Consider the following 1,055,596-nt stretch of genomic DNA (forward strand, 5'->3'; position numbering starts at 1 on the left):
GGATTTGGGAGAAAAAGCAGAAAAAAAAAGATTGGCAACAGTTGTTAGCTCAAGTGCCAATCTTAAAAATAAATAAATAAATAAATAAATAAATAAAAGTTTTGAAAAGTTAGAGTTATAAGGGGATCTAATAGAAGATTTGAATAAATGTAAACACCCTATTCTCATATAGGAATGCTCAATAACAATGTTAATTCTTCTTAACTTATCTATGACTATAATATTATCCCAATACAAACACCACAGTTTTTCAGGGCAAGAGGAGAGTCAGTAGATAATACATTTACAAGAAAAATGTAGAATAGAGTAGTTCAGGATATTTAAAAAGTTAATAGTAGTTGAAGAGATAGCTCTTCCCAGATAATAGTGTCAAAAGAAAATTCAGAGAGTTTTACTTAATATGAATGTTTTATTTATTGAGAAGCAAAGTATTGGTGAACAGGGAAACTTCAAAATCCAAAGTGTAGGAAGTTCTGCTCTCAGCAGTGACAGCTCAGTAATGAGTTCGGATGAGGAGGTAGGTTGTTTCCATTGTGGTAGGTTACTAGAAACCTAAATTCCTTTTAGGGCAGTGGTACTGAAGAAGGTTACTTGCTTGTAGCTGATTGGTTAGGAAGCTGCAAGGTCATGCTGACAATGAAGAAAGCTTTTTTGCATAAGGTCAGAGTCAGCATTTCAGGAAAATCGGGACAGTTTGAAGTTTTGGTTACAAGGCTATGGGTGGTTGGCTTAGGGGTATATTCAAATTCTAGCCTCCGTTTTAGTTTTTCTTAATCAGAAGTAAAACATTTAATAACTTAGTAGTAAAACATAAAAGTAAATGTTAAATTTCTAAGTAATCAAGGTGTATTGTAAAATCACAGTAATAAAGACAGTTTGGGACTTGTAAACAAACAGAGAGACTGATAAATTGAAGAGAATTGAGAGTCCAGAAATAGACTCAATTACAGTGGAAATTTGGTGGCATTCTAACTCAGTGGAGGAAAAACTGGATTATTTAATAGAACACAGTGGAACAACTGTACATTTATCTCAGAAAAATGTTACATTCTTGCCCTACTCCTTACAACAAAAATATTTTGTATGAATTAAGGATTTAAATGAAAGTATAATTAAAACACTAAAAAATCCCTGTAAATAATCATAAAAGAAAAAATTATTTTCAGAAGCTGGCCACGTGGCTGAGTGGTTAAGTTCGCGTGCTCCGCTTCAGCTGCCCAGGGTTTCACTGGTTCAGATCCTGGGCACAGACCTCAGACCTAGCACTGCTCATCAGGCCACGCTGAGGCAGTGTCCCACATGCCACAACTAGAAGGACCCACAACTAAAACATACAATTATGTACTGGGGGGCTTTGGGGAGAATAAGGAAAACTAAAAATTTTTTTTAAAGAAACTATTTTCTAAGATGGAAAGACTAGATGTCTTTAATAAATTGGTATCTTGAGTTACACATGCAACATTTCTAAAGCTATGTGGAAAAAAACCCATAAATCGCATAAAAATTAAAAACTGGGGAAAATATTTGCAGCAGATTGCAAAGGACTGTTTTCCTTAGTATAAAAAGAGCTCTTAAAAACCAATAAGGAAAAAAGCATCAAGCTAACAGAAAAATGGACAGAGGACAGGAACAAACAACACAAATAGGGTATATTAAAATACATGAATTTATACTGATTCCTTTTTTTACCATCTTAACCATTTTTAAGTGTACAGTTCAGTAGTTTAAAATATATTCACATTGTTGTGAAACAGATCTTCAGATATGCTGACTCTCAATATATGAAATACAAATCAAAACTGTAAATTTTCACCCAGTAATTTGGCCATGATCGAAAGTTTGGTAATATACAGCATTGACGAGGGGAAACGGGTACTCTCATTTGTAACTAGTACAAGAGCAACTTAGCCTACTATCTCTGAATGACGATTTGGTAATGTCTTCCAAATTTTAAATTCATGGACTTTTTGATACAGTGTTTACACTGTAGATATTTTTTCTGCAGGATGATTTCACTTATGTACACAGACTGATCAAACTCGGCATTGTTTATGAAACATAAATGTCCATAAATAAATGATGTCATATCCCTTCAATGGAATACTAAGTAGCCCCTATAAAGAATAAGGTTGATTTTTGTGTAACAACCTCTGGAACAACCGCCAAGAGATATTAGAAGGTGCAGAATTCAATATGTTACCAATTGTGTTAAAAAATATTGGCAGGAAGGATAAACAATGAGGTGCTCGGAGAGAGAATTTCTCTGGAAGCATTCCCAAGAGAGTGGTTTGAGCGTTGCCTCTCGGGACTGGAACTGGAAGATTAAGAGTCAAGAGTACACAAGACAAAAAGATATTTTTCACTGTAACCTTTTGTCCTATTCGAAATGTGCCACATCCGGGTCTCACTAAAACAATAGCAGCAAAACAAAGAAATCCTAAAACAAAGTATCTATCTGTATGAGTCTTACGGTAATCTGGGCATTTTTCCCTCAAGCAGAGTCGGGATTCTGCCCAGCAGCTAGACCGCCTAGACTTTGCCAGGCAAAGGAGGTGGGGAAAGTGTTGCTGCAGCCCTGGGTTGAATGCCAGGCTATATGATGATTTCAGAACTCGCAGCATGAGAGGGAGCATCACGGCCAGTCTAATATTGTTCAGGCTCTCCTCACCTAGGTAGATTTAAGCACTTAGTCACGCCACAGCTCTGTTTTGTGTTCATCCACCAAACAGGAATTATGGTCATGCTTGCCTACTTGAGGTTTGCGTGATCAAATGAAATGTTCATGAAAATGCTTCATCAACAAATATTGTTATTGTTTATTTTATTCATTTAGGTCCCTGAAATACTGTTTTCAAAAACACTAGCTTACTTGTATAACTAATACGTCATCTGACAGAGGTGTCACAGAAGTGCTTTCCTTGCTTGTGCAAATTAACCAAGACAAATGCCGCTCATTGTTTTCTGATTTTATATTAAATACAACATGAATTTAATGGTCTTAACTTTCAGGATGATCACGTCTCACCCCCACATCCAGGAAGCAATTCCATACCGTCTCTCAGAAAATGAGGGAGATTATTCATCATATTCCTTGTATTCACAATTCGTCTACTTCAGTTTTTCCCAGGTATAGTCATCAACAGTTTTCAGACTGTTTCAGATTTGAAATATGGCATTGCATGAATAGCAAGTGCCCTAGAGAAAGGACTTGCAACATGTTACAACTGAAGAAAATGGAGGTGCAACAGGAACAGGGGACTTGTTTCTCTTCTGGCTCTCCCTCCAGGCAGAGAAATCCTTCTCAAACCTACCCCCTCTTCCATTTCCTTTAACTCATGACAAGAACTATCCTTCTAGGTGCAGTGGTCCCTCCTAGGTTTCTGTGGCTCAACACAGCCCACATATCTGCCTTTGTACCAGGGCAGCAGGCAGGTCACCTAAAGTTAATTCTCCACCACGACTCCTCGGGCATCCTCCTTGCCTCTCCTCTACTGTTGGCTTTAGCCAACTGTTCCTCTTCCCTCCCTTTCTGACTCTAATATTAAGGTGAGAGTTTTTTCCCAAAATTTCCCCTCAGTAAAGAGGGAGTCACTTTATCCACATCTTTCAAAAGTCACGAAAAAAAGGGGGCACCATCTATATAACTTTATTTGGAATAATAAAGTATCTTTTTGGATTAAACACCTTAGCCTGAAATGCCCACAATCAATGTTAGTTTGGATGTTTATAAAGGTCATGTGGAGAATTAGGTTGTGGAAAACAGGGAAAAAAGAAATCTAATAAAAAGAGGTAGTAATTTTTCCTGGGGTACGAGCTCATAATTTGAGTGCCAGATGCCATTGTAAACAAGCCTTTTAAAGATCATTTGAAAAATCAACATATTAATAAGTTATGCCTTGACTGTCAGAAACACACTCACAAAAGAAATGGAAATCAAGTATACTAATGTTTTTTGAATGAATATTTGTGACAAGGGATAATAAATGCCAGTGAAAGCATCATACACAGATTCAAAAGGAACTACGTCTCAAAAAACTTAGATGGAACTGAAGACGGCGTACGCTGGAAAACTGTCAGATGATTCAAAAGTGGCTTTATTGATGGTGATGCTAACACTGAATATTTTATGTGTTTAAATAAAATTGTTTATGAAATCTGAGGGTAGAAAAGTACTATATGAATACTTATTGCTTTATAAAATATGCTATTTTAATATGCCTATAAACTAAGTTAAAAATAAATATATTCTGACATTTAGTTGCATCCTGAAAAGTTTACTCGTTATAATTGAATAAACTCGTTTTGCATGCCTGTGGTACTTTCCGTTGGGAAAATTGGAGACACCTTATTTGGAGTCTCCTCATACTTATGCCTGTATATTAGTCGTTTGAGTCCCTCCCCAACTCATGTACTTAAAAGAACCACGGCCCAAGGAGACGGTGTTAAGGCAAGACTCACGCCAAGTGGTTAATGGCAGAGGTTGGACTAGAACCCAGGTCTCCACTTGGGCCCCACGCTCATTTCAACCAAAAAGGGAAATCCCAGCAACATCACAGTGACAGGAGCAAATGTGGTAGGAGTAGAAAGTAGTGAAGACAGGAAAGAGAGGCTCTATAGGATGACGGGAAGAGACCAGAAAAGTCAGAAGATTTTTCCCTTAAAATAACTATATTCTTTCTTTCTTTCTTTCTTTTTTACTGAAAAAGTAACATATGTCATAGCAAACATGTTGTTTGGTTTCCTTTCTTCTGTGGACTAACTCTTCCTCCACTCCATAAAGTAGTGTCAGGGGTGTCTACCATGGAGTTGTGCCCTCAGCAACAGGAGAGGTACATGACTCAGTTGTGTCTGTGAGAGTGTCCCCCTCTCCTGAAAGCAGTTATGAATTTACCTAGGTCACAACGATCCACGAGAATTCTCTGGAGAAACTCTCTTTCTCCTAGAGTTACAGAGTGGAAATAACCAAGACTGGTGTTGCCATTGTCCATGTTTCCTGGCCATGTGGAGAAAGCTCATCTTCTGTGGGTAGGAAAGAGACTAACACTCAGAGTAAAACAGGTCACAAAATCTAATGAAGGAGAGCACCCTTCTTTGAGCCCCTTGTTCCGCCTGTCGCTGAGATAGTGTCCCTCAGCTTCCCAGTCAAATAAGCTATTAAACTTCCCTTTTTATTCAAATCAACCAACAGTCTTATAAGTAGAGTGAGGAAAATAAAGACAAACGAAAGAAGAAAATAGAAATCAACCATAGTCATTACCCAGGAATGAACATACACACACATACGCTCACTTACATGTAGAAATATACTGTTTAATGAAAGATTTTTGTATATATTGAAATACATTTTTGTAGGAGATTTTACTTCTCTTGTCAACTCTAATATCAACCAGCTGTGTAAGAGTAGGCCATCCCTTAAAATCTCTGGTTATCAGTTTTTGCATCTGTCAAGGGAGGAGTTGGGAACTGGATCACTAAAATCCAGCAAGGTTGGACAGCTAAAGTAGACCAGTGGATAAAAGATTTAAATGCCAGGTGGAGAAATTTGGGTAGCCGTGAACTCTGTGGGTTCCTAAGCTGGAGAGTTCTTCCCAAACTCCATTCTTCTACATTCTTTGATTTTTTTTTCCCTTCTTACAGAATTATTTGAAATATTGATAGTCCCCGAAACACAATTAACTTTATTTTCTTCCTAGTTTCCTGTCCTTTCCTAAAAATACATTTTTGTTTCTTTTATTATATGAAACGAGACCTGTTATATATAAGCCATGGTTGTGGCCTTGGCTTCTGCAGAGTGGAAGTTTTGAAAGCTTATTATTCCCACTGCTCTCACGGACTTAGGTCCATGCTCTTATTTAAGATCCTGTCCTAAATCCAATTATAATTGATAGTACCTCAGCAGCTGATACAACCTCAGCTTGCCTCTCATCTAATAATAGCCTGCATCTGGATTTCCTTTCAGACATTTCTAAATTTGATTCCTCTTCCTTTCAGCCACTGAGCAATCGCAGAGCCAAGGTAAAAGTAGGTTACGGGCTTTCAATGGCCCTGGGAATTCTAGAAACCTGAGAAGGGATTCTCCCAAGAAAGGACTCTTCAGTATAAAAGATCTCCCTATGGGGAGATGAGTAAAGCCATTTATCTGGCAAGTGGCACTTGCTCCTTCTTACAGTAAATTCCTCTAGGGACATGATTTCTAACAGCCCTTCCTGGAATTGGTGGATGCTGTAATGTGCAATATACATCCTGAGAAGAGCAGTTCTGACACAGAAGCAGAGTCTACAAGGAGAGGAGGTCCCCCATCCCTCTGCCACAGTCTCTTCCCTATCTGTGTGGCATGGTTTTACTTTGTCACATGGCACATTTCCTAAAATGAGTGGTTTCATTTGACTTAACCTTTAATGTTCCACCCCCTTCAAAGATATCTGTTCATTATCCTTAGACTAATATGGCTGTTGAACACTATCTCTTAGCACTGGAACCCTCTTTATAAAGGAAATCAGGAATGGGGGACTGTGGGAGGAGGTGGGAAGGGTGAGAGTTCCCATTATCCCTGTATTTTATGCACGTGGTCTCCAGGTCATCCCCAGCACCTGGGTGTGAGTTGCTCCTGAACACTAAGTGATTCCCACTCAGGGAAGGTGGGATGAGAACCTGTATTTTGAGTGCCAAGTGCCCAGGCACTCTGCTTAGTATTTATGTTCGCTATCTGATTTCATCATGATAACCACCCGGTTTATAGATATTATCATCTTTTTTACAAATAATTGTCTCAGAGAAATTACTTTCCTCTTGCATGTAATCATGTAACATGGTAAGTGAGAGGGCCCTCATTTGTGTCTCTTCCACAGATTAGACCAGAACCTTTAATTCAGAGAAATCCCTAGAGGAAAAAAGAGAACGGAGAATAGGATTGTCAGTTCCTCAGAGTGTATCTGTCACAACTGATGATTCACAATTTGTTCTTGAGTACTTGTAGACACTCCTTTGTTCGAGGTCTGTTGTGAAGGATGGGATAAGTTGAGATGGGTGTGGAAGAGTAGCAGGGAATCGGGAGCCATATTTGAGCTTCTAAGTGTCAATCGATTCTTCTGACCTGTAACATACAATTCTGGGGACCACTACTAAAGTTCTTCTCAATTTCTTCTCCTGGTAGATGTAAAATCAAAGCTACTTGTCTGAGCCAAACAGCGCTTGGCAGAGGAAGGACAGCTGCGATTTTGTCAAAATGCCAAATGGATGACAAAGAGGGAAAAGAAGGAAGATGGCAGCACTGGCATCCTTTGGAGATTGTTGATTATTCACAATCCAAATATAGGCTTGACCATATTAGCTCTGTGAGGTGGGTAGGCACATCATGATGCCAGGTAGAGGCATAACCCAGTAAAAGCCATTCTTTATGAATGAATTAAAGCAAAAGGTTGACTTCAAATTCTTGCTATCATACCTCGACTCACACCCCCACTACATACATAAACACACACAAACACAAAAGCTTTGCCTTTAGAATTCTCAGGATGCCATATCAACCCTACCCTGTGTGCTAGTAAATATAGCTCCATAAGTGGAAAAAGGCTCTGGTTTTTAGCCCTTAAGTGATAATTGAGAGGTTTTCCAGCAGAAGATAATATAGTCCCCCTGCCTTCCAGTTCCTTGTATGACACAGGTGATCTTAATTCCCTCCTACCTTCTTGTCCCCTCATGATGCCCAATAAGACTGTGATGCTAGGAGCCAACCCCAGGCTGTCCTTGTTGCCTGAAGTGAAACTTATTGCCCTTCTCATTTGCCTGTGATTAACGGAGAAACTGTGTTATATGCCAATATCAAGAGGAAAGATTGACCAGAAGGGTAATCTATGGTACAAAGGAACAAGAAAGATATCAAATTTAGCTAGCAGAAATTGAGTTAATTAGGAAATTCAGAAGAAACTGCATAGCACGTCTTGAGAAGGGAAGAGAAAAATGGCAGAATTATAAACCAGTTTAACCACAATAGTGAGGATAATCAAGAATGCTGAGTAAATCAAACTGAGGAGGGTTGAGGCCCCGTGAAGGCTTTGCTATGCACACACTCCCCTGGCCATCATGCATTCACTGTATGCTAATTTGATTTAAATAGGAAAAGGTGCATACAAATGAAAAACACAGGAATGAGGGGGCAGAATGGCACACATTCCAATTTGCTCCATTTTGGAGGCAGTTCTGGGGAAGCAGTTCTCAGAGAAGTTTGCAAACCCAGATTATAGAAAGGGGTTAACTTTCTCGCCATAAGAGAGACAGACCCTTAGTACTAGAGGCCTGCTGTTTCTGCTGTTTGTGGTAGAAGTCATGGCAACAATAAGTCATATTTCTCTATCTTGGCTAGCTTCATGCAGCCTAAGACTGCCTCATGGCTAGAAAACAGCACTGAGGGAATGCAGATGCTCACTCTGTGGTGTCCTCCTGTCACTCAAATTCCTATCCTTGCCTTTGTCTTCATCCTGGAGATCTGGGCCTTTCCAGAATAGAGTTTCAAACAAGGAGTCAACAGCTAGAACTGGCTAATGACGGCATGGCCAGGGGCAGCCTCTAGATCTGTAGGTCATTTGAAGATGACCTTCACAAAGAAAGAGGCTGGTTGGAGTTGCAGGGGTTAGTGACACCTCTCAAGCAAAATAGCAGCCCGAGCCTTTGTTTTGACTGGTGCAGGGCTGGGGACAAGAGCTCTTTCAGCATCTGGTGTCTTAGCTTTGGGCTGGTGATCATAACAGTCCTATTGTAAATAAGATAAGGACCAGACTTCAACTGAAATGCAACTGACGACTGCACTAGCTGTGGCCAAGGCTGGCTTTAAATAGACATCACCAAATTAGTATAGAACACCATGTGAGTGATTTTGCATGTACATTTTACTTTTACATTATTTCTCTTAATTATCACAATAACTTCATGAAGTAGATACTGTTTTTCATTTTAAAGATTAGGAATTTCGGGTCAGAGGAGTTAAGTATCTTAAGTTACACGGCTACCAAGTAGCTAAGTTAAGATTCAAACTCTGGATTCCAAAGTCAGATGCTATTCCCCTGCTGTGTCTCCTATTAAAAAACAGCTACACCCTCACTTGCCATGGACGACCCCAAAGGTCAGTAGTATCAGCTCCACCTTACAGGTTGAAAACAAGCTGAGAAAAAGATGGGAGGGAAATGGTGCAGGGAGCAGCAGTAAGGAAGAAATGGCTGCTGGAAGGCATGGGGACAACTATTGGTTGATGTGGATCAAGGCTGCCCCAGGTGGAGAAGCCCAAGGTTACCTGGCCTGTATGATCTATATGACCCGATGGATTTCATGGTGTGGATTAAGGCTGCCCCAGGGAGAGAAGCCCAGGGCATCCTCGCCTACATGCCGATCTATATGACCAGATTCACATCTAAAGTTATACGACCACACAATAACCAGACCCCATCTGCACTGAAACCATTTAATGACTTTTTACATCATCTTTTCTTTGTCTAGTAAAAATAAGTCACGTACCCAGGCCTTATAAATTTAGCCTTAACCCTCAACACATTGGAGCAGCTGTTTACTGCCCATGGGTCGTGTCCCCATGCTATTCTATACTATTCTCTAAATAAAAGAGCACTACTGCCAGACCCCGAGAGTCCAAGAAATCTTTCTTTCGTTTCTTCAGCTCACTGACCCCGCATCATTGGCCTCACAGAGATCTGGGTGTGGGCTCAGGCTGGCTGACTGGCACTGAGAAATGACTGCCTTGTCAACGAAGCTTGGAATTTTGGAAGCAGCAAAATCATGCCCCTCCCAAGTGGGACCATAGCTACTGGAGTAAGATCTAAGACGCTAGAGAAAATGCAATAGCTAAAGCCTACAAAGAGAAAGGCATTGAGGAGGCTTGGCCTATAAAAGAAGAGGCAGTTCATTGTGAGAGCTGACTGTCACTCCGGAGGAGACACAGTGAAATTCAGAGAAATTCCTTGATGAAGAACAGAGACTAGGATTGTTATCTTCTCAGAGTGAGTCTGTCACGGCTCATGATTCACCGTTTTCTCTGGAGCAATTGTTGACACTCTTTTGGTAGGGTGTAAAGTCAATCTCCATGCCAAAGGCTGTCAGAAAGGTAGAAGCCTCAGCAGTAAGGACACATCAGTGAGGTAGCAGATGTCACTCTTCTAGCAACCCACTCTACAACTTGATTAACCCTCCACAGCTTCTCTGGAGTTCCAGAAGCAGGTGGGAAAATTTGCACTCTAAAGAAGCAGCCCTGTTACGCCCACCCATGCCCACACCATATAGCATGTTTTAGTATAAAACTTCAATATCCGTTAAAAATCCCCTGTGGAGTGAGGAGGATGGAACTCATTCAGCTGTTATCAGTCGTTGGTACTTCCATGTGATTGAGTTCTTTACAGAGTTTATGGAGTTTACCATAAGCAAAACTTCCAATTCAACAGATAAATTCTATAATATCTCAGGAGGTAAGATAGGTATTATTATTATTTTGCTTCTACAGATGAAAAACTGATACTCAGAGAGCAAAGTATACACTTCACAGCCTTTGTCCGTAATGTAGTGTTCTCTCTACTCCACTGTACGGCCAATTGTTGGAAGGGGGAATCTGTGCCTGGAGTGGGGCTGATCCAGAAAGGGCCACATCTAAAGTGTGGCAGAAAAAAAGCACAGAAAGGGTCACTAAACCTCCAAAGGTGCATGTTTTGGGGAGCCACTGTCTCTTGTTCTATGAGCTACGTCCACCAAAGGACCACACTCTACTCCCCCGGGCCCTTCTCCTGTCTTGATTCCATGTTTTCCCCCCTAGGCACTTTTAGGGTTGAATTGTGTTCCCCGAAGAAGACATGTTTAAGTCTTAACCCTACTACCTCAGAATGTGACCTTATTTGGAAAGAGTTGTTATAGAGGTAATCAACTTAAAACAGGACATTAGAGGGGACCCTAATCCAATATGACTAATGTTCTTATAAAAAGGGGGAAATTTGGACAGAGACAGACAATGCACAGAGGGAAGACGACATAAAGACATGGGGAGAATGCCATGTGCCAGCAAGGGATTCGAGTCATGCATCTAGAAGCCAAGGAACACCCGAGGCTAGCAGAAGCTAAGAGAGAGCATGGAACAGTTCATTCCCTAGTGCCTTCAGAGGGAACTCGTCCCTGGTGACACCTTGATTTCAGATCTCTAGCCTCCAGAACTGTGGGACGGTAAATTCTGTTGTTTAAGCCCCCCAGCTTGCAGTACATTGTTATGTCAGCCCAGGTGCCTTTTCCCACCATATACCACCTCCTCTTGGGCCTCTCCTCCCGACCTTGGGTAACTGGAGTCAGATGTCAGACTTGCTCTGTTCCATAAGGACTCTGTGGAGATTTCAGTCCTTTGTACTTTATTGCTGTTGAAGCTTTTTCTGCCTCCTCATTTAGATTTCTAACGTCTCCTCCTGGACTCTTATATCTGATGTTTTGCATTTCAAAGGATGTTTGCTGCCAATGGAGCCAGACCTAGCCGTATTCTGGTTTATCCACTATTCTTAGCACAGAGTGTGGTTAATAAGGATCCATATTCCACTTTATTGACTCCTTCCATAGAGACAGTGGTTTGCAAACTTGGGTGTAGATCAGAATCACCTGGAGGACTGATTAAAGCACAGATTTACAACCCCAGCGTTTCTGATTCAGTAGGTCTGGGGCAGAGCCCAAGAATTTTTATTTTTATCAAGTTCCCTGGTGCGGCTGGTCTGAAGACCACACTTTGAGAAGCTCAACACTGAGATAATCATGTTGAGGGGGAGAGAGGAGGGGGTTAGTAATGTCCTGGGGAGGTTGGAGGGAAAGCAAATTCAGGCTGCTGAGCCTCAAGCTGCCTGGGAAATCCAGGGCACATTTTTAATTAATTAATGTTTGCTGTCTACATTGAAATTACCAGGACAGATTTTTGAAACAAGTAGCGTTATATCTGGATACGCACAAAGAAAAATAGTTTTGTATCTTTGCATCCTATGAGTCAGCCTCAGATGAAAGTGGAGTAATTCCCTCACCCATTCACTCAGCTTTTATGGTTCAAGAGTCCTGAGGGCTTGTTTTGTAGCTCCCAATGCGTGTTCCTCTTCAGAACCTTCAGATTCATTCTTTAAGATTAAGGTGTCCTAGGAAGTGCCACTTAAATGCAAATGCTTCGAGAAGGTGGTAAGTCAAAAAGAGGCAGGGAGCATAGGGGCTTAAGAGTGCCAAGTGCCCGCCATGAAGTTAGATGGTCTGAGTGTCAGTTTCTACTCTGCAATGTGCAAGCAGTATGACCAAGGGCAAGTCACTCAACCTCTCTGCGTCTTCCATCTTTCAAATGAGGATAACAATACTACCTCCTTCCAGGATGGTTATGAGATTATAATAAACTAATCCAGTTGCTGACATGTAGTAAACTTTCAATAAAGTTTAGTTATTGCTAGTTTCATCCTAGTATTTTCCAGGAACATCTTAGCATGAATTCCCTTATCAGTTGAACAGTCAGCCAGTGAGTAAAGCAGGAGTTACAAAATTATGGGGATCTGTGTTAGGGGATCATGAGGTTGGAGGACTACTTTAGGACAGCAGGGCATGTAAGGGGACACCAAAAGAAGGTAAATGATGGTGAAGTAGGAGACACAGAGATACTAAAAATTAGATGCTTATGTCACAATATTGCCTATGGCTACAAGAGACGGCTCCTATGTTATGAATTAGACTAAAAGATCCCGGTGTTTATTTGTTTATGCTTCTCCTTTCTGGAATTGAAAAGCAAGCTATATTAACTAAATCTAAAAGAGAGAGTTCTCAGATTTCTTTCTCTCCAAATAACATTTAGATAAGTGTAAATGAATATGAAGCAGATGGATTAAATTGCCACTTAAGTTCACAGGGGGTTGAGAAGCGAATGGAAAAGGCAGTTAGCAAAATACATTCTGAGTTCACTGAACCTGAAACACTCGAAAAGGTATTTGCCAGGTGGAACACACCCAAAACGCAGCTGCAGCGCTCCCGACCCTGAGCCCTCTGTCACTGATTTCCCAGAGTCCTCATCTTTCACTTATCTCCATCTGCTTTCACCGAGAGCCATGCAGACAAGCAGCAAAGTTTCATTGTCACCATGAGAACATATTCCAATTATATTATACGTTTTAACAATGAAACTTCTCTAAAAATTCTCTGCTTTTGAAACTGGGCTTCAGGGCTTCCTTGTATTTGTTGCCCATGAAAAACACAACAGGAGATCAAGGTTAATGTCTGCATGGGTTTGAAATCCATAACTGCTGTATTTATTCATGTAATTGGTAGGCATATTTCAAACAACTGCAGTGGGGAATGAATTAATATGCAAGCATGGTATCCCAACTCAGACAATGGCAGATACCAAAACGAGTGACATGCCCTCAAAGATGTTATACTTTAGAAAGAGAAATAAAACACATACACCAAAACCGGGACAAAAAGAATGAGATAGGGCCACATTTGTGGCCAAACGGCCACAAGAGTTTAGCAAACAGAGTCCCAGAGAGCAGCAAACTAAAGTAGAAATTTTGAAAGAGATCTGACTTCTCATCTTGGCCTTACCACTCACTAGCTGCTCCCCTGGTAAGTCACTCCGGGCCTCAGTCTCAGCATAGATGAGTGATTGGAATAGAATCATTTCCTAGACACAGCACCCTTTTTCCTTTTTGTAAATGAAATCTTAACAATAGAATTCCAGTATATTAAATAAGTAAAAACCGATCATTTCCAGGAAACACTGAGTGGAGCCCCCACTTACCATGTCATCCAAATCACATGAAACAGAGGTGGAAACCTCTGAACTACATGCTTGAAGATATTATCAAGTTTAAAAATCCACAAGCCTGCAAAATCACTCCCAGATGAGATGAATAAAGAAGATGTCTTTAAAGGAGAAGCAGAAAACTGGATACATACAAAGGAATTCAAGGAAGGAGCACTTCATCGTGGCGTGGGGACTCTGAGCGGCCGAACACTGCAGTGGCCAGCTTGTCCACTCTCATGGAGCAAAATGAATAGGAGAGGCCTTGGCTTTGGAATCAGATGGCTGAGTTTAAATCTTTACTGTGCTATGAACATAGCTGGGTGACTTTGGGAAAATCACTTTATTTCTCTGAACCTAATTTCCGCACTTTCAAAGTGGTTTAATAATGTCTATCTTCACAGGGTTGTTGTAAGTTTTAAGTGAATTTTGTACACACTTGTACACTTACGGTTTTTTATTACAGTAAAAAACACCTAATACAAAATTACCATCATAGCCATTTTGAAGTGTACAGTTCAGCAGCATTAAGTATATTCACGTTATTGTGAAACAGATCTCCAGAACTTTTTTATCAACTCCCCCTTCCCCTAGTCCCTGGTAATGAACATTCCACTTTGTTTTTATGAATTTGCCTACTTTAGTTACCTTATGTAAGTCAATTACATAATATTCGACATTTTGTGACATTTATTTCACTTAGTGTAATGTCTTCAAGGTCATCCACATTGTAGCTTGTGATAGGATTTCCTTCCTTTTTAAGGTTGAATAATAACCGTTGTATGTCTAAAACACTTCTGGTTATTCGTTTGTCTGCTGATGGACATTTGGGTTGCTTCCGTCTCCTGGCTCTTGTGAATAGTATATTTTAACAAGCATAATTCTCCATAAGTATTGGCTTGCCTTGTTTTGTTTTGTTTTGTTTTTTGAGGAAGATTAGCCCTGAGCTAACATCCACGGCCAATCCTCCTCTTTTTGCTGAGGAAGATTGACCCTGACCTAACATCTGTGCCCATCTTCCTCTATTTTATACGTGGGACGCCTGCCACAGCATGGCTTGATGAACAGTACTTGGGTTCATGCCTGGCGTCTGATCCAGCGATCCCCAGGCTGCTGAAGCAGAGTGCGTGAACTTAACTGCTACGCCAGCAGACCTGCCCTCTTTCTTTGTTTTCTGATGTTGGTTTTGTTTTTCAGCAAAGGTTAGTATGCCCTGTCATTTATATTTCACAGATTTTGCTGTTCTATCCACACTATATTGCCTATTTTTCTTATAACCAGTACCATTCATTTATGGCCAACAGGCCAGAGTAAATGTGTAACGAACAGCTCATAATAAAGTATAAGAGCTAATTTGTCCAGCTGAGTATTGAACCCATAATAATGACATCATGGTACAATGATTCAGTTGGGCTCAGCAGCCATTGTCTTCTATTACAATATTGCCTTCTCCTGACCCAAAGCAGCAGATAAGAATTAGGAAGATCGTCTCCAATCTTCATGAAAATACTCTTAGGTTTCTTACTTTCTCCACCTTTTTTTCACTTTTCTCCACCAAGGAAAGCCCAAGCTAGCTTGGATACATCTTGGGACTGGACAGATTCCCCCTCTCAATTCTTATCTCCTTTCCTCTTCTCTTAGCTGGATGAGCAATCCAAAAATGAATCTAAAATTAACTTCACTTCTTCGTTGTGAGTTAAAGCATCCCAAACAAAACTCTGCTTCTAAGTGAAAAGTGCTCATCCAAGGATGACATTACTATCAACAGCAATTAAGACATAAGTTGTTTTAGTGGTCACCTGTAAGACTGTCTGCCTGGCGCTCCTGTTTTGCTCTTTTAAACGCAACTGTCCTCAATATTCAGCTGAACAAATTTGCTCTTTATACTTTATTATGAGCTTCTCATTATATCTTTATCCTGGCCTGTTGGTCATAAATGAATGTTATTTACAAGAAAAACAGGTGATGTGGTGTGGCTAGAAGTTACACATGATTTGCATTGATATTTTTCATTATATCTGGAATTTTTCCAGCCATAATTGCTTCAAATAGTTTGCTGTCCCCTGCTTCTAAGACTCCAATTTTAAGTATGTATGACTGCTGGGTATTAGTCCACAGCTCACTGATTCTTTGCTCATGTTCGTAACAGCTCTTTTAAAATCCTCATTTGATAATGCGATCATCTCTGCCATTTCTGGATCTGTTCGTATTGGCTGATTTTTCTCCTGGTTGTGGGTCACATTTTCCTGTTTCTTCGCTCATCTAATAATTTATGATTGGATGCTAGACATAGTGAATGTTACATTGTGAGGGTCTAGATTTTGTTTTCTTCCTTTAAAGAATGCTAGTCTTTGTTCTGGCAGCCAGTTAGTTTACTAGATTATCAAATCCTTTTGAGGATTGTAATAAAACTTTGTTGTAATGCATTTATCATGGACTCTTGGAATTACTCAGCTTAGAGCTCCTTGGTAATTCATTCTTTTCCCTAGGAGTTGTTCTTTGCCTGGCCTCATGGAGTTTCACCTCCGCATGTGTAGATTTGTATTTATCCACAGTCCGGGAACAGAGGGAATCCTTATGCAGATTTCTATGCTTTTTTTCTCTAGATAGCTTCCTTCTCTATAGTATTGTGCACCAAAAATTATAGCCACCTTAGTCCCTCCAAACCCTGACCTCTGAGAGTTCTCAGTTCAGCAAGACCACTTTCCTCTACTTGGGTTCCCTCTCTCTACACACAGTCCAGAAATTGCCTCCAGGCAGTAAGCTCGGCTGACTGCATTGCTCACCTTGTTTGTTTTCCTTTTCTCAAGATCCACAGTCCTCTGCTACCTATTGTTAAATATGTGGGAACAATTGTTTTCAGATTATTTACAGTGGGAAAGCTAGTTAGGTACCAGTCATTCTGTCATGGCTGGAAGATCAAAAGCTGCTATTTTTGAGATCCCACTATGGACCATTGGTTTTACAGTCATTATCTCTATCCCTTATCACCATTGCTGAAAGGTTGGTAGTTTATTTTCACTTTATGGGAAAAGACCAGAGGTTCAGAGAGGTAATGTCATTTGCCCAAGATTGTATGGCCAGTAAATTAGTTCTATCTGATTCCAAAGACAATTGAGGCAATCAGTAGATCATTATTTTTTTTCTGCCTATAGCTACAGTAGTTTTGTAATTCTATTTTTCCTCCTACCAGAATCCTTATCCACTGATATTTTAAGATGATATCTTCTCAAATGGAGAAAATGGTAGCTCTGCAGTTATGGCAAAGGACCAACAGGTACAACCTCCTGAAGCTTACATTTTATTCAGTAGTTAGTGCTTTAAAAAATTATCTTTATTTTAAAACAAATATATGTATTATAGAGTAGAATGCATAATCAACATGAATATTTAAGACAAAATTGAAGACTTGAAAGAAACGGTTTTTTTTCTAGAAAGCTGCTTTGGGTTACTCCCCGAGAAATCCCAGAAGTATAACTTTATTAGGGGCACTCATGAAAAATGTCATGAAGCATATAGCCCTGAGGATATGTGCAGTGCACCAGGGTTGAAAGGAGAATATAATGCAGGTGAGAGAGGTTGAGGATAAAAGGGGTCCCCTCTTCTATCACAGGATGGGGTACAGTTTCACCCCCCTCAGTAATTTCTGGCCTCTAATGGTTTTATACCATAGTGCCTCCTGGCTGCATTTATGAAGGAACATCTTCTCTCCCTCTGCCTTCTTCTTTCTACCACAGTGGCTTTCAAACTTATGGGTCTGTAAGACTCACTGAGGGAACTTTTTGAATCCCAGTCCCTACTTTCTAAGCATTTGCTTCTGTAGTCTGAAGTAGGACTCAGGAATCTGCATTCTCATCAAGCCTTCAAGGTGATGCTGATGGTCCACTGACCCAAAGAGAACTCTATCGTATTACAGATGCAAACCTGGAGAGGATAGAAAATCTACCAATATTTCTTATTAGTGGGCAATTAATGACAGGAAAATAATATCAACCATTGAGTAAAAATTTGCCATATTTTCTAACCTAATTATTTTAGTTGAGCAAGAAAAATCAATTCATTAATGCTACAAAATTTCGCTGAATAGCTCATGAACTGGGATCTTAGACCTCAAAATCAGAGCCAGACATTCCCTAAACTCAAGCAGCTCCCATGCTAGTCGAAAAGACATATGTGTGAGCAGTTAAATTACAGTGTGAATCTGTTAAGTACTATTCCAGAGATAGGAGGTGGGAAAATGGAGTACAAAACAGCTAACTGCTTGGAGGCAGTCAGGAAAAGCCACGTTAAGTCAATGACATTTAGGCCAGGAGCTGAAGGATAAGTGCACATTTTCAGCAAAACAAAGGGTACAGGACACAAGTAAAGTGCCTAATCTGACCCTTCTGTCCTTTCCATGGAATGGCTAGAAATTCAGTGTGGTTGAAGACTGGGTGATAACATGTGGGGAGAAAAGCCCATCGCTTCAAGCCATAGCAGGTGGGTTTGACCAAGAGCTAAAGAGAAGAGCATCTGTGGCAAAGAGTAGAAGGGAGTAAGGATAAAGAGCCAGGGAGTGGTTTAAATCCAGTCAAGATGCAGGCCAGGGCCTACTCTATGCCTCTCCAGAGCCAGAGAGTTGTTTAAATGCCCAGAAAATTATACCCAGATGTTTTGACATGAGGACCTCATTTCCCAGGAAGTCAGTTAGACGCATTTGTTGCTTATGCACAGAGCTCTGGTCTCTGCCAGATTGCTATGCACCCCAGGGGATGTGTTGTTCAACCCCATCATGTCTCCCCAGCGTAATTGTCGTGTATGTGTCTGGAGCTAATTGATGCTTGCTTGCTTTTTAATAATTAGTCAGGTGGTGGTAATAAAAACTGAACAGAAAAAAACCTGGGCTGAGTTTCATTTAATGACTGTTTGGGTAATGAAAATTAATAGCAGAAGAGTCCAAGTGCAACCCACTTTGACCTTGTGTGCTAAAGTGAAGAAGGCTGAGGAAAGTCTACCTGCAGTTCCCTCAGCTGAGTCTCCCACTGAGCGAGGGCTGGGGAGAGGAAAATGATGCTGGGTGCGGTCTGTGACGGTTTCAGTTCCCTGGAGAAACACACTGAGTAGTGATCAGTAGAGCAAATAAAGCCTGAATTTGGAACATTCCCTCTTCATCTTCTTCACCATTTTCCCACTCCTGGCGCTTCTTCCCTCCAAGTACTTTCATGTGGCCCCATTTTGCACAAGGTCTGTCCAACCAGGAGGATCCTCTTGGTACCACTTTGATCTACGATGTCCAATAGGAAATGCTAATGGAGGACTCCAGCAAATGTACTACAGACAGTTACCAAAGTCCCAGAAATCTCTGGAATAAAGGTTTGGATTACCTCATTAGACAAAAAAACTGCGTCAGTTGAAGCTTTGGTTAGAGACAAAAAGAATATAGAATGAGTAATGTCAGAGGAAATTCATTAAGATCAGCTACACTTTTGCAAGTAGCTGGGAAATAATTATTTTAGCTTCCACATGTATTCTTCTTGTTTTATATTTACCACTCAGGCCTGGGCCTCTCTACTTAGCACTAGACTCTTGTATCCAGCTGACCTTGACATCCAGCCTTAGAAGTCTCACAGGCATCTTAAACTTAGCATGTCTAAAAACAGACTCTTTATCTACCCCAATCTTCTCCATCTCAATAAATGGCAACTTACAATTTTCCATTTGCTCTGGTCCAAAACCATGACATCATTCCTGATTTCTCTGTTTTTCACACACTTCTCATCTAATCCATTAGCAAATACAGTTGGCATTCTACCTTCTATAGAACTCCAGAGTTTGATTATTTCTCATCACATCCACCACTATCTCCCCAGCCCAAGCCACCATCATTTCTCCATTACCCGGAGTCTTTCCATTGGCAGCCCCTGAGAATTTTCTGCATTCAGGCTAAGAGATAACTTTTATTGAGCTCTAAGTGCCAGGCACTGTTCTAAGCATTTCACAAGCCTTATAACAACTTCACGAAGGTAGCACTATATTTACCTCCAAGTCTCCAAGTGAGGAAATAGAGGCATGAGGAGGTAATCATCTTGCTTAAGCTCTCAGATCTGCCCTTTTTAAGGCCTGATTGGCTGCCTCTTCCTCTGACGCTGAGCACCACCAGTGTCCATCCAATAAGTTATTATTAATAAAGATAACTTTATTTTTCTTGCATCCAAAGAACCATTGCTGATCTCACCCATCAGAATGCCCTTCCCTGTGTTTCTTTCCCTTAAGGATAGGTATTTGATTAATTAGTGTTCCTAACTGGTAAGTGGGGGGTGTGTGTGCCTGAGACCTCAAAGGAAAAAATTGCATTTTCACAGAAGACTCCTAAGTATACAATCTCTGAAGCCTAGAGAAATAAATAATTGCAAAATTCCTGGCACTGTGATAGCTCATGACATAGCTATTTGGGGGGAAATCTGCTCATAGATGATTCCCCTGAATCATCAGAACTGATCTCTAGCCTTGGAAATAAGCTCTAAACTTCTCTATGGTCAGCCTGAAGTCTCATGGAAAGATTTATCAGTCCCTCCACTGCCTCCAATATCCAAACTTTTCTGAAAACCCATCTACCGGTAAAGTCCCACGATATTTTGAAGGTAGATTTAGAATGTCAGGTTAACATGTTTGGCAAGCTAACAAAAATATAAAGAAAAATATTCTCTTTATCCTTCTACACTTTCTTTTCTATTTCTCTCTTTGCAATACCCCCCATCCGCGTCATTTCGAAGAGGCTAAGAGGAGCTCTATAGATCACACTTGAGAGATTTTTCTGGTTTCTATTCTTTAAAACGCTCCAAAGTTAACACTGGAGATGTACATTAAGTAGAGATGTTGATTTGTTAAATGTGGCCAATAATTTCCTCCCATAAGAAAAATATTAAAATGGCCTTTGGAGCCAATTTCTTTAGAACTGTTTTTACATAGTTGAATATAAGGACAACCTTGCCAATTGCCAATGAAACCAACAATAAAAATGAAACCCTCAGGAAATGATTTAATCTAAACCACATTCAAAATGGATGGACTTATCAAGTATACTTTTCAAAAAGTAACCCTTACTTTGCCAATCACATACAAAGGGAGAGAAGAGGCTTTGCATTACAAATCACTGCGCAGGTTCAAGGGTCCTCCAGATCTGATTATGTCCAAGTTTAGAAAAGTCAGTCCCAGCAGAGGACTTACAAGGAATCAAAATGATCTTGGTTGCTAACAAGAAAACAGACATCACATCTCCAACTCCTGTGTCCACCTCAGCTTATCTCAAATGCTTTAGACTGGCAAAATAAAAACAGAAATTGAAGAGAGAGAAGGAAGAGCAACAAAAGGAATATGCAGTCAACTAAATGGGGTAGGAGGGTGTGAATTACTCATATTGATGAATACTTGTTTTATTCATTCATCTTTTCATTCAGCAAAGATTTTTACTTTATGTGCTGGGGAAATTGTGATGAACAGGAGTCCTAGCTTTCATGCTAGTGTGAAATACAGGCGCTACATACATTTTTAAAGGTGTGAAAAGTACTATGAAATGTGCAGCAGAGAGTGCTCTGGAAGCGTATAATGGGGAAAGTCACCTGGAGGTCAGATTAGGCTTGTCTGAGGAAGGAACAGCTAGTAGCAAACACGAAGAACAAATAGGAGTCAACAAGAGAGAAGAGCGTGGTGAAGAGTGCTGTAGGAAAGAACATGTTTAAAACTCTTGGAGAGCAAGGAACTGAAAGATGCCCAGTAGACAGCCAAGGGGCTAAATGGGAGCAGGATGCAACGAGATTGGAAAGGTGGGCAGAGGCAAAGAAAGGGTTGCTTAGCCAAGATTTGGATCTAATTTTAGGAGCAAATATATGCTATCGAAGGCATTTTAGCTATAACAATAGGGGAATAATATAATCAATCTTGTATTTTCAAAGAATATTTTAGCTGTAGACAAGATTGAATTTGAGAAAAACAAGAACGAATAACTAACTTCATTCACTCGCTAAATATATATTGTACAACTACTGGTGTCAAATACTTCTTTAGGCATGAAGGATGTAGCAGCAAATAAATAAATAAATAAATAAATAAATAAATGGTAGGAAGATTGGAAAGGAGATTAATATAGTCCAGATGAGAAGTAAGGGGGCATGGATTAAGATGCTAGCCATAGGGACAGAAGTGGAGAGATCTTCCCTAAGATTTAGTGATAATGTGGCTGTCAGGTAGGCAGGGAGAAATAGGATTCAAGGATATGTGCCAAGTCTTCATCTTGAGCTATTTATAGAAATGCAATTTTAAAAAAAAACCTAAAGGATAAGCAAGTTTGTGAGAGGTGTTGACAAGTTTAGTCTTGAACACGCTTCCAAAAGATTTTAAGGTGTGTTGAAATATCCCAGTGGAAAAGTCAAATAAGAAATTGTACACAAGTGGCTGGGCTTGACTGGGGGTGGGAATGTATTTAGTTAATCAGTGAAACCATGAAAGTAGATGAGATGCCTAGGAAGAGTATAGAAAGTGAAAAATAGAGCCCTAAGGACTTCCAACATTTACAGGCTACTTAGAGGAAGAGTGGATAAAGGAATCTGACAAGGACTACCCAGAGAAGCCAGAATAAGTGGAGTTTTGAGGAGGAGTGGTCAATGATGACACCTGTTTCCATGAGGGCAAATAAGTTAAGGATTGAAAACTGTCCAATATATTTAACAATATGACAGTCATTGGTTGCCTTGGTGAACACAGCTGTGATGCAGTGGCAGGGATAGAACCACATCATGGTAAGTGGAAAAGTGAATGTGAGATTGGAAATTAGAGATAGTCACTGAGGACTGCTTTATGAAGTAGCTGGAAGGGAACATGAGGTAAAACAGGCAACCAAGATAGGATTTGGTCCAGGTTTAAAAAAATTGGAGGTTCTTACCCCAGTAAGGGAGTTCCAGGTAAAAACTATACTATGAAAGATGCGCCATACGGGATACCCAGGCACCCTTCCAAAGGTCACCACCACCCAAAGATTTGGTAAATTGTACTGGATTCTCACTCTCATCCCTACTCCAGCTACTTGCTTTTATTTTTTTTCAAATGGAAGAAATTTGAGAAGGGTTAAAAGCTGATTGAAATGACTCAGTAGGTTTGGAGACATTAAAGCTCCTGGAATTTGGAGGAATTTAACAAAAGGATAACCTCCTGGGAAATGAGGAAGGTGTGGATTTGAAAACAGAATGTAGGAAGTGGACTTTTACAAGAGGAATTTCTATTGCCGCAGGAGGTAAGGTGGAAGATATCATTTAAATTTGTGAATTTAGTAGCACTGGAATTTCCTGCCTGATCACATCTGTCTTCTGCATGAAAGAAGAGCCAGATCTATCAGCTTAATTGAAGGAGGACATATTTGGTTTGGAAGTTTGGAGACAGCTTGGGGACAGTTTGAAATGAGAGAGTGAACTGAAAGATTGCTGGCTAGTAGTGAACACTCAGATTGGGATTATGACCATGAATTTACAGCAGTGTCAATCTGTATAAAATTGTGATTTTCTCAAGAAATATCCAACAGATCAGATACAAGCACACGGAAAAAGTGAGTGGTTCCATTCATGCAGGGTTTGGAGTTTCTCCAGGTGAGTGTAATGAACACAGGCATGGGAGGTTAGGTTACTAAAAGAGAGTAGTTGAAAGGATAGACTACTGCACATGAGCTGGATAAGATTGAGAGAAGGCAGAAGGTACAGGAGTCAATGAAATGAGAAGTCCTGATGTGGTGGAGTAAGAGGTGTCATGAGAACAACTGAGTCATCAAGCTCGGTGCGACGAGTCTGAATTATGATTTTGGAACAGTTTTGGCTGATGACAGGCTCTAGACTGTTGCTGGGTAAGGGTGACATTAATTGGAGGAAGAAATCCTTGGAGAGAAAGAAACTTAGAGACATAGTGCGTGAAAATCACCCCAGATGATGACTGGACCTTAGAAACAAAGGCAAACCATGATCAGGATTGAACACTCAATGAGGAGGAGGGGCTGGGTGGTCAGTAGATAATAGCAAGAAGGAGAGATTAGAGGGTGATGGAACCAAAACTTATGAACCTCAAAGAAGCAAGGTGGCAGAATCCTGATCTGGAAGGCTTAGGGAATGAAAGTCACCCCCTGCAATCTCGGAGCCTGAGATCAGCTGCAGGATGTAGTGGACTGAGCCACAGGGGAAGGAGCATCCTGAGGTGGGACCCAGGTTTCTGCTACAACCAGGAGGTGTAGGGAGGATTAAATGAATAGCGTCAAGATATAATCATTGAACAAGAGTTCTAAATGGCAAATGGAAGGGGACAAGGAGAGAAACCAGACTGGAGGATTACATCAGGGGAGAGAAAGCACAAAAAAACTAAAGAAAAGGCAAAGTATAAAAGCAGGGACAGACTGAGACATGCTGTTTGGAGAAAGACGATTTGATGCCCTTTTTTTTTTTTCCAAGATTGGCACCTAGGCTAACAACTGTTGCCAATCTTCCTTTTTTTTTTTTTTAAGGACTGGCACCTGGGCTAGTAACTGTTGCTAATTTTTTTTTTTTTTTCTGCTTTATTTCCCAAACGCGCCCCCGCCCCTGCCCCGGTACATAGTTGTACATCTTAGTTGCAGGTCCTTCTAGTTGTGGGATGTGGGACGCTGCCTCAACGTGGCCTGACGAGCGGTGCCATGTCCACGTCCAGGATCCGAACCCTGGGCCGCCTGCAGCGGAGCGCGCGAACTTAACCACTCGGCCACGGAGCCGGCCCCTCAAATGCCCTTTCAAATATTCTTTAAATATTTGTTCAATGTTTATTTAAACAGATTAGGGGAAATATGATTTTCTATTGATGAAAATTACATTTTTAAGTTCAAAATATGGAAAGTTATTACATGCGTTAAGCATGTAGAAGGACAGTTTTTGAGATAGAAAGTTTCTCCCTCTATTTTCTCCTTCTCCTCACCAATTAAGGCAGGTACCAGGTACTGGACAAGAGACTTCTGGCTCCCTGACCTCATGTCCTTTATTGAGGGACCTCTGATAGAACACTTCCGGCATTCCTGGCTCCTTTACTCTCCCCTCCCCAAGGGAGAGTGACATGTCTAATTGGTGAGCTTGGGAGAAGTGACAGAGTGTGCTTGGCTTAGTGGCTTCTAAGTTTCCTCCTGCTTTGGTTCTTTCTGTCCTCAGCACGTGCACTTTATCTGCTCCCTGCCAAGGGGAAAGCTCCCTGGAGTAGGTTCCTGGAGAATGAGTTAGTGGAGTGCTGCCAGTGGCTGGCCGCATAAGACTTTCTAACTCAGGGGTAAAGTATTAGGAAGTCCACAGTGAACACAAATAAAGAGCCGCTTTCTCAAATCACCTTCCTCAGTAGTAAAGCTAACGCTTTTTATCTCCATCCTCTGTCTCCTGTGTCTCATTTCTCAGATGGCTCCAAACGCGGAAAGAAAATATATGGGTTGTTTACTATTTTCCTATTGCTACCGTAACGGATTACCACAAACTTAGTGACAACACAATACAAATTTATCACCTGACAGTTCTGCAGTTCACAGGCTCCAGGGACTAGGATGCGGACATCTTAAGGGAGCCAGGGGTTATAGGCTGTCTGCTACCCTGTTTGTGGGTTCACTGCTTCCTGCCTTAAGACAGACGTGGAATGACAGGAAGTAGTGTTAGCTACACAACCCAATCCTTCCTAGATTTTGTTTCTACAAGGCTAAATCCATTGTAGAGGTTTTGCCAGGTGATGTGGAAGATTGAAAGAGAAAGAGGATTGAAGGGAGACATGAAGATAGGGGGATTTCCTCCAGACTAACAGCTTTTCAGAGCTTGGAGGGTGGAGAGGAAGGTCTGTGGGTCCAAGAGTCCACCAGCAACATTTTACTCACCTGTGAACGTGGATGACGGGATGGCCAGGTGTGCCCTGGGAGAGGACCTCAGCACCAGAGTTTTCAGACCTAGAAACAATCCCATTCCACATGGGCACGTAGGGAAACAGAGAATCGCCAGACTTCACAGAATCACCATGGCTTAGACAATGCCACAGTGACTAGAGTAGACAAGATTGAAGGCCCTTCGTCCATTTCCTGAATCATCATTAGAGACTTGCTCAAAATAAGCAAGTTATTTTCCTTCCTTTATTTATTTATTTTCCTTTATTATTTATTTTCCTTCCTTTCATGTCAGAAAAATTTCCTGTTTGTCTATGGTTGTCCTCCTCTATACTCTTCAGCTTTCCTTCATGATTTTCTAAACCAGATGATTTCTTAGAGAGCATATTAAAATATTTGAATTTTAAATAATAAATCACTCATTTTCAGTACATGGAACACTTCCATGCATTGTTCAGTTTTTCTAGCCAACTAAGACACAAGGTGCCAGCTGGCTGATCTTAAGGCTAATGGATATAATGTGTAGGCACAGAGAAATGAAAAATATACATATATAAATATTTTTAAAATGTTTTCACTGAAGGTTATTATCTGGGGGTCCTAGCTGAAGTGGGGCAAATTTGCATTTCCTTTAAGGAAATCTGAGTTAACTAGCCCCACATTTCCAACATTTCCAAGAATTCTGACATGCCCCTTAATCTAGTTCTGGTGGAAAGCACAGAAGTCCAGAAAGAACTGTCTTTTGGAAGATGCTCAAGATTAATAGTGAGGTGAAGCAAGACAGTGCAATGGTAGGAAGCCAGATCTCACAGGGTTCATCTGTGGCTTGCCACAGAGACCTTGGGACTTTGAAATGGAGCAAGAGGCTCCTTGCCTCTTTGTCCAATCCCAGGGGCAGTGGGGTGGGTCATTCAAAGGGGTGAGCTGAGATCTAGATACCCTGCATGTAGGGGCGGGTAAGGTGCCTCTCCACCTGCCTTGACTGCAGTTTGGGCTCAGCCCTGAGTTGCGCCAGCCCTGAAGGAGGAATCCGTTTACTGGGCTGCTGGCCATAAGACCATCTGTGTGCACAGTTTAGATGTTTTCCTCAAGTACTATTTGCTAGACTTTTGCTCTTGAAGATAATCCTGTCTTTATTCTTAATTGATACAGCAGTGATTTATCAGGTATTTATTAACTTACTTATTGTGACTGTCTCGCATCCCACTATATCCCTTCCAGTCAGCACTAATCTTTCTTTGGGGAGAACACCTCACTCTTTGGAGGCTTGTGGAAGGGTAATTTGTATCACCCATCTGTTCCTACAGGTTCCTCCCGTGGAAGCTTATAGGACCTATGGTCAGTCAATGGGATGCTTACTTCTGGGACTTGAAATCTTGAGCGACTGTTAGCAAGGCAGGAGGAAACTGAGAGGTTAAATGGATCAGAAGTGGTGAAAGAGCAGTGGCACTTAGACCAAAGAGGCTTTATAGTGGGATCCCAGCGGGCTATCTGGCTGTTCCACCTCAGGACTCCCTTGGTTTCCTGTCCCCTTGCCAGTCTTGGATCTTGAGTCTCCCCGACTTGAGGGACTCCCTCCCAGAATTTGCTGGCAAGTGTCCTTTTTGTTGAGACAGTTTGCTTGTAATCAGGAATCTGATTGTTATATTTTCTATAAAGCCTTTATCCCATCAGTCATGATTTTCAAGAAACAGCATTTAATATTCTCCCCTATTCCAGGGAAAAGTTGAGTTGGAATGGGGATGGGGGCATAAGGAAGATGAGTACAGACCACTTAGGACTTGCGCTGGTTCTATGCATTACTTCTGAAAATAGTACAACCTACTCTCAGTGCAGACGAGAGAGAACGGAGGTACTGAGGAGGAATGGTGAGACAGGAGACCCGCGCTGTTTCCTAGCATTCTTCTGTGTTGGTGACATCATTATTTGTGAGGAAATGCTGAGAATTCTCAGAATTTCAGATACAGAAATTCAAATTTAAGCACAAAATTACATTCCAACGCAAAATATATTCTTTCTATAATATTAACCATTTGGATTATCTTATATAATCATATATAACCAACTCTGTTATCAGAATTCACAGGGATTAACAGTGGTGCAGAATAAAATTGAAAAGAAAGGTGCAATAGAAGAAAAAATATCCAAAAATCTGGAAGATATAACCAAAAGGAGCTGATATTTAACTCAAATTCTTTGGGATCCCAAGTCTATCCTAGATAACACAGAGAGATTCCAGTCCATCTTGTTCTTCTTCTTTCACATTGATAAGTGGGGCTGTGCTTACTCATGAAAACTCTAAATTTATTTAATACTTTTTATTTAAAGAAGAGTACACAAAGCTTGAAAAAAAATGTAGACCAAATATGAAGTGACAGGTGTGATAGCCAACAAAAGGTCCACAGAGAACAGGTCAGAAAAGAAATTCAGGTGAAATGTCCTGGAGAAGACACAATTCCTGTCAAAGGTAATAAGAGAGTCATTTGCCAAATTAAATAACATGGTAATTATAGGTTTTCAGTTAGGCCACCGCAACAAGTCACATAGATTAAAAGTGAAACAGCACATCCATCAAGGTAATAACATTAGTTTATTAGTTCCAAAAATACTACGTGAAAACTGAACAGCTATTTACTAAGTACAGAGGGGTGAAATGAATGTGTAAGTGACTGCCAAAACCAAGAAATTTTTGTAAATTAAATAGTAACAGGGACTGCTCAGTTATCACATTCAAAGCCCCATTACTAAAGAACTCTGGGACCTTATAGCTTGAATCACTTAGCTATACAATATTTACTTGTAATTTTGGTTTTTAAAATAAAATTCTTATCTATTAAATATGAATGAAATTATGATGTCAGCTATAAATGAACTCCAAAACATGGGAAGACCCTAAAAAGCAAGGCCTAAGGAATCCAAATTTCTGAAACTTGAATGGTTTGTCACTAGCAATAATTCAAACACGTTTCTTTCATTTGGGGTAGTTTTCCTTCATATTATCTACTTTTTACCCCCAAAATGGGGAAAAATGAAATGAAATACATACCTTGAAGATTTATAAAATTCTTTTTAACTTCCCCCTACCTCCTTCACTCACTCAACCGTATCTGTTTGCATTAGCATTGACTCAGATGTTGAATTAGAAAGAGTCATTTATTTAAGCTGATATCTGTCAACAGGACTCTACAAACATAACATGGCATAGAGATGCAGTCCTGCTGTCAAAGGAAAACGCACTGCCTCATTTGAGCTCTCCATCCCCTCTTCCTGCTGTTTACGTCAGAGATCAACGGGAACAGCCAAGTCAAGGAGAACAGCTTCATGCTTAGAGGTTCTGTGGGTGTGGTGAGACTCTCCTCCCAGAGTCCAACCCCTCCTCTCCCACCCCATGCTCACTATCAATTCTCCCCACCTCCTTGGTCTTGCTGCCAAAGGAGCGAAAAACCTTCAGAAAGAGATGCTGGCCTCTGGCAGTAAAATGCTCAGTGCCCCCAGCTGGAGATAGATGGCCACAGCCTCCAGTCATGGAGCTGCACTTTTTGCAGCCTTTAGCGGCTGTCCTGCTGGAGCTGCCACCTGTGTGCCTCAGTGAATGGAAATGGCTGAGCCCACAGCCTCGGCAGGAGGCAAGGTCTTCATTTTAAGTGAAAGGTAAGGCAGCAGTGGCAGCTTATGGAGTGGAGAGTTGGAAAGATTTGGGACTGGCAGCAGCCCAAAGCAAAACCTTAGCTTCTTCAATATGTAGGAAGGAAAATTGTCAGGCTCTTGATAAGCAGTCACATCTCCTTGATTGCCGCAGAAATGCTCTGTATGGAGATTTATAATTACATATATAGAAGTCACCGCTACTATCCCTTGTTAGCAACACTCATCTTCTCCTAACGTTGCATTAAATATAGACCCTTATGTAATTGTATTATATCATTCATTGGAATAGAAATTACATCAAAACATTTTATGAATGAAAATCTATTTTTATAAACATGACCGTTATCCAAATGCATCTGGGGTACAGTCCCTATGACAATGTGCTTAGTCAGAGCTTTGTAACACTGTTCTTTTGGGTAGAAATCTCCTGGTAAGGTTAGAATAGTAAATATTTTATTTTTTTCAAATCCTGCTAATTTAGAATTGCTTAGGAAAAAATGCTTTTATTTACAACTATCTTACATTGTTCTAAAATGGGTTAGGGCAGCAAGGTAAAATAAATTAGAACTAAGTGGGGCAAAACCACCAAACAAACAAGAAAACAAACAAACAAACACAAAAGGATATAAAATAGAGGCTGATTCAATTGCCTTCTCCTTGAGTAGCCTGTACCAGTTAACATGGTTGAATGCCCTTCCATCCACTCATTTTAATAATTAATTATTTCGTGTCTGCATGCCAGACACTCTCCTTGGAACTTTTCCCTCCTTAGCTTTCAGAGCAATGTCCTCTTACGATGCCCCTCCTCTCTATCCTCTTCATTGGGTCCTATTCTTCCTTTCATCCCTTAAGGTAAGGAATCTTTTTTGTCCTACTCTCTATCCCTTTGCTTTTAACTTTCCTTCTAAAGTAAGTAACTCCTACACACAGAAGCTAACTCTTCCCAAAATTCAAATTTTGCATTTCCAAAAGGCCACAGGATGTCTCCACCTTAATTTTGTGCCAGCACCACAAACTTCTTCACAAATCTGCTCTGTGCTGACCTGCCTGCAATCCCGTTCTCTAGAGCGCACACTCACACACTAGACACAAAACCAGCTCGTGGTCTCCTTCCCTTTGCTAAGGTCACCACCAAACTTCTAGCCTCCTGGGCATTAAAGCCGGGAAGCCCCTTGTCTCACTGCTCAGCACCCTTCTCCCCTCCCCATCACCCTTCTAACAGCACAGGAACAGGTAGGTGGACAGAGCTGGGGAGGGACTGCCTGCCATGCGCGCTCACATGAAGAAGGCACGACCAGCCATCTGTTCATAAAAAGATGAGCTGGTGAAAAAACAAGTCAGACCTAGAGAGAAAAAGGAGCAAAAATATGTTAGCTTAGGAATGATAAAGAGATACAATCATGGTTGCAAAAGATTAAAATATTTATAAAATAGTGCTACAGGTAAGTCTGTGGCAACAAATGTGAGAAACTCAGGCTCACTCATTTGATTACTGCCCTCAGAAAGTAAACATATTGACTCAACAAACAACTTTCCCAAGGCTATTTGCTTAGAGGAGCAATTGTTTCTAAATGTAAACAAAAAACATGGACGTCGAAATTGCTTGGGAATATGTATATGTTTGTGCTAATAATTTTGTTTCAGTTTTAAATCTTCATTGTGCATAATTATTATCAAAAAAGCTATTGCTTTGTGAACATTCATTATGTGTCAGACAATATTTTATAAACATCATGTTGGTTGTCTCCTTGCAACTCTGTAAGGAAGGTACTGTTACAGAGATGAAGAAACTGAGGCTTAATAAGATTAAGTAATTTTTTTAAGGTCCAACAGCTAGAAAGTGGTAGGCCATGGAATGAAACCTGGTAAGCCTGACTCCAGAGTGGGTCATGCTAATCAGACTAAGGCTTAACCATTAATTTAGGATACGCTATAGGTACGAAATAACCCCCAAATCTTAGTGGCCTAAAATAGCAGTTTCTTTCTTTCCCAATTAGACCACAAAGTCCAATTCACTCAGGCGATTCTCCAGGGCAATTGCTTCAGAAGGTGACCAGGTGGTCCAGGTTGCTTCCATTTTTTAGCTGTACCTTCTCAACACAGCTTCCACAGTTGCTGTGGCAGGGGAAGAGAGCTGGAGAGCTGTACACTGGCTTGTAAATACTTCAGCCTGGAAATGACACGTGTCATTTCTGCTCATGGCTTATAGCTCAGACTAATCACATAACCACAGCCTAACTACCAGGGAGGCCAGAGACTATCTCCCTGAGCGCCCAAGAGGAGAAAAATGAAATGGGATTTGGTGTCTCTGCCATAATGCTCTCGATCACGGAACTTGAAAATTCTTGAAGAGGCTGTTTTATATATAACACGTAAGTTTACTTAACAGAATGCCTTTTAGGAAAAGCACTGTCTGTATCTTCAAGAATATTTTCCTTAAGGAAATTGTGGAAGAATATGAGATTCCCAAGGCATGATCAAGCTCCAAAAGGTCATTAGTAACTTGTAATGAAATGGAGAGAAATTTGTTTTGCTTCTTAGAAGGATGATCAAGAGCAGAGAATACATTTAACAAGCAATCAGAACAGACCAAATTGGAATAAACACCAGCCTAAAGAGCAGGTGTAGCCATAGGAGGCCAACTCTTGCTACAAGGGCAGAGGGGAGACACCGGAGGAGGAGACTGATGGATAACGTGATCTCTCCCTGTGACCCCAAGTCTTTAGTAAAGTTGATCAAACGAAACAGAATAAGTGATTTTTATTTTTTGAGGAAAATGATGGAAGAGTTGCATATCTGGGTTAATGTGAATCTATCAGAGACAGTAGATTGGACTCAGGAGCCAGACGCCAAGGAGGCCATGGAGAAGAAAGAAGGAAACAACAGAAATCTAGAATTTAAATCCTTGCTTTGCTTTGTTTATTTCTTAATCAAACTAAAGCCAATTATAAGCCCCATCCACAGAGGCACTGGGATAATTCACATCAGTCACTTCTGGCAGTCCCCCTCCGTAGGGTTCTGGAAAAGTCTCAGAGCATTATGTAGAGCCAAGCATCAGGGATTCCACCTAGGTCATCAGTCATCATTGGTCTGCACTGGTCGTTTACTCTGTCCCCAAATGCCACCACCCTAGCAGCCTCAAGACCTTTGGAAAGGTGGATCTGCTTCTTCTGTGCCTCACGTGGGGTCCTGGCAACAGTGGCCAAGCTGAGAGCCCCTGTGCCTCAGATCTAGTCTTTCTGAAGCATCAAGGAGCTACCCTTCTAAGCTCTGGTCACCTATCCGGGGTACAGCCACAGACTGGAAGGGGCCCTGATACACCCAAGAGTCTCAGGCCTCCAGCCTCCCTTCAACCTTGAGTTTACTCTCTTTCTTCTCTCTTGCTACTGTCAGGGTGCTAAGATTGAACATCTGTGTCCCCCCCCCAAAATTCATATGTTAAATCCTAACCCCCAATGTGATGTATTTAGAGGCAGGGCCTTTGGGAGGTGAATAGGTCATAAGGATAGAGCTCTTATGAATGGCGTTACAAAAAGAGACCCAAGAGAGCTATCTGCTCTCCGCCACATGAGGACACTGAAGGTCAGCAGTTTGCACCCTGAAAGACAGCCTTCACCAGAACTCGACCATGCTGGCATCCTCATCAGACATCCAGCCTCCAGAACTATGAGAAATTTCTGTACTTTATAAGTCATTCAGTGTATGGTATTCTGTTACAGCAGCCCGAACTGACTAAGACACAGGACCTCTCTGATTTCCCCTTTTCCTCTAGAATAATCTCTGCAACATTCTTAGGTATTTACAAAACACAGGAAGATGCACTAACCTCACATACCATCTACTTCCAGTTCTTCGAAACTCCCTGAGGCAGGTAAATACTAAGGATTGAGCTGCTCTGAATGGTGGAGAAACAGCAAGAAAAAGCACAAAGTAAAATTTCAAACAAAACAAAGCAAAACCCCACCAAGATATATGTATAGAATACACATGCGCGTGTGCACACACACACTATGAAAAACCAAGTTTTGGTAGGAAATACACCAGAATAATGACAGTGGTTATCTCTGAGAAGTGAGATTATGAAATTTTATCTTCTCTATTTTCCAAATGTTCTGTAGTGAGCACATGTAACTGTTATAATAAATAAACAACAACCCCGTAGGCTGAGGTGAGTTCACCAGCAACTGGGGTAGATGGTTTCCAGCCTGCTGACAGCTCCCACTTCCCTCTTCTCTGTTAGAAGGCTTTCTCAAGTACCCGGAGAGGCTGCTCAGTGCACCAGGAAGTGCTGTGGAGTTGATGACACCAGGGCCAATCCCCAACTGATGGGGTCTGGGAGTCAGTAAATGTCTCAACTCCCCATCCTCTGGTAGGACAATTCTGGCATAGATAACACGTAGTACCTCCAAGAGTCCCAGTGGGATCCACCCCAACGGCCCAACTGCTCATCAACACACCTTGTATCGGCTCTTCTCCCTTCCCTCTCTCACCTCCTCTGTTCCTCGGTTGTGCTTTCTGGGCTCACTTCCAAAATAAACTACTCCTGGAAGGGTCTGCTTTGAGGGGAATGTGAACTAAGACGGAGGGAAAGTCAACACTTTTACAATCACAACCTTGTTCACATCCATCTGTAATGCAGTGGGCTCTGCTGAGAGCTTTGCTGAACCAGATTAAGAGAATTCCTAATCAGGAACCCTTGGATCACCAACCACCAACCTTCATCCTTTACCTCTGCACCCCTGCACTCCTGCATCACCTAGTGTAGAGCCTTATTGACATTAGACACACTAACATGCCTGTGTGTTAGACATGCTTACAGAATTCAATTAGATTTTAATTCACCATAGCTATAGTGAAAACTTGAATGCTCCCTTAAATGAGCCGGCACCAGCAGAGATTCAGAACCAGACCTTTGAATCACTATTTGCAGCACAAATAGTGTAGTGTGGTGATAGTGGATATTCTTTATAACCAGTCATAGTACCCAGAAGCACAGATGGCTAAAGTCAATGCTGTTAGTTTACAAATCATTTCAAGTGGGCACCATTTCAACGATGGTAGATGGTGTACATTAAAAGAGGATTCACTTCCCCTGCCCATCCTCTCTAGAATAGTCACATCCTTTGCCACCAGAAGTATCTCCACAATGCTTAGTTACCCTCAGAGAGAGTAAATACTGGCTCATTGACATTCTCTCAATATGAGCTCTCCATGAGCCATTGCTTCCACAATTTGCTGGTATGAAGAGAATTTATATTCATAATAATGAGACAGAAGCACTAATTGCATGATCCTCAAGTGCTATCATCAACAAAAAATTGAATTAAGTTTGTTTAATTGTAGTATCCTTCTTCAAAAATTGGCAGTCCATCTGTGGGCAGCTAGTACCTCTCAGTAAACCAGAACATTAATCTGAGCATGCTGAGCAATCTGAAGTACACAGGACTTCATCGTCTACATCTCTGAAGGCATTGACTACCACACCTGGCACTGTTAATAGCCCTGTCCCTCTGCCCCATGACTAGCGTGTAGCTCAAGTCTTTCAGCTTGGCATCCTGAAAGCAAGGAAGGGGGCTGAGTGGAGAGTCCATAACAGCTTGGACTTTGGAGTCAGACACAAGTCCGTAATTTTTGCTTCCACATGTACACTAGCTCATTATTACCTCATAGATATTTGCCAAATAAAGGTGAACATGATTTTCATGGCCTTTTTAAACACCCAGAAAAGAGTCACAAGCACTTGGTGGCATTTGAAACTTCCAGAAAATGCTTCTCATCCCTCACTGCATTTGAAACATGGGATTAATTTAGGACTGATCTTACCGAAGGAAAAGTCAGCCAAGTTTCTCTTCTCTTCTGGTCCCTCAGTTCCTCCAGTCAGCCCTCTTTTCACTCTTCCTCTTGAGTGTGCAGGACCCAATCAACGGGGAAGTACAAACGCGGGACTGTCCTCAGCATCCCCCTCATCTGGAGTGTAGTTTACAATTAAATCTGAGTATTTCTAGGTGAAGACAGGGATTCATGTTTCATTCATGTGTATGTCTAGACTGGAGACAGGAGTTGGGGCGGGCAGTGGGTGAGGAGGGGATGGAAGGTTGGTGGGCTCCCATCCGAAGGAGCCATATGTCTTTGGACATATGTTCTCCTGGTTTCTCTTCTCTTCCTTCCTGCTCCTATCACTAATTCCATCTTCTCCTAGTTTTACCTCCTATTTCTCCTTCCGAGAGATGGGTGTGGAAGAAAAGAAATTTGAGGTGTTTTTTGTTTTGTGTGATATTTACACTTAAGGATGAGCCTACTCATTATGTGCCAGGCACCATTCAAGATATTTTCATATGCAATACCCTAGTGCCTCTGTTTACATTCAAACCCAGTTATCCTTCCTCTAAATTTAGTACTATTTTTTCTACCCAAAATTATTAAGAGGAAGGTAGTCAAAGTTAATTAGCAAAAATGCCCTTATACTTCTTTTGCCCAAATATCTAGTTTGATCTAGTTTTAGGTGAAACCCAAAGGCAACTATGAATTTGAGAGAACAAAAAATATTTGCAAGTACATCATCCTCAATGAGAAACAAGAAATGACTGAGAGGAAAGTACTACTGTAGCTGTGACTGGTACCCAGATAAGTTACCCAGCATAGCAGAGCGGCTAAAATTTGGGGTTTTTAAGTTAGGTTGCCTGGTTTCATTGTCCACTTCTTAAACTCTCTAAGCCTCAGTTTCCTTATCAATTGAAGGGACACCCAATACTCCTGTGCCACAGCACTGGTAAAGGATTACACGAGATAATGCATGTAAAACACTTAGCACAACCCTAACATATAATAAATTACCCATAAAAGGAAGAAGCTGATTCTGACCACAGGGTTCTTTCTTTCTCTTAAGACTCATTTTTCTTCTCTTCATTTTTGTTTAATGTAGTTTATACTTAAAATTAATAGCCTTCTTTCCTTCCCGATTTGCTTGTGTTCTCTGTGTGTTATCAATTAGAATCTCAGCTATTCTGGGAAACAAGGCCTGATTCACCACGGGAGTTGCCACTTTCATTGATGGTAATTACACTAACAGCAGTGGCTTCTCTTGAACCTTAACTAGAGCTGTCTTCTAAGGCACTGACTGACTAGTTTTCACCAGACAGTGGCATCCTCATTATGCACCTTCCTGCCTCCTTCACCATTGCTCGCAACATGATATTTACGAGCCAATACCTTCTAGCTTCTAGCTCAGTCAAACCAGCCTGAAATGCTGCCCAGCTTCAGCTCAATTTGAGAAATTAGAGGGTAATGAGAAAATTGGGAGTGAGTTGGTAAAGCAACCAAGGACAATGGAAAGTCTGACATGATTCAAACACAAAGATCAACAAAGAAGGTGAACGGGTAAAACAGGATGTAGCTGAGACAGAGAAGAGGCAATTTCTGTGTTGCCTTATATTTTGAGAACTATCTTCACTGTCTCAAAAGAAAGAAGTGAAACTTGCCAATGAGCATATGGTCAAGTCAAATTTGTTGTTTATTTGTTAATAATTCATTCAATAAATACTTACTGAGTGCCTACCATATAAAAGGAACTCTTCGAGATGCTGTGATATACTACTGAACAAAACAAAAATCTCTGCCAGTGAGGAGTTGAAGTGGGCTGCCTGCTAGCATTTGACCAACTTAGCTTTTCTCGTCTAGAGCTGTGGATCTGAAAATTTCATGGGTTTAAAAGAAGCCAAAGGATATTCACTCCCTCTTTTGCTGATTTTTTAGTAGAAGGCTCTTGAAGGAGCCTCACTTGTGCATAAAAAGACACTGCAAGTGCTGGGGAAGGAAACAAAGAGGCAGAAAAAAGAGCTCTCATAAACTAGAAGGGACATAAAGGCAAGCCTGTCAACACCAGAAATCATGTTGACAATATTAAGTGAAGGAATCAGAGAGCTAAGCCCTTTGAAACAATTTCCAATGCTAAACATCTTTGCTAGGTTTACTAAAGTGGAAGAAATTAAGGTAATTTTGCACTTTTCCCAAGCTACCTCAGTTAAAGCCAGTGAGCATCATGGAGGAAGTGTAGCTGTTAGAACTTCCCTTAATGAAAGCAGCAGCCCTTGGTCCATACTTTGTTAGAACCTAGAAACAAGAGTAATGCAAGTCTGTCCTCTGATTCCCCACAGAATTGAGGAGAAAGATCTACATTGATAGTGGACTGGTAACTAATTCTTAACATCTAGAGGTTTTACTCAGAAAAGTCTACTTAGGAGTTGACAGAGCAGAGGATGTTACAAGCAGTTGTTAAGAGAATGATGTTTAGTGAACACATGTTACCTTTCCTTCTGCGTATTACCACGCCAAACAGTAACCGATGTCAGACATTCTATTGTACCCAAATAATTTGAAAATATCTGGTAATTTATAACTTCCCTTTCTCTAGATCCCAGCTCCCATCCCCTGACTGTATTAACTTTCATAGCAACACTTATAGCAATTATTATGGTTATATTTTTATATTGACTTTGACGATTATTGGTGCCTTTTCCCTCTACCAGGCTATAAGTGCCAAAAGAGCAGAGCCCAAGTCATATTTTTACTTTTTATTGAGTTGCCAACACCCAGCACATAGTAGAGCCTCAATAAATATTTGTTAATGAAATGAACTTTCAACTTTTAAGACTGTGGAATTGGTTATATTCCAAACATAACATTATGATGGGCAAAGCTAGTGTGAATAAGTCATGGGGAACTTGGGAATGGGAAGTGGAATGAGATTATCTGTGATAAGTAGTCAACTGCGCCTGCGGGGAAAGTCCAATTTAAATTCCAGGAAAGGGCAAGCACAAATCCATGGGAGTCAGATGTGCTGCTGTCAGCTTCTCAGCAGTTTTCATGCTGATAGCAACAATAGTCATCGTCATCCTCATTATTATTTGGGACTATTTCTGTGCTAGGCACTTTACACATATTATTCCTAATCTCTGATAACCCTCTTAGGCATGCATTATTACCCCCACTTTATAGCGGAAGAGATTAAGGCTCCCAGAGTTCTTAAACAGTAGAGCCAAAAATCGAACTCAACCCTCCTGCAAGTCTACTGCGCTTCCGCCCCAAGACTGCCTCAGGAAGCACAATCTTTTCTTCTCGTGGAATGTCTTCTCAAAAATTCACCACCTTAGATTTCACAGCACCACAGTTTTGCCTCTCCATCTGACTTGGTCTGACCCTACCAGTGGCCATTAGATTCATCGTCTTCTTTAAAAAAAAAAGTTTCTTTCTATAATATACTCATTTCCTATAGAGTCCTGTTCTGACAGCTCTGGCTACTCTAGCAGATGTGACAGACAGCCTTGGGAGGAATACCCTATGGTAAAGTGCTGATATCATTCCCCTTTTGACTTCCAGGATAAAGCCAGTTTGAGAATATCATTCTTTCCTCACTGGAGGGACATAGAGTATGAAAGACGGGATCCTTTTGTTAAAGAATCCTTTTACAGGTCTAATTCTTTCCTCCTTTTTTGTTTTTGTGAATGGGAAGTTCAATGGTTCAGTAAAGGAAAGTGACAAATCTTAAAAATGTTTACGTTATGGGGATGGCCCAGTGGCATAGTGGTTAAGTTTGCATGCTCCACTTTGGTGGCCCAGAGTTCATGGGTTCAGATCTCAGGAGTGGACATACACATAGCTCATCAAGCCATGCTGTGGTGGTGTCCCATATACAAAGTAGAGGAAGGTTGGCACAAATGTTAGCTCAGTGACAATCTTCCTCAAGCAGAAAGAGGAAGACTAACAACAGATGTTAGCTCAGGGCCAATCGTCCTCACACACACACACACACACACACAAAACAGGAAGAAAGAAGGAAAGAAAAGAAAAAAAATGTTTATGTTGTACTTTTCCATCTCTAGGCACAATTATTTGCATAATAGAGACCTCATAAATGCTTATTGAATTTAACTGATTTTTAATAGGTCATATAGTTTAGGGAGAAAGGAAGATCCAGTTTGAAGATGATAATGAAGACTTAAGTATACACATAGACAGATTTGATGGCAGGTAAACTAGTAGAATTAAGCGGAATCATACAAAAATCATACAAAATTATGCATGACTCTACCCAGCCCATGCCATGGCATCTTAGCGGGCGCTGACCTACACTGCCAAGGCCTGAAGGACCATCAGAGCAGGCGTGGAGAGAATGAAATTTAATGTGGTTTGTCTTTTCTCTCACAAATAGCTGGCTTTGGGAAAATGGTATTCCTCATTGACCCATGCATACATGAAACTTCAGGTCCCCTGTGGGTGTCTAGGGCAAAAAAGTTGGGCAATTATGCTGAGTTCAATGCAGATAGTGTAAGTCAACTAGTTTACCTTCACTGATTGTCAAGAATAATTTTCTCTTGATTTATTGGATCTCAGTATCTAGCAAATAAAAAGACTAGCTCTACATGCTCCATTTTTATTCAGCTTCCAAATACATGATCCTTTGCCAAAATATCGATAAATGTAAGAAGTAAATGACCTGAAGGAGAGGATCATCTGTTAGGCAACATTTCAAGTTAAAAGTGCTCCCCACTTGGGGCTGGCCCCGTGGCCGAGTGGTTAAGTTCGCGCACTCCGCTGCAGGCGGCCCAGTGTTTCGTCGGTTCGAATCCTGGGCGCGGACATGGCACTGCTCGTCAGACCACACTGAGGCAGCGTCCCACATGCCACAACTAGAGGAACCCACAACGAAGAATACACAACTATGTACCGGGGGGCTTTTGGGGAGAAAAAAAAAAGGAAAAAATAAAAAAAATCTTTAAAAAAAAAAAGTGCTCCCCACTTTAGGGAAATCTAATTTATGAGATTTCAACCCCAAATCTGTATATAAATTATGGGTTGAATGAAGGAGTGGAGGGTTTATTTGAATTACTAAAATAATCTGTTCTATTACACAAGATTCTCTGAAGGTTTCCTTTAAATGGTACATTAGTGCATTAGGGATAGAATTTAGTGGCATGGATGAAATTAACATAGTGTTTCAAGGCTCCTTCTTTCAGACACTTGACCTTTAGATTCAATTCAACAAGCTTACAAGGAGGGCTGGGCTCTGGTAAATACTGGAGGTGTGGGAAGATGGTACAGAGCCAGTGAGTCACCTCACCTCCTAAGAACACAAAAATATGTGATTTCCTTTTGTTCAAAATGGTCTTGGATTCCAAGACCAGCAACTGCAATTTAAAAGAATCCCCAAATGAATTAACCTTATTGTTTTAATAAACTAATGGAGTATTCGCTGACATGAAAGCATAACTTAATTAAAACTGAAGCATAGATGAGCTGGAACTGGAGAGAGGGGAAGCCCTATTAAAACCCAAGCTGCCTTTCCTCTCATGCCCTCTATCCCCAAGCACACAAAACAGGCAGTAGTGTGCAGTGGGAATGTCAATGCCTTATCATGATAAAAATAATTATGCTAATGGTAATACCATGGACAATTATTATAATGATTATAAAGCATTAATGACATCAAACTGTATGGCTGACGAGATCACAGTAATGACTACTAAAGTAAATCTCAAAGGCTACTTTTAATTATTAATAGCAATTATAAGGCAATTGAATTGCTTCCCATATCCTCCAATAACTAGGGGTTTTCTCAATGGCAGGGATTAAGAAGACACATATCTAAAAGTCTGGAGAAAGGCTCCTGAGGAGAAGATCAGGTGACCCCTTATGCACCCCAAGTGGTACTGAATCCGGGTCCACTTCACTCTCATACCTGGCTATTGAGATGATCTATGTTTTCTCACTTCTTCATCTACCCTTCCAATCAACGCCCATCACCAAAAGATGCCCAAGCATTTCACTGTCTGTTGCAACCTCAAAAGGCATAGCCAGCTCCCCTGGCAAATTCCCAGTCTGCCTGACTGCTCAAAGTTCAGTCCACTGCTTTAAGAGATTTCAATAAGGGAGGAGAAAAATCCCTCCTGCTTCTACTTCCATTCTTGCATATTATCCAATGACTTAAGCTGCAGAAAAAATCAAAAACTTGTATCTCATCATGAAAAGATGGGAGATCTTTAATCTATACTTGCTAAAACTCATAATACAGTCTGGGGTACAAATGTCTGATAAATCAGCCAGTGCTTACTCGGTGTGCTCATGTCAGCTTCCAGCTGCAGACCCAGTCCAACAGGTAGAAGAGGCAGCTTTGTATCGCAATTACTTCAGGCGACTGAGTACAGCTTTCTACCCCAAACCCTGCCTTACTGAGCTCCCTAGTGTCTGAAATTCTGTACCCTTATATTTAAGACATGTTTCTCATAAGCATCATATAGTTGGGTTTTGTTTTTTTAAATCCAGTCTGGCAATCTTTATCTTTAAATTGGAATATTTTTAGCGTGTTTACTTTAAGTGTAATTACTTATGTATCTGAGTTTAAACTACCATATTACTGTTTACTTTGTACTAGTCCCATCTGTTCTGTGTTCTCTCTCTCTCTCTCTCCACCCCCACCCCATTTGGCTTCTTTCAGATTTCTTAAATTTATTATTTGTAGTCTATTTTTCTCTCGATTACCTTGTTTTGTTTGTACTAGTCCTGCTTCGGGTGTGTATCTCTGGCTTGAAGGTATTTGTCACTTTTGGAAAATTCCACACCATTATCTGTTCAAATATTGTTTTGTCATATTCTTTTAGTCTGGCCTTTTATTTTCTTGAAAGTATTAGCATAGTTACTTTTAAGTCCAGTTCTAAGAACTCCATTACCTGGGTCCCCTGTGGGTCTGGTTCCTTTGTCTCTTGCTTCTTTTGATTTGTGGTCACAAATTCTTGTTTCCTCATATTATATGAAAAACATGGTGACAATTTGAGGCTCTGCAATGTGGTATCTTCCTCCTAACGCATTTTAAATTTGCTTCTGGATCTAGGGTAGGGGCAGTCACAATTCCAGGTCAACACAATTCAATTGCAGCTGACACAATTCAAAATCTCTCTATTCCCAATTTACCCCTACTCCTGAGGAGTGCACCTTCGGGGTCCCAACCCAAAAACCTGAGGGGTTTGGCAGAGCTCCCTCCTTGGTAAACCCTTAACTCTACTGTTTGTCCCACCAGCCCTGAAAGCTTGTCAAAGCTCAGCTTAAGCTTCTCAGGCTTTGAATTTCCTCTTGCAGAAATGGTAGAAACCCCTAAGAGAAAGCAACCCCAAAGGCCAGCCACACCTCTTTGGGTTTCTCCCAGATCTTTAATCCATAAATTGTCACTGTCTTGCTACTTTCTTAAGCCTTAGAATAGATGTTTTCCATATTTGATCAAGCTCTTCCACTATTTCAAGTGGGAAGTTCTGCCCAAATGACCTAGTTCGCCATGACCGGAAGTAGAACTCCCAGTGCCTGGAATCTCACCATTGGAGAGTTGTCTTTGACTGAAGGCTTTGCTATTACTTAAATCCAAACACCAATGAAGAGAACATTAAGCCTCATCACTCAAGGAAGTAAATGTGTTTACTCTTTCCTGGGTGGTGGGGTTGGGAGAAGAGAACACGGAAGGAAATGTTGGATGTCTTAAGTTACAGTTCAGCTAGTGGGAAGGATTTCCCAGAAAATCTTGGATATACAGATAACAGAGAGAAACCAGTATACACATCAATCTACACACACATATTTTTGATCCTGGAGTTTTGTAGATGCTGCTGTCTAGATAGTTTTTTTTGCTGCTGAGAGTGCCTCACTGAAAAGATCAGCGTAAGGACAACAATCCATCCATCTGTGGCTGCCAATGGCAAGGTCAATCATCATTTGTACTGTCTGCCCTTAGCATGAAAAATCTGCTCAACCTTAGCCTGATAAGTAACTCTGATGCTTTTCCTCAGGGAAGCACTGGCTGCAATTATGAAATGATTCTCTTGGTATTTCATAAAATGTATGCTCCCAGCCAAGGGTGGGGATGGCCATTTTAAAAATATTTATTCTTAAGCATTTTTTAAATGTGCAATGTTCTAAGCTAGGTGATATGGAAGGAAAAAATAAAAAAGAATCTCATTCCCACCCTTTCATAACATGATTCTAGTTATGTTACTATGGTTTTAAGCATTTTATTGTACACATCTTTGTTGTAAGTCATTTCAAGTCCTCTTTGAAAGCAGTCGAGGCATAAATAATTAATAAATTTATGAACAAATCTCTATCCCTGTTCTCAAGGAGTTTATGAACCAGAACTAGCTCAACTTAATCAGGACTGAGTTACCCTTGAATGGACAGTCATTGACCTACTCCGGAGCATACTGGGATGCTCTTGCGAAGCAGACATTGTGAGTTGCCTGCTGGATAGCCAGTGTTCCTTTTTCTTTCTTAACAGAATCCAAATTTTGTTCATATATCTATCCTCTCTACCCACAGGCAGGAGCCTTAGGGGAAGCTGGCCAATCCTCACTCCCCGACAGCTCCAGGGTGTGTGTGATAAATCTAAAGTTATTATCACTGCCAGTAACTAAGGCAGTGAATATGCACGTGACCCAGTTCTGGCCAATGAGAAGTGAGAGCAACTCCCCTAAGAAGCTCCTATGACAAAGGGTCAGAAAAAGTCTTTCTCTCTTCTTCCTCCCGATGTTTCTCTGTTTACGGCACCCAGAACTGCCGCAGCCATCTTGAGACAAGGCTGAGGATGCAGCCAACATGGAGAACAGCAGATTCTAAAGATGGAAAGAACATGGCACTTTCATGACATCGTTGAGCCAGTGCCTGAAAGTATAAGTAATTCATTGTAGCCATGATTTTCAAGGAGAGAATGTAAAGAATAAAAAAGTTCAAAAAATATGAGAGAAAATAAAACTCTTGGTATAACTGGATGGAGCAGTCTTTATAATATCCTTAATATTCCAAGACAAAGGTAATAGGATGAGGAATATGATATCTAACGAAGCATCTGTCAGGCTTAACTATAACATTCCTTGAAGATTTTAAAGGCAATTTCTTCAAACAAGCGTGTCATCGCAATCAGTACATTTTATCAGCTGTTCTTGATCAAATGGCTGAGGTCAGGGTTTCTCAACCTCGGCGCTATTGACGTTTGGGCCGGATAACTCTTTGTTGTGGGGGCCTGTCCTACGTAGGGTGTTTATCAGCATCCCTGGCCCCTACCCACTGCATGCCAATCACATCCTCCTCCCTCTGGTTGTAACAACTAAAAACGCCTCCAGACATTGCCAGATGTCTCCTGGGGGGCAAAACTGCCTCCAGTTGAGAACAATGAGCTAGATAAAATCACATTTTTACCCACTTGAGTCTAGTATGAGGGGAAATATGCATTCCTTTTAAAAATAGCTTATTTTATCTATTTTCTTCTTTAAAAAAGTTAACATTTTGGACACTACAGAAACATGTAATGTAGAAAAAGAAAGTCATTCATAACCCACCCCTCTCAAATATCAACAATTTAGTGTATAAGCCTCAATATTTTTTCTACTCATGTGTTTCCATAGAGACAATTTTGTAAATATATATAGGATTGAAATATATGTCGTTTCAAATATTTTATTTCCTACTTATCAATGTATGTATATGCATCTTTTCACATTTATATTTATATATATTATATATATGCATATTTCCCAACCTTATTCTTTACAATAGCTCAGTGGTATTATATGGCATGGATGTTCCACGATTTATTTACCTAACTATGTAAAGATAAGCATTGGAGCTATTTCCAATTATTTGACATTACAAACAGCAATGCAATGAGCATAGTTGTATGCAAAACTTTATATAAATATGTATTTCTTTAGAATAAATTACTTGAAGTATAATTAAAGGGTCAAAGGTTATAAAACCAGCTCTTTTTGAAAGTATAAGTGTATGTCCAAATCTGGAATAATAGAATATAAGAACCAGGAGAAATCTATTGCATAACTTAAGCTATGCTAATTTATGTATGAGAAAAATTAAACCTAGGGAGTTTGGGGGTAAATTAGCTAAGATCACACAGCTTTTTTTTTATGGCAGAGCCAGAACTAGAATCTGGTACTCTTGACTCAATTCTGGTATAAAAAATAAGGAGAAGTGTGTAGAATGCCAATTTATATTGGTACAAGTTTCTTAGATTTTAAAGAAAGCTGTTCTCCATTTGATCAGCTTACAAAAAATAAGAAAACAAGCATTGGGTTTTACAGGGAGCGGTGCTTCTCAACATGGAGTGAGTTCGCCCCCAGAGGGGACATTGGGCAATGTCTGGAGACATTTTTGGGTATCATCACTGGAGAGATGCTACTGGCATGTAGTAGACAAAGGCCAGAGATGCTGCTAATTTCCTACAATGCACAGGCCACCCTTCATAACAAAGCATTATAGATCCCAAAACGTCAGTGGTGCTGAGGATGAGAAACCCTGATACAGAGAAGAGATTTTTAGATATAGAGAACGTAGACTATTTTCCAATGTTTAGTCCAGGAAAGAACCCAGGATCCTGCCACAGCCCTTCCCTACCTCACACATATTCACACACACAAGAACCACATGGAAGTCATCAGAGTTGGGAATAATCATTAATCACATCTTTCTCCTCATTATGAGTTTGACCTCATTTGATAAGACGTAGGAATTGGACAAATGACAATGAAAATGACAGAATCATTCCTGACAAGGGTAAACTAAAGAGTTTGGCTTGACCTATGGCCAGAGTTAAGCTTCCTAATCTAAGTCGTTCTTTGCCACACCAAAGGAAGCTTTCCCCCACCCCTTGTAGGGACAGGACCTACTTAGAAAGCTCATCACAGTTATGATCAAAGAAGAGCTGTGGAGAACTGGTCCTTCCAAGAGGTACCCGGGCAAGGCTGAACCCTGCATGCCCAATCCATTCATCGTCCACACTCACCGACCATATGTCCCCCAGTCCCCCTGAGGAGTGCAGTGAGGGCTGAGGAGAGACCATGTGCATTCCTCCATTCTTTTCCACGTTAGGGCAGAAGAGTAGCAGTTACTTTCTATGTATGAAAACTTGAGAAGGGGGATGGCTCTTCCACTGTAACAGTGGCAGAAACTTTGCATGACACAATAGCACTTGTGCTTTAGATTCCAATCTTTGTAACATGTAAAATAAGTTGGTTTAGACTTTTAAAAAGATATGATAGAAAGATAGTTGGTTGATAGATATACTCACCTATACACACATATGAACATATATATATTATTGTGTGCTAAGGAAACCAAACTTTTCTCAGTTAATACAAAAATTTCGTTGTTGGAGGTTAATATGTCTATTAAACAAAATTTGATGGAGTCACTTGTAAATTGACATAGATTACCTGTGCCCCACATGACAAGTGTGTGGCCTGTGAAGTTTGCTTCAACACTCCTTACCTTTCTCAGCTCATTTCTTCAAAATTTTCCCTTTGTACATCCAACTACACCATCCACAGATGACAATTTCTCCACTTCTTTAATATTTACTGTAATGCAGACAGTTTCTTCAAGATTTTACTTGTGTCTCAAGACTGAACCTGCTTCTCATAACTAGCAAAAGCCTGGAGAAAATAGGAATGACTCAAATTGTGCTTTTAGGCAAATGGGGAAAGAAAATCAAATTAAAGCCATCAGTTTTAAACAAGTTGGTCAGTCACACATCCACAAGTAATAACACTCAGAAATTGCTCCAAATGAAAAGTCTCACTGGAAAAGATGTCAGCCACACTCTTCAATTTACAGAGCACCAGCTCGGGGCCTTCTCACATTTGATCCACCATCAAAGGGAAGAATTTCCAAGCCTAGGGATGGGTTTAGCAGCTCAAAGTTCTATCAGTAAGAAATGCTTTTGAGCCCCACTGCAGTTTCCCAGCCAAACAAAGTAAATCTCCCTGGGAGGGGCAGGTGCAAAGTCAATACTGAAGAGGGCAGTCAACATGAGCGTACGGAACTGCTGTCCAGAAGTAACACTGGGCTGGCCAACCATCCTTGATTAGAGCCTGACGGGAAGCTAACAGACTCTCCAGAGCTGCCTGCTCTGACTCACATAAACTGGGTTTGGTGTTTTCTCACATGAACCCCTAGTAGAGAGGAAGAAAAATGAAATAACACTGTCTCAAGCAAAGATTTAATATCTGCATTAAAATAGCACATTCTCTCTAATTCTCACTCTTCTTTTTAAAAGAAACTTTTAAAAAATGAATTTTACCCCCCAAATTAGGAGAATAATATAATGAGCCATCTGTGCACTCACCCACTAACTTGAGAAATAAAATATTAGAAACACATATAAAACCTTTCTCATTTGCATTACCCTCCTTCCCCATCCCCATAGCTAAATCTGCTCCTGAATTTGCTGTTTATCATTCTCATACATGACACTTTTTTACCACATATATGTAATTCATAATCATATATAGTATTGTTTTAATGGTTTTTTAAAATATATAAATAGCACCCTACTGTGAATATCACTTCTGCAACTCGCATTTTTTTCCTCTTAACATTATGTTTTCCAGATTTAGCAGGCAATGAGTAGCAATTTCAGACTTCTGTGCAGAGGAATGACGAGATTTTTTCCTTTTGTTTTGATTAGACCATCATAGTCTTGGGAACGATCAGGTAGATGAGTAATAACTGAAGTAATAATCACCCCAAGCGCCCCACCAGAGCTGTTTTACTGGGTCCCCCTCTAACGAGCTAGTATCAATATTCTTCAAATAATTTTAAAAAATATTATTTCTCCCTCTTTATAGATTTTGCACAACATTTCTCCTTTCATAAATATCACCTCTCCATCCTTTCTAACTGCCACCATTCCTCTAAGATGAGAAATATGTAGACACCAAAATATCTTACAGTAGGAAGGAAATAGGTATGATGGATTCATCAAGCTTGATCACAGAAAAATGGGAGTCATCTTTGAAGAATTATGATAAAATGGGTATAAAAGAGACTGAGTCCCCAAGTCATTCAAAAAGCAGTCCCAATATGTTATGGTCACAGTCCACAAGGCCTGTCCCCTCGCAGTATAAAGTCCATGATGGCAGGGGGTATGTTTGTACTTCTCTGTATACTAGTACTTAGCATACACTTTGCAAAAAGCAAGTTCACAATGAGTATTTCTTGATAAATCTGATGATGGTGACGATGACTGAGACCAACAAAATGAAATAGTAACAAAATTTCAGGGTTTAAATGATCAAGATTACTGACCTGTTGCATTGTTATGTAAGTTCTCCTAATTATTTCTAATTTTCCCTTCACAAAAAGCCTTTTTAGTGTTCTTTCAGTCTCATTAGTAAAAAGGGAAAACTTGTCATCTTCGAATACTAATTATCCTGACATTTTCATACCTGAGGCTAAATGTATCATCAATAAGCTTTAACCTTATCAGTTAGAGCCCTGTACCACTGTGCTGACAGGAAGGCCAGCTGCTTCCCAGGGGGTATTCTGTCACAGCTACAAATCAAGATCATCTTCAAGGCATCATCAAATACTGCTTTATCTAGGCCATGGAAGGAAAAATGAAACTTACGCGTCAGAAAGCCAACACATTACTTTACAGTAAGAAATATAACTACCAAGGAGAACAGACTGTGCTTGTTATCAAGCTTGGGCATCCTCTTTCTCACAAAGTACTGGAGATTAGCTGATGACATTTGTTTTCCAGAATGTCCCCTGCGTGTGTGCCTCTTTGCAGACTTCCTAGAGTTCCTGTCATTCTCAGCCAGTGGAAGTGTGCTGCTTGACCAAGCTTCCCTTTCTCAGAGGTCTTTTACACTTAGTGCTGTCTAAGCAGAAGTGTGAATCTCTGCCTTCAGTCCCCTTTGAGTTCCTGTTTGTCTTTCTATTAGTCCTTCTCATTCTTTTTTTTCTTTTTTCTCCCCAAAGCCCCGGTAGATAGTTGTATATCCTAGTTGTAAGTCATTCAGGTTCCTCTACGTGGGACGCTGCCACAGCATGGCTTGATGAGCAGTGTGTAGGTCTGCACCCAGGATCCGAACCAGCAAACTTCAGGCTGCCAAAGAGGAACATGCGAACTTAACCACTTGGCTACGGGGCCGGCCCCTAGTCCTTCTTATTCTTAAAAGCTGATCTCAGCCAGCCCTGATCCCAAAAATGAATCTCACAAGGGTACTGAGTAACGTGTGTGTAAGGGTTGAGTTCGGCACCATAAAACCTAAGGAAACTCTTTCTATATGAAAATAGTCTGTTATCCTACACTGTACACAAAAATTAACTTAAAATGGGTTAAAGATTTGAATGTAAGACCTGAAACCATAAAACTCTTAGAAGAAAATATAGGCTGTACACTCTTTGACATTGGTCTTAGCAGCATCTTTTTGAATACCATGTCTACTCAGGCAAGGGAAACAAAAGAAAAATCAACAAATGAGACTACATCAGATTAAAAAACTTCTGCAAAGGAAAGGAAACCATCAACAAAATGAAAAGACAAGCTACCAACTGGGAGAAAATACTTGCATATCATATATCCGACAAGGGATTAATTTCCAAAGTGTATAAAAACTCATACAACAGCAACAAAAATGAACAACCTGATCAAAAAACGGGCAGAGGATCTGAATAGACATTTTTCCAAAGAAGATATACAGATGGCCAACGAGCACATGAAAGGATGTTCAACATCACTAATTATTAGGAAAATGCAAATCAAAACTACAATGAGATATCACCTCACACTCATCAAAATGGCTATAATCAACAAGACAAGAAATAACAAGTGTTGGAGAGAATGTGGAGATAAGGGAACCCTCATCCACTGCTGGTGGGAATGCAACTGGTGCAGCCACTATGGAAAACAGTATGGAGATTTCTCAAAAAACTAAAAATAGAAATACCATAGATCCAGCTATTACACTACTAGGTGTTTCTTCTTAAGAGGACTATGCCAAGAGCTCAAGAAAAGATGAACTAAATTGTCACTTCCTGTGACTATACACAGCTTTTCTTGTCAGCACAGTGCAGTGGAAGAAGTGTAGGCTCAGGGTTGGGGTGATGGGTTTGAATCTCAAGTCTGCTAAAGAGCACAATGTTACTTAGTGATAGTAGTTAACATCTCTAGGTTTTATCTTCCTCATCTGTAAAATAGGAATCATGATACCTACCTTCTTTTTAAGAGACTTCTTTGCTATGAGTTTTGCAAAGAGGGGAACCGACACATAGTAGGTACTCAGGAAGGGAGCTGGGAATAGTGGTTGTTGCTGTTGCTGCTGTTGTTATTTTTACTATTATCATCCTTATGCTGGTTGATTGATCTGCGGGACTGACCGAATAACAAGGTGAAGGAGGAAGGGAGGCAGGAAATGAAGCTGCCTTGGCAGAAAGACTGGGTAGTGGTGGCATAGAGAGAGGAAGAATAGGTCAAGAAAAATAGAAGAGAAATCTTTAAAAAGCCAGGCTGAGAAGTCCTTTCTGGGAGAAAGCCAATAAGCAAGTGAAAATAGGTTGAAGGAAGCAGAAAAGAACTCATGCGATTGGCAGTGGTGGGGAAGTTCTAGCAACACTGTCAGACAACACAAGAATAAAACGCTTCCCTGGTCAGTAGGACCACAGGTGGGCACACTGATAAGTATAATTTGCAGAGATTCCTTGGAAAAAGCATGCCATCGCTACAGCCAACTGGGAGCTCTGGGAAAAGTGTGTTTGCTGCTGTTATGCAGGCATTTAAGGAGAATCAATTTGATTACACTGAGAGAATATAACAAATACATACAAATTCTATCTGGACGTTCACTCTCCTGCTGTCTCCTAGCTTAAGGGCAGTGAATGAGAGGGTAAGAGGGAAAAGAGCATGTCGATTCCAGTAGATTCCTATGCAGCCATGAACAGCAGAAATACTGCAGAGAAGGGCCGCAAAGTTTCCGTCAGCCTTCAGGACTTTAAATACCGAAACATTAGGCCCTTCTTGTCCAGAGGGCAACACACATGTTTCAGGGGAAATTTCTGAGAAGGAATTTATTGCTGCACAAATCAACCTTGCCAAACCACAGCTAATGAATGGGGTTTACTTGAAGAAATCAGGGCATTTCTTGGTAAATATTACACTAAGATCCCTACTTTCCAGTACACAGTGGAAAGGCCTTCCTAGTTCTGTATCATGAAGGAATGCCTGAAGGGGCTTCTCATCAACCTTTACCCCATCTTCCATAACGCAGATTCTTCACCTCACCTCTTTCCTTACCCACGTATCCAGCTTCTCAGATATAGAAACTCCATCAACCACAGTAGAATGGAGGGAAATGGCGGGGAGCACTGAGTGGAAACAGGCACAGAATTGGCAGGAGAGAATGGAGTGGGTGGGAGAGAGGCTATAAACCTTCTTGTTTCTGCAGTCCCCACCTGTACCTTGTGTGAGGAGCCACAATAAAGCCGTTTGTCTCCGTTACGTGACAATGTGGACTGTTACAGAGAGCTGCTACTTGGCCATATTTTACATAAAACTATGATTTCTGAGGCAAAAATGTTGGTGCAGGGTGAGAAAATATATGCCTAGGATTTGAGTGGCTTCTGTCAGACAAAGGGTAAAAGAGGTAGAATTTATGCCTGCATAGCAGCTTTCGAACTGTCGTCATCGATATATATTCCTCACATGCTACGCAGGACAGAGTTCAATGAGAAAACAATATTCACTTCCTTATTTTCAATTAGGTCTCAACATATTAAATTATGTTAAAAGATGAATCCTTCTCAATCCTCCTGAAAGGAAAATGCTCACAAGAATAAAAAGACGGAAGTGAACGCAAAAGTCCTCTTATATTTCCGAGCTGCTTGGTTACTAACACTTTAAATACTCATCACTGGCCCTTTTGCAGAATTGAGCAGCTGAAAATCTTTCATTGAATTGTCATTCTTTAATAAAACACAAATTCTTCAGGCAGATTTACCCATACCTAAGAAAATGCATTTGGCATCAAAAATTGAATGCAACAAATGTTCACAATGCTATATAATTTAGCGTTCAAGCTGGGAAGAAAGGGGAATTAAAGTGGTCACATTCCTCCAAAATCATGGCTGTGCTGTGTCCATACAAGCCTAAAAGTACCCAACGGGGCTGTTACTCATTCCAATAAACCAGGAGCAAGACCCTCAATTACTATGAGTAAGGAATAGGGTGAAATAGGCACCACAGAGTTCAGGGTTTGTCTCTTTCCTCCTCCTTACTAGCCTTAATTCACAACCCGAGATGGAGATAAATAAGGAGAGCAAAGGAATAGAATGTCAAGATTAATCCTGGGAAAAGAGTGAAAAATGAGATTCATCAATTGGTAAACAAAGTCCTATTTAAACACTTGAGTCCCCTACCCGTTGCCAGGTGTCACTGAAATCAGCCAACAGAATTACTGTAGAACCACTTGGAGAGGCAAAAAAGGCATTCCCACATATGAACTAGAAAGCCGCCTCCACTGCATCTTATTGGCTTCTCTGCTCTTCACTGTGGAAAGATGAGTCACAATGTGTGACACTGGGTGACACTGACAATTTATGACAGTCAGCCCATCCTGGAATGAGGTCCAGGCGATGCCAGTGAAGCAGCCATTGAGTGAATGTTCCCAAGGTCTGATTTTTTGCATGATATTTTAAACAAAACAAAATACAAATTATTATTTTGTTATAAAACAAACAAAACATGGCACATCAAATCAACGAAATGGTTTTGCTCTCCTAATGTGGTCATAACCTTGTTTTAGAACAAAGAGTAGAAAATGCCCATCACAACCAGGTTTCATCAGGGATGAATTTTGCTTTTCTTTGCCTAACTCCCATTTGACAGCTCTTCACTAGTTTTTGAAACCTGCATGGTACAGTAGTCCTCAAAGGGAGGATGTGCAGAATATTTATTAGTTTTAAGCATGACTGGTAATTAATAAAATAACAGTTACTTCAGTTTATTTCACTTAAAGCCCATGTGTCCTCACTACCTCCTTTCTCCTGCTTTCGGTGTTTAGGTCTCCAAGCATGTAACTGCAAAGGCCCACTAATGTCACAATGATATCCAAATGTAGGACTCATATTTAGGGCCAAGCAGACAGTGTCATAGTCCATAGTAAATACTGGTTCTTAAAATCTAGAGATAAAGTCATCCCTGGAGAAGGAAACTATGAAGCTTCAATGCATGATTCAGAAGCGGTTTGCAAACACACTGCTGATAAAAAATTGGGAAACACACAAGATCAGCATAGCCTTCCAGTAATTAGTGGAAGTGATAAAGGAATCCTTGTTCCTGTAACTTGTCTGAAGAAAGATTGTGTTAAAGAAGTTGAGAGGCCTGCATAGAGGTTTCCTGAATGAATCCCTTAGTAAGTACTTTCCAGTCAGTAGCAATGTCTTATCTACTATAGAACAGGTATGGGTCATCATTCATTAAGCTGCTCTAAAATTTGGATATCATCTTTTTCAGGACAATTTGCTTGCCTGTCTTCTGACGCCATGATTTCAAAGCAACTTTATGATCATTAATTTGGTGTGCCAAATACCATGGCATCAAAAAGATATCCTGGATACTGAACACATTACTCCAGTCACTGGAGAGGCATTCGTCCCTCTGTAAATCAATATGTCAACCTCTTGGTTTATCAGGTATTTCTTGGGGGTTTAGTTAAAGTGTATCAGTACCTAAGAGCCTCAGGAACTCTGTGAAAATTAAATCCAGAAAGCTGTCTCTTGCACTTAAACCATAGCATCCCCACCAAGGAATACCTACTGAGGCTTTAGCTGTGCTCTAGCTGACTTCGCTCAACAGCATCTTTCTTTTAAAAAGGAGAGAAGACGAAATGTTCTGCCTCCTAAGTATTCATCAGCCTTCCTCCAACAGCACTGTGTGCTCTCAACAGATCATTCAAAGGCATCCTCCACTGTCACCATTATGTTTTGTTCTGGTGAATAGTAGTTCTGAAGGCAGATGTTAAAACAACAAAAAGTCATTTTTATTGTGAAGTGTTGATAAGTGTACTTCAAACCCATGAGTTCGATAACGTCTCATTTTAGCACCCAAAGGAAATGTGTCTGGTCTACCTCGTTGCAATCAGATGCCCTACAGCACACTGAAAACCCATCTAGAAAGAATAAGATGCTCCAAATACTCGCAGCACTGAGGCAAAAGATCCTTGCTGGGTGAGATTACAGGCCCTTGAAAATGGGAAACCATATAATTTCTTTATGAAAAAAAGCCATTATCCTTTTATTTCCTCCACTGGAATGCTCTAAAATCTAATCAATGCTAGCCACCTTTTTCCTTTTCCTTGGAGCCCTAGGCCCTTCATAAAATACATCATTTCATAGTTATGCACCTAAAATACGTATCTGAATGAAGTATCTAGATGGGTCAAAGCTGCTTTATTTGTCAGTGTGGATGAGGCTTAAAATTTGGCTTGGATTTAGACTTAGATGTCAGTAATTTAGAAAGTAGACATGAAAAGAGTGTTGAACCCAAAAAAAGAATACAAATTATAGCTAGCACTTATCTTGTGCCAGACACTGCCCGGGAGCGTTTGACATATTTCTCCCAACTACTCTGCAAGGCAGTTATTATCCAGCTTTCACTAGCGGAGAAACTGAGGCTTAGGAAGGTTAAGTAACATTGCCAAGGTCACAGAGCCAAACAGTGAGAGAGACATGGCTGTCTGATGTCTGGAGACTTTTTCCTTAATGTAACTCTCAGAACATCTTTGCTCAGTTCTGGATCAATGAATAACTTGCAACAGTCTCTTTTGCCTCAGTTTTTTCTTTATAAAATAAAGGTAGCACACTAAGTAATTTTGAGTTTCCCTCCTGCTTTAAATCTTATGACACCACATGACTTCCACAGCTAAAGAACACACTGCCCCATGTACCACGTATCCTTGGCTCCCTAGATTTGTAGAAGCCTTTGAAATTCTAAAACACAAAATCTTGTTTATAACCTATTGATTAAACATTATGCTAGCAATTACCTTCAATAGGCAATTACAAAAATTGAACCTGGAGGGCAACAAATTGTCATCATCCTTCCTAAGAGTGTGAGTGTAGTCAACAGAAAAGAACAAATGCTCCTCAATGACTCTAATTAGTGTCATGTAGTCACAGGGTACCCTGAGGTCTCGGTCTGCAGACAACTGCAGCTGCCACAATTCTACTAGTGTCTTTCGTATGCTTTGGGATCAGCTTTCCTGTAAATAATACCTCTTCCTTATGTAGATATGAATATCTGAGAGCTGAAATACTATAGCTGACATTCTCTACAAAAATTCCAGGTTCAAATAATCTAGTCCATTGTAAGATCCTTTGTTAGCATTTGGGGTTTTAAATTGGGCAAAACAGCTTTGTTTAAGTGTAAACTGTTTCTGAACTATTTCTGGAATATAGCAAAGTAGTTAAAGTCAGACTCAGGTTCAAGTCCTGTTCTGTTGTGAACAGGCTGTGTGACAAAGGTTAGATAAAGAGCTGACTAACCCTCTCTGAGCCTCAACTCCTCACTGGTAAGTGGGCATAATATTAACCTTAAAGGGTTCTGTGAGAAATAAGTGAGATAAAGTACACACCTTGGCTAAGCCACCATCATTTCATACTGGGATTCCTGAAACAGCCTCCTAACTGGTCTGCTTCTATCCTAGCCCCTGCAGACTTCTCAACACAGCAGCTAAAGGGATCCTGATAGAAATGGAAGTAAAAGAACTTGCCATCTCCCTCACAGTAAAAGCCAAACGTCCTTACGTCTTATAAGACCCTCCATGATCTTCACCCTCTCCCTGCCCTTTTACCTTCTCCGAGCTTTCTTCTGGTCAATACAGTATTGGAAGTCCTAGACAGAGCAATGAGGCAAGAAAAAGAAATAAAAGCCATCCAAATTGGAAAGGGAGAAGTAAAACTGTAACTATTTTCAGATGACATATTATATATAGAAAACCATAAAGACTCCATCAGAAAACTGTAAGAACTAATAAATGAATTCAGTAAAGAGGCAGGATACAAAATCAATATACAAATTCTGTCGCATTTCTATACACTAATAATGAACTAGCAGAAAGAGAAATTAGGAAAACAAACCCACTTACAATCGCATAAAAAAGAATAAAATACCTAGGAGTAAATTTAACCAAGGAGGCAAAAGATCTGTACACTGAAAACTGTAAGACATTAATGAAAGAAGAGATTGAATAAGACACAGAAAAATGGAAAGATATTCCATGCTAATGGATTGGAAGAATTAATATTATTAAAATGTCCATCCTACCCAAAACGATCTACAAATTCAATACAATCCCTATCAAAATTCCAATGGCATTTTTCACAGAAATATAACAAACAACCCTAAAATTTATATGGAACCACAAAAGACCCTAAATAGCCAAAGCAATCTTGAGAAGAAGAACAAAGCTGGAGGCATGATGTTCCCTGATTTCAAACTATAATACAAAGCTATAGTAATCAAAACAGTATGGTATTGGCATTAAAACAGATATATACGGGGCCAGCCCCATGGCCGAGTGGTTAAAGCTCCATGTGCTCCACTTTGGCAACCCAGAGTCCACAGGTTTGGATCCCAGGTGCGGACATACTCCACTCATCAGCCATGCTGTGGAGGCATCCTACATACAAAGCAGAGGAAAACTGACACAGATGTTAGCTCAAGGCTAATCTTCCTCAAGCAAAAAAAGAGGAGGATTAGCAACAGATGTTAGCTCAGGGCGAATCTTCCTCAAAAAAACCCAAAAAACAAAAAAAGAGACACATAGATCAATGGAACAGAATAGAGAGTCAAGAAATAAACCCACACATATGTGCTTAATTCATTTACGACAAAGAAGCCAAGAATATACAATGGGGAAAGGACAGTCTCTTCAATAAATGGTGTTAAGAAAACTGGACAGCCACATGCAAAAGAACGAAACTGGACCACTCTCTTCGACCATAAGCAAAATTTAACTCAAAATGGATTAAAGGCTTGAATGTAAGACTCGAAATCATAAAACTCCTAGAAGAAAATATAAACGGTAAGCTCCTTGACACTGGTCTTGGTGATGATTTTTTGAATCTGACACCAAAAGTAAAGGCAACAAAAACAAAAATAAACAAGTGTGACTACATCAAACTAAAAAGCTTCTGCACGACAAAAGAAACCATCAACAAAATGAAAAGGCAGCCTACTGCATGGGAGAAAATATTTGCAAACCATGTATCTGATAAAGGGTTAATATCCAAAAGATATAGAACTTATACAACTCAATAGCAAAAAACCAAATGATCTGATTTAAAAATGGGCAGAAGATCTGAATAGACATTTTTCCAAAGAAGACATACAGATAGCCCACAGGTACATGAAAAGATGCTCAACATCACTAATCATTAGGCAAATGCAAATCAAAACCACAATGAGATTATCACCTCACACCTGTTAGAATGGCTATTATCAAAAAGATAAGAAATAACCAGTGTTAGCCAGGATGTGGAGAAAGAGAACACTTGTGACTGTTGGTAGCAATGTAAACTGGTGTAGCCACTATGGAAAACAGAATGGAGTTTCCTCAAAAAATTAAAAGTAGAACTACCATGTGATCCAGCAATTTCACTTCTGGGTATTTATCCAAAAAAAATTTAAGACACTAACTAGAAAAGGTATATGCACCCCTATGCTCATTGCAGCATTATTTATAGTAGCCAAGCTATGGAAACAACGTAAGTGTCCATCAATGGACAAATGGACAAAGAAACATGATATATTTATATAATGTATATGAGATATATGTGTATATGTAATATATATAATGGAATGTTATTAGGCCATAAAGAAGAATGAAATCTTGCTATTTACAACAACATGGATGGACCTTGAGGGCATTAAGCTAAGTAAAATAAGAGAGAAACAAATACTATATGATCTCGCTTATATGTGGAAATGAAAAAACAAAAAAAACAAACTCATAGATACCAGGAACAGATTGGTGGTTGCCAGAGGCGGGGGGTTGGGGGAGTGGGCAAAATGGGTGAAAAGGGTCAAAATGTACAAACTTCCAGTTATGAAATAAATAGTCATGGGGATGTAATGTGCAGCATAGTGACAATAGTTAATAATACTGTATTGCATATTTGAGAGTTGCTAAGACAGTAGATCTTAGAAGTTCTCATCCCAAGAAAAAATATTTGTAACCATATATGGTGATGGATGTAACTAGACTTATTGTGGTGATTATTTTGCAGAGTATACAAATATTGAATCATTATGTTGTACACCTAAAACTAAGATAATATTATATGTCAATTATATCTCAAAAAAATACCATATTTAGTAAAAGCATAAAATCATGCATTGGGGATGAATAAGCACCAAAGAATAGACATTACTTTGAAGGAGGGAAGGGATAAAGGAAAGGTATAGAGGGAGCATCAATATACATCTCTAATGTGTAACTTCACTAAAATATATGAAGCAAATAAGGCAAAATGTAACTAGTCACAAAGCTGAGGTGGTAGATACGTAGATATTTATTTTATTATTGTCTACAATTTCTATGTGCCTGAAATACTTCATAATTTTAAAAAATCGGAGTATTATTGAATATATTGCTGAATACCACATTCAGAATGATCACATTCCTACAAAATAAGTAGCATAGATAGGAGGAGTGTGGATCTATGCCTGTCTGTCAACATATTAATGAAGGCCTGGGAGATGTGTACACAATGCTGATGGTGGCTACCTGTGGAGTAGGAAATGAAAATGGGGACGGAGATAGGAGAGGGACTTCCATGTTTTGCTCTGTATACTTCTGTGTTGTTTGAACCTTTTATTTGAGAATACATTCTTTGGGTCATAATAAAGAGAAAACATGACAGGACCAAGCCCAGAGAAACACTCAAAGTCTAAACCCAAAGAACATGGAGTTTAGGCCTCAGTGATGTAGAAAAGCTGGAACCCTTCTTGAGAGAAATGTCTCCCCTCGTCAGTACCTGAGAATTCCTTTAAGAGCACCTCAGAGAGCTAGTCTATGAGGCATTCCTGGGGGAAATCATGACCAGTGTTCTCCTGAAGCCACACTCTCTCAGCAGGAGAAAGTTTTCTGTCCTATTTATTCATGCGGGTCAGTGGTTTCCCAAACCAAGGAGCATTCATGAAATGGAACCATCTTGAGTCCTATAGATTAACGGCAAAGACAGTGCTGGGAGGGAAAGGGCTTTGAGAAGCTGTTCTGATCTCCAAAGATGAGGGAGCATATTCTCATTAATCACCGTGAAATCAGAGCTCAGCGATAAAGCAGCTGGCTTTAGAATGAGCTGTTTTCCAGGAGTCATTTATTTATTTGATGTTATGTCACTGATAAACTGCGCCAACCACGACTCTCCGTGATTAAGCCAAGTTTATTCAGATGCACACCACTGCCTCCTGGAACAGCTAAGGCCAAAGCTTTCAGTCTTTGTCAGGGACTCCAAACTATTTGGGCGACTCAAAAACTGGTCTCTGGTGGTAGCAAGCTGTGTGTAAAACGTAAATCATGCTCATCAAGGTACTGAAAACAAAAGGAAGGTGATACAGGGGAAATGTAGGGAAGATGATAGGAAAGAGGGAGAGACTTTGCAGAACCACGTCAGAGAAACTTACCAAAGTCAGGAGACTTGTCCTTCATTGTTTTCAGAAATTCAAATAATTGGAGCACTATGTAATAGTAATATTCGCCATTTCTTGTGGATCAAGAATATGGCCAGCAGGGTACAGAGGGCTATTTGTATCTTTCTTCCCTTAGACATCATATCCCAATGCAGGCAGCTCTATCACCAGGCCGCGCCCTCTGAGCCCTCTGTCTGCCACAGAGCTGGGTATCACAGGCTGGTGATGGGGTGAGATGGGAGAGAAGTCCAGTTGGCATATCCTTTGGCAAATCACTTCATTTCTCTGAGCTCCAGAGTCCTCTCCTTAATATTGGGTGAGGATAAAATGAAATAATAAATATAGAAAGTTTTTGCAAAATGTTTAGCTATTAATTGCTATAAAACCTAAATAAATAGCAATGAGGAGTATAGTATTCCTCCAACATCCAACACACACCCATGTCTGTATTCAGCTTCACAGCTACCACATCATCTTCCCGTTCTCTCAAGAAAAATGTATTCTCACCTCTTTCCTCAAGGTAATATCATTTCCCTTAAAGTTCAATCTGGAGACATTGAGGAGTTCCCTTTACTGTTATTTAGACTGCCATGTCTACAGAATCCACTAACCTTTGGAGTTTTGCTGTACAGACTCAGGAGGCAGCCACAGCTCTCAGGGGAAGGAGAGTAGGGGAGACCCTCTAATCTGACAGGGTTGAGATGATTTCAGTAACCCCAAGAAGTTGCTCAAGAGTCCCGCCAAGCCCCACATTCCAAAACGACCTACACCAAATCCTCAGAAGACAAGCCAAGAAACAGAACAAAAAAGAGGTTGTCACTCAAGTCCCCAAAACACAACAATATGTACCTGTATCATTTCTCTATATCACACTGCTCATCTTACAACACGCTTCCAACACCCACTCCTGTTCTCACCATGCAAACACCAGCCAGATCTCTTCATGTAGGTAGCTGACTTCTTCTGGCCCATTCTTAGAGACTTAATAATGTAGTTTATATCTAAGGATGGCAAATCATTGTACCATCAACAAAAATTACAGTGTAGTTTTATTGCTTTTAAATATTCAAATAAAAATAACTTCCTCCTGTAAGAAAAAGATGTAAATATTATAGATAAGCCTTAAATCCTCTTTGACCACTATCTCTAATCATTTTTATGCATTTATAGCATAGACACATACACATAGCCACATGCATAAAATTGTTACACATCACACAAATGATGGTACACTGTACATACTCTGTAACTTGCTTTTCTGCAACAATATGTTTAGGACTTCTTACCTCTGGTTCCTGTTTACATAGACTCTGTTCTATGGAACTTGGTGAGATTGAGTCTATCCTATTTATGGTCACTTAGAAAACATGGAGACAGTTTCCATTTCCAATTGAGAACAGAGAGGAACAGAAGCAAACAACTGCTGGACTGGTTTCAGGGACATCAGGTGTTCTGGTCCTCAGCTGAATGATTCAATCCACACTTGATCCCCTGTTTATAAGTGACAAGGTCAGGAATTAGGCAAATCAGCATGAAAGAGACAGTAATAGCTCCCAGGGCTTTAAAATGTAGAATCATAGGTATTCAGCTGTAGGGGTCAAAAAAGATTTCAGATTTAGAATCCTTTATTTTAAAGATAAGAAATCTGAGACTAAGAAATATTATTAATTTATCCAAGGTGACATAGCCCAAGTTTCCCGGCTTTGTCTTTGTACTCGGTTTTCTTTTTCCTATTTCCTCAGATGTGTCTCAAGGACCTAAGAAGTAATCAATAAAGTAGCCCATGTTTTTAAAAACAAACCCTTGCAGCTCACCAGCTATAAAAGATGCTGCATTTGATTTGTTCTCTGAGCTGGGACACTGCAGTAAAAATTAAATTGATATTTAATCAATCAACATTAATGGTGACAGATTGCTTTCAGTCATTTCCAAAGGCCTAAAAGCCAATATTTGCTCAAGTGGGGCAACCACAGGACTTCCACCAGCTACAAATAATATCTGTGGTGAGAATTAAATGTAATTAAATAATGCATGTGATGCATTTACTTAGCAGAGTGCCTGGTACATAAATGCTTCCTAATGGTAGGCATTTTTATTTAAAGATGACCTCTTTGCTGGAAACTTTTTCATTGCTCTGAATTGGCAGAAACTGAGGACCACTGAGTCCAGCTTGCCAGCGCCCCAGCCCAAGTCAGCATTCCAACACTTGTTTTATTTTAATCAGAAAGGGGGTAATGATGGTTTATGGTGAGTACAGAGCCATTTGGGTCAATTCCAGAAGAAAATAAAAATCCTATTTTATTTCATTAGGAAAAGTGTCTTCCCATTGTGGAAGTCAACACTTTTCCTACCTGGCAACCCAGCTCAGTTATGAGTGGAAATGGCTTCTAATCTTTCTCCCAGGCCAGCCCTTCTCTAAGTCTTCAGGCAACTGCAATGTGCCAGCTGGCAATGTGCTCTTGAATTAAGAGACTCTTCTCAGGTTTTTCACATTTGCTGTATTAACAAGTTTATCCATTTGATTTTTTCTAAGACCTTCTTTCTAAATGAAAAGTAAACATGCCATTGTCCTTGGATAAGAGCTTATTTGACCTTCTCTGTTAGCAGCTTATGAGAAGCAGATGCTATGTGGTTATAATTTGGACCCAGGGAAACCCATCACTGTTCTAATCATATATGTGTAAACCAGATGTTGGCCAAGGAATCCTGGCCCCTTGAGATGTAGATAAAATCAGCTCCAATCCCTGTTCCATGCCTGGTAAAAGTCCAAAACATCTGCCCTCCCTCCAAACTTTCCTTCAGATTCCTGGGCAGCCTCATTCTCATGGTCATCTCTGCTCCAGACTTCTATTTCTCATGTGCTTGCTTTCTCTGCTCAGCACAGAATGTCCCCAAATGTCAAACTTAGCCTTATAAGCAATTTTCAATCAATCAAACGTATCCCCAAAGCATGTATGATTGTAATTCAATGAACTGAAGATTTGGGGGGAGACAGAAGAGGGTGTTACATAATTTTTATGCATCCCTGTTCTTAAAACATCTTTTGGTCACCTCATCTTGGGGAATTTTCACTGGCTGCTCCAATGAGACCAGCTTCACCCTATCCTTCTGGCTTCTTTTTTCTTGTCTAACCTCTATGTCATCTCACCCTCTTCTTCAGGAACTCCAAATTCCTCTCCTTCAGTTGTGCAAAGTCATTCAACTCTCCCAAGAGAAGACAGCAAAACTCTGTCTCAGTTTTCCTTCATTTACCAAATCCAACAAACTCTTCAGTAGAACCAAACAGGCTCCTCTCTTCTTAGAGGGCAGTTGTCATAGCTAATGGAAGTTCATTAATTTTCCCCCCATTTTATGGCATATGAATCAAGTTCTCGATTGGGGATGGGACCAGAGGACTGCATTGGTCATATTGAGGTTTCTGTGACTTGCATCCCTGGAGTTGTGCAGTGCTCAGATGTATGGCCCTTTGCTTTGAACAGAACCAAGGAGCAAGAAGCAAATTGGTTGGAGTTGTAGGAATTGACACCTTGGGAAAAAATATGCAAGGTATAGGAGAGAAATGAGCTAAAATTATGGAATGAGAAAGGAATGTAAGAAAGAGTGAAGAAAAAAGTGAGAAAAAAAGCAAAGCAAAAGACATAGCTAGAAGGAGAATAGGGGCTGGTTCTATAACAAACAGAAAAGGGAGGAAAAATGTGAGAGAACGGACAGCTGAAGGAGCCAGTGGAAGAATGGTGGTGGTGGAGGGTAGAGGCCACTCTGCCTACATTTTCTCCTGGCTCCACCATCCTCTTGATGTCACCCAGCCTGTAGGTGTGGTCTACCAAAACAGAGCACTAGGCTTGACCCCTGGTCCAAACTCTGATGAGTGTCTATAAGCAGGTCATTTATTCTTCTGGTCCTTTTGATTCATCTCTAAATCAGAAACAGAAACTCACTGTAAAGTTCCCTGCCAGTAATGAGATTCAGTGTCTCCATGAGATAGGATAGCTACTTCCTCAGTCTCCTACCCCGCTACACACTTAGCCTTTTTCAGCCCTCTACCCTTCCCTCCTTCTTCTTGATCGAGGTGTAGTGGGGCCAGAAGCCAGGAAGCTCACATGGAGTCAAATGTCCATTTAATAGCTAGGTAGCTGTTAGCCACCTAAAAGCATCCTGAAGACCCCAGAGTGGGGTACAATGTTCAACTGCATCTTTTTAACCATGATTCCAGCCACTTCTAAGTATCACATAAAATTAGGTTGTATCAAAATACACTGATTTTCTAATTTTACCATTCAAGTTAACCTAAAAGGCCAAAATGCTGAGTGAGTTTATATGCAGATTTATCTGCCGTGTTCAACACTCATGAAATGCCAGAGTGTGTAGACCCCTCCTACACACTATGGGAGTTTCCAGAATCAAAGCAATATGGACTGAGGGATAAGGAGTACCGTGACCAAGGAAGCGTAGGGTTGACAAGTAAGAGACTGGGCTAGAGGATTCTAGAAGGAGGGTGCAACAGCCTTCAGCAACCCTCATCAAAATTCTCACCCTCTTGGGCCGGCCTGGTGGTGTGGTGGTTAAGTATGCATATTCTGCAGCCCAGGGTTCACGGGTTTGAATCCTGGGCGCGGACCTAGCACCGCTTGTCAAGCCACACTGTGACAGCAGCCCCAGACATAGAGGAAGATTGGCACAGATGTTAGCTCAGCGACAATCTTCCTCAAACAAAAAGAGGAAAATTAGCAACAAATGTTAGCTCAGGGCCAATCTTCCTCACGAAAAAAGAAAAAAGAAAAAATTCCTACCCTCTCAAAGCCCCGTCTCTAAAACCTTTCCAGGGAAACCAATTAGAGAATTAGAAAATCTTATTCACCAGATGCTATCAATGCCTGGCAGATATTTTTCGAAGGCAGTACTAATAAAGTCAAAACTCTACTTATATAATTCAAGTCAAGTAATGGGCTAAGAAGAAACATAGACATTTTTGAGCAGAGGTACCTTTTCTGTGTCTCTGAAATTATATTACCCAGACTATATATTTCTCCACCTCTACACCAATTTACATTTTTAAATTTTTTAGGTTTTTTTTTTTTTGCTGTGTGCTGATGCTAAAAAGGAGGAAAAAATGAGGAGAAAAAAGCTGGGAGATAAAGAAAGGCTAAGAAACTGTTTAAGAGTACCAGGGACAGGGAATCTCACTGTTATGCTTGGAGCAGGCTTTATTTCTGTGGAGCAAGCCTGACTCTAGCAGGTTAAGCACCTAAGAATTAGGGCAGAGATTGGACGGCACTTACAGTTCTGTAAGTTTTAGTGGAAACCCTGAGAGAAGGTTTCTATGGTCAAATATATTTGGAAAATGCTACACACCGTGCTCCTGTCTTTGATATTCACAGTACATATTAAAGACCCTGAGGTTTCTTACAGTAAAAATAATCTAACTCAATAAGCTTGGCCTTGCCCAAACCCATTTGGCCACAGAACCCCTTCTTCACATATTGCCTATTAACATATTTCAGATCTGGTGTTCCAGGAACACACTTTGGGAACGACCACCCAGTGTCATTCTGGTGCTCATGATTAACCTCTCTGTCACAGGAAGATGAAGGCTAAGAGCTAGATAGCATTAAAAATAAATCATCCCTGATGGGTATTCACAGATGGGAAAAGCAAGTGGGAGAAACGAGATTGTGACTTTATCAGGTGTTTACTTGCTGGAATAAAATGCAGATTAACCCAAAGCATGCAGATGTTCATTTCTGTAGGAAGCCTTTCACTTTTTGTCTATTGCTTTAGACGTGTGAAGGACCACAGGATTTTGAGCTACCTTTACATAGCGTGCTGTCTGAACTCCCTCCCACAGTCATTTTCCCTTCTTAATTCTTCAAGGAAGTAATCTTGTTCTGCCAATAAGGCATGAGTGGGCTATCTCGCTTGTAAGTGTCACAAAACCAAAGAGTCTTATGACAAAATGTTAGGAACTAGCACCAGTACGTGGAATACCGGGGCACATGCAGTTCAATGCTGTCTGTGAGGACTGATAAGTACAGGGTCTTGAACAAGTCTCTGCCACCAACTAGCTGCTGTGTGACCTTGCCCAGACCACTAACACTTGGCCGTGACCGCTTCACTTCTAAAATGAGAGTGTCAGACTTGATTCAGCTCAGAGGTCCCAGTCAGCTCTAACAGAACAGGAGACAAGATTTTAAAAAGTGGTTAAATATTCTGCCTTTAGAGTCAGAACAACCTGAACTTGGACCCCAGCTCTACCACTTACAGTCTGCAAGCTTAGACCAATTATAAAACATCTCTTTACTTGGTGGTAATATCAATCTCCTACCATCCATTAATAGTTGACCTAATACGTAAGGATTAAACAAAATTAGTTATATTAAAAATATTTACACCCTGGCACATAAGAAGAGATTTATAAATATTCCTATCATGATTATCATTAATTTCCTATGCCACTGAATTCTGGGTAACTAGGTAATAGGTGAGGTCCCACAAAGGGCCATATTGGGCGATGTGAAGCCAGTAGACACATATAGCGTAATAGCTTGATCCTGCTAGCCTATTCCACGTGCTAGAAATGTCCACTGTTAGATCATTTACTGAGAGCTTGAAATGAATTAATACTACTTAAATCAGATAGTGTCAATGCTCTGCCTGAAACTCACTAGTGGCCCCGGTTGCATCTAGAATAAAATACCAAATGCCGATAAGTCCTGGTATCCTCTGGCTGATGTTTCCATCCTCCTCACTCACTCCTCCAGCCCCTGCTGCTGCCCCTGCCTGGATTGCATTTGCCCTCACTCTTTGATACTCCCATTCTTTCTCTTCTTTCAGATCCCAACTGAAATGCCACACATCAGAGAGGACTTCCCTAACCACACCTTCTAAAGTGGCTTCCAATTTTCTTCACTCCTCCCACCAAATCCCATACTCATTATCTTAGCACCCTATGATTAATTATTTGCCAATTTTTCGGGTCTGGCTACAATATCCCGAGGCCCATCTTAACAATAGCAATTCATGCAGGCAGAAACGAAAGTTAGTCTGAAATTATTCCTGATCTTTTAGCTCCAGAGTGCTCTCCTCCCCAATCATAGCCTCTGTCTCTTAATTAAGAGCCTAAAAAAGGGAGAATTTTACTGGTGCAGCTAAGGTGAGAGATTCATCCTTAGTCCAATCAACTACAGCGAGGAGGTGGAGACATGTCGTACAAATGTGACCTACCACTGTGGGCATGGGCTGGGCAGATACCCCGTAACACATCTGAGCAATGTTCAAGGCCTGGAACACAGGAGGAGAAACAAGCTCTAGACAAAAGCTAGAAAACTTCTGCTCATTCAACAACAAGTCAGCATCTCCTTGTCCTCCTCTCCCAGGAGGCACCCTTGACCCCCATGAAATCTTCTCCTAAGCAGCAATGACCGCTTCGTCTTTCAGAGAGCACCCACTTAATGCGTGTCTCTCACTGCACTGTGATTCTTGGTGAATAAGTCCATCTCCCCCACTGGGCTGGGAGCACCTCGCACAGTGACTAGCTTGTATTAGATGCTCAACAATTCTTTAATAAATGGATGAATAAATTAACACTTGAATAAAACTGATTAACTGAAAATTAACTGGTGACTATGACAGATTCAATAGAAAGAAAGCAAAGAATCATACTGAGCAATATCGGGTCAGATGTTAGAGGTGTTGATCTGCCGTCATGGATGTAGAAAGAGAGATAATCTGCATATCCCAGTGCTGGCACATAGTAGCCCTTCAGTAATTGGTAGTTGTTAATTGTGATGATGATGATGATGATGATGATGATGATGATTCCAGCACTTAGTGATAAGATACAGAAATCGTTTTTTCACTTCTGAGGCAAAGAGGAAAACTGTCCAGTGCTTTCCTTCATCTTCTCTTCTCTCCACACTCTTTTAAAGGTCACACACTTTTTCAAAAGACTATTTCATCCTGGTTCTGTGGGAGGACAATTAAAGTTAAAATATCTGCATTTCAGAGGATGCCTTAAGCTAAACTGAAATTAAAATCAAAGAAATAATTCCATTTTTGTCCCAAACATCTTGAAGCTCTTTTGGTCTTCATCAGGGGAGGGTAATCCAGTTTTTATCATTTACTTTGCTCGCATACAGCTGCTTCCTTTTGCTGAAGCAGCTGGAATTTGTCTCATTTCCAAAGTTTTGCTTCAGAATTTGGCGTTTCCCCTTTTTTCCAGGCCCGGTGTAAATAAGGACGTGGGCTAAGAGAACGAAAACATAAACCAAAAGCAGCCATCTAAAGAGTTTTAAAGTCTGTTTTCGTTATAAGCATTGCTGGAACTCCAATCCATCATTAATTTCCTAGGAATGTTTAGATGTTGGATAGGAGACCAATTACAGATAGTCTGCAGAAAGCAACCTGTGTCAAAAAGGATGGAGCTTTGGAGAAACAGATAGTTCTGTAAAAAACTAATTGTGTGTGTCCTTGGAATGACAACCATAATAATTTGGATAATGTGAATGAAGCCCATTGAAACATCACCCCATGCCCAACAGTCCTGGAAATAAGCTAAGCGTGGCATGTTCAATGACAAATGGATATTGCTATACCGGACCTCCATCATTGATTTTCCAAATTAGGAATGTTTTCAGAGCACTGGGAGATGTTTGATAAGAAAAAATGGTAGCTGCTTTCCATGTATTAACAACAGTATGGTGATTCCACAATAATTGTTAGTAACAAATTATCAATGATATTTTATTTGATAGCTTACAATTTTAGACAAGTGGGTTTGAATCTCAACTCTGCCACTTACCAGTTATGTGAACTATAAGTTATTTAATCTCCCTGTGCCTCATTTCCCTCATCTGTTGTGTGGGGTTAATGATAGTATCTACTTCATAGGATTATGTGAGAATTAAATCAACAGTATATGGTATACAATAAGTGCTATATAAATATCTCAATTATTATTGAGTTTTTAGTATGTATTTCAGGTTAGTTTGACACTGAAGTCTCTGCTCTTAGTCATTGTTCTATCTTGCATCTTGGATGATGGATGGTAGCTGGAGAGAGTAGGGAGGGTGGATGAATGGAAAATGGAGCAAAGAAAAGCATTAACAAATAAACTCAAGTAAACCTTGTAACAGTGCACTTTGTGATTCATATCACAAATTCAGAGACAGAGAGAGATTTATAAACCATGATCTCTCCAGAGAGAAGGCAATCTTGGAACAAATCTCATTGTGTGTTCCATATTTCTTCCACATCGTAATATTTTCAAACTAGGGAAAATCTGATTAAAATTAAAATCTATTTAACAAATATTTGTTGAACTATAAGTCAATGAACCAAGAATAAACCTTGGGTAATGAAAAGGCGAGAAGGTTGCAGAAGGCAATGAAGAAGATGTGTAATGTGCAGATGGCAAACTGGTGGCAGTTGGGGCAGGGGGAGGTGGGTGGATGAGCTTGCAATGGAATGGAGGGTGTCCCAATCATCTCTCTCCTCTTCTGTCCCATTCTTTTGATTCACATGACTGCAGAGCCTGGGTGAGCTCCTGTTAACAGTAGGTTCTCTGGGAAGTCAACTCTGAAACAGAATTTAACACACAGGAAATGTATTGGAAAGTACCCTCAGGATCAACTTGGGTGGAATGTGGGGAAAAGAAGCAGGATTGGGGCAAGAGAAAAGTTGATATGTGAGGCAAGACCTGCAGCCACAGTTGACCCCATGGGGGCCCTCTGGAGCTAAAATGGCCCATCAGATGGACCCACAATGATCTGAGTTGGCTGGGCTTTTGTTACTCCCACCTGGATGGGTCACCAGATGTGGAACATGGGATGTGGCTTTCTGCCTCTTCTCTGAAGGGGCTGAGAGCTGAAGGTTGTCTGCTGACAGCACTCCCAGCAGCTGGGGCCACACTTTCCTAGAAGCGGGATTTGGCTGATGCGCCTGACTGTCCCTCCCAGCCCCCAGGTCAGTGTTTCTCTAGCTGAAGTCAAACAAGCACCTGCATCAGCATCACTCAAAGAGGGCAGAACCTGGGCCCCAACTCCTGCCTACTGAACCAGAGTCCCTAGGGGTAAGGCCTGAGAGTATGCATTTTAGTGAGCTTCATGCATGATTCTGGTTCACAGTGAAGACTGAGAATAGCTAGAAGTATTAGAATAAAGAAAAATTTCTGCCAAACAGCGTAGGACCTCGAAAAAGAGAATTCCCAAATTCTGCTACTAATCCTACAATGTTCAATGTAATTTACAAAATGAATTCCTGCCTAAAATAAATTTCCTCCAGCCCCCTCAGCAGCTCCTGTAAGAGGATTTTCCTCCATGAGGATAGATACACTATCTGCGGCTGGCCATCCATCCTGTACGTCTGCCCACAGACGCCCAAGAGGGACGCAGGGCTTCCAATACATCAGCACGAGTCTGGCAGGCCTGGCGCTGCATGGGCTGATTATCTTGCCAAAAAGGTCTGCGGGCACATTTGTGTCTGTCTTCTGCAGAATCCTTGTTACTTCTGGAGAGTCCATATGTTAAGAGAACAATCCAGCTAAATCACTGCCCGTATAAGGAAGCTTTGGGAGGTCATTAAATAAACTCCCAGCTCCACATCCCTTGAGAAGCCAAATAGTCCGAGGGTGATTTAATCTCTGCCTCAACACTTGCAATTTTCTACACTTCCCTGTTCGTCTGAAACCCATCCTCTGGGCCACCGCCATGTTCAACCCTCTTCCTGCCTTCCTACTAAAGGTCTGGGGCTGGCAATGACACAGCAACCTAAAACCCTTAAGCCTAAACCAGAAATTGAACCAGCCAGGCAAAACTAAACATATGGAAGACAGCAAAGTTTTCTTTCTGAAAAAGTAAATACTTATATTTGTCCAAATGCACAGCGAGACAAAGTTCATATGCTTTGAGCCTATACATTCACCTCTTGGAATTAACCTAGAGAGTAATAATAAATGTGGAAAAAGCACAAAGATGTTCAGTACAAAATTACCTGCAACAGTGAGAAAAATGGAGAAAAGCTAAATATGCTATAAAAAGAGTAATTGAGTATACAGTATTATCCTATGTAGTTATTAAAATGTTTATGAATACTTTTGAATAACAAAGGAAAGTGCTTTCATTTAATATTAAGTGAGAAGCTCAGGATACATATTTGTTTACAGAGAAAGAATTCAAACGTTAAAAATGCTTAGAAAAAAAAGACAAATTTACCAAAATGTTAATAGCAATGTGTCCTGGTGATGGAAATGAATAATTTTCTTCTCCTCTTTGAGAATTTTAAATTTACACTCTCAGTTTATAATTTTTAAGAAACATGAAATTTAAATAAATGCTTGAGTTGTCAACTCTCATTCAACGTATTATCAGAGAAGTCCATTAAAATGCAGATTCCTGAATATGAAGCTAGTATTTGCTTCCTAGAGATAGGCTGTTATATAGAGAAGTGTATGATAGAAGTGATAATCTGTTATTATAGGTATTATCAATCCATAGACTTGGGCAATGTTGTGCTTTTCTCATCTGTGTTTTCAGTAGCGTTTTACTTGTTGATAATCCCCAGAGGAACTAGCCCTTCCCTGGTGATGCAATCACAGCCACAAGCGGTGGCCTCTGGAAAGCAACTTACAGCTGCCTGCCCCTACACATGTGATAGCTACAGACTGATTTGTTTTGTGAATCTGACTGTCTCTGTGGGATCTTCGGGTATTACCTCTGGTCATTCTGTATGGATTATCTTCTCTGCTTGCTCTTTCATGGAGAGGAATAAAAATAAGAATCACGTGCCAGAAATATGATAAAAGGATAGTGGTCTTTTATTAAAGGACAAATCAAAAAGATTTCTTGTACTAAAAAGAAAATTACGCCGTTCATACAAAAGTAAATAGTTACTAGAAATACACTGATACACAAGTTAGGATTCAAAAATGAAAAGTAAGTGATTTTTAATATAATATTCAATGCTGTCAAGCATGTAGTGAAACAGTCTCCTACACTGATGATGGGAGTGGAAATTGACACAACCTTTCCAGAGGTCTGCAAGGCGGTATGTATCAAGAGCCTTCAAAATACTCATTCTTTTACACAGTCTCTCCTTTTCTAGGAATCTATTCTAAGAAGACAATCAGAAATTGTTCTGGTTTTTTACTGCCGTGTAATAAATCTCCAAAACTTAGTTGCTTAAAACAATAGCAACCATATTCAGCTCACAAATGCGTGATTTGGGCAGGGCTCTGCAAGGAAGGCTCATCTCCGCTCCATGCAGCATCAATTGGGGCAAGTGGGGCAGGAAGATTCACTTCCAAGGCTGGTAAACTAGGGCCAGCTGGGAGCTGGGATGGGTGTCCCTCTTGGGCATCTGTGGACAGACATACAGGATGGATGGCCAGCTGCAGATAGTGTATCTACTCTCATGGAGGAAAATCCTCTTACAGGAGCTGCTCAGGGGGCTGAAGGAAATTTATTTTAGGCAGGAATTTACTTTGTAGATTACCTTGAACACTGTAGGATGAGTAGCAGCATTGGGAAATTCTCTTTTTCAAGATCCTACTTTCACATCCTCAGATGTTCTTCTCCATGTGGGTTTCTCCAGATGGGCCCTTCCACAGGCTGCTTGGGCTTCCTCACAGCATGAAGACTGGGTTCCAAGAGACAGGAAGTGAATTCTTCCAGTTTCTTAAGGCTTAGGTCCAGAAACTGGCCTAGTGTCCCTTCTACCCATGATTTAAAGGGAAGGACCTAGAACCCACCCCTAGATAAGAGAATTATCAAAGAATTTAGGGGCCATGTTTTTAAACTACCACAGAAATATAAATACAAATGTACATTTTAAGATATTTATTGACGTCTTATATGTTAACTAGTGAAAATATGAAAATAATATTCAACATTAGGGGAATAGTTAAATAAGTTATGGGACATTTGACCAATGAAATACTATATAATCATTAACAATTTTGCTTATAAAGAGTTTTGAATATCAAGGAAAATGTTTATGTTGGATAAAAAAATAATTATAGACAAAATCTGCATACAATTGTGTAAAAAAAGACATCATAATTGTTTGTGTCTGCAAACTATCATTTTTGCTATCTTTATTTTCTTCTAGTATTTCCTTAATATCCCATAATGGGCATATATTACTTTTATTATTATAAAAGAAAAATGTTTGTTTGAACAAATTGGGAAGGAGCCTATGGATTAAAGTATCAATCTGGGCTCTGGACTGAAGCAGCTTGGAAGCTGCCCCATCCCTGCCTGTAATGGGTACCCTCGTACTGTATCCACTCTTAGCTTTAACCTTGTTTGGATTTCTGCTTCCCATGCTACCTGACTGTATAATTCACTCCTTGGCTTTACTGACCTCAGTGTCTCAAATATGCACCAAAGTGACTACGTTTTGTGACTGTGCCTCCCCTGCCTGGAGCCAGAGCCAGCATCCGTGGTCTGCTGGAATGGCATGTCATGTAACAGCCGTGCACTGCTCTGTCCCCTTTCGCAATTACTGGCCATGCCCTCCAAATGGAGGACTGACTCCTGGTGTACCAGGAAGAGCTAGGCCTATGTGTCCACCACACTTCCTTTTCCCCTTCTGTAGCTCAGCTCACTCTACTCCACCACCTGAAAACACTCTTCCTCCATCATCTTAATCCATTAATAGTCTGAGAAATTTTCAAGTAAAACTACAAAATTATCCAGGAGACCCCACCTGAGCCCTTTTCTCTTTGAATGTTTCTAGTTCCTTTTTTTCACATTATGGCACTTAATACTTTTATCCATATGCCACCCCCCTCTTCTCCTTGACAACTCAAATTAGATGTGGCTTCCCTAATATACTCCAAAACCTAACCCCCACATAGGCTATGCCATGTCCTTTCTGTCTGCTTCTATAGTACTCTATGCTGGCTCTTCTCATTGCACATCATATTTGTAGAGTCATCTCTACAAATGATGTTCATGTCTCCCACCAAATTCTTAGCTCCCTAAAAACAAGAATTATCCTGACCATTATATTTGTAGTAGACACTCGCTTCCCCCAAAGCCCTTTGCAATCCCCTCTCCCTTGCCACATTTCACAATAAAGATTGGGAAGTCAAATTCTCGTGTTGCCAGCCTTGTAGCTAAGGGTATGGCCCACGAGACATGAAAGAAATTCTGCTGTGAGGACATCTATTAAAACACAATATTCTTCAGTGAACAAGCCCTTTTCCTTTCCCTGTTATTTCTACCTTGAGTGCCATCATAATAGCCGGAGGACAAGAGTCATCCTGCACCTATAAGGGAAAAGCCAAGAAAATTTCAGGGACAGTGGAACTAATGTGATTGAGCCTCTAACCCACCAGTAGCTATCTTTGAGTATCTTACTAAATGAAAATAATAAAATCCTATCTGTTCAAACCAGCAAACTGGGCCCAAACCCACTCACTTCCTATTTTTGTAGATAAAAGTTTATTGGAATGTAGTTATGTGCATTCACTACATATTGTCTCTGGCTGCTCTGATATGGCTGAGTCGAGTACTTACAGTAAAGACCTTATGGAAAAGCCCTAAATAGTTACTCTCTGGCTTTTTACAGAAAGCTTACAGACCCCTAGTTTAAGCACCTGTTGGTCAGGTTTCCTGTTGATTACAGAGGAGTGACTTTTTGATTAAGGCACTATCCCCAAAACCTAACACAGGGCCTATCCCACAAAACATGCTCAATAAATGAGTGTCTAATGAATGGATGGGTCAGTGATTTGAGGTCAGTGAGAATTTCTCCATTTAACAAAATCTCCCCCAGTGCTAAGCAGTGCCTTACACAGGGGACGCTTAATAAATATATATTGATTTTTCTCTGGATGTGAATACAAAAAATAATATTCAAAACAATTAGAGAAAAATTAACTACTAAACTGTGTGGACGTAAGTGTAACGGTTCTGAGAATGCTGGGCTGTTGTGTGGGCTGGTGCAGTAAAATAGATGTTCCTGGTGCAGCCGGAAATTTTAACAATTTTCTTCTCTTTTCTTGACGGAATTGCATTCAAATAACTCACACAGCATTTGACCAGTAAAGAAGGGCTTTTAGAGGCATACTAATCCACAATGATTCAGAAGTCCTTCTCATAGGACTTCTGGCTTATCGACAAGGACTCTCTGGCAGCTTAAGAAACTGTTGAAGTGGGTAGAATTTACAGAAGAGGAGCTGGCTAGGTGGGAATTCCAGATGGGAGGTGGAAGGAATTGGCACAAATAGAACCACAAAGGTAGGAAAGACCATGACACACGCAATGTGGAGGGGGTTTAGCTTCTCCATTTATTTTGGAATTTATTTTCCTTCTAAATAAAAACAAACAAATAAATATTGACTTCAGCATACTAAAGGGACCTCTCATCTGACAAATAAAATAATTCACAGTCTCATATATCTAGTGGTCTATTCTTCTGAAGTGATCAATGGTTTTAAACCACAATGAACAAAAGAACTACACTTTTATCTTAGGCTGATCTTATATAGGACAGTGTTTACTAAAATCATCTCTTTATAGTGTATGGCTTTAATCTAAAAATTTAGGTAAGTTCACCAATAATCCAATACTCTTTTGCATTTTAAAGTGATTTCTGTCATAAAGAGAACATAGTCGAAGATTCCACTTTTGATATAGCACTTCTATTTCAAGAACACTGGAAGCCCAATATTAAAGAGATTGTTTAACCACTGTGCCCTCCTTACCAAGTATTGCCTGAAAAACTGCCAGAAATATGAATTAAGAACCTCCTAATTCTCAGTGAAGAAAGTAAATGCAAAGCACATTTCCAGGAATGTGAAAGTGGTCGTATGGCGGATGAGAGGGAAATGGGGGTGAAGGAAACGTTATCTTGAACTGAGCCAAATTCAAAACATCATAAAGACCATAATGGATCTACCAAAAGCTCAGATGAACGAATGAGTCAGGGAACCAAGGTTGGGATAACTGAGTATAAAGAGATGAAATGGAAGGAAGAAGAGCAGGCATATAAAACTCACCTGCTGCTTCTACAACCCCAAGCTTGACTTAAACCCCACCCTTCCTTGGCCAGCTGGAGCCCAGAAGGGAAGACAAGACTCAGGGAGTCTGTTTCACTAATACTCAAAAGCCCAGGAATAGGATTTCTGCCTCCCTCTTAACAACTTTATTATCTTTCCTTGAAAGAATTCCATTTGAACAATGCACACGGCATTAGCCAATAAAGGGCTTCTAGAAGTATATTGACCCATTATGATTCAGAAGAAAATCTCAAAGGATTTCTGATCCTAAGGATTTGATAAAGAATCAATAATCATCTAAAGACTCTGACACCTCGGGGTGTTCAAGAATTCTTTGCCCTATAGAACCTGTTTTTTGCCTTTTCACCCTTTGTTCTAGTTCCTGAGGCTAGTAAAAGAGATGAGAAAAGCACTATACTAAAGTCAAGACCTGAATTCTGGCCGACTTTCTGCCAAGAGTTAGCCTATGGTTTCAGTCAAGTCATTTAACCTTTCTGTCTTCATTATGTCTTTTATAAAATAACAGTTCAGAGCTCTGAAGTCCTTTCCAGCAATATGGGTCCTGATAGCAACCCAAGATTATGTAGTGATTATTATTCTGCACTGTAACGGCTCTAACAACACTCTGAACTGCTGTAGAAATAATTTTAAAGAGAGTGCATTTGGGAAGGTGACAAGATGTAATAATGAGCATTAGTATTTGGAGTCAGATAGGTCTAAGCTGACAGAGCTGAAAGAGCTTTTCTACATAAATACAATCTGTGTGACCCTAATTACTCAACCTTTTTGAGCCTTGTTTCATTATGAGGGTATTGCGAAAATTACGTGAAGCAACATTTATAAAACATGTGGCGTGGCGCCTGATAAATGTCAGGTACTTAATGCTAGTTCCATACCCTCTTTACCTGCACTGATCAAAGATGAGGAGGAGAGTTAAGAGAGAAGCAAGAATTGAAAATTACTGAGTATTTGACCAAGAGCAACTGGGAGTATAGCGAAAAAATAGATATGGAAATTTTAGTAGAATAAAATGGTTTGCAAGTAGAAAGTGGTCAATTTTAGGAATATTGATTTGAGACGAAAGCTACACGATCCAGGAAATGTCCAGTTGACAATTTGAGAATGTAGAAAGTAAGGCTTATGAGAAATGTAAGAGAAGGAGATAAAAGATTTGAGAGTGTATTTCGTCATTGACAGTCTAGAGCAAAGTTTTTAAAATGTTGACTGCAAGCCATTTTAAGAAATACATTTGACATTTCTAACTAGTACTTGTTAAAGTGTGAGTGTGTGTGTGTGTGTGTGTGTCTGTGTATACAGGCACAAAACAAGTTTCTCATTAAAAAGTTTGTACACTAACTACATGAGATACCGTTGGATATTTTTTATTCTATTTTATCTTTTCTGTTTCATAAGGGAAAAAAATCCTAGTTACAACTCTAAATTGATGCCAAGGCCCAATAATGGATTGAAACCTACAATTTGAAAAACACTGTTTTAAAGGATACAGAGTCACAATATACAGCTATCATCTAAACCATCCAAGTTAAGAATTCAGGAACAACTTTCTAGTTTTCTCACAGAATGAGAACAATCCCCGCTTTCCTGTGATGTGGTAAACTCCGTCATATGTCTGTTAACTTATTGGATCATTTAATATTGTGCCCTCAGACAGTAACTGACGTGATTGACAGTCCTAAACAGTTTTAAACTGTGTTCATCTGTATTTGAAACTTTGATCTCCTCACCAAACCTAGTAAGAATTAATGTTGGTCCATTCTATTCATGAAGCAGCTGGTGTTCCCAAGTCACGCAGCTGTGAGTCCAGACTTCCTGATCCTGGAGGTCATGCTCTTCACTCCACAAATACAACCTGCACAACTATTTTGTTCGAAGCAGCATACAAATTGATAAATTACAGACAAAGTAGTCAAATCAACTGATTGATTACTGACATGAATTCCGATATTGCTCAATAGGGCAATCACTTTACAAGCTTAAGCCAAAACAGTGCAACTTAGACTTGTGTCTCCCTCCAATAGCATTTCCAGGTTCATGTTCTGTTTCCATCAAAGTCACATCAAGGTTCTAGGCATCGGTCTCCTGTCTACAGCTAGGCTTCAGTGCTCTGCTATTTCCACATAGCAAGATGCGAGATGATCATAATTGAGATTACTTCCCTTATCTCTCTAATGAGTGGTTTCCCTTAAACCAAGTCCTTAGCTAGTCTCAATAAAAGAAGAGCTAATTTCCTGATATTGGTTCTTTCTATGACTTCTTGTAAATGACTCAGTGGGGAAAAAATGCCTTTTCTCACAACTCTTTGCCCCATAACAATTTTCCGCCTAACAGAAAGATTAAAATGAGGAACATAATATAGCTTACTTAGATCTCTTCGATCTCTGCTCTCCCCCTGTTGTATGCTTTGACTAAGACTAAGTGAAACACCAAATAATTTCTCAAGTGATTTTCCTCCTGAAATTCTTCTTTTTCTTGAAGACTAACTCTAAATGCACCTTCTTTGCAAAGATTTCCCTGGTCATAATTAATGACTCTCTCTTTTCATGCTGCATAGCATAGTCTATGCATCTCTATTCCACCTGTGTAACTCTGCTTTTATTATTTAAAATTTATTTTTTAATTTAAAATTATTTAATTTTTATAATAAAATTTATTATATACTCTTTATTATTATTATTCTTTTATTTTTTATTGGTTTACAACCAGACTCCTTCAAAAGTATAGGTCTCATTCATAATTTTTAGTCTCCATATGTAATACCTTATACATAGGAGTCCTTCAATAGTGAGATTAAGTAATCCATAAGTTGGAAATCAATGAAGTTTTGCAATATTCTTCTCTGGTATTAATCAATATAAGCAGTTCTTATAACTGATATTATTTTCTCTCCAGGAAAGAAAACCATAATTAAAACTGTGGACAGAGAAGATCTCTATGGAAGAAAAAACAAGCAAGAAAGGCAGCGTCAACTGTGGGGAATCCCTGTAATTAAGCAGCTGAGAAGTTGAATGGAAACTGAAACAAGAGAGAAAAAAGTAATACAGAAACGAATGTAAAGATACAAAACTATGGGATAAGAATTGGAGGGAATGACCTAGCACTGACATAGACTTAGAATATGCCAGAGACACAATCTCCAATTCTCACGATAGTTCAACAAAGGGGGTGACCTTCTCCCTGCCTTACAGATAAAGAACCTGAGACTCAGAGAAGTGAAGATGTTTGCAAAGGTTACATCTCAGAAGTACCTGAATCAGGATTTAAATTTGAGCCTGTCTACTGCTAATCCCCTCTTCTTTCCCCGTAAGTGACTGCCTTCTAAAGTGTTATTTTTTTCCTATTCCGACTGATAGGATATATAAACACAGATAAGCTATAATGTACTAGAATTTCCATCTCTCAGCTCTTATTCTTATTTCTGCCTTTGTCTTACTATTTCCCTAGGTAAGACATGGCCCAAATTCTAATAATGAGACTGATTTTATTTGCTTTTCCACAGACCCTTGATCATAATCCACTAGACAGTGGCGATGCTCCTTTCTATCAAGGAGCTGTCAGAGCTGCTAACCTTTAACCATAAGAGTCTCAGAACAAGCTTCCTTAGGCCCTAATATGAAAACGGCAGGATTGAGGGCCCCAAAAGTGACAGGGAGCCTTGTTTATAGGTAACTGAAGCTACATACTGCATTGGCTCCAGGGGGGAAGTCATCAGGGTTTTGCATCAATCTACAATCTCTTTTCCTCATTTGCACTGATTTTAAGAATTGGAAGATCTGTCTATCAAATACTTAACAGACTAACAAATAGAACTATCCCCTCAAAAGGCAGTTGAATGAGTTATTCTAAACCTTACCCTTGAGAACTTAGTATCTGACAGAAAGCTAAACTTATTGGCCAGATACAACAGTTGAAGTCATAGACCCAGAGAATAGAATGGTAGTTCCCAGGGCCTGGGGGGACGGGGAAATGGGGAGTTATTTTTCAACAGTTATAAGGTTCCAGTTATGCAAGACGAATAAGTTCTAGAGATCTGCTCTGCAACATAGTGCCTACAGATAATAATACTGTATAGTGCACTTAAAATTTTGTTAAGAGGGTAGATCTCATGTTAAGTGTTCTTACTTCCGGGGACGGGGGAGAATAGAAATCTTAGCCACGGTTCAGGACATCAGTTTTAAATTGAGCCTGTCATTAGCTTCTGATTTAACCTTCCTGTATTTACACAAATGAACAGATACAAATATTTTTTCCATATTTCTTTCTTACCTACATGAAGGATACTATATTACAGTTGTTTTTCATACTTTGCTTTTTTTACTTAACCAATATATCCTGGAAAATCACTCCAGCTCAGTTTACAGAGACCTTCCTCATTCTTTTGACCACTGCACAGAACTCCACTGATGGAGGGACCGTAGTTAACTCACTCACTCTACTCTGGAGAGGCAGAGTTTTTCCAATATTTCCAATTACAAATAATAAACTTGGCGCATTTGTAGTTCCATACTGTTGATGCATCTTCAGGGTAGATTCCTAGAAGTGAGACGGCTGGGTCAAAAGGGAAGCACATATGTAGCTTTGTTAGGTATTCCCAAATAACGTTTACGAAAGGTTGTGCCAGTTTGCATTTCAAGTGGCTATCACAAGAGTAACTGTTTCCGCCCAGCCTCGCCCACAGAATATGTTGTAAATGGTTTTTAATTTTCAACAATCTTAGAGATGAGAAATGGTATCTCAGTAGTTCTATCAATTTGCATTTCTTTAATTTTTGGATGTAAATATGTTTAAGGGCCATTTTTACATGTTAATTTGTGAATTATCTGATCATGTCTCTTTCCCACTTTTCTGTTGGGTTTTTGGTCCTTTGTTCCTCAATGTTTAAGGTTTCTTTATATATAAGAAATATTTGGCCTTCGTCTGTAATATATGTTGCAAATATTCTCTCCCAATTTTTCAATGATGGTCTTTTTTGACATGCATAAACGTTTTCTTTTATGTAGTCCAAGTTATCATTCTTTTCTTTTACCACCTATAGATTTTGAGGCATGATTAGAAAGCCTTTTCCTACACCAAGATTAAAGAGGAATTCACTCATGTTTTCTTATAGTACTGAAAGATTTTGTTACATTTAGAACTTTGATGCATTTTAATTTTGTGTATAGTGTGAAGTATGAATCTAACTATCTCTTTCCAAGTGGCTACCAGGTTCTCCAAGCTTCCTTTGTTAATAAGTCCATCTTTGCCTTTTATCATACACTGAATTTCCATATGAACTTTGATCTATTACTGAGTTTCTTTTCTATTCCACTGGTCGATTTGTCTATTTAAGCTCCAGTACCTCATTAACTATAGAAGCTGTATGCTATGTTTTAATATCCGACAGGGTTAGTCCACCCTTATAACTTTTCTTTTTCAGTATTTCCCTGGTTATTATTCTATATTTGGTTTTCTATAAGAATTTCAGTATCAATTTGTAAAATCCTATAAAGAAGCTTATTTCCATTTTATTATTGTGCTAAATTTATAAATTAACAAGAAGAACTGACATCATTTTTATAATGATGTGTTTGAGTTATTTGTATTTGTAATTCTCTTGAGTTTGTCAAACGTAGTATGACACGATATGCAAATAGAGATAGTGTTACTTCTTTCTTATCCATTCTTATTCTTCAATTGACTTCTCTCTTCTAATGCATTGGCTAATACCTCTAGCAAAATGTTGAGTTTAGAGAATATAGTGGCATCCATGCCATCCACTCCCGATCTTAGTAGAAATTCACTAGTGTTTCCCCACTACTAAGATATTGTTGTTGGGGCTAACTAATATCTCTTTCATCGTATTAGGAAAGTACCCCTCAATTCATTTTTTCTTGAATGCTTTTATCATGAATTAAAGTTGAATTTCATCAATAGCTTTATCAACATCTATGGAAATAATCACAAGATATCTCCCTTAGAGCTATTAATATGCTATGTAATATTAATGGATTTCCTCATATTAAGCCAACCACAGAATAAATCCCACAAGATTATAGGGTATTACTTTCTTAATGTGGTATTGAATTTTGTTTGCTATTATTTCTGCATCAAGATTCATAAATAATATTTGTCTGTAATTTCCCTCTTTTGTAGTGTATTTACCAGGATTAAATATCAATATTATATTTGCTTCATAAAAGAAGTTAGGAAATTTTCCTTTGTTTTCAAAGTTCTGGAACAATTTACAAATCATTAAGACTGGTTGATCTTTGAAGGTTTACTCCTAATTTTCCCATGAAAACATCTGAGCCTGGTCTTTTTTTTGTGGGATTATTCCTTAATAACTTTCTCTAGTTCTACTGTGGAAATTGATTTGTTTACACTTTCTAACTCTAATTGGATCCATTCTGGTACTCTCTTATTTTCCTAGAAATTATCCATATCATCTAGATTTTCAAATTTGTTTACATAGAAGTCTGTGAAGTAGAGGTCAATTCGTAGTTTGAAAATTTCTTCTGTTTCAGTAGTTATTTGCCCCTTGTAAAATTTTATTTTGTATATATGTGCTTTCCCACTTTGTTCTTGATCAAGTCAGCTAGTTTTGTTAATTTTTTAAAAAACACAATTTTGTATTTATTGACTGTCTGCTTTTTTCCTATTCTTTACCTCATTAACTTCTGCCTTTATCCTTATGATTTCCTTGTTTTTACTTTGCTATTCTCTTACTGATTTTCTGAGCTAAGAATTTACTTTCACAATTTCATTTTTACTGGTAAAAGTGTTTAGTACCATGAATTTTCATTTGACAACAGCTTAAAATGTATCCCATAGATTCTGATAGAGAGATTTTAGTCTTAATTTTTAACTCTATAGTGTCAAGTCATTTTGTATTTCCCCTTTCATACCTGAGTTGTTTAATGAAAGAGTATTTCTATTTTTGTTTTTCATTGGTAATTTCTAGTTTTATTGCTTTGTTCTCATAGAGTATCATTTGTTGATATTTCTCCTTTATGAATCTTAGTGGCGTGCTGGAGCTGACTTGTACTGGCTTATGAAAGCCAATTGTATATATATATCTTCCCAACTCCTTGTTCGGTGACAACACATTGGTAACTTCAAATCAGCCATAGGAGGATTTACATCAGAGAAATCAGCAAATGCTACAAATCAGGGCTTGTTTCCCCCAGAGAACTGCTTGTTATATATTTACCATCATACCACTGAAGTTACTGTGTGTGTGTGTATATGCACATGTGTGTGAAGTTATGTACAATCAAATTGGGTGCATGTTGTATAAGGCCCAAAGAAAATGATGTACTCTCTATTGTCAAGGTATAGAGTTTGATATTTATTCATAAGATCTTCTGTATTGATCATGTTGTTTAGATCTTCCATCTCCTTATTTTTTGTCCACTTTGTCTATCCTGTATTAAGATTGCAGTATCAATGACTCCTAAATTAGTGTGATTCCCTCTATGTTTCCTTGCATCTCCTGTAGTTTGTATTTATAAAGGTCGTTGCTATGTTATTATGCATAAGTATTCATAGCATATATCTACATTGCGAATTGTGACTTTCCCATCAGAAAGCTCCCTTCTCAGGGGTCTTTGTACGCTAAGAGTACCCAAACAGGTATTTGTTCATCCATGTTCATAGCAGCATTATTCACAATAGCTAAAAGGTGGAAGCAGCCCAAATGTCCATCAAAGGAGGAATGGATATGCCAAATGTGGTGTATACACGCAATGGAATATTGACCTTAAAAAGGAAGGAAATCCTGACACACACTACAATACGAACATTGAGGACATTATGCTAAGTGAAATAAGCCCATCACAAAAAGACAAGTACTGTATGATTCCACTTATATGAGGTACCTAGATTGGTCAAATTCATAGAGAAAGAAAGTAAAATGGTGGTTGCCAGGGGCCGAAAGGTGGGGTGGGAATGGGAGTTTTGCTTTAACAGGTACAAAGTTTCAGTTTTGCAAGACGAAAATGTTCTGGAGATGGAAGGTGGTGATGGCTGCACAATATGAATGTACTTAATACCACGGAGCTGTACACTTAACAATTAAGATGCTAAATTTTATGTTATATGTATTTTACTATGGTAAAAAACATTGGAAAACAAAATGTCCTTCTTTTCATGTTTGCTTTTTGCTTGGATTCTATTTTGTCTAATCAGGATTACTACCCCTAGTTTATTTTTCCATTTGCCTGATGTGCTTTGTTCACCCGTTTATTTTTAGCCTTTCAAAATCACTTTGATGCAGGACTATTTCTTGTGTACAGTGTATATACAGTTAGTATTTTATGAGCCAGATTGAATGTCTTTTCTTTCAGTACATGAATTAAATCTAATCACACTTACTGATATGACTGATATCTTAAGTCTCAATTGTGGCAAAATATTTATAATTATATGCATTTTGTTGTATTTGTTATTTTTTTCTCTATGATATACGTATTCTCTGTTCTTTAATTTAGAAATATTTTTGGTGTTTAGAAATGTTTGTATTTTTGTTCTGGTGATTACCATTGAACTTCGACTTTTTTAATGCCTCTGATCCTGGGTTTTTTTGGTTGGTTGGTTTGATTTTGCCTTTGACCATCTGGTTTATCAGTTTCTGTTACTATCCTTTAACTCCTACCCGCTGCTTATACAACAACCAATACGCTTATTCTATTTTCTTCTTTCCTCTCCTTTTCCCTCCCACTTTTCAGCTGCATTATTTCCACTTTGTCACAAGATAAAACATTTGTCCTTTAGACGTCCACCCTCATCCCCACCTTTTTTATTCTTATATCTACATTTACATACTGAAATTCTCACTTGAGTTTTAGGATTTTCAGCAAAATCCTTTGGCTGAAATTTTCCCAGTCATCTCTTGTTTGGGTGAAGCTTATCCTCTATCACTGACAAAATTAATCAGATAAACATATCTTCAACTTATTTTGCTATGTAAATATTATTCTAAAACTATGTGGCTGCTATCTTCTTTTCCTTAAACTAAATTAGTGGCAAAATACCAACTCTGTCTCTCCTTCTCTCCCACCTCCCCCAGGAAAAAGTCTTAAATTCAAGGTAATATCCCTTTCACACTGAGAAACCCATTCGGAAAGAGCATCATTAAAAGTACCAAGAGTTACCACATGTCAAAAAAAAAAAGACTTTCCAGGCTGGCCCCGTGGCCGAGTGGTTAAGTTCGCGCACTCCGCTTCAGGCGGCCCAGTGTTTCGTTGGTTCAAATCCTGGGCGCGGACATGGCACTGCTCATCAGACCACGCTGAGGCAGCGTCCCACATGCCACAACTAGAAGGACCCACAAAGAAGAATATACAACTATGTACTGGGGGGCTTTGGGGAGAAAAAGGAAAAATAAAATCTTTAAAAAAAAAAAAAAAAAGACTTTCCAAAGACCTTTTAATAACATTCCCACTGGGCTATTTAGATATAATCAGCATTTAATCCAGTCTTTGCTAGAACCTATAACCTTAATAATGATACTCAGCGCTGGCATCATCCCCAGTCAATTGCAGTTCCATTTATTCATTTGATGTCTTAACATTTAGTTGAATTATCTAACCAAAACACTCCAAGAAAAGAATGGAGTAATTATATAAACACTTGGAGCAGAACAATTATACAGCAAGAGCAGTTAACATTTAGCTGGGTTACAGACCTAATCTGCATATGCATACATCGTGAGGTGCAGGCACCGGTGGCCTTACTGTCTGTTTTATTATGTTCTTTGATTTCTGCATGTTTGTTTATTAGTTTTATTTAATTAGATGCCATAGAATGTTTCTCTCACATAGGTGTCAACACTCATATACACTAATTTCAATTCAGAGATGTGCCCAGGAGGCTTGGAAAGATAGGTGGGGTGTAATTATAGAACACTTTGGGATGTCAACAGGGAAGAAATGCATGGGGAAGTTTGTCTGGAGTTAGACTGTTTGTGCCATGGTAGACACAAGGTCTTAAATTAAATTCCTAAGTGGACCCTCAACCACAAATGCATTAACTCCTCAGGAAAGTCTCCAGCATTTAACTGTAAGTGAAAATGTCACGTAATTTTACAAGACCTTTTTGCAGTTCCAGGTCCATTTCTTTAGCATGAAAGGAAAGCTTTAAGAAGGAGCAATTTCTCTGACCTTATTTTCTCAGTATCCTTTCATATAATTCCTTTTCCACCTTACCATCCTCTCGCACAGAAACTATAGATATATTTTCCTTGAACTTACTTGCTTAGGTACTTGACAGCTTGACTCAGTTCCCAAGAAAGATGTGGTTTTGATTCACATCTAAATCACTTGCTTTAAAAATATCACGTTTCTCAAGAATATACCACTTGAGTCCAAGTGAAGGCAAGGAATATTTAATGCAGTTTGATAAAGCTAACATTCTCTGTGGGAGAAAGAAAGAAAAAAAAAACCTTGCCATTGCCACTCTCGAACGTTCTTCTGCAATGTAAGGAACTGAATTGTTCCGGGGACAGAAAATGTCAGAAGGTGATGTTCTGTACACAGGCGACAGAATTATCGAGATGAGTATGACCCAAGCAGGTTCTCTGTTAAGCCCATTCACTCAGAGTGCCCTAGAACAAGGAAAAAAAGGGAAGACCTTAAAAGCAGAGACACATTCCCTTGCCTTTTTACCCCAAGAATTTCAAGGACAGATGGGTGTGAACTTAAGTCTTGATGAGGTATTTACTGTACAAAGGGAATGTACATGACTCATTCTCAATGATTCACTCATTCTCGCAAAGAACTTTTAAAACAGCACGTAATTTCAAAGGTTCAAATTATGTGACCGAGTTTTCCAGGACATAAGTTAAGAAACCCCTCAGCAATTAAAAATTTCCCGTTAGGAAGGCTATGATGGTAATCGGCTAGTATCTTTTTGATATTGATGTAGCTCTTCCTAAAATAGCTCAAATCTCTTCATAGGTAATTCTTCTCAAAGTTTTCCAGTAGTCTGATTTTCAGCCTTCTGCAGTGTGGATGAAGACGGGCCAACAAGTGCACTTGGAGTGAAAATAATGTCTGATTCACCAGGTAGGAAGCACAACGTAGCGCAAAAGACTGAATTTAGGATGAAAAAGGCAGGCAGATGATGCACAATGAGACAAAGGTTTTTGCCAAAATCAGGCAGGTTGAAAAGATGTCAAGAGGCCTGAGGCCTACTGGACATTATATATCTCTCATGATGTGGTTCTTATCCACAATCTTACAGACCTAGGTATTAGAGACTCAGAAATTAACAGTTTCTTACTGATAGGCACACAGTAATTAGATTCACATGAGACTCATATATGCACCAGAAGGCCAGTTTATGAGATTTCCAGTGGAGTTGTGGTAGCCATGAAGGTTCAAGACAGAACCTGCCACAAGGGGTGGGGGGGTGGGGGGGGTTAGATCTTTGGGATCTGCTGCAGCATCTGAGCCAAGGCTATTCTCTTACCAGCAGCCCATGCTAACGACTGAGCAGGGATACCAGTCAACACAGAATCTTCTACGGGCCTCGCCATTTCTGCCCAACACAGACTCTTCCATGGGAAATTCACTAGAGTTCCCCTTAGTTTGGCAAATATTTTCTCAGAATTGCAGCACATTCTAAGGCTCTTCCCACCCAATCTTCCTTCTTTCCCCCTCTCCTTTTACAAGTGTGAGACCTGCATTTCACACTGAAGTCTATCCCTGACTTCTCGTATTCTCTCTCTCTTTTGTCTCTTATAGGCATCTCCCCCCAATAAACCTTTTACTTCCCTTTCTTGGCATCTGCTTTCCAGAGGACTTGACTGTCCTGAGGAACCATCCCTTTCCTGTAACTAGAAGGTTTTATCTGTATGACGTTGCCCTAGTCTTCTGAGCAAGATATTAAGAGAGCTTAATCAATAATCAGAAATATGCCAAGTCTAGCAATGAGATGTTGTTGGTTTCTGGAATTCTACCCTCCAATAGTTCTGACCTGCTTGCACTTGTCTCAAATCTACCATGAACTTTCCTCCCTCATCCCTCACCTTTCCCTGGTTTGCTCTATTCACACTTCAGGTTCAGATTAGGTATCTGTTCTTCCAGGAAGCCTTCTCTGACCTGACCTCAGCCACAGCTTTGGTGGCCCTATTTCATTTCAAAAGGATTATATATGTATCGCTCTGTACCAGTTACACTGTATTATCCAAAAACCACACAGCTACTTCCCCCAGTAGACCATTCTCTTGTGAGCAGGGACTGTGTCATATGTCTGTGTATCCCCAGTACTAAAGTCAGTGTCTAGTATTAACTAGTGCTAAATAAACACATGATGAGGAAGAGCTTCTGGTTTTGGAATGATAGCAGAATTAGCCAACTGGAGCCCCTCCCCACTACAAACACCTACAAATGCTAGATAAAACATAAGAAACTTTCTTTTTTGTATTTTTTTTAAAGATTGGCACCTGAGCTAACATCTGTCACCAATCTTCTTTTCTCCTTCTTCTGGCCCCGTGGCTGAGTGGTTAAGTTTGCACACTCTGCTTCAGTAGCCCAGAGTTTCACCGGTTCAGATGCTGGGTGCGGACATGGCACCACTCATCAGGCTGTGCTGAGGCGGTGTCCCACGTAGCACAACTAGAAGGACCCACAACTAAAAATAGACAACTATGTACTGGGGGGCCTTGGGGAGAAGAAGAAGGAAAAAAAAAAGAGTTTAAAACCCAGGCCTGCACCTCCTTTGGATTTGTAATTCAAGTTTATATTGCCTCAGAGTTTCTAAATCAACAAACTAACAGAAATTAGTTTCAGACTCAATATATCCCTACAATGCTTGTCAAGAGTACATGCAAAAACTGCTCTGGAGAGTTCTGGCCTCAAACTGAGTTATGGCTTTCCATCTATAAATCCAGACTGTGATCTAAAATAGCAAAATACACAAGGAAACAATCCACTGTGAGCTAGAGACAATATTTCAAAGTATTCCAAAAGTTTTGGCTGCTAGTACGACAAACTGAAAGAAAATACTAAAAAAAAAAAAAGGTGTATTTAAAAGTATTAATAGAAGAATCAAAGTCCTAGGGAAAGAATAAGATGCCGTAAAAAAGAATGGATAATAAAATTCAAGAGTGGGGCTACAATGAAATTCAGTGGTAGAACTTCAGCTATTATGATGCAATATTAAAGAAAATACAAATGCTATTAAAGAAATAAAAAGGAAAGTCAGAAGCCTAAGCAGAGAACAAGACATTATATTTTTACAAAGGGAAAATTAAACAAATCACTAATTTGTCTCAAAGTGAAAAATATATAGGCATTGAAATTAAAAACCAGACAGATTAATGACAAATTAAGCAGTTTAAGACAGACTTAATGATCTAGAACATAGATCTGAGGGTATCCATAATGAAACAGAAATAAAGAGTTGGAAAATGTAAAAAGAAAGTTAAAAGACATGGAAGAGAAATGACTAACTCTAATTTACATTTAAAAGGAGCGAATAGATGAGAGCCAATTACAAGGAAGTAATGGCTGACCATGGCCTAGAATGGAAAAAAGACATAAATCCTAAGATTCAGGAGTCAAAGTGAGCCCAGGAATAAATACCACTGAACCCACAACTAGACTCTACATAGTGAAATTGCAGAAAACCGAAAACAAATGCAAAAAAACAAAATCTTGAGAGTAACCAAGAAAAAAGGTTAGAATGCCTTAAAAACCAGCAAGAATTAGACTAAAAGCAGACTTCTGTTCAAGAATAGAAGCCGGAATAAAATCTTGGTGGAATGAATCCAAAAAGAAGTGTTTGGTTTAGGCCAAAGCTGACAAAGGTTTTATTTGCATGCCCTCTCCCACCCCCTAGTTGTGTCTCCCTGGCAGGATTTTTAAGTACATTCAGTTGCAGTAGGAAAAAGAAAATCCCTTAATCAATTATTGCTGTCTGTCATTGGCAGAAGAAAGGCAAGTACAGCTCCTGTGTATGTGTTTGTGATTCATGCAAGATCTGGGCCATAGTGAGCCCCAGTGAAATATTACTGCCCCACAGCAGAAAATACCTTTCTATGGCCAGAAAGTCAAAATAAAGGCCCTTAAGTTTATCTAATGAGGTTGTTCTAAGAATCAAGCTAATATATATACAATATGTCTTTGAAAAGATTTGTATTCAATAAATGGAATGGTAATTTTGATGATAATACTCCTGTAAGGATCTTCATCAAAATCCTTTGAGCCCTGGTACTTAGCAGCCCCCTTCAACTCAGCAGAAAGAAGTTTATTCCAATCGTAGGAAGACTAAAGATGAAACTCAAGGGAGGTAATAGCTGACTAGCCCTTATTAATTGTACCTAATGTCCACATGCAAATCCAACTTGAAATGGAAAAGTCAGGCCTGCAAGACCAAAATCCTTCCTCTAGCCACGGGTTTCTCGCTACACCATGTGTCTACCAGCTCTCCTGCCCCTGGACACTGAACCCCACCCAATCCCAAACCCAGAGGAGAATGAGGGGGTCCAATAATACCTGGGTGGGCTAGGGAATTGTTTGCAAGGAAGGTTTCCTTTCCTGGAGAAGATATGGGCATGCTTGCAAGCTAAAAACAAAAAAATAAAATGAAAAAGGATAAGGTGGCAAAGCCAGGATATTTCTCTAAATTTTTTGTCCTCAAGAAATCGGTCTATTAAACTCTAATTTAAATAACGTTTGAGGTTTAGTAAGTGTTTAAATGAATCGGGTGAGGGCTTGTATTAAGCACTTTACATATATTATTTTAATTCTCCTAGCTGCCTATAAGATAGGTAGTATTATTATTTTCCCCATTTTATAGAAGAGGAGACTGAGGCTTAGAAACGTTAAGTCACTAGTTCAGGGTCAAAGAGCTAGCAAGTGATGGAGACAGGATTTGACAAGACAAAGATGCAGCCTGGCTCCAGCTGCACCACCACGCAGTACGGTTTCCTGTCCAATCCGATTAAGCTGTCAGGAAGAGCGATTACACACAGTATTGGCAAATAGGTTTTAACTCATGCCAACTCTAATCTATTTGTGGTTGTTTTGATAAAGATTCCAACCCTCCATAAGGGCTCAGTGAAAAAGAATGCCGTGATCATTTAGCAATATCTGCCATTGGTGAGAAAGTGGTAGAGTGACAATATTCGTTACATATTTGCCATCCCTGGCATAGTGAATTCTCTGCAGAGTTTCTATCTTTAATACTTGAGTTAGGATTATGAGAAGAAAAATAACATTGACAATTGCTGCCACTCCTGATTTATTTTTTAATGGAAAGACACCCATCTGTGATATAAAACTTAAAAATGGAATACAAGCTGCTAAATTGTTTTGAAGTCTGTATTGGTGAAGGTTAACCTCAAATACCATTGCTTCCAACATTTCACAGTTTTTTTAAATGATAAAGAAGTGATAATCCAGCAGCAGAGACAAAGTGAGGTGGTATACTTTAAAAAAAAAAAAAAAAGTCTTCATAACTGTCAACCAACTGCCAGGAGTTTCATGAGTCAAGCACCCTGATTAATAAATTCTAGTTTCCCACCAAACCGGGAAACATGTCTATCTCAATATATCTGACCACTTCTCATCACTAGCCCAGCAACCACCATGGCCCAGGAGACCCTCATCTCTCACCTGGGTGACAAATATCCCCCTATGTGATCTCATGGCTTCTCCCTTCATCCTCTACAGATTTTAGTCAGGTGCTAGAACAATTCTAAAACCGTTCAATGACATCCCATATTACTCAGACTAAAAGCCAAAGTCCATAAAGTGGCCTATGAGGCTATGTCTAAGCTGCCCCCCTTTTCTTCCCATCTTCATCTCACCACTGTCCCCTGCTGCCCCCTCCAATGACATCAACCTTTTTGATCTTCCGTAAACACGCCAGGCTTGCTCATCTCAGGGCTTTTGTATTTGTGGGTCCCTCTGCCTGGAATGTCCCCCCTTCCCCAGATATCCCCACAACTCCCTTTCTTACCTCCTTCTTGTCTTTGCCCCAAAATCCTTTTCTCAATGAGGGCTGTATTTAAAACTGCAGCTCCACACCCTCTACCTTCTCTGCCTTCTCTGCTTTTTTAAAAAATATTTTCCTCTGTATCACTTATAACCATCCTACACATTATTCACTTTTTGTCTGACTAACCCCTTCTCTCCACCCCTACTAAACTATAAACATCACGAGGGCAAGATGTTTTCCATTTTGTTCTCTGCTATATGCCCAGTGTCTAGAATTGTAGTTGCTGCATAGTAGGCACTCTCCATGAATGAATGGATGAATGAGTTAAGCGCCCAGATTCATAAATTCTATTTCCTATGAAACAGGGGAAAAGACGGTAAAATCAAATTTTCCAAACATTTTTTATAGTGGATCCAGAACTCAGAAAGATTTTCCTAAATGTAGCTTTACATGGACTATTTCTTGACAGACAATGAGGCCAATTTCTATAAGTCTTAGTCCCTAAGACTCCACACTAAGGCTCTCAGTCCACAATGACCACAAGAACATGTTCTGCCCTTATTATTGCGTGTGTAGTCCAGGGACACGCGGCACCAGCTGGGAACATGTTAGAAATGCAGATCTTGGTCCTCACGCCAGAACTAATGAATAATAATATGCATTTTAATGCACACCCCTCCCCCCAGGTGATTACTTTGCACACGAAAGTCTGAGAAGCACTATCCTCTATGATGAGTTTCCAACAAAGGGCTCTGAGGTCTTCACAATGGAGACATGAGCCAGTCTTTGGAATCCGGGAGACCCAAGTGTTTCTTGTTCCTAGAAAACAAAACTTTAACAACAAAAAAATAGTTGAGTCTACGTGTCAGCCTTCCATTTCTAAGTCCTGCATCAGCTACATGTGACACTTCCTAAACTAAAGAAAACCTCTTTCCTCACTATCCCATGCCACTTTCAGTTAGCATCTCCTGGCCAGCATGTATCACCGCTTAGCCGGAAACTCATCGCACAAGGAAAGTGATGTCTGAGCTCCTGAGCTATACGCCCCCGAGAGAGATCACGTTTTCCTCTGGGGCCCAGCTGACTCGTCTGTTTAAGTGGGTAGGAATACAGGCCTGCCTCCCTCAAGGATGTTTTGAGTTTCAGATGGGATATTTGTGAAAGTTCTCTGAAAAGATAATAGTGCTGCATAAAATGAGGTATTATTTAAGCATTAGTATTTTACTCGCCACTTCCTAACACATGCCTGGTTCATGCTTAGTGAGATGGACTCACGCCATATCACGATTTGCATTTGAAGACCAACTGTTGTTTGTTCTTATACTAGACACTGTAGCAGCTAAGGTAGGACATCTTCCAACTATATGGTTTCGCTTCTAATTATCTTGCACAGCACCCACACAGCAGTAAGTTTTCCCTTGCAACTAACAGAATGATGAGAAATAACGATCCTTCCTTCTGAATCACCACAACCGTTAGAACTGAGTTCTCACCCTTTTTCTGTGCTTCAACCACCAGTTCTCTAGTGGGTCTTGCCCTCACTTTAAGAAGCAAAATAGCCTTGTCCTCGCCAAGATGGAAACTTCTCACCTAACAGTTGTCATCCTTCGATCAGCAGGCAAGCCGCAGCCTGAGAGTTGCATGCCGTCTATCTATATGTAAGGACGCACTGTCTCTGAGCCCTGATCACCACCTGTTTGGTGGGACATGAACACCTGCCTATGTATAAATCTGTATTCCTATTAATACCCTTTTATTTGCTCTGGCCATTTGGATGTCAGTCCAATTTGCCTGCTCCTTTGCTATTTGCTAATTCTGACCTCACTGTTGCTCTCTGAATTCACAAGATTTACCCACTGTCACTTCCACAGTCCCGTGGACCTCCTGGTTGTGATCTTTGCTTATATGCTGCACCATCAACCAGAGCCAAAGTGCCTGGACCTAGCCTCTTCTGGGTCGCTCGCTCCTATGACCACTCAAGATGTAGTACTGAGTGCCAACATGCTGGCTCTCCTCATGAAACAGCACGCTCTGCTTTTGCTACATCGAGCAGCCATTGTTATCTACAACTCTCCACGGCTGCTCTATGGGAAGCTCTCTATCAGCTCCCAGGCTAGATTCATTTTTTTTTTACAAAACAAACTCATCTACTGAAGTATAATAAAAATACAGAAAAGTACACGAGTCATAAACAGCTCAATAAATATTCAGAGTGAACACCTGTATAATGCACATTTAAACCAAGAAATAGAACATTTCTAGCATCTCAGAAGCCCCTCCATGCCTTCTCCCAATTATTAAAATCCCTAAGATAAACATTCTCTTTTCTCACTCATTACCCACCTCCCCAAAATAATCATTCTCTTGACTTTGAACACCATAGATTAGTTTTGCCTACTTTTGAGCACTATATATGGAATCATGCAGTATATAATCTTTTGTGCCTTCTTTCTCTTACTCAGCATGACGTTGATGAGATTCAACATGTTGTTGCATGCAGCAGTTTATTTTTTTATTACTATATGGTATTCTATTGTATGAATATACCACTATTTATCCACTTTTGATGGAATTTGATTCTTTCCAGTTTTGCTCTATTACAAATAGTAATAATAAACATCCTTGTACCTGTCCTTCGGTGAACATAATGTACGCACTTCCTGTTGAGTATACAACTAGGAGTAAAATAACTGGCTGAGAGGATGTATACACCGTCACCTTTAGCAGATGCGGAAATTTTCTAAAGGCATTGTTCCAATTTACTCTCCCATCAGTGTGTGAGAACTCCAATTACCCTACATCTTTGCAAACATCTGGTATTGTCTGTTTTTTTCATTTAGCCATTCAGGTTATTGTGATTTAATGTAATTTCCCTGAGAAATGATGACTTTGAGTACTTTTTCATATGTTTACTGGCATTTTGGATATTTGTTTCTGTAAGTGCCTATTCAAGTCTTTTGCCCATTTTTCTATTCACACATCTTTTTCTTATGGACATGGGGGAGTTTTCTATGTGTTCTGAATATTTGTGTAAGTAGTGCAAATACCTTCTACCTTCTCCCACTCTGTGATTTGCCTTATCACTCTCTAAATAGTGTCTGTTGATAAAGAGAAGTTCCTAACTTTAACAGAAATCAGGTTTTTCCCTTACAGTTCATTCTGCTTTTGTGTTCTGCAAGCCCACCAGTTAACAGTCTGCCTTTGATGGACGCAAAATTGCCCCATGTTGGCATCTGTTGATATAAAAGTCACTCAAAATAGTTAATTTTTTGCCATTTGTATGACTTTCGCAGCTTTTCCATGAAATTTTTGACTGTTCTCAAAGCTCAGCCTAGTGCTGGCCTAGACCTTAAGGCTATCCACATGCAGAAAACATACTGTATCCCCATACTGCTGATACACTATTCATCTTTATGTCTTCCCTTAAATGCATAAGATTTATTGACATTTGCTTGAGAAATTCAGTCCCAAAAGATCCCCAGTGAATGAAGTAAAGACCTCCTTAAAAAAAAAGAAAAAAAACCTACTTCATAATTATCTAAAAATTTGGCAAATAAAAACAAATAAAAAGTATTGAGTTTAACTGTATTACTTTATAAAGAAAATATTGATTAGTATTAGACTGTTAGGATCATTAAACCCCAGAGACAATTTAGGGCCATTTAATCCTCACAACAAACAAGGTACTATTATATCTTTAACAGTCGAGAAGTTTGAAGCACAACCGTAAGTTAGACAATGCGTGAAAGTCCGTAGAATAGTGACTGTCACATAATAAGCAGTCAAGAAATCTTAGCTATTGTTATTGTTATTACGAGTCCTTTATTTTGCAGTTGTAAAACATGAGGCCCACAGAGATGAAGCACCTTGTCTCCACTCACATGGCTTTCTAGTTGCAGAATTAAAACCAAACCCTATATATCATATTCTCAGTCAAGGGATTCTTTCTATTCAACTACACAGTCTCTCAGAATTGCCTGCCTAAAATAATTCCAGAGGATATTTACCGGGGAAATAGATTCATAAATGCCTAATAACCAGCGGGGATTGTGACTTTATAGTTTCAGTTTTATCACTTTATAAATTATAACACTGGGCTTTTGCCGATGTGATATCTGTCACTGAAATGACATTTTTCCTATTTTTCATTAAATATAAATGTATCTTCTCCACAAAAATAGCATCATAGGTATTTCAGTTAACTTTTGTTGAGTAACCAACTATCCCCAAATGTAGGAACGTAAAGCAAAAATCATTATTTTTCTCATGATCTAAGGGTCAGCAACTTAGACTGTGCTTACCTGAGTGGTTCTTCTGATCTCCACTGGACTCACACCTTTGCGCTCAACTACAAGTCAGCTACCAGACAGCTGCTGGGGGGATGGAGTACCTGGGCCATGTATCTCTCATCATCCAGTAGGCAGCCTGGGCTTATTCACATCGTGGTTCCCAGAGAGCCAATAGAAATGAGCAAAGCCTCTTGGGGCCTAGGTTCAGAAACAGCAAACCATTTTTGCTGCGTTCTATGGTCAAAGCAAATCACAAGTTGCTTTGGAGGTCATTGAAAGGACATGACCACTGGTTGACCTGGGCAATCAGAGGCTTCTCACCCCACTCCCTTGTCCTTGGAATGTAAGTCCTGCCTACTATTCCCATACTAGCAGCCATTTCAAGGATGCAGCCTTGGGAGAGTAAGGTCTTGTTGACACCATCTGGACCAAATGCGTGACTGAGCACTGTTTAAGGCCTCTGTATAAATTTTTAAGATTCTGGCAGCCAGCACAGAGATCTACTCATCTTGCGGCCACTCAAGACCAAGCATCATATGTAAGTTCCCTTGCTTATTTAACCTGCTACCTACCAGTCTGGAGTGGTCTGCCTCTCTCTTCCGTCTCTCTATTCCCTCTGTGTATGGGGGTCAGTTAGCAAAGCAACACAAATCCAGCCCAGATTCAAGGGGTGAGGAAATAGACTCCCCCTCTTGGTGGGGCATACCGCAAAATCACATTGCAAAAGTCGGATATGGGGAGCGGGACAATTGTGGCCATTTTTGAAAAACTTTACCATGATAATATTCATAAGTGTCAGATAAACATGTTAACTCTGTGTTCAGATTAGAATTCCTGGTATCTTTTAGGAAAAGAAAGCTTTCCTTGCAGCCATTTAAATGAGGGTTTATATTTTTCTCCTATCACGTGGGCAAATATTTAAAAATTATAATACCCAGGGTTGACAAGGGAGTGAGGAAATGGGTGCTCTCATATGCTGATATGCATATGCATCAAATTCCATACTTCTTGAATCAGGAATTTCATGATGAAGAAGTTATTATTTTTAAAAAAGCATGAAATATAATGATGTGCACCTGAAATTCATACAATGTTAGAAACCAATGTGACCTTAATAAAATATATCATGGATTTCACAAAATTTATCTCAATGGCTATTTAATGAAGTTGCTTTTAATACTGAAAAACTGGACAAATTAATGTCCAACAATAAAAAATTGGTTAAATACATTATGCTATAACCATATAATGGAATCCTATAAAGTCATTCAAATAAAGATGTAGTAAAATAACAAATGATATGGGAAGATAGTCACAACATATTAAAGTCAAAAAGATTACATACAGTGTTATTTGCTTTGTTTGTATTTTTGGTATAACTATTTTCTAAAGATATTACAATTAGTATTTTTGTTTCTGCAACCAGAAGGATAAATGCTCTTGGACAATAAATTTGTCAGTCCTTTCATGCCTGCTGCAAGGGTAGTATAAAAATGTCACTAAATCTACCTTCTATAATGTGGTATTGTCACAGAAGAACGTACAAAACTCATGTACTATGAAGCATTGTTCAGTCTTGAAGTTCTGCAGTGCACCATGACTCTGTGCTTGCCAGTCATTTGGTGTTTTAATACTCCAATAACTGGTATAGGCAGTACAGTTTACTTGGAATAGAAATCATAAAATGTTGTTAATGGGTCTAGCTTTGCCACGTTCTGGTTGAATGCCTTGGAGAAAATCACCATTTCTTTTCGTTTCATTTTCCCATCTGTCAAATGAGGATATAACTGACTTCAAACTCCTGGAGAGAAAAAACCAACCAGGACTAATTCGCTATATATATGCTCAATAAGTAGCACCTGCCTACTTCACGGAGGTGTTTTGGGGAACCATGGAAGTTGTATGAAATATTTTGGTGAGTATACCATCATTCTGCACTCATGGTTTCCATAAGGAGGGAAAATGGATCAGACACTTCCTACACACCCTGTCATATCCCCTCATATTCACCTTTTCCCAAGGTATTTGTCCACTTGTCCCAACCTTAGTGGCTACAGTGGCTACCAACTCTGGGGGAAATCTGACCAACTTCACAGGGACACAACCCAAGAGCATCTCATTACATACCCATATCACATTCCCTCTTGCCTCCTACCCCAAGGTTTCCCTGTTGATATGGAAAAGCGAGACCCCATAGGATCCTATTGGAACCCACACACATGCAACCCAAAAGTACATAAGAATTAACACTTGAGGTGAAACTCAGACCACTGTACAAAGGCTTCTCCCCTCCTCCCTAAACAGACTGTCCTAAGAAATGGTGGTTTATAGGGCCAATCGTACTTGATACCAGTTCAGTGATGCACCATCATGTTAGATTTCCTGCCTTTCTTGCTTCATTCCCCCTTTCTTGCACTCTTGCTTCCTGGAATTTCAGCCTCCCTCAGGGAGAGCCATCAAGTTTAGGTGGTTAAGAAGGTCTTAGTGAGCACAGTTGTGAGCAGTACATTTTATCATTCACTTTGTATGGAGAGAGAGATGATCTGAGGTATAGACGTACAAGGAATCCTGGGCAATGGTGAATGGATTGGTTGGTTGGTTGGTCAGGGACCTGGAAGGAACAGATTAGAAGATTGGGAGAAAAGAATGTGAAAGAGACAAAGAATGGACATATAAGCATGAGCAAAATCTGTGGAAGTTTTATGTCTCACATTGTCCTCCAGAGAGCATTCAGCACAGAGGAAACTCTCCAAAACCCAAATGGATTGCAATGACTCATCCTGTGGATATCTGCCAGGCTGTCTCCTTGGCCACCTCATGCTAGCCATAGTGATCATGGAGGTGTGAATGGAGGCTATGCAAAGACCCCACAGCGTGGACTCCCTCTCAGCAAGGCTGATCTAGTTCTACTACTACTGAATGTACAACCTGCCAGGAGTAAAAACTAGTGCTACTGAGCCCTCATAATACCATTCTGGAGGGGACCAGCCAACTGTTGGGTGGCGGGTTAATTATATCGGAGTCATTCCACTTTGGAGGACATAATTTATCCCAACCAGAATTCATATCTACTCTGGGTATGGGTTTGTCTTCTCTGCCACAGTGCCTCTGCCAGTGTCACCATCAAATGACATATAGAATGTCTGTTCTATTGACACGACATCCCGTATAACATTGCCTTGGATCAAGGGACCAATTTCTCATCAAGAACACTCAATAATAGGTTCACGACCATATGATCAACTGCTTATCACCCAAAATTAGTCAACATAACAAGACAGTGAATAGCCTATTAAAGGCTCAGCTAAGATATCAAATTGAGGATAACCCTTATGTGGTTAAGGCTCTCTTCTCTAGAATGTGGTATATTTATGTAACCAATGGTGCTGTGTCTCCAGTACATAGAATATGGAGGTTCAGGAACCAAGGAGTAGAAATAGGATTGGCTCCTCTCATCATTGCTCCCAGTGACCCACTGTGAAATCTCTGTTTCTCATCCTATTTTCTAATTTTGGGTGGAAGTGGGAAAGGAGTGAGCAGTGTAAGGAATGAATTTTTCCATTAAGGAGTACAAGGGTTCCATCGAACTCTTTGCTGTAATACCAAAGGTCACAGACTTCCTCATGCTATTGGACAAAGAAGAGTGTTGGTAAAAGTGATCAATCCTGACTGCCATGAAGAGCTAGGGTAGCTGTTACACAATAGATGAAGGGAGGAGTAAGTCAAGAAGCAGGGGATTTCCTGGGGCATTCCTTGATGCTTCTCTGCTCAGTAATAACAGTAAACAGACAACTGAAGCAATCACAGCCTGACATAAACAAGGCATAGAGCCCTCAGGGATGAAGGTTTGGGTCATCTTCCTGGGGAAGCATCCAAGACCCACTAAAGTGTTGGCTACAGGTAGGGGAAAATTTAGACCAGATGACGGGGGAGGGAGATGATAAATATCAACTAGGGACTTGGGACTAGCTGTAACAGTAGCAACTGTGATTTGTTTCATTAACTCTCTTGTCCAAGTCTTTTCAGAGTTTGCACTTGCCCATCACTTTGAAGGAGTCTATGACTGATTGGACCTGTGCCTCCCTCCCAGAGAGAGTACCATTTTGTAATACAGGAGCCAAATATAATGCTTCTCCTCATAACTGCACCAAGTACTTCTTACCTCCTGCTCAGGGTTTCCTGTTGATACTGAGATGGGATACGATGCAAAGCCCACATATGCATAGCCAAGAAGTTCAGGTAAATTAACACCCAAGGGGTTAACTTTTGACCAGGGCAGACAGGAGCCAGTGGATAAATTCTTCTCCCTTCCTCCCTTGGACAGACCTTCTTGCAAATCGGTCATTTACATAATCTGAGAAGATGATCCTGCAAGATTGAGCTCTCAGTTGCTCTTGACACCAAGTAGTGGCAGGCTTACAGCACCTTTGTATTAGCTTTCCCACCTTTACTGACTCATTTCCATTTTCCTTCCCTCCTGTTCCCTGGGATTGTACTCTTTAATAAAGAAGTACCATGTAAGCCTCTGCCTCAGGCTCTGATTTCTAAGGAAACCAGGATAGGATAGAAAACAATTGGCAGGTGCAGCCATAGTATTCATACCAGGACAGAGACACTTGTCAGGTAGGCAGCAAGGCTCCTAGAGAGGGGAAGATACAACCCACTCTTCCCAGAAGCAAGGGAGTCTTCATAAACTTCCCAGGGGCCTGGTCCAGTGCCCAAAATTAAGGCAAGGAATAGCCCTGTGGTAAACAAATGGAGACATACCCTCACAATCTCTTTATTCTTCACCATCCTTAGAACTCATCTTTCCTGTTCTGATAGTTCTGACCCCATCTTCACCCCCAAGGATGGGCATGAGATCAGGCCTGGCCATCAGAAGTTCCCTTTCCCCTAATTATCATGATTATTTCAAAAATTAGTCTTTGATTGGAGACAAGATAGTCAGGATCCTCTCCAGGACCTTTCTATCAGTTCTATAAGAAAGAATACTTCCTTTCTGTTGGAGCACTGAAGCTGGGAGGATGTGAGTCTTGAGTTTCTAGTGGCCTTCATTGATGCCACATGGAATCTGCCCAATAGTAAAGCTAGTAGGAAAAAAAGAAGAGCTTAAGAGCTGAAAACAGAGAATTTTTTTGTTGCCACCACTATCATGGGCCATGTGGGACTATCAAGAGATAAGTGTATATCATCTTCTAGGAAAGGAGTCAGGGGTTTTTATGACAACAGTGCCGGAACAATGTGTTGGGACCTTTATTAGCCAGGATTTGAAGACTAATATCCTTTGAAATGGCTAAATTGTCAAAACAGCAAAATTGTCAAAACTGTCATTAAAGCTGGTATAAGCATAGTGATCTAAAAGGTAGAGCTGACTTCAGAAATGGCTGGATGTGGGGATCCAAACAATATAATCATGACTATCTATATTTTCGACTCTAAGCTCCACCTTTGTCTGTTGGCTTCATTATTGGGCAGATTCCATGTGGAGAGCAGCCATGGTCTTTAGGCTCAGTATAACTACGGTGACTGCAGTAAATGGTAATTGCAGCAGGCAGGAAGCAGGAGAGGGAGCTGTGATGAGGAGCTCTGGAGAAGGGGAGTAGCAAGTCCATGCCCACCTTGAGATGGAGGAACAGTTGACAACTACAGCAAGGAGAAGAGATGCACCGCCCACTCCTAGACTTGGTGGACAATGTAAGGTAGAGGCAGGCAGAAATCAAAGTTGGAGTTCTAAGGATTGCTCTGGAAGCAAGCTAGGGAGAGAAGCTATTCTTTTGACTGGCACTTCTTTTCTCTATAGCTCCACCTTTGTCCTGCTATAAACACGAACCAGATCGAATGTTAAGCAGATGACATTTGACAGTCACTACACAGTATTTCCTCTTCTCGTTACCATAACAGTCCCCCACTACACCATTGGGATTTCTCTCTCTTGCCCAGAATTCTAACAGCTGAGTCATGAGAAGTGACAGACTGAAAAACAATACTTTCTCGATTTTTATGTTTTTAGGTTGAACGTAAGTGTCAAGCCAGAAAGGCTGAGCATATATGAAATTTAGGTTTGCAATTAAAGAAAATTCCCAACAAAGCAGATCTCATGCCTTCTGTGATGTGCATAGGTAGTATTCTTATGATGCCCAGGAACTCAGCGGTAAGAAGAGTGGCTCAAGGACATGACTGTTTGTTGTTGCATTTCTCATGAAGTCAAATCAAACATTTCTAGACCAGTTGTAGAGAAGGCAAAGAAAACAAATGGTTCCTTTTCTCCTTTTCCACCAGAAAAGCAATGCTGGGAACAGATAATCAACCCCAAGGACCCCATCCCTTGCCTGGAATTCAGACTCCTCCCTCCACCCACTCACCCCCCAGCCCCCACCCCTGCCCCTGACAACCAGGCCAAGACAGGGATCAGCTGGTGGCTTCTAGAACAGCTGGAACCTCCATGCAAACACATACAAGAACCTCAGTGGTGGCTTTGCTCCCCCTGTGATTAATCCAAGAAATTCCAGGGCAACTCCCTGTTTCTTTTAGGGAACACATAACTGTCAACAAAGGGATTTTGAAGTCGGCAAGAAGCTTCCAAAATGTGTGATAAAGCAGTGAGTTTTGCCAAAAATAAGAGGTTTCCTGTAGCCAATTCTCTCTGCTTTCTAGAGGATTTTAGTATACTCTGAGCTCAAAGAAGAGAGAAGAATAAGGGCTGAATTGCAGTCCTTCCAGAAAAGGAAAGACAAAGAAACTATAGCAAGACAGATGAAGCTAATACTAATAGTTATTTGGAAGGAAATGTAATGCTTCCCTCTGATTTAAATTAAAAAAAAAAAGCCAAAATAAAAATTGCCTGCAGTTTCTCAAACATGGATCCCCTTCTGTGCCTCTCACCACAGCGTTGCCATGTCTCTGCCTGGAATGGCACTGTGCTAGCTGAGGCATAAAATGGTGGGAAAAGGGAAAGCAGACCCCTGCCCACGTACAATCAGGGAAGCGCAGGGTATGCGGAAGCGGTGAGAAGGGTCCCCTACCCCAGACTCTGGGGGTTAGAAAAGCTTCCTGCAGAGAGTAATATCCAAGCTGAAAACTCAAAGTCAAGTTTAAACCATGGGGAGGATAGTGTTCCAGGCAGAAGAAACGATATATGTTAAACCCAGCAAGGGTAAAGGCATTGAAAGAAGTTCAGGAGAGTTCACTTATTGGGGATGGGCAGGGGGCAGGTAGGGAGTAGAGAACAAGGAAGAGATGAAATGGGGGGAGGGAGGGAGGAGCCAGATCATGAAGGGTTTTCAAGTCAGGCTTAGGTATTTGCATTTTATTCTAAGAAAATGAAAAAATATTGAAGAGATTTAAACTGGGGAGGGATACGAACATACATCTTTGAGAATCTTTGCAATCCCAGTGTCTAACATAGTGACAGACTCTTAAAAGGTGCTTGAAAAATGCAGAGGTGATGGGGTGTGGCGAGTGCAGAAGAGACGACAAACATAACAGTCTCTATAAAAACTGTCTTTTTAATAAGAAATATGTATAAATATGGTAATGTTTGTAAGTGTCGAGTACCATAAAACAGTAAACTATCATCAGACCACAGTCACAGAACAAAAAGCATCACAATGCTTAGGATGCCAACATCACATCCTAAATATTAAAAACAAAACCGTAAGTTATTCATGAGTGCTTCCTCATTACATAAATCAGATAGTTTTCCTAAATGCTAACACTAAGGGAATAGGGGGCTTTCTGAAGGACAGAGAGGAACGCAAGAGTGTTCTGGAAGCTGGGGCAGGGAGAGATGATAGTTTATCTGTGAAGGACATGGATGCTGGCTTTAGCTACGTTCAAATCCTGGATCCTAAGATTCCCAGATGAGGAACCTTGGCTAAGGTTTTAACCTTTCTGTACTTCAGCTTCCTCATTTCTAAAGTGGGAATGATATCAACCACCTCATGAGTCTACTGTAGGAACTGAACTCATAATACCTGTAAAGCAACTACACCATGCCCGGCAGAGAGCGACTGCTCCATCACCACGCCCTCTGCTAGATTAAAGAGGCGGGCTTTGAAGAACCACGTTATGACACTAGCGACAGCACAGAAGTCTTGAGGATGGGAGGCTGCCGAATAAAATTTACAAAGATGGAGAGTGCTAGAGAACGCGGATCTATTCTGAAACTTTTTTCGGCCCACCTTCTTTCTTGAGAATTCAGAATTGGGACTAAGTTCTGGTTCATTTCAGTTTCATTCCTTCATTCATTCCCCAAACATTTGTTGAGCGCCTACTATATGCTGGGCGCTGCTTTAGGAGCAGGAGATTTGAAAATGAGAAACAGATCAAAAGCAATAAGGAAAGCCAGGAGAATTATATGTCAAGAACAATTAGGAAGAAGGTTGATGACCACAGAAAGGGAATGGAGTGATGAGGCTGGGTTTCCTCAGGTGTTTTTGAAAGATGAGCTGCTTTTTGCTCCCCTAAGCATAGAGATGAAGTGCTAGCAGCAAAAGCCCTGAGTAAATGTAAACACTCTGACAAGCAGAGAACAGTAAAGGCACCTGCCCAGAGACGCGGCAGATACATGTGTGCGCACCATGTGAGCACACCACGAAAGTCACAGGGTTACCGGAGCTTGTGGGGACTTCCTGAAGAATCTTTAAAATTTTCAACAAGAATTAGAGAAAAGTAGAGATAGCACATGGAATGTTTTACATGAGGAAATGGGAGTGGGGATGAGAAAGAAGGAGCAGCAGCCTCTTCAAGGGTGCTAGAGAACTTCAAACCATGCGTGGAGGGTTTCAGTTTGGTGACAGAGTACATGAGTGGGAGCAGACTAGACACAAAAGGGAAAAAAACCCATTTGTGAGGATCTCATTGAGAAGAGAAGGGAAAAAGGAAGTCATTAAGAATTGTAATTCACATCTGCGCTTAGTTAGGGTTTAGGAGGACTTTAAAAGAATAAAGCAAATTTTATATAAAAAAAAAAGCTAAAGAGGGGATGAGAACTACAAAGTAATTTGTTTATCAATGTAGCCAGCACAGTCCTTATCTCTTGTGAATCCCCGATCTCCAAATTATCTGAGATCCTTATCCCATTTGACTGGATAAGTTAGGTCTTCATCAAGGTTCCTTTGCCAAGTATTCTGAACTCCCTGGGAAATGCTTGTATGTTCTTCAAATCCATCTAGATTGTCACCTGCCACCTGAGCCAGTCACTTGGCTCCAGGCATCTCTCTGTGGACCATGGCTTTCTCCAGTATATATGACCTCTTGCCACCTCCTTGGAGGTTCTCATCAGGCCATTCCTCTCCCTTAGACCCCTTCATCTGAAGCCTGAGTGCAGATGTTTCTGTAAGTCCCAGTTATAACAGAGATCAAGTCAACAAGATTATATTGCTGTTTGAGGGATAATAGAGGGATCGAAGAAAAGGAAATAAAGCAGTAAAATTGAAACCACTTTTAGATATGGTGTCCCCAAAACCTATAAGCCAAGACCCAAGGCTAAGTTCAAGAGATCCACACCTCTCTCATCCAGCCCACATTTTAGGAACCTATTTATGAATACATATACCCTAGCAGAATGTCCTTGAATGTATCCTGGTTTTCAGTGAAACAAGTTCCTAATGCCAAAGCCTAGAGAAAGAAAGGAGTTGATGCCTCACTTCCCAGGGCTCATTCCATGACTTCACACCTGCCTCTCCTTTTCAAGGGAAAACCCCCAAGGTAGGTCTTGCTCTATGGTCTTCTTTAGAGTGGTCCCATAAATACACAAGAATCCATGCAGGTTAATTCCCAGGTCCAGATATTCACTCTTTAATGTGAGGTTTTGGGACCTCGACAGTCTAGTTTATATTGAGCTACATCAGACTGAGGCCACATGAGGTGAAAATCCTGTCTGCACATGTTTCCAGCCACGGCAGGTCTCAGCTTCTACTCTCCTACTGGCGGCGGCTTAAACAAATACACATGGACTTACCCAGAGCAAAGACAAGACTACATTGCTACAGAGACATCCAAATCTATGCATAGAGAAGAGGCATGTTCTAAAGGAAATAATCCTCTGAGATGCAATTTTGTCTGCTGTAAAGCCATACTTTTAGATTATAAGGTCTAACAGTTTTGCTCTTTGGGACCAGGAAGTCTCAACCCTTTTGAAATCCAGAAAGGAAACTTTACTCTGTGTTCAGCTAAAGGCCCATGGGATGAAGGGATGATGGTCCCAGAATAAATGATGATAAATCTCTGGTTAAGTAGCTGCTCTTCTTAAAGCTCTAAAGTGAGCTTTTTCGACTTCTAGCCACCTCATTGTTAGGGACTGTCACATCAGGCTCATATATAACCAATTTGCTATTTGTGAAAATTTGTATATTGTGACAGTAACAGTAAATGTGTATATTACACATTTATCTTTCATAATTAAAAAAAAAAACAAAACAACCCTGAAAGCCAACTGTATGTGAAGGGGCTTTGAGAAGTATGAAGTATCGATTGCCTCAGCAACTCTAAGGAGGTCAGTCCTTGGAAAGCTGAAGACAAAATAATTTGGAGACAACACAGGTTGAAATAAACCCAAGACCCTGCATACCACAAAGAGGGGCAATGTCCTCAAAGTCTTTCATATCCAAAATTATATCCTTAGTGCATTTTGAAAACTCATCACCACCTAGCCATGGCCAGAGGCCTTCGAAGCCATTCATCTCTCTGAGCCCTAACCCTTTACAACCTTAAATTTCTTTGGTGCCAGAGATGAGTTGCTGATCAAACTGCATATGCTGCTTATGTCTAAAGCCCTTTTACACAAACTATGTTGATTGAATTTTCCATAAATTTGAGTATCAAACTTGGGCTTCCAACTAAACACAACAACTTGAACATGCATATACCTTCACTTCTTCCCAACGCCACTCAAATTACAGTGAACTCATTTCAAAAGGCAGGCCAAATTCCTTAGGCTTAGGAATTCCTTGGAAGTACCAAGTGCCTCTGAGGTCATGGGAATTCAGTGCAAATCCACATGCTGAATGTGAAATCTCTAGTTCTTTTCCCAACTCCCAAGAGGCAAAGCAGCCGGGCACATGCTCCTTAGCTATGGGACTGGAGAATTCTCCCTAGGGAAAATTACAACTCAAGAGAAAGATAAATATATTGATATTTTGCACCCATCCCTCCACAATGAAATATCTAGGTCACACTTGATCACAAAAGTCAGCAAGCCCCACGTTCACAGGAGACTTTCCAAAGACCATTTCAATGCCCCACTCTCAAAATGCACAGCCAAGGATCACGAGATATGTAAGAAATGCCTCTAAAATGAAGGCAAGACCAAAACAAACAGGAAAAGATACAAAAGAGGCAGAGATAGTGCAGAGAAGAGAATATTTGAAAGGAAGTATTAATTATTATGCTCTAAGAGATAAGATTTTTTAAAACATTACAAAAATGAGGTGCTTGGAGGTGATATCAGGATATTGGCATCACGGCAGCATAAGATGTCCCTTGTTTTTGTCCCTACCCCTCCCCCTAAGAAAATCCCCCCAAACATAGTATCCACCCAGAGACAAAAGTGCCTATGAGGAAGCTGTGGGATCCAGTACCATATGCCAAGTGGCCCAGGAGGAGTCTCACTCACCCACAAATCAGATGACAGGCAGACAGAACTCAGTCTCAGCTGTGGACCTTGCAGCAGTCCATGACTGGTTTCAGCCCCTCTCAGCTGTGGTCCAGGAGCCCCTGGAAAATACTGTTTTAGATACTCACTGGTGAATAAGAGAGCCTTTGTGGAAGTCCAGGTTTCCAGAGGAGAAGTTACAGCACATGGAGCAAAACAAATATGAGTTTGGATGCATTAGAGTAGGTCAGAAGAACAGCTTGACCTTACCTACACCACCTCTCCTTCAAGGCCGCACAGCTTAGAGTCAAGAGAGATCTTCCCTTGCCCATGATTTCTCCTTCAAGGAAAAGGGGGAGTGTGTGAGTAACAGGGTTCTGCAGCTATGTAGGATGCTGCCAAAGCAGTTATTTTCTCTCTTGCCCCATCCAGAGTAATGAATTGTGAGTTACATGACTGGGGGAGTAGGGACTGGAAGAGTGGCAGATATGTCTCTCAGAGGCCATGAAGGGGACTAACTGCATCAGGAACTCCATCAAGAAACCTGTCCATGGACACACATAGGCAACTAAGAGCTGACATGAGAGCCAAGAATACTCAATGGCAAAATGATAGTCTCTTCAATAAATGGTATAGGGAAAACTGGAAACCATATGCAGAAGAAATTGGACCCCTACTGTATACCACTCTCAAAAATTAACTTGAAATGAATTAAAGACTTAAACATAAGACCTGAAACCATAAAATTCCTATAAGACAACATAGGGAAACTGCTTTTGACATTTGCAACGATTTTCTGGATATAACACCAAAAGCACAACAAAAGCAAAAATCAATAAGTTGGACTACATCAAACTAAATAACTTTTGCACAGCAAAATAAAGAGTCTACAAAATGAAAAGGCAACCTCCGTAATGGGAGAAAATGCAAATCATGTATCCGATAAAGGGTTAATATCCAAAATGTGTAAAGAATTCATACAACTAAATAGCAAAGACACAAACAATCCAATTAGACAGTGGACAGAGGAACTGAGTAGACATTTTTCCAAAGAAGACATACAAATGGCCAACAGGTATATAAAAAAGTATTTAACATCACTAATCATCAGAGAAATGCAAATCAAAATGACAATGAGAAATTACTTCACACTTATTAGAGTGGCTATCATCCAAAAGTCAAAAGATAAATGTTGGTGAGGATGTGGAGAAAAGGGAACCTTTGTACACTGTTGGCAGGAATGTAAACTGGTACAGCCATTATGGAAAACAGTATGGCAGTTCCTCCAAAAATTAAAAATAGAACTACCATATGATCATCAATCCCACTCCTGGGTATACATCCAAAGGAAATGAAAACAGGATCTTGGAGAGATATCTGACCTCCATGTTCACTGCAGCATTATTAACAATAGCCAAGATGCGGAAACAAACCAAGAGTCTGTCAACAGACGAATGGATAAAGAAAATGTGGTATACACATGCAGTGGAATATTATTCAGCCATGAGAAAGCAGGAAATCCTGTCATTTACAACAACAATGGATGGATCTGGAGCATATTATGCTAGTGAAATAAGCCAGATAATTACAAATATTGTGTGGTCTTATATGTGGAACGTGAAAAAGCCAAACTCACAGAAACAGAGTAGAGTTGTGGTTTCTGGGGCTGGGGAAAACGGAGAGATGTTGGTCAAAGGGTTCAAAGTTCCAGTTATAAGAAGAATAAATTCTGGGGATCTAATAGACAGCATGACGATTATAGTTAATACTGTATCATATACTTGAAAGTTGTTAAGAGAGTAGATCTTAAATGTTTTCACCTCAAAAAAGAAATGATAATTATATGACATGATGGAAGTGTTAGCTAATGCTATGCTGGTAATCATTTTGCAATATATAAGTGTATCAAGTCCACACATTGTACATCTTCAATTTGCACAATGTTATATATCAATTATCTCAAAGGTGGAAAAAATCACAATGGCAAAAGCTATGATCAGTAAAATTTTATATGCATAAAAAAATGCGTGGTGAACCAAATTGTGAATTGATCCCAATGGAATATTTCAAAAAAGTAAAAATATTTTTTTAATGAAAAAAAATGAGATGCTTTAAAAAAGAAAAAAGAACAGTATGGAACAAGGACAGTTTATGATAATGAAAACTACCATATACGTTAAAAATCAGTATGCCTTAGAAGATAACAGTTGACTAAATCTCTCAGGGAAACAAGTTGCAGTGGCTGTTTGGGGGCATAAGCCACTGAAATGCCACATGAGCTGCTCCCACTGGAGGTGTGCCACGTCCGGCTGTGCTCTGGAACTGAGCTTCCAGGGTACCATATGAATTTGGTCCATCCTAAACGGTCTGAAGCAGACAAAGCCTCTGGAGCTTTTGTTCCTTGCTCCTCTCACATGGCACCAAAGCATCCTAATTGGTGTGACAATTGACTTCATCAGATAGTTGGAATGCAGAATGCCGAATATCTCAGCATTCGGTTCAGTCCACATAGACACTGCCCTAAAGCTGGAGGAGGGAGAGACCCTCGCATCCCGCTTACTGTGCAACTTGCACTGCAAAGCCAGGAGGCATTTTCCCTGCATTTCCTGCTTCCACAGTCAGTTCCAAAGAAATGATTAAAACATAGGAAAATGTGAGTCTTTGTCACCCATCACTGTTGAGTAACGATCACTTTAGTCATGAGGAGTCTGCTCCGATAAGGAAACACACTGCCTGGAAAATGTAATGTTTCATATTCATGCATCTGCGCTCTTGCAAATGCTTTCTTGGCACCATCATATTTTGTATGATTAATTTTCCACTAGATTTACAAAGGAATAAAAATCCTTCTTTATAAAAGTTTGACTTGTATTTTCTGAGTAACTCCTGACACCAAATGCTGAAATTATGCCTTAGATTTCAGCAGAAAAAAAAAAAGTTATTTCTTTTAGGTGGATATTTTTAGTTGGACATTATCTTTTCTAACTATATGCTTTATCAGATTTATTTAGCAAAGCACATTTTGGATGTGCAGTATAATAAACTGAGTCTCCAGGCCTACTGTAGTCCTCCTAAACTTCCATATAGAAAGAAGAGAGTGAAATCCAGGAGCCCGGTTCTCCAGCCCGTGACCTACAGAGCAGACTCCTGGAGACTCATCAGAGCACAACTCCAAGACTATAGGCAGGCAAGTCTGCAGGAGAATGACATAGCACTGAGCTGGGCTTGCTGTCCGTTCTAAGAGCACAGAATTATCCCTCTTTTCTGAATTTGAATCAGGGTCATGGAAAAGCGTTGGAAACTTCAGGGTCCTATGTTGAATGAAGAACAAGGAAGTAAGCTCTGTATAATAGGTGCCACGTACTTACAGTAGGAGGCGCTATATTTTGTAGACAGTAAGTCTTGTAGAACAAAAAACAAAAACATAGGGGTCCAGCCTGGTGGCGCAGCGGATAAGTTCACACGTTCTGCTTCGGCGGCCTGGGGTTCGCTGGTTCAGATCCTGGGTGTGGACCCATGCACCGCTTGTCAAGCCATGCTGTGGTTGGCGTCCCTCATAAAATAGAGGAAGATGGGCACAGATGTTATCTCAGGGCCAGTCTTCCTCAGCAAAAAGAGGGGGATTGGCAGCAGATGTTAGCTCAGAGCTAATCTTCCTCCAAAAAAACCCCAAAAAACCAAAAACATAGCTTCTTTTCACATCCCTCTACCTGACGCTGCCCTCAGCAAACAAAGACAAACACACACACAACATCTGCTTCATTACATATAAGATGGGACCTGAGAATTCATATCTTTAAAAAGCTCCCAAAAGATATGGATAATCAGCTAAGGGACCACCTTTCTAAGTGATCTTTTAAATCCCTCCCAGGGATTTGGTAGATAGAAAATATGGTCTGTGCCCTCCAGGAGCTTGAAATATAATTAGAATGTTAAGAAAGAACAGGGCAATGTAAGATAAGTGTTACGTGAGCTATATGAGTATCATAAATAAAAGTTCTAAGAATGTAAAGGTTCAGAAGCTCATCTCCAGAGGAGGAAGACACTGAGACAAGTCTCAAAGAATTTTTAGAATATGCAAAGCAGGTGAGTAAGAGGAGGCCATCCTTGGAGAGAGACGGGAGACGAGTACTGGAGCGACGTGAAGCAGGCCCAGCGATGTGTGCAGGCAAATACTGGCTAGGAGCAGTGCCCACTTGGTCTTCACCTAATAATTCTCCCCCTGGAGAGTTTTCATCCACGTTTGCTTACCTTGTCCTGCAGGGGGAAGAAGAGAACATCAATGAGCAGGCAGCCTACTCATTGATGTAGTTAGCCTAGCATAACTTTCAAGGCCTAACTCAAATCCGGCCTCTTCCATAAATTCTTCTCAGACCAAACTTATCTCTTTTTCCTCTGAACTCAGTTACTCCCTTATATTGCAGAACATCATCCTTAAAGGTTCAGTTGCTTGCCCAACGTCACACGGGTAATAGAAGAGCGAGGAGAAATAGATCCCTGGTCTCTTGTTGACAGCCCAATATTCTCTGTATTACTTCACCTTTCTTTCTTACAAAAGGGACATAGCATCAGTTCTTAACGTCTAAACCCACGTCTTTTAATTTTCATTATCATCCGTAGAGTTTAGTGCAGTGTCAGACATATGGAGTACCCAATAAATACTTGTGAAACAAGTAAATTCTTTCAACTGTTTATTGACTAGAAGACAGACAATATAGAAAAAGCAACCTCCAAACTCACCATGTTCTCTTTTCCTTTGTGACTCTGAACATGTTCCCTAGAATTCTCTCCCCATCCATCTTTCTTCTCCTCTGGATAATTCACATACTTTCAAATAACATGGCTCGTAGCTGACATCGCCTTGGGAAGCCACCCAGGTTTGGTTTCCCTACTCCGTCTTCTCATAGCACCAGATGCTTATCCCAATCAAAGAAGAAATCACACTGAATGTCAATCCTTCCAACTGGACTGTGAGCCAATTACAATCAGAAAGTTATTCATATATTAGATAAATATGACAGACAATACAAAGAAAAATGCATCAGAAGGAGCAAGTTATAGGTAACTATAATTTAATTGGAGCATTTGGTCTTGTTACTAAAACAAAAATTTATACTTTCTCAAGTATAATTTTTTAACATTTGTATTTTTGTTTTGGCAAGTTTTAGTTAAAATACGATTACAGAAAAAATGATTTTTTTAAAGTGGGGTGGTAGTATATCCATACAATAGAATATTATTTGGCAATAAAAAGTGAAATGCTTATACATGCTACATCAGGGATAAACCTTGAAAACATTATATTAAGTGAAAGAAGTCAGTTGCAAAGGACTACGTATTATATGATTCCATCTATAAGAAATGCATGGAACAGGAAAATCTGTAGAAATAAAAGGTAGATTCATGGTTGCCTAGGGTCGGGTTGGGAGAGGCGAAGGGGTAATGGCTAAGGGGTATAGGGTTTCCTTTTGGAGTGAGAAAGAGGTTCTAAAATGCATTTTGGTAATGATTGCATAATTCTGTGAATATACTAAAAGCCATTGAATTGTACACTGTAAATGGTTGAATTATATGACATGTGAATCATATCTCGATAAAGCTGTTAATAAAAAGAGAGTCAGACTTCTACTTCCAGGAAGATGGAGTAGACATACTGTTCCCTATTTCTTCCACTAAATACGACTGAAATCCCTGCACAGTGTATGCAAAACAAGCATTAGAAGACTCTGGAAGGAGAGAAGACAGACACTCAAAAATACTACATATAATTCAAAATTCTGAAAAGTTGTCAAGAAACCCACAGAAAGGAAGGAAAAAGAAAACAAAAACCAAAAACAGAAAGAACAGACAGTAACAAAATAAAATGGCAGATTTAAGCCCTAATACAATATCTAAAAAATTATATTTAATGTAAATGGTCTAAATGCATCCATTAAAAGACAGAGACTGGCAGAGTGGATTTTTAAAAATGATCCAAATATATGCTATCTACAAAAAATTCACTTTGTAACAATATAGGCAGGTTGCAAGTAAAAAGATAAAAATACGCAATTATTAATCAAAAGAAAGCAGGAATAGCTATATAAGTATCAGATAAGTTGACTTCAGAGAGTCAGCACCAGTGGTCCAGTGGTTAAAATTTGGCGCCCTCACTCCTGCAGCCTGAGATCATTTCCTGGTCAGGGAACCATATCACCCATCTGTAGGTTGTCATACTGTGGCAGCTGCATGTTGCTGTAATACTGAAAGCTATGCCGCTGGTATTTCAAATACCAGCAGGGTCACCCATGGTGGATAGGCTTCAGCAGAGCTTCTAGATTAAGAAGAAGGACCTGGCCACCCAATTCCAAAAAAAAACTGACCATGAAAACCCTTGAATCGCAGTGGACCATTGTCTAATATAGCATAAGATGAGAGGATGGCACAAAAAGACCAGGCAGAGTTCTGCCCTGATGAACAGAGTGTTGCCGGGGGTCAGAATTGACTTTACAGCACCAACAAAGACTTCGGAGCAAAGAAAATTACCTGAAACAAAAAGAGCTATATAATGATAAAAGGGAAAATCACAAAAAACACATTGGAATCCTATATATGTATGCATCTAAAAATAGAACTGAAAATATGTGAAGCAAAAACTGATAGACTGGGAGAAAAAAATAGAAAATCCACAATTATTCTTAGAGACTTCAACATCCCTCTCTTAATATTTTAATATTGACAGTACTCAGAAAAACAAAAAGGATATAGAAGAACTCAATAACACCATCAACCAACAGGATCTAATGCACATTTACAGAACACTCCACCCAAAAACAGCAGAATACACATTCTTTTCAAGCACCCACAGAACATCTATCAAGATAGCCATATCCTGGGCCATAAAACAAACCTCAACAAATTTAAAAGAATTGAAATCATATAGTCACTAACCACAATGAAATCAAACTGAAAATCAATAATAAGAAGGTAACAGAAAAATCTCCAAACACTTGAAGATGAGACACACTTCTAAATAATCCATGAGTCAAAGAGGAAGTCTCAAAGGAAACTAAAAAATACATCAACTGAATGAAAATGAAAATACAACATATAAAAATTTGTGGGACAAAGCTAAAACAATGATAAGATGAAAATTTATAGCATTAAATGCATATGTTAGAAAAGAGGAAAAGTCTCAAATCAATAATCTAAGCTGTTGCCTCAAGAACCTAAAAAAGAGCAAAATGAACTGAAAGCAAGCAGCTGGAAGGCAATAAAGAACAAAATCAATGAAATCGAAAGAAAAACAACTGCAAAATCAATGAAACAAAAAGCTGATTCTTTGAAAAGATTGGTAAAATTGTCAGTCTTGTATGAGGTTTAACAAAGAAAGAAGAAAAAAATTACTAACATCAGGAATGAAATAGGTGCTATCACTATGGACCCAGCAGACTCAAAAGAGTTTATGAGGGAATTCCAGGAACACCTCTGCACACATAAATTTAACAACTTGGAAGAAATGGACCAATTCCTCAAAGACACAAATGACCACAACTCAGTTAATATGAAATACAAAACTTGAATAACCCTAAAAGATACTGAGCTTTAATTTTAGAACTCCCAGAATTCACCAGGACAAGATGGTTTCAATGGGCAATTCTACAAAACATTTAAAGAAAAAATAGCATCAATTCTACATAATCTCTTCTAGAAAATAGAATAGGAGAGATTCTCAATTCATTTTATGAAGTTAGGATTGCCCTGATATCAAAACAAGACAAAACAGTATTAAAAAGAAAGAAAGAAAGAAAACTGGAGGCCAATATTCTCATGAATATAGATGCAAAAAGTCCGCAACAAAATAATAGCAAATAGAATTCAGTAATACATAAAAAGAATTATACATTAATTATATCTCAATTTTAAAAAAATTTAGGGGCTGGTCCTGTGGCCGAGTGTTAAGTTCACGTGCTCTGCTTCAGTGGCCCAGGGTTTTGCTGGTTCTGGTCCTGGGTACAGACATGCACCGCTCATCAAGCCATGCTGAGGCAGCATCCCACATAGCAATAGCAGAAGGACCTACAGCTAGAATATATAACTATGTACTGGGGGCTTTGGAGAGAAGAAGAAGAAGAAAAAATGAAGATTGGCTACAGATGTTGGCTCAGGTGACAATCTTTAAAAAAAAAAATTATACACCACAACCAAGTGGGATTTATTCTAGGGATACAAGCCTGGTCCAATATTTGATAGTCAATCAATCAATATAATCCACTATATTAACAGGCTAAAAGGAAAAATACCATAATTCTATCAATTAATGTGGAAAATGCATTCAACAAAATTCAACACTCAATCATGATTTAAAACAAAAACAGGGGCCAGCCTGGTGGTGCAGCGGTTAAGTGTACAAGTTCTGCTTCAGTGGCCCGTGGTTCACCGGTTCAGATCCTGGGTGCGGACATGGCACCACTTGGCAAGTCATGCTGTGGTAGGCATCCTACATATAAAGTAGAGGAAGATAGGCACGGATGTTAGCCCTGCGCCAGTCTTCCTCAGCAAAAAGAGGAGGATTGGCAGATGTTAGCTCAGGGCTAATCTTCCTCGGTAAAACACACACACACACAAAAAACAAAAACAAAACCTCTAAGGAGGGAGAACTTCCTCAAATTGGTCAAGAGCATCTACAAAATCTCCACAGCTAACGTTATACTTAGTGGTGAATGACTGAATGCTGAGTTCAGGAACAAGGCAAGGTTGTGTGCTCTCACCACTCCTATCCATGATTGTAGTGGAAGTTCTAGCCAGTGCAATAAAGCAAGAAAAAGAAATCAAAAGGCATACAGATGGGAAAGGAAGAAATAAATTGTTCCTGACTGCAGATAACACAATTGTTTATGTGGAAAATTCCAAGACATTGACAAAAAAAAAAAAAAAAACGAACAAACTCCTAGAACTAAGTGAGTCTGCAAAGTCACAGAACATGAGATAAACACATAAAAATCTATTACATTCCTATATACTAGCATTGAACACTTGGACACTGAAGGTTAAAATACAATACCATTTACTATTGTTCAACAACAAAAAAACGCAAAGGTGTAAATCTAACAAAACATGACAAGCCATGTATGCTGAAAACTACACAATGGTAATGACAAGAAATCAAAGAAGATGTAAATAGATACAACTACATACTTATCAGAATAACTAAAATGAAAAATAGTGACAATACCAAATGCTCATGAGAATGAAGAGAAACTGATCACTCACCCTTTCCCGGGGGGATTGTCAAATGGTGTAGTCGCTCTAGAAAACAGTTTGGCAGCTTCTTTAAAATCTGAATATGAAATCACCATAAAACCCAGCAATTGCCCTCCTGGACATTTCTCCCATAGAGATACAAACTTATGCACACACAAAAACCTCACACGAATGTTCACAGCAGCTTTATTCATAATAGCCCAAACTGGAAACAACACAGATGCCCTTCAACAAGTAAATGGTTAAACGGTGGTATACCTATACCATGGAACACCACTCGGCAATAAAAAGGAATAAGCTACTGATAGACACAACTTAACTTTCCAGTGGAATCTGCCAAGTGCAAAGAGCCAATCCCCAAAGGTTACATGCTGTATAATTCTATTTAGTTACCATCCTTGAAATGACAAAAATCATAAAAATGTTGAACGGACTAGTAGTTGCCAGGAGATAAGCAGGGAGTGGAAGGGGGAGGGAAGTGGATGTGGCTATAAAAGGGCAACATGAAGAATCCTTGTGATGGAAATGTTCTGTATCTTGACTGTATCAATGTCAATATCTTAGTGGCGATATTGTGCTGTGGTTTTTCAGAATGTTACTATCGGGGTAAAATGGGTAAAGGGTATGTGGATCTCTGAATTATTTCTTACAGCTGCATGAAAACCTACAATCTTGAGACCTACAATCTCAAAATAAAAATTTTAATTAAAAAAATAGGGTGGCCTGTTTCATGAGATAACATGAACAAATATTTTTCATTGTTCAAAATTTTATTTCTTGAATAAAATACTCTTTTAAATATCTTGTCCCGGATGCTCAGCCACTACCGCAGTTCTGTAACATGGTGGACGGAGAGCTAAGTAAGGAAGACCACACACCCAGGAAGACACCGCTAAGCACTGGAAATCACTCAATTAACTTTGAATTGAACAAAATGCACCCCCTTATCCAGCTCCTGCTCCACAGCCAAACAGGAGGGAGACAAGAAAGCTCAAGGACTTCATCTTCCCATCTACGTAAAAGGGCATTAGGACAGCTGTCCCCACATACCTCACAGCAGGCTAACAAGGATAAGCAAGATGACATCTGTGACGAGAGTTGAATTCCTCCAGAGGCTTATTAAGTGAGGAATCAACTTCCGAGGTGATCGTGGTTGCAGTCTGAAGGAAAGAGAAGCTAATTCACACGGGGAACTTCCAGCACGCCTACAATTTGCAAATGGAAAAAGGAAGCAGGGGTTGAGGTAGAAAGGTGAGAGGGACAGATTTTAGTCCCAAAAGGCACACGGTTGACTTGGGGCCTGAAGTCACCACCCCCACCACCCACAGGCACAGGATATTAAGAATCCCCTTCAGGATGTATGTTGCCAATAACACAGCAGAATCCAATCACGATGACGTGGTGTCTCTTGTCATATCAAATTGTTTCATCAAATCATTTTATATACTGTAAATTTAGCAATATCTGCGTTTCACGCACAGCTTTCTCAATTTGAAGAACTGTAAACATCTGAACGTCATTCCAATGCCAATACTGCCCTCTAGTGGCTGGAACAGGTAGCTGGCTTGACAGAGCTGAACCTGCCTGTTCATCAAAAGGAACTTCACAAAAGAATCACTTTTCTTTTTGCTAAAAACTAATCTGCTCTTTGGGATCATGGACAGCACGTTAGAACAGCAGCATTAGCTAGTAGGTTAGCTATTATGACTATACTGAAGCCTCACTTGGAGTAACATCTAAATTATATTTATCAAAAAATTCAAGACAGAATTTCTTTTAAATATCTGTTTAAATATTGACATTCCTTATAAATTTGGCACGTGATTTGATTTACAAAAACAATTTATTTGCCCACAACTCCAGGAACACACCTATGCCATAAGATGAGTCCAGAGGTTTCAATTGCCATATAAGGAAGAAAGGATGATCCTGCCTCCTTGGGGGACGAGGATATTCAGGGAGTCACGTGGCATGGAGGGCACACATTCTGGAGGAGCTTAGACACAGCTTTAGATCCAGCCCTGCCACTGGTTAAGGATCTTGGTCAAGTCACTTGATTTTATGATGCTTTGGATGCCTCTTCTGTAAAAATGGGAATAAAAATAATGCCTACCTCAAAGCGGGAGGGGGAAAATGCATGTACGATTCCTGGCATATAATAAGTGCTCAATAAGTTATATCTATTATTAGGTATAAGTAGGCACCAGTTTACACATGCCGGAGAAACTCAAATTATAGGTGAAATGTTGTTCCGAAGAATATGAAAACTATGAAATGAGTGCAGACCTTTCCTTTGCAATTTAGTTACCAAGATAGGATCATGGACCATATCTATCTTTAAGTAATTCTTTGAAATAATAACCAACATTTACTGTATTCTAATCACTGTTTAATACTTTACATGGGATATATCATTTAATCCTACAAGTACCCTACGAGGAAACAAGAGACAGGTCAAGGTCACAAAGCTCGTAAGTGGCCCTACAAGCACTTGAACCCAGACACCTAAACTCAGCTGTGCCCTTCTACTGTGATGCTATACCACCTCGCTAAGGCAAGCCCACCGTGTGGGGGAGAACATCAATTGGGATGTGTGTTGGCACTGATGGCTTACTCTTAAGAAGACTTAAGGCCAGGTTGACCACGTTTTAGAGGGTAGAGAAGTGAGCCACCACCCAAGAGAAAAAATTTCTAATTAAAACTCCTTTTGCCCACTCACATTTTATTTGCTTGCCATGCATAAGCCAGAAAACTGGATAAGCAAAACGTTCACATTTGTTCAGCACTTTACAGTATGTGGTTTTTTCAAACTACTGAAGACTAGTTTCATCCTCAAAATAATGCTGACACAGGAAAATATCATCCCCCACTTTATACATTTGAGGCTGGAACAGTTAAGTGGATTATCCAAGATCACAAAGCTAGGAAATGGCAGAGCTGTGGCCCTTAAACCCCATTTTTTGCTGCCAATTCGGTTCTTTCCCCTACAAGGTCCTTGTAGATAAGTTCTCTAGAAAATCCTGTTTCTAAGTGGAAGGTCCCAAAGCCTACTTTCAGCAGAGCTGGCAGTTCAATATCCAGCCTTCATCAGGGCAGGAAATAGAAACATGTTTGAGGTTAATGTGGCCAGAGTACTACATTCTTAAGGAGCCATTGTTGCCTTTTTCTGTTCCCAGGTTAGCTATGGCTCTGCCAAGCCACAAAGGAGATTAGAACAGGGGATAGCTACATAGGAGTGAATCCTCATCTCTCTGTAAATCCATCGGCACTAATAGGAATGAATCCTCATCTGCCAGCATTTTGTGCCAGTCACTTCATTGCTGCCTTTGGAGGATGCACATCATGGTTTGCCTTACAATTAGCAGGCAGTGGAATTGGTTTTGCATATTGGTATTTTGAGAACTTCCAATAAAATCTGAAGATGATGGAGAGACTCTTCCCCAAATTGTCACAGCAGACTTCCAGTGGCTCACCTATCCCAGCGTTCCTCAGGCCACGTCTATATTTGCAAGCTATATCACCTCCAGCTACCTCATCTTCAAAGACATTTTAGATGTAAAGTTGAAGGGGCCCCATCCCTTGAAATCGCTATCCTCCACCCCGGAAAGACTATCAACTCCCCGTGTTCATAATCTTCACTCAAAATGAAACCATACTGATTGCTTTTTTTATTGAAGGGGGAAAAAAACTCTCCGAAGATAAAATTGGCTGCTTGGCCCCCCCGCTACCATGGTGTCTTGTGGGGGGCGGGAAGCTTCAGTGGCTTTTTAATTCAAGAGGCAAAGTCAACCCTCAGGTATATGGGGACAACCAAGACAACACTTCCCAAAGTTGTTTGGCAAATTATCTTGTCCCCTACTTAAAGAAAAACAAATCCCTACAGATAGACACAGCTGCAAGCAATTACTCATCGCCATTAAACACTCACTTAAAAGACTAATTCAAACAATCCCGCTGCCTACACCTCTGTGAGGAAAGTAAACAAGTTATGGGGGAAAGGGCAACATCTGCATAAAGAACCTGTCTATTAAAGCATGTAAATGGTCATTTCCAGAACACCAATATCAATGTATCAAGTAACTGTTCTCATTGCTAAGTGGCCTGACTTACTCCCAGGATAAGTAATTTATTGCTTCTGTTGCTAAATATTGTCAATCTCTTACATAAATACAAGTCTCATGCTACCCTTTAAAAATGGCATAAAATTAATTATTTGAAAGAGCCTTTAGGGCCCAATAAGCCTCCTACTTCGATCCAGGGACAGAAGAATGTGTGCTTAAAGATTTCATGAAGCAACCAAAAATCTCTACAGAGCACGAACAAGAGATATGAAGCAGGACCACTACCGGGCGCGACCTGTATTCCAGGCAGTAGGCTGGGAACATTTCATGGGTTATTTCATTTTCACCACAAATATATGATGTTGTGTCATTTTCAAAGTTTAGAGAAATGAGGTAAGCTATCCACAATCACACAACTGGTAAGCCGCCAAACAGGAACTAGAATCGTCTTACTTCTAAGCCAAAGTCTTAATCACCCTGCTAGTTGAACTCAGGGGCTGACCGTTTAGCACACAGAGTCTCAAAGTTGGCTGCATGTTGGAATCACCTGAAAGTTTTTTTTTACTGCTAAGAGCTGGAATTTGATTTAATAGGTTCCAAGTGTGTCCTGGACTGTGGGATTTTTTTTTTTCTAAAACATCCCAGGTAATTCTCATTTGCAGCCAAGTTTGCAAATTACTGGTGTAATATAACCAGAAAGGCTTGTGCATTCCTTGTCTCTTCATATTCGGTGCCAGAAGTGGGAGCAGTTTAGCATAAGGCTTAAAAGAATCAGTTTGAGGGCCGGTTCTGTGGCCGAGTGGTTAAGTTTGCGCGCTCCGCTGTGGTGGCCCAGGGTTCTGATCCTGGGCGCGGACATGGCACCGCTCGTCAGGCCACGTTGAGGCGGCGTCCCACATCCCAGAACTAGAAGGACATGCAACTAAGATATACAACTGTGTACGGGGGGGGGGGGGGGGTTGGGGAGATAAAGCAGAAAAAAAAAAATCGATTTGAGGGTCCTCTGGATCTGGATCCAGAATCTCAGCTCTGTCACTTGCTACTTCTATAATTTGGGCAAAATTAAACTCTCGAAACCTTAGTTTTCTCAGCTGTGAAATGGAAACTCAGAGTGCGCTCATGACAGTTAAGTTAAGCATGATTAAATAAGAGCGTAGCATGGTGCCTGACAGGAAGTATTCTGAAAATGTCACTATTATTATTCCTGTCATCATCTTTGAAATATGACGTATCTTATTAGTTTAGTGATTTCATTAGATCTAGATAAGAAATTATGCATAAAATAACATCATTACTATTGATAAGTATCCTGGGGATTACCCATTAGAGTTTCTGAGATATGGTCACATACCTCCTCATTTAATAATCATCACATCTCTGTGACATATTATTCCATATTTTAAGTGAAAATGAAGTTCAGGAATACCAAGTATCTTTCCTAATGTCACACAGTTCCTAAGTGGCAGAAACAGAATTTGAATCAACTATCAAGATGGTTCAGGTTCAAATCAAGTAAACTTCATACAAACTGTGAGACTGGTATTTTTGCAAAACGTAGCAAACGGCATGCAAGTTTTTCTTCAGCGTGGATTCCTTATTCTAAACAATTTGAGGAGTTACCTTTTGAACTACCTTTGGAGCTGGTTTTAAATACAAGAGAAAACCACTCTCCTGTTGTCCCTTGTTCTATACGCTAGAGAGTATTACCCAGCTGGATCACTCAGTCCACTGTGCTTGCTTTTAATGATATTTCTTTGAGTATGGATTCGATTTCAGGAAATGAACAACAGAGAGCTTTCATCAATGAGCATGTTCAAAGCCATTCACCTCAGATTCTGCAGGGAGCTTCAGAAAAGGAATTTCAAAGATGCTGAAACTATAACAGCATCCTACAGAAATGACTGGAAGAGATTGAAACTCTTTGGATGTACAAAGTCTGGTTTTTTTTTAATTCCAGTTTCCTCATCTTACTGTGGCAACTTGTATATGTCTAGAGCTATTTCTAAGAAGGCATAAGTGAGACTTCAGGAAATGACTTGGTCCAATGACTTGGACTATTATAGGAAATTTTTTTTTTGTTTAGCTTTGGATTTCAGTCAATCCAAACACCCCAAAAACTTTTCCTTCAATTAGGAGTAATTTTTCCCCTGGTGTATACAGATAAAATGACCTGACTTCGTATTTCTTTGATTTTATAGAAACAGCTTCTGTAAGCATATCCTGAAGATTTACTGATTCTCACATTAATTTTTCTTCTTATTTTAATAGCTCTTCCTAAAGTTATAACTATACTCATATCAACCCTATATTCTTCTTGGAATTGACAATGTTCTAAAAAAAATGCCTGAAAAGTAACCTCATAAAAATGGCCCTAAGTAAAATATGTATGAAATACATGGAAAGAAAAATTAAAAACCAATAGAGGCAGCATATGGAAATTAGGCCTAAAGACTTTTAAAACCAGAAGGGACACTAGAGGTCATCCAGTCAACTCACCCACCCTCCCCTGGTTTAAATGAACTGAGGCTGAGAGATGTTAAAAGACTTGTTTACAGTCTCTCAACTAGCAGAAGGGGGACTAGAATTCATAAGACATCTTGTGACTGTTAGGGCAGGCCCCACCACAGTGTTTCATTTGCTCCAAATAATAGTAATAGGAGAGCTCCCTCAGGTATAACAGCCTTTTAAAATGTGATCAAAATGAGCTATTTTAAGGGTGAGAAAAAAAACACTAATGTTGAGTCCAAAAAATGTTAGACTGTTGAAAATGAAATCTATCGAGTCCAGGGCTAGAAAATCAATAGGTTCCTAGGGCTTACAAGGAATTCAGAGCTGCTCATTTACTTCTCAAACAAGGAATCTACATACAGAAGAGGAGACATAACTAAAAAGTCATGGTGATAATAGCAGACACTGACTTTTGCTGTGAGTTGAGCACATTGCTAAGCCCCGGAGGTGCACATTCTCATTATTTTATCCCAACAGCCTAAATAGGTAGGTTCTATTAGTATTCTTGTTTTTAAAATGAGGAGACTGAGCAAAACAGTGTCAGCAAGTTACCAAGGTCACGTGGCTATTGAGGTAGGCAGCCTTCTAAAATGGCCCCCTGTGATCCCTGCCTTCTGGTATTCTTATTTACTAGTGGCTGATTTCCAGCAAATAGAATACAGCAAAAGGGATGGGATGTTACCTCTGAGATTAGGTTACCAAAGACTGTGACCTCTGACCTGCTGGCACTCTACAGTTCTCCTAGCTTGCTCACTCCGTTAAAGCCAGGTGCCGTGATGTGAGCTGCCCCACGGAGAGTCCCATGTCACGTGGGACTGAAGGTGGCTTTTGGCTGAGAGCCAGCAAGAAACTGAGGCCCTCAATCCAACAGCCCACAAGGACTGAATCTTCCCAACAACCACCTGAGTGAGTTTAGAAGTCAAATCTACCCCCAGTTGAATCTTGAGATGACTGCAGCCCAGACTGACACCTTTGTTGCAGTTTATCAGAAACCCTAAGACTGAGGATCCAAAACTGTACCAGGACTCCTGATCCACAGAAACCGTGAAATAATAAATATTGTTTTAAGCCACTAAGATTTGGAAAATTTGTTACGAATCAACTGATAAATAATACACCTAGTATATTGAAATCTCAAGATTTAAGCTCAAAGCTATCTGATGTCAAAGTCTATTTTCTTACCTTATACAATAATGTCACAAGGATAGACTATGGCAGATCATGGTTATCCATGATATTGTAGATTAAGTCCACATCTTCATTCATTAATTCATTTAAAAAATACTACTGAACCTCTCCTAGGTGTTAGGAACTCTCCTAGATTCTATGATATGAAGACGAGTAAGACAAGGTTGCTCTCTTAAGGAAGAAAAATATGCAAACAAGTAAACATTTTAAAGTTACCACTCAAATTCAAATTGCAGATATTTATTTTCATGACTATATGTGCAGTTCTGGCCTTTCCAGATTTTAATATAGGTATCCACTGAGCATCTAATTACTAACCTTATTTTATACATACACACACAATGGTATTTAGTATAAAAACCATTATTCCCTTCTATCTCTTCACTCAGCCTAAGCACACTAATATTTTAAATAATGCTTCCTGAAATTAATAGAAAGTAAATCTGCACCAGTGGGGGTACTACAAAAGGGATCTATAGGGAAAGAGAAGAATATAACGTAATAAGAAGTGAAGCGTAAATTAGAAAAAGGAGATTTTTAGGGGAAAAAAGACAAGGGCGACATTAAAATTGACAGAAAAGAGCTGATAGCATTATGCTTGCTGTAGCTAACCCTTGTACTGAATTTGTTTGTCTTGTTTTCCTCTTTGGTGCAATTGAGGAGAGTTTGCACTAAAATGATCATCCATGGCTTAGTTGAAAATGAATCTGACAATTAGCCGAGGAGGACAGAGAGGATGATGACGGCACCAAATGTTGACTTTGGGCTCCTAATGGTTTTCGGGAGAATTTGTCTCAGTTTAGTTGATGAGACTGACAGGCTATGAAGTGAAAGTAGTGGCAGAATGAAAAATGATGTGTTTTTCCTCAAGCTATTTGATAAAGAGCTGGAGCTGGAGATAGAGATTTTTCAGGAATTTACATTTTAATATCCATAAATAATTTTTTCTGCTTCAGAAAGCTTAAAGTCTTTGTTTCCTCATCTTTTGAAAAATATTAGCTTTGGCTTACTTTTTGGTTTCACGTATTTATTTTCTGTAACTGCACTAACGCTGTACATTCCACCCTACAAATGACTCTTTTCTGGAAATTAACAAAGCAATGATTTTTTTAAAAAATTTTTCTAACACAAAAGAACTTCACATTAAATTAGCCATGCCCTAATCATTCCTGCCAGACCATGTGCCCAGCAGGAAAATGTCTTCTCAAGGGAATTATCCACCCAGAACATGAAGACTCCGTTTGAATTTCTTAGTGCCTGTCTTAACCTGCTCAGGCTGCTTTAACAAAGTACCATAAACTGTGTGGCTTAAACAACAAGACGTTTATTTCCCACAGTTCTGGAGACTGTGAAAACTCACAGTAGAGTGGGATGCTGGCCCAGCCTATGGGGCCATAGTCCTGAGCAGCATGACGCAAGGTGATCAGGCCAAATGGGACTATCTATGAGGCTCAAGTACAACCAGTAGAACAAACCTATATATGAAGGAAACTAATGGAACAGGCATTTCAAACAAGTCTAACAAATATACGGAACTGACAGAATGTAATATAAAATAAGCAAAATCAATGTGGAACACATAAAGCAGGGATGAGATAGATTAAGAAAAACAATTTGACATGACATATTGGATATGAAAGCTATTGCATTGAAATGAAAACTCAATAGAAGAAATTAACAGCAGAGTGGACAAAGTTAAATAGCAAATTAGCGAGCTGAAAGATTGAGTTGAGGAACTCTCCCAGAAAATATCAGGAAGGATATAGGTAGAGAAAAAGAAAAGGATAAAAGATATAAAGAACAGAAGTAGAAGTGTCCACAAAAGCAAAAGTAAGGGAAGGGGGAGAAATTATTTGAAGAAATGACTAATGAGATTTTTCCCAGAGCTAAAGACAGACGTGGAATTGCAGATGAGAAGAGTTTGAAGACAGAAGAGATTGACGGAGAAAGCAGGGGGCAGAAGGAGAAGACAGAAGGAGACAGGGATGACAGACGAAGAGGAGGAGGAGGAGGACAACGAAGAAGAAAATGTATGGTTAACAATCTGGGGAGGGAGGGATCTTAATATACTATCAAAAGAACTGAGGACATGGAGATGGGGCAGGAAGAGACAACAGGGACAGGAGAGTCTACTGCTGTCCTTTCCTTATTTGGGATGGAAGAAGCGGGCGGCAGGCAGAAGTACAGATGCACTTTATAAATTGATGCGAGAAACAGGTGTAAATATGCCTTTCAGTAATTTAGGAGTAACCAGCAGAATAAAGATGAAGGCTCAACTTTCAAGCCTATCCAAAAAGGCATAATTTTTTAAAAGAAGAAAAAGCATAGCAAATAGGAAAGCTCAGATATTTTTGTCTTTATCTGTAAGTATGGTAAACTAATACATTTTCTGATGCTGAATCACTCTTCTCCTGAGATAAACTGTATCTAGTCAGGACACATTAAGAAAAGGTATTTGTGTAATATATTAAGACTTTCATATCTATGTGCATGAAAGAAATGGCCTTGTAATTTTATTTTTGTAGTGTCTTTGTCTGGCTTTATATCAAACTTAATCTGTCCCTGTACAGTGATTCAGGAAGCTTTCCTTCTTTTACTGTGTTCTGGAAAAACTTAGATGCAGCAGGGTCTATTTGTGCTTTGAATATCCTGTAAAATCCTTGTGCCCAGCACATTTTGTGGAGGAGTGGATTCTTCCCATATTAATGTCTTTAATGGTTAACAAGACATCAAGGTTCTTTTCAATCTGCCATTTATATCTCCAAATACATCATTCTCAGCTTCTTACAAGCTATGGTCCAACCAAACTAGCCAACTTACAGTCATATGAATGTTAATTTTTTCCCTCTCACTTCTTGTCCTTTGCACATCTTATTTCTTCTACCTGGAATCACCACCCATCCACCCAACTACATTTATTTGCCAAATTCCCACTTGTCTTTTATGTCTCAATCCAGACATTCTCCTGAATGCTTCCTTGATCTATCTTCTAAAAGACTTACACTGGTCTTGTTCATTGGATTGAGTCAACTCTCACAGATGCTACAGTTTCCACTTACATATCTCCTGTTTTCATACTTGACACATTTTCACAGTTCTCTAAGGTCAGGACCCAAGCATAGAAGAGAAGGACCTGCCGCAGCAGCCCTGGTCTCCTCTGTTGTACAGAGCCAAACTGAACTCAAGGTTTAAGAGCACTTCTCAGCCCTCAGCAACCTGAGGATTCTGAAAAGGGATTTTTAAAAGTGATTAATAGATGCGAAACAAGTAGTATCTTTTGAATTAACAGGACCCATCTCTTACAGGACCATCAGTTTACCAGGATATACATTCAGCCTGACTGGAAGCCTCAGGCTGTTCTTTGGTCAACTATCCTTTATTGGCTCAACCTCTTCACATGCTCCCCCACCACACCTCACAACCCTGTGATTGCCACTATTCAAAATCCTTATCACCTTGTATCAACACTTTTCTGTCTCTGTATGTGCCACTAGACTAGAAGTGGATGAGAGGAAGCTGAGAAGAGGCCATGGGGCTGAAGCTAGACCTGGAACCAGAAGTCAGGTTAAGTACCAGCTACGCTCTTCACTAAATTTGATCCCTTAGGCTAGTGCTCTGCCCTACTGACTCTCTATAAAATAAACATCCTAGTCTGGCTCATAAGATCCCTACCAGGAAGGGGATAAAATGAGATTTCTCATATGAAAGTGTTTTATAAACTGTGAAGAATTATACAGATATATTATTAAGTGAGCAAAGAATTGTTGGCTGGCCTTAAAAAGGGCTGCAATATTTCATGGTTGGCTTGCACCATTTTGTATACTAAGTAGAAGAGATAATTTTCCAAATGACAGTCACCTGGCTTGAAACGTTCATGTAATTCCCCTAATTAAAAATTTTGCTGACTTCTTAGAGAAAGGACCAGATTCTTCCTATCTGCATATACGTATAACAGGGTCAAAAAATATAACTCACACAATTCAGATGTGCAAGGTAGACAAATCATTTAGTCTATGATTGGTGTCATCTTTCTTTCAAGTCTCTAACTTCTCAGTCCACTTTAGATAGAATCTGATTCAATAATTTAAATCATCCCTTAAAACAGTGTTCAGTCTAAGAAAATGCCCAGAGTCCCAGGTTACCTCTGCCTGCCCCTGCGTCTCTCCAGCTTGGTATCCAGGTGTGCAGGGGGTCAGGTATGTGAGTCCTTGGGGACATTGGGAGCCCCCCCTAATCCTGAACTGGGGCTCTGTCTGCATTGGTCGGCCTGAGCTGGCCTCCGGAACAATGGCCCTTGTCTGCCTGGGTGCCGCTGGGCTCTGCTGGCCTTCCCTGCTGAAGTTGGTATGACCCAGGCTCGTTCTTCTGGCTCAGATGGTGCTCCTGTGCTGACTCATCATAGTTTGGCTTCCACGGGCTGCAGGCCCACGAGCCACTGACCACATCCTCAGCTGAGGGTCACTGCACACTGCTGTATCAACCCCCTTAACAGTTCCACTGGCTCTCAATTCAGTGACTCCCTGACAGAGGAATTGGGGCAACTCAGGAAAGCTCCACTGCCAGCTTCTCTGTGCTGACCGCTCAGTATGCTTTCCTACAGCTGTGCTCCAGAGAAGCAAGAAACGGTTAGCTCCTTCTCTCTGGCATCAGCCTCATTTACCCAACACACCTGTTTCTCAAGCCTAACCCAGGAGAAGGAAACATGGGCAGCACAATTCTGGCCATCTCCCTTCTCCCTTCTTATCTCTACTCTGTACATGTTCTTACAAGACCAGCAAACGGAGGAGGGTTCTCTTAATTCTCCTACGTCCTATCCTCTCCCCCTGTCAGAGGGGCCAGGCTGGCAGGAACAGACTGGGCATCTTCCTCACTCCTGCGGGGACTCTGCTTCTTTGTTGATCATCCAGCCTTATTTGTTGATATTCTTAAGGGAAGATGAAGGGAACTGGAACATGCTTTCTCAATACCATATCATGGCTTGCAAGCCCATTACTGTCTTGCTGAATAATCTGATTTTGAATATCAAAATCTGAGTATGTCCGTGCTCTTCCCTCAGCATTTCTGTAATCAATGTTCCCCAGCCCTCCCAACCCCTATAGATGGTTGCCTGGGGGAGGCTGAGCTTGAGAGCTTGTATTCATAAAGGAAAAAGAGGAAAGCAAACTAATATATTTTAAAAGTGTTACTCCTGTGACAGGTGAAAACATTGTGGTGAGATAGAAAATTTTCTTGTTTTATTTTTAGATACCTGATTACTTAGGTTTCCTGCCTGGCACCATGGGCAGTGGAACCTACAATCCCTCTTTTAGAATCCTCTTCCACCCACCCCTTCCCTGCTGGCCCCCAACACCAGGTTGTGTTCAGGATTGCCGCCCCAAGCTCAACACTTTGCCTGTGTACTCAAGGGAGTACCAAAGAGAAAGGGGTAGAGTGTGCATAGTTAGATGCCTACTAGGGAGTGACTGTCTCAGACAGATGATCATGACTCAGCTAAGCCTGACTCCACTACCCGGCCTGAGGCAGATCAGGCTCTGGACTTCGACAACAGCACCGGCCAGCAGCTGGCAAAATTTTTGAAGAGATTCTTCCGTGAATTCCTAAAGTGACTTGTTTCAGTTGTTGCCATATATGAATTTCCTCTATCTGGAAGAAAGCACACGGATCTTAGTAATATTTAATAGCCATAGTTTCTCCATTTTGTCTTTTTCTCAAAAGAGATGAAATAAACATCATTACACTCGATGAGTATTAGGAGGGTGTGAACAAGCTGTGCTTGAGATAAAAACAGAATTTTTCTCCTGTCTTTCTTAACTAAGTTAGTTATTTAGTTTTCTGCCTCCATGTGTGGAGTTATAGAACTTATCAAAATCTTGTAATTAGACCTTCTCAAAAACCTACACTTCTAGCTTCGCTGATGGCAGTGCTTCATCCTGCTCCCAGAAACATCATCTGTGTTCTCCGCGAGCATCCTCCAGCCCCGGACGCCCAGCCTGTGACTCGGTGGAACTCTGCTGTGGACCCTCTGAAGATCCCATAGGCTGATGGCTTCTTTTCTTCCTCCCAAGCAAAAACTAAGCCTAAGAGGGCAAATGAGGTCATTTCTGAAAAAGAATAGGCACCATCTGTTCTGGGAAAGCAAGTCTGGAGTTAGAGGTGGTGGGCATGGAATAGGGACAGAATTATGACCAAATGACATTTGCATTTGTGTGCACAATAGGAATAGTTTTCAAATACCTCCTAGCATATTTGTCCTTCTTGGTAATTGTTTCTTTCCCCGCAACCCTTCAGTTTTGCCCTAGAGGAGGAGGGCAAATACCACCTGGGGCAGAAGGAAGTGTAGGGGCAGTTTCTGTCAGTCAAGAAGGGGAAACCGGAAGTCCTCGAGGTGAGGAGAAAAGTAGCTGCAAGAGATAGAAACAGACCTTGTGAGAAGTCACATCAATTTCAACTGGGGGAGTAGGGAATAAATTAGGAAAGCCAATTAGCTACAGGTCAAGGCTTATTCTGGAACCCACTTCATTTCTTAACTCCTGTATAATTTTTTTCAATAAGTTAAAAATACAAAACAGAAGAGAGGGGTGCTACTTATCAATTCCTTCCTAAACCCCAATAAATATCAATAGGAGATTTTCGTGTTCAGGATATTGGCAATTCTCCTGAAGTGCGGCTTTGATTAAATTCTAACATCTTAAACAATGATAAGGATAAAATGGGCTGTTGAATCTGGTTAAGGCTCATTGTCAGCCTTCCACAGGAAATGGAAAGAAATGAAATAAAACCATACTGTTACATGAAAGGTAAAATTGAAAGGACTATAAGCAGTGAGGCAATGGAAGAAAACCTCTTGGCTACATAACTAAGACTTTCTTGAAAAAATTTAGTGTCATTAAATCAAAATCAAACCTGCTCTTCCTCCCAAAGGCCAAGTTTAAAAGGGTGAAAGAGGTCATTTCTGAAAATAAGCATACATAAGCATCAAAAAAATTATAGCCAAAGAGTTAAAAATCATAAGGCAAAAATCACAGGGGCATTTACAATGCTAACATCAGAATGGAGGGAGTTAAAGGTGAAACATTACCATTCCTATCGAAAAACAGCAGAACAGAGGCTGATATTCTTGAACAATTATTCTATTTGCTGTGACAGAGACTCTGCAAACAAAAAAGGACAAAAATATGAGAGAGCCAAGGTGAAGGCATTGTTAAGGTCAAATATAAAAAGAACATGCAGACACCCCCTGCTCATCCTGTCCCTTCCTGTCCTATAGTAGGATCCACACATGAGGTGATCACCATCTCTCAGCCGTGCATCACACAGTCAATGAACTGCCGGTGACTTCCTTGACCAATCCTCAACATTTAGGTTGAAGAGGAGTTTTTCCCTTCACCAACACCTTAAGGCCTATGGCAGCTTCCCACTGAATTGGAGATGTGGACAAGGTAATGGGTTCCCAAAGCCCTTTACCTCATAACTTGACTCTTTATTTCCTTTCTTTCTTCAGCTCCTCACACCAGCTCCTCTGGCACATCTCGCCCTGGAGTTGCATCCCCATCCTGGTCCCTGTTCCAGCCATCTGTCCCCTGTCCCACTCCACCAATTCACTAGGCTTTTCACTAATGTTTTTCAAAAAGCTATCACAATCTATATTTTCTCACGCTGACCTATTGGAAAAGAAATAACTCTTTTCTAAAATTCACTCTGCCTAAACATGCAAATTTTAGGAGTTTCTATTTATTTACATAATAATATAATTTTTATATCAAATGTAATCAAAAGGGTAAATGCAGTTTATGGAGGTAGTGAGGATATCTAGATCATTCTTTTATTAGATTAGAGGATCCTAGAAGATAGGAAGAGATAGTCTCTCTAATATGTGACATATCTCCCAGGATAGATTATCAATGCTTTTAATAATGAAGATGAAATTTCCCACAACTATAGTTTCATTCTTCTCAAGATAAAAAACAGAGAGATCACTTCACATCTATTAAGATGTCTATTATCAAAAAGACAAGAGATAATAAACGCTGGTGAGAATGTGGAGAAAAGGGAACCCTTGTGCACTGTTAGTGGGAATGTAAATTGGTATAACCACTAGGGAAAGAGTATAGAAAGTCCTCAAGAAGTCAAAAATAGAACTACCATATGATCCAGCAACCCCACTTCTGACAATTTATCCAAAATAATTCAAAGCAGGGTCTTGAAGAGAGATTTGCACTCCCATGTTCACAGCAGCACTATTCAAAGAGCCAAGAAATGAAAGCAACCCAAACATCCATCGATAAATGAATGGATTAACAAATTGCCGAATATACATAGAATGGGATATTATTCAGCCTTGAAAAGGAAGGAAATCTGATTACATGCTACAATATGGATGAAGCTTGAGGACCTAACGGTAAATGAAAGAAGCCAGTCACAAAAAGACTTTATGATTCCACCTATATGAGGTACCTACAGTAGTCAAATTTGCGGCCAGCCCTGTGGCGTGTGGTTAAGTTCAGCATGCTCCACTTTGGCAGCCTGGACTCACAGGGTCAGATGCCAGGCACAGACCTACACCACTCATTAGCCATGCTGTGGTGGTGACCCACATATAAAGTGAAGAAAGATTGGCACAGATATTAGCTCAGGGCTAATCTTCCTCAAGCAAAAAGAAAAATGAGGAAGATTGGCAACAGATGTTAGCTCAGGGCGAATCTTCCTCAGCAAAAAAAAGGAAAAAAAAGAAAAAAGAAAGTAGTCAAATTCATAGAAACAGAAAGCAGGAAGGTGGTTGCCAAGGGCTGGAGGGAGGGGAAAAAGAAGAATCTTTGTTTAATTGGTGAAGAATTTCAGTTTTGCAAGATTAAGAAGTTCTGGAGAACAATGTGAATATACAGAACACTACTGAACTGTAGTTAAAAATGGTTAACATGGTAAATTGTGCATTATGTGTTTTTCACCACAATCAGAAAAAGTGCACTCAGCTTCATGTCTAAATATTACCTGCTGGGTTCTGACGTTCTGTGTACTCACACATGAAACCTGCTGATGCAGTCCATTTGGTAAGATATCTTGTTGAACCAATGTAAAATGAAAGGTCAAGCTGGTTTTTGCACTGAATTCACCAAAAGCTTTATGTAGACAAGACTCAGGCATGTGAAGGTGTTTGTACAGCTAATGCAGTATTTGAGGATAAACAGATTATTAATAATTTTCCTCTGGTTAGGAACTCTGCCAAATAGTGTGATAAAAAGTACTGTGGGAGTGGAGAGAGTCCAGTTTCCCCTTTCCTGAGAAGCTGGGACTGGAACTTTCTTCCCGTGGTGTTTGGGAGTCTGAGCTGGGAGTAGAGATAAGGGCTGTGAGCTTTAATGAATGAAGTAAAATAAGGTAGATGGTTTGAGAGGCACTGTCCAGAAAAAGAGAAACCAAACAGAACATCCACATAGAGAGGAAGGGCAGACTGAGACAAGTGGATGGACACCAACGAAGACAGAGGAGATGATGAGGCGGGAAGTCTCTCTTGACCTCCCTTTCTAGGCCGAATGACCATATTTTATATTCTGCTTTCTAGGAGACAAACTCTTCTTCGTAGCACTTACATCAGTGACAATTATAATACCATAAATGTAACCTGAACCTGAACTCAATATTCAAATTACAGCCTTACCAGAAGGGCTAAGAGGGAGGCCACCTTGTTAACCATATTACAGACTACGAAATTTAAATGCAGAGAAGTTGTCCAAGGTCAGTCATCAAGGTTGCTAACCATAAAACCTGCATGCTCTGCCCAACCATGGCCCCCCAGTTTAGCCATAGGAAAGGAGCCCACCTGAGCCTTTGAGAATCATTTAAGTTTCCATTTGGGAGACTGGAATCCTGAGAGGGGTTAAAGTAGGATATTAAGTAGGAATGGTTGATTTGTTATTTTGTCAGAGTTTCTTTTAACCATCTAACAACCGCCCTGGAAGAAAGGAGGAGAGAACCACCAAAAATTTCTCACATTTGTGGAGACAAGGAATAAGAACAAGCTCTGTTCAGAAGAATTTGGTTTTTGATTTGGTTTCATAATCTTCACAGCTTTCACAAAAATTTGAACACTGCTGAAGATTCGTGGATTGGAGTGTTTTTATGCTGTTTTAAGTTTTCGGAATAGAATGTAGGAAATTATACTTTAGAAAGTAGAGGGGGACTAATTTTTCAAACACCATAGTAGTAAACAATGAAGCCATCCCATTTGACCTCAACAAGCCTCAGTATCTGTTTTCTTCCCTAAGAAGCCACCAGAAGAAGCACATATCCAGGTATAGGGACTTTAATTGAAAATAAAACAATAGTTTGCCTAAATATGAATCCCAGCTTTACTCTTCCTTGCTATGTGATCCTAGGAAGATTTCTTAAACTCTGTGCCTTTATTTTTCTCATCCATGAAATGGGTATAATAACACTATATACCTTGTGGGATAGTTGTGAGGATTATATGAGTGGATATAGGTAAATGCCTAGACCAGTGCTTGGTATACAAGAAGTGCTATATAAATCTTAACCCTTGTTTCCTAATATTCACCAGTTCGGTTAAGACCAGTTTGGTTTGAATCCTAGGACTTAAAAACAGTGTGGCTTAACCTCCATAAAATGAGGTTTACTCATCTAAAAATGTCAAAAACTGTTGTGTCCCCTTCACAAAGCTTGGTAGGGATTAAATGAGATGATCCACATAAAGCATTTTTCCCAGTGCCTGGTACACTGTAACTGCTCAGTTTTTGTTTTAGCTTTCTTTTATTCAGTTAACAGCTTTTGAAGGCATTCTACTTAAGGCATTGGGCAAAAGAGTAAAAGACTCAGCCTTTCATTCTCAGAGGTCTGATTCCTTTTTACTGGATTAAAATCCATTTATAATTATGATGTGGAAGAAGTGCCAAAGAGTGGACAGAAGAGAGAGAGCATGGGCAGATGGCCGAGGACGGAAACTCAGGAAAAGTCTTCCTGGATGGGATGGCAGCAGACCCGAACTTTAAAGAATGGGCAGGACTCAGAGATGGGGATGGGTCCGGGGCTATAGGCTTATTTTACAGGTGAGGAAATTGAGTCTTAGGGAGCAGAAGTCCCTTGCTCCAAGGCCCTCACTTCGCAGGGGGTGGGGCCCATACCTGAATCTGGCAGTTTGGCTCCGAGCCCATGCTCTCCTCCTGTTTCACCCTGACTCCTCCAGGAGTCTTCACGTTTTCCTCTTTTGGAATAAGATTTGGGGAATAGATTTTAACACTAAGTAATTCAGATTAAACTAGAGAAAATTTCCTGGCCCAGTTAACACCCTCTTTCCCTTGGTTATAAGCCCTCTAGTCATTGTTTCATTATCTGATGGAGACATGGACCTCCATCACGCCCCAACCCTGGGATGCCCCCTGGGGTTGACTGAAGAAGCTCAGTGCATTTGGGGGACAAGAGACCTGCTGGCCTGCTGCGTTAATCTCGGCTCCGTCTCTTCGTTCCGGATGTTTATGGGGCTGCTATTTATGGGGAGGGTTGAGCCTCTCAGGAGGGCAGCGAGGATGACAGGCTTTAAGGATGACAAGATGGCACTAAGTGTGAGTGACCTTGGGAGATTTATTTCCTCTTCTTGAGTTCTCCGCCCAGAGTGGGAATGGTGATATTTACTCTGTAGTCCTCGCATACGAACAAGATCCAGGTTTATTAGTGTTTATGTTTATCTCAGGGAGGCACTGAAACCTTTAGGGAAAAACAATCTGGAGCTCTCTGATGTTGACTGACACTCACGATCCAGTGGGGACCCATTGGTCACTGACGGCAGTGACACTTTTCAGAAATTAGCTCACCATAAACCAAGTTAACTACCCAGGGTAACGGCCTGTTTTCTCTTGCCTACTAGGAGTCAGAGTAATGTATTTTCCGTTGATTCTAGTTTGTTTTCAAGTAGTTCCCTTCTCATAGTCTCTTTCAAGTTGCGTGTCATAGAAAACCTCCAATGACACCAGATGCCATTAAATTTGCCAGGAGGTAAGAATTCCTCAGAAATAGTTAGACTATTCCAGAGCTACAACTTACAGAGAAAATGAAAAATCAAGGTGGAGAAAGCTAAAGAGATTGAAGTGCCACTCTGGGGAGGAATGGAGAGCCAGAATGACGAGTCTCTTCTCCCTCCCCAACCTCTAACAGTATCAGTAGCTGTCAGTGACTGGACAATTATTCAATGCCAGGCACTGCGGCCATGTGCTTTACATACCCCAGTTAATCCACATGACAACCCTGGAAGATATATTATTGCTTAGCGTTTACAATTAAAGAAACTAAAGCTGAGAGAAGTTAAGAAACTTGTCCAAAGTCACAGAGCTACTAAGTGACTACAGAGCTGACAGTTGAAAACAGCTGATTCCAAATCTCCCGCTGTCCGTCTCCCACCTGCCCCTGGCCTGTGACTGGCCCATTGGAGATCCCAGCCTATTCTGGAAGCAGCAAAGGAAGGGGATAAAAGGGACTGATATAACCAAGTAGGCATCTCCTAGGCATAAACTCTTATAATATTCACACTATAACTAGGACACACAAAGCTGAAACTGATGACTCAACTCTTACAGGAATGAGAACAGGCTTTAGCATGAGACAGACCCAGGGTCAATTCCAGTCATAAATTATGTGGCTTCTCTGAGTTTTTCTGAGTTCTCTCCTGTAAAATGGAGCTACCACCAGGTTCAGAAAGTTTTCATGAAATCATAAGTTATTTAACCTACATTAAATTATCTAAAACATAATCAATGCTTAACAAATGCTAATTCTCCTAACCCCTTCTCATAGCCCCAGGATTCCTCTCTTGTATCTCCCAGTTTTAGACAAGATGAGCACACAACCCACAGAGTAAGCTCAGTCCAATCAAATATGTGACTTCGTCATGGCTCAGGTTTTTGTTTTGTAATTTTCTGCAATTTTATAACTCACTGAAAAAAATAAATGTTTTGAATAAAAATCTACCCTTAGCCAATCTATTCCTTTTATGGCGCTCCCTTTTCTATACAAACCTCACTTACATGTGGGAGACAAAATGTACTTGATAATATGCTTTCAGATATGATTTCCTTCCTTCCAACTTCCCTATGGGCACAGCTCCCAGAAAAAGTCTTGATACCTCATAAAAATCACTGACTTTATTAAGAGTTTAGTTCAGGCTAGTCTTTCTCTATCCCAAAAGGTCTGGCTGCTATTGGTTTTTTCCCAAAAAAAATATTCTAAAGGAGACTGACAATGGAAAAACAAAACTCCATAGGCAGGCTGTAAATCTTATCACTGTTTGAGGCATTATGTACGTGATTTGCCACACTTGATAAACAAAGATGCAGCTTTAAGAAAAAAATACACGTGACAAAGAAATGGTAATTATATAATGTGCTGCAGGTGTTAGCTGATGCTGTGGTGGTAATCGTCTTGCAGTATAAGTGTATCCAATCAACATGTTGTACTTACACAATGTTACATGTCATTTATATTTCAAAGCTTGGGGAAAAAAGAAATAATACATGGGACTCAATTACAATCAAACGCTTTGAATTACATTATCTAAAACATCAAAATCCATTTGCTAATTTGCATGGAATTATGATTTACTTAATTTTTCTTTCATATTTTCATGTTACTTTGAAATCTGATTTTTTTTTAACCCCCTGCTCACCAAGTCCCTCACATTCAAGCTTCTAGCACATGCTCCCATCCTTCTAACAATATGATTTAATGGTATCCCATTGATGTCTGGAGAGGATTCTAGTCCTTGGAGGGCAGATGTTACATAATTCATTTTGGCTCCTGGCTCAGGGTCTTGCACATAATGGATGCACGATAAGTGTTTAAAATCAATTGAACCACATCTTACGCATCCCTTGTATATCAAATGTAGCCTAAAATATTACAGGTATCTAGGCCATATATTCTCGGTTATTTTATTGAGTTGATGGATTGTTAACTTCTTTAAGGCGAACATGACACTTTACGTAGGAGAACACATTGTGCAATGAAACATTCCCTGCACATGCAATTAAATGGGGATTAAATTGAACATTCCATGAACAATTGCTGGGCTGTAGAAAGCAGCTTGGGGTCCTACTTTACCACCCTTATGGGAAATGGGTAACGGACGTTAATTCTTACAGAGAGATCAAGGAAGGGTTTGCTGAAAGTCTGAGTGTCATTTTCCTCACTTTAATAAGGACAATTTTCATGATACGTAAGGTTCCTCCTAATTGTAAAAGGCTCTAATTATATGAATATTGCACTACATGAGACTAAACAATGTAGGACTTCTCCAGTAGTGTAAAAGACACCTAGATTTAAAGTGGGAAATATTAGATCAGTTGAAACCAAGAAGGAAGAAGTCAAAAAATCTTCCCTCAAGCAAACACTTTGAGATAAGCTTCGCTAACTGCAGTTGTGCATACTAGGCATAGCCAACTGTTGTTTCAAACTAACCAGGTCTTTCTGTCCCTCCTTAGTATATGAGTGAGCTGTCTTTCCCAGGAATTCAAGGTCCAAACATCAAGATTCAGCCTCACAAGGCCAAACACAAGCTGAAGATGGAAACTAACCAGAAAAGTCCAGACAGTCAAGGGAAAAGAAATTCAGTCTTCCAGGCCACAAGCAGACTTGTGGGAAGGGGCCAGCCAGCAAGGCCACACGCTCCCCCTCCCCTACCTAAAACTCCGTATAAAAACTCCTATCTTTTTCCCTTGGGGGAGGGGTATCTGAGTTTTAACCCCCATCTCCTCATCTGGATGCCTTTCGATAATAAAGGCCCCTTTCCTTGCCACAAGCCTGGCGTTTCAGGTTTTTGACCTTTTGGCCCCTATTGTGTGGCAGGCAAATGAACCTGCGTCTGCATTTGGTAACACAGTGATTCCCAACTGGGGGCAATTTTGCCCCCAGAAGACAGGTGGCAACATCTAGAGACATTTTTGGTTGTTACAACTTGGAGCAGAGGGCAGTTTACAACTGGCATCTAGTGGGTGGAAGCCAGGGATGCTGCCAAACATCCGACAATGCACAAGATAGTCCACCACCATGAAGAATTCTCCACCCTAAAATATCAAGAGTGCTAGGAAACCCTCTTTGACATCAAACTCTGCCCCTTACTACTTATGTGACCTTGACCAAGTGACTTTCCTTAGCTGTGACATGGGGCATGGAATTCCTTCCCTATCTAGCTTATAAGTGTTGTGAAGACCCAACATGTTAATAAAAAAGTATCTGTATAAGGCCTGGCCCAGTGGTGCAGTGGTTAAGTGCAGATGTTAGCTCAGGGCCAGTCTTCCTCAGCAAAAAGAGGAGGATTGGCAGCAGATGTTAGCTCAGGGCTAATCTTCCTCAAAAAAAAAAAAATTATCTGTATAGGTACTTGCAGTTTATCGAATACATGTTAGTATTAAAGCATATTTAAGAAAGCATAAAAGTTTGTGAGTTGTAGGTAGCCTTGGCCAGTCAGTGCACCTCAAAATGAGCAGCCCCAAGAGGCCAGGCCAAGGACATAGCTTCAAACACAGCCATCTTGCAAGAAGGCCAGTTTTCGCCAGAATCTCAGGTCCACCTCAGAGTAGCCCTTAACCCCCAAGACTGTCCTAGAAGGAAAGCAGTCCCTCAGAGAACATCTAGGAGATGACTTGAAGAGTCACTAGGAAAGGATGTCTGATTCCCTCCACTGTTGCCCTCCATCAGACACCAAGGCAGTGGCCAACTAGCCAACCCCACAGCAGACTTCCAACTAGAGCCAAGTAGTAAAGCCAAATTTCATTCCATTCCAATGACAGTTCCTTAAATACAGAAACATCATTTGTAGACTGAAAATAATTTGTCAAAGACATTTTACCAAAACATCTTGACCTCAAACCCTGGCATATGAGTGCTTAGAATTTAAGGATTAGTGATAAGTCCAGGCCCAGCCCAAACTCCTGTGGAAAACAGGGGCGAAGTAGTTCAGAAAAACAGTATCAAAACATACAGTCAGTTCTTTTTGCAGGTGATGAGAACTTTAGTAGAAAAGCAGCCCTAAGTATTTCTTTCCTTCTTAAGCAATCCTTGGAGAAAGACAGAAATTCATTTTCTAGAACTATCTTCAAAATCAAACTTACTTGATGGAAAAAAAAGTTCAGATACACCTGAAAGTTCAAACCATATGTCTAATTTATTGCAAATCATTGAAATTTAGGACCTTTAGTGGCATGCCCCAAAGGCCAATAAACTGAACATAAAATTCTAAGATTTTCCTTTGCGGTTTGGCATTCGCATTAGTTCACATTCACCCTGCATTGATAATCTCCTATAATTTAACAAATACACAGAGTAAATCTCTATAGTTAGACTGTAAAGCGGATGTTAAAATGAGGAGAATTAGATGTGTGTGGATTCAGAACTTAACATGGAAATGAACAAAAGAAAGTAACAAACCAGATGTGTGTCACTTTAAGTCAGTCATCTTTGGTGGGAAGCCCAGAGTTAAGTGTTCCTAATGGGTGTGCTCATGAATTTTAAGGCATGAGGATGGCATTACTTTTTAAATCATAAGAAACGAAATGTTAGTGATGGTACTATGTTACTATTGGCCCTAGTTTTTTTTTCCTTTCAGAAAACATTATTAAAAGATCTAAGAAATATTGATTCTTCCTACATTCTGTGTCTGAAAACACACTAAATCCTAACTTTATTGAAATGTGCTTATTTCTTTCTCCCTAAGCACTCCCTGGGTTAGGAGCTTTAAGAAAGGATCAACTGTTGACAGTTTCTTTTCAAGCCCCCGAGTACAGAGCACTTTGTGGAGAGTTCTCAAAAGCACTTCAGATCCCGTGAGGTTTCTGCCCGCCATCTTTTTTATTCGAATGTTTGCATTTTTCAGCTTTATTGGGGAGATAGGAGAGAAAATGGGAAATACAATAATACAAGAGATTAATAAATGTTCAATATACCATCACAAGAGATTTTATAAAGCAGAGTGTGATCCCTTGTTCTGTGCGTGGGGTAAACTAAATGCTATTAGAATACAAAGTCACAGGAATTACTGTAGATCAGAAAGACCTGGGAAGGCTTCACAGAGAGGGATCAAATCATGTTTTCAAAGATGAATAGGACAGTGATTGGCAGAATAAAAAGGGGAAGTATTTCATGGTGCCAATCAAAACACAAAGGTGAGAAAATCCAGGGCACAGAGGGTTAAGCAATTTGACTGGACCAGAGGGTGCAGGTGAGCCTCTGGAGGGAAGACTGAAAACGAACGTGTTGTGAAGGACCTGGAAGGTAAGCTTCAATTTGGACTTTTCCCTGCTAAAAGAAAGAAAGAAGTGGGGGAGAAAGAAATCCCTCTTGATGACCTGATCCTGACAGGCCAAAACAATATTTTTAATAAGATTTAGTAGTAAAACATACAGTGCATCAGAAAAGGGAAAGCCAAGAGTTAGATGGGCCAAGCCCAAACACTGGAAGAACTGCTGGATAGGATACCTCCAAAGTTCCATTTCTTTTTTCTTTCCTTTTCTTTTTTTTTTTTTTTTTGTGAGGAAGATTGGCCCTGAGCTAACCTCTGTTGCCAATCTTCCTCTTTTTTGTGTGGGATGCCTCCACAGTATGGCTTGACTAGCGGTGCTTGGTCTGTGCTGGGGATCCAAACCTGTGAGGGCCACCAGAGCAGAGCATGTGAACATAACCACTACGCCACTGGGCCGGCCCCCAAAGCTCCATTTCTTTGGCTATCCAAAGCTATGTAGAGGGTTTACTAAGAATAACATATTACCAATTTTGACTCACCTGCTAAAAGATAGTTCATATAAACAGTTCATATAAACATAGCTGCCAACTATTTAAGTATGTTTTTTGCATACCAATCAATCTAGTTAAAAATGAATTAAACTTTGGTGAATTCTACCACTCCACAGTTAAAATGTTGCTCAATGATAACCAAGAACCATAGACTATCACATAGCCTTGAAAAGATCTTGTAGTCTTATGTGGCTAAATGACAGGAATATTGTTGAAATGATGAAATTCAACAGTTCTACTGGTTCCCACACATCTGGAACATTGTGCTAAATTCTAGAGACCATGTTTTAGAAGGACATTGATTGATGTGCCAGAATGGTCCAGAGTGGGCAACCAGGTTGGTAACAAATCTGCATATAAAGCTAACCAAACACCAATTGAAAGAATAATCCAGATTCCTTACCAATGAGGTTGCTCCAGTCTAAACTATTATATATATTTTATACATATTATATATTTGTTTTTCCCCCAGTACAAGAGAAATGACAATCATGACAACTTTCACCAAGAGTTGGAGATCCATCCTGAAGAAAAGGCATTAGTCTGTACTACTCTATGTCAGAGCATAAGCAGTGGTAGGAAATACAGGGGAATAACTTTGCGTGAATATACGAAAGTTCAGACAATTAAGATAACCGTTTGACAATAGAATAGACCTCCTCAGGTCATAGTGAGCTTTCCATCACTAGAAGTATCCAATCAGAAGCCAAAGCACTATCTGTCAAGAGGCTATAAGGGCAATTTTTATATTTAAATCTAGGATTTAATACAACTCTTACATCCACATCCCAGGATTCTCTCCTCTCCTGAGACTTTTTTTTTAAAAAAAAACAAGGAACTGAAGCCTACTCAGACTAGCTTAAACAAGAGGGAAATTTTACCCGAAGGACCTAGGGCTGTCTCATAGAGCCCAAAGGGCAAGAAGAGTGGTTGGGCCACAGGAGGGACTAGAAACAGGGACAGAAGGTGATCAGGAACCAAGAAGCAATCTTTCTCCTTCTCAGTCTCTCTCTCTCCACTTCTCTGTCTATAATTACAGTCATGTGTTGCTTAATAACAGGATACATTCTAAGAAATGTGTCATTAGGCAATTTCCTCACTGTGCAAACATCATAGAATGTACTTATATGAACCTAGATGGTATGGCCCACTACACAACTGGACTATATGGCACTAATCTTATGGAACCGCCGTCATATATTCAGTCCATAACCGACGGAAACATCGTTATGCAGGGGATGATTGTATATGAAAACATTCCGATAGCAGCAATACTTCCCACATAGATGGAGGTCTCCTTTTAATCTTCAGAACAGCTAGAAAGGTTGGCAGAGCAAATTATTATCTTCACTTCATAGATCATAAAACTGATTCGAAAATTAAATAAAGTCTACTATTCTTACATTAATGGCCTCACTGGGCCTCCATCCAGGATTTCCTGAGTCCTGTCAATGACTCCTGCCACACAACGTGTTGCCTCCTGTGATCAACTTTATTTTTTAATAAGTTGGTAGGCTCTGGTAAGAATTACCTCACAGCTTGATGAGTAACAATCTACTGCTTCTTACACATCTTTTCACAACATGCTGCTTTCAGTAACTGCATTAAATTGAACTTGGCCTTGAGAATAGTTTCAAAGAATATTATACACAGGGACATTTATAACTGCCATTCCTTCTGCCTGGGACACACTTCTCCTCGAACACATGTCCCTTCACCATCTCCCCCACTGGAATATAAACTCCACGAGGGAAGTTCCTGGAATAGCACCCGGTGCAATGCAGATGCCCGTAAATATTTGGTGGATGAATAAATAAACCCATCTCTCTGTTACAGAGTCTGTGGCCCTCCAGGAACCCTGGATCTCCTTACAATAAAAGAAAGAACTTTCCTGCAGTCACTTTGCTTGGTTTTGCTTTGGAGAAAATTTAACCAGCACACAAAGTTGAATGCAACCTTGAAGAAGAGAAGTAGGTAGGATACATTTCCAAGAACAATTAGGAAATCCTCTTACCTGCCTGACCCAGAAGAAAGATGAAAGAGAGAAAGGAAAGAACACATCCACATTAAGAACAGTGGACAAAGGCCTATTGATACTTTGGCTGAGATACTGAAAGGGGACAAAGTAGTGATGAGTGAAGCTACCCAAAGAAGAAAGAATTGAGAGTGTAGGGTACCAGTATCAGGAGCAAAAGGAGGATTGCAGAGGGACAGTTGGGGACAGATCATCACCAATCTAATTACCTTGGGAATCTGAGTTAGAACACTTTTTGCAAGTGAAGAAAACACAACCCAAGGAAACTGGAAAGTCCAGCATACTGGTTTCAGGTACAGCTTTGAGCAGGGTTTAACTGATGTGACCAGGACCCAATTTCTCTCCTTCCATCTCTCTGCCTTCTTCAGCGTTGGTTCTGTCCTCAGATAGGCTTTCACCCTGGGACTAGAAGAGGCTGCAGCATTTCTAGCCTACATACTTCCAATTTCAAATCTGGCAGGAGAGTGAGTCTGCTTTAATGATGGCACAAACCAGTGTGCCAGGATTGAATCTCATTGCTTCCAATTGGCCTGACCTGGGTCAGATGCCCATCTCTTATCCAACCACTTGGGTTAGGGAGATAGGATGCCTAGGGCGTATGCTTCATCCCTAAAATCAAGTATGGACCCAACTTCCCTTGAAACACATAGACTAAGAGTGGGAGGAAAGATGGTTTCCCCAATGGACTATCAGGGTATAATTTTCATAAGAAGAAGTAGATGCTAGAGGCCAAAACAACCAATGTATACTCCATTCTCCAACTAAGTTTAAGTGTGGCTTCTATCCTATTTGGCCTAGAGTGAGCTTTGATTCTAAATGAGTGAACTTTGATTTCAGAAGCCCTCAAGACATCAGAGGCTGTGTAGATTTGGGAAACAACCATGAATTACAGCCTGGTTCCGGCTTTTATTCACCTTGTGGTCTAAAGCAAGTTACTTAACTTCACTGATCCTCAATTTCTTATTTATAATATAGTAATAATAATCCCTTCCTCATAGAATTAGGAAGACTTAGATAATGTATGTAAATTGCTTAGCTCAGCGACTGACGCGTGAATCCCAAAGATAGCTGCAATGATGATGCTAATCGTGATGGTGATGGTGACACTTAGAGTTGCACTACCGCCAGTAGAACTCGGTTTTGAACTCATTTCTCTATTTCACTACACTTAGCATACTGCCCATGAGGCGTGGTTAGCCTGAAGAAGGGGCAGTGGCCATCCTAAGCCACGTGTTCTATCTTTCTTTAATCTACGACCTCATTTATATGGGGCTCAGATGAATTCCACTTGCCTTACCCTTTCTATAACATATCTTAGTATATGTTACATAAAGCAAAAAGAATATTTCTCCCACAATATTAAAGATTTCAACTAGTTCTACCCTAGAAAGTCATAACTTGATGACTGTAAAAAGAAAACAAATGCCAAATCCCTTTGGGAAGCTGGCCAAACTCTGAAAAGGCCTGTTTATTTAAAACAAACACGTTTCGCCCCTGGGTCATACTCTGCATTTACAATTTTGGCGTTCTCTACAAAAATCTCTTTTCTTGGAAACAGAAACATTCATAGTTTATCCCCTCCTGTTGGTGGGGCCTAATGAAGCTGGTTTATCAATAGAAATGGGCAAATCCTCTCAATGCCTCCCAGGACCTTCCAGGGTATAGGAAAATGGAGCATCCACCTTCAATATACAAAGCTCTCATTTCTGTTCTCCCTTAGAACGTGCTGCCTGAACCTCAGGTTCTCAATGACACTGGGAAGGACTTGCTCAGACCATTAGATGGAGGGCAATATTTCTCTGTACATTTTAATAGATCTGTATTTCTAATGTTTTCTCTATGTCCTTTCTTTGCCTTTCACTATTCCTAGCAAATCCTCAGAAGGCCTCTTGGCACTGTCTGTAATTCAGCTTGTCCTCATCCAATTTTATTCTACCTTAGAGAATAAGTAATAGCTGATTATGGTCATTCTTGTTCGAGCATACTTTACATCAGAGGAGAAACTCAAAGTTTTATCATTTGGGTCATAATCTGAAATATTCTTAGTACATATTTTTAGTATTAATAATGTCATAGAAGAATTTAAAAACAAACAGCACCTTGATTCCATGGGACATTTTTTAAGGTCTAGTTTCCTTATGATGCCAGCCCTGATATCAGTTCTCCTACATCAAACCCGGCGTATATGAGGTTAAAACCAAAGCACTCTTTCCCTGCTTACTGCCTGGCTCCCTGGCTCCAGAATCTACTATCCTATGGAGACAGATCAGCCAAGGACAGCCACCTGGATTCCTTATCATCTCCTCCTCCTTCCCATAAGCAGCATCCCGAGGCTGAACGCAGGCTGGTGGGAAAGCTTCCAGCCTGGCCACTGTCTTCCTCCCTCTCTACAAGCAGCCGTATTCCTCACAAACCTTTAAAACCTCTGGCCTCCCATCTTTTGGGGAGATAAGAGAGGAGACGAATTTGAGGGTTCACTCTCATCTCCTGGCTGATATTATCTAAAATAAAAACCCTTTCCTTGCCCTAAGCCTGGCATTCCAGTATTTATTTGGCCCCTCTCGTGTGGCAGGTAGGCACTAACACTAACATCTTCTACAAGTAGGTAGACCGCTCACCAGGAGACCACTCAAATAACATTAATTACATCCTCTTTTAGATTTGCTTTAGGAAAGGTTAGAGGGCAAAGTGAATTGTGTATTCCAAAGTACACGGACTCAGAAGAAAACTTGAAATTGTATGATTCCTTGACAGCATTCCAGATACTTTTTCTTCATCATTGTGCTCAGCAGGTATAAGGGCGCCACAGGTGAAAGTTCAAATCAAAAACACAAAAACAAACAAAAAGTCAGACTCTAATGGAAGCTCATCACATGGTGTCCTGAGATCGTTAACCCTGGTACACGTTATTCTTTTCTCATAAACTAAAGAATCCTTGCATGTGATATTCACTTTGTTAAACCAATCTGTGCAAAAATTGTAAAAATACAGATCTTTAATATTCTCTTCTCTTTAATGTAGATAAAACAAAATTTCTAGAAGAAAACTTCTCTTCAGACTACACTCTACTGGATTAATGAAGCCAGAAGAACAGAGCATGTTGTTCACTAATCATCATGAAAATGAAATTTCTCAGGTTAAGTCTTGCTAAGCAATCGATCTGACAATACTAACACCCCATCCTTCAACAACAGCTTGTTTCCCTGGAAGACATCTGCTTGGAAGATATTAAGAAATGTTCTGTTTAAAAATCAAATCCTATTTGTGAACCCTGTTTTTATTTATTTCTCCCACTCCAATATTACCTTTCTGCTTTCAAAAGACAAAGATACATTTTTGATTTCTTGTGATTTCATTTCATCTTCCCCCCAGCCTTAGAGTCAGTATCCTTTTATTAGAACTTATGATTAAAATATTTGCTGGAATCTGAAGGAAACTAAAGTCCTGGGAGTTTAAACAAGACTTCCTGTGCATCGGAGAACCTCCGTCGCTTGTCCCAACTCACGGCTGGAGCTGCAGGAGAGGAGAGCGCGTGGTGGTGAGGCCCAGCGACCTCCGTCAGACTCCCTCCCTCTCTACACTCTAGTGCTAGCTTCCTTACTGGCACATCCTTGCTGGTTCCTCCTCATCAACCTTGCAGACGAGAACTGCTGCTATCAAAACACAGTATGTGAAGTGCCACAGTGCGTGCCGTGGCACAGCAGGGGACGTGCCACAGTGAGAGCACATGTGAGGGTCACCTTAGCCACCCTCAGGACAGTCTTTGTGGGTGTGCAACTTGCTGAGTCACAAAGGGCCCCACACCCTGCAGGGTCCCATGCTTGGTTTCATGCTTTGTTGTTGCTGTCTTGAAATGCTTAATTTTTAAAAAGGGGGCCCTGCATTGATATTGCTCTGGGTCCTGGAAGTTATACAGCTAGTCTTGGTCACACTTGTCATCCAAAAATCAAACACAGGCCCTTCTCCCTCTAGGGCCCAGTCTGGCATCTCGAGCTCTCTTTCTCTGAAGCAAGTTCCAATGACTCAGCAGAATTCCGCTTCTTCTTTAGCGCCACCACTGCATTCTTTATTCCTTGGGCTTGCCATCCCCCTCAACTGGCTGCAGAATGAAGCTTAATGCATTAGCTCTCCACTTCTTAGCTGACACCAGTGATATCTTTCTTCACTTGATGGTCACATAGATAATCACTAAAGAGAAACAAAACTAAAACAGGGAGACGTGACAAAGTTACTAACAAAGCAAAAGGCAGGTCTCATACTCCAGCCCACCTGTTTATTACTAGGGGTAGAATGAAAAAACCCACCCCCATCAGGCCTGAACAGTGAAGCAGGGAAGAGCAACAGAACCTCCCTGCTTGGGTACTGGACTTTCTGCAGCCCACCAGACTGGACAACACCTAGCTCTCCAGGCCCCCAACCCCTGAGGAAGGGAACGCTTGAAGCAATTTCCCCAAGGGCAAGACTCAGGAGCAAGCCACACAGATCAGGTCAGAAGATGGGGCCCTCTGCTCTGTGAGGTCCGGGGCACCCCTACAAGACACAGCCTATCATCTGACCAATTTTGACGAGAACTCTGGTGGTTAAGGGCATGAATTTTGCAAAGGTCACACAGCTAATGAATGAAGGACCCAAATCCAACCTGCCTGACTCTGGTACCTCTGCTCTTGATTTCCACGCTGCACTGCCTTCCACAACTCTAGTCTCGAGTGCAGTTCTTTTTTTGCCTCCCCACTATTCTCCCTAAAGAATTCTCAGCTGCTGTGTAAATAAGAGGGTGAAATAGAAACAAGGAGCTCTAATCCTCCAGCCCTACTCACCAGGAACTTCAGGTCCCAAATGTAAATGCGCGCTCTGCGGGCCAGTTCTAACTGCCTGGGGAGCCAGCCTAGTGATGGGGTCGAGGACAGGCCTGCACCATGGGCACAGGTAGAGGCACACGCCTTCTACTTCCTAGGGAGCTGCACTCAAGGAGAGGGTCCTTACAGGGAATAGAGGCTTCAGAGAAGAGGACAGTGATATGAGGTCACAATGCAGGAGAAGCTGAAGGGCAGGACTGGGGACAGCGCTGCAGTGAAAGCTTACCAGAGAGGGGAGCAGTTTTCAGCAGTGACCATGAATTGGAAACCACAGAGAAAGGAAGATTGCTAATTTTTAGGAAGACTTTTCTGTGTCGAATGCTGCATAAAAAACCTATATTACATTTCTAAAGAAACTTATGGTTAAAAAAAAAAAAGACATTATTCTTCAAGTCTTCTGAATTTAGACTGCTATTTCCCTAATGCACTAGCAACATATAGTGGGCCACATGAGACTCTGAGATTTATTTAAGTTACATAGAGAACAAATCAGCATTTTACCTCCATTTCTACTTCTTTGGAAATAACTAGAAGCCTCTCTGATATGATACATGCTACCCATGAATTCTTCAACTAGCCAGAAGTCCAGTAGATACCGGATACTTTTTTCCTAGTCAAAAGAAATCTTTTAAGACAAAAACACAGAAATTAGATGTTAGAGTTTTTAAAAAGAACTTCAAGAGAAAAGGAAAATTCCAGAAAAACATAATCAGCTACCTGGAGAGCAGACAATGAACCATATATACAAAGACTGAATGTGTTCCTTCCAAAGTGTTAAAAATAAGGTTTGATCATGGAGACCAAGCAGGGAGGGGGGTTTTCCTAATAGGCATCTGTATTCCAGATGAAGCTTTTAGACCCCGGAGGACTCTGGGAGCATGTGCGTGTCTTCGGAGATAATTAATTAGTCGTCATTCAGCAGATGGTTATGCCAATTTTTCACCTCAACGGAGTCTCGGGTTGAGAGTCCATTAAATTATGTTTGCTCTTTGGAGACTTGCCTCCTGATCCACAAAGCAGAGTAAAGAAATAGTGATACAGCATATCAGAGATGAAATTAAGGAGGCTATTTTCACCTTAACAGGGAATAATTCACCTAGTAAACAACCCAAGACAAAAAATGCTAAAATGTGAGAAGTAAAGACGCTGATGCCAAGTTAACTCCCAAGCCCCTGAAAGGATGATGAACTTTGTTAACAAAAATGGGTTCCCTAGGCTCTTTAAAGAAAGCCATTCTCTGAAATAGAGACTGGCTCCAGGAGCGCAAGGCAAGGGGAACATTTTTTCCTCAGACTATAACACAGGCCTCTCCGGTGAAACCCGACTCTCCTGTGGACGAGGAACTCCCATAGCCTTTACCCAGCGCTTCCCTCGCTAAGAGCAATGGTAGGTCACATGCTGTCACAGATGTTCAGGATCCTAAAGAACAAACAGTCTCAGTGCCCTTTTTCCTTTTTTTTTAAAGAGGTAAAATTCACACAAAGTAAAATGAATCGACTATTTTAAAGCATACAATTCAGGGCTGTTTAGAACATTCCCAGCGTTGTGCTATTACCACCTCTATCTAATTCCAAAACACTTTCATCACTGTAAAAGGAAACCCTAAACCCATTAAGTAGCCACTCCTCATTCCCCTCTCCCTCTAGCAACCACTAGTCTACTCTCTGTCTCTATGGATTTACCTAATCCGAATGTTTCATATAAACGAAATCAGGTAATCTGTGACCTTTTACCTCTGACTTCTTCTACTTAGCATAGCATTTTACATGCATCCATGTTGTATCAGTACTTCATTCTTTTTCATTGCTGAATAATATTCCATGGTATGGATATATCACATTTTGTCTATCCACTCATTAGTCAATGCACATTTGGGTTGTTTCCACATTTTGGCTGTTATGAATACTGCTGCTATGAGCTGTGGGCCTCATTAGTAATATAAATACTTTTGTTCCTGTAAAGCACTTTATAATCCTCAGCAATTTGCATGCAATACCTCATCTGAACCTGTAATAAGATCCTCCCTACTCATCGCTAAGGATAATATCTTAATGAAGTTAATGAATTTGACCAAGACTTTAAGTTCCTAGAAAGTAGGCACTGTGATTTATTTATCTTTGTAGTCTAGCATCTAATACACTATCTATCTAGCACAGGGCTGGCACCAAAAAAGGATTGGTAGGGAGGGGAAGGAGAGGGAGAAGGAGGAAGAAGGGGACAGAGAAAAGGAGGAAAGAAGGACACATACCAGACGCATTCACACTGTCAAGGTCAGGAAAACATGTGCTCCCATCACTTCCTGAGTGTTGTGCCCCTTTTCCCACAGTCACAGGAGGCTTGGCGAAAGTCTGGACTTCAGGTAAAATCAGTGGTGAAAAGTGCTGTGGTCAGATCCCCAAGCAGCAAAGTTCCTGCCACGACATTAGGTCTTTGTGCTTCCTCTTTATGAAACAATTTCACGATCCAAAAACAAAAACCAATATGAAGACTAAAACCACCATCAAAAAAATATTTCCTAAAGGGCATTAGTTCCATTATCCTACCGCCAAGGTTATAGTACCCAGCCCGTTCTGTGTCCAGGAGAAATTATGGCTCTGAGTACATAGTCCTTCTAACTAGGTAAGCCCTGGATTTACCTATGATCCTACACACAGAAAAAAAGTGTAGAGTTTCTAGGACACTGGAGCAGGTACCTGAAGATTGATTCCACTCTTGTCTCCACCCCAGATCAAAATCTCAGAAGCCTACCCAGTTCCGATTCCCAGTCTTTTCCCTATTGCAGTCCACGTACAAAATGATTTTCCTACAGCAAGTTAAGTGGACAGCTGTTCACAGCTGGAGGCAATGGGTCTGGGCCTACTCGCTGAGAGAGATGGGAAACTTTTTTTTTTTTTCACACAGAAGCAAACAAAAACCTAACCAACAAAAATCAGCAACAGATTGGAGGTTATTATCCTATGGGAAGAACTCAGTGCTTAAAATTTTCTTGCCTTTTTCCTGTTGGAAGCTTCACATGAGCATCATATAATCCTCACAGCGACCACTTGAAGTAGACAGTGGCAGCCTCGTTTCATAGATAAGGAGACTGAAGCTAAGTGGAAGGAAGTGATTTATCGAGCTAGTAAGCCGCAGATCCACTGCTATAAACCAGGTCTTCTGGTTAAATCTATTGTTCATGACACAATTTTTTCCCCAAATTTAGGTATGCATCAGAAGAGAAGCTTGTTAAGTACAGATTCCCAAGGGTGGAATCATGGAATCTGTGTTTCTGATAAGCCTCTGGTACAGCCAGTCTTGGGACCCACGTTCAGAAATGGCTGTGGAGTTACGTTCCACGATGGCTGTCCAGAGAACTTGAAGTTGACCAAGTGCTCACAGCTACCCGTTAGTTACCCACTGACTTCACCCAACCAAACTTTAGGCAGGCTTCTCTCCTCCCACAGGCCCTGAACTTTGACTTGCCTCAAGCCTGAGCAAGCACTAAGATACAGAACGTCCGCCTGACCAGCTCATCCCGGGGACCGGCGACTACAGCGAGAAACATTTCCCATCAAACCCCATCCCGCTGTCGTCCGCCCTACTCACTTGCCCGATTTCCCCTCAAAAGTTTCTGCTAGCCCTGCCTCCCCCTCCCTGAAAAAGAGAAGCCTTTTCCTGTTTGATTTTCAGATGCTTGTAGATCTGAGTGTTCTCCCTATTGCAATAGTTATTTGAATAAAGTTTCTCCTTACCTAAGTCCAGATTTGTTTTTATTTGATAAAGTCCTCAGCCACTGACTGAGCCTCAAGCCTCACAGAGCCTTCTCCACGGAGGAAAGGATTTGGCAACACCATTTGGACTCCTTTTGTGTATGCAGCAAACTGGCTGGGGATGTGACCCCGTCGATGGCCTTGGGGTGCCAGCATGGGCTGAAAGCTGTTTGCTGTAGGTCACTGTGGACCTTTCTGATCTTAGCTTCAGGACTTAATTCCTGGCATTTGAACATCAAGCCTGTGGGGACCCTAAGATGAAAGGCTTTCTATTTCTCCAGTTTTTCTCAAGACTCAAAGAAGGTAAAAGCGTCTGCCGTGAAGCATTTCTCTCCCGAGGCACCCAGCACGCATGCATCCTCCAGACATGTTTTGCAGAGTTGTCAAGGCCCCTCCTGTCAAAGTGATCTTGAAAACTGACTGTTCTCCAAGGAGCTGCCTCCCTCAGCTTTTGCGACTACCCGAGGTTGAGACACGTACTTTTTGTAAACTATGACTCCACAGAATCTGAACGGCCCTGGGCTGCCCCCCATCCCTCCATCTCCAGCTGAACACTTGGCCTTGGTTTTACAGCTCTCCTGCCAGGAAATCATACCAGCTCTTAAGATGCAGATTTTATGGGGAGAGGAGAGTGCCAAGGAATGAAATTAAAAGACCTTTTTTCTAAATGTAAAATCCCTTCTCATCAGAATTAGAAAGCAGTAGGCTGTTTCTAGTCTAATGGTTGAAATGATTTCACTGGATGATTGTTTCTATTAATAATTATATAATTATGCCCTATTCCACAGTTCTATGATGTTGCCAACTTTGTCTTTCAAGCAACAGAATAAAAAGTAGTTATCCCTTTTGTAAAAATTATGACTAGCACAGGAAATGCTGTGTCTGCGGTGCTACCAGCACAGTTGTGAAGAAAGTCTAGGGTCCAGCTTTCTGAGTAGGTAACACTTTGTCCTTCCTACTCCCCTAGGAGACTCAAAACAATAAGAAGTCACCAACAGATTAAGAAGAAGTAGCACGTGTTTGGAGGAAAAACCCCAGACTGGAAACACCTGGGTTGAAATCCCAGCTCGCCTCCTATGGAAGGCAAGCGCGGGCTTACGCGAGTCACTTCACCACTTCAGGTCTCAATTTCTTGATCCATAAAAATAGGCACAAATAACATACGACCAGCCTACCTCATTTGGTTGAGAAAATGAGACAATTTGCAAGCACTTTAAAACAGCAGAGTGTTTTAGAAAAGCAAATCAATAAAGTGCCATCATTAGGGCCTTCAAACCATCCTAACACAATTGCTATGTACCCTTTATTTCATATCTCCAAAGAAAGGAGAACAATTCTCACCTTGGTAATCCATCCTGAAGGCTCCATGAATGCTTTTGTCCAAAAGATGACTATAAGGGTCAGTGTTGGTATGTTGACAAATATCAAAGCGCATAATGTATGCAAATCTTCCTAAGACAAATCTTAGATAAAATATCCCGTAAATTTAAGTACCACAGCACTCCACTTGTCCAAGGCCTCATTTGAACTCTTTTGGAGATTAAACAGTCAATTTACATAACTCAGTAGAAGTGGTTGTATACATAAAGGTAAAAATTTTTTGCCTTTCTAATGCACCAGAAACTTGCAATGCTTTTCCAGACAAACCTTATCAAACTATCTGAAGCATATTCTATTTCTCATGTATGACCTGCAATAAAGAATTATTGTATTACCACCATTTTATAGAGAAAGAAACCAAGGCACAAAAATGAACAAATCAGTCAAAAAGAGCTTTTAGATATCTATTATGTTTCTCTAGTCCTGAGCCTGGAAAAGAAGTTGGAAGTCAAGTCTCCGCCTTGTGTGAATTTACCGTGCAGGGCGAAGGGGTCCCCGTGGCTGGCAGTGGGAAGGGAAGGTCTTATGGAGGGCTGGAGTTCAGAACTGAGGCCTCCAAAACACTGTCACCACAAAAATTCCAAAACAGAGCCGAGACTCATTGTACCTGGGCCCTTTTCCACCAGGTCACACTTCTTTTCAGTGGTCCTCAAAATGCAGCCTTGGGACCAGCAGCCGAAACAGCAGGGCCTTTTCAGAACTGCACAATCTCTAGACCCACCCCAAACCTACTAAATCAGAAACTCTGGGAGTGGGGCCAGCAATCTGTGGTTTAACAAGCCTTCCAGGGGACACTGAAGTTTGAGCACCTCCCTTCCTTCACAGTATGGTGGGAAAAGCGTGATATCTCTGGTTTTATGATGCTGTTCCTAGTGCCTGGGTTCAGGGAAAACTCCCTTCATTTGCCACATTTTATAATTTTTATAAGAAAAAAATAAAATCATGTATCTTGTAAAAAAAATAAAGAAAAGAAAATATAGTAAGCAATACAGGACAAATAGAAGACATTTGTAATCCCACAACCCAAAAATAACCACTTAGAACCACTGCATCGCACAGCTCCAGAGCCATGTTTCTCACAGAATACAACGGGAGTTATGTAACACAGCTGTCTTGACCACTATTGATATTTTTGTGAATACAATTGACACCAGCCCTGGTATCTGTTCCTCTACATTAAACCCATCATATATGGGGTTAAAACCAAAGCACTCATTCCCTGCTTACTCCCTGGCTTCCTGGCTCCAGAATCCACTATCCACCATGGAGACAAACAGCCAAGGTCACCCACCTGCAAATTCCCTTATCATCCTCCTCTCTGTAAGCAGCCTTCCAAGGCCGAACACAGGCTAGTGGCAAAGCTCCGACCAACAAGGCCACTGCCTCTCCACCACCACGCCCCCAATAAGCAGACACATTCCTTGCAACTTTTAAAAACCCCTTGCCCCCCATCTTTCAGGGAGACAAGACGAATTTGAGGGATCACTCTCATCTCCCGGCTGATTATCATCTGAAATAAAAATGCTTTCCTTGCCATAAGCCTGGTGTTCCAGTTTTTATTTGGCCCCTCTTGTGTGGTGGGTAGGGAACATACTTCTGTAACTGGTAACACCTTCCAAATAGATCCTCCAATAGAATCAATGGTACACCGTTTTAGACCTGCTTTTTTCGCTGAAGGATATAGTCGTGAATACTTATGCCCTTAAATATTTCTAATCCACCATGTTGTTTTTAATGACAGTACAGTGGTCCTTTTAGTGGATACACCATAATTTAAGAAATTCTGTATCATTTGATAATTTGGTGTTTATAATTTGGAACCCTTATAAATATTACAACAAACAACTTACAGCCGTTTCTTTGCGTGTGCCTGTAGTTATTCCCTTGAAGTTTAGTCTGAGCAGAGAAGTTAAGAATAAGGTTTGCTCTTTATTTGCAGTGTTAGAATTCTGTTCTTCTTGGTAGCAAGCACTAATCTCTATATTTTCAAATCTTCCTAAGTTCCCTATTTATGCTTGCTCAATTAAATATGTTAGGCTTTTTCTATCTTCATTAATCAAAGAAGCATCTAGCTCAACAAAAAATCAGTAAGAAAACACATAGAACTGTCTGTATGCTGCCGTGTTAAAGAGAATTGAGATCCCATGATAGCTCTATTTTTAATTTTTTTTAGGAGACTCCATTTGTGTTTTCCATAGTGGCTATACCATTTTATATTCCCAACAACAGTGTGCAAGGGTTCCAAATTCTCCACCTCCTCACCCACACTTGTTCTCTAGCAATCACATTTCTGGCTATACATCCAAAAGAATTGAAAGCAGCATCTCCAAGAGATATTTGCACACTCATGTTCATAGCAGCACTATCCACGACAGCCGAGAGGTAGAAGCTACCCAAATGTCCATCGACAGATGAATAAGCAAAATGTGGTATATAAGACTACTCATCCTTTAAAGAGGAGGAAATCCTGTCACATAGATGAAACTTGAGGACATTATGTTAAGTGAAATAAGCCAGTCACAAAAAGACAAATACTATATAATTCCACTTATGAAGTAGTCAAATTCGTAGAAATAGAAAATAGAATGGCAGCTACCAGGGACTAGGGGGAGGAGGAAAAGGGGAGCCGTTTAATGGGTATAAAGTTTCAGTTACGCAAGAGGAATAAGTTCTAGATATTTGCTAGACATGCATAGTACAACATAGTGCCTATTGTTAACAATACTGATTGTGAATTTCAAAATTTGCTAAGTGGGTAGATCATTCTAAGTGTTCTTACATCAAAAAAAATAAAATAAAAATAGAAATTCTCAACCTCATTAACAATCAAAGCAATGCAAATCAATGAAAAGAAAGAGAGAGGCAACTGAGATCGTAATGCCAAGATCATGTCCTCCTCCCAGGGAAGGCCCACCAATTCAGCGCTAATGGCGATTGCCCACATGCTTCCTGGAACCAGGACTGCCCCCCATAGCTATGAAGGAAGCTAATTAGCCAAGTGGAGTGCTGTCAGCTGGATCACAAAGGAGAATTTCCCCCCGCATATCTGATACTCTTTCGTCACTGAAGTTCAGCTACTTTTCCTTATCTGGAATCCTTCAGTGGCCATTTATTCCCTTCCACCTGTGACTAAATGGACCTTTAATCAATTTGCATCGTTTAGAAGCAAAGCTACTCTGGAACGGATGGTGTTCCTGTGCACTTAGCGCTGGTGGAGATATACTGCAGCCTTCCAGGGAGCCGCCAGGTTCATAATGGAAGGCATGACAGGCACTTTATGACCCTGAAGCACTGTGATTACAAGCTCTGAGCCTGTGTGAGGCAGGTAGGGAAGATCCATATGTCAGGACAGCACAGCCAGGCCCCTTGTTGGAGCACTGCTATCATTTGGCTGGAAGCTGCAGAGCAGTGCCAAAGAACCAGCTCGGGGCAGTAAATGACTCCCACAGTCAAACTGAGCATGCTCACCTCTCTGGTTGCCACACATCCATGTGCAGGCTGGTCCCTGTGATGTGGATTAAGGCTGCCCCAGCCAGAGAAGCCCAAGGTGACATGGCCTACATGCCAAACTATATGACCCAGTGGACTTTTTTTATGGTCTGAATTAGGGCTGCCCCAGGGAGAGAAGCCCAGGGCATCCTCACCTACATGCCGATCTATATGGCCAGATTTGTATCTAAAGTTATATGACCGCACAATGACCGGACCCCATCTGCACTGAAATCATTTAATGACTTTTTACATCATCTTTTCTTTTCTCCAGTAAGGATAAGTCACGTACCCATGCCTTATAAAATTGGCCCTAGCCCTCGGCTCGCGGCAGCAGCAGGAGCTCTGACTGCCCATGGGTCCTGTCCCCATGCAGAAGCAGCAGCAGGAGCTCTGACTGCCCGTGGGTCTTGTCCCCACACACCAGCTCTGCCTGCCCATGGGTCCTGTCCCCATGCTATTCCACACTATTCTCTAAATAAAAGAGCACTACTGCCAGATCTTGAGAGTCTAAGAAATCTTTCTTTCGACTCCTCGGCTCACCGACCCCGCATCACCTGGATCCCCAACAGGTCTGACTGGTGCGGTTACCTAGCTTGCATGGGCTGGAGTGAATTTGGATTTCCCACTCTTCCAGGTGATTAACCTGATCTGCTGTGTTCTCCTTTTCTCCAGTTATGGCAGACTGCGATATGCAGAGGGAAGCAACACTTCTGGGGAAGAATGTGGTCCAGACCACGTGGAGGTGGAAATCACCAAGGCCTTGACTCCTCCTTCCCACTCATTCTTCCATGTCCTCACCTGTGAACTGGTGAGACTGGCAGTTGTAATCTCTCTCATGTGTAGGCTATTAGGCTGGGCCAGCAGTTGCCATCATTTAAGAACTTCCCCTGTGCTCCATTACCACCGTTAGGGGCAAGCCCTGAGGTAACAGGGAGTTAATTATATCAGAATTTAGAAACCTAGGTGGGCCTTGTTTTGCCCACTTGAAGTGGTCTCTCCCCACCACCTGCTCCTTCACCATCTACTTGAATACTATTTACCCTTAGTCATGCTTCCAAGTTGTACTAAGCCCCCTTCACTCCCATGATCAAGTTCTGACCACCCAGTCCACAGGGGGTTGATGGACCACTGAAGGATTCCAGACAGTGGAAAGTAGCTGAACTTCAACTTCATACATTTTAACCATATACTTCTGACCACCCCGCCCACAGTAGGTTCTTCCTCCCCTAGTCTCCCATAGCACTTGCTGTCCTTCCAACTCTTTGGGGGCTTATACTTGTTTGTGTTATCATTTAATTTCTTGTGTGTATGTCTCATCGCTACCACTAAGTTGTAAAGTCCTTGAAGTCAGAGATTATGAAGTATATTCCTGTGCATGCCCTACAATGCCTCCCATCATAGAATTTATTCCAAGAAAATTATCACAGGCACTTATGGTTGATTAGTGGCAACCAATATGTCAACAATAACCACTCCAAAAGTTCATTTTCTCCCAGTAGAGCCTGAAAGAGCAGTGACAATCTGTCCTTCCCTCACTTATCACTGTCACCTGTTTCCTAATTCTTTGCATCCCGGGACCCAATGCCCCGAAAAAGGCTGTTCTCTTCTCTAGTCCTCCAGAAACTTTGGAGGCTGCTGGACTGAGCGAGGGCGAGGCAGGGCCGCTGCTGAAACACCCCCTGGGTAGTACTTGTTTGTCAAAATTCCAAACTGCCCCCAATTTCCCCAGAAACAATCACAACATTCCCCAAAATTCTCAAATCAACAAAACACTGCGTTCTAGGGAGAATTCGGAACTGAAGTAAGTAAAGATGGTGGAGTTCTTGAAGACAGCAGAATCACTGGCCAGGAGGAACTCACTTCAGCGATGGAGAGGACACTGATGGAAATGGCACCCGGGCTCAGCGGCAGGCAGGAGATGGCGAGGCAGGTCTGGATGGAGTGGGCTTGACTGCCCACTCCCAGGGGCTCAGTCTCTGTCTCCTCACTGATGTTTGACATTTATTTAAAAATAGACAAAGCCTTCTGTTCTTCAATCAGAGATCAAATTTAAAATGCAAATATCCCCAGTGTTTAAATTAACATTATGATGCGAATGCTTTGTGTCAAGTCCTTTACTTAATGCAGGCTTTGATAGAACAATGAGCGGAAACACTGAATGCAGGAAGAGAACAGAAAAGAAGAAGAAGTCTCCCTTTTAGGCCAACAATGGATTTTTTCCCTTTATAAGCCTTGATTACTTCTGTTTCAGAATAATAATAAATCAACAGAATCAAAAAAGCAATTTACACTTGTAGATTGCGTTGTAGTCTACAAAATAACTTCACCTCCATTGCCTAGTTCATTTCCCAGAACGATGCTGTCAAGTAGACAGTTCCCACTTGACTGGTAAAGAAAACCAGTTTCATGGAGGCAAAGTGAGGACCTCAAGGTATCACAGGTAGTGAATAATGGAATCAGATCTCAAAACTTGGTCAGAGGTCCATTTATTCAGCAAATAATCATAAAGGACTGACTCTAGGCCAGACTTATGCTAGGTGCTGGGGATAAAATGATGGGTAAAACCCACACAGACTGTCCTTATGGACCTTAGATATTATTAAGGAGATAAGTGCTAATCAACTAATGACAGAAAGAAATGTAGCATTACAGCTGTGATGAGAGGAACGGAGGTGATTACAAGAACTGACCTGGACAGAGCAGCCCGAGCGGAAGGGAGAGTTCTCCAGGGAGAGAGGCAGGGTGAAAGCTTCCAGGCAGAGGGAGCTCACACAAGCAAGAGCCAGCACATGCGTTCCAGAAACTCTAAGAAGGCCAGCATGGCAGCAGGCAGAGAGTGAGGGAGCAAATGGTGCAGACAGTTTGGGGAGGTAGGTGGGAGCTAGATCACGCGGGGTCTGGTTTGCAATGACATGGACTTCTGCTAAGCTCATTGTCTTTCTGCCAAGAACAACTGATGCCACTAAAATGTTTTAAGCAGGGGGATGATTCTGAGAAGTATCCATGATTGAAAAGCATTGTCATGGGCAAGGGCGTCATATTCCCACCCCACAAACATGTCAAATCCAAATGGACATCTACAGTGGGGAGCCACAGCCCTGCCGCTTGCCGCAGCTGTCCAAATCTGAGGGCTCTGTACCTGACCCAAGGACACTATCCCTTCCTTTTTCCAGCCAGTCAAACATCTCTAGAAAGCCTGCCATGTAAGGTTCTGTGCTGGGCACCACTACAAACAATGGTGTCTCACACTCAGACTCTGCTCTGGGAGAGGAGCCAAGGAGACAGAGAACTCCAGAAAAAGGTGGAGAAGTAATCACAGAATGCCTGAGCTGGAGTCTTTCCTCAAGATGCTAGATACTTGGCTTCCATTGTTTTCTGACACTTGTTACAGCAGAGACGTCAGAGACCACGCTGATTCATTCTTTTTACGCAATCTCTCTTTTCACTCTTTAGACATATGCGAGCATTATTCCTGTATCCTTGCAATTCAAAAATTTGACTCTGAGTCAGGTTGATGCGGGTTCAGTGAGCTGAGGAGTCAAAGGAAAGATTTCTTGGACTCTCAAGATCTGGAAGTAGTGCTCCTTTATTCAGGGAATAGCATGGAGTAGCATGGAGATAGGACCCACGGGCAGCAAAGAGCTGCAGCATGGGGACAGGACCCATGGGCAGTGAAGAGCTGCAATGGGTTGAGGGTTAGAGCTAAATTTATAAGGCATAGATATGTGAGTTATTTCTTTACAAGACAAAGGAAAGATCATGAAAAAAAATCGTTAAAATGGTATCAGTGCAGGTGGGGTCTGGTTGTCGGGTGGTCCTACGTCTTTGGATACAAATCAGGTCAGATCAGGTCAGGATGTCCTATGCTTCCCGGAGGATGATATAGATCGATATAGGGCAGGACACCTTGGGCTTCTCCCCCTGGGGCAGCCTTGATCCTCATCAAGGTCACTTTTCAATGATTCTGACAATATAGAGGTTTTCAATCAGCCTGTTCAAATCTTTTTTCAACTCTGGAAAATTTAAGTTTAAATATATTGTTACTTATTGCTTCCATTTGGAATGTTCTAGTACCTCCTTGGGAACATGTACAATGATTAAGTTGGTTTCCTACTCTATAAATAAACATGTGTGTCCATATCCATATATCTGTACATATATGCACATACACATATACGGATGTACAGGTATATATCGTCTGATACACATATGTATAGAATATCACTTTATCTTTCATCATTTACTCTCTATCGTTTTCCTCTGGATTCTGAGAGAGCTGCTCTGTTGCCTTCTACATCATCGATTTGGTGTTTAGTAATGTCCTTTCTTCTCATTACTGCTTCTGATGAGAATTTAAGTTCCGCTTCATTTTTAATTTTTTCATCCTTTCCTATTAAACCAGTTGCCCTGATTACATCTCTGGTTTTTCTCCCCTCTTAGTTTTCTGCTTTTGTTTCATAGATACCGTGTCTTCTAGCTTTTTATTGAGGCAGCTAAATTTTCCCTGTGCTCCCTACAGTAAATAATTTTAATGTCTGCTCTTGCTCTGAATTTCAGGATGATGAATCTTCTCACTTATTTTGCAGAAAGTTCTGTCTCATAGGAAACATATTCTTGTTGGGGATTTTTTATTCTATTTTTATTAAAACTCAAATGAGAAGCTATCTATCCAGACCTGCATTTGCCAAGAGACCAGGAGTTTGGAATGTCCTTGACCCAACTCTCTGTTCCATTTCATCCTTATTTAAAATCCCGTCTCAAATTCATAGGTTGCTGTGCACAATTCAGACCAGTTTCCTGTCTTGAATGCACTTTCCTCAAGAGCAGGCCTGCCAGGCTTCTGTGACATCTTCCCCAACTCTGACTGGCTGCTTCTCTGGCGTGTTGAACAGATGGAGTAAATCTCTCCACGCCTGCCTTCAGCCCAGCACTTGTGGGATCAGCCCCAGGGAGGATATCATGTACTCCAGCAAGTTCCCCACCACCATTTCCTGCCCATGGAGGTCCCGATCTCTGAATGGAGGTGTTGCAATGAAAGCAAGAGAGGAGATTGTATTGTGGTAACATTCAATTATTAATACATCAGCCATGCAGTAAAGGAGATGGAAGTATAGTTTTCTGGTTGATACAGATCTTGCATTTCAGGTGCAGGTAGTTCACGTGGAATGGGTACAAAGGGCACTTTCTACCTACCCTTAGGAAGGCTGTCTTAGCCCATTTCGAAGCACAGGTGGGCTGCTCATTGTGTTGTTCAACCCAGTTCTTCAGCCCTGTAGTTTGTGGCGATGGGTTAACTGTCAGTCATATTCCTCATATTTTTTAATGTCTTCTGGGGTACTTTATCCAGAAGCTGAGAGAGGTTAGTTAGGAACCACTTAAACCCCACTCAACACATGTTTTTTGTTTACTTGTTTGTTTGGTCTGAGTTTTTTGGGTTTTTTGTGTGTGTGAAGAAGATTGGCCCTGAGCTAACATCTGTGCCAAAGTTCTTCCACTTTGTATGGGATGCCGCTACAGCACGGCTCGACGAGTGGTGCTAGGTCTGCACCCGGGATCCAAACCTGCAAACCCCAGGCTTCCAAAGCGGAGCACACAAACTTAACCACTAAGCCACTGGGCCAGCCCCAACGCGTGTTTTTTATAGAGGCTTCTTCTCTTTAATGTCAGGATTCAACTGCAGGAATTATCTCCAAAGCTAAGAAGATGGCAGGATAAGGAATCTGAGGGCTAGGAAAATTCAGTCCACTCTTCTTGGTTCTGCACACTCCCATCTCTCTACTGAATAGAGAACCTATAAATACAAGTATAAGGACTTGAGTATTTATACTGCCTGTCCCTGGGAGAATGCTTCTAGGAGCACCAGACTAGAATCCTTGCCTGAAAACTTAGCAGTAATCAAGCTAGAAATAAAAACAAATATAAATGTGCAGCTCAACTGGGAGCTAAGACCTCTAGACTCAGGTCCCGCTCTGCTCCCACCTGGCTGTGTGACGGTGGGAAAATTCCTTTACTCCAAGCCTTGGCGACAGTCATTCATTTAAAAAGTTGCTGCCCTAAATTAGTGATTCTCAACTGGGAGATGTTACTGATAAGACTGTATCACACATATGATGAGTGTGGAGTCAGATAAAAGATTGAGAACACCTAAATCTCTGCCCAAAGTGGCAGCCTCATCTAAAAGCCTATGGTTTTATGAAAACTGAATTTGGCAAATGAGAAGTGGAGTTCTGGGTGATATTTGGTCCTACATCCTGAAGGCCCATAGCTTCCCTGAACTGCCAGGAAATGTTCTTGCCAAGATTTCTGGAATGGCTTAATCCAAGATTACTTTAGGGCTCATGTGTGCTTTCCAAAGTGTTAATGTTCCTTAGATTGCCAAACCAGCTGTGCTGGATTCAAACAATGACAAACAATAAAGGTAAAACCCATTAAACCAAACCAGGCATAAAGTAGTTTAGGCAAATATATATTGCACAAAATATAGTTTTATCTTGTTTTTTTCCTTTCTTTCCAGTAGGGTGGGAAGGAGAGAGAAAACCTAGATCGCTTGCATTTCAACGTAAAAAGGGGGAAATCGCGCCCTCTAGTGGTGCCTTTACTTGGTCTCCCACTTATGCAAGTCACACACACACACACACACGTGGCTGTGCATTCATACAGACCATAATGCAAATGGCCTTCTCGAGGTTATGTACTGCACATCCCAGACAGCCACACACAGCAACTCTTGCACATACACATGTGAACGTATGTCTGGAGATACCTAAGATATACACAAACATCCACACATTCACATATACACACACGTACCCAGGCACATCTACACACAAGTATGTACAACAGACACACCCCTATACAAGCACTAATGCATGCATGCAAACACGAGCACATGCATCATACGGCACACGGCCAATACATGTATATATAACACACACATACCTAAAGTGCATGTGTGCACGTAAATTCAAGTATAATCATGTGTGCGCACACATATGTACCAAGAGCACATATATACAATGTTATGCATATGCACATATACATGCTGACTCCATGATGACAAATTATAATTAATCAATAAGAACAGTAGTCATTTTATTGAGTACTTACCCTGTACCAGGCACCAGTCTAAATGATTCATGTGTATTAACTCATTTAAACTTCAAAAAATCCAATGAGGTAGGTCTTATTTTTATGCCCATTTTACTGATGAACAAACTGCAGCAAAGGAAGGTCCAGAACTTGCCTGTGGTCATAGAGCAAGTAAGGATTGCAACCACGATTTGAATCGAGTCCATACTCACAACTGCATGAAAGCTAATTAATTATGTGTAAGGTATTAGGGAACATTTCTGTGGATGAGAAGTATGTCACCTTAGTAACAAATTGGTCTGTAAGGCAACAAAGTTGGACTGCAATGGCCTCTCACCAGCCCTTTTGAAACGTTTTCATTCCTTTCCTGATGCCTCTGTAAGTATTCATGTGGTCGCTCACCATTCCCACCTCTACCTCCGACACACACACACACACACGCACACTCACTCATTTTGCTGTCTTTCATATCTTCACCTTATATATTCACATACATTATGTGTAGTTATTTATAATTATGTCTAATATCTATTGAGTGCCTGCTACATAGAAGGTGCTTTTCATATATTTCCATATTATTTAATTCTCGTAGCATCCCTGAAAGGTATATAGTTTTGTTCCCATTTTGTAAGAAGAAACTAAAGCACAGAGAGAAAGAAGTTGGCTCAAGGACCCACAACTATTAAGTGGCACAGCGGGTGTGAAAACCAGGCGTTCTGCCTCCAAAGCTCGCATGCCCTTCACCATGTCACCCTGTTTCTCTCTTTCACCCCATAAAAATTCCTACTGCTTTTGTGCACAATCACAGCAATTGTGAAGGATGAAACCTATTGAGCCAAAAGATTACAAGATTTTTGAAGCACAGCTGCTGGATTCGGTTGCGAATAAAATCACTATGGCCATGTTTGGGGAAAAGAAATATTTAATACAGGTGATTGGGTGCTCACAAAATTATTGAAATGCCTAAAGGAGCAGGGTCCAGGCTGGGCCTGACTCCCAAAACACCACTGAAAACTGACCCAAAGTGGAACTCCTACCTCCACCACAGTCAGGAATCTGGAATTAGGAAGATGCTGTCCCAGCTGCTGGCTCCCAGGTCACCTGTGCCAGCTCTGATATGGGGACCAGGAGGCCCCTTTACAGCTGTTGGCCCTGGAGCGATACCACACCTGCTGGACCCTCATGAGCAAAATAGATGCCTCCTGCAACAGCCCCGCTCTCCTTTTCCTTTCCAACTCATTTCTGAATTTGTCTCCTTCAAGTGTGACCAACTGGTGGAACCCGAATCCTATCCAAAGCCCTGCTCCAAGGCAGTCTGGGAAAGAAAGTTCATCGTTTTCCACTTGCCGTACCACAAGGCAGACAAGCCAGATGGAAACAGGGGTTGAGAGACACGGTTCTTACCCCATTATTTTTAACGGAAAGGAAGTGAATCTCTAAAAATGAGATTTTTAAAAATGTATTATATTCAAGTGAAGGATCCTGTTAGTCATCCAGCCAATAGCCCCATAGAGGAAAGCCCCTACTCTGTCCACTGGTAAAGCCAGTCCTTTGTGCTAAAGAACCAGCTTTGTCCTGGGAACGTTGAACTATTTCACTTGTGACAGGAGGGCCTTCAAAGACTGCTATCCATTAAAGCTATCGCTGGAGCAGGGGATTACGGGCCCACCTATTCCCACTTGTAAACTTTGAGTGTGTCTGTCCCAACACAGAGCAAGGACAGGCAGGTGCTAACTTGCCCCTCAGCGGGCTGTGAGAGGTAAAGCACTTCCCAAGAGCTGTCATTTCCTGGCCTCTCCCCACTCGGGTCCAGCCCAACACTTGGCACTTCCATCCAGCACCTGAGGACTTGGCAGGGAGAGAAGCCATCCTGGTCCAAACCAGGCAAAATGAAACACTTCCCTCTCCCAAGTCTGAGGCCAAAAAAAAGTGTGCAATGACTCCCTTCTTCCAAAATCACCTTTATCTTCATCAGTCTGGGTTCACCTGACTTTGGGTCAGATGGGCTGCAAACCAGATGCGACAAGGCAAAGCAACTGAACAGTTATTTGAATGAGAGAATGAATATTTTTCTATCTCTGAACCTCATTTCCTCATCTTGAAAATGATGCGTTTACCACCATCACAGGCTTATGATGAGTCATATGAGACGAAGTATCTGAAAGCCCTACACGTACATAGTAATTATTACATTTACTATATCAGCAGCCCTTAATTAATCACGCATCAGAGAAAACACTGATTTACCTTTTGATAAAAAAATTATTTTTTTTAATTTAAAAAATGGGGGTTATCTATCTGTGTTGTTCCTGAAGGACGAAAAAATATGTAACCCACTTGACCAAGGATGTAATGCTTTTTGATGAAGATCAAAACCTTTCAGTTCCACAGCTTCTTGCCTGAAATATTAAGATGAAGTTCTTATATCTCCTTAGTTTCTTTTTAAAACATTTACTTCTCAGTACTATTCACCCAGCAAAGATATGATTTTCTCGAGCTTCCGTGGAGCCCCATTCAGAGGAGCCGCCGGGAGAGCTGGCTCTCAGCAGCGCCACCTAGTGGGGTGAGAAGCAAGTGCACACCCAATTTCAACAGCCAGCGTGGAAATTACTTCTCCAAGTTTCTGAAGACACTTGCACAATCTTATACTACCTTCTACAATGCACACTCCACATTCAGGTATATTAAAGTGAGGAAGCTGATTTCATTTATCCACTTAGTGTCTACTAAAAATGTAAAAAAGGGGCCAGCCTGGTGGCCCAGTGGTTAAATTCACACGTTGTGCTTCAGTGGCCCAGGATTCTCCGGTTTGGATCCCAGGTGCAGACATAGCATGGCGTGGCAAGCCATGCTGTGGTAGGTGTCCCACATATAAAGTAGAGGAAGATGGGCACGGATGTTAGCTCAGGGCCAGTCTTCCTCAGCAAAAAGAGGAGGATTGGCAGCGGATGTTAGTTAGCTCAGGGCTAATCTTCCTCAAAAAAAAAAAAAAGTAAAAAATACTTGATTGATAACTTTTAAAAATATTTAAACACGTAGTTTTAACAGAACCTGAACTCTTAGAATATGAGAAAAGCATACTTCTAAAAATGTTTAAAATACCCATTCTATACATAAATCTATAAATATTTGTGGGAACATTAATATTAATATTAATCATGAGCAAAACATTTTAGCAAACATTTTCCCCCAAAATGGCAAAAATTATATCCTTAGTCACAGATTCCAAGTACCAAAGAACACAAAATTTTTTTTAGAAAATGACAAAAAATATAAAGAAAATGCAAATAACTTGATAGGGGGATGGATGCTGATGCAAAAATCTGAATAGGCACAAAGTGCCAAGGGTAAAGACACACACAAGGCAACGTCAAGTTGTGCAATGTTCTTTTTCTGGGGCTACCAGTACAATTGAGAGTCACCTTTTTCTGTATTGGGAGGTGGGAGGGCAAAGGAGAATAAGTCCATGATAGCCCTGGATACTCTGCCAATACCTGCCCTGGGCTGATTCTTTTTCTTTAAAAAGATAGTAGATTCATGACTATCCCTGGAAAATTATCATGTCATATCATATCTGTCATGTCACATCATATCATATCTGTTTCATATCATATCATGTCATGTCATATCTGTTTGGGAACAGCCCGCCAAACTCCATTCCACTGCTAACATGGGAATTCAGAGATTTGGTTTTTATTCTCTACTAATAACTTGTACGTCTGAAATATTTCCAACTTACGGGAAAGTATAAAGAACAATGCAGGCACAGGACCCCACAGGAACAAATGTTGACGTTTTTCCCCATGTGCTTCAAATATTGTGCTGTTTCTTTGTTGTGTTTTATTTTGTTTTAAGAAATAAAATATTGCAGAAATTGTTGGAGCCCTCTACTAACTCCACTTCGATCCCATTTGCTTTCTTCCTACCCAGAGGCAATCACAGTCCTGAGATTAATGGGATTCATCCCCATGCGTGTTCTCACACTACTACACTGCTACCTTCTATATGCGCCTGTGCTCACAAATAACATAGTATGGTCATGGGTGTTTCAGCTTTAAATAGATGCTCTCCTACTGTATATAACACTCTGCCACTTGCTTTTTCACTCAATATTATATGTTTAAGTATCCATATTCATAAATGTGGTCCTGGTTCATCCACCTATAGTGTAGTATTCCCATGGATCCTTATTCCATGATTTATTTTTCCATGTCCCATTGATGGACATTTTGGTTGTTTACAACATTTCTTGGTTACAAACAGGGCTTTAATTAAAATGATTATGTGTGTCCCTTTAAATACACATGCAAAATTTCTCTAGGGTGTATATACATAACTCAAAGTGGAATTAGTGAGCTGGCATATCTTAAACTTTATTAACTATCGCCACGTAAGTCATCAAAGTGGTTGATCCGATTTATACTCCCACTAGCAATGTATGGGAGTCCCCATTACTATCTATCCTTGCCAACACTTGGTATTTTCAGAGTTATTAAATGTTTGCCAATCCTATGAAATGGTGTTTCACTTTGCTTTGATTTGCTTATCCTTCACCACTACTGAGATTGAGCACTTTTTACCTAAATGTAACCACTGAACAAACAATTAGAACAGAGACGTATATGATAAACAAGGGGAAAATGAAGAAAACCATCATAGAAAACTACCTTATCAAATTGGTAGTCTGAAATACATGGGACGAGAAACAAAGGAAATGCAGAACTGGAAAATGGGTGATAAGACAGCAGTATTAAACCCTTATATGTCAATAATCGTTCTAGACCTAAATGCATTGAATTCTCCAATCAAAAGACATAGAGTGGCAGGATGGATTAAGGAACAGGACTCAACTATATGCTGCCTCCAGGAAACACATCTCAGCTCCAAAGACAGCCACAGCTTAGAGTGAAGGGATGGAAGACGATACTCCAAGCCAACGGCAAACAAAAGAGATTGAGCGCTTTTTCGTGTGTTTATTGTCCATTCAGGTTTACTTTTTGTGAATTGTGCAGTCATATTCTTTACTTATTTTTATATTGAATTGTTGGTTCTATGCTCATTGATTTCTGTAAGCTATTTACGTATTCTAGATACTAGTCCTTCGTCAATCTGCAACATATTTTCAATTTATTTGTGGTTTTCTGTACAGAAAATGTTTTTGATGAAGTCAAATTTAGCAATATTTTCCTTCATTGCTTTTTGGCATCTTGAGAAGTCTTTTCCTATTCCTAAACTTACGAAGACAGTTTCCTCTGTTTTCTTCTAAAAGTTTTAAAATTCCGTTTTTAACGTACAAATCATTAATCCATGTGGATTATTTTTTATAAGTGGTTAAAACAAGAAATTAGTTTAGGGGCCAGCCTGGTGGTGCAGCAGTTAAGTTCACACGTTCCACTTTGGCGGCCCACGGTTCCGCAGTTCGGATCCCAGGTGTGGACCTACGCACTGTTTGGCAAGCCATGCTGTGGCAGGCACCCCACATATAAAGGAGAGCAAGATGGGCACAGATGTGAGCTCAGGGCTAATCTTCCTCAAAATGACAATAACAACAACCAAAAAAACAAATTGGTTTAACTTTTTTCCATTTGGATAATCAGCACTGTTTACTAAATAACCCATTCTTTCCTCAGTGCCTTAGAATACTACCTCCGTCATAAACCAACTTGTCTTTTTTTTAATATGTTGGCTGTTTTGCGTTTCTCTATTTCATTTAATTGTTCTATTTGCCTTTCCATAGGTAAATACCACATTGTCTAAGTAACTATAACTTTATAAAAAGTTTAGATATCTGATAGGAGAAATGTACTCATCTTACTCTACTTCAAAATTATTGGTTATTCTGGACATTTAATCATCCGTATGAATTTTAAAAATGAATTATCAAGGTTCCCCCAAAAAGGCTCAGTTTTTATTTAATTGGAAATGCATTTAATTCATATGTTAATTGAGAGTGTTGATATAAGATATTGAGTGATCTCCTCTATGTACATTTTGTAACTTTCCATTTAATTGAATATTATTTTATGTCCTTAAAAAACATAAAGGTCTACTAAATAGTTTTAGTTTGTTTTCTAAATTCTAAGTTTATTCAGTAGCTCTATCCTCCTCCTGGACGAGACAAAGACTTTAAAATGCTTGAATCACCCTTTAAACATAGCTCCATCTCATTATTTTTACAAACAGTTTACTTTCTACATTCTTTGTGTGTACAAAGCAAATTTAATTAGTTTTACAGTCAGTAGTTAAAATTTATTGACATTTTATTCTGTTTGTGTTCCCCATCATTTCGTGCATCCTACACCTTCCTTCTGGATTTACTTTTGCCTTTAGTTCTTTTAATATTTTTTTTTTAGCGTAGACCCGTCAGTGGTAAACTCTTAGTACTTGTATTACTAAAATGTTTTTATTTGTATAATAATTTAGGGTATACGATTCTAAATTTACAATTCTTTGCCCTTGGAACTTTGGCGATATTATTTTCTCAGTTTATTTCAGTGTCTTCTGTTACTGACAAGATCTTTGCCATTGGTCTAATTGTCGTTTTTTGTAAGAAAGCTGACTTTGCTCTCTGGGAACTAAATTTTGTTCTTAAGGTTTTCCTTTATTCTTCAGTAAGTAATAATACTTACTTGTTTTAAATTTAATCTGCGAAGCTTTATCTTTCTTAAGTTGTGGAAAAATCCTAGCCATAAGCTTTCAAATATTTCTTTTATTTTCTTTATCCCATTCCTTGGGAACTCCTATAAGATGCAGACTGGAGCCTGTCAATCTATCTTCTATATCTCTTAACTGTTTTTTTCAAATCTTCAAAATGTGCTTTCTGGGTGAATTCTTCTGTATTATAACTTACTAATGTTCTCCTTCATTAGGTCAGTGACCTACAATTTTATTTCCAAGATTAATATTGATTTATTTTTACATCTACCTAATATTGGTTCACATCTCTGTGTTTTATTTAAGAATTTACTGTTTATTTTGTTAAAGAAAAATAAATGTTATTATGCCTCATCCGTCTCCTTGAGGATCCTTGACATACTGCTAAACTGCTAACGAGTTCTTAAAAGATAGCTTTTAAAATAGCTTTATTATTTTTATTTCAACCGGGTTGAATTCCTCTTTTTCATCTTCCCACTATCGATTGTATTGGCTGTCTTTCTCATGTCTCTCTTTGGGATTTTGGTTACAAGCTTATTTTTGTGTTGAAGTCATTTTTCTTTCTCTTCCTCTCCTCCACCCCTTCCTGTCCAGAGGTTTTATGGTTACTTTACTCTCAGATCAGATTAAGTCAGTACTGGTGGATTAGGCCAGCCCTGGTGATCCAGTGGTTAAGGTTGGGCACTCTCACTGCTGCAGTGTGGCAGGGAACCACGCCATCCATCTGTCGGTTGTCCTACTGGGGCTACATGTAGCTAGGAGTCAGAATTGACTCACGGCACTAACAACAAAAACAACAAATTGGTGGATGTGCGTTACAACCCTAGAATGGGATTAGGAATATAGCAGACACCCATCTAGGGAGCCCTTTGCTTCAATTCTCAGTTGACAGTCTGGATCTGGGTCACTTTCCAGGCATTGGTCAGCAGCAGATTTTTCTTCCCAGCTTCCTTTAACAAGAAGTAAAGTCCCACCAGGACCCTGGTTTCAAATGCTCAGCCTGACTCTATTTCCCCGTCTCGTAAGGAGCAATTTTAATACTATCAGCCCAGAGGAACCAAACTTCCAGCCACCAAGCATGCATCCGGTCCCAGATTCCAGCTGGTCTGTGGCTTCAGCCCCATCACCGCTTGGTGTTTCTGATTCAGATCTTGTCCAGGAAACGTTTACTCAGATTTTTAGTACATGATTGATTTAAATTTTTTCTTTTTAAGTATGTTATCCTTCATTGGGGAAAAAAAGAATGGAGTGCCTTGAACACACAGAGCCAATTTTAGCAAAAGTCTTTCTTCATTTCTCAGATTACATCATTGTGGAGTCAGTGTTTAGGATTTAAGTTCCAAAAGTGTTGAATAGAGAAATGTTTCTCTGGGAAGTCGTTTGAACAACCCACACCTGGGAAATACCCCCGATGATTCCATGGGGAAGTTGAGTATCTACTTAATTCAACAAATATTGCATTGTCAGATTACTAAGGATCCACTGGAGATAATTTCTGGGTTTCTAGCTGAGGACTTAAAATTCTAAAAACAGTAAAAACATGGCAGCCACCTCTATCACCATTCCCTTCAAATCCATGTCAAACACCACGAATTAATCACATTCTTCTCTTACCTCCTTAGCTCAGAAATACCCTCAGAATACTTCTCAACATACAGCATAGTCAACTCACTCCAATCAATTGGTGCTGACCCAACAAATGAAACCTGCCCGCCATGTCTGGCTCGAGACAGTAAAAGCAAGAGTGTGGCCAAGAGTCACATGCATAAGAATTCATTACAACAATACATTAGCTCGATTTAATAAGACATGCTTGAATTACTGCTGACAATTATGAAAGAATACAAAGAGTATCTGGTGAGAATAATCAAATGTTGAATGTGTTGCCTTTGATCATTTGTTTGTTTTACTTTACAGCCTAAGTAAAGCTGATTAAAATCTACAAGTTGATTAAAACAGTCTATTTGTTTTAAAACTTGTTTAAATAATCTACTTGTTTTAAAAAATAAAACAAGTCAATCTCTTACAAGGATAGCATGATATTTTTTTCCCAGGCACAGCGTCTTAGCCGAGGGATTCAATACTGCTTAATTTCTTCTGTTCTCACAGCGTTCTTTGCAATATTTCTCCCACTCCTTATGTAATATTCATTATCCAGAATGTTCAGGCTCATATTAGTAGTTTCCATCATCAACCAACAGGATTTCTGAAAATGAGAGCAGCGCTTCCAACCAGCCTCCAGCCCCTTCCTGAGAGCTGGATGCACTGGTAAGTCAAAGTCATTAAACAGTTGGGCTGCAGCTTCCTCGCTTTGGAACTGCACTTCCTGAAGACTCTATCGTTTCAGAGCTATTTTCATCACCCCTATTGTTTTGTTAAATGAATCACAAAATCTCTCTTGATTCATTTCCTTTCTGAGATAACTTTTGAAAGCGCTATCCTAGAATAAACATTTTAAATGTTGTGTTGCCTCTGGTTTCAAATTTTTTCCATCATAAACAGGGAAAGAAGTTTGGAATTAAATCTTCCTTGCTAGAGATGTGAAAGATGTAACACACTCAAACAGAAATATTTGGGGGTGCTGACCATCTGGTTCTGCCTTCACTGGGGGTTCATGTCTGCTATCAAACTTCCCATGTATTTATATAGAGTAATAATACCGAGAGGGAGTATCTTTAACTTCAGGAGTTTATGAAGATAAAAGGAATTGTCAGGATGACCGAATTCACATTTGCCAATAAACATTATAAGCAATTTACTATAGATATTTGTATGTAACAACATATAGGGTTTAGCAAGTGGTAATAACCTTCGACTGCCGTGGCTAAGGGAACACTCGTGGGGGTCTTTGTTCCACCTCCGTGTGGCTCTCCACCATTGTTCTTTCCCTGAATGGTCTTGCTTCAGAATCTTTCTCACTCTCACAGATCATCTGCAGGCTTCTATCATTGACCCTGGGAGACTGCAAAACGCTGCAGCTCTCCCTGTCTGCCTCCACACTCGGAGCCCGGTGTCTGCAAAGCGGCTTCACGGAAATTCCAAGATCTGTCTGAGCTCTGTGACATTGCAGGAGCAATGGAAGCATTGCCTTCTGCAGGAATGTAGCTAAAAGTGCATTCTACATTTGTGTTGTATTGTGACACTTTCTGTGCCACATCTATACATATTCTCCAACTTCCTCATAAAAGTAACTTGGGAGTTTCTGGGGCATTATTATTGAAGTACCCTCATGCTCAGTCACTGGACTGCAGGGGTCCTTTGTCAGTCATTGGGAACCATCAGAAGCGATCGATCTGTTTTCCGACCTTCCTGACCCAAAATATCCTGATTAGGAGAACAGAATCTTGGCCACAAAAATGAGCTGAATATCATCAATAGCAATATAAGAGTATTTTCCTGGTCCTCTCCAGCTACAAGGAATGTGCAGCCACAAGAAATGGAGATTCAGGGACTCGAATAATAGAAAAGGAAACAGATGATATGCTTGAATCCTATCTACCTTTCAATTCTACTTCTTTTACGAACCGTGAATCTCTCAACCTGCTAACGTCTTCTCACTTTGAACTCCTGCTCCATTCCATCTCTACCATACATTATCACGTGGCCGTACACTGACCTGTATACTCTGCCAGTGGTCCATGCCTTAGCCTTGACTCTGCAATCTATTTTTGAGAATGAGTGCTCTCCAACACACATGAGTCCCTCTCAGTATCCTATATCTAGGCACATGTCACATGCTCAATAAACACTATTATCTGATAGCAGAGCACACATGATTCCCTAGGAGGGTGTTTGTATATCAGCCTTCCTAACATAAAAGCTAGCATGCCACAAAACCAAAGTTTCTCAAGCAGAGCATTTGTCAAGCATTTTTTCTTAAAATGGAAGTCTAGAATGGAAATTGGACAGTAACCAGCAGACTGTACCCGCTACTAGTTAAGACCTGATCTGCTGTTGTCACCCCAGGTAGTACTGATATAAGTGCAGAGCGGGTCTGCATGATGCCAGTGTCAGAGTGAATGTCACATCATCACTGCTAGTCTCTGCATGAGGACACCAACATCTTGCGTCACCCTTGCATTCCCTCAAGTCTGCCGATGAGCCCTAATTGGGAGTCTGCATCGTGGTAGAGGGTCAAGGCAGAGATGCAGCGCTCAGCTTAGGGGTGAAGAAAGGCTGACTCCAGCCCATTTTCTCTTTCATAGATTATTTTGCAACTGCTTAAAAAGAAACGAGTTGTGGGGCCAATATCGATAAAGCTGCCATTAGACCTGTGACCCTAATGGAGAGGAAAAGAGACCTGCATGGCCTGCTATGCCAATGAAGCATGAAAGGAAAGTCTATCCACTTTTTCCCTATATAACCCTATAGCAAAAACAAACCAATTACTGGTTCTAACCTCCAAACCAAGTGCCATTATTAGATCCCCTCTTCAATGATTCTACATCTCCTATCTATTACAGTGCCCTTCAACTATCCAAGTAACATCTATTTAAAATTAAACCATGATGCAGACTCAACAATGATTATACTTTGGTCTATTTATTTAGTCTGCAGACAATACTTGGTATACATATAAAGTCATTCAAGAATCCTATATAATTCTGCAGCCGTGAGGCTGTATGGTCCACAGATTGAGAATGACTCTATTCATTTGATGAGTATTGACCAAAAAGGAGACTAGCCTTGACTTGCTATATGATTCACTTAAAAGTCAACTCTGTGAGGAAAAGGATCTCAGTTGTATTGTTCAGTTTTATCCCCAGAGCCTGGAATAGTAAACGTCATACAGTAGGCATTAATTAGATAATTGTTAAATGTTACGTGAATTCATGTAATTTTTTTTTTTTTTGAGGAAGATCAGCCATGAGCTAACATCTGCTACCAATCCTCCTCTTTTTGCTGAGGAAGACTGGCCCTGAGCTAACAGCTGTGTCCATCTTCCTCTACTTTTATATGTGGGATGCCTGCCACAGCATGGCTTGCCAAGCAGCATGTAGGTCCGCACCTGGAATCTGAACCAGCGAACCCTGGGCCCCCAAAGCGGAACATGTGAATTTAATCACTGGGCCACCCCGAATTCATGTAATTTAATTTCATTTTTCATGTAATCATGGTTTCTTTCTCCAATCAGATTGCATGGTATTGGGATAAGGGGCTCTTTTATTCTTTGCAGGCTCCAAGTGTCCAGCATTGTGAAGTCATTGCTCCTGAAATATGTGAGCATTTCCCAACAAGTGCTCCATGACGAACTTTTCTGGGTGATATTACTAGGGTGTAGGGTGAAATAAAGTGTTAAGTGGTCAAAGAAATTTACAATATAAATCTGTCTTAAAGATTCACAGTGCACATTAGTATATTAAAGGCCTTGAGAAGTCCTGTGACGAAAAATCCCAGCTTTCTTTGAGCAACCAATTCTTCTCAAATTTGAGTACAATACTCCCTTTTTTATGGCATATTTATTAATTCCTTGCAGGACAATATTCCGTGATTTACCTACCAGTTTGAAAATGCAGTCTTTCAAATCTGTGTCTCTATGCATAAATACGTTATTTACATAATGATACAGCAGAAAGAGAGTTAGTTTAGGCACTGAAAGAATCAAGTGTTAGTGCTGGTTCTCACATTAACTAATGACATGATTTGGAACAAGTTATTTTTCATGATGATGAGTTTTGGGTGGGGTTCCTGCCAAGAAAAGTTGCTGACAAATGAGAAAACCAGTAGTAAAATTTTTCTTTCTATTTTCTTATGTTAACATTGAAAGCTCTGACCATGGAGCTTTGGAAGCTGAATTCCCAGCTATTTTAACTTCCACTGTAACGTACAATGTCATTGATTCACGGTGGAAATTCACTTTAGAATCATTATACCAGGTATACTATACCAAAACACCACATTGTACACCTTAAATATAGTCATTTTTTTATTTGTCAATCATACCTCAATAAAGCTGGGGGGGGGGAAGTCCCTTTAATATTGCAATAAGAAAGGAGCTGCCATAGAGAGTGTAGAAGCTAGCTGGTGTTGATTGAACAGGCTGCCATGGTAGAGATGCTTTTCAATATGCATCCTTCTCTCGTTGCTCAGCCTCCCTTGCAGCTAGCATACCCATATGATTAAATTCTGGCTAAAAAAATGCAAATGGAAGCATCATGTAACATCCAGGAACTTTAGCTGGTATGCATCCTTTGCCTCTTTCCTTCCTTGTCCCTCCCTCTTTCTAGCTCCTTGGGCTGTGGATGTGATGGCTGGAGCACACAAGGACAAGGACCATGCCCTAGGGACAGTATGTCAGTGAACAGGAAGGAGCCTGGATCCCTGAGGGCTTTGTGGGCTGAGCCACCACAGCAACTCTTGACTGCTAATCCCCAGACTTTCCCACGAGAGAGAAAGAAGTTTCCATCTTGTTTAAATCTCTGGTATTTGGGAGAGTTTTCTATTATTCCCAGCTGAACCTAATCTTAACTGATACACAATTTTATGCCTGGAAGTTGTGGGCTGCCTGGAATCAAACCTAGAATAAATGGCATTGACTTAGTGCCGGCTACTGGGGGAGAGTGACAAGGACACAGATATAATAGGATAGAGAGCTGGTATTCTTGTTTGGAGGTGGCAAAATATATGATTATTCTGTCTCCTACTCTACCACAGGAGACGATGTGCTGCCCAAGGCTGAAGCACTCAGGGAAATGGTAGGAAAAAAATCAGGATGTTGTAATTTGTGCTTCTTGACTATGAAAGAGAGAAACTCAGCCTAGAGCTCACCAGTCTGCAAGCTGAGATGGAAAGTTAGACGCCAAGGACAATGTTCTTTCTGCTGCAATTTGGAGCCTCGCAGGACTGAAAAGCCAACTGCTTTTATATCCCAGACTGAAACAATGATAACCAGGCTTCAAAGCCGCAGCCTGAACAAGAGATCAATGATACTGTGGTATACAAAGGTCACTTAAAGGTCATAAAATTCTGCTGTTAGAGACCACATTAAGAGTCTTGCCTTCCGCCCAAGCCCACTGTTTCATACAGCCTCCAGAGAGGCAACATTAAATTGAAAGAGAACAGCACAGGGTCCAGGAAGGAAAACTCTAGCAACTTCAACCTTAAAATTATGTCTAGACAAGACCTTGGCTATGGATACTTGCACAGGGAATTGCCTAGAAATGTACTGAGCTAGCTTGAGAATTTTATAGCCAAAGAACCGTAAGCCTAGCCTATAAAAGCCTAAGGGGGTAAAGCCAGCTTAGAGCCACTCTGGCCCCCAAATTGGCATCAGCATAAAGCAATCTTTGTAAACTATGGAGCCCCAAGAAATGCATCCCATCTAAAGATCTCAGATTCAATCGGGAAGATTCTAGTCAAGCACAGAGCCAGGGTCACAGAGGACAAATGGTAAGGGAGCTCTTCCCAGAAAGCAGAACCAGGGGCTGGAGGTGAGCTAATCTAGCAGCCTACACTACTGCCATGGAAAGGAATCTTCACTATTCATACCCAGCAAGACTCGGTAATCGCTGTGGACCAGTGCCCGTGACGTGTTTCCCATTCTCCCCTCTTCTAAAGAGGAGTTTACATTGCAGTTACTATGTTTCTACTCCACCATTTTACACTGTACTATTTGGAGGCAGAGAGCTTGTGCTTTAGTTTATGGATTGCTGGATCACGAAGAGCCACATCTGGGACTATGGGAAGGAGTTTGTACCACGCAGAGATCCTGACCTTGAGGTTGAATGGGACTTGCGACTGTCCACCTCGAGGCTGTACTCCGTACACAGGAAGAAGAATGTGCACAGATACTTGGTGATCACACAGGTAGACTATATCAGAACCTTCTGGCTGTCACTCAATCCAATTTTTCTTTTTCTTCCATGGTAATAGTGCCTCCAAATTTTAGCTGGGCACTTGGACACCCAAAATAAAGATTTGGTAGAAATAATGAAAAACCGATACTTTGAAGATACAACCCAAAGGATTTGCTTAAGAAGTAGAAGTGGGATAGAGAGAAGAAATAGAATCAAAGGTGCCTCCAAGTTTTGTGGCCTCAGCAGCAGGAGCGATGGAATAGCCATTTCCTGAGATAGAAAAGACGGAACGGAGAGCATGTCAGGAGAAGGAAAGCCCAAGAGTTCAGTTTTGAATTTATTAAGAAATTTCCGCAGAGATGCAAGCAGGCAGTGTGATACAAACTGGAGTTCAGAAGAGATGCTAAGGCTGGAGACAAAAATTTTGGAATACTTAGTCCACAGAGAACATTTAAGGTCCTGGGGGCAGATGAAGTTACCAAGACAGCAAGTATATATGGAAATGAGAAGCCCAAAACTGAGTCTTGGGGTTCTCCACTGCTTAGATGTTGAAAGAAGAAGAGGATCTAGGAAGGGGACCGAGAAGAAGCAGCCAGTGAAGGGAAGACAGTGTCTCAAGAGGTGAAAATGATCAACTGTATCAAATGCTGCCCAGGGTTTAACTTAGCTGAGTCCCTTGGAGCATCTGTTAGATACAGAAACACAAAGATTACTGTTAACCTTGAAAAGAGTCTTTACTATCACAGGAGGAGGGGCAACAAAAGCTTGATGGAAATGGGAGAAAGAGGAGTGGCAACTTCATGGATGAAGTGTCAGGAGAAAAATGTGAAAAACTTTGAAACAAAGATGACTGAGTGTTCTGTCTAGTGCAGCCTTCCAGTTTTATCTGCCTTCCATTGTATTGAGTTATTTTATAACTCTGTAAGGTACAAAAAGAACCAATTGCAGATCAAATGATTTGTGCCCAAAAAAATGTAAGAGAAATTTATGCAGTGGAGGTGAAATTGATATCCCCTCTATGGAAAAACCTGACATGACACATTTCCAAACCAGACTTTTTATTGTCCAGTGGATTTTGACCAGTTTTGTATCTATTAGCAAATTCATCTCAGCATTCCCAATTACCTATATATGTGTCTGTTCTTTGGATTCTTTTGAATCAGTTTTAATAGATAGTGGTTCTGTCATTAGTTAATGAGTTAAATAAAAATCCGCAGCATGTTTTCATTTTATATTTGTGTACAAATCGTGATTTTGTGTTTTTGAAAATTATCCTTTAACACTCTTCTTCCTCGCCCAGATCTTCTGAAATGACGGAAACCATAATTTTAAAAGAATATCCCATCCCAGCACTAAAAACAAGGAAGTCAACCATCAGAAGAGAGAAAGCAGAGCAATCTTGAGGACGGAAAGCACTTAGAATCAGAATGTCAGGGAAACACGAGGCAGGAGAAAATGTGACCCTGCTACTGCAGACGGAACTGGGGTGCTTCACAACAAAGCCTGAGAAACCCCCAACTCAGATTCAACAAAGACAATACAGAGAGGGGTGCTGACCTTGCAGGAATTCGCCCATCAGGCCTGTCTCCCTTCTCAAGGATGAGAGGTAGCTTGCCACCAATGTGCATTTGCCCTCAGGAGAAAACGCAGAAAATTCTTTTTTAAAATAAGCAAATATGCTTAAGGGAAAGAGGAGTGCTCTTAGCCTGGATATCAGGAGACTGAAAGCACCAGAGTGCCTGAAGGAACTTAGCCCTCCACCCCAGAAAAGGAGGAAAAAGGAAACATTGAACCCAGGAAGAAAACTACTTGAAAGCCATCCACCTCTGGAACAAAGACTTCGAACTTTGGCCAATGAAGTCACCAGCTTGCTCACTACCTGCTCCCCATTCACACAGCTCCCCAAACCTACTATTTTCCACTCTTTGGTCATTAGAGAGAGGTTTGTACATCATCATTATTCTGGCACCTTTCCTCTTCTCAGTGACTGTACAAAAAGCACTGACATATTCTGAGATTGTATGGATAAATTCCTTTTTACCTTGGTCAGTAAACTTGAACTCAGTTTTCAAAACTATATATTATCTATCTCCTTACCTAACATTTATGCTTGATTGTTCTGACTTTCCCAATTTGAAAAGCATTCTCCTCACTGTAAGAAATGAAAATAAAATAGGTGTGGAGTAGTTCTATCTCTGTGATCTGTTCATCCTACCATCCTCCCTAAGAGTGGTGGGATCTCCTTTCTGTTATTGCTATGAGAGGAGGGAGCATGGCAACCACCCATCCCTTTAACACAGCGTGCAATGTTTGTTTGCACAGTGTACAAACTGCACAACCATACATGGCAGCCTGAAACACCTCCAAGTTCTAGTCCTATTGACGAGGATCAAGGCTGCCCCAGGGAGAGAAGTCCAAGGTGTCCTGCCCTACATACCGATCTATATCATCCTCCAGGAAGTATATGACGTCCTGACCTGATTTGACCTGATTCGTATCCAAAGTTACAGAACCACCCAGTAACCAGACTCCACCTGCACTGATACCATTTTAATGACATTTTTACATAATCTTTCCTTTGCCTTGTAAAGAAATAACTCACATACCTATGCCTTATAAGTTTAGCCCTAATTCTCAACCCATTGCAGCTCTTCACTGCCTATGGGTCCTGTCCCCATGCCATTCCATGCTAGTCTCTGAATAAAGGAGCACTACTACCAGTCCTTGAGAATCCAAGAAATCTTTCTTTCGACTCCTCAGCTTGCCAAGCTCGCGTCACTATGTCCTACTATTTTACCATGAAGTAACATATCTAGACATGATAATAACGTTGCACAGAACATCAACCAGAATACTTAATGGATTCACTCATAATCACCTATTAGAGCACTCAGCATGTGCAATGTCATATAACACCTTACTTACCTTTTCCTACATCTGAGTCCTCCCAGGAAGATAGTCATATCTTAGGCGTGCACTTCAAGGCTTTAACTCAGTAATTAACGGAGGGCTTTGGAGCACTGTGCTAGAACCCAGGAGGAGGATATTTGGGAGTATTGATTAAAGGGTTTCTTATGGCCCTCAAAACATACTGTATTGATGTACTCCGTACATTGAAATGACATCACAGTCTTTTCATTCAAAGCTCACTTCAACAGGTGGTCAACAAGTAAGTCCTAGCAAAACAATGGGAACACAGAAGAAAATACTCTATGAGGCTATAACGCCACTTAGCCTGGCTAGTCCCACAGACACATGGAGTAAGGGCTGCGGAAGGGAGGAGCCAGGTGGAAGATGAGGGAAGGGAGGACTTGCCAGCAGTCTTCTATATGCAGCTTCAGACTTAATTGAAATGGAAATTTTAGGATTAAAAACCCCTTGAGCATCTTTGAGACAAGAGAAAGGACACTGAAGAACATTTAAATCATCTTTCCCTTGCAAAACAAATCAAAGAGTTGAGACATTTTTATGCCACATAATGGAAAGTCAGGTTTCAACCTTGCAGAAGAATAGATGATTTTGTATTTGAAAATAGAGTTTGGGAATTAATAGTATCATTAACATTTAAAAATGCTGTTCTGCGCACATGCACCAGGAAATGAGAATAATGGGAAGCGCCTGCATTTAACAGCTCAGTGCTCCTCTATACCCTGCTCTCACTCAGAACACACACGCCAAGTTAAAGGAGGGGCACGTTTGCCCCTGTTCATTACGCTATCCACAAACAAGAGGCTTTTCCGATAGTCCCTGTGCTATCCTAATGCCAGTTGTGGCCCTCCCTCAGTTTTCCCCCTGGACTACTTCCTTCTATGGCTTCTAAAACAGAGACCACAGCGAGACTTAAATATGGAATCTTTCAAAGATATCCACATTTTTGTTTTCTCTTTTAAAAACCTGACAAGACATCACAATCACTTTCCACCTTTTTACATTAATGCATAGCGCAATACCTTTGGTTCTCAGGAGCAATCAAATCCAATCTGTTGGCAAGTTGTTATATTTAGACATAACGGAAATATAAAATTGAAATGTGAACGTAACTCTTAAATCTCACAATGCAAATAAAATTAAAGAGAAAGCATGAATTTGCTATTTTTTTCTGATATTTAGCTTTGCCTTTTCATCAACAGTAGCATCACTGAGGCAGGGGAAGGGGACGATGCATAACTGGTAGGCTCACCTAACTGCATGTGTCTTTTTCCCTTTGTAGCATTAAAGACATGATTAATCAAGAAGCAAAAAAGACCCAATTTAATCTTGGCTCTACCGCCTAATAGCTGTGTGGCTTTGAGCAAGAATTTCTTGGAGCTTTGGTTCCCTCATTTATAACTCTATCCTAGACCTTTTCTAGAGTTCCAGATATGTAAATTCAACTGTCTTTCTGACATCTATACCTCAATCACCCCGGTAATACCTCAGTCCAACAAGAAACTAACTTGTGGTCTTCCACCATGAACTTGGCTCTCTCTTATTGTTCCTCATCCATCCACTGGAGCTGGCCAGAAGTCTAAAACCCATGCCTAACATCACCATCTCCTCTTATGTCCAATCTATTGCCACGTTTTATTAAATGTATACCTTTCATTTCTGCTCACCTCTCTCCATCTCCACCACGCCACCACTACCCAAGCTACCTTCAGTCTCATCAGGACTACTGTGAGAATCCTCCATCGGCTCTTGCTCCTCTAATCACCTGCCCATCTAATCAATATTCTTTTAGCAACGCAAATCTGATCATGTCACCCTTCCTCCTAAAATATTTCAGTGACTCTCTAGCTGCTTGGAAATCCAGCACTGCTCTCTGAACTCTTATCACAAGTCCTTCTTTCAGTTCCTTGAATGTGCCATACTCCCCAACACCACAGGGCTTTGCACATGCTGTTCCCCAGCTCCCACACTGCCTGTCCTCCAGTCAACATCTAGTCTGTCATCAGACCTCCTCTCAAGTTTCACTCACTCAGAGAAGCGTTCTCTCACCTCCCATGTTAATTCTCCATATAACACATACTCATAGTATTATCACAGTGGTAATTTTTCATTTATTTTGTGATTGTTTGAGTATTGCCTGCTTTCCCATTAGACTAAAAGGTCCGTAAGGGCAGAAACCAAATCTCACTTTTCACACGTTATATGCACAATACGTATCTGTTGAACAATTAAATGGATCAATTAACATAAATAAATTAATAAAACTACAAAATTAAATACCCTCTTATCACTGAAATCCTATATGTCTATTATTTAACTTCTCTGTGCAATCGCTAGCTGCATTACAATGAAACAGTTATATAACTATGAGTCAAAAATGGGTGTATTATCAGATTTCATGACTAGCATAAATAAATGGACCCTGAAAAAATTCCCTGATGTATCTTAAATTCTTAGTAAGAATTCAAACCATCTATTAAGACACTATAAGAAAGGTATACAGGAAGAGAACATTTCCATGGAGAGGTTGAAAACAGGCAAGAAAGAGCGGTCCAGAAAATGCTGATGAAGGATGCCTGAGGGGGTAAGGAGCAAGGGGGAACAGCACGGGGTAGACAGACAAGTATAATCCACATGAGGAGAAAAAGAGATAGGCGATTATGAAATGATCGAGCTGAGTCATTTATCACCATGAGCCACCTCCCCTAATGCAGGCTCTCATTGAACAGGTGCCTTGTAAAATAGTTTAGGTCTAAAGTTGAATTTTGTTGCTTGGGACAGCAGTTTTACTGCAGTGCTTTCATTTTTGGCAGCCCCAAAGATGTTAGAGCAATGACTGTCTCCTGCCAGCAGTGTGCTATTTTGTTGGCTGTGCTTGTGGCAAGACCGTTTGATTCTGGCTGTAAACGAGAGTTTCTTGATTACCTGCATTAAAACCTTCACTGCAGGCTCTGTGAACAGATCCTGGGAAAGGCAGCATTAGAGAAGCTTCAGGAACACCCAAAAGAAGCTCACACACACACACACACACACACACACACACACGCGTGTGTGTGGGCCTCTTAAGCACAACACAGAAGTAATGCCTTCAGAGCTTTTTCAAACTCAACTAAAAAGAAGAGAGAAACATATGTGTCACCCTTTTTAGAAATAAGCACCTTTTGTGGAAAATCCTTTCTCCCAATGTTACATTCACACAGCCAAAAATCTAAAGGACACTGTAATTGGCTCAAGTCCCTGCCAAAATTTTTACATCTCAAATCCTCCAAATATTTTAGGAGATAATTGCTATTCTTCCTCCTTGATGACTAGTACAATTCACTCAACAATTTGTGCCCTTCCCACAAGTCTTAGGCGGACAATTGGGACGAAGGCCTTTCTCAAGGAAATCCCCAGTCTGGCAGGTAGACCTAGCAGCAGCTCTCAGAGGCAGCACCTTGTCAGCCCGGAGTCCTCTGACCTTCATGGCTCCTGGCCTCCTGCTGAGGGGTGGGATTCCACAGTATGGGTGTTTCAGAGCCCCCAGAAGGGTTCTCCGGAGCCCTCTCTCAACAGTTGTGTCTTCCAAGACGCAGCTCTTCAACAGAACTTGTTCAGGACCTCTTAGCACTGGATTAGGGACTCTAGTCTCTAAAACACCACCCAGTTCACAGTCCAAATCTTCAGTTCTCTGAGGGAAGACACAGGTGTGCTGACTTCCCTCAGCACCAGGTTATTTCCATATGCAAGGGAGCATCTGCTAGCAGTTCAGAAAAGAACCCGTAATTCTCTGCTGGCGAATTGAAACTCAGGTGTTTGGGGATCTTAGCCCCAAACATCCTCCACTTACCTTTCCAACAAAACAGTGGGGCACATTTGAGAATTAGGATCAGGAAAAACCCTGAGTTTCCTAATATTGACTTTCAAACTAGTCTCCAAAATGTACAGGGGATTCTATTACTTTTTTAAGGAACCATAGATTTCAGATGAAAACCATGCCTCCCCAACCACATACCGTGAAGGTCACATTATCTCAGAAAAATGTGTGAGCAGAGGAAATACAAGAAATATAAATTACTTTTAGTACCCAGATGAAGTTATTGAGCTTAGTCTTCAGTACCTGACTAATTTTCATCCCTTGGAAAAATCAAGAAAACGTGGACGTCAAAGTAGATCTCTGGAGCACAGAATTGCCTCTATCCTCAAATGACCCATCAAACCTTTCCAGTGACTAAGGACAATCTATATGTTAGGCTTAAGACAACTGTAAAGGTTACCTAATAAAAAATCCAATTACAAAATAATGGGAACATTGACCTTACAAAATAAACCAAAGGGACTTGGTACACGTTCAGTAATTTGTAAGCTTGGTTATTAATCCAAATTTTACATCCAGTCCTAGTTGACATGGAGAGGAGAAGAAGCTATTTACATTATCATGAAAGCATGAGCTGGACCACAAGAAGACAACACAAAGAACAGAGGGAAGGGAAAATGTTGCCTTAATCTCAAAGTTCTCAATACAATGCTTAGAAGTAAACCTCATCTCTATGATTTACCTTTTCATGCCCTCCAAAACTATCCTAAAATCTTCTAACTTTTGTGGAAATAAATAGACCGATTGTTTCTCTCAAGATACTACATTTATAACTTTTACTGTATAAAGTGTCTGTATGAACATCGCACCCAGCTTCAAATACAATTCATGCAATTACGGATCCTTAAGCCTACATTCAGATATAACAGGTAAATTACTACTGAGTTTTTTCACTTTTTTCTAATAGCAAACCACCACGCCGAGAAGCATATTAAACAACTGTTCAGCCTAACTAGACTAACTTTGAGTACCTCATCTCCACATTTCTACTCTGAATTTTCCCAAAGCAGATGCCTCAAGAACTCAAAATAGTTAATGTGTACTTAACAGATTCTTAAGTAGCCTCTGCACATGTAAATATAATTCTTTTCTAGTGCTTTCTACAGTAGGAGAATCAAGTTGTTAAGAAGTTAAACAACCCCACCTACCCCGTATATGAAATTATATGTACGAACGATGTATAAAGTACAAAATTCCTCATGAAATGTGAGTCACACCCTGATGGGAGCTCAGCCTGTTGGCTCCATGGCTCCAGATAAAGGACATGAGGCACAGATTCTAGCTAATAGTAATGCCAAATTTTATTTTATTTTTTATTTTATTTTATTTTTTTTTTGAGGAAGATTAGCCCTGAGCTAACTACTGCCAGTCCTCCTCTTTTTTGCTGAGGAAGCCTGGCCCTGAGCTAACATCTGTGCCCATCTTCCTTTGCTTTCTATGTGGGACGCCAGCCACAGCATGGCGTGCCAAGCGGTGCCATGTCCGCACCAGGATCCGAACCGGCGAATCCCGGGCTGCTGAGAAGCGGCACGTGCGAACTTAATCACTGCGCCATGGGGCCGGCCCGAGTAATGCCAAATTTTAAACTTTTCCATTACTGCCATATAGAAGAGGATCCATTCTAAGTCCAAGTATGAGAAGAAAATTATCACACTCAAAACAAAAATTCACATTTACTTCCTCACCAAGTGCCTGCCCCTTGTGACATAGGCGGGTATTCTTGTTGTGTGCCCACAACTCTTCTTGCTCGTTTTGGGAAGTTTACAGGCTGCCTGAAGCCTGCATGTCATCTAATGTCCACTTCTGGCTCCTTTGGGGTCAATTTATTCTCCACCCATGGGATGGTAGTCAGGTATTTTCTCGATGTCTGGGTACCTGCAGCAAGACTGCCTGAAGTGCCCTGTGGTATTGGAGCTTTGACCACAATCTTTTAACATTATGGCCGCCTACAGTCATCCCTGCTTTTTTCTCTGTCTTTCCTCAAAAGTTGTGCACATTCATTTTCCTATGCATACACTATAATGTTTATGTTAACAACAGCCAAGCAAAATCAAACCAACCTGGGTTCATTACGGCATAGGCATGAAAAAGGGATGCAAAGATCTGCCCAGTTGCCCCGCTTGCTCCTGTGGCCAGCCTCAGTGGTGGTCCTCTGTCCTGCTGAGCCGGAAGTGACAAGGTGGTAAGTTTGGCCTTCGTGGGAAAATAAGCAATGAATGCTGCCCTCCCCCCTTTTTATGGAAAAATTAAAGGAAAATATTGCCAAAAGAAGGCAAAGAATTTGAGGATGCTTACTCAAAAGTCTGGTTATATTTCTACCAGATTTACTCAAAAGCCCAAATTCATTTGATATTGTCACTTCATGTGGGTCTAACTACTTGGAGTATGATTCTTTAAGGGACCCACTTTTACAGTTGGGAGAGCCACTACAGATGGCCTCTTCTCATAGTTCTTTTCAGTTTTAAGAAGGTCTAGTCACCGTGCTGTCCATTACCTTGCCAGAACTTATTTATCTTATAATTAGGAATTTGAACCCTTTGATCATCTTCACCCAATTCCCACACCCCTGCAACCACCAATGTATTCTCTGTTTAAAATAGACTTGTTACACCCTTTTAGTTTGAATGTTTCTGTAGCCTCATATTCAAGGTGAATCTCTTGTGAACAACGTATTTTATTTTTTCATTTTGTTTAAAATTTTGTTTTTTGTTTTTTTTCTGTTTTATTATTTATTTCTATTAGATTATATTTGTACACATTTTGTCTAGGATATTTTGTTGATATGTGAGACTAAACAGTATTTTGAAGCACCCTTTTTTTTAATCATCCCATTTGCAACAACATAGATGGACCTTGAGGGTATGATGTTAAGCAAAATAAGCCAGACAGAGAAAGACAAATACTTCATGATTTCATTCATATGTGGAAGATAACAAATACACAGATAAAGAGAACAGATTAGCGGTTACCAGAGGGGAAAGTGATTGAGGGGTGGCTGAAAGGGGTAAAGGACCACATATGTATGGTGATGGACAAAAATTAGACTGCTGGTGGTGAGCATGGTGAAGTCTATTCAGAAAATGATAAATAATAACGTACACCCGAAATTACACAATGTTATAAACCTTTATGATCTCAATAAAATTACCGGAAAAAATAATTTTTGTTTTTTAATTTTGTTTTTAATCCAGTCAGAAACCTTTATCTTCTAGTATATTTAGTGCATTTACATTTGATATAATTACTGTACGTTTGAGTTTAAATCTATCGTTTACTTTTTTTTCTTTTGGTTGCACTTGTTCTATATTTCATTTTTTTCATTTTCTTGCTCTGTTCTTGATTAAGAAGTATTTTATCACTCCATTTTCCCCTCCATTAGCTTCCCAGCTATACAATACATTCTTTTACTATTCTTGTAATCATAACTAAAGAAATTACAAACGCACCCTAGTTTTATTAAAACCTAATTTAAATTCCTTGTTTTCCCAATTGCTGAACAGTGCCAGGATCTTTGAACATATTAATTCCATTTACCCCTTCTGTCTTTTTGTGCTATTGTTGCCATGTATTTTAATTTTCTCTGTATTTTAAACCCCACAAGTCCTTACTGCCTTGGTAGCTCTCTGATGTACACGCATACATAAACACACACACACACACACACACACACACACTCTCAGCTTTTCTAGTTTTTTTCAGTGAAAGAATTGGTCAGTAACAACTTAGTTTACCATTTTGGATATGGAAATCCGAATAACTCTTATTTTAAATAGGATTGGTAATCCCTGATTTGTTCATTAATGTTTCTAAAGATCACATTTGTTATATCTTTATGATATAGTAATAGATTTTTATATTTTCATCAGCAGTTGACTTTAAGCTTCTTTTATTTAACTCAAGAATTAGAAAACTACTGCCTGTGGACCAAGTCAGGCCTGTCACCTGTTTTTATAAATAAAGTTTTATTGGAAAATAATAGCCACATCCATTTACATATTGCCTGTGGCTGCTTGCACACTACAGAGACCATATGGCATGCAAAGCCAAAAATATTCCCTATACGACCCTTTACAGAAAAAGTTTGCTAACTCCCTGATTTAGTTCCCATTTTGAAAATCAAGACTTTTATCCATTCTCTGGTCTCCTTACCTCCACTATCTGTAGTCCAACCCATTCTGGATACTACTGGTAGATTAATATTCCAAAACTCAGTTCTAATCACATTGCTAATCGCATAGTATTCTGCCTTATATGTTATTTGTATGTACTTATTTTATTTTCTTACTTAAATATTTATAGTATTCCTTTCTTGAAAGCAGGATTTGTATTATATATCCTAAAATTTCCTTTTACTATGTTACATATGATAGGCAATCAATATTTTTTCATTTAATCAAATAACAAGTTTATTCATTCTTAGAAGACATAAGCTGTTCTTTTTTACTCCACAGTCCGAACGTTGGTGTCAGCCATCTGAAATATACATATCATTTCCAACTCATTTCACTGCAATTACACATGAAAATAATTCACCGCCACCTTCACTGGGCGGCTTCCTTCTCTGCTGTGCATCATCTCCCATAGAACCCAATTTCATCCTTCCATGCTAGTCTTCTGCTCCCACAGGTCAGTTCAATTTGGAGTCCTCTTAGTCAATTAAACATTCCTCCTCTAACCACATTTTTCTCAACGTTCATGATTTTGTGTGGTTTTCTGTCTTGTTCTTTTGTTCAGAAGTCATGATTTAGTAGATAAAATCCTGCTCTGCTAAATTATATTTACAGCCAGCTCACTTCCCTACTCTTCCTTCTGTTCCAGAGCCATAGGGTTTAACTATATTGGCAGATTAATATAAAACCTGGGCAATCTTTCCCCCTCTTTATTTTCCTGCCCAGAATCTCACATCTCTGAAGAAAATGAGAGATGACTCATCCAAGTGATTCAGCAGATATAGAGAAGTTTTGAGTGGGTAGCACAAGCTACAAGGCTACAATACACATCAAACACTAGTCTGAAAGGGTCTCCAACCAACCCTTTCTGTACTCCCTTTGCTTATATTGAGACATATTAAACTCAGTGTCTTGCATAAATTGTTCTTTAGAACAATTAGTAGAGAACAATACCATGTTATTAGAACATGGTATTCCTTGATATGTTCATCAGGGTTGTGTAACTATGGTTGCCTTAGTTATAAGTTTGGGAAGTTGTAAGTTAAAGAGGTTTTTCTACTGCAAGTTCCTCAGAGCCTTGACTGTTTTAATGGTCATCAAGGATCTTCAAGGGAGGAGAACATAGCAAGTAACTTTCCCGAGCTCATTTCACCTCACTTTTGGAGATCAGCTATTACCAACTTGATGAGCTACCAGTGTTCCCACTGGAAACAATTTGGTAAATGCTAAGAGAACTCCCAGCTACAGTGTGGTTGGGAAGGGAGAGGACCAAGCTTGGGCACTAAAGAAGACAGTTAGCACCTAGAAGGACTTTTGCTGAACTCTATCCTTCCCATTATTGCTCTCTACTGAAATACTGTTGCATCGTGAACTTAAACTCACAGTTCCCTTGAAAGCTTCACTTCTTACAGCACAGTATTCCCAGCAAGGCCTAAGCTATCTGCCTATGAGCTTGCCTGGGGAGCTATAAATAGCAGCATAGCTCCAGACGGTGCCTGAATTCTAACTGGATAAAGCTGAAGTTAACTGGCCAAAGCACCTAGAGAAAACCTAGCTTGGAGTCTTTCTATCTCTATGTATTTTATTTAATTTTATCTTGTTTGCTTGATGTTAAATCACTTTAAATGATATCAGGGTCAAAAAGGAAAGCAAATTAGGGGCTGGCCCCGTGGTTGAGTGGTTAAGTTCACGTGCTCCGCTGCAAGCGGCCCAGTGTTTCGTTGGTTCGAATCCTGGGTGTGGACATGGCACTGCTCGTCAGACCACGCTGAGGCAGCGTCCCACATGCCACAACTAGAAGGACCCACAACGAAGAATATACAACTATGTACTGGGGGGCTTTGGGGAGAAAAAGGAAAAAAAAAAAAAAAAAGGAAAGCAAATTATAATCATACCCTCCTGGGCTCCTCACCTTATATTTGTCTTTCCCCAACTCCTCTCTTGTCTCTTTTTGGCTTAAAAGAAAATACTCCTGCCTGGTTTGTTGTGTGTTTCCTTTTCCTTTCTGGGTAAGATTGTTAAATCAGTTGGGTATGGGTTTATCACTTGGAGCAGCTTGTTGTAGAAGCAGTTTTGTCAAACCTATTTCTGATCTCCAACACATTGAGGGAGACGTGCACGATTAGTTTATGAACAGATGCACACTGCAGCTTGCTCTGATAACGTAGCCACAGAAAACATGTTTAAGAAGCAATCACGTCAGTCCAGGGGCAGTTACGAGGCCGCTCGAGATGATCAGAGAAGCCTGGCGGCATACTGGTAAGAAACAGACGACAGAGCAAAGTTATAGTTTCCTAAACTATTTCATGTTCCACTGAATTTTTACAAAACCACTTCCAAGCCTGTTGTTTTACTACTGGTGTTAAAAACAGAAATGCCTTCCTCTCAGAAACTTGAAATATTCTTGCAAAGGGATGTCCACTTGCAGAACTAGTAAGACATAAAATTCTACCCAGGTGCATTTCTCCTACCTTTCCCAATTTGTACCCTTTTAACATGGGATGCAAAAGGAAACCTGAGCGTGATTATTCAGGCATAATTTAACTGCTCAATCCCTGGGGACCCACTAATCTCACTGCTAGGAATTTATTTTAGAAAAAAACTGTTTAACAAAAAGTGAGTACTATGTGCAAAAAGAAGCTGCTGTAACATTCATGGAAGAAAAAAAGGGATGTAACCTAAGTATTTAACAATAAAGAAATGTTAAATAATTTATCTATAACATAAAATTGTATCATAGTTTAAAATGTAGATACAGGGGCCGGCCTGGTGGTGTAGTGGTTAAGCTTGTGCACTCTGCTTTGGCAGCCCGGGGTTTGCTGGTTCAGATCCCAGGCACAGACCTACACACCACTCATCAAGCCATGGTGTGGTGGCATCCCACATACAAAATAGAGGAAGATTGCCACAGACGTTAGCTCAGGGCCAATCTTCCTCACCAAAAAAAAAAAAAAAGATATAAGAACATTGTATATATTAAATGAAAAGGCAAACTACAAAATCATAAATCTTAAACTCTGAAAGAAATATATACACATATGAATATACTGGGAAATCCAAATCGATGCACTAGGCAATTTTTACTTGATAAAAGATTATATCATTTTAGGGGATGGGGGTTTACTGCTGCTATTCTTTGTGAGGATGTGTGCAGCATGTAAACCATCTCAGTGTCTTCACATTTCCTTTGGGTCCTAGTTAAGGCTGCATTTAGCAAATAAAAATGCAGTACACAACTTAAATTTTGATTTCAGATTTAAAAACAACTAATTTTTAGTGTAAAATATAGTTTAATATAATAGTTTAATTTTTAATATAATATGCATGCAATCTTAGGACATACTTATACAAAAAAAGGTTTATTTTTTATCTGAAATTCAAATGTAACTGGATGTCCTGTATTTTATCTGGCAACCCTACTCCTGTTTCTTCTAAGATAACAGTTCTAATGGAGAACTGGAAGAAAAGGTTAGTGTTTGGAAGGAAAAGATCATTTAAACTCTAATGACCAATCTTCTTCTCATTTATGTCCTGATAGAGAGAAGATATGCGGGGCTTGGCTTGTCACTATCAATGTGGAGTTCCCCATATTGGGTTGAATTTCACACCAGGCTTCTACGACAACCAACTCATCTTAGGATGCCTTTGACTTAAACGTTGATCCTTAGCGTGGCCAGAAACAGTTCACCCTACAAACATGGCACAAACCACAGAAGTTGTATACAGAAATAAACCTTCGAGCTGCTTTTCCCAGATGAGGAGTAACAGGCACTTTGACTTTTCGGATTCCTCTCCATGACAAAAATTCAAATAGAGAAAATAAAATATAAAATATTTTCATGATACAGACCATAAAAATCAGTATATCCTTATGCAAACAAGCTTTTTATAGCAATGCTACTAACGCCTTGCTCCAGGAGACAGAATGGTTTGTGGAAATAGGATCATAGGAATTGGTATCCCTTCAAATTCCCAGTGTTTTCCTTTACCAACCATGCCAGTAGACTGGCTATCTGAATTTTTAATAAGGGAATATCATAAAAATCTCCTCAAAAGTGTAGCAGACAACTTATAGAGCAGCCAGTATGATGTCTCGTTTTACAAATAAAAATGGAGGTGCCAACAGGGTAAGTAAGCTATTCAAGGTCACATCTACTTCAGGACCTCCCTTTAGGAAGAATAATTAAGATTTTTCCCTTTTTCTCATTAATGCAAAAATGTGATTGAAGACTGACCATTGACAGCAGCCTAATGATTTCCTCGGAATAGGAGGTTCATTTTGAGCAAAAGGCAAAAGACTAGGGCAACATACGCAATTCTTAATATTCTGCTTTCAGCACGACTCAAAGATGAATTCAAGGATTATGATAAATACATATGTATTGATTTTAGCTAAGAAGATAAAGAATATTTGATTATGAATCACACAGATTTCCATTTCACAAGCCAGTAATTTTTTGCTATGGCAGCCTTCAACTTTGCATTCAGGCGACCGTGTACTGGTGGATGTGGAGAGGATTGTGGGTTTTCCTAGAAGTAACCCGTCAAACTATCAAAAACAAATCCCCTATCCATTTTTTGGTTCCACAGACAAGAGGTATAAACATCTCTCTTGGAGAAATTGGAAGCTTACAATTGTGGAGAGTGACAATATGTTATTTTGTGGCCTTTTGTAACAGCTCAACTGTACATCAAAAGCCAGGCTAACACCAAGAACTCAAAGTCATAAAGCTTGCCGGCAAAATCTTAATCCATTGTCAGATAAGATGAAAGAGTGATGTTTCTGTAGCAGTTTAAAAGAGTTTTGGAAATTGCTAACAAGGAACTATTTTCTTTGTACCAAAATGTTACAGAACAAAATACAACTGCTTTTCCTTCATCCAAGATGAAGCTCGTTGATATAAACGTAAGAGAGATGGACTCATAGAATGCTTGCATTTTATTTAGTTAGTCTCTTCTTTTCAAGGGAAGGGTGGCATCTTGTGGCACAAATACAACTTGCTTCAATAGTCTTACTTTCCCTGTGAGCAAAAGAGTTTGGAAAACGACATCTGGTTCTGAGCAACTATGGGTATTTTTAAATTTCTTTTCCCTTCGGGACCAGTCCCTCTCCTGCCCTTTTGTGGCTGCAGTTGCTGTCACGAGGGAAAGAACAGTGGGTGGAAGGTGCTTGGTTTATTAAACACAATCTGACAGCCAAACCACCAAAATTAGACGCTTTCCACACAGCTGCGGTCACCTCTCCGCTACCCCAGTGGAAGGGGGTGGGGGAATCCTGATTTTCAGATTCCCTGAGATTTTTCTCTAGTTGCTTACTTAGCCTAAGTGATTACCCTTCCTATAATTACAGTCTCAGACACTTTGCTTCTGAAAGCACTTGGCTTATTTCTGGGATAGAGAACAGTAGCTGTGGGTTTATGGCAATTCAGTGTTAGAGTTTCAATCACAGTGGAGGGAAGGAGGAAAGCCCCACATACTTGGGGCCATGAGGGAAAGAAGCAAAAATGTTCCCCAAATGTTTATTTCATACTGAACAAAGGCATGAACTCTGACACTATGATGACTTTCATGGGAGTTAACTTTAATGGTAAACTTTTGGCTTCACCAAAGATCTGACTTGTGGGGAGGGGTGTTTGTCAGGGACATACATGGCTGAGGTCCCACTGTGTTTTCTCCTTGCACTGAAATCACACCACCAGGTATGGGAGACACGCATGAACAAAGCACAAGGATCCATGCATTCAGCTCTTTTGTAGCTTGTTGTATCATGACCTACCACTTTTGAGGCAGCATCAAAGGCTTGCACAGATGTTTTAAACCCAGTTTACTAATGCTGGTAGTTTCTAATTTCTCCCTACTCTCTTTTATAAAAATATCATTGGTACACAACTTGTTTCACAAGCAGATCATTTCAACATACACGTGTGGACATTTCCCCATGTCATGAAATTTCATGCCACCGCAATGTTCTCTATGTAGTTGTATTTTTTTTTTAATTCCCACAATTATTAAGGTAGTTCTCCTTGTAAATAACACTATGCAAATCTTTGTGCACATTTTGATTGTTTTCTTAGAAAAAAGTTCCTGAAAGTATAATTTCTGGGTAAAACAACATGCATATTTTAAGTTTTTAAATATATTGCCAAATTGACCATCTAAGAGATCGTACCAATTTACATTCCTCTGAGGAATATTTTCACAAAGCAATTTGAGTTTTATCACTTTTTTAACCTTGCCATTTTGGTATGTGAAAAATAGCGTCTCATTGCTAAAAGATACATTTGTATGATTTCTACTGAACAAAATGTTTATATATTTTTATTTCATGTTGAATTTGTTTTTACTTGTTCAAGCTCCTTGCTTATTTTTCTATTAAATTATTTATCTTTTTTATATTAATTGGAATAATCTTTTTGTATATTAAGAAAATTAACCCTTTATCATATAAGTAGAAAATATTGTCCCCAATTTTTCAACGTCACCTTGATTCCATTTATGGTGTTTTTCTTTGGATTCTAGTTCAGTCTGTTTATATCTCTTAAGTCTGCCTGCAGTCTCTTCTTTTCTTTTTCTAGCCTTTCTTTAACTTGCCTAACATTTGTAGCCTTTATTCGTACCAGAAATTGACTTTCTTCCTTCATCAATCTAGTCTTTGTAACAGGTTGTATTCCCTGTCTGAAAAGAACGGATTGATTGTCAATAAACGGTGATCAGGCAATTGGATATCTAAAAGGATTATAAACTTATATTCTTACTGCAGACCTTACGCATACACAGAGGCATGCACGAATTCCAGGTGAGTGCAAGATCTAAAGACAAAATAAATAATAAATGAAAACAAAATGAATAATTAAATAATAAATTGGAAAAAGGCATGAACAGAAATAAAGCCTCCCAGTCTCAGCAAAGAAGACGGTGCCCAAGTCCAGCAGAGAAACAGAAACGACGAGGGCTTGCATAGCGGGCACATGCACGACAGCCACGCGGATCACAGAACCCAAGGGCCTGGCCGAATCCATTGCTCTGCATAGGAGAGCCTTCCCATATCCATGAAGATTCAGGAGGAGAACCCCAGCGACTGACCTCAAGTTTCTCATCCTCAGCAAAGTGATGTGAGAGGCACACCATGGCATTTAAAGAATGAGAGGTAATGTGGCCGTTCTTACTCACCTGCCTGGGGTCACAGCCTCATATCTGAAGTTAGTGCCAATAGCATTTACGATTGGATTGGTTATGGGATTAGGTGACACCAGTATTTCTGGCCTGTGGAAAGAGAAGACTGGAGATAGTGTTTCCTGAGATTGGAAAGATGACTGGAGAAACAGGTTGGGACGTGCAGGAGTCAAGAGTTGATTTTCGGTCACTTTAAATCTAAGAGGTGTAGTTGACATCTATAGCCTCACGTTCTGTGAGGAGTAGGATGATTTCAAAGCATTAATTTTAACTCACTGTCTCATGCCTTGAGGTTAGACCAATACATTTCTTTAAAGGATTCAGTAACTTTGACTGGCTTTAAAAATTTTTTTTCAACATTAAAAAAACATGGAAATGTAATGTGCAGCATGGTGACTATAGTTAGTAATACTATATTGCATGTTTGAAAGTTGCTAAGAGAGTAAATCTTAAAAGTTCTCATCACAAGAAAAAAATTTTTGTAACTTTGTATGGTGACAGATGTTAACTAGACTTATTTTGGTGATCATTTCTCAATATATATAAATATCGAATCATCATGTTGTACATCTGAAACTAATATAATGTTATAGGTCAATTATACCACAATTAAAAAAATAAATAATTAATTAAAAGGTCTAAATGTACCTAGCAGTTAACAACAACAACAAAATGAACACCACATGTAAATACAATCTTTTAGCCAAATTTGCATGTTCATATGGTGGCCTATTATACAATGCTACCACCTGTGTAAAATGAGTCAGTCATAGTTTAATAAGACTTGGATGCAGTGAAACAATTTATAATGTACAATAGAATTATCACATTTGGTGATTATCAAAACTGCGAGCTGAATAAAATGAGAAGTTCCATCTGTTACTGTCTACCTTTCACCCCTACACGAAGGAAATAGAAAAGAGAGGAGTTCTAGGAGCTTCTCCAAGTGGTTGCACAGAATGAAAGTTCCCATTTGGCAGGCACTGTGTGTTACACATTTTTGTATCACCCACAGTGGCTTGTGTGTAGTAGGCATCCAATTAACATTTGCAGAATTTAATCAAAGACTATTGAGCTGTAAAGAAAAATGTCACGGTTGTTATTCAGCACATTTGTACAAGCATTTATTATGCAATGTTAAAAAAAAAAAAGCTTGACTTCTGGCAACTTCAATTATCCACAACACAGATAGTAACCAAGAAAAGAAGTGAAAAAGGGTTAACTACCATAAAAACACTTGTACTTTACTATTTAAGAGAAGCCAGTTGGTCAGAGAAGGGCTTAGAATTATAGGTAAATTAAAATTCTTTCATTTAATAACTTAAGAGAGTAAATTAGAAGCATCAGGTACACGCCGAAACACGCTGGTAAATGGTAACTACAAATGAAGGAAAGCAAGCAGGATACCAATTATAAAGTAAATAGTCTAAATAATATATTAACTGCTGGCAGCATTTTTAGCTTGCAGCAAAGTGTTATAATTGATGTGCATGATGATTTTGAAAGATTCAATTCCATAAATGTCAATAGATAACACATAATTAGATGTTACAGGGATTCAAAAGTGAACAAGACATAAATTCAGCTGCCAAGAACCTAAAATCCAAGGGCAAAGATAAGAAAAGTATATAACTGTAAGCAAAGGCAGACTATGAAGTTTATAGAATAGGGAATGCAAAAAAAGACAAATAAGAGAGATGTGATTCACAGAGGGAGTCCAACATCTTTCCAGGTAAACGAAAGATGAGGGAACCTTATAAGGTTAGCCAAAGCATAGAAATAAGTAGGAGATTGAGAGACATAAATGGAAAGGGGGGTTGGAGCCATACTATGGGGGTATATATACTAAGATGAAGATATTTTTGTTAGTAAGCGTAGGCTTTTGAGAGTCATAGAAGGATTTTGAGCAAGGAATAAGATAAGAATTTTGGTAGCAAGAAGATTAACCTAACAATATTGTGTAGACTTTGCTACTCAAAGTGTGGTTCCCAGACCAGCAGCATCAGCATCTATCATCAGCTTATTAGAAATACAGACTCTCAGGCCCCACTCTAGACCTATGGAATCAGAATCTGCATGTTGACAAGACGCCCAGATAAAGTTTAAGAAGAACTGCTTTAGAATAGCCTGGAGGAGAAAGATTCTGAAAATGGGAAGCCAATTAAGAGTTTGTTGCAATAATACAGTCACTAGATAATGAAAAGTAGAAAACCAGTACTGCCACGCCTCACTTACATATAGATATCCCTGAGGTGAGAATGAGATGCATGTTAAGTCAGTCACCATTCTATGAGCATGACGTTTACTGGACTTCTGGCCCTTTCTTCTTGAAGCCCTAGCCTGAATCTCTAGTTCCACTCAGTTCCAACATCTCGTTTTCCCCACATGCTGAGGTCCCAGCTTTCCCCCAACCAGATTTGTGAAGGTTCTCTGTCTCATATTTTATGACACAACCAAATCCTCTATCTGCAGCTGGGGAAATGGTTCTAAGGCACATTGAAAAGTAGTTTGATAAATCTTCATGAAATCACTACACTCAACCTGAACCCAGATATCTTAGAAGTCAAATTTTCTTCTTAAGGATTTTATTTTGTTCAAAGTACCATGATGCGTTTTGAACTATTTTTCTCATTAAATAGAACACTTTACAGAAGAAACTACTTTCACACCAAGTAAGTGCTCACCGTGCCTATCTTGCACCACATAAACATCCCCAATGTAACGCCTTTCCCATTGTCCTTTCACTTTGCACATGCTGTTCCCTCTGCTAGGTAAGCCCTTCCACTGATCCCACTGTTTCCACCTAACAAACTCCTATCCATCCTTCATTATCTCTTCTGGGTGAGGTCCAAATGCCCTCTCCTCCCCCATCACAGTTAGCTGAGCTTTCTTCTGTGTCCCAGACCTGGTCATGGAGAACCAAGGTCTCCCCCCAGCAGATGGTCCACTACAGGGTTACTCCATAGTTCCTAGAATAAGCTTCACACTGTTGAACGTACTCTATAACACTAAATGTAAGAAGAGGTGCATGTTAGTAGAAAGAAAAAGGAGGAAGAAAGGAAAAAAGAAAAACAAGAATTAGCTTTCAATACATTAGCAATTTTTCAACATTAATATCTGACCATTTTCTCACGTAAAAATGAGGATGTTTGATGAGATATTTAGTATTCTATGATTAACCCATAACATTAATCATAATGGCCGGAATTTACTGTATCTAATGTTTTATAGCTCCACTCCTTTATGCCTTATTAAAAGACAAAAATACTTCATTTTCAAGAGGTTTTGGTCTGACACTAGTTTTGCCATCTGCACTTTTAAAATAATTTCATATTCTATTTCATTTTAGGCAACTGCTTAAATTGCAACATAAATCTCACCAGAGAATGCAAAGTTATCAGCTGAAACAGTTTCATTTTCAAACCAACATCTTACTGGATTGGAGTACTAGGCACAGAACTTTAAAAAACAATGTATGTTTCACAATCAAGCCATTGCCAGAGGTATGAAATAAATAGATTTTCCACTGTGAACTCCCAATTATTTTAACTCCAAGTTGTTATGTTAAAAATAAACTGGCTTTTTGGAACAAATTCCTGAAATATTGATGTACAGCAAAAATATGCCTCTAGAATGGGTGAGATGATCTGTATCGCTGTCATGGGTGAAAGTTTGAAGACAGACAGGATATTTACCTCATCTCAAATTATCTTTCCACAAATGACTTGTTAAATGAAAGGAGAAAATTGCTACTTTATATTTATACCATCTTAACTAAGAAATCAAAGCTAATATCTACAATACTGTAGAAACTGAACAATATCTCCAAAATAAAAGGGCATCATATGCCTCCTTACGGGATACGTTTTAAGTACTTCAGTGGTTTCCTGCCAGAAATATATCAGGAAAATGATATATCAGAAATATATCAGGAAATTTCAGGCAAGTCTAAGTTGAGGTACATTCTACCAAATAATTATCTAGACTCCTCAAAAGTGTCACTATAAAAAATGACGAAGACAATGAAAGTTCAGGACATTTTCTAGATTAACAGAGACTAGAGACACATGACAGGTTGGATCCTGGGCCTGGAGGCGGCAGGGTAAGTGTTGGGAACATAGCTGCAACAAATACTATTGAGGCAATTAATTAAACTTGAAAATGAATAGAAGAAACTAATTTACATATGCCAGTAATAATGGGACAGGACAGCCGCATGCTGAAAGATAGTGTTAGCTGCCAGATTGATCACAACCTGTTGCCACAGCGGGGGCTTCAGGGAGCGATTCAGAAGGAGCATCGCAAAGCCTCACCCTCCCTCAAATGCACTTACTAAGTACAAAGAGCTTGCTCACCAGTCAAATACAACTTCAAGCCCACACCAAAGAAAAGTCCAATCTAAGCAAAAAACATATACACTCACCCAGGGAGAGCTTGCTATATATATTGGAGAATGGGGAAGAAAATATACACACTGTGCAAAATCAATTTCATCTTTCTCTAGACCCCTATTTCCTATGATGGTGGAAGAAATATTTATAATTTTAAACTGAAGCCTAACTGTAGTCTAACTCAGTCTCTTCTGGGCAATGCTCAATGATCCCAGATTTCTAACCCCTCCCCATCCTCCTTTCCAAGATGGAGCCTGGGTGCAGGTCGGACTTGTACACGCTCATGTGATGAGTGGGCCCGTGCTTCACACACAGCCCTCACAGGAAGGCTGGTCTAGCACGATCCCTGGTTGTGGAGGCTGGTGCTGGCTGAGGCATAGCTGGCCCCACTGGTTCTTCTGAAGACCTCACCTCTAGAACCTCGTCCTCTTGAGCCCAGGCCTGTCTGAACTCTTGGTTCTTTCTGCATCTCTGTCCTCTCCTGGCAGGACTGGGAACTCATGGCTACTTTCTCCACACTTCGCAGGGCTCTATGAAACTGCCATTTAGCCCACCCACCTAGACAACTTTCTCAATGAAACTACTGCCTGCAGGTGTCATTCCAGCTGTGCCAAACTAAGGGGCATACAGACCGCCTCAGGCTTCCCACCTATGGTAGGCAGAATAAGCGCCCAGCCCCCTAAAGATGTCCATGTCCTAATCCCCAGAATTAGGACAACCTGTGAATATGTTACTTGGGAAGGGGAAATCAAGGTTGCAGATGGAATTGAGGCTGCTCATCACCTGACCTTGAAATAGGAAGAGTATCCTGGATTATCCAGGTGGGTCCGATTTAATCACAAGTATCTTTAAGAGTGGAGACAGGCGGCAGAAGAGTCAGAGTCAGAGTGATGTGATGTAAGGGGTTGACCGGCCGTTGCTGCCTGTGAAGATGGAGGAAGAGTAGAAGCCAAGGGATGCGGGCGACCTCTAGAAGCTGGAAAAGGCAAAAAGTGGATTCTCCCCTAGAGCTTCCAGAAAGGAATACAGCCATGATTTTAGCCCAGGGAGACCCATTTCGAACTTCTAACCTCCAGAACTGAAAGTAATAAATTAGTGTTGTTTAAGCCACTAAGTTTGCGGTAATTTGTTACATCAGTAATAGGAAAAAATACACCACCCCTCCTCTACTCTGCAGAAAAGCAAGAAGCAATTCTTGCTGCCCTGAGATGTCCCCACACACTACCGCCTACACCACCGACTACAACGTCGGAAGTGAGAACGGTCCAGCCTCTGCCTATTTCTAAACTAACTTGTACGTCTTCTGAATCAGTTATGTCCTCTTCCAGTTAATCAACCTGTTTGAGGAAAGAGAAATAAATATGAGATGGGTATATAGACCAGTCTAACTCGTTTGTGGCTCAAAACTTTAAAAACGGCCACGAAAACTTCCCCAATTATTCCCTAAATCATGACCAGTCACTGGAGGGTTGTAAGAGTCAGTGAGCGGTGAAGTAAGCATAAATTTCGTCTGTCTACCCTGGAACTAAGATAGTCTTTTACCCCACCACTTACCTCTGATTTTACAGGTTAACAGCATCACTTACTTCTTTCTTTGTCTCTCTCTCTCTCTCTCTCAATCACATGTAAACACACACACAAACTTAAAATATGATAAAGATGATACCACAATTCAATGATGATGGAATAAATTGCTTAATAGCGGGTATTAGGAAAAGTGGTTCACAGTGAAGAACAAACAGACTGGATCGTCACCTGACATCACATGCAAATATGGATACCAGATGAATCAAGGACTCAGTGTGAAAGGAAAAAACATACAGTTAATGGAAGGTGGGGGTAGAATATCTTTGTGACCAGGAGGCGACACAGACCATGAGGGAAGAATACCCTCAACCGTTTATAGCAGATGAATGACTGAATGGAAGGAGGTGATTGCAATTTTTAACACCAATAAAAGATTAATAGCTAGAATATGAAAGGAACTACTGCAAATCAATTGGAAAAAACAAAACAGAGTGACTCTCAATAGAAAAATGGGAAAGGACGTGAAAAAGTAATTTAGAGAGGGGAAATAAAAAGATGACAAACATGAAAAAATTCAAATTCAGTAGTATTCAAGAAAATGCAAGTGAGAGAAATAGTAAAACACATTAAATGAAAAAAAGAGAATACTAGGCTATGTTGAATGCTGGCAGAGGCATGACTACATATGAATCCCCCTGCACTGCTGGTGGAAGTAGAAAAGGAGCAGCCACGCTAAAATGCAACCTTGCAGTCCTCAGTCAAATTAGCAAATGCAGAATCTATGGCCCATCAGTTTTGCTCTTTGTTACACATACCAAAAAAAATCTCATGGAAGTCTTTAAGAGGACACATAAGAAGCTATTAATTGAGCATTATTTGATGGTGGGAGGTGTTGGGGGCAACTGGGAGAATATCCTGGAGTCCCATGAAGTACACATGTGCATCCAGAAACATACATCGACTTTGAAAGTAAGGAATTAAGGGAAAGCAAAAAAAACTGAGTGAGATATAGAATACAAAACCATTTTTGTAAATTAAAAATACATACAAAACAAGAAAACACAACTTGCTAGAACGTAGACAAACACTTTAGAATGGTTGTTTGTGGGGTGAAGAGGTGAATGGAGTTGGGATTGGGGATACAAGAGAATGAATGCGTACTTAAACAAGCAAACAAAAGAGAAAGGGGACTTGCAAGGACTTGTGCCCTGAACTGAGGGGTGAGATTCACTCAGCCCCCTGCACCTGGCTCCAAAGTAATAATCATAATAATCAAGGAAGTCCTCAACCTGTCAGTGTGAGTTTCAATTATTCTCCAAACCTTGCATCATCGCTTTCATCCTCAGTTCCATTGCCCTCCTCTCCCATCCTTCCTCTCCCCTTTCACTCTCATCCTCTTCCTTCTCCAGCATTTTCTTTCTAACCTCTATTTCGTCTCCTGCCTCTTCTTTCTTTTCTTTCTATTCTTCATTATTTTCTCTTCCTCCTCCCTCTCCCTTCTTTCCCTTCATTTTAAACTCTTCTTTTCTCTGAGAATGGCTTTTACCATGTATGTAACATAAATTTTACCATAATAATAACAATAATAATAGCTAGTTCTTATTGACTGTTTACTATATGCCAAGCACCATCCCAAGCTGTTCATATATATTGATCCTCACACCAACTCAGGTATGAACTATCCTCAGGCTCATCTGACAAGGAGGAAAGTAAAGCATAGAGAGGTTGAATAACTTGCCCAAGGCCACGTAGTTAACCAGGAGCAAATAATGAATTCAAACTCCAGGCGATCTGGCACCGGAATCCATGGTATTAATCTCCAGGCACACTGCCTGCTCTAATCTACAGATATACTCTCAGAAGTGTTCCAAATCATAGTAAGAATGTTTATTGCAGCATTGTTTAAAATAAAAAAAAGCCCACGACCCTGGTCTTAATCTAAATGTCCACTAATAGCTGTCCATATGCCCATATGTTCAAAGCCCATAAAGAATGAACTAGATCTTTCATATATTCACATGAAGAGAACTAAAGATGTAAGTAAAATATGTAAGGAACAAAATATTGTGTATAATGTGATTTATTTTGTGTCATTTCCTTTATAAAAAGAGGTCAGTGTTTGTATGTATGCATACACATGCAAAATTTTGAGTATGTATATCTGCAAAAATATTTTTGGAGAAATGATACCTAAGAATATGTTCACTGTAGTTTAATTTGGAAAAAGAGTCTAGGAAAAAGAATCTTTCTACTGTAAAAAGAAAGAAAAGTTTTACTTTTCATTTCATTCCTCTTTGGATTGCTTAAATCTTTTAAGCACACACATGTATTACTTTGTTTTTTAAACATTATAATGGTTACCAGAATGGTAAGATTGTAAGCCATTTTTGCTTTATTCTTTATATATTTTGGATTAAAAAAGTCTAATAAACATTATTTGGACAAATACATATGCTACTTTAAATCCATTGATGGCATGAATTACTGATGCTTTCATAATTGAAAATTTCACTTTATGTTTGACATTGTTAATGAAGCACATATTGGTACAGAATACAATTTCATAGCGAAGAAAAGTAGCTTCTCTTTACAAAAAGTTTGCAGACTTCACCTGATAAAGTAGGAGGATAAAGATGGCATATCTCCAATATAATAGCATGTAGCCTTTCAAATGGATTTATATTAGAGCTGGAAAACACCCTTTTCTAATGATAATATGAATGGGAGGGTAGGAGGGGAGGAATCTAGATTAAGAAGTCTTTGCAAATCTTCTTAATGGAATTGAACATTTTACTTGCCAAAGACTCCTCAAGAAGTATTAGATGTAAAGTATGAGTATTAGTTACCAAATGACCTGGATGATACCCAATGTCCAGGTAGTTTGAACATTCAACAGAATAATGGTCCTTGGTTCCCCAGTAGGAGTGTTACAAGCGTTACACTCAGCCACAACATCATTGAACATGAATTCAAGTATAGGAGTAGCACAGACATCCAAATCTGTTCATTGTTCCCTAGGCAGAAAGTGACCCAGATAAATGCGCTATTACCTTACTACAGTTATACATTTTTCATGGTACCAATAAAACGTTTTCCAGGCCAGCGCATGGCCTAGTGGTTAAGTTTGGTGCACTCTGCTTCAGCGGCCTGGGTCTAGTCCCAGGCACAGACGTACATCACTTGTCAGGCGCCACGCTGTGGCAGCAACCCAAATACAAAATAGTGGAAGACAGGCACAGATGTTAGCTGAGGGTTAATATTCCTCAGCAAAAAAATAAAATTAAAATAAAGCACTATTTTCCTCTAAGAAATTTGGAAGATGTCCCTCTGTTATTAACTAAGCTTTTTTTCTCCAAGGGGATTTTATGATCTTGAACAAATTTTAAATTAACGTAATGTATGTTTTGTTCAATGAAGTTTGAAGAAGACAGATTTGAAACATTCAACCAGCTAGAAGTTTTACTAGAAGAAAAGATTCCATTTTCAATAGCAGCAAAAAGATATAAATACATAATATATATCAAGAAAAAGACTACTTGTAAAAGAAGTAAAAGATAAATAGAAAATATGAAAAATCAACATCAGTAATGATGGTAATACTCTGCTCCAAGTTAATCTGTAAATCTGAGACAAGCTCCAAGGAAAAAACATCCAAACACATCTTCAGAAGCTGATTATGAAGATCTATCAAATTTTAAATGCACATAAAAGTCCTACTTCTAGGAATTTATCCTACAAATCTACTAGCCCCATGATCCGTGTTCAAGGTCATTCACTGAAGCATTGTTTGCAAAAAAAAAAAAAAAAAAATTGCAACAATCTAAATGATCATCAATAGACCAGTTAAATAAATTATTGCTTGTTTATCCAGTGAAGTACTATGCAGCTGATTCAAAACAAAATATAACAAAGTTCTCAAACTATGACATGTTTTCTTCTCAGCTATAATTTTCATTTTAAACTGAGAGCTCCTTTTCAGACTCTTTAATAGAATTTTATTATTTATCACCATTATGAATACATACAAAGGAAAAGTGCAATCAATTCATTAAGAGATTCCTAAAACTTCTTCACATTCAGAGTCCAACTACTCTGAATCACGTTTAGACTCTGAGTTACAGAAATTCATATTTCCCCATGGGATGTCATCCTCTGGACTCCACCGCTATCTCAAAGATCATCTTCAAAAATGTTGACACATGCTATGTCAGTTTTGATACTGGAACCTTCTTAATTTTTACTAGAAGAAGGAATTGGAAGGGTTTCAGACATAAACCGGAAATCACTTTTCTTTCAAAGTGGTCTTTCAGTGGTCTGTTAACGAAGCCTCAAGGAGCTGCAGTTGTCTGCTCCATGCATGCACCAACGGTGACGACTGCACCACGGCTACTGCTCACTGATGATGGTTGTAAGACGCCATTGAGTGTAAGCCTCATCATAACTGAGGGTGCTGAAATATGAAAGAGAAAATGTGTCTTGTTATTGTTGAAACACAGTATCAAGTAAAAAGAGCAAGGTGCAATACAATATGTAAAGCAAGCCATCATTTGTGTAAAAATGGGATAAAGAATATATATATATGATTGGGGATGCATAAAATATCTCTGGAAGCACACACACACACACAGCTGTTGTCTGGGGGATGGGTACTGGGCAGCTGGAGATGAGGTGCGAAGGAGAATCATTGTATACACTTTGTCTCTCTTGAATTTTAAACAATGGGAAGGTATTATCAATTCAAAAAATAAATACTTTTAAAATTTTATAGATTTGCTTTACTGTCTTAAAAATAAAATTGGAAATGAGGTGTCATTTTATTCCTACCATAAGTTAAAGCAACAATTTTCAATGCTAGAAAAAACGTGTTTTGTATAAGATGCTAAATTCATTGCTTCACGCATGCAGTTACATCAAGATCAGAGACCCCAAAAGATACATTACCACAAGTGAAATCTAAATGAAAGTACAAACCAGTTGATAAATCACTCCTGGGCTGCCATTTACGTCCCTGATAGTTGGGTCCAAAAAGACATTAAAAAGCTTTAAACCAGGGCCAGCCCCATGGCCAAGTGTTTGAGTTTGCATGCTCTGCTTCAGCAGCCCGGGGTTTTGCTGGTTCAGATCCCGGGCGCCAACATGGCACCAATCATCAGGCCATGCTGAGGTGGTATCCCACATAGCAGAAGTAGAAGCACCTACCACTAGAATATATAACTATGTACTGGGGGGCTTTGGGAAGAAGAAGAAGGAAAAAAAAAAGCTTTGAACCACAGGGAAATTGAAAAAATGTCATTCACGATCCATCCTTTTGAGCTGTGTGTACAAATACAAAAGGGATGTCAGTCATTCACTCAATAAACTACTGAGTGGCTATTATCATGGGACTACAAAGACGAAAGTCCTGACTGCAAGGACCTCAGATTCTGGTGAGGGTAAAGGATATATAAACCTATGATAGGATTCAATGGAGAATGCCCACAGTGCGATGGATACGCAGGAGGCTGTCCAGCTTATCTTCGGAGTATATAAGAAGGCTTACTAACAGCTGACACTCAGACTGAATCCTAAAGGCTCCTAAACCTGAAGCAAACAAACGCAGTGGAAGACGTGTTCAAAATCTGGTCAGAGGATCAATTCACCTCTACTCTTGATCCGATGGGGAGTGGATCATCATCATCTGAAAATTGATTAACTTAATAACACTATCAGTTATCTCTTTTATCCTCAACCTCTCCTTTCCTACTAGCTCTTTGTTCTGAGCATAGAAATATGTTCATCTCTTCCATCTTTATATCATCTTTTGCTCCCATGACCCCTCATAACTATTGTCCTACTTCTCTTCTTTCCTTTATAATCTTTTTATAAAACATGTTACACTGGCTAACTCTGTTCCCTCAGCTCCCATTCATTCTTCGTGCCACCTCACCAGTAATTACTCTTGCCCAGGTAGCAAGTGATCTCTTGCTTGATAAATTCAATAAGTATCTTACCATATCTTACTGGGCCTCTTCTTTTCCTTCCTCGGCTTCTAAAATCTTTAAATGACTCTCTGTCAACTTTATTACAAAAATCCATGCTAACAGCATGGCACGTGAGGACTTACCTAGTCTGAGAAACTTATTTTCATTTCCAAAACAAACACTGAGAGAAAAATAGATTAGGCTGTATCACAGAGAAGTCCCAAATAGTTCATCATTGGGGCCAGCCTGGAGGTGGATGGTTAAGTTCGCACATTCCGCTTTGGCAGCCTGGGGTTCGCCAATTCAGATGCCAGATGTAGACTTGGCACCACTTGGCAAACCATGCTGTAGTAGGCATCCCATGTATAAAGTAGAGGAAGATGGACATAGATGTCAGCTCAGGGCCAGTCTTCCTCTGCAAAAAAGAGGAGGATTGGCAGCAGATGTTAGCTCAGAGCTAATCTTCCTCAAAAAAAAAAAAAGGTTCATCATATTTAATCAGACAATCGATTGACAAATACAATTTAAGAAGCATATGGCAGAAGTGGTGTTGGCTTCACTAGGGTCTTTACTCCTAAGCTAAGGTCATGGTGAAAAGCAGACCAAAGTTCCTGATCTCTGTAGGCAGGGAGTTCTCATAGAAAAGAGAAACAACAGATGAGGTAATTTCAACTAACCCTCTCACTGAGGACAACTAAGAAGGCTGAACAAGAACAATAACGAAAAGTTCACAAAGTAGTGAGGTCTTGCTAGGCCAAGACTAGAAGACAAGACCCAAGAAAGGTAAACCCAGCCACTCAAAGCTACATTTTTTCCAAAGACAGTTCCCTAAGATGGAAAAGAAATTATGAAATGCATCTGCATTGAGGCCAAGAAGACAGAAATCAAAGCCGGACACTGCCAAGAGATGGGACGCTGATAAATTAATTACCACTTTCAACTAGAGTTAGGAAAAGCATGCCCTTAGGGTAGGGGTGAACTGAAAATAAATCAGCCATAGCAGGGATTTGTAGTCTAGCCTCCCACCTTCTGAATGTCCAGGAATCTCAAGCTTTGAACCAAAATTAAGAAGGTCTCAGAATGGTAGCACTCCCAAACACCTAGCAGAACCAAATGAAAGTCCTCTCTGGGAGAGAACACTGTTATCCTAGGCATCAAAAAATTTTCCCAAATATCTTGTTTTGTTTTTATGCTGAGGAAGATATGCCCTAAGCAAATATCTGTTGCTAATCTCCCTCTTTTTGCTTGAGGAAGATTTGCCCTGAGCTAACATCTGTGCCAATCTTCCTCTATTTTGTATGTGAGTCGCCACCACAGCATGGCCGCCAATGAGTAGTCCATGCCCAGGAACCGAACCCAGGCCACTGAAGTGGAACTTAACCATTAGGCCATGGGTCCAGCCCCCCCAAATAACTTCTAAACACAATGTCCAGCACAAATGTAAAGATAACCAAGCACACAAGGAAATAAACACCCTAAGCCAAAAACAATGTAAACAATAAATAAAGAAATGACCCACAAATATATGATGTATTTAAATTATCAGACACAGACTACCAAAAAGAGCAAAACGAAAAAAAAAATATTGTCCTCATTATGTTTAAAGAAATAAAAGCCAAGACTGAAATTTTAGGTAGGAAACTGAAAATAATAAAAAATAACCAAGAAAACTAAAGGAAAAAAGGTAAAATTCTAGAACTGAAAAATACAACTCCTAAAATTAAGAACTCAACAGATGGTTTGAATAATAAATTAGACACAGAGAAAATTAGTCAATTGAAAGACAAGTTAAACTATCCAGAATATAGTACAGAAAATTCAGAAAAGAAGGAAAGATACTATTAAAAAACAAAATCCAATGGAGTAAATTTGAAGATCTAATTGGTTATATTAAACAATTCATGAGTTAGCATCTCATCTGGCAAACAGAGATATTCCAAAGGGTCAAACTACATTTTATAGTAAGGAGAGTGGACAAGGAAAGGAAGATATCAGCAAGGAAAAAACAAAAGTTCATGGAGGAAAGTCAAAGTTCAGGTGATGATGGTTTCTCATTGGCTGAGCTGTGGTGTTTTCCATTGGTTGGACCTGTTGCTGGGCAAGAAGGGAGTGGTTAAGTAGTGGTACCTCCTGTTTGGGAGTACATCTCTTCCTTTGGGTCAGTAATTGATGCTTCTTCCTAATGGCCTGTAATTGACATCTTCCTGTTTGGGTAAGTAATGATGAGTGGTAGAGCATGAGAGCTCCCTCTACAGGCCCTCTCAACTCCAATTTTAGTCAAAGTTTTCTTTATTAATTTTAACAATACTTAGAGGATATGTTTAGAGTGTATAACAAATGTTTTGTTGGAGTCCCAGGAGAAGAAGAGAGAATGTGTCAGAGGTAATATCTGAAAAAGAGAGTAGCTAGAATATTTGAAGACTGATGAAAGGCATTACTACACAAATTCAAGAAGACAAATAAATCCCAAGTAGGATTCATAAAAGAAATCCACACCTTGATACATCATATCAAAAAGGCAGAAAACAAAGACTAAGAAGAAATTTTTTTTAAAGATTTTTAAAGAATTCTTCCTTTTTCTCCTGAAGCCCCCTGGTACATAGTTGTGTATTTTTAGTTATGGGTCCTTCCAGTTGTGGCATGTGGGACGCCGCCTCAGCATGGCCTGATGAGCAGTGCCATGTCTGCGCCCAGGATTCAAACTGGTGAAACCCTGGGCTACCAAAGCAGAGCTCACGAACTTAACCACTCAGCCACAGGGCAGGCCCCAGAAGAAATCTTAAAAGCAGCCAGAGTAAAAAGAACTTCAAAGGATCCAAAGTTAGAATTATAGTTGACTTCACGAGAACAACAATGGAAGCCAGGAAACGTTGGAATAATTTCAATATGTAGGAGGATGTCAGGACAACGAGGGTAGGGTGGGTAATACCAATCTAGAATTCCATATCCAGTGAAAATATCTTTCAAAAATGAAGACAAAATACTAACATTTTCAGATTAGAAAAAATACTAAGTTATCACTGAAGGACCCACGTTAAAGGAAATTCTAAAGAATATACTTCATGCAAAAGAAAAATGATGTGAGGTGGAAAATCCGAAATGCAGCAAAGAATACAGGATGATAAGATGGCAAATAATGAGTAAATATGAAAGAATATCAATATGCTGTATAAAATAAAAATAACGTCTCATGACATTTAAAGTGTTTATAACAAAATTACCTGGAAACAATACCACAGTAGTTAGGAGGGTAATAAATGGAGTTAAACTATTCTAAGGTTCTCGTATTATCTGTGAAAAGGGTAAAAATCTTGGTTACCTTAGACTTTCACAAATTATTAATGAATATTTTTGATGATTATAAATGCATCTTTTAATTTTGAAGATGAACTCTAAAAGAATAAAATAAAATATATAATTTCGAAAATAACAGATTTTTTAAAGATGGTATTATAACTAAATCCCAAAGGAGGGAAGAAAAAGAAATAAAGAATGAGGGGCTGGCCCAGTGGCACAGCGGTTAAGTGCACATGTTCTGCTTCAGTGACCCGGGGTTTGCCGGTTCAGATCCCAGGTGCAGACATGGCACCACTTGGCAAAAGCCATGCTGTGGTAGGCATCCCACGTACAAAGTAGAGGAAGATGGGCAGGGATATTAGCTCAGAGCCAGTCTTCCTCAGCAAAAAGAGGAGAATTGGCAGCAGTTAGCTCAGGGCTAATCTTCCTCAAAAAAAAAAAAAAAGAAAGAATGAGTGGGACAAATAGAAGACACAAAATAAGATGGTAGATTTAAATCTAAACACTCAGTAATTTCAGTAAGTAGACAGAACCTCAGTATTAGAAGCCTTCCTCACCCAGTCACAGAAAGTGCTGGTACAATCACCAGTCTCTCCTGGACACAGATGGAGGCAAGCTGCCCTGTAAATTTTAAAGCACAGAGGAACAGAACAAAATGCGTCCCTCTTTGGGGCAAGCTGGGTCCCATGAGAAAAGAGGAGGGGAAGAGTTTGGGCTCTGCACGTCCCCTTCCTGTTCCCAAGTTTACCAGGCAAATAATTCACTTTTCTCCTAAAAGGAATGTGTGAGGGGGCAGAGAGAGGTCAAGAATATTACAACGATTGGTAAAGCTAAGGAAAATTCAAGCAACTCTCATGGAAATATTTATTGTTCTGGTCTAGACCACTGTCACGTATTTGTTTGAGGGTTCTGAAAAGGAGAGGTTAGGAAGGGAGAAAATGAGTATATCTACAAGGTAAATCTTCAGAAAGTTTTAAAACCTACACCAAGGTTAGGGAGGGGTAAAGAAAATGCCTCAAATATTTCCAGGAGTTATTAGGGCAAAGATAAAGAGCAATAAGAGCCAATATAAATGATTGGGAGAGATAGGGAAGAAGAATTGCTTAATACAAAATTTCAGATGAAATATGATTCCTTCAAAGCTGTGTGTCTGTCTTTCCCTACATCCCCCTGAAAAATGTCAGTTGCACCAAAGCACTTTTTAAAAGCGTACATTTTTCAGCTAAAATTACAGAGCTATTTCACTCAAAGGGCTCAAATAGAGTTAGAAAATATATCATCTCAATCCTTGCACCTTTAAAAATACCCCTAAGCTAGCCACCTCCGAAAGATAAAAATAATCCTATATTCAAAGACCCCCCCCAGAGAAAGATTTTACACGCCTTCTCGGTAATTAATTTCAGGACTTAATACAAACTCTTTTTTATTGACTAAATTAACTATCATTCAGAACCTTACCAGGAATTTCTTGAATTAAAAAACCTAAATTAATTTAACCTGCAGCTTACATCTAATTTTTTTTTTTCCTCTGGGAAGATAAATATTACATGAGCGCCACAGGCTGGTATGATGCTCTGACAAACTTGCAGGCAAAACCTCCCCAAAGAAGGCTTACAGAAGTAGGACGTTGCATGGAAACGGAAAGAACAGAAAGAGCTTTGCTCTTCATCAGCACTGCTGGACGGATCTGGTGTAGGGGCAGGATTTATAACGCTGAAGTGAATTGCTTGACTTTGTAGAGATCAATGAAAGTAAAATTCAATTTAAACTTTTTATTAAAATAACATAAATTTTATGATGTGACTTTCCCGTCTTAATAAATCAAGTCTGGTGAGGATTATTAGAGGTAGAACCAGAGAATCATCATTCAAATACATAAATTATACCCTTGAAAATAGAATATTGGCCCTTTTGGGCCCATGGAGAAAAGAAAAGTGGAGCCACGTCTGCCTGCTACAGACGCATCATTCTCTTCGTGTCAGCAGTCTCCAGAGACAGCGATTGGGACGGCCAAGTCAATTGTATAGTGCTAGGTAGAGATTATTAAAATTACTGAAATTTGGGAAGGAGTGATGGTAGACACCGTCCTTTTCAGACACTGATCCGGTTTGAGAAGTGGCAATGTTATAATGAATGTACGCTGTGGCAGGACACTGAGCTAGCCCAGACTGCTAGCTCCTTCTCCTGAACCCAACTCTAAAGAAGCGAAATCAAAAAGAGAAAAAACAAGCAAAACAAAACAAAAAACAACCAAGAAGGAATCACAAGCATTTCACAGGCTAATATAAAACCCCTAAGAGACCCCTGGAGATCTGAAAGGTGGTTACGACCTTGAGTGGGGAGGAGACAGCAGTCTCCCCAGGAGGTTTACGGACCCTAGGAGGTCTGAGCTTCCGTCTCCTCTCCCTGGATACTCATTAAAAGTCAGGGTAGCAAATACCCCCGGGGAGAATATAAGCTCAGAAGGAAAAATGGCATTTGAAGAATGTAAGTGCTATAAAACAAAAGATAAGAAACATGACATATAGCAAACAAAGCTGAATTAATGGAAGAAGCAGATTAAGAATTTAAAGTAAGCATAAGATCAAATATTCGTTACATGATGCAGAAACAAGAATTTTAAAGAAGAACCAATGAAGAACCACGAAAGACAGTATGGATGGAGTGTAGAACTAATTTAATGAGCTGGACGACCAAGTCAAGGAACCATCCCAGAAAGATTCAGGGATGGATTAACAGATGGAATATATGTGGGATATTATGGATATATATAAGAGATACGGAAATAGAGTGTCACCATCTACATGATAGTATAATGGGAGAGTAAACAAAAGGAAGTAAATATCTGAAGAATTAACAACTGACAGTTTCCCAGAATTAAAGATGAAAGAACTCAGATTAAGAAAGCACGGTGGGGGGCTGGCCCTGTGGCCGAGTGGTTAAGTCTGTGCGCTCCGCTGCAGGCGGCCCAGTGTTTCGTTGGTTCGAATCCTGGGCACGGACATGGCACTGCTCATCAAACCACGCTGAGGCAGCATCCCACATGCTACAACTAGAAGGACCCACAACGAAGAATATACAACTATGTACTGGGGGGCTTTGGGGAGAAAAAGGAAAAAATAAAATCTTTAAAAAAAAAAAAAGAAAGCACGGTGGGTGTCAAGGGCCAAACAGAAGAGAGAAAGAAAAGAAAATCCAAAATCTAGACCTCAATAGGTGGAAACTAAAGGACTTCAAAGTCTAATAGAAAATTCTAAAAGCTTCTAGGAAAAAAGAGTAATCCAGCTACAAAGAATAAAATTCAGATTATTAGTCTTCTCAACAGTTACACTAGAGACAATGGAAAAATGTTTTTAAAGTGTTTCCAAAAAGAACATTAAACTTAAAATTTTATGTCCAGTAAATCTCATTTAAATATAAGAAGGCGAGAAGAATATTCTTGGTATGCCGATCCTCAGAAGGTGCACCACACAGAGACCTGCTGTAAAAACATTCTTAGAAAAAGTATTCTAATAGGAAGAAAAAAATAAAGCCAGTTATAAAGGAATTTAGAGTGAGTGAATAGTTCAGTAAAGTTTACTTTGTCTAAAAAAGCAAGGGCAAAAAAATTAACATACTTAATAATCCAGAAATAAGATGGGATGATAGTAAGTGGCCTTTATTTAGGAAAGAGAGAAGTAGAGGTTGTAGTAAGAGATAAGGGAGACTCCATTTTACAGATGAGGAACTGAGCCACAGACAGGTTAAGAAACCTGTACAAGGATGCACAGCCAGTAGGAGGCAGCACCAACCTGCAAATTCAGGCAGTCTGACTCAGAGTTCAGTCTTCAAGGGGAAGATATAGATAGCGATAAAATCAAGAACTGTGAAAGGGAAATTAACCATAAGAGTAGGTCTTAATAAGTTTTAGGTAACCACCAGATAAATAAAGATAAAAAATATACAACCGTCTAACCAGCATAAGAATATTTGATTTATTCATTGGAAGGAAGGAGAGGAGAAATAAATTAATCAAATGAAAGTATGATAAAGAGATAATATGAATTAGATGGTCTCAACAATTCTAAATATAACAATAATTAAACATAAATGTTTACACTAACCAATAAAAAAAATAGAGTATAAGACTGGCTGTAAAACAAACAAAAAATAAGATACAAAAATAAGTTTTCCAATGGAACAACAAAAGACCCCAAATAGCCAAAGGATTCCTGAGAAAAAAGAACAAAGCTGGAGGTGTCACACTCCTCGATTTCAAATTATACTACAAAGCCATAGTAACCAAAACAGCATGGTACTGGCACAAAAACAGACACACAGATCAATGGAACAAAATTGAGAGCCCAGAAGTAAACCCACACGTTTATGGACAGCTAATATTCGACAAGGGAGCCAAGAGCATACGATGGAGAAAGGAGAGTCTCTTCAATAAACTGTGTTGAAAAAACTGGACAGCCACATGCAAAAGAATGAAAGTAGACCATTCCCTTACACCATGCACAAAAATCAACTCAAAATGGATTAAAGACTTGAATGTAAGACCCGAAACCATGAGACTTCTAGAAGAAAACATAGGCAGTACGCACTATGACATTGGTCTGAGCAGCATATTTTCAAGTTCCATGTCTGACCGGGCAAGGGAAACAAAAGAAAAAAATGAACAAATAGGACTTCATTAAACTAAAAAGTTTCTGCAGAGCAAAGGAAACCATCAACAAAACGAAATGACAACCTAACAATTGGGAGAAGATATTTGCAAACCACATATCAGTTAAGGGGTTAATATCCAAAATATGCAAAGAACCCATACAGCTCAACAACAAAAAAACCAACAATCCAATTAGAAAATGGGCAAAAGATCTGAACAGAGATTTCTTCAAAGAAGAAATACAGATGGCCAACAGGCATATGAAAAGATGCTCAGCGTCATTAGCTATCAGGGAAATGCAAATCAAAACTACAATGAGGTATCAACTCACTGCGGTCAGAATGGCTATAATTAACAAGACAGGAAATGACAAATGTTGGAGAGGGTGTGGAGAGAAGGGAACCCTTGTTCACTGCTGGTGGCAGTGCAAACTGGTGCAGCCACTATGGAAAGCAGTATGGAGTAGCCTCAGAAAATTAAGGATAGATCTACCATATGATCCAGCTATTCCACTGCTGGGTATTTATCCAAAGAACTTGAAAACACAGAGGCATAAAGATACTTGCACCCCTATGTTCATTGCGGCATTATACACAATAGCCAAGACTTGGAAGCAACTTAGGTGCCCATCAAGGGACGAATGGATAAAGAAGATGTGGTATTTATACATGATGGACTGCTACTCAGCCATAAGAAATGACGAAATCCAGCCATTTGTGACAACATGGATGGACCTTGAGGGTATTATGCTGAGTGAAATAAGTCAGAGGGAGAAAGTCAAATACCGTATGATTTCACTCATAAGTAGAAGATAAAAATGACAAAAAAAAAAAAACAACACATAGCATTGGAGATTAGACTGGTGGTTACCATTGGGGAAGGGGGGAGGGGAGAGGGCAAAAGGGGTGATTAGGGTCACATGTGAGGGGATGCACTATAATTAGCGTTCGGGTGGTGAACATGATGTAATGTATCCAGAATTCGAAATATGATGTACATCCGAAAAAAATAAAAATTAAAAAGTAAAAAATAAAAAAATAAGTTGTCCACAGAGACACACTTAAATATAGAAAAACCGAAAATGAAAGGAAGCAAAAAGATGTAATAGGCAAGTATGAACGAAAAGAAAGCCAGAGAAACAATTTTAATGTCAGCTAAAAGTGAATTCAAGGCCAAAAATAGCAGGGAAAAATATGAATATTATATATAGATCAAAAGACTATAAACAAAAACAGTATAATGATTATAGCTCTAAATGTACCTAACAACATGTCAAATAATAATAGTTCACCTTCATTTGGTGCTTATGATATTCCAAGCTCTGTTGTAAGAGCTTTACATGTATAAACTCATTTAATCCTCAACAACCCTATGGGATAAATATAATTCCCTATTTTACAGAGGAGGACGCTGAGGCACAGAGGGTTAAAAGATGTACACAAGGACATGCTCAGACTGTCTCAGAGTTCACATTCTCAACCTCTATTTTCTGCTACTATTCTAAATTATAAAGTAACAACTGAGAGGTTTCTAAGGAGATAAATCAAGAATACATCATGAGTTTATTCGAAAATATTACTACATCCTACAGAAACTGATAGATCAGGTAGATAAATAAACAAGTAATAAAACATGGGTCAGCAAGTCATGGCTTGGAGGCAGGCTGCCGATTTTTGTAAATAAAATTTTATCGGAAGACAGCTACATGCTTTCATTTACATATTGTCTATGGCTGTTTTTGCATTACTACAGCCAAGCTGAGTAGTTATGACAGAGACTGTACGGTTTGTGAAGCCTAAAATATTTACTATTTGTACTTTAAGGAAAGTTTGTCAGGACCTGCTATAGAAGACAACAAAATTCGCCAGCTCAACCACTGATATATAGAGCATTTTATACCCCGAGAAGACGGTCCACACAGCTCCCAAACACGGCATCAAATTCATTACTGGAAAGCTCTAATTCTACCCTCCTTGCACAGTAACACAGCTGTCCAAAATATAACCCCAACCACAATATTAGAGAATGAAACAACATAAGGACCAGGTAAATAAGATGAAAATCAGTGCCTTAAGAAAATGCATTTGAATATGACAGTCAAGTGCACAGATCTTCAGTGCTAATTTAAATGGGCATAGGGGAATAGATTAGTAAAATGTCTCCGTGCAACTGTGAATATTAGTCAACAACTTGTGTGTGTGTGTGTGTGTGTGTGTGTGTGTGTGTGCTGAGGAAGATTAGCCCTGAACTGACATCTGTGCTAATTCTCCTCCACTTAATATCTGGGTCGCTGCTACAGCATGGCTGACAAGTGGTGTAGTTCCACGCCCGGGATCCGAACCCACGAACGGGCTCCCTGAAGCAGAACAGACTGAATTTAACCACTACACCGTGTGGCCGGCCCCTCAACAAATTTTTAATAAGCATTTACTGCACAGTTACTTGGAGCATCCACTGCACATCCCTTGAAAGAGAAGGAGTGAAGTATAGAAGATAGAAGCCTGGGCATTGAGGTCAAACAGTAAGAATTCCAGTCTCAGCTCTGCCCCTTAGCAGTGTGTGTCTTTGGGGAAGTCATTTAACCACTCTGCTGTGATTTTCTAGTCTGTAAGATGAAGCTAATGATAGTACCCACCTAATCATAGAGTTATTGGGAATAATCAGTGAGATGATATAAATGAAAGGCCTTAGCATAGTTCCTAGCACGTAGGAAGTTTTCAACCTACTGGTAAGTGGGATACCACTCAATTGATAATTAGGAAACCACCATGATTCCAGAAACAATGTACTATGAGATTACTTTAAGTTTTTTTAAAAATCTTTTTCCTCTTGTAGCAGCTGAACCAGCCATCTTTTAAGAGGACAGCTTGCTGCTATCCACTATTCTCTCATTCACTAAGAACACCCAAGTTTAGAAGCAAAAGCCTTGTGGGGAGAAGGTGGGAAGAGAGCCTAATGTATGCACTAAAGGGAGAACGGACTCGAAACATAAGGAAATCCAAGTTTAGAAGGCTATCTTTTATTCAGTTCTGTGGATATCTCCTACTAACGACTGTCATAAATGATGGTCAGGGCCGAGATGTTTTTATGATCAATACTGTAGAAAGCAAGATGTTAGCACCAAGGTCCTCTCTGAAAGGAAATCAGTTTTAAGAATAGAAGTGCAAGGGATATTTTCTCTTAACTCTAACTCTAACCATGATGCTGTAGGTCAAAAGGCTATATATCATTCCGATCAGGGCTGAAGAGAGATAGAAGACAGGGTCATCAGACTTCAAGAGAAACAAAGCTTCGCCAAAATTTAGGGGATCCGTTCCTTATCAAACAGGCATCAGAAATAAAGGCAGAGCAAGAACAACTGGCAAAGCTCATGACTCACAGATCTGGTTTAAGAGCAGAACTCGGACCCGGAATATGTAATTAATGATGCTTGGGGGGAAAGTTTAACTTTATATATCTCCAGATAAAAGTTTTAATTTGAATGTTCCTTCAAAGAATAACCATAATCTCTGTAACAAAGGAAGCCTGGGAAGGAAGATTAGAGTACATTCCTCATTTTAGATGAAGTTTCTTACAAGATTATGAATCTCTTATGGGAAATCTCTCACTGGGAATATTATCATTTATACAAATAGGAGCATTTGACTTATGGCTGACATTGTGTATCACGGGTTTCATGTGCTCTGAGATCCTTTCTGCAAAATGTGGGGCTCTCCTAAGTGATCACTGGAATCCTGTAAATTCATTTATTTTTAAGTCTTTTTTTCTCTTGTGCCTGTAAATCCTCATAGAGCAGCTTGCTTGCTCTATCTCTTCAAGCCTTTCAAAAATTTATCACAAATGGTCATTTTCATTCAGACCGTTATTTAAAAATAGCCCCCAAATAAACTCTAAAAAATTAATAGCTTGAGTTGTATCATTGTTCCTGTCAAATGTTGAACTGGTTGAATTAAAACTTACATGTAAATAAATTATACCATCAACTCCAAAGGAATTAGAATGAGTTCATTAACTCTCTATCGACTAATCTGCCTTTTCCTCAGGTATATAGGAGAAAGATTGTCTTTGGTTTCTAAATATTTTTATTGAATTAGGCTTAACTATGCACAAAATACATAGCTGTGTTGATTTTCAAAATCATAGAAGCAACACCAGGCAACTTAGAATTTGATGCAGATTTCTTTCTGACATTGATTTACTGAAATATTTGTTGAACAGTAAAAAAAAAAAGTAACGTCACATCACGAAAATCTCACTTCTGCAGGCAACACTAGTGTTAATGCAATCAAGTGGAATAAACAGGAAAAAGCTTATAAAAAACTGTTTCCAGTGATGATTACTATTTTTTAAATTTGTTCCTCAGGTTGTATCTTATCACGCTCCTGTTTACACTTAATCCAGGATGTAAGATTGGACGATTTGCCTCTGTCAGATGTTGAAGCCTGGGTAAAATAAACAGTTTTCATTTGGTGACATAAAATTTCAGACCAGAAAGCCATCGTAATAACTCAGGGGGGGAAACAGAACACAAAGAAGTCCAAACAAAACATTTTTTCCCCCTCTTATGTCATAAAATTAAACCTGGCTGAAACCACACAGCCATAAAACATCAATCAGCATACACCACTTCAAGCCTAGACTTCAAGAAGTCTCTTGAGGGTCCTGACCTCCAGAGACTTCTGTCTGTTCTGCATAATTTTTTTTAGTGAGCAAAATCTTAAGATTATCAGTTGCCCTAAGGAGAACACGAGGCTTCCTAGACACTGCTGCAGTTTGGCTAACGGTGAAGCTATGCCCCTTTTCATGGATATTTTTACGAAAGAACAGCCTTCTCCTTGGTTTTCAGTGTTTGCTCTATTCCCTAGCCTCCCCACCCCCCTCCCAAGTACATTAAAAAAGACTTTAAAAAAAATAAGCCAAGGGGTAGCTAGTGAAGAATTTTCCACACTGGACTCCAAACAAGATCCTTTATATTTAGTTGGTAATAATTAAACATCAATAATATTCAAGCTCCAGTCTATGGAGATCTTGTATTTCTTTCAATAGCTAGTCTTCTACCATTGTCTCAAAAGTAATTTTTAAAAATCTTTCTAAATGCTTTACATAAAAATTAATAATGTATGTACATGATTTTTATAAATAACAAGCAATTAGTCAAGGTAAAATTGGAGGAAAACTCTTAGGAGAGACTAATTTCTCTATCTGTCTCTTTCCTTCCTCTTTGCATCCATGGTTGGAGGGGTTTCTTTGGGAACTCACAAAACTGCTGGTATCCAAATTGGAAAGGAAGAAGTAAAACTCCCACTGTTTGAGGATGACATGATTCTATATATAGAAAACCCTAAAGAATCCACCAGAAAACTATTAGGAATAATCAACAACTACAGCAAAGTTGCAGGGTACAAAATCAACTTACAAAAATCAGTTGCATGTCTATACACTAGTAAGGAAACAGCAGAAAGAGAAACTAACCCCTGATTATAATCCCCATTAGTTAACCTACCCGGGGTTGCCCCAAGATTGCAATGTCTACACCTGTCAACAATAAGAAATAAGTACTTAAATATTAGACACTTAGTTTATACAAAATCTACTGTTCCAGATGAGGGATAAATTCAGCTGAACCCAGCTGTCAACTGGATTACCTTCTTTTGAAACTGGCCTGCATCCCCCTCCTATGTCAGTGATGACCCAGCACCCCCTCCATGCATTCCCTGGTAAGAGACCCACACACTTAGGTTTCCCTTGCCAACTCTGCTCTGAGTTCCTGCTTCCTCTGAATTTATTCAGATCAAAGACGTCCACAATCCAGGTAGACAGTGCTGCCCCTTTTCCATATTACAGTACCCTGATACTTTGAATCTTAACATACCTGAGGCAAAAAGCTGTGTTTTGTCTATTTGTTTTACTGAAAATTTGGGTCACTGGAGAGGATTTAACATGGCAGCACCAGAAGCAAATTTAAGTTGAGAATGGGACATCCTTCTTAGAGGTTCTTCAGCTACCACACCACAGGCAATCTCTCACTGGCTGCCTATCCCCACTGGCCTCGGTGTCCCACACTGCTGTCCCACACGTCTCCTTTCCTCATCTGATCCTTCCCCCTCACGATATTCCCTACCTCCTGTTGAATTCTTATGCAGAACAGTTTAATTATCTCTGTATTTCTCTGGTCGGTGACTTAGAGATTCACTGAACTCCATCAAGGAATTTTCTTAAACAAATACTAGTTTGTACTTATGATGAATTCTGAGGTCAGCTTTTAAAACCATGTTTTCCCAACCTGGCCACATTTACATTTTGAAATTTATGACTCAGAAGATCTGTATCATTTAAGATGATCAGAGTGACACAGCAATAAAGCAACATGTAAAGATTGAAGATACAAATATTATCATCTGTCTGTGATCTAGAATCTCAAATAGTACCAAATAGTTTCTGGCATTATGTCCTATTCTGAAGGTATTTTATGAAATAACCAAATGATTGCCTAAGCTCATGTGGCAGGTAGCAGGCTTTTATTTTTTATCATTATTGCTTTTCTGCTTAGCCAAGTAATTCATACCACTATAAAAACTTATAGGATTAAATGTAAATAGTATGTCCTTAATTGTTAAATTTCAAACTTTTTAAAAGAAAGTTGTTGGAAGACAAGCCTGATTATGTGTGGCTATATATCAGAAAGAACTTCTCAAGGGTGCTAAAATCTATTTTTCAAAACAGCACAAAATATCCATGGGCAGCAAAGAATTATCACCCTTCAACAAAAAGAAAAATAGAAAGAGCTGAATACATAATAAAGTAAGTTTGCTTGTTCCACAGTCCACTCTCAGCTCTTCATGCCAACAATGGGAGAAAAGTTGAATGAGTTAAGCCAACATTCTAATAATCTCTTGAGGTTCTGTTCTGCCAAATACCATTCACATTAAAACAGGGCACTCTGTCTATGTTCCTGAGAAAATAAAATCTGTTTCTTGGTTGGTTTTGTTTATTTTCAGACTACATCTATTGAGTTTTAAGGTGATTTATTTCAATTCCCACTGATAAAACAGGAAAAATAAGTAACTGTCAATGAATAAGAGGTATAAACTGTAAGAAAATAGAAAACATTTATTTGAGGTCTTAGGAATTGCAATTCAGGAGACACAGATTCAAGTAGAAACTCAAATGTGCTCTGAGGAGAACAAGAGGCAAGGGTTTATAAGGGCAAAAAGAGAGAAATTCCGGCAAAGTTACACAGGTTGTTTTACAAGATTGGTGACTGGTGCTGGCAACAACTGTTACTTCTTGACTACACGTGCAATTCGTCGCTAAGGCCATCTCTCAGGCAGAAAGTTCTTATCTATGGGAGAAACATATTTCCTGGAAGAAGGTCGGGATGATAGCCATGAAACACAGTTCAAAAGTTACGTTCCACCTGGACAGAGTCATGCAGAAGCCCCACTTCCCTAATGGCCTCTGGGCTCCATTTTAGGTGAACTTGACGTTTGGGACTCCATTTTGTAACCACTTTCCACATGACCATCTACTAGAAAGGAGTAAGACTTACAGTAAAATTAAAGGCGGAAATATCAAAATATAGGTCTCCCAGCTAGTTTTAGACATTTCTGGAGCTTTCTTTGGACTAAGAAATGGAAAGATAGGTAATAGCAAAACTCTAAAGGAAAATAATTCATAGTAAATATACACACAAATGCAACAAGAGAAAAGGAATATTAAAACAACAGTCTGAGTGAGGTGAACATAACTGCAAGAAGAAAATGGCTTTATTTTATTTAGGCAATATAGTTCATTCAAGTAAATTGAAGAAAATTGTAGATTCAGTCATTCGTTCAGTCAGCACATATATCGAAGAAATAATTTCCGTACTCTCTTCCAACTGGGATGTTATAAGAGTCAATTAGATATAAATACAGTTTTATGGGCTCAAATATATTTAAACAAATAAAATCACATCAAATACCCTAGTGTTTTGAAATATGCATTAAATATATGGCACATTTCCCGGAAAAGCACTGGATATGCTAGACTCTATTTGTACATCAAAATAATAATTTCATACACTGAATAACTAAAGCCAGATAATACATATAAAAGAATTGTCTGTCTAGATAAAAGCATAGAGATTGCATCTTTTGAATTTTGATGCTACATTAAAAGTACAGCGATATAAACACTAATGAATAAATAATGTTTTAAAGGCAGTATTTACATACACAATGCCATAATTTTCTGCTAAATTTTCTCTCTTTCTGACTGTATATTCAAAGAAGCATCATTCAAGGTGATTACTGTGTGCGTATAAGTGGCTTAAACGATCAGTATGTGACAAATACCTTTTTCCCAAATTGCTTTTGCAGTTGCAGCCATAAAAATATGTTGATTCTTTCTTTCATAATCTGCACTGACTTGGTTGGAATGTGTGTGTCTGACAGACTTCTGTGTCTGCATCTGTGGTTTTACCACAGTGCCACAATTCTATCGAATTCTAAAAAATTTATAAAATCCTACCCATTACAAGTTATTGTACTGGGTTGTGTAAGCAAGAGTTCACCATACTCCACAGTGCTTACAAACTGTGTATCTACCTTGGGGAGGCGGGTCTCAGAAGGCAGAGAATGGCCAACTTGGCAAAGGTGCTCAAAGGAAGATGAGAAACAAAAGCATCACAAACGCCCACTTGACTCCAATTGTTTAATAATAATCTTATTTATTAAGTGCCTACTATATGCCAGCCCCAGTTGCTTTCTTCTCCTTCCCATATGTCACACTGTATTGTCATCCTTTGCATGTCACTCTCACCAATTCAGCACCATCACCATGAACTTCCATTAAATTCAAAGTTTCTCAAAGGCTGGGACCTTGCCATATTAACTAACACACTGCCGTGGACTCGATAAATATTTATGAACAAATAAATGATAAAAGTATAAAATATTACATAAGTAAAAGGGTGCAAGAAAGGCAGGAGACAACATCACGGAAGATGTGGCATTCCAGCTTAGCCTTAAAGAAAAGAAATGGAAGAGAAGAGGGTTCCAGTATGAGCAAAGGCCTGGGAGGAGGGAAGGAGTGGGCACCTTGGCGAGGTCAGCAGTCGAACCAGCTGGTATACAGCAATGGTTCCTAATCTTCCGGGGAGAAGGGGCCATGGCTCCCACTGACCCCACTCGACTGTGCCCGAATACAAGGGAGAGGGGGATGGCAAGCATGACATACTGCAAAGACTCCCCCGGTAATTCTGAGTATTCTGGGTTAAGAAACATTATTTATAAAGCGTGTGGGGAGGACAGAGGGATGGATGAGGAAGCAGGGAGGTGGCAGGCAAAGTTGTGAAGAAGTTTATCTTTGGGGTCCTCCTATCTCCTTAATGTCCTCCTTTGGCCTCACTACTCTACCCTTATCCCCATATCTCACTCACAAAGGCCCCTCCTGATATGGGGGTTATAGTAATCCCTCCTAGCTGACGGGAATTCTTTAGTGAGTGGCCTTCCATTTAGTTACACGACATTCAATGCAGCACACATTTACTGAAAGCCTACCACACCCAAGCCAGTGTGCTCTCTGCAGGTGCCCAGATGGATGAGGTCATTTCATCCTCAAGGATCTCATAATCTAAAGTATTTGCATTTTAATATCTAAGTATATACATCAAGCACTTTTAAGAACTAAAGTAATTCCCACTCGCACCAAAATAGGGAGAGGTCTTAAAGGAAATGATCTTGCCCTAAATTCCTAAAACACCCCACTTAAAAGTGTATCTGTTCAAAATTGCTCCTGCTGACTTCTAACTTCCTACACGTTGAATAAGCAATATTCAAACAGCAAAACTCAGCTGGATATACTAACCATCTTTAAGGATCAATGGTTCTCTTCCAGAGGAGACATTTTTTAAAGAGAAGCAGAAATGATGGGGGAAAAGAGTATTTGAGCAGTGGGGAGAAAATTGCAGGCAACTCTCCTCTCAGAAAACCAATTATTTTCTCCCAAAGGCAGAGCTCCACCTATTTCACCTCATCTCAAGCATTGTGTGAAACCCACTGGTGGAAGTCCTGTGTTGCAGCACGGCCCAAAGGGGAGCACATGCACTTGACCCCCCAACTGGAACAAGAGAAGCCCCTGACCTTGCTGACCAAAGGCTCTTGGAGGGAGAAAGACAACAGAGGAAGGGAATGGGGCGAATTTAAGGGAAGATTGGCTCTGCAGGACTGCAGCTCCAGCTCAGCAGTGGTTCTGTCCAGGAGAGCATGTTGCTGGCCAGCCCTAGGCTCCCCATCTGCCTTGGGGAGCACTGCCATACCTGGGCCCTACCCACTTCTCTACCTTTATCTCTATTGGCTTCTCAACTCATATAATTTATGCCCTAATAACATCCAACTGCTGTTGTGGCCTTCCTGTGAGACACACACACACACACACACACACACACACGCAATTGCATCTACTGCTCCTTCTATCTGAAATGCTGCACCATTACTACACCCGCCCCCCATGCCTCACCCCGAATGAGTCATTTAACTCTTTCACATAGTGGGGGACTGGAATTGGCCACCCCAAGATACGTCTCTTTGGCATGAGGATTATTTTGGGCTGCTTACTTTTTTTTTAATGTTTTTGTTTTTCTTTTTCTCCCCCAACCCCCCCCAGTACATAGTTGTATATTTTAGTTGTGGGTCCTTCTAGCTGTGGCCTGTGGGATACCACCTCAACATGGCCTGATGAGTGGTGCTATATCCACGCCTAGGATGGATTCCAACTGGCAAAACCCAGGGCCACTGAAGTAGAGCATGTGAACTTAACCACTCGGCCATAGACAGGAGAGAAACTCTAAGAAGTAGAAGTGACCCTTTGTTAAGAGATATTTACATTTATAAAGGAAATCTCCATCTATAAAGGTGTCTCCCTCTCGGTACCAGGAAGAAGGAGGGATGACCTTATCTCTAGAAACTCTTATCAAGGCAGACGGCAAGGACTTACATCTGCATAATAATCTTATTCTTGTTTACTGTGCTTTTCTGGTAATCTCCCATAACTGACTCTCCCCACCCCCAACATCCTCCTTTGTCTTTGGCTGAGGGTGGTATTTAAGCTGAGAGCTTCTGCCATTTTGGCAAGGTACTCAGTTTGCCTGAGCCTCTCGCATGTATACATGTTACAAAGCTTTGTTTAATTTTCTTTTGTAATTCTGTCTCATAGGAATTTAATTCATTATCTGGCCAGAAGGACCCAGAGTGAGTAGAGGGGGTTCCTCCCCTACAACATCCTTCAACACTTGGCTCAGGAAGGATTCTCTGCAGGAAGCTCTCCCTGCCACCTCTTTGTGCTGCCACAGCATCTTGGTACATCTCCACTAAATCAATATCACCATCCTCGAAGCCCCTTGAAGTCCAGACCCTTGCTCACTCATCTTTGTATCCTCAAGACTTAGTGTGGTATCTGGCAGAGAGTAGGTGTCCAGTATTTGTTGAACTGAGTGGGACACATTATGTCTGCGTGCTTACCATCTCGGGTACAGAATGCAGGAAGTACTAAGGAGGTCTCATGGGTCTCCCCAGACAGACCTGAGAGTCAGAAACTCCAAGGTATACAGAAGTTGGAGTGACCTACGGCAACTGCCAAGAGAATGACAACATAAGTCTGGAGGCAAAAACAGAAAAGAATTCACCAACATGAAAGAAGTCTTAGGACTGAACCTTTGAAAAGCTCATGTTATCTGCCTCCATAAGAGTTTTCATGATACTGTCCCTCTAGATCATGAGCTGGGGAGGGGGTGGGAAGGAAGGGAAGGGGTATCCTCTTATTCACCTTGGGATCACCTTGTGAAGCACATGGAAGGCACCTGCCAGAGAGTCATTCATTTCCTTGTTTCTATACATCTGTTTCAATATATACAGAGCAATTGAATGCTGATCATTTTGTAACACGGATTCTATTTTTCTCAAGTAATATTTTCATTGCCAATTTAAAATTCAGAGTTAAAAAAAAAAATCCCTTCAAATATGGTTGAGACAATCAAATCAGATGGCCCAAGCTGGATGGGGTGCATTCATTATCTTAATGGTTAACTAAGCAGTGCAAGAACTGTGACCTCTTTCACAAACATAAAAACATTTTGTTGGAGAGTGGGAATTTCTGCTCTTGGTCCTGGGGATTCCCAGTTTGGCCCCAATTCTTGGTGAAGACAGGGCCCCTTACATGAGGAGAGTAGTGGGGAGGAATAGAAGAAAGTTCATTATACTAGATATTAATTAGGAAGTCTAGGCGCCTGCCTCAGCTGTGCCACTAACTCGCTGACCCTTGGCCTCTCCAGGCACCAATTTCCTCAACCTGAAAAATAAGGCAGATGGATTAGATGATATTATAAACCCCTTTTATATATCACAATCATATACTCCAATTATATCCCTTCCACCTGTCATTCTAAGTAATTCCACACGCCTAATCAAGGAGGTTCCCAGCAGTTAACCACAGAGACCCACAAGGGCCCCTCCCAGGGTACCCGACCCTCTCGGTTCTCCCTGCCGGCGCTCGCCTTCGGCCCCGCCCGCCCTCCGGCCCCTGCGCGCCGCCTCCGCGAGCGCGGGAACGCGCCACGCGCGCCCGAGGCCACGTGACCCCGAGCCGCGGGGCCGCGCCCGAGCCGCCATGGCGGCGGTACCGAGAGATGCAGGCTCTGGGCCTGCAGCGGGCGCCCGCTTCTTCTGCACCGCGGGCCGCGGTCTGGAGCCCTTCGTGATGCGGGAGGTGCGGGCGCGGCTGGCGGCCACGCAGGTGAGTCGGCCTCGCCGCGCGCCCGGGCGGGGAGGAGGGCGTCCCGGCCGCGCCCCCGCCTCTGCCCCTGCCCCTGCCCGGCACCGGGAGAGCCCCTAGCCCGAGCGCGCGGCCGCGCCCCCCGCTCGGAGTTCTGCCGGCAGGTGGAAAGCGCTGCTGGAAAGAACCGTCGGTCGTTGTTCCCCACGTATCTATTACTGCACGTGTGTCACGGCTGAAGTGTTTTTAAAAGGGAAGTTGAGGCAAGTTATTTCCTAGATTCTTTGAAAGAAAGTATTTGATAGTGCCTATAATTAGAACTATCGGACTTGGAATCCTCTCTCCATCCTTTAATTGCAGATGGAATCTTAGGGTTCAGTTACTTGACTCTTGTCAGTTTCCTGACAAGGGTTGTATTTACTCCATAGGATTGTTGTGAGGATTAAATGGTATGGGGTGGGTAAGTACACCTAAACACACAGTAAATAGTAGCTAGAAAAATAATATACTCTTGGAGGCCCCGTAGTCCAACTTCCGGAGGAAGTTAACAGTTGCCGGTATTTGTTGTTAATTTCAATGACATGAACACGGTTTTAAACATAAGTTTAGGTTCTAGAACATGCTGAGCTGGTTTCCTGAAAGCAGAGGAAAAACCGTAACAGTAAAAGTGACCAATATCTTGATGGGGTGTATATGGCAGCGTGAATGATGTTTTAGGAAAAGGAGAGCTTGCTAAGTGAAATTGACCACTCCACTCCCACAGTTATTACAGTGTTGGAACCCACAAAAGGAGTTTCTGCAACGACGAGGTGAGGGGAGAGGAGGATGGAGCGGGTAAAGAATGACATCAGTCTTATTAGACTACCTGCCACTTGTGGTTTGGGCCGCAGATTTTAATAGAGTGTTGAATATAGCTAATCTAATAAAACGACATTATTATAACTGCAGACATTGAGCGTTTAATATGTGTCAGGCATATGTTCTCAGGTCCTTACTCTGCGTTCACTTGCTTAATTTCCACGACAGCCCTATAAGGTAGACTCCACGTTTAACAGAAAAGGAAAATGAAGCACAGGTAAGGCCAATAAATTATTCAACTCACCTAACCAGAAAATGGCAGAGCTGAGATTCGAACCCAAGCTGTCTGTGAAATCAGGCATGAGTAGATAATCATGATCAACCTGGGCAGGCCGGCACCTGGCTCCAGTTCTGAGACCACTGTGTGGCCATGACATCACACTGCACTGATTTTTTTTTTAATGTTAACTTAGAGTTCTTGGTATGAAAAATAGAAAGTTTGACCCGGTCTGAGTGTTTTGGATTATTAGAAAGAAGAAAGACCTTCTCTGCTTGTTCTCCATCTTCTCTAAACATGAAATGAGATTGGGGGGGGCGGGGATTTTAATCACAGCAGAAAATTTCGATTAATTATAGGGAAAAACTTCTTGGCAATGGGAGGAATTAAATGCCAAGAGATTTGGGAATTTCCATATTTTGATTGTGTATGTTTTAAGGCTAGATATGCCTGGAAATGGGATCTGAACAAATAACCTCTGAAATTCCATCCCAGTTCCACTTATATAAACTCTCAAAGTTAAGGCAATCCTGAAATAATGATGACAGCATCTAACATTTATTAAGCACTTGAAGTGCATCAGATGCTTTGTGTACATGACATGATTTAATCCTCAAAAGAATCCCATGTGGTACGTCGTTTTTACTTCCATTTTACAAAGAAAGAGAAAGCTGATGGTAAATGGAGCTGGGACTTGGGTCTGAATCTTTCTTGCTTCGAAGCTCGTGTGCTTTACAGCTGCGCTAAATCCCCAGGGAAAACTGCCCTGGAACATTGGATGTAGCTTATTTCTGTAACAGCGTGGTGAAGAGTGTATGTGGGCTTTAGAGTCAAAAGACGTGTGTTCAAACCTTCTATCTTCCTATAACAGATTTTTAAATTTGGACAAATTACTCAAATTTCTGAGCCTCACTTTCCTTGGATATGAAATAGAGATGATAATACCCACTTTAAAGGATTAGTGCAATCCTGAGATGAAGATCGATAGCACGTGTGTCATGGTGTCTGGCAAATAGTAGGTGCTCAATAAATGTCCCCAAAGAAGGAGTTGCACAGGAATACTTAAAATCATTCTTGCGATGACAAGAGAGTTTTTTAGAACCTTTGGTTCACTTCAACAAAATTAATATTGTAAAATCTGAATTTACAAAACAAATTAATTCAGAAGCGATTATTTACTTTTACAAAGTAATCACTGCTCTCATGAGTTGTTTTTCCAATTTTGGTGAACATAAGAATCATCTAGGGAGCTGGTTGAAAATGCATATCCCTGGTTGCCGTCCCCAAAAGCTTTTCTTTCAATAGGGCTGTGGATATTTTGACTTGCAACCTCTCTCCCCCGCACCAGGTGACTGATGTAGGTGCTTCCTCCAACTCACAGCTTGCCGTAGGACATGTCCTGTGTATTCTGTTTAGGTTTTTCCATGGAGAATTTCAAACATACGCAAAAGTAGACAGAACAGTATGATGAATCTCACGTACACAATAACGATCAGCCATGGTGAATTCTGCTCCCTTCGCAGCCCTCCCACTCCCCACCCCATGTTATTTCGAAGCAAATCCCAGATGTCACTTCATCTGTAAATATTTGCCTGTATATCCGTAAGAACTCTTTTATAGCACGATACATGTATTATAGTATAAAAGAGAGAGTACATATAAGGGCTCTTTTTTAAAAAAAGGTAAACCACAATATCATTATCACATCTAAAAATTAATAATTCCTTATTGTCAAATATCTAGTCAGTGTTCAAATTTCACTTGTCTCACAAATTTAACTTTTGTTTTTAAGTTTGTATGTTTGAATCAGGATTGAGGTAAGGTCCACATGTTGTGATTGGCTGATATTCTTATAAGTCAGTTTCACTTTTTTTAAGTCTCTTTCAATCTATACATTTCCCCTCCATCTTTTTTTCCCCTTGCAATTTGTTAAAGAAGCTGGATTGTTGTCCCATGGTGTAGAGCGAGGGTTGGCTAACTTTTTCTGTAAAAGGCCAGATAATAAATATTTCATACTTTGTGGATCACACATGTGGATCATTTTGTGGTTTCTGTCACACGTTCTTTGTGTTATCGTTCGTTTTTACATCCCTTTAAAATGTAAAAACCATTCTTAGCTCACCAGGCCTAGTTTTCTGACCCCTAGTCTAGAGCTGTGCTGTCCAACAGGATCATCAGCCAAAGTGGCTGTTTTAATTAAAATTAAATAAAATTAAAACTTCACTTTCTCCCTCGCATCAGTCACATTTCCACTTCTCAGAAGCCGCGTGTGCTGGCGGTGACTGTGTGGGAGAGCACAGGTTGTGGAAGATTTTCGTCGTCACAGCACGTTGTTGCACGGCACTGCTGGGGCTTCCCCTGGTCTAGGTGTTGCCGGTTGTGCCTCCATGGTGTCGTTTAACAGGTTCCTCTGTCCTCTGTGTTTCCTGTAAGTTGGAATCTTGTAAGTTGTATCTAGAGCTTGGTCTAGATACAGGTTTGGTTTTTTTTTCCTCCTGGTTGTGGGGCAAACTTCTTGATCGTTTCCTGGGTATTGTAAAATATTTAATTTTATTTTGCAAATATATATTTTTTTATATATGTGATATATTTTATATACATACATTATATGTTTTTTACTTAGACTACTTTAATGAAATATATTGGGAAAAATTAAGCTTTACTTTATAACAACGTTTAATGTGTTAAATAGTATGATTTATTATAACAATAATAGTAGGAACAGTTATTTTTAACATAAATTAAATATAGTAGAGGTGTCTTTAATGCCAGCTGGCCAGAAAGGCCCTATGAATTGATTAATCAGTCTTTATAAACTCACATAGCAAAGACTATTAACCCAAGTCCTGATAAGCCAACCAGTTTTTAATTTTTTAATGCGGTCATGATGCTGGAGGCTAAGGGGTAGAGCTAAGCAGATAGTCAAGTTATTTCATAGTAATTTCATTTAATAGGATGATTGTGGCTGATTTTTTTTGAAGGTTCTCTGCATTCCTTGCAGATTGAATGCCTTTTTAAAAATTAAGTTAAATGTTTTTTAGTTCTGTCTTCTAAAGTGAACCAAAAAAGCTCGCACACCACCTCAACTCTTCACTTAGCACTTTAAAATTAATTCTGAAACGAAATGGCATTTGTAGAATTGGAACTTTGGTATCTCCCTGTATTATTATACGTTTGTGCCTACACTTAAACTTTTAATCTTAGTGTTAGACTTGAATCCCTGAATTTTAAATGAAAAGCTAAAATGCTAATTGCTTAGATATGCTAGCTGATGACAGAGCTGTTTTTATTTTAATAAAGGCTGTTACTTCATCTTCAGAAGTGTTAGACCTAAAACCAGCTGGTTTTAGACATTTAGTTATGATTTAGTTCCAAATGGGAAAAAAAACCCAAATTATATATATAAATGAATTTTCAAGTAACAAATACTGGGATGAAATATTCTAAAACGCCACATTTCCCCTAAGTATTGAAATTGAATATGATCTATTATAAGCAATAAACTAAAGAGAAACAGTGACACTAGCTTCAGCTGTTTTTGAGATTATAAGCTTCCAAATTCATTCTCCCTACTGATGTAAGATATAATACCTTATCTTCACAAAGAATAAACTGTTAAAAGTGCTTTCATATATATGAGTATTTGATTTTTTTTATAGTGACTGTTTTACAATTTGGTAAACTTCTGATTACATGCTTATTACTTATAAAAGGAATGTAGGCCTTATGTTAATTTTTATTTATTTGTTTGTTTGTTTATTTTTTGAGGAAGATTAGCCCTGAGCTAACTGCTGCCAATCCTCCTCTTTTTGCTGAGGAAGACTGGCCCTGAGCTCACATCCGTGCCCATCTTCCTCTACTTTATATGTGGCATGCCTACCACAGCTATGGCTTGCCAGGCGGTGCCATGTCTGCACCCGGGATCCGAACCAGCGAACCCCGGGGCTGCCAAAGCAGAACATGTGCACTTAACTGCTGCGCCACCAGGCTGGCCCTAATTTTTAAATAAAGAAAATAATGTTGCTTTTGTTTTGAGAGTGTATTTAGCATTTTAATGCCTCAACACATGTTATTCTTATGATTTGACACCCCAATTAAATTAACCTTTTAAGTCCTCTTAACCGACTTGATTTTCAGTCTTTTTTCTTCTCCTCCCTCCTCCAAAGGAAGATGATATTTTTAGAGGAAGCTCATTGTATAAAATGTTTCCTTTGGTATTCAAATAACTGAGAAAAGATCTTTGCACAGTTAAATAACTATAAATTAATGTTAGATCATTGACTACTTAAATTAAAATCAGTGGTCTGGATGTTTGCATCAGTTTATTTATAGGACTTGAATCTTAAAACCATACAGTTTCAGTGAAACATTTATTTCAGTTCCCCTGGAATCTTGGCAAAGTATTTCATGTCTGTTAACTTGTTTTGTGATGGCTTCAATATCAGCTATATTTTTATTTTAAGTGACATAAAGTCTAAATTTTTAAAAATTTACTTTTTGAAACTTTGTTTTTAAGTTCTAAGCATTTGAGGTATGTATTTAGTTTTGACTTTAGTGGGAAACTGTCACCTTTGTAATGAGAAAGAAATAAATTCTAGAAACCACAAGTTCTTATTTTAGTTACTTCATTATCCCCTTAAATATTGGTTCCTAAACATTCTTTGCATTCCCTACTTCCTCTGTCTCTCTTGGTCAGCTGCATTGCTGGTACCTAAGCTATTTGAGTTTTATTTTTATTTATTTATTTTTCCAGCTTTAATGAGGTGTAATTGACATATATTATGTAAGTTTAAGGTATACAGCACGTTGATTTGATACGTTTATCTATTGCAGAATGATTACCACTATGGCATTAGCTAACACTCCCATTCTTCACGTAATTGCCATTACATTTCTGTGCTGAGAACACTTTAAGATCTACTGTCTTAGCAACTTTCAAGTATGTAATATAGTAGTATTAGTTGTAATCACCATGCTGTACATTAGATCCCCAGAACTTGTACATCTTATAACCGGAAGTGTCAAGATTTTGATTGGTGTCAACCTAAGACTTCCTCGGCAGAGGTTCTTCTTCATCAGGCTAGAGAGGTAACCCCAGAAATAACCATCCCCAAAGCTTAATTGGACCATGCCAGATCAAAAGAACCCAAAACACCTGGAGTTCAAGTTCCCATGGAATGGAAGCTTCCTAAACACATGGGATACCCCAAATTCCCTGTTGCCTCAGTTCTAAGAGATGACTTAGAAACATGTTAGTCAGCCCGTGACCACTGCCGAAAGGAGAATTCTAGGACAATCCATATCCATCCTGAACTTGGGTTGAATCCATGTCCATCCTGAACAGGTGCACGGGGTTGGGTTGACCTGAAAAGGTTGAGCATTCATTGATATTGGGCAACGTTTGCCGTACCTCATTAGACTATGAGTCAGTGCTCTTAGTTCTCCTTTCTTCTCTCACTCTTACCACATGTCCATCCTGTCTCCAAAGCCTCTTTCTGTTGGATGCATATTTCTTGATTCTGTCCGTTTTCCAGCTCCCACAGCCAAGTGTCTCACTATTTCCACCTCAGTAATCTACTTCTCCCTCCAGCATCACATTCTACACTCACTACCTCTTCCTGAGTCATTTTTTTGCCAGCTAATTCAGTGCTGTCACAGGTTTAATCAAAAGTCTGTAATGGCTGACTGTTACCATCTGTGGTACTGCAAATTTCATGACCGTTTATCAAGCTGGCCTGAACTACACCATTTGTCCATCTGACGCGCAGTCAGCATAACACAGCAAATGTTGGCATGCTAACTTACACTGTACTTCAGCCAGGTGGTCACTCTCACCTCTGCGTCTTGCTCTTTGTTCTTTTGTTAGAATCCCTCTTCCCGAATCTTATAGAGACCTTTCTAATGATGGCTTCCATATTCAGTCCTACTTACTGTACTTAGAGATTATCAATGCATTTCTTCTGTTAACTTTTTGGTTTGCTTCTGGGTTTAATTCAAGTTATTGGCTTATAAATTTTACATTTTAATTTGTATGTCAGTGTATGTCTATTACATTATTATTCATATGTCTGCCCCTTGGTAGAACACAAGGAAGGTGTTTAATAAATACCTGCTGAGTATGTTAACCTGGGGCTAGACACCTGATTTGTCCTATCCATTATACCTTTCTTTTGTCCACTTTTAAATAGTGTGTGAAATTTGGTAATTACTATTTTGTGTTCTCTTTTTCTAGTAGTATATGTGTGCATTTGCACGCACACACACACTTTACAAAAGGTGACATAACATAGGAAGAGTATACTCTTGGTCACTGACTGTGTGACTTCATACAAACTATTTAACCCACTGAAGCCTCAGTTTCCTAATTTGTAAAATGGGGAGGATAAAATCTACCTTAGAGAGTTGTTATAAGGATGAAGGGAAAAAATGTATTCTGAGTACCTAGTACAGTGTCTCACAGCTGGTAGATACTTCAGAAATGATCATTTTTATTACTGTTAATCTAGATGCTGTGTTTTAATTGAGGGGGCAAAAGGGAAGTGATTGTTTCTCTGACACTGGACTCCATTAATAGCTATTTTTTCTATCTCTAGGTTGAATATATTTCAGGAAAAGTTTTTTTCACCACCTGTCCTGACTTGAATAGGCTGAAAAAGTTAAAATCTGCAGAAAGATTATTTTTGCTAATTAAAAAGCAGTTTCCATTTGATGTTTCTTCTGTAAGTAAAGGTATGGTGTATACCTATTGCTTTTACCCACATAATATATTGTACTCTGAAGTTTTCTGCTTGGTAATTGTTATGTAGCTATTTCACATTTTTAAGATTCATTCATACCTATGGGATCATTAATTATGTATTTTTCCTGCATATTGTAACCTGATTGTGTCTCTTCTCTTTGCAATCTGCTGCCTGTCTTCTGAGATTTCAGTGTCCTAAGTCACATTTCTTCCCTGAGCATTATGATCACAGACCTTCTCTAGAGACATGCATGGGCAGTTGCATTTCTTTAGTTTTCGGAGCATGTGATAAGTCAATGCGTTGTTTTAATAAATTGGTAAAAATTGCCACCTTGTAAATTTTAACTGATGAATGATATAATTGGAAAAATACTACATAATAAAATTTCCTGTTTGGGGGACTTTAAATATTTGGAATAAATTTATATTCATGCTTTATAAAAAGCATCAGAGTTAAAGGGACCTTAAGAGATTTCCTTTCTACTCCCTAAATTTATAAATATGCTGCTAACATAGTTTAAGGATCTTGATAAAAGCAACAAAAAAGGGTCAGACGCTGCTGGACTAAACATTGCCTTAAACTTCATTTTGATTGCTAAATGTGCACCAGAGATCATGTCATCATATAATCTATAATAAGCTGTGTCAGGAAAGATACAACTGGCAAGAAATCAAGACAGGGCAGAAAAATGGTTTTAAAACAAATCCTAATGTTTTATACTGTGGGGGTCAATACAATGTCATCCCAGTATTCCATACACCCTCATCTTAGAGAGCTACAGTGATTACTCTTGGGTCATCGTGATGACCTTTGTTCATCAAGGAAAGATTACATTCAGGGCCAGCCCAGTGGCGCAGCGGTTAAGTTTACGCGTTCCACTTTGGTGGCCTGGGGTTTGCAGGTTTGGACCCCAGGTGTGGACCTACGCACTGCTTGTCAAGTCATGCTGTGGCAGGCGTCCCACATATAAAATAGAGGAGGATTGGCAGCAGATGTTAGCTCAGGGCTAATCTTCCTCAGCAAAAAAGAGGAGGATTGGCAGCAGATGTTAGCTCAGGGCTAATCTTCCTCAAAAAAAAATAGAAAGAAAAGATTACATTTTATTGAGCATGCTGGCAGTCCGTAAGTTATGAATGGGTTGTGTATCTGAAGTGTTACTTTATGGAAACTCATTTATTATGTATGCTAATATGTTACGGTCTCAAATGGTCCCAAGATTTAGTTGCTCTGTTTCTGAGTTCTGTGTTTTGCAATTTATTCTGTTTTTTTAAACTTTATTTTTATAGGCAAGATCAGCATTATTTCAAGGATCGATACACACTCTAGGTTTATGCATATATTGAAGAGATATATGTATTATCATAGGACGAATGATCTTGCTAAAGTATATGATAATTCTGTGGGAATTTTAAAATAATTTTGATGTTAAATATGGAATCTAAAAATGAACTTTGTTCTGCACAATATTCTTATGTTAAACTATGAATTCCGGATGAAAATGAAGTCACCATTCATGTAGTGAGTTTACAAAACTTATTTTAAAGAAATAAAGTAATGGAATTGGGAGGTGATAAATGTAATAGACTGTCTTTAAAGCTTCTATATAGGATAAACTGAGATTTTATTTTTTTAGGAAGAATGTGTAATGAAATGCAAAGACTGATAAGTGATGATCCTGAGAGTTGGTTGAATGCCATTTCAATATGGAAAAATCTTCTTGAACTTGATGCAAAAAAGGAAAAACTGTCTCAAAGAGATGCTAACCCACTGAAAAGAAACATGGGAGAGAATGACATCATCATTGCTAAGAAATCAAAAACAGAGATACAAGAGAACAGGGAATGCCAACTGGAAAAACAAATGGAAGAAGAAATACTGGAGCAAGGAGATGTTATCACTGAAAGAGAAGAAGTTCAAGAGGAAGAATCTGAGAACGATGTAGCAAAAGCGGTGGTTGCTCATGACCAGGGCGACTTGACTTTCCGAGTTTCTTGCCGCTGTAGTGGGGCTGTTGCAAAGACCTTCACTGCACAGGTACGCGTACCTCCAAAGTGGGGGTTTTCTACAGAATTTTCTAACAGAATTATTTACTCTTTAAATTTAAAATGAGATAAACACCTTTCACAGAAGAGATAACTAGGCCCAGGCGGATAACTAGGCCTAATCTCTTATAATTAAATCTCTTTAAACATGCGTTTTCTGACTTCACCTCAGATCCTTAAGAGGAATAGGATGCCATTCCATGTAGTGACCTCCTTTTTCTTTCTCCCTAAATGTTCCCTTAAACTCACAGATATCCTTTACATCTGGAAATCCTAATATGGTCCTAAGCTTTTTGGATTTCTCTTCAATTCTGTTTACTGAGTGTTTACTCTGTACCAGGCCCTGCAAGATGACTGTCACCAGGACCCAGACTGCAGATAACTCAAATGCAAAGTCCCCACTATCTAGAAACTTCAAAACAGCTTGTCGGTTGACCCTTACAAAGTTCAGTGATACAAAGGGCATAGGTCTGGTCCTTTGGCCAACCTTGAGATGAGACAGACCCTAAAGTTTGAGTCTTATGCTACTGATCTGGTAATTTTTAAACATACAGGATTATGGTAATTAAAAGACTTAATATTTCAGCTTGCCTCTATATCCTAAAACCCAGAATGACCATATTTATCCGGGTCATGATCTGGTTATTTCATGTATCAAAATTACAGGAATAGAGATTACACATGAGTAGATGTTAATGCCATAGAATGTGGTGGGGGGTGGAAGAGGTAAAATGCAACCTTATTGTCTTGAATAGAAAATGCTTTAGTGTAATATTCTGATATTGCAGCCCTAAATTACCATCAGATAGTCTGACTTGATTTTCCTGCAGGCTTTGTTAGTTTTTGCTTACATTTATACTTAAAATTTGTATTTTTAGTATTCTTATCTTTTCTGTAACTTGCTGCTTTTCCAGGAGATAGGAAGAGTAATTGGAATTGCACTTATGAAACAGTTTGGATGGAAAGCAGATTTGAGGAATCCAAATTTGGAGGTACTGAATGTTCGTTTTATTTTACATGCTTATAACCTAATTCTTTAAAGACAATGTCAACTAGTCTTCTTGTACTTTTCCATTTTGCTTTAGAGTTTTAAAAAGTGTGCCTGCATGGATCCATGGTCTGTCTTCTCTAGCAGTAGAGTAGTGCAGATAATTTGCTAGTAGTTTTCACTATGAAAATGTCTTATCCAAATAAGACGTTTTGGAATGGAATTGTTTAGTCCATTTGTTATAAGGTTGCAGAGATGTCCTCGGCAATCACTATGCTACGTAACAAGTCTCTATAATCAGAAATTCTAGCTAATGTTTAAAAAAAAAAGAATAGAAAGCAAAAAGTCCTGCACAAAATTCAGTAGTGTGTTAGTATGACTTTGTTAGGGTTGTGGGATCATGTTTTTCTTTTTCTCTGTTTTCAAAATTAATTTAATGAGGTTGCGCTAGTTTTAATTAGAACAAAGGAAAACACTTAACATGGGGAAACAAATCCTAGCTGTAGAAAATGTTCTCCACTATTTTGTGAAAAACATCTCGTAAATTTGACGGGTAGTCATTTCCCTGATTCGTTAATTCATAAATTTATTGTTATGTAGCTTTAAATGGAGTAATAGCTCGCCAAATCAGAACATTTTGTGTTGTTTTATTTTTTAATTTTTTATATGCTATTTTTCACTTTTCGAAAGTAATGCCTGGTATATTTCCTTTACTGCTGTCATGAAAAACATTTTGACCCCAAAAGTGTTTTGACCTGAGGGTGTCTTCCCTCGTCTCTTCCTGTCCACTTCTCCCATCTTCTCCCCTCCTGGTCTCCTCCTCACCATCGCCCCATGACTGCATCTCACTGTCAGAATTACAGTTTTCTCATAGTTTAGCTCATAAACAAATATAGCTAATTTAATTCCTATTAGCCACTTAATGCAAGTAATAATAGCTATTCTTGGTAGAAATAATCAACACAAAGTTGACAAAACTAAAATCACACATAGTAAAATTTATGACCAAAATTGACAGAAGAATCAAATCTTAACATTTTTGTTCTGCAGAATTATAGAAAAAATTTTATAGGGGGAGAAGCTATTCTTAATAACATTTGATGTATAAAAATATTAGTGTATCATATCTTTTCTAAATTTTAAAAAGAGAATTAATGCCAATAAATAATTTTGCTAAGATGAATAATATAAAAAATTGGAGAGGCCAGCCCTGTGGCATAGCGGTTCAGTTCACGCACTCTGCTTTGGCAGCCTGGGGTTCACTGGTTTGGATCCTGGGCCTACACACAGCTGTCAAGCCATATTGTGGCAGGCATCCCACATATAAAGTAGAGGAAGATGGGGACAGATGTTAGCTCAGGGCCAATCTTCCTCAGCAAAAAGAGGAGGATTGGTGGCAGATGTTAGCTCGGGGCTAATCTTCCTCAAAAAAAAAAAAAAAAAACTTTAGCTGTGTGATGATCAAGGAATTAAATTGACTAAATGGAGTTCATTCCAGATCATTCTTTCTTGATGAAAATTTATCAGTATTGGAATAATTCTGATTAACTACATATATTAAAAATAACCTTAGGTTGAAAGTATCGAGAAGCAGATGTTCCTGAAGTCAAACGGCAGAATTAGAATATTCCATAAACCTTTTCATACTACAATAGTAAGATTTTAACTTTTAAGATTTAGGTGGGCTACTAATTATATCTTGAGACGTTGAAATCCTCCTTATGGCCTAACAGAAGACAGGTGATAGAAAGGAAGAAGCTCACCTGTAGAGAGGAGAGAGAGAAGAGGTCCCCTTGCTACCATATATTTGACCTGAAGAAGGTTTTTTCTGACCTGTGATGGCCTTTTGTGGCCCCAAGGCTCGCTAGAAGTTAGAATTTGGGTAGAATGTAGGAAGCCTTCTCTAACCCAGAATGCTGAAAATCTGATCCAGTGATGATAATTAGAGAATCTCCAGGAAGAAAGTTGCTCTTGAGCTCATAACATGATTCTCCTTATAACTTGTATACCAAATTGACCTCAGAATTTTTCTATGAAATGCACTTAAAATTTACTTCACCTCTGCTCAAGAAAAAAATATTATGGAACATTTTTCCAGATATGACAAATAAGGCCTTAGAATTTCTTATTAAAATATAGGTGATATAGGTTCAAAATGGAAGTTTCCAGGTTGTCGATAATTTGGTCCTGCATTTCCTATTCCATTCTAACTTCCGTATTTTTTCTTTCAGATATTTATACATCTAAATGACGTTTACTCTGTGGTGGGAATTCCAGTGTTCAGGTAGTTATTGTATTCTGAGTTCAGGTTTGTCCCTTAGGAGAGTTTGTAAAATTAAGAACTTTATGCTTTTTATTTATAGTATGAAACACTGATATAACAGGAGGCTAAAGGTAAAGCGTTTGAGTTCTTTGAACCAGGGAAGTGTTGTCATGGAGCTTAGTGGGTCTGATTGAATCTAACCAGTTAGAGCTGTGAAAGATTTGATCACAATAATCTACTGATTACATGATTCATACTGAAAATTATACCTAATCATTTCTATTAAATGATTTTCACAGGCCCATATTTGAACTAAAATTTTTAGTCTATTGGCATCTTGGAGTTTTAATTGAAATAGAAAATACAGCACAGTTCTTTAAAATTTACCTTGAATATTCCCCAAATTTTATTACCATTATTCTGTTACTGTAGGAGAATATTTCCAGTTTTAAAAATTTTCTTCGGGTATCTCCCTAGTTATGCTGGGTACTATAATAATAATAAATGCAAATGATTTATTTCCTTATTCAAAAATACTTATTAATGCATATCGTACACCAGGTACTTTTCTAGATGCATTGGGAAGAAAGAGCTGGTTGGATGAAAATAGTGATTTTCAGTTCCTTGGGATCATATAAAAATTGTTGGCATCTTCAAGACATTTTATATGCATAGCCCTATTTGCATAGTATAAAGTGATTTAGATACCCTTTTGTAGCTGATTCCAGGAAGAGAATGTTTTTAAAATCATAAAAGTCCTATGGGAATACCCCATTTGCCCTAAGATCACATTTATGCATGTGCCAGCCTGACTCAGGATGTAGAAAAGAACATTTAAGGTTATTGTGATAGCTTTTATCAGATGGTGCCGTACGGCAGTTGATTACCACAGTGCTGAGAACATTGTAGCTGTTAAGAAATGTGGATGATTGAGTTCTTGCTGTGTGTTCCATCAGCCTCTAGATTACAAAATTCATGTGCTAAATATTTCTTGTCACTTTCACACCCATGAGGTCATCACGTCGTAATACGCTGTTGCTTTCCCTTGGCCCCTACATCCCCCAATACCTTCCAAGTTCTCGGAGACCAAACCTAACCCACTGTCTTACATCTTCTCTCACAGGGCATCCAGCCTCCCCTACTTGAAGCCCCAGGCCCTGACCACTGCAGAATGTTTGTAAAACTGATTGCCTTTAATTTGAACAATTTTGCCTATTTGGCTTTTTAAAATTCCATAATAGTTGGCAGGAAACGTGGGGGTAACTGAAAGATGGTCACACTTCAACCTAGTATAGTTATTGATGGTCACCAAGAGAAGGGTAAGAAAGACTAGTAAAACGTAAAATATGAAATATCTTTTTAGAAGAATTCTTAAAGTAGTTAAACATTTTTTTTAACACTTTGGCCTCTAAAAGGGTTAGCGTAAGTCTCTAGAATACTGACTTAGGAGAAATGTTGTATCCTGAGCAGGGTTGACTTAGTGTAGCACGAATGTATTTAGCTTCTTAGCACCAAATAAAGGAACTAGTGTTTAACTGTTAATTATATATAAAAATGCCAAATTTCATGCTCTTTGGTTATTAACTTAACAAGTATATATGTATACATTCTTATATAAATATCTTTAAAAGGGGTTAAATTTTATTTAAAATTTTTTGAGTGCTTGCCAGACACACTCAAGAAGTCGTGTTTATGACATCTCAAATAATAACTGGTAATATGTACCTAAAAGTTTACAATTAAAAGGTATCGATATAAAAATTAAGACTCAGACCCTGAATGAGCAGTGGCTGAAAATAAGAAGACTGTATTAGATGCTCCATGACTAGTGGGTTTGACATTCTCAGGAAAGGAAGGAATCAGTCTCAATGATGTGTGTTGGTTAAAGAGAACAGTTCGCTGGTGTGTGAGGAAAGGAGGGCGTATGAAGAATAGCAGATGGCAGCGGAAGGGAAGTGAGAGTGGAGATCAGAAACTGCCACCTGGTGACCCTGACGAGAGAAGAAAGTCAGAAGGGATAAAACAGAGAATAGAGCAGCCATGCAGTTTGAGGGGACATAAAAATTTGTATCTTGGTAGTTCCTAAAGACATCATTTGTAATAGAGCTCTGCTTTCTTTGCAGTCAGGAACCATTTGGATATCAGTAGCTCCATAGGACATTACCTGTGTGCAGCTGTGCACACTGACACATCACCGAGGACAGCATAGCATAGCGGACAAGAACTGTGCACTTCAATTCTGCCTTCACAGATGAACTCCACAAGTGTGGGCAAATTATCACATCCCTCTGCTGTAAAGTCAGGACAACAGTAGTACCTACTTCAGAGATTTGTGGTTGGGATTAAATGAGATAACCCATGTAGAAATGAGAGAGCTGATAAATTTCAATTGTTTTGTTTTTTGGGTTTTTTTGTGAGGAAGATTAGCCCTGAGCTAACATCTCTTGCCAATCCTCCTCTTTTTGCTTGAGGAAGATTGTCGCTGAGCTAACATCTGTGCCAGTCTCCTTTTATTTTATATGGGATGCTGCCACAGCACAGCTTGATGAGCGGTGCTAGGTCTGTGCCCAGGATCTGAACCTGAGAACTCTGGGCCACTGAAGCAGAGTGCTTAAACCTAACTACTACGCCACGGGGCCAGCCCCTCAACTGCTTTGTTTTTTAAACAGATCAGCAGGTAGGGAGAGAAAGACAGAAGCGTTTACTAAGTTTAATCCATTCAGTTAACTTCAGTTGAGACATCTAGTGAGGACTTACTGTATGCTAAGCATTATACCGGAGATCCAAAGTTCAAAAATGGTTATTAAGTTCAAAGAATTCAGTCTGGTGGTAGAACATATCGGTGATAAATGCTTGACTAGAGTTAGAAAAGCGGACCTAACTCTGATGGAGGACAGGTGAGCAAAAGAACATAGAGGAGAATCGCTTAATGTATCACTTAAAAGGAGAATAATAAGCAAGGGTTCTCAAGTGGACAAGAGATGGAAAGGATCTTACTAGCAAGGAATTGCATGTGCACAGGCATGGAGGTGTGAAGAAGCTTGATTTATGTGGTGGATAGCAAGTAGTTTCAGTATAGATGGGACAGGCAATGCATTGGGGGGGTGGTAGAAAATGAGACAGAACGATTAGAAACAAGTCTTGAAGTGTCTTATAAGCCATGGATTGGATTTTATTCTTAAAGCAGTAAGAGCATCAGCCCCAGTGGCCTAGTGGTTAAGTTTGGCTGTGCTCAACTTTCATGGCCCGGATTCAGTTCCTGGGCGCCGACCTACACCACTTGTCTGTCAGTGGCCATGCTCTGATGGCAATTCACATACGAAATAGGGGAGGTTTGGCAACAGATGTTAGCTCAGGGCGAATCTTCCTCAGCAAAAAAATAAAATCAGTAAGGATTTGAAGCAGAAGAGTGATGTGATCAGATTTATGATTTTGAAAAATTAGCAAGGAAATTATATTTTAAAATGAAAGAGAATTAAAAAGAAAAAGGAGGTTTAAATTCATTTATAATAGTTCAGGCAATGAATGATGAGGAGCTGAACTAAGGCAAAATTGGGAGTAACAAAAAAGAAGGCCATCAATTCAAGAAAAAGTAAAGAGCCTAGAATAACTTCCAGATATCTGATTTGGCAACTGGTAGATACTGGTGTCAGTCACTGAGATACGAAATGTAGGGCAAGAAAGTAGTGTATTCAGTGAAAAATGTCCAAGTAGGTATTTAAGTTACAGCTCTGTGTTCAGGTGACAAGTGTAGGCTGGAGATGTAGATTAGGACGCGCAATATATAGATGGTAAGTGGCCCAGGAAGATGAGGAAATGTGTCAAGATGTGAAATGCAGGGAAAGGAGAGTGTGCTCAGTTTACGGCTATTGAATTCGCAGTAGATAGATCACCTCCAGGTCAAAGGTGTCCTATAAATACACTTTTGGAGATAAAGATGTAGGATTTGAGTGACAGGTCTAGGCTAGAGATGTAGATGAGAGTGTCTTCATCTTGGTGATAGATGGTGTGTAAGAGAGTAAAGAAGAAACACATATATATATGGAGGATCAAAACCCACATTTTTGTATTAGGTGAAAACCAAATAAAATCTAAGTAAACACATTAGCCAGATTCTATGGAAGCAGAGAATTATTTTTATTTTCTAGGAGTTTATTTCTGAATACTTTCTTCCCCTGAATAATTTAATTATATTGAGCCCCCGCCCTTTTTTTTGTCGCTGAGCTAACGTCTGTGCCAGTCTTCCCCTATTTTGCATGTGGGACGCCACCACAGCATGGCTTCATGAGTAGTGTGTAGGTCTGAGCCCAGGATCTGAGCCTGTGAACCCTGGGCTGCCGAGTGGAGTGCACGAACTTAACCACTACGCCACCAGGCTGGGCCCCTACTGAAGCCCTTTTGTTGAAGTAATAGCAGATCAGTTTGCCCAGATGTATGCAAAATAAGAACACACTCACTTTTGTCACATCTTAATAGGATTGGCTCTCATAAAATAAAACCTCTATTAGTAAAAATATATACATAATTGTCAGAACTTTCAAAGTTTCTACATAAATCCCTGGTGCTTAGAAAACCACTTTGCAATAGATTTGGACAAAGAGAGTTTTCTATATCAAGTCTCTCTTTTTTGGTATCCAGAGTGAAAAATAATCTCTCAATTCTGGTTTTAACTAATGTGTTTTGTAGCAAGACTATTGCTGAGCCTAGCCTATAGAAGCAAGATTTGTTGATAAAAATATTTTAGTGTTTCCACCCTTGAAGTTTATATCCCAAATTCTAAATCTATGGATATAGTACTATTTACAGTGTGAATTGTTAAACAAATTTGCATGGGTTTACCATGCAGAGCTTCCTCATTATAACAATTAATCTACCTTTATACTGTTTTATTTGGAAGAGATACCTCATCTAATTATAACATTTTAAGAGGCTTACAATAAATACATGCAGAACAGGATAACTTAAGGTCAAAGAAAGATCAGAAACAAAATGATGAAAGAAAGTGTTTGGAGAATCTGTGGCTTTGTGTAACGTTCGTAGAAGAGCCCTCTTAGTGGTTTTGGAACAAGCCTACTCCCAAAACAGCCAAGCACTAATTCTTGAAATCATATCTTCATATCTTACCAACAAATTATTTAAATGAAATAGAAAAGTGCATTGAAATTTCCAGGGAAATGCTTGTTCATTGCATTGGGAACATAGAAGAAATATTTTGGACATTTCTGTCAAATCTGGAAACACTGATAGTAGCAGTGATGAGATGGAGGATAAAGTATGAAGTGATGTGTCACAGAGACCAGCGAACTAATGTGGGAGACCCTGCTTCAGCCCTTCACTCAGTAAATTATTTTAGACAATGCAATGTCATGCTTCATTTCATCTCTTGAGAAAGATGCAAATGAGCAAAAAGCAACTTACAAAAAGGACTTCTTATAGAAAACATGTTTTAAGAGTTAGCATTCATTCAGCCCTACTTGCCATAATACATCTGTGTCACAAAACGATATGTTCTTAATGACTGTGGATCAGCAAGAAAGGTCAATTCCGTATGGGAATTCTGTGTAAACACTTTAGAAAGATTTCTCTCTGGGGTGATTAAATTTTTATAGGTTAAACACATAAGAGTTAAATTTCAGTTACCTAAAAAATTTACCTTTCTGAAATACTGCACTGGCTGATGAACAAGGTGCCAATTAGAGAAGGTGTTTTTGTACTAAGGTTAAATACTCTCTAACTTAGGGAACACTTCCGTGACTGTTGTATGAACATGTTAAAATGATTCACAGATGTGGACAGCTTAATCATTTGTATTTAGGCCATGTTCTCCTTTGACATGCAGTAATAGTGGGTATTTCATCAGGCTCTTTTCTTCACAGGGTTCCTTTAGCCAGCAGAGCTTACATCAGGACAGCAGGACTGAGGTCTACCATAGCGTGGGCAATGGCCTCTCTCGCCGAAATTAAGGTAAGGAAAATGTCTTCAGATAGCAAGGTCCTTTCCATAGGTAACTCACACAGTCTTTTATCGGTGGACAGCTTGCTTGCTTGCTTTCTCTTCCTTTCTTTTCTCTTTTTCTTTCATTGTTTTTTTCCCCCTCTTTTTTGTTGTTTTTATTGTTGCCGTTACACTCGGGAACTGCTGCAGTGATGTGCTTTTATGTATTGTTGAACTTTTAAGAGTGTTTTGGCTATGAAAAAGCTGAGTCAAAAGGTGGCAACATTTTATTATTTCTAATTTTTTGTATCCTAATCATGTGGCCTGTAAAACCTCTACTTCTTAAAATTTAAGGGTTTTTTTTCTGTGACCAAGATCTTGATCAATTTTTGTAGATGTTCCGTGGACAAAAGAAAATAATTTTATTCTCTAGTCAAGAATTGTCCTCTATATCTTTACTTATGTGATCTTTTACTGCTCAATTCTGAAAGAAATATTTTCAAATCTCATTGTTACATATTTTAAAGTTTTTGCATTTTTATTAGTTGTTGCCTTATTTGGTTGCTATGTAGTTTGATATATATGCACATTTATGACTGCTGTTGCTTCATCATGAATTGTGCCTTTTTATTATTACATAAAGTTGTCTTTATCTTGATTAGTGAGTGTAAACTTAAATTTCATTGTCTTATTAATATTTTCACTCTTTTTCTTTGCATTTGCCTAATATTTCTTTGACCCTGCTTTATTTTCAACTTTGTTTTCCGTTTTTTTTACAACCACACAGCTGTTTTTATCCCACTCTGATGGTCTCTGTCTTTTGATGAGAGACTTCAGTATTACGACAGACCCACTTGATTGTATTTCTCCTGTTTAACTTCTTACAGTTAGTCTTTTTCTGCTAGTTTGATCAAGTTACATCATAATCCTCCCTGAGGTTGGAGATTTTACTTTATTGTTCTATGCCATTAATAGTTCCCTTTTCCAACTCTCTTAATTAAATAGCCTCTACTATTACTTTAAAACAAGGTATCAGCTCTTTCCTCTGTCAAAATGAAAGAACACTCTGATCTTCCCCTCTTCCCTATCATGAGGCCCGTAGAATGCTTTTTTCTCTTCTCCTGCCCCACCTTTACTCCTGCCTACAATGAGACCTTTGAAACATTTTTACCCCTTCCCTTCCCAACCTCCAACTACTAGATTGAACTAAAGTATTTATTGTATATCGGAATTCCCCTTAAAATCTGTCCCTTCTGTTTCAGAAGTTCTTATTTAGCACTTACATTACACAGCCTGTCCTTAATCATTAAGATATAATTGTCTAACAAACCCACATTTCTGTATAAACACAGAGAGATTGTAGGGTGTGTCACTGCTGGCCATTGTTCTTCACTTGATCTTTCCCTGTTTTAGGTTTCTGTTCTGGTTCACATTTTGCTTGGTTAAAGTCTTTTCTTAGACATTTTCCTCAAATGTGGTAGTATTTGAATAATATACTATCTGAATTCCAGTATGGCCTTAAATTTCTTCCTTTCATCCTGTGTATACCCGTCTTGGCTGGGTATAAGATTCTTGAGTTGCAGTCCTTTTCTCTCAGAAATCTATGGATGTGATTCCCTTGTCTTGTAGCTTCTGCTGTTATAGGTGAGCAGTCCATGCTGGTATGATTTTTCCCTTCCTTTCTAGCTACCTTGTTCTCTTTCCTTGGAAGCTTATAAGACTTTTCTCTTGAATCTTCTGACGTTCAAGAATATTACCAGGATATACTTATGTATGTGTCTTTTCTCTCCAACCCAGAACTCGGTGAGCCTGGGTTCTAGTTCTGGCTCCAAGGAAACTTTGGGCAAGATACTTAACATCTCCGTGCCACAGTTTCTCATTTGCAAGATGAAAAGAATAATATCTTATAGGGTCATGTAAGGATTACGTGAATTAGCATTTATCAAGTGATTAGAACAGTGACTGGCATATAGAAAATATATAAGTATTAATTGTTGCTATAGAGATAGTAATTATAGTAATTATTGTTTGGAATATATAATAACTATAAAAATTATTATTTCTCTAGCTCAGGGACTCATTCTTTCATTATTTATTTATTATTGCCTCAACTGTTTTGCTTTAGTGACTTTAACCTTAAACTACTTTCTTTTTTCTGATTCTGAAATTCATGTTGTAAACATGTTCAGCTTCCTGGATCTGTCGCCACGTGGCTTCTCCTTTCCCACGTGGTTTCCATCTCTATGTTTTGGCTCTGCATCTTGAGTTATTCTTGAGCATTCTCTTCTAAGCTATAACAAGAGTCATAGAGAGACGCTCTACTTTAACTTTATTAAAATTTTTAACTTAATTGTGGTGTTTTAGCTTTGGACAATGTTGTGTGCTACATTTGAGCATCCGTAGGAGCTGTAAACGTCTTTTATTCAACTGTTTATTTCGCTGGATGTGTGTTCTGATTGCTTTGCCTATTTATTCTTTAGCTCCTGAGGGACCCCCTCCCCTTAGATGTGCCATTATTTTTCTTTGTTGGGTCACTGGGACTCAAGTGTGGTTATTAAAGTATTTTAAATGGCCAGAATCCTATAAATGGTAAAAGGCAAATGATCTCTGGTACCACTGGGCATAGCAGTATAGGAGAAGCTGTCGCCATGCCGGGACACTTGGTGAAAACCTTTCTATTCACTGGTCTTCCTGCAGGCCCATGGATCTCTGAAGACAATTCTTCCCCGGTCCCAAGGATACTCCTCGGCCCTGCGCTCCAGTGCTGTTTTCTAATCACCTACTCAGCCCCTGGCAAGGAGGCCCCATACCAGTTCCTTCTTCCGGGACCCATCAGAGCCCAGGGCTTCTCTCAGCACCAGTTGCCTCTAGGTCTGAGCATCACTCGGCTCAGGGGACGTAAATAGCTGGAAGCTGAGAGAAGAGAAGAGAGCTACCTTCAGATTAACATGCCCCACAGTCCATGATTGGCTTTTTTATTTGATTTAAATCTTCAGTCTAAATTTCTTTTAGTATAAGGAAAGATAGGTATGTTTACAGTTTATTTTTTCCAAACTGCCAGTGATTTCACCACAGTTTATATTTAAATATAAATTTATATAACCACCTACAAATTTGAAATGTTACCTTTATCTTGCTATAAACGTTCATTTTTCAGAAAACTAGGAAGTAAATGATCAAAAATGTCCAAAGATAATGCTTGATAAAATTTTTCCTTACTGTCAGTTTGTCCTGCGAGGACCCGGGGTGAATGTGCCCACCAGCAGGGAGGTTGCTTAACACAGGAAGAAGGAGCCCAGCAGAGTCCTTTTGGAGGAATGGAGTGATGGCCCGCGATGCACGTGATCCCAGTATCCAGCCTTGATTCAGTCCCCTCTTTGGGGCTGGGGACCCATGGCGGTCCTGACAGCTCAACCTTGGGTAGGGCAATGCCTCTAAAAATGAAATTTAAGCCTGCGGATGTTAGATATTTTTCATGTTTGCTATAAACTGTTCTCCTTCCTACATATCTTAACAAGTAGGGAAATTGAGTTCTGTAAATCTTAGTTGTTATTATAAGCATCCAGCAAGACTTCTCTACTTCTGCCTGTGTACACAAATGCCACGGCTAGAAAAGGTCTTATGGTAAAATAAAGACCTTTAAAGATATTTAAGCCAGATTACCTCACTGAACATGGACCATGGGGGAGGGAGAGCACAGGTTTGGCACATTTTAAGATCTTAATAAAAATTCTCATACCACTAATTTTAAATAAAATGCCATTTAAATCATGGTTCTTTTTGTTACTTAACTGCCCCTTCACGGGGGATTCATATGATGCTCTCCTTAGAATTTAGTGCCGGGGACCGTCTCTCTCCTTAAGGGCATTGTGTTTCTTTCTGTTAGGTACCCTCTGGCTCTGACTGAAACCTGCCTGCACACTGAGCGCTCTGCTTCCTCTGTAGACATATCAAGGGACTGCTGGGCCTGAGGTGGGGTAGGTGTCCTGCTTGCTCCTCATTGCTCCTTCTGCCCCAAACCTCCCTGTGCCTTTGAAACAGATGCCATTTGATTATCCCAGTCCAATACAGATCCCTCCCTGTCATTCCCGGAGGAGTCCAGGCCATTATTCCTCTCCTAATTCTTCATGATCTCAGTATCCTCTCTGTAACCCGATCCCTTAGTGTCCTGGCTGCCCTACCTCTAATGAGCTGCCTTGTGACATCTAGACCTTATCATACCCAGAAGGGTATACCATCCAAAAATCTCAGTTTCCAGAATCCTGCTCTTAACCTCCGTGTCTTTCCTACTCACTTCCTCCTGCACCCTAAACCAATTCTTTAACCCCACGAGACCTCCAGTCATTTGACCCTACCACCGTCCGTTACTCACACCCATCCTCATCCCTCCTTCACAGCTTAGATGTTATGTTCTATAGTTATAGTCATTTCCTTGCCCACACTTTTAACTCTCGCTTCTTATTTGACTTAAATATTGGAATCAGAAGAGAACTCAGCATGCTCTCCTCACCAAATCTACCAACATTTTGGAATCTGTGTCCACATACTTTGCCTTATTGTCATTACAGTAAGTGTCCTTATTTCACTCCATTACTTGTGTACTGGATTCCATTCCCTCTTGCCTACTTAAGGACTTTTCTCTCTACTGAGCCATTCCCGTCAGCATGTACACTTGCTGTAATATCTTGCAAAGAATAGCCGTTTTCTGAACCCACGTACTCCTTCAGCTGCCACCCCCTCCCTCTTCTTCCCTATGCAGAAAAACTCTTAAAACTAGTTGTCCATATTTGAGGTCTCTGCTCTTCTCATTCTCTCTTGTGCCCACTTCTGTCAGGCTGTCACCACCAACGATCCACTGAAACTGCTCGTCTTACCTAACCTGTTAGCTCTTTGACACTGTCGCCAGTCTCCTCCTTGAAGTGGCTTTGTCCCCTTTGTTTCCGGAGCATCCCTCTAGGCTCTCCTCCTGCATCAGTGTGCTGCTGTCAGTGTGCATTGCTGAATCTCCATCTACCGAACGTCTCTACTTAGGAGATCACTGGTGTCCAACCTGTAGACTTTCCTTTTGTAACTTCTCTTGTTTCCTAAATGGCGCATCCAGTTTTAACGCTTTAAATACCATTTATAAACTTACTAACTCTCACTGTTCCCAAATTTATATCTGTAGCCTGAACCTCTCCCTTGAACTCCAGACCCATGTGTCCAATGACTCACTTGACATACTTGGCCTGAGAGGTATCTCAAAATTACATGTCCAGAACGATACTCTTGTCTCCATTGAAGCTTCTCCTCCCCAGGGCTTCCCATCTCAATAACAGGCAGCTCTCTTCTTCCAGTTGCTCAGGTCAGAAGCTTTAGTCATTTCAGGGCCAGCCCAGTGGTGTAGTGGTTGGGTTCACAGCCTCTGCTTTGGTGGCCCCAGGTTTGTGAGTTCAGATCCCAGGTGTGGACCTACACACCACTCATCAAGCCATTTTGTGGCACCATCCCACATACAAAATTGAGGAAGATTGGGACAGACTTTAGCTCAGCAACAATCTTCCTCAAGCGGAAAGAGGAAAATTGCCAACAGATGTTAGCTCAGGGCCAATCTTCCTTACCAAAAAAAATAAATAAATAAATTTTAGTCATTTCAGATTGTTGCCATTCTTTAACATTCCACACCCGATCCATCCTGTTGGCTCCACCTTTAAAATACACCCAGAATCCAACCACTTCTCACCACTTGCACTCTTTATTCAAGCACCATCATCTCTGCCTGGATTGCCTAATTAGCCCTCCTGTTAATACTCTTACTCTTCTGTGGCCCATTCTCAGCAGAGCAGCCAGAATGATCTTTGAAATGTAATGTCATGTTACTCCTCTGCTCAAAACCCTCCAATAGTTTCCTATGCTTTGGAATATAACCAGAATGCTTACAGCACCTACCCAATCTGACATGATGTGACCCCCATAATGGGAGTCATTGGTTTTTTTCTCCAAATTTCCTGTTCTCCTCCAAGGTGTACATAGGATTACACTTTCCTGGTCCCTTGAAATTGGGTGTGTCCTGTGACTGACATGCTTTAGTCTCTTAAATGTTGCTGGAAGTGATGCGTGTCACTTCCAGATGGCACCTTTAAGAGCCAGTGCGTAATTCGTCATGCTTTCTTTCCCTCTGCCACAGTAGTGGCGGTGCACCAGATGGTGACTGCTTCATCAGAGTGAGGAGCTGAAGCCCCAGGTGCCCTGCTCTGGGCATGTAGCATGAGCTCTGTGGTATTTTAAACCTCTCAGACTGGGATTGTTATGACATGCAGCATAACCCAGCCCGTCTTGATGGAATCGCCCAGTTACCTCTATGCCGTAATCACCACATTTTCCCCCTCGCTCACTGTGCTTTGACCACACTGGTCTCCTGCCTAACCTCTACACGTGCCAAGCATGCACCTGCCTTAGGGCTTTAACTACCTGAAATTCCTAATAAAGTGTAAAAAGGAATCTTTACTCTTGAAATAGTGATTCTTCAAGTTTTAGGGTTTTTTTTATAGTATGTATTACAATAGACTTAATACCAAATCAATATTTCTACCTATAGGCTGGTGCATTTGTGTTAGATCCAATGTGTGGACTTGGAACAATACTTCTGGAAGCCGCTAAAGAATGGCCAGTAAGTTGTAAAGTTTGGTCAACCAAGCAGTACATTCACTTTAATCAGTATGTATGTGTGTGTGTGTGTATATATTCACTTACCAATTATTTACTTATAGATTGTCTATTTGGGGATTATTATTTTTAATTATATGAATTGCTATTTACTATAGTCAAAGTAGATTATAAAGGGTTAAATTGCTATGTTATTTGTGATACTGTGATAAATTTAGGAAAACATAACAGAATTCCAGTAATTAGTCATGACCTAGATTATAGAAATCCCTTAATTTCTTAGATGTTGTTAATTGTAAAATATTATTGACAGATTTTAAAGTTTTGACAAAATTTTTAAACTTTGCTGTTAAGTATCATTTTAAAGAAATACAGTAAACTTGTTTTAACCCAAATTAACAAATCAATTAATTTCATTTTCATCATTTGAGAAAGTGTAAGTAGGTTTTCCTAACTACATAAAATATCTGATTGTTTTATTTATACTTAAAATATGAACTTCTTTCCTCATAGGATGTGTATTATGTAGGTGCTGATGTCAGCGACTCGCAGTTGCTCGGTTCGCGTGACAATCTGAAAGCTGCCGGCCTTGAGGATAAAGTGGAGTTACTTAAAGTCTCTGTTGTAGGTAAGATATTAAAATGTAAACACTTGGAAAAATGAACATTATGTCACTATATTTAGAATCATAATACAAAACATGACTCGCTTTCTGTGTATAAAGGTTGAATTGTATACCCTGTAATGTATCTGTGAGGCTAATACTAAGTTTACTTCCAATCTTGTAACTTTTTTATTTTTCAAAAGACTCATGATCAAAAACAATATTTATAAAGTTTCCCTAAGCATTTAAGTAAAAGCATGCCTTTTTTTTTTTTTAAGATTGGCACCTGAGCTAACAACCGTTGCCAATCTTCTTCTTTTTTTTTCCCTGCTTTTTCTCCCCAAATCCCCCCAGTACATAGTTGTATTTTTAGTTGTGGGTCCTTCTAGTTGTGGCATGTGGGATGCCACCTCAGCATGGCCTGACGAGTGGCGCCATGTCCGCACCCAGGATCCAAACCAGTGAAACCCTGGGCCACCAAAGTGGAGTGTGCAAACTTAACCACTCAGCCACGGGGCCGGCCCCAAAAGCATGGCTTTTTCAGTTGTGTTTGTAGCATCTGAACCATTTCTCATATCATAACCAGGGATCACTTAATATAAGCAGAAAATAAAGAGAACAGTATAATAATACTGGTAAAGGCTCTTTGGACATCTTTCAGATAAACTGTATGAAATGTTTTGAATTATCTTGCCTTCCCTGCCTCACATTGGGCAGGATTCCTGTGATATGTAGGAGGCAGGTAATTGGCCATCCCAGTTTGCTAAACCAGTACTTTCAATGCCAAAACCAGCCAAGTCTGGGGCACACCAGGACCGTTGGTCACCCTGTGAAGTTGAGGGAAACTGTTCCCCCGTTAACTGATAGGAAATCAGCAGTGACAAACATGGTGAGGAGTCAAGTCTGGAGTCCAATCAAAATAATACTTCCCTAAGGGCCAGGGGACTCAGACTGTTTGAGAGAAGCCCCACATTCCTTCCTTCTTTTCCTTTCCCCTAGTACACTTTTCTCCCTTAAAAATGAGCACATTTAATTCCCAGCTAAGAAAATCGTATTCTCTTGACACAGTGTCACTAGGTAGTAGAGAGGTCCCAGTAGTGAACCTGTAATCTGGAGAAACAAAATATTGTTTAAAAAAACTTTATAGTAGTGGAAAAGTGGTAGAGACGAGTTATGAACAAGAAGAGAGTGTTAGGATAACTTCTGTGTAAGAGCATAATAAAGCGGCCCCAAAGAAGAAATTGATTGTTGATTGAGATCTCACAGTTTGCTGCCAATGACTATTTTGTCAACCTTTCTGTCAAAGTTTTTAATAGGATTCTGTGCATAAAACAGAAGTTTCTGGAGGAAACGGGTGGTTACACTAAAATGAAGCTTTTATTAACCCTAATTTCTTTATGAAAGCTATTTTTGGGGGACCTTCAAGAAAACTTCAATGGGGGCCAGTCCAGTATCGCAGCAGCAAAGTTCCCATGTTCTGCTTTTGGGGCCCGGGGTTCGCCAGTTCGGATCCCAGGTGCGGATGTGGCACCACGTGTCAAGCCATGCTGTGGTAGGAGTCCCACGTATAAAGTAGAGGAAGACGGGCGGGGATGTTAGCTCAGGGCCAGTCTTCCTCAGCAAAAAGAGGAGAACTGGCAGATGTTAGCTCAGGGCTAATATTCCTCAAAAAAAAAAAAAAAAAAAAGAAACAAAACTGGAATGGCTTCATCAGTTGTTCCGGAGCAGTGTTTTTTCAAACCCTTTGCAGTGTCCACAGTGCCTTGGAGGCCTAAGGAAGGAAGTGCTGACCTGGCCTTCACACACCTGCCGCACTGCCAACTCACTTTTATTTGTTTGCATTTGGGGGATATTTTCTGTAAGATTTCACTTTAAAAACAAACAAAAGTGCTCAATTTTTTTTTTTTAAATATTTAAAAGAAAAGAAGGTTCTCCATGGCACCAAATAAATCCTAGTTTTTGAAAGGATCCCTCTGTCATGTTAAGAACAGACAGTAGTAGGGGAAGGATGGAGACAAAGAGACTAGTTAGAAGACTGTTGCAGTAATCCAGGTAAAGATGGTGGTGGTGGTGTGGGCCAAAGTGGTGTTCATGGAGGTGTCGAGAAGAGGTCAGATGTACATCCTCTTGAAGATGGAGTCAGCAGGATTTGCTGTTGGATTGAATGTGGCAAGTGAGAGAAAGAACAAGAATGACTCTAAGCTTTCTGCCTTGAGCAGCTAGAGGGTGGAGTTGCCATGTACTGAGCTGGGGAAAGCTACAGGGGGCACAAGTTAGAGGTTGGGACCTGTGAAGTTTCACATGATTGTCAGACACCACGTGGAGATGACGTCAAGTCAGTAGCTCAATACAGTTTGGGCGTCACCAGTATAGATAACATTTAAATCCATGAGATCACCTAGGGAATGAGTAAAATAGAGAAAGGAAAGAGGCCTGAGGATGAGATGCTTAGAGTTCCGGAAGGTGAGGCTCTAGTAAAGGAACAGGCAATGATATAAGAGAATAAGTGGGAAAGAGCCCAAAAAATAATGATCAGCCATGTCAAATGCTGCCAGTTAGTGAAGTGAAATGAGGCCTGGCAGTTGCAGAAGTCAAGGGCCATTTCCTTGAGCAGCAGGAGCAAAGGCCTGCCTGAGTGGGTTCCGGAGAGAATAGGAAGAGAGAACTTAAAGACACTTGGTTTCGATCATTCTCTTAAATGGTTCGGCTGGTAAGGGGAGTAGAGAAATGGGACAGTATTGAAAGGGAGGAGATTGGGGATCAAGCAGGGATCTTTTGAAGATAGAAAATCGAATTTACTTTTTTTTTAAAAGTGCCACGTATTTGTATGCTCAAGAGAATGATCAGATAAAAATGAGAAACTTGACAATGCAGGAGAGAGAGTATTGCTCATCTGATACACTCACGGCCCCGAGAAGAGGTGAGACCCAGTGCACAGGTGGTGAGGCAGCACTCCTGGTAATGGGAGGCAAAGTGCCTGAGAAAAGAGGTTGTAATAGATGCCCCCGGACCAGCAGTGGCCATGAGTGCAATTTCCCTAAACCTTTGTTGAGATTGATGTTATCATTTTATTACAGTTTTTAAAACTCTTTACAAATTTGGTAAGTTTTTAAAATTTACCTTTAATTACTAGTGAGATAAAACATTTTTCACATTATGTCATTTGTAGATTTTTCTTTTATGAATTAATTATTTTCAGGATAACTTTCCAGAGGAAAGAATACGATGTCTATTTTAAATTGTTTCAGCATCACAACCTTTTAATATTAAAATTCAGTCTAGGGGGATCTATATATCTTGCGTACATAGGGGCCTATATTAACTGTTTAATAATTAGCCCTTCATTGTACATCTCTGCTTTGGAGGTGGACATTGTAGCTAGATACAAGTGTTTATTTTCTTCATTAATTTGATTTTACCTTTAAAAGCTTTCATCATAAATAGAGTTTAGAATGTTGAGAGCCCGGAACCCCTTGTTGAATGTTGGCAGGTGCACACCTTTTCAGTATAGTAAGAGCATGTGTGGACTTCAGAGTCAAACAGGCCGAGTGTAGAGCCAGGCTCCACCATTGTTTCTTCACTGCGTGGTCTTCAGCAAAATACTGGACCTCTCTGTATTTTCTCATTTATAATATGAAGATAATACCTACTTCATAGGGCTATAGTGAGGATTTACATAACCACGTAGAGTACAGTGGCTAATGCAGAGCAGGAATTAAAGACCTCTGTAAGCCTGGAAAGGTCTAGGATGTTAGTAATACTCTCATCATGATTTATCTTTCTGCAAAATTACTATCTTCATTCTCTTTGTATGCCTTAATGACTTTATTCTTTCCTACTTTTTTAGTAACATTCACTTTATTTTATAACCCTCTACTAGCAGAAAAGGAGGTACTCCTTTAACGTGCAAAAAGGGCATGTGTTTATTCCTAAGTTTTAATCATTATGAAAATTTGGAGGGGCCGGCCCCGTGGCCCAGTGGTTAAGTTCGCACGCTCTGCTTCAGCGGCCCCAGGGTTTCGCCGGTTCAAATCCTGGGCAGGGACACGGCAGCACTCATCAAGCCATGCTGAGGTGGCATCCCACATGCCACAACTAGAAGGACCCACAACTCAAAAAAGTAAACAACTATGTACCGGAGGGCTTTGGGAAGAAAAAGGAAAAATAAAATCTTAAAAATAAATAAATAAATAAAAGAAAATTTGGAACCAAATGAATATTATGTTACAGGCTATCTTAAGAAATAATTGGTCATTGGTTAGGCTTTTTGAAAAAATCTGCGGATGTATTTACCTTCTTAGTGTAAGATGGAGAGCTGTAATATATACAGATTTGAGCAAAAGAAACACATGTATGATTAATTAAAATCACAAAATTATAGACAGGTAAAAAAATGGGGAATGTTTTCATTCCTTCCAATTAGACATTGTACAGCCTGTCATATATTACTTCAGTGTAAGAGTTATATGAACATTTTTGGTACAACTCTGCTTTGTTCTCAGGTGTCACTCACTTCTACCCTTGTAGGAGTAGGGCATGCATTTTCCAGTACACCCATAAACTCCCCATAATGTGGTGGTTGCATTTTATTTCATATTAGAGTGAGTTTTCCTCTACTACCCGTTCTGCCCCTGCTGACCTGGCCCAGCCCCTGGTGTACCAGCCAGGTGTCTTGTGGCGCATACCATATTCCACAAGATTCATGAAGCTGCCTGGCTGCCCGTTTGGGGAATCAGAAGGCAATGTGGGAAATGATGGTTGAAGTGTGTGTGAAATGTGTGTGTGGGGTTAAGAAGCCTACCACAGAGAGTTGAGTGTTTTTGCTGCAATGGCTTTATCATTCATTGTGTGGCAGAGATCCTGTTTTGTTGTTTGGTGACACTGCTACTCTGTAATACCGTCACGCGCTGCTTAACAACGGGGATACATTCTGAGAAATGCATTGCTGGGTGACATCGTCCTGAGAACGTCACACCCTGTGCTTACACAAACCTACATGCTATAGCCTACTACACACTAGGCTATATGGTGTCAGTCTTATGGTCCCACAATTGTATACGTGGTCCGTCGTTGACCAAAATGTCGTTATGTGACACATGACTATAAACTCAGCAGCAGTAAGTTTTTAAAAGAGCATATTTAGTGAAAAAGTAAATACAGAATTTCCATTTCTCAAGAAAGCTGATAATGAACACATAACTTGAGTAAGTTTGTTGACATTTACCATCCACTATGAGGGCTGTGGTGATTTCACTGACCAAATGAAAGAGATCTGATTATAGAAGCATCTAGCATTTACTTCAAAACTTAGTAGTTATTTTAGGGAGACTAAGCCTGAAGCCAACTGTTTATCACATGCAGCCGAAGAAAATGCATTTAAATATCACTCTGTGAAGCATGACTTTTCATTTAGATGAAATGACTACTCTTTAAATTAACTTCGTGTATTTTCAATTCCAAGTTTTCTTATGTACATGAACAAAATGAAGCTGTAGCCAGTAATACGTTAGCTCCATTAGCAAAAGACCTTTGCAGAGTTAAGTGTTGCCAGTTTTGTATCAGTGTTGTCAGATGCTTCAAAAAGAAAATCAGTTAACTCAATTCTACTACTGGTTTAGCTTTTCTCCCCACCAGTTCTTGGAAATTTAGGATGTTTTTTCTGTCAAAGATGAAACATCTTTCATTATTGTGAATGCTCCTGTAAATGTGCTCAGCACTGCACATGTGTCTGTTTATGTTTTATTTGGTGGACCACAGCATCATGGTAAAAATTAACATTCTTATAAATAGAGAAACCTATGAAGCAGAAATGTACTTGGAATTTGACAGGGTACCCACATAATTCATAATTACCTCCAAACAAGCGTGATGTTCTGTAATTGAAACAGAAACTTAAATTATCAACATAACAGACTTTGAAACAATTTTAAAAATATACAGAGTAACTGAACTGCAAACTATTTGTGATAAAGATGGTTGAATGCAAAAAATACTCAGCGTGACAGTACACACTTTATTTGCTTGTACGTCATCAGTTGGGTTTAAAAATGTTTAAGCCTTTGAAGAATTACTTGTAAATCAGCCAAAGGTACAATTGTGCTATAAGCTTTTTATAAATAAACTAGTTGCCTAATCGTGGTTGCATCTTTTTCCAAAACCCATTGGAAATCCATAATCAAAGGATTCAACAAATGGAGTGCCAAATAACTTAAGTTTTTAAAATTTTTGATGAATTGCAGCTATTAAAAACAAAACTGGCAATAGGAGGATGTTATAATCTATCCCCAAAAACACTAAGGAAGAAATGAACAAATTAAAACAGTGAGAGCTCAGTAATGCACAAGATTTAATTCTGAAGTTCTGTAAATATACTTAGGATATCTTATGGGAAGAATCTTCTGATGGCTTTCTTTATTGTAATTGGATAAATATACATTCTAGTGTGGAATGGAATGAAGTTGAGAAGGGCTTCAATTTTGCAGCCTCTAAATTTGGTAAAACAAAGAAGAATAGAGATGAACTGTTTGAGTTTTGTGTTGTGAAAATGTTTGTCAGAGACACTGTGAATGGAGAGGCTGTGACCTGGAGGGCTGAAATATTTACTCTTCCCTGTGAAAGAAACAGAATTGAGAGCATCCTCCATTTAGCAGAATTTGCTCTGGGCTCTACTGTTACTTTAGCTCCTGTAGAGAAAGTGTTTTCTCAAATAAAAATATTATAGTCTACAGAGAAGTTCATTAACCATAAAAACAAAACTTTAAAGAATATTGCAGGCAATTTAGGAAAAAATTTAAAAGTCCACATTAAAAAAATACATTCTTCCAAAAAATTCCAGTGATGTCATGGGATTAGAGATGGATACATCCAAGAAACTGATCAGTATATGAATACAAGCTACAAGTAATTATTTCACTTGTTAGTTTTAAGGTTAAAATAATATTTTAAAAGTGGTTTTTTTAAAAGAAAAAAAAACTCCAGTGTGCACAGATATATTAGTTTTAGGTCCACCATAATAATTAATTTGTTAGACAATATTTCAAAAAATATATAATTTTATTTCTGACGCCCTTGTTTTCAAAAATGTTCCTGTTTGGACTATAAATTAAATGGTGACAGGATCCAGATACCAAACGACATTTAGCATATTTGAGATGAATTATGGACTTCTGGACTGAGATGACAGATTGAAACGTCACTGAAGGATTTGCATTCTCCTGCACTTAGTGAAATGAGAATCAGAATAGTAAAAATAAAAGGAAAAAAATTCACCAGCAGCAACCAAACAAGGAAAGGGCATAATCTAATGCAATAAACTTCAAAATCTGGCCCAGTGGAAAGAAGCAGAAAGTTATAGAGCAATAGCCAATAAAACTGTGGCTATTTACAAGGCTGCTGAGGCCAAGTGTGACCCAAAAATACTGTGCCCGACCGAGGTGTCATTTTAGTACAGGGACAATTTCAAATAGAAAATAGTTCAGTACACATTTCACTAATAAGCCCTTTTGGCGGAAAAATTAATAAAATCCAGACATTTAAGAGATGAATCACCTGAGGAATGGAGAAAGCGAAGGCAGAGTGGCTGGTCGTGAGGCCTAAATCAACTTAAATATACAATAATTTTAAACCACTATAGGGATTATTACAGTTACATGGCAGAGTGTGAATGTTATTAACCTGACAATGGAAAGAATGTTCAAACAGCAGAAAATACAAGGAAAGAAAATAGGAAGAAGGGTGTGCCCAATTTTATCAAAGTCCTCGATTTACTTAGTCTTTTGTCTAAATATATGCATAAAGAAGTATCCGGAAGGCCCTTAAAACCTATTGGAAGAAAATATCTTAGGGCCAGTATCCTGAGTTTTAAGCAATTCTCACCCATTTTTCTCCTGGAAGGAGGGAGAAATAGGCCAGCTCTTTTCAGACACACAAGTGTTTTAAAATTTTTCATGTTCTTGAATCATCCTGCAGAGATGTAAAAAAGAGATGATTCTTACTTGTTTGTTTTGAGCTACATTTCTATTTCAGAATTTTATCTCCTTGGTTGCAAGCAAACTCTTTGTTTACAGGCAGCTCAAAGCATTTAATAATTTAGAAGATTTTGCTGTGTAGTGAACTTACGGGTCAGGTGCTCTTGGCTTTAGGAGTTTCTGCGTTAGAAACTCTGGAGATGGGGCCAAGAATCGGTGTTTTACCAAGCCTTTCAGTTATTTCTGATACACACTAAATAGTAGGTTTGGGGGGTCAGGGAGGGCTGAGAATTTGCATTTGTAGTTCCCAGGTGATACTGATGCTGCTGGACTGGGGACCACACTTTGAGAACCGCTGCTAGAGGAAAGGAGGGTAAAGAGGCCCACCTGGAAGTAGTTGCCCTGCCTGGCTTTTGAGGAGCCGTGAGGAAGAAATGCTGTGTTCTCCAGGGCTTGTTTGAAGGATTCTGGCCCACTGGTCACCGCCTGGCCATCCTCTCCCTATACACATCAGAGAGGACAGTGCAAATAATAACCCCAACAATAGCTAGCAGTTAGTCAGTGCTCACTAGGTGCCAGGCACTGTTCTAAATGCTTTCCATAAATTACCTTACTGGTTATCTTCTGAGATAGATCCTCTTAATCTCATTTTACAGATAAGGAAATGAAGCAAGAACTTCTGAAAGTTCCACCGCTAGTAAGTGGCAGAGCCAAATGCAAGCTGTTTGACACAGAGCCTGCTCTCAGCCACATCAACAAAAGCTTAGATTATTCTATTGGAAGATGATGCTGTTCCGTTCTAGAACTCTTCTGAAAATTTATCTGGGTGAAGTCTACTCCTTCAACTTCTAAAATGATTTAAAGCAGTTTAGCAACTACAGCGTAGGAAAGTTGCAAATAAAAATAGACACTGGCCAGAAGAAGAAGAAAAATGTTACCAAACCTGTTGGACAGCTAATTTGTGTGTGTGTGTGTGTGTGTGTGTGTGTGTATGAAGGCAAAAGACAGACTTGAGCTCCAACTCGAGTAAATTACACATAGTTCATCATGTGTGAAACATTTGATAACCAGGATTGCCTTCCTTGTCTGTTCATTATCTTCAGTAGTTTTGCAAAAAGTATAGTTATGGTATTCAAATAGATGTGTCCTATATCAACGCCCTAAAATTAAGTTCGTGAAGTTAAAACGTGACTTGGAAAAAAAGAATTCCTGCCTAGCTCTAAAAGAATATCCTGTTACTTTTTTTTCTAACCTTCTCTTCCTTCTACAAATTTCAAGTGAAGGTTAGCACTAGAAGAGATCTAGCAAGTGTTCATTAGACTTTCCCAGATAACAGGACTTATGTTTTGTTTTTAAATTTCCTGCCAACAAAAATTTATCTAGTATTTAGAATAGTAAAGATTATTTAAATTTTATTGCGTTTCTACAGAATTAGATGCTATTCAAAATCAAAATTGGGACACCTTCTACTTTGTGAATATCCAACTTAATTGAGATGAATGACGGGTGGAAGAAAAATAGGTAGAAAGTGACAGTGTGCTCAGAAAATGTAAAAGTGAAGATGGGAGTATTATCTTATAATCTGATTTCTGAGAATGTAAAGATAAGAAAGAAATTTAGATTTAATAATCGAACACTGTATTTAATTTTTTTTAGTGATAATCATTTTGTTGATGATTGATTGATTAACCTTTTCTCTAGTCCTGGGACTTCAGTAGATATTCTCAACCTTTTGGGCCCCCTTTAAAAATACAGTGAAAACGATGAAACAAATAGATCGACACATGCACCATTCGTGTATAACTCTGAATAGGGAAATGAAAGTTATTCTGATTGGGTTAAAGATTTTTCTAGACAACTTAATATATTTCTTCTTGGATCTGGCAACTATCTGTTCATGTAATATGTTTAGAGGATTGAATTTTCTGGTTACTTTAAAATTCTGCTTAATTTTTGTCATATTTTATCATACCTGAAAAGCTAATTTTCAAAGAACAAAATACGATAACTGTATCATTTATCTTTAGTGATTCCCAGAGCCTTTCAGGATCTTGTAATTCCTTAGAAATTTAATATGCAAAAATAATCCTGTGTACTTCAGTTTTCTCATATTTTGGTTGTAAATATTTGAACTTTCTGTAATAGGATTCTCTGATTTCTCTATTTCAGAATTGCCGTTGCCTTCAGAAAGTGTCGATATTATTATTTCTGACATTCCATTTGGGAAAAAGTTTAAGTTAGGAAAAGACATCAAAAGCATTCTACAAGAAATGGAAAGGTAAGTTGTTGAATTTATTTCCATAATTTTTTTAGCTATTGGGCGTTTAACCAAAATATATCATAGCTTTTCAGTTAAGATTAGATTGCATTTTAGTAATTTCCCGGAATTTTTTTGGCTTAATTTTCTAAGGTTTCAAATCAGAAGTTCATAATTGAAATAGTTAATCCATATCATCTTACACTCTTAAATTTTATTCAGAAAAAATACTAGCTTTTCATTTTGCCTGAAATTTGAATGTATGAAATAGTGACCTATATTTCAGTCGCTGAGCTGGGTAATTTACATATTTACTTCTAATCCTCACAAAACCCTGCCTCCTACATGTCAGTCCCCAACACTTTGCAGATAAGAAACTGGGACCCAGAAAGATTAACTTTTTCAAGATCCTGCAGCTGCCAAACAAGAGCACAGAATTCACATAAGGAACGCTCAGTAACACAGATGGACGTCTTCATTATTGACTGTGAAATGAAAATGCAGAAGTGTTTTCATATTATGACTTTCTTAGGTCGACCTCAGGGAATATAATTCAGTGAAAGTATTTCTTTGAGAGGTTCAGTGAGGCCTGGATCTGTATTTTTGTGATCATTTAAGTTGATAAAGGAGAGAACTTAGAATAACGTAGAGGAATAATGGGGATGAATAAGAGGTCAATTCATATTAAATTGTCTCAGCTGGGCATTTGATAGAGCAGGACAACATAAATGTTCAACAGCCTGGATATAAATAGTGTGCCAGCAAATGAAAAAGTGAGCCATGTGCTTTGGATGGGGAAAATTCAGTGTCACTGCTGACATGCTGTAAGGAAAATTAGAGATTGACATGAAGCCTAAGCTTCACTAGGAGCCGCCTCACCTCCATCTGGCGAGCTCAGTCCTCCAGGCTTCTTTATGGGTTATCTTATTTCTAAGCAGCTGCCCCTGTTACACAGTGACGTAACTCTTGGTGTGTTACCTGGATCTCTCTTTCTGGGCAGCATCTGTAATTCAGATGTTCCCTGAGTTCCTGTACTCCCTCCTGCCTGACAACACATTCCCCTCAAGCAGATTTTACAACCCTGACTTCATATTAAGATCATTGTAGGAGCTTTCAAGAAACACCGATGCCTGTTCTCCACCCCTCCCCTCCGAGGCTCTGATTTAATTGGTCTGGGGTAGAACCTGGGCGTCAGCATCTCTTAACTGCTCCCAAGGTGATTCCGTTGTGCAGCCAGGGTTAATAAGCACAGCCTTTGCACCTAGCGAGGTAATTTGCCAGCTCTACACATGGTGAGATACTAATTGTGTGAGCAGTGACTTACACTTAAGCTGGAACTTGCCAGAGATAATGGCTCACCCTAACTGACGATCTAACGCTGCGTATTTGAGACATCACCACAGTCAGTGGAGGGCAGTATTGTGATTAGACAGCCCTTCCAGCGCTAGCCTGACTTTCTCTAGGCTGGTTTTGCTTTTTGTTCTAGGTAATTGAAAATGAGGCAGTAATAGATATGACTGCCCTTACATTGTGGCAGTAAATTTACATGTTTACCTGAGAATCAGGAAGATAGTCAAGATTTCCTACATAATTCAAAGTGCCTCAGTAGGATCAATTGAAAGTGTACGTATTTGGACATAAGGAGCTTCTCCTGTGACCAAGCTTCTTTGCCACCTGCCCGCAGCCTTTATGGTGTGACTCGTGACTTGTCATGGTTTGGGGTTTTCTGCAGGCGTTGTAGCATAATTCAGCACTGCAGAGTGCAGGCTTCAGAGCCAGAGCACCTGGCTGCTAGTCTGGGTTCTGTTCCCTAGCAGTTCTTCAGTCAGAGGCCAATCGCCTAACCACTCTGTGCCTCCTCTTTAAATAACAGTAGCTACCTCATAGCATTGTTCTGAAGAGTCAGTGGATTTAAAGCTCTGTGAACAGTGCTCGGCCTCTAGAAAGTGCTCAGGAACTGTTAGCTCTTACCTGGTGTTTGAGTGTCAACTTCAGATCCTTTTGGGAAGTGGGTGGGATATATATATATATAAATATATCTATGTACGAATAACTTTTCTGCTGATAGTTTATGAATAAAGACTGTACATAGAAAATGGAAGGAAGGGGAATTGTGTTAATAAAAATAAGAGAAAATACAAGAGGTCAGTCAACCTGTTCTTAACAGGCAATGAAAATAGTTGGTCCTGTATGTCATACAGAACTGGATTCTTCAAGAAAGAATATGCAGTCAGAATTAAAGATTGTCAGACACATGATTGCTCTGGTGGCACGAGCTGGGCACTCTCAGCTCAATTATTGCCTCCTTTAATTTATTTCAGCAATAACCATGTCACATGGACAGAGCATTGTGAGGAATTCAGAGAAGTATAATATTTGAGCTTTGCTCTCAAATATAACCATGTAAAACATGTGAGCAAAATTAGAAATTCAGCCTGCTCAGTTTGAAGGAAGAGTCACTGCGTGCCCAAGAGGCTTGAGATGGATTCATGGAAGAAGCAAGATTTCAGTGAAATTTAGGAATTTGAAAGGAGTAAAAAAGGAGACCACACCCTGTTTTATACAGACATTCAATAAGTTTTTCTTAAGTAAACACTTCAAAAGGCACATTCAAGGAACATGGATACACCAGACTGCTTGGAACAGAGATTGGTCGTAGAAGGTTAAGGCCTGATGTGTTCCAAGGCCGAATGACTTGTAACTCTTTGTATCACCTAGCCCTTGTCTTGCAGGTTTACTTGCAGAAGAGAATCTCTTTTACGTTAATTGATACAGAGCTTCCCCAACTTACTGACCACAGAATTTTTTTTTTTTACAAAAAGTAATATCTCATACTACACTAGTATTCAGAGGAATACAATTTGGGAAATGTTTTTTTTATAATTGCTCAGTAGCTCTCTTAGTAAGAAATTATGTGTATATGAACATGGAAAGATGCCTAGAAAGACATTTATCAAAAATATTCACCTCTGAATAGCAGGATTCCAAGTGATTTTTACTTTCTTATTTTCTCCATCATTTACGATTTGCAATAAGTAAATTGGTAAATGTCCTGCTATGCATCGTTTCGTATACATATATACGAATAGATGTTTTTAATTTTACATAAATAAGATCATCCTTAATTTATTGTACTGTAACCTGCTTTTTTCACTCGGCGATATGTCCTGAATCTCCTTTCTGATAAGTTGTTATGATGTGCATTATAGTTTTCAGTAGTCGCCAGGGTATTACGTTCTGTGTGTATACCATTGTGTAACCAGTACCTATGGAGGAGCATTTAGATAATTCCAAGTTTTTCATTTTAATAAAGAACAATGCTCCGAGCATCAGTTTTCAAACTTACTATATGACCAGGTTACTTAAAACCACCATGCCTCAGTTTCTTCATCTGCAAAATGGTGATGCCAACAGGACATACTTGAAAGGATAATTCTGAGGATTATATGGTATGTAATAGAAAGCATTTAAAACAGTGCCTGGCATATAATAAGTGCTCGAAAAATATTAGTGTCATCACCATTGTTGTCACTATCATTCTACTACTTCTACTGTTATGTCTTCTTAGGGTAATTTCCTGCAAGTGAGATTGCTGGGTCAAAGGTTATGCACATTTCATATTTTCGATATGTTATTGCTAAACTACTGTCTCAAAAAAGTTACATCAATTCCGTCTCAGGAGTGCTCATTTTCTCACAGTCTTGCCATCCTGAGTATGACAGTCTTTTTGTTTTTAATAGGGTAGGTAAAAAGTTATATCTCATTTATTATTTTGTGTATGTTTTCTTTTATATGTTTAGAGATATTTCTTGTTTCTGTCCGATGGTACACAGCCACATCTGTCCTCATCCCAAACCCTCCTTTCTCAGTGGAAGAGGTTTCTCTCCTCTCGCCAGGATTTATGCTCTGAGTTCCTACCTCCTCAAAGATCGTACTCTGCCCCTTCTCCTTCTTATCTTCAAACTATGCATCTCCTGGTTCTTTCCAGATTCAGTCTTCCTTCCCCAGACACTTTTGGAGGTCTTCGTATAACACACACTGTACTAGGCACTGGAGATAGAGTTGTGACTAGGACAAGACCCCTGCCCGTGTGGGGCTTGCATTCCAGCCTGGGAAGACAGATGGTTAATACATAAACAGGATGGTTTCAGATCATGAGTGATACCATGAAAGAAATCCAACAGGATATTTGGCTAGAGAGTGACTGAGAGAGACGCAGTGGCTGCCTTAGATAGTCAGGGAAGGCCTCTCCAAGGAGATGGTGTTTGAACTCTGGGATGTGAGTGAGGAGAAGGCACTCAGAGGATGAGTGTTAAGCGCAGAGTGAACAGCAAGGCCGGCCGTCAAAGACAAGGAGCAGCTTGCTGAGTTCCAGCAGCTGAGGGAGGGTCAGTGTGTTCAGACCATAGTGAGCAAAGGGGAGCAAGCAGGCAGCGCATTGCGAAAGGTGGGTGACTCAGGTCACGGAGGAGTTTATATTTATTTGAAGTCTAACGGAAGAGAGGAATTTACATTTGTCTCCTAGGTGGAAAGTGGGAAGGGAGAGTGGGAGGAGCGACGGAATGGAAAGGAGACCTGTCGGGAGATGTCGAGATGGTGCTGGCAGGATATGAGGATGGAATGAAGTGATGTAGTTTGGAGACAGACTTGTCTAGATTTGCTGCTTGTTTCAATGAGGGGAAGCTACTCAACATCCTGACATCTTCGCTGGGCGTTGGGGAGAACTCTTGGTCCTCTAGGTCTCGTCCTGTTTCCTTACCTGTACAACCGAAATTCTTCAAAGAATAGTCTACACTTGACATCTCTGCTTCCTACCTTCCAGTCCCCCCTCAATTCGAGCAGACCAGCATTTGCTGCTCCCTTAACTAAGATTGCTGTCCCCAGGTTCACTAATGACTTCTTATCATCTTAATCACTTGTTCGTCCTGTAGCATTTGACACTGTTGAGACGATGCGCTTCTTGAAACTATTCCTTTGGCTTCCATGACGTCACTGTTGTCCAGATTTTCTCTCAGGATGTGTTTCATGGGCTCCTCCTCCTCCGTCCTTCCTTAAGTGTTAAGTCTCTGTTCCTTGGCCCTTTTTCTCTTCTCACTCCATGCTGCCACCGCAGATGATCTCATCCACCATTATGGCTCTGTCTACCATTTACTATTGAAAACTCTGAAATCTCTACCTCACGCCTGGTCTTTCTCGTTACCTCCAGGCTGTGTATCCAGCTGTCTGTTGGAATCCACACTGCTGTGTTCCTTAGGCACCTCCGCACGTTCCAAACAGAACTCTTTTCCTCCCACCACCCTCTGATTCACCCTGGTGCTGAAGTACTTTCAGTGCCTCCCCCTCTTCTCGTCTTCCTGTTTGCTGCTTTCTCTGCTCCAGCTCCCTCCCTTGCTCCAGCCCCTAGCTCCCACTTGGCCTGGCTCACTCATGCTTGTCCTTAATGCACACGGTAGGTGATCTCATCCTCCAGGGATTTTCTCCACTGCCTTGTGCCTGGCTTTGGGACCCCCCCTAATGTGTTCCCACGGCGCTTGCCACACTCTTTAACTCTTTACTTTCCTCTCTCTCCCACTGTTCAGTAATCTCTTTAGCACTCGGAGGACAGTATGTCGTTTGTCACCTTTTCCACGTGGGTGCTGTACAGACTTTGGTCAAATGATTAAGTAAATGAATTCAACAAGCTGACATTTCAAGGTTTCCCTTCATTTTCTCATCTTTCCTTCTGCCATTCTTTTGTTCATATCTTCGCTCCTTCCTGGTGACTTTCTTCTGCCATCAGCCTACTGCCGTTAATATATGCTGATCCTTTAGGATTCTTCCGTTTGCCTTTTCCTGTGTACAATCATTAAAATGTGACTACAAATTATTTTGAGGCTTGCCTTTTAAGTAGAGTAAAAATAGATAATTACAGCAGATTTGTACTAGTGATTCCATAATTACTATAATAAATATGCATTATGGAAGATACCACCTAATTATCAAAATCCTTGTATTTAAATAGACAAAATTAAATTTCTAATTAAAAACACCAAATATTTTAAATAAAGTGGGATTGTTTGTTGTCCAAAAAGAAAGAAATACTCATACCAATTATCATTTTTTGTCACAGAGTGCTTCACGTTGGCGGGACCGTTGTGCTCTTGCTCAGCGAAGATCACCACAGGCGCCTTAAAGACTGTGAAGAGAGCAGCAGCCCTTCGAGATCCCAGGGCAGCCACACAGGTGAACCAGGAAGTGAAAAGTGTTTGAATCCTGAAGAAAAACCTGGCATGTCAGAGACAGCGTCATCTTCATTCGAAGCCAGTCACCAGGGATGCTTAGACCAAATGCCACCGTTTGGTTCTTTAGTGCCAGTAGAATGCTACAGCATTAGCCTTGGAAAAACAGGTGCATGCATCTGTAAATATAAGAAGTCACACTCCTCTGGACTAGCGCAAGCTTGCCACCATAGGCCAGGTTCAAGTCCTCGTGCGTCAGCTGGACGGCAATAGAAGCTGGTTGTCTCAAGCATCTTGATCGTGCCACAGAGTTCCAGTAAACAGAGTCCACTGAAGGCTGGAGTTGGGACAAAGGCTCTCAGTCAGAGTTTCTGGTTTAGACTCTAAAGGGCTTCATGTTTCTGACAAAGAACAATGAATCAATACTTAAAGTTCTCTTCAACTTTGTATTCTGTCAAAATGTAAAAAGTTCTGCTCTGCCTGCACTGTTTCTGAGCAGAAGCTTCAATTTCAAAACAGATGTTCTCAGAGGTTCGCATAAAGTGAATTGTAATCATCACAACGTGGGTATCACTATTTTAACTATCAGCTTTTCAAAATGTAGAAACTTTTATATGTTACTTCTTTGGATATTAAACTTGACTTTTTGAACCTGTAATTTTCTCCTCCATTGGAAAGAAATTACTTTTTATTTGCAGTACATTTTGTGCATCCCACATTATGCAAAACAACAATGGGAATAACAACAATATAAATTAAGCCAGTATCCTCCAACATGATGGAAAATAAAGTTTGCTTTTTTCTAAAAGCTTTAATGAATTTTCACTCAGGCTTATTTAAATTAAATGCATTCCTTGTGTTCACTGCTTGAGAAGAAGCAACAGGAAGTTGAAGAAAATACGATTTCATTTTTTTCAGTAGCCTAATGTAGTGGCTTAGCTTTTGGCTACTTTAGTACGATTTGAACAATCTTTCCATGTTTGGGAAATTTCTCACCTTGTGAATCCCACCTCTCTGAAGTAGAAGCAGAAAACTTGTTTTCTAGCTAGGGTGTGGCATGTACCCAAGGCCCAGTATCAAGGTCCACTGGTCAGAGTGGGGCTAGTGGGGCACAGGTGATAAGTGGAATTTTTACCTGAGAGCACCTCACAGTAAGCCCGGTGGGACCTGGGCCTACTACATCGTCAAACAACAAATATTTACTGGGTACCTACTATCTGCCAAGGCACTGTTCTCGGCCCATGAAGCACATCAGCGAACCAAACAAAGATCCCTAACCCTTAGAACTTAAACGCTCTAGTGGAGGAGACAGATAAGAAATAGTAGACATAATAAGTAATTGATGAGTTAGGAGGTGATAAGTGTTGGGGGGTAAGGCAGCATACAATGATGGGGAGTACAGGAGGATGGGGGGCGGGTCTCCCTGAGAATGTGAAATTTGAGCAGATATTTAAAGGACATCGAATAGTGTTCCAGACAGATGGAAGAGCCAGTTGCAAAGGCCCTGAGGCAAGAGAGTGCCTGATGTGTTTGAGAGCAGAGAGGCAGATGTGGCTGGAGTAGAGTGAGCGAGGGGGAGAATGAGAGGTTAAAGAGTGGCAGGTTAGATCATACAGGCCTTGATGACTAATGTGAGGACTTTGACTTTCAAAACCCCTAGAGAGTTTTGAACAGGTGGCAGTTCTAACATTTTACAGAATCACTGTGACTGCTGTATTGTGAATCCATTATAGGGAGGCAAAGGTGGAAGTAGAGAGAGCAGTTGGGAGATTTTGCAGTTATCTAGGCAAGAGAAAATGGTAGCTTGTCCCAGGGCAGTAGCAGTAGAGGAGGTAAGAGGCAGCTGGATTCTGGATATACTTTTAAAGTAGAACCAGCAGGATCTGCTGATGTCTTTGATGAATGGTGTGATAACGGAGAGGAGGCAGGAATGACTACAAAATTTTTGGCCAAGCACTTGGAACAGTGGAGTTTCCGTCAACTGATGGGGAAAGGCTGCAGGAGGGGCAGGTGGGGTGGGAGATAGCAGAAGTTCAGTTTTAGACTTGCTAATTTTGAAATGTGCAGTATACATCCAAGAGCTGTTGAGCAGGCAATTGAATATGAGTCTACAGTTGAAGAAGAAGGCGTGCTCTGGAGATAGAAATTTGGGAATTTTCAGCATGTAGGTGCCATGAAACTGTGATCCTTTGGGATCACCAAAGGACTGAATGTAGGAGAGAAAGAAAGAGGAGCAGGACTGAGCCCTGGCTTCCTCAACACTGAGAGGTCAGGAGAAGAAGAGGAATCCTCAAGGGAGACTGAGAAGGAGCTAACAGGGAGGCAGGAGGAAACCCTCAAGTGGTCTGCCGGAAGGCAGATGAACAAAGGGTATGGAGGAGGGAGGAGTGGGCAACTGTTAAATGCTGCTGACCGGCCAAGTGAGATAAAGACTGGAGATTGAGTTTTGGCCTTGGCCATGAGGTCATCAGTGACCCTGCTAATGGAGTTTTGGTGGGGTGGAGAAGGAGCAAAACCAGACTGGACTAGGCTAAAGAGAAAACAGGAAACGAGCTGGAGGTAGTGAGTATAGACAACTCTTTGAACTAGTTTTGCTGAAAAGGGAGCAAAAAATGGAGGTAGTAGGTTGGTAGGGGATGTGGAATTGAGACAACGAATTTTTTTTAAGATAGGAGAAGTAGCAGCATGTTTTTTATGTTGAAGAGAATGTTCCAGGAAAGGCAAAAAACGGTTGAGGTGTAGGGAAAAGGGGATAAATGCTGGACCAGTGTCCTTGAATGAGGGGATGGAATGCAGTCCACACGTGGAGGACTTAGCTTTAGATAAGAGCATGAAGAATTTCTCCATGGTTACGAGTGGGAAGGCAGCAAACAAGCATTTCTGCAATAACATGATAAATGTGCCCCTGGAAATTGTGTCATTCTCAAATTCATGCACTAAAAATAACACAATTTATGGAAAAATTAGGTTTGGGGCAGATCATTCCAAACCTATCCAACTTTGCAACCCATGCACTAACAAAAACAACATAGTTCAAAAAGTGTATTCCTAATAAATAAATACATCAGTAAGTTAAGGATTTCACCTTTCCAGAAAAAGGGCAAAGACAGCTTGATAGAATTTGGTAGAAGGAAGGGTAGAAGCTACTGAGTTACACAACAAGGACTTGCAAGACAGAACCTGCGGTCAAACTGGACCCAAGGAGAAGGTGCAGTGACTGGACATCCTGTGAAGAGCCTGATTCTCCTGCAGCTTGCTCAGTCCGCTCATTCCATTGGTGTCCTTCACATTCAGCTGCTCTTATCTAGTGGCACAAAATATTAATGTGCTGGAGGGGAAAGAAATCACTTACAAACCGACCTGATTTCCACATTATAGTGACATCATCCCCCTACTTAGCCATATTTGAGTGAATGCCCATTACAGAAACATGCATTGTCGGAGAACAGACTGTAAGTGGGAGCAGATGCTGGAAGGTGGGCGGATGTGGTGATGGTAGACTGTGCAAGTTGTCTTCTGATTGCTTCAGTTTTCTCAGTGAAAAACTATGTGGTAATCTCCCCAGTTCCTGAGTCGATAGTTGGAATAGCTACCCTCAGCAATTGCAGAATCCCCACAATGGCTTTCAGACCCATGGAGTAGGGGTGTTTATGACTGGAGGGCCAAGGTCACATACTCCTTAGGTTCCCCCTTCCTACCAAAATGGCCAAACAAAAGCACTATCATATCTTTGTAAGAACTGCAGCTCTTAGAAGCCCCTGCAGCCACCAAGGAGAAAGAGGCCCAGACGCTTGATGGAATTCTTTGGCATCTGAAGGCAACCCACGTCACCTTTGGGTTTGCTGCTCTGATGGAGCCCTGGGTAAGAGAGGGCTCTCCAACTGGCCCACTGTAAGCAGTAAGCACTGTAAGCAGTTCTGCATTTGTGCCCTTATGACCCAGGAGATCTAATGGGCTCAGAGTGTCTGTGGCCAACCTGGATGCAGCATGCAGCCCACAGAAAGTCCTAATAGGGGGAATACAGCTGCAGCTTCTTAGCTTTTGGAGCAAAACCAAGCTCTCATGCAAGTAATTATTCTCCTTTTAGAGAGAAACTCTTGGGGGCCGGCCCCATGGCCAAGTGGTTAAGTTCAGCACCCCAGGGTTTCACTGGTTCGGATCCTGGGCGTCCCGCATAGCACAACCAGAGAAACTCACAACTAGAATATACAACTACGTACTGGGGGACTTGGGGGAGAAGAAAAAGGGGGGAAGAAACAAAAACTCTTGGCTTGCTATTGAGGGCCTGGCCAGAGAACACTAGGTGACCATGTGACCTAACTGCCCATCTTGAACTGGGAGTGATTTGATCATCCAGGCCAAAAGTTCAGTGGGCCCAACCCAGCAGCACACCCTCATTAGGCGGAGTGGTAGATATTAGCACTGTGCGCCACGTGGCTGGCGATCCTCATGAGCTGCAGGAGCAGTCAGTATCTCATCTTGTCGAGTGACTCCTGCCTGCCACGCTGCTGGCCTCCCTCACGACCATGGTCCCCTGGGGAATTCCCAAAGAGCAGTTGGCCAAGGAAAAAAATCATATCTGGTTTACAGATGGCTCTGCAAGTTTTGCTGGCACCTGCTGGAACTTAACTGCTGGGCTATTTCAGCCCCGCCTGGAGCTGAGGGACAGTGGGGAAAGGAAATCCTCCCAGGGAGCAGAACTTGAAGTGATCCACATTGTACACTTTGCCTGGAGGGAGAGGTGGCCTAAGAGGCAGATGCTCACTGTGTTGTGGGCAGTGGCTACCAGGTTTAAAGGATGATCAGCAACTTGAAAGGAGGCCTGGGGAAGAGCAATGTGGATGGACATCTCAAAACAGGCCCGATGTGGGAGAATGTGTCCCGCTAACATGATCAAGAGTTCCCACTGTGGAGAAGCTTCTAAGTATGCAGGTGGATGATTGCCTGACCTGTGCCCTGTAGATGTCAGTCTCCCCCTTTACCCAGCCACCCTTGCTCAATGGCCTCATGAACAAAGTGGCCATAGTTTGAGGGCTAGAGATAATCCATTGGCCCAACAAGGACTTCTCCTCACCAAGGCTGATGTGCCTATTGCCACTGCTGATTAATTTTCAGCAGCAGTGACCAACCCTGAGACTTGTTATAATACCACATCCAGGAAGAGAATGGTAGAAGAGACCCTTCCCTTGTGGAGAGGGCAATAATTCATATCACTGGAATAACTGCTCATTCTGGATTTGGACTCTCCGGGCCAGCACCGCCTTTCGTGGACTTAGCAAATTGCCTTATTCACTTGCATTTATTTCCATGCAACAGTGCTTTTCAGCAGAGTTCAGTTACAGTGATGTGAGTGAGACAACAGACCTAGGCTCAAAGGATTTCTAGTCTTACCATGTACCCCATCACCTGAAACAGAAGGCGTTATGGCATAGTGGAGCAGCCTATTGACCACTCAATTATTGTGCCAGCAGAGGGAGAATTCCTTGAAAGGGTGAGACGTCTCCCTACGGGATGCTGTGTGTGTTATGAAGCAGCAACCAATACATGGCGCTCTTGCTCCCAAAGTCAGAATAAAGGGACTAATGTGAAAGTGGGAGGGATACCCGTTACCACATCACGTCTAATTAAGCAGGCACCATAATGGAACCCACTTTCTGGAAGGGTGGCAACAGAAGCATCTGGCCTCAGGGGTCAGCAGGGACAGAGGGCAGCATTCACAGTCCAACGTCTATGGTGCAAGCTGCAGTGTGGGTGCCTAGCAGAGGCTGCAATGGGTCATTGTGGCAACAATCCCGTCATGTGGTTTGGATGGTGTTCCTGGCAAATATCCACCCAGGCTAATTTTCTGACCCTCTTGAACACTTTAATATATTTTTTAATAAACTCTTTTTCTGCTAAACAACGTAGCAGTATAATTTAGTTCAAGAAATACTATTCTCATGTGCCACACTCTGTGCCACATTTGGCAAAAGGGAAAATGCAAAACATATGCGACACGCCCCCGAGAATGACATAGGTAGTGTCTGTGTGACAGGAGTGTGCTTTCAGTAACCAGTGTGGTGGGGACACTGTTCCCTGTTGCAATCAACAGAATCCACTCTAAACAACTAACAGGAGCCAGGGAAAAAAGTCCCATAAAATACTTCAGCATGAGCAGGGAGTGGGAGGGCACCGCCAAGAGTCCGTGGTTTTGTGAGGATTGACCTCTGGAGATGGAAAGAGGAAACCACTCTCTGAAAGAGCTTGCCAGAGAGAGAGAGATGAAAGAGTCCAGGAAAACATGTGAGAGTGAAAAGTAATGGATTTCTGAGGAGTTTAAAGACAGCTGAAAACATGCCTAAGTACATGAAGAGCTCAGCTTTGCCTTCTAGTTAAATTCCATGAAGTTATTATGTTCAAGAGAATCAGGAGATTTGAAGTATAATTTGCCATCTGAATGTCACAATCATTTAATATGGTCAGTTTTCATCAAGTCCCTTCAGCAAGTAACTGCCTTTTCAAGGGTGTAACAAATGAGACCACTTACTCTGGGTCCCTCCCTACCTGCCTCCATCTCTCCTACGCATTATTTCTACCACTTCGCAGTCATCCTTCCAGCTGCCCCTTGTAACTCCTGCCCTTGACACTATCTGAGGTTGAGTCCAGCCTGGAAGAGTGGGTATATTAACCATGTATTCTGCCAGGGGGCCCCAAATGCCCAGTACCGGCCTCTGGGTATTAACATGGGAGCCAAGGAAAATTAATTCACTCGGACAAACGTTTTTTGTTTCTGTTTTTATGTGTCAGATTATATCATTCTCCAGCTCAAAACCCTCCAATGACTTTGCATTTTACTCAGAATAAAACCCAAAGTCTTGACCTGGCCACTGGTACCCCTCCAACTTCATCTCTAACACTCTCCCTCTCATTCCACCCCCTTACTGACCCTGGAATGTGCAAAGCTCAGGCCGTTGTACTTGCTGCTGCCTCTCTCTGGACATTTCCCCACATACCTGCGTTACTCAACCTCTCTGCTCAAACGTCCCCTTATTAGCAAGGCTGTCCCTGGCCTCCCTATCTAAAAGACCCATCACCTTACCCTTCACACTGTTCTCCTAGCCATCTCTATTTCGCTTCATAGTACCTACCACCAGCACACATGACATGCTAGCTTATTGTCTGCCTCCTGAGGGGAGTGGCTTTGTTGACGTGCTCACTGATTATCCCCTGCACTTGAGTCAGTCTCTGGCACACACCAGGCACTCCGTATAGATCTGATAAGTGAATGACCACATGCAAGTTACTTTTCCTAGTCATCTGACAACCAAGTAAACAGAGCCAGAAAGACCTAGATGCTAGACCAAATTCCCCCTTGCTTTGACCAAATCCATGCATTCCAATATCACAAGGGAAAAAAGAAAACATTTTCAGCTGTTATTCCCTGAAGAAAGACTTTTTTTTCTTTTGTGACTGTGGAATGTATGGAATCACGCAGCACCAAACAAGCTGCTCAATCGTTACTAGGTAAAAGCTTGACATTTTCTGTGACACCCTTCTTGATTATGTAGGCGTATCACAGACCCACAAGCTGATTGCTTTAAAAAATAATAAAATTGTACTAAATTTCATCTTAACCAGTTGCATTCTTCACTTTTCTGGCTCCCCACAGTAACTGGTATTTTTTTGACAAGCTTGTGAGAAGGAGGCATCCACATGTCCCAGTCCACATGGTTCCACGTGGCTCTCTGCCCCTCAGCCCGCCTCACTCCAGCTCACCCTCATTCTTCCCTCACCTTCACTCCAGTTCTTTTATTCCCTACTCCTGTGAACACTCTTTAAACTGTTACCTTATTTGGAAAATTCTTTGTTTAAGAGCTGGCTCATCCTTTGAATCAATACCACATTAATCACTTGTGTTGTCTCCCCCAGATTACCTTTCACAGTTGGTTTAGTTCCAATTCCCAAGTCCATTTTATTTGAGAAACATGTTGGCATGATAGCGATTTACTGTAGTCACAGCAGAGGCATATAAAGCAGAGGCCAATGGTCCATCGACATATTTGCAGGAATACAGATACTTACTCAGATGTACTGACCTCAAAACCTAGTTAGCTCATTTGTTGGGAAGTTAGACACCCTGCCAGAGTCTGCTGAGAGATCTTGGGCTAATGCTTAGGGTCTCGGTTTCCTTTATTGCCAACAGGAATGACAGAGCCTCCACAGACCTCCCAAGGCTGTCCTGAGGTTTTGTTTTGTTTTGTTTTGAAACCACTGCACGGCGACCAAACTCTTGAAGAAAAAATGTAAAATGAAGTGCTCGCCTTCATGTGTAATAAAAAACTTGGATGATGTCCTTGTATCGACTCAACATCAAATGGCTTTATTTCATTGTGTAATTTACATGCTGTGTTTCTTAAATTTGTTCACTTTCAACTTGGATAAAGAAAATAAAAAGTTTATAGTGGGGCTCAGAGTATTTCATGGGCTTCTTAATGGGTAGTTATTGCCAATGTCCCTGGAAAGCATGTTAGCTCGTAACTGTCTGCAGAGGTTTGGGAGAGATGATTGACTTTCAGGGCCACACATGAAGACAGTCACAACACAAGGACTGAAATTCATGAGTCTGTGAGTTCCTATCCCATCTCTAACCACAAAGCTATATAGCCTTCTTTTTCAAATAATTGCTTTCATTTAATAATTTTTAAAAAGTCATCAGGAATGCTTTCACGGGACAAAGTAAGGTGAACCTAGCCACTTAAATATTAATCTTTGAGCTGCCCTGGTGACACGGGAATTTCTCAAAATGTTCTGGGGTTGGGGAGTGTCAAGAAGGTAATTAAAATTGCTGTCATACCTTTAGGCTACTGCAGAGGACAGGGTCTCCCAAAGGTCACTCATGTAAGGAGAGGTTCTGTGCTTATAAAAATAGATTTGGCATTCTTTACAGAATTACAAAGGGCAACGTATGCTTGGGTTTAGAAATATAGCTTGATTAAAAACTGCAGAGCAGCGCTTCCAAGGAGAACCATGAAAAATGCAGGGGAATGTGAATCTATCTAGATGTATAAAATTTTGAGAAATAAGTTCAGATGTGGTTAAAAATGCACTGTTGATATTTGTGCTCGGTCTCGAGTAGGTGATGTGGATGCTGTATGGGAAAGTGGAAAGAGCAACAACTTGGGAGTGAGCGGGCCAGAATCCAGACCTTGGCTCTACCACTTAGTACCTTAGGGAAGGTTATTCCACCACTATGAGCCTTAGTTTCTCCAACCATAAAGTAGGGGTTATAAAAGCAAGATAAGGTTTGTAAAGAGCATGGCCTGGAACGGTCCCCGAGGAAACCCTGAGTCAGTATCATCAAGGCCAAGAGACAGAACAGGAGAGGACGCGAGAATCAGAGCTTTCTTTTCCACTTCTTATTTATATGCAACACTTACAAGGAGGAAGGAGACCTAGGAATTGACAGGAATGGGACTCCAGCACCATCTTCTTAGAATCAAGTGCTTTGAAAGAGAGAAGTGTTTTTTTGAGCACCCACTAAAGTCCGAAACTAGTAAATGGAAAACCAGGGCTTAGGGAGAAGTAAGAAAACCTCAGCAATTTATGCAAAAGGCATTGGGTTCCTTCTGTGTTTTCATACTTAACAGCTCCAACTGGTATGATGAGATGTGACGTGTTTTATGTGTGGGGAATGAGTTTGAAGCCCACTGAAGCCACAGCTGAGTGAAGTTCAGTTCAGGCATGGCCAAGTTTCTAAAGCAAGTATGCATGTGCTCATCAGTCAACTTGACTGACAGGCAAAGAAGTGAGGGTAAAAACAAAAGGTGTTTTACGATTCAAGAATTAAACGTCCTGAACTTGACATCTGTCTGTGATTGTGAGGGATCTGTTGTGTTCTAGCAGCCTAATCAATGGAGTCCTAGACTCTTCTCGTCAGGAGCTAATGACGCCTCCATGAACCCTGCTCTAGCAAGCCTTCCCTGTACTTTCCAGAATTCCCAGAGTGTGTCACTCCACATCTATGCAGATTTGAGGGAATGTACCTCTAAGGTCCTATGTAGATTTAGAATGTGTCCTAAAGAGTCTGAGGGTAGTTAGTTCATCCATCCTTACAACAACTCACTCAAGGCAGTGACATCATCAGAGTCTTGGCCATCCAAAAGGAGCAGATCATGGGGCAGTGGTCTGTGTACTTCGTGAATGTCAGCAAGGCCAGCCCTAAGATATGATGGGGGCTTAAAAAAAACAGGCCAATAGTCTATTGGGTGTGATTGAAGCTGGGGGTAGCCAGTGTGTGATACCTGCCTTTCCTATTCACTCACAATCACTACATCCTTTCCCCTTGTGGCTGGACAGAAATCTCCCCAGTCATCACAAATTGATCAAGTTCACATTCAAACTAAATCCTATTTGCCAACCCTGGTGTAGGTAGCTTCTGGAGAACAACTAAAAACCAAAGAGGAAGAGGCTGGCAGCAGGATCAATTAAAGAGAAAGTGCACTGGGGTCATTGGACCATATTCTCAACTACAGCTTTTCTTTTTTTTTTTTTAAAGATTGGCACCTGAGCTAACACCTGTTGCCAATCTTCTTTTTCTTCTTCTTCTTCTCCCCGAAGCTCCAGTACATGGTTATTCATTCTAGTTGTGAGTCCTTCTGGTTGTGCTATGTAGGATGCCGCCTCAGCATAGCTCGATGAGCAGTGCTAAGTCCGCGCCCAGGATCCGAACCAGTGAAACCCTGGGCCCCCAAAGAGGAGAGCACAAACTTAACCATTCGGCCATAGGGCCGGCCCCTCAACTACAGCTTTTCAATCTTGGGTTCCACTCAGTTAAAGATAAAGCCGTCCTAAGTGACACTGGATTTACCGTGAAATTTAGTATTTTTTTTCTTTTTCTCTTTTTTTTCAAATTATGCTATCTCTTTTTTGATACAAGGACCATAATTTCCTCAGAAAATAACAACTCTAAAAATTGCTTAGTTGTCATCTTTGATAATGTCCCTTCTTTTTTCCCCCTTCCATCCAATTTACCAGCAAGTCTTTTCAACTCTATCTCTAAAATATGTCTGCCCACTTCTCTCCATCTTCATTGCCACCCTCTTGGTCCAGGCCACCATCACGTCTCCTGGACTCCTGTAACGCCCTCCTCCTCAACCGGCTTCTCCACCTTCAGTCTTGGCTTCTTCTAATCCATTCTCCATCCAGCGGCAACACTGATATTCTTAAAGTGGAAATCAGATCACATCATTGTCCTTCTTTAAACCCTTTCATTGCTTTCCATTGCCACAATAAAACCCAGCCTCCTTACGGCAGCCAACAAGGCTCTGCCTATCTTGGCAATCTTGCCTGCACCACTGCCCCCTTGCTCTCACCACTCAAGCCCCACGGTCTTCTGTCAATTCCCATCTGCAGAGAGGACCTGAGAGAGGCCCATGCACAGCCCAAGGCCTTACACGTAGCAGGCAGTATTTTACAGGACATGCTGATGGGGAGAAAAAATAGGAAATAAAGATAGAAAAGTATCTAATTTTAGAGCCACCTAAATTGTTTTCCTCTTATGGAAGCTACAAGAAGACATATTCTAATAGGTTTTAGAACAATTCAAAATCTTGCTTTGAAGGCTGGCAAAATATAGGTTTTGTATTGGAGAGGAAATATGTTGGATAGCCATGTTCCCAGTATGCAATGGGATGCCCTGAGCATCGTCAAGCAATTGTGCTTGTCCTGCAGCAAGGAGAATTTCCTCTCCTTCTGGTCAAAGGACAAGGCCCCAGAGAAATTCAAATAATGCAATTTAAAAAGGTTTTTGGTCAGTATAGCTATTTGCATTCAAACGAAGTCATTTTTGAAGCATTCTTTTCAGAATTCCAATTAGAGATTTAAAACATACCCGCACATAAATGGGAAAGCTTTAAATTGAGGTGTAGAATCATATTGAGGTTACTGCCTTAATACTGTTTGAGCCATCAAATAAATGTTCCATAGTACTTAGTTCATAACACATTTCAAGTTTTATCTGGGCTAGTTTGGGTTAATAGCCCCTTTAATTATTCTAATGAGGCTTACTTGCTTGCCAAGCTATATTCTCATTCCATTTAGCCTATTATAACACTATATATGTTTTTTATGGGCTCCCTAAAATTGGTGCTAAGGGAGTCAGTTCTGTACAGGGAAGATGAGAGTTTATCTTTGGGACTCGGAATTCATGCATTTATTCCACAAAGATTTGTGAGTACCTACTGTGTTCCAGGCTTAAGCCCTGGAGACAAAACACAAACAAGACACAGCTGACATCTTACAAGAGGCTATGATGCAGTTAGGGGTGATGGGCAAGCACAGTGTAACCAGTCAGGAGAAGGGTAGGGCAGTGTAGCATGCTCAAGGCAGGCTTCCAGGAGCATTGTGTTGAAGCTGAGACACAAGGAAAAGTCTGCACAGGTCTGCACTGGGTAGTTTATTTTGACCTTGTGGCCCCCTGAGTCTCTCAGATCCCAGATTCCTCTTCATCCTTAGCTCAGATAACCTTAGGAACTCAGGAACCCAGTCTCCTTAGCTCAGGTAACTGAAGCTTGCCTGTGCAATACACCTTTATCGTTCTCAGATTTAAGTTTCAAACGAGAAATCTTCGAGAGGCAACCCCGCCCCGCCAAAAAGTTAATAATATACTTTTTATGTTACTGAGGATAGATCCGAATAAGAATGATACGAAGTGAAATGCACAGCCAATGTAAACGTAATTCAAAAGAAACATTTTAATAACTATATTGAGCTACTTTAATTCTGGATTTATGAAATCGTTTCGGGCTTGAAAGGGTAACTGATTTTTTACTTGTACTTTACTGCGTTTTACTAGAATACGCTTCACAAGGGCAAGAACCTTTATATGTTTTGCTTCACTGATGTTCCCCAAGTGCCCAGAATAGTGTCTGTCATATAGTAGGCATTCAAAACATATTTGTAGAATATATAATGACTTTTATGGAGAAATTACTTTCTATGGAAGTTTCCTACATCCTGGACTCCTGACTATCACGGGTCCATGGTTCTCCAAAGGAGGGGTAGAGTTCCCCGGAGTGGGTAGCAATGGTTCTAACACTGCAAATACACCAAGGACAACAATGTCAAAAGGAGGAGCCTGTGGGGTCTGTGGTTATCTCATCAAGGTTTGAATAAAGCCCTATTTCTTTGTAATTGTCATCTATATATGGCAAAGGGACATGATTCTTAGTATACAACCCCGGGTGTTCTGTAAATCCACTTACTTTCTATTCAAAAAGCCTTATCTTACAGGACTGGGGAGAATGTGACTTCAGTCTTTATTGGAGACAGACACACACAGCTATGCCAATGTCCCTGGGCCTTTCAAGGGTTAGAATGCTACCACTGAGAAGCTCATTATTCCAAGGCTAGGTTCCTCCCAGCCATTGGTTCTGCTGCTCTGAAAGCCATTGTACCAATGGCCCCATTATGCCCGGCTGCCCCACGCAGCCACCCTCTCCGAGGTCCTGACACCTTCAGGCTGTGTGGGCCCAGCTAACCACGAGCTCGCCATCCTTTTCTCTTTCCGGTCTCCAGGATGCCCTGAGGCACTTCTAGCCCACAAAGTCAGTCCTCTGACCTGTCCTCCCTTCTGGACTCATTGCATCCTCACTTCCATGAGCTCATGCACCTCTGCTTTCTGCCCTGCAAAAAATCCCCGAGGCAAAGAAATACTGTCTGGCTACAGGCATGCAAGCAGAAGTGGGACAGAGAGAACAAACCAATGGTCTCAATAAGTTATTCTGCCCCATGCAGTACTGCGTGGCCATTTCAATCATTCTTCATTCACCAGCCAATTAAGAACACACCCCTAAGAGAAGCCCAAGGACTAGGGGTCAAATGCCCAACTTTAGCACCACTTGCTCACAGTTTCATGACAGTCAATAGAAAGCAAGGAAGCTTGGGCGCTCGCTCCTCGCTCCTCGCTCTGCGCTCCCTTGGGCTGGAGGGTGGGGAGGCTCTCTTCCCGCCAGCACACGTTTGAATCCCAAAGGAACTCCCCTTGCTTCTGGGCAAATCTTTCTGCTGCCTGAACCCTTCAACCTCCTGTCATTCCTGGGCTTTCTTCCATTCTCACCTCAAACTCCTAGGAAGCTTCTCAGAAACTTCAAAAGTCACTCGCTCAGACACTGCTTTGGTGGTTGGAATATAAATGTTCAAGAGTCTTGACATCTTCCATGAGGATCTTTAAAGAAGACTTCAAAGAAACAGCTCTCCAGCTTTGAGAATTTCCCACATAAGCAATAAATGAAAATAACTGCCCATTTCTATATGTCTCTGATCTCATCCCGAGGGACAGGTTTATTAAAAAAGCCTGAGAGATTGCCAGGGAAAATACACACAGGCTTCGGCAAGGGCTTGTGTGGTCACTGGCATCATCTAAAGTCTTCCAAAAGGCTTCCATGACAATATGTGGAACTGTCACTCGGAAATCAGGCTTTATTTTGAGGGGGTACATTATCATTATCCTTTTATAAGTACCAAATCAGTTTTTATAAAGAAGAAAAAAAGTATCTTTTATGAAATCTGAAATGGTGTCTCACTTCGAGATACGGTATCTTCCTCTATTTTAAAGAGCATCTTTATCACACATTGTGTGTAGAATACAGGATAATGTTGGCGTTAAAAGGAAAAGCTTAGAAGTTAGCCAGTGCCCACCTTTCCATTTAAAGATAAGAAAACACAATGGGAGGATTTTAATTTTTGTCCTAGACCCACACATAGGAAAAGGATTGAGAAAAAAATAAAGCAAACGTTCAGTCTGAGCCTCAGCTTCCTTATCATAAAATGGAATAATAATACCTACCTCATAAGCTTTCAAGAGGATTAAATGAAATTATAGCCAGAAAAGACAAAGCTCAGTTGCTTGCACACAGTGAGTACTAAATAAATGTTAGCTGCTCAGGAGACAACTGCAGCTCTGGCCCAGTTCAGTGGCTCTGAATCCCACCTCCACATCAGAACTATCTGAGATGTTTTATCAAAAATACTCAAGTCTGGGCCAAGACGCAGTTCTGAGTCAATCGTTCTGAGGTGTGGCCCATTCTAGGTACCACTCAAAAATTCACCGGATGATTCAGCCAAGGCTGAAACCTACGGGCCTGGGAGGGCCAAGGACAAGGTATCCTTTTCGCTCCCCAAGTACCAGGCCAATGATAAAGGGAGAGAGAGAGAGAGAGAGAGAGAGAGAGAGAAGAAAATTTAAAATACTATGGTAAGGTCTTAAAAGAAGTTTGAAGATGGCATCTTTTGTCACTATCAAGTGTGTGGTTGCTACAAAAGATAAATAATAATGACCAACCCAGTGGAAATGATGCACTTCGTAAGGCTTAATAAGAGTCTTATGAAAACAACAGCTCTCCCCTGTCCATATGGCTAGGGAGGCCTGTTGCCACAGCTGAAAGCCAGGAAAACAAAGCCAGATTAACAAGGGGGCAGCCGTTTATTGCAGAAATCCAGTTAACATAAAGAGACAGAGGTTGAACAACAGAGAGGACTTCAAACAATACTGCATAGTGTCACAGAGTAGCTCTTACACGGTTCATCTGTTTTCCTTATGATTTTGATTCCCACACAAAGACAGAGAAGAGACTTCAATTAAAAAAAATAAATAAGGCAACAGAAGAAGAATCTTCCTGTGACAAGGAACATCCACAAATAATGCACCAATATTTGGTGCTGACCCAAGAAGACACCATTAGGACAAGTGCTGAAGGTGCTGCATTAAAATTTAACAAGCATGGTCCAATGACAAGAAAATTATACTTGCTTTGTTACGAATCCTTTTGCAAATAGAAACGACTCTCAGGTAATTGTTATATACAAACTTTCCGAAATAAATGGCAATCATACAAATTTTTCCATTGCTGTTTCCTCTTTTTCTAAACCTGGAAATGTCCCATGGCACTGCTCCCTATTTCTCACAGTCAAAGCATAAATAGTCATTAAAGCACTTGAATCCACAGTAGGCTTGTCCTTAGAAAGGTATGGAGGTTTTGCATGATTTCATATCAGTCATCCAGAAAGGGCTGGCAGGCAACAGGCTGGAATGTGAAAGACCATTTTGTGCTTGGGATCCTGACGCAGACTCTGCTCCGTGCCCCTCAGGAGTTGTCCGCACTGTGGACGGGTCACCGAGCAGTGAACTTGAGGGTGGGCAGTCATACCGTGGAGTCCCTGCCAGACTTTAGATGTGCAATCTTGGTCCGGCTAATAAATGGATAGGCGATGCAGAGACCTCCAGCTGCCACAATAAAGCCTAAACTGCACCAGGCGCAAAAGATGGACCAGCTGTAGCCATGTTCCACATCATCAGGCAGGCTATAAATTAGCTTCGGGAGCCGGTTCAAATCATAGGAGATGCTGGCAGCGTAAGTGCAGAGGGAAATGGTGCAAAATATCCCTATAAATAACACAAAGAGAGCAGAATGATCAGTTACTGTTTTGCCTGCTACAAGGCAAATGCCAGACAGGCCTTTGTGAAAATCAGATCAACTGATGAGGCGATCCCTCCAAATTAATAAAGGATCTATAATTGTTTCACTTGAATTACTTCATTCAACAAACATTGGCAAAACCTTTATGTGCCAGACCGTACATTAGTTACTGGACATATGGGAGTGAAAGAGACAGACAGGGGAAAGTGCTGGTAACCTGAATTATTCAGAATTATCTTGCTTGAGTGGTATGTATACTTGAATTTATTTTTGTTTTTTATTCTTAAAAACAGCTTAATAAAAATTCTAATTACTTTAAGGGAAAAAAATCTTCTGTAATCACTCAAATGTAATGCAAAAGAGTTTTCATTTCCCTTTGTTCTATACCTGATTTGACACATTTTTGTAAAGTTGCAATCATCATACAAAGTCTGCTTTCTTTTTCAATTACTACCATCATTAGTGTTTACCATGTTGCCTGTAAATAATATTTTAAATGAATTTTTACAAGTGTTAAATCATTTTTTAAGGCACAGAGCCTGGCACATTCTAGGGCCTCAACAAATCGTTGTGGGGTTTTTTGGGTTTTTTTTTTTTTTAAATGAATGAATAAAAGCTTTTAAATAATATAAATTAAATCTGGAAAGCTGGAATTGATGTAAAACAGCTGAGTAAGCAGATCATACACTTCAACCACTCAGAATGTAGGGAATATTTGGGTGACACAAGGAAAATGAACAGAGCCAAAACTTTACTTTTTTATATCAACGCATGTATGTACAATTGTCCTTCCAGAACACAAATCAAGACTGATAGAAGTGCTTCAAAAGTCCAAAACACAGGATTTTTAGTGTTCAAGTGATGCACCGAGGATGCAGATGCTTCCGTTCCACCACAACGGACCCCCAAGGATGCTTCTTTTGAATGGGCATGGGATCAGAATGAGGCGGCTGCTGAGCTGACGGTGGGTAATGGAAACAGAAACTGGCACCCAGTGAAGTATCAGAATGTCCAGCTCAGTTCCGAGTCCTACACATCTCTTCTTCATATTTCAGTTTACCCCTGTGTACAGTGGAGGTTACATCCACTTGCTGGAAAATTGCTTTGGGAATCTTGGGGAAATATTCAGCATCTCCATGGGAAACAGAGACACAGATTTGGGAAAGATTAGCCCTGAGCTAACATCTGCTGCTAATCCTCCTCTTTTTGCTGAGGAAGACTGGCCCTGAGCTAACATCCGTGCCCATCTTCCTCTACTTTATATGTGGGACGCCTACCACAGCATGGCTTGCCAAGCGGTGCCATGTCCGCACCCGGGATCCAAACCAGCGAACCCTGGGCTACCGAAGCGGAACGTGTGAACTTAACCAATACGCCAGCGGGCCAGACCCCCCAACCCCCTTTTTTAAATAGAGCTTTTGGGGTCAGAAACACTAGCAGAAAAACAAACTCAGAGCAGACAGCTGTTGAGAGGAAATAAAGATCACCTTAATGCCATTTTTAAGCACTAGGAGTCTGCCTGCACTCAAATCACATAAGGGCACATTGCCTGAATCCTTTTCCAAATGAGCATTTAGAAAAGAAATGTTTTAAATTAAAAGGACACTTGATCTGAGATAATTTGGTATTTCCCACTCTGCTTAATTCTGTTTTTAAACTCTAAAGTGATTCTGTTATTCTAAAAAGGATAAAATCTTAGCTTCCGATTCCTTGCTCCAGATTACTACGGGAAACATACCACAATGAGTTCTCCAAAGAAAGAACATGATGGAAATAATTTTTTCATAAAGGAGTGGACCAGTCAAAAAAGAATACTCTGCTGCTTTCAAACCTTGCGAAGAGCAAATTTTCTTATATCTCCATGAATGTTTTCTCTGGCATCAAAGCAAAGACAACGTTTAATATAAAACAAGGTCCTTCTAACGAATGCTGGTGACAGAACAAGAAGGCGGTTAGAAAAAATTGATCTCTGGAGTATCAACAGGTAAAATATAATGGAACAATGACCTGTTCACAGGACAAAAAACTCTACTCTGCATTTAACTGCACACAGCTGAATGCCTAAAAGCAAGGCTTTTTACCAGTAATGTGGTTTTAGCAACCTCTGAAAGCTGGAGTTCAAGCTTGGACTTTTAAGCATTCTTTGATGTCCAAATGCATTGGGCTGGGATGCAGGAAATGTGTATTCTGGTCCCCAGATCTACTACGAATCACTGCGTGACCTTGAAATTACCTAACATCTCTGAACCTTCTTAGTTTATCTAGGAAAAAAAACTGGGGGACCTGGTTACTGAAGTCCCTTATAGCATCAAATTTCTGTGATTCTGTTATTCCAAAGTAAGGCATAGAGCAAGAACATTTCCCCAAACTTCCTAATGAATCTAGTACTCAGTATTATGCAACTAAATAAAATATAGAATGTCATGGATTTTTCTTTCTTTATATACTCCCTTTGATTTTACACTAAACATTGATTTTATTATCACCTCTCCCCTGCCAACTCCATAAAATTATTTTGGGTGAAATGAATTTTAGCATAACACCACCAGTTCACACTGAATACACAAGGATTATAGAAAACAATCTAACCTGAGGACTTAACCAAGAGGATGATTTTCTCTGCCCTTGCTGTCATGAACAGTTGTGCTTTCCCAGGGCACTTGCTTTGTGGGTACCTCATGGACACTGTGAATGATGTCACTAACAGGATTTCTTTCTTTGACTAAGTTGCCAGGGAGCTGAAACGCCCTAACGCTAAATCAGTGGTCCACGGTGAGCAGAAGTTGGGGACTTCACATCATGCTATTTGCTGCTGCTCTCACTCTTGGATCCATCTTGACTTGCAAACCTGATTGCTCCTTTGTCTTATTTTTAGACTTATTTGTATTTATTTTATCATGAAATATTATACGCATCTCTGTGCCACTTAAGTTCTTTTTGGAATAGGGCGCTCATCAAACCTGGATGAAAACCTGCTTTATTTTCTGCAGCCTTTCCTCACGCAGCTGAGAATGGTGGGGAGGGTTCCTAGGAGCCCACAGATATGCCTCTGTCTGCCCCTCCCGCTTCCCACAAAGGCCCCCACAGGCCCTTCGGGACAGTTTTCCTCCTTCCGAGATGCTCCTGAAGTTGTTCTGAAGAAGAGAAGAGCAAAGATTGACAAAAGAGCATATCTCCGAGTTCCTCCTCTTCAGACCCTCGCATCCCTAAGAACGTTTGCAAGCATCCAGCTGCCACAGCTATTATTTGTGGGATGAGCAGGACTGTTTCTGATGATTACAGGGAAATGTCCTGAGAGGAGATAAAGCACTCTTGGCAATGTTTCCAACAAGCTTTTGTAAAAGAGTTCTAACCCATTCAAGATATTTTTAAAAGGAAAAAAGAACCTTCTAACTTTGAAGACACCAAGAAAAAGTGTTGTTTAAATGATGAAAACATCTTTGTTGTGGCTGGATTCTCAGTCTTCGGTCAGCTTTGATGTGGTGGACTTCTATTTTAGTTCCATATACTCGTCTTACAGTACCCATGCGTATTGGTTTGCTCGGGCTGCCACAGCAAAGTACCACAGACTAAGTGGCCGACACAACAGAAATTTATTTTCTCACAATTCTGGAGGCTGGAAGTCTGAGATCAAACTGCTGGTGGGGTGGATTTCTTCCAAGGCCTCTCTCCTTGGCGTGGATGGCTGTCTTCTCCCTGTGCCTTCACACAGTCTTCCCTCTGTAACTGTCTATGTCCAAATTTCCTCCTCTTACCAGGACACCAGTCATAGTATAGGATTACGGCCCATCCTAATGACCTCATTTTAACTGAATTACCACTATAAAGACCCTCTCTCCAAATACAGTCACATTCTGAGGTACTAGGGGTTAGAACGTCAACATAAGAATTTTGGGGACACACAATTGAGCCCATAACATCATGTGTGTGAGTGTGTGTGTGTGTGTGTAGTCAATTACGAAGTATATTTCTATCCCTTTTATAGGTCTAAGCAAGGTTTTACTATTTTAGATGTTATTTAATCAGTTATTCAAGAATTCTTTATCAAGCATCTACTATGTCCCAGATCCAGCTCTGATTATCTTAGAGACAGTTTAGTTTAATGACTCCCTGTTGGTCACAGCCATCAATGGTTTGACGTCAACGTGGTCAAGAACCCCAGGAGTTCTTTCCACTCCACTTTCCAGCACGCATCTCAGGGAAAGGTAGTGGAGACCTTCTACACTTCCCATAAGTTCTTCACAGCGTCTAACAGAGCGGAGCACATGGAGTCAACAAAACCTGCTGGACAAAATCAAGCTCTGCGATGCACTGAGCTCTACCAACCTCAGAACAAGTTCATGCCAAAGTGCCCCATGCAGGACTAACCTACATAGCAAGCTCTTTCAGAGAATGCTGCATTTTTGTCCGTAGCATCTAGTTAATGCAAGGTATGGAACAGGATATGAGAAGATAAATCAGGTAGCAACGCTGCAGTCAAAAAGTTCAAAATCTAATGGTCCTTCCTAAAAACCCACGAGAGAGGTTGCCTCTCCTCCATTCTTCTCTCAGGTTTTCCCTTCCCTTTCGCTTCTCCCCTGTCCAGGCAGAAGTTACCTGTGGTACCACTGACACTCTCCAGCCCAGCTGGTGGCACAAGGGAAGAGCTTGCTGAGTCCCAAGATGGGTCCCGGCTATTGCTGGTAGCATCTTCCAAAGAGTGAATAACTACTGGTTCTGAAAAGCCCTGTATGCCACTACTTTTCTTATAAAATATTAAAAGGTTTTCTGCCAATATTCTTAATTAGAAGATACCAAGATATCACAGAATTACAGGGCTGGAAGGGATACTTGTGGATCAGGACAGAAGTAAATTTATGCTGCCATCCCAGATCATCTAACTAATTTCCTTCCCCAAAGTGTTCCTGGTGCCTATAGCCAGCTGGTGAGATGTAATTAGGGTAACTGGGCCCGCTCTTTTGACCATCCTCCTTTGATGTGCTTAAAAGGCTGAAAGGAGTGGAGGCTGCTTCACCCTGGTTAGCCTGCTTGATAAATAACGTGACTGCAACACCCAAAGGCACAAACATTGATTTTTTTTTTTTCACTCCTTCAAAAAATGGCCTGCCCCTCATTTCGGTCTCTTTGCAATTCCAGAAAAAAAATGCCTCATGCTACCTTTCACACAGATTGCTCAAAAAGCCATTCCTAAGTTGTCAACTAAATGACTGGAGGGGGGACAAATAGAGACAGACAAAACTTAAAAAAAAAAAATAAAGGATCCACAAGCTGCAATGATCAAATCCAGAAAACCTCCAATCTTCTTCTGAAAGATCGCAGCAATCTCATTAATGGCAAAGCTGACCTGATGTGACATGGGTTATTTATAGTCTTTATAGATCCTGCTTAGTATGAATATTCATATGTTTTGCTGCAGAAATGTTAATGTATTTGATTTCAGCCCCGGCTGAGGGTGTTAGATGATAGAACATATATGTACCATACTACCTTTCTAAAATAAAACTTAAAAATCCTGAATTCCAAAACACACCTGACCCCAAGGGTTTAAGTCATAATCAATGGATAACTTAGATAATCTAATACATCTACTATAGTGGAGTCTTTTTTAATTTGAACACAGTGAAGCAAAGGAATGCATAAAAAGCACAGGTGTGAACTGTCCCTGGGCTTTGCTGGGGCTGTCTAGGCTCTATCCCTTCTTTATCTGCTGTCACAAAGCCCGCTGGAAGGCCCTGCCTCATGGGCAGTGGCCGCTCAGGGCACAGCCTGGGAAGGGGAGTGGATCCAGTGAGCAGTGAGGCCACCCTCAGGGGAGGCCCAAGCTTTATCCAATTTTTGAGACTCCCAGTGTATACAAACTCTACAACAAAGACATAGAAATTGTATTTAAAAACGTTTGCATTGAATAAATTAACCCTTTCAAATATTTATAACAAATTATAATCATTATCACTGTATCACTATGGCAATCTAATAGAATGCATCATTTAATGTTGATGGGAATACTCATTCACAGCGCCCTGAAAGTAGTGTGGTCCAGCAATGGGCAGCGGCTCACAGCTGGGAGATGAGTGTCTTATCCCCTCAGTCCTCTGTCTACGCCTCTGTGACCCTCTGTGTGTAACCTCACAGGCCATGAAAACACATGCTACATCTGGGGCCCCTGGGGAATGTGATGCCTGCCCCTGGCCCTTCTGGAGGAGCCCTTGAGAGACCCCAAGGAGGAGGAAGGAGTTGAGAACCTGACTCCCGATGAGAAGTGATGAGAATTGACAGTCGGCAGCACGGCTGTTCCACACGTGGGTAATCAAGAACTATCTGCATGCAATAAGGCAGAAGGAGAAAGACTGTTTCAAAGTTTCCATTTTAACATCTCAAACTGTCACAGCACTGATGTTCTTCATTGAAGGTTTGGCTAATAAGTTCAGGCGGAGAATGAAGATGCCAGCGCATTAGATGGGGCTAAGTTTAGCATCAAAACTCTGTGGGAGTGACGCTGACTAGGGCTGCTGAAGACATTTCTGCTTAATTAAAATCAATTCCTTTAACCCTTGTTTGCTCTCATCTCCTGGTACTACATGTGAAGGTCCAACAGCTAATTTATCTCTTGCGATGGATTAACATAGTTATCTCGGTGTTTACAGAGGAAATGTAAAGGCATTATCTGTAGTAGCAAAAATAAAACAAGCCTCCCTAAACCCCACAGGAAGGGAACAGATGAACACAAAACAGCATATCCACTCCATGGAAAAACATGGAGCGATTGAAAGCAATTAAGGGGCCAGCCTTGTCGCCAAGTGGTTAAGTTCGTGCACTCTGCTTTGGTGGCCCACGGTTCGCTGGTTCAGATCCTGGGGATGGACCTGCGCACTGCTCATCAAACCACACTATGGCAGCATACCACATAGAAGAACTAGAATGACCTGCAACTAGGATATACAACTGTGTACTGGGACTTTGGGGAGGTCAAAAAAAACGAGGGAGATTGGCAACAGATACTAGCTCAGGACCAATATTCCTCACACACACACACACAAAGCTATTGAAAACTAAGCAGAGGGGCCGGCCCAGTGGCACAGCAGTTAAGTTAGCATGTTCCGCTTCAGCAGGGCCCAGGGTTCACTTATTCGGATCCCAGGTACAGACCTACGCACCACTTGTCAAGCCATGCTGTGGCAGGAGTCCCACATATAAAGTAGAGGAGGATGGGCACGGATGTTAGCTCAGGGCCAGTCTTCCTCAGCAAAAAAGAGGAAGATTGGCAGCAGATGTTAGCTCAGGGCTAATCTTCCTCAAAAAAAAAGTGAGTCGAGAACAATGTGGAAACATGGGGAATGTTTATGGTATGATGCTCAGTGGAAGCCCAGAAGACTAAATACTTTCCATGTGATAATGGTCCAATTTTTTTGTTTCTTCCTTCCTTTTTTCCTTTCTCTTCCTTTTTTCCTTTTTTCCCTTCCTTCCTCTCTTTTCTTTCTTTCCATCCTTCCTTCCCTCTTTCCTTCCTTACTTCCAACACATAGGCAAGATTTGGTCCAGAATAAAGAAAATATTTACGCAAACTCATTTTTCAGGTGGCAGGATCTATAAGTGGATTTCCCTTTATTCCAAAAATGTTGTTTGGCCAACCAAAAGCAAAGCAATCTTATGTTGTGTCTGTTAGTTCTTCAGGACTGGTTATCAAACGTCAAGTTTATAAGTTTGGGGTGGTGTTTTGGCTGTTGTGAGTTTTTATTATTACGGCTATTGCTTTACTTGTTTTATCTTTGCTTAACAATTGCACAGGGCTTTTGAGACAAACCCTGAGGACCCCTGAGCCAGTCTGGCCCGGAGGTACGGTCCACGTAAGGATCAGAAACAAGGGCTGAGCAGGAAAAGGGGGAAGTGGCTGAGCAGACTCTTCCTCGCTCTCCTCCAGCCAACCCACAGCTGAACTCCACTCTCCTTTCCTCCACAACCAAACCAGCCCCTCGACCTCCCAAGGAACACTACCAGCTCTGGCTTTTATGGCCCTGTGATTTATTTTAATGCTAACGATTATTTTATATGCTAAGAGCATCCTAAATTATTCATGCCTTACTCATATTAAAACTGTCCTTTAAAAACTATTACTACTGGGGTTTCTATTGGATCCAGAGCTTCTCTCACTTTCCTGACAAGGGGATGTGATGTGGGGCCTTTGCAGGGTTGGGGGGAAGTGAATCTGCACTTCTTTGATGTATATGGGGACAAGAGTCAGCAAAATAGGGGCTCAAGTAATAAAGGGATGGGAGAAAATGGGGGAGATTTTTAATGAGCATTGAGCCCCAGCAGAGGCTTAAAGAAATCCTCTGAGAAGCACAGGCCTCTGATTCTTTGCCACCCTCGCCCACTCATTCTATAATTTGGATTTTAAATAAATCCCTTAGGCAGGCGCTGGATGGCTGGTCTTAAGGGCTCAAATCCTACTCTAAAACCTCAGGAACTAGAATTTTAGCTACAGTCCTGGCAGCCACTGTGTAGTCACCCAAATCTGGAAAACCTAAGTTGGTTTTCAGCTCACAACTCTTCAGAGGCCATGGGACTTCGGAATGGTCCGTCAGGATGCTCACAATGATGATCCACATTCCAGATCATTCCCAGTTACAACACCACCTCATGGAGCAGGAAAGGGGCAGGTGGGAGTTAGAAGGAAGGGCCCCTGCCAGTGAATTGGGTTTCTTAGGCCACGGTTTGGCTGACCTCACCAGAAAGCAAAGCGCCACCTACCTGTCAGACCTGAAAGACAGACAGACAGAAAACGGTGTCAGCCACAGAGTGGTTCTGGGGCCTCCAGTTAACACGGGCCTGAGTAGGAGACCCATTACAGTGATAAGTGCTAGAAAATCCTGTCATGGCCACCTGAGCAAAGAACTCCAGGGAATGGAAATAAGGCTATTTAAAATGGCTACATGTCAGGGCCAGCCCGGTGGTGCAGTGGTTAAGTTCGCACCTTCCACTTCAGTGGCCCGGGGTTCACCAGTTTGGATCCCAGGTGCAGACATGGCACCGTTTGGCAAGCCTTGCTGTAGTAGGCGTCCCACATATAAAATACAGGAAGATGGGCATGGATGTTAGCTTAAGGCCAGTCTTCCTCAGCAAAAAGAGGAGGATTAGCAGCAGATGTTAGCTCAGGGCTAATCTTCCTCAAAATACATAAATAAATAAAAAAATTTTTTTAAATGGCTACATGTCTAGAGTAACAGTAGTTCTGATACTGAGTGTACTTTACGGAACTTTTAATTTGGCATTCATTAATCACTAATACACTAATTTTTTGTGAACGAGCAGAAAGAAGGAAGGATTTCTTTCCTGCAACTACCTTGAGTCAGTGTTAGCTGTCAGCTCAGCTCCTGATTTCTTTTCAGACAAAAATATCCTTCACCTGCTAACCAAAAAGACCACGGTCACGTCTCCACACACCCTCTTCCAATCTCCTGCTTTAAGATCGAGTCACTCTTCTGCTTAAAACCTTCTGGTGGCTTCCATCACCCTCAGATTAAAACCCGAGACACTGCTTGCTTCTCCCACCTCACATGACACTCTCCTTTCCTCCCCTGCCTTCCAGCCACCCTGGTCTTCTTTCTATGGCTCAATATACACTAACCCACGGGCCATCCCGGTGGGGTAGTGGTTAAGTTCCCGCACTCCACTTCGGCGGCCCAGATTTATTTTCCTACAGCTTTTGTCACCATCACAACTTATCGTTTATGCCTCCCCACAACAAAAATGGAGGATTTTTGTCTGCCCTCTTCATTGCGTCTCTAGTCCCTAGAGCAGTGCCTGCTACATAGTAAGTCCTCAAAAAATATCTGTGGAGGGGCCAGCCCTGTGGCTGAGTGGTTAAAGTTCCACACACTCTGCTTCGGCGGCCCAGGTTCACGGGTTTGGATCCCAGGTGAGGACCTACTTCACTTATCAGTCATGCTGTAGAGGCATCCCACATACAAAGTAGAGGAAGACTGGCACGGATGTTAGCTCATGGCTAATCTTCCTCAGGGGGAAAAAAAAAGGGAGGACCATTGGCAATGAATGTTAGCTCAGGGCAAATCTTCCTCACCAAAAAAAAAAAAAAAAACCTGTGGGATGAAATGAATGAATGTTTTGTGTATAAAAATGACACCAGTGACACCATCATTAAGAGATGTACTTTGAGTTGACTTTCAGCCTGAGGGGCTGGGGAGGGCTTGTGCTGACGCATTACCCTCTCTCTCCTCAAGGCCTCCTGATAAGCAGTGGCCCATGTTTGCCAAGAATCCAGGTCAGGATTATGGGCACGGTATGAAAGAATGAGACAGAAAAAACAGAGCTGGCTCATATGGAGATGAAACCCAAGATATTTCCATCTAACCTAAGAGGCCACAATAGAGAAGTAAGGGCTGCATTTTTACCATTGCTGTTTTCTTTAAATTCTGTATTACCCACCAAAGCCAAATGACCTTCTGGCTGCTTTTCTCACAAGTGAAAACAAAATTAACAGAGAGAGAGAACGGAGTGAAGCCAGCTGAACACAGAGCAGCCTCCCCTCCTGCCGGGGGGAGGAGAGTCTGAGGCGTTGGGCCCCCGTACCTGTCATGAGGAAAAGGAGCCCGGCCACGTGCTGGGTCAAACTTTCCTCCCAGAAGAAGCTGACCGTGGCCACAACGCAGCCGCAGAGCAGGACGGCCACAGCCATGCCCAGGAAGCCGGCCGTGAGTCTTCTTAAGTCTGATCTCAGAACACAAACACACATTCAGAAGAAGCTGAAGCAGGAGAGTCATTGAAAATGAGAGAATGAAAGCTTTGTATACACTGTGCAAATTAGTAAGTTTCACGGGCAGGCTTAGGCCTGCAGAGCCCAGGCGGTTCAGGGAATTCTTGGCCACCTGTCCTGTTTCATAAGAGGACAGGTGGGGTGTAACACACGGAGGGGTCAGAGTCTGCCCTCTCTAAGTCCATGGAAGCGTCTACACCAAGCAGAGAATAGAGCAGAGGACCATGCCAGGGTAAACTCAGGTAATGATAGCAAGTTACTTAGTAAACTGAGAGTGAAGTGGGTTTCAGAAATATCCTTATTATCCTTAAATGAGCAATAGAAATGTAAGTTGCCACCACTGTAGTGGCTCTAATTAATCTGGCTTTGGAGAAAAAGACTAAAAAGTGAGCTACAGTGAAACAAGGTTTTACCTGAGCATCACGGATGCCAATTATTTTATTTATTATCCACATCTATGCCTGCCTATTTTCAAAAAGGATTTGAGAAAGTGAAGGCAATTGTGGGGACTGAAACAGGGCCCAAAGTGCACATATGCGACATCCGCTCATAAACGTCCTCTCCCCTTAAACAAAGGCCCCACAGCCCAATCCCCGTTTCCCCAGGTTGAGGAGGGTCTGTTCCCACGGGTCAAGTGTCCACTGTACACACAACTGTCAGGTTTGGTCTATCACAAAAACAGAGTTGTGATCACTGGGCCGGAAACCCAGCCCCTCCCCCACCTTCTAGGCAAAACCAAGAGACGGACCGACTACCTGTACCTGGACATCCTTCCACCCCGGGTGCTACCCTGAAGGAGTACTCCCATTGCCCACTCTCCTTCTATTAGTTCTTCTTTCTCTTTCCTTCCTTCCTTTTTTTTTTTTTTTTGAACAAAGCTGATTTTAAAAATTGTTAGCTAAATTTCTGTGATCCTTCATAAAACAAGAAACCCCCAATATAGGTCTGCTGCCCCTGAGGCCAGTCAATAGGTCTGGGCAAGTGCATGTGGATCAGGCACACCTGTGCACACACAGAGCCAAGACAAGGGGCATGCCCCACTGTTTGAAATGAGGGCGGCCTGCTAAGGTGGAAGTGCCAGTCAGATGTTCGCTTGGCTCCTGGGCATCTTGGGGGTGCTGCCTACAGGGTTAGAGGGTGGATTATAGCAGCTGCCAGTCTTGTTCGTAGTCACACATGGACCATCCCTTTCTTTTAAAAGGATTTCTCATTTCCAGCTCAAGGCATCTAAATTAAAGCAGGGCATCGCTGCCCAGAAGAGGAAGTGTAGACACCACAGAGCGAGGGCTCAGGGGCAGCGACAATTTAAAGGGGCTGAGTTTAATGTTAAGGGTATAAGTCGTTTTGGGACATCCACATCTGAGCAGGAGAAGAAATGTAATAACAGTTCAGCCACTATTAGCTGACAACCTCCTAAATTCCCAGTGGCTTAAGCAATAGTTCTATTTTCTATGACCATTAAAAGGCATAAGGTTCAGATATAATCCACACGGGATTCACATTAGTACCAGACATGTTAAGATTATCTAGTAAACATGGTACAGATCTCCAAGCGTGACTTTCTTAGAAGGAGCCACGCATGAGACTGCTAAAAGTGTCTTTCCATGTGAACCTCAACAAGGATTAAGAGGAGAACGCTCACATACTGTCTTGCTGGGCAGTAACAGGGTACATACTCAGAGCAAGAGATGAGTGGCTTTTCAGGATCGTGGTGATCTTTTCTCACCTGACTAAAACCAGTGATCATGGGGCTTTCTAGACAGATGATTAAGGCAACGAACTCGAAGCATGCTCATAAAGAATTCAGATTCAAGAATACTTAAGACTCTAACTCTGATCTGCGGAGAAACGATCATTAAGATCAGCCAGCAAGAAAGAATTTTCAGGAATTTACACTATTAAGAAATAAACCGCATTTGAGCCAATGACTTTCCAAGTCCTAAATTTGCCAATCATAATATTTATAGTATTATACCACTGCTGTGGCAATATCATAAGAGCTTCCATTTGCGTGTTTGAGATTCAAAACAGAGCCTTTTGACCTGCAGAGACACTCACAAAACAAGACCCTGCTTGGCTTTCTGCAGTGGCGTTGGTCACCAAAAAGATTGCTGAAGTCCTTGCGGCTTATTTCATTGGAAAATGACAATGTCAACCTCTGATTAGGATAAACGCTGAAAAGAATCTGGTCTAGTTTTTTGCTTTCCTGAGTTATCTATCACCAGGCAGCAGGGATCAACAGTTTTCAGGTAAATATCAGCCCTCTTTAGCGTCACGTTGCATGATCCTTTCTAGAGTTTCACATTTTCCTAACAGTGAAAAAGAGTAGTTCCTGACATCGAGATGTGGAGGTAACAAACACGCTCTGAGAAAATTATGATGCACACTCATAAGATGTTTTAGCAGAAATACCAAGGTCTGAGATAGACACAGTAGTTAAAATGAATGTTGTATAAACAAAATAAGACAAGCGGCAGAGCAGATCCTCTTACCAATGACTTGCTAAAGAAAACTCAGGAGGCCACTTGAGTGCAGATGCCACCAGGAGGGGCACACACGCTGCACTCTCACAAAGCCTCATGCCCAATTTTCACACATTGGCTCTGTAAACAAGTCGTGACCCAGCACGGCGAAATGCATCTCTGAGTCTCTGACCACGTTGGATTGGGCCCAGAGGCCCACATATAATCAGCACAGTAACTTTCAGTCCAAACCCGAGAGGGCTGGTGGGGATACTTTTTGTTCAGAAAGACACCATTTCCTCTCTGACCCTTTCCCAGAAATACTCACGAAGCAGATGCCATTCATCTTGCTGTATTGTCTTGGTTAAATTGAAAGGAATGTTTCGTAAGCGGATTGGCTGAGAAAAGTGGTACTTGATAGCCGTGCATCGCTGCGCAATACCTTGAAGGAAACAAGAAATGCGACTTACTAGTCTGTGCATTTGTGACAGAATTCTGGGGACCTAGGGCAGGATAACATATCCTAACATGGGTTGAATGGGGGGAAGGGATAGGAATCTCTTGATTACTCTCATTAATAGAGGCAAGTCAGAGCAGTAAAAACCAAATCATGAAATAATTTTTAAAACCATGTTTCAATTTTGAACGTATTAAATTTGATAAGGATCTAAAGTCCCCTCAATTTTTGAACATTGAGTTTGTATTAACTAAACGCCAAACTCCTCAAGGAGAAATGGCCTAAAAGCATACAGACGATTGGGAGAAATCAGCTTGGAATTTTAAGTTAACACAGATAAATTACACGTCTGAGTTTGACCCAACCCATTTGAACTTTCAAATGGGTTGCACCAAAAAGTTTATTAGGAAGTGTGTTATTTGGAAACCAGAAGACATTTTTCCATAAAGACAACCTTCTACATGGTGGCTTAGGTGGTGACTGGGTCTCCAGACAACCCAGAAGCCTATTTAACCCCAGGGCAGCTGACGTCATTCCTTCATATGAATTTTACTAACCTGAATTCTGGGTCCCAGGAGAAAAGGTAATATAGAAAGTAGAAAGGAGAAAGAAAAACACATCCTCCCTTTTCTGGTTGCATGGCCAGCTCTACGCATAATATTTTGAAATGGGCAAATGTACCCATTGATCTATCTTGTCCCTTCTCCTACCCACCCTCCCAACCCACGCTTTTATTGCATAAATTAATATAGGCCTATTTTTCCTCTAAAGTCTTCTCAATCCCATGAAAGTATCTACCTTTCCTTCAAATTAAAACACAACAAAACCTCCTTCTTTCATTACAAATCATCTTGGTCAGTTGTTCGGATAAATGCAACGTGATCTGATTAATTTTTAAAGAGATATGAGTGAATGTTGATCCTTTAACTCTGGCAGCTATTAAAAAAATACCCTCATAGATGCAAATAAACCTCTAACTGGTGGAATTTAAGTAAGCATAAAAATAAAGTGATTTTTTAAAAAAAATCAGGCATCGAAAGGGGGAGATTACTATTTGAGCATAGTTCGTGTCATGCGTCAGTCACTCCCTGACGTGAAGGCACCCACAGTATCATCTTCCCTAAAGAGTTTCTCAGATGTCATTGTGCATTAAGAATCAATCACCTGGGGAGCTAGTTCAAAATGTAGATTCCTGGACCCCACCCAAGATATTCTGAATCAAAAGATTTTGGATGGATCCAGGAACCTGAATTTTAACAGACATCCCAAATAATTCTGAGGCAGGCAGTCCTTGCATCTCACTTTCACAAACCCTGCCCAAGACTCTCTCTGCTCTTCAGAAGGTTTTTTTTTTTTTCTTATGAAACCACAGATTCCCTAAAAGCTCAAAACTCTTTTATTTTCCTCTTTGTTCTTTCAACCTGTGGCAGTGACTGTGAGGGCTAAGGCATATACGTTAGGTGTTTATGTCTAAGTTAGGTGTTTATAAGTCAGAAAATTCTTGTGCTTAAAAAGAGCAAACAATCTGGGTACGAGAAGAACAATAGAAAACAAACTGCAAATGTATTTTTTTAAGTAGATCTTTACTAGTTATTTTATTTTTATTATTTTTTATTTTTATTTATTTATTTGTTTATTATTTTTAATTTTTTTGTGAGGAAGATTGCCCTGAACTAACATCTGTTGCCAATCATCCTTTTATTTTTTTTCTCCCCAAAGCCCCAGCACATGGTTGTATATCCCAGTCGTAAGTCATCTAGTCCTTCTATGTGGGATGCCACCACAGCATGGCTTGATGAGTGGTGTGTAGGTCCACGCTCAGCATCCAAACTGGCAAACCCAAGATCGCCAAAGCGGAGCGCGTGAACTTAACTGCTCAGCTGGCCCCTGCAAATGTATTAAGAGCTTACATTTGTATTATTCAAAACTATCGTTCCACTAGATATTCAACCTCAGGCTGACCTTGAGGCTCTGTGTAAGCAGGAAGTAAAAACTAAAGCAGAGTTGAAGTTATGTCCAAATACACACACTGAATCGATCAGCAAAGACTGGGGGACTTACTGGTTCCAGGCAGTTAAGGAGACTTTTATCCAATCATTAGCTTCCCACTAAGCTAGCCAAGCAGAGACTTCAGGGGCCACATATGACAAAGAATACAGACTGTACAGAATTAGTTCAGAAAGTCACTAAAGAAACAAACAGCAACAACATTAAAACAATAACAAACTCTAGGGAGGAAGAAGAATCTAATTTCCAGAGTTGCTACATTATATAATTTTAAATGCTCAGTTTTCAACAAGAAAAGTACAAAACATACAAAGAAACAAGAACATATAGCCCATACATGAGGAAAAAAAGCCAGTCAATAGAAACTGTCCCTGAGGAAGCCCAGACACTGGACTCACATGACAAAGCCTTTAAATCAGCTGTTTTAAATATCTTCAAAGAACTGAAGGAAATCATGTCCAAGGAACGAAAGGCAAGTATGAGAATGATGTCTCATCAAATAGAGAATACCAGTAAGGAGATGGAAAGTATGAAAAGAAAAAAATCACTCAAAGAAAAAAACAAATAGAAATTCTGGCATTAAAAAGTAGAATAACTGAAATAAAAACTTCACTAGAGGAGCTCAAGAGGATGTTGAGCAGGCAGAAGAAAGAATCAGCAAACTTGAAGATAGGTCAATTGAGATTATCCAATCTGAGAAAATTAAGGAAAAAGTATGAAGAAAATGAACGGAGCCTCAGAGACCTGTGATATATCATCAATCAGTCCAATAATAGTAATTCTGGGGCATAATGGGAGCCCCAAAAAGTAAAAGAAAGAAAGGGAGGCAAAAAGAATATTTGAAGAAATAATCACCAGAAATTTCCGAAATTTGATGAAAAACATGAATCTACACATCAAAGAAGTTTTATGAACTACAAATAGGAGAAACTCAAAAAATCCACACCCAGACACATAGTAATCAAAGTAGTGAAAGCCAAAGATAGAGAATATTATAAGCAGCAAGAAAAAAGCAATTTATCACATACAAGGAGTTCTCAAAAGATTAGAAGCTGCTTTCTCATCAGAAGGGAGAGGACTGACATATTCAAAGCACTGAATGAAGGATTCTCAAACAAGAATTCTATATGCAGCAAAGTCACCCTTCAGAAATGAAAAAAAATTAAGACATTCCCAGTTAAACAAAAACAGAAAATTTGTCACTAGCAGACCAGCCCTACGAGAAATGCCAAAAAGAAAATGTCTCCCTTTACTAAAGGACAGTAACTGAATCTACATAAAGAAAGAAAAAACATTTGTAAAGGTCATGACATAGGTAAACATAAAAGATAACATAAATGTATTTTATTGTTTGTAACTTTTTTCCTCTTGTCTGATTTAAAGGACTGAAAGCATAAAGCAATAATTATAAGTCTGCATTGATGGGCATACAATTTAATTTGTACGAACAACAATAACAGTTCAAAGGAGAAGACAGGGAATGGAGCTTATAGGAGCAATGTTTTTATATACTAATGAAAGTCAGTTGGTATTAATTCAGATTTAATTGCTATAAATTAAGATGTTTGTTGTAATCCACAGGGCAACCACTAAGAAAATAACAAACAAACAAAGTATATATGTAGGAAATGAAATGAAAAGGGAATTAAAAACCTCATTAGAAAAACATCTATTTAACCCCAAAGAAAAGATAATAAAGGAAGAATGGAGGAACAAAAAAGACATAAGGCATATAGAAAACACCGTGCAAAATGGCAGACATAAATCCTACCTTATCAGGAACTACAATAGATCAAACACACCAATCAAAAGGCAGAGATTGGCATTATAAATAAAACAACAAGATCCAACTGTACGATGTCCACAAGAGACAGACACAAATAGGTTGGAAGGAAGATGGAAAAAGATATACCATGCAAACAGTCACCAAAAGAGAGATGGAATGGCTATACTAGTATCAGACAAAACAGACTTTAAAACAAAACTTGTTACTAGAGGCAAAGAAAGACATTTTATAACGATAAAAGGTCAATCCATTAAGAAGATATAACAACTACAAACATATGTGCACTTACCAACAGAGCCCCAAACTACTCGAAGCAAAAACTAACAGAATTGAAGGGAGAAATAGACAACTCAAAAATAATAGTTGGAAATTTCAATACTCCACTTTCAATAATGGTAGAACAGATGGACGAATCAGCAAGGAAACAGAAGACTTGAACAACGCTATAAACCAACTAGACAACAGAGATATCAACAGAACACTGCACCCAACAGCAGCAGAACACACATCCTTGTTGAGTGCACCTAGAACATTCTTCAGCATAGACCATGTTAGGCAATTTTTTAAATCTCAACAGATTTAAAAGTATTAAAGTCATACAAAGTATGTTCTCTGAACACAATACCATAAAATCAGAAATCAATAACAGAAGGAAATTTGGGAAATTCACAAATTTGTAGAAATTAAGTAATACACTCCTAAACAGTCAAAAGGTCAAAGAAGAAATCACAAGGGAAATTTAAAAACACTTTGAGATTAATGAAAACAAAATCACAATGTACTCAAACTTATGGGATGCAGCTAAAGCAGTGCTTCGAGGGAAATTTATAGCTGCAAGTGCCTACCTTAATAAAGAAGTTCTAAAATCAATGACCTAACTTTCCTCCGCGAGAAACTAGAAAAAGAAGAACAAACTAAACTCAAAACAGAAAGAAAGAAATTATATAATTACAGTGGAAATGAAATAGAGAATAAAAAAATAGAGACAATAAATAAAACTAAAAATTGGTTCTTTGAAAAGATTAATAAAACTGATAAATCTTTAGCTAGATTGTCCAAGATGAAAAGAAAGAAGACTCAAGTTACTAAAATCAGGAATTAAACAGGAGACATTACTAATGATCTTACAGAAATAAAATATAGTATAAGAGAATACTGTGAAAAAGTTATATGCCAACAAATTATTATTATTATTTTTGCCAAGAAAGATTAGCCCTCAGCACATTTGTGCCAATCTTCCTCTATTTTCTATGTGGGTTGCCACCAAAGCATGGCTGACGAGTGCTGTAGGTCCAAACCCAGGATCCGAACCCACAAATCTGGGCCGTCGAAGTGGAGCACACCAAACTTAACCATTATCCCATGGGGCTGACGCCAACAAATTAGATAATACAGATAAAAGGGCAAATTTCTAGAAACACATAAACTATCAAGACTGAGTAAAGAAGAAATAGAATAGATCTATAACAAGTAAAGAGATTGAGTTAGTAATTAACTTAATAAAAAAGTTCCTACAAAGAAAAGTCCAGGACCAGATGGTTTCACTGGTGAATTTTACCAAATGTTAAAAGAAGAATTAACAATCTTTCATAAACTTTCAAAATAAAACAATAGAAGAGGAGGGAACAATTCCCAAATCATTGTATGAGACCAGTATTACCCTGATAGAAAAAACAAAGACATCACAAGAAAAGAATACCACAAAATATTCCTTATGAATATGTATGCAAAAATCTTCAACAAAATACTAGCAAACTGAATTTGGCAATACATAAAAAGTGAGATTTATGCCAGGAACGAAAGATTGGTTCAACATATGAAAATCAATTAATGTAGGATACCTTAGTAATAGAATAAAGCACAGAAACCACATGATCATCTCATAGACACAGAAAAACCATTTGACAAAATCCATTTGACGCTCATCAACAACTCTACGAGCTAGATATAAAATAGGTAATATCAGCACCATTAAGTAGGTAGAAATATCTGAAGCTCAGGGAGGTTAAGCAACTAGCCCAAGGACACAGGGCAAAGTAGTAACCAAGCTTTAACGTATACGCCGTTACATCACTTTTGTGTACTACTCAATCAGGAAAGTTAGAAATCCTTAATCTTTTAGAAATGTATCTTAATTCTGTGAGTGGTTGGAACTGTAGCTATTAAATGGACTGTCAATCTGAAGTGAAAAATAAATTTTTTCAGGTTAGTACCAATATACTCTTGTGGAAACAAAGCATATATCTAATCGAGGCTTCTGTCTGTATATTATCCATACTTTTCAGTACATGTTATTTGGAGATTAGACTAGCTCCACAGCTGAGTCAATGGCCTCATCCTACCTGCATCTCACAGAAGCTAGTTAACGTTGGCACTGGGGTGTGGACTGGGGAGAAACTGTTCTCTCAGACCCAGAGGGGCCAGACCTACAACAACTCCTGTGCTAAGGAAATGTGTGCTTCCTCTCACCTCATTGCAAATATTCTCAGGGCCCATCTCCTCTGCCCCGAGCTGGGAACAGGCATGCTCCCAGTGGGCATGGAGAGTAGCAGAAGGAGGCGGGCAGCTGGCCCAGGGCTCTCCCGCTTCCCCAGGGGAGTCTGGCATGTGCCAGCAATGAGGTAAGCTGTGCACACATCACCAAATTACCTTTCCTTCCCCACTAATCCCCGAGGCTAAATTTAAACTGCCAAGAACTCTGAAATGAGAAGAGAAAGGAGGTTGGGAGAGTGACAAAGTCTGGACCAGACAGTGATAAGCACTACTCAAAGATCCCAGTGACCGGGAGTCTGGTGGTGAGCCCAGAGCATCTGAGCTGAATTTGCAAGAAAATCTTCTCCAGCCCCCATGCTCTGTTCCCTCGGAAGATGATTAGAGGCTTCACGCAGAATCAGAGAGAAAGTGGGAATGAAGGACAGATCAGTCGCAGTGTCAGAGGCCTGCCATTAGCCGTTTTATTTCCCTGTTCTTAAACACTTGTTCCACTGTCATAGCAGAAAATCAAATAGATTCGAAGAGGAAAATATATTGTTAAGGTCTGGCTTCCTGCAGCATACACATAAAACTGACAAAATGAAACCTGACAAAACTCACATAGGAAAAGACCTGTAGTTGCTTGATGGCTTGCAAAGACAAATTATGTCCTTTTGATAAAAAGGCAAGTATATATACTAGCGGGGGTTACAGACAAAAGTTCCATGCACTATTATGTTAAAGAGTGATACTGTGAAAATCCACAAGGAGGCATCAGATTCAAATTTTTTCAAAGCCATGCATGTAAACTGTGAAGTTAACTGGCTTTTCTGGGTTTAGAGAGCAATGAATCTGGCTCTCTGAAAAGGAACACAAAAAGCATGAGCTCATAGCACCAGATGGCATCACACAATGGGGGGAAGAAACACGCAGAGGGCTGGAAAGAACAAGTTGTGGTTTATATTTAGTGATTAATTAGCTTCTTAAAGGGCCAAGTAGAGCCGCTTTAAAGACAATATAAATCATACAATAAGATATATAAATATGCTGCACAGGGGTTAGGAATGAGGCTTATGGTCTGGTGAATTTCTGTTGTTTCTGATGCTTAGAGAGATGAACCAAATTCCAAGCTAAGTCATAGAAACCCATACTCTAGGTTAAACGAGAGAGAAATGTGAGAAACAGCAGAACATGCTGTAAAAAGTCCTAACTCCCAGTCAACAATGAGGGAGTATACCTGATGGCTAAAGGCCTCATAGTCAGACAGACTTGGATTTGAATTCCAGCTGTGTGACTGTGGGCAAATTATTTAACCTCTCTGAGCCTCAGTTCTCTCACCTGTAAAAGAGGGGGAATAACGGCAGACACCCTATGGGGTCACTGTGAAGAATGGAAGAGGTAATTCAAGGACTAAGCATTGGATGTGGCCCACTCCAGTCACTCAATAAATGTCAGCATTTGATTATGAGTTATCTCTCAGCCCTGCTCGCGTTCATTGTATAGAACCATTGCCACTGTGGAGTCTGTGTCCTAAATGGGCATCACAGATTAGCCCGAGTATACGGAGAGAAACAGACATGAAACAGCTGCCTGAACAATGGCCCAACGAACGGCTCTCGGGTTTCCTCTCCATCCTCACCACCTCAGTGCAAGACTCCCAACCCTTCACTCCTGAAGATTGGTAACTGGCCTCCTCGCCTCTGCTCTCTCCACCGTCCAGCGCCCCCTGCCTGCCAGTGGCAGACAAACCTGCCGTGGGGCCTCTGGAGCCTCAGCTGCCCATCTGTAATGTGGAATATGAAAACCTTTAAGACTTTTGCTATATCCACCTGTCTTTTACAGTACCAGGAACTCAATAGATTCTTTAAATTATTACTATAAGTGGGACACAGTTTTCTTTGCCATAATGCAATTAAGCATTTATTTTAGAATTACATACTTATTTTAAAAATACAGTGCCTGGCACATAATAGTGCTACATAATTGTTTATTAAATAGCTTTAACGTTGGCCCCTGGCAGTGTCGTGCCCATTTCTTCCTAAACCTGCAGCCTTCACCTTAAGATAATGAAAACCTCCTTGGCCCCCCAGGCCCACCGACTTCACTCGAAACGCCTTCCCACACACCAGAGCCCACGCGGCCCACTCCCTTCTCTGGCTTTATTTTGAAGTTAGAGGCTGAGCCACACAATTTGGCTCTGGATTACTAGTCATTTCCTAACATACGGGAAACTCTGCCTCCCTCTGAACGTCCCAAGTTCCTTAAGAGCTGAGGCTGTGACTTCTTTCTGGGTCCGTGATGTTTAAGAGATATGTCAGCAACAGTTGCTGACAACGCGGTATAATCGATGCTTCAAGTTCTCCAGCAGATGAAAGGATAGTGAACACTCTGCTTTGTTTCCTAAAACATTTCAAAGGCCACTAGGAATTCCATAACAGGCCCATAGGCAGAAAAATAAAGAACTCTTTCCTACCAGCTCTGCCTGCACACATGCCAGTTTCAAAGGAAAGATCAGTCGTGGGGTCACAGGGCAGGGTGGCTGCCATGTTCTTGTCAGAGAGATTTAATTTCAGAGGGAATCAGGTGCTAAGCAGACAAAAGGAAATGTTTTCCTCGTCACCTCCTTTAATGGGTATGAACAGCCCCCATTTAGATAAATCAAACAAGTACAGTAAGTTTATTGGCTTAATGCTGACTTTGAAGCCTCAAATGGCCAAAACCAGGCCTAAAGATCAAGCCCCTGAGGGCAAACCCAATGGCAAGTCTCCAGAATTTAAAGGAGAGAAGTAGGAAGTTAGTAAAGCCAAGAGTGGTGCTGTCCAGTAGAAACATAATGTAAGTCGCATACAGTCATGTGTCACTTAATGATGGGGACCTGTTCTGAGAAATGCATCATTAGGTGATTTCATAGTTATGTGAACACTGTAGAGCATACTGAAGGGGAACAAAATTTGCCACCCCAAAATACGTCTCCCTAACATGAGGATTAGTTTAGGCTGATTATTTTTAAGAAACAAAAGACACAAAGTTTTTCTTGCTACCTCCCCCTTACCTGCCTAAAAGAATTCAGATTAAAAAAACCCTGTCTCAGGAAGCAAGCTGTCACCTCAGCATGACATGAGCTAGGTGGTAGACAGAGAGGAACCTAGAAGAGCCTGTTTGTTGGGCTCCCCTCTGTGTACTTCTGTTTCTGTGTGGCCAAACACTTGTTTTCCAACCGTTTGCTCCTTTTCACCTACATGTGAATTGCCTTCCTTCTCTTTGAAGCGACTCTCCCCACCTCCAAAACCTTCTTTTGTCTTTAGCTGAGGATGGTATTTACGGTGAGGGCTTCAGCCATTTTGGGGAGATGGTCGGTTTTCCTGGGTTTCTCCCATGTATACACACTATTAAACTGTTGTTTGTTTTTCTCCTATTAATCTGTCCATGTCAATTTAATTCTTAGACCAGCCAGAAGAACCTAGAAGGGTAGAGGAAAATTTCTTCCCCCACCCCCCCCCCGCCCTACAGTACTTACACAAACACAAACCAAGATGGTATAGCTTACTATACACTTAGGCTATAGGTACTAATCTCATGGGACCATCACTGTACATGCCATCTGTCCTTGATGAAAATATCATTATTCAGCACATGACTGTATACAATTTTAAATTTTCTAACAGTCACACTATAAAAATAAACAGTTACTATTAATTTACTATATTACAATTTAACATGCAATCAATATTTTGAAGATTATTAATACTTGATATACTTTTTTCCATATTAAGTCTTCAAAATCTGGTGTGTGCTTTCCACTTACAGCACATCTCCTTTTGGACAAGTCTCATTTCAAGTGCTCAACAGACACAGGTGGCTGGTGGCTATTGTACTGGACAGAGATTTCCAGAAGAAGGTGAATAAGATTCCAATGAAAATAAAAGCAACTGAGAGCACATGTTTGAAACAGGAAGTGCCTGAAAAGTGTGAAAGTTATTCTTTGTTTCAGATACTCTCTCCACAACATACTGTCATGTTCTGCTATAATTGTTTCATATTACCAATGAAGAATCATCTTCTCAGTAGTGTGGAATTATATCTTAGTTCACTCTGTGTTCTCTTTGGAGCAAGACAGCCTGGGTTTGCATTCTAGCTTCACCACTTACCAGCTGTGTGCTCTTGGCCAGTTGCTGAACCTCTCTGGGCACCAGTTTACTCAGCTGTAATATATGTATAGACAGTGACAGCCCACCTATCTCAGAGGAGAACTGAATGAAACGCTTATATATAGTATTATTAGTGTGAGCTCAGGTGAGTTCCTTGAACTGTAAATACATGCTCTCTAGGGGCCAAAAAGGGAGGGTTACAAAGTGACAGATTCAACTTATTGCAGAGATAGGAAACATTGCCACAGGAAGTTTTAAAAAAAAGTGACAGTAGGGGACTGGCTCCATGGCCAAGCGGTTAAATTCTCGCGCTCGGCTGCAGGCGGCCCAGCGTTTCGTTGGTTCGAATCCTGGGCGCGGACATGGCACTGCTCATCAAACCACGCTGAGTCAGATCCCACATGCCACAACTAGAAGGATCCACAACGAAGAATATACAACTATGTACCGGGGGGCTTTGGGGAGAAAAAGGAAAAAATAAAAGCTTTAAAAGAAAAAAATTTTTTAAAAAAAGTGACAGTAGAGCAAACCAGAAATAACTGTTCAGACAGGCATGATCCTGGGCAAAGGTGGAAACTTGTTGTGTTGGGATTTTGGAGGTCACTGGTTTGCAGAATTAAAATTTAAATTTCCTTTAATTTAGTTACTATGTTGCATCTACAATAAAAAGTAATAAAATATTTACAACTTCAAAACTAGGGGTTTTCAGTTTCTCAGAAGCACCCCGGCACAGTCAGTAGCGTAGCTGGTGGGTGGGGGATTCACGATCGGGGGCCAAAGAGCACATGGGATTTTATGTGGCTTATGGGGGATTTCAGCCCAGCTGAGCACTCTCTGCCTCACCTCCCTCCCCTTCTCCTCTTCTCCTTCCATTTACCTTCTCTCTCCAGCAGGAGACGGCAGAACCACAATGTGGACCCGGCTCCTATTCCTTTTTCTCCGTCTCAGAGGTGCCAGTGTGGGAAAGGGTACATGGTCATGCCACTGGAGAGAAGGCAGACACAGGCAAGACCGACACCCCTCCCATACCTCACTCCCTGAGCCCATCTCCTGTGAAACCGAATACATACAGCCATCAACTCAGTGGATGTGCGGCCGCAATGCACTGTGGTATTTTCCTTCCCACAGGGGATACCGTGTTACTGGGACAGGCCTCAGTTGCTGCTCCTTACTCTCGCTCTGGTCAGAACATGCTGACCTCAGAGAGTTCGATAAGTCTGAACAACAGCTGTCTTAACAGTACACAGGTCTGAAGCTGTTGTTAATACACACCTGGTTAGAATCTCCTGGATTCAGGAAGGCATCCAGTCAGGGTGGGAAGCAAACCTAAGCCTTCTTTCCTTTCTGGTCTCCACAGCTTTTTCAACTAGTGTGGACATCAAGGAACAAAATTTTTTTAAATCAGAAGGTTAAGCCTATGTACTCCCAAATACTAGGAGAAACTTGGGAATATGGGTTTTTGTTCTGCATTTAATATGTGTGTATATGAAGCAGCATGCAAGAGTGTAAACTAGAATATTGGCTCTGGAACCAGTTGTGTGACTTACAGCAATAAACTCAACTGCTCTGAGCCTCCATTTCCTCATTTGTAAAATAGAGGTAATACAGTCTCACGGAATTGTCATGAGGATGGAATGAGATCATATATATCAAGTGTCCTAACAGTGCCCAGCTCATAGGTGATGCTTAATAAAGGACAGTGTCTATCTACCCCTCTACCTCCATCCCCTTTATAAGCAGGATGAGAAAAGTGTGAGTCCTGGGGCTGGCCGGGTGGTGTAGTTAAGTTTGCACACTGTGCTTCGGCAGCCCAGGGTTCGCCAGTTTGGATCCTGGGTGTAGACATATGCACCGTTTATCAAGCTATGCTGTGGCAGTGTCCCACATATAAAATAGAGGAAGATGGGCACAGATGTTACTCAGGGCCAATCTTCCTCAGCAAAAAGAGGAGGATTGGCAGTGGATGTTAGCTCAGGGCTAATCTTCCTCACAAAAAAAAAAAAAAAAGAGAAAAGTGTGAGTGCTGACCTGAGGGACCGCAGTGCTTGTAATTTCATTCTCATCTCCAGCATTTGGGAAAAAACTAGTGGTCAAGTATCAATCACTGTCCTTTGCCATCAAAAGTCAATCACTTTATCATTTATTCTTTCTTCGGAAGTGCCTTTTAGATGGAGGGCCTACTTTCTGAATCTAGAATATGGTTCCACAAAAACTAAGAACTAGTAAAGTGTAACTAAACCCTAACTCTGAAATGAGGAGAGGGGAGGGAGAGAGGGGGGGAGGGAAAGAGGGACGGAGGGAGAGAGAGGGGGAGGGAAAGAGAGAGAGAGAGCACTCTCCCACTTGCCACTTGATGACCTACGAATACTGATGGCTTTAGCAACTTCTCAAATACTCAGAAAAGAGCAACTGACTGGAGAAAGCCTGCCCATTCTAGAATGGGTTGGCAGTGTTCCAGCACAAAAATTATCCTTAAAAACAACACACTCTTGGCCTCTTCCAGGTGACTTGATAGAATCCTTCTCGTTGAGCTACACTTTCAAAAGTTGTTTCCTTTCTGAAAATGAGCCCTGGATCAAGCTGAATTGACTAACTGCTACAGTATATGGAGTCAGGAGAGCAACGTTCGGTATGGCTAATTTATGAAAATATAGACAAGGGCAACAGCTCTGCTCAGACTGTGAAAAAATTCAAACATATTTGTTACCATGAACAATGTGCTTGTGTCCCCTTCACCAGATGGGCTGCTGGATTTATGACAGGACGTGTCAAAGATACATATCGAGATAAATGGAAACCAGGAGCCCCTTTAAAGCCAGCCTTCAGGATCTGAAGAGAGAGCCTGTTCTATTGCTGGCTCGAGAACTGATAGAGTTGTACTCCTAGGCTTTGAAAAGTTACTGAAATCAATTTCAAAAAACAACAGAAAGTAATTTTAAACAATATTTTCAACTTTTTCTAAGTAATGATCAGGCCAAGCGATGATGAGGCAAAACAGACAAGTCTGAATTTCACTTCCTTTTAGCCCAGCCTCTCATAGTCAGGTGGCCTGGTAGGTACCAGAGACAGGAAGTGAAGGAGCAATAAAATCTCCAAATTGGATGAATTATCAAGAATTCCCTCCAAGAAGAGCCGAGGATGGCACTTGTCACCTTCCAGGGGCAAGAACTTGATGGCAGGAAGAAGCCAAATCCCAAAGCCATTTGGGGCAGGAAGATGACAGTCAGGGCAGGGCCCTCTGTCTTGGCAGCCTTTACCACTATTTCCCATGTGCTCTAGTTCCTCCAACAGCTCAACGGGCATCTCTAAATCACGACAGAAATCTGCAGCCAGATAAGCACACTTTCGAGACCACCAGAATTGCTTTCGTGTCGTTATAGGCAAATGATAATCATGCTTTTATTTATTATATAGCTGTTACGCCGTACTCAAAGCGCCTTCTCACACATCCCTGTAAGTCACATAAGGCAGACATTCTGTCTCTTTTGCAAATAAGGAGAACAAGGCACACAGAGCTTAAGCAGCATGCCTATGGCCAGATAACTAAATAGTGATGATAATTTACTGAGGGCTTGCTATATGCCAGGCTCTGTGCTGAGAGCTTTACTCACATCGCCCCATGAGATAGGTTCTATATTACCTCTGTTTTACAGAGGGGGAAACTGAGGCTCAGAGAAGTTAAATAATTGCCTGAAGTCCCACGGCTAAAGATTGACAGAGCTGGCACTGAATTGGCATCTACTTCACAAACCAGTTCTTAGCTATCTTAACAGACTTTGCCAGATGAGAATCACTGTGACTACATCTGATCATGCCTAATTAGGCCTCTGACATGGACAAGGACAAAGCAGGCAGGTACGGACTGCTGTGTGGCATTGCTTGTAGCATAATATTAACTTGTGTATTCCCATTCCCTCGGCCCTCACGCTGCCCTTTACCCACAAGGAAGCAGAAACAAAGGCTGGAGGAAACCACTGTCCAAAGCTCTGCATGCAAAGATTTCTCCCCGGGCTTGCCTGGCAGGTTTCCAGGTGCCTACACCCCTGCGTGGGGCTGAGGAAAAACAGGAGAAGGGGCAGTGGAGGGGCTGGGGAGAGGTACAGGAAGGGTGGGAGGGGAAGGAGGGCCGAGAAGGGAGGAGATTCCACCTCTCTGTAACCCCAGAGCTGCAGATACGAAGGACCCCAGGATGAGAGTGGGGGGGGGGGGATTCAACTCCTAAAGTGAAGATGGAGGGAAAAACCTCCCCCTTGACGGAGTGCAGCTGAGGTCCCCAGATGGGAATCTCTCTGTGTGTGGGGGGAAAGAGGGCCCACGCCCACAGCTGCACACTCTACACTGACGTCTCCATTCTTCCTCCTACCAGAACTCAACCACCTACCCGCATAGTTCAAACAGTCAAAATAACCATCAGGTGCTTGAGCCTGAAATACAAATGTACTTCTGGTCCAGTTTCAATGACAGTGTAAAGGAGAGCTGTAATTCTTTCTGTTTACCACCTGTGCATATCACACCTCATCCTAACAGTCCTTGTAGGAGGACAAGGAGAGGACGAGATATCTTGCATGTAGTCCAGAGCTGTACCTTACTACCCTTCTCATGGCATCTTAGAACACACACACACACACACACACACACACACCCCTTGCCACATTTCAGCCCACATCACATCAAAACATGCCCACAAAATGTTTCCAGCCTTAATGAAGCAGCATGAACGACACAGAGGACCAGGCAGGAAAAACTAAAGTTCCAATAGGCAGTTTTGCTAAGCATCACTTAAGTCAGCTATTTGGGGATACAGCGCCAAGATCCGATGGGTAGGCAGAGTTATCAGAATCGCAAAAATCAAAGGTTAACACCGAGCCTCCATTCACCTTGTGGGTCAGCAGCTCTGCCCCAGCCGCCCCTCTCATCTGCTCCCCACCCCGCCCCCAGGCCCGGTTCAGCGAGGCTTCTCCCCTCAGGCGCCAGCTCAGCCCAGAGCTGCAGCTCATTAGCATTCCTCTCACTCCCCTCAACCCAAGGGGAAAAACTTCCAGCTGCCTTGTACTTAAGCATCACCCTCGGCGCCTTAAGCCTGAGCCTGTGCATAATTGACTAGGAATATGTTGATAAGGAATGGGACTGTTCCAAGGTTCTGAAGGATAACTAGGTAATTAAAAGAAAAACCTAATTTAAGAAAATTCTGAAGACACTTTTTTAAACTCTCTGGCAACATCCTTTATGGATTATTCTCTTTTACCAGAGACTCCTGTTTTGCCTTTGTTTGGTTTTCAAAGCCTGGGGCTAGATATCCACTGTTTCAGGGCTTCCCGCAGTCCTCAGCCTCCTCGGGGGTAACTTACAAAGCCCTGGACTAGAAGCACAAAGGCCACCTCCGTTTCCTCGCAGGGCTCAGAAGTACCTCAGGTTTTGGAACTCTGCACACCTGGTGACTTCCTGCTCAGGGCTCAGGACAGTGCACCCTGAGGACCCTGGCACCCTAGGCAGCAGCTGCTGCCACTTGTTAGGGCAATGCACAAGGTCCCGGGAGCGCCACGAATTACCAGATGCACAAATAGGCAGGGACGAGACCAGCCTCTGTGGCGCTCCCTGCTTCTGGCTGCACCACTTCGCTGCCTCGCTGGTTTACGCCAGCCAGCTGCCACATGCATCCTGAGACACGCAAACAAACATGCGGGGCTCTACAACCGCGCACCAGGAGGTCCCTCCCTCCCTAATAGACAGCCTGCACCAGCATGTCCTCACTCCGCATGGCCTCCCTATCCTGGAGGCTGGCCTAACCTTAAATTGTGGCCCTGCAACCTGCTATCTTTATGAAATTCTCTGAGTTTTAGCTAATCCGTAAAATGAGGCTGATAATATTGATTTCATAGGGTAAGCAGGGAGTGTTCGAGCCCAGGCACTCTTTATGCACGATCACCCTTTAATCCACACTTCCTGCTTTGCCCCACTTGGTCACATCTCACAGAGCTGGTCTTATCCAGCCCGATTTGCTGAAGAGCTTGTCTAACTTCAGCTATTGGACTTGTGATTTTCCCTTAATAAACCTATAACCTGAATGAAAATGAACACAGGCCCTACCCTCAGAGAGCTTAAAGTCTAGAGAAGGACACTGGCATTACTGAAATAACAGCACAAACAGATGTCAAATTACGACTGACACAAAGGAGAAGCACACAGTGCTCCGAGCCCCTAGAACAGGGTGCCGGAGCTGCGAGGGGAAGGTGGAGGCAGTCCAAGCTCATGGATTATCCAGCACAAGGATTATCCTCGTGGGGCTGGAGGAAGGCATGTACGTGGATTTGAAGAGAAAGGGGTGGAGTACAGGGGTGCAGAGGGTAATGGGGTGTCAGGGAAGATGTTGCTAGGGAGGAAAGTGAGGGCTAGACCATGGAGGGCCTGAAAGCGGGGTTGAGACTTGGTCTCTATCATGAGCCTCAGTGGAAGTCACTGCAGACTGTAAACTAAGAGAAGACGGGATCAGAATTGGTTTTTTAAAACAAACAAGCATAAAACGCTACTCTTGGGGATGGCCTGGTGGCATAGTGGTTGGGTTTGCACGCTCTGCTTCGGTGGCCCGGGGTTTGGGGGTTTGGATCCCAGGTACCAACCTACACACTGCTCATCAGATCAGGCTGCGGTGATGTCCCACATACAAAAAATAGAGGAAGATTGCCAAAGATTTTAGCTCAGCAACAATCTTCCTCAAGCAAAAAAGAGGGGGATTGGAAACAGATGTTAACTCAGGGCCAGTCTTCCTCACCAAAACAAAAAACAAAAAAAAAAACTTCACTTTTGCCCCAGCATGGAGAACAGATTGGAGGGGCCAGCAGGCATTTAAGCAATGGAGATACAAGCAGGCCAGGCAAAACCACCAGCAGAGACTGGTTCCCAGTGATGGGAGGTCAGAAAAGCCCCACTGGAGTGAATCTGAAAATTGATTCAGAGTCAGCCAGGTCAAGGGGCATGGGGTTGGTGGTGTTAGGGGAAGGAGTGGGCATTCCAGATGGAAGAACAGCAAAAGCTAAGGTGTAGAGGGAAGGAGTGGTTACAGGGACTAAAGGACAGGAGGTTCCGTATTGCTGGAGAAAAAGTGTGAGATGGAGAATGATGAGAAATAAAGTACTGAGGGGGCAGGTTGGAAGAGACCAGGCAGGAAGGGCACCTCCCCCCACTGCAAGGCTCCAGCCAGCAAGTTATCAGGAGCCACAGAAGGGTTTAAGCAAGGAAGCGATAGCATCAAGTTTTATTCTAGATAGATGATTCTGTCAGTTGGACAAAAAAAGGGATATGAGGAGATATGGGAGTCTGAAAGATCAGTTGACTAGAAGGCTATGCATCCACACGTTAAAATACTATGCAGATATTAAAAATGATTAAAATTGAAAAATTCTTGTGGCTTAATCCTGGATACAAAGCAGTATATATGGTATTATCTCAAATATGTGCTTCTGTATATATTTGCATAAAGACTGGATGAAAATAAATCAAATTTTAACAGGTTATATAACTAAGTGGCAGGGTTCTAGATGACTTTTGTCTTCTTTGCAGTTTTCTGCGTTTTCTACAATAAGTATGTGTTTATGAAAGTTCATAATTAGAAAAAAATAAAGATTTAGACTACATGAAGTCAGCATGAATGGCCCTATCAAACTGATAGCAACAATTTACATTTTGCTAGTGCCTGAGATTTAGTGACCCTAAATCTTAAGCCACAAGATAAACATCATCTCCCTGTGTTCACAGAGAGGAAAATGAAAAACAGGGAAGCAAAATGATTCATTTAACATGACACAAAGGGCTCGAGGCAGGAGCAGGTAGGAAGCAGGTAAGTGCATGCACACCTCAGCTGGTTCAATTCTTTTTGCTGAGAAATTATTTGAACAGAACAGATCATGCACAATCCAATAATTAAGATAGCCAAAATAATTAGAAACAGCCCAACAGACTGCATGATTATCAGCCCGAATCAATAAAGAAGTCAATCCGAAGCCTCGGATAAATCAGGCCTCTGGCCACTCTGCCACAGGGACTGTAATTTCAGAATCCTGAGCTCGATGAGGATGGTATTTTTCTAGAAGTGAGGAGGGGCCAGCATGAGGGGGAAGAAAGCAGAAGTTGCTTCCACACTGTGCCCATCCTCACCCATGCTGATGGTGTTAAGAGAGGAAAATGCTAACACAAGTGGTACACAATCGTGGCACACTTCACTCCCATGCTAAACGGGATGGTAGATACAGTGTGTTTCTCTAATTATTGATCATCTCGTGGCTTTTTCCCCACACCTCCCCATCACCCTCAGGAGTGTACCCAGAAAACACAGCAAAGAGCCCCACAGGAGACTGACCTCTATGACGCTTATTTTTACGTATTTTAAAACTTCAGAAAAGCTGAGAGAAACCCAGGGGCATTTTTTAATATGGCTCCTACAGCCTAAAATAACATTCTTGGCTTTGTTGGTCGGGCGAGGTGAGACCTGAGGGAGGGAGCATGCAGGAGGTAGGAGGCTAACCCAAACTGCCAGGCTTGCAGATTAAACAAGCGCAAATTAGTCAGTGTCCAAATTTATGCTGAAATGGACAGATACTGTATTTTGCAAGCTAATAAAGTGCATTTACATGTAAATACACAGAAAATGAATAACCAATTTACACTTTCTTAACCTACTGTGAGTGGTCCTGAGGAGCCACAGAATAACAAGTAACTAGAAGTTCAGCGTCCATGGGTCCTAATTCAATCCTGCCACTGCCAATCTCCTGCATCCGCTTTATTTAAAGGAGGCAGTAATGGGCTGTCACGGCAGAGAATGGCTGGCAAGCAGAGGCAGTGAAGAGGACGACTGTGTGGGATGCTCTACAAATGAGACCTGGCTGTGACTGTCAATCATCTGGACACTCTCACAGACCCGCCCCTCCGCCCTCCCAGTGACCCCTTTCTACTTCTGAGCCCTCTTGTAGTCCCTTGGGCTATGGCATTCCTGCCTGGCTCTCATCTTCATTTTCTCCTCTAGGAAGGATGGTCACAAACTTTACATCATTCCATAAATAGGAAGGACTATACACAGTACTTATCTAAGGCTCACTTATTGCAACACAGAAGAACACCCCAAGGCCTGAGGCAGGGACAATCAAGTCCCAAGGTCTTTACTCACAGAGCACCTCCTGAAACCCCACCTAGAGACTACCTCCCCTAACTTCAGACCTAATTCCAACTTGCTTCATCTATGGCCCTCTGTTCCTAGCCCATTAGAAGCAGCAAAGTAGAATACAAAAAGGGACAGAGTAGCTGTCTGAAGCAGACAACAGACGCAAAAGCAAGTGATGTTTAGAAAAGCAGCAAGCAAGAAAAAAAATCAGAACAAGCACAATCTTTTTCTTAAAGGGTAGTAGACAGTGTCATTAAGTTTTGAGGCACATAGTTTCACACATCTCTATATTCCCTAAGGGTGCCTAGGTATTAGGTCACAGTACACGACGATAACAGAGTCACTAACAAAACTTGAATTTCGTGCTCTCTGTTTCAGAAGGACGAGATGTACATAATGCCCTGAATAAATATATCCCTTCAGTTAGATAAAAAGTTTTGATGCACAGAAAGGTAGGTCATAGCTAACTGGAAAACTCACCCTTTACTTCCCAACACTCTAAGTAAATCATAAAATGGAATAATTTGGAAAATTTCTTAGAAATCATGAAGTCTGACTCTTCACTTTAAAAATAAGAAAGAGAAGTCTAGAGAGGTTTAAATAACTTCCTGAGGTCCCACCGGTAGCAGAGAGAGCCAGGCCCAGGCCTGTAGCTCCTGGTTCCCGAGGTTCCTCATCTCCCCAGACTCCCACACGGGCACACACCCCTCTGTCTACAAACGGTAATTTCCAGCAGTTCCAACCACACAGTCAGGGAACTGTCTCCTTTTTCTCCTGGTAAAAACGACTCTGAGTTGTGTGGCAGGAATTTGCTGTGTACATTTAAGGTGCTTTATCGTATATTCCCTGAGTACCGTACTCCTGGCCATATGGCTACCACAGACTAATTTCAGTTTCCTGGCTCATAATCTCCCACGGATTTTGTAAAACCCTTCCTAGTGTTACTGTTTATAAAGGGAAACAAACAAACGAAATCTCAAAAGAATGAAGAAACTTCCTAAGAAATATATTCCCAAATCAAGAGACCAAAAGACCACAATACCTTAGACCACGTCCAGTCTGTCTTCTGGAAGTCACACTCTGGTCTCTCAGTAAGAATCAGCCTGACAATGATGGGGACGATGAAGATGATTGTCTTGTCTAGCAAATCTCTGCTTTGTGTGGAATGATTTAAGCAAAAGCCACTGATCCCATCAAGCATCAGAAGTTGAGCAGTGGATCTGCCATTGTAATCCTTGCCATGGAGGACTAAAGAAGTTGACCTGAGCATTTCCTTCTCTCTACCTTAAGGAGGAAATCTGAGGTCAAAGCAATTATGTCATGCTCAAATTGTCTGAATAGGGCTTTCAGTGAAATTATTATGCCAATTACAATACGTGGCATAGCCACCTAAAATATGATTTGAGGGGGGGGAAAAAAAGAATCTGAAATGAATAATCAGGATTCATAATATGAAGTATATTAAAATGATCAAATATAACTTCCAGGTATTTAATACAGTGGATTATTAAATTCATAAAGTACATCTCTAAAACTTTTGAACAAAATGAAGCATAACATAATTGAGGACTTCTCTTTGACTTCACGTGGATTGTGAGTATTAAATACTCTCATGAAGCAAAGAAGGAATAAACCTAGAATTTTTTCCTATAGTAACAAAAAAAAAGTATACCATATTTTTCTTTCCTCAAAATCTTTTCAAAACTTCTTCAAAAAAACTTAAAATGAGCAAGTAAGGCAAAATTTAAATTATACTCTGCAATTTTCTAAAGGGTCCTCCTTTTTTGCTCTCTATTATAGACTCTAACTGGTTCCTCAAACCAGATATAATTTATTTCCAACTCCTTATGACGTCATCTAGAGAGAAAAAAATTATACAGTTGAGTCCTTCCAACCAAATGGCAAACATTACTCCCACAGAAGACAATTCCTGGAACAATACAGAAAGTTCTGCTTCTCCTGTGAAACCCTCAGGAAATGAAAACGAAAATTAGACTTGGGGGGAAACAATTGAAAACAGGAAAAGGCTCTCAAACTTGGATTGTCCTAATGCATACCTGCTTCTAGAGAGAACTGACCTTTTTCTGGCCTTAGACTTTGCTGAGTTAATTAAGCTGCTGTTTTCTGGGCATCCTATAATTACAGGCAGTTAATGCTGCCAGAGACCCAACAGGTTACACTGATCCAACCTTTGTATTTACCAATGAGAAAACGACGATCTGGAGAGGTGAGGTGACTTGCCCAAGGTTACACAGCTAGTTAATAGCAGCGTGAAGAGGATGCCCCAAGTCTCCTGACTCCCGTCACCTCAATAAACTGCAAAATAAACTTGCTGAGAGGGAGATCACTTCAGAATGCCAGCAAAGCCAGCATCCTCTTAGAGAGCTCTCTGTGCTTGAAGAGTGCGAAGAGTGCTCCTGTACCCCACGTGAGACTCTGGGCTTTTTCAGCCTGCAAGGGCTCCTCTCGTGACAGGCCTGACACAGACAGCTCAGGTAAGAGCCAGATGCAGGCCACAAGCGAGACTCTTTCAGCAACTCCTTCCAGCAACTCTGCTTTCTGGGAAAAGGAAGTAGGCCACTGGACTTGCAACAGTTTTATTGAAAAAAAAGAATATTCAATAAGCCAAAACTGTACAAGGAAATACTTGGAATGAACTTGGCAAAACACCACCTATGCACTGAGTTCCTGGTGTTTGAAAACCACCCTCTCAGGTCCTGTGAGAGAACAGAGACAAAGGAACAGTTCCTGGAAGGTACAGACTTCCCACGGAGATAAGCAGAAAGACAAGAAAACCTCAATAATAATATAATCCTTTAGTTGAGGATTAGGAACATTTCATGAGGCAAATCCCCCATAAAGAAGCATTTTGTGAATTTTACACTGATTTTTTGAATACTTCCAAAATAAAAGCAACCATAAATGTGGTGGGGTTTTTTTTATATCTACTACTATTACTCCTTTTTTTTAAACGCCAAGTCCTTTGTCTTCTTTGAATTATTAGCATCCTAGTTCTCCAAAACTGAGAATAATTCTCTTTTTCTCCCTGTCCTTGAATTGAAAGAAAAACAGTGGAGTGGGTGAGAAGAGAATGGACCAGATATGACTGTGGTTTGAATCAATCCAGTGCAGTTTATTCGACAGCCATTCTATGGGAAGATCGCCGTGTGCCAGACCCTGAGCTGGGTGGCGTCTGTCTCTGGCCTTAAAGAAGAGGGTAAAATGCACAAGGAAACAAAGCACAATGCAATGTAGAAAGTACTGTGAGAGAGGTACGTATAAAGCACACTGGGGCCACAGCTAATAAAGCAATTAATTCTGCAGGGAATGAGAGGTTCAGGGGAGAGTGAAGGAAATCTAGAGAGGAAATAACAATGGCAGTAAGCTTTCAAGGAAGAGCGCCCAGGTGGACAAGAGGGGACTGTATTTCAGGCCAGAGAAACAGGATAGCAATGGCACAGAGTGAAGCGCGTTAAGTATTGAGGGAATAGCAAACGGTCTGGCATAGCCTGACCCTAGATTTCAGAGAAGTGGCTGAGTATAGAACCAGATGGGTAGTAAGACCCACACAGTGAAGGCTTTTTCGCAACCTGCTAAGAAGCTTCGACTTGTAGCTGTGAGCAGTGGAAAACCATCAGAGATTTTTGTTTTGTTTTGTTTTTTTCTTTTTTACTATGTTCATCATTTTGAAGTGTACAATTCAGTTTCATTTAGTACATGTGCAACCATTCCCACTACCTATTTCCAGAACATTTTCATTAACTCAAGAGTAAACCCTGTACCCTTGGAGCCATCACTCCCCATTCCCTCCTCCTTGATTTCTGTCTCTATGGATTGGCTTATTCTGGACATTTCATACAGATGGAATCACACAATACGTTGCCTGTTATGTCTGGCTTCTTCCACTTAGCATAACGTTTTCACGGTTCATCCGTGTGGTAGCATGTATTGGTACATCATTGCTTTTTATGGCTAAATAATGCTCCATTATGTAGATACAGCACATTTCGTTTATCCATTCATCAGCTGATGGACATTTGGGTTGTATCCACCTTTGGCTAATGTGAAGTGCACTGCTAGGAACATTCATGTACAAGTTTTTGTTTGAGTCCTCATTTTCCATTTTTTGGGGTACATTTCTAGGAGTGGAATTGCTAGATCATTTGGTAATTCTATGTTAAAACTATTGAGGAATCCATCAGACAGTGGTTTTTAATCAAAGGAAAGACATGATAAGATTGTATTTGAGAAAGAGAAATGTACCTAATAGATATTTAAAGAAATAAGATCCCATAGAGATGGTTCCCCAAAGACCACCAAATCGTTGCTCATTTGCTCCTTCCTCCTTTCCCTTCTTTCCTGCCTCCTCGCTTGCTTTTTTTCTTTTTGAGCCTACAAATTGGCATGCAATCTGGTGGTCCAAATATATGTCCTCCCACATACCTTGTGGCTCTACACCATCTTCTGAGGCTTCTGTGCTAAAATCCTGCTAGCTCAGCCCATCTGCAATAGTTCAGATTGTTTTCTTGCCTTGTAATTCCTCCTCCAAAGAGGGATCAAGCTTTAATAAATAGGCCTCTTGGTTTCAAATGAGAGATCCAAGAGGAGCACAGCGATTCCATCAGGAAATGTGAAGTGCCCTGGAGTGGTCTGACTGGAACATTCCTGGCGAGATGATTGAGGTTCATTTTGACACACTCTCATTCCATCTCACTCCTCCAAACACAGAATGACACCCTGACAAGCAACGTCTTCCTCAGGTGGCCTTCCAGCTTTGTAACAACACTCACCTCATCAATCTAGTGTGTATTAAACTTATAGCAACTGCACTATCAGATCCTAGAGCACATCGATATCCCCTAAAATGCACAATTTTTAACATTTTGCACTCCATTTTTCAAAGTACAATTATAAAGAAGCCTCCTTAAAACCAACCATGAAGTCTCTTGGTTACTAGAGATTAAAGAGTCACAAACATCTCTTCAAAAAGCAAATCACAGGCCTTTCAGGCACTTCCATATGCCCACAAAGGGAAGCAGAATATGCTACCCCAAAATATGCCACTTTGGCATAGGGATTATTTTGAGCTGAAAAGCAGTAGATGCAAGAAAAGCTCTCTGCCCTTCTCCTATCTGTCTAAAAGCAGGACAAAAATTTGGAAAGGTGTCCCCCTCCTTCCCAGCTCTACCAGGAAGGACGGAAGTTAATCACTGGAGATAGCTCTAGTCCCTTCTCAGCCCAGAGACGGTACCAGAGAATCTACGTAAAAAACCTTTGCTCAAACTAGCCCTTAGCTACCATGAGTCTCCCCATATAATTGCCTTCCCATAATCTGTCAGATCTAGAAACTCAAAATCCTTTTCCTTTGTCTTGTCACTTCTCTAAGAATTTATGGTTCTTTTGTTAAGATGTTATATAAGCCCAAGTTCTAACCACCACTTTGAGATACACATCTCTGAGGGCTCCCATGTATATGCACGATGATGCACATGTTAATAAACTACTGTTTGGTTTTCTCTTGTTAATCTGTCTTTTGTCAGTCTGATTTACAGGGCCCCAGCCTAAGAACCTAGGAGGAGCGAGGGAAAATGATATTTTTCTTCCCCTGTGCCCATCAGGGCAGGATGTAGAGAGAGAACTTGGTAAATGTGGAAGAGCTGGCAGGAAATCTGGGTTCTCCTCTCAGTTCTGTTCTCCCTATGGGATGACCACAAGCAGGATGGGACTGCCATTTGGATTTCCCTGCTGCAGCAGGCACTGTGATTGTGTAGACAACAGCCACGCCTCCTTAGCTAACAGAAGCCAGATTTTGCTCAGGTGTCAGGCAGCCAAGTGCTTCCTGGGAAGACGGTGCCCTTGCCCAGTACCAGGGCGGAAGCTTGATTGGTCTAAGGGAATCATGATAATCCCACTCCACTTGCCAGGGATTGGTTTAGAAATGGCCATGTGACCTAATTCTGACCAATGAGACCTGTGGGAAGTCTGCCAGGAAACTTCTGAAAAATTACATTTATTCTAAGAGTGGTTTACAAAAAAGGGGCATGGCCTCTCTCCTGCTTCATAGCCTTTGAACTGTGGCTGTGTGAGGAAGTGACTCACAGCACTGGTGTGACCGGCAAGGGACAAGTCTGAAGGCAAAATCATCCATGTTGGAACCACTAAAGCCCAACAGCGTGGCATCTTTAATTGACTGGCCTGGGCACCAACTTCCTCCAGACTTCTTGTTATGGGAGATAATACATCTTCCTTGTAGGTTAAGCCATTTTTATTCGGGTGTTTTCTTATTTGGAACTAAAAGATCCTTAACTGATAAACCAATCTATGCGAGTGGATAAGTGTTTGTCAAGCACTTTATTCATTCCATTTAAAAAAATTAGACCCACAACCCAAATTATCTTGTTTCATACCTAATCAGAAATGCTGCTGTACCTGACCTTTCAGAAATAAAAACAATTCCAGAAAACTACATATATGGGAGAATTCTGGGCCAGGAAAAAAAAAATAGGTCTGCCATTTTAACCTGCAAATAGAACTGGAAGAGTGCTGAAATAAGAACTATGTGACGATTTAGAAATAAAAACATACTCTAGAAAATACCCATGCCACAAATGTCCAAAATGAAAATCTGGGGCCCATTAGTAAGAACCACTCAATTTCTCCCATGGCAAAATCAAGTATTACTGAGAATCCTCTGTACGTGCGGTTTAGAAAATAGGGAACAACTCTGTTTCATGCCTCTCAGGGGCGCTCAGACATATTTATCGCAATAGCTCTGTCACATTTCAAGGGCATACAAAACTGTGACCTTTTATGATTTCTCCTGTCATTTTTTTTTAACTTTCCCAAATCAGGTGTGTTGGGACTGGTTTAGAAGATTAACAGGTAATGAGTTATTTATACGGTTCCCAATTTCCAAATCAATGATGGTGCCTGGGGACGACTTTGGGGGCCTGAAGCACCCACGCTCACAATATCCATCAGCTCCTCATACAACCCCCACCCGGTAAAACACACAATCTGGATAAAGCATCCCTTCCCAGGGCTGACCAGACTGCTGTCTCTAAGCCTTTTCTATATAAGATCGAAGGGCCTCCCCTGTCCAAAGGACAGACTCTGTTTTAGAAATTAAAACTGATTTGAGATTATGCTAACAACATCCCCTCCGTCACAGGCATTCTGATAATATACTTTCAGAGAGAAAAGGAGGGAGTTAGAGCTGGAATGCTAGGAATTGCATGTAACTGACAGGCGTTCCCAGCATAAGGGACGATCATCTATCACTGGCATGGTTCCCCAGCATCGCAGTAAACAAACCGGGTGAGGGTCGCTCTCAAAGTTCCTTTCAACTCAGTGCACCTTTGATTCTGCATGTGCTCACCCGTTTTCCTTCTAGCAATTTGAGTTTCTTTCAGAAAGAAAAGGGAACCCTTGAGAAGAAAGGAAGGAAATATAACACGATTTTGATGCTTCTTCAACAGACATCTTCTGCTGGATTTTATCTTTTACCGCTCAATAGTAAAAGGTCTCCTCGTGTCTTTTGTTTTGTTGTTTCAAACACCTGAACAAAAAGACTGTTTTTCAGAAACGTTCATGTTAGCAGTCACTGTCATTTTCTCTGTCACTCTTTATAGTTCAGCCTCTTTACTTTTCTAGTTCTTGTGAGTTTTAGCTTCCTTCAACCAGTACTTCCATTGTCTCAGCACCAAAGTTTCCGTAAACTATGTTAGATGCTCAGGATTAAATCACCTGGAGTAAGTGACTCAAGTGTCAGTGGCCATAAAACAAATACTGAGCTCCAATTAGCCTACACTCAATTATCCCCATTGGCCACTAGATTTTTGGTTTCCTCCCCCCTACAGGTTATCTTCTGCTACGTCAAATTGTCACTCTGATGATCAGTTTCATAATTTTTCAATCATATGACAAGCGATCAATTCTGCTGCTTTTCAGGATAACTTCTAGTACCATTTAACAGCATGCACATGCTTAAAATTCCACGACAGCTGTAAACACGACTGCAAGCAGTTTTGAAAAGCTTGAGAACTTAAGAAACGGCATTCAAACTCAAATTAACCAATAGCCCCAGTCGCCTACTCTGACCCCCTTCCTCACCACTCCGGGTGTAGTTAGGGAAAGCTACACCCCACAGGACAAGGAGGACACAGGATCCATGTTTTTCACTAAGCAGCCTCTTATTTTCGAAAGCATTTCTTTTCCAACACTCAGTAACATTTATGACTGACTGTTGAGTGAAGCAAATGCTCACATCCCCTACACCAAATAAAAATTCCTTAAAATGTAGACAAAAGAGATCCAAGCCAAATACAGCCTCCCACCCACACTCCCACTCCCTCCACCCTGACTGTTCCACTATTATAGACCCTAAGCCTGCAAGTCAGTGCTTATTGGCATGACACATGGAAGCATCAGTGTTAATTTGCAGTTGGTGATCTGCTGTGTTGGGACAATTACACCTTCTAGAATTTTCTATACATTCCGAATTTCCCTCTTATATTTCTGGAATCTCTCCCCTGTCTGCCTGTAGAGTATCAAACAACTTGGAGAAACCAAAAGTGAACATATTATATCCTTTAGGTCCTTAGAGGAGAAATGAGTTGATTGATTTTTACCCATGAACAAAATATTAAAAAGCCTAAACACTGGGGGACATCCAGCAAGTTATAGAAAATAACTCAGTGTGTCCTCAGTAACTCAAGATAACAGAAACTGAAATATGGTTTGCACTGTTCCCCTTTTTTCACTTGCTAATGCCTTCCCTGATGGGTGTCCCCAGGACATTATTGTTTGGTCTGCAATCAGCTTATCTGGCTGAGTTACAAGAAAGATGGAGTGCAGCATGTAGTTGCCGTTACTCTGAAGCAAACAAAGGCTGTCAGCTTCATGACTGTCGATGCTGGCTCTCTCACGCTCCAAGAAGTTCACTTACATCCTTTTAGTTAAAACTGGCAATAAAACAGATTAATCACCGCAATCGCTTTTAACCATGGGGAAACACTATAAGAAAGCAAAAAAATAAACTCGCATAAATTTTACCAGGTTTTGGAAATAAAGTCCATTTGTTACTTACAAATGCCTTTATTTTGATAGAAATCTTGACAACTAGTGTGCAAAGCTTCAGACAATATCAATGATGTGGTTTTTTAAAAAAAATAGTAAATATAGAAAAAACAAACGTTTTAAAACTAAAGCAAATCTACGTGATTAAAATGATCTTATCTGAATTGTCCCAAACTATTGAGCTAATGTTTTACACCAAAGGAGACACGTTTGCTATTTGTGTTATTTGCCAACCCTCCAGTTTGGTTGTTTTCAACTTTTTCCTTCCATTTCACCAGCTGCTTTTGCAAGGGGGCGGGAAGTGAAGGGGATGACCAAATCTGATTATTTTTATTCTCTTAACCAGCAAATAATACAAGAAAATGGGTCCTAGATGTTTACACAATTGAGTATCAAAGGACAGTGGAATCTTCCTGAAAGATGTGGACACAGAAAGATGGGCTCAGGGAATAAGAGGAGAGCCAATCCGAGGTCATGGTTTGCTTGGCAGAGGTCACAGGTCAACAATCTGGGGTACACTGCACTGCAGGTGTATCACAGATGAAAGGAGAGTTCATTCTTGTTAACTGTTGGGAAAAACCCTGTGATCTGCCTAAATTCCTTCAGTGTTCCCCCTCCTCGAGGGCTCGCACTTAGCATTGACACCGGGAGTCTCAGTTACTCCCTCAACAGAATGTAACGTCCAGATGCTCCCCCAACAAAAGCTTATCTTCTACGGCGATCAAGAACGCTTGCAATTATGAGTAGTCTGCCTGATGGGGTTTGAGGGCTCTTTTTTGAGCTTTGAAGAAGAAAAATCAGTAGATGAGGAAAAAATCACAGTGACTTGGGTATAATTGGATGTGAACTTTCCATGACATAGCAAAAACTCTTCTCTTTTTCCCTTCAAGGCCATTGTTAAATATTATCCATGAGACACGGTGGATACAAATGTCATTGATTCAAGCGATTTTGATCACAAGCCACTGAAAGCACCATCCACTTTTGTGCTTATAAATTACTTTTAAAAGACAATTCCAGTGTGCAGATGGAAAGAACAGAAGCAAGTATCTTTCTCTGATAGCAGAGTGACAAATAAGAATTTAATTTTTGTTCAAGATAACCTTCAGGAGTCTTAGCGAGAGAACGTGTTGAAACACAGTTAGCACACTTGAGTATGTTCAGCCTCAGCACACTGTGGGCCAAAGCCACGAATCTAGTCCTTAAGAGATGTGTTGTGTGAGCTGGCAGTTGTTTAATCAAAAAGGGTTCGTTTAATACTGTGCCTAATGTCAGAAATGATACAGAAATTAAATGCATCTTCTTCTCTCCCCCGTGCAAGATGAATGTGTGCGATACAACAGTGCACTGGGAGACCCACCATAAATTTCAGCCATGATAGGAAAAATCATTCCTTCCTCTGCCCAGATAAGAAACTAGGCTCTGCTAATGAGCAGTGAGAGAAACAATCTTCAAAGTGGAGTATGTACACGCCAGGGGGTACACAAGCAATCCTTTGGAATGTGGGGTAAAAACAGTTGAACTTCTAATTATATCTCTTCATTACCACATCCCTTCTAAATTCGCTTTTGTCTGTGTTTTATGACGTATATGGTAGTACAGTTCATGCACATAATTTAAAAATGAATAAAAATAAATTATCTAGATTGATGCTCAAAACAATTTCAGAGACCACTTGGCTGGAGAAGTACAGAAAGAAAAAGGAAGTCTTAATGATATCCCCAGCACCCCCAAAACTGAGGAATCTCTTTACCAGCAGCATCTTCTGGTCCAAGAGAAGGTCTGAGAACAAGATGTGAACCCTAATGGGTCAGGGAGGAAAAACAGCGCTAGCTTCTCAGCTTGCCTAGATATATCTGCTCTTGGGAGATAATTATTCTAACACAAATGATACTTTGGTCTACAAACGAGCAGAAGAAAATCATCAATCTATTTCTGTGTCAGGTAGAACTTGGTGGGTCCTGTACAGACTATTAATTTCATGGAAAATAAGCAACAGGGGAAACAGATAAATCATTAGCAGAGTGAAGAGCAGTCCCAATGAATTCCTACCAATTTTCTTACTTTCTTTTTCTTGCAGAGAACAAAACGACAAAGTATTTATGTCCCACTGTCTTTGATATCTCTGTTTATCTCATTAGAGGAAAAATGCTTCTGAAACCACAAGGAGATGTTTTATTTCAAGTTTCAAGAATTCAATCCCAAATGATTTATACAAGTTAACATTATGCATACAGAGTTATAATCTTCGCATTTTTGAAATTCTATCATTTCTAATTTCATAAAAATGAAACACTACAACATTAATTTCCCTTTGTTTATTGCAGGCACTATATAATATTAGAATCTGATTTATGTAAACAAGGTACATATATTTGAAAAGTAATGTTAATTGCTTTTAATGAAAAATTTTAATTACAAACATTTTTAAATTAAAGTTAAAGCTAGTAAGAACTGTTGGAACTTTTAATGTGATTTCAATGACTAATTCCTATTCAAAATTAATTTCTCCAAAGTTCTACATAATGTATTCACAAGTCTCATCAATGTTTATTTATTAAAATCAGTGTTTTCAGGAACTGAAAGAAGCATTATATGTTTCCAACTGAGTCTCCCTCCATCCGTCCTCCTCTTTTACTGTTCATCCAGGAGTTTAAACATAAGAATTGCACTTGGAACAGAGTGGCTGGGTGACCCCTAAAGAATACAGCACTCCATCACCGCTCTGTATTTTCTGTCACTTACTAGCAGTGCTACGGCCTTCCCATAACCTACGATGAGTAGGTACTGTATAACCTACTAGAAAATAAGCCCACGACTTGGAATAAACTCTATGAAGGCAGGCATTTTTATCCATTTTGTTCACCCTATATCTTCTACACCCAGAACACTATCTGTCACTCAATATATATTTGTTGAGCAAATAACCGGATGGATGAATGAATGAATGAATGAATGAAGCTCATTTCCTAGGCTCTTTATATAATCCATGCCACACCCACCTGCCTTACTGCCTTTCTGTGATTTTTTACATATAAAGGCTTCTTTCAAACAGTCAAATTTCCAGTGGCACAGGGCGTGGCCTGAGGCCCTACCCTTTAAATCCATTCTCTCAAGTTCCTACCACAAGGCTCCCTCAACTATTCTAGCCCTGTTATTGCTGGGTGGAAGACAACTTCATTTGTATACTTAGCAGAGACAGTCCTTACTTTGACCAGCAAAGCTTCCTTAGTATCAAAAGTTAGCTACAAGGGGCTGGCTCAGTGGTGTAGTGATTAAGTTTGCAAGCTCTGCTTCAGCAGCCTGGGGTTCACGGGTTTGGATCCTGGGTACGGACTTACACACCACTCATCAAGCCATATTATGGTGGCATCCCACACACAACATGGAGGAAGACTGGCATAGATGTTAGCTTGGGGCCAATCTTCCTCATCCAAAAAAAAAAAAACAGAAAGTAAGCTGAAAAAGGGGCATACAATGGAAGAATAATTTAGAGTCAACTGACCAACTCAAACACAAAAGAACCCCTGCAGGTGTAGATGAAATCTTCCTAATGTTACCTTGCACATAACAGGCTTTCAATGGGTATTTGTGGCATTGGATCGTAAACCACGGAAATAGAGTGTGAACCTACTATCTCTAAAGCATTTGTAAGTTCCCATGTTATCCCAGCAGGCAAGCTAGTGAAACGTGGATTGGTCAATATAGCGGTCAAGAGAACTTGCTGCTGGAGAAACAACTGTATTCATACTATATTGGTGAGTGGCCCTTTGTCAGCCTGGTAGAGTAGCATAGAGTTCTAGTCTTGGTTCTTAATCGGTTTATCAACAACTTTACCTCCATCCTTATTGAAGGTCCTGGTTGGAGGTCCAATTTAGACCTTCTAGGGTCACTTTGGGCTAGAAGTGAACTAGAATCATAATGAAACGGTGACAATCAGAACGTGATGATTTTGCCAGATACCTGTCCCCTTGAGACCAATGCTTTTCTGAGTCATGTGACTTCTCTTAAGTAGATTAACAAGACAGCATCTATACATTTCATTTCTAAACCGATCTCTGTCCACATTGTATGTTTCTATTCCCTCGACATCTCACAGAAATACTTGCCTGGCCTCCAGTAACAGGAAATGCAAACAATTCCAACTGGAAAAATGTTTTCCATATTACCAACTCTATATTTTCCTCTCTGCAACTTTCACCCACCACCTAGCTTTGCCCTCCAAGCCCACATGAAGAAAGGCTGACCTCTTTTTCTCTCAAAAGCTCAACGGATATGCCAGGTAGTTCTTGTGGCCCCATCCTACCCCTCCTCACGCTCCCATCTGAATCTACTCTTCTTCATTTCCTATCACTAAAATTCCTAAATGTTAGGACTCAGAAACAAGGTAATTCAGAGAAGAAAGTAAGACTGCCACTTGGGACCCTAGCTATCCAAATTTTTATATAAGATGTGATGTCAATTTCTATGGCTCATTTAAGAAATTCGTGCCACAGCCACTAATGCCAGATGCCAACACAGAGGTAATAATGTTTCCCTAATATGGGTGCCAAAATCATCTGTTTGAGAAAGGAAAATGTTGGTGACATTTTCCTTTCTCAAATTATTCATAGAATCAAAGAATTTTAAAACTGTTCATTTCACAGATGATGAAACTGAGATCCAGAAGGGCTATGTAACTAGTCCAAGGGAAGTTAGTAGCAATGGTGAAAGTGCTTGAGGCATTTTTGGCCATCTCCCAAACAACAAATTATGATCCTATAATGTACAGACGTCTGTCATTTTTTCCACGCTCCACGTCTTAATAATGTCAGCTCATTAACTTCCCAAGAAGCTAAATTTACATTGTTATTATTATAACAATGGCAGATTTTAGAACTAGAAAATTCCCTAAAGAATAGTCAGCCTTCCCAATACTATACACAAGAAAACCGAACACCAAGGAGGCCTGGACACTTGTCTGGGGATACACTGCAATTTGGCGGCAGGGCCAGCAATGGAGCCCACGTCTTCTGATTACTATCTAGAACTCTTTAGTGTTCTGCACAAAGGAATAGCTAAACACCACCCATATTACAAATCTAAGATTATTTTAATCTCAACATGCATTCACAACTAGAAAAATATAATTCTTTTAAGTAGTATACAAGTTCTGTCCCCTGGAAGTACTGGGCTGGACGGCCATTTGTCAGAGAGGTTGCAGGAGGGAGTTTGAACAATGGGTGGGAGGTTGGATTCAATGATGTCCCTTTCCACCTCTAAAATTATTCAATTCCAGACTGCCCAGGAGCTGTGCACCTCAACAAGCCAGGGCCCTTGCAGAGGTGGGGGAATGTGCAGTGTCCTGTGGGGGTCCCTCTCCTGCTGTTGGGTTGGACTATGCCCTGGTGTTGCAGGTATTACTCTCTATCCAATTTACATGCAATCACATACTCTAGGCACAGAAAGAGTGTAAGGAAATGCAGCTCCATCATTTTCAAAGACAGACTACACTGCTTAGCTTTCAAAATTGCCTTGCCTAAATGAGCATTCCGTAACTGAGCCTCCAAATTCAGCTTTTACAGTTTGTTCATGTACTATGCTACTATCAGAATTAATTATGCAGCATCTTCATGAGGAGAAATGAGATTTGGATGCGAGTTAAGAGAGGAAAGAAAAAGGTGTGCTTCCCAAAGGAAGGTTTCCTGTATCTGCTTCCCCCAAAAGCGCTGGAGTCATTCCAGGCACAGACAGACCTCAGATGGCAGTCCCCAGCTGAGCTAGCCACGGGAAGGAGGAAGTTGACACGTTTGAGAAATGAAGAATATGCCAACTAACACGACTCTGAAGGCCAAACCGTTCCTAACCCCCTCCTTTCTATGCAATTCCATTCCAAACTGACACGAGTCTGTTCATGTGCTTTCCTGAATGGCTACTAAATATTAAAATGTACTGATTTTAGACTTTGTCTTTTTTTTGCAATAATGAGTCCAAGGGAAAGAAGATTTATTTTTTCATCTCAGAAAAAAGAATTTATATTAGGGTCAAGCTCTTAAAGTTGGAAAGAATCTTCACCAATAGTATTGTCACACCGAGTATTTTTACATGAATGAGATTACAAAAAAGAAATCCTGAAACTATCTGATTACATGCGTGGAAGCCAGGTGTTGCATAGATTTTAGAAGAGCAAATCGATGCGCTACAACTCAGTGCCAAACAACAAAACAACAAAAACAACCTTAAAGGCATTTCAGACATGAGAGTGATTTTGCAGAGACTCCATGCTCAAATCCAGAAAGCTCCACTTGAAAGGGGTGATGCAGCTTCTCTCCTCCCTCACCCCGGTGTGCCTAGACACTGGAGACGGGGTGCCCACTCATCAGGCAGGGGGAAAGGAAGCAGATGTTTTATCTGCCTCCAGCTGCCTCCACCAAAGACTTAACGGTCTCTGAGGTCTAATCCACAGGAACCCTGCACTTCGGGGGTTTGGAGAAAGGTTCCTCGGGCCTCCTTAGCTCCCGATTAGCCTGCCAGGCTAGGATGACCACATCAGTGTAATGCTACCGACATTAACACAATACAAGAAAAAAATCCTTTCCCCCCTTCTGAGGTTTGCATCACTTTTCTTCCAAAGGTATTTCTAAAAGGAAAGCACAACTTGAGGGAAGGAGCCCGACCGGGAAAGGTCAGCTCTTTTTGACTGTTGCCCTCGTGGGGAGCGTGCACACATGCACTCCAAATCTGGCAGGTGTACAAAGATAGCAAAGGACGAGAGGAGAGTAAAAGACGACGAGAAAAGGAGGAGACAGAGGCGAGGGGGGCTAAAGCACAGACTCGAAGGAAGGGGGAAAGGGAAGAGCAGGATGAGGAGCAAAGAAGAGAGTCATGGAAAGAAAGAAGACAGTCACGGAAAGAAAGAAGAGCGAGAGAGAAGGGAAGGACGGGAAGAAGAAAGGCAGAGGGGTCAGGAACGGAGGCGGCGGGGAAGGATGAAAGCATGTGCGGGGGAGCGGAGCGCGGGGACGCGGCGGGGAGGTGGACGCGGGGACCGGCGCGCCCCGGGGAAGCCGCGGGCTGCGCTCCCCGCGCGGGCTCCCGGGACGCAGGGCGCGCCCGCCGCTCACCTTTCAGGATGAGGGTGTCGATGTCCCGGTCGATGCCCAGGAAGTAGCACTTCCTCCAGAGGCCCGAGTAGGTGGCGAAGAGCGGCCGGCCGCACTCGGCGTCCAGCCCGCCGAGCCCCAGCAGCGAGCGCCAGGACTCGGGGTCTGCGCGCCCGGGGCCGCCCGGGAGCAGGCGGCGCCCCAGCGGGGGCGCGTCCCGCAGCGGCAGGTGCGACAGCGGCATCAGGCGGTTCTTCTGGTCCGGGGGGTCGGCGCCGGCGCGGCTGCGCTCGCAGCTCTCCTTGTGGCGCCGGGGGTCGGTCTCGTACCAGTGGTCGGTGAAGATGGCCGTGACGAGCAGCCCCAGGGAGCAGAGGCTGAGGCCGAGGCTGAGCGCCGTGACGAGCGCCCGCGGCTCCATGGCTCCCGCCCCGCCGCAGCCGCCGGTGGGCTCGCGCGCGCCGCCAGACACAATGCACTTGGCCTCGGCTCTCCGCGCTCCCTCCCGCGCTCGCCCACCTGCCCCCCACCTCCCTCCCGCGGCCTCCCCGCCCTCGGCTCCCGGCCCGCTCGCTCGCTCTCCCCCGCCTGAGCTCTCCTTCCTACTGCCCTCGCCCCCTCCCCGGCCCGCAGCCCCCGCGCCCGCCCCCGCGCCCGCCCCCGCGCCTCCCGCACTTTCTTGCCCTCCTCCTCCTCCTCTCCAGCCCCCTCGCCGCTCTCTGCGCCCCCCGCCCGCTCGCTCCCCTCGCCGCCTCCCCACCTCCCGAGCCAGCCGTCCGCCCTTCTCTCCGGCGATCCCCTTTCCCTTTTTAATCCCTCCTAGCCGCCCTCACTTCTCTCTTATCCTCCTCTCTCCCCTTAACCCTGTCCCTACTTTCCCCTTACTTTTCTTCAACTCTTCCTCTCTCTCTTTCCCCACGCATTTTGTCCTCTGTTTCCCGGCTCCGTGTCCCTTTATATCCCTGGATTTGATGCTTCCCTCCACCTACCCCTGAGCACACCGCCTCCCATCCTCTCCCCTCCAACGACCTTAAAAGACATCCACAATCATCAGACTCAGTCTTGCCACTTGTCCAAGTTGATTTTGATCAGTGTCCCGTTTTGTACCCAGAAGCAAATCCCATCCAGGTCGGGCTGCGCAGTAATATTTAACTCTTCGGAATCTTGATCTGGAGCTGAAGACCCTTTCTCGCGCCGCCTGAAGGATGCAGCCTCTTAGACTCCCTGGCAGCTCTCTGTCGTCGCTTTCCTTCCCGCTCTCTTGCCCATTGCAACCTCTAAGCGTTCTGTCTGCTCTAGCCCCTCTTCTGAAAGAAAAGACGCAGAGTGTCACTGATGGACCCACGGCCAGAGATTTTCTCCTACTTCACTTCAGCCTGCTGGGACATGGACTTCTTTTTCGTTGGCCACCTCCGTCTCCCGCCAGAGTGACGACCTTCTGGAATATCTAGAAGAGCAGAGGATCAATAAACCCTTGCAATGGCACCTGCTCTGTAAGGTGATTATTGCCTTTGAATAAAGGAAACCCCCAGTAATAAATCAGAGTAATGATTTTCTCCTGTGCAAGTTTCCTGCATGGGCTGGGAGAGTCAACGACAAAGCAACGCTCCACGACAAAGTCAACATCTCACCTCCCTCTGTTCTTCCAGGGCACTCAGCACTCGCGGCGGTTAGTTCTGAGAATGGTGGGCAGATTCACATTTTCTAAAATGAGAGAATGTTAGGACCCAAGGTACTGAAAGAGTTAACTGCTTGTGTTGTAGAGTCTTACAACAGAGGTGCAGTACCCTTGTGCCACTTAATGCCCTTGGGGCCATGTCAGAGACAGAAAACCATGCTGCCTGAGCCCAGGGATGCCAATTCTTGTGTTCTTATGCTATGAAATTTTAATGATCAAGAGATTATGAGGCATTCATTAGATACTAGATGTCATTACTCCACGATTTAATGGGACTTATTAATTAGTGCCCCACATCAATTGGTATTAAGGTGATTTATGTATTTCCTCTAAAATGACATCTGTAAGGGTTGGATAAGAATCTTGCTGGGATTTATTTTCGTTGCTGTTTGTGCTCAGCATCCTCAGAGGGTACATTTCCGATGGAGACTGTTCCGATGAGCCGTTCAGGTCACGGATAGATCACTTAAGCAAACCTGTCAGTCATATCAGACCCGGTGCCCATTTCTGCTGACCTGACAAGGTGAATTACTGCTTGGATTTTCTCATAGCTTGAGCAAGATCTATGGCGAGCTCTAGTCTAATTAAGGAAGACAAAGAATTATAATTTTAGCGGTCCTTTCACCTATAAGCCTTCCTTAACAGGAAACACTAAGCTCATCAAAGGAATCTTATCTGGATTTATACAAAAATGATGAGACTTAGAAGCTTTCCTTTATTTATATTCTAAAATACATGTAAAATCCTAGATCTTTGTGGGTACACAGAGAGAATATCTTTAACTGTAAGCCCACAGTTGACATCTGAAATTTACTCAAGTTGTCATGTGTCCTTTTATTTTAAAAAGTGCCTCTTGAGATAAAGTGAGATTACAAACCTCTCAAGTCACAAGGGTGGTCAAACCCTCAGCAAGTCCTCACTCTCTTTTCAAACAGTGACATTCAACAAGAAATAAATATTCCGCCGCATTTCAGAGTCACCTGATTATCTTCACACGAGAACCCCATCCCCAACTGGAGTAGACAGAAGGACACTTCTTTTTTAGGCACTTCTGTTTAACTTAAAAGAACATAATGTTCTGGCTCATTTTCCTAGCCAAGAACTCTTTGATTAGACCCTTCTTAGAAAATAGCATTATCCTTGAAGTTCATTTATGTCTATGTTTAAGACCAGTCTCAGCATATAATCCAAAGGTTACTATATGATGGATTACCCTTGACAGTATTTCATAAAAAATGTCACACATTACAAATATGGGCCAGCAGCATGTAATGACAGTGCTGCCTCTGCTGGTGCAGCGTTAACGGGATCAGCGGGGATGTGACATATGATGTGTATGCAGGCTTTGCCACCGCCACTGCACACTGCTCCATCCATGTTCTGAAAATTTCTCTTTTGGATATTTCCAACAATGAAATATCACCCACTAATCCTCACTCTGTTAGGGGAGTGGGAAATACCAAAAGGAGTAAATGGTTCCCATGTTCAAGATGCTCCCAGTCTAGTGGCAAGAGACAGCCACGTAGACGGTTCTCCATGCTCAAGCAGAAACAAGAATAAAGTGTTGTGAGAAGATGGACAAGAAAAGACTTAACTGCCTGGGGGAGTCAGGCAGGCCACTTAGAGTCAGCAACTTTTGAGTTAGTTCTCAAAGGATGGCTTAAACTTTACCAAGATGATTAGATCAGAGATATTGGCGTTCCAGTCAGAACATAACTCTTTGATTTATATGTCTACTTCACAAATTCGGAGGCTTCAATATTTGGGGCCACCATAAAATAAGAATTTTTTTTCTACATTTTCAAATCCTGAAGTTGACATGTTCTAATGCCTGACTACAAGCTAAATACTTGTGGATGAGTAGAAGCAGGAGTCTAAGCCAGAACACAGTCAATGGATGAAGGCATTGAGCCTGGCAGGCAGTCAACGTGATGCGAGATCAAATATCCAACCAGAAAATGCGGCATGTCCCAGCTGTGGCTGTGCTGTGACCTCAGCGTTTTCAAATTTGGCTCGCTCTACACTTGTCTTAAATTTCTCTTTGCCATCTCCAGATCTGATATTCCCAGTGCATCCCTTGAAGAAAAACAATGGCCTAAAATGACACAGATTAAGCCAGAGAATTTCCACCTGGTTGTCTTTACTGTATTATTTTTCCTCTCTTTTTTGGGGGGGGAGGAGGAAGAAGACTCACCCTGAGCTAACACCCGTTGCTAATCCTCTTCTTTTTTTGCTTGAGGAAGATTGGCCCTGAGCTAACATCTGTGCCAGTCTTCTTCTACTTCGTCTTCCTCTACTTTGTATGTGGGATGCCTCCACAGCATGGCTGATGAGTGGAGTAGGCCTGCACCCGGGACCCAAACCCATGAACCCCGGATGCCGAAGCAGAACGAGTGGAACTTAAACCACTTGGCCACCAAGCCAGCCCCAAGTCTGACTGTATTACTGAACTCAACATGTCCAAAAGTAAACTCTTATATTTCCCTATGGTCCAGCTTCCCCTCCCCACTTCTTTCTCTCTGGTGGTAAGTCATTCAAGTCACTAAAACTCAATATTTTAGAATTATCTATCACACTCACAGAGTCATAGAAATTTTCCCTTTAAACTGTTTTTTACAGCTGATCGTTCCTCTATATTTTACCACTTCCTATCACTATGCCTCTGTCACCTCACCTGGACTATTAATACATCTTTCTCCTTGGCCCCATGATTCCAGGAGCAACCCTGCCTCAGTTATTCAGGATACTGTTGCCAAATGCACCGTCCTCAAATGTTACTTTGATTATGTCATCCTTCAGTTTCCAACTCTCCTTTCTAGGTTGGAGAGAATTATCCGCTATGTTACTCTAGAGTCCTTCTTTGTTACCATCAGTATTCCCACAGCATTTAAACCTCCCAGCTGATGTGTTGGCCATGTTTAAAGATTTAGGAAACAAAATACTTTTGCCTTCTCCAAACACACTTACCACACCATCTAGGTGCTTTATGACATTCATTGTATTTCTCTTTATAGTCAGGAAGTTCTTAAATAAATATTTCCTTATAAAAAAGTCTGTGCACACATACACACACATACACAAAGATCTCTAATTATCACAGAGCTGTGGCAGTGATGTATTGACATACCTATGCTAAGCTAACCATTGCCACCCATGAATATTCTAAAAGGCTTTCACCTTTTTGCGCCAGTGCTGAGACCAAAAGCAATATCCCTCCTCATTTCCAACATTTGGATTCCGCAGACTTTAGACTACGCAATTTAACCAAAACCATGCACTGGCTTTCATAAAGAGAGGGGATTTTTTTTTCTTGGTAATATCAGATCCTTTTTTTAGCATTTAATGTGAAGATGTAGTCAATGATGTTGTTGATCTCCGATATGTCATTTCTGAAAATAATTGAGGTATCTTATGTTAAGGTCATCATTCTAAATTGTTTTCCTGAAACAATTTTATTTTAATTCAACAACATATATTGAGCACCTCCAAAGTAAGTTATTACGCTAGTTCCTACTGGATTATGAAAAGATGGGAAAAAAAAAATGGCCTGTGCTCTCAGAGAGCTCCAGGTTAGTGGAGGAGGGAGATAGAAATGCAAGAGGCTACAAAGAGAGGTGGCCTGGGATGAGGGCTATCACAGAAGCTCAAATAAAATGCAACAGGAAAACCTAGTACAGAGAGATTAGTTTCCACTGGAAAGAATATGAGTAAGCAAAGTAGAAGAGATGCTAATTCAGTTAGGCTTTGGAAGAAAAGGGATATTTTCTGTATGTGTGTCAACTTAGTCCAGGGCAAAGCCAAAAGTAAATTTTAGAAGTAGCGCCTACCACAGTGCTCTTCTCTACCCCACGCATGTGGTAAGTCATCTTGGCAGTGCCATTTTGTCACTAACTAGAAGCCTGGAACCATAAAATACCACAAAACCCCTGAAATAGATGGTGCCTGATAAGTTTCTCATTTCACTGACACACCACAGAATGTCACCATTCTTTTTCACATTCCTGGATTAAGCTGTTTCCTTTTTGGAGCCTTTAAGCACATATGGTGGAAAAAAAAAAACACGTTCAAAGAACCCCATAACCATGTTAAGTCCCACTCAGGGTGTGATGTTTCAGCAGATGGCAGCTCGTTAATTGCCATACCTAACTGTGTCCCCCACCTCGTCTGTGTGCACAGATACTGGGTTTTGAAGTTGGGGTCTCCGTTAGCTCCTTCAGGCCATGTTTGACAACCAAAGCAGAGTCATCCAGTCTCTCCGATTCACAGCAGCCTGCAATGCTGCCCGTGGGAACAAAAGCCAGTGTTTCCAGGTGTGCCCCCTTTTTCTTACCTTTGGACCTCCTCTCTCACTTGTGTCCGCTCCAAGGGTCAGGATCTGGGGACCACACCTGGGTGCTGGGGTCAGACCACTGTGAATTCTAGACCCACTGCTTCCCACCTGCCCACCCTTAGCCAGTTAATTGACCTCTCCAAATGACCTAAGTTCTGAAAAACAGTGATATCATCTACTCCCAGGATTAATGATTCATGATTACCACATGCTGAATATGGTAATTCCACTCTCATCCCCACTCCCTTCTCCTCCCTACTCCATCCACGTAAAAAATATAAACATGCTTCCGAAAACCCATAGCCTAATTCTATTAAGTGCATATAATTTAAATATCATAAATACAAATGGCTGTTATTAATGACATGATTTTTGTTCATATTACTTATTATTTATATTATTCAAGGAGGAGTGGCAATCTACTATTCTTATTTGTTCAATTAACATTTATTGAGCTCCCATGGGCCAGGGAGAGAGCATTCCAGGCAGAGGGAAGAGCCAATGCAAAAGTCCTGTGGCATGAAAGAGCTTTGTATCACTAGAGAAGTGAATGAGGCAGCAAGTGGTACCAGATTCAGTTTCAGAGTTAGTCAATGGCCAGATCATACATGGTCTTGAAGGCTGTCCTACAGAGTTTGGACTTCAGTCACAAGAAAATCTTTGAAGAGTTTTAAGCAGAGGAGGGCCTGGAGTTGATTCATGTTTGAAATATCGCTCAGATGACTATGTGAAAAATGAATTGGGGCTGGAGGTGGTAAGTGTGAAAGCAGGGAAACCAGTCAAGAGGCTATTGCAATAGTCCGGATGAAGGATATTAGTAGTTTAGACAAAAGAGACATCAGTGGAAACAGAAGTGGAGAGACATTGAAGTCACAAAATTACCGTGAGTACAGATGAGGGAAAGGAGAAATCAAGAAGCATGCCTATATTTCTGGTTTGAGTGTTCGATTGGTGGTATCATGTACTGAGATGGAGTACATTCTTGGGGGAGAAGCAAAAACTCTGTTTTGGACTTGTTAAGTTTGAGATGCCATTTAGAAATCCCAGTTGGATGTATGAAACTGAGAGTAAGGGAAGCAGTCTGGAATGAAGATTTGCATTTTAGAGATGTCAGCATGTAGGTGTGACATGTACGTTGATCTTTAAATTCACGAGACTAGATGAGATTGCTTAGGAAAAAGTGTAGCTGGAAAAACTAAGAGGTTCAGGTCAATGCAGGCTGTGAGGCACTCGAGCACGCAAAGCTCCACTGGAGGACCCGGTGCCACAAAGGAGACTATGGAAGGAAAGCAGGAGGGAAATGAAGAAAATGCGTGTCCACAAAGTCAAGACAAGGGAGTCTAATAATATGCTATGATGACATGGTGACAGGACAATATAGAGTCTGAGATGTGGAGTCAGAGAGACTTGAGTTCAAATTCTAGTGTGATTTTTTGTGAGAAAGAGGGATTTACTTAATCTCTCCAAGCCTCTGTTTTCTCATCTGTGAAATGGGGATCAGAGTAATAATATCCTTAGGGTTGCTATGAGAATCGAACACATAGTGAATATGAAGCAGTTAGCAACATGGTGAATGTGAAAGGTGACGTTTAGTAAGCGCTCCATATATACATGGCAGCTGTTGTATTGTTGTTATTTATCATCTCCAACAATGATATTCGGTGACTGTTCACATTTGTAGGCCATGATCCTAGATGTAGTACAGAACGTTGCTCTCCCAAGGATTGTGTCCTAATGAAAAGCACAGAGGCATACCATAGGCTCCTAAAAACGTAAATCATCTCCAGTATGGGTAGACTGATGGGCATTCAAAAGTGCAAGACAACAGTATGCTCTTTCAATAGGCTATTCAGTTATGAGCCCATAAAAGGGGTTAATTGCTGTTTTGTGAATAGCCGAAATAAGCTGCCAGAGTACAATCAGGTATCTCCATTTCTCCAGGTCTTTAAGTGGACTAGATAGAAAGACCTCTGTAGAAGATGAATACCCATAGCTACTGCATTTTATGGGTACAATTCATGTTAGGGGAAGATAGGGAGTGCCTGGACCTTGCTCTCCCCATGCAGGGGGCTGGGAAAGCCCCGAGCGGACAAGCGGATATTGAGCCAGGTGTGGACGGTGTCTGGATGAGAAGAGGAAAAGAGATAGCATCGAATAGCTATTCGAAATAATAAACAAATACATAAAGTTGCAGCATACAAAATCAATGTACAAAAATCAGTTACATTTCTATACACCAATAACGAACTTGCAGAAAGAGAAATCAAGAACAGAATCCCAATTACAGTTGCAACAAAAAGAACAGAATACCTAGGAATAAATTTAACCAAGGAGGTGAAACACCTACACTCTGAAAACTATAGGACATTATTGAAAGACACCAAAGAAGAGACAAGGAAATGGAAGGATATTCCTTGCTCATGGATAGGAAGAATAAACATAGCTAAAATGTCCATATTACCTAAAGCAATCTACAGATTTAATGCAATCCCAATTAGAATCTCAATGATATTCTTCACAGAAATAGAGAAAAGAATCTTAAAATTTATATGGAACAACAAAAGACCCCAAATAGCCAAAGCAATCCCAAGAAAAAAGAACAAAGTTGGAGGTATGACACTCTGTGAATTCAAAATATACTACAAAGCTATAGTAATCAAAACGGCATGGTACTGGCAGATAAACAGACACACAGATCAATGGAACAGAATTGAGAGCCCAGAAATAAAACTATACATCTATGGACAGCTAATCTTCGACACAGGAGCCAAGAACATACAATGGAGAAAGTCTCTTCAATAAATTGCTTTGGGAAACTGGACAGCTATGTGCAAAAGAAGGAAAGTAGACCATTATCTTACACCATACACAAAAATTAACTCAAAATGGATGAAAGACTTGAATGTAAGACCTGAAACCATAAAGCTCCCGGAAGAAAACATAGGTAGTACACTCTTTGACATCGATCTCAGCAGTATCTTTTTGAATACCGTGTCTACTCAGGCAAGGAAAACAAAAGAAAAACTAAACAAATGGGAAAACATCAGACTAAAAAGCTTCTGCACAGCAAAGGAAACCACCAACAAAACAAAAAGACAACTCACCAGCTGGGGAAAAAATTTGCAAATCATATGTCCTACAAGGGGTTAATTTCCAAAATACATAATGAACTCGTATAACTCAACAACAAAAAAATGAACAACCCAATGAAAAAATGGGCAGAGGATATGAACGTACATTTTTCCAAAGAAGATACACAGATGGCCAAAAGGCACGTGAAAAGATATTCAACATCACTAATTATTAGGGAAATTCAAATCAAAACTACAATGAGATATCACCTCACACCCATCAGAATGGCTTTAATTAACTAGACAAGAAATAACAAAGGTTAGAGAGGATGTGAAGAAAAGGGAACCCTCATACACTGCTGGTGGGAATACAAACTGGTGCAGCCACTATGGCAAACAGTATGGAGAGTTCTCAAAAAATTAAAAATAGAAATACCATATGATCTAGCTATTCTACTACTGGAAATTTATCCAAAGCACGTGAAATCAACACTTCAAAAAGATATATGCACCCCTATGTCCACTGCAGCATTATTCACAATAGCCAAGACGTGGAAGCAACCCAAGCGCTCATCAATGGATGAATGGACAAAGAAGATGTGGTACATATATGCAATGGAATGCTACACAGCCATAAAAAAATACAAAATCATGCCATTTGCAACAACATGGATGGACCTTGAGGGTATACTGCTAAGCGAAGTAAGTCAGATAGAGAAAGACAAATACTATATGATTTCATTCATATGTGGAAGTTAAACAAACACATAGATAAGGAGAACAGATTGGTGGTTACCAGAGGGAAAGGGGTTAGGGGGAGAGCAAAAGGAGTAAAGGGGCACATATATATTGTGATGGATAAAAACTAGACTATTAGGTCCGGCCCTGTGGCTGAATGGTTAAGGTTCTGCGCATGCTGCACTTCAGCGGCCCGGGTTTGTGGGTTTGGATCCTGGGCACAGACCTACTCAACTCATCAGCCGTGTTGTGGAGGCATCCTACATGCAAAGTGGAGGAGGAATGGCACAGATGTTGGCTCACAGCTAATCTTCCTCAAGCAAAAAAAGGGGAAGATTGGCAGTGGATGTTAGCTCAGGGCAAATCTTCCTCACCAAAAAAATCCACAAAAAACTAGGCTTATTAGTGATGAACATGATGCAGTCTACACAGAAACTGAAATATAATAATGTATACCTGAAATTTACACAATATTATAAGCCAATATGATCTCAATAAAATAATTTATATATGAAAAAAGAGACAGACTCTTTCTAAGAAAGGCAGGAAGAAAATGGCAAAGACTCAGGAAGGATCTAAGACTTAGCCAAGATGCAGCTGCTAGAAGCCAGAAGGCAGATCTCCACGAATGATGAGAAATCCAAACTTAGCCCACATGAACTAGGTCAACATTCCAGATTCGCATTTCCAAGACCAGGAGACAAATATTGAGTCATATGCTTGAAGATGATGAATTCAACTCAGGTCCATAGGCATTTGCCTCGACTTCAGAGAGTAAGGTCAGCACCCTGGACAACTCTGTTTTTATCTTCAATTCTTGATTTGGATAAAACTCTTGAAAAATTATTTGAGTCCAGGTGATCCTTAGCCAGTACATGAATAGCTCTTATGAATCAGATACTCTGAAGAATATATAACAATGTATTATGTTCTCTACAGCATGCCAGGATTTCATCAGGCACAGTAGAGTGTAATCATCTGATGTGCACAGTGCTTGGAGAAACATCCTGTTCTTTTGGAAAGAGTAACCAGTTTGGCAGGACTTGGCACACACCTCTCCGCAGCCGCACCTGAGCCCCCGTAATGAATGGGTGCCATGTGGCACTGACGGTCACTCAAGTGGAGAAGCAAATGAAAGCTTGAGGACAAATTACCATCTCATCTCCAACTATTGGTATGGAGAGGTAGGACCTTGTCAGGGTCAGATTTATGGGGCTGATTAAAAAAGAGAGAGAGGAAACGCACCAATGGCCAAAAAGGAATCCATGTAGGTGGCTTTGATGTATGAGTTCCATCTGCCTAATTTATTTGGTGTCTACAATCTGTATGTGACCAAGAGCCTTGGACTATGTGAATGGCAAGTCAGGGAGGGGATTGACAGCGGGGGAGATGTCTCTTAGTATTTTCCAGCTGGGTCACCGTGTGCCCTTAAGAATCCCGCTGAAACAAAACCACAACAGGAAGGGATTCTCTCATAAGAATCCTCATATTTAGCTGAAAGGGATCCCTGAAGTTTTAAACATTGAAGTTTAATCCCAACTTTAAAAGGCTATTTTCTGGATATTAAGGGAAATTCTTCAATTTCTCAATTTCCTTTTCCAAAAGCTGTCTGGCTCTTTTGGTCGTGAATTTTGCGGGTGTAGTTTTAATTACTTGCTTTTTCCATTCTCACTCAGCAGTTTACCCTTTTCCATTCTATATCAACCACTTTTGCCAAGAAGCTCAGGTTCTTTGTATCAATAAAATGAGAACTTAAAATGGCTCTCATGGCAGTACTGCTAATTGGGTTTATAGAGCACCCTTTTAAATGTTCTATTTGCTGGCAACAACAGCAAACTAGCTATGGAACCCTGAAAGGGGGAGGTCAACCCAGGACATAGCCATGATCAGGACTAAGGCTCTCTGAGGTTCCAGGGAAGTGAAAAGAGGTTTGGAGAAGAAGAGCTATAGAAATGACTCTCAAGACAAAGGAAAAAGAGGTGACAATAGCAAATAGTACATGATCAAGAAATGTTAGCTGCCCACTGTTATTCTATAAATCTATAGGTAAAAGCTATGCAAAATAAGCAACATACCAAGCAGTAGGCACAGGTCAGAGCGGGTTGGAACAGTAAATCCCCAGCCCTGTTCAGTGTGGGTTTGGGTATTTAAAGATTTGGATGGCTTATGCTTAGAAGAATGACAATTTCTTCTTGCCTACTACTTTCCACTTTTGTCATTGAACTTTTATATATTTATAGAATAACAATATGTAGCTAACATTTGTTGACCACATACTATTTGCCAGGCACTGTTCTAAGTACTCTATATGTTTTTCTTATTTCATCCTTATAACAATTGTTATTATCCCCATTTCATAAATGAGGAAACTGAAGCACAGAGAGGGTAAATAACTTGCCCAGGGTCGTACTCTTAGTCAGTGGCAGAGCCAGGATTGAAGCCTGCATAGTGTGACTCCAGGGCCTGCACTCTTGTTATTTGTATCATTATAGAGAGAAGACAGTGTTTTAGGCTGGAGGATAACAGTAGAATGGCAAGAAGTGGGTGTATTCTGAATAAATATTGAAAGTAGAGCCAACAGGATTTGCTGATGCATGCATCGTGTGGTGAGAGAGAAAGAAAGGGACTGGGTGGAGTTGTCATCAATGGACACAGGGAAGGCTATGGAAAGTGCAGGTTGGAGTAGAGACAATAAGAGGACCTCAGCTTGGAGGGCACTAAGTGTGAGATGCCTGTTAGATTTCTAAGTGGAGGTGCTGAGTGAGCAATTGCTGAGTGAGCTCAGGGGAGGGGTTCAGGCTAAAGATATAAATTTGGGAGCCAACAAGATCCACGTATGGATGGTACTTTAAACCATGAAACTGGATGATGTCACCCAGGGAGTGAGTGTTGATAGAAAATAGAAGAGAGCCAAGGACTGAGAAATGGAAAACTGCTAAAGTTGAGGTCTAGGAGGTGAGTAGGAACCAGCCCGAGGGCGAATGCCAGAGAACTAGGAGAGTGAGGAATCCAGGAGGCCAGGTGAACGAAGTGTTTCAAATAGGAGAGAGTCATCAAGGTCTCAAAGTTTCTGACTGGTCAAGCAACATGAGAAATGAGAATTGAGTATTGGATTTAGCGAAGTGGAGGTCTTTGGTGACCTTAATAAGAGCATTTTCAGCACAGTGTTGGGGATGTAAGCCTCATCGGAATGCATTCAAGAGAGAATGGGAAGAGAGATTTAGAGCAGTGGGTATAGAACACTTTTTCAAAGAGTTTTGCCGTACAGAGAAGGAGAAAAAAATGGATAATAGCTAGAGGCAGAAGTGGGATTAAGAGAGGATTTGTTTGTTTTATTGCAGATGAGAAGATAACAGCATGCTTGTACAGTGATGGAAGCGATCCAGGAGGGATAGAGAAATTGATACAGAAAAGAGCAGCAGACTTGCTGGAGCCAAGTCAGCGAATGGGCAAGAGGGAAGGGATCTGGTAGACCAGTGGAGAGGTTGCCGTAGGTCGGTGCAGGCAGAGTTCATCCATGGTAACAGTGGAAAGAATTGAGGACATGGTGACAGTTGCAGGAAGATGGATGGGTGGATGATTGGACTTTATGGACGTTCTCTGCTGATCTACAATACTCCCAGCAAATGTTAGTGTGTTCAGAGGAAGGAGAAATCTTATAAATACAGATGGCCAAAGAATTATTGAAGAGGAAACTGGGACTCGAGCTTTGAAAGATCTAGGAGAGTAAATTGGTGGAGAGGAAGAGAATGAGGAAATTTCAGGAATGGAAAACGATGTGAACCCAGAGATAGTAAGGAACAAGTTATGTTCACAGGACAGTGGGCATCCTGGTCCTGCTAGAATGGAGGATAAATTTGGAAATATTGATTAGATTCAGACCGTAAAGGGTTCAAACAACACTAGATCTTAGGCAATGAAGAAGAGAAGAATGACATGATGGAGGAAGAGAGATTAGGGAATAATCTAGCAGTGGTGGTGAAGTAAATGCGGAGAAAGACTTCAGATCACCCAGGCCTGGGTGTTAAGGAAGAGATGCCAGAAACATAATGAATAAAAATAGTGAATAGGTCAACCAAAGGGGAAAAAACAGTCAGACACAAATGCTGGAGATTCAAGCCAAGATGACTAGGACAGTGATGAATTTATTGACTAAAATGAATAAACAGTCTTTATATAAGCAATTTTATAAATAAATCAAGAGGGAGAACAGATTTGGAGATTTAAGCTCTGGCCACTTAAGTGTGAGAGGACAGAAGGATATCTGTATAGAAATGTCCATTACACAGTTAGAAAAGTATATTTGGCAGGTATCCACCTAGAGGTAATTATGCTGAGAAGTCTGTGGGAGTCAGTATAAAAGAGAAGAGCTAAGACCATGTCTGGAGGCAAGGGCTAGGTGAACGAAGTGGAGCCAGAGTCTGGCAGCATGTCGAATCAAGAGAGCCACACAAGCTGGGGATGGGGAGTTTCAAGAAGGGCCTAGTTAATGGTATTGAGAATTGCAGCAACATCCAGCAGCTGATAGAAGAGAAAGGGCCTCAGTGACATGATCCCTGGGGCCTTCAGTGAGTCAGTGTCAATAGAGATGTTAAGGCAGGAACCAAACTTCTGGGGTCTGAGAGATGAATAGAAAGTGAGGCGGGGCGGGAAATAACAGATGTTGATTAATTTTTGGAGAACTTTGGCAGTCCACAAGGGAGAGGAATCATTCTACAGCTAGAGAGGTCAGGAACATTAAAGTTCTTTTTAAGGCAGAGAAATCTCATGTATGTTTGAAGTAGAGACATAAAGAAAGAGAGGCCAAAGTTACCCCTAAAACTGAAATTAAAGTGATAATTTGAATAAAGAAAAATTATGATATCATTAACAACATTGTTGCTTGTCCATAAGAAAATTTCATTTGTCATAGAATGATTTAATGTCAAATAGAAGATTTTTTAAAAAAAATCTATGGATATCCCATAAGATCTGAGGGAGACAAAAAAGTTAGGGCTAAAGGTAGAGGCTTTCTTTTTCTATCTCAGTGAGGACATCAACTTTGTGGTTGTGGTAGGACAGAATAATTCTTCTCCTTCCTCCCCAAACCTATCACTATGTTACCTTAGATGGCAAAAGGGACTTTGCAGATGTGGTGAGGATCTTGAAATGGGGAAGAGTATCCTGGATTATCCAGGTGGGTCCAATCTAATTGCATGTATTCTTAAAACCAGAGAACCTTTCCTGGCTGTGGACAGAGAGAGGTGTACAATAGAAAAAGGATTAGAGAGATGCACTGTTGATGGCTTTGAAGATAGAGGAAGTAGCCACAAGCCAAGGAATGCAGGAAGCCTCTGGAAGCTGGAAAAGGCAAGGAAACAGATTCTCCCTCAGAGCTTCTAGAAAGGAATGAAGCCCTGCTGATGCCTCGGCTTTAGCCCAGGGAGACTAATTTTGGACTTCCGACCTACAGAATGGTAAGGTAATGAATTATCTTGTTTGAAGTCCTTAAAGGGATGGTTATAGCAGCACCTGGAAACTAATACAGTGGTTAACTGCTTCCTTTTTCAGACAGGTAGCCCACAGTTGGCTGCTACTTCCCCTCCTCCCTGACTGTGTTCCCTCTTTGATCTCCAAGGATCTACTGAATTCCAAAAGACGTGACAATTAAAATTCCTACCCGCTAGAAAGTGAATGTCTGAGCTAATCCTCCTGAGCTCCAGGCGTTCATTTTCTTCCGGCATTTATTTCAGCTGAGCACTCATTCCCTCACCCAAGGTGCTGCTCTATCTGCCATCCAGGACTAGCAAATGCTTGAGAATGATTGTGGTAGATGCTCCAGAGAGCAACAGAGAAGCCTGAGTGCAAATGATTGTGTCTGTTACAGTCACAGGAAAGATGCATTTGGTGAGTCTTCAGATTTATGCTGAACCATGAGCTGTTTCCTGTATCAAACAGCTGGGAATGTTTTTTTTCCTTTCAACTTCACTTTGAATTCAATCAGAATGGATTTCTACCTAGCATTTAACAGAATGAAGCCCAGGTAGCTATTGTCCTAATCGCCTGAACCAAGTTATCAAAACCCTAGAGGTTGCCTTTGGACTCTGAGTATGGACTCTGAAAAACGACCCACGTTTTTTGAGACTCACTTATCAGGCAGGTGCATACTGAGTGAGCAGTATTGATCCAGAAGAGGAATTTATTGTACAGGAGGAAGGAAAGACATCAAGGTTAACTAGTAGAAATAAAAGGAGCTAAGTTAATAAATCCAGGGGAATGTGGACAGGTCATGAATATTTTATGGAGAAAGAACCAAAAACAAAAAATGAAGAAAAACTTAAAAAGGAAGGAGAAACTGAAGAATGTTTAAATTCTTAGTGCCATAAAAGTGAAAGGTGTTAAGAACACAGTTGGGGTTTAGGCACAGACCACAGAGGGTTCCACTGAAGCTGAACTGGGGCTTATTTCCCTTGTTAATGGTGTTATGATAAGAAAAAAGTATATTAGTTAGCTATTAGAAGTTTGGCTACATGGGCTTAATTAGCACCATTTTGAGTGCTCTGAGTAGGGGCTTGGAGAAAGGGAGGTTGTGCAGCCATGAATGAGGTCATGAAAGAAAGAAATTAGTGGTCTAAAAGGTTAAGTTGGACCCCTCCAGCAGAGAGAGCTTCTGGCCCAGAGACCAGTTGCTTCTCTGGCTGAACCAGCAAATGGGTATACATATTAAAAAATGGTGTTTGTAGGGGCCGGCCCAGTGGCATAGTGGTTAAGTTCACATGCTCTGCTTCGGCGGCCCAGAGTTTGCAGGTTCGGATCCCAGGCACAGACCTAGCACCACTTGCCAAGCCACGTGGTGGCAGCATCCCACACAAAATAGAGGATGATTGGCACAGATGTTAGCTCAGGGCCAGTCTTCCTCAAGGAAAAAAACAATCCTACATGGAAGGAAATCCTCAGCACATAGGCCAAAAAGAAGTTTGACCCCCTGGTGCTCTGTGGAAGCGGCCTGAGAACAAAGCATTAGCGGCAGCCCATGGCTCGCCATGCCTCACTGGTGTTCAGGAGGGCGTGCTCACCCAGATGGGCTCATGTAGAAGAGAACAGAGTCAATGGCACTCATGATTCACTGTAAAAACAAGACCAATGTTCAATAACATACGTGGGCTAATTTTTGATGTCAATTTTCTTAAGGGTACTCAAGTTACAGGAAACAAATCTATTGATCCTGATGATGTGTTTACGTAAGTCATTCCTGAAAAAATGAAAGCTGTGTGCTTATTTGTACTTATTTGTATTTTTCAAGGACCTTTTCTTCCTAACTAGACAAGGGAAGAGGCAGGTGTTGGGGCTTGGAGGGGCAATAATGTGATAAATCTTTTTCAACTTTAAGATGCACTTTTGTTGAAATTCCATGGTACTTATATTAAGGTTCATGTTTTGCCTTCCTGTACCTTGATAAAAGGTAGATAATGCAAGGTGTGTGTATATATCAACTTGCATTCATTCACACACATTTGTAAATATATACTACCTCTCAACTTGACAGATGAGTTGATATATGTGTGCAAATATATGGATGGAGGGAAGGAGTGGGAGGGGCTAAAAATCCACCATAAAGAACCCACTGCCACCTGGTAATTGTATAGCTTAATTGCAGGAAAACTGAAGAAATAAAATATCTCAAATGACAATCTAGTAGTCTTGGAAGGAAAAAACACATATAAGCCTTTCCCATACTTACTAATGCCAAACCAGTGATCTGCATGAAAGTGTAATGTGTTACTACACATAGTGTTATACAGAGTGATGGGTTATATAGCCAATTTTTATTAGCACTCCTGCTTGCCAATGCTTTGCTTCCTTTTAAGGCTAATCTAATTCATATCAGCCTGTATCAAGCATGTCTTTTTATTTTGATGCTTTGACATCCGGGGCCTTGTTGACCCTTGAGAGACTGCCCCTCCCAGGGATGATCAATTCCTAGAGATAGTGAAGGACTCACATGGCAGACTACCTTTTACGTGCAAACCAACCAATCCAAAGCCATGACCAAACCACCTCCTTTACTGGGCTTTCACATGCTGAGCCACTATCCCCTGTCCTAATCACCCTGGGGCCAGGTACCAGACAACTAGAGACAGCCCCTATACCCCAGAACCTGCTGGGATTATTCAGACTAGCCAATCCTAAGCTTGTTTACCCTGCCTCACCTGTTTCTTCCCGTGGAAACTCAATGAGTGCTCTTGCCTATGTTTTCCCCCTGCTCCCTCTGCCTCCTGATTGATGGTGGTGCTTCCCCAAATGCCCCCCAACTCATGGCATAGTGTAGCCCATCCCCTTGGGAACTGTGAGTAACAACCTTTTCAATGGCAATCATCTCTTGAGCTATTGGCCTCACCATACCAGAATAAAAACAAAACCTTCATCTCAAAACACAGCCCTATGGGTTTAGGCTCATGAAAATTGTGTTGATTAGTGAACAGTTAGGATTCACATGTTTGGGAGATGGTACTAACAAGACTGAGCCAACAGTTCAGTCATAATAAAAGCCCATTTCTTTTACTCTGACCCATTGCCAAATATCCATGCTGTAAATTCAGTTATTTAGCAAATATTTATTTAGAGCTACCAGGTACCAACTAGATCTGTATAAAACCATCTCTCTACTCTAATTCAAGTGGAATCCTTATGTAAGCAGCTGAAATCTCCAAGGCCCGGAAAGAAGAACTATAATTCATCCGTGGTGGGCGATGGCCACCTGAGTTAGTACACATCCACGTTGTCCAGGAGCTTCCTGGGTTCTCATCAGTGCCAAGTGGGAAGGAGGCACACGGCAGGCATGATGCGACCATATCGCCTTGGGTCCCTTCCACCAGTCTGCAATAATTCGTCCTTTAAAACTCTGCATAAATATACAGCCTTTACCTTACACCTAAATAAACTAATAGAAAGGATAAGTATCTTTAAACACATCCATGGAATTGTCCCAAAGTTAATTGGGAGGGGGGCGTGTGGGTTAAGGAGTATCTACACAGTTTCATTTAAAAAACTGTATACTATCATACTTAGAAGACTTCCCCATCCCAGTTTTATGGTTGAGGAACCTGAGACCTAGAAAAACGGTGATTTATCTAGAATTAACGGCTAACTGGGGATAGAATCCCTATCTGACTCCTCCTGGAGGTCCGCCCTAACTAGTCGTGTGATTTAGAGCACATCAGCTAACTTCCCTAAACCTCAATTGCTTTTTCTGAAAATGAGGATAATAGTAGATAATAGTAGAGCTTCGGAGCTCTGTTGTGAGTATCATTCCAGACGTGAAAAGTGCTTTGTAAACTGTAAAATAGGAAATGAATAATGTGTGTTAGTAATAGTATCATCAAACTGATAGAACAAAGAGGCCAGAGCAATAAACAGCTCGGACTTACCGTCCTCCCTTCTCTCGGAGGACAGAACACGCCTCCTAGAAATACACTCGGGTGAAATGCTTCGTCCCATACCCTAGAGCTACCGTAGACGCTCTGTTTGTAATTATGGATTTATTCTTTTTGGCTACTGTATAATCCCAAGATTACTCTGGGAATCTTGACTGAAGAGCTTTTAAATTATTTAATCTCCTTTTTAAAATATATTTTTAGTTACAGAAGTAATACATGTTCATTGCCAACTTTCCAATAATACAGAAATGCAGAGAGGCAGAGTGATGATTTCTCCCTCACTTCCTCCAACTCTGGTGCCCAAAGGCAGCACCGTTACATACATGCAGGTTTTTAAAATACAGAAATGGGATATTTTATATATATATATATATATATATATGCCATTTATGTTTTCTCCTCAGCAACCTATGGTGGACATCCTTATCCATATAAAGCTGACTGGCTGTTTTTCACAGCTACATAATATTCCGTTGCATAACTATATCCTGATTTACGGCCATCCTCCCATTTAGGTTGTTTCTAGTTTGTCATTCTAATACTACATGATGCTATAATTAACTTTATTGTGTATATATTAATGGACACTTGTTTGAATATCTCTGTAGGACTGATTCCTGGAAGGCAAAGGGCAGACACATTTGGGAACGCTCAGAGAACCTAGACTTTTGTGTTTTCACTTTCAGTAACTGTACTGACTTTCATCATTCCTTTATCACCAACTACATCTTCAAGCAGACAACTGTGCACAAGCCCAAGGCAGATGCAGTCTGGATGGTGCAGAGTTGGTAATGGCACTAGAATAGAACCGGTTGCATAAGAGGGGTTATCTGGCATGCTCTGCAGAATGACTCAGCCCTCACATCGTTTGCCTCTCACCCTGTCAAACTCCAAGTTCCTGCTGACTTGAAGCATCTGTGTGTACAATGAAACCTTTGAGAACACCAGCCTAGGGTTGCTTTAAATATATCAAGGAGGTCATGTCGCCGTTAGTGAGCACTCATAAATAACTTCCTAATGAATAAAAACAAGAGGAGGCTGAAACTCCCATTCTGCAAAAAGGTCAAAGTCAGCCTCCATTTGGAGACAGGGACTATCAATCCATCATCAGCCAGCAAGGCATTGGCACGCCCAAGGCATGGCGCTACCCAGTGGGCTGCTCACAACTCCAGCCTCCTATGGTCCCAGCCTATGCATCTGAACTCCAACTCCTGGGAAAATGCTGGAACAAATCCCAACTTTCAGAGTTGTCTTTAGCTTCAAGAAAATATTTTCAGGAGTCCAGTTGTATTTACTGAACATTCATGGACCAATTCTTATTGCACCCAATTTTCTAAACCAACCGTAATTCGCCTGTTACATTTGGACTTTTGGCTGTGCTATAGTTTTCCTAAATTGAAATATTTCTTATGCTCAAAGATCTCTCTGGTGTTCAAAAGCAAAACTGGTTTCCTATAAAAACTTGACATCGCTATCATTAATTAACAGAAAGCAGAATGCTTCTGTGTTTACCTTTATAAAGTGTATCCATGCAATGCATTTCTTTCCCAGAGGCACAGTTTATTCCTACAGACCAGAAATTAAGAATGTATTAAAAAAATAAATGCATATCTTGAGGCCAGCCCAGTGGCACAGTGGTTAAGTTCACACACTCTTCTTCAGCAGCCAGGGGTTCGCAGGTTCAGATCCTGGGTATGGACCTATGCACCACCCATCAAGCCATGCTGTGGCAGTGTCCCACACACATAAAATAGAAGAAGATTGCCAAAGATGTTAGCTCTACCACAATCTTCCTCAAGCAAAAAAGAGGTAGATTGACAACAGATGTTAGCTCAGGGCCAGTCTTCCTCACCAAAAAAAAAAAAAAAAAAAAAAAAGCGTATCTTTCACCAGCAGGGAAGTTTTGAGAAGTAGACAACTGTATTTCATGAAAGGACATCAGACAACAAGGGTGTGAAAATTAAATAGAACCTCTCACTATGAGAAAGCAAATTATGTTAAATCGTTCACTTTATCTGAAGCTACTTTTTTGTGGCTTGATCTGATTTGCCAAACAATGTATGGACTGATCACCCAGCTAGTCAGTAGCCATTCATTGGCCACCCTAGCAGCTTTACAGCTGATCCGATTTGTTAGCAATGCAAGGTAGAAGTCTGTGTGCATATGCACACTTGTGTGCGTGTGATTTTATCATTAGTTATAACAATAACCATTCATAGAACTTTAGAGCTTAAAGTTAGAATTCTTTTAAAGACTAGTGCTGGAAAGTAAGATGAAAACAAAGGTTTTCTGTGTGACTTCTTTTCGGTCGTCATAATTTGAGTCATGATACATCTAAATCCACAACCCATATCGCAATATTAGCCACATTTCTATGTGCATTCTATGATTTTAAGTCGTAGTGACTTCTGGGCACGCCCTTGAAGTCTGGAACCACATTTTATATTACTTTTGACTGTGCCTTTTATAACAAGGTTAGGGATGTAAGTAATGCTGATAAATACTAGATATTTGATAAACACTTGCTGACTTTAATTAGACCATCTTTTCCCTTCACTGTTTACGTTCTATGATAGACAACATAAAATATTTTTTTTTTTAAGATTTTATTTTTTCCTTTTTCTCCCCAAAGCCCCCTGGTACATAGTTGTATATTCTTCGTTGTGGCTCCTTCTACTTGTGGCACATGGGACGCTGCCTCAGCATGGTTTGATGAGCTGTGCCATGTCGGCGCCCAGGATTCAAACTAACGAAACACTGGGCCACCTGCAGCGGAGCACGCAAACTTAACCACTCGGCCACGGGGCCAGTCCCCAACATAAAATATTTTAATTCAAAAATTCTACTCAGAATCCTTCAGGCTTGTCACTCATAAGAAGCAGGAGGCACAGTGGGACTTAGAGTTGAAGGAAATGGCCTTATTGGCAGTCCTCTTTTCTTTTCCCCTTCTGTTGAAATCAGGGCCAGAGCCAAACAGAGCAATGCCATGTGTCCTGGGAGCGGTGAGTAACATCAATTCTATTAAACTGAAAATGAAACAGAGCCCAGACTCAGGGAGGCAAGACACTTGCTGGGGCCTTCACAGCAAAGGGCAGGCAGGAACGGGCATCGTGAACCAAAGTACAAGCCAGGCCAGCTGCAAACTTGAAGGTCCTGAGTCCAGTCTGACAGAAGCACACTCTCCGGCATGCAAAGAGGTCCCTGCAAGGTTCCCTCCTCCCACCACCGTCCTCCCTACTGGATCCCTCCCTGCCCGCTGTGCTCGCCAACCGTTCACTTCAGCCCGAGTTTCAACCTGGGCACCTCTGTCCAACTGTTCCTTTGTATAGTAACGCACCCCTTCAGCTCTAGGCTCATGGCATTTCTTCTCCTTCCTCATTTGGTGATGCTTAAACTGCTTTTCTAGAATCATGAGCATCATGGCCACTAGAGCCCTTATTTGGGACTCACTCCTGTGTAACTGCGCCCATGGGCAACAGAGCATTCAGCTCAACATTCCCGCTTACACTTTGCCCTAGGCTCTGGGCATAGAGAGAGTCAGACTCAGTCTCAAGGCACAATTATTAAAGGGCATAGTGAGGTCAGGCGAAGTTCAGAGTTTGTGGATCCGTGGAGCTTCAGCCCAAAGGGACGAACACAGTAGCAAGAGATTCTTAAGGCAGGGTCAGCTGGGATGTCAGGCAGGAGGTTGCAGGTCAGTATCGGGCAGTGGGGAAGGGCTCAGGGCCAACACTGGCGGCCAGCATTTGTGGCCATGTTGCTGGACACCCAGGCTGGGAATGTAAACTAATTCCAAAGGTAAGGCTAATACACTGTCTACCAGGATTGATTTTGGACTGAGGTAGGTATGAGGTTGGAAATGGGACCATTTTAAATCCAGCTTTAAGGGGTTAGGGAGGACAAAGTCAGAAGAAGAAAGATGAGTTCAAGAAGCAAGGGATGTGGAGATGCAGTCTTAAAGGATGACTATGTACAGTATAGTAAGACAGAAAGAAAATGATCTTATATTTCCACAAAAGAATTACGTTTGGGAGAACTTTTAGGAAGGAAAAATGGTGGAGTCATTAGCAATTTTAGATTTTCCAAACGAAACAGAAAATGGTTATGATGGTAGCTATAAATTTACTCACAAACCAAGAGCATTTATTTATGCTGGGCGTGTACTTTGCCAAAGGAAAAAGAATAAATTTCCTTTTCAGAACTCACAAGTTCCAAGTTAAATGACAACTCTTTCAATGGAGCAGGTAGTTCAAAGGAAATACCCAGGCTGGGAGAAGGCCCATGGCAGAACATCTGAACTCGCACACCAAGATCCAAAGGCGTCCGCCCAAAAGTGTGTCAGTAATTTAATTTTCCTCACTGTGTAATCTGATCTGATTTGACTATAAGTCAATACAATAATCACAGCAGCAAATTCTTAAATACATGCTTCAAACCTGGATAATTGCCCAGAAGTAAAATGCATCCAAAGATTCGATATTCTGACATTTAATAAAAGTTTGAATCATATTTGCAATCTGCAGTGATTTAATTTTTTTGAGTTCAATATTTAATAAGACAATAGAAAATTATTATGAGTATCCTGTGCCATCCAGAAGCTACTGGTTACGAGCCTGGTTCTGGGGTCAGACTGCAAGAGATTAAATCTCAATTCAGCCATGTACTAGTTGTCTGACCAGCAAATTACTCAACCTATCTGTCCCTTGGTTTTCTCACCAGCCAAACAGGCATTATTATAGAAGCTGCTTAACAGGGCTGTTATGAGGATTAATGAATTATTACACACACAGAACTTAGAGCACTGCCTGGCATGTAGTGAGGACTCAGGGTAAGTTAACTAAGTTTACTATTTTTTAAAGTGGAACAAAGCTACTCCTTCTTCTTGTTTTGTTTGCTGCTTGCTTGTTTCAAATAACTGTACAAACAGCCACACGTTTTCCCAGTTTGTTTCAAATATTCTTCCTTGGGGCCGGCCCAGTGGCGCAGCGGTTAAGTGCGCACTTTCTACTTCAGCGGCCCAGGGTTCGCCGGTTCGGATCCCGGGTGCGGACATGGCACCACTTGGCACGCCATGCTGTGGTAGGCGTCCCACATATAAAGTAGAGGAAGATGGGTATGGATGTGAGCTCAGGGCCAGGCTTCCTTAGCGAAAAAAGGAGGATTGGCAGCAGTTAGCTCAGGGCTAATCTTCCTCAAAAAAACAAAACAAAACAAATATTCTTCCAAATAAGCTCTTTTTAAGGAAAATCTGAGGTTGTGTGGACTGAGAACAGAAGCAGTGACACATCTGAACCAAAGAAGCTCCCAGAGAAATTCGACTTTAGGGCAACCTTAAAAACTGGCACCAGCCTCTGAGTTCCAAATCTGAAAGGCTTTCCATAAAGCACGAGGAAAGAAAGACCCGTGAACAAGGTAATGTGACAACATTGGTTCAGTCTACTTGCGCCCTCTCTTCTGTAAGCCCCGTAATAGCAAAAAAGATGTCACATTTGCCGTTTCAACCTGGAGGCCAGTAGAATGTCAAGAACCTAGAAGGCATTCAGTGAATGCTGGTCGGTTGTTTAAATGAATGAAATTAGGAATGGAGCACAGACCTGGCCACGAGCTAATAGCATGTCTTTTCTCCCCGTACGCCAGCACTGTATCAGAGCAACATGTTTGTGAAAATAGTGCGAACTGGGAAGAAGGATTTTGCTTCGTGTTTCTGTAAAATTTTGTTGAGGGCTTTGTTTTTCTTCCTGGATCTCTGGTTATTTAGGTAGAATATGGTATAAAGGACAACAAGGACACATAATAATAGCTCCCGTTTATTGAGAGTTTAAATGCACCAGATACTATACTAAACACAGTACATTTAATCTTCTAGGAAGTGTGGGCTGTAGCTGTAACTATTGTACCTGTCTTACGGATGACAAAAATGGAGACCAGAAAGGTTGAGTTTTTCAAGATCACACAGCTAACAAGCCGCTGACATAAGCCTGAAACCCTGAAATCCTTTACCTGATTCCAAAAGACCCTGCTTTTAACCACCACACTGTATCAAACCCTCTTAAATAATCACAAAATGTCAGAGACTAAAAGGATCTTGCATATTTTATAAGCAAGGTAACTGAGACTCAGAGGTGTGCGTGCCTTGCCAAATACCTGGCTCGTCAAAAGCAGAGGCTGGGCCTTGAATCTGAGACTCCGTGTGACAATCCAAAATGCTTTCTCCTGTGCCCCATCACCTCCTCCTTAACAAGAGCAGCCCTATTCTAACTTTGGCAAACTTCAGTAGGTCTCTTTACTGAATGCTAAAAAGGATTTCCCTTCCAGAAATGACTTACTCTTGTTTCATAAGCTCAATCAATCCTTTTGTAATAATTAAAAAAAATGCACCATGAAATAAATTCCATGGGTTAGTAGCCTAAGCACTCAAAATGCTTAGACTTCAAAATCACCACTCAGGGCATGCTGCCTGACACAGACTCCTTTCCTGGGACCACGGCTGACAGAAGAAAAGGGAAAAAAAAAAAAAGACAAAGTCCAAACCTATTTTCACAATCAGATCTATCTTTCACCAGATGATTGCCAAGTAATAGATGCGGGTGACAACAGTTACCTGATGAGGTCCAGCATCTTAACTAAGATGCCCATTGTGTCCAATCGATTTGTTAAAGATGTCCATACTATGCAGACCACATGATGATTAAGGCATTGTTCACCAAAGCGGGCATTATGATTGATGTGAAAAAAAAAAAAGAAAGGAAGGAAGACTTATATGCAAATCTGATTACAGCAATAGTAAGGCTTTCTTTAATTTAAAAAGAGATGCTACTCCAGCATACGTGGGGGCCATTTTACTCTTGGATCACAGACTCCACACTCGCTCCTCTGTTAGAATCAAGGAATGTCTTCACAACGGAAGGAAGGGAGAGGATTCACCCTTTGGACATAGGACAAGGGGAGATGGACGTGGGATCTATTCAGTTTCTTTGGAATCACCAGCAGAGCCTGCTACAGAATCACTTCCATTAAAAGTGTCCTTTCACATAGCTGATGCGGGAAAATGCTGATAATTGTTGAATCTGAGGATAGGCCAAGGGGTCTATTCTAGTCTCTCTATTTTTGTGAATTTGAAAATTTTCACGATAAAACATGTTTGGGGTTTGCTTTTTTTTCTTAAGTAATCCTTTCCTTGGGAAGAAGCTTTCCAGAGCCCTGTCTTGGTGACAATGCCCATCCAGGAAACAGGGATCAGTAGAGGGCACTGGACTTGAACTCAGAAGCCCATGACCTCTAGCAGTTCAGCAACCTCTCTGATCGCACAGTCTGGAGGACTCAGCCTTCCCTGACTCCCAGGGTGTTTTATATTCTCCTCCCTATTTGCTCCCATCATACCCCAGATAGCCCTTGTCATGTTGTATTTCCTTTGTCTTCTTCCCCACCTCCCCAGGAAAACGAGAACTCCTTGAGAGAAGGGATCATGACCTATCAGACCTTGAATCACCAGCACCTAGTACAACGTCTGCATGTAACCAGCACCTAGCCGAGAAAGAAAGCAACTGACACTAAGTATACATTTATTAGCAGTAATCATCTCCTACTGTTATTGTAAAGATTAAGTGAGATCACTTAGCACAGTGGTTGGTGTGTAGTAAGCACTCATTTAATGGTAGCTGCTTTAATAATTGTCATTTTTAGTACTATGATTATTACCCACCTATCATATGCTGTTTAATCCTCACCTGAAAGATAACCCTCAGGGAGCTCCCAATCACACCATTACTGAATGGCAGAATTCAAACCTCAGACCATTTGTCTCCAAAGCTCATGCTCTCAGCTCTGCATCATTCAGATTTATTTCTCATGTCACTGCCAATGCTACCATAAATCAGTCTGTAGATGGGCCTAAAAAGAGCCAAAGGATCTCAGTGTGGATTGTTATCCTCGCCGATAGGGTGTCAGATTCTAGAGGCAGGACACCTGGCAGCTTCCATGGCTGAAAGCAGGAGTCATCAAACTGTTCCGGGCTGCTTAAACTCAATTTAATCCCTGAGTGAACAGAAAGAAACAAGTAGCAACCACTACGGTTCATGTGGTTGAAATAAATGTATATTTCACTTGAGTCGGCAGTTTCCTCCCCAAGTATGCATTAGTTTTAGTGTACTGTACATATACGTTTTCTTTAGAATTAGTTTAATCATGATTATATTAAATCACATGGGTGCTGCTAACCCAACAGCACAGGTTTGGATTAATATTAAGAGGACACTGGACTGAAACAATTTCTTTTTCCTTCATCTGCATTCAAATTTCCCTATTCCTAGGGAGCTGTGAACGGCAGCTGTGATGGAAGACAAGGTGTGAGGGTGGACTGGCTGGGCAAGGGGTGCAGTAAGGGACAATCACTCTCTTAGCTCTACTGATTTCACTAACTTGGTGATCTCGGACAAGTCCTTGCATCTCTTTGTGCCGCTGTTTGCCCAGTCATAAAGGAGAGAAATAATGCACAGATGTAGTGAGAGTTGGGAGTTCATATTTGCAAAGTACCCCAAAACCTACGTGAGTTAATAAAAAGGAATTTATTATACATGCAACTTGCCGCATTATGTTATACCCCACGTTAAGAAGGTACTAAGAAAGCACAGATTTTTTAAGCTTCACTCTCATCTGCCTTCCCAGCCCACAGGTAAAGAACCAGCACCAGGGGGCCACAGCCAGCCATTCTCGGGCAGAATACAGCCTCAGGGGCTTTTTGGCTCCAAGAGATCAGATGTGTCCTCCTTGCAATGTGTTTTTCTGTGAACTCAGCCAGGGATCTAGGATTGGACTTCCAGGACCAGTCCTCAGATACTCTTTTTCCAAATGTATCACCAAGACCATCAGATAAATTTTAATTACATCAAACTGCCTAGAGTAAGTTCACACTTTTGGCTTTCTGGGAACCTTAGAGTGAAATTCCAAGAGGACTAAACATTCAGAAAACAAAAGAGAAACTTCAGGAAGCAAAAGGTGAGCTTTTAACAACTTACTGACTCCATAGGAAAGTCTAGAAATTGAGATCATAATGGAACACGAGACAACTTCCTGAGGGAGTCCATAAGCCTTTTAAATATGAACAAGAGGGAAAAATGGACCAAGAAACTCAGAAGAGATACATGCACCCAGCCTTAAGAGTTAGGGACCCATTGTCAAATCTCTGCTGAGGAAGAATTTGTCTTGCCTGTGTGATGAGCAAGAGGTAAACATAATTAATTGTGCAATGAGTTGACTACAGATGATTCTTGACTTCTGATGGTTCGATTTATAAATTTTCGACTTCACAATGATGCGAAAGCAATATGCATTCAGTAGAAACTGTACTTTGAATTTTGGATTTTGACCTTTTCCTGGGCTAGCAATATACAGTAGGATACTTTCTCATGATGCTGGGCAGCCCAGTGAGCTATATAGCCCCCAGTCAGCCACGAGATCACAAGGGTAAACAACCGATACACTTACAGCTGTTGGTATACCCATATAAGTATTCTGTTTCTCACTTTCAGTACAGTATTCAATACATTCCATGAGACATTCAACACTCTATTATAAAATAGGCTTTGTGTTAGATGATTTTGCCCAACTATAGGCTAACGTTAAGTATTCTGAGCACGTTTAAGGTAGGCTAGGCTAACCTATGTTGTTCGGTAGGTTAGGTGTATTAAATGCATTTTCAACTTATGATATTGTCAGTTTACAATGGGTTTATCAGGATGTAACCCCACCACAAGTTGACGAAGATCTGTAGTCAAATGTAGCTGAGTCAACTCTATTGAAAACATTGAGGTATCTTCAAATAGCCCATTCACGTTTTTAGGCTTCAATTCAAAACTCTTAACCAGCTATTTTTCACAGCAACAAAAACTGAACCTGACAGGTCCTAAATGCCATCTGACATCCACACTGTGTCACAAATGGTGGACGGATCCACCTAAGTTGGAAATACTTGCACTCTCACTATCGCAAAGAGAAAACGTGTAAAAACCAGATAGAAATGACCATGTCCAGTCTTCATGCTCTCCTGTGGGTCTGTAAAACCATTACTGTGACTCTTCGTCTAGTCTGTCCATCCCCACGTCACCTTCTTTGCCCACTCCTCACCCTTTGCCCTACAAATAATACTCCTATTCTCTCACTTTGCAGCAATCCAGTTGAAGTAATTTGTATTAAATTATGAGTGTTTGATAGCCTCACTCTTTTCAGAAGAATTTGCATTTTTAAAATAGAAGATGCATTAACTTCAATTGATCTTCAACATAAAGGTTCCAGTAAAGTGTCGGTGATTTTTTAAATTTGCCAACAGATAATCTGTCTGGTACAACTTGGCTCCCTTCATGGCCAGGGACATGAGGGTGACATAGCTCAAACATGAATGCTAGGGTCCTACCTACAGGTAAGGAGTTGTATTGGTGGGTATCTTATAGGCTGGCTGGATAGCCTAAAAGCTGTCTCCTACAAGAGGCCTTCCCACAGACCTTTTAAAATTGGTGTTTTCCAAACTTCCCTGATAGTACAATCATCAGACCTTGCCTGAAGAGTCCGAATCAGTGGGTCTCAGAAGGAGCCTGGGAATGTCTATTTGTAGCAAATGGATCAAGTGATGTTTATCATGAGGGAAGCTTAAGAAACCCTGTTGAACCAAACCACAGAGGCTACTGCCTATACAGAAGGACATCTCTGAGCTGTGCAGCCAAGCTCCACCATCCTGCATTCCTCAAAATGTCTTGGCCTATGATTCTCAATGAGCTTACTCTCTCCTCAATCTAATATTTCGGGAGTGTTCTATCCTGAATCATATCTAAGTCTCAGGAAGTAATTGTGAGGAGAGTCAATATTACCCTCTCTTCAACTTTAATGGAGATACGAGTCCTTCCTTTCAATGCTAGATATAAAACAAGAAATGAAGACAAAGAGTCAACTTCCCATACAGATTTCTCTTGCCCTCCTTAGAGATCACAGTGGTAAGAAAATCTCTCTTCTTTTAAGAACTGCAACTACTTTAGGAGTAGACGAACTTGACGTCTCTTACATTCTTCCTTCACCCCAGTCCCACCATTCCAACCTAGCTGGGTATTCTGGTCTCAGGCACATCACATAGCTTGGAAGATCAATTCACCTCCCTTAGTACATCCCCATAAAGGGTTGATGGGACAATGATATGTAACAAACTAAAGGCTAGCTTTACATATTGTTTTAAGAGTCAAATAATATTATCCTAAGGGAGAAACATTAATGTCCGTTTATCTTTAGGGGAGGTAATCAAATAAAGGAGGCCACAAGTTGCAACTGGAGTAAGGACCAAGCAGATCAACCAATGACAACTGCTGAAATCTTCTTCCTGTGTAAAGTACAGTTGAGCTTTTAAAAAGAAGTGTGGTGCAAAATAAGAAATACAAAAAACCCATGAATGTATGAAAAATTGTTCTCCCTCAGTAAGAACACAGATTAAAGGAACGATGAGCTCAGTATTTGCCTATCAAATTGGCAAAGACAAAAAAGAATAATCGCCAGTGCTGGTGAGGGTGGAGGAAGGCTCACTTCACTGCTCGTAGGAGTAGGAACTGGTGAAGCTTTTCTGGAAGGTAAGATAGTACGTATTTCTAGAGCTTTAAAATGTTCATACTTCTTAACCTAGCTATTTTGCTTTTTAAGAATTTATCCTAAAAAAATAATTTAAACTGGACACAAAGATTTATGACAAGGTTGCTGTAGCAGCATTGACCATACTGGCAAATACCTGGAGGAAAGAATAGCCAGCAGTAGCAAACAGTTGAGCCAACTGAGGCAGAGCAAACAATGGATATTACACTATCACTCAAAGTAACGAGGGACCGTAATATCTATAGACAGGGAAGTATGTTGGCAAAATACGAAGGGCAAAAAATAGATAAAAGAGGTATGACCTCATATTTATATTAAAAAATTGTAATAGGGGCTAGCCCGGTGGCATAGTGAAGTTTGTGTGCTCTGTTTTGGTAGTTTGGGGTTCGCAGGTTCGGATCCCAGGCAAGGACATATACACCACTTATCAAGCCATGCTGTGGTGGCATCCCATACACAAAATAGAGGGAGTTTGGCATGGAGGTTAGCTCAGGGCCAATCTTCCTCACACACACATGCACAAAATGGTAATAGACACATTTAAGGGTGGTTGCCCAGTCCACAATCCATATTTGGAGTTACCCCCACCCACAATCCCTACCCAAAGGGATGACCTTCTTGGCCCCGTTTTAATAAAAACTTAACTTTGGCTGATTAACCTGAGGAACCAATTAATAGCCTAGAATTCTCTGACTGGAGAATCGAAAATAAGAGACACAAAGACCATACTCACACAATTGTTGATATGTGAACTGAAGACTATTGTTGAATCGGGGCTGGAGTGGCCATTTTCATTCACCTGCAAGTGGAAGAGTACGAGTAAGCAGAGAGAGGCTTGTCTGCAGAAAGGAGAGGAATAGCAAACAAGAAAGAGAGAATATGTGCTTCGTGAGACTTTCATGGGTGGAAGGAGGGGTGTCACTGTTTGCCTCCTCTCCCTACTTTTAAATAAGTCCCCTTTAGTTGAGCTATTTTGAGTCATTTAAGAGTAAACCTCCAAACTTAACACGTATTATGTCTGAAAGATGGGATTTCAGATAAATATGACGGTCTCAGTTTTGCTTTTTGGTATTTTTTTATTATAAAATATAATGTGGAATGTCAGAAAGGCTGCACTGCGCCCAGGATTATGCCATTAACTTTTGGAAGTCATTCCACCACCTAGATTCCGTGGGAATTTCAAGCAGGAAATTCCAGGGTTTCTGGAAAGGATAAAGAAAAAACACAGGGGTAGGACCCACAGAACTCCACATCTGCCCGTCTTGTAGATGACCCAAAGCCTGAGTAAGAAAGACTGAATAGTGTCCTGTACTAAGAAGTGGCAACCAAATGTGAACCCTGGTTCAACAACTTTGTGTGCATGAGTTTGGGCAAATTGCTTAATGGTTTTGTATCTCAGTTTCCTTATCTGTGAATTGGGAGTAATTTTTATACAGCCTCCATAGGACTGTTGAAGGACTAAAGTGAGATAAGTCATGTGAGGTTCTTAGCAGAGTGCCTAGAACATAAAATAAGCATTAGCTGTGGTCCCTGGAGGGCCTGTTCATGGAAAGGGGGTGCCTCCATCTCTAACAGATAGATCAGTCCCCCAGGCCAGGGCTTCTCCACTTCAGTGTGCCTAGGAATCCCCTGGAGATGTGGTTAAAATGCTGATTCCATTCAGGAGGTCTGCCTCAAAGAAAACCTAATACATAACAGCTTTTCATACCCATTCTCAATATGCAAAAGAACCCTCAGTTAACTGGAAAGCTTTAGGAGTGGGGCCTTCTTGTGAATTTTTCTATTAAATTGGGGTTAAACACTGTCATGTTTTCAGTTTCAGCTCCTGGAGCAACTGTTTGTAAAATACATTATTAGTTCCCTTTTCGGCTTTGATAAGTATGGGACATAATTTAATCTTTCTTTGATGATTTGTGAGGCACTTCAGACCTTTGCAGCACCTCAGGTCATTATTTAGAACATTCATTTTCATTGCCCAGTTCCATAGACACAGGAGTTACGGGATAAGAAATAGGACTGAATTTGTTCAGACCCAGAACACAGGCTGAACTCTCTTGAAAGGTTTTACGTGTTTCTACTCACTCTTTGGAATGAGTCTTTTCTTGCCATAAAGTTAAGTGAAGGATGCTATTCCGGTTGCTTGAAGGGCCCAACTGTGCTCTGGATAATTGAGCTATGTACAATGCTACCTAATAAGACCATGCCAGGGAGGTGGCCAGAGACTCCCTCAAACAGGCCACCCTGACCTTCTATAGAGAAGAGGGGAAGCATCCATGGGAAGCATTACAGACCTTGAGGACCCCGGGAGCCATTCTCCCTCATCACTTGTGCAAATGCTCCTTCCTCCCCAGTCTTGTCTTAACAAAGAATTAGGGCAGCCTCAAAGTCATTTCTCAGATAAGTAAACTCAAAAGCCTGCTGCTCCTGAACATTTGGGAAATCTGTGCTTTTCTTTAGCTTGTGGTGATTTTACAGAGGATTTCTGTTCCATAGAGAAATCATTTCTCAAGCTGTTTCAGACTCACAAGATCTATTAGAAACCACGTGAACCATGTCTAGTCTTACCCGGCTATTTTTCTCAATTCAGTTCTGTCTATTTCCTTCCTTCTCCTCCTTTTTCCTCCTTCCTTTCTTCTTTTCCTCTTTCTCCTCCCTCTCAGGCATTCTTACTGCATGACACGTAGTTACACTCACAGAGAAGACTCCGTCCTCTCTCTGATCCTCACTCGAGCATCGCCTTTGTTTCTGATCCTTGCCTGTGAGTTTTCTCTGTGAACATCAGTTCCATTCTTGTAGGAAAACTTGGTCTCCTTTTGATATATTTAAATAAGGCACCATTTCTCCTGGATGTTTCTCGGATTCTGAATCTTTCTAAATGTCTGTAGGTCTCAGCACACACACAGACTTACCTGAGACAACTGACAAAGCTCCTTTTGGAGCCTGACATATATCAAGTCTGGCCCTCCTTTCCATTTTGGCGATCAATAGACATGGATGTGAGTGTTTGCTTGTACAACCCTGCAGTAACACCAACACCCATCCGAAATAAACACAAATCTAACTTCAGAAGCTTTGAAGAATGAGGTAGGTCAGTGCCGTCCAACAGAAATACAATGTGAGCCACATAGATAATTTAAATTTTCTAGTAGCTGCATTTTTTAAAAAGTAAAAACAAACAGGTAAAATTAATCTTAGTGATATACTTTATCTAACCCAATAGATTAAAAATGTTATCAATTTCAATGAGTATTCAATGTAAAAAAATTATCAATGATTTGCATTTTCTTTTTCATCCTAAGTCTTTAGAATCCAGTGTGCATATTACACATACAGCACATCTCAATTCGGACCAGGTAATAGCCACACATGGCTACTGGCTGCCACACTGAAAAGAGCAGAACATAGTTACTTATTGTGATTTTCTTAAAGGAGCCGGATGAGAGGTTCTACACATTCTTACAATCTTCTTTAGACAACTCTTTCCACCAAGGCAACTGCTAGGACTCTCTTACCCACTTTCGCCAGTCCCCTCGCTGCTTGGTTCCACTCTCCCTTTGCCTTCCTCCTTCTCAACTTGCCATGCCTGCCCCCGGCCCCCGACTCTGAAAAGTCTTCTCAGACTGCTTTTTCTCCAAGAATTAGTCCTACTGGAATTGTAGTGAATAAAATTGTCTGTTTTATTTGCTTTTTCTTAAAAGGTTCACAGTTCAGCTGGTACCAGCTTGCCAGACTCCCAGGTTTCTCGTGGGGGCCACGCCCGGGTGAGCACAAGTGATCCTCAGCCGGAAACAGATGAGCCACTCTTCAGATGCGTGTGGACTTCACCAAGGCAACCGAATCTGCCTGCAGTGAAAATGCTCCTGCTAACCAGCCCACTTTTCAGAGCCCTTCTCAGGACCGCTGCCAGCACTACAGCTCTAACGGGAGAGTTAATGGGAAGAGAAAGGATTTCTGCTCCATGGCAAACACCATTTGTTCCCTCCCTACCATGCCTAAGGGTTTTGGGAACGAGAGGATAGAAGAACATGGATGCAAAGCAACATTCCCTGGTCCCCAGTTTTACTATATTCAACTACAGGGGCTACATAATTAATTGTGATCTGTTTGTACAGCTTTTCTGTCAACACCAATTATATCTACTCTTTGCTTCTCTAAGACTCAGATATGCTGTCCCCAAAGACAACAGAGAGTGAGTTACATCTTCCGGTAGTGGGAATGGATTTGCTCATATTTGACTCTACAATCCCTAAGATTGACTATGAAACTCGTAGTGTCAAGTCATTTGGTTGAGATGAAGATGGCAAACTTTATTCACAAGATAGTTCCACTATCTATGGAAAATAGACACACATAACATCTAAATAAACAGCCTTGATTCTTAAGACACTGTTGGAAATAACTGAAGAAACTTCATTATTACTATATCCACACAAAAGATATGATTGGACCATGCAAGATTTCCCCCAAAATGACCCAAATTTTCATGGGAATCAGAATAAACCTAGACTCCCCAGGGTCATTCAGATCAAGACAGGCCTAAAGCTGACCTGTTGAACCCTTGCAGTTTTCTAAGCCAATGCAGTACTGGCAGACGTGGGTTATCCAGGGAGAGCAGAGATTTCAACAGCATTCAGGTCAGCATCTTTCACCTCATATCAGTCACTCAGACAAACCTTCAGCTGCAGACCTGGCTACTCTTGAGACACCCTCCTGTATCTAAACATTAAAAAATATCCAAGAAATACCAATTGTTCTTTTCATCTTTCCCCAGCTGAATCGAGTCATTCTAACGCTGAATGGCTTTTTAATATCTTTGACACACTCCTCCTCCTATGTCTGCCAATATTATAATGTATTATTTGGCTGGTGATTTTTCTCATTTCCTTTCTCAACTCAGCAGCCAGACTGCTTCTCCTGACTTGGCAGAAGTTGAGGATGTCCATTCTTGCTGACTTTTGCGCCTGTGCATTGTCAAAAATCCATAATCTTTAAGGTTCTAAAAAACTGCTCAGCTTTTTTGGGGGCTATTATCTGTGGCCAGAAATTCAATATTTTCCAAGTTTACTCTATGGCTTGAAAAGTACTTAACATAGGTCTCTACCCCTTTGCAACCCTCAAGATATGTTGTCAAGTGGGAAAAGTTTTGCAAGAATTCTATATACAATATGATTAACTGAAAGGTAATTTTTTAATTAAATATAGGAGCATGTCCTCCCATGTGTAGTACACACATTATAGATTCCTCTGAGCTAACTTATTTATGATATTTCTCTCTGCTGATCTGGATGAATAATTTCAGGAAAGTTTAAGACATCTGTGGTACAGTGGAAAAGATGTCAATGACCTGGACTCTGCCACCAGCTAGTTCTGTCCTTGGAAAGTCACTTAATATCCATGAACCACATTTATCTTCATCTGTTAAAACAAGAGATTAGGGGGGCTGGCCCCGTGGCCGAGTGGTTAGGTTCGCGCGCTCCGCTGCAGGCAGCCCAGTGTTTCGTTGGTTCGAATCCTGGGCACGGACATGGCACTGCTCATCAGACCACGCTGAGGCGGTGTCCCACATGCCATAACTAGAAGAACCCACAACGAAGAATATACAACTATGTACCGGGGGGCTTTGGGGAGAAAAAGGAAATAATAAAAATCTTTAAAAAAAACAAAAAAAAAACAAAAAAAAAAAACAAGAGATTAGGTTAGATCAATGGTTCCAAGATGCAGGCTCCTGGGAGACTCCAAATCCATGTGTACATCTAGTAGGCTACAGATTAAATCAATGACAAGTCTCACGCATATAAGTATAGTTATTCATTTCAAATATATGTAACTGCTGTTCTGATTAATAGAGTTTACATTCATGTAAATGATTGTGAATTCATGTTGGCATACACCTTCTCCATCTATGGATGCTGTAAGTTTAAGTTCTACCGAATGGGAATCCAGGAAATGTTGAAGTTGAAAAGGAGTTCCAACTCTTGGCAAGGCTTGGGAACCTCTGTGGTATAATGATTGGTAAGATCCTTACAGCAATAAAATTCTGTGACTAAACATATATCTTTTGATGAGGTCCTTCCATGTTCTAACTCAAAGGCCAATAAGGGAAATAGATGAGCGTGGGGCAGACTTGGAGTTACTGTCAACTTGTACCATGCAGACCAGAGCTCCCTCCGGTCCCACTGCACTCTAATTAACTGCAAAATCTCTTGCAGAAGAGGGGAAGATTCCAGATGGGGGCTACTACTGCCTTCGAAGATTTCTTAAGACTTTTTTTTTCTCATTTCTGTTCCATTTAACTGTTGACTCACTTCTGGCTGTATGTTTCTGGAACAGACAATCTATATCAATTATGGCAGCCAAATGTGAAATAAATAGTCTACTCTCATTTATAGCCATAGTGTTTTTAACTTGAAACAAGAAGTCTTTTCAACATAGACACAGGGAAATATTAAGCAAATTATACCCAAACCACAAACCACTTCTTTTGGGGACCATATAACCTCATTTTTTTCACCTTAATATAGGCCTTAGGATAATCCTATGGTGAGGATTATTCCAAGGATGTAGGACAATATACTCATTTCTGTAAGAAGCCAAGTTTAATGATTATAAAAATAAAAGGATATGAATATCTTTTAAAGAAATAAGGAAGAGACAACTTACCTATCATGAGTTCCTTGAAGGATGGACAATCTTTTATTTATCTTTGTGTCCCTGAATCCTAGCATTTGTTTATGGTTGCTGTTATGAATAAATATTTGTTAAATGGTGAATTTCCTGAGTATAAAAAGAAGTGTCAGAATTGCAAGAGGATCAGCTAAAGGGGATGGGATTGGAAATAATCCATGATAGTCTATGAAGTTAATACGAATAATACAGAATTGAAGAATATTTATACGAATGCATTTTCTAAGATCTTGGGAAAAAATGGGAAATGAGCCAACAGAACTACCAGAACATATCACCGTAAAGTGATAGATACCAATTTTTCCACTGTCTTAACTAAAATTGACGTCTTGGCAACTGGTTTATCAGATTGCATTTGGGATTAGCAAACTACTGTGAGACTATGAAGTGACTAAAAATTTCAGAGGAATGACCCAGAGGGACCATTTGCTCCAATGTAAACATGCCAGAGAGTGTAGGCACTAAACCTCCTAGGAAAAAAATGAAGCAAAATGATTAAAAAGAGAGCTGGATCCAGATGCTCAAGAAATACGGAGTACAGGTAAAAACAAAACAACTGACTTAGAATGTTTCAAAAGAGAGCAGGTGGGGCCAGCCCTGTGGCTGAGTGGTTAAGTTTGCACGCTCCACTTCAGTGGCCCAGGGTTTCACCAGTTCCGATCCTGGCCACGGACATGGCACCCCTCGTCAGGCCATGTTGAGGTGGTGTCCCACATCCCACAACTAGAAGGACCACAACTAAAAAGATATATATGTGCAACTATATACTGGAGGAATTTGGGCAGAAAAAGCAGGAAAAAAAAGAAGATTGGCAACAGTTGTTAGCTCAGGTGCCAATCTTTAAAAAAAAAGAGAGAGAGAAGGCATTGGTGAGTTTATGACATATGACTAAAAGGTTAACATGACAACAAAGATAAACTTCAACCAAAGAAAGAATTATTTACAGGAATAATAAAAATGGAAATCAACTTTTTTGGGGTAAACATATGTATCTGGCACTATTCTAGGCATTTTACTTTCTCATCTAATTCCATCTTCTCAGTTCTGCCAGCTAGAAATGTGCGATGGGATCCTATTTTGCAGATGAAGTTGGAAAAGTTTGCCCCAGATGACCCAACCAGAAAGTGGCAGGGCCAGGATTTGAAGACAGGACTCTGACATGACTGGTGTTCAACGTTACACCACTCCCATCAGGGATCCTAACGGAAACTAAAGGAACAAGGGATTTAGGGAGCAAGAGGAGAAGTGCCTTTGACTGTGAAAAGTTCAGGGTCGACTCCCATCAACTCCGTGAGAAAAGCCTGGATGCACGTGGAAGACAGGTGAAAGGGTCTGCCCCATAAAACAAGGGGCCGGGCGCCAGTTTAAAAGGAAGAGGAGAAAGGCTTTAGTGGCAGAGGCCGCTGATGTTGTAACACAACTGTTTACAAGATCTTTGCAAAAATTCTGCTGCAGTGGCTCACAAGAACAGCCAAAGGCATGATCTATGCAATCTGGCAGTCTGCCATGGGAAGGAGCTGACAGTTTGGTGAACTTAAGAGAAGTCACAAAGAGGGGTGCGAAAGAAATTTAGTAGATTTTGAGCAAGCATAAGGCTTTTTGCTCAGACAACACAAATCACAAAAACACAAACTAGACAATAATACAAAGCAGTGTGACATTGAGAAGGACGGGAAATATTAGTTGTGATACCGATTATAAGAAATACAGGAAACAGACATTGGTGCTAGACATCATTTGTGCATCATAATTTTTTTTAAAAGATAATCCTAGTTTGGAAAGTATTTTTGACTAGAATTCATTTAAACAAACAAAAACAAGTGAGGTTTCATTGGGTAATAAAGAAAGTAGTGGAATGAAAGTCTAGAGACTTAATATAATACTTTTAAACAAATACCTTGACATTTCTAAAATTTAATCTCCTCACTGGTAAACAGGGTATAATAACAAAATGAGGCTCAGCAGATCTTTGTGAACATTAAATGCAAGGATGTTTGTGAAAATTGCCAGAAAATATTCAGTCTTCATCATCGTCATTATTATTCCTGCTCTGGTCCTACTTAGCTGTGTGACCTTAACAACTGGAACATGGGAGTGGAAGTGGGGAGGTTAGACTAGATTATCCCTTTAATCTCTCATGTTCGCTGCCATATAAATCATTACTTTCTCTTCAAAATTACATATATTTTGCAATAGATAAGCAATTAAAATGTATAAGAACACAGCATCCCCATGTGCAGTGAAGAGAAAGAAAGAGACATTAAACTGACAAAGACAGAGGCAAAGCTGCCCATTGAATCCCAACGTTTGTCAGTTGTAAACACTTGTAAAATTTAAAAACGGTGGAGTAAAATTTTGAAAAGAAATATCAATACGCAGGCAGAGCCCTATCACACCCATTAAAATGACACAAGCCATTGATGACAGAACAACACAGCAATGCCACTTTTCCACCAATTTGGTAAGCTCCTATTGATTCTACAAAGCTCCATACAAATGTCTGTCACCTCCCCCATGAAGCCTTCCCCAAATTGTTCCCAGAGCACTGTGTATATCATAGGCTTACAAGCTGGTTGTTGTACACATCTACCTAACCACCAGATTGCTAGTTCTTTAAGAACAGGAATAGTGTCTTATTCAACTTTACAGCCTAGCCAACCATGGGATCTGGCGTGTAAAAGATGCTCAATAATGCTGGTTTGTGAATTGAGTTAAATAAGTGAGTGTTGAAAACACAAAGTACGTGATAGAAGCTGACTCTTAAGTCAGCAAAGACTTCCAACTTCAAATGGCATCTGACACAGTCTCTCTAAGATTTCTCTTAAAATATCCATGAATATGGGGCAGGAGGGTGGACAAAAACACACCACGCTGAAAACTGACATTTTCATTAGCCACCATACTGATGGAACTGTGCTGAGGAGGGCAGTTGGAAAACCCTTGTGTTATGTTGCCTGAATAGAAAGACTGTCCACCTGAAAAAAGGTACAAAGACCTTTCATTTCTCCCAAACCATCTGGCTCCCTGGAATAAGAATGCAAGATCTGACTCAACCCAGAAACCAAAGGGCTGACCTTTATTGGCTAGCTGCTGCTTTTTAAGGCTGTCAGAATACTGTTATTTCCCACCTCCCTCAACTTATAAAGAGCCAACCTATGAATTCTAGGTAAAAGAAACCAAAGAAAGTCGAATGGAAACTATAATCAATGACACAATTACAAAAAATCATAAATTGGAAAAAGTCTCAATTATCCAGATTTAAGGAACCCACAATGTTTCAGTGGAAAAAGGATTTATCCCACAACTAAGTGCATTCTTGGAAGAGGTTTTAATATGATTTTAAAGAAAAAGCTCTTCAAGCCTCCAGACAGGAATAATAAGTTGCATAATAAAGGGGGAAAGTCAGACTGATCTCAGACTTCTCCTTCGTATTATTAGATGTTGGAAAAGAATTAAGCAGAGTGTACAGAATTTTGAGGGGCAAAAGTTGTAATTTGAGATTTTATGTCACCTTTTAGGACTTTTTTAAGTTGCAACTGAGAGCAAACCCACTTCAAACTAGCATAAGAAATAAATGAATATATTGGCTCACAGAACTTCCAAGATAGCTTGAGGCAGTTATCATAACAGCTGGAGCCAGGGGCTCAAATTATGTCATTCTCCCTCTCTCTCTTCCTTCCCACCATCAACCCTATCATCTCTTGCTTCATCTTCTTTCTGCATTTCTTTCAATACTGGCTTCATTCTCTCCCGTTCTAAGTACAAGCTTTCCCTATGCTGGGAAACATGGCCAAGGAAACAATTCCATGCCCATATTGTTTTAGCTCATGATTCATGAGATTTATGCATCCATGAGATTTATGACATCATGAAAATACCTCAGTTGCTTGTACTCAGATCATGTCCAGTCACATGAATGAGGGGTTGGTCCACTATTGGTTAGGCCTGGGTCATTCATGGCTCCTGCAGCCAGGGAATATCCTGTGATTAAGAATCTCACAAGAACCTAAGGAGAGGGGATAGAAGAGAGAAGCAGTTCCTTCACAGAAAAAAGAGTGGACAGACAATAAGAGCAGATATCAATGACGTTTCTCCCATGCCTGCTTAACACATACTCACACACATTTCTGCACATATAATCTCAGAAGAGCCTCCACCTAATGTTTGTCCAACTAAGGTATAACTGAAATCACACTGACTCCAAAGAGAGACAATCCAGAATCACATCCAGTTACCAACCCATCTTTATGTCCAGGATCTCTGGGTGATGCACACATCTCTGACTTCCAGATATGGTTCCTCGTGATCCAACAACCTGCAGTTTAAATGGTCGATGTAATGATCTCCTACACTTCTGTTACACAGTCGAGGAGGGAAAACAGGATATCATCAATTAAAACTCCATTCAGAAAGGGTGAAATGACATACACCACAACATGTACCATACCCTGCAGAATAAAGTAGCAAGGATTGACATCTTGACAGTGGAACCAATCTGACTGCCCCAGGCTTTGCTCTGTACACAAATCACCCAAAGTCATTATTCTTCAAGGCTGTGCCTAAAATGAATGCAGAGCAAAAATCCTTCTGAAGGTCCTGTCCTTTAGCATCCCTCTTATGTTTGGTGTTTTTACAAGCGCCTGGGGATTGCCTTAGAAACCTAGTGATCCCAAGCTCCCCTGGGTTGTCATTTCTCTGGCAATTCAGTACTTTTAAAACCCTAGTCATCTACTGGTTGAGCCTTCTTCCGTCAGTGAAAACCAGAAATCTTGTCTTGACATGTCCTTGGTTATAGACGAGCTGCTTTTGCATACCTGTCCCTTAGCAGCAGGTCTTAACCCTCAGCCAAACAGACTCCTAAATGACTCAGGCCGAGGTGTAGGGCAGAACTAATCAGGGCTGTGCCCAGGCGGAACCCACTGGGTGACTGTTTACTAGGGAAAGAATTGTTCCCTTCACCACCAGCAAGCGCTCAGCAGGACAGTTCGGGGAGAGGTTTAAAGGATGAGGCTCCAGGATTTCTCCGATTCTTCCTGAGTCCCAGTCATATCCCCTACTGTGTCTGCCACCGCCCAACCTCTGCCAACAGGAACTTCAGGTTGAGGCAGGGATACAGGCTTCTGAGTTCCATGAGGGGCGTGACTGTCTGCACCACAGCAGTCTCAGACTACTGCTCGCATCCAAATGGGAGAAGGCATCTCTTAACAAAGTTACACGTTATTTCCTTCCTGCTTTCACAGGGACCAATTTACACTGAAGCTTTTTCTTTTCTTGAAAGACATGCAAAAAGCAGACAACATCCTGAAATTCTGACAACTGCTCTAAAGCTTCAGTCTCAGCAGGCACCTGGTCTGAGTTCAAAGAAACAACACGTGACCCTTTAGCCGTGTGTTTCAGAACAATGTAACACAGATTGTCAACTTGGCTGCCCTTGGGATGGGGGTCCTCTCCATCCTGTGGCACACTTAGACTCCACCAAATCCTCACTGTGGAGTCTGCCTCTAGCAACGGCCTAGTCCTGCTACCAATGCTCTGCTTTTTTTCAGCTGTAAAGCACAGAAAACCAACTCAAACTATCTGAAGAAAAACAGAGAAAATTTATGGGGTTTGTTTGCCTGGAAAGTCCTGGAGTAAGACTTCAAGCACAGCTGGATCAAAGATTTTAAACAATTCACCTGGACCCACTCTCACTTTCTCATTCTCTTCCCTCCAGCACTCGCTAGCTCGCTCGCTCTCTGTCTCCACCTCTCAGATCTGCCTGGTTCTGTTTGTTTGTTTCATTTTACGTTGGCCTCATTCTTTCTTGCCATAGATGGGCTCTATTCACATGACAAGAAAGACGATCACTGGCAGCCCAATCCTACATCCATACAGCTCGTAATCCATACACGTAATTTAACTCAAGGGCCCCTACTCACCCTGTTTGGATTGTAAACCCACTCTTCTTATAAGCATAAGTCGTTACTGACAGGTTATCACAATTAACCAGGTCTAGGTGTGCATCTACTCTGAAGTGATAATTGCACCAAAAATACATGGGTTGGGGGAATAAATGCTCCTTAATAAAAAAAAACAGGACATTGAGCAGAAAGGAACAACAAATGTTCCATCACTCCAACGTACTTGCTTCTATGCTTGAGGACATTCCCAATATTCACGGGATCAGAAAACATACTGTCCATTTATCTTTTTTGAAAAATGTACTTGAAGAAAAATTCCACCAAAATTAAGACACTAAGAGAGGAAACGTCCAGACACTAAAAAATACTGCTGTACTTCCTTTCCCCAGGTTCGACCCTAGATTGGGGAATTAAGTTTTATTTGTGCTTTTAGGTAGAGTTCGCCATCCCCGAGTGAGACTTGGTCCCTCTTTCTTTTCATCTTTTCTTCTGCTTTGGCTCCTTTCCCAATTCCAAGAATTCTGATGGTCAAATCACAGCCTTCATTATATATTTCAGATATTGGATTCAGATATCTTATTGGATTTGACCAGTTAAACTAAACAGTAAGTACATAGCTACTAGGATGACCAAAATCCAAAATACTGACATCAAATGCTGACAAGGACGTGAAGCAACGAGAACTCTCCTTCGCCGCCAGTGGGAACGCCACTTTGGGAGACAGCTTGGTAGTTTCTTACAAAGTTAAATGCCGTCTCACCATATGATCCAGCAATCACACTCCTTAGGTATTTACCCAACTGAGTTGAAAACATGTCCTACAAAAACCTGCACACGAATGTTTATAGCAGCTTTATTCATAATTGCCAAAACTTGGAAGCACCCAAGATATCCTTTGGTAGGTGAATGGATAAACAAACTGTGGTACATCCATATAATGGAATATTACACAGAAATAAAAAGAAATCAGCTATGAAGTCTTGATAAGACATGGAAGAACCTTAAATACCTATGGCTAAGTGAAAAAGCCAGTCTGAAAAGGCTACATGCTGCATGATTCCATACTGCAGAATGTAACTATATTACATTCTGGAAAAGACAAATCTACAGAGACAGTAAAAAAATGAGTGGTTGCCAGAGGTTTGGGGCAGGGAGAAGGAATGAATAGATGGAGCACAGGGAATTTATATTTATTCCACGAGGCAGTGAAACTCTTCTGGATGCTACTGTAATTGTAGATATGTGACATTATGGATTTGTCAAAATCTATAGAACTGTACAACATAAAGAGTGAACCCTAATTTAAACCATGGACTTTAGTTAATAATAATGTAACAAATATCCCATATCAATGCAAGATGTTAATAATAGGGGAAACTGAGGGGGTATCTGGGAACTCCATACTTTTTGCTCACATTTTTTTGTAAACTTAAAATTGCTCTGAAGAATACAGTCTAATAATTAAAAAAGAAACATAGTTGGTGAAGCATCTTTTGGCACCAGAAATAGGGAAGTGCTCAAACACAAAATATGGGTATGTCAGAAGGACCTAAGAGCCAATCTAAAAGAGCTCCCAGTAGCCAAAGCTGGATCAAGTTATGTAACAAAATAAATAATGGTGATGGGGATTATAACCCAAAGAATAAAATAAATATCCACAAGTCCATACTGATAGAAACAAACAAGTAAACAGAAAAGTGACAAGTCTTCTTTAGAGGAGAATTCCAATTAAGAAAGATAGAAGGAATGAGAGAAATAGAAAATCATGGGCCGGCCCCATGGCCAAGTGGTTAAGTTCTCACGCTCTGCTTCAACGGCCCAGGGTTTCCCCAGTTTGGATCCTGGGCACGGACATGGCACCGCTCCTCAAGCTGTGCTGAGGCGGCGTCCCACATAGCAGAACTAGAAGGACCTACAACTAGCATATACAACTACATACTGGGGGGCTTTGGGGAGAAGAAGAAAAAAGGAAAAAGAGAAAGATTGGCAACAGATGGTAGCTCAGGTGCCAATCTTTAAAAACAAAAAAAGAAAATCACCATCAGAACATTACAGTAATCATTGCTGCAGGCGAGATACACTGATGAATGCTCAAATTAGTGGGTGAAAGTTTGAAGAGAAAGAGGATATTTACCTGGTCTCAAAATACAGTCCACAAAATACGTATTAATTGCAATGGGAAAAATAGTAGCTGTCTAGTAGAGAAACCTGGCAGACACCACCCTAAGCAAGTGATCAAGGTTAATATCACTAACAATAACATACATTGACTGATGTATCCACCAATATGATGCACTCAGAAGTGTAGATAACACCTATAGCATCCTCCCAAAATGCTTGATCGCAATCTACTCATGAGAAGACATCAGGCAAACCCAAACTGAGGGACATTCTCCAAAACAGCTGTTCAGACTCTTCAAAAGTGTCAAAACCATGGAAGACGAAGAAAGGCTGAGGAACTGTCCATGCTGGAGAAGACTAACTGCAATGAGATCGTGCCTGGCTCCTGGGCCAGAAAGGGACATTTGTGGGAAAACTGATGAAATCTGAATAAAGTCTGCAGTTTAGTTAATAGCATTGTGTCAATGTCAATTTTTTAGTTATGATCATTGTGTCATGGTCATGTAAGACGTTAGCATTAGGGGAAGTTGGGTGAAAAGTCTATGGAAAATCTCTCAACTATTTTTGTAGCTCTTCTGTAAGTCTATTTCAAAATAAAAAGTTAAAAACAAGAGTTGATGTCGTTCTGTGTTGGTCAGTTTGTTTGTTTATTACCAGTGTCTAAACTGTCCATGGGCTGGGAAAATTACTAACTAAAAGGTTTTTCTTTCCCCAAAGACAGAGTCATATAGAACAATAAAATTACTTTCGTTGATGAGAAATCTGAAGAATTTCTATATTTTAAAACTTAATACCAAGCAACCCTAATACTTTGCATGTCATCTTCCAGCTAGAACTATATTTCAGTGCCAAATATTAGTACAGAAAATTTGGCCCCTTAACTAGGTTTTTAAAGTCCACTATAACAGGATATTGTTGTAAGAAATGGGACAGGGTGTCCAGTTGTCTGGAATCATTGTTCAATCCCTTAGCAGTCATGTGCTTTGGAGAAGAAACTGGTCCTCTCTGAGCCTCAGTGGCTTCATCTGTAACACGGGGACCATGAAAGCATCTGCCTCACAGGGCTGCCATGAGGACGAAATGGGTTATTAAACATAAAGCACCTAGAATAGCGTCTGGCACTTAGTAGGCACTCAGTCAAAGTTAGCTGTTGGGATGGTTGCTATTTGGTAAACCACACAGAGACTATCACTTGGTTTTGGAACTCCAGGTGACTTATATTTTTGTCTTTATACAGTTCTGTGATTTTCAATTTGCTTTAATACATTTATTATAAAAACAATGGGCTTCTAGAAAAATTTGTACCACAGCTTTGTAATTTTTGTAAAAAATTACACATGCAGCCACATAACTTTCCTTCCTCACTGCCCTCAGGAAAAGGTCCCTGTCCTTACCACAGAAAAGGGCCACCAGAGCCTGGCCCTTTTCTCCTCTTCGGCCTCACTTGTTACTCTCACAATCTCACAACCGAGACAAAATTAATTTCTTTGTTACTCAAAATGCTGCTTTCTCTCTATGCCAAGCCATTCTGTTCCTTTTTGGCACACTTTTCTCCACCTTACTGCCCAGGCTAACACCTTCTCGTCCTTCAGATCTCAGATTCCTTGTTTGTGTATCCATTCGTTGATTCCATTCATGCCACAGAAGTTTACTGAGCTTCTCCTTTATGGCAGGACTCTGGGAGAAAATGGTGAACAAGTCAGACTAGCTCCCTGTATCATGAAGCTCCCGGTGGAAAACAGATGGCACACTCACATTGGGTAATTTGAGGGAAGTTTAACACAGGGATAATTTAAGAAGTGGGCAGGGTGTAAGGGGATGACAAGGGATAGTCACAGTGGACACCATTGGGCCTGAAGGGGCAAAGGGAGGGAGTAGAGAACCAAGAGATGGCTTGTGGAGAGGCCATCTGACAGGACCTGTGACTTTAGTCAAGGACATGGCCATCCCGATATGGCCTCTCAGGGAGGGAGCCAGAGGAATACATTCCCCAACTCACTCTCCCGCCTCCCGCCAATCTCCTGCCCATGCTTCACATTAGCAAAACCCAACCTGAAGCCAGAGGCAAGGACTGTTGATGTAGCCCATAATAGTAGCCAGTCGGCCTGGTCAGTGAGCAGCGTGAAGAAGGGAAGAGCGTGGATCTGGAGGAGCAAACGGATAACATTCAGCCAAAACTTGCTCCCACAAAGTGTATATTCTAGTGGAGGAAGATGAACAACATAATAATAGCTAACATTCAGCGAACCCTGACTATATGCCGGGTGTATTCTAAGCACTTTACATGTTATAGTCCACTTAATCCTCACAATAGCCAATGAACTCAATTTAACAGATGAGGAAACTGAGGCACAGTGCAGTTAGAAACCTTATGCAAAGTTAATAGTGGAGGAGTTGGTTTCAAACGCAAGAAATTTGGCTTCCTAGCCCAGGCTCTTACCTGCTATGCTAGACTGCTTTCCAGGCAAGATATTTTTCAATAGTGACATGAGCGCGCAAAGAAGAAAATAAATTGGGATAAGGGCGTAGAGAGTGAAAAGTTTGCAGGGAGGGAGAGCAAGTGGAGGAAAGTACTTCTTTATTTGCTAGATGGTCTTAGAAGGCCTTTCAAGGAAATGACTTTTTAGCTGAGACCTGAATGACCTGACTCACCTGAATGAGCCAGTCATGCAAACAGTGACTCTGGGCTGAGGGGAGAGCAGATACAAAGTCCCTGAGGCAAGCCCGACATCTAGGAGGACACCAAATCAGCCCCTGAGGCTGGAGTCCAGTAGGCACAAGGGAGTGTGCTGTGAAATTAAGCCAGAGAGATAGACAAGAGCCATGGAATCAAAGGTTTTTAACAATTGAAGGGTTTTAAACAGAGGAGGGAATGAAGTGGTAAGATTTACGCTTTTAAAATATTGTTATGGATACTGGGTAGAGAAAATATTGATTAGGGAGAGAGTGGGCAAGACACAGGGGGACCAGTTAGGAAACTACAGTAGTCATTTAGACAGGAGATGATCATGTCTGGAATCAGGCTGGCATGAGAGAATGAGAGAAGTGGGCAGATTTTGGATGTATTATAAGGAAGAACTGATGGGAGCTGGTCATAGATTCAATGGGAGGAACATGAGGAGAATTTCCTGAGAAAATCCTGGGGAAAGTAATAAATGGTATGAAAGGATAGAGAATCAACGTGTTTCAGCCATGCTCATTTTGAGATCTCAATTAGACATCCAGTTGGAAACGTCAAGAAAACAGTTGGATCTACAGTTCGTAGTTAAATAGCAACTTCAAGGCAGAAGATAGAAATTTGAAAGTCATCATATGTATATAATAGTATTAATTTCTTTTAAGAATTCATTGAATTATTGTTGTTGTTAAACATCTTGATTTTTCAGGTAGAGAATATGCCATATCAAAAATATTATATTATGTATATGAAACGTAATTGGCATGCAAACAAAAGATAGGATGGGATTTTCTAGGGAGCAAGTACAACCAGAGAAGACAGCAGAATTCTAAATAGTAACTTCCAACATTTAGAGTTCTGGTGGAGAATGAGGGAGTAGCAAGGGAGACTAAGAAGAAGCACCTGGCAAGATGGGAGGATAACCTGCAGACGCTCATGTCACAGAAGCCAAGCGAAAAAACAGTGTATGTACAAAAGGGAAGACAACTGTGTTGAATGCTGCTTAGAGGCTGAATGACAAGAGGATGAAGAAATGGTCATCGAGCCTGGGAACATGGGTTTGTTGGTTTCCGTACTAGAGCAGCACTCACAGAGGGAAACAAATATATAGGAGGAGGAGTAGACGTGGTGATAGCCGGTTGCAATGCACAGAGATCTAGCAGGACTGGACATCAGATTCCAGGAGATGGACCACAACCATTGGGCTGAAGGGCTCTCACCCTGCATAATCTGGGATACGAAAGTGGTATGCTTTTCAGAACCTTGGCTCTGGTCTTATTCTTCCAGTTCAGCATTTGTTATTTAAGGGAGAAGCAGCCCTTCCCCTGGCACAGTAAGGAAGCTGAAGTCTAACTCTTGTGGTTGACCACTTAGACAGTTGGCTATGGTTGGCTTTAATGGAGGTCAACTCCTTTCCTGGATAACCAGGTTGGACGGGATCAGTACTGGGAAAGTTAACACTTACCCTTTGGTCAGTTATCTTGATAAGAAGAGTTTCAATAGAGTAGTAAAATTAGTTGAAGAGAGAATCAAAGGAGAGGAAATGAAAAAGTAAGTGAAGATGACTCATGCAGTTCACTATGAAGTAGAGCAGAGAAGTGTAGCACTAGCTAGAAGATATGGTGTCATAGGAGGGTTCTTAACTATTCTAGAGTATGCTTGTATGCTGATCTGAATGATCCAGCAGAGAGTGATCACTGCAGAAGTGAAGTCCATCAGCAGCGTGGAGACACTTCTCCCACTGTACCGGGATGGAAGGCGGAGGACAGTGCTGATAGATGTTTAGATTTGCTGATGGGGAGATAAAGGTGTCTCTTATGATGCTTTTGTTTCCTCAAGGAAGGTGAGTCTAATGGTCATTTATTCTAAAAGGCTTTCAAGGAACCTCCAAACTGAGCCCTTCTGTGTGTTCCAAAAGGACTCTATTTTCCACTGATAACATTGTGTTGTAGTTTTCTGCTTACTTGTCTATACCCCTTTCTAGACTATAAGCTGCTTGAGAACAGGTACCTTGTCTTGTTAATAATAACGGCCACAGTTTCCAGCACATTGTAGATGTTCACTAATTATTTCTTGAATGATGGAACTAATTGTCACTGGGTAAAAGGACCATGGGAGACAATTTTTCTTCCTTCTACTTTTTCTGTATTATTCAAATGTCTACAACAAGCGTATGTTACTTCAATAGTAGAAGAAACAAATTTGGTTAAAGTCAATGGAATAAATATAAAGATATTAAACTAAAATCAAAAACACAGTATAATAGTATTAAAGATGAAAAGGTGTAGAAAGACGATAAAACTTTATCTCGTATGCTGTGGAGGGGATAATGGGCAGAAAAAAATGGGAAATAAAGAAAACAAGAAGGAGAGAAAGTAAATTTGGGAAGGATTTGGAAGGTGTCATGGAAAATGGATAAGGTTAATTGTGTAGTTTCTGGTGTTAAAAATATTTTCCATTAATTGCATTAATGTAGAGTGAAGTCCCTCTGGTTTAAGAAAAACTCTGTTAAGCTGTATGGACTGCATTCTTTACGTATTGCTGCGTAACTTAGTGGCTTGAAACAACAATAAACATTTATTATCTCACATAGTTTCTGTGGGTCAAGAACTTGGGAGTAGCTTAATCGGGTAGTTCTGATTCTAGAGGTTTCAGTCAAGATGTCAGCTGAGGCTGCAGTCACCTGAAGGCTTGACGGGACTGGAGACTCTGCTTCTAAGATGGTTCACAGAGATAATGCTGACTATTGGCAGGACGCCTCAGTTCCTCCTGTGGGCCTCTCCATGGATTGCTTCAGTTCTCACCACGTGGTGGCTAGCTTCCCTCAGATCAAGTGATTTTTCAGTAAAGACAAAGAGAGCAAGATGGCACCCATAATGTCTTCTATGATCTAGTATCAGAAGTCACACAGCATCATTCCTGAAATATCCTAGTGGTTACGTGTATCAGCCTTATTTAATGTGGGAGAAGGTACACAAGGGCATGAATACCAGGAGCGGGGATCATTAGGGCCATCTTGGGGGCTGGCTACCACATGGACCATCAGGAAGAAGTTAGAAAATGGCCCCCTAATCTGTAGCAGTACAATAAATCTGAATGAAAGAGGCAAGATAAATAAAGAATTGATTTTAATTTTAATACTTTGGTATTAATAAGGCAGAAAATAACAACAATGGAAAAGCAAATATCAAATTCTCCCAGCGTATATTAAAAGACTGACTAGAAGTGTGAACTCTGATTGAAATTTTTTTGTTGTTTTTTAAGCAAAAAAGGGTATATATAAAAATACTTCTAGAGTTCAAGAGCAGAGTGGAGAATAAAGGCTGGTAATCTCAAATGGAAAAGTCAGCAGAGTATGTATAAAGAAATATTGAGCGAAGTTTGTTTCCATTCAAAACAGAGATTGGTGGTGGATTTCTCACTGAAGACATTTTTAAGCTCTTTAAATGTTTGTAAGAATACGGAATATATCACATAACAAGTTATTAACTAAAATAAGCTTAGATCTGAGACTTCATGTATTCAGCGTATGCACTGTACCTGCCTCCTCCCCCCAATTCCCCAGCCCTCCTCCGCATCCCCTGAACTGATATTTGCTTACTTAATTCTCCATTGTTTACATCCAGGGATCTGTCAGGCTGCTATGGTCAAAAAGCAGTGGCAGAATTTCTAAACGATGGGGCTAAGTGATAGAGAAGATAAAAGAAGAGGTGAGATTAGGAAAAACAAAGGAAGAATTGATGGCAAAACAGCCCCTACATACACCAAGGAGGTAGAGGGTGCTCTTCAATCCCCTAAGGATGCAACCAAGGAAGTGGAGGCAGCAAATCTCTGCCTTCTTGGTCAGCTGCATTTTCTCCTTTTCTTACAGAGGTCACCCCAGGAGTTAGGATTATCAACCATCCCAGTTTTCCCAGGACTGAGAGTTTTCCCAGGATGTGGGGTATTCGGTGCTAAAACCGGGACAGTCTCAGGCAACTGAGACAGTTGGTCACCCTACCCATGGTGTTTTTTAAGTGGATGTGAGATCCAGGTTCATCTCCAGGCTCCTACCCACTTCCTCCAAGTACCTGACAATCCAGTATTCTTGACAGATGGACAGATCAATCCTTATAAAATTCAAGAATAGAAAAGAAATGTACTTAAGAGAACTATTTTGAAAAAAGACAAAGCCACAATTGAATTCTAAATAAACCATGGGAAAATGGTTTTGGAAACTATAAGTTAATATTTGGGAAGTACAGAAAATGAGGGCAAAATGAATATTATGGGTAAAAGACAGGTGGGTTATTTTTTTTTAAGTCGTGAGATAAAGCACTAAAAGTAATGGTCCTGGGGATTAATTGAAATACAGTTGCCAAAGCATGTGTGAGAAAAATGTTAGAAGAGCTGGATCAAAAAGGAAAACACATTTCAGAAGAAGAGAAGGGAGAAATAGAGGAGGGGAAATAATGTTAGCATAGGCTGCTAAACAAAATTAATATGCAGTTGTAAGTATTTAAGTATTCATACTATGTAAATGCCTTTTGCAAATGAGATTATAGATTTGCTTGCAAACAGTAAGCATGCTAAATAAATGTAAGGTGCTATTATTTAAAAAAAAAAACAACAGCAACAACAACCAGTAGATGATATTGGCAGCCATCCCTACAGAAATCTTAAGCTTGCAAGAAGAAACTGTCTATAAAAGAAATGTGCACTGCTCACAGCATCCCCACAGCTAGATGGGGGTTACCATACGAGAAATAAACATTTCTCTCTGAGTTCTCCCATGAATTGAAATTGATTGGCCTACTGGACAGTTACATGGTGAGTTTCAGGATGGATGTTCAGCGGACAGAATCCTCAGGCTTCTGACGCTCCACAAAGTTTCTCTGTGGGACCAGGGCAAACTTAAACAAGACCTTAGCCCAAGTAAATGGCCCTCCAGCTCTGGCACTTGTAACTGTGAACACATCTGTGCTGCCGTGTCCACTCAGGTCCCCTCCTCCCCTTCATCCACAGAGCTGATGAAACACAGGGACTGCAGGGGAAGCTGAAGCCGCTGCGTGTCTAGATCAGTTCTGTAGGACACAGCAAAATCCGAAATGGATTGTGACCTGCTGATAATCTTTCACAGCAAACCAAGTGATCATTGATTAAAAATAGCTTCGAACACGTATCGCACATCTATTTCAGGCCTCGTTTTATTTGGAATGCAAATACTGCTGGAAGCCAGAGCTACATGAGCAGCAGCTGGAAATCTACTCAGACATTCTAGCCAATTCATGTCAAGCCCAGTTGGCAAAATTAATGCCATTCTGTGGTCTCAGTGAAGGAAAGATAGTTAATTATGCCCCACTGCCCAGTGGTTTCTATTATGGACACATCTGGACTGAGAGGCTCATTTGAAATCCCCAATTTCACTGCTTCCCAGAGTCTAAACCAAGTTTAAAAATTGATTTGTGAGGATGAGAGGGTCGGGCACACAAACCGCCTCGCCCACAGAATCCAGGTAGGCTCTAATGAAAGTCTGTCCTAGTTTCAAAGGCTCTTTTATGTCTCTGGTGTTCGTATTTTCATGAGTGTTTTTCACCAGTTCCTAAAACGCAGTATTTGGACAGGTTTCTCAGTAAATAAATAAATAAGCAGCCCACCCCTGCTCCTCGGGGCTAAGGAGTTTAGTTTCCACGGCGCCTTCAACCACCACAGGCTGTGATATTTTCATCTCTGAAAGGAAGGCAGGCTGAGACCTTGTCTCTTTTGAACAGAAATCCTTTCAAGGAATGTCTCCACCCTGCATCAAGAGACACAGCTGATGGTTCTGAGGAAAACTTCCCTCCAAATGATCGCTGACTCCTGTTTTGGCAGCGGGAGCAGGTGAGTAGAGACTTGCCCTGTTGGAGGTGCCATCTTTGAGAAGAGAATTAAAACAGATCATCCATCAAACCCACGGTGGCTGTTCAAATCCTACAGGGCTTTAATTTTAGCCAACTGGCCACTTTCTATTGCACTTAAACCTCAAATAACACAGGTCCCTAACCTCCCTATCTCCATTCCATCTTCCCACGGGACCACCAGTGTTCACACAGCGGAGAGCATCATTAGGCCAGGAAGCAGCCCCCAGGTGAAGACGTGGAGCCAGAGTCACCTTGGTGAGCCAGGTGCCCCCGCGTGAGGTGATAGAATCGCTGGGAAGCTATGTTCCCCTACCCCAAGCCTCCCTCAAGCTGCCTGATGGCTAAGATTCATGTCGAATTTGCTCCTTTACGCCAAACCTTTCAAGGCTTCACCCTTAATAAACTGTAAATGCTCTTAGGAGGGGACAATTATGTTTTATCAGTCACTTACACCTGATAGTGGCTGAGTTTTTCTGACAGTAGGAATTCTGACAGAGGAAGAAAAGTGAGTGGAGGGGGTAAGAGGGCTGTCCCCAAAGGAAGGCAGCACGATTAAGGACACTGAAAATAAACTCCACTGGAGACCATTCCTAATAATTTTGCCTGGAACTCACCTTGCTTTGTCCACCCTAATTTGCATAAACTACTTGGTTGATGGATCAACTTTATAGAAATCAGTCTTTGATAGATTGAGGAAAATCAATCAGCTGAGGAACTTGAAAATTATAGAGAACAACATATAACCTTGATTTTAAAACAGTTTCTGAGCTGCCAGGGCTGCCTAACATGGTGCCAATTAATGGCACCGTGTGGTTCCCTGGGAAGCATTTAAACAGAGTCTGCATTCGTTTCTGACAATGGTGCTAGAGAGGGTGTTTTTGCCTTAGGCAGGCATTGGAACTAAATCAGGTTAGAAGTCCATTCCAACTCTAAGGTTTTCATGGTTTACTCAGTTATCTCATGGAAACTTGTGATTCCGACCAAAGGAGCTGAAATCATTGTGACATCAAAACAGACAAAGCAGGAACACAGGTGCCACCAACTCATAGGATTAGGAAGTCAGGCCACAACTCCTCCGTACCTTTTTGAACTGCGTGAGGATGAAAGGGGAGACTGCAAACTTATGTATCCTAGACATGGAAATTCTTCAGAGGCATGGTCACTGTGTAGACCCCAGGCTCCAGAAACAGCCTCACCCTGAGCTGCCCAAAGCCCACAGGATAGAAGCCGCGGCGTAGCTGCAGGGAGTGACTCTTGCATTTCTCTATCATGAAACCAAACGCTAAGACTATGAATGGAGCTTCCTGCTGGAGCTAGAGAACCAAGACAAGGAAAAAAATGACAGATTAGAGTCAGATTTGGGGGAAAGCTGTAGAATCCAGATGCACTCAACACTAAGGTTAAGGGTGGAGCCTGGGCTCAGAAACCGAATGGAAGAAGCATGCTGCCATGGAAGAGCAAGTGCTTGGGAAGCAAAGAGATTTGCATCACATCCCAGTTCTACTGCAAGATCTTGGGCATTTCCTTACATTTTCTGAGGCTCAGCTTCCTTCACAGGTAAAATGGGGTTAACAATGCTTCTTTTAAGGAATTGTATGAGAATTAAATTAGATAGAATATGGGGAAAAGAGAAAAAGCTAGGCTCAGAGTAGGCATTCTGTAGATGTTAATTATCCTGCTCCCTACCCTCTTGGTGCAGTGGCTCTCACCTCTGGCTAAGGGTTAGAATGCCCTGGGGATATTTTTTTTGCTGAGGAAGATTAGCCCTGAGCTAACATCTGTGCCAATCTTCCTCTCCATTTTATATGTGGGTCGCCACCACAGCATGGCTGGTGAGTGGAGCAGGTCTGCACCAGGGATCCTAACCTGCAAACCCCAGACTGCTGAAGCAGAGTGTGCAGAACTTTAACGACTTGGCTGCGGCCAAGCCACCCTGGGGAATTTTTTAAGCCATTCCTATGCCTGAGCTGCTCCTGCCCAGAGATTCTGATGTAATTGATCTAGCATGAGATATGGTCATCAGTTATTTTCAAATGTTTTTAAAATCTTCCCAGGAGATTCTAACATGCTCCCAGATAGAGAACCACTGCTCAGGTATATCAGGATGAGTATCATCCTTGGATTTGAAATTTTCTACTATAGTTTAAGCAAATATTTTACTTCTCTGAGGCTTCATTTCTTTATTATTTTAAGAAGAGAAGTAATATTCTGATTTTATAGGGTTGTTTTGAATATATAGTGAGATATATTTAATAAAGCTCCTAAAAGAAGTAACTGATGATTAGTAGATACTGAATAAATATTCATCTTTTCTCCCTTTCTTTTCTTGTCGTTAGTTAGGGAACACACATGTGCCAAAATATTATTAAAATAAATAAGGACAATAAACAAGCAATACTACCAATCAGGCAGTTTTGAAATTAATATAATTAGTAACTACCTTAGGCAAAACTGTCTTACCTATCTTCTACAGGAAAATGAGGTTAAATCCTAGGATAGAAATAGCAAATATGGTGTCCATTTGTCCCATTCCCTCATTCCATGCTCATGGCAGACATCACTAGTCAATTACAGCACTGTTCCTTATTGAGCCTTGATGAGTCCTCGAAGTCCTTTACCATACAGCTCTCTCAGGCCTACGGCAACAATTAATTAGATCTGGGATATGTATTGAAACAAACTTGCCAGCCTTGTCTTAGGTCAGGGGCTGCCTTAAGCCTGCAAATGAGGCATATTTCAGAGATGATTAAGTGGATTCCCTGGTGTGTATGGCCAGAGATAAAGGCAGACCCAGAGAGCAGCGAGTTTTACACAATCTGATCCATACTAAGCTAAGAATCTGTGCTTCCTGGTGAGTGCAGGAAATACAGCAGAAGAGTAAGCAAACCCAAAATCAGAAACGAAAGTGCCAGAGCCTGCATGGTGCTCAGTGCACTCAAGGTGTGCCTACCTCCTGCAATTTCCAGAGAGTGCTATCCGATGGTTTTCCAAAAGCCAGATTATTTCTCTGACTTAAGAAACGTGAAACCAACTATTGCAATACTTCTCCCCTAAAGTGAAAGGCAAAGGCTCTGATGAGAAAGCCCCCGTGAAGCTCAAGTCAGGGGTTAAAAGCCTGACATTGGTGCCTGCAGGCTTGTCACAGCTGAGACGGGTGAACACCGAGGCCAGAGGACTGGTACCGCTGGCTGGGATCCTCCCCCGCTGTGCCCACCAAAGGACAGCCAGCAGTTCTGCCAATAGAGGCTTCTGCTAATACTTATTATTGATTAACCCCCGTGCAGGCCAGGAGCGTGTTCACTTGCTACAGAGCAGCACGAGCCCCTGCTGGGCAATATCGTGACGGCTTTGAGCTAATTCCACACCAGGCACAGGTTATAATTCTAATAGCCTGTGAAGAACTCTTTTATTTGGGACCTTAAATAAAACTGTAACTTGCTACACTCAATATTTTGCTTTTTTTTAAGACTGAGTGCTTTTCTTTGTAAAAATTCAGGAACAGGAGCCAGGAAATAGAACCACTGCAAATGGAACAAAGGGTTGGTTTTGTTCATTTTGGTTTCTTACCACTAAAATGTGTTACATGCGCCCTTTACTTCCATTCCCAGCAGGGAAAAGTCAGCACAGCTGCTGAAGTCAAAGGGAGGTCAGGGGGGTTAGAAAGCCATGCGGAGGCACGGTCAGGAAGCCCCCGAGACCAACGATGCAGGGCAAGGAGGGGGTGAGACAGGGCAAAGAGGAGGTGGGATGTGGAGGTGGCGGGAGGAAGAGACAGCTGGTATGATTAGGAGATTGATCAAATAAGTAAATATATTGAGAATAATAGGAGCCAAAATTCTCATTGCCAGAGAAACTATTTATAAACATTGAAATGGTTCTTTCTTCCAGAAAGAACCCTGAGGTATTGGATTGAAATTGAGGTATCAATATATTTACATAGGTATACACACATATAACACAATATATATAATATAATATATATTATATATAATATAATATATAAGTTCATGAACTTATGCTTTTATTATTATGTGTGTGTAAATATACACATACACACAGATAGATACAGAAATAGTTATAGATGTATCTGTTTGTACAAATATATACATATACAGTCATGCACCACATAAGGATGTTTTGGTCAATGATGAACCACACACACCGTAAGATTAGTACCATATAGCCTAGGTGTTTAGTAGGCTATACCATCTAGGTTTGTGTAAGTGCACTCTATGATGTTCACACAATGACAAAATCACCTAACGAGGCATTTCTCAAAATGTGTCTCCATCGCCAAGCGATGCGTAACTGTATACATATATAGATTTCCTGTCTCTCTCCATTGAGTGAGAGGGTATAAAAGCAGTGACAGCCCAGTAGCAATTAAAGTATTTAGTGCCCAAATATTGATTTCTAAATACTATCCTTTCTTAAAAGTAACCAGAGATCCTTGGGAAAATGGCTGATTCCAGGGCTGCAACAGGAAAAGTAGAAGTTGAATCTGAAACACCCCCTTATGTCAGAAAATAAGGAAATGCTCAGTGAACGATGGGGATATGCCAAAAGGACACGGGAGCCAGCTTGAAAGGGTTAAATCTGGGGCAGAAAAGCATGAAAAAATAACAATAGTAATGGACTACAACCCGTTAATTGGAATCCATGTATCCATATTGATATAAATAAGTGAATGAATGATTGAGGGAGAAGAAATGCTTGCTTACAGTAGATTGCCAACCAATAAAAATGGAAGAAATGATGGAAATAGACACTCATCATTTGGCAACCTTCATAAAGGTGGTTGATTCAATCAAAGGATGCTAAGCCCAGTAGTTGGAAGTTTGATGAGAAACAGAATATTGACTAATCCCAGAAAATGTCCCCATAAAACACAAATCAAAAGCCAAAATATTGAATTTAAGTGGAGAGACCTGGCAGCCAACAACATGGTCAAGAATCAAGGTTAGCTTCACCAGTGGTTGGAAGAGCTGAGAACATGGACCTACTGGTGACGCATTGGGAAGAACGAAGCATCATTTCTGTAGAATTACTGCCAAGAATGCATAACCTCAGTATGACCATGAGGAAACAAACATCAGACAGACGCGGGTGGGAGGCCATCCTTCAGAATGAAAGAACTGTGCTCTTCAAAACCGTCAAACACACGAGAGACAGGGGTAGACAGAGGAGCTGCACAAGGTTGAAGGAGTCTGAAGAGACATGACAACTAAATGCAGCACATATTCTTGGATAGTATCCTGGAACACAAAAGAAAAAGAGGGATTTGGGGGATAGTTGGGAAAACCTGAATGGGGTTTGTGGACTGGACAGTATTATACCAATGTCAATAATCTGATACAGAGGGTTATATGCTGGTTCTGTAGGAAACTGTCCTTGTTTTGGGGAAATACATACTGGAGTGTGTGGGGGTGATGTCACATCATATTTTCAGCTTGCACTCAAAAGGTTGAGAAAAAAGACTAGTGATAATGGGTATAAGTACAAACAGAATAGGTAATAGAGCAAAAGGAATAAAATATTAACAACTGGAAAATATGGTGACAGGAATACTGGAGTTCTTGGTATTCTTCTAGAAACTTTGAAATTATTTCAGAATAAATTATTTAAACTCTATTACATATGTGTACACACGCACACACAGTCAAAGAAATTCAAATTAAACCACAATGAGATAACCGCTACGCACCCACCAGAATAGCTAAAATTGAAAAGACTGACAACAACCAAATGTTGGAGAGGGTGTGGAGGAACTGGAACTCTTATACACCATTACTGGAAGTGAGAAATGGTCCAATCACTTGGGAAAGGTTCTGACAGTTTCTTACAAAACTAAACATATGTATCCTTTATGACCAAGTAATTCCACTGCTAGGTATTTTTCCAAGAGAAATAACAATGAATGTCCACAAAAATAGTTGTACAAGAATATTCAGAGAAGGTTCCCTTGTAATCACCAAAAATCAGAAAAATCTTAGGTATCCATTAATAGGAAAATAGACTGTGCTCTATTTATGCAATGTTATACTACTGAATAACAAGAAGGAGTAAACTATTACTACAAGCAATAACATGGATGAATTGCAGAAACGTCATGCTGAGTGAAAGAAGTGTTACACAAAAGACATATTGTGTATCATCATGAATGGAACTTCATATCATTCCATTTATATGAGGTTCTAGAACAGATATCTATGGTGGAAAAAAAAGTCAGAGAAGTAGTTGCCTGAGGGGGATTGGTGTGGAGGTGGGGAAGTGCCCAGGAAAGGGGCATGAGGGGACTCTCAGGTATGGTAAAGTTCTCTCTAGATAGAGGTTTGAGTCAAGCAGATGTAGGTATTAGTTAAAACTCATCAAATGGTACACTTAAGCCTTGTGCATTTCCTTGTGTGTAAATTTTACCTCAAAGAAAAGAAAAAGAACAATAAATAAATATTAAACTATAGCTATTGATATGCATACTGAAGTATTTAGGGGAACGTGTACTGACTGGTGTCAGCAACTTCCTTTGAAACACAGCCCTAAAATGAGGTGGATCGATAGATGCGTAGCAAGATAAATAGATATGCGATAAAGCACGTCCAGTAAAACGTTAGCTGTACAATCTCAATGATGGATATATGAGTATTCCCTGTAAATTTCTTTTATATTTGCTGTATGTTCAAAAATTCCCATAATACAGTGTTGAAAAATATATATTTAGAAACAAGACAAAGCCTTACTGTGGACTAAAAGTGAGAGAGGAATGGAGTCACTAAGGCGAAATAGCATAACGCAAAGAGTTGGACCAATTGAAAAGCCCAGACAAACTGCACTGGAGTATTTCTCCCTAGTGTGTGTCCTAAGAGAAACGAGATATGGGAATATCTATGGGTCAGTTCTTCCCATCATCCCTAGTGCTGAGATCATTCAGAATGACCATCCATTTGACCATTGACTGATAGAATACTCTAAGCCCTCAAATAAACCTAATCATTTTTACTTTGTCTTCTTCTGAAAGTGTGACCAGTTAACCAAATTGCATGAAAACAGCTTGTTTGATGTAACTGAATGTCCTTTCATCTCTAGTCAGTAGTTATCTACTGAGGAGTGCGCATCAGAATCGAATACATTACTTTTTGTTGCTAGTGCATTGTAATGGTAATGCATAATACATTATACAGAACGTTCTGCTACTTGCTTTTTGCCTACTATGTCCCCGGACAGCTTTCCATGTCCATACACATAAATTCCATCATCTGTAAAGTGGAAACATGATAGTTGTGAAGACTAATTTAGTTAATACTTGTAAATAACTTAGCACAATATCCAGCACATTGTCATTGTTTAATTAAGGTTAGCTATTGTTAATCCATTATAAAGATACTCTATACCTTGTATAAGTTATTGAGGGACATGTAGGTTGCTGTCAGCTTTTCCTTGCTACAAATAATATGGAACTGAACAATCTTATACGTGTATCTTGATACATGTAAATATTACCAGCATAAATTCCTGGAAGTGGAAGTGCTGGGTCACAGAGAATGTCCCCTGTGCCAGTCATATATCTATTGTCTCTCAGCCAAAGCCCATCCTCCTTCACTTTGCTTTGTGACCCTGGGGTGGAAATCTGTAAACTGCCTTTCCCAGACTGCCTTGCCAGCTGGCTTCTTTTCTTTTTCTTCCAGGAAGGTATTGCCAAATCTACCTTCAAGTTCGTTGCATCAATTTGAACTCCCATCAACAGCGTATGAAAGGGCCACTTTCCCTACTTATGGAGTTTTTCTTAAAAAAAGGCAACTATAGGGCCCCGTTCCAGACATTCTGAGTAAGAATCCTCAGGGGTGAGGCCTGGGCATCTGTGTTTTCCAAGAACATCACAAGTGATTCCAATGCCTAGCCAGATAAGAACCATTGTTCTAGATCTTTGATTCTCAAAGTAGGGTCCCTGGACCAGCAGTGTAGGCATCAGCTGAGAGGTTGTAAGAAATGCAGAATCTCAGAAGCTGCATTTCAGTAAGGTACCCAGGGGATTCAAATGCACATTAAGTTTTGAGGAAACACTGCTGTATAAAGGATGCAGTCAGATGAGGGGCACAGACCTGGCTTTTGAGGGGCCTAAAGCTTATATAATTTGGAAAGCCCTTTTTACCAAAAGGGAATACAAAATTACAAACAAAAATTGAGTGTGCATTGAATATTTGTATTTACTTCATTGTAATTCTTATAATGAAGTAAGAAACCATAAATATAGCAAATAAATTACAAAATACGAATTTCTAAAAGCTGAAAAATACCACCACCATCACAAAATCCAGGAAAAAACAATGACAAAATGTATTCACTATTGAGCTGCCTAACACAATTCTGTAACATTTTTCTAAATTTTTAGCTGTCTCTTTATATGATAAATAATTTTTTCTATAATCTTTCTACAGAGAGATGAGAAAGATAATTCAGTCTACTAGAAATTTGGTTTTTTATTATTGATAATTTATAAAAGTTTTTTTCAACTTCCAACTTGTGACAATGTCATGTAAAATTTGTAGAGTTTTGTCAGATTTGGGTTAAGCTCTATTCACTTTCCTTCATCCACAAGCTATAAGAGTTACGGCATTTCAGATTTCTTGTGCAGTGGCTAGTTTCAAAAACCCTTTGACACAATGACACCCATTAGCCTTTCTGTGGTCCATGACCTTATGCAGACCATGACTTCCTTCTTCCTTCTGCTCTTCTGTCCTTCTCCAGGAGTGTCCCAATTCACATAAATTTCCTTCTTCTGTTATCGTTTTATCTCTATTTTCTTTGCTATCATTATCCTGTTTCTTATATCTACGATTTTGACCATCAGAGGTTTTAGCTTCTGTTGTGATAAAGGGAGAGTTTTCAACATTTCGACATTGAAGTTTCTGTTAGTCTTCTTCCTTTTAGTTTAGATCTTCAGTTTCTAGTAGGATACACCTTCTTTCATATGTGAATTGTAGTATATCAACCATTCTGAAAATAGACACTAAATTAACCTGAAATTAAGGAAGGCACAAGAGCAAGTCAAATATGTTTTAAAATTGCGCCTACAATATATTGAGCTACATAATAACATAATCAAATGACCCTTATACCACATCTATTGCCTTAGTAATGAAGATAGGAGTTCTGTCAGTAGAACCCTTATTTCTTCAGGCCTTTCTAAAGCATTGTGTTAATATTGCATGCTGTTTCATCTGAAACCAGCAGAATTTATCTAGACAAGACATTCAGATACGCTAAGACTTGTTTTGAGATGCGTAAAACCTGCAACATCGCCGACTTACTGCTTATAGTTCTATTAAAAGGTTTTGTCCCTACAAACACAGGCATTCTGGTAAATTCTATTTTGAGCACTTACAATCAAAAAAAGAGAAAACAGTGTGTTTTTAATTGTATATTGTGTATTACTGAGTATATTCCCGATGGAAGAACATTTCCATTTTGTTTAGGCATCATGAAGAAATGAATCCTCCATTTACAACTTTACATGTCTGATGATTGGGAGAATTTTCCACAGACTAGTTTCTGGCTCTGTACATTTCAAATCTTGTCTCTCCCACTCCCCACATGCTTCCTGTGCCAAGCGTTGTAGGATAAGTTCATTCCATGTCACATATGTGGCCTTGCACCTTCACGCCACAACCGTGAGTGAGCCAGTACAGTGGATAACAGAAATAGTCCTGGAAGTCATACCTCCACTAGAATGGCTAACAGTGTAACTCCGCACAGAGGTAACTATAAACGACATAAAGATATATCCTTAAACTCAAAATCAACATGACCCCAACTCAATTTCCCTTTATCTGAATCCTAAATATGCCTGCAGCCACTTCAAGTTCACCCACACCTGGGGAATTGTAATAAAGGGAGAGAGGGAGTAGAAAGAGATAGCTGTCCTAACTAATCTCAGATAAAATGTCTTACTCTTGAAACTTTACAAAAATATGTGAGCACGGAAAAGAAATTGATGGGGCTCCTCCCAGGGCTTTTGGAAGGATGACCATGAAAGCAAAGACCCCTGAAGCTTAGCACAGTCAGTCTGTCCCTGCAGAGGAGCACACAGGATCCAAATGACAGAGCAGAGAAATATCTTCAGAGGTCACTAGTAGAATCCCCTTGATATAAAGATGGGGAAACTGAGGCCCTTAGAGGTTGTGTGACTTCCCAGGATCACCCATCTAGTTAGTAGTAGAGCTGGGACTGGAATTTGACTCCAAGTTCAATGTTCTTTTTCTAGAGTGCTTCTGGCTTTGTGGGTTTTTTCCCCTTGAGATCTTTAGACTTTGAGAGCTAAATTCAATGCCCAATGTGTATTAAAGGAAATAAAGTGTTAGAAGAGGTGTCACTCTAGATTTCACTTAGGCACCAAACAAATATCCTTTATCCCTGTGATCAGTCTCACTGCCTCTCACAAAGTACTTGCCAACAGAGATATTTTGCTGATCCATTGAATCTTACATGGCAAAGAAAAAAAAAACCCATAAGTCATCAGTCATAAAGTATATGTTGATGAGATGTGGTTTGATACCAAAATAGGCATTCTCTACCCAAAAGAAGGAAAGATTACTGAAAGCTAATACTAATGCTAATGTTAGCCTATTATAAGTGTCTCATGCTGTGGCTGTATTCTGATTTGTGCCTTGAGATAAAGATTTAATATTCTTCACTTAAATCGCAGTATCTATTGGGTTTTTATGGGCTGCAGTATGTTGCTACACTAACATTTCAATGCAGGCATTTCCACCCTGAAGATTTATTTGGTCTGACACTTCATATACATCACAACATTAAAACAATTTAAATATCAGTTATCTGGGCCACATTCTATTGTCCCCACGCATGCAACAATCATTTATTGAATGCACCTGCTACGCCAGTCACTGTAAGAGGGGAAATAGGAGAAGCATGTGACATCAGAGAGGGGCCACAAAGATGAATGACACAAGATGTTTGCCCTCATGGAGCTCCTAGATGAGAGAGAGAAATAGACACCCTGCCCAATGGTTACAGTGCAGTATGGCAGAGGCCAAGGGCACAGAGGAAGGGAGCAGTCACTCAGCTGGGGAGAGGGGAATTCAAGAAGCTTCGGAGAGCTGACGCTTGAGTTAATTCTCAAAACATTCACAAGAGAGAGAAGAGGAAGGGCATTAGAAACAGAAGGACCAACATGTGCAAAGGTTTGGAGATGAGAAGGAGAATGTTTAGGAGACAGCTAACGCTTTATTTGGGCTACAACCTGGAGTGCCTGGGAGCAGAGAAGGTGGTACCAGGAGAAAAGCTGAAATGCAAAGAGTGTAATTTCAGCCTGGGAAGGCTTTGTGTACCATGCTAGGGAGTCTGGACTTGCTTCTGTAAGAAACGGTAAGCTTTTAGGCAGCACAGTGACATAATCAGATCTGTGTTTAGGAAAGCCAAGTATAGGAGGCATGGAGTTACAAGGCTGTGTGTGGCAAAGGTCCAGGCAGGAAATATGAGCCTGAGCTACGAAAATCTGAATGACTATGATGACAGCATCCACTGGCCAAAGATCCCAAGAGGTATCTTCCAATAACTATCTCATTGTAAAAGTCTGTAACTCAAAATTTCAGGGCGGCATAACCTGTAGTACAGCAAGCAGTTATTTACAACATAAAGTTCCCAGATCATCTCTGTAAGTAAATAAGACATGACCCAGGATGACCTCTACCTGATCCTTTCCTCCAGCTGCAGCCTAATGACATCACATGCCATTCACTTCTTTTTTCTGTTTTATAATCAATGAGGCCGATCTAGATGGCCCAACGAGTCTGATCTGTAGAGACAATAGTGATATAAGAGGCTTGGGACCTAAGTCTCAAAGCTCCTTCCTTCCAGGTCAAACAAGAAAACACAAAAATGCACTGGCCCAGTAGGAACGAAAGTATTAGCTTATTCCTAGGCCAGCAAGCATCCAATAATCCCCAAAATGCAGAGCTCACCAATAAAAGCTAGATTGCAGAAATAAGATTAAACTTTAGGACAAATGAGTCCTCTGCTCCCTCCCCAAATCTATACCTTGGGGCCTGAGCACTCAGGCATGCCTACTGAATGGGTCCTCAGAACTGACTGCAAGTTCACTCGCTCAGTTGATGGAATGGATGAGGTCTGCAATGGGCAGCAGGACAAAAGACTTCTTTCCCATGACCAGCCCTGCACAGGGGGCTCTCTCAAGAGAGAGGGAGGGGAAGAGAGCCCTCAGCTCCTGTGTCCAGGCAGTGAAAGCCAAAATGGAAGCTGAAGGCCTTACCTTAGACACAGTTATCCCTGTCAGTCACATGTGGCCCAGGAATGTTGCAGATTCTGACCAATCAGATTAATCTGGAGGCCCCAGTAAGAGGGTGGAGAGACGCAGAAATGCCCTCCACACATGGTGAGAGGGGCAGACATGTTTCATGGAAGGCAGAGGTCGTCAAACAAAATACAGAATTCCCAGTTAAATTTGGATTTCAGATAAACAACAAATAATCTTGTAGTATAATTATGTCCCAAATATTGCATGGTACATTCACTAAAAAATTATTCATTGTTTATCTGAAATTCAAATGAAACTGGGCATCCTATACTTTTATTTGATAAATCTGACAACCCTAGAGGAAGAATTTTCCTCCGTGGCATAGATATTCACATCCCCACATCTGAATTAGAATCTCAGAGTCCTAGAAATGGAGAACTTTAAAATCACCCAGTCCCTCAGCTTAAATTTATTCACGATGACAATGAGGAGACCCAGAGAACTGCAATAACTGGTCCAAAGTCACGCTATTAATTAATGGCAGACTAGAGAATAAAATACATCTGCAGATCCTCTTGCAGTGTTCTTTCCCCTCTGCCACCCTAAGCCCCTTCTGTCCCTTGGCTCTCTAGCTCCTGAATTACATGGAAATTCCCCTAGGGCAAAGAGAATTATTTTTTAATACCTTCTCCCACTGCCTAACACAATGCTTTATGAGCCCTGGCAGTGCAATTGATATTGTGGAGTGGCAGGCCATGTGGCTAAATTACCAGGATAACTGCCACCTCTCTCCACTTCACTCACACCTTCTGTGCTCTGTGCTTGTGAACCCATTTTTGGGGGATTTCTGGGAGGTTGGCACAGCCTCTAGCCGGGTGTGAAAATTGTCCCAGCCCTCCTGAGAGGCTGTGATGTATGGCTTTCTGAATAACATGCAGCCTTCAAGAAGGATCCTCCCTAGTGAGGTAATGGGTTCAAGGAAAATACAGCTAAGACCTGTGAGCTTGTGTGAAAAGCAGTTGTGTTTTCATCGGGAACTTCAGCTTCCTCCACAGCAAACCTTTGACCAGAGCTGCCAGCAAAGACCCAGCTGGACTTTTAGGCGTTCGTTCTCTTCTTTCCCTTGCCTCCCTCTTGTGGTCAAGCAGGTGAGCAGTTAGTACAATGGACGTGAAGAGCGAGGAGTCCTTAAACAGCAGCAAGCTGTTAGATAGATGATAGAGCCACGTCTCTGCCACACGTGGTGCTTGTCGGGCCAGCCCTTGACAAATTTGTGAAGTGGGGTGATCTTCACTGCCCTCCATCACTTCTCACAACTCACTCCACTTTGTCTTCTTGTTCTCAGGACCCTGATCACCTTCCCAGCCCCCAATCTCTCCCAACCTCCATCTGCATGTTCCTGACCTCCTTCCTCTGTAACCCAACCAGGACTTAGGCTTCTTGGGCTCCTAGTGCCCTGGGCAGGCAATTCCTTTACCTCCAAGGAACAAGTTGTATCATTTAAATTAGAAGAGACCACACAGTCTTAAGCAAGATGCTGAGATGCTTAGTAATGGTAATAATAACATTTATTTAGTGCTTAATAAATATAAGTTTCTTCTGCTAAGCGCTTGACACACATTCTTTCATTTACATTCATAATCCTCAGAGCAAATCAATGAGGCAGATATTGTGCTTATGCTCATTTTACAGATGAGGAAACTGAGGTTTGGAAACGTTAAATAATGCACTCAAGCGCTATAATAATACTCTAAGTAATAGAACTGGGATTCAGATTCAGAAAATCTGGCTCCAGACTCTAGAGAGCCCTGTCCAATAGGACTCTCTGTACTAGTGGAAATGTTCTGCACTGTCCCGTATGGTAGCCACCAGCCACAATAGCTACTGAGCATTGGAAATGTGACTATTGCCACTAAATTTTTCATTTTATTTAATTTTAACTTAAATAGCCACAGATGACTAGTGGCTACTCTGTTGAACAGCACAGCTCAGAATATAATCCCGTGTTATTCTAGGTACTTGCTTTTCCCTTCCCCACACACATATTCACATGCATACCCTGAAGGGGTTGGGGAGATATTTTGTTCACATCATCCCCTTGGCTCCTACTCCACATAGATTTAAAGTAGACCCTGACTAGAAAATTGATAGTTGACTTATGTCCTCTTGATGCAATAAGGCAAGGAAATTGAATCGATGATATAAAAGATATGAGCTCTTATCCTCGCTCTGCTGGTGACAAGTCACATAATTTCTCTGGGCCTCAGTTTCTGCCTTTGTACAAGGACAGAGCTGTACTCTATGATCTCAAAGATCACCTCCAGCGTTAACATTCTGCAGTTGGAAAGTGCCCCACAGAACGCCTCTCCGGCTCTCACGGTGACACACCGAAAACAAGAGCCCCAGGTGATGAGTCTGCCACCAGCAGTGATTGCCTGGAGGAACAGTCAGCAAGCATGCTTGATTGTGCGCATCCAACACCCCATAATATATGGGGTTCTTTTTTTAGAACCCTAATCAGAGATTGCATTTGCATAATTAACATCTTTAGGAATAATTGAAAATGACACATCTGTTCACTATCATCCCCTCCTTGGCAAACTATGTGTTATAAACACAGTTTCTTCAGATCTGTAAACACTTGGTGCTTGTCCTTTGCTTTTTACTTTGGTCATTTTCCACCTTGGGGCGGTGATAACCCTATGTGACCTGTCCCTGCATGGTCCCATCCCTTCTGCCAGTGGTGCTCAAACCAGTTAGGACCTGCCCATTTTGACTGGACACAGAGCATGAGTTCTTCATGTCAGCTCTCTAGACCAAGGCTTCAAAGGATTCATGAAATTTTATGAAGTTCTGGGTGAATATACTTGTGCATGGACATTCTAGGGAGAGGGTTCATGGCTTCCATTAGAGTTTCAATGGGTGTCCATGATGCAAAAATAGTTAAGAACCACATACAGTATGATTCCATTTATCTGACAGTCCAGAACAGGTAAGTCTATAGAGATGGAAAGTAGATTAGTGGTTACTTAAGGCAGGGATGGGAGGGTGCAAGATAGAAAGATGGGGGATGATAGTTAAAGGATACAAGGTTTCTTCCTGAGGTGATGAAAATGTTCTAAAATTGACTGTGGTGGTTACACATATCTGTGAATATATTATAAACCTTTGAAATGGGTGAATTGTATGGTATGTGAATTATATCTCAATAAAATTGTTTTAAAAAGTAGTTAAGAACCCCTGCTTAGAGAAAAGGGCCATAGACTGTGGGTGCCCACAGACAGTGAGGCTGAGCCCTCTCTATGTCCAGAAAGTCTAGGGTGGCTCCAAGCATAGTTCTATATTGGAAGTAAGGCCAACATTATGTGGGGCCTCAGATGGGGTATAATTTAACAGTAGCAGGAAGGCTTTCCAGGCTAATGCTTCTTAAACTTTAATAAGCATAAGAGTTACTTGGTGATCTTGCTAAAATGCAGATTCTGATTCAGTAGTTCCTGTGGTGGGCCCAAGATGCTCATGATGATCCAATGAATACACTATGCATAACAAGGCAACATAGACCAAAACTATGAGCATCTTCTTGCCTCCTCTGGATCTTCATACCATCCAGCTACTCATGACGATACTTAATTTTCTGAGATACGTAACCCTGGGTACACATTATTCCTGACTAGGGCTTTCTCCCCAACTAACTTATCTGCTCCCTTACTCTAGTGAACCAAGCTGAACAGCATGGAAACCTCAAGGGCCCCCTTTCTCCTTCTCCCTTAAAGTCTAAGCCAGACACAGGCCAAATCAGCTCATTGGTTTTTCTGCTCAGCCCCACACTGGCTCAATTGAGCCCCTCAGAATGGGGTTGCCTCCTGCAAAAGGCATACCTACCTCAAAAAGAACTTAGAAAGAATGTTACTCCATCTATGTGTCCTAAATGTAAATTTTCTTTTACTCATCCCCCTAAAGATTTCACTTCCCCAGTGCTGAATAAGGAAGCATGGGACCCTGATGTTTACCTTGAACCAAAGGGGTGTTCCACTAAACGGAGAAGGCTGTGGGTGGTCTACAGAAGCAGGTTGCTTCGAGAAAGAATAAGGACCCCTTCATTAGTCTTGTTCCAGCCGAACAATATCACAGATGCTACAGCAAGGATCAAGTGGAGGAGTAGATTGGAAAATGTGGCCACGATATTTTGCAACAACTCCCATCAAGGGGTGGAGTCTGTTTCTCCACCTTGAATCTGGGCTGGCCCTGTGACTTGTTTTTATCAATCAAGTGTGGTACAAGTGCTGTCCTATGAGTTCCAGAACCCAGCCCTCAAGAGGGCTCACAGCTTCCTCCCTCTTAAAAGGCTGCCCTGAGACCTCCATGTAAGGAACTAGTTTGGCCAACTAGGATAAAAGGCTGAATGGAGGAGGATGAGGCTCCCCAGCCAACAGCCAGTACCATCTGCCAGACCCTGAATGAGGTCTTCTTGGACTCCCCCTGAGTTTAATATGGCCACCTATTATTTCCAGGTGAAAAAAGCAGGGTAACCATTCGGCCAACCCACAAAATTGTGAGAAATAATAAATCGCTGAGTTTTAAGTCATTACATTTTGAGGTGGTTTGTTATACAAAAGTACATAACTAAAATAGATAGGATGATGAACTAAACATCTAGAGACTCTTCAAACATTTTTCTGTGTTTTAAGAAGTGTTGGGGGGCAGGGAGTTGATTAAGCCCCATCAAGCTTTTTCTTTTGAATTTGGACAGTTCTGTTCTCCATTCATAACAAGGCTGGTTTCTGCATGTGCTTTCATTGCTGATCTGCCATGAGGAAAACAATGAACGGCCTCCCAAGGGCCTCCCCCCATCTTTGGTGGCTCTGTTGTAACAGGATGTCTTACTTGAACTACAGCAGGTTTTTAAATAAGCTCGAAGGTACTAGAGTTGGGTCACATCTCCCCACTGCCAGGAAGTACAAAGCTGGGGGCTTTTGCATTTAGATTGGACAAACTTGGGCAAATGCTGATGTGGGATGCCTGGGAGGAGAAGAGGAAAAGCAGGATGACAATGGTGAGGGGGGAGTAATATTTTCCCCTCCCTTGACCTCAAACCCATGGCAAAGGACTAATTTTGAATCTCAAAGAAAAGAATTATGCCAGAATCTGAAGGAAGACCGTGAGGAAATCTAGGCACACAGTCACCGCGTTAGAACCCAGGAAACAGCTTGGCTCCAGGATCACTCTCCCCTTCCTCACCCTGCCCCAACCCTGCCGTGCGTACACAGCAGCTTGGGCTTCCTAAGAAGAAAAGACTATGGATGTGCGTAGTGGGGTCCCACTCTCACTGAGAGCCCAGTCACCCCACACACGGATAAGGGCCCCTGACAAAGAAGCCAAAGCCTACCAGGAGCAGACCTGTTTCTGAGCACATGTGATATGCCCACACCTTGCGGGATGCCCTTAAAATAACTAGGGGGCCTCTGGGGGAAGGTGGGGGCGGTCCAGTATGAGCAGATAGAGATCTACCTGGAGCACCAGTGTGAATGTGTCCAAGTGTGTACTCACAGGCTGGTTACACAATGGAACAAAGACCTTTCCAGTTTCTCTTCACGATGGTCAGAGGTGCCCACGGCCCGCACCAGATGTTCTGATATCATCCAGGTGCTTTGTACATTCTTCCTTTTTCAAGAGCTCATCTTCTCCAGGCGTTTTAGGTTATGTGCAAAAAAAAACTAATTTCCCAGCCAGAGTATATATTTCAACTAAGTTTGAAGATAAAGCTACAGAATGAAAGTTTGGAACTCAGAGGAATAACTTGGAACCTTTCATCCAGCTGCTTGTCTTTTGTCTATTTATGTAGAATAATATAGAGATGCTAGTCCAGGCACTATTTTACCTGAAGGAGGATACAGATTGCATTATATTCTTATTTCAAGAAGGGAAATACAACTATAAATATCATGGATCAGGTTACAGGAAATAAACACAATTTGCCTGATTCGACTAGTTTTTTGTTATATCTTGTTGCTCTTGGTTTCCTTCAGCTTATTCCTTTTTACTCTAACCATTAGGGGAATGCTATGTAAACTATTTTTAAGTACATAATTTAACAATTTGGTAATAGTTAGCAAAATTGAAGAAAAGCTTACCTCGAACCTAGCAATTCACTCTTAGGTATATACCCTCAAGAGAAAACTTCATGCATGAGCCTGAGGAGATCTTAACAAGAATACGTATTGCAGCATTGTTTGTGGTAGGGAAAAAGATGTTTATCAACAGAGTAGAGTGAAATAAATTTGGAGCTATTCATACAATGCAATACAATGCATCCGTTACAATAATTGAACTAGATCTGTTGGTATCAACAGAGATAAATCACAACATAAGGTCAAATGTAAAAAAGTTTTAAAAGGACACAGATAGAATATCCCAAAAGGGTTAATATTAAAAAGCCCACCCCCAAAGAGTATTGCATTTTCTTTCTGCATATATACCTAGATTTTAATGAACAAGAATGATAAATTCTAATGCTGTCATAGTGGTTCTCTCTGGAAAGAAAGAGAAAGGAATAAAACCGTGGGTTGGAAATATAAAGATTTAGCTATACTGCAACATTTTACTTCCAAGAAAGAAAGAAAGGAAAGAGGGGAGTGGGGGAAGGAGGGAAACCAATGTTAATACGGCAAAATGGCAACTCTTAAATCTGGGGAGTTGGTACATGAGTATCAATGATATTCTTCTTTGCAATTTTCTTGCATATTTAAACTATTTTCTTTTTTTATATTTAAAAATAACAGACAGCTCACCAGCAAAAAGACTTCACCCCCGTCCCCTCCCCACTCCGTGGTGCCTATTCTATGGGAACTTCCTGGGTTTATTAATGACTGAGGTACAAATAAGCACACCCTCAGATTAAATGCTAATGCTCATCTCTTCTCATCCCCACGCAAGCTCTTTTCCTCACTGTAATGTGCTTGCAGCGTCTTTGGTTTCTGCTGGACCACACCAGCCCCGGGAGACAGGATAAGAGGGAAAGAGGGGGAAACATGAAACCAAACCCTTGTAAGACACGAAGAAACACTTACTCTGAGAGACCCCACTGTGGGATGCTCTGCGTTTCTGTCACCTCAGGCATTCTGATTCATTCTGAGCATCTCCTCCAGATACAAGTCATTTAGCCAGCCGACAGGAGGAACAATTACTGTTGGCTTAAAAGATTGGTTGATTTCTCCGGCGTCTATTTGCCTGCAGTTCTGGCTCTCTGACAAATCAAGTCAGATCAATTTGTACCCTAAAGAGTAAATGGGAGGATGTGATTATTTTCTGGTTCAATAGAAAAGCACTTCATTTCAAAGGGCTGCTGCATAGCATTTCTTTTGAGATTCACTAGGAACGGGTCAGGTCCGTAGAGAGTAAATGATGGGTTCTCAGGAGGACAGCTCGGCTTTGCCTCTCACCTAAGCTTTGGAAGCAGAAGCAGGACATGAGGATGAGAGAAAGCACTTCCCAGTGAGAAGGAAGGCTTTCCATATCCCATTGTCTTAGTCAGTTGAGACTGCTGTAACAAAATACCATAGACTGGACGCCTTACCAACAACCGAAACTTCTCTCTCACAATTTTGGAGGCTGAAAGTCTGAGGTAAGGGTGCCACTCTAGTTGGGTCCTGGTAAGGGCCTCTTCCAGGTTGCAGACTTCTGACTTCTCTTTGTATCCTTGCATGACATAAAAGAGAGCTAGCTAGCTTTTTGGTCTCTTTTTATAAGGGCACTAATCCCATTCCTGAGGGCTCCACCTTCATGACCTAGTCACCTCCCAAAGTCCCCACCTTTGAATACCATCACATTGGGATTAGGGTTTCAACATATGAATTTTGGAGAGACACAAACCGTCCATTGCACCCATGGTTAAGGAAGATTTTCTTTGTCTCATCAGAAGCTGGAGTCTTCTAAGAGTCAGAAAACACGTTAAACATTCAGGAGGATGGAAACCTAATTCTACTTGCAGCCATATCAAGATCTAGAAAATTACCCCTGAAATGGAGCTAAAAAAGCACAAATAAACTTCCGAAGAACAAGAGAGAGACAGAGGTGGGGAAACACTAGAACCCGTTTGGTCCTTGATGCTCTGTTGCCCTTGACTTGCCTGCTAACAGATTTATTGGTTGAGACACAGCTTTGGGAGTTAGTTCCGGGTTCCTGTGACTGAGGGCTTCCCCTGTGAGCTCTGCCCTCTCAGAGGTTACCTAACACTTGAACTCAATCTTCAGGGTCAGGTTCAACCCCTACTCCTGCACATTTTCCATTTCCTCATCCCACAGACATTACAGTTGATGAGTAGGAGTTGGAATAATGTAGCAGAAACATGTGGGCTTTGGAGGAAGGCTGCTTGGGTTCAGTTCTCAGCTCTCTGGTAACACAACACGACATGATACAACAACAACACAAAAACAGTGCCTTCCTCATAGGGTTGTTCTTAAAGGACATGGTGAGTATAAAGCTCTTAACACAGTACTGGAATAGATGAAGCACTCTACAAATATTCATTATGAATTATTGTTGTTATTGTCAACTTCCTTGGCTATGTGATGCTATTTGGTTTCCTATGAAGGACTTGAAGATTTTAAATCCAAATTTTAGTGGGAACACGCCTGTTACAGGAGCATCAGGCATATCAATTTTAGTGGGCTTCCCCCTTAGAGATGAGGTGAAGTCTTCCTCTGAGGCATTTCCATCTATCATGGACCTGTCATCTTCTTTATATTCATCTCCATGGCAATCAGATACTTACTCTTGCTCTCCATCTCTACAACACTACATGAAGTAAATTTATTCATGAACACCACAGTGTAGCAATGGACAAGACATCAGAAGGCAAGAGTTCTGGTTCTTTCCGTGGCAATAACCAGTTCTATGTGAGCAATTTATTTATCATTTCCTCTTTTGGTTTCCTCATCTGTAAAGTGAGATCATTTTTCCTGTTCTATTTACTTCACCAGTTTATAAAAAATTGAAAGAATGAATATGAAGGTATGTTTACCTGTAAAGAGGAAGGAGGAAATGCAAGAGATCATTGTTGGCTGGTTATCTTTATTCTGATATCTGCAAGTCCTTGCCTACATGAACCCAACAGAGACTAATATGGTAACACCTAGAATGCGGGAAGTATGTTTATATAATATTGCTTTAATAGCAACCACATTATGACAACAAGGAACTTCTTAAATATTGTTGATAATGGTGGATCCCTGAGTAAAGTTTAAAGCTTTTCAGTATAAACTATAATTTCTATCTGTAAACTGCTCACTGCTGCCACGTATTACATAAACTTGGCAAATTAAAAGGCTTGCATCCTAAAATTAGAAAGTGACCACACACAGTTTCTGATTGGTTCTTTTATAGAATTTGTATCTGATTTTAAAATTTTTGTTTTTATAAAGGAACGCTAAGGGCAGAATAAATTTTTGATTTATTTCTTTTTATTTTAAAAATACAATTGCAATGTAGGGGCCAGTCCCATGGCCGAGTTAAAGTTCTGCGTGCTCCGCTTTGTCTCCTGGGTTCAGATCCCGGGTGTGGACCAACTCCACTCATCAGCCATGCTATGGAGGCATCCCACATACAAAATAGTGGAAGACTGGCACAGATGTTAGCTCAGGGCTGATCTTCCTCACAAAAAAAGAAAAAAAGAAATAAAAAGAAAAATACAAGTACAGTTGTAGTGTAAAGCACTAGCCAACTTTGTTTTCTGACTATATTTCGAAAGTCTCTACAACTGTAGCCAAGCCCATTAAACCTTTGCTTGCAACAAGAAATGGCTTCCACTTTATGAACATTTTCTTTGTGTTTCCGTTAAGACTGGGCTAACACCTACTATTATTGTTATCTGCTGCCTAGTCCCAACAGAAGTGATGCTCACAAAGTAAATTGTAAATAGTTTATTTGCAACAAGCATTTCCTGCTGCTAAAGACTAATGAGCACCCTGCTTCATATCCTTGAGCAATTTGGAGATGATTAATCACCACTCCTGCTTAGAGGATGCAAATATAGGCAACTAGGGAAAATGCATTTATTCATATTAATGGGATTTATTTCAGATTTTTAAAAAATGTGTAGTCTCCCTAATTAAGGTAAGACCAGAACTCTCAGGCCCTTTTGTTCCAGGGAAATTACTATGTCCTTATCCTCATGCCTCTCTTGATACTGTTTCCTCAGCCTGGATACTCCTCCACTATTGCTGTAACTATCACAATCCTTTCATATGCCACCAATTCTGTGATGACACCTTCCCATCCCCACCCCAACACAACTCCCTCTGCTCGAAGCTCTCATAATCGTGTCCATGTATCTCTGAATATTTGTTTTGCTTTGCTTTTTCGTTCTTTGTCTCACTCAGAATTTTGTGTTTCTTGAAGGACTGTGACCCATATCATTCAGATTTTTATCTCTCTCTCAATATGCGTGCGTATATAGCACCTACATGATATTTTGCACATAGTAAATAGACAACAAATATTAATTGGTAGATCATAACAGCCATAATGTACTCATTCAATAAGCACTTAAGTACTCCCTATGTGATAGGGAGACTCTGTCACCAGACTCTAAAATTGGAAGGGGATAACAAGGATCAATAAGACACAGTCTAAGGAGGGAGACAGCCATGTCAAGAAAAATTACAATGTGTTGTGATAAATGCTCTGATAAAAATGTGAAAAATAATATGGGTGTGCAAGGGAAGGAGAGACTAACTCTACCAGGGGGAGTCCAGACAGGCTTCATGGAAGAGGCAAGCTTTGAGCTTCAACTTAAAGGATGAGAGGAATTCCACACCTTCCAGGATGTGGCAAGCATTAAAAGTAAAAGGAATCATTTTTGAAAACATCACAGAGGTGTGAAAAGAATGATGGCAGGTGGAGGCAGCTTGTGCTTGGAGCATCGGGCATGTAGCGAGGGGCGTGCGGAGACAGGCTGGAGAGAGATGGAGCCAGATTGTGAAATATTTTCATTGCCAGGCTGAGGAGCTTCACCTTGACCCAGCAGGCAGGAGACCTGCCTCAGGTTTTGCAGCAGGAGAGAAAGTGGATCAGACCTGGGTTTTAGAATGATCATGCTGGTGGCTGGCTGCTCAATTGGCCACAGCTTCGGCCCTGTTTCCATTTCCTGCCCCTGGCACTGGTGTTTCACTGCTCACTGGGGAATTAGAGCAAATGATGGTGAGCTCCTAGGAACTGTTAGTTCCCTTTAACACTTCAGTCCAAAGCAGTCACAGGCTCAGAATATAAATCTACTTTTGCATACATTCATGTCGGCAGTTTCCATAAAATAAATGTTGTTAATTAATGTTAATCTTAAAGACTAACAGCATTTCCTTTCTCCCACCATGAAACAGCATTGCCCTTATAAGGAGTCAGAGAGGAGGGGAATGGAGCAAGTGAAATGTATGAATAAAGCAATCACAGTAGTTTAATTAAGTGAAACTCTGCCAGCTGCTGTGAATGTGACCCCATAGCCTTATTTTGTTTGTATTTCACATTATCCCTTCTAAAGAAAGAGAAGAACTTATGCCTGGCAAGAATTTTCCTACATTTCTGCCCCCACAAACACACTTTTAGGCAAGCCAGATCTAAACGGAATTCTTTTTGAGATCAACAGTAAGAGCAGTGGGAGCAGTTGACAGTGACCCTCTGAGCCTTGCTAACAGGGCCTAAAGGGCTTCACAGATCCTGCAGGGAGTGGAAATATCCTAAAGCTTCCAAAAATAGGAAAGGAGGAGTTGGGGGTGGAGGATGCTCTAATTCTCAGTTGGTTCAGCCATCCTTTGGCTAGTCTTAAAGAGCAGGGAGGGGCCTTGCTACAAGCTAAAAACACTAATTTCTCAAATACCGTGCTCTTTTTTTCTTTTTTCTTTTTTTTTTTTTTGGTGATGAAGATTGGCCCTGAGCTATCATCTGTTGACAATCCTCCTCTTTTTGCTTGAGAAAGACTGTCAGTGAGCTAACATCTGTGCCAATCTTCCTCTATTTTGTGTGTGGGATGCCACCACAGCATGGCTTGATGAGCAGTGTGTAGGTTCACACCCAGGATCCGAACTTCCAAATCCCAGGCCACTGAAGTGGAGCATGCAAACTTAACCACTACGCCACGGGGCCGGCCCCACCATGCTTTTTTTTTAAGGGCTATAACCTCTAGCAGCCCAGAATGCAAAGATCGCACTGCAAATAGTCACTGTTTCCTTTTCCCAGTTCTTTGAGGGGAAACAACTAGCCTGTTCATTTTTACAGTTAACATATCTCTAGCCAGTGACAGCGACAGTTCAAGTTTGGACTTGGAAGTGGGACCTTCTGGGTTCCAATCTTTAATCTGTAACTTTCTGCATGATTTGGGGCAAGTTATTTAAACCCTCTCTAGACCTTGAGTTTCTCAACTGTAGATGAAAGTAAAGAAAGCATCTACGTCAAAAATTGTGAGGATGAAGTAAAATAAGGGATGTGTCGGGCACAGAATAAGGACCTTAAAAATGTTAGTATCATCAGCAAGTGTCAACAAAACCTTCTTACCTACTCCCTCTTATCTAGGAATACTAGTTTGTGAGAATTGGTTTATCACATTGCTTTAGAAATAAAATTATAGAATCTGGGTTGTAGAAGAGTCAAAGAACATCAAATCCAACTTCTCCGCTCTTCAGAAGTAGAAACTGGAAGTTCAGTGGACTGCCCCTGAGCCCCTGCCTCTCTAGCAGTCATACTGGGACCAGAGCCCAGGGTCCCCAGGTCTAGCTAAGGGCCCTTTCCACCACATCATGCTTTCTCAGTGAGAAAAGAATCTGAAACCTCTCAGCTTCACTGAGTACCTGAGAAGCTGGTGGTTAGTTACATGCCCAGCCCCGAGACAGTGCTCAGCTTCCCGTTAGGGTGACCAGCGGTCTGAGTTTTCCCAAAACTGAAGGGTTTCCTGAGACACAGCACTTACAGTTCTAAAACCAGGACAGTCCCAGGTAAACTGGGCAGTTTGTCACCTTACTTAAGGCAGACCCTCGCTAAGTATTTACGGAATGTGTGAATGAATGTCTCCTGAGTGCCAATCAAGTTCTCTGCATGAAGGTGGCCAGCTTCTGCTGGGAAGGGAGAACCCTGAGAAAGCGGGAAAGGAAGGCTCTCGTCTCTTTCGTCAACAATGAGAAGACTGATTTGCCAGAGAACTATCTCTTCCTGGTTAAAAGGACCGCCTCTCAAAATGGATCTTTAGTGAGAAAAGAAAAACTGAAAAGTAAAGATGAACCGTGATGGACTTTATCTAGAGGAAAAAAGCAAAAGCTTAGCCAATAAAACATAGCCACGGCCAGGGTGCAGGCTGGCCCCAGTTCATTTTCCCTCAAGGCCCCGTCCTAGCTGAGGGTGGAGAGAAACAACTGAACTGCTCCAGGCAAAAAGGCATGCCAGGGGCCCACAGAATGGGACACCCTAATAGAAAAGAAAGCTTCAAACCAGAGAAGTGACACTGTATGAGAGATAGAAATAGAAAGACAGAAGAAAAAATACAGCTAGCCAGCCGCTTTCAGAATAACTGACGGATTCTTATACTGTGAGTCATAGGCAGCCTAGAAAGACAGTCAGGAAGCACAGAGCGATATTTCAGGGCCCAAGAATTTGCTGCACATGAACAGCCATCACTGTCCCTCTAAAACAAAATGGTATTCCTCCGAAATCTAGTGCTGCAAAAACTGGTAAAATAAGTGCCTTCCTGCCATAATTTACGTAAAATTGCGTATTAGCAATATAATGTTTGCTCAGACACTGGGCTAAACTCTGAAGCATGTGGAAGATATTCGTTCCTTTTTTAATAATAACAGTTTACTGCAAAAACTCCACCTGATGGTGAGAGGTAATAACCATGCCCACTGGTAATTGTTAATTTCTTTTTAGAAAGTTTCCACTTCGACCAAACACTCTTTCGGTTGGTCTTGGGCAGACCATAGTGCCTTTTTGGACATGAGCCTTCTCCTGGACTTGGTGAGTTAAAGAGCTCGTGCCTGTTCTTCCATTCTATTCTATGACAATGAAATAAGGAAAATATTTTGCCTGTACTCTCAACACAGCATTGAGGTTCTGATGAGTCTTAGCTTGTTCTTAGAACTCGTCATCAGTGACAGACCCAGGACAAGATGAATGGGACAGTTGCCTCGAGCCCCTAGAAGCTGGGTTTAGGAGCGCAGCAGACAAACTTGCCAAAATTAACCAGACCAACCCTCCAAACACCAGACATGTATAAAGAGACAGAAAGTTTGCCATCCACTTGGTCCTCATCCAATGGCTTTACTTGTTTCTGTTGCCAGTTCACACACAAGTTACTCTTGCAGCTGGACCAAGATCACCGAACCTGAAAGAATAAGGTCCATATGCCCATGATGAAATTTGGCAGCTAGTCTGGGATCTCCTTCCTCACCAGGGCTGTGGATATGAATACCTCTAGCATAAAATCACTAGGAACACACCTGTTGTTCATTCCCATCCCCGTCAATAGTACACTTTTTCTGATCTGCCACTACTGTTTCTCCTGCTGCTTAACTAAGTATGTTAAGCAGGGCAAAGTGTAGGCAAAATTTAGTAGTAGATAGAGTCTGCCTGAGAAGTTCTCTCCATTTCTCTTTGAGTACCCTGCCGTGATTTTGGCTATCCTACTTACCTCCTGCTGCCCCATGGTTAACAGGACACCACAACCCGGATGCCCTAGCTAAAATTGCCGCTTCCGTGGTGTTATGCTCTAGATCCTTCCAGCACCATGTTTCTTCTTTGGAGTTCTCTCTCTCTGTCTCAATTTTTCAGGGCCTTTATGACCAAGAAACTAATGAATCTTAGTTACTTTAGATTCTAGAAAGGGATTCTGATATATTTGCACTTTAATGCCCTTCACTTTTGTAAAACAAAGAAATTATATAACAGTGGAACCAATGTCTTAGCCAAAATGCTCTTCTAAAAGTAGCAAAGCTGAGATTCAAAGTGGTCTGACTCTATCTAGGTCCAGTTCTCTCACCACTGCCTATGGATGGGGCCACACTCAGAGATTTTTCTTAAAGATACGCTAACTCTTTTTGGTCTGATGTCCTCAGTCTTTCTCTGGTAATACCTTATTTTGATGTGTGCTATTGAGCAAGAAAAATCTAATAACTGTTTGCAACATTCTCTAGTGGAACTCTCAGCTCTCTATGGGAGATCCATGATGTAAAATAGCGCATTGAGGAAAATCATCTTTCGTATCTGCTTGTGTGTATTTCTCTAGATCACATCCCAGGATACAGACAAGCCTAAGGACTTCTGAAGATATTTCCAGCCAATAGAGCAGAACATTTCCCGGACTGTCAAATGAAGTTGAGAGACAGCAGGACAATTTGAATAAATAATCATGGACAAATAATTCCTGGCTCCCTGAGCCGAGATAGTCAACAGGATCATACTGCTCTCTCTCCAACTCCTCAAGGCATTCTGTTAGCCCAGAGTCCCACCAGCTAGATATCAGGCTGCTAATGTTGAGAATGCTGCCCTTTGTTTTAGTTGAGAAGAAGTTTGGCAACTTAGCAAGAGTAGTTGCATGAAAGAGAAAGCAGAATCTGTCTTAAGAGGGTTTGGGGGACATTTATCAGTAAGAAAGACACTAGCTTATTTCTTAGAGAAAATTGTTTTGGTTTTCTTCTCCCCTCTGGTAATTACTTCTTAGGGACAGGAGTAGAAGCCTGGGGTAAGTGATAAGGAAACTATTCTCTAACTGTTACTTTTGTCTTTTTCTATCTCCACTTCAGATTTTCTTCACTTCCATTTCATTAGAGATGGGAAAGTTATTTCATAAATCTAAAAGAATTTTTTTAAAAGATAGAACCAAATATTTCTTAGAAGTTTTCCTTCAATGATTACGCAATATATGAGAATGCTTTGTAAGGAGAAGTCAGGGCAAGAAGAAAATCCAATTGGTATCAGGATTTATTACAAACTACAAGTCTAAGAGCCAAGAGACGAAGAGATTGGGACAAAATGAGGGGTGGGGTGGAGAGTGTCAGTGGGTTGCCATGGTCATGAGCAAGCAAAGGGTATAGGAATCAAAAGGTCAAACATAACTGGAAGGAGTAAGCAAGTCCCATGGGTCAGACCATCCGAGGAATGGCACTAGGAAGTAGAAACTCTTCCAAGTATGCCTCATCCTGGATCCAAGGCTCCATTCCTCTTTATTTACAAATCCTGCCTAGGTAGAAACCAGCCTGGGGGTGAACCCAAAGAGCAAATGGCTATTTCTGATAAAGAAAGAAGAAAAGGAAACAAAAAATTATTGAACTCCAGAAGCACACCAAACATTTGACATGCTCACTCAGTTTTCATGACTCCTTGAGAGATAATGTATGTCATGTTTTCTGGTTGTCTCTCCCCTTTTGTGCATTTTGCTGTGTTTGGGGAGTTCCCTGCCTTCTGAGTTCTGCCTCCCTGAAGTCAGAAAATTCGCTTCCCCAGAAACCTTGGCAGCTAGAACACAACCATGAAGCCTAGGATCTGCCACTCAATTGTACCCAGGCAACAGTTTAATCAGAAATGATGAACCAGAGGAAGGAGGCGATGCCTGGGACCCATTTGCTGACAAGGGTGCTGGCAGATGCATCCAGTTTTCTGGGGTACTAGTTGTTGTAAGATCAGTTCCTGGCCCAGAAGTATGGGTGCTGGCAGAGTTGTAGGAGAGTGAGTTCCTGGCAGCCAATCCATGCTCTGGGAGGGAAAGAAGGGTCAGCAGCTTCCTTATTGGGTCACTTCTGCAGCATAGTTTCAGGCCTTGACCCCAGAAGCTTAGCCTCAAGCCTGCTCCCCTTGCCCTCCCAATTGCTTTGTGAGCTACCCAATATCCTTTCTGCTTAATCAGGTACTGTCAGCTTCTGTGGCTTATGATTAAGAGCCCTGAGTGTTTAGAGATAAGCATTGTTACTATCCCTTTTACTGAATGGAGACCAAAGTGAAAGATGATAAGAAACTAAAACGAAAGAAGAAAAGTTAAGTAACTTGCCCAAGGACGTACAGCTCAGAAGGAGCAGAGGGAGGATTTGAACCCAGGACTGTTTGACTACAAAGCTGGTGTTGCTTCTAATTTATTAACTGGAAAAAGATCAGGGAAGGAGCATCTATGTGGGGTGGGGTGAGGAATGATCCTAGTAACATCTTCCATTTCCACCAACTCTGGATACCTTGGTAGCTGGGACACCTTTTTCTCTTTGCTTGTGCTCAGTCACTTCTCCGGTTTAACTGTGCCAGTAAACATATGGGTGATGCTAAAGATAAACCAGCACCACTGATTTCCATTGCTACCTTCAAATATTGCCGTTCACAGTTTGTGAGGGGTGGGCCACTGTCTGGATTGCTGAGGGGTGGCCAACTGTTTGGGTTTGTTTACCATTGCTTTTGATGAGTCAGAGAGAGTCATGCATTATTCATAAACTTTAGGTTTGAAGAAAGTTCCCTTGTGCAATTTCTGCTCCTTGGCTCCTTTGATCCGGGATTGAAATAAACAGCAGCAGATAATGAAGTATATAGCCCAACCTGTGCTCACAAACTGTATGAACAAACACCCAGAGAACCACAAAGAGAGGTTGGTGGAGTGGGTGTTAATTCAGAGTCCTGCCATGTATATTAAAAAATGAAAACTGAGCATGTTGATAGATACATAACAAATTGGGAATTATGTATCAGGCACCTGAAAATTTCACTATCCCTTAATGTGAAAAAATAAAAAGGAAAAACATCTCAGGCAGGTGCTTGGAGTTAGAGCAGTTCCAACCAAAATGTGAAATAGCAGAAATCTGTCATAGAGCCCTCAAACTCCCATTCTTTCTCCCTTTATTCCTAAGTGGTGCTCTCACCCACTCACCCCCCATCCCTCAAATACCTAGATTAAATTCTCTTTCTCTCCAAACTCCGTTCAACAACCCACTCATTCTCCTTCAAAACAAGATACAAATGACTACTAGCAACTTAAAGAACTACTCCTTCCACAGGCATTTGCACTTAAACTCAATCAAAATCTTAAATAAAGGGATTATATTTTGTAGTAGACATCAGTCATTCATAGTTGCCCCAAAATCTTTTTTTGTATCTCAGATGAAAAAACGTATTACTTGATAGATACATAAAAAGTAGGTAACATACCGTGATGGTTAGTTTGACGTGTCAATTTGACTGGATGAAGAGGTACCCAGATATTAGGTTAAACAATATTTCTGGCTTTGTCCGTGAGGGTGCTTCTGGATGAGATTAGCATTTGAATCAGCAGACAGAATAAAGCAGATTGCCCTCCCCATTATGGACGGGCCTCTTAAAGGCCTGAATAGAATAAAAGCCTTAGTGAAAAAGAATTCTTTCTCTCTGCCTGATAGTCTTTGAGCTGGAACAGCAGTCTTCTGCCTTCAGACTCAGACTAGAACTCTTCCATCGGCTCTCCTGGGTCTCCAGCTTGCCAACTGCAGATCTTGGGATCTGTCAGCCTCCATGATCGCATGAGCCAATTCCTGATAGTAAATGTCTTGTTAGATAGATAGATCCTATTGGTCTGTTTCTCTAGAGAACCCAGACTAATACACATATGTACTCATTATAAAGTATGAGAAAATAATGAATACTTGTGGACCACCCAACTCAAGAAGTAAATTTCTATAGCTTTTCCCCTTTCCAGCCTCTTTATCAGAGGTCCAAAAATATTGTGAAGACCTTCTTAACATTTTGATAGTTCCTTGCTATGTAGATCCTGCCTTCTTAATAACAAATAAAAAATTGTATTTCCCAGTCCTTTCTGCTAGAGTGCCTAGGGTGATTGATATTCCACCGATCAGATGCACCCACAAGAGGCTGATTCAGAACCAAGTCATATAGGGAAGAGGCAGGGCATGAGGCATTCTTATTTCTACAATGGACTAGAACTAGCAGTGTGGTGGCTTCCTGATCACAGCAGATGCTTGTAGCTCCCTTGGAAGGTCATTTTGGAATGTGGAAGTGCACACTGGGGTTATTTCTGAAAGCTTTCCTAGACTATGTTTCTTCAACCTTTGTAAGGATTCCTTAAGCTCTTTTTCCTTTCATAAATTCCTTTCTGCTTAAAGTAACCAGAGTAAATTCACTCCTAAAATAATTTTTTCTCTCTTATAGTCACAGGACTATCATGGCCAAAAAGTAAATGCAGAGTCATATCTGGCCAGTTACTGAATATCAATGTAAGTTGAATTCATGTCCTCACTAGACATCTTACATGAAAGTGGGGGCATTATTTGGTAAGGAGGGGACCACAAGAATTGGAATGAGGGCATTTGAAAGGATCTCGATGACTCTGAGCACCCTCAAACCCCACTGGACCTCCCTTACCAAAGGCAGCTCTCCCTCCTCCCCTGTCTGAAGATGCTCATCTGGTCCCGCTGGAAGACCTTAGAACGACTCTTCTGAGACAGTTATCTCATACGGGAATTCTAGTTCTCCTCATGCCTTACACCCATGACACTTCATTCCCTTCAGATTTATAACTAGTTCCAGATCCATCATGTCCATAAGGCCCAATTTAAAAAGTCAAACATGGAAGGAAAAGATTCACATGCCAAAAGAATTGCAAGGTTTTGCTAAAATTAATATTGGGGCAAACTTGGAGAATATATTGGATATTCTACCAGAAACAAAATTTTGTGGGTCAAATTATCGGCATGGATACGCTAACCAGAGATTCTGGATTTGTTCTACTTATCTTGAGCCAGTCATTAGCTTAGTTGGTTGATTCAAACCTGGATTCTACTGTGGCCTATTGCTGAAGGAAGCTGAGATGCTAAGACTCCAGAGACTTGGAGAGATAAGAATGTTGGGATGGATTTACCACATACAACATCTAACATACACCCAAACTAAGCCTAGAGAACACACAACATCTAACATACACCCAAACTAAGCCTAGAGAACACTCCCTTTTCTAAGGCATTGAGGAAAACATTGATAAAGAGAGAACCAGAAACCTGGAAGAGTACTTTGTTGAATTTCTTCTAGCTCTACAGATGAAGGTGGGAGATACTGCTATTGAAATTAGTTCCCTGATTTCAGCAGGGTAGATGGGTGCCCAGAAGGGCAGACGCTAAATAGTAGAATTTAACTGCCAGAAACAGTGGATGTGGTTATTATAATAGCAGAATGATTTGACTTGTAGGGATCTTTTGGGTGTGGCTAGTTGACCATGGAGCTTCTAAAACTGAACTAGATGGGCAGCCTATGAAGGGTGTACTTGATCCACATAATTGAAAGAATTCTAGGCCTTGTGAACCTGCACTTAAATCATCATACCTGACTTAAATCATCACTGGAGAGGCATGACTTATTTTCCAATATCCAGACTCTCATTCAGGGAATGAAAGGGAGAAACCTTGCAGGAGTATATCCTAAGACCTATGAAAATCTCCCACTCCCCCTTCACCAAAAGTACTTGCATGCATTTTCCAAGTAATTGTGTACCAGAGAAAAGTCAATACCTATACCTCTCACAAATTATTGGACAAGACCTTGAATTTGTGCTAATTCTCAGGGACCCAGAATCTCACCGTTTCCCAAAACACACAGTCAGAGCAGACACTTATCTATGGGGATCCAGTGATAAATGGAGTTTGAGTCCAAGTCCATCTCGTGGGGGGCACAAAGTTTCTGTTAATCCATCCTCTGGTTATTTGCCCCAGTTCCTGAACTACAGTTTGAATGGGAAAATCCAGTAAATAGAAGAATCCTTGAATTGGCTTCCTGACCCAAAGTAAGCACTATTGGGACTCCCCCTTCCTAACAACACAGTAAACAAGAAGCAATGCTATATTTTTAAAAGAATTCTGGAAATTAGTGTCATCATCAAAGAAAAGTGAAGAAGTAGTGATTTCTATTACATCCCCGTTTAACTCATCTGCTTAACACGTGTGGTGAGCAGATGGATCTTAGAGCATGAGAGTGGATTATCAAAATCTTAATCAGTAACTTCTGTTGCGGCTATCCATCCTAAAGCTGTCTGTACTGGAGCAAATTGACACAGCTCTGGACACCTAGTATGCAATTATTATGTCTACAAATGCCTTTTTCTCTATCCTAATAAGCCCAAAATACCGGAAGCAATTTGCTTTCACCTGGCAGAGACAGCACCTTCCTGTCCTGCCTCTGAGCTACATCAGTTCTCTATGCTTCTCGTGTATTTGAGGAAAATGAACTTCTATCATAAGTATTATTACTTCAGGTGTCATGCACTAACAGCTAAACAAAATTCCTAACAGAAATATGGACCACGTCAAAACTCATACCATAGTCAGTGGATGTGGAAAGAAGAATTTGGGGATATTTGGACCTTTCCTGTTTAATAAATGCCCAAGAATGAGAATTTAGAGTCATTATTTTTCTCAAAGGCTATTAGAAAGACTATCTTAATTCTTAACAGTCCACATGCTGCTGGTCCACATGTAGTCAATTTAGCAGATCAATCAAACATTCTAAGTTTTTAAAAAAAATCCATCAAAGTGGTGGTTAGGCTGAATTGACCAGTTGTTACATGGGACTCACAAGTCAATTCTAACCAACAGCCCTGAATAGATTCAGTTTGTGAGACTCAACTACTTTTGATTAACAAAAAGTCCTCATCCCCACCATACAACAGCAATTTTTTAGGTTTTTTTTTTAAAGGTAGAAATAGGCACAGACCTATTCCTTTTCTCTTGGTTCTGGAACCAATACAGAATTTGCTACTTTGACTGAAAGTTTGAGCTCTCTAGACCTCAGTAGTGGAAGAATAATGATGCCACCCTTACTATAAATTCCATCAGTAGAGGACTTATGAAGATGAATGAGGCCATATTGGGCCAATTTCCTGTTTTATGTAAATCTAAGACAAAGTGGGAGTCACATAGGATTAGAACCATAGGCCCTATTTTTTATATTCCCAGAAGAAACTCACTTTATCAACATAAACTTGGCACAATTTTGAAACAAAGCAGCATCCATCTTATCAGCCCACTGACTTCCTGTAGTAAGTTGTGGTATTTTCCTTATTATTTTATGCCTGGAGCCACAGAAAGATTAATGTTACAAGTTAAGCAAACAGTGTGATATTTACAGCTTACTCTGTTGATGAATATTAACGTTCTTTCCGAGGTCCAGCATGCCTGAGGACCACAGGGGAAGGTCACACGTGTGCTGTGGAGGCAGTCAGTGCACTTTCCATAATGTTTAGTCCACAGATTAATGTCCACGTTCAAAAGCAGGAAAGGCAAGGAAAAGCTGCCATCTGTCATCAGAAGCCGGGCTGCAGAGTGATGAATCAATTTAGAGAGTATACTGTTTATGAATAAGAGACAAGATCTGTACCCAGCTCTGGGTCAGAAACAAGCATTGATTTTATAGATGAGAAGCCAGCAGTGAAATATCACTTCCAAAGGGACCTGCTGGTTTCCAGATTTTCAAAATATCACCTCCATCAAGGAGTCTTGTGGAGAATGTCAGCTACATGCTAGAGGCTACAAGAGCAACTGAGGCCCTTGAGAAGCTTTGTTTCTGTGCATCACAGAAGAAGGGAGTGAATCCAAGTGATGCTGTAACCTGAGCATCATGGGACACTTTTTCAGTGCTGGCAGCATAATGAGCGTTTGGACCCTAGGTTATCTGTGAAGATAGCAGAATACAGCACCCCAAAATATACCTCTTTGGCACATCGTTTGTTTTGAACTAAAGACAATTGAGAAGAAGCAGATACAAGAAAAGTTCTCTACCCTTCCACTTTTGCCTAAAAGCAGGATACAAATTTGTCAAGGTGCCCCTCCCCAAGGAAAGATAGAAATTAATCAGTGGAGACAACTCTAGACCCTTATCAGCCTGGAGATAGGACCAGAGGAATCTACACAACAAACGTTACTAACCAGCCCTTATCTTTCATCAGTTCCCCTATATATTTACCTTCCCACAATTTGCCCCCCTAGAAACTCAAAGGCCCTTTCATTTTCTTGTCACTTCTCTAAAATCATATTGTTCTTCTGTTAAAATGTTATACAAGCACAAGTTCTAACCCCTTCTTTGAGTTACTCAGCTCTGAGTGCTCCCATGTATAAGACAATGCACATAAGTTAATAAACTTCTGTTTGTTTTTCTCTTGTTAATCTGTGTTTTGTCAGTCTAATTTGCAGATCCCCAGTCAGAGAACCTAGAAAGGTAGAAGGAAAAAGAATTTTGCTCCTCCCCTATACCTAGATAGGTCAACAAGAAGTCAGCTGTCATGCATATCTCAATACTCACCATGGATCAGAAACTGGACTATGATGGAAGACACATCTAGGGTAAGACAAGGAGTCCTCGACAAATTCACAACCCAGTACAGAGGCAAACATGCAAGCTAGCCATTAATACATAAGAATTCCGCCTAACCTACCCTTCCCTACCCCCGCCCTCCAATATGGAAAATGCCATTTTTCTCTCCCCACCTGCCCCTCCCTAGCCCTCAGAGAAGTATGCAGCTTTCCCAGACAGTTCCAAGACTTTGCAGATGCAGTCCTGGAGAATGAAAAGATAAAGACCTGAGGAGGGGATCTGCTTATGAGGAGAGACCAAGTACACGTACCAATAAGTAGAGGGAGAGAGAAGAGTAGGAGAGAGGAAGGAAAGAGAGATGGAAGAGGAAGGGTATTAGAGGCTCCAGAGCACTGTGAAATTGGAGGGAATTGGAGAGGAAGATGAAAGGGTTTCAAGAAATGCTGCTGGGTGTTCTGGTCTTGATTCCTTTTCATATTGTTGGGCCTTCATAAGGTAAAGATTGGGCTTCCTTTCCATTACTTTGGGCTACTAGGGCTGTTTCTTTTTATTCTGCGTCCTTGTAGAGATTGGATGACATGCGACTTCAGGAGCAGGACTCAGCTTCCCCCCGGATTAAAATCCTCTGTATCTGAGCTCAGAAGGCAATTTTCACCATAGTTGCCAATGAACAACAGTGCAAAGAGCAGAGGTTGAATATGTTCAAACCATAATGGTTATTTGTAGAAAACTGGAAAGCCAAATAAACATTGAGAACACAACACCATAGTCAATGCTACAAAATATAGGAGAACACATAGTGAGGGAGGCAATGAGCCAGCCTGAGAACCAGCCTGGGCAGTAAGGCAGCTTCTCAAATGGTAACCAAACATGATCACCTGCAGATCTGGCTAAAATGCAATTCTGCACCTTACACCCTTTAGGATAGCTACTATCAGAAAACAAAAACAGAAAATAACAAGTGTTGACAAGGATAGAAGTTGAAACCCTTATGTACTGTTGCAGGGAATGTAAAATTGTGCAGCCACTATGGAAAACAGTATAGTGGGTCCTCAAAAATTAAAAATAGAGCTACCATATGATCCAGCAAGTTTACTTCTGGATACACTCAAAAGAATTGAAAGCAGGCTTTCAACAAGATGTTTTGCTACCCCTGTTCATAGTAGCACTATTCACAATAGCCAAGAGGTGGAAGCAACCCAAATGCCTATCAACAAATGAATGGATAAACGAGCCGTAGTATATACATACAACGGACGATTATTCAGCCTTGAAAAGGAAGAAAATTCCTACATATGTTACAACCGTGGATGAACCTTGAGGACTTTATACTAAGAAAAATGAGCCAGTCACAGAAATACAAATACTGTATGATTCCACATATATGAGGAATAGTCAAATTCCTGGAGAAGAAAAGTAGAATGGTGGTTACCAGGGGCTGCGGGGAAAAGGAGAATGGGAAGTCGTTTAATGGGTATAGTTTTAGTTTTGCAAAATGGAAAAAGTTCTGGAGATTAGTTACACAACAGCGTGAATGTACTGAACACTACTGAGCTGTACACTTAAAATGGTTCAGATTGTAAATTTTGTGTTGTGTGCATTTTCTTACCACAATTTAAAACATTTTTTAATGCAAATTCTGATTCTATAGGTCTGGAGTGGGCCTAGAAATTATGCATTTCTCAGGGATCTTTTTAAAATTCCAAAGTCCAGACTACACCCTAGACCTGTTCAGTCACAACTTCTGGGGTGGAACCCAGGCACGGGTGGGCTTTGAAGCTGCCCAGAGGATTCCGACGTGCAGACATGTTTGGGAATTGCTGTTCTCCACTGAATTGGTTTTCATGAGTAGAATCCACCTCACTCTATTCCAATAAAGAACTGAGTAGACAGCCCAGAACAGGGGTTCTCGATCCAGGCTGCACTTCAGGATCATCTGAGAAACATTCAAAAATACCTGCACTTTGGCTCCACCATTTCCCACCTCCCTAGAGATTCTAACTTAATGGGATTTAATTAGTCAACAGAAAGGCTCAGCCATGGGTAGTTTTTTGTTTTGTTTGTTTTGTTTTGTTTTTCTCTCCAAAGCTCCCCCAGTACATAGTTGTATATTCTAGTTGTAGGTCCTTCTGGTTGTGCCATGTGGGACGCTACCTCAGCATGGCTTGATGAGCAGTGCTAGGTTCGTGCCCAGGATCTCAACTGGTGAAACTCTGAGCCACAAAAGCGGAGCGTGCACACTTTACCACTCAGCCATGGGGCCAGCCCCAGAGGGTAGTTTTAAAGGCTTCTCAGGTGATTCCAAATGAAAATTCTAGCTGAGATGTTCCATGTTCACCCCAGCCTGTGCTCAGCCTGCCTCTATGCTCTCTGAGCTAGTCTGCCTGCTTGGACTTCGCGCCTTGCCTGTCCTCTGTGTTAGTCCCAGCACCTCACACTCGGATGAAAGTTTGGTTATCCAAGTATTAAAGGGTGGCTGAAGATTAAGGGAGCACAGTACCAACTAATCAAGTGTATCCGGCAGGCACTGAATGCTGTCAGAAATCACAGATTCACTCTTTCTGTGCCAATCAGCTTTATGCCTCAAAAATTCTGATCTGCAGCCACAAACCACACAGTTTACTTTAGCCTTACAAATATATGTCATTCATTACAAAAGAAATCAGGAAAAGGGTGATTGGTTCATATAACCTGTCCTACAGTAGGGGTGGGGTGGGCAGGGGATTTGGAGAATATGGGTGTAATGGTTAATTTATTTTTTATTTTTATTTTTTGGTGAGGAAGATTGGCCCTGAGCTAACATCTGTTGCCAAACTCCCTCTATTTTGTTTTTATTGTTGTTGTTGTGTTAGGAAGATTAGCCCTGAGCTAACTGCTGTCAATCCTCCTCTTTTTGCTAGGAAGACTGGCCCTGAGCTAACATCCGTGCCCGTCTTCCTCTACTTTATACGTGGGATGCCTACCACAGCATGGCGTGCCAAGTGGGGCCATGTCTGCACCCGGGAGCCGAACCAGCGAACCCTGAGCCGCTGAAGCAGAACGTGCACCTTAACTGCTGTGCTACCGGGCCAGCCCTAATCTTCCTCTATTTTGTATGTGGGATGCCTCCATAGCATGGCTTGATGAACGCTATGCAGGTCCACACACCCAAGATCCAAACCCATGAACCCCAGGCCACCGAAGCAGAGTGCGCAAACTTAACTACCATGCCACCAGGCCAGCCCCTGTAATGGTTAATTTTATGTCTTGATTTAAACGAGCCACAGGGTGCCCAGATATTCAGTTACATGTTATCTCTGGGTGTGTTTATGAGGATGTTTCCAGACGAGACTAACATTTGAATCAGTAGACTGGATAAAGCAGGTTGCCCTCCCCAGTGTGGTGGGCCTCACCCAATCCATTGAAGGCCTGAATAGAATGAAACACTGAGTAAAATCAAATTTTCTCTCTCTCCCTGTCTTTGAGGTGAGACGTTGATCTTCTCCTGCCTTCAGACTCAGCCTTGGACTGGAACTTACACCATCAGTTCTCTAGCTTCCCAGGGCCTCAGACATGGAGCGGAACTATACCATCAGCTCTCTAGAGTCCGGACTTCTTAGCCTCCGTAATTGTGTGAGCCAATTCATATATATACATATACAAATATATGTGTAAATATGTATATATATACACACACACATGCATGTATATATCTATTGTAATGTTTATATATGTATGTGTGTATGTCTATTTACATATGTATATATATATGTATACACACAGGCATTCTATTGGTTGTTTCTCTAGAGAACTCTGACTAAATCAACATGCCCTAGTACTATTTCATTCATTCATTCATCACTTAAAAATATGTATTTACTGAGAACCCACAGTTCAAGTGCTTGAATAAAATCAGCATGCACTCCCCCAGCTGTGGAAGCCACCCTTTCGCAGATTAGTATCTCAATCCAAGACGTGTACCTTCTACCCAATAGAAGAGACAGATTTCATACAGAGCAGTATCAGCGCTTATTAGCAGAGCCTTGGCAATCAAGCATCGCATTCAGTGCCCGCCTGCCATCTCTAATGTTAGACCCAGAGGTCTACGCACCCTCTGGGGCTCAGTGTCAGGCAAGGCTAAGGAGAAAACACACTCTGTAAATGTTGATTGCTTCTTGTTACCCCTTGCTAATGTAATCTGTGTTGCAGATTAGCATTAGCATAATGTTATGGGGAATGCCGGGTAAAAACTGTCTGAGGCGCAGTGCTGTTTGTGGTCCTGTTTTTGTTCTTCAGGAAGTTGCTTTAGGGAGGGCACAGCGAGACCTTGTATTTTCCTGCCAGAGTGGTAAGGAGAATAACTTCTTTGCACTTTCTTTTTTCAAATAATAAATCCTGAGTAATAGGCTCCATCACTGTGTTGTGTATGACTGCTCCTGGCCAGAGAACACTTAACAAAATTCTAAGTCACATGGTTGGTTTTTTTGGGGTTTTTTTTAAGTTCCCTTTGACCTTTCAGATCAAAACTGTGACTAACAGCAATGTTTGGGCTGATTACGTTTATGGTATGCTATTTGTAAAGAACCTAAGCTGTGGCCTTTCTAGAAATATTGCTGGTACACACCTACATCTAAGTACAGCTCTTCCCAGCACTAGTTTTCCACTGATTACGTGTTGGCCTCTCTCATCCGCCATATTTTACTATAAATCTCTGGTGGGCAGAGGCCTTGCCTGTTCCATAGGATATATTTCATGCCTGCTGGGCTGTTGGAGTTCTTGTGGTTCTTTGGTTACTGCTCATTCACCTCCTTTATCATTGAGAAGGACAGCCTAGGGAAGAGACACTGCCACTGATTCTCAAGCCAACTTTGAATGCAGAGGGGTCAACTGAACTTTCTGGGTCCAGGGAGGAATTCCTGTTCAGTGGGTAGGCGAGATGTTGAGTTGCATCTGTGGCCTTCAGCGCGGTCTAAATCTCTGGACTCTGAATGCAGCTCACTCTCTCAGACTCACCAGCCCCTCACCTGCTGAAAGATATCCTACACTCCGATGTCAGCTTCAAGATGCTGGACCTGGTCTCCATATCACTTCTCTGGAACCCTCTTACCCTCGGATCTCTGTTTTGAAAAAATCATTTCCTGGCTAGGATATTAGCTCTCATGTTCAGTCATAAGCAAAATGGGACCCTTCGCCAAAAGACTTAATTAAGTTTATTTTTCTGATGGTAGAACCAAGAAATGAAGCTGTTGTTTTGATTTCTCCCCAATGAAGGAGCCAGAATGTGGAGATCCTTGTGCTACTGACTGACTCTGACCCTTTGGAAAACACTTTTTCCCTATGAGGTAGATTGGCGTTGACCACGAACAACCCTTATTAATCCCATTTTCACTTTTTCTTGATTTTACATAATTCCATCACTGCTATTGTACCTCTCCAGGTTAATTATAGAGAAAGGTGATGAATTTGTTTTAAGTGCTTAACTGAAGGATGGGTCACATTTTAAACTTACAAGTACTTGAGATTAGGATGCATGAATTGCATCCTAATGAAAGTTCAAGGGGACTTTATTTTGTGCAGCTGATATTTTTGTGTTTTCCTAATCAGAATGTCTTCATTCTTTTTCGCTGAATATAAAATAAGGTTTTCTCGTTATAAAATATTCAGGCAGTATAGGAATGTACACATGAAGAAGTGAAAATTATCTACAATCTCACCATCCAATAACTTCTGTGAATTTTTTCAAATTGAGATATAGTTCACACACCATAAAATTCATCCTTTTAAAGTGAACAATTGAGGTTTTTAGTATATACACGAGGTTGTGCAACCATCACCATTATCTAGTTCCAGAACTTTTTCATTATGCCCAAGAAACCCCCGTATCTACTAGCAGTTACTTCCCATCCCCTCGCGCCTCCGTCCTTTGCAACTACTAATCTACTTTCCGTCCCTGTGGACTTCCCTATTCTCGACATTTCATTTAAATGGAATCATACAAGATGTGGTCTTTTGTGACTGGATTCTTTCACTTAGCATAATGTGTTCAGGGTTCATCCACATTGTAGCATGTAACAGTACTTCATTCTTTTTTATGCCTGAACAACATTCCACTGTATGGATATACTACATTTTTTAATCCATTATCTTTCATGGATGAATATTTGGATCGTTTGTACTTTTAGGCTATTATGAATAATGCTGCTACGAACATTCAAGTACAAGATTTTATGTGAACATATGTTTTCAATTCTATTGGCCCAAGAATATTTTAATGAATAACATTTCACACTTTTTTCTGTGCATATCTACATTTACAGATAAAGATATTGTAGTCTTGTTCCCAACTATTTATTCCCATTCCCTGTAGGAGAAATAATTCCTGTAAGCAATTAATCAGTTGCCAAATAACTTGCAGTACCTTCTGTGGGAAGAACATATATACCCAACCCATGATCATGCCCAACATGTTGCTTGCCTTGGCAAATGGCCTGTGAGTGGATGTAACACACACCGTGGCTGAACAGAAATTTTAGAGCCATTGTGTGTTTCTGTGAGCTATCTTGCTTTTTCCCTCTACCACGAGTAGGAGACTGTTTCTTCAGCTTGAGTCCCAGAATAAGAAGACACAAGGAACTGAAATGCAGCTGACTGTAGCCATTAACGTATATATAAAAGAGGAATACAGTATTATTATAAGCCACTGAGATTTGGGGGTCATTGTTTCTGTAGCAAAGCTGACTCATGCATAAATAAATCGTTTATTATCTGCTTTTCCCACTTAATGGTATAGCGTGGACATTTTTACAGATGTAAGCTTGTAACTGGTGTTACCAAAACTGAGGGCCAAACAGATTAAGCAACTTGTTCCAGGTGACCAAATTAGTAAGAGAGACAAAGTCAATTTTATGTGCTTGTTCTGATTTGCAATCCAGTTTTCTAATTAAAGCAAAAAAGAGGGCAATCGTGAACATGTTGGTGAACTTACAGAAGGTTTATAAAGATCCTCATGCAACTGCATGATTGTTGAACTGAAAATTCCAAACTCACTCATGCCGTACTAATGAGTTAATACTAATTGCAAAATTGTAAAAAACTGGAATTCGTGTGTTGTGCTTCTTGTAAAAAGATTTTTTTTTAAAGGAGGGGAGCATATTATAAGAGTTAATCTTTATTCTTTATCATTGCAGCCTTTAGGTCTGGGATGCTACTGACAAATAAGTAGTTCTCTGCTTTCAATCCATTTTGTGTGCCTCACCAAGCTGCCATTCTGTTTTGCATGATTTAACACAATTGCCTGCCTTTGCCCCAGAGGCTGAATGCATAGCCTGCAAGGGGCCACTGATGAAAGGAAATCTTACACTCCGTCTGGTTTAAGGCAGTATTTCCATCTCCTTTTCTACCTTAAACTCATAAATAAATAACAGTTTTGCATAACTAATTTTCAGAGAGAAAGGATTTCAGTAAATCGCCATTACTGTTTCATAATAGCCAACCCCTTATGAATGACCATGGTTGGAGCAAGTGGTTTGCAGACTTGATGTCACTTATAGGTGATAAAATGGCCATTGGTGGTCTTCAGAAACCTAAACCCAGAAGGCCAACACGGGAGGAGTTTTCCTTCCTTATCTTATATTAAGGGGCAAAACCCCATTAAAAATCAATGATTTCTATGCTTTAACAGAGGTGAGAACAGTTAGATAAAAAGTTTCTGTTATCAATTTCTTTTTTTCTCAGACTTATTTGTACTTATACACGTAAATATACAGCATATGACCTGAATGCTACAAGTTGTTAGCCTTTTATGCCAAATCAATTTTATATTTATTATGGTATAGGCCTTTAGAGAGCATCTTAGTGTAATCCCCTCAATTTACAAGCATGAAAAATAATATCCTCAGAATTTAAAGGGCATTTCCCAGGTCATTAAGCAGGTGGTAGAGCTGAGAGTAGAACCCCCCTTTTGATTCCCCATCCTGTGTTCTCTTTTCACGCCACGCCACTTCCTTAGCAAGTGTATAACTGAGAGGGAATTGGTAAGACCAGTTCAAGATGGATTTAAGATGTCACCACTGAATCTTCTATAAAGTTGAACCATCCATGCAAAGTGCCCTGGCAGTGGGCATGAGCCCTGCCGAGGGCTAGGAATAAAGATAACTAAGGTGATGGGTAGGAGCAGACACAGACCTTTATCTAGTGGCAGAATTATGATCAAGTAAGTTTACCCAATCTTCACATTGGCTCCCCCACCAGTAGGACAAGCCAGGACTAGTCAGAGAGAGCATCCTCGAGAGCAATAGAGCAAGGCACAGAGAGGGGGCAGTTGTTAAGACACTGCTGTCAATGAAAATAATCCATAACCAATCTATAAATGACAATTTGGGTGAGTCTATTCTGAGCTGAAATCTGAGGATTATAACCTGGGAGAGTCTTTCCACAAAGGAATAGAGCACTCCAAAGAAGTGGGGGTATACAGGGTGGTTATATACCCTCAAAGAGGATGTTTCACATATGATTGAAATGTCCATTTTACAATAGTCACGAGGCTGCTCTGTCGGCACAGCGATTAATGGAAACGGCAGATAGGTCTGCTGTCTTGAACCCCGCAGGGTGGCAGGTCTATTGCCTCCAGCTGGGCAGTCACAGATGAGCGCTGCAATCAGTTCCCAGCCTAAGGAAAGATGCTTAATCTTTAAAGAGATGCCAACGTTGGGAGGGGGAGGGAAGTTGCACCTTTATCTCAAAATGTCTAAGCAGATATACAATGCATGCTCAATGGCCACAGTCAGGCCCTTTTGGAAAAAGCAAAGTCGGGCCGAATTAGGTTAATTCCAAATGGCTTCCTCATATACTCCAATATATCCTATTGCTTGCCATTTCAATTTGTCACTGCTGATGTGTTAACCCCTGAGCCCAAAGAGATCTGGATTTGGTCTCTGAGAGGTAGGGGTAACTTTGGCCCCTCTGGTTGCCATGAGGTTAGTGATTCTCTTCCTACAGCCAGAAGCTTCAGTACTTGGATCTAAAGGGAGAGCAACATTCTCTGGCCGCATTCTCCAGGGTGGCACATTTTGCCACAACCCAGGTGTTCTTCAGAACTGGGAAAAGGTTAGAGGAAGCAAGATCCTGACAAAAAGGGCCAGAGGGGAAGCTAAACTCAACAGGTGACCCCCAAATAATACTAATGACTCTGATCCAAGCTCAAGCTTCCAAGAGGGAAGTAGAAATGCCCTTTGTGGGAGGTTCACACAGGACTTAGTCTATTTGTTTTTAAAACACCAGGTTATTCTTAGGCACGGTGTTCCATAAGGTCGTCAAGATAAGCCAGTAAACACCCAGGGACACCCAAGACACCCAAGATAAGCCAGAGACACCCAGGCTAGGTAATAGGACTTGTGGAAAAAATTAGGTCATTCATTGTTCTAAGGCCTCAGAGGACCAACAGTTTAAACGGTCTTGCTTTTTGAGCTTTAGACAATCCCTGGGGGAAAGCAGTGGGAGAAGGAAGCTCAAACTCTGAAACAATGTGGAAAACAGACATGGTGTGAACAATCATAATAGAAAGATCTTTTTTATATAAGTAGGAAGATTGTAAATCAGTAGAATTTTGGGGAGAGACCTCTACATAGATTATTCTTGGCATTTCAAATTTCTTTCTCTTTTCTCCTTTCTCTCTACTCCCCCGGATAGCCTCTGCTCGCTAAAAAAAACAAATCCAAGATGCCAGATAAATCTTCACTCTGACTGCAAAACTCTAATGTGCAGGCATTCTGTCATTGCTTGTTATTAAGTAATTTCTCTTTCCAAAATGTAATTTCTTTTCCTTTTGTCTTCCTTTCAAACTTTCCCCACCTTCTCTACTCCCAATCGGCTGTTTTTCAAAACATACCTGTTAGGCAGGTCAAGGAGAGTTTTATCTGCACATTCCACTGGCACATGGAAAGTGAGGTTAAGTGGCAAGATCAAGGACACAGAGCCAGCCAGGGGCAGAGCAAGAGCCTGGAGGCCCTACCACCCACGACTCTGCACGCGTCATTATTACACCGCCTCTTGAAAACCCTTGCTGAGACGGATGTTCCTCCAGCATTTATTGTCACCATTAAAAATATTAATGGTCCAATAATCCAGAAGTCCAACTAGAGTTTTCCTGAAATACCTTACCACAACTTAGGCACACTCAGTGTGAAGCATCATTAAACTGCACTGCCCATGGACCAAGCAAGACAAAAGTGCAACCAATTCCCACTTGTGAAACTAAAGATATACGCAAAGGCACCCTCCTTAGCCTGAGCTTTTCACCCACATTATAGTCACTCCTCTATTAACACAGGGCCCCCATTCCAACAGCGCTCTGGTGTCAGCATCCTCATTTCCAGAGGTAGAAATTATATCTGAGATGTTAAGATGTGGTTAAGTGCTGGGCTTTCTCCCAGGAGGACGCTGGTGTATCACTCCTCTATCTGACCATCCCCCCGCATTCTATGCTTTGCAATTAATCCTTTCGCATTTATGATGGGAGCCCAATGTGAACTACCAAGAGTTGGATTCAGAAGTACCATTCTGCTCCCAGGAAGCCAAGCTATATGGGCTCTAGTGTGATCCCACCTTGGGGAAGCTTGGAACCTAAGAGCACCTCCTATAACCAATCATAAAGAGACATTGTGGGCTGTTGGTCTTTCTGACCATGACCCTGTGCTAAGAGGATCAGAGCTGCTCCCTGAACCTCATTAGCCAGGGAAGAATGGGATGTGTCTCCCCTCCACCGTCTATCAATATAGCAACACAAAACTGCATTTAGAACACAAATCTGGTGCTCAAAATCAACATTTGGACTGTTCACTATGAGAAACTTGGGGCTATAACTTTAAATTCTAATTTTAATCATTCATCCTGAGATGTTTAGTATCAAATCAAAAAGTCCTCAAAAGTTGATCCTGGATGACATTAGTCTGAACGTATCTGACAAAAGCATGCAAAGGAAGGACACCTGTTTTCTAATCCCATTTCCATCCCTAATTAGCCATGTGACCAAGTCATAGGAGCTCCCTCAGCCCTCTCAGTTTCCCTAACTGGGGAAAGGCAATATTCCCACTTTACCTGCAAGTATATCACAACGACATTGAATAACACAGGCAAAGACACACAGTAAAATGTAAAGCACCATGGGGGCCGGCCTGGCGGCATAGTGGTTAAGTCTGCTCACTCCACTTCAGCAGCCTGGGGTTTGGGAGCCCAGGGTTCTCTGTTTTGGATACTGGGCACGGACGGACACGCTGCTCATTAAGCCATGCTGTGGTGGCATCCCACATACAAAATAGAGGAAGAGTGGCACAGATGTTAGCTCAGGGCTAATCTCAATCTTCCCCACTGTGTTCAAGAGAGACAATTGTTATTTGCTTCTTCACTTTGCTAGCATCCTGCCATCTGAAAACTTGAGAACTCTGGTCAGCCAGAGCCAACGTCAGCCAGAAGATTTAAATCATCCCCAGTGTAGCCTGGGGTCCGTTTATATAGATTCTCTGAAGGCTTGGTGTATTTCTTCTGTGTCTAATAGCAATAACATATTTGTATACCTCTTCATCGGGGGGAGAGGAGTGTCTGTGCACGTGCGTTCCTATCTAAACCCTTCAATGACGCAGAAACCAGCTTTCAAAGAATTTTTTTAAATGTATTTCCTGTTAAAGATGTCTTTTTCTCAGACCTTCTCGCCAGCATCTACGTAAAATCAAAGGCTGCCGTGCAGTCTGCAGTGTAACCTAGACTTTTCCTTAACTGTCTTGCGATATTAGGGGATGCAAGTGAGCAGGAATTACTGAGACGGCAACTGCTTGGAAGGCAGCGTGAGCTTGGAGCCGAGGCCCCTGTCACTCAGCCTAAAAAGTGGCCACAGCCTCCATATGCTGAAAATAAGAAACAGCAACAAAACCCCAAACCTAGAGATTCTTCAACAATTCATTTGCAGTGGGAAAAAAAGAGAGGGAGAGAGAGAGATGGATTAAAGAGATTTAAAGCAACTTAGAGTCATATTGATATGCTGCTCCTGATATAAAGCCCATGACAAGGACACTTTACCTCTGTGGTATTCTTTCCCAAAACCCATAACCCTGGTCCGATCATGAGAAAATATCAAACAATTCCAAACTAAGGGACTTTCTACAAAATACCTGATCAATGTCAAAGTCATGAAAAACAAGATTGAGAAACTGTTAGAAATCAGAGGAGTCTAAGGAATCATGACGACTGAAAGTATTGTGGTCTACTGGATTGGATCCTGGAACAGAAAAAGGGCATTTGGGGAAACTCTGGTGAAATCTCCATAAAGCCTGTGGGTTAGTTAGCAGTAATGTAGCAGTGTTATTCTCTTAGTTTTGACAAATACACCGTGGTTACAAAAGAGGTTACCATGAGGGGAAACTGGGTGAAGGGTACGCAGGATAATACTTCTCTGTATTATGTTGAAACTTCTCTGTAAATCTACAGTAATTCCAAAACAAACAGTTTATTTTAAAAAGAGAGAAAGACTTAATAAACATTTCACACAAGACTTATTTGAATCTTGATCAAAGTTTAAAAAATTTATTTATGAGACAACTGGAAATTTAAACACTGGATATTTGATTATATGAAGGAATTAACTATTAATTACTTTTAGGTGTCCTAATGGTATCACGGTTATATTTTTTAAAAGAGTCTTTATTTTTTCGAGATACAACCTAAAATGTTTATAGATGAAATGATATAATGTCTTGAATTTGCTTCAAAAATAATACAGGAAGGGGAATTGGTGGGGGTGTCAGTTAAACGAGGCATGAGTACCTCATGACTGAAAATGGGTGATGGGTCAATGGGAGTTCATTATTCTACTTTACCTTCTGTTGTATATGTTTGAAATGTTCCCAAATTTTAAAAAACCCAAAGAAGAAAAACCATAATCCCCTCCATTTGATCACATAGCATTATCTCTGCTGCTGTATGTGCAACCTCAGCAACTCCCCAATTATTTTCATTCAGCCTCCTATTCCCACCAAACCCACAGGTCAGCTTTGCCGTCAAAGTCCTCTCTGGATCTCTCCGCTCACATGAGCTTCTGGAACCTGCTCAAGGCTCTAGAACATCATCATCCAGCTAGGAAACCAACCCCAGGAATCTGAATAGGTTTTCCCAAACTCTGGTGGCCACAGGGGCCGCCGGAACCCAGCAGTGAGGAGAGAGGGTGTTTATTGTGTGTCCAATGGCAGCCCCTTCCTTCAGCCAACTTAAGGAGCAGAGAGGTCTCTCCTCTCTCTCTTAGCAATGGTTTTGACGTTTTAGTTCCTTTCAACCACAAGCAAACTGTATCTGAAAGCAGATGAGCAGGAAGAAAGTGACGACAAGTCAAGGCTTAATTTTAATGCAGAGCTCTTTTCTTCCCAATGCAGAAGTCTTATTAAAGAAACAGCAGGATGCTGACAGGAAACTGTTTGTAAGTAGAAATAACACTTATTATAACAAGTCAGAACAGCAGGCAGATAGGTTTGTTTGTTTGTTAATTATATCTGGTTTTATTTTCTAATGAGTTCCTTAAGAAAGGGGGGAATCATTCTGATGGCTGTTTGAAACCAACTTTTGAATCCTCTTGGAAAGACGATTTGGAGCAGGAGCAATCAGATTCCATGAAGCAAAAGGAGGTCTCCTCCACTCCCTTAGTCGATCAGATTTGTGAAACTCAGTGATGTATAATCTTGTGAATGGGGATCTAAATTCCTGCTTTAATTGATGTCTGTGTCAATAGACACACGAAGTTTTTTCCTGAACTATAGGGAGGTGCTGATTGAGACATACACAGAATGCATATGTAATTTGCCCACATTTATAAGAAGTAATCTATAACTCTTTTCCACGTAAAATATTTCCAGAGAGAACAAAGTATATTTCCCTTTAGAAGGAAGTGTTACTTTTATCCAGATTAACTAAATGTCTACACAGCCATGAATCAGAAAAGATACAACTTTTTTTGTTTTTGAGGAAGATTAGCCCTGAGCTAACTGCTACCAATCCTCCTCTTTTTGCTGAGGAAGACTGGCCCTGAGCTAACATCCATGCCCATCTTCCTCTACTTTTCATGTGTGGGATGCCTACTACAGCATGGCGTGCCAAGCAGTGCTATGTCCACACCGGGATTGGAACTGGCGAACCCCAGGACGCTGAAGTGGAACATGTGAACTTAACCACTGCACCACCGGGCCGGTCCTGAGAAAGGATACAACTTTTAAAATGAGGACTCAAATGAGAAACCAAAAAACTATTTGGGGACCAGGGTTGGAAGTGAATTAACTGTCAACAGAGTTTTTTAAATTGCCTTAGGGGTAAATTAAGCCTCCTGCTTTTCTGTCAGAAATGAGTACTTACTAAAAGGAGGCAGCATAGTTCACATCTTGGCATTTTTATCCAGAAAATAGGAAAAATAGGATTATACATTGACACTCTATGTTTGTTTGCTTGCATTTTTTTTAAGGCACTTTATAGTGTAACTATGAATACCTGCAAAATCAACTGAGGGGTCAGGTCTATGCAGACAGAGCAGACTGAGTCATTTAGACCAGAGCAAAAATACATGTGATGGATAAAATACAGTAATTAAGGGGGAAAGCAGATTTGTTGACTAGATAAGCATCTCAGCTCCCAGGGGGATTGCCCTCCCTCCGTTTCCCTTGGCACCTCCCTTCCCCCAGACCACCTTCAAAACTCTGCTTTGAACGGTGTCTCCTACAAGAAGCCCTCCCTGGTTAAGTGACCTGAGCCTTTCATTCTGCTTCTCCTTGCCACAAGAAGTGTATCTGTATTTTGCATTTGGTCCTTAGTAGCTTGTTTTATATCTTTATTAAAGTGTTCTTATGCCTCTGTGTCTTTATTTCATCTATCGTCTCATAGAGAGATTCTTTAGGGACCCCACTGTGCTTTCCATTTGCTGGGCATTTCCCAGCTGACAGAGTAGAGTGCTCACTGACAGCAAAGAGGACTCTCAGGAATGCTGCCTGTCGACCGTGTAGAGCCAGAATCAAACTGATGGCTTTGGCTTGGACTTTGAGTCTCTTCTAAAGGTTCAGGGGAGCGGGGCAAAGGAATGTGAAATTATATAAATAATTTTAATTAGATTATTTTAAAATCTCTCTGAACATGCCTATCTGTTATGTAGGGATAATCTGAAATTCCTTTCCCCTCTTTCTCTCCTCTTTTTAAAAACTAGCTATCCTTTTTTTTTTTTTTTTTTTTTTTTTTGAGGATTAGCCTGAGCTAACTACTGCCAATCCTCCTCTTTTTGCTAAGGAAGACTGGCCCTGAGCTAACATCCATGCCCATCTTCCTCTGCTTTATATGTGGGACGCCTACCACAGCATGGTGTGCCAAGTGGCGCCGCTGTGTCCACATCTGGGATCCGAACCAGAGAACCCCGGGCCACCGAGAAGCGGAATGTGTGAACTTAACCACTGAGCCACCAGGCCAGCCCCAAACTAGTTATTCTTCTTTTTATTGAATCAAGAGTTTCTTCAAGCTTGCTTGAATTTCACTAATAAACTCAAAAACCAGGCTGTGGGCTAGACGCAAGCCTGGGTCAGCATAGATGCCCAGCTCAGAGCAGAGGCGCCTCCTTCTGCAAGGGACTGGCTTGGCCACATTCTGAAGTTAATGCAATGTCTCCAGCGTGGGGGAGTTTGGTACAAGAAAGGGATCTGAATTTCCTCCAGTCACTGACTGTGGAGTCCCTATGGGGAGAAAGAAGGAAATAGAATTCTTTATCATATTCTCAATGCCATGGAATTCTAGCAAACATCAGACATAGTTAATTCAAGATGGGGATGAATTAAGGTAGAACAGGAGATTGGAAATTGATTTCCTAGGGATTGAAGTAATGATATTTTCCATTTGAAAAATTCTCAGAATGGAATTTCTTACCCTCTCTTTACTAGTCTCCAGCAGACTCGGGAGCCTATCCTGAAGCTGTCTTAGCAAAGACATTTAGGCTCGCGCTTAGGAGGTAGCAGACGCTGGGACTTGGGACGGGAGGAGAAACAGCGTGACGGAATACATCCTTTCTGTTACTGAGAGCAGAGGAGAGCCAAGCAATCTGCAAAATTGTCCCTGATTTGCTTTCTTTCCACCAGCACCTCACAGATCTCCTGAGTTTTCACGAAAACCAGTGGAAGAGGTCATGCTGACAATGAGGAGAAGATGGATGCAAATAAGCTCAGGTGTAGAGTTAGGAAAGAAAGCAGGCTAAGGGTTGGAACAACTAAAGAGGTCAGAGCAGAGCATTCAGTTCACAGCGCCCATGGTGTGCCCCCGCTGTCCCACTGTGGGGACGCTGGGCAGTGGGAGAAGCCCGGAACAGGAAGCCAAGCGGAGAGAGCAGTTACCAAATGTCCAGTGATCCGGCTGCTAGCTGCTTCTCCAGCACTTACCAGCTGTGGGCTGGTAGCATCTTGCTCTACTGTCCTGGACCTCAGTTCGCCCATTTGTAAAGTAAGCAGGGCCGGCTTCATGGGTGTGCACTTGGTTTAGTGCTCTGCTGTCACCATTTTGAAATTCTCAATAACGAGGAGCCCCACATTTTCACTTTGCCCCATAAATTATGTAGCCGATCCTGAAAGTAAAGGTGGGGTATTAAGTGGTTCTGTTTAAATTAATTGATTCATTTATTTTATTTTGTTTTAAGTTGTCTGTAAAATTATCCTACGAAATCGGGGTGATGAAAAGATAGAAGCTAGAAAGAGAACACACTCTAGAGTAAACACTCTTTGTTGCCAAATGGTGAGGTCTTGATCAGTTGGCTACCCCAATTAACTGATAAGGTTAGCTTAGCTCCTCCATACAGATTAATTGTCATAACAACAAGATACTGAGTTACAAACTAAACACTAAAATTTATACTGAAGGTATTTTAATCTTCTGGCTCTTTTATTGCCAGGGGATGTTCATTCTAAACTGTAATTCTCATTGAAAAATACAATATAGAAAACGTATGGTTGTTTCAGTTTCTGATTATCCTAATTATGTCATGATCATAGTAATATTCATAATAAAAAGAAAAAATTTATTGAAGACTGAATATGAGTAAGGATCTTTGCTAGACTACGGGATTTCAGACTTAGGGGTAGGATCAAGGTCAAGATTAAAGTTAGGGGTTAGGATTAGGATTAGGGGTTGGGATTAGGATTAAGGCACAGTACCTGACCTGGAGACATATTAAACACAGAAACTCAGACAGACTATTCATGTATATAAATTATATATATATATATATATATATATATATATATATATGCATGCATACACAGTAGCAAAGGAAGGAAGTCTTGGTTAAGGGCTAGTGAGCCTCAGAGTCACAGAATGTTGCAGCAGCTCAGGGGAGGGAACTCTCAGGAACCAGGAAGCCAGTCCAAGTCATCGTGGTCCCCTTGGTGGCAATGGTGTGTGCCCCATGGTATCAGCTGCAGTTGGTTCCCATAAATTTGGAAATCACCATTGAATCAATGAATGTGTCGGTAAAGACCTGCATCCTGGGAGGCCCCGGCTAGTCCTCTGGAGACGTAGAGGTGAATAAGCCGACATTCTGGCCTTCACACAGCTCCAACCCAAGCGAGTGAAGAACATAGGTGTGTGACTGAGACCTCACCAGTGAGCCACCCACCGGCCCAGCCCCCTGCCAGCTGAGTGACAGGAGGGCTCTCAGAGAAGATGAATCAATAGAATTCTCTTTGAGTTACTGATGGAGACAGTTGGAAAATGAGAAAAAGATCAATCAGGGGAATCAAAAGAAGCAGGCTTGCATCAGTCAGGGTGCCCCAGAGAACTGCGAGGTGAGAATGTAGCAGAGGGTGCAGGCTCTAGTTTGGCCCGTCAGCTGGCTGCCCGGCAGTGCCAACATCATCCCAATCTTATCTGCTCAGGGGGACAGTCACAAAGAATGATGTTATCCTACTCTTTCTAAAAGTAAAAAATACACAGTATAATTTTGCCTTGCTTTAAGCAACCCTGATTTTTAAAATCCAAACAGATAAATCACTGAAGAATCTTGACTTTATAAAATGTCTCACCACAAGATGGCCTTAAAAAGTAAACTCCCATAGCAGTACATTCTAGATCGAACTTGACTTACAGAAAAAGAATTTCTATGTAGCAGTGCAGCAGCACGTCTGCTACATAAAGTCAGGCAGCCTTGTAGCTGATCCAAAGTCATAAATAAAATAAGAAGCAGTCATCCTTCAGCCACATTATTCAATTGAGAAATCTAGAGGAGCAATCTAAACAACAATCTTCCTGTCAGTGGCTATATTATTAGACTGCAGCTTCCCAGTTTCCTGTATGTTGACAGGAAGCTGATCTCCTGAAGTAGAAACAACAAGACAATATATACCCGTGGGATCACTTCTTCAGCCCCACTAAATATTGGTCAGGGCCAGTTTGTCTACACATAGCTACTTCATCTGCAGTGAAAAGTCTGAAGTCACAGATTGCCATGCAGCGATTTCCAGGAAAGTTCTAGAATAAAGTACTTAGATGATGATTTGTGAGCACTTGGAAATAAGAAGTGATCATTCAGAGACAGCCTAGTTTCACTAAAAAAAAAAAAGATAAATGACATTCTTTTCTTTTTAGGATTACTTCATCAGTAAAGTTAAGAAATGCCATAGATGAAACTTACCTGAATTTTAGCAATGTATTTAAGTCATGAAATTGTCATAGACGAGGTGAAAAACAATGTGGGTTCAATGAAAATGCAATTATATGGATTTGTATTTTCTTCAGCAACCATACTAAATGGTTAATGAATAGACTTATGTGAACCTAGAGGGAAGGCCCTAAGAGTGTATCACAGGTCTCTCTCCTGCCCAGCATTTTATGAACGTCTGGAATAAAGATTTAGAAAGTCCAGTTATCAAAATCACACAGTATATAAAGCTGGAAGGCTACCATATTAGATAGCAAAATCTAGACTCAAAAAGTTTCAGTTGCAGGGCCGGCCAAGTGGCACAGTGGTAGGGTTCGCATTCTCGGCTTTGGTGGCCCAGGGTTCACAGGTTCAGATCCCAGGCACGGACCTAGACATGCTCGTTGCCATGCTGGGGCAGCGTCCCACACACAAAGTGGAGGAAGATTGGCACAGATGTTAGCTCAGGACCAGTCTTCCTCATCAAAAAGAAAAAAGTTTCAGTAGGATGGAGGAGAGAATCAAAACAAACAATATATAGTTTATAAGGGATAAATGTAAAATTTTACATTTAGGATTTTAAAGGTTTTTTTTCTTTTTCTCCCAAAATCCCCCCAGTACATAGTTGTGTATTTTTAGTTGTGGGTCCTTCTAGTCGTGGCATGTGGGATGCCGCATCAGCGTGACCTGATGAGCGGTACCGTGTCCGCTCCCAGGATCTGAACCGGTGAAACCCTAGGCCGCCAAAGCGGAACGTGCAAGCTTAACCACTTGGCCACATGGCCAGCCCCTAGGATTTTACATAAAGGAAAAAATCTGCCTTGATGGAAGGTCGTGTAACAGAGAACTAGGTGTTTTGGTTGGCCACAGGTTTTATATGAGCCCTTAATGAAACAGAGACATTAAAAACAACAACAAAAAGCCAATATATTCTTGGCAGTTAACATTTATTTCCTCCTTACTTATCAAGGATTCTTATTTTCTTTATACTCTTCTGAATTTTCCAAATTTTCTACAATGAGCATATGCTATTTTTATGAACAGAAAAAACTACTCTTAATATTTGAAAATATTTGAATGATTATCTACGGAAGTTGGAGCAGGCTATTCTGTATAGTTTTAGAGGCTAGAACTAGGAAAAATGGCTTGAAGTTGCAGAAGACAACTTTGGGCTCAGTCTCCAGCTCCCAGTGGAGTGAGCACCTATCCCTCGGAATGTCCATGTAGACGTTGGCTAAGTACAGAGGTGGCACAGCACGGCACAGGGGTCAAAGGCTCTGGGTCCGCCAAACTGCCTGGGTTCAAATCTTGACTGTGCCACTTCCTCCTCATATGACCTTAGAGAGCAACTCCATGATGTTTCCATCTATGAAAGGTGCATGGTGGTAACTGCACTTACCCATACATTTGCTAAGTACTAAACGGGTTTATAAACATTCTTAAAACAATAATCGATCTATGCTCAATAAATATGAGCTGTTATTATCTGTCAGGAGTGGTATGGAAAGGGTTTCTGCTTTGCTTGGGAAATTAGCCTAAATAATTAGTAAGGGTTCCCTTCAATTCCATGATCTTATTGTTCCAGGTGAGGACCACAGGTACTTATTACCCAAGCCTGATATCCTGAACAGAATCCTGATAATAACAAAATCACTGCAGGAGAGCTAAATATATTACAAAGGAGGAAGTCCCCAAAGGCTATGTGGAACCTCATGGGTTTCATTACCAATAATAGGAAGTAGGCCCAGCAGTGGCACTAGACATATAAACCAAACCCATGATTGGAAGTCCCAATGACTAGACAAAGGATAGGGCAGGCGTGAAATGGCCAGGAGAAGGCGGAGCCAGAGGAATTACAGAAAACAAAAGTCTGTGTTCATTCATTCATTTATTCATTCGTTCATTCAACAACTGTATTTACTGGGCACCTAGTACGTATGTACAAGCCACTGTGCTGGTTCTAGGCACAGAAAATCAGGTACAGTCCTTACCCTAGTGGACTTTACTGTCAGTGGCAAATTTATTTTAACCAAATAGTCACACCAGTAAATATAAAGTTAGAGCTGTGAAAGAGAAGTACCCAGGGCCATCTGGTAGAGATTTGCCCTGGTCACAGACGTCAGGGAAGACATCCCTGAGCAAGCCATGACAGAGCTGAGATTTGAAGAGAGGGTGGAAGTTACAAGACGAAGAGGGGGAAGAGCATTCTGGGCAAAAAGCAATTGGTGAGAGGCAGCATAGCAAGTAAAAGGAACTGAAAGAAGGACAGAGTGGCTGGATTGCAGGGAGCACGGCGAAGCAAGGTTTGAGATGAAGGTGGATAGGTGCGGGGCCTTGTGGTCATGTTAAGGAATAGTGTATCCCAAAACAATGGGAAGGCATTCAAGTATTTTAAACATTTTTAGGCGGGGTGGGGGAACATGAAGATCAGATGAAGAAATCACTCTGGATACACCGTGGAAGGCAGAGACAAAAATGGCTGCAGATAGGCCAGTGAGGAGGCTTTCACAGCAATCCAGGTAAGAGAAGACGGTAGCCTAGAGTAGGATAGCTGGAATGGAAGTAGGGAGAAGAGCATGGATTCCAGAGAGGATTAGAAGGCAAAACTGAATGTGAATGGTAAAGCAGAGGGAAGGGTGATGGAGACTCCAAGTGCTGGAGCGTTTAACCCTTCAGTGAGATAGAGAGCACTGAAGAGAGTTGAGGCAAAGATCAAGAGCTTGCTTTTGCGTGTGCTATATTCTAGATGCCTGTGAGGCTTCCAAGTGGAGATGATAAGTGTTAAGTTGGATATGTGGGCCTATTGCTCAGAGCAGCGATGTAGGCTGGGGAAACATTTTTGGCATCAATAAAATATAGAATAAGAAGAGAAGAGTGTCCAGGATTGAGCCTTGGGTATTTCAATATTTATTGACCTGGGAAGAATAGATAAGGCTGCAAAAGAGAGAGTAAATTAGCTGTCAGAGGAAACCATGAGAGTCCTGTGTCACTGAAGCCAAGAAAAGACAGTGTTTCCAGGAGGAGGGGTGGTCAACACTGTAGACTACTGCTGAGAGGTCAAGGAAGATGAACGACCTTAGCACAGACTGTTTGATTGGATTGATGGGGAAAGAGTGAACCTGACAGTGACCTGAGGACTGAGTGGGAGGTGAACAAACAGAGTCAAGTATAAACATTCTTCTAGAAGAAGAGAATGTGATAGTTTGAGGAGAATGTAGGGTTCGGTAAGACTCCCAACGGGAGTCTTAAGTATGCTTTAAAGCTGACAGGAAGAATCCAGTTGAGAGGAGGTTGCAAATGAAAGCATAATGAGAGAGCGTGCAGCAACATCTAGGGACAAGGGACTGAAAAGGATACATGGCCAGGAGACTTGCCTTTTGGCCAAGGAGATAAGGCAAGTAGAATTGCCTGGTCATAAGGTGGTCACAAATGGCAGGAACTCTGTTGATGTTATGACAATTCTGGTGGAGAGTGAAGCAGTAGGGGTCAAGGCTTCATGTTGCTCCCTGGTTTAGGGTTACAAGCAAAACATTTGTGAGATTTCGGTAAAGTATTACTGAAGAAATCCTAGCTCAGGTATCTCAGAGATTGAGTCCTTGCCCAAAACAGAAATAGTAGCAGCCCCTTTGGGTGGGAGTTCTCACAGATGGATCTCTCCTGAGCTGAAATCCGGATCAATCATTTTCTGAGGAAATGATATCAGGTATATTTCCTCATTCATGTCACAAGATTATTTCCCAGAAGCATAACACACTGCAAATGAGGAAACTGAGCTGCATACCTAGCCATGGCTCAACTCAACCAGAATGGAAGAATTTGGAGTTTGCATGGGTCCAACTTTTCAGTGTTTTCTAAAGTGTAGAATACCCGCATGGCATGAAGCCATCATCTGAGACACAGTGTCTTCAGAAACCCACTCCGAGGCCTTATGAAGTCACAGCAGAGAAGGAAATCCACTTTGTCTTGAGCATCTGCTTGGCGCCAGGCTCTGTGTCAGTCACCTTTGCAGACGTTATCTCACTTAATCCTCATAACACTCTGTGGCGTCAGGATCTGAGCTTCTACCCAAGACGAGAGAAATCTGCCTTGCTGAGAGCTCCAGCCTGGTTCTTTTACATCCCTGGTGGCCTTCACGTATGGCCCCAGGCGAGCCTGGCCTGCCAGGCCCATGATTGATAGGTGGTTGAATTTATGGCAGCATGTTCTCTGAGCATTTCCATACTTCCCCCAGTCAACCCAACTGCTGGGAAAGGTTTGTATTTTTATCTTGTCAACTTTCCTTTTTTCCATGTTGTGTTCCAGACAAATATTTGTGGTCATAGCTCAGTAAAACCAAAGTACATAAATGTCATTTGCTAATAAAAGAAAAACAAAACAGGAGGGAGGATTTTCTGAGTAGATACCAGATACCTAATAAATTATTTTTTAAGCCAATGACCCCAACCCCCACTGTCAAAACCCTTCTCATCTCTCAATTGACAGAACCAGAGCAAGCCACTGAGCAGAGCTTCTAGGAGGAGGTGAAATCTCCTCCAAGAAATAGGAGGTCAATCTCTTCCCCTCTCCATTTCTTAATGGTATGCTCAGTCTGTCTTTGGCACTAGGGAGCCTTAGGATCAACAGTTTCCTTGTCCCTTGTCACCCTACCATAATTGCAACAACTGCTAAGAGGACATATCATTATTCAGCTTTCATGTTCTGAGTTTCTATAAATTTTTCTCATTACCTTATTTTTCCCAGTTTTTTAATCAGGTGAAATAAATAGAATACCAAAGACTGATCACCAGATACACGAAAGCAGTCACTAAATGATTTGTTCCTAAGAAACAGCAGCTCCAATACCCAAGGATCTACTCCTTCACAGGGCGAATAAACGTGATGTGTCTATAACTCCAGAGCGCCCTGAGGATTGCCAACGTAAGTCAGAGATTCACAAGGCTGTTCCACTCCCATCTGAGAGGAATTCCCACTTCCTCCCCTCTCCAACATTTGTACTCCTGCCCCCTGGCCCCCACTCCCCACACCTCCTCCATGTAAAAGTGGGGGCAGCTCTCTTCCCATAAGTTTGCACCAGTCTAGCTCCAATTGAGTTCAGTGATGAATCAGTCAACAAAAATTTACTGAATACCAGCTACATGTAAGACTAGATTAAACCCCCTTTCACTACCTATCGTCTGCCTCGCTCATCAAGAATGAGAAACACAACACTTTGAAAACACACGCTATAGAAATGCTGAATAGTAATGATAACTCAAAAGAACACAACAGCCTAGGGAGAAAGCAGATTTTACTAAGGTGGATAAAATTACCCAAGGAGCACAACACATCTACTGAAGAAAGTGAGTCAGCATCCAACGCTTGTGCTATTTGTAAAAGTGGCGTTCTTTATTCAGCTTTTAAGTCACACCTGGCATTCGAAGCCTGTTTCTTAAACACAAGGTCCTTGAAAACCTTTCCTTTTTAATATACATGTGGCATTGTCTTATTCATTGGAATAACTTCAAATTATGGGCTCTTTCCCAAACAAGATCAAGTAGGGAAAAAAAAATGTTGATGTGAACATACTGTGTGTTCAATTCATTCATTCATTCCTTCAGCGAGCATGTATTGCATGTCTGCTACGCCTAAGGCATTATGCCAGGCACTGAGATACCAAGATGAATAAGACAGAGCCGTGCCCATGAGTTGTCGCAGTTTAGGAGGCACCCACACAAATTACAGCAATAAAGTGTTACAGGTGCCAAAACCGAAATCTGTCTAGTCACTACAGTAGGGGAACCAAAAGCCATTGCAGTGGGGTCTACCTGTGAAAAGTCATAAAAGACTTCACAAAAGAGATGAGAAAGGGTGACTTGGCGTGACGTTTCAGATTCACATCCAAGCATCACTTTTCTTACATTTTCTCATTAAGTAACTAATCTTTCTAGATACGAAAGAATTTGTTATTCCTGGCAGTAATGATAGACAGGCAGGCTTAGGAGTTGCAGCCTTGGCTTAGTCAATACATGTGAGACGCTTTCAGTTGAGGTTTGTGGTTTGTATATTCTTCTACAGAACAATCCACAATTACGATCCAACTTGTCCAGTTCTGACTGGCTAATCTACAAACAAAATAAAGAAACATTCTCAACCCATTCTGCAAAAATTTTCTGGCCCACTATCTACTACAGTTGTGCATCCTAGAGCTGTGACTTTACTATTTAAAAGATATCTGATGAAATTTCAACAAGCTCTGTAGTTTAGTTAAGAGTTTTGTATCAATGTTGGTGTCTTAGTTTTAAAAATTGTACTATGGTTATATAAATATTAAAATCGAGGAAGGTGGATGAGGGAATATACAGGAAATTTCTGTACTAGTCTCGCAACTTTTCGGTAAATTTAAGATTAGTTCAAAATAAATAAAATTAGTTCAAAATAAAAAGTAAATAACTACATGTGTATATAGATATGTGTGCATTATGTATATATTTACATTTTTTATGAGACCAGTTCTATTCAGTGTGTTCCACAAACTGTTTATTACCAATTAGACAAACTAAACATGGAAACTGAAAGCAAGCATTTAGAGACTTTTATAACAATTTAACATTTCCTCAATATTTAAGCATATGACCTTTTTCCTATTTTTATTGCACTTTTAAAAAGTATCAATCTGTATTCGTCAGAGTTCTCCATAGAAACAGAACCAAGAGGATGGGTGTGTTTGTGTACACATATAGAGAGAGAGATTTATTTCAGGGGAGCATTGCAGTCCAAAGGCAGTCTGCTGGCAGAATTCCTTCTTGCTCATGGGAATTCAGTCTTGTTCTACTAAGACCTTCAACTGACTGAATAAGGCCGGCCCACATTGTAGAGATAATCTGCTTTACTCAAAGTCTACTGATTTAAATGTTAATCTCATCCAAAAAAAACACCTTCACAGAAACATCCACAACAAAGTTTGACCAAATATCTGGGCGCTGTGGCCAAGCCAAATTAATATATAAAATTAACCATCATGTAGTCCATGACGGATTGGAAACGAAAAAAATAAATAAAAATAAAACACCCTTCACTGGAGATAGTTTAAGAAGCATTGTATCGGATAAGTTTTAATAGTCTACCAAATAGTTGCATTGATAAAAAAACATTCAGCCTATGAATGCTCATTTAATGTGGGAAGAGAGGAAAATACTGGGAACAGTGCCCTGGCTGGTATGAGGAAAGGAGGATAGAACCATTTTTTATTCTTACCAATGAGTCTAGGCCATTAAAATTCACCTTTGCCCATTGGATACAGTTGGTACTCCTCTAATCTAGAGGTTCTCAAACTTTCTCAATTCACAGCACCTTTGTGTCTCAGGAATGTTTTCACAGAGCCCATGGGCCAAAAGAAAAACCTAAAAGAAATACCATTTATACAGTAGTTAGGTCCCAGCAACTTAGCTGTTTGAAAAAAATAGTATACATAAATGACAACTGGGCACTGAACATCTTCTCAAGCCTTGGAACCTGTATAGACACCACCACCACCACACTGTTCCACACTGATTTTCACTTGGTACTTGCATTTTATAACAACCACTCAAGACCCAGCTTCTCAAAGATAAGATGCCTTAGGAAGGAATGGAGTGCAACCTAATGTTGAAACTGTGAACTATCTTGACCGAGTAGTTCACCTGGTGTCCAACAGATGTCAAGCCTCACACGTGTTCCTCGACATTGAACATATGCCGCGGTGCCCCTGTGAGTTTGCTGTGGTGCCCTGGGCACCAAGCACACAGTTCGGGACTCATGGGTCTCTTCTTTTCCCATTTTTGATTCTCTTCTCTCATTTGCAAAATAAAATCACCCACTTTAAGTGTCTAGCAACTACCTCTGTGAGGCCTGGGGTTAAGCAGAATGTAACATTTCCTGTCATGTTGTAACTCTGACCTTTCACTGCTGGCACTCGAGAAGCTGTGTGTTCCCTCCTCTGTTCTTTGTCTGCGGTGAAGGCTGTAGCAGACTGGAAGGCCCCCAATGGCCGGGCATCCCAAATATGCACCTCCAGGGAGCATAACAAAATCCTTCGCTCTGTTACATGTTTAAGTAAGAATAAAGTTTTTAACTATGTTGTTTTTCTATACAGACAATTAGATCAAGATTGAAAACAGTATAAAAATAGGAATAATTTGGTAACTTTTTCACTAATTTTTAACCATTCTTAATCACATCTTAATTTAATCCTGATTTTTCTGTTCAATTGTACTTATTTCACTCACCTTAAATTCCCGTCTTTGTAGTCAAAAGTCCCTCGGATCATGTAAGTGGCTCTGACAGCAGGACTTCAGGGCTTAAGCAGAGCTTAAAATCAAAACTTTTTTTCATCTGGGTCAATGCTTTCTCTTCATCATTATCATTGTCATCATTACAATATGAACTATTTATCCTGTTTGGCTGGTGTCAACAGTTGGAGAGAAGGCCTCCATCTATCTCCTGTGTCCAGCTTGTTCCTGGCTCATTTTCCATAAGCAGAGGAAAGAGGGTGGGAGAGAGACGCACATATCTCTTAAATCCCCTGCAAGATTGTCTCTTCCTAACGACGACAAAAAAGACTCTCTTTCTCTCTCTCTAACCTCCCTCCCTTTCTATGAAGATCTCCAAGCTTATTTTATCTACTGTTTCCTACCAGCTACATGCAGTTCACACAAACTGCCTCTGATATTAAGCTACTGTCTTGTAATGGAGATGATATTCCCTCTCCAGGGATAATTCCGAGCTCATCAGAACTTGTTTTTTAAAACCTCTTTTATAATAAATAGCACACAATTTTGGATAGTGGCACAGAGCGGTTTTGCCCTGCAGAACAGGTACCGGCTGCCAGACTGCAGATGAGCGGTGCCCTCCACCGCTGCTCCCATTTTCCCGGGCCTGATGTGGAACTTCCCCCTTCTTTCTTCCTGGAGCTCTTCTATAAGCCAGATGTCAACAAATATATTGGATTCTTTATACTTTAATCCATTTAATATTTTGAAAGTGTTGAAAGAGTTAGGCATATTAGTCATTCAACTACAGCTCCTTTCCGAATACCTTGGGGGGTTAGCAGGATACCTGTTTGGAGCAGGCATCCCAGAAGCCACCTCGCTGTGCTTAGAATCCAACTGGCACACAGCCTTCAGTGGGAAGGCTGATGGATGGCGTTCAGTAAAAATTAAAAGCCTAGGAAAAGTACAGGCCCCCAGGCCGGAACAAAGCAGCTGAATGATGGCTCCTTCTGCGTAGAGAGGTGGGAGTTTTTTCTTGCCCTGCTCCTGGGGATAAAAGTGAAGTCAAAACTTCTTGGCGACAGTGACTAATTCCTCATCTAGGACCTCCTGCTTTTGCAGAGCTAATTTCATGAGTGGTAAATGCAGGGTCTCTCAAAGTGACAGCTGATAGAGGGAGAAACAGACAAGAAGTACGACCGAATCTGTAACCATTACGGGCACCGTGCAACAGGAGGAAATTTTCAGAAGCAATGAGAGAGCAGCCCACGCCTACATCTCCCTCAGACACATTTTCTTCCTTCCTGACTCATCGGGTTTCTTTAGGAAAGCCTGGTGAGAAGGGATTAGGAAGCAGGCAAGGGAGCCAGCCTTTTCTGGCAGCATGGGGCATTTTGATTTCAGATTCTGCAAATCTTCGAGACGAGACTCCGTGTGCTAGCGTTCTAGGCTGGAGGCCAGCAGCAGTCCAGCTACAGATGAAGCGCATCAGATGGTTGGTGCTGTCAGCCAGAGACCCAAGGACTTTCCTGGGGCTGCACCTCTCCGGAAGTTTGAAGATGTGGGGACAGGTTTGCCTCCTGAAATGTGCAAATGTCACCAGCCGGGAGTGGCAGATGCCAAGAGGCGTCTGAAAACAGATCTCCATCTGGTAATGGGTTAGGCTTCCTGGGACATAGATTAGAATAGCTTGAAACAAAGTGACGGAAGCACAGCTTGGCTTTTCCCATATTGTAATGGTCTCTGGGTCATTTCCTGCCTTTGGAATTTGCTTCCTTTCCAGGTTCAACAAAACCCAGTAAATGACAAGAACGTGGTTGGGATTTTTCTTTGCCTCGGACCCAGCGGAGGGGCAGCTCTGCATCCGTGAATTTGCCTCTCTGGTGGTTGCATCCTCCCGTGCTCCAGTCTGCTCACACTGAGCTCGGTAGGGGGGAAGCCTTAAGAATGGAACAATAAATTAGGGAAGGGAGCCACCTCCAGTTGAGTCAGATGAATCCTCTTGTTCCTAGAAAACAAAAAGGGAAAGAATAGATTGGGGAAGGTGAAAATGATGCTTTACAGGGGGCGCTCTTCACTCAACACTCCATTCAGGGCTGTAGCCCCTTTGAAGGAAGAAGGCTGACACCAGCTCCGTATGTCCCCACCTCCGACCTCCTGGAGTCAGCCAGCAGGCGGGTTAGGTGCACAGGACAGTGACGTGTGCCACACAATAATGACCTGCTTTGTTTTATTTCACTAATATTTATTTCCCACAAAAACATTTAAGGCGGCAACAACTGTCTTCCCGGTAGCATTTTTATGCTCATTTTGAGTACTTTGAAGCTGATGTGGATCCTTCTTACAAGATCTCTCTGCAGCCCCCAGTATGCCCTGTACACCTCCTGTAGTTCTGCAGTGCAGAGACACCCCAGAGGCCGAGATGAACTCACTTACTCCAAGGGCTGCAGGAGCCAGTCAAAACTTAATGCAGAGGCTGCTGTCACTGCTGTTTCTCTAAGTCTGAATAAGTTTGTCTCTCTAGAGAGTGACCCATGGTCACAAGTTCCTTTTGTAAAGCCAGCTCATGTAGCCCTTGCTGTCAGGAGGAAGCTTGGGGAGTCTGTTCCCACATCCAGAGCCCATCTCTCTATCAACTGAGAGATCAGAGTCCACAGCTTTAAAGAAGGGATGTTTGTGCCCCAACCCTCAGTCTAAGTACAGCTAGCCTGGCAGCAAGTGCTCTGTCAATGCAAAGGAAGTGACAGCCGGTGATCAGCCTTTATCCTGGTGCCGCCTGATCCCCAGAAACAAAAACCAATACCCTTCCTCCCACTGCCACCGCAGAGCCTTGACAGGAGGCCAGGCTGTTACTGTGGCTCAGGAGTGAAGCAAACTAACCTTTCCGAATCGCACTGTCTCCTCCGGTTCCAACCACATTTAGGAAGTTCCACGGGAAGTAAGTCAGTAACTAGGGACAGAGCTGGCTCCAGAAATAGGCAGAGTCAGAAATACCTGCAGGGTTTGATTTTCAAAGCACTAAGAAGTCTGCCCAAGCACCCCACCTTTCCCTCGCAAGAGTACTCTGGCAGACCGAGGCTGATGTTCCCCTGTACGCATGTTAACTTGGGACTGCTAACTTCGTAAGCTGTTGCTTTTAAGCATCAGAAAGTCTGATTGCACGGGTCTGGCAGGGAGCCAGGAATCTGCATTTTTAACAAGCCCACCTGCAGATGCTGGTACAGGTGGTCTATGGCCCATATTTTGGAAAACTGTGCTGAAAAGAATTTTGAGTCATTGTCACGTTAGCATGAATTAACTGGTAATACAGGAGAAAGCATTGCACCTGGATTCTAGGCCAGACTTTGGCACCCTGTGTGACTGTGGACAAGACAACTTCATTCTCCAAGACTGAAGGCCTCGGGACCAGATGGTGACCTCTAAAAATTTAGCTGGGGGCTGCCTTCTAAATTATGGCCCAAAAGCCTGCAAAGTATAGGGGCTGGTCTGAAGAGTCAGAGCGGCAGGAGTTCTCTAGTATGCCCTGAATGCTCGCTGAAGTTCTGCCTGCAGAAAACTCCAGAAACCAAAGAGGACCCTCCTGGCCCAGGGCTGCAGTGGCAGTATCCAAAGTCTTGGGGTACAAGAACTGCAGCAGTAGATCCATCTCCTTTCTTTGCCCACAGTCACTTCCAAATAGGAAAAAGGGAAAGAGAGAAGAACAGATTTACTTAGTACTTTATATGCATTATCTTTTACATTCTCAACTAACCCTGGCATCATTAGTCTCATTTTGAAGAGGAGAGAATTGGGGATCAAAGAGATTGAATAACTTGCCCAAGTTCCCAAGGTCACATAGCTATTGAATGCTTGAGCTGAAATTTGAACTCCTGCCTGTCAAGGTCCAAGTTCCATGTTCTTTCCACAAAACTATTCATAACTGAAGGTTTTGCTGTGGCCATTCTGAAGCCCTAGATGTTTTGAGACCCTGAGAATACCCGCACCTCTCCCTGAGGTTCATGCACACCTGTTACCCACTCTAATTCGGAATCTCACCTCATTCTTGATCTTTACTGTGTCCCTAATCACCCACCAATTCCTCAGCTGTGCTCATTTCTTATCCCCGCCCCCCACAACTTCTTGACCTCCAGGAGTAAAATATCATGCTGCCACCTCTGCAAGGCCCAGGGGAACTTTTCTGTTCCACAATTACTCCAGTCACTGACTTTAAGACCAGTGGGTCCTAGAGAACCCAGGATATCACCAGAAGTTTCCATGGATTAAGAATCCTCAAATGCTTAAAGAGCATTTGTGTACTTACTGATCTGAGATTCCTCTCCATACCCTCCCCCGTCTTCCCCCCCTCATCTCTTGTCAAATCAAGGCAGAGATGCAGGAAACCTGGGTCATCCAGTGCCCTTAGATTAGGAGATGCCCCCTCAAACCTCAACTTCCTAGTATTTGTGATTATTCTGGGATGCTGGGCACCCCCTAGTGGGAGTAAGGGAGAGAGAAGACAGACTGTTTTGGTGCTGTTCTCAATAAACCATCCACCCCCAGCTTCCTGCCCCTCAGCCGCCTTCGCCTTCCAGTCCATCTCACTGTTCTTGGAATGATTCATTCTTCCCACGATGATTGGGCCTTTTGCCCCATAAAGTGCTCCCTGTCTTCACAGACATAATGAACTAAAATTAAGCAGAAGGCAACTCAGGCAGAACAGCAGGAAAAACTTCCTATGGCGAGAGTGCTTGAAACCCTGAAATCCCTTATAAGGCAAACAGAGTAAGACCTAACTGTACGGAGCAAAACAATAGAGAACATTTGGAAAGATATTGTTGGAAGTGAGGAGGATGAGGGAAAGGCTACTTTCCTCTTTTCAAGATATATGTTAATGCCCCCATCTGACACGCTCAGCCTGAATTCAAGACTTGTATTAATGCCCTGTGCTATCTTACCCCTTCTAAAGTTAAGAGAACACCCAGCATTTACCATTTTGGAATAAACAGATGAAGCCCCATCCAAGCAGAAGGGCAGCCCATCTGTGGACTGGGCGCTACATACCACTGTGGGACATTCTGAACATCTGTCATTATCACCCACTCTTTAAGGACCATGGCCGTTGTCCCCCATGACAGGGGATGAGCCCTATTACATTGTAATCAGTAAACCATTTCCTGAGTACCTACAACATACGAGACTCAGGTAGGCCCGATCTATGAATTTTTAAAATCTGCCCACATCTAGCATAGTCCTTCATCCCAAGAAGGGCTTTAATAAAACATAGAGCTAGCAGGTCTGAGTCCATGCACTAAGAATTCTTCTGGGCATATTCACAGTGCATATTTTAGCTAAATATCTGATCATTTGCTCACTGGGCAGGGGTCAGCCAGTCTCATCCTGTGGCCCAAAGCCTGTTAACAATTGCATAGCATCCCACCTCCATCTGGCTTTGGTTGCTACAGTCTTACTCGTTCCTGGATTTGAGTCATCAACTCATTAGTGCCCATTCAAGTTGGCCTTCTCTGATAAGTTCCCTGAAGCCCTGCTCAGAATGCTAGCAATTCCAGTGCAGGATTTTCTCTGCTATGGCTCTTGCCTCATCCTGAGCTCAGTTATTTAGACAGTATAATCTCACAACTGCTTACACTGTTGATCCCTTTCATCTTTTCTTTCAGTCATTTGATGATGTTCATCTCTCTGACAACCAAGAACTTTGGAAGAATCTCTCTCCTCAGGCACTTCCATTTTTGTGTCCAGATTGGCAGCCTTCCAAACTCGCCAGAGGCCTTGCAGAATGAAACTCTCTGTGGAGCGTTAGAAGACAAATTGGACATAAGTCCATTGGACATCTGGGAGAAAGAAGAAAGGTCAAGGATGCTCCAGCTTGGTCAGCCTCTCAGGCCTGGCAGCAGAAGCTGAGACTCCTTCCTGCATAACTTGGGCTTGAATTAAAGGCATTTTTTAGTCTGGAAACCTTTGGCCTTCATTCTGAATGGAACACTCAAAGGGTGGAGTAAGGTTCTCAGCTGGCAGGAAGGACACACCAGCCTCTGGCCGCAGTGCCTTCACCAACCTAGAAAGACATGGAAGCTGTGGTGAGCTGGCTGAGCCACCCGGAGCGCTTCTGTCAGCGTAGACTGTTCTTAATCATGTAAGCTGGCGTTGACTTTGTAAGAAGCGGTGGTGATGTGTTTATGTGCTCAGAGGCGAGTATATTATGGAGAGAGAATGTGAATTAAAAGGAATAAATCCAACCAGTGTCTGCTTTGGGGGGCTGGCAAAGAAGTAATCCTCAGAGAAGAGGTCCCAGCTCTGACAGGTAGAGATAAAGGAACTTCTGCTACTTCCGTCTCTATTTTAGAAGAAACAAAAATCAAACCATAAATCTAAAAATGAAAGTGCGTTCATCTGGGGAGAGGTTGAAACAAACGATTACATTTCAAGCAGATATTAGGACTGCAAACGTGAACACCTTTAACATGCCAGGAAAAGTGTTTCTTTCCTGAAAGTCATCATTGATTAGATTAGACACTGAAGAGAAAGTTACAAAAAATTATTTTTCATGTAAGTTGTAAGCTGTCTGTAAGCTGGATTCCTAGCACTAGATGTTTTCTAAGAAAAAGCAAAAAAGGTGAGCAACCAGAGCAGTTATGGGAAATTCAAGTGTCTGCTTGGTGAGTAAAGGTTAGGAGAGAGTGGTTCAGCTGGCCTAGAGCTTCACCAAACAGAAATCAACAGTTATGCAGCTTGGGAGGAGCCCAGAGGAAATAGGGTTCCTGGATCATGCCTTAGAGAACCAACACTGAGCCCAAGGCAGTGCTTGTGGGCAGGGGGACAGGTCTAAGCCGCCTGCCAGTGCCTACAGCAAGTTAGATATGCATTATCTGCTAATATCCCCAAGGGAAGGAAGGCGTGTGCCAGCTGGAGACCTGCCAGGAAAGACAGGCATGTAGTTCTTGGATGACGTCCAAGGAAACCAGGTGAGGGCTTGAACTCTGGCCAGAGAAGCAGGGTGTGTAACACCTGAGGAAGCTGGGTAGGAGTCATTAGGACTACACTCAGGCAGGGGAGAATGGGGTGTGTTGTGTTCTTGAAGGGTGGATGTGAGCATTCCAGAGCCTCGATAATGTTTAAGGAAGAAGCTTTAGTAAATATAGAATACAAGTCACTCTGGCTGTCCTAAAACCTTTTCTCCAGTTGAGTTTCTGGTTCTTTTAGAGCTACAACATAAGGATGTTCTCAATAAAGTTGAAGCTAAGACATAGCCATAGGTTGGATGAGGTGGCCAAATCTGCAGCATAGAGCCAAGGAGACAAGGCAAGCCCTTTTGACTTGAAGAAGTAGATAGCTATGTTTCTGAATCATGGTACTAGAAGTTAAAGGAAGTACTCCAGGGCTTCATCAACTTAATTTTCCTTCCCTCACTTCTGGGAAGGCTATAAACCACACTATAGTGTCCTTTCAACTCTTTGTTTTCCTCCTTGCCCTTTCTTCCACTTATTTCCAATGGCTGGAGCCAGTTCGTACCACCTCCCAGCTCCATGTTCAGTACAGCTACATTGGCAGCTCACAATCAGCCACTGCGGGATTACTTATACTACGGATATTGGCAAACACTACAAATCAGAGCTTTATATTTGTCTCTGGAGAGCCAGTTCTTAAACATTTACCAGTACACCATGCCTGTAACTGAGTTTTTACATGAGAGAGGGGGCAGTGAACTGAGGAGGAACAATGTTAGAAGCTTGGGGAGGTAATGGCCAAGCCCAGAGTGCCTCGAGGGAAGTGGTGGATTGCCAAGATTGGTTCTGCCCTCCCCACGAACACACTTCTCCCACCCCTAACACAAGTCTTGGGTTCAATAGTTAACAGTTGTTCAATAAGAACCTGCTCTGTGTCTACAATGACATGGAGACATTGTTTTCTACCGATTTGGAGGGTTGTTTTATCTTCCCACTTGAACATTTTTTGAGGTTTATGGTGCAGGGTATAATGACCTAGGTAAGAGTGTTTTTCCTATTATGGATTTAAAGTGTTTTCACATAGATTCGTCCTACTTTCCTTTTCCAGCCCCCCATATATGTTCTCTCCTTCCCCTGTATGTGCTTCCTGTTGACCTTTGGATTCAACATCTTATCTCTTGTAAAAATATCCCTGAACTGGATAATTATTACTCCCTCAAGAGTAGAGTTTTTAACTTTAATGTACGTGCAAATCACCTAGGTAATCTTGTTAAAAATCAGATTTACCTTCAGTAGATCTGGCTGGGACCTGAGAGTCCCCAGTTCTAACAAGCTCCCAGGTGGTACTGATGCTGCTGGTCAGCAGGTCACTCTCGCAGTAGCAAGGCTCTAGACTGGACATATTAATCAATTTTGCCTCACACAACCATCTCTCCCTTCTACCTCTTCTACTTTAAGAAGTCCCAGCTACATCTCTGGAAGAGAGAGCCCCTCACAGGAGATTGGACAGGATAATAGAGTCATAACCAAGCAACCAAGTCTATCTGCCAGGTGGGATTAGATTGTCTTTCAACAATTTGAACTAGAATGTTGTCCTAGCCTGGGTTTCACCCAAAAGCAGAGCCTGAGACAAAAGTTTGCACACCAAAATTTACTTGGAAATCCCAGAGGACGGGAGTGTGGGATAAGGGGAGTGAAAGAGGAAAGGAAAAAAAAACCAGTACAAGAACATGTTATTCAATTAACCATAGCAAAGGGCAACAGGTGCTCAGTCCTGTGGGACCTGCGAATGGGCCTTCTGATGTACATCTCAGTTCTGTCTCAAGCACTTATCCAGCTTTCCTTTATGAAAGTACTGATTAAATGTCGGATAACCGTTTATTTTCCAGTTTTCAAATAATGACTTGGTTCCCTAGCATCCTCTAAATTTTATTTTAGTATTATTATGAACTCATGATTAAAATATATTTAATGTACTTCAATTCATGACAGTTATAATCCTAATCGGTGCTCGAATTATCCCTCCTTTGGTCAATGGAAACCTATTCATGTTGGCTCCTAAATCTTTTTGGTACAAGTCCAGCAGTCTTAGATAGTTTCCTTCTTTTCTGGTATAAGATATTCTAGAGCAGCTCTATCAATAGAACTTTCTGTGATAATGGCAAGGTTCTGTACCTACACTATATGATACTATAACCACTAACCACATGTGCCTATTAAATAGTTGAAATGTGGCTAATGCAACTGAGGAACTGAATTCTAAATTTTATTTAATTTTGATTAATTTTATTTTAAATAACCACATCTGGCTGATTGCTACCTCATCGGACAACACAGTTCTAGAGTTTACCTATTTGTGTAACAAATGAAGAAACTTAGGTACAGAGAAGCAGAAAGACTTGTCCATGATAGAATTCAATCCTTGTCATGAGAACAGTGCAAGGAGTGACTGCATCTAAATGATCTGGGAAAACTTTGTAAACTGCTGATTTCTGAGCCTCACCCCCAGATATTCTGATTCATTACACATGAGGCGGTGCTCAGGAATCTGTTGTTTCATTGTTGTTATTTTAATATTACCATGTGATTCTGATGAGCAGCTAGATTTGGGAACCACTATAGTAGGTTGCTGGAATGTAATATTTATGTTACAGCTATGGTTCATTGAAATCATTCCAATGAATCAACGGCCCATCTTTAACTCCTTGTGGCCAGTTTTAGAACTTCTCAGAGGACCATAGCACTCTGCTGTTATGTAATCAAGAGCTACAGGTGCATACAGAGGCTTGCCTCTCTCTGGCTTCAGTCCAGGCCTTCTGGCCTGTCTTGGTCCACTCAGGCTGCTATAACACAAATACCATACACTGGGTAGCTTATAAATAATAGAAATTTATTTCTCATAGTTCTGGAGGCTAAGAACTCCAAGATCAGGAGCTGGCAGGTTCAGCGTCTTGTGAGATCCCGCTTCTACAGGGCCATCTTTTCACTGAGGCCTCTTATATAAGAGCACTAATCTCATTCATGAGGGTTCTGCCCTCACGACCTAATCACCTCCCAAAGACCTCACTTGGTAATCTCATCACCTTGGGGGTAAGATTTCAACATACAAATTTGGGGGGGACACAAACATTCAGACCATAGCGTGGCCCACATTCATCAATAATTAAAAAGGGCACAAAGCCAAGCCAAGAGTGGACAGCCTACCACCTCAGACCAGCCATCAAAACCCATTGTGCCTCTTGCGTATGTCAAGAATGGTGAAAGGTTTATATTTTACCCTGCTCACACAATAACAAGTTAGTCTGCCATAGATTCATGGATTCTGGCAGAAGACACAAGACTCCTGGGCCACAGAGAAAGGACTTTAGTAGACTCAGCACAGCAAAACAACACAAGATTCACATTCAAGTCAGTTCCTCTTGCCCCCAAGTCCTAAGGGGTGACATAGGGTAGCCCAGATAGACACTGCACACATTGTGCGTTTTCCATCACAGCTGAAGAACCCCAATCTTTTATAATGGGCTGCAAGCAAACTTGCCTAACTTCACCCCAGAGGAAGGCATTGTCTTTATTATAAAGTACAGCAAACAAACCTTCCCTCTGCTCCAGAGGGAGACACTATCTCTATCTGCTAAGGCTGTTCAATACATAAACATCCTTGTAGAGATAGTCCTGAACAAAAGGTTGTCAACGCTTCTGCTTGAAGATAGGCAGAAACTTTAGAGACCCATGGAAAATGGTCTCCCCACAGTATATACCCCAGGGCACTGTTCTTGGTCCATCTGCAGCATGGTGAGCCCACAGAACCTGAATAGAGACTAGAGTACCTATGCAGAGAGTCTTCTATTCCCGCCCAGCTATGATGACTTTGGACTTGGCTCTGTCTCCTGGCAGGAGGCAGTAATGCATTGTTGTTAGAGGAGCAGGCTCTAAAGCCAGACTATCTCAGTTCACTTCTCGGCTGTGCCATTTACTAGCTCTAGGTCACTGGGAAATTTACTAACCTCTCAATTTCCTCATCTATAAAATGGGAATGTAATAATACCTACCTCAAAGTTATTATGAAGATTACATGAGATTATAAAGATTATACGTAAAGTGTTTAACACAACTTACATTGCAAGTCCTCTGTAAACATTAGCCATTGCTATTACCGCTCTTATTAATGCATTGGCATGACTTTTTCTATCATAGTGGGCCTCTGCTCATATAGAACCCCAACACCCATTGCCTTCTCTGGGGCTAGTTAGAATTCCCGATCCTGGTTTATATCCTTCCACCGCAACCTGAGAGCCAGTTTGACACTCTGTTGGGGGATTTGGTCTATTCCAGGAGTGAGCAATCTATGGCCTGTAAACCCAATCAGTCTGCCACCTGCTTTTTTAAATAAATATTTTTTGGAACACAGGCACATCCATTCATTTACGTGTTATCTGTGTCTGTTTTAGTGCTACAACACCAGAATTGAATAGTAAAGCCTAAAATACATACTATTTGGTCCTTTAAAGGAAAAGTTTGCCCATCCCTGCTCTATTCTATTCACAGACTATTTACCAACCTCAGGCAACAACAGGTGAGGGTGGGAATGAATCATTGGACAAATGACCCCAAAGCACTATTAGTAGAGAAGGCCTCAATTTAACCTTTTAAGAGCAGTGCTTTATATTATCCTTCTCTGAATTGGACTATTTACATAGTCTATCATTTGGCTAATGTCCATTTAACAAGCAAAACATTCATAAACTTTCTTTTTTTTAAAAAAAAAGATTTTATTTTTCCTTCTTCTCCTCAAAGCCCCCCAGTACGTAGTTGTATATATTTTAGTTGTGGGTCCTTCTAGTTGTGGTACGTGGCATGCCGCCTCAGCATGGCCTGATGAGTGGTGCTAGGTCCGTGCCTAGGATACGAACCAGTGAAGCCCTGTGCTGCCCAGGCAGAGCACATGAACTTAACCACTCGGCCACAGGGCCAGCCCCTCATAAATTTTCTTTGTATAAGATTATTAGCTTGAAAACAGTCTATTTCTAAAAGAAGTCTATTTCTAAAAGAAACTTCTCTTTATTAAAGGATTTTTATCAGAGTACTCAAAATAAATTAGCCTTTCAAATAACAGTAAATATAGATAGAATTTATCACTTTCATTTTCTCCACAAATATCTTAAACAGGTTAATAACCACCTAATGAAGACAGATGTTAGATGAATATTTATGACGGCCATGGTTGATGAGTGTGATCCATGAACTATGCATGTAGCACTGGGTTTCAGAATAGTGTCATGAGATATGTTTAGTCATAATCATTGAATACCCATTGACTGTTTAGTCATTATCACTGAATACCCATTGAATGACCGCTTTATATCAGGCCCTCAACAATGAGAATGTGCATACCCACATAGAATTTTCAACTTCTTTCATGAAATACCCTTTCAGAGCAGAGAGACAGAAAGTCATTTGAGAAACCCAGCTCTGACCAAATAACACAGATGCTTTTATCACTTTCAGAGATCAGACATCAACAGCTTTCTGAAAATAGCCTCAAACTCAAAAGTGCAAAAAGGGAAAGACGAGGGAGTGTTTAGTAATTAGTGGTTTTTTTGTTATAAAAATAATATAATATTTTAGAAATTTTAAAGAAAAATTCCCTTTATCCTTGTACCCTAACATAGTTGTGTTCATTTTTGGGTACTGTCATTTAGACTTCATCCAAATGCATCCAAATATTCACACATGGCTGACTCCCCAGGAGAGTTTATCCTAACAGGAAGAAGTTTCTAAATGTGCACAAAGGTTTATCCACAAGGTTGTTCATCACAGAGGTATCAGTATCGTCGTGTATTCAAGCTGCAAGTGGCTCTAAAACCTGGCTGCACAATGGCCTCACTTGGGAAGGTTTTTTAAAAATACTCCAGTTCTGGGTCCGCCTGCCGTAATCCTGATTTAAGCAGTCTGAGAGCGGGGGCTGGGGGCATCTAGGCTTGGGTGTTATTTTTAAACTTCCCTAGGTAATTCTCAAATGCAGCCAGGTTGAAAGCCATCGATCTAGCTGATGTCTTAATTTTACAGGTCAAATCCTGAGGCCTAAGAGTGAACTTCAAGCCTGCAGCCCCTCCCTCAGCAAAAGCTTCCGTGAGCCTCTGAAATCACAGCAAATAAACAGCCCGTTGAAGACTATCCATAAAAAAGGAGAATACTGCAGGAAAAAAAAGGGAAATAACTCAGAGCTTTTGCTGGTAGGGTGTATTCTAGGGTTCTGAGAATAAGGATTTAGCCCTCTCAAAGCATAAAATAAAACTTTCTTTATGAATATTCAAGATCTACTTCTCTATTAATATGGGATGTGGTATCATTCCTTAATTGGAGCTGTACCTTTGGCCTAGTTAGTACATATTGTCCACATGTTTGGGATTGTGTTCTCTCAGCCGTCCAATCCTCGGTTTAATATTCAACAGGATGACCATCGTTATTTAGAATTCTCCTGAGACAGTAGGCTCCAAAACCAAAGATTTGACACGCTCCCTCTTTTCTCTTTTCCATGTGGTTGCAGTTTAAAATGCTTCTATGTTGTCTCTTCCTTTGGGAATTTCCTCTGGAGCTGGAGATTAATCATCATGCAAATATTAAATACTTTGAAAGTTCGAGAAAAGCAGGGAATTTGTTTAAGCCATCCTGTTATTGTAGTTTAAATGAGAGATAACAAACAGCTGTTGCGATTTGACCTGCATTCAAATTCTACTGTGTGGTTTATGTGATATCAAATTATATTTAATTTGTCTTTGAGACTTATCTGTACCTGTGCCAAAACCTCTGGGTTCCCATAAATCTCCAAATATATTGACCATCACCCAGCCCGTTTGCACTCCCTCCCAGACCTAAAGGCCGTTCTGGGAAAAGACAGATTAAAACATTTCTCTCTCGGAATGTTAGTTTGACTGAGACGTTATTTAGATTTTTTAAATAGCCTAAATGCCTGGGGTGATCTGAAAGGAAACGCTGTGGAGTCTAATGTTGCCTAATAAATAGGGCAAGTCATGCTCACTCAGGCACAGCCCAAAGGGAAAAAACAAAGTCCTCGCTCTTATCCTGAAGGTCAAAACTCATTGGCTTCATTTGTCATATTCTCTCCCTCTGTGCCCTCATGGGTTTCTAAACAATAGATTGCTGGCTAATAATTCTTTATGTTAAACTTTCCCTGTTTAAGTCACTATGTGGTTTCTCTCTCCTGATCTGACCCCCATATTGTTACTGGGCCCTGGCTTGACTCTGAGTTCCCCAAGAGCAAAGGACAGGGCTGCAGGACTGGGACTCTGGGGGGAGGCAAGCAAGGCACCGGTTCAGGGAGTCACAGGGTCATTCAAGGGCAGGGTGGCACCTGAGGGTGGGTGCCTCCTTGAATGCTGTGCCCTACATCCCTCATTTGCCTCACCCTAGTCCAGGCCCGCCTGTACTGTTTTCTTTCTTTTTTTTTTCTTTTTAGAGCTTAGTCTAGTACATTCCAGAGAATTCTAGTTAGTATTTGTTATGGGCTGAATGTTTGTGTCCTGCTGCAAAGTCATATATTGAAGCACTAACCTTCAAAGTGATAATATTTGGAGACGGGGCCTTTAGGAAGAGATTAAGTTTAGATGAGGTCAGGAGTGTGGGCCCTTATTTGGGGATTACAGCCCTTATACGAAGAGGAAGGCAGAGAGAGCTCTCTCTCCACATGCCTTCACTGAGGAAAGGCCATGTGAGCACACAGGGAAGCCAGGAAGTGGGTCTTCATCAGGAACCGAATCTGCTGGCACCTTGATCTCAGACTTCCCAGCCTCCAGAAGGGTGAGAAATAAATGTCCGTTGTGTAAGCCACCCAGTGATGGTATTTTGGTACAGCAGCCCAAGCTAAGGCAGAGTTCAATTAGCATTTAGTGAAAGGCTGAATTACCTTCTGTTTCTCAGAATCGTTTCTCTAACTCAGCTTAAGAAAACAGTTCAGTCTAGGTTCTACCCTAGACCTTAGTCTAGTTCAATCCTAGCCCTACCACAACTCTGATCTAGTTACTCTCTGTGCCTCAGTTTCTTTAGCTGTAAAGTAGACCTACTCCATAGAGTTGTGGAAAGGATTAAATAAGATTATGCAGGGGCTGGCCTGGTTAAGTTTGGCATGTCCACTTCAGTAACTCAGGTTTGGTTCAATTGCCATGCTGTGGCAGCAATCCACATACAAAATAGAGGAAGACCGGCAGAGATGTCAGCTCAGTCAAATCTTCCTCAGCAAGAAAAAAAAAAAAAAGCATATAAAGGACTTAGTTCAATGCCCTCAAATATTAGCTTGTAGTGTTGACAGTAGGCTAAAGTTACTTCCCATTAAATTAAACCAAAATTCCCCCCTGTCTGACTCACAAAATTATGAAATAAAAACCAAAATTGAGTACATTAGTAATTAGTCTTTCAGAGGGGGTCTAAAAATCACAAAAGTTGAGCATTGCCTCTCTCCGTCCCAAAGCCGAACAAAAGCCAAAGTAAACAAGGGTTAGGAAGGAATGTGAAAAGCATCCCAATGGCATCGATCTCCTTTCCCATGAGAGAAGACTGGATTAGAATAAATATTCAATCTGTTCTTTTTTGTTTCCATTTCAAAAAGTTGAAACTTTATTAAAGTTCAATTCAGTCAGAGCGGTTGGTGCCCCTTTCATGTTCTAGGAACTATGCCACTTAGTAAAGATTCAGAAATAAGATGTCCTCCTTGCTCTCAAGCAGCTGAAGTTCTTGCAGTATAGACAAAAGCATGTGAACAAAGCAAAGGCTATTTCCAGTGGTGGTGGTTACTCTAAAACATGGAGCTCACAGGCTCTGCAGGAGGGAAAGGTCAGGGACTCGGCATGATCAGAGAATCTTCCCCAGAAAAGAAAAAGGTAATGTCCTTATTGCACTGCAGAAGTGGAAAGCGAAGAATGGAAGGCATTACTTGCATTTTTCATGTGACTGAAACTCACTGTTAGTGTCTTTACTCACTTTGAACTACTCATATTGACAATGACAGCTACCACTAATTGAGTACTTAGTATATACTAGGCATTTTATATGCCTTAATTCATTTTCAATCCTTCCCCAAATCCTGGAAGGTAGAAATTATCACCATGTTACAGAAAAAGAAACTGAGGCTCTGGGAGATGAGGTAATTTTCAGCCAGAGTAGTGCAGCCCAAATCACCTTCCCCAACGCTGCTCTTGATCTGCTCCTGTTGACTTTGTCCGGTTTCTGGGAATCCATTTTCTGCTTGTACACAAAATCTCACAGAGCCTATGGAGCGTTTCTAAACCTAAGCAAACCCGACCTCAATTTCTTCATAAAACAAATGTGGGATACTATGTAGGCCAGATTCGACAAGCTTTTATTCACAACTGAAAATTATATTTTAACGGAGAAATAGATGTGCCACCGAAACCCAATTGACTTATTTTATCACATCTCTAAAGCAGTTCTACCAGATTATTAATTGCAGCTACACAGAATAACACAAGAAAATATTCCTGGATTTTATGCCATCCTTAACCGAATAAGTAAAGCTCCGAGCACAGAGCCTGACACAGGGTGATCAGTCGCCAAATGTTGCTTCCTTCTCCTTGCCTTCCTCTGGTACAAGTTGTAGAAGTGAGACGGTGAGCTGTAGGGGCATATCAGGACAGGACAACTGGAAAGCAGCCTCTCCAAGGACAACAGGATAGAGAATTTCAGGCATATCACCCACGGGATGCTTCATTGCCCTCTCCCAACCACCTCTCGAGAGATGCTATTGCCAGTTATGGTTTCACCCAGGAACCAACCTTGGAGAGCCTTCCATTTGCTGGGCAGGGATGGTACATACCTGAGAGGTCAATCCCAGCCAATAGATATATTTTCCATAGTCCCCTTATTCAAGTCCTGTATTGATGTTGGAGATAAGCTCACTAAGAGTAACGGAGGGACGAGGGTGGAAACTATGGAAGTAGGATAGGAAAAGCAGGCTCCATAAAATGGGATCCCCTGGAGCAGCTTTATGAAGAGCCCCAGAAAATTGCTTTGTGAGGTGGAGGTTGGAGGGAAGCAGGACACATGCAACATGCTATATCTGCTTAGATTCTTGTGCTCCAAAAAGAGAACTTATGACATTTGAGTACACACTTCCTGATTTGTGAATGAATAATAATGAGATGAAGAGATTACCATACGCTGCACACTTTGTCTGGTACATGGAAGTACTCAGTAATGAAGAACTGCCATTATTATTATCATTAAGATTTTGCTCTTTATTGTTAAGACTAGTTTGTTAAGGATGTTATACAAGTGCAATTTATCTGTGTGTATAACAGGCTGCTGAGATGGCGATGTGGTAGGCTGAAACCGCCCAAAAATACCAGGTCCTAATCCCTGGGACCTATAAATATTACTTTATTTGAAGAATTAGTCTTTGTAGGTGAGATTAAGTTAAAGATCTTGAGAGGAGAAGATTATCCTAGATTATCCGGGTGGGCCCTAAGTGCAATCACCAGTGTCCTTACAAGAGAGAGGAAGTTTTCACTCATGTACACAAGACAAAGCGAAGATAGAACAGGGAGAAATTCAAAGTGCTGGCCTTGAACTGGCCTTGAAGATTGGAGTGATGAAGCCACAAACCAAGGAATGCCAGCAGCCACCAGAAGCTGGAAGATGCAAGGAACAAATTCTCTCCTGGAGCCTCTGGAGGGATCACAGTCCTGCCAGCACCTTCAATTCGATCAGTGATTCTGAGCTTGAACTTCTGGCCCCCAGAACTGTGAGAGAATCAATTTCAATTGTTTTAAGCCAGCACGTTTGTTGTACAGCAGCCATAGGGAACTAAGACAGGCATTACCTGGCTTTTCAACCTAGCAAGACTCGTCAGTAAACTGTTGTCCAGCATGAGTCCTGGCTAATGGGTATGAGTTGGATTATGCAGTTTCAAAGGTATAGACAATGGTGTACTGATAAACCAGTTGTCTGGGGGAAAAAAATGCCCTGATTTTTAGCAGATGCCACTTCTGATATAAATATTCCCACTATGGCCCAATTTCAAAGGTTTAACAACTGGCTTGCACAATTCCTTGGTATTTAACAATCGGCTCTCCCAAGCTGGTAGGACCAACTTCAGAACATCCCTATAGGTGTGTTTGAAACCACTAGTAAAATTGCTCTCAGAACTGAATTGAGCATAATTTAATTTCTCCTTGATATTCCTGAAGGGTACTTCACGGTATTCCAGCTCCCGAGAGTCAACATGGGGGACATTAATTACTGTTGCACTGCGTACGTGCGCAGTTGCTAATCAACAGCATTCTGGTAGATAGCTCACAACACCGAAGGGCTGGGAAGGAAAATGCAGAACAGAGGATGTCAGCTGTATGCTTTTATTCCTTAGGGAGCTCTTGAAGGAATCCAGTAGAGGCTATCACTTTCCTTAGGTAAATTTATTATGGTACAAATAGTAATAGTGACAGAAATCATAATCCTTTTTTTTCAATGGAATAAGGCTTTACAATTTTCAAAGTGAATTGGACTTTCACCCTGAAGAAAATAGAAGAGAGGCTTTATCTCCAGAAACAAATGGAGTGTGTAAAATTCAGTCTCTCCCTTTGGCCCATGCTACTGACTTCTGAACAGCGTTCCAGTTGTATATATCTGGGGCTTGGGAAGTTTTCCTAGCTCTTGGGAAGAAAGTTTACTAAAACATATGACATCTCTGGCAAGATCATAATTTCACACAAAAACTTTCTTGCAATAACTTCACATATTGCTTCCCCTAGTGGAATCGCCGTCTCCAGGGAAAGCTTGGGTCTAAAACGACAACTCTGTTTAATGAAAGTGAGAGCTGAACGCTAAAACCAGCCGCCTTTCTTGCTCAAGGAGAAGTCTTCATCCTAAAATCGCTTTTTATGAACGATGTTATGACAGAGATAAATTCTTCCAGATTTTTTTCTTTTTCTTTTTAGAGCATAAAAGCATTTTAAAACTTCTCGAGTGAAAAAAATAATCAAATACAGTTACTACTCCTGCAACTCAGGAGTTTTCTGTAGATAAAATATTACAGAGTGTTTGCTATTTACACGAAATTCGAGGTGAGGGGCGGTCACTGGAGAGAGGGTTGGCAGAGATTGGTGGTTATGTAATTTCTTTCTCATTTAGACTGGTTATGGGAATCAATGCTTTCAAATTTCAAAATGTGCTATACGTGTTATATATGTATACATAAATATATACGTGTATTTATGGAAATAAAAGCAAGACAGTATTAGCCATCCTTGCTACTAGAGGAAAGTAAAGCTATTTTGACATTAAAGGAGAAGTTACCACTTGTGTTTCAATATGGATGTGCTGCATGCCCTTTATGTTACCATATGTACAAGGGCCAGGATCTGAACCATGGGCTGTCGCTGCATTTCACAGTGTACCCTATATATAAAAAGTTCTCAGAACACGCTTGTGGATTGTCACATTGATGAGATCATATTAAAGTATTTAGTAAACACCCACTACAGGCAACATAGTCATTACCTATAGGAAGGGAGGGTCAGAGCTAGGTGGGTGGAGGACTAGATTTATGAAGCTTCAGATCCTTCAGTGGCACTGAGGAGTGACAGGGGTGGCAGTTCAAGTCCTCTGACTGTCCCATAGGCTTTGTGGTATAAAAATGGACAATTTGCTGTGAGCTTCAAATAGCAAAACCAATGACCATTCTTAATTTTGCTACTATGTTGGCTTATTATTTTGCTTGTGAAATTATCTACACCTTGCAGAGAACTTTAAGAAAACCTTTGCAGTGTACATCTTCATGAACCCAAAAGTTACTTCTTTACCTCTATGGAAAGGCTATGAGAACACAAATGTCTGCCTGGAGCAATTTTAACTAATACTTTCCCATAAGTGAATGTGTTTAGGAACCCCTACAAAGATTCTAATAATCAGATATCAAAACATGAGGTAGTAGGAGGTAGAAACACACAGTATGTTGAAATAATTCACAAATAATCCAGTAATGCAATCTCTTAAATTAGAACATTCAATTTCAACTGCTACGCAAGACTTCCCTAGCATGTTCTTGCTCTTAGATAAAATCGGTAACAAAAAACGAGATGGTCAAAAGATAGCAACAGCAACAAAAACAATCAGGAGATATAACGATTTTGTAACATCCCCAAACCAAAGGAATCATCCCTGAACAGTGAGAGGAACATGGGTTTGGATTAAGATGTAGAGAAATGTTTGAATCCTAGTTGTCCATTTACAAACTGAGTAATAATCTTGGGCAATTCACCTAATTCCTCTGAGCCTTAATTTCCTTATTTCTTAAATGGAATAATCACACCTAATTCATAAGACTTTTCGAGAAGACACACCGTAGCAGCTCAGTAATTTTAATTATCATCCAACAGACAGAAAGGTCTGCTGTGTGGTTTTCTCTGAGGCTGTGTGTGAGTGAATACGGATTTCTGTAGCCCATTTGTGCCAGGGGATATGACTGTTCTGAGAGGCAGGAAGGGTTGGAGTTGTGTGAAGGTTCCCCTGCTCCTGTATTTCCTTTGTACACTTTCATCACCACCAAAGGAGTCACCTGGCTGTGGTGAAACCTTCACTGAGGTGGTTTGCATCATTCCCATTCCCATCTGGATGGAGAAAGCCCCGGAGTTCTGGCCCTGCCCCTCAGCAAGGATTCACTCCCCTCAGGAAGTCACCTGGGGGCGTGTGTCACACAGTAGCGGGAGGCCTTGGCCTCGAGCTCACACCGTAGGTTCTTCTGTCCACTCTGTATCTTGTACTGAGAGGTGGAACAGCACAGTGAGAAGGAGCACAGGTTCTGACGTCAACTGGACCTATTTTCAAAGTCTGCCTCTGCCATATGCCACCTCTAAGCCTCAATTTCCTAAACTGTAAATGATGATCATAATAGTATGTACCTCATAAGGTCATTAGGAGAATTAATGGCCAACATATATTGAGTGCTGTCTCCAGGACCAGTACTATTCAAAGGGTATTGTGTAATTTAACTCATTTCTCACTTCAGTGCTGTGAAGTATTATTCTACAGATGTAGAAATTGAAACACAGTTTCCATTGCTTGTCCGAGGACGCAGACTCATAGTAGTTTGGCTCTGTGTGCACGTTGTTAACTACTGTGCAAACTGGCCAAAGAAGAGTAAATGAAATATCACACATTCAGTTCTCAGCCCCGTTTCTGGCGCTTAGACACCAGCCCATTCGTGGTAGCTAGCATAGGATATATAGCTACTGTGCATCTGAGATTACTTTGTGAATTCCTGTTTGGGTGCCACCTGGACCTCTGTTGGATCTGCTCACAGCATTTGTAGTCTGGCTCATCAATAGATAAAGTCACAATGCAGATTTTTGGGGGACCATTCTGGCTGAATTCTCTCAAGTCGTTGGAAATTTCAGTGAACAGCTGGACAGATTGGCAAACAGGACCTGCAGTAACTGCTATTCATTCTCTGAGTAATTTCGCACTTCATCTCACCAAACCATTGAGAAATGTGTTTTATTGGCAAATAACTTCAGAACTGGTGAATCTTGAAAAAATGTGGCCATCACTATGGAAAATAGTATGGAGATTTCTCAAAAAATTAAAAAAATAGAAATACCATACAATTCAGCTATTCCACTGATGGGTATTTATCCAAAGTACATGAAATCAACAATCCAAAGAGACTTATGCACCCCTATGGTTCACTGCAACATTATTCACAATAGCCAAGATGTGGAAGCAACCCAAGTGCCCATCAACTGATGAATAGATAAAGAAGATGTGGTAAATATATACACTGGAATACTACTCAGCCAGAAAAAAAGACAAAATTGTCCCATTTGCAACAACATGGATGGACCTTGACGGTATTATGTTAAGCAAAATAAGCCAGAGAAAGACAAACACCCCATGATTTCACTCATTTGTGGAAGGTAACAAACACATGGATAAAGAGAACAGATTAGTGGTTACCAGAGAGGATGTTGGTGAGGGTGGGCGACAGGGCTAAAGGGGCACATATGTATGGTGACGGATAAAAACTAGACTATTGGTGGTGAGCATGACGCAGTCTACACAGAAACTGATATATAATAATGTACACCTCAAATTACACAGTGTTGTAAACCAATATGACCTCAATAAAATTAAAAAAATAAAAATAAAAGGTGAAAAAAAATGTGGCCATCATTTAAGTTAATAAGTTGTACTATGCGATAATTCTCTATGTGAGTTATAAACTTGGTTACATAATTTGAAAGGAAATTATTTTATGTTAACAATGTGTGGGAACAGGAGGGGAGTGAGAACAGAGGAAAAGTTAGACGGTTAACAGTATAATTCTGCAAATATCCCAAGTGGAGAAAGAAAACCAGATGACAGAAAAAGGAACTATTAAGGAAAGTGCAATTGCATTCTTATTGGATGTATCATTATCACAATTTAATCCACGTTGTAGCTTTTCTGAAAAATCAAGACTATCAAAGGGATCATAAAATGACACCTTTCTGCAGCAACCGTATTTTGTGGAGGAAAGAGGAAGGGTTCTCGGGCGCTACCCCCAGATGGCTGGGATTTTAATACCAGCCTTCATACTTGCCAGCTGTGCAAACTTGGGCATGTTACCTAACCAATCTGAGCAGAAATTTCCTCATATCTAGAATTTGAATAGTGGCAGTCATCCGACAAATTTGCTATAAAGATTAAAGTGTGTTATACAGCTTTGTCACATAGGAGATATTCAAAAAATGATAATGTTGTTATTATTATCTTTGATTGGTTTCTCTTCCAATAAATTTCTGTGACCTAAATGAGGACAGATATATTTAAGGCATATATCCAGATGTTTCTTAGAGGGATTTTTAAAAATCCAAATTATATGCATCAATATTGTTTACTTGAGTGGAAGAAATTCTAGAATGGAGAATTGACTTTCTAATGACTAGACAAAATTAGGTGAGCAAATAAACTGATCAGTTCAGGAAAAAAAAACAACAAACAGGGTTCAAAAGTATTTTTTCCCCTTTGTCTATGGGTTCAGTTTATTGCTGCAACCTTCTAATTTATTTTTAGCTATGGAGACAGGGCCACTCCATTTCCAGTTTTGCCCAGGAACTAGAACTATATTTTGAAATAGAGACAATTGGATTTAGAAAATTACTTTTGTACGAATAGAACTCATTTACAGCTAGTTATTCAAATTTCCAGTGACAGCATAATAAAAATTTAGAAGCTTCATTGAATTAAATGCTCCAGTTTACTATGCCCTGTGCGTGGGTCCACGCATTTGGAAACTGCTCTCTTTCATGTATTTAAAATAGCATCTAACATTAAGACAGTAATTTATTAAGAAGTAACTTGCTGATCTGAAAGTGCTGATGTGATTTCAAAATGTATTTAGGATGAATCCAACAAAATGAGGCTTACGTGTACAGATTTGGGAAATAAGAAGCTTATCATAGGATTTTCATAGCCATCTCAAAATGGCAAACGAAGATAAATTGCAGAAATCAGGACTACATGTTGTAATCAAAAAGAAACCTTCCCACACACTGAAACAAACTTGGAAAACAGATAAATGGAAGATTAAACAATGAAGTCTGAGTAATATTACTTGTTCCCCTATGACTCAAGCCTGACAGGCATCGTGAGTCAAAATGTAAACATATACTACTTATTGTGGACCTCACTGGTTTAGACTTTGGCAAACCACAGCTGCCTCAAACTTACCATTGAAAAGGTGTTTTGGGGAAACGAAACTAGCCACCGCCTTCTTTCATGTATGTGATATATTATTCATAATAAGCAATTCTTGTTATAGGAGAAAGCATTCTTATAATAGTCTAATGACATTTCTACGTTCTGAAAAATATGTTATAATAGATAATCCCCTTATATTTCTTATACCCAATTCACAAAATAGTTAAGAATTTCCCATTATGAGCTCAATTTTAAGGTATTAATATTTAGATGCCTTTCTTTTTCTGAGCAGGCAGCTTTACTAATGCACTACTCCAAATAGAGAGATGGGAGCTCCCTCGAATATACACCAAGAAGCAGGTGATATAAATGAGAGGAATCAGCTAACAATAGTCAAGCTAAAGTTTATTCAGTTCTTACTATTGGCCAAACATTGTGCTAAGCACTTTAGAAGAATTATTTTGTTTAATCAGCCATCCCAACAAGACAAAATCCTCATATCCCAGATTATAAGAATAAAAGGAATTGAAAATCCTAATGGTTGATAAAGAATTAAATCCCTAAATGAGAATAGATATTATTTCACAGGTGATTTCTTGGCGATTTGTAAAATTAAACTTTTTCTAAAATTACGTGTATACTGTTACATACCAATCATACATTGCAAATGTCCACAGTCAAATTCTGAATGATTTCTCTGCTTTATTACATTTTTATCAGCTTTTACATGAAACTTTCTTTTTTTTAGGTCAATTGAAGATAAAAAGATAAAACTTCCTTTTCCATACCTTGAAGCTAACTTTCACTAAAGTCTCTGGTCATTGTAAATCTATTGCTAAGTCTAAAGGATCTTCCATGATTTGGACCTTTCATCCATTCCTCAAACAATGTTAACTACTGACTGTGCACCATGCTGGGGATACAAGACAAGAACTCCGCCCTCAACGTTCAGCCTATTAAGAGAGACATATAAACAAACTATAGCAAATATATTGTGCAATGTATCCTTTAACAGAGGCAGATAGAATGAGGGCCCAAAGGAGGAAGTAGTCCACTTCACAGACAATAAAAGAAAATTCTAGAAGGCCTCATGGAAGCAATGACACAAAGGGTAGTATCTTAAATGTAGATGAAAATCTGTGACTTTCAGTCATTGTTCAATTTACTTGTACGTTCAACCCACATTTTTTAATCAAAAGATGAACTAATTTTAAAAAAAAGGCTTCTATAACTAATTCACCTACTATTCCATACTATTTTACTTCCTATTCCTGACATTCTGTTTCTTCTAGCACTTAAGTTTTTCTCTTAAGTAAGTAATCAGATTGTTTTACTATCAATATGAGAATTCTCTTCAAAATACTTCTGATGCAACCCAGTGATGCCACGCTTAGGTTTCTAACTCTCATAAGGAGACATGAACAAGAATGTTTACTCTCGCATTGTTTGCAAAAAAAAAAATTAATGGAAACAATTTAAAGATCCATCAGTAAGACCATAGATGAGCTGTGTTTTTTTTATGCAATGGAATACCATATAGCAGTGTAAATGAACTAGAAGATGTGTATTAATACCTGTGGAGTAAGAAGTTGAGAAGAAAGCGTAGAATATATCACTTAATAAGATGGAAAACAGGCAAATCCATACTATATATTGTTTATGGATACATAAATAGTATAAGTATAAAAAATGCACACAAATTAAAACTCGAAATTCAGGATAGGTGTTACTTCTGTGGATGAAGAGAGGAAAGGGACTGGCTGTTACAGGGGCTTTAATTACATGTGTAAGATTTTAATTTGGAAGGAGGAAGGGAGAGAAGAGGAAAGAAAGAAGGGAGAGAGGGAAGGGGCGGGAAGAAGAAAGAGAAATCTGGAGCAAATATGGCAAAATTTTATTATATGACTGAGCTGGGTGGTAGATACATGATTTTTGGTTGTATTATTCTCTATACTATTCTCTATATTTGACAGATTCTATAATAAAATGAAAGATGTGCTAATCTTTATAATATTAGTCCCCAGTGTTATTAACCAAATCTAATAGTCAAAAATTTTAAAGTAAAAAATTACTGAACTGCACATGTCATTCTCCAGTTTTACTAGTAAAGAAACTTATTTGTTTCTGGGGAAGAAAACATTTACAGTGTAACTTTCCCACTCCCCTTCTAGAACATCCTTAAAGAAGACGAAGCAAACGTCTTGGTATTATAAAGGAAAGTGCCAGTGCTCACTGACTACTCTGCTGCGAACAGCTTGTCGTAGGAAGAAGGAGCTCCTGAGAGACCAGTGCAGGACTGATGATCTGTTCAAGACTTATTTATGCATTATTGGGTTTTTTCTTCTTTTCACATCCCCTCAGAATTTTTAAGAAAGGGGCTCACAGTGTAGCATGCCTCCAAATGGGAAAGTTTACTGTTAATTCATTTGCTAACGACTAAATTACTAGTTCCAGAAGCAAAATCAAAACTTACTTTTGTAAATTAGTTGAACCCAGGTCAAATCCATATTGGGTCTCTGACACTGAAATAGAATGAAGATCTGAGGAGTGGCCATATTTAGGGCAGAGAAGCCAGGGCTGGGAGGATGGGGACCTAGTTCGAAGGGCTCACTCTGCCGCTAACCAGTAGGTGATTTTAGAGTATTCACTTAACCTTTTTATGAACCTTCACCTCCTTATCTTTAGACTGAAATATTGAATCTGATCATTCTAAAGACCTTTCTAGGTCTAAAAGTCTATAATGTGCGTCCTAAATCATAGCAAGATATGAGCACTTAGAGTAAACCACGGATAATAAAAAAATTCTCATCAGAGATTTTCACAAGTCTGATAAATGAGGTAGAAATATGTCTCTAGACCTAAGCCTAAGCAAATTGTTTCCCCCCACTCCCTAAAGGAGGAGGTAGAGATGGAGAGTACAGATGATGTAGGAATTAACCTCGATCTTTATAATCTGCAAGAAATCATGGAAAACTAGAGTAAAGCCAGAAAGTGGGAAGTGCAAATGAAACCATTCTGTCAGCCTTTCTTGAAGCTATTCTGTGCAGGGCGCTGTTGAGCACTGAAGGATACCATCTCAGCCTTCAAAAGCTCAAGGCTTTGTAGGGAAGGCAGAAAAGGAGTTAAAGACTAACTATTGTAATAGAGCCGTGTATAATATGTTACAGGAGCAGATAAAAGCACTTAATCCTGCTAGGGAAATCAAGGAAGGCATCCTGCAGGAGGTGAGGGTTAAACTAAATTCTAAAGGATTACTAGGAATTAGTTGAGGGAAGAAGCAAGTAGGGACCCCAAATGAAAAGGCAGAGAAGCAATATGAGAACATGGTTATTTCAGTCAAGAGCAAGTAGCTTGGTATGACTGTAACTCAGAATAGGGGGATGTGGCAGGAGATAAGAGTGGCAATTTAGGCAAAGGTGAGATGGTGAAAGGCATCAAATGCCTACAAAAGGAGTTTAGATTGATTAACAGTAATGAGGAACCACTTTAAGCTAAAGATAGAGATAGATGCAATGTGAATTTTAGCTAGATCTCTCTGAAAGCTCTGTGGGTGACAGGCTGGAGGTGGGAGAGACTAGACTCAGAGAAACCAGTTGGAAGGCACCAATACAGTAATCCAGGTGAGAACTGACGAGGGCCTTGGCTAAGGCAAATGTTCTGATTCTCAAAAGGGTGGAAAAGGATAGATTCTGGAAACTATAGATCGCTGAACTACATTTTCCTCTCTAGAAAACTCTACAAAAATCACCTAATGGGTCATTGGGGAGCATTAGAAAATATGCTGATCGATCACTAGGAACCACTAACGGTTCACCAAAACGAGGCATCTAGACCCAGCTCCTTTCCTTTGTGACACGGCTGCCAGACTGAGAGCTTGGAGAAGGATTGGATGGACGGCGTGCCCTGACTTCTCCGCGATGGGGGCTGTTTCCTCTTGGAGCACAGGCCCTACGCCCAGCCTTTGCTCTTGGACTAGCCCTTTGTCACAATAACCTAGACGCAGGTTCTTCATAAGGATCGATAGAACCTCAGAGAGATCTTCACAGCTCAGAGATGGGCCGTTAAATCCAAAAAAGCCCAAACCAAAGGTACCAAGCCCTGCCCAAAATACTTCCCGATTTCAGAGGCGATGGCAGCCAAATTACCCACGAGCCTTGTCCCTCTGACATGTCAAGGATTCAACATAATACTCCAGGTGAGAATTGACTGGCCTGTCAAAGCATTTCATATCAGTCACTCTCAGATTTATTCTTCATGTCTATTTGTACCATTCTCAATGGATGACTGTGGATTCCTGAGATCCTGCCGGGTTCTCTCTTCTACACCAAGTTCTTTCCCACGCTTGGGCTTGTGCGAAGCTGGTTCTTAAATGCCCTCTCCATATGCCTAACTTCTCTGATTTTAGGTCTCAGCTGAAGGTCTTCCCTGACTATGCTACCTAAAGCAGGGTGCCCCTTGGTTTCACCATCTCTGCCCCTTGTTTTCCTTCAGGACATTCATTACAGCCTGCGCTGGTTTATTTGTTTGACTTCTTGTTTGGTTTGGTTTGGTCTTGTCAGTCTCCTCACAAGAATTAGAATTCCCCAAGGGCAGAGACCAGTTCTGTCTTATTTGTCACTGTATCACTAGCATGGTGGCTGGCACATGGTAGGTTGTGAATTAATGTTTATTGAATGAATGAATGACTCTCTGGCTTCCTTGATCCAGACTTGGCTCATTTATAAGATTCCAGTTTGCCTCAGGCTCTCCACTTTGCTTTCTGCCCTGACCAGCCACCAACCTGCTCAGCCACTCAACGTATTTCACCCCTCACCTCGGCCTGGCTCAGCCTGTCCAGCTTTGATCTCTCCCCTCCGGCTACACAATGAGCAAAGTGTTTGTCTTGGAGCTGTTTCTCTTGCTGCCTCAGCGATTAGCTAGAGCTGTCACCCTCAGCTGCCCTTTGCTGCCTCTACTTATCAAAAAAAAAAGAAAAAAAAAAACAACCAAAACCACAGCTGCCTTGGGATCCTACAGCCAATCCTTGAGAACTGGCTCTAATTATCAAATTTACAGAAGGCACAAGTTGACCGTTGGCTAATACAATGGTGAATCAAAATCACAATGATCTTCACAGCTGGTCACTCACATCTCGGGAACATTATTTTCAAACTGGGCTCTACACTTTAAAGGGCAAATATTGAAAACTGAAAGTATGTCTAGAAGAGGGTGATAAGTTTGTAAATTGTTGGAATAGGAATGGGGCTAAACACAGACTCTGGAGCCAGACTGAGCTTGAATCCCAGCTCTACCACTTACTTTGTGATACTTGGTAAAGGAATGAACCTGTGTCTTGGTTTTCCCATCCATAAAGTGGGGCTAATAATAGTGCACATCTCACAGGGCACATTCTGAGCATTAAATGAGTTGATACATGCAAAGCACTTAAAATAGCGTCAGGCACATATTAAGTGCTCTATGAGTGTCAGATATTATTATGTGAGGAATGGTTAAGAAACTGGTACCGTATTTGATTCATTACTCCTCAAGACCCTTGCTACTGACAGTGTGGTTTGAGGACCAATAGCATTGGCATCACCCGGGAGCTTGTTAGAAATGAGAATCGCAGGCCCCACCCCTGACCTACTGAATCAGAGAGGGCAAACGGAAGCCACCTTGGGAGGGAGAGAGACAAAGCAAGGAAGATACCAATTCCGCAGAAAAGCAAAAATTAATTTTTTCACTCTCCTTTCCTCCACTTCCCCCTCTCCCATCTCTATCTCTTTTTTTCTCTCCATCTCTCACTTTCTCTTTCATTTTTTTGCTTTTCTTTTATAATATACTTTAAAAGGGAAAGATGCACCGGCCAGAGGGAAGCAGAAAAAAGCCGGGAGTGTGTCCCCTACCAGGTACAGCACCATCTGGGCTGCTGCCCCAGACTGGCCCTCGCTAAGGAGGCCCCAGACCGAAGCAGCCAACAGAGCTATCTTCCTTCACCCACCAGAGAGCAGATTCAAAGAGTCAAAAGTGAGCCAAGAAGGGGGAAAAAAACAGTGGGCCAGTTTTCTTGCCAGGGAGGAGCAATACTGACTCCTCTTACCTCTCTAGCCCATGAAGGGAAAAACTTCCCAAGGGGCAGAATCCCAATGTGAGCAGCTAACCATGCCTACCGTGCAGCCCAATGGAATGTCCTTACTGCGGGCTGGCCCCATCCAGCCACGAAGAGCTGTAGGAAGCAGCCATGGGAGGAGGAAGGAACCTCAGGCTGCCTGGAGGTCCTCACACTGAAGCGGCCAGAGAACGGGTGTGTTTGAGACCCCACCATGAGACACGCCAGTGGGAATCCAGCCAACCATACAGTCAAGTCTGGCTCAAAAGAGCCCATAATGTCTACCAACAAAAACCTGGTTTCTACCTCCCAAAGGACTGTCACGTGTAAAAGAAACACAAATAAGTTGCTAAGTGGACTGCAAACATATGCCAGGGAAATGTGGGAGAAACGGATTTTTATTCAACTCTATTTTGAGAGCAAAACAGAGCTCATTTTGAAGGGTCATATTAAGAGGGTCTCTGGCTGTAAAGGGAATGCCGTGGAAAAGCATTATGGCGAGACCATTAAAAAGGAAAACAGTTTCATCTTGCTGATGAGATGAAGGAAACATTGCCATATAGAGATTTTTAACATCATTTTCTGTGCGTTTGGTTTCCTAACTAGGGTATAAGATACTATATGTCAGGGGCCATAACTTTTTCTTTCCGTTTCCCCAAACAGAACCTAATACACTGCATTGCATGCAGAAGGTACTTAATAAATGCACTGACTTTCAGGTGATGCTGATCACACCAGGACTTAAATCACTTTGACAGTAATGAGATGATTAATAGCATTAATATGAAGAAAGTGTATGGTACCAAAAAACCAGAATCTGCCACAGTCCTTGTCTTTCTGTGTTAACCATGTATCGACACAGGAAAGCAGCAGGTGGGAATTGTTAGGAAAAAGTATAAACAGATAAGAATGGAGACTCCTTCTTGGGCCTCTAATTTGCTCTGTGAGTCCTGCTCTTAAGCTACTTAACATTTATTAGGGTTTCAATTTCCTCATCTGAAATGAAGGTGAAAGACAGAAGTTATAAAAGCAAATAAGAATTATGGGGATGAACATCAAAGAGATAACAAAAATTCATTTCTGTCAAATTTCCTGGCGGAGGGATCCCTGGTCTCTTCTTGGCAGTGTCACAGGATTCCCAGATTGTCACACATAAGGAATTTATCCTCAATTACCTGCTTCATTTTCTTCCTTTGAAAAAGGAAGAAAATAAAGGTGGTCAGTGAGGCCTGATTGAATATTTGGAAAAGATTCTAAATCCATCAAGGTCCACAGTCAAATCACCCTCCATTACAACTCCTAACCAGCATATTAATATCGGTGGAATTACACAAGCTTGCCGGGGTCGGGGGGAGCCAAATCCTGGCTTTAGGATCTAAAGGGACTGGGGTGGGGATGATCTGGAATCAGCTGGTGCAGCTCCCCATTTGTGTATGGCATCCAAGCAGCCAAGATCCCTCTCTGCCAGGTAGGGGAATGGGATGGGTAGTGGGGAAAAGAAGGGAATCAGAATTGCCCTGATTCACTACACCCCAGAGATGCCCAGACAAGGTCGCCATATGCCTTAGTCCATTTGGGCTGCTATAACAGAATACCACAGATTGGGTGGGTTATAAACAATGGAAATTTATTTCTCACCATTTTGGAGGTTAGGAAGTCCAAGATCAAGGCACCAGCATATTCAGTGTCTGGTGAGAGCCCACTTCCTGGTTCACAGCTGGCAGTCTTCTCCCCTGTTCTCACACAGCGGAAGGGACAAGAGAGCTCTCTGGGGTCTCTTATAAGGGCACTAATTCCAGTCATGATGGTTCGACCCTCAAGACCTAATCACCTCCCAAAGTCCCCATCTCTGAATACTAGCCCGTGGGAATTAGGTTTAACAAATGAATTTGAGGGGAAACAAACATTCAATCTATTGCACCATATTTGAAAGAGTAAAAGAGGTTTATTGTCTTCTAAGACTCCCCATTATTAAACCAAGGGTCAAGAACAATAAGTAAATACAGTGTGTATTGTTTTAAAACTGCATTATGGCTTAATCTTTTTGAATCTTAATTCAAAAAGAATGAGACAGGCTGATGTTCCAATGTCAGAAAGGTAGCAAGAAAATCTGGTGCCAAATATGAAAGCTTATTATATCAGAAGTGGTGTGGGAAGCAAAGAATTCACAGGAACATAAGTAACACATATGCCCCCAAATCTTCAGTTCTCTCACGATGAGTATATTCGCTGGAAGCAGTGGTTTAGGTGGGCTACACTATATTTGGGGGCTAAGTTAAGTAACAGAGTGAAGAGGAAGAGAAAGGAAATAGAGTATTATCAAGGAGGAAATGAGCCAAGCAAAAGGAGAAGAATGTCTAGAATACCTCTGAAGCAAATCTATTAGGACTCTCAGAGCCCCTTAACCCTTTGGGAAAGAGAACCATTCATCTAGGCCCTAGCCTCTTGGTTTATCATTTATAGTTCTGAAACTTGGCCAAGGTCAGTTAGAACCACAGGATTGTATTTTATGTTATTATAGTATTATTGGAATATCAACTTGTCATTGAAAAAAACACCAAATTTCAATGGAAAAAGATAAAGATCATGTAAAATCAAATACAACATTTAGAAATAGATTGATTTCTAATGCAAATGTTTCCAGCCCCAAATGGAGATTATTACCTGCCCCAGGAGTATTATTCAGATAATGAATGTTGAGCCCGAAGACGCAACTCACTTCATTGGTAGGGGTTCTTGACGTGACTTGTGGAAATAAAATCAAACAAATTTTCTACCTACAGCAAGGGTAGTTTACGTATATTGAATTCTGTTTACCAGGCAATTGTTACTCTCCTACTTTACTGCTTGGTTCTTAACTCGTTATTTCAAAAAACAATAGCAGCTTCTCTAGCAAAATTCTACTTATTCTTTCATGATACAACTGTAGAAATTTCCTCACTCTTGACTGCCACTAATTTCCTTTAATTACCATTAAATTAGGAGATTAAACTTTGTTGAGACCTTCTTTCTTGAAATGTTTGTTCATCTAATTCTGCCACCCTCATTAGAGGGCTGGTAACTCAAAAATACTTGTCTTTTGTGTTTGTATTTCTCTCAACTCTTTTCCCCTTTGTTAATCACTGGGGACTTTTTGTTTTTCCAACTTTATAATGAGTACCTGTATCAAATAAGCCTAATAATATGAAAACATATTTCCTCACATATAATGAAAGCAACCTATTTGCACAGACAACAAACTGGTGAAAAAGGTTTTTGTTTGTTTTTACAAATGAGCTATAAAACAATCCAGGAGGTAAAATTCAATCACATTTTTTCACTGAAGATCAATTCTATTGGCACCTTAACATTATTGAAATGAAAGCATTTACTGTTCAGTGACATCAAATTTTCTGATGAATAGGCTTTTGTTGAAGTTTTACATTTTTAAAGTAAGAATAGTGTTTCAGATTTCTTACATATCCGTTTAAATTTGTCATGTGATACTGGAAACTGTATGTAGTACACTATAATGAATCATTGCCATTAGACCAACAGGAAGTAACAAAGAAAGCCAGGAAACAATGTGATTTTTTCAGAGTTAACTGAAATGCTAGATATTTTTAATATAGCATTTTCTATCTAAGAATAGACACGAATTTCAACACATATAGGTGTCTGTGTACTATATATACATAATATATAGCATATAATTATATACGGGCATTTGTGTACTATATATACATAATATATAGCTTATAATTATATATAGGCATCCATATGTAGATGTACACATATAAATATATGCATATGACTTAAATTCCATCACAAATACATTGCTCTTATTTCTCTTAGTTACAATAAAAAAATCTGTATCTTAAAAATTCAAATTTTAAAAATCATTATAAAAATAATATTTATATATTATATCTAATGTGCATCTAGTATATGGTTCTTTGAATGTCCATTTCTGCATCTAGTATGATTTTTCTTAGTAAAGTTAAATTTTCTTTCAATTTTAACACATCACAAAGGTGATCACATATATTTCCCACATAAACCTCTGAGAGAAAGTTTCTCAGAAGAAAAGACAAACTAAGAAACAAGAAACAGGGGCTGGCCCTGTGGCTCAGTGGTTAAGTTCACGTGCTCTGCTTTGGCAGCCCAGGGTTTCACCAGTTCGAATCCTGGGCACGGACAGGGCACTGCTTATCAAGGCACACTGAGGTGGGGTCCCACATGCCACAACTGGAAAGACCCACAACTAAAAATACACAACTATGTACGGGGACGCTTTGGGAGAAAAGGGAAAAATAAAAAATAAAATCTTTAAAAAAAAAAAGAAACAATAAGCAAATTGATTTAAAAACCTACAACCCTTAAAACGAGCTCTTAAAAATGATACTCTTTTTAATGTTAGTAAACTACTGTGTTGTAACTGATCCTTTAGCATAGTGCTTATTACTGTAGAAATGTGTGACCATTTAATCATTTTCAGTTCCGCAAGTTATTTGCAATAAAATTAGAAACTCATCTCTGTTTTGCTCTTATTTTTTTAAATTTTTCAATTAAGAAAATTCCATTATCCTGGGCTGCCTGGTGGTGTAGTGGGTAAGTTTGAATGCTCTGCTTCAGCAGCCTGGGGTTCACAGGTTCCCATCCCGGACACAGACCTAGAACCGCTGGTCAAGCCACACTGTGGCGGCGTCCCACATAAAGTAGAGGAAGATTGGCATAGATGTTAGCTCATCGACAATCTTCCTCCAGCAAAAAGAGGAAGACTGGGGCCGGGCCCATGGACAAGTGGTTAAGTTCGTGCATTCTGCTTCGGCGGCCCAGGGTTTTCACCAGTTCAGATCCTGGGCCTGGACATGGCACCACTCGTCAGGCCATGCTGAGGCGACATCCCACGTGCCACAACTGGAAGGACCCATAACTAAAATATACAACTATGTACTGGGGGGCTTTGGGGAAAAGAAGAAAAAATTTTAAAAAAAGAAAGAAAGTTGGTAACAGATGTTAGCTCAGGGCCAATCTTCCTCACAAAAAAGAAAGAAAGAAAATTCCATTATCCTTACCTCCATCTCCTCTAATTCTGGTAGCATCCATAGACTCCTAACACTCAGCATGTGCTAACTAAGGCAAACATATCCTATATAAAATTCATATAAAGGTAGGGACCTCCCAACCCTCTCTCCCTGTCTTAGATTATTTCAAAAATATGACTCAGGGCTAAGTGATACATATTCATTATAGCCACTAGCATTTTAAAAAAAATTTCAAAGAGATCATCAAATATTTGTGTTGATTATACTTAAACTACAGAATCATGGTGTTTTAGGCAACAGACCCCTCATTTTACCTCAAGGGTTAAGTGACTTGCTCAACATCACACAGTTAAGTAAACAGAAGCCTTGCACCAGCACTCGGGTCCCATCCCAGGTAAGTAATCCTGAGTGTGTGTACTATAAGATAAACACAAATAACGGTGCTGTGTTCTTTATTGGAGAGAAAATGAGAATCAGCACTCTAAAATACGATTCAGCTCCACAGGGTTTCGGGCTATTCCAGTCCTGTTCTAAATGAATAGCAATTTGTAGATTTTATAAACAAAGCCAAATTTTCAAATAAGGAAATAAGACAAATGCAGCAGCATAGGAGGTCTGTGTGCTATAAAAAGAATGTGCCTCTTCTTATCTCAGAAATACTTCATATACATTTTCTTAACTTGAGAAGTCAAGCTAAATTTGATTAAGCGCCTTTCTACATATCACATGAGCCTACCACTAGTATAGAAGAGAGTGGAAACTGAAAGAAATGCCACATATTTCATGGTGTGATTCGGTTTCTTTCCAAATGACACTTTCTTTGAAAAGCCATCTATGTGGAATTTGCCTTTTGGAAAATGCTTCTTTTCAATTTTCAAACATAATTGTGATGTAATTAATCTAATCTACATTTCAAAGCTTCTGGAGCTGAGCTTACCACCAAAACTAAGCACAAGATCTTCTTTTACAGACCAAAATAAAGTACAGTGTATTGAATTATTAGTTAAGCTTTTGTTCTTTTCTTCAAATATTTGCATGAATTATTCAGGCTTTGTATGGATGGAGCTTTGAAATAGTCAAATTCCTTGAAATACTTCATTATTTAAGGTTCATATTTATTAAATCCTTTAGGATGTACTTTTCCTGTGAAAGTGCATATTTAGTTCGATTATTATTTATTCAGTAGAGAGTGTATACAGAACAGAGTCTCAGCTGATGGAGGAGATACAAAGATAAGCAAGACAATCTTTAGAGATTTTACCCATAAGGGGGAATACGGAGCTATAAAATATTTGTAAACCACAAATTATAGAGTTTCTAAAGTGAAAGAGAGACCTTCCAGTCGAAGGCTAAAGGAAAAACTTCAGAGAGAAGCTAGCACTTCAGATGAGTCCCGAAGGACCAACAAGAATTTCACAGGGAGGGGAGCAGGGTAATGAGGAGGCTGAGATCTCAGCTTGACTCATGTTCTCCTGTTCATCTACGAAACCCCTTTTAGATGTGATCACTCTTGCAGTCATCTTTCTGGCTATGATGCTGGCTCCTCTAGTCTAAACTTTGATTCAGCCTCCCCACCTGGCAAACATATTCTGACTACCTCAAGAGCCCCCTTTCTGAGGGCTGCCCTTGCACTCCTTCCACATGGAGACTCCTTGGTTCAGCAGTTCTGGGTATCATAAGCAGTTCGAAAGAAGCAGCACAGGGCGACAGTCACAATCTCATCAGAACCCCAACCCATACCCATCCCTCGGCTCCCTAGAGTCCTGCTTGGTGAAAGATGCCATCCAAAGCTAGAAATCTCGTCCCAAATGTGGTCTTGTGACTCCACTCCGACTTCTAACACTTCCACGATGCCCAAATGATAGTCCTTAACTTGGTTTATAAAGCTTTTCTGTCCAGCCTCATATCTCCCCTCTGTCTGGCTCCCAGTGACTCTTTGTAGATCCCACCACACACACACACTCACAGGCACCATGTTGTATGTTGCTTCTGTTTTGTTCATGCTTCTCCCTCTATACGGAATACAAGCCTCTCTTCCCTGGGTTGCTAAAATAGTTCCTACTCATGCTGTAAGTCTCAGCTCGAATAAATTCTTTTCTTTTGAATAGCTTCTTGCTCTTTCTAATAGAACAATTTAGCCTTTCTGGACCAATTCATTACTCAGATCAGCACGACATGTCAGTCTTGGTGTTTTGCCCGAACAATAAAGGATCCTTCCTCCTTAGCAGCAGAGAGGGTGGAAGAGAGAAGAAAGCTATGAATATTTATGTTAAGATTTTTTTGAAGGGGTCCAAATCACAAATTTTGACACAAACACATCAAAATATTGCCACATTTAACTATCTTGCTTCACTGGGAAAACTCTGAAATGGTCTAAAAGAGGAATGATAAGGGATCACAGCAGGTGTGTGAACAGTGCAATGGCAAGAAAGAGGAACTCAAGGAAAGAGGATGAAGAGCATGTGGAATTAACTGGCTCTGGAGAAAATAGGAGAAATCAGGATGAGTATGATTTTTGAGCCTTCGAAACTAGGAGAAAAATGGTCCAAATGATGGGATTTAGGAGGTTCAAAAAGGGGGGAAATTTGATGGAACAGCAGGATATCAAGTGGAACATACCACAAGCAGATTTATAGCTATAAAACTCAGGGGGAAAAGTCCTGGGATAAAGATAAGATTCATTTTAGAGATTACTGAAGACATGAGAATGTGTAAGATTAGAGGAAAGAGAGGGTAAAACCACAGTGCAAAGGCCTCGGCCTTGTGGGATGTCTATAGTTACAAAATGGGAGAAGGAAGAGAAAGTAGCTAAAAAAAAAAAAGAGGAGTCAGAAGAGGTAGTGAACCAGGACAGTGGAGCATCATTTTAGCCAAAGGGAGAGAGAGGTAAAAGGAAGAATGGACAACATTGTTGGATGTTGCAGAGGAGTGAAAGGAAATGGGGACTGAAGGAAAAAACTGTTTAATTTGGTGATGCGGAAATAACAAGGGTGACCTCGGAGAGAGCAGTTTCCAAGAGGAAGGTGGGAGAGGAAGCTAGATTATAAACAGTAGAGAGCAAATGGAAGTGGATTTATAACCAAGAGGATGCTTTGAGAACCACTCTAATCCAAAATGATAGTGATAGATGAAATACAAAATGGGAGAAATGTCAGACATGTTTACACTCAAAAACACCTCTGTAGCCCAGAAGTGGAACAGAAACAATATGGTAAGTGGCCTGAAGCTGTAGACCTCCTGGATTCTGCCAAAAGCAAACAGAGACATTCAAGAGCTAGACTCAAGCATGGTATTAGAGGCTAAACATCCCCCATGTGAGGCAGAAAACTCGCTTGAAATCAAGCACTGAGATAGGGCTATCCCCTGGACAGGAGCTGCCTAGGGCTACAGCCTTATATAAATCTACATACCTAGGGAGGGTGGAAGAATCAGACACAGTCTTATAGCCAGAATTTGACCCTGGAAAAGGGATTGGATCTACAATACTAGAGAGTAAGACCAAGGTCTGGCCTGGAAGTCCCAGAAACTAGATGGATAGCCACAAAACGACCAGACAGGGCAGACCGAGTCTGAAGGGACATAGGAAAGAAGGGAGGGAAGGACGGAGGGTGGAAAGGAGGGAGGAAAGTAATGCTAAAAAGAGTGCCAAAAATAGAAGCAACGACTTGAAAAAGAATTCACACCAGACAAAAAATGGAGAGGAAGGTTATAAGACCAAATAAAAGAAATCAGAGGTTTAAATATTGAAATTTTGAAAGAGGTTTAAATATGGTGGAGTAGACAGCTCTTGTATCTTGTCTATCCAGAATCCATTTCCCCTTCTGACAACAGCTCTCCAATTTTCCTTAGGGAACCAGTCTCACTCTCTGTCTGTATGCATGTTCTAAACCCCTGACTAAAACTATTGGTTCAGAGATGAGCATGTGACCAAATCAGTGAATCAAAACCAATCCTGGGACTTTTTCAGATAGCAACACTAAAAAAGAAGTTCTCTTCCTGTGGGTATTGCTGAGAGAATAGGATGTAAGCCTGGAGTTTCTGGCAGCCATCTTGTCATGACACAAGGAAATCCTGCCTGGAAATGGAGCCAAGAGAGAAGTACACTGGAGAGACAGAGAAAGCAAGACCAAGATCTAATGATATTGTTCGATACCCTGGATCCAGCCATATGGGCTTCTAATCAGTTAAGTGAGCCTATAAGTTTCCTTTTTTGGCTAGGTTAGTTTGAATTAGGTTTCTGTTATTCATACCTGAAAAAGTCATGACGAAACAGAAATGAAGAGACATGGCTGTTTATATTTCAGGATAACACCATCAGCTACCTAGAAACTCCAAGAAAATCAACTGAAAAACGATTAGAACCAATGATGCAAGGTCAACACGCAAAAAAAGTCAATACACCAATCATTTTAAAAATAGAAAGTGTGATAAGAAGAAAAAAACAGATTCCATTCACAATAGCAATAAAAATTAGAAACTAGCCACTCCAGAAAACGAATAAGATATGAGCAAAAATTACAAGAAAAAGCCATAAAACCTAGACAATGATCTAGGAATAGGAGGACTTAATGTTTTCAAGATAACAATTGTCCCTTGGGCTGGCCCGGTGGCATAGTGGTTAAGTTCTCACACTCTGCTTCAGCAGCCCGGGGTTCGCTGGTTTGGATCCTGGGCACCAACCTATGCACTACTCAGCAAGCCATACCGTGGCAGCATCCCACATAGAAGAACTAGAAGGACTTACAACCAGGATATACAACTATGAACTGGGGCTTTGGGGAGAAAAAAAAAGATGAAGACAGTCAACAACTGTTAGCTCAGGGTCAATCTTCCTCTCCAAAAAAAAGTATTCCTGGCGCCAGCCCCATGGCTGAGTGGTTAAGTTCACGTGCTCCGCTTTGGCAGCCCAGGGTTTCGCAGGTTTGAATCCCGGGTGCAGACATAGCATTGCTCTTCAAGCCACGCTGAGGTGGCATTCCACATAGCACAATCAGAAGGACCTACAACTAGAATATACAACTATGTACTGAGGGGATTTGTGGAGAAGAAGAAGAAGAAAAAAAGAAGATTGGCAACAGATGATAGCTCAGGTACCAATCTTAAAAAAATATATATATCCTTAAAAAAAAATTGTTCCCAAATTGTCCATAAATGCAATACATTTCCAATAGAACAAGAATTGATAGCTAGATGGAAAAGAATATAGAGAGCCCAGAAATGAGCCCATGTATATAGGAATTTAGTATATTATAAAGATAGTATTTCAAAACAACAGGGAAAGAATGGCCTCTTCAATAAATAGTGTTGAGACAATTGGCTATTAGTAGAAAAAAAATTGTTAGTTTTTTTACCTCACATGATTTATTAAAGTAAATTCCAGATGAATTTAGGTGAAAAAACAAAATATCATCAAACTATTAAGAGAAAATATATAGGAGACAACGTATATGACCTTGAGGATAGGAAAGCTCTGAAACAATACACAAAATGCAAAAGCCATAAAGAAAAGGATTGAAAAATATTAATAAATTTTACTTTATCAAAACTTTAAATCTGTTCAACAAAGGAAACTATAAATGAGATTAAAATTCCAGTAATAAACTGGGTGAGAACACTGTAACATATATGGCAAAGGAGTTGCTCTTAAATGTCCTCAAGAAAAAGACAAACAAAATAGAAAAATGGATGAAGAATCTGAACAGGCAATTCACAAAAGAGGAAACGTGAATGACAAATAAACATTTGGAAAGATGCTCAGTCTCACCAGTTTCAGGGGAAATGCAAATAAAAACAACTTTTCACACATTTGATTGGCTGACAATAAATAAGAAAGATTGATATCAAGTGTTGGCAAGAGTGTTGGAAAAGAGATGCTTTCTTATACCATTGCTGGGAATATAAACTGGTCAAGTCTTTTTGGAGAACAAATTGGGCAGTAATCCTTCCAACTTAAGATGCATCTCTCTTTTGACTCAGCAATCTCACACCTTGGTATTCATCCTAGAGAAATATTTGCATATGTGCAAAAAAGGAAGTAGGTACAGGGTAGTTCACTGAAGTACTATGTGTGTAGCAAAAACTTAGAGCAACCTAAATGATCAAAAGAGGGGCAGTTAAACGGTAATGTATGTGAGTTATGTAAGAGCACACAGCAGTTAAAAAGAATTAGATAGAACACACTGACAGAGAAAAATCTCCAGTGTCCAGAGACATGGCTAAATATTTTTTTAAAAGAGCAAGTTGGTGAACAATCCACATTATATGATACCATTTAGGTCAAAGCAAAATTCCCTTTCTCTCTCTCTAAATCTGTATGTGCGTGTGTGTGTATAGAAATACATAATATCTGTATAATGTATAATATATGGATAAATAATATAGACATTTAAAGATCTGAAAAAATGAAAAGATACATTCCAAATTGAAATTAGTGTTTGCCCTAAGTAGAAATCTGAAACGGAGGTGGGAGGAGGGGTAGAAAGAAAAATTCATTTACCTGTCACATGTGGATTTTTTTTTTAAAGATCCCTTGTTGCTTTACGAATGTAGGTCTTCCCTGTGTTTAGGAAAAGATCTTCCCCTTTCTAAAGTCCTGCTCCGTGTCAGGCATCTGGGCCCCTGCACTACATTCCAAACTAGCTGCATTCCTGGGAAGCCATGACTCAGGCCAGCATGCCCCAGGCCAGCCCGGGCCACAGCAGTTCTGTGCTTCAGTCCTGGGTCAACCTTCACCCAGACAGACCATGGGCAAATCAGTTTCACTTCCTTTCTCACATGGAGCTCAGTTTTGGAGCAGTTACCTCACAATGGGGTGAGAACGAGGGTGCAAGCAAATCTTCACACTATAGGCTCCCTCCTCCCATCCTCTCAGTGCCTCTGGTAACCAGCCAAGCCAGTTTGGCAGTTGGGGAGGTGGAGATTTCAGGGGAAATGCTTGTTGACTTTGTGCAGTGCTCGAAGCAAATGGGCAAGCTGGGGATACCATTGCTGGAAATTTTTTAGTGCAGTCAAATGTTCCTTGTCCATCTGGCAGACTATATGCAGTTTTTTTTGCATCTTTCTTGGGTAATTGTAGGGCAGACAAAATGGCCCTTTGCCTCATTGATGAAGCCCTGGAGAGATGATCCATAGACCTCAAAGATAGATTGAATCCGGAAGGGGGACCCAAATGCTGCGAACAACATCCTAAAAAAATGCCGTGAATAAAAACCTAACTTACCAGGCAGGGGCATCCTAAAAGGAGAGGAAGTCAGCATGTATAACACAGCTGTGCAAATTATAAAGCTTACAAGGTACAACTAACCACATCATGCTACTTGCTAAACACTGGATTCCCTCCTCCTTCTCCTCTCCCATCCCAAAATGATCTAAAACAATCCCATAACAATTACTAAAGTAGGGGAAAGGCAAACCATTCTGGGAAGGAAAAAATAGCGGCTGCTCTAGATATGTTTTTCAAAGTTTGGCTAGGATTGTTTAAGTTATTTTTCATTTTCTTTTCTTCTTGGCTGCCTTGACAGCCCTTCAGGATTTCAGCTGGTTCCAAGCACAGCTCAATAAAGATCATTCCAGAGAAGTTTCATATTCCTAAGATTCCTTACATTTCTCCTTCTTTAATTTAGGAAATGAGGTTGAAAAGGATGAAAAACAGCCCAGATTGCACCATTTCCTATGCAAGTTTCTTGCAAAGCAAGCTGTGCCTCCCTTTCCAACAAGAACAGAGAGAGGCAGTTCTGATTGGAAGGTGGGCGGTGGGTCCTTGGAGCAGCAGTAGGACTATTTGTCTTTTGAAAATGCCCCAGCAGGCTCAAAGCTGTTTGAAAACTTTTTGTAAAGGAGAGGAAAAAAAAAAAGGAGACTTCTATGTGCTTAGCCAATTGAAAGCCGGTGACTGCACTACAGGACTTCATTCACTCACCAAATGTTTCCCTGGCTCCTGTGCTGTGCCAGGCTCTTGTTCTAGATGCTGAGGGTAGAGCAGTGAAGACACCCAAGGGTCTGATCTCATCGGGGAGTTTCTGTGACAGACGGGTGATCCGTGAAGTGAGCTCCAGGAAGCCCTTTCCCCCGACTGTTTCCTCCAGGCTGGGTGCGTGCTGTTCCTTCCCTCCTTTAGGCTCTTGACCCTCTTCCTCCTGCCTTTCCTTCTCCCACATCCTTGGTTCATTGTACCCTCCACCTCTCCCCTTTATCACCACATGTCCCTTTGTAAACATCAAAGGAAAAGAAGCAAGACCAGGGAGCTGATGAAAAGGAGGCCTATGACTCATAGGAGGATGTTTTTCTATTTTTCATCTATACAACTCTCTTCTCAGAAGAACCTAGGTGCCTTTTCATTATGAGACTAGCTGACCTCCTCTTTTTTTGGGGCTTCCTCATTTCGGCTCCAATTGTCAAAATCTACTCTTAGCCATCCACTGGTGTTGGCCTATAACTCACCTGCGCCCTCAGAGGACGCTGGGAATCATTTCTTGTTTCCCTATGCAGCTTTTTTGTTTTTCACCCTATTTCAAAAAAAAAATCGCCATACTCCTCAGAGTTCCCTACCCACATAACGCCTCTACCTCGGCACTCACCCAGTAAGCCGCAACAGATGACAGTGCCCATACTCCATAGAGAAAACAGAAACCGTCAGAAAAAAACTCCATTTCCAATCACCTCACCTGCTATAGACTAAATGTTTGTGTCTCCCCAAAATTCATAAGCTGAAACCTAATCCCCAATGTGATGGTATTTGGAGATGCGGCCTTTGGGAGGTGGAGCCATCATGACTGGGATTAGTGCCCTTACAAAAGAGGCCCCAGAGAGTTCCCTCCCTCCTTCCCCCATGTGAGGACACAGCAAGAAGATGGCCAGGAAGCAGGCCCTCACCAGACCCTGAATGTGTCAGCACCTTGATCTTGGATTTCCCAGCCTACAGAACTATGAGAAATAAATTTCTGTTGTTTATCATCCACCTAGTCTAGGGTATTCTGCTATAGCAACCCAAATGGACTAAGACAGCAACCATGACATTATCTGTACCTGCACACATGTTCTCTACTCTGCATGAAGAAGAGGTGTCTTCTCTTCACAAAGAAAGGCAAGCCCCTGCACCAGAGCTTTGAATCCCCCCAGTATGGCTTAGTCCTCTCAGGGAGAGTGCTCCATCAGTTATCTCCTTCTTCACCTCCCCCTCCCTCTCTTCTCCTCTGCTGGATCTTTTCCTCCAGTCTAACACAAAACCCCTGGTCTTTGCTTATATGAACTTCATGCTAAAGCTGGTTTAGAAACTCATCCAAGGATGAATACTAATAAAAAAAGGAACCAGGACAGGATCTACATAAAGATACTGTTGGATCTTTTGGAATTATCCTTTATGTCTCTCACTTTTTCTCTCACATTCTACTTTCTGGGATATTTTATCATCTCTATCTTCTAATTCTTCCAGTGAATTTTTTTATTTCGCCAATCATACTTTCATATCCAAGACTTCTCATATTCTGGCTCATTGTTTTTATAGTATCCTTGCTCTTGTTTTAAGTAGGTAATATCTTCTCAAATCCCTGAAAATACTAATGAGAGGTTGTTGGGTTTTTAAAAAAATAAATTTACTTCTATTCCCTAAATTATTTCTCTGTCAGCCTGGTGGGATCCTCATCATTACTAGGTATATGCTGATGAGTACACACATTTATATCTCTACTCCAGGTCATGCTCCTCAACTCCAGATTTATATCTTTAATTACCTAATGAACAACTCTGCTTTGACATCCTAAGGCACCTCAGACTGAACTCACATTTTCCTCCAAACTTGTTTTTGATTTTATCTCAGTAAATGGTACTACCATCCACTCAGCTTCCCAAGTAAGAAAGCTAGAAGTAATTCTTGACTGACCCTATTTTTCCTCACCTACCTTCAATACATTAATTCCTCCTGATTCTATCTCCTTGACATCACTCAATGTTGTCCCAGTGTTTCCTACGTTGTTGAAGAAATATAGCTAGTGTAACTGCTGGCATCTGTCCATGCATTTAACTACTCTATCTCAGGGAAGGTGGAGTACCTCATGAATTGTACATTTGGAAAGGACAAACTAGGCATGTTAGTTCTGAGGCACCCTTCATCCTCTTGGCTGCTAGCTACAGGGGGGCACACATTCTAATCTTCCAGGTGTAGCATCACCCAGAGGGTGTCACAGGTTGGGTTCCCTGGGAAGCAGATTCTGAGAACCATGTTAGTGTGCAGGAGGTTTCCTAGGGAGTACTCTTAGCATCAACAGCTGTGAAAGGGAGAGGAGAGGAAAGGAAAGGAAGAAAAAGAGGAGGAAGGGAAGGGAAAAGAGTCTGGGAAGGGTAGGAACAGGAAGGGAAGAGAAGGGAGGAAAATTTGGAGAAGTTGAGCTGAGATTCAGTCTCCATCAGGTCCTCAGCTGACCTTGGGGAGCTCCAAAGCTGGGATGACCTTTCAAAGTTATCTCACATTGGGGCTTGGGGACCAAGCCTTTACTTCCCACTCTGATCAGTCACTGGATGCCTGCCACCCCAGGAAGAGGACATGATTTTGGGCTAGTGGTTCTCTTTAGCCAAGGCCATGCTTAAAGAGGGCTGCTAGCTGAGGGTACTAGCAGCATTCCCAGCAGCCAAGGGAGTAAGTCCTTTATTTCTGAAGAGGGATCCAGGTGGCACATGACAACATTCACCTCAGAGGGCTTTTTCTAATCTAGGGATTTACTAGCATCTCATTTGGCTCTCACACTAAGCTAAGACCTCCACCTTAGCTTTTTTCCAGCAATAAACAGCATGTTTTAGAGTTCGTATGCTAATCCTTTGTTATTACTTAATTTTCTCAGAGATCTAGGCTGGGAAAAGGGATGCTGTTTAAACCTAAGACACTTCTCAGTCTCCTTCCTGCCACTCCCTGTGATCAGGCCAGCCTCATCTCTTTCCTGGACCACAGCTGTTTTCTACCTGGCCATCCACCTCCATTATTACCCCTCTCCATCTTTTTCTCCACACTTTAGCCAAAGGGAGTTTCCAAAAACACAGATCTGATCATCTCATTCCCATGTTTAAAACTCTTCTCTGTTTTCCTCTTGCCCTCAGTAATAAGGTCTAACCTTCTTAACAGGGCTGAGAAGGCCAACAAAATTTGATCTGAGCTCCCTTGTCTGGTCTGATTCTCTTAACATTTCCTTATCCCCCACCTCTGTACTTGATGCTCCAGCAAGAGAAAAGGATTTGCCGTCTCCATTAGCAACCCATTGGTTTCTTGACTGTGCTTTTGAAATACGTCTTCGGATTAGAATGTATTGAACTTCCTTGTCCAACACACACACTTGAATGTGAGCATCTTGGGAGCAGGGACACTTCCCTGTTCTTAAAGTAGGCACTCAATAAACATTAAATGAATGCATGACTATAGCTGGAAAGGATTTATGGCCTGTTACATGCTTATTTGTTAGCAATGGCCACTAAACATGGGAAAATGTTCAACCTTACTATTAAAAAGGGCTCTGAAACAAAGAAGTACAATTTTTCACCTAGAAATTTACAGTTACCAACAATAATATTTGAAGTGAGCAAGGGTAAGGTGAACGGGCACTCTAGTACACTGCAAGTATCAGAAAAGCATTTGGGGAATATTAACAAGTCTTAAGATGCTGAAACCACGTGCCCTAATAATTGCACACCTAGAAATTTATCCTGTCTAATCAGAGATAGAAGTAAAATTTATGTACAAAGGTATTCATCATAACATGTTTTTCTATTATACTGTACTCTTAAATTGTTCATATGTTCCACAACGGGTACATTTTAATTTAAAAATCAGCAAAACGTTAGTAAAATGCTGATAGCGTTAGAGGTGGGATTATAGTTTGTGGGGGCCAGCCTCCAGGATAGTCCAGTGATTCTTGCTTCCTGGTATTCACATCCTTGTGTAGTTCCCTCTCACATCGTTCCAGAGTTATCTGTATGACCAGTAGAATATGGCAGAAGTGATGATGTGCAACTTTCAAGATTAGGTTATAAAAGACTCTACAGCATCCATGTTAGTCTTTCTCTCAGATCACAGGCTCTTGGGGAAAGCCAGCTGCCATGTCAGGAGTGTACTCCATAGAGACCCACATGGCAAGGCATTGAGACCTCCTGCTAAAACCACGAGTAAGCTTGGAAGAAAATCCTGCAGCCTGAAGCAAGCCTTCAGACGACTGTAGCCCCAGCTGACATCCTGACTGCAACCTATGAGAGACCCTGAGCTGGAGCCACTCAGTGAAGCTCCTCCTGGATTCTTGATCTAGAGAAGCTGTGAGATAACAAACGTTTATTGTTTTAAGCTGCTAAATTTTGAGTAGGATGATCAACTGTCCAGATTTCACCAGAACTGAAGGGTTTTCTGGAATATGAGACTTTCAATGCTAAAACAAGGTAAGTCCTGGGCAAACTGGGATAGTTGGTTACCCTAATATTTTTTAATATAGCTTTACTCAGATATAATTCACATACAATAACATTCACCCATTCAAGTTTCACTGGTTTTAGTACATTCAGAGTTGTGCAACCATCACCACAATCCAATTTTAGAACCTTAAAAAGAAATCCTGTGCTCTTTAGCTATCATCACTCAGTCCCTCCATCCCGCCCCCCCTCACCCCCCCAGCCCTAGGCAACCACTAATCTACTTTCTGTCTCTAGTCACTCTAGTTTCAAGAGTAATTTATTATGCAGCAATAGATAATTAATACAGGGTAATGGATAATGGGATGAAGGATGCTTACTTTTTCATTACTCTTACTTTACTCTTTTCTGAATTTTGCAAATTTTCTACAATAAAGCATATTTTCATTTAATATAAGAAAAAAGTAGTAATATTCTAATTTATTGAAAAGACGATGTAAGATTTCATGGAACTGTTGTTTTGGTCCACCCAGCACCCTTCTCCCTGTTCTTCTGGTAACACTACCCGCTCCCTTAGGGAAGTACCTTTCCCTGGCTCCAGGTTGTTCTGATGTGGTTGCCAATCAAAGGACAAAGTGGATACCTGACTCAGGCTAGAATGATCAGATTTTCTCTTCCACTATATATTTTTTTAATTAAGGTCACATTGGTTTATAACATTATGTAAATTTTCAGGTATACATCATTATATTTTGGCTTCTGTATAGACTGCATCGTGTTCATCACCAAAAGTCTAGTTTCCATTGGTCACCATACATACATGCCCCTTTACCCCTTTCACCCTCTCCCCACTCTCCTTCCCTCTGGTAACCACTAATGTGTTCTCCCTACCTATATGTTTGTTTGTTTATCTTCCACATATGAGTGAAACCATATAATATTTGTCTCTCTCTGTCTGACTGATTTCACTTAGCATAATACCCTCAAGGTCCATCCATGTTGTCACAAATGGCATGATTTCATCTTTTTTATGGCTGAGTAGTATTCCAGTGTATATATATATATACCACATCTTCTTTATCGATTCATCCACTGATAGGCACTTGTGTTGCTTCCCAGTCTTGGCTATTGTGGATAATGTTGCAATGAACATAAGGGTGCATATATCTTTTCAAATGATTGTTTTCATGTTCTTTGGATAAATAAATACTCTCTTCCAATAATTTGAATCTTGAGTAGAGGCACATAAGGATGGATGGAAGGTATTTAAAAACAGCCATCAGGAGGCAGGATCCTAGAGAGTTGGTTAGGGAACTTTTGTTTCTAAGATCTCTGTAACCTTCCTGGTTTCTCTTCTGTCCTCTTGGGTATTCAGTAATTCCTTTGATTCTGTAAGTTACTCCTATATGGCTCCATAAATCTTTTTTATTTAAATTAGTTTCTGTTGCTTGCAACAAAAGAACCCTGATCCAAATAATAATAAAGAATATTCATGAGGGAGGGGAAGAGTTGACCCTCTCAAAAAAAAAAAAAGTCCATAAATGTATCACTCCCACACAACAGGTGTTTTTTTCATATTACCTATTGGTTTACTTTTACATGAATTGTTTACTTTTTACAGAATCATGGTATACATATCACCTTACGTTTCGATTTTTCTACCTAACGTTATACCTGCAAAAACTTTTAGTGTTTTTACAAAGTCTATTCATTTTTAATGTATGTTATTATCTTTACTGGTGTATCCACAATTTATTAAATCTTGATCCAATGGTTGGCTATTTGAGTTGATTTTAGTGTTTTGCTAGCAGACATAATGTTTAAAACGAACATTTTCACAGCAAGTTTTGTGCTTCTGTTGAGTTCTTTCTTTCCTTAGGATAAATTTACAAAATTGAAAAATGGATCTGCCATGGTGTTATCTTTGTTTCTTTCATGCATTTGATATGTTGCTTTGTAAAGTGAAAGGTGCTTTTGTGCTACAAGTAATTTTCTGTTTTGTCTGTTTGGATTTCCATTTGTAAGATATTCTCAGGCTGGGAAAATTCAGATGAATACAGTTTACTTAGTTATAAATTGTGCTGTGTTACGACTGTTCTACAAGTATTCATGTGATTATAAATTTTTAAATAAATCTTTTATTGAATATAACATGCATAAATAAAACGGCACAAATCATAAGGGTAGAATCTCAATGAATTTTCACAAAGTGAACACACCCACGTAATCAGTATGAAGATTAAGGAGGACTATTGGCATTCTAAAAGCCCTCTTATGCTCCCACCCAATTATAACCTTCTGTCAGATAACTACAATCTGAATTTCTAGCACCATAACTTAATCTCTTCTGTTTTTGAACTTTAAATAAACATGCCCTTTTCTGTACGGTTTCTTTCACTCAATATTATGTTTATAAGTTTCATCCATGTGTAGCAGTAGTTCATTCATTCTCATTCTGTGTAGTATTGCATTGTACAGATATACATAATTTATCTCTTCTACTATCAACGGACATTGGGTTGTTTCCAAATTTTGGCTACTACAAATAGGACTGAAATTGCTGGGTCATAGGTTATTAACATATTCAGCTTTCTTAGAAATTGCCAAGCAGTTTTCCAAAGTGGTGTGCCAATTTATATTCTCACCAGCAGCATAGAAGTGTTCCAGTTGTTTCACATCTTCCGATGTTAATTTGTGCTTTTTCATGTGTTTATTGGACATTTGGATATTCTCTTTTTTGTACCTGTTCCAGTCTTTGAAAAACTTTTGGGGGTCAGCTTTATTGAGATACAATTTTCATATAATGAAACTCACCAATTTTAAGAGTACAATTCTATGAATTTTACAAATGTATTCTATAATGTAACCATCATCATAATCATGATATAGAATCTTTCCCATACCCCAAAAAGTTCCTCTTTGTCCTTTGAAATCAATTTCCTTCTCCCACTTCTTGACCACTGGCAATACTGATATGTGTTCTGTCATGATACCTTTGTCTTTTCTATAATTTCATATAATGGAACCATTCAGGAAATAGTCTTTTGTGTCTGGCTTTTTGTGTCTGGCTTCTTTCACTGAGCATAAAGCTTTTGAAATTCCATCCATGTCATTTCCTGTATCAGTAATTCATTGGGTTTTTTATTGCTGTATAGTATTCCATTGTGTAAATATACCACAATTTGTTTATCCATTCACCTGTTGATGGACATTTTGTTGTTTCCAGTTTTTGGCCATTATGAATAAAGCTGTAATGAACATTCAAGTACATGTGTTTGCATATACATGTTTTCATTTCTCTTAGGTAGGTATCTAGGAGTGTGATTGCTGGGCCCTATGGTAAGTGTATGTTTAACTTTGTATGAAATTGTCAAAGTTTTCCAAAGTGACTATATCATTTGCATTCCTACCAGAAATATATGAGCATTTCAGTTGCTCCACATCTTTACCAACACTTGGTACTGTCAGGGTTGTTAATGTTAACCCTTCTAGTGGGTGTGTAATGGTATCTCATTATGGTTTTAATTTCCATTTCCTTGATGACGAGTGATGTTGAGGATCATTTTACGTGCTTATTGTCATTCATGAAATATCTATTCAAATCTTTTTTGCCCATTTTATAAATTGAGTTTTTATTTTGAGTCTCTGTTGCATTGTGAGAATTCTTAATGTATTCTTGATACAAGTCCTTTATCAGGCATATGTTATACAAATATTTTCTTCCAGTCTGTGGTTTGAGTTCTCATTTTCATAACAGTGACTTATGAAGAGCAAATTTTTTTTATTTACAGGAAGTCTAATTTATCAATTTTTTCTTTTATATTTCATGATTTTGGGTCCTATTTAAGAAATATTTGCCATATATAGATCACAAATATTTTATTCCATGTCTTATTTTAATAATTTGTCCACAGATGCATGCTGTGTCATATAATAAGTTTTAATTCTTAACATTGTTACTATTTTTTCTTGTCTTATTTTACTGGATAGGATCTCTAGTATAATGTTGAATAGAAATAATAACAATAGGCACTCATATCTCATGCCTAATCTCAGGAGAAAAGCTATTATTATTCACCATGAGAGATAATACTTGCTAGAGGTGTTTTTAGAGATTAAGATAGGACCCAGGTCTCTCACTGCCAGAAAAGGGAGTTTCAAAATATGGGAATGTGGAAAACTAGGATGAACACTGTGATATTGTATTGGAATGGGAGATATCATATAGAAGTATGGTTTTATATATAGATATGAATATAAATATAAATATGTCTGTGTATATAAATGTCTATGTATTTATATACATATGTATTTCCTAACTCTGTCCATTGACATCACAAGAGTAATGAGCACACCCATCACCTAAATCTTGGTTTCTAAATATTATTTAATATCATTCTCCAACAAAAAGAATCAGAGCTCCTTGGGAAAAAGGCTGATTATACACTTGGGGCAGGGAAAGTATGAGATCCTGGAATATCTTCTTGTCCCAGAGAGTGAGGAAATACTCCAAAAAATGATCAAAAGGACTCAGGAACCAGCTTGAAGGGACTTCAACTCATCAAACCTGGGACAATTTGAACATCAAAAGATGTACTAATAGTAACAAGTGACAACGCATTGAATAAAATAAAAATCCATGAGTTAACATGAATATGAATTTTAAAAGATTAAATAAACTTGTAGATAGACAAATAGATGGGTAGATAGAAAGAGGGAAAGAAAAGCTCTCCTTTATACTAGAATTCTAACAAATATATAAGGAAGAATGGATTAGGAAATCATCATTTTTCTATCATCATAGTAATTATTAATTCAGGAAAGAATCATCAAAAGGTGTTAAAAATTAGTGGGTGAAAATTTAGTGAAAAACAGGATATTCACATAGTCTCAAAATATCTCCACACAAAATACTTTTAATTATATAGGGAAAACAGTAATTTTACAATAGAGGAACCTGACAGACATCACTTTGACTAGGTGATTAAAGTCAACATTACCAGTAATGGGACAAATCAACACCATGGGGATCCTGATGTAATACACTGATGCAGATACACTATCATTTCTGTGATATTCCTGCCAAAAATGCATTATCTGAATCTATTCATGAGGAAACATTAATTAAACCCAATAGTGGTATATTCTACATAATAACAAGCTTGTACTCTTCAAGTGTCATGGTCATAAAATAAAAAGTAAAGATAATGAACTATTTTGGACTTTAAAAGACTAAAGTGACATAATAACTAACACAATGTGTGATCCTGGACCAGAAAAAATCCTTTTTTTCTGTGAGGAAGATTGGCCCTGAGCTAACTAACATCTGTGCCAATCTTCTTCCACTTTATATGGGATGCTGCCACAGCATGGCTTGATGAGAGGTGCTAGGCCTGCGCCTGGGATCCGAACCTGCAAACCCCAGGCAATTGAAGCGGATCATGTGAACTTAACCACTACACCACCGGGCTGGCCCCTACTTTTTCTTTTTTTAATTATAAAAGATAGTATTAGGACAATTGGTGAGATTTAATAAGGTCTGTATATTATATTACAACTTACTCTTAAATGGTTCAGAAAAATAATATAGATAGAATGAAATTGATAAATGTGACAAAATGGAAACAATCATAGAATCTTGGTGAAGGACATACAGGAGTTCTTTCCTGTTTTGCAACTCTTCTGTAAGTCTAAAACTATTTCAAAACAAAAGACTACCAAAAAAAAGAAGAAATTCCTAGCTTGCTAAGAGCTTTAAATCATGAATGGATGTTGAATTTTATCAAACTCCTTTTCTGTATCTATAAGGATGATCATATACATTGTCTTTTATTCTGTTAACCTATTATATTAATATTAATGTTAAACCAATCTTCAATGCTCGAAACAAACACACATTTTATATATTACTGAATTTGTTTTGCTGATATTTAATTTAGATTTTTTTTCATCTCTGATAAGAGAGAGACTGGTCTGTAATTTTCCTTTCCTGTAATGACCTCAGATTTGGTGATCAACATTCTATCGGCCTCATAAAACGAGTTGGTATTTTCTTTTTCTATTCTCTGAGTTTGTACAAGACTGGTGTTATTTTCTCCTTAATTGTGTGGAGGAATTTACTGGCATCCTCAGAATCTGGAGATTTATTGTATGATGATTTTTGGTCACTATTCAGTTTCTTTAGTACATATAGGACTATTTTGTTTTCTGTTTCTTTGGTGTCACTTTTTGCAAGTTGGTTTGTTCTAGAAATCTCCCATTCCATCTAAATTTTCATACTTATTGACATTAAGTTGTCTAAAACATTTTCAACTTTGTAATGTCTGTAAGGATCCATAGTGATGTTTCTTTTTTCAAGCCTGATAGAGATAATAGGTACTCTTTTTGTTTGTTTTTGTTTCTATTTTGCATGTGTGATCAGTCCTGCTAGAGATTTATCAGTTTTATTATTCTTTTCAGTGACTCTTCTGTACTGTACATTTTTTTCACTAATATTTTTATCTTCAGTTTACCATTACCTTTTTTATACTTTCCTCCAGTTTGATTTTTCTAAGTGCTTGAGATGGATATTTATGTAATTATTATTTAGAGCTATAAATTTCAGCCCTTAAGATTATAAATTTCCCATTAAACATAATTTTACCTGTATCTGATTATTTTTTTTATTTTTTTAATTTTTTTTGCTGAGGAAGATTAGCCCTGAGCAAACATCTGTTCCTATCTTCCTCCACTTTATATGTGGGTCACTGCCACAGCATGGCTGACTAGTGGTGTAGGTCTGTGCCCAGGATTCAAACCTGCAAACCCAGGCCGCTGAAGTGGAGTGGGCTGAAGTTAACCACTACACAATGGGGCTGACCCTACCTCCATCTGAAAAATTTTGATGTGTCTTATTTTTATGTGATTCAGTTCTAAATATTTTCTAATTTCCATTGTGATTTTTTTCTTTGACTGATAGATTATTTAGATATGCATTGCTTAACGTCTATGTGTTTGGGAATTTTGTAGTTTTCAAAAAATTGTTGAATATTAGCTTAATTACCCTCTACTCAAAGAACATACTCTATACGATTTAAATTTTTAAAAATATGGTGAAGTTTGCTTTATGGCCCAAGTTACCATCACTTTTAGTAAATGGTTCATGTTCACATGAAATGAAAATGAATTCTGCAATTGTTGAGCGAAATATTCCATATGTATAATTAAGTCAATTTTGTTAGTTATGTTGTTTAAATGTTGCGTCCTTACTAATGTTTGTCTCCTTGTTCTAGCCGTTACTGAGAGATGTGTTAAAGACGCTTATTTCCCTGCAGTTTCAGCAATTGTTTTTGCGTTATGTATTTTGTAGCATATTGTTAGTTGTGTACAAAATTAGAATTGTTATAGCTTCCCTTGGGTTAATATTTTTATTATTGTGAAATATCACACTTTATTTCTAATAATGCTTCTTTCCTTAAAGTCTACTTTATATGTCATTGTTTAGCTATACCAGCTTTCTGTGGGTTAGTGTTTGCATAAAATGTCTTTCTATTCTTTTACTTTTAACTTTCCGTGTTGTAATTTTAGATTATAACTCTCATATCTTTTGTAAAAGCACATAAACTTTTCAAACCAGTATGACAATCCTTGCTTTTTAGTAAAATATCATTCCATTTATATTTATGGTAATTAATGACATATTTGGGTATATAGCTAACATCTTACTATTCTGTTTTCTATTTATCTCACTTATTGCTTGTTCCTTTTTATCTTCTTTCCTGCCTTCCTTTGGCTGAATTGAGTGTTTTCTTTTTTTTTTTTAAAGATTGGCACCTGGGCTAACACCTGTTGCCAATCTTTTTTTTTTTCCTGCTTTATCTCCCCAAACCCCCCAGTACAGAGTTGTATATCTTAGTTGCCGGTCCTTCTAGTTGTGGGATGTGGGACGCAGCCTCAACATGGTCCCATGAGCGGTGCCATGTCCGCGCCCAGGATCCGAACCCTAGGCTGCCGCAGCGGAGCGCGCAAACTTAACCACTCGGCCACGGAGCCGGACCCTGAGTGTTTTATTTATTATTATTATGTTGTCTCTCTTTTACTATTCATACATTATATGGTTTATACATATTTTTACTCTTCTCTTAATAGCAACCCTAGAGTTTACAACATGCACCCTTGACTTGTTTCACCTTAGTATAAATTAACACTTTTACTACTTCTTAGACAAGATATCCTTGCTGGCATCCCTGTGAGAGGTCTATACCACTCTGATCTGTTATTTGGGAGTGGACACAGGTTCTTCATCATTTATGGAAACTGACACTTGTCTGGTTCTCTCTTCCTTCTGGGTTCAAGAGATCCAAATTCTTATGAAGTCATTTTCTCAGAGCCCTTCCCCTTCCAGGTAATTGAGTTTTCTGCTTTCCTGAGGCTTTAGAAAATCACCACATCTTAACTTTCCCTCTAGAGAGGAGAAGGGAAAAATACTTCTCATATTTCCATAATAAGCTCATAGATCACAGAACAAAACATTATTTCTTAATCAACTTATTCTGCCACTCCTACTAATATTATTTGGGTTTTGTGGCCTTGACTTAGAATCTTACGATAATTAATCATACTATTTCCATGGAAAATTAATTCCAAGTTACAAACACTTATCCTTTAGGGAACTTTGAGAACCCAATATATTCGTTATATATTTTTTCTGTATAACAGCATTTTTCTTGCTTCTCCTTATTTAGAGAAAGGAAAAATTACAGAGATCAATCATAATGCTTATCATTACTATAGGAATACTTTGGTTACTTTGCTTTAGGGCTTTGTTTCAACACTAACACCACAAATGAGGTGAAAATGAGAGAATATATGATCTCTTACCAAACGGCAAGATATTTTTGTGTCTTTGGTTTTCTTTGCCAGGACACAAATGACATAGAGACAGAGAGGGGGGTAATAATTTCAGAGATATAACCTCCTGAGGTAAACTGTGGAGTTAAAAATGCAATCATAAGGGCTGGACCCGTGGCTGAGTAGTTAAGTTCACATGCTCCGCTTCGGCGGCTCACGGTTTCGCTGGTTCGGATCCTGGGCACGGACATGGCACTGCTTGTCAGGCCATGCTGAGGCAGCGTCCCACATGCCACAACTAGAAGGACCCACAACTAAAAAAATACACAACTATGTACTGGGGGAATTTGGGGAGAAAAAGCAAGAAAAAAAATGCAGCCATAAATACAGATGTAGGTAAGGTTTAATTTAGGGAACTGTATTTTGAGTGTTGTAGCACTTAGGCCAAAGAACCATAAGGTAGTGGCCTGGTTTAATAAGACATTATAAAGGTCCATTAGGAAACTCTCCAGGGACAAAATGGTGCTACTTTTGAAATAGACCATAGTAGTAACTGCTTTTACAAAAAGTAACCATACTGATTCCTAAATTTATCTCATTCCATGACACCCAACTTTCCATTCTGAGGAGAGACAACGGAGTCCAGACCTGTGCTCTTTAGCTTTCATCCTGGACTGGTATAGACCAACCTTTCACTCTGAGGTTTCAGGTAAGGTGGTTGCCTCAAGCACTAAGCACTTTTTACAAGATGAACTAAGGGTAAACTGAAGTCAAAATAATTTGTTTTCCTCCAAAACCCTCTCCTGATTTCACAGGTGGAATATCTTTTGTTCCTTAGTTTCCCTGGACCACTATTCCCATGTTTAGTCCACTAAATACTGAATGCAGAACAATAACAAGGTATATCTGTGTGTGCTTATGTAATACATCATAAGAGGAAACATTTTTCCAAAATAATTTATAAGTCTGGCCTAGGACCATCTGAAAACTGGAAATGATGTATAAAACAATTCCATAGTCATAAAATGAATTTTTTAAATCTGCTTTTTCCCATAAGAGATCTTCCACATTTAATCATTCAAGAGCTGATTATCCAGAATGTGTAATATACAAACCCGTTATTTCTTCTTTTCCCTTCTGCTGCCTGATTTTTGGTCATTTCACAGCTCATTAGTATTCTCTCCCTGGGAAAATAAAAGCAAATGTAGCTCAAACTAGTATTTTCAAGTTTCTATGTAAAGATTTTGTAGGAAGAATTATAATTATTGGTTTATATATCACTTTTCTTTAATAAGTATCTGGTTAGGCTCCACTGGGCACTGGGGAAGAATTAAAGAAGTTTAAGACATTGTCCCTGCTCTTAAGGCTCTTACAACATAATTGGAGAAACAAGGCTTGTGTAAAGTCAAATATTAATGCAAGGCAATACATATTTAAACAACAATAGGAAAGAAGTCTGGTCATACAAACATAGTGTACACAAAAACTTTATAGACATATCATGGTTTGGAAAAGGGAGAGCCTAGAATGGACTGACAAGATTGTTAAAGAAATTCTCAATAAGATAGTGAGACTTGAGCTAGATATCAAAGAATGGATGGACCTTCAACATTGGAAAAGGAAAAAAAAAGGCAATTCTGTATAAAGAAAAAAACACAAGAAAATCCCAGAATTCCAGGGTCCAAAGCCCATATATACTTTTAAATGAAATATTTCAGGTATACAGAGTATAGAGAATAATATAACAAACTCTTTCGTCTTCCTCACCCAGCTTTGTCAAATATTTACTCTTTGTCATATTTGCTTCAGATCCTTTCCCTATTTTTTTTTGCGGGGACGGGGGGAACAATACAGATTTGGCTAAAGTCTTCTGCATACTCTATCATTATCCTTCTTTAGCAGAAGTAACAACTATCCTGAAACTGGAGTTTATCATTACCAGGAATATTTTTAAATGTTCATCACACATGGAAATACGTAGTATTATTTCATATGTTTAAACTTAATGTAAACAGTAGCATACTTTATGTATTTTTTGCCGCTTTTTTCACTCGATATTCTATTATTTGAGATTTATGCATATTCTTAGTTCTAGTTCTAATTCATTTATTTTAACTATGATATAGTATTCAATTGTGTGATCATACAACAATTTACTTATCCATTCTCAGGTTGATGAACACTTAAGCTGCCTCCAATTCCTATCGTGTTACAGACAATGCTTCAATGAACATTCATTTACATGTCTCCTTATGCATTTAAGGGAGTTTCTCAGGTATATATGGAGAAGTGGACTTGTTAGATTGTAAGGACATTTTTAGCTTTAATAGATATTTCAAAATTGCCTTCCAATGTGGTTGTACCAATTTATTCTCCTGCCAGTAGTGCACAAGAGCTCCCACATCTTCCTTAACTTTGCAACTCTAATGACTACATCATAGTCATGGAACTGCCAGAGTACCCTGGAGTCAATTCTTCCTGTAAACTATCTGTCTGTGTAGGTGATGCTCAGTGTTGGATCTCACTACGAACCAGCCTAGCCCAAGCTAAGGGGGAATATCAAACTTCTAGGAGAGAACTGAGGAAGAGCAAAGAACCAACTGGTGTAGTGGTTGATGACTGGGTGCACGTTTTATTCATTTTTGCAGCGCCAGTATCTAGTACAACCTGAAACTCAGTAATCAAGGCTCAGTAGACGTTAAATTGACTGAAACTAATTATAAACCCTGATCTGTTTCTGGCTTTCACTCCTCTAAGCTTCAATTTCCCCATCTGTAAATTATGGATGATAATAATTCAAGGAGTCATTCCAACGATAAAATGAAATATAAATGTGAAAACATTTATCAACTCTAAAAAGCAATGCAAATTAAGTTATAAAAGGTTTGAAAGTGCTTCTGTGTCGTGACTTCTCAGCTATGACCAGATAACATTTAAGTGGTTCAAAAGCATTACCAAATTTCTCACTGGCATTTTCCTTGTAACCCTAATAAATCCTGGGGTCCCACATACCTCAGACTCTGCTCAGGATCACATGTAAAGATACAGAGTAATTTTAAAATGGTATTCCAATCTTCACTTGCAGCTCTCAAGAAGCATCAAAGAGGAATCTGATTTACGGTTACAGAGTCACCCTTGAATTCCATTCTGTTCTTTCTAGCCCTCAAACATAAAGCCCCAAACTCTTTCTCCAGGACCCAGTTTTTTGAGCTTTTGGTTATTTTCTCCCTTCTCCCTTTCTTCCAACACCTTAAAGTTTGACTTAGCTCTCTGACTAGATTATTCCCCTTCTCTTCTCACTTCTCAACTCATGTCTCCACTATCCTTTCCTTAAATTCCACATCACAAATAGATCAAGCAACAACGGGCTGGAAAACACTGCTGGGGGAAGAATGGATATTCATATCTTCATAAATCATCCCACAGCATAAATTCTTGTTATGGAAGTCAGTAACATTATTTTCAGTTTGGATGTTTAAAAAACGAGGTCCATAAACATTATGTTTCTTTTAAGTGGCCCTTTTTAAAAAAAAAAAAAAAGGTTGCTCATCATTGCTCTATACTCTCAGACTCTCACTGAGAGATCTCGCGACTCCACTGTCTTTATGTGTATGACTCAAATTTACACATCATGATCTAATTCCCTCTTGTACTTTCTAGATCTGTCACTATCTTTGCAACGGCTTCTCCTTAATGCCCTTTCATCTCCTCAAACTCAATATGCCTAAAAGTGAACTCACATTCGTTCCAAATTTAGCTTCCCCTCAGGACTTCCATATTTCCATTGTTGGCATTTTAAGAAGCATGTTTATTGGCCAGGTGTGGTATTATCAGAAGAGGAAGAGAATGGGGTCAGAGAGGGTAATTAAGAGACTGCACCATGTAGCAGAAAACAGACTCAGATTTCCACAGATGTTGTTTTGGGTTTATTTGGAATGACCAGAGAGAGCTCTCCTGAGGTGAGAGGTAAACCCTAAATATTGGCATCAGCAATGTAAAAGCGTTATATTTTCAGGTATTAAAAATTCATGCAAATATTTTCAGATATTGGTGCTCAGTTAACAGTTTTGATGTTGAGACAGGGAGAGACTGCCTGTAGGGGCCCCACACTTATACCTGAAAAGGGCTATTCACAAATTTCATATAGTTGCTTAGCCCTTTGTAAATAACACACAAAGCAGCGGGGAAATTTTCATGAGTTTCCTTCCTTTTGTTCCTTTTACGGATGAGAACAAATTATTCCATCAACACATGTTTAAACTATTCTGATGGTATCAGATGCTCAGCTGGGAAAGTTCATACTACCAGATGAGTCCTAATTTAAATATTTTTTTAAAAAAAGCATCTTTAAGTAACCCAGATGATCGGATTCCAGGCTGAAGTTTTGGCTTTAATACTGAGAAGAGGCATGCCTTGATCCAGCAGATGGATCTGTTTTCTGAGGCAGAGATCTGGGTCAGTTTGAGAAATGAGTTACCTTCACATTCGCCTTGAGCTATGAGCAGGGGGTAAGGAATAATGGGAAAATCCTGGCACATTATTTAAATTTATGTCTATTTTCTGTCTATTTTGATCAAGAAAAACTCCAGTCTATGTTTAAACCAAATTAGTGGAACTTTTTTTTGCAAAGAGATGAACTTTCTAGACTTATGAGCAGATTGTTTTTCTACAGGTTTTGTCAGGAGTCGGGGTTGGAGTGCTCCAAGGGAGTAATAGTAACCACAATAAAGCTTCTAAAGAAAAGGCCAGCAGGATAACACTCTGCCCAGTAATCTACTCTGGAAACACAGTGTATGTAACCACATTTGTTCTGGGCCAACTCAGTCTGGGCCAATAGTGGCTTCACCTCATATTTGAGAACTAGGCTACAGGGCAATATCCTTTAACTGGGGACATCTAAGAGGAATTTTAGATTGGATATTATATGAAAGTGAATCAGGAAACACTATGCTGTAATCTACCATGGGAAAAAAAATGAATATAAGCAGGAGTTTCATCACTAAGATTATCTCGGCATCTCTCAATCTCTCTCTTACCCAGCCTTCACTTCCTTGCAATCCTTCAATATTTTGTTGTCTATTTTTCACATAACCTGAACCCCTCGAGGATTAGTTGAGTCTAAAAAGCTATCAGTTATCCACAGTGCAGGCCAAAGAGCACCTCTTTGAAATCCTGGTTTCTCAAGAAATTTGGAGGTTCCTGTCCATCTAGACAAGGTCCTAGGTTCTTGTCTAACTCATTTGTCTTTGCAAGATCTCACCAGGAAGCAATATTGAGTAGAGGTCCTCTGTGCTCTGTTTTGTTGGTGGTGGTGTTATATCTGCTGGTTGATGAGAAGCTGATATCTGATGCAATAAACTGTTGGCAGGGCAGGAACTTTACAGTAGGATGTATGAGACCAGGTTTCTTGTCCCTGACTCTTTAAGGCAATGTGGGCTCAAGAACACCTCTGATGATCTGATTGAGAAGGGAGCAAATTTATTTTTGGAGATAGTTTCTTGATCAGGACCCAGATGCCAGGTCAGAGGTGAGGATTATATAATTATAAATTATAATCTGAACAGCATCCCCTGGAGTTGGGCAGTACAGCGGCCCTGAGTTTGTTGTGTCTATAAGAAACTGAATCATGGGGCTGGCCCGGTGGCGCAGCAGTTAAGTGCACACATTCTGCTTCTCGGTGGCCCAGCTTTCACTGGTTCAGATCCTGGGTGCTGACATGGCACCGCTTGGCAAAAGCCATGCTTTTTATACGTGGTAGGCCTCCCACGTATAAAGTAGAGGAAGATGGGCATGGATGTTAGCTCAGGGCCAGTCTTCCTCAGCAAAAAGAGGAGGATTGGCAGTAGTTCGCTCAGGGCTAATCTTCCTCAAAAAATATTTAAAAAAATAAAAAAGCAAAAAAAAGAAACTGAATCAAAGTTCGGGCTATGATATAGTGTTTAGATAATAGGTAGTTATAATCTCTCCATAATTAACACTGGCCACACTGCATTTGGAATACTGAATTCAATTCTTAGTGCTAGAGTTTAGAAAGATACTAAATTAAATGTGTCCATTTGAGTGGGTCTGGTTGAGATATATGAAGATCATGACGTATGAGAAAAGTTGAAGAGCATCTGGGAGAATATAATTAAGAGGAGACAATAGCAGAAGAGGGACTATGACTTCAGTAGTTAGGTCAGCACTGACCTCCTTAATGACAAATCTGTTGACACTTTTCTGTCTCCCTCCTCCTCAGTCTCTCTTTGGCATTTAACACTGTTGATCACTCTCTTCTTAAAATTCCTTCCTTCTTTGCTTCATTGATATCAATTGTCCTACTTCAGCAGATGGTAAAATTGAATTGGAAGTGCAAGATACTTGTGTGTGGAAACACCTGTGAAGGCTATGGAGGACAAGGAGCAGGAGTAGGAGGGAAGAGTCTCAGACTGCAATGCATGTCTTAATACCTGTGAAGGGAAGGAAAGAAGGGAAGCCTGGGTAGGAAAAGCTTCAGCATGCAGGAGAGCTCTGAGGAAGGCTCAGTCAGACCAACAGGGAGCCCCAGAACAAAGACAGCCCAGTAGAGGAAACTGCACCAGCAGGAATGGCTGGCTGTGCTCAGTCATTGGCTGGGAGCCTCTGAGGAGGGAAAGCGAGACCTCTGCATGAATGCTGTGATGGATCCCAAAGGCATGGTGGCTGGAGGCTTCAGTTGATTACACTTTTCATAGCAGGTGCTTCCTTGAAGGGAGTCCCAAGTGGTACATTCCTATGGCTGCCACAGCATTCCATTTCCACATATCATATTGGGTCCCACCTTCATAGCTTCCTTTGCTGGATTCTCTTCCTTTGCTCACACTCTAAATGTTGGGGTTCTCTAGGGACCCATTTTCTGCCTATTCCATACTTTCCTGAAGAGAATTCATCTCAACTCACAATTTCAAATACCACCATCACTGAACGTTGATACTGGCCCTATATGTTAATTCAGGCCATCATTTTCTCTCACCTGACTACTGCAAGGGTCTCCTAACTATTTTCCCATCTCGTCTCCAGTCTTGCCACCTGCCTCCAATTCATTCTCCACCAGCAGCTAGTAGGATATTTCTAAGGCACAAATAAGATCATGCTACTCCTGTGCTGAAAATCCATCAATAGCTCCCCTTTGTTCTCAATAAAAAATCCAAATTACTTAACACAATTTACATGCTCCTTAATGGACGGGTCCCTGCTTCCCATGCTAGTCTCATTTGTTATTCACCTCAAACAGAACTACCTTCATTTCTTTGAATGTAACCTGTCTACCCTTGGTATGGAGTATACCTTCTTGCCCGGGTAATAATCTACTTGTCTTTTAAGTCTCAGCTTAGAGGCTGCTTCCTCTGTGAAGACTTCCATAACCTGCAAAGACCAGATTCAGTTCCCTCCTATGTGATCCCAGGAACTACGCGAAAAAGGTCAGGTGGAATCTTGGTTGTCAATCTACAGAGGGCAGTGAAATATCACTTGGGTGCTAAATATTACGAATGTGATACGGACAATATTTTATATATCAGGACTTCTCTCAGGGAATATACTATATGAGACAGAAAGAAATACTAGGACAAATAGATTAGCGTGGGTGATAGTCCTCCCAAGGAACATGATAGGCAAACATTCTCAATCCAGCCACCACCACCACCACCCCAACCCCAGCCCAACTCTATGCATTCGAAAATAGGTGTGGCCATTTTTGTTGTTGATGTCAGTATGGCTGGGAGCAGTATTGACGTGGGTGGCAGGGAAGTTATAATGCATAGGGACAGGCCCACACATAGAAGAATTGTCCTACCCAAAATGCTAATAAAACCTCCACTGAGAAACACTGTGCTGGGAGGTATGCAAATCTGGGAGCAAAGCTGAATTGCTCAGAATAAAAGAGTGGAAGCTGAGAGCTGACATCTGATGACCTCTAGCTCCACCCACCCCCATGCAGAGCTCCATCTCATCTGTAAATAAATGTCGAGTACCTGCTTTTAAAGATATTGGTTTAAAGAAACTGTTAAAATATATATTGGTTTGAAAAAGAGCCAAATTATTAGCCCAAGCAGCAACTAATATCTCCTTCCGGCTCTGCATCCTTGCACCCCAGTATTTGTCTCACTATAGAGGAGTTATCTGAGAACTTGTATCCCCAACTTGAGTTCAGGAACCATGCCTATTGTATTGCCAGAACTCAATATAGTGTTTGGCACCTGATAGATGCTCAATAAACATTTCTGAACTATAATTCCCCACATTGAAAAACTACCCCTGAAATCTTTTCTAAGCGTCAACCCTACATTTTATCACTAATTTTACATTTCCAGTTGAACACCTCAAAACTTAACAGACACACACAGAATCATCTACTTTGATCCAGTGCTAAAACCTCCCCCAAATAATCCCAGTTCCTGTTATTAAGGCAAATGCTATCACCTTTTTGGGACACTCCCAATTGTCTAAGCCAGAAGCCTGCATGTCACCCATGTCTCTCTGCTTGCTTCCTCACCCCCCCCACCCCAAATCTGTCTATTTCATCTTCCAATTATCTCTTGGGTTCTTTCCCTTCTTTTCATCCTCAGCATGCCTGGCATTAGTTCAGGGTCTCTTATAAACGTTACTGCAATTGCTTCCTAAATCATATTTCCATTCCCATCCCCATGACTGTCACCTTTTAAAACATCTAAAATATATTCAAAATAATAGTAATTAATACTTTGTGGGCTTACTGTGGTGCCAGGTACCACTGACTTTTTACATGTATTTTCTTTTTGACTCTTCATAACAGCTCCAGATTGAAATAACTTCCCAAGGTCATTCAGTAAACAGAAAGAGACAAGATTTGAACGCAGGCAGCCTGGCTCAGAGCTACACTAGGTTAGGCTATATAATCTACTGGAACATTCTGCCGTGTTGTTTCACATATAGTGTCTGGGTCTGCTTCTCCTCCCCTGGTGGATGGCCTAGATGTAGGGAGTCTTTTTTGAGCTAAGGCTTGCTCAGTATTACTTTCCCAGAGCTGCTGGTATACTGAAAATGTGAGTGGTTTTTAGGAGGTCAGTAAGCCAAAGAAGTGGATCCAATGTGTTATTAGACAAGAGGTCTCCAGGGTGAAACTGAAAGCTCATGCAGAGACCAAAGAATCCCTAGACCACAGACCCATAAGGGAGAGGCTAACAGAAGGGTGTTCTGGATATGCTGGCAACTACTACTGCCCATCTTAGCCTTGCTGTGCTCCTATCATGTGATGCTTCCATGAGTGGGTGCTTTAAAGGGCTGGGGCTAAGTGGCCAGCCTGAAGTATACCACCTCCCTCTCATTTGTCTGGCTAACTCCAATGCATTCTTCGAGATTTAGCTTTAGCATCATTCCTATATCTTCCTGTTTGCATGAATGCCCCTCCTCTGTGCATCTCACAGTCTTGTGAGACTGCAAACTACTTGAGGGCAGGCACTGTAGCTTTTCTTCTCTCTATTCTACATCACTAGAATCTAATAATCACTGGCTCTAAATGCACTACAGGGAGGCAGATTTTGGCTTAGGATAAGAGAAATTTTAAAAAGTCCATATAAAGCAGAGTATAGACTAGTGGCTAAGAGTCTGGCTTCTGTGTCATACTACCTCTGTTCAAATTTCAGCTGTTACCTTGAGCAGTTTGATCTGTCTGTGTCTCAAAAAATGGAGATAATAATACCCACGTCATCAAGTTGTGAGAATTAAATGAGATACTACATGGAAAGTACTTGGCTCAGTTCCTGGCACCTTGTACGTACTTGGGAATGTTAGATACCATTATTTTTTCTATTATTGTTATTATGATCCTTCACCGGCACTATCTCCTAATGAGGCAGGTTGCTTTGGAAGCGGTGAGTTCCCTTTCACCGAAGGTATTTGAGCAGGAGTAGATCCAGGAGAGAGGCTGTAGAAGCAGTCTTGAATTGAAAACATTAGTTGACTTCTAAGGATGCTTCTAATCATAGAAGAGGGAAGCTATTTCTCTGATTCAAAGAAAGTGTGATCATCAGTGTTACTTCTAGCAAAGTTGAGCAGTGTTAGAATAAAAAAAAAAGACATCGGATTTGGCTGTATGTATATATTACAAGGAACAAAATATTTTATTTTTGTGAGCAGTTAATTGCAAAAGCCCTTTTATTTATGTTGTAACCCAAACAGCAAATCAGACCCTTACATGAAAATCTCTCTTTTCAAAAGGACTAGCTTGGCCCTGCCAAAATGGAACAAACAAAACTTTAAACTGTTTCAGCCCTACTGAAATGTCTTTTCCCTTTGAAAGAAATCTATTAGCGATGCAAATGCAGTTATCTGCACAGATGATAATCCTAGCAAACAAAACAGTGAAATCATTAGACCCTTCTTGTGTAGCATTCAATCCTGAGAATTTGGCTTTCTGGCATCAAAGAGGCAGAGAAGGAGAGCAGAGCTGGTTCCTACTTGGGATAGTTTCTTAAGTCTGCTTATCTGAATCCTGGGCTAATTATCCTCATGTTTGGTTTAAAGAGGCCAAACATTTCTCCAAATGTGGACAAGCTAAAGGAAGGTCTGCCCTCTGGGCCCACGGCAAGTACCTTAAACAAGGAAAGCAGGGTCCTTATCCATGGAACCACATTTACAGCCAGGAGTTTAATTCTCAAGATACCACAGTCTTAAGGTAGATCCATCTAGACGAAATCCAATGAAAGGCACTCACTCATATGGCAGTAATTCACGTGATACACTCATATTACTGATGCTTTAAAATAATTAAAGTTTAGACAATTGAAACGCTTCTTGTATTGGTGAAGAGATGGTCATTTTCCAATATCTTTTAATCAACAGACACTCAGAGCAAACCACTTCTTTGAGAATTTAATACATATGTAATCTTACTATAAGCAAAAGTATTGAAAAGATAAAAATGTATGAGGCAGTTAACAGTAAGTAGTTGCCTGATTACTGTTTGATTACACTTATCTTATCCTTAACCGGTTTGGTAAGACCTAGTTTCTTAGGTGCCACCAGGCATTAGGGAATATTAGTGGTCAGAAGGTGTGGTGCCTAAGGATATTAGGAAAGCATTTCTGAAGCAAAACTCCAAAGTGGTATTGCCAAAGTGGCCATCACCTACTTGATTAAAGATGTGGGAAATGCCTAGTGGGCAGTTTATTGAGAACAGGAAATTAACCCTCCACACCCACATGCTTTCCTGGGAAGTATTAACAGTTGGAGCTGGTGTCCACACAGGTCCGATGTAATGCTCACAATATGGGTCTTAAGTGGGGTAGGGCTTTGGGTAGAGAAGCTAAAGAGCTTCCGGATCATCACATGTGTACATTCCAGGTGCAGGAATGGATCTTGTCCACGCTCCACCCTCAACCCTCAGCCACCTCTCCTTTGGAAAGTTGCTTGACAGCTTGCACAGTCCCCGCCCGGGTCTTTGATAATCCAGGAAGGTCAATCTCTGGTTTAGTTCTGTGCTCTGCCTGCCTCCCACGCCCTCCACGCGGGCTTCCTGGCGGCTGTTCGGCATGTTTTTCCTCCAGAGCTTCCTTCGCCCTACCCACTCCACATGCCTACCTGACTGCCGTTCCTGGCCTGTCCTCTTGTGCAAAAGGGGGTGCAACCTAGCAGGCCAACACCAAGGGCCCGAGCTGACACAGGGCGACCCCTTCCCCGCAATCCCAGAAAGTCTGCGGTACTCGGCTGTGTCCTATGTGTAGCGGCTTCTCAAAAATAAAAAGTTTGGGACATTGGTTGTCTTGCAATTTAAAACTATACTACTTGCTTAGGATCGAGACCTGATACGGCGACGTCAAACTTTGTCGTTAGGGGAATCAGAGACAAATAGGAGCTACTGTCTGCCTGTCTCTCCCGCGGTCCCTGGGGCATCCAAACCTTTTCTGGCATCGCTCGGCTGCGGTCGGGCGCAGGTCTGCTGCCGGGGAAGCCGCGGCGGCCGGGGTCAGGCATCCCCGGGCCGCCAGACCCCGCTGGGGAGGCGCGCGGAGCGGGAGCGCGCACAGAGCCGGCCGCGCGCGGAGAGGGAGCGCTCCCTCCGGGATCGCGGCTGCGCAGTCGGGCGGGCGCCGGGAAAAGGGGGAGGAGGGTGGAGGAGCCGGAGTAAGGGGAGGGGGAGGAGCGGCGCAGGCGGAAGCCATGTTGGAGTTTCAGCCGGAGCGAGGGGCTGCGAGCGTTCTCCTCGCCCTGTGGGTGTGACCGGGGTTCGGCGCGGCGGCGGGCTGCGGGGGGCGGGGACGGTTGAGGCCGGTCGTCGTCGTCCGCGGCGGCGGCGGCGGCGTGAGGGAAGCGGCGGCAGCGGCCGCAGCGTGGAGCCGGGCGATTGTGACCGCCGGGGGAGCCGGGGGCCGGCCGCGGCTCCCACTCTCCGTGTGGTCCCCTGAGCGCCCCCCCTCCCTGCCCGGGAGGGAGGCGGGGGGCACCCGGGGCCCGCCATGAACCCCGGGTTTGATCTGTCCCGCCGGAACCCGCAGGAGGACTTCGAGCTGATTCAGCGCATCGGCAGCGGCACCTACGGCGACGTCTACAAGGTAAAGGCGGAGGGCCGCGCGCCGCCGAGGCCGCAGGGTCCCGACCCGCAGCGGCAGGGCCGGGGGCGCCGCCGGGCCGGCGTCGGAGTGCGAGCTGCCTGTCGGCGGGGGCCGCGGCGCCGGCGGCGGTGGGGGAGGAGGAGGAGCGGGCGCCCATGGCCCCGCCGCCGCGGAGCGAACAAAGGGCCAAATGTTTGACCCCGAGTCCTCCGAGTCCTTACCTGCGCCCTGCCCTGGACGCGCCTTGCCAGGCGAGGGCGGAACGGGAGCGGGCCCCCCGGATCATAGCGCAGAGCCGGTCTGGGCGTTTGTTGCCTTGGTAGGGGCAGTGCGACGAGCCAGACAGCAGGGGTTTGGCGTGTGTCAAACCCGCATGCTTCACACGGACCTGGGATTGTCTGCTGTCGGCGGGGAGCTGCTACCCGCCAGTCCCGGTGGAGGTTATTACCCTGGGCAGTCAACATCGACAGTCCCTCAGCCTTTAGCCTCTTAGCATGCCCATGCCTGTTTCTTTTACTTTTCCGAACAATAACTTTCTTTTGTAAAACATCTAGTTAGCTTTTTTTTTTTTTTTTGGAGGAAACACCAGCTTTATTTTCTCCAGGTCGGCTTGGACTGTGATGCCTTACTAAACTTGATTTTGTTAGTGATAGGCAGGATTCAGCTTTTTTTTTTTTTTTTTGAAGTGAATTGAATACTTATGAACGGTACTGGTTTGACAAGGTTAGAATTCAAAGTCCATTAGTACAGCATTCCTGTTGTAGAGGGACCACTTCTAAATGTGGGAGATAAATCACTCTTCCCTGGCCAGCTCAACTCTTGGCCTGGCAGAGGCTGCCAAGAAGAGAGGAGGATAGTGCCAAATGTGGCAGCGGTCTTGATTTAGTTGTGTATCTTCTTCCTGGTAACTGAAGTGGACCTCCTGTTTCACGTAACACCTGAGGATGCACAAAGAAACTTAATTTTACTTTGGAAAGTTTAGTCTTAACCTCATTTTGTCCACCTTTTAGCAATAGGTGTTTACTTTTATTCTAGTGTAATGCACATGATAACTTAGACATTTCATACGGTGCAGCTGGTATTTTGCATTAGTCTTATTTTGTGGATGACTTGCTTTCTATCACTTATCATTCCCCATAGACAATACAAATGTGTTGTGCACACCTACTATGTATAAGGTACTGAGCATCAAAGCAACTGGGTTGTAGCAGTAAAAGATAGACATGTTCCCCAGTCTTAGTTGGAGTTTATGTTTTTTTTGGACAGTATTAAAAAGCCATTTAAATATTTTATTGCAGTTTTATTTTGTGCTGCACAGGAGAAGAGAGGATTGGGATTAGGGTTATGAGAGCGTGTAACAGGAGGACCTGATCTCCTTCGGGGAGTCAGAGGCGGTGAGGAGAGGGGATTATGCCAGAGAGGGGGAGCACAATCTCTGAATGCTCTGAGGGCTGACGGAATAGGGTAAGGATTGGAAAGAGTCCCTGTATGGCTTGAACAGCCAGAGAGGGAGGATGGCCCTGCATGGTGCAAGCCTCAGGTCTTGTAAGGAAGTCTGACTTCTTAGGCCAGTGGGGAGCCATTGCAGGGTTTTAAATAGGGTAGTGCAGTTAGAGTTGGATTTTTGAAAGATCTCCCTTCTGCAGTGTGGGGAGTGGAGCTTGGAGGGGAAGAGTTGTTAGGAGTCCGTTGCAGTAGTTTGGATAAGAATAACCATTATTGTGTTTTGGAATTGGGATGATTGTAAAACTTGAAGAGATCCAAGTAACTTAGAAATGGTTAAGGGGGTTTAGTTCTATTCAGATGAAAAGTTAGCTAAAACTTTGCTAATGTATGAGTCATAGGTGGCAGTGTCTACGGTAAGTTTTCAGTTCTTTACAAGAATAATCGGCCATGTATTTACTATATTTAGAAAACAACAGTTGGTAGTTAAGCCACATGATTAAAAAGTAAAAAAACTGAGGCCTGTAATTTCCTACGGACATCTAAGTGCAATACAGGTATAAGTTGATTAATCTTGTCATCTGTTTAAAATAACAATAATAAAAGCCAACATTTATAGAATTCTTATTACTTGCTAGGCGCTGCTCTGAGATTTTTCTGTATATTAACTTACTTATTCCTCACAACAAGCCTATGAAATAGATGCTGTTGTTAACTCCATTTTGCAATTGAAGAAACTGAGGCATAGGGAGGTTGTAGTAACTTGCTAACGTTGGTAGATGGCAAAGCCAAAATTCAGACCAGTTAGCTTTTGAGACTGCGTTCTTAACCAGTAGGCAGTACTGCTTGTCTAAAGACAGAATATAGGCTGATAATGTATTATCACATTTCCAGTGGAGAAACTGAGGCACACACTTAATTCACCATTTGAGTTGTAGCCCTCTGAGTTAGAGTGGATCTGTAAGTAGTAGTTGGAATCTCTAACTCTTGCTGTACAGCCAGGCCTCATTGTTTTTGTAGAGTCAGCCAAGTGGACATCAGATAATGGATGCTTGATCCTTGCCTGCCAGACTCTTCAAATACCAGGAACCCAAAGCAGAGAAACTCTGTGTGGTTTTTGGCATCAGATCTTCTGCTTGCTAAATAACCCACAGCTTAAACTATATGTATTTTTTTCTGTAATCATGTTCATGCTATAAAGATAACATTTTTTGTATTTGCTTTGCAATTTTTGATTTTTCTTATTTATACAAGTTGTGTTGATTAAAGAGGAGTGCATTAGAGGGTTTTTGTTTTTAAAAGCCAGTATATATAATTTTCTCCTTAATTTGTGAGCGTTTAAGTGCTAAAAATGGAGTGATCAGATTAAATAAAGAAGTTAGAGGCCTAACTCTTTATAGTCATTCTTAGAAGGCTGGTGTTTTAAGGGATTTTTAATTTTGAAAATTGTATCCTACCCAATGTAGTAATATGCTTATTATATTTAAGGTGGCATGGCTTAGTTAAAAAGCACTGAACTAGAATGTGGAAGATCTGGAATTTATTAGCTATGTGGCCTTGTAAAATCATTTAGTCTCTCTGAGCTGTGTTGTTGTGAAGGTATTATTACGATCACATGCCCTTCTGCTTGTGGTGTTAAATAAATGACTTGAATTTTACTCAACAAGTAAGTTTATATTTTTTCTAGGGCAAAAAATGCGAATATACAGTTCCTCTGTGCTGTCTCAAAGTATATGAAAATATAGTTTAAAAAAAGTCATACTTACTTTTAAATGTTCTGTAACTGTGGGCTTTATCTTTCCGTCAGATGAAGTATCTGTAGCAGGGATTGCCTAGGGACCTGGGACTTGACAGCCAGAGAGAGCTCTGTGGTTCGGCCTCAGGAGGCCCGTGAAGCCCTCTGAAATTAGTAGGCTTAATGTTGTATGTATGAGTGGGTTTTTTTTTTGGTGTGAGTGTTTTTGTGGAGAGATGGCTTATAGCATTTATTACGTTTTCAAAGAGGTCCATGATCCCCCCCAAAAGAATGAATGATCTATAGGTTTGTCATTTGAAAAAGTTTTTTTGAAGAAATTAGGTAGTTCTATACCAGGTCATATTATCGACCTTAATAAGGTTTTCACATGCATTGTGCTGTCTTCTCAGGCATTTTTCCAGTTTAATTTGTGTTATTCCTACTCTTAAAAGTCTCCATGTCCTGATTTTTTTGTTGTTGCTAGAGAGGAGCCTATTACTTGTCCTTAAAATAGTGTCTTGGAGAATGTGCTTTGGAACTGTTGATACTGATTTTATTTATGTATGTTTGGAAGCCATTCCCTGTGAAGCAGAGGCCTCACACAGTAGCATTCATTTACTTGGTCGTCTTTGCAAACAGACGTGGAGTCTCTTATGAAAGCTGACTGGAGAAAAAGTGAAGATTGAGCAGTAAAATCAGGAAATTAATTTGTATGTTCAAGTTTTAGTGGATTAATGTGTTGGCTTATTTCTAACTCTGCATCTTTCAAAGTGTTCTGATTAATATTCTCAAACACTTAATTCTTTCATAACACTCAAGATTTATAAGAACCTTTAAAAGAGACCTCAGTTTTGAAACATCACCTCCGATGAGGGACATGAAGACCTTTAACAGTTAGAAAAGAACAGCTGAAGGAAAATAAAACATGTTTATGTTTATCTGGAGTTATGCTCATTTTTACTTCTATGGAGGACAAAGTCTAGAGGGACCAGGGAAATGGTCCTAAACTTCAGAAAGTTCGTTTGAATATTTAAGATAAATTATGGGAGAAATTCCCAGCATTACTGGTTGTTTGAGATGGAAAGTGACATAGGTACAGATTGTGGGATAATTTCTCCAGAGTGCTTTAAAAAAACTGAGAGGGCTAGCCCCAGTGGCCTACTTGTTAAGTTTGGCAGCTCCACTTTGGGGGCCTGGGTTCACTTCCCAGGTGTGGACCAACACCACTCATTGGCAGCCGTGCTGTGGCAGTGACTCACATACAAAATAGAGGAAGATTGACAACAGATGTTAGGGCAAATCTTCCTCAGCAAAAAAAATAAATAAATAAAATTAAAAAGGAAGAAAGAAACAAAGAAACAGGTTATCTGACTTTGATATGGATATGATTCCCTAAAGGAGGTACTTACTTCCAAGATTTGATCTGTCTATATATTTACTTGTGAAGGAACATCTAATGCATTATTTTGTGTTGAGAATGAATAGTTGGTAGCTCTCTCTAGAGAGTACATTAAGCAGCCATCCTACCTTGAATAACTCTAATATGAGAGGGAATGTGTTAGGGTCTGTGGGTGGAGTAACAAAAATGATGAGACTTGGTACTTGGTATTTACAGGGACATAAAATGTGTACCTAGTTTTAGCTCTCATAGTTTGAGATCAAAACCTTGTCAATTTCCTCTTATCTAGTGTGCTAAATCTCTTACTGACTGAGAATTTATCTAGACACTCCATAACGTGGACCACTGACCTCTCTGTAGTATAGCATAGTGATTTTAGAGCTGGGTGCTGTAGTCTGACTGCCTAGTTTCACCACTCCCTAGCCAATTACTTAATCTTTCTCTCAGTGCCTCAGTTTCCTCAGTTGGAAAATGGAGATGCTTAGAAAAGTTTTTAGAATGGTGTCTGACCCATAATACTCAGTAATTGTTCATTGCTGTTAGTACCTAGTATTATTTATTACTATATATTTCTTCTGCTACTGTCCTCCTCACCTACCCTGCTCCTCATGGTTCTGCCTCAGGGTTTTTGCACTTGCTGTTTGTGCCTGAATTCTCCCCTCCCCCAATAGCTGTAAGGTTTCCTTCTTCATTTCCCTCTGATCTCAGCTGAGGTGACTCCTTTTAGTGCATCCATTCCTTACGACCTTCTAAAAAACAGCACCCCCACCCTCACTTTTTGTCTTTACCAGGGTAGATCCCGATTTTTGTAGGCCCTGAAGTTTATACAGTTTTGGGGGCACTCATTAAGAAAAATAAATTAGAATAAAAAATTTGGTGTGAAAGGGAGTATATATTTAGAATGAGAAAAGATGTCCCAACACAATGCTGTAACCTTAGAGTCGGGTCCTTGTCTTCTGAGATCTCTAGGCATTTAATCAGCAATGCTCTCATAAAATGTTTCCTGTTAGCAGCCTGGCTGTTCCTCCCCACCTACAACATTCTACAGGTCCCAGTAACTTTGAACACTCAGTGAGAGGCCCATGCAAGGAAGGGGGGCCTGATCTTTAAGTTTTGTTAGCTTCATAGAAAATTCAGCTCTGATCCTTAGTCTTCCTGATTTTTGTTATGGTGTGTGTCACCTTATATTTATTTGTTTATTGCCTTTCTCTCCCCACAGAGTGTGAATCCAGGAAGCCGGTGGTTTTGTTTTGTTCCGCTATGTCCCCAGAGCCTAGAAGAGTGCCTGACACATATTAGACTCTCAATAAATATTTGTGGAATGAATGAATTTACTGACACGAGAGGAACAAACTATGTGCTGCGTGAGTTTCGAGGAAGGAGATCATTGTTTCTAGTTGGGAGAAATCAGGTTTTACAGAGGATGTGGCATTGGGCTTGACCTAGAGCTCTGGCAGTAATGGCTACAGAATGAATTAAGCATTGTGGATTATTCTTAGCCCTAAACTAAATCAGTAGGCTTAATGTGAGTGTCTTCTGCACTATTATATGCATATGCAGATACTTTGTTGTTTTAAACTAAAGACCTTGAGTGACTGACTGATGGAAATATATAGCTATTGCATACTGCTTTTATTTTGTTTTTTTTGAAAATACGATTAAATTTGGTTTTTACGTATTTGGTTTACCAATACCAAAACGCCTTAGATTCGAGAGATGAAACTGTGTCCGTTTTCTGCTTCAGCTTTGTTTTTTACAGTCTTTTTTTGTTCTGGAAGATGCCACGTTTGAGAGTTTTGGCTGCCTTGACCTGAGATTATAGGTTTGGATTTCTCATGTGGCAATGTATTGCCTACCTTAGTCCTTAAACTCTGTTGAAGAATTTTGATTTGACCATTTAGGAATATTCAAACAAGACTTTTATTTTGTTTGTTTAAACTCTTTTTAGAAGTTTGAGATGGTAAGAAAGTTCTTTCTGTATAAATTATCCACCTTCCCCTGCTCAGAGAATCTTCTCTTCGTTGCCTAAAGACTAAAGTACAGACTTCTAAGCCTGGCATTCAAGATGCTGTCCTTTTCGCCCTCTGGCCCCTAAGGGAGAGTGAAGTTTAGTTAGGTAGCTTGGAGGAGGGAATAGACTGTGGAGGAGGGGCGTTCCAGGTGAGCGTAACTACCTGGGTAAAGGCTTGGAGACTAGAAGAGAGGATTAATTAACGTGGAAGGCTGTGTTGGAGAGCATGAAGTGAGATTTGCTAGATAAGGTAAAACCAATTTATAAACTTCTTGAAAGCCAGTTTAGAGGTAGTAGGATGTTAGGAGCTCTAAAGGCTTTTTTACAAGGAGTGATAATGTTGAAAGTGCTCAGGATTATTCTGGCAATCATAATGAGAATGGATCAGAGAGGAAGGACAAAAATATCTGCTAAGTAGAATCCACAGTTCTCAAACGTTTTGGTTTCAGAACCACTTTATGCTCTTAAAAATTATTGAGAACCCCAAAGTTGTTTGTGTTAGTTATATCTATTGCTATTGCCTATATCAGCAATTATACCTGAGAATTTTTTTAAAATATCAATTTATTAAAAAGAATAATAAACCTATTACATGTTAACGTAAATGATATTTTTATGAAAAATGACTATATTTTCCAAACAAAAAATTTAGTGAGAATTACATCGTTGTGTACATTTTGCAAATCTCTTTAATGTCTGGTTAAATAGAAGACACCAAATTCTCATTTCTGTCTTTATTCAATCTATTGGGATATTTTGTTTTATTGACATATATGAAGAAAATCTGGTCTCTCACATGTATGTATTTGGAAAAAGAATATTTTAATAGCCTTTTCAGATAATTGTGGATATTTTTCTTGATACTTCACAGCTTGACTTTTTGTCACTTTTTAAAAGTTAGTTGCAATGTGGAATCTAAGATCATATCAGTTAACCTTTCTACAGGTCTGTTAAAATGCTAATTATTGATCTCTCTCGGACTTAAAATGGATCTTCTTTACCCTTGCATGCTTTTTTTAATATCGTGCTTTGGTCATTTGGAAAATCATTGACTTACCCAGATCTTCCTGAAGTTGCCATATTTTGTTATACAATGTCGAAAATCGCCACTCATCTCATGAAAAAGGTCTTAAAAGTTTTGATGGTAGATAGTTTTCCAAAATTCAAATTTCTTTTTGAAAGTACTAAATGCATCACTTACAACAAATACTGTTGGTTTTTTCATTAAAGTGACAAATTCATTTAGTTCATTTTCAAGGAAATGTCAAATATTTAAGCACCAATAATCACAGTTGGTCAGTTCTTTGAAGTTAAAATGGTGTTTTGTGGTTCATGAAGTGAAAGTCACAATCCCACGTGCTGTTCTTTGAGACAACTGTTATGCTTTAATATGCAGCAGAAGCGCTTTCTGCATTCCATCAATAGAATATTAAAGTGACATGTTCGAGGGTCAAGATTTAGTAAAATTAATGATGTTTACGCTTCAAGGAGGGCATTCTTAAGTAAAACTGGCATTTTTTGGTTTTTCTCCTATGAGTGCATGGCAGTGAAGAATACAGTGACTAGTACATTGTGGGTCTGTTACCTTGATTTGTGCTGAAGTCACTAGCAGTTTTACCACCGTTGGCTTTTGCACTATTAGTGCAAATGTCAACACAGTAAAAGGGAACAAATAATATTTTATATTATTATGAAAATAGTTTGGACCTTTCAGACCCTCATAAAAGAATCCCTGGTATCCCCAGGGATTCACAGAATTGTGCTAGAAGATTATATGGGTGATGGGCCAGACAAGGCAAATAGAGGTAAAGAATGGAAAGGGAGAAACAGATGAGAAGCATCTTGGAGAAGCGTTTGACAGGGCTTTGTGGAGAAATGTTGGGAGGGGAGAGAGATGATTCAAAGACTTCACAATTTTAAGCCTGATTGAGGAGCAGGTAATAGACACTTCATAAATATTTGAATAAATTAATAGTGGGAGAATGATATCAGTTACAAGGACAGTAAAGTTGAGAAGGGGGAGCTGTGATGAAGTTTGGATGTTTTATTAGAAAATGAAGAGATTTCATTATTTTCTTGCTGTGGTTACTGTAAAGAACCACTAATAATGACTCTTTTTCATTTTTCTATGGAGAATGACAGTTTTTAAGCAGTGTCTTTAGGACTGATAGAAGCTGTTAAGGGTCATTTCCTTTCTCCTAATTCTTACCGAAGGATTACCAGGAGGACGTGCAAAGATAAATCCTCCTGTTGAAGAAAAATGCTACAGATTTGGAGGGTAATTGATAGAAGAAATTAGTGAGTGGAACACTAGAATATGAGCTAGGCATTTTTATTCTGGTATAACTTTTTTAAATGTTTCTTGTTTTACTCTGATTATGACATATACATTTTTAAAACAATTAAAATGATCGATAATCTAACTCCCAAGAGATAAATACTTATTTTGATGTATTTTCTTCCAGTTTTTTGTCGACAAATATTTTACAACACTTGTATGCTGTCGTATATTTTTTAAATTAAATTATAGCTTGCTTACAGTGAAATGCATAGATCTTCTCTGTTTCAGTTAGCTGAGTTTTGACGTATCTACAGGTGTATAACCCTCGCCCTTAGAGCTTTTCCTTAACCTCAGAAAGTTCCCTTGTGTCCCTTCCCAGTCAGTTGCACACTCTCCTCCCCGATGAATCACTGTTCTAAGTGCTATCGCTATGAAAGCTCTTCTAGAACTTCATATAAATGAATCGCCTTGGCACCTTTGATGAAAATCAATTGACAATACATGTGTGAGTATATTCTGGACTCTCTTTTATTCACTTGAGCTGTATGGCTGTACTTTCACAGTACCTCACTGCCTTGGTGTAGCCTTATAAAGTTTTGAAATCGGGTGGTGAGTGTCTCCCAACTTTGTTCTACTTTTTCAAAATTATTCTATCTATTCTAGGTCCTTCGCTTTTTCCATGTAAATTTTAGAATCAGCTTTTCAAGTTATATAAATAAGTCTGCTGAAATTTTGTTTTAACTTTTTATTTTGAAATAATTTTAATCTCATAGGAAGTTGCAGAAAGAGGTCTCATGTATCCAACACCCAGCTTCTCCCCATGGTGACATCTTTGTATAACTATAATGCATTATCAAAACCAGGAGGTTGTAATTAAATAGACTGTAGATTTCACCACTTTTTGCATGCACCGTTTTTTTCCTGTCTTTGTGTGAAATTTTATGACATTTTATCACATACATAGCCTGCTGGGATTTTCTTGGAATTTCGTGGGATCTGCACCTCAATTTGTGGAAAATTGAGATCTTAACAGCATTGAGTTTTCGAATTGATCTACGAATACGGTATTTCTCCTTGTTTATTTAGATCTTCTTTAATTTACCTCATCAATGTTTTGCTTTTTTTTCTTTTTAATTTATAAGTTTTATCCCTAGCTTTTTCTACTAGTATTGTAGTAAAAGATAACTATTATGTGATCTTTCTTCAAAGTGGTGCAGTAATTGGAATGTGAGCCACATTTTCAGTTTTTATTAAAATCCTCACTGTACTAGCGGTTTCTGACTTCTTTGACTTAACCTTGTACATTTTTAGCCCTGAGCATATGGATTCCTTTTAAAATTGGCAAAGTGAAAAGAAAAGGAAACGGGAAATGACTATTTAAGAAGTTATCCACTTTAGTTTTCTTATCTAAAGATTAGAACAAAATCTTTAGAAACCTGATTAATTTTTATGTGAGATGTATGTTTACACGTGCATATTTTGCAAAATTCATATTTTTTGAGCTTATTAAAGAAAAATAACTTAAAGTTTGCTTCATCCTTAAGTGAAAAATAAACGACTGTGCTAGATTGTTTAGGAAATCCTGAAGAATTTCTTTCTGATTTTGAGGAGCTTATGCTCTGATCGAGGAAACAAAATATGCCTAAATGGAACATCTATAGAACATTTCTAAGGCAGTATTTTAATAATTAAAAGAGCAATAACATGTTGTAAATACTATAGAAATTCAATTTAAGGGGAAGATGAGTTGGAGTTTATCTGATAAAGACTTCCCAGAGGAGCTTAAGAAATGTTGGGTTTACGTTTGTCGGGAACTCGTGAGGGAAGCCATTCCAAAAGAGTAGATGTGGATAAAAATACTGCTGTGGGACCAAAGTAAGCAAAGAGGTAACAGACAACCATTTTCACTAAAGTAAGGGTCCATATTGGGAAATGTGATAGATAATGTTTCAGATATCCAAGATACAGACACAGGAATTCCAACTGAAGAACATGAGCTCATTTGATTTACAGTATACTGTTTCCAAATTCATTAGGGCCAATCTTGTCTTTCTAACTTGCTATTTGGATGGTGTTCAGTGAGTTTTATTCCCCCCATTGAGTTAAAAGTTATATGTTTTATTTTTATACTTTTGGTGGTTACCTTAAAATTTCAACACGCATAATAAAGTTAATGGATATCTCTCTCTTCTCTTTCTGGTCAGTACATGGACTTTAGAATGCTTAATTTCAGTTACTGCCTTCCTGTTTTGTGTTGTTGTTGTCTCTTATTTTGGTTCTACGTTATTTTTATATCTCCCAGATAAGTGTTTATCATTGTTTTATACAGTCAGTGCTCTTTTACATTTACCCAAATGTGTTTTCAATTTCTTTGCTCACCATTGTTTCTTGCCATCTTATTCCTTCATTCTGAGTTCAGTTTTCTTCTTCCTGGTGACCATTATTTGGTAGATTTTCTTTTGCTTCCTTCCTCCCTCTCTCCCTCTGCATATTATTATTATTATTATTATTATTATTTTTTAACCATTTAAGAGTAAGTTACAGACATCATGCTTCTTTACCCATAAACACTTCAATGTGTATTTCTCAAAATAAACAGTCATGTGTTGCTTAACAGTGGGGATACATTTTGAGAAATGCATCGTTAGGTGATTTCGTTGCGTGTGAACATCACAGAGTGCACTTACACAAACCTAGATAGTATAGCCTACTACACACCTGGGCTATATGGTACTAATCTTATGGGACCACCATCATATATGTGGCCTTTCGTTGACCGAAACGTCATTATGAGGCACATGACTGTATTCACTTAAATAAAACCACGTTATAGTTATCATAATCAGGAGATTTTAATAGTAATACAATATTATTATCTATAAACCTTATTCACATTTCTGCCAGTGGTCCTAGTAATGTCCATAATAGCATTTTGTCCCCTAGTCCAGAAGCTCGTCCAGGATCATACATTGCTTTTAGTTTCTAAGACTCTTCAGTCTCTTTTAATCTGGAAGAGTTTTTCGGCCGTTCTTTGTTTTTCTAGACACTGACTTTTTGAAGAGTACACATCATTTATTTTTAGAATGCAATTTTTGGTGTATCTGGTGTTTCCTTTTGTTAAATTCAGGTTACACGTTTTGGGCAGAAATGTATATAAGTGATGTGTTCTCAGTGACTCATATGAGGAGGCACGTGATGTTGATTTGTCCCATTATTAATGTTAGCTTTGATCGTTTGGCTAACATGGATCTGTCAGGCTTCTTTCGGAGTAATTTGTGGGGAGATACTTTGAGATTATATAATATCTCCTTCCTCATCTAACTTGTACCCATTAGTTTTAACATCTGTGGATGATTTTTACTTGAATTATTACCATGATGGTTGCATAAATTGTGGTTTTCTAACTCCATTAATTTCTTCAGATTTATTGGTTTACATTCTCTTGTGAGGAAGAGCTTTTACTTCTCTATTTATTTTTGGACTTAATGGATTCTTATTTTATTCGTTGGGTTCTGAGTCATCACTGTCATTTATTTTGATGCTCAAACTATTTCAGATTTGGTCAGTTGGATTCTGTGTTAGGTAGGCTGCCCAAACAAAATACCATAGACTGTGTGGCTTAAACAACAGAAATTTACTTTCTCACAGTTCTGGAAACTACAGTTCTAAAGATCAAGGTGTGCCAGCATCGTTGGTTTCTGGTGAAGACTCTTTTCCTAGTTTGTAGATCACCACCTTCTCATCTGTATGCTCAGATGGCAGTGCGAGAGCAAGCAAGCGCTCTAGTGTCTCTTGTTATAAGTGCGCTAATCCTATCATGACCTCGTCTAACCCTGATGATCTCCCAAAGGCCCACTCCAGACACCATTACAGTTTCCCATTATTAGCATCTTGCATTGATGTGACACATTTGTTATAATTGATGAAGCAATATTGATACATTATTATTAACTAAAGTTTGTAGTTTCCATTAGGGTTCACTCTTGGTATTGGACATTCTATGGATTTAGACAAATGTATCCATCATGATGGTATCATACAAATGTTTTCATTGCCCAAAAAATTCTCTAAGCTCCGCCTTTGTGCTCTCACTACCCCCTACTCCACCTCTGGCAAGAACTTATCTTTTTACTGTCTCCTTAGTTTTTGCCTTTTCTAGCAGGTCATATAGTTGGAATCATACAGTATGTAGCCTTTTCAGACTGGCTTCTTTCGCTTAGCTGTATTCCTTTAAGGTTCCTCTGTGTCTTTTTGTGGCTTGATAGCGCATTTGTTGTTTTATTACTAAATAATATTCCAGTGAATGGTTGTACACAGTTTATATGTCATTCTCGTATTGAAGGGCATCTTAGTTGCTTCCAAGTTTTGGCAATTATGAATAAAGCTGCTGTAAACATCCGCATGCAGGTCTTTGTGTGGACATAACTTTTCAGCTCATTTGGGTAAATAGCAAGGAGTGCAATTGCTAGATTGTTCAGTAAGACAATTTTTGGCTTTGTAAGAAACTGCAGAACTGTGTTCCAGGGTGGCTGTACATTTTGCATTTCCACCAGCTTGAATCGTGTTTGTGTTGCTCTGCATCCTCACGAGTATGTGGTGTTGTCAGTGTTTTGGATTTTGGTCATCCTAATAGGTGTGTATTAGTATCTCATTTTCATTTGCAATTCCCTAGTGACATACAATGTTGAGCATCTTTTCATATATGTATTTACCGTTTGTATATCTTAGTTGGTGAGGTGTCTGTTTAAATCTTTGTCCCTTTAAAAATTGGATTTTCTTCTTATTGTTGAGTTTTAAGAAGTTTTTTGTATATTTTGGATACAAGTCCTTTATTAGATATGTGTTTTGAAAATATTTTCTCCCAATTTGTGGCTTGTCATTTCGTTCTCTTAGCAGTATCTTTAGCAGAGCAGAAGTTTTAATTTAATGAAGTCCAGCTTATCAGCTAACAATTTTTCGTTGATTGTCCCTTTGGTGTTATATCTAAAAAACTTACTGCCAAACCCAAACCAAGGTCACCTAGATTTTTTCTTAACTTCTAGAACTTTTATAGTTTTTCATTTTTCATTTAGGTCTATCATCCACTAGAGTTAATTTTTGTGAGAGGTGTAAGTCTGTGCCTAGATTCATTTTTTTTGCATGAGGATGTACAGTTATTCCAATTCCATTTGTTGAAAAAAAGCATCCTTTTTCAATTTAATTGTCTTTGCTCCTTTGTCAAAGATAAGTTGACTGTATTTGTGTACGTTTATCTCTGGGTTCCTGTATTAATTTGCTAGGGCTGCCATAACGAAGTATCACAGGCTAGTGGCTTAAACAACAGAAATTTATTTTCTCATAATTCTAGAGACCAGAAGTCCGAGATCAAGGTGTCAGCAGGGTTAGTTTGTTCTGAGTCCTCTCTCCGTGGCTTATACATGGCTGCCTCCTCCCGGTGTCTTTACGTCGTCTTCCCTCTGTAACTCTGTTCAAACACGGATTGAGGTTTTTAAAAAATCATAGTTTGGAGTCAGATACAGCAGAGGACTAGGGATACCATTGAGTCTAGTTAGGAGGACGTACTTGCTGTCTGTAGAGCCATTTTCTGGAGTGGTTGGAGTAGTTAGCAAAGAATCCTGATTACAGGTGATTCAGAAAGTAAGAGGAGGTGGTGACATCTTCTGTAGTCTGTTGTTGAGGAGTTTGATCCTGCTGCTTCCTTCTAGTAATGTACCATTCCTGTCCTTCTCATAGTGTGTTCCTTAGGACTATTTATGAGTGTCTATGCTGAGCTTTGTACCATGGCTGATGCAGAGGATGTGATCCCTCTTCTCGAGGAGGTGGCAGACTAGATGTGGGGATAGTGCTGAGTAATTTAATTACAGCAGTAAGTAATATGGAACATTTTGTGATTATGTATTGAATTATGTGATTCTTGATAAAAGTTCAAAAGATCAGAAAATGATTGCAGTCCATGGCCAAATAGGAAAGGCTTTTAAAAAGAAACAGTGAAAACTGAGCCTTAAAATATGGTTTAGATTTAAATAGGTGAAGTGGAATGGCATTGTAGTTGAGGTGAATATTGCAGAATGAAGACGTGATAGGGGAAGGAATAACCAAGAAGGGATCATGTAGGAAATACGTCAAACTACATCAAATGATTTGTATTGGAGAATAATGGGAAATAGTGTATATTAATAACAACAATAATTGTACTAGAAGCAAATAGTATTTATGGAGTACTTATTCTGTACTGGGTGTGGTTTTATGTAAGCACTTTACAGATTCTCATTTTAAACCTCACAGCCTTATAAGGTTATTATTTCCATTTTACAGATGTAGAAACTGAGACACAAAAAGAAAGATCAAGAGTAGGCCCAGTCATACACCTAGTAAGTGGTGAAACCTGGATTTTAATTCAGGCAGTCTTAACTCCAGAGCCCATGCTTTGTAGCCACTATGTTTTGCTGTAGAGAGGTAGGTGAGACCAAACTATGTCTTGAAAAACTCTCCAGGACATAAATTAAATATGATAGAAATAAGGGAACCATTGAAGATGTTTGAACAGAAGTGTAGATAGTGAGCTACTTGATGGCAGAACCACTTCTTAGTCCTGTGGGGGATAAGTGGATGTGATATAGGGTGGACAGTTAATCCTCAGCATGGTATTTCAGATTCTCTGGAAGATGGCGTTCCAGTCTAGGAGTGAATAGTAATGATGTGAATTACATTAATGACAGGGGAAATGTTGGGCATAGATGGCCTGGAGAGATGGGAAACTTAAGTAAAGCAAGATATGGGATTGGATTTTGGACGTTAAGATAATATATTTAAATAGAAAGATGTCCCATTCCCCTCGCCATCCCCACCTCCCAACACCCCAAGTGGTAGACTAGAAGGTTTGAAGGGACTTGTGGGGAGATACAGTAAAGAAAGAAAGAGCACATGAGAACAAGAATTCTTCAAAGATGGGAGCCAAGAGAAGAGACTTCTTTAGCCCTAAGTTTTCAAAGGAAGAAGAGCTCTTATCTAACTTCCTCCTCACTTTTAATATCCGAGGGATTCAAGGAATTCAAGATTCATGGCTTCAGTCTTTCTTTTGAGGTATGATATTTGAGTGAATGAATGAAATATGATATAAAAGACCAATGCTGTAAGTACATATGTATGTGAAAGTTATGGTCTTTAGGAAAAGGTTTGGTATTACGAGTTACTGAATATTTTCTAGTTGAAACAGATAAGAATAATGGAGTAAATAGAGATAGTGAGAGATTACCCACAATTGTTATCAGAGTTCTCTTTCAACACCTGTGCATCCTTAAAATTCTTTTTTGAGTTTCTGTATTGCTTTCAGTGCCTCAGGTCTAGATGACTTATGATCTCCCACTGTCCCTATGTGGGAAGCTTCACACTCCTCTCCTTCTATGTCATTCTTAGGAGGTGACAAAGTTGATGGAAGGAAGAAAGCATCGAAGGTGCCAAGTGATAGGAAACCCCAATGGACAATGTCGTTAAGACTTGTTCATCTTTCCCTTCTGTATTCCTTGCTGCATCCGTCTTCAGTGGTGTTCACTCCCTTTCTCCCTTCAGTAAAAGCTCAAACCTCAAACCTTCAAAGGGGGTTGAGTAGAGACTACAAAGCCTTTTGCAGAAACAGGCCACACACACAGTTAATGCTTATTTTTTTGAATGTCTTTAAGTTTGAACAGTAATAAGTCAGTCATTGTCATGTTTTATTTCATAGTTGTGTTGACATTTTTCTTTTGGGGTCTCATGATTCTGGTTAGTGCTGTTACAGTGATTCACTAACACTACTGGAGTCTCCTAATCATGTAAGATGTTTTGATTTGGAACACTATTTTTTTCCTTCAGTAAACTGTGGTTACATGAGGTTTGACAAACTTTTCTTTTTCTTTCAAAAACCAAAATTGAAGGTTTCTGTTAATTACTGGGCAGAGTTGCTATTTTTACAGTAGGTTTGAATTGTTTGTGTTGAGATTTCTTCAGCTATTTCTATCATGTTATAATGCAAAATTTGAATTAAAATTTAAAGAACATTTCTATAACATAGCGATACGGCTTTTATAAGAAGTGATCATATAAAAGGTGTGAAATTTAAATCCGACTATGTTTTATAAGATTTTGAGACAAAGTACTTCTAAAATATAATTTAACTTATTTTAGTGGGTTTTAGAAAAGTCTGAAAACCAACCTTATTTTATATGGCAGTAAAGGGATCTAGTTTTTTTAAGAAACATTGTTTGCAGAAATTATTCATTTACCTGATAGAATCAGCTATTTTGGGAGACAGATACCTCTTTGTTTATTTGGCCAAGATTTAAACTCTTCTTTTTAAACTTACGACATTTAAAAAATTATTTAAATTGTTTACCGTTTAATTCTTCAATTAAGATTTTAAAAAATGAACTTTGTTTTTAAAAAACTTTATTTTAGACTATTTTTAGATTTATAAACAGTCACAAAGATAGTAGAGAGTTTCTGTGTATCCCTCACCCAGTTTCTCCTTTTGGTAACATCTTACATTGCCATGGTATCTGTGTCACAACTAAGGAACCACATTGGTACATCACCGTCAACTAAACTCCACAGTTTCATTTGGATTTGACTTGTTTTCCCCAATGTCTGTTTTCTGTGCCAGGATCCCATACAGGATACCACATGCCGTTTTCTCATCATGTCTCTTTAAGCAGATTGTCTGGTCTCTGACAGTTTCACAAACTTTGTTTGTTTTTGATGACCTTAACAGTTTTGAGGAGTGCTGATAAGTATTTAGTAGTGTGTTTCTTAATTTGTCCAGTGTCTTTCTCACGGTTAGCTTGGGTTCTGGATTTTGGGGAGGATGAAGTGTCCATGCTATTAGCATGACTTATCACTAGTGCTGTTAACCTTGATCAGCTGGCCGTGGTAATGTTTCTGCATTCCTCCGTTGTGAAGTCACTTTTCCTCACCTTTCCATATTGTGCTCTCTGAAAGCAAATCACTAAACACAGCCCATACTTAGGAAGAGAAGAGTTAAGCTTCATCTTTTTGAGGGAGGGAGTAGCTACATAAACTACTTGGAATCCTGTATGGAGGTTTGTGTCTTTGCCCTTCAGTTTTTTAATATCACTATGGATTTATGGATATTTATTTTATACTCTAGGTTATAATCCAGTACTCAGATTGCTTAAATTGTTCCAGTTTAGCCATTGGAAGCTCTTTTGAGTTGTCTCCTGTGTCCCTTTGATTTGTCCCCATCATTTTGTTTTTAACATTTCCTTACTTTCTGGCAGTGTAAGATGTCTCAGGCTCGTGTATATTCCCTGCCCCTTGTAGTCAGCCATTTCTCCAAGGATCCCTGGTTCCTTTTATAGGAGAATAGTATAAGAGACCAAGATATGGGCTTTGAGTGTGCTCATTGTTACTGGTGTGTCATTACTTCTAGGCCCTCTCAATAGATGGAGCTAGGAAATGTATAAATGTGTGTCGATATATATATTACTAACCCATCTATACGTACGTATCTATAATTATTTTTGTATCTAACTATCCATTTTATGCTAAACATAAGTTTATACTGGTATCTCTGAATGTAATCCAGTGTGTGATTCATTCTAACCTTCCCCCATTGCTTATCTGTAACCTCCTTCTCCAGTAGTGAGAAACCTGGCTCCCACCATCTGCCATCCATTTACATATTTACTCAGTCTTAGTATATCTGAATAGCTTTATAGGAGTTGTCATAACTCTATTTTACAAGTTTTAAAACCAGACTCTTCTCATACTTTTTAAAAGTTGCTCATTTATTCCTTGAAATAATAATAATTATACACCATATGCTAAACATTTTTCTATGAAGTTTTACATGTAAGAACCACTTTTAGTCTTGATCCATGCTATGGTGTAGGAACTTTAATTATCCCTATTTTACAGATGGAAGTAGAGCGGCACAGAGAGCTTTAGTGATTTGCCTAAGGGTTCCCAGCCAGTAAAAGGCAGAGCAGCATTGAACCCAGTCAGCCAGCCTGTGGACTCCATGCTTTCGGCTGCACTGCCAAAAGTAGGTGTGTGAAAACACGGGGTTATACATCTGTCATGCTGCTTTCTAGTTTTTAGAAAAGAATTATTTTTTGCTGAGGAAGGAGGGTTGAAAGTGTTTCAGTGATATCAGAAAAGTCCCCAGAGTATCCCCTAGACGTGAGAGGGGACAGTAGTTAGAAAGAGTGAATTTCTTTAAAAAGGCAACCATGCGGAAATGGAATTGTAGGCTTACTAAAGGAGCTTTGTTTTCTTCTGGTTAATTGAGGAGATTGCTTCTGAGGTAAGTAGTTTATGCTTTTGAAAATGTTCTGGAGTAAAACATGGACAGCTTTTTTTTCCCCCTAAACCACCCCACCGTGATTGCCAGAAGATTATTTTTCCTTCAGTAGAAGCATGTGGTTCTCACCTTCTTCACATATGTGTCTTGCACGGAGGGGAAAGGAGTGGGTCAGAACTGCACTTAGCAAAGGGGTTTAGCTGGCTGTGGATCAAGTCAAGAACCAGATCAGTTGAAGGGGTTTCTTTATTAACATGCCAGAAACATCTAATGTATTCTGTTTCAGCAGTGCCTGTTTAGCATTTGGTTTCATTGGTCAGCTTATATAGAAAAGCTTAGTTATTCTGGAGCTTTATTTTCAAACACTGTAGTCGTCATTGCCCGCCCCCCCCCCACCCCCCCCAGCATCTGACTTAACATTTTTTTGACAGTTTGATTGAGATACAATTCATGTACCGTACAAGTCACCCATTTAAAGTATACAATTCAGTGAGTTGTACAACTAGTTGGACTTACATTTGAATCAAAATCAGAGACAAGATAGTGGATAGATGGAATTTATTCTTCCAGATGTTGATTTATAATTGTTTTTTTTTTTTCTCCCTAATCTCCCCAACACGTATGTATATTTTAGTTGTGTGTCCTTCTAGTTGTGCTATGTGGGACACCGCCCCAGCGTGGCCTGACGAGCAGTGCCAGGTCCGCACCCAGGATCTGAACCCACGAAACCCTGGGCTCCCAAAGCAGAGTGCGAAGTTAACCACTCACCCACAGGGCTGGCCCTATAATTCTGTTTTTATATTAACTGTTATCAGTGGATGCCAAAGGTAACTATTACACTCTATCATTGGTAACTTATAAGGATTGGAGAGACACAAAAACCATTAGAAACTATCAGAGTGTGATTTAGATTGCTTATTCCTCTTTGAAATAATGCACATAATTGCCTTGTTTTCACTGTAATTCCATTTTCCTTTCTCCTCTTTACTAGCTGTCTCCTTTTCTCCTTCTCAGTTTTAAGGGCATTTAAGCCCTTAAACCTGTTTCAACTAAGTCATAATTAAGTTGAAGCTAGATTCTATTTATTACTTGTCTACCAGTAGATGCAAAGGGAAGAGATCTTTTTTTGTGCACTGGAAATTCCCAGTTCTTTAGTGTGGAGCATGTTAAATTTCTCCTGTTGCTTAAGCAAAGTCACAGTTAGCATAGAAAATTTGAAGGAAACTTTAATCATTAATTCTGATCCTTGTGCAGTTGGGCTACATGCTTTCAAAATGATGGTCTATATTTAGAACTGTTAGAGAATTGTAACTTTTAAAAAGCACCTCGCCTAGGAGGAGTCTGGACTTTACAAGTATAGGCTGTTGTTTTACAGAAGAAAATCTGGTTGTGAACCATACCCAAGTTGTAGGCTGTTGCACCTGGCTTATAGAATTGCTTTTAGCCTCTTGAACTTCCTAGTTCTTGGGAAAATTGTTGGTGAGAGCAGTTATGATTCTCTGTGAATTTGGTGGTTTAACTTTGGATAAATGAATTACCATTTATGTAGTGAATTACCATTTACATAATATTTGGCTTTTTTTACAAGGTTCAATGTGTATTAGATTGGTACAAACTCTTAAAAGAATTGAGGTGCAGTAGGCAGGGTAGGAAATGGAGATCTGCAAGCAGGTGGCAGTGGAGGTGGGATGTGGGGCAATTTCTCAGAAACATTACTGAAACAGTTTCTTAAGAAAACTTACTCTGAAAAATTGGCCTAATATTACTATAAGTTAAGGTGTTTTTGAATTGTTGCTCACCTCTTTTTTCCCCCAGAATGATATCTAAAAACTATTTAATAGAAGATTTTAATATGAAATTCTAAAATTCCCACACATTAGGATTTGGCAGTAAGGTATTAACTTTAAGAGCAGGATTTTTTCCCTCCATCTTGGGAGCATTAATCTTTAGGGAAGATTGGCACCTTTCTGTGCTTCGTGTCTTTGCCCCCCCCCCTTTTTTTTTTGTGGTGAGGAAGATTGGCCCTGAGCTAACATCCAAATCCAAGAACCCTGGGCTACTGAAGCAGAGTGCACAAACTTAACCACTCTGCCACTGGCATGCCCCTCATCTTTGGCTTCTTTTGGTTTTTTTATTTTGTTTGTTTTCAAAGATTGGCACCTGAGCTAACAACGGTTGCCAATCTTCTTTTTTTTTTTTTCCTGCTTTTTCTCCCCAAATCCCCCCAGTGCATAGTTGTATATATTTTTTTTAGTTGTGAGTCCTTCTAGTTTTGGCGTGTGGGATGCCACCTCAACATGACCTGATGAGCGGTGCCGTGTCCATGCCCAGGATCCAAACTGGTGAATCCCCGCACCGCTGAAGCGGAGCATGCGAACTTAACCACTTGGCTGTGGAGCCGGCCCCTCATCTTTGGCTTTTGATGGAGAGGTTGGTGGGTATGTTTCTGGTTTCCAGACTTGGCTGTTTCTGTAAAGATTAGGAACATGGTGTTAAAAGTATCAAGACAGAGAGGCACAAAATCACGTTTAACTGTGGCAGAATGGTTTTGTTTTTTTTTTTTTTCTGGTGAGGAAGATTCGCTCTGAGCTAACATCTGTTGCCAGTCTTCCCCTATTTTGTATGTGGGTCACTGCCACAGCATGGCTTGATGAGTGGTGTAGGTCTACACCCAGGCTCTGAGCCCGTGAACCTGGGCCACCGAAGTGGAGCATGCCAGACTTAGTCACTGTGCCACAGCTGGCCCCTGGCAGAATGTTTTAATGCTTACCATGATAATCACGTTGTTCAGCCAGCAGATGATCCTTGAGCAACTCTTCTTTTAGGGTCACCTTGGGAATGTTGTAATGGGAATCTCTGAATAACTGTGTGTACCATTACTTAAAGGTGTAGAGACTGATAGTGAGGGGTATACGGTACTTTGGGAATATGTCAGAATCTTGTATATTCTCTGTAAGAAGCAAGAACCTAAACTCTCCCCCAACCCCCCAAAGAGTGGCAAAGTGGGCTAAAACTGGGCTTTCTCAGGAACTTCTTAGTGGGCACATATGAAGTGAATCCTGGATGTCTTGTAGTCCAAGAACTCTCCTGGTAGCTCTGAGAAAGACAACTGTGAGCAGACTCCTTTGTGTGGTGGCATCATGCACCTACCTCTACCTGGTCTTGCCTTTCTGATGACTTTTTCTGATTGCGTTTTCTTCCACGTAGTCCCTGTTCTTGGAATCTGCACCTTTACCATATTTGCTGTTCCACGCACAGCAAATGGATTCTGACAGTTAATCCCAGTCTTTGTAGTGACTGGCTATGACCCGTTTTTGGCTGCTACTCTCTGGTTTTCGATATTTTGTGGGTGTCCTTTTTTTCTCACCAATACCGGTATCTGACCACTGACTTCGTATCCAGTCTGTCTTCTAGGCTGTACTGGATTTCCAGACTTCTGCCCTGATCTGGTCCCCATCCTCAGGGCATGAGGATAATGGTGGAGAGACCTTGAGGAGAATCTTGGACCTGCTGCTTGCTCCCTCATTACTTAGATAAATGACTGTGGGTCAGGTACTTAACCACTCAGGGCTATTGTTTTCTTTCTTTTTTTGTTTTTTAATTGAGTTATTGATAGGTTACAATCCTGTGAAATTTCAGTTGTACGTTAATGTTTGTCAGTCATGTTGTAGGTGCACCACTTCACCCTTTGTGCCCACCCCCCACCCCACCTTTCCCCTGGTTTCCACTAAACTGTTCTTGGTCCATAGTTTTAAATTCCTCATATGAGTGGAGTCATACACAGATTATCCTTCTCTCACTGGCTTATTTCACTTAACATAATTCTCTCAAGGTACATCCATGTTATTGCAAATGGAATGATTTTGTTCTGTTTTGCAGCTGAGTAGTATTCCATTGTATATATGTACCACATCTTCTTTATCCATTCGTCTGTTGATGGGCACTTAGGTTGCTTCCACGTCTTGGCTATTGTAAACAGTGCTGCAGTAAACATTGGGGTGCATAGGACTTTTGGGATTGCTGACTTCAAGCTCTTTGGATAAATACCCAGTACTGGGATGGCTGGATCGTATGGTAGTTCTATTTTTAATTTTTTGAGGAATCTCCATACTGTTTTCCATAGTGGCTGCACCAGTTTGCATTCCCACCAGCAGTGTATGAGGGTTCCTTTTTCTCCGCAACCTCTCCAACATTTGTTGCTATTAGTTTTAGATATTTTTGTCATTCTAACGGGTGTAAGGTGATATCTTAGTGTAGTTTTGATTTGCATTTCCCTGATGATCAGTGATGATGAGCATCTTTTCATGTGCCTATTGGCCATCCATGTATCTTCTTTGGAGAAATGTCTGTTCATGTCTCCAGCCCATTTTTTGATTGGGTTGTTTGATGTTTTGTTGTTGAGTTGTGTGAGTTCTTTATATATTAAGGATATTAAGCCTTTGTCAGATATATGACTTGCAAATATTTTTTCCCAGTTAGTGGGTTGTTTTTTTGTTTCAATCCTGTTTTCATTTGCCTTGAAGAAGCTCTTTAGTCTGATGAAGTCCCATTTGTTTATTCTTTCTGTTGTTTCCCTTGTCTGATAAGGCATGGTGTCCGAAAAGATCCTTTTAATACTGATGTCAAAGAGTGTACTGCCTACATTTTCTTCCAGAAGCCTTATGGTTTCAGGTCTCACCTTTAGGTCTTTGATCCATTTTGAGTTTATTTTGGTGAATGGTGAGAAAGAATGGTCAATTTTCATTCTTTTACATGTGGCTTTCCAGTTTTCTCAGCACCATTTGTTGAAAAGACTTTCTTTTCTCCATTGTATGCCCTCAGCTCCTTTGTCAAAGATAAGCTGTCCATAGATGTGTGGTTTTATTTCTGGGCTTTCAATTCTGTTCCATTGACCTGTGCACCTGTTTTTGTACCAGTACCATGCTGTTTTGATTACTGTAGCTTTGTAGTATGTTTTGAAGTCAGGGATTGTGATGCCTCCCGTTTTGTTCTTTTTTCTCAGGATTGCTTTAGAAATTCTGGGTCTTTTGTTGCCCCATATGAATTTTAGGATTCTTTGTTCTAATTCTGTAAAGAATGTCATTGGGATTCTGATTGGGATGGCGTTGAATCTGTAGATTGCTTTAGGTAGTATGGACATTTTAACTATGTTTATTCTTCCAATCCATGTACATGGAATGTCTTTCCATCTCCTTATGTCGTCATCCAATATAATTTTCATTATATAGGTCCTTCACTTCCTTAGTTAAATTTACCCCAAGGTATTTTATTCTTTTTGTTGCGATTGTGAATGGTATTGTATTCTTGAGTTCTTTTTCTGTTGGTTCATTACTGGAGTATAGAAATGCTACTGATTTATGCAAATTGATTTTATACCCTGCAACTTTGCTGTAGTTGTTGATTACTTCTAACAGTTTTCCAATGGATTCTTTGGGGTTTTCTATATATAAGATCATGTCGTCTGCAAACAGTGAGAGTTTCACTTCTTCCCTCCCTATTTGGATTCCTTTTATTCCTTTTTCTTTTTTCTTTTTTTTTAAAGGCAAGGTGTTTAAAGATTTTATTTTTTTTTTCCTTTTTCTCCCCAAAGCCCCCCGGTACATAGTTGTATATTCTTTGTTGTGGGTCCTTCTAGTTGTGGCATGTGGGACGCTGCCTCAGCGTGGTTTGATGAGCAGTGCCATGTCCGCGCCCAGGATTCGAACCAACGAAACACTGGGCCGCCTGCAGCGGAGCGCGCGAACTTAACCACTCGGCCACGGGGCCAGCCCCTCTTTTATTCCTTTTTCTTGCCTGATTGCTCTGGCCAGGACCTCCAGTATTATGTTAAATAAGAGTGGTGATAGAGGGCATCCTTGTCTCGTTCCTGTTTTCAGGGGGATGGCGTTCAGTTTTTGCCCATTGAGTATGATGTTGGCTATGGGTTTGTCGTATATGGCCTTTATTATGTTGAGGTAGTTTCCTTCTATGCCCATTTTGTTCAGAGTTTTTATCATAAATGGCTGTTGGATCTTGTCAGATGCCTTCTCTGCATCTATTGAGATGATCATGTGGTTTTTATTCCTCAGTTTGTTGATGTGGTGTATCACGTTGATTGATTTGCGGATGTTGAACCATCCCTCTGTTCAGGGCTGTTGTTTTCTTTTGTTAGTCCTCTTTAATTTGTGTTAGAACTTGGTTTCTCTCGTCATTTTCTTCTGATCTGAGTTTACCCTGGCTCTTTCACTGCCACTGCATGCTCTTTGATTAATTTATTTATATCATGGGTGAAACTAAACATCTGGATGCAGTTTCTACTTTTGCTGAGAAAAACCCCATATAATCCTTTGTTGGGTATCCCTGTTGATAACTTCCAAGAGGTAGACAGAAGTTAGTTACATGTTAGACAATGAGAATATGCAAGAAATCTTAAAAATTTTTGAAATGGCAGTTTAGTTTCTGCCAAGTAGACACTAGTTGGTCAGATGGGCAAATAGGAATTTAATCCTCTTGAACTAGATTGCCGGATTTGAATTTAAGCTCTACCAGTTTTTTTAGCTTTTGACCTTGGACACCAAATTTAACTTCTCTATGCCTCATATTCATTTATAAGATGAAAGTGATTACTAGTACTTACCTCAAAAGGTTATTGTGATGTTTAAATAATAAATCATTTAAATCTCAGTACAGTACCCTGCACATACTAAGTACTCCATAAATATTAGCTATTATTGTAATAGTATTTGCTCCTGTTCTTTATTGTTATGCAAATTTGATACTTTATTCCTGACTATTTAGGAAAGCTAGGTGTTTCTAGGGTTTTATTTATTTGTTTATTTTAATATCAGTTTGCTCAATCATGTTCTGTCTGTCACGTTATCCAAGTTTTTGTTTGGTGTTCCTCCTACATAGCACTGATCAATCTGATACTTTCTCATCTTTGTTTCCCCCAACTGGAGTATCAGCTTTGTGGAACCAGGGACCTTCTCTCTCCTATTCATTGTTACATCTCCAGTTTCTAGAATAGTCCCTGGAACACAGCAGAAGCTCAGTAAATGTTTTGGAGGAAGACATTAATTGCACAAGTAGCTGTTCAGTGTATAGCTGAGGGGATGTGGCAGTGACTGAAGCTAGGTATGGTGGACATTTTGGCCTCTTCTAGAGCTATTTTGTTGTCTTTTTTTTCCAGGTTCTTGACCTTTTGGCTGTCAGTTGATTTTGCCTCTGGAAGTATATTCTCCTCTGACATGACTTTTTTTATCTTGTTCAGTACATTAGTACCGTTTCCCAAAAAGTTTGTTTTCTGAAACATTAGATCCTTAAAGTGATCCTTGACTAAAGGATTCTGTGATCAAATGAGTTTGGGAAATGCTGCTATTCCCTCGTCCACTTGGAGATTCACATTATATAGTAGCATATTGAAGACTGAGCAAAGTCTTCTAATAGATGTACTTTTTAACTTTGATCAGTTATTTTCCTAAATTAATTGATTATAAACCTAAACAAATTTATTTATATTTTTTTAGCTAATGACTGTAATATCCCAATTCCACAGAACACACTTTGGGAAATGCAAGGCTAGCCTACTGCCAAAAACCTGGTTTACCCTCACTCAGTTCCTTCCCAGTTAAAATTGTAAGGTCAGGAAAATTAAAATGAAATAACGTGAAAGTACTTTTGAACTCTGAAGCGCCATAAGGCATTCATTGTTGTCAAGCATTTAAAACTCCTCCTATTAGCCATCATGGAAGTTAGCCAGTAACTTTTACTGGAATCTGAAGGCATTACATTTCCCTATCAAGAGACCTTCAGATTTTTTCAGTGCTAGTAATCCTGGTTGTTCTTTTCCTTAAAATTGTTTTTTCGTCTCTGGAAGACTTCTGTGTTCCCGTGTAGATCAGAGATACTTGACTTACCCAGAACTGGATGGATGACGAAGCCCTCGGCAGATAAAAGTTCGCTAATTCCTATCCACTTTCTCACCAGTCCACGTGGTCTTCCAGAGGAACGGACTTTCAGAATTCTAACGTTATAGTTTTACCATATAACAATGACATTAAGCATAAGCTAACCATAGCTTTGTGTCCCAACACCCAGCGCCATACCTGGCATGTATATTTGACTCCCAATAAATGTTTAATAACTGAATGAGACAGTGAAATCATACACCATTCTCTTTCCTCATTCTCACGTAGTGAAATGGAGTGACTTTTTAGAAAGAGAATGTAAATTGGTACACTCAATCTGCAATATTCACCACAACTTTATAGTATAACTTAAGTAGGAAAAATGTAGGCAAAACATTTGCATTTACACCAGAAGTAAGGGAGTCAAACTTACTGGCTATCTCTGTACTCTGCTTTCAAATTGAATCTCAAATAACAGCTTTAGCTAAAAATAGAGGTCAAGATGACTTTCTTCTCAGATGTTCATTTCCTAGTCCTCTCAGGAAATCCACTCTCAGCTTAAAGCGTAAAACTATATGGAGAGTATCTTGCTTTAAAAAATTACTCTTTAATTACTTTCCTGTGTTTAAGAGGACATTGGGTTCTATCCGTTTACTTACAACTTAAGTCAAACAGTATAATGACATCAAAATCTTTTGTTTTAAACACAATTTTATTATTTCTAAAAGGTTTGTTTAATGCCTCTGGATTAGATAGTGTGGACATATTTCATTTGAATGAAGAAATAATATGGAAAAGCAGTGTTAGAACATCAGTATCAATGACTATGATATGATATGATATGATGTGAACCTTTAATGTTCTACTACACAGCCTTTTATGTATTTCAAGTGGCTATTCTGTGCATTTTGGTTTAATTGCTAGAGTAAGAATGTTTCATTTGTGAGAAGTTAGAAGGCTTTTCAAAAGTTAAAAAAAGGTTTTTATGTTTCATATTATTAGAATTACTATTTATGATCTTTAGCCAGTCAGAGGCCTTTTAAAAAAATAATCCTTTAAATATCATTTTCATTATAAGTAAATTAACGTTTGTCTCTTGAAGACAAATTCTGTTTTTCTTCACACACTGTGTTTGTTCCAAAATCGTGTAATGAGATTTTTGGCTATTACAGCTAAATGACTATAATGATTTTCAGTAGAGTTTGTTAATTATAATGTGTGGGCACCAAACCAAAATTTGTATAGAAACAAAGCTTTACAAAAAGTTCTAAGATTTTTTTTCAATATTATTAGTTGCTTTATTATGATTATATTACTCTTAATTTTCTAGAATTATGAATTCTGTCTTAAATTATTACAATGGGTGTAGGTTGTTGGATGAATACGGGGAACTCAAAATTCTTGATTCTGGCTATTTGTAGTATATCCTGCCAGTCAGTCCATCTAGGGTTCTTCTGCCTCTTGTACTTAAGTAATTCAGTGACCTGTTCCTGAACTGGACATCAGCCTCCCTGTTAAAAGACACATTAGCAGCCTCTCCTCCAATATTCTAAATTACTGTGTCCTTCTACCCACACCTGGGTTTAATAGAAACCAAAAAGAGATTAGCCAAAGTTCGTTCTCTGATATAATCAGAAAAACTTAAAAGAGTATTGGAAAGTTGAGCATTGGACATAAGCGTATGCAGCATTTTGTTTCAGGTTTGTGGAGGGAAGTTTTTCAAAGTGACTTTCAAAGTGACAATAGAAATACCTTTCTGCCATTTTCAGTGCATTGTTGGAATTAGCACTTAGAAACTATCTGCTTAAGCTCTACTGACCCTCTTAAAGCTATTTCTTCCCCCTAACCACACTGTTCTTATCTTAGTGCCTGTGAAATCAGAGGTCTTTCTTTACATTTACTAGGTAAATAGGCATTTATCCAGACTCTTAACATAACCAATGGTTGCATATAGAATTTGGATAATTCCTTTTAGTCTGTTTCTATCCATAGTGTTAAATTACTGTATCTTCAGTTTGTAACTCTGTTTATCTCAGTATCTACTGTGTTTTATTTTTTCTTCTAATTTCTGCTCTCTGCGCACTAAATTTTTCTGGAGAAATTCACAAACTGGCTAAGCGTTTATAATGAAACATCTAATCCAGCTTCAAGTGGATCTTTATTAAGGTTCAGCGGTATTCATCTTTGACTCCCTTTCATATTCCTATACAGAACCTATTTTCAAATCTTCAGTTTCATTTACTCAAGACTCTGCATTTGATTTTTTTTCTTTTTTTTTATTGAGTTAATGATAGTTACAATCTGGTGAAATTTCACTTGTACATTATTGTCTGTCAGTCGTGTTGTAGGTGCACCACTTCACCCTTTGTGCCCACCCCCCACCCCACCATTCCCCTGGTAGCCACTAATCTCTTCTCGTTGTCCACACGTTTAAATTCCTCATATGAGTGGAGTCATACAGAGATTGTCCTTCTCTATCTGGCTTATTTCACTTAACATAATTCCCTCAAGGTCCGTCCATGTTCTTTGCAAATGGGACGATTTTGTTCTTTTTTATGGCTGAGTAGTATTCCATTGTATACATATACCACATCTTCTTTATCCAGTCATCTGTTGATGGGCACTTAGGTTGCTTCCACGTCTTAGCTATTGTAAATAATGCTGCAATGAACATAGAGGTGCATGGGACTTTTGGAATTGCTGATTTCAGGTTCTTTGGATAAATACCCAGTAGTGGGATGGCTGGATCATATGGTAGTTTTATTTTTAATTTTTTGAGGACTCTCCACACTGTTTTCCATAGTGGCCACACCAGTTTGCACTCCCACCAGCAGTGTATGAGGGTTCCTTTTTCTCCACAACCTCTCCAACATTTGTTACTATTTGTTTTAGTTATTTTTGTCATTCTAATGGATGTAAGGTGCTATCTTAGAGTAGTTTTGATTTGCATTTCCCTGATGCACAGCAATGATGAACGTCTTTTGATGTGCCTATTGGCCATCCATGTATCTTCTTTGGAGAAATGTCTGTTCATGTCTCCTGCCCATTTTTTGATTGGCTTGTTTGATTTTTTTTGTTGTTGAGTTGTGTGAGTTGTTTATATATTATGGATATTAAGCCTTTGTCAGATTATTACTTGCAAATATTTTTTCACAGTTAGTGGGTTGTTTTTTGTTTCAATCTTGTTTTCCTTTGCCTTGAAGAAGCTCTTTAGTCTGATGAAGTCCCATTTGTTTATTCTTTCTATTGTCTCCCTTGTCTGAGAAGACATGGTGTCCGAAAAGATCCTTTTAATACTGATGTCAAAGAGTGTACTGCCTACATTTTTGTCTAGAAGCCTTATGGTTTCAGATCTCACCTTTAGGTCTTTGATCCATTTTGAGTTTATTTTGGTGAATGGTGAAAAAGAATGGTCAATTTTCATTCTTTTACATGTGGCTTTCCAGTTTCCCCAGCACCATTTGTTGAAAAGACTTTCTTTTCTCCATTGTATGCCCTCAGCTCCTTTGTCAAAGATTAGCTGTCCATAGATCTGCATTTGATTTTTAAACAATTTGTTCTTTTTTTTTTTTTTTGAGGAAGATTAGCCCTGAGCTAACATCTGCCACCACTCCTCCTCTTTTTGCTGAGGAAGACTGGCCCTGAGCTAACATCCGTGCCCATCTTCCTCTACTTTATAGGTGGGACACCTGCCACAGCATGGCGTGCCAAGTCGTGCGTAGGTCTGCACCCAGGATCCGAACTGGTGCACCCTGCGCCGCCGAAGTAGAACTTAACTGCTGTGCCAGTGGACCGGCTCCTCTGCATTTGATTTTTAAAACTTAAACAGAAATTCAATTAATCATACATGTATCGAGCACTTATTATGTATAAGCACTATTCTGCTGGGTCCCAAGTATAAAAATATAAATAAGACAGTCCAGGAACTCACAGCCTCAACAGGGGAGACCGATATACAAATAAGCATAGTGTGACTTTATTTTAGAAGCATTTTTTAAGTTCTGTGATGTGGTATGACTACAGTGTCTACTTGAGAATGTCAAGAAAAGTTACAGTGTGGAAATGACCTTTAAGGTTTTTTCCCCTTTAAAAAATGCTTTATGAAGGTGTAATTGACATATAATAAACTGCATGTATTTAAATTGATTTAAGTTTTGACATACGTGTATACGTGTGAAACCATCACAGCAATCAAAATAATAAACATATCCATAATCCTCAAAAGTTTCTTTGTGCCTCCATATAGTCTTCTTTCTTACCCTTAAGTAGTCCCAAGGCAACCACTGATCTGCTTTGTCAGCTTAAATTACTTTGACTGTTCTTGAATTTTATATACGTGGAATCAGTCGTACAGTATGTACTATTTTGTCTGTCTTCTTTTACTTAATCATCGTGAGATTCATCCATGTTGTTTCTGTGTATTGATAGTTTATTCTTTTTTATTGCTGAGTAGTGTTCCATTGTAGGGATAAAACACAATTTGTTTATTCATTCATGGTTCTTATGGTCTTTTTCTTTTGTATTTAAGAAATATTTGCCAAACTCAAGGTCACTAAGGTTATCTCTTATGATTTCTTCCCTAAGTATTTTTTAAAATAGTTTTTCCAGCTTTGTTGAGGTATATTTTACAAACCATAAAAATTACCCAGGCTTGTATTACAGTTTGAATTCTAATAAATTTATACAGTTGTGCAACCATCTCTACAATCTAATTTAGGAGGCTTCCATCACCCCTAAAGTTCCTTTATGTGCCTTTGATCTCAGTTCGTGTTCTCACCTTAGCCCCAGGTGGCCATTAAGTATTCTCTTCAGTTTTCTGGAAGAGTTTGTTAGCATTGGTATTATTTCTTCCTTCAGTGTTTGGTAGAATTTACCAGTGAAGCCATCAGGGCCTAGAGGCTTCTATGTGGGATATTTTTAAACTACAGATTGAGTTTCTTTTGTAGATATAAGGCTATTTAGGTTATCCATTTCTATTTAGGTTATCCATTTCTTCTGTAATAAACTTTGGTAGTTTGTATCTTTCACGGAATTTATTTATTTCATCCAGGTTGAAATTTAATGGCATAAAATTATTCAGAATATTCCCTCATCCTTTTAATATCTGTAGAATCTTTAATGATGTCATCTCTCTCCTTCCTGGTAGTGGTAAATTTGTGTCTTCTCTCTCTTTTTTCCTGATCAGTCTGTTTAGAGGTTTATCTTCTCAGAGATAACGGGACTTCAATTTTATTGATCTTCTCAACAAAATTTTGGGTTCATTGATTTTTCTTTATTGTTTTTCTGTTCTGTTTAACCGACTTCCTCTCTCATCTTATTTTCTTTCTTTTGCTTATTTGGGGTTTCATTTGCTCTACTGTATTTAGTTTCTTAGGGTGGAAGCTGAAGGTGTTTCTATCTTCCTGTTTTCCTTCCTTTCTTTCTTTCTGTTCTAATATGGGGATTTGGTGCTGTAAGTTCCCTTCTATGTAATATTTGAGCTGCATCTCACTAATTTTGATGTTTTGTTTTCATTTTCATTCATTTAAAAGTACTTTCTAATTTCCTTATTGATTTCTTCTTTGATACATTGGTTATTTAGAAGTGTGTTATTTAGTTTCCAAATATTTGAGGATTTTCCAGAGATTGGTCTGTTATTGATTTCTAATGTAATTCCATTTTGGTAAGAGGACATACTTTTTATGTGATTTGAATTCTTTCGAATTTTTTCAGGTATCTTTTTTTTTTTCAGGTATCTTTTATGGCTGAGAATATGATTTATCATGGCAAATATTCTGTGTGCCCCGGAAAAGAATATGTATTGTGCACTTTTTGAGTGGAGTGCTTTATAAATGTCAAATCAAGTTGATGGTGATGTTCAAGTCTTCTGTATTTACAGATTTTCTTTCTCCTTGTATCAGTTACTGAGAGAAGGTTGAAGTCTCTGACTATACACGTGGACTTTGCTGTTTCACCTTGCCATTCTAGCAGGTTTTGCTTTTATGTATTTTGAAGCTCTCTTTTTCAGTGTATAAACATTTAGGATGTTGTGCCCTCTTAATACATTAATTGACCCTTTTATCATTACGAAATAACTACTTTTATCCCTGGTTATATTCTTTATTCTGAAGTCTGCTTTGTCTAGTATTAATATAGCTACTCTAGCTTTCTTTTGATTAGTGTATCATGTTGCATCTTTTTCCTTTTCCTTTTTAATCTGTGTTTTTATTTTTAATATGTGTTTTTTATAGGCAGCATATAGTTGGGACTTGCTTCTTTTTTATTCTTTAATCCAGTCTTACAATATCTCCCATTTAAACGGGGGTGTCTAGGCCATTTACGTTAAATGTTATTGATATGGTTTGGTTTAAGTCTATCATCTTGCTCTTTGTTTTCCATTCATTCCATCTGTTCTTTGTTTCCCTTTTCCTCTTTTTCTACCTTCTTTTGAATTGAGTATTTTTTTATGATTCCATTTTTATCTCATTTATTCATTTGTTAACTATACCTCTCTTTTATATTTTTAGTGGTTGCTTTAGGGCTTATAGTCTACGTCTTTAATTTATCACTGTCCACTTTCAAGAAATTTTATACCACTTCTTATGTACCGTAAGGACCTAACAGCAGGATACCTCCATTCATCCCCTTCTGTCCTCTGTGCTGTTGTCGTACATTTTACTTGTACATGTTATAAGCCCCACAATATGCTGTTATTATTTTTGTTTTAATCATTTATCTTTCAAAGATACTTGAAGAAAAGAAATATTTTATATTTATTGTTTCTGGTGCTCTTTAGTCTGTTGTAGCAATACATATTTTTGTCAGGTATTATTTTCCTTCTATTTAAAAGATTTCCTTTAGTATCTCTTGTAGTACAGTCTGATAGTGATGAATTTTCTCCACTTTTGTATGTGTAAAAAAGGCTTTATTTTGCCTTCATTTTGAAAGATATTTTTTTAAATCAGGTGTATAATTCAAGGTTGACTTTTCCTTTTTGCTTTAGTACTTTAACATGTTGTTTCACTGTATTCTGTCTTGCATTGTTTCTAAACAGAAGTCTTTTATTCTTATCTTTGTTCCTCCATACTAATGTGTCTTTTTTTCCCCCTCTTGCTTTTAGTGTTTTTCTCTTTATAAGCAATTTGATTATGATGTGCTTTAATGTCTTTTTGCATTTTGCTTGTGGTGGGAGTTCATTAAAGCTTCTTGGATCTGTGGGTTTATAGTTTTCATCAAATTTGGAAAAATTTTGACCATTAAATCAAAAAAATTTTCTGGTTACTTGTTTATTAGGCTCCTTGAAGTTGTCCCACAGCTAACTGATACTCATGTTCATTTTATCCCATTCTTTTTTCTCTATTTCATTTTGCATAGTTTATAATTGTTATTTTATCAAGTTCATTAATCTTTTCGTTGTGGTGTCTAATCTGTTGTTATCCTACCCAGTGGTGTGTGTGCGTTTGTTGTTGTTGGTTTTTTTTTTTTTGCTTGAGCAAGATTGTCACTGAGTTAAGATCTTGTGCCATCCTTCCTCTATTTTATGTGGGATGCCACCACAATGTGGCTTGACAAGCGGTGCTAGGTCTGTGCCTGGGATTCAGACCTGTGAACGCCAGGCCACTGAAGCAGAGTATGCAGACTTAACCACTAGCAACTGGGCCAGCCCATATCCAGTGTGTTTTTTATTTCAATTACTTTAGTTTTCATTTATTAGCACGATTTGGGTCTTTTTCCTATTGTTTCTGCTTAACTTGCTCAACCTTTACTTTTTTGAACATATGGAATATATTTATGATATTTTTATTATTTTTTGTCCTTTGTTTTATTGTCCTAATAAAATAGTTACTATTTTAATGTCCTGGTCTACCAATTCTATTTTTGTCTCTGTTTGTGTTCATTGATTTTCCTTCTCATTTTATGGCTTGCATTTTCCAACTTCTTTACATGCTCCTTGATTTTTGTTGGATTATAGACATTGTGAATTTTACTTTGAGTGCTGGATATTTTTATATTCTTGTTAGTATTCTTGAGCTTTGTTCTGTGGTGCAGTGAAGTTAGTTAGGAAACAGATCCTTTTGAGGTTTGTTTTAAGCTTATTAGGTGGAAACAGAGCAGCCTCTAGCTTAGGGCCAAATTTTTCCCAATACTGAGGTAATATCCTTCTGAGTACTCTTACCCATTGCCTCTTAAATTATGAGGGTTTTCTACTCTAGCTGGTGGGAACATGAACTATGCCTGGCCCCTAATGTATTTTAGAAGTTGTCGTCTCTCCTCCTTCTGGTTCTAGGCCTCTCATGCATGTGGGGATCAGTACTGAGCTGAAAACTTGAGATGGAGATGGACTCTCAGCAGATCTCTGACGCGTTCTCTGTGTGCAGTTCTCTCGTCTCTGGTACTCTGTCCTGTGAATTCTAGCTGCCTTGGTTTTCTTCTGTTGCCAGCTCCCTCTCCTCAACTCAGGGAGACCCTCAGACTCCATCTGGATCCCCCTCCCTGCACTGAGGCCTGGAATTTTCTGTAGGCTGTAAGCTGGGATAGTTGTAGAGCTCCGTAGGGCTTTGTTTTTCTATTTTCAGGAATCACTTCAGTGTACTGCTTGATGTGCAGTGTCTAAAAACCATTGCTTAATATTTTGTTTATTTTTTTAGTTTTTTCAGGGGAAGGGTTAAAACTGGTCCTGGCTACTCTGTCTTGGGAAGGCGCCATACTTTTGGAAGCTAAGAACCACTGTCTTACTTATTAAAGGGGAAATTACAATGAAAATTACACAGTATTTATGTCGATGGAAAGTTATCAAGACTATAGATGTAGGTAAAGCAGGACTTGCAGTCGTACTTTACAGTTGTGCATTCATTTAGTAAAAAACAAGAAAGAACAAAAAATAAAATGATTATTTGCCCCAAGGAATTAGAAAAAGAGCAGTGTAAACTCGTAGGCACTAGAAGAAATGAAATAAAAAGGAGGAGTAGGAATTAAATAGAAAAAACAAAAGAGCTGATGAATAAAATCTTAAGCTGGATATTTGAAAAGGTAAGTAACAGAGACACAAGGTTCTGGCAAGATCACATGAGAAAAGAGAAGACATAAATATTTACTTATTATTTCTTAAAGATTGGCACTTGAGCTAATATCTCTTGTCACTTTTTTTTTTTCTTCTCCTCAAAGCACCCCCAGTACATGGTTGTGTATTCTAGTTGCAGGTCCTTCTAGTTGTGGCATGTGGGATGCCACCTCGGCACGGCCTGATGAGCGGTGCCATGTCTGTGCCTGGGATCCAAACCGGTGAAACCCTGGGCTGCCAAAGTAGAGCGAACGAACTTAACCACTTGACCACTGGGCTGGCCCCTACTTATTAATTATTATTAGGAACAAAAAGAGGGCATACCTACCAATATAGCAGATATTTAAAAACTCCTAGGGGAGTATTATGAGCAACTTAACGCTAATAAAAGCGGGAGCCTAGATGCATGGATGGTAAAAGTCAAGACAGTCCAGGTTGGAGGCTGTTACGGTATTCCAGAGAAGAGATGATGGTGGCTGGAACTCTGGGGCACTAGGACTGGAAACAGAAGTAGAAGGATTCAACAGACACTCCTCATTCTGTGAATGGAGAGGTGTGGAGTGTCAGGGAAGGGTTAAGGGGTTGGGTAATAGGATTCTGGCTTGGAGAGTTGGATGCTTTTGTGCAGTGATTACCCTGAGGGATAGCAGGGTTTTGGTGGGGCAGGGGTTGAATTTGAGGTATATGGGGGACAGTTGGATTGTCTAGTTACGTAGGTCTTGAGTTTAGGGAGAGGTCTGAGTAAATTGTCTGCTTATGTTGCCACAGGATTGGATTCTTGTTTTTAAACTCACCAGCTTTTTTTTGTGTGAGCATGCCTTTAAGCATTCCCAGAAATATAAAATACCTCTTTTATCAGATTAAACCCTCCCCCATATAAATATTATTTACCCAGCGAGATCTTAGATATGAGAACAAAGATCCTACTTAGAGCAGTCTCCTGCCTGTAATAAACAGTAAGACGTGTGCTTGTCACAGGAGCCCTTAACTTTTTGGCACAGTTTCTATGTAAGTACTCAGGTTTCTCTCACTGCTGTTGCTGTGACTGAGGTTCTGATTCTCTAGAAGTCATTGCCAGGCTTATCTGACCCTGCTTGTAGGCAGCTGGGGCAGCCTTTACCAGAATTATAGACCTTTTGTCCTACCTTTCATTTAACTAATGAAGTTCCTAAAATACTTTAAAAATGAGCTGCTTTCACTTATGTTAGGGAGGTGCTAAATGTAGACTTTTCTTTCTTCTCTTCCTAAGCAGAACTTCCAGCCACCCCAAAGATGGAATCAAGATGGTTCCCATGTCCTTTTTTGTTCTATTAGGGAGAAGAGAGTGTGGCAGATATTGGCGTGGCCTTTCCTCTTATGCTTTCATTCCTTGACTGGGTTGAAGGCTGCTGCTAGCTTCAAGCCTTCCAGGGTTAGCACAATCCCAGCCTGACCTGCATTGAGCTGGCTGTTAAAACCTTTATCTACATTGTCAGAAGTATTTACTGCCTTTCACAAGTGTTTACTATTCTTGCTGACTTCTTATTAACATAGAAAGCGCAACCATATCTTGAGCAAGGTGAACAGTGTGCTTTTTGCTACATAGTACATAAGTTGCCAAAGTGCAAGACGTTCTCTAGTTTTAATAGATTGCTTTGAAATTTGATGTGATTTGATGATGAGCCTATAGACAAGCGTGATTACATTTGTGATATTAATGTTTTATACAATAATTAGTATTGTTATAATTTAGTTATTCCTTTAAATATCACTCAGAGGAAAGGCTTACACTTTGGTCCAATAAATTTTTTTGGAAATTTATAATTTGAAAAATTATATGTTAACCAACTCACCAATTTCTTTTCATCTTTGTATTTCAAATTTAATTAACATAGTTTTTTGAATAGAGAATGTATTGATTTACATGGTTCAAAAATCAAAATGCTGTGTTAAAAATGTGCACCCTGAGAAGTCTTGCTCCTGCCTATGTCCATCTACTTATTCTCCCTAATCCATTACATGTAGTTATATTTACTGATTTCTATCTATTCTTCCAGACTTTCTTTATGTAAATAGCTAATTCAAATATAGATATTATTTCCTCCTCCTTTTACTCAGAAGGTCATATATACTGCTATTCTTCACCTTACTATTATTTTTTATTAATTTTTTTAAAGATTTTATTTTTTCCTTTTTCTCCCCAAAGCCCCCCAGTACATAGTTGTATATTCTTCGTTGTGGGTCCCTCTAGTTGTGGCATGTGGGACGCTGCCTCAGCGTGGTTTGATGAGCAGTGCCATGTCCGTGCCTGGGATTCAAACCAACGAAACACTGGGCTGCCTGCAGCGGAGCGCACGAACTTAACCACTCGGCCACGGGGCCAGCCCCGTTCACCTTGTATTTTGTTTTTCATTTTTATACTTTGGAGCACTCTCTCCATATCAGTCCATAAAGATCTTCCTTATTTTGTTTTATTTTTTTGACTGCATAGTATTCAGTTGTGTGTATATACCGTAGTTCACTTAACCTATCCCCTGTTGCCAGGCACTTGAAGGTGTTCAATATTTTGCTATTATAAACAATTTCATAGTGAATAACCTTGTCCATGTGTTATTTCATATGTGTGTTGGTGTCTTGTTTAGATTCCTGGAAATGTGTTTGCCAGGTGAGAAGGTAGATGCGTCTGTAATTTTGATAGATATTATTGTATTCCCTTCCTGTAAGGGTTGTACATTTTACTTTTCCATCAGCAGTGTTTGAGGGCCCTTGGAGCGCCTGTTTCCCCACAGCTTGACAAGCAAGCTCTGATCAGATTTTGCCTCTGCTTGAGAAGTGCTATCTCAGTGTATTTTTTAATGAATTAGGTTAAGGATCTTATATGTTTAAGGGGTATTTGTATTTTTCATAAATGTACTTTGTCCATTTTTCTATCAAATTGTTTTCTTTATGTCTAGAAATTCTTTACATGGGTCCACTTCTTAACTTTGTGGTTTGTCGCATTGGTCTCTCTGTTCATTTGCCACTTCTACACTATTTTAACCCTTGGGGCTTTATAAAATATGCTTTAATACTATTAGAGCTGTTTTTTCATTGCTGTTCTTTTTCAGAGTTTTCTTGGTAATTATTACTTGTTTATTTTTCAATAAGGTCTTTAGAGAATCAGCCTGTCTAGTTCCTGGAGGAAAAACAAGTTGGTATTTTTACTGGCTTTGTGTTTACCTTAAGAAGAATTAACACCTTTATGATGACCAAGAACATGATTATAGCTTTCTCTTCATTCAATTCTATTTTCATTTTTAAAGTTTTCTTCATAAGGTACACATTTCTGGTTAAGTGAAATTGTACGAATATCTTATTGTATTGTTGGAACAAATGAGATTTTTTTCTTCCTTTAAATCTTCTGTTTTATGTATATATGAAGGCTATTCATTTCTATATATTCATTTTATAACTTACCATCTTACTGAATTCTCTGTTTGTGGTCAGTAGTTTTTAATATTGTTTTAAAGCCCATTTGAAAGAGTTGGTAGGTACTGTGTAGGTTTTTTTTGGGGGGGGGGTAGGAGGTACTACAGTCTTGGTTGAGAGACCTTATTCCACTGTGCATTTTTCTCAGTGTAGGTATATAGCATGATGAACCCTAGCAAGTTGAAAAGGAATCATTTGTTTCTTCGACTTGAGATTTCAAAGTTTTTCCTTGGTGAATGTGTTAAGGGTGATATGACATCTAGACATTTACTGGTATGTGATGCAGCTTAGTTAAGTCCAATAACTGAGTCAGTACATTTGTTTTTGAATAATTTAGTACTATATCAGAAGATTCATCGAGTGTAATACAGTTCTTGTGATTTTTTTTGTCTTTTTGCAAATAGCAAGTATAGGAGGTCTCAAGGCTTCACTAATTTAAGTGTTTCAAGGCAGATTTACATTGTGGCTGACCAAGACTTTGCATTGGTAGGCCCTAGTTTAAGAGATTTCTGATATTTTACATTTTAGAAATAGAGATCTGTTTACCTCAGATAGTAAGAATGGTCTCTTATAAGAAATGAAGAGAAGGCACTGTTTCTGGAGTAGTATTTTTGCTAAAGTTGTTTTATGAAAAGTGCTTTATCCTGATCTATTAAAAATATGGGGCTTGAAGCTGAAGCATATTGTCTTGAGTAAAAAATATTCATAGAAGTTCAGAAACATAAACTGAATTGTCTTTTCTCTTATTTTACCCAAGGAGACTCTCTTAGTATAAAAATACTTGCAGTTCCTTTCCCGGTTTTTCTGATATTTTATTTTATTTATTTTATTTTATATTTTATTTTTTTGAGGAAGATTAGCCCTGAGCTAACTACGGCCAGTCCTCCTCTTTTTGCTGAGGAAGACTGGCCCTGAGCTAACATGCGTGCCCATCTTCCTCTACTTTATATGTGGGACGCCTACCACAGCTTGGCATGCCAAGCGGTACCATGTCTGCCTCCGGGATCCAAACCGGTGAACCCGGGGCCGCCAAGAAGTGGAATGTGTGAACTTAACTGCTGCGCCACTGGGCCAGCCCCTTTCTGATATTTTAATAGTAAAATATACATACATTTTACATAGTAAGCACAGTATCTATCATCCTGAGGTTTTTAAACAGCTCTAGCCTTATGGATACTTAACTTTTCAGGTTTTAAATAAAGCATATATATCAGAAAATATTTTGAAGAGTATTTGAGATCTCAGTCCCTCCTCTCTCTCTCGCTATCTCTCTCTTTTTTTTTTTTTTTTTTTTTTGATGAGGAAGATTGGCCCTGAGCTAACATCGCTTGCCAATCTTCCTCTTTTTGCTTGGGGAAGATTGGCCCTGAGCTAACGTCTGTGCCAGTCTTCCTCCACTTTCTATGTGGGACGCTGCCACAGCATGGCTTGCTGAGCGGTGCATAGGTCCGCACTCAGGATCTGAACCTGCAAACCCCAAGCCACCAAAGCAGAGCGTGTGAACTTAACTGCTACACCAGTGAGCTGGCTCCTCTTTCTCTCTTTTTTTTTAACTAAACAAATGGGAAGAATTATTTGATAAAGTGTTTTCCAGAACCCTTTGTAATGTAGCATGTTTGGGTCTCTGATTCTTTGTATGATGAGTATGAGAAAGGTGAGATATTGAGAAGTAAGTGTAGAATGTCCCAATAGATTTTAGTAAACACAGTCTTCTTACGTCACAGTAGTAAATGATAATGGACAAGTAGCATAAAAGGAGTGTCCTTATATTTGGGAAATTACATTCATCCTTAAAAAATGTAGACAGTATACTGTTAAAAACAAATTGGATGGCTTTTAATAGTGAGAAAGGAAGCTAATAGTGTAGCCTAGTTAAGTCAAATAACATAATTTCTCTATTGTACAAGAGAATAGTTTCAGAGGCATTTCATTCTCCTTTTTGATACAATGTATTTAATGAAAATCTGATGGTTGACTGTATGTATTGATTGACAAAAGTAAACAAAAGCCAGTATAATCAGGTAATGGCAAAAGCTACTTGCTGTAGCCTGTTTAAAACTATAATGAATTAAAAATGTGTGTGTGTGTGTAGGTTGTTTGGTGAAATCCGCTCTTTATGTACTTGTTTGAGATATGTCAACAGCAAGCTCTCAGTTTCCACTTGTAATTTCTGTGGTATTTTTCACACATTGAGAGCCCCTTGCTGGTGGGTTTATTGCACATTATGATATTAGTATTTCATTATGAGTTGGTGTTATTTCTTGAATGCAAACAATGGCATCCATCTTTTTTTAAAAAACTGGATATTTGAGTGCTAGAAAGCTGTTTATTTTCATTCAGAGTATGTCTGAACTATTAGTATTATATCTGTTCTTAACACTCACTCGAATGTTAGATTTCCAGTTGCTATCATGGGACTATTTTTGCTTCAGATTATTAAGAGTTAGGAAATAAAAAGATTTGTTATTTTTATTTGTCCTTCAGAGGCCCAAAATCTTGTTCAAAAAACACATATTTTACATGTAATATCAGATCACAATTGTATCACCAGAGAATCCTTCCCTGACTTTATTATCTAAAGAAGAACCTCTCCCACGTGTTCTCACAGCACCATATCACAATTTCCAAGTCCTGTATTTCTTTTTCTTCCGCATTAGATTATCTTCCCCCAAGAGCTCATTATAAAGAACATCTTGCACAGTGCCTGGCTTTCAGTATTTGTTAAGTGAAGCAATTGGTGAATTTTTAAGATTTTTCTAATGTTTTCCTGAAAAATGAAATCTAGACACAAGTGAAATTCACAGTTGAATTTTTAATTTTATATAAGGGAATTGAAAGTGTATATGGTGTCTGCATAATGAATATTCATTTTCAAATAGTATTTTTTGAATAACATGCCTGGTTAGGTGTAAGAACATCCTGGTATTGGTGATTAAGAGCATAGCTTTTTGGAATCAAGACAGACTGGGTTCAAATTTGTTAACTTCTCTGAGTGCCAGTTACATCATCTATAAAATAGATATAATAATAATGCCTATGTCATAGAGTCATTGTGGAATAAATGAGCTTTATATGTAAAGCTTCTGGCACATAGTAGGTGCTCAGTGTAAGGCAATTCTTTTCTTTTATTGCTGGTGTGGTATCATTGCCATCATCGTTATCTTCTGAGCACAGTACCATAGTTCATATGTTGAATCAGGGACAGAACATTTCATTGTAGGAAAGCTGTGAAGTTATTTAAAACTAATATCCTGTTGTGTTAGGGTGCTAAAAATATACTAATATTTTATTAAAGATTACCGCCCTCAAAACCTTTTAGGAACAAAAAACACCTTGTTCAAGCATTATTAGCTTGTTCTAGGTAGTTAGCAAATATGATACATTTTGAAGGTTATAGAATATTTTGCAGACATCAAAGATAGATTATACTTTTTGAACCCCTGTGATATTAACACAATAAGAGATTGCTGGTTTTCATCTGCTTCACACTAGGATTTCTTACTAGAGTGAAAGTTGGCAAAAATCACTGAAAGAGCCTGGTAACAACATTGCAAAACTGTTGAAGAGATATACACTATGATCTGAAATGAGGCTCTCACAAAGTAACATAATTCTTCTGTCAATCTCATGAGTTGTTGTTTGCCTTATAATGTTTAGTCTTTAAATATGCTTACTTTGAAATGCCAGAATTACTTACTGAAAAACACATATGGTTTAGCAAAGCTGCATTTCTTCATATAAATCTATGCGTTTTCAATGAGAAGTCTTAGGGACATTCTCTTATGTTTTCATGGAAAACCATAAAACTGAAATCTGTGTGCTTTTATTTGGCTCTGTGCATGATATGGTACTGCTTAAAGCCTTCAGAGATTGAGAATCTGCCAATACTTTGAACAATTTAGCTTAAATTATAGATGAATCACATCCTCAGTTTCTTGTGTGCAATTCTTTATGTTGTATCTAGATTGTTGTGGTGCTTTTTAAAGTTATTAGCACAACTTTTTTACACTTTTCTTTTTTTGTTCCTAATCATGCTTTTTTAAAAATCGTATTTTACTAAAACAAGAGAGAGTCTCTTCCTTGCACCTCCTACTTCCCTAGTACCTATATCTAACCACTGTTCACTGGTATATATACATTTTTGGAGCTTTTCTATACGTATGTGAACTCTGTATGTGACTATATGCTGCGTACTCATACATGTAGTTTTGTTATTTTTACTACTATACCATTATGCAACTTGTTCTTCTAATTTGATACCATGTTATGGAAATTTCATTATGTTAGTACGTAAGGCTCTAATTCCTATAGTAGTTCATAGTATGAATTTACCATAATTTTCTTTGATCATTTTCCTAATAACGGTCATTTAGATTCTTTTTGGTTTTATTATAAATATTGCCACAGCAAACATTCATATATACATATCTTTGTACATTTTTTAGAATATTTGTGAAACAGATTGTTAGAAGTGGAATTAGTAGGTCAAAGGGTATGTATTTTAAAATGGTGATACTAAAAATTGTTCCTTTAAAAATTATTGTTCCAGTATATACCTGTCGTGAATATGTATGTCCATTTTCCTCATATTTTTTCAATTCATTCATGTCATTAATTTGAGTTTTGCCAAAATATGTATTTCATTCTTTGATTTTTACTGAGGATGATTCTTTATCAGACTTATTATTTCTGTTCTATAAATTGCTATTTAGTATCATCCTTTGTCCATTTTCTACTTATTTATTTTGCAATGTAGAATCCTTAATTTCTATGTGGTCAGATATGTTGCTGTTTTTTGCTGTGACTTTTGGGTTCGTATTATGTTTGAGAGTTCCTCACTCCATGCTTATCACAATGCACTATTTTTTCTTCTAGTATTTCAATAATTCTTTTTGCAATTTAAGTCTTAGAACATCTGAATTTATTTTTGTGTATAGCATGAGATAAGACTAACTTATTTTTTTCCCCAACTAAATTAACACTTGTTGTAAAAGTGTCTTTTCACCACTGATTTAAATTGCTGTCTTTTATCATATTTTAAACTTGGACTCTGTTTTGTTCCATTGATCTATTTGTCTGTTCCTGTGCCTGAAAAACACTTTTCTAATTACTCTGTCTTTTTAGTATGTTTTGATACTTGGTACAGCAATTTATCCTCTTCATTAATCTTTGAAAAATTTTCCTTGGTTAATCACACATTTTCACTTCCAGATGTATTTCAGAATGCTCTTTGCATATTTTCTAGAGAAAATTCGCAATTTGAGTAATGGGATGACATGCCCTTAGTTCTTTTAGGCTCTTTGTGAACATATGATGTTTTAGGCTCACTGCGTTAATACAGCAAGGCTTTGACCAAACTGCCCTCTGAGTTATTTCCTGTGATGTCATCCCTGGCTGTCACTGCCTCCTACTTTTTCTCTTTGCCACTCTGTTCTCTTTTAGTTGCTTACCAACACTCCCACTTTATTTGCTTCCTTTCCTCTGCTTTTCAGCTTTTGTGTGGAGCATCTAACCTTCTGTAGATCTCAGTGGCCAATCAAAATGGAAACACATGATCATAGTACATCAGGTTATGATCTTAGATTTCTTTTTCTTTCTTTCTTTTTTTTTTCTTTAAGGAAGATTAGCCCTGAGCTAACATCTGCCACCAATCCTCCTCTTTTGCTGAGGAAGACTGGCCCTGAGCCAACATCCATGCCCATCTTCCTCTACTTTATATGTGGGATGCCTACCACAGCGTGGCTTGACAAGTGGTGTGTAGGTCCACACCTGGGATCCAAACTGGTGCACCCTGGGCCGCCGAAGCGGAATGTATGAGTTTAACCACTGTGCCACCAGGTTCGCCGCTTAGGTTTCTTAATTCTCAGTCATTTCATTGTTGCTGGCTGCTTCAAGTACACTTTACTAATGCCAAACAAATCTTTTTTTAAAAATCATGCTTTTGGAGCTATTTCATTTGCTCAGATTTTCAGGAAGTCTTTTCTAGTAACTGAGATATTATTGGATGATCACTATGATAGTGTGTTTCTGTCATGCACAATTTGAGATAAAATACTTACTTGCTTTGCTACCCTTTTCCTAACCTTTCAGATAAGTCCTTAAATGTTGATTTAGGGTATACCATGCCAGCATAATCAGACCAAGTTCATAATTAATTGATACAATTAACTGTACCAATCTCTACTGTTGGGTAACAGCTTCATGTAAATTTATATTTCTAAAACAGATTATTTTAAAAGATGGTTTTTTACTTTGTATAATGATTATAGTAGTCCCCCTTAGGTGTGGGGGATGCATTCCGAGACCCCTAGTGGATGCCTGAAACTGTGGATAGTACTGAACCCTGTTTTTTCCTGTACACACACACCTTTGATAAAGTCTAATTTATAAATTAGGCACCGTAAGAGATTAACAACAACAACTAATAAAATCAGACAATTATAACAGTATACGATAATAAAAGTTACTATAGATCTTAGCAACCTCAGCATATGATTTTTTTTCTTTCCTTGTTAAAGTCAAGAACTTTTCACTTAAAGGAAGCACTTTATGACTTCTCTTTGGCATATCCGAATTGTCAACTCACTGCTCTTGCCCTTTGGGGCCTTTAAGTAAAATAAGTGTTACTTAAACAAAAGCACTGTGATAAGACAACAGTCGATCTGATAACCCAGACGCCACTAAGTGACTAACGGTCAGGTAACGTATACTGCGTGGATACACTGGACAAAGGGGTGATTCATGTCCTGGGTTGGGACGGAGTGGGACACCGTGAGGTTTCGTCATGCTACTCAGAACAACACACAATTTAAAACTTATGAATTGTTTATTTCTGGGATTTTCCATTTAATATTTTTGGTATACGGGTAACTGAAACTACGGAAAGCGAAAACTCAGGTAAGGGGGGACTACTGAATTTGGTTTGCGTAAACATCATCTTACTAGACACAACTGTGAAGTTCCTACTTGATATTAAATGCTTTTTTACAGAAATTGAAATTGCTGTTTTTCCTAAACATGCATAGTATAGTCCATTTTAAGCAGATTCATGTAGATTTCTCAGTATTTTCCCAGTTTATCCAAATTTTGAGGGTCGCTTTACTGAGTTAAGACAGTGGGAAACAAAAGGTACAAAAATCCCACCCTCTGTCTTTGATCTTAGATACACGTTGAAATTGCTTAAATTTTAAAATAAGATTTTTTGCTTATCTGATCATATTTAGGAAACATAGAACGTTGCAATGAAGAGAATAAACGTTATTTACCTTACTGCAATTTTAACATGAAATTTTATGCGTTTAGGTGTGGGTTTGATTAATAATAGAATAATAGTCGATACTTAGTGAGCTCTTAATATCTGCCTTTAGTGTTCTAAGTGCTTTACAAGCACTGCCTAATTTAATCCTCACAACTACAATGAGGTACTTTACCTCATTTATTATCTCCATTTTATAGGTGAGGAAACTGGCCCATGGAGGTTAAAGAACTTGCTCAGTGTCGTACAAGCTAATAAATATATTTTAATGTGTGTATCCATAATAAATGATGGAGCTGAACATCCTCATAACCACTGTGCTATATTGCTGTGTGTGCTTATGTTTGCTTGCATACATGCACCATCTTGCCTGCCTGTTGGTTTATTTCAATGGAATAAAGGTTTCTAAAGGGGTTATTCTAGTTTGCCCCTGGGATTAAAGGACAAAGAAACAAAAATAAAGGGGAAGTATTTTACTTTTTGTCCTTTAATTTTTATTTTCTGTAAAATGCTCATTTTCCTAATTTAAAAGAATAGATTTCTAACAAGACTAGAATTGTAAGTTCATAAATGTTTGCTTCACATTGTGAGATTCCTGTTTCTGGGAGAATAATTAGAGAATGATTACCTCAGCAGTTTAATGGATTCTGATTCCATCTGACTCACAGGAAGATCTCTTTCCAGGCCAGATTCAAGAGACTTTGGAAGGAAGATTTAACACTGATCAAGGGTGATAGAAACTCATTGTCTGATTTCCTTACTTCAGCGCTTAAAGACCTATGTGAGATTATCATGGGAAACGACAAGATATCCACCAAAATATAGTACCTGAAAATAATATGCATCACCTCTGGGGTCAGTTTCAGTTATCGTCAGTGATCTGGGTGTCTAGCCACGGCCATGCCTGTCTCTGTTTAGTCTTGTCTTTGGCCTTATAACTACATTCTCTCTGTCTTATTTTCTGAACTGGTCTTCTTTTTTTCCGTAATCCGCTCTTACATTTCTTTTTCTGGTCCATCTGGCTAAGCTTTTTCATAACTTGTTTGAGGATATTCTGTCTTGATACTTGGCAGCCTGAGTGAGTTCAGGTCCAGCTTTATTGGAGAGGAGTGGCCCTGCTCCATTATATCCCTTCGTTTGAGGACTGTTTTGGACAACTCTGGATTGAAAGTACAGCAGGAATCATAGCTGTTTATTCCTGGATGTAATCACTTAAGCAAATATAATGTGATTTTTGTTAATTTTGGCTTTGGATAGCCACAAACTGGAAAACGTGGAATAAAGTGGAATTTTAACCATTTCTATTCATTCCCATTAAATTATTTTAGTTCAGGCGGTCATCATTTCCGGCCTCTCTAATATAATATGTCCTTAGAGGTTGTTGCACTTCCGCTGGCCCCTCCTTCAGTTTATCCTCTGAGATTACCATAATGTAATTGAAGTAGAAGCCCAGCAGTAACAGAAGTAAATGAGATGCTGTTGAAGTGTGTTGGTGACAGTGGAGAAACGTGAAAAAAGTAGTGTTCATATTGGTCATTCTTCTGTAATAATAGGTGGAATTTTAGTGAAAGGAGGGATAATAGAACAATTTTTCTATGGTTTTATAACAAAATGTTTCTAATATCATTACTAGCAATGCTTGTGAAAGTAATAGTCATAGATTTGATGAAGCTGTTAGTCTATTTGATAAATATATTTAAGTTTGGAATTTTCTGTCATGAAAAAGCGTATGTATGTCCTTTTCACATGACTGATTTTAATAAAAGATATAAATCCAGCCCTCAAATGCAGGCAAATCTTCCAGTAATTTGTTCACTCACCCCAGAAGTTTGCTGTTACATAGCTTTTTTTTCATGAATAGATTCTGATTACTACATACAAAATGGGGTTCTCAAATGGATAGGTGCTAAGTTTCATGACCATGTGTTTGAAAGGTATATTCCTTTGTAAGATAGAAATTATCTTAAATAAATGTATTTAAAAATAAACAAAAAGCTTCTGGTAAGACAAAGATTTTATTGGGCAGAATCTTTTGTGTGTCTTTTTTAATATAATTAATCTGGACCATGAATTATCTGCATAAATAAATATTCAGTTTATTTGACATAATACATGCCACCCATCAGCTTTCATGGTTTTATTTTTTTATTCACTATTTTCATGGGTGAATCCCTCAGTGATTTAATTATAACACATTTTCTAACAAGCCCACATAGAGCAAATTAGAAGGAAGTGGTGTTTCCTAAGCAGCACACTGAATAAGAAATAACCAGTGACAACCTGCTGAGAGGGAGGGAGAAACCAAAACCCCTCAAATTAAACAAGTGGAACAGTTGGATTTGTTTGGAGAAGTGGTTCTTAACCTTTGGGTTATGGACGCTTTGAGATATCTGATGGAAGCTGTAGACTTTCTTCCCAGAAAGATGCATAAACATGTATCAATTTTCATTTAGTGGCTGGGGTTTCTTGGGTTCCCTGAAGTCCATCCTTGGGCCCCAGGTTAAGAACCCAAGATTTAGTAAAGGGGCAAAGAGCTTTACATACCTCAGTCGCCTTTAAGAGCATCACTTTATGATAGTTTATAGATAACTGACAGTACTGAGTTAACAAAAAATGCTAAATTTTGTACCACACACTTAATAAACACAGAGATACATCACTTAGTGGTGGGGTACCTTCTGAGAAATGCGTGGTTAGGCAATTTCATTGTACAAACATCATAGAGTATGCTGAACGGGAACAAAATTTGCCACTGTAAGATGTGTCTCTTTAATGTGAGAATTACTTTAGGCCGATTATTCTTGGTTTTTTTAGTGAGGAAGATTGGCCCTAAGATCTGTTGCCAATCTTCCTCATTTTGCTTGAGGAAGATTGTCCCTGAGCTAAAATCTGTGCCAGTCTTCCTCTATTTTGTATGTGGGATGCTGCCATAGCATGGCTTGGTGAGCAGTGTGTAGGTCCACACTGGGGATCTGAACCTTCGAACCCTGGAATGCCTAAGTGTAGCACGCAGATTTAACCACTACACCACTGGGCCGACCCCTCGGCTGATTATTTTTAACAAACAGAAGACTCAGAAAGTTTTTCATGTTACGTCTCCCTTAACTGCCTAAAAGAATTCAGACAAAAAAACTGCCTCAGGAAGTGAGCTCTCAACTTAGTGTAATGTGAACTAGGCAGTAGACAGGGAGGATCTTAGAAAAACCTGTTTGTTGGGCTCCCCTCTGTGTTCTTCTGTTTCTGTGTAGCCAAACACTTGTTTTCCAAGTATTTGCTCATTTTCACCTACCTGTGAATTGCCTTCCTTCCCTTTGGAGTCTCTGCCTCTCCCTACCCCCAGCATCTTCTTTTTTCTTTAATAGAGAATGGTATTAAGGTGAGAGCTTCAGCCATTTTGGCAAGTTATTTGATTTCCCTGGGTTTCTCCTGTGTATACGTGTTATTAAACTTGGGTTTTTCTCCTGTCACTCTATCTCATGTCAATTTTAAACTTAGACCAGCCAGAGGAACCTAGAAGGGTAGAGGAAAATTTTTCCTCCCCTACAGCACTTAGACAAACCTGGGTAGTAAAGCCAACTACACCCCTAAGCTATATGATACTAGTCTAATGGGACCACCATCATATATGTGGTTCATCGTTGACCAAAATGTCATTATGCGGCACCTTCTTCTTTGAACTAAATATTTAACACTTGACATTTATCCCGTTATCTGGAAAACTCTTAGTTCCTCAGGGATAGTAGTTAATGAGGTGTTACTCTGTATTTGCATAAAATAAACTACATTTTAGCATTTTTAATCACTGATGTCCTGGAGCTGTTTTATGTTTGTGAGATTATGAACATCTCATCTCAACTCTGCTCAGAGATGTCAAGTTGGTAGCTTGTGATCCACCATGGTGGGAGTGTTTACAGTGCTGAAATATACCAATGAAGGCTTGCTCTGCCCTTATCCCCCAAGCTGATTTTTAAACGTTTACCAGCATGCAACTGATTTTAATTACTCATTCAGCAAACTTTTTTTTTTTAAAGATTTTATTTTTTTCCTTTTTCTCCCCAAAGCCCCCCGGTACATAGTTGTGTATTCTTCGTTGTGGGTCCTTCTAGTTGTGGCATGTGGGACACTGCCTCAGTGTGGTTTGATGAGCAGTGCCATGTCCACGCCCAGGATTCGAACTGACGAAGCACTGGGCCACCGGCAGCAGAGTTTGCGAACTTAACCACTTGGCCACAGGGCCAGCCCCTCAGCAAACATTTTTTGAATGCCTGTTGTGTTCCAGACACTGTCCTAGGTGCCAAGGATGCAGCAGTGAATAAAGAACATTTACTTAAAGGAATATATTTTTCTAAGTCTTAAATTTGCTAATAAAGACGGGGAGGAATTGGGAGTTCCTTAATCAAATTATGGTGGGTAATGTGGAGTCAAACAAAAGCTAATAGATTTCCTTACTGTAGAATCTTCAGATTCTTTTCATGTGCTGTTAGGCATTGTTAATCTCTAGGAAGAGAATATACTATGTATTATTTTCAATATTTAACCAAGGAACTCTTTTTTTTTTTTGCTAAATGTATTTAACATTTTTCAGAAATACTTTCTGCTGCTCCTCAGCAGTCACATCCCAGATATTAGGAATTGGTGAATGAAGGGCATTTACTAAAGGGATGTAGGTCAGAGTGTGGCCAGGACTTTGGAAGACAGACCTTCCTACCATCTGTTTTACATATGCTTCATTTGTAGGTTGTGGATTAAATTATTTTATTGATGGTGTCCTGAACCATTCTATTATGTTTTCATTTCCAATATTTAAAAGAAAAAGCAATTTATTTAATGAGAAAGCACTGTTTTACTTATGTTGTTATTAATCTTAGAAAAATGCTTTCCCTTCTAATCTGTGGTTTCTGATTTGGGGACACCTAGTAGTATGTGCATGTGAACTTTAGCCACCACCTGCTCCCTGCTGCTAGATTTCTCCTCAGTACTGGCCGGCTCTTGCTCCAGAGCCTCTCCCTGTAATGGGAGTCTCTGAAACCCAATTAATCTACCACCTCACCCTCATTAGGCTTCAGTGTTTCTCAAAGTGTTATTGCTTGATTGTTGCATCACAATCACCTGCGTCCTTATTAAAATCCTAGGTTCCTGAGTCTCACCTCAGACTTATTGATTCCGAATCTATGTGGAGCCCAAGAATCTGTGAGTTAAAGCACATTTACAGGTGATTTTTATTACATTGTTTAATTTCCATATTGTTGAAATTCTATTTTTGGTAGGTATATACAGTGTAGGTGCTGTTGGCATTTTGGCCAGGACTGTCACTGTGTGGTGCTTGCAGGCACAGCAGGACATTTAAAGTCCTTGGCTTCTACCTACCAAATTCAGTTATCATCCCCAGTTATTGCTGCGACCCAGAATGCCCTCATACATTTCCAAACACCTCCTTTCTACCTTATGGGGCCTACTGTCCTCCTCAATTACACATCATTGCTGATAGTACTTTTATTGTTCTAGAAGTTACTCTTAATAATTTAATACTTATGTCTAACCCCACACCTCAAATTACTCATTAACTCTGCATACTTCCCAAACAATACAAGGTCCTTAGAGCACTTTTTTATTTTTTTGAGGAAGATCAGCCCTGAGCTAACATCTGCCCCTAATCCTCCTCTTTTTGCTGAGGAAGATTGAACCTGAGCTAACATCCATGCCCATCTTCCTCTACTTTATATGTGGGACACCTGCCACAGCATGGTTTGATAAGTGGTGCGTATGTCTGCACCCGGGATCCGAACCAGCGAACCCAAGGCTGCTGAAGTGGAACATGTGAATTTAACTGCTACGCCACCGGGCTGGCCCTAGAGCACTTTAATGTAAATCATACCTCCCTGTTACATGCCATTTTGTTTAGAATTTGAGTTCTAGCTTTTAAAAAGTTGCATAAATTAGACATTATTATTTCTTTCTACAGTCATCAGTGTGTGTTTATGTCAACCGATGATTGCCAATTTATTTGATTTTTAGCCCTCCTTGCATTTTAGACTTTCCTTCTGAGTCATGTTTTTTATCCTGAAATTTAGCTTTTGAAGAATGTACTGCTCACCTTTTGGTGGGTAAACTCTCAGTTTTTGCAAAAAAAAGGTTTATTTTGTCCTATTTCTCAAACAGTGTTTTACCTGGGAATATAATTCTAGATTGACTTAAATGTCTTTCAGCACAGTATTATTCTTCAGTTCTTCTGACGTTTGTTGTTTCTCTGAGAAGTCTAATTGTTATTCCTTTGTAGATAATGACTCCTTTTCTCAGATGATTTTAAAGATCACCCCTTTGTCTTTAGTATTTTGCAGTTTGATATGATGTGTCTGGATGTGGGGGTTTCTTTTTTCTTTATCCTCCTTGGTACTTGTTATATCTTCTGAATCTGAGGTCTTATATCCTTTCTGGAAAAAGTTGAGTCACTCTCTCTTAAAATATGGCTTCTCCATTTTTTCTGTTTTCTTTCTTTCTGAAACTTTAATTAGATGTATGCTAATCTCTTTTTCATGAGATGATTTTATGAGATGAGATGATTTTAGAATTTCTCTTAGTCTCTTTCATATCTTCTCTTTGTTTCTCCTTGCTGTTTCAGATCTGTCATTGGTTTACTAATTCTGTCTCTCTGCTCCAATTAGGTTTTTAATTTCAAAGATTATGTTTTTTATTTCCAGAAATTCTATAAGGTTCTTTTTTTCCTGTCTGGGAAGTCATTTTTGTTAGCTTCTTGTTTCTGGCCTGTGTGTTTAGTACCTTCTTTCAATTCCATAAACTTTTAAAACATACATAACTGTAATTTTATATTATATGTCTGTTAATTCCAAAATTTGAACTTCTTAAGCTGTTGTCCATAGCTTTTGCTGTTGTGGTGGTTTGTTTCCTTTCAGTTTGATAATTTTGTTTTAATCTCATATTTGGCTAATACTAATATTTAGGAATCTCCTGGGGCAAAGGTTGATGGTGTGCTTTACTATAGAGAATTTGCTTCTGTTTTTCACAGGTGTTTTTTCTTACCATCAACCCAGAAACAGCTTAAATTCTTGGCTTGAGGCTCCTGGTCCTTGCAAGAAGTGTAAATTTATACTTTAAGAACAGACTTGTAATTAGGAATTTTCAGGTGACCCCATTCCAGTGAAGGCCTGATTTGAACAGTTGGTTTTCATTTGCTTTCTTTGTCGTGGACAGACACCAGCCCTCACCTCCTGTTCACGGAGCGGGGTGGCCTTTCAAGGGCATTGCCGGTTTTATGCAGTCTCAATTCCAGCTTTCATCACATCTAATAAAAATCAACATTCCGGTCCCTAGATTCCAAGTTTAAGCTAAGGTCATGGCTTTAGCTCTTGCTTACCACTCTGATTTTGTTCAGTTTAAATGTGTTCAGCAGATATTTTTTGAGCTAATTACTATTTTCTCGTTGTTTTTGCCTCCTCTGGATTTCTTTACTTGTGAGTTCAGCAGTGCATTTAAAAGAGTTTTTGTTGTATCTTATCTGCCATATCTAGGTATTTGTAATAGGAAGGATTTTTATATGTCGCCTAACATATTTCCAAAAGCAAAACCTTAGGTGATTTTTTGTACACATTGGAGTTTGAGCACCATTGGGGTAGAGGTGCTCTTGCTATTGCTTCCATAGTGGGAAGTTGGAATTTGATTACCTAGTCCCTTATCCTAGCCCAAACTCAATGCCACTGTTAAGTTTTATCCATATTATTAGTAAAATTGACATTTGTGGTCTACCAATTACTATTTAAAAGTGTTGATATGGAACAAGTCCATTTGAATTCCAAACAACTTAAAAATTAAACTTTGAAATATAACTTATTGGTATATTGCCTTTTATCATTCGCAGATTATTTTCCACGTCTTTGTTCAGTCGTTAGCTATTAAGTGCATTTTTTCAAGTTAGTATGATAGTCTCAGTCTGTTTTTTTCTTTCTTTTTTTTTTAATTAACATCATATAGGAAATTTAGATCTTTAATTAATCTGCTTTCAAGAAACAAAGATCCTTTCAAGTTAATTCAAGAAAAGACAAGCTATTGTAAAGATAGATGTGATATGGAACTGGAAAGTTGTCAGGAGCTCAGGCAGCTTTGGAGATCTCTTCCTTTCTCATGTTCTCTTATTTTTCTCCCCTGTGCATTTGTTCTGTTCTCTGCCCTTTATTGACTGTCTCCTTGTTGTATCTTTTCTGTTTCTTCAAAACTTTGCTTTGTCCTGGGTTCTGCTTGCTAAGACACTGGCACAATTTTATAGCGTTGTTTTCACACTGAGTTACGTTGCGTGGTAGTACTATTTCTCAGTATTTTCAAATTCAAATTATTTTAGAGCTGTGATATCTAATACAGTTGTCACACATGGCTATTAAAGTCAAAATTAAAATAATGTATAGGATCTGTATGCTGATAACTATGAAACACTGATAAAAATACCAAAGGAAACCTAAGTAGAGAGTAGTAGCCTTCATGGATTGGAAGACTCTCTGTAGTAGTAAAGATGTCAGTTCTCCCCAAATTGATCTATAGATTTAATATAATTCTAATCATTATCCCAGCAGAATTTTTTAAAATAAGTATAGACAAGCTGGTTCTAAAATTTATATGGAAAGGCAGAGATCTTAGAATAGCTAAAGCAACTTTGAAAAAGAAAAAGTTGGAGGAATCCCAATACCTATTTTTTTTTTTTAAGATTTTATTTTTTTCCTTTTTCTTCCCAAAGCCCCCAGGTACATAGTTATATATTCTTCGTTGTGGGTCTTCTAGTTGTGGCATGTGGGACGCTGCCTCAGCGTGGTTTGATGAGCAGTGCCATGTCCGCACCCAGGATTCGAACCAATGAAACACTGGGCTGCTTGCAGCGGAGCGCGCGAACTTAACCAGTTGGCCAAGGGGCCAGCCCCCCAATACCTATTTTTTAAGACTTACTATAAAGCTGTAGTAAGCAAGATTGTATGTAGTATTAGTAAGGGATAGACACAAGATCAGTGGATCAATATAGAATCTAGAAATAGACCCATACAATATAGCCAATTGATTTTGAGAAGGTGAAAGGTAATTCAAAGAAGGAAAGATAGTCTTTTCAACAAATAATATTAGACCAGTTCAACATATACATGCAAAAAAAAAAAAAAAGGACCTTGACTTAAACGTCACACCTTAAACAAAAATTAACTCAAAATGTTCATAAATCTAAATGTAAAACTTGTTCTTTTGGAAGATAACATAGGAAAAAAGTTTTATGACATGGGGTTAATAAGCAAAAAGGTCTTAGACATGACACCAAAAACACAGTTCATAAAAGGAAACAGTTGATAAATTGGACTTTATCAAAAGCAAAAACTTGTTGCTCTATATCTTAGTTTGCTAGGGCTGCTGTAACAAAATCAAAATACCACAGAGTAGGTGGCTTAAACAATAAAAATTTTGGTATTTTGCAGTTCTGGAGATGGGAAGTCCAAGATGAAGGTGCTGGTAGGGTTGGTTTCTCCTGAGCCCTCTTTCCTTGGATTGTAAGTTGTCACCTTCTTGCTGTGTTCTCACATCGCCTTTTCTCTGTGTGTGCATCTCTGGTGTCTCTTCCTCTTTCTATAAGTATGCTAGTCGTATTTGATTAGGGCCTACCCATATGGCTTCGTTTAACCTTAATTACCTCTTTAAAAGCCCTGTCTCCAAATACAGTCACATTCTAAGGTGTGGGGTGGGAGGGGGTTAGGACTTAAATATGCAAATTTGGGGGGCATGCAGTTCAGTCCATAACACTCTGCAAAAAACACTATTAAGAGAATGAAAAGACAAGCCATGGACTGGAAGAAAACATGTGCAAATCATCGGCCTGACAAAAAACTTCTGTCTAGAATATATAAAGAACTCTCAAAACTCAATAAGAAAATTATCCCAATTAAAACATAGACAAAAGTCTAGAAGACATGTCAGCAAAGCATGGCTAATAAGCACATGAATAGATGTTCAGTATCATTAACCATTAGGGAAATGCAAACTAAAACCACTGTGAGATACCATTATAAACCTGTTAGAATGACTGAATTAAAAAGTATGGCACCAACTACTGCAAGGATGTGGAACTGGAACTCTCATATGTTCCTGGTGGAAGTGACCAGTATACAGCCATTCTAGAAGGAGTTGTGATGATTTCTTATAAAGTTAAACGTACACCTACCACATGACCCATCCCCGCTCCTGGGTATTTTAGTAATGTGTATGCAAATGTTTACAGCAGCTTGATTAATACTCACCAGAAACTGAAAACAGTTGATTCATCCTTTCACTGGTAGTGGATAAACTGTGGTATGTCCGTACAGTGGAATACTACTCAACTGTAAAAAGAAGCAAACTAATGATACATACAGCAACTTGGTAAAAGAAGACAGTCTCAACAAGTTATATAATGAATGAGTTAATTTATATGAAATTCTTGAAAAGACAAAACTACAATGGTAAAGAACAAATCAGTAGTTGCCAGGGGTTGGGGTGAGGGGAGAAAAGAACTTCCAGGGGGAGTTTTTGCAGTGATGAAATTTTTCTGTTTCCGGATGGAGGTGGTGGTTACACAGTCTGCACATGTGTTAAAACTACTGGAACTTTATTTTTAAAAGTCGGTTTTTTCCATTTATAGTCTAAATAAGTCTTGGGGATGTAATGTACAGCATGGTGACTACAGTTAGTACTGTACCATATATTTGAAAGATGCTAAGAGAATAGATCTTAAAAGTTCTGATCACAAGGAAAAAAATTAACTATGTGTGGTGATGGATCTTAACTTATGGTAATCATTTTGCAATATATCCATATATCAAATCATTATGTTGTACACTTAAAACAAATACAATGCTATGTCAGTTATACCTCAATTAAAAATTTTTTTAACCCTCTCCAAATTTAAGTATTTTATTGAATACACAAATAATGAAATAAAATTAAATTCTTCACTTGTACTAGCCACATTTCAATTGACCAATAGCTTAATGTGGCGTGGGGCTACTGTATTGGACAGTGCAGATATAGAACATTTCCATCAATGCAGAAAGTTCTTTTGGACAGTGCTGTACTAGAGGCGGGGTCAGCCACTTTTTCTCGTAAAGGGCCAGACGGTAAATACTTCAGGATTTGTGTGCCATATGGTCTCCAGCTCAACTCTTTAGCACTACCAAATGTATTGTGAAAGCAGCCATAGACAATATTTAAACAAACATGGCTAATAAACTTGATTTATGAAAACAGGCATGTTTTCTGACCCCTATTTTAAAGAATCTGATTGGCCTATTTCCTTTTTTCAAGTCAGCTCAAGGTTTATTGGTGGAGTGACCTTATAATTTATCATTCAAATTAGATTAAATTTAATTGTAAATTTGGGAGTGAAATTGGGCACTCTTAATTCTGGTAGGACAATAGGTATAAACTGGTAGTGTCCTAGGCAAACCAGGATGTATGTCACCCTCACTGTCAGTCTTCCTATAAATTGGTTGTTCTTGTGGTAGGCTCATACCTAGTCCAAGGAACTGTGGAAAAGCTAACAAAATGATTCTTTCAGCAGGGGCTGTGGGTTAGCCATTTCCCGCCGAAAGAGGGTATTATATGGGAGGCACCCTGAGGTTTGGCCTGCCTGGTACATTTAAAATAGCCTGTGTTTTCTGTCTCTGTGCCTTTGCTCATGCTTTTCTTTCTGTGCCCTCTTTCCCATCCCTCTTCTGCGTTTGTTGTAATCCAGCCCATCTCTCAAACCTCTGCTTAAATGGTATCTCCTTCATAAAGCCATCTCTGTAACACCCCTTTCAGACTTAGAATTTGGTATTTATATTTTGCTCAAATGTCACAGTACCTTAGACCAGGTTCTGAAACCTGACTGAGCATCAGAAGTCCCTCAGTAGCTTTAAATACAGATTCCTGGGTTCTGTCCTAAATCTATTGATTCACAATCAGTGGTGGTGTTTTCTTGTTGTTTGGTTTTGTTTTTAAATTCCTCATATGATTCTTACATAACCAGCCAGCTGGGTCATATTTGGAATCTGTTAATTTAGACTTAAATTATTTGATTTAAACATTGACTTTAGAATTAGAAGGAACCTTAGAAATCGTCTTTTACTTCATTGCTTTTTTAAATTGGAGGGAGAGAATTGGGGACGAGACACTGTTAGTGGGAGAGCCAGGTTACTGGTAGAGACTTGTTATTGGTAGACCCAGGACTAAACTTTGAATTTAAGAATCTTTCTTCATATTCACATTGGATGCCCCCTTCTAAATAGTAAGCTTGGAATACCCCATGGTGCTTGGTAATAGATGGTCAGATTTTTTATTGATAATGACTGTCTCCAATTCACTTTATATATAGTACCTAGCACTTTTTTTTTTGTCTCTTAAGGATTGCTTCTTGATCATGTTATTTACTACCACTCATACTCAAGGAATACTTTTCTGATTGTTGGTGGTAACTCAGCAATCCGAAATCATCTCAGAAAAATCCTTTGCCAAACCAATTTTAATATGAATGGCCTCTAAAAGGCTGACAGAACCAAGCTGAATTCTGGGATAGCTTTGAAACATAATAGTTTCCAAGAGCCCCCTAAACTGGGATCAGTTCTAGATCTGCAAGATTTTCCTTACCAGACCCACTCTCATTTGAGAAAGGTCACCCAGGGTCTATGGGAGTGTGTGAGGGGGATGCCTAAATCAGAATAGGAGTCAAGAAAAAGGCTTGTGGGAAGTGATAATCTAAGCTGAGTTTTAAAGAATGTCAAGGAATTAGACCAGAGGAGGGAGTTGGAGCAAGCATTTGTCCAGACAGTATGTGCCAAAGGGCAAAAGTGCAGATAGCACTGGGGAATGGCAAGTTGTTTAATTTGGCTAGAACATAAAGTGCAAATTAGGGAGTAACTGGAAGGACAAACAAGGACCAGATAGTAAAGGGTTTTATGGTTAAGATGCTGTATTTGACAACTGGATATCCACCTGCAAAGAATGAGATTGAAGTCCCACCTGACCCCATACAAAAATTCACTAAAAATTGATCATAGACCTAAATGGAAGAGCTAAAACTATAAAACTCTTAGAAGAAAACGTAGGAAAAAAGTCTTTGACTTTGGGTTAGGCAATGGTTTTTTAGCTACAATATCAAAAGCACAAACAACGAAAAATAGATAAGTTGGATTCCATCAGTATTAAAAACCTGTGCTTTGGGGCCTGCCCAGTGGCACACTGGTTAAGTTTGCATGTTCGGCTTGGACAGCCTGGGGTTTGCCAGTTCAGATCCCGGGTATGGACATGGCACCGCTTGGCAAGCCATGCTGTGGCAGGCATCCCACATATAAAGTAGAGGAAGATGGGCACAGATGTTAGCTCAGGGCCAGTCTTCCTCAGAAAAAAGAGGATGATTGGCAGCAGATGTTAGCTCAAGGCTAATCTTCCTCAAAAAAACCCCACAAAACTTGTGCTTCAAAGAGAAAATGAAGACAACTCACAGAATGGGATTAAATGTTTGCAAATCATGTAGTTGGTAAGAGACTTAAATCAGGATCTATAAACTCTTACAAACTGACAATAAAAAGACGACACAATTAAAAATGGGCAAAGAATTGAACAGCCGTTTCTCCAAAGAAAATATTCAAATGGCCAATAAGCATGTGCAAATATACTCAACGTCCTTAGTTCTTAGTGAATTGCAAGTGAAACCACAATGAGATACCACTTCACACCCACTAGGATAGCTAAAATAAAAAAGACAGGCAATAACAAATATTAGCAAGGCTGTGGAGAAATTGGAACCCTCACATGTTGCTGGTGATAACGCAAAATGGTGCAGCCATTTTGGGAAACAGTTTGACAGTTCTTCAAAAAGTTAAACATAGGGGCTGGCCCCGTGACATAGTGGTAACGTTCAGTGCGCTCCACTTTAGTGGCCTGGGTTTACAGGTTCGGATCCTGGGCACAGACCTATACCACTCATCAGCCATGCTGTGGCGGTGACCCACATACAAAATAGAGGAAGATTGGCACAGGTATTAGCTCAGGGTGACTCTTCCTCAACAAAAACAACAAAAAAAGTTAAAAGTAGAGTTACCATATGATTCACCATATCCACTCTTAGTTCTGTATCCGAGCGAATTGAAAACATAGGTCCACACAAAAATCTGTACACTATTATTTATAGAAACATTAATCGTAATAGCCAAAAAGTGGAAACAACCCGTATATCCTTCAACTGATAAATGGATAAACAAAATGTGATATTTCCATATAATGGAGTATTATTCAGCAATAAAAGGAATAAGGTACCAATACATGCCACAACATGAATGAGCCTGAAAATGTTATGCTTGGTGAAAGAAGCCAGTTACAAAGGACTGTATATTGTATGATCCTATTTATATGAAAGATACAGAAGAGTCAAATCCATAGAGACAAAAAGTAGACCAGTAGTTGACAGGGACTGGGAGGAATAGGGAGTGACTGCTAATGGGTCTGGGGTTTCTTTTTGGAGTGATGAAAATGCTCCAGAATTAGATAGTAGTAATGGTTACATCACTGTGAATATACTAAATATCACTACCATTTACACATTACAGGGGTGAACTTTATGGTATGTGAATTTTATCCCAATAAAGCTGTTATAAAAAGTATTCTATTTAGTAAAAAATTTAAGTTCTCTGATAAGGAACTTGAATTTTTGTCTTTAAAGCAATGATGTATGCTCCTGAAGAGTTTTAAACTCAAGAACTCCGTGAACTGAACATCACTTTCAGGGCGTGTGAAGAACAGTGGTAAATCAGTGATGTGGCAGAAGACGAGGTCTGGGTGCTTAGAATATTTAGCCTCAGTTTTCTGCTCTGAGCAAGTCTGGAGATTGTATGTTTACTGATGCTGAATTAGAAATTTTTAACTTTATATATGGCAATATTTTAAAATACTTACCATACTCTCATTTTTTTCTAATAAATTCCTCTAGGTGATTGAGAAAAACAGTAGCAGTTACACAATAATAGAGATATTCATTTTAAAATTTACCTCAGTATGTACCTTTGACCATTGTAAATTTAGAGACAGGAAAATGTGATTTATTTTAGCCAGAAGACCAAGATTCTTGATGAACCATAATACTTTAAAGACCTATTCATTAATAAACATGGATTTTGATGTGGAAAACCTCAGAAATTCGTTTCCTGAGGATTTTTTTAATCTTCCTTTCTTTTTATGAATTGTCCTAATCCTGTCAAATGTTACATATTGGAAAATATTTCACAAGGCAAAAGAACAGTAATCATTTTAGCTGTCTTGTTTTCTTAATGACTCTAAAGAGTCATAATTTAAAAACTCTTGTTAACCTTTAGAAAATTCTGGATTGATTTTAATTTTGAAAAATTGTATTCATAAGTCAAGCCTATAGTAAATATTGACTTAAGTAAACTACTTAGTAAGTGTCACAAGTCTTTTGTTAAATATGTGCTGGTGTTAACTATTAGTAAATCTATTTTTAGAAGAGTACATTGTGTACAGCAGCCATTTTGGACTCGGTGTAACTTGTGTTGTCTATAGAGAGTGAGCCCTCTTGTGGTCAGTTGGGAACAAAATTTCTGCTATAAAAATAATCATCCCAGCTTTCTATGAGTTCATGTTTTCTCTGCTCTTCCATAGTGAAATCATGCTTACTCTGAATTGCTTTTCAATAAACAGAAAACAAAACCATGGCAGGATTTTTAATTGAGAATTGGACTAGCATCTTGTCTTATTTTATATGGAGAAGTGTTAAAAAAAGATGCAGGTTAAAGAACAGAGTAAGTATCAAGGAGGAGCCTAATAGAAAAGATCAAAGTGTTAGGAAAGGCAAGTAGTTGTGACAGTGTTTGAGAGAATTTGTGACTAACATTGATGTGACATACCTTGGTATTTTACAGGTACACTCTGCCTCCCTTTACAAAATGTGCCCAGAATGATGTCTTGATTTTATTTCTATTTCATCATATATGTGTATCTTCTCATCCTAGGGAAAGGAATAAATATCTATCCCTATTTGAAATATCTGTCTCATTTAATGGAAATTAAGTTTAGTTTGAAATAACTGTTCAAATCTGTTTTATACCGCCTGTAATAAGTTGGCATCATACGTATTCATTAGTTATGGGGGTTTTTTCAGGAGAAATGAGTTTTCCTTGCAAATTTCTTTTTAATTTTTTTTTAATTTGTATGGGGAGATCATTTGATACTTTTGTTCTTCTTTGAGTTAAATATTATGTTTCAGCAATGACTGTGTGCCATATCTACCTTCCTAGATCCTTGGCTGATATTTTTAATGCCTCAGTATTCTTAGAAGAATTCCCCTGTGAATGCTCTTATTATCCCTTGTGAGTGATTCACTTGTCTTCAGCAGTCTATTTTAATAAGAGCATGTTGCAACTAAGAATAATTCTGGTGACACAAATGAATCTTTTTCTGATCAGGAAATTGCATCAATTGGTCTTCATTGGTTGATACAAAAATTATTAAGTTTTAGTTAATAGTTTAAATATTATAAACAGTTATAACAGTTTAAAATATTTTGAAAGTTCTGATTGAAGTATAAAACACTTTAAATTGACAAAGAATTATTACCATTTTTGTACAGATTGACAGTTTCTGCTTATTTATACATAATTACAGTTGTAATACCAGCAATCTAATATTATGGATTGGTTTTTTTTTTTTTTTTTGAGGAAGATTAGCCCTGATCTAACATCTGCTCCCAATCCTCCTTTTTTTACTGAGGAAGGCTGGCCCTGAGCTAACATCCGTACCCATCTTCCTCTGTTTTATATGTGGGCTGCTTACCACAGCATGGCTTGACAAACGGTGCCATGTCCACACCCGGGATCCAAACTGGCGAACCCTGGGCCACCGAAGCAGAATGTGCGCACTTAACCACTGCACCACTGAGCCAGCCCTATGGATTGATTTTTTTAAGTGATTTTTATTTTTAATATGTAGCTTGTAAAAATGTATTTGGTTTTTATTGAACTGCAATTACTTGATTGTACCATCAGGTGTATTTAAACAGATGCAGGAGGGCTGTTTTTATAGTTATGTAATTGTATTAGCTTTTCATATTCTGAGGTTTTTAAATTTAAAAGTTTAAGGCTAATCAATTGAAAATTTTAACCAGGTTTTGAATAAATGGCAATAGAGTATAATGCTTAAAAGCTCAGACTTTGGATTCAGACGGCTTGGGTTAGAATCCCAGCACTGTTGCTTACTGGCTAATGGCCTTGGCAAGTTCTTTAACTTCTCTGAGCTTCAGTTTCCTCATCTGCAACATGGGGAACAATATTAGTACCTACCACCTAAGATTGTTGTGAGGATTAAATGAATTAATATAAAAACACTTGAATAGTGCCTGCCACATACTTAGGTCTGTGTGTGTATTAACTATTATAATTATCACCATTATTAAATTTATACAGTAATGTTGAAATTCATTATGAAGCATATACTGTTTGTTTTATAAATGCAAATCACTTTAGTAGTTCTTGCTTTAAAAATATTTTCGTATAATTGGAAATAAACAGTAAGCTAAAATGACAAAGTTTTTTTATGAAAACTTTTTTCACAATTATCTTTTCTTCTTTTTTAGGCGCGGAATGTTAACACTGGTGAATTGGCAGCAATTAAAGTAATAAAATTGGAACCAGGTAAATTAATTGAAATTTGATGTTCCTTATTGCTGTAAGCCACTGGATAGTTTTAAGGCTTGTATGATGTTTGGTCTTGTTGTTCCCAGCATCTTCTGAGAAAGAACTGGTGTCTACTCTTTCCTCTACCTCTTTAAGACCTGTAGACACCCTGCTCAATACTTCCCTGAAAAATGACTAGTAATTGGGAAAGAGGGGGCACCTCCTGAAGAGAATTTGTTCCCTCTGAACTCAAGCTAATTTGTCACAAATTGAGAGTGGTATATTTCCAGGTTAATATTGTCCTGTGGAGAGAGGGCAGTTTGATACAGTGGAAAGAACTAAACTGAGATTTGGGTGGTTATAGTCCAGTTCCTTGTGTCCCACTCTCTTGCTCTGTAAACTCAGGCGAGTAACTTCAGTTCTCTGAGTCTCAGTTTTCTCAATACACCTAACTCTCACATTTCATGGGTCGTTAATATCATAATGGTTACTTTCCAACTTGAGCAGCTTATTGGAAAGCCCCTAGGACTACTCCATATTTTTGGTCTGCTTCAGTTGTATTCTATGCCTGAATTCCCTCCACCCCCTGCAAACCCCTCATCTTTCTGAGCTAGCTACATTCTCTCTTTTTTTTTTTAAATCTTCTCTTTAAAAGCCCTTCCCTCTATTTCTCCCTCCCACCATAGGCAAGTAATTGTTCTAGTGTCTAGACTGAGTTCTAGAGCAAGGATAGTGCCTTGCTGATGGCTTCTTCCACTGCAAACTGATTCTGTGAATTTATTGGTGAAACAAGTTTTAGCTTCGGTATGAGCAGAAGTTCGCTCAGCAATTTTTTTTTTAAGGGTGGGCAACTTTTTCTGTAAAAGGTCAGGTAGTGAAATATTTTAGGCCTTGTAAACCACATGTGGATTTTGTATACAGTTCTCCCTCTCTCTCGCCTTCCTCCTTCTTAAAATGGAAGAGCATTATTAGCTAAAAAACTACTCTTAGCAAACCAGGCCACCTGCTGCTGTTGTTTGCCCACCCCTGATTTGGATTATCGGTAGACTTTTTAGAAGTGCCATTGAGGTGAAATTTGAAAGATATGTTGACTGTGATCAAATCACACTGAGATATAATGAATTAAAAAAACTTTCTCAGTTATACATATTTACAGATTTTGCATAGTCTAAAATTTTTTTCTTTTCTCTGAGTCTCTTATCTTTAGTTTACAAGAAACTTAAGTGGGATATTTGAAATTGGTGAAATCTGAGATAAAGGAAAATTTAACATTTGGCGTTTGAAGCAGGGCTTTCATTTTTAACCATTTAGAAGTGGCTGTGTTACTTGATGAAATAATCTCTAATTAGAAGTAGTTTGTACGTACATTATTCCCTCAAATTAGTTTAGTGCCATCTCTTTCAGGAAGCCTTCCTTGATTCCTGGTCTGATCAGGTGACTCCTCTGCAAGAATAGCTGTGTTATAGCACTTACAGAGCTATATTGTCATTCTAGAATTGCCTTTCTTTTAATCAAATTTGTGTCCATAGCACTGAACTTCAGGCCTGGTACGTAGTACTCTTTCAGTACATCTTAAAATTTCCTTTAAAAAATTAGGAACTTGATGGAGCCTACCCGGTGGTGTAGTGGTTAAGTTCGCACGCTCCACTTTGGTGGCCCAGGGTTTGCCGGTTCCCATCCTGGGTGCAGACCTACACACTGCCTGTCAAGCCATGCTGTTGCAGGCATCCCACATGTAAAATAGAGGAAGATGGGCACAAATGTTAGCTCAGGGATAATCTTCCTCAAAAAAAAAGGAACTTGAAAAACCTTATTGTTCATTAAGTCATTTGTTTTCTGATTAATGAAGTGTTCACATTGTTATACTGTTAATCTTGAACCCTGCCATACATATATTGATCATTGTAGTAAAAGTAGAGAACACAATTAAATAAAAAGAGAAAAGAAAAATCATTTATATTTTACCCAGAGATAACAGGGGCTATTACCATATATGTGCTGTACACTTAAATTTAGCTAAGATTGGCTTCCCTACTTAGATTTTCATAGAAGAAACCTGAATTTTTGTATTTAATTTCTTTGTTTTAATTTGCTTATATCCTGTGAGAAATGTTTACTTGTTGGTGAGCTTGAAGTGTATGGTTTCAGTGGTTAAGAGCACATTCTCTGAAGCTACTTTGATTCTAGTCCTGGCTTGACTACACTGCTTAAGCTTTCTGGATCTCTTTTCTCATCTCTAAAATGAGGATAATAATAGTAGTTTCCTCTTAAGATTGTTGTAGGGATTAAATGAGCTAATGTATCGAAATCACTTAAAGTAGTGCCTGGCACAGAGTAAGTAGTAAGTAGCTGTTATTACTACTACCTTCTGTACAGTTATCAAGATATGACCAACCTTGTTTCATCTATACCCACTACCCTCCTTCTTCCTATTGATAATTTTGAATCAGATCCAAAATATCATATCATTTCAGCCCTTAATATTTCATCATGTATGGTTAAAGAATAAGAACACAAAATGTAACCACAAGCAGGAACCCGCAGACACTGCTGGTGGGAATGTAAAATAGTGCATCCACTTTGGAAAACAATTTGACAGTTTCTTAAAAAGTTAGACATAAATTTGCTGTAATGACCCAGCAATTCCACTCTTCTGTATCTACCAATGCAACAGTTTTCACAGAAAAATGTTCATATCAGCATTATTCATAATAGCTTGATGTTGGAAACACCCTAATTGTCCATCAACTTGTAAATGAATAGATAAAATATGCCCATACAATGAATACTATTTAGCAATAAAAAAGAAATAAACTACTGATACATGCTTTGACATAAATGAACCTAAAAACCATGCTGAGTGAAAGGAGCCAGACACTAGAGACTACATATTGTATGATTCCATTTATGTGAGATCTTCAGAAAAGACAAATCTGTAGAGTCAGAAAGTGGATTAGTGGCAGCTGTGTTGGGGGGGGCAGGGGTGGATTAACAGTTAATGGACATGGGGGATCTTATTGGGATAATGGAAATATTCTAAAACTGATTTATAGTGATGGTTATACAACTTGGTAAATTTACTAAAAAAATCATTGAATTGTCCATTTGATATGGATGAATTCCATGATTTTGAAATATGCTTTAATAAAGTTATAAAAAAAATAAGCACAATCCCACTATCATCTCTTAACAATATTAATAGTAGCTTCTTAATAATAAATAAAGTCCACACATTGCAATTAGTTGATGTGTCTCGAATTTCTTTTTTTTTTATGGTACTTTTTTTTTATTAAGGTTATGAAAGTTAACATCCTTGTGAAATTACAGTTGTACATCATTATTAGTCATGTTGTAGGTACACCACTTCACCCCTAGTGCCCTCCCCCCACCCCCCCTTTCCCCTGGCAACCACTGATCAGTTCTCTTTGTCCATATGTTAACTACCACCTATGAGTGGAGTCATCCAGAGTTCGTCTTTCTCTGTCTGGCTTATTTCACTCAAGGTAATACTCTCAAGGTCTGTCCATGTTGTTGTGAATGGGATGACTTTGTCCTTTTTTATGGCTGAGTAGTATTCCATTGTATATATATATATATATATATACCACATCTTCTTTATCCAGTCATCAGTTGCTGGGCACTTAGGTTGGTTCCATGACTTGGCTATTGTGAATAACGCTGCGATGAACATAGGGGTGCATGGAACTTTTGGAATTGTTGATTTCAGGTTCTTAGGGTAGATACCCAGTAGTGGGATGGCTGGGTCATAAGGTATTTCTATTCTTAACTTTTTGAGGAATCTCCATACTGTTTTCCATAGTGGCTGCACCATTTTGCATTCCCACCAACAGTGTTTGAGGGTTCCCTTTTCTCCACAGCCTCTCCAACATTTGTCACTCTTGGTTTTGGAAATTTTTGCCATTCTAACAGGTGTAAGGTGATATCTTAGTGTAGTTTTGATTTGCATGTCCCTGATGATTAGTGATGATGAGCATCTTTTCATGTGTCTATTGGCCATCTGTATATCTTCTTTGGAGAAATGTCTGTTCATGTCCCCTGCCCATTTTGTAATTGGGTTGTTTGATTTTTTATTGTTGAATTGTGTGAGTTCTTTCTATATTATGGAGATTAACCCTTTGTCAGATAAATAACTTGTGAATATTTTTTCCCAATTAGTGGGCTGTTTTTTTGTTTCAATCCTGTTTTCCCTTGCCTTGAAGAAGCTCTTTAGTCTGATGAAGTCCCATTTGTTTATTCTTTCTATTGTTTCCCTCGTGTGAGGGGTTATGGTGTCCGAAAAGATTCTTTTGAAGCTGATGTCAAAGAGTGTACTGCCGATATTCTCTTCTAGAAGACTTACCGTTTCAGGCCTAATCTTTAGGTCTTTGATCCATTTTGAGTTTATTTTAGTAAATGGTGAAAAAGAATGGTCGATTTTCATTCTTTTACATGTGGCTGTCCAGTTTTCCCAGCACCATTTGTTGAAGAGACTTTCTTTCCTCCATTGTAGGCCCTCAGCTCCTTTGTCAAAGATTAGCTGTCCATAGATGTGTGGTTTTATTTCTGGGCTTTCAATTCTGTTCCATTGACCTGTGCACCTGTTTTTGTACCAGTACCATGCTGTTTTGATTACTGTAGCTTTGTAGTATGTTTTGAAGTCAGGGATTGTGATGCCTCCAGCTTTGTTCTTCTTTCTCAGGATTGCTTTGGCAATTTGGGGTCTTTTGTTGCCCCATATGAATTTAGGATTCTTTGTTCCATTTCTGTAAAGAATGACATTGGAATTCTGATTAGGATAACGTTGAATCTGTAGATTGCTTTAGGTAGTATGGACATTTTAACTATGTTTATTCTTCCAATCCATGTGCGTGGAATGTCTTTCCATCTCTTTATGTCGTCATCGATTTCTTTCAAGAAGGTCTTGTAGTTTTCGTTGTATAGATCTTTCACTTCCTTGGTTAAATTTATCCCAAGGTATTTTATTCTTTTTGTTGTGATCGTGAATGGGATTGAGTTCTTGAGATCTTTTTCTGTTAGTTCATTGTTAGCATATAGAAATGCTACTGATTTATGTATGTTGATTTTATACCCTGCAACTTTGCTGTAGTTGTTGATTGTTTCTGATAGTTTTTCTGTGGATTCTTTGGGGTTTTCTATATATAAGATCATGTCGTCTGCAAACAACGAGAGTTTTACTTCTTCGTTGCCTATTTGGATTCCTTTTATGTCTTTTTCCTGCCGAATAGCTCTGGCCAAAACCTCCAGTACTATGTTGAATAAGAGTGGTGAAAGTGGGCACCCTTATCTTGTTCCTGTTCTGAGAGGGATGGGTTTCAGTTTTTGTCTGTTGAGTATGATGTTGGCTGTGGGTTTGTCATATATGGCCTTTATTATGTTGAGGTACTTTCCTTCTATACCTATTTTATTGAGGGTTTTTATCATAAATGGATGTTGGATCTTGTCGAATGCTTTCTCTGCATCTATTGAGATGATCATGTGGTTTTTGTTTATCGTTTTGTTAATGTAGTGAATCATGTTGATTGACTTGCGGATGTTGAACCATCCCTGTGTCCCTGGTATAAATCCCACTTGATCATGGTGTATGATCTTTTTGATGTATTGCTGTATTCGGTTTGCCAAAATTTTGTTGAGGATTTTTGCATCTATGTTCATCAGTGATATTGGCCTGTAGTTTTCCTTCTTTGTGTTGTCCTTGTCAGGTTTGGGGATCAGGGTGATGTTGGCTTCATAGAATGTATTGGGGAGTGTTCCACCTTCCTCTATTTTCTGGAATAGTTTGAGAAGGATAGGTATTAAATGTTCTTTGAATGTTTGGTAGAATTCTCCAGAGAAGCCATCTGGTTGTGGACTCTTATTTTTGGGGAGGTTTTTGATTACTGTTTCTATTTCTTTACTTGTGATTGGTCTATTCAGATTCTCCATTTCTTCCTGATTCAGTTTGGGTAGGTTGTATGAGTCTAGGAATTTATCCATTTCTTCTAGGTTGTTCAATTTGTTGGCATATAGTTTTTCATAATATTCTCTTATGATGCTTTGTATTTCTTCGGTTTCTGTTGTGATTTCTCCTCTCTGATTTCTAATTTTATTTATTTGAGACTTCTCTTTTTTTTTTAGTGAGTCTGGCTAAGGGTTTGTCAATTTTGTTAATTTTTTTGAAGAACCACTCTTTGTTTCATTGATCCTTTCTACTGTCTTTTTTGCTTCAATATCATTTATTTCTGCTCTAATTTTTATTATTTCCCTCCTTCTACTGACTTTGGGCTTTGTTTGTTCCTCTTTTTCTAATTCCGTTAGGTGTCGTTTACGGTTGTTTATGTAAGATTTTTCTTGCTTATTGAGGTGAGCCTGTATTGCAATGATTTCCCTCTTAGGACTGCCTTTGCTGCGTCCCAAATAATTTGGTACGGTGTGTTTTCATTTTCATTTGTCTCCAGATAATATTTGATTTCTTCTTTAATTTCTTTAATAATCCATTGTTTGTTCAGTAGCATGTTGTTTAGTCTCCACATTTTTGGCCCTTTCCCAGCTTTATTCTTGTAGTTAATTTCTAGTTTCATAGCATTGTGATCAGAAAAGATGCTTAATATTATTTCACCCCTCTTGAACTTATTGATGCTTGCTTTGTTTCCCAAGATATGGTCTATCCTTGAGAATGTTCCATGCGTGCTTGAGAAGAATGTGTAACCTGCTGTTTTTGGATGCAGTGTCCTATATATATCTATTAGGTCCCTCTGATCTAATTTTTCATTTAATTCTACAATTTCCTTGTTGGTTTTCTGTCTGGATGATCAGTCCATTGGTGTTAATGGGGTGTTGAGGTCCCCTACTACTATTGTATTGCTGTTGATGTCTCCTTTTAGTTTTGTTAATAGTTTCTTTATGAATTTTGGTGCTCCTGTGTTAGGTGCGTATATATTTATAAATGTTATGTCATCTTGGTGGAGTGTCCCTTTTATCATTATATACTGCCCCTCTTTGCCTTTCTTTATCTGTTTTGCTTTGAAGTCTACTTTGTCTGATATAAGTATGGCAACAACTGCTTTCTTTTGTTCATTATTAGCTTGGAGTATTGTCTTCCATCCCTTCACTTTCAGTCTGTGTTTGTCTTTGGGGCTGAGGTGTGTTTACTGGAGGCATCATATTGTTGGATCTTATTCTTTGATCCATCCTGCCACTCTGTGTCTTTTGATTGGAGAGTTCAATCCATTCACGTTTAGAGTGATTATTGAAAGGTGGGGGCCTACTGTTGCCATTTTATCACTTGTTTTCCAGTTCTTTTGCATTTTGTCCTGTTGGAGAGCTGTTACTTTGTGTTATGGTCCTTCTGCTTATCTCCTTTGTTCTGGATTTTGTAACCCCTTTCCTTTGTTTGATTTTTCAGGAATGAGGTTCTTCCTGAGCATTTCTTGAAGAGGAGGTTTTGTGGCGATGAACTCCCTTAACTTTTGTTTATCTGGGAAAGTTTTTATTTCTCCATCGTATTTGAAGGATATTTTCGCTGGCTAGAGTATTCTTGGCTGCAGGTTTTTGTCCTTCAGAGTTTTGAATATTTCATTCCAATCTCTTCTAGCCTGTAAGGTCTCTCCTGAGAAATCTGCTGATAGTCTTATGGGGTTTCCTTTGTAAGTTATTTTCTTCTGCATGGCTGCCCTTAGTATTTTCTCTTTGTCGTTGACTTTTGCTAGTTTCACTACTATATGCCTTGGGGTTGGTCTTCTTGCACTAATAAAGTTTGGAGATCTGTTGGCTTCTGTCACATGGAGTTCCATCTCTCTTCCCAAGTTTGGAAAGTTCTCAGCTAGTATTTCTTTGAACAGGCCTTCTGCCCCATTGTCCTTCTCTTCTCTCGCTGGTATACCTATAATCCTTATGTTGCATCTCCTAATTAAGTTGGATAATTCTCGAAGAGTTTCTTCATTTCTTTTTAGTCTTTGTTCTCTCTCCTCCTCTGTCTGCAGCATTTCTATATTCCTATCCTCCAAATTGCTAATTCTGTCCTCCATATTATCGACCCTACTGTTCACAGAGTCCAGAATTTTCTTAATCTCCTCCATTGTGTTCTTCATCTCCAGTATTTCTAGTTGGTTCTTCTTTATAGTGTCAAGCTCTTTTGTGACATAGCTCCTGAACTCATTGAGTTGTCTATATGAATTCTCTTTTAACTCGTTGAGTTTGTTAATAATGGCAGTTTTGAAATCATCGTCATTTAGGTTGTAGATTTCATTGTCTTTGGGATTGTTTTCTGGGTGCTTATCATTTTCCTTTTGTTCTGGAGATTTAATATATTTTTTCATACTGCTTGATGGCGTGGATTTGTGCCTCCACATAGAGATAGAGTTTAGTCGCTGCTTCCACTTGTTGCGACTGGTGTGGCCGGGGGTCAGCTGTTTAGACTGCACTAACCAGAAACCCCGTCAGCTGTTACTGACTGGACCTGGACCCCTCCTCGTAGTCACAGTGGTCCTGTAGGGTCCCTCGTCAGTTGTGGGAGCAATTGCAAGGGGGCCTCAGGCTGCTGGTGCCTACTGTTGCAGCCCACTTAGACATGCTCCCTCCTTGTCGTCTGCAGCAGAGTTGTGGGCTTTCCCAGCAGCCAGGAGCAGGATCACCTATAATCGGCGCTTTGGCCCTAACAGAGCCCACAAGATCACACTTGTCTACTATAGGTCCCAGCAGAGCTATGGGTATCTCCTGCAGTCTGTCATTAGCTCGCCTAGCTGTGCTACTTTTGCCCCAGGGCCTTCCCGCCTTGCGATTGCCAGTCGGGACCTCTCCACTAGTGCTGTGCAGAGGCTTTCACTGAGGCTGCTGTAGGACCCTGGAGTTCCCCCCTGGGCTACATAGCCGTTTCACCGGAGCCCCACTCTGCCCCACTCCACTCTCACGGGATCTCTGGGAGCCCCTTGCCTCGTCTGGGACACGGCCAGAGTCCGTGGCCTGGCGGTGGCTTGCAAGCTGCTGCCTTGTGGGGAATTCTGCTCTAGGGAGCTTCCTGATGTTCTGAATGCTGGGAAGGGCCTCCCTGCCAATGATGAGCAGAGGCCCTCCCTGCTGGGGGGTGCAGGACCCTGGAGCTTCCCCCAGGGCCACGGAGCCGGGTGTTGGAGCTCCACCCAGTCCCCAAGCGCATCCACCGGAAGTCTGGGCACCCCCTGCACCGACCCGTGCTCCAGAGACCGTGAGCCCAGCAGTAGCTTATGGTCTGGTGCCATGCCGAGGAATCCGCCCAACGGGAGCTTCCCTTTGTCCTGGATTCTGGGCGTGGCCTCCCTGCTAATGGCAAGCAGAGGCTTTCCCTGCCAGGGAGGTGCGGGACCCTGGAGCTCCAACCATGTCCCCAAGCATGTCTACGGGAAGTCCGGGCGCTCCCTGCACTCACCTGTGCACCGGAGACCGTGAGCCCAGCAGTAGCTTATGGTCTGGTGCCATGCCGAGGAATCCGCCCAACGGGAGCTTCCCTTTGTCGTGGATTCTGGGCGTGGCCTCCCTGCTAATGGCAAGCAGAGGTTTTCCCTGCCAGGGAGGTGCGGGACCCTGGGGCCTTCCCCCGTGCCGCGGAGCCAGGCGCTGGAGCTCCAACCGTGTCCCCAAGCACATCTACGGGAAGTCCGGGCGACCCTTGCACTGATCCATGTGCCGGAGACCGTGAGCCCAGCGGCAGCTTGTGGTCTTGTGCCGTGCCAGGGGATCCACCCACTGGGAGTTTCCCTTTGTCCTGGATTCTGGGCGTGGCCTCCCTGCTAATGGTGAGCGGAGGCCTTCCCTGTCGCTCAGTGCGGGACCCTGGGGATTCCCCCTGGGCTTAGGTGTAATCGCAGGGGGCTTGGGTGGGGCTGTTGTCACCTGTTTCCACTGTCACTCTGCTGGTGAGTGCACACTCCTGCCCTTGCTGTGTGGCGATGCTATGGGGGAGTCCGCTGGAAGAGAGCCTCCCGCAGGAACTAGGCTGTCGGGGGGTTGGGGGTCGGGAGTCAGAGAGTTTTCACCTATTTCCACCTCCTCCCGGCGGGGAAGTCCGTCCACCTTCAGATGTGTAGTAGCACGAGACTCTTAGGCATCTCGAGATGCTATCTGGATATCCTTTGTTAATCGGTGAATGTCCAATTAGTTGTGGATTCGAAGGGGGAGAGACAAAGAAGACCACTCACTCCGCTGTCTTGGTCCTGCCTCCTCGAATTTCTTTTTTATCTGTAAGTTCCTGCTTCATCTCTTTTATCTTTTTCCTTAGTTTTTTGTTGAAGAAACTTGGTTATTTGTTCTGTAGAATTTTTCCTTCAGTATGGATTTTGCTGCTTGCCTCCCTGTAGTCTCATTTAATGTGTTCTGGGAATTGGTAGTTAGCTCTAGAGGATTAGTAAAATTAAGGTTTGATTTGAAATGTGGTGCAGGGGACAACTTCATGGTGGTGTTATGTTCACATTTTTCTAAAAGAGAATTCTGATGACCAGTCTTTCACTTTTTGAAAAACAACACCTAAATCTGAAATAGTCAAGTGTAACGTGATGAATTTTAAGAATTTGCATGCAAAGTTTGTTGTTTTGTTTCTTTTTTTACAACTGATATCCAGTTTGAACCTGAAGCTAAATGAAAACTTATTTAGACATTTGGACAAAATTATTTATTTAAATATAAAGTTAGTCTGAGTATCTCACTGGGGCTTCTAACCTTCTTCATGTGGCTTTAACTTATAGCTGCTTTTCTCAATTGTCTTTTGATTAACCATCGGTTTATAACATTTTTTTAAACTTAAATTGCAAGGACAGTTTGGTCATTGTAATAAGTGTAAAAAATACAGCTAAACAAAAAGAGGAAACTAAACATCAGTCATCATTCTACCACTTTTGTAAACACTGTCAACTCTTGATTTTCTCCAGATTTTTTTGTGTGTGTATGTACAAACGCCCACACACATATATACACACAGACACACGTACTTAACTATGCAGACCACAAAGGGGTGATCAGAGTTCAAAGATAGGCAAGAATATACTAATTAGGGATCAGCTTAATTTGCTTTCTTACTGCTGACCCAGAAAACAAGCATTGCAAAGGATGACTAAGATAAGGATGCATGTGGATGGGTACAGCTCTCCAGTGCTTCTCCAGGTCCTCACAGAGGTAACCCAAACTGGTGGTCAGTGCAGTGTGTAATCTGTCAGCCATATTTATACCATCAGGCTTGGGGAGGGATGTCATCAATACTCAGCAAGTGGTGTAACTGCTATTAAAAAAGGCGATTGTTTGTTGTGACACCATTCTGTACTTTTGTGTTCCATTTCTTACTATGTCTTCAGAGCTGTAGCAGGCCTGGCCATGGCCTACCACAGATAGAAACACATGTATATGAGTATTTTAGCAATGTGTAATGGGTTTATTTTGTACATCTACTTTTCATATGAAAAGCATTTTATGAATATTTTTCCATGTTAATATTTCTGTACCACCATTTTTTAGTTGGCAGCATAGTATTCAATTATATAAATGACAGTTATTTCATCTGTCCCTAATAATTTTAAAGCAAGTTTTCACAGTTACAAACAACATTACCATATACCCACAAGGATATCTTTTGTCCTTGTACACATGGTTATTTGGTTATGAAAAATTCCTATCTGGTCAGAGGATATGTACATTTTTAAGAGTTTAGATATATGCTAGGAAGATTTTCCCTGAAATTTCCAAGGTTTCCCCCCCCCCCATATCTTTGCCCATAAAGGGTATCATTATAATAATCTTTTCTATTAAGCAAAAATTGGTATCTTATTGCTAATTAATTAACATTTCTTTGTCTTCTAGCAATTCAGTATCTTTTTTCCCCCATATATTTTTTGGACTTATTTTGTGAAAACTTGTTCATGTCAGTCATTTAATAAATATTTATTCATTGTCTACTATTTGCCAGGCATTGGTCTAGGTGTTGGGCAAATAGTGGTAAATAAGGAAGACTCGTACCCTGAAGAAGCTTCTATTTTATTTGAGAGAGACAGTAAACATGTAAATAAGTAATTTCATGAACTAAAATATAATAATGTATGTATGTTTTAGATGTCTGTTACATGTCCAGTTGGAGATGTTGAATAGGCAGTTTGACATATGCATCTAGAGCCCTGGGAGAAGTTAGGTTAGAGATACAAATTTGAGAGTCATCAGTGGATAGGTAGTACTTAAAGCTGTGGGAGTAGATGAGGTAATTTGGGGAGAAAGAAGACACAGAGAAGAGGAGGATGGTTGAGGTTAGAACCCTGGGTGATTCCAATATTAGAGGTCTGCTGAAGGAGGAGAACCCAGCAAAGACAACTTTACGAGGAGCCAATTAGATAGGAAAATACCTGCTGAGTGGTTTGTTATGGAAGCCCATAGAATAAAGTCTTTCAGGAAGGAGGGAGATATAAACTGTGTCAGATGATGCTGAGAGATGTAGAGTACGACGAGGATTGAGAATTGAGCATTGACTTTGGTGACTTTGATAACGTCAGATCAGTGGACAGCTGAGCTAGTTAAGGAAATAATGGGAGGAAAGGAATTGCAGATAACAAGAAAGAGTCTCCTCTCAAAACCTTTTGCTGAAATGCATAGCAGAGAAATGGGGCATCAGCTGGAGCAGGACCTTTGGAGGGTTTTTCTAGGATGTATGATACTAAGTTATGTTTTGTGCCAGTGGGAATGAACCGGTAGAGAAGAAACTGATGTTGGAAAAGATAATGCAGATAACTCCAGGAATAAAGTCTGAGAAAATGAAAAGTGATGGGATCCAAGGTAAAGTCGAAGAGCAAGGAGAATTGATTCAGTTTAAGAAGAGATAAGGCAGACGATGAGTATGTATGCAGGTAGGTTGGTGGAACTGATGGAAGATGGGTTCTTATCTGATTGTACCCATTTTCCTTTTTTAACTATAGGACATGGTTATTAGCCCAGAGTCAAAGTTGGAGGGTGTATTGGAGAGTTAGCAATGAGATAAAGCATGTGAAATAGTTTTGGAGATTGGACGGTGATATGTATTGTGGAAAGTGGGAAAATTATATATATAGTGGGATAAGTGCAGTAGGATTGTCTGGCATTGATAAGTGACCCATTAAAATTGGAAACTGTAAGTGTAAAGTGAGTCTAGTATGTAGCTATTGCTCAGGTACAGGTGTGGGAAAAGGATAGCTGGGATTTATCATTGTTATAGTTCTGCTTGGCAAGTATAATGGAGAGAGAGGGGTTTTGAGAGTTAAAGTGTTTGTAAGGGAGTGGTTATAGTGCGGGTACATGGAATCTGGGCTGAGTAAGAAGGAAAGTAAGGACAGGAAGGTGGGGTGGATAGTAAAAATTGTTAAGGTCAATGAGATCATTCCTCTGAGATAGGAAAATTGGTGTAGGGGGAGAATTAGTCAGTTACCTGGAAAGATTGGATGATCTGAATGAATTACTTGAAATAGAGATTTTAAAGATGATGCATTTATGAAAGGTGACAACATTTAATGCATGCCCATGTGACCTGAAGTGGTGATGATTGTTGCGGAGCAGGTCAGGTATTCAAGAGGTTGGGGTGTTTTGATAGATCATTTGAGAGGATGTTGAGGTCACCGAAAATGATGCACAAAAGAACTGTTGGAGGAGAGAATGAGGCAGATGCCTTGTAGTATCAGTATGTGAGGGGGAATGGCTAAGAATTCCAGAACTGCAGCTGCAAGGAAGGGTAAGAGGTGATACATTGTGATGGCAAGCACTTCAGGAGAGGCTGGGTTTTTGAAGGAGAAAGGAGAGGTATTTGGAAGCAACAGCGAGGATGGAGAAGGCTATCTACCCCATTTCTAGGTCCTGCAGTATGTGGAATATACTAAAGAGGAAGCAGAGTCCTTGGGGGACAGCCAGGTTTTAGTTACAACATAAAAGTGAAGGGAACCTAGAGAAGAGCTTGAGGATGGAGAGAAGTTTCTTGATGGCCCTTGAGATCAAAGGATGCCCATTTTTCTATTGAGATATTTATCTTGTATTAGACTTTTCTTAAAAGCTCTTTTTCTATTAGGGATTTTAATCCTTTTTTTAATAAGTTGTAATTTTTTTCTGGTATGCCTTTAAAATTTCCATATGACTTTTGGATGTAGATAAGTTTTCAGTTATTATGTAGCTAAATCTATCAATATTTTTCTTTATGCTTCGAAAGGCTTGCCCACTCCCACTGTTTATGTGTGTGTATATATTTAATATTCACTCGACTTTTGTTGACTTTTGTTGTTGTTACAGCGGTTAACCGGAACCCTACTGCCTTTCTCAATATACGTCTTAACAGTCTCCCTGTTTCCAGTATTAACCCACATATCAATACATCTGCCACATTACTTCCAGTTATCTTTTAAAACATAAGCTAAATATTAGTCTTCTTCCTAATAACCTTCTATGATTCACAGCCCCAGATATTTTAACATTATGGTTCAGGTTAACTGCTATAACAACAACAAAATAAAATGACCTAAACAAGATAGACATTTATTTCTCTCTTATGTAACGGTTCTGAGGTAAGCCCAAGTTGGTTGTTCAGTTCTATTCCATGAGGTCATTCAAGGGTTCATTTTCCTTCCATTTTATGCCGTCAGTATAGAGAACTCATCCACCTGCTTTTGTGAGGCTAGGTCATTGGTGTGTCTATGTTTAGTTTGCAAGAGGAGAGACGGAGGTATTTTAAGGCCAGCACCTTTTCTTTGAAGCAAGTGAGATTGGAAGTCACACACCAGTTCTGCTCATTTTCTGTTGCTGAGAACTTACTTACATGGCCATACAACTGCCAGAGAGGCTGGGAAATGTGGTCTTTAGCTAGGAGGCTCTGTATCCAAGAAGAAGGCGAGAATGGATGTTGGAGTCACAAACAGTAGTCTGCTCCAAAAGGCAATTTGAGGATTAGCAAGATGATTTGAACAAAGGTAGTTATAGTGGGGCTGGACTTGAGAGATATTTAGGAGGTAGAATGAAGAGAGAGAATGTATTTCCGTTCGTTTGAGATGTTGATTATGAGGTGTTTAGAGATTGTTTGTGTAGATATGTACAGTTGTCAATTTGATCTACAGATCTGGAGCTCAGGGGAGAGGTCTTGGCTAGAGGCAGGGACTTGGAAATCATTCGTGTTCAGTAGTAGTTGTAGTTGGAGAGTTTGAAAAAGAAAGGGTCGCTAGTATTAAATGCTGCTGAATTGTCAAGTAGAATGAGAATTGATAAGGGGCCTTTGATTTGGGTCTTAGAACAACATGGACCTTTGCAAGAGTAATTTCAGCAGAGTCACGGGGTGAAAAATAAATTGTAATGGGTTAAGGAATGAATGAAAGTAAGGAAATGAAACAAAGCTCAGACTATTCTTTGGGGAAATTTGGCTGTGAAAAGCAGTAGGGGGACTGGTTTAATTAGGGGAGAAGCAAGGTTAAGGCAAAGTGTTTACATTGAAGTAAATTTGATCCTGTTTCTTGGCTGAAAGGAAATGTGAGTGGTGGTGGAGAGAATAAAGGTATCAAAGAGAAAATAGAAATGATGGAGCAAGGTTCTAAGAGGGCTTGGAAGGAGACAGGATCAGGAGGTGCCTCTTCTGAAAAGGAGGAGAGTACCTTTTTTGGGATCGTATATCTGTAAAGGGCCGAGGTTTGGCACAAATACAGTTTAGCTTTAAGGTTGAGGAGAAGATAGTAAGAGAAGATCTTTACAACAGGGCCTCCTTTTTGTCAAATGGAGGAAGCTAGGTCTTCAGCTGAAAGTGAAGCAGAGGTGGGTAGGTAGGATACCTGAAGAATAATGGAAATGGCTTTTTATTGTTGTTTTAAGAGCTGTTGTAGGGAATAGACAAAGAAACTGACTAAGTTACCAGTGATAGAACTGTTGTACCGCATTAGTGCCTAAGTGAAGGTAGAAATCAACCATTTTTTATTATGCCTATTAACGTAGCAATGTCACTATTCAAGAACTTTCATTACAACATCACCTGAAAATAATGTTATCCATTTTTACCTGTTAAAAGGTCTTTCCTCTAGAAATTAAAGTTGGGGGAAATTAGCATTAAGGGGATTAGACAAGGTACTATTCCAAGGTAGGTAAACTTGTCTTTATTTTAAAAACTGCTCAGTGAATTTCCTGTTCTGTTAATTATACATTCACGTTACCTTTTTCCCAAAGTCTCAGAGGATAACAACCGTGTATTCATAATTTATCTTTAGCCTTACTCAAAAAGTGAGTGAAAAAAAACCCCAGAAATACGAAGACAAATGTTTAATGAGAGGTAGAAGTACCTTTATAGAAAGGAGAAAAGCAGTACCCAGATACGTCACTCCATAATTTCATCCTCTTGCATAAAGTCTTCTTGATTCCAATGTGTAATGCAAACCTATGACTCCTGGTATTTTACTTGAAATACCGCTAACACAAATTTTATGTTTATTGCATCCGCATAATATCCCAGTATAGAAGAAAGTCCAGTTTCCTTTTAAGACTACTGCTTCTAACAAAGCTTACGTTTTCTCGATGTTAAAATGACATTGTAGTCCCAGAGGTCTTCACAATAAAATATTAGCCCACGTTTGTTACCTCTTGTCTTTTTGACTACAGCCATTCTAACAGATGAGGTAATATTTCATTGTGGTTTTGATTTGCATTTCTCTGATCATTAGTGATATTGAGCACCTTTTCATGTACCTGTGGGGAATTTATATGTCTTGTTTGGAAAAACATCTGTTCAATTCCTCTGCCCATTTTTGTAATCAGATTTTTTTTGCCATTGACTTGTGTGAGTTATTTATATATTTTGGATAGTAACTCCTTATCAGATATATGGTTTGCAAATATTTTCTCCCCTTCTGTAGGTTGCTGTTTCATTTTGTTGATGATTTCCTTTGCTGTGCAGAAGGTTTTTAGTTTTTTATCATAAAAAAGACAAGAGATAAGAAGTGTCTGTGAGGATTTGGAGAAAAGAGAACCTGTGTGAACTGTTGGTGGGAATGTAAATTCTCATAGTGCAGCTACTATGAAAAACAATATGGAGGTTCCTCAAAAAATTAAAATAGAACTACCGTATGATCCAGGAAAACCAGTTCTATATGTATCCACAGGATATGAAAGCAGGATATCAAAGAGATACCTGCACTTCCGTGTTTATTGCAGCAGCTTTCACAATAGCCAAGACATGGAAATGACTTAAGTGTCCATCAGCAGATAAATTGATAAAGAAGACGTGTATGTATATTCAATGCAATATTATCCAGCCACAAGAAAGAAGGAAATCCTGCCATTTGTGACAACATGGATGGACCTTGAGGGCATTATGCTAAGAGAATAAGCTAGACAGAGAAAGACAAATACTGGATAGTATCACTTATATGTGGAATCTGAAAAAAAATAGCCCACAATGTAAATTCTGTATATTGTTATGAAAAAGAGTGGAAAACAATGCTTAAACTTAACAACAAATCCCCAGAATATATGAAGCAAAAACTGACAATTTAAGGGAGAAAAAGACAGGTAAACAATAATGGTTGGAAACTTTAATACTCCACTCTCAATAATTGATAGAACAACTAGGCAGAAGATCAACAAGGAAATAGAAATACTACAAACCAACTAGACTTAACAGACATCTATAGAATACTCACCCTACATTAGCAGAATAAATATTCTTCTTAAGTACACATAGAGCATTCTCCAGGATAAACCATGTGCAAGGCCATAAAACATGCCTCAATAAATTTAAAAGAATTAAAATCCTGTGAAGTATGTTCTTCAAGAATAGCATTAAATTAGAAATTATGACACAAGGAAATTTGGGAAATTCACAAATATTTGGAAATTAAACAGCTCTCTCCTAATTCACCAGTGCCTCAAAGGAGAAATCATGAGGGAAATTAGGAAGTACTTTGAGAGGAATGAAAACGAAAATACAACATATCAAAACTTATGGTATGCAGCTAAAGCAGTACTTAGAGGGAAATATAGCTGTCAATGCCTGTATTAAAAAAGAAAATTTCAAATCAATAACCTAACCTTCCACCTTAAGAAATTTAAACCAATAAGTAAATAGGAAAGAGCAAGTTAAATCCAAGACAAACGTAAGTAAGGAAATTATAAATGTTAGAGATTAGAGTGGCAATAAATAGAGCAGAGAACAACAACAGAGAAAAATCATGAAACTGAAAGTTTGTTCTTTGAAAAGATCAACAAAATTGGCAAATCTTTATAGTCCAACCAAGAAAAAAAGAGAAGACTAAAATTACTAAAATCAGGAATGAAAGGGGGGACATTACTACTGATTTTACAGTAAAAAAAAAAAATGCTATGAACAACTGAATGCTAACAAATTAGATACATAGATGGAATGGACAAATTCCTAGGAAGACACATCACCAAAACTTACTCAAGAGGAAATAGAAAATCTAAATAAACCCAAAACAAGTAAAGAGATTGAATTAATAGTCAAAAAACTTTCCACAGAGAAAAGGCCAGGAACAAATGGTGTCACTGGTGAATTCTACCAAATGTTTAAGTAAGAATTAATAGCAGTCCTTCACAGACCCTTTCCAAAAAGAAAAGAGGAAGGAACACTTCCTTCCCCACTCGTTCCATGAGGTCAGTATTACTCTGATACCAAAATCAGATAGAGACTTCACAGGGAAACTACAGACCAATCTAATGAATATAGGTGGAAAAAATCCTCAACAAAATCATAGCAAACCACATCCAGCAACATATAAAAAAGATTATACACCATGACCAAGTGGGCTTTATCCCACGAATGCATACATTGGTTTAACATTCAGAAATCAGTTACTATAATACACCATATTAATAGGATAAAGGACAAAAATTCTCAATAGATGCAGAAAAGCAATTGACAGAATCTAAAACCCTCTCATGATAAGAATGCTTAGCAAACTAGGAATAGGAAGAACTTTCTCAACCTGATTGAGTGCATGTACAAAACATCCACAGCTGGCCGTCATACGTAATGATGGAAAGACAAGATGGCTTTCCCTTAATATCAGGGACAAGACAAAGAAGTACATTCTCACCATATCTATTCATCACTGTAAATGTTCCTAGGACAGTTAGGCAAGAAAAAAATGAGAGGCATCTAGATTGTAAAGGAAGAAATAAAATATCTCTGTTTGCAAGTAATATGAACTTGTATGTAGAAAGCCCTAAGGAATCCACTAAAAAACTATTAGAACTGATAAGTTCAACAAGATTGCATGATACAAGACCAATATACAAAAATCAATTGTATTTTTACAAATATTTGTACAAATTTATAGTACAAATAGTTGTACTATATACAAGTAATTCCAAAAATGAAATTAGGAAAATAATTCTAATTACAATAACATCAAATAGATTAAAATAATTAGGTATAAATTTAACAAAAGAAACACAAGACTCGTAAACTGAAAACTACAAAACGTTGAAAGAAAGAAGTGAAGATCTAAATAAGTAGGAAGACATTCCGTATTCATAGATTGGAAGACTGAATATTGTTAAGATGGGAATACTCTCAAAATTGATACACAGATTCAACACAATTTCTATCAAAATCTCTGCTTGCTTTTTGGCAGAAATTGACCAATTCTGATCTTGAAATTCATGTAGAAATACAAGAGATCCAGAATCTCTCTAAAAGAATCTTGAAAAAGAACAATGAAATTGAAGGACTTACACTGTCCCATTTCAAAAGGTACTGCAGGGCACTGGCCCCGTGGCTGAGTGTTTAAGTTTGCGTGCTCCTCTTCAGCAGCCCGGGGTTTCACCAGTTTGGATCCTGGGCACGGATATGGCATCACTTGTCAGGCCATACTGGGGCAGCGTCCCACATAGCACAACCAGAGGCACTCACAACTAGAATATACAACTAGGTAGTAGGGGGCTTTGAGGAGGAGGAGAAGAAGAAGAAGAAAAGATTGGCAACAGTTGTTAGCTCAGGTGCCAATCTTAAAAAAAAAAATAAGTTACTGCAAAGCTAGAGTAGTCAAGATAGTGTAGGAGTATTGGCATAAGGATAGACATGTAGACGAATGGAATAGAATTGAGAGTCCAGAATTTAATCCTTACGTTTATGGTCACTTGATTTTTGAAAACAGTGCCAAGACAAGTCAATGAAAGAAGAGTTTTTTTAATGAATGGTGCTGGGACAACTGGATATCCCCATGCAAAATAGTGAAGTTGAACCCCTACCTCACATCATACACAGAAATTAACTCCAGATGAGTCAATACATCTCAATGTAAGAGCTGAAACTGTAAAAACTCTTAGAAAGAAACATAGGAATAAATCTTTGCAACCTTGAGTTAGGCTAGGCTTTCTTAGATATGACAGCAAAAGTATAAATGACAGAAGAAAAACTAGATAGATTATGTAAAAATAAAGAACTCTTGTTCTGGAGACAACCAATAACAAAGTGAAAAGACAGTGTACCGAGTGGGAGAAAATGTTTATAAATTATATATCTGATAAGGGGCTGTATCCAGAATATATAAAGAAACTGTTTCAACTTAAAAAAAAGAGAGACGATCCAACTTAAAAATGGGCAAAGAATTTGAAAGACATTCTTCCAAAGAAGAATACAAATGACCCATGGGCTCGTGTTCAACAGATGTCAGCTTCATTAGTTACTGAAAATGTAAAACAGTGAGATACTACTTCATACCAACTGGGATGTCTATAATAAAAAAGACAATAACAAGTGTTGGTTAGATCATGGAGTGATTGGAAACCTCAGACATTGCTGGTAGTAACGTAAAATGGTAACAGCTGCTTTGGAAAATAGTTTAGCAATTCCTCAAAATTGTTAAACAGCGAGTTACCATATGACCTAACATTTCTACTCCTAGGTATATACATAAGAGAAATGAGAACATAGATTTACACAAAAGCTTGTACATCAGTGTTCAAAGCAGCATTATTCATAATAGCCAAAAAGTGGGAACAACCCAAATATTCATCAGATGATGAATGGATAAATAAAATGGGATACATTCATATGGTGGAATATTATTCAGCAAAAAGAAAAGGAATTAAGTACTGATACGTGTACAGTGTGGATGAACCTTGAAAACTATGCTAAATGAAAGAAGCTAGTCACAGTGGACCACAAATGGTATGATTCCATTTATATGAAATGACCAGAATGGATAAATTTGAATGGACAGAATGTATGTTAGTGGTTATCTAGGGCTGGGGTGAGGAATGATGGGAATGGAGAGTGACTGCTAATGAGCTTGAAAATGTTCTAAAAGTGATGGTGGTGGTGGTTGTACAATCCTGTAAGTATATTAAAACCGTTGAGTTGTACACTTCACTTGGGTAAATTATGTCTCATTAAAGCTGTTAAAAAACACTTGTTGAAATATTAATACTTACTAGGAAGTAATACTTATTGCTATATTAATACTTAAAACAGCAATTTAAAAATAACTAAAAATAGAGATTTGGGCTCTCACTGATTATAGATGTGTAACTAATACTACTACTGGGGCTACTAGGACAACTAGTTCTTTAACTTAGCAGAGAAAAGGGAAAAAGAACTTTTCCCATGGTAACTAGGAAAGAGTTGAGGAAAATGCAAGCGTAGAAAAGGGGTTAAAGATAATGTTTGGAACTGAGGAGAATGAAGTCTCCTTAAGGAGTTGTGAGAGATAAAATATAGGTGAAAAGAGGAGCATGGTATGAGTTGAGAGCCAAAAAAAGGATGAGTGGAGAAGAAAAGTAATTAACAGTACTATCGTTTGGGAAACCTGAGTCTAAGATGGCCTAAATCCTGTAACCAGCAACTTGGAGGGACATAGGAGGAAGGGAGACCAAGCAGGGAGGCTCAGGATGGATATCAGAGGAGAAAGGATTGGTGTTAGGCTGGTGGCCATGGTGTAGGTTTGCAGCATGTTGTTTTTTGGTTTGTGAGGTCAAAACTTGTGAAGTTGTAAAGTTTTGGTTATCTTTTTTTTTTTTTTTTTTTTGGTGAGGAAGATTAGCCCTGAGCTAATATCTGTGCCAATCTTCCTCTATTTTATGTGGGATGCCGCCGCAGTGTGGCTTGATGAACAGTGCTAGGTCTGCGCCCGGGATCCAAACCCACGAACCCTGGGCTGCTGAAGTGGAGCATGTGAACTTAACCACTATGGCACTGGGCTGGCCCCCTTGGTTTTATTTTTTAATGTGTAATCATACTCATTTTTCCAACACCATCAGCTGCAAGACAGTGACAAGCTCATCTCATTTTGCATGGGGTGTTCCCTGTTTTAGTACTGAAAGTGCCATGTCCCAGGAAATCTCTCAGTCCTGGGCAAATAGACAAGGTTGGTCACTCTAGTTGTAAGATACACTGTTGACTTATAATAATACCTTTTTTGCTGTGCGTGTGTGTGTATGGAGAGAAGGGGGAAGAAATACATTTTAAATGTTTACATCTACGTTAAAATACAATGTGGAAAAATATAAATTATAGAAATAAGAATTAGGGAAATGCCACTAATATTTATTGACTATTACATTGTTAAGACCCTTTCTAGTTAGGCACTAGAATTATCAGCAACAAGACATGGTCCTCGTCATAAAGGAACTCACTGTCTGATAATAGCAATTCTTTGAGAAGGTTGGCAACTTTTCCTCAGTAACACAGGCATGTTTCTAGTAGAAAAAAATTAGAGCTGTTGGTAAGAATGTGTTGGTGCTGAAGTCTTCACTAGACCATGATTTCTGTGAAGGCAAACTTCGTATCCATTTTCTTTACCATAAGCTTACCAGTGCCTGATAGATTTCCTGATACCTAGCAGACCCTCAGTAAATATTTAGTGGAGAAATCAAATTAACAAGGGAAGACACGGAGACTAAGATGATATCTTAGGGATATCTCAGAGATGGGTTTGGTTTAAACCATGACATTTTTTGCTAATAAATAGCTAACATTTATTCAAACTTAATTTGTGTCAGGCCCTGTTCTAAGTGCTTTAAGTTTGTTGGCTTGCTAATCCTTATGTTATTGTTCCTGTTTTTACAGATAAGGAAACAGAAGCACTGAGAGTTGACTAACTTGCTGTAGTGAGTGGAGAGCTAAGACCTGAAACCTGCCTTTTCACCACTCTCAGGAGTTAGCTGTGGTGTGGAAACGTTCTGTGTTATTAGGTTCAGCTGAATGTTTATTTAAAGAAATACACAGATTTTTTTGAACTAGTAAATGAAAAATCTTTGGTGGTAGAACCACCACTTAGCAAGCTAAGTGATTTTTTGCACATTAAATGAATAAATGAGCTTCATTGGGGTAAGATATAAGTGTTTCTTCAAAACCAGTATATCTCCCCAAATTGGATATCTTTTGTGGAGAAATTGATGCATAATAAACAAACTAAAAGATAAACCAGCAAATAAACTCCTTTCGGAAGAGTATGATGTAATCAGTTTAATTAGCAACCTGTTATTCATACTCTGACATAAAACGGAGACAGGAATCTCAGGTAACTAATGGGGAAAGTCAAAATCTAGTTGGCTTTTTATCAGGCGGGAATAAGAGGCACAGATGGAGCCTTGAACAATATTTCTCCCAAGAATGGTGTAGTTGTAAAGTGTTGTAGCAAACTCTGTCTTTGTGTGACTGCGGCTAATGCTTACTCACTGAGAAACTTTGATCCCAAAAGTCATAGACTGTCAGAAACTTGTCTGTATGTGCAGTCATGTGCCACATAACAACGTTACCATCAGTGATGGACTGCATATATGGCCGCAATACTGTAAGATTAGTACCGTATAGCCTAGGTATATAGTAGGCAATACCATGTACATTTGTATAAGTACTGTAGGGGAGGAAGAAATTTTCCTTTACCCTTCTAGGTTCTTCTGGCTGGTCTAAGAATTAAATTGACATGGGACACATTAACAGGAGGAAAACAAAAGTTTGATAACATGTATGCTTGGGAAAATCCCAGGAAAACTGAGTAACTTGCCAAAATGGCCAAAGCCCTCACCTTAAATACCATCTTCAGCTAAATACAAAAGATGTTGGGGGTGAGAAGAGTCAGGGACTTCAAAGGGAAGGAAGGCAGTTCACAGGTAGGAAAAAAGGAGCAAATGTTTGGAAAATAAGGGTTTTTTGGCCACACAGAAACAGAAGAACACAGAGGGGAGCTCAGCAGACAGGCTCTTCTAGGTTCCTCTCTGTCTACCACCTAGTTCATGTCATGCTGAGGTGATAGCTCACTTCCTGAGACAGATTTTTTTTATCTGAATTCTTTTAGGCAGTTACGGGGGAGATAACAAGAAAAACTTTGAGTTTTGTTTCTTAAAAATAATCAGCCTAAAATAATCCTCATGTTGAACAAACACTTTTCTGGGTGGCAAATTTTGTTCCCTCTTCAGTACATTCTATGATGTTCACATGATGATGACATCACCTAACAATGCATTTTCAGAATGTATTCCCATGGTTAAGCGATGCATGGCTGTTTTATATCAGTAAGAATAAAATATCCCACTCTTGCCTGGAGAATCTAAGTCATTTCAACATAGAGAAGCAGTCTTACAGCCAGGATACACAACTTCAGATAAGGGATTTCTGGACACAGCATCCACATCTATCTTTGTACTTCCTAAGGAAAGAGGACCTTGGGTTCAGTTTGCAGTCCAGTCCCAAAGGAGACCCCTTTACCCACAGCTCTGCTTTGCTGCAAGCCTATCAAAACCCTGCTTCATATAAATTACGTTTAAACGCCACTCTTCCCAAAATCTTAAAATAACTCTTATCTTTTCCTCTGTTTTGTGAGATGGCCCAGGTTCCTCTGGTGTGTGGTCTTCCTCATTGCAGTGGGTCAGTAAACCTGAGTTTGTTAGGCGACAGGTTTTTTTCCTCTGGTCTTTAGGCGGATTGGGCTAGCGCACCGCCAACTCTTGAGACCTACTTTGAAAGAAAATTAAAAATGGATCAAGATGAGAGCTTGTGGCAGAAATTGCTAGTAAAACAAAACTCACTAGTAAAACAGAACTCATGTGCTTTCAGGTTTCATTTTTAAGTTCTTATAAGGTGGTATATCTACATTATGGGTCTCTTGAATCTTTTTTTCTTTTTGTGTTTTAAAATCAGAATTTTAGAGCCATAGGGAACTGTGTAGGTAATCTATCTCAATAGTTGTCAGATGTTTTACAACTTTCAAAACTTGTCATAGAAAATACCTGTGCAGCAAAGTACTGTTTGAACACTCTCTTAACCCTAATTCTCACATTTCATATTGCAGAAAAATAAGCACAGCATTTATAATTTGACCAGAGTTACACATCTTATTTATGGATCTGATTCTTGACCCATTATTCTTTAGTTTTTCACACTAAAAAAATAATATTTAAGGGGGCAGCCCCATGGCATAGTGGTTAAGTTCAGCACGTTCCACTTAGGCAGCCTGGGTTCACAGGTTCAGATCCCGGCTGCAGACCTACACCACTCGTCAGCCATGTTGTGGCAGCGACCCACATATAAAACAGGGAAAGACTGGCACAGATGTTAGCTCAGGGCTAATCTTCCTCAGCAAAAGAACAAAACAGTGTTAAAGTTACTTATAATTACTCATTTGTGGTGATGTTTGTGGCAGTAGTTATTAAAGTAGAATATAAATGCAGATAACACTGATTAATTAGGGAGCAATACATGGAAGAAACTCATTCCTTCTAAATGGGAAAGCTCATTCCTTTTCTAACACAAATACTGAAAAATACTGAGGTTGATGAGCAGAGAAATTCATAGTAAAAAAAATAGGCTATTATATTCTGTTTCCATGAGAGCAACATTAATTAAATTGTGGGGCAAAATTTTAAAAGTGTGAGAAGGTACCAGTAAGACCTCATTCTATTTTTTCATGAATCTCACATTTAATGAATCTTCTTTCCTGTCAGCTTTTGACATTAGTTTTTTTTGTCCTGAGTGTAGGAGAGGTACTTTCTCTACTTTTATGTTTCATCATAGACTGACAAGACTTCAGGGCAACTATTTATCTGGCTCCTTTTCCTGTCTCCCTTGAGTGCTTTAGTGGATCCCTTACCTCCACTTGTTTATTCAGTGCTGCCATGTGTTTATTGCCATTGTGAAGAGAGTCATTGTTACATCACTTACAATAATTACTTTTCAAAGGTTAGTCATGGATTGTTTAGGCACTCTTTAATATATGGGAGCCATATTATGGGCTTGAGGCTGACTATACTGGACAGATTGGATATTTACATACTGAAAAGTAATGCTCAAAAATAAGCAAATAACAATGACTTTTATTTAATATACCTGCAGTTTCTTCCTCATTCCCAACCATGTGTGTCTGTTCAGTGAATTAGCTTCATGAATATTTATTTAGCACTCAGTTTAGTTAGAACAGAGGATACAAAGACGTGTTCCTGCCTTCAAGGAGATTGTTATCCAATGTGAAAACCAACTAGAGTGTTTATGTAGGCAGCAGCCTAACTACAGGGATTTGCCTGTTGAGCAAAGCGTGTGTATAGTATATGAGTTGTGGTACTGGCGATAAGGAGTGGTGGTGGCTGTGACTGGAGGAACTTAATTAACTCACAGGTCATTGAATAGCTGGCTTTGACTCTCTGTTTACTCTATTAAGCGCTTTAGATAGGGAATATGTAGGCAAGGTGCCTTGTGAAAGGATGCTAATAGGAAGGAGTAACTAATATATCCTGATTCATTTGGTGGGTTCCATAAAGGTCGTGAGGTTCGTTTCACTTGGTGTAATTAAGAATGGAACAGTTCAGCTGAGCCTTAGCTGCCTAAGATTTTGCCAGCAGTATGGGAGAACGGAGGATATTTCATATGAGGATAGTGTGAAGAAAGCAGAGGTGGTGCTGACGTACTAGGCCTTTTGGGGAAATAGTTTCGTTTGACTAGAGTGATATGCTCAGTTTGGGCGTAGTAGGAAATAAGATGAGCAAAGCAGATTGATGATAGTTCATGGAGAACTGTAAATACTAGCCCAAAGATTTAGACTTCGGGATTTGTTTTTTCCACAGGTTAGCAACATGGTCAGTATACATAGGACATATTGGAGAAGAGAAACCCTGGGGCTCAGAGGACCTATTACTATTACAGCTTCCACACTTGAGTAGCATGGAAGGCAGGTATGACTGCATGAGATTTTAGTGTGGAAGAATAGGACTTAAAACATGACTGATAGGTTACAAGGGATAAGGGAGAGGTGCAGTGTATGTGAAAATGGAGTTTATGGGAGAATAGTTGCTTTACTGTTTTGATTTTAGGCACTGGTATTTTCAGAAGTTTTATTTAGCTGTTATTTATGCCTGCTTAGCCTCAAGAACAGATCAGGAGCCACTAGAAAACTTTATTTTTAAATCAAGTCTTGGGAGAGAGAACTAGAACATCAGAGAGCTTGAAGCGTCTTGCAGTTAAAACTATCCCTACACAATAGACTATGGTTCTTGTTGGTAAGCATGATAAAGATAGAAAAATTTTTACCCCTTGTCTTCTTCACCTGGTTTAAAATCTATACCATGCTTTATTTTTCCTCTTTCTTTTCTGACTCCAAAAACGTTTTTTTAGCCTACTGCAAGCCTACTTTACATAAAGGAACTCTCAGTATGCTGCCACAATTTTTAACAGAGTAGGGGGGTATAATCCGGAGGACTGGTACTGGAAATTTACTTCTGAGTTATGAGTACCTGCCTTATGTTGGATCTTCCATTGGAGCTACATTGGTAAACTTGGCTCTCAAAAGAAAAGCTAGATTCAAGTAAGAGAAAAGGAGAGAATCTCAGGTTAAGCCATTCTTCCCTCACTACTTGAAGACCATCTGTTCACATTGGGGAATGTTTCAAATAGACCTTTAAAATGAGAAGGGAGGGGAATGTGGTTCTTTGGGGGTGAAAAATGTTACTCTTTACGTCTAAAGCGCAGATATACATACAGTACCTAAACAGATATGCACAATATCTGTGGCATTAAAATTTCATGGAGAGAGGCCATTAGGAAAACAAGGTTGAGAGACACTCCATTAGAGTAGGAGTTTTTTGGGGAGTGGGAATCATGTTTTCTTGAAACCAAAAATTAAACTTAATCGTCTGACAGAAGCTATTTTGGTATACCACTCAGGATCTTTTAATCTTTAAAACTGTTTTGTTTCACCAAGGGAATTTCTTCTTGATCCTGTTGAACCCAAGAGTTGATTCCTAACAATTTATGCAAATGTAAGCGATACTTATCTTAAGAATTGTTAATCAGGAACACTTTCTAAAAGATGGTCAAACAAGTAAATAAGCTATAAGTTATTTTCATCGGATGAAATATTTGAGGAGTCATTTTCTTTATTTTGAATCCTTATATATTGCTATTATAGTTAACTTTTATATTGAAATATCTAGAAGTCAGTAGGATTATTAGATACTTCCTTTATATTTTTGTGTGGTAATAATTGTGGTTTGAGTATTTCTCCAAAAAACAAAAATTGTGTCCAAAAACTAAAACTACAGATTCTGTGGTTTTCCAAAAAATATTTTATAACTGTATATTGTATTTACTCAAAGCCAATTTATCATCTTTTTAAAATTATCCATTGGATTTCATGGTACCCTGGTAGTTTTAGTAATTGGATTTCAATATTTCCTGGTACTCTGGTAGTTTGAGACAGTAATTGACAGCTTGTTTAAGAGAGTCACAGGTCTGAGAAGTGAACCATGAATTACTGAAATACTGATAATTCCATTTGTTGTTTCTATAATATGAATGGAGTTTATAAATTATGTATTTTGAATGGTACCTCATATACAATTAGAAAGTAAGTTAAAAATGGCCTTATAATTAAAACACTTGCATGTAGCATAGATGGACAATCCCACTTCTCTGTGTTTAAAATATAATGGAAGCAGGATGATTTATGAGCAAAGTACCCATAACATGACCATGAGAAACCTTGTTTCCCACAGTCTAAGTTTAAATTTTGCTCTCTGGCCATTGAACCTTGTGTGTGTGTGTGTGTGTGTGTGTGTGTGTATGTCTGTGGTGAAAAACACATAACATTAGATCTACCCTGTTAACAGGGTACTTTTTAATCTTACATGATTGAAACTCTATACCTATTGAACAGAAACTTCCCATTTCTCCCTCCCCTCAGCTCCTGGCAAGTACCATTTTACTTCGTTTCTGTGAGTTTAACTGCTTGGATACCTTACATAAGTGGAATCAGGTAGTATTTGTCCTTCTGTGACTGGCTTATTTCACTTAGCGTAATGTCCTCAGGTTCATCCATGTTGTTGCATAATCACAAGATTTCCTTCTTTTGTGTGGTTGAATAATACTTCATTGTATGTATATACCACATTTTCTTTATCCGTTCATCCATCGTCCCTCAGTGGACTTTTAGGTTGTTTCTACCTCTTAGCTATTGTGCATTATGCTGCAGTGAACATGGGAGTGCAGATAGCTCTTTGAGATCCTGGTTTCATTAGAAGTGGGATTGCTGGATCATATGGTATTAGTTCTATTTTTAATTTTTGGGAAACTTCCACTCTGTTTTCTGTAGCAGCTACACCATTTTATAGCCCCACCAACAGTATACAAGTGTTCCAGTTTCTCCACATCCTCCTCAATGCTTGTTATTTTCTGTTTTTGTGATAATGGCCATCCTAACAGGTGTGAGTTGATACCTCATTGTGGTTTTGATTTGCATTTCCCTGATTAGTGATGTTGAACATCATTTCATATACCTGTGGGCTGCCATTTGTACGTCATCTTTGGAAAAATGTCTGTTCAAGCCCTTTGCTCATTTTCTTTAATCAGGGCTTTTTGTTTTGTTTCTTCGTTATTTGTTTTTTTAGTGTTGAGTTGTAGGAGTTTCTTATGTATTTTGGTTATTAACCCCTTATCAGATAAATGATTTGCAAATATTTCCTCCCATTCCATAGGTTGCCTTTTTACTCTGTTGTTGATTATTTTCTTTGCTGTGTAGAAGCTTTTTAGGTTGATGTAGTCTCACTTGTCTATTTTGCCTTTGTTGTGTGTTTTGTGTGTGTGTCACATCCAAGAAGTCATTGCCAAGACCAATGTTATAAAGATTTCCCCTTGTGTCTTCTTGTAGGAGTTTTATAGTTTCAGGTCTCGAGTTTAAATCTTTACTCCATCATAAGTTGATTTTTGTGTATGGTGTAAGAGAAAAAGGCTCAGTTTCATTTTTCTGCATGTGGATATCCCGTTTTCCCAGCACCATTTGTTAAAGAGACTGTTCTTTCCCCATTGTGTATTCTTGGCACCCTTGTTGAAAATCAGTTAATCACGTATGTGTGGGTTTATTTCTGTGCTCTCTTATTCTGTTCCATTGGTCTCTGTCTGTCTTTATGCTAGTACCACACTATTTTGCTTACTATGGCTTTGTAATATGTTTTGAAATCAAGAAATGTGAGGTCTCCTGCTTTGTTGTTCTTTCTCAAGGCTGTTTTGGCTATTTGGGGTCCTTTGTGGTGGTTCCATATGACTTTGGGTAGCATGGACACTAGCAATATTCAGTCTTCCAATTCATGAATGTGGAGTGCTTTTCTATTCATTTATGTCTTCTTTAATTTCTTTCAGCAGTATTTTGCAGTTTTTAGTGTACAAATCTTTCACCTCCTTGGTTAACTTTATTCCTAAGTATTTTATTCTTTTTGGTGAGATTGTAATTGAGATTTTCTTAATTTCCTTTTTGGGCTGTTCATTGCCTGGTATACAAACAAAACTGATTTTTTTATGTTGATCTTGTATCGTGCAACTTTGCTAAATTCGTTTATTAGTTCTAACAGTTTTCTTGTGGAATCTTTAGGGTTTTCTACGTATAAGATCATGTCATCTGCAAACAGAGATAATTTTACCACTTCTTTTCTGATTTGGATGCTTTTTATTTCTTTTTCTTGTCTCTCTGGCCATAGGACATTTAACATGATCTAAGATAGACAAAAAATAAAAAAGATGAGAATTCTTCTGGGTATATCAATTTTTATATAAGAGCTACTTATTTTAAAGTAATATCTGTTAAAGAAATATTCCCACTTTTTTTTTCCAGGTGAATTTAATGATATATTTTTTTATGTTTGAAAAAAGTTCAGTTGGTATTTTGATTGGAATTACATTAATTCAGGGTTTAATTCATGAGACAATTATCATCTTTACTGTAGTAAATTCCTCTATTCAGTTCTTCTATTTTTTCAGGTCTTTTATCTCCCAAAACACTTTGTGTATGGCTTACACGTTTTAAAGCTTATCCTTAGATGTATACTTTAATTTGATGTATCTATTGTAATTTGTTAACTTAAGGATTTTTAAAATTGTTTCTGATTGTTTTTTCAATTGGTTTTTGTTAGCTTGCTTTCCAGGAACACAATCATGTATGTTATAAAAAGTGAGAATTTTGTATTTCTACTATTTATAGTAACCTATTTTTTTCTCTTGTAGGTTTCAATTGCTTAGTACTTCTAGAATAATTCATTAACTTGTTCATGTTAAATGTCTGTTTTGTGTTGGAGACGGACAGTGAATAAGTAAACATGTAGTATGTTAGATGTGATAAGTGCTATGGAGAAAAATAAAACAGAGTACGGATGTCCTGGAGTTGTGATTGTGGATTGCTGGGGCTTTTTTGTTTGGTTTTTTTTTTAAAGATTGGTGCCTGAGCTAATGACTGTTGCCAATCTTCTTTTTTTTTTCTGCTTTTTCTCCCCAAATCCCCCCAGTACATAGTTGTATATATCTTAGTTGTGGGTCCTTCTAGTTGTGGCATATGGGACACTGCCTCACTGTGGCCTGATGAGCGGTCCCATGTCTTTGCCCAGGATCTGAACCAGCAAAACCCTGGGCTGCTGAAGCAGAGCGTGCCAACTTAACCACTTAGCCGTAGGGTCGGCCCCTGGATTGCTGTTTTTTTGTAGAGGTATCAGAGAACCTCTCAGCTTAAAGGCAGCGTTTGAATAGAGCCCTGAAGGAGGTTGGGAAAGCAAGCCTAGCGGGGGGTGGAAAAGAGCACATTAGTTAGCCCGAATAGAAAGTGCAAAGACTCTGGTCAGGAGCTTGTTTATGGTATTCGAGGAAAAGCAGGGAGGCCAGTGTGGCTGAAATAGCATTAAGGGGGAGAACAGTAGGAGAAATAATGTAGAATTACAAATAACAGATCATACTGGATGATAATAATAGGAGGTAGTAGTTAGTGAACAGTATGTGTGAGGCCTTGTTCTAAGTACTTGACAAGTATTCTTTTACCTCATCCTTACAATAACCTTAAGAGGGCATCTGTTATCTCCATTTCATAATGAACCTGACCTCAGAGAAGGAGAGAGAAAACCATTTTGCCCAAGATCATACAAGCAGAAAGTTGTGAAACCAAGTTTCGTAGTTCGATATTTTGATTCCAAAGTGCATATCCTTAATCATGACACTATACTAGATATGGTAATTCCAGTAGCAAAGTATAGATTTAATGTTATAGAAATAAGGGAATTATTTAAGGTTTGACTTTAAGCTATTATAGTTATGATTATACACATTTTATGTCCCCAGTAAGTTTCTTACAGTCAAGGAAAGTCTTGTTCATTTCTGGAACTCTACCCATAGTTTCTAGTATGTTCTCCTTTATATCATATTAGCTATTCAATGTATGGCTGTTGTTGAATGTCTTCTCAAGAGAGAACATCCTAAGAATAATCATCTTTATCAAAATTAAAGCATTAGATATTTTCACAAATACTATATATATACACAAAAGTACACTCACACACTAACAGAGTTGTAAGCTAGAGGGTAAATCATATCTATAGTTAACTTGCTTTTAAAATCTTTAAAAATGATAATTAAAAAGTACGTTTAATTCTGATCTGCTCTGTTGTTAGTTACCATGTTAAATAACTATTGATACTGCAAAGAATTATTTCATTATAATAACATTTGTCTAGACACTTCTGGAAAACCATGTCAGATTATAAGGGTCATGAAGATGTTCAACATTTAGAAGAGAGAAAGATGACTAAAGGAAAATTAAGAAAACAAAGGAACAAAGTAAGAAAACAAGGGATAATTGAGAATGGTGACTTGTAAACTCATGTTTACTTCATGGGGGACAGAACTAAGGAAACAGAGGATACCCAGTTTACAAATAGACCAAGATTTGGTTCCCTGAAGACATGAACCTACTGGTCTGTTGGTTCACCTCCCAGTACAGATAATCCTTAAGTTTTCCCTGTTTAATTTTTGTATCACCTCTATTTCCCTTAAATGTGCAGACACGTGTCATCTGCCTTCAGACAGTAACTTGGACTTAGATACGTAAACTGTTCAGCAGACCAAGATGGTAGTACTACCTCCCAGCCAATAGTTCTATTTTGACTGCTTCACCATATTTATCTGAAAACAGTGTTTATATAATTATTTTATTGAATTTTTGCTCATTTTATTAAAAAAATGAGTGGATAGTTTGTTAATTCAAAATGCTTATGTTAATGATAAGAAGAGTAGGTCTTTACACCAGTGAAAATACTCGGCATACCAAAAAGGCAGTCAGTTGGATATCCGTTCGATTTAAGATTATGTATTATTTTGTCAAAGAAAAAGTAAAAAATTTTATGAAATGTTGGAAATATGATGATTGTCAGTTTGTATCTAAATGGCAAGGAGGTATGAGGGATTCTAACTCTAGTTTTCAGGGAAAGACCCACTCCCATAACATTCAGGTTTCCTCTTTTGCTCTCACACATTTCACTAAATATAGCTATTTCCAGGAAAGCATTGTATACCAAATAGAGAGAAATGCCTATAATCTTGTTCATTGTCTCTATTCTTTATCTATTAAATAGAGGAACCGAGTCTCTTATTTGTTAATCCAGTAAAACATTTGTGAAGTACCTACTACAATTTGGAAAACCTTTTTCGTAAATGGATGGTAATACTTACATTGGCTTAGGATAATGATAACTACTGTAATAACTAAACTAAAACATATCAGTGACTTAACATAATAAAATTTTATTTCAAGTTTATGTAATAGTTCAGTGCAGTTGCTCAAGTTGTTGGATGACTTTTTCCCTTTTAGTGACTCAGGGACCCAGACTTCTTGCATTTTCTCGGGCCTCACAGTGTTATGTAGCCTGCTGATGGGGAAGGAAAGAGAAAAGGACACATGATTTTTGCTTGCATTTCATTGATAAGAACTAGTCTCTTGGGCACATTAATATTCACATTGACTGGGAGATGTTGTCTTCGACTGGATAATTGCCTCCCACCAATAACGTCCATACTTTGGAAGAGAGAGCACAGATTATTTGTGAATGGGTAGTCAGCTCTGCTACAATAGTAATAATATTGATAATAATAGCTTATTAGTTTCCTATGGCTGCTGTAACAATTCACCACAAACTTGGTGGCTTGAAACAGCACAAATTTATTTTCTTAAAAGTTCTGGAATTCAGAAGTCCAAATGGAGTTTCACTGGGTCAAGATCAAGGTGCCAGCGGGGCTGTACTCCCTCTGGAGATTCTAAGGGAGAATCTGTTTCCTTGCCTTTTCTGGCTTCTAGAGCTGCATTCCTTAATTCTTGGCCCCTTCGTTCATCATCAAAGTCAGCAGTGTAGCATCTTTCTTCTTGCCTTCTTATAGTCGTCTCCCTCTGGCCCCCTCTTATAAGGACACTTGTGATTGTATTTAGAGCCTTCCCAGATAATTCAGGATAATCTTCCTGTCTCAGGATCCTTAATTTAATCACATCTACAAAGCCCCTTTTGCCATATCAGGTCACATACAGAGATTTCGGGATTAGGACCTGGATATTGTACCTTTGGGGGCTGTTATTCAGCCTACTACAAACAGTTAACATTTACTGAACATTTAATACGTGTGAGAATTTTGCGTGTATTAGTTTGTATTTTTCTGTCTGTTTACTTGGTTTCTTCATAATCTGCTCTACTTGTAGTCTTGTCTGTTTTTCTCAGTTAGGCTTTTCTGTTTGTTTTTCACCATCTTCTAGAAGGTGTCTTCATTTTGATGTCTAAAATTTTTATCAAAAAATCCTAGACTCTCAGGATTGCAAAGAATTTTTAGAGATTATCTAATCTAACCATCGTGCTCTGCAGTGTCCAGTGAAGTGTGCTGGGATTTTGGCGAGGGAAAAGGGAGAAGCTTATTAGTTTATTCTTTGGAATATATTTCTCTGTTTCTTTTGAGCTTTGACGGAAGTCCTTTAAATCTACTATTAAGCTTCTTTGGATTATTAATGTATTTAACTCTGCTTTCTTTTTTCCTACCTAAATCTATCTTTTTCAGTTACATTTTAAAATCAAGTTGTGGATTTTTTCTTTGGATTTTTTCCCACAAAAATGTTGAATTTAATTTGGCCATTCTCATAATCTTGTGGAGATGACTTAATAGGAAAAAAAGGATGCACTTTGGATCAACAGCATTTCAATAGGGAAGAAGTAGTTGAAGACAAAAGCATTCATAGGTTTTAGTAGAAAGCACAGGAGTAGAAATAAGCAATTAATTGTGTAAAATGTTCTCATAACTGGATGAAATAAAACCAAAAGCAGATATGCCTGATTTAGAGTCATCATGTAGAAGAATTATGTGGTCTCATAGATTCGTTCAGGCAACAGATTTATTAATCACATGTTAGGTGCTAGGATTCAAAGATGATTAAGGCATAATCCTGTCCTAGAGAACAATAGTGAGCACAGAGACATGCAGACATTGGTCAGTGTCATAAGGGCTGTGATACGTGCAAAGATCACTGCAGAAGTTGTGATGCTTATAGTTGTGAGTAACAGAAACCACAACTCAAGGTAACTTAAACATTACAGGGAATTTAATGGTCATGTACAGGTATATCTGAAAATTACAGAGGCAGGCAAGGCTTGTGTAGTAGCTAAATTCCATCGTCACGTGCCTGTCCTCTTCCCCTTCTTTTGCTATTTCTCCTCGATGTTTTTGCAGATCAACTTTATCCTAAACCTGGCTCCCTTTGAGGTTGCGTGATGACTCCTAACAACCCACAGGGCTACCCCTAAAAAGAGAGCTGCTGTCCTCTAACCCTCAAACTGAAGTCCTAGAGTTTACTCTGACTAGATCAACTTTGATTTCATGCAGCCCTTTCACCAAATTGGGTAAAAGTATAAATGAGAGGCAAGTGAAAAGCAAAATTTAGAACTTTCAAAGAATTTAGTATATCCCTGAAAATTGGTATTAGTCTCATTGTGGCTTTATTAATTCTAACTTGGATTTTTCTTAATATACTGAAAATCAGTAATTCTTAATGAGTCGAAATGAGCTCAGAGGAGGATTCTAGTGCAGTGATTTTCTTCTAAAATTTTGTAGTCATAAAAGTGTCCTGTTCTCTCTTTGGAGATCTTTGATTTTGTACTCACTTCATTGCAGAAATTAAGAATCTGACAAACTATCTCTTCTCCCTTACTTCCTCCCGTGTAACTGGGGCAGTAGGTGGGTTTTGATTTTGGGTTCAGGTGGTTCATGGTTGACTACGTCACATCTCCGTTATATTTACAATAGGAAAATGCCCAGAACTGTCAGGGCTTGCCATAACGACCTCATACTATGATTTGAACAGTAATTTGGGAAACTTTCTATTTTTTACTTGGCTACTAATATACATTTAATCACACTATTTATAGTATATAATGCTTTAAAAACTGAATTATTAATACAAAGCTACTTTAATTTGAATGTAAGCACTTCCGTTTGTTCCCTGTCTGCATCATCTCTGGTTCACCACATTTACATTCACTGCAGTTCTCCTTCTCTCTATGATAAGTGTTCATTCAGGAGCCATAGCATGTGATACTGCTATGGTATTGCCAGATCTTGGTTTGAAGAATTCGGGCAGGGAAGGAGTAGAAGGAGAGATTATTTGCTAAGAGTCTGACCAGGCTTAAATACAGTCTTTCTGCATCTCAACACAGTTGGAACAAGGCACTCGACAAAGGATAAGCCTGCGTTTATGGGCCATCTGGTAACCCAGTACTGCTAGAATATGGGCCTCTCGGCTCTGTGAAGAGCCAGTGGAGGTACATTTGACACGCTTGCTATTTAAAGGTTCCTGCCCTAACTTAACAAAGAATTACTTCTTTGTGTTAAAATTATATTAAATGTTATTTGATAATAAAGGAAAAAGTAGTGTATGTTTTTTAGTGGATTATATGATGATTATATCTATCCAAGGTATAATAATAATAATAGCAAATGCTTTTTATAGGGCTTACTCTGTGCCAGGCACTGTTCTAAGCATTTTACATATATTAGTCCATTTAACCGTTCCAACAGCCCTATGAGTTAGGTTATTATTATTTTTATCTCTATTTTAGAGACAGAAATTGTCACAGAGAAGTCAAGTAATTTGCCCAAGTTTACACAGCTTAGTAAAGGACAGAGTTGGGATTTGAATCCAGAAGTCTGGGACCAAAGGTCATGCCTTTAATCACTGTACTTTGCTTTCTGTCAAGAGAGGACTGAAATTGTCATTATAAGTAATATCAGTAACATTATTATGTTTTGAAACAAATTGATATTTTGAAACTTACCTACTAAATATTCAACATACTTGTTTTTTTATTCTAGGAGAAGACTTTGCAGTTGTGCAGCAAGAAATTATTATGATGAAAGACTGTAAACATCCAAATATTGTTGCTTATTTTGGAAGCTATCTCAGGTACATTGTTTGTTTCCCTTTTGAAAAACAATAATGATTTCTATCACCTAACACATTTAACAAAATAAAGTTAGCTCTAATACTGTTTTGTAGTTTTCTTCATGCTTTGAAGATAGGATATTTTCATATGAATGGAATTTTTATTTATGATCTGTTTATGTTAATTCTGTAACCAGTATCATAGTCTGTGCTTTGTCTGTTGTGCTTTTGGGAATCGGATGTGGTTTCAGTGAGGAAGCTGACAAGTGAAAACTGACTTTTATGGTTAGTCTTCCTGTGGTAGACTAGACATTTGAATATGCCATTCTGTTCCCCTTTCTTCTAGACTTGGATGAATTTGGAAAGTCAGGAGCCTCTCTTGCTGTTATGTTTTTGTTAGAACGTTTTTTTTCTTTTGTGTTTCTAGCCTCAAAATACTGCATCATCCCTTCCCTTCATTTTGTCCAAAGGACTAGGAACTATAATTATTTCACTAACTTCTTATTTTCCCAGGTCCTGAAGTGAACTTAGAAAGATTGTGAATTTGCTGTCCCTTCTTTTGGTTTGGTAGAACCAAGCCTGGTTCCCCAGGTCATATTTCATAGGGAATGCCCTCAAGGTCAAATCATGTTTGTGCATTTACTTCTATATGTAATTGTGAGTTGAACACTGTGACCTGGTTGTTTTTTAAAGTTCCTTCCAAAGGGAGGATTGGAGAATACATTCTCATGTATTAAAAAAATTCTTCTGAGTTCTGATATAGTGTAGGGTATATAAGGATGTAACTTATTGCAGCTTCCATTTTTTGGGTGTGAGGAAGACTGGCCCTGAGCTAACATCTGTTGCCAGTCTTCCTCTGTTTGCTTGAGGAAGATTGGCTTTGAGCTAACGTCTGTGCCGATCTTCCTCTATTTCATATGTGGGATGCTGCCACAGCATGGCTTGGTGAGCAGTGTGTAGGTCCACGCCTGAGATCCAAACCTGCGAACCACAGGCCGCTGAAGTGGAGCACGTGAACTTAACCACTATGCCACCAAGCTGGCCCCTCAGCTCCCATTCTTAATGCAATCCAAGTACAAAACACCTTTCCTCTTCTGATGTTGGCACAACAAATGGAAAAGACTGGGCACTTCTGCCCTCTCTTCTTTCCAGCTTGTGAAAAGATAATCAGACCAGCTCTTCTTGATTCTAACCACTTTTGGACAGCTTTGATTGCTCGACCTTCATTGAGGTCGAAGGGTGGGTTTATTGGAGACCTTAGTTCACATAGGGACAGGTACTACCTCCAGGTCAATGACTATTACCTGGATAGTTAGTGGGTCAGACTATTACAATGGGTTCTTTAACAACCAATTTCAAACTACTTTAATGGTAAGTGGTTCAAACAGCAACCTAACACAGACAGATTCTGCATCAATTTATATTTTATGGACAGACCCAGTACAAGTAGCTACTGGATCAGCTTAAAGAAACAATCTCTTAAATCAGTTAAGTTTATGATACAAGTAATTGATTACTGCCCATACATTAAAATCATCACTTCAAAACAATGTGTTTTACTGTTATTGGTCCTAACAAAATAACCTACTTAGACTCAGTTAGGAGAAGCATTACAAAGTTTTTCCCACCCAAGGGCAAACAGATCTTTTAAAGAGTTTTTGTGTTTTCCTTTGATCTAAGAGTACTTCTCAGACATGCTTGAGTCTTCTAGAACTGTAGGACCATCCAAAGCGTAACTTGTTATTCCAGGATAGCCTCATCCATTTATATGGCAACCTTGGTATGGTGAAATGAGCGTGACATTTTTGCCACAGATACAGTGGTATGTTTAATAGTTAAGAGCTTGAGTTCTAGAGTCAGATTGTTTGGGTTGGTTGAGTTCTGACTCCATCGCTTATTAACTGTGTTGACTTACAGCAAATTACTTAACCACTCCATGCATTTGTGTGTTTCTTCATCTATAAAATAGGGATAATAATAATAGATATAATATGATGGGGATAGCTACAAGGATAATGGGTAAATACATGTAAAGTGTTAAGAACAGAGCTTAGAACATAATAAATGCTTAAGTACCATCATGTTACTGTTTCATTTGATGTTTTCAACAACACTGTTAGCAGTATTACTCCATGTTAGGTGATATGTCCATTTTATAAGTAAGATGCTTGAGAGAGTTTAACATCAAGTATTTAGTTTACAGTCACATTTCAAGTTACTGACAGTAGGGTTCTAGTTCTTTCCATGATACTGTGCTCATGGATCACATTTTTGACTTAACCTTTTTAACTTCCTTGCCCAAAGAGCTGACCAAATAGACTACCAATGCCCCTCCTCCTTTAAAAAACAGACAGACACACACTAAACTGGACCTTTGACCTTCTGGATTACTTAGGCAAGAGCCTTCCCATACAGGTTAGGCAGCAAAATGTTTGATCTTGTTACCCATGGAAGTGCAGAATTCTTCTTGGGTTTGTATCCATTTTTGTTGATAAGTTTTGGCTGTCGCTTGAGGCAGATTACCACAACTGCCTAGTAAGACACCCATTAACCTTCCCTTCTAGGTATCCTCCAAGAGAGCCAGTTGGAGGTTGTGCTTAACAAAAATTATATTTAGTTTTCGATTTCAGGAGATATGTATTCTGACTGTGTTTTGAATATCCTTTTTTAAAAGTAAACTTTTTATATTGAAGCAATAGCATACATATAGAAAAGTGCACAAATTCGTTTTATGTATAGCTTGATGAATTTCTTTAAAGAGTACTTTTATTTTAATCCAAATATAAGAATTTAAAGGGCAAAATTGCCCAGAAACCAAAATAAAACAGGCAAATTAGAGTCATTTTTTTCAGTAGAGCTATGTTTTGGAGTTGTGTGATCTAAAATAGGAAATACTGGTTTAAGTAGATGATTTTATCATGTAACTGGTGTAGCTGATGAAAGTGATATGAAAGCAAGTGGTAGTGTAGTATAAAACAGCAATTAATCCTTTTTCTCTAGCTCTTTTCTTCTATAGAGATTCTTCCCTTATTCCTTAATTAAAGTCCAGACTCAGCCAAATTTGGAGTATGGAATACTAATGGTTAGACTTGTAGGGTGTTAGAGCTGGAGGGGACTGAGAGATCTCGTCACTTAGCCCACTCTTTGTTATGGATGAGAAAATGGAGTGCTAGATAACTGACTTCTTTAGGTTATCCTTCTACTCATTGTTGGCGCTGGGACTTAATTCCGGCTCTGCAGATACCTAGTCGGCTGTTTTTTTGGTATACTATATTACTTAGCCTGGGAAGCCAGATTTAATCTCAAAGGGAACATGGTTTCTTGCATTCTTTTTCCTTACTGAATGATTTTACAAAAGGCAAGGAACTTGTTTGTTTTAACTTGATACAACCCTCCTAAAATATATACTGTTCTTAGCGACTTTCTTCCTTCTGTCTTGTTGCCGTTATAGCATGGTATAACAAATTTAGACAAAAATTTGAGGAAACTGAGTTAATGTCCTTTGACTATTAATAAATGTTCCTCTCAGAGAATCAGGCTTAGCTTCTGAATCTACTGAATAGATGACCAGCATATAGTTAAGTTCAGAAGCCTAATTTATAACAGGGTAGCTGTGCTTGCTTCCTGTAGAAATACTGAGATTGAGTGCCTGTAAAACAGAATACCTAGCATTCTTCTTAACAGGGCCTTCCCTACTCTGCCCCTCTGTATCTTTAAAAGTCTATGTTTATGAAGTGCCTAATTACACATACTGTACAACAAGAACTGGATAGACAAAAGTTTTTCCTGGAAGTTTAAAATTTAAAGTAAATAATCCTGGTTTGGTGTATATTTTTATCTGTGTATTTGTGTGTGTATATTTATAAAGCAACAGATTGAAATCATCATAGAGCTGTTCTTTATTTCCAGTAGAGCTTAACTGTTGCTTCTTTTAAGCAAAGAATAATTTTAATTTGAGGTTCCTTCTAAGCATTCATTAGCCCAGCATGTCCTTTAAGAATAAATTAAGAAAATTGAGACATTTCTCTCCAGTTTAAACTCTTCAAGCTTAGGTGGCATAACAACAAATGCCCCTCAGAAGATGAGCCAGTAGAAGATCAGATCTATACAGTAAAAACAGTTTTATTTAGATCAGATGTTTTAAACCTTTGAAATCCAGAGTACTAGTTTAGATGAGCATAATTTATCTCATAATAATAACATATTTGTAAATCACCATCCTTTACAAAGTGTTCTTACATTATTTTTTAGGATGTATAGAGTGCTGAAGATGTAAAGATAGATAACACGTAGTCCTTGCCTTTAAGGAGTTTATAATCTAATAGAAGAAATAGACATGAACAGATAATTGCCGTGTAATATGCATTAGTGCATTAGGTGCATTAATGATTTCTGTGTAAGACACAAAGTGATAAAGGTTGTAGAGATCTAATTTTGTCAAAGTAAGGGCATCAGAGAAAGCTCTATGAATGATGCATTTTCTAAATATTGGGTGCTAAAGGATTAGTAGACGTTTACGATAGTGTGTGTATGTGTGTAGAAAGTCATAATTTCTGGCAAAGAGAATGCATGCATGAAAAATCATGAAGTATTCAGGACACAACTAATAGTCTCAGAGCTTGAGGGGAAAAGGGTATAGTTGCAGTGGGTAAGGCTGTGAAGATGTAGGCAAAAAGGGAACCTTGTATGCCTTCATTAGGACCTGTAGGTATTGAGCATACTTGTTGACACAGAGGGGAGTGTATTCTGTCTGGGATGGACTTGGGGTGTAGGGATTAATACAAGGAGTTCAGTTAAGTTTATTACAGCAATCCAGGAAAGAGATGGTAATCTCTTAAATTATATAGAAACAGAAATTTTTTTTAGAGCCAGAGACAGGGCTGGGAGGGAAACCACAGGAAATACCTTTTTGAATGTTCACACTATGAAAATAAAGATTACAGTTAAGTCACTTTAATTTTATACCTAGCCACTCTTAAAAAAAAAGGAACTTTTAATCTTGGGATATGTTAGATTTACATAAAAGTTGCAAAGACAGTATGGAGAGTTCTCTGAATACCCTTCACTCAGCTCTCCCTAATGTGAACATCTTATGTAACCGTGGTCCATTTGTCAAAACTAAGAAATTAACATTGGTACAATACTGTTAGCTAAACTAAGATCCTTCATCCAGATTTCACCTGTTTTTCACTAATGTTCCTCTTTTGCTTTTAGTTTTCTGTTTACCCTAATTCAAACTACATTCATTTCCTTCAAATGCAGTAGCAATAGTAGTAACAGTAGTTACTTCAAATGCCCTGGAGGTGGGTTAGCAATGTGCCTGGCCGCTTCTACGTGCCAGTGGCATCTTCCTAGTTGTGACAACCAAAAATGTCTCCAGACATTGCCCATGTTCCTTGGGGGGGCAAGGACCCCCAGTTAAGAATACTAAGCAGAAAATTTAGTGGAACCACCTTAAGAGATACAATCTCATACTAGAATTGCTAGGATGTTTTCTGTAGAACATTCGTTTAAGGGATGCTGATAGTGTGATTTGAAAGAAAAAAGGGTCTATGGAAAAAATAATTTGAGGAATAGTGAACTGAACAGAATTAGAGAAGTTTTATTTCTTCCTCTTCCTCATCCTCCCTCTCCCCTCTGCTCCTTCTTCTTTTTCCCCTTCTTCCTCCTCCCCCTTCTCCCTTTCCTGTCTTTCTCCATCCCCCTTCTCCCCCTCTTTCTTCTTTTCCTCCTCCTCTCCCCACCTTTTCCTTCCTCTCCAACGCCTCCTCCCTCCCCTCCCTCCTTTCATTTTGTTCCCCCTCCTCTTGCTTACTGCAGGATTTCTCAGAGCCTTTAATATACCAGTGGCATTAATTTCCAAGAGAAGACTAGTAAGTGGCACCCCTAAAACTGATTTAGCTGTACGGTCGTTTCTTTCTGGAAGCATCCTTCACATAGGATTACTGTTCAGTGACCCATTCTCTAGAAAATTTGCTGAACTAGTGCCAGGTATAATTCTAGAGAGAGAGGTCACGTTGTATCCCCCCGAGTCCAGAGCCGCCCTCTCCTTGTTAAAAGGGAAGCAGATGGAGAGGTTACCTATAACTTTTTGGAATGCAGTAGTTTTTGCATATCTGTTTAAAAATGAACCAAAACATCTTAAATTCAACTCACATTAAATAAATTATCTTCTATTAAAACATCTAGCAGTTTTTGAATTTTTTATTTTCCACATTGATAGTGAGGTTAAAGTTGAATTATTTTGCTGAATATAGTGGAGTAGCCATTGGCAAGTGCTTTGGTCAGCATGATAACCCACAGTGAAGTACAGGGGTCGGAGCACTGCATGTGGGGCATAGCTAGCCATCCTGTCCCAGGGAGAATGACTTGGTGTGCCAGTTTCTAGCAGACGTTCTATAGCTGCTGATTCTTGGTGATCTTGCTTAAATTTTATTTTACTTTTTAAAATCATGTTATATTTGGGCAAAATATATAAGTGATTATATTAGTTTGTTCAATCAGTTTTAAGTCTGTGAAGTGTTACAAAGTGTGGGAGGATTAAAAATTGTGTTACAGGCGCCGGCCCCATGGCGTAGTGGTTAAGTTCGGCACGCTCTGCTTCAGCGGCCCAGGTTCGCAAGTTTGGATCCCAGATGTGGACCTACACCACTTGTCAGCCATGCCATGGTGACAACCCACATATAAAGCAGAGGAAGATTGGCGTAGATGTTAGCTCAGGGCTAATCTTCCTCAAGCAAAGAAAATGTATTTTAGAAATTATAAGATTTCCAGTTTAGTGAAATAGTTATTGGAATGCTAGTTTCTGTATGCCCTGGTAAACATTGAACTAGAAGATGAAAATAGTGAACTTTTTCCCTTCCTACTTTTTTTCTATTCCCTGTAAGATAGTAAGGTAATTTTACAGAATAAGAAGAAAGAAATTCTAAGGATTTGTTGTGTCAGGGAATTAATAGTGGTACATTGAATATTTACCTCAGTGGTTAATTTTATTTCAATTCAGATCCCCAGGGACAAAGATTTTATAATTTATTGGCCTGCCTAAAATGGGCTGATTGACTCAAGTCCTTTCCTATTAGGCAGATGGCTTGGTGAATGACCAAAAACAAATGCAGATTTATCATTGCAAGAGAGACATTCATGGAACAGATGGAAATTATTTTTCTAGTAAACTCAAGCTTTTTTGATAATACCAGGCTTAATTAAATAGAATGTGATAAAGGTAAAGTATTTTAGATATCTTAAAAAGTAAAGTATTAATATATATTTATTCCTGATTTTTTTTTTTGTCTGTAGGTTGGAATGCCATTTCACATAGAATGAATAGAAAATTGTGTTTTTAAGCAAGGTGGAAGAGGGGGATAGAACAGCTTCAAGTAGAAGATGATGTAGTATTGAAATATATAAGAAAGCAGAGAACTCATTTCCTGTGTCTATTTTCTCTATCAAGGAGAATTGTTTTCAAATTGGAAAGTGTAGGAAAAGCATTATAAAGAAGGAATTGAAGCATAAGATAGGTGAGTAGGTAATTATAGAGTAGCTAGACACTTTAAATGAATCTAAGCGTTGAGATTTATATAAATTATATCTCATTATACTGAAAATTTAGCAAATGTGATTGTCACCCACTATAAGTGAGTGTCTTGAGGCAAACAGGAAAGGTATCCAAAGTGATCAGCAGTGACCAATTTGCAAAGGAAAGGGAAAGGTGATTTTGAGAAAATACAGACTATTAAATTTGATGGCATTCATCAGTCCCCAGGAAACATCTAGGATAAATTATTAATCACATAATTAGTGAGCACTTACAAGAAAGAAGTGGTGATTAGTATGACTATGGTAAGAAGCCATGTCAGACCAATCCCATCTCTCTTCTATTATTTTTCTTAAAAAAAAAAAAAGTCAACATTATTTACACTTTCTCCAAGCTCCAGAAGGAATTTGAGGTTACTTAGATAAGTACACTACAAGATAAATTATAACAAAATGGGTAGAAAACAGCTTACATTTATCGTGCTGTGTTCCAGGTCCTTTACTAAGCAGTTTGCATGTTATTTCATTTTATCCTAAGCAGACCCCAAAACAACGACATTCAACCAGTTTTCGTAAGATGTGTGAATTCCCCACTGCGTGTTCTGTAAGCACTTGGGACAGGTGTTCTATATGAAAGATTCACGTGCAGCACATGTGAAAATATTTTAGAACAGTGATTCTCAAACATTTTGGTCTTAAAACCTGTTTTATTCTACACTCTTAAATTATTGGGTACCCCAGAGAGCTTTTTAAATGGGTTAATCTATTGATATTTACCATCTTAGGACATTTTGAAACACAGTAATACATAAGCACTTATTCTAGTAGCTGTCAGAGGAATGATATCATGTAGCCTCTGGAAAACTCCACTGTATTCTCTTGAGAGAAAGAAAAGGCAAATGACAAGTAATTTCTTAGAGTTATTATGAAAATGGCTTTACCTTGCTGACCCTCTTAAAGGATCTCAGGACCCTCAGGGGCTCCCAGACTGCACTTTGAGAACCACTGCAAAGGGAAGGATCCAGCTCACCTGGAGAGATCAGGCTGTGGAATCTGGAATTACACGTATCAATTTGGAGCCTAAGCATTATTCCAAAGAACATTGGTTGATGGACTGCCAGAGTCTTATTCCTCAGTTTAGGCAAAGGCAGAGAGAGAGGTGCCAAATGGTAATTATAAGTAATCTACATAGTTGGAGCACCATTCATGTCACCAATGGAAAAAAATTATTTCTAACATTCCTTAAGCTCATTAGTGCAGGTCACAATAGCTTATAAGAAAAGCCCTTATGATAGCTACCTCTGGAAGGTAGACTGATTAGGGTCTTTCCAACCAGCCACTTCTGGAGCCTGGTTGGGGGCAGTATATTTCCAATTAGAAATCTGTGTCATACTGTCTATGCTGAAGTATTTTAAAGTAAAACAGAGAGCTAATAAGTTATATGTTAGAAACAAAGGGATGTGAGTCAAAACTACCTTATTTTTTTAAAGAATGAGATTTAACAAATAAGGACAAAGTTCTATGCATAGTTTCAGTGAACCAGTTATACAGATAAAGAGCTGGAGAGAAAGCACATCTGACCATCTTTTCCATTAAAAAGATGCAGAGGTTTTGGTTAACTTCAAACTGTAAATCAGCAGTTTAATGCAGTTGCTAAGAAACTGCAGATAGTCTTTAGCCAAATTAATACAGTGTTCAAATAAGGGAAATAATTGTTAGATTCTCTGGGAGATTTAGACTTCTCCCTGGGTGGGAATCTCCAGTGATAAGTGACTTCATCATCTTGTATAAGATCACACGTCTGCCAGCCCTAGACATCCATTCTGAGAGGTCTGAAAACCAGGCCACGGGGCAGCTAGCTCATACTTTACCATCAGCTGTCATGCCTCAGTTTCATTGGTATGTGGACCAGCTATGAATTTTAGATCCTGATTGGCTTCAAATTTCTTCTTCTGGGCTTCACTACCTTCAGCTTTGCCTGTAGAATCATGGTACTTTTTTATTCTGTACTCCAAGTTAGCTCACCTTCACAGTCTGAGATTTTGTGTTTCCTTGTTGTATGTATGCTGTATGGTCCCTTGCACCCATCCAAGTCAGCTCATCTCTCAAGTCTGGTTATCTCACCACCACTGTATGTGATCCACTCCTGAGAACAACTTCACTTTTTAATACACTGTTCATGCAACACTCAGAATAGTACTTGATTCTGGGTGCTGCATTTTAAGAGACACTGACAAATGGAGACCATCCAGATGAAAGTAGCTAAACTGCGGAGTCTACAAACCAAGCATTGTTTTACAGTGTGACCCCAGCCTATTCTAGCTTCATTTCCTACCATTGTCCCTTCAGGTAGCTTGTGTTCAAACTCAACTAAATCACTCATAGTCTCAAATGTGGCATCTTCTTTCAAATTTTCAGTCTTTTGCTTCGACCCCTTCCCTGTCTCTCCGTGGTGAATTCCTACTTTAGCTTCAAGACCCAACTCAAATGTTATCTCCTCCCTAAAAACTTCCCTTGATTTTCCTACGTATTCTTACCTCCGGGTTCTCACAGGACTTTGTCCATGCCTGGATTATACACTAATCAAATTATTAGCTAATCCAGGGGTTAGTAAACCTTCTCTGTAAGGGACCTTATAGTAAATATTGTAGGTTTGGTGGGCTTTGTGTGTGGCTACTCAACTCTGCTGTTTTAATACAAAAGCAGCCACGGATAATACATAAATGAATGAGTGTAACTGTGTTCTAAGAAAACTTTATATGGACACTGAAATTTAAATTTGATATGGTTTTCATTTGTCAAGAAATACTGTTCGTCTTTTGATTTCTTTCCCCAAACTATTTAAAAACATAAAAACCATTCTTAGTTCCTAGGCTGTGCAAAATCCAGCAACAGGCTAGATTAGGTCCACTGACCATAGTTTGCTGACCCTTTATCTAATTTATTTGTTTATTCTTTCAGTCATTCATGCATTCATTCATTCATTTATGGAACAAATGTTCATTTGCTGGATATTTTTCTAGGCACTGTGAAGGCAGTGGTGAGAAAGACATATTGTTAATGCAGAATCTTTCTTCTGTGTTACAGTAAGCTTACTAAGTTCAAAGACTTTCTATTCCATCTCTGCCCCCTGAGAATATTGCATTTCCTGGTCCTTTTTGAGATGAAGTAATGAATGATTGAACAAAAGAATGAACAAAGGAGTAAACTATTAAATCTTTTCTAATTATTTCTCTTGTCACTTGATTATGGTATCTTAGAGTGTGTATGTGAGAGAGATGCTATCTAAAGACAAGTGATAAATTTTAACAGGGCTTATTTTGGAAAATCTGTGTTGAATCTAGAGAAGAGGGTAAAGTTTACACTTTGTTTTGTTAATAAGAATGCTATCCAAGTGAGAGAACTTCCAGATGTACTGCCGTTCTGCGATGAGTCTTCTACGGAAGTTTTGCTGTGAGCCTTTTGATGAACACTTAACTTTCATAATGTCTTGGGGTAGCTGGGTAACTGGGGGAGGGAAAGTTTTTAACTAAAGGGAAATTTTCTCTTATTTGAATGTACCTGATGACGTCTTTATATCCTACAAGTGATGTATTTTAAGGGTTAAAATCATGGATGGAGTTATAGTAACGCATTATATTAAGTAACTCATTTGCTCATACAGATTAACTAGCTTTTTTCTTAGATAGCGTATTGCATTATGTGGTTTTTCAAGGTTACAGCATACAACCTGTAAATAGTTACCTCAATTTTAATCATGAAAATGTGATACATGCTTATTTTCTCTTTGTAGGCGAGATAAACTTTGGATTTGCATGGAGTTTTGTGGAGGTGGTTCTTTACAGGATATCTATCATGGTAAGACCAAAGTTATATTTTATAGAGATTAAGCAGAATTTCTTAAAATATAGTTATTGTGTTAAAATATTGATGTTTTGAGGAAAGTATATTTTATCATTATGTTATTTGGATACATAAAGGTATTTAAGATATATATGGATGAGAATGGAGCATTTGCTTTATAAGTTGGAAAATTATATGCAGGTGAATTATTTGCTAATTCTAAAGAAGGCATATTAGATATATTTTAGTTCGAAATTTCAAACTCAGACTTGTAGAAAACATGCAAAGGCCTTAATGGCTAACACCAAGCCAAAAAGAAGATCCACTTGATACATGAGTAGTGTTAATACAAAGATAATCGATTTTGCTCTCATATATTCAAGAAGCATCAATAAAATGTTTATTCTCTTAGATGCCAGATTCTGGGGAGTTAAGAAATTATTAAAACATTTTTCATTGGAATCTCAGTGGCATATACAAGAGAGATTTGTAAAGTAAAATAAACACTGTTTACTGTCTTTCTCTTGCTTTCCTGTTCTGGTTCTATTAATGAATTATTGTCACAAACTGCAAAGTAGTTTATTCTTTTACTGGAGGTGTGCTTTTGATTAATGTAGAGTGAAATAATGTCTTAACAATTCATGATGTCCATTTTCTGAAAAAATATTTTGGAAAATTTTTCTCATTTTTTCATATAGAACTTGGGCTCGTATTTTCTAGTTTGAGGCCTCTTAAGTGATGTTAGGGGCTGATTGTAATAAAGCAGATGTTTCAAAGGACTATTTGGATAGGAGTTTTTACTGTTTCCGTTTCACTTCACTATATCTTATTGGTAAAGATTTTACTTAACATAAAGATTGACATTTTAATGTGTACTGCTAACTACAGTTGGAACAGGTAAAAGGAAATGATAGATTTTCTGGAATTGTTTTAGAAGGCTAATGAAGAAAGTGGGCTTTAAATTGGTCTTTAAAGGATAGGTAAACTTTGGGTAGAAAGAAGAGGAAGAAGTGCATTCTTGGAAATGAAACAACAGTAGAGTGACATGAAGGTGTGACACGTATGAGATTTCTTTTATTGGTGAGGAAGACTGGCCCTAAGCTAACATCCGTGCCCATCTTCCTCTACTTTATATGTGGGATGCCTGCCACAGCATGACTTGCCAAGCAGTGCCATGTCCGCACCCGGGATCCAAACCAGCGAACCCCGGGCTGCCGAAGCGGAACATGCGAACTTAACTGCTGCACCACCGGGCCGGCCCCTGTATTCACTCTTGACTGCACCTAAGTTCTGACCAGATGACCTCCTCATGGTGCTGTGTACTGCTCTTTGGCTAGTGTACAGTGCTGTCTGTTTGCACAGCTGTGTAAGACATATGCCTTCATTTCTTCCTGTGTGTCTCTTTCTCTATCTTTCATCACATTGTCATTCTATGGGGCCTACCTTCTTTTCTAATATCCCTAATACTGGTGGGGATTTTGTCTGTTTTTTGCAAATGTATACAAACCATGTTTTGATCTGTCATGCAAATTTTGCAAAGAACTTACTCTTTTTTGGGTAAAGCCTGTTTTTTTTCTGTTATTTCCACTTATTTCTAAAGTATCATTAAGCCAATTTTTTGGTTTGTTTGTTTTTGAGGAAGGTTAACCCTGAGCTAATTACTGCCAATCCCCCTCTTTTTGCTGAGGAAGACTGGCCCTGAGCCTAACAGCCATGTTCATCTTCCTGCACTTTATACATGGGAGGCCTACCACAGCATGGCTTTTGCCAAGCAGTGCCGTATCCGCGCCCAGGATCCAAACTGATGAACCCTGGGCCGCTGAGAAGCGGAATGTGCAAACTTAACCGCTGCGCCGCCAGTCCAGCCCCCGTCATTAAGCCAATTTTTGTATTTTGTTTTACTGCCCTTAATTCCATCTCTTAATCCATATGATTTTTTTTCATTTAAATCTTTTAAAAGGGGGAACTGTTATCTATTGCTGTATAACAAATAATCCCAAAATTTGGCAGCTTCAAACAACAACTGTTTATTGTCTTACAGTTTCTGAGGATCAAGAATGGCTTAATTAAGTGATTGTAGTTCAGGGTTTCTTATGAGGTTGCAGTCAAGCTGTTGGCTGCGACTGCAGTCATCTGAAGGCTTGATTAGTGTTAGAGAATTTGCTTTCAAGATGGTTCACTTACATGGTTGTTGGCAGAAGGCTTCAGTCCTTGATGGCTGTTGGCAGGAGGTGTCAGTTCTTTGCCACGTAGGTCTCGCCCTGGGACAGCTTGAGTATCTACACCCTATGGCACTTGGCTTCCCCCAGAGCAAGTGATCCCAGAGAGCAAGGAGGAAGCCACAAACCTTTTATGATGTAGTCTCAGAAGTTGCTTACTGTCATTTCCACCATATTTTGTTCTTTAGAAGAAAGTCATTTCTGTCCAGCCCACCCTCAGAAAGAGAATTAAGTTCCAGCTTTTGAGGGGGAAGTGTCAAAGAATTTGTGGACATATTTTAAACTACCACAGGGGCAGTAAGGGAGGCACATTTTGAATTTACATTTTTTTCATGAGCTCCTTCTCCTCTCCTTTTGTTTACTTTTTCTTTAAAGAACTAACAGAACCTTTTATTTTTCCAACATAGTAGATTTTCCCCTCTATTTTCCATGAGACATTTTTCTTTCTGTTTAATTTGTCCTTTAACAACTTTCCACATTCTATTATATCATTTATGGTGAATTGTTTTCTCATTTATTTTATACTTTTGAATTTTGAGATTATCTTCAGTGGGAATTCCGTATGGCTTTTGAGAGTGTGGCCTTCCACAGTGTTCGTTTTTCTTTTCTGGGACCCTAGTGACCCCATTGTTTCCAATATTTATTTGAACCCTAACCCTGAGTGAAGAGGACTGTGGTGACGTTCTAAGAGGAGACATTTTCCCTATCCAGATCCCAGGCCATGACACACAAAACCCCTAGTCCTCTCCTTGTACTTGTCTGCTCTTCTAATGAGGATGTAGCCCTTTGAGGGTTCTGGCTTTATGTCGGTGTTTGTTTTCACTCCTCCTCTGCAGACCTGTGGTCTTTGTTTCTGTTCTCATGTACGAGATAAAACTAAAGCCCTGGCTTAACAAGATTGGCCTTCCCTACGAGACAGCTAGAATATTGCACATTTTTACCATTCTGTTTTTCATTTCCCTTTGTGTTTTTGGCTCCTAGGAAAGTCTCTTACTGTTTATGAGCTTAGCTAGGCATTTAAAAGATTATTTTAAATTTTTTTTCTGTCATTTCTAGGTGTTATTTTCAAGTTATCTTGTTTGCCATATTGTTGAAACAGAGATCTCAAGGCCTATCTTACTGAATGAGAGTGGGCTTACAAGCCACAGAAATTAGTTATATCGTTCAGACATTTAAACTCAGCCTTGTCCTCAAAAGAATCTAAGTGAAGTAGATTTCTTGCTTTCACAATTGTGAAATACCACAAGTACTCTGAACTAAACATTTTTACAAACCTTGTGTTTCGGTAAACGTGAGATGTAAATGTCTAGCAAGATTCCAGCATTGGAATTTAATTCAGTTTCTAGAATAGTCTCTCCTGCCTAATGTACTGTTTTACTCTAAAGTGATTTAATAGTGAAAAAAAGAAAACTATTTAAATGTCTTTCGTAGTCGATAGATAGATACACACAGAGTAAATATTATGATATGATTAAGCTATCTATATTGATGTAGAAAAATGTCCATGATAAGTGACAAAGAGAAGTTTCAGAATTTTATGTGTAATATGATTCCTTTTATGTTTATATGTGTGTGCTATATACACACATACATTATATAAAATATCTCTGCATAAAATCATCTGATAGATTATAAGCTAAGCTATTGATATTGCTTATTATTGAGTAAAACTTTGGATAAGGAAGAAACCTTTGCTTTCTGAACTTCTCTATTGACTGGAACTTTTTATAGTGAACACATACTAATTTTATAGCTATAAAGCTAGTAATTTTAGCGAAAAAAATACTGATTTTTAAACTAAGCATCATATATCTTACACATCAATTTTAAAAAAGCTTTAATAAAAAGTAGCTAAACCTCTGGGCCATGCTTGCTTTCTTGTAACATTCAAGAGGTAATATTGATCAGTGAGGTGTAAAAATGAAAATATAATTAATTTCAGTGACTATTTTGGTCTTTATTTCATAAACGTTAATTGAGCAGCTTTTCCATGTCAGGTAGTGTTGTAAACACTGGGGATACAACAGTGAATAAATCAGATTTTTAAAAGCCCTGTCCTCATGGAACCTACATTTTAGTAAAATTGTTTAGGTATATTAAGTCTGTTGCTTAGTGGAACTTATAAAACTTTATCACTGTTAAAAAACATGCTTTAACTAATTTTATTAATATTAATTTTCTTCTCTTACAGTAACGGGACCTCTATCAGAACTGCAAATTGCATATGTTAGCAGAGAAACACTACAGGTAAAACCAATGCTAATTAAGAAGTAACATTCTTTATTAAACTAAATGTTTAATTATTGTGCATTACTTCTTAAATAAAGTAAGGATTAAATAGTTTGGTAAACTCTTAAATTTTAATGCATTTTAATTGTTTGTGTAATAAATTCAAATTATGTTTGCTAGTAAACACTTTAAAGCTTCAGTGTGATCATATGGCCTCCTAAAATTAAAGCGCTATGAATTTGTTATTTTATATTTTTATATTCCTCTTAATACCAAAGAAAGGCTTGAACACTAAGCACTCTTAGGGGAATTGAAACTCATTCTGATACTAATTGGATACATACTTTTTAAAAGTTATTTCAAACTATTTGCCGAGTTTAGTGAAAATTATTTGTCTTAGGAAAAGTAGTGGTTCCAGCTGAGAGTGCCTTTTTCGTTTTCTTGATTCTTTTGTCTTTTAGGATATTTCAGTAAAATAAATTAATGATCACCACTAGACTTTCTGTAATGTGTAAATAAAAAACAGAGAATATTACTCAGTTGATCACTTTAGATCTCAAAGTGTGCTCTGTAGGAAAGTCTTGTTAATTTTTCTGTTTTTTGAAACTCCAGGGATTATACTACCTTCACAGTAAAGGAAAAATGCACAGAGATATAAAGGTATGCATCATGTGTTTAACCTAATCTCCCTCTCTCCATTTTTAAATACTCTGATCAAACTGTTGAGCAAAATTGTCTTGATTGTTCTATTTGGTGAATTTTTTATCTGAAATATGTTACTATAATGCAATTTAGTAATACTTTTAAGGATTTCATTAATTTTGTTATAGCCACTTTATTGAGATACAATTCACATACTATAAAATTCACCCTTTTTTAAAGTGTACAATTGTAGATTAATGTTTTAGTAACCCATTTTGACATATTTGTATTTATTTATTTGTAAAATGGAACTTAGGTCCATAGTTTCCATCAAGATACAGTTTTTAGAAAGTTTCATGCTTTGAATCTTTAGTAAACTTTGGCAACCTTAAAGAACTATCATTAATAGTATATCAAAATGGATAAACCTTGACATTTTCTGATGGTCTTTCATTTAACTGGCAGAGGAGGGCAGGTACACTGGACAGGCTGGCTCTAGCTCTGGTAAACCAGGTGCTGTGGCAGGACTGCTGAGGTTATTGGTTATTTCTAAAGATACTGCCATCTCTCCAACTTAGATATTTTTCTCCTTTCATTTATTTTTCTTTTTCTTTCTTTCTCGTTCATCTTTTCTCCTACTTCTCTCTCCTTTTTGCTTTCTGAAGTTTTCTCTAGCATAGAGGTTCTAAACTTTTTTTTGGATCGTGTACTCTGAGTCTGCTGAAAGCCATGGGACTCTCTCGTTAGAAAATGCCCTTATGTACCTGCCTTCAAATTTTGCATGAAATTTCAGTGGGCTCTCAGATCACGTGCTGAGATCCTCTGCTTTGGAATTTAAAGGTAGAAGAGATCATGAGAACATGAGTAAATCAAGAAGGGTTCTGTGTCATTGGCTCTTAGATGATCTTGGAAATACTGATAGATTTTTGTCAGAAATGGAGGTTGGAGTGCCTTCCAAGCAGAGAGGACAATGTGAGCAAAGATACAGAGGTCATTTTAGGGAGCATAAAAGTTGCACCATATTACTGAACAAAAGAGAATGTGTGAGAACCGTAAGAAATGGGGTTGGCTGTGTGGTTTGGTGCTTTAGTATGCAAGGACTTGCATGCCAGACTTCAGAGTGTAGGCCTATTGGGAAGATTCTGACCATCACCACTATTTCTACCCTTGTCTAAGACACTAGTATGTTATATCTCTCCTGACTTCCGTAATACCTTCCTAACTGGTCTCCTGTTCCCGTTTTTGAGTGGTTCTGTAGTCACTTCTCCACCTTGCAACCAAAGTGATCTTTTAAAATTAGATCTTTTCATTCTCCTGTTTATAAGCTATCATTGGCTTCTCTCATACTCAGTGTAAAATCCAGATGTTTTTACCATGGCCTGCAAGGTTATGCATGATCTAGCCTCTGCTTTTTCTCTCTGACCTCAGCTCATACTCCACTCCGTTTTACTCATTCTGTTCCAGCCATTCTAAACTTGGTGTTCCTTGGTGTTCCACTAAACTTGCATTACAATGAGCTCATTCTGGCCCCAGGACCTTGCATTTGCTGTTCTCTCTTCCTAGAATGTTCTCCTTCCAGATTTTGGCATTGCTCTGCACCCTCACTTCATCCAGATCTCTGCTCAAATATCGTTGCCTTAGAGAGGCCCCTCCCTTCCTGCTTCATTTGTCTTCAGAGTGCTTATCTCTACCTGCCTTTGAATCATTTCTTTATTCATTCATGTGTGTATATTCATTTTTAGATATATTTATTTATTTTAAACATTGGCACCTGAGCTGACAACTGTTGCAAATCTTCTTTTTTTTTGCTTTTTCTCCCCAAATCCTGTCAGTACATAGTTGTATATTTTAGTTGTGGGTCCTTCTAGTTGTTGTGGCATGTGGGACATCGCCTCAGCATGGCTTGATGATGTCGGTGTCGCAATCCAATGTACACATCAGGATAGATGCGGAGAGGGCTGATGGCCACTCTGAGTTTATTATAACCAGTATTTCAATATATACATAGTTTACATCTGTTAAACATACACAGGTGTTCTGGATGAAGTAATTAGCGAATGCCAAGAATTCTTAGTGATTTCTCAAGGAGCCCTCCCTTGGCGTCTGTTTTGATATTATCATGTTATTGCTGTGCTCGTATATTTTTATCTCAGAGCAGACAAGGTCTCTTAGGCAACAGTCCCTCCTGCTCCCGATATCGATATCGTTTCTCCATCTGTGCCCCAGGTCAGCCGCCGCCTGTCTTAGGTTGCCTCCCCCTGGAGGTCTTACCCGTCATTGGCTAACCGGCCTTCTCACCTCCGGGTCACAGTTTGTTGGCAAGCTTTTTCCAGTGATTATTAACCCTTCCTGTGTCAGGGGCGGCTACAGATGAGCCATGCCATGTCCCTGCCCAGGATCTGAACCTGCAAAGCCCTGGGCCGCCGAAGTGGAGCGCACGAGTTTAACCACTCGGCTATGGGGCCGACCCCTAGATTTTATTTTTGTCCTAGTTGGATATAAACTCCATGAGAGCTGGCACTTACTCTTACTCATTACTGTAACCTCAGAGCTTAAAATAGCACCTGGTTGTTAGTAGTCTCTCAGGGAGAGAGAGGTGCATAGATGAATGGAAGGAAGCATTGGAAGGCCATAGGTGCAGTGATGTGATATAAGCTGTAGTTTAGGAAAATTAATCTGCAGCTGGGTAAACACCAAACTAAAGACTGTAGTAGAAGTCTAGGTAGCCAGGACCTAGATCAAGTTAAAATCTCTGCTCTGGTCTCTTCTCTCCTTTTTTTCATTTCTCCCCTTATTTCATAGAGCTGCAGTGGTATCAGGGGAGCAGTTTTCTGTTATTTCTCCCTCTGTCTTGGCTGGGAAGGAGTTTCTCATATTTTTTCTCCTATGACTATACTTAAATGATTGAAGGCACCCTAGACTAAGAGGTGACTCACTTTTGCTTGCTCATTTACAAGTTGCAGAAAAGGCAAGAAACCAAAACAAACAAAGCCTATAGGGCCTTTGAGAGACAGTAGAGGGTAGATTTCTACCCTCTTCCAAAGGCTTTGAGCTTACTGAAGATGAAGTAATTATCATCTTTGAGCTTAGATCAAGAAGCAGAAGTGGCTAAGATGCTACTTTTATGCAGAAGGGTCATGAAGAGAGGTGACATTTTAATTCTGTGGGCCTGTGGTTAGTTGTTTATATACTGACAGATAGCCTCGTGTACTAAGCAGCAAGGTTCAGTCTTACACATCAGTACTGGTTCAACTGAGGATGACTTCCTAGAAAGGGAGATTTGTTTTGTTTTTTTGAACAGGAAATAGCAATAAGTTTAAAATGTAATACAAGGAGTTCAAAATACCATTGTAAGGTATTTTTTTTAGTGTAATGACAGTGTTTGATCAGTAAGAAAACATTTAGATGAAAACTAGATTAGTTTATATTACCACTTTCATAGCAACATTCATATTATGTGAATAGCAGCTTTTTGTAAGGTAGAAGATTTATAAGGATAGGCATATTGCCTAAAAAGTGAACAGTAAATTTAACGTTTTAATTGATCATTCTTGAAGTATTTCTAGGTCTAAGGCTGCCACTTGTGATGATTTTAAATATGTGTATTTAATCTGTTATATGTGCTGAATGATGAAATGTTTATTACTTTAACTAAAATGTTCTCACTTTGAAGGGAGCCAACATTCTATTAACGGATAATGGTCATGTGAAATTGGGTAAGTAAATTAAAATTTTCTCACTTGTGCAAATTTATTCCAAAGCATAGTAAGTTTGTATCTTCCTTTGTAGGACTAGGTTTCCCCTCCCATCTATGTATTTTTAGGTGGAAATCTCATTGTGAGGCATGTGTAACCTTTCTGTATCTGTTTCCTTTTTTCTTAAATGGGGATAAAGTCTACCCTTCATATATGACAGATTTGTCATAAAGATATAGTGAAATAATATCTTTCATATTAATGTGAATATTTTTCATAATAATAATAACTTCTTTGGCAGTTCTTTCACATCTGACCCCAGGAATGTGCCTTCTAGTAAGAAATCTCTACAAAATTACCTTGTAACCAAAAAACAAGGTAAACAAAAGCCAAAAAATCAATACTGCCAAAAATCCTGAATTCTTTTACATAAGCTTTTAAAATAAAATACAGTATTACTTATGTAAAAACGTAGCTTAGATGCTGAATCTTGCTTTATTTCAAAGTGTAACTTTTACTTTGTAACTTTTGGTTGTCAAGTTATGATTAAAATAGAGTTCAAACCTAAACAATAACTTAATTTGAAAGTTTAAGACAGGAAGCATGTACAACATTGTAGTTTTATAAACAAAGTCATGTCTGTTAGGTATTAAATGAAGTATTTAATAACAAATATGAAACAGTTATTCTGAGCTATATGTTACTGTAAGATAATTCAAAATATATATTTACCTTTTAAAAATATGAATAAAACTATTTTGAACTATAGCCTACAATAGGACTAATCAGATTTTAAATTATGTATCTAATAATTAACATATAATAAAATTTTCCTAAGCCACCTCTAAATATGGGAAAAGCAGTTACCTAACTATTGATGGCTTAGTGGATAGTTTCTATGAGCAGTTTAATATTTTGTGTCTTACTCAAAGACCTGCTATTTATGTCTTAGTTGATAGGATTTAGAAATCATCATTAATAAACTAGAAAACATTAGAACTCAATGTATTTAAAGAATAGCAACAAATCCTATGTAAAAATAAATTTCCTGTTAATGATTGTTATCGATATTAGAATGTATAGCTAAAGTAAGATTTGGGGGAATATTCCAGTTGGATGTCTTTTCAAGTCACGTAGAGTTACTAATAGACTTAGGTTTATTTGATGTCAGTCATCATGGGTGTGGCAGGGAGTGAATGGAAATGTTCCTCCTTCATCTCCTTTCCAGTGATATTCCTTGACTTTCAGATCCTGGGAATTAGAAATTAGAATGTTATTAAGTCTGGTGGGTAAGATGCTCTCAGCTGTCTCTTTCCTGTCAAAATTATTTGATTTTGACTTTCGTTGTCATTTGATTCTTGTGGGGAGAAGTGGGAATCTGGTTGACTATGAGACACACTGACTACTTTGTGATATTTTAATGCTAGTCCATTAAAGTTAAAATTTTAATGTGATGTTTGAGAATATCTCATACTTCTGTGAAATTAGTTTAATGAAAATAATTATTAAACGTTTCTTCTCATCTTGCCTTAAGTAATTTTATTTTGTCTCAGTTTTCTTTTCAAATGTTTCTCATTTTTCTAATAGCTGATTTTGGAGTATCTGCACAGATAACAGCTACAATTGCCAAACGGAAGTCTTTCATTGGTACACCATATTGGTAATTGATAATTTAATGTTTTGTTTCTCTATAATTATTGAACACAGCATTTATGAAAAATAGACTGGTCAAAATTTTTAGGACCAAAACAGATTAAGAAAATCATCAACAGATTAAGTAATTTAGGCATGTACATTTGTAGGTGGATTACACAGCCACAGAATATTCTATCATGTTAATATTCATTAAGTGGGACAGGCTTTAAAGATTGTTAAGGCTTTTGGGAACCCTGATATAGTTCCAGCTTTACTGGAAAACCCCAACTTTTGCTCCTACACATTTCACATGTATTTTAACAGATATCTTTATATCTGTCTGTCTTCACCCCCATCTCCAGTTCATATTCTGACTAATCGTTCAACATTACATTATTCACAGAACCCCTTTGCTCAGAACTTTTTGATATATCTTGATTGTACTCAAGATCAAATACGGATTTCTTGGCATGTGGAGTCTTCCATGGTCTGGCCTCTGTCTGCCTTATTAACCTTAAGTTTTACTAGTGGCCTCCACAGACCTTCCTTTCTAACAATATTTGTCTGCTAGGTATTTTTTGGCCATTCTATAAGAACTATCCTATTCACTCATTTATTTATTCAAGAAATGTTTTTGGACACTTAACTATGTGTCAGATGTTAGTCACTATAAATATGGTGGTGGACAGGCATAGACGATTTTATTCACATCGTTACTTTGAAATAACAGCCCACTGGAATCCTTAACGTGCCTTCAGCTTAACTGCTGCTGCTCACTCCCCTGACGCCCTCTGGTCCGCCTCATCAGCAGTGGGATGGCACTAATCTGGATGACTCATTTTCATATTTAGGAGATGATATATACCTCTTTTTAAATTGATTTATCTTTATCAAACAGATGTGCATTTAAAAAGTCAGATAGTGCTAAAAGGGCTTATAGAAACTCTTCTAGTGTCTTCTGCCGTCTCTAGCGCTATTATTATTTATAGACTTTGTTATGGTAGGTGAAGATTTTAGCTCTCTTCATTCATCTTCTAATCTTCTTATCCTTTCGGTTTACTTGCTGAGTCAATTATCGTACTATTATTATATTTGCTACTGCAATTTTTTTCTCTATATTTAATAATTTCTTCATTTTTAATTTGCTTAGGTTTTTTTTATCCCCTGGCTAAGACTTCCATACCTTCCCACATTTTACAATTCTGAAAGATGCCTCTGTATAATTTTCCACGCCATAAAGCCTATCAGATTTTCTATTAGTCCTGATTTTTGTTCGTTTTTGCTTTGTTTTAATTTGTTTTTGTCTTATAATAATCCTTCGTGGAGTGCTCTTCCCTCCTATTCCGATCTGAATTGTTTATTTTCTACGTCTTTCTGCATAGCTTCACCCTGGGGTGTTTTTTTTTTTTTGAGGAAGACTGGCCCTGAGCTAGCATCTATACCCATCTTCCTCTACTTTATATGTGGGATGCCTACCACAGCATGGCATGCCAAGCGGTGCCATGTCCACACCCAGGATCCCAACCGGCGAACCCTGGGCCTCCGGAGCAGAACTTGCACACTTAACTGCTGCACTACCAGGCCGGCCCCGCCCTGGGGATTCTTTTTTCAGCTTGGGAATTCATTTCCTGGAATCCAAGTCTTCTTTCATGATTTACTTCCTCTCACATGTTTTGGTAACTTCCGAAGAAATTTGAGGAGTAAAATTTTTGAGATATTGCATGTCTAGTTTCACACTTGATTAATAATTTGCATGAATGGAGAAATCTAGATTGGAATTTTTGAGGTATTACTCCAGTGTCTTCTTTTCTCTGATGCCAATGAGAAGTGTAATGTTATTAGGATGCATGATCCTTGAATGTAACCCTTCCCTGCTGGAATCATTCTTGGGGGTTTGCTATTTCATGATGATGTACCCAGAATATTTTTGGTTTTTTTGTCGTTTTACTTTTATTCGTTGTACTTGGCATTTGTACTTTTTAATCAAGAGATTTATGTCTTTCAGTTCTGGGAAATAGTCTTGTATTATTTCTTTGATAATATCTTTGCTGTACTTTTTTCCTGCTCTCTTTTTCTGGAGCTCATTAGTTATATCTTGGACCACTTGGATTAATCCATTAATTTTCTTTCACTTTTTAAACATCTTTTTGGACTTTCTATAAGATTTGCTCAGCGACTCATGCTCTCATGATGCAGGTGTCCCTCAGATATCTAGTAATCCTTATCTTCTGGTTCACATTGGAGAGCAAGGCACAAAAGCTGATTGTGAAGTTCGTAGTTCCGTGTGCATGGGAGGTAGTGTGTAAACCTGATTTTTAGTGTTCTAGAACCAAGCAAGTAATGGAAGCTGGGGAACTCATTATTTTAGACCCAGACTTCTGTGCCGCCACCCCCTGTCCTCCTTTGTTCCTGGTATTCTTGAGTCTGAAGCCTCTCTTGGTCAGTTTCTCTTGATCCTCAACCATTGGGGATGGGGAAGGAACAATTGCTGGACCTTAATGGATGAGTGGAGAAATCTAGGAGACTAACTATTCGTCATTTAGACTTCACACTTTGAGCCCAAACCTCAACCCTACTTTTTGTAAGTTTGCAACTCTAACTTTTCAGCCTTTTGGGCATTCTTTGGTGCTAATCAGCACTTGCTAGTTATTGTTCTTTTCCTTTGCACACACACAGCTTTATCCTTCCTCCTGTTTGCTGTCATTTACTAGTCTTCCATTTTCAATCCAAATTTGTCTCCTGGATTTTTCAAAGATGGTGTGTTTATATTTCTCTGTTTTGTTCTCCTTCTGGTTTTGTGTTGATTTCTGAGAGGAATAGGCTTGAAGAAGTGTTACTATTTTTAGATAGTCTGTTTCCTCAGTTTGATTTTAAACATCTGGAGGAACTTGCTCATTGACTCTACAGGGTCTAGCATGATTCTGTACACGTACTTCATAAATGTTTGCTGATGATAACTCATCTCCAACTTCAGCTTCAGAGATTACAAACTAATGTCATTCCTCTTATAAGATTGTAGGAAATATCTTGGGAGCATGTGAAATTGTGAATTAGGCAAAGTCAATTTTTGGAACACTCTCACTCTTCAACTCTCTTTCTAGTATCCTGTCTTTCCCACCTAAACTCTAGGAATATAGAATAGAATGGAATCTCTCTCATCCAAAGTGACTAAGATTGGCAGTTATTTAGTTAATCAAAAAAGTCTGTTGAATTGGAAAATCTTAAAATTAATACATGTGTACCTTAAACATTTTATTTCAACTTAAGGCACGTGAGTGTCCGTTTATTCGCCAGTCTTTTGATAGAGGACCAAGGCCTTTTCTTTGAGTGGGTCACTAATTAGAGTTCTGTCTTAGTAGTGTAAACCATACCCATAGTCCATAGTGCATTAACTACATTTCCCGGTTTGTGTTTCTCTGAAGTTCAGTGAGAACTAAGACCTACAAAGCACGTTAATTTTTTTTTTTGGTCAGGTTTATTGAAGTTTAAATTTAGCCTTATTAGGTGTACAGTTCTCTGAATGTTGAGAAATTTCCATCCCCCAAAAAGTTTCCTTTTGTTCCCTTTAGTAAATTTTCTCCCCCGTCCCTAGCCTCTAGCAACACCTGATCTGATTTCTGTCTCTGTAGTTTTGCTTCTCCCCAAAAGTCCTACAAGTGACATGGCCACCTTTGTCTTTTACAGCTGTCATGTTCTTACCTAATTTGCCAGAGTTTTTTGGTTTTGTCTTTAAAAGGTTTTTCTAAAGCATTCACTTTAATTTTCATAACAATTTACTATTTTATCTTCTTAATAAATCAGTTTTCATAACAATTAAATTATGTATTAAATGGCAGCAAATATAAAGAGGTTCAGCGATGAACTTAATTGACTGTGATAAGCATACAACTTAACTGGCAAGAATAGAAGGGCACTAGCTGGAATCTTTCACTCATATTTTTATAGAGGAATGGAGAACATCAGTTAATGTGTGCGCTGGTTAAGAGCGTGTCACCTTTATGCACTTTCAGACACTACTAGGGCATTTCCACCAGCCAGCTGGAATCTAGCCATCAATAAAGTGAAAACTGACATAAGAAAATGCACTATTCTTATAACTTGAATATTTATAAGAGTTACTTTAAAGCTACTTTAAAGCTACTTTAAGATTAAAAAGCTTTTAAGATCAAGTATTTTGAAAGTTGGAAGGATTTTTTTTTCTTTAACTTTACTGACTTGGCTTTCCCGAAGTCATATCAGAACACAAGTGTGTATTTGTAAGGCTACCTATTTAAATCATTCTTTTGATATGTAAGAGTTGAGATGTTTATCTGTTATTTTTAAAACTATTGTTTAGCATTTGGACATTTTTATATTTGTAAATTAATATAATCATTTAAATCAATCAAATACAAGTTTATAGAAGTATAATTAGAATGAGACTGTAGCAAAGTTAAAGGAAACAAAAATTATCGAATTTGGGTAACTTTCTTCTGAGTAAATGTATTTTTATAAAGCAGACACTCAATTTTACAACTTTCCCACCATTACAGTAAAAATGAAAAAAATGCCAATTAAGCTTATAGTAAACAGGAGTTAAGTACTAAATGAAGATTATTGATGCCCAATAAATAGTTTTGGTCAAGTGAAAACAGTCAGAAGCCAGATTACAGTTTATTGTTGTAAGGAGGTAGAACTAAAAATTTTAGATTATTTATTGTAAGATGTCATTTCTCTATAGAATTTTGCATGTAGGGAGGAGAGAAGGATGTGGCCAAATTTGGGACATGTTGCTCTATTATAATTGTAAATTTTTATAAACCTTTATAGTAAGAACGTAAGTAACAAAAGAATCACCAGTAGAGGCTTGGGATGGAGGGTCTTATGAGATGTTGAGATTTTGGGAAAGAGGGGCCTTTAAATACTACATAGTTATTTTACAGATATCAAAGCCTAAGTAGGCCTCAACTTAGATAGTTGATAGTTCCATGTGCCTCTGGTGGGAAGATGAAGGAAAATACAATAAACAGAAGGTTTTTCTTTTCTGGAATGTTTCCTTTAGGATGGCTCCAGAAGTCGCAGCCGTTGAGAGGAAAGGGGGGTACAATCAGCTCTGTGACCTCTGGGCAGTGGGAATCACTGCCATAGAACTTGCTGAGCTTCAGCCGCCTATGTTTGACTTACACCCGATGAGGTCAGTGTGTCATAGTTGAAGAGTCCTATGCTGAAATTGAGGGGTTTCCCCTAATATTGTGTATTATCTCATGAACAAATAATATTCTTAGTCTTGCTTTACCTTATTTGGGAATAATAGTAACAGAATTTACATTATATATTAAAATATGAAATCTTAAAATGTGTGTGATGATTTGTTGTCGATTTTTCAGAGCATTGTTTCTAATGACAAAAAGCAATTTTCAGCCTCCTAAACTAAAGGATAAAATGAAATGGTAAGTATTTTTGTGTTATTTACTTTTATAGTCATGAGTAAAAAGAGAATTGAAATTTAAAAGTCTAATTTTCAAAATTTCTTAGGTCAAATAGTTTTCATCATTTTGTGAAAATGGCACTTACCAAAAATCCAAAAAAAAGACCTACTGCTGAAAAGTTACTACAGGTATTATTTTTGCTCTGAAATGTCTTTTTTTCAAAAGTTAAAATGTCATTCAATCAGATTTCTGTACTATATTATTTTCAATTATATTCAGTCAGTGTTCTCTACTGTATTATTTTATTTTTATAGCATCCGTTTGTCACACAACCTTTGACCCGGTCTTTGGCAATCGAACTGTTGGATAAAGTGAATAATCCAGATCATTCCACTTACCATGATTTTGATGATGATGATCCTGAGGTAGGAACTGTTTTTACCAACTACTGGTATATATAACATATATGTATGTTTGTGTGTGTATCTGTACATCTCAAAATGAGTTTTTTTATAGTTCTGAGTCTAGTTTAAATAAAACTAGTTTAAATAAAAACCTCTTGAGGGAACAGTTACCTCTGACTTTGTCTCTCCTAGGAAAGTCACGTACTGGATTTTTCTTATTGGCTATTTACAAATGACTATTGTCTGAAAATGGCAAAGGCAGAATAATCTAATTCACTTTTTGAAATTACCATAGTTATTTTACAGTAGTCATTTTAGATGAAGTTGCCAAATAAATCATCCACTTTAAAAGAGAACACAAATGAGAAGCACCTAAACAAGATGTTAGAATATACTCAAAATTTCTATTCAGTTTTCTTCTCAAAAAGGATCTTTGTACAATACTTCATGAATTATTAGTGGTTAGTAGAAAGTATAGGATTGACTTTGTTGGTGACTAAAACGCTAATTGTCTGCTATGGAAATGTTTAAAAATGAGCCAGTGTAGTTGTTAGAGAAGAAAATAACTCTAATGTGATGGAAGCATTGATATTAATGGAAGCTTCACTTCTCTTGGCATATTTAACGTTCCTAGCTCAGCTGGTAGTTGTGGGACTTAGGGTAAACTCAGTATATGTAACATGGCAGAATTCTATTATTGGGCCGTATCTGAGCTGGATAGCCTTGAACTTGACTGGCTTTACGGAAGGTGCTTAAAATGTTGTAAATTTCATTGATGATAGCTCTCAGCCATCAGAAAGATGGGCACAGATTGCCAGAGAGAACCTTTCTATCTATTCACCTTTGTTCTAGCCTGCCATCTTTATGCAGCTTTGATTAAATAAGCTATCTGTCCTTTTGTTAAAGGTCTAGAAGGGAGTTTGGAAACATAAAGAAATGTAGAGTATTACTGACCTTATAATTATACAAGGGAAAAAAGAGTGTTTTTATTGTTTTGCTTAATTTTCTGAGGTGTGCCTCTACTGAGAATAGTTAACTTGGGTCCTGTTCTTGATCTGCCTTATTGAATCTAAGAACTTGGGCTCAGATATTTATGAATTACATTTTACTTCAAAGGTAGCATTTCATACACAGAAACAAAACCCTGTTTGGTCCATGAAATAGATGCTGGCATCGCCTCTTAAAGTGAAACCTTAGCGTGTACAGGGTGGAGATGCAGAAGCAGGGCCTCTTTTACTCCATAAGGTTGAAAGAATGTCCATGAATTAACAGTAAAGAGAACTCATCCCCACTCCACTCACTCCTCAGAATATTCTTCTCTGAAATTGGCAATACGCATAGAATGATTTTAATTAAATAAGGGGAAAGAAAATAGAGGTCTGCTCCTCTAAGAAAAAACGTAAAGGGGGAAAAAATTTCTGTTTACTAAGTAAAAAGATCATAAATCATTAATGCCTTTAGCATTATTTCATTTCATTTTATCTCTTACCCTTTTTGATATAAGGAGTTGAGGCAGGTTTTTTTTAATTACAGTTTTACCCTCTGCAACACTGAAAGGTAGCTGCAGCTGTTGAACAGCTATTGAATTATTGAAGTATTCCATTCTGAATAGTTATTTATTTATTTATATTCAACTCAGAGAACATTTGTTTGGAGCTTGCTTTGGATAAAATATATTTCTCATCTTGAGAAGCTCCCAGTTTGAGGAGTGAGGAGAACAAAGAACAGCCAGTTTTTGTTAGGGAAATCAGAGATGGTGTTATGAAAGAACTGACGTTGTTGGAAAGAAGTTTGCCAAAGATTAAAAAACTAAAAATAAAAATAATGATTAAAGCTTTTGGGACTTTTTTAGAAACTCATCAAGATGTATTTTAAATGATAGCTAGCCTCCATATCTATATGTTTAAAATATCATCTTTCATAAATCTTAGAAATGTTTAATATAGTCTTTATCCTTTTAAGTATGTAAGATTCATGCTAAAATGAGTGTAATCACGGCAAGCTTACGTCTGATTAAGAGCACATCAAGTGTGTGATTGTTCACTCTTTCAGTTAATTTAGTTATTTTCTTGTCCATTATCTAGTAGATTAATGGATTCTTCTTATGTTAAATAATAACTTACAACATGATATTTATGCTATAAAACATTTAGAATATTGATTCAGACTTTTAAAGGAAGTTTGATAAGATATTTTACTTGAATTTTTATTATTATCAGCAGTTACCTTTCTTTAACATTGTGAAAACACATGGAATGATGAAAAAATTAATAAAGTTTTACTTTCCATATTCCCAAAATTTCTAGCAATTTTAAGAGAGAAAATTATGAAATTTTTTTTCTTTGTGGTTGTGGTAAAAATGTATTACTTTTAGCTTGAGTATGTATGCTTGGAAAAGCTGAGGACCTGAAAATAAATTTGATAATGTTAAAGAAGTGTTAGAACCCATTTGTCTGAGATCATTGACCTAGAGCTGGGGTTGGCAAACTTTTTCCGTAAAAAAACAGATAGTAAGTATATTTGACTTTGTGGACCACATCATTTCTGTCATACTTAACTCTGCCATTGGAGAGGGAAGGCAGCCATAGATAATATATGAATGGGTATGGCTATGTGCCAATAAATAAAATGCTATTTACAAAAACAGACTTCAGTGAGAATTGGCCATGGGCCATAGTTTGCCAATCCTTGACCAATGAGATGAAACTGAGTGCCTTTTTTTCTCCTACATCAGGATTTCTCAAACTTAACACTATTGATATTTTGGGCCAGACAATTCTTTGTTTTGAGGGACTACCCTGGACATTGTAGGATGTTTAGCAGCATCACTGGCCTCTACCCATTAGTTGCCAGTAGCATCTTTTGATCCCCGGTTGTGATAACTACTAATGTCTCCAGACGTTGCCAGATGTCTCCATAGACAAAATTGGCCCTGGTTGAGAACCACTGGCTTATGTTAGTGTTTGTCATATTGTCTATTTCTTTCCTTCATTCCATACAAACTTGCATTCTCATCTAGCTCCCATTGCAAAGGATCTATTATTTGTATTTGTATTATTTAATAATACATTAATCTTAGAACTTTTAAATTGTAGTAACAAGGACAAACATTAAATGATTTATAAGGGTAGGGTTTTGTTCTTTTCAAGAAGTAATAAAAATTATTTCAGTGTTAAGGCATATAAAGGATTATTTTTTAAAAACTTTGGGAATCATCCATCACTGTGAATGGTTTATTTCTTTAAATCTTGTTTATTAAAATGATTTTTAATTCATCCTCACTTCTCTAAATATCATTTATCAGAATAATTACAAATTCATCATAGTAGGTTTCCATGAATAGTATGCATTACATTTGTAGAGAAAAACGAGAGTGTTCATTTTTAGAAATTAAAGCTTAAGTTTTAATTTTTGAGACTATCTACATAGCCTTTGTGAAATTAAATGATGCTGAGGGACGTCCTTTTAGAGTTCCAACTTTGCAAGTTCAGACAGGAGCTATTTCAGAATCTGCTTATTTGAAATTCTAGTAAATGTAATATCCTTTCAAGAGAAGTTGAGTGAAATTTTCCATTATTAGAAAACTTAATTCTTTAGCATCACAGTGGATTGTGCCTAATAACATGCTACTGCCTGCCTTGATTTCCCGGATGGGCATCTTGCATGACCCTGGCCTCATTTAACAGAATCTTGTGGTATCCCTTTCTCTCAAATATGAAATAGGTCATTTTCAACATTGGCTTTTGAAAAAATATTACTTTCTTATACAACCATCTGATTCAGTACATGTGAAAGGAAAATTCAGTGAAGTCTTTAGTTTATTTCCATTCTAAAGGGTGAAATATGACCTCTAAATATCATTTATTAGAGTAATTATAAACTCATCATAGCAGGTTTCCATGACTAGTATGCATTGCATTTACAGAGAAAAATGAGAGTATATAGAGAGAATACATATATTAAACATTTTATATATTGAATATTTTTAATATCTATAGAATATGTATATTGACTCTTATTTCAAAAAATATATGTAAGTTGATGAATAAACCTTAAAAGAAAGGGCATCTGAGCTGAGCTTCGTAATCATTAGATGGTAGATGTAAATGTAGTCTTTACACCATCTTTCCTTTCCTTTCCGAATTTGCTGATGTAAGAGTAGATTGAAAATATTTAATGTACTTGTTGCTTCCTTGTAAAATAGATCTAGACAAGTCCAATATTGTATTTACAAGTAAGCAGAATATATTATTACTTATATTTGATTTTGCATGTATTTAATGTCCTAGAAGTACTCTCTCTAGTGCAAATGGTGATTTCTGTTAAGTAAGTAATGAAGATATTTATATTTTCACTTCATAGTTTGAGCTGCTATTGTGGTTGCCTTTTTTTTTAATATTCACAAAGTTGTTTTATTTTGTTTCCATTTTTACATAAAATGAAGTATTTCTTTCATATTTGGGTAATTTTGTGGGCCACACTGTGACTTGATTATCAAATGCCACATATCATTGCTGTTGTTCTTTCCTAGCCTCTTGTTGCCGTACCACATAGAATTCACTCAACAAGTAGAAATGTGAGAGAAGAAAAAACACGCTCAGAGATAAACTGTAAGTTTATGCTTTACATAGTTCATAATTTAACAATGAAAAATAAGATTTAATTTAGTTGCAATTATATTTGCTTCATTTTCTCCCAAGTAGTTTTTCTTAACCCTTTTAAGGGTAAAGTTTAGTTAAGACAGACAGAATTTCATTTTCCTTATTCGTGGAGAATTTTTGGTGGTGGGAGGTGGCAGTTGTATTTAGGTTGTTATTGTTTGGGAGGAGGAGTAAAATTCCTGGAATAGGCAGAATAGAAGTAATCAAAGCAGTGCTTCTGAAACTTATAAGTGCATATAAGTCACCTGGAGAGCTTGTTAAAATGCCGTCTCTGATTCTGTAGATCTAAGGTGTGGCCTGAAGTTCTTTACTTCTAACAAGTTCCCAGGTTATGTAGATGCTGATCATCCAAGGACTACACTCTGAGTAGCAAGGAAAGGTAAAAGTCTGCAAACTAGCTTAGCATATCAGTAACCTGAGAGCCTTTAAAAATGGATTCTCAGGTCCCCCTTTTCCATAGATCCTGATTCAGTAGGTGTTGGGTTGACTCAGAAATCTACCCGGTAAAATACCTCTTCACATAGTTCTTATGGACAGCCAGGTTATTGGCCCACTGAGACAGACCGTTCATTCACACGGGATCCAGTAGTCAACTCATCACTGATAACTGTAATCTGCCAACAGGAATCTCTGGAATAATAGTGCCTTAACTTTTCTTTCCTTCTTGGAAGCATTAATTCTATATGACTTAGAATGCTAATTTAGTGCAATAGATAGGCTTATGATAACAGTTTTCTGTGAGTTAAAGATGTATCCTGAGAGACCTAAAATCCAAAATGACTTTAGTGAAATTAGGTAATGTGGTAACTTAACATAACTACTGTTAAGAAAACTGTTCCCAATTTTTGGCTAAATTAGTAATGATGATAATAATACATTTCATACTTTGATTAAGATAATGTGTCTTCATCTTAAAAGCTAAGTGAGGTAAGAAGGAGTAGGCACTATCACCATTTAATAGAAAACAAAAAACAAATACAGAGATGAATAGATTTGTCTTTGGGATGGGGTCATACACAAAGTTAACGGCATGCTTTGGATCTCGCAACTTCCAGCCCAGTGGTCTTTCACAAACTGCCCCATTTCAGAAACTACCTCAGCACACTTGTGTGGCCTTTACATTGGAAGAAGTCCTTTGTGAACCTTCCTTTGAAATTTTGGCTGGACCATATCCTGTATATTAACTTCTTGGGCAAAGTTTTGTGCTGGTGCTACCTGGAAATGCTCTTGAAAGGAAGAAGCTCTAGAAAGATGCATTGTACAAAAAGCCCAGGACTGGGATTTGGTACTTTCTTGGCCAACAATTAGTTGTGTAACCATATAAAATTACCTTCAAGGCTCTGTCTGAAGCCACATGATTTAAATTTGCTAATTTCCCCACAAAAGTATTTTTCTGAAAATGACAACCTTAAAACGTGAGCAGTTCCCATTATATTTTTTTAATATACAAAAAGTAATTACCAGGTGTCTTTATCATTTCTTTAATAATACAAAAGGTGATTAGAGGTGTCTTTGTAGTTGATTTAGCACTATTAAATCTAATTTAAGGTATTTTCTATCTTGTTATCCGATTCTATTAAAAAATTACTTTATTAGGCCCTTTATTGCAAAGTGCAGTTATTTCTGGATTGTTCTTTACTAATTTATATCAGTGATTCTAAACTCCTAACTGCATATGCATGTATATGCTATTTGAAACTAGATTTCTGTACCCAAATTTTTCTGAAATTCTGATATGCCGTCCTTTTGGTGGGAGCAGGTGATGAATGATGGACATTGTCCCTCCTCCCCTTTTTGCCAGTAAGAAGGATGTCATATCCCTCTAGTATGTGGAGGTAGCAACAGGATTAAAACCACCACTTTTAGTAATTTGTGAGTCTGATATTTGAAGCTTTTAAATCTTATGCAGTGTTCTGAAATCTGCTTTCTTAGGATGTTTTTTGACTTCATGTGAAATGTGATATATAGAGTACTCAGTAATGCTATTGACTATAAAGACAGGCTTTGGAAAAATAATTTATGTTAGTAGTTGTATATGTTGGTTCCTCTTGATAATGTTTTATGTTTACAATTACGTGGTGTCTCTCCATGCAACCAAAGTTTTCTCTTTATTAAACTAAATGGTGTTTAGGCAACATGTATGTAAAAGCTGACTCATTTGCAAAAGGGGTATTACTCTTTCCTTTTTAGGAAGTCCCCTCTGCCTTCAGTTAAATATGAGAAGCAAAGACTTGGTTTAAGAAGGAATAATTCTGGGGCTCTTCTTGTCTGCCATAGTCGGATCAGTTTTGACCCATAAAGGCTAATAAAGGGTCAGCAAGTGAATAATGTTGGAGCTGTTTCAAAGAAGCTAAGGAGGAGTTTTCATCTGGATATTAAAATATAAATTTATGTTGTGTGGCTTGATACGCATTCAGGGAGATGGTAGAGGAAACAGAAATCAAGATCAATAAACAATTACAGATAAGTAGGAGTTTTTGACGTTATTAAGAACATCATAAGCAGCACTGCCTCTTGGGATGATTGACCAATGATTACTTGAACAGTAGCAGAAAGATCCTATGGCAGAAGTTTGTCATAACTTTAGGGATTTTAAAGAGAACAGAAGAGTGATACCAGTGTGAGGTGTGAAGAGCAAATCTCCCTAGGGATTTTGCTATATGGCCTCACTTTCTGGAAATGCATTCCCAGGGAGTACAGAGTAGTACTCTGTCCAAGAGTACAGGGTGCTGAATACCTGCTACAATTAGGATTCTATCCTTGTTATGAAAGTTAGTCTAAGACAACATCCCTGCACCCTTGCGCTCAAGGATTGCACAGTCTGGTTGGGGAATCAGGCATATTCAAGGATTATATATTCTGGTCGGGGAATCAGGCATGTTGACAGGTGACAATAATACAAGGCAGATAGATACACAAAACTGTCCTCATGTAACTTTATTACAGATTTAATTTTGCTATTTGATGACAAGCATAGGTAAGAGCCATACAATAGGCCTCAATCAAGGTGAAGTGTATATTAGTTTTAATACCTTACTAAAAGTTATGTTGTAATCTTTGATGTGTGATCATATGTGAACAGATATGAGGAACCCATTATTGAAGAGTCTACTTATCCCTAAGGGCCAAAATTTATCTAGTCCATAACAGCTGTAAAGCGTATACACATTCACACACAACTGGACATCTTATAGGGCTGTGTTTCTCAACGTTTTTTACTTGCTATTGCTAAATATTCAGATTTCATGGTCTCTTTAATTGGTATGAACATTCACAATAAATCATACATACTCAGCTAAAATCAGAACGATTATAAAAGTGATTATACTTTGAAATCTCACTCATTTCCCTACCTTGATTGAGAATTACTTTTTGTCTGAAGCTTTTACTAGTCAAACTGTAATATATTTGTGACTCTCTGTTTTTTTTCTTTTTAATGTTTTATATTTGTGCCTCTGCTTTTATCTCAGTGGTCGTGAATGCTGTACCCAGGTTATAAAAGCAGATAATGATAATGAGAGATAGAAATTAAAGGTAAAGGAAGTGAAGCATATTCACTTCATTAGAGTAGGAAGGAAAAAGGTGAATGTAGCACAGTTCTGGCTAGTTTATACTTTAGCAATGGAAGTGCATTAATTATCTATTGTGATATAACAAATTACTCCAAAATTTAGCAGCCTAAAACAATAAACACGTACTATCTCACACATATTCTAAGGATCAGGAATCCAGGACAACTTATCTGGGTGATTCTAGCTCAGGGTCTGTTGTGTAGTTAGTCAGTGTGTCTGCTGGACCTGCAGTCATCTGAAGGCTTGATGAGGCTGGAGGATTTGCTTCCAGGGTTACTCACAAAACTGTTAGCCTGAGGCTTCAGTACCACATAGCCTCTCCTTAGGGCTGCTCACAACAGACTTCCTCCAGAGCAAGTGATCCAGTAGGGAGAGCCCAAGACAGAAGCCTTATCTTGGAATTGCTGTGCTGTCACTCTGCCATGTTCATTTAGTCTCAGACCAACGCTGGGGATATAGGAAGGGCCTACACAAGTTTATGAACACCAGGAGGCAGGAATATTAGAGGCCATCTTGCAGCTGGCTTCCAAAAGTACCCTTCCTCAATTGCTGTCTGTCTACCTAAGTCCTGGGTTAAGATTCTCTATTTTATGCTGGATCACAATGAAGTAGCAAGTTAGATCCTGACTGTAACATAATGCGTAACTTTGCCAATCATCTTCTTTTTTACTATCGAAAAGGCCTATGATTAAAAGATTTAAGCTTCAACAGTTTAGGCTTTCTTGGGCTTTTTCCACCTAACAGATTGTTTGTTTAAATCTTTGGATTGCGATCAGTGTATGATAGATTTGGTAAAATTAAATGTATTTTGCCATGGAGTAACTTTTAAAATTATTACATCGTTAAGAATATAGAAACAGACCATGGCTTCACTGTTTTTCTTTTTTAGTTGGACAAATAAAATTTGATCCACCCTTAAGGAAGGAGACAGAACCACATCATGAACTTGTAAGTAGTGTAGTCTTAGAATGTTAACACTGAAAATAAATGTTGTAATTAGTCTGTAATGTATTGGTACTGACTAAAAAAGCTAGTTATTAATATTTTCAAAAGCATTTGGAGAAATAAAAAGGTAAGTAATTTCAAAATTCAGAAATAAATCTGTGTTGCTGAGATTGAATATTTTCAAAATTATTTTAGAAGAAACTTACTAGTTTTACCATTCTGATTATATGTTTCTAATGCTGGCCCTTTAATTTTTTTCATTTTTGTTTTTCAGTTTTTGAGAAGCTTTTTGTGTATGCGTGTATTAGGATAAATGCCACAATTTTAAACTAGAATGTTGGACCAGTGAAACGTCTTCTCACTAAATTTATGGGCAGCCTTTTAAGAGTGTAAGCCAGTTTTCTGAACATCAGGCTAGAGTCAAATCTGTTTGGAGTACTGAAACTCAGGAGAGATTAGGCATACATAGTAGATCAAGTTTGTCATTCTTTTAAGGCTTGTTAGCTGTATAAATGTTCTTTTCATGATTCTTTTTTGTTAATGTTTTATATTCTCCTTTCCAGATATATGATAATATGATTAAATGCACTCTTAGAGGCAAAATGCTTTGAAAGTATTGAAGATGTTAATGTTCTATGGAAGAATAAAAAATGAGACTTAAAATTAATCTTAATGAAATTACCAGAGCTCCAGATTATATGCTTTATTTATTTTTTCTATTTAATAATAAGAAGACAGTAACTTAATAAGTACTAAGGACTGAAGTGGGAACTTCTTAAATTTAATGCTAATTTTAACCCACTTGACTAATAAAGGCATACAAAGAGAGTCTTTAGCCTTTAACTTAGGGAGTTATTCTACTTCAGTATACCAGCATGGAGGAAAGGAATCTTAAAGATAATTTCTTAAAATGATCATACCTTAACACTTATGCATGATATTTATGCAGAGGATGAAGAAGGTTAAGAAGAAAAAGTAGTCGTGATGTTTATAAATGCCAATTGCATTTTGTTAAGGCAGTTTATTTTCTTTCTTTTTTTAAGTTGGCATTGCATGTGTTTAAATTCTATACTAATTTAGTAACTGCTTTTTAGAGCAAAGTTGTTGAATGTTGCTTTTTTAGAAGCTCCTTAATATGATTTGACTTTGCATTTGCCTTAATAAAATTATGTTAGGCGGACTTACTTCACTTGTGAAAGTTTCCCTTTGTGAATTTGTGGCTTTTAGTCTAAGTGTAAATAACTTGGGTTTCTTGGTCTCTGCTAAACAGCCCGACAGTGATGGTTTTTTGGACAGTTCAGAAGAAATATACTACACTGCAAGATCTAATCTGGTATTTCTCATCTTCTGATTTTCTTTGTCAGCATTGTTTTAGTCTTAATTGGTTTTTTTTATCGAACATTTTGTCCAATTTTAATGAACCAGTTTAAGCATTGTTTTATAAGTTCCTACCTTTTAACAAGCTTCCATATATTAAGGAGAATAGCAATCTTTTTTCCATAACAAGTTAAATAAATATATCTACTCAAATATATTAGGATATCATAATAAAAAATAAAAGTGTTCCTTTTTTATGAAAAACATTTCATTTTCTCAGTCAAGTATGTGGGGTTTTTTTTACAAATTACATTTCCCTATAAAAATGTCCAGTTTTAATAAGGTGACTTGTTTCATGAACTGGAAACCATCCATATAGACATATCCATTCGTAAATATAAAACTTTATATATATTACATATATTATATATATATAATTTTAAAAAGTAATTTACCCCTAATTAACAGTGAAACTAGTCTCAGATGAAATTTTAACTTTATATCCAGTTTTCTCATGCCAAAATTTGGATTATAAAGCCTCCTTAAAGTTATAAATATTAAGGCTGTCTTACCATTAGGTAAGAAAAGATGGGAAATTAACCCCAGTAGATATTAAATGGTTCTTTCTATAGCTGGCCAGGGCCCCAGGTTGACTCCATATTTACTCTTAGATTCTACTTCTCTTCCTTTTCAGTGGAATTTTCCTTCTCTTTGCTTCCTCTCTGCCTTAATGATGTATCTCTCTATTCTGGGTTGGTTTAAGTGATTCTTTATATAAATTCTTGAATCTATGTCCTATAACATTTGTAGAACATAGAAGAGATTTTAGACATAATTTCTCTTTTAGGGAAATTGCTTTTTTTTTGATGGGCAAAAAATACTTGCACATATAATAAACTCTTGGCCATACCACAAAATATATAGTGAGTTGCCAAAATTTTGCCAGATGATGACTGTTGGTGAGGAGAGGCTAACATATAGTAGGTACTATGGAAATCAGAGGAGAGAAACTTTGAGGTTAATATGGCTTATCTGGCTTCTGGGAGGGACTAAGACTGATTTCAGTATTGTGTAGGAACCATTATAGATTCTTCACAAAGAGAATGGACAGATGCCTACTGTGTTTCATGGGAATTAATGTGGGAATAGTCATTGGCACAGACCACAATTTGGAGAGAGGGCAGATAAAGAGCTGAAATTATGAAATAGTCATGCTACTACTGGAATTACGGGATTAGCTCAGAAGAAGAAGATTGAAGTCATCCAAGAGGAAATGTTTGATGAAACCATGAACTTGCGTGTGTTCCCCAGTTAGGTTTGAAGAAAGAAAGTGCAGAAAACTGGTTACCACAATGGGTGATGCCTGTGTCTTGCAGTCCAAGGTAGAGCCAACATTGGAGGCAGGGAAAAAGCAGGTGAAAAGCTGGAAGAGTCAATAGATGCGCTGTCACAAAAGAAAGATGCATCAAATGGCCCAGAGAGGCCAGAAAGTTCAAAGATTGAGAATTAAGTGTCTGAGGGGGCAAGAGAGATGGACTGTCTGAAGAAAACGCTATCAGTGATTTCTGGACTGAAAATTTCTTCAGAATTAGACGTATGTAGGTTAGAATGACAGTTAATGAAATTTGTATTGGAAATAAAGGACCACAGAATCAAAAGTTTAAATTGACTCTGTTACTTGTTAATATTCTCTAGAAAACACAACAACAAAACCTGAAGCCTAATACATTAAGAGTTACAAATACTCTTTTCTGTACCGTATGTGGAACTTGCCTAGTAACGTGAATAAGTTATCATGACTCTGTTCCCTAGAACTTCTCCCCTCAATCCCAATAATCAGGAGTTTCTTGTGATGGGGGGAACAGTTGGTAAGGGGGTCTTGTGACAGAAGCTTTAGGGACAATCAACTTATGAATAGTTCTAGCAGAAGAGGGATGAATGAAATATTTGGCAGATCTTACCATTTATAAAATCAGCCTTAAAAAGCTCACTTCTAATGATAATAAAAGCAAACACTTATCTAGACATTTTTATGTATCAGGCATTACTCTAAACACTTTAAATGTATTAACTTATCATCTTTGTTTTACAAATGAGGGGACTTAAGGTGCAAAGAAGCTGAAATTGGTCTTACCACCCAGCAAAAGAATAGCACGGATCGAATTTGACCTAAGCAGCCTGGCTCAGGAATTCAAACCTAAACCACTATGCTGCATTGCCTCTACCCAAAATTGTCAATGTTTTTTTTCCACTAATACTGGGCTCACGCTTGTGCTCTTTCTTTTTTTAATCAACTATATGTTTCATAGTTATTTTTCTTATTATGGTAAAATATACGCAATGTAAAATTTACCACTGTAACCATTTTTAAGTGTACAGTCTAGGGCGTTAAGTACATTCATACTGTTGTGCAGCCATTACCACTATCCATCTCCAGAACGTTTTCATTTTCCTGAACGGCAACTTTTTGCCCATTAAAGAATAAGTCCCATTCCCCCTTTCCCTTAGCCTCTGTCAACCTCCATTCTATTTATTGTTTCTGAATTTTTCTGTACTCTAGGAACCTCATGTAAGTGGAATCATAACAATATTTATCATTTTGTGACTGGCTCACTTCATTTAGCATAAGGTCGTAACATCAAGATTCATCTGTGTTGTAGCATGTGTCACAATTTCCTTTTTAAGAATAAGTAATGTTCCATTTTTTATATATGCCACATTTTGTTTATCCATTCATCCATCAATGGACACTTGAGTTGCTTCCACCTTTTGACTGTTGTGAATAATACTGCCATGAACATGGATGTAGAAATATCTGTTGAGTCTCTGCTTTCAGTTCTTGTGGGCATATAACTAGAAGTGGAATTGCTGGATCATATAGTAATTCTATATTTAATCTTTTAGAGAACTAGCATACTCTTTTCCATAGCAGCTGCATCATTTACAGTTCCCACCAGCAATACACAAGAGTTCCAATTTCTCCACATCCTCATCAACATTTATTACTTTCTGGTTTGTGTGTGTTGTGTGTGTTTAATAACAGCCATCCAGATGTCGTGAAGTGTCCATAGTTATTTCAGTCCCTAATTTCATCAGTCCTAAAACCTTGGCGCTGAGAACAAGATTTTAGCTGTTACAAATACTTCTTCTTGGCCACTAGAAACCTGATGAACCCGAAATGTCTGTCATCTTAGTTGGTAGTTGGCACCAAGATGACAGCCGTAAATCTTTTGGGACCCAGAAGAAACATTTACTGCCTTAAAGAACTACCTACCTGCAAGTTGCATGTCATCAGTGATTTCTCGTTGTTTTAAGTGCTAAGTGTATTCATTTTATGATTTAGTAAATAAATGTAGAATATTACACCTCAATTTTTATTACTACAATAAATCGATTTTTTAATAAAACTAGATAATCATAATATAGTGAAATCAGAAGAACAGAGCTTGATTTTTAGGATTGTTAGTGAGTAAAAAGGTCTTTCAATTTTGAAAGATGCTTGAATTACAAGAAAACAAAAGCAAAAAGCTTAGCTGTAATGCAATAATTAAATAGTAAGAGTTTTGCCTCTAACCATAAAAATGGGTTTATCTGATCTACAAGACGCCTATCTTTAGATTAAAAGATTATATTACGCATCTGTTCAGCTGATGTTAATTTTTTTCTAATTTGCCTAGTTTTACTAGATATTTTGGCCCATACACCAGTGAAAAATATGTTGAAAGTTAATTATATGGAAAACACTATGTTAATTGCTATGGAAGAACATAAGTAGTAACATAATCATTGCTCTGAAGAAACTTATACCTGAAAAAGTGAGAATACAGTATTTAAATTATAATTGAAAACATGTCACAAAGATACATCCAATTGATCATTATCCGTAAACGTAAGTACTTGAAGATTACCCCTGAATTAGGTCAAAATTGAATAGAGTCTATAAAATTACATTTATTGTGAAAAAGAAACAGTAAACGCCAACTTTGTTTATTTTAAATCTGTTAAACTATTAACTGTTAATAAAGTTTATGTTATGTGGTCACTTTTCTTCCCTAATGTTTGTGAAGACACTTTCTAGGGAGAACTCATTTCACGATTGTGCAATGGTAGGACATTTTCTAGAATGTCAGACCTAACCTGCTGATACTCCTTTCCAAGCTTGCTGTACAAAAGTCGTTATTCAGTTTGAGTCCCCTTAAGTCTTCTGCTTTTAGTAGTCTGAATACTGCTTCATCAGTTAGTGTTCTGATCCCACTTGCTTTTCTGACTTTTTAAGAAATAAAAAAACCTTTTTTGAATTATCCAGGATTCAGTCCCTTTTTAAAATTTCTATAAATTATCTACCATTTAAAGGTATCGCCTAACAACTTTATAAGTGCCATAATTTTCTCAATTTTTAAAGAGGAAAAACTTCTTTTCTGTTTTTTCTTCATTAAAATATATTGCTGAAGTATTTTTTCTTTTGTGTTTTTGTAGCCAACTGTATCAATTCTATTGACTTCCTGCTGTATTCTCATCAGGTATAGACTTTGTAATCTCCCGAGGGGTTTAAGAAAAAAACTAATAAGATGTTCTTGATCTTCTACTTTCCTTTTCTACTGTTCTGTGTTACATCTTTTGTTCTTTCTCAGCTCTTTCTGGCACCGTGTTTCCTGGACACTCTATGCTTGGTTTACAAATACTCCCCCTTTTGCTAAGTCACTAAAGTTAGGACTTTCTGACCCAGAGAGATATTTTAATTGAGTTAGGGTGACCATCTTAAATTTTTGTTTGTGTGTTCAGGTTGAATCTATATGAGGCTGTTGCATGTTTTCAGTCCATGTTGTTACTTATTCGACTTTAAACACTCTCATTCATTAATAAGTTGATGCCTGACTTAGGCTACTAATTTTTTTTTAATCTGTCCTGCATGTTCAAATGTATTCTTATTTAGCTTATAAAGGATGGCCATGTGATACCATCATCTAGGGTTATTTTGAGTGCTTCTCCAAGCATAGTATTGGTAACATTTTTTTTTCCAAGTCCGTTTTGAAAAACATAACTGCTGACTTTGCCCAGGTTTCACTTTTCTTCCTTTTATTTCTTGTCATTTTTTTTGTCTGATTTACCGTCTGAATTCTTGCCATATAATAGGTGCTTGGCAAATAATAGTTGAGTTTAAAAAGATTTAGATACTTAGAAGGATTTAGTGTAAGTCTTTTACTTGATGACATGCCTGAGCACATTGTTTTTGTTCATGGTTGCTAAAGCATAGCTTGATTTACAGAAAAAGAATTAGTAAAGAATGAGCCCCTTTCAATTTTAGCTTTCTTGGTAGGGCTTGACACATGGCATGTTTAATCATCAAACTTCAGTCTATCTGCAGTTTCTCCCTGGCCTGAATGTTATTCTGTATGTGAACGTATGCTCAATTTTCTATGAAAATACTACATTAGGTATTTTAGACTCTTCTCTTACCTTCCTAAGTGCACTGCTGATCTCATTTGATTTTTTTTTAAATTATTATCTTCAACCTGGTAATTGTCAGGTATCAGATGAGCTGGCCAGTCTTACAACACATCTGTGTTTATGTAACAGAAGCAATGGCCACTCTGCGCAAATGTATGCTTTTGAAAGCTATCATTTGATTAAAAATTTAAGAGATTATATTGGCTAAAGAGGTTACTGGTCTGGTAGAGGGCCCATTTATCTCTAGCTGAAGAAAACAAACTGGAATTTAGAAGCGTGTTCATTGAGATTAGTACTTCTCTTTACTGAATACCAAAATTTAAATGTTCCCATGTAAAGTCATGACCCCTTAAATTGTGCAGCATAATAATTTTGTGGCAGTCTTATGATAACAGTGATTTCACCCTAAATTATCATTATCAATTAAAGAGAACAGGTGTCCTTTTTCATTAGAATTTCATGTGGTACCAGTATAACAGTCTACTAATCTTTTTTGTTTATCATGTATTCTTTTCTGTCACTCGTAAGAACATTTATTATTATGCAGGAAAGAACACAAATATTGAAGAAGACAAAATTTGACTATTGTCTACAAACCATGATTTTGATTTTGATTTTCATTAGATATTTTTTTGACAGGTCTTGGAGTCATTAAATGTTAAAGTGCTTTTCACTTAAGTGTAATGTATTGCTTAGGATCCTGATATTCCTAGGCTTAGTATTTTTGTGATCTAGAATTGTCTTTGTGTACCTTAATGAGGCTGAAGTGTTAGTTAGCTCTTTACAAGAAAATAAACAAATGGCATTTGAACAATCATGTATTTAGGGCCTAGTTAGTGTGTGCCAGGTACTGTGCCAGACCTTGGGCTTGTGGGGAAGAAAGATGGATTTAAGCAATTTCTCTTTGTTTGAGGAGCTCACAGCCTGAGTACCATTTTTATAGACTTGTAAATAAATTAATGAAAATGCAGTGTAAATGCTAGAGGAGGACTATGTTAAATGCTGTGGAGCCATGCATAAGGTTGCAACTATCTTCCTGGACAGTCTTGGAAGGCTGCTCCAAGGAGGTGACTTCTGCGTTGAGTTCTAATTAATAATTTGCATGCATTTGACAATATATTGTAAAATTAGAAAGCACTGTAAGTGCACTATAATGAAAATAAAATTAATTTAAAATGTTAAATATTCCCCCTTTATTGTTAAAATATGCTTGAAATAGAGTGGTTTTAAGGGGAGAAAAGGAAACTTTGTATTTTCCGTGGTTTTTGGAAAGCATATTTTTTTCTCAAGGAGTTTGAGTCAAGCACATATATTATTCATCCCTTTAAATTTCAGTTTTTAACTCCACAACCTGCAGCATTCAGTGGAAGTGTTTAAATAGTTGAGGAGCTGCCTCAATATTCATTTAAAATTTTGCTACTTAACTCTTTAAAAAATTGTTAAAATTCTGTAAATGCAGTTTACAATCTTGTTAAAGTTCACGTGTATAATTTACTTAAAAAGAGCACTCTTTTATATCTTTAAAAAATTATTATTACCTGTGAAGAAGTAGTAGAAATATGTGAGTGTGAAATGAAATATATATTTCCTTAAATATTTATGGAAATATGTGCATAATTATTGCAGATCTTATATACAAAGTCAAACCAAGATTTTTGTTGCTTTTTCTCTTCTGTAAGCATTTTTGCTTCATTATAGCTTGAGAATGAATACCTTTAGTTAAGCTTTTTTCTTTGTAAAAACTGATTTTTACAAATGTTAATTACCATATTAATAATCATAATTGAAACTTGCATATATTACTCAAATGAGTTCCCAGAAAAATACTGAACTTAAATAATAAAATACATAAATCTGGACTATAAACTTATGAAATCTTTTATTGTTGGAAGTCCTACCATGCCTTCTTTTTAAGACCATACAGCAATACAGATTTATTTGCAGTCTGGGGTTTCTCTTTAAAAATAATGTATATTAGCTTATCGTGATTTGTGATATACTACTACTTTGCTAAATATTTTATTTTATACTATTAGGATCTACAACTAGAATATGGACAAGGACACCAAGGTAGTTACTTTTTAGGTGCAAACAAGTAAGTAAAGTTCTTTTAAAATTAAATTCAAGAATAATTAAGTTGCCTTAACATATTGTGTTTTAATATTTTTGGTAGTAAATTGTATTAGTCTGGTAGATATATTTTATAATATGCTTTTAACTTTTTTCATTGCTGTCTTGCTAATCATCTAGTCAATGGTTGTCATAATGGGGACATCACCTTAAATTTTTTTTATCAAGCTGCTTTGTAGACCTTACTTGTTAGAAAATACCAAGTACATTACAACTGAAGATAAATATATGTTTCAGCAATTTATTTCTTTTATTTTGTAAAGTTAACCTTACAAAACTTGCTTGGTACATCTCCCAGGTGTGTTGGCCTCTGAAAACAGCTGGAAATATTTCATACTGTTTAGAAATCTTTATCTTAACTTTTTAGCTGTTGAGAGTCTTTTAAAAAGTAGATAGTGGGTAAAATGTGTCTAAAATCTTAAAACTTTTCAGTTCATGCAAGAAATAAATCCAACAGTTATTCAAGACCTACTCTACACCAGGCACTGTCCAGCTGTTAGAGCACAGTGGTGAAAAGGCAGCTTACAAGGTGTCACAACTTAAGTTGTTCATAGGCCTGAGTTAGCAAGATGTGGGGACAGGACTCTGCTGTTCCCTGTAGATTCTCATTTCCTGAGTTTATGGATAAAAGATAATTTATTTTAAAAGATAAATTATCTTTGTAAAAGCTAAATTTATAAGAAAATATTATTTGAATTGCCAAAATCTTCTAGCACGGTAGATATTATTTTAATAATCAGAACAACTTAAAATTTCAAAATACAATTTGTTACATTAGAGAGTTCAGACATATGTACACACTCGTATTTTAAGCAGTTGAGAAATGGTGACTGAAGACAAGTAGCTCAGATTTAGAGATAATAATGCAAAATCATGGCTCTCTTCTTTTTTTATAAACTGAACGTTTAATTTAAATATACTCTGTTTTCTCAACACAGAAAAGACTTTGAACAACAACCTAAAGAAATGTGTTAGTTTTGATTTAAGCCAAACTTCAGTTAATACTATGAATTGGGTTTTTAAAATTATTATTAACCTTATTTATGTTTCCTAAAATGGAAAACAAGTGTAAAATTTCCCTAGTATAAAAATGAAATTTTATATAAAGAGTAACCATTTGCTATTTATAGTTTGTCCTAATTTGTGGATGGACAGCAAAGGAAGGTTTGTCTCATGGTAGGTTAGCAAATAAAAAATTCTGAAGTGTTTTTTATGTTATTTTGTCTAAATTTGAGGTCACTAGTTTTAAGGACCTTGTTAGTAAATTTTGGTATATTTTAAGAGGCTGGATAATTTGGGAAAATATTTCATTTACTTTTTTTGGTTCATTTTAAGTATATTTTTAAATTATTTACTTGTAAAAATACAAAAAGATAAGGCCCATCACTAAATGTTTTTCCAGATTCCTTAATTCCCATTGTCTGATTTCTGATTGTTAGACATTTTCATAGTATATAGTTACTTTGGCTAGGTAAAATGTTAATAATTTGCCCAACCTTCGTTTTTTGATTAATTGGATCCCTGCTTAAGGAACTGTATTCTATATAACGAATCACTGGCAAGGTAGGTTGGCCAAAAGTTTGACCTTTGGCTGTGTTTTGTGTACAGGTATATACATACATGTGACATGAGCATGGATGTAGCACTTCTCTTATTGTACTGATATGTCTGCTTTATTCTCGTGACTAGGCAGTGTTTTAAAACTCACAGGATTTCCTGCTTTCTCCATAGGTGATCAGGCAGACAGATTTCCATTTATGGGTTTCTACCTATTCCAGACCATACAGGAATTATCTAAGATAGTTTTGGGTGTTTTAAATAGAATGCATGTGTATTTTGACTTACTGGGTTGTTTTCTTTTCCTTGAATTCTGTTATTATTGAGACCAACTTTTATGACCATTTAAAACCAACAAAATAATATTTTTAAAAGAAAATTTGCGGGCCAGCCCAGTGGCCTAGCAGTTAACTTCACACTCTCCACTTCAGCATCCTGGGGTTTGCCAGTTTGGATCCCAGGCACAGACCTACCCACTGCTTATCAAGCCATGCTGTGGTAGGCATCCCACATATAAAATAGAGGAAGATGGGCACAGATGTTAGCTCAGGGCTAATCTTCCAAAAAAAACCCGATTATTTCTAATTTTGTTACTAATGTACTAATGTAAAGCAAAAATTCTAAACATAAATTCTCTTCTGAAGATTTAAATAATGGTGAAAAGAGTAAATTGATTTACACAGTTCCTGGCACAACTGAGGGCAGTAGCAGTAAATGCCAGATCTGGAGTCAGAACTGTCCTGTAAGCTACATGACTGAGAAAGTTACCTCAATTTTCTCTGGTAAAAGGGGGATTAAAATAGTACCTGCCTCATAGGGTGCTGAGGCAAAATGGAATCATCACTGTAAAGCATTTAGCACATTTAGGGCTTAGTACATACTTACTAGTTGCTCTTATTTGTAGTATTTACTCAGTAAGTAATTGTTGATTGTAAGAACAAGTGAAGATGAGTGAATAAAACTGCTCTTTGGTTTTAAAGAAATAGGGAGTTTTTTTGTTTTGTTTTCAAACATAATCAAAGCAGTACTTACAGATTGTCTTGAGCCAATTAGGCAATTTTGAAAGATTTTAGTAACCAGCAACCTGAATTCCTTAGCTAATTTGAATATGTAACTATTTTGGCAGTGGTTTTTTACTTTTCTCCGTAACAGTTTCTTCATTTCATTAGTTAAATCTGTGTTTGCATGTTGTTCCATTTTTAACTTTTTCATCCAAATTTCCTAATCATTTTAGATTGACTTAATAATTCAGTATCTCAGGGCATCATTTTTGTTTTGTTCATTATTTTCTGAAAATTCCATAACAGAAGAATCGAAGTGGACTAGTGAGTAGTGACGTTGTTGTATGGCACTCAATCTTGGTGATTAAATCAGTATCACATTTTTTTTCTCCAGTGCTCTCAAGATACAGTATTTACTCTAAATCAACCTTTTAGCAAATTTAGCCATGTTTCATTTTCTCTTTTATAAAGCCTGAAAAGCAAATCATATATCCTACTTTTCATTGACTTCACGAATTCTGTAACTTTATTAACAAAATATCTTACATGGTAGGAGATTTACAAGTAAATGAGTAAAAAATATATATGAGTCCCTAGCCGTAGGTAGCTGCTTTTTCATGTTCTCTTATTCTTAAGAGAACCTAGCATTCCCAGGAAGATTCTTTTTTAAAAAGTGAAGTGCCATATAAGTCCAATTAAATATGGTAACTGAAAATAAACTATATTTTAAATTCTCCTCTTAATTATTTTCAAATTCTAATCTCTACTAGAAAAAGGAATGCTTCAAAAATTATTGTCATATGCTTAAGAAAAAGTTTTCTTCACATCTTCTAAAATGATGTAAAAGCCCACTGTACAGTTCAGAGATATTATGTTTAATTTGGTAAAATAGTTTAAAACAACTCTTGTTAAATTTTTGGTCTCAGCATCCCTTGACAGTCTTAAAAATTATTGAGGATTCCATTGAGCTTTTGCTTATATGGGTATAACTATCAATATTTATAATAGTAATGGAAATTTAAACTGAAAACTTTTCAAAATATTAATTTATTTAAAATAGTAGTATACTCATTATATGTTATCATAAATAACATTTTTTTGTGTATTAAAAAAATTCCTCATCGTTAAGGACCGATTCAGATGCCACTTCTTTATGGTGCCTTCCTTGTAACACTACCTGATTCCTGTCATGAGACTTAGAAACAGCAAATAATTGTAGTAAGAGGCTTTATATATGTCACTGTAATACAACAAACTTTTTGCTGAGGCCTACTAATAATATTTTTTATGAAGAATAGCTATTTTTTCCTGAAACAAAATAATATTAGTAGGAAGAGTGGCATTGTTTTATATTTTTTACAAATCTCCTTAATATCTGGCTTAATAGAAGACAGATTCTCATGTCTGCTACTAATCTGTTGAGATATCATGCATCTTGTAGTCTCCAGAAAACTCCAAAGTTTCATTCTCAGTGAAAGAATAAGAGGGGAAAAGATAAATGAAAATAGTTTTGACTTTGCAGACCATCTACAGGAGACTAAGGGCCCCCCCCCCCAAGATCCTCAGACCGCACTTTGAGAATTGCTAAAGAAATGTTGCATCATCAATAATAATAAAGACAACACTAATTGAGTACTTACCATGTTTTAAATTACTATTCTAAGTATTTTATTTATATTAATTAACTATATCTTCAGATAAGCACTTTGACATAGGTACTGTTGTAATTCCCATTTTACAGATGTGGAAACTGAAGCATTGGGATATCAAAGTAACTTATCTAAGGCCACATCACCTTACAGTGGCAGAGGCAAGATTCAGATTCATGCTTTCCTTGCTTCACAACCTGTCATCATTTTGCTCCACTGCCTCTAGGCAGAAGCTCTGCCTTTCTAGAGCTGGCCGCTGAAGAGCTTTGTGGATAAGATAATGCATTTGACTGAAGGAGTCAGTTTTCTTTGTCTGCAAAATAGGGTTTTCAATTAGTTTATGGTTTTCCCATGTCATTTACCACTGCAGGTTTAGAACTTCATCCTTTTTTAATACTTAGTTTATTATTAAGCTGTCCTAATTAAAATATTTGATGGTTAAAGTCTATTGTATTAATTGTTTATACTAGCTAACTGTGTCTTTCAGTTTCTCTGGTTTTATGTTTTGATGATTCTGTGGGCAGTTTTTTCCAATACATAGGAGAGAAAAATGCTTACAAGGTACTACCTTAACTTTTGAGGAGAGGAGATTTTCTGCTGCGTCACTTTTACCTCAGTCATCTATCAGTAACCATATTTCTGTCTATCCTCTTAGCTTTAAGAAGGCTATTGAGTTTTTAATGCTTGAAGAGTGTAATATAGGAGGTATGCTGCATGAACTTGCAGTGAAAAGAAGTAAGGGAACTTCAGGAATGCCATGAGTTCTCTCTTACATTCCTGAATATCAGAGTTTTATAAATTGCTCCTAATGATAAAATCCTCACACCTGGTCTGATACAGGCTTAGTCTCCCAAAAGTGTAAATGTGTTTGCCAGTACACCACTGGAGAACAGATACTTCAGGTAAGTGAGTGTCTTCTGTGAAAGCAAAGTGCTACTACATTCATGTATTCACATCACATGCATGCATGCTTTTGCAGAGAGATCCAACATGTTGAGTTTCATTTTGTAGGATTGCCTGAGAGCATGGTGTTTTTTTAAATTGTGTCACCTTCCTTATTTTAAGAAAAAGAAAATATAATTTCAGGTGTCAGGTAGAATATTCCGGGTAAGATTTGAAGCCTGGAAGCCCCTGACTATGACCCTGCAATTATTGTTTTGTCAGTCCTATTGTGACATTTCATGGTGGGTTGTCCTCTGTTTGAATTGGTATTTCTCAATAAACATTAGGATTTATTTTGTTCATTTAAAATACATGTATAAAGACATCAGCAACAGAAAATAGAGATATCTCATTAAATGTAACTCGATGTTTTATGATATAGAGATTATAGTTGTGCCAAATTTTTAGAAAATGCTAAAGAATAATTTAAAAATTGTGGGTAAGGTTAAAGTGATGAAAATATATAGTTGGTATTCCTTTGCTTATTTGTTCACTTTTTTTTTAAGGAGTCTTCTGAAGTCTGTAGAAGAAGAGTTACATCAGCGGTAATTTTAGTTTTTAATTAAGCTTAGAATACTTTATGTCACAGATGAGTAAAGTCTGTTTGCCCCCTTCTCTGTCATGTAGCCTAAGATTGTTTTGTCGTTTTAATTCTGAATCCTGTAAAGATATAGAAATAAAATTCTTTCTTGCAGTAGCCCTTCCTGTATTTTCTAAAATTTCTTCTTAAGCCGTTTTGGTGAAGTCCATTTAGTAACAATGAAATTATCCTTCTTATCTTTAGAGGGCATGTGGCACATTTAGAAGATGATGAAGGGGATGATGATGAATCTAAACAGTAAGTTCTAGTTCTGTTTTTGGTAAAAGAAAAAGTGTCATTTGACCTGATTTCATAAATCTGACAGCTTAGTATTAACAGTGATTTTAATATTATTAGTAATATAGTGTCACGGGTCGTACCACAGTTTCTTTCCTTTTCTCTATTCTAGTTGTATTAGTTCAGATATCATTAACAAAATAACATAGACTGGTGGCTTAAACAGCGGAATTTATTTCTCACAGTTCTGGAGGCTGGAAAGTCCAAGCTCAAGCTGCTGGCCAATTTAGTTCCTGGTGAGAGCTCTCGTCCAGCTTCAGATGGCTACCCTCTCCCTGTGTCTTCATTGCATGCATACAGAGAGAGAAACGTCTCTCCCTTGTCTTATAAGGTCACCAATCCTATCCGTTTGGGACCTCACTCTTATGACCTCAGTTAACCTTAATTACCTCCCCAAAGCACTGTCTTCACAAATACAGTCACATTGGAGTTAGGTCTTCAACATATGAATTTTGAGGGGACACATAGCATTGTGTTTCTGGTCCTCCAAAATTCATGTCCTTGACACATCTGAAGTACAATCATTCCATCCCACCAGCCCTGAAAGTCTTAATTCATTCCAGCATCAACTCTAAAGTCCAAAGACTCCTCTCAGTATCATCTAAATTAATCTGATTTAGATCTGATGATCTCTGGATCACCTTCAGGATAGTTTTTCCTTCTTAGGGAAGAATAGTGCATGTTTAGATAGCTCTGTCATCCTGTCTTTTCAAATCCAAGGAGTCCAGCAGCCTTCCTTCATTTTGTCTTGTCTCCATCCCCTTCAGTTCAGACTGCCAGTATTTGTGCTGGTATAGTCCCGTAAGTTCTTTATTGAGTGATAGTCCAGCCACACTCTTGGTGTTCTCTTCAGAACATGCTTTCTCATGCTGTTTCTGAGATAATATGGATAGGCTGAAAAATTTTCAGATTTCAAGTTCTGGTTCCTTTTGTTTAACAATTCCTTCTTCAACTTATCTGTCTTCTCTCATTTTGCTATAAGCAGTCAGAAAGATCCAAGCTGCTCCTTCAGTACTTTGCTTAGAAATCTCCTCAGCTAAATAACCAATTTCATCACTCACAGGTTTTACCTTCCACAAAACAATAGAATATGAATATGAACACAATTCAGCCAAGTTCTCTGCCACTTTATAACAAGATCACATTTCTTCCAGTTCCCAATAACATGTTTATCATTTCTGTCGAAGACCTCACCAGAATGATCTTTAATGTCCATATTGCTGCCAACATTCTGTTGATGATTATTTATGTATTCTACAAGAAGATGGAAACTTTCTCACCAGCTCTCCTCTTTTCTTTCTGACCACTCACCAGAATCACTCTTAATGTCTATCTTTCTAGCACACACCTCAGAATTCTTCCAGCCTCTACCCATTACCCAGTTCCAAAACTACTTCTGTGTTGTTAGATATTGTTAACAGCAGCACTCCACTTCTTGACTCCAAAATGTCTCTTAGCTTGGGCTGTCATAAAATAGCGTAGACTGAGTGGCTTGAACAACAGAAATTTGTCATAGTTCTGGAGGCTAGGATATCCAAGATAAGGTGCCTGTCGATCTCAGTTCCTGATGAGGGCCCTTTTCTTCGCTTGTAGAGAAGTTGCCTTCTTGCTGTCCTCGCTTGACCTTTTCTTGGTGTGTGCACAGAGAGAGAGAGAGATCTCTTCCCCTTATAAAGCCACCAATTCTATTGGATCAGGACCCCACCCTTATTTACCTTAATTACCCCCTGAAAGCCCTTTGTCCAGATGGAATCATATTGAGGTTTAGAACTCCAGCATACGAATTTTGGATGGACACAATTCAGTCCATAGCTCTAGTTGATAACAAAGAACTTTGAAAAAAACAAATTAATAAATAATGTTATAAATCTGTCAATAATTGGTAGCTGCTGTAATTATTACTGCAACTACAAAGAGATTCATTTTGTGGTTGGTTAAATTTCATCTGATATGTTTCAAATAAACATACTTTGGATATAAATGTATTTTTAAAGGGGGAATATTTTCACTTATGTAAGCATTGATATTTAATCCTTTTAGGGTTTTTTGCTTTGTTTATTTTTTTAAAAGAAAGATGCAGTTTCGTGGTAGAGGGAGAAGAGCACCTGACTAGTAGTTGGAGACAGAGGCTTTCTTTCTGCCTCACTACTCTTGTGAACTTGGATCAGGTTACTTAACCTCTCTGGCCTCAGTTTCCTTATCTTAGAGTTTATGCTTGATCATCTTACTTTTTTGTGCTGTTAAAACTCTGATCCTGAGTCATAATGAACCTTAGCTTCAATCAAATAAATTCTGCCTATAATTTCATAGAGCATGTTTGTAGCTTTTGATGAGCTTCATTAGAGATATTTCATATCTAACAATAGTAAAAATGAAGCTTGCATTGTGATAGATTTTTATGCTGTATTATTTTGCTATTTTTCTTTAAACCAGTTGTTGCTTATGTTTTTATATTAGTTACCTTTCAAATGATATAAACTGGAATTGTCGTCATCTTTCCAGTTTTAATTACTGTATAGTATTTGAAACCAAGAAAGCATATCTATTCAATTATTTCTAAATAATACTTTATTCTATCATAACTTGAACATTTCACAGATTTTTTGGAAAACTCATAATTATAAAAAGGGACTTGCTTATGCAAGTTTTTTTCTGTATCCTTGAAAACTTACTTATATTTTAGGTAATGATTCATTTGTAAAATGAAGAGTTCTAATTCTAAACTTATATGTTTTTGTAGTTCAACCATGAAAGCAAAAGTTCCACCTCCTTTGCCACCAAAGGTAGGCAGATTTGTTTTTTAATTGGAATGTGTGTGTGTGTGTGTGTGTGTGTGTGTGATTGTTCTGCTACTTTAATACTGTATTAACAATTACTCTGTAGCTTATCTTCACTTGGGATCCACAAAGAAAAATCATGAAAAAGGTACTAACCCTGATATAGGTAGATGATTGGGATTATTTTTATCTTTTTTAAATTATCTAACTTGTCATTTAGTGTTTATTCTAAATAATAAGTTCTAGAAATTTGTACATGAAAATGATTATACTAATGGGTTAGTATTATTTCACCTGTGTTAGAAGACTCTTTTTTTTTTTTTTAAAGATTGGCACCTTGAGCTAACAACTGTTGCCAATCTTCTTTTTTCTTTCTTTCTCTCTTTCTTTCTTTTTCTTTCTGCTTTTTCTCCCCAAATCCCCCCAGTACATAGTTGTATATTTGAGTTGTGAGTACTTCTAGTTGTGACACGTGGGACACCGCCTCACCGTGGCCTGATGAGTGGTGCCATGTCCGCACCCAGGATCCGAACCAGCAAAACCCTGGGCCGCTGTAGTGGAGCGCGAGAACTTAACCACTCGGCCACGGTGCCGGCCCCTTTTTTTTAATAAGGTTTTGTCCTCAAAATCTACAATCTTCTGGTAACAGATTTCCTGAGAATAGGTAAAGGATAGTGATTAATCATCACAAGTATTTAATTTTCAGAAGGTACTTAAATATACAAAATAGGACAGTAATTTTCAAAACTTTTTTAGCAACAAAATCCTTTTATCAGACAAAAGCATCATAACATAGTAAAGTGATCCCAACTGATGGGGTTTTTTAAAGGTAAAACAAGTTAATATAGTAGTGGTAATACAAATTTATAAGTTAATATGCATAGCAAATTTTACTTATAAAATGAACTGTTTATAAAATGAGCTGTTAAAAGGTTTGAAATCAAGAGTTACAAATGAGAATTGGAGTCTGCCAGTGTTGGCATCCAGTGTATTACTATGTTTTGTTTTCATTTGATACTTTTGCGAAAATCATGATTCACAGGTAAAGAATACAGTGCTTGCTTGTTTAGTTTTGCATCAGTGGAAGCATAGAGATCTGAATTCCAGAGAGAGAAGTTCTAAGCAGTCTTCCTAGTAAGGGACACATTTATAAGAATCTGTAAGTTCTCCAAACCTTCAGCTGACTGGAGGTTTTTCCCTTGTCTGCACAGAATGTTTCTCAGGCATCCCATATTGCTGTGTTAGTATTCTCCAATATTATGAAATTTTAATCGGTATCTTCTGTCCCCAGTCTGAAAGATGAAGCATGAACATAAAGGACATTGAGTGTTCTAAATGAGACAGTTTGGGTTAGCCTTCTTGGGAGCTGAACTTTGGTTAGCCTGAATGTTTAAAATAAAAAGAGACTCATTTAAACTGGAGATTAGAAAGACCAGAAGATATTTATTTGGCATGCCTATGTGAGAAGGCATGTGAGGAATTAATAGAAAGAGGCCTTTTTTTCCTGAGAAAACATTTTTATGTGCATTTTTTAGGATGTATTTTAAGATAATCTGTATCAGATAGTTGAATAACCTTGAAACTCAGCTAATAAACACCATTTGAGAGCTTCTGATATATAATATTTACTTCAGAAAAGACATTTAATATTTTTCGTGTTTAATGAAAAGTGAATAATTTCATGTTTAATCATTGGTCTCCTTTTCTGTATTATTTTAGCCTAAGTCCATATTCATACCACAAGAAACTCATTCTGCTGAGGATGATAATCAGGGAACAATCAAGAGATGTCCCATGTCAGAGAGCCCAGCAAAACCATCCCAGGTGCCACCTAGACCACCACCTCCCAGATTACCTCCACAAAAGCCTGTTGCTTTAGGTAAAGGGGGGAGCCGGGGTAAAATAAGTGTGTTGCCAGGTTTTCATACTGTCTGAAAACAGTGGAGGGAATCTTTGTCTCAAGAGATTATTTGAAGTTCCTTTGAGGAGAGGAGAAGGAAAGCAGTGGCCATGGAGATGTTCTCTACTCTTTGCCTCATGGTTTGAAGTGTTTTTATGACAGGATTACGTATGACTCAGCCTGGGATATTTTGCCCCTTTGTCTCTCCTTTCATATCTAGCCTTCCCTCTTTTGGAGAATTGTTTATTCTCAATTCATCATTTATCTGTAGTGTGGAACAAAAGAAATTAAACTCTGAACAAACAAGGAAAATGCCTTTTGGTTCTAGGCTACTTCTGTTTTAGAAAAAAAAGAGGGTACTTTATCTAACCCCTTTATTTTATTTTGTTTAATCGTTTTTAGAAAAATCATTGTCACTATTTGCTACATATTTGCCTCTGAATTAGTACTAGAAGATGCTGTTTTAATACTGTAAAATTTCTTGTGTTTTATGCAAAGGAAGCAGTTTTAAAAAGAGCAACTAAAGTTTTTTGGATAATATACTATAAATTGCCCTTTCCTGAAAGTAGTTACGTATTCAATATTGCTTTGTTGTCTTTTTAACACAAATATATGTACTTAGATACAACCTGAATTTAAAATTGCCTATATGCCAGAAATAGAGACATAGAAGACACATATATAAGACTTAATATTCTGATTGGGTGGTCCCAAATGAAGCTGAAATTGTCTCAGAGATAATATTTTCCTTTCCTACTTGATAATTTTCTGAATGAAAATTTTGGTAAAAATTAATCCTTTTTTTAATATATTTAAACATATCTTATTGAAGGAAATGGAGTGAATTCCTTTCAGTTAAATGGTGAACGAGATGGTTCATTATATCAACAACAGAATGAACACAGAGGCACAAACCTTTCAAGGAAAGAAAAGAAAGATGTACCAGTAGGTATTTGTATTCGTAAGCTCTACTTGTATTTGTTTCCTTTTTCACTATTAAATTTTGCAATTTTCACTATTAACTTTTTCAGTTATAATTTAGTTTTGCAGTTATGGTTAGTGAAAATATAACAATTATATGTTTTACAATTAGTATATTGGTATTTTAGTGTATTAATTATAATGATAATAGATCGTCTTGAAAAAAGATAACTTTGTTATGATAAACTTGAAATGATGGCTTTCTGTTCAAATTAGGCCTATTTGTCATATAGTGTGTTATAAAATGTGACCTTTTGTATACAGGTAAACACTTAGTATTCATGTGATTGTTCAGAAAAGAGCTATGCTTATTCTCGTTGATAAGAATTGATTCTTAAGAGTTCCTAAGTTATGAAAAAAATTTCAAGAAGTTATGGAAAGAAGGACATGGACAGATAAGGAAAGCTAGAGCTTGTATCCCAGAACAAATTTCTAACTGTAGATTACACAATTTATGATGTTTCTACTCTTACTCAAAGAAAATAGCTAACAAAGAGGCAAAATTAAGATTATTTTCTAGTAGATATAAGATATCACTTCAGGAAAGATGAAATTAGCCTTAGGAGCTATTTCTGTTATAAATATTAGGTAATATTAGGTAAAACACTATAACTATTAAAACATAAATAGTATTTATCAGGGAGATTAAAACTTTTTAACATTTGTAAAGAATTTACTCTTCATCATCGGAAGACATTTATCTGTCATCATAGAACTTAAAACAACAAAAAATCCTTAAAATCTCCAATTTAGCAGATGCCGATGAGATCATGGAATGAGATAGTATTTTTTTGAAGTTTTTGTGTATAGCAATATTTGTTATTTTTATAGAAATTTCTAGTACATTTAATATGTTCATGTGCATGTAGCTATGGTTTTTTGCAGTAAGCACATTGCTAGAGGCTTTTGTATTATATCTCTTTAACTGTTTTTTAAGACTTCACTATATAGTATTACATACTGTTTTTTGTAATTCAATTAAGGCATTTGAATAGGATTATCCATTGTAATTTGTGAAATTTGGGACATTTTTAACAAGAGTGTAAAATGTCCTTCAGGAATGGTTTTTATAAAGGTTAGTCTAACTGATCAGTGCCTTCTTGCTTTAATCAGTTTAAAATTTGACAGCCCTACCAATGCAGTAGTACAAAAATGCACCTTAATGACTCTGCAACACAGTATAATAACCTTTGAGAGAGGTATACGTTTTTTTACGTGTGAATTTTTTTTTTTTTTTTTTTTTTTTTTTTTAAGATTTTATTTTTTCCTTTTTCTCCCCAAAGCCCCCCGGTACATAGTTGTGTATTCTCCGTTGTACGTTCTTCCAGTTGTGGCATGTGGGACGCCGCCTGAGCGTGGTCTGATGAGCAGTGCCATGTCCGCGCCCAGGATTCGAACCAACGAAACACTGGGCCGCCTGCAGCAGAGCGCGCGAACCTAACCACTCGGCCACGGGGCCAGCCCCTTACGTGTGAATTTTTAAGCCACTTTTTCTATTACCTTGTTTCATTAGGATAAAGAGCTAGAACTTAAACTAACAGTCTCAACAATTCTGAAATAAATAATGTCCATGATTGTATCCTAGGATAAACAGTATCCGTGGTATATTGAAACATGGGTACAATTTGTGCAGCTTCTTGAAATTATTTACAGCCAATTCTGTCAGTATTTAAGTTAAATCTGATACTTATAACATTCAGAGCTCCCCAATTAAAAATGATGTTTTGCTAAAATATATAAGATAATTTAAGGACATCAAAATAAAAATAAATATGTAAATTATTTGCAAAATGGGAAAAAAATTATCAGAAGTTGGTGGTAATAATAGGATGTACATTCTCATAAGCATATCTACAAAGTAAAATTCATGTAATCTTAATTTTAGAAGTGTCTAATGGTTACTCATATAAGCAATACTACACAGAATATTTCATTTTTATCATATATGTGAAATCACTTAACAGCTTTTTAACTAATTTTTGTTGCATCATTTAAATAATTCAGATTTATATCAGATTGAGAAAAGATTGTGATATCATTCCTTAAAATGTTATTACTAAGATTAGCCTCAAAAGAAATCTAGACTTTTATAACATTTATGTTTAAAGTATAGTCTCTCCTAAGGAGATCCCCTCTCCAGGGGACAAGTCCTATACCCCAGGAATGTAGCCCCTTGGAAAAAATATCTGATATTCTTGGGAATATTTTAGGTGAGCTAATGTGCTGTTTTTGCTCTCTTTATAATTATCAGTGTGCTCTGATCAATGATTAATATATTTGAATCCATCAAAATTTAAAACTTCAATTGACAAAATCATTGTAAACAAGGTTAAGATAATCTGTAGACTAGGAGAAAATATTTGTTATATATGTAACATATAAAGAATTCAAATCTAGATTATATAAAGAACTCCAACAAATAGATAAGAAAAAGATAGCTCAGTAAAAAAAATGGGAAAAGACAATTCACAGAAGTACTGATAACCAGTAAACATTTTTTAAAAGGATTCTCAACCTTCCTAGCAGTCAGAGGCATGCAAATTAATGGGAAAACGTTTTTTACTAATCAGTTTGACAACAATGGATTGTCTGTGAGACTGTAAGGAACCAGGACTCTCATACCTTGCTGCTGGTGGGTGTGATGTGATATGGGCACTCTGAAAGGCAGTTTGGCAGTCAGTATCCACCAAAATGTAAATGGTACAAAGCCCCCATGTTCCAGTAGTTTCACTTCTCACAGTATACCCTAAAAGAACCATTCACGCATAAGGTGTATGTAAGGGTGATCATTTCCACATTGTTGTTATAGTAAAAAATTGAAGATAACCTAGCTATTCAATAACAATTAGGGAATGGCTAAACAAAGTGTGTTGTATTCATACTGTGCTGCAGTTAAATGAACCAGATCTATATGTACTGATATCAAATGCTGCCTGAGACCCAATGTTAGTTAAGACAGAGAAAAAGTCAATAAACCGTGCGTTACTATTTACGTTCTAAAACACACACAGAAACAGTATTTTCTCCAGAGACATGTATGTAAATATATACAGAAAGATCTGGAAGGATGCACAAATGCGTGAGTACATATAATTACATAAAGAAAGGTTTGAAAGAGTACATACCAAACCGGTTTTTTGTGGGGCAAGTACTAGGAATAAGTGAACTGTGGAAGGATCATAGAGAACTTTAGCCTTATCTGTAATGTTTTGTTTTTATAAAGAGAATGTATTCATGTATTTTATTCCAATACATGTGTTTGAAATGCACTATTGTTATATCAAACAGTAACAGAAGTGGTGTAAAAATGCATTTGTTCTTTTTCTAGAAGCCTATTAGTAATGGTCTACCCCCAACACCTAAAGTGCATGTAAGTATAAATATCAAATAGGTTGTTTTCAAACTAATATACAGTGACAAACAATTGCTTGAATGTGTATCTTTGGTTAGATTTTTTGCCTTTTTGAAAGAACCTCCATTATTATTGGAAAAAAATCTGATTGCTCGTTTAAATATTTATTAATTACATCCAAAAAGTATCTTTTCAAAATAAAATGATGATAAATTATACATTTTAAAGCTCCTTTATTCTGAAGTTTGTTAATATGTTATTTGCAACTATTTTTGAAGAAATGTTAAAAAAGGCACACGAATATAATGGGAAGTACAAAATGGAGATATGACACATTTTTTCTAACGTTTTGTCAATTACCAGAAACAGAATTTTAGAACTGGAAGGAACAGTGAAGGAGCATCTGGCCCAAACACTTTTTTTCGCCCCTGAGTAAAACTGAAATCCAAAGTCTGAGTCACCAGGATCACAAAACTCCACCCAACTCTAGCCAGACCTAGAGCTAGAGCTTAGATGTCCTGTGTTATAGTCTGTTGTTTTTTGTTTTTTTTAATTAGACCCTCAGGTCTTTCTTAGGATTAAAATTGTTAATATAATTGTAGGTTAGTATGAATAGAACTACATTTTCACTGCTACAAATCTATAAAACCTTATGTAACACTGGTTTAGAGGATGTCCATAGTTTCCAGTTTTTAAACCTCCCAACTCTACTTTTTAGCCTTTTTACTTTTTAATTAGTATAAAGATCTAAGTGATTAGACCTTATCTTACAAAATAATAATGTTTTGAATGTAAAGGGCTCCCAAGTCTAGCAGGGATATATATATAATAGGGATAAGACTTGTATTTGGCTACAAGATAAAACTCTTACGTCAGGTATGCAGTTGACAGGGAATTGCTGATAACTGTGGAATGCCAGGTAGGACTGACTATACAAATTAGCTTAAAGTTGGGACTGGTTTAATTGTTCTGTACCTCATTGTCATTTGGATTTTTAGGGATTTGGCAATACTGTAACGTATGAATTTTAGTAGCTATCTTAAAAGGTAGTTATTAGGATTAGTTAAGTGACACAATTTCTGCCCTACACCATAAAAACTTTTTTTTTTTGGAGGAAGATTGTCCCTGAACTAACATCTGTGGCAATCTTCCTCTATTTTGTGTGGGATGCTGCCACAGCGAGCTCAACTAGCAGGAATGAATGGTGCTAGGTCTGCCCCTGGGATCCAAACCTGCAAACCCTGGGCCACTGAAGCAGAGTGCACCAAGTTACCCACTCCACCACCAGGCTGGCCCCTATAAAAACGTTTTTTTATTAGTCTCCTACTATGTGGCAGTATTACCAGGCTATAATTATTCTTTTTTTGATACTAAAATCTTAAAAATACTGGTTGGTAAGTTTCTATGAATAAAAGGAAATCTTAAGATTTATTATTTTGATTATTTTTTCTTAATATTATTTAATCCATTATAGCCAACTAGTGACATGTTCTCTCTTAGTGTTATCTTTGTGTTTGTGAAGAAAACATTCCTGCTATAAAATTATGCACAGTGCTGTTCTTCTGACCAAATATTTTTGTATTTTTCCCCCAAGTTGTTGGTAGTAAAAGTGATTAAATGAGTAAGCTTTCTTGTATTTATTTATCCTAACCTGAACAATGATTTCAAAATTAACATTTTACTCTTTGAAGATCAAAAAAAAGGTTCAAATGAGTAATACTATATTTCATTATAAGGTATTTATTATCTGAAAGATTTTTAAATGGGCTTGATAAATAAATATTAATGTCAAAGAAAACAGGTTGCTCATTTTTTTTAAAAAATGGTTCTTTATGTTTTGAGATCAAAGTACATATATGAATTTCAAATCAACCATGACTTTTTCACTGTGTAATAGTAAATCTGTTGATTAATACCATTTATAGTCTCATGAAACCAAATAAGATTTTTCACCTGTATGGAGATTATGGTTTCCTTCTTACCTGGGAATGTTATATTGCTCTTGATTTGGGACATGCACATGATACTTCTGTAAACAGATTATTGGGTAGAATTGGTTATAATAAACTGTGTATTTGAGGAGATAGGAAAAACAAAATGACTCTTTATTTTATGTAAAATCTTGTACGAGATGACACTTGTTATTGTGCCTGGAACCTTTGTGGTACCACTATAAGGGAAATAGCTATGACTTGATACATCTATTTGGTTCTTCTTTGCTTTTACCAGATGGGTGCATGTTTTTCAAAGGTTTTTAATGGATGTCCCTTGAAAATTCACTGTGCAACATCATGGATAAACCCAGATACGAGAGGTAATACTGTATGTTACTGTCTGTTATCTTTTTGATTATTTTTTAAACTGAGGCCACGAAAGTGTTAGATTTTATTCATTTTCTGAGTATCTTTCTGAAAAAATCTTGTTAAATTTTTACAAAATTTTTAAGATTAATGTATTTCTCTGTTATTATTAGTGTTTGGGATGACACATAACATTAAAATTTCACTGTGTAGTCACCATATCAATATAATGAAACCATATACTCTATGCCACCCTGATTTTCTCCGAAAAAGTTTCTTTTGCTGCTGCACAATCATTCAATATCTTTGTGTTTTAGACACAGCCATTGCTAAAGGAATTTAACTACTGAGGGCCCAGGGTCTAGTGACCACTTGAGAGGATCTCTCATCTTTAAAGAGATCATAGTAAGAATAGTTGTCATTAGGCACTACCTAAAGACTGTCTGCGTCTTCTCACTGTGTATCTGTATCTTAATCTCTCTCTCTGTAAGATACACATAGAGATGTATACAAACATCCACACACCTATGGATTCTTACTAGACCTTCCACAAATCCAAGGCGCTTTTATTTCACAGGTAGGGAAAATGACGCTTAGAGAGGTTCATTGTTTCACAGCCAGTTGGTGATAGAGCTGCAGTTTGAACCCAGTTCCATTCTATCTGACCACAGAGCTTATGCCATTAATCCACCAGCACTAATCCTAAATGCTGGGCAGTGTGGGAATGCTCTTGGCATTCTAAGTTGTTTCAGCATACTTCAGTTTACTATGAAGAAGTTCTTGACCTCTTGTTTTATATTATCATAAAAACAGGTCAAACAGGACCATGGCCAAACTTGTAGTGTCTTCTAGAAATATTGAGTACCATAGCAGGTTATCCAAGTTTTAGTTAACTTTTTTTAATAGGCAGTAGTCAGATCCTGGTTTTTTGATGTTAGTGCTTATAATAATGGCCCGTCTGCCAAAAATATTTTGCAACTGTATCAGCTGCTCTTGATTTGCATTCTGTATGTTGTTTGCACATGATCCTCACTTAAGGGGGCTTAGAAAAGAAGCTGCAGATTCTCAACCAGTCCTTAGCACCTTCTGATGAATGAGGAGTCCCAGCATGCCACTCTTCAAAACGTCTTTTACATAAAAGTTGTCTTCACTGCTTTGAGGTTGATATTTACTTATAACTCAATCCATTAGGCTAGCGTGTCGAACCACTTATGTGCATTAAAATTAAAAATAAGTATTTACTGCTTATAAATCACAGTAATTTTTTTCATATAACGCATACTTACGGTATTTTAGACTACCTAAGTCCTTTTTTAAAGTATTTTATATATCAAAATCAGTGGATTACTTTATTTCAGATCAATACTTGATATTTGGTGCTGAAGAAGGGATTTATACCTTGAATCTTAATGAACTTCATGAAACATCAATGGAACAGGTATGTTATTTTATATTTTCCTTTTTTAAATTTTATTATACGTAGACATTAAAGAAGAAATAAGTTTCAATTCTGTGAGTTGCTGCCTTTTTATTCGTAAAACCTTCATGGAGCATGTTCTATTTACCAGGTACTGGAGACACATTCATAGGACTAGTCCTTACCCTTGAGGAGCTCATAGTGTAAGAGAGGAGACAGATACATAAACCAATAACTTCAACACTCAGAGTTAGATGTCACACTAGGAATGAGTACAACGGTTGGCCACAGAGGCAGGAGTCACCAGCTCCTCCTGTGGGCAGAGGAGAAGGAGAGACATTTGAGATGGACTGTAAGTGACGATGAGTTGGAGGTTGCCAGAGAGACAGAAGGAGGGAAAATATGAAGCCATGGAATTGTGAAACAGCATGACAAGTATGAGGAACCATGAATGGACAATTTGGAGCATAGAATGAGTGTAGAATAGTAACAGTAAATGGAACTGGATGGATAAGCAGGTGCCAAACTCCAGAGTTTTGTGTGACGTGCTGAAGATCAGATCGATGTTTTAGAAATATCTGTTTGCAGTATGGTGAGAGATGAGACTAGAGATATGGTCAAAGGGTAAAGTATAGAGTGAGGGCAGAAGTGGAGAGGACAGAGAGGAAAAAATGGGGTTTGGAATTGTATGGGGACATTTTTGGTTGTTGCAATGGCTGGGGCAAGCTTTTGGCATTTATTACCCAGAGGCCAAGAATGCTAAACTACCTGCAAAACTGATAATGATGATGATATTAATAGCTGTTACCTGTATAAAGCTTATTATGTGCCAGACACTGTTTTTAAATGCTTTATATATATTAACTTATTTAATCTTCACAACATCTATCAGAAGTAGCTACCATTATTCTCATTTCAGATGAGAAATCTGAGGCATAGAAAGGATTAGTAACTTTTCAAAGATCCCACAGCTTTAGATGGCTGAGCTGGGATATGAACCCAGGCAAGCTGGCTCCAGAGTCCATGTCCTTAACTACTTCACCACGCTGCCTCTCCCACCTGGATTGCTCCTACAGAGAAACTCTGGAGCTAGAGAAAGATTAAAGAGCTGGCATTGGCCAAATTGAATGACCACTTCAACATGGAGGTTAAGGAGAAGTCTAGGTTGACTTCAGGTTTCCAACTTGAGTGACCAGGTGAATGACAGTACCAGTAGGCAGGGTGTAGTATACAGAAGGAGAAGTCGGTTTGAAGGCAATGATGATGGATGCATTCGGTTTGGTCACACAGAGTTTTAGGTGCCTGCAGGGTGTCTAACTAATTCTCCATTATCAATATAAATTGATTACAAATAAAATGGAGATAAAATCCCGTAGGTAATGATAATTTCTTCATAACCAAACATTATCTTTTCTCATCACAACTTCTTTTTAATCAGATTTTCAGACAAGATCCTAAGCTGTATGATATGCTATAAATCTTTTAATCTCGAAGAGCTATACAGAGAAGTGGCTGAAAAATACATAAGAACTAGGGAAAAAAGAAAAAGGTCTCATTATTTATAATAGTAAATAATTCAAAAGTGTAATATTTTTCTTGGATATAATGAAATATCTAAAAATTATATTACTGGTAACAATATTAATTGTAAGGAACAAGACAAACTTCGTGCATGGGTGGGGTAAGCATTTATCAACCTCTCACTTAAGGGATTCTTAAGTGAAGGTACCATCAACCCCAGGCAGCCCCTGTCTGCAGTAACTCCCCTTCTTAGGTGCTCCAGCATTTGGAATTACACTACTAGAGTAATATTTTCTTAGCTAAACATGCCTTCAAAGTGAAACATTTTCCCTCCCAGAGAAAACCTATAAGAGTAGAGAATGAGTAGATGTGAGATCCTAAATTTTTTCATTTTACTGTGAAATTGATTGTTAGGTTGGTTTTCTCTGTACTCTAGGGGAAAGAAACTGGGTGCATGAGTCTGCTAGATAGGGGAAGATGCTGAAAGGTGAGAAAGAAAACAGGGTCTTGACTTTAAATTTTTGTCTGCTTTTATTATGTGTGGCTGACATTTGAGTACTCAGCGCATACCAGTCTTCTAAGCACTTTATGGGAGTATCTTGTCTAATCACCACAACAGCTCTGTTAGGTACTGGTGCGCCAGCTTACAGGTAAGAACACTGAGACACAGAGATGAAGTAAATTACCCAAGGTCACAGAGTCAGTGAGAAAGCAAAGGCAGGTATGTGACTAGGCAAAGTGTAGAACCTACTCTTCTTAACTACTATATGCCTTTATTACATTGATTATTTCACCCAGAGCCTACTTTGCTAAAGGAAGCAGACATTAGAATCTAGAAAAGCTTTAGAGTTTTATTAAATGTGGTTAAAAATGTAAATCTGAAGTGAAATCCAACACTTAATAAAACCTTGCATAAATACTTTTTCGCTGTCCCTATGTTGATAATATGAAAGGAATAGGGGGATGAAGGGAGAGCAAAAGAGGTAAAGCGGCACATCTGTATGATGACGGATGACAACTAGACTTTAGGTGGTGAACATGATGTAGTCTGTACAGAAGTCGAAATATAATGATGTCACCTGAAATGTATATAATGTTATAAACCAGTGTTACCTCAATTGAAAAAAAATGACAGGAATTTGTGTCTTGCTCTGGGCTTTATATATGCTTGTATTAAGGTAACTCACTTATATTTACAAATATATAATCTCATAATAAACCATGGTACTAGAGAAGCTTTGGTACTAGAGAAGTACTTTTTAAGTATTTATTTTTATGGAAATAAACCCAGTCCAACACTGAAAATCAGTTTCTTGCTACTTTGGTAACACGTACTGCTGTGTGGCTTGAAACAAGTCATTGCCCGTTTCTCTGCCTAATTTTCTCAATGTAGCCAATCAATTTCCGATTCTGTTGTGAATGTTTTATGAAGCGCATAAAGTAGGAAATGTTTGTTTATGTCCTGTCAGTCTGAGACACAGCTGTAGGCATGTTTCCAAAATTAAAAACTATATGATAATGCCACATTTTACTTGTTTGGAGAAATTGGGTATTTTATGTGAATATATTTTGCAAATAAATGAAACAATCAAGTTTTATTTAAAATGGATTTTACTTTGTTTCTCCCTCTTTTAATATTACCTCTTCTCTTTTAATTATTCAGGACCATTATTGTGACTTTGTGCTTTAATAAAGTCATGTCCTTAGAGGCCTATTGATTTGTTTCATCATTCATCAGTTTATTCTCTCCATTCCCTAACCCCATCCCAGTGTATCTTAGAGTAACTTAGTAGGAATTGCCAAAGCAAACCCAGCAACAAGCTTGTTAAATCAGAATGCTTTAATTATATTCATCAGTGGTTCTCCAACTTCAGTATGCGTCAGAATCACCTGGAGGGATGGTTAAAACATAGATTGCTGGGCCCACCTTCAGAACTTCTACTTCAGTAAGTCTGGGGTGAAGTCCAAGAATTTGCATTTCTAACAAATGCCCAGGTAGTGCTGATGATGCTCGTGCAAGCACCACCTTGAGAACCACTGATATTTATTATGAAATGTCTTAATGACAGCAGTTCTTTTTTCCATTCAAAATACATGGACTGTGTTCCATGAAATTCCCTTTTCTTTGCCCTAAATACTGATCACTTTCAGGCTTCCAGGGATGCCTCTCATTCTTAGGTAGTAGATTTCAGTAATAAATTCCATATATGTGTCCTTTATGGTTTATAAGTTTGCATCATTTTCTCTCCCACCTCTTTTTTCTCTATACCTAGTGTTTCCGTAGCCTATGTCCCACTACACCATGATCCTTTTTTCTGTCATGCTCCAAAACCATGCATGTCCGTATACTTAGATAAGAACGTTTTTTGAGAAGCACGCAGGAGAGTGTTAATTATTTAACCCCAGAACCAAAATAGAGGACTAGACATTGTTTAAAAATGTTCTTTTTCCCTGCATGGTTTCGGATTACATAGTCCTTACTGTAAGGGAGACTTGAGCTAATCATATCATATTGAGACTTAGATAATGAAATTAAATTGCTAATTTATTTTTTCTTCCAATATAAATGCATATGCATATCATCTTGTTTTAAATGCCTTATAAAATGAATTTCTATAAAAATATGTTTCTTTTTTAAGAACTGGCCTACTGATATGACAGCTTATATGGTAAATATGTACATATTTGCATTGCTGTTACCTATTATCCCTTGTAAACTTTGTGCTTTTTTTATCAGCTATTCCCCCGAAGGTGTACGTGGTTGTATGTAATGAACAATTGCTTACTATCAATATCTGGTAAGTCTTTTAGTTTTTAAAACCCTTACGATTGTTCCTGTTTATGTTATTAGCTTTTATGTCATATTTATTTTTTTCTACAGGTAAAGCTTCTCAGCTTTATTCCCATAATTTACCAGGGCTTTTTGATTATGCAAGACAAATGCAGAAGTTACCTGTTGCTATTCCAGCACACAAACTCCCTGACAGAATACTGCCACGGTAATTACATTTAATTATGTTTTCATCCTTAGAGATATTATGTTAATAATTCACTCTAATAAATAGTTACACTAAAGAAAGTGAAAAAGCACTCAGTTGGGGTTAGTAGAAGTCATGTGAAATGAAACATTGTAAGAAATACTGTTTTCACAAGTGCTTATTTATCACATTCTTCTAAGATTTTTTTACTTTATATTTTCCAATTACATCAAACATTTTCTTTCTGAATTTTTAATTCTGTTTTTCCACAAGGTTAAACTAATTTCTTCTGCAATGTGCTAGTAATTTTTCATCACTTGTATTGCTTTTGACATATTTGTGTTAATTTTAATAAAATCTGTTTTTCTCAAAGTACAGTTTCTAAACTCAGAAAATCAAAATTATTTATTAAAGGTTTTTACATTAGACAATAATTATTTAGAAATTGAGGGATTTTGCTTTTCTACTTTCAGGGATTTTTAATTGTACGCTCTCTTTTGGTTATTATATTGGACCTCGTTTCTTGACTAAAAGGTCTTCTGAGTCTGATATAAATTATATTTTACAAAAACTATGATATAGCCATTCTTCTTTTACAGTATTAATTATAAAGCAGCTAATGTAGAACCTTAGCTTTCATGTACCTTGAAAATCTGTTGTTCTCAATTTCTGAGTTTACAGTATAGCTAAGATTTACTGCTTTGTGCACAAAACCTTTTTAAAAATTAACCTTTTTGATGAAAATCATTTAAACATATACTGCATGCTTTTCTGTCTTCTTGAAATAGATTACTTTGAGTTTCGTTGGATCTTTTCATGATGACTCGGAGTTGTGATTATGAACTTGATTTATTATCCTGTACTCTCATATTTGTAGTGGAGTTAGGGGTGTTGCCCCAAGAATGGGGTTGGGACTTTCTTTCTTCTCATATAGTTTCTCTGTCCTTCTTTTTTCTCCCAGCTGCCATTTTGTGCTGCTGCTCTTCTCCTACTTATAGCAAATCTTCATGCAGCTCTCTCACTTGCAAATCCTAAATTCTTGGGGGCGTGGAAACTGACCACCAAGCTTTAAAAGTATATATAAGATACAAGTGAAGAGCCCCCAAGGAATGTAAGGCACATAAACTTTAATGCATTCATTTTTTTTTTCTCTCAGAATAGAGACTTTGTAGCTTATTTGTTTTTAGCTGTATTCAGTTCTTCAGAATTTTACTGAATATACCAAATATACAAAAAGTATCCTAGTATATAGATGAGACAAAATTGAGTATTACCTCTTCCTCTAAGGAGTTTCCATATAGTAAAATTTTTACCTCGTAAGAGTATTTTACCTCTAAGCTATTATTTCAGATATTTTGTTACAGTCAATCTTTAGGGTCAGTAGCACGTACCAGTGTATCCTTCCTACTTTCTTCAGTTTTGTTATCTAGAAATCAACTACTGTAAAAATCTACTTTGAATTCTCTCATTTATTAGCAGGAAATCTGAAAACCTTTTTTGCATGATGATATTTTATATATGTATTAGTACCATTTCTTCCACCATATAGTGAGCACAAATTAAACTTCCTTTGACTGAGCATCTTGTAATGCCTTGTGGTTCTCATTATAAAGATAGGTACACATTCTACCATATTACATATCTTCTTTAGTAAAGTCAGGCTTTGGAATCCAGATAGACTTGAAATTAAATCCTGCATTGTTCACTTACTGGGTCTGGGACCTTGGATAAGTTATACAACGTCTCCAACGTATTCATCTGTACAATGGAACCAGTATAGCTGTCCTGCAGAGTCGTTTTTAAAAGGATAAATTATGTATGAAAAGTGGTCTCTGGTACCTAATAGGCTTTCAATAAGTAGACCTATTGTCATCATTATTAGGCATGATAAATTGAACTGTGTCTGTAGCAAATCCTAAAATATCCTACATTAAATACATTGAGAATGTTGGTTGACTTAGGATTCCAGTTAATTGGGTACTGGTAAATAAATTTTATTGCCTTTTTGTAAAATCATGACTAAAGTTAATGTAATTATTTAGATTACTATAGAAAATAAATTTTTATAACATTTCAGTATGCTGCCCGCAACTCAGTTTTGAATAGTTCTGTTATTGTTAACTCTAAGCTCTACTTAATAGTGATTTTTCTTGTCTATGTAGTATTCTTCTTTTATGATCTTTCAGAACTGACAGTCAGTCTTCCTGAGTTTTGACTGATTCAGTAACTTAACCCCTAAGTTAACTTTGGAAGCCAGGCGACAAGTTCACAAGTGTGGACCAGGAACATTAAACTTGTTGCCAGTGGAAATCTATCAGGAGCTTGGTTCAGATTTTTAAAAACTTAAAAAGCACTTTGATTCAAGCAGTTTGCAAGAGTATGGGGAATTTTTGTTTTGTTTTAAGCTGTGTGAAATTGCAATGTATATGAAAGGGGCAGTTTTATAATTATTAATCTAATTTATGAATTGAAATGTAAAACTTTTCCTAATATGAAGTTAGTCAAGGGGAACAATAAGGTACTTTAAGCAGAAATTTGAAATCAAGATATTCTTGATTGCATTGTAGTCATTGAGTGCCTCAGCATCAGACTAGTTTCTGTATCACTGTTTAAGTAGTATCAAAAATATTCTGTATTATTGTTTAAATAGTATCAGAAATATTCTAATTCACACAGGTAAGTACTTCCAGGTAGTAACAGTATTTAACCGCTTACCTTGCAAATTCAGAATACCCTTCAATTAAACTGACCCGAATCATAATGAAGAGTAGTAGATTATTTTTTCAAAGTTGAATTGCTATGAACATTGCAGTCAGACACACTAAGACACTGAATTAGAGTATTTTTCCCTAAATTGCTAACTATATGACCTTGAGGGAATTACTAAATCTAAGCCTCAAGTTTCTATGCTATGACCTACCTCATGGCATTATTGGAGGGACTAAATGACACAGAACATGCGAAATGCAGAACGTAAAGTAAGGACTCAGTAAACGTTAGAATGTTAAAACCTAGAATTATTATAAGTTTTTGTAAATGTAAACATAAGCATATAAAACATACTAAAAGCTAAAATTACAATACCTTGATGTTATACGCTTGGTTATTTCTCAGCTGCCACTTGTACAGTGACAAGAACATCCATCAAGAAGATTCTTCTGAGGTTGTTTGGAATTATGTTGAGCATCACACATGCTTTACAATTTTATGTTGCCAGCAAAGCACAACTATGATTTTTTTTTTTAACTACCAGTGCAGAATAGTGTTCTAATCTGTGGCACATTTACACATTTAAAAGAAGTTTAAATATGTGTACAGAAGAAGTTTAATATGAGGTTTGCACAACTTGGTGCACTATAATGGAACAGTCTCCATTATATTAACTTTCATTTATAAAAGATATTTGAGTATATGTGTATTTTTTAATCATAGTTTTAAAAAATAATTTAAAATGGATTTTTACATATTAAATCTGAATCAGATGTTTGTGGAACCCCTAAAGCACCTTTGCAGAAAATCTGCATCCTGCTTTCCCTGAGTTGAGAAAATGTCTAAATGAAAAGTTCCTACAAATTGTTTCAGTGTTAAGACAACTTTTTATATACCTTAAATTTATTATATGTGCTAAAAATATCTTTTCCCAATTTGTGGCTTATCTTTTCACTTCGTCAATGATAATTTTAGGCAAACCGAAGTTACTAATGCATTCAACAAACTCTTTCAACAAAGTGAATGCCACCTGTAGTTTGAGGTGCTAGGGATGCATCAGAGAAAAAATATCAATGTTCATCAGTATTTTCCTGTATAATTTGTGGGGTTTTGCATTTTTAAAAGAAATCACAAGTAGGGGCTGGCCCCGTGGCCGAGCGGTTAAGTTCGCGCGCTCCGCTGCAGGTGGCCCAGTGTTTCGTTGGTTCGAATCCTGGGCGTGGACATGACACTGCTCATCAAACCACGCTGAGGCAGCGTCCCACATGCCACAACTAGAAGGACCCACATCGAAGAATATACAACTATGTACCGGAAGGGCTTTGGGGAGAAAAAGGAAAAAATAAAATCTTAAAAAAAAAAAAAAAAAAAGAAATCACAAGTAATATTCATCTACAATCTAAATATTATATAGAGTTTTTTCCTATTTAAATCCTTAACCAATCTGGAATTGATTGGAGGAGGGATGAAGAAGAGATCCAATTTATTCTAATTATTTTTAATAGATGACCTATTATGTCAGTACCAATTTATAACAACTCATCCTTTCTCCACTGATCTCTAACAGCACCATTATCATATACTAACTTTGCCTACATGTATCATATATTTATTTTCATTTACACTTAGGAAATTTGCTGTATCAGCAAAAATCCCTGAAACCAAGTGGTGTCAGAAGTGTTGTGTTGGTAAGTAAACTGTCCAATAACATGTAGCTCTCCTGCTTTTGCAGAGTGGATAAGAAAACCCTGAAGCTCCTTTTTAACTCTAATGTAAAACAGTTATTACTCCAGGACATTCTGCTGGTAATAGTTTATTTTTTCCCCTTAAGTAAAACAAATATCTTGGCCATTCTATCTCCTTGTAAACTAAACCTAATTAGTACCTTGATCATAACAGTTGTTTTGCAAATAATTTGTTAACTGGCTAAATAGAGAAAGTAGAATGACTTTTTATTACAGCACTTTATCAGACCGTGTTCTCCAAGGGGCCTGTTAGTTCTTGCTCACCATTCTGCTTAGTAATGGCTTATAGACTGCATTTACTCATTTGGCATGTAATTTCATGCCTTTAATATGTGAAACCTTGTGTTTGTGATGTAAAGATTATAGTTTCCCTGTTCACATACACTCGATTCAATTCCTCCCCCAGCCCCAGAACAACTAGCTGTTTTATTTGCATATAGCAAAAACTAAAAATAGTTTCCTTTCCTTCCCTTAAAAAAACTGAGGCAGTTCAGTTTTGTTATTTGTAAACCTGAATTTTGAGATTTGATCAATGTCTTGATGTTGTGAGAACCAGAGCATTATTGCCTCTGAACGTTCCTGCCAAAAGCAGCCTGAATCACCTGTCCCTAACGTGCTGTAGCTTGTCAGTCTGAAGTTTCTCCCCAAACCTTGGACCCTTCCTTCCGGATCTTGCTACCTCAACTAGTCTCCCTGCTGAAGTCCTTCTTCCCACCTGCAACCCCGTTACAACCAGCAATTTTATCTGTGCGTACAAACAAAAACCCTGCAAGTGGTGAGGGAATATTTCTTTTTCAGTCTGCAGTCTAATTAAGAAATTGAACTGGCAGCCAGATTTTGTTTGTTTTTGGAGCATGGAACTGTTATTGTGAGGACTTTGTATTATAAGAGAACTTATGTATACTTTTTTGCCTTGACAGTGAGAAATCCTTACACAGGCCATAAATACCTATGTGGGGCGCTTCAGACTAGCATTGTTCTTTTAGAATGGGTTGAACCAATGCAGAAATTTATGTTAATTAAGGTAAGCATGAAAGTCAACCTACATCATTATTAGTATAAAAGCTTAATTAAGTCGATTGTCCTGTTCTTTCAAAAGGAAAAAAAAAACATGTTTTCAGTTAATTCTCAATTTAATGATTTTGGATTATGTGGCAGGGTAGTGAAAATCTGCCCTATTGTAAGGAACTCAGTTGGCCTGATAAAAGTTCTGAAAGAGACTAGAGAAATAGTTAGAGATTTGGCAGTAGGAGCTGGAAGAGCAGTAAAGTGTTCCTCAAATATATTCTCTTGCTGACCTGTTCCATCACAGCAGAGGAGCAACGTGCAGGTTGGTGTTTTCCCTAAGAGGACAAGGAGTAAACCATAATGAGGGGAAATTCTTCATTTGGTTCTATGCCTACCTATTAATTTGCCCAGGCCTTCGCATGGATGGTTTTTTTGTGCCTCAGTTTCTCTAGAATCTGTAATTAATGAATATTATTTAAAGTATTTAATATTACTCAGCTGTAACTTAAATTTTGAGGAAAAACTAACGTGAAATGTGTGAAGTGCAGGCTCAGTCACAACAAGGAAATAGCAAATACATTTTTTAAAGCTGTTTTCTTTGCTATTTTATATAGATTAAGTAGTCTTATTTCATGAGCATTTGGTATCTCCATAGAAATTGAGGTCGGAATATAATTGGAGTGGAATTCTTCCTAAATTTTATAATATAGAATTAAGATGTTTAAAGCATTGACTTCCTGTTATTTAAAATTTTATAAATGACTAAGGAATTTATTTTCCATTTTCACATCATATTAACCTCAAAATTAACTAGCTAAAGAAATGAAAAAATACTTTTAAGAATTTGAAACACATTAAGGTAGTATTTCCACAAATAAATTCACTAAAACAAAAATTCTTTAAACCAAAAGCTGATCTAAAAATAGGGTTGGAGAGGGTAAAAGGTTTGGTAAAGAGGGACATTTGTACAGTGACAGAAGGCAGCTAGACTTTTGGTGGTGAAAACAATGTAGTCTGTACAGAAGTCAAAACATAGTGGTATACACCTGAAATGTATATAATGTTGTAAACCAGCGTGACCTCAATATAAATAAATAAAAATTTCTTTTGAATTAGAAAAATGTTTTTAAAAGTTGAGGGAAAATAGCCTTATAAATTGTCTAAAGCAGAGCTAGTGGATACAGCCCACTTTATGGCGAAAACTATTTTGTTCTCAGCTCTTCTTTGTTTTTGCCTGTTTGACAAAAGCATGCCTTATCCTAGTTGGAGTGGTAAAGTGGACGTAGTTTGACTTTTCTGTGTCCGTTTTCTTCTCCATCTTCTTCTTTCCTTTTCCTCCTTCGTCTCTTTTAGATGTCTTTCCTATTCCTTTCATTCCTAACCTCTAGCAAAAGGAAAAAGTTTCATTGTATCAGTTCATAGATACTGATAGTCTGATTAAACCTTAGTATGAATGAATTTTATCTGATATGCTAAACCACTTATCCTAATATGTAATAAAAGACCCTTTTCTCTATTAAAGGAATTTTTCGTATTAAGAGCATGCAGGAGAGAATATATACATTGAAGACATTGGAAGCTTAAAATTTCCCTATCCATGTCTTCTCTTTTCCAGGTGACTGGTACCAGGGAGCTTGGCCTTGACTAATGAGGCCTATTGCCAGTATTCTAAGATGTTAGACTTACAGTACAATTCCACTTGCAGGTCTCCTTCAAGACTTCTCACTCTTCCAACTTAAACTCCCTGAGCTATAGGCCCTTATGCACCTCCCTCAATCTTAACCCAACTCTTTTCGCTCTCTGCTTCACCATTCTATGTGTATATTTTGTTTCTATATTTGACATTATTTCAGTTAGTATTTATGATATTTCTATACTACACAGTAATGTGTTCAAAAACTTTCTTATGTTTTCTGTATTCTTCCTTTCTCTCAATGACATTTCTGATAAAATTTTTGCTTCATTAGACTACATTTTCATGAATAAAAGTTATAAATTAAAGACCTTCCCAGCAAACATTTATGTATTTATTACAAACCAGGCACAGTGCTGTTTAACTAGGGAGACAAGGAATAGTCACTGCCTCAAGGACCATCAACAATAGCAGCTGGATTTAAAACTGTTAGAAGGTCAGCCTCTTCTGTTAATCATTTATACACATTGCTTAGTTATTATTGGAAGCTAAGTAGAAGTATTGAAAACCTGTTGGTTTTCTTTTTTGCTGACAAAAAAGATTAAACAGAAGCATTATTCTCTTTCTGTTTTACTGCTCTAACCAAATTTCAAAGAGACTTATTTAAAATGTTTTACCTAATTAAAAATATGACAGATTTTATCCACAGCATATCCCCCAGGTAATGGGAAAGCTCCTAGAGAGGGGGTTAGAGAGTATTGATGAAGGAATGTCTACATCTGTCTCCATATGCCTGTGGGATCAAGGCCCTCCGAGAGTCAAAGGAAGGAATATGGGAGCAACAGGTGCACACAGAGCTTCACCTTCCAGCCACAAGGATCACATTGTATCTTTTAACACTTTAAGACTAGTTAGTATTTATGGTAGCCCCATTTTACCTGTTTATTTTTTCTAGAATTTATTTTCTTTACAGTTTACAGCAAGTTGCCAGATTTAAAAAATAAATCAAATTCAGTAGCTTTGTTAAATACTAGCAATAGCCACTTTGGAAATATAATGAAAACACAGCCCATTTATAAGAAAAACAAAAGGAGCTGGCCCCGTGGCCGAGTGGTTAAGTTCGCGTGCTCCACTTTGGCGGCCCAGAGTTTCCCTAGTTCAGATCCTGGACGCGGACATGGCACCGCTCATCAGGCCTCACTGAGGCGGCGTCCCACATGCCGCAACTAGAAGGACCTACAACTGAAACATACAACTATGTATTGAGGAGATTTGGGGAGAAAAAGCAGAAAAAGAAAAAAAAAGATTGGCAACAGTTGTTAACTCAGGTGCCAATCTTTAAAAAAACAACAGCAAAAATATAAAATATATTAAGAGTGGATTTAGTAAAATATGTGTAAGACCAATATTTTTTGAAAAACCACCTTTTTCATTGTGAAGAACATTGCTAGCACCTCAGAACTCCCGTGGCACTCCCTACAAGTCAGCTCCCTTATTTTCCATTTTTACTATATAAGCATGCACTCCTAAACGTTAGAATTAATTTTACCTGATTTTTAACAGCATGTAAGTGGAATCATAAAGTATATATTCGTTTGTGTCTGGCTGCTTTTGTGCAACATTACATTTGTGTAGTTATTGGATATAGCTATAGTTTGTTCATTTTCATTGCCCTATAATTCTCCATTGTGTGAAGTTGCCATAATTTTATCCATTCTACTGTTGATAGGCATTTGGGTAACTTCCAGTTATTTTGTTATTCTGAACAATGCAGCTTGTGAAGGTTTTTTCATGTCTCCTGTGCATGCGTGTACTCATGTTCTCTGGAATATATAACTAGGAGTGTTACTGCAAGGTCCTAAGGGATGCACATCTTCAACATTAATAGATAATGTAATTAACCAATGTGGTCGTACCAATTTATAGTCCCACCATCAGTGTAGGAGCATTCATTTGCTCCTCTCTGGGTAACGCTTGTTACTGTTCTTTTTCAATTTCAGCCACTCTAGTGGGTATGTATAGTCTCGTGGTTTTATTCCCCGATTACTAATGAAGTTAGTGTTTTCCATCTATTTTTCCAAACTTTCAAAGTATAAATTTATTTAGTCTCTTTGTAGCAATATAAAAATTTTAAAGATAGGTAAAATTAAAACATTGCATAACCAAGTTAATTTATTAAACAGAATCACTCAAGATATGGGGCTAAATTTCTTATTGTGGGTTTTTTTCTGTCCACACTTAGGAGTATCTTGCTAATTAGCATTTTCATTTTCTCATCCATGTTTGCTCAGATGACCCTGGGTCAGTCATCCAGTTTCTGGGTCTCAGTTTCCAACTCTGAAAAGAAAGGTTAGGTGAAAAGATTCTACATAATTTGGATTTTTCTGCATACCTTGAGTTTCTGTGACAAGAAACAATCCTAACAGTAGAGAGCTATTTTATATATTTTCATAAAACTAAAAATTCTTGATAGTGTGCTTATGAAATTATTTGGCTTTTGTTTTCCTTTGTTTAATATATTTTTGTTTCTTTCTCCAGCACATAGATTTTCCTATACCGTGTCCACTTAGAATGTTTGAAATGCTGGTAGTTCCTGAGCAGGAGTACCCTTTAGTTTGTGTTGGTGTCAGTAGAGGGAGAGACTTCAACCAAGTGGTTCGATTTGAAACAGTCAATCCAAACTCTACCTCTTCATGGTTTACAGAATCAGGTTTGTGATTTTTATTGAATCATTAAGGCCAATACATATACTGGTTTTATAAGTAATAAATTTACTATATCTCTCATTAGGCAAAAATAGTGCATAAAAATCTTGAAGAACTTATTAAACTAGAAAAATAGAAGGTGACTTGCTTTAAAGTAGCTAATTTGTTTAACACATTTAAAACATACCAGTGATTCCCAAACTTGAGTATGCGTTTGAATCACCTGGAGGCTTGATAAAACACGTTGCTGGGCCCCACCCCCGGAGTTTTTCATTCAAGAGATGCGGAGTGGGGCCTGAGAGTTTTCATTTCTGTGAGTTCCCAGGTGATGTTGATGATGTTGATACAGGGACCACACTTTGAGAACCACACATATACACACACCTCAGGCTAATAGAAAAGCTGATTTAAATAAAAGGAAAAGCTGCGTTAAGTATAGTTTATTTTCCAGTATATGCTTGTAGTTGATACACAGGTGCTACCCAGTAACTTTAATAAATTTTTTAATGGCTTGTACTTACAATACAAATTGTAAGTGAACAGCTACTTTTGAAGTATTTGAGGTTGCTTGAAAGTAACCCTTTCATGTAATCTGCTTCCTTAAATCTTGGTCTACATTGCCCAGTTGCCTAGCAGATTCTTCTTTCATAGCTAGTATCTTAGGAAATATTATCTCCAATTAATGAGCTTTTTACAGAAATTTGATTATAGTTTGAAACCTTTGGTTGTGCTGCTGCAATCAGTACACATTGGTAAAATTTGAGTTTCATGGTAAATAAATCTGATTGAATTTTCACACTTCAAAAAACATGACCTTAAAGGTCTTTTTATCTTTATTTTTAAAGCACCATGTTAGTTTTGAAGCTCCTTTTGCTCTTTTCTCTTTAAAAATAATGTTGTACAACGTTTTGCTCTAAAACAGACAATGGCCGTTTTAGAAGCTAATTCTTAAAAGTATTACAGAGACCCTTTGTCAGAGTCTTTGGCTACTTAGAGAAATGTAAAGGAACCAATTTGCCAAAAAATACTGATTAGTCAGGAGTTTGTTGGAAGCTTGGAAGAATGGCCAGAAAAGGACAGAGATTAAGAGACTGAGGTTTCTTGGCATTGAAAAAAAAATTATCACAAACACATTCACAAAAGCCTAGAGACAATTACATGGCTTGCTGAGACCCAGGAAACTTGAAACAGCTTTCCTTTAAGAAGACGTTTTTGAAGGAAAACATGGCCAGCCGTTGGCAACATTACATAGTTTCTCTTTGGCTCCCCCTAATTCTCTCTACCAAATTCTCCCTTAAACGCCCATCTTCCCTTTCATACAGCGGGTACACTCCTGCTTTCTAATCTCTTCCTCTCTGTTTAACAGGAAGGGATTCTTGGTTGATTAATATTTTGTCAGTAAATTTTAGTTAATGTCTTACTTCTCCCAAGCATTTTAAATTCTTTTCTTACTGATTGTTGAATGATGGGCCTCATTTCCTGACAAAAGAATTTTGTTGGGGGTGGGGGCAGCCCGGTGGTGGTGCATCGGTTAAGTTCACACATTCTGCTTCTCAGCTGCCCACCATTTGCTGGTTCAGATCCCGGGTGTGGACATGGCACCGCTTGGCAAAAGCCATGCTGTGGTAGGCGTCCCACATATAAAGTAGAGGAAGATGGGCATGGATGTTAGCTCAGGGCCAGTCTTCCTCAGCAAAAAGAGGAGGATTGGCAGTAGTTAGCTCAGGGTTAATCTTCCTCAAAAAAAAAAAAAGAATTTTGTACAGCTGTGGGTACCTTCCTTCCAAGGAACCTTTGATTATATTTTCTTACTGTAATTCCTTATTACTAAGAATTAAATACAACAGATATAATTCCTCTAGTTTTGAGATGATGAGACAAAGGTAAAGTGAGAAAGTATGGTTAGGGTTTTGCATCAGATGAAATTATACGCCAATGGTTTCCTGAACTCTGCTGCACATTAGAATCCATTTGGTAAGGTTTTAAAACCCGTGTTACTTCACTTGGCACACACATACCCAATTAAATAAGAATATGTAGGAGTGGCAGCTAGGCATCGGTATTTTTTAAAAATCTGTAGATAATTCCGATGTTCAGGAACTAATTGTTACAAGCAATTGATAAAACCTCATTTTCCTGGCTTTCTATATAGTCATGCTAGACTGGCCTCTTAATCCGAGGTAGATTGTATTGACGTGTTCAGATTCTTAATTTTCATCAGGTGTGTGAGAGCTGCAACGATCTAGTTGGCCTGATTTGCCGAAGGCCTATTCTGTATCGTTCTAACAACCCTCGTTAGTTACAGAAGTACCAGGTCTAAAATATATTTGAAGGTCTAAAATACGGCAGTCCTTGGATATCCTAAGGTTCTGAATACTATGGGAAGTAGAAAACAGGCAGGGTAGACTACACATCAGACCCACTCTCCAGGAAATGTAAGACCAGAAATAAACGCCCATAGCTCAGCAATTTCAGTTTTGATGTTCATACAAAGCTTGGGATATCCTACTTTTCACTTCATGGAAAATCAAGTCATTTAAACATTTCAGTTTGTAAGAACTTTTGATAAACTATTAAAAATAATGCCTCTGCATTTTGATAGTACTTCACAGTTCTCAAAATGCTTCAATATTTTTTAACTCATTTGCACTCAAAGTAATTTGTGTGACTCTCATTCATTCATTCAGTGAATATTTATTGCATGTGCCTAGGCACTACCATATAGTGATATACAAAGCAGAGTCCCTCGCCTTCTGAGCTTAAAATTAGAAATCAGTCGTAACCATGATATAGAAGATTAGAGTTCTGACTTCACATATGAATAAAAATAATGACATCACCAATAGTAATGACAATAGCTAACACTCTGTTGAGCACCCACATAGTTTAGCACTTGCGTCAGAGTTTGAACCCAAGCAGCCTGGTTCAACCGCTGTGTATGTATAGCTAAAAATTTTTCTCCATTTCAAATCAATGATGTTGAGAGTTCTTTTTTTTTAAATGTCTCTATGCTCTAAATGTTACTTTTTTCTGTAGGTTTATTGAGTTTCTTTGTGTTACAGATACCCCACAGACAAGTGTTACTCATGTAACCCAACTGGAGAGAGATACCATTCTTGTATGCTTGGACTGTAAGTTTTTATTTATAAACATCTTATTTTAATAAGAATTCTTTTATCTTAGTTTTTGAGTGAATTTTTTTCTCCCTAGGTTGTATAAAAATAGTAAATCTCCAGGGAAGATTAAAATCAAGCAGAAAATTGTCATCAGAACTCACCTTTGATTTCCAGATTGAATCAATAGGTAAGTTGGTTTTGTATTTCTTGTTTGATTGCATTATGAGCTGCTTAAAGTAATTTATCCGGTAATTCAAAATTATAAAAATATATTACTAAAGACTCATTTTTTAAACTATAGGATATAATGAGTATGAGGTCAATATCAGTCTTCACTTTTACATATTATCTAAAATAGTTTAAAGTCTTTTTGGTGTAGTCTGTAAATAATGTTATCTTCCTTAGACATTTGATTTTTTTAAAAAAATTAAATACCATTTTTCATAGCATAGTTATGAATTTCTATTTCCTCCAGACTCCTGTAGAGTTTCCCTATGAGTACTTTAAATTTAGTACTTAATGTACTCCATTGTATTTTCGCTGTTTTAGCTGCTGACCATAGTGTTTTAAGGATATGGAATTTCCTTGCCATTCTTACATTGTGCTTAACAAGGGTTTTTTCTGAAAAAAGGATTTTTTACACAACCAGTATTCTAAAATGATTACATGCAGGAAAAATAAGGTGAAATGGTCATAAATGAGATAGTGCTGAGGAAAATAAATGACAATTAATTTAGTATTTATACACAGGGTTTTTCAGGTGTCCTTTATTATTAAAGGATATTTACGTATATATGTTGGCAGAGGGTAGGGCCACAGGCAGATAGTTCATTTCACTCACTCCTGGTTCTATTTTTACTCTTTCCTCCAACTAGAATGCCTCTCTCCCAACAAGCAAATGCTGATGATAGCAAATAAGTCAGTTTTGAGGGACATTGGCTCAAGATGTTAAAATGGAATCCGTGCTTAAAAACACATAGCCAGGGTCAACAAAAACAAGTTGAACAACAGAAACTGGAAGTTGTATGCAGGACTGAAGCCAACAGATTTGCTGGGCTCCTGAGTGATAAAGCAGACTAAAAGTGCCCCACATGAGTTGGGGACCCAGAGCCAGGCCTTTGTTTGAGGTGCCTACTAATCAAGACTTCCCCCTGCGTATGGCCTTGGGGTGTATACATATAGGTGATTTTTTTTCCACCCTTAAAAGAAGGGATAATCCCTATCCAATACAAACTGTTTCCAATTGTAGAGAGAGAAGAAATGCTGAACAAATCAGTGTTGAACACTGATACTAAAATCAAACAAGATTACTATAGAAGACAAAATTATCCAATCTCATTAAAATAGATTTTGAAAAATCTAAATACAGTACTAGCAAGTAGAATGCCACATCATCAAATAGTAGGCTTTGTCCCAGGAAAGCAAGGATATTCAGCATCAGAAAATTTATTTATGTAATATACCACATTAAAGATTTAAAGCAAAAAGTCATACAACTCTTCAGTAGATGCACAAAAGGCATTCAATAAAATCCAAGTCGTTCATGATTTAAAGAAAAAAACTTTTTAGCAAATTAGGAATAGAAGGAAATGTTCTTCACCTAGCAAAGCCTATTAAAAATATCCTATTTAATAGTCAAACTAATTCCCATTAATGTGGAGAACAAGAAAAGGGAACTATCACGATGAGAAAGAAAAATTGCTAATGGTACGATTATCTACATAGAATATACAACTCTGTAAGTAAACTCCTAGAACCAATAAGAGAATTCAGAGTTTCTAGATATGAGTAACACAAATGAATAGCTTTCCTATATGCCAGTAATCATCTATGAAATTTTTAATAGGAAAAAGATCTCATTGACATGGCAATAAAATATGTAGGCATAAATACAATCAAAGTATGTTTAAGATCATTATCTAGGAAATTCCAAATTGTTATTTAGAAATATAAAAAAAGTTTTGAACAAACGAATAACTACACCATGTCCATAGATAAAAAGACTGAATTTGAGAAAGATATCAATTCTTCACAAATTAATTCAGTGCATTTACAATAAAAATCCCAGTAAGGTGTTTTGTGCCACTTGATAAGCTGATCTTAAAATTCATATGAAAGAGCCAAAGGCCAAGAATAGTAAAATAAGTTTTGATAGCTGCTTGGCCAACTCCATATTGAAACTTACCATAAAGCCATAGTGATTCAGACAGTGTGGGATCAGCACAGGGATAAATAAATAGAAGAGCGGAACAGAAGGGAAGGCCCAGAAATAGACCTACATGTAAACAGAAATTTATAGTATTATATGTCAGTGAGGAAATGATGGACTATTCAACAGATGATGTTGATACAATTAGTTATCTGCAGGAAACAAAATTAGATGTCTTCCTCACTGAATACACACAAAAATATATATTAAATATGTAAATATAAAAAGCAAAACTCAAATTTTTAGAAGGTACATATACTTGTGTCCCAGTCATTCTATTTCTATGTATCTATCCCAGGGAAAATTTTACTTATGTATTCAAGAAGAGATACAAGAATGTTTATTGGAGGATTGTTTGTAATAAGAAAAGCTAGAAGTGATTTAAATGTTCATCATACCAAATGTATGAAAGTTGGAAAATGTTCAATATAAAGTTTATACTGCTAATGTAAACTTACTGTGTAGTAACAGTAAAAACATGCATAAGAATGAGAAATACCAAATTTGTAGGTTATGTCAGGGAGGAAGGAGGGGCTGGAGTGGAACTGGAAGAGGGGTATAGAGGGATGCGGGCTGTTTTTGTTTTTATTTAAAACAAAAAGCAAATATGGCAGAAGGTGAGAATTTGAGTTGAATGGTAGATACATATGTGTTTTGATGCTATTCTCTTATTTTTTATATGATTGCAATATTTTATTTTAAAATATTGTCATTTCATCAAAACAAAAATTTTTATAACAAAAAAATTCTCAGTGAATTTTCTTTTTTCTTGCCAAAAAGATGAATAAGTTCTATCTAGTATTTTTTTAAGGTAAAGATGCCATGTAAATATGGAATGGTTGACATTAGTTATTAATTGAAATATTGCTATGCAAGGTAGAAAGAGGGATGAAATGATCCTTATCAGTTGAACTTTTGTGCTATTAACAGTAACTGAGCTGTTCTTGCCTGCTAGTTTGCCTCCAAGACAGTGTGCTAGCTTTCTGGAAACATGGAATGCAAGGTAGAAGTTTCAGATCTAATGAGGTAAGTAATCTTGTAAAAATTATATGTCCATTAAATAGTCATGAAACATTATCAAATTTCACATCAGACAGTTTTCTTTAACTTTGGAAAATTCCTAATTGCTACAAGGAATGCTTGATTTGCTGACTTTATCAGTATTTACTATATTCAATCTAGTGGTAAAATTGATAGCACATTATAGCCACCTCTCTCTCTCCTTTCACTCAAACAACTTCAGTGTGTATTTTATGTACTTCCAGATAATCACCCTTGTATTCATCAAAAGAGCTTCCTAATACTGCTAAAAGTGAGCCAACTATGATTTTCTTTCAACTTTCCCAGACCGTCACCTGGAACAAGAGTGCTGATGCTGGCTCTCTCTGTTTTGAGGCACCTTTTCTACTTTATATTTCAGAAATAATGACCAATGCAGGCGATAATTAAAGGGTGCTACATTTCTTTTGAAGCCACCTTGCCTCCTATTTCTGTTACCCTTATTCACTTAACATTTATAAGATTCTTTGCCCCTTTTCCCTTCACTTTTATTAACCTTATTCCTTTTTATTAACCTTTAGCTGTATCTCCTGAGTCCTTCCTGCCTTAATTTAACTCCAGGAATAATTTAACTCCAAGTCATGTGACATATTCGATTTAGTTTTACATTTACACCAGAAAGTGCCGGGTTATAAACACAAACAAGACATGGTACTTGCCCCCTAGAATATTATAGGCAAGTAAAACCATCAAAAATTGTTTCAGTAACCGCAGGCCAGTCTCAATAGTGTAAGTTTTACTTGAGCGTTGGAGGGAAAGGAGAACCTTGTGTGCCTCAAGCAAGAAAATAGTGCATTTGTGTGCTAAACTGTCATTCATTAGGCTCAGAGCATTTCTTCTCACAGAGTAAACAGGACAGCAGAGTGATCGTGAGCATGGGTTCCAGAGTAGAGAGAGCTGCGTTCAAGGCTCAGCTCTGCTCTTACTAACTGTGTGACCTTGGCATACCATTTAACTTCTGTTTATATTTTTTCATCTGTGAATTGAGGATAACAAAATAGCACTTACTTCATAGGGTTGTTAAGATTAAATGACAGGAAGCATGTACTGTGCTTGGCATAATGCCTGGCCTATGGTAGTATTTAGTAGGGTTGTTACTAATATGTTTCCAGTAGTAATTCCCACACCAGAGCTCACTTCTCAGGAAGATGTTTTAAACTCACCTGAGGGAATCAAGCAGGGAGATAGAACAGTCAACAGCTAATAAACACTAGGCAGAGAAAGAAAGGCATTGTAGGCAGGATACAAGAGAGTGATTTAAAAAAGAAAGAAAAGTTCCCCCCCAAAAATCACGTGATTGTTCAGGGTCTTTTTCAGACTACGCAGGCTGCCCTTACTGAATACAGCCCCTCTAAAAATGTCATGTCCTTCTAGTAGACAAACCCCCTCTAAAAATGTCATGTCCTTCTAGTAGACAAACCCCAAGAAATAGTGAGGGTCAGATGTGATGAGCCACAGTTACTGAAGTGAGCACATTGTATCCTTCAGGTGTGCTGGGTTACTAAAGAAGTTAAGAATCACTGATGTTTCCAGAATAGCTAATTATAGAGGTACCGATGGAATAAATCTAGTTTCAAAATCAAATTGTTTTTTAAGCCTACCAAATTTTGGGGAGAAGTTACTGCCATTATAAATTGGAATGTTTTACATTCAGTAAGCAATAAACAGTAGGTTTCTTTCTCCTGTAGACTTTTTCTTAACTCCCCAACTGGTAATTGGTCACACTGAGGACTTCTTGAAGGATATATGCCATCAGAAAATATTATTTCAGGAAACTGAGGAAGAAATGGGAAAGAGAATTATCTATTGAGCGCTTCCTTAGCTAGGCCTTATACCCACTGATACTTACAAGAACACTGCAAGATACTACTGCAAGCTAGATATTTTCTGTCCCATTTTGCAGAAGGCAAAACTGTTTCCAGCAAACGACATACCTTGTGCAGTGTCACAGCTGGAGCGTAAGTGGGAGAACTGGGATTCAAATTCAAGTCACAAGTTTGTCCCATCATAGCACACTGCAGCCTTTTAAGTAAAAGGACCAAATCTAAGTGGTTTACTGCTGCAATAGCCTTGCTATGGGCGTTAACATAACAGACAAAAGATTTCTGATAAATAAAATGGACTAGGTGCTTTGCTTTGAAATTTTTCCCTTGAGGTCTATAATTTAACAAGTAAATGGTTTTCCTTCTCTCATATTTTATTATTAGTTCAAAATTAGCCACATTTTTCCTAAACTAACAAATTGATGCACCTGTGTGCTGGCTTAACAAATTAACAGTCATGCAGGGATCAATATTTCCATTTTAGGAATTATGTTTCTTTTCTATAGAGTCATAAATTAAATGCCCATGTAAAATTTCGTGCCTTTAATTTCAGAAGTTAAATCTATATTTTAATTGAACAGGTAACACAAGAAATTTCAGATAGCACAAGAATTTTCAGACTGCTTGGATCTGACAGGTATGAAAAGGGGTTGTACTAAATACTAATTGTGTTTTATAAATCTAGCATGAAACTGGTTTCTTTTTCAAGTGAATCGAAATTTCTACACTTATATATTCAACATTATATTTTTCACACTATGTTTTCACAAGTCAGAAAGTTATAAAGCCTTTGAGAATGTGCCTGATCTTCCAAGTAACAGGAATATATAGATTTGTCAATTTTGCATTAAACATACTATCTAAAAATATGATTTACAGCACAAGAAAGAGGAAATACCATATGCTAACAAACAGAAAACTTTGTGGTTGTAGTGCCAAATAGGATTTTTGAGTTCTATTCTGATTTACTTTCTGATTCTTCAACTAGATTGTTTGTAGAATTTCTAATAAGAATTAAGTTCCCAGGGCCAGCCCAGTGGTGCAGCGCTTAAGTTCACAGGTTCTGCTTCTCAGCATCCCAGGGTTCGCTGGTTCCAATCCCAGGTGTGGACATGGCACCGCTTGGCAAAAGCCATGCTGTGGAAGCCGTGCCACGTATAAAATAAAGGAAGATGGGCATAGATGTTAGCTCAGGGCCAGTCTTCCTCAGCAAAAAGAGGAAGATTGGCAGTAGTTAACTCAGGGCTAATCTTCCTCAAAAAAAAAAAAAGAAGAAGAATTAAGTTCCCCCAAATTATTCTTAATACAGGTTTTCCCCCTCTTACCCTTAGAACAACACTGACTTACAGATGGGAGGGGGCGGCAGGCAGCAAAATTACTCCCCAGAGCTGGAAAGGGCTTTTTAATCATAGCGATTTGCAAATGAATTCTGCCCACAAATCAAATAAGCAGCCTTTATAGAGGCATATAGTGAAAAATCAATGGAAAATTTTTTTGTTAACATTTGTTTTCACGAATAACTTTGTTTTATGTTTTTTTATTTGTTTATTACTTTTAGGGTCGTGGTTTTGGAAAGCAGGCCAACTGATAACCCCACAGCAAATAGCAATTTATACATCCTGGCAGGTCATGAAAACAGTTACTGAGAACAGTTACCTATAGAAAGAGAGAACACTACCACTGCAACACTGATGGATGCTTGAAGCTGTACAAAAGCTGCAGTGAGCTGGCTTCAGTTACTTGTAATTTATTGTGGCATGAGACAAGATGGGGAAAATTTTTGTTTTAAGTGGTATGGATATATTTAGCATATTGAACCACACAAGTGCTTAATTCATTGTTATGTAATCTTTGTACATATAGGCAGTATTTTTCTGTGAAACTTCATATTGCTGAAGACATACACTAAGAATTTATGTAGATAATGTACTTTTATGAGATGTACAAGTAAGTGTCTTATCTGTACAGGTGTAAATGTTGATGAAAATGCAGTTGGGGTTAATATTTTAAGAATTCTTTAGTATATTCTTGGGTGTGGCTATATTACAAAATGGGATGCTGGCAATGAAACTGTACCTTTAACACTATTGTATTTTTATTATATGTAATTTAGTAATATGAATATAAATCTTGTAACTTTTAACATTGTAATGGAGGCTGTAATCATTTTATAATCTTGTTTATTTAGTGCAAGTCCACTGGTGTTGATATTTGTAATGGAGGCTGTAATCATTTTATAATCTTGTTTATTTAGTGCAAGTCCACTGGCGTTGATATTTGCACAGAGTGTTGCTATGTGATGTATTGAGTCACAAAAGTAAGCTGTGACGTTGTCAATATGCATTTGGCTCCGCAACATCTTTTTTAAATGTATTTGGATTGTTTTCTATGTGAAAAAAATCAATTAACCACCTGTTGTAGTAACTGGTCTTTTTATATCTAAGCAGAATCCTGTAAGATTGCTTGTTTGTGCTTAAAAACAATACCTTTGAAAACATTTTGAATCTCAGAATGGCGGTACCGTGATGTAACTCTGCAGTGCTTGTCTGAATTACAGTATGCACAAAGAAGAAACTAGCATTATTAAAGAGTCCGCACTAAGCATTTCATATAATCACATGGAAGAACCGTAACATTCCAGAGAGTGAAGTGGTTCAGATTTCTAGTGGAATTTTTACTTTTGTTGGCCTTACTTTATGATCATTTTCATATTTCTTTTGATTTAGATTATTAACACATGGCCAAAATAATTTAGTTACTACCTCATATAAACAATATAATGGTTACTACACATCACAGGAACTTAGTTTTGGTTAAAGTCATTTTTGATTGCTTTTTTCCAATGGAATATGTATATACCAAGTTTTAGCAAAATGCACACTTTGAACTCTTTTTTGGTATACGTTCTTTATATTTTAATGTGAGTATATACACTAAGAACAAACTAAATTGTGATTTATGGTCTTCATTTATTTTAATTGATAATGCTTTTAAATATGTTCCTGATTGTACATAGTGTAAAATAAACATATTTTTTAACATGTTGTTGTATAGCGGCTTGTCGTCTGGCTTAGTCTGTGTATAGTAAGACTAAAATATATTAAAGAGAAAAAATCTTTAATTATTCTGCATCAAATCCTTAAATACTCATTCTGGTGCCTCAGATCATGATATTTTTATTTGATCTGTCATCTCAGTTTTATAAAGGAGTATGTTCCCGCATTGAGAAAAGGGCATCTTTTGTAGACTCTTCAATGATCAGGAAGTCTTCCAGATCAGAAATGTCAATGAAACATTCATAGTCTTTGGTTAGAGCAGAGGTCAGCAAACTACATTCCTCAGCCCAGTCCTTCTTATCGCCTATTTTGTAAATAAAGTTTTATTGGAACACTGCACCATGTATTCATTTACATGTTGTCTGTGGCTGCTTTTGTGCTACAGTGTCAGAGTTGAGTGGTTGTGAGAAGAGTTTATAGTCCACAGAGCCTAAAATATTTACCATCTGACCCTTTCTAGAAAAAGTTTGCCAACTCCTGGGTTAGAGAAAGGAAGAGAGAGTGTTGGGGAATGCAGTGCTGGAGGTAAGGAAGGGAAAGATTAGGTGGGAAGAACTGGATTAGGGGTCAACAGGCACCATTTCTACTCTTGTTAATGTCACTGCCTGTCATTGTGACCTTAGATAATTTACTTGACTCTAGAACAGTTTCCTTATCTAGAAAGTTACTTCTGTGGGCTTTCCTGGTGGTATAGTATTAAAGTTTGCACACTCTGCTTTGGCGGCCCAGGTTCATGGGTTTCGATCCCAGGCACAGACCTGTGCACTGCTTGTCAAGCCATGCTATGGCGGCATCCCACATACAAAGTAGAAGAAGATTGGCACAGATGTTAGGGCCAATCTTCCTCACCAAAAAAAAAAGTGACTTCTAAATCTTATAGATGTTAAGAATCATAGCAGTTGTGTCCATTTGTCACTTTTCCAAACAATACATTGGGGGTAATCTTAGTATTAATGACTGTTTTAAAAATACATCTTTGAGCCAGCACTGATGGTCTAGTGGTTAAAGTTCGGTGCTCTCACTGCTTCCGGGGCCTGGGTTCATTTCCTGGTTGGAGAATCGTACCACCCGTCTGTCACTTGCCGTGCTGTGGTAAAAGCTCACATAGAAGAACTAGAAGGGCTTGGAACTGGGATATACAAACATGCGCTGGGACTTCGGGGAGAAAAAACCAAAAGGTTGGCAACAGATGTTAGCTCAGGACGAATCTTGCCCTGGAAAAAAAAAAAAGATCACTCTTAAAAAAACACACATCTTTACTAGTATAACATTATCATCAATTTGTTGAAAACCAGACTCATAGAAAACATTTTTAAGAAATCAAGATTCTGTTCTTGGTATTTATGGACAAGATTGTTGATCCTTTTACTGGGCTGCCATACTTTTTCTAGTTTCCAAGTCCTATAAATTATATAAAGGGTCACATCTCAAAGGAAATTTAACCATCACATTTAACTGTCTAGCACTTAGGAGTATTTCCAGAAAATAAAGTATATAACTGGTTGTGTGTTACCGTGGGCTTTTTTAAAATACCCCCTGAATCAGCCTTTGGGGGAGGCCCAGTAATGTGTGTTTTTTATAAAGTTGTACAAATGATGCTGATGTGCAGCCCTGCATGGGAACCACTGGTCGACACTGAATTTAAATCAGTGGTTCTGAGTGTGGCCCATGGATCACATGCCTCAGAAACAAGAATGACAGAAAATGCAGATTTTGATCCTCCACCCAGTAACTTGATTACAGAGCTTTATTCACTCAAAGGAAGAGAGCCACTCACCTGTCGGAAACACTAGTTCATCTCCATTGAATTTCAAGCCATCTATCTTACCTAGTTTCTTAACACTGGTGTTGAGAAGAATGAGATTGTTTTCTGGGCCTGTTGTCATCATTCAGCTTGCAAGTGTGTTGCCCATTTCAGTAAAGACCTGGAAATAAGGACATTATCAGTTTTCACCATTACTAGAAGATGAAAGTGTGTGCTATACAAAATAATGGGTAAACACTAAGAGTATTACTTGAGAGAATATAATAATAACAGTAAGTGCTCAATGTTTGTATCTGTGTACCAGGTGCTATTGTACATGCTTTACAGAGATTCTTCCAGTGAAGTCCCGGAACAGGCCAGTGAGGTAGGTAGTGTTAATGCCACTTTACAGGTGAAGTGACTGAGGCACACAAAGGTTAAATAACTTGCCCGGAAATAAAACTAGGATTTGAACCTAGGCACTGGGTTCAACAGAATACTCTTAACTACTATGCTAAACTCTGTATTACACAGAACACATGCAGTATCTCCACTGCCCTCCTAAAGACACTTTAGATTTTTCCCCCAGAAGTTGGATTTATTTTCTTCAGCAGTTGGATTTCAAATTCTGACTTCGTCTCTTGCAACAAGAGAAATTAACTTCCTGTCTTAATATTTTGCTTTGCCAAAAAGCATTTTCCATTTCAAAGTGTTTTGTATAAGAATAGAAGGACTTGCATAAAATTAACTTTATAGTTAAAGCTTACTAAATAAGTCTAGTCAAAACTCATTACAGGGGCGGCCCGGGCCCAGTGGTTAAGTTAGCGCTCCCGCCTCAGCCGCCCAGGGTTTCGCTGGTTCGGATCCTGAGTGCGGTAGTAGCATGCTTGTCAGGCTACGCTGAGGAGGCGGACCACGTGCCACGCTAGAAGGACCCACAACTAAAAAAAATATGCAACTATGTACTGGGGGGATTTGGGGAGAAAAAGCAAGAAAAAAAAACGATTGGCAACAGTTGTTAGCTCAGGTGCCAATCTTTAAAAAATAAAAAAAATTACAAAGATTTCCTTTTCTTTACTTTTGTGAGAGAATTATTTAACCAACATGTATTGATCATTTACAATGTATCCACGCACTTTACTGGCACGGGCGAAAAGACGGAAAAGGCATTATTCCCCAGTAGTCAAGGAGCACACTTGCACGAGTAAAGATAAATGTAAAGAAGGTACAAAAGGCTGTGCCTAATTCTACTTTGGGAAAAGGAAAGCCTTAGTGTTGATGAAGAGTTTAGCAAGTGCAGGAAAAAAAATCAGGGCAGGGAGCTGTAGGCTAGACTAAGACATATGTAAAAATGCCGGGTGTTCCAGGAATAGTGACGGGAAACAGCTGAGCTCAGGGGCTGTGGAGCGGAGCAACGGGCATGAAGCCTGAAAACAAGAATGGGCCTGATGGTGAAGAGCTGCTTAATGAGAGAAGTAGCTCTAGTAGTCAACACTTCCGGAAACTGCAGAGATCAAATACATGAGGATGAGAATAGGCCGTTGGGTTTATAGATAAGGTGATCACTTGTATTCTTGTCGAGAAAATTTTTTAGCGTGATGAGGGCAGAAATGATACAGAAATGTGTGGAAGTGAGTTTAGATTTGAGTTTCTTGGGAGTATGTTTGGTCTTGAAGGAGAAGGAGATAAAGGTTGTTTCTGGTTTGTTTTCTAAAAATGGGAGGAGACTAGAGCAGATTTCTAAACGAAGGAAATGGAGAATTGAAGACACGAGACAGGCGAGTCATCTCTGAGGGAAGATGGGAGTATGGACATTCTAAATCTGGGCATGATGGGGAGGGAGCATTTTATTGATGTTAAATAAAAGTATGCATGTTCTCATTAACAACATATAGTTTGTATTTTTAAGTTAGTCTTGGGAACAAGAAAAGTAAGCTTTGGCAAAAATTATTTTTTCCAGTGTTAATACATTTACCGCCATATGGCACTCATCACAGTTTGCTTGACTTGCTTCCCCACTGGGTGACAAACATGTCTCTAGTTCTTAATCCATCCCAGATACTAGCACAATGTTTGCTGAATTATGAAAATGGCAGCGATGTACTCCAGCTGGTAGCTGCTTGTCACGGGAAAGCCTACAGAAGTTCGCTGAAGAGCTAGTTGGACAACAAAGCAGGACTAGACAGTAATGACTAGTAAGAGAGGATCTAACAAAGGTCCGAAGGTCTCCACCCAGCCAGGGAAACGGCCTAATTTCAACGTTTGTTTACGTGCGCTTAATTTTAGCGCTCTTGAGGTCTTGGAAAGAAACAGGACTTAGTATAATCACAGTGGTAATGGGAAAGTAGTTCAATTGTTTCCTGCGCGCCTTCTTCAGGGCATCTTGGGTTCTCAGAGGAGAAACTGCTGCCACTCTGACGTTACGGGCTCGGCCCTAAGGTCGTCCAGTGAGACCATGGGCCGGGGACTGCGGGCTTGGCGGGCGGCGCGGCCGGGGACACGCGCTCCGGAAGCAGCCCTGCCCCGCTTGGCCTGAGCGTCCGGTTGCCCGGGCGACGGCGCGGCGGGAGCGCGCGCGAGTTGCTGCGCCGCTGGCTGCCTGAGCAGAGCGACGCGCGCCGGAGTGGGGGCTGCTCGCGGCTGCGTCACGGTCGCCCGGGTCGGCGCCGTAAGTGCCGCTGGCGGGGAGGGACTGGGTGGGCTGGGGTCGGCGCGGGGAATGATGGGGAGAGCAGTGGAGCCTGGAGGGAGGCTCCCAGATAAAGGAAAGTTCCCTGAGAGAAGGGGACCGGGCTGCCTTCCCCTTCAGTGGCCTTTGGAGGAACAGGCAGGAGGGAGGCCGAGGGTCTAGAGGCGTCATGTGGCTCCCGCGGCCACACGAGGCACCCGGTGCGGCTCCCTAGGGGCTGAGGGGGCGCGGCCCCCGGGAGAGGGGCGGCGGCGGGGGAGCAGCGGGCGGGAGGGGCTGCGGCGGTGGCAGAGGAGGGAGCAAGGGGCGCATCCGCCCTTTGGGAGACCCATGTGTGGCCGCGGAGCTGGCCTGTCATTAAATGAAGGGTCGAGAATAGAAGCCTGGAAATAAAGTGGATTATGCCCAACTTCCGGATCTGTTGTGTGTATACAGAACATGTGATGTTTTTAAGCAAAATTAGTTGCTTGGATTGTGTAAATTATATGGTCTTCTAGTTTCCTGGGGATATTTTAAATTAATCCAGTCGTGCTATCACCAAGACAAGTTTATAAACAGGTGTGTGTACTTTTGAAGCTCTGTAATTCAGTATTATGTTTATAAGACTGATGCAGAATGGTTTTATAGCTCGTTCTCCTGGTCAGTTTTATTAAATATAAATACATGTTTGGTTGCATTGGAAACAATAAAAACTACATAGCACATTGTGACTTTTAGCCTGTGGAATCCGTAACTGGTGTGGTCTGGTATTGAAAAGGTCTCCTTGCCCCCTTATTGCTAATGCCACTGTTTACACGAGTTTCCTAGAAACTTTTAGATTAGGAAATTAATGTGCTTTTTCACCCCGTTTTCTCTCCCTTTCTTGACTGTTTCCTTCTCTCAGTGTTTTCCTTAGGCTTGCTTGAGCCCTGAGGACCTGCTTTGTGATACACTCGTGGAAAATAATCTGCCTCCAAGTGTTTTCTCTGTTTCCGTGTGCATTCTTTTGTAAATCCTTAAGACTAAGGAAATTAAATAGAAATTTTTCAGAGAATTGAATGATCCACTCATGTATGTATCTGTCTGTCTGTCTGTCTGTATTCACCAGAGGGTCCAAGTCTATACCTGTTTTTGCCTTCATAGACAGAACTTTCGCTTAGCAGTCAAATATTTGGTAAATTCTGAAGTCAGGTGGCCCTGGAGCCAAGAAGTATATAACTTCAGATTGAAGGTCACTAATGACTATGAAAGATATTTTCAGCTAATTGTATTTATTCCCTGCCAATAGCTATATCACTGTTTAATCTTGATTTCCTGCCTGGTACTGTATTAATAATCAAAATGGAATTATTGCCTTTGAGTAAGAAAGTTATCTTATTGTGTTTAGTGGAAAGTTTAGATAATAAAATTATGGTAGGACTTTGACAGGTTGAGCAGACAATGGGCTAATAATGCCAGTCACGTGTAATCAATCATGTGTCAAAAAGCGGGGGGCGAGTTGTTAACGCAGTGTGTGCCGCAGAGAAACGGCTTGCCTTTGGGGATTCGGGGAAGCTAAGCAGAAAAGACGTTTGAGCTGAACTGCGCAAGACAGACAGGATTTCGGGGTCAGACCTACAGACTTGAAAGTGTTGGGGGTAGAAACTGAGAAGCAATGTGGGAAGGGTACACTGGGAGCAGGGTGCAAAGGACTGTAAATATCATACTACTGTTTGAACTTCACTCTGTGGCATTAAAGACCCTAAGAAATTTTTGAGGAAGGATGATATCTGATTATGTTAATGTTTGACAGAGATGTTTTTGGTGTAATGGCAGTAGATACGCAGAGAAAAAGGAGTTAAGACACTTTAACCCCCTATATATGGATTTTTTAAATAGCTCTATTTTGATATAATAATTTCAAACTTGCAAAAATAATACAGTGAACTCCCCTCCATCTGCGTTAATTGTTTACATTTTGCTCCATTTGTTTTATCATTTCTTTTCTGTCTCTTTATATATGCATCTTAATTTTTCTGTAAATTTGAAAGTAAATTGCAGACATCATGTCCCTTTGCCCTTAAATAGTTGAGTGTTTATTTCCTAAGAAGTAGGACGTTTTCTTACATAACCACCGTACAGATTACCAAAATCAGGAAACTTAATATCTAATCCATAGTCAATATGTATGTTTCTCAGTAGTATTCTTTATAGTTATTTTTTTCCCCATTCCAGGATCCAATTCAGGATCACACATTACATTGTGTTTTCATGTCCCTTTCATCTCCTTCAATCTAGAACAGTTCTTTGACCTTTGTCTTTCATGATCTTGACTTTTTTTTAAGAAGACAGGACAGTTATTTGTAGAATGCCCCTCAACTTGGCTCTGTCTACTGTTTTCTCATGGTTAGATTCAAGTTTTGCATTTTTGGCAAGAATGCTGCAGAGGAGATGCTGTGTCCTCAGTGGCTCATTTGCCTTTTCTAGAAATTTCATGTAAATGGAATCATACATTATTTGGGTTTTTTTTCCTCTGGCTTCTTTCACATACCCTATGTTTTTGGTTTTGTTTGTATTTTTTTTAATGCCATCACATCGTGGTATGTATCAGCAGTTCGTTTCTTTTTATTACTGAATAGTATTTCGTTGCATGGATTTTCATTCATCGGTTGATGGACATTTGGGTTGTTTTCAGTTTGGAGCTCTTATGAATAATCGTACTATGAATATTTGCATGCATGTCCTTGCATAGACATATTTGTTTATTTTTCTTGGGTGGATACTAAAGAACGGAATTGCTGTTTATGTTTGTCTTTAACTTTTATGTTAAATTTATGTTTAACTTTTAAGACATTGCCAAATTGTTTTCCAGTGGGGCTGTGCCATTTTACATTCCCACCATTAATGAGTGAAGAAGTCCAGTTTTTACATACCTTTATCAGTACTTGGTATTGTCAGGCTTGCGGATTTTAGCTGTTCTGGTGGGTTTGTGGTGGTGTCCTACTGTGCTTTTAGTTTACATTTCCCTAGTAACTAATAGCATCCTTTCATGTGCTTATTAGACATTTGTGTATCTTTGGTGAAATGTCTATTCACATCTTTTGTCCATTTTTAAATTGGGTTGACTGATTTCCTATTGAGTTATTAAAGTGCTTTATGTATTCTGGATATAAATCTTTTATCAGATGTATGATTTGCTAATATTTTCTTCAGTCTGTGGCTTGTCTTTTCATTTTCTTAAATGAATAATTTTTTTTGAAGAGCAAAAGATTTCAACTTTGATGAGTTCCATTTTATCAATTTTTTCTTTTATGGATCATGCTTTTGGTGTCATATCTTAGAAATCTTTGCCTAACTGAAGTTACAGAGATTTTTCTCCTATGTTTTTTTCTAGAAGTTATATCATTTTACCTCTTAAAATTTTGGTCTGTGACCCATTTTGATATATTGTATGAGGTGGCTATCTGAGTTTTTTGTTTTTATTTTTGTTTTCTTGCGTGTGGAGATCCAATTGTCCTGGCATTGTTTGTTTAAAAGAATAGTCTTTAATATTCTTTCCTCACTGAATTGCCTTGGCATCATTGTCAAAATCAATTGACCATAAATAAAAGGGTTTATTTCTTGACTCTCTGTTCTGTTCCACTGATATATATATATATGTCTATCCTTATGCCAAAACACATTTTCTTAATTTATACTTTATAGTAAATATTACATATATATTTTATATATATAATATATATATATAGTAAAATTTATACTTTATGGTAAAATTTGAAGTCAGGTAATGTAGGTCTTCCAAGTTTGTTCTTATTCCAAGTTGTTTTGGCTGTTCTGGGTCCTCTGCATTTCTATATAAATCTTAGGTTCATCTTGTCAATCTCTACCCCAAAAAAGCCTGTTGGGATTTTTATAGGGATTGAATTTAATGTATAGATGAATTTATGGAGAACTGACATCTTATTGAATTTTCCAATCCATGACCATGCATTTCTCTCCTTTTACTTAGAACTTCTTTAATTTCTCTCAGCAATGTTTTAATTTTCAGTGTATAGTCTTGAACTTCACTTGTTAAATTTATTCCTAAATATTTTATTCTTTGATGTTATTGTGAATGGAATTTTTTAAATTTCATTTTAAAATTGCTTGTTGCCAGTATCTAGAAATACGATTTATTATCGTATGTTGACTCTGAATCCTACTACATTGCAAATTTGTTCATTAGTTCGAGTAGTTTTGTGGGGGTTTTCCTGAGGAAGATTCACCCTGAGCCAACATCTGTTGCCAATCTTCTTCTTTTTTTTTTTTTTTCTCTTCTTCTCCCCAGAGCCCCTCAGTACATAGTTGTATAATCTAGTTGTGAGTCCGTCATACAGCATGGCCTGATGAGCGGTGCTAGGTCCACTCTCAGGATCCAAACCTGTGAAACTCTGGGCCACCAAAGCAGAGAGCACAAACTTAACCACTCGGCCCCGGGGCCAGCCCCTTTCTTGTGATTTCTTTGTCTGACTTTGTAACAGGGTAATATTGGCCTTATAGAATGAGTTGGAGAATGTTCCCTCCTCTTCTATTTTTAGAACAGTTTGTGAAGGATTGGTGTTCATTCTTCTTTGAGTGTTTGGTAGAATTTGCCTGTGAAGCCATCTGAGCCTGGGCTTTTCTTTGTGGGTAGATTTTTAATTACTAATTCAATTTCTTTATTTGTTATGAGTATAATCAGATTTTCTATTTCTACTTGAGTCAGTTTGGTATTTTGTGTCTTTTTAGGTATTTGTTAACCAAATTGTCAAATTTGATTGCATAAAGTTGTTCATAATATTCTCTTTTAATCTTTTTAACTTCTGAAAGGTGCTCCTGATTTGGTAATCTTTGTCTCTTTTTTTCTTAGTCTAGCTAAAGGTTTATCAATTTTGTTAGTCTTTTTAAAGAATCAATTTTTTGTTTTATTGATTTTTTACTGTTGTTTTTCTGAAGAGGAGTCAGTCATTGAGCTTCTTGTTATTCCTTTGTATGTGAATAGTTCACTTTCACTGTTTTCAAGATGTTTTCTTTGTCTTTGGTTTTCAGTAGGTTGGCTGTGATGCGTCTAGATATGGATCTCTTTGCATTCATCCTACTTGGAATTTATTCAGCATCTTGAATCTGTAGATTGTTTTCCATTAAATTTGGAAAGTTTTTACCCATTATTTATTCAGATATTTTTTTCTGCCCCTTTCTCTCACTCATCTCTTTCTGGGAACCTCATTACATAAATGTTGGTCCTATTTATTTTGTTCCACAGGTCTCTGAGCCTCTGTTCATCTTCAGTCTTTTTTTTCTCTCTCTCATATTGGTCATTTTCTATTAATCTATCTTGAGATTTAGTGATTCTTTCTTCTGCCACCTCAAATCTGCTGTTGAGTCCATCCCGTGGATTTTTCATTTCAATTGTATTTTTTGACTTTTAAAATTTCCATTTGGTTTTTCCTTGTCCTTTTCATTTGTCTGTTGAGATTCTCTATTTAGTGAGTCATTGTCCTCATATTTTCTTCTCTTTAAATTATAATTTGCTTTAATTATTTGAACATATTTATAATAGCTGCTTTGAAGTCATTGTCAACTAAATCCAACACCTGGATCCACTCAGAATCCTTTTTTTGTGTGTGTGTGTGTGACAAAGATTGTCACTGAGCTAACATCTGTGCCAATCTTCCTCTATTTCATGTGGGACACCGCCACAGCATGGCTTGACCAGTGGTGCTAGGTCCGCACCCGGGATCTGAACCTGTGATTACCAGGCTGCAGAAGTAGAGCGCACGATCTTAACCACTACGCCACCAGGCTGGCCCCTCAGAATCCATTTTTATTAACTTTATTATTTTTCCTGAGTATCAATCACACTTTCCTTTTTCTTATCATGTCTCATAAATTTTTTATTGAAAACTGGACATTTTAGATAATATAGCACTTCTGAATTCTGATTTTCTCCCCTGAGGGTTTTTTAATTAAAGGGTTGGTTTTTGTTTTTCCAATCTGCCTTTATTCCAGAATCTGGCTCCCTCCAAGTGTGTGGCTGCTGATGCCTCTGTTCAGTTTTTTGGGGGGGCGGTTAGCCTGGCTTTCTAGAAGTCACCACTACCTGCATAGTTTAGTGGTCACCAATAATTTGGGCCGTGGTAGTACTCAAGCACCTGTAGCCATAAGTCTTTCACCCTTTTCCAGGGGATCAGTGTGTGGGTTGGAGAGTACATTCAAAATTCAGTCAGTTTTCAAATCTACTTCAGCTTCAACTTTCCTCTAGGCCTTCTCAGGCCTTCCTCATGCATGCGCCTAGTTTTCCAGTTAGCCAGAGATGTGCGGGAAGCTAATCTAGTCCTTCTATGGTTCTTTCATTTCCAGGATCTCCCCATAAATTTCTAAATAGTCTACAGCTCACCCCAACTGGAACCACGTTCTCAAGCTTGCAGAGCTGGAAGTTTTTTCCCATTTGTTTTGTCCTGAATTTGTAAGAAGTTTACTGACAATATTGTCACAAGCTTTCAGCCTCTGAGCCATATCATACATATCCCGCCTGGGAGTAAGGCTGCTGGTTCATGGCCGGTCTTCACTGGTAATACTGCTACACCCATTGAGCTGGAGTGCAGGGGTAGAGGAAGGGTGGCAGCAGTCACAGACTCCCGTGTTCTCAAGTGGAGTTCTAGCACCTTTCATAAATAAATACTTCTCAGTTAAGTTTTTTGCCTTTGGTTGATTTCCACAGCCCTAAAATTGTTGTGGTTTTTTGTTTTTGTTTTACAATTTTGCCTAGTCTTATACTTGTGTTTTAGGAAGCAGATTTGCCAACCTCTTTACCATAGACAAAGTCTGACCCCTGGTGCTTTTTTCTGGTAATTTTTAAAAGAATAACTTTCTCCATTTCTTATATAGAAACCAGTCTAAATTTTCAGTCTCTAGTTGGGTAAACTCTATATTTCTAGGGAATTATCCATTTAATCTGAGTTTTCAAATTCATTTTCATAGATGCCTGCAAAGTAGTCTCATGATTAAAAAAAAGAAATTTTTCTGTGTTGATGGTTATTCCTTCTTGCCATTTCTTATTTTGCATATTTCTTTCTCCTTTTATCTTTGATTGAGTTAATGATTTGTCTATTTTAAATTTTTCAAGGCGTCATGATTTGGGTTTATTAATTAGACCTGTTTTTTGTATTCTCTTCTTTATTAATTTCTGCTTCAATTTTATTGTTTCCTTTCTTGTGCTTTCTTTTGATTTATTTTGTTCTTTTTCTAGATTTTTAAATTTTGCATTTAAGTTGTTTATTTTTGCTCTTTTATCTTTTATTCTACAAATTTGTTTTCATCTCTGACTTTTCTTTTTCTTTTCTTTTTTTTTTTAATGGTTTTTTGGGTGGGGAAGATTGGCCCTGAGCTAACATCTGTTGCTAATCTTTCTCTTTTTTTTTTCTCCCCAAAGTCCCAGTACATAGTTGTATATCCTAGTTGTAGTTCATTCTAGCTCTTCTGTGTGGGATGCTGCCACAGCCTGGCCTGGTGAGCAGTGCTAGGTCTGTGCCTAGGATACAAACTGGCGAATCCCAGGCCATTGAAGCAGAGTGCACGAACTTAACCACTTGGGCATGGGGCCAGCCCCATGGCTTTTCTTTTACTTACTGCTTTATGTCAGGGTATCTCAACCATGGCATTATTGACATTTTGGATCAGATAATTCCTTAGTGTGGAGGTCTGTCCTGTGCATTGAGGGATGTTTAGCAGCGTCCTTGTCCTCTACATAACTCCTAACAATCAAAAATGCCTTCAGACATTGAAAAATTCCCCTGAGGGCCAGCTCGCCCCCACCCCCTAGTTGAGAACCACTGCTCTAAATGTGTCTCATGGGTTTTGATATGTAGTGTTTTCAGTGTCTTATCTTTTTAAATTCCGTTCACTTGTATTTCCCTCTTTGCTCATAAGGTGTTTAATGGAAGGCTTTTTTAATTCCTAAGTAGAAGCTCTTTTTTATTTTATGTTTTTAAATTTTGTTCTAATTTCACAGTTTGTGATCAGAATGTTATTTATAATATTTCTACTTTTTGAAACTTCCTGATGCTTTCTTTGTGACCTCGTATGTAATCAGTTTTTGTGAATATTCCATGTATGCTTGAGAAGAAGGTAGATTCTAGATTATCAGAGTGTAAAATTCAATATCTATTTCTCCTAAAGATTTACCTTACTGGGTACATTGTTTAGTTACGTATGTTTAGTTCACTGGCCATGTCTTTTACTGAGAGTGGTGTGTTTAAGTGTGTCATTATTAATGTGTTTCTATGCATGTCTCCTTGCATGTCTTAAAGTTTCTGCTTTATTAAAGTAATTACTGTGTTATTTGGGGCTATTATATCTTTATTGTGACTTGTGGCTTTTAGCATTAAACACTCTTCCCATTTGTCATATTTAATGCTTTTTGTAGCTTTAATCTACTTTGTCTAATTCCAGGATTACAAAGTCCTTTCTTATTGTTTCCATTTGTCCTATATACCTTTACCCATCTTTTTATTTTTAACATATTTGAACCACTTTACCTTAGAGATGTGTCTCTTGCATATAGCTTATAGTTGGATCTTGTTTTGTGAGAAAATTGAACATCTTTCTCATTTAATAAATGAGTTAAGCCCATTCCTATTTATTGATATAACTGATATTGGTCTTTATTTTGTCATATTGTTTTATAATTTTTATGTGTATAATGTTAAATTTCCTGTTTCTTTCTCTATGTAGTATGTTTGATTTTTTTTAAATTTCTCTTGGTGTTTAGGAAAGTTTGTGGTTTTGTTCAATTAGTTACCTTTAGACTCATACTTTTCTTTAATGTGCTTAGTCCCTGTTTTCTATTTAACCTTTTATTCTCTGGTTTGTCAGTTTTTTTAATGGTATTTTTCACTCCCACCTATGCAGTTATCAATGAGCCTATTCTGCTTTCCTCTTTCTCCGTTCTCTTAACATATTTTTAGTTGCTTTACTTTCTACATTATCAAAACATAACATTTAGGTATTATTCCTCTACTCGTCTCCACCTTTGTTTTAGTCTTTAGTTAAATATATTAAATGCTCACCATAAAACCTTTTGCTGAAGTTTTCCCAGTCAACTCTTTTGCTGGGTGAACGTTTTCCTCTTTTAGAGTCTTTGAGAAGGGCTCATGAATACAATATTCCTGGAGTTCTTGCATGTTTTAAACTGTTTATAACTTTGATACTTGAAGGACAGCTTGGAAAAGTGTAAAATCTTTGGTTTTCACTTTCTTCCCTTGAATTTCTTCAAAATACTGCTGTATTTTCACTTTGCATTGTATGTTGCTCTTGCTAAGTTTGATGTCACTCGAATTCTCTTCCACTGAAGTTGTTATGCCTGGAGACTATGAGAGCATTTTCTTTATCTTTGATAGTTTTATTCAAATACGTCTCTGAGTTGATTGTTCTGGGTCAGTTTTCCCAACTACCTGATGGGCCCTTTCAATATGTATATTCAGATCTTATTTTGTTTGCAGGAATTTTTCTTGGATTATAGTTTCAAATATTGGTTCTATTCATTGTTTTGTTTTCTTCTTCAGGGACTCTAATTATACATATGTTGAATCTTCTTTGTCTGTCTTCCATGTCAACCATTTTCTCTCTAAACTCTCTTCCCTTTTTTCCCCTCATTTTTATTTCTTAATTGCTGTTCTGCCTTTCTTTAATTCCTCTTATTAAACTTTCATTTGAATCTATTCTCCCATTGGCATCTTGTTATTTAATCTTTATTTCTGAAGATGATTTTGTCTTTCTCTTCTATTTCTTTTCGTGAGTTCAATCAACTATCATCTTATTTTTCCTCTTTTTTCATCAACTTCTGGTCTTATTATTTGAATTTCTGATTCAAAGTGACTCTTTCTATCTCCAAATGATTGTTAGACAATATTTAAATCAGTTTGCTTCATGGCTAGGTTTTTTCGGAATGATTTTTATCAGCCAAAATGTTTTCTTTCTCATTTCTAGTTTCTTCCAATAATAGCTTTGCAAGGAGACTGCTCTCCTCTGTTTTATTTCTTGGCAGGTTTCAGCCTGTAGTCATGGTCTATCATCCTAGTTCAAGAGAACCATCTCTGTCACTGTATCAAAGTGCAGTTTCATTGATGGATAGCCTTTTCTTTTCTTAGTGGTGAAGGGAGAGTTTGCATGACCTTCTGTGGTGGGATTTTCTTTTGTCTTGCAAGATTGCAAATTTACCACTCTTGCCTCTTTTTCCCTTCACTATCCAGTCTCTAACAGAAACTGGATAAGCCTCTTCCTTAAGCCTGTCTCTTCCCTCTTACCTGTCTCTTCCCCAAGAGTAGTGACTGATTCCTCCTCAATACCCACGTATTTTTAAGTCCTTTCCCTGTAGTGAATGCTCAGATCTACTGGGACACTTTCAGTATTTTTGCACTTATAATGTATTTTCTCTTCTGAGAGGTGATTTTAAGTCTATCTTAGGTTCTTCTTTTTCTCTTCTTTCCTCTTTACAGTTTTTCTAGATCCCACCCCACTCCTATCTTTGCTCTCTGCAAAGGCTTATAGTGGGAGCTTAAGAGATATCTCCTCCAGAATTTGGGGTTTACTTTTCTACTTAACTTTGTAGATTCCTCTGTCTTTCTGTGATGTTGAAGGCATTAGATTTATGTGGTTTCATTGTTCTGTTTGATTTCTTTAGCTTTTTGAAAGATGAGTGAAGAGAGATTAGATTTAGGCAGCCTCCATTGCTCTTGGCTACCCCCAAGTTCTCCACCGTACATGTCTTGACAAGCCATTTGGGTGTAATGTGGAGCAGGTTTGTGAACTTTGAGTAGGGGTGGGGGATAAGGAAGAAGGCATTTGGCTTAGAACATACTGATTTTGAGATCATTCTGTCCATTTGTGTTGAGATGTTCATCAAGCAGTTAGAGAGTTGCTCTGGACCTCAGGTAAGAGATTAGGAATTACTGCTTCTATAAACTCTGATAGAGTTCTAGTAAGAGGGAATTAGAGTCATAAATTCCTTTCTGGAATTCCCACCTTGTTCTAACTCCTGTCTGCATACTCAGATTCATCTTCCATGAACATATGAGGGCTTTAGAAAACAGATAATACTGAAAGGTTAACTGGAAAAGTACTCCTCTCTGGTGCTTTATTTTATTGTATTCAGCAGTTTGGTTGATGTGACAGAGAGATCTAAATATTAGTGTGAGAATCAGTCATGATTGAATGTGTTGAGAAAAAGGAAAATTATAGATCAACATATCAAATCACCTACCTAGAGGGAAATAAAAAAACACATAGAGTAAAACTTCATAAGTAATCTTTTTTGGAATATTCATAATTTCCCTCAGTAACCATAGTGCTTATCAAATAGGTTAAATTCATAAACCTACAAAGTTCTATACCAATAACTTTCTAAAGCAAATCCCTAGTTTCTTTTGTCCTCTTCCCAGTCACCTATTACTAAGCTAAAGAACAAATGTATGCATGCTTATATCTAAATACCTTTAAGATAATGATACTTACGTAAAAATGCACGTGTTACTTGAGTGTGTATGCTTAAGTTTTCTTTAATGAGAGAAAATAGAATCTACAAAATCTACGTATATAGCGTTGTAAAATAGTGTGGGTAGTCGTTTACCCAGGTAAACACTTTCCCCAGTTGTGTATTTTTATGGTGGGAAGTGAGAGTGGATGACTTCTTTCTCCATCGAGATAATCTGTAGATGGAAAACACTGAATATTAGTGAAGTAAAAAAAGGTGTACTCATTTGAAACATGAGAAATTTTAAATGTAATCAACTCTTTCACTTGACATTTTATTAATACTAAGACCTAGGTAAAGTAGTTTTTCAAGTTGTGCATTCTTTTTTTTTGTTTTTTTGCTGAGGAATATTTGCCCTGAGCTAATATCTGTCCCTAATCCTCCTCTTTTTTTTTCTCTTGAGGAAGATTAGCTGTGAGCTAACATCTGTGCCAGTCTTCCTCTACTTTATATGTGGACCACCACCACAGCATGGCTGATGTGTGGTGTAGGTCTGCACCTGGGATCCAAACCCATGAACCCTGACTGCTGAAGCAGAGCGCACAGAACTTAACCATTATGCCACTGGGCCAGCCCCAAATTGTGCATTCTTTTGAATTAACCAAAAGGCAGTAGAGTGTAATGATTCAAATGGTGCTCTCTGGAACCTGACTGCCTGGGTTCTGGTTCCATCCTAACTTCACTGTGCCTCAGTATTCTCATCTGTATAAGTGCATAGAAATAACACCCATTTCATAGACTATTTGTGCAGATTATATGTAATTTGCATAGAACAATGTTATTAAGTGTTCGATTATATTAATTATAGATTAGATTACTATTGGATTACACTATAAGATTCTGTTGGATAAAGTGGGGTGGAATTTTTGAGGCTAATTAGAATTTTTATATTTTTAATCCCTAGATTGATTTATGTTGGCCTTATTTGTTGTGCAACATGTAATCCAGTCACCACAAAATTCATGAATGGGTGATGGAAGACAGCAAGATTAAACCCACTATTTCCATAAAAATCACACTATGGATGTGAAAGCATTCGTGAAGAATTAGAGAAATCTGCCTTCTTTTTGGTGCTTTATCATTATCTTCTTTGGGAGTTAAGAATTTAAGGATCTGTTCCTTTATATGTATAAAAGCTAGGAGCAATAAATGATGCTCTATAAAGATTTTCTTATTGCTGTTTTTAATGGCTGCTTCGTTCAACTGCCCACATTCCCTGTTTCTTCTCTCCACCAGGTGGAAGTATAGCATTTGTACTATGTCTTGTTCTCAATGCTTCTGAGTCTGCAGTGTTTAGATGGATTAGGGGAGAAAAGATAAACAATTCAACCGGATTTTACAGCATCACATTTTAGTCATTTACTTGAGGATAATGAAAACAATAGATTGGATAAGGTTCCTTTCCACGAATTCTTTTAATTCAACTGAAGTAAACACAGACCCAGTATAGGAAATAATACATGAAATCTTTGCTGTATCTGGGAGAACTGCATAGGACTGAACTAAACTAAGAAAGTAACATCCAAATATTTTTAAGTGCATTTAAAATTAATTGATGGAAATAAATCTGTGGCAACCTGGGCAAATTGGTTTTATATCGTAAGCTATGAAAACATTGTCTTTGATAACTTGATTAAGCTGAGTCATCTTATTTTCCAGGTGCAACATTGTACTGCAAGGCAATCAATACAGTAATTTAAGTCACTTCAACTGTAATGGAAAAGTATGAAAAACTTGCTAAGATTGGAGAAGGGTCTTATGGGGTCGTGTTCAAATGTAGAAACAAAACCTCTGGACAAGTGGTAGCTATTAAAAAATTTGTGGAATCTGAAGATGATCCTGTTGTTAAGAAAATAGCACTAAGAGAAATACGTATGTTGAAGGTAGGTTAACTTTCTCAATATATCTGTAATATCCTGGTATTGGGTAAAATATGTGTGCCAAAATTACAGGGAATTTTTTTTTTCTGACTGTTTTTTTGCTTGGACATGTTTGCCCTGAGCTAACATCTGTTGCCAATCTTCCTCTCTCTTTTTTTTTTCCCTGCCCAAAGCCTCAGTACATAGTTTTATATTCTAGTTGTAAGTCTTGCTAGTTCCTCTATGTGAGCAGCCGCCACAGCACGGTTACTGACAGGCTGGTGGCGTGGTTCCGCACCAGGAACCAAACCCAGGCCGCCAAAGTGGCACGCACCAAAGTTTAACCACTAGGCCATCAGGGCTGGCTCTACAAAGAATTTTAAAGTGATTTATTTCTTTTCATTAGACTTAAATTCCTTTGTGTCAGCAACTTTGGAAATAAATTGATCATCACTTTGGACTTTGGCCACTCTGATGTTTAGCTTACATTATGACTACAGCTGTAGATTGTTAAAATATTGAAGTACTTCCAATCTGGTTGGTAAATATCCACTGAAGTCCCCTCATCTCTCTCCCCAACCCTGGCCTCCTCACCCCCACCCCCCTCACCGGGAACTAAAAGAGCATTTCTTGGCACGCAGGGGCCCACGGAACTGCGCCAGTGCCCCGTAGGCATCAGTGTGGACTGGTCCTGCATGCACTCCACGGGTTCTTAGACTTATTGACTGTCACCCCTGCTGTGTATACACATTTGCACAAAGCTTTCATTATAGCTGTTTTTGCTGTGATAGAATTTGACACGTAAGAATCCGAAGTTCTCAATGTAAATTTTTTTCTATCCTAAAAATCTTACAGTTTTAGAGCCATGAGAGACCTTAGAGATGCTTCTCATCTAGCACCCTTATTTCATCAGAGAGGAACCTGAGTTGTGGGACGGACGTGCTTCTCAAATATTAATATTCGCCGGAATCCCATGGGGACCTTTTTGAAATGGAGATTCTGAGTCAGAGGTCTAGGGTGGGGCTGAGAGTCTGCATTTCTAGCAGACTCACAGATGGCGCAGAAGCTGCTGGTTCGTGGACTACATTTTGCGTAACTCTGATTTCCTCAAGAACTCACAGCTGACCTTTGCTTTTGACATATGTCATCTGTTTTTAGGAGAACCCCAGAAATCCAGGTTTTTTTTTTTTAAAGATTTTATTTTTTTCCTTTTTCTCCCCAAAGCCCCCTGGTACATAGTTGTATATTCTTCGTTGTGGGTCCTTCTAGTTGTGGCATGTGGGACGCTGCCTCAGCGTGGTTTGATGAGCAGTGCCATGTCCGCGCCCAGGATTCGAACCAACGAAACACTGGGCCGCCTGCAGTGGAGCGCGCGAACTTAACCACTCGGCCACGGGGCCAGCCCCCCAGAAATCCAGTTTTTAATGGAAGATAATTATAATATTGTCTGTCCTTTTCAAGTATTATTTGTAGCAGGTTTCCTCAACTAATAAGTTCTAGTGTTTTGTTTAAACTATAATTTGATATACATGGAGTTTTCAAGAGCACATCCATCATGAGAACAAAACGGTTCACTGTTACCTCTTGGCCAGCAGAGAGCGCTGATGAGACGCAAGCCCGCCACAGAGCTAAGCTCCACGGTGTCTCTGAACCGGGCAATGGGTTGTTTTCTAATAACATAGTGCTTTTTATGCCCCGCCTCACTCCAAGTCTTCAAGTAAAGTTAATGCTCAGGTAGTACCTCCTGGGTTACAAGTGCCCCAATTTGAGAATGAACTTTAAGGTAAAAAGTAGCCAGATTCCAACGCACTTTGTTCTCTGGTGATGGCTCTGAGAACGAACGTCTTTCCTGCTTTAGGTATGTTAGACCCATGCATGCCCTGGACAGATTCCTTCCTTCTGCCTTACCTTCCTCGCGTCTTCCCCTTACTGAAACGTGATGTGATTTTCCCCCTCCTTGCTGCCTGCTTTACTTTAGACACGTCACTGTTTTTCTGGGTAAGTTCATTTCACTTGCAAAGGGGAGATAAATTGCTGATCCACCCAAAGACAGATTTGACCAGGTTAAACCTTGACGTTTCATCCAGCTATGGTATCTGTGCACCCCTTACTCTCCTGGTAGAGATGCCATTTCGCTTCCATTCTGCAGTGTTTGCTGCAGCACAGAGCAGCTGGCTTACCTGTGGGACCTGATTCCTCCACTGTTTGCCCTCCTGCTTTTTTTAGGCAACAGAGCACATAGTAAGCATGTTGGTTTGGTGCTCTGGGCATATTTTCAATGTGTAATGGATTCCTTTTTCCCAAACTGTTGAGCAGCAGACACATAGTCGCACGGTGACTTTGTTGGTTCTATTTTTTTGGTCAAGCCGTGCTTACAGATACTGAGATAGAGGATGCTATATAAGCCCCTGTGCTTAAGACTCTCTACTGGGCCTGCAAAATATTTCTTGAGTTTCCACTATATACAGACTACTGTGTTCTCTCTATATATAGCTTTCTGAGTAAATGGAATAGGGTTTGGAAAATTGATTTATCTACTCTACTGGGAAAACAACAGGGAGATGAGTTATAAGTAGAAGTGATCAGATGGCCTTGTTATACCTTTTGTCCCAGTGTCCAGGCTGGTTAGCAACCTCTTTCAAAAGTGTCCTGGTTTGTGTGCAAAATGATATGGTCACCGTGACTGTAGTCACGGTGACCATATGTGCCAGTTTGCCTGGGACAGCCCTGGCGTATGCTCGTTGCCCTGGTTTGGATGATAAATTATATAGTTGCTCTACTGATGGGTCATCTTACATAATCAAGCTTTTTCCTTTGGTTTACAACATTAAACAGAGCCTGCCTTGTGAAGTGCTTCACTTTAGGAATAGAACTTAACACATAAAACACCTAAGCATAAGAGAGAACAACCAGATCAAAGAACGGAGCTAAACATATGATAAAAAAAAATTAAAAACAGACTCACTGTGGGGACTCCTAGAATAGGCAGTTTAATCAGAATTGGGGACTGGGTTCTCGTATTTCTGAGAGCCAACACGAAAATCCAGACTGGGTTTGACTCCAGCTGACATTTACATTCAGTCCATGGTAATATGTAAGCTAAATGGGTATTGATGATTTTTTATAGCCTTTTACTCAGAAATTCCATTTCCTCAATTTTTTATTCAGGTTATTTTACGACTTGGATGTTCAGAATTTCCACAAAATGCGTAGCGTATGTTTGGCTGTAGTGCTTATATTTTAGGTTGTGTACTTTATTTGCTATCTCCAGAGAGGTTCGGCAGCTTAGCTACCATCTATTGTGGGTACATTAGATGAATTCTTAAGTTTTTCTTTCAACTTTAAGATTCTATGATTCTTACTAAGAATAGTTTCTCTTGTGAGTAACTGTAATAAAATTCTCCACACAAGGTGCATAGAGAATGATAAGCAAGACCTTCTGTTCTTAAAATTGTAAGGGATCTAGGGAGAAGCTATTACGAGAAACAAATCACCAAACTTTGTATTTCAATTCCTTTGCAGCAATTAAAACACCCAAACCTCGTAAACCTCATTGAGGTGTTCAGGAGAAAAAGGAAAATGCACTTAGTTTTTGAATACTGCGATCACACACTTTTAAATGAGCTGGAAAGAAACCCAAATGGGTAAGTAATCTAGAAACTAAAGCTGTGTTTGGCCAGTTCCCAGTTTCATTATATGTGGGATTAACTATGGCATATTTCAGATCTGAGCCACGGTTCCCCTTTCTGCCCAGATGCATCTACTGACCACCCCTCTCCGATCTCAGTTCGGATGTGCTCAAAGGGTGAACGAATATTATCCTATAGTGATAATAATTAGGAAGACAAATCTACTGCAAATATACATCACAATTCATTTTGAGGCTAAATTATATATTGGATTGTCTGAATTCAAGGAAAGAACCATGGTTCAGTGTTAGGAAAGCTATTCATATAATTCATTAATAGCTTAAAGGAGAAAAATATACATACAGTTGATAAAATTTGTAAAGGTGGTTGATAAATTCAACATCCTTTTCTTTTTTGTTAAAGATTTTATTTTTCCTTTTCCCCCCCGAAGCCCCCTGGTACATAGTTGTGTATTATTATTCTATACCTCCTAGTTGTGGTATGTGGGATGCTACCTCAGCATGGCTTGATGAGGGGTGCCATGTCTGCACCCAGGATCCAAACTGGCAAAACTCTGGGCTGCTGAAGCAGAGTACACAAACTTAACCGCTGGGCCATGGGCCGGCCCCCTCAACATCCTTTTCTGATTATTAAAAAAAAAAAAAAAAAAAACCTTAGCAATCTAGGACTAAAATACTTTCTTTTTTTTTTTTTAGATTTTATTTTTTTCCTTTTTCTCCCCAAAGCCCCCCGGTACATAGTTGTATATTCTTTGTTGTGGGTCCTTCTAGTTGTGGCATGTGGGACGCTGCCTCAGTGTGGTTTGATGAGCAGTGCCATGTCCGTGCCCAGGATTCGAACCAACAAAACACTGGACTGCCTGCAGCGGAGCGCGTGAACTTAACCACTCGGCCACAGGGCCAGCCCCTAAAATACTTTCTTAAAACCCACACCTACACACAAAAAGCTCTTCAAATCAACATCTAATTTTATACTCAACACTAAAGGAACCACCATTAAAGTGAGAAACAAGACAAGGACGTCAGTTGTCAGCACTATAATGTAACATTGTTTTGAGAGCTCTGGCCAATGCAATGTAATAAGAAGAAGAAATAGAATATATAACTTTTGGAAACGAGATTAAATTGTTGTTATATGCATGATATTATTCTACAAAATCTAAGAGAATTGCCTAAAGAGTTATTAAAACTAGTGGAATTCAGTATAATGACTATAGCACTCCAAATTCCACGAACAAAAATTAACAGTTTCTGTATTGTATCAATCAGCACTTTAGATAATCTAGTGGAGAGGATCCCATTCAAATATCCACAAGAACAAAAAAGTTTAGGAATAAAGATAACAAGATGGGGCCAGTCCAGTGGTGCAGTGGTTAAGTTCTTGCAGTCTGCTTTGGCAGCCTGGGGTTTGCAGGTTTGGATCCTGGGTCTCCGCCTATGCACCACTCGTCAAGCCATGCTGTGGTGGTGTACCATGTACAAAAAAATAGAGGAATATTGGCACAGGTGTTAGCTCAGTAACAATCTTTGTCAAGCAAAAAGAGGAGGATTGGCAACAGATGTTAGCTCAGGACCAATCTTCCCCACCAAAAAAAAACGTTAAAAAAAATTGTTCAGACTCTATGTAAAGGCAAATACAAAACTTAACTGAGCTACATAAAGGATTCTGTTTAAATAAACATATATTTCTAGATGGAAATAGTCGTAATTACAAAGATGCCCCCTCTCTGATTTATTTACCTATTGCACAAAAATCTAATCAGAATGCCAATGGGATTTTTTTTTAACTTGAAAAAATTAGACTAAATCAGTAAGTTGTTTAAAAAGATGAAAGGGAATTTGCCAAATATTAAATCATACTAGTTTTAGAGATTCCCTTTGACAAAAAGTACCATAAATAAAACTAAAAAAGTGGCAAATTGGGTAAATTATTTGCCAAATGAAGAATTAATATCATATCTACATATGCAGATTTTGCAAACCAAATTTTTAAAAGAGATTAGCACCCAGCTAGAGAATATATTCATTCAAAAAAAATTTAGTAAACTCCTACTGCTGTACTAGGCTAGGTGCTAAGGATACAGCAGTGAACAAAACATACAAAAAAGGTCGCCTAACCTTAAAGAAATTACATCCAGTGGATATGAAAAGCAAATCATAAAAAGAGAGGGAAAATGACCAATACGCCTGTGAAAAAATGTTTATCTTCTCCATTAATCCAAGGCATTCAACATTTTAAAATAAGGTAACATCTCTCACCTATCAAATGGCCAAAGATTTTTCAAAAATCAATATACACAGTATTGTTAAAGTCAGGAAATCAGACACTCTCATTCACAGCTGGAGAGAGTGTACAATTAGGAGGGCAATTTGACAGTAAACCTTGTAAACTGTTTTTCTCCTTTGACCAAGAAATTCCATTTAGAGAAATTTATATTAAGGAAATAATCAGATAGGTACAAAAAGTTATACATAAGAATGTTCAACACTTCATTAACAACAGAAAAATTGGGACTAACCTGATTTTTTCAGTAGTAAAGTTCTGGTATAATTGACAGACAAAGGGTTTGAATTTCTTTCTCAGTTAACCAATCATAGCAAATTTTCCAGAAGGCTGTGGGTGTGGGTTGGTGGAGGGATGGCAGTGAATCATGAGTATTAAGAAATTCATCAGTGAGGGGCGCATCTGTGTTCTCAACAGCAACAGAGTACTTATGTCCAAGGTGATGAAGCAGGGAGATCCTTCCTTTGAAATGGCTGCCTGATTTCAGTGGGGATGATGGGATCCCCAGATGACAGAAGCTAAGTAGCAGTACTTCACTTCCAGAAGTTACTATAATAGGCAACAGGGCCACAGTGATGATCAGAATGGTTTAATCTGACCATAAGTCCTCTCAAACCAAAACAGAGGGGCAGATCCCTAAGGTTCTATTTGTTCTATAAACTAGTGACTTGAGTCACCCAGCTTGAGTCTCCACAATAGCCAGTTCACAGACCCAGGGCCTCACCAATAAAGTGGAGACAGTTATCCTGGAGGAATAGCCCTACAAAATAACATCACGTGTATGTACTTAATTCTTCCTCTTAGCATACCCCAATATAACTGGTGGCCATTTACCAGGACAATTGTGCACTGGGAAAAGAGAACTACGCAATCTTTCAGGAATTACTGAACAATGCCCTGAAGTAAAGCCAATCACCAGTGACCTTGAAAGCCACTGTGGTTCACCATTTTGGTGGGGGGCGGGGGGGGGGGGAATGGAAAGTTTAATGAGAGTCAGGTGGCAAATGAAATTTTGACTTGAATTCATTTCATGGTAGTCCTAGTAGGTCCCCGAATCCATCCTTGGGGTTATTTTGCCATTTCCTAATGGGATAGTTGAAATAGATACACTAGCAAAGGGAAGAAGAGCCAGTTGGCTCTGATCCAAGGAATGGATGGAAGCTATTGTGGTAGGAGGAGCCTAGTAGAGCGTCTGGCACACTGCTTCTTTACCAAAATAGAAAGCTGAAAGTGATACTGCATATTTGGGGAAGAGCATAGATTACTGCTACCATTAAATACTTTTGGGAGACATAATTGGGAAGTAGATGAGCATGTTGCATATGATAAATCCCCTCCAACACTCCTATCTTCTCAAGTCTTTGGATTTCTTCCTCCTTATTTCACTAATGAATTTCTGGCATTTCAGCTTCCTTAGGCATAGGCAACCATTTAGTCCAGTTTTCAATCAGTCAATCCAGCAATCAACTGGAATCCCTCCTAGCTGCTTCAGGTAGTCTGTTGAAACCAGAGTCTCTAATAAGTCTGCCCATATGTTATAATCAGCCCAACCTAAAATCGTGTTTCTTCCTCTCTGGGCCTACACCTATGTAATCAATTGCCACATACATTCCCCATTTATAAATTAGCAAAATTTTATAGTTATTTGTGCTGTGTAAATCTTCTTTTCCTCTGTTTGACTTTGTAGTGGGCTCCCTGGGACATTCTGGGATCTGACTTTAATTAAGGTTTGGAGACCTTGAGAGGTGGTAGGGAGAAGAGCCTGGAGAAGTATTGGCATTCTCCTGCAATGCAGCTACAAGTGAGATCACTAAGGGTCCTCAACAAGGCAAAACCAGCCTCATCAAACAAGTTTGGGGGCTACCTCGCACGAGAAGGGACATTTGATGGGAAGTTGGGGTGCTCCCAGTTATATGAATACTCCCAAATGTCACATTTCAATAACGGAAGTATATCTCTTTCTCAGTTAATTAACTGAGAAATTAACTAACCTCACATAAATTCAGTCCATATTGTCATTTAGCACGCTGCAGGATTATTCTCAGTATCGGATTTTTCAGTCATCTCATGGTGATCCCACTGGGTCCATAAAGTGAGTCCTACAAATACAGGAAATAAGGGGTTCTTTTAGAGCAACCATTGAAATTCCTGGTTTCCTAACTGTGCCTTGAACCAAGATATTAAAGCCCTAAACCTGTCCTTTTTTTCTTTAATTTTTCCAGTGAAGTGAGAATCAGCCAGCCCACCCCATTTTTCTTTTGTTACTTTCCCATATGTTCCCATATTGTTCTATCACCTTCAGCCCGGCAAAGCTTTGCCTTGAAGAGGCACTTTATTCCAGATGACTACAGGTGGTTATTTAAATACTTGTTTCATAACTGGGTCCCCTTCTACCAGTGTTCCAGCCACTAATGGTAATTATATCCTCCTGCCTTCAGATGCAACTAAACCAGATAGCCAATCCTAGATTCCCAAGGCCTTGAGTTGGTTTCCCACATCCACTTCTGGTATCATATTCTAAATTGGTCAGGATTCAACAACAGAATTCACTCTAGCTAGTTTAACCAGAAAGGTATTTATTACAGGATATTCGTTTCTAAAATTTCTGAGAGTGCCAGAGAAATGAGCTTAGTTGAGCACCTATTAGGTACCAAGGACTGTTCTAGGCCCTGGAGCTTCAATAATGGACAAGATAAAGTCCTTGCAGAGTTACAAGTCTCTGAAGAAAAATAAAGCACGCTGAGAAATTAGAGAATGCCTAGGGAGGGCAGTAGGAGGAACAATAAATACAAAGGTTTGGAGGTATAATCAAGCCCAGCTAGTCAGGGAACAGCAGAAATTGATGGGCTACAGTGGCTGTCTGTGGGGCTGTGGAGGAGATAAAGGTGGGAGGTTCCTGGAAGTGAAATCATTAAGGGTAGGCCGTGGTAACAAGGTGGGATTTTCTTCTAAGATAGCCAAGATTTACTGAAAAGGACTCAATTCATCCTGAGTAACGATAATGAAATCAAGTTTTCCATATTAAATTATAAAACAAACTGAAACAAAGACAGTGAGTTCTGAAGTTGGCCTCAAGATTCCCCTGAGCGGCTAAGAGAGCAGTCTCTGAGCAATCCAGTCTGAATTGCCTGATGGTGTTACCCTTACTGACCCATTCAATCTTGAACTATGACGTCTAGTTTCTGCTTTTAGGCCTTCATTATTACTTTCAGTGTTTGTTTTTGGGCTCACTGAAAGTATAATATTTAAACATTAAGTGTCAGTAGATTTCTACAGGTTTTATTTCACTCCAAAATGCTTTGAAAAATGCTGCCTGTGGCCAAATAATGTTGCAATGCTCTTTCTGGAAGGAGCACTGTGTGAATCTGTATTCTCTTTGATAATTATCTGCTCTTTGTAAGATCAGTGGTATTTGTTTGTAGTTGTTATTTTGTATATAAACTTTGTTTTGCCTAAGGTGGAATTTGCCTTCTTGGAATCTGAGCTGACTAAGGATTCTGTTTTGTGTTGAGCCATGACACTCCCTGTGAGATGCCGTTAAACACTCCTCTTCCACAGCAATAGCTCAGGACTTTCCTCTGACATTACCTCATGCCTGATTCCACGTTATTAACACTAGCAACCAGGGTTCTGCCAGTTTCTGAACCCTTACCCCTACCTGGTTTCCCAGTTCCAGTACTTGGTCCCCGTACTTGGAGTACTTAGATCCACCTCGCCTTGTTTCTTCACGAATAGGGCCATGTGTTACTCTAGCTGGGGCCTCCCAAAGACAAATCCATTTCCCTTCCCTCCACCACTACCGCCCTAATCTGAATCACCAAATCTCACCTGGATCGTTAAATTAGCCTCCTAATCAATCTCCCTGTATCCACTTTGCCCCCAGATCCATTCTTCATATTGTGTCTTGTCTTCTTGAGTCCTTTCAATAACTTGCCTTTGTATTTAGAGTAAAATCCACATTTCTTATGAAGGAGAATAAGGCCCTCCGTGGTTTGGCCCCTGCCAGCCTCGCCTTCTTCACTCATGCTTCTGCTGCACTGGCCTCCTTATTGTTTTTCCCACACTCCCATTCTGTCTCACCTCAGGACCTCTTGCTATTCTGTAGGGGCTCTTTTTGCTTTGTACAGGGTCTCAGTCCCATCTGCTGGCCTCATCTGATCTCAGACCCTCACCTCCTGAACCTATGCAGATATCAAAACCCAGACTCTTAAAGGATAGACTCCTCAACCAACTTATGGGGTATTCCATTTTTACACATGAGGAGAACTGAAGGCACAGATGCTGGCCCAAGGTTATAAAACTGGGAAGCAGCACAGCTGGGATTTGAACCCTATCTCATAGGGCTCAAAGTGGCCATACTCTTCTTTGTGCCTTTTATAAGAAACGGTTAAACAATGTTGTCTCAGGTTTGGTTCTAGATAAAGAGGGGAGAAGGATAAAGTTATATCAGAACTCAGTGTAGGAAATAGAAACCACTCTAGACATTGCAAGCGGAAAGAGATTTAATGCTGAGCGTTAGGTACTTTCACAATATTAACACTTAGAAGAGCTGGAGTTAAAGGGCTGCTGCCAGACCACTGATGCCAAGAGCATGCCACCCTGATTGTGATCTGAGACTGAGAAACCGCTCTGGAAAAAACACCTTCATGTACTTGTTGCTGTTTCTCGGCATAGTCCCCAACCTCACATGGGGATGTCTTGTCCTAGCACCATACCAGAGTCAGACATAGGTCATCCCACTGCTCTGTAAGACCAACTACATCTGCATGATCAGTTCAGTTTTTAAAAAGTGATCTAAATATCCAAACTTGATCAAATGTTAAAACAGAGTGATAAGCATGTTTGGAATATTAGATAATTTAAAATTTTTTAATTAAAAAAATCCTTACAATAGACATTTAATAAAAGAACTCTTGTGTTTCGGATTTTTGAAAATATGCAAACCAACAACCCAATCTCTATGAATAGTGTTGAAAAACAAACAATACACTGAGAAAAATTTTTGCAGTCTATGTGTAGACTGATATACATTGAGTCTTCATAAGTAAATTTTAAAAAGAATAAACAGACCAGTCAAAAAAGTGGTAAAGGGCATGAGCAGGAAATACACAAAAGAAGAAATGTAATGTCCAATAATCCTGTGAAAATTAAAGTCACTAATCATTAATGCAATGCAAATGAAAACCAAAACGAGATCTCTTTTTATTTTAACCAAGATTGGCAAACATAACATTGGCAAAACTGAGTGTTGGCAAGATGATGAGGAGACAGGGACTTTAATGCACAGATGTGTGGTGGGAGTGTAAGTGGCTATAACCTTCCTTAGAGAGGGTAGTTTGGCAGGAGGTAAATAGTAAATATGCAGGTGTCATTAGGGGACAGTGATATGAGCAATGGAAAGACATCAACAAAAACATTAAAAGGAATGTAATTGCTGTAATTTATAGAGATGGTTCCACAAAGTAGAAACTCCCAGACAGAATATGTTACCCAGATCCCCAATTGCCCAATGGAAAATACTTTTCTGTATTTTCCACCTGGAGTGAGGATTCTACAAGGACAAGAAGCTCCCAGCCTCCCATTCTCGTGGGACCTTTGTTCTCCCTGGCCACCCCGGGCTGTGTAAGTAACTGTTACAAAACAACTCTAGCACTTGAGTGTTTACCGCCAACATGAGTTGTATGAATTGAAGGTCGGTCTTCAAGTATGCCTTTTTTCCTTGCAAAACCAAGTCTCAGATCTACCTGAAGTTCATACCTGCAGGATCAAAATGTAACATGTGGGGACTGGTCCAGTGGCGCAGAGGTTAAGTGCGCACGTTCCACTTTGGGTGCCCGGGGTTCGCCAGTTCGGATCCCGGTTGCGGACATGGCACTGCTTGGCAAGCCATGCTGTGGTAGGCGTCCCACATATAAAGTAGAGGAAGATGGGCGTGGATGTTAGCTTAGGGCCAGTCTTCCTCAGCAAAAGGAGGAGGATTGGCAGATGTTAGCTCAGGGCGAGTCTTCCTCAAAAAAAAAAAAAAAAAAATATATATATATATATATAACATGTGCCTATTGTTGGTCCCAGAAATCCCACTTCTAGAACTTACCCTAAAAAGATAATTGCACAACTGCAATAAGATGGATGATGACAGATATTCATTAAAGCATTGTTTCTAGAAATAAAAGTTGGGTCAACCTAACTGTTCATCAGTGGGGACTCAGTAAATTATGATACATCCATATAATGAGATCTTCTACAGGCACTAAAATGTATGTAAACACATTAGTATTTGTACCTCCACGCATGAAATGTTTCTAAAAGAGGCGGGGGAAGTTTCAGAGGATAAAATGGATGATTAGGCAGGCGTAAGAGAGAATTCTTCATGGATATACTTTTAAAATTTTGAACCATATAAATGTACTTATTTAACAAAGTTAAAAAGTAAATGCAGAGAGAGACAGAAACAGAGATGCCTGAAAGGACAGCCGTTGTAAGTTACCGCGGTTGTTTTGGGGTAGCAAGGTTTGAGTCAACACTTTACTCCTTTATTCTTCTATATTGTTTGAATTTCTGTGATAAGTATGTGTCATTTTTATAGTTGTAAAATTTTCAAATTACTAGAGAAGATTATATAACCATAATGAAAAAATAGTAAAGCAATTTTCTTTAAAACATTCTTTAAAAATATTTCCAAGACACCCCTTGCACTGTGCACGTTGGCCATGACAAGCCCCACCCATTCCAATTCTATTCCCAGCCCACTCTTGAAAACCTATCCTAGGAGTTTTCATCTCCTTTTTTTTTTCTCCCCAGAGTTGCTGATGGAGTGATCAAAAGCGTATTATGGCAAACACTTCAAGCTCTTAATTTCTGTCATAAACATAATGTAAGTAACATTTTCTAATATATTTGTTTATTTCTTCATGATGACTCTTCTAAAACGCTCAGAGATCTATGTAGAGCTAAAGCTGGAGGTAAGAACAAGAACAAGTAAGAACAAAGTAAGAACAAGAAGAGCAAAACAAAAGGAAGTTACAGAAGATGAGGAAAAGCCATTCACGGCCCTTTCCAATTTCTGTAAGAATCAAATTACTATTCCGTATGAATTAAAAGCTTGGATAAACTTAATGTTTCTTTTTGCCGCAGTACTAATGATTCGTATGATTATTTTTAAATTGGGTGAGAATAAGTTTTCAGGATATGGGTAGTGTAATCCACCATTGGCGTTTGGTTTTATTTTGTTTTTATGTCTCTTAAGTCTTTTATTCTATAACAGTCTTCCTCCCTCTACCTTTTTAAATGATTTTTCCATCATTAATTTTTTAGAGCCATGGTTCTCAAACTTGAGCATGCATCAAAATGCCCTGGAGATCTTGTTAAGACACAGTTTGCTGGGCCCCACCCCCAGTTTCTGATTCCATAGGTCTGGGGTAGGGCCTGAAAATTTGCATTTCTAACATTTTCCCAGCTGATACTGAAGCTGCTGGTCCAAGAACCACACTTTGAATACTACTATGTTATAGAAATCATTTCGGCTGATTGCTTCCTGTGTGAAATTTAACTTGTTCTTTCACACGTATTTCCTATAAATCGATATTTATATCCAGAGGCTTGACCATATTCAGGTTCAGTTCTTTAGACAAGAATTCTTCATGTATAGTGCTATACACCTATTGCGTCAACATCATGAGGCATATAATGGCTAGTTGTCCCACTTTTAATAATCTTAAAATAGATTAGCAGGTTCAGGAGGTATTAGTTTGATCCCCTCCATTATCAATTTCTTTGTCAACCTTTTCACTTGATGGTTTTAGCATCCATAGATGATTATTGCCTATATCTAGTATTTCATTAGGGTTAAAAGATGGTGGTTTTCTAATTCTGTTATTCCTTCCATATTTATTAATTGTAATTCTATGGATAAGAATCTCATGGACTCTGCCTACTGTAAAATACAGTAAGATAAATATCTCAGTACTCAGAGTGATGAGTTGGTTTCTTAGTAACCTCTAAGAGTGAACAATGAAGGGTTTTTCAGGGGTGTAGGACATCATTGTAAACTTACAGATTTTATATTATCTGATGCATTTCAATCCTTTGCGATCAGTTTTCTCTCTGATGAGCAAATTGTCCCATCTTAGGCTGGTGGGAGCTTCTCTAAATTGGCTCCTGGGTTCTTGTGCTATAATAATAGTTTAAAAAAAATAACTCTAGACCTTTTGAGTTGGTGCCTACACAGAGGCAGTGCTGAGGCAAGGAGACAGACCACCATATGGTCGATTTTGATGCCAGCAGAATGTCTATCATAGTAGTCTAGGATTGCTGAGAAAGAATGCAAGGTCATGGAACTAAATTTCAATACTTAGGAGAAGCTTCCTTTAGTTTTAAGAAAGGCAGTGAAGTTTTTGTTAGTATAAATCAGAAACTTTTATTTTCTATTAATACAATATAGAGGGCTATTGTTCACAAGATATATAAACCTGTTTTTCATCATGCAAATTGTGCTTTCAAATGCTTACTAAACATGATGCTGAATTGGATTCACGTCTCTGTTGCTTTCCACCATGCTATGGGAGGTATTAAAATTCACCTAAGGGTGCTGCAGGAGGTTTATGAGTAGTTAAAATGATTTTTTAAAAATTCTGTTTACCGTAAGCATTTGTACTTTATCCGTATATAAGCAGACACTTTCCTGTGCACTACATTATAACCTGAATGCAATGTCCGTGGTTTACTTATCTTTGTATCTCTTCAATGCCTAACATAGATATTTTTATAAAAAGATGCTCAATAAATATTTATTGAATAACTGCATGAATGAATAAATGAATCAATCAACCTACCTGCCTACCTGATTGTGACAGTATTTCCAGCAGACCCAAACATTATTGTAGCTCAATGCAACGGCACCATTTCTCTGCTTGCAGCAACACATTCTGTACCTTATGCTTTAAAATATTGAAAACCGGGGCTGGCCCCATGGCCAAGTGGTTAAGTTTGTGCACTCCGCTTTGGCGGCACGGGGTTTGGCCAGTTCAGATCCCGGGTGTGGACATGGCACTGCTCGCCGGGCCATGCTGAGGCAGTGTCCCACATAGCATAACCAGAGGCACTCACAACTAGGATATACAGCTATGTACCAGGGGATTTGAAAAGAGGAAAAAAAAAAATTTAAAATATTGAAAACCTCCTATTGATAATCTATGACCTCTACTAAAAAATGGATAATTTTTCAGACAAACTTCCCTCTTTTAACATGGAAACCACTTCTGAACTCTGGTTATCTCATTTTCTTATGCTATGGTAAGCCTTTGTGTATGTGTCTTTTTATTTTATCTATTAACTAAAATGCATGCAAAGGAAAAAAATCTAAATCATATATAAGCTATTCCAATAGTACATCTAAAACGTTTATACTCTCCTTATTTTTAAAGGAACCCTCACGATACTCTCAAAGACTAGAAAGAGCAATCTGACCCAATGCTGCTGCTGAAGATTCACAGCTTTCAGCCTGTGCAGATCATGACTACCTTACATCCAGGGTGGCAATCCTAACCAAGACAAGGAAGGTTAAAGTAGAAAGGGATTAAGACCTTGCTACTCGAAGTGTGGTTCATAGAGATCACCTGGGAGTGCGCTAGAAACGCAGACTCTCAGGCCCATTCCAGATCTACTGATCAGTATCTGCATTTTAACAATATCTCCAGGTGATTTGCACCACCATTAAATTTTGAGAAGCACTGGACTTAATACCTACTCATTCTGTTCTTTTTTGCCCTATAAGATTGCAAAGTGAGGTAATTAAAGTGACCCATTTAGCATTGTCACGATCGATTTTTATATATTTGATGTATTGATTAGAGAAAAAGAACTTCATCTCAAAATGACAAAACTACAGTGACCTCCAAGATAGGAGTGTGTCAGGCTGCAAATCCATCTTCACCTTGTGGATATTAATGTTCCGGTTGTCAAGAAGGAGGTCTCTTCCTTCTCTCATGAGTATCCATTTATAAAGCTCAAAGAGTATCCATTTCTCACATAATGGAAAACTATTGTTCAGTCAGTCTATATAGGAAGGAATTTCTAGTGTGGAAGTTTCCAGAGATGATTCTTAAAGTTAAAGGTCAGGTTTAAAATGCCATGAATACCTCTTCTTGCTGGCTTGTGAGCCAGTAAAAATGAGATTGTACCTCAGCCACAATAACGCAACTTGAGCAATATTTGCTAAAGGCTGTGTTTAGAACCGAAGTTTATTAAAATTCTCCTGTTACACTGACTTGCAAGTTTCTTGTTCTTTGGTGGAAAATAAGGTGATTGCAAGAGGCACTGCAGAATTTGCACTGGGTGTGGCTTTGCAGTGGAGAAAGTGAATGCTGTGTGTCTGAGTGTCCTCTGCCCTCCATGCTCTGTTTCTTACCGTTCCAGTGATTTTTTTACTCTTTCTTTCTTCAATATCCCATCCCTCTTTATTAGTAGGTCCTCTTACCTGCACCTACACCAATATGTTTTTCTGTTTCTTTGGGACACATCAGTACTTCACTTAACTTTGTGTTTTTTGTTTGGAAAATAAGTTGCTGTAAATTTCACATGGATTTGCATTAGATCCAAAAAACATATTTAAATAGGCCAATAGACGGGTATCAATGTAAGTCCATTTACTTGGTAATGCCACCAAAATCCAGAAATTATAGAATTTGATGCAAACTCATTCGAGGGATATAATCTGCTCTTATTAAATCACCAACTATTATAAGTGAGGAGACTCAGTGTTTATAATAATTATAGTTTCATAAATGTGTTGCCTAAAAGATAGGATAAAACTTTGCTGGTTTATATTACAACAATGTATTTTTAAAATTTAATATCTAAGGCCTTTGCACTTTGAAGAGGCCTAAAAAGGGTTCTAACTGCTGGTCATACAAATTATAAAACAGTTGACAGTAATTGATACTACATAGAAACAAGCTTCTATTACCAGTGCCAATTTTGTGACCTGAAATGAATTTAGGGTTCAACATTTTCTCTTCCTAGAGAGCTATTATAGAAGCAAAGAAAAATTATTTCAGAATGGTCAATTTGACAGGAATACTTAAAGGGACTGACAGCACAGCAGAGACATGAGGCGGGAGCTGATTATTGTGACGCTTCTCCAGAGACTGTCAGTGACCACCTGCGATCACAGGATTCTGCGAGGATGAGCTAATTCATGCAAAAGGGCTTTGAAAAGTACTGAGCTCTGCAAGGGCCGAGTTGTTGAAGAGGAGCTACATCGTTTTTATCTATTTGCTTGTTTGGAGGGAGGATAAACTGGAAAGCTAAAGTTCTGAAGATAGGGCCTGAGTTGTTTTCTCCTGGGGCCTCAACAAAATGGAATCGCCATTTCTGGAATAACAGTGACTGAAGCTCACTTGGCCTGCCTTCATCCACGCCCCCAGCATAGCCCTCTCATGTCAGGCAGGGAGCATCTGCTTCATTCAGGGTCATTTGGATGATGCAGCAAACTGTAAGGTCTCTACGTATAGAAGGCCAATGGGAGCTTCTCTGAGGTGAGAATGCCTCACAGTGGTGTCCTGCTGTCCCGGGAGGGACTCCGACAGCATTGTGTGGTCCTCTCTCAGGAGGGCTGCTAATCATTCCAGTAGCTCACTGTTGAGGAAATAGAAGTGACACTTATCCCATGTGGCCAAAAGCTTTGGTATCTCTTGATAAGTAGGTGACCATCCATCCCAGCTTACTCAGGACAGTTGTGGTTTGTGCCTGTTGTCCTGGCATAATTGTTAATAGAGCTCCCTTTCACACATCCTGATTTGGATGATAAATAACATGGTGATTCTAGTGTTAAGTGAGTTTTGTTTTCTGTTGTCATTCAAATGTTTTTCCAGTTTCTCAAATCTACAGTACTTATTCAACCGAATTGTGATTCTTGGGTGGCAAGCGTTATTAGGGGTACTCTGGGTCTAATCTCATTCAGAGTTTTACCTCTTACAGTTTAAATAGGGCCCAATAAAAAGTGAAAGAAATAATTGTATGATACTCTTTTCTCTAAAAAAAACAGTTTTCATATCCAATAATTATAACTTCTTCACTACCATAGCAACATTTTGATTTTTTGCTCTTGGTATGATAAGATTTACAAGTGAAAAATTGCCAATTTAAGCTCTTTTAGAAAAATGAAGGAAAACCATATTTGTTTTTATCTCACAGGCTATGTTTATCATTTAACTAGTAGTTAATGTTCATTATGCTTTGTCATTTTGACGGCTCAGAAAAATAATCAAACATTATCTTACAGTGTATTCACAGAGATGTAAAACCTGAAAATATTCTAATAACTAAGCAAGGAATAATCAAGATCTGTGACTTTGGGTTTGCACGAATTCTGAGTAAGTAGCAATATTTTACTAACTTATCCAATTGAGATGATTATGAAATGATATAGTTAAAATCTTACTTTAGATGTTGAACATATGCTAAATGTTATATTGTTATTATTCAAAAATGAAAATCTCACTTTAACCTTTTAGTCAGTACATTAGTTCACACTTCAACTCCACACCATCCAAGTAGAATTTATTGGATGTCACATTAGTGTGCTTTGCCTCATCGGAGAGGAAAAGAATTATAATATGCATTTCTGCTCTTCATGCACTTGTAATCTAAAGTAAAAGAAACAAAGAATATTGCAAGATGATTGGCAATAAAGTACTAAAGAGAAGGTGCACACGGTTCCCTGGAGGGAGATATTAATGTAGGCTAGAGTGGTTGTAAAAAATTTCATGGAGCTGGTGAGACTAGAAAAGTAAAGTGAAAATTAAAGAGAGGGTTCAGAGACAGTGCTGAGAAAAAGCAAATCATCCCAGACAGGGAGGAACTAAAGGGAAAAGGGGACAAATAATTATTTCTCCCTGAATCTAGAACTGTGCAGCAGGCAAAAACATGTATTAACAAGATACACATTGCAAGGTGGGTGTGTACATAATTGGTATCCTGATAGACCCAGACACAGGTGACTTGACAACACATTTGAAATTTGGTTTAGACTTGAAGTTACACCACAAAAATTCTCATTACCCTCCTCCTCTGTTTGGATTATATAGATGTTAACTAGCTAAGGGACCTTTGGAAGTTGAATTGACTATCAAGTGCACAGTGTAACTGTTGACTTGATTAGTGCCTCACTGCATTAACTGTTAGGAGTATCGTGGCCTCTGAGAGTTATTGAAACTTGCCTAAATGCCTGTCCTCCTCCTGAAAGTAGTTCGTATGTTGGGAGAATGTGATCCACCTGATCTGATTGACATATTTGCAGTTCCAGGAGATGCCTACACTGATTATGTCGCTACAAGATGGTACCGAGCTCCTGAACTTCTTGTGGGAGATACTCAGTATGGCTCTTCAGTAGACGTGTGGGCTACTGGTTGTGTTTTTGCAGAGCTCCTGACAGGCCAGCCACTCTGGCCTGGGAAATCAGATGTGGACCAACTTTATCTGATAATCAGAACACTGGGTATGAATTGCATTTTATTGCTTACAGAGTTGCTAAATTGTTATGTAATAGCATGTCATTGTAATGAACAAGAGCTTTCTTGCTTCTCCAAAGTGCTATTCAGGTTGATGCCAAAGCCCAACCCTTTTCTCAATCTGTAGAGCCGTAACTCCTCTCAGTGAGGAGTTTTCAGATGCCTTCCGAGTCAAGTCAATTAGCCTTGGAATAAACTGTACATTTACTTTCCGTATTGGGCTAAGATAGTGATAAGGTGTGAGTCAGCTGCATAGAGCTAGCTAAGAGATATTTGATCAAGTGCAATTTCTGACCACATAAAAGAGGGGTTTTCCTCGTTTACTCTAGACCAGATATCAGCAAACTTTTTCTATAAAGGACCAGTTGGTAAATATTTTAGGTTTTGCAAGCTGTACAGTCTCTCTTACAACTCCTCAACTCTGCTCCTTTGTGTAGTACTTAAGAATTTACGAATTACTTTCACACACATCTCCTTCGGTCTTAAGAAAAGCCGATTAAGGACATTATAACAGTTTCATTGTGCCTCTTTTACACATGAGGAAACAAGCTCAGGGAGCTTCCATGACTGGCCTAAAGTCATACAACCAGTTATGTGCAGAATAAGAATGGGACTCAGCCTCTCTTTCATGAGCTTTCATCCTGTGTCAGTCAGCCTCCTCAGCAGTTGTCTACTTCCGCCTTGTTGGAAGGGAATATAACCCAAAAGCTTGGCAGCAGCGTTACTCCAGCAGCATAGATGCAAAGAAAGTGATACATCTACACACAGATGAGGCTTGTTAAGTCCTTCCCACAGCTCTCCATGGCTGCTGGGCAAGGGAACTATTGCCGTCTAATCGGATGCAGTTCCCTGTTTGGTTCTAACCCATTCTTCTGGAGAATTCTGCAGCATGAAAAATGTGGGGTAGAGTAGCACTACAGGCCACACCTTAAGTGCGTATTGTTTGATTGATTTCCTAGAAGGAAATTTACGTTAGGCAGATGATAGACAGATTTAAGTTCAAATCCTGGGTCCATCACTTAATAACCGTGTGACCTTAGACAGGTTGTTAAATCCCTGGGTCTCAGTCTCCTCATCGGTACAGTGGAAATGAAAAATAGCAACTATTGTGAGATGGTTGTGAGCTTACATGAGATCATGTGTGTAAAGGCCTCAGGACCATTTTCTTACCTCCTTTTTTGGTGGAGGCTGAATGGCAGACTAAGCCACATGTGGCCAAGAGAGTTGCATGGGAGAACTGAGCTGTCAAAAAAGGCACGTTTTCGCAGTGACCCACTCCTCCCAAGTCTGGAGGGAATGACCAGGCTCAGTATTTCTTTCACATCTGGACCTCAGAAGTTAACCATTTAAAGACTGTATTCTTTTTACTAAATTTATCATGAGTTAACGTGGTTTGTATTTTACAGGAAAACTAATCCCAAGACATCAATCTATCTTTAAAAGTAACCAATTTTTCCATGGCATCAGTATTCCTGAACCAGAAGACATGGTAAACTGCTCGATTTTAGATGTTTTATTATTTGTGTTGTTACTTTCTTTAAAGGGGTAGTCATTTCTATGTTAATATTGTGCTTTTGGTTCATGTTTTCCTTATGACACACTGACACAGATTGAAGAAACTATATAAAAATGACATAAAATGAACCAGGAAAATACTTTAAAAGTTTACTTCCTCTATCTATTCAAAGATTAACTTAATGTTAAATTTGAAATGAAAGTATATTTAGTTCCATACATAAATACTTTGATCCTTTTACTCAAAACACTTGAGTACCTTTCCCTGAAATAATTTTCTCATAAATAGTACTCACTGTAGTCTTCTTTATTTTGAAAAAAATGCATTCTCTATTTTTTTCACCTGTGAAACAAAGCTCAAATCAATAAAAACCATTTCTTCACAACGTATATTTTCACATGGAAGGTCATTCTACAAAATGGTCCTCACTGTGTTCAAATCAAAACTCCAAACCACAGTGATCACCTCTGTGTGCTTGCTGAGGTCTTCACCTTTCTTTGGGAATGTATCAATGACCACTTGACCCCTTACTTTCTGTAGACATTGATTTCCTGTCTTTGTTACCCAGGTTTGGACTGTGATCTTTAAAGCTCGATATGGTCTAGATTCTGCCTATAGAATAAAAGCACTGTCAGGAGAGGCGTGTGTCCACCCTTAGGCTGTGTTGGAGCCAGAGTGGTGGAGGGATGGGGAAAGCCTATAAAGTCAGATCACGATTTAGGGCACATGTGAACAATCGGAGGTTCAGATGGTCCCAACTATCTCTAGACACTCTGCTTATTTTAAATTGATTAATTCGTATAATACCTTGATTTATATACTGGATTTCTTTTTTATTATATTTGTTAAAATATTATATTTATTAAAACTTTTAACAAATATAATAAAAGATTAAAAGTTGAATTACAAGGCTAGAGGTTGAATTACAAGAGTATTTATATACAATGTTCAATTTAAAGAATAAAATACAACAGATTCACATGTACCTGCTGCTGAGTTAAGGAAGAATATTGCCATTGTCTTTGAAGCTTCCCCCTCTCCATGTACCCCTCCTCAATCCCATCCTCTGCCTTCATTACTGTTCTGAACTTTGTGTTTATCATTCTATTGCTTTCTGTAGTGCTCTTACACATATAGTTATATATTTTCATTAATACTCAAAGCATCTCTATAAGTAGGCCGGGCACACATGATAGTACTGTTGTAGGATTTCAGAAGGAGACATTTGGAACCCACGTTATTAAGCATCAATTTCAAGACATTGTGAAGTTAAGAAAATAACTCCAGTTTTTGTCTTTCAAACCTTTAACTATAGTGTAATATTATATAAAACTATGATTTTTAAAATCTTTAAAAGGAATTATCTAACCTACTAGGAAGTCTTTCTCCAAAGTGTTCTTATTACTAATATATTAAAAATATATGTTACTCTGTTGTTATGTGACATTGAAATTCTTTATTTTGTTTTCTAGGAAACTCTTGAAGAAAAGTTCTCAGATGCTCATCCTCTGGCTTTGAATTTTATGAAGGTACTTAAGAATGAATTATAACCATTATTGACTGCAAATTGTAATGATTGAAGCTAGTAACTCAGGGAGGGGTGGGCAATAGATCAAATAATTCCAAGATAGGATATAGCTATTGAAAATGATAAACAACTGTAAAATAGTTACAGTTAAAGGAACATTAGTGATTTAAGCAGTAATCATTCTAGCATATCCATTAAAATTAGTAGAATACAAAAGTATAATTAGAGTTTGCTATGATGAACGCTATTACTTGTTTTGCATTCATTAGGAAATTTGACTAAGTCAGTGTATTCGGACTATGGAAATTTATAAGGAGGAACGTACTCCTTAAGTTTGAAGGTCTAGAACTGTTCTATCCAATGTGGTAGCCACTAGCTACATGCTACTATTAAGCACTTGAAACATGGCTAATTAGAATTAAGATGTACTAGATTTCTATGAAAATTACTATGAAAAAGACTGTAAAATATTTCATTAGTAACTTTTAAAATATTAATTACATGTTGAACTGATAACATTTTACATATATTGGGTTAAATTTTAAATTATTGTTTTAAAAATTAGAAGACCAGGGAAAGTCAGAGCCATGCAGACAGTAGATATAGCCCCTGTACCAGGCCCCAACGAGATAGTCAAACAAAGGACAAATTCTAATAAACAGCAGAAGAAACTCACCTATTACCAGTCTGCCATTTGTGCTTGGCCAACTGAGACCATGCTAGAAGGTTTGACTCTTCCATCCAGTGTGGATACTGAAAATCCTTAGGGAGATAGGGATGAAGATATCAGTAAGGGTATCTATCTTTAATAATCAATGAAGTTCTGTCTATAGCAGTAGTTTCCAAACTTCTCATCAGAATCACCTGGGAGTTGTTTGTTTTGTTTTGTTTTGTTTTGTTTTTGAGGAAGATTAGTCCTGAGCTAACATCTGTCACCAATCTTTCTCTTTTTGCTGAGGAAGACTGGCCCTGAGCTAACATCTGTGCCCATCTTCCTCTACTTTATATGTGGGATGCCTGCCACAGCATGGCTTGACAAGCGGTGTGCAGTTCTGCATCCGGGATCTGAACCAGCGAACCCCAGGCCACCAAAGCAGAACATGCAAACTTAACTGCTGTGCCACCAGGCTGGCCCCTATGACCTGTGAATTTTTTAAAGATACATTCTAGTATCTAACCTCAGATTTATAGAAGCAGAATCTCTGTGAACAGGACCTTGGAAGTTGTATCTTTAGACATCCCCTTAGGTGTTAATGATAAGCATCCCAGTTTAAAACCCATCTGATCTAGAAGGTGGACCCTAGATGACCCTGAGTCAACTTTGTAGACCAGCCTTTGTACTAGTGCTGGTCACTGCCAAGGTGCTCTTCAGGGTTCTGGATTCCTTCAGTCTGAGTCCTCCTGAGACTGGGAGGCTGACGCCTCTGAGCTCTCAGGCTGCCCTTACCACTGCTCCACTGGACCTCAGCTGCCTTCTGTCTGTCTCGCTGCTCTGACCTGCCTTAACCCAGCACTCTGCAGGCCCTGCCTGAAAGTCCTGTTCCCGAGTCTTATTCTGGACAGGTTGTTCTGAACCGTTCAATTTAGTAAAACCTCAGGGGACGGGGCAGGGAGGGAGGTGTATTTCAAGTACTGCAAGTCCAATCCATTCTCAGGTAGAGGCCAAGGCTTCCTCTGGTTACTCCTCCAACTAACCAGAGAAGAAACTTCCTGGAAGGCAACTCAAGGGCACGAAAACTCCAAGGTATAGGACAAACTCCCTGTCCTCATCTCCAAAGGTGAAGTGCCCTGTTGGCCTGCCCAAGGTTCTGGATGAAGCTAGTTTTTTCACTCAACTACTTGGTTTAGACTTATAATGTTTGACCTCAAACCCAAGAATTCTCTCAGCGCATCAAGGACTGTGCTCTTCCATGGGCCTCTCGCTGTCTTCTAGACTCCTGCCCCATGTTAGATGAAGGGAGGCTTTCTTTCACTAATTGCAATTGAGACATCCCTAATGACAAATAAATACCAGATAGCTACCATAACAGGTGTTATCCCATGGGCCTGGGCCATAATCTAAGCAGAGAACTGCTCAAGTGGGTGAAGTGCTATCCAAGGACAGTGCTAAGGATAGTGGTGGCATGCAGTGCCAATCTATGGCAGATTTTTTTTTCTCTTCATTGGGTTTCAAATGAGACAACGGGCACAGTATTTATTTTTTATTACTCATTTGTCTTCATAGACATATCATCCTATCACTGTATCAGTTTTATCTGGTCATCAGGGGCCAGCCCCATGGCCGAGCGGTTAAGTTCGCACACTCCACTTTGGCAGCCCAGGGTTTTGCCAGTTTGGATCCTGGGCACAGACCTAACACCGCTCATCAAGCCATACCGAGGCGGCATCCCACAGAACAGAAATAGAGGGACCCACAACTGGAATATACAACTATGTACTGGAGGGCTTTGGGGAGAAGAAAAAATAAGATTGGCAACAGATGTTAGCTCAAGGCCAATGTTTAAAGAAAAAAAAAAGATTAGAAATTTACGTTTTAATCTGGTCATCAAGAAGAAGATTGTAGACTCTTGGAAATTGTAATAAAGGGCTTTCTGTGAAATCTGAAGTTTCAAGAAAAGGATCCTTACTTGGACTTCGCAGTTCCAATTTCTCATCCACCATCTTAAAAACTTTTCCCAGGTTAGAAGGATTCTGATCAGGGAGCAGCTCTGAGAATTCATCAGCCTCTCGCTGTCTAGAAAGTTATTGATCCAGGCAGTCGAGGACTCAGAAGCCTCAATTCCATCCAGTTCATCCCAGTGCTCTTAAAACTAATCAAGCAGGACATTGTTCCAGCGCAGGCCCCAAGGAGCAGCTCAGCATAAGCAGACTCTTCCTAGAATCTAAAAATGCTCTTCAAAATAAAAACCCATAGGTATTTAATGATAGACTAGGTTTCAATATGTTGGAAACCCAAACAAGGAGTTGAATGAATTCAAGATATATTTGGAAGTAAAAAAAATTTAGTTATGATTTAGGTCTGGGGAGTGAAGTAGAGGAGGGTGGCACAGATGAGCTGTCTGTGTCAGTTACTGGCGCTGGCATAATCAAATGTCAAAATAAAAAACAGAAATTTGTTCTCACAATTCTGGAGACTAGAAGTGTGAAATTAAGGTGTTGGCAGGGCCGTGTTCTCTCTGGAGCTTTTAGGAGAGGATCCTTCCTGGCCTCTTCCAGCTTCTGGTAGCCCGAGGCGTTCTCGGGCTTGTGGCAGCAGAGCTCCTGTCTCTGCCTCTGTCTTCACATGGTATTCTCTCTGTGTGTCTGTCTGCATTATCTTCCCTCTTTTTATAAGGACACCAGTCATATTGGAGTAGGGCCCACCAGTATGACCTCATCTTAACTAAGTATATCTGCAAAGATGCTGTTTCCAAATGTGGTCATATTATGAGGTTCTGGGGGTTAGGACTTTGACATATATTTTGGGGGAACACAGTTCAATCCATAAGAATGACCTTAAGACAAAGAAGAGATGTTAAGTAGGCCAATGCATATGTGGGTCTGGAGCTCAAAGAAGAGGTCTGGACCAGAAATATATGTGTGGAAGTCTCTGGTAAACCTTGATAATTGAAGCCATTGAGTATCAGTAAGATTAACTAGAAACTTAGAACAGATGAGAAGAAAGGGGAACCTAGACCAAGCCTTGAAGAATTCTACCCAACCATTGTGGAGAAGAAGGTAAACTAGCAAAGGCTGGTTTGAAAAGGAGTGGCCAGGAGGTAGGAGGAAGGAAAGTGAGGCCTGAGAGAAGCCAAGTGGAGAGTTTCAAGAAGGAGGACGTGGTCAGTAGTATCTAACACTGTTGAGATGAGATATCAAAATACCTACGGGATTTAAGGATATGGAAGTAGAAGTCAGAGGTGTGAATAGCAAGAACCACTTAAGTGGAACGATAGAGGCGGAAGCCAGAATGAAGTGGTGAAGAAGTGGAGACTACCGCAGTGTGTATTCGAAATAGTCTTTGTGTCCTGGTTGTAGTCCTGACAGCGTTAGGGTTTGAGAAGATGGATTCCCAATAGCAGCTAGATTTAATTATGGCACAGATCATTAATTGTGTGTGTGTGTGGGGGGATGATCTGCTTGGAGCAGGTGGTAGCTGTGGAAGGACAGTTGAGTCTATGCTGAGCAGGGTTGTTTCTTGAAGAACAGGACCCATTGGACACCTCTCTGAAGGGCAGGTGAGATGGCTTAGGGGCAGTCAGTGTTTGTTCCCAGGGATCTGAGAGATCTGAGATCAGCTGGGATTAGGGAGGAACAGACACTACAGGGCAGCCCAGGCAATGCAATTATCTGGACACCTGAATGCCTCAAACAGAGTCTGTTATGTTGATGAACTTCTCACAATCATAAGGCAAGAAATTTCAGATCTCTTGTGCTGGTGTACTAAGTCTGCTCTAATTCTTTATGTATTGTAATCTGTCTTTCTTTGTGGGAAAAGCCCCATTCTCTGGTCAAAAATTATCAGGGCTTCTTGGAGAAAATCTTTGTGTCAATACTGCACAACTGCTGCTCCCCACTCTCAGAGACAGAGCTAGAGGCTTCTAATAGCCTCTAATATAAAGAGTCATAATGCCCCCTTTTACTTTTTGCCTCTAATTATTCTTATATGAATATATATTCCAATTTTCCCAGATTGGGATATACAGATTGGGACACAGATTGCTGGGCTCCACCCCCAGTGCTTTTGATTCATCAGGTCTGGGGTTGGACCCAGGAATTTGCATCTCTAACGCGTTCCCAGGTAAGCTGAGGTCGCTGGTCCCAGGATCACTTGGAAGAGTCCTACAAACTGTTTGCTTTGACAAGTAATGGAGAGATGTCATTGATGCACATACCTGATCCACTTGAAGCCCCTTTCAGAGTCATTGAATGTTCAGTTTCACCCTCAAAACACTTTGGAGTGGCAAAAGAAAAGCAATCCAGTTATTAACTAGTTCCAAGTACTTGATAATATACAAACTTGAAGATTTTCTAAACTCATATTTGCTCTAACAAGTTATTATTCAGTTTTGGGGCACGGTAACAAGAGGCCCCTCTTTTAATATCTTGTTTGCTTTTCTCTTCTTCCAAAGGAATGTCTGAAGATGAATCCAGATGACAGATTAACCTGTGCCCAACTCCTGGAGATCCCCTACTTTGATTCTTTTCGAGAGGACCAAATTAAAAGAAAAGCACGTAATGCAGGAAGAAACAGAAGACATCAGCAGGTACCTCGGTTCAAAAGTTAAAGTGATATAAAAATGATTCTTTTTTTCCTTTTTCTACCTTTCAAAGTGAGACTAGGTGGACACCAAGACCTCTTCTTTGCACTGGTTTAGCTGTATTTGTTTATCTTAATAAATATTGATGATTGATATAATAAAACCATAAAACTATGAAAATATCCAGATTGTTGCAAAAATCTTTTTCTGAATACACTTGAATCAAATTATCGTATGATTTCTTGCTACACTGATTGGCTATCCCATCTGCCAGATCATGTACCCAAAATACAACTTCACACAATACAATTCTGATTACAACAGGACTGAGCTTGACCGGCACTACCGAGGAATCCCACTGCCCCTCCGTAGCCTCCAGACGCACAATAAAGGAAACTTGACCTTCTGTCTTTTCACCCATGTGAAAAGCACCTAAGTCTGCCTTTCCTAGGCTTCTCCTCAAAACCAAGGACAAGCTCTGGCCAGATATTAAGACATGAAACTCAGATAAGTGGGAACCATATCCTATTCTAAAATGTGCCGATATTGCAGAATAATATGATGACTATGACCAACATTGATTCTGCAGTTTATTAGGTGACTACCCTTTACTTGATTTGTGAAAACTTTGAAGTTAAAATATAAGTTCAATGGAAGTAGGTTTGTTTTGGTTTGAGGGTTTTTTTCTCATCTTGTATCCCTGCACCTAAAACCGTGTCTAATACACAGAAGGTACTTAATAAACATTCAAGTAAATAGATGAGTATTGCTTATTAATAAGCCAAGATGATAATTTTCAATTTATCAGACTGACAATCGTCCCATTTTGTGTTTGCTTAATCCTGCACCTTTGATCTACTTTGTGGTCATTTATCTTCTCCTTAGCATGTCTACCATAAAGGAAGAAAGCAGTCCTCTTTTTCAACCTTTTGATAGTTAAAATAGATGTTTGTTGGGAGAGAAAGATCAAATTAATCAATAAGTTGAAATGTTAAGATGATTTCTGTGTATCCAAAATCTCTGGGTATTTCAGTTTTTATTACATAGGCCATTTTACCTTTAACTGTTAAAAATTACATGTTTGCAAGTCAAGCCCAATACAGTATACTTAAATAACCAAAAGATTAGGCTTTGTTCTAAGCCTAAGATAAGGCTAAGGCAGCAATTTGAAATACAGTGTGGATCATGTGTAAAAACTCTGTCCCCTTAACAACATCTCACCAGCTTCTCTGACTTTGGCTGGAGGAGTGAACAGCAGCCCCGTTCCACCCTGCCTCTTGGTCCCCCAGTCCCTTTCCACCACACTCTCCTAGAGGTCCGTGGGGGTGCTGCTCTCCCAGTAAGTCTCCAGTTCGTGGCTTCCCACTCTTTCCTTAATACTTTGCAGCCCAGCTGATACAGATCAGGGATTTCACAGAAGGGCTTCCCAAAGACCCAAGACAGCAGAAGGAAAAGAAACACAAGAGCAACATGCACCTAGATAATCTCATTTCCAAAGATTATGTCATGTTATCTGTCCTTAGTCAACTGCGTCCTGTCCACCTCTGTGTGGTGCCCCACCAGGGCACCCCCACAAGACCATGCCTGAACACTTTCCTCCAGCAGGTGAAGTCCCCGGAGAGGAAGGCCGAGAGGAGGACAGGGATGTCTTTCAAGTTCTGATTTTCTTTCCGAGCACACACCTCTTTTCTAGACATTCTACCATATGAGAAAATAAACTAAAAATTCAGAAAGATCTTTTCATTCAGAGTGGTTTCCCTTTGTGAGTCCAAATTTCTACCTAGATCTCTGCTTCTAGATCTCTGAGTGGATGACCAACAATTTCCTTAAGACTAAATACTGTTTAAAATTGATAGTATAGAGGTTTTCAATCTTTGCCGTTCTGCCAATATCCTCAGATTAATACCTAAGAATTTGAGATGGGTAGAATGAATATAAACTCTTGGAATTATTGTTTAATAGCTGGTGGGCATCTTTTAAACACTACCTACTCAGAAATGAGTGTATTAAGATAATTCATAGTACATCTATGAGAATTTGAGAATAAGTAATAGAAGCTAATTTTTAAGTATCAGAGGATCACAACTTTTTGGTAAGGTAACCCTGCTTAATTTTAAAATTGATGTCTTTTGACATCTTTGTACCATCTACATCCTTTTTGTTTTACCTCCTTTAAATCAAACTGTACAAATAGGAATTGTTTTCAATTTACTTTCTTATTTTTGTCTTGTTCTACTATTAGAATCAACTGTTGCCTCTCATACCAGGAAGCCACATCTCCCCCACACCTGATGGAAGAAAACAAGTCCTCCAGTTAAAATTTGATCATCTTCCAAACATTTAGGAATATGTTCTTTCAAGTGGAAAGTAATTTAATATGTACACATTTTTGTACAAGAGAGATAGGAATTCTCAGGGTTTCAAATGCAAATGAGCCATATGAAAATTAAGATGCCTTCTAGAATTGTTTTGCTCTGATCATTACTGATTCCTCTGCCCGTGCTTTTTATATGCCAACTTTATCTTTTAGAACATTTTCTTTAAATGTTATAAAGTCTCAAACTGTACATATGGAGGAGACATTTTCAATTTCATCAGAGCAGCCCCTCTTGAGGCAATTTATATTGAGAATTTGTGGGCTTATACTTTGATTTATGAAAAAGATTTGCATATATCATCTTGCTACAGCTGACCACATAATGTTGTAGAACAATATCTGATAGCTTGCCTAGCTATTGTTTGCGTAAGGAATGACGTTATGTTTCTGCATTTTAATTCACTCTTACTGTAACCAGGTCTGTTGAGCAGTGCTGGTATTGTATTCCGTGTTTTTATATTGGTGTGGGAAGGGAATCTTGAAATGTCGTCTAGATTTATCCCTTGATTCTAGGGCAGACTCTACTTTCTCTGTCTCATGAGACATTGACGATTCTATTTTTAAAGCTAGCTGGAAAAATTCCATACATTTGCATAGCAAATAGTGAGTGAACTATAAGAAATCACCATCCTCATGACGTAATGCCCTAGGATAATTGACTGCTGACTCTAATGCTGTTTTCTATTACATCATGGTTCTTTATCTCCCTTTTCCCCTCCTGGCAAAATCATCTCAGTACCTAAACCTGTCCTCCTGGGTGTGTTTTCCAAATTGTTCATCGTCAACACTCTCTTCTAAACATTTGCATCCATAGCCTCTATAAACTTGTGCAGCCCTAAACTTGTGCATCATGATCAGGTCAGGTTTGTAAACACTTCTGAGAGCAGGAAGATTATCTTTCAGTTAACTTCATTTTGTGCCTCTTACCAAAAAAAGAAGCAAACAAAACACCTTAGTAGGTGAGCCGAATTTACATTGGGCTATTTTCCAAGTAAACTTGACATACACACATACATATATACATATGTATAAATATGTATTTATAATGATAAGCTTTGAAGCATCATAGTAGATGCCTTTTATCCCAGACATCTAAGAATGATGCAGAATGTCTGAAAGTACTTTTAGTTTGCTAACAGGGAACTTGTGTAAAATAATAGCACGGGGGCTGTCTATCACTGTCTGGCATAAAGGCACAAAATAATGATGTTCCTGTTAATAAATATTAAGATTTTTTCATTAACTCTTGTCTGCTCCTGGGTCTGGCATTCTCACCTAAATGTTGTCAAATTTTGCAAATATGCATAATTCCAGAAATTCTTTGTATCTAGCACCAGGACACCAAACATAAATTGTTATAAGAAAACACGGTAACACCTTATGCCCATCTCTGAAAGTCTATTGGACTTACAAACATGGCTGTGTAAACTTGCAGAGAATCGCATTTAGTTACTTGGGAGCATCTCTTTACTAAGGAATTACGACATCTACACAGCAGATCCTTACTCACTGGAAGGACATTTTAAGTGGGCTTATTTTGCCATTTAACATTCTTGGGGTGAATATAAGCTGCTAGGGTCTTTTTATTTTCATCTTATTATCAAGAATATCCCTCTTCAGAATTGTATATTTCTTGCATTTTTGATAAGATGATACCACAGGTGCAAGGAAAATGAGAAGCAAAAGATAAAAGGCACCTTTTAGATTTCTTTTTAGCTTTCATAGTGTTTTTATCACTTAAGGCTTCTTATTGCCAAACCACTCATGCTGCCCCAGCTCTCCAAAATTATATATTATGTATATAATACACACACACATACAGAAATTAAGATGACAGCCCAAGACTCCATTATCCATTTTGTAAATGTGCTTCAAACAATGATGGAGTTTTTGGCAGCGTGACTCTCTTCCCTTATTTTTGCTTACATTTAAGAATCAATTCAAACCAGCATTTCTCTCTCAATTTTTTCCCTTAAATCCACCAGTTAGGTATCACCGGGGAGGGGAGAGGAGAAGGCATCTAATGCTTAGAAAAGTGTTCTGCTGCCATATTACCACAAAGGAAAAGAATCTTCTGATGACATTGGCATACTTAACTTTCCCTTGGGGACCCAGGCCATGGAGTGCTGCCGCCTCAGTCACTCAGGCGCACAGATCTCAAACCGCAACTCTTTTCTCTTTCGAGTGCATAGTTCCCACCTCTGTACTGCAGATCCCCTTGCGTTTCTCAGCCACATGGAAGACAGTTGCACTTCAGTGTCTAGGACCCACGTTATGTAATGACTTTTGTAAAACTTAGCAAATAGTCTTGACCCAGGCTCTCGACAGAAGCCCACGTGATTCTGTAACCATGTGTCTCCCCTAGTTTCTGGCTTGCCTGGGACTGGTCTCACCAGCGCTGGCTTTGAAGCTTATTTTAACTAGACTGAATCATTAAAAAGTTGTGTTCAAGAGGCTTTTGAATGCTTTGGATTAGGGAGATGATTGAGTAAAGGGTAAAAACAAAGCTCTCAGGCAGGGGATGAGAGGTATGCAGAGAACATCTCCCCTCTTCTAGGTTAGTCATATCACTGTTCTTCATTGCTCGTGCAGATTTCCTAAACTACAAGGCATAAGAAAATGAATACATTATTTTGACAAATTTTTCAATTCTGAAAATGTTTTATGGTTCTTTAGCTTACTTGCCATAGAATTACAATTTTTCAAAAAGATGGCACTTTCTTAGTCATTTGTCACCACCAATGATTTCCAATTCTGGTTTTAGAATAACTTGAATGGCACAGAATTATTTAAAAAAAGTTTTTTTTAATTAAAACATACTACCAGAAGAGGAATGATCCTAAAATACGAAAAACAGTAAAATCTTGAAAAAACCGGAGAGTTAGTGTAAGGTATTAGCTGAATCACATGTATACAGATTTTTAATGCATATAGTTAAGACATAGAGATAAAATGCCACTCATAAGCTAAAGTAACGTTCTGGGCATGTGTGTGTATGTTTGTTTTCTATTAAAATCACTAACTCAACAAGGCTTGCAATTCTCTGTGTAGCCTTGTTACAACGTGTAATTTTCTCTGCCTTCATTTTCTCATTTGTAAAATAAGACAGTAGATAAGCTAGATGATTTCTAAGGCTCCCCCTCAGCTCTAAACTTGCGTGATTCTCTGTAGTACATGGTGTTTGTGTCCTGGACATAACTCCCACTAGAAGATGCTTTCTCAGATTGATTAACAATACCAAGATGAATTTTGGTGGTTATGATCTAGCCAGGAGCCTGGAGATCTCTGTCTCTCGTTTTCTCTCTCTCTTCTTCCTTGCTTTCACATGGACACAAGCACACACAACTACCCCCTGCTAGTTGTATCAAGTCAATAATAGTTTACAGACAACCACCTAACAGAGGTTAAATTTTATAAACGAAAGTGGATTTTAAAGCTAATTATCACTAGAGTTTTAATTAATGTAAATAAAACAGGTGTGCTTTCAAAATGCAAAGTAATATGTAATCATTCTTTGACGTTTTAATCTAACTCTAATTAACTTGGAAATGACACATATGCTGTGAAATACTAATTTAAGATATCCATTAAGGCAAAGAACATTCAGTACATTTCTAACTTCAATAAAACTTTTAGCAGTTTCAGTAAATGATAACTTAATGGAATTCTACAAATATATCTGAATTGTACACTTTTTATATTTCAGTAGCAGGGAGTCAGGCCCAGTTAACCTTGTATTTAATTCATAATTTACTTAAACTGAGAATTGGTTATCCTACTTAACAGGCATATAAACGACTTGTATTTCTAAAGTTAAACTTTTTCTTTTCTGTTGTGAACACTAGTCACTGACCACCTCCCTAAATATTGTCACATTGAAGATGCTGTGTCTACTTAGGATTTTAGAACATATCTGTATAGAAGCAGGTCTATTTAAAATCACGTGAAATTACAGCTATATTTTGATTAGCATTTGATAATTAGCATACTGGCAATTTATACTAGAAACAATTCACTACATAGCGATTTTAGTTGTATTATGTTAAATATACATAATATTTTTTAAATTTAGCTTAGGATATTTAGAAAACCTAAGTATGGGATTAAATACTCTGGTGACTTTATATTTGTGCGTATAACTTAATGTTCTTAGCTTATTTTAATAAAAATAAGAAATATTTTCGTCTCCTAATTTCTGTTCAACTCGGCTATTAGTTCATTATCCATTACTTTGTGTTTAAGTGAGAAAAACTGTCATCTTCATATATAACTTCCAGAACTTGTTATTTCATTTCCTATCAGTTGGGACATCTGAACAGCTGACATGGCAAACTATTCTTTTTTGTGCCTTGGGTTGGCAATTTTTACAAATGGAAAAACCAACAAAATCTTTTTCAGCTTGACTGGCTAGCAGTTTATCCCTGAGAATATCTTTACAACTTTGAGGCTGTAAGATTCCTTTTCTTTCAATTCATCAAAATATTTCTCTGCCCTTTATAATACTTAAACTCCAGGCTATCACAATAGAGTCTGTTGTAGGTTTAAAAAGGTAAAAAGGCTCAAGACCAGACTTAGACTAATGATAGAAAGAGAAAAACAATAAGTAAAATAACGAATGAGGGAAAAACAGTAAGTAAAATAATGAGTGAGGTCACTTTAAATATGCTTCAGTTCTTTTATTTTCTTTTGAGCTAACCTTTCTGCTTTTGTAATTTTTAAGATTTTTTTTAATTGTTTTTATTTTTCTTTCTTCTCCCCAAAGCCCCCCAGTACAGAGTTTTGTATTTTCAGTTGTGGGTCCTTCTAGCTGTGGCATGTGGGACGCCGCCTCAGTGTGGCCTGATGAGCGGTGCCATGTCCGCGCCCAGGATCTGAACCAGCGAAACCCTGGGCCGCCAAAGCAGAGCGTGTGAGCTTAACCACTCGGCCACGGGGCCAGCCCCTGCTTTCATAATTTTTAATGGTGCTTATGTTTGAAAGAGTATAGTTGATTATTTCTACTGGTGAGTGACTGCTACAGTTTCCTCCATCCTGCATCACTTTTACAATGACACTTTGCCACTCCTCTTATCGAGAGGTGAAGTCTCCCTCCCTCCTCGCCCAGTGTCCTGTGGCTTCCTCAGATGCAGCAGAGGTGCGACTGTGCCATTTCTGGACGTGGCTCTTGAAAGTCCTGGCTGCTTCTGCTTTCTCTCTCTGGGGGAGCCAGCCACCATGCTGTAAAGAAGCTTGGACTAGACTACTAGATGATAAGATACCACTTGGAGAGAAAGAGGCTGCTGGAGGAGCACCAAGGGGCCAGTCATGTGTGTAACACCTTCTTGGACCTTCCAACTCAGTGCAGCCACCAGCTGAATGTTGCCAAATGAGTGTCCCCTGCCAGCATCAAGTAGAACAGGATAACTGCCCAGCTGAGCACAATCAACTCACAAAATTCTGAGAAATAATAAAGCGTTGTTTTCAGCCACTGCATTTTGGGATGATTTGTTATGCAGCAGGAGATAGCTGAAACAGAGTATGTTTTTAAATTGCATACCATTAGAGTTGAGCAGCATATTCTCAAACTATATGCATATTTAAAGTAAGGCGTAGGGTCTGATGTTATTTAACCTAGAACTGAAAATACACACTAGGGAATCTGAACATCATTCTTCCCTGCTACCCATTGGCCTCTGTCCTTGGATCTCATTTATCTTAGTCAAGGCTGCTATACTTCCAAGAGGGAAATCATTTTCTAATAAAACACATGTAACCACCCTGTGATGGAAGTCTAAAGCACCACAGCGAAGAAATGGTCTAGACCTTGTATCTTACCAACTATATGAACCCATTCTTGCTAGAAATTACGTGATTACTTCACAGTAACCTAGGAAGAAATTTCCTTCTTTTTGTAAGAAAAATATTCACAACAGTGTTAAATAACTGGATAGGTGCCAGGCCATTAGTTTTCTACCTTTTGCCCAAAAAACAGTCAGTTTGGGTCTTGATGGGTGTTTTTTAACCAGTGCTCCTCACTCATCCTCCTGTTCACCAAACCTCAGCTAGTGATCATCTCCTGTGCTCTTAGAGAAAAGACTAATCTAATCACGCTAAATGAGCTTCTTCTCACAACCAAAGGGTCTCTAGCCCTTTTGAGAATTCAGGACAACTGGTGCCGTTGTCTTTTCACACTTTACCTCTTTCTCTGTCAACTGGAAAGACACACCAGGGGTCAGATTTTGGCTTTGCCACTTACAGGTTATGATCTTTGATCATCAGTGTCTTCAACTCTAGGATGAGAATAATGACACCTACCTAAAATGAGAATTTTAACACCTGAGGTTGTTAAAAGTATTAAATAAAACAATTATGTTAATATGCTTTCTAACATAAAGAGCTGTATAAGTATTATTTTTATTACCCTCTAGAACTTTTTTAATATATTGACTTCTACAGTTAATAGATGATCCCTTGAAAGAAAGCCGTAGAATTTTTTAAATATAGTAGTTGCCATGTTTGCTCCCAAAGAAGTGTGAGACCTCATCCTACTCAACTGGTCATATCTTCCATTTGGTGGCTTTTGCATTTTCATCATGAAAAGGCTCTTAGCTTCCAGCAAACAAAAATGTCCAGTTTTTTTGGAGCCAGCCCTGTAGCCTAGTGTTTAAGTACACACACTCTACTTCAGCGGCCCAAGTTCATAGGTTTGGACCCTGGGCGTGGACCTACACCATTTGTCAGTGGCCATGCTGTGGCAGTGACCCACGTACAAAAATAGAGGAAGACTCACATGGATGTTGGCTCAGGGTGAATCTTCCTCAAGCAAAAAAGAAGAAGATTGGCAACAGGAGAATCTTCCTCAGCAAAACAAAAGTTCAGTTTTTCTTATATCAATTTAGTACATTGGCACTATTTAAAACATTTGCTTATTGTCTAGCAAACGCTATCAAGTACTAGGCAGAAACAGAAGAAAATGAACCCTCAATGGAATATGTAGCCACCAAGAAGAAATACCCTAATAGGGTTAACCAGAAAGGCACAAATTTAAAACCTCACCAGAAAACTTAAAGAAGATACCAACACCAAGATCATGGAATAATCTGACCATGACTCCAAGACATTTTCTGAGGGATTGGAATCTTCACAGATAAAAGAGTTGGCTGGGGAGATACAACTAAATTTTGAAGAAAAAGCATTTTAGATATGGGAATATACACACACAAAATTTAATATTATGTTCGTGAAACAGTCCAGGGTCATTAGCTATAGAAAATTAAACTAGAGAAAAAAGAAGAGATCTAGGCTAGAGACGCAAGTCCTAATTTTTAAAAAAAATTTTTTTTTGAGGTAAAATTGATATATGACATTATATAAGTTTCAGGTATACAACATTATAATTCAATATCTGCATGCACTACAAAGTGATTACCACCAAAAGTCTAGTTACCTTCCGTCACTATACAATTGACCCCCTTCACCCATTTTTCCCAACCCCCAACCCCCTTCTTCTCTGGTAACCACCAATCTGTTCTCTGTATCTATGAGTTTGGTTTTCATTTGTTTGTTTGTTTAGATTCCACAGATGAGTGAAATCACACGATATTTGTCTTTCCTCCTCTGACTTATTTCACTTAGCATAATACCCTCAAGATCCATCCATGTTGTCACAAATAGCAAGATTTCATTTTTTTTAATGGCTGAGTAGTATTCTGTTGTATATATATATACCACATCTTCTGTATCCATTCATCCATTGATGAATACTTTGGTTGTTTCTATATCTTGGCTATTGTAAATAATGCTGTGATGAACATAGAGGTGCATATATCTTTTCAAATTAATATTTTTGTATTCTTCGAAAAAATACCCAGAAGTAGAAAACTGAATCATATGGTAGTTCTATTCTTAAATTTTTGAGGAATCTCCATACTGTTTTCCATAGTGGCTGCACCAATTTACATTCCCACCAGCAATGTACAAGGGTTCCCTTTTATCCACATCAACTCCAATACTTGTTATTTCCTGTCTTTTTTATAATAGCCCTTCTAACAGGTATGAGGTGATACCTCATTTTGGTTTTGATTTGCATATCCCTAAAAATTAGTGATGTTGAATCTTTTCATGTGCCTATTGGCCATCTGTCTGTCTTCTTTGGAAAAATGTCTGTTCACACAAGTCTTAATCTGTGTGTTTTGGCAACTGAAATCATATGAACAATTTTTATTCCTGAGACAGGAAGTGCTGCAAGTGAGAAGAAAAGTCTGTCCTAATCTTTGAGAAACACTTGCAGTGAGAGAAAAAAGGAAAGGAGAATTGTCAGAAGTGCTAGCTAGAGGAAGAATTGGTATTTGTCACTTGCCATGCAACAGTCCCCGTCTCAAGATCTCCTTTCCACCATTCCTTCCTTCTTCTTTCCTAGTTATCCTCCTCTCTAGCTGCACATATCCTTTCTTGGATTTGAATCCCTAGCCTATGTCATTAGTTTCTTCCTTCACCAAATACTCATCACTCCACTCTCTGCTCTGACGGAGACCTGCTTCATTATCCAATTTCCTTCCTCCTAGATTTGCTAATCTCCTCCTACTACCCGCAATTTTCAGGTCAGAGAAAATCATCCTGTATTTAATCTTGTCTAATATAAGAACCCCCTGTAAAACACCAGCACTATCTTATATAAACTAAATTTGAAAATACTCTTAGATTGAATTTTAATAAATCCCTAAAATATATTTGTTTTAGAGATTGACATCTCTTTGGATGTTGTACACTGTGTTATTCCTTAAATGTAATGCCATTTGGAAAAAAAATCCCTCACCAAAATTGACTCCATCAAATGTTCCCTCTAAATCATGGATTCTTAGCTATTAATTGGCTTCAAGGGATCCATTGGAAGTCACCTCTTCCACTTTCAAATCCAGAATCCAAATGCAACCCAGACTCCAGGGCTACTGGGGCTACTACTATTGCCCCAAACTCCAGAGAGCTCTGTTGGGTTAACACCTGGACAGCTCACAGTTCTTCCAACGTAGAACAAAGGCCCTCTTCCCCTTGCTCTACCACTCACCAGCTTGCCTTTCCCTGTATCCTGAGCCCTTTATGACTTGAAATAGAGCAAGACCATGACTAATTCTGCCCCACAGGTTCACTGGCTTAGAAGTGATAAAAATCCCTTCCTCCTTCTGTCTTAGATATTTAACATTTAGAAATTCATCTGAGTTCCAAAGTAATCCTACTTAGAAGCTATTAGGGAGATAAAATACCAGTTAGAATTTTTATGTGAGTTTGTTTAAAGGAATAGCTTTCCTAAGAACTGTTTGTGATCAGTATGCTGAGGAAATGGAGGTGTGGGCTGGGGTTGGGGGGGAATTGCTGGGTGGCTGGAGGGCAACATGAGAGCATTGGGTCTTTCTTTAGGGATTGAGCGTGGAAGGCACCACAAGGGGTGAGAAAGGGAGGCGGAACTATGCCTACAGCAAACCATGTCTACTTTGAAAATGTACCAGTGCCATCCACGGCCATCATTTCTTACCAAGAACATGCATCAAAGCAGGGTGGGGAAGTAGAAATACCTTGGCTGGGTCCTAGAGCCAACTCTGCTACTGACTGCACTGTCTTGAGTATGTTCCCTTTCCTCTCGAGCCCCTCAATCTCAAACTCAATGTTTTCAAGGATCCTTCCAGCTAAGATATTTTGTGAAATGACATAAACAGCTGTCATCTATCTCTTGTCCTTTTCCTGTGAACACTCCCACCCTCCTTTTGTGAAGTCTGACACAGATGGAATGGAGAGATGAGGACAGAGAATGGGCCTAGCTAGGGATCATGCTCTATGTCCTTCACAAGGAAGGAACTAGTCCTGTGTCCTTCCACCTTCTTGATCTGCTCTGAGATCTCCTTTCTCCATCTTGTCTGCTGCAGAGAGCTGACTCCATGGTGGCAAATGCAAAATCCCTGGGGTGCTGTTGCTTTGCAAGAGTCTAGCTTTCATTTTGTAAGAAAACCAAAGATATATATACGAAGTATTGGATGGTTTATGATATTCAGTACTGGGCTTGGTTTTTGTTTTGTTATTGCTGTTATTTTGTTTTGTTTTACCTTCATAAGCACTTTAAACTCCCTGTTGCCACAGATGATGGCATACCATAAATAGATGAGCTGAACGCCACTCTGAAGAGGAAGAATACCATTCTTGACCAATAAGTGAACAACATGCCCTTTAATCAATAACATCGACAAAGAAGAATACACATAGCTGAGAGGATAGCTATTAAGTACAATTGAAATTGAAACTTCAATTTTCAAATTGCACAATTCTTAAGGATTAAAGTAAACGCTTGGCCAGGATCCCAAGAATACAACATCTAGCAACACTGCCAGGAGATTTTCCAGCACTCTCAGTCTGTAAAATCCCAGAACATTATTTACAGTGTTTTTATTTTATCTCAACTTGCTAACCACCAGTTACCTTATCTTGCACAAATTTACGAAGTGTTTTTTGTTGGGTTTTTTTGTTTCACTTTCAGAATTTCTAAACCTGTAAGGGAGCAATAATGGCCAATGCAGTTGAATATTTTGGCAAATTTGACAGGATCAAAGCTAGAGAGAAGCATTAAATAATGATAGATATCTCAATCCTTATGTAGTAAAAACAAAAGAAATATTTTAAATTGATATTCTAAATATAAAGTAGCTATCATGTTGGAGGCAAATTATGACTTTTTCAATTCATCCTTAATTTCACTAATTTATGCATATATTATGTATTTACATATATGTATTATTACCTCTTTTCTGATGGTCTTTATGTTCTCGGTAGATTAAGTGGTCCAAGGGGACTACATTAAGCCCTTATCAGATGTCAGGCATGGTACTGGATGCTTTAAATCTACTTTCTCATAAACTCTCCCAAACACCATAGGAAGCAGGTATTGTTAGCTGCAATTTACAAGTAAGAAATCTCAGGTTCAGAAAGGTAGCCAGGAAGTTGGAGAGCTGGCTTTAAAAATTTCAGAAAACTTGCACCAAACTTATCACTTATTTTTGCATTTAAAGGTGATAAGCCTTAATTGTCTGCATCCAAGTCCCTTGCTTTGGGGCATTTTCAGTTTTTACTAAATTCTTACATCCTGACATGTGTAATTTCTCTAAGGTCAACCTTAATTAAAATAATTATGTAGAAATGTCGTGTCCTGAGCTAAATGGCTAGCCCCAAACTATAACAAGGTGTTTGGTCTCTCTGCATGTACATCTCATCACATGGTAATTGAAGCTGTCTGCATATTCCTTTTCTGTATGTATATGCAAGTCCTGGCTCTAACCGAAGTGACGGTGTTGAAATGATCATGAAATGTGAACAACTACCTGAATGCTACATAAAAAGATAGAATTTAAATCAGGGAGTCCTTTGTGAGATCATACCCAGCTTCTAATTTTAAAGATAAGAAAATCAAGGCCTTGAAAAAGTTAAAGGACCCAAAGAAGTGTTAAACATGGATTAACTAAGTGGTCAAAACCATATTTGCTTTTTTAACTATTTGTATCTCTTCCTTGCCTTATTTGATAATGAATTTTGAGGCAGCTTCTGTGTATAATAAATGAAATAAAATGAGAAGTTAACTTCTAAAACAAGGATGATGGAAAGATTCTAAAATTATATAGTGATGACACTTGTACAATCTGTAAATATACTAATACCCATCAAATTGTATACTTTAAAAGGGTGAATTCTATGGTATATGAATTATATTCCAATAAAATTTATTTTTTTAAAAATAGCAAGGCTAAGTGATGTCAACATCATGGTGGAGTGAGCTCTTCCCTTAGACTTTCCCCGTTAAGATACAATGAAAAGGACGTTCATAAACCAACAAAGGACATTCACATGACAGAAAAGACATCTGAGAGATCCATGCGCCCATACATCTGAAGGTGGAGTTGCTGGATACCCTGGAGGAAGTGGAAGGAGGTAAGGGAATCTCCTGTCCCTCCCGAATGGCAGTGGCCCTGAGCACGGGATCCTGCATGGCTCCAAGAGGAGAGGGGTGAGAGGCAGCCCTCCATGGGAACACCTTCACTCTCCAAGTTCCCACATAGACTGTGGGAAAGTCCCACACAGAGGTGGCTAAGCTATTTCAGGGGTGTCTTCATTAAGCCAGCACACCAGGAGAGGAGATAGTGAGAGCAGAACAAGAATGCCTCAAGGATCATGCACATGAAAGAAAGCACCCCTGCCCCAACACAGGGCTCTAGCTCAGCAGGTTGGCCAGAGCCTCCATGCAAATGATAGAAAAGCAGCAGCTGTGAGACAGCAAGCTGTGGCTTGAGGTGGGCTCAGAATACGCAGCTCTTGACCCCCGCCCAGTGGCAGCAGGTGGAAGCTACGACCAGATACTATTACTATGCGGAGGCACAAATCCATGCCATCAAACAATATGAAGAAATATATTAATACTCCAGACCAGAAGGAAAATGACAAGCACCCAGAAATCAATCCTGAAAGCACAGAAAATTATAATCTAAATGACAGAGTATTCAAAATAGTTATCATAGAAAAACTCAACAAGTTACAAGAAAATACAGATAGACGGTTTAGTGAAATTAGGAACAAAATTAATGAACAGAGGGAATTCCTCACAAAAGAGATTGAAACTATAAAGAAAACCAATCAGAAATGTTGGAGATGAAAAACACAATGGATAAAATAAAGAAAAATCTGGTGTCCCTGAATAATATAGATGGTATTATAGAGGAGAGAAATGGCAATCTGGAGGACAGAAATATAGAAATTCTTCAGATGGAGGAGGAGCGAGAATTAAGACTAAAAAGAAATGGAGAAATTCTCTGAGAAATGTCTGACTTAATTAGGAAATGCAACATTAGGATTATAGGTATTCAAGAGGGAGAAGAGAAGGAGAATGGAGCAGAAAGCTTGTTCAAAGAAATAATAGCTGAGAACTTCCCAAACTGGGGACAGAGCTGGAAATACAAGTGAAAGAAGCCAATAGAACACCTATTTATATCAATGTAAAAAGACCTACTGCAAGGCATATAGTAGTAAAGCTGGCAAAAGTCAAGGACAAAGAAAAAATATTAAGGGCAGCAAGGCGAAAGAAAATAACTTACAAAGGAACCCTTATCAGACTTTCAGCAGATTTTTCAGAAGAAACCTTACAGGCTAGGAGAGGGTGGAATGATATATTCAAAATTCTGAAAGACAAAAACTTTCAGCCAAGAATACTCTATCCAGTGAAAATATACTTCAGATACAATGTAGAAATAAAAACTTTTCCAGATAAACAAAAGCTAAGGGAGATCATTGCCACAAGACCCCCCCCCCACACACACACAAACACACACACATGCACACAAGAAATGCTCAAGAAGGTTCTCATACCTGGGGGGAGAAAACACAAGAAAGGAGTTATAAAGTCTTGAGCAAGGAGATAAATAGGTAGACAAAATCAGAAGATTGCAGCACAGTATCAAAACAGATTAGCAAACAATTATAACATTAAAGATAAAGGGAAGGAAAACATCAAAAATAAATATAATCTCATCATTTTAACCACAAACTCACAATGGAATAAGTTGTGACAATAATTACTTAGAAGGGGAAGAGGAGGGGATGGAATTGGCTTAATCTAAGGAAATACAAGGCTATCAGAAAATGGACTCTCTCATCTGCAAGTTTTTTTCTACAAACCTTATGGTAACCACTAAAGGAACAATCAGAACAGAGACACCAATGATAAATAAAGAGAAAACTAAGAAAACCATCATAGAGAACTACCAAACAGAATTGGTAGTCTGAAATACACAGGACGAGAAATAAGGGAAATGTAGAAGAACCAGAAAATGAGTGACAAAATGGCAGCATTAAGCCCACATATTTCAATAATCACTCTAAATGTAAATGAATGGAATTCTCCAATCAGAAGACACAGAGTGGCTGGATGGATTAAAAAATAAGACCCAAAGGGGCCGTCCTGGTGGTGCAGCAGTTAAATTTGCATGTTCCACTTCAGTGGCAGGGGGTTCACCAGTTCGGATCCCAGGTGTGGACATGACACCACTTGGCAAGCCATGTTGTGGTAGGCATCCCACATATAAAGTAGAGGAAGATGGGCACAGATGTTAGCTCAGGGCCAGTCTTCCTCAGCAAAAAGAGGAGGATTGGCAGCAGATGTTAGCTCAGGGCTAATCTTCCTCAAAAAAATAAAAATAAGACCCAAAAATATGCTGCCTCCAGGAAACACAGCTCAGCTCTAAAGGCAAACACAGGCTCAGAGTGAATGCATGGAAGATGATACTCCAAGCTAATGGCAAACAAAAAAAAGCAGATGTTACAATACTTATATCAGACAAAGTAGACCTCAAGATAAAAAAGGTAATGAGAGACAAAGATGGGCTGTATATAATGATAAAAAGGATATTCCACCAAGAAGATATAACACTTATATATGCACCTAACACAGAAGCACCAAAGTACATAAAGCAACTATTAACAAACCTAAAATGAGATATTTACAACAACACAATAAAAGTAGGGGACCTTAACACCCCACTTACATCAATGGATAAATCATCTAGACAGAAAGTCAACAAGGAAATAGTGGATTTAAATGAAAAACGAGACCAGATTGACTTAATAGATATCTATAGAACACTCCATCCAAAAATAGCAGAATACACATTGAGAATGCACTTGAGAAGTCAAGTGCACATGGAACATTCTCAAGCATAGACCATATGTTGGGAAACAGGGAAGCCTCAATAAATTTAAGAAGACTGAGATCACATCAACAATCTTTTCCAACAATAATACTCTGAAACTAGAAATCAACTTCAGAAAAAAAGCTGGGAAAGTGACAAACATGTGGAGACTAAACAACATGCTACTGAACAACAAATGGATCACTGAAGAAATTAAAGGAGAATCAAAAAATATCTGGAGACAAATGAAGATGAAAATACACCATACCAACTCATATGCGATGCAGCAAAAGTGGTCGTAAGAGGGAAATTCATAGCAATTCAGGCCCACCTTAACAAACAAGAAAAATCTCAAGTAATCTTAAACTACACCTAACAGAAAAAGAACAAACAAAGCCCAAAGTCAGAAAAAGGAGGGAAATAATAAAAATTAGAGCAGAAATAAATGAAATAGAAACCAAAAAAAAAACAGTTGAAAGGATCAATGAAAGAAAGAGCTGGTTCTTTGAGAAGATAAACAAAATTGACAAACCCTAAGGCAGACTCACTAAGAAAAAAGAGAGAAGGCTCAAATAAATAAAATTAGAAATGAAAAAGGAGAAATTACAATGTATACCACAGAAATACAAAGGATTATAAGAGAATACTATGAAAAACTACATGCCCACAAATTGAATAACCTAGAAGAAATGGATAAATCCTTAGACTCATACAACCCTCCAAAAGTGAATCCAGAAGAAATAGAGAATCTGAACAGACCAATCACAAGTAAAGAGATTGAAACAATAATAAAATACCTCCCCCCCCCCCTCAAAAAAAAGTCCAGGACCAGATGGCTTCTTTGGAGAATTCTACCAAATATTCAGAGAATATTTAATACCTATCCTCTTCAAGCTATTCCAAAAAATTGAGGAAGACAGAACACTCCCTAACATTCTATGAGGCCAACATCACCCTGATTCCAATGTGAGACAAGGACAACACAAAGAAGGAAAATTACAGGCCAATATTGCTGATGAACATAGATGCAAAAATCGTCAACAAAATATTGGCAAACTGAATACAGCAATACACTAAAAATATCATACACCACAATGAAGTGGCATTTACACCAGGGACACAGAGATGGTTCAACATGTGCAAATCAATCAATGTGATACACAACATTAACAAAATGAAGAATAAAAACTACATGATCGGGGCTGGCCCCCTGGCTGAGTCATTAAGTTCATGCACTCTGCTCCAGCAGCCCAGGGTTTCCCCGGTTCAGATCCTGGGCATGGACACGGTATTGCTCATCAAGTCATGCTAAGGCAGCATCCCACACAGCAGAAACAGAAGTACCTACAACTAGAATATACAACTATGTACTGAGGGTCTTTGAGGAGGGGGGCAGGAGGAGGAGGAGGAGAAGGGGACGAGGGGGAGAAGGGGGAGGAAGAGGAGAAGGGGGAGGAGGAGGAGGAAATTGGCAACAGATGTTAGCTCAGGTGCCAATCTTTAAAAAAAAACCCACATGACCATCTCAATAGATGCAGAGAAAGCATTTGACAAGATCCAACATCTATTTATGAATTTAAAAAAAACTCTCAATGAAATATGTGTAGAAGGAAAGTATCTCAACATAATAAAGGCCATATATGACAAACCCATAGCCAACATCATACTCAACAGAGATAAACTGAAAGCCGTCCCTCTGAGAAAAGGAACAAGATAAGGGTGCCCACTCTCACCACTCTTATTTAACATAGTACTGGAGTTTGGGGCCAGAGAAATTAGGCAAGAAAAAGAAATAAAAGGAATCCAAATAGGCAATGAAGAAGTAAAACTCTCACTGTCTGCAGATGACATGATTCTATATATAGAAAACCCTAAAGAATCCATCGGAAAGCTATTAGAAATAATCAACAACTACAGCAAAGTTGCAGGGTACAAAATCAAGTTACAAAAATCAGTTGCATTTTTATAGTCTAATAATGAACTAACAGAGAACTCAAGAATACAATCCAATTTACAATCACAACAAAAAGAATAAAATATCTATGAATAAATTTAACCAAGGAAGTGAAAGACCTGTACAATGAAAAGTGTAAGATACTATTGAAAGAAATCAAGGATGACATAAAGAAATGAAATGATATTCCATGCACATGGATTGGAAGAATAAACATAGTTAAAATGTCCATACTACCTAAAGCAATCTACAGATTCAACGCAATCACAATCAGAATCCCAATGACATTCTTCATAGAAATAGAACAAAGAATCCTAAAATTCATATGGGGCAACAAAAGACCCTGAATAGCTAAAGCAATCCTGAGAAAAAAGAACAAAGCTGGAGGTGTCACAATCCCTGACTTCAAAATATACTACAAAGCTACAGTAATCAAAACAGTATGGTACTGGTACAAAAAACAGACACATAGATCAATGGAACAAAATTGAACGCCCAGAAATAAAACCACACATCTATGGACAGGTAATCTTTGACAGAGGAGCTAAGAACATACAATGGAGAAAGGAAATTCTCTTCAATGAGTGGTGTTGGGAAAACTGGACAGTCACATGCAAAAGAATGAAGGTAGACCACTATCTCATGCCATACACAAAAATAAACTCAAAATGGATCAAAGACGTGAAGGCAAGACCTGAAACCATAAAACTCCTAGAAGAAAATATAGGCAGCACACTCTTTGACATCAGTCTTAGAAGGATCTTTTCGAATACCATGTCTACTCAGATGAGGGAAACACAAGGAAAAAAAAAAGTTGGACTTCATCAGACTAAAGAGCTTCTACAAGGCAAAGGAAACCAGGAGCAAAACAAAAAGACAATCCACCAACTTGGAAAAAAACTTGCAAATCATATATATCTGACAAGGGGTTAATCTCCAAAATAGAGAAAGAACTCACACAACTCAATAACAAAAAAAACAAACCACCCAATCAATAAATGGGCAGAGGATCTGAACAGACATTTTTCCAAAGAAGATATATAGATGGGCAATAGACACATGAAAAGGTGTTCAACATCACTAATCATCAGGGAAATGCAAATCAAAACTACACTAAGATATCACCTTACACCCACTAGAATCGCTATAATCACCAACAAAAAATAACAAATGTTGGAAAGGCTGTGGAGAAGAGAGAACCCTCATACACTGCTGGTGGGAATGCAAACTGGTGCAGCCACTATGGAAAACAGTCTAGAGATCTCTGAAAAAATTAGAAAAAGAAATCCATACAACTCAGCCATCCCACTACTGGGTATTTATCCAAAGAACTTGAAATCAATAATTCAAAGAGACTTATTCACCCCTATGTTCGTTGCAGTGTTATTCACCATAGCCAAGAGGTGGAAGCAACCCAAGTTTCCATTGACTGATGACTGGATAAAGAAGATGTGAGAGATACACACACACACACACACACACACACACACACACACACAATGGAATACTACTCAGCCATAAAAAAAGACAAAATTGTTCTATTCGCAACAACGTGGATGGACCTTGAGGGTGTTATGTTACGTGAAATAAGCCAGACAGAGAAAGACAAACACCATATGATTTCACTCATATGGGGAAGACACATTAACACACAGACAAAGAGAATAGATTAGTGGTTACCAGAGGGGATGGGGGCTGGGGGATGGGCACAAGGGTTGAAAGGGCACATATATATGGTGACTGAGAAATAATAATGTACAACTGAAATTTCACAATGTTATAAACTATTATGAGCTCAATAAAATTTTAAAAAATAGCAAGTCTATATTTATTTTTTTAAAATAGGATAGAGGATAAAACCAGGATTAATGACTTTTTAAATGTTTACTTTTATCATTTATAGTCTCTCTTCTCAATTCCATATTAGAATTATCGCCAGTGAATTGACCCCCATCATATTAGCTTAATGAATCAAGAATATTGATCTCTTGCCTCTATTTCTCTGTTGTAGAGTATTAGGCCAGGTTTCAAACCTTCTACTGGACTTGAGAAATTGTTTTCAAATAAGACTCTGGAATAGATTTCCAAAGAGAACACATTTTTCCCATGAGAAATTCTCCTGACTAAATTAGAAGCCATAAACTAAGGGGTCCTCTTCATTTCTATTAAGAAATAGAAAGTTAAATCTGTTGCTCTTTATATGCAAGCATACATTAGGATACAAGCATACATTTCAAGCAAAATGTGTTAAGATTAGTACATACAAATTGATCTAGGAATGCCCCTTCCTCAAATTTATCATAGAATACAATGAGCTCAGAAAAAGATTTGAAAACAAAGATATTCATTCTAGCATTATCATTATTTATAGTAATGAAAAGGTAGAAACAAATCTAAATGTCCAAAAACAGGAGAATTTTAGGGTGTAGTAGAATATTGTACAGTCCTTAAAAATTGGGTTTTTATTTATTTTAGAATCTATTATTTTTCTGATTACATAGATAATAACAATATAAACATTATTTTAAAATTTTAAATCCCCAGATATTTACCCACAATTCCTCCTCTTAAGAGAGAAGCAAAATTAAGTGCTGAGTGAATATTTTATATGATCTTCCTATGATACTGCCTTGCAACTTGCTTTGTTCACCCTGTAATGAGTCTTTATACATCAGTTCCTGCACATCTGCCCCATTTTTTATGGGTTTTTTTTTCTTTCTTTTTTTTTTGGTGAGGAAGATTCATGCTGAGCTAACATCCATTGTCAATCTTCCTCTCTCTCTCTCTCTCTTTTTTTTTTTTGCTTTGTGCCAGTCTTCCTCTACACTGTATGTGGGATGCCTCCCCAGCATGGCTGATGAGTGGAACATGTCCATGCCCAGGATCCAAACCCTTGAACCCGGGCCACCGAAGCAGAGCACATGGAACTTTAGCCACTCAGCCATGGGGTCGGCCCCAGTTTTATGTTATTTTTTAAAGTATTCAAGACTTAAGGAGATATTCATGATATAATGTTAAGTGAAACAAAAGCAAAATACAAGACATTACACATGGTATTACCCAAATTGGGTAAAAGTAGGGAGTGGCAAAGATTATACACAAACTCATATAAAAGACTGAAAGAAAATACAACAAATTGTTAATAATGGTTAATCCTAAGTGGTAGAATTGTAACTAACTTTATGTTCTTCTATATAATTTTTTGTATTTTCCAAATTCTCTATAAGCATGTTAAAAATGGCATTGGCTTTTTCTACTTCCAAAAATACTATAGGTTTCCTGTAGGCAATCTGGAAAAAACAGATAAACCCAAATAAGAAAATAGGAAGTCACTCATGCTCCAACTACCCAGAAATAAATGTTGCCATTTAGATATATTTTTTTAAACAGCCATTTTCTGTATGTGAGCGTATGTCTCTTTTATGAAAATAAAATTATACTGGCCATAATTTTTGTAACTGCCCTTTGTCACTTAAATGTATTGTGAACATTTAAAATTTTTCACTAAGCACTCTTCTACAAAATCATATTTTGTCTACACAGGACCATAATCCATATACAGGATTCAGTTATTACAGTTTTTGCTCTTATAATTGGTGCACTGAACATTTGTATGGATAAATCTTTGTGCCCACATGCATACTGTACAGTATTTTCATCTGGATAAGTAGCTAGAAATGCAATTGCTGAGTCAGAGGGTCTGCCAAATGCTAACGCGTCTGACACTCACTGCCTCGACATTCTTCACAAAAGATTCCCCAAGCTTTCTTCCCAGCAGTGGTAGGAGATGGTGGTCATTTTCCACACTTCCAGCAGTGCCAGGTGTTATTAATCTGGAAACTAACTTTTATTATTTTTTCTACTAGAAAAATGATAAATGTTCACTATAGAAAACTTAGAATGTACAAATAAGCAAAGAGAACAAAATAAAAGTCACTAATGATATCATCAACTGCTGATTCTCTATTGCGTATGTATGTAGATGTACTCATATGCATATGTACCTATATACTTTTTAATTTACTAAAATTAAACCATGTGAGTAATAAATAACAGCTAATATTTATTAAGCATTAACTGTTTGTTAGACCCTATGCTATGTGTCTAACATAAATTACCTCATTGAATCCTTATGCCTCTACAAAATAGTATTGTTAGTTTTCAATATCTCCATTTTTAAAAAAAGGAAAACTGAGTAGAGAGATTAAGAAATTTGCCCTAGGTAATATAGCTAATATGCAGCAGAGCTGAGATTAAACTGTCTTTTGCTTATTTTTTTTTTAAGATTTTATTTTTCCTTTTTCTCCCCAAAGCCCCCCGGTACATAGTTGTTTATTTTAGTTGTGGGTCCTTCTAGTAATGGCACATGGGACACCTCCTCAGCCAGGCCTGATGAGTGGTGCCATGTCCGCACCCAGGATCTGAACCGGCGAAACCTTGGGCCGCAGAAGCAGAGCACGTGAACTTAACCACTCAGCCACGGGGCCAGCCCTCTAAATTGTATTTTTTGAGTGTCCCCGTTCTTGTACCTACTGGGATTCTTTAGAGGGGTCTCTAGTCCCTGAAACGGAGGATGGTCAACTTTGCTAAAAGCATAAGTAATGACCCAACCCCTTTTACTTAAACAAGAGTATTTATTGCTTTTAATTTAAAAGATATTTGTATATAAATAAACAATTACATAAATAAATAAAGAACAAACCCTCCTTACAGAAGAATTCCCAATAATATATGTAGGTACTATTCCCTCCAAGAGGTGGAGCTCAGTGGCCCTCCCTCTGAGTGTGGGTTGGACTCAGGACTGTCTTCCAAGGAATAGAGTATGGAAAGGGAAAAAATCATGACTTTAGAGTGGAGAAAGCTGACAGACCGTGCCTACCCATAAGACCTAAGTTAACATCACCAGCTGTCAGTCATGTTGATGTCATGCCCCTGATCTGGTGTGAGCGGAAGGGTATTTCACCTCTGGTATTCTTCCTACAACCCATAATCCCAGTATAATCGTGAGAAAAAACATAAGACAAACCCAAATCGAGGGACAGTCTACAAAATATTTGACCAGAACTCCTCAAAACTATCAAGATCATGAAAGACAAGGAAAGACTAAGAAACTATCACAGAGCAGAGGAGATTAAGGGGACACGACGACTAAATGCAGTGTGGGATCCCAGATTAAATACTGGAAGAGGGAAAGGACATTTATGGAAAAACTGGTGAAACCCAAATAAAATCTGGAATTTAGTTAATAGTAATACAACAACATTGGTTTCTGAGTTTTAACAAATGTACCATGGTAATGTAAGATGTTAACGTTAGGAGAAACTGGGTAAGGGTAACAGGAAATGTCTAGTAGTATCTTTGCAACTTTTCTGTAAGTGTAGAATTATTCCAAAGTAAAAAGTTTAGTTTAAAAGACAAAATGTTTGTTTTCAATACGAACACCATGTGTGGAGAGCAGACATAAGGTTCTAGCTACGGCAGGCTTTTCAAACGATCAGGGTCTGAACCTGTCTCTTCTTTCTTGTCATCGCTTCCCAGTGAGGGTCCAGCGTCCAGCCAGAGGGAGGCCAGAAGGGAAAGTCAGCTGGGGCAGGGCAGACTGATTGCTAGGGCCTGATCCCAGGGACTCCAACGGTTTTTTTGTTAAAGATTGGCCCTGAGCTAACATCTGTTGCCAATCTTTTTTCCTCCTTCTTCTTCTCCCCAAGGACCCCTGGTACATACTTGTATATTCTAGTTGTAGGTCCCTCTGGTTGTGCTATGTGAGATGCCACCTCAGCGTGGCCTGACGAGTGGTGCCATGTCGGTGTCTGGGATCTGAACTGGCGAAACCCTGGGCCACCGAAGAGGAGCACGCAAACTTAACCACTCAGCCACGGGCTGGCCCCCAACAGTTTTCCTATTAGGGTTGGTTTTATAACTTCTGAAGGACTGAAAGACCTCTTATTGATTAGCCCATGCCTGCAATATATTTCTAACTCAATTGTTAGCAAGCAAAGGAGGTGGTGGTGAAGTTCACTCGTGGGTTGACTTCAAGCAGCAGGAAATTCTGGGGTTGGCTGCTCCTGCCATGGTGGTGGCTGACATCACAAGTGAGCATGGTAGGAAAAAAAGTGCGTAAAGATCACCAAGCCTTTCCAATGTAGGCCCAGCAGAATGGATCCCGCAAGGAAGGGTGGCAAGAAGAAGGAGAGTGTTCTGCTGTCAATGAGATAGTGACCGGAGAATACACCATCAACAACCACAAGTGCATCATGGAGTGGGCTCAAGAAGGGTGACCCTCAGACAGTCAAAGAGATCCAGAAATTTGCCATGAAGAAGGTGGGAAGCCCAGGTATACTCATTGAAACAGGCTCAGCAAAGCTGTCTAGGCCTAATAAATAAGGAATGTCCCATTCAGTATCCACATACAGTTGTCCAGAAAACGCAATGAGGATGAAGATTCACCACACAAGCTCTGTATGTTCGTTACCTCTGTACCCGTCACCACTTTCAAAAACCAACACAGTGCAGATGAGAACCAATCGCTGATTGTCAACGTCATAAAACCACACACAGACACACAGACACACACAAAGATCAGTAAGTACCAGGGAACAATATAACCCTGTTTGTTATCTTTAGCTGGACTATCTCCTCAATAATTCTTTAGATCATGTTTCCCTGGTTACAAGAGCCAACTCGCTAGGACAAAGGGGACAGTGGTTGTATCATTCCAGGAATTTGTAATGGCAAATGCCAAGCTTTCATGTGAATCTGTGTCCGTGTGTCCTAAGCAATTGAAATAGCCTATTTGTAGACTTGTAGACTAACAGAGCTTTCAATCACTTGTAATCTGCTGCTTTAATTTTTTTCACTTAATCAATCATGAACATCTCTCCATGTTATTAAATGTTTTTCTACAAATCTTCCACAAGTGTCGTCTTCTCAAAATAGCTAGAAAAGTTAAGAGATACTCATCAAACGAATACTCTGTGGTTGTTGAAAAGAATGAAGTAGCTCTCCATGTGCTCATACTAACCAGTCTTTAAGAAGAATTAAGTGTAAAAAGCCAAGGGCAGAGCAATGTGGGTAGTATGCTACCACAAAAGAAAGAAAAAAATGTATAGCTGTATATGTACAAATTTAGGGAGAGAATGTCTCCAGAAGGATTGAAAGGGAAAGTGGCATCAGTTGCCTTCAAGGAGGAAACTCAGTGGCTGGAGGATGGATGGGACTAGAAAAAGGTTTATTTTTTACTGAATAGACTTTTGTATCTTTTTTTTTTTAAAGATTTTATTTTTCCTTTTTCTCCCAAAGCCCCCTGGTACATAGTTGTGTATTTTTAGTTGTGGGTCCTTCTAGTTATGGCATGTGGGATGCCGCCTCAGCATGGCTTGAAACCGGTGCCATATCCGCGCCTAGGATTTGAACCGGCGAACCCCTGGGCTGCCAAAGCAGAGCACGTGAACTTAACCACTCAGCCATGGGGCTGGCCCCGACTTTTGTATCTTTTCAAAAAATTTTGTAAGATACTCATGATTTATTTTAAAGGGATAATTTTTAAAAGTTTTGACATCATAGTTGGTTAATGCCTGCCTCGTATGTACAATAGGCTGTTTCCAATTATCACTATTATTCATCATGCTTCATGCCACATCTTAGTAGCTAAATCTTTGCCCACAGTCACGCTAGTTTTCTTCAAATAAACTACTGCAAATGAAAATGCGGGATCAAAAGGTGGGAACATCTTTAGAATTTTTCACGTTTTTCTAAATTCTCTAGAAATGAATGAACTTACATATTTCCCTGTACCATTGCATCTCCCTATACCTTCACTAACGGGAAAGAATTTTTTTTCTTTTCATTTTGGTAGGATAAAGTATAATGGAATATATATATTCCAAACAAATTGTATATACAGATATATATATGTTTGGTTTCATGAGGAGCACATGGATGGCAAACTTTCCAAGTCCTTGCATATATGAGTATATCTGCATAGTTTTATCAGTTACAGATTTTAGAGTCAGAAGAATTTTCTCTCACATCTTTGAAGTCAGGGCTCCATTTCCTTCTAAAACCTGGGGTTGCTGATCTCAAGTATGATGTTGTCTGACTTGGGTCCCTTTGTAAGTTACCAGATTTCTTTCCTCCCCTCTGGAAGGTTTCAGAGTTTGGACTTTATTAGTTGACTTTCACTAGCTTATGCTGCATAACAATCTCAAAATCTTAGTAGTTTACAACAACAAATATTTATTTCCTGCTTTTGTTACAGTTCAGTGGCTGTGGTTTGGCTCCTTCAGCCCTGCCCCAGGCTGTGGTTCGAGAATGGGTCCATGTGTCCTCTCCTTCAGGGACCCAGGCTAATGGAGCAGCTCCTATAGGGGATATGCCCTTCTCATGGCAGAGGGCACAGGGACAAAAGGCCTGGTGGAAACTTGCCATGCCTCTAGAATCTTCTGTTCAGGGGAGATGCGGGTCATCTGCTCACAGTCTGATGCCCCAGGAGCATCACTGGGCCAAGCCCAAGTAAAGTCCACCTACAGGGAAGGGAGTGAATAAGCCTTCTCCTTGGAGTTCTGAAGTTTTCCCTAGGAATGTGTCCTGCCATGAATTCAGCTCCTTAATTTTTACCAAAATTCTACTCATATAAAGCAATTTGTGGGTAGTAATCTTTACCAAAGATTGGAAGAAAATGAGAAGATAAAGGTGGGGTATTTATAGCAGTGGCACACAAAAAACCAAACTTGAGTTTTGACATTCATGAGTATAAAAGTCCTTTGACTCCCTTATCACGGGGGTCTCACCCCGTGTAGCAACCGTAAATCTTACTGTCTTCTTTCTCCTCTCTGTCCTATCTCCCCGCCTCACCCCCTCACTCTCTTTGGTTCTTGGAATTTTGGGATTGATATTCTGGAACCTGAGCAGGAAGTGGGTGACTTCTGGCAGAAGATTAAACATGCCTGTTTCAGTTATCTTTTGCTGCCTAACAAACCACCCCAAAACATAATGCCTGAAAACAACCGCCATTTTATTATCTCTCAATTCTGTGGGTAAGCTGGAGCTTGGCAGGATGATTATTTCTTCTGGTCTCATCTGGGGTATCTCACGCAGCTGCAGTCAGATCGTGGTGGGGCTGAAACATCCAGATGGCTTCCCTCTCACATCTGGCTGGAAGGCTGGGTTGGGGTGGGACTCGGGGGCAGCTGGGCCTCTCTCTGCACCTGTAATCTCAGAGCCTTTCTCTCTCCATGAAGTATTGATATTAAACTAAATGTTTTTTATTACTTTGTTTTTCTTTGTTGATTGAAGATTGTGATCACTTTTACCCCTCATTCCCACCTTCCTTCCCCTCCAGATAGATGATACAGCCTTATTTAGTTCCTCTGTTGGATACCTTTATACCTTCAGTATACTTACACTTCTTAAAATCAATCAACTAAGTTCATAAGGTGGGAGACATTATCGCACCATCACCTCCCCTCTTTCTACCTGCTTACTTCCGTCTGCTGTAATTTGCATCGTCAAGGTTGATAGCATTTACAGTGTTCTGTAATTAGACTTGTTTGCCCTGCTTCTCTACAGAGCAATTCTAAGAGTTCAAAAACAACAGCCAGTCATGTCAGGCCTGTGTGGACCACTGTGAGAACTTGAACTTGGACTCTGAACGAGATGAGGAGCCCTTCAAATCCTCTTCAGCTGCGTCCTCAGTCCTGACGCTGCTGGCCACCTGCAATAAATACTTTTTAACTGAAAGAAAGGAGGGAAAGGAAAAGAGAGGGTGGGAAGGGAAAGTTTGTGGCAATTTTAATCCACCATACCTGCTGCAGAGAGGGTGACCACTGAAGGTGGGGTGGTCCTAGCAGAACCGTGGATGACTATATAGCGCTGTTCACTGCTGCATCGAAGTAAATAGGATGATCACGTTTCCTTTTTTCCTAAATGTTACTTGTCCAAAAAAAAAAAGTCTTTTGCTCTCGTTTGATGGATAGCTTGGGTGTGCACAGAATTCTGAACTGGAAATACTGTTCCCTCATAATTTGAAAGACACTGGTCCTTAGTATTCTAGCACCCAGTCATGCTGACAAGAAATCGGAGCTCAATTTGTTTCTCATTTCTTTATAGATTACCTGTTTTTGCTTTAGTTTGTTAGTTCATTTTCTCCATTCTCTCAAAGTTTTTAGCACTCTTTATCTTCCGTTTTCAGGGTTTTTACAATGGTGAATTGAGGTTCTTACAATGCTGAATGCTGAATCTATTCTTTCTTTTTGTAACACAAGATTTGAGTGTTGGGCCGCTTGGGTTGATCCTCTGTGTCTCTGAACGTTTCTGGCATATTTTCCATCTTTTTTACTTTCCTCTAAGGTCGTTTGTTTCTATCATGGCCTCTTCTGTCTTGAGTTTTCCTCATAAATCTGTACATATGAGCAAAGCTTGTCGACTAACTGCTTCCCTTGGGGGGAAGCAGAAGAGGAACGGGCTGGAGTTCCTAAATGCCAACACGTGGGGCTTTGTTCTATAATTATAAGATCATCCGTTAGAGAGAACCCTCTCTTTTGTGTTGGGGGTTGGGTGGGGGAAATAAACACTTTCTGCCAGGTGTTGTGTGTGCGGTGTGAGGGGGGAGGGTGGGCTTGGCTGATTGTTCCCGTGCAGATGGGAATTACTACACTATTTTCAGCTCCCTATCTTACTTCCTCTTTGTACCTAGCATTTCCAAGCCATCTCTCCCAGGTTCTTCAAGGCATGTCAGCTTTCTCCAGAGCTGCATCCCTTTGTCTGTAACTCTTCCCGCATTTCATCATTTAGCCTTCCACAGACCTGTTGAAATCGCTCATCTGCTGTGGCTTTCCCTCCAGTTCTCTTTGCCATTTCAGGTTTCTTTGAAGCTACTTAAGGAAAAAGCCTGGAGTCTATTAATATCTTTGCTTGGAGAGCACAACCTCGTATGAAAGAGAAAAGGGGGAAATACCCAATATTTGAGAAACCATTTTCTTCCTCTCCCTGGGTTCCATTTTTACCCATAAAGTAGCACCTTCAATCTTTTCAGAGTGTTGGGAATGAGCTTCCACCCTTTCTTCCACCTTGCTCACCCACTCTTTTTCTGAAGAGGAGTAAAGCATCCAATGAGTGAAGTCAGGAAAAGGGTCTGATATGTGGCGGGGCCCCTTCTCTTTCTAGGATCAGCCTATCCTCAGCAGACCTGAATTCTCTCTCCTTGGCAGATTATGTAAATGAGTCCACTGTTAGCAGAAAGCAGCGAAACAGCCCTCAGGATTATCTCCTAAGGTGATTTCTCCATCTAGGAAGGAAAGTGATATGATCGCCCATTTCTGATGGTATTACCCTTCAATTTTATTAAACATGAATTAAAATATTATTAAATTTGTTTATCCATTTAGAACTTAAGTCCAGAGTGCTTAAAGGGGTGTAGTAGAGTGATGGATGAGTTTCTTGATCTGGGGTAGGATTTGAGCCAAAAGAAGTGTGATAACTCCCAAAAAACAGAACACAAGGGATTTGCATAGTTATCTCTAAGTCGTTCTGGGTGTATTTCATTATCCTAAAAATGGAAATAAATATTTTCAGAATTCAGAAAACGGAAAATTTCAAAGCAAAGTGTAACAAGGTAACTTGAAGTGAGATTGGATCTCAGGGTGTTTTGAACTCTTAGTGGAGAGAGCCTGAAAAAGAAATAGACTGAATGTGATTTAGGCTAACATGGGTTCTTGGGGCCTCATATGTAGTGTTATTTATGACCAAATAACTCAGACATTGAGAAATATACTGACATCACATTGTCTGCTGTTGGCTTTTTTCCCTCTGTGCTTGGGAATAGTATTTCAAGGGAAATTGATATTCCCACTCTTGACCATCCTTACATCAAATAAAGAAAGGCCCAAAGTGCTTGCATAGCAGGGTAGAAGCCCTAGTTGGGGTGAAGCAGGCCAGCAATAAAGCAAGTGAGGTAGGGCTGGTGGACACAAAAGACCTATCTGCTAAGCTGCTGCCTCAGAGTGATTTCCTTCCTTTGTCCCCAAATTTTCTATAATGTCTCATTTAAAATTATAGCCTGGTATTGATATACAGTGAGAAATTAAAGAGCTTTCATATAGATGTGATGGAGCAGCCAAGGAAAGAACAGTCAAGGGGTAATAGCTAAAGTGATGATATTGGAGTAAAAAACTAAACATCTGTAATAAGACTCCAAAGTCCAGCAGTTCAAACCACATAGACGTTGACTTCTCTGTCACATAACAGTCCTATGTGAGAACTCCTGATTAGCGAGCATCTCTGCTCCACACAGACACTTAGGGACCCATGTTGATGGGTGTCCCGCCACCCTTGACGTGTACCTTCCAAGGTCAGTCTAGTCATCACCATTTAAGCCAAAAGGAAAGAAGAGGGAAAGTCCAGTGCCAGGAATTTCCTCTTAGGTAAGAGATGCGGAACTTTAGCACATCACCCTTACTCAAGTTCCCCTGGTTAGAGCTTAGTCAGCACACCTAGGAGCACGGGAGGCCATGCGCCCTCTGGCTGAGCAGGCATGTCCCAACCACATCTCTTTTCTGTGGCAAAGAGGGTGTTTAGATCTTGATGAACAGCCAACTTTCTCTGCTACCGTGGTGACAGCAGAGACCAAGTGATGCCAGTGGAGTGGTGAGTTCAACAAGGGGTCAGTGATAGCAAAGGGGTAGAGTGGCTGCTTGAGAGTGGCCGCTTGACCAGAGCAGATGATTACAGGAGATACTTGTTCAGGGACTTGCCTGAGGCAGCAGCTTATGGAATCTCGGAAAGAACTGAGGAAAACTTTAAAGGGGTTTTGTTTCAAGCAATGATGTTGATGGGGATTCATCATCCTAATTGGAATGATGGATGATTTTTTTCCTTGGCTTTTATTGAGAGGCAATGTGGTAGAATGGAAGGAACGAGGGCTTGGAATCAGGAGGCCTGCATTTAAATCTCAGTTCTACCTGCCACTTAGTAACCTTGACATTAGAAGTCTCTCATTTTTAGTTTCCTTATTTGCAAACTGATAAGACTCTTCCCTCCTTAGCTCGCAAGATTGTTGGGAAAGTCAGATGAAACAGGATTTCAAAGTCCTCTGTAAATTATAAAATATTATGCAAATATAAAATTGCTTATGATAATAAATTTAGTTGGCTTATTTTACTATGAAATAAGATAATGCAAGAATCTAAACAAACAAACAAAAACCTACAAATCCCCTGGTTCTTTGGCAATCTCTCCTCTGCAAGTAAGAGCCCTGGGTTGAATGTAACGGTAGTTCATGCTGCCTCAGACCTGCTTTGGAATGAGGCAAGGTTTGTATAAAGATGTTAATCAAGGATCATTAATCCAAAGGAATTAAGATATGAGCCTTATTGCTTTCCCACTTTTGCCACTTGGGTGGACGGAAGGTACCCAGTATTTAGCAGCACCGTCTTGAGCCTGCAAGAGTCTTCCTTTTACAGGTCTTGTGTAAGGAAGGGACTTCAGAAGTGATGACTTGAACATTCATCTCCAGCTTCAAGGACCATCTCTAAGAAACAGAACCTCTCCGTAAATTCAATTAAAAAGGCAAAAGAAAGAATGTTTACCAAATGAACTCCAAACCAAAATGCCAACTATGAAGAATATAAGAAAAAAAGATCAAAAATTTTTTTCTGAAAGTTTTTCTTCAAGTGACTCTAACATCCTGAACCTATCCCATCATGGACTTAAATTATTATCAGAGCCAGTCATCAGTAAACTGGGAGAAAAGCCATTTGCCTCTGTCTCCTGAACTTTTGCACATAAACACCTTCACACTCTTAAGAACCTATCGCCATTTTGCTTTCTCCCTTTGCCCTAACGAAACCCATTCTCAGGAAAGAAGCCAAAGCACTCATTCTTCCTGAGGTTAGTAAGATTAGTGAAGCATAACGTTTTACTTCTTTTCTCGTGTTTAACAGATAAAACTTTAAGCCAAAGGAGTAGATCACTATTTGTGAAATTTCAGGCATCAGCCAGCTGAATACTTAAGTGCCTATTTCCCAAAAATCTCACATAAAAAATAAAAAAACAAGCTCGTTATAATTTTGTATCTGCCAATTTTTTAACTGAAAATGGTATCTTCTGGTTTTAATTTGCATCCTTTAATTACGATAAGCTTTTTATACGTGTTTTTGACACTTGTATGTTTTCTTTTGAGTGTTGCTTATTTGTGTCCTTCAGTGGCTTAATAGAAAAAACACTGGGCAGGGAGTCAAAAGACCTGGGTATCAGCCCAGCCCAACCCCTGGGACCTTGGTTTCTTCATCTCTAAAATGAGAGAGACTGGTCCAGGTGACCTTGGTATTCTCACAGAGCTCTAAAAGGCACAACTGACCCCATAACAACCAATCTTCTATAATTTTTGCTTAAAAATAACCAATCTCGTAGACAAAAGTAAAACCAGGAGCTAAAAATCTTCTACTGCCCTTCCGGGCCTAATAAACAGATAGGAATGATTCACCTGTAGCTTGCGTTTGCATCAACCAAGCCAATTTGCATCAACATCTGCAGCCCTGTTCCTCTTTTGGCTAATTTCAAGGCAAGTTCTTATCTAAGGCCTTTGTTTGCTGAGTTACATTTATAGAAATTAGTTTAATAATTGCCTGTCTTAGACATTATCTACTACATTTTCATGAGGTGTGAGAATAAGGCTACATTAGATTGTATCTGCATTGTTTAAGTACTATATATAAGATTAAGCAAGCACAATGAATTTTGAGTGATTAAGTGTTAAAAGAAGTACCTGCCACACACTTGATAAAATCCAGACACATCAATAGAATTGTTGGCTAAAATACCACAATTCTGGTTAAAAACATTTAGCTAAAATCCTATTTTGGAGAAGGGTAGACAGAGGAGTTATTGAACCTATATTAAGACTTCCCCAGAATAGATTCTACCTGGTAAAGGAGTAGATAAGGAATTCTAGACGCAAAGGTCCAAAAACTCTAGACTATTTCCAATAAACCCACAGAGAACTAGGCATACACTGTTCTTGACAGATGGTTTCTTCCTGATTTTTGTTGTTTGTTTTGAAAGATTGCCGGAGAAATATACTACACTTGCCTGTGTTCAACAGCCTAGTCCAGAATGAAACAGCCGAAGTTAGGAACGGCATTGAAAACAAGGAAGTGAATTCTAGCTAAAGCTAGACTCTCCAGAGCTGTGCTGTCCACTGCAATGGCCACGGTGTGGGCCCTCGAGATGCGCTGGTCCTAATGAAAATGTGCTTAAGTGTGAAACACACACTGGATTTCAAAGACTTAGTAAAAAAAAAAAAGAGAATGTAAAATATCTTATTAATAACTTTTACCAATTACATGTTAAAATAATATTTTGGATATACTGAGTTAAAAAAGTTTTGAGCATGTACTCCTAACATATCTATATTTATTAACTTATAAATAGTATACATATTCCATTCAGTTAAAACATATGCCCTAGGGGCTGGCCCCGTGGCCGAGTGGTTAAGTTCGCGCGCTCCACTGCAGGTGGCCCAGTGTTTCGTTGGTTCGAGTCCTGGGCGCGGACATGGCACTGCTCATCAAACCACGCTGAGGCAGCGTCCCACATGCCACAGCTGGAGGAACCCACAATGAAGAATACACAACTATGTACCGGGGGGCTTTGGGGAGAAAAAGGAAAAAAATAAAAAAAAAAAATCTTAAAAAAAAAAAAAAAAAATAACCACAACCAAAACCAATATTTATAAAAAAAAAAAAAAAAACATATGCCCTAGAAAATATTTATTTTAGTTATTCTTGGTACAAAAAGTTTGCTCTTACTAAAAATATAATTATTAATGATAACAATATAATTAGTGAAAGCATTATCATTGAATATGTCACAATTGAAATTTTTCATTTATCACTTTGTGTTGAAACAAAGATCTGGTTCTATGTTCAGTTTTTTTCAACGTGGCAGGCATCCCACGTAAAAAGTAGAGGAAGATAAGCATGGATGTTAGCTCAGAGCCAGTCTTCCTCAGCAAAAAGAGGAGGAGTGGTGGCAGATGTTAGCTCAGGGCTAATCTTAGGGGGCTGGCCCAGTGGTGCAGTGGTTAAGTTTGCCTGTTTTGCTTCGGTGGCCCGAGGGTCACCAGTTCGGATCCTCAGTGCAGATCTACGCACCGCTTGTCAAGCCATGCTGTGGCAGGAGTCCCACATAAAATAGAGGAAGATGGGCACAGATGTTAGCTCAGGGCTAATCTTCCTCAAAAAAAAAGAAAAAGAAAGAGGTGTTCCCCACACCTCCCCCTCATTACGGAGTATTATAAATGTTCCACTAAATCCACTTAAGTAGGCTTACTTAGGCTACAACATTCCACAAGTGCTCTAACATGCTAAAAGCCAAAGAATAAGTGGAAGTCCCACTGTCAAACCACCCATGGTTTGGAGCCCTCTTCTCTCAATGTGGCTGAGTGAGGGGGCCAGCATTGGCCTGTGTGCTCAATAGCAGAAGGCTTCATTTCTTTCTTATTTTCCAGATAAAAAATGAATACAAGTTCGGATATTTTCTCTTCATGAGATCTTGTGCACCCCCTGGGTGCATGTTTCTCCCTTTGGAGATGGCTGCTCCAGACCAGTGAATCTCAAAACCAGCTGGGTTTTCTGGACCACAGCAAGAATGAGAAAAATATGGACAATAAAATGAGTTTTGCTTAAAGCCAAATTAATTCAAAAGGCTTTCCTTTATTTTGGCATTATTCTTTCTTCTTTTTAAAAAACTGTCTTTTCATTTATAAAATGATGTGATAGGACATGGTAGAATTAATTAGGCCCTTTCTTTCTTTTTTTTCTATATTAACAGTATTTTATTTTATTTATTTTTGATTTAGTTCATAATAGTTTACATCAATGTGAGATTTCAGTTGTACATTATTTCTTGACTGTCACCACATAAGTGCTCCCCTTCACCTCCTGTGCCCACCCCCCACCCCCTTCCCCTGGTAACCACTCAACTGTTCTCTGTCCCAGTACTTGTTTATATTCCACATATGAGTGAAATCGTCTGGTGTTTGTTTTTCTCAGTCTGGCTTATTTCACTTAGCATAATTCCCTCTAGGTCCTTCCATGTTATTGCAAATGGGGTGAATTTGTCTTTTTTTCTCACTGAGTAGTATTCCATTGTATATATATACCACATCTTCTTTATCCACTCATTGGTCGATGGGCACTTAGGTTGCTTCCGTGTCTTGCCTATTGTGAATAGCGCTGCAATGAACATAGGGGTGCATATGTTACTTTGGATTGTCGATTTCAGATTGTTTGGGTGGATACCCAGTAGTGGGATAGCTGGGTCATATGGTAGTTCTATTTTTAGTTTTTTGAGGAATCTCCATACTGTTTTCCATAGTGGCTGCACCAGTTTGCATTCCCACCAGCAGTGTGTGAGGGTTCCCTTCTCTCCACACCCTCTCCAACGTTTGTTATTTTTAGTCTTAGTGATTGTAGCCATTTTAACAGGCATAAGGTGGTATCTTAGTGTAGTTTTGATTTGCATTTCCCTGATGATTAGTGACATTGAGCATCTTTTCATGTGTTTATTGGCCATCTGTATATCTTCTTTGGAAAAATGTCTATTATCTCCTCTGCCCACTTTTTGATTGAGTTGTTTGCTTTCTTATTGTTCAGCTGTGTGAGTTCCTTATATATTATGGAGATTAACCCCTTGTCAGATATATGATTTGCAAATATTTTCTCCCAATTGGTGGGTTGTCTCTTTGTTTTGATACTAGTTTCTTTTGCCTTGCAGAAGCTCTTTAGTCTGATGAATTCCCACTTGTTTATTTTTTCTTTTGTTTCCCTTGTCTAAGAGGACATGGTATTTGAAAAGATCCTTTTTAGTTCAATGTCAAAGAGTGTACTACCAATATTATCTTCCAGGAGTTTTATAGTTTCAGGATGTATCTTCAAGTCTTTGATCCATTTTGAGATTATTTTTGTGTATGGCATGAGATAGTGGTCTACCTTCATTCTTTTGCATGTAGCTGTCCAGTTTTCCCAACACCATTTGTTGAAGAGACTATCTTTTCTCCATTGTATGTTCTTGGCACCTTTGTCGAAGATTAGCTGTTGGTAGATGTGTGGCTTTATTTCTGGGCTTTTAGTTCTTTTCCATTGATCTGTGTGCCTGTTTTTGTACCAGTACCATGCCATTTTGGTCACTATGACTTTGTAGTACATTTTGAAGTCAGAGATTGTGATACCGCCAGCTTTGTTCTTTTTTCTCAGGATTGCCTTAGCAATTCTGGGTCTTTTGTTGCCCCATATGAATTTTAGTATTCTTTGCTCTATTTTCATGAAGAACGTCATTGGGATTCTGTTTGGGATTGCATTGAATCTGTAGATTGCTTTGGGTAGTATGGACATTTTAACTATGTTTATTCTTCCAATCCATGAGCAAGGAATCTCTTTCCATCTCTTTAAGTCATTATCAATTTCTCTCAGTAATGTCTTATCGTTTTCATTGTATAAGTCCTTCACCTCTTTGGTTAAATTTATTCCTAGGTACTTTATTCTTTTAGTTGCGATTGCAAATGGAATTATATTCTTGAGTTCTCTTTCTGTAAATTCGTCATTGGAGTATAGAAAAGCAACTGATTTTTGTAAGTTGATTCTGTACCCTGCAACTTTACTGTAGTTGTTAATTATCTCTATCAGTTTTCCAATGGATTTTTGGGGGTTTTCCATATATAAGATCATGTCGTCTGCAAACAGCGAGAGTTTCACTTCTTCACTCCCTATTTGGATTCCTTTTATTCCTTTCTCTTGCCTAATTGCTCTGGTCAAAACCTCCAGTACTATGTTGAATAAGAGTGGTGACAGTGGGCATCCTTGTCTTGTTCCTGTTCTCAGGGGGATGGCGTTCAGTTTTTGCCATTAAGTATGATGTTGGCTGTGGGTTTGTCATATATGGCCTTTATTATGTTGAGATAATTTCCTTCAATCCCCATTTTAAGAGTTTTTTTTTTAATCATAAATGGCTGTTGGATCTTGTCAAATGCTTTCTCTGCATCAATTGAAATGATCATATGGTTTTTATTGCTCAATTTGTTGATGTGGTGTATCATGTTGATTGATTTGAGGATGTTGAACTATCCCTGTGTCCCTGGTGTGAATCCCACTTGATCGTGCTGTATGATCCTTTTGATGTATTGCTGAATTCAGATTGCCAGTATTTTGTTGAGGATTTTTGCATCTATGTTCATCAGCAATATTGGCCTGTAGTTCTCCTTTTTTGTGTTGTCCTTGTCGGGCTTTGGTATCAGAGTAATGTTGGCCTTGTAGAATGTGTTAGGAAGTGTCCCATCCCTCCTAATTTTTTGGAATAGCTTGAAAAGGATGAGTATTAAATCCCCTCTGAAAGTTTGATAGAATTCCCCAGGAAAGCCATCTGGTCCTGGGCTTTTATTCTTTGGGATGCTTTTGATTACTGTTTCAATCTCTTTCCTTGTGAGTTGTCTATTCAGATTGTCTGTTTCTTCTTGACTTAGCCTTGGGAGGTTGTAAGAGTCTAAGAATTTATCCATTACCTAAAGGTTATCCATTTTGTTGGCATATAATTTTTCATAGTATTCTCTTATAATCCGTTGTATTTCTGTGGAGTCTGTTTTTATTTCTCCTCTTTCATTTCTGATTTTGTTTATTTGAGCTTTCTCTCTTTTTTCCTTTGTAAGTCTGGCTAGGGGTTTGTCAATTTTATTTATCTTCTCAAAGAACCAGCTCTTTGTTTCATTGATCCTTTCTACTGCCTTTTTTGTTTCAATAGCATTTATTTCTGCTCTGATTTTTATTATTTCTCTCCTTCTTCTGACTTTGGTAATTAGGCCCTTTCTTGGCAACAGTGAAACAAAAATAATAAATGTCAATCCCTCTAAAATATTTTCAAATTGACTTCCTCTGTAAAAATTAAAAATTTGTAGTTTACATTATATATTTAGATTATATACTATCTTAAATCACTCTTACAGAGAGATTGGAGAGATGTAGGTAAAAGTTAAGAAAGCTGGATAGCAAATACCAGTACAGGAAGATACTTAACATCATTAGCCATTAGGGAAATGCAGATCAAAACCACAACGAGATGCCATTTCACACCCATTATGATGGCTATTATAAAAAAAAAAAAGAAGCAAAATGACAAGTATTAGCTAGAATGTTGAGAAACTGGAACTCTCATGCATTGCTGGTGAGAATGTAAAATGGTGCAACTGCTATGGAAAACAGTTTCATGATTCCTCAAAAAGTTGACCATAGAATTACCATATGATACAGCAATTCCAATCCTAGAAATATACCCAAAAGAAGTGAAAACATGGATTCAAACAAATACTTGTACACCAATGTTCATAGGAGCATTATTCACAATAGCCAAAAGGTAGAAACCACCCAAATGTCCATCAACAGATAAATGGATAAACAAAATGTGGTCTATACATATAACGGAATATTATTCAGCCTTAACGAGGAATGAGATTCTAACACATACTACAATGTGGATGAATCTTGAAAACATTATGCTAAGTAAAAGAATCAAGAAACAAAATGACAAATATTGTATTATTCACTTAAATCATACCTAGAATAGTCAAATTCATGGAGACAGAAAATATAATAGTGGTTACCAGGGGGCTAGAGGAAGGAGGAATAGTGAGTCATTGTTTAATGAGTACTAAGTTTCAGTTTGGGGTATTGAAGAAGTTCTGGAAATGGATAGTGGTGATGGTTGCACAACACTGTGAATGTACTTGATGCCATTGAATTGTAGACTTAAAAATGGTTAAATGGTAAATTTTGTGTATATTTTACCGCAACAAAAAAGCACAAAAAAATAACAAACTACTGATACATGCAACAACATGGTTGAGAGACTTGCCATCTTGATGACATTATTTTGAGCAAAAGAATCAAGACCTAAAGAAAGAGTACATAGTTCTTGATTCTGTTACCTCCCAAGGGAGGTCATCTGCCCACCACAAGACATGCCAATAGTCAAGAGGCAAGGTGGTAGGCGAGAAAGGGTTTTATTACAGTTTGCTAGCAAGGGGGAAGATGGCAGACTAATGTCCAAAAGAACCATCTCACAGAACAAAGATTACAGGCCAGTTATACAGGGGGCTGGTCTCCAGGTAGGGGAGGCATCTGGGTCTCTGGGTGGGGCAGCTATCTGTTCTTCAGCAGGGCAGACATCTGTCCTTGGTTCCTGTTAATCTTTTGTTTTATTGGCTATACATCAGAGACAGGAGCAACACTCTATATCCTGATTTAAAAGTTAATAAGAAGAAAATCTCTAATATGTATAGTAAAGATTACTGTTTACATGAGTGGCACCAACAATTCTATTTGCATAAGTTCAAAACAAGTGTATCTCTCTAATCTATAGTGATAGAAATCAGAACAGTATTTACTTGGAGTTAGGCCGGAATGAGTAAGATTGATTGGAAATGAGCACAAGGGAACTTTCTGGAATGATGAAAATGTTTTATATCTTGATTGGGGTTACACAGGTGTATATAATTGCCAAAACTCACAGAATTGCACACCTAGTATCTGTGTTTTGAGTAAAGTATATGTCAATTAAAGATAAAACAGACAACAATATGATGAAAAAATCTAATTAAAATAATTTAATTAAAAATTTAAAAACAGAGCTGCAGGACATTACAAAATAAAATGGTGCAATAAAATGTTGCTTTAAGAATTTAGGTTTTCCTGGGGCTGGCCCCGTGGCCGAGTGGTTAGGTTCGCGTGCTCTGCTGCAGGCGACCCAGTGTTTCGTTGGTTCAAACCCTGGGTGCGGACATGGCACTGCTCATCAAGCCATGCTGAGGTGGCGTGCCACAACTAGAAGGACCCACAATGAAGAATATAATACAGCTATGTACTGAGGGGCTTTGGGGAGAAAAAGGAAAAAAATAAAACCTTTAAAAAAAGAATTTAGGTTTTCCTAAGTAGCCAGAGCTCATCTCTTCACTGCTAAGTGGATGTCAACATGAAAAATGCACAACTCAAAAACTTAAAATATTTTCTCATTGTTTCTCGTTTTCTGTTTGTTTGCTCTAGCTAGTAAGATAAGTTAACATTCATCAGGAAAGAAACTGAACTGGAGAAAAACATTAATCTCAACTCCAAAGTATTGCTTTCCCAAGTATCTCCCTTATGGTCCACGAATTCTTTAGAATTTCCTGATTTTAGGAAAATACTCCTCGACATACTAGTTTTACTCTGTGACATTCTGTTCAGTGATGTGTTTTTTTGTTTGTTTTTTTTAAGGAAGATTAGCCCTGAGCTAACTACTGCCAATCCTCCTCTTTTCGCTGAGGAAGACTGGCCCTGAGCTAACATCCGTGCCCATCTTCCTCTACTTTATATGTGGGACGCCTACCACAGCATGCCGTGCCAAGCGGTGCCTTGTCCGCACCACGATCCGAACCGGTGGACCCCGGGCCGCGGAAGTGCAACATGTGCACTCAACTGCTGCGGCACCGGGCCGGCCCCTGTTCAGTGAGGTTTTAATTTCAAGAAAAATAAATTTGGTCAGAAAAGTATTCTGCTAGGTTTTCAACTGAAAAAAGCCCAAAGGATGGATTAAATCATCAATGCAAACTAAATGTAAATCCCAACCAGACCTGCTGGGAACCACACCCAACTTCCTGGGTAGAAGGCAGAGCGGGGAAATGGTGCAGCCAGGCTGCAGGGAGGCAGGCAGGCAAAGAGACGAGCAGGGAGGATCACATTTGTTGGACCCCTTCTCCGTGCCATACACTATTTTAGGAGCTTTAATGTAATTGTGTCATTTAAAGAATATAAACAAGAGTATGGGAAAGGGATACAAAGAGAAGTAAAAAAAAAAAATTCCTTGCCTATCTTTCCCCACCACGTACAAAGTCATATCTTAGCAGAAGCTGACAATGACAGATTCCAGGAAGGACTGGGTGGAGGTGGCTGCCAAGAACAGTCACCTCCTAGGAACTCTAGCACCTCTTCTCCCCTTGCAGAACAGGTGGCTGGGCTTTTGCAAGACTTGTCTAAACAGCCAGTAAAAGAAAGAGTGTGTTTAATTTTGGAGAAAGGGCCTGCTGTTTTATATGATTATTTTTAATTAGCTATTTTCTGGGGGTTGATTAAATTTGGAAATAATTGCATCTTGGGAATATTTAAGAAACTCGGATTGTAAACCTAGGGCTGCCTCAGGAATTCCCGCATGGGTTTGTCACTCTGCGACCAATTGCCAGTCCTGAACACAAGTATCCTTTGTCTACAGAAGAGATGGTGGTCATGCAAATTTTTTCTAGTTCTTCTCTGCCTGGAAAGAGAATCCCATCTGGCAGACTTCTCTTTTTTTCCCTTTTTTCTTGTATGAAATATGCAAAACACAAATGCATGAGCCACAAAGCAGCAGATTATGGTGCTTTTATATTGCAGATAAAATTGAAGCATGACAAGATGTTAAAATTTGCCCCTGGGAGAAGTGTGTAAAAGAAACTATGTTTGCATAATGATATAATAAAATTTTAATAAGTCCAGGATGGGAAGTCAAATAATTCTGGGGGAAAAGAAAAAGAAAATTGCCACTTTGAAAAATTCAGTCATAAATAAACTGTAAGAGAAATAGTTTAAGGATCTAGAATATTTAAAACCAAGATGTGAGCTCCTTTTATAAATAGAAAAACAAGATTTTTTTTGTATTGTTAAGATTATGTGTCTAACTCAATTTACAAAGCACTTTCCCACCCATTATACTATCTAATACTCATGACTATGAGGTAAGGAGTGAAGTTATTATTAGATTTATTTTATAGATGAAGAAACTGAAGCTCAGAACAGTTTTTGCCCAAGGTCGTACATGAGCTTTAGTTGGAACTCACATGCAAGTCTCGACATTCAAAATTCCTGGGCTCTTGCCACAGAATCCCACTGCTTCTGTTCTCTTCCTGAAAATATTGTGAAACTAAATAATGTTAATCATAGAGCAAGCTCTTTAGTTAATTATATTTACTAGTGCAAATGTAGAAAAGCATTACAGTGTGGTGGTTGAGAGAATGGGCTGCTTACCACTGCTTAGCTGTGTGACCTGGGGTAAGACACTAAACTTTTCTCTGCCTCAGTTTACTCACCTGTAAGACAGGAATAATAAAAGCACCTACCTTACAGGGATTTTGGAAGCAATAAATGAGTTAATACATGTTAAGCACCTGGTACAGTGCCTGGCTCACCGTAATCATTTAATAAGGGTAAAGTTTTATTGTCTCTGCAAGTTAATTTTTATGTTTAGGTTACTATGAAGCATTAAAATATTAATTATTTTAAATAGCCATATTAAATTTGCAAATTAATTTTATGTTTAGGTTACTCTGATAAGCATTGAGATATTTTAATTAGCTGTGTATGTGTTGTATTACACAGATCCTAAAAACTATACAATTTAAAGACTGCAACCAAATATCTCATTTTACTATCTCTAGCATGCTCTTGTCTGTTATGAATCGGTATCTCTTTTAGTTGATTAAGGATCAGACGTCTGAGTCAAATTACTTAGCCTAAAGTCATAACAAAACACTACAATTTACACCTATTCTGAACCATCCTAGTCTAAGAATCACAGGGATTTCAATGTAATTTTGAACAGCCTTTTGCCCTTTCCAAAATAATGGTCGAATTCATTTACCTTGCTTGAATACATTTATTGTGTAGAACATTATTTAGATATCAAGTCCCTTCAAGTAAATGTTAAGTAACAGCCTTTGTTCCTGCCCTCGAGTCAATATAAAAGCAGGCAAATATATAGTCGAGAATCACCGAGTCTTCTTGTGTCACATAGCAAGGATGCTCTTAATAACTCCTGGAGCCAGATGGAAAGAACACAGAAAGAGCTTGAGGAGGATTCCATCAGTTAAATGAAGAGCTATTTAGACATCAAAAAGAATGGTGACTGTAACTGATTTTAGCACACTGAATTTCCAAAATCTGTAAATCCATGGTGATGAGGGAAGGAGGAGAGAAGAGGGAGAAAGATAGGGTAAAGCAAAGGGAAGGTTTTCTGTCTAGAAGAATACCAGCTAAATGATCAACCAAATGAAAAGGCAACCTATGGAATGGGAGAAAATATTTGCAAACCATATATCAGATAAGGGATTAGTATCCAAAATGTATAAAGAACTCGTACAACTCAATAGGAAAAAAACAATCTGATTAAAAAATGGGCAGAGGAGCTGCATTTTTCCAAAGAAGACATACAAATGGCCAGCAGGTACATGAAAAGATGCTCAGCATCTCTAACCATCAGGAAAATGCAAATCAAAACCGTGGTGAGATATCACCTCACACCCATTAGAATGGCTATCAAAAAAATGAGAGCTAACAAGTGTTGGCGGGGATGTGGAGTAAAGGGAACGTGTGCGCCCTGTTGGTGGGAATGTAAATTGGTTCAGTCACAATGGAAAACAGTATGGAGTTTCCTCAAAAAATTAAAAATAGAACTATCATATGCCAGCAATCCCACTTCTGGGTATATATCTGCAGGAAATGAGAAGAGGATATTGAAAATATATCTACACTCGAATGTTTATTGCAGCATGATTCACAAGAGCCAAGATATGGAAACAACCTAAGTGTCCATTGTTACAGAACCTGAAGTGAGTTGGCTCACCCGTTGTGCAGCAAGCCAATCTCTGACACCGGGGGTGGTGGAAGAAAGTAGGAACTTTATTTTTGCACAGCGTTGAGCAAGGAGAGAGGGCAGCTAACACTGAAATCCCAAACTCCCCGAAAAGCTAAAAGGAAGGGTTTTTATTTGGGGTTTTAGGTAGCGGAGGGGGAGCATATGGCCTTGCTGGTCGGAGCTTTCCCACCACCCTGTCTTTGGCCTTGAGACTATTTGCAGAGAGGAGCGAGCCCTTGACCTTGCTGGTCAGCAGCTTTCCCACCAGCCCGCATCTCTTTGTGGGGAGGAGATGGTCCAGGTGCTTGTCCTTGATGGTGTCTGTCTCCATGGAGGATAGCGGATTCTGGAGCCAGGAAGCCAGAGAGTAAGCAAGGAATGAGTGTTTTCGTTTTAACCCCATATATGCTGGGTTTAATGTGGGGAAACTGATATCAGGGTCGGTATCACCATCAATGGATAAAGAAGATGTGGTATATACATACAATAGAATATCATTCAGTCATGAGAAAGAAAGAAACCTTCTATCTGTGACAACATAGATGGACTTTGAGGGCATTATGCTAAGTGAGATGTCAGACAGAGAAAGACAAATGCATGTGATAACCCTTACACGTGGATCGTAAAAAAGCTGAACTTGTAGAAACAGAGTCAAATGGTGGTTACCAGGGGCTGGGGGCAAGGGAATTGGGGAGATGTTGGTCAAAGGGTACAAATTTGCAGTTAGAAGATGAGTGTGTCTGGAGATCTAATGCACAGCATTGTGGGATTATAGTCAACAATACTATATTACGTACTTCGAAGTTGCTAAAACAGTAGATCTCAAATGTTCTTACTCAGAAAGAAATGATAATTTTGTGACATGATGGAGATGTTAACTAACACAATGATGGTAATCATATGCAATATGTAAAAGTATCAAGTCAACATGTTGTACACCTTAAACTTACACGATGTTATATGTCAATTATATCTCAAGAAAAAAGAAAAGGAAGAAGAATGCCAGCTAATAAACGTTCGATGGAAATTCGCCATATTGCAACCCCAGTGTTATAATTAACTCAAGCAAAGATCATCTAAATCAGTAGTTCTTGAAAGTCACTGTGCATCAGAATCACCTAGAGGCTTGTTAAAGCACCGATTACTAGATGCCCTCCACCAAAATTTAGCAGGTGTGCAGCGGGACCTGAGAGTTGTCTTTTCTATCAAGCTCCCATTTGACCCTGTTTCGGGATCACACTTGAGAACTGCTGAGGGAAACAATCCGGTGATGGGTTGTTGAGGAGCAGGTTATTCACACAAACAAGGGTTATTGAAAATAAACATTTAAAAGGAAAAAGAAAAAAGGAAAGTGAGTCAGAGTGGTAGAAATTACTAATACCTTTTTCTGACGAAGTTCAGGTACTGTTCATGTTGATACCTGGTCCTGGAACCTAGGGATCTGAAGAAGCCAGACCTTCCCTGAAATGCCAGGCAAGATCACATCTAAACTTTAAGAGCTCTTTAGGATCAGGAGTTCTACTTTTGTTTCTGTTGTTAACATACTTGTTTGACCTCAGACAAGTACTTGACTTTACTTACAAAATTATAGGCCTTATCTCTTTACTTATAAAATTAGGATTTTGAACTAAGTGTTTTCCATGGGCCTAATGGCAGAGGGTTACAAAGCCTTAAGAAATTAGACTGGAAGAAATTACTGCATCCTGCAGCTTTGAAATCAGAAAATAGCAATACGGAGACACAGCCTCTAGCGGAAATTATTTTTATAACACTGTATCAGGGATTTCTTTTTCTAAGAAAGACAGTTGTCTTAGAATCTTGGCAATACAGAATTTAAAAGAATGTGAAAGAAATGTTTTAAGACAAGTTTAAAAAGTCAATGTTGCTGCAGCCACTCTGCTTTATATGGGGGCTAGGAATCACTTGACTCTGCAGAAAGAAATTAATTAACTCAGTTCTTTTGAACCACGTATTACTTTCTTGTGAGACGTAAAACCACAAACCACTCTTGTAAAATTTTGTGTGATAATGAAGTAGATTAAGGAAGACTCTATCAGAAAATCTACGTTTCCTCACTACTGACTATCTGTAAAAGGCAGCTAGTTTATACTCAGTGCGGTTTAGACAAGTCACAGGCTCGTCTCCTTCGCAGACTCTCCCTTCCAGTCTTGAGACTGTGCTGAGGAGTGAATGGAGCTGGAGCTACAACAGGCATAATTTGAAGGGTGCCTCAAAGCCCACTTCTCTAGCCCTTGCCTTTTTCCATGAATTTCACCAATAAAAATCCTCTTGGCCAGGAGAAGGCAGTCATCTTGAGCATGCAATGGAAGAAGGGTGGTTCCCCAAAGGAAAGCTCTCGCTGGAAGCTTTCCCTGGAAGGGAAAAGGAGACTGGATGGGCAAAAATAAGATTACATGTCAGAGCAAATGTAAGTTCGGTGAAATTAGAATCTCTGAGGAAATAAGAGTTTGGAATTAGGCAAGGGAAGAACTTGGGAAGTGAGACTTGGGTAAGGAAGAGGGGATAGATAGTAGAGGCAGCCAAGTGGCCGGGATGGGTGGAGTGAAGCTCGGGGCAGCTTGAAAGCGGAGCCTGTCTGTCAGGTGGGGAGGAAGACGATGACTCAGAGAAACCAGGCTTGCTTTCATTTTTCTTTATGTTGCAAGTGGATTCTCATATCACTTTTAGCAAAACCTACCAGGCTGAAATTATGCAGTTCTGGGCTAAACATTTTCATATATTTTTAGCCCATGCCTCAATCAGTATTGCCTCCTCCTCGCCCTACTTCACACTCTCCTACCCCAGCAAGATACCCTTTTGTCACTCTCTATCATAGCGATGGGTTACAGAGCTTGGAAAGAAAGGCCAAGCAAAGCTTTAAAGGGCTGTGACCTACTCTTCTTGGTCTACAGTATCCTGCTCCATAGCTCTAATTTCCAAGGTGCCTTGGAATTGCCAAGCTGTAGTTGGGATACTGCCTTTAGAGTGAAAGCCGAAGTCAGACTTGCCAGAGTGAGTACCCAGGGGGTAAGTGTGTCCAGTCCTTGGCTCACTTGCATCCCATGATAATTATGTACAACAGAAATGCATAATTAAAGATATTTCAAAGTGCACTTAACCATACATTTATTTGGCTTTAAGAAAATATCTTAATATTTGAAAATTGAAAAGAATTGTAAAATTGTAGAAAATAGCCTTTTGTTGCCCTTCTGATGCTGTTATATCATGTTTAATTAACTTAGCATGGGTTTCATTTTTGTGGGACTCAGTGCCGGCTTCATTTTTTAGAGCATGTAGGGTGCCCAAATATAGAATGGTACATGCATATATCACAAACATAGTAATATGGTTTTGGTTTCACCTACTTAGGCCAAGGATTCATTTTTCTAGTACTAACCTTTAAAGGTAGGAGTTGAATAGTGACTAATGATCATATTTACCTCCTAAAAAGAAAATGCTGAAGAACAAGAATGGGATTGAGCAAGGGGACCTCTTCAAGTCACAGCCTGCCATCAGCCCAGCTGGACCTGACAATAGCCTTACACACTAGTGTCCTTCAAAAGATTAAAGAATAAAGCTGTTGGAACGTTCCTATCTTGAACAGTCTTATTTTTCAAAAAGATAAATGTGAAACAGCAGCGTACGTACAGTCCTTGGCACGGGAGACGCTGGGATGGAGGGAAGCAAGCATCGGCCTTCGAGTCAGCCAACAGATTTGCACTGGGGGATGTAGAGCAGAGGGCCTAAACTCGCTGAGCCTCAGTTTTCTCCTCAGAAAAATGGGAAAACTAACACCTGCTTCATAAACTAAAATATAAGTAAGGTACCTGGAATGTTGGAAATGCTCAAAAAATGTTAGTTTCCTTTGCCCACAGCCAAACCAGTTCTTCGAGAGCAGCAGCACGGGGTGATAGGGCGGGGTCTTTGCATTAAGAATGAAGGAGAAGGATATGGCAGGACGAGGGAACTCCAGGTTGATTGTTTAAATTTTCTTTCTTGGGGCCGGCCTGGTGGCGCAGCGGTTAAGTTCTCAGGCTCTGCTTCTTGGTGGCCCGGGGTTCACCGGTTCAGATGCTGGGTGTGGACATGGCACCGTTTGGCAAAACCCATGCTGTGGTAGGTGTCCCACGTATAAAGTAGAGGAAGATGGGCATGGATGTTAGCTCAGGGCCAGTCATCTTCAGCAAAAAGAGGAGGATTGGCAGTAGTTAGCTCAGGGCTAATCTTCTTAAAAAAAAAAAAGTAAGTTTTCTTTCTTTCCTTTTTTTTTTTTGAGGAAGCTTGTCCCTGAGCTAACATCTCTTGCCAATTTTCCTCTTTTTGCTTGAGGAAGATTTGCCCTGAGCTAATACCTCTGGCAGTCTTCCTCTGTTTTGCATGTGGGTCGCCATCACACCTTGGCCACCGAAAAGTGGTATATGTTCACACCTGTGAACTGAACCCGGGCTGCCAAAGCCTAGCATGCTGAACTTAACCACTAGGCCGTGGGGTCTGCCCTACATTTTCTTAATAAAGTAAAGGTCAAGATCAGGAACAAAAGGGAGGTGGAAATGGGTGGGAGAAATAAGGAGTAAAGAAAAGAGGAAAAGGTGTAAATTAGTCTTCTGAAGATTGATAGGTAGAGTTTATCAGAGATTCAGTAGACTTTTGGGTGATACTGAGTGCCCTCTTGAGGCTTCTGATCATGAAATTCAGGTGACACCAAGTTGTACAATTGTACAGTCTCAAGTGCACATGTGCAGGCACAGAACTAGTGCATGGATGGGGTTAACTGAGGCTGGACTTTTTGCGAGGCCAGTGTGGTATAGGGAGAGAGGCAAAGAAATGGAAAGTATTTTCAAGGGAACAATCAGAGTGGTAATCATCAAATTTAAGCTAAATAAGGAGAGAAGAAAAGACAGTAGGAGACTTCTCTGAGAGTGGAAAAGAGCAGTACAGCTATCTATTCCACTTCTGATATAAATTGTTACCTTCCCCCTTAGGCGGCAGGAGCAGTTAAGAAAAAGTTCTATAAAAATTATTTTATTGGGATCATATTGGTTTGCAACATTGTGTAAATTTCAGATGTACATCACTATTATTTCAGTCTCTGTATAGACTGCAGGAGACTGATTTTGTTTTAAAGTAATAATTGTTAATCTCCATTACATTTAACAAATGAAATCCAGAAGTTTATTAACAGAATAATATAATATGAGTAAGGACAGTTTATTCTAGGAATACATGAGTGCTTAAATATTACATCAAAAGATGAAAGAAGAATAACCAAATGATCATATCATTAGATATGGTATCAGTTATCTACCGCTGTGTGACAAACCACCCCAAAACTTGTGGCATAAAACAACCATTTTATTGCACTCATGGATTCTCAGGGTCAGTGTTCAGAACAGAGAACAGCAGGGACCATTTATCTTTGCTCCACAATGTCCAGAGCCTCACTGGGGAGTCTCAGAGGCTGGGGTGACTTGATGACTGAGGGATAGAATCATCTGGAAGCATCATCGCTCATTTGTTTGGCACTTGATGCGGGCTGTTGGCTGGGACCCCAGCTGGGCTGTCAGATGGAAAATTTATACATAGCCTCTCCTGGTGCTTTCTCCATGGGTTAATCTGAGCTTTCTCATAGCAATGACTGGTGGGTTCCAAGAGTGAGCATCCCAAGAGAAGAAGCTGGAAGTGCATGGCATTTTTATGATCCAGCCTTGGAAGTAACATAATATCACTTCTGCTGTATTCTCTTTGTCCAGGCAGTCACAGAGATCTTCCCAGGTTCAAAGAGAGGATACAAACTCCACAACTCAATGGAAAAAGTGTCAAGTATGTGGGATGGGAGATAAAGTTGTGGCATCTTAAAAAAAATAGATAATCTGCTACAGATACTGAAAAATTGTTTGATAAAATGCAGCAGCCCTTTTCTTTTTAAAGCACTTAGACCAAAAGAAATAGAAGGATAGGTGTATATCCAAAATAGTTAAAAGCAGGGTGTCAAAGAGAGTATGTTCACAGTAGCATTATTTACAGTAGCCAAGAGGTAGAAGGAACTCGTGTCCATCGACAGATTAATGAATAAACAAAATGTGGTGTATACATACAATGGAATATTATTCAGCCTTATAAAGGAAGGAAATTCTGATACATGGTAAAACATGGATGAAACTTGAGGACATTATGCTAAGAGAAACAAGTTAATCACAAAAAGGGAAATACTTAATTTGTATGATTCCACTTATACGAGGTATCTAGAGAAGTCAAATTTATAGAAACAGAAAGTAGAAGGGTGGTTACCAGGGGCTGGGGGAAAGGAGGAAATAGGGAGTTGTTGTTTAATGAGTAGAGAGTTTCAGTTTTGCAAGATGAAAAGAGTTTTGGAGACTGGTTGCACAATAACGTGAATATACTTAACAGGACTGAACTGTAAACATAAAAATCATAAACGGTAAATTTTATGTTATGTGTCTTTAGTCACAATTCAAAAAAGGAATAGAAGGAAACTTTCTAGATGTGCTAAAGAATACTGCGGCAGATGTTGCATATTGGCATGCTCTAGAATGAGTGTACAGATGGACGCTAAAAAACTCCATTTCCAAGGCTCTCTTGTAGCTAAGGCTCGAGATGTGATTTGGGTCCCACCAAACAGCAGCACTTATGTGAGACTTCGATTTGGAACTGAGTCATCTGTGGAGAGAGGCAGTGTGCAGGGCATCTGCCTTGTTGGTGTAGACTGTGGCAGAAGTGGCATGGTTCTGGAGCCAGCCGCTCTAGCAGCAGCTTATTAATTTGGCAGAAGACTTCTTGATTCAGCAGCTTTCAACATCAGTGGTGGCAGCATTCCCAATTTTGGTCAACGCAGAGTGGTTATGGGGTCCACGAGTTGCCTAGATCTCGCGCCTCCCACTTTTATGAAAAGGCTGGAGGCAAAATCGTCATGGTTTGCATAATAAAATTATTGTAAATGTAGAGAATCAAAGGCATCGTATTTTAAAAAGAAAACTGTTAGAGCTGATGAAAGAATTAAATAAAGTGGCAAGATTTAAGACAGCTATACAGGGGCTGGCCCCATGGCCAAGTAGTTAAGTTTGCATGCTCTGCTTCGGGGGCGGCTCTGGGTTTCGCTGGTTAGAGTCCTGGGTGCAGGCATGGCACTGCTCATTGAGCCATGCAGAGGCAGCATCCCACATGCCGCAACTGGAAGGACCCACAACTGGAAATACACAACTATGTACCGGGGTGCTTTGGGAGAAAAAGGAAAATAAAATCTTAAAAAAATTTTAAAAATTAAAAAAAGACAACTATGTATTAAAAAAAACAATGCTTTTTCTTTAACCCAATAAAAATCAGGTAGACATGTAATTTTAAAGTCCTATTCCAAATGACAACGAAAGTCAACAAGAACCAGGAATAAACTTACAAGAAACGCACTAGACTTATTCAGCACACAGGTTCCATTTCAGTCTTTTTCCCCTCTGTTTCACCTTCAGAATATGTTCCCCATTCTCCCAACTAAAATCAGTAAACAACTAAAAGGAATATTATAACAAAATACTTCATGAGAGCTGGTCTCACGGCAGTCTCAGTAATACGAAAACCTATTTTTGCCTGATCAGCTGAGCAAATTAAAATTCAATTCTTCTTTGGCTGTTACTGTTGTTTTCCATCGCAAGGTTTTGTTGTTTTTGTTTTAACTTCTATGTTAGAGTTAAGAAAACAAAAACTCTACACCCCATAAACGAAGGCAAACGTTTGCATTTTTAGACAAAGGAAGTTAAGAGGAAAACAATTCTGAAGCAGCAATGTTTCTGCCATAGGAAAAGAAACTTTTAATATAACCCTCATGAAACTGTGCTCCTGGCGTTCTTTTCATAAACCGTGAATGTATAACCAATTTTCAAAGATTTAGGGAAACGAGCTGTTGCACAAGGGATGATGGGATATGTTATTTTGTTTTTGTATTTGTTTTCTTTCTCTTTCTTTTCTAGAACTGATGGTAGTTTATTGGCCAAATAATGATGAGATTGTCTCTGTCAGAAACAGTCAAAGAAGAATAAATCTGATGAAGTTTGGATGCTTTAGCTGTATTTATCATAAGTAAACTCTCTTTAAGGAATATAACCAAAATTAGGATAAAGTGTAACCTCTTTATTTAGAGATTCAGAGCTATATCAATTTCTGTACATATTATGAGTGAGGAATCAGTTGGAAAATTATAGTTGTATTTCTATCTATCACTGAGGTAATCAGTGAATTTGATGTGATTATATGGATGCATCATGATTAAAAATATTGCTTGATACCCTATAAAACAATATTCATACAAATGTATCCACCAGGTCTGCTGGGAAGCAGAAACTGAGATGAACTTAAGAGTACAAAAGGCATACTGAGGACTAACACCTGTGAAAGGAAAAAGGAGGAAACAGGACTAGGCAGAGGAGATATCGGACCACAGCGAGGATCTGCCAACATCCCAGCCATCCCAATGCAGAGCTCCAGAGCCAAGATTGCCCATTACAGGAGTGGTGCATTAGCTGGAAATGGCCAGTCTTTTGTTCTACCACCTTATCGAGTCATTGATTGGGGCCACCTCAAGAAAAGTATGACCTTGGCTCAAAAGCTGAAGGGACTTGAAGGAGTTAACAGCCGGAGCCTGTCAGCTAACTGCACAATCCTTGTTGTTGAGCAATGAGTCCTTTCTTGAAGGGGCATCTGAGCCACACAGTATCTCTATGTCTGCCACAACAAGTTAGCATCAGTGTTACATACAAAACAAATTATGTGCTGCTTTCTTATAATTTCTTATTTTTAAAAAATAATGAGACTCATGTACCCCTATGTTCATTGCTCATTATTCACAATAGCCAAGACATGGAAGCAAGCTAGGTGCCCATCAAATGACGACTGGATGAAGAAGATATGGTGTGTGTATATATACGATGGAATACTACTCAGCCATAAAAAATGATAAAAATTGTCCCATTCACAACAACATGGATGGACCTTGAGGGTATTATGTTAAGTGAAATAAGCCAGATAGAGAAAGACAAACTCTGTATGATTCCACTCATATGTGAAAGATAAACAAACACAGGGACAAAAAGAACAGATTAGTGGTTACCTGGGGAAAGGCGGGTCAGGGGTGGGCACAAAGGGTGAAGGGGTACACCTATAAGATGACTGACAAATAATAACGTACAACTGAAATTTCACAATGTTGTAAACTATCATAACCTCAATTAAAAAAGTGATAAGGATGTCAAACCTATAAACAGCTTCAGTTTTTAGGAAACGCTAACTGAACAGTGGGCCAAACTAGTTCTATCACTTGCTTTCTACACTTGGAAGAAAACAGGCATTTTGTAGGTCATGTGTGTTTACCTAACAAAATCTAGAGTAATTATACTAGTCTGGCAGATAATCTGAGTTCTCAGTGGGGTAACAGTCCTAATATCCAAAGAATTGACAGCAGATTTATTGTGGAGTAAGTTTATCTGTTGCAATTAAGCTAAATGCTTTACAGAATGAACATGGAGTTAAGTCAATAGTGTAAAAAAAGATCAATTGTCCTATATAGTTCATAAGATATTAACACTTCAAGGCATGTGGTATGACTTCAGAGAAACTCAAAACACTGTTTTAGAGTTCTTATAGACACTAATATAATAGAAATAGTCACTATTAGGTAACTAAAATTTTCTTCTTTGGTTTATTATGACAACACCACTCCTAATGAGCATCCTAAAATACATTATGAACATTAAATAATTAGTCCTCCAGTTTGTCAATATTTATCAAAATTGCATTGACCCAAGAATCCCACTTCAAGGAATTTATCCTTAAATATATTTGAATGCAAACAAAATAATTTTGTTTATTGCAGCATTGTTTGTAATAGAAGATTAGAAAAAAAAACAGTTGTCCCTCACAAGAGGACTGATAAAATTAATTATTGTAGATGCTGGCCTGGTGGTGTAGTGGTTAAGTTTGCACGCTCCACTTCAGCAGCCCAGGGTTCACAGGTTCGGATCCCGGGCGAGGACTTACACACTATTCATCAAGCCATGCTGTGGTGGTGTGCCACATATAAAAAAGTGGAGGGAGACTGGCACAGATGTTAGCTCAGGGACAGTCTTCCTCACACACACACAAATTAGTTATTGTACATCCATGTAATAAAATTCTATGTAACTACAAAAATGTGAGCATACTCTCCATGTATGGATTTGGAAAAACTTTAACATAAATTATCAAGTGTAGAAAAGAGATGCAAAACAGAGTTTGTTGAAATTTATTAATAAAACAGGAATGTAAGAGTATACATCTTTAGACCTAGTAAATGAGTTTAGCAGTGTTGCAAGATACAAGATAAGTATACAAAAATCAATTGTATTTCTATATACTACCAATGAATAATCTGACAATGATAGTAAGAAAACAACCATCTACAATAGGATCAAAAAAGAATAAAATACTTACAAATACATTTAACAAGAGAAGTGCAAAACTTATGCTGTGAAAACTACAAAACATTATTGAAAGAAATTAAAGACGACCTATGTAAATAGAAAAACAGTACATGTCTGTGAATCAGAAGCGTTAATATTGTTAAGATGGCAATACTCACCACATCAATCTGTAGATTCCATGTAATCCCTATCAAAATTTAAGCTGCCCTTGAATCTCCTGGCATTTGTGGTTCCAAGAACTTAAACCCATTAAGAGATAATGCTAGTGCCTCTGAGGCAGACAGGATTGCCTCTGAGGAAAATATAACAAATCAAAAGAGGAAAGGATTTCCCGAAGGGTAGAAAAAGTTTTCCTGACCTGAGGGAAGACTGAGAGGATTAAGAGCAAAGTCCTGAGCGGGTCTCAGAGGAATAGTGTGAGGAATCAGAATTTGCCACCCCAAAATGTGTCTCTCTGGCTTGATTATCTTTAAGAACAAAAAACTCAGAAAGAAACTTTGACCTTCTCTCTAACTACCTAAAAGAGTTTTAAGTTAAAAGGCTTCTCCCAGGAAGGAGCTATCACCATAACATCTAGGTATGTTAGACTGGAAAGAATCTTGCGAGGCCCATTTTTATCAAAGTTCTCTCTTGGGTCAAGCTGTCTATAGATGACCCAGCAAACATTTGTTTATCAAACAGTTACCTTTTCATCTCCCTGTAAATCACTTTCTCCCTTTTGAAGTCCCAAACCACTACCCCCAACATCCTCCTTCGTCCTTAGCTGAAGATAGTATTTAAGGTGGTGGTTTCTGCCATTTTGGTGAGTTACTCAGTTTTCCTGGGTGTCTCCCACGTATACATGTTATTAAACTTTGTTGGATTTAAAAAAAAAAAAAAAATTAAGCTGCCCCTTTTTTTGTAGAAATTGACAAGCTGATCATGATATTGATATAGAAGTGTAAGGGACTAAGAATAGCCAAAACCATCTTGAAAAGAGGAACGAAGTTGAAGGACTCACACTCCCTTATTTCAAGACTTACTATCAATCACAGTAATCAAGACTGTGTAGTATTGGCAAAAGGGTAGACATATAGATCAATGGAATAGGACTCAGAGTCCAGAAATAAACCCTGACATTTATAGTCAATAAATTTTTAATAATGATGTTAAGACAATTCAACGCAAAAAGAATAGTCTTTTCCATAAATAGTGTTGGGGCAACTAGATATCCATCTGCAAAAGAATGAAATTGGACTCCTTCTTTAAACCATACACAAAAATTAACTCAAAATGGATCATAGACCTAAATATAAGAACTGAAGCTAAAAAAACTCTTAGGAGAAAATATAGGGATAAATCTCCATGACCTTAGGTTAGGCAAAGACTTCTTAGATATGACACTAAAAGTACAAGCAGCAACAACAAAAATAGATAAATTAGACCTAATCAAATTAAAAACTTTTGTTCTTCAAAGAAACATTAAGAAAGTAAAAAGACATCCCAGAGAATGGGAGAAAATATTTGTAAATCATGTATCTGATAAGGAACTTGTATCCAGAATATAGAGAGAACACTTAAAAATCAATAATAAAAAGACAACCCAATAAAGAACAAGCAGAGGATCTGAACTGACATTCCTCCAAAGAAGATATACAAATGGCCTATAAGCACATGAAAAGATACTCAACAGCATTAGGAATCAGGGAAATGCAAATCAAAACCCACAATGACATACTACTTCATAGCCACTAGGATGGCTGTAATAAAAAAGACAATACAAGTGTTGGTGAGGATATGGAAAAACTGTAACCCTCATACATTGCTGGTTGAAATGTAAAATGATGCAACCACTTCAGAAAACAGTCTGGCTATTTGTCAAAAGATTAAACATAGGGTCACTATATGATCCAGTAATTCCACTCCTGGATACATACCCAGGAGAAATGAAAATATATGTCTACACAAAAACTTGCACATGAATGTTTATTGTAGTGTTATTCAGTATAGACCAAAAGTGGAAATAACCCAAATGTTCATCAACTGATGAATGGATAAACAGAATGTAGTATATCCATACAATGGAATACTATTTGACAATGAAAAGAAATGAAATACTGATACATGCTGTAGCATGAAAGAACCTTGAAAGCATTATACTAAGTGAAAGAAGCCGGTCACAAAAGACCACATATTGTATGATTCCATTTATACGAACTATCTGGAATAGGCAAATCTATGGAGGCTGAAAATAGATTATTGGTTGCCTGGAGGAGTGGGGGTAGAGGTTGGGGAGAAATGAAGAATGACTACTCATGGATATGAAGTTTCTTTTTGGGATGATGAAAATATCCCAAAATTGGTTGTGGTGATGGTTGCACAATTCTGTGACTATACTTAAAAATAATGGAACACTTTAAATGGGTGAATTGTACAGTATGTGAATTATATCACAATAAAGCTGTTTTTAAAAACAACATGTATTTGAACAAGTTACTAATTAACAACAAAGGGAAAAATAACTTTACACTGGATAAATTTGGTGGACTCCTCCTTAACTAAGAAATCAAAGCTGGCATCACTAATGATGGGGTAAACTGTCATTATGTCCCCTCTGATGTGACACATTCAGGACACATCACTTATGTGCCCAAAAATGCAAAACCTGAGTCTTATCATGGTAGAACTTCAGACAAACCCAAACTGAGGGACATTATAAGACAAAATGGCCTGTCATCTTAAGAAATGTCAATACCATGAAAAACAAAGAAAGAATGAGAGATTGTTCTAGATTAAAGGAGACTAAAGAGACAAGAAAACTAAAGCAATATATGATCCTAGACCAGGAAAAACAACCTCTGTAAAGAACATTGTTGGGACAATTGGTGAAATTTGAATATGGTCTGTAGATAAGATGATAGTATTATATCAATGTTAGCTTTCTGAATTTAATAATTTTACTGTGGTTATGTAAATGAAAGTCCGTGTTCTTAGGAAATGAACACTGACTCACTGAAATCTTTGGGGTAAACAGGGATAATGTGTACAAGTTGCTCTCAAGTAATTATGAAGAAAAATTATATGCATATATGCATATTTGTATGTATATATGTGTTTATGGAGAGACAAGGATAGAGCAGAGAGAGAGAGAAAATGATATAGAAAATGTGGCAAAATGTTAAAAATTGGTGAATCTGCATGAAAGGTATATGAGAATCTTTGTACTGTTTTGACACTTTTCTGTTAAAAATTATATTTGTGTTTGCTTGTGTTTGTATCAAGAAACTGAAGGAATATATAAAAAAGTAATAAAAATTGTTACCTGTTAGGAAATAGGGTAGAAGTACTATAGCTGGTGTGCAGGGTGAAAAAAGACACTTCTTTTTTTTTAAGATTTTTTATTTTTTTCCTTTTTCTCCCCAAAGCCCCCCGGTACATAGATATATATTCTTGGTTGTGGGTCCTTCTAGTTGTGGCATGTGGGATGCTGCCTCAGCGTGGTTTGATGAGCAGTACCATGTCCGCGCCCAGGATTCGAACCAATGAAACACTGGGCCGCCTGCAGCGGAGCGCGAGAACTTAACCACTCGGCCACGGGGCCAGCCCCAAAAGACACTTTTTGAATCATGTGAATATATTACTTATTTGAAATTTTAAACGCCAAATTATTTTTAAATTAACCTTTGAGTGTCTTTGAATTGCACATCATGGTTCCTTATATTCAGGTATTGAACTCCTTATACAACGGGTTCTTGACTGATGAGGTTACTTTCTCTGGACACAAATTATACAAGTTCTTATTATGGATATTAAGTAATTTGCTTGAGGCAGCAAAGATCAATGAAGGACTTGAGTTGGGTGACCTGAGTTCAAACCAAAATGTTGCTCTCATTTTCACTCATCAGTTGTCTGTCTCACCCTTAGTGTCCGAGATTGAGAAGCTTTGGAAATGTCAGCCTTTGGTTGTTGGGGAGAGGAGGAGAAAAGGGAAACTGGTGCTTCACATGGTTTGTCTTTAGACTGTTGTCTCCTTGTGTTTACTTCTAGCTTCTTCCAGCTCTGATCTATAATTAAGAGCAGGTAGATTTTTCTCTCTGACATGCCTTTCTGAGACAGTCACAGTCCTGTTCAGAATTGCCTATGAATCTGCTTTGCTCTCTATATATTGGCCCATCATAGCCATCACTCCTCCTTTTCTGTGTAGTGTGTGTTTGTAACATATTATGCATACAAAGAAGAGCATATGTGTTGAAATTTTAAAATAATAAGACAAACAGCTGTATACCTACTACTCAGGTTAGAAATAGAACATTACCAGCATCTCAATAGATCCTTGCATAAAACCTCCTCAACTGCAAATGCTGTTCTACACTATTTGTTCCTACAATTAACATATCTTAAAGATCTCTCCATATCCATACACCCTCCATAACCACTATTATGAATTTGGTATTAATTTAATATTTTGGTATAATTTTTTTTTAGAAATTGGCACTTGAGCTAACATCTGTTGCCAATCTTTTTTTTTTCCTTCTTCTTCTCCCTAAAGTCCCCCAGCACATTTCAGTTGTGGGTCCTTCTAGTTGTGGCATGTGGGACACCGCCTCAGCATGGCCTGATGAGTGGTGCCATGTCCGCACCCAGGATCTGAACCGGCAAAACCCTGGGCCGCAGAAGCGGAGCACACAAACTTAAGCACTTGGCCACAGGGCTGGCCTCCCCCAATAATATTTTGTTGTAATTTTACCACTTATGTACATATCCATAAAAATATTTGCTTTCTTTTGTTTTTTAAGATTTTTTTTTTCTTCTGAGGAAGATTCACCCTAAGCTAACATCCATTGCCAATCTTCCTCTTTTTGCTTGAGGAAGATTCGCCCTGGGCTAACATCTGTACCAATCTTCCTCTATTTTGTATGTGGGTCACTGCCACAGCATGGCTGCAGACGAACGGTGTAGGTCCACACCTGGGAACTGAACCTGGGCTGCTGAAGCAGAACATGCCGAACTTAACCACTAGGCAACAGGGCTGGCCCCAAAATATTAGTTTTCTAGTGTTGCATAACATATTACCCCAAAACTTAGTGGCTTAAAACAACACATATTTATTATCTCACATTTTCTGAGAGTCAGGGATTTAGAAATGGATTATCTGAGTGATTCTGGCTCAGAAACTCTGAAGAGGTTGCAATCAAGATCTTAACCAGATTACAGTCATCTGAAGGCTTGACTGGGATGGGGGATCTATTTCCAAGACGATTCACTCACATGGCTAAAGTCAGGAGGCCTCAGTTCCTCTGTGTGGGCTTCTCCATAGGGTAGCTTGAGTGTCCTCACAACATGGCAGTGGCTTCTCTCAGAATAAGAGGTCCAAGAGACAGAGAGACTAAAGTCACAATGCCTTTTAAGACTCAGTCTCAGAAACCACACACATAATTTCTGCGAAATCCTATTTTGCAGATTGACTATTGAACAGGATTGTCTATTCAATGTGGGAGTGGTGTCTATACCAGGGCAGGAATACTAGGAGGGCAAGACTCATTGGACCATCTTGGAGGTTGTTCATCACAATAAATAACACACAATTCAGTTCTACTTGTTTTTATCAGTTTATATAATGAATCATATAGCAGGTAGTTTTCTGCGTCTTGCTCAGTGTTATTTTTTAAAGATTCATCTATGTTTATGTGTGTCTTAGTTTGTTTGGGCTGTTATAACAAAATACCATAGACTGGGTGGCTTATAAAGAACAGAAATTTATTTCTCACAGTTCTAGAGACTGGAAAGCCCAAGATCAAGGTGCCAGCAGATTCCGTGTCTGATGAGAGCCTGCTGCCTAGTTCATAGATGATTGTCTTCTCTCTGTGTCTTCACGTGGTGGAAGGGGTGAAGGATCTCTCTGGGGTCTCTTTTATATTGGCACTATTCCCATTCATGAGGGCTCCATCCTCGTTGTCTAATAACCTCCCCCAAAGCCACTTCCAAATACCATTACACTGGCGATTAGGAGGTAACATATGAATTTTGGGTGAAACATAAATGTTAAGTCTATAGAAATGTGTAAACTGTAGTTCATTCATTTTTGCTGCTCTATAGTATTCCACAATTTGTTTACCCATTCTAACCGTTTATGTGATTACAAACAATGCAGTGAGGAACTTTCTCTGGTACATATATGCTATGGGAATACATCTATGCTAGTTTATATAGGACAAGCTCATGTTTACCTTTTAAGAAAAGACAAATAGTGGGGCTGGCCTGTGCCGAGTGGTTAGGTTCATGCGCTCCACTTCGGTGACCCAGGGTTTCACCAGTCTGGATCCTGGGTGTGAACATGGCACTGCTCATCAAGCCATGCTGAGGCGGCGTCCCACATAGCACAATCACAAGGACCTACAGCTGGAATATACAACTAGGTACTGGGGGGCTTTGGGGAGAAGAAGGAGAAAAGAAAAAAGGAAAAAATAAGGTTGGCAACAGATTTTAGCTCAGGTGCCAATCTTAAGAAAAAAATGGTTATCTAAAGTGGTTGTACTCATTTATTTTCCCATAGCAGAGGATGAGAATTTCAGTTGTTTTAAATCATTGCCAAAGCTTAGTATTGTTCGAACTTCTAAATTTTTGCCAATTCAATGGGCATGAAGTAGTATTTCATTGTGTTTTTAATTTCATTTCCCTGATTACTAATGAGGTGAACATCTAACCATTATTATTTCCTCTAAAGTAAACTACCTGTTCTGGATATGAATTCTTTTTTGGTTATGTGAGTTGCAACTACTTCCTCCTCTTAATGGTTTGTCCTTTCACTTTTTTGGTGACATATTTTGATTTACAGAAGTTCTTTATTTTAATGAAGTCAAGTTTATCAAACTTTTCCATTATGGTTTGTGTGTTTTGTGTTTTATTTAAGAAATCTTTTCCTACTTTGAGCTCACAAAGATATTTTTCATTTTCTTCTCATAATTTCATAATTTTGTTCTTTACATTTAAGTCTTTCATCCATGTAGGATTGTTTTGTACAGGATCTAATTTCATTTTTTCTATATATATTTATCAATTGGCCATATTTCATTTATTGAACAGTATATCCTTTCCCCGTTTATCTATAATGACTGCTGTGTCACAAATCAAGAAAGAGAGAAAGAGAGAGAGAGGGAGAGGGAACAGATATTTTCCCAAAGAAGAGATACACACGGCCAACAGGCACATGAAAAGATTTTTAACATCACTAATTATTAGGGAAATGCAAATCAAAACCACAATGAGATATCACCTCATGCTGGTCAAAATGACTATTATTAAAAGACAAGGAACACCAAGTGTTGGAGAGGATGTGGAGAAAAGGGAACCCTCATGCACTACTGGTGGGAATATAAATGGGTGCAGCCATGATGGAAAACAGTATGGCGATTCCTCAAAAAATTAAGAATAGAAATACCATACGATCCAGCTATTCCACTTCTGGGTATTTATCCAAAGAACACAAAAACACTAATTCAAAAAGATATATGTACCCCTATGTTCACTGCAGCATTATTCACAATAGTCAAGACTAGGAAACAACCTAAAAGCCCATCAACGAATGAATGGATAAAGATGGGATATATATGTATATATACTCAGCCATAAAAAAGATGAAATCTTGCCATTCATGACAACATGGATGGACCTTGAGGGCATTAAGCTAAGCAAAATAAGTCAGATGGAGAGAATCAAATACCATATGATTTCACTCATGTGGAAGATAAAACAAAAACAACAAACAAACATGTAGACACAGAAAATAGATTGGTAGTTACCAGAGGAGGAGGAAGGGGGGAAGACGAAAGGAAGGGGTAAAAGGGCACGTGTGTGGTGACAGATGGCAATCAGACTTTGGGTGGTGAACACGATGTAGTCTACATAGAAGTCGAAATATAATGATGTACATCTGATATTTATATAATGTTATAAACCAGTGTTACCTCAAAAATTAACTAAATAAAAAATATTCTTTTTAAAAAAAGGAGAGGGAGGGAATCCAAGTATTAACCCAAGGTGCTAAGGGGTAGGTATCCAATGGTTTTATCAGCCACTATTTTCTCTTGTGAGCTTTTTGGGGACATACCATTTGGAGAAGTGGAATTGAAAGTAGGGATTGGGAAGACAGACAGGGTGAGGAGAAGGGAAGATATGCTGCTGGAAGAGAGAGGACCTTAACTTTGCTAATGGCTGAAACTGCTGTTCCTTATGCCAGTTGGGCTCTGGAAGTTTAAGGGAAGAAATCCTGAATGGGGCCTGAGAAAGACTTCAGAGAGAAGGAGGCATTTGAGCCGGGGGCGACAGCGTGGATAAGAGTTCCATGGTGAGCGTGGATATGGGAGGTGAGGCGAAGCTGTGGCGGGTGGGATTGGAGAAGAATGGTTACCGGCATTCCAGGGAGACGGAAAAGCATATGTAGGAAACAAAGACAGAAATGATGGGTTTATAGGAGGCATTAGCAGTTCATTTTGAGTGAGAGATATAGCTGGAAAGGTAAGTAGTGGCCCGATTGTGTAAGGACATGAACACCAAGCAAAGAACTTTGGACTTCATCCTGGGATGGCAGACGAGGCTCTTGAATAGCAGACTAACTAGATCTGAAGTTTGGTTAAGGAGGATGATCCGGGCTGCAGCGAGGGAAGGAAACCTGTGACTGCTGCGGGCTGCGGAGAGGGCAAGAGAGTGGAGTGCCTCACTCCCGCCTGCAGGGGGCGCGCCAACCGACGCCCTCCCCTCCCCCTTCCCCGCTGTCTGGGTTCGGACGCGACGCGCTCGGAACTCGGCTAGCCCGCCTGGACATGCCCATCTCGGGCCTCGGCTAGTCCGCCTGGACGCGTCCCCGTGCGTCACATCCGCTCTGGCTTACGGCTCGTTAGGGCTGAGGAGGGGCGCGAACAGAACTTCTACGCCTGCGCCACGGGGCAGTAGTCTGCAGTCAACGCTGCGAGGCCCCGGGCGCTTTCACGTTTTTAGTAGCGTGTTTCTGAGTCTGCCACGGTTGTGTTCTCTCGCTGCACTCCCATAGGTGTTTTGATTTGTCCCAAGAGATATAAGAAAACGGTGCAGAGGAGCTCGATTGCACCCTGACCTTAGCGGCTCCGAGGTCAGCACCACGCCCCTTAGGTCTCTGAGCTGGGAAGCGCCGAGTCTCTTCGCTGCAATTTCCCTCCAGCTGCCTGCTCTCAGTCTGCGGCTAAAACGTAGATACTAGTGAAAACCTGTCCCGGCTGCTAAGCATGCCCAACCCAGCCTGTAATCCGTGTTTCTGGGGCTTGTTTACTTCTGCAGTCACATCAGAGACTCGGAGTTGAAGGGGACCTTGGAGGTCATCAAGTCCAAACTCTTAACCCTTCCGGACATCCCGAGTGAGTGAATGTAGGGTTTTTACTTGCACACCTCTGAAGGTCACCGATTTCCTGGGACAACTCTGATTAGGTATTCCTGAAAGTTTCTTCCATTCAACTTTCATTCCTTCAAAAATATTTATTAAGCGCCTACTGTGTGCCAAGTACTGTAGGTCCTAGGGATACAATGATGAACTAGAGCGAACACATAGGATTGTTGATCTGGACATTCAAGTGGGGGGCGACCAAGAACTAAAAAAATAGGCTGTGATTTGTGCTAGCAAGGAAATAAGCCAAGGCTCATGATAGAAACGAATAGGCGGGAGCTACTTAGTGCGATCAGAGAAGGCCTCTTGGAGGTGATGACGTTTATAACCAGCCATGTGAACAGCTAGGAGCAGAGTGAGTTCCAGGCTGAGGGAAGATCAAAGCCCCTGAGGCAGGAAAGAGGTTGGTGTTTTCTAGGAATAGACAAAAGGCCTGTGTGACTGCAGGGTGGTAAGCCAGGGTTGAGAATGGTGAGAAAAGGTTGAGAATGTAAACAGGAGTCAGATACAGGCTGTGGGCCATGTTAAGTAGTTTGAAAGGTACACTAAGAACAATGGGAAGCCAAGGAATAATTTGGGGCAGAAGCTTGACTTAGTTCAATAGTTTAGAACCACACAAACCATATCATATATGGGTTTTCTATGTCACAGTCCTTTAGATATTTGAAGATGGCTGACATGTTTACCTGGACCCCTTCTCCTATCCCCATCTCCTCTGGAAGCTGTGGCTCTTCTTACCAAGAGGCTTTATGGATGATTTTCAAAATGTCATTCTGAACACTTTGAAAGCGTGGAGAATTTTAAAATGTAAATCGTATGTGTACATTTTTACAGGAAAGGACCTAAGACTTATGAGATTCTTAAAGGGGTTTTGCAGAGATTAAGAACCACTGCTTAAACATTTTCTCATCTATGTGATCCTGGTTATTATTCTCTGGAATAGCAGAGTACAATGTCACCTTCAATCCAGGCTAGTTCTCTAACCTGTCTTCTCATCTGTGAAATGAAAACAGGCTTCCTATGAGGATTAAATGAGATTATGTTTAAAAAAGTGCTTAATGGTAAACCATAAGGGGCCAGCCACACATTGCCACTGTCATAAACAAACACCTCCACCCCTGGGATGTAGGAACAATTTATAGATATTGCTCCTTTAGCATTCCACACACATTCACCGAATGCTTATTCTGTGTAGAGCCCCTGGTGGGAAATATATGCCTTTCAGGAGTTTATCTGGTTGAAAGAGCCAGGAAAGATACAAAACATGATAAACTAAATGATGCGAGAGGGGCATGAGTAAAGTGTTCTGGGATCTGGGAGCTGCAGAAGCGGTCTCAATTCCCACTGGAGGTAGGTGGTTATTGGAGTTCGTACTTAAGTGGGTTTGAAAGCTGAACATATTGAATCCAACACACACACACACACACACACACACACACAATCAATACTACACGTACACATTTTATTCTTCGTTGTGTGCAAAGACCGATTGGAAACGTAATCACTTCCATCATCCAACAAATATTGAGCAGTAGGTTTCGTGAGAAAGGCACCTATCTTTTGTCCAGTCTGTTTACTATACATTGCACGCTCTGGGCAGTCCTTATCTTCGCGTTCGGGAACAAAGTACACAAATACACACCCCTTTCCGAAGCGAAAGGTCTAGGGACTCCAAGAGAGGGGTGGGATCCCTCGCGGCCCAACCACACAATGGGGGCCGCTTTACCGTAGCTCTCACCCCGCCCCCTCATCCCCTACCTCGCAGGCCCCACTCAGCCCCGGGCTCGACTTCTCGGGGCCCGTTCGCTCCTCCCCTGCAGCCCTGGGGGGCGCAGCCACAGCCCGGCGGGACGCCCTCCCTCCCTCGCGCTTCCCTCCTCCTTCGCTGGGGAGCCGGAAAACCCGGAGCGAACCGGCCCTGCCCGGCGGCGCATGCTCAGTAGCGAGCAGGTTCAGTTCGCTAGTAGGAAGCTCCAGCGCTACACCGGCGGCGGCGGCGGCGGCCGCGGCGGCACCTCGGGGCAGCCCGATTCCCCAGCAACGACCTCGGGCCCTTCCCCTCCCCCGCCAGACCCCGGCCCCAGCTCCTCCCGGCCCAGGGTCGCTCGCGCCTCGGGGTCCCCGCTGCGCGGAGCGTGCGCCGCGGCCGCAGCGTCTCTCCACACGCCCTCCCCCAGCCGCCGGCTCCGCCGCGGGGCCAGGCCCGGCTCGGGAGCGCAACCCCGGCGGGCGGCGGCCGCGGCGGAGGGCAGTCCGGGGCGGCGCCGGCGAGCCGGGGAGGGTTGGGGGGGCCCGGCCCCGGGGCGGTGGTGCGGGATGCCGCCGCCGCCGCCTCCGGGCTGTGTTCGCTCTCCGCGGCTGGTGCCCGTGTCGGGTGGGTGGCCGGGCGCGGGCCTCGCCCCGCAGCCCCCTTTCCAGGGCTAGCCCGGCCGCGCGGCGCCCCGAGGGGGCCGGGCCGTCCGGCGGGGCCGCGGCCCTGTTCCGTGCTGCGAGCTCGCCCTCTCGCGGCTCCCTGGCCCGGCCGCCGCCGCCCCTCTCCCCGCCCAGAGGCGCCTCGGGGGCACCATGCAGGCGCAGCAGCTGCCGTACGAGTTTTTCAGCGAGGAGAACGCGCCCAAGTGGCGGGGGCTGCTGGTGCCGGCGCTGAAAAAGGTGAGGAGCGCGCGGGAGCCCGCTGGCCGGCTGCAGCCCCTGCGAGGGCGCCGGGCCGGGCCGCGCCGGGCCGGGCTGGGAGGCGGGGCGCGCGCAGGGCCGTCTTTCTTCTCGGTCTCACCGCCTCCCCGAAAGGACGGCGCCCCCTGCGAGGCTCCCCCGCGCTCGCTGTCACCCGATGTGGGGGAAGGCCGCAGGCGGCCAGGGAGAGTGTGTCCGAATAATCAGCCCTTGAGAGGTTAGTGTTCTCCCCTGATTCAGAGACAGGAGTTGGAGGACCCTCAGTTTTCAGTGGAGGTCAAAGCAGGCCACTTTTCCGCCTTCTCGATCTCCCCCCGAAGCCGCTGTCAACCTCTGGTTTAGGTGTCCAGTCTGCTCCTTTTAGTGGGCTCGAGAAGGCTCTGGCTGTAATGCTTGTTCTAAGTAATTGCAGTGCTCGCCTGCCAGCGGGAACAGGGCCTGCTTTGCTCGCCCTCGGTAATCACTCTTCATTCCTCTGAATTCCCTCACTCCTCCGATTAACCGGGGTGGGTGCACATGCCACTGTTTCCTTCCTTCCTTTCTTTTCTTTCTCCGAAAATCTTGATACTGTTATTTGGTTTGTTGATTAAAATTTTTAACCTATCTCTGTTTCTTCAAGTTTGCCACATTGTTATCTAAAGTTATATACCTTATGATGTGTACTTCGAAATGTTTAAGTATAATTAGGAAATGTTGCTACATTTCAAAAGCTTCTAAAGCAACATTGTGACAATTCAGAAACTGGTGGTTTGAATGAACATAAAAACAACCGGAGTATTTTTTTGTTTCCCTCTTACTTTTTCTATATATGTATAGGATTGCTTTAGTCTTTTAATAGTGTTTCCACATGCAAATTTCTCGTTCCTCAAACAATGTTTCATGTTATCTGGTTAAAATGTATTTACTTCTACTGAGAGTTGAGATTATGGTGTACCTTTTGTTCTGAACATTTATGCTTTTGAAAACTGTCTTAAAAGGTGTCTGATATTTCTCAAAAGCCAGCAACTTTTACTTTCCCTTTTGCCCTGTTCTCCCCCTCTCCCTCTTGGTATCTTACAGTGGAAACTATTTGGTTTGTTAGCAGAAATTGGTCATATATTTCACGTATAAGTTACTGACTTTTTCCCTCAAGTGTCTGAGTAGTCACAAACATCTCTGTGATATTGTTTTCTAAGAAAACCAGAGAGATGCCATATACCTTGTATACTTTATTCTTTAGTAATCCCGTCAGGCTCTCACACTATTTACTTTGCTTTACCTGCAAGCTTGACATCTTTGATATCTTAGCTTGTAATAGAAGGGGAGTAGGAGGTCTCAGTGATGCTAGAAGCAGGTATCCTGACTGAGGTGGAGAGGAGATAGAAAAATTTTTGAAAACATACAAAAGAACTCATAAAACACCACCAGTTTGGGGGTATTTTGCTTAGAAGCAGGCAACTTCTATCCCAGAGTAACCATGAAAATACCCATCAGTTGAGGGTCCTATGAAGTAGTGGAAAGACTAGATGTAACTCTGCCACACTGGTGGCCCTTGCTGAAATCTATCCACAGAAGCATTTTGTTTGGCTAGCACAGTTTGTTTTGTTTTTAATGTAATTAGTTGCCAGTAATTTAAAAGTGGGAAATATTAAATAAAATCTGAATTTTCAGCTTTTCTTGAAGAATAGGAAGATCTCTCCACATTGGGCCTGCATTCAAGCAAGGCAGTAAACTGCTGGAGCTGAGTAAATGACTGTCCTCTTTAGACATGGCACGTATCTCCAATTTACCACAGTCCCCACCAGTCCTCTTTCTTATTTACGTAACCTAGCTTTGACTTTAAGTAGAGATACCCTTGTGTGCCAGTAAAAGTGATGGGAGGAGGTGGAAGTGTACACAGTCCAGCTAAGTAGAAATTCTTATTTAAAATATCCACTAATGATAATTCTAAGCCACCTAAGACAAGATTGAAAATATATTTCATATCTGCTCTTGGTAGCTCAAAACGTGCATTTTCACCTGCCTGCCAGACATTTCATGTGGCTATCTCCATATCTCAACTCTTCTTTTGGACTTACTGCACTATTAGCAGTTGTGCCCAACTTGTGTTATCTTACCTGAGGCTCTTTGGACACACTCTTCTCTTCACCCGGACTGCCCTTTGCCTGGTCTGACACTACTTACCCTTTTAGACTCATTCGACCTCAGATCTTTTCTCAAATCCTCAGGGCTGAGTTGGAGAGTCTTTTTTCATTTTCTTTTAGCTCGCTAGCCTAGCACTTAACAATGATTTTTAAGTTCCTACTTACTTGTCCTCTCCCCTCCCCAACCAGATTGGATGGTCCTAGAGAACAGGGATGGTATTTTACCCTCCGTTGATACAGTGCCTGACACCTAGTAGGCACTTAAGTTTGAACGAATGGGTGAGGGAGTACCCAAACTAAAACCATCACCTCCGTCCCCTCCATGCAGCATTTAAACATTTTTCCTCTTAATTAATGGCTTTATTATTTTATTTGACTGGTTCAAAACTTTGGTGTCATCTTGGACTTCTCTCTTTTGCATTACTACCTACACCCAGACGCAACCTATAGATTTATTCCCCTTTGACATGTTCTCATCTATTCCCTCCTACTCCAAATACTCTGAGTCTCCTTTCCCAGACTGCTGTGATAACCTCTTAACTGACTTTGCTGTCCCTCACCTCTCCTTTGCCTGTTTTTCGAATTTCAGAGGTTATGGTACACTTCTGAACATGTCACACTCTTGTTCAGAACTCTTGGTGTCTTTTGAGGGCATAGGGTGAAGTGCACAATCTTTGGCATGGAATTGATGGTGATCAATGATCTGGCTTCATCCTGCTTTTCTGACTGGACTGCCTACCATAATCTTTCATATTCTTCATGCTTCAGCCAGACTGAACTACTACTTGTCCTGAATATGCCCAGAGTATCTCACTGCATCTATCAGTTTAAGTCCTGTCTTATGTATTGCACAAATATATCATGCCTACAGCAGACCAAGTATTGCCCTTGGCAGTAAGGATAAAAAGGTAAGTGACATCATCCAGAAATGACTAAGTTAGAACATGATGGAAAGTGGCAGAGGATGATTTTGGAGAGGAAAGTGGATTATAGAGAATGTTTTGTGTTTTAAACTAAGGAGTTTGAATTTTATCTTGAGGGCATAGAAGTCATTGAGGAATTTTAAGTAGAGTAACGTCAGATTTGAATTTAGAAAATTCACTTGGGCCATATAATAGAAAATGGATTGGAGAAGAATGAGACTTTGGGTAAGGAGAAAAGTTAGAAGGCTAGTCCAGCTAAGAGATGATATGCATTTGAATTAAGGGTGCATCAGATAGGACGGAATTGTGGGAATGGATTTTATTTGAGAGATGTTTAAAAGGCAAAATTGACAGAACCTAGTAACTCACTGAATAATTGGGGGAAGTAGTAAGAGAGTAGCAAGAGTCTTAAGTTTCTGGTTTTAGGATAGAGAATACAGGGAGAAGAAGCTGTTAGGGTGAACAGAGTGGCGTAATAAGATGAGTTTTGGACATGTTAATTTAGAAGTCCTTTTGGGTTATCCAGGTAGACTTGTCAAACTGGCAAATTGGTTGTTAGTATCTGGCAAAGCAGATTTGTGCCTTCTAGGTGTGTAAGTAAAGCCGTTAGAATAGATGAAGCCTATATCCATACAAAGACTTATACATAAATGTTGGTAGCGGCTCTGTTCAGCAAAAAATTGGAAACTACCCAAATGTCCATCAACAGGCGAATGAATAAATAAATTGTGATAAAACCGTACAATGGAGTAGTGCTCAGCAATAAAAAGGAATAAACTCTTGATATGCATAACAACATGGCTGAATCTCAAAATAATTAAGCTGAGTGAAAGAAACCAGACCAAAAAAAGAGTATATTCTGTATAATTCTATTTACATAAAATTCTGGAAAATGCAAACTGATCTATAGTGACAAAAAGCAGGTCAATAGTTGTTTTAGTGGGGAGGTTTTTATGTTCATTTGTCTTGATTGTGCTGATAGTTTCAGGGTTGTATATATTTGTTAAAATTTAACAGATTGTGCAGCTCAGATATGTGCAATTTATTTTGTTAGTTGTACCTCAATGAAGGTGTTAAAAAAGGTGGATGAGGCCACCCACTGAAAATGATTAGAGGTAAAACTGAAATAGGGCTGGCATCAGAACTGGGGGAAGATAATGGACAATGTCATGTGTAGGGGAGAGCAGAGGGAAAGGACTGAGTAAAGGAGATTAAGAAGGAAGGAATCAGGTAGAAAGAATGAGACCTTAGTGTCTGAGAAGCTGGGAAACGAAGGAGTTTCGAGAAAAGAGTCATTAACCATATCAGGCTACAGAAAAGTCAAATAAGGTGTCTGAAAGTGTTAGATTTGACAGCTAAGGGGTCACTTATGTCCAGGCAGTTTCAGTGTGAGTAGAAGATTGAAAGGCATCGGAAAAAATAGTGAGGACAGATGACTTTTTTTTAAGAATATTTTTTCTAGAAGCTTGGAAAGGTGAGGGGTAAAGAGGATCCCTTTTGCTGTGGCAAGGGGATTCAAGGTTGGGGAGGCACTTTTGTTTTTTATTTAAAGGTGATAGAAACTCGTGTGAGTTAGGAGCCTTTGGGGAAGTAAGTGGTAGAGAATGCTGGTGAAGATGCTGAAGAAGGAAGAGAGAGGAGCTCAGGAACACAAGCAATGGGATTTGCCTTGAACTGTTTGCCGGGTACTATTTTAAGTGCCTCATGTGTTCTCTAATTCTCACAGGATACTATGTATTATTGCCTCCATTTTAGAATAGAGAGAACTGAGGTTTGGAAAGGGCAATTTGGTTACAGAATCTGCATTTTTAAACACTGTGTTATGCTACCTCTGGCAGGGGTGATGACACCCTTTTTTCTAAACAGGAGGGAAAGAGATAAAGATGGGTTGTAGGTTGGGGGAGCAGGGAGTTCATGCTAGGTAGCCTCTATTTTCATGATGAAATGAAAGGCAAGATCCTTTTACAAAGAATGAGGAAAGAGCAATGAGTAAGGAGTTAAGAGGAGTGATAAAGTTTTGGAATTGCTGCTGTGAAGTGTGGAGAAGGAGCCAACCAGTGAATTAGAGAGGAATTACTGAGCAGTGCTAAGTGTGAGGACCATAAATTTGGAGTAGCATTCATTGGTCTGGTGGTTGTCAAATTTTCCTCCAGCAGCACTCATCAATTCAGGTAAATGGGTTGAGAAGATGGTTGCAGGTGATTTTGGTAGAAACTAGGAGGCTAGGGATATTTCAGGTGATAGAGAGGAAGTAAAGCTATAAGAGAGGTAATGGAGGTATCAATGAAAGCTCCATGGATTAGAAATCTTGATGAATTGGAAGAGGGGGGTAATGGGAGCAAATAGCAGATTATGATTAGAGATGATGATAATTATGTTTTGGAGTTTTAAGATTCCAGAGATGAAGGAGAAGAGACAATTAGGAGCTCTGAAGTTGGTGTATTGAATGATGAAGTCCACAAGGATTATGGTATGTGTTGTAGTGGAGAGGAAGACTGCAGTGGCAGGGAGGTCCAGAAATAACAGTGGTAAGGATGCTTTAACCAAATAATACAAGTGGCAGCTGCTCCCTGCTCACCATAATGCATTTTTTTATTACAGCTGTAGGTGGAATAGGAAAAAACTTTGCACTTCATTTTAGAATTTTTTTTTCTTGTGATCAAGTTTTTTACCCAACATTCTTTTATGAAAAATTTCGAATAAACATAGAAGTTGAAAGAATTGTACAGTAAACACCAATATACTCATCACCTAGATTATATAATTAACATTTTACTGTCTTTATCACATGCCTATCTATCCCTCCATCCATCCACCAATCCATCTTATGTTTTGATGCATTTCAGAGTAAGTTGCAGACATCTGTACACTTTACCGCTAAACACTTCAGCATGCATATCATTAACTAGAGTTCAGTATTTGTTTATGGTTCTTTTTCCTTTTGTAGGTAAAATTTATGTACAGTAGAATACACCAGTGTTAATTGTACCATTTAATGAGTTTGGACAAATGCATAATACCCAAACATCTACAAAGATACCAAACACTATTGTCACTCCTGAAATTTCCCTCCTGCGCCTTCTCAGTCAGTCCCTGCCCCCATTTCCCAGAAGCAACCTGTGTTCTGATCTTTTGTCATCCTACCATAGATTAATCTTATCTATTTTAGAACATCATATAAATAGAATCATACACTACATATTTTTGGTAAGGCTTTTGAGGTTGTGTTTATCAAGAATTCAGTCCTTTTTTCTATCATATGAATATGTCAGAGTTTGTTTATGAAGTGGATGGATACCTGGGATGTTTCCAGTTTGGGGCTATTGGGAATAAAGCTGCCATGAATGTTCTTACCCAGATCTTTTTGTAGACATATGTTTTCATTTCTCTTGGGTGAATGCCAGGAGAAATGGCTAATAGAGTCAGTATCTGTTTAGTTTTATAAGAAACTGCTAGACCTTTTACCAAAGTGGTTGTACCATTTTACATTCCCATCAACAATGTATGAGAGTTCCAGGTGCTCCACATCCTTGCAATATTTCGTTTATTAGTCTTTAATTTTAGTCATTATGATGGTATCTCAGTGTGGTTTTAATTTGCATTATCCTGATGTCTAATGATATTGAGCACTTTTTCATGTTCTTATTGGCAATTTGTATATCTTCTTTTGGGCAGTCTGCCTAAATATGTTCTTCTAGCCTGTGGCTTCTCTATTCATTTTCCTAGTGTTTTTTTTCCCCTGTAAGATTTTATTTAATTATTTATTTGTCCTTCTCTCCAAAGCCCCCCAGTACATTGTTGTATATTCCAGTTGTGGGTCCTAGTTGTGGCATGTGGGACGCCACCTCACCATGGCCGGATGAGTGGTGCTGTGTCTGCGGCTAGGGTCTGAACTGGCGAAACTCTGGGCTGCTGAAACAGAGCATCTGAGCTTAACTACCGGGCTGTGGGGCCAGCCCCCGCAGTGGTGTTTTTTTGATGAGCGGAAGTTTTTAATACTGATGGAGTCAAATTTATCAGGTTTTTTTTCTTTTAAGGTTATATTGCGCTCTGTGTCCAAGAACCCCTTGCTTGCCACCAAGTCATGAAGATATTCTCCTAATGCTGTTTTCTAAAAGATTAATGATTTTAGCTTTTACATAATTTATGGTTCATTCCAAATTAATTGTTGTGTATGACATAAGGTAGGAATTGAGATTCTTTTTTTATGCTAATATCTAGTTATTTCAGAAATATTTGTTGACTTTTCTTTCCCTGTTGGATTGTGTTGATGATTTTGTGCAAATTAAATGAATATATATAGTATATATTATATAAATATACATATTTAAATATGTAATACACATTATAAATATATTTATATATATATTTCTAGGCCCTCCATTCTATTCCATTGATCTATTTGTTTATCTTTACACAAGTACTGTGCTATTAATTACTGTAGATTTAGAGTAAGTTTTGAAGTTAAGTAGTGTAAGTTCTCTAATTTTGTTCTTCTTTTAAAATATTGTTTTAGTGTTTCTAGATTTTACATTTCAATATAAATTTTGGATCAGCCGTCAATTTCTACCCCAAAATTCTTGTGAGATTTTGATTGTGATTGTATTGAATCTATGGATCACTAGGGTGAATTGATGTCTTAATAATATTAAATCTTTGGATCCATGAACACAGTATATCTCTCCATTTATTTAGACTTTTTAATTTCTCTCAGCAACATTTTGTAGTTTGCAGTGTAGAAATCTTATGTGTCTTTGTTTAAGTTTAATCTTTAATATTTTGTTTTATGATACTATTGTAAATTGTTTTAAAATTTTATTTTTCAGTTGTTTGCTCCAAGTATTATAAGCATGCAACTGATTTTTCTATATTGATCTTGTATCCTTTGATCTTGCTAGTAGTTGTTTTGTAGCATAGAATTTTCTACATAATTATGTCATCTGCAAATAGAGACAATCTGATATTTATTTCTTTTTCTTGCTTTATTTTATTGGCTAGGGCCTCCATTACAATGTTGAATCAAAATAGTGAGAGTAGTCATCCTTATCTTGTTCCCTTTCTTAAGGGAAATGCATATCTTAATTCACCGTTAAGTGTGATGTTAGCTGTTAGTTTTTATTGATGCCTTTAATCAGATTGAGGATTCCCCCCTCCATTTTTAGTTTTTCTGAGTGTTTTTGGGTTTTTTAAAATCATAAATGGGTATTGAATTTGTAAAAAGATTTTTCTGTCTGTTAAAATGATCATAAGGTTTTTCTCCTTTCTTTTGTCAATATGATAAGTTCCATTGATTGATTTTTGAATGTTAAAACCTTACATTTCCTGGGTAAACCATAGCAGTTAGTATTTTGTTGAGTTCCTGCTATGGCCAGTATTCTAAGCACTATGGGCTTGGGACTTTACATTACTTATCTCTGTTCCACCCATTGACTTTTCAAGGTGGTAATTTTTATAGCTGAGTTTTACAGCTGAGGAAATGGATCCTCAGCGAAGCAAGTTGCTAGAATCAGGATTTGAACCTAAGCTTGTCTACCTTCAAAGACAACTCTTTCCACTGTACTGGGTTGCATCCTTTGAGTAGGCAGTATAATACAAGTACAATGGTGTTCTAATTGTCCTACACCTTAGATTTTAGGAAGAAGTGCCTTAGGAAGGAGAGAAAGGCTCAATGAAAGGGTTTTGAAACCCCTTGCTTTAAGCTGAGAAGCTCAGCCCTTTTATGTATTGGGGCTCTGCATAGGATTACATTTTAAAAAATGGTTCTGCTGCATTAAAAAAGTAAGAATTTTAAAGGCAGTAGTTAGTGGAAATATAGCATAGACCATAAAGGAAAAGGCTGAGAAGTAATGGTCTTGGAGTGGCAATAGGAAGCTAGGAGACTATCCTTTTTTTTTTTAAAGATTTTATTTTTTCCTTTTTCTCCCCAAAGCCCCCCGGTACATAGTTGTGTATTCTTCTTTGTGGGTCCTTCTAGTTGTGGCATGTGGGACGCTGCCTCAGCGTGGTTTGATGAGCAGTGCCATGTCCGCGCCCAGGATTCGAACCAATGAAACACTGGGCTGCCTGCAGTGGAGCACGCGAACTTAACCACTCGGCCACGGGGCCAGCCCCAGGAGACTATCCTTGTGTGTTTATATTTGGGAGTGATAGAAGTGACAGTTTATTTCATTTTATTTATTCATTTATTTTTTTATTGAGTTCATAATAGTTTACATCATTGTGAAATTTCAGTTGTACTTTATGTCTTGTCTATAGACGCGACATTTTAAATGGAAGTGGGAGTTAACCAGGTGAGGATAAGGAGGAAGTGTGTTCCAAGGATTTCTGATTGCTTGGAGTCCAAGAGGAGCTCAGCATCTTAGGATTTCTGAGTAACTGGAGTCTGGAGTGTGGGGCCAGATCTTCTGAGCCAAATTATTGCCTGTTATCTTGTGAGCAGTAGAGAACCACTGAAGGATTTTAAGTAGGGTATTGACAATTAGATAGGAATTTTGAAGGATCACTGTCTGCTCTGTGGAGCATGGATTAAATGGCAGCAGAACTGTAGGCAACAAAGGCCAGTTAGGAGATATTTACAGCAATTCATGGAAGGGATGAGGTAGTCTTGACTAGGGTAGTAGCTGTGGGGATAGAGAAAAGTGGACAGATTTCAGAGAAATTTAGAGGTAGTTTGGTCATTGAAAGGATAGTGAGAAAGAAAAGTCAAATTCTCAGGTTTCTGGTTTAGGGGGTCTAAGTGATGATGGTGATGAAAGAGGAATCCTGGGAGAGGAGCTCGTTTGGAGGGGAACTAGGAAACCATCAATACACTGGGAATGAGAGGGTATGAGAGGATTGTGATAGGAGGGATTTACACTTTGCGGGTAGCCAAGTATGGCAGGCATGGCAGGCTTCTTTGTTGGACTATCCTCAGTAACTACAGGCAGGTACAACCTGAAGGCCCTGAGAAATGTCTTTCAAAGTACACTTCAATTGCCATCTCCTCTAAAAGCCTTTCTACTACAACTGCATCTCCTAAGTAGAATGAATCTCTTAATTTCCTTAGTACTTTATACCTCAGTTTTAGCACTTAATGATGTTCTGCCCTTTAATGTTTGTTTGTATCTGTGGCTTTGCTCCTCCTCTATATGTATTGGGAATTACTCTAGGGCAAAAATAGAGTCCTCCTCACCTTTGTGTTCCCTATAATGCTTAGCATATTTCTCAAGTATAGCAGGTGCTCAGTACATGTTTGTTGAATTGCATGTAGTTCTGAGTCTCTTCCCTCAAGAATGTACTACTAATGAGTTAGCTAGGTCTTAGTTGGGATCTTCACCAGTCAAAAGTCATTGGGATTGTCATGTTCAGTGTATTCTATTTTAGCAAATAGGGAAGCATATGCTATATTTTAGAAATAATTTGTTTAGGGGCCGGCCTGTAGCCGAGTGGTTAATTTCGTGCACTCTGCTTCAGCGGCCCAGGGTTTCGCCAGTTCGGATCCTGGATGTGGACATGGCACCGCTCATAAGGCCATGCTGAGGCGGCAACTAGAAGGACCCACAACTAAGATATACAGCTATGTATGTACTTGGGGGATTTGGGGAGAAAAAGCAGAAAAAAAAAGAAGATTGGCAACAGTTGTTAGCTCAGGTGCCAATCTTTAAAAAAAAAATTTGTTTAAAATGGCTAGATTTTTAAAAAACGTGTATTGCTTCAGGGAGAAGCAGATGCCAATATGAGATTAAGCATGCAAGACATTTTTCAGGAGAAGTGCTTGTGAGAGAAAATGAGGAAGGAGGCAGGGAGAGTGTCAGACTGTGATGCAAGTCTGACTCCAAGTGAAGGAAAGAGGTAAGGAAGGAAGGAACTTTGGGTGAAAGCATCTTACAATGCAGTGTAGTTCTAAGGAAAGTTCACCGAGTCCTTGAGTGAAAGTTGCCCATCACAAGAATTTCTCACATCCCAGGAATAGGCCTGTCTTAGTATGCCTGTCCTGCTCAGTCACTGACAGGGAGCAGCCAGTGAGAAGCGTGGCCTCTTCACAAACACGGTGATGGATTTCAGAGTGCAGCAGCTGAGGCCCTCAGTTAATGTTCCCTGTAGTTAGAGGTCTGAGAGGCTCATTCTCATAGCCTGCCAGGGTCACCTCTGTGGCTGTAAGTTGCCTAATTCGGGTTAATTGAATTACAGTCTTCCCCCACTTAAAAGTGGGTAATTTGTTCCCCCTAAATCCCTTAAAAAAAGATATATTAGGGTGAGTTCTAAAAGTCAAAACTTAATTATCATTTATATTAATAGTACAAAGTTTGCTTTAGTAGTTATTAAAGTTTGCATTTCATATTCATTTGTTTCATAGTTAAACCTTTATGTACAAAACCACAAGTAAAACAGTAAAGACAAAAGAAAACAATGCAAATGAAACCCATATTATTACTATATAAACTAGTGACCCAGGAACACTTCAGGCAATTCAACAGTACCCTGGGTAGTCCAGCTATCCCGCCATGAAGATGACTGCTTGTTGGCTTTCCTTTCTAGGCTGGGCTACCTCAGAGGCAGACAAACACAAATCAGTAAAAGAAATTCCTCATAAAGTCAAATTCTGGTAACCTCTCTTTGGAGTTGGGTATGGGGGTATACAGTAGAGAAAAGAAGTAATTTAAAGTTTTGGTTTTATGGACCCTGAATTACTCAGATATTATTTTAAACAGAGATATTTTTAAACTATAACAGGAAGATGAATTTTGGTTTTCTTTAAATCAAACCCTTCTCTCTTTTTTTTTTTTTTGATGAGGAGAGATTGGCCCTCAGCCGACACCTTTTGCCAATCTTCCCTTTTGTTTTTCCTCCTCAAAGCCCCAGTACATAGTTGTATATTCTAGCTGTAAGTCCTTCTAGTTCTTCCATGTGGGATGCCGCCTCACCGTGGCTTGATGAGTGGTGCTAGGTCTGTGCCTAGGATCCAAGCTGCTGAACCCCAGGCTGCCGAAGTGAGCATGTGAACTCAGCCACTTGGCCACCGGCCTGCCACCTAAATCAAACCCTTCATTTTTTTTTTTTTTATTTGAGTTCATAATAGTTTTCATCATTGTGAAATTTCAGTTGTACGTTATTTCTTGTCTGTCCTCACATAGGTGCTCCCCCCTCACCCCCTGTGCTCACCCTGCACCACCCCATCTCCTGGTAACCACTGAACTGTTTTCTTTGTCCATGTGCTTATTATATTCCACATATGAGTGAAATCATCTGATGTTTGTCTTTCTCAGTCTGTCTTATTTCGCTAAGCATAATTCCCTCCAGGTTCATCCATGTTGTTGCAAATGGGATGAATTTGTCTTTTTTATGACTGAGTAGTATTCCATTGTGTGTGTGTGTGTGTGTGTGTGTGTGTGTGTATATATATATATATATATATACACACACACACACCACATCTTTATCCAGTCAGTTGATGGGCACTTGGATTGTTTCCATGTCTTGGCTATTGTGAATAGTGCTGCAATGAACATAGGGGTGCATATGTTACTTTGGATTGTTGATTTCAATTGTTTGGGTAGATACCCAGTAGTGGGATAGCTGGGTCATTTGGTAGTTCTATTTTTAGTTTTTTGAGGAATCTCCATACCGTTTTCCATAGTGGCTGCACCAGTTTGTGTTCCCACCAGCAGTGTGTGAGGGTTCCCTTCTCTCCACACCCTCTCCAACATTTGTTATTTTTAGTCTTAGTGATTATAGCCATTTTAACAGGCGTAAGGTGGTATCTTAGTGTAGTTTTGATTTGCATTTCCCTGATCGTTAGTGATGTTGAACATCTTTTCATCTGTTTGTTGGCCATCTCTATATCTTCCTGGGAAAAATGTCTGCTTGTATCCTCTGCCCATTTTTTGATCAGGCTCTTTGTTTTTTTGTTGTTGAGTTGTGTGAGTTCCTTATATGTTATGAGATTAATCCCTTATAGGGTATATGATTTGAAAATATTTTCTCCCAATTGTTGGATTGTTGTTTGGTTTTGATCCTAGTTTCTCTTGCCTTGCAGAAGCTCTTAAGTGTGATGAACTCCCGCTTGTTTAATTTTTCTTTTGTTCCCCGTGTCTGAGAAGACATGGTATTCAAAAAGATCTTTTTCAGTTCTGTGTCAAAGAGTGTACTACCTATATTATCTTCCAGGAGTTTTATGGTTTCAGGACTTATCTTCAAGTTTTGATCCATTTTGAGTTTATTTTTGTGTATGGCGTGAGATAATGGTCTATTTTCATTCTTTTGCGTGTGGCTGTCCAGTTTTCCTAACACCATTTGTTGAAGAGACTGTCTTTTCTCCATTGTATGTTTTTGACGCCTTTGTTGAAGATTAGCTGTTCATATATGTGTGGTTTTATTTCTGGGCTTTCAGTTCTGTTCCATTGATCTGTGTGCCTGTTTTTGTACCAGTATCATACTGTTTTGATCACTATGGCTTTGTAGTACATTTTGAAGTCAGGGATTGTGATGCCTCCAGCTTTATTCTTTTTTCTCAGGATTGCCTTAGCAATTCCAGGTCTTTTGTTGCCCCATATGAATTTTAGTATTCTTTGCTCTGTTTCCGTGAAGAATGTCATTGGAATTCTGATGGGGATTGCATTGAATCTGTAGATTGCTTTGGGTAGTATGGACATTTTAACTATGTTTATTCTTCCAATCCATGTGCATGGAATCTCTTTCCGTCTCTTCATGTCACCATCTATTTCTTTCAATAATGTCTTATAGTTTTCATTGTATAAGTCCTTCACCTCCTTGGTTAAATTTATTTCTAGACACTTTATTCTTTTCATTGCGGTTGTAAATGGAATTGTATTCTTGAGTTCTCCTTAAGTTCATTATTACAGTATAGAAATGCAACTGATTTTTGTAAATTGATTTTGTACTCTGCACCTTTACTGTAGTTGTTAATTATTTCTAATAGTTTTCCAATGGATTCTTTGGGGTTTTCTATATATAAGATCACGTCGTCTGCAAACAGTGAGAGTTTCACTTCTTCACTCCCTATTTGGCTTCCTTTTATTCCTTTCTCTTGCCAAATTGCTCTGGCCAAAACCTCCAGTACTATGTTGAATAAGAGTGGTGATAGTGGGCATCCTTGTCTTGTTCCTGTTCTCAGAGGGATGGCGTGAAGTTTTTCCCCATTGAGTATGATGTTAGCTGGGGGTTTGTCATGTATCGCCTTTATTACGTTGAGGCAATTTCCTTCTATGCCCATTTTGTTAAGAGTTTTTATCATAAATGGCTGTTGGGATCTTGTCAGATGCTTTCTCTGCATCTGTTGAGATGATCATGTGGTTTTTATTCCTCATTTTGTTAATGTGATGTATCACATCGATTGATTTGCAGATGTTGAACCATCCCTGTGTCCCTGGTATAAATCCCACTTGATCATGATGTATTTTCTTTTTGATGTATTGCTGTATTCGGGTTGCCAATATTTTCTTGAGGATTTTTGCATCTATGTTCATCAGTGAGATTGGCCTGTAGTTTTCCTTTTTTGTGTTGTCCTTGTCAGGCTTTGGTATCACAATGATGGTGGCCTCATAAAATGTGTTAGGAAGCATTCCATCTTCCCTAATTTTTTGGAATAGCTTGAGAAGGATGAGTGTTAGATCCTCTCTGAAAGTTTGGTAGAATTCTCCAGGGAAGCCTTCTGGTCCTGGGCTTTTATTTTTTGGGGATGCTTTTGATTACTGTTTCAATCTCATTACTTGTGATTGGTCTATTCAGATTCTCTCTTTCTTCTTGATTCAGCTTTGGGAGGTTGTAAGAGTCTAAGAATTTATCCATTTCCTCTAGATTGTCCATTTTCTTGGCATATAGTTTTTTGTAGTATTCTCCTACAATCCATTGTATTTCTGTGATATCCATTGTTATTTCTCCTCTTAAATTCTAATTTTATTTATCTGACCTGTGTCTCTCTTTTTCTTTGTAAGTCTGGCTAGGGGTTTGTCAATTTTATTTATCTTCTCAAAGAACCAGCTCTTTGTTTCATTGATCCTTTCTACTGCCTTTTTTGTTTCAGTAGCATTTATTTCTGCTCTGATTTTTATTATTTCTCTCCTGCTGACTTTGGGCTTTGTTTCTTCTTCTTTTTCTAATTCAGTTAGGTATGGTTTGAGATTGCTTATTTGAGACTTTTCTTGTTTGTTAAGGTGAGCCTGTATTGTGATGAATTTTCCTCTTAATATGGCTTTTGCTGCATCCCATATGAGTTGGTATGGTACGTTTTCATTTGTCTCCAGATATTTTTTGATTTCTCCTTTAATTTCTTCAGTGATCCATTGGTTGTTCAGTAGCGTCTTGTTTAGTCTCCACGTGTTAGTCCCTTTCTCCACTTTTTTCTTGTAATTAACTTCTAGCTTTATAGCATTGTGATGGGAAAAGATGCCTGTTATTATTTCAATCTTAAATTTTTGAGGCTTGCCTTGTTTCCCAACATATGGTCTGTTCTTGAGAATGTTCCATGTCCACTTGAGAAGAATGTGTATTCTGCTGTTTTTGGATGGATAGTTCTATGTATGTGTATTAAGTCCAGCTGGTTAAATTTTCATTTAATTCCACTGTTTCCTTGTTGATTTTCTGTCTGGATGATCTAGCCATTCATGTGAGTGGAGTGTTGAGGCCCCCTACTATTATTTGTGTTGTTATTAATATCTCCTTTTAGGTTTGTTATAGTTGCTTTATGTACTTTGGTGCTCCTGTGTTGGGTGCATAGATATTTGTAAGTGTTAGGTCGTCTTGCTGGAGTGTCCCTTTTTTTGTTGTTTGTTTTTTTAAAGATTTTATTTTTCCTTTTTCTCCCAAAGCCCCCCAGTACAAAGTTGTGTATTTTTAGTTGTGGGTCCTTCTAGTTGTGGCATGGGGGATGCCGCCTCAGCATGGCTTCGTGAGCAGTGCCATGTCTGCACCCAGGATTTGAACTGGTGAAACCCTGGGCTGCCGAAGCAGAGAGTGTGAACTCAACCACTCGGCCACAGGGCCGGCCCCATGGAGTGTCCCTTTGATCATTATATATTGCCCCTCTTTGTCTCTTTACCTGTCTTATCTTGAAGTCTACTTTGTCTGATATAAGTATTGTGACACCTGCTTTCTTTTCTTTGCCATTAGCTTGGAGTATCATCTTCCATCCCTTCACTCTGAACCTCTCTTTGTCATTGGAGCTGAGATGTGTTTCCTGGAGGCAGCATATTGTTGGCTCTTGTTCTTTAATCCATCTTGCCACTCTGTGTCTTTTTATTGGAGAATTCAATCCATTCACATTTAGGATGATTATCGATATTGAGGGCTTAATGCTGCCATTTTATCACTTGTTTTCTGGTTTTGTCTTTCCTTTGTTTCTCATCCTGTGTATTTTGGTCTGCCAATTGACTTATGTAGTTTTTTATGCTGTGTTTCTTTGTTTTCTCCTTATTTATTATTTGTGTCTCTGTTCTCCTTTTTTGTGTAGTGGCTACCCTGAGGTTTGTATTCAAAATCTTGTGGATAAGATGGTCCCTTTTCTGATGGCCTCTAATTTTCTTAGACTAAACCGATTCAGTCCCTTTCCTCTTCCCCTCCTAAGTTGTTTTTCTCACATCTTATTCCATCTTGTGTTATGAGTTTGTGATTAACATGACAACATTATTTTTGTTTTTGGTATTTTCCTTCCTCTTGTCTTTAATACTATACTTGAGTATTTGCTGTCCTGCTCTGATTCTGTTTACCTGTTTATCTCCTTACTCCATGCTTTTTAACACCTCTCTCCCTTTTTTTTTTCCAAGTATGAGGTCCTTTGTGAGGATTTCTTATAGGAGAGTTCTCCTGGCTACAAATTCCCTTAGCTTATGTTTGTCTGGGAAAGTTTTTATTTCTCCATCATATCTGAAGGATATTTTTGCTGGATAGACTATTGTTGGCTGAAAGTTTTTGTCCTTCAATGATTTGAATATGTCATTCCAGTCTCTCCTAGCCTGTAAGGTTTCTGCAGAGAAATCTGTTGAAAGCCTGATGGGGGTTCCTCTGTAGATTATTTTTTTCTGCCTTGCTACCCTTAGTATTCTTTCTTTGTCATTCACTTTTGGCAGTTTCACTACTATATGCCTTGCAGTAGGTCTTTTTACATTAACATATTTAGGAGATCTGGCAGCCTTTTCCACCTGGATTTCCTTCCCTAGGTTTGGGGAGTTCTCTGTTATTATTACTTTGAACAAGCTTTCTACTCCATTCTCCTTCTCTTCTTCTTCTGGAATACCTATAATTCTTGTGTTGCATTTCCTAATTTCTTTATTTATTTTTAGTTTTAATTCTCTCTCCTCCTCTATGTGGAGCATTTCAGCATGTCTCTCTTGGATTATGCTGATATGCTCCTCTATGGTGTCCACTTGAGTGTTCAGGGAATCCATATTTTGTTTTATTTCTTCTATTGTGTCTTTCATCTCTAATATTTCTGATTGAGTCCTATTTATAGTTTCAATCTCTTGTCAGTTAGCTCCTGAACTTGTTGAATTGTTTCTCTATTTTCTCTTTAACCTCATTGCATTTTTTGATGATAGCTGTTTTGAATTCTTTGTCATTTAGATTACATGTTTCTGTGGTCTCTTGACTGATTTCTGGGTACTTGTCATTTTCTCTCTGGTATGGAGATCTAATATAATGTTTGATCTTGCTAGAGGGAGTGGTTCTGTTCTTTCACATCCTGGTGTTATTTGCTCACAGATACTGCCTATTACCACTGGGTAGGGGTCAACAGCCTTGTATTCTGAACCTTCTGCCTTCAGCTGAAATCCCAGGGGCTGGAGCTGTGCTGAGCCACTGTGTGGAGGTGTGCTTTCTCCTGCGTGCTCTCCGGGTTTTCTCCCTCTGCTCTTGCTATCTGCTCTCCTGCAGTGTTGGCTTGATAAGGTCACCCCCTGTGAAAGCTTTCGCCCCCATAGATGGCTGCTTCCCTCTAGGCTGCAAGGGCCCTAGGGAGTACTTGATGTTCCCACAAACGAACATCCCCTCCCCCGTTCCCTCCCCCTCGGAGGCCTCCCACAGTCCCGGATCACAGTCTATAAGGGGAGGGAGCGAAGTTTTCTCTTACTCCATTTCACCTCCTCTGAGGGGGGCTCCAGCCTCTCTGCCCTCCGTCATATGGCTGCGTGGATCTCTCTGATGGTTTTTGTGTTGTGTTTGGATGTCCTCTGTTGGAATATGAATGTTTTTCTCATTGTATATTAGAGGGGAAAGATTACTTGAAAAGCTTACTCCATCATGATCCTCAAACCTTCTTTAAAAGGGTTTCTTTTTTTTTTTTAAAGATTTTATTTTTTTCCTTTTTCTCCCCAAAGCCCCCCAGTACATAGTTGTATATTCTTCCTTGTGGGTCCTTCTAGTTGTGGCATGTGGGACGCTGCCTCAGCGTGGTTTGATGAGCAGTGCCATGTCCGTGCCCAGGATTCGAACCAATGAAACACTGGGCCGCCTGCAGCAGAGCGCGCGAACTTAACCACTCGGCCACAGGGCCAGCCCCTAAAAGGGTTTCTTTAATGATACTTTCTTGCTGATTTTGACTGGTTTGGTTTTATTTACTAAATTTGTTGAGTACTTATTGTATGGCAAGCATTATGGATATACAGTTAAAAAAATAAAACATAATTGTAGGTTTTATGAAACTTATATCTGGTGATAAAAAAAAAATCTGTAATCTGCCTACACGTGTTAAAGCATCCCGGTTGCAAATGGGATTGATCCTGGTCTATAGAAAGTAGTTTGGGGACGGGCCCAGTGGCTGAGTGGTTAAGTTTGTGTGCTTCACTTTAGCAGCCCAGGGTTTCGCTGGTTCAGATCCTGGGTGCAGACATGGTACTGCCCATCAGGCCACACTGAGGGAGTGTCCCACATGCTACAACTAGAAGGGCCCACAACTAAAATTTTCAACTATGTGCTGGGGGGATTTGAGGAGAAAAAGCAGAAAAAAAAAAAGAAAGTAGTTTGGTTCAGGGTTAACAATAAATCACATAATAAAACAAATAAGTCTTGAGATTAAAAAAAAGTTGAGTTTTTAATTAACAGAGACTTTTTGTAATAAGTTAACTTAAATTCTAATTGTTCTTTTATAATTCCAGAACAAACTTCTTCCTTTCTATTTAGGTCAGTCCCATTTTCTATTTACTTATAATCCAAGCCTTTTGCAAGTCTATTGATTTCTGTGTATGGCTCAGTAATTTGTAATGGAATGCAGTTACTGATAATTACATTCACAGCTGTTTTCTTTAAGGATTTTAGTCAGATTCTGATTTCTGTACATATGTTTAATAACTTTTTTCTTAATTTTTTTATTGTGGTTATATATATAAAATAAAGTCATTCTAATCAATTTTAAATGTAGAATTCAGTGACAATAACTACATTAACAATGTTGTACAACCATCACCATTATCTATTTCCAAAACCTTTTTGTTACGCCAAACAGAAACTCTACACATTAAGCAGTAACTCCCCACTTCCCCCTCCACCAGCCTCTAGTATCCTCTCATCTGCTTTCTGACTCTATGAATTTGTCTCTTCTAGATATTTCATATAAGTGGAATCATACAATATGTGTCCTTTTGTGTCTGACTTATTTCACTTGGCATAATGTCTTCAGCATTCACTTATGTTGTAGTGTGTGTTAGAATTTCATTAATATTCTATTTGTGGACACACACATTTTGTTTATCCATTCATCTGTTGATGGATACTTGGGTTGTTTACCTTTTGGCTATTGTGAATAGTGCTACAATGAACGAATGCATACAAGTGTCTGTTTGAGTCCCTGTTTTCAGTTCTTTTGGGTATATACTTAGTAGAATTGCTGGGGTTTTTTGGTAGTGCTATGTTTGGCTTTTTCAGGAACTGCCTTACTGTTTTCCACAGCAGTTATACCATTTTACATTCTTACCAACAATGCAGAAAGGTTCCAGTTTTTCCACATTCTCACCTATACTTGCTATTTTCTGTTTGTTTTTTTTTAAATTGCCATCCTAGTTGGTGTTAAGTGATATCTCATTGTGCTTTTGGTTTGTATTTCCTTAATAACTAATGATGTTGAGCATCTTTTCATGTGTTTGTTGGTTATTTGTATATCTTCTTTGGAGAAATATCTGTTCAAGTCCGTTGCTCATTTTTTAATTAGGTTGTTTGTATTTTTGTTGTTGAATTTTAGGAGAACATTATATATTCTTGATATTAGACCCTTATCAGATAAATGATTTGTAAAGATTTTCTCCCATTCGGACCCAACTAAAAAGCTGTCTTTTCTGTTTCTTGACAACATCCTTTGCACAGAAGCTTTTAATTTTGATGAAGTTTAATTTGTCTATTCTTTCTTTCATTCTTCGTGCTTTTGGTGTCAAATCTACGAATCCATTGCCAAGTCCAGGATCATGAAGCTTTACCCCTATGTTTTCTTCTAAGAAGCTATAGTTTTAGGTCTTATATTTACTTCATTGATCTATTTTAGGTTGAATTTTGTATTTGGTATGAGTTAGGTGTCCAGCTTCATTCTTTTGCATGTGGAAATCCAGTTTTCCCAGCATCATTTGTTGATGATACTGATCTTTTTCCATTGAATGGACTTGAAACCTTTGTCAAAAATCAGTTGACAGTAGATGTATAGATTTATTTCTGGACTCAATCCTATTCCATTGGTCTGGTGTCTATCTCTACGGAGCACCACATGTTTTGATTACTGTAGCATTGTGTAGTAAGTTTTGAAATTAGGAAGTGTGAGTCCTCCGACTTTGTTTTATTTTTCATGGTTCTTTTGGTTATTCAGGGCCCTTTACAATTCCATATGAATTTGAGGATTGGCATTTCCATTTCTGCAAAGGAGCCTGTTGGAATTTTGGTAGGGATTGCATTGATTCTGGAGATTCTTTGAGGTAGTATTGACATCTTAATATTAAGTATTCCTAAGTATGAACACAAGATGTCTTTCCATTTATTTAGGTTTTCTTTAATTTTCTTCAGCAATGTTTTGTAGTTTTCAGGGTACAGGTCTTCACCTCTTTGGTTAAATCTATTCCTAGATATTTTATTTTTTTAGGTGCTATTATTCTTTTTTTTTTTTTTTTTAAAGATTTTATTCTTTTCCTTTTTCTCCCCAAAGCCCCCCGGTACATAGTTGTATATTCTTCGTTGTGGGTCCTTCTAGTTGTGGCATGCGCGACACTGCCTTAGCGTGGTTTGATGAGCAGTGCCATGTCCACGCCCAGGATTCGAACCAACGAAACACTAGGCCGCCTGCAGCAGAGCACGCAAACTTAACCACTTGGCCACGGGGCCAGCCCCGGTGCTATTATTCTTTTAGTTGCTAAATCGAATTACATTCCTGACTTCCTTTTCAGATTGTACATTGCAGGTTTATAGAAACACAACTGCCTTTTGTGTGTTGGTTTTGTTCTGCACCTTTGATAATTCAGTTTATTTGCTCTCGTAACTTTCTTGTGGATTCTTTGGGATTTTTCTACATATAGGATTATGTCATCTGTGAATAGGAATAGTTTTACTTCTTCCTTTGCATTTTTGATTCCTTTTTTCTCTTTTCCTTGTCTGATTGCTCTGGCTAGAACTTCTAGTACAGTGTTGAATAACAGTGGTGAAAGTGGGCATTCTTGTTTCTGATCTTAGGGGGGAAGCTTTCAGTTTTTCACCATTAAGTATGATGTTAGCTGTGGGTTTTTCTTTCTTCTTTCTTTCTTTTTTCTTTGGTAAGGAAGACTGACCCTGAGCTAATGTCTGTTGCCAATCTTCCCCTTTTTTTTTTTCTTTTTTGCTTGAGGAAAATTGTCCCTGAGCTAACGTCTGTGCCCAGTCTTCCTCCATTTTCTATGTGGGATGCCACCACAGCATGGCTTGATGAGCAATGTGTGGGTCCACTCCTGGGATCTGAAGCTGCAAACCATGGGCTGTGGAAGCAGAGTGCTCAAAATTAACCAGGAAAACACTGGGCTGGCCCTACTGTGGGTTTTTCATAGATGCTCTTTATCATGTTGAGGAAGTTCCCTTCTATTCCTAGTTTTCTGAGTGTTTTATCATGAAAGGATGTTGGGTCTTGTCAAGTGCCTTTTCTGAGTTAATTGAGTGAACATCTGTGTTTTTTTCCTTCTTTCTATTAATGGGTAAAATTTCTATTATGTTGAACCACTTTTGCATTCCTGGGATAAAGCCCACTTGGTTAAAGTGTATAATCTTTTTAATATGCTGTTAGATTTAGTTTATTAGTATTTTGTTAAGAATTTTTGCATCTATACTCATAAAAGATAATTAGTCCTAATTTTCTTTTCTTGTGATGTCTTTATCTGCCTTTGGTATCAGGGTAATGCTTGCTTCATGGAATGAGTTAGGAAGTGTTCCTTCCTCTTCTGTTTATTGGAAGAGTTTAAGGGGGTTGGTGTTAATCCTTTAGATGTTTGGTAGAATTCACCTGTGCAGCCATCTGGTTCTGGACTTCTCTTTGTTGAAATGTTTTGATTACTGACTCAGTGTCATTACTTGTTATACATCTGTTGAGACTTTTAATTTCTTCTTGAGTCAGTTTAGGTAGTCTGTGTGTTTCTAGGAATTTGTCCATTTATTCTAGTTTATCTAGTTTGTTGGTGTATAATTGTTTGTAGTATTCTCTCATAATCGGTTTTATTTCTGTAAGGTTGGTGGTTATGTCCCCAGTTTCATTTTTTATTTAGTTATGTCTTCTCTTTTTTTTTTTTAGTCTATTAAAGGTTTGTTGGTATTGATTTTTTTCAAAAAGGCAACTTTTGGTTTCACTGATTCTCTTTATTGTTTTTCTATTGTCTATTATCTCTAATCTTTATTATTTCCTAGCTTTGAGTTTAATTTCTTCTTTTTTTTAGTACCCTGATGTGTAAAGTTAGTCTGTTGATATGAAATCTTTTTTCTTTTTTAACATAGATATTTATAGCTATAAATTTTCCTCTGAGCACTGTCTTTGATGTATCCTGTAAGTTTTTGTATTTTCTCTGAGTATTTTCTAATGTCCTTTGTGATTTCTTCTTTGACCCATTGGATGTTTAAGAATGTATTGTTTATTTCTACATATTTGTGAATTTTCCAGTTTTCCCTCTGTTGCTGATTTCTAACCGAATTCTGTCATGGTCAGAAAGGATGCTATGTATGACTTCAGTCTTTTTAAATTTACTGAGACTTTGTTTTCTGACCTAACATATGGTTTATCCTAGAGAATGTTCGTGTGCACTTGAGAAGAATGTGTATTATACTGTTATTGGGTGAAGTGTTCTATATATATGTCTGTTAGGCCTAGTTGGTTTATAGTGCTCAAGTCCTCTATTTCCTTATTGACCTGCTATCTAGATGTTTTATCCATTATTGAAATTAGTGTATTGAACTAACAACTATTGGAGAACTATTTTATTTCTCCCTTTAATTTGGTCAATATTTGATTTATGTATTTTGGGGCTCTGTTGTTCATATGTTTATAATTGTTTTAGCTTTTTGATGAATTGACCCTTTTATCAACATATAATATCCATTGTCTCTTGTAACAGTTTTTAACCTAAAGCCTGGTTTGCCTAAATAGCTACTGTAGCTCTCTTTTGCTTACTATTTGTATGGAATATCACATTCTGTCCTTTCACTTTGAATCTATTTGTATTTTTGGGTACAAAGTGAATCTTGTATAGATCATGGTTTTTACTCCATTGTGCTAATCTCTGTCTTTGATTGGAGAGTTTAATCCAATTAAATTTAAAGTGATGACTGATAAAAAAGGACTTCTGACATTCTGCTGTTTTTTTCCTTTACATTTTATACATTTTTTTGTCTCTCATTTCCTCCATTACACGCTGCCTTCTCTTTGTGTGTGTGTAGTTGGTTTATTGTAGTGAACTATTTTGATTACCTTCTCAGTTCCTTTTATGTGTATTTTTTTTGGTATTTTCTTTTTTGTTAGCTTGGGGATTACATTTAACATCCTAAGCTTAAAACAATCTAGTTTGAATTGACACCAACTTAACTTTAATAGCTTCCAAAAGCTCTGCTCCTGTACAACTCAGTCTTGCCCCTTTTATGTGGTTGTCATCACAAATTACATCTTTATACATTGTGTGTCCAATAACATGGATTTGTGATTATTTTTTATGCAATTGTTTTTTAAATCATATAGGAAATCCAAAATGGAGTTACAAACCAAATATGCAATAATGCTAGCTTTTATCTTTGCCAGTGTATTTACCTTTACTGGAGATCTTTATTTCTTCATATGGTTTTGAGTTGCTGTTTAGTGTTCTTTCATTTCAACCTGAAGGATTAGCTTTAGCATTTCTTGTAGGGCAGGTCTAATGGTAGTAAACTCCCTCAGCTTTTGTTTATCTGGGGACGTCTTAATTTGTACCTCATTCTGAAGGACAGTTTTGCCAAATATGCAATTCTTGGTTGACAGTGTTTTTCTTTCAGCACTTAAATATCCTACTGTTTTCTGGCCTCCATTGTTTCTCATGAGAAATGAGCTGCTAATCTTATTGAGGATCTCTTGTATGTTAAGATTTGCTTCTCGTGCTGCTTTTAAGATTCTCTCTTTGTCTTTGTCTTTGGACTGTGTGATTATAATTGTTTTGGTGTGAGTCTCTCGGAATTTATCCTACTTGAATTTTGTTGAACTTTTTTTGGATTTGTAGATGCATGTATTTCATCAAATTTGGGGCATTTTTAGCTATTATGTCTTCAAATATTATTTCTGTCCCTTTCTCTCTTTTTTCTCCTTCTAAGACTCTTATAATTCATGTTGTGGTTTGTTTGATGTTATCTCACAGGTCCCTTTGGCGCTGTTGACTTTTTTCTTTTTTAGGTCTTTGAACATAAAGTTTTTATCTAGTTTATTGTCTGGGCTTCCTCAGGAACAGATTCTGTTAGTTTATTTGTTCCTTGAATGGGTCATACTTTCCTGCGTTTTTGTATGTTTTGTATGTTTTTAACTGGACATTTGAATATTATAATGTGGTAACTCTTGAAATCAGATTCTTCCCTTTCCCCAGGGCTTGCTATTTTTATTTATTTATTTTTGATTGTTGAAGGCTGTGTTAGTATGTTTGTTTAGTGACTTTCTCAAGCTATTTTTTTTCAAAGACTGTATTCTTTGACGTGTGTAGTCCCTGAAGTTTCTGCTGCTTAGCTTGTGTTCTGCTGGTGGTTTGACAAATTTCCCAAAGCTCTAGGAGCTAAGAAACCAATGAAATAACATCAACAGAAACATCTCCCAGTCTTTACAGATTGGCTCTGTGCTGGGGCACTCCCGTAACACTTTGTGAAAGTTGCCAGTGGGACATAGCGCTAATAATTACAGTAAGACTCAGATCTGTGTCCTGAGATTTGTCCACTGTCCTATAAAGTTAGGCAAAGATCTTTACTTTTCACAAGAAAATAATTTGTATTTGGTTTAATTATATCTTACTGTTTGGTTTTGAAAATTCGTAGATAACAAGTAGTTCTTCACTAAATAAGCAGAAGGTGCTTTCAGAACCCCTGTTACCCTGATTCCATTGGAGAACCCAATTAAATTCAAGAGAGATTTATTGAGGAGCTCTGTGGGGGTACTGCATTGGGGCACTTAGGACAGCATGACAAAAGATTTAAAGAGGAAGATGAGACATTGGTATCAAGGATGACGTTTACGTAGTTGGAAATTTTGACTGAGGCCACCTGTCTGTTGGTAAGGGGAATAAATGCTCTTACTGTTTTTCTTTTTAACCACGGAATTTTTTGCTCTCAGCTTCTAGAATTCAGGATGCTACTGTAGAACTATGATTATATTATGTAATTTCATTAGACTTTTCTGAGATCCTGGGGATTTAATATCCACTTATATAACGTTATTTCTATGAGAATGTGTTCTCAGAGTCAAAGAAATAATAATGTCTAGGAGTAGCAGTTTGTAAGTTTGAAATGATTGTGAAAAGAATTTTTATTAAAAAGTCTTTTCTACCTTAAAATAAGCATTTTGACAATTTACTTAATATCAAATTTGTATAACATCTTTGTGTCATATTGTGTACTGAAGTGTCCTTTTTTTCTTTCTTTTCTTTTTTTTTGAGGAAGATTAGCTCTGAGCTAACATAAAGTGTTTTTAATTGTGTTGCTACTTTATATTATGACACTTAGATGTTTGCTAATTAAACTGATCAACTTTTAATAATCCATAATAGCAAACTCTTGAAAATAAAGTTTTATATATATATAAAATTATATTTGTAAACTCATTTAAGTCTTATTTTGTTTTTTTTTCAAATGTCCTTCATATTTACTTTTTTTGATTCAGTTAATATAGTTTTCAATATTGAATGATGGCAAATTTAAAAAGCTTCCATTTTCTTTTTTTAAATTAAAAACTTTAACACTTTATAAGAATTATTTTAGGAGGCTGGCCCGGTGGCATAGTGGTTAAGTTTGCATGCTCTGCTTCAGGGGTCTGGGGTTTGCGGATTTGAATCCCGAGTGTGGACCTACACACCACTCCTCAAGCCATGCTGTGGTGGCGTCCCACATACAAAATAGAGGAAAATTGGCACAGATGTTAGCTCAAGGACAATCTTCCTCACCAAGAAAAAGAAAATGAAAAGAATTATTTTATCTTATTCAAAGCTCAAGAGATTGTACAATGAAAATCTTCCATCCCACCCCTCTCCTCTCTTCTCCTTGCACTCTATCCAGGGGCAACCAATTACAAGTATCTTGTGTAGAAATTTTTTCCGTGATATGTATTTTACATATGATTTTCCCATATATATATATATATGAAACTTGCTCGTCTATATGTATGTATGTGTGTGTGTGTGTCTTTTTTTTCTTGTTGTTGGTTTTATTATTTCTTTTTTGGTACATCTTCTTTTGCACCCTTGTTTCCCCTTTGCTGCTTTTTCAGTATATTTTGGAGAGCATAACAGTTAAGACCACCCTCATTCTTTTCTATGGCTGCATGCTATTGTTTATTACTATATTATAGTAGATTTAACTAGTCTCCTGCTGAGAAACATTGAGTTCATTTTCTGTCTTTTTGCATTGTAAACACTGTTGTATTGAAAATTGTATATACGTCATATCTCCAGGTACATCTGTGGTCTTTCATATTGGTTATCAATAACTGTGAGTAATTTTAGTACTAAATATAGAGATAGGTGATGTTATAATTTTTTTTTTCTTCTTGAGGAAGATTAGCCCTGAGCTAAGTACTGCCAGTCGTCCTCTTTTTTTTGCTGAGCAAGTCTAGTCCTGAGCTAACATCCATGCCCATCTTCCTCTACTTTATATGTGGGATGCCTATCACAGCATGGCGTGCCAAGTGGTGCCATGTCTGCGCCTGGGATCCGAACTGGCGAACCCCGGGCCACTGAGAAGTGGAATGTACAAACTTAACTGCTGCGCCACTGGGCCGGCCTACCTCATATCTCATATGTGTGAAATGTTTTTTCATGTCTCTTGCCCATTTTCTAATTGGATTATTTTCTCTTTTACTGTTCTGTTTTAAGAGTTCTTTATATATTCTAGATACTAATCCTTTGTTGGGTATGTAATTTGGAAATATTTTGTCCCACTCCTTAGCTTGTCTTTTCATCCACTTAACAGGGTCTTTCTCAGAACAAAAGTTTTAAATTTTGATGAAGTCCACTTTATCAGTCTTTTCCTTTTATGAATTGCTGTCAAGTGTAAGTACTCTTTGCCTGCCCGTGGATCCTGAAACCTTTCTTCTGTTTTTTTCCTAAGAGCTTTATAGTTTTACATTTTATGTTTAAATCCATGATGCATTTTGAGTTATTTTTGCATAAGGGGTGAGACTTAAGTTGAGATTCATTTTTTTCGCCTATGGATGTCTAGTTGCTCCAGCACCAATTTTTGGAAAGGCAGTCCCTGTTCCCTTGAATTGCTTTTACACTTTTGTCAAAAATTAATTTTTCATATTTTTGTGGGTCTGTCTGGGTTTTCTATTCTGTTCCATTAATTTATGTATTTCTGGCTCTGCTGGTACTACACAATTTTCATTACTGTGCTGTATAATAAGTCTTGAAATTGGGTAGAATAGTTTCTCCCATTTTATTATTTTCTAAAATTGTTTTAGCTATTCTAGTTTCTTTTCTTTTTCGTATGAATTTTAGAATAATCTTGTCAATATCTACAAAAAAGTCTTGCTGGGATATTGGTTGGAGTTGTGTTAAACCCATATATTAATTTAAGGGGTGGGAGTATTGACATCCTTATTATGTTGAGTCTCCCAATCCATGAACATAGAATGTCTTTACATTTATTTAGATCTTTGATTTCTCTCATCAGCATTGTGTTGTTTTCAGCATACGAGTTCTGTATGTGTTTTGTTAGATTTGCATTTAAGTATTTTGGGTGTTTTGGTTTATTTTATTTTATTTTATTTTTAGTGCTTATGTTCATTGCTAGTATATCAAAATACAGTTGATTTTTTTGGGGGGGTGATGAAAATATATTTTCTTTATTGTAGTGATGGTTTCATGGGTATATGTATGTTACAACTAATCAAATTATATAGTTTAAACACATGTAATTTATTGTACTTTAATTATACTTCAGCCATGTAAAAAACCTAGCATTTTCAATCATTCTTTTCTTTAACAATATTATTAATATTTTGATATTTCAATTTTCTTTAATATCATTTAACAATAATATTTTGTGAAGGGCGAAATTATTATACTTCTGTGATAAATAAAATAAAACTTATTTTAAAACAGTCCTTAGGGGCTGGCCCCGTGGCTGAGTGGTTAAGTTTGTGTGCTCCACTTTGGCAGCCCAGGGCTTCACTGGTTCATGGCACCTCTCATTAGGCCATGCTGAAGCATCGTCCCACACAGCACAACCAATAGGACCCACAACTAGAATATACACTAATGTACCGGGGGGCTTTAGGGAGAAGAAGAAGAAGAAGAAAAAGAAGATTGGCAACAGATGTCAGCTCAGGTGCTAATCTTTAAAAATAAAAAAAGTTTATTTCATCTTTACTTCTTCCTTTTAAAATTTCTGTTTCGTGTATGTTTTTAATGTATGTAATATTTTACTAGAATGGTATATATGTATAAAATAATATGATTTAAACATCAATAAACATGCTGGAGAGCATATGCTCAAAACTTCACTGATGTGGGTATGATATTTTGAAGACCAGTAGAATAGAGAGCTGTTGAGTCTCCATTCCTTGGGCATTTTAAAATACAGTTGATTTTTATGTTTACCTTGTATCCTGTGGCCTTACTGAATTCACTTATTGGTTCTGGGAGTTGTTTTTTTGTGTTTTGTTTTTTTTGGTATATTCTTTGGCATTTTCTATCTAGATAATCATGTTATTGGCAAATAGAGACAGTTTTATTTCTTCCTTCCAAATTTGCATCTTTTATTTCCTTTTGTTGTCATATTGCACTGGCAAGAATTTCCAACACTATGTTCAGTAAACATGTTAAGAGTGGACACTTGTCTTTTCTCCCCCAAATTTAGAGGGAAAGCATTCAGTCTTTCACCATTATGTATATGTTAACTGTAGATTTTCTGTAGATACTCTTTATCAAGTTGAGGAAGTTCCCTTCTATTTCTGTTTTTCTGAGAGGTTGAGTTTTGTCAAATAATTTTTCTATCTCACTGGAAATGATCATGTGTTTTTTTTTGTTTAGTTTTTAATGTGGTAGATTACATTGATTAGTTTTAGAATATTGATCTAGACCTGCATTCTCAGAATAAACTCAGCTTGGTCATGGTGTATAATTCTGTTGGCATATTGCTGAATTCCACTTGCTAATATTTTGGTAAGGATGTCTGTGTCTATGATTATGAAGAATATTGGTCTGTAGTTTTCCTTTTTTGTATTGTCTTTATTTGGTTTTGGTATCAGGGTAATGCTAGCTTAATAAAATGAATTTGAAAGTGTTGTTTTCAATTCTATTTTCTAGAAGAGATTGTGGAGAATTCGTGTTAATTCTTCTTTAATAGTTTGCAGTAATTTTCTTTGAGACCACTTGGGCCTGGACAGTTCTTTTTTGGGTACTTTGGAATTATAAATTCAATTAATTTTATCAGTATAGAACTGTTCAAGTTATTTCATATTGGGTAAGTTGTGGTATTTTGTTTTTTCTTCTTGAGAAATTAGTCCATTTCTTCTAAGTTGTCACTTTATGTCTGTGAAGAGTTGTTCAGTGTTCCCTTACTATCCTTTTATAGTTGCAGGGTCTGTAGAGATATCCCTGTTTCATTCCTGATTTATCCCTAATATTGTAATTTTTGTCATCTTTTTTCTTTGTCAGTCTCCTAGATGTTTGTCAATTTTTGATCTCTTAAAAGAACCAGCTGTTTCATTGATTTGTCTTTATTTTCCTGTGTTCAATTTCATTGATTTCTACTCTTTATTATTTCCTTTTCTTCCTCTTGCTTTGCTTTAGTTTGCTTTTCTTTTTGGAGATTATTGAGCTGGGAGTTTAGATCGTTGATTTGAACCTTTTCCTCTTTTCTAATGTGCTGTAAGTTTCCTTCCCAGCACTGTTTTACCTATGTCCCACAAATTTTGATGTGTTGTATTTTTCTTTTCCTTCAGTTATATATATGTATATATTTAAACTTCCCTTGAGATTTCCTCTTTGATCTGTAGGTTATTTAGATAAAAGTGTGTTGTTTAGTTTCCAAGTGTTTGGAGATTTTCTTGTTATCTTTCTATTATGATTTCTAGTTTGATTTTGTTGTGGTTAGAGAACATATTCTGTATGATTTCAAGTCTTTTAAATTTGTTAAGGTTTGTTGTGTAGTTCAAGATATGTTCTCTCTTGTTTTATGTTGCTTAAGCACTTGAAAAGATTTATATTTCTCTCTTGTCATATGGAAAGTTTTATAAATGTTGATTAATTCTTGTTGGTTGATGGTGGTGTTGAGTTTTTTTAAATTTCTGGTGATTTTCTGTCTAGTTATAGTAATTGTTCAGAGCAGGGTGTTGAATTGTTCAACTATAACTGTGGATTTGTCTATATATTCTTTTAGTTCTACCAGTTTTTGGTTCATATATTTTGGAGCTCTCTTGTTTGGTGGATACTCATTTGGGATTGCTATGTCTTCTTGGTGGGTTGACTCTTTTATCGTATAATGTCTCTCTATCTCCAGTAAATTTTCTTGCTTTGAGTTTACTTTATCTGATATTAATATTGCCACCCTGCTTTCTTTTGATTAATGCTTGCATGATAACTCTTTTTCTGTCCTTTTACTTTCAACCTACTTATATCATTATATTTGAAGTGCCTATCATGTAGATAGTACATAGTTGGGTCATGTTTTTTATTCCACTCTGCAATATCTGCTTTTAATTGATATGTTTAGACCATTTTCATGCAGTGTAATTATTCGTATGTTATGGCTTAAGCCTGCCATTTTAGTTACTGATTTCTATTTGTTCTGCTTTTCATTTTGTTTTTTTCCCTGCCTTATTGTGGATTACTTGAGCATTTGTTAGAATTCCATTTTGATTTACTTATAGTATTTTTGAGTATCTCTTTGTATAGCTTTTTAAGTTGTTGCTGTAGATATTACATTATATATACATAACATCAGTCTGTTGATGTCATTTTATCAGAGTGAAGTGTAGAGAAACCTTCCTCCCTCCTTTTTACTCGTTTCTGTTTATAATATGATTGTCTTAATATTTCCTCTGCATAAATCTAGAACCATGTGAAATAATGTTACAATTTTGCTTCAACCATCAAACATAATTAGAAAGGTCAAGAGAAGGAAAGTCTATTATATTTACCCTATTTTTTATCATCATGTTCTTCCTTCCTTCCTGATGCTCTAAAGTTCCTTCCTTTTAGTTTTTTCCCTTCTGTTTAGACAATTTCCTTTAGCCATTCTTTTCAGGTAGTTCTGCTGGCAACAAATTTTCTTAATTTATTTCATTTGAGACTGTCTTGATTTCCGCCTCATTCAAGAACGATATTTTAACTGGGTTTAGGAATATGGGTTGATAACTGCTCTCATGTAGCACCTAAAAAACATGCCATTTCCTTCTGACCTCTGTGGTTTTTGATGAGAAACCTGCTGTCATTCTAATTGCCATTCTAATATAGGTAAGGTGTTGTTTTCCTGGAGCTGCATGCAAACCAGTCTATTTAGAAATTATGCTTTGTATTTGCATATGATCTTTTTATGAAAAAAATTTTTTCCCAGTGAAAGTTATATTGTGTTGGTCTTGAAATATAAATAACTTGGAAGGTATTAGTAAAATTACTTCATAATGAAACTACTATTTTTTAGATGACATTGATAGTTATTTAATTCCTCATGGCAGCTATAGCTATGTTAACTCTTGAAAAGAAATTCTGCAGTGAAGGAAAAAATGATATTTCTCCATTATCCCCTCCCCCCCATTCTAAGCCAGGGCACTTTATATTTTCTATAAAATTTGGTAGCAAAAGGAATTTTTCATCTCATTGACCATATTTGACATTTGGAATCAGATATCTCAATCCTTAATATATATACTGTAAAACTACCAGGACTTGCATGCAGCAGAATCTTCTTATAACTATATTTTAAGTTATGTGTTGTGTCAGCATTTTACCTGAGGTAGTTTAAAACTTTACAAGGTGGGAATAGTATAAGTAGTGAGAAGTATTTTCAGATCTGTATAATAAGCCAATTCTAGTTTGCTTTTGCTTTTTTTGATTTTCATCTTCTGTTGAGAGTCTTCTTAGAGTATTTAGATTGAGTAACTTTGAAGTTGGCAAAATACATAATACTCTTATTGATACCTTATTAATAGTTATAGTATATGGAACAAATTCTACCTTTTAGAGTGATTAAAGCATCCAACTTTTACAGAATTTATTTTATTGTTTTACCATTAAGTAACTCTGAACTTTTTCATGTAGTCAGCACTGTGGAACAAAAAAATCATACATAAGCCAAAACATTCCTTCTGTGGTTTCTTTCTTAGAATTTCGTATGTAATGCTTTTTAGCAATTCATAGTACTAAGCTGTTTTAGTTTGGATACTTTGGTTACAGCAAAAATACAAGTTTATTTCTATATTTAAAAAAAATAAAAGTTTTAAATGGCCAACATTTAATATGCTGGTAATGGGCATCTTCATAATGGTTTTCCTTTCTTAAAAAAAGAACTTAAAAGATTGAGACCTTCCTTGGGGGATCTTATTTCCTTTTAAATAGTAGTAAGTATTTGATACTCAAGTAGTTAAAATAATATAGATACGTATAAAATAATAGTGAAAATATCATCCTCTTCTTTCCCTTTCTCCATCCTAGCAGTCTCACTCCTCAGAATCTATATAGTCTAGTCTTTGGACTTGAAAATCTTTGTTCTTTCCTCTCAATAATGAGCTTCCCTCCCTTTTTAAAAATAGAAGTAGTACTTAAAAAAAGAGACAACAGGATCATAAATGAAAACCCAGTATATTAGCAGGTTAGAAAGAAAGTGGTTTTTTTGCAGAGGCTGTAAGTAGAATCAGGCTGCCTCCTCATCTTTACCTGGTGGTACTTGGAGTACCTCTGGGGAAGCCCTCAGTTCTGTGTTATAATTTGAACACTCCTGTTCTCTATGTGCTGCTAGTAATTAAAAGCAAGAAATTAGTTGAGACATACTTCCAGGGTTCTTTAAAAGTGTATTTAAAAAATAGCCTTACATTCCTAGTATAAATGTTGCTTTGTTACAAGTTTCAACATTTGGAATAAATTTTGGTAGTTAATTTCTAAATAAATATAATTTAAACCAGGCTTAGTTAGCATAGGTGCCCAGAATGCTGTCAGTATTCATATAATGCTATATATAAAATTATTTTCTATATTATTTAATTGTTCAACAGTTGGTTTAGGCATACTAATGAAACTTCTTTTGCAGCTAATATTTATATTTTTCTTTATTTTTTCCTGCTCTATTCTTTTCTTTCTTCCTTTGTTTTCTCTCTTTCTTTTGGGTAAGAGCTTTATTGAGATATAATTTATATATCATACAGTCCACCTATTTGAAGTATACAATTCAGTGGTTTTTAGTATCTTCACAGAGTTATGCAACCATCACCATGGTCAGTTGTCAATCATTTTCATCACCTCAAAAAGAAGCTCCCATACCCTTCAGCTATCACTAGCCCCAGGTAACCATTAATCTCCTTTGTTTCTATAGATTTATCTATTCTGGACATTTCATATAAATGGAATCATATAATATGTGGGTTTTTGTGACTGGCTTCTTTCACTTAGCAAAATGTTTCCAAGGTTCATCCTAGTTGTAGTATGTATTAGTACTTCCTTGTTTTTTATAGCCTAATAATAGTCTGTTGTATGGATATACCACATTTATCCATTCATCAATAGATGGACATTTGGGTTGTTTCCATCTTTTGGCTGTTAAGAATAATGCTGCTGATAAACATTTGTTTCCAAGTTTTTGCACAGACATAATATTTTCATTTCTCTTGGAGTAGCATTGCTGGGGCATATGGTAACTATATGTCTGATTGTTTGAGGAGCTGCCAAACTGTTTTTCTACGTGACTGCACCATTTTCTGTTCCAACCGGCAGTGAACTCATGTGTTGCTTAACGATGGGAATATGTTCTGAGAAATGCGTTCTTAGGTAGTTTCGTTGGGCGAACATCATAGAGTGTACTTACACAAACCCAGATGGTGTAGCCTACTACACACCTAGGCTATATGGTACTAGACTTATGGGACCATTGTTGTGTACACGTCTGTCATTGATTGAAACATCGTTGTGTGGTGCATGACTGTATTTGAGGTTCCAATTTCTCATCCTCATCAACACTTACCTTTTTAATTCTAGCCATCCTAGTAGGTATGAAATGATATCTCATTGTAGTTTTTATTTGCATTTCCCTAGTAAGTAATGATGTTGAACATCTTTTTATGTGCTATTGGCCATTTATAAATCTTTGGAGAAATGTCTTTTCAGATTCTTTGCCTGCTTGTTAATTGGGTTATTTGTCTTTCTGTTGTTGAGTTGTAAGAGTTCTCTATATATTCTGAATGCAAGTTTCTTATCAGATATATGAATTGCAAATATTTTCTCCCATTATGTGAATCAGAGCATCTTATAAATATAATATTGTGATTAATAAAGAGTAGTTAATTTAAAGCTTCTATAAGCATTTAATTTTCCATAAATGAAAGTGTTTAGCACTTAGGCTGTTCTAATCATGGGTTAATCATTAATGTTTAAGGAATCAACTTTAAGCTTTTGTGCCTTAGATCAGTTGTTCTTTAACTTTATCAAGCGTCAGAATTACCTGGAGAGCTTGTTAAAATGTACTTTGCCGGGCCCCACTCCCAGAGTTTCAGAAGCTCTTGGGTGGGGCCCAAGAATGTACATTTCTAACAAGTGATGATGATGTTGTTGGTTCCCAGATCTCTGCTTTAGTGATCTCTGTGAACTGTCGTGAAGTGTTAGAGAAATGCTGACAAGTAAGGATTTCTACCTGATAAAAAAGATGAAATTTAGATTTACATTCCATATTTCACATGCATTTTCCATATATTTGCATAAACAAAGTTTCTTATAATATTTAGCCATGGCTAGCGCTAAATTGTTTGGCTTCTTTCAGAACTCCTGCATACATGAAGTGTACTTTCTATCTTTGGTTGTCTCCTTTCAGATCTTTACAAATTTCCTTGAACTTAAGAAAATAACTAGTAGTCAAAGAATGTTAGAACTTAAAGGAACTTTGCAGATCATCCAGTTCGTCTCTCCTCTCTCTCCCCCAGATAGAGATTAATTGATCACTTAATCCAAGTTCACATAGCTAATTAGTAGGTATAAGTAGTTCTTAGTGAATTTATTGCTGGTAGTTCTTTATTGTTTGAAGAAAAGTAAACATTTATTTCAGCTAATATATTTTTAGTGATTTTCAAATACAGATTTCCTTGGGTTTTTATGGGTAGCCAAATAAGGTAGCTCCACATAAACATCTGGTTTCTCAGCCACCGAATGTAAAATGCATAGAAAATACTACTAAACACTAAAAATAGATTGTGAAAGCACTGCTGACTGACTTATGAAATTATTTCCTAATTGCCCTTGCTCAGCTCATGCCTAGACTTCCATACAGGCAATAGCCTATTCCAACCATTCTGTAATGTTGCTAAAATAATTTTTCTGCTTCACTGTAAAACTTTTAATGACTCCTTTCTGTCTTCGTTGAACAATGACACAGCTGTATCCTACGTCAATATCAGATTATGTGGAACTGGAATAATTTTTGTCTTGGAAGCAAGTATTCCTATTAAGGCTTCGGGCTTGGTATGTTTTCACTTTTTAGACTTTGCCTAGAGTAGCGAACTTAGTAACGTAAGAAATGTACTTCTGCTCTAGCTTCAGGAATTGGGAGTTATTTCACTGTCTCAAATACAAACTTTTGAATGTAGCCTGCAGAACTCTGGTACTTGAGAGCCACATACTGCCTCCTTATAACCTAGGAAACACACTTCATCCTAGCCCTTTGTAACTGAACCTCTCATCTCTGAGCTAAGACTTTTCTGCTTGCTTACCCATAGTGTCTCTCTCCAAGAAGTCTTTTCAGATTAACTCCACCCATCCACCAGTCCTTAGTTCAGGTTCCATCTACCAGTAGTTTCTCAAGAATCCTTAGACGTTCTCATGGGTCTGAGAGTTCCCTGTGAGATTTAAACAATTTTGTGATTCTCTGTATAGATGCAAATACCGCACATCTGGTGTCTACTGAAGGGTGAAGTTGAAAATGATTACTTTGAAACAATGGCAGAACCTTTCTGAAACTTTTGTGGCAGCAGATTTGAGCAGTGGTTTAAAATAAAGATTTTAAAATTGCCTTCTGTGTAATTCTAGGAGGTGGCTTAGGGGGCCTTTATGGTAGCCCTTATCATCAGGGGGTGGCTGAACTAGAGACAGGAGACACCACCCTCACTTTAAACAGGGTGGCTTCACTTTTATTTGTTTCATATATTGTGGTTCAGTGGCGATTTCTCTTGGGAGCTCCCCTTTCCACCCTAAAAGTTTTGAAAATCACCAGACTTACAGGCTTATGGTTTGGGTTTTGATGGGAACAAGGATGATGTATGTGGCTGACTAAATTATCTATGAATAGATTTTCTGTAGTTAACTTGACAAGGAGTCCTGCAAAGTTATTAATGGTGATTGGGGAACGCTACTCCAGGACATCTTAGATGGGTGGGTCAGTAATTCTCAAGCTTTTGATCTTGGTAACCTGGGTAAAGGAACCCTTTACACTCCTAAAAAATTATTGAGGCTCCCAAATAGCCCTGTTTATGTGGGTTGTACCCATGAATTTATATTTTTGAAAATAAAACAAATTTTAATGCATTTAAAAATAATAAACTCATTACTTGTTAACAATAACATTTTTATTAAAATAACTATATTTTCCGAAATAAAAAACATTTAGCAAGTGCTATTGTTTTCTGTTTTTGGAAATGTCTTTAATGTCTGAGTTAATAGAACAAACCTGGATTCTCCTGTCTGCGTCTGCATTCAGTCAGTTGTAATACACTGTTTTAGTTGAACTGTGTGATGGAAATCCAGGTTCATGCATATGAATAGTTGGAGAGGGAAAAGATATTTAACAACTTTTTCAGATATCATGAATATTTTTCTTTGCCATCAGACCCTACAAGTGGTAGTTTCTTACTTACAAGGTGGAATCTGAAGCCATACCAATGAACTTTTTCTTCCCTGAATTAAAAGTAGCAATGTACCCTTGTAAAAAGGCCCTAAAGGCCTTCTCATTTGGCTTTTCATCATTGCTGCTCCATTGCACTCAAAGTCAAAGTCCTTGAGTGATCTGGCCTCCTCCTGTCTCTCTGATCTCACCTCCAGACTCTCTGCTGACTGCTCTAGTCACACTGAACTTTTTTGCTGTTTGTTCTTCTAAACAGTCTCCTGTGTTGGGCTTTTGTGCTTGCTGTTCTCTCTGAGTTCTTAGCAAATAAATTAGATATTGTGTTAAATGATTGTAATTTAGTAAAAACCTACCAGCAGGACATAGCTCTGTCTCTGAGTGTTAAAATAGGAATCCCTGAGTAGAATTGCTTTTGCTTATCCTTGGCATTGGCATTGCAATCAGAAACATTTACTCACCACCTTTATGTCAGACTCTGACCCTGTCCTGTGTTGGTGGAAATGAAAGTGGCACCAAGTCATTTGGATTGCTAATAATTTCCTATAGAGTATATAAATGTGCCTCCCCATTGCAAAAACCCTAAAAATTGTCTTCACTACTGTAGTTTATTAGGACCGAACCACATAGGTGATCAGTTATCTCAGGAAAATGTAATACAAATACAGCAATCATTATTTTATATGATAGGGCAGATTTAATTTAAATCTAGGTCATTGAAACAATTAAACTATTAGTCAGGAACATTCATTTTTCTTCAAAAGTACATTTTTATTGCTTGATGTACTTAATTTTCTTCACTTAAAAGGTATTATAAACCATACATTTTCAGGAAATTACATTTTCAGATGATATTAGATGTTTCACTGAATTCACCAATTTATTGAATAGTAGGCCAAGGATACAGGGCTTAAAAAAATGCATCTCCTGTCCCCAAGGAGGTGACAGGATTGTTATGGTATTATATTGCATGATTAGGAGCCCCAGGTAAACAAAGGCAAATTCTTACTCAGTCTTTAAGAAGAGGCCTATCTACGATTTAACAGGTTAAAGACATTTGGGGATTTTTTTTTCCTGTTATGTGTTAAGAGTTCAGTGGACACAGGAATATTTCATTATATAACTCTATGTATCCTGGATATCTGTAATGACTTAATACTTTAAAAATTCAATTTTAAGGAAATAATTATTGGTATACCTTAATGATTAGGAATTTAATATTGTACTTAAAAGTGTACAAAAGTTGAATGTCAGCTTGAAGAAGAAACTCATTCACCTTCCTTATCTAGTTTATTTCCAGATTTGAAAAAAACAAACCGTTCTCTTTCTGTTTCCCATTAGTATATCACTTGGGTTTCTTGGTTGCAAATAAAAGAGCTTGTTCATAAAAGGGATTTATTGGAAGGTGCTGCTTAGAGGGTCATGGAGGGGGAGATCAACCTTGACAGAGAGACTGGCAGTAGCCAAGGGAACTCTTTCCAGGACTTCAGGCTTCATGGCAGCAGGCTTCCATGTGGGAAAGGGCTGCTGGATCCCTGCTTCTGCTGTGACCATCCTCCAATCAGTCTTTTCTTCCTTGGGTTACTTGGTTATGTTTTAAGGGACAGAGTCTGTGCCCACTCCCTGGCTATGCTGGAACTGGAAGAGGTAGGTTCTAGCCTGTTGGCTTCTATGGTAGGAATGGTCATGAGAAGTTCCTCTTTTACCAAGACTGCAGAGAGGGGAGAAGTAATTTCTCAAAAGAAAGTCAGAGTCCTATTAAGAAGGCACCCAGGAATGACAGATATTCACACAATTAGTTAAAGGGAAAACTATCTTTTCAACCCACAGAAGGAACAAGAGTTAGTTAAAACAGATTGCTGCCTCAATTGAAAGAAAAAAAATTTCAGTTAAAAAATAACACATTTGTACAATAATACAAAAACACCTGAGTTGTTGCATTAGTAGTTTCTGAAATAGATACACTTAAGCCACCACTTAATTGATGTGATAGTCTTGAAAACCTTACTCTGTGTGTGTATGTGTGTGTGTGTGTGTGTGTGTGTGTGTGTGTGTTTGTATGTGATACAATTTATAGTAAAGGGACTTCAATTACCACTTCACTGATAGTGGTGTTACTTAAAATTTTATGGGCACGTTCACACACATAATAGTAATAATCTCTTAAAACTGTATAGTGTATTGCTATTTATTATTTAATCTTTGTTATAACATTATAATGTAGGTGGTATCCCCAGTTTATGGAGTAGGAAAACTAAGAAGTTAAATTTTTTGTCCAGAGTCATAGAGCTACTAAGTTAAAGAATCAAGATTTTAAGCCAGTTCTTAATTATTCATGTATATTAAGATGGCCTAGGGCCTTGCCCAGTGGTGCAGCAGTTAAGTTCGCACGTTCTGCTTTGGTGGCCCGGGGTTCGCCTGTTCGGATTCTGGATGCGGACGTGGCACCACTTGTCAAGCCATGCTGTGGCAGGCGTCCCACATATAAAGTAGAGGAAGATGGGCACGAATGTTAGCTCAGGGCCAGTCTTCCTCAGCAAAAAGAGGAAGATTGGTGGCAGATGTTAGCTCAGGGCTAATCTTCCTCAAAAAAAGAGAATGACCTAGATAACACTTTATTATCTGTACAATGGGGAAAACAGTGCCTATCTTGCAAGATTGAAGATTAGAGATAAAGTATGTTTCCTGTTATTAAAAGAGTTAACAAACCTTTAGTTAAATGTTAGTTTTTAAAATGTATTTATTTTAAAAGTTAAAGTATTTCTGTAGTAATTGACTTTTTTGATATCTTTGTATATGTTTAGAGCCACTTTTTTTTAGGGTTACATTTTACAAAAGTAGTAATACTGCCTAATAAGAGTTCTGAAGTTATAACATGGCACTTTGATATTTAGACGTAAATTGTAATTTTCATTTTTTTTTTCCTGCTTTATCTCCCCAAATCCCATCCGGTACATACTTGTATATCTTAGCTGCAGGTCCTTCTAGTTGTGGCATGTGGGACGCCACCTCAATGTGGCCTGACTAGCCGTGCCATGTCCGCGCCTAGGATTCAAACTGGTGAAACCCTGGGTCGCTGCAACGGAGCATGCCAACTTAACCACTCGGCCACAGGGCCGGCCCCTGTAATTTTCATTTTAAAGTTTAATTGTGGAATTTGAGTGGGATAAAGTTTTTCTTGAATGCCTAGTTTGAAGAGATTATTTTTACATCAAATTAAGAACTTCCAAGTGGATTTAAATTTATCTTGCTTTTAAAGAAGTTTTATTTGAAATTTTCTAGTAAGTCTTTTCTGTTGACACACGCTTTGATTTTTTAAAAAGTATTTCAAGTTTTAAATATGTCACCTACCTCTCTGACCTCAAAAAGATATGGTTTCTTTGCCAGTAGATATGTAAGGTGTAAATAGATGAACTTGGCTATTTTTAAAAGTTGAGGTATAAATACAATGTGAATGCATGTTGTGAGAACACAAGGAAGGGACTATTGTAAGAGAATATGTATAAGCAGTAGAGAGGAAGAGGTCTCCTGGGCTAGGTTGGAGACTTAGGAAGTGTTGGAGATTTTGTTTTTATCCAAGAAGTTTTATAGTAGAGCAGGGAAGCCAGCTGCACATGGTAGACTGTGAAGAGGTAGGGTAAGATGTGCTTTAGATCAGTGGTTCTCAACCAGTAGTGATTTTGCCCCCGAAGGGGACATTTGGTAATGTCTAGAGACGTTTTTGGTTGTCACACTGTTGCAGGGCTCGGGGGGGGTGGGGGGGGGGGGTGCTAATGGCATCTAGTGATTAGAGGCCAGGTATGCTGCTGATCATCCTACAGTGCACAGGGTAGTCCCCCACAAAAGAGAATTATTTGGCTCAAGATGTCAGTAGTGCTGAGGTTGAAAACTCCTGCTTTAGATCCAGGATGGCTGATCCAAAATGAAGGAATAGGGCCGATAAAGTCATTGTAAACTAAAAAACTAGAAAAAGGCAACATTTTAAGTTGGCTGTTTAAATTCCTTTCACACTTTTTCCTCTATTTTCTCATATACAGCTTTTATTTGGTGGTACAGGGACAATATTCAAAATATCTAATGACTGATATCGGTAGTCTTACTAGTCTGAACAGGAACCCTACTCTGTCAGGTGTTAACCCTTTAGTTTGTGGAGAGTGGGGAGATTCCAGAATTTCAGGTTAAGGGCCTGGGTGGCAGGGAGCCTGTGTGTTGGGAGAGCAGGAGTGTTTGGAGTCTTTGGGCAACAGCTCAGCATTAGACTTGGTGGTTAGTTCTCATTCTAGTGCTGCAAAAGCACACATTTAACTCTCCTACAGAAGAAAATCTGAATATTTACAGTATAGGAAAATTGTATAAAATGATACTAATATTTAAGGTAGAAATTATAAACAAGGATAGTTTTTTTCAAACTTATCATTGGTAGTACTTCAGAAAAAATAGACAGAATTATAGAAGGATGTAGAGGTAGATGTCTTGCATTCTGAGTCTAAAGGGAACTTTTTGATGCTTACAAGGAAGTTTTAGAGATTAATGGCAATATTTTTGTAGTAAGTCTAATTTCACATCAAACTTTTGGATGTCTTTTAATTTCTTAAAATTTTGAATTGACTAATTAAAATCTGTTTAGTGTTTTTTTGGTTCTTAGTCATTCATTTATTCATTCAACCAAGCAACAAAGTGACAAGTATTCTAGATACCAGAGAGCTAGTAGGTGATAAGACAAAGTCTCTATTTTCATGGACCTTGAATTCTAGTAGGAGAAAGCAAAGAAATAAGTAGACAAATAAAGAACCATTGTCATTTCAGAAAAGAGTAAGTAGAATAAGCAAAATAAAGCAGTTTGAGATAAAGAGGGTCTGAGAGACAAGAAAGTGGGTGTTCTGTTAAAATAGTGTTCAGGGAAGTCCTCTTGAGGAGCTGACATTTGAGAAGAGACCAGAATGTTCAGGAGCCAGCCATGCAAAATCTTATGAAGGAACATCCTAGAAGAGGGGTTAGCTAGTACAAAGATCTTGAAGCAGGACAAGCTTAGTGTGTGCAAGAAAGATGAAGACAACCAGTATGACTAGAGCATTATTACATTTGTGAGGAAGAATGGTAAGAGAGAGGCTGGGAGTAGAGAGGGACCACTTCAACTAGGACCTTATAGGTCTAGTGATAGTAAACCATTAGGGGATTTTTAAGTAAAGGACAAAATCAAATTTAAGTTTAAAAAAGATAATTCTGGTCACTCTGAAGGAAAGAAGACTGTTGATGTGCAAGAATGAAGCAAAGTGACCATTTTGGAACCAAGAGGTGATTAGTAGTGTTGACTAATAGTATAGGTGGTGAGAAGTTGTAAGAATTGGGATATATTTTGGAGGTGAAATAGATTGGTTGCATGTATAGGGATGAATGAAATGATGAATCAAGGTTGACTACTGTATTTTTGGCCTGTGCTGACTAAATGGAGGTGCCATTTACTGAGATGAGAAAAATTTGAGGAGGAGCAGTTTGAGGGTGGAGTGAAACTCAAGAATTCAGTTTTTATTAAGTTTGAGGGAATTATTAGACATTCACGTGGAGATGTATAGGAGACTGGATGTCTGAGTTCAGGGGAGAGGGTAAGATTTGGGAGAAAAATTTGGGAATTATCAGTGAATAGTTGGTAAAACCATGGACTGGATCACTTAGTGAAAGAGTATGTTGGATAAAGAAGAGAAGCGCTTTGGAGGACTCCAACACTTCAGAGATGGAGAGAGGACTAAGAATGTCCATTGAAGTGGACCACTAGGAGAGAGTGGTGCCTTGGAAGTCAAATGAAGAAGGGGTTTCAAGAAGGTAGGAGTGGTCAGCAGTCTCATGCTATCAAGAGGGCACATGAGATGAGGTAAGGGATTTAGTCTCGGCCACTTTACAGAATGGCAGCCCCTGGTGACCCTGATAGACTTAGGTAGAGAAGAGCCTGGGAGGTGGGTAGAGAAAATTACTATGGAGAGTAGTTCATCTTTGAGGAGTCTACCTCTGAAAGGCAAAGAAAATGAATGGGAGGCTGGGCGACATGAATAAGAGGACAACTTTTTTTGTTGTTTTGAGTATTTTTTTCCTTAAAGATCTGTCAATCGTTTTTTTTTGTTTTGTTTTTTTTTGCTTCTTCTTCCCAAAGCCCCCCAGTACATAGTTGTATATTCTAGTTGTAAGGTCCTTCTGGTTGTGCTAAGTGGGATACTGCCTCAGCACGGCCTGATGAGCAGTGCCATGTCTGTGCCCAGGATCTGAACTGGCGAAACCCTGGGCTGCTGAAGTGGAATGTGCAAACTTAACCACTTGGCCATAGGGCTGGCCCCTGTTTTGAGCATTTTTATATACCACTGAGCATGAACCAGTTGTGATTAAGTTCAGTTTCTTGATCATGAATGAAGTTAGGATTTCCTGAAGTAGAAAATAGTTGGAAAGGAGTTAAGGGACTTATACAGGATTATTTATACCTATGGAAAAGTTGGAATTCTTAATTTGTCATTATAGGTGAAACATCAAAGAAGCTGAATACGTTGCATATATAATTTTATTCACTCATTCAAAGTGTTATACTTGAACTCCTACCCAAGTACCAGAAACTAGAAGATGAGGTAAGACATGGACCCTACCCTCAAGGATTGAAAAATTTAGCAAAATACACGGATGTGTACACCCTTGCTGCACAGAGTACATCCTTAGACCAGCAGCACTGGCCTCACCTGAAAGCTTGATCAAACTACCAAATGCCCCACCTTAGAACTACTAAATCATAATCTGTATTTTTAACAAGATATCTAGCTGACTTACATGCATGATAAAGTTTGAGAGGCACTGATGTACACAAACTAGAGTCTTATAAATAAAATACTATAACAGTTCAATTAGTACCCTCGTCTCCCCAAAGGAAGAAGAATGGTTATGGAGAAGAAAAGTTGAATCAGACATTTTCCTGGATTGGCATATTAAAATGTGCTTAATAGAGTTTGTTGAACTGAACTAGCCCCAGGCACTATTTTAGTAATGTTATTTGCTATTTAGTAGGCTGCGTTTAGTCTTTATGCACAGAGTATTTGTAAATAGACTGTTTCAATAAAAAGAATAAAACTAAGATCTCAGAAAAAACAAAAAACAAAAGCCAGGATTACATCCGTTGATTGCAATTCACTGAATATTTGAAAGTGCCATGAGGATGGGAAATGTTAGGATATAAAGATAGTGATACAGTCACTGCCCTCTAGTAGGAAACTCATGGATATTTATTTTATTCTTTGGGTTATAATACAATACTATTGTTACTTATTTTGTTGCTCAGTTGTTCCAGCGTTGGCCATTAGGAGTTCTTTCAAGTTGGCTTCTGTTGAAAACTACTTTTTGAGTCAACTTTTTGCTCACTTCTTCCCTACTTTGAGGGATGCCTAATGTAGGCCTAGTATTTTGTGAAAAGTGGGATCTTCTGACCAGCCACCAATATCAGAATCACCTGGGGTATTTTTTTCCCCCCTTGAGGAAGTTTCACCCTGAGCTAACATCTACTGCCAATCTTCCTCTTTTTTGTATGTGAGCTGCCACCACAGCATGGCTACTGACAGACGAGTGGTATAGGTCCCTGCCTGGGAACCAAACCTGGGCCGCTGAAGTGGAGTGTGCCAAACTTAACCACTAGGCCACTGGGGCTGGCCCATAGGGTGTTTGTCTAAAAAGAAAAGAAAACCAACCACATTTAACATCACTAATCATTAGTGAAATGCAAATTGGTACTACAGTGAGATACTACTTCACACCCATTAGGATGACTGTTATCAAAAAACAGAAAACAATGAGTTTTGGCGGGATGTGGAGAAATTGGAACTCTTGCGCATTACTGGAATGTAAATGGTACAACTATTGTGGAAAACAGTATAGTGATTCTTCAAAAAACTAAACCTAGAATTATCATACGTTCCAGCAATTCCACTTCTAGGCATACACCCAAAAGAATTGAAAGCAGGGACTTGAGCAGATATTTTGTATACCAATGTTCATAGCAGGACTATTCACAATAGCCAAAAGGGAAAAACAACCCAAATATGCATCACCAGATGAATGGATAAACAAAATGGGCTATATACATGCAGTGAAATATTATTCAGCCTTAAAAAGAAATGAGTAAAAATCAATTAATGTAACCTATCACAGTGCTGGGCTAGGTGAAAGCCTATTCTTCTTCCTTCTGAGAAGAAATCACGTGCTCATTTCAATAGGTGCAGAAAAGGTATTTGACAAAATCCAGCCCCCGTTCATGATAAAAACTCAATAAATTAGGAATACAGGGTAACTTCCTCAACTTGATAGAGAATATGTACAAAAAACGTACAGCTAACATCAAACTTAATGGTGAGAAACTTGAAGCATTTCCACTAAGATCAGGAACAGGGCAAGGATGTGCCCTCTCACCACTGCTTTTCAGTGTCATACTGGAAATCCTAACTAATGCAATAAGACAAGAAAATGAAATAAATGAGATGCAGATTGGGAGAGAAGAAATAAAACTGTCATTGTTCACAGATGTAATGGTCATCTGTGTAGAAAATCTGAAAGAATGGACCAGAAAACTCCTGGAACTAATAACACTTATAGCAAGGTTGCAATATATAAGGTTAAAATACAAGTCTCTCGCTTTCCTATATATCAGCAATGAACAAGTGGAATTTAAAATTAAAAACACAGTACCATTTACATTTGCACTCCCAAATTGAAATACTTAGGTATAAATCTAACAAAATATATATGTGATCTATATGAGGAAAAGTACAAAACTGATGAAAGAAATAAAAGAAGAACTAGATAAATAGGGAGATATTCTATGTTCATGGCTAGGAAGACTCAATATTGTCAAAGTGTCAGTTCTTCCCCACTTGACCTGTAGATTCAGTGCAGTCCCCATCATAATCCCAGTAAGTTATTTTGTGGATATTGACAAACTGGTTTGAAAGTTAATATGGACAGGCAAAATACCCAGAGTAGCCAACACCATATTGAAGAACAAAGTTGGAGTACTGACACTACCTGACTTTAAGACCTACTATAAAGCTACAGAAATCAAGACAGTGTGGTATTCATGAGAGAATAGATCAATGGAACAGAAGAGAGAGCCCAGAGATAGACCCACATAAATATAGTCAACTGATCTTTGACAAAGGAGCAAAGGCAATACAACGGAGCAAAGATAATCTCTTTAACAAATGATACTTGAATGACTGGAGATCTACATGTAAGAAAATGAATCTGGACACAGACTTTATACCCTTCACAAAAATTATCTCAAAGTGAATCACAGATCTAAATGTAAAATGTGAAACTATAAAACTCCTAGAAGGTAACGTGGGAGAAAATCCAGATGATCTTAACAATGTCTTTTTAGATACAATACCAAAGGCATGATCAATGAAAGAAATAACTGATTAGCTAGATTTTCATTAAAATTAAAAATTTCTGCCCTGCAGAAGAGATTGTCAAGAGAATAAAAAGACGTCACAGACTGGGCAAAAATATTTGCAAAAGACGTTTTTGATGAAGGACTATTACTCAAAATATACAAAGAACTTTTAAAACTCAACAAAATAAAACAACTCAATTGAAAAATGAGCCAAAGATCTTAACAGACACCTCACCAAAAAAGATACAGATGGCAAGTAAGCATATAAAAAGATGCTCCACATCCATCATATGTCATTGGGGAAATGTAAAATAAAACAATAATGAGATACCACTATCCACCTATTAGAATGGCCAAAATCTGGAACACTGACACCCGCAAATGCTGACAAGGATATGGAGCAACAACAACTCTCATTCATTGCTAGAGGTGATAAAAAATGATGGAAACAGTTTGGTGATTTCCTACAAAACTGAACATACTCTTATCATATGATCCTGTGATCACACTCTTTGATATTCACCCAAAGGAATTATGTCCACATAAAAGCCTGCACGTGGATTTCATAGCAACTTTATTCATAATTGGCAAAACTTGGAAGTAACCAAGACTTACTTCAGTAGGTGAATGGATAAATAAACTGTGATACATCCAAACAATGGAATATTATTCAGCGCTAAAAAGAAATGGGCTATCAAGCCATGAAAAGGTGTGGAGGAACCCTAGGCATACTGAATGGCTTAAATGCATGTTACTAAGAGAAAGAAGGCAGTCTGAAAAGGCTAATACTGTGTGATTCCAACTATATGATATTCTGGAAAAGGCAAAACTGTAGGGACAGCAAAAAAAATTAGGGGTTGAGAGGGAGGAGTGAATAGAGTACAGAGGATTTTTAGGTCAATGAAACTACTCTATGATACTATAATGGTGTATACATGTCATTATACATTTGTCAAAACCCATAGAACATGCAATACCAAGAGTGAACTCTAATATAAACGTAAGATTTTGGGTAATAATGGTTTATCAGTGTAGATTCATCAGTTGTAACAAATGTACCACTCTGGTGGGAGATGTTGATAATGGGGAGGCTATGCGTGTGTGGAGGCAGGCGGTGTATGGGGAGTCTCTGTACCTTCTCAATTTTGCTGTGAACATAAAACTGCTCTAAAAAATAGGCTATTTTTTTAAAATAGATTACTAGGAGTTACCAGTTAAAAAGGAATGAAATTTGATATGCTGCAACATGGACAAACCTTGCAGACATTTTGCTAAAGTGAAAGAAACCAGACACAAAAGGACAAATGTTAAATGATTCCACTTATATGAGGTACGTAGGATAGTCAAATTCATAGAGACAAAAGTAGTATAGTGATTACCAGGGGCTGGGGAGAGGAGGGAATGGAGAGTTATTGCTTAATGGGTACAGAATTTCAGTTTGGAATGATGAAAAAGTTCTGGAGATGGATAATGGTAATGGTTGCACAACAATGTGAATGTACTTAATGCCATTAAACTGTACGCTTAAAAATGGTTAAATGGTAAATTTTAGGTGTATTTTACCACAATTTAAAAAAAACACGTTCCTTGGCTCTGCTGTAGGCATACTGAATAAGAATCTCTAGGGATGGGGCTCAGAAGGCGGCATTGAAAAAAAATGCTTTTCAGGTAATTGTTATGCATAGTTTAGGTTAAGAACCACTGATTCATGGGATTATAAAATGCAAAGTGGGATAAATTGGATTTTGTTGGTATATCTTTAAAGAGAAATCAGATTGATGAGTCCAAGTACATAGAATCTTCATCTTATGTTTTTTATGTTCAGTTGTTACACTTTGTACCTCACTGCGTGTGGTGTTGTGAATAATGATTACTCATAATTATTTAGTATTTGACCATTTAAAGTCCTTTCACATACGTGATTTCATTTGATCATCACAGAATACTCTGGACATGGGTAATGATATTGCTATTTTCAGGTGAGAAACTTGAGATTTAGGAGATATAATGGCTTGCCTAAGATTATATAAGTAAAGTCAGACCTCCAAGGTAGGTCTTCTGACTATAGCTCTTATTCTTTCCCCTGTTGGCAGTCTCTGAAAAAATAGCAGGTCTAGTTTAAGTTGTAAAGATCCCATTGATTTAATTGTTTTGTGAACTGAAAAATGTAAAGTTATTAAATGAATTGTAAGACTTATGATTTATTTTGCAGACAAGACTTTATTGACGGCTCTGCTGTTCTTGCCATGTTGACAATGCTTAATATTTACAAAACTAAGATATACTGATTCTATATAAGGAGGTATTTTCATGAAGTATAAACATGTGATACTTAATAAATACTAATTAGTACCAGTTATCAGGAAATCTGAAGCAGTTCTATAATTCTGTGGCATTGTTTTCTTCTTTTGCTTTGAAATGATCTCTGTACTCAACCATTTGTGCATAGTACAGGTTTTTTGTAAAAGGTGACTGACTATTAGAGCTTCCCTTTGAAGAATGTGTTTGTCACAGTTGAGCCTGAGTCAGTAGACTCCCTTCTTTGCCAGGGACATCCAGCCGTGTTCTAGAATAGTAGAAAGATTTAGGGGAAAGCCATTCTAAGATTCCTGTTACACCCCCAGTAGCCTTACTGTCTGCCATCATGGAACTGGTGGAAGAGGGCACCCCTTTACTAGGCTACAGTCTTCAAAGCATTAAAATGCCTCTGATTTCTGCTGGATAGTATGGAATGTCTCTAGGAGAAAAAAAGGAGAAGTTTTATTTGGTTTCTTGTGAGATTTTTATTTTACAATGATTTAATATCTAACTACTTCTTGCTATTTTGATAAGATGGAGGCATAGTATGATAAAATTATTAAAAATACAATTCCAGACTTGTTTACCCATATACTAGACTGATTGTTTGCTAATTTCATGTCTCAAAGCTGTCTCAAGCATAATAAAGTCCAGAACTAAACTCTTAATCACCTTGTTCCCCCTCTCACTTACTAAAAAAATCTGCTCCTCTATCGTATTCCTCATCTTAGTAAATGCATCTGCATCTGGTGCATCTGGCCGGTGCATTGGCCCTACTTAACCCTCTCTAATTTCATCTCCTTTACTTTCCTCTTCATGTATGTACGTCCTATTCTCTTTGTCTAGAATATTATCCATCTCACCTCACCAGTCCACTTTTCACCTAAATTCTACTCACCCTTCAGGTTTCAGCTTTAATTTTCCTTTCCAGAACCACTAGGTTAATTTAGGCGCCCCCTTTTATAGCCTCATGGCATCCTGTGCTTTAATAAGAACAACAGTAATAGCTACAGCTAACATTTAGTAAACATTGACTACGTACTGGTACATAATATTGTCAGAAAGATTAAGTAATTTGCTCAGGGTTACGCCCTGATAATTGAAAAAAACCAAGGTTTGAATTTAGACAATTTAGCCCACATTTAACCTCGTTATTACTCTGCCTCTTATTGTGTAGTTATATTTGTGATTATTTGTTTAATGTCTTGTTCCTTTCCTGTACGTCTAAGCTGTGTGAGGGCAGGGACTATGTCCATCTTATATCCCTAGTATCTAGTGCAATATCTGTTGAATGAGTGCATGTGTGCATGTATCATATTTGGAATATAGCCTCTTTTACTCAGAAAGTCTGAAAATGGATAAATTTACAAGTGGAATTCACAGATGACGTTGACCATTTTACCTTCTAGAAAGGAAAGTATCTTTAAATGTGGAGAAATCTATTTAGTTCATCTAGTAAATCAGTTTACTGTTAGCATTCATATATCAAGGAACCTGATCTGTTGGGAGAAGTTTGAATTTGAACAAGTTTTCCCCCCTGCTTTTATGACTTTGATTCACTAGATTTTAGATTCTAATGTTTAGAGGTTATGGGCAATCAATTGGTGAATCTTATTAGAACGATATTCAAATCACAAACCGCCATCTGTTGTTTTTTTAGGAAAACTGCCAAAGAATAGACAATAGACACACATGTATTATGAATTGCTATTTCAGCTTTAAATATGCCTCTTAGAATGGGACTGAAACTTAAAATAGGATGGATGGGAACATTAGCGGGGAAAACTGGGAATTTTATAAAGAGCTCCTATCTGTGTCAGGACATCACTGATATTGGATTTCTGCCACATTTGGAAGACTTTTGAGTATGAAGATTAAGAAAATGCTTGAAGAAGAACTAAAAAACCATCAGAGATTCTTTTCTTGACTCAGTTCTTTGTTTTATTGGTGGGAACTCTGTTATCACAGAAAGTAACAAAAAATTTGGGAAGGTCATACTTACTGCTTTTAAAGGAAAACAAATGAAAGATGATATGAACTTGCCACTTGACACATGATGGAATTTGTGTGTTATTTTCGGTGGGAAAAGACTTTCTCATGGCTAATGTACATAGAAAAGCAATCATGAAAGCTTATTGAAATGAAAATTTTTAATTAAATTTATATTTTATATGTACACATATATGTAAAATGTTACAGAAGTAAATAAATATGACAGTTGTATTCAGTGCAGTTTATTTTGCGGGGGGCAGAAGGTGGTTGATTCATTCTTTCCCCCCTTTTTTTCCCTTCCATGCACATCCCTGCCGTGCCAGGACCCTCTAACCCATTTTAGTAATCCAGGTTATATTATTCCGTGTTTTTCTCCATGTTGTCATGTTCATGTACAAATGTATATTTATAATACATTATACACACATGTATATATGTCTGTATGTATGTATGGTTTTTTGAGCATTCCCTATTCTTTAAATTTTTTCCTTACTCAAGAATACCTTGTGGAAATCTGTCAAATGACATAGCTCTAATGTATTCTTTTTAATGGCCACATAGTTGTATAGTTTGCCAGGGCTGCCATAACAAAGTACCACACACTGGGTGGCTTAAACAACAGAAATTTATTTCATTACAATTCTGGAGGCAAGATGCCCGAGATCAAGGTGTTGGCAGGATTGATTTCTGAGGCCTCTCTGCTTGGCTTGTAAATGCCTCTCTTCTCCCTGTGTCTTCACATGGTCTTTCCTCTGTGTGTATCTGTGTCCAGATTTCCTCTTCTTACGAGAACACTGGTCCTATTGGATTAGGGCCCACCTAATGACCGCATTTGAACTTAATTACTTCTTTAAAGACCCTATCTCCAAATACAGTCACATTCTGAAAGTACTGGGAATTAGGATTTCAACATACAAATTTTGGGGGGACAAAATTCAACCCATAGCAATAATATTCCCTAATTTATTCAAACATCCCCTTACTGATGGACATTTGCTTTCTTTCTTTCTTTTTTTTTTTGCCACTATGAACAATGGTATAATAAAATCTTTATATCTATATCCTTTTATTTCTGTTTTGTAAACTACCTATCTTGTCCCTTGGCAATGTGATAGCTTGGGCTTAAGTCTTTATTTCAAGTTTTATCAATATTACATTTTAGATATAAATAAAATAGAATAAATCAAACAGCTCATCATATTAATCAAATTCAGATAGATTAACATTTCTCTCTAGAGCAAACATTAAAATTAAGAATAGGATGCTTCTGGGTAAAAATTTCCAACTCAGTTTTGGGAAAGTATCTCCGTTCAACTTATTTATACCAGATAAGAGTTTAACTATTATACTCATTTGGCCCTAACTTGTATTGAAAATATGATAAAAAGATAATAGTATATAACAAGTTACTGATGGGCAAAGAAACCACACAGCTGTGCTAAGTAATTAGTCCAACAAGACTTGATTACCCTTAGTACTTTAATTTTCTCAGCCGTTTCAACTTAGTGATGTAATGCATTGTATTTTCAAGCTATTTTGTAAGACATCCTCCTTAGGTGGTAATTTAGGCTACAAAGTCATTTCTGGCTTTTTCTTTCCAAAACTAAGGATTTTATAATTCTATTTGTTTGTGTTTCATTTCCTCAGCTTTACTATTAACTTTTTTTAAAAAATTGAGGTAACATTGGTTTATAACATTATATAGGTTTCAGGTGTACAATATTAGAATTTGACGTCTGTCTATGCCACAGCATGTTCCCCACCAAAAGTATAGTTTCTATCCATCACCACCATAGAATTGACTCCCTTTACCCTTTTTGCCCTCTGCCCATCCCCCATTCCCTCTGGTTACCACCAATCTGTTGTCTGCCTCTATGAGTTTGTTCGTTTGTTTTGTTTTTTATATTCCACATATAAGTGAAATCATACAGTAGTTGTCTTTCTCTGACTTATTTCAGTTAGCATAATACTCTCAAGGTCCATCCATATTGTTGTAAATGGAAAGATTTCATCTTTTTTATGTCCAAGTCGTATTCCATTTTGTGTATATTCCACATATTCTTTATCCATTCATCTGTTGATGGGCACTTGGGTTGTTTTGATATCTTGGCTATTGTAAATAATGCTGCAGTGAACATAGTAGTGTATATATCTTTTTGAGTTAGTGTTTTCATATTCTTCAGATAAATACCCAGAGGTGGAATAGCTGGATCATAATTTTTAAATTTTTAAAAATTTTGTGAGGAATCTTCATACTATTTTCCATAATGGCTGCACCAATTTGCATTCCCAGTGCGTGAGGGTTCCCTCTTCTCCACATTCTCTTCAACACTTGTTATTTCCTGTCTTCTTTTTTTGAGGAAGATTAGCCCTGAGCTAACATCCACTGTCAATCCTCCTCTTTCTGCTGAGGAAGATTGGCCCTCAGCTAACATCTGTGCCCATCTTCATCTATTTTATATGTGGGATGCCTTCCACAGTGTGGCTTGGTAAGCGGTGTGTAGGTCCACACCTGGGATCCAAACCAGTGAACCCCAGGCTGCCGAAGCAGAGCACTCGAACTTAACCTTTATGCCATGAGGCCAGCCCCTATTTCCTGTCTTTTTTATAGCAACTATTCTAACAGGTGTGAAGTGATAGCTTCACTATCTGATCTGCATTTCTCTAATAATTAGTGATGTTGACCATCTTTTCATGTGCCTGTTTGCCATCTGTATGTCTATTTTGGAAAAATGTCTACTCAGATCCTCTGCCCATTTTTTAATCAGGTTGTTTGTTGTTGAACTGTATGAATTTATATATTTTGGATATTAACCCTTTATCAAATAAATGATTTGCAAATATCTTCTCTCATTTGGTGGGTTGTCTTTTCTTTTTGTTGATGGTTTCCTTTGCCATGCAGAAGCTTTTTAGTTTGATGTAATCCCATTTGTTTGTTTTTGCTTTTGTTTCTCTTGCCTGAGGAGACATACCCAAAAAGATATTGCTGAGACTGATGTCAAAGAGTATACCACCAATGTTTTCTTCTAGGAGTTTTATGATTTCAGGTTTTACATTTAAATTTAAGTCTTTAATCCATTTCAGTTAGCTTTTGTGTGTAGTGTAAGATAGTGGTCTAGTTTTGTTCTTTAGCTTATGGTTGTCAAGTTTTCCCAGCACCATTAATTGAAGAGACTTTCCTTTCTCCGTTGTATGTTCTTGGCTTCTTTGTTGTAAATTAGTTGTCCATATATGTGTAGGTTTATTTCTCAGCTCTCAGTTCTATTCCATTGATCTCTGTGTCTGTTTTTCTGCCAGTGCTATACTGTTTTGGTTACTATAACTTTGTAACATAGCTTGAAATGAGGGAGTGTGATACCTCCAGCTTTGTTGTTTTTTCTCCAGGATTGCTTTGGCTATTTGGGGTCTTTTGTGGTTTCATACAAATTCTAGGATTCTTTGTTCTATTTCTGTGAAAAATGCCATTGGGATTTTGATAGGGATTGCATTGAATACATGGATTGCTTTAGGTAATGTGGACACTTTTTTTTTTTTTTATGAGGAAGATTAACCCTGAGCTAGCATCTGTTGCCAGTCTTCCTGGGTTTTTTTTTTTTGCTTGAGGAAGATTAGCCCTGAGCTAATATCTGTGCCATTCTTCCTCTATTTTATATGTGGGTTGCTGCCACAGCGTGGCCACCAATGATGGTGTCCAAACCTGCAAACCTAGGGCACTGGAGTGGAGTGCGCTGAACTTAAGCACTAGGCCATGGGGCCAGCCCAGTAATGTGGACATTTTAACAGTGGTAATTCTTCCATTCCAGGAGCACAGAATATTTTTCCATTTCTTTGTGTCTTTTTCAATGTCAATATTTTCTTACAGTTTTCAGTGTACAACTTTTTCACATCCTTGGTTAAATTATTTCCTAGGTATTTTATTCTGTTTGTTGAGATTGTTAAGGATTGTCTTCTTAATTTCTCTTTCTGATACTTTGTTGTTAGTATATAGAAATACAATGAATTTCTGTATATTGATTTTTGTACCCTGCAGCTTTACTGTATTTGTTTATTATTTCTAATAGTTTTTTTGGTGGAGTCTTGAGGGTTTTCTATATCTAAAATGATGTTGTCTGCAAATAGTGAGAACTTTACTTCTTCCTTTCTAATTTGGATGCCTTTTATTTCTTTTTCTTGCCTAATTGCTCTGGCTAGGACTTCCAGTACTACGTTGAATAAAAATGGTGAGGGTAGGCATTCTTGTCTTATGCCTGATCTTAGAGGAAAAGTTTTCAGTTTTTCTCTTGAGTGTGGTGTTAACTGTGGGTTTGTCAAATATGGCCTTTATTATGTTGAGGTACTTCCCTCCTGTACCTATTTTATTGAGAGTTTTTACCATAAATGGATGCTGAATCTTGTCAAATGCTTTCTTTGCATCTCTTGAGATGATTATATTATTTTTATCCTTTAATTTGTTAACATGGTATATCACGATTGATTTGCAGATGTGGAACCATCCATGTGTCCCTGGAATAAATCCCATTTGATCATGGTGTGTGATCCTTTTAATGTATTGTATACAACAATTGAATACATCAATTGCCAATATTTTGTTGAAAATTTTTGCATCTATGTTCATCAGAGATATTGGCCTGTCATTTTCTCTGTGTTGTCCTTGTCTGGTTTTGGTGTCATGGTGATGTTGGCCTCATAAGATGAGTTAGGAGGTGTTTGCTCCTCTTGAAACTTTTGGAAGAGTTTAAGTATTAAATTTACTTCTTTCAGTGTTTGGTAGAATTCACCAGGGAAGCTGTCTGGTCCTGGACTTTTGTTTTTTTGGGAGGTTTTTGATTATGGTGCCAATCTTCTTACTAGTGATTGGTCTATTGAGATTTTCTGTTTTTTTCATGGTTCAGTCTTGGAAGGTTCTCTGATTCTAAGAATTTATCCATTTCTTCTAGATTTTCTGATTTGTCAGCATATAGCTGTTGGTAGTATCCTATGATTCTTTACATTTCTGTGGTATCCGTTGTAACTTCTCCTCTTTCATTTCTGATTTATTTGTGTCTTCTCTCTTTTTTTCTTGTGAGTTTAGCCAAAAGTTTGTCAGCTTTGTTTATTTTTTCAAAGAACTATCTCTTAGTATCATTGATCTTTCCTGTTGTCCTTTTAGTCTCTATTTCCTTTATTTCTGTCCTGATTTTTATTATTTCCTTCCTTTTACTGACTTTGGGCTTCATTTGTTTTTCTTTTTCTAGTTCCTTTAACTGTAAGGCTATATTGTTTATTTGAGATTTTTCTTGTTTCTTGAGGTAGGCCTGAATTGCTATAAACTTCCCTCTTAGTACCGCTTTTGCTGCATCCCATAGATTTTGATATTTTGTATTTTCATTTTATTTGTCTCCATGTATTTTTTGATTTCTCCATTGATTTCTTTGTTGACCCAATAGTTGTGCAGTATCATGTTTTTAATCGTCAGGTATTTGTGATTTTTCTGGTTTTTCTTCTTCTAGTTGATTTCTAGTTTCCTACTGTGGAGGTTGGAAAAGATGTTTGATGTGATTTCAGTCTTCTTAAATTTATTGAGACTTGTTTTGTGTCCCAACATATGGTCTAACTTTGATAATGTTCCATGTCCACTTGTAGAGCCTGGGCCTTGCTTGCTCAGCAAGAGCCCACAAGCCCACTGCAACCATGTGTCCTTCTGGCTCCCTTCTGGGCAGGACATGCAGCTGCAAGGATTTGTAATGATCCAGGGCCTGGCCAGCCTGGATCCTACCTTATCTCACTCAAAGAACATCATGTCTTAAAGGAACACAGAGCCCCTCCACGTGAACTACTGTTCCTGGGAATACTGGTCATACCAGGGACAGCCTCTCTTGGCAAGCCATATAGCCTTTGTGTCCCCTGCCTATATAAGCAGCCCCCTTCCCACCTGCAGTAGCAGGCATGCATTTCTGTCCAGCCTGCTGCCACTGGACATCCCTGTAAGTAAAGTCCATCTGGTCTAATGTGTCATTTAAGGCAGATGTTTCCTTGTTGACTTCTTGTCTGGATGATTCATCCATTGATGTAAGTAGGATGTTAAAGTCCCCTGCTATTACTGTATTGCTGTCACTTTCTCCCTTTAGGTCTGTTAATAGTTGCTCCATGTATTTTGCCACTCCTATGTTGTGTGCATATATGTTAATAAATATTTTGTCTTCCTGATTGGTTGTCCCCTTTATCATTATATAATGTCCATCTTTGTCTTTTCTTACCTTTTTTGGCTTGAAATCTATTTTGTCTGATATAAGTATGGCTACACCTGCTTTCTTTTGGTTATTATTTGCTTGGAGCGTAACCTTCTACCCCTTCACTTTGAGTCCAAGTCTTTAGAGCTGAGATGAGTCTCCTGAAGACAGCATATAGTTGGGTCTTATTTTTTAATTCATTCATCCATTCTGTGCCTTTTGATTGATGAGTTCAATCCATATATAGTCAGGGTGATTATTGATATATGAAGACTTACTGCTGCCATTTTATCTTTTGTTTTCTGGCTGTTCTGCATCTCCATGGTTTCTTTTCCCTTGTGTTTTTGTCTGCTGTTTTAGTTTGGTGGTTTTGTATGATGTTTTTCTCACTTTTTTAAAAAATGTTTTGTATCTTTGCTTTAGTTTTTTCTTTTGTGGTTGCCATGAGGTTTAGATACATCTCATAGATAAAATAGTCTTTTTTCTGCTGATAGTGTTGTACCTTCATTTGCCTATACAGGTTCCGTCCTTTTCTTTCTCTCCTTTTATGTTTTTGTTGTCACAAGTTAATCCCTTTTTATGTTGAATTCACTACCCTATTATAGTAGTTTTATTTTTAATGCTTCCCCCCCTTTAACCTTTATGCTATAATTAAGTCTTTAGCACTCTATTCTGTAATAACTTTGCAATTTTCTGGTTCTATTTATCACCTTACTGAAAGTTTTGTGTGCTTTTACCTTTTTGTTTCCTCTAGAAGAGTTTCTTTCATCATTTCTTGTAAGGTAGGTCTAGTGGTCGTGAACTCCCTCAGCTGCTATTTGTCTTGGAAAATCTTTATTTCTCCTTCATATCTGAAGGACAACTTTTCTGGATAGAATATTTTTAGCTGGCAGTTTTTATCGTTTAATATTTTGCATATGTTATTCCGCTCTCTCCTGGTGTGTAGAGTTTCTGCAGAGAAATCTGCTGATAGCCTAAAGGGAGTTCCTTTGTAGTTTACTGTCTTTTTTTCCATGGTTGCCTTTAAAATTCTTCATTTGTAATTGACTTTTGACATAATAGTTTTAAAATAATGTTTCTTGGAGAAGGTCTTTTTGCATTGAGATAATTAGTCGTTCTATTAGTTTTGTGTACTTGTATATCCGGTTCCTTCCCCAGGTTTGGGAAGTTTTCAGCCGTTATTTCTTTAAATATGCACTCTGCTCCCTTCTCCTCCTTTTCTCCTTGTCAGGTACCCATTATCCTTATGTTGCTTTTTCTAATGGAGATGGATATTTCTCATAGATATTTTTCTTTTTTTTTTGAATCTAATTTCTCTCTCATCTTCCACCTGAATCATTTCTAGATTTCTATATTTGAGCTTGCTTATTCTCTCTTCCATATGGTCTGCTCTATTTCCAGTGCTTTCTACTATATTCTTCATCTCATTTATTGAGTCCTTCATCTCTAGAATTTCCATTTGGTCCTTTTTTTAGAGTTTCACTCTCTTTGGTGAAGTACTCCTTCTGTTCATTAATTTTATTCCTGAGCTCATTGATCTGTCTTTCTGAGTTTTCTTGTAGCTTGTTGAATTTCTTCATGACAGCTATTTTGAATTCTCTATCAGATCACAATCTTTCTTGACTTCAAGTTTGGTTTCTGGAGAATTGTCATTTTCTTTTTGTGATACCAGGTTAACTGTAATTTTTCATGGTGCTTGTTGTTCCTCTGCTGCTGCATCTATAGTAGTGAACACCTTTCTTAATTAGGTAAGGCATTGTTTACTTTGATTCTGAGCTGCTTCTGGTTTTATTTGAGAGCCAGCACTTTCCACCCTCCAGTGCCTCTTCCAGAGGTGTCATTGGTGTCCTCATTTTGCTGCTTTTGCCTCCAAGGTTGCTGGTACCTTGCTGCTGCTGCTGCTGTTGCTGTGGTGGTGGGAATCACCACTGGGGTCACTGGTGACCGCCTCTACTGCTTCTGGGGTCACCTGGGTCACAGGTTCCCTCACTGTGGTGGGGAGAGGGGAAGTGTGGGCTGGGAGCTGAGGTCATAGGCACCTCTTCCACAGCTGGGGTTGTTTGGTCTGCAGGTGCTGCTGCTGCAGGTGGAGTTACCAGGGTTACAGGCACTGCTGCAGCTGCAGGAGGCAGGGGCTTGGGTCATGGGTGCCACTGTCACCACCATGAGGGGTACCTGGGTCACAGGCACTGCCATGGTTCCTGGAGCCTTTGGTTGCAGGTGCCACTGTAGTTCCTGGAGCCTCACATTGTGGGCATTGCTGCCACTGCTCGGGGAGGGAGAGTGGCTGGGTTATAAGTGCCACCACAGTTCCTGGAGCCTCTGATCACAGGTGCTGCCACTGCTGCTGGGAGCATTGGGGTCTTGGATGCAGCCCTCACTACCAGGAGGACCAGGATTGTAGATTGTGCTGCTGAGGGAGGGGGCTGTTTCACAGGTATTGCCATGGTTCCTGGAGCCTATGATTGAGGGTGTTGCCGCAGTTCCTGGAGCCTGTGGTCTCCAGTACTGTAACAGTTTCAGGAGCTTCCACTACTGCTCCCTTGATTCCAACACCTCCACAAGGTCCAGTCCACGCACCTTCACATATATAGATAGGTGTATGGATCTCTCAGACATTCTGGTGTGCTGTGCAGAGCTTCGGTTGTTGGGCTGGTGTAACTTAGAGAGTAGAGATAAAGGAGGGAGCAACTCACACTGCCATGATGCCGATGTGTCTCCCTATTATGTATTGTTTTCTATACAATTTTTATATAATCTAGGAGAGTATTCTTATGGAGAGAGTTCAGTAAATGTTTTTAATCAGAAATTTAGAAACTTGTGAATAGTCAGATGCTATTTACCAATTAAATATCAGAGAAAGTTTCAAAAAATGTTATAGCATGGATTAAATATTTGCAAATATTTCAAAAATCAAGGATTTCCTATAATGAATAGAAAGAACCTATGTATAAAATTACAGAACCTTTTATTCTTAGGTATATATACTTATGCCTAAACACCGATTTTCTTCTCTTTTCTTTAAAGAATTTTGGTTCCATTTTCAGAATTTAAAATGAGGTTACCTGAAAAAAACAATGCAACCAAATTTTATTGGTTGTATAATTAATCAGAATGAAAGACTAGGGTTTCTGCCATATTCTTTAACTGATTGTTTCCATAAAAGTTAAAAACAGACAGGTAACCAATTAAATTCTGACTAAAGAACATAGTATGGATTTTACTTCATTAATGAAAGTAGAAGAGAAAAATGAGACTAAGGCACTTTTTAATGTCCCTGTATAGTGTCCTTTTCTAATTTTGAACAATTCACCACAGTTTCTCATTTCTAAATATTGAAATTTTAAAAAAAAAGAATATTTGGGTTTTTTTTGAAGCTCTTATGAATAAAATGATCAGAACTATTTCCAATTAGTCTTAAAGGTTGAGTAAGTTTTTTAAACAATACTTAATAGCTATGAACATTCTTTGCTAACAAACAAGCATTATCTTGCATTATAGCTATAGAAAAATTATTTTGTAGATTGTATTTCAGCTAGCCTATCAAAGTTCTTCCTTCCAAGCTTTTAAATAGTTAATTAGTTCTGCTGCCAATAAAATGTTCTTTATTGACGGGCAACATATTCTAATTTGGTTATTACTAGGCTATTATTGCAAAAAATTCTTTCAAATAAGAACTCGTATGCCTGTGTGCCAGGACCAAGTTTATAGTTGTATCAGTTTATTTGTTTCACTCAATACTCAGCATCCAAAGTAAAAATAAAAATATTCTTATTTACTTGTGAAAGTTATATATTTATATTTTAAAACATTTTTTGAAGGAAATACTTAAAACTTCCAAAACTAGAAAAATGTTTTTAAAAATACATTACTCATGATATTCTTGTAATTTTTTTAAAGTTTTGATGTATATCATACATTTAAAAGAGTGCATATAAACTTATATGTCCAGTTTAAAGAATGATAAAACAAACATCTATCTACCTAACACATGGTTTAAGAATTAAAATATTTCTAATACTTTAAAAGCCCCCACTGTTTTCCTACCATGTTCTCTCCCATCCCCTGGAGGTAACAACTTACTGAGTTTTGGGTTAATCACCTGCTTACATTTCTTTACACTTTATGATGTATGTGTGAATTCCTACACAATGCATAGTTTGGTTTTGCCTTTTCCTGAACTTGATATAAATGGAATCATATTGTTCATACATTTTTGTCCAGTATTATGTTTTTGAGCTTGATTTATGTTAGTGCATAGCTTTTAGTTAATTCATTTTCACTGGTGTGTAATATTTCGTTTTATGAATTTATTACAATGTATTGATCCATTCTAATGTTGATAGGCCTTTGAGTTTTTTGCAAGTTTTGCTTTTCAAACTGTTAGCATTTTTGTGCTTGTTCATCTGTTGCACATGTGTAAGAGTTCTTCTATAATATACTTAGAAGTGGAATTGCTGTATCCTATAATAGATATATATTCAGCTTTACTAGGTATTCCTCAACTTTAATCCAGATTATGTCCTTTTATGTCTCCACTAGTAATAAATGAAAGTTCCCATTTCTTCACATCTTCAACAACACTTGATATTCTCAGACTTTTAAATTTTTGTCAAAATAGTAAGGTGTGAAATGATATTTCATAGTTTTAATTTGTATTTACCTGAATACTAATAAGGTTGAACCTGAGCACCTTTGTAATATTAATGGGACAGTTGTGTTTCCTGTTCTGTGAAATGCCTGTACATGTCTTTTACCCATTTAAAGAAAATTGGGATGTTTGTTTTCATTAATACTTGAGTTGTTTATTTATCCTGCATATATATCCTTTATAGGTTATATGTGTTCCATTTATTTTCTCCCAGTGTGTGACTTAGCTTTGTACTTTTTGTGGTGTTTTGATAAAGCAGTAGTTCTTAATTTAAGAAATAGAATTGTGATTTTTCTTTTTTTTTTGGTAAGGTTGGCACCTGAGCTAACATCTGTTGCCAATCTTCTCCTTTTTTTTCTTCTTCTCCCCAAAGCCCCCCAGTACATAGTTGTATATTTTAGTTGTGAGTCCCCCTGGTTGTGCTGTGTGGGATGCTGCCTCAGCGTGACCTAATGAGCTGTGCCATGTCCGTACCCAGGACCAGAACCAACAAAACCGTGGGCTGCTGAAGCAGATTGTGCGAACTTAACCACTCGGCCACTGGGCCGGCCTCCATGATTTTCCTTTGTTTTCTACTTTTTGTGCCTCTTCATAGAAATTCTTTCCTACCTCAAGTTATAAAGTTACCCTTTTGTACTTTTTCTAAAGGTTTCTAAATCTTTTGCTTATCACAATTATGTACTTGATCCATCAATTGATTTTTGCATGTGGTTTGTATCTTAGTCCATTCAGTTGCTATAACAGAATACCACAGACGAGGTGGCTTATAAACAACAGAAATTTATTTCTAACGGTTCTGGAGGCTGGGAAGTCCGTGATCAAGGTGTTGTCAGATTTGGTGTCTGGTGAAGGCCTGCTTCGTGGTTCATGGAAAGCCATCTTCCCTCTGTGTCCTCACTTAGTTAGAGGATCCAGGAAGTTCTCTGGGATCTCTTTCATAAGAACTCTTAATCCCATTCATGAGGATTCCATCCATATGATCTAATTACTTCCCAAAGGCACCTCCTCCAAATACCATCACAATTGCAACATATGAATTTTGGGGGATACAAATATTCAGTCTGTAGCACTGTGCAATTCAGAATAACTTTTCAATTATCCTAGAAGTATATGTTGAATGATCCATCCTTTACCCATGAATCTTCAGTGCTGGCTCTGTTTTATTTTATTTCCATGCAGGGGTCTGTTTTTGAGCTCTTTATTATGTTTTCTTTCCGTCTATTTATGTGCCAATACCACACTACGTTAATTACTATAGCTTAATAATAAGTTGATACCTGGCAGGAAAAGTCTTTTTGTCTGATTTTTCTTTTAGGAATGCCTTAGTTATTCTTAGCTCTTCTAAATAAATTTAGGATCAACTTCTTAAGTTTTCTGAAAAATATTGTTTCCGTTTTAATAGGAACTGCACTTAATGTTTAAATTATGGGAGAATTGGCATCTTTATGATAATAAGGTACTTCATTCAAGTCTTTTAAATATCATTTATTAAAGTTTAAAAATTTTTCCCCATAAAGGTTTTGTACCTATTTTGTAAGATTATTTTACTAGGCATCCTAAATCTGTGTTATTTTAAAGGCTGTTTTTTAAAAAATTGTATTTTCTGTTTGTTGCTTATCTTGTAACTATCTTTTATAGATTATTTCAACAATTTTATTAGCTTACTTATTAATTCCAATAATTTTTCTGCATATTCTTTTGGGTTTTCACTGATGGTAGTTATAATACCTCCAAATAATAACAGTTTTATTTCTTCTTTCCAATCCTTTCTTGTCTTGTTGACTTTGACCTCCACTAAAATGTTGAATAGACGCTGTAGGCATCCTTGTCCCTAGTTTTAAAGGTAGTTCTTTTAGTATTTACAGTATGTTTACTGTAGGCTTTTTGTTTATATCCTTTGTCAGGTTTAGGAAATTTCCTTCTATACCTACACTGTGAGTTTTTGTTTGTATCTTTGTTGGGAATCATGAATTGTTAACTTTTCAGCATCTGTTGTGATGATTTTTCTCCTTTAATCTGGTAATGTGATGAATTACAATAATAGATGTTCTTATGTTGAACCAACTTTAGTTCCTGAAATAAACTCAACTTGATTGTGGTGTATAATCCTTTTTACACATTTCTAAATTTGGTTTACTAGTTTTGTTTATGGTTGTTTTGCATCTATGTCCATGAGTAATTTTTCTTTCCTGTTACAGTCTTGGTCTGATTTAGTATCAAAGTTATACATGCCGCATTATAAAAGGCTGGAATTGTCTGTTCCTAGGAAGATAAAATTACCTTTTTCATGAGAAGATTTTGAACTTTTGATGCAGTTTCTTTAATGATTAGAGAACCACTAGGAATATTTTATTTTCTTTTGAGACAGTTTTAGTAATTTACATTTTTTAGGAATTTGTTCATTTAACCTAAGTTTTGCCTTGAAACTTTTTATAATTTTCTTTTCTCTTTTTAAACTCTGCCATATCTGTAGTTATGGGCTCTTTTTTGTATATAATAGTATTTGTGCATTTTCTTTTTTTCTTCATCAGTCTCCTGGCTGTTTTCTTACTTACTTATTACTGTTTTCAAAATATCAACTTTGTTTTTCATTTATTAATTATTCCTGTTCTTTCTTTCTTTTAGGGAATGCTGTTTTATTGTCCCCTCACCCGCTCCAGTTTCTTGATTTGGGTGCTTAACCTGTTAATTTTTGTGCTTTCTTTTCTTCTAATATAAATGTTTAAGGCTTTAAGTTTTCTTCTAGTACTACTTCAGCTGCAGCGCACATTAAAACAATAACTGTTTTAAATAATAAACTGTTTAAAAAATAAACTGTTTACTTTGGAATAGTTTTATATTTACAAAAAAATTTCAAAGACAATACAGAGAATTTCTTTATACTTCTTACCTAGTTTCCCCTTATTAACACCATATGTCACCGTGGTACATTTGTCACAACTAAGAAATCAACATTAGTACATTATTATATTATTATATACTGAGCTTGACACCTTTTACACTTTTCATCAGTTTTCCCCCAGTGTCCTTTTCACTGCTTCAGGATCTCACCAGGGATACCACATTACATTTAGTCGTCTTGTCTCCCTAGCCTCCTCTGGTCTGTGACGGTTTCTCAGACTTACCTTGTCCTTGATGACCTTGAGAAGCACTGGTCAGGTTTTTTGCAGACTCCTCCTTAATTTGGGTTTGTCCATTATTTTTCTCATGGCTAGAGACTGAGGTCATGGGGAAGGGAGTAACTTAATAGTTTCATATATATAACTCTTCATATAATGGTTTCATCTATTGGTGATTAATGTCTGAATTTTTGTCATTCAGGTAGCAATGAGTGGTTTTCTAACTCTGCATTTCTTCTACATTTGTTACCTGGAATCCTTCTATAAGGAAGAATTCCTCATCAGCTAGGGCTATTTGATTTCCCGGAGTATAGTTTAGACAGGAAAAGAAGGATGTATATTAATTCTTTCAGGATAAAGAATTGGTGCCCCAGTTATTTCCAGTGCTATTCAATAAGTTTTTTAAAAAACATCATTTTGACCTCATTGGTTTTTATAAATTCAGTGTATTTCAGTGTCACACGTGATTTAGATTTTGAATTAGCCTATTTTTTGCCAATGAGAAGCCCTTTCGTGATGTTCCTGTGGTTTTTTGTTATGACCCATTCATCTTTGAGAGCTTCCTTGCTTTCTGATGTAATAAGATATTCCAGGCTTATATTGTCATTTACAAATTAGTTTTGAATAAAGAGTTAAATGTGTGTATGTTTCTAAATTTACTATGCATGAATATCTCCTGCAATAATTGAAAACTTCTTCACATAGTATGAAGTAGAATTTAGTAACTATGTTTCCTAGAAAGTTGTTTTGCTTTATGTTAGCTGTATCATTTTTTCATTGCTCTTATTTAAAAAAATTTAATTTATCTTTACTATTTTTATACATACACTTTTAGGGTTTTTTTGGCCATATGTAGTAGTCCAAATCTGTTTCTACAATATGCATAAGTTCTCAGATTTTTAATTTGTTAATATTTGGCTCACATGACCAAATATTAATTTGGTCTTAAAATAATTTTTATCTATTTCAAACAATTTATTGTAACCAGTGATCTTTTAGCATTAGTAAAAAAGAAAAAAAATCTTGAAAATTGGCACTCAGTTATTTGCAAATGTTATTAAATAAGCCCTTTCTACCTCTGGTGGTTATGTCAGCTAATAGGTTAATAAGTAAGTTTATCTCTACCATAAACACCCAATAGTTAGGTTGTTTGTGTGACTTGAATATTTGAAACACTACTAGGGCAAATAATTTTCAAGAACCAAAAAAATAAAATACAATAAAAATTTAAAAACCGCTTGATGAAAAACAATTTCAGCTTTGTTTCCCTAAGTATAGTACAAGAAACTTAAACTAAAGTGTTAAACTTGAATTTATTATCTTTCCTGCAAAATATTATGCTCTTCTACTATTTCCTGTCCTGGTTAATTTGGTGGTTCTCATTGCTACCCCCACTGACCCAAAAAATGGTTCTCCAAACCTACCTCCTCCCTTCTTTTTCACCTCCCATGTTTCTGCCTTGGTTCAGGCCTTCCACGTTTCTTTTTACAGAGCCTGCAGCATCCTTCCTTTGCTTCCTTTAACCTCATCTTAATTTTAACCTTTCTTGACCAAACAGATCTAATTATGTCAGTGTCATGTTTAAAACCTTTCAATTATTTTCTGCTTTCCTGATTACTTTCGAACTTCTTAGCCTGACATACAAGCCTATTCTTTCCTACTTTCCCCACATGTACTCTTTAGTCCAACTTTTATAGTTTCCCCAACACATCATTTGGTCTTGGCCTCTATGCCTTTTTGTATGCTAGCAGCTGTTTTAGTAAAAGCTCTGCTGCCTATCACACCTGTTCATCCTTTATGTCCCTGTTCAAATTTGTTTTACTTGTGAAGACTTCTGATACTCATCACACATCATCAACAAGGGTCACTGTTTTTTTTTGTCATCACTGTACCTTAAACATAGTGCCATTTTAGCCTCATCATACTGTGTTAAGTCAGTTGTTTACATGTCTAGCTCCTCTGTAAGCTAAATTCTTTGAGAGCAGATGCCGTGTCCTCATTTGTCTTTGAGTTCCCAGCAAATAAGAGGAGCTCAGGAAAAAAAAAGATTGTTACATACATGAGCCTAAAGGCTAATTAACAGGCCCCAAGAAATGAGAAAATATTTTTAGTCAATTTTATTTATGGAAAATATTTAAGTTATCTGATTTGTTTTACTTTTGTCTCTTAATTTTTTTACAAAGGAGTTTTGCTTTGATTTTTGGATAAATTTCACAATGAGGGGAAATGAGCACCTAAAACATCAAACATTGATTAAACGATTGTTGTAACACTGAGAACGAGATTTGACAATCTAAATCTTTATTATTTACATGGTAAGGTTTGAGAATACTAGCTTTATTTCAAATTTTCCTGTTACATTTATAAATAAAAATAGTTGATCTGGGCTCAAGATGTGATAAAATACAATCTAGAAGCCTTTCCAATTCTTCAGAGAGCCATTAGCTAGAAAAGGCTATTAAAGATTCATCAGAATTCAACATAGTGTTTTCTGGCAGTTTACCCAAGAGGATCCTGAATACACTTAGAGGACTCAAGTATCAAACAACTAGGAATTGATAGAGACCTAATCCCTTTGCTTTTTCAGATTCCACAAAATCTGGTAATAATAGCCAACAACGTTGCTTCTGAATCTGTTAGAAATTACTAGAGATAAAATGAACTGTCAAGATAGAAGCAGGCAATCTTTAAGGAAGGTTTAAAATTCAATGGGTGGCATCTTTGATTAAATATGATGATTATACCTTAAAAGAAGTACTGTCATGAGCATATAAAATTCTTATTCATAGCTATCATTAATTTTTAGTGAAGTTTTGCATTTACTTTACTTAAATTACGTAATTACATTTAAAGAAGTATATGAAGGTTTCTGTGTCAGTAAATGTCAGTATAAAATATAATGTTTTTAAAAACTGCATATAAGGGAAAACCCACATCTAGTTTAAACCCAATTGCTCCTACACACACACACACACACACAGTAGGTGTCAGCTGTAGATTGCTTCTGAAGGCTGTTGTAAGATTTGGCAGAATAACCTATTCTGTACAGTCTTGAGTAATTTGGATCATTTCATCTATTAAGTATCTTTGACTACCATTTAGATGGAATGGTATACTTTAGCTGTAACACTATCTCGTAGAAGAGAAGTGTTTTTATTCTCTCTATATGGGAAATGTGATACTACTCTGTCTGCTCATTAAAGAAATCTCTTAATAGCATCTTCCTTGAAAGAATAAAGAGCACAGTCGGTGTATTTCAGGAATTAGTGCTCTGCTTGTCTTTAAACATTTACCATTCCCCATATTTTTCAGTCAGAGGTTTTGAAGTATTGTTTTTGTTTTTAAGAAAGAAAATAACTTCTTGGTCTCTTATGTGAATCAACCTTGTGATCCTAATTTGACAGATTTAAGATATGATAAAACTGAATGTCCAGAAACTTACAACAGTTGGCATCATGCATTATTTTCTATTTAAGCCTAAATCTATGTATGATTTATTTAGCTAATAGATTTTACTTGGCTATTAGTAACCATTAATAAGTAAAACTGAATTTGAATTTCTCAAATTTTGTGTATCATACAAGGTGTCAAACTTAATCAGCATTTGAATTCTGTGTGCCTCAATTACGAGCAGTATCAAGCTTGTTTGTCTGTTTTCAACCAGAGATTTCACCACTGTGTTTATATACAGTTCATTTGATTCCATATAATAAACTTCTATTTTAGATCTAACTGCTTTTGTATGTTGAATGATTTCTGCTCTAAGGGTTTATCTCCTGAGTGCAACCAGACTCTCTAGCCTTACCACCACCCTTTTTCAATCCTAATTCCAAGAAAGAAGTATTTTATCCTTCTTACCCCTACAACACAGAGGCTTTGAGTATTCCCTGAATGTCAGGGGTTTGGAGTGAAAAGTAAAGAGAAAATGATTCTGTGAATAGATAAACAAGGCCCTGCCCAATTGGAGCATCACTGTCCAATAGAGGAAATAGACAAGGAAACATGTAATTATAATTCAGTATAACAAACCTGATAACAAAAGTGTGGTACCTAGTACAAGGATTAACGCAGAGCAGAATATAAGGCCCATAGGAGCAGGAACTATTTTTGATTCATCTCTGCATATCCAGCACCTAACAGGGTCTGGTGTTTAATAGAGTTAATAAATCAGTTAAATGAACAAGATTAATTCTGCCTTAGAAAGAAACAAAGAAGTCTTCCCAAATGAGGTGAGATCTGGGGTTTGAAAGTCAAATAGGTAGATGAAAGGGTAAGAGAATGAATAATAGGCATGAAGACCACTTGTGAGTGAAACTGCCTGCAATGTTTGAGCAAACTGGAAATAGTTTGAGTTGCTTCAGCATAAAGTGTAAATTGAAGAGCAGCTGGAGATGCTATATTAGTGAAGAATTATGTTGTTTCCATGGGTTTCTTTGAAAAACAAAGAACATTGGTTTTGTTGTTTCTTTTTAAGCTAATCAATTTACACTTTCCTGAACACTTTCTAAAATGTGTTTGGGGTACCTAACCCACTTCCTCAAAGGGCTTTAATGCTTTTAAAAGTTAATTGGAATTATTGTTGATTACTTTCATTTTAATTTTTATTATCTCTAGCATTTTAGCCTTATGTCTTATTTTTAGTATATTTATAATTTTATGTAATAGATTGGGATTCCTTTGTGTAATCAATGATTACAGATTTGCCTTTTACATAATAAAGATTTATAGTACTGTATTAGCATTTATGACATGCCGATGTTTATTAAAGTATGACAACATGCTTCAAACCAAGTTTTTTGTAGAAGCCCACTACATAAATAGTACAGTCCATGGGAATTGTACTGCTTATACTGATGGGACTACCAGGACACTTCCCAGATTCTTCCAGGTTTGACAGTCAAGGATTTAGTGGAAAGAGTTTGGCCTAGATTCTAGGAGGCCCAGGTTCAGTACTTACAGCATTACTAGTTAACTACAAGATAGTGAGTATCTCCTTTTTCTCATCAGCTAAATAGAGGGACTGAGTTAAATGACTTCTAAAGGCCTTTTTAATTCTAAAATTCTGTTGTTTTTAAATCTGTAGCTATAGTTTATGTGATACTGGACCCTTAGACAGGAATATAACCCCCAATTATAGCAACATTTTCCAGGACTACATCTTAGTGGAACCAGGGCCTGTCTATACTGTGTTTTTCTAAAATAAGTATTTATGTATTTATTTATTCATTTGTGAGATACAGTTCTATGTGTGAGATATAGTTTTTCTTGTTCAACTTTTTATAATAATTTGAGATTTTGGTATGATATGTGGAGATATCTAGCAAGTAATTTGAAGTATAAGTCTAAAACTCAGGAAAAAAGTCAGGACTAGAGATAGATTTGGCGTCATCCATGCAGGTGATAGTGCAAAATGTGGAAGGAAATGAGATTACTTGAGAGAAAGAACAGTAGAAGGGAGCAGACAGACAAGGACAGAACCCACATGTGAGGAGTGGAGGAAGATATGGAAATCTACAAGAAAATGGAAAAGAACAAAGAAATGAGAGAAGTAGAATAGATTGTGTCACTGATATTAAGAAAAGAGTTTAAAACTTAAAAGAACTTGACTGAGAGCTCCCCCACCAAAAGCCCACCATGTGGTGGTAGGATTCACTGCTAAATGAAGGTAAGTTAGCCATGAAGGTAAACGGTATCTGAGAAGACAGTTTAAGCCAATGGGGCATGCAGTTCAATGTATAAAAACAAAACTTTTGTCAAGTTCCAGGTTTTTTTTAGAAAAAGGTAGTTTAATCATGCTAAGTGTTGAAGAGGAGTGAGTTTACAAAGTTTGGTACCAACACATTTTGAAGTGTGATAACATGGTGAAAAGAAAGCACTGAACTGAGAAGCACGAATTCTGGATTCCAGTCCAAACTCTTTCCATAATTTTAGCTGCACACCCATTCAGTCATCTAATAGAGTAAAGAGATTTGTAAAGAGATCAGTTACAATCAGGTGGGTAATTGCTATACCAAATATGACCAAAAGTGCTTGGGGAAATGACTTAAAAGCCTTTTGAGGCTCAGTTTCTTCACCTGTAAAATAATAAGTTGTTTTAAACTTCATACTTCGTCACATCTCCTCACAAGTTCTGAATTGTCATAATGTTATTTGCCTCTAAAATATTTTTCTGTAAGTATTATGAATACTTTTGTACATATATATACATATCTATATACTTTTAACATATATTTTAAAAATTCATTATATAGTACGCTGTTTATAAAAATTTGCCCATGCTCTAAGGCTGTCATACCCTCTCAGCTAATGAGGTGCAGTAGGACAGACCATACTAAATGCTCTTGGCCAGTTAGTACCGTGCACTTTCATACAATGAATGCTCTACCAGCCTTTGGAGAGTTGAGCATGTTTTGAAACATGTGATATCTGGAACTGATTTTTCCGCTATTTTTTTAAGTAGGGAACAGTTTTGACCCATGGTGAGTGACAATGGGATGCAAGTAAAGACTATTATGCTGGTTATTAGAATTTAAGTTTTACAGAGACGAGTGGCCTGAGGTGCCTCCAAAGAAATTATTGAGGAAAACGAAGGTAAAGATTATCAGGCATTTATGAAAGACTGACCATCAAGTTATCTTCCGAAAGCATAGACAGTCACAAATTGTCAAAGTGCCCATTCTTGTGTCCTTTGATACAGGGTGACTTTGTGTTTAACAAACATTTATCAAGGTTGTATTATCTGCCCTGCACAGTGCTAGATGCTGGAGTTAGATTGGTGCGATAAGACATATCCCTCCTGGATTTTATCATTTAGTAGGAAAGATGGAGTTAAACAAGGGACAGATACCCATAGAAGGTCAATTTTGCCCAAGCAATAAGTTGAATAAAATGTTCAGTCTACCACTAGTTCTCAGGATAAACCATATAAACTACATTTGTATCCCCAGCTCATCCTCCTCCTCCCTCTCTGCATTCCTACACCTCAGGGTAACGATGGATTAAGGAAAAAAAAATATTGAAATTAGGTAGTTAGGTATCTGAATCTCCAGGAGCATGTTAGTAAGCATGTATGTATGTTGCATGTGGTTGGGGAAAAGGTTGAGAACTCCTGATTTCTGGATCATAACATTCAAGTCTGTATTTGCAAGCCAGACCATGTTTCTGAGTATAAACCCACGTAAAAAGAAAAATTATCTAGGGCCAGCCCTGGTGGCCTAGTGGTTAAGCTCAGTGTGCTCTGCTTTGGTAGCCCAGGTTCAGTTCCCAGCCATGGACCTACTATGCTCTGTTAGTGGCCATGCTGTGCTGGTGGCTAACATACTAGAAAATAGAGGAAGATTGGCATGGATGTTAGCTCAAGGTGAATCTTCCTCAGGCAAAAAAAAATTAGTTGTTTTATTTGTATAATTAGATGAAACAAACCCACATTTTAATTACTTTGCTTTTTGTTTATAGGTCCAGGGGCAAGTTCATCCTACTCTTGAGTCTAGTGATGATGCTCTTCAGTATGTTGAGGAATTAATTTTGCAGTTATTAAATATGCTATGCCAAGCTCAGCCTCGAAGTGCTTCAGATGTAGAGGTATGATAAATTTTGCCTTGTATTTACTTTATATATATCTAATCCGTGTGTTTATTCTGATATTAGTGAAGGGGGAAAGAGTTTGCTTTTTGGTTTCACGAAATATATATATGGTATTAAAAAAATGAAGACTGGCTTTATTTTAACTGTCTATTGGGTATATGATAGTAGTTTGTCTATGTTTTAGCTGTCACACTCTTCCATGTTTTGCTTTCAATATAAAATGAACTTTTGTTTTGAACTACTTGATGTTAGAATGATATATATACTCATGTCTTTAAGAGTGGAATATGTTCAAGTGTTTCTTTTGTTTTTTAAAGCCAGCTATTGTTTCAAAAGCATTTCAGTTAATCTTTTGATCTTAAGTTGTTACATGCATTTTAGATAGTAAATGAACCCCTTTTCATCAATTGGAAGGGAGGGAAATGTCTAAAAATCTAGGAAGGAATTTCTGTGATCTCTTAAAAGATGACATGGCCCTTGTCTTTTTAGGGCTTATAGTTTAGTGGAGATACAGATATGTATATGGGCAATAACATAATGTGATGTACTGTGAGCAAAGGGTATGTGGGAAACCATAAAAGGGGCAAGCTAATAATGTAGGCTTTGGGGCTTAGGGTTAGCTTCTTAGAAGAGGCATCTAAATTGAGTTCTGAAGGAGTCAGAAGTTTGAGAGGAGAAGAAAGAAGGTTTGAAGTACCAACCCTAGAAAATGGGAGATAGAGCTGGAAATATAAAAGTTTTCTTGTAATGATGAAGCAACATTTGACTTTAATGACCTCGAGTGTATAATGGTACTAATCTTTGGGTTTTTGTGACATTTCTTTTGCAGTACTCAAAATATGGGCACACAAAAAATAGTTCGGTTGAATGGTATTTCACCTTGGGTGTACAGTGGCAGAACAGTAGGGGAAGGGAGTCGTGGAAATTGGTAAAGCAATGCTTTACAACCTTGTTCAGGACACAGCACACATAGAATGTAATAATGATTTTATAGCACACAGTGACTGGGGAGGAGGTATCTGTATCAACCCCAGGCCCTGCTCTGTTCCCCTGAGGGCTGAGGGATACTTATATAGACATATCCAATGAGAAACTGCTGAAAAGAGAGCATCAGAGACTCTAAATGGATAAGGAAAAAAGTGAAATGTAGTAATTGCTGATATTTGAGTGCTTGCAGTAGTTTCGTGCACTGGTCTAAACACTTCCATGTTTTATATTTCATTTAAAGTTTTTAATAATCTCGTGAAGATGGTGCTGTTTTTTCCCTTACTAGAATGTAAGCTCCAGGGACCTTTTTCTTGTTAACTGCCGAATCCCCGGCACCTAGAACAATGTCTGGCACTGAGAAGGCATTCAGGAATGTATGTTGAATGAATAAATGTGGAAACTGAAGCACACAGAGGTTAAATAAGTTGCCCGAGGTCATAGCTAATAAGTAGTGAAGCCAAGACACTAACGCAGAAAGTTTAAGCTTTTGGGGTATACATTCCACTAAACTATCCTGCCACATAGGAGAGGGCAGGTAGATTGGAAAAACGTGGAAGGAATAGCGTATTAGATTTCCCAATAAGATCAGAGAACTGATAACACTAGACTATCTGAGTGAGAGAAATAGAAGAATAGATTGGGATCAGGGACAGAGCTGTTGGAATTTAAGATTTTTTTGGTAACATATTTACAAAGCAGGATGTGCCCGTGTGTGTGGTGGTGGCCGGACTAGAGGTGAAGGTCCCTAAGATGGGATGTTCAAGGAATTAAGAGACCAGGGTATTTTATGTCTCTTTAATGTAGACAATAAAGTCACATAGGATGATGGGAGGACTTTATATAGACAGTGGAAGAGTGATGTTCCAGAAGCAGCTTAGAGAGTGGAAAAGATGCTAAATCCACCATCTTATGGGTTTTGGGACAAGAGCAGTTCCTGCTCTAGAAATCTTCAGGGGAGATTCAGATTTCAGTTGAGGCAAAGAAATATTAAGGAACATTGAATTACAGAAGTTGTGGATGTAGAAAACATTGTGTACTATGGAATAGTAATTCTCTCTGATTTCTTAAGTAATTCAAAGTAAGTAATTTTTTAAAGTAATTTTTATCCTGTATTCCCATTGAATTATAAAGTCAAATATCTTTTATTCATAATTTCCTTTAGGCACTTATTACATTGGGCTTCCGAGTCGATCTTGAATAGAACTGGTTGCCTGACTCTCCTCATAAACAGTTCCAGTTGCTCTTTTGGATCCTAGTTAGGTTCTCCCACAGTGTTTATAAACTGCAGCATCCAACCCTATGCCTAGTATATTAGAAAGAGTTACAGATCTTGTCTTGCTTGTCGTTCTGATGTTGGTACATTCCAGGAATTTTCTAGTTTGATAACATTGCAAACTCAAATTCAGCTCTTTCCGGATACATTTTACTATACCTATGTGTATCTAATTTCCTCTTTTTAATTAATATGGAAACTAATATATAATTTTCCACTATTGAAGGAGATCTCCATGAATTCTCAAAAATTACTGAGTCTTTCAGTCTTCCACCTGCACAAATGTATTCAATATGTAGGTACTCAAGACTCTAAATAATAAAGGATATTTCATAGCTTTTTAATACTCACTTCTAAAGTATCAAAGATATTTTACCTTATGCCTTGTTTTGTTATTTTTAAGTGCTTAACCTGAGCGCTTAAAATAGATGTAGCCATAGGATATTTCAGGGAGCTGGCTTTGGGGTTATGAATGGACTTTTTGGAAGAGAATATATGAGAGTAATAGAAATAACAATCAGTTGTGTAATAGGCTTTGTAGTTTCAAAGTAGTTATATACATTACAACAACCTACTACAATATACCTTACAACAACGCTATTGATTAGTTACTACTCTCCTTATTTTATGTAATAGACAATTAACCCTCAGAATGGTAGAAGAAATTAAAAAGATGGAAACCTGGGTCTTTTCCAAACAATAGTCGAACAGCTTTCTTGCTATACCAGTCCTGGAAGGATATTTAGATAAGAATATAGAGATACAGAGATATTTATGAATGAATTGATGAATATAATGGTGCCTTAGACTCTTTTATCAGGAAATATTTTTCCATTTTCTTCATTCATTAGGATTCTTTATTTCTTTAATACATTTTTAATACCTATATGGAACTTTCTTTTACAATAATAAGAGCCATGAGTTTAGCAAGCCCTTCAGAATAAATTTTGAGGTAAGAGATAATTCATCAAAATTAACAAAAAATTTTGAGGACCATATAAGAAAATGTACTTCAAAAATAGATCAGTCTGAATTAGTGTAATATATGAATTTTTAATCTTTCTAAAGAATACATTTTGATTACTATATAGTATAAGCATAATTCAAAGTAAGTGTCAATTCTTGCTTAATATTTGGCCCTTAGGGGATTTGTTTTAATGAAAAACTGAAAGTGATTTTTAGTTGCTCTATGGTTTTAGGAAAATTAGATACTTCAAAAGTGCTTGTAAACTGATGGATTACATACTAGATCTTGCTTATGCTAATGAAAAAGTTTTAATAAATTGTACTACAGATCATCACAAATTGTGAACTGTCATAGTCCAAATGAATGGGATTTTGTTTTATTGATGTAACCAGTATTCACTAATCTATGCCACCAATATTTGAGTATCTACTATCTGTCAGGCAGTGTTCAGGTGAAATAAGGAAGTATATATTAATGCTCTAGAAATGCAGAGGAGGGGTATGTATTATTTGGCCCTGTCTTTTCAAAATAGTTTTAAAAGATAGTGTATAAAAATTGTTTCAATCTAGTTTGTTCTGCATCTCCTCATTTTCTATATTTAATATTTTTTTATAAAATAGAAGCAAAACCTAGTAGTATTTTTTTCTGTGATATGTCCCTGGTAAAGTATATTCTTTATTTAATTTCTTAGATATTGTCCTTTTATAATTATATTTGTTCTTTATTTCTGTTTGGTTACCTAGACTGATTTCCATTTGTAATGTCTTTCCTGTTTCCCTTTCTGGCCTTTGTGTCCTGTATTTAACCAACTTTCATTTTTTAGGACGCTGATAAATTTTTCTTCTCATCTGTCTCAGGCTTTACTCAGACTCCTTTATCTTAGACGTTTTATTTTCCATGAACCCTATCCTAAAATTTAAAAAGTTTGCTTTCCTTTTCCATTCATTTTTTTCTTTAACTTTTTTTCTTTTCCTTCACATCCTAAAGAATCCTTGTAATTTCTGAGTTTTCTATTAACATTTAGATTTCCCAAGTAATTTCTCCATGTTTTCTCCCTTTCTAAACAAACAAACAAAAATTCTCCCACACATTCTAAGCCTTTAGTACTATTAATAGGACTTCAAAAGTACCTTTGGATCTGAAGATTTGCACTCAACTACATGTGTAGGAATTTTCATGGGTCCTAGAATATTTGTATTGGAATTGATCTTAAAGATTATCTATTTAGAACCCTTTATTATGTAAAGGAAAAGACAGGGTTCTGCTAATAAGAGACAAAGCTGAATCTCAAACCTAGCTCTATATCTTTTATTTTTCCCAAAGCCACTAGATATTAATCAAGGTGGAATTTCTCATTTCAAACCAATGAAATTATTAATCTTTTAATTTTGCTCTAAAGATTGACACCTAAGCAAACTTCTGTTGCCAATCTTCTTTTCTTTCTTCTTCTTCTCCCCAAAGCTCCCCAGCACATAGTTGTATATTCTAGTTTCAGGTCCTTCTGGTTGTGCTGTCTGGGACACTGCCTCAGCATGGCTTGATGAGCAGTGCCATGTCCGCTCCAGGATCCGAACCAGTGAAACCCTGGGTCGCTGAAGCGGAGCGTGCAAACTTAACCGTTCAGCCACAGGGCCGGCCCTCTACTTTTCTATCACCACTATTCACCTGTGCTTTTTAGACTCTAGGTCATTACCCATTAGTTAAGTCATAAAATCACTTTAGTGCATTGCCCAACTAACATGTTTTTAAATGAATAAAAAATATCAGTGTATTACATATAACAAGAGATTTTGTTTTATGAAACTTTGTTCCAGTTTAGTATGTTTGTGATGTGTAAGGATATAATGTAAAGTGTACTAAGAGTTAATTATTTACTATGAGTTGAGGTAAAAAAAAAAAAATTAGCAAGCCACAGGGCCATACCATTATAGGATTTGTGCCATGGTTATACCCATTTGGTTAATCACGGGTTATAAATCCATCAGTGGGAAAATTTGAATTGGGAACCATGGTAAAGTTAGTCTTAAATCTCATCCAAACTTGTCATTTTGGATTAGCAAGTCTATAGTATTGATTTGGAAAAAGGAAACAAATTTTTGTTTTGGATGTTCCTTTCACCCTTTTCTTCCTTGTTTCTTGTCCTCTTTTTTTTCACCTGCCAAACTCCCCCAGTATTTTGGACTTTTGTATTGCCTTTATTATATGAGGGTATAGTCTCCTGGCAAATAACTTTCTCAAGTTGAAAAAGTTTGTAAACTCTATTTTCAACTATAATAATTTCTTTCAACACACCTCTAATTCTATTAATTAGAATTAAAATGATCAGTTCTTATATTTGGCAACTGATTTAGCCTTGAACATAGATAAGGAGAAAACTTATTAAACCTGAATGGGTTATTCTCAATTTATAAATCTGTTCTTAACATGTCCTGGAATCAGCGTGTTCCTTTTCCGCCTAGAGTATCACATGGCTGTCTCTTTTGTATTTTCCGTTTTAATAGCAACTGACAAAACTTTTTATTTTGATTTATAATCATGAGTGATGTTTAATTTTATCTAGTAATTTTTATATAATACTGGTTAAATACCGAGCAATTTAAAATAACGTGTGTTAAAATTATGTAATAGCGACCTCTACTGGTTTTAATTATGGTATCCTGAAAGTGCATTTTAAAAACTTGAGAGGATAGATGAATTACATTAGTTTATTAAAGTAGGGAAATTCAGCTTTTGCATTAACATGAATTCTTTCCCTTTCAATAGAAATTCTAACTGAATAAGTACTGGAAATTAAAGTATTTTGTTAAAAATTAATTACCTATGGAAGATTCAAGCTCTAATGATGAGCTACAGTGTATTAAAATTGTTGTTACCAATTGTTGATTTCCATGATTTTTAAACAGTTTTGAAGTCAAGTACCTTTGTGTGATAGATAAAGAAAAAAATTTTTAGGGGTTTCAAGTGCAAAATGCTACTTGAGCTTGTAATTGGTATTGAAAGTAAGGATAAATGAATGAGAAGTGGATTTAGATATTGGCTTCTTAAGCTTAGGTCTTGTTTCCTGAAATTTTATATAAGTAATGTTTAAAATAGCATCTATTCATTCTTGCCATTAACTTTATCACAGTGAGGTTGAAATTCAAAATGGTTTTCCCCCTAGATAATACAAGGAATGTTTAGTCTCTTAATTGCCTAATTAAGAAACTAATACACTGACAGTTAGTTTTCTCTTAACTGTGTTTGTAGTATAAATTATACCATATATGAAAAGCCTGATTTCGGTATTCTTTGATTTAAAAGTAAATTGTAAGTGAAGAACACTATTTAATATATTTGTTGCTTAGTTGTTATTTTCCTATTTTCCAAGGAACGTGTTCAAAAAAGTTTCCCTCATCCGATTGATAAGTGGGCAATAGCTGATGCCCAGTCAGCTATTGAAAAGAGGAAGCGAAGAAACCCTTTATCTCTCCCAGTAGAAAAAATTCATCCTTTATTAAAGGTAAAGCTGGAATACTGCCGTCTTGCCTTTTAAAAGCAAAATAAAACCCATGATTTGCAAACACTAAGGATATATTTTATGGACGACAGAAACAACTGAAGATTAAAATTCTCTCATTTTAATTTTTCCAGGAATTCATGTCATAGGGAGGGATGGTATGATAATATGAAAGTATGAGTTGGGCAACATGATTTAAAGTAATTTCATATCAACAGTAATAATCAAGCAAATTGAAAGAACTAAGAAAGTTATAATTGTGGATTTTGTTCATCTTACTGGAAACTCAAAGAGAGTTTATAAAACTCCTTTCTTGTTTGTTAGACCCAGTTGCCCCCATAAATCCTTGAGATTTTAATCCTTTACATCATCAGGTGTGTAGAGACCTCTGTGAGACTGCCATAGGTCTCTTTGTAGTCTTTGAAAAAAATTCACTAAAGCTCACCTAAAACCATCCAGTCCTACTTGTCATTTAAATGAGTAGTCAGTTGAAAATTTCTCCAGAGCTAATAGAAAGAATAATTGCTAGAACCTCTGCTAATGCTTTCTATTTTATTTAATATAATGAATGAACTATTGATTTAACTCTCCCATCAAAAATATAGGTATTATAATTAAAACCTTAATAGTTTTGATATCAGTGATTTTATACGTACTGTAATAGAAGCAAATTGCCAATGCTTGCATATATTACCTCTAAGTTTTATTACCCAACAAAGTTATCATCCTCAGTTTGTAGATAAGGTAACTGAGGCAGAAGGTGATTTAGTTACCTTTTAGTCCAGGTTCACAGGGCTCTACATGATACTTTTAGGAAATCCAGATCTGTTTGTTCTTTTCCAAGATTTAAGGCTAAACACTTGGGTGATGTAAGACTGTGGAAAGGTTATGTTGTACTTGAGTTGTTTGAATAGAAATATCTACCTATGTCTTACTAACTGGTCTGAGGAAATAAGTGCAAGTTATAGAAATTACTAAACTATTAGTAATTGTATACTTCTTTATAATTTGTCTTCTCATGATTTTTACTAGTCATACATTGAAGTATATTCTAAGAGAATTAACAAATTGAGGTATGGGCATGCTGTATTAATGACCCTAAATTTTGAGTTTTATGATCTAATTGTGTATATCATTTCAATTTATTGATACATCCTTATCACTATAAACATTTAATAGTTTTTACATATCCTTAAAGGTAAATGCAGCCTCTACCCAACTTATAAGTAAACTTCTTATTTCAAAGTTGGGTTTTTTTCCCCTTAATTGGATTGTTTAGAAAATAGAATTTGTTTTCCTATAGGAACTGGTCAGCCCCACAAAAGCCCATACTTTCTTTGAAGTCTAATGATAGGACTATTTAATGTGCTTTTAATAACTGCTATTGTTCAATAGGACATACCATGAATTTTTTTCCATAGATACAGCTCAGATACCAGGAATGTGCCACTAGGATTTTGGGAAGTCCAGATTTCTTTGGAAAGAAGGATAAAAGTATAAGGCTAGTAGATAGTCCCAGATACTAATAATATATTACCCCTTATTCTGCATAAAGGAAAAAACCTCTTTTGTCATAGTTAATTCCAGGTATTTTGAATTAGGTAACACAATGAGCATTTCCCCTCTTCCCCCAAACTTGAGCTTCCCTTCCTGGGTTAGGGCTTATCTATTTAGTAGTCTATACTACTTAAATATTTTACATGATCATAGGTAATTTTGCCTTACCTTTTCTTAGTTTACATTTTCAAATAGTGATATGTATCCAATAGCAATTCTTGGTGAACCGCTTAAGATTAAATACTGTTGGTAATCACAGGCCTCAGTAAAAGTGAAGCTAAATTGTATATGTTTTCTATTTTTAATCAGTGCGTCAAATTTATAGTATATGATTTTTCAACATGCTTTTCTTTTAATTTTTTAGGAGGTCCTAGGTTATAAAATTGACCACCAGGTTTCTGTTTACATAGTAGCAGTATTAGAGTATATTTCTGCAGACATTTTAAAGCTGGTAGGGAATTATGTACGGAACATACGGCATTATGAAATTACAAAACAAGATATTAAAGTGGCAATGTGTGCTGATAAGGTAAGATACTGATCTTCTATATGTTTTGTTCTTAAATTTTTATTTATGACTTATTGGATGCTAATAACATTACTATTCAGACAGAATAAAACTGTTCATTATGTGTTAGGATATATTTCCAGTAGCCTAATAGCAAGTACTCAGGATATCACTTTACAGAAAGAGTATTATATACATAGTATTAAAATGTGTTTAAACACGTCATGCAGTTTTCCTTTTATGTGTTGCTACAAGTAGAGCTAATAACAGTAATAATCTCTTAGTGAATTTTGTAAAATTTTATTTGGATTGGAAGACTTAGAAGGTTATGGATTTACTTGAAAACAGTTTTTGAAAATGTAAAAATACTAAACTCTTGAGAGTTTTATTTCAATACCTAGCTTTCATTAGATACTACTTATATGGTTTTACTATAATAATTTTAAGAGCAAACATTTATTGAAAGTTAAGCATTTATGTGACTTATCTCATTTGGCCCTTATGAAATCCCTCTAAGGTAGATGTTCTTATTTACATTTTATAAAAGGGAAACTGAAGTTGAGAGAGAGAAAGAAATTGGTCTAGAATTTTCTGAGAAGTTTCAAAGCCTAGACTTGAACTCTAGATCAGCGTGAGTCTAAAGTTCTTATTACACTGTACTGTCTCAGTATTTTCATTTTATAAAAATGATTTTGCAGAAAAGAAAATATTTTCTGATGAGGCATTTCATTCTGTTTTTTCTCCCTATACTCTTATTGATTTGGAATATTCTTTCTGATTACTGAATCCACTTAATTGTGTTTTAGTGTTTATTTGTTCTTTCAGAATGTGAACATATAGAGTAAAAATCACCCGATCTGAAGAAGGATTTCAAATGTTTTGATATTTTTAAGTGAATAAGTATTTTGTTTTTAAAATTATTTTTCAATGAATATAAAATACTTGATACTTTTAAATGAATCAGATAAAATATTTTTGAGTATGTACTATGTGCTCAGACAGGGAGGAGATGAAAGAGAAGTATAAAACAATCCCCAGAGTTGATGAAGGGGTACTTATATTTGTGAGACAAGCAGAAAGTAATACAAGATAAAATATTATTTGTGTTATAGGGATAATAATGTAGAAGTTCACAGAAGGGGAAAGATAAGCTTCAGCAAGAGTAATAATAGTAGAATTCATGGAAAAAAAACAGTTGTTTAGATTAGTCTCCAACAAATGTAGGCAAAGAGGCCAACTAGAAGGCTGTAAGAGTTATTCAAATACAAGGTGGTGAGGCCCTGAATGAGGTGGTGATGGCAAGGGTATGAAACGGAGGGAACCAATTCAGAGAGAAATCCAAGATAGGATCTGGGAATAAATTAGAAGTAATAGGTTAACAAGAGAGACAGACAAATAGATAGACACTAGTATCGATAGAGAATTTGAAGGAGGCAGTTTGTGATAACTAGATGTAGAATTCTGTTTTAGAGAAGCTGTGGAGGGGGTGGTGGCAATGTATCCAAGAAGAGATAGTTGTGTGTCTGCTTTTTATCATTTAAGAACTGTATTCAAAGAACAACTTAGGGTACTTAACTTCAAATTTGACTATAAATTCCTTTTTTATTATACTTTTGTTTCTATCTCTGACTGTGTAGGTATTGATGGATATGTTTCATCAAGATGTAGAAGATATAAATATATTATCTTTAACTGATGAAGAACCTTCCACCTCAGGAGAGCAAACTTATTATGATTTGGTAAAAGCATTTATGGCAGAAATTCGACAATACATAAGGGAACTAAATTTAATTATAAAAGTTTTTAGAGAGCCCTTTGTCTCCAATTCAAAATTGTTTTCAGCTAATGTAAGTATCATTGTGTACATGTATATCATTGCATGTGTTGTGAATTTTACCTTGCTACTCAAATTTGAATTTGTATAGTTCATGATTGCTAATTTGTCATTTTTTTTTAAGTTGTGGGATTTAATTCATAGTGACTATGAGTGCAGTCACTTCAACAGTTTCAATAACTTAATCATCAGAAATTAAAAGCCAAAATCTAAACTAGACTGATTGTATAAGTGCAAATAAATTCATAGAATCTTCCATGTTCTCCAAAGAATAAAGCCTCTTGTTTAGGTGGAAGATATTTTTGTTTAATTTTACTCATTTGAGTCATTTAACCAACACTTCATCAGTTCTGCCTATCTTGTTAAGCGCCATACTTGGCAATGGGGATTCAAAGATGAACAAGAAACAGTTCCTTCCCTCAAGTTTAGTCAAGACAGAGATGTAAACTTCAAATTAAATTGCAATTCAATGTGGTAATTACCATAATAGAAGTATGAACACAGTATTTTTGGGAGCACGGAGGAGGGAGCCATTAATCTTGAGAATTAGAGAGGGACTTAGTGATCTTACAGTAGTAAGATTGGGTACTGGGGAAATGCTGAGTGAGAACAGTTGAGATTGTCTTAGGGAGTTGCGTTCTAGTAATTCCTAGAACTGTAGCCACACAGCTGTGGTTGACTGATAGAGAAGCAGTGCTCACTACAAAGGCTGAGACCGGGCTCAGTTTTTGGCAGAGTCAACATTAAAAAGTAAAGGAGTAGGGGCTGGCACGGTGGCATAGTGATTAGGTTCCTGTGCTCTGCTTCAGTGGCCCAGGGTTCATGGATTTGGATCCCAGGCGTGGACCTGAACACCACTCATGAAGCCATGCTGAAGTGGCATCCCACATACAAAATAGAGGAAGACTGTCACAGATGTTAGCTTAGCGACAATCTTCCTCACAAAAAAAAAAAGTAGAAAAAAAATAGGTGTACAGTAGTCACCCTTTATCCACGGTTTCACTTTCTGTGGTTTCAGTTACCTGTGGTCAACTGTAGTCTCAAAATATTAAATGGAAAATTCCAGAAATAAACAATTCATAAGTTTTAAATTGTGCTCTGTTCTGAGTAGTATGATGAAATCTTATACTTTCCCACCTAGAATGTGAATCATCCCTTTGTCCTGTGTATCCACGCTGTATACACTACTCACCTGTTAGTCACTTAGTAGCTCTCTCAGTTATCAGATGACTATATCAGTATCACAGTGCTTGTGTTCAAGTAACACTTACTTTACTTAATAATGGCCCCAAAGCGCATGAGTAGTGATGCTGGCAATTCGGATATGCCAAAGAGAAGTTATTGTTGTTAATCTCTTACTGTGCCTCATTTATAAATTGAACTTTATTGTAGGTATGTATGTATAGGGCAAACAGTATATTGAGAGTTCGGGCTATCAGTGGTTTCAGGCATCCGCTGGGGGTCTGATATATCTTATTGGATATGAATCATGCCTCACAGTTGATTTGACACAAAAAAAAGTCACTGATAATCAAATAAAAAAATAGTAATTGAACATTATATTTGCATTAAAATTGGAATCCTAATTCTTGTTTCCAGCAAACTAGTACTTGTTTTTCAATTATCTAAGCATTTTTCGAAAAGTTAAGATTGGCAATATTCACTGTTGTAAGGATTTGACAAAACTGTTACTCCCCTTAACAACTTATATGAGGGTAAACCAGTGGACTCTTTTTTAGAAAATATCTGTTGACATTTTAAATACTAACCCCATGACAAAAGTCTTTCTCCAGGAATCTAACCTTAAGGAAATCGTACAGAAGTCACAAAGTGTTGTATTGAGCATTCTTGTATGCATATATATTTGTAATAAAAATAAGATAATAGAAGAGTAGAATGAATAAATGAGGTCAAAGGGGACTATACGGATTCTTTGTCCTTACTGGTAGAACAAGAGCTTGGCATGCCACAAGAAAGCCTGAGTAAGAGAAGAGCTGGGTCAGACAGGAGGCACACATAAAGTGCTTCTGCTGCATGCCGAAGTGTGGTGGTTGTCTTGAGGAAAAGTGCTGTGGGATTGTTTGAGTTGCAAAGTGAACTAGCGACTTTTTTCGTGAAACATTACTTTTTCCTGAAAGAATGATTGACAAACTATTCAGACTTGTGTATTTGGCAGACTGTTCTCAAAAATGAACGAAATGGGGGAAGAAAATGAATGAAGTGAAGCTGTCACTTTAAGGAAAATAACTGGTGTTTGTTGACAGTGATAAAATTTGAGCTTTCAAGTGAAATTAGAATTTTTGAAAATTTGTATCCACTCCCATGATCGGTGGTGATACAAATGGATTTGGTCTTTTAATACTGTATAGTGAAATGTGTTAACATTTGGAATATCTGCAGAACTCAGTGGACCAATATTTTTCAAGTGACCAAATTCGTAATGCTACAAAATCACACATGGGTAAAGGATCCATTCGAAGTTCAGAATAGACTAATGGATTTTAAAGTAACCATACAAAATTTATATGGTTTCAGATTACAGATTATTACTGACCTTCAAGAAACTAACATTTGTTGAGTTTTGGTGTAATATCATAAAAGGATATTCACTCCATCTATATGCAATGTCCAGAATAGGCAAATCTATAGAGATAGAAAGATTAGTGGCTGCCAGTGACTGAGGGGAAGAGAAGAATGGAGTGTGTTGCTAATGGATACAGGCTTTCTTTTTGCGGTGATGAAGATATTCTGGAGTTTGCTAGTGGTGATGTTTGAAAAGCTCTGTGAATATATAAAAATCATTGAATAGTACACTTTAAAAGGGTAAATTTTATGGTGTGTGACATATCTCCATAAAGTATACAGAATAAGAAAAGAGTATCCGCAATTATTTGAATAGACCATTAAAATACTCCTTCCTTTTCCAACTATATATCTGTGTAAGGCTAGATCTTCTTCATATGTATTAACCAAAACAATGTATCACAACAGATTGAATGCAGAAATATATATGCAGCTTTCTTCTATTAAGCTAGATGTTAGAGATTTGCAAAAACACAAAACAGTGCCTTTCTTCTCACTAAATTTTTTGTTTGTTTTAGAAAAATACAGTTACTTTTCATAAAAGTGCTATTGTTATTTTTAAATGTTTTAAAATTTTCTGGTTTTAACTTTCAATATAGTAAATATTGATAGATACAATTATAAACAAAAGCCTTTTGGAGTCTTCAGTAATTTTTAAGAACATGAAGGAGTCCTGAGACCAAACAGTTTGAGAACCACTGACCTAGAGAAATGTATTTGCAAATTGTAGATCATTGCAAAGGAAATTCTTGAATTGTCTTATATTTGTAAATAATTAAAATTTCTCACATATCTGCCATGTTAAATTTCATGATTGTAAAATGACTGATTGGCTCAAAATTTGTTTTATATTATACAACCTAACTGAATTAATGTGTTTTTCCTCCCTACAGGATGTAGAAAATATATTTAGTCGTATAGTAGATATACACGAACTTAGTGTAAAGTTACTGGGCCACATAGAAGATACTGTAGAAATGACAGATGAAGGCAGTCCCCATCCATTAGTAGGAAGCTGCTTTGAAGACTTAGCAGAGGTAAATACTTTGATTATGTACCCCAAAAAATCTGCATAAAAACCCTATATTTGCATTAAAATTGGAATCGTAATTCTTGTTTCTAGCTAAAGTCATAATACTAACTGCTGACTATTCAGCTGTATTGCCCCTTCCTCATAGGGTTATTGTCAACATTTGTTTCTACTATCTTATGAGACATAGAAAAAGTAATCTCTCATCCATTTTTAAAAAGTGGATCCCACAGAGGGGAGGCATTTACAGCTGACACTCAATCATCTGTCTTACATAGCAAGGTTAAGAAAAGTCGATGAATGCCCTATCAATGAAGAGGCCACAGGGCTTGGATCTGAGGTCGGACTACTTGTGTTCCAGTGTAAACTCTGCTACTTACTAGCTGTATGTGACTGTGGGCAGCTGTTCTCACATCTCTCAATCCCCATATCTATGTAAAACAAGGGCAATAATAGGACTCAGGATCTTTGTGAAAATTAAATAAAATAACCTACTTGAAATATTTAGATAACCACCTTCACACAGTAAGCTGCTCGATATATGATAAAAGCACATTATTATTTAGATTAGGAGGGGTGAAGTGAATAGGAAAATCTAGTCCAGGACCTAGACGATTCAGACCCATAGGGACAGAAAAATGATAACCCTCTCCTTGGATGTTTCAGATGCTAAAATATATGAGTTAGTCTAATAAGTTGTCATTGATAGCCATTCTGAGATTTCTAGCTCTTGTTTTGTTCTCGCATATTATAATTTATTATAATTATTATATGTCTGATAGAGATGGGCTATGTGATGACAGCTTGGATGCCCACCCAGTTAGTTGTCAATTTTTTCTCTTGAGATAAATTACTTTAGAATGATAATACTAGGTGCCATTTATTCAGTGCTTAGCATATGCATATGCTATATGCTATTGTAAGCACTTTATATATGATATCTCATTTAATTCCTAAAACAAGCCCTTGAAGTAGGTATTATCTACATTTTCCATGAGGAAACTGGCTTAGAGAGAATAAGTAGTTTGTCAAACGTGACATGGCTAATAAGTAGTACAATTGGAATTAGAACCTGGGTCTCTACAGACTCTAAAGGCATGCTTTTAAGCCACTATGCTGTATAGCCTTTCCTTTATGTATATAGTTGTCATAAAAATTCTATAATAAGAGTTTATTGAAAGAGGAGGAAGGCAAACATTATTTGCTGTATGTGATAATTTCTAGAATTCAAGAGACCTAAGATGTAAGCATCTAATCACATTTTTGTTCCTCTTTCCCATCTACTCTATTCATACCTGACTCCCTCCTGTTGTTATTGTTGAAACCTTATTGTCCATTCTTGTAAAATCTACAATGGACTACAATTTCTGGTGTTATATTATTATAGGAATTTTTAGGTGGGAAGTCAATTGAAAAAACTGAAATTAGGAAATGAACTAGGAGTCAGTTCAAGGAATTCAGGATGACTTGGAACTTTATATACCGTATTGCATTTCACAAAGGACGGAACTCAGGTCTTCTGATTTTGGATCTTGTGTTATTATTTAATCTTTCCTTTAAAAGACAATCTAAGAAACAACATTAAGGGTAACTTAACATAAATGTCATTTGTTTTGTCATTCCCTCACTTCCTTCTGCTGCACTCTTCCACTAGATGTCCTCTTCTTCTTTCTAGAATTACCCTTCATAGAAATGAGCTCTTGCTAGAATCTAGAGCAAAAGGGTTTTTTTTTCTTACCTGGAATAGGACACAGGATGGAAGAGAGTAGAGATCCTACCTCCTGCTAAAATCAAGACATTACTCTCTTTTTCCTCAGGAATCATCAAAAACAGTAGATTCTACTCTTTTAGACCTAACCATTAGAGTTGTTTAATTTATTAATGATTTATGATGGTAAAGTTTTTGGCAATTTTATTAAATTGTTTGTTTTGTGAAAACCGTAACAATGAATTTTAGATGATATAAAAACTGTGCTCTCTGGCTTACCGAATGTGAAAGTAAAAGTCTACCACTAAGAAATAACCATGAGAAAATGAATGTCTGGCACTAGTATTCTAAATGTTTATACTTTGCTTAGTTGTAGAGATCTATATTCTTTTGTTGTTTAGGCTAAACTCTGTTTTCAAGAACCAAAAGTCTGCCCATTTTGATGACGTTTGTTGATAATACTCTACTAGAGATGTCATAACATATAAGGATCCCATTACTCATCAGAAGGAACTGGTCTACTGCCTTACTTGAGAATATTAGATTTATTCTATTAAAATTGTAATTAATAGCCATGTAATTTTGTTTTGAGGCTTTAAAAGAAATATATAATTGTGCTGGCATAGATGTGTTGTAAGTTAATCTTTCTGTTTATGGTGGTAAGTTATGTTTTACCTTGGAGAAAAATTATTTATGTTTTCCCTTCTTTATTTTCTGAGGAACTGGCATTTGATCCATATGAATCATATGCTCGAGATATTTTACGACCTGGCTTTCATGATCATTTCCTTAGTCAGCTATCAAAGCCTGGAGCAGCACTCTATTTGCAGGTACAGTAATTTTTAAATCAAGATATATGATATCTGAAAAGTAAACTTAAAAAAAAATTAAATCACTTTGTTTTCTAGTCAATAGGCGAAGGTTTCAAAGAAGCTGTTCAGTATGTTTTACCCAGGCTACTTCTAGCCCCTGTTTACCACTGTCTACATTACTTTGAACTTTTGAAGGTAAGAAAATTCTTACTGCAACTTGTAAAATATTGAAGTGTGATGCAACTTTTTACCAATTCATTTGTGAACTATTATGTGAGCATCCATGAACATTAGTCTGTATCTGTTTTCTTTTTCTAGTTAAGAAGCAAATGTAAGTGAATCTGCAAAAAGAGTGGCATATTTTCTCCAGTTTTAATAGAGAGTTTTAAAGCAATCATCAGATTTTTTAATCCTGTGCCCTTACTTTTTGTTTACATGGCCGATGATTTGGAGACAACCTTGGATTTATGCATCCAAGTCTCCATTTTGAGACCTCAGCAGATTCAGGGTTTTAGATAAGGGACCCAGTGTGGGAATGGGCCAAAGTAATGGGGAAGCTTAATTATCTAATTTTCATAGCCCAAGTTTGCAACTCTCTCTATAAAACTGCTTATCATTACTTTAGAAACAGTGAACTATATATAGTCATGGTAAAAATTCTCCCTTTGATCACAGTTCAAAATACTCAATTTAAGAAGCACTGACTGAAAGGAAAGAGTATTGCTTCCCCCCCCTTTTTCTGTTATTCACTGAAATTAACTAAGGAAAAAAGGAACCTTAGTTTGTATAAATTCTAATTCAATAGCATAGCTCAAAGTGAATTACTTTTAAATATCTTATGTATTGATGTCTCCTTTGGATTATGGATAATATGTCCTAAAAAACATCAAATTTTTTTCAAAAATTTAAAATAATGAATGAGATAATAAAGATATTCTATTTACCTTTAATGAACTACCCCATAAAGACAAAATAAGACATGCATTAATATTATTTTATTTCTTTAGCTTTTAAAAGAATGTTTCATTAAAGAAAAATTCTGTTTAGTATCATAATTTTGTGTATGAAGAATATATTACTAGAAATCATATTTATAGTTTACAGGAGTACATGATGAAATGGTCTCTGTAATGAACCAGTGAATGAGTAGAAGGCTTATGAATTTAGTAAACTGGAGGAACTCCATCCCTACATTCCCTTCCATTCTGCCAGGTCTCTTTACATTGTAGTAATTTGGACTTCAGTTAGATTTCTCAAGGAAGACTGTTTGAATTGGGAAAGGATTAAGAGTTAAAAGAATTTAATCACCAGTCAGAATTACAGAGCTCTTAGCTCTCTGTTGTAGACTGCAAACAGCATAATATTTAAGGTCTTTGGTAATATAGGATGATTATCTTAAGAGGATAATCAAGAGGGAGCATTTGGTGTGTAAAATCATTCTTTACAAAGAATTCATTATGGCAAACTATAATCATGGGATATTTGCAAATAAGTTTTTATAGAATCCTTCTTCATAAGGGTGTCTCTAACAATGGGATTTTTACCTGAAAATGTAATGAAATTCTGAAGGATAAAGGCCATATGAAATCTTGAAGCAGTTATTAATTTATAAATAAGAATAAGAAGCTTTGATGAAGGTTCAGAAGGCTTTAAAACCTAGTCATTTTAATAATATAAAAGAAATTAATTATTTACTTCCCCCAAAACAGGCAATTAATAATTTTTTAAACTGTTAAGTCATGGTAATAGAATTTTTATTTATAAGTGCATCATTCAGCAATTTAAGACTTCTCCTGGTTTAAGCATGTGTATCCCTGGTTCATATTACTGCCTGAGTTCCATTGCAAAATTAGCAATATATTGGAAACTTTGCCTAGTTAATCCCACAGACTGTGATCACTCCTTTTATTCTGCATTTCCTCAGCACTAATGTACTATTTGTACTTATCTTTAATTTGTATTTGTTGGTGTGTTGCTTAAGTAAATATTTTCATTGAGCAGTATTTTCAAAGTGTATTCTGTGGGATGCTAATCCCATGAGATACTCTAAAAAAAAGTTGGAGGGGAATGTTCAGTGGTCAAATATGTTTAGGGAATACGTGTCCTTAGTTATTCTCCTAGAAATTTTCAGTGGACGTTAGAATATTAAAGCTTTTGTGAAATTGTGCAATAAAGCAATCTAATTGTTTTCCAGGATTTCTCAAATTAATTAGACCATGGGATCCTTTTAAAATGTACCACATTTCTGGAAGTTATTTTGGGAAACTGTCCTAGTGGGTTCCTCCATCAGATGGACTGAAAGACCTTCTAACTCCTAAGCGTCTAAGATTTTTTCCAACTGCATGATTCGTACTAGTTCTAAATTTCTTTTCTTCTGGGTATTGCCATTCCTCTAGATGCCAGTGTGGACTTGGTGATTCTGGACTCAACAATGATTGCATTAACTTGGGGCAGTGGGAACCAGCAAAATGCTAAGACATCAGTGACAATTGGAAACTAGCCATAATTTATCTATGGCATGGAATGGCTTTTGAAAGCTCACCAGAGTAGATAGGAGTCTGATGTTTCTTCTCTGATCCTAGCCCGGTAGCTGCCAGCTGAGTGGCCTGCAACAAGCCAGTTCACCGTTTGAGCCCTGGTTTCCTTATCTGTGAAATGCTTATTTCACTGGGTTGTTCTTTTAACCAAGATAATGTATGTAAAATAACTTCATATATGGTAAAGAATATACATACTGAGTATTGTCGTTACTAGAGGCTTTTCTTCTTGTCCTGCAGATATCTTAAACCAACATTTTACTCCCTTCATTCCTCATGAATTCCCCCTTCCTCTGCCTGCCCAAATCTATACTTTTTCCTATATTCCATATCTTTGTTCATTGCCTCAGGTCCCTTCACCAGAAGCCTTAGTGCCACCCTTGAGTCTTCTCTCTCCTTTTTTAGCAGAACATCATGATTTGACTCCAGAAATGATTCTAGAATCCATCCTCTTCTTTCCATTCCACTGACTGCCTTAGTCCACGCCCTCAGCATGTCTTGCCTGGACTGCTGTAGCAACTTCCTATATGGTCTTTATACCTCATGGAATTCCCAGTTTGAAAAGTGCAGTTGGTTCCCTGTGAACTACAATACAAAATGTACATTCTTTAGCCTCTCTCCAGCCTCATCTCTCAATACTTGATGTTTACCCACTTTACGCGTTAGCCATAAAAAATTTTGTAGTAGCCCTGGATATGTCAGATCTGTATAGCACTCCGTATCCTTTTCTTTTTTCCCATTTCCCTGGAATTCCTCTTCTGTCTACCTTACCTTTTCATCTGAGAAATTCCTCCTTGTCAAAGAGTTTGTTCAAATGTTGGTTCCTCTGTCAAGTTCCCTTGGTTCCCTGGGCTGGTCCTTTACAGAGCTCCCTCTCTCTTTATACTTCTTTATAGAATTTGTCCCATTTTTATTGTCTACCTTGTCATAAGACTTTGTGCTCCGTGAAGAATGGAACTGAGCCCTGTGTATCTGAATTCTCATGCTTAGTAATGTTTAGCACTTAGACATTCAATAAAATGAATGGCAAAAATAAAATAAATTTTCCTTAGAATTCCTATAAATGTCTATATTTTAAAAGAAGTTTAACTGTAAATTGTATATAATTATATTTATTTTGGAAACATAGAATGCCTTAAACTTTACAAGTTCAGAAAATAAAAGTTTAGTTGTTAATGGTATAAGACTTTATTGTTACTGAAACTGAAAATAAAATATTCTTTTCTTTTTCCAGCAAGTTAAAGTTAGCAGTCAAGTCTTTGGAAGCTTTGATTAATTTTTTCAAATTAAAGTTCATTTTTATGAATTGAAAAAACTTCGTGTCCTTTTGAAAACCACATTGCTCCAATAATGTGGTTTTCTACATGAAGTTTAATTTGCTTTATTAAAAAATTTAGAGTTGTTTCTTGGGGCTAAGTAAATAAGTAGACCAGTATTTTGAAGGATAGCAAATCAGTACGGCGTTCGGTTCAACAAAAATGTTAACCTTTTATGTTAACTTGATTTTAACTCCTTAAGGTATACTCAGACAAATATTAGAAAAAAATCATCTAGGATGATTTTGAACCAATCAGATCCCTAGAGGATTACCTATTCTGTTGCCAGTCTGCTGGGTCCGTATAACCTAGGGAAGAGTAAGGGTCCTTCAATGTAAAAAATTAGTTCAGGTGCCAGCCCCGTGGCCCAGTAATTAAGTTTGCATGCTCTGCTTCAGGGGCATGGGGTTCGCCAGTTTGGATCCTGGGCGCAGACCTAGCACTGCTCATCAACCCATGCTGAGGCATCTCACATTAGAGGAACTAGAAGAACCTGCAACTAGGACATACAACTATGTACTGAGGGCCTTTGGGGGGGGTAAAAAAAGAGAGGAAGATTGGCAACAGATGTTAGGTCAGGGCCAATCTTCCTTAAAAAAAAAAAGGTTCAAATCTCTATTGTTGTATGTACATTAGTGTATTAGTTTCTGAGGGCTGCCAAAGCAAAGCACCACAGACTGAGTGGTTTAAAAACAACAGAAACTTATTCTTCCACAGTTCTGGAGACTAGATGTCCGAAATTAGGATTTGACAGAGCCCTACCCCCTTTAAAGGCTCTAGGGAAGAATCCTTCCTGCCTCTTCTTAGCTTCTGGTGGATTCCAGCAATTCTTGGCATCCCTTGGCTTATAGATGCCATCACTTCAATCTTTGCCTCCATCTTCACATCACTTTCTTCACAGCTTCACATTATTCTGTTATCTCTGCATCCAAATCTGTCTCTCCTTTCTCTTATAAAGACCCCAAATCAAAGATGTAGGGCCCATCCTAATCCAATATGACTTCATCTCAGCTTGATTATATCTGCAAAGACTCAATTTTCAAATGAGATCACATTCACAGGTACCAGGGGTTAGGACTTGAACATATCTTTTGGGGGAACATAGTTCAACCCATTACAATTAGTTTTTGGTATATTATAAAAATTCATTTTTGTTTTTCTGACTCTCCAGTGTATATTGGCTTTCTTAAACCCATATATGTATAACAGTGCAGTGTTTATCTTGATCACAAGCTTTATTTTAGGAAATAAGATTGCTAAAGACTGTAATCTGAGTGCTCACATGGTTGGACCTTGCTAGATGTTAAAATTTAACATGAAATTTTCTAATATTCCTAGATTTTTGTGTACTAAACTGACTTGAAGAATAGTTCTTAACTTTTTCCCCTTAACATCACAAATATTACAAAAACTGTAGCCCCAAATGCTTAAGTACAGGAATTGTAGGAAAGGATTACAGATAACAACTTAGAACTGAATGTGCAGTGAGTGGAAAACTTAGGATCAAGAACTGAGAAATGTTGAAAGTAGTTTTTCCTCCCAAAGTAGTCCCCTTTTTTTAATGCTACATAAAACAAATTGGAAAAGGCAAACATGAACATTGTTCTACATTATACACTTTAAATACCCACTAGTGGCCTTCACATAGTCTGCCAAAAGCTCTTTGTAAAGAAATACACTCTGCAGACCCCTACTACGAATATCCTGTATGCATTGTTAATGGCTTTGGTTTGCTGCTTTTCTAGTTTGGGAGCTGGACAGTATCATTCTACTTTAGATAATTTTTTATACACTTTTTTTCTGTGTTCTGCATCTGGTTTAATTGTTCTATGCTTCAGGCCATTTTTTATACTCTCCATGAGCTGATGTCTTAATACCAGCAATAAGAGGAAATTTAGAAAACATTTCTTCTCTCTGAGTATCATAAAAATAAGCCCAGAAAAGAGGCCAGCCCGGTGGCTCAGTGGTTAAATTCACATGTTCCGCTTTGGCAGGCCGGGGTTCGCCGGTTCAGATCCCTGCTGCGGACCTATGTACCACTTGGCAAGCCATGCTGTGGTAGGCATCCCACATATAAAGTAGAGAAGGATGGGCATGGATGTTAGCTCAGGGCCAGTCTTCCTCAGCAAAAAAAGAGGAGGATTGGTGGCAGATGTTAGCTCAGGGTTAAACTTCCTCAAAAAAAATAAATAAATAATAATAATAAAAAGAGCCCAGAAGAGGTCTGTCTAGCTTCCATTCCCCTGAACTAGCTTTCTAAATTGAGAAATTATTATCCAGAAACCATGGGCTCAAAGCAGTGCACTGAGTGGTATCATATCTGACCACAGATGTTGAATGTTTAAAGTTAAACGTAGGATGGTATAATTCAGGAACCATCATAAACAAACAGCTGACTATTGTACTACTCCAATTTTTAATTTTAAATCAACTTGCTATGAGGGGCATTTATAGTTTTGGTAATTTTTTCTCTGATAAGAACAGAGAGATAGTTTTAAAAGGTATTTTGTTTTCATACATGAGATATCCTAATATTTTTTAGGATTGATTGCCTGTTTAAAGTTTGAGACTTCTCTCCATACTTCAGATTTTAACTTGCTGTTACATTATTGCATTTTTTGCCATTTTGCTCTCACTTTCTCTCCTGGAACACAAGTTACATGTATGTTGAACCACTTTATGTTGTCCCACAGATCTCTGAAACTGTTCATTGTTCTTAAGTCTTTTTTTCTCTTTGTTCTTCAAATTGGTCATTTCTATTGATCTGTCAATAGAACTGTTAGTTATAATTATTTATTCTAGAATTTCCATTTGGATTTTGTTTTATAGTTTCCAGAGACTCCCTATCTGTCCACTCAGTAAGACCGTGTTTTCCTTTAATTCTTTGAACATGATCATGAAAGTCATTTTGAAGTCTTTCCTAAATCCAACATCTGGGCCCACTTGGAGTCAGTTTCTATTAACTGCCTTTTTCCCTGAATGTGCACATTTTCCTGGGGTTTTTTTTACTAGTTAACAACTCTGGATTCTGTTGTGTGGAGGATTGTTGTGGGTTTTTTAGGATTTCTATATGCTGATTTTTCAGCCTGACTCTCTTGGATCTCCCCTACACTTAGATGATTTGGCAGTCAAACAAGTGTTTGGGCAAAGACTATGTTCAGCTTTGGGGGCACAGTCTTTGTGGTTCCCTTACACCTGGAGATTCCCCCTTAATTTCCAGCTGCTCTGCCAACCTCAGGCTCTATCCTCTGGCACTTTAAACCACTAAGGCTTCAGCTTCCTGCTGCCTGAGCTGTGTACAGTTGGGAAATAAATTCCATTTAAGAAAAGCAGCAGAACTCATCCACTGCCGCTCCATCTATCAAGAGTATATTCCTTTTTGGTCTCTGCTTCCTTTTTTGCCAGGCTCCCTGTGGTCTTCCCACCCATGGAGAGTTTAGCCAGGGATCTGGGTAGAGTTTATTCTCAGATTTGGGGTCACAACCCTTCTGCAGTTCATTCACTTCCAGATTTCCCCCTTAAATTTCCTCTTAAACTCTGCTCTCTTTCATCTCTAGCCTGTAAAGCTACTCCTTTCCTCTAGTTCTTGCCCACTGTCACCATGGGAGGTTGGGGAAAGCCCTCATCTCAAAAGTGTACACTTTCTAGTTGCAGCTTTTCAAGAGTAATTGCACTGCTGGCTTATGCTTTCTTTTAGATGTTTTCTAGTGCCTATAGTTATTTTTTATATTTTATCCAGATTGTATAATTCTTATCTGTGGGAGGGTTCTCAAGACTTCTTCACTCCACCACCATTACTGAAAGCTCTTGCATTTTAATAGCTCTTCTTCAGTATTTGTTATGGCTATGATGTCTACAAAGTAGGAGGGGAAACAGTAAAGGGTTGCCAACTCAGGTTTCTCAGGTAGGTGGGAGAGCTGCTAATGTTAGAAAATATATTTTAATAAATTCAAAGATAGGAATAGTTGGATCCTGTTTAAAATATTATTTGAATATTGTGCATGTTTAAAAATCAGTTGCATTTATTTTTTTTTAATTGCTCTTACTTATTCTTAAATCATCTTTTGTCTTTTCCCTTACCTAGATGCCATGCTTGGGTTTGAAATATTCCCAAACAAAAACAGTACACAAATTTAATCCAATTAGAGGAAATTGTAAAATATTTTTACAATTAACTAGGATTATTTTAATCTGAAAAACACAACAGTGATACTTAGAAACATCTTTCCCTGTTTTTCTTTTTTTGCTGTTGTGTAATGACTTCTTCATCAAATAAATTTTCTTTTTTAGCTAGAAATTCACCTGACCTTCTCCTTTTCTTTAAAAAGCTAATAATAAAAATAAACTTGGCCTCACTGTAAAAATAGTGATTCTAAGTCAAAATGAAAGGAGCTTGGTAACCCTATTCACCAGCATTTTGGCTGCTTTCAGTATGTTGCAGTCTTTTTTTTTAAGGTGTAAAATTTTTTTCTTTCATTAAGTGCCTCTCTGTTTTAAAACGTTTTCAGAATTTCTAATATTTAACTTGGGAATTAGTTTACTAATAGAGAATAGTAAATAATACTTTTATCATTATCTGCCTCTATCATTCTTTTGATTGGACATGCTGAAAAACTTTTTCAGAGACAGTTTTAATTCCTATTATATATTTAAATGATTATATTAATTTTATTTTCCATTTGTATGGGCAACAAAAAAATACAAAGGGGGATGAATAAAGCCAATTTAGCAAAATCTTAAGAACTGCCCAATATGGATGAAGGATATGAGTATTATTTTATTCTCTCTGCTTTTAAGTACTTTGCAAATTTTAGAATAAAATTTTAAGTACCCATTTTAATTAATAAGAAACCCCAAATAAAATGTCTAATTGTAAACCTTAGTGTAAAGTGTTTTTAATCATAAACTTTAAACTGACTGAATCAACAATAAATTTTTTGTTTTCCCTTCTCTTGGTTAAATGTATTTTTAAAATTAATATTTGAATTCTCAATAGATAAAATGTTGCTGTAAATATTTAGATGTTGCCATTTACTTTTTTTAAAACCTTAAAATCTTATGAGTTTTTTGGTTACTGCACATTTCAGATTGGAAATTGAACTTACCCTCAGTCTGATTACTAAAACCATTAGAAGCCCATTTTGAGAATGAAGATATTCTACTCTGATAGGTATACAGAAAGCTGAAGAGCAGATATTTAGCATCTGCTAAAAGTGTTAAATTATTACTTTTTTTAAAAACAGCTCTATTGAGATATAATTTACATGTCATAGTGTTCTCCATTAAAAACTGTGTGTGTGTGTATTTTAATACTTCAGCTCCCAAGCACCTGTAGGGGAGGAAAGTTTTTTCTTCAGTCCTCCTAGAGTCCCTGACTAGGTCTGAAAAGTAAACAGACAAAGACAGATTAACAGGAGAAAAGCATACAAATTTATTTAATATAAGTTTCACGTGACACAGAAGCCTTGGCATATTGAATATTTTAAGCTGAAGGAGTTTGAGGAAACAGAAGCAGGAAGGTCACTGACCTTCTTCTTCCTTTCTGCTGTTTCCTCAAACTCTTTCAATTTAAAATACTCAGATGCAGCATGGCATTTTTTGGGGTAGCGTGTCCTGAACCACATCACACCTTCTTCTTCCCTTACCCCCAAACCCATCATTTACTCATGAAGTTAATCTAGAAAAAGCAGTGACCCTTTGCTGTCAGGTAACAAACCTGTCATACCAAAAGTCAATTTTGGCCGATTGAAGAAAATCAGGAACTTGTGCTGGTCTCATTTGGATTAAAGGGATTCAATGAAGACAGGAGTATAAAGAGGAAAATGGGGAAATGTAAGCTATTCATTGTCCAGCTGTCTGTTGAACGCTCTTCTTGTTGTGTGAGCACCTCAAATTCACTTTCTTCAAAACTTGCTCTCTTCCCTAGCAAAACTATCTTTCCGTGCTCATTCTCTCAGTGAGTAGTCCCACTACCATCTAGTTCTTCAGAATAGAAATCTGGAAATCCTCACCTCTTCTCCCTTATTCTCTACATCATATCCACTTGGTCACTAAGTAAGTCCTTTTCATTCTTGACAAGGATCTTCTTTTGGGTTCATCATCTCTTGATTTCCTCTCAATACTCTGTGAGGGTTACGATCATCTCATCTGGGTTATCACAAATCTCCCTTTAGTTTTGCCTTTTCTATCTCCCCTTCCCCACCAGTCTGCTCTTGACAGGATAACCAAACCAAAGCTATCTTTCTAAAATGTAAATTTGATCATGTTAGTCACTAGCCTAAAACCCCATTGCTCCAGGTTAATGTTCAAGTTCCTAAGAAGGCTTACAGTCATGACTTGGTCCCTATTTATTTCTCCAACATCTTGATTCATCACTTCTCCCCACTCTCCATCCTTCCCACCCATCAGGCTCTACCCTTCAGCCAGTTTTCCTCAATCCTGGTCCTAAAAGTCTCTAAGTCACACATGCTTTTTCTTCTGCCTGTACAGTGTTGTACTTCAGTATTGTACTTCTGTGTTGTACCTCTGTTTCCCCATGGTTAATCCATTCTTATCCTTCAGGTCTTGTAGTCATTTCCTTCTGGAAGCTATCTTTCTCTGTCATTCTCTCTCCCTTTATTACGTCAAAGGCTCTTGCTGTGTATTTCTGGAGTGCCCTATATTTTCCCCATCATAGTACTTTGTCATTCATTTATCTTCTCTTATACTCTAAGCTCTAACAGCTCGGACCAGATTTGACATGTTCACCATCATGTTTTCATTGCTTATAAATAAGGGGTGGTTAAATATTTATTAAAAATTAATTCTGATTGAGACTTGGCTGACTTCCTCTGTAGATCTGCCCTTTTGAGTTTTTTTTTTCACTCAGCTACTATTAATATTATAAATAGTTTCTAAAAGTATACAAAAGACCACTTAATTATCTCAAAATTTGTGACTTTCCTCAAAAAGCCTTGAGAATTTTGCTTTTATTTCCTAATAGTGAATTATAAGTCATGTTACAATTTATATTTTAAGATTTTATTTTTGTATTTTCAACCATTGGCTAATTTAATAAAGATATTGTTTTATTTAAATTACAATTATAGAAGAATTATACTAATTATACTATAAATTTATACTACTTATTCCATGTAATATATACAACCTTGGTAATGATCATCTGCTTGCTTATCTTAGGGGAAAATGAGAGTTTAGATTGGTTAAGTAAAAGAAGGTCAAATTTTGTTAATATCACTAACATCACTTACTGGTTGAAATTTTGTGTACTGTAAGAGAATTATCTGCATATGTAAAATCACTTTAACTCAAAAAATAACTTTTGTGGGAGAAAGGACGGAACTGGTTATGAAATTTACTTCCTGAGTTAACAAGTAGTATGAGTAGGAGGAGTATGAGGAGTCTGCAGACAATATCTAAGCCTCATTTTAGTTAAGAATTCCATCATCTTCACTCATAACTTTTAGTTGTGCAGCTACCATGAAAGAATAGTTAATTTGAGTGTCATTGCCTTTGTCGTTTCATTGCCTTTCTTGTGTTCAGCCTTTAATGGAATATTTTATGACACAGCAAAGAGTCAGGAGCAGTTGGTTTCTGGAATAATTTGGATAATATTCCATACATTTGTTAAGAGGACTACAAAATTAAATTTCTTTTTTTTTTTGAGGAAGATTAGCCCTGAGCTAACTACTTCCAGTCCTCCTCTTTTTTGCTAAGGAAGCCTGGCCCTGAGCTAACATCCGTGCCCATCTTCCTCTACTTTTTATATGTGGGACACCTACCACAGCATGGCATGGCAAGCAGTGCCATGTCCACACCCAGGATCCAAGCCCGGCGAACCCTGGGGTGCCGAGAAGCGGAATGTGTGAACTTAACCGCTGCGCCACCGGGCTGGCCCGTAAATTTCTTCTTTGACCATGTATTTTCCATGGTGTAATCTGCTTTAGTGTCTCATCAAACAGCACATAAGTAACCATTCCAAAGTTGAAACATGATCCCCACCTTTGCTCTTGTTCTCACATTTTGTGATGAGCTCTTTATATGTACATAATATTTAAGATAAAGATAAATATTTTTATGTCCCAAATCTTAGGCAATTATAATGTATATTTCTTGATCGTATATTCTATTATCCCTGTGTGTTGCAACTTACCTATTTGAATGGAATAGGTTTTATTTGGTGAATATTTTCTAAATAGGTATTTCGAAGTCATTTCGGTTCTTTGGGTAGCATATTGAAAAAGTCACTGCCTGAGAGTCAGGAGTCTCGCATTCTGGTCCTGCCTGCCTCTACTATCAAGTAAATGGCAGTTCTTTTTTTATATAAGTTCATGTTGGAGAAAATTAATTTCTAGAAATAAAAACATGAATTCAAGTTTTTTTTTTAAAAACAAAGGGAAGCCATTAAATGTTTGTGAATAAGTTGAACTCATACAAAATGCATTGGGTACACAACTTTATTTATAAACCAATCTTGAGTTATTCCTTTCCTGAATACCATCGTAAATATCCTTTTCCAGTTCACAGCTCCTTAAATTTAACCCCGTTTCTCTCCCAGAGTCTCCTTTGGACATGCAATACACCATATTGACTACTGCCCCTTCTACTTATTTCTAAAGGACAAAAAAGAAGTAATCACTGGTAAAAGTGGCTCCTTTCTTTAGAAAATATAAATTTTATCATCTCTATAGACCAGATGAGTTTTCATTGTGCTGTAGAATATGAGTCTCTGGATAAGTTTAAAATCAATCTCTATACAGCAATATATCATCTCAGAACTGGATAATTATTTTAACTATTTAAATGAACTGCATTTGTAAAATTAAATTGTTGCTGTTGTACAATGTTATTAAATAGGCATCCCTGAGGAGCATGGTACTGCATTGAGTATCAGTTTGATAGTAAGAGGATGCTGCTTTGTGGAGTCTTGTTTACATACTAATCGTCACTGCTTTGTTTCTGTAGCAACAATAAGCCACCCCTTTGATAGTGGTTAGATTGAATTATTCTGCACCAATGCCCAGTTTCAATCAGCTATGTTAAGTAAAAGAAGCAGAGAATGCTTATATAAGAAATGTCATTTATTACAGTGAAATTAATGTTAGATGCTTAATGCTATGAAAGTAAAAATTAGATTTTAAAATTATTTCATCAGTAAAGTTTTATGGATTTTGAAATAGAGTTTGGGTTTGTGGTTTTAAAATATATTAAAAATATTTTTGAGATACTCGTATATTCTGTATGTGAAATGCTATAGTTAAATCATAAATTACCCGGAAACTTGAAACATTTTTAGAACAGAAAAATCAAACACGTCTACACAGATTTGTTACTTTCATAGTTCTTTTTATTTATGTTGTTAGAACTGTGTGTTTTGTATGACTTTAGGTATGTTTGCCTGAATTAATAATATAAAAAATCAAAAGATAGAATATGAAGGATTCAATAATATTCTGCTACCTGTTAGTGCCAACTCTTTAACACTAAAAAGTTGCCTTGTATTGTATTCACTTGAATATTGAGTGATTAAATTCTTAAACAACTCGGGCCCTGGCCCCGTGGCACAGCAGTTTAGTGCACACCTTCTGCTTTGGCAGATCCCGGGTGCAGACATGGCACCGCTTGGCAAAAAGCTGTGCTGTGGTAGGTGTCCCACATATAAAGTGGAGGAAGATGGGCACAGATGTTAGCTCAGGGCCAGGCTTCCTCAGCAAAAAAGAGGAGGATTGGCAGTAGTTAGCTCAGGACTAATCTTCCTCAAAGAAAAAAAATTCTTAAATAACTCAATGAAATAGTTCACTCTTTAGTGGTGCTTTCATTACACCATGTAGAATTTTGCCCTTTCTTATTGAGTGTTGCTTTCAATATTAGATTGTCTGCTGCTTTTGAAGCCTGAACTTGATAAGGTTAATGGTAACATTTTATTTGTCTCCAAAAATTCTGCCTTCTGAGAGGTAAGTAGTTTAGAATGATAGAGAGGAAAGGTACTTTGAGAGTACCCAGAGTTCGGCCTTTAGCCTACCAGTAGTATCCATTAAGTAAAAACCTAGTATGTTTCTTTATGAACACTTGGCCGTTGACTTTCTTTAATCTAGCTGGCCATATTGAAGAGCAATACTATGAGTAAAAGGTATTTGAGGGTTTATACTTTGAGGAAGATTAGCCCTGAGCTAACATCTGCCACCAATCCTCCTTTTTCTTTTTGCTGAGGGAGTCTGGCCCTGAGCTAACATCTGTGCCCATCTTCCTCCATTTTATATGTGGGATGTCTGCCACAGCATGGCTTGGTAAGCGGTGAGTAGGTCCACACCCAGGATCCAAACCAGCGAACCCCAGGCTGCTGAAGCAGAGTGCGCAAACTTAACTGCTGTGTCACTGGGCCTGCCCAACTTTTTTTTTTTTTTTTAAACATATATATTTTAAGGTCTCTTATTCTTTGGAAACTATTTTTTTACCCTTTTTATGTTGGAAATTATCTTGAATAGATTTTTGTTTTACTTAATACAATTAAGACTGAATATTTTTCTAAAAAGTACAGATTATGTGTACTAGTGGAAACTATGGTGAGTTTTGAATAATGGATATAAGAAATTTGGATAATAAAAGCGGAGCACTAAGTAGACATTACAATATAGTATTTATTCTGGAATATTTGAGCATTAAGATATTTTAAATAAATTATTTTTATAAAAATGGTTTGGGGCATTGAGTAAAAAATATGTTTACTTTTCACAGGTCATCAGTACACACGTGTGTGTGTGTGTATGTGTGTGTGTGTGTGTGTAACTAATCTTTATCAGTTGAAGCAGAAAGGAATGTGTTGATCTTTCAGGCATACCTCTCGAGAACATAAAATGCTTAAAGTACTAATGACTAATGAAGCTCTTTAAAAAGTAAACCTTTATAAATTACTTTGACTATTTTATGGTTTTACTTCTCAAGTCTTTTCCTTTATGGTAGAGAGTAAGTGTTCTTAAATGTTGCATGAAAGCTCTATTGACAAAATGTTATTTCTTAGCTTTTCCTTTTTGGTAGCCAGAAACAGATTTAGGAGGTTACTGAATTATTGTCACTTACTGTCACTCATACCTCAGTTATTTGCTTGCTTGAATTGTAGCCACCTTACTGTATTGATAATTAGTAGTTATTGATGATACAATACTCCTTAAGTACAGACTTTCTGTCTGGCATACATAGTATATTTGCCACTAATAGAAAATGTGCTTGAGGTTCATTAATATATATATTTCCCTAGTTTTACTCAAAATCTTAACGTGAATACTGACAAGTTTGTTCATGATGCTAATGTTAATTCTGTAGTAGAACTACAAAGAAAGCAACTTACACTTACATTGTACATTATCATTTACAAAGTGCTTTGATTTTTAATAATCGCCCCATAAAGTTGGAAGGGCAGGCTTTTTATAAGCCTCATTTGACACATGGGAAAAGTGAGACTGAAAAGTTAAGTAATTTGCCCCGGGGTCACACAGAAGGAAAGTCAAATTTGATCCTAGATTTTATGTCTTCAAGTTCCTCTTCACTATAGCACATCCTTCTCTATATATTTATCTTCCTTATCATCCCGTTGCCTACAACAATAATGTCAGAATCAGACCAAATTCCTCACTTCAAAATATCTCATCTATGTGCCTACAGCTGTACTGCATTATGATAGTTAAAAAGATAATTTATGCTCCTCACTTCTTTTCAGTAATATACATCCGAGATACTACACATTACTGCCTGTCACAAGGTGCGACGTCTTTTAACACTGCTTCTACTCTTTTTTTTTTTTTTTAATGTGGAAAACTTGGTTGCAGGTTAATATGGATAATAATACATAAAGAAGAAAAGGACTTTTAAAAAGAATAATATATTTTATGACACGTTTAAAAAAATTTTTCTGGTAGAAAGAGTTGAATCAGTTATCTTTATCTTTAAATAAAATGGGCTTTTTTTGGTTTTTGTCCAAAACTGTTCTACTGGTTCATATTTGTCATTTTGACTTTGCAGCAGTTAGAAGAAAAGAGTGAAGATCAAGAAGACAAGGAATGTTTGAAACAAGCAATAACAGCTTTGCTTAATGTTCAGAGTGGTATGGAAAAAATATGTTCTAAAAGTCTTGCAAAACGAAGACTGAGGTGAATATTTTCACTTTTTTTATAATCCTCCTTTTCACCCTGAATATTGTGGTATAAACGCAGAGATCCCAGTTTCCTCCTCGAGTAAACAATGAAGAAAATAGTTTTAGTGACAAGCTTGGTCTTTCAGAGGAAGTGACATCAAAGCCAAGAGAATTTGTTATTGTTTGAAAAACCTTTCATATTTGTGCATTTTCCTTGCACACTCCCAGACAAGAGCTTCTGAGAGTTAACTGGTAAGCTAAAGGAGAGAGACAGCAAAATGTATTAGGTAGATTTATGTCAACATCATCACTCTGTCAAAGTAAAATTAATAATGTCCTTTATTTTAGGGATTATATAATTTGAGGCACTAATTCAGATAATATTGCTTCCAGTTTCCTAATTATAATATGTGCATATTCTTTTAGCTTTGGGTCTTGTCCACTTAAGCATTTTTAAATAATTTTTTAAAATCTCTTAAATTACTTTTTCATATATTGGGCTACTTTTTAATATTTGTCATTCTAAATGTTGAGTAGCCAAGGTAGAAATAATCGTTCTGAATTGAATTTACAGGTTAGAATTTTGTCAGTTGTCATATTCTTTTAGAGCACTAAAAAAAATGTCTCTACTGTGTTGCTTTAGTTTCCAAAATTGTGCAGTTTTGTAACACTAATATATTTGGAGAATTAGTGAAAACCTGTTCTCAGTGCTACCTTTTTAAAGTATACTTTTATGCTGCACTTTATTTACATGAGTTCTAGATTCTCTGTCATCTGTGTACTGATAATGTTTTTTCCTTTATCCCAGTGAATCTGCATGTCGGTTTTATAGTCAGCAAATGAAGGGGAAACAACTAGCAATCAAGAAAATGAACGAGATTCAGAAGAATATTGATGGATGGGAGGGAAAAGACATTGGACAGTGTTGCAATGAGTTTATAATGGAAGGAACTCTTACACGTGTAGGAGCCAAACATGAGAGACACATATTTCTCTTTGATGGCTTAATGATTTGCTGTAAATCGAATCATGGGCAACCAAGACTTCCTGGTGCTAGCAACGCAGAATATCGTCTTAAAGAAAAGTTTTTTATGAGAAAGGTACAAATTAATGACAAAGATGACACCAGTGAGTACAAGCATGCTTTTGAAATAATTTTAAAAGATGAAAATAGTGTTATATTTTCTGCCAAGTCAGCTGAAGAGAAAAACAATTGGATGGCAGCATTGATATCTTTACAGTACCGGAGTACACTGGAAAGGATGCTTGATGTGACAATGCTACAGGAGGAGAAGGAGGAGCAGATGAGGCTCCCTAGTGCTGATGTTTATAGATTTGCAGAGCCCGACTCTGAAGAGAATATTATATTTGAAGAAAACATGCAGCCCAAGGCTGGAATTCCAATTATCAAAGCAGGAACTGTTATTAAACTTATAGAGAGGCTCACATACCACATGTATGCAGGTAAGAAATAAGAAGTTGCCTGTGACTTTTATTTTCCTGCTTCAAGCTGATTTTCTTCTCTGTATAGGTCATGGTGCCTAAAATAGAAAGCAAACTAACAACAAAAGACCTCTGCATTATCAGAGTTCATTTTCCTTTGACTAAAAATACCACCACTTTATATTTCTTTGAAATTTCATACTTTTTATACTACACTCACATATATATAATTTTTAACTTTACAACCAGAGTTATAAATGAGAAAATAAAGTCAATTGGCTAAATTTACCCAGTTAGAAAGTGGCAGAAACAAGACTAAAAGTAGTGGTAAATCATCATCATTAGAGTCTAAAAACCTTTTTATACCTTTACCTCTTTTTTCTTTCTTCTCTTTCCATTATTGAGATTATAAAATCAGTAAAAATTTTAATATTCATCCATCACCAAAATTATGCTGGTAGTACAAAGACACACAGCATTGCTTTTTCTTAATTTCCATTCCTAAAACTTATTAAATTTAGCAACCCTGGAAGTCATTTAAGTTTTCAATTTTTTTTTTTTTTACAACTGATGTTATTTAAGAAAACAGTTTCACTTTAGCAGGGCAATTTTTAGAGACAAACATGTCCAGATCATCTCAGAAGATTGCTATATAGGCTGAATCAAATATAATGTTTTAGAGGTGAGGAACAAATATGATGATTCATTTTTTTAAGTAATTTTATTTCTTCTAATAAGGTAACAAATGATAATCCAGTGTTCTTCAGCCTTCAACTTCCCTATATAGGAGCAAGTTTCATAGTTGTAAAATACTGTAGAGTATGGTAGAGTGGAAGGAGCACTGAATTTGGACTTACACCTTCATTCAATCAGTTCCTTAAGTCTCAGAACCTTAGTTTTCATCTCAAAAATGAACATCACCTCAGCTGCCTTAGAATGTTGTTGGAAAGAAGAAATAAAATACTATATGTGAAGGTTCTTTGTAAATATAAATGTAAACTTATTTTCAAAGAATGTTTTTATTACAAAGACATATAAAATCTTATATCGTAAATGCTATTCTTAAATGTGAAATGTGAAAGTTAACATCCATCCCATACTTCTTGCTTAAATATATTCTTATTTCTAGAATTTTTCTTCAATTTTTAAAGTCCTATAAATGGGTTCTCAGTTCTCTCTGGAAACTGTTCTGGCACCAGTTAAATTAAACTTTTAAAGATATCCATTAACTAATCTACTGGGCTAAAGATGAATACATTTGATAATGTTCATCTGTTCAATTTATTAAATGTCCATTCAGAACTACTGATGGCCTGGAAACTATTAGGGCCACCTTGCAAAAAAGTAAAATTAAGTTAGAATATTTTTATCTTGATATCAAAGTATAAGCTCTTTCATTATCTCCACATGTGTCTGGGATGACAGTGTTTTGTTTTCTTTTTAGTTTTTATTTGGCCTCTAATTGGTAGTTCTTTTGCTAGCCTTTTTCATAGCAAAACAATCGTGGTTTCCATAGGCTAATTTTAAAAGCAGTTTGGACTGTCTAAGTACATACCATTTGGCAGTAGCAGGTAGTAGCTGAAACGTGCGAATACAGTGAAAGGCAATTAGTCTGAGATTCCAATTTTACTATTGATTTTTCACCTAGAAACTTCTGCAATCACTGTATTCATTTTACTGACCCCAAAATAGAAAAATACATCAAAGCACAAGAAATTTAAATAAGCTGCCTAGGATTTTACAGGAAAAAGACATAGATTATTCTGTCATCTTTTTTACATCTAAAACCATTTTGAGAGGTACAATTTTCAGTAATTAATATGACCTACCTATTTAGTTGGATCTTCATCAACTTCTGTATTCTGTTTAAGATTTAGAATTCAACTACAAAAATGTTTTATTAAATTTGTGGTTGTAAAATACTTACTTCTTTGCTACTTCTTAAGACATTTTTTGTTCACCATTTTATTTTAAGTTCCTAGACTGTTTAGAATAAAATTAATCCTTTTATTTTTATCTATGTTTGTAAGGCAGAAGTTTTAGTATTTTTTTTTCCTGTCGAGCAATGTGAGTGGCAAGTGCTGGAGACCACTTACTAGTGTTTACTATCACAAGTCAGTGATATTTGAGTGGGAAAACATTCTCAAGTTCCAAAATGTTTAATGTAATTGTTTCTATAAAACTCTATTGTTAATGGTAAAAATTTTCTTTAAACTACTTGCTGTATTTCACAAAACTAAGTTATGATTATTAATAAGCAGTTGCAGAACTACAATTAAATATTTATTTTCTGGGAAACTTGACTGATTGATTGAGGATACTTTTAAAACAAAGAAAACTTGAACAAGCATAGCTGATAGTTTCTCTGTAGTCTTGACAGTTTTCTCTCCTCAATGTACACAATATTAGCCAAATCTGTGGGCTTAGGACTTTTGTCCTGGTGTTTTATTAGTTACTTTTGATAGTTGCTCTCATTTATATTAATTTTTAGCTTTTAAATAGAATAATATTTTTAAATGGTTTTATTTCTAGTTAATATAATACACTTAAATTTTTGTATTTATAGAACTTTGCAAAGTTAAGTATATTTAATTTAAATTGACAGGATTGTTTTACTTTTTAAAAAAACTTAAAGTTTTTAAAAAATGCCTTTCATTAATTTCTTGAGGAATAAAATGCCAGTGTTTTAGGAGTGTTTTGGCTAAGTTTTTTGACATTTTTCTTTTCTATCTCCTTTTGAAGCTTAATTGAATATTTTAACTTATGTCATAAATATATTACTGTTGTAACTGGAATCCATAAGCAGCTTTCATGAGTTATGATTTACAGTACACACAAATTAGTATTAATTATTAGCTTATTTGGGCACTTCTGTAAGTTCTGTCACTGAACGTATTACTGGCAATATAGAATGTGTTTTAATAGACCATCTATGAACTTGTAAAACATGAAAGCAGTTATTTTTTAAGGTCTCTTCCAGTGCAAATAGACTGAGTTCTCACTACAATGATAACAGGTCAAGTTATCCTTTGTTTTAAGAACTATTGGTCTGCCCTTTTGGGTTTTTTTGATTTGGTTAGTAGGTATTTTTACTGGAGAACATACAGTGCAAGTTGTGGCTTACGCTGAAACAAAAGCTGAAATTTAACTGGCATATTTTTATTGTATAGAATTATAATAAAAGACATTGGCTATAATAGATGAGAAAATTTAATAACTAATAAGCATTATTTACAGATTTTTTTTTTAGATTATAGGTTGGTCAGACATAGTCATGAAAAACTGGTTTAACCTTAGTTAATTCAGACTTCACTGTGGCTTAAACCAATTTGATCCCTCAGTTTTTTAACAATAATATATGAAACAGAGCTATAGATCTCTGGTGTTAGATGAGATGACCAATCCCCCACTTTATAGACAAAAAAACCAAGTCCCCTGAAGATTATGTGATTTGCCAGAAGTCACATCAGTTAATTGCAGAATGAGGCCTAGAAATTAAGTTTCTTGACTCTTAATAAAGAGTATACTTTCCACCATGTTATACTGACTCATAAAATGTGAATTTTTTTCATTATTAGAATATAATGTAATTTTTTGTTTTGTTTATTGAATAATAAAAATAGAATTACTTGCTTGGTTTGAATTGCTAGTAACATAAATGGCTTGTTCATTTCTGGGCAAAAACAGGTCTACTATGAAGATATATATTATCTATATATTATTATAGAGAAATAATTCTTTTTCTTAGTGAAACAGGTAATAAATTCTGACTCTAGATAAACTTCCATTTTAATGCATAGATTTTGGTATATAGTTAGATATTATACATCATAATTTTAGTTTTTAACAAAACCCAGTCATCAGTCTATTGGTGGTTGTAAAAGGAGCTTTCTGGGAGAAAAAATTAAATTTAGGTGAATTAGACAGTACTTAACTGTTGCTTAAGAGATTACAAGAGGGTCTTATGTGGGATCTAATTTATAGCTTGTCTCTCAGATCCAGTGTTTTTGGACATATAGTAATTCGCTAATAACTGCATCAGAACTTTGGAATTAATTCCAAATGCTGTCAGGAAAACTATCTAATTAGAGGGATCATTCTGAGGCTGGCAAGGACATGAAGAGACTTTCTTTACCTCCAGTAAGAAAGCACAAAGCAATGTGCATAAAGAAGAGATGACAGTAGGAATTTCACTTCGGTTACAGTTGTAGGAAATAAAGTACAAATGAATTATTGAGACTTAAAACAACGTGGATAAAGAAATGTTTGGTGATGCTATATCTTGTTTGATAGTCTATTTTCGAGAAATGAGGTGGCCTTGAGGTAAAGATAATAATTCAGAACTGACATTATATGGAAATAAAAGCTTTTCATTTTGAAGTGTGGAAAAAAGGTGTTTGCCATGCATGGTGAACTTCTCTTTTATAGAAAATGGTATTGAAAAGACTTAAGCCAGTTGATAATTTTCCTTAAGGAATTTACTGCTATTTTATGCCCTCATTTAGAAAATCCTCAAAAACCTGCATTAGATTTCTTTTGAATTTGTGTCCGTTATAAACTCAGTTTGGTGTTTTAACCTTTTAAAAATCTTTTGAACAATTTTTGATCTATAGGGCAGTGTTGTTCTATTTTTAAACTCTGATTTTTTTTAAGTGTTTGTGCGTCAGCATAGCGTCTGTTTCCTTTTTTAAGGAATTCAAGAGTGATTGTTTATAAATCCTTGTTGAGGAACTTATTGTTTCTTGTAGCTTTTTGAATGGCTGTATTAAAGGGAGCATTATCACATGAACAGACATCCTGATTAACAGTGTTTCACTATGGTGGTTGGGGGAGGGGTATTCTTTACATAAATAACTCTATGTAATAAATATTTCATAAATTTCATTGACCTTGCCAAATAAAATATCAAGTGTCAATCACAATAGTTACATAAGAAAAAATGGTTGAATTTATCACATCAAATCTAATATGCTGTATTCTGAACATTAATGTAAGTATATTCTGAATTCCTAAGATTTCAAAAAATTGTGCAACAAAATATTGTCAAGAATAGTGTTAGAGTGAGGGAGACAGGCAGCTAGAAGCCCAGTGGAAAATAGTAACTACAGCTCATGTTTGAAATAACCTGGGCGAACAAGCAAGGACTTGATAGTAGGATTGCCAGGTATTTACATAGAGAGAGGGAAACAGAGCAGCTGGTGAACACGGTGGAAATCTTAGCACAGGGATCTGAGAGACAAGTAGAAGAGAATGTTGCCTAAAATGATGAAGAAAAACCGCAGAGGGAATTTTTGTCGTCGTTCATATTGAAATCCTTTAGGAGCTATGTTTGAGAAAGAGGTTTGTAGAATTACATCTACAACAAGCGATAAACAGAGGAGAATATTGAAATAGTCGATTTTCATTTTCTCCACAAATATTTGTTTGTACTTATGTTTTAAAATCAAACCACCCTGGCTTTTATATTTTTATGCCTTGCCTTCCATCTGTCTCTGAAACGGTTTATAATACAGGTAGATAACTACTGCTCCACAACCAACAGAGGCAATATAAAACTTAGCTTTTATCATTGCCTGATACATGTAAGTAATACTTTGTTTTCTTTTGAAATTGTTTTGATATTTTAAAAATATCAAATTATCTTAGTCATGTGCATCATCAATAAGATAAAGGTCTCCAGTGGTTAGTGACATGGTATATTTATAATCACTAGAATGGGGAAATCAATAGAAATAAAAATGGCTTCTGGAATATGTACTCTGTGTGTGTAAAATTTCAAATATATTTTATGTCCTCTCAATATAAGCTTTTCATTCATTAGCAATTTTCCACTGCTTTAGACTGAAAATAGAGCCTACATTAATACAAGCTTGGGAATATATGCAACCTTTAAGATATTTTTTTAAAGTACTTAAACTTTGCCAAACTCCTTGGTTTATTTTTAGCTTCTGCTGGTTTTTTCTTTTTGGCAAGACTGCTCTTATTTCTAATCAAGCTAAAAACAACTTAAATTTGAGTCACTTTCGAATTTAGTACAACAGTTATGATTGTGGGAGTGTTTATTTCACCGCCAGCTTCAGAAACTCCTCTTCTGAATACAGTGTACAGGAAGGTACAGGGTGCTACTTCCTAACATCTAGAAGAAGGCTTAACAAGAATTACAGAATCACAATTAGACAGCTAATTTTTCTAGTGCCTTTAACCAAGACTAACAATTTGCAGCTACATTCTGAATTAATCATTTACGTAAAATTCTATAGTGATTATATAACTCAGGGATTCATTCTTTATATTTAGATCTCACAGCTGTGGAAACCTTAAGGGATCCTTTGATCCAGGGAGGTTATGTGATACCGTAGAAAAAAACACCAAATCAGGAATCACACAATCTAGATTCTGGTTCAATCTCTGCCATTCTACTGTGTGACCTTAGATAAGTCTTAGTTACTTCTCTCGTACGTGGAAAGAGAAAAACATCATTGGCCCTACTCCACAGAAATCATAGGGAACAAATGACGTGGATGCTCTTTGAGAGTGTTAGATACCAGGCACCAGGAATTGATGTGAGCCCTTTTTGACTGATGGGGCAGTGAGGCACATCATGACTTTCCCAGTGTTGTCATCAGTTCCTGAAGTACTGAAATGGCCAGAAGTTGTGGTTTAAGATGAAAAGAGCTTTTTAAAATAGTTTGCCTTTAAAAATAGTCAGTTTTCTTAAAACATACTTCAATTCACTTAGAACTTGCTTTTGTCATTTTTCAATTTAAAGGTACCTTTGGTATCCCACAACTTTTTAGGCTGACATAGGTGGCATTTGAGAAGAAGTAGATCTGGATATTGATTTTAGACTGAAATAAACTTTCTTTTAAAAAAGGGAGAGGTCACCCTAAATTTGGAACACAGCACAGGGATACTTGGAACACTCTTGTCCTAAGGGTCTGGGCTCTCCAACAGTGACAGCTCAGCATCTCTGCAATGGCCACTGCTTTTGCTTCCTAAACATATGGTGTTTTGAGTTGCCTCACCTTACAAATAGATTTGTAGAACAGGAAGAAGATTCTTGAAAGGGAGGATTGTGATGAAACCGATATAAATCTCTGTTTTAAAATCTTGTACAGCCTTCTGTTTTAAAATCTTTTCTTCTGGATGAGACATTAGTCTTTAACGTTTGAGGAACTCTGTAACTGAAGACAAACAATAAAATACCAACAGAGAGGAAATTACTAAAGGATTGTATGTATTTAAATTACTTTTATCAGTAACCCACTCTAGCCTCAGAAGGTATAAAGCTAAAGGGAAAAGAGGGGCATTTAAAACCAATATATTTTTATTATGTAAAATTTTCTTTAACTTAAAAAAGTATTATTATCTTAAACTCAAGGTTGTCTGATATTTAATTCAATTCATTATCTTGATGACCACATATACCAATAGATTGGAAATAAGATTTTTATTTTATGATAAATCCATGAATTTGCTTTTTAGAGGAAACAGTTAATATATTAAAATTATTTTAAGGCTAAATTTAGGGTGGTTTTAATCAGACAGAATCAACCTAAATAGAAATTGTCCAAACAAATGAATTCTGACTCTTGCTAAATCCTATGCTAATGCAGTACATTGTACTTCTTATAAAGGATCCACAGTGTGCAGCCTAACAAAAATAAAGGTAGTTGCTACTCTCAATGAATTTATCATTAAATTAGAGCTTACCAGTCCATAATGTAAAGTAGGAAAAGGATACTTCCATTAAAAAACTCAAGTTAATGAACTATCCCTTCCTTCTTTTTAAAGACTCTTAGAACTAAATGTGGACCTTAATGAAATCTGAGTTATAGAAGTAAGTGACTTTTTTGCCCCATCGTGATGTCTCTTTGCCTTTTTATGCAGAAGATGACAACCCAAGTCTTGTGCTGATGACAGCAGCCTTTCTCCACAACTTGGGAAAATACTGTCAAGGAGAGACAGGAGTCGGGCAGGCCTGGGGAAATGACCACACTCTGGCAGCCTCCTGTTGTACTTCATGGAGATGCGAATGAAAGTAGATCCTTTCATGGAAAGGGTTGGAGACTCCTGCTCTTATGATAGACCCCTTATTGTGACTACTTGAAGTAAAAAGAATTGAAAGTTGTGAATAGAACCAAATCAACATATTCTCACACATTTAATAGTTTTAATAACTTATAGGTATTTGTAAGCATCTTTCAGCAGTTTTAATCAAGACCTCCAGCAAATGAAATAATTTAGAAACTGTATTTAACTTGATCTACAAGATTATGAGATCTAATTTCTAGTTGTACGTTCTGTTAACATGATTTTAAAGGAATCTAGATAATTGATCCTAGATAAACTAGTCTGGATGTCGAGAAAAGTAACAAGTTATTCCTGTGGCCTTTCTCTTTGTGAAGGAGATAAACAACTGGTGGTGCTCCAAGATGCAGGTGGGAGCTTGCTTCCATGCTCTGCCTTTGTCTTTCTTCCCTTCGAATTCCTGTGGCCAATGATGAGTTTAAGATCAGCTAGCCAGAGTGTGCAGAGGTCAAGAAATAAGTTAATGTAAAATTTTAGTATCAATATTTTAGGAAGCCACTGATTTAGGAAGCACTAAAGCTAGCAATTCATTACAATTTCTAAAGCACTCTATGTGGTCAGAACATTTTGGGACTTTTAAAATTGACTATTTGATCTCTTTTGAAATGTAACTAATAGTTTTAGTCATTCTGACTCAAAAATTTTAATAAAGTATTTTTCCTTTGTTTTCTCAGATCCCAATTTTGTTCGGACATTTCTTACAACATACAGATCCTTTTGTAAACCTCAAGAACTACTGAGTCTTATAATAGAAAGGTCTGTCAACTTAAAATGTTTAAATTCTTTATTTCTTTTTTAATAGATTGAGCTAAGATCTTATATGTTGGAAAAGTGTTAAATGAACTTTAAATTTTAGTTCCGTAAGTACTTTTTTAAGAGATAAAATCTCTCTTAGATGACCATTTATTTTATAATAATATGTTAGCTTTGATTATTTAAACACAAAAATAGATGGAAACTCAGTATGTGAAATTTCAAATTTATAAAATTATTTAAGTTGAAGAACTATATAAAATATGTAATTTAGGCTTTGGAAATTCAAATTTTGATGATTTAGAAGTTCTGAATGGATTTTTTTCAAATATGCCACACATTGAGGAAAATGGAGCTTGTCAATGAACAAATACCGTAATCAAGAAAAGTGGTTCAGCCACCCAAACAAAGAGCAGTCAACTTTTCAAGCATTACCCTTAAAAAGTAGTATGTTAGTTGATTTAGGGTGATTATACAAGCCAAAATGAAAGGCACTTGTTCTCACTGATGTATCTATCCTTAGTAATTTTTTAGAGTGCTCTCTTGATTATGCTGGCTAGTAAAAGGGTTTATAGTTTTTGTATAATTCGATATAATTAGTATTTTTATCAGTTTGTTCTGTTTTATGTTAGGTTTGAAATTCCAGAGCCTGAGCCAACAGAAGCTGATCGCATAGCTATAGAGAATGGAGATCAACCCTTGAGTGCAGAACTAAAAAGGTTTAGAAAAGAGTATATACAGCCTGTACAACTGCGGTGAGCATTAAATAAATAACTGAAGTAAATAAGTCTTTACTGAACTTCTTTTTCAGAGTTTAAGCAAATAAGGATCTTTCCCAAGCAAGGAGGAGGTAACAAGTAAAATGAGTGAAGTTAAGAGCAATTGTAAGAGCAATTGTAGAAATTATTGTATAAGTCTTAATTAACATAGAGTTTTGAAAGTGGTAAGCCACTTATACAATTATTTAATTTGGTAAGAGTTACTCTGTTGTCATTTATACCATTCATTGTGATAAACGTTTATGTCCGAGTTCCCATGTAATTCAATTATTCTTCTGTGTTAATGCCATAGAGTATTAAATGTATGTCGGCACTGGGTAGAACACCACTTCTATGATTTTGAAAGAGATGCAGATCTTTTGCAGCGAATGGAAGAATTTATTGGAACAGTAAGAGGTATGGTTTTTTTAAGTGCCTAGTTTTATATGTAATAAAAGTACCAATATGGTGACTATCAAATGATGTCATTACTGCTCAGTGTTGTTAAGAGGTGTTATAGTGCCAGCATAACCATTTGGAAAAGTTAAAAATTTTCATCAAACATTCTGACCTACAAATTGCTCAATAATCACCCTGTTGACCCAATGTATTTTCATTTAATAAATCAACTTACTTTTTGGAATTGGATAGAAAAATCCCAACTTATGTCGTCTTTACACTTATCTGAAAGTATGCGTACCAGAGGACAATTAGGAACTGTTGTACCATTATAACAGCACTGATCAGGGTTGACTGGGCCACAATTAGGTGAATACTGCATATGTCAGAGAGGCAGCAAAGCATATTGAACTGAGAGCCGAGAAACAAGAGTTCTATTCTGAACACTGCCACTCACCAGATACATGACTTTAGGCAAAATCACTTTGATTCTTTAGACTTCAGTACCCTCATCAGTAACATGAGGAGCTAGGCTTGATGATCTCCAAAGTTTCCCTTCTAGTTAAAGATTCTGTGATTGTATAGGTCTAAGGATGTCCTAGACAAACTTGTTTCTGTTTCCATTGTACACTCTAAATGAGAATCAGAAAATAAAGGGTTAAATAATAGTACTTTCATGCATAGTACAAAACAAAGCCACATTAAAAACTCACACTAAAATAAAGGAATCACTCCTCTGCCACTGTTTGGTTTATAAAATGCAATGTTAATTAGTTTAACAGTGAATGTGTATCATCTATCCTTATAAATTTCATTTGTGTAAGATACATCTTTCTTTGGAGGATAATAAAATAATAATTTGAACAGAAGTTCAATCTCTACAAATAAATTACCTTATAATTTTATTTAGAAAAGATGTGGAAGAATATATACCAAACTGTTAACAGTGGTTACCCATACGAAGAAGAATGAGATTGGGATAGGGAAGAGGGAAACAGTAAAGGAGAACTTCCATTTTTTTATTTTGATGATTTGAACTTTTTATAGCAAAGATATATTCAGGTATCACTTGTATGATTTTAAACTATTTTTAAAACATAAAATATTAAGTAAAAAGTATTTAAATGTTATTTAAAATGTATTTCAGGTAAAGCAATGAAAAAATGGGTCGAATCCATCACTAAAATAATCCAAAGGAAAAAAATTGCAAGAGACAATGGACCAGGTCATAATATTACATTTCAGAGTTCACCTCCCACAGTTGAGTGGCATATAAGCAGACCTGGGCACATAGAGACTTTTGACCTGCTCACCTTACACCCAATAGAAATTGCTCGACAACTTACTTTACTTGAATCAGATCTGTATCGGTATGTAATTTGACATTCAAGTTGAAAAATCATCTCAAAGGACTAAATTTTTTTAATGAAATACTGCTTTCTGTCCTACAAGACTGTAATAAGACATAAATGAGATTGTATATGAAGTGTCTAGAAGGCCTTATGGGTAGAAGGCTCTTCTTTCGCTGCCTGATCCCCCTTGATCTGTCTGGTTTTACAGCTCTCCTTGTGTGCAGTCACCCCTAGCTGGTAAAGCTAGGTTTAGATCCTGGCTTTACCAATTGCTGGCTTGGTATCCTCGGGCAACTTTAACCTTCTTGTGTAACTTTTATCCCTCTGCCCCTTAGTTTGTTCAAGAGTACAATGGGGCTAATCATAGTATCTACTCCTGGGGCTGCTGTGAGGTTTAAAATAGTCAATATTAATACAGTGCTTTGCACATTGTCCAGCACAAAGTAAGGGCTCAGTAATTGTTAGCTACTGCTATTGTAGTTGTGAACTTAAATCATGGCCAGGTACAGCCTTTTTTGGTTTTTCTATATTGATATAACTACTCTCTCAAAAAATGTCTATTTCTAGTTTTAAATGAGGACTATTTAGAATCTCAAACTATTTTTTAATAACTAAATGAATAAAAGGAGCTAAATTTATAGATCTCCTTCCAACAAAGATCATACTATTCCCAAAAATCAGGGTTAGAATCTGTTTTATTGGGGGCCGACCCCGTGGCCGAGTGGATAAGTTTGCGCGCTCTGCCTTCGGCGGCCCAGGGTTTCGCCCGTTCGGATCCTGGGCACGGACGTGGCACCACTCATCAGGCCATGCTGAGGCGGCGTCCCATACACCACAACTAGAAGGACCCACAACTAAAAATATGCAACTATGTACTGGAGGGATTGGGGGAGAAAAAGCGGGAGGCGGGGAGAGAATCTGTTTTATTTATTTTCTAAGACTCTTTGTGGTAGGGTTTCTTCCCCCCTCCTTTAGAGGAAAAAAATTTATGAATTATGATGATTACCCTCATTTGGACTGGCTATTATTACAGATATCATTATTTAAAAGAACTAGCCCAAAATACTTTGTCATGCTAGTTGTTAAATAATATTTATAAGTGCTAGAGAAATTCCAACCTTGCCCAAAGCAAAATGCTACTATAAAGCAATGATAAAAGTAAATAAGTATATGCATAAAATATCTTTAAATCTATAGAAAAAGATGCATAATTATAATTTTTTTGTTATACCTTGTTTTCATAAACTTTTGGTATAAGAGGAAAGTTCACATGGAAGTTTAGTTTTATTTCTCTTATTTACTTAATAAAACAATATAGTAGAGGGGGAAAAATATCATGCAGAATTATGTCTTGATGATTTTAGAGCTGTACAGCCATCAGAATTAGTTGGAAGTGTGTGGACAAAAGAAGACAAAGAAATTAATTCTCCTAATCTTCTGAAAATGATCCGGCACACCACTAATCTCACTTTGTGGTTTGAGAAGTAAGTATTACTGACATTCTTACATTTCATAGCAGTCAGCTATGTTATGGATTTCACTGCAATTCTGTTTCTCTGTCTCATATCTTTTTTTGTTTCTCTATTCCTCCTTTCTTTTGCAGTGAGTGAATATTTTTCTAATGTAGCATTTTAACTTCATTAGTGATTTTTTCATTATTTTTTAGTGGTTGCTTTAGGATTTACTATATACATCTTACATGGTAAAGGGTCAGCTTCAGATTTATACTAGCTTAATTCCAGTGGTATATAAAAATGTTACTCGTGTATAGCTCTATTCCCTGTCCCCCCTTTTTGTGCTATTATTGTAATATATATTAATATAATTAAAGATGAAAATCTAACAAATACATTGTTATAACTGTTGCATTACCATTTGCCATCATTTTCTTAGCCCGTTAACAGCTTTGCTCTCACCCACCTCCTTCGTGAAGTTACTGGCAATATTTTGCACATATTAGACACTTCTATATGTTATAAGCCCAACAATACATTACATACACATTATTTTATACATTGCTTTTAAAATCAGTTAAGAGAAGAAATGAGAAGTATGCATTTATGGTGTCTTTTATAATCACATAATTACCCTTACTGGTGTTCTTTATATGGATTCATATTACCACCTGAGGTCACTTGCTTTCAGCCTGAAGAACTTCCTTTAAGTGTTTCTTGTACTGTAGGTCTGCTAGCAACAAATTCTCTCAGTTTTTGTTTATCTGGGGAAGTATTTGTTTTTGCCTTCATTTTTGAATGATAGCTTTATCTTCAAGCTGAACTATTTCTTCTGCCAGTTCAAATCTACTATTGAGCCCCTCCAGTAAATTTTTCACTTTAATTATTGTACTTTTCAATTCCAGAGTTTCCATTTGATTCCTTCTTGTCATTTGTGTCTTTATGATACTCTATTTGATGCATATTGTCATCATACCTTCCTTTTCTTTTTAAATCATGCTTTCCTGTAGTTCTGTGAGCATATTCATAATGGGTACTTTGAAATTTTTTTCTGTTAAATCTGACATCTGGTCTGTCTCAGAGGCAGTTACTGTTCTCCCTGTTTTTTCCCCACTGTATGGGTTATACATAACTGTTTCTTTGCATGCCTCATAACTTTCTGTTGGAAACTTGACATTTTAGATAATACAGTCTATTTGTCACTTAACAGTGGGGATGTGCTCTGAGAAATGAGTCATTAGGCGATTTCGTCATTGTGCGAACATCATAGAGTGTACTTACACAAACATAGACGGCATGGCCTACTACACACATAGGCTATACAGTACTGTTCTTATGGGACCACCGTTGTAGTGGTATATGCAGTCTGTTGTTGACCAAAATGTAATTATTCAGCACGTGACTATACTGTAGCCATTTGTGAGTACTGCCTTTCCGATCCCCCAGGGCTTGGTATTGTTATTGCTTGTTTATTTGTTTAGTGACTGGCTAGATTATTTTAGTGACACCTATCCCGCTGCCCCTCACTGAGATGTTAAACTGAGATGTTCATCTTCTGGGAGGTACAGATTTGGGTACGCCCACTGTCACCCTAAGGAGGCAGTGGTATAGGTAGAACTTTCTTTCAGTCCTTTCTTCATCACACCCAGCTCTTAATCTCCACTAATTGCCAGCTGATTGCTCTGTTGTTTTCAACAATTTCCTGGCAGCATGAATTGCTTTACAAACTAATCCAATCAAATTATGACTCCTTTGAAGGAATGCTTTCTGAGATCTCTGATATTTGTTCTAACTCTAGAAGGGCTCCTCCCAACTGTCTTATTCCCTGGTTCTCTCCCGCAGACTAGTCTGCTAGCAGTTTAGGCTGTATCTTCATTAGATCCATGAATCTCCCAATTGCCTTTCACCACAACCTTCACTGTTCTGGAGAGTGCTTGGTTGGGGGTGGGTGGGGATGTGTGTGTGTGTCTGTGTCTGTGTGTCCATGTGTGCAGCCAAAGTCCTCTTGGCTTGCTTCCCTTGGCATAGAACCACTGCCTCGGGAACCAGGGAGGGGCTATCTTCCAAGTATTCTCAATGCGCCACATTGAAGGTAGAGCCTCTGTTCCACATGGGAGTTAGACAAAAGAATGGAGTCCCCATTTCTCAGCTGCACTTACCCAGGACTTAACCCCAGCAACTGGCAGCTGAAGTTCTTCTCCTCCAGGAAAGAAAGCCCTCCAGCTGGGAGCTCGGGGGATAGATAGGGAGCCCTGTGTTCTTGGCTGCAGCAGTCTGGAGTAGACTACCCACCCACTTCACCCCTCAGAGGTTCTCTGGGAGGAAGGAGGGAGGGAGAAGTCTTGGTTCAAATACCACAAACTCTTGCCTCTCTGACTGAATTTTTATAGATTTTCCCGACTAGATGTTTCTTCATTTGCTATTTGCCCTTAGAGCCATTTTCAGAGACTTTAAATGTGTGTGTATGATTTCGTCCTTGTGCAAACATCATAGAGTGTAATTATACAAACTTAGAGGTATAGCCTCTATTTGTATAGGCGATAGATAGATAGATATAAAATTTTCACTAGTTTCACTGAGGAGTGGGTAAGCAGACTGACATTACACTGTCATGTCAGAAGTCCAGAATCTCAATGCAATTTTATAGTAGGGGCCAGAGATTGGAGTTTTATGTATTGGCCATATTTTTTTCTGAGTAAATACAATATGATTACTTGACTAATATTTTATAAGGGTAATGTGAGGTTTCCACAGATCATATTGGGATTATCAAAACAAGAGACCGGTGACATAGGGAATGACTGGCACCTGAGCTAGAATGTGGATAAAGACCTGAAAGCAATTCCTAAAGAGAAATAAGCATTCCAAGTTATTTAAAATTAGGACTTCCTTTTATTTATGTTATCACTTAGGTTCTAAAAAGTAAAACTTTAGAATTTGCCCTCTAAATGTTGCTTCCTCGTTGCTGGATTATTTAGTTAAATAATTATACTTCACTATGCAGAAGGCTTTTTCCATCATAATAATTAAAACTTATGTCTGAAAGAGGAAACATAACTGATAAGACATAGAGGCTACTTTCATTTCTGTCCTATTTTTTAATAGATTACTGAGAAGAAGGCTATTTCCTGTCTTTTCCCTTTCTCTCTTTTTTTAAATTATGATATGAACACTTAACATGAGATTTACCCTCTTAACAGATTTTTTTCAATGTATAATACAGTATTGTTATCTATAGGCATAATGTTGTACAGCAGATCTCTAGAAGTTATTCATCTTGCATAACTGAAATTTTATACATGTTGATTAGCAGCTTCCCATTTCTTTTTCCCTCTGCCCAGCCCCTGGCAAACACCATTCTATTAGTTGCTTCTATGAGCTTGACTATTTTAGATACCTCATATATGTAGAATCATTATTTGTCCATCTGTGATTGGCTTATTTCACTTAGCATAGTGTCCTCAAAGTTCATCCACGTTGTCACATATTGCAGAATTTCCTTCTTTTTAAAGGCTGAATAATATTCCATTAAATAGATATACCACATTTTCTTTACCTATTCATCCATAGATGGACATTTAGGTTGTTTCCACATCTTAGCTATTGTAAACAGCACTGCAGTGAACAATGGAATGCTAATATCTCTTTGAGATCCTCATTTCAATACTTTTTGATAAATATGTAGAAGTGGGATTGCTGGATCATATGTTAGTTCTATTTTCAGTTTTTTGAGGAACCTCTGTACTGTTTTCCATAGTGACTACATCATTTTGCATTCCCACCAACACTGTATGAAAGTTCTAATTTCTGCCTTTTCAGTATGAGAGCTTCTTGTTCATTTGTCACAATGGTTCTTGGCCAGGGGTATGCATTAGAATGGGGGTCACCTATGGATAAATCACCCCAGGCTTACCTAGTTTTTATAAAAGCTCTACAGGTGATCTCAGTTTATAGACCTACTTAATATCAACTGAAATAGTTAAATAAAAGACATACATAAATTATACTTGTATTATACCTTTTTAAATGTCCAGCTAACTAGTTAGCTGGAATATGATATATTTGTAGAGATCTACCTAATGCTTTAAACACATAAATATGTTATGTTTAATTTGATAATAAGGCAAATTTATTTCGATAGTTTTGCAGTGGTTTTCTTAGTGTCAGATCAGCCTCATCAGAGAGTAATACAATCTGCAACTTTACATTTTTTTAAATGTTTAATATTGATTTATATTTATTTTTCCCATTTATGTATTCTTTTTCTTAGATTATAAGCTGTTTAATATTACCTTATTGAAAACCAAGTTTAAAATGTCTTTTTCTTTACTAAGTGATTAGAAATAAAAATTCTCTCAAATATTAGAAATAGATAATCACTAAGGAATTTTCTTTTTTTCCTGAGCATAGTACACGTCTTTTTAGCTGTTTACTAGGATATATATACTTTCCAAAGATTCTTGGTATTTAAATGTAAAGTGCTTTTGTTTTCATTGACTTTTTTTTTCTTTCTAAGTAATTTTTAAAATTTTATTCTTAATTGTGGTAAAATACTTTCATTGACTTTTTAACATTACCAGACTTATCTAAGGAGTTGTTCCTAGAAATGTAGCTAATTCTACGTTTCTAAGATATCAAGATATTTCTAAGACATTTCTAAGGTACATTTCTACATATCAAAGAAATTAAACATTAATCTCTAAAATCTTGCAATTAGATGAAGAACAAGAGGCACAGAATGCTTGAATTCTAGAATAAATTCCCCTCTGACACACCTGCATCTAAAAGACCAGTGTATATTCAACAAGATGTCAGACTCACCAGTTAATTCTATTGCTGAGAGAGGATGCATCAAATACAGTAGGAAAATGATTGACTGATTGACTGTACCAGTCTGGAAAACAGAAGAGCAGCATGCCTGACTGTGAAAGCATTGTATTATCTTCCAGCTTCCAACTATTTACCTAAATATGTATTCTCTATAGTGACACTATAGCCACCCCTAATCTACATTATTGTATTTACTAAATTTTTTAAGTCATATTTTTGTTGGGAAAACTCCAAATTTTTAATTCACTTTTGTCTTTGATTCCCAGATGTATTGTAGAAACTGAAAACTTAGAAGAAAGAGTAGCTGTGGTGAATCGAATAATTGAGATTCTGCAAGTCTTTCAAGAGCTGAACAACTTCAATGGCGTCCTTGAGGTTGTTAGTGCTATGAACTCATCACCTGTTTACAGACTAGACCACACGTTTGAGGTAGGTTTGTACAGGTGTTTTTTAAATGAACTTCCATTCCCTGTTCTAAGAATCAGGATTTTAACAATTATGATCTTTAATTTTTAAGTGCCTCTCTTGTCTTTTCAGTAACAGTTTAAAAGATGGAATTATCTAAATTTCGTATTGAATTTGTTGCTCTTTTTAAATTAGGCATTCTCATTAAAATACATTCACAGGTCCTAGCCTAAGTTAGAAGAAGAAAAAGCTTTCAGCACTTAATTTGTAATATATAATGTACAAATAAATGCTTATATAATTTTGTAAGGAATAACAAGATAAACTAGATTACACACACATGCACTTCTTTAAGTTTGTGCTAGAGTCCATGAAGATAGTTTCTTTGAAGCAGTATTATCATTCTTAGAATCAAACCGATACTGCTTTGTTTGGACTTTACTCTTAGCCTGTCATTTTTTGGCAAAACCTGATCCCTTTTGTAAACTTATGCTTCCTAAATATTTTTTATTTGTAGCAAATACCAAGTCGCCAAAAGAAAATTTTAGAAGAAGCTCATGAATTAAGTGAAGATCACTATAAGAAATATTTGGCAAAACTCAGGTCTATTAATCCACCATGTGTGCCTTTCTTTGGTGAGCATTTCTTCTTGCATTTTGTGTTTTGGGATAAAACAATACACTGATTTTCATTAAACGTGTAATATACCAGCAGAAAATACTTATTTAACAAGTACTTAGCACCTGAATCCCTTATAATTTTTCTCTGTTAGGACTTTTTAAGATCAAGCCCAATATATACATTCTACTTTTTATTTCCATCCTGGGCAGCCATTCTATATTATATAATGCTTACTTGTGTTTCTATATTCATAGAAATCATTTTATTTTAATAAACATTCTACAGAAAAGGCATGGCCATACTCATCCATATTTATAATTGTGTTTCTTAGAAACAGTCTCACATGCGTAAAAATCATAGCATATGTGCCTTTGGGCCGACACCTTCAGCACATCAAAATTTTAAGCTCTTTAACTACCCTCTTTCCCTTCTGCACCAGAGGAAGGAAGTGCCTTTTTCCTCCTTTTAAAACTGAAACATCTACCATCTGAATCTCCTCCCTTCCTGTAGGTTCCTCTCTCTTATTCCATCACTTGTTCCCTGTATTTCATATCTTCAACATCTCTTTCACACTAGTTTCTTTTTTCTGCCTGAATATATCTCTAATGATTCTTCCTCTGAATGCTTAGAAAAATTATGATCTCGAAAACACATCTGGCGTTTAGTCTTTTTAGTCTGTGGTATATTTCCTTACAGCCTTTTCTTCATCTATATCTTTTCCATATAGCTTTAAGTTTTACTGCACATAACATTGTTATGTCTTGATATTTCTTCAATTAACATATCATATTTTCCCACGTTTTTTTGCTCAGGCTTTATAACCAACCACTTTTGTATTTACTTCTAATATTTTTGTGGTACACATTGCATATAGTTGTAATTGTATGACATGTATACATTATTATTTACTTTTTTCACTTATCATATCTTAAATATATTGTCATGTTTTATTAATCTTCATAATTATCATTTGTAATGGCTGCATAATATTCCATAAAGTTGATATGACAGTTTATTTAACTATTACCCTGTGATGGACACATACATTGGTTCCAGCCCTTTTGCTTTCCTAAATAATGTTATAATGAATATCCTCATATTTATGTCTTTTTTTAATGTTTTTGAGAATATTTTCTTGAGATAGATAATCAGAAGAGAAATTATATAAAAGGTATCAGTTTTTTAACTCTTGATACATATTGCCAAGTTACTTTCTGAAAGGTATTTATGGTCATTTATTTATTTTATATTGATATTTTAATATAATATGTAATATAATATTAAATATTAATAGATATTTGTTTATCACTCATTTATTCATCAGAAGTGTATGACAAAGCAAATTTCATCCCATTATTTCTAACTTTGGGTACTTCTTTTTTTAAAAATGTTTTCATTTCTGTTATTTTCACAGATTAAAATTACTACCTATTAGTTATATTCATTTTCATTCTTTGATTACTGTGAACATTTTCTCATACATTTGTTTAATATTTGCATTCCCTCTTGTCCATGTCCTTTTTTATATCTGCTGCAAATATTTTACCAATATGCCTTTTAGTTTTTATTCTTTGACATATAGTATTTTTAAATTCTATAATCTGTCCATCTTTCCCATTATGATTTCTATTATTTCTAACCTTAAAAAGTTCTTCCAGTCTAGTAATTTCATATTCAATCATATTTTCTTCTAGTTTTATGACTTGCCTTTTAACATTATATTTAACTCTTTTGTCAAATTGTAGTCTCTTTTAGATACCATATGAAATATTCAAATTTATTTCTTCACCAAATTGTTTGTTGATCCAGGTTTATTGATTAATTCTTCTTGATTCCCATTTATATGTGGTACCTCCTTCTTTAACAAATACTCTTTCTTATTAACTTCTTATACTAATGCCCCAGTTTTAATGATTGGCACTTTATAATAAGTGATTCTCAACTGGGAGCAGTTTTTGTCCCCCAGGGAACATTTAGCAATGTCAAGAGACATTTTTTATTGTTCTAGTTGGGAGGTGCTAGAGGCATCTAGTGGATAGAGGACAGGAATGTTGCTAACATCTTACAATGCACAGGACAGCCCCCACAACAAAGAATTATTCAGTCCAAAAGGTCAGCAGGACCAAGGCTGAGAAACTCTGCTTTATAGAGTTTTCATATATAATAAAGTTGCTTCTTTAATATTTCTTCGGTATTTTCTTTGCTAATTCTGTCTCTTTATTTTTCCGAATGAACTTTATAATTTGGGGGAAGGGTAATTCCCCAAAATACAGTTGGAACAATCTGTCAATTAATTTGGAAAGAACATTTATGATATTTAGCTTTTTCCTCGGTATTTTTGGTTATGAATGGTATTCATTTTTTAATAGTCACTTACCCTTAACTCCAAGAATTTTTTTAATTTGGTTCATCTCCATTCTTGTTTTCCTGTCATTTTAGAATTGACTATATGTCTCTAGCATCCTGGTCTATTCTCCAAATGCTTTCTCTTCTATTCGGAAATAATATGCTTCTTTCATTCATTCAGAAACATTTGTTGAATGCATCTATGTGTCAGGCCCAGGGCTAGGTGTTGAGAATAGAGAGAGAAATAAAACAGTCTCATCCTCAATAAACTCCCTTGAAAGAGTAGAAAAATAAATTACATTACCATGTAGTAAATATAATAGTGTGTTGTAGAAATCCGTAAATCGAAGTGTGAGCAAAGTGCTATGGCAACCTAGAACCCTGAGCAGCCACTTTTTCCCAGAAAGGTTGGGAAAGGTGTCAGCAAAAAGGTGAACCTCACCCCTCTTCATTATTTGTGTCATGATGCTCTGCTTTCCTTCTCCCTAGAACAGCTGACTCCAGAGTAGGGTATGTAAAATGATCTATTGAAAAAAATAAGCTTTAACAGTATATAATATTCAGGCCTATGTATATATTTGTACTACATTTTATATTCAAAAATTATATATATATATATTGAAGATGTATGCTTAAATATTTTTTACTGATTTAGCTGATGCTTACTGATTTTTTTACTGATTTAGTGTTGGTCAAAGTTTAGACACCACCTCTTTATTTGTTCTTCTTTTAACTAGCCATTAATTTGTCAGAAATAATTTCCAAATTTATCCTGAGCTCTCCCAAAGTGCTACTGGTAAGCATTTTCACAACTTCATTCAAATGTACTTTTAACACCTACAATATCCCGTAACTTATTATCCCCCATGTTCCCAGTGTTAGTCATTATACCACCACCCATTCCATCACCCAAGCACAAAGCTGAGAGTCTTCCTACTGCTCCATCCTCTGCCCAAACCAGGTAATCAATTCTTATGGAGTCGACCTCTTAAATATTTATGCACTCCACTCCATCCCTGAAGACCCTAAGATAGCTCTCATCATCTCACCAGGACTACTTTTCTCCTGTCAACTGATCTTCCTGGTTCCGGTCTTAACTCCTAACCCATCTGGCTTCACAGTACAGCCAGAGTAATCCTTCCAGAATGCAGAGATGCTAATAGTCTGCTAATTACCTACTGGATAAAAATTAAGCTCTTTAACAAAAGGTTCTTTACAGCCCAGTGCAGGTGCTACTACCCACAAACTCTTCACAGTTGGGCCATCAATTTGTGACCAATATGGAAAGTTGATTTGGGCTGCCATTAAATATGTGTACTCTTTTGGACAAGTTTGTCAGACTGAACACTGAGCTAAGTGGATCATGCAACTTACTGTAGAGGAGAATATAACTGGCTGCAAGTAAAAGAGCCAACTGACAGGCAGACATGGAAAATAAAAGAGCCTGTACATTCTAGACCACACGGTAAATTTGTCTTAGGAACATATAATCAAGAATGGCCTAGGTGCTAAGAAATAGCCAGGTAACTAATATGCTTGATAACTGGATACTTTTTAGAACCAAATAGGCATTGATGTCTATCATGGTTCATTGCTGACTTGTTTACTATTGATTTTGAGTCATTTAATCTTTTCAAGAATGTGGCGCAAAATTCTAGTATTTAAAAGTATGCCTCTACCACAAAAGCATTTAGAACCACTAATCTATGATTAGAACTAAAGTGCCTGTTACTTTGTTCATTCTCTTCCTCATCCAGCGCACAACCTGCAGTGATGGGGAAGGGATTAGGACTACTAATCCCTTGCCTATGTCTAGCCTCACATCCTGCCACTCTTCCTTCACCCCACACACCAAACCCCTGTGGTCTAGCCATACCAAACAACATGCTGTCTCTAAGTATGCTTTCTAAGCTTCATCACAGACAGAGCCTTTGGACACACTGCTGCTTTGCTTAGAATACCCTTCCACCTTATTCTACTCATTAAAATTTTGTTCATTTTCTGAGACTTATTTTAAGCATCACCTCATCTATGATGCTTTTTCTACTCCCACCAGCTCAAGCCAGAGTTAGGTACACCTCCTTTGTGCTCTCATAGCATTTTATGCATTACTTACCAAATTGTACTGTAGTAGCCCACATTCAAAGCTTTGAGTTCCTTGAGGTCAGGGACTGTCTCTTGTTCATCTTTGTATCTGCAGTATGTAATGCAGTGCTTGGCATACAGCAGACTCAGTACATGTGTGTGCAGTGAATGAACTCACATTTTCCCCAAAGCATCATAGTCAGTACTTTAGGGGAAAAGGCAGAAGCATAAGAGAACAGAGCAAGAATAGCAACAACAGCACCAACAATCACAACCATGCTAATTAATCATTTACTTTTGTCAGATCCTATTCTAAGCCTATACATAAATTTACTCATTTCTCACAGCAACCCTGCTATCCTCATTTTATAGATAAGAAAACCAAGACACAGAGAGGCTAAGCAACTGGCATGAGATCACACAAGTAGAAAGCAGCAGAGCTGGCTCCAGAACCTTTATGTAGAACAGAAATGAACTAAAGTGCTCCTGGCACCAGAGCGCTGTGTAAAGCACTAAAGTGCCCGTTACTTTGTTCATTCTCCTCATCCAGTGCACAACCTGCAGTGATGGGGAACAAGAGCTCACTTACCAGGTTGCCACTAATTCTAGAAGTACTGAAGACCAGAATATACATAAATTATGTGCAGTCCTGTGTTTGATAGGCTTGCACATCCTTGCACACTTCCATGAGTAAGCCTATCCAAACAATACTACCTCTGAATTACAAATGAGAACTTCTTGTGGGGACTCTAGAGCTGAGTAAGCAGAAAATGTGACCCTCTGAATTTAATGGTTTCCTCTTTTGCCAAAAACATGTGTTATTAAAGAGTTCCTTTAACAAAACCGTGACTTACGTCAAATAACATGTGATTTGGAGGTATGGAAAATTGGTTATTCCTCCTGAAAAATCTGTTAATTTTGTTAAACTTGGTCTTCCTTTTTCTTGGGTATTTATAAACTTAAGTCTGTCACACAAGAATTTGAAACTTACAAAAAATTTTTCTCTTGATATTTACTTAGTTTGTTGTTTTTTCATAGAATGGAAATCATTACCTTGATTCTTTGGTTATGGTGATTGAGATGGTACAATGTAACATGTCTACAATTACTGAGAAAGAAAAAAACTAGCTTTTTCCTTCTTTATTCTTGAAATAATTTCATTATATCTTCTAGGAATTTATCTAACTAATATCTTGAAAACAGAAGAAGGCAACCCTGAGGTCCTGAAAAGGCATGGAAAAGAGCTTATAAACTTTAGCAAAAGGAGGAAGGTAGCAGAAATTACAGGAGAGATCCAGCAGTACCAAAATCAGCCTTATTGTTTACGAGTAGAATCGGATATCAAAGTAAGTTAAATTATTTGAGGATACATATTTTTGATTAAGTTTATAAACCACTTGATGAAGAGCAGGTTTATTTAGTAGAGGGAAAAAAGGAAAATAAAACAAAACATTCAAATTTTCTTATGTTAAATATTTTCTTAAATTATTATCATGATTCTCAAACTGAATTAAAAATAATATTAATAATTGTTTATTTCTTTGCATTTGTTTTAGAGGTTCTTTGAAAACTTGAATCCAATGGGAAATAGCATGGAAAAAGAATTTACAGATTATCTTTTCAACAAATCCCTAGAAATAGAACCACGAAATCCTAAGCCTCTCCCAAGATTTGTAAGCATTCATCTATTTATGTTTCTTTTACATTTATATATATTTTGCAGTTGTCATCTGTATCTGGTGATGTCATCACTACCATATGTGTTATACAGATTAGTTTTCTATAAAGGCATTCAAGGATGAAGTGTACATGTGATGGATAAAAGTAATGAATCAGTGCTTAAGAAATATGTTCAGGAATATCCCACTTGGTTCCAAATAAATGAACATTAATATTAATCTGAATAAATCTGGATATGATAGATGAAGAAATTGGGCAAATATGTGAGTTTTTATTTTTTTACAACAAGATAATGTTAATTCAGAATGTATTTTAAGGGCAAGAAATTTGATTAATTTATACTAATTCACTTATAGCAAATACATGGACTTACAACTTTTTTAAAGTAATAACTTATTAGAACTTATAACCATGAATCATTAGCCATAAACATAATAGGTTTGGCTAAAGATACTTTTTTTGGGAAAATAAAGTTTCCATTGTTTTTTATTACTTGCCCGTGCCTGGCCAAATTTATGTACAGTATCATCACCTCACTGATCTGAGTATAATCTCTCTTATTCATAAGAAAGTCAAGAATCAAGAAGTAAACATAAATGGCTTCTAAGTAACCAAGATAAATCTCATAATGTCTATGAACTAAAGCTTATGTGATTACCTCACAAGAAATTTTCTCAAGGCCTATAACAGTTTTTTAAAAGATGAATTAAAAACAGCCAATTGGAAACAGCTATATAGTCTGCTCCAATGAGGCATGCTGATATCACTAAGAAATGATCACTCTGTAAGAAAATTCCATAAAACTAACACACACACAAATGAAAACTCAGTCACTTTAACACGTTTGTAAACAGTTCAAATGATCCTGATGGCATCACTGTATTACATAGTAAGGTATCATAATTACTAATAATGATCCTGGCTTTCCCAGCAAGGTTAAATTAGCTCAACATAGTCTGTTTAAAAAGCCATAGAAATTTACAATATATCTTGGAAAGATTTCCATCCAAAAATATTAGAATAACAAATACTCTGGTATTTATAGGACTAACACTCAGTTATTTAAAGAAATACATTCCCTAATAATTTAGATAGCCAAGGCTTTATGGAAATTGGATGTTAATGCTTTAACTTGGACACTTTGATTTGAATCATTATGTAACTTTATTAGTGGTTTATGGTTTTCCTAGATATTAGTTGAATTTTACCAGGCATATATAGAAAACTTTCCTTTCTGTTATGGTGTGGTAAGTATTGTGTTTCTTTTGATATGTCTACAGCCAAAAAAATATAGCTATCCCCTAAAATCTCCTGGTGTTCGTCCATCAAACCCAAGACCAGGTACCATGAGACATCCCACACCTCTGCAGCAGGAGCCAAGGAAAATTAGTTATAGTAGGATCCCTGAAAGTGAAACAGAGAGTACAGCATCTGCACCAAATTCTCCAAGAACACCGTTAACACCTCCTCCTGCTTCTGGTGCTTCCAGTACCACAGATGTTTGCAGCGTATTTGATTCTGATCATTCGAGCCCTTTTCACTCAAGTAGGTGCTAAAATTTTGTTTTAAAGTAATTGTTAGTATTATATGTGCTACAAGTAAAAAGGAATCTGTATAACTTTTTTATTTTTTGTATATTTGTAGACAAATCAAAGACCATTTCAAAAGATATTATTATGAGGTTGGTCCCATGACATAGTGGTTAAGTTCAGTACACTCTGCTTCAGTGGCCCAGGTTCGTGGGTTCAGATCCCAAGCATGGCCCTACACCTCTTGTCAGCCATGCTGTGGTGGCATCCCGCATATAAAAAAGAGGAAGATTGGCAACAGATGTTAGCTCAGGGCCAATCTTCCTCAGCAAAGAAAAATATATATATTATTATAAAAATATAAAACATTCTAAACCCCAACTTATAATTTTTTGAAAATCTGTTGAAAACCTCTCTTTAAATTTATTATACTTTACTAAAAAGCTTGGTGATGAAATTGGCAATTTAAACTTCATTTGAGCATTTGTTTTTGATTGGTGAATTTAAAATGCATCCTTAATATCCAGAGGAAACAAAGATGACTCCTAAAATCTGCAAGGAATGTCAGTCCAGTGCCTCCAAAATTATTGTATTTGAATACTGCTCAGAGTACACCATTCCCCTCCCACCAAACTGTAGTTTCTAATTGTGCAATGCATCAAATTCAAGCTCCTCCTTAACCCTTTCTCAGTCTATGCCATCCAGCAGATGGTATATGGTGCCTGCTAATAAACTGCCTCTGCTTTCAAGCCCAGCCATACAGATTTCACAGATTGCGTACTATTGCTCATCCTTTTCTTATCTCTAGATCAGTGCTGTCCAGGAGAAATATAATGTGAGCCACACATGTAACTTTAAATGTTCTTATAACCATGATAAAAAAAGCAAAAAGAATTAGGTGAAATTAACTTTAATATATTTTATTTAACCCAGTATATGCAAAATATTGCCATTTCAATATGAAAATTAATATAAAAATTTATTAATGAGATATTTTACATTCTCTTTTTTGTTCTAAATCTTCAAAATCCAGTATGCATTTTACACTTACAGCGCATCTCACTTCGGACTAGCCACATTCAAATGCTTAATAACCATATGTGGCTAGTGGCTACCAAACTGCACAGCTCAGCCCTAGCCCCTTAAAGAGGCTACCTTTTATATCTAGATCACCTTACTTCCACTAATTTCCTAATCAGTTTCATGTGGAACTTGAAAGCTCTAGTAAGAACACATAACCTTTTTTCATGTGTTCGTTATTAATTCAAAACTTGAGTCCACTCACCTTTAACTCTCTCACAACCACTTCCCATGCTCTTTCCATTGGTTGTTTTAGCTCAATGTACAGATCAAGTTCTACCCTAGTATTTGACAGAAAAGAATCCAATACTGAGAGGCAATGTGACATTACTGTGGGGGAGGAGGTTGAGAAGCACTTACCTAGGAGTTAGAGTCCTGGTTTCTCATCCTAGTCTGCTAGTGAGCTTTCTGGTTTTATAAAAATACATTTACTGTGCCTTCTGAGGATCAAACTAGATTTTTAAGCTTTCTTCCAACTCAGAGAATCTAACTTTTTAACAAAAATCAACTTAAAATTATTCTTTGGAGGTATATGATTTTGAGATGTGGTCCAGAATCCTATTTATTTTTTCCTCTGTTATACATACATTTGTAGTTTGTCTTGTCTTGTTACCACCTAAAGTGCATTTGTTTTGAGAGTTACTACATCTTGCTTTATTTGGCTTCTGAGGATAATGGAGTCATGTTACACATGTAGTAAGCTATCAGGATGTTTTTGATGATAAGTTCAAATAAACACCAGGTAAAAAAATTCCCATTTATTCTACCCAACTCATCAATCCCCTAAATTAAGTAATAAAATAAAACCAGCACTTTTTGTTGTCTACCTGACCTAAAATCATTATTTATTCTGACCCATTTAACTGTTTACAGGGTTTTTTCCTAGAGCAGATGGTTATGGTCTATATTATAAAAATTCCCACATAAGTAAATTATTGAAATCATGTGAAAACCATCAACTGCAAATTCTACTTCTCTTAGTTTAAGAAGTAGCTAAAAATAAAAGAAGTGGAAAACCAGGAGATAAGCACCATCACATTCCCTACTAGTGGAAGAAGGAATCATTTTGGAATGCAGTCCTCTCGATAAGTGCCTTATCATATGTGGCAGTGGAATAATATTAGCTTAAATAGCTGGATTAGTGGAGAAACCATTGTTCCAGGAGTTAGACTTTGTAATCTTAGCTTTGAGGGTTTTCTCAATTTCTCTTTCTTTGTGATAAAGAAAACTCGTATTACTATTTCCTTTGCTCTTAGAAAAACTGAAAATAACTGATTTTGAAATCAAATAAACCAGCATAATATAAAACCATCTGTATGCTCAATTAGTCCCTTACTTAAAACTTCTCAGTAGCCTATGTGTATTAAAGGTCCTCATCTGCTTTTGACCCCACTTCTGCTAACAGATCTGCTAGTGCTGTGGGGCGGTCACCAGAGTGCCCAACTTTCTACCCACTGTGTTGCCACCAGAGCGAACACCTACTTCCACGTGTCTCCCTCAGGGCCTGGCAGGAAAGAGCTGCTGTGCCTAAATTCTTAGATTATCTGAACATATTCCACTCAATAGAAAGCAGAAGAAAGTCCCATTGCTCAAGTTTTTCAAACACCGAAGTTTGACTAGAATTTTTGATTAGTTATAATAGTATTTGTTTGCTTCTTATAGTTTTTTTCATGATAATTTACTTTAAAAACCAATAATTAATTTATTCAGCCAGTATCTGTTGCATATCTCACTCCTTGCGAAGCACTTACACATCTTCTCTGGTAAAGCTTGAAGTGTTACTGAGAGATGAAAATAACCCTAGTACAAAGAAATTCATAGTTAAATGCTTAACCATTGTTAAATGCTATCATTCTTTTTGTACTATGGTTATTTTTCATCTCTCAGTAAGACTGCAAGCTTTACCAGAGAAGATGTGTAAGTGCTTAGCAAAATGCTAAATGAGTGGTGAAGACATAAATGCTGTAGAAGTGTACACAAAGATGACCACAGAATGGGCAAGAATGGTCATGGAGAGCTTTTGGTGAAGACAGGGATGGGAAGAAACTGGCCACCTACTTAGTGTTGCTACATACACCCTCACATTCAGAGCCCTGCTCCATACCTTGCCCTGGCCAGATCCACCTCTAAGTGCTGATGACAGTGGCTGGGAAAAGGGGAAAGACCACCCAGCTCTCTGCTTTGTTTCTGCTGCTACAGCAAGAACGGGAAGAGGATGAAGTGTTCTTGGTAGCTTCTGGTTTGAAAGGTTGCCTGTTTGAAAGGTTGCCTGGTCGTAAAGGGGAACCAAGGTCTGACCTGGTCTGTGCTACATATGAGTTTTAGCTCTGTCCCTTAGTGTAGGGGAAGTATTCTAAGCATTTCAAGCTGGAATGCAAGGCTTTTCTTCATAGAAGAATGCTGTAGGTGATTCATTTCTCATCTCAAATATATTTGCATTTAACAGGCTTTTGTGAGTTTAAGAAGTTATTCATGATTTATATATTTTTTTCTATAGGAAAATGGTTGTTCCTGTTTCAAGAATGACTCATTTATAAATTGAAGAGTATCTTCAGCAGTGGTTTCAATGCTGACTGTACATTATAATCCCCTGGGGAACTTTAAAAAAAATACCTATGCCCAGCCCACACTTGAATTAGACTGGCATTGGCACCTGGGATTCAGCATTTTTTAAAAGCTCCCCAGGGGATTCTAATGTGCAACCAAGATTGAGAACCACTGATCTGTTGTCTAGGATTTGTACTTAACAAATTAATATTACTTTTTTAATTAATTGGATTTCACTCCTAAGTCATCAATAAATTTGTTCAGTACCTAGCTGATAAGAATTTCTAGTATATATTTCTTGATTAGAACATGTATAATTCTAAGAGATTTTCCAGGCAGTGAAACCAAGCAATTCATTTAAAGTGACAAATCAGAAAAAGTGCCCCAAATTTACCAAATACTTGAATCTAAGCCTGTGCTGTATATGCATATGATCAAAGCCAAGTCTGTCTGTGTGCACGTGTGTGTTCAGTGTATGCAGAGGTCTGATCGTTCTTTCTGAAAGCCTGCAGTTTCTAGCTGTCATGAGCTTTGTGTTTTGATTTTATTCCTATATTGTAGAGCATACTACCATGTTCTTGAGGCATATTTATCTCCTTTCCAGGAAAAGTGGAAAATAGATAAGTAGGTAAACACTAGAGCTGGATACTCCCTTAACCCCCGTTATGTCTTAGGTGCCTAATAAATAGAGAAGAGAATCATTGACAGAGCAAGAGCTTCATTTAATATCAAAGTATAAAAATGAGTTTTAATCTTCTGCAAGGTAACTTATTAGAATTAGCTAGGTTGCGACCCTTAGTTACCATAGCCTCTAAGGAGATAATGGGATAAACTATTTGAAATTGGGGCTGTCTGGGAAATAAGATCACTGTATTAAAATTAGTCAAATTAGTAGTCTTGCCCACTGAACCTGGAATGTAAAATTATCCTCATTCTGACCAAAGAAGCTGGAAAAAACAATGGTCGAAATTATTTGAGTGATTGCCTATGGTGCAAAAACAAAAGAAAAACCTGAATTTTTTAAAAACCTCAGTCTAGTGTTATAGGGATTATTTTAGTCTCTTGGATATTTTCTGTTCAATATGTTGGTAATATGAGGCAGTGTGACATAAGTGACTCTATTGATTTAGAACCAGTATAGATCATCTGGCCTTTTGTCTCAGTCTTTCTACTTTAATGCTCTTGGTGGCTGTGGCTTTTGTGATTTTCATTTTTTCTTAAAAGAATTAACATTGCTGAAATTAGACATTCTAAATTTATCAGTGAGTGTCCTCTATAAAATGTCTAAGCACCAAATGTTTATTGATTTTTTTTTTTTTAATGTTCAAGAATATAGAGAGGAAAAAGCTATATCACTTTCCAGCTTGTTTGGTAATATCCAAAGTTGTGGTTATTTTGTGATGAGAATATATGTCCCAAGAACATTTTCACAGGTATATAATAATATTAGTAAGTTAAGTTCCCTTTTGATTTTCAATTTATATAACAAATTTGTTATTTATTACTTATTTCACAAGTTTAAAGTTTCAAAGTAATCCTTAGTAAATGACATTTCTATATGTCCAGCTGAATTCTTTGCTGGAATTAGGTTTATACATTTTTTAAAAGTCTTCCAAAAATATAGGATATTTTACTTTTCTCCTAAAAGCATTTCATTTAATTATTATGACATCAAGTAGTGAATCTAAAAGGAATCTTCAAAATTCCCAATGTCTGACATTAACTCAATTTAATTCTTTATTTTTCTGAAAAGTAAGTAGTAATGAGCTTTTACTATAGACTGTTATACCATTCTTTAAAACTAGACTGACAAAAATAACATTTTTATCATAAATAAATTTTTACAGATGAGTTGAATATATCAATGAAAGAAAAATCTACTTTTTCTTGTTTCCTTTCACAGGCAGCGATACCGTCTTTATCCAAGTTACACTGCCCCATGGCCCAAGTTAGTATATTTGGTTTAAGACTCATAATTCTTGCTTTGGCTTTAAAAATTCAACCAAGTGTAACCTTCCCTGCTAAAATTCTTCCTGGGTCTGGCAGCGTTGATACCTTGCTTGCAACATCTTAGAAGTGAGGCCTTCACTTGTGCTATCTTTTGATCAGAAATGATTTGCTTAGACTTAGATACTTTTCATGCTTTTTGTAAAACCGTTTTTCTCTTTTAGAAGAACATTATTATATGGGTGGTTTCCACATTTAACCATTTCTCTTTTCCAACTAGAGAGTTCTAAATATATTTTAATGCTCAACTTGAAAAAAAAAGCAAGAGCATGCATGCGCATATGGGAATGCTGGCAGCTACATGCAGTGTCTAAACCACAAAATACACTTAGCCTGGCATTGGCATTGTAGGCAACTAACTGTTACTTGACTTTAGAAAAACTGTATTATAATTGTAACTACTTAAAGTATATGGCCTAAATATTCATCACTGTTAAGCAAAATAAAGTTCCATTGTAGATATTTGCTTTGAAATTTAATCTAACAACTCACCAAACTATTCCATAAGTTTTAAGCTAATAGATTAATGTTTTCTCCTCTCCTTCATACAAATGATTTCAAAATATGTACAATGGAAAACATTAATTGTAAGTTAAATTAACTTAATTGTCTCTTAAGAAAAAAAGGTAGGTGATCAAAATGTTGCTCATTTGAATACTATCAGTACACAAAGTACTCTCTTTAAGTTCTATATTGTTATAACATTTAATTGACAAAGTAAAAGCTATCAATACTTAAAGGAAACCAAGAACCGGCCAATATAATTTTGAATGATTAAGTATCTTTTCTTATCTTTTTTGTAGTGCTCATAAACTAGTTGACAATTTAGATAAATACTGTCTTTCAACATGTAATTACTTATATCCCTATATTATGCCCTTCTCATCTTTAGTGTCTATAAGATAGGTTCCAATTAGAAGCTTTATTTACCTTTTTTGTGCCAGTTCATCAACTTTTTCTTAAATCAGGTTTACTAGATTCTAGTGTAATTTCTGTTTTTATTATCCGGGCTGCCTCAGTCATCTTAAATAGCTCTATCACAATTAAAATTTTTGGATTAGAGTATGATGAACCTGATTTTGCTTACCCGCCAAGGAGAGCCTATACCTAAGCAAATGACGAGAGACTCACCCTCCCCTAGACACTAGATGCTCTCCCCTGGCATCCTTGGAGAGAATTGCTGGGGAGATTGGTTAAGATCAGAAACTAATCCAAGAAATATCTAGTAAGGGCCGAGAAATTCTACACTGGTAAAGTCAGAGAAAAAAATGAGCGCATCACAAAAGCTTAATAAAAATTAACATTCCAAAGGTTTTTAATAGTTTGTGGTCTCTCCCAAAAATCTGAGAATCAGACCCAAATAAAAAATTTCAATAATAGATTAACAGTGGGAATGTTATTTTGTTCAAGAAGCAAAATAACAGAATATCTTAGGCAGCTTTTTTTCTGAAAATTCTGCTAAGAAATTTTTGCATGCTTTTATAGCAGTTTGCTTTAATAAAGGAAATCCTATTGGGTATTGGTTTATTGAATTGTTTTTGATACTTCTATACATTTCTTTTAACAAATATAAGCAGTTCCCAGCTAAGCCTTTTCAGGATTAATAGATGAAATAACATTCCTGTGAACTTTTAAAAAAATTTAACCTCCTACAGGATCTGCTTCAGTATCATCTATAAGTTTAACCAAAGGCACTGATGAAGTGCCTGTCCCCCCTCCTGTTCCTCCACGAAGACGACCAGAATCTGCCCCAGCGGAATCTTCGCCATCTAAGGTAAAGTAGAAAATCTTGCTATCTGGAAACTGGAAGCATACGTACATTATAATTAATTGCTTATGTCTAGTTCTCACTGGATTAGGTTGACACTTAGAGTATTTGGGCTTAATAGTATTAAAACAAAGATTAAATATGGATTTACCATGCAGTCATTTTATTCCCTTTCTTCTGAAAGTAGTTTTTTGGTATGTTTTCAAAATCCATGTAAATCTAAATTATGGGTACTGTCAAGGAAAAAACAAGTTTAATCTATAAAATGAGAGGAATGTAGTCTCAAGCAGTTCTTTAAAAACACATATGGAGAAAGAAGGAAAGACGTCTGAAGCTTTATATGAAAGCACATTTTAAGTGAAACTGTATCTTAGCATATGCTAAATGTTACCTATCTGAGCTCTTTATAGTGAATCTGACATGCTTTTAAATGGGATTTTCATGAAAATTCTGGGTTGGAAGAGACTTTAAAGACTCATAATAGCTATTTTTTTCCACCTGTTTAAATTTCTTTTTTTTGCCAACTGTTAACTGATTCACTGGTTCTCAGAGTGTCCAGAGGACAGAGTAACTGGACAAGTCAAGACCTTTGCAGAACATCATGAAATATTGTTAAGTTTAAAATTGTAAAATTAACAGGTAACATGTTAAATCAGAAATGATCTTATGTTAGATTGAGTGATAGGTAAGCAATAGCAAACAAGAAAATTTTGAGAAAAATAAAGTAACAACTTAACATTGAGAAAAAAATTTGTTTTTTAATGAATTGGCATAACCTCCCATTTAAAACATATGGCAAACTCCCTGATCCAAACCTGAGATCGTCTAATAGCATGTTTGAAAACCCCAACTTAATTCTTAATATATTCATGATACTACATCAATTAAATTATTAATAAATGTGTTTTTTTTTCATTTGTGTTAGATTATGTCTAAGCATTTGGACAGCCCCCCAGCAATTCCTCCTAGGCAACCCACATCAAAAGCCTATTCACCACGCTATTCAATATCAGAGCGGACCTCTATATCAGACCCTCCTGAGAGCCCTCCCTTATTACCACCACGAGAACCTGTGAGGACACCTGATGTTTTCTCAAGCTCACCACTACATCTCCAACCTCCCCCTTTGGGCAAAAAAAGTGACCATGGCAATGCCTTCTTCCCAAACAGCCCTTCTCCCTTTACACCACCTCCTCCTCAAACACCTTCTCCTCACGGCACGAGAAGGCACCTGCCGTCACCACCATTGACACAAGAAGTGGACCTTCATTCCATTGCTGGGCCGCCTGTTCCTCCACGACAAAGCACTTCTCAGCATATCCCTAAACTCCCTCCCAAAACTTACAAAAGGGAGCATACACACCCATCCATGCACAGAGATGGACCACCACTGTTGGAGAATGCCCATTCTTCCTGAGTTCCTCTCTACCAGGATGTACATTTTCCTAGCCCCAAATCCATTGCTGGCAATGGATGCACTGAATGTGCCAGCACTGAGGAGTTAAAATGAGAACTCCAAACACTAACGACTCTACTTCAAGATGCAGTATAAGACAATGAATTTTAACCTAGACATAATTATAAAATGAAAATGGTATTCATTTAGAATATGGAAAGACTGATCTAGAGGAATTGGACAACTGATTGCACCTGAAAATCAAGTAAAGGGACTTTTTCCAGCCAGTAGGCAGGAGTCCTCTTTTTGTGAGGTGATCTTTATCATTAAAGGGATGGAAAACACAGTCTAGTGTCCAGCAGGCCCACATGATGACAGTTTTTGTAATTCAAAATATTATGCACTTTTTAAAAAGATATCTTAAACAGGGATCTTCATGTCCTCCTTTTTTTTCCTTTGCTTTTACTCGTCCTACTTTAGAATATTTTCTGAAAAATCATTCAAAGGACTGTGAGGAAAGGCTGTGGTACCTGACCTTGTTGGAATCAAGGCCCAGCACTGTACTACAGTCCTGTTTACAGATTATTACAGTGAATTGAATGGGTACCGAGGCTTCACCAAAGAGGTACTTTTTTTTTTTTAAGAATAATTATACCAATTTTAAGAATATTCCTCACTCATCCTCCCTACACAAACAAAACATGGTGGTGTTGCCTTCAAATGAGAAGTTTTGTGTCATTAAGATGACAGAAGAACTTTTTTTAAAATGTAATTGTCAAGTATACAATTTACATTTAGGAGACTGTTAATCTATACTATATTGTCATTTTCCCCCCTCTCCCACAAAAGTTTACTGGTAATCCATGTCATGGCTCGTAGCTGTCCCTCTAACCATACTATGGAAATGCAGTCACCCAGTGTGAAAGGAGCACTTGCTGGGCATCACTGACACCGTTCATGTTTTACTAATAGTTGAGTAATCAGCATAACTAGAATTACCTTGCATTGCCTAAATCATGTGTATATAGTGAATGTTATATATTATACCTGGCAGGTCTGTTTTAATTTAATTGAATAAAGATACAAATACTTTGTTTGGCTGGCATATATTAAATTATTATATGGAGAAAATGGTTGATTCTTATTTCTTTCAGTTGAAACACACACACACACACACACATACACACACACAAACACTAAGCATAAAAGCACGTATTGTGGTACGCCTTGGTTTCTAGTTCCAGATGTATGTATTCATCTTAAAGAATGATCTAAAGTTGCAGTTTGGCATGTAGGAAAATATTTGGTTAGAATAGGATGGGTATCTTTTAAGCAGAACTTTGTAAGTTTTTTAATTTCCTAGGCAACGTGTATACAGTTTGTTAAAGTTTATATTAAACATTCTACCTTGCTTAAGGTCTTTGCTCTATCAGAACTACTCGTAATAGAACATCTACCTACATCATTAATATCATAGTATGGATTATTCATTAAGCCTATGTACTGATCTTCTGAGTCTAACAAATACTGTGACTGAAATGCATGCAACTTGTTGAAGAGAAAAAGTTTTATTAATCTCCGCTATGATGTCTGTGAAATGTGCACTATTCCATCCTTAGAGAGTCATCAGTTCATCGGTATCTGCATGTGTCCTCTGAATAATGAAGCAACATTTCAGCAGTTCTGTTAACCATGTCATTAGAGACATTTTTAGAAGTGCTGCATCCTGGTGGAAACCTAGTACTTTAATAATTTCCTATGATATTTATTAGAGCATTAAATGTACATCACAATAGTACAGTATATAGTCCTTTAAGACCAGAATGTTGATGGCATCATCAGTAAGCTATCCATCCTATCATAGCTTTTCTTATTTATTTGTTAGAGTTGAATCTTTTTTGTTTCATATCTATCTGTACCATTCCTCTTATGGTAGCCATTTTGCTCCTTTGTAAAATGTCTCCTTTTAAAAGTCTCCCCCAAAATTAATTTCAAATCCACTCTTGTATGCAGAGTGTCCCTACAATCATTCATTCAACAAGTATTTATCTAAGCCTACTTACTAGTGCTGCTACAATTAATCATAATACACATTCCAGAATCTCCCATGACTTATTAGACCAGCCTCATTGTCCCTAGGATTTCCCTTTATGTGTCTTATTGATCACCTCTCTTTTTAATTACCCACCTTCACTCCAAATGAGAACCTGAGAAAAGTCACATTGGAGCCCATTCAATATCTCTCTGGCCAGTGTGTTAGCCTTCAGTAAGGTAATGACCTCTTTTCAACCTGTCTGATTGTATAAACAGGAAAAACTCAGATTTGGAGCTCTAACCACACTGCTCCCAAAAGGAACCATTCTTCTACCCTGGTGGTTCTAGAAGACCACTTCACTGTGCATCAGCTTTATATGCATTGTGGATAGAGGATATTTTTATTCTCAAGTATGACATTTGGGTAAAAATATTTTCTGCAGTGGTAACTGATTAGAAAAATTCCAATTGGATGCCCTTAAATGGAGGTGAGAAAACTGTATGCTTGCCTTCTTCACATGTGAAACATTAACTAGCTGACAAGTTTATTCTTTGTAGTAACTAAAATATACTTATTCGGGGACCAGAAGTGGCTGAGAAGAAAAACGCATCGCCAGAAAATTCTGCTTTTGAACCCAGGACATTACAAGATAGACACTGCAGTATGACTTTTTCTAAACCACATTCCAAAATGTGGAACATTTCTTTTAGAAATGGAAATGTTCTTAGATGTTTCATTATCTTTGGATCACAAAATGAAGAAAATACTTCAAGGTTAAATTTAACTTAAGTGGGCTGATAACCAATATAATAGAAAGGCAGGCTTTTGACATCTAAGCACTTTTAAAAACAGGAAAAGATAAGTATGTTTCTAAATTTATTCAAAGACAGGTTATTTACTCTTCCCAGTCCTCCAGATGTATTTTAAGACTATAAATTATCAGTAAATATACAAACATTAAAAATTTGCTCAATTAAAGGTTTTGGGGTATCAAATTATGTGTTTAGTAGGTTACTATGCTCTAATAACTCAAGAATGTTTTAATGGAGCTGAGTTTAACAGAGGATGCCACACTAATTATACTACAATCAGAACAGTCTAGTGAACAAGTACCATTCATGTACATGTATTCATGTACAAGTACTATCAGTTGGGGGCTATATTATGGTTCTAAACTCTCCCTTAATGATCTTTTTTGTAAATCAAAATTAAGCAAAGAAAAAATTAGTTGGTATCTATGATCATGACCTTAATTCTCAAGTTTAGCTTATTTTAATCATGCATTTCATCATTTGTCTTTTCCTAACAGCTTAAATTCAGAGTTTTAAGTGGCTCAGCAAAACAAATAATGAAAATGGAGGGAGGGGTGTCCCAATTTATTAGTGTTGTACATATTGAGGAAAACTTTTTTTCCTCCAGATTTAGAAAGAAACAAAGCATTTATTTCTTGGCATTTCTGCTGCTATGGGTAGGTTCACTTATTCTTTTAACCTATATTGTATGACTGTTGTAAAGGTGTAGGTCCTGTTGTGTTGCACATTAATCTTTACCAGTAAAATAAACATCACAAGGTTAATATCAGTTTGACTGAAAGAATTATGCAGTAAACTTATTTATAAGGGAAAGTGATGATTTAGTTTATTCAATATCTTTCTTTTGAAACATCTCATTACTAACTTTTAAAATAATTTCATAATCCCTTATACATGAGCCAATGAAATATTTTGAGCTCTAGTTAAAAGAAGCATGAAGTCTATATGACAAATCTAAACAACAAAAGCACTTGTAACTTGTTTTGTAAATTTCATGCCTTATTTTCCATTTTTGACACCGTAAAGTGCATTTTCTGTCGACTGTGAGCAAATTTCCCTTTTGCCTTTAATGAAAATAGTGCATTAAGTAGCCAATTGCTGCAAAATAATAAAGCAAGTTAGCTAAAGGTGGGTCACTTTGGACTACCACTCAAAGAAACAAGATGCAAAAGGATAGAAGTCACATGTAGTGTGGCTTTAGGGAGAGCTCACCTGTGCCAGATGCATGCCACTTTCAGTAGCTGCCAAATGTGCCTTTAATTAAAAACATCTCTAATTCTTTTCTTCAGATCAAGTCAGCATTTGGGGGCGGGATCAGGGCAGGGGACTTTGGGGTGCAAATATCTGGTGAAACCCACCAGAGAAGAAGCCTTTGTTTGTCAAAGTGACATGTATAACTTTAGTTGAAATGTGTTTGTGTACATATATATATATATGTGTGTGTGTATTTGCCATTGTTTAGTAGCACGGTTATTTGCTAAGATAATTGTCAAAAAAATTGCTCTGTCAATCTTACTTTGATGTAAAAGCAAAGTGCAGTCTATACATCTAATATGGCCTTTGTACCTAACCATGTTCGTAGGTTATCTTTGTACTCTGTGTGCAGCAGTATTTGGTTTGCATTTAAAGTGAAAATAATGGCTGTTATTTTTCTGGCATTACTAAGATAAACCGAAAAATAATAAAGAAAAATGCCTTATATAGCCCATAAGTCTATTATTTTTGCATGCATTTATTTTAGAGGGCAATTATTTTTAATGTCATTAGTGATTCTCATTTTAGCTCATGCTTTCCATATGGAAATAGTTTGCTCTTTATCATAGTCTTGCTTTGGAGGTGCTTTTTCCTGTATCATGTTAGTACCAAAGAAGTTCAGTACTTCCTTCTGTATCAAGCCCTATGACTGTAGTGAGTGGGAGGCCTTTGGGATGAAAATTAGTACTTTAGTGACCTCTAGTGTCACCTGGATGAAGTTTCAGAGGGCTTAAGCATTTGTATTCCGTTGAAAAAGTTTTAGTGTTTCTTGACAGGCAAGTTTTGCTGAGACCAGCTGGAATGTGGCAGCCTGACATTTAGCAATTCTTTGTAGGTTTGGCATGAAAGATACAGTTTATGGTTGTACACTGTAAAGAATTATGCAAATGTGAGGTCATTCATGGTGAACTACAGAATGTAAAAACTGATAAATCCTTAAAGGTCCAATACCCTTATTTAAAAATTGAAGCAAGTGAGGCCTTGGAGTAGTGAGATGACTTAGCCAACATCATGTGGCAGTTAGTGATTGAGACCATTGTCTCAACTTTGATTCCTGTATTTGGAGGACTGCTTTCAGGACCAGCTAAAATTCACTGGTGTTTTTCCCCCTGATTTAAAGACAAAATCATAAATTTGTACAAATTCTATTTGTAGGCCACTGTGAAATCCTAGTATGTATTATTGAATATATTCTAGGTTATCAATTTAATAGCTATAAGAAAATAATGTTGATATTTGTCAAACCTGATTCTAAATTTGCTCTTGAAACATCACTTTGGAATTTTAACCAAGTGGTTTACTTTTTTACTTATTTTAATCATGTTAACTCATCACAGATTCAGGGCACTTAAGTCTCTAGGGTACACCCACAGCTAAGCCTGCCTCTGCAGACAGATGCATGTGGCTTCCAGAGGCAAGGAGAGCTCTGATAGAGTACAATTCCAAAAAAGCAGTTTATGGCTATTCTGACATTTTAGGACTCTTGATTCTTATTGCAGGCAAGAAAAATACCTACAGCCCATTATTAGAAGCTAGTTTCTCTATCTTCATGCCTCTTCAAGAAAAGGAAGAATCACTGGTGGAGTATAACAAGCAGGTGCTTTGGCATCACATATCTGTATTCACATTCTGGTTCCACGACTTACTAGATGTGTGACTTTGGAGAAGTTATTTAAATAGTCTGAGTCTCTGTTCCTCTTCAATACATGAGGTTAATCTACTATTTGGGACATTTTTGAGGCTTCAGGGTAATACGTGTAAAGCCCAATGCCTTTCACAGAGTAGGTGCTTAAATAAATGGTCACTGAAGTTATGAGGGATATATTTTCAAAGTTTGCCTGCTTTGAGATATTTTTTAAGGGGTTGGTGGTTCATCCTGAAGTCCCCATAATTTCATTCTTTACTATACAGCTTCCTTTGATGTTTACTGTCACTTAAATTGGTTTTGAGTGACCTTAGTTACAAGCATTTGATAAGGGCCCGTCTGACTGTTCAACATTTAACAAACATTTATTGTTCCAGGTACAGTTCTTATGTTAGGAATATAGCAATGAACAAAACAGACAAAAATCCATATTAATATAGGATTAATTATCTAGTGAAGATATGTAGACAATAAGTTATAAAACTAAATATATTGCACATTAGAATGTCCTAACTGTTACAACAAAAAGGACAAGGTGACTGGGAATGTAGGAGACAAGGCAGGTAAAATTTAAATGGGATGGTCAGAGTCTCATGGAGGAGGTGACATCTGAGTCAAGACCTGAAGGAGGTGAAGGAATTAGGCATGCAAGTGTCTGGGAAAAGGATATGCAAAGTCACAAGGAACAGCCAATTCAAAAGCCCAGAGACAGGAGCATACTTGGTATATCTGAGCCATAGCAAGGCTACTTGTGTGTGGAGAGAAATGAATGTGGGCAGAATAGGGGATGCCATCAGAGGTTTAATGGGGTCCAGATCACATGTAATAACTTTGGCTTTTGTTTGACAGAAATAGCACCCTTCGAGGGTATAAGCAGAGAAGTAACCTGATCCAATTTACATTTTAACAGGACTGCTCTGGCTGCCATGTTGAGAATAATTGGGGGTTAAGAGTAGGAATAGGGAGGCTAGCCCAATAGAAGGGAGCTTAGTCAGGGTGATAGCAGTGGAGGTGGTGAGAAGAGATCAGGGTCTGCATGTATTTGGAAGGCAGCCAATTTGCTGACAGTCTGGATGTGGGGTGTAAGAACAGAATTGTCAAGGATAATTTCTAGGATTTTGACTTGAGCAGCTGGAAGAACAAAGTTACCATTACCTGAGGTGGGGAAGCTATAGTTGAAACAGGTTTGGACATGTTACATTCGATAAATATATTAGACATCTGAGAGATACCAAGGAGGCAGCTGGCAATATGAGTATGGAGTTTGAAAGAGAGTTCTGGGCTACAGACATAAAATTGGGAGTCACTTTTATAAAGGTCATATTTTAAAGCCAGCAGACTGGATAAGGTCACCAAAGAAGTAAGTACAGACTGGAAAAAGAAGCAATCTAAGCAAAGGAGAGTCCTGGGTACTAACGTTAGGAGAGGGAGGAGAAAGGAGGAACCAGCAAATGGTGATCAGCATGTCAAATGCTATTTGATAGGGAGAGTAAGATGACTGAGAATGGACCATTCCTTTAGCAAGGTGAAAGTCATTGATGATCTTGACATGAGCTGTTCAGGGGAGTGGTATGGGCCTACGGAGTTTGATAAAGAATGGGAGAACTGGAGCGCTTTCCTCTTTCAAGTTTTACTATAAAAGGAAGCAGAGAACTGACACATAGAACAGTCAAGAGGTTTCTTTTGCTTAAAAAATTGGAGAAGTAAGCATGTTTGTATGCTGAAGGGTTTGCCCCAGTCGAAAAGGAAAATGTGATAATGAGGAAAGGGGATGTGATCTAGTGCTAAGTGGAAACCCACTTAGGTAGAAACACAGATGGTCCTTTACAGTAGATCCCATTACCTTCAGATGAATAGGTTTATATCCATGAGGAAGAAACGGAACACATTTAGTCTTCCTGCTAAGAATTAAGAGCATTTAATGCTACTAACTCTGAAGGGAATGAGGCAAAAAGAAGGAATAAAAATATCTCTTATAGATAAGAAACAAGTTTAAATGACATTAAAGATTATGCACTAAGCTTTTTGAAAACAACAAATTTTGGAAAAGAAGTTATTTGGTTTAGGTACAAAAATCCTGACTATTGTGAATGTTTGACAACTTCCCAAAACAATATTTTCAGCATTGCCTACATCATATCCTTATGTTCCTATATGTTTAAAACTTAGGTCTAGTGTCACACGTTGGTTTCTGTTTTTCTCCCTTAAAATATATAGGTCTTCATCAATTTTCCTCAACCTTTTTTAAAGTTTTTGAAAAACTATATCTCACCCTTCCTTTTTCCTCAACCCCTCCCCACCACATGAGACTCACTGGCCTATATACCATAAATATTAGGATGCTCAGATGCTGAGAGTGCCGCACTCGTATCTTTAAATCAGCTTTCAGAATATCAGAATCCCAAATGTCCCAAAAGCATTACCGTTTTAGGCTCAGGAAGAAAACTATTAATGGTGATATTTCAAGAGGAAGTTTAGTTTGAAAACTAGACTTAATTTTATTATGCAACTTAATATAAGATATTCATTTTATTCTTTTTCCAAGTGCATGCAGCTGATCATCTGGAATATACAATCAATTTTACCAGTTTATTATGAAGAACACTGATCATATGTATACATTTTTAATCAGAGTCTTATTGTATATTATAGTAAAGGTCACAGATGATAAATTTAAGAATTCAAAAAGATTCATTTGGGTTTTGATGAACTATGAGTTTTCTGTATCTCAAGGTAAATATAATCAATTATTTATTCTTTCCTAAAATTTAAACTATGGAGAGAATCTGAGTGCCAAAGTTTACATACTAGATCATTCAATTTATTGGTCTAAGAGGTAGTGGCTCTAAAATTTCAGTGGGCCAAAGAATCACCTGCGTGCATTTAAAATGCAGATTCCTGGAGACCATGCCCAAATACTGCAATCAAATAGGACTGAAATAGCACCCAGGAATCAGCATTTTTACAAGCGCCCTCATGGAGAAGGTAACATATTAATAAGGACTTAAAGACAGGGAATGAGACATGAGGTGCTATAGAAAATACTGTTCAAAGCGTTTTCCCTGAGCGAGCAAAGACATTCTAATTTCAAGCCCCAGACTAGCTTAAACTACTTGTCATATGATAAAATAACAGATGCAGAGAACCCTAGAGTGTTGGCCCACAAACCCCTGGTTCTCCAAGCTTCCAGTTCTAGAGTCAGAAAAGCAGGACAGTCCTTGCTTGGGCTTGTATACAAACCCTGCAAGGCTGCAGAAAGGACCTGTTGCCACCCACAGCTGTTGTAAAAACATCCACTTCATCTTTTGGTGGAGTGCTTCTTTCTGCTTATCAACCCAAACACTTCCAGAAGACATCTGTGGTCTCCTGTGTAAACTGTCCTTTTCCAGAGGATTGGAGATCACAGATGTAGCAATTGCCAAGCTCTTCCCCCCCCCCAACTTCATCCCTAATGCAACATTACATTAAATATCATTCATAAATATCCTTAAAGATCTCCCCTGTCAATTTACAGTACTACCTAGAAAAACTGTGAAATGAGCCAGGACAACACAGAAAACTAGCAAACTTTTTTTTAGTGGAGAGATGTTTTCTAATGCTAGATGCTTGAAAGTAGCAGTGGTGCCTTTAACCGCTTCTGAAGACAACTGTATTTTATTTCCTTTGTGATTGATATTTTTCTTGAAAAAAAATGAAAGGCAGGGAGGTAAAGTGACAACTCTGAAGCTCTCTGTCAAATTATGAGTAGAAATTATTTTCTGTAGCCCTCTATCCATCAGAGCACTACCAATAACGTTGGCATCAACCATTTACTGAGCTCCTACTATGTACTATCCTAGAGGTAGAAAGGAATAACAAAAGATACAGCATGATTCCTGCCCTTGAGGGGGTCTTACATTCTTGTTGGGAAGACAAGACAAATACATCAAAAGATATTGGAGTTACACAAGAGGTCACAGAAAGATGAGGGAGCTTAAACTGGGTCTTGAAGATTAGAAGAGAGGAAGGAGGCTAGAGAAAAGGCATGAAGCAACAGTGAGCCTGAGCAAGGTGCATGGCTTGCCAGGAAACAATAAAAGCCCAGTTTAGTTGAGGTACATTAGCTCACCAGGACTGCAAAGTGGGAGAGAGTAGCCAGAGAGAAAACTTGAAGCCATACTGGAGAGAGAGCAAGCCTTGAATGTCAAGTCAAGGAGTTTGGAATTTGTAGACAAATAAGAACAGTCAGTTTCACACAAAGCAATATTTGGGAATATTAATGTGTTAGAGACATGTAGGATTGATGGGAGCAGAGAGAACGTGGGGGCAGTTAGAAAGCTACCAGAAAAATCAAGGTATCAGGTGATGGAGATCCAGAGAGTAGCTGTATTAATTATTACTAGTTTTATAGGCTTAATTTCATAAAATATAACTAAATTGAGCTGTGCTACATATGCAGTGTCAAGATTTTTCAAAGGATGTTATCAAAATGAAAATTTGGGAAGTGTGTCATATTTCTGAAACCTTCCCAGTAATTGATCAGTTTTATGATAAGCAATACGAAGAGGAAAGAAATTTATTGGGTTTTTTAAATATTTTATTCCAGAGGTTGTGACTTCTATTTCACTTTCCATGTCCAGTCAGTTTGCCATTGTGCTTTCAAGCACTGCCCCCAAAACTTCTTTGGCCTGATAATAGAGAGAAATCTAATTTCAAAGGAGTTCATTAATTTCAGGAAAATGAAAAGCTTGGCTTAAACTTAAATATTGGAAACTCAAAAAATTTGGCTGTGATCCTTTAAGCGTTCCAGACATCTATTGTTCAAAATGCTAACAGATGAGTTCCTAATTAGTCATCAGACAAGTAGAAGAAAATTTCTAACACTTAGAAGTGAAACTTCCCCTATTTTATTGAACGCTATATTGCTAGAGGAACAGCTTCTAAAGAAGTCAGGTTGAGTACAAAGATTTTAAATGAACAGTAGCAAAATGCCCCTAATATACCAGCAATAACTGCCTGGGAATTGAGACAAATTGTTTAAACCTAATTTTTTTCTATTATGATTCTGATGTTTGGGGTATGTCAAGGATACGGACCATCATAGACATATCCATGTAGAAATAGAGCACATTTTATTACCCCATACCCTGGCAAGCCTCATTGCAATGATTCCTCTGTCTGAGCTGTAAGAACTTTGTTTCTTTACAACTTACTTCTGGAAAACAAAATAAGGTACTGCCAGCTCTATGTTTTCATTCTGACCTGTTCTTAAATGTTCATTCTGGTGTTTGCAGCAACCACTGTGAGTGAGCCATTAAAGCATTAATGTTGTTGCCACCTTCTTTGCAGACTGAAGAAAGTGTCTTTAGGAGGATGTGGCTAAATCAGTGCTTTTTTCCCCAGTCCATCATGAGTGTGTGTTGACACTCAGGATCACTAGCGCATCTTTGAATCCTAAGTGCTCTATAGAACACAGACTCTGGACTGTTCCCATCTGCAGCACAACCCACATGAGGGAAAATGTTTCTTTGGTCTCCCAGTTTCTAGAGAAATTATTGTTTCCTGTACTGATTTTCATAACCATAGAACAAGAGAAATACTACTCTTAAGATTCTCTTCTTATTTGGAGATCAATGTGTCTTTGAATCTTCTTTATCATGGTTTAAGCACTTCTCCAAAACTCAGATTTGCACCATATAAAATACAATTCTGTTCTTTGATCATTTGCCTTAAGGGATGTTAAATATTGCCTTAGGGTTTTTGGAAGATATATAGCAAGACAGAACTGGTCCCTAACATAGTGTATATTAGTCTAAAAACACTGGGATGAATTAATGAGCTAAATGCCTAGGAAACATAAAATTCACATCCATGTTAAATATGAACATGCTCCATATTATACTGGGGGAATGACTTCAAGGTGGAAGTTTTTGTTCTTACAACCATTTATTTTCCTCCAAATTTATTGTGTTTTTCTGTAATGCTGTGAAAAGTCTTCATTTCCCCTTTCCCAAGTGTTGAGGTTCAAAAAGCCAGCTCTCAACCATAGACTAATCTTCATCTCTTCAGTGTCTTGTATGTTGATTTAGTTTCATATGTAAGTATTTATATTAGTTTTCTTAGGGATTTATACATCAGAATATATATATATATATATATATTCCTACACAGATATATACAAGTTTTTTATCCTCATCTTACCACTTGACAATACAACTTTAAGTATGTTTTACACAGCTGTTCCTTGGTCAAGATCATTTGCAAGAGCAAGTCGGTTTCTGAAGAAATCTTGTTTGGTGGGTGAAGGATCCATTGAGGGACTCTCATTAGTTTTTTCCCTGTATTCTGATCCACTGGACCTAAAATCTCAGCACACAGATAAAGTACAGGTTGATTTGGTTTTAATTGTTTTCAAATATTTTATCTATCCAAATTGTTTTGCATTTGTAAAACAGTTGCCTCTTACATCTGGAATAATTTTTACTTCCCCTGAATTTCATGACTTAGCACATGTGTAACTAAGATTCGCAGCAAACATAAAGAGAATATCTTTCTAATGCTTTATGGAGACAATTGTGACAACTGTGTATGTCAGTGTAAGACACTATGTAATAACATTGTAAAAGGGGAATAAAAGCTCAGAAAATTTGAGAAATCCTATTTTTGAACTACTCCACAAATTACCAAGGCCCTTAAATTTAAATGGATGGAATTCATTGTTCTCAACCAAGGTTAGCAAGGCCTTTACTGAATTTGGGCATTACATTACAAACTCTTGCTTTTGCTTGTTTTCATTTTTCAATGAAAGATTTATTGAAGCCAACCACACATATATGCTACATTTGGTAGAATGCAGAAATTAGTACAGTAATCAGATTGAGGAGATTCTATAATCTCAACCACCACAAAGGAACCAAGCCCAATCAATAGTCAACAACTCAAATCAGTCCAATTGAGTCCCCAGTCGAGGGTGCATTCTTCCTTTATCTTGGTTAAGCCAGTTGGGTAATCCATTCCAGCTCTGCACCTTCTCCAGTTTGTTCATGTCAGAAGTCCCTGGAGGGAGGAGGCTTTCTGGAAATAACCTCTGATAAGCTAGGCTGGGGTCCTTTGGCTAGCTTAAACTCTAAACTAGAATGGGTAACACTAGCCCAGTGTCTAAGAACCAATCTCAAAAGACCTCATGCAGGATGTATGAAAGTGATGTTAGACATGAAATTCTTTGTCCAAAGTTCCTAGACAACTGAAAACGTTCTCCGTATGCTGAGGCAGAGTCAGGCATGCTTCCACTATCCACAAAAGAAGGATAAGTTCTTCCACTATCAGGGGTAAGCTATGAGTCCTCATTGTTTTTATTAGATAATTATGACTCTATCATTTAGTGAATTAATTGGGCAAAATTCAAAGATCCCTTTATATTATCCAAGGAAAGAAGTTGGATCCACACAAAGACTAAAATACTGATGTCTGGAAACCTGATGACTGACTAGATTTTTTTACTTTTCACTCTGGTATTTGGTATCACAGATGAAGCCATAGCTACCCACCATGCTTTCTACTTCTGGTCAAAAAGGAGCACTTTTCCACTACATCCCAGTGCATAAAGGAAAAACTATTCTCTCTCTCAACCCAGTACATCTGGATAGTCATCTAATAAGTTGATATCTGGGTGGGGTGAAAGTCCTCTTTTCAGAAGCCCCCTTAGCACTCTCCCTTGAAATAGCCTCCACAATGCCCCACCCTAAAACTCCAGGCCTTCTCTCAACTCTCAGAACTCCCACCTACCTCCAGTTCAAATGATACTTGATTAGTAAAATTGTTCCCAAAATGTTAGGAAGATATATTTTGAACCATTTCATTCTTTTCTCATATCTTCTGTTATCCAGAAGACTAGGAATGCCTATAGTTTTGGGGGCAGGAAGTCATAAATAAGATTTGAATGTGGCTGTTGTTTCTTTTGAATTGTTCCCCCACATGACAGTTTCTCAACAGAAAGTTGTTAATCAAAACTTAAAATCTTTACCTCACATTTCCCCTCTTAGCTGCATCTGATCTCTCCAAAACCCAACATGTCATACTTTGATGGTTCCAACATGCAACTGTTGCGTGTTTACCTGGAAATGGGAAAGCTTTGATGTCACCACCAGCCCCAAGGACCACAGAAATCTTCACCAGTTGCGTTCCCATTTCTGAAACAAATGCCAAAATCGCCCTGTCTAGTTTTCAGAGTCCACAAACTCAGCTTAGTTTTTTCTTTTTTAACCGCTCTTCTCACAAATCACCTTCTCTGTGTCTTCACGTGTGTGAATTTCTCTGTTTCTTGATATTAAATATTAATTAACTAATGGCTAACTTGCTAATCCTTTTCAAAATCCAGAATTCTACTGTAGCCGTGACTAAAAGCTCATCTTCATCCTTTTAAAGATAATTTTAACAGACTGCTTTATAACGCTTACATGGTATAAGCCACCTCAACATTTGCACTCTTTCAAAGGTGTGGCTGCTAGGCTTTGAAGTAATGTATACCTAAATTACGGGGAAATAACCTGCAGAATCTAGGAGAAAGGGCCAGTGTATCTGCTTTTATTCCCTTTCTCTTTAAACGGGAATGGCTTTTGAGCTCCTGGGGCCATTTTGGCTGACTGCAGGGCAGATCTGAGCAGACATAGAGGGACAGGCAGGCAAACACTTGCTGGGAAGTGTACAACTGCTGCCAGTACATTCTGACACATAGCCATCCAAGTGTTTGACGGAGAGAGAACAGACCTGTTGCTAACTTTCCTTCCACTCAATTGACAGAGACAAAGAAAATAACAAGTTGGGTAGGTCATACAAGTACAGATTTGCTACAAATAAGCTTTGAAAGTTTGTTTGGAGTCGGGGAAGGGAAGAGGGGTGGAATCTAAGGCTGCAGCACCCTCTGACTTCAGAAGTCTTGGTTTTCTGATTGGAAAGACTGTCCACCTTTAAAGTTTTGGGAGACATACACATGGAGAAGTAAAGGAGCAGGGGAACACCCTTCCTGTTGGCCAAATCAGTCGGCCCTGGTAACAAACAAGGTGGCAAATGAGCATTCATTTAATATATATTTGTTGAGTGCTTACTATGTTCTAGATACTAAACCTTGTAGCTAGGTTACCCTTACATTTGGACTGTAAGCTCCTAATAGGCTGGAACTATTTCTTTTACTTCTTTTGTGCTAGACAGAACCTAGTACACTGAAGACCTTAACTACGTGACTGATTTCAAATGACCTATTGAGAAACCTTTGTAATCAGGTTTAAGTAATCTAAAATGTTATCCCTTCAACAATCTCCTTCAATTTTAGACTTATATAGGAAATGAAATGGGAAATGAGATTGAACCTCAAAGTGGGTAAGAATAGGAGAAGGACTTGAGATAGGCTCTAAGGAGATAAAAAAGAAGGTGAAGGTAACATTGTCCATTGATTCTTTAGTAGTCCTGCTTTCTATTACATGGTCTTTTCCACAGCTGAGGCTGGGCATATGCAAAACAGCTGATAAGACACCAAAAGAAGATGACTCACTGACATTCAATTATATGGGGCCCTGCAGAAGTACTCTCTCTGTGTGTGATTAAGAAAATAGAGAGATTTTGAGGTAACTGGTAGAGGGAGGTTGATGACTGGAAAGGAGACACTCTGAGGCATGTTAAGTTATAAAGTGCTAAAGAGGAAGAGAACAGGTGAGGAAGTAGAACTAATCATTTGGAAGCCATATTCTTTAACATTCACTCCCCCCAAATTTGAGGATGAAAAGAGAGAGCATCTACATTCCCTATTCCTAAAAGGTCTTACATAATCATCTTCCCCCCGCCACACCCCAACCAAAAATACTTACTAACCTAAGTGCAAGATTTATATATAACGATGAAGTAGCATTTGCCACACACTTCAGAATAGTCTAGATTTAAGTCTTTGACAGCCTCCACATAGATCCTTCTAGAATGGGATAGTTTGCCTTCCATCCTGCTCAAAGGCAGGGGGATAAGGATTCACTCTAGCATCAGCTGATCACATTAGGTCTGTTCTTGGCTTCTAAGCATCCTCATTTAAAATTTTTAAAGTCACAACATTTGCGAACTTTAAGATATGTAGTCTTTATTCTGATCAATTCTGGGCAGCTTTCAGGGACATATGACCTGGTATCTACCCAGGACAAATGTGTCTGAGATAGAAACAATCAGAGCGGCATCCTTTTCCCCAAACATCTTGGGCATTTTTCAGGATATTTTTATGATGTCAACTTGACTCTCCCTTTTGAATCCTTGTGGGTATGAGCATTCGGCCCTCCCAGTCTCAGAGGGAAGAGAACCCTTTCCCAGGTTTTCTGTTGCATCTGGCTCCATGCCTAGCTTCATCCCGAAGCAGCATTCTGGGTGTGTGGGGCCACCAGCCAAACAAGCCCCTATGGATACAAAAAGTGTGTCAGTGTAGACAGGAACGAGCCTTCAAAGGGCTGTGGGGGAGGCAGGCAGCGAGCCCCAGATGTGACACATGCAGCTTTTCTGGCACTGGTCCATACCGGACGTTTGAGGCCAGGCTCTGGATGGTTCTAGTACCCACAATTAACCACTTCTTAAAGTCACAGGGTTTGCTGCCAGCCTGACCTCCCGACACATGGGAGAATGGGCTGAATGTCTCTTTCTGATTCCTCCCTGTCCTGCCCACATGCCTGACTTCACAGTGCAAGTTCCTGCATAATGACTGGGACTATGTCATTCACGATTCCTATGCAAGTGTCTCACACAGTACATCCATATAAGAAGGAATGCTGAATTAATGAGAAGAATGGTGTGTTCTCATCTAAGTTAAGAGCTATTAACTTTTCTGTGCTACACTAGGTCCTCCCTGCCCGTCCTCTCTACCTTAGCATAATGCAGCAAACTTTCCATGGTTCTTGGATGAAAATACTCAGGAGAAGCTATTCGAGCTGTTTCTTTATCCCATGCCATGTCCCCAAAGTGCCCACCATGGCACCCTGGACACGAGGGGATAAGTAAGCATCACCCGATGGTGCTCACAGTCCTACACCAGATGTACAAAGCCAGGAAAGCCTGCCAGATGGAGCAGCCATCTGTGTGGTGCCGCCTTTACTTCCATTAATGTAACATTTCAGATTTTATACACAAAGGCAGTGTCAGAACTGGTGGTGGCAATACGATTGATGCAGGAGAGACTGATCTATGAGAAAAGATAAGGATCAAGGGGATCCATTTGGCCCTCTAAGAAGGATACCAAAAAGCTGTAAGAGGACTGAAAGCAATTAACCAGCACGAATTTGGAGAGTCCACAGCAAGTCCTCAGCATTGTACCAAGGGCTGTGGGGAGCTACAGAAAGATAAAACCTGGTCTTCTACATGGTGAGTCTTTAAATCAAGGCCACATTAATTTCTTGTTTCAGGTGTTAAAAAGATGTGATTAGTCAGATCCATCTACAACAAAGTCAAACTACAGATAAAGCAAATCTCAGCACTAGAAAGTACTCAGGTGATTATCTTGAGCAATCTCCCATCCCATGCAAGAATCCCTTTCATAGCATCCCTGACCAGGTCATCTACCTTCTACTTAAGAGAATGCACACCCTCATGAGGCAGCCAGCTCCCAATTCGAGGCAGATGCATTTTAGAAAGTTCTTCCTCTTACCCATTGCTCCTAGTTCTTCCCTCTGGATACAGAGGGGACAAGTTCACTCCCTCTGCCTCAGGTAACTGGCAGATCATTTTCTTACATCTCTCTGAAAAACGGGAATTTGCCAAAGAACCAGTGTGGATCCATCGCTCACTGCTCTCCAACAGACAGTACCCAGTCATAAACAGCAGTGGACAAAAAGTGGCTGCTTGTTTTGGGAATACTATGGTTTAAAAAAAAAAAGATAGGCTCAAAGAGTGCCCTTAGGAGCTTGGAGTCCTTAGAAGGATTTAGGAACCTAAATCTCAAGGTCAGGCCAGAGAGCTGCCTGCTTCCAGGTCTCTCCACCCCTGCCAACTTGACAGAGGTAGGCACTGGGCCAGGAAAGATCTAAGTGTATGATCCTAGAGACAGGGACAATTCTTAACTCCTCACCCCCTGAATAAAGGGGATGTAGCAATAGTCATGCAGGTATGGGGCTACCTTAGCAAAACTGAATGGGCACTTAGAGGAGAAGGGCTGTGTCTAATTACAGTACTGTTGCTCTTCCCTCCCCTTCCCCGTTCTTCCAGTAACAACAGGCAAGGAGCAACAATCAGAGACCCATTAATCTCAGTACCACCCTCCTCATGGGAGAAGAATTAGTCAAACCATCAAAAAAAAGTCCTCACTTCAGGCCTTTCCCCAATACTTCCATCAAGACCATCATCTAAGTCAGCCCATAACCTCCACCGTTAAGGAGAAAGTGATTTCCCTGTGCTTCCTCACTTACCAGCAACCAAAGTCAGCAATAGCATCTTTGTTTAACTTTTCCATCCACTAAAATATGACAACTTACTGTTTAAAACTAACTGCAGGAACATCCTCTACCAAGAAAAACTAATTAGCAGGGAAAATCTAAGGGAGAGAGAAGCAGGCCTGAGGACCACTGGAGATAGAAACAGCAGTCTCTCAGGCAGGCAATGGCTGGACTGGAGAATCCCTCTATGGTCAAATGCCAATGCCCAGCTCTCTCTTCCTTATGTTTCACGCTGGGGTTTGGCCACTGTCTCCCAGTCTGTAAGACAGTGCTGGCAAGTGCTTGCCAAAATGCATGGTGGGTGATTTCATGTAACAACAAGGACTCAGAATCTTAGAAGGACCATAGAAGGGAAAGACCTCATTTTTATCTCCTATGGAGTATGGAAACTCCATTAAAGTGATTTTTAACCAGGGCCCAAGCCAAATCCCTTCAATTATTTCTGCCAGGGACAACACTAGCAGAAGTCCCAATAAATATATACTGGCATCTGGGATAACTATAGGCAGAAGTGCTGAGATGCCCTTAGAAAACCTTCCACACGTGGGGAGATTCTGATGGTGCGCCCATGACACCCAACTCCAATAGTGGATCCCACTCCTCCCGGTCTAAAAGGGATTTGATTGTCATCAGCTCAGTTCCCAGGGGACCTCCTCTGCTCACTCCTCTCAGGACACATGACTCTGGGGAAAAGGAAGTGGGGCTAAAAGATAGAAGAGGCAGAGGACAGAGCTGAGTTTGCTTTTACTCTAGGAGATTACAATGAGAAACATCTTCACCTGGCAGGAATCGTGGTTACTGGGTACAGGCACTGAGCTTGAAGCAGTTGTGTGAAACCAGGCTACTTGATACTTATTACTGTTAAAACCTCAGGACTTAGCTCAAAGGGAAATGAGTTACAATGCTGTCTTGTCTAAGGGCTACTCACTTCTTTTTAAAGAGCTTGCGGAAGGAGCTGCGAAAGCCCCCTTTCTGGTCTTGCCTGGGGTTTTGATCGCTGAAAGACGTTTGTTCGCTTTCTCTTTCGTCCTTTGGACAGAACCTGGTGGCGTCTTCTAAATGCATCTCCTGAAAACACAAAAGAGGGTTGTTTTTTTACTCTTTCCCAAAGTTAATATATATCCTGACTGTGGGACAACTTTCTTGTCACTTTCCTCCCCCCCCCAAAAGACTAATGGTGGGCACCCTATTCCAACTAAAGCAAACCTAGGCTAATTATGGAAACAGCAGTTGGAAAGAGGATAATGTTCTGCTCAGAGTAGAAGGATTTTCTACATATCAAGAAAGATAGTCTAGAGTAGGATTATGATATAACAATAATTAAAGATTAGGACATAAAGCAAGTTGGCAACTGTTTAAAGAGTATAGAGATTAACTTCTTATTCTGGCACCAATACTGTCTTGCTGGAAAACCAGTAGTAGTCCCTTCACATCTTTGGGTATGTTTCTATTTCTACAAAACAAGAAGTTTCCTTGATTGTAATGCTAGTTTAAACTCATGTCCCTAACTCTCCATGTTATACATAAAAGAGGGAAGGAGTTGTTGAGAGGTCAGATCTTTTTAGAAGTAAATGTCAACTAATATTTCAAACCTGCATATGTGCCTTTAATCCAGTTTTTTACAATTCTTAATCCTTGATATTTGGAGTGTAAAATAAAAATAAGTTAAAAAATAAGCCTCTATCTTTTGTGAACTAATTTCTTTTTAAATGTGAGATGTGCTAAATAAAATAGATATGCATATATATTTATACTTCCTTTGAACAAAATATTTACTTTGAGGTGACTGAAATTTAAAAGCAATCAAAAGTAGCTGCTTAATTTTGAACCCAAAAAGAGAACCCAGGGAGTCAAAGCAAAAACTACCCTGAAAGTTTCATGCATTGGACAGGTGACTGCTTGCTGATAGAGAAGCAAAGAGTGGGGATGAATTTTTGCAGGAAACACATGGGTTTGACTTTGAGACCTTAACTTGGAGTTGTAGTAGCAAATCTACAGATTCTCTGAGATTCTGCGAAGATTCATAACTAAACCATGGAGATCAACATCTTGATGGCTTAGTGTGGTGTTTCTCAAAGTGTGGTCCTGGGGCTACAGGATCAATTGAGGCCTCTATTTAAAATGTAGATCCCTGAGCCAACCCAGACTTTCTGAATCAGAATCTCCGGAATTAGGCCTAGGTAATCCTTATGTACACTTAGATTTTGAAAACCTAGGGTTTCCAAAAGACCTTAGTGGTTTAAGGTATGCTCCTGCCCACCTGCACTTACTGTTTGTATCAATCACCTAGGAATCTTGTTAAAATGCAGATTTTTCACAACTAGAAGGACCTGCAACTAAGATATACAACTGTGTACCAGGGGGGATTTGGGGAGACAAAGCAGAAAAAAAAGTGCAGATTTTGATTCAGGAGGTCTGGGGTAGAGCCCCAATTCTGCATTTATAACAGATTCCCAGGTAATGCATTCACTACTAGCCCAAGGACCACATTTAGAGAAGTGGGCTTTAAGGGACTCTTTAGGAACTGAATCTATTAATAGTTTAAGAAAAATCTTTCTGTGGACTCATGATCTTGATAATATCGTGCATTTGTGTAGCACTGGAATGCTTTACAAAGCATATTCACAAACTATTTTATTTGGCCTGATCCTCACAACAACCCTTAGGAGTAAGGTAAGGTATATGTTGTCTTATTTTTACAGATGAGAAAACTGGAGGCACAGAGAAACCAAGTGAATTTTCCAAAAGCACACAGCTATTTGGCAGCAGAGCCAGGACTAGAACCCAGATCTCGACACCCAGTTAGGTGCTCTCTGCACTACAGCATACTGTCTGCTATCCTGACTCTTAGAGACAGAACTAAAGACTAGAGTTTGGCTGTCTCTGAGGGGTGGGGGTGGAAGATACACAGTATATTTGAGGAGATGGAACCAAAGGAGCATTATACGTCTCAGCAGGAAAGAGCTGACACCTTTCATGATAGGGCTTTTCAAAGGTTAATCTTTTGCAACTAAAACCCCTATCCTGCTCCCACCTCAAACACACTCACACACACACACACATATAGGTACAGACATGCACACATACACCCATGCATGTACATGCCCACACGTACACACAAACACACCCACACTAACACACAGCCTCTTCCCACCTGGACTCTGCATACCAACTCTCTCTAGGACTCCCAACAATCCATGCCTTCTGAGGTTTTAGGAAGAAAAATTTTGTCCAAAACCAGAAATCAGCAATGTGAACTTTGAAAAATTCACATGCTTGAAAAATTTACTAAGTGAAAGAGAAAGGGACTTTTAACTGCCCTCCGTTTGACACCTCCTTAGTGTCACCTTCTGAACTGAACTCACGTCTGACATGGTTAGGGGATGAAACTTACTGTCCAATATGTCTGATTAACAGTCCTTAATATATTGTTTATTGTTATTTGGTGTGTCTGATAAACAGCCACAAATATTGTACTCATTGTTTGCTTCACAGATATATTACTTATTATTTCTGATTAATGGTGTTTGCCTGGCAATTGTTAAACTCACAATTTTTCACATATCAACTACGAAAAAAAGACATTTTTATGAATATGTGAAATAAAAGCATTCTTTGCAGCTTAGACTATACTAGTTAGAAGGTTTTGTATGTAACTCTCTGCCCATCCCAATTGACTTGGCACTGACTCCCTTTCTACTTCCCTTGTTAATGAACGTTCAAACTCTGACACACCTAAGATCAATTTGTATAAGAAATTTTGCCTAATAAAGTTTTATAAAGTTCAGAGTTGAAAATGAGAGCCAGAAGGAAATCTGAGAACCTTGGGGAACCTCAGGAACTTCAACTGAGCACACAAAGGCATTTTTGCCCTTTGCAGGAACCAGACAGAGACTCTGATTCCTGGAGTCCAGTTGGGTTAGAAGCTTCAAGGCTTTCCATGACCCAGCCCCTTCCTGTTCCTCTGGCCTAATGCCTACCACTCCCACCTGGCACAATATTCAAGAGGAAAAGCATCACCCTGCTGTCTTTTTAAAAAGCCCATTAGCCTTTTTTCACATTTCCCTACCCCACTCTTCACCTAGCCAACTTCTAGGCAGCTTTTAAAATCTAATTCAGACATTGGACATATCTAGGAGGACCTCTCTGACCACCATCACCCCAGGAGGGTTTAAATTCCCCTCCCCCAGTTGATTATCATTCTGTGTTTCTATGTCTCCTTCCTACACTAAGCCAGGGGTCCTGGAAGGCAGAGACTGGGTGCCATTTATCTCTGAACCTTCAGCACTCAGCCCACAGCCTGGTGCAAGGCAGGTGCTCAGTGTTTGGTGAAAAATGAATGAATTAAAGGAGCCAGTGATCCTCAATCTGTTCGCACTCACTTGAAAATGAGAATAGATGGAATGTAGGGCCCTAATTCCTGGGAAAACCCCTTCTCACTTAGGCAAAGGATCCCCTGAGCTTGATGCACGTGATGCTCCGTGGAGGTAAAGTCAGTCCTAGACGATGGCGTTTTCAAGATGTACGAATACAGAGCTGCCCTGTAAACCCTCACCACCACTTCTGAAACGATGTCAAACAGGAAGAATGGTGGCACCGGTCAGAGCTATCCTGTGACCCTGCCTAATCAGAAATTGCCTCTGTTCCAATCACATGCAGAGAAATCACGAATTTGCTCAGGATCTATTAGCCCTTTCATGGATATGTATTTAAATACCTCTTAAAATTTCCTGAAGCTTGCAGACACCCAAGTACCATTGACATGGAGGCCAAAGAAGTTGTTTGAGTTAATGTTTCCTTGGCTATTTGGGGATGTCTCCGTCCCACTGGAGTCCGCAAATTAACGTGACACCTTTTCCCAATCACAGGGAAAGCAAGCGGATAGGAACCTAGCTCTGCGGTGAACTTCTCAGGGGTCCCTATTTCCGGGAGAAGGGCAACCTGCCTCCTCCCTATCTACAGACAAGGCTGCGGGGGCCGGGAGCAGAGGGTGCGGGCGCGCCGAGCGTGCCACGTTCTCAACGTTTAAACAAGGAGATGCGCTAACAGGCCGAGGGAGAAACACGCCTAGGCCTCGCGTGTCGTGCTCTGAATTTGAAGTTCCACTCGGAGGCGGCCCGGCTTCGGCAGGGAAGCGGAGAGCACCCCTCGCTCTAACCGTGTGAGTGCTGGGGGCAGGGTGTCAGCAGACCTAGGAGGAGTCTGTTCTTTCTAGAATCGCTTTGCCGCCGCCCATGCCTACGGATGGCGTGCCCTTGAGTCCTGCGACTGCAGAACGGGTACCAACACGCGCCCTCGAGGGCGACTGAGGGGCAAACCTGTGACCCGGGCTTTCCCTCAGCTGCGCCTGTCCTCCGCTCCCCTCAACGCTAGGTGAGCCTAGGCTGCTCCCTGGAGATCTAGGCCCGGGGCTGCCGGCGCTGCGGGACCGCGTTTCGTTTTACTTTACCCTCCTTACTTCCAAATAGGTCTGCTTTTCGCTTTGGGACCTCTGTTGGGGGAAGAAGGTGCGGGGCGCGCCGCGGGCGGCGGCGGCAGCGGCCTGGCCGTGCGGCTGCGCGGCGCGCTCGGCCTTGAGTGGCGCGCGGCCGCCGCTGCTGCTGCGCGTGCTGTAGAGGCGCGGGGCCACGCCCTCGGGCGGCGGCGCGCGCGGGAACTCCTTGAGGGAGCGGCTCAGCGGCTTGGCCTTGCCGTGCGCCTGCGCCTGCGCCGCCGCCTCCAGCTTGTAGGCGCCGCTGCTGCTCGCCGGCGACGTGGCGCTCTTGGGCAGCGGCTGCAGCGGGTGCTCGGGCCGCTCGGCTTCCATGGCGAAGCTGACGGGCCGGAGGAAGCAGATGTCCAGGCTGGACTCGGAAGAGGCGGGCGAGCAGTTCTCGAAGAGCGCCGGGGCTTGGAAGGGCTCCTCGTCGTAGGGCGCGGGCAGCGCGAAGATCTCGCCGCCGTACTCGAACTCCTCGTAGGCCGCGGGCACGTAGCCGCGCGCGTCGGGCAGGAGCTCGGCCGGGGCGCGCAGGGAGCGCTCCACGTGGCCCGGCGGCTCGGCCGGCGAGGGCTCGAAGTCCATCTCGGGGATGGCCTGCAGGGGCCCGGCGAGCGCCTTCACGTCCTGCTCGGCGGCACAGAACTGCGCCGGCGCCAGGAGGCTCTCCGGCCTCTCGTGCTTTCTGCCCTCCATCTCCCAGTCGCTGGGCTTCCCAGGCTGCATGCTCTCCATCAGGCTTTGCTGTTGTTGGCTTTTCTTCATTGGAGGCATCAGATGTCTTTAAAGGGGAAACAGAATACAAAAGAGGTGTGCTTACGGTTAGTGCAGGCCTCTCACCCAGCAGCACAAGGCTGGGGCAGCAAACATCCCGCAGATACTGCTTGGGTGCAAAACTAGCAGCTCCTCTCCTCCTCTTGGTCCCTCTCAGGTGCCTACGTGTGTTACCTACCAAGCCCCGCAAACTTCGATTAAGGAGTTCCCACGCACCCCAGTCCCCCAAGTGGGAGAGTGAGAATACCCATCTGTAAAGCAGATGTCCGAAGTATCCGTCTGAGCAAGGAGGCACTGCGTAGATGTGACTGGTGAGCCAAGGACAGTCATCACTCCCCATGTGGAGGCTCTGATCCTCCCCACCACGTGTCAAGACCCCAAGGCACCTCTCTTCTCCCTTCTCTCCCTTTCTTGCCCTAGCAGAGTCATGCAAAATAATGGAAACAACTTTTGTTCGACTCATGGATCTTCATGCTTAAAAACAATTCCTAGATGAAGTCAGTGTGGCATGATCTTCCTAACTGTTGAATCTGGATGATGGTATATGGGCTTCACTGTACTCTTTTGTGTACGTGTGAAATTTTCATAATAACTAAAAAATTACTTGTGGCTATAAAGCATGCCTGTGTAAGTCATCTCGAACTTCCACTGACAAAAACGTTACCAATGTGAAAAGGCTCTCACTCTGGATATGCCCAGTTTCATGGAGGGTTTCTTTGTTTAATCATGGATAACGAATAGTTAACATAGCATACTAGGATAGCATACCCATCAGATTGGTTGAGATTTTCCAGTTCTGCTGGAATTTAGTTGCCAGACAGATGTGAGTGGACTGCTATACACCCACCCAAACTGGTTATTCTGCTAGTTTATGTATTCATATTTCATTCTACCACAAAAATGCATAAAGAACACAGATATAAACACACGCTGAATATCTTTCTTTGGTGAAATTAAGATGAAAATTAGGTTGCACAGAGGTGAAAAGAAATAATAAAATGAAATATTGACCTGACTTGACTTCTCTTTTAACTTGGGAGATTGTTGTTGAGTTTTTTCTAGCTGTTTTCCCAACAGAGTGCATAATAGCCCGTTCAGTGTGGGTATAATCTGTAGGGATTTCATTTTTTGGCTCTGCTTGTTACACTTAAAGAAGATAAAGTTTTATCATTGTCTTAAGAGTTGAAGTGATCCACAAAGTACATATCCACCTCCTGCCTCTCTCCCACTCTCTACCCAGGACGGGTGTTTTTTCTGTGTAGAGTTCTCTCCCTACAGGACTTCTAGGATTTTCTTTATAGGAGGAAAATCATCCTGGGCTCTGTTTATAGAAAGGTTAATGTCTCATAGGTTTCAGAATGATTATGTATCATTCTGCTTTCCTGCTACTGTATTTGCATTTTCATCTCTCACTGATAAATGTTCTCATAATTTTAAGAGATGAGAGCAGAAAGAGGAAACAGGATTTATTTTGATCAGTTGCTCCTTCCAGTGATTGTAATTGACATTCTCAAAACTGTAGTAATTAAAACTTGAAGTAACCTCACTTGCCTACCTCTCACTTTATTGTAATTTTAGAAAAGTAGCTTCTTGCACGACATCTAAATTTTCCTTAATAAAACCCAAAGCAGAAATTATAGTCTAAGGAATTAGTTTTGTGAGAACTGCCTGTATTTGGTAAAGTGGGGATTTGGAATTTTGAGTTTGGGTTTCCTTTAATCCTACCAAAAGTCCTGGTTTCAAAAGCAACTGAATTGACTTTATCCTTATCCTTCAGAGGTAAAGGAGTTCCAGGTATTTAAACAGACTAATCCTTATCCTAAACGTTGTCAAGAAGTTTGCTGAATGAGAATCCAGTTTAGTCTGCTAGAGGGTTATGTGCAGAGACTTTAAAAGACTGTCAAATCCATCCACTGCCCAGAACAGCTTTTGGAAAAGCTGTCAAAAGTGAAGAACGGAGCTTATGAAGTCCTTTTCTGAGGAAGCTTCAAGGAGGATTGGGAAGGTCCTCTCTGCACCACCTCAGACCTGTTTCTTATCCTCAGAGCCCAGACTTCTGACACCTGACTGGGATTCCTTTTCCCTCCACTATGTCTTTCAGAGAACTTAAGGGGGTTCCCACCATTTTACAACTTAAGGCTGTAAAATGCCTTCCTCTCTGTGGTACTCTCTCCTCTTCTATCATTGTCCAAACCCAAAGAGACTCATGCTGTAGGTAGAGGGTGCTCCTGTGTGTTGAAAGTGTTGGAAGTAACCTCCAGCCTCTAGGCCTGTCCCTTAACATTAGTGCCTTCCTCTGGGACCCAAGCATTGGATCAGCTCCTTGCCTGCCTGATGGGGCAAGAGGGAGGGAGGAGTCCTGTAGGTCATACTCCTAATCCAGGCTGGACTGCTACCCTACCTGGGGTAGACTGCCTGGGACACAAGGGCATTGCTATTACCCTTTCCACAGCAACAGGTGCTTACGTGACAGCAGGACCAGAACTGGGAGTAGAAGGGTAGGGTTGCAGCATCTCTTCTGAGTGGATCCCACTGTCACGGACGGCCTCAGGACCTGCAGTGGGGGAAGCATCTTGCCCGGCATTTGCACACTGAGAAGCCAGCCCTTTGTACAGCTTCGCCATGGATGACCTAACAGAATGGAAGTAATAATTCTCAGGATGTACAGTGGGAAATCGGTTCTCTGAACACACAGATTATGCCAAGAAAGAGAGACAAATTTTCTCAGATGAAGCTCAGCTGTGAAGTTCTCTCTGCCTCTCCAGGGCCCTCTACAAACCAGGTTGCTTACATAATAGGGTACAAGCTGGATGCTGGGCAGGCGTAAGGATGCCAATTAATTGGCTGAATTGAGTTGGGGAAAGGGGTGGTACGCGGAGATGTCCTCCATTAGAGGAGCCGTGGCTTGGGAGATAGCATCTTTTTCTGGTTTGAAGTACCCAGAGAAATGATTCTGTTTTCCTCATTGGACTGAGATGAGGTTGAAGGAAATCCAAGGCATTAGGAAGCTCTGCTATGGGTTGTTTCTCTTACTTCTGAAGCCCAGATTCTTCCTAATCAGCTCTTTCTGTGCCTTCTTAGGGTGAAATCTGTTCAACCACCACCTCCCCTCTTATTTGTTTTATTTTTATCCATAGCACTTATCACCATCTAACTTATTTATTACTGGCTGTCCAGGTCTAGAGAGTAAGCTTCATGTGGCAGAGATTTTTGTCTGTTTTGTTCATTGCAGCATATTTAGTGCATAGAACGGTGCCTGATACACAATGGGTGCTCCATAATATTTGCTGAATTGTTGAAGAAAACCACATTCTGGCCTTTATGCTGCAATTTTAAACCTGGTAAGTTTAGGGAAACTGAACTATTGTTGAGGTAGTTAGCAAGCTGAGTTAAGCTGGGGTCTGCACAGGCATGAGAGTGAAAGTGCTTATTTTCCTAAAATACTTTCCACCAGGTAATAGGGGCCTCCATCCTATAGCCAGCCTGGCCACCTCTCTTCCCTCCCCTTCTCTCTTCTCTTCTGCCTCCCTTTACTGCACTTCAGCCACTTAACATACAATGTGGTTACTTGTGACAGCCACCCACGCTGGCTATCTGCATCCCTGTTCTCAGAAACCTTTGATCAGCCCTCTAGACTGCACCATCAGAACCTTACTTCTTGAGCTTTTTCCGTTTCTGAATGAGCAGGTCCTCATTGCATTGAAACAGCAGGGTGTAGTGTGAGATAAATACTCGAAGGCGCTGAACACACACCAGAAGTAGGTAATAGTCAGGGTGTTCCTGCTCTGTGAACTTCAGAACATTCTGGATGGAGGAAAAAAGGAAGCAGAATTGCATAATTAGAATGAAAAGTTGTTTGTCTCTTCTGCACCTTGCCTTGATCTGTTGTGAGAGTTTGGTAGCCATTTAATCAAAACAACAATACATACAGCCAATCTAATTATAAGCTAAAAGGTCAAATTGCCGTTCTCTTTGTCCATCACAGCAAGGGAAAATATTAGTTACTATTGCTCCTGTTTGGGTTGGATGTGAACGTAAGACAATTCCATCTGAAAAGTTAGAAGGATCTACTGATTAGATCTCCAAGGTAATGGAGTCATTCTAACAATTACTGTCTATAAGCAATGCCTTTTAACTCAAAGGAGTCAGACCAATGGTGAGAATGTCAAGATTCAAGGCAGGCTGGAAGGGGAGAATGTTTATGATCAAGTCTGGCCTGGTGGCCCTCCTGTTATATTGCCTACTGTGCTGTAATGCAACAGGCATGCTAGTTGGATTTGGGAAAGCTAACATTTAGTGAGTGCTTCCTATTGCCAAGTACTAATCCCTTTATATTTTCTCATTTAGTGTTTACTACAACCTGGTTAGATAGGTACAATTATTACCTCCATTTAACAAATAAGAAAACTAAGGCACAGCAAAGTTAAGTAATCTTCATTAGGTCACACATCTAATGAGTAGTGGAGCCAGGATTTGAACTCAAGCTAGACAGTAGAACCAGGGCTCTTATTTACCATATCGCTTGCAAGCCTGGGTTTCAGTCCTAGTTTTTTTTACCTACTAGATGTGTTAACTTGGGCAAGTTACTTAACTTCTTTAGCTCTCCATTTCCTTATCTAAAAAATAGTAGTAATGATACCTATTTTGTGAGACTGTTGAAAGGATTAAATTAGATAATTATTGTGAGAAAATGATTTTAAGATCTAAAGCCACAGACAACTGAAAGTCTTTTTATTATTGATACTGGGCACTTCTACCTAAGATAAATTCCAAGCATTTCTAAGATGCTTTCAATGGATTACTTAGGAAGGTCAGTCAGCAATGAAACCAGAACAGGTGGGTGGTGGGAAGAAGAGGGGCTGGTGGGGGTGGGAGTGGGTGGGTGATGAGCCTCTCTCTAGACTCTACTTCCTCCAAGGTGCTACAAGCCCTGTGGGAAACTGGTGTGAAGAAGCCAGCTGGTCACCTTCTTCATGCTTCTTCTCTGACATAGACATAAGCAATGTATGGTAGACCTTTGGGCCCAAGCCAAAAGAGAGCAGTCAGGATAGTGGTTAAGTGGGCAGGTTACCTAGGTATTTCTTAGATGCTGGTAGGGGATGGGGGGAGGGGACAGAGGGTTGCATTTAGATGGCTGTAGAACCATGGTAGAAGGGACTGAATAGGTACTCAGAGTCTAGCAGGAGCTGCTATAGAAAGATCCTGGATCAGCAGAGATGTGGACTGCTGGTAAATGCAGACTGTACTTCAAAGGCAGGCATCATGAACCAAAAGTTTTCAGAGATTGAGATTTTAGCTCATACCACAAGGTGGGGATGGAGTAATCATAACAATCTAAATTATTTAAATGCTTCTTTGAAATATTAATGATTCTTTGACCCTTTACAGTATTTCTCATTTGGAAGCCAAAAACAATTGTTTAGTGTGAAAATCGGTTTGGTGGCTTGCACAGCCATGCCTACCTGCAGATGTATCAGATATTCAGGGATGCGCTGGACTATGTGAAAAAACAGTGTGTAGATGTCAGATTTAATATCTTCATCACCCTGAATGAAAGAAAGGTAGAGTCACTCCTCAGTGTTCCTCCAGCTCTGGCTGCAGAACCCCAGAGTCAGCCCCACAAGAGTAGGAAAGGTTAACTCCCAGAGCGTTTTCTTCCTCTAGAGTGTCGTGAAGCATTGATATGTCATCAGAGAGGCCACTTGCTCAGGGACATACTCAAGGACACAACACTTCTCTAGCAGGAAGAATATCATATACTTGTTTTGAATCCACCCAACTTTCCAAACTAACCCTTCCTTGCCCCTCCCCCCATCTTAGCACACGCTAGACAGAAGTGGGTACTCAATAGATTGTATTTGAATTGAATGAATTCATCGAGGTTCTTCAGCAAGTAATCATTACAATGGTTTCCTAATAAGCACTAGGGTGGATTGGAGCCCCCTGAGAGTAGGCAAAGGAGTATGATTAGAAACTGAACAGCTGGCCTGGCAGCAGGAAACATGTTGGATTTTCTCCATGTCCCTTCTATTCTCTTCCTTTCCCTTTCTCAAATAGTTGCTGACTGCTGACATACAGTAGGCGTTATACGGGGTTGGCAGTAGTGGGAGGTTGATGTAGAAGGCTAATAAGACAGAGTCCCTCACCACTTGTGAAACTTGATGAACTCTTGGCTTTAGGGCTGCTGATACAGTTTTTTCCTATTGACCTAAAATAGCTAGAATTGTTATATATTTGTATGTGTTTATTGAGCATCTAATATATCACTTCAGTAGCAATACTTAAAGCAACATGACTAGAGCCACTTTATGATCTTATAAACTGACAGACACAGGATGACTTGAGTTTAATATTCAGTTTATATGAGTTGAATATTCAGATTCATATTGTCTGAGCCTAAAATGAAACAAAACCCTTCATACAGCATGCAAGCTGCAGCCTGAAGATCTTTGCTTAGAACCCCTGTTTACTTCATCTATACTTTCAGTGGAATGGAACACAGGGTCAGTAAGGGAGGGCAAGGATGAAATCAATGGCACTGATCCTTGAGTGAGTTCCTTTAACCCCAGGTAGGAGCATCAGTGGTTGTTCAAGCCATTCTCCAGCCTGGAAGACAAGCTCAGAGTGCATGTGCTGCATATCCTGCATGAATGAGCAACATCATATAGATAGATGTGTAAACAAAGGGCAGTGCACTCGTAGAGTTAACTTACCTCCTTCAGAACAACAACATGAACCAAGGAGATGCATTCCGGCAGGTCCCTCAGGTAGGCAACATAATAATCCAAAAAATTATTCTTGAAAACAAACACAAGAAATACATGGTAAGAACCTGGAAATAGGCATGATAACAACTAATATTTTTATAGAGTCATGTATATAAAAAAGGAGTATGGGGCCAACCATGTGACATAGTGCTTAAGTCTGATGGCTCCACTTCCACAGCCCTGCTTCACGGTTTCAGATCCCTTCTGTGGACCTACACGACTCATCAAGCCATGATGTGGCAGCAACCCACATACAAAATAGAGGAAGACTGGCACAGATGTTAGCTCAGGACTAATCTTCCTCATGCAAAAAAAGAGGAAGATTGGCTCAGAGTGAATCTTCCTCACCAAAAAAAAAAAAAGTAGTACTTTGCAGAGATTACTTTAATCACTCATTTAATGTGTTTATTAATATCTTTTTGGTTTTTTAATTCAGCTTTTAAAAAATCTTTTTGGTTTTAAGGTAGATATCCCTAAGGACTTGGGAACCAAAACTTAGTAGCCCAGCTTTAACAAGAGAAAGGGAAATGATAAACCAAGGCAGAGAGAAGGGATCATGTAAGTTGAAAAAGTATTTTTAAATTGTTAATAAAAATGCATATTTGTTTTTAAATTACTTTTAATTTCAATCTACATCTAAATGAGGAACTTGGTCCAACCCACCTCATAGGGTCTAGACCCGTGGTTCTCAACTTTTTTCACTAATTGCGTATTTCCACAAATTGCATATTTGCCTATCCAAATGCCCTCAGGAAAATAGTTCTCAGCTTCTGAAATTATATTCCCATAGATGTAACAATTCTCAGCCCAAGAAAGCATAGTAAATACAAACGAGTAAAAGTGATATTAGAGGGATAGCCCTACATTCACTCTAATCTATACAAGTAAATAATTTGCAAACTTTATATTATTACCCACAGTTGAGAATCATTGATATACAGAGGTTGATTGCAGGAACAATCTGGCTTGCGGACCAATTTTAATTAGTCCACACAATATTTTTAAAATAAGAAAATTTCACACAAAATTCTGGATTTCTAGCTTCTCTTAAAATATCAGAAGATCTGTCAACTCTAGTCCTTTTTTTCCTGCATGTAGTTGGGTAAAACTGAGTAGCTATTCCTTATAGAAAAGCATATATGCTCCACTTAAGCTCACTTTCCAGCAGTCCGTACTGTATGACATTCAGTTCACTTCCACTCATTTGTTTCACTATCTGGCCCCGTAGGCATTGAGTTAGAAACTTCCAGCCTGGATCATATTTCTTTGTAGAACATTGTAGAGATTTCAAAACTTAGCATCCATCCTTTCTCAAGGAGGTAAAAACAAGAAGCATTCAAGACAAATAGCTTAGAGATTTTTAAAAATCTCTAAGGAATGAAATTGTGTATGAAACTACATACATATATACAAACTCTCAAGTACTTATTTTATATGTATGTATAGATATATGTGTGTGTGTAAATATATTTATACAGATATACACACACACACACACATGAATACTCAATTATAGTACAGTAATTGAATACATTGGGCCATCACAGTACAGTGGAAAGTGATGAACTGGAAGTTGGAAGACTTGGGTTCTAGTCACATCTACAACTATCTAGCTGGCTGGGTGATTTCAGCAAAGTCTTAATTTCTTTGAAATTTATTTCATTATCTGTAGAATGAGAAGTTTAGACTAGATCTCAGCAGTTTTTCTAACTCTAAAATTCACTGATTCTAGATTCTCCATTAAGAGAAGCAGACAAGGAACACACAGATGCATATAATTCAAGTTTATAAAGGATTAAAAAAAAACCTTACCTCATCATTTGTTAACTTAAGAAATAAATCTCCAAGGACTCCTTGGCGCGGCCACTTCAGGACCCTTTCCTGCAGAGCATGAAGCAGATCCAGGTGCTGCTGGACAAGGTACCGTAAAGAGCCAGGGAAGAGGCTTGAAACGGAATAGAGAGAGGATCACACAAACCAGGTGGAGAGAAGAAAAGGCCCTACAAGCATTATGTGCAGCAGGTGCCATTTTCCCAGTCATTGAAAATATTCTGAGTCACAGGTTTCCATTGAGGATTTTAAAAAAAGGTTTGTCATTGTAGACCTCATAGCAGATATCCTCAGACTATAAAAAGACCCCTTTACCGATGGCTCCTATACAAATGTGTATTGAACTAACAAAGAGCACATCACTTGAACAGATGTTGTCAACCCAAACTAGTATATTCATTTATGTGACACTCAGTGGAAATTCTAAAGGAAATCTTTTTTTATTTTTTTTTTAAGATTGGCACCTGAGCTAACATCCATTGCCAATCTTTTTATTTCTTCTTCTTCTTCTTCTTCTTCTTCCAAAGTCCCCCAATTAGGCCAGCCCCATGGCTGAGTGGTTGGGTTTGTGTGCTCTGCTGCAGTAGCCAGGGTTTCACCAGTTCAGATCCCAGGTGTGGACATGGCACCACTCATTGGGCCATGCTGAGGCAGCGTCCCACATGCCACAACTAGAAAGACCCACAACTAGAATACACAACTATGTACTGGGGGGCTTTGGGGAGAAGAAGGAAAAAACTTTTTTTTAAAAAAAGCCCCTTCCAATGCATAGTTGTATATTCTAGTTGTAGGTCCTTCTGGTTGTGCTATGTGGGACGCTGCCTCAGCATGGCCCGATGAGCGGTGCCACGTCGGCGCCCAGGATCCGAACGGGCGAAAATCTGGGCCAGCGAAGCGGAGCACACGAACCCAACCACTCGGCCACAGGCCAGCTCCACTTTTTGATGTTTTAAAGTTACTCTCTCTTGTGCACTATAGTCTGTCTATTCTAATTAGTATTGTAGATAACAGCACTAAGGTAGCACTTGGTCATTCTCAGCTACTACATAGGAGACTGCTACTTAAGTAAGTAGGGAAATTTGTTTAAAGCTGACAACTAAAAGCTCAGGGGGTAGGAGTATGAAAGTGTTCCTTTTCTCCTCTCTTTTGAAAGCTTCTAAGAGTAATTCTGGGCAAGGACAGAGTCTTCCCTGGCGAGGCTACAGACTAGGCCTGGCCTGCTATTCCCTGGAGTTGCACAGAGCTCCCTTACTATTATCATATTCTGCTCCCCTATCTCTCAATGTGCCTCATTATTTCAGAAGAAGTGAAGGGAGGAAGAGAGAAGTCAGAGAAGGATGGGATGGAGAGGAGAGCTAGAAAGAGAATCATGGGGGAAGAAAAATGCGGACTGGATGTAGAAGGGTAGGGTGATCAGAGGTATATAGGAATGAGGAAGGAGGAAAGAGAAGGAATTGGAGTCTTGTTGGGCCACAGCAAGAATCTGAACTCTAACTTGATGACTTAGGGGAATTGAAAGTATGTTCCCTCATCTTTCAAGATCACAAGTTTAACAAAGATGAAAGTGATGACCTGCTTGTCATGGAGAGCCGAACTTATTTGGATATTTCCCCAGGATCTAATTAGAGTGTTTTGCCAACCCTGAACAAGCAGATCTTTGTAGAGAACAGTACCAAAGACACCAGTTTGGGAGGAGGTTTTTCCAAGTAGAGCAAAGACTCCCCTGGGGCTGCAGCTCAGAGAAGACACACAAACACCAGAATAGTGTACACAGCCCCCTCTGAAAAGATATAAGGATTCCTTCCACTCCTATCTTCCGCCCCTCCATCTCCTATACCGTGAGTCTCCATGTATGTGAAGCCAGCTGATCTGTAAGCACAAGAGGAGAGGCCTCCTCATCAGAGCTCATGCGGCTAGTGCAGTGGGCTTGGAGATCTAAGTAATCCCTGTCCAGATCAGAGAGAATTCAGGCTGGTGGCTAGGACACAGTTTGACTGGGAGAAGACCATAAAACTGATGGAGAAAAGCACAGCTGATCAAGCTGAAAGAGTGAAACATTGCACCAGCAAAATATCTACAAGTGAAAGATTCTCCCCACCCAGAGGCTATTGATGACTTTGAGTAATATTCCTGGTGTGACACCGAAAGATGTTAGGGCACTATGGTGAGAGCTGACCTTGTGATGGGTTCTCCATATAGGTTATGTAATATGTCTTGGATTCTCTCTTCTCTTTTTCTTTCCTTTCCTCTTCTCTCCTTTCCCTTTCTTTTTTTTTTTTTATTTTTTTATTTTTTTAAAGATTTTATTTTTTCCTTTTTCTCCCCAAAACCCCCTGGTACATAGTTGTATATTCTTCGTTGTGGGTTCTTCTAGTTGTGGCATGTGGGACGCTGCCTCAGCGTGGTCTGATGAGCAGTGCCATGTCCGCGCCCAGGATTCGAACCAACGAAACACTGGGCCACCTGCAGCGGAGCGCGCGAACTTAACCACTCGGCCACGGGGCCAGCCCCTCCCTTTCTTTTTTTTCTTTCAAGAAATCTGCCTTCTGCTACACTGTGCCAGTGTATATGCAGGGTTGGAGAGCTGATATCAACATCCTTCTGGACTGTCCACTGGGGTAATAGCTTGAGATTTCAGGGTGGGGTCAGAGAAGGCTAACGCTCCCATCAAGTATAGCGGAAGCACATAAGTTACAGGAAGAGCGATGACCTACAGTGGCTTCTATACCAAATATTGAAAACAGGCTTTAAAATCTTTATATTAATTTAATAAGGATATTATTTGAAATTTGGGAGGAGTGTGGAGGAGGTGAACCAGGAGATGGAGAGCAGAGGGAGAAAGAAGTCGAGAAGTATAGACACGCTTGACCTATTTCATTCTTTTGCCTGGAGCCAGACTCGACTCCCAGAAGAAACTTTTTGACAATGATGAAAGTATTAAGTGCTCAACTTCTTGTCTGTTTCCTACTGGGGGTGAAATTATGGCAACGCAAATAGTTTATTCTTTTTAAAGCCTTCAAAGTAATTTCAACTCCCACAATACAGTACTTAATGAGGGAAATAAACTAAAAGCAATGAAGAAAAATCCAGTTATAGTTTCAAATTAATAACTTAGCTCTTGCCAGTTCACTTTTAGGCCAAAGTAACTCCTGAGCTTCAGCAGCAGGATGTAACCAAATTTGATGGGCATCGATAATGAAACATGTGCCACCTGGTGGTGATCTGTAGCATACAGCTTATTGAGTTGGTGCATGTGGCGCCCGAGTTTAGTTTATAAATCTAACTGGCAATCCTGTCAAGCTGACTTTGTCCCTCCCCACAGGCGTTCAGACAGGGCTGTTTGATCCTGAGGTTGTGGCTCTATCTGGGTGAATCAGACAGAAAAAGCCAAGAACTCCAACTTCTGTGATATTCCAACAAATGAGCAACAGCCCACAAGATCCACTCAGGCTTCAGCTGGCAGCCTGTGCCCCGCAGCTTCCAGCTCTTTCAGCCAGAGGCAGGGCTGACTAGAAAAGGGCAGAGGAGGCTCTTGAGCACTTCACTTTTTTCTAGGGAAAACCCGAAGTTTTATCTTATAGGTTTGAGAAGATATGACAACCTCAGGTTTGAGGGTCAGGTTGTAGCCATGGTGGATGTTATTTTCACCCCCAGGTGACTTCTCAACAGGAGAAAAAAAGTGCTGAAGGCTTGTGGTTTGTAACGGGAAAGGTAGTACATGTTAATAAATTTATTTTAATCTTTGCATGGGGAAAAATATCCACAGGGAAAAGGAGTGGTCTCATTGCATTCTGTATTTCATTCCACTGGTCTATTTAATGTACACATAGAGGCTTCAGAAAAGCTTGGAAAAAAGAAGTATGGTGAGTGAAGAAGGATAATGAAAATCTAACCCAAGGGTGGAAAGATGGCAACAGCGCAATGCTCAGAACCAGAAACCTCATAGTAGTACTAAGAGTATTGAGTTGAAGGTTTTCTCTTCTTGTTCTATGAGAAGAAAAGAGGTTAGCTTTGTAATAACTTAAATGAGTAGCATTATCATGAATATGAGAAATAACTGTTATCTTACTTTCATTGAGGATTATGTGGCAGTTTTGATTTTTTTTAACCTCAAGATGTGGGGGAAAGTTCCACTCCTTCCTCAGTAATGCATCATAAGAGAACATCTTAGAGAACCAGGAAGTGACAGCAGGTAGAAAAGAGCTTCAGTGAGCTAAGAACCTATCCAGTATCCCTACTTGATAAATCAGCTGGGAGCTGAAGGAAAAGCTTATAGGCTATTAAGAGGAAGCCTGAGTGTTGAAATAGGGAGAGACAGAAAGGTTGCTTCTGTTTATCTGAGAAACTGGACATATTACTGTTAGTCAGGGTGGTTTCTTTGAAACCGTGAGGTACTCAGAGAAGCAGTGTGATGTTGAAAGAGCACAAGGTACAGGGCCAGCCAGGCCTGGGTTTGAATTCTGGCACTAATTGGCTGTGAGGCTTTAAACTCTGGACCTTCGTTTCTTCATCTATAAGGTAGGACTCACAGGGTTCTTGTGAAGATTTCGTGAAGTTATAAATGAGGTATCTAGCACAAGACCTGGTTCCTGTGATCCAGAGTAAACAATCCCCTCTTTCTCTCTCATTGCCTGGTCCCTAAATTTTCACAGACTAGAGAGAGATGCTGCTGGCTTAGAATCTTAGATGCGGAGCAAAGCCGCACCGAAAGGTAGACTCGGCTTTAGACTTGATAATGTAAACTGAGCAGGTGTTTGGCAACAGCAAGATAGCTAGAGGCCATAGAGACTTCTCAGAGGGCTGAAGGGGCAATCTGGGAGGGTGGGACAAGCTGGATTGGGGTCTAGAAGGGGGAAGGAATTAAGTGGTCAGATGGAGAAGGAAGGACCAACGAGACTCTGGGTGGCCACTGAGAGAAAGTGAAGCCCAGTCCAGAGCCACTATTGCTCACATCTTTAGCTGTGCTGTATTACCCTTTCTGTTTGTTGTTACTTTCTATTTTGTTTACCTCAGTTTTGCAGTAAAATAATTCTTGAAAATAGTCAAGCCGCTTGTGGGTTTGTCAGAGAATACTTTCTCACTTCAGTCATTCAGATAGGTGAGCATTGTGCTTTGGTAACGTGGTATATTCTGACAGCTGCAAAGCCAAGTAAAACTGGGGGGATAATAAGGAGCAGGAAAACACAATTAGGGGCCTCCCTAGGTAGAGTCAATTTGTGAACCACCAGTGTATATTACCTGAGAGAATATTTAAAGTAATAATGCTACATTTGTCCATAATAGTCCATAATCCAGACTTTCCATTGTTTGGATTGGCTTTTTCCTCAATTAATCTGGATTATTACATCTTCATTACATTAGTCTTTTCCACCGAATCATTGTTTCCTCCTTCCTGCTTTCTCCCAACAGAGAGGGAAGCAGAGAAAATCTAAATATTATGAACGGATATAGATGGAGGAGGCTTGTCACTTGTCACTCATGCTAGCAGGAGGCTAGCATGCTCTTACACTACACTGCAGACCTTTGGAAGCATTGCCCCACGACGCAGGTATACACACACACACAACACCACAGACTCATGCGTTATCCAGCACGATGGGATCACCTGAACGCATCATAAGAAAGGTCCAAGTTCAGAGTTACATCAGCCCTGTGTCATTTATCTAATGGCCACTTAGTGCTTCAGACCTCCACTGCATCCGTTCCCTTGTACCTCCAGGACACCCGTTATCCCCAGAGGACATGCAGATGGCAATAGAGAGCAGTGCCTTCTCTCCATAGGATTTATTCTCCTTTTAGGTTCTTAATAGACACGCCAGAGACACTGAAGGCCCAGGAGACTATACTCATTTTCTTATCTGCTGAAAATCTAAACTTGAGACTTGCCAGGGGTTACCTGCTGTCACTTCCTATTCTCTTTTCAAAAACTATTTCTGGAACTCTTCACAGGTCCCAGAATTCCCAAAGTGGAAACAAACAACTTACCTTAAATATTAATCAATCTGAAAAGCAAAGGCAATGAACACATGGATACCTTCTCTCTTTTGAATTCCTCTTTCCGTCTGACCCCTGGAATGTTGCCTTGATCTTCAGGATCAGAGAGATGTTAATGACGTATTTTCTTTCTGATTCAAGCAGTTCTAGAGCCACAGTCTGTCTTTTCGCTTTAAAAATAAACCAAAAGAGGGAATTTTTGTTAACCCCTCCTTCTCAAAACCCTCCTAAATGATAGAAAGCAATAAAAAGATGTGGAAAGCAATAAAAGAGACAGCAAGTTTTTGGAAGATGGAAAACGGGATGGAGGCATGGTAAATAATTCAGCAGAGTACAGGACACAAGACCTTGGTGTTCTCATCTGCTGAGATGCAGAAAGGCTCAAGGATTGGAGGCACCACAGAAAGTATAAGTAAGGGGCAATGCTGAAAACAGGAGACATAGTCTACATAAAGTGCAATCGAATTTCCAGTTCCCCACTCCAATGCCAGATGGCTTCCTCATTTGCACCCCATGGGAAATGAGAAAAATTAAACTAGAGAAGCCCTGCTCTCTAGGACCTGGGTGAAAGACAGCAGACATAGCAGAGTCAGAGTTGAGATGCTAAAATGAAAATAAAAGGATTCAGAGAAGGCTTGCATACTCAACACGGAGATTCCCCTCAGCCCCTTTCCCTGCAGGTCCCAGAATGCCAGCAGCCACACTTATACTCTCCAGGCAAGAGACTGGAGCATCTTCCACTGGAGAAGCTGAACTGCCCAAGGGAAAAAGGCTAGAGACACTGACTCAAAGAGGTCACCTATCCAAAAGTTAATTTGCAGGCTGATTGGCCCATAATGAAGCCTACATATCGATAAGTTTGGCCAATACAGACTTTTCAGGTTTGTTTTTATTTAGGGCCTCTCTCTTAGATATAAGTAATTAGCTATGGATCCTCAGACATTCGAATCAAGCTTACACTGTAAAAGAAAGAGAAGAAAAAGTGTATACACGTATATTTTTTGAAATGGGGAGGGGGAACCCTGAATAAACAGACAATGCAGGAACAAAAGAAAATTTTTTTAAAATCTTATAATTTATATCCTCAAAAAGATATGAGAAAAATATTCTAGCATTTAATAATTATAAGATGCTAATTTTTTTAAAAAACAAAATAATCCAAAAAAAGAAGAAGAAACTTTTTGGTATTTTTAAAAGATAAAAGAGTAGAAGATAAAGTCCAGGAAATCTCTTGCCTCCCTCTCTCCCCTCCCCAAAAAGAAAGAGATGTATTGAAGAAAAATAGAAGAGAATAAGATGGCAGTAGAGGAAATCAATCCAGGAAATCTGACATCAAATTAGCAGTAGTTTCAGAAAAAGGAAAGAAAATGGATGAGAAGATATTATCAAATTAATAATAGACAAAAAATACCAGGACACGTATTTCCAGAGGAAAAGGCCCATTGTGTTCTGCATAAATAATGAAAAAGAGGCACATCATTGTAAGGTACACTAGATTACTGTGAAACTTTAGCACACTAAAGATAAAGAGAAGATCCTAAAAGTTACCAGGGAGAAAAATCAGGTAACTTATAAAGGACTGGAGATCAGAATGGTATTGGACTTTCCAATAACCACATTAGAAGTTAGAAGACAATGGAATAATTGTTTCAAAATGATGAGGGAAAATGATTTTCTATTCAATTAAATTATCAACATTTGTGCAAGTATGCAGAAGCTGCTGGATGATGGTTTCCGTCAAAACAAGGAGTAGCTGAGGAAGGACACACAAGATTTAAAAACACACACACAGAGGAATCTAACATAAGAGAAAGATGAAGGGAATTTCTAGGAAGCCTGGGAAGTCCTTGGATGGTAGCAGTGCAATGGGCCAGAATGGAGTAGGGTGACAGAGGTCTCTAGGACAAATGCTTTAAAAATAAAAAGAATGTAAATGATAGATTTTCTGTGAATTGCTAAGAAAATTTGAAAATATCTATGTAAATGGAAACGTATACCATGTTCTTCAATTGGAGGACTCAGTACTCTCAAGATGTCAATTCTCTGCTAATTGGAATAAAAGAATATAGAATCTAGAATTAGACCCACCCATATATGATCACTGGACCGTCCCTAGGCAATTCAACGTGGAAAGGAAAGTCTTTTCAGTAAACAGTGCTGAGGCAACTGGACAGCTATATGGGGGAAAAAAATGAACCTGAACTCCTTCCTCACACGACACATCAAAATTTATCCGTTATTAAGTCATAGACCTAATTGTGAAAGCTAAAATCTTTACAACCTTTGGATAGCAAAGATTTCTTGGAAGCACACACAAATCAAAATTGAACTTCATCAAAACTAAAAAGCTCTGTTCATCAGAAGACTATTAAGAAAGTGAAAAAGCAAGCCAAAAACTGGAGTAAAATATTCTTTTTTTGTTAAGGAAGATTAGCCCTGAGCTAACATCTGCAGCCAATCCTCCTCTTTCTGCTGAGGAAGACTGGCCCTGAGCTAACATCCATGCCCATCTTCCTCTACCTTATATGTGGGACGCCTACCACAGCATGGCTAGCCAAGCAGTGCCATGTCCGCACCCAGGATCCGGGCCGGTGAACCCCAGGCCGCCGAAGTGGAATGTGGGCACTTAACCGCTGCACCACTAGGCCAGCCCCTGGAGTAAAATATTCTTAATACATGTATCTGACAAAGAACTCATATTCAAAACATATTAAGAAATCCTGCTAACAGACAATAAAAAGATAAACAACCCAATTTAAAAGTTGGACAAAGGACTTTTAGGAGCTTCATAAAAGAAGATATATGTATCCCATAAGCATATGAAAAGATGCTCAACATCATTAGTCGTCAGGGAAGTGCAAATTAAAACTACAATATGATACCCGTACGCTACGAGAAAGGCTCAAATTAAAGACTGACCATGCTAAATACGGGGAAGGGTGTGAAGCAACCGGAACTCTCAGACGTCACTGGTGAGAACATAAAATGTTCCAACCACTTTTGTAAGCTGCTTGATGTTTTCTTTTAAAATTAAACATAATCCTATCTTATAACCTAAAGATTCTACTCCTAGGTATACTCCCAAGAGAAATGAGGGCATACATCCTAAAGAAGATTAGTACAAGAACATTCGTAGCAGTTTTATTCATAATAGCTCTAAACTGGAAACAATCCAAATGTCCATCAACAGGAGAATGGGTAAAGAAATTGTGGTAAATTTATTCAATGTGACTAATAAAAAGGAAAGAACCACTGAATGAATTACACATAACACATTACATTGGGAGAAAGAAGCCAGACACAAAAGACTACACACTGTATTATTCCATTTACATCCAGTTCAAGAGCAGACAAAACTAATTTATGGTGAGAGAAGTCAGAATAGTGGTTCTGTGGGTGGGTATTGACTGGAAAGTTGCATGACAGAACATTCTAGGGTAATAGAAATAGCATATATCACGGTCTGGGTAGTGGTCAAAAGAGGGTTTACATATATAGAAAGTCAATGAGCTTAAACTAAGGCTTTGTGAATTTTAGTCTATATAAATTAACCGTCAATAAAGTACTGATAAAAAAAAAAGCAGGATAAACTTTTTTAAAACATGGGAGCAAGTACCAGAAGAAACTGTTGAAAGAATTTAAAGTGGTGGCTGCTGTTCTTTGTAACACACCTTTTTGTTTATTTTCATGTATTTGATAATAAAAAATAATTTTAAAAAATTACCTCCCACAGAAAAAGGAACTCTCATACACTGCTGGTGGGAATGCAAACCAGTGCAGCCACTATAGAAAACAGTATGGAGATTTCTCAAAAAATTAAAAATAGAACTACCTTATAACCCAGCCATCCCAGTACCGAGTATCTATCCAAAGAACTTGAAATCAGCAATTCCAAAAGTCCCATGCACCTCTATGTTCGTTGCAGCATTATTTACAATAGCCAAGACGTGGAAGCAACCTAAATGCCCGTCAACCAATGATTGGATAAAGAAGATATGGTATATATATATATATATATATACACAACGGAATACAACTCAGCCATAAAAAAAGATAAAATCATCCCATTCACAACAATATGGATGGACCTTGAAGGTATTATGTTAAGCGAAATAAGCCAGATAGAGAAAGACGAACTCTGTATGACTCCACTCATAGGTGGAAGTTAAACACAGAGACAAAGAGAACTAATTGGTGGTTACCAGGGGAAAGAGGGGGTGGGGGGAGGGCACAAAGGGGGGAGTGGTGCCCCTACAACATGACTAACGATAGTGTACAACTGAAATTTCACAAGGTTGTAAAAAAAAAAACCAAAAAACAGAACAAAACAAAAAAAATTACCGCCCACAAAATAGTTGGAGGGAAATACCATTGTTTGACATGTAGTAAGTGTTCAGTAAGGACTGATGATTTGAAGGAAAGGAAGGAGGGAAGAAAGGATGGAGGAAGGGAGAACAGACCCTGTCACAGTGTTGGACATTTTGGTGGTAGACACAAGATTCATATATTGAAAATTCCGCATCACTGAATAAGTGGCTCACAAAATTCTGCCCTCTTCTCCACCAACCTTATGCCTTTTTTTCCCCAAAGCACTACATTACTAAGTGTCATGGATACCCAGAACCAAGGTGGTAGTCCCAGCTGGCCATGTGACCTCAAGTGGGGCCCTTCACCTCTGTAGGCTTTAGTTTGTTCATCTGAAGAGGAAACCAGAGAGAAGGTGGTCTTGTATGTCCACTGAATCTAAATTGCAAGGATTCTAGCCCTTAGGTTTCCTGCTCTTTAAAATTTCAGCCTCCATTCCCCCTTGGAACTTACCAGCTAGAGAGGTTTCACATAATACATTTTCCAAGGAGCTGTGTCTGCCCTGGCTAGTTTCCTTGAGTTTATCTGGGTGGTCTTTTGTGACGTATTCCTCACCCCATTCTTTACCATCCTTAAGTTGCCTCCATACACCAGATGGGAGATGGCCCTTGGATTGGATATCAGCTGAGAGGCAAGACTTAAGGTTTTCTTCTGCTTCTGGAGTTGTTGGGTTCATTCCTGAAAAATAATACCTGCCATCACGATCTGACTTAAAAAAAGAATTGTATTTGTTACTAACTCTTAAATATTATACCCCTGTTTAGTGACAACTATCTCTTGAGAATTAAATATATCAATTAAGGATTAAAAGTCTTCACAGTGGCAAAGGATTGCCTTTCTCTGTTTCTGGTCTATACATCCTCTACTCTTTGTATGTAGTGTCTACTAAATAAGGAATTAAAAAAAATAAATTTATAAAATAATATAATTAGCTTATAGTACTATCTATTGGCTCCTCATATTTGCTTCCTTTCAGGTGCTTCCTTTCACACTACGAAAGAAAATACAGAAAGAGGAGGAAGAACAGTGCTAAAGATGATGTTGTCTTTTGAAATTTGTCCTCCTCGGCCCTGATGATGGTAAGTTGCAGAAAGGAAGGAGGAAGGGAGAGAGGGGAGATGAAATAATTTATAAAATTCTGGTGAATTGTCTATTAAGTAAATTATTTTATTTATTTATTTTGAGGAACAGTGGCCCTGAGCTAACTACTGCCAGTGCTCCTCTTTTTTGCTGAGGAAGACTGGCCCTGAGCTAACATCCATGCCCATCTTCCTCTACTTTATACATGGGACGCCTACCACAGCATGGCATGCCAAGCAGTGCCATGTCCGCACCCAGGATCTGAACCAGCAAACGCCGGGCAGCTGAGAAGCGGAATGTGCGAACAGAACCACTGCGCCACCGGGCCAGCCCCATAAGTAAATAATTTTAAATTAAATTAACTATAAAATATGTGGTCCATAGAAAATTTAAGTCATGCTACATACACCTGTGAGTTCTCAGCAAAAGTTAATTCACTGGTAATTGAAATGAGCCAGAAAGAACCAAGAAAACTGGTTTTGTCTTAACCTTCCCCACCCCTTCTCTCTCCTTGGGTTTAACTGAGTCATTGACTTACTCCAGCACACGTCTTGGAATCTTAGAAACCATAATGCTTTATCTTGCCCGTGTTCTTTCATGCCTGGTTGGGGACTAAGGGAGCAGGAGCAAGGAAGGTAGAAGAAGGGAAAGGGTGGAATTACTAGAAGAAAAGAGAACTCAAGGAGCCACTTACCGGGACCCATCATTCCCTTCACATTACTATCTCCTACATGCATGGATCGGGAATCTTGGGCTGCAAAGAAAGGAAAGTTTTCAATCAGTATTCATTCCACTAACATGGACTAGCATGTTCTATTCAGGCACTGGGGACAGACTCACAGAGTTTACAGTATACTGGGGAAGACAGCAGTAAAAAAAGGAAAATTACAATATAGTATGGCAAGCACTATTTTCCCATTTGCAAAAAGACGTAATAAGTGGTACCTACCTCATAGACTACCATGAGAATTAAATCAGTTAATATTTGCAAACTGCACGCAGTAAGAGCTAAATTATTGTTTAACTACGATGGTGAGGATGGTAATGATGAGAAGAGCCAAAATGATGTTAAAATGTGAGTCAGACCCTGTCACTCCTCTGCTTAGCTCTCCAATGGCTTCGCATTTCTTTGTAAAAGCTGAAGAACTTATAATGATCATAAGGTCCTAAAATGTCTGCCCCCCTCCTCTGCCTGCTGCTTCTTTTCTTTTTTTAAAACTCCATCTCCCATTTTTCCCCTTGTTCGCTCTGTTTTAGCCTCACTGGTCCTCTTGCTATTCCTTGAACATGTCAATTACGTTCCCACCAGGACCTCGGCACGGGCTGTTTCCTTTCTTCCCCTCTGTATCCATAAGCTAACTTTCTCACCTCCTTTAGGTCTTTACCTGGCACCCTCTCTAAAATCAGACCTGCATTTCCTTATTTTTCTCCTTATCACTGTCTACCATGCCACATATTTTATCTATCTTGTTCATTGTCTGCTTCCTTCAGAACAAAGGCTCCATGAAGACAGGGCTATTTGTTGTTTTGTTCATAACTATATCCCACCCCTTAAATCAGTGCCTGGGGTGGATGGATGGATGGATGGATGGATGGGTAGGTGAACGGAGAGATAGAAGGAAGGATGAATGGGTAGCAGAATGGCCAATGCCTTGACTGCAACCTCTCAAGAGAGCTTGAGCTGAGGCACCCAGCTAAGCTGTGCACAGATTCCTGACTCAGAGAATCTGTGACATAATGAATGTTTGCTATTTTAAGCTAATAAATTTTGGGGCAATAGATAACAATTGTATCCTTTTATAATTAACTGTAAGTAAGCCAACCCTTTCTGAAAGTTTGGTCCTTTGACCCTGAGTTTTAACATAACCTACCAACAATCGTATCCAGAATGTCATATTATGGAACATTATTCCCAAATTTCTGCAGCAACTCGGTAGAATAAACTATGTTATATAAACCATGCCTACATAAGAGGGAAGGAAGGAGTTACCGCTAAGCAGCTAACTTAAATCCATCTGGGCACTTTGCAAATATAAAGTATGGTCTTTTATTTTGTGAACACATTCAGCTGCCCCAGATCTGGCATTGCTCTGACCTCTAATTTCCAAGCCCATCCTGTATTCTTCCCTATCAAAATCCTCCTTTTATGTCATGCTCTCCATGACATGGAGCAAAGAAAATAGAGCCACCTGTGATGAACCCATTCCCCACGTGGATGAAGTGAGTCTTCCCAGGCTGCACTGATCAGTATGTAAAATAACTACTCAAATGGGTAAAAAACTAAAAATAAAAAAGCAAATCTAAACTTTGAAGTTAATACTGATTAAAAGCCATTTGACTTAATTTTTAAATTCAGTTATTCAAAACACATTTATTGTCTATGAATATATGAGTGAGCTCCACTCACTTAAGCGATAAGGGTGGGAAAGCACCAGTCCTGCCCTTGAGGAGCTTACAATTGGTTGAGAAGGCATTGAGCTTCTTTTGGAGACTTTCTACATGTGACCAAAAAAAAAGGAGAAGAAGAAAATTCATCTAAATGATGTTAATATCTTCATTCATGCTCCTGTGTATAAGGTGCTTTGCTTGACATTGCTGAGGATACAAAGACGTAGCAAACATGTGACCGAACATGGTTACAGACATCCCTTGGAAAGCCAGTTTCTTCAGTACTGCCTGCAAACAATTTTCTAGTATCTGTTCTGTCATCCCTCAGATCAGGGATGTGGTGGTGACTATTTCAGCCCACAGACAGCACCAGCTCTGGTCTTCCAGGGAAGGAGGAAGACAGAGTTAGACGACACTGACATCACTGCCTGCCAGTTAGAGCAGATATGATTTTCTCATATGAGTGAAACCTTTGCTGAAAAAAAGGCAGAACACACAATTTTGTGTCTATGCAGAGAGACAAGGATTGAGAAGTAATGTGGAAAATAAAACGATTTATTAGAGTGAATAATTTTTTTAACATTTTTCTTCTATGGTTGTTATAGTATTATTGTGCAATAAATTATTTCTACTCCATTTGAAATTTAGAATACTCAGATTAGCATTTTCCCAAAAGAGAAAATCTTTTAAAATTTGGAAGACTCTCCTAGTCTCTCAGATCCTCTGGATTCTTCTAAATTCCAGACACAAGGGGAAAAATTCTGAGCAATACTCCATCTTCCTCTAATGAGGATGGAGGACGTAAACCCATTCTTACTATTCTTATGTCTTTAGGAATCAAGGGGGAAAATGCATGGCTAATTCAGTATGCTTTGTCAACTGTACCTTTTTCATAGGCCTGAGAAGGCAAGAGGTTGGTAAAGTCTTCACTGGGAAGAACAGGCTCAGGGATATTGATCGAACGGAAAGGACTGCCTTGTGCTTGTGGAGGCCCAGCCGGTGAGGTGTGTTCTTCTTTTTGAGTTTTCCTGTGGAAGAGAAACAAAGAGTCTTAATACCTGATGGGTTAAGAAGAGAGTCAGCTCAGAGTAACTCAAGAAAATTTCTAAATTATTAGGTTGAACCATACAAAATTTCTTTTTTTGTAAATTAAAAATGGTTAAACACTAACAATTCATATGGTTCATCTTAATTCATTACCAAAGCTGGAGAAAAAATTTCAAATACCTATAAATCACCTTTTAATTGTAATATCCACATTCTTATTTTTCTGTTACTGACTTCCCTATCATCAGAGTCGTTACAGAGTTTGCAGTGGGGACAATTTGCTTGAGATGATTGACATTCGCTTAACAAAGCAACACAAAGGTACCCGGAAGCAGCAGGTCTTCCACTGAAAACAATAAGCCACTCTCCAGGGTCACATAATATTAAAAATGTACAACAATAAAGATTATATATGTTTAGTGTTGAAACTTTACTTGATTCAACCTGGTTGACATATTGTTTAACATAAATTTATTTTCAATAGTAGAAGTAAAATAGTAGCATTAGAGAAATTTTGGAAAATTAATTAAAAAGAAAATCACTGGCGACTTCAGTATCTTACAACAACCATTTTCAACTATATCTTTCTAGATGTATTTTACATGTTTTTACAGTTGAAATCAAATTCTACATGCCACTGCATATCATTTTCATTTAACTTCCTATTGTATTAAGTGCATTTTCTTAACAGTTTCTATCTATTTTTAGTATTAACCAACTCTAATGGCTCTGTAACATCCATCCCATGCTGGGCCAGTGGCCAGCTAGCACTATGCCGACAGCAGAGAAGATGTTCCCTGTGCCTCCATAAAAGCCATTGCTTATGGGTTTGCCTTTGGTAAATTTTTTGTAAGACACTTACTTGGCTTTCACTTTTCGAGATTCTCTTCGCTTTTCCTGCTGAAGTTGTTCAATTTTCTGTTGCATTTCTTCTTGTTTGGAAGTGATGGCCTGGATCATTGACATGGCATTGCTCAGCTCTTCCTAGGAAAGAAGAATCGATATGTATTTAATCTGGTATATGGGATAAAAGAACATAACGTAATATCTAGTACATAGTAAGCTTTTAATACGTATTTGTGGAATGAATGAGAGATGAAAATTTTACTTCTATTGTGGCCTCTGATTTTAACACAGAGATCCAAGAAAAAAAAACATGACATAGATGTTTTTCCATGATAATTAGTGAATGAGCCAAAGAGAAAATTCTGATATTTGGCTGTTATGCAAAATGCGAAGTTTTCTACTTCTGATATTAAAGCCAAGAATCTCTCTTCAGCAGGGACACAAAAGACGAGCCTACCTTGAAATAGTTTAATGAATTCTTCATCTCGGTAACTTTTTCTTCCATGGAACATCTGCAGCTCTTAACCTTCTCTTCCAAAGCATATTCTCCATGTTGAATTCTTGACAGTTCTTGCATTGCTTCCGTGAAACCAGTTTTGAGTTCAGAGGCTAGGGCCTGCAACTAAACAGTACACGAAGAGTGAATTCAACTTGCTATAAATTATTATAAGTAGTACCATTGACCCCTTGGTTTTTTCTGTTGTTTGAGAAATCAGGCTCTTGAAAATCTACAGACCTCATTTACTGGTAGACTAAAGTTTGGACAACTTAAAACAACCTTGGCCCATTCATCTAGGGAAAAGAGGGTCCTTTTTATACAGCACATGCTAAAGCTTGATAGTGACAAGAAATCAAGCAAGTAATTAAGTTTACAAGTATTCCTGCAAGCTGCTATTTATTCTAACACCTTTGATTAAAATGAGATTTTTAAAAACCTTGAAAAGCAACATATGCATGTGAAAGACAATCTTGATTGGGTAACTCTTCAAATTCCATGAAAGAAGGGATGGGTCATATTATCCCTACTTGTTAGGAGAAGAAGAAGAAATTCAGTTCTTTTTTTCCTTAAAAAAATTAAATGATAAAAGAGTAATAACTAAGCATATCTGAGAATTTCTTTGAAAGGGAAGAATTTATTTTTATATATATGCTTAGACGATGTCATGGAAAAAGAGAGAATGACATTTTCAGTGGCAGTGGGCTTTAATCCATAAGGAGGGCACAGAAATATCTACAATGGTAGGAGCTCAGCACTGTTGTTCACAGGGATATGAATTGTCTTCAGCAGTCAAGCCTGATCATGTAGGAATGCACACATTGGACTTCTCTTGTCACCTTCCACACCATGAAAAGGGTGTCAATTTTGGAGTCAGATAAGGTACAAAGGTACAAATTCTAGCTCTCTCCTACAAGTACCAAGACCTTTGGCAAGTTTTTTAACCTCTTTGCAGCAGTTTCCTCATCCATAAAATAGCTATAGTAACATCTATTTCACAGGGCTACTTGACAATTAAATTAATAAATGTAGGTAAAGTGTCTGCCGCCATGCATGCTTGGTGTTCGAGAAATTTTAATTCTCCTCCTTTAAGTTGCAAATCAAAAAGTTAAGCACAAAGGGCTGATCCGGTAGCATAGTGGTTAAGTTTGCACACTCCACTTTGGCAGCCTGGGGTTTGCGGGTTTGGATCCCGGGTGCAGACCTATGCACGGCTCTTCAAGCCGTGCTGTGGTGGCATCCCACATAAAAAAAACTAGAAGAAGATTGCCACAGATGTTAGCTCAGGGAAAATCTTCCTCAAGCAAAAAAGAGGAAGATTGGCAACAGATGTTAGCTCAGAGCCAGTCTTCCTCAGCAAAAGAAAAAAAGAAAAGAAAGAAAGAAAAAAGTTAAGCACAGACAGAAATGTGGAGAAAATGGAGCACTTCTAAAGTTCAGTTTTATTTATTGAACAAATGTAAAAAGTATTTTCAACAGACAGAAAGTTTAGGTAATAATAACAATAAGATAATAATAACATTACTTTCTTGACACTTACGATCTTATGCTCTGCTAAGTAGAGGAACTCTTACTACAGATCTCTCTTTAAAACAGAACTTTTTAGTAGGTTCATTCTATAATTAAAAGTATCCCCCAAGTATTCTTATCTTAAAGGGATGGAAATTAAAATCCAGGTGCCTTAAAATTCCATCAAATGTATATTTCTTAAACATTCTGTCAAATGTATATTTTTGGAATCTGCTCGTCCAAATGGTTCCAACTTGCAATGGCACCTCCCACTATAAAATGACTTAGTCTCCTATACCATATTTTTTAAAATATAGGGTTTTGTGGTCCACTGTGCTTCACAAAATTTTCTTTCGAGGGAGAAATAAGACAAACCGAAGAGATCATTCTGAGGAAAAAAGCAAGATGTCAAGTGTTTGGGGCTGGAAGACTGGGAAACAACATGAACAATGTTTTTCATTCCAATCATTTTTTATTTTAATTAATCTCTGCAATGGATTTCAGCGCATGTCCTAATTCAGTCAATCACGGTGGATTAACTCACTAAATCAACTACTTTTGATCTGGTAATTCTCATTATATAAATTCATCTTCTGTGAGCAAAATAAACAAAATCAACGGCTATGTAATATCAAAGCAAAATTTATGCAAGTTTTAAAATTGAAGGAAGGAAATCTGACATTCATTCAGGTGCTCCAAAATTCGCTCAGGTTTCCTGCTTGGAAAAAAAAGGGAACCACTATCCGACAGAAATAGGTTTCATTATCACTGCTTCCTGAGGTGAATGAGTGGAGTTTTCCCCAGGGGCCAAAAGACAGCAGGAGGGTCCTAGGGAAAAGGACTCTTTCTTACCTGTAGAACCCCAACTCTCAAAAAATTAAGAACTATCAAAAATTTTCCCTAACAGCCAGGTTAAATAGGGACTTTGGGAATTTTGAGGTATGAGCCCATCTCCTTCCCATATTTTACTTTGATCCCCTTGGGTACCTGCCACAGAAGTAACCCTACTGCTTTATAAACAGCTTCACAACCGCTGATCAGTCAAGGAGGAGATGCCAGGTGAGCACAATCACACACCTGAGACAACATCTCACCTTTAAGATGCTTAGGGCTCTTAATCTCTTTAGCTGCTACAGACTGGTTTTCCAGTACCAACTGGCCATTCTTTTGTGAATAAAAAATATTCTGAAGACATGGACTTAACATCTTTTTTCTGCTCTCTCTTCAGCTTTCTTATTTGGCAGCCCACAGCCCACCCCAAGGATTAGAAATGGGTGTCTACCTTGTTCTCCAGCGAGTTGAACACGTTCCTCATCTCGTTGATTTTTTCATGAAGCTGCTCTAGAGAGGTTATGATCCCTCCATCCTGCCGCTGGAGGCGGGCTCCCACTGGAGGCAGGTTCAGGGAAGACTTGTACTTCGAAGCCTAGGGTACCACAGAGGGCATCTTAGGCTCAAAGAAATAGGGGAGAGGAGTCTGAATTCTTCCTATTTCCTGCTCTTAATTTCTGTTTCTCAATTTTCTTTACTTTTCTGGCTTCTTAACTCTTCTTAAGATGAATTTGAGTCAATGTCTTCCAACTTTTTTTCCACCAAAGATCCCTCAAACTAAATATTCATAAATTATGCCAGTAGTTCCAATTTGTTTCTTACACAGACTTCTCCTTCCTTTCTGTCCCATTATCAAGGTCAGAAGGCTACTCTGAGGCAAATGCAGGGGATTGAGCCTGTGCCTTGAGAACTCTGCAAAGTCATAAATGTCAAGATTTGAGAAACTTCCACGAGGTGTGTCAAATTCCTACAACATCTGACTAAAGGCTCTATAAGAGCAAAAACCCAGGTGTTTTGAAGTAGCACATGATGGCAAGGATGCCAAGGTAATTGCTCTGGTTTCCCCCTAAACCAGGTTTGCTACAGAAGAAATATGGTCTTTCTACAACTTCCATCTTCCTAATTTTAGGCCTCTTTATTAATCCCCAGAAAATGCCATGATTTAAAACACAAAGTGGGCAGGAGTTTATTTGAACTGTCAAGACTAAATTCCCCAAATCTACTCCTCTACATTCTCTGCAGAGGTTGACCCTTAACCTCCCTCTTACAGGGCATTATTGAAGCTGATATGAAGCCTGGTGTATTGGGAATTTATCTTATCGATCCCTGGATGTAGCACAGGCCTAGTAGAGTTAACTTCTCTAGTGTTAGAAGACATTCCTCAACAGTAAAAAGAGACTGGGGCTCAAATAGGACACACAAATTCTAGAAAACTGTCAATGGCAGTTTTGATGATGAAACCTATTACTGTAGGAGTGGTTCCCATAGTTTTCAATTAGAGATCCTTTCAGCACATACTCATTTTCTTAAATTATTTCCATTACAGAGAAAAAGAAAAAAGAGAATCCCCCCAAATCTCATTACTTTAATACAACCATTAATGTTTTGGCACATTTCTTTCTGTTTTGTTCTGTGTATATAAATATAGATATTTATATGGTTGAAATCACACTACAGATATATTTTGATTCTGCTCCCCCCCTTTTTTTGCCTAACATTCTTATAAACCCCTTCCCATAGCCTTCAAAATTTTTCCCAAGTGTCTATTTTTAATGGCTACATAATATTCCATCCTATGGGTGTGCCAGAGTTTACCTACCCATTCACTCTTGTTGGAAATTTATGTTGTTTGTAATTTTTCAATATCATAAATAATGCTGACATATAATGCTTTTTTAAAAAGCTTTTCCTGTGTTTCAGATTATTTCCTTAGGATAAATTCCTAAATATGAAATTACTGTGAGTCAAAGGATGTTAGGTAGTATTTGAGCCAAAGAGAAATCTACTATATTGGAGGAAGACAATATATTCAATTAATTAATAAGTATACAAAATATATTTGACCAGAGGGCTTGAAAAGTTATAATAATATAGTTGAATATTCTTGGAAACACACTGTATGATGTGTAATGTTCTAAATTAGTGTATGTAGAAAAACATGTCTTGGACATGATATATGAAACATTAGTAATATAAATGGAAGAAGCTGCAGTGTTTACATTCCTAAGGCTATAAGTGAGCCAAAAACACAGTTGGAGTTCAAATCATTAGTGTGAGGATTGAGCTAAGACTAAATTGTGCAGTTACATCTGTTGCCTTAATTGTGGGACCCTCTCCCCAACTTCTCATGTTAATGGAATCATAATTTAAAAATCCGTATGCAAAATGAAATAATCAGTGGTGAAGGAGCACAATCTGGCTCTGGAAAAGAGATTGGGATGGACTTTGTGAGGGCTATGTACAGTGGACAAAGGACGAGAGAAAAAGGGAATAGACCTGGGTTCAAACAAAAGGGAGGAAGTACACTGAACCAGTACACCCAAGGATCAGTCGGTGCATCCACACTGACTCACCTGTCCTGGCAGTCATGCTACCTGGAATGCACTCGGAGATGCGAGTGCTCATTCTCCTCTTGGCTTCTGTGCCCTGATTTGGGTCACCGTACCTTATTCTTACCAAGGAGGTAAAGGCCATCCAAAGCACAGGGAGCCAATGAGGAGTATGAATATTTTAACACTTTTACTGCATTTTAACAATGATTTTCCTAAAAGTTTCCACCAATTTACACACACTCATCAGAACTAAATATTATTAATTATTTTATTATTTGTTAATTAGGTGGTCAAAAAATAATGCTCTTTGTTTTAATCATTGTTTCCTTGAGCTTCAACCTGTTCTTCTGTTTATCAGCCATCTGTAATTTACTTTGGTAAATTGTCTGTGTTCTTTGCCCATATTCTACTGAGGTCTCAGAAGCCTCTTTTTTATTGATTTCCATGAACTATTTGTATATCATTAAGCCTTTGTAATATTTTTGTAAGAATTTTCCGGATTTTGTTATATGCCTTTGAACTTGTTGAAAATATGTTTACATTGGGAAAATTTTAAATTGTGATGTGGATGAACCCTCTAACCCTTTCCTTAGTGATTTCTTCCAGTGCTTTTTTACTTAGAAAGATATTTCACATCCAGAGACAAAATAAATATTGACTTATTCTAAACTTTTATGGCTTGACTTTTTATATTTAACCTTTTAAACCCCTTTGGAGTTTATTAGAACCAGACAATTTTCCAAGCACCATTTGGCACCAGACTGAATGACTGCATCAGACCTCCTGGTTCAAAGCAATATATACGTCTTGCAGATATTCATTCACTCATTCATTCATTCAACTAACATTTATTGAATATGTATTATATTCCAGGCGCTGTAGTTTGTGCTGAGAATACAATAGAGAGAAAAATTGACTAAATCCCTGCCCTTGGAGCTTACATTCTAGAGAAAGAGACAGACAATCAAAAAACAAACAAATTAATATTTACTATAATGTCAGGTAGGGATGGGTATATATCAAGAAAATAAAATAAGAAGATAGAGAATGGCTGAAATGTCATTTTGTTTCAGATTTCATATTCTGCTCTGCCTTTTTAGAATAGATTGTGCTCTGTTATAGTTAACCTCTCCCTGCTCCTCCCCTTCCTCTTCCTCTTCTTCTTTCTTTACTTCTGCTCCTTCGTCTTCTTTTGGTTAAATGTTGCTTGGAGCACACAGACTGGGACTTAGGAAGCTTTCTTTTAAAACAAAGGATGGGGTTATAATCACAGCATCACAGAGGTCATATAGACCAACTTCACTTGCACTGCTTCATTTGTTCCACTGTGAATAGATGTACTTGGATTTGTGATACAATAAGAGAATGAGGCCACCCCCACTGCAGCTATATTTAGCCAACATTCAGGGAGTGACCTACATAAAAATTTTAATAGACTTTAAATCATACCTGAGTTTAAAGAGATACACTCATTCAAATGCCATACACAGGTCAGACGTGAACAGAGGGAGGTGGGCAGGGAAGGCATCTGGAGGTCTTGGACAAGTGAGGCATCAAATCAGCCCTGAGTGAAGACTCACTCCTGCTTCTAGGACTTTGTTCAAGCAGGTCCCTCTGCTTGAAATACCCTTCCCCGTATACACTTACCAAATGAGCACCTTGTCCTTAAAAGCCTGGTTCAAACCCTGCAGCCAATATTAGTTCATCCCTCCCCCATATCCCATAGAATGTTATCAATGCCTCTGTTGGAATCCTTCCAACAGCCTAGCTTGTATGAGCTTTTTATTGTATGTGTTTTCTGCGTTGTGGATGCTTAAAAATCAATGAGAATGTCTGTTTCATCTCCCATTGGGCCAAGCAGTAGATTTTGCACATAGTAACTGCTCAATAAATATGCATTAAATTGAAATGAGGCTGTTTCCTTTATGCCCCTCCCATTGCTGGTGTGGGTCTAGGAGCAACATGATTAAAAAATATTTTCATAATCCTGTGCTGGCTTGCCCTAATTGGGCCCACAGCAATGATCACTTGCATGCTGTTTCTGGGAACTAGTTGTCATTTTTACTTTATTATCACTTAAACTCAACAAACCTAAATAACATCTGTTACCCAAACTATCTGTTCTGGATTCTCATATCTCTATTTGGGAGGCCACTTTTTTTCCTAGTTACCAGGGTTAAAAACCTTTAAGTTGGCTTTAAGCTAACTTTGAAATCACCATTTCTCCCAACCCACACCAAGCCCTCTCAATTCTTTCTTCCTTGTATATTCCAAATAATACTGCCTTAACTCTAGAGAGGAGCTTGGTGGGGATTAGGTTACCCTAGCCCAAGCTGCTTTTACATACAAATTATGTCAGAATAAACTTGCATGATTTTTAAGGACAGAATTTCCTTTAAACTTACAGTTGAAAGGTAGAAGTCAAATAAATACTATTTAGAGAACCAAAGCAGGCTGATGTGATCCTCGTTGCAAACATATTACATAATGTTTTGCAGACTACTTATAAATTAAATTATTCCTATTGTTTTAAAGGAATTTAAAAACTTTTTCATCCACCATATTTGAACATTTGCATTGGAAACGCCCTTTCAATTCTCAATTCTTTCTGCTAAAATAGGAAACGAAGAAAAACAGATCTTGCTCTCTCCGTCTCTCTGATGAAAATGTTATTGCGTGGTGTAAGGGCCATGGCGATGGTGGCAACAGGCAAGAAAAGTGGAGCTGATGTAGGCATGGTGGTGCTGTATTTTATAAACTGGATAAGTTGTGCTTCAATAATCAGTTTTCTCAAAAGTACAATGTGAATGGTGCTCTCTGCCCTGCCTATCTCACAGTCTTGTTAAGTGAACAAATGCAATGATATATGTGGAAACATTTGCGAGTGCTAAAAAAAATTACACATAAAGGACACTCATCACTATTACATATAGGATCATTCAAAACAATCTGTTTGTCTTTACCTGGTAAATCTGTGTGGAAGGATTATTCATCGGAATATGTTCATTCTCTCCTGTAGGGAGAAAAAGCTCTCTTCAATTAACACAGCTCATTCTGTCCCTATCCTCTTCAGACACATGCAGGGAATAGGGGGACATATAGGATCCTAAATCTGTGCCTGCACGACAAGAGACCAATGATTCGACAAGAACAAAACACAAACTTGTGTAGGTGATTTTATATTCACGTCCTAATGAGCAAACCATATCTACCTAATATAACTCTTGTAGTAAAAATCATGTTCTACCATGGTGGGGAAGCTTCTCAACCACACTGAATGATTAACGATCATGAATTAGCCAGAAGGGAATGCCCATGAGGGGTCTCCCTCGTGTTCTTGGGGCTGACTGAAGTTTACCTGCGGGGGTAGGTCTAGAGTCAGGAAGGCTGCTCACCAGGCACCTGTCAGTCCTCACTCTATTGTTCTCAGGAGGCCTGCAGAAAATACGCCTTACTTCTCCTGCCTCTGATCATTGCCAAACTTCTGAACTCTGCCTGCCCATCACTGCCCAGATCAGCTAAGGGAATCTCACTGTCCTCCTGAGCTAGAGGGTTGATAGAAGGGAATTGTCAATGGAAAGTTTCTGAGAAGGATGCAGGCAGAAAGAAAACAGTATTGTCAACACTAGAGACTTTGAAACATATGGCAAACACAAAGGAAGTAGTCTGTTATAAAAATCATTTACAACCCAGCGAGAAAAATGTTTGGCCTAGAATGTACCTTTCATAACCACCTTGTTTGACCATGAAGATGAAGAAATCCACATAGAACAGGCAGCTCGTTGCTAACCCATTTAGCTACATCTCTATTATGTCACATTATGTGAATCAAGGAGTTTATGGATGAAAGCCCTGGTTGCAAAGATTTGGTTGTGTGGATGTATATATTGTTCTCCTAAGATATGCTGGTATAGGAAACCCTTCCTTAGAGGACCCAGCCTCAGTAAGTTCACAAATAACACATAACCTCAGCCCAGAACATATACACATCGAGGGCTGCCTTATAAAGTCCAAATGGTTTGAGATTACCAAAACTCCCCATATAAGCCTGAGTAAAGATTATGTAGCCCATTTTATGCTATGTCCCAACAGCATGGTAATCACGGCAAGAACCTGAACTTGGGAACAGAGACCAGGATTCCCAGATTGAACTTGGACACTTTGTGGTTGTAGCCTGACTTCTCTATGACTGTTTTCTCTTCCGTAAATTGGAAATGATAACAGAACCCACTTCTGTGTTGTTGATTCTATATGGTAAAGATTAAAAGATACAGCACTTATGTTTCTAGGCTAGCCTAGAAGGTGTTGGAGGTCTATCGGTTGAATCTCTATCTGGGCCTTATTCAGCAGGTTGTTCTGAGGCAGTCCTAAAGTTACTGCTAAGAAAAATAAAATAACTACTCTAACCAAATTCAATATATAGCATTTCCTGTTTCTCCAGCACCAAGTCTATGTTCTACATGGTTATTATATGATGATAAGCAAATGAGAATAGTCAAGTTAACATATTATCATGTTTTGAGACAATGGCAAGACAAGACTAAAACCTACATTTCTTGAATCCTGAGCCCTGAAGAAAGACATAGGAAAAATCTAACCTTGTTTTGTCTTGGTTTTTTCCATGGTGCCTGTTTCTTCTCTCCTCCGCCTTATTCTTCAGGATTGCATCTTCATTGTCCCCAGTCAGGCCACCCCCTCTTCCCTGGACCTGTCAATCGAAATGAAGAGTAAGTGATAGCGGGTAGAACTGACAAAGTAACTGGACTTCCTTTATGTGTTAACTTAAAACAATTGGAATGAACACAGCTATTAGAGGCAACTTAGGTTTATGCAATTTCAGAAGAGTGAAAAGATTGAGTAAATATTTAGCTTAAAAAATAAACATAAATATTTTGTGAATAAGTATGAAATTCACTAGTTAAAATTATGGTAGTTTTGACAATTAATTTAGACCCATTGATTTTATTAGCAGGCTATAGTTTAGGGAAATTATATTAAGAAGAAAAAACTTGAGTAAGTATGAAGGCCAATACATCTGTTTCTATTCTATTTCATTAAAAACACATTTCTTGATGACCTCGTCCCCACTTTCAGCATCTGGTAGACTCCTTTACACCCAGGAGATACTTATCAAATGTGGCCTGGCTGGAGTGAACATTAGACACAAAGCTGCAAGTTCAGAATGCAATCTAACAAACAAACAAACACCGTCAGTTTGTGGGCCTTGGCACTCTTTTTCGTCATCTAGAATTTTAATCTTTTCCAATGATTGGGGGATTCCCTCACCTTAGGAGGCTTGATCAGATGCCACCTGCTATAGAGGCTGAAAACGCCAGGTTCTCCTAGCTTCCCTTGAAGCTAAGACATAACGGACGCATGACCAAGGATAGGCCACTCAGATGCACCCACTCCAATAGACACTAGCAGTTGCAGAAGGATTGCTAAGACACATATACTTGATATACTTTCTACTTTCTAAAAAATAGAAAGAGTTCCTAAGACAGCAGTGGCAGCAAAAGTAGCGGTGGTGACCATGATCTGGTGCAGACAGTTTAGGTAACTAAGCCGCTGCTTTGGGTGCTTTCCTCACCAGAACAGCTGTACTATATGATTTGGGGCATTGTTTGCAGGCTGCATTATCCCAAACTTGATTCACCAGTCTCCCAGCAATTCTATGAGCTGTATTCTTTGAACAAGTTTCTTTGCTGCTTAAATCAGTCAAAGTAGTTTTCTGTTGCCTGCAACTAGGTAACCTGATTGAAACAATCAAAATAGTATATTAATACTACCCAAGACTGAGAAAACACAAGTTAAAACTTTGTTCATTGCTCTAGACAAGACGTATCTAATCTATAGTGACAAAATGCGGATCAGTAGTTACCTAGGGTAGGAGGTGGAGACTTATCTGGGAAAAGGCGCTGGGAACTTTTTAGGATGATAGAAATGTTCTATTGCTTAATCGTGGTAGTGGTTATCCAGATGCATAAATTTGTCAAAATTCATCAAAGTATATATCTTAATTGGGTGCATTTTATCCTATATAAATTATCCCTCAAGAAAGTAGAATTAAAACTTTTCATTCACATTTTGAAGTCTGTAAAGCAAAATAACAAGTTGGCGGGGTGGGAGGGTACACAGGGATGAAAAAGCATTGGTCAACAGCTACATAGTTATAAATGAAGGCTATAAAGGTCAAGGCCACATGCTATTTGGAATCTTGCCCATTTTTCATATGAGCATGAAAGTTATGTCAAGGTAGGGCATCTTCCCTAGCTATCTGAATGTCTTTCAAAGCTGATATAAGCATTGCTAAGATGAAAACTTTCTTCTCCTTCAAGTTATTAATTTATTTGATATCTAATGCATTCCATAATGAACATAATTAAATCACGTAATGTTAGAGCCAAAAGGCCCTGAGAAGATTATTTCATCCAACTCCATCATTTATAGGTGAAGCCACCGAAGGCTGCAGATGGGAAGAGAAGTGACCTGCCCAGAGCCACATAGCTTTGAAAATTATCGTTAGAAGTGATTTCTGTTACTATTTGGGGGAAAAATCTTGAAATATGTAAAGCTATATTTTTAAGAGATTTTTATGGATAAGTAATTCTTGGGGATTCAGTTATCTTATCTACAACTAACTAAAAAACAAACCCAAAAACCCTCCATATATCATAGTTAAAATGTAAATTTACACATTTTCAGAGCTAGGACATCATCAAGGTCACATATGTACATATGGTCACTGATTTCAAGACATTAAAAAAGATGTGTGGTTAATAGAAAGTAAGTTGAAAATTTTATTTCTTTTTCTGTCTTTTTTTTTTTTTTGGTGAGGAAGATTGGCTTGAGCTAACATCTGTTGCCAACCTTCCTCTTTTTGCTTGAGGAAGATTGTTGCTGAGCCAGCATCTGTGGTAATCTTCTTCTATTTTGTATGTAGAATGCCAAAACAGCATGGCTTGATGAGTGGTGTGTAACCACTCTGTGCCCAGGATCTGAACCTGCAAACCCCAGGCCACCGAAGAGGAGTACACAAACTTAATCCACTACACCACTGGGCCAGCCACTTTATTTTGTTTCTTTAATTATAAAAACAACAAGACTACATTTAAGACAATTCGGAAAATATAGAGAAAAAATAACTATAATGCCTCTGCTTAAACAACCATCATGATTTGGTTGTGTTGTCTGCCAATCTTTTTTCTCTTGGATGTTTTATATGATTGTTCATGGAGCCTACCTATAATTTTGTATCTACTTTTTTACCTATATTGTAGCATAAGCATTTTACGTTTTTTTTTTTTTAATGGATCCTTACCATTCCAGTTGTTTTTATTGTGGCCATTTGAGCAGAGGGCATGAGTGTTCCTCCCCAGTCCCAACCGATGTTAACAATCTGCTGGCATTCCTCCACTCCTTTCTCCATCCTCACATAATCACATACGAACACATGTACAGAGTGTACATATATGGAGCGGGGCTGTCATTGTCAGTTCGTACTATACCTCTCTGCATCTTATCTTTCTCACTTAATAATACATCGTGGCAATCTTTCCAAGTTAATTTGATTCCAGGTAAAGATTGGTTATAGATCCAACAAATTAATTTTTAATGACTGCATAATATCTATGGTTTTGATGACCTGTGTTAATCATTCCTTTATCAATGGGCATTCTCTTTATGCCCATTATTTTGTCACTGCAAACAGTGCCATAACAAACATCTTGGTACACAGAGACTTACATATTGGTGCTTTTACTCATGTGGGGGTCTAATAGATATGATTAGGCTGCTTTCCCAAAAGGCTATAATTATTCTCACTTACCCAGGAATATTGCATGAGTACCTTTTGTCCTGCATCCCAGCCAGTAGTGGATATTTACACTTTTTAGTTCTTGCCAGTTGGATGGGTCTCATAGTTAGTCTTCCTGATTGCTGGTACTATTGAGCATCTCTACATATACTTACTGGACATTTAGATTTGTTCTTCTGTGAATTATCTATTCCTCTGCTTTGTGTATTTTTCTATTGGGTCATCTGCCTTTTCCTTATCTGTTAGAGCTTTTGTTAAATAGATATTAGATCTTTATTTGTCATACGAATTATGAATATTTTTCCCATCTATCTTTTTGTCTTTTGACTTTGTGGTCACTTTTGCTACTGAAACACTTAAAAATTTATTTAGTCAGATATTTTCCCTTAATTGCTTCTAGGTTTCTTGAGCTGGTTTAAGATCTCTGCAGCCCCAAATTTTTATATATATGTTTTCCTAAATTTTCTTCTAGGGTTTTTCTTATTTTTAAGTGTTTAATTCATCTGGAATTTGTTTTGTATACGGGGTGAGGGGTGTTCAATTTCCTTATCTTCCACACGGATAGTCACTTGTACCTGCACCAGTTATTACTTAAATCATCCTTTTCCCTCATGAAATTGAAATATCATTTTTGTCACATATCAAACTCCCATATACACTGAGATCTATCGTGGGCTCTCTATTCCATTCTGATCTTTCTGTCTATTTCCATTCCAAAACCACAAATTATCGATGTTCTTCCATGTTTTAAAAATATTTGGTAAGGCAAGTCAACTTTTTTTTAATATAGTTTCTTTTCCTGACACTTATTTTTCCATATGAATAAATGAACTCCAAGATGAATTTTCCCATTCCAAAAAAAAAAAAAATGGGATTCTCATTGGAATTGAGTAGGATTTATATATTAATTTGGAAGAACTGGCATTTTTCTTACACTGAATTTTGTCATCCAAGAGCAGCATAGTTCTTTCCATTTGTCTGGATATGGTTTTAGGCCTTTCAATCAGATTTTATAGTTTTTTTCTTAAAGGTCCTATGCTTTTCTTGTGAAATTTGTTCTTAAATATTTTATAATTTTTATTGCTATTGTGAATGCCATTTTTCCCATTTTGGTTTTGGTATTCTTTATTTTTTTGTACATTTATTTTATATTCAGCCACTTTAACTGAATTACTTTATTAATTATGGAAGATTTTTTTAAATGAATATTTCTTAGTTTTCTGGGTGACTTTTAATCCTTATTTTTAAATACTTACACTAGTTATTTCATTGTCCTAACTTATTGTATTTGCTGGAGCTTCCAGGATAATGTTTATTAATAATGGTGACAGTGGACATCATCCATTTTCTGATTTTAATGTAAACGGCTTTAAAGTCATTTAGAACGATATTTGCTGTCTTTGGTAAGTAATCTATATCATACTTAAGTAATTTCTTTTTAGTCTTATTTTATTAAACTTTCTTATCAGGAATGGATGTTGCATTTTATTAGAACTTGCAGCAGCTATTGATAGAATTGCTTTCATCTCCTTTAATTCATTGTTGTAATGAATTATGCTGACCCCTTGATGTTGAGTCATCCTTACATTCCTGGAATATCTGCTTGGTCACAGGATATAGTTCTTTTGATACGCTGCTGGATTTTATTTGTTAATATTTAGACATTTTGCATCTATATTCATAAGTGATTTTGATCTGTGGAAGGTTTATTGTTTTTTATTCTTTTCTGGGCGTTAAGTTTATGCTAGCTTCTTAAAATGAATTACAGTTTTCAATCTCTTTCTAAAATCTAGAAAAATTTCAATTAAATTGAAATTATCTGTTTTTTAAAATATAGTAGAGTATAGCTATAAAACCATTTGGCCCTAGTGCCTTTTTTTAAAAAAGGTAGACAGATCTTTAAACAATTTTCAATTTCTTCAAAAATAATTGGTCCACTTCAGTTTTCTACTTAATTTTGTAATTTGCATTTTCTTGGAAACCATGTCTTTCTTTAAGTTTGTCAACAGATCTTTTGATAGAGCACAAGCATCTTTCCATGTGTTACATGGGGAATGGTGGACAGGGAAGTAACATTTACTGAACAGCTGCTATGTAACAAGCACTATGCTTAGTTGTTATTTATATTGTCACATTTAATTGAATCCTCATATCAGTCCTGTTGTGTCCGTATCATTATCCTCATTTTATAGATGAGGATATCGAGGCTTGGGAAAATAAGGCAATAATACACCCAAGATCATGGATAAGAAATGGCAGAGGGAGAGAGAATTGGAACCAAGTCTCTGTGATTTCAGAACTTTCAGATGCTTTTATCACGCCTGGCTTTCTCCAAATAGTTTCACAATCATTATATTTAGTCACTGAAAAATAGTTGTTTGAGGAAATGTGTCATTGTTTTCTTTCCCTTCCCCAATTATTGAACATTAGGATAGTTTTCTGTTTTTCACCATAATAGATGAGAATTAAAAGGAATATAGCTTTTTTTTTCATATTTAAGACATTTATTCTTAGCTTAGGTTTCCAGAAGAGAATTACTAGTGTGAAGAGCATGATCATATTAGTGAGTAATATATATTGAAAGGCGCATCTTAAAAGGTAGAATAACAAGATTACATGGGAAAGTAGTATGACCTTTTCTGGAAAGAGCTTTACTACATTATGACATTCCCTTTGAGATCTTACTTGTAGTCTTTTTCATTTTCTATGGGAATCTCTCACTGTCTGAGCCCAATAGTAATTCTTTACTCTGCCCTTCGTAGCCCTTGAACAACTGCCCACCTTCAAATAACCATTAGATGCTGCCACATTCCTCTCATCAAGTTAGTATGGCTTCTACTCCTTCCCAGCCTTCCTCCTTTCTTTCCATCTCTGCAACAGCAGTGCCTCTAAAAATCCCCATGTGGGCCTTGGCAGACCCCCTGGGAAAATACTATTAAGTTTTGAGGAAATACCTGTTAGTCTCTAAGCCATGGCTGATCCTTATATAGAGCAATGGTTTCAGTCTGTACTCTTTGAAGCCTTCAGGCTCTTTTGAGCTTGCCTTGGGGGCAGAGAGAAAGCCACCAGGCTGGTGAGGTCCCGCGCCCCCTCTCCATTCCTCAACCAGCGTTTCTCTGTTCTTGTCTGATTCACAGACTTCAGCTTTTTGGGAAGGATTTCCTTTCAAACTCAGTTTCTGCTGCTTAAAAACAAAGGTTCTAAAATTATTGCAATAGAGAAATAGGAATGTTGAAATGTTAACCTAAGAAGTTATAGCCAGATTTTTATGAAATTAATTCAAACAATAATATTAATAAACTTAATAGTAGCCTAAAGAATACCAAAAATCTCCTGACCCTCCTCCAGACTGACCTAGAATGTATACCCCCCCACACGCATATACGCATAAAACCATGAAAACTTAGGATTGTCTATTACTTTCCAATTACTGCTGTGACAGAAAAGGAAAGTTTGGCACTTTGGGGAATTGAAATTAATTGAAAGCAGACTTGAGTTAATTTCCATTTCAGTGCCCTTTATTGAATGGGTCTTTAGTGCACATTTCTAATTTAGTAGAATGAGAACTTTTTATGTTGGGGGGAGGGTGATGAGGAAATATTTTCCCCTGAAACTAAAATAATTTCTCAGGACGAATCCTATAAATGTTTTCAGAGAGGAGAGTCTATATGATCTTTGTGATGTAGAAAAATGCTTTAAAAAAATTATGAGAGGGGTTGTTTGTTTTTTCTATACAGCCTAAAAGCAACATATATTTCATGAAGTGACATATTTCATGACCTTGTCTGTAGGTACATCACAGTTTTCAGAGCAGTCTCACACACATGAGCTCACCTGATCACTGCAGCCACGCTGTGCAGTGGGCAGGGCACATGTTGCCATCCATTTTATACAGAAGGAAACCCTAGGTCTGAACAATTATTTACCCAAAGCTATACAGGAAGTAGCACCACTTAAGACCATTATTCTTTCTATTATTCTTTATCTTTAAGTAAACTGCTTCATGCAACAGGATTCCAAAGCACTATAATATAAGGAACCACTTTTACTGTCATTAAAAATGTATTAATTCCTATGTTGGCTCTGATAGCTATTTGAAAAAACAGATTGAAAAGGTTAATAAAATGATAAAAGTTCTGACAAGTCAGATGAGGGAGAGGGGAATTGAGAGACAGAGAAAGAATACAAGGTAGGACAAAAAAGAGAGATGTAACCACCAGTTCAGAGGCTATGAAAAATTATTTTAAAAATTCTATGTGTAATTTATTGCCAATAATTTTTAAAGCTAGATGAAATGGACAATTTTCTACTAGGAAAGCATACATTGCTGAACTTTGTTCTAAAAACTTTACAGTCAACTAGAACAACTATCTATAGGAGATATTGAAAGGGGTGTCAAATATCCAACCCCCCAATAAGAAATGACCCAGGATAATATCACAGGAAGTTTCTATAAATAAAAATAGCTATAGTACTTAATCCACATCAGAGACTAGGATATATGTAAATCACTAAATCCATTCTATGAGGTTCTGATGCCAAATCTACTCTAGGATAGCCTAAATAAATATACAAATAGTCTAAATAAAATATTAGGAAACAAAAATAAAACACTATGACCAATAGAGTTTGTTCTGGAATATAAAAATGGCTTGATGCTTATGAATCTGTTAATATAATTCATTAATTAACATAATGCCAGAAAACAAAGTGTACAGTGTGACCCTTAGAAGCAAAATGATAAGGAGATAAGACAAATTTCATAATACATAGGTATGCAAGTGTTTAAAATGAAGATACCTCAGTGATAACGTAACTTTTTATACCCACTTCGAAAAAATGTATAATTAAATCATCCTTAAGTACATAGCAATTTAAAGTGGCAAAGGTAATAAATTACAGAATTAAAATAGAACTCTGCCACTAGACATCCCAAATAAAAAATAATCTTATTTTGAAAATGGTTCTTGGTCCTCACGTCAGCCTCCTGCTTGGCCTTTTCTCAAATATGAGGGTTGCTAGAAATAGGATGGCCCCTCCACTGAACCAGGTCACATCCTTAGTTAACTGCCTGAACGTTAGTTCCCTCCCCAGACAATGAGCAGCTCAGGAGCAGCGGCAGTGTTTTATTCATCTTTGTATCCCCAGCTCCTTTCCCCATTCTGGGCATGTGCTCAAAAAATGTTTGTGGAAGTGAATTGAATTCTTATCTGATAGACTACAAGAAAAACATGCTCTTTATCACAATGTGCTTCATATAAGCAGTAAAGAATGAGTAGTAAATATAGAAAGACTTTAGTCTGGAGATGATTTTTGTTAGGAAAAAATAATCCTATTTTATTCTATCAAGCAAAGTTGCACTGGCAGAAATATATCCCTTGTGCCCATCACTGGGCTTGAAGAATGAAGAGAGAGCAGTATTTCCCAATGAATGGCCCCACACCAAAACTAATGATAACTGATGCTTCACCCATGCCAGCAGCCTCCCAGTGCCCAGAGCCAGCGAGAAGAGGGCAAAGCCCAGAGAATGGGCAATTCTGTAGCTCGGGAGCACACAGAGGGTCTTTAGGTCAGAATACGTATGGAATGACAGAGATCCTCCCACCTCCACTCCACTGGCACCTTAATTTCTTTTGCTTACCTAATAATATCAGTCAGGATAGAGTAATTTGGTTGAGTTGCCGTGTGTCAGCATCAATCAGAAAAACACCAGCATGCTATCACACACGAAACAACCCACTGGCTAGAGATACTTATTTGAAATTTAAGAATGCCTCATTTAAGACATCAAAACTTATCAGAAGTTTCAGATTATATTACTTCCAGGGGCTCCTCTGACTCATTTTATGGATTGGCATAAATAAATATGTCAGAACTTGATTTTGTGAGCTGGAATGCTTCATGGGCTATGGGTCTGGTCAGGAAGATGTGCCCTATCTCTTTTCGTTCTTTTTTTTTTTTTTTAGCTGAGGAAGATTCGCCTAAGCTAACATCTGTTGCCAATCTTCCTCTTTCTTTTTTTTTTTTTTTTTTGGTAGGTGAGCTGCCACCATACCGTGGCCACTGACAGATGAGTGGTATAGGTCTGTACCTGGGAACTGAACCCAGGCTGCCAAAGTGGAACGCACAAAACTTAACCACTAGGCCACTGGGGCTGGCCTGCTCTATCTCTTTTCTTATCCTGATTTGACTTGCTTTAATTTCAACCTTTCCCTGTCTCCCTGGATTCATCTGAGTGGAAGTTAAGAGCCTCTCAGAGACACTCTATGCAAGAGGCAGAGAGCACGGTGTTGCCCCAATACAAGGTAAATGCCTACTTCAAACGAAAATAAAGCAACTGTCGCTATATTTTCACTAAGTCAGTCCTAATTGGAAGAGAGGGAAGACAGTGAAGCCAAGAGAGGCCCCAGGGAGAATGGTGAAGGGAAAGAGCCCTGAGCTGTAAAGAGTGCTCCCTTCAGCCCTAGGGATGACCCTGATTTACAGGGGGGTATATCAACGTGGTAAAACCTTAACTAGTCCTCAGGAGGCATTCCTCCTGCCACAGCAGTGGCAATTGCAGGACTCACAAGATCTGAATCACATGACTGAGTTAGTAGTACCTTGTGAAATAGATCATCAGTGACCAAAGCCTTTTTTAGGTGAGAGGGGAAACCAGGTTATTGCTGTCTCTCCTGGGAGAATTTTTTTCATAGTTCAGATAAAATGACATCCAATTTGGATCTTCCTTTGGCACTTTCAGAACTGTTAGGAAGGAGAATAGAGTAAAACCTAGTCTTTACAATGACTGTATTTTCTCTCTCCCTCCCAGTGAACAAAGACTCCAGGAGCTAGAAATCATAGACAAATGCTGTAAATTTAGGATCTCAGAAAAATAGCCCACAGCCCGTGCACCATTGACAGAGGTCAGTGATATTCTTTTGCCACCAAAACTACAGCATTCTCCCTACAGAACTAGTCCACCCACAGGCCATATGCTTTTCTACCTGAGGATCTCATTCCTGCAGGTCCCCTACCTTAACAACCGCCGCCCTCTGCCAACCCAGGTCCTGCTCAACCTTCAAAGGGCAGTTCGTGTCTCATACCCTTCATCAGCCTGCCTTGGCCATTCTCCTCAACTGTCACCTAACCTCACTAAGGCGAGGATCATCTTATAACCCATTATGGCTAGCGTCCAACAGCATAGTAACCTAGATATAAGAAATATTCAACATTTTTATTGATAACTGAAAAATGTAAATTCATCATTAGTTTCTTTCATTTATAATTTCAGCCTATTTCATACATGCCCTCCCTAGAGCTAAGGCAGACTGAACGCAACCAATGAGTAATTTCTTACCACATCTGGTAAGTTTGGCACAAGGAGAAAAGGCCTAGAAACATTCCATAAAGAGACCAGAACACACTGGGGCTGGTTTTGCTAAGAAACTATATTCTGATTCCTAAATCCCTTGTTGTACTATTTCAATTTCCTTTTTGGAACAAGTTGGGTGAGGAATAAGTAAATAATACACAGAATAGAAGTGTTTCATCCTCCTGCTTCCAAACTGAATTACATACTTCTCTCATCCCAGAGAGTTGGATAGCAATCCTATTCTTCAGAACCTTTATATTTGGAAAGACACTGAACAACCTCACTTGAAATCTATTGTAGGGCTGCATAAGCATGCTCTAAGGAATCATTCTCTGTGTAGATTATGCCCATTTCATCTTGCTCTGATGTCACTAGAACACAGTTCCCTTACCTGAAGGCAAGTTGATCTAACAGGGCGCACACATGCTGCCTCACATCTTTTCCTGTCTTCAGTGCTACATACTTAGCCCTCTTTATAGGCCATCCATTTGGCATTTTGATAATGAAGTCTGTAAACGTTTTCATCAGGCTTCCCACTATAGAACTATGTGGAAATATTCTCATAAGAGCCAGGAAGTTAGTGCATCTGCGGACCGGCAGCGTCAGGAAATGGGAAGAATAGTGGACTGAGATCCAACCCTGACTTCTCACTCACTGCGGGACTGTGGCAAAGCCAGGAGCCCTCTCTGGGCTTCCATTTCCTCATCTCTAGTATGAAGAGGCTCACAAAGTCCTGGAAGCTCTGAAAGGCTGAGGCTAAGATCTAGCAGGGTATCTCCAAATATTGCTCAGCAACATGGTTAGAGAGCAACCAATGGCCTCTATCACCAGCCCTCCAGTCCCCAGAGCCTTCCATAACCGTCCTTTTGTTCAATCTACCCCAAATGTACCCCAAATTATGCTAAGCAGTTCACAATTTCCTAACCCCTAGTTCTTCCACTATGTAGTTTTAGCTATTTTTTAGTAGTCAGGTCTTTATTTTGAGGAACAGAAACAAAATTAGCTGTTCATCTTTTTTTTCTGCTAAATGAATATCCCTAGTTGCACTTATATTTCTCTCCAATGAATATTTTCACTTGGTTGTTCTGTGTTCACTTCAAAGTCAACCTGTTTCCATCACATCGGTCATCTTCAGCCTATCCAGCCACCCCCTTGAGATTTCCCTAGTTCTGGCACCAGCTTAAGACCTCAGAATGATCTTCCCCTCATCCTACAATCCACCACAGTGAAGTCTTTCTGCGTCTCGCTTTGTAAAGTTTCTTAAATTTCCTCCTTCCCTTTCCATTGTCACTTCTGTGGTTCAACCCTGACTGCTTTGTGCCTTAACATCTGTAAGAGCATCCTAATTAGTTTATCAACCCTCTACACTGCTACTAGGTTATTTCGCTTTAAATATCACTGTGATCATCTCTTGCTCCTGCTCAAAAACTTGAACAGCTGTCTTCTTAATAAAATATCACATAAACCTCAAAGTCCTGCACAATGTCCCTCACCTTCCTGTCCAACTTTGTTTCCAGTATGTAGGAGATGTGCCAGCCTCCTGAGTCTTAGTCACCACTTGCATTCCTACCTTGTCTCTCCCTTTCCCTGCTGCCTGGTCTGCCCCTTCTCACCCTACTCCAACTGTCAAATCCTTACTCAGTTCCCCAAAGTCTAACTCAGGCTCAATCCCTCTCTGGAACTTTCTGCCTTCAATCCAATAGGAAATTATTCCTCCTTTCTTGGAATATCTATAGAACTCAATTGGAACCCAAACCATGATTTTCTACTGCTATCTTATCTTACATGAATAATCTCATTTTCTAAATAGGATTAAAAATTTCTTGAGAAGAGAGGCTATTTTTTCCATCTCTCGGTCTCTCTGGTGCCCATTCTATGTTCTTACACAGAGTAGAAGCTCAAGAAAAGTTAGTTGACTGAGATGATAAATCTGCCAAATGCTGTCAATGGTAACTTTTTAATACATAATCCTTCTCTAATTAATTAGCTGTTAATCAGACCTAATAATGAATTGATTAAGTGTTCTCTTACCTAAAAATCTGGTAATCAACAGTCATGGATGCAGAGACTAAGGGAGGAAGAATTTGGCCACTGGAAATTCCGGCTATGAAAGTGGAACAAGGGGATTTAATGCTCTATCTCAGCCCTAAGGGGCATTTTCAGAGTTACAGGGTCATAAAATAGGTAGCCTGCAATGGCTTAGCCTTTGTTATATGTTTGCAATTCTAATGTTTTGGATTTAGAGGGAAAATCAATCCTCTTCTTCCTTCACCCACTTTGGAATGTACCTTAGACACCTCACTGCCTGGGGCTTGCCCATTTCTTTCCTTTTAACGCTGGAGGACCTGCCTTCAGCCTGGAGTGTCTGCCATTCACCTGCTTGGGGATCCAGGTTCCTGGCCTGCTCCTGGCCTCCAAAACAAATTATGCGATAGGCAGTGAATAAGCCAGTAGATGCAAAATGTATCTAGAGAAACAAAACCCAACACTTTGAAAGCAGTATTTCCAGCCTAGTCCTTGAATCTTTAACTCCTTCCCACATATTCTCATCTGGAGTCCTTCCTCTAGCCTGTGGTTTGTGAAGCCGAAGAGAGAAATGCTGTAAATCTGGATGCAAAGTTCACATGCAAAACAAATCCCTGCTTCTTAAAATCCTGTAAATTCAGTTGTCATAATTTTTTAAATTTAAATTTACTGTTAATAGTCATAATCCCCATTAGCAAAAATTAAGTAAACAAATAGATGCAATACATTTGAAATGTCATTAAAATGTTAGACAAGTATGTTTAGCATCACAGAAGTGAGAAAAACTCATTTGCGAAAATCCTGGAACACAAAGGATGTGAGGGGGAAAGGTGAGGTTGAAACTGAAGCTCTCATGCACCTCCACCAGGGCCTCTCATTCCTCTCTCTTGACCACTTCAAGGTCTTGAAGGATGCATGAATGCATGAAGGATAAGAAAGTTCTAGGGCTTCTGGTCTCTGCTTAAATGTCACCTGATTAGAAAGGCTTTCCGTGACGCACGCATGTATGAGCAGGACCCAGGCTCCATCACACATCTCTCTTTCTTTGCATATCTTTCTGCACAGCATTTACCACCAAATGACAATGCTCTCTATTTATTTATTTACTGACCATCTTGGCCTGCCACCTCCACTTCATGAAGGCTTGGATGTTTTTATTCACTCTGCACTCCCCAAGGTCTAAAAAAGGCCTAGCACAGAAGAGGCCCTAAATAAATAGGTGTTGAATAAATGAATGAACCAATATCCTAGTTTGGAAAGACCAAACCAAACCAAACCACACCCATGAGAACTACTTGCAATATAAACTAAAGATTCAGCATGTAGTGGAAAAAAAATCAGAACTGAAAGATTGCACAGAGATTGGCCAGCCAAACCCTGTCACTTCACAAATAAAGAGGAGGTTGAGAGGTTAAACGACTTGACCAAGTCATAAGGTTCTGTTTTGACAAAAATAATAAAATGGCTTACGACAGAGTCCCAATTTCTTATACAAATACGGTAATTATAGAATTTGATAACACCACTTTAATCTCAGTGAGGTGGGCCTCATAAATAAGTGGAATAAAATGGCTGTCAGGTCAGGCCCCTTGCCCAAATATATCAGCCTCACTGCCTATCACCAACACTATGACTTTATTCCTTTGGCTATTGAGAGATTGATTTTTTTTTTTTTTGACACACTCTGTTGTCAGCTAACATTTTAGCTAATTGAGAGCAACACTGAGAGCCAAGCTAGGTGCCAACTGGGAGTAGGGATGGAGAATCTGAGCGTTTGAAGTATGGAAGATCTGGATTCAAATCCCAGATCCATGATTTAAATAGTTGGTTGACTTTACTTAACCTAAGAGTCTGATTAGCTTTGTCACTGGTATGATTATGTCTCTGGTAGTGATTATGACTATCCCTTGCAATTTTTCCTAGGGCAAAGCTGCAAGCCTAGCCTGAGATCAGCAGAGATAAAAGAAAAAGTAAATGTTGGATCCTGCCGAGGTATCTAGATTCAAAGGCTGTCAAGGGTAGGGACCATATGTGAAGCTGCTTCTGCCGTCCCCAGTGCCTAGTTCACAGGTGAACATCATGCAGGCACTGATTACCACCGCAGGAATCAGAACCAAGAGCTTGTATCCACGGCAGCACCTCAGCCCAGTTGTGGGGAGTGGGTAGCCCCCAACAATCAATAGCTTGTCAATTTTTGGCCTGAAAATAGGATGAGAGCTGGCTTAAGGAGCTGTGCTCGTGCTAATCTATCAGGGGTACTAAAAGAACCCTGGAAATGTGTGAGAGAGAAAACTATATCAGGACCTCTCTCAAGGAAAGTATCTTGTGTGATCGAAAGGAATGCTTTGATAAACATCTTGAGGGTATGGTTTGTATGTTTGTGTGTTTGGAGGTGAGGGTGACGGGCTATCCTAAACGCAGTCTTGAGTAGCAACAAATGGTCACCAAAAAGCCTTCTAAGAGCAGGGGGTCTGGTTTTCTTGTAGAGTTTTTTGTTTTGCTGAGTAGTATAGCCAGTGTGAGGCCAGCGCTGAACCACTAGTGATCCTGGACAGGAGGCGGAGTACTGCCCTTAGGAGTTCTCCTCCTCCACCTTTCTTCCACCAAAGGATCAGCCTCTCCTCTATTCACATGTTGAGTACTGAAAGAAAATCCGTTTGAATGAGTGCCAGATTTTTAGCCTGCCTCAGGTCTTCTGATCCAGCTCTGCCTAGGGGACCTTAATTTTATATCTCAGGAGTCCCTTCTCACTAACTCCAGTTCATCAGCTCTGCAAATCATTATTACCTCACTGTATCCTCTGGGGCCACTCTTCTCCTGAACCTCGGAGAGGCTGCCTGGGTGGAGTTCCCCATGTGTCCCTGTAACCAGTTAGACATTAGTTGAAATGAGTTTGTTACTTTTAACAGCTAATGGCTGGACTAGCTGAACTTACTTGATTTCTTTCTCTATTTCATAATATTTCAAGTAAAACTGTATAGTAGTTCTATAAATATGATATAGATGTGTAGATGGTCACAGTTCATGCATTTCATCAAACACACTTGCCTTTGTACCTTTGTTCCTCCCATCTTCTATGCCTCAAATATCTTCTACTCCTCAAATACCTAATGAAATATTTCTCATCCTTCAAGGCTCAATTCAAGCACCTCCTACTCTATGAAGCCTGCCCTGATCCTCCAAATCATAGTCAATCACTTTCCTGCTACATTCTCATACTATATTGCTAGTTTCTCTCCCAGCTGGGAATTATGGGCAATAGTCTCTATGTCTGTTCTCACACAACTCTGTAAGCTCCACCAGGGCAGGGAGCATTTCTTATTCATATTCATTTTACCTGGCAGGTATCTGGTTCTTATCAAACTAGAGTGCTGGACTTCAAGCCTCGAGACAATCATGGATCGTCTCCTTATGGTAGTAATTTTACTCAATGGTAAGTAATTTTTAAAATTATCATATATTTTTAAATGCTCAGATATTTTATAAAGAGGCATGCAAAATTAGCTTGAGTTTTAAAGATAAATTCATTTATATCATTTGTTCACATTCCTCTGACATGAAAAGTTTGTTGCAGTGGGTACTCAACACAAGTTTGAGTTGAATTTAATTAAATTCCAGAGGATGTTTATGGTTAATGATTTTTTTCCCTAAAAAAAACAACAGGGAGAGGTTGGTAAAAGGGTTCAAATTCTCAGTTATAAGATGAATAAGGTCTGAGGATCTAATGTATAACATAGTGACTATAGTTGATAAGGCTGTATTGTATAAATGAAATTTGCTAAGACAGCAGAACTTAAATGTTCTCACCAAAAAAAAAAAAAAAAGGTAAACATGTGAGGTGATGGATGTGCTAATCAACTTGATGGAGGGGATCCTTCCACAATGTATACATATATCAAGTTATCACATCACACACTTTAAATATCTTACAATTTTATTTGTTAATTATACCTCAGTAAAGCTGGGGGAAAAAGAAAACAACACAGAACTTTATATTAATAGAAAGAAGACATATACGTTTTAAATTAATGAGCTAGAAAAGGCAAGCTGGAAAAAAATCAATGTTATTTCACCTAAATTGTAAATTTTGTTTTAACAAAGTTCACTATCTAAATATGTAGACTGAGAAACCTTTTGGAGCACTACCCTTTGAGAAAGACCAAATGCTTTTAAATCACCAAATGTGTTATAAAAAATTTTTGTGATACATCACACACAAAATTTTTATGATACATCATACACACAAAATTGCATACACAATATTCGTACAAGCTTAGTCTTCAAAGCCTTTATAGCATCTGATAAGTAAAATTTCAAATGAATAATAAATAATAAATATTTATCAAGTGAAACATCCTTGAGACTTTATAGTCTTACCTTAATTGTGAAGCCACTGCCAAGGAGTAGGAGGTGGAAACTAATATTGGATTTTTAGTTAGGTCTATTAGGTTAAGTACAGCCAAATAGAAATGAACCAGCTGTGACATTATTTGTAAGCCTTGCTTTATACTACATTACTTTAAAACCTAAATTACAAAAATAGTTATAAAAGCAATACATGCTCAGGGTAGAAAAATTGAGAACCTGATCTATTTTACCCTCTTTCTCTTTCCTCCTCTTTGCAGGTGGAAGAGTCAATGGGAAACCAAATGGTCCATCAGGAGTTCCTGGAGAAGAGCAGAGGGCATGCGGGTGTGGCAAACGGGAGTGAGTGATCCACTCTGAGTGGCTGACGCTAGCTTGATTGTGCTTGGGACTCACCACAGTGAGGGGCCAGATGTGTTGCCCAAATTTTGAGTTTTATCTTACAAATGCAGTTTCAGAGCTTTATTCTCCCAATCGCCTTTGTAAAAGCAATGACCTTCCAATCAACTTCTTTTGATTTTAGCAATGTATCTTTTTAATAGTATATTATTTCATCAGTGATCTCCCAACAACTCTGAATCAAATGGTATCTCCTTTTTATATCTCAGTGACTCCTAAAGTTCAAATGTCCTAACACAATAGACAAATCCCTTCATGATCTGGCCTCTACCTAGCTCTGCAAACCCAACTTTAGTCACTCTCATGTACATGCTGGGCTCTTATCACAAAGACAGTCTTGTGGTCCCCTGTCCTTTCTAGCCTCTGGGCTTTATAAATGTTTCCTCAGTGGACGTCCTTTCCCTCCCCTGGGCTAGCTGTCAACTCCTTGTGTCCTTCAAGATTCTGTGCAATTACCACTCTTCCCTGTCTTTCGTGACATATCTCAGTAGAGTTAAGTCCTTGCTTTTCTGTGCTGCCACAGTAACTTGTCCACACTTCCATAACAGTATTTATGTTAAATTATTAATATAAAAATCTTACTCTACAAGATCAGGGGTCCATATACTCTCTGGGTGTCCATGAATCCCCTGAATTATAGGCAAAATTTTATGTAGATTCATTTTCTTCTGGAGAGAAGGGTCAGAGCTCACATTAGACTCTCGAAGGAGTCCATATCTGCTCTCTCAAAACCAAATTAGGAACTGCTACACTAGATTATGAGTCCCTAGGAAACAGAGAGTGACTTCTGTCCTTCTTTGTGTCTCTACACTTGGATGCCTAATGTTAGCTGAATGAGCATTTCAGTTATTATTTAAAGGTAGATTTTATATTAGTGAAGATAGACGGTAATTTAGCCTCCTTTAGTTGTTGATGTCTTTAAGTAGACAGGACGTATGATACAGTGAAAAGTACATTGGACAAAAGGAAAGATATGGAAGGATTTATGCCAAACTACTAACAGCGGTTGTGCTTGGAAAGAGGGATGGGCGTAGCGGTGGGATGTGCTTTCAAGTTCTACTTATACTCTTCCATCTTGACCAAGTTTGTTTGTATTACAATGTGCACGTTTTAGATTTGAAATTTAAAAATAATCTTTTAAACGTTGGGAGTTTTTTCTTAAGTGCATCAAACATTCCAGCTCCAAATTCCGGCTCTGTTACTCATTTAGTTTTGTGACCCTGGGAACTTTACTTAACCTTTATAAACCTACGTTTCCTCAACTGTAAAATGAGGATAAGCCTTACCTAACCCACATAGTTACTATGTCACAAAGCCTGGCATAAAGTAGAGACTCAGTGAATATCAGTTGAATGTAAAGTAAATGTTGTTGTTCTTAAGGTTTTTTTGCAATTCCCCAAAGACATACAAAATAGAACTCAATTAAAACATTGTTCTTTCTGGTCTCAATACCATGAGTAAGCATTTGTATACGCAGTTAAAGTCTGATGTAACATGACTGGTTTATAAGGTGGCTATCAGCTGACTGCTAATTAATAAAGGAATCCCATAATATGTTAATTTGTTTGTTTTTAAACAAAGAAAGGTTACAAAATTCTTTAAAACGATTTATAACTATACTGGTACAAAATAAGTACAAGTACATTGGTTTAAACTAAGCTCTTTGTTGATGTGCGTTCTTACTAGTAGTTCTTTACAATTTTCACTCACCTCATGGCCTGGCTCCACCAGCAGACATCACATCATGTTGTGTGAAGTCTTCCTGATTTCTTTAGAGGTTCTATAAAAAATAAAACGCTGTTGATAATGACAGGTACTTGGTAATTTATACTACCCTTTTTTTCCTATAATTTCATAACTAAAAGTTTTTATTATGTGTGCAATTGATTGTTAAAAATTTCTCATAGTTAAAAATATATAAGGTGAAAAATAACAGTTCTTCTTTCTCTAGTCTTTTACTTTTTCAGTCATTTGGTGTTGAGTAGGCACAATGACCTCAGTATTTGTATCTTTGGGGTGACTAATAAAAATAAATTTCTATGTATTTAAAAACATAGCTGGAATACTCCAGCATGTCTTAGGGGGCTTTCCTGAATCAGAAGAGTTCAAAGCAGTTCATCTGACCCTTAAATAATGAAAGGCACAAATCTAAAGAGTTTCCTAAGTATCTCACATTAAATGAAATCACCTACGTGAAGTGACAAGAAAAATAGGTTTGTAATGGATTTTTCTGTAGGGGCTAATTGAGGTGATCTACAGTCAAAATTAAGTACAAACCCATTTGGAGAACACTGCATGATTTATATGGGTTTTTTTTGAGCAGTACAGAAGGTTCTAAGCCAGCTATATCTTTTATTTATTTTTCATTATCTGAAGCCTCTTGGGCAGTTTGGCCAAGTCTCTGAATCTTCCTGGTTTTTTTGTTTCTTGATCTGTACAATTGGCATAGTAATAATAATAATAGTCACCTCACTGTGCAGATGTGAGGGTTAAGGGAGATGAAGGCTGGGGGGCAGGGGCTGGGATGTTGGAGTGGGCCGTAGAGGGGACCAAAGGCTAACTTAGTCACCTTTGTCATTTTGTCAAGGTCCCTGTCCTTTATCCTAAGCAAATCTATGTTTATTCCTAGCTTGGCTTGCTCTTTTTTGTCCCCCTTAACTTTACAGAAAATTTTTCTTAACAGATTCCTTTTTGTGCATAATGTTGTTCTTTGTCCTGAAAGAATATAAGAGGCAATGTAATGCCTGATACTAGCTCTGTCAGTCACTGCTAGTTGCCACCCAGTATCCATTCTCCTCTTTTTTAGTAATCCAGTTAAAAAATTATTTTCTGCCTTCTCCTATATAGCTATATTCTTGTGTAACCACAAGAATAGATTCTACCCATGAGGTGTAAGCAGAAACAGTGTGAGTGACTTCTGGGAAATCTCCTTAAAAGAGAGAACATATCTTTTTCTTGCCATTCTTCCTTCCTGCTGTCTAAACACCAGTGAGATAGGTGGAGTCCTGGCAACCTTCTTGGACCAGGAGGTGGTACACTATGGATGGCAGATGAGCAAGATAGAAGGAACCTGAGTCCCCCACAAAAGGACCTGCTCTAACAGCTCTGGGTAGTCTACCTCTGGGTTGTTTTGTTTTGTTTTGTTTTTTGATGTAAGAGAGAAATAAACTTCTAGATGGTTTAAGCCACTATTATTTTGGTTTTTCCATCATATACAGATGAACCCAACCTTACTGATATGCTGGCCCTCTAGGAAGTTGTCTAGAACCAAGAACCATTTTTAATTCTTGAAAGATTTCTCTCATTTCCTTTGAGCCTGTGTGCGCTTTTTACTTATTAACAACAAATTCCCCACTCTTCAGATGTCTCTAGTGTGTCATTCCAGTCCTGGTTTTTACACTTTCTCCCTTGTGTCACCCATATTTTGGATATTATACAGTCATTTGCGTTCTTCAGATCGGAATTGGAAAATGGTGTCACTCTATTGGGGAAGAAAAAAGAAACTTTGGCAAAAATTAAGTTTTTAGCTTTTTTTGTGGATTATAGGAAAAACAGTTCATTCCAATTCAACAAGCATTTATAGCATATACCTTGTAAAAGGCATTGTGCCAGGTGCTGGGAGAAATATAAAAAATTGTTCCTCCTTCCAGGAGCTTACAGTCTAGTAGGAAGAATGAGACACATGAATAACAGCAGCATGGGATGGGTTGTGACAAATGCAATAAGAAAAGTATAAAGTGCCTAAAACTTTCAGAAAAGATGAGTTCCAGTTGTAGGGGTTAGAGAAAGTTTCATGAAGAAGATAGGATTTCAGCTGGGCTTTGAATAATTTGTAGACATGGTAAAAAGAGGATCAGCAAAGGAACAGGAGTAGAAAGTTACAAGGCAGAGGTGGACTTAGGGATCCTAGGAAGCACTGAGGGTAGAGCATGCGGGAAGCCTAGAGAGGCAGACTGGAGACAGATACAGGACCGTGGATATCCTGTCAGGAGCCTGCTCTGTGGTGGAGAGAACAAGGAATCACTAAAGTTTTTAAGCAATGGAGTAACCAGATCACGCATCTTCGGTAAGAAGATGCCTCTTGTGGCACTGTAGAGGAAAGACCGGCTGCAAAGAGGCCAGTGAGTAGGCATGTTTAACAATCCAAAGGTAATGATGGCCTGAATTAGGGAAGCAACTATTAGAAAGGAAAGGAGGGCACAGATAGAAGTGACATTTCAAAGGTTACTGGAGGAGCTAAACATATGCTTTGCCCAAGAAAAAGAGTTGGACTATAATTCTCAGATTCAGCAGTGGAGAATAGATCCATTAAAGAATTTGAGAAAGTACTCTACACTCATTTGACCTGGGAAACTAAAAGGAGGCTGAATATGCTGTCCTAATGAACTTTATTGGTTCTACAACTTTAGCAGAGCCTTAACTTATATTTTCCCCAGATATCAATGGGGAATGCACTGTATAACTGCTAGGAGATGGGGAGTATTGAAAAGTATCTCAGCAAAGAAATGCACCCTTCTTCCCATTGTTCATCCTTTGCCCAGGTGTTATGGTAAATAGCAGGTGTCAGAGTCCCTTACACAGTAAGGTTCTTCCAGTTCTCCCCGATTATCTCTTTATCCACCCTTCTGCACCATCTCTACCCACCCCAGCCACTCACACACTCCATTAGAAATCGGGTGAAAATTTAAGAGAAGGAGGAGCCTTTCTAGAGAACATAACAATTTTCTAATATTTGTCTCTTTGTTCCTCACTAAAACCATGCCAGCGTAGCCTGAGGAAAAGTGGAAAGGGCTGGCATAGACCCATACAAGGGCATATAAGTAGCCACCCCACCGCCCAAATCCTAAATAGCTACTCCCTCAATCTCAGGGAATAAACTCTAGAGATTTCCTCAAATGGACAAATTTGAGCATCTGATCAGCTGCCACTTCTAATTTTTCTGATTATTTTAGGAAGACTTAAACAGGTGTTAATATCTGCTAACCTCTCTTTTCTCAATAAGGGCAGGAACAGAAAACAAAATAATCACAAACCTACCAATCAGAAGAGTGTCCTGTGTAATATTTGTAATATTTAGCAATTTATGGTTTAATTCATCTTATTTGGGGCACTGAAAGCATCTTACAAATAAAAGCACGAGGATTTTTTTCTTCCATGATTCCCGAGGTGATTCCTGGCACTCTTGAAAGCACAAATGATTAACCAAGTCATGGGGACAAGCAGCAGTAATGTGATTGTTGAATCTATGGATATTGGTTAAACTGTGTTTCACTCTCATGTAAATTGTGTGTGTGTGTGTGTGTGTGTGTGTGTGTGTGTATGTGTGTTGGGAGGGGGTCAATGGGAGAACCAGCATCTTCGACATTGTCCTTGAGAGAAGATTAGCAGGAATTATTAAAGATTCCTACATTTTATAAAAATCCAGAAACGAAGAAAAATACTGAGTAATTTATAATCCAGTCCTAAACCTCAAGATCAAAAGTTCCTAACCTGAGGTCCCAAGATTGGGATTCAGGCCATCTGCAAATCTCCTGAAGTTGTATGCAAAATTTTGTGTGGTTTTACATTTTTTTGCACAGAGGGTGGGCTGGTTTACAAAGATTCTTACAGTGATCCTCCACTCCCAAAAAAGATTAAGAACTATTGCCATTACAGAAAAAAGAAGGAAGGGAGGGAGGGAGAGAGAGACAGAGAGGAAGAAAGGAAGACTCTTTGTATGCCCATCGCCTGGAGTTTACTAGCGGCCTGCCATGATGATTTACACTCTTATACACAGAGAAGAGAGAAGGAAGGAGGCGGAATAAAGAGAATCCTTATCAATTCTGTCCCAAATCAAATCAACCAAATGTATGTGAAATTTGTACAAGGCACTTATCTGTTAACCTTTATATTTGTATTAAAAGTTAACAATAGTATGATCATCTTCCTTTCAAAAGCCTCTGAGGTTCCAAACTGGGTTAGATTGCGTTTTCAGAGCCCACAGTATTAGCAAAAATGTAGATATTAATGAAATTCATGGAAACTACTTAGTGTAAACGTGTGTCAAAAAATTTGTTTCTCTAGTATAAATTTCTGATCATTTAGTTAAATCCTTCAGAAGTGCCTTCAGTGAAATGGCTTTACTATTTGCAGAAGTATAATTTTGTATTGAAAGGAGCTATTAAAAAAGACAAAAGGGTAATAAAAAGACACATTTTTCTATTTTAAGAATACTATTTTTTTAGCATATAAAAACCCATACAATTCCAATACTAATTATGATAGAATCCCATTCTCGCTTAAGAATAGAAAGCTTTCAAATGAAATCCAATTCTTCTCATCATGCCCCTAAAGCCCCACAAAAGGTTTAGAATTAAGTTTCACTAATGTCCCTGAGTAATAAATCAGCACATATTTTTCTGTACATAAAGGAGTGAACTCTGATAGAATCCTCTATCCCTTTTCTGTTACAACAGGCATAAATCAACCTCTTTCCATTCCTAATCTTTTTCATTCTTTATCCTTAATCCCAAAGAGGCATATACACACATGCTGGATTTATCTGCTTTGTAAATCAAGAATCCTGTCATCCTTTAAGATTGCTCTCAAAATTTAATTTGGCTTCAACTAAATACATAAATATGCAAAACTCTTCAGTCCCCAAACATTTCAATAGTTGACAACCTACAAAGGCAGATTATGACATAATACAAAAACCAATCAAGAAAATGAATATTTCACAAGTATTACATTCTTATAACTTTTGAATAGAAAGTTTTCTTTAAATGTCTACCTTAAATAAATGTTAGCATATTGTGAGTCTAAATTAGTAAGGATTAACGGGATTTCTTCTCTTATAAAAATATTTCCCCTCTCAATGCCTCTTAAACCACATAAAAACACACACTTACCCCATGTTGCTTGCTGTGGTTATATCATCCTCAGATCAAGGCGTATCTGGATGCTGAATTAACTTAAAGGTTATAAAAAGAAGCACTAGAGAGGTTTGACTTCCCTGGAAAGGAGACTGTCATATGCTAGCTAGGCTTTTAAATGAGGAAAACTAGTGTCTCTTCTAATTATATAAGCTCCAGGTCAAATTCTAGCATCCACTAATCAAATACCTGAACTGTGTTTAGTTTCAAGGAGCAAAAGAAAGAAGACTGTTTAAGAGGAATGACTTTGGTATTTAGAAAAGTGAAAACCTGAGCATTGAAAAGTTACTTATATGTCAATAAAAAGTTAGATTTTAAAAGCAAAGTATATATCTTGCTACATTAAATAATTTGAAGAAAAATATTAGGGAAAATTTAGTTTGCAGTAAAGCAGACATTTTTCTATATTTTCCAGAAGTTTTGAATGTGCATTATATGTCCTGGTTCCTGAAAACATCCTTTCACTGTACCTCAACTTGTCTAGTATTTCTCTCCTTATAAATTCCAGTACAATAATATTTAATTCTAAAACCATACCAGTTAATGCTAAGCAACAAATCTGTTATAAAAACTTATAAACAGGGTCTTTTGAAATTAAATGCAAAGCTGTTATTATGAGAAACTAACAAAAATACCATTTTATGTCAATATTTTCAAAGACATTTCAACTCAGATTTATAGTAGTACAACAAAAAATAAAAATGAAAAATTTTTGAAAATGATATATTGAGAAATACAAATTTTCACAAGATTTTGAAAGAAGAAATGTGACAGAAGCTGTCTACTACATATGCCATTTTTTGTCAGTTTTGGAAAAATAGTCTCAGCAAAAACACTCAGATCTTTATTGTAATTTTTAGTATGTAGCCATGATGTTCTGTTCTGGTAATCTTTGAATTATTTTATCTAAAAGGTAAAGAACTTTCCAGGCATGGAGTATGTGAGGACACAAAAATCTACTTTTTAAAAAAATTGAGATGTAATCCACAAACTATACATAAAATTTGCCCTTTTACTGTGAACAATTCAGTGGCTTTTAGTATCCACGAGGTTGTAGAACCATCATCACTAATTCTAAGAGCATTCCCACCACCCCAAAAAGAAACGCCATGCCTCCCAATTCCTCCCTCCCCTGGCAACCACTAATCTACTTTCTATCTCTATGGATTTGCCTATTCTGGATATTTCACAGAAAGGCCCCACAATGTGGGGACTTTTGTGACTGGCTTCTTTTATTTAGTACAATGTTTTCAAGGTTCATTCATGTTATAGCATGTATCAGTACTTCATTCTGTTTTACAGGTGAATAATATTCCACTGTGTGAATATACCACACTTTATCCATTCAGCAGCTGATGGACATTTGGGTTGTTCCCAGCATTGGGCTGTTATGAATAATGCTGATATGAGCATTCCTGTACAAGTCAATTCGCTTGGGTATGTACTTAGAAATTGCTGGGAAATATGATAACTATACGTGTAACTTTTTGAGAAACTGTTTTCCATAGTTTTATACCATTTTACATTCCCACCAGAAGTGTTTGAGGTTTCCAATTTCTCCACGTCCTTGCCAAACTTTGTTACTGTCTCTTTT

The 1,055,596-nt window shown here is 38.9% G+C and overlaps 6 protein-coding genes, 1 long non-coding RNA gene and 1 pseudogene across 46 annotated transcripts; 6 read left to right on the top strand and 2 right to left on the bottom strand.

Annotated features, from left to right (window-relative positions):
* Positions 1-230,041: 230,041 nt before the first annotated feature.
* THUMPD2 (THUMP domain containing 2) lies at positions 230,042-273,590 on the top strand. 4 transcript variants are annotated; one of them, XM_044772289.2, is made up of 11 exons: positions 230,042-230,220; positions 237,868-238,003; positions 239,648-240,048; positions 240,971-241,048; positions 243,276-243,328; positions 249,184-249,271; positions 255,819-255,890; positions 256,400-256,529; positions 261,158-261,234; positions 265,979-265,993; positions 266,627-266,698. In XM_044772289.2, the coding sequence occupies exons 1-11, from the start codon at positions 230,095-230,097 to the stop codon at positions 266,696-266,698; spliced, it is 1,248 nt and encodes a 415-aa protein (XP_044628224.1). In that variant the 5' UTR covers positions 230,042-230,094. The 4 variants fall into 4 exon arrangements, with proteins under 4 accessions (XP_044628224.1, XP_014688424.1, XP_070368285.1 ...); XM_014832938.3 differs by lacking the exons at positions 261,158-261,234; positions 265,979-265,993 and adding an exon at positions 272,824-273,590 and having other exon boundaries at positions 256,400-256,514; positions 266,627-266,735; XM_070512184.1 differs by lacking the exons at positions 261,158-261,234; positions 265,979-265,993 and adding an exon at positions 272,824-273,590 and having other exon boundaries at positions 230,068-230,220; positions 237,868-237,993; positions 256,400-256,514; positions 266,627-266,735.
* Positions 273,591-288,369: 14,779 nt separating this feature from the next.
* TMEM178A (transmembrane protein 178A) lies at positions 288,370-524,245 on the bottom strand. Of its 8 annotated transcripts, none has more exons than XM_070512208.1 (6): positions 523,234-523,395; positions 455,387-457,376; positions 370,389-370,454; positions 302,948-303,061; positions 299,974-300,111; positions 288,376-289,352 (listed from the first exon to the last, which is right to left on the bottom strand). In XM_070512208.1, the coding sequence occupies exons 5-6, from the start codon at positions 300,077-300,079 to the stop codon at positions 289,111-289,113; spliced, it is 348 nt and encodes a 115-aa protein (XP_070368309.1). In that variant the 5' UTR covers positions 300,080-300,111; positions 302,948-303,061; positions 370,389-370,454; positions 455,387-457,376; positions 523,234-523,395; the 3' UTR covers positions 288,376-289,110. The 8 variants fall into 8 exon arrangements, 6 of the variants coding, with proteins under 6 accessions (XP_014688431.1, XP_070368309.1, XP_070368310.1 ...); XM_070512209.1 differs by lacking the exon at positions 523,234-523,395 and adding an exon at positions 496,628-496,839; XM_044772286.2 differs by lacking the exons at positions 455,387-457,376; positions 523,234-523,395 and adding an exon at positions 412,255-412,375.
* On the top strand, positions 523,421-715,992 carry MAP4K3 (mitogen-activated protein kinase kinase kinase kinase 3). 6 transcript variants are annotated; one of them, XM_070512205.1, is made up of 34 exons: positions 523,421-523,544; positions 523,830-523,886; positions 588,313-588,370; positions 625,932-626,022; positions 637,328-637,392; positions 641,788-641,843; positions 642,438-642,485; positions 646,141-646,183; positions 647,750-647,822; positions 652,839-652,970; positions 653,164-653,226; positions 653,312-653,393; positions 653,520-653,630; positions 658,141-658,219; positions 662,732-662,790; positions 671,589-671,647; positions 677,338-677,376; positions 677,616-677,669; positions 680,449-680,491; positions 682,205-682,364; positions 683,218-683,330; positions 686,695-686,736; positions 688,948-689,032; positions 690,377-690,456; positions 694,694-694,754; positions 694,838-694,955; positions 699,273-699,331; positions 700,309-700,412; positions 704,568-704,739; positions 707,797-707,865; positions 707,945-708,037; positions 711,015-711,085; positions 713,523-713,578; positions 714,500-715,992. In XM_070512205.1, exons 4-34 carry the CDS (start codon positions 625,967-625,969, stop codon positions 714,585-714,587), a joined length of 2,433 nt encoding a protein of 810 aa, XP_070368306.1. In that variant the 5' UTR covers positions 523,421-523,544; positions 523,830-523,886; positions 588,313-588,370; positions 625,932-625,966; the 3' UTR covers positions 714,588-715,992. The 6 variants fall into 6 exon arrangements, 4 of the variants coding, with proteins under 4 accessions (XP_070368306.1, XP_014688357.1, XP_014688356.1 ...); XR_001396757.3 differs by lacking the exon at positions 523,421-523,544 and adding an exon at positions 664,058-664,120 and having other exon boundaries at positions 523,624-523,886; positions 710,990-711,085; XM_014832870.3 differs by lacking the exon at positions 523,421-523,544 and adding an exon at positions 664,058-664,120 and having other exon boundaries at positions 523,624-523,886.
* A 4,281-nt stretch (positions 715,993-720,273) lies between these two features.
* CDKL4 (cyclin dependent kinase like 4) lies at positions 720,274-816,121 on the top strand. Of its 2 annotated transcripts, none has more exons than XM_070512207.1 (10): positions 720,274-720,409; positions 733,596-733,819; positions 737,318-737,439; positions 746,530-746,602; positions 752,009-752,099; positions 753,026-753,223; positions 754,643-754,725; positions 756,225-756,281; positions 761,392-761,526; positions 814,552-816,121. In XM_070512207.1, the coding sequence occupies exons 2-10, from the start codon at positions 733,652-733,654 to the stop codon at positions 814,603-814,605; spliced, it is 981 nt and encodes a 326-aa protein (XP_070368308.1). In that variant the 5' UTR covers positions 720,274-720,409; positions 733,596-733,651; the 3' UTR covers positions 814,606-816,121. The 2 variants fall into 2 exon arrangements, with proteins under 2 accessions (XP_070368308.1, XP_014688438.1); XM_014832952.3 differs by lacking the exon at positions 814,552-816,121 and adding an exon at positions 763,763-768,075.
* LOC139045605 (large ribosomal subunit protein eL31-like) lies at positions 786,455-790,318 on the top strand (annotated as a pseudogene).
* A 12,344-nt stretch (positions 816,122-828,465) lies between the features above and the next one.
* Positions 828,466-975,543, top strand: SOS1 (SOS Ras/Rac guanine nucleotide exchange factor 1). Of its 2 annotated transcripts, XM_044772279.2 has the most exons (23): positions 828,466-828,727; positions 901,590-901,715; positions 908,313-908,444; positions 910,363-910,527; positions 912,144-912,353; positions 915,817-915,960; positions 918,381-918,491; positions 918,570-918,668; positions 934,342-934,469; positions 935,262-935,917; positions 944,662-944,743; positions 945,373-945,495; positions 945,812-945,915; positions 947,045-947,267; positions 948,614-948,733; positions 953,800-953,962; positions 954,456-954,573; positions 960,164-960,336; positions 960,547-960,663; positions 961,951-962,215; positions 967,730-967,774; positions 969,489-969,607; positions 970,527-975,543. In XM_044772279.2, exons 1-23 carry the CDS (start codon positions 828,641-828,643, stop codon positions 971,016-971,018), a joined length of 4,002 nt encoding a protein of 1,333 aa, XP_044628214.1. In that variant the 5' UTR covers positions 828,466-828,640; the 3' UTR covers positions 971,019-975,543. The 2 variants fall into 2 exon arrangements, with proteins under 2 accessions (XP_044628214.1, XP_044628215.1); XM_044772280.2 differs by lacking the exon at positions 967,730-967,774 and having other exon boundaries at positions 970,527-972,978.
* On the bottom strand, positions 941,940-1,054,138 carry ARHGEF33 (Rho guanine nucleotide exchange factor 33). Of its 22 annotated transcripts, XR_011504087.1 has the most exons (21): positions 1,053,979-1,054,138; positions 1,048,799-1,048,868; positions 1,029,728-1,029,837; positions 1,028,093-1,028,142; positions 1,023,029-1,023,172; positions 1,020,199-1,020,363; positions 1,019,758-1,019,879; positions 1,018,734-1,018,876; positions 1,016,155-1,016,214; positions 1,014,834-1,015,058; positions 1,010,056-1,010,185; positions 1,004,004-1,004,136; positions 1,002,138-1,002,221; positions 1,000,887-1,000,970; positions 999,080-999,228; positions 997,891-998,055; positions 994,630-995,431; positions 990,100-990,239; positions 984,837-984,911; positions 982,924-983,081; positions 981,313-981,410 (listed from the first exon to the last, which is right to left on the bottom strand). XR_011504087.1 is itself a non-coding variant. In XM_070512215.1 (20 exons), the coding sequence occupies exons 3-19, from the start codon at positions 1,029,750-1,029,752 to the stop codon at positions 982,952-982,954; spliced, it is 2,760 nt and encodes a 919-aa protein (XP_070368316.1). In that variant the 5' UTR covers positions 1,029,753-1,029,837; positions 1,048,799-1,048,868; positions 1,053,979-1,054,138; the 3' UTR covers positions 981,285-981,410; positions 982,924-982,951. The 22 variants fall into 22 exon arrangements, 19 of the variants coding, with proteins under 19 accessions (XP_070368321.1, XP_070368320.1, XP_070368328.1 ...); XR_011504088.1 differs by lacking the exons at positions 981,313-981,410; positions 982,924-983,081; positions 984,837-984,911 and adding exons at positions 941,940-943,080; positions 946,355-946,529; XR_011504089.1 differs by lacking the exon at positions 984,837-984,911 and having other exon boundaries at positions 981,282-981,410; positions 982,924-983,088; positions 994,621-995,431.
* On the top strand, positions 1,015,355-1,047,086 carry LOC139045542 (uncharacterized). 2 transcript variants are annotated; one of them, XR_011504091.1, is made up of 5 exons: positions 1,015,669-1,015,798; positions 1,018,745-1,018,852; positions 1,029,790-1,029,856; positions 1,045,669-1,045,757; positions 1,046,950-1,047,086. It is a non-coding gene; the product is annotated as an uncharacterized lncRNA (long non-coding RNA). The 2 variants fall into 2 exon arrangements; XR_011504090.1 differs by lacking the exons at positions 1,029,790-1,029,856; positions 1,045,669-1,045,757; positions 1,046,950-1,047,086 and adding an exon at positions 1,015,355-1,015,459 and having other exon boundaries at positions 1,015,566-1,015,798; positions 1,018,745-1,018,849.
* Positions 1,054,139-1,055,596: the final 1,458 nt, after the last annotated feature.

Source organism: Equus asinus, chromosome 6 (assembly GCF_041296235.1).
Source record: "Equus asinus isolate D_3611 breed Donkey chromosome 6, EquAss-T2T_v2, whole genome shotgun sequence".
Classification (NCBI taxonomy): domain Eukaryota; kingdom Metazoa; phylum Chordata; class Mammalia; order Perissodactyla; family Equidae; genus Equus; species Equus asinus.

Bases quoted from the DNA above. Each gene is read 5' to 3' on its own strand.
- THUMPD2 (XM_014832938.3), top strand. From the start codon at position 230,095: ATGGCGGCGGTACCGAGAGATGCAGGCTCTGGGCCTGCAGCGGGCGCC. The intron at 240,049-240,970 runs GTACGCGTACCT...CTGCTTTTCCAG, and splicing joins CAAAGACCTTCACTGCACAG to GAGATAGGAAGAGTAATTGG. The intron at 249,272-255,818 runs GTAAGGAAAATG...TTCTACCTATAG, and splicing joins CCTCTCTCGCCGAAATTAAG to GCTGGTGCATTTGTGTTAGA.
- TMEM178A (XM_014832944.3), bottom strand. From the start codon at position 339,221: ATGGAGCCGCGGGCGCTCGTCACGGCGCTCAGCCTCGGCCTCAGCCTC. The intron at 303,062-338,821 runs GTGAGCGGCGGG...GTTTCCTTCAAG, and splicing joins CGACACCCTCATCCTGAAAG to GTATTGCGCAGCGATGCACG. The intron at 289,353-299,973 runs GTACGGGGGCCC...TGTTATTTATAG, and splicing joins GCTCCTTTTCCTCATGACAG to GGATATTTTGCACCATTTCC.
- MAP4K3 (XM_014832870.3), top strand. From the start codon at position 523,791: ATGAACCCCGGGTTTGATCTGTCCCGCCGGAACCCGCAGGAGGACTTC. The intron at 689,033-690,376 runs GTAATACTGTAT...ACTTTATTTCAG, and splicing joins GATAAACCCAGATACGAGAG to ATCAATACTTGATATTTGGT. The intron at 713,579-714,499 runs GTATGAAAAGGG...TATTACTTTTAG, and splicing joins AGACTGCTTGGATCTGACAG to GGTCGTGGTTTTGGAAAGCA.
- CDKL4 (XM_014832952.3), top strand. From the start codon at position 733,652: ATGGAAAAGTATGAAAAACTTGCTAAGATTGGAGAAGGGTCTTATGGG. The intron at 754,726-756,224 runs GTAAACTGCTCG...TTTGTTTTCTAG, and splicing joins TTCCTGAACCAGAAGACATG to GAAACTCTTGAAGAAAAGTT. The intron at 761,527-763,762 runs GTACCTCGGTTC...TTCTACTATTAG, and splicing joins GAAACAGAAGACATCAGCAG to AATCAACTGTTGCCTCTCAT.
- SOS1 (XM_044772279.2), top strand. From the start codon at position 828,641: ATGCAGGCGCAGCAGCTGCCGTACGAGTTTTTCAGCGAGGAGAACGCG. The intron at 908,445-910,362 runs GTAAAGCTGGAA...TTAATTTTTTAG, and splicing joins AAATTCATCCTTTATTAAAG to GAGGTCCTAGGTTATAAAAT. The intron at 912,354-915,816 runs GTAAGTATCATT...TCCTCCCTACAG, and splicing joins CAAAATTGTTTTCAGCTAAT to GATGTAGAAAATATATTTAG.
- ARHGEF33 (XM_070512215.1), bottom strand. From the start codon at position 1,029,752: ATGGAAAAAACCAAGACAAAACAAG. The intron at 1,019,880-1,020,198 runs GTAGGCTCGTCT...CTTCTTTCCTAG, and splicing joins ATTCATTAAACTATTTCAAG to GAAGAGCTGAGCAATGCCAT. The intron at 1,018,877-1,019,757 runs GTAAGTGTCTTA...TCTCTTCCACAG, and splicing joins TCTCGAAAAGTGAAAGCCAA to GAAAACTCAAAAAGAAGAAC.